At 40.9% G+C, this 1,153,433-nt stretch overlaps 4 protein-coding genes, 3 long non-coding RNA genes and 2 other non-coding genes across 14 annotated transcripts; 4 read left to right on the top strand and 5 right to left on the bottom strand.

Moving 5' to 3' along the window:
* The first annotated feature begins 2,938 nt into the window (after positions 1-2,938).
* On the top strand, positions 2,939-24,910 carry LOC102521706 (hepatitis A virus cellular receptor 1). Its single transcript, XM_014552111.2, has 9 exons — positions 2,939-3,862; positions 5,988-6,045; positions 7,959-8,291; positions 11,081-11,683; positions 11,937-12,029; positions 17,455-17,510; positions 20,343-20,457; positions 21,357-21,393; positions 23,964-24,910. Exons 2-9 carry the CDS (start codon positions 6,000-6,002, stop codon positions 24,064-24,066), a joined length of 1,386 nt encoding a protein of 461 aa, XP_014407597.2. The 5' UTR covers positions 2,939-3,862; positions 5,988-5,999; the 3' UTR covers positions 24,067-24,910.
* Positions 24,911-40,872: 15,962 nt separating this feature from the next.
* On the bottom strand, positions 40,873-41,181 carry LOC102508083 (enhancer of rudimentary homolog). Its single transcript, XM_032477189.1, has one exon. It carries the CDS (start codon positions 41,140-41,142, stop codon positions 40,873-40,875), a length of 270 nt encoding a protein of 89 aa, XP_032333080.1. The 5' UTR covers positions 41,143-41,181.
* Positions 41,182-53,505: 12,324 nt separating this feature from the next.
* Positions 53,506-84,012, top strand: TIMD4 (T cell immunoglobulin and mucin domain containing 4). Its single transcript, XM_006176441.3, has 9 exons — positions 53,506-53,606; positions 57,761-58,102; positions 60,290-60,562; positions 61,897-61,980; positions 63,044-63,103; positions 79,813-79,859; positions 81,319-81,412; positions 82,736-82,775; positions 83,850-84,012. Exons 1-9 carry the CDS (start codon positions 53,549-53,551, stop codon positions 83,920-83,922), a joined length of 1,071 nt encoding a protein of 356 aa, XP_006176503.2. The 5' UTR covers positions 53,506-53,548; the 3' UTR covers positions 83,923-84,012.
* Positions 84,013-200,395: 116,383 nt separating this feature from the next.
* On the bottom strand, positions 200,396-1,041,845 carry SGCD (sarcoglycan delta). Of its 6 annotated transcripts, none has more exons than XM_032477185.1 (9): positions 1,041,221-1,041,845; positions 715,287-715,450; positions 542,949-543,137; positions 391,971-392,072; positions 326,285-326,372; positions 319,496-319,615; positions 282,737-282,809; positions 204,916-205,039; positions 200,396-203,352 (listed from the first exon to the last, which is right to left on the bottom strand). In XM_032477185.1, the coding sequence occupies exons 3-9, from the start codon at positions 543,135-543,137 to the stop codon at positions 203,179-203,181; spliced, it is 870 nt and encodes a 289-aa protein (XP_032333076.1). In that variant the 5' UTR covers positions 715,287-715,450; positions 1,041,221-1,041,845; the 3' UTR covers positions 200,396-203,178. The 6 variants fall into 6 exon arrangements, with proteins under 6 accessions (XP_032333076.1, XP_014407602.1, XP_032333077.1 ...); XM_014552116.2 differs by lacking the exon at positions 1,041,221-1,041,845 and adding an exon at positions 746,049-746,437; XM_032477186.1 differs by lacking the exons at positions 715,287-715,450; positions 1,041,221-1,041,845 and adding exons at positions 544,866-545,145; positions 565,796-566,186.
* Positions 208,399-222,991, top strand: LOC116662793. The gene is made up of 3 exons (XR_004318843.1): positions 208,399-208,502; positions 220,634-220,699; positions 222,604-222,991. It is a non-coding gene; the product is annotated as an uncharacterized LOC116662793 (long non-coding RNA).
* On the bottom strand, positions 367,209-367,315 carry LOC116662904. The gene has a single exon (XR_004318987.1). It is a non-coding gene; the product is annotated as a U6 spliceosomal RNA (small nuclear RNA).
* On the bottom strand, positions 546,520-546,591 carry TRNAV-AAC. The gene has a single exon. It is a non-coding gene; the product is annotated as a tRNA-Val (tRNA).
* Positions 827,793-846,039, top strand: LOC116662792. The gene is made up of 3 exons (XR_004318842.1): positions 827,793-827,899; positions 828,210-828,214; positions 846,028-846,039. It is a non-coding gene; the product is annotated as an uncharacterized LOC116662792 (long non-coding RNA).
* Positions 1,041,846-1,076,603: 34,758 nt separating the features above from the next.
* LOC116659825 lies at positions 1,076,604-1,085,277 on the bottom strand. The gene is made up of 3 exons (XR_004315191.1): positions 1,085,265-1,085,277; positions 1,083,821-1,083,823; positions 1,076,604-1,076,686 (listed from the first exon to the last, which is right to left on the bottom strand). It is a non-coding gene; the product is annotated as an uncharacterized LOC116659825 (long non-coding RNA).
* Positions 1,085,278-1,153,433: the final 68,156 nt, after the last annotated feature.

Below are 1,153,433 nucleotides of genomic sequence, written 5' to 3'. Positions count from 1 at the left end.
GAAAGTTTGATGAATCCAAATTTCTTTCATTTTCCCATACTCAGAAAAGCACCAAAATCATTTACTGAGATACCTGTCCCTCATGACTAGCAGCATCCTTCTACCCAGATGTGTGCCTGAGGGTATATCTCCAAAATTACAAACATGCTGATGTCCCCCGTCCCTCACCTCACTGGAGCCATTCCTCAGAGCTGAGAGGCCGTCTCCTGGTCCTCAGTAAGTCCCCAGATAAAACTGAAACTCACAGCTCTCACACTGTGCATTTTTATTTCAGCTGACAGTTTTGGGGGCCACAAAGGGTAGCAGGGCAGACTTCTCTCCTTTGCCTGAACTCTGTGAGGGTCCAGAGCCCTTGGTAACAGCGGAACCCCTGTGTCTGTCTGCCTCCTCGTGAGTCCAGATGAATTTGGGTAGACCTCTCCTGGTTTTCAGGTCTCCTGACTATTGGTTGGTGATCCTGAGTTTTATTTGGAGGTGTATAATGCATACCTGCTCCCCTGCCTCTGCCCCCAGTTAAAAGGTACTGGTGCAGTCTGGACTAGGTGGTGAGGTGGGAGGCTGGCTTAATGTCTTTCCTAAATGAGGGGCTTCAGAACATCAGCCTCCATCTTTGAAGAGTTCTAACCCTAGGTGAACAAGTCCTTCTAGGAGAAGCTTGCATTTCTTTCCCTGTGGCTCAAGAGGTAAATATTCCACCAGGGCTCTCAGGAACTGTTATCTCATCTAGAGCATGTCCAAGTCCTGAGGCTGAAAAAAAAAAGTGGAGGTGGGGCATGGAGGGGAAAGAGGTCATTTAAAGCTCAAGCAAGTAAACAACTTTTTTCAACTGTTACTTATAAACTTTATATTTTATATAAAGGTTTATATTATAATACCTAATTCATGACTAAGTTTTAAAAATGAAGCTATAAGATCTCCAGTTGTATCTGTCTATATGTCTTTGTGTACCTTATAGATATGGTATGTCTCTACTTCTGGAGAGTATTACCAAAATTAATTTATAAATGGGCCCTATTTAATTGACTTAAAGGAAATTAAGTGCTTATATAAATTCTTAGAAATGTAAGAGACTAACCCAAAGGAATTTCAGGTTCACGTGAACTAGAAAATATTCAGTATTGAATTAATATTTGGTATTAAAGTTAGTTTGAGTTTGTTGCTTTAATTAATACAGACATGTCTTTAGAGCTATCAACATTAAGTATAATCCTTTTCTTGTAACTGAGTTTACTAGAAGTCAAATAAGATCTTATATCTCTTAGCAAAAAAAAAAATAACTTGGTATGATGAAATATTTATGTTAAATGTAAATGAAATAGCTTTTCGGGAAATTCTTTATAAATAACTGTATTTTAGGACTATCTATTTAAAAATAGTCTTTCTAGATATTTGGTAACTTGAAACTTGAGAATTTTTCTGAATTAAGTTAAATGATGGAAGTTTATTAAATATCTAGGTCTTTCCCAAATGAAATAAGATAACTGGAATATTAATTACTGAACATAGGCTTCCTCTACAGAGAAATTACAGATATTTAGGACTACTAATAAATACATTTGACGCCACACTGAGACTTTTTCTTTAAGAAAGCATGTGTTTTTTTTAGAAGTTATAAATAGTATTTAAAGTTTGCCAATCTACATAACACTAATGTAGAAGACAATTCGTAAGTGCTTACTTCTTAGTTTTGACTGCAAACTAAGGGTTTTTTTAACAGTTGAGAATTCTAATTAATACATGTAATTAAGACTACTATGTTAATATGCAAGAAAAAAGAAGGTTTAAGAATTACACGTGCATTTTGCTAAGGAAAAAGAAAAGAATTTTGTCCTAAAGCTAATTATTTCTAAATGGGAAAGAAAATAAGGGACAGATTAATATGGATATAGAAAGTTGTATAAGATTTGTGAGAAGAAAAAGAAACTTTAAAAAGGAATTTTATGTGTGGTCAGGACTGACTACTATTAGAATAAATTGAAGTTAAAAGGGCAAAATCTCCTTAGAATATTGATCTGTTTTTTAGAGCAGATTGTGCATTTTCTTTACATTCTAAGTAATCTGTGATAACTTTCTATACTTGCCTTTGAAATCTCTTACTGTCACTCGGTTAAGTAGTAAGTATTGCTTCACATTACCTATGATGCTATTTGATCAGGTGTTTTAAATCTTTTTGATGTTTTTGACAAACTTCCTGAAGCTCAAGTTCTAATTGAAGTTCATTTGACCTCCAGCTAACTTTGAGGTTTTCCAAAGGGCCCTAGAGCACCTCAAGAGAATTGTTTTCTCTCCTTATCAAAGAGAGAAATATTAAACTAATTAGGCTTATTTGGTATGTTAAATTACATGGGAAGCATTGCAAATGAGTGGTGATAAATATTCTTAGGTTATTTTGCAGGGAGAAATGTTATTAAGTATTCTAGGAACTATTGGAATTCCTAAAAACCTGCTCTGTCTTGGTAGAATGTTATCAGTTGTAGCTCTGATTATTATCTTAAAATGTTGTATGTCACAGCAGTAAACAAGTTTCTTTGTCAATTGCATTGTAAGCAGATCTTTAACCATGACTTTTTAAAGTCTTTGTTGTTCATAGAAAGTTATTGTTTGACTGTGATGCTTTTGCAAAAATGCTTTGTCTTCAAGAAGATTAACAGAAAGGACTTTGGACAAGCATAGGTTTCTGATAAAATTCAGGTCACACACTGAACTGGGTAAGAAATTTAAAAATTCCAGTGGAAATCCTGATGGCTTCATAAAACTGTCAACAAAAGATCAAGAATTAGTTACATAGGACTGAGTGAATTGATGAATATGGTTATAATTTTATAATTTTTTTGTCTGAAATATTACTGGCTTTTAATCTGTTTTCCAGATATAAGGAAACCTTTCCCCTTAAGCTAATTATGACTTACAGCCATTTGGTAAATTATACCTTTGTAAGTAGAATTGAAACATTTATCTTTTCTCTCTACCTGATCCCTCTGAAATTGTAAACCCTTAGGTTACTAGCAGCCTTATCAGGTGAATAATGGAGGCTACCTCCTGACAGATGCAGGAATCTCAAGATATTTTTCAGACCTTGAGAAGAGAGGAATTCACCCTCACCCAAATCTACAGATATTGCTGGTGGAATCTGAGGGCAAGCCCTTGGGCTGCCTTTCCTGGCCTTGAGAAATCTTAGAAATTCAATCTGAGATTCCTTATAAAAAGTTCTAGCAAAGCCAATTTTTTTAAGCCTATATGATTAATTAATTACACTTGTATAAATAATCAGGCCAAGTATTGAAGCCAGACTTATTTTTGCAAAGAAATTTGTCTTAATTTGATAGGAATCAGGGTAATTTCAGACAGAAAAATTATGTTTCAGTGGATATTAAATTCTAGTGTTGTTAATTGAGGTCTGTGTTTACTGCCTAAGACTCGCTTCCCAGATAGCCCCCTGTTTTTATGTTACATTATTGTAAAGTTTAATTGGATTATTAAAAGGACACTCGAAGGTTTGTTTCTGAAGCTTATCACAGTAATCTATCCTTGGGTGCAGGTCAGATGCCCCACGATCTACAACCAGGAGATTATACATATTGGAAAAGCCATCATTTAAAGGACTATCTCCAACCTAAATTGAAGTGTCCTTATCTGGTGCTCTTAACTAGCTCATGCACAAAAAAAACTGAAGGAAATTGACCTTTGGATTCATATTTTCTGCTTCAAAAGGGCCCCTGCACTGGACTAGTCTATATAGAAAACTGCTAACTTCAAACTCACCTTAAAACAGAGAAGCTACATTCACACCAGGACAAGAAGAAGATGACATCAGGAGTAGATGGCTATCTGAGGATGCTGGACCTGACCCATATGATTATTTGTAATGTTTTTAATATAATAATTATATTAGATAATAATGCATTCTACAATTATAATTATATAAATATTTATTTATACATAATACATTTAATATAAATATATATTTAATATATAAATAAATATATGTTATATATAATTGCATAATATGATTCTTTATAACATAATATAATTCTTTATAACAATTTCTTAGACTTTTGCATAAATTTTCTATCATGGGCATAAATCCTATGCAGAGTTTAAAAACTAATCCAGTTGTTGGGCTTATGACTAATTACCTACATTCAGTACTTCTGGTTACCCTGGTGGATTTATCCTCTGCAAGGCTCTAACTGGATGGGCCTTAGGAAGTTTATTCTAGAAGAGAGATGTTATCGTTCTGTTCAGGCCACTTGATATTACTACTCAACTTGGCCAATCAATGGTACTTCCTCTGACCATGGTTATAAATAAGAATTTTCTTTTAAAGTCACTCGAGCTCCATCAGAGCAACAAGCTAAATTTCAGTCAAATAATACAGATTCCTGATTACTAGGAGTAGGACCCTCCTTCAATTATGGGATGGAGTTATATGACTAACATCAGACTGCAGTTGTTTAAGTTTAAAATCCCCGCTTACATTGGGAACAATTAGGCTGGGTGCCTTATGAATAATACCAGTATATCATTACTTTTAAGATAGAGGTTGGTACAGAACAGACTGGGTCAGCTGAGCTGCGGATATACTGGGCTGCCCCCGATGGAGCTCTTGGCTTAAATATTTACTTATGACCCTATGAATAATGCTACTAGCTGTATTATTTGTATTCTGCCTATCTTTACAAGATTGTTGTTTCTTGCATTACCAGATGTGGGGCTGAGCCTCTGATAAAAATGATGGCTAGGCAACTTGAAATCATTGACCAAATATATAGTTCTTTATGACCTCAAGATTATAATAGTGTAACCCCAGATATGGGAAGAAGCAACAAGAAGCAACTCTCTATCTGGAACTTAACAGACTAGTAAGACAGGTGGTCCAGAGACGTTTGGCTACTGTTTGCAGGGCACAGTCCAGTAATAGCACACTGAGTGGCCTATTGACAAAATCCTGGCCTGACCTAGGAAAGAGCATTCTTAGCAACATGGGATAAAATAGTCAAGAACTCGTTGAATTTGTAACCATAAGGGGGCACTGCCAGATAAAGAGGGTCACTCGCCATCTGGTTCTACAGGGATTAAGTCACCAGCCACTGTAGTGGCTGATGTTCAACACACCCTGAAGGGAGTTCAGGACAGAGCTCAGTCATGAAGCAATCTGTGCTCTGGGAAAACTGGTAGAACAGGCCTTCAGACAGATGTTTTTAGGAGAAAATTTTATCCAAATTTCTTTCATCTTCCCGTACTCAGAAAAGCACTAAAGTCATTAACGGAGATATCTGTTCCTTGTGACTAGCTGCAACCTTCTACCCAGATGTGTGCTTGATTGCCCTTCTCCAAAATCACATATATGCTCACCTCCCATACCTGCCTCTTAGGAGCAGTTCCTCAGAGCTATCTGAGAGGCAGTCTCCTGGGCCATAGATAGTCCTCAGTAAGTCCTCAGATAAACTGAAACTCACAGCTCTCACGCTGTGCATTTTTTAATCTCAGGCAACACTTGCTAATGGAGGACTTGATGATAGTCAAGTTCTAAGGCTGGGGACCGGCCATCGTGTCCACAGAGCAGGAATTAGTACCCCGCCCTTACCTGAAGGCCAGCTGGCTCTCATCTTAGAGGCCAATGATAAGTGCATCTTGCCTTGGGGTGACTGGTCTTCGCTCTGGGGTCTCCTGCTGAGCATGCCTCTGGTCTCCTTCCTGTTTACTCCCTTATCTCCTCTGTCAGCACCGGGAGTCCTCTAGGAGCTGGGAAAGAAGGGACTGCTCCAGAGGACAGCTTTGCCTGTCCTTTGGAAGGTGCCGAGCCCCCAGTCACCTGGAGCTAACAGAGACCTGAAGCCTTTGCATGGTCTCCTTCTCAGTGGGTGGGGTTACGCGATCTGCTCTTTGGGGGTTGAAAGAAGTTGCAGTCTGAGGATTAAGACTCGTTTTGACTTATCAGGTTGGGCGGCACACCAACCACTCACTCTGCTTTCTCTTTCCTTCAGGCTGGTACCATCATGCATCCTTGGGTAGCCATTCCAGGCCTCATCCTACTTCTGACAAGTAAGTAAATAGGTGGGCTGTGGTTTGGAAGCCCTGGGGATGGGGGAGCATAGGGGTTGTGTGGGTGTGGTGGAGGAGACAGATGTTCTTGGGCCTTGTTGGAAGATAATGGGGTTAACTAGTGAGCAAAGAACCAGGCTGAAACCTTAAGCCAAAGAAATTGCTTACATGCTATGAGTTACAACATCTGTGGGTAGGTGAACAAGGCACCATGTACGACAGAGGCTGCCATTTGTGTTGAAATCAAAAGGGAATAGATAGATGTTTGTGCATGCATGAACTACTCAAGTGTATGTAGAAATCAGTCATGGTTGTTATCATGGCAGGGAGGGGACGGGGACAAGGAATGGGGATCTAGTGGGAAGCAGGTGAGCCCTGTATTGTACTATTGTGTGCCCTTTGAGTTTTTAAACCGTGTACAGCTATTTCTTTTAAAAACAAAATATTTTTGTTCAAAATATTCTGTGAGATAGGAATAATTAAGGAATGGACATATCCTAAATTTTAAAAGCGTTCTCGGGGAGGAGGGTGTAGTCCTGGGTTCAATTCCCAGTGCTTCCATTAAAAAATAAAGAAAGAAACTGAATTGCTCCCCCACCTCCTAAATCAATCAATCAATCAATCAATCAAAAGAAACTAGACTAGACTGTAAAGAAAAAAACACACCAATCTCTTGAGGTGGGACTATGAGGAAAAGTTTGGTTTTTATTATGCTCCTATACCTTAAGTTTTTATAATTAGCATGTATTATTTTTGTAATCCAAAAGTGATATTAAGCAAAATTAAATATCATAAGAATTCTAGTGAAAAAACTATTTTATGTAACAATGAATTACAAATAAGCTTGTAGCAATGAGTTGAAATATAACAATGAGTTCCAAATGACTCTTATTTTACATAACAGCGAGCATTTTATTCCCAGAGCATTTCCCAAACTCACAGCAGTCAGCTATGATTAGCTGTTGTACCTCAGATTTCTTTTAGGGACTACCTGGTCTGCATTTGGCAATACAAGTTTTTAAAGCCACAGCCACAGGCGAGAGTTTTCCTGCCTCTGCTTGTTTTTAAGTGACAAAATTTAGCATTTGACTGACTATTCTCCGGTTCTTTGGTTTCCTCTGGGTAAGTGGACCTCGCTCCATTGCAGGACTGTCATCAACTCACCAGAAGGGATCCCTGCTTAAAATTTTTGAATTGACCCTAAAACCCATGATAAGTCCCGGTTCCTGAAAGTATTGTTTACCTATTTTTCTAAAAACTGACTTCTAAAGCATTTACGAGGCCTTCTAGCCAGCGATGCTTTAAGCTAGACATTAGCTCTGCTTTTTTTAATGACAGAGGCATTGTGAGGTGACTTCCTTTGCAAGAGCCATTTTAAAAATTGCAATAAAAATTGAAAATTCAAACTTTAAAGGCAATAGAGTTTTTAAAACAGACTTCAACTGAGAGTGATTCAATCTAGGGAAGGGCAAAAGCCATGTGTGTGGATTACCTATTCAGTAAGCAAGTGCCTGTCAAACACAGGGTGGAATACACACTCATGCATTCGTGGAATGTCATTTGTTTCATTCGGAAAGAAATTTGGTCATATTCACCAAGAGACCGGAAATATTTCGGCCCTATATCCTGGTAATTTCTCTCTTAGAAATCTATCCTATTAGGAAACAATCCTGAATATAGAAAATCGTTTCTATTACATTTCATCTATGATATATCTAATAAATAGTAATGCTGCTAAAGAATATGTAACAGAGAAAAACGCTATTCCTAAATTTTTAAAACTCAAGATATTGTCAGATGATTACAAACAACAACAACAACGACAACAAAAACCTATATAAAGAAAAAAAAAGGAAAATAAAATTAAAATTGAAATATTGAGGCCTCATGCTCCGGTTTCTTTTTGTTTACAGATGGTGTCATGTCTTACGTAAAAGTGGTTGGGATGGTGGGTCAGCCTGTTGTACTGCCCTGCACCTATACTGGCAAAGCCGCAACCATGTGCTGGGGCCGTGGGCCATGTCCTTGGTCTCGCTGCACAGCTGAAATGATCTGGACTAATGGATACAGTGTCACCTATCAGCAGAGTCCGCGTTATTCACTAAAGGGAAATATTCGGAGCGGGAACGTGTCTCTGACCATAGACAATCCAACTGTGCAGGACAGTGGCCTGTATTGTTGCCGTATTGAAAGGAAGGGCTGGTTCAACGATAGAAAACTCACCATATCTTTGGAGATAAAGCCAGGTGAGCTTGTCTTCCTTCTCCCTTTGATCACTTCCTGTGGGTTCACAGAGATAAGAGTTTTCTGTTTGGTATTAACTTCTTCCTTTAATAAGGAAAGAGGAGGTTCCTACAATCCTGTTTTGCAGTAACTCTTGGGATAGGATAATTTATATTTCTCTAGAATGAAGTGTTAAGACCAACCTTGATTCAAGACCATAGGCTAGAGGATTTTCCCAGTCAGCCAAAGATCTCCTGAAGCAGTGCTTTGAAAACACTAGTTGGTTTATGAAAAAGCATTCACTGTCCCACAGTGAAATACAGTGATTTTTATCAAGCTGGGTTTCCTCCACTTGAAGAACTGCCCTTTACTTTGAGATGATGTCTTAGAAGAATTTTTTAAGGTCCTTTCTGAACACTTTAAGACTTACAGAGAATTCCATACATATAAAATAGGTAATATAAGGTACTGTCAAGTAGATGTGTCATTCAGCTTCGACAATTGTCAACTGAGTCTCATTGCAAACACACTGTATCAGCCTGTGTAGTTGTTTCTACCATCTCCCCCCACTGCCCCGCCCTGTCTTGAATTTTCTGAAGCATATTTCACATCCTATCACCAAGTTGCTTGCTTAAAAATGAAAATGACCTCATTGCAATATGAAAACATTTGCATCTCAATAATTGCTTTTAAGAATTTCACCAGTTGCTTTTAAGAATTTCACAAAACCCCCAAATCTGGGAAGTTTACATTTTTCCGTCTTGAGGTAGACATCCTAATTTTTCTTACCATTTAGTGAAAGGAGTAGGTTCTTCAGGATTTCCTGGTTTCTGGTGCTCTTTCCTAATGAATCTCCCCTCTCTAAGGTCTTACGTTGACAGTAGAACCCAATACCTATGGCCTTCATAAGCTCTGTCTTTTTTAATTAAAATGAACCTCATATTGCAACCTCCCAACTTTTGTAATTGGTTTGTGTCCTTTATGAAGACACAACCAATAAGGTGAATTCTGACAGAGAGAATGGCTAACTCTGGGGAAACTGTATCTAGGAGGCAATTTAAGGATGCCGAAAGAGGCTGGCGATATCGTGTGCTGTAGACAGGTGTGAGGAGGCAGTGTGGGCTGAAGAGATTACAATTACAACATTTTTGGAGTCGTGAAATTATATTATTGGTCTGACTGAATATTTTTTTTAAATGACATAGAAGGAAATTAGTTGGGGACTTTTATAGTGCTTAGAAATTCTTTAATTGGTGGCTATTTATAAAGCCACCGCTCCATCCAGTGGGAAATGGTCCCATAACCAAACCAAGGTGACTCTCGGCCTCCAAGCCAATTCTTTGCTTAAGTTTTCTTGCACTTTTCACAGAATGAGCTTACTTTTCAACCTCCTATTTTTCCTCATCAGCTCCTTCTACCCTTAGTTTCCTAGCTTCTTCCTCAGGATATATTTACCAGTAAGGAAGACATGTTAGTAAATCAAGCCAATTAAGTTTCCTTTTCTTTGTTTCCACTATCATCCTTTGATCAGATTTCTTGCTTGCTTACTTTTTACCTCTAGATTCAGATTTTTAAACTGAAGGAAGGAGATTGGATTACACTCTTCTTAAAAGCCTCTGATTACACTGGTCAGCAAACGGTAGCCCCAGGGCCAGATAAGATTCTAAAAGAGGCTCACCAAGAGTTCTGTAAATAAAGTTTTATTGGAACACAGCCACACCCATTCATTAATCTATTGTCCATGGCTGCTTCCTCTTCCTCCACAGTGACAGAGCTGAGCAATTACTACCAAGATCACAGGACCGTGAAGCCTAAAACTTTTACTAATGCCTCATACATAATTGGCACCCACAAATATTTGTTGAAAAAAACATTTCTTTTCTTTAAGGCAAAAATTAGCTGTTTCCCAAATTAACTTCACTTGAATCCCTCAGGAGAGTTTTCAAACCAGTTGTCCCCTATCCAAGAGACTTGAGTTTCTAGTTTCTAGTTAGTAGAGTTGAAATTTAAGGATACTTCTTGTGGGGATAAAAAGGTGCCTGGTGAGGGAAAAGTACACATTCTTAATTTGGTCCTTCAATGATCTGCTTTTGTGCCAGGCTTCATTCTCATTTCAGTTCTTTCTCTGGATGGCTCTGAGGATTTCAGTTAAGTGGTCTGGAACCCTCCACCACCTCTGACTCTGGAGAGTCAAAGTCATTGCCTGTTGTTATTGTCAGCCCTTAGTTTGGAGGGGAATTTAAAGGGTCTAGTCCACCTTCTAACTAAATGTGTAAATCATCTGTGTTATCTACCATATGCTCATGGTGTGAGTTAGCCCTCATCTACAGTGCAGGTCTGTTGGGAGGGTACTCTTCAGACTGACTGAACTGAATGCTGTTTATTTGGTAAACACTCTGGCTCTTGGGAACCACTACTTAGCTCTTAGTCATACACCACTGACAGGACAAGGACAGCTTCAGACTCTAGACATTTTCCTCTACCTCACGGATATGTATGAAGATATGTCAATCTGATAGGCATGCCTAGTCTTTTCAAAATACTTCATTACAAATCCCAGGTACAATTTTTTACCTGTAAACCTTCCCAAATATAATCCTTTCGATTCAGCTGTTTCTTTGTACTGAACACGTCTTCAAGCTCTCTTCAGTCACAGATTCTAGTTGACCAATGTCAAGAACTCAAGTTCATGGAAGACAAGTGCCCAGTTCTGCCTGGGGGCAGTCTCCTTGGTGGTGTGGCTGTACAAGCCCAGCTCAAGGCTCTTGTTTCCTGCTGCTTGATTAATCCTTGCTTTCATGTTGATTTCTAGCTCCTCTAAGGGCAACTATCAAAACTATGACAACTTGGCCAACTACCACCACCAAGACAACTAGGCCAACTATCACCACCAAGAGAACTTGGCCAACCACCACCACCAAGACAACTAGGCCAACTACCACAACTAAGAGAACCAGGCCAACTGTCACCACCAAGAGAACCAGGCCAACTGTCACCACCAAGAGAACCAGGCCAACTGTCACCACCAAGAGAACCAGGCCAACTGTCACCACCAAGAGAACCAGGCCAACTGTCACCACCAAGAGAACCTGGCCAACTGTCACCACCAAGAGAACTTGGCCAACTGTCACCACCAAGAGAACCTGGCCAACTGTCACCACCAAGAGAACCTGGCCAACTGTCACCACCAAGAGAACCTGGCCAACTGTCACCACCAAGAGAACCAGGCCAACTGTCACCACCAAGAGAACCTGGCCAACTGTCACCACCAAGAGAACCAGGCCAACTGTCACCACCAAGAGAACCAGGCCAACTGTCACCACCAAGAGAACCAGGCCAACTGTCACCACCAAGAGAACTAGGCCAACTACCACCGCTCATCCAAAGCCAGGACCCACAAAGAAACCCCAGCCAGGTAAACAGTTATGTTTCTGAGTCTAGAGAGCTTTTACTGAGAGGGTGTAGACCATCCAGGGCCTTGTGTTAAGGCAGAGATACAATCTAGGGGAAGGGTTGTTACCTGGGTTCCAAATGTGGCTTCATAGAATCTGTGAAGCCCTGTCCCCCATTGTATTCATCTTTTGTACACACAAGCATTTTGAGAGCGAAGCCCAGCACAAGCGCTTGTTTCTTGCTGCTTGACTCCTTGCTTTCCTGTTGATTTCTAGGTCCACCTACCAGGCCTCCAATGACAGCTACAACAACTTGGGCCAACACCACCGCCCGTCCAAAGCCAAGACCCACAAAGAAACCCCAGCCAGGTAAACAGACGTGCTTCTGAGCCCAGGGGGCTTTTACTGAGAGGGTGTAGACCATCCAGGGCCTTGTGTAAAGCAGAATTAGAATCAAGGGGAAGGGTTATTACCTGGGTTCCAATCTCTGTGAAGCCCTGTCCCATATTATATTCATCTTTTGTACATGTAAGCATTTTAAGAGTGAGGGGGTAACAATAGCTTTTTGTCAGATTCTCAAAGGAATTCAATAGTAGCAAAAAAAAAAAAAAAAAAAAAAAAAGTCCAGCTCATTGGTCTCAGCCATCTAAGGAGAATGGTGTGGATTTGGCCCACAGCGTTATGAAGAAAAAATAGGGAATGCCAGAATACAGGGACAGATGAATGAGATTCTGTCCACACAAGGAGCTCTGAGTAGCAGTCATTTAATCCCTTCTCAAGTCTAACCCAACACTTGAGGATGAGATTTCAGTAAGGTTAGTGTTTACTCTGTTTTCTGTGTCAGGAACCAAGTTAAGTGCTTTACAAGTATTATGTCACTTAATTCTTAGGACACCCATATGCACTGGGGTGTGATTCATTGCTACTTTATACCTATGGTGATCGAGGCACAGAGTCTAAGCTCAATGTTGACAGTCATACAAATAGAAAGTGGTTGAGTCTGGATTGTCTCCATTAATTTGAATTTTGGACCTGTGCTATCTTCTATACTGAACACAGAGTTTATGTTTGGATGAATTTGTCCTATTCTGACATCCTCGCTGGAAAGGCCACTGTACAATTACCCTGACTTTTCAGGGTGTCAGTGACTTACACAGTTTTGCTTCTAGCATCCTTTAATTTAGTAACATAGCACAGAAACGTTATTTATACCAATGAAAAAGTAAATATCGAATTTAAGGACTTATGGGACTTCAAATACACACGTTTGTTTTTTTCAGTTCAGGCTATTCAGTTCATACTTCAAATTTCCGATAGATGAAAGTTTAGGTTTAACGCAAATGGAGAATAATTGGACTTACAGATAGGAAAATAACTTTCCATTCTGAGAACAAGTTTGGGTTCAAATTTTCTATTTTTAAGATTGAAAATAAAACTTTTTAGTGAAGATTCTCAAAGACTCCAATGCCTTTGGAACTTTGAGGTAGCTCTGGATTCTGAGGAGTAACAGAGATGTCACAACCTCTTAGCTAAAAAATATCTGATGGAACATACTGATTTCCCTTGACTCCCACTGCACCATGTGTATATTTAACTAGGAGGGATCTGAAGGACTGGGCTATGAACCGAGTTTGGAAGAGACGGCTTTAAGGTTAAAAGTGGAATTTTGGAGCCATAAAAGTTTGTTAGGGAAATAGCTTTGTTCTAGAGAATCTGTTAACTTTCTTCTTACTGATTTAGCTTCTTCATATTTAGTCTGTGCCCGCAAAGGTGGATTAGAGCATGTGGTTTGGTGACCAAGTCTAAGTTACTGACTTTGTTTAAAGCAGAGGTTCAGAAGGAAAGTGCTGGTCTCTGTGTCTGTGTGGCCTCCTTGGGGATAGTATTCATTGACTCTGGTACTTACCCTGATAGTTTCCGAAAGAGTTTGTGTTTAGAGTTGAACTTTACAGTATAAGAAGGAAGTGAACACTGGAGCAGATCCAGGGCAGGGACATTTACCTTTACCTCCACTCCCTCTCTGTGCTCTGTGCACCTTGTACACACTAGTTGCCTAAAATATTCATGGACGGATTGGATATAAAGTTGTGGGAGCACTGAACTCATGCCCAACAGGTAACTTTAGTTTCTCTCCTGAACACCTAGGATCATCAGGGGAGGGGATAGCTTAGTGGTAGAGTGCCATGCTTAGCATGCACGAGGTCCTGGGTTCAATCCCCAGTACCTCCATTAAAATATATATAAAGCTAATTACCTCAACAAAACAAAAACAAACAAAAACTCTCATCATCATTGGCACCCTGTTAAGAGCATGCATTCTGGAATAAGATAGATCTGACTTAAGTGCTGACCCTGACTACTCCGACCAGCTATGTGACTTGAACAAATGTCTTATCCTCTCTGAATCTCTTTTTATCATTTGTAAAATGGATGGAATGTTGCTGATCTTGTAGGATTCTTGCCAGGATTAAATGAGATAAAGAGCTTGGGACACAGGTAAAAGGGGGTAAGTGATAGATATAGTGGCAAATAGGACTATTACTTAGAATGTCCAGAGATACATACCCCTGGCTGGTGCGGGTAGCTTGTACGATTTGGGGATGTCCATGTGCACATCCACATTTTTCTCAATTAAATGAACTAGACTTGACTTTAAACTTATTACTGGGCTTGCTCCCTTGGGCCAGCACCTTATAACAATTAAATCCAAATTAAGTTGGTCTGGACCAAACTGATCACCTGTATTTATGCTTCCTCTAAGCCCCAGACCCTAAATACACCCAGGAGGCGCCCCCTTGCTGTCGTATTGAGCTTTCATTTCACACGGACACTTTGAGCTGGGTTGAGGATGCCCACCCAGGCTCCGAAGAGGCATGTCCCTCTGAGATTCTGCTTTTCCTCTCCAAAAAGTCTTCCCCGCTCTCCTCAGTCTGGGCAGGTCCCATATTCCTTTGAAATACAAGATTGGCCTGTCTTTCCTGTGGTGGAGACAGGTGATGCTGAATCCTGTCATCTCTCCCAGATAACTCCATTACCCGTGGCGGTAAACTGGGGGAGCGCCACACACGAAACCCCTTTTTAGTGCTGAGCTGGCTTCTGCGTCCTTGTGCCTGTGCTGCATCCAGACAAAGTCACGTTTTGCAAGACTCCTCGTGGGTATGACTCACTGTACTCAGGAGGTGCCACTCGGTAGGGGACCCCCAGTAGGGCGGACCTTCTGCCAGTCATTCCTGGAAGCTGGCTGATGTAAAATGGACCTGCATTGAGACTCAGAGAGGGGCCAATTCGATTGGGATTAGTTAATGGGGACATTTGGTTTTGAAAGTGGAATCCTTAGTGGGAACTGTTTCCGGGCACAAAAGCAAAGTGAAAGTGGATAAAAATACAAGGTAACAGCAGGAGGAGCAGCTGCACCCCACCCTCTGAGGCTGTGAGGAGGAAGACAGGAGGAGTGGGCAATCGTTCTCTAAAATATGTCCCTAAAACCTAGTCAAGGTAGAGCTTCCCAGAGTGGAACAGACGTTGGAGCAGCTGCGTCCCCACGACTTAAGGGACTTCTGCCATCTTGGCAGGGTCTCTGAGGCTCTCCGGCCAAATGCTTACTGTGCCCGAGCCAGACTTCAGTGAGCTAAAGCCTCCCAGAAGCAAAGAACATTACTCTGGAAGGAATTTTGGTCGTCATCTTGCCTGCCACCCACCTTTTGACGGATAGATGTGCAGCAAACTCATACATTATCTCATTTAATTCTTTTGGGGCAGGCCTTGTTTATTGCCATTGCCAGACTGTGGCGGGGGGTACCCTATAGTTCAGCTTTGGAGACAGACAGCTTCCAGTTCAACTGCCAGTTACTAGCTGCGTGCCTGTGGGCAAGTCGTGGTGTGTTCCTTACAGGATGTTTGTGAGGGATGAGGGCCATGATGTTTGCAAAGTGCATTGCACGGCGTCCCTCCCCCACTGCTCTCTCAAAGATTAGTAATAGCTCTGATATTTGTCTAATATGGTGCTAAGTGCTTTACCTGCACCATCTAATGTGACAACTTGACGAGACGGGTGCTATCAACATCTTATAGTTCAAGGTTGCCCCAGCTATAAGTATAAATATATATATATTTTTATAAATATATACACACACACACACACATAAATGTGTATGCGAAGGACCTTGATCAAGGTCATATTGCCAAGGGACAAGATCAGCACTGAACTCAAATTTTATGTGATTCAAGTCCATGCTGGTTTTACGTCACCCATTCAATACCCGAAGGACTTACTTAAGGTTATAACACAAATCATAAACAGAGCCTAGACTGTAGATATTGTCTTTTTTTTTTTAATTGACAGTTACAATGTGTCAATTTCTGGTGTACAGCACAATGTCCCAGTCATGCATATACATACATATATTCATTTTCATATTTTTTCATTAAAGGTTATTACAAGATATTGAATATAGTTCCCTGCACTTTGCAGAATAAATTTGTTTTTTAAATCTATATTTATATATAAAGGGTAACATTTGCAAATCTCAAACTCCCAAATTTATCCCTTCCCACCCCCTTTCCCTGGTAACCATACGATTGTTTACTATGTCTGTGAATCTGTTTCTGTTTTGTAGTTGAGTTCATAGTGTCCTTTTTTCATTTTTTTTTTTTTTTTAGATTCCACATATGAGTGCTATCATATGGTATTTTTCTTTCTCTTTCTGGCTTACTTCACTTAGAATGACGATCTACTGTAGGTATTGTCCATGGCTCTCTAAGGAGTAGTGTCAGAATGAATAAAATGCAGGTGCAGTAATGTAAAGGTTGGGGGGGTATGGTTAGTGCACTTTCATTGCCCCTGAGGTTCTACAGTCAGTAGTCAGGGAGTTTCCCAGACCCGTAGTATCTTCCCCTGATGGGAGTGGAATGCGTGTGGGGCCCTGAGCTGAGGTTCTTGTCCTTTACTGGGGCTGGAAACTCGTTTAACCACTTCAGGTCTGTTTCCTCATCTATAAAATAGATTCAAAAAATTGTAAGGATGTAGAGTGCTTAGTGTGTGCTAGATACTCAGCAAAAAGAGAATCCCGTGTTTGACCTATGGTTGCTTAGGTGGGCCAACAGTCTATGTTCTGTGTGACAAAAGAGATATTTAAAAGCCCTATTAAAATTTGGACATTCAAAACTTTCAGGCGTGATATCCACTTATAGATGGGTTTTAGGTAGTGTAAGATATATTGGTCTTGGGGCTGATTAACAGCTGTTTTACAAAGTACTTCTGGATCAATGTCTAGGCAGCTGGCGTATAATGTCGGGGTTGTAGGCCACATTTTTAGATACCTTAGTACATTTTACTCACATTTGGAATGCAAAACCAACGTAATGTCCATTTCAAATAGGATGGTTCCGATCTTTGGATGTGCATTTGGCATCTGAGCACTCATTGGCAGTTTTTTAACTGTCGTGAAAATGTTGATTACCTAACTTTAGATGGGAATTTTTACACTGGTCCTGAGAATGGGCCACTGTCACTCCTAAAATTGTAGGTAAACCTTTGTGTGTACATGTATTTTTCAATAAAGAAGAAAAAAGGGGTCTTGTTGTCAAAAGGTCTTTGACAAAATGGTTAAGAAACACAGCCTTACTGGTTAAGTTAATAAATGTTCATAATTTGGTGTAACTCTTGCAATGCCTCCAGCATTTGGCTGTAGTATTATTCAACTTTTCATTCATTACCAGAAAGCAATGTGAATCTATATAGTGTTTTCAGTGAAAAGTCAATATTTTTTGCTTAATTGTCCCTCTTGTTTTACAGATGGGAATGACACTGTGACCAAGTCTTCAGGTGCCCTTCAGCCTAACAACCAAAGTGTAAGCATATTCCTTGCATGTCTCCCTGGAAGCATGTTACATTTAGAGATTATTACTGTTAAAACTAATCTACAGACAGATTCTTTCTAATTAAAAAAAAAAGGGGGGGGAGAAAAGAATTTGACTCTTAAATAAGGATGCTTTAGTTAATTTAAAAAATCTGTATAGATGCACCAGTTTATTAAAAATACCTAATAAGTGGTACTTTACACTCACGCACGCACACATGTGCATGCACACACACTTCAGGCTTTCTCCTGGCCAAAAATTAGGAAAAAAAAGAATGCATTAATTCAAAGAGCACGAGTTTACATACCAACGGTGACTTCAGTCATCATTAGGGAAATAACATGCTGCAAATTGATGGAGTGGAGTGGAGGCCCCCCCCCCAGATAAAAATATTACATAAATGAAAGTGTGTTTGCTTAGACATAGGCCCCCTCACATCTTTTTTCTACATAAAAATTTTTAGGCCACCACTATCTTTATATGCATAAACCTCCCTCTCTGAAGACTTACTAAGATCCTGATGTCTTGAACAACTTCGTGATTCTGTAAGACGTTCTCATGCTTTTCCTATGGTTTGCTTGAGGAAAATCTAAGGGGCCCCAGTCTCATGATGTTCATCCAAGTCTCATCTTTGGAAATAAGCTAGAAAAATTCATCAGTGGAACCTTTTCTCTTGATTCCCTTTGGGAGGAAGAACTTTCCTTTTACTATGTGCAACTCGCTCTTTGAAGCCACAAACAAAAAGAATTTTAAGTATGAGCGTAATCCTGATTGCAAGCGGTGAGAAATTACAGCATGGTCACTGTAAGAGAAATTCAAGCTCAGGCAAAGCAGGGTTATCTAGAGTAAGGCCAAATGGCCTTAGGCCACATACCTTAGTGACAGCAACACCACAACATGGGAATGATGTTAAAGATTTTAGCAACTCTCCTGGTACGGGCACTGGTTGAGCTGATGGACACGGGCTGAGTTTGTATATGCCTGTTAAATCGCAGAGCTGCCACCATGATTATTCTATTATTCCAAATGATTATTCTATTACTGTGCAGTCAGATTTATGCTAGATTGAAAAAAAAACATTCTGAATGGTAAGATTGTTCTTGACCTCAGTTACCTGTAGGACAACTATGTTTAGCAACAAGTAGAAGCAATTTAGAAGCAAGTTCACCACAGTCGGTAGCAAAATTGTGGGCTTTCTGTGTCTTGACTCCGAAGATGCCAAGATGTCTCCCAGGTGTCTTGAAACCAAGCAGCATATATTCTGACCCAGTAGGTCAACTTCCTGAACTCCGTTTTAAGGAGAGAATTGAACAAATACGTGAAGAAGTATGAGAAAAAAAAATGTTCATCGCTGCTGTTTATAATAATGAAGATGTTGTGAACAACCTAAATGTTCAATAATAAGGGATTAATTACTTAGCAAGGCATGCCCACTTACTACCATGAAGAATGCCATCACTGCCGCGCATTTAGTGTTAAGTCAGCATTGATCATCAACTGATAAACTAACTTGTCAAACGGTGTATATACTGTAGTCTATATATTGAATATAGTCATTGTTTCTGTTAAGAAAAACACTAGAAGGATAAAATTCTAGAAGAGTATGTAATGAAAAATGGTAATAGTGGCTGTTTCTGGATGTTAGGATTATGGTGGATTTTTGTTTTCCTTTCTTTATGCTTAGCTGCACATTCTAAAATGAACATGCAGTTTTTATGTAACATAATATTTTAAAAAAGGAAGCAAAGCCTGCTTCCCTTTTTAACCCGATGTTCCATCTACTTTACTCCCCACAAGTAAGATAGTAAACAGCTTTTCCCCTCCTAAGACACTGGTTGTTCCCCCTTTACTGAAGGACACCTCAGATGCTAAAATGCCTCTGTATCCTTGTAGTGTTTATCAGGAAGTGCCTAAAAGCACCTTTCCCAAGAATTGTATTTAATCTGCATTTGATAGCCAGAAACAGAGAGGCTAAATAACTTGTCTAGGGTCACACAGCAACTAAGTAAAAGAGCTAGGATTCTGACTCCAGAGATTAAACTCTTATTCAGGAAGAGACTTGGGACTCGATCCTTTTCTCTGATCTTCTGCTTTCTTTCTGTTAAAATATCTGCCCTGTGGGACCTCTTAAGGATTAGAGGTAAACTATGTAGAGGGGTCGAGCGTATTTCAGGCTTATTCCAGGAGGGGGTGATCCCTTTTGAACTGCACTAGGAGATTTAAACAAAATTCTGTACTTCTATCCAATTGCACAGCATTTTAATTGTTAATCAGAGCCATGTCTATGAGCAGCTACTTTCCAGTCCATTTATAAAGACATAAACTCTCGAATTCTAGCTAAAAAAAAAAAAAAGTTTTGTAATCAAGGGCTAAATTCCATAATTGAGCACATTCAAGTAACATCAGATAACGCCACCACATCAACTTATATGTGAATAAAGATTGTTGTTTTCTTTTTTAATATCATAAGAAGATTACTTATGGAAATAGCTTATTAATTTTAAAAACATATGTGTAACTTACATATAATAAAGCACACTCGTTTGAATCGCAGAGTTTGCATTTTGACAAAGGTATATACTTAGATAAATACCACCCCAAGCTATAATACATTTCCACCAACCCCAAAAACATTTTGAATTTTTAATTGTCTTAGAATTTCACCACATGGTTATAACCTCAGGTCACTGGGTCTTGTCCCTCATAATCTAGATGTAGCCAAGGGCCAATAAAGGTAAATGTGTCTGGGTACATTATTTTAGGAAATGTTTTCTGCCCATAATTCTAACAAGCTGTTTGTTTGATCTGCCGATGTTTCCTTAGCCTGCAGTGACGGTACAAAGTCCATGGAGGACCAACAATAAGGGAATCTACATTGGACTCTGTATTGCCGCCATAGTGTTATTGGTCACGATTTTGATTGTCTTGCTTGTCAGAAGTAAGTCACTTAAGAATTGTGCCTCTGGGAGTATTCTTGAGCCAAACTGCCTGGAGCCCCCCCATGTGCCACGTGATTTTAATTTCACCTAATTTCCTTGGTTCTTAACTTTGCTCTTCTTTATTTGTCTTAAAATTGTTGTCCCGTGGAGAGAAATAGAATATTTAAATTCTCCATAGGAGAAATTAAATACTGAGAAATAAGAGTTGGTTAGGTAGAGCTGGGATTTGGAAGGCAGCAGACCATTGTGACATGCAAGCTTTGTTCACTCTTCCTCTCCCCCTCCCTCAAGAACCAATGTTTGTCCGTCTATGGGGCAAAGTTGTTGAGGGTGTTACAACACCCATTTAACAGAAGAAGCAAATGAGGCACTGGGAGGGATAACTGACTTCAGAGCTAGGGCTAGAGCAAAGTTTCACCAGGGAGCCATGCGGAGCGTCCTGGTCTCCTTTCCACCAGTTGTGTGTGTGTGTGTGTGTGTGGTCTTTTGCCTACGAAAGAAACACAATCACCCACTTTTACAATGAAATATAGTAATTATGTTAAAATAAGCCAGGACATGTGGGTTATTATTATTATTATTATTAATATTATTATTAATATTATTATTATACTAAACCATTAATAAACATGAGATACTTTACACTCAGGGGCTTGTTTGGATCCTGCAGATTCAAAAAAAGTTACCTGAAGTTATCAAGGAGGAGACTAGATTGGGCTTCTTTACCCCTTTTTTTTTTTTAATCTTTCTTCTAAATTAATTTTTTCAGGCTCTGAGTTCTGTACAGATTTTGTTCATATTAAAGTCATAACAGAAATAATACACTTGTTTGAAAAGAAACCTCATGAACTCTTTGGCTGACATGTTTAATTTTCTCTTCGGTTCTTCCCCAATTCAGAATATTTGTGCCTGGGAGGCAAGGTGGAGCTTCTACGGTAAGTTTAAGATGGTTTGTGTCGATGATCTTTGATGTTCTTATTCTAGTAAAACTACGGAAGAATTTCTTTCTGTCCCTCTCCTCTTTTCCTTCTGAACCTTCCATTTTATAGTCCGGATCCTGAAAAATCTAGTATCAGAAGCACCTCCATTGCTGTCCAGTCTTCCAGTGGTATTTTCAGTGTCCCTGCATTTCCCTGGAATTGTGCCAGGACTGCTACAGAAAGGGCGCCTCAACCCTAACCTCCTAGAGCAAGAGAACTAAACTGCAGATTCTGCTTTGTGGGACATTTGAATGGGCTGTGTGGTGTGTTATTTGACTTCATTCAGTGCTTCATTTATTGAATGTTGGTCACATGCCTACTATATTCCAAAGAGATGATCAAACCAGAGAGAAAACATACACACAAATAACCAGCGTACTTTTAGTACATCCAGAGAAACACCATGGGGAGCATAGAGCAGGGCAAAAGGCCATCTGAGTGAGCCCCAGAGGAGTAGAGGGCAGCTCTGTGAAGGCCTGGAGGAAGACAACTCCAGGCTGAAGAAGCCCAAAGGCCCCGGGGTGAGGCAGGTACCTCGACGTCTCCACAGTTCCCATCGTCCCCTCGTGTTCCACACCCAGCCTGCTCTGGTCATTTGCATTAGTTATCTGGCCCTTTTTTTTCCTTTTTAAAAAATTTTACTTTTTTACTGACGTGTGGTTGATTTACAGTATTAGTTTCAGGTGTACAGCAAAGCAATTCAATTATATACATACATATGTATATATATATATTATATATATAATATTATATATATATATATACACACTTTCAGATTCTTTTCCATTGTATCATAGGTACTTGAATTTACAATTTTTGAAAATTGTCCCCACTGCCCAATTAAAAGGTAAATTCTCTGTATATGTCTCCCTGGAGTCATTTGCCCAAACACCTGCAATGGTTAGGAAACCACTACTTCCAAATCAGAATAGCCTGCTTTATGGGGTCCAGCTTGGGCTTTAAGCAAGGTCTTTCTTTGATTCAAAATCCATTCTTCTTAAGCTGCCATCCATTATTCCTAGTTCTCTTGCGTTGGATGTTTGCACAGCATCTTTCCTATGTCTGAGTTAATCATGTGAGCCAGCCCACAGAACGGGCCTTGAACGACGCCCGACATGTTGCAAGTGTTCCGTGAATGCTGGCTTTTATTACTGCAGCCATGCCCTTCTCAGCAGCAAACCTGTGAGGTAGGCACTATTATTGTTCTCAGTTCACAGATTGGAAAACAGGTTTAGAGATGTTAAGCCACATCCAAGGTCAGCAGACTCAATCTTAGGTCTTTTAAAGTCCAAAACCCATACTTATAGAAGTTTTTGACTATCTGCTTCCAAGAATAGAAGAAAAAAACAAACTCTCTCCAGGCAGAAAATTGTGAAAGATAGCATCTTTTTAGTCGATTTCTGTCCTTTCACTGTTAACTTTTTTTCAAAGTCCACTTTTAGGGGGGAGGTTATAGCTCAAGCAGTAGAGTGCATGCTTAGCATGCATGAGGTCCTGGGTTCAATCCACAGTACGTCCTCTAAAAATAAATAAACAAATAAACCTAATTACCTCCATCCCCCCAGGAAATGGGGGAAAAATCCCACTTTTAATCACTTAATTATAAAAGAAAATATGCATTGTAGCAAATGTTGCGTAAAATAGAAATGCAAAACAAAACAAAACAAAACAAAAACGAGCATTTCCTCATGACGTTATTTTTTTGGGCAGCTCTACCACACTGACTCATTTTGAACTATTGACACCTGAACTGTTTCCATACACGGATGACTAATCCATTTAAAGATCAGAGCTGAATGAAGATCCAGTACATTTCCTATCATTTCTGGGCAGGCTTAGGTAATAGTCACTGTAGTCATTAAATGCAAATTATAAATATAGCAGCTGTCTCAAAACTGCACAAATGACCTTTTCCTACACTTGATGTGCGAGTGCGTGTGTTATAAAACTCATCTAACCCCTGGCTTTCTAATGTGGACCATTCAGACATGGTAAGATTTTTGACTCCATGATCCGGTACACATTTAGGTGAAACGATGCTATTTTACTCCATCCATTATGCTCTGATATTTTGTATACTTATGTCTGTTTATCATAAACACAGGACATAGACCACTAAATAGATTGAATAACCCTCTCTAAAGTGTTACAGCCTACAGCTGGGAAAACACCAGCCAAACCACTTCTTAGCTGTCTTTGACAACATGCATCGTGATTTAGCACTTCAATCTGATGTCTGCCTTCCTGGATTTTCAATTTTTGTATTCTAGTACATGAGGCCCTTGAAGGAGACCAGTCGGAGTTTTGTGAAACTATTGCTTAAGTTTTCTACCTGCTTATTAAACAGAATTTCCTGCAACTTCATATTCACAAGCCTGGATGCTTCTGTTCATTCCCCAGGCTGTGTGAACGGGGTTCTGGGAATTGCAACGACGCAGACTTGCCTGACCTGAACGTAAACATATGTGCTGCTTGTACTTTCGAAGTGGTCTGCTTTTCTCTTACTCATGTTATTCTTTCTGCAGCATGATATCATTTAAGGACGGTCACTTTGGAGCTTTGAAAAATGCAGCTGTAAAGCATGTCCGAGCAGAAGACAATGTCTACATTATTGAGGACAGTCAGTAAGTCGTGGATTAAGATCCAGTGGCCTTCTAAGGCGTTATGACCTTGACTGCAGAATATAGTAACCAGACATCCCCATTGATATCTGGTGCAGGACAATTTTTCGGTCAGTTTCACCTGGCATTCCAACAAGTCAGTAACATTACATAGTGTGTCTCTAGCTCAATCTTTGTAGTCCTAATGTTTTGTTAACTAGCTCAGTCTTTCTAGTCTTTGCAGAGCCCTTGCCAAAACATGGAATGTACCCCTTAGAATTGTGTATCCTTTTTAGACCTATAAATCCTGTATCCATCAAGAATTCTTATTGGGGAGACAGAAAAAGCATTGCTACCTTGGTCACCCAAGCTGTCAAGAAGAGTTGGATGTGACTTGAAATCAGTAAATATGATTTGGGACTTAAAGAGCTTCACTTGAAAGCATTTTATGGTTCTCTTTTATTTTTTATCTAGTGACTCCAAATGTTCTATTCCTTAAGGCCCCCAATGGTTTCAAATCATGGGTTGCATAGGTTTTTATTTACCCAATGGGGAAATAGAAACGAGTGTGATTTTACCGTTAGAGGCAGATCTGGTTTCTCATGGCTCTGGAAATATAAGGCATTAAGTGCTTTCCCTGGGACCAGGATGGGTATTTTAGCAGTTCGGAGAAGCTAGGGTAGTGAGTGGACCATGTAGACACCAGGGGAAGAAAATCAATGGCCGTGTGACTTGTGCTGTGTCTGTTACATTGTTCCATCTGTGCTGAAGTTCTAGGCACTTCCATAGACAACTAGCAGGCTCTCTGGAGTAATTTTTAGAATGAAGCAGGGCAGAAATAAATAAATGGAAAAAAAGAGAGGGACAGAGCAGGGAACAAAGATTTCTGCCTTAGGAAAGTTGGTTTGCAAATACAATCCTGTTGTTTGAGAGTGTTCCTAGTTTCAACTGAAATTCTAAATTGTCTTCAAACCACTTTGATTATTAAAATTGTTTTGGGAGGATGAAGGATCTTTTTCATATTGAATTAATTTTTTTTTGTTACTGCTTTTTAACGATTCAATTAAAGTTTTGGTTTTGCCAGCAGAGTTTGACAAAGGCTAATGGTAAGGATCTTTTTCATCACCAGAAGCATTTCTACATGAATAGTTAACAAGCCTGGATTTTAATTTCAGTTTGAGTAAACCCTGAAACAACTCATGCTTGGTGTTCAGAGCTACTCACACCAAAGTGGTCTAAGTGGGCTGGATGCTTGGTTTTGAGCAACATGTTTGACACTTCTGCATAGTTCTAGGAAACTTACAGGACTTCTGAAAAAAGGTTATATGGGCAAAGGAGATTGCTGAATATTGAACACTGATTTTCACAGGTGGTACCAAACTGACCTGGGTTAAAAAATTATGCTCCAACTACAGTGATTTTCTTTTAAATTCAAGACAAGGTGCATAAACATGGAGGTTGCAAATTGAAGCCCAGAATTGTAGCTTCTCTGGAAAGACCAAGCAACACTGGACTGCATCCCTGTGCAGCCAGGGCCCCGTTAGATGGCATCGCAGCCCTCCTCCCCCAGCCCTCCCCTTGCCTGCATGTTCATGCTTGTTGCCTGCTTTGTGACTTGTGGGGTTTGAAATGCATGGTGCACGTTCTATTCTCCAGACCCTTCCTGGAATTTGATGAGGGCATATTAAAGGTTCTGGGAACTTGGTTAACTTTGTTTAATCCAGCATTTCCAAAATTTGCTTGAAACCCACGAGTGCAATGACTACTGATATACCCAGTAGCATTCTGTGCAACCATACATGGAGCTTGCGGGGTGGCGGGTGGAACACAGAACTAGAAATAGGACCTGAGTTCTAATCCTAACTCTTACCAGTAACATTGGGTGACATTAGGGCAAATCATTATGCCTAATTTTGTTTTACATCTATTAGAATTATTTCCGTACATACCTCGGTGTATAGTGGTAATTCCAATGACATGTTACTTGTGAGAAGTCTTTGAAAAGTGAAAAACACTACACAAATGAAAAGTCTGTGTGTGTGTTTGTGAGGAGTTTGTAGGAATAAGAGATCCAGCTTCAGTGCTCAGTAAATTTCAGTGGTGTCGCATTCATCAGTCTCTTGCCATATGTGCCCCATTAGTTTTTTGAATAATGTTTCTATTCTGGAAAAGTTGATATTGGGTAATTTGGCTATCATTTTATATTGTAGAAAAATTCATCAATAACTGAAAGGGAGGATGGATTAGAGGGAGGGAAGGGGAGGTATTTAGTTAATATCAAAGTCTTTTCTGTAGATGTATCAATCTTATAGAATGGATCGCCTTTTGTTTTTGATCTTTTGAGACAACTGAGATTCCATTTTCTATAATCTGTCTTGGGACATTAGGACACTGATGTAATTAAAACCATACATTTAAATTTAGGACATTTTGCACATCGTTAAGAAGTAGAGGAACCAATCTGTCACTGATGGCTAGGAAGATAATCTTGGGAGTACATGAAAGTGTAAGGGACTCTTCATCATAAGTTCTGTTTGTCTGTCCACTCATTAATAAAAACGCATTTTTGTTTTCATTGTAGAAACTGACTTGTTTCCTTATTCTCATCGTTTAGTTGAGGCCAGGCATCTTTATCTTGCTGTGGACTCTCAGGACAGGGGCAAACAGGGCAAGATTTGAGAACCAAGCATGTCTGTCACTCCTCCAGGTGCTGGGGGTAGAGCAGAGAACAACCCTGAACTCCAGGTCCTGAAGAACGCCAAATCAGTAGGAGAGATCTCCCCACACCGTCAATTCTGGTTGAAAATGCTGTTGATAGAGGATGCCTGGAAGGTGAGGGGAGGTGGGGAGTGGCAGAGTTTTAGCTACGTTGGTCAGGAACTGCCTCTAGGAAAGAGGTGACATTTGAGTTGAAACTAAAGGAAAGAAATCCAGCACATGCAAAGGCCCTGAGGTAGGAAGAAGCTTGAAGGAGAAAGGCAGGCATGTTCCAAGGACTGAAAATATCAGTGTGGCTGAGGCAGAGTGAGTGATGAAGAATGAAAAGAAATGCAGCTGGAGAAACGGGCGTTATATCTCACAAAGTGCTGATGCAAAGAGCTGTGAGAACATTCTTCAAAAACAAAGCACTTTTGCTATTAAGAGTTAAACCTGTTGTCCTGAATTGGATCCTGGAACAGAAAAGGGACATTAAGGGAAAAACTGGTGAAATCTGAAGAAAACCTGTAAGTTAGTTAATAGTCGTGTCCCAGTGTTAACCTCTTAGTTTTGACAAATATACCATCAATATGCAAGATGTTAACCTTAAGGGAAATTGGGTGAAGGGTTTACAGGAACTCTCTGTACTGTATTTGCAACTTTTCTGTAAATCAACAATTATTCCAAAATAAACAGTTTATTTTGAAAAGAAAAGAAAAGGAAAAAGAGAGTTAAACCTGTAGATTATATTTTACCATTTATTAAGATGCCTTAGTGACACTGCCCTAAGTTCAGATGTAAAAGGCCAGTTTGGTTGGGGTGACAGAAGAGGACACTTAGGGGAAGGTGTGTGAGGGCACCCAGGCCTAGGAAGGGGGTGTCCTGGAGAAAGTGGGTTAGGGTACCAAAGTTTGACCCCAAACTTTGAATCACAGGAGCCCAGAAGCAGCTGAACCCACTCTTTCCAAACCTGCAGTTCTGAACGAGTGCAGGGGGCCAGGGGCTGCCTTCAGTTAGGCCACAGTGGATTTTTTAAATAGTTACGTGTTTTAATGTGCATTTTTGGAATGCATCAAAACCATGATTTACTTTGCTACATTTCTTTACTCAGTGTGTTTTTTGAGACTTATTTATGTTGTTGCATCCAATTCTAGCTCATTCATCATAACAGCTAAAGATAACTCTCCCATTCATGGTCATTTAGTCCACTCTTTAACTTTCGCTGTAACAAGCAGTTTGGGATTAGCAGAAACAAACTACTATCTATAAAACAGATGAACAACACGGTCCTAGGATGTATAGCACAGGGAACTATACTCAATACCTGGTCATCGCCTACGATGAATAAGAATATGAAAAGGAACATACATATATATGCAGAACAATCACTGTGCTGCACACCAGGAACTAACACGACATTGTAGATCAACTATACTTCAATTAAAAAAACAAGTGCTTTTTGTGCTGTGCACCAGAAACTGACACATTGTAACTGACTATACTTCAATAAATAAATAAATAAGAGATAAATAAATGCTTTAATGGATGTTATTTAGGGTAACTACAATTTTAAAGTTAATCTACAACATTTTGAGTGAACCATAGTAGAAGGGCAGTGTGAGTATAATAAAGTTACGTAGATGCCTGAAGCTGGGGAGGCAATGAGTTAGATCAGCTTGGGGGGGAGCTCATTAGAATACAGATTCCTGGGCCGGGCTCCTAGAGGTTCTGATTCCATAAGAAAGGTGGGACCTAAGAAATTATTTTGTGTTTGTTTAAATTGCAGAAGATTAGCTGCTACAAGTTATTTTACACTTCAACAAAAACATTCAGACCTCATGAAAGAATATGTAGAAATAAGAGCATGCAGTAACCCTTCGTTTCTATTTACTTGAGAAGTAAATCTCGGGAAGTGAGCATGCAAACTCTATATTTAGACTTTGTAGGTATTGTGATTCTACTTTGGAAGGTGAAAGAAATTCCTCATTCTGAGCCCCTAAAATATAGGATTCCCCTCTGAAATGTAGGGAAAATTGATTTATACTCTGGTTTTCATAGCCTCCTTTGTGCAGACATGTTTCTTCTAGGTTCACAGTGTTCTCAGGAAGGCACAAAATAAAAATTCGTCATTTGTTCTCCTTCTGATCAAGGCCTTTTGTCAGTTGGTTATGGAAAGCTTTTGGTGGGGCACAGGCCTCAGGATACACATCCTTCCAAGACTTTGTTTCTTCTTTGACTCTTTTTTTTTTTTTAATTGAAGTATAGTCAGTTACAATGTGTCAATTTCTGGTGACAGCACGATGTCCCAGTCATACATAATATATACATATATTCATTTTCATATTCTTTTTGATTAAAGGTTATTACAAAATATTGAATATAGTTCCCTGTGCTACACAGAAGAAATTTATTTTTTATCTATTTTTATACATGGTAGTTATCATTCGCAAATCTCAAACTCCCAAATTTTTATTTGACTCTTGATCACAGCAGATTATGTAAAGAAGTCTAAACTAAGTCACTGCTTCACCCACTGCAAAAGTAATTATAGCCTACGAAAACCAAGATGGTGCCTTTCGTAGCCTTGATGTAGAATGTGAGGGTGTATGTGGGGCTGTGGGAGGAAGAGTCTAAAACTTAGAATTCCTGGGGAATCTACTGTCAAGTTCCCTTGGGAGTTCTTGAGGACCCTAAGGGCTTTCTAACTCTGAGCTGGAGTCTTTGGTGGCCACTAGTGCCTTTCCCCAGTGTCCCCTGAATCCTCTACACAGCCACGAGTGTAACCTAAGAAACCCAGATCTGTTTGTGCTACACATTAGCTGAAAATCCTCCCACTGCGCCCCAGTGGGTAAAAGTCCCTACTCTGTCGTAAGCGCTTCACAGTTTCTCCCTTGTCTGCTTCCTGCAGCCCCTGCCCGCTGTGCTCCAGCAGATATAAATGCCTCAGATACTCACTCTCCACTCCGTAGGTCAAGCCACCTTAGATGGATGCTCGTTTCCTGGCTCTCCACTGGGCATGTCAGTCCTCAAGGTTCTGCTTAAATGTCACCTCTTCACACCTGCTCCACCTAAACCCCCTAGACAGAATTAATCCCCTCTCACAAACACTTCTGTGCAGCTCGTTGTGGTCACTCGACAAACATCACAAAGTACCTCCAACGTGCCAGGCGTGGCGCTAGTGCCGAGCTCAGGTCGTTCTGATGAGGCCAGCACACCCCACCTTGGATGTGTGGCGCCTTTGAATGAATTACAAAGAGGCCCCCTCCTCCTTCTGGCTGACACAGCCCTGAGCCAATGCAGAGACTTGTCAGATATGGTCTGTACAACCTGCAACCATAAATAATGACCCTCTAACTTAGTCTTTGGTACTGGAGGTGTTTAGGTTGATCATGCTTTTTATACTGAGCCCTTTGAGGGAAGAGCATGTAGTTTCTCAGCACCTAGCTTACACATGGTAGATACACCCATGGCAACTAGTGAATTAACTGACTGCAAGACTGTTTCCTAGGGCCTTCCTGCATGTGCTGGGGATGGGGTGGGGTAGGGAGGAGTGTCTCTAAAACTAGAAATAGCCCTCTTCATATGTCTGGCTGGAGTGTAGGAGTCTGTGTGAACCCTGGGCTGCACATCAGAGTCACCTGGGCAGTGGGGAGGGTGTAGCTCAGTGGTAGATCACGTGCTTAGCATGCTCGAGGTCCTGGGTTCAATCCCCAGTACCTCCATTAAATAAATAGATAAATAAATAAATAAAACCTGATTACTACCCCTGCCCAAGAAAAACACCCCAAAACAAGAATCACCCAGGAAGTTTGGCCAACTACCCATACTCAGACCAATTGAATTAGGACCTCGGCAGGTGGGACCCAGGTATGGCTAGTTTTTTCAGTCTCCCCAGATGATTTCAATCTGCAGCTGAGGTTGAGAACCACTGACCCAGAGAGACTTGGAGAGGGAAGATGACAGCGTGTTTTCTTGTTTGGTGTGACAAGCGCTCTGGAGAAGCATAAAAGCTATAAACTAAAACAGGAAAATATCGAAATGGGGCCGGGCCAGGGCAGGTGAACCACCAAGGCAGGAGAGGGCCGGGCGCTGGGGGACAGCAGATCTGTCCTCTGTCTGGCTTCCCGGGCAACAGCATGATGTTGGTGGCAGCCCTGGGAGCAAGAAGTCTGGAGGCTGCCATGCTTTTTGAAAGCCTCTCAGGAAGCCAGCCCACAGCTGTCTAGTTTGACTGTCCCTGGGCCTCCTAAGAACTAAACGCTGTCTTCCACCAGTTGTAAAAACAAGCAAAGAAGAAAGTCCCTTGGGCGTCTGAGGAAATGCTCGAAAGTAACCTCTGTTCTGTGCTGTCGACTGCTGAGATGGAGTCTCAGCACTTCCTGCACCTGCTTGAGCCTAAAAAATACTTGGGTGATGAATGATTCACACATGTCTCAGTCGACTTGATTTTTTTAGGGCAGTTTTCGGATCACAGCAAAATTGAGTGGAAAGTACAGAGAGTTCCCATATGACAATCTTCCTCTCCTCAAGACACACAGCCTCCTCCACCATCCACGTCTCTCCCAAGTGTGGTACATTTGGCATAGCTGATGAACCAACACTGACAAGTGATCATCAACTGAAGTCCATCGGTTACGTGACGGTTCACACTTTGTGTGGTACATTCCACAAGTTTTGACAAATGTTTAATTACGTGTATCCACCATCACAGTATCATTCAGAATGGTTTTACTGCCCTAAAAATCCTCTACGCTCTACTTACTTACTCCTTCCTCCCTCCCCCAAATCTCTGACAACCACTAACCTTTCTAGTGTCTCCAAGTTTTACCTTTTCCAGGATTTCGTACAGTTGGAATTGTACAGTAGGTAGCCTTTTCAGATTGACTTCTTTCACTTGACAATATGCATTTAAAGTTACTGTTTCTTTTTGTGGCTTCATAGCTCATTTCTTTTTATTGTGGAATAATATTTTATAGTTTGAATGTAACACAGTTTATTTATTTGTTGACCTTTTGAAGGACTTCTTGGTTGCTTCCAAGTTTTGGCCATTATGAACAAAGCTGCTATAAACATTTATATGCAGGTTAAGGAGCATGACTGATGGATTATATAGTAAGAGTGTGTGTTTAGTTTTCGTAAGAAATTACTAACCTGTCTTCCAAAATGGCTATACCATCTTGTATTCCCACAGCAATGAATGACAGCTCCTATTGCTGCACATTCTTGCTGGCCTTTGGTTGGATTATAACCATTTCAATAGGTATGTAGTGTCATCTTGTTTAATTAGCATTTCCTAATAATATATGATGTTGAACATGTTTTCATGTGCTTATTTGCCATCTGCATATCTTCTTTGGTAAGGTGTCTACTTTGATCTTTTGACCATTTTTTAGCCAGGTTGTTCATTTTCTTATTGTTGAGTTTAAAGAGTTCTTTGTATATTTTACATAACAGTCCTTTATCAGATATGGTTTTTGCAAATATTTTCTCCCAAGCTGTCACTTGTCTTCTCATCCTCTTGACAGTATCTTTTGCAGAGCAGAAGATTTTAATTTTAATGAAGTCCAACTGTCACTTTTTTCTTTAATGGACCATGTCTTTGATGTTGTACCTAAAATGCCATTGCCATACCCAGGATCACCTAGACTTTCTATGTTATAATCTAGGAGTTTTATAACTTGGCGTTTTATATTTGGGAATATGATCCATTTTGAGTTAATTTTTGTGAAGTTTAAGGTCTACATCTAAAAAAAAATTTTTTTTTTTTTGATGTGGCTATCCAGTTATTTCAGGACCATTTGCTGAAAAAAAAAATCGTTTCTCCATTGAATTGCCTTTGCTCCTTTGTCAAAGATAATTTGACTATATTTGTTTGGTTCTCTTTCCTGGCACTCTGTTGTGTTCCACTGATTTATTTTTCTGTTCTCCGGTCAATACCATACTGTCTTGATTACTGTAGCTTTATAATAAATCTTGAAGTTGGGTAGCATCAATCTCCTGACTTTGTTCTTCAATACTGTGTTGACTATTCTGGGTCTTCAGCCTTTCCTCATACACTCTGGATCATTTTATCTACATCCACAAAGTAACTTGCTGGGACTTTTATTGGAATTGCACTAAGTACATAGCTCAAGTTGGGAGGAACTGACGTGTTAACAATACTGAGCTTCCTGATCGATGAACATGGAATATCTATTTAAATCTTTGATTTTTTTCATCAGAGTATTGCAGCTTTCCCAATATTGATCTTCTATATATTTTTAGTTTTATGCCTAAGTATTTTTGTGTGTGTGCTGATGTAAAAGGTATTATGTTTTTAATTTCAACTCCTAATTTTTCATTGGTATTATATAGGAAAACAAGAGACTTTGGACATTAAACTTATATCCTGCAATATTGCTTTAACAGCTTATTAGTTTCAGGATTTTTTTTTTTTTTGATCACTTCTTTGGAATTTTATACATAGGAAATCATGTCATATGTGAACAAAGAGATTTGTTTTTCTTCCTCATCTGTGTCATTTTATTGCGTTTTCTTGTCTTTTTGCATTAGCTAGAACGTCCAGTATGTTGAAAAGGGGAGGGGATATCCTTGCCTTGTTTTTGATCTTAGCGGAAAAGCACCTCGTTCAAGCTTTGAACAAAAGCCATGACCATGAGAACTTTATAAGATATGTTGACATACATGCACTCCATTCTCATCTCTATCCCCAGCCTTCTGCTTTCTCCTGGAACCGTCCCCTCTGTCTGTGAGCATGACAAACAAAAGCCCCTAACAACTTTCCCCTGACCCCTTAACAACGTCTGGCCACTCCCCTTCCCCTTTGCTTTATATCTGAGCCAAACTTTTCTGTTCCAAATATCCACTTCCCGGCCTCCCATTTACTCTTCAAACTAATGCAATTTGACTTCTGGCTCTATTCCTCCAATGAAGCCATCAGGCAAAAGTTCAGTGTAACTGCAAAGGCTGTTTCTCAATCCTTATCTTATCTGACCTCTTTGTAGTATTTGACCCCACTGACCAAATCATGCTCCTTCCAACTCTCTCTTCCATTTTGCTCTCAGCAAGTAGTGTCATTTATCCTGACTTTCTTCTATCCTTCTACGTTTGTTCTTGCTGTCTGTAGCTGGATCCTCTTTCCCTGTCTCCCTAAGTGTTAATGTCCCTCAGGACTCAACCCACTGCTTGCTTCTTTCTTGTCATCTCCCTGTTTACTGAAGACCACCAAATCTCTGTTAGAGTTATAGCTCTCTCCTGAGCTTCAGGTCCTGTCACGAACTGCCAACTGGGCTTCTCCACCAGGATATCTCACAGGCTGCTGGAGATTTCTGTGTCTGGATCTGAACTTAGCATCTTTTAGTGCCACTCTCCTGAACAGCTTCTAGTTCAACAACCAGATACATCCTGGATTCTTCCCTCTTGCTTCATTCCTGCCTAGAGCTCTTAATCCATCCCCTACAATTAGTCCAGCCTGTTGATTATATCCCCTCATTGTCGTTATCACCTCCCCTCCATCCCCATAGCTGTGTCCCCTGGATTAATGTTTGTATAAGCTGTGAGATTAGGGTAAAGTACATTTATTTGCCTATGGATGTCCAATTGCTCCAGCACCATTTGTTGAAAAGCCTATCTGTCCTCCATTGAATTGCACTCACACCTTTGTCAAAAACTCTGTTGGGCATATTTGTGTGGGTCTATTTCTGGCTCCTCTATTTTTTTTAATTGAGGTATAGTTGGCATATAACATTATATTAATTTCAGATATATAATATAATTCCTCAATATTTGTATATGTTGCAAAATGATCGCCACAATAAGTCTAGTTAACATCCGTCAGCATACATAGTTACGAAATAACTTTTCTTCTCACAACAAGAGCTTTTAAGATCTATGCTCTCAGCAGCTTTCACATATGCCATGCAGCACCATTAACTGTGGTCACCATGCTGCACATTACATCCCCATGACAATTATTTTATAACTGGAAGTTTGTACCTTTTGCTTCTTTGGGGTTTCTTTTCCTCATCTTTTTCTAAGTTCTTGAGATAAGAGCTTAGATTACCAGTTTGAGGGCTTTTCCTCTTTTCTAATGTCTGCAGAAAAGTGCTATAAATTTCCCTTTCCACATTGCTTTAGCTGGGTCCCACAAGTTCTGGCATAATTTTTATTCAGCACAATGTATTTTTTTTATATTTCTTTGAGACTTATTCTTTGATCTATGGGTTATTTAGAAGTGTGTTATTTAGTTTCTAAGTCTTTGAAGCTTTTCCTGTGACCTTTTTATTATTGATTGCTAGTTTGATTCCATTGTGGGAAGAGAACATACTCTATCTGATTTCATTTCTTTTAAATGTCTTGAAGTTTGCTTTGTGGCTTAGGGTATTGTCTATCTTGGTGTGTGTTTTGTGGTGACTTTATGAGAGTGTGTATTCTGCTACTGATGGGTTTTCTAAATGTTGATTAGATCTTGCTGGCTGAGCGTTGTTGAGTTCTTCTACATCCTTGCTGGTTTTATGTCTAGTTATTCTTGCAGTTAGTGAGAGGAGGTGTTGAAGTCTCCAGCTATAATTGTGAAAATTTCTACTTCTTTTTGTTCTGTCAGTTTTTGTTTCACGTATTTTGCAGCTCTGTAGTTTGATGCATATGCGTTTAGGATTGGTATGTCTTGCTGGACTGGCCCTTTTAGCATTCTGTTAATGTCCTTTTCTGTCTCTGGTAATATTCTTTGGTCTGAAGTCTACTTCTATGATGGTAATATAACCACTCATGCTTTCTTTGATTAATGTTTATATTACTGTTTACTTGGTATCTTTATTGGTTCGTAGGGCTGACATAACAAAATTGGTGGCTTAAACAAATAGACATTTATTTTTTCACAGTTCTGGAGACTAGAAGTCTGGGACCAGGTATCAGCAGGTTTGTTTTTTTCTAAGGCCTCTCTCTTTGGTTTATAGGTGGCTGCCAAGTCTCACTGTGTCTTCACTTGGTCATCCCTCTGAGCATTTTTGTGTCCTAACTCCCTTTTTTTAGGGATACCAGCCATATTGGATTAGGGCCAATCCTAATGACCCTATTAACTTAGTTATCTCTTTAAAAGCCCTGTCTCCAAACACTGTTACATTCTGAGATACCGGACATTACAACATCAACATTAACTTGGTGGAGGGGTGGGCAGCACAGTTCAGCCCACAACAGTATATTTTCCTACACTTTTATTTTCAACCTACTTATATTTGTATATCTGAAGCATAGACAGCATATAAATTGGTCATGCTTTTTAATCTACTCTTCCCATCTTTCTTTTAAAAATATGTATTTAGACCATTTCACTTAATTATTGATGCATTAATGTCTAAGTCTCCCATTTCATATTTGTTTTCAGTTTCTTATGTGTTCTTTCTATTTTCTCTTTCTTGTCTTCTTGTGGGTTACTTAACCACTTTTTACCACTCCGTTTTGATTTATCTATAGTGTTTTTGAGTGTGTCTCTTGGTATAGCCTTTTAGCGGTTTCTTTCTGGATTGCATGAGGCATGCATAACTTACCACAGTCTGCTGGGGTCATTATTTTACCAGTTTGTGTGAAGTGTAGAAAACCTTCCTCAACCTTCTACTATTTCTAATTGTCTGTAATACTTCCTCTGTATCAATTAAGAACCTCATTAGATAATGTTATAAATTTGGTTCAACCATTAAAAAATGATTTCTAAAGCTCAAGAGAAAGTTGATTACATTTACCAATATTTTTGCTTGCCATATCTTTCTTCCCTCTGATATTCTAAGATTTCTTCATTTTTATTTCCTTTTTGTTTAGACAACTTCCTAAGTCATCCTGTTAGGTTAGAGCTACTGGCAACAGATTCTTTTTCATCTGAGAATGTTTTTATTTCCCACTTTGTTCCTGAAAGATACAGAATTCATGTTTGACAGTTATTTTCTTTTATCACTTCCAAATGTTGCGCCGCTTTTTTTGGCCCCCATGGTGTCAGATGAGAAATCCACTGTCACTAAAATTGGTGTTTCCCCATCAATAAGTATCATACCTCTCTTGTTGCTGTCAAGATTTTTTCTTTGTCCATAGTTTCAGAACTTTGACTATGATTTTTCTTGATGTGGAACTATTTTTTTCATTTCCCTTGTCGGAGGTTTATCTCAGCCTCTTGAATTCATAAGTTTATGTTTTTGCTCAAATAGGAAGTTTCCAGCCATTATTTCTTCTCATTAATTCAGTTCCACTTCTTGTGTCCTCTCCTTCTGGGACTCCACTGATATGAATGTTATAATCAATCAGCTTACTGAGACTCTGTTCATTATTTTTCAGTCCGTTTTCTCTCTGTTACTGAGATTGGGTAAATTCTATAAATCTGTCCTGAAGTTCTCTGCTGCTTTCCCCTGTTATTTCCATTCCCATATTGAGCCCATCCACCCAGTTTTTATTTCAGTGATTTCATTTGTGATAGTTTTCAATGCCATGATTGTCATTTCATTTGCTTTTGTAATTCCCACTTCTTTGCTCATAGTTCTAGACATTTTTTAGGGGCAAGGATGCTTCTTAAAGTGATAGCCATTTATTGTTTAAGTATTTCAGTATACATCTCCAAAACATAAAATAAACTTCGTACGTAATTGCTATTATTGCAAATAAAATATTATCGATGACTCTTTAATACCAGTCCATACTTCTTTGTTTCTCCCAAGTGTCTGTTTGATTGTTCAAATTAGTATTCAGATAAGACCCCAGAGGATGCCTTTTGTTGTTACGTCTTTTAAGTTTCTTGTCATCTATAACAGTGACTTCTCCCTTTTTTAATGCCTCTGACTTGTTGAAAAACTAGATGAGTTGTTCTGTGAAGTGTCCCACATTGTGGACTTTTCGGATTGTTCCATTTCCTAGAAATTGAAATGAAAGTTAGAGGTAAATGCTTGATTAGATCTAATTTAATATTTTTGTAAAAAAAACTTCATAAGTGCTGTTATTAAAATTCTAATAGTAAAAAATTGGGGAGTACCTAATTATCTATTAAAGGAGACTTATTTAGATAAATTATGACATATCCTTACAGTGTGTAACCAATCCTTAAGACATTAAAATATGCAGTGAAAGAGGGTTTAAATTAAAATTTGAGGCCAGGAAACATGTTCATGGTGCAGTAAATGAAAAGAGCTGGTCACTAAAGCATAGACATGCCCTGTGTGATTATGACCAGCAGGATCTACAACACAACACTGTCAGTTAGTGGTGGGATCATAAGCTATTGGTCCTATTGTAGGAAATAAAGAAAAGAGAGAGACATAATGATCATGCATCACTTTGTAATAATCGTAATACTAAACCAATGCATATTATCTTTAAGAAGCATCGCCAGAAATAAAATGGTGTAATGAGGGTTTAAACCTCTGTGGCCTCCTACAGGTTCCTCAACAGCTCCAGGCCACCTTCTTTGAACAGGGAACACTTGGTGAGGCAAAGCCACCCATGGCTGGCTTCGATGGTTCTCTTACATTCGGAGCCTGGAAACCTGGGAATGGAGGCAAAAGGCAGCTTAGAACCAAAATGCAGACGTAGTTTAACAAGTAGGGTTGTTAGCTGCTCCTTTTTTTTTTTTTTTTTAATTTTTTTTAATTGAGGTGTAATCAGTTACAATGTCAATTTCTGGTGTCCAATCATGCATATACATAACATATATTCATTTTCATATTCTTTTTCATTAAAGGTTATTATAAGATATTGAACATAGTTCCCTGTGCTATACAGAAGAAGCTTTTTTAAAAATCTATTTATTTATATAGTAGCTAACATTTGTAAATCTCAAACTCCCAAATTTTTCCCTTCCCACCCTCTTTCCCCAGAAACTGTGTAGTTAGCTGCTCCTTTTCAACCCAGAGATTCAGGGAGCCCTCAGCATATGAACGCCCATCCCGTGACTGAGACACACTGGGCAGTCACTTTTGGCACGGTCCAGACTGTGTCATGTGGGCACCCTTTCCCTATGCCCTTGGTAAGGGGCACCAGAGGCCAAGCAGTCCACAGCTGTGAAGGGAGGACCTGGCTTCTGCACCTTGCCATTTCCCCTTTGAACTCCTTCTCCTTGGGTGGCCACCCCACCTTTTGCACTTCTTACTTCCAAAGGACTTCCTCCTCCCAGACCCCTTGCCATGTCCTCATTGGTTCTTACTGTGTATTTAGTCCACAGGGAGCTTCTGTCTGAGGTAGGGTCAGGTGGTGACCAGGTGCCCAGGCTCTAACCAGTCAGATGAGTCTGGCTCTATCCCTTGTTAGCTTGTGTCCTCAAGCAAGTAATTAACAGTCTCAGACTCAGTTTCCCCAAAGTGTCATTAGAAACACAAACCATGGACTTGAAGGTTTTTCAAATTTTTACTATGGCTGTTTTGCTAGGTTTCCAGTGGCAGGACTTGGGGCTCACGCTGGGGAAGATTTTTCTCCACTTTCTCCTCTCTGCTTTCCAACCAAGTACTGAGCAGAGAATAGGATTAAAATAATTTAGAGGAGATATATTTTCCCTTGAACTGTTATGTAAAGTTTAACACACCTAAAAGAAATCAAAGGAACAGAGAGCAATTCTTTTTTATCTTTGCTCACACCCACTCCCCCATTTTTCAAAGGGGCATTGTCACTAGCTGAATGCATTTCAAGGTTGCTTCTTTGTACTTTGTTTAGTTCTAAAAGAAATGTACTTAAAAATTCCTTACATTTCTTTAGAGCTTTACATTTTGTAATATATTTGCAACATACTTGGGTGAATGGTATTTTTTTTTTTTTAAGTTCTGCTGCGTGCTTTTAAAAACAGCTATATTGAGGTATAATTTACATACATTAAGATTTACTAAATCACTAAAAAATGTTAAAAAAAAAGATTTACTCATTTTATTTTATTTCTTTGGAGGAGGGGAGGTAATTCGACTTATGTATGTATGTATTTATTTATTTATTTTTAGAGGAGGTACTGGGGATTGAACCCAGCACCTTGTGCATGCTGAGCATGCACTCTACCACTGAGCCATATCCTTTCCCCAGTATTCACCCATAGTAAGCATATGAGCTACCTCATATTGGCAAATGTGTCCCATTATGTAACCACCATCACATTCAAGACAGATGTTTCCATCACTCCAGCATGTTCCAGTGGACCTCTTTGCAGGCAAAGCCCCTCTCCCTCCTCTCACTTCCAGCCTCAACTGATCAGCTACTGGTCTACTGATTTGCTTCTGTCACATGGTTTTGCCCCCCACCTTTCTTTCTAAAAGAATTTCATATAAATGGAACAGTACAATTTGCAGTCTCTTGTGTCTAGATTTTTCACCTGGCATAATGTTTTTGAGATTCATGTTGCATGTATCGGTAGTTTGTTCTTTATTAAACTTGAATAGCATTTTGTTGCAGGAACATTCCCGTTTTTGGCTGCTGAGAATAACCCTATGGCATTTATGTGTAAGTCTTTGTGTGGACATGTTTTCTCTTAAGTAAATACCTACCGATGGAATGGCTGGGCCTCACGGCAAGCGTATGTCTAACTTATTATCAATTCTTTGTGGGAGGATGTTTTGACTTATCACGAAAACTCAGTGCCAGAGGAAGGCAGCTATTCCTACTTGACAGGAAAGGAAACTGAGGCACGAAGAAAGTTTGGTGATTAAGTCAGACTTCTCTACTGTCAGACTTTTTTTTTTCTTAAACTAAAGAACATTTGTTTGTTTTCCACTAAGACTTTATCTTGAGGACATAACTCAACTGTGTCACCACCCCCACCCCATTTTGAAAAGGGTTAGTACAGTGAATGTTATAAAGCAGATATGAACAGCTTGAAGGATTGGAACCAACATTAACTGACAAAAACTAACTTCCATCTAAATCATCATAAAAATGTTTATGTGAAAAAAAAAAAAACAGGCTGGGAGGGCAATGGACGTTTCAGATGGAACAAGATCCTCACATTTCATCTAATACATTCAATCCCGGCCAGAATGTACCAAAATGGAAACAGGATTACTGTAATATGAAACTTTCACTACAGCACACTGTCCACACCTGTGTTCCAAGACCACTCCCACCGCCCTAACGCTTCCAGACTCAACTACTTCCCGGCCTGCCGGGCCTGCCGATGAAGGAGCACATAGATCTACTCTTTAATCCAGTCTTTGTTACAAGGCTGGTATGTCCGGGTATCAGCTCTGTAAACAAGGTAACTGGGGTCAGCCGGATCATTGATAAAATCAAAAAACTGACTGATGTCACATGTGATAGAGGGGCTGTTGGGATTCATTCTTCTCAGATGTTCTTCATACATTTCACAAACACCTTCCATGCATTCATTCGTAGATTCATAGTCAGCGTAAGTTCTGCCTTCTGGCCTCTTTGTAGGCTGTACCAGCAAGATGGTGTGATGCATCGCGCCAAACTCTTTTGCTGCAGTGGCTGCCGGCACCACCACCGCACTCTACTGTCAGACTTTTCACATGCTGAGACTAGTACGTATATCTCTAATGCTCACTCACCTTTGGTTTCTTTTCTGTTTTCTTTCTGTTCAAATCTTTTGCTTTAGTATAAGAATGTAAGCTAATTGTTACACAAAACTTAAAAATATAGATAGATGAAGGAGAAAGATACCAAACATCTCATTTCCCTCTGCTCAGAGACCACTGTTCATCTCTTTTGTATCATTTCAGGCTTGTGTCTGTGTATGTGTGTATTCTTACAAAATGGGTTAAGATTGTGCATAATCGTTTCTGTCTTGATTGTCACACTCTATCATGAAGATCCTTTCCCTCACTTCTATCCTGGAGATCTTTTTTAAACCTCAATAAATATACACCTACAACCTCCTCATTAATGGTCGCTGAATCTTTAAATGGATGACTCAGCATAATTCATCATACCGGTGGCCAGTGACACTCAGGTTATTTCCAATGTTGTGCTGTTATTAACAGTAGTCTTGTATTTGCTTTTATTAATTTATTTCTGTCTCCACCTATTTCTAAACCATATTTTTACGTTTTGAGATGGCCATTTGAGATAAGGTTTACTGTTCTTCAAAAGTGTAACTTTGGTTTCTTTCCAAGTTACCCTTGAGCTGTTGGGAAGGGGATTGGATCTGCTGCATAGATGGAGGAATAAAGAAATGGAGCTCATCTAAGTGAAAAAAGCCATCTGTTATTCAAGACACTTCAGGGATGAGTCTTGTACTTTGTCTCAAATATTTTTTATGTGAATATGGGGGGGGGGGTGAGTCTTACCTCACCAAAGAGGAACTTTGAGCAAAAATTTGGCAGCAAAAGCTCTGAAAGAAAAAGCTTTCTTTAGCACTGCAACTCCAGAAGTTTCACTTCCCCCTCTTCCTCTTCTCTTCCTAAACTAGAAAACTCTTAAAATACATGGACCTCACTGACAAGAGCTTCAGTATTAGATTGGGGGTAGAGCTGGTGACAGGGAAGGAGTTCAGTAACCAGCAAAAATGACAGTGACAAAAATAATCCAGTTCCTCTCCCAGAGTGTCCCTTCCCAAATTGTTTCTGTGCATTTATATGGGCTAAACTTACTCCTCTGGAGCTCCCGTGAAGAATAACTTTTCTGCCGGAGAAAACAATAGAACACGCAAGTCAATAGAGGAGATTAATTTATACTTAAAATTCTTTTTTTCACTCCCGCTTCTTCATCTTCTAAAAGGAATATTTTCAGAGACTTGAGGCAGAAGGAAATTTAGATATCATTTAGCACAACCTCATCTTATAGATGAGGAAGTAGATGGAGAATATATTGTTTGGATTTCACTCTGATTTTTGTTTCCTTTTTACTCTAAAGGTTTAGTTGTTCCATTCTTGTATTACATAACTCTTCTTAGAAAGGGCTGTTTTCCTTGTAACTCCTTAATTACAGTGATTGGCCTGGGTTTTGTTTTGTTTTGTTTTTAAACAGAACAGTATTTTCTTGCTTCAAGGTATGAGATTCAAAACCATCAAGACTACTTCAATTTGAAGAATAAACCATTTAACTTCCCTCACTTAATCCACTACATTTTTTTCTGCGACCTTGACCCTTCTTGTGTCACTCTTCCTGTTTAAGAGGAAGAAATATCCTTGTTCCTACAAAGGCAAACTTTTCATATGTGTTTTTTCCTCTTTTGTTTCATAACTTTTTTTTGAAAAGTAATCCTTAATAATTGAATACAAAATAGAAAGTAGCTAAGATGTCAACAACAATTACTATCTCAGCAATAATTATTTGAAAATGTAAAAATAAGGTACGACTCACATGATCTATAAAGAGCATAAAATATGTAGTAATTAACCTAATTAAGGATGCACAAAACCTTTATGAAGAAAAAAACTTTAAATCACTTAAATCACAACAACAAGAAGAAACCCCAGTGCATCTGAGTAAACAGCATAGAAAACAGACACTTTCACACATGGTTTCCTACCTGTTTGATATTCTACATAGCATATGAAAGAGATGGCATCACCAGTCATTAAAGAGAGAATGGACTTTTAGCAGAAAATAGTGAGAAAACTAACTTTTATAGAGAAAAAATAAAGTTGGATCCCTACCTCATACCATATGTATGGTGAACTCTGGAGAGATTGATGATCAATTTCAAAAGTAAAACTATAAAGTTAGTAGGAAAAAAATAGACAACTATTTTAGTAATCTTGGAATGGAAAAGGAACTCTCAGACAAAAGCTTCAAGGCAGAAACCATGAGGATAAAACTCGATGGATTTTAATATGTTATTGTTAAGGATTTTGGTTCAGCGAAGTATTCAGTGACCAAAGTTGGCAGAGGGATGGTGGAGCAGAAGAAACTACTTTTAATGTTCAGAGAACACACATACACACAGAGATTGAGAGAAAGGAAACGATCAGAAAAACGAGCAAAGATAAGTCAGTTCACTGAAGGGGAAACATAAACCGTTAACCAGTAAGTGACAAGATGATTAAACTCAGTAGTAATCAAAGAAATCCAAAGAGAATGAAGTAGCACATCACATCTATCAGCATGGCAAAAATTACAGATGGGTAATATTGCTAGCACGGATGTAGGGAAGTAGAATCGCATGCACAGAGTGTAACTAGTCAGTTGTACCGGAGAGAGATTTGTCAGTACTTGTTGATATTAAGTGTGTGACTAGCCTATAATTTATCTAGATCCTTGTCTGGAAACTTAACCCTAAGAAACTCTTTCTCAGGTCCATGTAGGGCCATGTATTAGGTTGTTCATTGAAATTTTTTTGTGTTAGTTGGAAGTCGGAGGTAAAGTAGGTGTCCATCAGTACGAGAACGGATGAGTATAACAGGGGCTTTGCCTATCATGGTATATTATGCAGCAATTAGAAAGTGTTAGATAAATGTCTGTATGGTAATACAGTTACATCTCCAGAACATAGTTTTGAGTAAACAAGGAAGCAGAATGAGATATATAGGAAAATATCTTGTAAGTTTAAAACATAATATACAAACAGTTCTATGCATTTTTAAAGGATACTTAACATACCCAATGACATTTACTTAATACATTGGATAAAAATTGAAGTAGATATGGAGATATCAGGGGAAAATATGAGAGCAGACCTGTGATGGTAATTGTTCCTTAACCTGCATTATAAACTCAACACTGCACTTGTGGGGAAAATGCACACATTCACTCATCTAAAGAAAATCTATCCATTCAACACAAACTTACTGAGACCTTGCTGGGAGAAAAAAAACTGCCACCCAGATCTCCCCAGATAAAAATAACCATGTCTGACATTTTGTATACCTGTGCTCTCTTCTCCACCTCCTTCTCCTATTTCTGAATCCTTGACTAACAAAAATTATACTTTTCTGCAGAAACATATTTTTCCTTTTGAATGGTATCTTTCCCAGGACTACAAAACTTGCTTTGTTCCATTATAAAAATGACCCGTTGTCTTGACCATCATGACCTGACTTTCTATTTCTCCTGTCAAGACAACGTCTTCAAATAATTAACTTAGTTTCACATTCACTTCTCAGTTTACAATGGTGTCATTTCTTTCATGCCTCTATTAAACCTGTTTCTCAAAGGCCGTTGACGGTTTCTTAATTTTAATCCAGTGGTCTTTTCTCTGTTTAGATATTGGGTATATACCTTGTTGTATGGCTTGATGCCAGGATCTCTGCCAGGTGCTGGGGCTGCAGGAAGATTTTAGTATGTATTCCAGGAGATGATACTCTGGTTAGAAAGTAGATGTGGACATGGATAATCTTCATATGTTCTGATTACAGAGGTCAATTGTGCCCACGTTGCCCCTGGAGCTCAAGTGGGGACTTTGGATTTGGGAAGACGTTTTGGAGAAGGTTCAGTCTGAGTGTTGGAAGGGTGAACCAGTTAAATAACATTAAGGGATTCTAGACAAGCAGCTCTGAAACTGAGCTGCACATTTGGCTTAAAGAAAAATTAATGCCTAGGTCCCACCCAAGACCAATGAAATCACAATGGCTGGGGCAGAACCTGGGCGTGTTTTTGAAGTTCCTCTTGTAATTTTAATGGGTAGCCGGATTCGAGAACCACAGGTCTAGGCTGACAGAGGAACAAGGGCAAGGCTAAAGGGGGCGTAGCATGGTTGGCCAGGTGGCCAGTAAGGGTCAGAGCCTCCAGTCCTGAGCTTTCTCACTTCAAAGAATGTTTGTAACCCTTTCTTGTTGCTGTTTCCATACAAGACTGCAGCAGTATGAGGATCCATGACATTACACTGGAGTTAGACAATTTAGTGGTTTAGAACAATACAATTTTGCTTTTGTTTTTGCTTCTGTCCCTGGAGGGGCATCAGGGGAGGGCTTCCTGCTTGATGTCACTCTCACTTAGGGACCCAGGCTTGTGGAGCTCTCATGGTTTGGAGCCAGTTGCTCTGTCGGGGGTGGGGGTGGGGGATAGTGAATTGCACACCAATTCTTATAGGCTTCTACCTACAAGTGACCCATGACACTTCTGCCACGGGCACTGGCCAAGTCAAATGGCCGTTACCAAACATCGTGGAGGTGGGGGTGGGGCATGCTGCTTCACCACAGACCTGAAGTTAACTGAAATATTTGTAAAAACAGCTATGCCTAAGCTCTCTGAAATCAAACTGAACTCAGTTGCCAAAGGCAGCCAGCTATAGTCGTCAGAGGTCCCACAATATAGTAATGTAACCTGGAAGTCGTGGTTTCATTTTGGTTGGGCCAGCTAGGATATCCCCAGGGGAGCTGAATGCTGTCCTTTTTCTTTCTTATATCTAAGTCTCCCACTTTCAGTTTCTTAACCCAAATTCTAGACTTGCCAGAAGAACGAGTTAGGTTTCCAAGATTTCAGCACTTCCCATCTTATTCAGATGGAAACTCTCTTCCATCTTCGGAGGGTAAAATCAACATAACAATGACTTCTTGTACCAGTGAGAACCTGTATCCTCCCAGGCTCCATTTCTCCTTTTCTATTTGCGGGAGCCCCCCTTGTAAGAATGATTTCTAAGGTCGATTGACTCATGCCAGTTTCCTCCTATCTTTGTTTCCATTGCTTATAAATTGAAACCGTTTTTCTGAATTCCTTATGACTTCAAAGAATTTACTCATAAATCATTTCATTTAACGCCCAAATCAACTTTATGGTGAAGGGATTTTTCAATCTTATTTTAGAGATGAGGAAATTGAGGTTCAGAAATGTGAGAAATCTCACAGATATTTCTCAAATCTTTGTATCTTCTGACAGCGACCCCAGTCTTCTTTCTATTTTGTATTCATTTTTCTCTTTAATGAGTCAAAATATCCATTCATTTGTTCATTCATTCATTTACTCAGAAAGAACTTCTTATCTATTGGAAGCATTGGGCCAGTTGCAAGGGGGTGCCTACGTGTGGTTCCTTGTCCTGGAGGAGTGCTCTGTTAAAGAAGACGCTGTTCATTGCTCAACCAACAGCCTATCCTTCTCCTAACAGAATTCTAATATTTTTTCAGGAACCAGTGTATTTCATCCCTTGATCTCAGAGAACCTGGGTCCCTACCCCAGGCTCAGGGGGTGGCCTTGATTGGTCTAAGCCAGTCATAGACATCGCATAGGTTGGATCTGAGAGTTGGCTGGTAGCTTTGTTCTGGATAATAAGTTATATGGTCTTTCCTTAGAAGGTCTTCCCTTCCTCAGTAAAAGTCAAGGAATAACGATGTGGAAGCCCTCTGACTCATTCTCCTTCCCAAAGATGAACTTGATGTCCAGGAGTTTATCAGCCCTTCTGTGATCATGTTGTGCCAAATCAACATGGGGGAACAGAAAGGAAAGAGCCTTAGTCCTTCATCATTTTGAATCCATAGGTCGCCTACATCCAGACCTTGTTATGAGTGGAAAAGCAAACCCTTTGTATGTTTAGGCTTCGGTGAATTGGATCTCTGTTACTCACAATTGAATGGATTTCTAAGTGATTCAACTGACAACTTTGGTAGCAAACATAAACAAATTCATATTGTACTGGAGTTCTTAGTCTTTGCCAGCTCACCCCAGCCACTTGTGAAGGAGCGTAACCCATCCACAGCCCTCACTGCTCAAACTGCAAATGGAAGGGTTGTATTCTGCACCGTGAGGTCTCTCTTTTCCTGGGCATGGCTGATCCTAGGGTAGCCAGCCTCAGGCCTGCCAGTGAACTACAATCTGAGGTCTCCCAAGGAACATGAGAATTGGAGGGACTGGAGCTCTCTTTCAGGAATCCAGGATTTATCATTGAGAGCATGAGTCAGTGAGCTCAGAGAACTGAGCTGAGGGTCACAGAGAGGACATGGGGCTGTGGTGTAGGTCGTGGACTGTGAGCAAGCTGAAATCATGAGGAAAGCTCGTCCAGGGAGCTGTTCAGAGGTAAACAGAAAGAGACACCTGAGAAAGGAGCAGAACAAGTGATGCTTTGGGAGGTTCTTGATGGGGTAAGGATTCCAGATCACGAGTGCCCTTGTCAGGAGTCACCTGTTCCCTGGGGCACTGTGAGTGACCCTCTCTCCTTGTCCTCAAATAAGCTGTAACTAATATACTAGACAAGAAAAGCTATATTGTGAGTTTTTTTTTTTAACATTTCTGCAATCCCTCTTTCTTTGTATATATGTGTAAAAGGTAATAATTCCTTTACAGGTTTATAGTTGAGATTATATGTGATCAACACAGCACTTGGCAGATAGCTGCAGCTTAGTGAATATTCATTTCCCTAATAACTAAGGCTGTGTGGAAGCAGAAAGGACTGCTTGGAAGAAAGCATGCAAGCAGAGGCTTGGCCACGTGTATCAGGCTTTGGATGGATGAGTAAATTAGGGATCCTTCACTTGCCCCTTTTCCCCCCCAAGATTCATGATTCTTTATGTTTCTGAACTAGCCTCTCCAAGTAAACCAGCCTATTTTCTTTGCCTTGTGCCAATCCTCACGAAGGGATTGAATGATTGGGTTATACCTATCTGCTCAGACGCTGGACTGGATCCACAAAGGAAGGGATGTTGAGGAGGCAATGACAAGATATCCACTACAACAGGTCATTCTTTCTTTTGTGCTCCTCTACCACCACCTAACTAGCAACTACTTGAATAATAACTAACATTTGTTGGGTGTTTACTATTTGCCTGGTACTCTGCTGATTTCTTTCCATGGACCATCTCATTTGTTACTCATAGCAATCCAAGATGTAGGAAGTCTTATCTCCATTTCACAGAGGGATAATTGAGCACAGGGAGATTAGGTAACTTGCTCAGAGCCACACAGATACTATGTGGTCAAGATGGAACCCATGCAGTCTGATTTCCCAGCCCACAGGAAATCACAGAAAATAAGGAAGCTGATGCAAGGGTCACAGACTGAGAGGAAGCCAGCTGAGTAGACCTCCCTGATTGACAATAAGAAGGTTGGCAATACTCTAAGAGAATCCATGAAATTGCTCCCTTCTCAGGTTAAAGTCATTTCCTGACCTCAAGAGAATACACAGTCAGCGACTGTACAAGCAGGAGAAGACTTAAGAGATCATACAACTAGTGAATTCTGAACACCATTTTAATGAAAAGACTCCCAATTGTGCAATTCCTTTTTTTTTTATAGGTTTCGCTCTCAAGTTCAATGATCATCTACCAAAGAAGGATTCCTCTTTGCCATCAGGACAGTGCCCATACTCCATCATGCGGCTTTTCAGGCCCTTCGTGATCTGACCTCATCTGTGGTCCAGTCTCCTCCCTTGGTACTTCCACTTCTTCCCTCCTCCTTGTGGTCCAGCCATAGTGAAATGGACACATACACATGCCAATCGTAGTCCTTGGGCCACTCTGTGGTCTCATTGTTGGTCTACACATAGCCCTATGTGATTTTATGCTAATTTTTTTCCCTTAATTTTTTGTTGTTGTTGAGAACATGTAAGTTCCACAGTTACTTCTAAATACTATAATACATACCTGAAGAGCTGAAATTCTTCAGTTAGTCACAAGTGCCTTGCAGTTATCACCAATGAACTTTTATATGCTCCTCACTCTGCCTGAAATTCTTTCTAACCCACCCCAGTCATCTCCAATGTGCTTTAGGTCTAGACTTTAAAGGTGTCCTTGACTCTCTCCTTCCATCTTTGAAACTGGGCTAGGAGTCTTTTCCCAACAATTCCATGGTGTTCTGTCCTTTCCTTGTCACATCTTATCACAATGTGCTTTATTGTCTGTTAACTTGCCACTTTGTAGAGGTCCTTCTAGGTTTAGACTTGGGGGTCTTCTGATCCCAAATGACAGGAAGCTCAACACAAATTGGCTTAAGCCCCCAATGGGATTTATTGGCACACTGATGTGCCTTATTTCAGAGGCTCAAACCTTGTCGAGGTCTAGGTTTTGTCTCTTTCTCCACTTGCCTTCTGCCTGCTGGGTTCTCTGACCAAGCAGACTGCCCCCATTGGTGGCACGATGACTAACAGTGGCTTCAAGCTCATGTCCTCACGGCCCAAAGAACAGTGGAAGACAGAAAGGGTCCCTGTTGCTCAAAAGTTCCAGTAAATGTGATAAGGCTGTGTATGCTTGGCTTTGTTTGGGTCACTTGTCCATCCTTGAGCCAATCACCCTGACCACAGATGAAATCAGTGCCGACTGAACTGTGTTGACTGAGAAAGAGGGAGCACCGGGTCTCCAGAGGCAAATTCCACACACAGAAAAAGAAGTTGGCAGAGACATGAAACACTTAGGACTCATATGGACCCTCTCTCAAAAATAATATGCTTTAATATAGTAATACAAATGAAGCATCCAATATTAGTATGTTTGTGAATTCTCCGAAGCCTGTCCACTTATCCTATCTTGGAAAGAGAAGAAAACAAAGCTTATTCTATTTTCCAGTGCACGACTCCTTCCAGATTCCAAATTACTATTAACATTTTCATTTCTAAGATAAAAATATATGCACTTCTTAAAAAACAAACTTTTAGAACAGCTTCGGATTGACAGAGAAAATTGTGAAGATAGTACAGAGAGCTCCCATATACCCCACGTCTTGTTTCCCCTACTGTTACCATCTTACGTTAGCCTGGTATATTTGTTACAATTCGTGGATGAACATTGACAACCATCACTGACCAATGTCCAGAGGTATTTTGTAGAATGCCCTTCAGCTAGGCTGTGTCTGATGTTTTTTTCATACCTTGACCTGGGTTGTGGGTTCTTGGGAGGAAAACCGCAGAGGTCAAGGGCCATTTACGTCACATCTTATCCAGGGCCGTACAGATAAGGCCATACTGTCAACATGCCTTATCTCTGATGTTGATGTTGATGTTGACCTCCTGCCAGCAGCAGGGTTTGCCAAGTTCCTCCGCTGCGAAGGTAGTCTTTTTTTCTCCCTCTCCACACTGTATTTTGTTGGGGGAAAGTTCCCTGTGTCCAGGTCACAATTAAGGAGTGGGAGTTACGCTTCACGTCCTTGAGGAGGGAGTATCTGCATGAGTTATTTGCAATTCTTCCAGGGAGATGTGTCCCTTCCCCCCACTTTATTGATTCAATCACTTATTTATATCCATCTGGGTTCATTGGTATTTATTATATACTTTGGGTTATAATCCAGTTCTATTTTTTAAATTTTGTTCCAGCTTTGGTCCTTGGGAGCTCTTTTAGTTTCTCCTTGTCCCTTTAACAATCCTACTGTTAAACTGTAGATTTTTATTTTAATTTGTTTAGCACTTCCATACTTTCCAGTGCTGTAAGATGCTAGACTCACCTTAAACATTTCCTGCCTCTGTCCTAGAATCGGCCACTTTTCCAAGGAGCTCTAGTTCCTTCTACTGGAGAGTGGTATCAGAAACAAAGATCTGGGTGCTAGGTGTGCTCAGTGTGTACATTTGACAAATTCATGTAGTCTAAATGACATGTAAATAAAACACTGTAAATTACTTAGAGTAATTTAGTTATTTTAAAAGGCTTATTACTAGACTATAGTAAATTCCTTTCCTCTTCCTTCTGATAAAATTTAAACTCTTCAAGTTTTTTTCTTCTGTTTCTTACCTCCATATTACTAATAATGTGCTTGGGCTGATAGTATTTGATCAATCTAGGCATTATCTGTTGACCTCCTGTAAGGGTAAATAACAGTTTGACATTCTTGCACCCACCCACCCCGACTTTCTCTCTGCCTATCTTTCCAATGTAGTCATATAACCATTTTATGTTAAACCAGTAGCCAGAGTTTTTATAATTCTGACCTTATAAGTATCTTTCACATTGAATAAATGTACTGTAATTACATATTCTTTCTTTTACAACATTTTATTGTTCCTGGTTGTCATAATTGCCTCGTTTTTGCCGTTTTCTTAATTTCCTAATTATCCATCCAAATTCATTTCAAATGTTCTATCTGTCAAAGATTTACAAAATCTATTTTCAAAATACCTAGCAGTCTGAAACACCTCTAGTCGTCTGATTTCGTAGATGGGTTCCATTTTCTAGAAAAACATCCTTAAATTTACTTTTCAAACCTTCCACAAAATTTTGGGTTAAGTATAATGTTTTTAATTTCTAAGAGCTCTTTTTCTCTGATTTTTCCTTTTTATAGCTTCTCTGTTCTTTCTGTTTTTTTCTTGAAAGATATTTGTGTGTGTGTTTCAGTTTTCTTCTGCTCTTTCTGTTGCTTTTATATTTTTTTTCAGACTGAAGACTTGCCTACAATGTCTGAAGGTTCTTGGTTGTCTGTTCATATTATACAGTGACACCCTAAAAACTAATTGATAGTGCAAGCACGTGTGACTGAGATTCGTGCACGGGTGCCTTTATTAAAGAGGGACTGGGTGATACTGTCAGAGGACACCCAAATATCAGTACCTTTGAGTGTTTTATTTGGGGCATTTACTGTATCCAGAGATTAAGTCCCCCAGTTTCCTGGGAATAGGGTGGGAAAAGGACAGTTCTGGGGTCATTCAGTGGAAAGACTGTCTCTGAGTCCCTCTCTTTTCATTCCTTCCTCCTTGTTTTCTGGCTTCTCTGAGTCCATAGCCTCACCCAGTATTTGTATTTTCACCAATACCTTCAGGGTGAGCAATTTGAAGTTTTAAGCCTTGTTTGGCTGGTTACAATCAAATAAGAATTTTTTTTAATATCTTGAATATTCATGCATTCTTAAATTCCTTCTCTGGGGCTAGATAGGAGCTGGCTGCTGGTATGCTTGGTCTCATGGTGCATTACCCTCTGGGTCACAGATCCAAGAAGGGTGCAGTGATTAAGAGCAGGGACTTTGGGATCAGAAAGTCCTGGGTTTGAGCTCTGTTTGTGCAACATTTTTGCTGTGAACATCATTGACTTAACTCCTTTAAGCCGCAGTTTCCTCATCTGTTAAATGGGGAAAATAATACTATCTTTTTCTTGGGGTTGTGACCGTTAAATCATACATCTAGATCATGTGGCAGAGTGCCTGGCATGTGAGTAAGCATTCAAGAACTAACGAGGATGAGATGAACCTGTTTTAGAAAATACACCTGGTTGGTGAGCATTGATTTGATTCCTCCTCTAACAGGTTCTGTGGTGCTGGATGTATGGCTGAGTCCAGAAGGGTCATAAATCTCATCTGGTTCAAGCCTGAAACCCAGTTCATGAATTGTCTTTTGTGCTTTTCCCCACCCAGTGGCTTCACTCCCAAGTGGCGGAATTGGGCCCAGACCTTGGGCTTGTTTGTTACCTCAGCCTGTCTTGTAACTATCACCATAGGCTGCCTCTGTTGACCTTCTCTTTCCCAACCCCATAAACTCCGTGGTTTTGGCTTATGTGATGGCCAATGGCAGTCCTGCTTTTCTGTCTCCATTATCAGGGCAAGGGGGCCAAGAGTCTGGGTGAGAGAGAGCCCAGAATGGGAGCAGAGCCAAATTCCTGTCTCACTCTCCTTTGGCTCTGACACGGAGTCCAGGTGTGAACCACTACCAGCGGGGAGAGTTAATTGCCTTTTATCATCAGCTGCACAGTAGGCAGGAGGCCCGTGGCTGACGCTTCTTTGACACACGCGTGCACACACATGCACACGCAGAGATGCGCACCGTGCCTGTAGGACCCCCCCCACACCCCCCTCACACACACCCCACACACACACCCGAGCCGACAAGGAGGACACGTACGCCCACGCCGCCGCTCCACACGTGTGCACACACATGCTCACGGCCAGGAGAGAGAGCACAGCACATTTTATCACACATCCCAGAATGAGCAAGGCCCTTCAGGAGGGGGAAAGGGAAGATTATGAGGCAAAAAGAGAAATGAAACCCCAAGGTCCCGCCCTGTCAGCATTAACTGGAGTATAAGACATGGAATTGGGACAGACCGACAGCTTTCTGGAGCCTGCCAACAGTCACAATGTCCCAAGGGCCTCTGATTCTCTGGCTGGTGATGGAGCTCGGGCGGCTTTATCTGAGTAAGTGTCCGCAGGCCGTCCACGCCGGCGTCGCTGGGATGGATTGACATGGCTGATCTGGGCCTCGGCGAGGCAGGAGCCCACTTCATGCCTGCCTCCACTCGGGTCTCTTCTTTGGAGAGTTTCTCCCTTCCTTTGTTATACAGGGTTTATTCTGAGACCGGTTTGGGGATTTTAGGGTGGGAGTATTTAAGTTCATACCAGAAATGGCAATTCAAATAGAGACACAGAAATAAAGGGTCAGATAAAATGGGGAAACTTCCTTTGCAGGTATCATTGGCACAGTCAGAGCCAGGGGAATTTGTTCTGGTAAAAGCCCTTATTATAATTCTTATTTTTCTCTTTGTCTTTAGGAGTTTTTGTTTGCTTCTTGCTTTGTTTTATTTTGCTGGGGGTCAGGCGTCAAGGTGAGGTTTACCTTTTCCACACGTTGTTCCCAGGTTTGGGATGATGCAAATGTCCACTTGGCATGGACCCTTGTAAACCTTCACATCCTGCTGCTGTAGGGCAGAAGGCTCTGGGCTGAGCGGGAGTCAGGTCTCGGTCACTAACCACTGACATTGGGGACAATGGCCCTTCCGTGCATGAAATGAGGGACCTGGTTAAGACCAGTTTAACTATCCATGATTTTAGGATTAGACAATGTCTAATGTCCCTTGTAGTTTTAAAAGTTCATCGTTACCTGCACATGAATCTTTCAAATGTGCTTCAGGTGTAAACACCTACATTCCACGAGAAACAAGCCTCTGTCATAGTGTTCTTTCGGCCTTTCTTTCCTCTGTAACTCCATGCATCCTCAGGTCTCCACCTAAGTCAGGCTTTTCCTGACCACCCGTAGCTTCCTAACTGGTTTAAGTGGTTCTGCTACGAGTTCCAGTCCTCCCTGGAGTCCCCCCGTTAGGGAACTTGTCACCCCGCAGTAATTGCTCACTTAGCTTCCTCTCTCCCCAGACCCTCTTTTGGAGTTAAGGGGATGAAAGTGTTTCCTGTCATTTTCTTTATCATTGTTTTTGATTGGTCTTTATCTTGTCCGGGGAGCTGTCGGCGTGGAGGGTTTGGTGATGCTGAAAGTTGCTATGTCCACATTTCCAGCTGCCAGCTGGACACTGACTGAGTGGGCTTCAACTGTACTTGAAGAAGGCAGCATCTGGTGAATGATCTCTGTTTGGTTTTTTTGTGTGTGTGCGCCTTTTTAAAAACAACCGTTTTAGAAGACACTGACTGCTCACACCTACCGAGGATCAGAGCAAGATGTGCTCTTAAAAGATGCCAAGTCAAACCCTTCATTCCGTAGATGGTGAAACCGAGAACTCAGACTGGGGAAGTGCCTTGCTTAAGGTCACCAGCTAGAGAAGGAACCAGGCTGGCACCGGAATCTGGGTTTTTGCTACTATCCTGGGTGATTCCTAAAAGAGGGAAATTGGTTTAATACCAATGATCCTTTGCTCCAAGGATACTTTTACAGCTGGAAGGAATAGTTTCTTATCCTAATTATAAATTCTGAAGTGCTTGGTTACTCGCACTAATCGTTTAGTAATTTCATGTGGCATCTAACACTTCATCTCGTCGGAACTTGAGAAGCATTTCTGAGGTGAGGATCATCTGGCCCCGCTGTTTTGTGGTGGTAATAAGGTTAGGATTGTTGTGGCTGTCTTCCAAAGAAAGCAAAACCAGTAACTGGCAGAGTGAGGTTTTCCTTGTAAGTCTAATGGGTGTTTTACTGCCACACCTGCTTCCCTTTTTTTAAAAACACTTATTTTTAATCTAATGAGTAATACAGAAACCCCCTTGGTGGAAAAATTAAAATGCTGTAAAGCTAAAATCCCTCTCACTGCGACCCCCAACCCCAGGCCCTCGCCTCTGATCACGGACGTACTGACAGAGTTGGCTGTGTAGTCCCACCAGAAACTTTTCTAGACATTTACCTGCACACATCTGTGCCCACAAAAATCTGCAAACGGGTTTATTTATTTTATAAAAGAGTTTGTTCTTTATGTGTCTGTTTGAAATTTCCCCTTTTCATGCATTCATAAGGCTTGGCATTTTCACGCCGACGGATACAACTCTGATTCTATTAATTTTCTAGATGTGGTTCCATGGAATGACTGTGCCGCAGGTTGGCCACGCCCCCACACACGTTGTTCATTTCATTGGCGTACCTATGACGCTACGGTCACGTTGGCAGATGGGTCTCCTCGTGCACGTGTGCTTTTCTAGAATAGAGAACAAAATAGGAAATCGCCCAGGCTCAGCTAGGTCACATGCATATTTAGTGTTGACAGAAACTGCCACGTTGCCCCGGAATATGGCTATTTGCATTCACACCCCACTTCACTCCAGGTAGGCTAAGCCATCTCCTAGGTCCCTGTCTGGCCAACACTTGATATTATCAGTGTTTTAAATTTTTACCAGTCTAATAGGTAAAATTTACTGGCCATTCATATTTCCTTACCTTTGAATTGCCTGTTTTATCCTTTGCCAGTTTTTCTATCGAGTCTTTCTTTATGAGTAAGTCTGATGCCCCCTTCTACATTGTGGTACTTGGGAAAATAAGACGTTGAATCTCCAGTAGAAATAATTCTGTCCCATATTTTTTATTAATTTACCAAATGTTCATAGGAACAAGCTCATATTTTAGAAGGTATTGGTTTCAAGTGCGCGGGTTCTGCACAGCTAACACAGCTGAGGGTGATGATAATTTTTTTCCTGGCTTCTTGCGGGGCTTCCACAGCGTTTGTAGTCTGTGAAACATCTCCACTGTGGCAAAGGAAGGAGATGATGAGTTCAGGGAAGGCTCCAGGCTGGTCTGAATTTGGACTGACCTTTGATCATGTGAGTCCACTCTGAAAAACCCAGCAAGTATCTCGTTTTGCTTCCTCCCTGGGCAACTCTTAAGGCTCTGCTCACCTTCTCCCAGAGAGGAATAGCTGGAAATTTGTGACACCTGGGTCAGGGAGAAACAGGGTGCCGCTGGCCATGTCTCATACAACGTAGCCAACGGGGTTCGCAGCGCTAGTGGGTGGAAAGCCTTACAGGAGGATACCTTGAAGATCACAGTGAGCAGAGATCTAGGTACCCAAGAAGGAGCAGGATGTCCTCCTTATGATCTGGAGCTACATTTGCCTGGCTCTCCCTTCAATAGCATGATTTGGTTTAGAACAATCACTGATGCTCAGTTAAACCAAGGGGCTTCACATTTGCTGCAGTGAAAATGTTTCACAGATCCTCAGAGATGGAGATAGTCTTAGAAGAGGCTGTCCGGTGGTCCTCAAACACTGAGTGGTCAGTGACATCAGAATGACCTGGAGAACTTGGTGATGTACACTTCCACGGATCTCAACCTCAGATTCTGACTCAAGGTTGGGCAATAAAATAGGTAATTTTAGCAAGCTCCCCCAGGTCATGCTGAGGAGCAGGTGAAGTTGGGAAACACAGATACTTCATTCTGGAGATGGTGATATGTTTTATTTCACAGAGCTAACATGGTTAAACCTAATCCTCCAGCATTTTAAAGTCACAGCTGCCATTCTAAATAACTCCTGTGATTCTCCTCCAGTTCTAACATTAAAAAAAAAAATCCACAAACTCTGCCTAAGTTCATATTCTCTAACAACAAATGATCCAGAGCAATTAATTTCTATATCCAGCAGTAAAAGGGGAGTTGGACAGCGGAATAGAGTTGAACAGGCTGTCTTCCTGCCATGGCCTGCATGTGGAAGATGGAAGGAGACCCATTTGAGGCATCCAAGTCCGTAGGACATGTCACTGCCTATTGAGATACACTGGGTAGAGTGCTGGTTTGGGGACCTTGTTATATGAGTTAGTGGAACTGGGTTAAAGAGTCAGGGTTTTTCACTGGAGAATTTACTGGTGTATTGAATGGTACTCAAGATCAGAGTTTTTAAATCGGCAAAAAGGTCCTGCTGTGGAGATGAGTTCAGAAACTCAGGTGGTCAACTCTTTCCACTTGAAGGATGGAAGGGTGTGGGGTTAGGAGCTTAGCAGCAGCGAAGGGCATGCCAGAACTTGGGCCAAAGAAACGTGCACACCACGACTCTTCATCTTCCCGGCAGTATCCATCTGCACAATCCCTGTGGAGCATATTTGAGAGGTCTGAGCACCTCACCACCTAGTTTTCTCATCTTTCCTCACAGCTCCGGCGGCATCAGAGATTGTCGTGACAGCGTTTTTGGGTCAGTCAGTGACTTTGCCCTGCATATACTCCTCCTGGTCTCATCACAGCAACAGCATGTGCTGGGGCAAAGGCCAGTGCCCCAAATCCAGATGCACCGAGGAGTTTCTCTACACCGACGGGTCGCGTGTGCTCTGGAAGAAGTCAGCAAAATATGCACTTCAAGGGAGTATCGGGAGAGGGGACATCTCCTTGACCATCTTCAACACCAACGAAGGCGACAGCGGTGTGTACTGCTGCCGCGTAGAGGTGCCTGGCTGGTTCAACGACGTAAAGAAGAACATTCGGCTGCAGCTGCGGAGAGGTGAGCACCAGGGGCGCGTGTCTGCGGAAGGAGAGGCTCCGTGGTGGATGGGTGACGGATGGAGTCAGTGGGTGGTGTTGGAGAGGCTGGAGCTGCTTCAGTAAAGAGCGGGCAGATTAAATCGGAGGCGTGTTTACCAGTAGAGGCGCCACAGTCTGGAGCAAGCTCCCCTGGGAGCCCAGGAGGCCGCAGAAGTGAGTGAGGAGAGGGTGAGCGGTGGGGGAAGGGAGCTAGTGAATTGCAGGTTCCATCTGAAGCAGCTGCTGCTTATCAAGGGGGCCGCAGAAATTTGGGCCCAGGGTTTGCTGGTCTCCCCATTTTGATGTGAACTATATTGATTTTGGCATCTTGGCAAAGATTTCAAAATTTTCAAACATACTGGGTGAACGAAATAAAATGTGTCCGTGGGCCAGCTTCAGCCCATTAAATGAACAGTTTGCAACTTCTGGCAGAGGGAACAGGTGAGGGGGATTTGGAGATGGTTACAGCAGGTTTGAAGTGTTCTCTCTGTGACTGTCGGTTGCTTTTGATGAAATTGGAAATATGGTGGTACTCCTACAGACTGGAGCTGCTTGGGCGCGGCCTGTGGTTGAGGTGCGCTAGCAACGATCGCGTTTCCTGCTTGTCTGGGATGAGGCGTCTCCACGTCGGCTCCGTGTTAATCTGCACCAGGGATGAGGGTTCCCGGGCTCTGTTCCTAACGGGACTGGCATCTTGGAAGGCAGGGTCTGGCTATCCAGACGCTTAACAAGCATCTTGGGTGGCTCTAATTCTCTAAAATTGGAGAACAACTGATGTGGATGCTTCCCATTAGAGAGTTTTCATAAGCATTGGTGTATGGGTCTCTCAGAGCCACTTTGTGAGACAGAAGGTGTTATTCGGATTTGTTGAAGTCAAATGATGCCAATCCAAGTCTTCACTTTTCAAGCCTGATATAACCAGCTATTTTATAAAATACTGGTTGACCTCAATACTCTATGAGGTCACATCTAAGTTCACTGGCAACTAATGGTGCCTTTCTGATCCATTAAAGTTAATGGAAAATTGGCAATTTAAGAGAGGGTTGTATCTGTAGAGTAACTATAGCGAATGAACCCAAATTCAAATGTTGACGGGGTGAGTGGTGGACATGAACCAATCTTTAATATCTGAAAGAGACTACATTTTCACCCTATGTTGCCTTCTTTGAGCTTGCTTTTTGTGTGTGTTTTTTTTAGATTTTAATTTAATTTTATTGTAGATATAATTTTATTTATTTTAACTAGCATGAGTTCTGCCTGAATCACAAATTTTCAAGTGTGCAATATACTGTTGTTAACTAGGGGTACAATGAGTGCAGCCAATTTCTAGCGCTCACTCACCTTGCGTGACTGGAATGTTACGTTTGGGGTCCCTTTTGATGCGATCGTCCATTTACTCACTCATGCAATGTTTCTGCACCTGCTACATGCGGACACTGTGGTAGGTATTAGATTTGTAGCTGAGAACAAAATGAGTAGCAACTTTCTCCTCATGGAGCTTACAGCATACTAGGAGAAGCAGACATTAAAGAATGATCAAGAAAGAGGTGTGTCGTTAGGAAATGCAACAAATACTGTGAAGGTGAAGTATGAGAAGGCAAAAAAAAAGTTGTTATTCTAGAACATGGATGACCTCCTTGCAGAAGTGTCCTTTCAGCTGAGACTTGAGGGTTAAGTGGAAGTTAGTCTAACGCAGAGAGAGATGTAGGGAACAGTAGGTACCGAGTTCCTCCAGCTGGAAGGTCACTAACTGGGTCAAGGAACAGAAGAAAGGCCAGTGGGCTGGGGGACAGTGAGAATAGTAGACTAAGACCTGAGATTGGAAGGAAAGATCTAGACCAGGTGGGGCCTTGTGGGTGAGGTCGGGGGCTGGGTCTTTATCTTAAGGGCAAGGAGGACCCAGTAAAATAAAGTTTTAAGCAGGGGACTGACGTAATTAGTTTTGTCATTAAAATAATTACTCTAGCCACAGTGTAAAGAACAGATCAAAAAGGCCAAGACTAGAGCTAGGAAACTCAGTTTTCATAGGCAAGACAGTGGAGCAGGCACGTGGACCAGGTGAAGGCAGCAGAAACGCAGAGACACGGGCGGATGCCAGCTGTATTTGTATTGTTTCCCTCTTCCTCTGTCTCCGCTTGGTACCAGATGTGTCTTCTGTTGGTTGCAGCTCCCCCCACCACGCGTGCAACAACCACCCGCCGCCCAACCACCACCACCACCGCCGCCACCACTCCTGTGATGACAACCCTAGCTGTGCTTCCAACAACGGTCATGACTACACCTGAGGTCACAGCCAGGGAACCACCTCAGACGGGAACCACCACTGCCCTCACAGCAGTGGCAACCACGTGCCCTCCAACAACACTGAGCTCCCTTCCTGAGGAAGACACGGTTCTTCTGACCCCTGAGCTTCCCACCGAAGGGCCCATCCTCACTGCAGGTACCTGGGTCACCTGGCCATTCTGTACCTTCTGCTGGTCACTTGTAGCTTAGATCCCTGGGAAGAGGGCTCTCCTACTGAATGGGGCAGCCCAGCAGTTTGCTCTGTGGTCGGTGTGTGTCTGTGTCTGCGTCTGTGTGTTAGTTTGCTAGGGCTGTCATAATAAATGCCACAGATGGGGTGGCTTTAAACAACAGAAGCTTACTCTCTCCCAAATCTGGAGGCTAGAAGTCTGAGATCAAGGTACCAACAGGGTTGGTTTCTTCTGAGGCCTTTGCCCTTGGCTTGTAGATGGCTGTCCTCTCCCTGTGTCTTCTCATGGTCTTCCCTCTGTGTGTGTCTGTGTCCTAGCTTTTTATAAGGACACTAGTCGGAGTGGATTAGGGCCCATCCATATAATGTCATTTTACTTTAATTACCTCTTTAAAGGCTCTACGCCAGATACAGTCACATTCGGAGCTACTGGGGGTTGAGGCTTCAAGATACAAGTCTGCAGGGGGACAAAATTCAGCCCATAACTGTGTGTGTGTGTGTGTGTGAGTGTGGTTTCACTAAATTGTTCCTTTTTGTTGTCTTACAGTTTCCTTTTGTGTTGCTGTTTTTTCCCTTTCTGCTTTTGAAGGGTCAGCATTTTGGGTTCACCAGTTGACTTCCCAGGAGTCTTGGAGACGCTTATTGAAGAACAAGGAAACGTCACCCTGGGTCAGACTCCAGTTCCATCCTACCAGGGCTTAAGTCTTGACTTGAGCATTAGAAATTGGTTGAGGAAAGTCCACCAGATGCCTTAAAACTCCCCTTGATGATGAATTAGGTCTCCGTTTCTTTCTTTCCTTCTTCCCCCTCCCTCCCTCCCTCCCTCCTGAATCCTTCCTGATCCTGCATCTTGGACTTCTCACTGAATTACTAGCTCCAGATAAGGGCTTATCAAAGCTCCCACCATGTGTCCACCTCTGATTTTGAGATAAGAATATTAGAAAACTGGTCATGAGATAGCTTGAAAGCTGAGGCATTTCAGCTGCCTTAATAAGGTCTGGACTAATTTAAACTTTACAGTATTGAGTTGGCTAATTCTCTTATACTCTGAGTAGTCACCTGAAGTCCGTGAACCCTAAGTCTATTTTTATACGTACCTTTTATTCCTTTGGCCTTTAAAATAATCATCTTAGAAAACATTTGTCTTTTTTTCCCTAGATTCTAAGAATGACTTGCAATCCTTGAAGAAAACCTGAAATAGTTATAGAAAAGCACAGACCACTATAAAAATAGCCCCGAATCCCACCACTTAGCACACTTATTTTTTTGCTGCTTTTTGTCAAACTTTTTTTCTCTTCCAGAGTCTGAAACTGTCATTCCCTCTAGCACCTCTCAGAGAAGCACTGAGGAGACTTCTGGAGACACTGCTTTATTCACAGCCAAAGGTATGTGGCCCCGGCTCTCTGTTTTTCTTTCCTCACCCCTTAGATTGAGGAGGAACACTGAATAGAGCGTCACTGAATCGGATGACTAGAGATGACTGTTGGATCCTGTGCACCACGATGCCCGCCTGGGACAAACTGGTGTCAAGAACTCACTGATGACTCATTTGTCCCTATAGATTTGAGACAGACAGACAGACAGACAGACAGAGAAGACCCACGACCTTGACGCATTCTCTAGAATATCTGCCTTCCCACCCTGTGCTTGGCGGTGCTCCACCATCTCACCCCAGTTCCAAGCGTACCAGTCTTCTTTGTTGAAAGCCCCGAGGGGAGTACTCACTTGACTTACTGGCTGTTTGTAGGGGAGGGAGAATTCTTTCATTCACTTGTGCTTTCATCCATCCAGCCAGACTTCTTAAGGTATTTTTACAAGGGCCCGGGGGCAGAGAATTCCCTGAAAATAAGATATGATTCACAGCCTCGGAGGAGCGATAGGGGACTGCCTGGGCTTGACTGCCCGTTGTGCTACTTCCCCCGGGGGTCTCTGGCCCCGGTTGTGTAACTTCATGCATATAAGGAACTTAGATTCATGCCTGGCACTTTACTAAGCAGGCAAATGGTAGCTGTTACCTTAATGGGGCTTATAATCAAGCAGAGGGAAAAAGACATCCATGGGGTAAAGAAATCAATGCTTGTGATAGTAAGATAAGGGGAGGCAGGGTAGGAGGGTGGTTCACACTGCCTGGGTACAAACCGTGCCTCTTACCTGCTGTGTGACTTTGGGAAAGTTACTTAATCTCTCTGTGCCTTCGCTGCCTCACTGGTCAAATGGGAATGATAAAACACCTATCCCGTGTCTCTTTCTCAGGATTAATGAGAGAATGCACATAGATCACTTAGAACAATGTCAGGAGTGTACTAAATGCTCAGTGAACATTAGCTCTCCTTTTTTTTTTTTATGTCAGAAGTCAGTTTAGGGGGACAATGGGGCCCACCAAATAGGAAGACAGGCACCTACTTATGTTTGTTTTTTCCTTTCCTTTGTTTTTTCCAACATCCAAAGGTTGGGTTGTCCAGTCAACTTTGTGGGACGTGAGTGAGTCAGTGACTTCTCAGCCAAGAGGTAAGGGGGCTGTGTGCCTGCGAGTGGTTTGTCTTTGGCAGTGGGACAGTCTGTCATCCGCCGCAGGCTTGTCTTGGGATGCTGCTATTTTGGTCCCACTGTGGTCACATCCTGCAGCCTCCCACAAGCTGAGATGAAAGTGAAACATGATCAAAGCATCAAAGCTGGCTCCCTCCCTCCTCTGCCGCGTTTCTGAAACCCCTCTGTTGGGACCCCTTCCCCCATCTTCTTCCTCAGCCACTTCCGTCCTGAAACTAGGAACCCTAGGAGGAAAGTCACCCATTCATTTTCCAAAATATTACTACTGTATTTTAAATCACGCCAATATGCCACTCGTGCATTTTTGTTAGAGATACGTTTTTTTTTTAAGTAGAAATAACATTCTCTCTGACTCCCTGTCTTTAATCCCAGTTCCTCCTCTGAATTAATCACCGATGTTAGTTGAAGATGATCATCCTTTAGAACTTTTCCTATTCCCTTATGTGTGGGTGTAGATACAGAAATATGCAATTTTGTTTTGTGTATGGATTTTTTTGAAATACTATCTTACTGTGTGTAGCCTTCTGCATTTTCACTTGCCTAACAGTATGCATTGGGCCACTTTGTTTTGTGGTCCATGTAGATCTGCATCACTATGTTAAAGTGCTGTTACATTGTTTTATACTCTGGGTACTTAGAGTGTCCACTGCCCACTGAGGGGCATTTAGGTTGTTCCAGTCTGCAGTGAACATCCTTGCAGGCAAGGGCCTCATTAAGTGTTGATGCAAGTGTTTCTCTAGCTAGGGTGCTGACCAAGAAGGAGAAATGCTAGGCTGAAAGAAATGTGGGCTTTTAAACTTAATAGCTATTACAAAATTGTCCTTCGGAAACCCCGTGCCAATTTACTCCCCACTCCCTGCCCCCCACCCCCCGAATATCTGTTTTCCGGTATCGTCCCTACACTCCATAGGACCATTTGTTTAATTTTTTTCAATCTCCTGAGAAGCGAACGTCATCTCGTTCTTTTGTTGGTCTGATTAGCAGAGAGTTAGAGTGTCTTTCTGTTTATTAGTCAGAAAACAACCATCCTTTACCTCTGAGGAGGAGGCAATGTAACATCACTGACGAAGGCTCAGAAGATGGAATTGGAGGGGACAGACAAGAGTGAGTGGAAGGGGGTAGGTTTTGAATGAAGACTGTAAATCAAGATGAAATGCAAGGGTGATCTGACTTTGAGAAGCTTTGGCATGCCCAAACTCCTACAGCGGGAAGACGGGAAATCTGGACTACAGGTTGATAACCAGGTGCCAAAGACCCAAACCTTCTTTGTCATGGGTTGGGGTGAGGGTAGGGGGCTGTCTTCTGACAGAAGAGAAGGTAGCAAGTAGAAAAGTGATGAAGGATAGTAGAATAGATAAACAAGATTATACTGTGAAGCACGGGGAAATGCATACAAGATCCTGTGGTGGCTCACAGAGAAAAATAATGTGACAATGAGTATACGTATGTTCAAGCAACCATAACAATAATAAAAATATAAAAATTCTCATAGATTCTGCCCTCAGCTAAAGGCAGTCTGTTCAGGAAATATGAACTCTTACCCCTGCAGGTAGCTAAGAACTCAAATCACTGCATCCAGCCTGAGATTAATTTCTTTTCTTGCTTGGCTGCAGGAATGTATGAAATGGCCCCAAATTTCTCCCCAAAGACACATTCTCTGTCCTGGGCAGGGACTCTGAAACCAGGGCGAAGAGAGCCCTGTCACTACGTCATTTCCTAAATAAAATCAGGTGGCCTGGGATTAAGTCCTCTGCCGATTATGCCTCAGCCTCAGTTTTACTGCCTTAGTAACATCCCAAATCCTTTATTTCCAGTCCTTTCTTCTCACAGTCTTCTGGGTGGCAGTGGATTAGAGAGTGAGAGATGCAGCCCCACCATTTTATGCTGGGTTTTTGTTTTTTGGTTTTTTGGTTTTGTTTTCTTTTGCTTTGGTTTTAGAATCTCAGGCTCTTGTTCTGTCCTTTTCTAAATCTCCGTTTCCTCCAAACGTACAGTGGCCATAATGGCTGTACATATCTCCTAGGGCTGCTGAGTGAGGAAATACATGATAAAAGGCCTGGTGCATGATTACTGGCTGGTAAATGACAGTCCTCATGATGGATTCCAGTTCCCTCTCATCTGCGTGCCTCTGCATGTCTCTCCCTTTCTACTCACTCTCACTCTCAGGCCAGGTCAGCAGGGGAGCAAGAGGCCACACCTGCCAGCTCCCAACTGACTTGCTGTTTGGTTTTATGGGGTTTTTTTGTTGTTGCTGTTAAGCAGTCAACATGTTGTACATTAGATTTCCCAGAACCTATTCTTACAACTGGAAGTTTGTACCCTCAGACCAACATCTCCCCATTTCTTCCACCCCTCCGTCCCTGGCAACCACCATTCTCCCGTTTCTATGAATTTGATGTCCACATATAAGTGAGACCATGCAGTATTTGTCTTTTCTCTATCTGACTTATTACATGTTGTTGCAAATGGCAGGATTTCTTTTTTATGATTGAATAATATTCCATTATATATATATATATATGCCACATTTTATCCATTCATCCATCAACGTATGTTTAGTTTGCTTCCATATCTTGGCTATTGTGAATAATACTGCAGTGAACATGCAGGTGTAGATATTTTTTTGAAATGATAATTTCATCTTCTTTGCATATATACCCAGAAGTGGAATTGCTGGATCCTATGGTAGTTCTATTTTTAAGTTTTTGAAGAACTTCCATCCTGTTTTCCATAGTGGCTGCACCAATTTACAGTCTCATCAACAGTGCCCAAGCTTCCCTTTTCTCCACGTCCTCACCAGCACTTGTCGTATCTTGTCTTTTTCATGGTAGCCATTCTAGCAGGTGCGAGGTGATATGTCATTGTGTTTCCCTGATGTTTAGTGATATTGACCACCTTTTCTTTTTTGTGTGTGATTTTTTTTGTGTGTGTGTTAGGTGAATGATTTTATTTATTTTTTTAACTTTTTTTTATTGATTTATAATCATTTTACAATGTTGTGTCAAATTCCAGTGTTCAGCACAATTTTTCAGTCATTCATGGACATATACACACTCATTTTCACATTTTTTTCTCTGTGTGTGTGATTTTTTTTAACTACTAGTAGTTTAAACTAATAGTTAAACTAGTAGTTTAAAAAAAATCCCACCCAGGAAACAGGCAATGAGTGACAAAATTACAAACTTGGGGAAGTTACGAAAGCTTTTTAAAATGTCTCCCCATAGTCATTCTCTATCCACTATTAGAGTAAATCCGACATTCTGAAAACTTTTCACTGACTCCTTTTTCCATGACTCTACAGAACTCTGGGTTATTGGTTTTATTCCTGTGAGTGGACATCTTTAATCTTCTGATGCCTCCAAGTTGTTCTGTCCTTCTCATTTCACTCAATCTCGGGAGGCTCCACACTATAATTTAGGCTTGGAAATCAAGTTATGCCTGCAAAAGAGCCATGGTTGAGTTTGCTATGCAAGAGCTTCCTGGTTTGTATTATTTATTTGATAAGACACCTCCAAGTGTATATTTCCTGCTTCAGTGCCCTCTTCCACTTTTAAAGTGTTTGGACATCATCTGAAGAAGCCCAAACTGGGGCAGCAAATCCTCACCTCCACTCTGAGGCTGCCTAGAAATGGAGCTCAGAGATGTGGAGTGACTTTCCTAAGATCACACAGCGAGGCAGAGGGAAAGCTGTGACTCACTCCGGGATTTCAGGGGTTTTAAACTTGGGCCCATGAACTCCTGGGGAGGAGTTCTCTGTGGAAAACTGGGAAACTGAAGACGTTGAGGAACTGAGGTCCAGAAAGGGCCAGCGAGTTGCAAGAGGCTTGTAGTGAGTTAGGAAGACTGCTGAGACCAGGCCAGTCAGTTCTGCTCCCAGGTAATCTTGACCTTCGCCCCAGGACTGCAGCCCCTGTCTCTCATCAGAACTGTCCTGAGGGCAGATTTTCATATTTCCTCAGGTTCACTTTTTCTCAGTCCTCCAGGTGGATCATTACAGTCATCAAAAAGCATGAGGTCCAAGCTGTAGAACGGTTTGAAATTTAATGCATCTAAACATGCATGAGGACGTGGCTGTCCACCCAGTAAAACTGGAAGAAAAAAAAAAAAAAGAACATTGCTCTGGTAATAGTAACATTTTCCTTTCCTTGAGATTCTTATAGTAGCTTTTCCTTGGTCCCAGGGTTAGGATGGTGGGGGGGGGGGGCAAGGGGGTGTGGGAACGGGGTACTTTTAGCAGCATTTGTTCTCTTACTGTCTCTTTCTGTTTTACGAAGCTTCAAGGTCCAGAGCAAGCTAGCCTTTCCATGGAATCCAAAGATTTTCAAGGAGAAAAGTGGTTGGAGATGGGGTTGTGTATTTTCATATTGGCATTTGGCTTGGATACATGGAAATAGGCAACATGGTATTTGGTAAAGGCCCTTCAAATCTATCATGCATTAAACGTGGCTTATCTCGTTGCTTCTCTGACCATGGCCCAGAACATATAAACATGAGTCAGTTGTGACCTCTGCTCTTAAAGGAGTCACACTTCAGTGGGATAGACAGGCTTGTGCACAGCAAACAATCATCCAGTGAGCTTTGTTTTGGGATAGAAGCAAAAGTTACCCTGGGGGGCCCAAAGAAGGGAGAGATGAACTCTAACTGGGAAAGAAGGGCCGGGATGATTTCACTCGGTGATCTTTGAATTGGTTCTTTAAGAATGAGAACATTTCATTGAGCAGAAGAGGGTGAACAGGTAGGGGGAACAGATGAGCAAAGCTAGGGGCTTTGCTCTTATAAGAGCTTGAAATCTTTGGAGATTGTTTAATAGTCTAGTTTAAAGGAGACAGGAAGCTAGGAATGGCCGAGGTTCTTAAAGGACTTGACTGATGGGCTGAAGAATTTAGATTTCATTCCAGGGTCACGAGGACCACTCATGCTTTTTGAGTAGGGGATGATATTTTCAATTCTGCTTTAGGAAAAATCATTCTGGCGAGAGTGTGGAAGATGTATTAGAGGAAAGTAAGCCTGGAGGCACAGAGGCTCCCCAGGAGTCTCCTGCAATAATTCAGGCTGGAGATGAGTGTCTAGACTAGAATGATGGCAGCAGTAACAACAGAGAGGGAGCAGACTCAAAACCATTTAGGAGTTCGAACTGAGAGGACTTGGTGACTGGAGTAAGAATGAAGGATGATTGATTCTCTGTACCTGGGAGACTAGATCCATGTGATGGGGCCACTGATGGTACAGGAACCCCAGGAGGAAGAGTGAAATTTATTTGGGAGATCTTGAGTTTGGAGTGCCCCTGGGAAACGTCTAAGCGGCAGTTGGAAATGTGGGGCTGGGGTGATTTATGAATACCTCAGTAGGGACTCAGTGTCTTTGATGGTGAGCACCTCCCTCTGATCAAACAATAATTACTATGACGATTCACATTGTAAGTGCTGGATGGGGACTTGCCACTATACCAACACTTTTATACATGTTATCTCATAAGGGAGAGTTCAGGGGTATCCATCTAATGTTGAGTCTCTGATAATAAATGAGTTATTGAGCGCTTTTCATAGGCCAATGCTGGGCCTTCACCTCACTGTTGGCCATCATCCCGATCTGTGAGGAAGATTCTATTACTACATTCATTACAATCGAGAAGAATCTGAGGTTTGGAGAGGTTAAGAAATTTGCCAGAGAACTCCAGTCTCTTGGTTTTTAAAACTGAGCTCTTAAACACTTTATTCTATTGTAGCAGAGGGAGTAATGGAAGCTCTGTGGCATTGCCTAAGATACTGTGTGAGATGACATGGGGATGAAGGCTTGCAAATGCAGACGCCCCCACCTCCATACAGGATCAGCTAAATGGGGAGAGGGTCTAGTGGAAGCAGAAAAGCTGGCTAAGGAGGCAGAGAGGGAGACAGCAAAAGTAGAAAGGGGTCCCGGAGCAAAGGTTATGGAGGGTGTCGTTAAATATTAGGAAATTCTAAAGGCCAGTCAAATAAGATGAGGCACTTAGAAAGGTGGTTGTGAACCATGGCTGGGGGGACCATTAAAGGAACAGTGTTAGTTCTGTGGTGGACACCTTGAAGTCCAAAGATGGGCAGCTATTAGAGAATAAATGTTAGGTATTCTTTCCAGGAGTTGGAGGGTGAATATTTAGAGAGGAGTCAAGGTAGAGAGAGAAGGTTTGTCCTGATATAGGCGAAGGGGAGGCAAACTCAGAAACGGAGCAATTTGGGTTTGGTCTAGAAATGGAGATAAGAGAAAAGGGTGAGGATAGAAATAAATGGAGGTAGAGAGCAGTCAGAGCTCATGCTGACCACCCAGGGATGTGGGGGAAGACTGGGGGACCAAGAACTCTGACATCAGCCAGTCTATCTGTGCCAGACCCGGCCGTGGGCTGGAACCACAGGGAGCTTAGTGAGAACACAGATTTCCTATCCCATTCAAGACTTGCAGAATGAGGACCTCTGGGGGTGGATCCAAGAAATGGTGTGTTTAACACTTTCGCAGGAGATTCTTCTGAAGCTAGTCCAGCCCAGTCCTGGCTCCAAGAGGGCACTTAGGAATTGCTGGTGTAGTACACTCGCCTGATTCTACATGGATGGAAGCTGAGGCACAGAGGCATGAAAAAAGTTCCAAGAGGAGAGGAAGTCGGTCCTAGGTAGGACTCTCCTCTGGCTCCCGGATCAGAGCTCTTTCCCCTACACCGCACTATTGAACTGAAGATGGAGTGAAGCCCCATCGGAACTCGATGCTCTCTGGTTCTCAAGTGCAAGGGCACAAAGAACTTGGAAGAGGAATTGCCTTTCTCAGTACAAGTTCAGCAGAAGGAACAGGACGAAGGCAGGGGAATGAAGTAAAGCTCATTTTCACTCTCAAATGCCATTGTTAGGAGGAAAGAAATTGGATGCAATTGATTTCAAAGTCAACATCTTTCGTGAGGCATTAGCCGATTTATTTTATCTCTCATGCCCAGTGCTGTTCACAGGCTGGAATCAGCTGGTAGCCCGGCAATCTAGGGATAAAGGAAAAGGACAAAAAGTGGATTCTCATGGTTTCTCTCACAATAGCATTATATTCTAACAACCATACCAAAAAAAATTTTTTTTATTAATAAAGTTGGAATTGAATCCATGTAATTCTAGCATCTAGCAAGCAGCTCACCTTCAGAAAGGTCAACCAAATAAGATGAGAGAAAGTCGCCAAGCTTTAAGAGAGGCATGGCCGTGGCAGGGTGAACAGAGAAAGCAAAGTCGGGTACCACTGAAGCTGAACACGGAGCTGGCCCTAAGACGGGTCCTCGTGAGTGTTCAACCAGGTAAGCTGGGTGACCACCACCCTGCAGACCCAAATGTCTCTCTGACACCAAGTCAGGTGGTGGAGAGAGACCCCTGGCTTCACAGGAGGCTCAGATCAGTGGATAAACCTCAGCGAGCTCTGTGATGAGGTGAAGTGTCTGTTCTCCCCGCTGGGAACGAATGAATAAAGGTACTGATGCCCTTTGGCAAGAACCTACCCGCACTTGTGGACCGCTGACCCCTGTGGTGCCCTGCAGTACCGCAGAAGGGAACACAAGTGGAATTTGCAATCAGATATCATTGTTCAGTCGTTTTACTAGCAACCATCACTAGCTGTGCAGCCTTGGGCAAGATATAGGACCTCTCTGAGCTTCAATTTACTCCCCTTCCAATAATTTGGCCCAAGTTTGCTTGCCCCATAGATTCATTTCAAAGTTCAAATGTGGTAATAGTGAGAAGGGTGTATCAGTGGGAGGGCGTGTGCCTAGCAAGCACAAGGTCCTCCTCCTGGGTTCAGTCCCCAGGACCTCCATATGCATGGCTGGGACATGCTGCTGCACCCCAGAAATTGACACATTGTAACTGACTATACTTCAATTTTCAAAATAAGGAAATAAATAAAAACCCCATTACCTCCCCCCAAAATAAAATAATTAATAAATTTTGAATGTGATAATAAATGTGGAAGGGCTTTGTGCATTTTCAGCTGCTTCCACTGCACTCATCATCATTAACAGAAATAACAAAGGTCAGGATCTCCTTCCGGAAACCGCTCCCGCCTAGGCAGCGGGTGGAGGGAGGCTAGCGCTGCAGTCTGACCGGACCGCTTCCCATTGTGCCGCGACATAGCGTGGTCGTTCCCCCTCCCGGCAGTGGTCTGTTCAGAGCAAATGTGTGTGAGCTCTTGCTACATTGACCAAAGGCCACAGAGCGCAGAGGATAAGAGCTTGGGCTCCGTGGGTGGATAATTCTGGCTCTGGGGTTTGCGCTCTCCCTTCCTCGCTCTGTCCCGTGAGCCAGTTTCCTGACATCCGCCACAGCAGCCCCCCTGTGAGGTGAGGACAGTAATGGTACCCACCGCAGAACAGTCTGCGATCAAACGTGCAAAGGAGCTTACTCTGTGCCTGACACATAGCAAGTGCTTGTTATACGGTATCCATTTATTACTACTGTTGTTAGAAATCCAGAGGGCTCTCAGTGGAATGTGCCCCCTCGCCACCTCCCTCAGTCGAGACTTACTGGTCGGCGGGTGTGGGCAGAGCAGTGCTAGGCACTGCCCTTCAGAGAGGAGTCCAGTGGGGAAGTCAGAGAGGGCTTGTCTGTGCTCCACCGAGACGGAGGTATGGGCACATGAGAGCAGTAGCCTGAGGGGTGAACTCCAAGCTCTCACGAAGATGAGGGGATTTTTGCTGCTGGCGCATCCTTGGAGGCAGTGGGAGGTTGAGGCCAAGTCTGGAACTGGGTGACTCTGAAATAATGGTGTTCTAGAATCTCTGATTCTCTTCTGTTACCTCGCCTGCGTGAAGTGTGAAGTCATCGCTGCGTTGCCTTCTCTTTATGCACCACTTTGGGTGCCTTCACAACTTGGTCTGTTTCCTTTCAAAATTAAAAAAAACGGACTCAATTTTGCCCTTGGAGCTAATTCACTCGACTCACGCATGTAACACTCTGTGGGTTGATTTATTCAGGTGCATAGTTCTCTTTTTGATCATTCCACATATTAAAAGACGTGCAGAGGTCTCCAAAATTTAAAGGAAGTATGTGCATTCAATAAATGCGTGTTTCTGTTTTCAAAAAGGGTTTTGAAATTCCAGATCTGCCTGAGTGCTGCCTGGTAAGGTCGGATAGTGTGTCTTCTAGGCACTTCCTTTTTTACTTATTACTGTGAAACCTTGTGTGAGTGAAGACATCTAGATTTTAGTTTTTCTCTTTATTAAAAAAAAAAAAGGGAGTCAGGATAATTTCGAATATCTCTCAAATCCAAAACACTCAGACTGATTGTTGGTGCCTTTCGTTGACTTTTGGATTTTTTTTAAGACCATACCACAAGTGATCCAGAAGGGGGCAGCATTAGCCAACTGCACCCAGTGAAAGAAACTTCTCTGAAGCCTTGAAGCTGTCACTTTTAAAATTGTAGGATTGTGTGAAGATTGTATCATTGAATTGACTTATTTCAGAACTTAATTTGTTTTAAAAGTAGATACAGATGAGTCTCTACTCATCTGAATGATGATTCAGAGATGAGTCAACATACGTAATATGAGTTTTAAAGTGTACCCACTGAGAAGATCGAGCTTTTATTTCCAGGTGGCATCTGGCGTGAAGCCCAATGGTTAGAGAGTTCATGTTTTCAGACAGGATTTGAATATGCTCTTTTTCTTTTCTCTCAGAGTGGTTACAATCAGGACTTTTGAGTCATTCAGAGTTGGGTTCAAATTTCCTTTTGCTGTCTGTGTTACCTTGGGTGAGCAATTGAAATTTTTTCCAGCCTCCGTTTTTACATCGGTAACATGGGGTTTCTAAGCCTTAAATGAAATAATTTACTTGAAGTGTTCATTATGCCAGAGCTGCAGTAGTGCGCGATAAACTGATTCCGAGAGGAAGTCCCTAGTAATTTTGAAGCACATTTCTGCTAATGGGATGGAAACAGGGGTGAGATTTGAAAGGGATTTGTAAAAGATTTTCTAACCCAAAATCCAGCGCCCTTCCAGAATTACACACAGCACATTTGGTTTTATCTGAATGAGAGAGTGGGGTCTAGTCGGCCACCTTAGGATGTCTCCCCACACCCCAGGGTCTGAAGGACGTTCTGAAGGTTTAAGGTTAAAATTGTACTCAGATATAACACATTTAAGTCCCTGACTCCATGGGCGGGCATTGTACCTGCGCCAGGAGACCGATTTACTGGTCGTCAGCAAACTTTCTGAGAAGGGCCGATAGTACATCTTCCAGGCCTCCCAAGGTGTGCTGTTCCTGTCACAGCGGCCCCACTGCCCCCACGGTACAAGAGCAGCTGGAGAGGACACAGGTACGAGGGGTACCTCGTGCTTCAGTGCAACTGTCCCAATGGACAGTGAAATAGGAATCGCCCGCAGTTTTCGTGTGTGATGAGTTGTTCTTCTTTTGATTTTTTTTTCCCCCAACCTTAAAAATATGAAAACCCTTCTGGGCTCTCAGGCTGTGCAAAAACAGGCCTCAGGCTGTATTTGGCCCTCAGGCTGTGATCTGTTAGCCCTTGATCTGCACCGTCCAGAAACAGGACACATTCCTTCAAAAGGGCAGATGGGAATATGTTTCGCTAGGTTTATTTTCCAGAGTGTGCACCGAACATCGGCCCTTACCTTACTCGACGAGAAGTCCTTAGAAGGTAAAGATGGTGTTTTTGTACCTTAGTGTTAACATTTACTTTTGTTAACTTGATTTTTCAGGTTCCAAAATAAGTCCATGCTCTTGTGACATAAAAAGTTAAGACACTATAAAGTCGAAGTTCTTTATATTCCAAACATTCCCCAGCCCTTGCCCCAAATGATCAAGGTGAAGAGATAATTACTGGGAACAGCTGGGGCTATATCCGCTCAGATCTGGTTTTTTTTCCCTTTAAAACAGAGTAACATCTCTTATTATTTTTTACAAAAATTTTCAAATTGTTTACAAAATCATTCTCTATTCCTTTTAAAACTGGCTTTAAAATTCATTCCACATTTCTGTTCAACAAGTCTTTGCTGCAAGGTTACTATCATGCATGGTTTAGATTGAACTGTATGAAACTGCTAATGTTGATGCCATTTTAAAAAAAAAAAACCTTTTTATTTTCAAATAATTTTAGTCTCACACAAACTTGCAAAAATAGTTGAGAGACATCTATACATTCCTCCAGCTTCCCTCAGTGGTAATATCTTACATTATTACAGTATATTATCAAAATCAAGATATTTGCATTGACACAATACAATTAAAGAGTCTACAAATTCTACTTGGACTTCACCAGTCCTCATTATTTTAAAAAATCAAATCATTTTTGACCTGTTAAGATAACTAATATTATATATCCTGTTACATCTTTAAATGTCAGTACTCCGATCTGAAGAGGTGACTTTTCTCATAGCACCACAAAAGCCCTTCTTTGGCTGTGGGTTAATGAGTTTTTGACAGCTATCTTCAAAGTTTCACTTAGAGCATCGCTGTGGCCTGGCTTCAGAGAAATGACACACACCCTAACAGCTGGCCCTTGACTGAGGCATCTTGCAGAGTTTCCAGTAATTAACACATGATACACAGAATATTTTACAGTTAAAATTGTCATATTTGAGAAAATTTAGAAATTATAGACAAGTACTAATAAGAATAAAATTTAATTGCCTACAGTATTTCCACTCAAAGTCAGATGTATTTAGCCTTTTAGTGTTTCTTCTTCGTTTTCTTTGGGGAACAAGAAATATGTGTGTGTGTGTGTGTGTATATATATATATATGTAAGTATTTACAGACTCTTTCCCTTTTTAAGGGGATAGCTTTATACCTTAAAAAATTACTATGGAATGATAATTTTCTCAGATGATTCAAATTCTTTCTAACAAGTTATCCAGCGATCGAAAGGTCAAAAAGGACATAGGAGCTCAGTTGGTGAAGTACTGGCATTTTCAGATGAATAAACTGTGGCTCAGAGAGAGGAAACATCTTGCGCAAGGTCACAGGAAGTCTGGGTGAGATACTTAGTGGTGGTAAAATGTGAGGGAGGCCGTGTGGCAGCCTGACAGTGCTCTGAGGTCAGGGGTTAAGTTTTATAGGAATTCCCTTTTGTCAGAGAACCCATGCATACCCAGAACTCAAGAGCCTAAAATTAAACCAGCAAGCCAATGTACTCCTTTGCAGTGAGAACTCTAGCTGCCAAGGGGTCCGCATTTTGGTATTTTTTTAATGTAAACAAAAATCTGGTATTCATCAGAAGCGTTGGTCAGTACATGGACCTGGGAAAAGCATGGTTAAGGTTAAGATTCTTTTATTGTTGTTGTTACACTTTAATTCATTTTAAGATAGATAATACACACACGTGGCAAAAGTGCAAAGCGTACAAAACATTTTTCACTAAAAAGTCAATCTTCCTTTCGTCCCTGGTGCCCGTCCCCAGAGCCGCCATTGTCTTGGAAGATCTTAGAGACCGGTGTCTCTGTGTTAGTTTTCTGTCGCTGCTGTGACAACTTAGCAGCATGGCAGTGGCTTGAAACAACACAGATTGATCTTATTCTGGAGGTCCGAAGTCCTAACGTCAAGGTGTTGGCAGGGCTGCGTGCCTTCTGAATTCTCTAGGGGAGAGTCTATTTCCTTGCCTTTTCCAGCTTCTACGGACCACTTGCTTTCCTTGGCCTTTGGCCCCTTCCTCCACCTTTCAGCCAGCAACGTAGCAGCCTCAGATCTCCGTTTTCCTCTGACCTCTTCTTCCACATCACATATCCTGACGTTGATCCCTTCTGGATAGCCCAGGATAATCCTCCCGATTTGAAATCCTCCCGATTTGAAATCACCATGTAAGGTAACGTATCACAAATTCCGAAGGTTGGGACATGGACACTTTTGGCTGTCATTATTCTGCCTCCCATGGTTTCCGCATGACTCATTCTTCCTCTCTTGACCAGATTAGTAATGTATTATTAGTAGTAAAACATTTCTTGATCATTTGTTCAAACACACCCCTGTATTAGTATGTCCATTATATTTCCCAAATAAATATTTCAAGGATGCAATTTAACTACATGTAAACGGAAGCTCTCATTTTCCCCATCCCTAATGGATTGACTTGCACAGTCAGCGTAAGCACTGAACCCTCTGCTCTGGACTATTTGTTTTCTAGATTCAGTGCAAATCGTTATAGTGAACATTCGTTCTTGCCTCAGTGGGACGTGCTATTTACCTGGTACAATTATGCTTGAACTTGAGTATAATAAGGTTGTTAAGAGCATAGGTGTTGACAGCAGTCAGACCGGTTCAAATCCCAGCTTCACCACCCATGACCTGTCTGCCCTAGGTCATTCCTCAGTTTTTTCACTGGCAGGATGGGGTAGCATCTGACCCATGGAGTTGTTCCTGAGGACTGAGTGTTCAATGGGATGTTAGTAATAAGATGATACTGGAGTGATGCTCTTTTGAGCTTAACGCCAGGCCTTTTAATTCCGTTTGTTCTTAGAGTAAACATAAGCTCAGAGCCCATTTCCTGACTCTTAGGCTGGTCACCCCCATTGAAGACCACTCACTTTCTTCGTATGTCGACTTCTTTTCATTCCTGTATCGGTTGCCCAGGGCCACGGTAACAAGTATCACAAACCAGGTGGCTTCAAAGGGCAGAAATTTAAAAAAGAAAAAAAGGGAGTGGGCGGAAATTTATTCTTTCACAGTTCTCAGGCTGGAAGTCTGAGATCCAGGTGTCGGCAGGGGCATGTTCTCTCTGAAGGCTCTAGAGGGAAACACTTCCTTGCCTTTTCCAGCTTCTGGTGCCGCAGGGATTCCTTAATTTATGGCAGCATCACTCCAGTCTCTGCCTCTGTCTTCTTGTAACCTTCTCTCTGTGTGTCTCTGTGACCTCTTCCCTTCCTGTGAAGTTACCAGCTATTGGATTTAGGGCCCCTCCAAAATCTTGTATGATTTAATCTCAAGATCCTTAACTAATTACATTGGCAGAGACCCTATTTCTAGATAAGGTCACAATCTGAGGTTCTGATTGAACATGATTTGGGGCTGGGGAGATCATTATTCAAATGCTCCGCCTCTCACAGAATTGCTTTTCGTGCAAGTTCTCAGCAGCCCTTGCCTTTGCCTGAACTTGCTCATGGCAGAGTTCGGGGCTTTGGAAATGTGAGGCCCAGGAGAACCCAGACGACATGACGACCAAGAGTCCTAACTTGTCTAACTCCCACCCTCTAGCCGTTAGCATCGCTGTTTTTCACCGGGAAGAAAAATCACCATCAGTGTGTGTTTCTTGTTGCTGTTTGGTGTACAACAGTGCAGCCTTGTGAGTACTTCCATTGGGCTTTTGGCATTTTGAGGAGGAGGAGAAAAAGTCCTGTTTGGTATCACTTAGCAGTGTTTGTGTTCACAAGATGTCTCTCCCCTTGGACGATTCTAATCTCCAATACAGATTAGCTACGACAAAACTGACCCAGGCTGGCTTTCCTCTTTGACGGTTTCCATTTCAGGCTTATCCATCACAAATGACTGTAATACAACAGGATTTTGACAGAACAGGGTTGGAACTGTGAATACTTGCCTGCAAATTTCCAGCTCCAGGAGATAATGGCAGGGAGGAAAACATCGGAAACTGTGTTGTAGGATATGAACACAAGCCGAGTCTCCCCCTTTGAGGTGTGTGCTCCCAGGCAGTCAGCAAATCCCTTCCCCTGTCGAACAAATAAGCTCTCTTGTACCAAATTATGAGCCTCCTGGAACCTATCACATTCCTCCTTTTGCCTTGAGTGCGAGGAAACATGGGGGCAAAAGTGACCCGTTTCAGTTATTTCTAGCCTGGATAGGTGTTACCTTTGGCTGGTCTATGTGTGGCTTTCTGTTCTGCTTCTATGGGACGTTTCACTGCACACATGACTTTGCATCCTTCCTGGACAGTCTCCGGGCCTGGCTCCGGGGTGCTGCACTTACCTTCTGCCCTCTGCCCATTTCTTCCTCCTTCTCCTCTGCCTGCCTGTTACGTGCTGGGGTTTCTCGGGGTTCCTGCTGCTCTCTCTCTCTCTGGACATGCAGCCCTTGGGTTTCTTACACATTTTGAGGATGCTGTTTGCTCCCTGGATACTGGGTCTCCTCAATCAGTACCTCCATCTCCAACCTTTTGGTGAGTTTGATTCTGTTTCAGATCCATCAGCCGCTTGTTATGCAAATACTGTTTGCCCATCTGACCCTCAGGTACCTTAAGCTCAGTGACTCTGAATTTGAGCTCATGTGCTTTCTCCCCCTGCCTCGCTGCTTCTGCTCTTCCCGGTCTTCAGGGACCATTGAGGCAATGGCGTGGTGTCTCAAGAAGGGAATTTTGAGTTATCTAAGCCTCCCATCTCTTTCTCGCCCCACATACCCTCTTGATCTCTCTCCTAGGCACTTCTGGAATCCGTCTCTTTCCCTTCATTCTTCTAGCTCTGAACTTCAGACCTGGAGTCAGATGCTAATCGCATCTTGGCTGTTCTCTTATCCTTCTAACTGGACCGTAGCCTGTTGAAAACGTCTCTGTGGTTACCCACTGCTTACGGAATTAAAGGGAGACTTACCAGCATGAAACAGAAGACCTTCCATGAGTCCGTCTCGGTCCCAACCCTGCCGCTCCCCACTTCTCATTTACACCCTCAGTGACCCTTGCCAGTTGGATGGGAACCATCCTCTTCCCTGTTTCCGTAGCTTTGTTGCTCTTCTACCTAAAATGCCTTCCCCATCTTGCTTTATTAACTCTTACACAATCTTAGCTCAGATGCGACTCGGTCAACAAACACTTACTGAGCACCAAGTATGTGCCAGGCAGTGTTGGAGTCCCATTGTTGAGCAGGCAGAGAGGACCGCTGTTCTCACGGAGCTTAATTTTGATAGCTGTCACTGGGCTAAGTGCCTCGCCCTCTGCCCAGCCACCCCAGCAGTCTGTCCATCCTTACCGTTGGCCTATTAGGCTGAAATAACTTTCCGGTCTCCCTTCTCTAATGTGCTGTAAATTTCATGAGGGTGGAGCCATGCTGTAATTCATTTCTGCATTCTTAGTGCCTAGACTGCACTGAGCACTCAGTGGAGTCTCAGGATGTTTCCTTCGTTGAACTCAACTATCAGTTATGAATAAAGATTTCGTGTCTCAGCTTAAATTTCCCGTCCTCCAGGATGCTTTCCTTGACACTCTGGAACATGTCAGCCACCCTTATGACATGCCCCTATGATATCATTTCTTCCCAGAATTTTTCACAGTTGTTTTCTTCAAGTATTCACATTATTTGTTTCAATTTGGTTTTCTGTACTAAGTTGTAAATTCCACTGACAGAGTCAGTGGTACAGCTAACGTATCGTATCCATGGCCTATAATAAATGCTTGATAAACATTTGTTACCTGGTAGACTGACAAGTTTTCTTGCTGGATAAACATCCTGAATGCATTGCTGGGGCTTACAGAAAATTTAGATCATTTGCCTGCTGCCTAATGCCTCACTCTACCCATCTATAAAATGGGGATGGTTCTATGGGATAGTATTAGATAGCAGATGAGCTTTAGATAAAACCATATCAAAACAAATGTGCATAATTAAATTATGTAAAGAAGGAAAGATGGGATTAAAAGATTAAATACATCCACTGAAATGTCAGTTTCAGGATGTGGCATTCTGTTCTCTCACAGGAAATATAAACACTTTATTCTCTTTCTCCTTCCTAGCATCTGAGACGATATATTTTGTGCAACATGGAGTTGAATCAGAACAGGTAAAATTTTCAGTGAAGTATGTTGAAGTACATGACTTAGATTTTTAAAACCCACAGTAGAGGTTTGCAGAAACGAACTAGGGAGAGCAGATAGATCTAAGGGCCAAACGCATTGCCACTGTTAGGAAAGAGTTAAGGCACTTATAGACTTGTACTCTTGGCAGAAATAATGCTGATATCCTTACTTCTACACATACAGATGCTTCAAAAAGAGAAAAATACGCAAAGACATTGAAATCATTATATGTCCCCTCTGTGTGGCCCAAGATTAGTGACATCCTGCAGAAGCAACACCTGTCACCAGGGTTCCTCTGTTTCCTGGGTGTCCCCGTCATTCATTTTTATTATTACAAAAGTGATTCAAACTGATTTATATAAAACCTTCAGGTGGTACAGACACCTAGAAAGGAAAAGTGAAGGTCCCATTCCTTTTTTCTTCTCCCCTCTTCTCTCTCCTCCACGAGAGGTTGTTCTCCTGCCCTTGCTGATGTGTGAGAAAGGACAGGGAGGGGATGGAGCCTGGCCAGCGGGAGCTGGTGTAGCCCCCAGGGAGCTAGATGCTGCCTGCAGAGCAGTGCTTCTCAAACTGTTTGTCGTCAGAGCCCCTTCACACTCATAAAAATTAAAAGCTGAGAAATTAAAAACAATATACATTCATTTAAAAACAAATATAAGGAACCCATGACACGTTACCATAAATAAAATTTTATGAAAAATAACTACATTTGCCTAAGTGAAAAAATATTACTGAGAAAAGTGGGATTCTTTTTACATTTTTTGCAAGTCTCCTTAATGCCTGGCTCAATAGGAGAGAGAGATTCTCGTATCGGCTTGCATATTACATCATCAGAACACTGACATCTTCACATCACCCGTCACGTAACTGTAACCTCTGGGAAACTCCACTGTACGTCTCATAAAAGAATGACAGTAAAAATGGCAAATTCTGTGTCAGGAAAATCATTTTGATCTCATGGGTCCCCTGGCTATACTTTGAGAACCACTGCTGCAGACGTTTTGAAATTGAGTTCCACTTCGTCTTTCATCTTATTGCCTCTAGAAGTCTGAGTCAGCCAGGAGAAGAGCTGCACAGGGCTAGGCAGAGCCGAGAGGATCTGGGAACTGGCCAGCAAGGAGATTCGACAGTGGAGAGCACAGCTCACAGCCCAGTGATTTTTTAAAATCTTCAGACCCCACAGCCCAGCTGCCTGATGTTTTAGACTTAGGAAAATTTGCGGGGGTCTGGATAAAATTGTTTCAGATTTTCCAAGATTTTTTTTTTTTTAACAAGGTCTAATTTGTAAGACTGGCTTTGTTTAGATCTTGAGATGTTTGGGGCAGAAGGTGGTGGGATGCAGTGAAGCTGCCAGCCCCTGGAAGGTGTGATAGTGACAGGAAATTCACATGAGGAGGCTGTTCAGAAATGAGTGGCCCACACGCTTTCCCTGTGTCTCATCAGATAAGTATGGCCAACAACTACGAGCTGCTCATGATCATCGCTCCCTCCCTGGGGCTGGTGTTCTTGCTACTGCTTCTGGCCTTTCGTCTCCGAGGTAAGGAGGGCAGGACCAGGTGGGATGAAACCTTCAGAGCTTTGGAAGCTCCAGTGGGATCTGGGAGTGGATTGATTTTGCTTCCTGCCCCTTTCTCCATTCCTTAGAGTCCCATTTCTGTCATCACTCCTGTCAAGGAGGTAACAGGTAAACTCATTCTGCCTAAGATGCTAAAGGCTTCGCGTTTCGTTCCCCTGATAGAGTTTAGATTTGGGGAAAGAAAATTTTAAAAAATAAGAACAACTTTATTTATTGGACACTTACTCTGTGCCGGTTCTCACCCTTGATTTGCCTCGCTCATTTCATCTTCCTAATGGCCTTAAGTCGAAAGCACTGTTTTTATCACTCTCCTGGGTGGCCCAGCCTCATCCTCTGGCTAGGATTGCCCCAGGAAGAGAGCCATGAATGATCCCAATCTTCTTACTTATTTCCTCAAAACAAGTTTTCTTAACCTAGGGTCCACAGACAGACCTCAGTGGACAACTGAATCACTTGAAATCATGTGCAAAAGTACATGGAATTTCAGGGAAAGGGTTTAGCTCAAGTGGTAGAGCGCATGCTTAGCATGCACAAGGTCCTGGGTTCAATCCCCAGTACCTCCTTGAAAAACAAATAAATAAGTAAACCTAACTACCCCCATCCCCCTCCAGAAAGTTACATGGAGGTTCATATCTGGTCCTTGAACTTGCATTCCGCCCTTCCCTCAAAAACAGTTTCATTCAAGAAGGAGTCATAAAGCAGTTTGTAGTTTTCATGCAACGTATAGGCACGTGGCACCTGCTCCTGTTGTAAAAAGGGGAAAAAAAATTGTTCTGTAGTCATTAGTGGAAACTGGGAGTCAGTGAGGAGCCATGACTAGTAGTAACCATCTCAGGCTGTTTGAGCACCAGCAGTGGAACCGGTGTGTCTCCACATCTGCCCCTAAGGAGCACTGCAGAAGGAAATTTAGAAGTTAGTGGAAGCCTGACCTTAGCCTTCATACACAAAGGCATGTTACAGTTTTGGAAATTCTGGGTAGTCTCCTAAGAAGGTGTTTTAAAGCCAAGTGAATGCCTTAATTCAAATGACATTCAAATGACTCCAGAATAAAGCAACTTAACACCATTGCCCACAATGTTGGCACAACCTTGTAAACAATGGGCACTAGCTGGAGCCTAAGAAGCAGTCTGATCTGGGGGAAGGAATGGCTTTCTCTGCCAAATCCAGGTCCTAAAAATTCCCACCTTTGGACCACCTGTGCACGTCGTAAGGTAGCCTTGGGCCTCCCCCAGCGTTTCACATAAGCACAGCCACTCTGCTTCTAACGTGGCCTTGTCTTTTCAGGGAAACTCATGGAAGCCAGTTGTTTCCAGAAACACACAAGGTAATTCATCTTGCATGACTGATTGTTGTAATGATTATACACGCTGTTACAAATGATTAGATACTAGTCAGTGGTTTAATGACTTTGCTTGTGTTCTGATTAAACACAGGGTTGGAGAGATGTGGCATCAGAGGTGAAAAAGATGTGAGGCTTCAGATCACATTAACCTCTGTCTTGGTCTAACCTTGTGTTATTTGTCCAAAATGCAAATACAGAGGCAGGGTGCATTAACAGAAGTATGGCATGCAAACGAAGGAAGGTGATATGTCACTCTGCGCATTATTTGTTCAACTCTGGGTGACTCATTTTAAAAGGACATTGTTAAATTGGAGTTCATTGAGAGGAGAGTTGGCAGTGTGGAAAATGAAAAAACACGTACAATGTCATTCCTGGGTTTAATCCCTCTGCCAAATTAGACCATGGGAGCAGTTCTTTGTTTGTTTTTAATAATATTGTCTTAGCTTTATTGAAAGAGAAATAAATTCTAATAAATTGTAGAAGCCATATCATTTTCATGTTTCCTGATTATATGTCTGGGTAATCTGTGACTGTAACATTTGGATATTTCTTTTTTGTTTTGTTTTTTGTTGTTGTTGTTGTGTTTAATAATTTGAAGAGTCTCTGGAAAGGGATTTCAGACACCTGTCCTGTTCTGTAGCTTTTTGCAAAAGAAATGAAAAGATTTGGTGTAACTGTGATGACTTTGCTTTCACTTAATAATTGCATCAGTACCACAATATCTATTAACAAATAAATATTCCCAAGAGGGTTAGCCAGGTAACTTTTCAAAGTCATCCTTGAAGATCCTCTTGGTAAATAAACCCGTTTAGATCATGGTTTTATGTTTTGCCAATACAGAAACTTTACATTCCCTTATTACAATAGATTGGCACATCTGTGGCCTCAGTTTTCCCATCTGTGAAATGAGAGGCTTGGACTGGATGAACTCTGAGCCCTTTTAACTCTAACAGCCTTTGGTCAGTTGGTTAGTTGCTTTGTAATTGAGCAGCACCCATTTATTTCTGGTTTTGGTGTTTCAGCCTCTCTTAATCAGCCTCTCTTCTCTCTTTACAGGCTAGAAAATGTTGGAGAAGGTAAAAATGTCCTCAATGGAAGAGAAGATGAAGATGGTCTTTTCACACTCTGATGTACCCACTTTTTCTTAGGATTGAGGATGGGGGTATATCATGTGATTTGTCAAAATAAGTCTTTGAAGGTTTCTTTTTTTAAAACCATCTATTGGTGTCATTGATCCTGTCTTGCTTCAGTTCGGCAGGTGAAAGGTTCTTTAGAGACCCCACATTCTCTGCCTCATCCTTTAATCTGCGCAACGTCACTGCTAAGTGATCTTCCACACTAGGCTTGAATGCCTTCCGTGATGGTGAACTCACTACCACACCCAAGGAAGTCCACTCAACCCCAGGGCACTTCTGAGACTTAGAAATGTTTAAAACACAGTCTGTCTTCAGATGGCATCTGCCTCCTGGTCCTAGTTGGACCCCTTGTGCTCACATAGAACACGTCTACACTCTCTTCTACCTGGCAGTGATGCTCCAGACACTGGAAGGGGAACCTCACATTTCTTCACATTGCCTTGCTTCTGGGACACGATTTCTGGTCCCTTCTCTCCTCTACTTGTCTTCGCCTTGTATGCATTTGTATCTCTCCTTTTATGGCCAGATGTAAGAATTCAGTGCCCCACTCCGGATGTGGTATCCATCCCTGGGTTATTGATTATCACCAGTGACATACTGATGATATATCATGTGTTACATATTGATTATCATCAGTAATGCAGGCAACAACATCGACTCACACTGTCATTTTGACTCACCTCCAAGTCACCTAGGTTATCTGTTTTCTGTTCACCTTGGAGTATCTTTAGAGGTCATATAGTCATGGCATTACCTTTTAATTCTTGCTTTGGGGAATTTAATTTTGGAAACAGCTAAGAGTTCATCACAGGAAAATGTGGTGAATGACATTCAAGCAGGGCCAGCACGTGGATGTGACAGTGAGGCAGTCACCCATCAGTTTCTCTAAATACAATTCATGCAATTGGCTCCTCAAAAAGAACAGGTTTATTTAAACACATTAAGAGCCAGTAGCATGTAAAACCATGGAAGAGAGGTTAAAGCCAGCAGTTGTCAGAATAGATGAGTGGAAAGAATTTGCATATGAGTGAGAGGCCTCTGGCTGGGCAGAAGGGTTGGCGTGTCAACCAGATCTGAAAGAAATTTGCCTGAAATACTTCTGGTACATTCAGGGCAATAGCAGCATTAAGGAAATCTGCCCACAGTCTTTCAAGGTGAGCATGTTTTTTATTTCTACTCTTTTGACATTACTTTTAGAAGAGGGAAAAAAACCAGATGAGTCTCATGACTTGACTGGATCCGCTATAGATTCCTTGAACTGTTAGTTCATACAGATCCAGCAGTTAATAATAATAATAATAATAATAATAATAATAATAATAATAATACCAAAAAATCCCCGTCACTTGAACACTTGGGAAACACCTGCCCAGGGCAGCATGCCTTCTGCCTCATGTCGACTGAAATAAATGCACAGCCTAAAAGTTGAGAGTTATGTTTTATTTGCGGGAGGACAACCCGCTGGGATGACAGCCTCTCAGATGGCTCTGAGGGACTGCTCTGAAGAGGTAGGGGAGGAGCCAGGATATATAGGAGTTTTACAACAAAGACCAGGTAGTTGGAACAATAAAAGATTACTTGTTATCTAAAGAAAACCAGGCATCTCAAGTTAAAGAATTTAGGGCTTTTCTATGTATGGGAGGAAGCAAACATTTGGGCTCATTGAATTCATTCCTTTGACAAGCACCTAGCTAGCTAGGGCCAGTGTCCTGCCCTTTCTTATTCTGAGTCCGCTCAGGGTGCACCACTGTGAGTGGCTGCAGAGGCCGGGCTGCAGGCTTGTCTTCACTGGGGGTGTGGTGGTAGCCACTGATGATTTGGTGGTTTAAGCATTCTATGTTTGCTGATATGGTTTGTAGTATTTTTCATTCACACTCACTCTTTCTGTGCTGAGTGGCGTGGCAGGTTTGGCCTAATGAAGGAAACAATTAGCAGCACTTTTTTTTATTTTTGGCTTGGCTTGGCTTTCTCCTCTATGTTAATTTAAATTCCAGAAATGGCTTGACCAGCATACAAAGTTGAAATTTAGAAACTGGGGGTAGGGGCTAGTGGTGGTGGATGGTTCTAGAGCCAGGTGCAGGGCCTCAGTGTCCCCATCTGGAAAATGGAGTGGGACGAGGTGCCCTTGTCTAGATAGTCAGATTCTACTCTTTGTGAGTGAGTGAGACACGCCGAAATTTGCTCATGCTCCCCGCCCGTCTTCCCAACCACCACCATCAATGTCCCCACGAACTTGAGTCTGACTAGAAAAAGAAGACAGCCAATACCTCGTGAACAGAGCATTTCTGCTCAGTGAGTATTCTTCTCTTTTGCAAACGGCCCATCTTCAATCTTTTCCCAAGTATAGTATTGCAACTCCTTGGTCAGATTAAGAAACATTTAAGTGAGTAGTTGCAGTATTTTAGAACCGGCAATGGCCTCTACAAACCTCTATAGTTCTCAACCTGAGCTGAACATTGCAATTAACTGGAGAGTGTTTTAAAATACCAATTTCTGAGTCCTATCCTTTTGTAATCCATCTGGGGTGTGGCCTAGACATCTGATTTACCTGATTTTTTTTTTTTTTAACGCTCCAAGTGGTTCTAACGTGCAACCAGGGCTGAGAACCACTGCTGTAGCTTTGGGGGTCTCAAACGATGCCCTTCAGACCGGCAGCAGCAGATTGGTCAACACCTGAAATTTGTCAGTCCTGTAAATTCTCGTCCCCGCCCCACACCTACTGGCTCTGAAACAGCCCAGCAATCTGTGTTTTAAGGAGCTTTCCAGGTGATTGTGCACGTTAGAGTTTGAGAACAATTGCAGCATAATAACGCCTCACAGGGGGATTGAGATTTTAAGAAAAGACTCTCCCTGAAGCGAGGCTCTGCGGTGGTGGGCGTGGCCACGTGGAGGGGCGGGTGTTTGCACCTGGTCCCAGTGGAAGTCTTTGTCAGACCTAGGTTAAGCTGGCATCCCTTTCTGCTTGCACTTCTACGATAGCTTCTCCACGCTGCAGCAGAGGGATCTTCTGAATGCAGGTGTGAGATTCCCCGCTCCCGATTTCCACCTGTGGGCTGGGGGGGGGTGGGGGAGGTGGGCTCTGCCTCAGGCTGGGGTGGCAAACTCAGAGGCCAGGCAGCTGATGCAGAGGAGCGAAGCAGTGGGGAGGGATGTGGTCCTTGGAATGTGTGTGTTTCCACTTACAGGCACGAACATTCACAGTAGTGAAATGGTATCCTAGGCAAGCAAACCATGGCCCCGGACCAGAACACAGCAGCCAGTTTGAGACTCAAAGATCTAGGCAGTGGGGGGTGGGATTCACAAAACGATGAGTTAATAAACACACAGCTCCTGTACTGAGGCTCCTTGATCACAGGAGGCTGTTGGGTAGTTGGTCCTTTTTCCCTCCTTGTGCAATCAGGATGAATTGGTAGCTGAGGACAGACTACTTCCAGTATCTGTGGGGCAGCAGGGGTGGGTGGCAGAAGAACCACTTCCCTTAAGGAGCTTAAAAACCTAAACGAGACAAAACACACGTGAGAAATGCAATAGCATGGAGTCCATGTTGTGTTGTTGTGTTTCCATTTCCACAAGGAAGGACTTGATGGAGACGTGGCTCTTACAGCTGATACTTACGTGGTGGAACCACAATCAGACCTGGAGGACTTAGAGCAACCTAATTCTGTCCCCTCGACCTTGGCCTTTCTAGGCCAAATGAAATAGATAACCATCCAATCTATAAGGAGCATTTGCTGCTTTCTGGGTGTTCTAAGTGTGTCCAAGGCAATTTCTCATTGAATCCTCCCATCAGCCCGGTGAATCAGGTCTATTATTCCCTAGAAAACAGAAATAGAGATAGTGGAAACAACCTGCTTACGGTCACGTAGTTCACCCCCTGGTGACAGAGCCCGGTCTGGAACCAGGCCTGAAGAACTCCATGCTCTTAACCACGACCGTGGACTTTACAGTGAGGACAGTCCTTGAAGTCTTCGTGTACGTGGAACTGAAACCCTGATCCGCGTGGATCTGCAATAGGTTTTAGTTTGCCCAGATCCACGGCATCCTGAGCGTTTTGATGGTTCTCCCACGCCAACCCCTTTATAGCTCAATCTTCCCTTGTCCCCAGCTTATTTACTCGGAATCTTATTTGCATTTGCCGAGGAAGCTGCTAGTGGAGAAGCTGGCAGGAATCTTAATGAAGCCAGGTGGGACCTATTGAAATGGGCCTGTGTTGAACTAACTCGTGAAGAGCTGGAGCCAGCTGTCAGCAGGCTTAATGAAAGGTTAACAGGAATCTGGCAGTGGGTGGCTGGGGAGGCTTTTTGTCTCTCCAAAGAAAGTTGAGACTTGCTTGGGTTCTCTGGGTGAAGGCAAGAGCCAAAGGAGGAAGCCACTTGTAACCACAAGGCTGGGTCTGAAATATAGAGTTTCATTTAGATTTGTAAACACATTACAGTCTTTAAAAAAAAAGAAAAGCACCATGAGTTCTCAACTCTCCAAGCATCAAAGAACAGCAAAGGGAAGTGTTTCCGAGTAAGATGAATGCTAATGCCGTCCTGAAGGAGCCTGGGGAGCCCTGGAGATGGCTGCTCGGAAAACAGAAGGTGGGTTCACTTTCTCATTGCACTGAAAGCTGCTCTTCTGTGGTTGTAGATTTACCCGTGCTGCATAAGGAGTACGGGGAAGGGGAGGGGGGCAGGAAAGACCCTACACATCCTTCAATTCAACTCCCGAATTTCTTAGCTGATGAAGCTGAGGCCCGGAGAGGGGGAATGAGAGCCCAGGCTGCAAATCCTTGCTCGCGCAGAGACCTAAACCGTGTACCTGGGACTCACCTCTATGGCCGTGTCATAACCTTGTCCTTGAAATTTTCTAACTCCACCTGGGTCCACCTGATTATTTGCTCTTTTGAAGTCACCTTCTTTAAGTTCTCTTTGGACATGCAACTCAACACTTCTTTTCCTTAAGTTATTTCTCCCAGCGCACACTTGACTCTATGGTGGGCTCCTGCTCCCAGAGAGAGGAACCAGAATGCGGGGGTGCACAACTTTCCCGTTGCTCTTCTAGGAACGCCACCCTAAACTAGGGTGACCAACTCGTCCCAGTTATAAAACTCAAAATCCTTGCACGTGGGAACCCCCTCAGTCCCTGACAAACTGGGATGGTTTGTTGACCCAAGGCCATAGCTAAATCAGAAATTGCAAACAACCCTTGAGTCCTTTCATTCCCAGCCCCTGCTCTTGAATTTTTTGCAGGGAATATATATTTTTTTTCTGTGACTTTGCAATTGGACCCAAGGGGAATTTAATTTCAGCTCCAGCATTAGAACAGACTTCTAAATCTGGATTCTACACCCTTGCTACGCAAAATGTGGGGCTCAGACCGGTATTGTCATCACCCGGGAGTTTGTTAGAAATGCACTCTTTGTCCCCAACCCCAGACCCTCAGAATCTGCATTTAAACACGGTCTCTGTGTGATTCCTATGCACATTAAAGATTGAAAAGTGCTGGTTTAAAGTGTTGATTTTTGTTTCTTAATTGAAGTATAGTTGATTTACAATGTTGTTAGTTTCTGGTGTACAACATAGTGATTCAGTTGTGCATATATATGTATATTCTTTTTCATTATAGTTTATTACAAGCTATTGAATATAGTTCCCTGTGCTTCACAGTAGGACTGTGTTGTTTATCTGTTTTATACGTAGTAGTTAGGATCTGCTCACCTCAAACTCCTAATTTATCCCTCCCCATCCCCCTTCCCCTTTGGCAACCATAAGTTTGTTTTCTATGTCTGTGAGTCTGTTTCTGTTTTTTAAATAAGTTCATTTGTGTCATTTTTTTTTTTTTTAGATTCCATATATAACTGATATCATATGATATTTGTCTTTCTCTGTCTGACTTCGCTTAGTATGATCATCCCTAGTTCCTAAAGCATTGATTTTTAAACTTGGCTGTACATGAGAATCACATGGGGAACCTAAAAAATCCTGACACTGCCCTCCCCTCTGAGCTCCTGCTTTAATTGGCAGGGGAAGACCTAGGCTTCACGAGTTTTTAAAGCACCTCACGTAATTCTAATATGCAGCCCTGTTTGCAAGCCCACGTTCTAAAGGGAGGGCAGCTTTGCACCAGAAAGTAACGTTGCTAATTAATCAGGATAACTCTTGGCCTAAGTTACAAGTTTATGTGGGTCTAATACCCCCACATGATTTTGCTCCGAGAAACGATCAATAAAATTGCTCAGGAAGATCTGAGGAGACAAGATAATGACCTAAATGTCCCAATTACGATGGACGAGGCCCATTAAAGTAATTAAAAACCAAGAGATAATATTTGGTCTGTGGCAAGCGATAATGAAAAAACAGAAAAGATAAACAGAGAAGGAACGACTGGGGGTGTCAAGGTGGTGCTATTAATCTGTTCAGAGATTTCAGAGGGATAATGAGGAGATGGCACTAAGATTCTAAGAGAAACATGAAGGATTGGTTAAATGGAAAGCTCTGCTGCAGAGCAAGGAACTTGGTAAAAAGGCAACTGTCTGGCCTCTGGTACCTACGTATAATGGGAGACCCAGTATTTATATGAATTTGGCACAGGGAGTACGTTCCACCATGCACACATCTCTGTAGAAGGTCACTGCTAGTCACGAGGAACAGGAGCCTTGGTTGATGGTTTCAGTGTTTTTCTAAGTATGCGAAGATGCAAGAATCCAGGTTCAGAAAAATGTTCTCCTGCTAACTATCTGAAGGCCTGATCTGCCAGTTTTCCCAGAGCACAGAGCGCCTCATTACTGATCTCCACCCTGAACGTCTTTCAGGGTGTGTTGAAGGTCAGCAGCTGTGGTGGCTGACAACTCAGTCCTTGTAGAGCCAGATGGGGAGTGATGTTCTTTAGTTGCCAGTGAGATACTAGCGATTCTGTGACTTTCTTACCTCTTCCCTCATGGTTGCAAGATGGCTGCCACAGCGCTGTGCCTCACACAAAAGCATCCCAAGCAGGATGGAAGAAGGTAGATGGCAAATGGGACTTACTCCCTAATAGGACTGCTCTCTTTTCTCTAGAAGGGAAATATTTCATAGTAGTTACCTGAGGACTTCCCCATGTATTTCATTGGCCATGTATTTCACTGGGTCACAGGCCCATCCTTTGGTAAGGGGGTAATGAGCTATCTGGGACTAAGTTACACCATTTGTTACTCAGTTCCTGCCTGGGCTGTGCACTTTGCCATTCAGCCAAAACTTAGGATCAATCAACACGGAAGAAACTGGGAATGGCTGTTGGGCGAACAATCTTAATTTCTACCATGTTCACTCGTGCAACCAAAGCTTATTGGGTGTCCCCTACATGCCAAAGGGCCCTGTTGGGTGCCGATGTAAAGCACCTAGACAGTCCTGGTCCCTGTTCCCAGACAGCTTACGGTCTACAAAGCCATTTTCATCTTCATGATGCTAAATGCATAATCCAGAAATTTGAATCATTTCTAATGTACCTGAGAGGCAAAAAGAATGGCTAAAAAAGAATGAAAGTTTGGAATTCTGCATGCACACCTCCTTGAAGCTGTGGAATGATGCCTTTGATACAAGGGTCTGGAGTCAACGGAGGAAGGAGGTGGAAATATTCAGCCCCAGGAAGCGAAGGTAAATTAGAGCAAAAATTATGGGCTGCAGTGGAATGTTATAAGCTCAGCAAGGGTCGTCAGCTTGGTAAAAGTGCAATGTTATGATGCAGGAAAAACGGATGTCGGGCGTGAGGAGGGCCAAGTCCCAGGTCTCGGTTGAGGCCCTGGGACGTGCCCTGCCGAGTGTGGGTCCTTGGCTTCATGCAGGAAAGAATTCAAGTGCGAGCCACTGTTGAGTTAAGGTAGATTTATTTAGAGAGATGCACACTGCATAGAGTGTAAGGCGAGAGAAAGGCAAGGAAAAGAGGTGTGGGAATTGGGTGCTCAATTAAAAAGTAGGTAAACACTCCAGAGACAGACTGCGGGCTGTCTCCAAAGGGGGAGAAAAAGCGCAGAGGGCCACTAGGCGTGGTGTTGTCACTTTTTATGGTCTCAGTAGCTTCACAGGCCTATGGGTGGGATCAATCCAACTGCCCTGGGGAAGGGGCGGGGATTCCCAGGGATTGGGCCACTGCCCATTCTTTGGCCTTTTGCTGTTAGCCTTGGGGCTGTTGTGGTGCCTGAGGGCATGTTATTTGATCACGCTGTTAAAATGAGCATATAATGAAGCTCAGGGTCTACTAGAAGTTAAACTTCTTAATCCTTAAGGCCCACTAGGAGGTGAACCTTCCACCATTTTGGTGTTAAACTGCTGTCATTCCTTGAGTGGCTGTGGCCTGCCCCCTTCCCTCCTGTCTCAGTTAGAGTAACGGAAATAATCACCTCTGTATTTCTGTGCTGCTTCAGAATTTTCTAAGCATTTAAGGGCATGTCTCCATTTTATAAAGGAAGAAAATGGAAGCACAGAGAGGTAAAGTGACAGTCTGGTTCTCCTCATCGTGTGCGAGACAGTTCTAGAATCAAACATCCTGATTCCTCAATCCAATGGAGTCAGTATCATCTTCATGCGGTGCCTACCATGGGCACCCAGCTTTGCACCTGGACCCAATAACAAGGCTAGCAGTCATCACTAACGTGATTGGAGCACTTCTGTGTGCCAGGCACTATCCTAAGCACTTGAAATGCATTATGTTATTTAATCGTAGCAATCTCTCTATGAGGAAGCTGCCAATTTTATCCATGAGGAAATGGAAGCTCAGACACAAAGGAGCTCATCTGCTGGAGAGCTGGGATTCAGACTCTGGAGTAGCTTCAAAGCCCGGGGACTTCACCTCTGTGCTCTGGCCCCGCCTGGCATATGAAGTACCTTCATGATCTTGCAATGATTATCCTAATTGAATGCTATCCTACTCAGCTGGGGGTTATTGGTCCCCCGTAATCACCATAGTAAAATCAGGTGTTCCCTCTGCCTGTGTCTGCTAACGACCAACCTGGAGATGGAGGAGGGGCATGTAAAGAACACGAGGCCAGGCGGGGCTTCGGGCCTGGGTCTCACATTCTTGAAGAGACTCAAATTTAGATTTACCACCAAATGAGGCTCTATATTCAGGCACAGAGATTGAAGGATCAGGATCAAATATTGAATATATATTATAAATATAGCCTCGCCCTCCCTTTTAAAATGGACCCTGAGAAACCTAAATAAAAGAGAAAGAGAAAGGAAGTGGCCTGGCCCCCTCTCCCGTGGAGAACCCCAGTCCTGCGTCCTCCTCCCTGGCCCGGCCCTTATCTCTGCTCTCCACCCGTTTATCTCTCTTCCCTCTGCTCTGCTCTTTCCCTCCCCCCCTCTTCCCTCTGAGATGCCTTCAGCATCTTATCTTCCTTCAGCAGCTCCATCAAAAAAGTCCTATCTTTTTTTTTTTTTTTTCCTCCTGATTCAGGATATCTCTGCCTCATTTTAATCTGTTCCTCTGAGCTTTGGTTTTCAATCTCTTCCCAAACTTAATCTCAGACCCTTCTTCACGGACATGGAATTAAAAAAAAAAAAAAAGGCCGGAATGAGATTACACTTCCTGACAATACCTCCCCGCTGGGGCATCAAGATGACGAGAAAAGACCACGGAGGCTGCCTTCCGCATAATGCCCTGAGCGTGCTGCGGTGAAAAGAGCTTTTAATTATCCAAAGACTCACCATCAACTTGTGGTACAATCTCCTCTTCCACCGCACCCCCCAACCACCTTTTTAAAACGATTGTTGGAAAACTTGGCAGGACGTTGGCAATATGGAAAGAGCACAAGTCTTGGAGTCAAACTGGTCCAGGACCTGAAGCTGCTGTTGCCCGGCCAGGTGGTCCAGGACAAGCCACTTGGCTTCTCTCAGTCTCAGCTCCATCATCTGTAAACTGGGACTAAAAATGGGGCCCTCCTCGCAAGTCAGCATTCAGTGTAGCAGTGCCTGGAACGCACCGGCACGGGGGAGGGGTTCCAGCCCCAGCCCCAGCCAGTTCAGAGTCTGTTTATTTTATTTATTTAGTTTTTTGGTTGGGGGAGAGAAGTAATTAGGTTGGTTTAATTAATTAATTAATTAATTTATTAATTTATTTATTTATTTTTAGTGGAGGTCCTGGGGATGGAACCCAGGCCCTTGTGCATGCATGCGCTCTACCCCTGAGCTACACCCTCCCCACTCAGAGCCTGTTTATTGAACCTTGCTGGCGGGACCTGCATGGTCCCCCGGTGAGGTCAGAGCCTGTGCGCTGGGAGAACTGGAAAGCCGAAACTGGGGCTGTCCTATATATCGCAGGATACACGTGAATATCCCTCGATCTGCAGTTCTCATACTCTAGAGGGTCTTAAGCGCCATCTGGGAACGTGGCAAAATGCACATCCCTGGGTCCAACCCTGAAAAGATGCTGCTTCATTGAGTCAGGAATAGGGTCCTACCACTTGGGTTCTCTATAGCCTCAGTGGGTGGAGATGTGAAGCAGGGGCAGCAGACCCTCTGAGGGTGGCTCAGAGGCTCACGTTCAAACAGCGCTCTTATTAGCCATCCCGATTCCTCACCCCTCTGTCTTACCACGCTCGTCTACACTCTGACCCTGATTTATCGTTGTCTTTGAGCCCTGTGCTCAGCTCTGATTTTGCTTGCTCTTGGTCCATCACGGTCAACCCCAGGGCACTGCCCACTCTGTCTGTGGTTCTTACTCTCGGCTGTTGGTCCCAGTTCACAGCTCTTTTTGTCCAGCACCCCTGAGGATTGGCTCCGGCTGAATTCTGTTTTCCATCCTAAATTCTTCCAAGGTGATGCTGGCTCACTGTTGTGGCTTCTGTACACCTGTTCAGGGTTGTCATTTGCTGTCCTCTCCTGCCTCTCATTTATGTCTTTGGTACCAGCCACCCCGTTGGATTTCCAGTATGATGGAGAATCTTGGAGCATGGCAAGGGCACCATTTTCAACTTGAATCCTGATTTAAAAATACCAGGAATGTGGAATGCAGACAATGCATTGAGTGTTTATTGCCCCTAGGATATATCCTGGGTTACTTTCTATTTGGGTTTTAAACCCATCTTATATATTTTGGCTCATTGTGGGGGTTTCCACCCCCACCAAATGATGAAGAAGATAAGAAAAATGCTCTGGTTTCTAGCTTTTTTTTTTTAATTGTGGTAATACACATGTAACAAAATTTGCCATTTTATCCATTTTATGTGTACAGTTCAGTGATATCCCTTACATTCACAATGTTGTACAACCATCACCATTATCTATTTCCAAAACCTTTTCATCATCCCAAACAGAAACTCTAATCATTAAGCAGTAACTCCCCATCCCGCCATCCCTCAGCCCTTGGCAATCACCATTCTACTTTCTGTCCATGAATTTGCCTATTCGAGATATTTCATGTAAGTGGAATCATATGGTATTTGTCCTTTTGTTCATGCATTCATCTGTTGATGGACAGTTGGGTTGTTTCTACATTTTTGGCTACTACGAACAATGCTGGAATGAACATTGGTGTATAAGTATCTGTTAAAGTCGTTGCTTAAGATTTTGGGGGGTTTATGCCTAAGATGACGTTGCTGGATCATATGGTAATTCTGTTCTGCTTTTTGAGGAGCTGCTAGGTGGTCTTCCACAGTGGCTACACCATTTTCTGTTCCCACCACCAATGTTCAAGAGTTCTAATTGTTGTGCAGCCTCCCGAACGCTTGTTATTTCCCTTTGTTAAAAAGACAACTTAGTCGTTCTGGTAGGTATGAAGTGGTATCTCTTGGGTTTGATTTGAATTTCATTAATGACTAATGCTGGTGAGCCTGTTTTTATATGCTTATTGGTCATTTGTCTATCTCCTTTGAAGAATTCTCTATTCAAGTCCTTTTCCCATTTTAAAATTGAGATTGTCTTTTTGTTGTGGAGTTGTAATTCTTTATATATATTCTTTATATATTCTGGATGTTAATTTCTTTTCAGATATATGATTGAAAAATACATCTCCTGTTCTGTAGGTTGTCTTTTCACTTTTTTTTTTAACATTTTTATTGATTTATAATCATTTTACAATGTTGTATCTTTTCACTTTTTTGATGTCATTTGCACAAGTTTTTTTTTTGTAGATATATATTTGCACAAAAGTTGTTCATTATAGTGGAGTTCATTTTGTCTGTTTTTTTGTGTCTACTTAGTTGTTTTTTTTAACATTTTTTTATTGTTATAGTCATTTTATAATGTTGTGTCAAATTCCAGTGTAGAGCACAATTTTTCAGTTATACATGAACACACATATATTCATTGTCATTTTTTTTTTTGCTGTGAGCTACCACAAGAGCTTGTGTATATTGCCCTGTGCTATACAGTATAATCTTGTTTATCTGCTCTACATTTTGAAATCCCAGTCTGTCCCTTCCTACCCACCACCCCCTTGGCAACCACAAGTTTGTATTCTATGTCTATGAGTCTGTTTCTGTTTTGTATTTTTTTTTTTTAAGATTCCACATATGAGTGATCTCATATGGTATTTTTCTTTCTCTCTCTGGCTTACTTCACTTAGAACGACATTCTCCAGGAACATCCATGTTGCTGCAAATGGCATTATGTTGTCGGTTTTTATGGCTGAGTAGTATTCCATGGTATAAATATACCACCTCTTCTTTATCCAGTCATCTGTTGATGGACATTTAGGCTGTTTCCAGGTCTTGGCTATTGTAAATAGTGCTGCTATGAACATTGGGGTGCAGGTGTCATCCTCAAGTAGGGTTCCTTCTGGATATATGCCCAGGAGCGGGATTCCTGGGTCCTATGGTAAGTCTGTTCCTAGTCTTTTGAGGACTCTCCATACTGTTTTCCACAGTGGCTGCACCAAACTGCATTCCCACCTGCAGTGTAGGAGGGCATTTTATCTTTTTTCCTTTTGTTGTTTGTTACCTTAGTGTCATATTTAAGAATCCATTTCCAAATCCAAGGTCATGAAAATGGACCCCTATGTTTTCTTCTGAGTGCTTTGGTTTAGTCTTATATTGTGGTCATTGATTCCTTTTGAGCTTGCTTTTCTCTCTTTTTAATTTTTTTTTAATTAAGGTATATTAAGTTTATTTTTTAATGTAGTATGAGGTAGGGGGTCCAATTTTAAGTGTTTCATATGGAAATCCAGTGGTCCCAGTGCTATCTGTTGAAGAAACTATCCTTTCCCCTATTAAATGGACTTGAAACTCAAGCTTAACTCTATTTCTTTGAAAATATTAAGCATGCTTGTCTGATAACTCCACTATTTGAGGTCTTTTCAGCTCTGTTTCTGTTGTCCTTTGTAGGTTCCTACTCATGGTGTCTTATTTCTTACATGTCTGGCTATCTTGATTATATGGAGGTTTTGCATTTGAACAGTATTGGTCTGAATAATTTGAGTTCCAGCATAATGCGATCTTCTCCAGAATGAAATTTTTGAATTGGCTTCTGCCAGGCACTTTTAGATGTCACCAGTCTAGGACTATCATAATTCAAGTTCAACGCTTCAAGTTTTGTGGATGACTTCATGACTTGGAGCCAGGTTGTAAGCCCATTTGATGACAGGGTTACTCCTGGTTCACCTTATCCTGAGGGTATAGCCCTTTTGGTCCTAACTTAAACTGGACAGTGGTCTATAAACGTCCCTGACTTTGGTGAGTTCTAGACCTTGACACTTTTCCTCTAACCTCATGAGGCAGCCAAAACCACAATCCAGCTTTGCAGGTATTCCTCCCCGATTGGAAAATGCTTCCGAAGCAAAAGCAACTTTGAGTTCTTGACGTAGCTCTTTGCTTTAGCATAGTTTTAGTTTTAGGCTTAGTGGGTTTTTTTCATTATTTTGTTAGCTCTTTGACATTTATGAGCTCTTTTATATTAAAAAGAATATTTTAAAATATTTTGTTCAGGTTTTTTTGTGTCTTTAGTTGGATGGTTGGTCTAAATTACCTAAATCCACATTACCAGAACTGATTATCCTTGAAAATGTTTATTTCCCCCAAAGCCTTGCCAATGCTAATCATTATCAAATTTATTAATACAACCATTTTCTTTGAAACAAAGATGAGCAGAACAAAAGGTTCTATTTAGTTCCACAATAAGAGTCTAGTGTCCACTCCTCAGCATGCACTGATTTGTTTTCATTCCAAAAAGTCTATACTTCCTGGTATGTTGATACATTTAACCTGGGGGAGAAATTGATGAGGGAGGATATGATGTCTGTCTATAAACAGTTAAAGGCCTTCCTTAAACTGTTTGTATGTGATTCTGGAAGGCAAAGTTAGGACTGGGAATGGAAATTCCAGAAATCAATTTTTGTCTAACCAAAGGGATGCTTTAGTATGGTAACTCAGAATAATCATCAGTGCTGAATATTATGAAGAGTCGGATTCTGGACACCAGGCATTCATCTGTTCTGCTTTTCCGTTTGGACTGATTCCTCTGACACCTCTCTTCTGTTCTCCCATCGCTGTCCTCTTGCAGCTGGCTCATCCCCCATGCAGCCTTGGCACGGAAACGGAGCCTGCGCAGTCAGAACACTGCATTCCCATACCCCGGCCCTCACAGTAACGGGTGGGTCCGGGACGGGCACAAGCCGACAGAGAAACAGTGCTAAGAGTTACCTGTGAGTCAGCCAGGATGCTGAGCTTTACCTGGCCCTGAAGGAGAGAGCACAAGGTAGCAGCGGCCATTCTGCCACCACAAGAGGAGTCTACCTGAGGGGAAGTGGAGCTCAGAATAAACAAGCCAGTAAGAAACAAACCCTGGTGACTTTGGTTGCGCCTTGATGGTATCAAGGCTTAAAGTATGAACTTGGGCTAATCACACTCCACGTTATGAAGAAATAAATTCCCATTTTTTTTGCTTGAGCTAGTTTGAGTTGGGTTTCCTGCCATTTGAAATGGGAAGAGCTTTAATTAAAATGGACGGTAAACTCCCCATTCACAGTAGTGTTCACAGGGAGGAGGGTGTGACCAGCCTTCAGAGGAGGTGCGGAGGGGATGCCCGATTACGTGAAAGGTCAGCGTGGAGGACTTCCAGCTTCTACATTCTTGGCTTCTCCGAAACTCTCCTTTACCTTGCTTTTGTTCTGCCCCGTGGACTGGTAGTTTCAAAGACTGGGTTGGCTATCCCTCAGGGCCAAGCAATATAGAAGTTAATACATGTCCTGGCCTCGGATGCATATTTAATGGAGAAATCCATAATGTTTAATCCTGAAATGAATGATATATAGAGAGTTGGATTATTCACTTTGCACTAAATTAAGCTGTCTTGTTTAGCCCAAACAAGGCTTCCTGACAGGATTGTCGTCATAGCCTTGGCTGAGTAATGCATTACTTAGCCAAGATGAATTACTGATTAGACCTTTGTATCATCTGCCTGGCAGATGAAGGAAAGCTGTTTAATTTTAGAGATGTTTGTATTCAGACATATGTGCACACAAGAAGTTTTGAGTACCGTACTTTAACGCTCCATCGTTTGACCATCCCATGAGTATTTACGGAAACTGGATCTGAGCTACAGCACGGTGTTGGGTCCTTTTTAGGCCCAAATGAGTAATAGTCCCCATCTGTGGATATAAATGTTCTCTCTCCTTTTGTTGTTATAATTATATACGTTTTAGGTCCAGATGTTTAATTTCTTTTTTTAAAAAAACGGGAAATTTTCTTTTCAAATCAACTGACATATGAATTACATAATAATGATGACTTAACACTTGTATGATGTGTTTAATTTTGTAAAATGTTTTCATGTCAATTTCCTCCACGTGGAATAGTTAATTAACACTTAGTGTGCACCGAACACTTTGCTAGGAACATTCCATGGGTCATATTTAATTCTCACAACCCCCAACAAACTAGCTACTATTATTATCTTCATTTTATAGTTGAAGAAAGCGAAGCGTTGGAAGGGTAACTAGCTTATCCAGAACCACACGCACAGACAGAGCCAGGCTGTAAACCCAGGTGTTCTGACCCTGGAACTCAAGCTTTTAACCCACATCCTAAGCAGACTCTGTATAACCCTGTGTTATTAAAAATGTAATATGGCCATCTGCACGGGAATCTCGAATTCTCCAGGGATCTTTTTGAAGTCATGGCATTATTATCCCCATTTATCGGAGGAAGAAAGTAAGACACAGATAAAGATGACATGAGAAGTAGTCACACTGCTTTATATTTGTTCTAATTCCTTTTATCAAGAGAAATCAAAGCATTATCTGTAGATTAGATAGCACTTTTGCTGAGGCAAGAAATTGTTCTTTTGAGTCTCTTTGCAATACTTGATACAGTTACAATTTTAAACAATGGAAATAAAATTTAAACAATATGCAAATTTAAAAAAAAATCAAAGTATTTCATTTTCTCTAAATCAGACTCTAAACCTTTAACCTGGGAGGCTGCAGGAAGAGTAGATTTCAGTCATTCGTGGAAGCGCCCCTCCCCTCCCTAGGGGTCACATCCAAGTTCTGGAGGCATGAGTGGTTGCCAGAGAGTGGGGGTAAGATTCCTTTATTTTCAGTCCATCACAGCCTCCACTGAAGTGTCCATTAGCAAGCCCGAGCTGGGGGAGTGGGGTCTCTTGAAGACAAACCAAACGTCTCAGTTGCTTTTGTGCAAAGCGTGTTCCCAGGAATATTTGTTTATACAGGTGAAATCTCCATGACTAGGGTCCAGCCCCACCCCAAGCACCCCCCAGGCAGCTGCCCCCTCTCTAAGAACAGGCCACGTCTCTTAAAGGTCTCCGCTACTCTGTGGATTACCTCCATCTCCTGCCCATCCTTAGGGCAGCTCCTCTGTTTTCCTCTTGCCTCCACCTTCCTGTTACATTGGCACTGCCCTCTCTCTGCTCTTCTTACCACCCTCCAAGTTTGCCAACAAGCACAGGATCCTGAAAGACAGACAGGAAGGATGGTCTGAGGACAACTTCTGCTCTTAACTTGGCAACGCAAACTTTCCCCAGAAGTCTGGGAGCCCAGAGATCCCACCATATGGGCTGGGTGTCCTGGTGAGACAAATAGGAATTAAAAAACACCAGCTACGTCCCAGTAAACATCCTGCCATGTGATGGTCTCCTTTCACCCCCTTCTCAAAGGAGAGAACCAGCCAAAGGGCCGTGATTGAGTCCTGTGCTTCTCTCCCGTGTCCAGAATACTGGTTTCAAGCCCAGATGCTGCTCTTTTAACAGGGCTGGGTACCTACTGCAGAGATTGCAAACACTGCCTTAGGAGGAACTGGAGATGCTTACTTAGTGAACAAAAGCCAGAAGGCTGCCCTGAAGAAGAGTGCTGAGGGGCTGGACGAGGAAGCACCTGTCCCAGTAGCTAGAAATGACCAGAAAGCAGGGCTGTGCCCTGTAACTTCAGTGAACATTTTAGACAGCAGGCGAACTGAGCTGACAGCCAGTGGTTTTCCTAATAGTGGTGATAGTCAGAGCCTGAAAGAGAATATGTCAGGGTATTATAAAAGGGATACGTTAAATATAATTGGGGGGTCCCTGAACTTTAAGGCAAATCGAAGGAGACATTTTACCCTGGGATTCTGTGTTAAGACTAATCAGCTGTGCTTAAGGTCACCGTGGCTTGTGGAAAACCAAGATGCTTATTACTACATGACATACCAGAAAAGCTAAATGTTCATCTTCGCAGACTCTTTGGGGGGGGGGTGCGTGTGTGTTCCTTCTTTCTGGGAGAGAGCTGCTATCTGCAGGAAAGTTTAGACTTCCAGACATCTGTGTCTTTAGACTTCCTATGTGGACTCCCTGAAGCAGCGTTCAGGGAACGCAGCCCAGCTGGCCCCCAGTAAATTCAGGGTCTTCTGGCAGAGTGATGGGCTGCTGAGCAAAAGCACAAAAGTCACAAAGACCAAAACAAGCTCTGGCAAGAGGGCCTTGTGGAATCCAGGGGTCCGTGAAGGGGAGAAGTGAGCGGGCATTCCTATCTGTGATCTGGGACCTTTTAGTGGATGTTCTCCGTCTCGCTGATGGAACTGTAGGCTGTCAGTGCCGAGGTGGGCACTTAGAGGACGGCCTATTTCTAAAGTCTTGATGTTACCCGTGGGGTGAGATCCGGAAAGGGCAGAGAATCTGCCTGATGAGACCTAAGAGCAAGCTAGTGACTGCACCTGGACCAGAGCCTTCCTCCCGGGGGTGCTGGGTGACCTGGGGGCGCTGCGCCTCTCTACGGGAATTTCTTCCCAAAGCATCAGTGTCAGGCCAAGATGTAAGAAAGTTAAGTTTCGAACATTTTGTAAGACTGGGCTGTCAAGGGAGGGACTCTCCTCCTCTGTATTCGCTGCAGCAAGCATTTCTCATTAGTGCTACTCAATCTTCGTGCTCCTTAAATTTGCATGTGCATATGAATTGCCTGAGGATCTTGTTAAAATGGAGATTCTGTGGGTTGGGGTGGGGCCGGGTGGTTCTGCATTTCTGACCGGCCCGCAGGGGCTACTACTGCTTCTGTGTGGCTTACTGGTGTGTGTGTGTGTGTGTGGGGTTGGGGGTGGGGGGGCTGCAACCAGAGCCCAGGCTCGGCCTTGAGTCGCGGCGAGGACCAGCTGCCCCACATCTGCCTCTTTATCACCTGTACCTGGCAGACTCACCTGTACCTGGCAGACCCACCTGGGTCAGGGCGGCGGGGATCCCGCGGGAACTCGTTATCGGGAGAACGAGGCGGGGCCTTCCTTTCAGTTGGCTTCCCTTCCTGCGGGGAGCTGCCATGTTGGTGCAAGTTCTGAAGCAGCTCCAGGTAAGGCACCGTTGCTTTTGGCTCCTCCTGCGGTTTAACTCTACAATCTCTCGGACGCTGTGGCTTAGCGATGTTGGTTGCGTGGAATCAGGGCAAAATCTCGGATAGAGGCTTTGGGGGCGTCCTCGCTGCTCTGTACAAGCCAGTTGAGTGTGTCGGACCGGCACACTATTAATACCCGCCCTTCCCCCTCTCTGCCCACCTTCCACCCTACCAAGAAAACCTAGTTGAAGCTTACAGACATTTGTTCTGAGAGTTTCATTATCATCCCGCCATTCATAATTCACCACTTAACCTCTGTGGATGGCAGGAAGTGCGATTTTGAACGGTCTCACTGGAATAAAATCACAGGGTTAATCATGTGCTCTTTGTGGGTAATTGGAAAAATGGGCTCCCGGTAACAAGCCATTAGCAGAAAACTATTTTTTTTTTTTTTTTTTTTACCAATTTCCATAGAAGAGAAGTCAAGTAGTGACTGGAATAATTTCGTTGCGAGTTTGGTTTCCCCTGATTGTGCACAACTGGGGCAAACCAGCGGGCACTGCTGAGACTGACCGCATAGGATGTAGAAACAGCGTTCAGCCAGAGCTATCTGATCTACACCCAAGCGTCCGGGGCCCCTCTCCTGGCTGAAAGAGTGGACTCTGTTGCGCGTTTTTCTTCTTTGCTGACCTGAGAGGATTGTGGTGCGTCCAATACCAGCGTGCACAGATCAGTGTTGAATGGTGCTCGGCTGAGAAGCCATCATTTTTATTGATTTATTTTGAGGAAAGGTGGGTTTATCTGGAGAGAGAGATACACTGCATGGAGTGTTGGCCGTTTCCGAAGGCGAGAGAAAGGCACGAGGTGTGGGGGATGGGCGCACAGGTGGAAGCAATAGTAGATACACACTCCGGAGGCTGAGCGCGGGCGTTACCCGAGAGGAGGGAGCGGGAAAGGCCGAGAAGCCCTAAGTTAATAACGCATCGCAAATTGGTAGGCTTTTAGGAAGTTTCCCAGTATCTTTAACGTGCAGTTTTAAGAAGCGGAGTGGGAGCTCATGGTTCCCCGAAGCTAGATGAAGAGTCTTGGGGGAAGCTGATCAGGCTCCAACTTTGGGGTCTCCTCGAGTCTTCTAGAACCTTCTACGGAGAGGAGATGTTTCTCCCAAACTGGGGGCTGTGAAGACAGAGGGGAACCAAGAAGGCTCTTGTGGAGGCAGAGGAATGAACCACCAGCTTTGAAGTTCTGGGGGATGGGCTGACGGGGCGCAGCTGAATAAGCGCTCTCGTGGGGTTGGGGGCCGCCGCCCTTGCTTCGCTGGCAGCATTCGTGAGCAGGCAGCGCCTTCTCCTCGGGAGAGGCCGGAGGGCATCGGATTCCCCTAGCAACTGGCTGGCACTGTAGCCAAGCAACCCAAGTACGAGGGGAGAGTTTGGCGAGGGAGGGAGGCTGGGAACACGTAAAGCCGTTTCCAGGATTGGACCACTGAGTAGGGCTGCTCCAAAGCGCCATGTGTGCTACGTGCTTTGTGTGGGGTTTTTTTTTTTTGGTTTGTTTGTTTGTTTTGTTTTTTTGCAGGAGGTTACATAATGTTTAGTTTTGCAGATGAATGTGCTCTGTTTCTATACCTCATATAGAGTTAAAGGGGTCTGGAGCCTAGTGGGAATTCAGTGACTTTTAGCTGATTCTCGGGTTCTGTGTTTCTGATACAAGTTCACCCTCGTGTCCTGCTGCTGCAAACAGCTCTGTTCCAAATGCCGTTCTTGGAAGCCAGCGTGTTCCAAACAGCATCTTCTCCTCTTGCTTCTGCTTCCAGGGCTTCCTGTATCCATCATCTCCCATCCCTACTGCCTGGGCCGCTTCAGGCCCTCCTTATCCTCTGTGTATCACCTGAGCCTCCTAACTGGTTTCTCTGCCTATGGTGTTCCCCGCCCCACCGCAACTGATTCATCAAAGGCCAGTGCTTCCAGGGAACTGTTTAAACCACAACTCCAGTGAAGGCCCTCACTTTCTTCAAAACCTTCGATGGCTCACGTTGCCCAGGGATACCATCGCCATGTCTTAGCTGGACATCTCATGGGTTCTGTGGGCTGTACGTCCACCCTCCCCCACCCTCCCCTTCCCGTGCGCCTTTTACCATTTCCCACCAGTGTCTGTTACTCTACCCACATGGTCAGGATAGAGGCCAGAATCCAGGTCCTCATCACTGCCTTTCTAGTTTCTCTCACTGCTCTTCATCCTACGAGATAGATAATTTCCAAAACAAGCCCCACATCTTTAATAAATCGGAATGCAGGAGGATGGGCATTTTCTCGGTTAATTGCATTTCCTGTATCATTAAAATTTTCTTCTTCCCCTTGACCCACCCTCAGATCACAAATCTGTCTTCTGGATTTTGTGGTTAACGATCTTTCCAAATGTTCATTTCTACTCTCGGAGCATTTGCTAAGATGACTAAGAGAAAATGTTATTACAACAACATTCTAAACCTCACTAATCACCGGAGAAGACTCTACGTGGAGAAAACTTTGAAGTGATTAGGGTAACAGTGGCCTGACCACCTTGAAAGTTCCTTTTTATATCAGTTATGTGGGATGGTCATATTTTCTTGCAGTGTACCTCCCTCTCTGAACCAAGAAGATCCACCTTTAAGGCATGGTCAACAGGGGCCTTGGAAATCCTGAATTCCTGTAGCCTTGTGTGGAAGAGAGAAAGGAGAGAGAGAATCGTCGAGCTAACACTTTAAAACAAAAAGACAGGCCTACATTCATGCCTCTTTCAGACTTTAAAGGTCAATTAATGCAAAAAAAAAAAAAAAAAAGCAAACCCACAAAAAACAAACAGGTGCTCATATACATGCCATCCATCCAAGAAACGCCCTTTCAGGGACACTTTTTCATATTTGTTGCATTTTTGCAGTTTTGTCAAAGCAAACCAGAGCTGGACAAGTTGGTATTTAGAGTCAAGGGGCCAGGTAGGGGCCAGTGGATGGGAAATTACTAATCGGAAACATCAGGGGTGAAGGGAGGTCTCTGGCTCAGCCAATTTCACAGGCTTCTTGCTGAAGGCAGGCCAGAGTGATCAGTTATCAGCTGGGGGCTGGAAGAGGATGAACAATTTGATCAGATCTGAGTTATCCTCAGAGGACAGAGGATTCCCAGTGAAATAGCTAGGCTCTTGCTCTTTAGAACAAGGTCCAAGGATGAGGCCTAGTTGACAGCGTCTTAGAGGACCTTGAGTAAATGTTGGTTAAGGAGAGAGTATTTGTCAGTTTCTCGCCTTTTTTGCCCACAATGTTTCTGATGACTGTTCTTCCAAAATGTCTTCTTCTCTGCCCTTGATTTTCCTTAAACAGTGAACCTACTTGCATATATTTATATTTTATGTATGTATATTTTATATTTACATATATGGAAAAGCTTGGTGTCCTAAGGCTTTGCCGGGGTCTTAAAGGGAATACAAAAAGGATTTTCTCTTGCTTGAGATTTTCATTATTTGGGGTCGGAGGACTTGAGATCTTTATTATTAGTCAAAGGATTTTGGAGCTGAACTGATTGAAGTTTATTCACTTAAGCTTTGAAAACACTTCTCTGCACACTCTGGCAAGCCTTTCAAAATACGGTCTTCCACTCCTTTACCATCCGCAGTTTGCAGCCAGACAACAGCCTTCTCCCCGGTCATTTTGCCTCTTGAGGATGGAGGCCGGGCCTTGGGAAGAGGAGAATGAAACAGTGGCGTGGACTGAGCGGTGACCCCGTGCTGAAGCAAACCAAAGAGATACCAGGAGCTTATTTCCAAATCCCTCGCCACGCGCGGCTCTCCATCCTCAGAGGGGAAGTAATTGAGCTGAAGATCTGTCGTATTGATTTTTGTCTGATGCAGTTATTTTGATTTGCTTTCCAAGTTGTTTTTTCCACAACCGGAAAGTTTTTACTTGGCCAGTGTGCTTCACGAGAAAGAACTGGAGGCGAGTTAGAGGGTGTGGGGAAAGGGAGTCACCTTTCCCCACAGTTTCTCTCCTGTGTAACGTTCCCAACTGTGACACCAGATTTATAACTCAGTCACTTCTAGGCACTTCTCTTGGGGTTTTACGTTTTCTCATGGGGATAACTGATATTTATATGCAAAGTAGTTTAAAATAGTTATGACTAGCTTTAAGGCATGCCAGATAATCACATTTTTTTTTTTTTTAGGGTTTCTCTTTTTTTCTCTCTTTCTCTGTCATGAACAGTGGTTTCTGTCCTTTCCTTGCTGACAGCAAATTTTTGTATGCCTCTTCCTTGTTTGCGACAGATATTTGTTGAAGAATGGATTTGGATAAACACTTTGAGTAGCTCTCAGCTTTACAAAAGGAGGGCACGTTGAGAGGACATCCTTGCGCTCAGTCGCCAGCATTTTTACAGGACGCGGGCTAGTTTCTCTGGTTCCCCAGGAAGATTATTGTCAAAAATAGAACAGGGACTTTTCATAGCTCAAAACTGACCCTCTTTTGGTGGGGGGGGATTTGAATTTAAGTGACCTATGTAATATGAAGGAACATTAAAAAAATTTATCCCTGGGCAGCAAAACCACAATGGGATATTTTAGAGAAATTAAATGATACTGACCCCCTAATGAGTTCTTAATAGCACTATAAAGTATGAAAAAGAAAATCCTGCCATTACATGTTTCTTTAGAGTGTGCATATATGTGTTTTTTTCATTTTGTCCTGATGGTTATTAACTATAAATTGGCACCCCCATGCAATTTTACATACTGCTCTAAGTGCTTTTGGCTAAAAAGTATTTGAACTTTGGGGCCTTAGCTTTGTTCTCTTGACATTTTGGTAAACTTTTGAATAAATCTGTTTTTTTGTCTTCAAAATTCTTGTACAAGAAAAAAAAAAAAAGACTCTGGATTAAGAGAGAGTATTGCTGTTAAAATGCACTGGAGACCTGTTGTTCCACCAAACCTCTGAGAAAGTGACTGGGCGACACTCCATCATTGATCATGTGTGCTTGTCTGAAGCACGGCTCAAAGAGAGCAGATGCACTAAAAGAGGCTCATGACTTGCTCCGAAAATACCAGAACACAGAGTCCTGAAGGCTCTGTCCTTTCTCACCTTCATGCAATATTGATGGATCAGGTATGCACGAGGGTAAGGAGGAGTCGGAGACACATGAGATGCAGGCAGAGTTTTCCATCCTGGTTGCCAGGGACCCTAGGCAGGACAGCGGAATGCAAATGCTACTAACTTTAATTAATGGAGTGCATTTCTTTCCCTTTCTGTTTATTTGCCCCTGTCAAGCCTAGTAACGGGATGTGACTGGGGAGCTGTAAGAGGCAAGGGAAGAGCAGATTGCAACGTAGTAAATTATTACTGCTGGGTATTTAGACCTGGCCCTGTCTGAGTAGTGTAGGTCACCTAATAGGAGCCACTCACGGGAAAACATGAACATTGACCGAATACTGCTCCCAATGTCAGAAATGCTAGGATTCCACGGACCCTAGCTTCCGGAGTTGCTGAACATCTTTGATCTCTGCCTTCTGGGTACACTCCCACCAGCTCATCCCTCTGCTCCCTTGAGAGCCAATGAGCAAGAATTAGAATGCTGCTTTTGGATTCTGATAGGCTATTCCTTGTCCACTAACCAATGCAAGTATGATGAGCTACTTATGGTAATGAAGACCTTCCTGAATACGAAAAACCTTGTTGAACTACATTGTAAGAAGTGCAATCAAAAGTATAATTGGGATGTAATGGTTGGTACTGGTTTTAATATTAATAACTTGGTTCTAAGTTGTATAGCTGCATCCACTGTAGAATTGAAACCCACAGCTATCAGAGATGGGTTAAGGTAGCATGAAGAAGGCTAGGGTTGGATGGTCAAAATATGTGGCTTCGGATCCATTTCTTAGCTCTGTCTTGCTTGTGTGATCTTGGGAAATCATGTCACATCCTGGGTCTCAATCTGTTTGTAAAATGAGAGTTTAAGAGAGGTAGTACTGGCCCCACTCTGGTTATTAGAAATGCACAGAATTTGTTTGTCTGTTTTGTTTTTTGACCATCAGTGATAATGGGGGACTGCACTGCTGGCATTTGGTTAGGATGGTAAGTGTCTTGCAATGCAGGGAATGTGGATGCACAAAGAAAAATCTCATTTAGAATGCTAATAGTGCCCCAGCTGGGAAACACAGTGATGATCCTGACCTGGATCGTAGCCGGAATAGTCCATGAATAACAGAGCTCGTGAGAAATCGGACTAAGGGTCGGAAACGAGAAACCATTGTCAGAGAACTTCTTGATCTGATCTGATTTTTTAAAAATAAGGTGATTATATAAGAAATAAGAAAACAACATTTTCCAGCCAGCTTTAAAATCCCTCATCAGTTATGCTGGCCTCTAAGACATTTGTAAATCTCCCTTTCATACTTTGTTGTTATGTTTTTCAAGAAGCATTTGAGCTATTTCATGAGACACACGTAGCCACGGTAAAAGCAAAGTACTCTCACTCCCCTCAGCCCGCCCCTGCCGGCTGCGTGGAGGCTGCCCACGTCGGGGCGAACGAGGAGTCCATTGTAAATAGCACACTCCTGCCTCTGCATGTGGCTCAGAGATTAAATTTTTCAGGACAAGATCAAATAATGCTCTGTGAAAACAGTCACCTTGGTCCCAAAGCAACGGGTTAAATAAAAATGCTCATTTTTTCCTGGAGGAATTGGACAGACCTAAGTTCAGGAATCAGAGAACAGGGAAGGTTGTTCAGAAAGGTCAGCGTCCTCATGTTAAGGTGGCGAATGTTAGGGTATGAAGGACTTGTCTGAAATCACACGACAAGTGAATGCGCCAAGGCGGCCCCACAGGTAGCGGAAGGAGAGTATCTAGGTGCTGACTAACCTTCCCTGGGTTCCTTCTTAGCAAGATCTGATTGCAGATGAAGCCCTAACAGCCAAGATTGGAGCGTCAAGGGCCTAGGTGCCCACCAACCCGCCCGCCCCTCGCGCATCAGCGAGCTGAATTTCCCTGGGACCAGGCTGAGGGTTGTGGAGACACCAAATGGCCCTGACTCGGTCCTCTTTTGGTGGAGATCATTGCTCAGTGGATGAAGCTTATTACTTTAGTCTGAATTCTTGTAAATGGCAGAAACTCAGTCAGCTTAAATAGCCAGGATTTATTGGCTGTGTGATTAGGATGGGAAGCCTTGTGAGATGCAGGGTTCAGGGGGCACCTTCAGGACTCCCAGTTCTCCACGTGCTGCTTTCTCCTGGGCCTCTCCCCTCACTGAAGGTGGGCTGTGTGTGTCTCCGTGAGCCACATTTGTCAGGAGGTTGGCTGTCCTAGACTTAGAGCCTTCTTAGTACCATTGCAGCCAAGTCTGGAGGCAATAATTCTTACTCATTTCAGCAGAAGCCCTTGAGGAAAAGGTTCTGTTAGTGCCACGTTCTATCCCTGAACCAACTGTGGTAGCCTTGGACCTAGGGCTCTCCCATTGGGTGAGAGGCTTGCTTGGTACCTCAGAGGGTAGGGGACAAGGTGGGGATATTTTGCGTTTTCATAACCATGGGGAAAAAATGTACTGGTCAGCCAAAACCATAGATATTCATAGGTAAGTCAAAGCCAAAGTATTGAACATAGGGGATACTCATGGCTGGAGTTTAAAAATGCAGCATACGGTGTGAGGAAATGAGGGGAAACAGTATGGCGGGGGTAAGGACTTGAACCAAGCTTGAATGTTGAAAAGGGAATGGTTGAGGCATTTCAAGAGCTTTTGTAAGGGTCAGTGAGGGGATGGATCTGATGCAACTGAGAGTTACCACTTGGCCTTATATGGCATTTATATCCTGGCTCCTGTCTTTCTTCTAAGCACACAGTAGATGTTCAGGAATTCTCGTTGGTTGAATGCTGATTAGCTACCGCCATTCAGTATTGTGGCTACTGCTGCAGGCTTCCAGTGCTGGGGCTGGTACGTTATTCCTGTAAAGGGCCAGATAGTGAATATTTTTTGGATTCGTGGGCCATCCAGTATTTGTTTGAACCACTGAACTCTGCTGTTACAGTGGGACAGCAGCCATAGATGACAGTAAACACAACGCTCATGCAGTGTTGCAATAAAACTTTATTTACCCAATCAGGTGGTGCAGTGGGTTTGGCTTGCCATTAGCTGATCCTGGTTCTTACTCATCTCTCTGCTTGCAGTATTAGCAACGTTGAAGCCAAGTCTTCACGCAGCAGCCAGAGCGCTCTTTTTCAACATTGAGAGCATGGTAGTCCCTTGCAACTAAGATGTGTAGTGGCTGCCACATTTGTTTTGGCTAAAAGGCCAACTCCTTCCCATGCGTCCAAAGCCATGCCTGGTCTGGACCCTGACTGTTTCTTGAACCTCATCTCAGGTCCTTTCCTTCCTTAGCGATGTGTACCAGCCAGTCTGGCCACGCTCTGCCCTCAGACTCACACAGCCCTGTCTGGCTTCAGGGCAAGTACGTATCCAGTGACCTCACCATTGATTATTCTTCCCTTCTTCCTTTGGCTTCAGTTCAGCTAAACAGAACCTCCTTTTAGAAGCCCTCTGTGATCACTCTGTCTAAACTGGGCAAGGGCCCCTGGTCTATCTCAGTGCTATTCCCTTTTATTTTTTTCAGAGCACTTATCACATGTGTAATTGTTCACTCCTCAGTTTATTTCTTGTCCATTGCTTCCATTGGATTGGAAGCTCAGGGAAGGTAGGGACCATATCTGTTCTGTTCACCGTTATGTCCTTAAGACCTGGAAAAGTACTAGGTATCCAGTGGAGTTCTATGAATGTCTCTGAATGATTGAATGATCAGAAGACTGGAGATTAAGAGTTTTGCTCCTTATCTTAATCTCACCCAACTTCAGATTCAAAATAAGAGCAGTTTTTATCACAAAAGTCAGGCTGTCCAGGGCTGCTAGTTCCCATGCCAGCTGGTCTCCTCTCTCAGCAATTTGGGTTTATTTTCGAAATTAGGATATGCACAGAAAAAGAGCTGTGTGCCTACCACCCAGATGCTAATACTTCCACGTTTGTTTCCTATTCTTTCTGTCTTATAAAAATATGAAGTTAATTTTTAAAACTTGGACATTTATAAATCGAATATAAAAATAAAAAAGCAATTTTTTTCTTGGACCTTGTGTCCCTGAGTGGAAATGATTTCTGAGCAAATCCTGGATAAGAAAGGACCATGTCTTTTATTAGCACGTGTTTCTTGGGCCAATGGGTCTTCTCTTCATTCTAAACATAATTTATTAAGTATCTTCTACCTGCTTTTCCATAAGAGTATGAAGTCTGATCATAACAAGGCCCAGTTACCTCATTTCAGATAGTTTTCAATTTTATTGTCATGGAGAAACTGGTTGCCAAAAACCTAAGGTGAGAAAATGGACTGAAATGGACCGTAAAATTTAACTGAGTCTTCTTGCTGGCAAGGTAGGAAAAACAGGACATTCATGGTCTCATAAAAACACAGCAATTCTTCAGAAGTCACACCGTTTCCCTCTTTAGCATGAAAAGCAACATTCATTGGTCTGACTCCCACGTTTATTCAGCATTTTCACCATCATCTCCACCAACAGCCCCATTTCTCCTTATTTCTCCCTTTTGCTTTTTTTTTGGCGCTGACCTGCGTGGTGGTGGCCTAGATAAAGCCCTCAGATTGGCCCCTGCTCCTTTATTAGCGACAGTGTGAGACAGAGAATAGGGTGATGTCTGCGGGAAGATTACTGTGAAGTTTCCCCTGTAACTGTAGGAGGTGATTTTCAGACGTTAAGTCCTCAAGACTCACGAATCCTGGCTGAGCCACGAGAGGTCAGTATTTAATATTCTCCTCATTTTAACAGGTGGCAGAGCAAACTGCAGAGCAGCCATGACTCTCACGACTCAGGAGCTGCCATCAGATTTTGATAAGTCTCAGCCTGTCGGTCTTAAGGTTCCTGCCTGTGAGGCACCTTAGATAAACTCTTTCCTGTGCGCAGGGAGAAAACAGGGAAGCTTACAGAGGATCCCAGCACAACTCAGTGGCAAAGACCTGGATTTAAATCTCACTACAGCCAACTACTTGCTGTGTGACCCTGGGCAAGTTACTTAACCTCTCTGTGCTTCAATTTCCTCATCTGTATAATAGGAATGTCAATAGCGTCACCTCATTTGGGTTGCCAGGAGAACTAAGGGAGAACACATGTGAAACGCCCAGCACAGCGCTTGGCATATTTTAAGATCTTGGTGAATGTTAGCTGTAAAGACACCCATGTAAAGACACTGTTCGAGGCCCTGCTTGCTATTTCTCCCCACTGCCCACCAGCAGTGTCCCTGAGACATTTTCGCAGAACGCCTAGGACTTTGTAGAGCACATTGTGTGAGCACAGCGACCTCACTGGTTTTCCCTGGAGTTTCCAGATTCCTAGATCTGCTGCGGATGAACAGGCTTGTCCCATGATCAGTTTTGAGCTGGAATGAATGAAGCAGCTGCCCTATGGTTCTCAGAAGTTATCAGTCATGACTCCAGAGCAGAGCCAAGCCCTCCTGACAGCCCAGAGTGCGTGCCTTCCTCCTAGGCTGGAATGGGGGTGGACTGGCTGACAGTTCCGGCTTGTCCACTGTTGCTGAGCACCTATAGAGAAAACTCCAGAAGCCTCCTGTTGTCCAGAGCACACCGCCTTTGGGTCTCCACAGGGGACTGGGTGGGGACCCTCAGCTGGCTGCCCTCGGCTGGCTTGCAGACCTGGCACCAGCAGAGAACACCACTTCCTGGAAGGTGATGACACATCATTGTTAGGACATCAGACGCCCCACATCTTCTCACAGGTGTCCTTGGAGGCTGTTTAAAAAGCTCATCCACCACCTCACGCTCTTTTTCCCCTCTTCACGCAAGTCCGATACTCTTCGCTGCATATCCCCTGGCAGGTTGACAGCCCCATCTAACTTCTTGCTTCTCTCTCCTGCTGTACTGTGTTTTTGACAGTCTGGCTTCAATCGCAGGTGGCCCTGGAGGGGTCCATCCATCACGCCCGCGCCACCGGCCCAGGATTCTCCCCAGCACTGGGCTGTTCAGATTCTGTCGCACCGGCCAGGTTCATCGTCTGTTTCTTCCTAAAGTTTTTCCCTGTCAGGCTGCTGCCCTTTCCTTAATCATCTGACCCTAAGTCACCTTGGGTTGTTGACATCCTTGATGTATCCACCATTTAGGGAAGCCAGGGTGTCCCAGTATATATGAAAGTTGATTTGCATAGTTGAGTACCATGGGGCTGTCAGACTGAAATACTAAGAAACATATACGTTGGTCTTGGACTTTGCGTTCCTGGGTGGGTTGGTGGGGCTTTTGTTTTAATGAGGTGACTCTCGGTGGGCTCCTGGATGGGGGATGGTCACTAGAAAGATCAAACCCATAATTAGAAGCTTGGACCTTTCAGCCCTGTCCCCCCGTTCTCCAGAGAGGGAATACGGGCTAGAAATCTAACTGATCACGCCTACATGAGGAAGCTTCCACAAAAACCCAGTGATATGTATCTGGGGCTGCTTCTGGGGTAGTGAACACATCTTCGTGCCTGGAGGGTGGCGGTGCACCCCGACTCCATGGGGACAGAAGCGCCTGTGCCTGGGACCCTTCTGGACCACACCCAATGCACCTCTTCTCCTGGCTCTTCATCTGTATCTGTTATCATATCCTTTATTAAAGTGGTAAAATTGTTTCCCCGAGTTCTATAGCTGTTCCAAAGAATGGAAAACAAGGCAGGGGGTGCTGGGAACCTCTGATTTGTAGCCAAGTTGGATAGAAGTTGTGGGTAGCCTAGGGATCTGGAAATTGATGTGGCCTGTGGGGCTGTGGTGACCGCCCTGCTCTGACACGTCCGATGACGGAGTCATCTTAGGACGGAGAGCAGATCCTAAGAAGCCTGAAATTTACCATCTCTTCTTCTTACATAGTTTATGGAGAAGAAAACATCTTATTCTAGGGAAATGTTTTCCAACTCTTCTTGGCATGTGAATCTGTATCTCAAATGATAACTCCTCCTCCCTTGAACAGTAAAGGGAGAGAACACAGGTCTGAGTTGAAGAGTCGGTTATTTGTTCCATGATCAGAGTATATGGTTCCAGTCTACCACTCACTCAACAGGTGACTGACTCTATACACACCGCTTGTCTCCTCTCGTTTAGTTTTTATCATTCATAGAATGAGAATTACTGAGACTTTAAGTGAGGACTCAACGTGACGATGTGCTTACCGCAATGTCCGGCATTTAGCAGGAACTCAGCAAATACTCAGTATGTCAGCCGGCCCGCATCTATTCAAAGAGAGGATTGAACATGATGAGTTTTAAGTAGGACATCTGAGTTTCGTTGGGTGAAGAGTTAATTTTTTAATTTTGAGAGAAAAAGGAAAAAATCTTTAAAGAATGACACTAAAGTTTTCTTCTCAGTAATCAAAATTAACATGGAATGTGTGTATTTGGTTTGGGAACTGAGTGATTGATGCAATATCGGTCATGAAGACATGAGGGAAAACTTGTCTGGAGACTTAGAAAGAGTTTATAACTTATGAGAAAGAAACATAAGATATTTGCCATTTCTGTCTCTGTCATTACTGTATCTTGATGTGATGCCTGGACTGCTGGCAGCCATGTTGTGGTTACGAAGACTGCCAGCCTGAGGGGAAAAGCCACCACACTGAGGACGGCAAAACAGAGGGATAGAACAAACCTGGTTTCTTGATCTCGAAGTCAAACCACAAAAATCAACCCCCGAAACAATCCTACTTTTGAACTACTATTACCTAAATTGCAGGCTTTATTCAGATTCACCAGTTTTGCAATCCAGGATACCACATTGCATTTAGGCTCTTCTCCATGCCCCACTCCACCCCTCTCTACACATTTTTACGAGAATGTCAGTTTGCATTTTCTGGATGATTTCCTGTGATTGCATTTGAATTACACACTGTTAGAACATTCCATGGGTGAGTGATGTATCCTTTTGAGGGTATCACATCTTGTGGCACCTTGATGTTCTTCTGTGCCTCCTTGGTGGTGTTAATTTTGATCACTCAGTTAAGGTGTTAATCTGATTTCTCTACTGTACTGGTAGTTTAGATATATTTCTGCCTCATAACTAATAATAAAGCCTATGCAAATATCCTGCTTGTCATAAAAATTTCCCTATGGGTTTAATTAACATTGATACTTCTTGCCTGATCCAATCTTTATTAGGATGGTTGCAAAATGCTAATTTTCTAACTGCTGCATACGCTCCATATTCACCAGTCCGACCTTACCGTTTTACTATAATGACTCTGCTCTATTTCCCTATCGGCTTTTTTTATAGGAATTAACTCATTCCTGTATTTTCTCTCAATGGTTTATAAATTCATTACTGTCCCTAATTATTTTGGTGCCCGAAGCTGGCTCCAGTGTCCTTGTGATGTGCTCTCATCACTTTTTGAATATCTCCTTACTTTCTGGCATATTCCAGAGTTTTACAGGCTCATCTTGTCCCAAACTGGCCCATATCTTGGAGCCATGGAATCAGCCCTGGTTTCCTTCAGTGCAGAATGCTATTAGGGACCAAAATGTAAATATTAGGTATGCCCATTGCTAGTGGGAAATCCCAGCCTCCTGATCCTTTCAGTGGGCAGAATGGGCTTGTCTTTTTACACTTGATCTTAGCCAAAAGGCCGAGAAGCGAAGGACTTGATTTTTTTTAATTGCAGTAGAGTTAGTTTGCAATGCTGTATCAATTTCTGGTGTGCAGCATAATAGTTTAGTGATACATATACATAGATTCATTTTCATAATCTTTTTAGGTTACTACCTGATACTGACTATAGATCCTTTCGCTATACAGAATAAACTTGTTTATTATTGTTTATATATAGTAGTTAGTATCTGCAAATCTCGAATTCCCAATTTATCCCTTCCCACCTCCTAACCCCCGTGGGAACCATAAGTTTGTTCTCTATGTCTGTGAGTCTGTTTCTGTTTTGTAAATAAGTTCGTCTTTTTTTTTTTTTTTTTAGATCCCACATTAAAGTGATATACCATATTTTTCTTCCGCTTTCTGCCTTATTTCACTTAGAATGATGATCTCCAGGTCCATCCATGTTGCTGCAAACGGCTGAGTAGTATTCCATTGTATAAATATACCACAACCTCTTTCTCTGTTATCTGTCAGTGGACATTTCTGTTGTTTCCATGTCTTGGCTATTGTAAATATTTCTGCTATGAACATAGGAGTGCATATATCTTTTTGAATTGAAGTTTCCTCTGGATATATTCCCAAGATTGGGATTGCTGGATCATATGGTAATAATATGGTACCATATCATACCGTGAATGGTAATGGTATGATATGGTAATTACCAAAGTGGTAAATACCAAATTGTTCTATTTTTAGTCTTTTGAGAACTCTCCATACTGTTTTCCATAATGGCTGCACCAAACTACATTCCAACCAGGATTGTAGGAGGGTTCCCTTTTCTCCACACCCTCTCTAGCATTTATTCTTTGTAGACTTTTTAATGATGGCCATTCTGACTAGTGTGAGGTGATACCTCATTGTAGTTTTGATTTGCATTTCCCTTTTAATTAGTGATATTGAGCAGTTTTTCATGAGCCTATTGGCCATTTGTATATCTTCATTGGAGAATTGCTTGTTTGGGGCTTCCGTCCATTTTTGGATTGGGTTGCTTATTTTTTTTTATTAAGTTGTATGAGCTGTTTATACATTCTGGAAATTAAACCTTTGTCTGTTGCATTATTTACAAATATTTTCTCTCATTCTGTAGGTTGTCATTTTGTTTTGCTTATGGTTTCCTTCTCTGCAAGTTTATAAGTTTAATTAGGTCCCACTTGTTAATTTTTGCTTTTATTTCTATTGCCTGGGTAGATTGCCCTAGGAGAACATTGCTGAGTTTTATGTCAGAATAATTTGCCTATGTTTTCTTCTGAGAGGTTTATAGTGTCTTGTCCTATGTTTAAGTCTTTAAGCTATTTTGAATTTATTTTTGTGTATGGTGTGAGGGAATATTCTACCTTCATTGATTTACAGTTATCTCAACACCATTTGCTGAAGAGATTCTCTTTACTCCATTGTATATTCTCACCTCTTTTGTCAAAGATTAATTGACCAGAAGTCTGTGGGTTTATTTCTGGGCTCTCTGTTCCATTTATCCATATGTCTGTTATTGTACCAAAACTAAGCTGTTTTGATTGTAGCTCTGTAATATTGTCTGAAGTCTGGGAGGGTTATTCCTCCAGCTTCATTCTTTTTCTTCAGTACTGCTTTGGCAATTCTGGGTCTTTTGTGATTCCATATAAATTTTAGGATTATTTGTTATAGTTCTGTGGAAAATGTCCTGGGTAATTTTATAGGGATTGTATGAAATCTGTAGTTTGCTTTGGAGAGTATGGCCATTTTAACAATAGTAATTTTTCCAGTCCAAGAACTTGGGAAATCTTTCCACGTCTGTAAGTCTTCCTTAATTTCCTTAGTCAGTGTTTCGTAGTTCGCGTTTAAGTCTTTCACTTCTCGGTCAGATTTATTCCTAAGTAATTAATTTTTTGGATGTGATTTTAAAAGGGATTGTTTCTTCACTTTCCTTTTCTGATATTTCATTGTTAATGTAAAGCAATACAACTGATTTCTGTATGTTAATCTTGTATCCTGCTACCTTGTCGAATTATTTTATCAGCTCTAGTAGTTTTTGTGTGGAGATTTTAGGGTTTTCTATATATAGTATTATGTGATCTGCATATAGTGACAGTTTTATCTCTTCTCTTCCAATTTGGATGTCTCTCTTTTTTTTTTTTTTATTGTGTAATTGCTGTGGCTAGGACTTCCAATATTATATTGAATAGAAGTGGTGAGAGTGGGCTTCTTTGTCTTGTCCTGGATTTTAGTGGGAAGGCTTTCAACTTTTCAGTATTTTGCTGGCTGTGGATTTGTCATAAATAGCTTTTATTATGTTGAGATATGTTCCTTCTATACCCGCTTTGTTTAGAGTTTTTATCATAAATGGATGTTGAATTTTATCAAATGCTTTTTCTTTCTCTATTGAGGTGATCATGTGGTTTTTGTCCTTTTGTGGATGTGGTGTATCACAGTGATTGATTTTCGTATGTTGAACCACCCTTATGTCCCTGGGATGAACCCAACTTGATCATGATGTATAATCTTTTTTTTAATGTATTGTTGGATTCTTTTGCTAATATTTTATTGAGGATTTTTGCATCTATATTCATCAGTGGTATTGGTGGACTTGTTTTTTGCCTTGCTTTTCTAACTAGAATTCCCTTTTAATATAAAATAGAAGCAGTGATGAACTTTACTCTGACTTTTAAAGCAAGTGTCTCTCTCCTTTCAGTACTGAGTTTAGTATCTGTCAGAAGGTTTTATTATATTTCTTTTATCAGATTAAGGAATTTCTATTCATATTTTGCTGATTGGTTTAATCATAATTGTTGATTTTTATTTGAATTTTTAATGTTATAATAAAATTATCTTTTTCCCCTCTATTTCTCTGTTAAACAGTTTTTGCTTTCACATAATCATGGTTAATTACCTGCTAAAATCACCTTGCTCATATTTTATTTTGGATTTTTGAATCTCTCTCTTCTCCCCCCCCCCCCCCCATTTTATCCTTAATCTCCATTTTGGGAATTTTTGTTCCTGCCTCTCTATGCTGCATTTTGAGTGGTTTCTCCAGATCTATCGTCCAACCCACAAATTTTCTCATTAGGGATATTTAGTCTCTATTTGTCCTACCCTGGGAAATAACGTATAGTAAATATGTACAATCATTTATATAATACATTTTGTGTGTAAGTAATAAAATACTTTTATTTCTAAGAGTTCATTTTTTTTTAAAACTACCAGTTTATTTTTGTTGGTCTTCTGATTCTCTCTTATTTTTAAAATCACTTCATAAACTAACATGATAAATTATAGATCTGATTCTAGTATATCTAGCCCTTGGGGAAAGAAGAGTTCAAATCTGTTACTGCTTTTTTCTGCTGACTCTCCCTCATGGTGGTTCCTTTCCTTGCACGTCTTATAATCTGTGGTTGTAGAATATATAAAGTTGATTTTTAAATTGAAGATGGTTTCTTCCAGAGAGAATGTGTAATAACAATTACTTAATATGTGAAACAAGGCGTGGTACCACTATTGGGGCCACTTCAGTTCATTGCAGAATCACTGGCTTATTTTGTGAAATTCTGATTTAGCCTCCACATCCAATTTGCTGTTGACTTAAGTCTGACAGTGGAAACACTGACTGTAAAACACTTCCTCCTCACTGTAGCCATAACCATCCCTATATGCTTACTGCTCATGGCTTTCATTCAAGTTCTGTTCGGTGGTGGGGGTAGATATGTGAGTTACTTCCTCTTGGTGAATGACTTTCATTTCCTATGGGTCCAGCAATGAAATTAAAAGTGTGCTATATGTGGGATCTAGTTGTTCTGAGGTGGTGGGCCTTCAAGAATCAATGTGTAATATTGCTGCAAACAGAAGTTTATAATTCTTGATTATGCTTTCAGGACTTTTTTTTTTTAAAAACAAAATTCTTTTTCACCTAAGTCTGCAATACACAGTGATGAAAGAGGCAGGGTCAGGATAATTTTAATGATCATTTCCATTTGGAATGGGGGAAGAATGGGAGATACACAGTCGTCACTGGTGTGGGGCAATTTTGAAAGCCCTCAGGCTCACATGTTTGGGGCTTTCTCGGTTGTGATTGGAGGACGTTCCTTCAAGAGGTTTCCATTCTGCTCCCTGGGACCATTTTCATTGTACAGTGTTCTTCCCAGACCCTGTCTCTGCCTTTTGGGATATTCTTCTGCTGGCAGTGTTCTCCTTGGTCCTACGTGTTGTGGGGGTAAGGATTACATACTTTACTTGGGAGCTGACTCAGCTCCTTTCTTGACAAGTGATGTTTGGAGGTCCACGTATGGTTTTAAGTCTTAAATAGTTGCTTTAAAATTTTTATTTATTGAAGTACGGTCAATTTACACTGTTGTGTCAATTTCTGGTGTGCAGCACAATGCTTCAGTCATACGTGAACATACATACATTTGTTTTCACATTCCTTTTCACCATAAGTTACTACAAGATACTGAATATAGTTCCCTGTATATATACAGTAATATAGTAAATAGTTACTTTTAATCCAGGCTCTTGACAATACAGCGCTCTTAAAAAACTCATAGTCATCTTAGCCATTGGGTTTGGGTTCCACCTTGTTCCATGTGCCAGTAGCCACCCTCATCTTGTAGTAACGTCCTTCATAAGGACTTTATCAAGCACTTGGATGAAGAGACTTAAGTGCTGGGCTCTGGAACCAGAATGATTCTTGCCAAGACCCTGTCTCTGCCATTTATTCTCTCTGTTGACCTGGAGAAATGATTTAACTTCTTGATGCTTCAATTTCTTTGTAAGATGGAGACAATAACATAATAATAGTACCTCTTTGTGGCTTGTAATAAGGATTTAGTGAGAAAATGCACGTAAAAGAGCTGTGCAGGGTAAGTACTCAGTAAATGACAGCTGTCATTGTTAGTGTTGAAGTGATCAGAGCAGGTAAGGAGCCCTTCACCTGCCATTCTCCAGCACAGCTGCAAACCCCTGTTCATGCTGTATCTCTAGCCTGTAGGCTCTTTGGCTATAAAAATTCTGTTTATTTTTCAAGGCTCAGATGAGATACAGATTCTGCTATTAAACTTTCCCCCATGGCCAGTCAGATTTCATTTTTCCCTCTGTTTCCACAGCAGTTGTTGGCTCTTCCATTCATCACTTATTTAACTCTGCTTTGTATTAGGGTGGGTTATGTATCTGCGTGTTTTACCCACAAGAGGGCGGACCTGTCCTTATGTCATTATTTCCTTCCCTGCGTCAGCTTGAACAAGCGGATTCTCTCCTAATACTTGCTTTGAAATTCACAAAAGAGACTTCACAAAAGGACAGGTGGTTGGCCCTTGGGATGGCGTTCAACTGTTTGTTTCAGAAACCTGTCCAAAGTGCTTAACCAAATGAGGGTTTATCTTTCCCACATAGAAAGTCATGAGGTGGGGCTGGTGCTGCTGTTCAAGGATGTCTTCAAGAACATAGGCTCCTTCTGTGATCCTGTTCTACCATCCTTAGTGTGTGGCTCTCAACCTCAGGGTTACAAAATGGCAGAGCCACCTCCGGTCGTCGTATCTGCATCCCAGCCAAGAGAGAGTGAGAGCAAAGGAAGAAAGGACCCAGCGTCCAGTCACTTTTAAGGAGGTCCTCAGGCAGCGCCACCAGTGACTTACGTTAGTCTCATTGGTGGGGACTGGGTCATGTGACTACCTTTAGCGGCAATGGAGGATGGGAGATTGAGTATTTAACTGGGTATTTCTTTGACGAAACAAAATCAGGGTTCTGTTAACAAGGGAAGAGGGAGATGAGTATTGGGTAGGCAACAAGCAGAGGCATATTGTTCATCCTGTTTTGTTGTTACTGAAAATAACAAACTGTGGACAGTCTGAGGAGAAACGACACAGAGAAGGCTCACAGGAGGGCTAGGCAGCTACCATGATTGGTTTGGCATAGAAAACCTTAGCCCAAGAGCTGGAAAGCAATTTTTGCCAGGACCTAGGGCTGCAAATTTCAGACCTCATCCAAGGGAATTTTCAGTCCTTCCCAACGAGCTGGCTGTGTGTTGGAAGGATGTTTATATATCTGGCGATAGATAAGTAGGTTTTTTTTGACACATAAAGCTGTCAAACAAGCTGGAGATTTATTTATATTTTAAACCAGGTAGAACTGAGTTGAAGCTAGCAAGGAAAACACCAGGTCTCTTGGATGGCCAGTAGGTGAGAATTCCAGCCTGATGGGCTTTGTACCTAAAACTCATGTTAGTGACAAAATACTCTTTTTTATGTTGACAAATCCTGGTTGTCTTTTCAGAGTATACCTGGGAGGTGGAGACAGGGCTAAACATTCTTCTACTGTATCAGCGTTTTCCCTTCAAGGACTTAAAGATGAAAATGCCTTCTGTTAAAAATTCTATTCGTTTCTTGATTAGCGCTCTGCTCATTTTTACACCTTGCTGTTTGGGAAGTAGATGGTAGGAAGAAACTTCTTGCCATTTTTTTTCTTGCTACTTGGGTCCTTTTAGCTTTTGTTAAATGGCATCTAGCGTCATGATGAGCAGCATGAGATTAGTAGGAGTCTGACAGATCTGGGTTTGAGGCCTCGCCTCCCTACTCACTGGCAATATGATCATGGGCTAATGAAGCCACTGACCTTTGGGCACATCGGGAGTGACAGATGTTTTGCGGGGTTATTCTTGCTGGTGTATTTCCTTGCGTGTGTTGGTATGTGCATATTGTATCTGTAATACCTTTGTCTTGCTTTTATTATTTACCATTATATCTTGGAAGTCTTACTGCCCATGTAAGTTGCCATAATCTTTTTCTTTCTCCCTTTTTTTTTGGAGGGGGACGTAATGAGGTTGGTATTTATTTTAATGGAAGTACTGGGGATTGAGCCCAGAACCTCGAGCATACCAAGCATGCGCACTCTACCCCTCGGCTATACCCTCCCCGTCCCAAGTTGGCTTAATCTTTTTAATGGCTGCACGATATTACAATACATGATTGTGCCGTCCTGGACATAACTCTTTCCTCATCAGTGAATGGTTAGGTTGTTTCCCATTTTTTGCTGTTAGAAATCATACTGTAGCCTTAGCTATTCATCTTTACACGTGTGAGGACATAGGTAGTGGGGTAAATTGCCTAAATTATATAATGGCTACATCAAAGGGCCTGGGAATGTTAGATTGTTAGGGATGTAGCCAAACTGTCCCCCCAAAAGACTGTCCCAGTTGACACTTGGACCAGCAATCACATAGGAAAGCCTGTTTCTTATACCCTTACCAACACTTTGTTTTCAGAACTTTTTGGTATCTGTTAATAGGACAAAATGATAGTTCACAGTTTTAAATGAAATTTATTTGGTTTTGACTGTGCATTTGTGCATTTGTTTAAAAGCCCATTTGCATTTTTTTTTTCCTGCCGAGTGTCTATCCATGCTACTTCCACTTTCGGAGGAGTGTCTCTTCTGACATTGGTTTTGCGGAACTTTGTGCGCACGGAGGAGTTTCTCTGTACTGTCATGTTGTGCTTCCTTACCAGCTTTGTCTTTTTATTGTGTATGGTTTTGGAATTTTTATGTACTTATAGCTGTTCATCTTTTCCTTTGAGGCTTTTGGGTTATATATTTTGCTTTAGCTTTGCCCACTCTGATGTTGTTATTTTTTTTTAATGCAATGTTTTCTTTGACTTTCACAATTTTATTTTCACCTTTTGATCCACTGGAATTTTTTTTTTTAATTTTTGTTTTTTTGTGGGTTTTTTAGAGCTGTTTAGGGGGAACAAATAGGTTTATTAATTTTTTTAAATTTACTTTTCACTTTTTTTTTTTAACACAAACCCTGGGGATTGAACCCAGGACCTCATGCATGCTAAGCACGTGCTCTACCACTGAGCTACACCGTCCCCTGGTAGAATCCATTTTGGTAAAAGAATGCATTTATATTTTTCCCCAGTGTCTTGCCAGTTGTCCCATCAACATTATTGAACAATTCATAATTTTCTTACTGCTTTTAAATGCGACTTTTTATCATGTAAGGAATTCTGTGTGTGTGTATGTGTATGTGTGTTGTGTGTAGGATGGTAGGGTACCTTGGACTTTAAGTTCTATTCCATTGTTACATCTGTTTTTTCCTGCAAAAGACAGCTTGAAAGTTACCTGTACTGGCTGGTCTTGATCCCAAGTTTACACTTTAAATTTTGTTGACACGCTGAGTTTAATAAAAGACATTAAGGCTGCTTTATTTGATTATTTTTTGTGAGTCTCTGGTCATTATGTATCAAATCCATAAGCAATGGGCTTGTTTGACAGATTGAGTGTTTGACCTGGCAGATGAAGTAAGTCAGGTAACACAGAGGGAAAAAGAACATTTTGCTTCCAAATAACTGCTCACTATTTTCTAATAATAAAATACCCTGGAGCTTTGAAAAATGACAGGCACATGGACAGGAAAGGGATTTACGACTATCGGTGAGTGTCATGGACTCAGGACAGTTGTCCGTCATTCACAATGTGCTTTGCTAATCCACATCAAGGCCCGTTTTTCACTCCGTGACATTAACTTCTTAGAAACTACCTTGCTGGCATTGTCATTCCTCAGGGCCTTTGCACGTGCTGTTGAGCCCTGTCTGTAATGTGCTTTTCCCAGACAGCTGTCCCTTCCTGTTCTTCAGGCTTCTGCCCAAATGTCATCATATCACAGAGGTCTTTCCCAACCAGACTACCTGAAATGTACTCTTAGCTTGTGTTCTTTTTGTTCAAAGAACACATTACTTCCTGACATACTTACTCTGGCCTCCCCGTGAGCGTGGCACATAGACAGCCTGACACAGGCGCACTGAGATACTTGGGGAATGAGCAAATACACGTTGTCGTCTTCTGATCTTGACTACTTACTGCTAGTGTGCAACTGAGAAGTTACTGGACTGGAAGGGGGATTGAAATTCCTTCATTTTAAACCAGAATACTGGATTACATCTTCCTGAGTCCCTCTGTCTCAGATAAGTGTGACCCAGGCGTTGAGTCCCGAGAAAGTTAACTCTGCTCTGCTGGGTGTTTGTATCTGTTAAAGAGAGGTTGTTATGTCCAGAGGAGGGAGAGCTGGACTAGGAAGCACAGAGAGCCATGACCACAACCACTTGGAAAGCCAGCACCTGACAGCCAGCTTTCAGCTTTCCTGCACACGTGTCCAAAGCCACGCACATGGAAACCGGCACATTTTTCATAGTACATGAGCGCCGCACATCAGCAAACCCCAGTCTCTACTTGTCCGAACCTACAGCAGTTTGTTATTTGTCCACTGGTACAACAGAGGAGGATGAGAAATACAGAGCTCATTTCATGAATCATACTTGGATATTACTTTTTAATCATTCAGAATCTCTGCTTTCCTGGAAACTTCTAAATAAGAAGGATTTGGAGGGAGGGAAGGTATAGCTCAGTGGTAAAGTGCGTGCGTAGCTTGCACGAAGTCCTGGGTTCAATCCCTAGTACCTCTGTTAAAAATAAATAAATAAAAACATAATTATTTTTTTAAAAAAGGATCTGGGGTGAAAATTTACTTGTAAGTAGTGGTTAGGGGCTTGTCTTAAGGCTGTGTTTGTGAAGCAAGATTGAAAGTTAATTTCGGAGTGATGATTGAGAAAGACTTCAGCATCTGCAGACCCCGTTGTCCCGCTGGACCCCTGGCTGGGAGAGATGGATGAGGGGAGTCACAGAACGGGAAGTCTCTTAGTTCAGAGCCTCCAAGCCCATGCATTGTGCTCCCAGGTGACTGCCTATGTAGTTTGATGTTTTCTGAATTCTCAGAGCCTCAGGTGGGGTCTCCTCTGGCCTCCGGAAGTGCACTTTGCACATTCTTCTGCAATAATTGCCTTAGTTACAGCGTTTCAAGGTGCAAGGGAAATTCTTCCTCTTGTTGCAAAGAAAGGAAGCTTTATGAACAGCTTCAAAGTCCTCATGGGACCTAGGGGCAGTGACCCACAAGTGTGCTTTACAAGGCACCTGGAATAGGAGTGCAGGGGCATGAATAGAAATCAGGTAGCCGTTCTTTGTAGGTCTCTGGGGGCTTTACCGACTCTCATCTTCCCTCTGCACAGCCCCCATGCACTCTCTCTTGGCCAGCCAGCTTTCTGTGCCTCTCAGTTGCACGTGGTGACATGGTGCAAAATGGCATCTCAGTTCCCGAGCTTATACGTCCAGCACCAGGAAAAATTAATGGGTAGATTGTAATTTAATTCTGAACTTATGAAAGAGACATCTGATTAGACCATCTTGGGTTCATCCTAGTTGGCCTTGCCTGGAGGCTTGAGGTCAAGTAGAAGAAGAACTTGCCTGGGTTTACACCCCTATGAGAAGCCTTCTCCAGGGAGGAAGCCATTGGCTGGGCAGACACCCCAAAGCTGGCATTACAACCAGCTATATGTTTGCTTGCTTGCTTGCTTTATTTATTTATTTATTTTATAGTAGAGGGGAGGCAATTAGGTTTTATTTATTTACTTTAATGGAGGTACTGGGGATTGAACCCAGGATCTCATGCGTTCTAGGCACTCAGTCTGTCACTGAGGTCTCCCCTCCTCCCCAACATATTTAGGTATGTGAATATTCACTCTTTCAGGAATATTTTGAGGAAAGGGACTCAGCTGTTTTCATCATTACCCCCCAGCAACTAGTAGAATATTGATTTTAACTGAAAAAATTAGGCAGATTCTTCTCAATATCATAAGAGCTGACAGCACCGAGCAACAGGCTCAAGGGAGGTGCTGAATGTCTCTGAGCGGTGAGGGCCAGAGCAGACGGACGCGCTTGTGTTGTGTTCCAACACACGTATCGTTACGTACCACACTGAGCTCACTTTTGGCTGCTTTGGGTCATTACTTCCCCTGCCTGTGTAATTTTATTTTTGACGGTATTGCATTTCTTAACTTTCATTTTCCTCCCTTTCAGAAAGTGAAAGTCTCCCCATTCCTCAGACTTAACAGCAAGTAAGTCTCCTGTCTGTCTGCCCAGAAATCTCACACACGCCCCTGTGGGTGTACCTGTATCTTATTTTTCTCCGCATGACTATATTGCCTGCTGATCTTTCCATGTCCACACGCATCCTTCTCACTTTTCCCAGCAGTTCAGTATGAAAAGAAATTAAACGTGCAGGAAGGTTAAAGAAATGTGACCCACTACGTAAGTTCCACCATTAACATTTTACTTCACTATCACACATCCATCCCTCTGTCTCACAATCCATTTTATTTTTTGATACATTTAAAGTGGCAGACAGTGATTCACTTACCCCTGAATACTCCCTGTGAGTATCATTAACTAGAGTTCAACATTGGCCTCCATTTTTCCTGTGGGGAGATAAGTTTTACATAAAAGGAAATTCACAAACCTTAAGTGTAACATGCGATGAGTTTTGATACATGCACCCGCCTTTGTGACTCAAATCCCTATCAAGAAATAGGAAGTTATGTAAGTCTTCTTTCAACTCAGTATGATGTGTTAGAGATTCATCCATGCTGTTGAGGGTAGCAGTAGTCTGCTTTTTGTTTTACTTATTTATTGTTTTTACAGTTGCTGAGTAGTATTACATTGTATGACTACACCACAGTTTGCTCACCCATTTTCCTATTTATAGGCTCTTGGACTTAACAATTTTTGGCAATTGTGAGTGAATCTGTTATAACCATACTTGCATAGGTTTTTTTGTTTTGTTTTGAGAGGGAGTGTTTTATTTCTCTTGGGAAAACACCTAGAGTTAGAATGGTTGGATCACAAGGTAGGCAGCTTTTAAAAAGTGACGTGCATTGCCTTATATGGATAAACCATAATTCAGTCATTCTCCTGTTGATGGACATTGAGTGTTTCTATTTTTTTTTCTTTTGCAATTATATGATTGTTATAGCAAACCCCTTTCTGTGTCTGTTTTTCCTTTCTTGACAAAGTGAATCCACAGGTAAATTACTAGCACTGGAATGACTGAGAGTTTAACTTCACTTTAAATGACAGTCCGCTGAGAAGCTGCACTGAGGCCCTGCAGCTTGGAACGTGGTCCTTGCTGCAGCGGTCGCAGCCTCACCTGGGAACTTACTAGAAATGTAGGCTTTTAAACCCCCCTCCAGACCTACTGAATCAGAATCTGCATTTGAACCAGATTCTCAGGGGAGTCCTAATGCACTCCCTAAATGAAAGAAAATTGGAGGTAGGAGAGCTTCATTTTTGCTCAAAATACTTAATTAGCTCTCTAGTAGCTTTTCCTAGAAGGTGTGGGATTTCAAGTGTTTGAGGGTGGTTTTTACATAAAGGCGAAGCCATCGAGTCGTGAACAAATTTTACAGTGGGTCAAGAAGCATAAGATCGTAGATGCTCAGAATGGAATAAGACCTTCAAGGTGATTTATTTTAGTGGCTTTCTGTGTTCTTCGTGAGGCTTTATTTCCACAGTGCCTTCCAGCTGCGCTGAGGGCTGAGGGCTGACTGGGGAGGGCTCTGGAGTCAGTCCCTCACCATGGAGTCATTTTCACAAATTCTGTTTTGATACTGGAAAATTCCAGCAATATTCATCCTAAATACGTAAACTTCTAGTTTGAAGAATTAAAAACCTATGGAAGAGTCTTAATTTAATTTAATTTAAAAGAGTTTAAATTTTAATTTATACAGTGTTATTTTGAAACTATATAATAATTTACCTAATATTGATGCACACAATGACCATCCATATGCCTTTTATGTACTTTTACAAATTATTAGCATTCTGCTCCCTCTCTTTCCATATACACACTCAGCCACACACTTATTTATGGGTGCATTTTGTTGCGCTTTTGTTGGTTGAACTACTTGAAAGCATTTACCCCTAAATATTTCAGCACACGTCGCCTAAGAATTTTTTTTCCTTACAGAGCCCCGACTGTATTACTACATCAAAGAAGTTGCACATCAATACCACATATGCAAAATCAAATGTCTCTAATTGTCCAAGCACTGCCTTTTGTATCTGTGGTTTGTTTCCTACAGGTCCAAAAAAGAATCACAGTTAACATGTTACCCTAAAACTTCGTGGCTTAGGCGAAATTTTGTCACCTCACAGTTTCTGTGGGTCAGGAAATCTGGGCAAGTCTTAACTGCATCCTCTGCTTCAGGGTCTGTTTCAGGCCACAATCTAGGTATCCAGGGAGGTTCTGGCCATCTCAAGGCTCGTGTCACTCAAGTGGTCGTTGGCAGGATTCAGCTGTGTGGTGAATTCAGCAGGCTACCTTTTCATTTTGTCGAGGTTTCCCTTGTTGTGCAGAAGCTTTTTAGTTCGATGTAGTCCCACTTGCTTATTTGTTGTTGCCTTTGTTTTTGGTGTCCGATCCCAAAAGTCTTCACCTGGACTTAACGGCAAAGAGCTTAACCTATGCTGTTATAGGAGTTTTATGGTTTCAGATTTTAAATTCAAGTCTTTAACCCATTTTGAGGTCATGTTTGTGTATCGGGTAAAGTCGTGGTCCAGTTTGATTCTTTTGCGTGTAGCTGTTCAGTTTTCCCATCATCGTTTTATTGAAGAGACTGTCCTTTTCTCATTGTAAAGTTGACCCTTGAAAAACAGGGGTTTTTGGACTGCATGGGTCCACTTACATGTGAATTTTTTTCAGTAAACACACAGTCAGCTCTCTGTGTCTGCAGGTTCTGCAGCCGTGAAATCAACCAACCTGCAAACTGATCACATGACCTGTGGTTGATTGGATCCGAGGTTGCAGACCCCGTGGATGTGGAGGGCTGGCTGTGGGACTTGAGCATCCACAGATTTTGATATCCGTGGTAGGTCCTGGAACCAACCCCCAACAGATACCTAGAGAGAGGTATCTGTTGTATATTCTTGGCTCCTTGTAGATTATTTGACCATATATGTGTGGGTTTATTTCCGGACTCTCTATTCTGATAAGTTTTTCCTTGTGAGTCAGTATGAAAATCTTTTTCTTCTAATAGGTAGATCATGTCTTTTTTATATTTACTGATATGACTTAAGTATGGCATCAAATATATTATTTTGATATATTTACTGTGTTTATTTTTCTATGTGATCTTTTCTCTCAAATTTCTTGTTTTTGTTTTGGAAGGTATATATTTTGTACTATTGGTTATCTTTATACTAATTCCTTTCATCACCCACCTGTCTCCTCTGAGGTAATGATTATTATACTTTTTCTTCTTCTATTCTTTTCTTTTTAAAAATTATAATATCTCTACCTTGACAGAACAGTTAACATTTATGTACTTTCCTTCTACACTTAGCCACTTTGTTTTAGTCTCAGATCTAAAATTAAGTATATTTTTCATCTGTAAATAAAAAGACCACTAGTTCTTTGCCAAAGTTTCCTCAATCATTTTTCCATTTGGATGGTGACAAGTTCTATTTCACATTTAAAATCCATAACTGTTAGTTTTTTTGTTTTGTTTTGTTTTGTTTTTACCTTCAAGGACTACAGTTATATTTTTGGGGTCTTTGCTTCTCTTCTGTGTCTGTCATTTTCTCTCTGATTCATTTTGTGCTAGTTCATTTTTCATTGTTTTGGTTTTTCCTTACCCACTGAGTACCTCCACCTCCCCTCTCTGTACATACGTGGAGACACACACACACACACACACACACACACACACACACACACACACACACACACACACACACACTGGCCTGAGCTATTTTAGACCCCTTCCCATCTATTTCCCAGTAGCCAGTGCTCTGATACACTGGTCTGTTATAAGAACGTTGCCAGTCAGGGTGGGATCATCTTTGTACAGAGGCACTTTTGTCTGTGTTCACCAGTGTTAGCATCCCATTGTGTACTCTTGTTTCCCACACACTCTGTGTGGGACTGTGCTCTGACATGGGCTCCAGCTTGGCTCTGCTGGTTTCAAAATGGTTATTTCTCTACCTACACATAACTTGAACTTTAAAGCATTGATCTGTTTCCTAGTTTTAACAAATGGATTTTTACTTGTGTTCTGTCTATTGGGATGGTTGTCAGAGGATTTTCAGACGATGGGTGGAAAGATTTTCATTTCTGTAGTTGACAGAATTGCTTTAGGAAATCCAGAAATCAAGACTTGTATTTTCAATAAAGACTTTTCCAACTAAAAATACAAAATAAGCTTGAAATTACTTACCTATTTTAATAGCTCATGTTTGAGGGGCCAATGAAGTATCAGTGTCTTATGACGAAATACCTTCAGTGAATATCAATTCAAAAATTGGTTATTTTTTTTTTTTTTTTGATAATAATGTTCTTACTTGTTTTTAGACAAATTATTTCTCTGTATAGCTTTTTTGGATAATACCTAAATTCAGACCTTTGGGGTTACATAGAGTAAGTGTAAACTTTTTTTCCAGCTAATGGATTTTACAATGTTTGATGGTTAAAAATCATGACCACAGTGTTCTCTTTTTCAGAATAAGTGATTTTAATTACTTCAACTTTCTTGTTTCTGTTAGTGTAGGAATGAAGTTTAATACTTGATCAGGTTATAGGAATGGACCTTTGTGTTCATTTCATTAGCTGTCTTTAGCCAGACTGCTTTCTCCTGAACGAGCCTTCTGTGTAAATTTTTTTTTCTTAGTTTCCAGTTGCCTATTTTCTTTATAGAACAAAATTTAAATACATGTTTTATGAAGCCAAAATCTGGCTTTTAGGACTCTCATTTTTCACGTGTATAATTTCAAGTGAGCCCTGGAAGACCCGCAACTTTATGAGTTTAGAAACTGAGTAGGTGGACCTGTTTATCTTCTAAAATGCCCATTTTGAGCGTTTTACTAGAAGGTCCCAACTAAGAAAGTACTAGTAGATGGGAAACCAGAGCAACAATAGTGACTCATAATCAAAGGAAAGCCAGGAAACGTGTTAGCTTTAATATTTACTGTGGAGATCAGCGGAGACCTAGAGATGAAATCTGTTTCAGCTTCATCCAGTTTTCTCACTTGAGCTTTTTATAGCTTTCTCAGTCATTGTGTTTGTCTGCTGTAGGAGGCTTTTGTTTGCCAAGAAAGGCTGTTACAACCAATTTCAAAGTTGGCGAAATAAAGTTAGCATTACACACGAGGCTGTGCGTTGCCATCCAGGGCGGCACTGATCCTGTCTCAGGGAAACCAGTGGAGGAGAGACAAAGGCAAGGCCTTCAAGGGAAGTGTCCCGCAGGGGGAGCACCCCAGCAGCTGTGCAGCCAGGGAGATGCTCTTGTACTGAATCGAAGACTCCGCTTCCTTGCATCATTTTCTCATTCCCAAGTAAAGGCTCTAAAACCCTAATGAAAAGATGATCTGTAAGAAACACAGACATTAAAACTTAGCCCAAGCTCGTCTGCTAACCTGCTGACCGTAGAGCTGCCGAAGAAGTTAAGAGCTCTTTTGAGGCACGATCCCCTGTTGCTTCACTGCTGGAAGTGACTTCCCCTTGAAGGCCCTCTGTCCTTCTCTGCACTTCCTCAGGGGCATAAGTCTTCAGTTCCTGCCATGCTGGCCTCCTTCCCCAATAGCCCTGCTGCTGGCTCTGCGGCAGGTAACCCTCAAGGCATCACGACTGCCCTGGGTCTACTTTCCTTTCCCGGTGACTCTTGGTCCCATCCCCGCGCAGGCTCAACAGAGGTGCTTAACTGTTGGCTTAGACCCTCCTAACTCCAACCCCCGCCGCTGCCCCGGCCCAGTACAACTGAGACAAGTCATGCCCAATGCTGAGCTGTAACTGAAGGGATTTGGAACATACTCAGGGAAGAACAGTCACATCTGCCTGGCATCAGCCAGCATGGCCTCTTGACCCCTTCCTGGCTCTAGTCCACGTGGCCTGAACCAGTTTGCTTCCCATGGTTAAAGACCACTGACACTTTGTGCTCCAGAGTCAAGGCCAAAAATCATACCCCGCTGTTCCATTCTTCTTTCTCCCCTTATCCCCCGAAGAGAAGAGAGGAAACATTTCCAACTCTTTGCCTTATAATTAGTATTTTACAGGAGAATTGCCAGAGTGAATAGCCATCCCCTCCGAGAGAGTCAGTACCCTTTCCCGCAGTCGGGTTACTTGGTCTTACAGAGCACCTGTGAGCCCAGAGGGGCAGTTCCAATTCAGTTCGGTTTATTTACAGCCTCGTCTCATCAAAGATGAAAACCTCACCTTTACTAACCTAATAGCATGACTAGTACATGAAGAAAGCGGTGACAGAGGAAGCTTCATGAGGTCAGAATGATAGGCTTTGTTGAAAGATAACCTCCTGTATAAATCACCTTCTAAACATGTTCCATTAATAATTTCTCAGTATTTCTTCACTTTTAATCCTTAGTTCCAATTTCTCTCTTTTATCCACTCACGCTGCCTACCCTTTTCTCTCTTTTTTTTTTTTAAGTATAACCCTTTCTCCTTTCATATCAAAGTACATTTTAGACATGAAGGCAATATAAGTGATCTATTTGTCTATTTCTCCCTTTGGGCAATAATATCTGTAATTTAAAGTAAAAAAATGTCTCTCTTCCCTTTAATTTTATTTTGCCATCACCTGAAACCAAGTTTCTCTCTTCCATTTATTGCTCCCTCAAGTCATGCTCTGGATATAATCATCTTCTGCCTTAAGTGTGTAAATGGGTAATGTATAAACTAAGATATATCTCAATGGATGTAATCTGGAGATACCATAGGAACAATTAATCATATTAAGGAGATGAACAAAGAAGTACTCATTAAGAAATGAAGAAACAAAGCAAAACCAAGGCATGACTTTTCTTTCTGTTTAAATATTTGTTGTCAAGACTTACTACAGTCCTGAGGAATTTACAATCTTGAAAACATTTGGAAACACAACCTCCATGAATGTTTAAAAAGTAACAACAGTAAATTTTATATATATGGTGCCAGGGAAATGCAGAAATATTTTAAGGCAGAAATTAATCTGCTTGGTAATGAAACCCTTTTTTTTTTAAAACCTCTGAAGGACATCTTAGTATTTTCATCATAATAATAAGGTGTTCTTTTCTACCATGTTTGACATTTGTACTAATGGTATAAAGGAATGGTATAAAATTGCTTGTACCTTAGAGCAAATCAAAGTAGTGGCACCAGATCTTACTGGTAATCACTGAATTCTTTACAGCCATACACGTACTATTTGTATATTTAACACATAAACACATTTCCGTATATACATGTGTATGGGGGATGCTCGTTACTCACCATGGTAAATCAGTACAGGCAGAGTCAGTGAACACTGACCCATTCCTGGTAGACGAAGTGTAGGAGTACGTCCCTCTGAGCCTCTGATCATGACATTTTCATCGACCAGTCAGCATATAACCTTATTATATGTGTGTTTCAGTTTAAAGACACCTTATTTAATATATATTGTTGATTCATTACCATTGAACTCTTGGATAACAGCATAATAATTGGTGCCTGAAGGAAGCCTGCCTGTCACATGTTTTCCTCCATGAGGCACGTCACATCCTTTTTGTGCTTAGGAAAGCTAGACAGCACTTCAGCACTGTGCTTGAGGGCCATTTTAAACAGCAGAATCTCCAAGAAAAAGCATAAAAATGCAAGAAAGCATCCATGAATAGACTGTGTAGAGGACATTTGTTTACATGACAACAGCTGAACCAGAAGGCAGAGTGTTGCCTTGTTCTGTCTCATCTGGGACTGTGTGCTTTGAGCAGCTCAAATTTTTCTCCACACTGCATGGGTCTATGAATGACCGTGAAGGGACCACAAGTAGTGATTTTGGAGTTAAAAATAAGATTTAATAGATAGGCAAAATCACAAATAAGAATCTGTGAATAGTGAGGATTGACTGTATATGTGTGTACTTAAATATATGCATTTATGTATGCCAGCCAGTTTCACCGAAGTACGTTCTTGCTGAATCACTAAAACATAGTAATTCAATTTTGATCCTTGAGAACATGTCTTTTTAATATTCTGGGTGACAAAATGGGAACTACACAGAAAGTGCTTCTACTGGTACCAGAGCACACGTGTGATTGGGTTGCAAGCTGAAGTGGCCACTGATTTCATGCAACACCACTGTTACTTGAAAGAGTACCTTGCATATATTGTTTTTCAGTCTTTATCCCTGGCAAACATTGTCTTGAAGATGAAAAAAGTGAGCTCGAGAAAAAAATTGATATTTGCTGCCAACAAGAAAATTCAAGTTCTGGCAAACACACATTTTTGCCACCAAGAGTCTGAGATCTTTTCAGTACTTAAACTTCTTGGATGAGATGGTGGTAATATTAACAAATGTGTTTTTTAACATATGGTGCAATGTTTCAACATTGGAAAGATCTGTTTATTTTGGTTAGCCAATATTTTCCAAATCACCAAGGTATAATGTTACCCATCATTCATGAGTAAAGTATCTTTTAAAGTGCAAGACAGACCACTAGATATAAATGTAAAAAAAAAAAATTTATTGATACAGTTTCAGATTTCACATTGCAACTAACCATTAAGAAACCCCTCCTCCTCTAGTTTAGCTGTAGTATCAAACAGGAAAATTCATAGTTATCTGAAAAGACTGTTAAGACACTTCCATTTTCACTTACATGTCTATGTGATGCTGGATTTTTTTTCATATACTTGAACAAAAACAGTATATGGCAACAGATTGAATGCAGAATCAGGTAACAGATCCCAGCTCTATTAAGCTAAACATTAAAGATATTCGCAAAAAATGTAAAATGATATAATTCTTCTACCAATTTTTTTTATGGGAAACAGGGTTTTTCATAAAAATATTTGTTAATCTATAATGGCTTTATTATTGGTACTTAACTGTTTTCATTATTCTAGACAGGAGAAAAAACCCAAAATTGTAGTTCAGTTGAGACCCCTGAAGGGGTGACTATACCCTAGGAATAAAGGTGAATCAGGAATATATCAGGTTTTCAAAGACTGAAATTCAGCCCTGAATTGCTTAGTCCTTGATTGTGGTAAGGTGAGCAGTTTCAGTTTTAATTGCCTGCCAGAAGCTAAAAGAAAATCTCCTCTGGAGAAGCAACACTGTCCAGAGCTTCAGGTGAAAATACTGTAGAAACAGACTCACTGGTGGCCCAGATATTGGCGTTAGCAAGTACAGATGTTAAAATAATGGAAAAGGTCACCAGAGACCTGGAACTCATTTTTATATTACATACGCATTCTAGAGCTGAAAGTTGCAGCAACGGAAATTAAGAATACAATTAATGGCTTTAACAACTGATTAAACATAGCTGATCTGGAAGGTAGGTCGGAAAAAAAAATTCAAATTTCAGATATAGCGAGAAGAAGGATAGAAAATAGAGAAAATGAAAGACATATAGAATAATGTGAAAAGGTGGACTGTGCATGTGATTGAAGTCCTGTAATAAGAGGAGAAGAAAGGGACAGAAGAAATATTGAAGAAATATTGGCTGAGAATTTCCCCAAACGGATTAAAAATATCAAGCCACAGATTAAAGAATAATAAGGATACACCAAAAAAAAAAAAAAAAAACAACCATACTTATACACACAGTAAAGTTGCTAAAAGCTAAAGACACAGAGAATATTATAAAAGCAGCCAGAGGCAATAAAACAAAATAAAAGTAAATGGAATGGAAGGCAAAAGGTAATTAAATGACATTTTTAAACTGCTAAAAATGAACTATAGTCATTGAAGATATTGTTCAAATATGAAGTCAAAACATGAAGCTGTCACAAATAAACAAAAAAGGACAGAATTCATTATTAGAAGAATCATACTGAAAGGGAAATTAAAACTTCTTCAGAAAGATGGAATGTAATCTCAGACAGAAACCTAGAAATACAAGAAATGATTGAGAGAGAAAAAAAAAGGTAAATCCATGGGTATATCTAAAGGGATAATGACTAGATATAAAACAACAATAACAGTATCTTGTGGTGGTTGAAATATAAGTGAAATAAAATAAATGTGGATATCAGTACAGAATGTGGGAGGTCCATGGAGATAGTGTTCACAGATTCTTCTATTATCTGGGAAGCAGTAAAATAGATTTATGTTGGGCTTACTACATGAATGATGCATGCTGTGATGTCAGGGGTAAATGCTGAAAGAACAGTGAAGGCTGACAGACAGATGAGAAAAAATGGAATAATGTATTTTATTCAAAATAAGTCATGGAAGATGAAAAATGAAAATCTCAAAAGATGAGATAAAAAAAAGGAAAAGTGTATATTTAAATCCAACTATTGGTAATTAAATCTTGATAGGTTAAATACTTCAATCAGAAGTCAAAGCTTCTCTGACTGGGTAAGAAACAAAACCTAACTATATGTTACTTAGAGAAGACATCTGTTAGATACCAGTGTAGTAAGACTGAACAAAAAGTTGCAGAAAGAAAATGTTTCATGTTTGCATGTTTGGGAATATAAACTTTGTATTCCATCTTTTGTGGCTATCAAGGGTCTGCTTTTAATTATTTTTAGGGCTCATATCTAACGAGTTTATCTTAGGTAGATGTGATTAAAATGCTTTCTCTGAAATTTCATTTGTCAGATTTTTTAGTTAAGCTTTTTTATATGGAGAATTTCAAACACATACAAAATAGAAATACTACCTTAATTTATAACTATTGATTCATGGCTAAATTTATTTTAAATATATCCCCATTCCTGGGTTATTTTGCACAATTCCCAGATACCATGTAATTTCATCTTTAACTATTTTACTATATATTACAAAATATAAAGACTCTAAGGTTTTTAAAACTTAAAAAATTTGTACACAAGTGATTATAGCAGCTTTATTTGTCACAGGCAAAAACTGTTTATAACACTAATGCCCATCAGCAGGTAAATGAAAAACAAATTGGAGTATATTCACACCAAGGAATGTTACTCAGCACTAAAAAATAATGAACCATCAATGCAAAAAGCAACATGTATAGATGAACTAATTATGCTAAGAGAAAGAAGACAGACAAAAACAGTACATACCGTATGATTTCAGTTATAGAAAATTCTACAAAATGTAAATTAATCTACATTGACAGAAAGAAGATTAGTGGTTGCCTGGGGAGGGGATTGGGGGGGAGTTAGAGCGGGTTGGATTGTAACTAGGGATGAGGAAACTTTTGGAGGGAATGGATATGTTTATTTTCTTGATTGTGATTATGGCTTCATGGCTTTACTCATGTATATTTATGCAATATACAAAACTCATCACAATGTATGCTTTAAATATGTACAGTTTAATCCTCATCAATTATGCCTCAGTAAACATGTTTTTTTAAATACACACACATTTATATCTGTGTTTAGTTTTTGGTTTTCTATCTATCCATACATTTTTTTGATAGATGTATACACCAATGAAGCCACTACCACAATCAAGATAGCTAACATTTCCATCACTCCCCAAGAGATGCAATTTTCAAATTCCCTATTTATCCCTTCCCATCCTCTTTAGCCCCTGGTAACCACAAGTTTGTTGTCTATGTGAGTCCGTTTCTGTTTTGTAGATATGTTCATTTGTGTCTTTTTGTTTTTTAGATTCCACATGTAAGCAATATCATATGACACTTTTCTTTCCCTTTCTGGCTTACTGCACTTAGAAGGATGATCTCCAGGTCCAACCATGATGCTGCAGGTGGCATTATTTCATCCTTTTTTTGTGACTGAGTAGTATTCCATTGTGTGTGTATACACCACATCTTATTTACCCAGTCATCTGTTGATGGACATTTGTGTTGTTTCCATGTCTTGGCTATTGTAAATAGTGCTGCTGTGAACACTGAGGTGCAGATGTCTTTTTGAATTATATTTTTCTCTGGGTGTATGCCCGGGAGTGGGATTGCTGGATCATATGGTAAATCAATTTTATTTTTCTAAGGAATCTCCACACTGTTTTCTATAGTGGCTGCACCAATTTACATTCCTACCAACAGTGTAACAGGGTTCCCTTTTCTCCGCACCCTCTCCAGAATTTATTGTTTGTGGACTTTTTAATGATGGCCCTTCTGACTGGTGTGAGGTGGTATCTCATCGTAGTTTTGATCTGCATTGCTCTGACCATCAGTAATGTTGAGCATCTTTTCATGTGTTTGTTGGCCATGTGTTTGTCTTCTTTGGAGAGATGTCTATTTAGGTCTTCTGCCCATTTTTTGATTGGGTTGTTTATTTCTTTGATATTAAGGTGTATGAGCTGTTTGTATATTTTGGAAATTAGTTCCTTGTTGGTCACATCATTTGTGAATACTTTCTCCCATTCTGTAGCTTGTCTTTTCAATTTGTTGATGATACTCTTAGCTGTGCAAAAGCTTTTAAGTTTAATTGGATCCCATTCATTTATTTTTGCTCTTAGTTCCATTACTCTAGGAGCTGGTTCAAAAAATATATTGCTGTGATTTATGTCCAAGAGTGTTCTGCCAATGTTTTCCTCTAGCAGTCTTATAGTATCTGGTCTTAAATTTAAGTCTTTAATCCATTTTGAGTTTTTGTATATGGTGTTAGAGAATGTTCTAGTTTCAGTCTTTTAGAGGTAGCTGTCCGGTTTTCCCAGCACCACTTATTGAAGAGACTGTCTTTTCTCCATTGTATATTCTTGCCTCCTTTGTTGTAAATTAATTAACCATACATGTGTGGGTTTATTTCTATCCTGTTCCATTGATCTCTGTGTCTGTTTTTGTACCAGTACACATTGTTTTGTTGACTGTAGCTTTGTAGTATAGTCTGAAGTCAGGGAGCATGATTCCCCCAGTTCTATTCTTCTCTTTCAAGATTGTTTTGGCTATTTGGGATCTTTTGTGTTTCCATACAAATTTTAACATTTTTTATTCCAGCTCTGTGAAAAATGTCATTGGTAATTTGATAGGGATTGCATTGAATCTGTTTAGAGCATTGGGTAGTATGGCCTTTTTAACAATACTGATTCTTCTAATCCAAGAACACAGTATACCTTTCCATTTGTTTATGTCATCTTCAATCTCTTTTCATCAGTGTCTCAGTTTTCAGAGCACAGATCTTTTGCCTCCTTGGGTGGGTTTATTCCTAGATATTTTATTCTTTTTGGTGTGATGGTGAATGGTATTTTTTCTTTAATATCTTTTTCTGCTGTTTTGTTAGTGTATAGAAATGCAACTGATTGCTGTATATTAATCTTGTATCCTGCAACTTTACCAAATTTACTGATGAATTCTAGTAGTTTTCTGGTTGCTTTGTTAGGGTTTTCTGTGTATGGTATCATGTCATCTGCAAACAGTGACAGTTTTACTTCTTCATTTCCAGTTTGGATTTCTGTTATTTCTTTTTCTACTCTGATTGCAACAGCTAGGACTTCCAAAACAATGTTGAATAAAAAGTGGCAAGAGTGGACATCCTTCTCTTGGTCCTGATTTTAGAGGAAATGCTTTCAGATTTTCCCCCTTACGTATGAGGTCAGCTGTAGGTTTGTCATATATGACCTTTATGATATTGAGGTATATTCCATCTGTGCCCACTTTCTGGAGAGTTTTCATCGTAAATAAATGGATGTTGATTTTATCAAAAGCATCTATTGAGACGATTATGTGGTTTTTATTCTTCAGTGTATTAACGTGATATGTCACATTCATTGATTAGCGGATATTGAAAAATCCTTGCATCCCTGGGATAAATCCCACTTGATCGTGGCGTATGATCCTCTTCCTGCAATGGTGGAGTCAAGTTGCTAGTATTTTGCTGAGGATTTTTGCATCTATATTCGTAAGTGATGTTGGCCTGTAATTTTCTTCTTTGTGATATCTGTCTGGTTTTGGTATCAGGGTGATGATGGCCTCAGAAAATGAGTTTGGAAATGTTCCTTCCTCTGCAACTTTTTGGAATAGTTTGGTAAGTGTAGGTGTTAACTCTTCTCTAAATGTTTGTTAAAATTCCCCTGTGAAGCCATCTGGCCCTGGACTTTTGTTTGTTGGGAGGTTTTAAATTACTGATTCAATTTCAGTGCTGGTAAGTGGTCTATTTGTATTGTCCATTTCTTCCTGGTCCAGTCTTGGCAAAATTGTAGCTTTCTAAGAAACTGTCCATTTCTTTTACATTGTCTTTTATTGGCATATAGTTGTTCATAGTAGCCTCTTAACGATCCTTTGTATTTCTGTGGTATCGGTTTTAACTTCTCCTTTTTCACTTCTGATTTTATTGATTTGAGCCCTCTCCGTTCTTTTTCTTGATGAGTCTGACTAAAAGTTTATCAATTTTTTCAAAATTTTTTCTCCAAAATTTTTTCAAAGAATCAGCTTTTAGTTTCATTGATCTTCTCTTTTTTTCTTTTTTTGTCTATTTCATTTATTTCTGCTCTAATCTATGATTTCTTCTTCTGACTTTGGATTTTGTTTGTTCTTCTTCAGCTGCTTTAGATGTAAGGTTGGGTTGTGTACTTGAGATTTTTCTTGTTTCCTGAGGTAGGCTTGTATCGCTATGAATTTCCTTTTAGAATTTCTTTTGCTGCGTCCCAGAGGTTTTGGATCATTGTGTTTTCATTTTCATTTGCCTCAAAGTATTTTTTGATTTCCTCTTTGATTTCTTCAGTGATCCATTGGTTGTTTAGTAGCACAAAATATAAGAAGTCTTAAAAAATAACCATACTATTACCATGCCTTTAAAAAAACCCCAAAACACCAGGGGCTAGGGGTGGGGTATGGGAAATGATTGCTAATGGGTATGAAGTTTCTTTAAAGAATGAGAAAAATGTTCTGGAATTACACAGTGCTTTCATGGTAGCACAACTCTGTGAATCTACTAAAAAACCCACTGAATTGTACACAAGAGAAAAGTAAATTTTATGATATGTGAACTGTATCTTAATGAAAACCCCTCAAATGATTTATTAATAATCAGATACAGTATTTTAAATTAGGTATTTCAGTTATTATGTTTTAAGTTACACTCCTAATATTTTATTCTATACGTAGTTTGCTTGGGAAATGTCTAGGGTCCATTGGCGGTTGTATCTAACACAGCCAGCTTCATAACTAAAAATTTTATGTAGTTTTTTGAGAAGGGTGGTATTTTTCTTTATAAGTAGGTAAAACTCGTATAAAATGAACTTGAACATAAAGACACCTAAACATGGATGTAAAATCTACATTTTAGGGAGGCCAAGTCCTATTAGATGTTACTTTTACATTTTCCGGTTTATCAAACAACACTATGAATTTTAGAATTCTCCACTGTAGTAGAAATGAAGTCATCCACAATTGCAAGCAGGTTTCCAAGGGTCCGTAATTCTGTATTTGCAGTTTGTATGATACAGTGGCAATCATGACTACTCCCTTTGACTAACGTCTGAGAACTTACTGTGTATCAGGCATTGTGCTAAGTGCTGTAAACACATCTTCTCATTGAGTCCACACAGCTACTCTATAGAGGAAGGCGAGATACTGAAACAATCTTGTGACCTTTCTAATCTAGCTGGTGGCCAGGTCCAGGAATCGAGCCTGAGCGATGCAGCTGAACCGAGCTGGGAGCTGCTCTAGTCCGTGTCTCCACAGTTGGCACAGCCTGCCAGTTGCCCGACTTCAGCCAGGTAGGAGCCCTTTGGGCCTTCTGTCTTGAGCTAATACACAGAATAAGGCAGTACATTTCATGAAGGTGCTAGTTTCTACCATATGTTACATCCAGTGCTGGGGCGGAAGCATTGAAGCATTTAGAGGAATATTATTAGAGTTTGAGATGTATAGAGAAATAGAGAGTGTTTAGCGTTTGAATGTGTGGTATACAAGCACATTTTTATGAAATGCTTTTATTTCTTTGTACAACTCAACTTGAGACAAACGGCTATTTCTATATATTTCATTCAATAAACAGAAAGTTGCCAGTGACTTTTAGACATGTTTAATCGGTTTCCTAATCCATGGCTCTTAGTTTTCTAAAGCCACTAAGGATGTATAAAAAAATAACTCTAGTTTTGAATGTTGTACTCTGAGGATTTCTTAGTTTCAGGCTTGTCCTCCCTGCCTGCTGTCAGAATCTTGGGTTTAGTTGGGCATCTTCTGTAGGTGAGAGCCTTGGAAGCTTGTTTTGTGCTTGGCATGACGTGTACTGGTCTTAGCATCAGCAGTGACTTCGGAATCCAAAGTCCGCTCAGCCCCATGCTTTGTATCAAAACCCTGCTCCTGCCCCCTTGGAAATCTGAGCTGCTGTGCAGGGCTGTCTATGTGCTATAAGATTTTTACTATTGGACTTCATAACTTCCACTTCTCATCATTTTTTTTAATTCTTATTTTTTATTGAAGTGTAGTCCATTTACAATGTTAGTTTCGTGTGTACAGCAAAGCGATTCACTTATATATATACGTACACGTGTATGTATTTTCAGATTCCTTTCCATTACAGCTCATTATAAGAAATTGAATATAGTTCCCTGTGCTATGCAGTAGGTCCTTGTTGTTTATCTATTTTATATACAGTAGTGTGTGTCTGTAAATCCCAAACTCCTTCTCTATCCCCCTTCCCCTCTTTTCCCTGCTGGTAACCATAGTTTGTTTCTATGTCTGTGAGTCTATTTTTGGTTTGTAAAAAATATATATTTAGATTCCTCATATAATGGACATCATATGACATTTGTCTCTCTGTCTGACTTGTTTAGTAGGATATTCTCTAGGGCCATCCGTGTTGCTGAAACGACTCACAATTTGTTGAACAAACTGAAGTGGGTTTTTACAAAGAAAAAAAATACGATCTCTTATTGAGAGCTTACACTGTACCAGACTGTTGTAAATGATCGCACGTGCCAGGGCTCTGCACATTTTTTTCCGTAAAGGGCCCGATAGCCAGTGTTTTAGAATTGATACTCCATGTTGTTCCGTTGCAACCGCTCAACCCTGTAATTGTAATGGAAAAGTAAGATTCAGTACTTAAACAAGTGGGTGTGACTGTGTTCCAATAAAACTTGATTTACAAAAGCAGGCAGTGGGGCCCTTTGGCCTGTGAGCTGTGACTTACCAACCCCTGGCATATACTTTCATTTAATTCTCAAAACAACTTAATGCAGCTAAACGTGGTAGGAATAAAACATAATAGGTCTGGATCTGGTCTCACTTTAAACCCATAACCATAAATCTCAAGGGGATTCTTGATGCCGTCAGGCAAGCATACTCTACCATCTGAGTCCATTCACTCTCTCATTTCTAGATAACCCTTTGGTATCTCATTTTCTTCTTTAAAAACTAATGCCTCCTCCTTTATCCTCATTCTCAGTGACGGTCTTGCTGCTATTCCACTGAGACACTGAAAAGATACGCCGCTCATTCCTCCATCTCAACTACCCGTTAGCCAGCACGGACATCCATATAGCCACACACTCTGCCTTCCCAGCTGTGGCCGAGGATGAACTGTGCTGGCACTGAATGTCAGTTCTTCCCCTGCTCCAGTGAGACCCAGTCACCGCTCGCCTGCCCAAGGGCATTGCTACAGTCATTCCCTCTCAACTCCATCACTGAGTTTTCTCTCTCTATTAGATCATTCCAGTTAGCAATGGGACAGGCTCCCATTTCTCACACCTTGAAGCTTTCTTGGTCCTCCTCCTCTCATTGCCTTGTCGGCTACACAACATTTTTGCCTCTCTTTACCGCAGAATTCCCTGGAAGGATCATCTATACTTACTGTCTCCGGTTCTTTCCTCCTTGAGCCTATTTCAATCAGCCTTTTGTTTTTAACGTTCTGCTCAGTCAGTAGTCAATGACCGATGCCTTCCCCGTGCTAAGTCTGATGCTCACTTCTGATTCCTTATTTTCTAGCTAATTAGCAGCATTTGACACCATTGATCATCACTGCTTTCTTCAAAACCTTCCTTTGCTGTCTGAAGTATCATCATTTCTCCCCACCTCCCTTAAGGGCTATTTCTCAGGCTTATTTACTGCTTTCTCCTTACCTCAACTTGAAAAGTTAATGTCCCCCAAGACACAGTTCTTTAACCTCTTTTTTCTCCGTCTACATCCATCTTCCTCAGGATCTCATCCAAAGCTGTAGGTACCACCCACATGTTGATTACCCAAAATTTATACTCACAGCCCAGTCTTTGCCCCTGCACTATGGACTGGTCTATAAAGTCGTCAACCTAACTGAACAAATGTTCAAGTTAAACACGTCCAACGTGGAATTGCTCCCTCGCACTCAAACTGCTTTTCTTACTTAGAATCCTTCCTTTCCCTGTTGGTTTCCTTCTCACAGTGAATGAGTGTTAACGCTGCTACTAACACAGATTTTGCATATAACAGGGCATCTGGTAGGGTGTGGAGATGCGTCCCCCTCGGTTTCTGCTCTCTGAGTTTACAAGTTAATAGAGAAGATGGGGCATAAACCAACAGCCATCTCCCAGGGCCCCTCCTGCCTTTCTTTGGGAATCCTGAGCTTCATCTGGGCTTGTAGGTGCTTGATGGCGGGTTGAGGATGTCAGGATAAGAAGACCAGAGGGACATTGGGCCCGGTGCCTTGGAAGCACCACGTAGCCCTGGACTGCTTACACTGCTCTGGGGGAGAGAAGGGAACTGTCTTGTCTAAGCTGCTGTTACATTTCAGAGCCACATGGGCATCCTGAGCATGGAAAGAAGAACTTAAGCCAGTGAACCACAGGGCTCCCCCCAAGCACGAGAGATGGCAGGGGCATGGGGGCACTTTGGGCCAAGCGGGTAACTTGATTGAGCAAAGTGGGCTGGTATAAGACGAAGGGAAGGCGTGGGGGCCGGGTGAACGGTACAGCTGTGACCTGCCTGAAGGTGTTAACGTTTAGACCTTATTCTGGTTCCAAAGAGCCTGCCATCATGATTCAGTCAACTCTAAAGAACCATGAGGCGCCTTAAATAAAATAGTTTGTGGTTGCTGTCAGCAGTATGAAACCTTCTTTTCTAATTCATGTTACCCAGCACTGAAATGCACAGTGCCTGCTAAGTGGATCTTCTCTGGGTCAATGCAGGCCGTGTTCTCTCTGTCTCCCCCTTGACCCTCGTGGTTGGGCTCCAGCAGTTTCAAAATGACTTACCTGGTCTAAGCCCCTTATTTAACAGATGGGGAAACTCAGGCTGAGGGAGATGTACTGTGAAACCAGAAGTATGTCATGTCACCTCTCTGGGCCTGGCTTTCCTCATACTTAAAATGAGCTTGTTGCACAAATGAATCTCTGGAGTCTCCTGCAGTGAGGAGTGCAAGCGGCATGGACCACAGGAAAGTAGTATCAGTGAATCCCCTGCTATGTGCTAGTGTGAAAGAAAAAAAAAAGACTTTTCATTGTGTTTGTGTCAGGTGGGCCGGACACATTTTATTTCGGACATTCCGGCAATTGCCAGGTAAGTTATTTCAGAACAACCCTGAGTTTGTAATGTCCTTGAATTCGCTTTTTCTGGCAGTAGAGATGGCAGATGATCTGACAGACCCTCGTTTCGTTTAATCAGCTCAGCTCTGCAGTGAAGCAGGCAGGGTATTCCTATTTACAGCTAAAGAAACCGATGGTCATGGGATAGCCCACAATTACGACTGCAAATGACAGAGCCAAGACTTAAATCCAGGTCCCGTGCACTTTGTGACGACACTTCTTAAATTAGCAGACCTGAAAATGTGTATGAATTCTCCTGAGGCCCTATAAATATTTATGGATCTGGCCAAAATGGTTGCAGAGTGTTTTGCTTTCATTATTAATAGCATATGCACGTAGTACCTGTCTGTACCCAAAGGCGAAGGATGCTAGAAGGTGATGTGGTAATTGTATGTGGGTGTGAGACATTTGGATTCTGAAAGCTGCTTCAAGAGGGCACTTGTTAGATGTTACTATGAGCAAACAATTAGTTAATTAGAGAAAACAATGTTTAGGGAGAGTGTGGTAAAAGGTAGTTAAATCTCATGTTTTATCCATTATTCAGACTTGTACTATCCACTCTCCTCTGTTGTCTTCATAACTCTGATATATGGGGAATGACCGGAAAAATTAATCTGTGGCCATTTCATGTGTCTCCTTTTAAAAAGAAAGGCCATTGAACCTTCAACTATATTAAGCATTGGATTTTTATGGTCAAATTGAGATTCCGCACAAATACAGTTAATTAAATTTGTGGATGATCTACTGTCTGGATTAATATGGGAGCCCTTGATTGAAAATGAGCTATAAAACACACGTTGAGCCAGCACCATCCACCCTCCACCTGCCAGGCGGCCGTTTCTGCAGCACACCGTCTTCGGGTCCCGTTGCACTGCATTGGGGCATGTTGGTGGCTGAATGCGTCAAGCCTGGGATTTGATGGCTCATTTTCCTCTGTCTGACTTCTGATTGTTGCCACCCTCCAACTCAGTTCCGTCCTCTCCTCTCCCTAAACCGCCCCCCTTCCTCATTGCCCATCTGATGTCTAACGGATAGTTGAATTACCATGTTGGAAACAGGACTTTTGGTTGTAAGCGATACATAGTTCTTCTATTCCAACCTTCTGCATCTCAGTAAGTACGACAACCCACCATGATGCTCCAGCCCAAAATTGGAGGGTCAGCCTTCATTTGTCCTTCACTCACATCTGGTCGAATCCACCTGCGAGTGGTACTCGGGTATTTTCTGCACTGAGGCTCTTCTCCCCATTACCCTGGTTCAAGGGGCTCCCCAGATGGAACAGGTCAACTTCATGCATGAAAAAGGTGTTCTCTTGGCATGAACACATGGCCAAAAGGCTCCCCTTCCCAGGTAGAATTGGCCCCTTGCCAAGCTGGGTCTCAGCTAGGTTAGGACCCCCAGTTGTCCCCTGGGTGGGCATATTTGTAGTCGAGTTTGGGCAGGAGACCACCACCACCACGCCCTCTCACCCAGTCTCCTCCCGTCCTCTCCCAGTGCATCTCCCCCTCCAGTCTTGTTCTTCCACCATCCTTTCCACACTGCATGGTGAAATCGATCTTTTAAAAAGAAGTAGCTTGTTACTTTGTGTTTCTGACTAAAATGCTTCCTTGCTGCTTTACTGTATGCAGCGTAAAACTCAGAACCCTCCACGACCTGGTCCCCACGCTGTCCCCCCTCACTCCTCTCTGGACACGCTGCATCCTTCGACACGTCTTTAGATGGTTGCCGCCTTCTCAGCATCCTATTCTCAGTTTACATCTCACCTCTTTCTGAAGGTCTTTCATGACCCAGTTATGTAAACTTGACACACAAGTGTCCCGCCACCCTCTCTCTCTCCTTGAGACACCATCATCCAGTTTATCTTTCCCCATAGCATTTAACACAATCTGAAATTAGCTTCTTTCCTGTCTGCTTCTCCCAGTGTATAAACTCCTTGGGAGCAAAGATGTTGTCTGAGTTCCTCATTGTTACACCCTCAGTCCCTGAATGGGTGCTTGGTACCCAGAAGGCACCCAATAAATACTGATGGAGCTAGAGAGGGTGGAGTCAGAATGCTCAGTTAAGGACCAGTAGAGAGGATATTGATACACAGCAAGCACATTTGGGAAGGCTGTTTTAAAATACATACTCATGAAACAGACTTGAGAATAATTGCACTCCCCTTTCCCCCTTCATCCTTTACCCATGGTTGAGAAAGTTGAGTGGGGCTGTGTGTGCGCTGAGTCATTCATTTCCAGGGGCCTCAGTGTTAATAGCACCCCTCCCAAGCAGACAGCAAGACCCTGCTGCTGGGAGAACTTTGTGCAGGAGGACTCGGCCTGGCACCACGGTTGGGCCCCTCGCTGTCATTTGCTTTCTGGGCACAGTCAAGCCCAGCCGCATTGTTTAACCTTTTGGAAGCTGTGTATGAAATTTACATTAGCGGGGTGTTGCTGTTCAGTTACAAACCGTTTATCCCATGAATATCAATGTGGCTGTTTGCTCTGAGAAATGATCTTCTATCTTTTGAGAGGAGCCGAGGAATCCATAAAAATGTACAGAAGGTAGGAGAGACACCCCTACTTCCTCTGGGATTGCCAGGGAGAAAGATTCGGAAGCAAGGTGACCTCTGCACCCAGGAAGAATGCCACAAAATATTTCTTTTCCCTCCCTCAGGGCGACTTTGAATAAATACTTTGATTTATTTATTTAGAAGCATATGAGTGTCTATCATAGACCCTTGTAAAGAATAGGCACTTAAAATATCTGCCCAAATCAGCTGCTTGATATTTAAGAACACTTATTAAACAGAAAACTCATTCAGTAATTGACAAGAAGTCTGAACACGCAATTAAGGTAATGTTAACCTAAATCTGTAATTTGTCACTAAGGACTTTTTAAAAATTTCTATTTGAGTAGACACCGATGACCAGAAAAGGAACTAATATTTAGTTTTCAGAGGAGGTTTAGGTTTACAGAAAACTGAGTGGAAAGTACAGAGTTCCCATATGTCCCCTTTCCCCACCTACCCTCAGTTTCCTCCGTTAGTAACATCTTGTGTTGGTGGGGAACTTTTTTTTTTTTTAACAATTGATGAACCAATTTTGATGCATTATTATTAGCTGAAGCCTATGGTTTGTATTAGAGTTCACTCCTTTTTTGTTATCTTTGTTTATTTAATTTTTTTGTACAATTTTTGTTCAGCTCACTCTGCCTGCTGGCTGGCTCTGCCGGCTGCACCCCTCCCCCTCAAGCTCCTCCTCCTATTTTTCATACAATTTTTAAAGGTTACACTCTATTTACTGTTGTTACAAAATATTGGCTACATCTCCCGTGTTAGACATCCTTGAGTCTATTACACCCAATAGCTATGACACCCAATAGCTTATACCTCTCACTCCCCAACTCCTAAATTGCCCTTCCTCTCTCTCCCCACTGGTAACCACTAGTCTGTTCTCTGTATCTGTTTGTTATATTCATTAGTTCATTGTATTTTTTAGATTCCTCATATAAGTGATATCATACAGCATTTTTCTTTCTCTCTTATTTTTAGCACAGTGCCCTCCAAGTCCGTCCATGTTGCTACACATGGCAAAATTTCATTCTTTTTTTATGGCCTGGTAGTATTCCATTGCATATAATATATACCACATCTTCTTTATCCAGTCTTCTATTGATGGACAGTTAGGTTGCTTCCACATCTTGGCAATGTAAATAATGCTGCTATGAACATTGGGAGGGTTCGTACCTGGTGGCGTGGGTTTTGACAAATAGATAATGACATGTGTCCATTATTGAAGCAAGATACAGAATAGTTTCACCGCCCTGAAAGTCTTCTGTGGTTCAGCTGGTCATCCTTCCCTGCTTCTCCTACTGAACCTCTGGTAATAACTCACTTTCTTTACCTTTATAAAAATTAAAGTAAAATATACATAACAAATTAGCATTTTATTCATTTTTTAGAAATCTATTTTTATATATAGTGGCTAACGTTTGCAAATCTCAAACTCCCAAATTTATCCCTTCCCACTCCCCTTCCCTGGTAATCATAATATTGTGTACTATGTCTGAGAGTCTGTTTCTGTTTTGTAGATGAGTTCACAGTGTCTTTTTTTTCTTTTTTAGATTCCATATATGAGTGATATTGTATGGTATTTTTCTTTCTCTTTCTGGCTGGCTTCACTTAGAATGACAATCTCTAGGTCCATCCATGTTGCTGCAAATGGCATTATTCTATTCTTTTTGATGGCCGAATAGTATTCCATTATTTAACTATACCACAACTTCTTTATCCAGTCATCTGTCAATGGATATTTAGATTGTTTCCATGTCTTGGATATAGTGTTGCTATGAACACTGCAGTGTATGTATCTTTTCACATTAGAGTTCCCTCTGGATATATGCTCAGAAGTGAGATTGCTGGATCATATGGTAAGTCTGTTTTTAGTTTTTTGAGGAATCTCCATACTGTTTTCCACAATGGCTGCACCAAACTGCATTCCCACCAGCAGTGTAGGAGGGTTCCCTTTTCTTCACACCGTCTCCAGCATTTATCATTCGTGGACCTTTTAGTGATGGCCATTCTGACTGGTGTGAGGTGATACCTCATTGTAGTTTTGATTTGCATTTCTATGGTAATTAGTGATACTGAGCATTTTTTCATGTGCCTGTTGGCCATCTTTATGTCTTCTTTAGAAAGATGTCTATTTATGTCTTCTGCCCACTTTTCGATTGGGTTGTTTTTTTCTTACTAAGTTGTATGAGCTGTTTATATATTCTGGAAGTTAAGCCTTTGTCAGTCGCATCTTTTGCAAATATTTTCTCCCATTCCGTAGGCTGTCGTTTTGTTTTGCTTATGGTTTCCTTTGCTGTGCAAAAGCATATAAGTTTAAATAGGTCCCATTTTTGCTGTTGTTTCCATTGCCTTGGTAGACTGCTCTAGGAGAACATAGTTAAGATTTATGTCAGAACGTTTTGCCTATATTTTCTTCTAGGAGATTTATTGTATCTTGTCTTATATTTAAGTCTATAAGCCATTTGAGTTTATTTTTGTGTGTGGAGTGAGGGAGTGTTCTAAGTTCATTAATTTATATGCTGCTATCCAGTTTTCCCAACACCAGTTGCTGAAGAGACTGTCTTTTCTCCATTGTATATTCCTGCCTCCTTTGTCAAAGATTAATTGACCATAGGCCTGTCGGTTTATTTCTGGGCTCTCTATTCTGTTCCATGGATCCATATGTCTGGTTTTATGCCAATACCATGCTGTTTTGATTACTGTAGCTCTGTAGTATTGTCTGAAGTCTGGGAGGGTTATTCCTTCAGCTTTGTTCTTTTTCTTCAATATTGTTTGGCAATCCTGGGTCTTCTGTGATTCCATATAAATTTTAGGATTGTTTGTTCTAGGTCTGTGAAAAATGTCCTGGGTAATTTGATTGCCTTGAGTAGTATGACCATTTTAACAATATTGATTCTTCCAGTCCAAGAGCATGGGATACCTTTCCATTTTTTTAAAGTCATCTTCAATGTCCTTAATCAATGTTTTGTAGTTCTCCATCTATAAGTCTTTCACTGCCTTGGTCAGATTTATTCCTAAGTATTTTATTTTGTTGGATGCAATTTTAAAAGGGATTGTTTCTTTACTTTCTTTTCCTGCTAATTCATTGTTAGTGTAAAGGAATGCAACTGATTTTTGTATGTTAATCTTGTATCCTGCTACCTTGTCAAATTCTTTTATCAGCTCTAGTAGTATTTGTGTGGCTCTTTAAGGGTTTTCTGTGTATAATATATTTAGTATCATGTCATCTGCATATAGTGACAGTTTTACCTCTTCTCTTCCAATTTGGATCCCTTTTATTTCTTGTCCCTTTTCTTGCCTGATTGCTGTGGTTAGAAATTCCAAGACTATGCTGAATAGAAGTGGTGAGGGTGGACATCCTTGTCTTGTTCTAGATTTTAGTGGGAAGATTTCAGTTTTTCACCATTGAATATTATGCTGGCTATGCGTTTGTCATAATTAGCTTTTATTGTGTTGAGATATGTTCCCTCTATAGCCACTTTGGTAATAAGAGTTTTTTAAATCATAAATGGATGTTGAATTTTATCAAATACTTTTCTGTATCAAGATAATCATGTGATTTTTGTCCTTTCTTTTCTTGATGTAGTGTATCACAGTGATTGATTTGTGTGTGAACCATCCTTGTTCTCCTGGGATGAATCCAACTTGATCATGGTGTATGATCTTATTTATGTGCTGTTGGATTCTGTTTGCTAATATTTTGTTAAGGAGTTTTGCATCTATGTTCATCAGTGATACTGGCCTATAATTGTCTTTTTTTGGTGGTGTCTTAGTCTGATTTTGGTATCAGGGTGATGGTGACTTCATAGAATGTGTTTGGGAGTACTCCCTCCTTTTCATTCTTTTGGAAGAGTTTGAGAAGGACCGGTATAAATTCTTTGTATGTTTGGTAGAATTCCCCAGTGAAGCCATCTGGTCCTGGACTTTTGTTGGTAGGGAGGTTTTTTGTTTGTTTGTTTGTTTGTTTTATTGCTAATTCTGTTTCATTTCTAGTGATCCATTGGTTCAAGTGGTCTAGTTCTTCTTGATTAAGTCTTGCAGGACTGTATGTTTCCAGAAACTTGTGTATTTCTTCTAGGTTGTCCAGTTTGTTTCCATATAGTTAGTCATAGTATTCTCTCTCTCTTTTTTTCTTTTTTCTTTTTTGTATTTCTATGGTATTGGTTGTAATTTCTCCATTTTCCTTTCTTATTTTGTCTATTTGTGTTCTCTCTCCTTTCTTCTTAGTGAGTCTGGACAGAGGTTTATCAATTTTGTTTACTCTTTCAAAAAACTAGTTCTTGGTTTTTGTGGACTCTGCCCTTGTCCCTGCTTTAGCCGCCGGAATGTCAGCGCTCTGCTCTGGTGGCCCCCAGGTTCTCTGCGCTCAGAGCTACCAGTGCAGTTCTGCCGACTTCTGGGTGACATACCAGGATAGTGGCGCACTATTGGGTCAGCGCCGTCCCCAGCACCAAATGCTGCTCCTGCACTTGCCCTGCTGTGCGAACGCCACTCGTTCATCTTAGAGGCCTTTGCAGTGGAGCCCACAGCCCTGCAGTGATTGTGCGGTTGCGCTGCCAGGGCAGCACCATCCTCAGTGCTGCATCCGTGTACGGTAGGCAGGCTAGCGGAAAATGGCTGCACCAGCCCTCGCCCTCGCTGTGTGCCAGAGCTCTGCTCCTGGCTCATCTGTCTTAGAGGCACACGTCCACAAAGGCACCTTCGCCTATGAGGTTGCAGAGCCCCTGGATACAGATTCAGGTTTCAACCCCACCTCCACCTGGGAACCTTATACCAGCAAATATGGTGGCTATGGCCGAGCCCCACCTCTCTTGTCTGGAGAATGCACCAGCAGTGGGTTCCGTGGGTCCAAGACACAAGACAAAGGCTACAGCCAGCCATGTTGCACCTTTCCTCCTCCTGTGCACCAGCAATGTGGCTTCCTTCCTTCCTTCTTCCCTCCTCTCCCCCCCTTCCCATGGGAGACCCAGGCTATTCTGTTCTGTATACACGCCCAGCCATAGGGAACAGCACACTCCAGTCCCCTGAGGCTGTCTCTGCGCAGTCGGCCCCAGCCTTCCTCCCAGCTCGGCAGCCAGTCTCAGCCCACCCCTGCTGGCTTGAGTCTAGGGCTGGGGATCACAGGGACCCTTTGTGCCGTCTCTCTTAGTTCTGTCAGCCAAGGGCTGCTGTCACTGCTTTGAGCCTTGGAGGTTCCCCCTTCATCCCCGCTGACCTCTCCATTGGAGAAGGGCATTCCCAGAGTAAGCGTGGTATTCCTCCTTTGCTGCGCCCTCCCTGCAGGACCGGTCCTGCACTCATTTCTTTTTTCTTTTTTTTTTTTTTTGTCTCCAACCAGATTTGTGAGGAATTTTGTATTTTGAAGACGGTGATGTTCTGTCAAAGTTCAGCAGGTGTTCTGAGTGGATGGTGGGTCGTGAATGTCTCTCGTGGTGTGTGCAGGGGGGAGAGGGTGAGCTAAGATCATCCTTCTACTCTGCCATCTTGGCCGCTCCTTTTTAATCATTTTTAAGTGTACTGTTAGTTGCATTAATTACATTCAACCAGTAATCTTTTTACTGTCTCTGTACTTTTGCATTTTATAGACTGTCTTGTAGTTGGACTCCTACAGTTCGTAGCCTTTTCAGGCTGCACCAATGTGCATTTAAGGGGTTATGGTTTTAATAACTTTATCTGGAGCAGTACTGCTGCTGAGAACTTTAATCATTGGAACGTCAATCATGGACATAGTTCCATGAGCTGTGAAGTCTGGAATGAGGTTGGCATTGGGAAGGCATTATCCAGAAACTTAGAAACAGATTTCAGTGGCAGTCATTGTGCTGAAAACTTTACAGCAGAAAGAAATAGAATAGGTAGCTATTATTTACATGCACAGCATCCTGGTAACTAGTGATTCTGTCCTTTTAAATAGCATACCAGTGTTTCTTTTCATTCAGATTTTAAACTTCATCTTTTGTATTTTCACATGTGTGGGATACCCCTTTGCAAGAAGGATTCAAGATGGCTTTGTTTCCTCTAAAGAATTGGGGAATAAAAACGGAAATGATTTAAGCATTAGCATCAAAATCATGTCACAGTAGTTAAATCTTTTTGGTGAGGCACAATTTTTGTTAGTTTCAGTAAGATTACAGCCTCCTGATAGACGCAGCATAAGACCGGAAACTGAAATGTTCCTTCATCCTACCTTTGTTTGGATGTTCTGAACTTGGGAACAGGTACAGGGAGTAGGATGGAAGGAGGAGGAGGCCGAGCTGGAGAAAACGCTGGGGTTTGCCGGTATCCACCTCTTGGTGACAGTGAAGCAGGCACCCAGGTTGGACACAGATGGGACAAGTTAAAGTAGATGGTGTGCCTACGAGTGTCCAGAGCTGTGATGGATGTTGGAGATAAAGGGATGAATAGAACACAGCCCCGACCCTAATAAGCTGATGTTCCAGTGGAGAGTTGTGTAGTAAACAGGAAAATGAAAATAAATGCAAACTTGGGGGAGGGGGCAGGGGAGAAATGTTATGCAGAGAAACCAAGTGAATGTTTGAGAGTAGTATTGTGGGTACCTCCGTTAGGTAAGGTGCTCAGGGCTGGTCTCTCTGGGTGATGATGACATTTGAGTAGAGAGTTCTTAGTAATTAGGGTACCAGCTCTATGGAGATTTGGCAAGAGACTATTCCAGGCAGAGGGGATGTCAGGTGCATATGTCTTAAGGATGGAATTACGCTGGCAGATTCAAGGAACAGAAAACCAGCATGGTTAGAATAAACATATGAAAAGGGATTAAAAATTGAGTTTGGAGGCGCAGATAGGGCCAGATCATGGAAAGGCTGGTAGGCCAAGCAGGGAAAGGAAGCTGGGTTTTATTCTAACGTGTCAGGAAGCCATCTGGAGAGTTGGAGCAGTATGATGATATGATCTGCCTTACATTTTTTAAAAGCCTATTCTGGCATCTGTACTAGAAATTGATAAGGGGAAGGAGGCAAGAATAGAGTAAAGAAGCCAGCTGGAGGCTGTTTTGATTGTCCAGATGAGCACTAATTGAAGCCTGCAGCCAGGGGTTGGGGACACCAGTGGTCATGGTTGGAAGTGGTTTTCTGGTGGATGTATATGAAAGTAGATCTGAAAAGTCTTGCCAGTGGACTGGACACTGGTGAGATGCTGCATACAAAGGGAGTGAGGGTTTCAGGAGAGTGTTCACTTCTTGCTGGAGAGCTGGGTTTGAAGGGGCGCTCAGAGGAGGTGGTAGGAGCTGGCAGTCTTTGTCGGGACCTGCCATGAGCAAAGCCACGGCAGCAGAGACATGAACGTGACATCAAGAGAAAGGCAAAGGTGGAGTCTGGGGTTCCCATGAGAAAAAAAGGGTGCGATAAGTCTGCAGAGGGAGCTCAGGGCTGGACCAGGAAGCACCTTCCATGCCGTGTTCAGGTATCTGATTTCCTAGAGTGGGCAGTGGGGAGCCGTATCTGTCAGGAGTGCATTTAGTGGCAAGTAACTGAAAACTTTCGAAGTACCTTAAAGAGGACTTGAATTTTCTTTCATCATAAAAAATCTGGAGGGAGTTAGTTTGGGACGGTGAGGCTGCTCATGCCAGCGGGGACCCTGATACTGTCTCTTTTTTCATCTTTAATATGTGGGCTTCCATCCGTGTGCCTGGTGCCTCATGGTGACTAGTTGGCTCTGGTACGAATGTGGGCATTATCTGTACCCTGGACAGAAAGAAAGGACCAAGAGGGCATGAAATAGCAAAGGCTGTGTCAATCTCCCCTTCTTTTCTTGTGGTAAAATATATATAACATAAAATCTGCCATTTCAGCCATTTTTAAGTGTACAGTTCAATTACACAGACATTAACAACACAAAGTTGTATACCGTCATCAGTAATGACTTCCAAAATGTTTTGATCACCCCAAATAGAAGTTTTTAAGCAGTAACTCTCATTCTTCCCCTTTTCCCAGTCCTGTGAAACCTTGACTTTTTTTGGTGGGGGAGGTAATTGGGTCTACTTAACTATTTACGTCTTAGAGGAGGCACTGGGGATTGAACCCAGGACCTTGTGCATGCTAAGCGTGTGCCCTACCACTTGAGCTATACCTTCCCCCTCCGTCAGCCCTGGGAAATCCTGAATCTAGTTTCCGTCTCTGTGAATTTTTCGTCAGTCCCTTTTGATCAGGAAAACAGATACTTCCAAGAATCTCCGCTCAGGAGCCTTGTAGCTAATATTTTGGGATTGCCTTCTGTGAAATTTCCTTTTCCTCCACACCTCCTGCTCCCTTCTGTCATGTCTCTTCGTTCCCTTCCTTGTTGGTCAGTAAGGGGATCACTGAAGACCAGGATGGTCTTTGGAGACAGATGATTCGGAAAGGAATGCGACCGACTTGCAGAGAATGAAAGAAAAAATAGTGGAAGCGTGTGTAACAGTAGAAGTGGAGGAAAGGAAGCGTGTAAGGATTCTGGCCACCAATTCTGATTCATGAAGTGGGGTGGGGCAATGCTCCAATATCAGCTGGGTGTCCTGTGGATTAACTCAATTCTGACACTGTCTCCCTGGAGATCCCTTCATATTCCCACAGGTTAAGGGCTCTGTCCCGTAAGAATGCCATTTGCAAGTCCACTTTGCCACCTGTGCTTCTGACTAACTGGCTATAGAACGGAGGTTCCCTCTCCTTAGGCTCCATTTATTTGCTAGAGTGGCTCACAAAACTCAAGAGAAACATTTTATCTACTAGATTACCTGTTCATTATAAAATGATACAACTCAGGAACAGCCAGATGGAAGAGATGCGTCAGGGCAAGGCATGGGGAAAGGACCCCAAGCTTCCACGCTTTCTGGGCACGCCACTCTTCCCAAACCTCCACATGGTCACTAACCTGGAAGCTTTTTAAACCTTGTCCTTTTTTTTTTTTAAATTTTCTATATGGAAGCTTCATTACATAGGCATGATTGATAAAAATATTGGTCACTCGTGATGATTCTGTTAGCATTACATCATGTAGCAAAGCCAATCTGCTAACACTGGGTTGTAGTGAAGGAGAAAGTAAAGCATTTATGGCAAGGTACTCAGCAAGGAATATGGATGGCGAATGTTCAAAAGACCTGAATTCCTTGATGGCTTGGGGGAAGGGATTGTAAAGGCAAAGTGAGGCACCAGGTCATGGGGAACATGATCAGCTTGTGCACATTCTTCTGTTTGATGGGCGGTGAGGTAACCCAGGTGAGGCCACAGGGGTGAACATTATCAGTCCTCAGACTCCAGCCAGCCTGAGGGCTACATGCTCAGGGTCACCCCTCTCCATCCAGTTGGGGTCAGGGCTTTTGCACAACAACTGAGGAATGTGTGTTAGAATTTATCTTTACCTTTGAGATAGAACTGGGAGCCCTTGCGGCTGATTTATTTAAGTTGTGTTTTTTTTCTCTGCCTGACTGTCCTACCTTTTTTTTTTTCTGCGTTCGTTGGCTTTTTGCATCAACTGCTGCGGCTTGCTTCTCTCTCTCTCTCCCCCCTCATGAAGGGTCTAGGTGGCCCTGGTATAGTTCCGCAGTTTTTTCTCATCACCAGTAAGCAGAGGACACACTAGGCAATCTTGTCACCGGGATGGCCTCTTTGTAGGTCTGCTTGGTTTCAATTCAACCTCTAGTTCCTCTTCCCTCCCTAGAGGGTGGGAGAGATGAGGGTGGAACTGGAAGTTCCTTCCTCTCATCCCTTGGTTGCGTCTCCTGGCAGCTACTCCTCATCCTTAGGTGCCATCCCTGAGTGTGGTCTAAAAGCCCCTCGTTAACGTAAGAAAACACTTTTATCTTCTCATCACTCTGGAAATTCCAAAGGTTCATTGCCAGAAATGGGGATGAAGACCAAATGTATATTTCTGACTATAAATCCCAGCATGAGTCAGGGAGATTTTGATGGGTAGTGTGGAGTTAGGTCTGAAGGGGGATGAAGGGTTTGGTTCTGGGCAACATCAGGTTGTGAGCTAGAGACCAGAGAGAAAGGGGCAGACAGGTGTAAGCAGTGTTGTTTGGCGCACTGTGCTGGTCTGCTTCTGTGTTCCCGTGGCGCTCTCCTTGTGTGTCCCCATGTCTCCACACGGCCTTCTCTTCCCGGTGTCCCTGTTTTCTCCCAAGGACAGGTCATGTTGGATTAGGTTCCACCTAGTGAGCATGACCTCCTTTTAGCTTGATTGCATCTGCAAGGCCCCTGTCTACAAATGAATTCACATTCCCAGGTACTAGGGGTTAGGACTTCAATAACTCTTTTTGGGGAACACAGTTCAACCCACAACACTACCTCAGGGATTTTCTCTTTAAAAAGCTGCTGCTTTGGTATCTGCTATCTGCTCTTTTGATTTCCCTCCTCCTTATCTACTATGATTATCTTAAGCCTTCTTTCTCTGTCCTGAATTTCATTTTCAATTGTTTCCGTTCTTCTTTTGCTGCTTCTAATTTATTCATTAGTTCTAAAATGGTGTGCTTCTAGTTTGACTCTTAATTGGTTTCCTTAGGTTTACCGTATCCCTTTATGTTTACTTCTGTAGCTTTATTGGCTAGACTGGGAGAGGTTTAATTTTTTTTGCTTTTCGCTTCCAAATAATCTTCCTCTCATTAATCTGTTCTCCTGGACAGAGCACTTGGGAGTGATCCTCGGGGTATGCTTTCGGTGAAACCGAGATATTAATCTTTTGAACGCCATCTTTTCTTGGGAATTTTCATTACAACCTTGCTTCTTTTTGCATTATTCTTGCTTAAGAGAGCTGCTCCGTAGACTCCCTCCCTCCTCGGGCAGCTTGAGAGAAATCTCCCCGCCTTCTTCCCACTATTACCTGAGACTTCACTTACCCTCCAGCTGCAGCTGGAAGATACAGGTTGTGCCCCGTCCCAACCCCTCGCTCTGTTCTGTGGGGATGGGGGGGGGGGAGGAGAGTTCAGCTGGGGTTGGCGTGCAGCCTTAGAGGAACTGGTTTCTGGGTTTTTTTCCTTAAGTTTCATTTTCTGTCCTGTGCCTGGGATTGCTGCACTTGATGAAAGGTAGGGTGATATGTTCTAGATGGTTCCTCCAGTGCAGCATGGGGGCCAGGAGCCTATGCTTCTACACAAGCAGGTCATGTGACTGTTCACTTCCCTTTTACTTCTCCTCACCCAGGCCATTTCTAAGCACTTCCTTGATGTCAAAAGAGACAAAAAGGATACCATTCTTGCATTTCTTGTCCAGTTTGGGAGTATCGAGGGACATTCTCGGGAGTTGTAGTAACCTCTGGGGATTGGATAGGAACTGATGTCCCTTCTACCTTGTGGAGATTTTGGCATTTGATTTCCTTGTTTGTTTCAGGCTGTTGTTTTTTTTTTTCCCCCGATACTGTTCTTTCTCTTGCTTTTATTGTTTAGGAGAGGAGGGAGACTCTCCGAATCAGTTCTCTCTCTCTCTACCTGAGTCTATGTCCTGAGCCTTTCAGTGATGCCAGGCTGCCAGCTGGTGATTTTTCCACTAATAAAAAGGCAAGCTCCTTAGATATTTTTGTAACTTACTTTAACTCTTTGCACATTTCTCCCCAACACTATTATTCTGCAGTCTGATTTAGAGAACTCCATTGAGATGTCAACTTGTGTTATGATTGAAAGGCCAGGTTGCTGGTCTTCGCCCACCGCCCCCAAAATCAAGGCTGTAGATGTGAAATAAGAAGCATTCAAATTCATTGTTCACTTATCTCCTTTCATTCAGCAGTCAGACTAAAGTCACCAAAGGTTATATTTTAGATCTTGCTGATTTTTAAAACTCTGGGAACTGTTAGCTCGTTGGAAACGAAAGAAGCTCAAAGTGTGTTTCTCGGGCCCGTTCTGCAGGAGAACCTGTAGTAACCTGGTCAGTATTCTGAAGTGAAGGGTTTGGGGCTGTGCTGGGAGGTTCAGAACTAGTCAGACAGAATCCTGTCCTTGTAACTGGAGGTGTTTATCATTTACTTTTCAGGGCTTAGGAGACTGATTAATAAATCAAAGAAATCGTGATAGATGAGTTCAGGGTGGTTGGGCTTTTACCTCCTGGGAAATAAGCCTTGCATCTTCAAAAGCATTTTTGTTTCCATTATGTAGGAGAAATACATTGTTGAATCCAAATGCTTTGGTATAATGGATACAGTTAAGTCAAACCAAGATTTAGCCAGATCCCCATCAGAAGCGTTTAGAAAACAAAACAGCACAGACTGGGGGTTTTGTTTGTTTCTTTGTTTTATTGCTTCTAGCTTTTGGTGGCCTCCTGTTTCTGGTGTCTTTAGGACATGAAGAAAGTTCATTCTGAGTCTGAGCACCCAGTCCTGCTCAGGAATTTCAGGGCATCAGATTCGAACTGGTTAATGGACCACTGGGTGTCAGTATTGTCTGTTAATACCTTTAGCTAGACCCAGATTGAGTTGTCCTTGTCAGAGGCTCTCTGGCTTTGTTGGAATCTAGAATCTTGGATTTTCTGTCCAAGCCAGGAAGGACCATCTAGTCCAACCAGCTTTCTTCACAGATGGAGACTGAGTCACGGAAAAGGGACAGCGGATCCACATTCAGGTTGGAATCCCCTACCCCGAGCTCCCCAGACTGTCTCAAACTCAAATGTCCATGGGACTGGGTAGATAAGAGTCACATGGGTTCACATCTGCCTAAGCAAGAAGCAATGCTCTCTTCTTCCCCATAGAAATCAACTGTTTTCCATTTTTCTTGATACACTTAGTATATTTCTGGTTTTACCAGTATTGATACAAATTTTCTTCTGTCTTTTGTTTTTAAAACCTTTTTTTTTAATTTATCACATTGGAGGAGGGGAGGTAATTAGGTTGGTTTGTTTGTTTGTTTGTTTGTTTGTTTGTTTATTTATTTATTTATTTATTTATTTATTTACTTTTTATTTATTTTTAAGGGAGGTACAGGGGATGGAACCCAGGACCTTGTGCGTGTTAAGCCTGCACTCTAACTGCTGTGCTATGCCCTCCCCACTTCCTTCAACAACAGCAACAAAAAGGCTGCAGAAGCATGATGAAGCATGCTTTCCCTTGGCAACATGTCGGGGAAACAATGGGGAAAGAGTAAAGGGCCAGGGTGTTACATGCCAGCAAGGTGATGGGGTCCTGGCACAGGTGGGTCTTCAGATTTTTCGAATGAAATAGTCAATCTGGAGTGTTGTGTGAATTTTTCTCATATAATTTGACTCAGACTTAAAGAAGAAAGCATTTGTGGGTTAGATATGGAACTTGTAGAATAACAGGCTACAGTCTCTGAAGTAAAACATGAAAGTGTTCTCTTCGGACATGGATTCTTTTGCCTACATTATCCAGTCTCAGTTAATTGATCAGCGCCAGCAGGATGAGGGAAGGTCTCTTGGGAGATGCACAGGGTTTACGTGTCTTTAGGTTTATGGTCCCGAAAGACACGTAAACCCTTTCTTCTTCGGAAAAAGAAATGTTCTGTATGGCTGTTGGAGGGGATGGTTTAGATCAGAAAGGTTAAACATCCAGACTTGACCTCACTTGATCCAGGAGAGGCTGGGGAAGTCCGTTGAGTACCACGTGCTCAGTGCTGCATAACTTTCTGTTGGGACTGTGCTCGGGCAGGAGCCATGGGAGGGACAGCATCTTCAGGGCTCTCCAACCCTGAGGATTTGCCCCTTTAAGGACGGGCATCCTAAAGGGATGAAGGAGCTGTTCTCGGGCTCACAGAGATGGTAACAGGCTTTAGAGAGAATGTACTCCAGACACCTTCATCAGACACAGACGGTAGGAAGCACGGATGGGGCAGTGCCTACTCAAAGCCACACAGCTGGTGGCCGAGGACTCCTGATCCCAGCTCTCCTGCGTCCTGGTCTGGCATTGCCACTGGGAGTTGGGGAGGACGAGCCTGCTCCCCAGCTGTTGGACAGCACTGTCAGCTGTGTGTGTGCAAACAGTCATGGTCAGGAGGCAAAAGAGACCAGTTACATAAAAGGAGAAGTAGGCTCTGGAAGAAAGAACCCATTTAGCTTTAGAAATAGTACTTTTATCTAGAAAAGAACAGCCCCTGGAACAAGTACCCAGGAAGCTGAATAGTTCATTGTTTTCGGAAACATTTGAGTTTGGAAATCAACGGACTCATCGTGTTCTCCGCCTGCATTTCTCTGGTGTATTGGTATTTACTTAGAGTCCTACTGGAGTCAGCAAAGGGGGAAAATTCTCTGCTATCATAATAATCTGCTGGGAAAATAACATTAAATTGTATAGGAGGGGCTACATGGACTTAATCTGCAGCAAGAAGGACTTAAGTTAGACACTTGGAAGAATGTCTTGGCAGGAAGGATTTAAGATTAGAATGTGTTCTTGGCAGAGATTATGGTTCTTTTAAAACCCTATTATTGTGGCTATCATAGTTCAAACAAACTGTCTCTATTGTCACAGTTAGCTTCCTAAAACGTCAGTATGACCATGCGGCTAGTCCTTTCATAAAAACTTGCATTATTTTTTAACTATCGCTTCCTGGGTTTGGCATACAAGTTCACTTCATAATGTGACCTGAGATCGTTTTTTCTTATCTGGAAGTAATTGAGTTTTTTTCGATTGAAAACATTGAAGAGAGCTATCTGTGATCAGATAAGATGAGGAAATGTTAAACAGGCCTTTCTGATGCAGAATCACAAAGCAGGGATGGAAGTCTTTGAAAAATCCTGAAGTGAGGAAAGCGGTGCCAGCCACTCGCCAAAACACGCTTAGAAACTGCCGCCTGCTTACCTCCCATCACGTCATCGGCTTGTGCTTGAGCCCCAGGACCTTTCTCTCAGATAAACACTAATCTTGTCCTTCGTTGCCCTGGCTGATAAACTTCTTCTCATTAAGTCCCATTCAAGTGCCGGGTGTGCTAGTTTGCCTCTTTGAAGCTTTTCCAAACTCCCACGAAAAGGGTTCGATGCTTCTTTCACTCGCTGTCTGAGCCTTTGTCCATAGTGTGCTTGTCACAGTATCACGCGCAATGAGAATGTCCGGGCTGCTTCCCTCTGTAGCCTCATCTCGGAATCCCCAACGCCCAGCAGCACGCCTGCCGATAGGTGGTACCGATGGTACCTCATGCACGTCTGTTAAATGGGTGACCACAGCCTAACTCCAGGAGCCAAAGCCAGCAAGTGGGTTAGTGATTATCCTAACCCTTTCTGCTTTGTGAATATGGACTAAATTGTTGGGGAAGGAGGTGGTACTGAGTGCACCATCTGTGCCCAGTGCTGTGCTGGGCATTTCCACTGAAGGACCAGACATTGCTGTAGCATTATAGAAAGTCTTTTTTTTTTTTTTTTTTTTTTTGGTTGGGGGAAGATTAATTTTTTTTATTTATTGGAGGTACTGGGGATTGAACCCAGGACTTTGTGCGTACCTAGCACTGAGCTATACCCTTTCCCTCTAGAATGTCCTGAAATTTAGTAGTTTAAGTTGTTGAAATTTATCTTTCCTCAAGATTTTCATAGCTAGGCTAGATCTTTTATATTTTAAGGAAATTTAGTACCCTCTTGTCAATTTCTGCACACGCGCGTGCGCGCGCACACACACACACACACACACAGAAACCTATAAGGATTCTGATAGTGATTGCATTGATTTTATACCTTATTTTGGGAGGGAGGGTAATTGATATCTTAAGAATAATGTCTTGTAATTTATGAATATGGAGTATATCTACTAAATGGATTTTTAAATATTAAATTAACCTTGCATTGCTGAGATAAAGCTTACTTGGTCATTATATATTATCCTTTTTCATACAGTGCTCTATTCTATTTGCTGATGTTGTTTTAGGGGTTTTATATCTCTATTTATTTCTTTTCCTATAAAAAATGTTGGATGTTGGTATCAGGATAATGCTGGCCTCACACCAGGAATGGGGGATTGTTTTCTCTCTGGTCTCTGGATGACTGTAAGATTGGTATTATTCCTCTACATGAGGGTTTGGTAGAGTTACCACTGAAGCTATCTTGTCAGGAATTTACTTTGTGGAATGGTTTTAACTTACAGATTCTAAATTTTCTGATACAGAAATATTCAGTTTTTCTTCTTGTTTCCATTCTGGTGAGATGTGTTTTCAAGCACTTCGTTCATTTCATCTAGCTGGTCAGATTCATTGGCATAACGTTGTTCATAATCTCTTGTTTATCTTTTGATGTCTGTAGTGATGTTCCTTTTCCCCCGATAGTCACATTTTTAATTTTATCTTTTTTCTTGGTGAGTCTTGCAAGGAAGTTCAGTTTTAATAATTTTTTCAAATAATTCATTTTTTACCTTATTGATTTTCTCTTTTCTATTTCATTGATTTCTGCTCTTCATTTCCACGTCCCCCCGCCCCCCGATTTTATTGTTAGATTGATAATTGATTTGATTTGAAGTGTTTTTAATATACGCAATGAAAGCTATAAGATTTCCTCTAAACTCTGCGTGTTGAATTTTCATTGTTTTTCCTTCGAAGTTTTACAGACTTTAAATATTATTTCTTCTTTAACTCACAGGTTATTTAGAAATATATTATTTAATTTTCAAGCATTTGGAGATTTTCTAGTTGCCTTTATATATTGATTCCTGGTTCAGTTCTATTATGGGCAGGCAACTTTTTTGTTTCTTTCATTGCTTTTAAACTTTTGAGACCTGCTCTACATAGCGACGTATAATCTACTTTGGAAAATACTACACGTGCCCCTGAAAAGACCGTGTATTCTGAAGTTGTTGTTTGTCATATTTAATACATACCTATTCGGTAAAATTGGTTAGTGGTTTTGGTCAAAATCTTCTTGGCCTGATAGTGAACATTACTGAATACTTCTGTTAAGCTGATTAACTGCTAGTTCACAGAGATATGTTAATACCTCCAGCTTTGTGAATGTATCTGTCTCTTCTTAGTTCCATCAAGTCTAGCTTTGATTTCTGCTCCGTGCATTTGGAAGTGATGCTGTTATTTGCATATGTACTTGGAATGATACCTTCTTGATTAACCCACTGTGGTGTTGTTATGAAATTCTCCTTTATCTCTAATAATACTCCATGTTTTGAAGTCTGCTTTGTCTGATATTTACGTAGTCACACCAGCTTTAACAATTAGAGTGCAATGCATATTTTTTTCATTCCTTTTGCTTTCAACCTATCTCTGCATTTATATTTAAAGTGTGTCTTGTAAACAAAATATAGTTGTTTTACTTTATTTTTTCCAGTCTGTCTGGAAAAACTGTCTGCCAGATTGTCTGACAGTCTGTCTTTTTTTTTTTTAAACATTTTTTATTGATTTATAATAATTTTACAATGTTGTGTCAGATTCCGGTGTAGAGCACAATTTTTCAGTTATACATGAACATACATATATTCATTGTCACATTTTTTTCTCTGTGAGCTACCATAGGATCTTGTACATATCTCCCTGTGCTATACAGTATAATCTTGTTTATCTATTCTACATTTTGAAACCCCAGTCTATCCCTTCCCACCCCCCCGCCCCCTTAGCAACCACAAGTTTGTATTCTATGTCTATGAGTCTGTTTCTGTTTTGTATTTATGGTTTGTTTGGTTGTTTGTTTTTTACTTTAGATTCCACATATGAGCGATCTCATATGGTATTTTTCTTTCTCTTTCTGGCTTACTTCACTTAGAATGACATTCTCCAGGAGCATCCATGTTGCTGCAAATGACGTTATGTTGTCGGTTTTTATGGCTGAGTAGTATTCCATTGTAGAAATAAACCACCTCTTCTTTATCCAGTCAGCTGTTGATGGACATTTAGGCTGTTTCCATGTCTTGGCTATTGTAAATAGTGCTGCTGTGAACACTGGGGTGCAGGTGTCATCCTGAAGTAGGGTTCCTTCCGGATATATGCCCAGGAGCGGGATTCCTGGGTCACATGGTAAGTCTATTCCTAGTCTTTTGAGGAATCTCCACACTGTTTTCCACAGTGGCTGCACCAAACTGCATTCCCACCAGCAGTGTAGGAGGGTTCCCTTTTCTCCACAGCCTCTTCAGCATTTGTCATTTGTGGATTTTTGAATGATGGCCATTCTGACTGGTGTGAGGTGGACAGCCTGTCTTATTATGAACCTCCTTATGCCAATAGACGGAGTATCTATCTATTAAAAGACTACATGTAATCTTTGATATAATTGCTGTTATGGCTGGTGGCTTGTTACTTTTTTTAATTTGTTCCATATTTCCTTTGTCTCTTCTCTTGACTTCTGGATTAATACTATGTTTTTTTAATCATCCCAGATTAAGCTACCCGTGCCCCCCCCCCTTAATGGTTACTTTAGTAACCAGTTTGAACTTTGGCTTCCTCGACCTTGGCCCTGTTGACATTTGGGGCCAGATCCTTGCTTGTTGTGAGAGCTGTCCTGGGCACTGTAGGATGTTAGCAGCCTCCCTGGCTTCCTCCTGCTAAATGACAGTAGAAATGCCCCTGCGTCCCTTAACCAAAAGTGGCTCATGTCCCTTTGGAGGAAAAATTAACACTGATAGAGAACCATTGCTCTAGGAATTCCTATACACATCTTCAGTTTATTACCCCACGTTACCAAGGTAATTGAGTATTTTGCCACTCCACGAGCAAAGCAAACACTTTGTAAGACTATCATCGCATTTATTTTCTCTCCCGTTAATGCTGTTGGTGTCATGTGTGTTATTTCTACATGTACTATGAACTTCTCAATGTATTGTTCTTACTGTGGGTTTTAATAGCCAGTAATTTTAACTGTTAAAAAAATACTTTTTCACTTACGGACATATATGACCTTTTCCGGGTTCTTCGTGCCTTCCTGCAGATCTGTGCTGACGCCAAGTGTCATTTCAGCCTGAGAAGCGGGGGACATACTGTTTCATTTGTCTAAAACTGTCATTACACAGGCTTTTTTGAATTTTAGATTTTTCTTTCCTTTGGGCACTTAAAGAAGTCAATTCTATTGTCTTTTATCTGCCATTGTTTTCTGATGAAAAGCTAGTTAGCACTTTTATTCTTGTTCTCCTGGATATAGTCTACCTATTTACTTCCTTCCTTCCTTCCTTCCTTCCTTCCTTCCTTCCTTCTTTTCTTTCTTTTCTTTCTTTTCTTTCTTTTCTTTTTCTTCCTTCCTTCCTTCCTTCCTTCCTTCCTTCCTTCCTTCCTTCCTTTTTCTTTCTTTCCTTATTTAAGAATTTACTTTATACCCGTGTTGCATTTTTTCCCTTTATTTTTGGTTTATACCAATTTGACTGTGATGACCTGGATGAAATAATTGGTATTTTTTTCTCTGCTATGTCCATTCTGCTTTTGGTCCAGTAAATAAATTCTTAATTTAATATATAGTTGTTTTTTTTTCCAGTTTTAGAATTTCCTCTTGCTTCTGTTGTAGAGATTTGATTTTTCTCTTAGAGTTCTCATTCTTTTTATCCATTTTGTCTACATTTTCTTCTGATCTCTTTAATATATTTAAGTAGTCATTTTAAGGTCTTTGCTAATTCCAGTATCTGAGCCATTTAGGAATCTGCTTCTATAGACAGTTTTTTTTTTCTCTCTTAATTAGGAGTCATATTGCTTCCCCACTTGTCTCATAACTTTTTATCACGTTCTAGAAATTGCATAATGAAAAAACTGGAGCCCTGGAGTAAGTATTATCTTCTACAAGGCAGGGCATGTCCTTATAATCCAGTCAGGATTAGCTCTAGTTATGTTCTTTTCACCTGTCACGTGTCTTTAGCGCTAACTCGTCTGTCCTGCATATGTAACTACAAGCCACTCCCTCCGGTAGGACTTTGTGATGTGAGCCCCTCAGACGCAGCGTGCTCTCTGTGCTTTCCAGTGTAACTTCGTGCCCCTGCCACACGCTCAGCAGAAGCTCCATGGGGGAAGTTGGCAGGCAAGAGCAAGCTCTCTGCATCGGGAGCTTCTAATGATTTCAGTCCATTCATGTCAGCCTTACAAGCTCTCCAGGCTTTTCTGTATCCCAGAAGACTTCCAGGTTCAGGTTTTCACTGGCCCCAGTGAAGAACCTGCAGAATAAAATTTGGCAACTGATAGCTGCTCACCTAGAAAGACCTTAGACTCCTCTGTAATTTAATTTTCTTAGATCACTTTGTGTCTGCAACTCTCCTGTGTCTTAAAAATGATGAGGATGGGGAAGATCCAGTTATCTTTCTAGTTTATATGATGGGAACAATGGACCATTCAGACCTTCTCCATCCTATCTGAAAGCTAAAGGTCATTATTGAAAAAATCTCTCTAAAATCTCTAATGATATCAATTTCTAAATCTTGAAATATTTTCTTTGTAATCAGTCTTGTTTATCAATTTTCTTAATCATCTTCAAAAAGCAGAATTTCCTTTTTTTCTATTTAATTGATTTTTTTTCTTATCCTTAATATTTCCTTCTTGCTTGCATTTAATTTGCTGTTCTTTTTCTGGCTTCTTAGATAATTAAGTATGTTTTTCAGTTTTTTTCCCCTAAAATGTGCATTTGACATTATAAATGTTTCTGTAAGCATTACTTCAGCTGCATTCTACAAATTCTCATATTTATCTTTTCAAAATCAGTTCAGAATATTTTCTACTTGCTTTGTTATCCTCTGACTTATGGTTTATTTGAACACTTGCTTCATTTATAAACATTTGAAGATTTTCTAGTTCTCTCTAGGTTACTGATTTCCAACTTAATTCCACTGTGTTCAGAAGGCACATTCTTGCTTCATTGCTCATTTTGGTAAAGATGCTACAGTTAAAAAGACTATATTCTGCAGTTGTTCAGCGTGTTCTACATATGTGTATTTATATATAAAAATTATATATATATATGAATTATATATATATGAATTAGGTCAAGGTAGTTTATTGGGTTGTTCAAAAAAGATATCTAATTCTTTTTCTGTTTGTTCTATCAGTGATGGAGAGATGTGAGTTCTAAAGCTGTATGAATGTGTACTTTTATTTCTCCTTTTAGTTTGGTTAGTTTGTGATTTCTATGTTTTGAGCCTATGTAATTAGATGTATACACATGTATATTCCAGTCAAAGTTATCTTTTATTATCACAAGTTGTGTCTCTTTATCATGAATAATTCTTCTTTTCTTGAAATCTTCTTAGTCTTACATTAATGTACCTCTACCAGCTTTATTTTGATTAGTATTTGCAGGATTCATCTCCTCGTACTTTCACTCATCTGGGTCTTATATTTTAGATGTCTCCTGGAAGCAACATATGGTAGAGTTTTGTTCTTTATTGCCCAGTTTGATCGTGATGTTTAGTTCATTTGTATTTAAATTAATTGCTGATATATTTGGGTTTAAGTCTGTTACCTTACTATGTCCCACTGTGTCCCATTTTTTTCCCCTCTTTTTTCCTGCTATCTTTACCTTCTTTTGAATTAATAAAAAAATATTTTTATAGAATTCTCTTTTCCCTCGATTATCTTAACTGTGCATTCCTTTATTTCATTTCAGATTTTACCCTAAATCACAAAATGAATCTTGGCCTTATTCTAATAAAATTTTACTGTCGTCACTTTTAGAGTAAACTAAAGCATAAAAACTTTAACTCCATTTACCATTCTCCCACTTTTTGTGTTATTGTCACGTATTAAAATTATATACAAAATGTATTCAGTCATCTATGTGGATGTGTTTATATGAAATTTAATCTCGCAAGATGCGTCTTGCTAAACAGTCAATATTCATCTTGATTTATCCAGCCATTTATCCTTTCTGGTGCTCTTCATCTGTTTCTGCATTAGTGTTCTACTAGAAATCATCTTCCTTCTGCCTAAAAAGGTCTTTTAGTATTTCTTCAATGTCACTGCATTAATGACAGGGCTAACTGACTGTGCTAAGTGACAGCTATCTGCCTTTGAGAGTTATTTTTCCCCCTTAAATCCTGGCTTTGTTGGTAGCCTTGAGTAATTTACTTTGGTCTTTCCAACCCAGTGAGAGTCACAGAACCTCTTGATTTGCCACTTTCTTGATTTGTTGGTATCCTTTTCTCTAAAGATGGGCAGGGATGCTGCAGAGGGAAAAAAAAATGACAGGTTTGATGGTGTAAAGGAGGGAGATTCTCAGTATGTTTTTTTCTCTTCAGGAACTTGATCTATTGAATCCTGGCTGCCTTATCTGTCTCTGATGAAGATCAAATGTTGGGGCTGTCCCCTTTTACTGTACCTAGCTTTTACGATTGTTCTTAATGGGAAGTTTAGTCTGACTCAGGTTTCTGATCACAGCTGGCAGGAGAACCCATATGTTCTTGTTAGTTTTTAATAAAACATGTCTAATACAGAAATGATCTCTCTTCACCCATGAGCTGACCTCTCAGATACTTTCCCACAGCCCCTTTAAGGCCCACCGAGCCACTTGTCTCCAGATTAAATGGCTACAGTTCTTCAGCTCATGTGACATAATCTCCTGACCCCTCACCGTTCTGGTTCACCAGTTATCTTTTCTTTTATTTTTTAAATGGAGAGCACAGAATATGACTCTTGAATTAAGAGTCAGAAAGGTTACTTTTAAATCCTGGATCTGTCTCATGTTAATTGCCTGACCATGAACAAGTTCATTGACTTAAGCCCTTGGTCTGTCATTTACAAGGGGGAGGCTATCGCCCAGCCTGTGAGTCCTTTCGCATTAGGCGTCTGGATTATAGGAGGCTCACAGGGAAAGGTAGCTGCTGCAGTTGCTTTTGTATTTGTATCCTTGCTGTCTCCTTGGGAGGGTATATATTTAGGATTAACTCTTTGTGTTGTTGTTGCAAGTTTGCGGAAAGCTTTTGTGCATCTGTTCTTTATGTGTACCTGGTTTAGTTGTCCAGTTCCGTAAAAAACTGTAGGATCCTCTTCAAATAAGGTATAAATCTGAAGATATGTTCCCTCCTCCTTAGCGCCTCCTTCATCTTGACGGAACCGACACAAATGGGAGTGAGGACGTTTCTGAAAGAATTTAATGTAACTGCGGGAATGCCGTTTAAACAGTCGTGTTCTTCCCCCTTTCCAGTCCAGAATGATTTCACTTCGCTTTCCTTTATTTTACGACAGAAAATTAATAAATGTCTTGGATGCAATCTTAAGCCAAGGTCAGCAGCAGCTGCTGTGTACTTGTTTGAAACGCCCATTTTCTTCCACTCATCTCTGACCCTTCTGCATCCTGTTATCAGTGCCTGCACATTTTTGGTAACTGATTGTCATTACATGGTAAGGATGCTGCCTGCATGATTGGTCCTCAACCAGAGATGTCAGCCAGCTGAAACATACCATTCCTGACTTGGGGTGGGGGTGGGGGAATGGAGCAGGGGAAATTTACATGTGTTTGACATTTATATTCTTTTGAGTGGCTTTTGTCTCTGAAAATTCCCTGAACTGACTACCTCGGGCAGAAGAACAGAATCTAAATGCAAGGGAGAGAAGAAAGTCTGCTTTGAAGATGGAGAGTAGGGTAAAGACTTAGATGTTCCCTCTCTTTCAAGGCCCTTGCTGGCTATTGGAAAAGGACAGAACTGTAAAATTAACAAGGTCACCATAACTTTAGTTCCTGATGTGCTGGGGAATAATTGTATAAAACCACAGCACATCTGTAGGCTTGGTGTACCAGTGCTCCCTCATAGCCTCTTGCTAGCTCTCCTTTGCGCCAGGGAGTGCCAGCACAGATGGGGTTTTGCATTATTGATCACATATAAAGGGAATGTCTTGGAGAAATGTCACTTGTGTATGGGGGTCTCCGTGCTGCAACAGTAGAGGATCCTTTGCATGCTGAGCGCATGGTCTCAAATGGTGGAATTTCACATGAAGCCTGTCTAAGTCCAGGTGATTAAACCCCTGTCATAACACTGGTGCCCTGACCTCAACCTTCTTTTCACTTTATAACAAGTACAGAGCCTGTCCACTGGTGCGTGCTCTGGGGAGTAAGACGAGCAGAAGCTTACTCTGTAATAAAGTGTTGGCAGAAGAGGGTGATGCTTTTACGTTACTACGTTGCACACAACTTTCAATACTAGAAGTAGTCTCTCTGGGCATGAAACCATTGATACGTTCTTCCATTATCTAAGACCCTCAGTACGTGAGACACCTAAGAAGGCAGTACCTGGATTGATGCTGTTTATATTGTTAGAGGAGTTTGGTTTTAATTTTTTTAAGCAGCCACAACCTTTTCCAAATACGTTTTCCTTGGGAGCCCAATATATAAAAGATATATATATATATATTTCAGAGATTCTGGTTGATGCAAGATGATAGTTCAAAATCCTGTCTTCTTACCTTCTCCTTCACTCTCATGAGGTCCCTGATGCATCTCACTGGTACCCTATGGGCTCTGGCTCCAGGAAACAGTTTCCAAAACAGTAGTCTAAGGAAGCCAATGACCCATTTGCACTATCAGGAGGATTTCACTGCCTAGACCTGACCTCTAGAGGCCAATGTAAGTACTGCCATCACTGGGGGAAGCAGGCTTTTCCTGTTGTCATTCTTTTCACAAAAAAAAAAAAAAATTTTTTTTTTCAGAAACATTTGACAGGTTTTGATTTTTACTATTTCTATTTAACATACAGCCCTGGAGCACTTTCAGAGTCTGAAGGAGGTCGCCAGGGGTCATTTGGATGTTTTTCTCCTTTCTCATCTCCCCAGGCGGCTTAGTGTGACTGCTCCCCCCTTCCGTCCCCCCACCTGTGCAGGCATCACTACAGGGCACACTTGGCCTCGTGGGAATTTCCACGAATTTTAATCTGGGTCTCATGTGGCACAGAAGAGAGAGCGGACTAGTATAAAGGATGTGTTTACAAAGGGAAGGGGGAATCTTTGTCTCCAGCTTATGGAGTCTATGACATATGAGTGGATGACTGTAAGACCGACGAGGACCCTCCCTGAAGGACCACAAAATTACGTATGTGCGTGGAGTTTCAGACTGATCCTCGGATGTGGGCCTGATGAAAACTACTCAGGATCTTTAAAGTATGAAATGACTGACTCAGACAGTGGCTTAAAGAAAGGAAATTTATTTATGTATATATTAATTTTTTAAGGTGGTCTGTGTTTTAATTCCAAGTAGAGTCAGTTACAGTGTATGAGTTTCTGGTGTACAGCATAATGTCCCAGTCATGCGTATATACACATATAATCATTTTCCTATCCTTTTTCATGAAAGGTTATTATAAGATATTGAATATAGTTCCCTGTGCTACACAGAAGAAATTTGTTTCTTATCTATGTGTAATGTATATAGTGAGTAACTTTTGCAAATCTCAAAATCCCAAATTTATCCCTTTCCACCCCCTTTCCCTCGTAACCATAAGATTGTTTACTATGTCTGGGAGTCTGTTTCTTTTGTAGATGAGTTCATTAGAGAGTTAGTGTCCTCTTTTTTCTTTTTCTTTCTTTCTCTCTCTCTTTTTTTTTAGATTCCACATATGAATATCATATGGTATTTTTCTTTCTGTTTCTGGCTTACTTCACTTAGAATGATGATCTCCAGGTCCATCCATGTTGCTGCAAATGGCATTGTTTTATTCTTTTGTATCGCTGAGTAGTATTCCATTGTATAAATATACCACAACTTTAAAGAAAAGAAATTTATTGGTTCACACAGCTGAAAAGACTGGGAGTAGGATCAACTTCAAGGTTCACCTAGAGCTGTCCAGTTTCTGTCATCTTGCTTTCTGGGTGATACTCCTCTGTCTGAGCTAGCCCCAGTTTCCCCTTCTGCAGGTTGGATTCATCCAGACAGCAGATGTAGGGCAAGGTATGGGGAAGCGACATTGCTGCGACAGTTTCAGGCTTAAACCAACCCGATTTTGTGCCCCTGAAGTAAGACAGTTTCTTTCCCCAGCATCAGATGACAAAATCCTGGGGAAGGGTTCTCTTGGCTAGTTTGGGTCACATGCCCACCTCTGGGCCAATCAGTGGCCAGGGAGCACGAAGATAGTATTTTTAGCCTTGTATCCCTATCAGAATATTCTGATTTACCTCATTTCCCTCAGTTTCCTCAGGATTTGAGTCAGATGAGTCTATTCTGGCTGTCATCTAAAAGTGACACTTGACTATGTCACTCCTTTGAAATAATACTCGTATTTTCATGCAGCCCTCCAGAGCCTTCCCTCAAAGATTTTGGCAGTTAAGACACAGTGGCCACTAGACATTGATGTGGCTTGATCAGGAAGAATGAGAAGCAGAAATCAAAGCAAAGCCAAAGAAGAAATCTGAGTGAGGTGAAACAGTAAGGCTAGTCTTTCCTGAGGAACCTAGAAATGGCAGATACTTAACATGCAGACCACCACTGCCCTTCCTGTGCGCTTGGCAGACATCAGTAATCAATCATTGTGCTATGTCTGCTAAGCCCAGACATGGCCTCAGAATCTCTTGAAAGGAGCCCTCTAGATGCAAAAAGTAAGCTCGTTTAGCATCCTTGGCATAACCAAAAATTCTCCAATCTTTATCACATTCTCTTGTTCTTCTCCAACATTCGGAGCCTTAGAGGTATCTTGAAAGTTCTAAAATTATGTGAATTGAAATTTCTTAGTAGGGTCTGAGTGTTGAAATCACACGATACTTACTGCTCATTTAAAAGAATGAGGTAACTGACTAATGGGAAAGACAGGATGACGAGGCAATAAAGAAGCTTAGGTATGTTTCACTTCCTTTGGTGTTCTTCTAAAATCCATCCTTCCAGTGCTGTTACTGGGCGCCTGGCAAATTCTAATTGAAGTTAAGAAAGAAGCCATCTGCCTCTCAACCAGCTTACTGTCCACAGTAACGTGACTCTACTAGTATACTGTCTACAGCAGTATAACTTTACTGTTTCAGAAAATGCATGCTTAAGAAAATAAATACTGCAAACAACTTCATCGTGCAATCTGAAGAGTCATCAAGTCTCCAATAGAAAAAAAAGAGAAAACAAGTTTTCATCCTAAGACTTTTTGAACACGTCCCTCAAAACTCTCACAGTAGTTCCCACGAATTCCAAACTACTATGTCAGGATTCTTACCCAATCCTAACCAAGTTCCCTGCATTTGAAGACATGTTTCTAAGTAGACTTTAAGTACCATAAACGCCCCCCCCCGTTTGCCCTTCCCCATTGGTGAGGGTAGGAAGACTCAAGGTCGTGGTCTCCCTTCCCACAATAACAAGAGATTAAGCTTTGTCCTAGGTTGTTTGGGTGTTCCTTTTGGTGAGCTAGTATGACAATGTCAACAGCTCCTCAGCTATAAATGTAAGTTCACGTGAATGCAGGTGACACTTACTGGGCAACTTCTATGTGTAGAGCACTTAGAATTTCAGGAGCTTAAAAGATAAGCAAGGCATATCTCCTATTTTCTAAATTCTCAAACTAATGGAGGCATACATGGCATATGAGCACCATAATAAAGTAGTGTTATCAGGTGGTTTTGAGAGAAAAAGTGAATTCCAACTGGCATATCTCAGGAGGCTTCTTGGAGATGGTCTGTTTGCATTTTCACCCTGAAATGAGGCTAATAGGTCAAAATGAGAAGGGAGGTGGGGAGCGAGCATTCTAGACTGAGGCGATAGGAGCCATGGACAAAGAAGTGGTAAAGGTGAGAGAGTGTCCCCAGAGCTCAAGGAGACACGAGGGAGATGAGGCTAGAAGGTTGGAAACAGATCAAAGCATCCTAGACTTGCCGTGCCAGACGGGAGTTCCAGATGTGATGCTGTGTGCAGGGAGCGCGCAGGAGGCGTTCGAGCTAACTCTGCTTTCTCTCTCTCCCACCTCTCCCTGCATCTCTGTCCCTCAGGTTCTCTATCCCTTGTTCTTGCCCCTTTCCTCCCCTTCTCCCGACTCCCTACAACCTCTCCTTTCCAGCCCCTTCCTTTCCCTCTGATGGAGTCTTCTCTTCTCTGCGGCTCACATCCTCGTGTTCCCTTTGTGCTCTCCAGCACACCTCTCTCTCTCCCTTATCTGCAGCTGCTCTTGTTCCTGCCTTTCCCCTTACTCTCTGGCCACCCCACTGCTACTGGATGTTTTACCTCCTGCTGACCCCGTGCCCTTGCTTTTTGCTTGAGACCCTCCATCCTGCCTCTCTTGCCCTCACTCGTGATTTCTCTCCATCTCTCCCCTTCTATGCATGTGTTACCATTATTACTATTACTATTATTACTGGCAGCAGCTAGTCTTTCTCTGCATGGCTAGGAAGGTGGCACCCCATTTCCAGACACATGACCCAAAGACAAGACCTCTTTTTTCCCGTTCAACTCCAACTTGAACGGTCCCACAGAAGGGCTCCGGCTGGCCAGCCTTGCGTTGCGTGGCTACCCCGGGGCAGATCGCAGCGGCCGGGGGAACGGGCACGGACAGCTGCAAGGCTTCCTTCCCGCGCAGCAGCGCGGAGGCTGGGGGAGGGGTCCCGCCGCGGGCGCCGGCGCTGGGCAGCGCAGAACCAGCGCATGTCCACTGTGTGTGATTATTTGTTCCATGTTCCGTGTGGGGAAACAGAGACCCAGGGTGTTAAATGAGTCTCCTGGTCACAGTCACCCCAATCTGAACTGACTTCAAACCCATTTCTAAATCTCTGTATGATGCCTTCATTCTCTTACTAATTTTAAATTAAGTGTTTGCTCCAGTCTCTGTTCCAAATAGAACCAGTCAGTTTGGAAAGCCTTTGAACTGTCGTAGCAGCTTTGGGCTGCAAACCACCACCACCACCCCTGCCACGCCCCTCTTCCCTCCGCTTCCTTCCGTCCTTCCTTTCTCTCTTCCTGTTATGTTCCTAAGAGAACAGCACAGAGGGACCCCAATGCTCGCCTAGTTAGATCCTGCAGTTTTCGTTTTCTTCTTCTAGAAAATAACGTGCTAACATTTCTAAGTGCTGAATTTTTTAATACCAAAATATCCACCTGTCAGGATGCCAAAGTCTAGCTGGGAAGCTCAGTGAGTGTTTATATGACGATCAGACAAGAGAAAGGTTCTCTTTACCAGAATAGAGAGGGATGCCCCAGGCTCTGCATCCTAATGCCTAGGTAAATACGCAACCTGTCCTATTTTTTTTTAATCAAGATTAAAACTTTAAGCAGACACAGCATGTGTCAAAACAGAAAAGAAAATACCAGTTAACATCCAAGACAGAGAGAAAAGTGCCTTTGGTAAAAATGTAATTTCTTTTTACTTTCGAGAAGAGGTATATTGCTTTTCTCCATTTTAATGGGTCTTTAATGGATTTATTTCTAAATGTAAAAAGAGTAACTGCACATTTGAAAAAGTCTGGGAAAGTATGTAACAGTGAATTAGAAGGAAAAAAACCCACTAAGAGCTTGAGGGATCTTTCTAGCCTTTTCTTCCTATTAATGTGTTTACTTGGTTCAGAATATCCTATGGCTTTAATTTCACATCGTATGTTTTTCAGTTAATTTTACGTCTAAAATTGTAAAATTTGCTACTGTTTCATGTCATTCACATTCTTAAGAAATCTGTTTTTTTTTTTTTTTAAATTATTATGTAGAATATTGTAGTGTGGTTGAACCATGATAATTTATTATTTCCCTGATGCTGGATCTTAATGTGGTTTCTGGCTTTCTCTCAGTGACGAGCTGCCATGAATACGTTTAGGACTAAATCTGGTGCCTCTTCTCTTTGAGTTACTGTTTATTTCCCATTTTTTTGATAGGCACAGAGTCCATGATACAATTCCATAAGGAATAGCTTAAAGATGTTCTTTACATCAATCCAGTTCCAACTCTGAGGCCATATTCCTCTGATGCTGACAAAATCAGGGAACTTGAAAATCAAGACATTGCTAACACAGAGGAACTTTGTTTAAAAAAAAGGAAAACTTCAATGAAAGATTTTAAACTTTTCTCTAAAGGTCAGAGGCGTGTGTAACAAATACCCAGCCAGATATACCAAACCTTAACTTTTTGTTCTATTTGCTTTAGCTCTTTGATTTATTCATTTATTTGTTTAAGAAACCAAACCATAGAAATACAGTTTGAGCTCATTTTTACCCACCCTCTGACAAGAAGTAAGCATGGTCCTAAAGGTCATGAGTGTCCTTTCTAGCCAACTATTCATATTTTTTATGCTTTTATTTTTCTATTAATTTAGTTATCATTTTAACACCTTTATTGGGATATGGTTCCTGTACAGTACAGTAAACTATACATATTTCAGATGTACAATCTGATGAATTTTCATAGATGTACACCCATGGAACCACCACCACCACAGTGAAGATAGCTAACATCTCCATAATTCCCCGAGAGGTGTTCGAATTCCCAATTTATCCCTTCCCATCCTTTTTAAACCCCTGGTGGTCGTAAGCTTGTTCTCTGTGTTTTATGCTTTTAAGAAACATATCCAGGAAGTAAAAATGATAAATAGTGCTCCTTTGTCTACTTAATTGTTTCATTTCCCTACTATCATCTTGTATACATCACCCATAATTTTTACTCAAGGTTAATTTTGAGATGTTTGTTTACCTGAGGGTCTGTCTTTTTAACTGCTGTGTAATACCCTCATTGTATACAAATACTGCCATTTATTTACCCGAAGTCTTGGTGATGGGTAGTTAGGGTTTCTCCTCTTTTGTTTTCCTGTAACTGAGCCGTGCTTAGGGACCACCTTCGTGTGTCTCATCTTGATGTGCGTGGCTGTCTCTTGGGTGCATACCTGGCCGTGGAGTGACTGCCCTTGCAGTCTCCTGCCAGCTTGCTTCTCAGTGTGATTGTATCACGTGATTTCCTACTGCCTTTGTAGACCTGCCTCTTTTCCTCACCCTTGTTCACCCTGGCTGTTGTCAGATTTCCTATTTCCAGCCAATCTGAGGAGTAGGCAATACGATTCATGCATAGGTTGAATTTGTACTTCCCATATTACTGGGGTTACTGGTGAGATGGAGTAGCTTGTCCTGTATTTTCTGGTCCTTCCAATTTCCTCCTGTTGCAATGGAGTTCCTTTGTTCGCCCCCAATTTTGTTTTCTTTGTCTTTTACCTTTTGAGTTGTTCACATTTTTTTTTTTTTGAGGTGGGGAGGTAATTAGATTTCTTTCTTTGTATTTAGAGGAGGTACTGGGGGCTGAACCCAGGACCTCATGCATGGTAAGCATGCACTCTACCACTTGAGCTATACCCTCCCCTCTGTTCGCACATTCTTGATACCAAAATTTTGATGAGTAAATGCTTTCCAATATCTTTTTTTTAGTCTGTGGCTTGTCTTTTTATTTTATGAAATTATTTGTTGTATAGAAGGTTTTATTTTTAAGCTAATGAAATCTGCATGTGTTTTCTGTTACTGTTAACATTTTCTAAGAAATCCCTTCGATCCTGTTGAAAGAAAATCATATTCCAATAGTTTTTGCTACATGTTTTAAGGTTTGATGCTCCCATTTAGACCTTCATCCATTTAAAGTGTATTTCTGGAAATGTTCTGCTGAGGTATAAATGTAATTTGATTCTATTTTTCCATACAGAAAACAATTTCCCCAGCATTATTTATTGAATATACCATCTTTTACTACTAGTTTTCTTTTTCTTTATTTTTTTGGTTTTTTGCAATTTTTATTGAAGTATAGTCAGTTTACAATGTTGTGTCAGTTTCTGGTGTGGAGCATAATGCTTCATTCATACATATACATACATATATTCATTTTCATATTCTTTTTCACCATTAGTTACTCTAAGACATTGAATGTAGTTTTCTGTGCTCTACAGTATAAACTTAAGCACATCTACTTTATATATAGTAGTTAGTATCTGCAAATCTCAAACTCCCAATTTATCTCTTCCCTCGACCCCCTACCCCACTGGTGACCATAAGTTTATTTTCTGTTTGTGAGTCTGTTTCTATTTTATAAATAAGTTCATTTTTGTCCTTTTTTTTTTTTTGAAGATTCCATATATAAGTTATATATGGTATTTTTCTTACTCTTTCTGGTTTACAATATCCAGTTACATCCATGTTGCTGCAAATGAGTAACATTTTTTTTGGCTGAGTAGTATTCCATTTTATAAATATACCACCTCTTCTTTATCCAGTCATCCGTTGATGGACATTTAGGCTGTTTCCATGTCTTGGCTATTGTAAATAGTGCTGCTATGAACACTAGGGTGCATGTGTCTTTTTGAATTAGAGTTCCCTCTGGATATAAGCCCAGGAGTGGGACTGCTGGATCATAGCATAAGTCTGTTTTTAGTTTTTAAGGAATCTCCATACTGTTTTCCATAACAGTTACAGCAAACTGCATTCCCACCAACAGTACCACTGGTTTTCAATGCCGCTTCTGTCATATATGTATTTTAATATACATTTGGATTTGCTTCTGGGCGTTCTATTCTGTTCCACTGATCTATTTGCCTATCTGTGGTTCAGTAGAGCAATATTTTAATCATTATAGCCTCATAGTAACTCTATGCTAGGTTGAAGTCTCCTGACTTAGTATTCTTTAAAATTGTTTAAGACATCCTTGGCCCGATACTCTTCTATAAATTGAAGTATCACCCTGTCATGTTCCGTGAGAGACTCTAGGATGTTTATCACAGCTGCACTGAGAATTCATTAGATGACTTTGGGAAAAATAGGCTTTTTAATGATATTGAATCCACCATGTACTAACAAGGAATATCTCTCCATTTATTGGAAATTCATATGTTCTCTAATAACATGTGGTCATTTTCTTCAGATAGGATTAATATATTTTTACATTAATTTTGGTGAGGCTTATATTTAGGTGCTCCACAGATCTTGTTACTAGGTTAAATGGGAGAATTCATCCTATACATATATTTTCTAATTGTCTTTTGCTAATGTATAGAACATTCTTCATTTTTATTTTGTCATCATGTATCCAGTTAACTTGACGAACTCTCTTCTTAACCTTATCACAAAGTTATTTTTAAATTACCTTTCTGGACCTATCAGACAGTCAGATGTTTTCCCTCTGTTTTTTTCCCCAGTTAGTATGGTGAGTTACACTGATTTCTTTTTGATGGTGAAAACATTTCTGCATCCTGGAATCACCAGCATCTGATCCTGTTTTTTGTCTTTTCATGTGTGAGAAGAAGCAGTTTGCATTTTTATATTGTGGTGCACTTAATATAAAGTAAAACTCACCATTTAATCCACTTTAAAATGTAAAATTTATTGGTGTTTAATATATTCACACTTCGTGCAAATATCATCGCTCTGTCTAGCTCTAGAACATTTTCATCACCCAAAACCAAACCCTGTGCCCATTAAACAGTCACATCCCATTTGCCCTTCTATGTAGCTCCTGGAAACAGTAGTCCCCTTTCTGGCTATATGGGTTTGTCTATTTGGACATTTCATGTGACTGGATTCATGTAATACATGGTTCTTTATGACTGGCTTCTGTCACTTAGCATACCATTTTCAAGGTTTATCATGTAGCATGTACCTATCCTTGTTATGGCTGTGTAATATTCCATTAAATGCATATACAACATTTTGTTCCTCATCAGTTGATGGAGTTCAGCCTGTTTACATCTTTTGGCTATGATGAATAACACTGTTATAATTTTTTTTGTATACAAGTTTTATTTGAACATCTGTCTTGAATTCTTTTCGGTACGTACCTAGGAGTGGAATTGCATAGTCACATTGTAAGTATATGTTTAAAGTATTGAGGAAAAACCAAACTGTCTATTCAAGTATTTACCCATTTTTAAATAAGGCTGGTGGTTGGTTGGTTCTGAGCTGTAGGTGTTCTTTACATACTCTGGATACTGGGTCCTTACCAGGTATATGAGTTATAAACATTTTTTCCTCTTCTTTGGATTGTCTCACCACTTTCTTGATAGTGTCCTTTGCATAAATGTTTTTAATTTTGATGAAATTTGATTTATCTATTTTTTCTTTTTTTGCTTATGCCTTTGGTGCCGTAGAATTAAACAGTTTGCTAAGACTTTTTGCATTCTACCTTCATGAGAGAGAGTGGTCTGTAATTCTTTTTCTTGTAAAGTCCATGTTATATTTTGGAAGTATGTTGTTCTGGCCTCAAAAAAAAAAGTGAAGACACGTCCTACCATTAATATTTTCTAGAAAGTTTTGCAAAATATTGGAGTTATTTCTTCTTAGATGTTTAGAAGAATTCACTGGTGAAAACTTCTGAGCCTTGAGAGTTCTCGGTAGGAAGTTTTCAAGTAATGGATTCAGTTTCTTTAGGAGATACTGAATTATTCAGAATTTCTATTTCTTTTTGTCAGCTTTGGTAAATTGCATTTTTGAGGATTTTCCCATTTCATCCAGATAATCAAATTTACTGGTGTAAAGTCATTCATAATTTCCTCTCATGAACTTTTTCATGTCTGAAGACTTGTAGTAATAATCTCCTTTTCTTTGAATGTTGTTAATTTGTGTTTCTTCTCTTTTTTCCTTAATTATTTGAGACTATCAATGTATTAATCTTTCCAGAGAAACAATTTTTCTTATTTGTCTGTATATGTTTGTAGCGTACTTTATTGATTTCTGTTTTTGTCTTTATCTTAAGTTTGATTTATTATTCTCACTGTAATTTCTTGAGGCAGATGCTTAGATATTCAGATTTGTCTTTTCTGTCATATGCTGTTAAGATGATACATTTCCACAGAAACACTTTTCCCTATAGCCAGCCACCCTCAAACATTTAAATAACAATTTTACTGAGAGATAAATGACAAAGCACACAAGTCAGACTTTTGAAGAGTACAGTTTAGTAGCTTTCAGTACATTCGGAGTTTTGCAACCATCATCACCATCTAATTCCAGAATATTTTGATGATCTCAAAAAGAAACTCCACATACATTACTAGTCACTCTCCTCTCTTCTCCAGACCCCTCTCAACCACTGACTAACTTCTGTGTCTACAGATTTGCCTGTTCTGGACATTTCATGTACATGGAATCACGTGCTGTGTGGCCTTCTGTGTCTTGCTTCCTCATTTGGCGTAACGTTATCAACACCCACCCATGTCGTAGCCTGCATCAGTAATTCGCTTCGTCCTACTGCCAAATAATATTCCATTGTATGAAGACATACCACATGTAGGTTTTCCACGGATCAACTGGCGGACATTTGAGTCGATCCTACCAATGGCTAGGTCATGCAGTGAACTCTATGTTGACTGTTTTAAGAAACTGCCAGAGTGCTTTCCAAAGCGCCACCCCAGCAGCAGTGCAGGAGAGTTCTCATTTCTCCACATTCCTGCCGACACGCGCTGCTGCCTGTCTGTGACAGCCCTTCTGTGAGGTGTGAAGCCTGTCTTGTGATTCTTAGTCTATGCCTCCCCAGTATCTGATGGCATCGAACGTCTTTTCAAGTGCTTCCTGTTCATTGTTACATCTTGTTTGGAGAAATGTTTATTTGAATGCTTTAGCCATTTTGTAACTGAATCATCTGTTCTTTGTTCCTTTTTTCAACTTTCTTGTCTTTTTGCTCCTGCAATGATAATTTTTCTTCTCTGAGTTCCTTGTTTGGTAGTTTTTCTGGAGAGGTCTTCTAGAGGGTTTTCCATTATCCTGGTTTTACGTACACACACACACACACACACACGCGCGCGCGCGTGTATACATACACATATACACACATACACATATATACAGTATGTGTACATTAATTTTCTCCTACTGTATGTCTAATGATAGTTAAACTATGTAAAACATTTTATTTTGATAATTGTCTTCCACCAGCACTTTAAATGCTACAAGCCGATGGTGTTTACTTCCTTGTACTTTTTTCTCTACTCAGACAGCTTTTAAGAGTTTCTCTTTATACATAATTTCCCCAGTTTTTCTCTTTATGTATAATTTCTGCAGTTTTGTTTACGCCTATTTCTAAATTTATTTTTGTTTATCTTGCTCTGTACTCTGAGTGCATCTTAAATTGATCATTCCTGTTTATCTCTTACTCTAGAAAATTCTTAGCGTACATCTTTTTGAATATCTTCTCCAACAAATCTTCTAGTCTTCTGACACTCCAGTTAGACCTTTTGATACCTCTGCACCTAATTTTCATCTTTCTGAAGGCTTGAAGAGTTATTACTCCTTTCTCCTGCTGCACTCTAGCTGAATTCTTCAACACTAATGTCCAATTTGCTGGTTCTCTTTTTGACTGTGGCCATTCCAGAGGTTTTTTTCCATTAACTATTTAGTTCAGTCATTGACTAATTTTTATTTCCAAAAGTTCTACCAGATACTTTTGCAGAAGTCTTACCCTTTTTTGCTTCATATGTTTTTCCATTTTAAGAATGTTTTAACTGAGACAATAACTACTTATATTGAAGTCTTTTCCAAACTGTCCTGCAACGTTAATCCATCTGGATTGAATTTTTAAAGTTGTCGACTTACTGCTTGCCTTTCTTAGCATTAGCTTCATTCATATGTTTTGGAGTTTCATCCTTCAGCTTCACATTTCTGTTTTGGTGGTTTTCTTTGACTGAAATGATTTTTTTTTTTTAATCTGAGTTTTCTAGGACCTCCAAAAGTTCTGAGTCTAGAACTGAGTTTTACATTACTTGCCAAGTTGTCACCCCCCAGAGTAACATCGGGGAAATTCTGGATTCTTCCAGGTGCTTGTAATGAGGCTGTGTCTAATTCTCTTCATCCTGCGAGAAGGAAGCTCCTCATTACCTATGCAGGCAGCAGGCAGCTTCCTCGTCTTCTTTCATCTTCCCTCTCCTTTGTTTTAAGCAGTAAGGGTATTGCCCTCAGGCAACCTCTGTCTGCTTCTGGTCCTGGGTATCAGCCACTCCAAAGCTTTAGTCTCAACATGCTTTGAATTTTCATCAGTTTCTGCTCTACACTATGTTTATCTGGTTTTAGAGACCATCTTATTACTTTTTATATGATTCCTTTCTGAATATTTAATTACGATGTGTGTTTAGATCAAAGCATTAAAATGTGTGGGCGTTAAAATGTCAGCTCTTTACGTCACCTTGACTAAACGTTGAAGTGTAGTGGTCTGCCGAGGTGGGAGATTCTGGTCACAGGGTGCAGCCTCCAGTGACACAATCTGGCCCCTCCCTGGCATGGTGTAGTGTGAAATGTCCACTACTAGTGACCTCTGATTTCTGTCCCCTTCTTATTAACCTCACAGGATCTCTGCACCCTCCCTTCTTGTTAGTTGCAAAGGCACTCCCTCTGCCCTTTGGCTTTTTTCATCGCAGTCCTTGATGGTCACTTAAAGAAGCCACCCTTCATACCTAAAAAAGAGTATTTTTTCCCTGGAGGGTAGGATAATATTCACATTCTTCCAGCAGGTAAAAGACAGTAATTACATTCCCTATGTCTAATTCACAGAGGAGAACGGAGTAGAGCAGAGCAGTTGAATATTCAGCCTTTCTAAGTAATGAAACTAACAACCTGCACCTTGCGTGCCCTTCTCCCAGTTCTTTGTCTGCCTGACTTCTCGTCAAATCTCATCTCAGACGACACCTTCCACAGGGAGAAGTTTAATTCCGTTGTTACTATTACTGTTACTATTTTCAGTGTCTGGAAATTTTCTTTGTTGGATATTTTTACATTGCCCCTTCCCACTAGATCATAAACTCCATGATGGTGGAGGCCATGCTTGCCTTGTTTATTACAATCCCCAAACGCCTTGAAGCACGGCCACTACTTAGCTCGTGTTCATTAAATACTCGGCCAGTGAATGGATGGGCTAGTCCTGTCCTGTTCAGAATTGGTCACTCTGGTGATAGAGTTTACAGGGCACTGTGTGAAAACGCCAGATGGGAGGGCTAGTGGAAAGCATTCAGTGGACACCTTCATTTTATAGAAGAAGGAGGTGAGGCTCAAGGCTTTTCACAGTCATATAACTAACTAATGGCCAGACAAGAAACAAGATTGACTTGACATCTTTTGGAGGTCTTTGGCACTTGGGCTTGGAGCCCCTTCCATGTGGTTGGTGCTCAGTAAATACAAGTGCACAGAAGAGAGTCTAGGTCTGCCTCTGCTGGGCATGCAAACCGGGATAGTCACTGACTCTTTCTGGGACTCAGTCTCCCCATTTGCAAGATGATGTAAGTGTCCTGCTTATTTTATTAAGTTACTGTGACAATTAAGGGGGGTAATTTAAAAGGATCATTTGGCAATTTATGTGAAGACTCTGGCAGCAGCAGAAAAAAAAAGAAGCATTAAAGAAAGGTTATTGCCTTTATGCCAACTGCACTTACTGTACAGACGAAAAAAGACTGATGTCCAAAGCTGGGGAAAAAGACCTAAGACCTAAAGAAGCAGTGAAAGGTGAGGAGAAAGTATGAGGAAAGGCTGGTGGTAAAGACTTACCACCGCTGTGGCAGGAGTTGGTCTGGGCCCCTTTCTCTTTCTCTGTGGAAATGGTTCTGTAACTTTCAGAATCTTGATAGAGCTGTCAGAGGAATGAAGTCAGTAATGCAGGTTTTGTAATAGACGTCAGAGATCTGTCTGGAATGTCATGAAATCACCAAACTCATCAAAATGGAAAACAAAAGCTAAGGAGGTCTGAGTGCTGTGGTTTAATTTATCCATTATTTATTGATGACAGTTCATGTTTCCTGGGGTCCTGTGGACGTCACGGCGGCAGTCTGGATGTCCATGGGGTTCTGGAAGGAGATAGGATGAGTATGTGGACGCTCTGTGGCCACCATCATGGTCTTAGGGTGTGGACTCGGGACCGGATGGGGTCAAAATGGAGAAGTGGCCACTGGAAAGCCTTCTGATTTGACCACTAGGAGGTCAGTGGTGACCTTCTCAGAGGTCAATATCATATTAGACGCAGGGACAAAAATTAGATTGGAGAATATAGGTGTGCAAATGGAAGAAGTGAGTATAGACTTTTCAAGAATTTGGGTGGTGAATTTTCTTGAGGTGGGCAGGGTCGAGTGAACACGTCTGGGTTTGTACGTGTCACAGGGGAGATCTGACTATGCTGATGGGCAAACTATAGCAAGATCCAGGAAAAAAAGGAAGAGGCTCAAGAGAAGGAATGTTTCTTTTTTCACGGAGAAGAGTAAACTGTACAAACAATGTTTAGGAAAAATAAAAGAACTGAGTAGAGGTGGATAAAGTGTTCACTAACTCAGATTATTGAGATCAGAATTACCTGGCATTCTTTATGAAGGAACCTGGTCTTAGATGCTGGTCTAGCTTAGACACAGGTCTTGTTGACAACAAAATCAGTGCCCTTCCTCAGTGTCTGTACCCATCACTCTATGTTAAGCTCCTTTCTTATTAAGAAACATAATTTTCTTGGAGAATACCCATTTGGCTTGAGGGGGAAAGATTAAGGAATGCAAACTAGTTGGGTCAGATTATAGTATATAACAGACAGTTAGCTTTTAAAGAGTAGAGAAGAACCCCTATGGTGACTGTCTGTTGTACTAGAGAAGGGAGTAACTCCTGGATTCTGAGGACCTTGGTGGGTTATCTATTATGGAGTCTTTCATAGAGAGGAGAAGTCAGATGTTGAAGGAGGAGTCATATGTGCAGTATCATGGGAGCTAAAGGAGGTGGGTTATAAAGGTTAGAAATCATGGGAGGGGTGGATTCAAGATGTATTAAGTCTCTATGAAACCACTTGAAATTAGAGACTATAAGGTCTAACTTGGCAAAACAAACCTAGAATGTTGAGGCAGGAGGAATTTGGGAGAGTTTGAGAGAAGAGAGTAAATGGAGATATTAATGATCAGAAAAAGTCTCCGAGATGGGACCGTATCAATTATTGGCGTCACCATGTAAGGCGACTATCCATTTCAAGTCATGGTAAAAGTTACTTTGGGTTCCCCCTTCAGGACCCTTCCTCACCCGGTTCTTGCTTGAAGTCCGGTAGGGGAGCCAAGTTCCTACAACCTTGGTGCCCAAATGGAGCTTAGATGTGTGGTCTGTTCTTTGATATCAAATATGTAGTAGAGCTTTGTAACCTTCACAGGGACCAGAAGAACATTTTCAAAGATCTTAATCTTCTGTGCGATGGAAGGAGAGCCCACCTTAAATCCCCAGGCGTTCTCTGTGTTCAGAGGTCTTTTCAAAATGGACCATTGGTGGACCTGGGCTGAAATGGGCTGAAAATGGAAAAGTAATAAATTTTTTCTTGGCTAAGCTTAAAAGTGGTTACTGATCATCCATTTGACAAAATTAGCAGTTCTAAAGTCACTATAGTTTAGGAAAACAGAAATAAGGCAATATGAGTGTGTATGCCGAACAACAAAAATTATCAGTGGTCCCTTTTCATCGTTAACAATACTTATATTTATAAAATATATTTTCATATAGCTGCAGTTAGCTTTCATGTAATTCTAGGTCTGTTTGACTTATTTTAAGCATGTGGTTTTGTCCTATGGTTTCCAAGATTATTTTAATGTTTACAATATTCCATTGATTGAAGGTGCCATGATTTATTTACCTATTATTGCCCCTATGGTTGGGAAAAGGCAAATTCCACACTGAAAAAAATGATACTTTACTAAACAGTTTATTATCCTTTTTGTAGATTATTTGTGTGGTCAAAATAGGTGTAGATAACTGTTTTACAGAAAAAGAGCAGATGCTAGTCTGTTTTGAAAAAGTTTATTAAGCAAATGTAAATACAAGGACGAGATGAAGAAAAATATACCTGCAGCATCACCAGGCAAATAAATCGGCTTGCTTCCTTTTCACTTTCCCTAGAAGTCTTGATTCGTGTGTATACATTATTTTATACACTCAACATTATATTTTGCCTCCGTTTAATAAAATTTTCACAACCCTTTTTAAAGCTAGCATGATATTCCATCAAGTTGAAATAACCACGATGTAATTAAGAAGCATTCCACTTCATCCGGTCAGGCAGTGCCGCTCATTTTCCCATCTTTAAGTTCTCCTGCAGTGTTTATCACTGTTGTCAACAAGTTTTCCCTACTTAAATATTGTTGCTTGATTAATTTTGATGCTAGGATTACTGGGCCAAAGGGTACGAACAGTTTTACGACTTTCTATAAACACCGACCTGTTACTTTCTGAAAGTGCACACCAGTGTCCGTCGCACCCGTGTGCAGGCGTGCATTTGTCTCATCGCTCCTTTTTGGTAGAAAAGGTAGGCAAATCCTTTGTTGATCTTGAAAAGTGGTTATTTATTCTGTTACATCTTCCAGTGTCTTAGAACTGGAAAAAATATTGTCTATTTTTGCTGGCGTAAATTATGTGTTTCTCTCCTTGGATCATTTGCTTGGTGATATCTTGATGGTGTTCTTTGTAATTCGTATGAGCTCCTAAAAGCACGTGATTTTTCACCATTTCTCCCATTTACTGCTATTATTTTATTCTTTAAAAGCTTTCTCTAAGGAAGCAAGAACCTAACCGAATGGCACATGCTCAAATGTGCCGGTCCTTCCTCTCGGCCCTTTCCTGTGTCCCATCTTGCTCCGATCACAGGTTGGTTGTTAGTCAATTTCCTATTTGGTGGTTTTTTTCCCCCCCTATTTCTTCCACAGTTCTTCCAAATTATGTCGTTAATTGGCCTTTTTGGATTTCTGTCCACCCAAGTAGATTCTTGAGATAGTCAAGGGCAAGGAGTGTGTGTTATTCATTTAGAAGAGAATAAACATTCAATAGATACTAGATGAACAAATCTATTTAATCTACTGGAGGTATTTTAAGGTGGGAATCTGAAGCTTCCCCTCTTTCCCTTCACCAAAGGGAAAAAAATTGTTGCTCAGTTTCCCCAGTAACGATCAAATAATCAAGCACCTTTCCTAGGGGCACATAAGGGCACTCCAGCCACCCGCGTCCCTGGCACCAGGTACACGCTGTCATTGTCTTATATCTGCAGCTGTTTGTTTCATTGTCAAGGACGCCCACCTGTGAGCTGAGTGGGCACAGAGATCACCTTCTTGCTCTGGCTCTCTGCTTTGGGGTGCTTAAAGTGAACGGTCCACTGAAGTGAGAGGACAAAGTCTTAGACTCACTGGAGTCCGTTTCTGGGTCTTCCGATCTGGTCAAGTATTTCTGTTTAGGTACCTGGCACTCTGCTGAGCTCAGGTGATGAAATAATGAGGAAGCTGTGCCTTTGTTCTTGAGCCCACGTTCTAGTGGTGTGAGCAGCAGAGTGAATAGGTTGCTTCAGTACAGTGTAAGCTGTGACAGGTGTGCCCAGGGTTCTCTGGGAGTGCAGACAAAGGGCGGCTCGGTCCATCGGGAAAAGCATGCCAGGGAAACCTGCCTTAAGGGATGATGTCTGAGCCAGATCGTAGGGTGAGCAGGGCTAAGCCAAAGAAAGGAGAGGGTGTTCTCTTGGTGGGGAAATAACCCCAAATGCAATAGATTTGTACTTTGTTTTGGAAACATTGCCATCTAATTACTGCTATTTTGTGCTTTTAAATAGTCTGTTTGGTTTGTGTCATTTCAGTGGCTTGTTGTATGAAATAGTCCTTGGATTTTTTTAAAAAATTATTTTGACTGATAAAATTGAGAATTATTCTGTTTACTTCCCAGAAAATTTCTGTTGGGATTTTGATTGGAATTTTGTTAAATGTGTAAACTAACCCGAAGGAAAACACTGTCTTTATCAGTTTTGGTCTGTTCATTAATCTCTCTCACAAATGTTTACATTTTTCCATGTGGATTGCAGCAGATCTCACGGTAGGTTTCCTTTGTGCGTAAATTTGTGAATGTCTGTGTTCATGTGCTGTACATATAAAAGATGAGTTAGTAATAGGAAAGGTGTATCTTGGATAGAAATCCTAAGTAAAACTATTTTACTTTTACTTAAGAAACAAGTACTAACTTTTACTTTCTTAATTTTGGCTAATTTTTAAAATGGCACATCATTGAGGCTTTCTGTTTTTCGTATAAGGAGATAACAAGTTGCTATAACATTTTATAAATTGTATATGTGTCTCAAATTTGTTTTTGTTTTTTAACACCTACCAGCAGTTTTATCATCTTTTTTTTTTTTTACCATTTTTTATTGATTTATAATCATTTTACAATGTTGTGTCAGATTCCAGTGCAGAGCACAATTTTTCACTTATACATGAACATATGTATATTCATTGTCACATTTTTTTTTTTTTGCTGTGAGCCCCCACAAGATGTTGTATATATTTCCCTGTGCTAAACAGTATAATCTTGTTTATCTATTCTACATTTTGAAATCCCAGTCTATCCCTTCCCGCCCCCCGCCCCCTTGGCAACCACAAGCTTGTATTCTATGTCTGTGAGTCTGTTTCTGTTTTGTATTTGTTTTGTTTGTTTTGTTAGATTCCACATATGAGTGAGCTCATATGGAGTTTTATCATCTTTTTGACTTCAACCTTTTAAGATGTAAAATCTAGAATTGTTTATGCCATCTTATATGTGTTGTTGGTTTTTCTTCTGCTGATTATTTTGGAGTCTTAAGTTGAACGCTTTGTTTATTCATTTCTCTAGGATAAGTTTAAATGCGTTTCTGATGACTGAAGGCTGCTTTGGCCAAGTTGCTTAACTGGTAGAGTTTTATTATTGCTCTTTAAATAGGCTGGGTTCCTTTCTCATATTACCAAGTAGGGAAGTGTTTCTCACTTCTGAAATTTCTGGGATTTTTGTATTAATATAAACATATCCTCCTTTTCTACTTTCAGAGAATATAGTCTGAAAACGTTTTTTGAACGTTCTCATTTTGAGATTATATGTATGTCTTTTATACGATCATGGGGCAATCTCTTTGATGCCATGTGTAGTTGTGTGTGTGTGCGCGCATTGTGTGTGATTTTTTTCGTTATTGCATTACCACTTTGTAAGTTTAGAAAGAGTGGTGGAAATCTCCCACTTTATTTGTCAAATTTTCTTCTTCTTCTTATATTTTGAAGTTTTGGATTTTTGGTTTTTGCTACTCACCTGTTCAGAAGAATAGTTTAAATCTAATCAACCAGAGAGGAACTTCATTACATACTGTTGATCTTAATCTCTCCTGATACTTTTTACCATGAAGTCTACTTTAAAATACTGATTTTCTTTTTATTCAAGTTTTATAGGTTAGTTTTTGCCCACCAAGGTTTTAAATGCAACTTTTGACTTAGTGTTTTAATAGATGACAACGGATGATTTAGTGTTAGTTTCTGTCTTGACTTAATACCTATTATCCTAAACTTCGTCATTCAGAATGCTTACTTCCTACATAATTTAGAAGATTCCATTTTCACATTTTGTATATCCACTTTAAATTGTTATAAGAGTTTCTATAAACTGTCTCACAAGGATTCTATCATTATGTTTAATTACTTGCACCCGGAAGTCTTAAAGTCTGATCTGCTGTCTCTCATTGATGGTCATGAGAGTCTTCACGGGGGGCTGGAAATTGATCCTCAACCATAAGTACTGGGTGTCATTGAGGATAATTAAAATTTGGCATTCACAGACTAAAATTAACCTGTCGTTGGACTTCATGGGAGTAGCTAATTCATACATGGTTGCACACAAGGTTTTTTCTGAAATGTGTTCATGTCTCTGCACTGTCATCCCCATCCCCCCGCCTCTGTACCCTGGGCTCTCTTCCTTGGATAAAGTAGGGCTTGGTTGCTAATTGAAGTACAGAATTTTTACATCTTTTTTCAAAGGTGTCAAGTAGGAGGAAATGTGAAAGTTACTGATGTAGACCTATGTGCCAGGTAAAAAAGGTTCCTTCAATGGAAGAACATGCACAGAGCTCTTTTTAGCTACCTGGTATTTGATCTGCTTTCTAATTTTATACCAACAATGATGTCAATCAGGGTGACTCACGTGTAACAGCCTTTCCTTCTCATTAATGTTTCTGTATCATTTCAGCTGTGCTTCATATGCTTTGCATGAATACATCAGGTCCCTTGAATGGTGTCTTCTCTGATTTCATTCTCTTTGATATGGATTTTTTGGGGGGTAAGTTTTCCCCAAAAAGGAAACCAATAAAATAAAAGTACTGCATCTTTGGAGATAAGCTGCACTCTGCCTGTGAATAAAAAAATTTTTATAGGCTTTTACCTTTTGAGGATTCTGTAATGTTGCTTCAGTGTCATTTGTGGTCAAGGAGCTAAACGTGATGGGATGTAGCCTACAGTGAAAAAGGAGTTGGGAACGCGCCCAGGGTCTGTCATGTACTGGATCGGTAAATTCAGTCTTTGATGTTCTCGATGAGGAAAGACCTTTCCACCTTACCGTGTAATTATGAGAGGCGATGTAGATATGTCATTACTACTTCACAAAAGGTAAAAATGAATACAAGCATCTTAGGGTCCCAGGCTGATAGGTAAATAGGTAAATCATAGTGCCATATAGAAATATAAAGAAATTAGAACAAAGTAATGGGAGATTCAAGAAAGAATGGTAAGGACTGCAGAGAAAAGATGAAATGAGCATGGGACCCTGAGGGATAACGTCCTGTGACAGGGTGATGCTACATGGAAGAGCATTCTAAGTGGGTGGAATAGTAGGTGCAAAAACTTGGTCAGCATCGTGGAAGGCCAGGAGAGGGGAGACACTCAAAGTGGAGGGCTGACTGTGGTGTGTTCTGCCATGATATCCTTTCTTACCATAAATTGTCCCCAACTGGAGGAGCAGGGTTTGGATATTCTTTGTAAGAGGATGAAAAGTGGACCAGGGATGGGCAGTTGGCTTAAAGTTGGCTCATCCAGATGCTGACCAGGAATGCTAAGGTAGCCTGATTAAAAATGTTGTACCTAATACGGAGCAAGCCAACTGGCTTCTTCACTGATGTAGAGGGGAGAGTGGGAAACTGTAGCAAAAGGAGGCTGGGCAGGTCTTTGGGAGAGCGGTCGAGGAGGGCTGTTCCCTCGATCTTCTCCAGTTCCTGGGGACTCCCTATTTCCAGGCTGTGTATTACCTTATATTAAGCTCTCATTGATAAAGCAGCCTGTGTGAATCTCTTCCTAAGAACGCAAATGGCTAAACAAAATTGTTAGGCCACTAATCAAAGAGATGGGAAAGAGAAGTTACTCTGAACATTGATTTCTGAGGTCGAGTCAGCAGGAGTCACTGATGTAGCCACTGTGACAGTGGCATTCCCTAAAGAAGTGGACAAGGGTGCTTTCCTTCTTACCAATCATTATTTTTATTAATATATTTTACAAGACTGCAGTTGAAATAATATTAAATACAAATTTCTTTATACAGAAAGTGTAATAAAGTTAAAATAGTTCCTTGTAATTCATAGCATTATTGCAATGCTTACAAAATTTTTGCATAGAGTGTGCAAGGATTGATGTTACTCAAAACCAAACTGAAAAGCTCTTCTTACATCACACCCAAACCGGGAGAAAAGCCAAACCAAACCAAACAAAAAATAACCCCAAGGCTGAACTCAACTGATGTATGGGAATGGGGTTCCTTTTTCAAAATTGCCAAGCAAATGGGACCTCTGTGACCTGATCTTTGCTGTGAAAAGCACCAGAATCTGGCTTCTTCAGGGGTACACTGAGCCAGCCCACTGATGGACAGTCCTCCATCTTTCCCTTCTAAAACACGACCTCCTTAACAAGTGTTTTTCTGCTTCCTTGTGGCCTTGAAAAGGGAGACACTTGACTGGAGAGGTAGTTAACAGATGGGAAACTCTGTTCCCCCCTCGCCAAACACTGGATCTAAATTAGGTTAGTTTTGTGTCCTCCCTGAATTCAGGTTCGCCAGCTCCTCCTCCTGCTTTGTGAGGACCTCCCCGTCTCTACCGGGGAACCTAATTTCTGGCTCTGGTGATGTTAGTTCCACGAGACCCATGAAAGGTACCAGCTCCTGCTTTGCCATTTGTACACAGACCCCAGTAAAAGGAAATCCCAGGATGAGTAACTGTAAAGCAGGATCTTTGACATTGCTTAGCCCGTCCCTTTACTGAGGTCTGGCGGCTGCGGGGGGAGGTGCTGGACCACAGGGCACCGCGGGACCCTGGGTGGCACTGGGCTGGCTGTGTTGGGAGCAGGAGAAGCTCTGTCCACAGCCCTCCAGCGGCTCGGACACGGGCTGTTGAGAAAGCACGGGAAAGCAGGACGGACCCTGCCCTCTGCTGCGGTGGTTGCTCGGCTCTGGGTGAGGGCAGGTTGGCAGCAGGGCCTCCTGTTCACATGGTCCCTGGCTGAGTTCATTCTTCACAATATTTCAGGTCTCTTAACTCTTAGAGCTCAAACCCTGATCCCTTGGCATCGAAGATGAAAGGCCCCAAAGCCACCAAGTTGGAAGGAACTCAAATATCCTCTCCCTTAGTAGTGGGAATGCCACCAGCTTTGTTGTGGAATCTAGGACGCCGGTGTCCAATGTACAGGACCGAGGTTAAAGGGGCCCCTGTTGAGACAAGAAATGACAAGTGGGTCCCCTTTCTAACTCAGACAAGGTATAGGGGTGCGGGACTCCAGCCATTATCCCAGCCAGCATGGCCCCCGTGGGTGCTGACTGCCAAGTGCCAGCTGAGTCCTTGCCAGTCACACTGTCTTGTAGGGGAACAGGGATTACGAGAGCAACTGAGTTCCCTTCCATATGAATCTTTCCTTGAATCTCGCCCCAAAAGGGAGGGAAGGTTGATAACCAGATGGTATCAAAGATGTCACCTAAAAGAAGACCTTTGTCTTTTGAAGTGAGGTACAGAGGCAGGAGCTGTATGTGAGCGGAAATGCGGATTTGTTTAGCCACACCTATGGATTATCGAGTAATACTTTTCTTTTAAATGGAAGCTGACAACCCAGGCATCTCTGAATTTGTGAGGACAAGGAGTCTGACTTAACAAGAATAATGGAGCAAACTAGTTTTTCCTGGCTCCAGATTCTATTATTCAGACATATTTTCTGTAATTTCACCACTGGTATCTCTATTTCAGTACCGGCTGCCGTCACAGATGAGAGGAGGGAGGGAGAGAAAAGTTTTATAGGCTCATCCACCCGAGAAGGACTAGTCTAAAAACTGGTAGGAGACCCTTCTTAACAGCTCGAAAAATAGTTGAACATGTTGGTGACTTCCAAGCATAGTGGTCTGGAGTTAGACCCACATTCCAGCTCTGCCCCTTTCTAGCGAGTGACTTTGAGCACCTTTCTTAACCTTTCCTTTCCAAGCCTCAGTTGCCACATCTGTAGATTGGGACTATAATGAAAGCCAACTCAAAGGATTGCTCCGAGGATGAAATAAGTGAATGCAGATAATACACTTAGCACAGAGCCTAGCACAGAGTAAGAGCTCAATGAATATTAGTTAATAAAAAATTATGATTATAATCGGAAAATAGAATCCAACTCCTGCTCTGTCTTAGAGTAGGCTTCGGGTCCAAGGAGACCTCTGTGATTTTATGCAAAATTCTGTGAGTAGGATTCTTTTTTTTTTCGAGAGGTTTCAGAACTTGGCTCAGATGTCTTAAAAGAGCCTCTGCACCGTCCCTCGCCAGTGTCAGGACCTCATGAATTTCACACATTTAGGGAGTAAAGGGGCACCAATGCCTTCTATGTCAACAAATATCATCTTCCTGCCCTCAGACAATTCTTCGCTTTACTGATCCTGTGTAACCGAATTGACCCACTTAGAATTTATGAAATCTGAGCTGCCTGTTGCAGTAAAATAACCCAGATGTGGAAGCAGGGAGCAGAGGCATGGGAAGAGGCGGGACTATGAGACAAGCCTAGGAGTGCAGGGTAGATCTTAGGTAAGACAGGTGTTTCCTTCCCTCTTCCCCCCAAGAGGGCAGCCTCCTGTCTGTTTTATTTATCTGACCTTAGCGATGAAGCAAAACCCCCTCATTGCCCCGTGAGGGTGTCCACACGCCTGAGGAGGCATTTTGGAATGCTTCTGTGGTTTCCCATCGCGACAGCTGGATTTGGACTCTAAAAATACTTCTTGCCTATAGCAGCGTTTCCTCTGTTGAATCGCAAACCTCATGCAAGTGGAACTGATAGTACCACTTGCTGGGCAGAAGGTGAAGAGTCGGCACTGGTACGTCTGAGACCTTTTACTGATGGAGTCGATCACGTCGCTAACACTGTTCGGGCATCACACTTCCCGTGGCCTCAAGGGCTCACGTGTCTTTGCTCTGCTTTCTTTTTTTCAAGGGAAGATGCTAACTTCCCACTCTGTCTGTGTGTGTAAAAGGAGGGGAGAAGACCAAGGAGCGTTGCTCACCCCAAACGGGATGTTTTCCTTTATACAATACTCAAAACAAGGACCTCCCACAAATAATTATTTTCCCCTTGCCATTCAGACCTGCCTTGAGAAATATCAAGGGCTCCATTATGAAGAACGCTTTAAAGCAGCATAGAAATCACATTGCTTTTGAAAGGGCTAATGCACGCGGTGGGCAGGGGCTGCGGGGCTGCAGCCCAGGCTTCAGAGTGCTTTATCTCTTATCAGTGGTTTAGCTTTGTGAATGAGAAACTCAGAGGCAACTGTATAATTTTAAATTCCGATTACCAGCAAGAAAGAGATGCATCTGACATCCCCATGCGGTAGCTTTGACTACTTTAAGGGAAATCTGTAGGCGCGGGGGGAGCCTGCCACCGAGGAGCAGGTGATGAAAGAGCGGAAGAGAGACATTTATCTTTGAGATAAAAGGCCCGTTTTTCTAAGGTTGTTCCTTTTATTACGACTTTTTTCCCCACCTGCTACTGGGCGCCATGCAAATGTATCATTCCGGGAAGGGCTCTCCTTATCTTTTTTGTGCTTAAGATTTCCTGGTGCAGGGGAGAGGAGAGGGGTCTTGTGTACTATTCACTGAGACGAGATTGTCACCTTTCGTAGCGCCTTAGAAAATGAGGATCAGGTGCTTAAAGGGGTCTGTTTACCTCCCTGGTCCAAACATCAGGCTGTCTTTTGCCTAAAATAAACAAAAGCAAGGTACTCTTGTGTAGCTGCTCCTGTGAAGGCTGATTTAATCCTCTTTTAGTTGAATCCAGGTAAAATGCTGAAGGACCCCTTTAAGTGACACTGATTAGGGTCTGGTCAATGGTGGGCATTTTTATTTTAAAAAAAAAAGGCAACTTTGCTCCCCAACATGAATACTCACACTTACAAAGAATCATTCATAACTGATGTCATTTTAGCAACATCGAATAGGAGTAGAAAGCCCTAGGTTAGCGATAGGGATGCAGGCTGAAGGGACCAGTCTCTGGAGGAACCTGCCTGGCTACACAGTGGCAGAGATGCTGGGATTCAAAATAGGTCTTTCTTTGTACTCCTATTACAGCAAAGAACCAATGACCCAGATCCTTGGAAACAATGTCAAACTGGCATTCATGTGGGTCTGCACCGCCACCCCAGCCACTGCAACCCCCAGCAATAGCTTCATGAAATAAGTCTTCTATATTTTTTCTTCCTACGTATTTTAAGATATTTCTTTGAATATTTTAATTATTTAGTGGTCCTATCAACCCTTCAGGCCTGATGTGGTCATAGGAAAGCAAGTCCATGGGACGTATGAATAACTGAGGTGATGGATGCCAAAGAGATGTGTCAGGTCAGAAATATTCTTTGGGAGACCATGGTATGGGCATCTTTCTGGAATAGGGGAAGATGAGCAGAGACTGCAGAAATATTTCATCAGGACAGAGACACTAAATTTAAATCAAAGGACCCCCTCCTTTACTTCTTGTCACACAGTGATGCTGACCAGAGAGACCACGTATATATTAGGGGTCCTAGGGAAAAGCTTTTGGAAGATCAAAGCTTTCCTTTTCCAGTAAACCTTTCCCTAATTGCATCCTCCCCATTCCCAAGAATCCTGGGAGCCTGTTTCCCAGACAAGTGGATCTCTTCTACACATGGTGTTAAGGTGGCCCATTTTTTCTCTGATCAAGTATTTATATCCCCAAGCACACGTGGAAATGTCGGCTCACTCATAATATCACTTGCTCTCTCTCCTGCTGTTTGCAACCCAAATGAGGCGATAAATGACCTCAGTGCAAGGGGTCAGCACACTTTATACATAAAGGACCAACTGGTAACTTTTATGGGACCCCGAGGTCTCTGGCAGAGATACACATCCGTCCTGGTCCAGTATGGATGAATAGCGTGGCTGTGTTACCATCAAGTTTTATTTACAAAGACGGATGATCAGTCCCAGTGGGTCTAGGGAACCAGAGTGTGCTGACTCATGTTCCAGGGTCAAGCCCCAAGCAGTCTTTGGTCTGTGATGCTGGATATACAATGAAAGTCATCCAAGGGAAAAACTGGCCTAAAGGAAGTTGAAAACCGAGTCAAGTTTACAAGCTTAAACCCATCCAGTTTCCACCTAGACAGATGCCAGCATGAGGGTTTTTGAAAACCTCCCTAAGAATGAACTCTTAAGTGAGCGGCTATCAGATAGAACTCAGTGGTAAGCATAACTGGAGATCAACCTAATTTATAAATCTTTTTTGAAGAAGGTTGACACACCAGAACGCCTAGAATATTGAAAATTCATTTGAACTCTCGGTTCAGCCACTCACTGCTGAATACACTGAAAGCTGTGATTGTCTAGAAAATATTGTTCAGAGAGATTAGAAAGAATCTCATTTTTTAAAATTAAAGGTTATAAGATTTTAATGTAAAAGAGATTTTTTTTATTATTATTCCCAGAATTCAGGTAAAGCTTTTTCTTATGACTGTAGACAAATATTCTAGTTGGTGGAAGTTGGGAGAAAAAAATACACATTGAAGGACTCAAGATGCATTTACCAAACTGTAAAGTCTGAACTGAAATACACACTTCAATGCATTCCAAGCTTCCTGCCTGTTACCTGGTGTATTGTGGACACTTAGCACAAATGCAAATCTGAGTGTGTTATCATGTCTGTCCTCATCGGCGCTAGATGTCTATTCTTGGTGGCTGTTACTCTTTTTATTCTATTTGAGATCTGATTACCTTTAGGATTAAATTTTGCAAGTGGGATCACATCTGTCTTTTCTATTGGCATAAAATGCCCCAGATGCTGATCTCAGACTTTTGTGTAATGATTAGAACAAAAGTAGACGGCAGAGGTTCAGGGAACCTTCCATTCCCTTGTCATCCATAGATTATGTACTTGAGATGACCGAATGCAAAGATGGTCTGTTTGCTTAAAAAACAAAACAAAACAAGAACAACCCTCTGTCTTCAGGTTTTTAGCCACAAGGGACCTCAGACCTGCGACTGCTGATCTGAATGGTACGCGGTTGGTGCCTCCAGTCGCCGTGGAGGGCGTTTCCTGGCTTGGAAAAGCCTCTGGGTGTGATACGTGTAGATTCTGGAAGCGTGATCCTACAGGATGTATATAATACTGACCCAGAGCAATTGGGTATCTTTTGGGGGTTTTCGTTTTCAGACCGCAGTGCGGTAAATGAAGCAGTCTTATCATCTCACTCTCGAACAACCCAATTCTCCTATACGGATATTGAGCAAGAGAGACGGGAGGGAGCCTGGGGTCTGGGCGCCAGCAGGGCCGCCGCGCAGGCTAGACCCATCCCTCCTGCCCCCACCTCTAAGTGAGTGAGCCACGCACAGCCTGCTTTTACGTCCCACGTGTGCAAACCTCAGCCTGAGGCTTGAGTGTCGTCTCAAATACAAGAAACCTTACTTGTTTCCTGTGGCGAATCTCCCCCTGCTTGTGAAGTAAGACAAAGTAGAACCTTGTTGAGGAAAAAAAAAATAAATGCCATTCAGGTCTACAAATACAACTAGACTTAGGACCGTGGGGCCACTGCTCGCCGCACGGCATCCAGGACTGTCGAAGCCCGTTGCGTCTCCATGCCGGGCTCCGTGGAGTCCACATCCGTCGGCCACTTGGTCTACCGGCTGTGAGATGCCCAGGCATTCTGAAACCCCTCCAATCACTCAAAGTAAACTACAGGTAACGACAGGATAAACAGGGTGTGCTTCTCCTTGCTGAGTGCATTGACTTAAGGCAAAGGCACAGTTTCCCCCTCTTTGAACAGAGACGGTGTAATCCCCTGTCCCAGCACAAGAGCTGGCCAGGGTGACCCTGGAGCGTGAGGATGAGCGCGGACGGATGAGAGGTAGCTGATGGCGGGAATTAGGGAGCTGCTTCCACATACAGGGAGCGGGTGCCGCTGGGCCCAGGGACACAGTGGTTCTCATGGAGACACTTGACTCAGTCTGTATGCACTTTCAGTGAGCATTTCTGGGGCCACGTGGTGCTTTCGATCTGTGACTGCTGGGTCACTAGTCTTACAGAAAATAGAATGGTAAATTTAGAACTATGACTCTCCGGACCCTGAAAAAATATATTTGAAGATGGAAGGCAGAGAGTTTGTGCATGCCTTTAAAAAGAAAAGGCATGTCTCTGAATGACCTACCGATCCAGAGGAACCTGTGCAAAGTAAGTAGGTTCCTGACGCTACTCTTGGAGTTCCACCTCCAAATAGCTTCTCTTGGGGCAGAGGTTCCACTCCGAAGGGTTTTGATTGACCAGATCATTTTGGGTAGGTGTCTGTCGGATCAAGTCAGAAGTGAGGATGTAACAGCCTTTTTTTTTTTTTTTTCTTCCTTTAAACAGAGACATATCGCCCATTTATTCTTTGTCAGGGCTTTGAGTAGCTTCCAGCCGGCTGAGGAGCAGCTGTAATTCTATTTTGCGCTGATTTACAGCTCCTATTTTGACTGTGGGATAATATGTGAGTTTGAAGGAAGTAAGCTAGCAGGAATTGGGTGAGCAGTTCAAACTTGGCTAAAATCCATCGTCCTCATCATCCAACTACAGAAGCCCCAATACATCTGGCTGCAAAAGCAGAACAGCCATTCCGACTTCCTCTGGTGGCCTTCGCTGGCACTGCCCCTATCCCATCTTGAAGAGAGAGCAGGTGGCCAGCTGTATCAAAGCTAAAAATGGAAACTCAATGTCTGCTTTTACTACAAGGGTCTCAGCCCTCGGGCGTGACCTGCAAATTCCCGCCATCACTGCCTTGTAATGACACTGAAGGCCAAGACAGGCTGTTACTCCAACACGTAGGTAAATACTCAGTAAGTGTCCACACACTGTGACATTCTGAAGGGTCTGGGGAGTAGGGCTCGAATTCGTGTCGGATTTATCATGTAGGGGGTGGGGCTGGGATGGAAATGATGGTGGATATCACAGGGTCACCCATGGTTCCTTTTGTACTGAAACCTTTTTTATACAGAGGATATATATATTTATTTATATATATATTTATATATATTTATATCTACGCACACACACACGCACACGCACGCACACACGCACAAGGTCTTTGATAGGCTTTCTGTGTTCTAGTAAAAAGAGCTGGCAGCCAGTGTGTAAAGCCAAAAAAAGGCCCTGATGCTGCCGACAGCATCCGCTCTGCACCGTCCCTCAAAGGCAGACGCTTGTGTTGATCTGACAGGTGGAGCCCGTTCCCGCCTGGGACAGGAACAGCCTGCCGTTGGCGCAGACACAGATCTCGAAGACCTTCTGCCTCGTTCCCGCAGGCGTGTAGGAGCCATGAGGCAGTCTAGGTAGTCTGATTTTCGCAGCATCCAACTTAATCTAAAAAGAGTCAACAGGAAGGGAGAGTTAGAGGCTGTCATGTATCCTCGAGACATTCAGAAACGGTGGATGGATGTTCAGTCGAAATCAACTGGGAGCACCTACTATGTGTTTAGCATTGCAGGCACTGGAGGTCCGGAGAGGAACGGGAGAGGTAACGTCTCTCTACCCTCCCGGAAGCTTACGTTGTAGCAAGATGACGTTGCCCTGGTAACGTCATATATAGATTAGCATTTTGCAAACATTTTGCAAATGTATATGATAATGTAGATTGTGAACGGATTCCTAGAGTGAAATAAATTTGGAAATGCTAGGTGAACCTTTTTTTTCCCCACATATGTATCTTTCTAGTCTCTTTCAATCTACAGGATTTCCTGTACTTTTTTTTTCTCCTTTGCAATTGATTGGTTGAAGACACCGGATTATTTTTCTATTATTTCCCTTACTCTGGATTTTCCTCTGTTCTCTATGTTTCCTGCAGGTTGGCAGTTGAATCTAGGCTTAATCAGATTCAGAACAATTTTCTTTATTGGGGGGCGTCTCAGACCCTAAGCACATCTGTGTGCATGGAGGGGCTTCAAGAATACGCAGCACTTTCCAGCCTTAAATGGCTGCTAAGGTTATAACCGGTTCCTTCAGAGTCCTGACTCGGATTATAAACTGCATCTGTGGTGTAGGCACTCCTTCTAAATGTGTCTGGTTTGGCGTTTGCAGCTGTGTGCAGAGACAGTTCTGATCACTGAAAGCTCTATCAAATGACTCGCTCTTTTGAAACAAACATAGCAAATGCCAAACCCATTGAAAGGCGGGCTTGGGGTACTGAAGCGGGTGGAGACGGACAGCCTCGAAGTAGATGTGAAAGGTGGAACTGGCTTTCAAAATGCTTTTGCCTCTTTTTAAAAAATTCTTCAATAGAAAAATTCACTTATGAACACAATGAAGGCATTTTTAAAAGTTTGCAGTTGAGGCCTATTTTCTTTTGGGGGTTTTACTTTGCTTGCAAAACACATTGATTCTTTTCACCAACGTGGGATCGTGTTGGGGTAAGAGACTGAATATTCACAGTCTTTCGTCCCTTAGCCTCTTGCTACCTGAACTTTAGCGAAGGGTTGGCTTGCTCTGATTTGGGATGGCTGTGAGATCTGACTTTCCCATGTTCCATTAAGGCAGAAGCATACAATGTGAACTTTAGGGAAGCGAGAGGTAAATTAAGATCCTCTTTTAAACAGATGTGTGAGGTATACCACGTAGTCCTACCAGCCACGTACAGCTGATTCTAAGGGGACGAGAGAGAGAGGAGTGGGAAAAAGCATCCACTTGCACAGCCGTCCTTGTAATTCTGTTCTTGCAATATATGCGATTATCTCTGTACTTTACAAATAATGAGTTGTAACTTTTATATGTTGTGGGTTTGGCCTGTAATCGTGCCGTTCAACGTGTCTGTCCCAGAAATAAAACCTTCGGATGGGCTCTTGTTGTTGTTCCAGTGGGAGTGACACATTTTAGGCAACCTGGGCTTGCTGGAGCGGCGTCTCTCTGGACGCGGGCTCCTCTCGCTCCTACCTCTCCATCTTTGGACTCCAGTCTCAGCTCTGTTCTGCAGGTGGCTTCCATGTTGCCGGCTTCTGCATTGATTTCTACTCCTTTCGGGGCCTCCATCACCAGAGACCGGGTGGGAGACTCCAACCTGGAATAGACACAAGACTAAGATGAAAGATCTGTCTCTCTCTCTCTGTCTCTTTTTTTTTTTAAAGAGGCAGTTGACGCGCTGAGCACTGAGCCAACATTTCAGTATTTGATCAGGAACTTTTTCTTGCTTTGCTTTACAAACCTGGCCAAGTGTGTGAGGGAGAAGACCACATACCTGGGCTTGATCTTCGGTGCTCATCACAACAGTGATAAAGACGGTGTTCTAGGGTCCTGGCTTCACTTTCTCTTACACCCCAGTCAAGTATTGCTTTATTGATACAAATAACTAAGTTCTTCCATAAGTTTTGTTTATTTTTAGGGAAAGGCAATCTCAGGGCTAAACTGAGCTTCCTGAAACTGGCAGGTACTCCTTCTACTTTGTCCTGTTTTCTCTCTTTCCTGGAAGCAGGACTGGATAGAAGTTAAGAAAACAGACGTAGGACTTAGACATGCCTGACTCAGCCAGGGGGTTGCCACTCAGTGACCTTGGGCAAGTCCTCCTTGCCTCCTCTCCTTCCCAAAATGTGTCAGAGCCTCAGTGTCCTCATCTCTGAAGAGCTTCATGTGGTGCCTGACACTTCAGAAACGTGTAATATGTGTTAACCATTATTATGCCTATTACTGCTGTTTTTATGGCAGCAAGTTGGAAAGAAACCTCAGGTCTTACTCAAATATGCAGTTGTCCAGAGAAGATTCAGAACAGGCAAGGCATTGCCAGGCGCTGGAGAGAAGTGACTTAGCTACAAAGGGCTGCGCGAGGAGCAGCTGACTTTTTGTGCTGAACTACTGTGTTTCTTGATTGTAACAGTGGTGACGTGCCTCCATGTCTCGATGAAAACTCACATAATTGTAACCACCCCCCCCAACAGAATGAAATTTATTGTCTGTACATTAAGTAAATTGAGAGAAAGCGAATCAGCCACACTGGATGCTAAGTATTACGGCAAAAGAGGATAATGCCTCATAGAAAGATTTTTGCCTCCCTCATGTAATGTGAAAGATAGGAACTGAAACTCAACCGTCCTCTAAATAGTCCAGATTTTAATACTATCACCAAATAGACCCAAATGAAGATTCTCTTCTCTGTTACACAGAGAGCACCCTGACTTAGGAAGCACGGACCTCAATGATGGCCATCAAATCGCTCTGAATCAGAGCAATTTTCTGCATTTTATTTCCACATTCGTAACTTTCCGACACTTGGAAGGCATTAGTTATAAAGGAACATCACCCTCTCTGCCAATGACTGACGCCCTGTTCTGCTGCCACCACTCGGGGGCATCAGTGAGTGGCAGGATGGGCATGGGGACCAGTGGGACGCCACCCTTGAGCGATCATCCCCAGCCACGTTCCACTGGTGCCAAGATGGGGGCTCTTGGATCTTCCCAGGGCTGGGTCCCTGAGCTTTGCCTCCCGGCAGCGCCTTCTCCACTGACTTTTGTGTTTCTCCCCCAGTGACTCATTCAGAGTCAGAAAGAGAAACAGCAGGTCCCGAGTGCTCAGGAAAGGACTGGCTGGGGCTCCTCCTTAGCTCATTCCTTCCAGGCCGAGCTCACGCCTTGGTGTGTGGCGAAACCCCCCGACCCCTGCCCTCTCCTCCTCGCGAGGCCTGAGCCAAGGGGGTGATGAGCCGGGTGTGGTTCCACCCCGAATTCCGGCTGACTTCCTTTGCCCGTGGTCCTTCTCACTGTGACAAGGGAGGGGGTCTTGGTGCTAGGGTAGCTGGGAACAGTGACGTTGCAGGACAGCTCTGTGGAGGACCGTAATCCAACCCAGCTGTGCACTTCTTTTGCACCTGACACCTGCCCCCCGCTAGGTTTGGAAACAGGAAAGTGGTTTTCTATCATTTTCTTTATTTCTCTCCTTCAAGGTCTGAATGACTCCCACACCTTATCCTACTGACATGTTAACATCCTCTGTCTTCACTAATATTGAGACCTTCCCCCTTAAGGCATAAGCTTCCCTTCTGATAGTCCTGGCAGCCCAGCTCCAAAGTGCTTCATCCTCTTCCCAGTGGCCCTGCGTCTCCCACCCTCCCCGGGGGCGGGGTCCTCATGCCCCCTTCCCTATTCCCCCCTTTCCCGTGTCCCTCCCTCCCTCGCTGCATCAGTTAAGTCAGCTTTTAAGGCACAGCTTCTCTCTACTCAGTATACTAGTTCATCCCTAACCTCGACTGCCGTAACCTCCCAAGTCTTGCCTCTAATTCATCCTTTCTTCCCCAGGGTACTTCACACACAAATGTATCTTCCCAAAGGCAGGTTTGAATATGTCCCTTCTGTGATCAAAACCTTCACAAGTTCCTCATGAAGGAGCTGAGCTCTGGAACGGGTTCACCCATCTAGAACCTGCTCTGACCTGTTCTGTTGGTCTTACTTTCCTTGCCACAAACACCAGCTGCTTTACTGAATCCTTACTAGGTGGTGGGCACAGCAGGAAGTGCTTTAGATGTGTTATCTCATTCAATCTCGACAGAAAAAAATCGATGCCTTTACTCAGGATTACCAGAGGGGAACGGGGTCGAGAGGGATTAACTGGGAGTTAGAGATGTGCAGATACAAACTACTACATATAAAATAGATAAACAGCAAGGTCCAACTGTATAGCACAGGGGATTATATTTAATAATCATAATAGCCTATAATGGAAAAGAATATATATATATTATACACACACACACACACACACACACACACAACTGAATCACTATGCTGAACACCAGAAAGTAACACAACGTTGTGAACTCAGGTACCTCAGTCAAAACGGAACAGAGCCAAACCCTGTGCCTTGGGTCCTCTTTTAGTCCCGATTACACAAGTGAGGAGACTTGGGTAAAGGACTTGCTCCGGGCGGTGTATCGTGTGCAAGGGCAGGGCCAAGCGTCAGACCCAAGCTCGCTGTCCAGTATTCCACGCCACTTCCCGGAAAACTGGACTTCTCTGTCCATCGTATCTTCACGCTGCTCTTTGTAATGAAATGCCACCTCTTTCTTCGTGGAATTGCAGTTGGATCTCCCAAACCTGCACCACACAGGGCTCAGGGAGACATAGCCCCTCCTCTGTAACAGCCCTCGTAACTTACTGCAACTGTCACCTTCAGAGACGTCGAATCCAGGAGACAGTGAATGTGCTCCTATGCCGTGGGTAGCATGCAAAGTGAATGACTGATACGAGAAGATAGTTGAGGGGGAAAAACTTGAAATCGAAAAAAACATACAGAGCTTGGAGAATGGTGTGAGATGGAGCGCGGGCAGGTCAGGCAGGCATGTGAATCCGTGCGACCACCGGGCTTTGAGGGCAGCAGGAGGGCGCCAGGGCCAGAGACGTGGACTCGGGAGTGACCGCTGCTTTTCCCTCCTCACAGCCTTGGATGTACCTTGGAAGGATGCCAAGAAAGGCGGCTGCTCTGAAACTGGCTCCTAATGGGGAAGGCTCTGACGGGTCCCTGGCCGCAGACACAGAACGGTAACTGGCTTTGTATTTTATACCCCATCCCAGCGGCCTCTGTTGTTCAGGCAAATTGAAGTTTGTTCACATGCTAATCTTTTCGCTGTGAGAACAGCTCCCACGAGAGCCCCGTGAAGCCTGCAGGGAGCAGACGAAGCAGTCTGGCAGTGACGTCAGTCAGTTTCTGACCTTAGATGCAGCACCACGACACCACTGCTTAGATGGTGTTGTGCAAGGAAGATGGAAGGAGGCTTCCTCCTGACTGGGGGAGAGGGGTGGCCATGGAGGGTCCCTTTGGCTTTTGAAATGAACATGGCTTCCGTTAGGACGAAGTGTAACCCCCATCTCGGAGGACGGAGGAGCCCGGGAGTGGAAGAATGTCTAGGACAGGAGGTCCCCACCTGGGTCATGCCCTCCAGAACCATGGTTCTCAAACGTGATCGTCAGAATCCCCTGGAGGGCTTGTTAAAACAGATTGCCTGGCTCCACCCCCAGAGTCTGATACAGCGGGTTTAGGGTGGTGCCTGAACTCCTGCACTTGTGACAAGTTACAAGTGATGCTGAAGCTGCTGGTTTGGGGACCACACCTTGAGAACCATTGTTCTAAACGCCCTCTTCTCAGGTGCCCACAAAAACTAGGTGATGTCAGTGAGTGACCATAAGACAACTATAAGGAAATTATGAGTCTCTGCACATTCATATACGGCAGGTGGTGGAGATGCTCTGGACAGGAGACAGCTGCTTTTCTCACCTGGCTGATAGTTTTGGAATTGAGGCAAAAGATTTCTCCAAGTATAAATATGGTAAAAAGAGCAGCCATGTAGCGGATCTTTGCATTGCATATACTCACTGTCCTTTTTAAGAGGAAAACAATTCTTAGCTTTGTAATTTCCTGAGCCCTGTTTCTTAATCCTACCCATTTCCTTCTCTGAAGAGTAATGACCTAATAGGGTTTTTGTTAACTGCTTTCTTGTGTTTCTTTACTATTATATTATTACATGTTTGCATCTTAAACCATACATTGTTTACTATCACGTGTTTTTGAAATTTATGCACAGAATAATTCTATGTATGTATTCTTTAGTGATTTATTCATTTTTTTGCCTCAAGATTTTGTTCCTGAGGTGTATCCATTGCTGTAGCATGGCTGTAATTTATTGTTTCCCTGGTGTGATGATACATGGTGAGTTATTTGGCCATCCTTTGGTGGGACATCTGGACTGGTTGCAAGTTTCTGTTTGTGCAGTCATCTCTGCACAGGCTTGCGTGCGGATCCGGTGTACTTGTGTAAATTTCCTTTAGGACAAATACGGGAAGAGGGAGTTGCTAGCTCCCAGGGTATGCATGGCTAGAGCTCTGACTTTCCCACCAGTTCTGTGTCTGCGACTGTCTTGCTAGCATTTGATAGTGTTTATTAGAAAGTGACTGTGAAATGGGATGCTGCTGTCTTCTAAATTTGCATTTCCCAGATTAGTAATGGAGTTAAGCTTATCTTTCCATTTGTTTCGAAGCCATTTGGATTCATCTTCAGTGAAATGTCTGTTGTCTCTTTTAATTGTTTCTGTGTTTGTGATGTCGTCTGACTGAGCTGCAGTGATGCTTTATATATTCTGAAGAAGAATCGCTTAGCAGGTCTGTGTATTGCAAATTTCTTTTTTGAGGCTGTAGTTTATCTTTTCCCTCTCTGATTAGCATCACTGGATGAACAAAGTTTTGCATATTAAAATCAACACATTTGTTATCTTTCCCTCTGGGGTCTGTGCATTCTGTGTCTTATTAGAGCAGTCCGTCCCTACACTGAGGTCCTAAATTTCTTCTGTAGTTTTTCCCAAACTTTTAGGTTTTGCCTTTTCATTGTCTCTTATTCATCAGGTATTCATTTTTGTGTATGATCTGAGGCTGGGGTCAAAACAGATGCAGACCAAGGATGTCAGCCTGGTACACTGAAAAGCCCCTACATAGCTCTGCTATAAATGCTGTTGCCTCACACATCTGGATCTCTGTCAGGGCCGCCCGTCTGTTCTGTTGCTCTACTCAATCTATCCCTTTGACAGTAATTAAGTAAATATTTAGCTTATTATGACTTTAAGATTCTCTACATTTCATAAGGCAAGTCCTCTTACCTTCTTATAAATGTCCCAGCCATTCCTGGTCTTCCAAATACATTTCAGCATCGACTGAAGTTTCAACTGAGGGAAGCCCTTTGGAATTTTGATTGGATTTATGTTAACACCATGATCACTGCATCTGTCTCTATGTGGGTTCAGCATAATGTCTTGTGGCTATGGAAAATGGTATTTCAGCAAAAAAAAGAAAAGCATTTCTCTTACACTTACTCCTTTTTCCTATTGCTGTCCAGGTGTTTTTTTGTTTTTTTTTTTTTCTTTCTTTTTGGTAAGTTGATCTTACAGTTAACATCTAGGTAGATTATCTTACTTTTCATACTTTGTACACTGGTTATTTTAGGGGTTTTTTTGTAGGCACTAATTAATTTATGATAGTTTTGTATCTTCTTATTTCTTATATCTGTTATTTCCTTTTCAATACTGTACTGTCTAGGACTGTCCAACACAGTAGGGAAATGGCAATCTTTCTCCCAACTCTAAAGGGAAAACTTTCAAAAATTTACCATTAAGTAAGATTTTTTTTGTGCTAGGTTTTTTTTTAATCCTAAAAATAGTTTTTTATCAAGATAAGAGTGTTTCCACCTATTTCTGTTTTGCTATGAGTTTCTATCAGTCAGTCATGGGAATTAATATTATTAAGTACTACTTAATTCTTCATATATTGAGGTAATACATTTCCCCCTAGTCTAGTAATGTGGTGAATTATATCAATTTTCTAATAATAATCCACTGCTAAGTTTTTGGTTGTTAATCTGATATTGTCATTACGTATCACCTTTTCTATCAGTTTTTGAAAGTAGGTCTTAATTTTGTTTAGGATTTTGCACGTGTGTTCATAAGTGAGTTTATCTTGTAATTTTTCTTTCTTATAATATCTTTGAGAGGTTCTACCACTTTTATATTGACATTTTCTAAGATTAGAGTTATTTACCCCTCGCATATTTAACTTACTAATAAACCTCCTGGGCACGGAAAACATCTTATTTCCACTTTAAAAAGTGATTGTAGGGATTATACAGGTTTTACGTTTCTTCTCGGGTCGATTTCAGAAAGTTGTCTGATTTCTTGGTGTTTTTTCCATTTCATACAAAGGTTTAAATTTCTTGGCAAAGTTAAAAAATGCCCCCAACACTTGTCATTATGTCTGTTTTGTTGCTGTTTTAAATATTTTTTATTCTTGTCTTATTTTCCTTTTGAGCAGTACTGTCAATTATTGGTCTTTTCAAAGAGCTGACTTCTCATTTTGTCAATTCAATTTTATGTTTCTTGTTCTTGAATCTTCCTTGTTTTTTTGTTCTAGATGGATTAGGGTAATTCTGTAGTTCTGCAGTTCTAAAATGTGTTGCCATCTTAGTTAATCAAAATATTCTGCCTTCTTGTTGCCTTTTCTAATTTTTCATGTATTTATTTAAGGATGTGCATGTTTCTCTGGCAGGATCCCAAAGGAGTATTCGTAATATAGGTGTAAATATTTTATCATTTTAGTATAATTTCTCCTGTGGTGAGTGAGGCTTGAAGGATTGTCCTAAATTTCTAAATAGGTGAGAGTTGCTATGTTATATTTCTAGTGTGTATTTTCTGTACTGGTTCTGAACTGATAATCTTATAGTCAGAAAATACTTACTTAAAAATTGACACTAAGTTTTTGGCCCAATAGGTGTCAATTTTTATAAATCTTCATGCCTGTCTAAGAAGAATGTGTGTGCTGCAGTTGTTGGTGCTATGTTCTGTATTATGTCTATTAAGTCAAGATATTTTTCCTTAAACACCTGTCATCCATTCTGTATGGTTATGTTTCAGATGCATCTCTCATGTAACTGGATCATTTTTGATTTCAGGTGACCTTTTATTGGGGAAAAATTTACATACAGTGAAACATACAGGTCTTTTAATTTCATGGACAAAACCCATCATACGTATGTAAGGTGAACAACACGATGTTGCGATCTATGTCTACATCGAGAAATGGGTCCCCCAGTTGAGGTGATTAACCTCTCCATCACCTCAGATGATTGACCTCTTTCTCCCATGTGGTAAGAACATTTAAGGTCTACTCTTTCAGCAAATTTTAAGTATATAATACATGATCATTAACTGCAGTCACCACGCTGTATATTTGATCGCTAGAACTCATTCATCTTATAACTGAAAGTCTATACCCTTTATCCAGTCTCCTGTTAGTAGCTATTGGGTTGTTGCAAGATGGGGGCTTATTTTTCACAAGTCTTTTTGGAGGATACAGTGTTCATCTCTCTAAAAATAAGTAGGTAGAGTAGGATTACTATGTTGTAGTATAAGTGTGTCTTTACTGAGTGTAGTAAGGCAGCATGTAAAATAGTCCCCAGGGATCCTTGTCTCTTGGCTATTCATGCCCTTGGTTGATTCCCTGTCCTCGATGTGGGCTGGACAGAGCGACTTCTTTCTACACAAGTTCAAGAGTAACAGTGTCACTTAGGAGATGAGGTTCTAAAAAGACCATGGTTTTCATCTTGGGTTCCTTCTCTCATTCCCTCCCTCAAAGGGGTGCCAGCTGCCACGCTGAGAGCTGCCCTGTGAAGATACCTGAGAAACTGAGGGAGCCCATTAGCCCCTGAGGAACTAAGCCTCTAGATCCAGTAAATCCAGTAGTCTCCAGGAACCGAGTCCTGCCAGTAAGCACGGGAGTACATGTAGAGATGGGTCTTCCCCAGTGTAGGCATTCGAAGAGATCATAGCCCTGGATAACGTCCTCACTGAGTGATCTTAAGTCAGAGGCATCATTAATTCACAAGCCGATTTCTGACCCTCAGAAACTGTGAGATAGTAAATGTCAGTGGTTTTAAGCAGCTAAGTTTATAGGGCAATATGTTACACAGCAGAGTAATACAGTAAAAAAAAAAAAAAAAAAAAAAGCCAAACTGTTTTCGAAGTTGGTTGTGCAATCTTACATTCCTATCACCAATACTGAAGTAATTAAAGCAATTTCAATGGCTATAAAATGCATCTTCATTATGAATTTTATTTCCCTGATGACTAATGATGTTGAGCAGTTTTTTACATGCTTACTGGCTATTCAAAGATGTTCTTTTGGGAAGGACCAGTGTAAATCTTTAGCTCAACTTTTTGTTCTTTTCACAATTCGGTTATTTGCATTTTTGTTACTGATTTGCTATATATTCTGGATAAAAGTTATTTTTTGCAGTTATATATCTGAATATTCAGAATTTTCAGAAAATTGAGATGATATATAGATAGAGCTGTGCATCTATATGTACAGTATTTTCTCCCAATCTATGGCTTTATCATTTTTAAACAATGTCTACTGGTCAGTATCAGTTTATCATATATTTACTGTTCATTACTTTTTGTATCTTCTCTAATAAACCGTCACCCACCCCAAGATCACAAAGGTAGTCGCCCATGTAATTTTCTAGCTTTTTTTTAAAACCAGTTGTCGCCTTCCATCTATATACATATTTTATAGTTTTAGCTTTATGTAATAAATATGTATATATTTCTTATTTAGTTTATATATATTTATATAGCTTTTAAAAGTTGTTTTAGCTTTATATTTAGATTTATGAGCCATCTTGAATTAGTTGTTAAGAGTAGAATTGAGGTTCACTTTTTTCTCAGTAGGGGTATCTAGTTGTTCCAGCAGCGTTTATTTAAAAAAAAAAAAAAATCCTTTCCCTGTTGAATAGCACTGGTGTTTCTGTTGAAGATCAATTAACCATATACAGGTAGATCTATTTCTAAAGTCTCTGCTTTGCTGTAATCATTTACCCGCCTAGCCTTTTGCAAAAGGAAAATAGACTGGTTTTGCTGTTGTAGGTCCTTTCCTTTTCCATATATGTCCTAAAAGCCTGTAGAGAATTTGATTGGGACTGTGTTGAATCCATAGTTCAGTTTTGGGGAGAGTTAATCTCCTAACAATCTTGTATCTTTAATAGACTGTCTTTTTAAATGCAGCAGTCTATGTGTACTATTCTTGATTTATGAGTACTGTTAGGTATTTTGGTCCTGTGATGCGTAATCCAGCAGGAGTACTGTTTATTGTTTATTTACACAGATCTATGTAGTTTCCACTTGCCTCACTTATTCCTTCTCTAACTTTCAATCTTCCTATTTTCCGAAAATCTTTGGTTGATAGGTTCTTTTAGTGAGGGTTTGCTGGGGCTGAATCCTCAGTTTAGTGTTTCTGGAATAAATTGTTAATTTACTCTTTTTTTCTTTCTTTCTTTTTTTTTGTAAAAGGGGTTTTCTCTGGCTACACAGCACACGCTGACAGTTGTTTTCTCTCAGGGGTGGAAGGTATTACTCCTTTGTATTTTGCTTCTCACTAATGTTAAGAAGTAAGTCAGCCATCCACCTAACTTCACTTCTAGACCTTCTGTTGGGTTCTCGTCTCGCCTGCTGCTGCTCAGCCTTGATGTTCTGCAGGGTCATTCTGACACGCCTAGGTGTGGATTTCATGTTACTGACTCTGCCTGAATTTTTGACTCTCTACATGTGTAGTTTTGTGTCTTTCATCACTTCTGGACAACACTCAGCTGACAGGACTTTGAAAATAGTTTTTTCTCTCTGTCACCCTAGACTTCCTGTTACTCTGCCTCCCTCCCTCCTGGATGATCCTTTAGATGCGATCTCATGTTCCTGTAATTTCCTTTTTACTTATTTCTCATCACACCTGTTGGAGGTTTGCTTACTGAGATTATATTTTCATTGCTAGAAATTCCTTTTTGTGTATTTTCTAATTTGTGAGCCGCTTTTACATTCTTTTGCTTTGTACTCTTAATTCCCTTTTGTTTCATGACATTCCTTCTCTGCTGATGCCCGTATTTGTGCCTGTAAACTGGCCGCCTTGTTTGAGTATGTTTCATACTTGAATGTGTGGGTTCATATTTCTTGGGTCTTTATTTGCTGAAGTGGAGACTTACTTTTGTCTCTTGAGAGGATGTGCATCTGTTTCCATCAGTCACTGGTGCCACCGTCAGTTGGGACCCACTGTGAACTCCTTTGCCTGAGGTTGCAGGACAGGCTATTTCCCTTGCAAGCCTCTGGGTGGAAAGGTCAGAGGTGGGGAAGACCAGGTAGGCTCAATTCTATCTCATCCTTACACTGGGGTTCCACTTACACCTGGGGATCTCTCAAGAGACTACCTGCTTTGAGTGGGCCCTGTGATTTGCTTTCTTCCCATACCCAGTAGTCCATAAAACTGAAACCAGATTTCCTCTAGTTTAGCACATTTGTAAAGTTACAGCTGGCTTCAGTGCTCAGATCCTGTCTCTGGGTTCTTACGCTGTTTTTGTTTTTAGACTCTGGCCAATCATAACTAATTTTCAATTCATCAATGCATTTAAAATATTTAAAAAATATTCTTTACCAGCAGAGTTTGCAACAACTTATACTTGGTTGGTATAAGACTGTTGGACATTGTGATAGATTTGGAAATTAAATAGTGAAATCATCTCATCTTTAAAGGCGGCAAGATTTATTGGCAGTTTATTATTCTTTATGTATTATTATTTTAAACTCCAGGTAGGCCAACTTTCTGATTTCCAGATCTGGGCTAAGGGTTTTCAATCAGAGTTCAGTCAGAGAAAGCTTCTATCAGTAAGATACAGACAGGTTCATTACAGCAAGTGAAACTCATGCAGTTGCAGAAACTGGGCATATGGTCTGTGTAAGGCTGCTGCCTTTGTGTTGGATGCTGGAGTCTGAAGTCAGCAGAACAGGCTGAAGGGAAGATGGATGTGAGTGGAGGAGAGGGAGGATGAGCCACAGCCTACCAGGATGAACTGATACCCCTGACCATCTCTCACCACCTCTAAGTCCCAAGGACTGGCCCAAGTGAACACGGGGAGCCACCGGGTGACCTTCAGCAGCCTGGGCTCTGCACTGACCTCCCGGTGCAAATGGAGTATCACTCCTGGTGTTGCCGTAACTCGGAGTGGGGGCACTTCCGGGAAACACATTTCTTTCTAAGCTTAGCTAAGTCAATACCTAACACATCCACTGCATAGCGTCCTATTTTAAATGGCTGCTGTGGCATGAATACACTGTATTTGATGGAACCAACTTTACCTTCCAATACAGGCTGGTTGAAATCAACCAAGCACCTGCAAAAAGTGAGGGGAGGAGCAATGTGGGCTTTTCTAAACAATTTTTTATTGAGTTATAGTTATTTTACAATGTTATGTCAAATTCCAGTGTAGAGCACAATTTTTCAGTTATACATGAACATACATATATTCATTGTCATTCTTTTTCTCTGTGAGCTACAAGAGCTTGTATATATTTCCCTGTGCTGTACAGTATAATCTTGTTTATCTATTCTGCATATGCCTGTCAGTATCGACAAATTTCGAACTCCCAGCCTATCCCTTCCCACCCCTCCCCCTTGGCAACCACAAGTTTGTATTCTATGTCTATGAGTCTGTTTCCGTTTTGTATTTATGTTTTGTTTGTTTGTTTCTTTTAGATTCCACATATGAGTGATCTCATATGGTATTTTTCTTTCTCTCTCTGGCTTACTTCACTTAGAATGACATTCTCCAAGAGCATCCATGTTGCTGCAAATGGCATTATGTTGTTGGTTTTTATGGCTGAGTAGCATTCCATGGTATAAATATACCACCTCTTCTTTATCATGTCTTGGCTATTGTAAATAGTGCTGCTATGAACATTGGGGTGCAGGTGTCATTTTGAAGTAGGGTTCCTTCTGGATATATGCCCAGTAGCAGGATTCCTGGGTCCTATGGTAAGTCTATTCCTAGTCTTTTGAGGAATCTCCATCCTGTTTTCCACAGTGGCTGCACCAAACTGCATTCCCACCAGCAGTGTAGGAGGGTTCCCTTTTCTCCACAGCCTCTCCAGCATTTGTCATTTGTGGACTTTTGAATCATGGCCATTCTGACTGGTGTGAGGTGATACCTCATTGTAGTTTTGATTTGCATTTCTCTGATAGTGATATTGAGCATTTTTGCATGTGCTATAGGATCTACGTTTAAGTCAGGCTAGGGTTACTTTGAAATTCAAGACCCTCATGTCTGCATGAGGTCTTTAAATTGTGTGAATGAACCTGCTGGTTCTGAGAGCTCTATCTTCACATGCAAGCTGCGTTGACCCCCCCCCCCCCCCAACGCCAAGCAGAATATTCTAGGGTTCTGCTGTAAAGATTTAAGAAGTGGATTGTATATTTTTATTTAAAGGCCATTTCTCTGTGAAAAGCAGTGATAATCTGTTGTCTCGAGCAAAACCAGTTTGCTTTTATGCAAGGCAGACCATCACAAAGCATTCTTTTAATCAACCTTTCTTTCCTACTGTAGGTATTGTTTACTCGTGTAATAGTTATTTATTGCTAAGGGAACACAGGTGGTGTATATTCCAGTACAGTCAAGGTGGCTTATGTGTGAGGCAGAGCCTGGTGTCATGAAACATCTGCTACCAGGAAATTATTTAGCACCTCAGGAAAATTTGTTTCTTGTTTGCATGACGACTGACTTCTCTCCCATTTCTGTATTTTTCATGGAAACAGCGGTTAGTTACCCACGTTTCTCATTTTCATTTCCTTCATCATAAGAGTCTATACTAATCACTTCCAAACCCAGACAAGGTTTTAGGTTATATTTTGCTCCCACCCTCTGAGAGTGCAGACGATGGCTTTTGTTACTTTGGGGAGTGACATTCAAAACAATCTAGGATCTAAATTCTAAACGGTGGGAAGGCTTGTGAAGTTCGTGGTGCTTTGGTCAATTAAAGCAGCTGCTTTTAGGCAGCTCCTGGATTGGCTGGGGTCAGGGGCTAGGAAATTTCACCTTGGTCAGAAGCACATGGGAAGCTTTCAAAGCTTCACTCACTTTCCAACCAAACTAAATCGGAATGCTGAGGCGTATTTGTGGCAGTGGTGGAAAACCAGTGACTTACGCAGACGGACCACCTTTAATATGGAAACCTACCATCCCACTGAGGGGGACAGAATAGTTATGATGCTGCTTCTGAGGGAAAAGTAACTGTAACTGTGACCAGAACAACTAGGCTGATAATTCAGGGGTCCACTGTACTCCCTGGGCCATGTGCATTTTTATGTTCTTGATATTATATATATATATAAAACTTGGCCAAATCAGTGGGATTCTTTACTCAAAGAGCATGTATATGTATCAAACTATTTCTTCATTGATCTCACTGAATCTTCAAGGGTTCAAAGTTGAATTCTTATTTTGAGAAAAGCACTTTAATAACTGTTCCCATACTTCAGCTGGGCTGTTTGATAAACTAATGAACCAACAGCCATTGAGACAAGCCCAATTGGTATCAGTGTAATGGAGACAGTGTGGAGAAAAGGGAACCCTCCTACACTACTGGTGGGACTGCAGTTTGGTGCAGCCACTGTGGAGGACAGTATGGAGAGTCCTCAAAAAAAATAAATAAAAATAGACTTACCATATGATCCAACAATCCCACTCCTGAGCAATATATCCAGAGGGAACTCTTAATTCAAAAACATACATGCACCCCAATGTTCACAGCAGCACTGTGTACACTAGCCAAGGCAGAAGCAACGTAAGTGTCTATCTATTAACACATGACTGGATAAAGACACTGTGGTATATTTATACAATGGAATACTACTTAGCCATAAAAACAATAAAACAGTGCCATTTGCAGCAACATCGATGGACCTGGAGATTCTTAGTGAAGGAAGCTAGAAAGAGAAGTGATACAATATGGTCTTTTTCTATGTGGAATCTTTAAAAAAGGCAAATGAACTTACTTACAAAGCTGACTTGCAGACATAGGAAACAAACTTATGGTTACCGGCAGGGTAAGGGATAAATTGAGAGTTCGAAATTTGCAGATACTAACTACTATATGTAAAACAGATAAACAATAAGCTTATACTGTAGAGCACAGGGAATTACTCATTAAATATCTTGTAGTAACCTATACCGGAAAAGAATATGAAAACGGATATACATGTTTGTTCATGTGTGTCTACACTATGATGCTGTACGCCAGAAATTGACACAACATTGAAAACTGACTACAATAAAAAAACTTATGGAATACCTTATTTCTGTTAAAAGACATTTTGGATAATGTAAATGTATCCACTCAAAATGAAAGTAAATGCTTTTCTCTACTTGGTAATACCTGAAAATTTCTGTTTTTGGTCCAACCATACTATAAATAATTTAGTTGATACCATTCCTATATACTTGACAATTTTTCACAACCCGCTTTAAGATCCTCTTAGTTAAAATGATACCATAGAAAGCTGGAAATATTTTTTTCTTAGCTTTGTTTTCTACTGCAGTGTAGTTGATTTACAATGTTAGTTTCACGGGTACAGCAAAGTGATTCAGTTATACATATACATTTTTGTTAGATTACTCCCCCTTTCGTTATTACAAGAGACTGAACATAGTTCCCTGTGCTGTATACAGTAGGTCCTTGCTGTTTATTGGAAATAGGTTTGAAAGCAATATAGAGAGAAAGGCTGATGGTTCTGTCTGAGGCTCAGTACTGTTAGCTGGAGGATTACTTGTAAGCCAGTGGCTGAACAAACCAGAAAGCATGTTTAGACAGTGATTTGTAGATGTTTAATAAGAACGATCACTACATATTGATGTTTTTGGATTTTCATGTGATCCAGGGAATCCTCAAGACTCCCTATACAGTATGTGGTCAAATTCTTATTAAACAGATGAGGGTTCAGTAAGACTGAGTGATTTGCCCAAGGCTACCCAGGCACTGACTCGTGGAGGTGGGACTTAGGCCACCAGGACCATCTGGCTTCAAAGTAGCTATCTGAAAACCTTCCAATGAATTATCAATTATCATAGAGGATTAATGCATCCCCTGTGGGGCACAGAACCAACTAAAAGGCTGACGTTTCTTCGAAGTCTACTGTATTTATCTTTAAAAGTAATATGATTTAGTGTGCTTTGCAGCATAAACTAGCCCTATTTAATGGAAAGCCAGTGGTCTACTTTATAATTAGTTACATTCCTTGATTTCTACTTTAAAATCCCTTAGGTAAAACATGCTCCAGGAAGCTTTCTGTATCCTCATTCCTGAAGCTTGGCATTGGAAGAAAGCGGAGTAAGTAAACACAGAACCCGGGGCCTGCCATCCCACTTGGTAGCTGTGTGCTTTGGGAATAGAGCTTACCTTCTCCTGAGCTCAGCTTACTCTTCTGTAAAATAAAGGTAATGACGATTCTATAGTCACTTCCTAGAGCTATGTTTAAAATAGTGCTTACCCCAGGCGTGCACTACCTTTTCACTGTGCAGTGGTGACCCAGGAGGCAGAGAGAGCTCTCACACAGGGAAAGAAGACTGTGCCATTCACTTTTCTTCTACCATTCTTTTCCTCTTTCACTTGGTTCCCTGTTAAAAGTATGATTTCATCTCAATCTGCAGATGGCTTTGGGGGATTTTTTTTTTGCTCTTCCACCAACTGGGGTGGAATGGTTTCACTCTGCATAGACAGAGATGGCCATCGTCATAATGATGGTACTAATTATTCATTATTCCTTGAGTGCTTCTTGTAGTCCGAGATTCTGTTTTAAGCCTTAATGTGTATTACACCATTTAACGCTGCTACAATCCTAAGACATGTCTATTATCTTGTCCGTTTAGCCAGTGTGACAGACCTCACAGCCCAGTCTTGCTGCCTCTTAGTGCTCTGCTCCAACCCACTATTAGAAACATGTCTGGTCAGACATGTTGGGGACTGTCATTTGAGGGATGTAGAGTGACCCAGGGTCTTCCCTGTTGTAAGGCAAATCGTGAGAACAGGAAAGACATGTGGCCATACAGAGAAACTCTCGTTTTCACAGGAAAGGCGACAGTATGCTAACGAGCATCTCCGAAAAAATCCAAGATTGATTTACAGTGTATACCATATTTTGATGTAAAGGAAATTCTTTCCATGGTGCCCACAGCTCTGCTAACAATCGTGTTTATCACGATTATTTATTATGAGGCATTAAAATAAATCTCTCAATTACTTTCTAATGAAATGTACCAATTACCTTTTGAATGGTGACATATGGCTGCAGTCTATGCCACTGGGGATGAATCTTCCTTATACGAGGTTTCAAGGGCTCCCTACTGAACCACATTAATTACTGATGTAAACAAATACAGAGGATTATCCCACAGTTATCGATAAATCCTGAACTTCATTGCAAGAGAGTTCCCTGGGTTAGACAACGTTAATCATCAGGTAATTTCCAACAGTTATGGTGCAAACCTGTTATACAAGAGATGTTTCTGCCACCCAGCTGCTTTTAGAGCACGTCTATTACTGTGGTTGGATCCGGGGTAATCGGGGAAGAGGGCGCATAGCCGTTGTGCACAGTGAAGCTGACGAAATAATGCTCTTAAGCAACGGGTGGGCTATCTATTGGCTAAGAAGTGAGTAACAATCACTATTTAAAAGTACCTTGTCTAGGGGCTGTTGAAGATGAATGAAGCCATGGCAGCGGCCAAGCCTTTGAGAGGTGGCTCCACCCCTTACAATAACCTTGTCCTTCGGAGCTGTTATTGTTGTAAGCACTTGGGAGGGGAGACAGGAGGAAAGTACCATTACTAGGAGAAGCTCCGTTTCTGAGCAAAGGAAGATATGTCGACCTCGGCTGGCCGCTCCCTTCCCGTTCTAAGATGCCAGGTCACCGTGTGTTTCAGAGAAGACTTCGAAATTTACCACGAGGTCATTTTTCCTTCTGACTGATTACCTTTGCGTCTTTAAACACTCCTCCGAGCTTCGGTTTACCCGCTGCTATCGGATGACAATATTAGTACAGACCTTGCAGGATTCGGGGGACAGTTATGTGAGACACTGAATGTGTTTTAGAACAAACAGTGCCCGGAGCGTTTTGAGTTCAAAGATGTTAGCTGTTTAATTGTTGGAGTCAAGTCATTCCCTGTTCCTGAGTCACAAAGAAAACTTTTACCTGTTCCCCCTCCTCAAACTATTTTCTTTGTATGTTTACTTTGAAGGAAACTTCTATGAAACACATCGAGTGCCTGCTCTGTTTGCCGCTGTGGTAGGTAATTTAATCTTATTTAGCCTATTAGTATTGTCATTCCCATCTCATATCCGAACAAACTGAGACACAGAGAAGAAAGGGATCTACCTTTTGGAACGTACGGGTTCCAAAGAGAGAGGATCCAAAGTCAAATCTAACATCAACGTTTGTATTCTTTCCAATAAATGCCTGGAAACAACAATATTCTGACATCATTTTGCCAATTTTTTAACCACCATTTTGAATTACTGTAAGAACGTGAATGTTCTTGAGGTCCGGATGTCTTAAAGAATTGACCAGGGGGCTAGTACTGGTCTACCTACATTCGGTCACATCTGCCGTTACTTGTTATTAATCAAATACTGAACACTGACTGTCTCTTATATAGACACTTACTGAGGCCTGGCTAAGTGCTGAGAATAAAAGAGTATTGCTGAAGAGGTTCTGCCACTCACCCTGTTTCGCATATGAGAAAACTAAGGCACAGAACATTTAGAACATTTAAGTCACTTGCCCACGTTCACACAGCTAGTAGGAACAAAACTTGATTTGGAACCCAAGCATCTGATCCCAACATTGCGGTCATTATACCACCTCTCCCGGACAAGAGTGTAAACTGAGCACCGAGCTACGGCAGGAAAGCACTGCTGCTCAGAGTGGTGGTACAAGGTAGAGGCCTTGCGCCTGGGGGAGAGGGGTTAGCTCACTGACGGGGTGGGGGGGGGGGGGCTTAAGAAAGTCTCCCAGGGAGAAAGGAACCGGGGATGGGGAAGGCGGCTTCTCCAGGCACAGCAAGCAGCAGGAGTCTAGTATGTGGGGGGAAGAAGGGAGGGTAAAAGAGGAGATAGGAAAAGGCCCTGAGGACGTTGTAGGACCCAGGAAAGGAAAGTGGAATCTGTCCTCTGAAGGGCATTTATCAGGACAAGACCTGGTGGGACCGTCTGGCTTAAAATAATGCAGGTTAGGTGGGACCACACAGGTGGAAGGGGTGGCACTCAGGAGAGACGAAGGCTGTAGCAGGCAGGTGTGCTAGGGTCAGAGGCTCACCACCCTCATTGGTCTTGGGAAAAGAAAGAAGGGTGCAAATATATGAAATGTTTTAGGGATTTTTCAGAATTTTTAAACATAACCACCTTCAAGTTGGGTTACATAAAAATAATACTTAGACACGAAACAAGATCCAACGGTGACACAAGTACAATTGACAGGTGTACAATTCTTGGGCAATGCCTCGAATCTGAAAAGGAAATCCAGTACTAAGGGAAAGTGACAGTTAGAAAATAGTGTAAGATTAATAATTAACCAAGGAGAAATATGGATGTACAAATTAATAGCCATCAAGATAATTAAGAGTTGACTGTGAAGCAGAGAGCCTTTTCTTTTTCTTACAAGATTGGAAGAGCATTAATTTTCCTGTTGCAGACATTTTAGTCAATTGGTCGGGACTGCCTCATCCTTACACAGAAATTCTGCCCCCACCACCTCTGCACTGGGCTGGGTGAAGATGCCCTGTGCTGACATGTCAGGGCCAGGGGTGGCACACGTTGCCAGGATGTGGCACTAGGGCTTTTTCCTGGAGCTCTGGAGTGGACTGTGGGACTAGCCAGCCTCTGACTAAGACTGGGGTGGGCAGTTTGTTTCCCCAGTTGCAGAAGCAGGGACCACTCGTGTACAGAGAACGAGCTAACCGCCTGACTTCCAGAGGGAGCCCCAATCCCTACTGAAGGAACCCACCAGGATCACCTGCCTTTGGATTCTGATACTCCTGTTTCTTTATAACCAATGGATTCTGTGCTAACACAGCTTTTGTCAGAAGCCCAGATAGTTCCAAGACCATCCAGTAATGAGTCACAGACACTCAGAACAGGAAACCTCTAGCCCAGCCTTCCCTGGGTAAATTACACAATGATTGACACTTTCATGACGCTTTCACCTCAAATGCAACATGTCCCCAAGGTCTGGTTCTCTTACAGGGCTCCCCCTCCCAGGGAGTGGCACTGCCACTCTTAGTCACCACCTAGGTCATTCCTGACACTGCAGAAGTCCCGCAGAGCACCACGTGAAAGGCTGATAAAAATGTGAGTGCAGTTTCATTTTTCTGTGATAGGCACAAGACACATTCTCAGCAAAGCTCACCAGGAGATCTTAAACTGGATGGTATTGAAGGAGAGAAATTACTCATCTCTCTGGATCCTTCCTGGAGATGGCCTTGGGTTGATGACCATGCAGTTCGGCCTGTTCAGGGTGAGGTCCTACAAGCTTTCAGAAAGCCCCGGATAAGGGCTTAACAAATATTTATACCTTCTAAAAATATCACTCTGAAATGGCAGCACAATTAACTTACATATTTCAAAACAACATGTTTTCTCTCTCCCTTGCCTCCCAAATTCAAATCACCATGACACACCCATTGGCTTCCTCTCCTGGATCTCTTAAATCTGGTCTCTTGTTTCTACGCCCATTGCTATGATGCTGGTCCAAGTCAATGACACTGTTCCTGCGAACCACTGTAATAGTTTTCTGTCTTCACTATGGCTCCCTCCAATCCGTTCTCTACATTGAATCCATTCTCTTCCAAATATAAACTAGATCACACTCTACACACACACACACACACACACACACACACACACCCTGACGTCAAACACTCGAGTGGATCCTCACTGCTTGTAGGTGAAGGATGGAAACACTACACGGCTCACAAATCCCTGCACTATCTGGACTCTCCCTACCCTTCATCTCTCATCTCCGACCTCAACCCTCCGTGCTACCTTTCTGTCTAATGGAATTATTTTCCCCCTCCCTAGAACGTTAGGTGCAATAAGGGATTTTTTCCCCCATTGTTCTGTCCACTGCTCCATCCCATTGGTAGGATGGTGCCAGCAGCTTGCAGGTCCACAAGAAGTATTTGTGGGATGAACGAGTGAATGAATGTTTACCGTTGAAACCCGATCCCCTAGCTCAGGGACTGGAATGAGCAGATGCAGAGTAAAAACGCAGAGAAGCAGGACTGAGATGCCAGCTCAAAGGGATGAACGTGAGTGACTCCCTCCCTCCTCCTGTCTCTCCACTTCAGATAATCACGGGGCCCCTTCCCTTTCCCTCCTTGCAGTAGTCGTGCAAGATACAGATCATTTAAACACAGGTTTTCATCCAGCTCTAACCTTTCCATTAGACTGGAGAGTGCTGGCATTAAAGGGGCTTTTAATCCTCCCTAAGCAAAAGGCTATTTAGAACTCCGCTCCAAGTAGGTACACTTTCTTTAATGTTTAATTTACTAGCAGGTCAAGACACTCACTGCAGAAAGCTTTCATTCTGAAGGTGGATGTGTTTGTGACTCAGAGGCTGACTGAACATTCAGCAGGCACGATGGAGGGAAGGAGGTGGCTGGTTCCCTGCACAAAGTGGACCAGATGTGTTGGCCCCATATTGCCCTAGAGCTTGGTCAGGGAGTCAAGGGTTAGGAGAAGAGATTTAGTTGGTTGTAGGGCAAAACATTCCATTAGTGGAACGGGCTACCTTAGGATGTAGTGAGGCCAAATGGCTATTTATCAGGGAGGCTGGAAGAATAATTTCAGAACGGAATGCAATGTTGGGCAAGATGACCTCCAAGCTTCCTTCTCTGAGGTTCTATAAGTGGGGTAAAGCCCATTGCCTTTGGAGCTAGGGACCAGGTAGGGAAATACAGGATCCCTGAGCTGAGCAGCAACAGAATAATTTATCGTGATGAATTCTCAGCCTGCAGCCCAGGAAACTGACAACACTTGAAACCCAGAGTAGGGGGCTGTATAGATTTTATGACAATGCTGTCCTCAGGGCTTTGCTGATAGCTGTGACAAGACAGAAACTGCTGGGCGTGAGTGCTCACAGCTTTCCCTCCTTTCCAGGGCAGCCTCCAGATACACTGGCCTTGCCTGCCCTGTTCTCTTCCCAGGGACTTGGTTGTCGCTATGTTTGTTTGTTTGTTTGTTTTTCCTCCTAGAATTTTCAGAACGGGGAGACACAAGTTGAGAGGAATTTGGGCTCCCTAATAAAATCCAGTCAAAGAGCGGGTGAGGAAGGAGAACTGACCACCCTGTGGCCGCAGTGCTGGCAGAGGGGGTTAGAAACACAGGCAGGTAGAAACCCGTTCAACAGCCGCGAGCAGGTCTGGCGCTACCGCCTTGGGCCAGGCCAACATCTTATCTTCCCTGGCTTTTGCAAGAACCTCTTTCACTGGTCTCCCTGCTTTTCTCCTCCCAGAAGACAAAATTATTCAACGGTGGCACATGTGAGCCAAAGTTCTTGGCACGCGGGCCTTAGGAACAAAGGACCCATTTGAGTAGATGAGAAAAGAAGTCCCTAGAAGAATGTACTTTGGGATCAGGGTGCTGCAGGGCGCCCTCTGCTGGATCCCTCTTGACTCTGAGAAGCCCTGACTGCACTGCTGGGCCCCAAACCCGTAAGTGGTAGCCAGCGAGCCGGGACAGGAACTCCAGCCCTCACCGTCAGACACGATGCCTCACAGCGCCTGCGGCTTCTGCACACGCCTTGCTGAATGCCCATCCCTTTGCTCGCTCTGAGCTGCCTCAGTGGGCTTGCTCCGTGCTGAACACGCAGAGCTTGCCCCACTTCAGGGCCTTCGCATGCACAGCTGCCCCTGCTCGGACCACACTCCCCCCAAAGCTACACACAGCTCGTTCCCTTGCTTCCTTGAGACACCTGCTCCAAACAGCGGTTGGGAGAGAGAGAGGGTCTCTGACCACCAGTCACACCTTAGGGTCCTCCCCAGGGGCTCACTTTCCCACTTACCCTACTTTTCCCCTCCCTGGCATTTGCCTGACACTAGTTCATTAGTTCTAAGGTCTGTAGCTTCTACTTGCCAATACACGGTCGTTGAATTAGTGCTCGGGGACTGATTATTGAAAGGCTCCCAGAAAAAAGCAATGGATACAGATGTGGCCTCTGTTGGCTCCCCAAGGGCTCTCAAAGTTCGGCCTCTCCCATCGCCTTCATGCAGACAGAGGAAGCGGTGGAGCTTCTGGGATTACTAGGAACCTAAAGCATTTGGAATCAGTGTGGCTGGAGCAGTAACACATCTGGAGGGGCCCCCTTCCTGGGAAGTGTTTGTGGTAAGATCCTAGAAAAAAGGGGGCCAAGGGGAGCCTTTCAGTACAGAGGTGCCTAAGGAACACTTCAAACAGACAGTGTCCCTTCGACTACCCTTGTCCTTTGTGCCTAGGTCCTATGCCCTTCCTTCCACCTGTTGTCTCCTCTGCCTGCCACCCTCCGCATCAGAGACCTTACAAGGACAGCCATGATGACTGCGTGTTCTGAGAACCCTGCTTTCCTCCACGGGAGCCAGTTAAGGTCCTAGTCCTGGCTCTTGCCTCTCTGTATCTTGACACTACTAAAGGTGCAATTATGTCCCACTCCTGGGCATATGTCTGGAGAAAACACTAGTCCCAAAAGACACACGCACCCCAATGTTCACTGCAGCACTATCTACAACAGCCAAGACATGGAAACACGCTAAATGTCCATCAACAGGTGCCTGGCTAAAGCAGCTGTGGTGTGTGTATATGTATATATGTGTACACACACACACACACACACACACACACACACACACACACACACACACACACACACACACACACACACACAATGCAATACTACTCAGCCATAAAAAAGAAAATGCCTTTTGCAGCAACATAGATGGAACTAGAGATTATCATACTAAGTGAAGTAAGTCAAATAGAAAATGACAAATATCGTATGACATCACTTATATGTGAAATCTAAAAAAAAAAATGACACAAATAAACTTATTTACAGAACAGAAACAGACTCACAGATATAGAAAACAAACTGACACTTACCAAAGGGGAAAGGATATGGGGAGGGATAAATTAGGAGTTTGGAATTAGCAGATACTAACTACTATATACAGAATAGATTAAAAAACAAGGCCTACTGTAGAGCACAGGGAACTATATTCAATAGCTTGTAATAACTTATAATGAAATAGTATGAAAAAGAATACTTCAATTAAAAAGAAAGCTTGGATTGTGAAGAATAACACCCTGGACCACTACTTGGGCATTTCGGGACCGCACCCTGCCGTGCTCTGTGGTCACTCATGATTTGCTCAGGGCACATGACGTGCCAGGTTTAACAGGTAGCCGCGTTAGACTGAATCCTGCCTTCCTGCAGGTTAGTCTATGATCGTTAATTTCTTTTTATCAACTTGATTAGGCCAAGGCACTTAGGGCCTTGGTTGGACATTTTTCTCGATGTTGTCAAGATGGTATTTTTTCGATCACATTAACCTATCCGTGGACTGTGAGCAAAGCAAGTGACTCGCCATAATGTGGGTGAGCCTCACCCAATCAGTCACAGACCTTAATACAAGACAAAGGCAGAGCTCCCTGGAAGAAGAGAACGTCCTGCCAGCAGACTGCCTTAGGACTCAGACTGCATCTCTCCCCTGGGTCTCCAGCCTGCCGGCCAACCCTGCAAATTTTGAATACGCCGAACTTCCAGTACTGTGTGAACTGATTGCTAAAAATAATCCTCTCTCCATACTGTGCACACATCCTCTTGGTTATGCTGCTCTGGAGAAACATGACTCATACACGGTCTGATGGGAAAGACACCATATTCACAAGCCATGACGGTTGGAGAAAAATTGTAACAGCAAATATTACTAAGGAGAAGGGTGGAGGGTTAAAGACTTCTGCATGAGGGAGATGTGCCCTAATTAAAGGCAGGCAGAGAAGGTTTCTCTCAAGGAGTGGCCTTTGTATGATGTCAGGGGTAAGGAGGCGTCGGGAGGTAAAGGAAGGGCAGGAGATAGCAGTCGAGGAAAGAGTTTGTGAAAAGAATTGTGGCCTTTTCTAATCTACCACTTGGGGATAGAGACGCCTAGCATGTCTATTTTATAGATGAAAAAAGCAAAGCCCACCGAGGTGAAATACTCGGACCAAGGCCATGGGGGGAGGACGTGGCAGAGCTGGGACTGGGCGCTGACGCTGGACCCCAAGCTGTGCTCTGAACCACCAAGCTACACTGCCCCACGTGGGTTCAGGAGAGTTAGGGAAATACCCACACTGCACTGTTCAATGCTTCTTCTACTAATGGATCCAGCCTGGCAGGCTGTGTTGGTTTCAGTTCATCCACTGATTCCTCGTGTCTGCTCCGTACACAAACACGCCAGGCCTTGCGCTAAATGCTGGGCGTTCAGAGATGAACATGACACGGAATCTGGGAATGCTCAGCCTGATGAGGAGGGAGACACGTGTGTCTGTATTACCACCTTTGCAAGAGGAATGGGGAAGGCGTACCTATTTGAGTGCCTCTGAGCTGCCCTTTTAGAAAGATGCTTTTTTAATTGTCCCTGAGATTTGTTTTAACCAGGAACGCTGAGACTCACAGACACTGAAATGGCTATCATGAAGGAAAATGCTTATTATAGTCACAGGTCCCTAGACACACGAGGCATGCCATGCCCCGCTGCGGGGGCCGCTCGGGGGAGTGTCAGGGTGAGTCAGGAAGCAGAGGGGTGAGGGAAGACAAGGGCAAGAGCGTTTTCTGGGGCTTCCGTGGGCAGCAGGAATGGGCAAGACAGGGGAAAGGTAGCTAGTCTGAATTTTCTCAGCAGGTCCTGGGGAATAGGGGCTGTCTTGAGTTGTCCTGGGGTGATGTGAGCAGAGAGAGAGTGGTCCAGAATATAAGATAAAGGGGGAGGAGGAGGCGTGGGGATGGTATAGACTCCAGATTGGTCGGTTTGCACAGGAAAGATGTGCTTGCGGGCTGGTGAGCTGCCTGCTATCTCTAGGAATCAGTTCACCCTTGCCGGGGGAGGGGGCAGTAGTCCCTCCCAGCAAGATTCAGTGATGTCAAGACATCGGAATACAGAAAATAAAGACAGGGTTAATACAGAGATGCAGAGGACCAGGCACTGCAGGGAGGGCTGTGTCATGTACAAAGCCACTGAAGCATAAAGGAGTCTGGTGGTTCCGGGGAGGGACAGAGCAGGATGTCGCTGGAGAACAGCGTGTACGAGCTTGGGGGGGGAGTTGGAACTGGAGTAAAGTACTCTGATGAGAAGCTACATTTGTTTCTCCTTGTAACGAGGCACCATTAAAGGCTGCATGATTAGACGTACTGGTTAAGAGGCCGTTATCTCTGACGTACCCTGTATAAAATGACCACTGAAAACCTGCCCGGCTTTTCCGAGCATTCCTTTAAGTGGAACTCCTTCCAGCTGTATACTGGCTGTCAGCCGGATGCCCAGGTCAGTGCTTTAGAGGTTTTCCTTCTTTAAATATTCGGTGGATTAATTTCACACACGAGGAGAAATCATATGACATCTCACCACGTAATTAAGCCAAACCACAAACAGGTTTTCAGAAGTAAAGATGACTCGGGTCGTTTCCTAATTAAACCCTGAAAGGTTTAATTAAAAAGCATGATTGGGTGAGAACTAGTTTAGGAGGAGTTGGGGCCCAGCTCCCCCATCCACCTCCACCCAGGGTGGCGGTTAGCAGCCACGGAACGACACAGCTCTTTGCGGAGGGATGGGCTATGTTTTCTGCATGCAAGACACTGTCTTGGAAACAACGAGGCAGCTGCTTAATGGAAAGGAGCTGCCTTTTCAGGAAACAAATGAAAACATGCCACAACCTCAGTGCACTAGACGCCAAGAGCACACCAGCAGACGGGCAACAGAGCGGACGAAAGAGAACCGTGGAGCACGGATGGAACCATTCCTAGGTGTCCAGCCCCGTGTGGACCACTCTGCATCCATACATCACTGATGGCTCACCAGTGGAAATCGGTGGTGTTAGGCCCCACTTTTCTGATAGGGACACTGAGGCACAGAGGTACGAGCTACGGCACTGCCTGACTTCAGGGCTGTCACTGCATCGCATTCAGGCTCCCTGTGGAAACGGGGAGAGGCCACGGCACCCTCCAGCAGACAACCCGCATTTGAATCCCACCTGTGAGACTTCCAGCCTCAGTCTCTCCTCCATAAAAGGGGGATAATAAAATTTTAGAAGGCGGTTCCAAGGTGACCTTTGAATAGAACACTGTGAGCCCCATGCAGGCGAGCGCACCCTAGGTGTCAGTTACGGTACATACTTCCTCTCCCAGCACCTGTCATCAGCAGGGGGCCAGCTTGGCGGTCCCTCTCACGTAGGACTATGGAGGGACACTGCACGGTGGCTCAGAGGCCGGTCAGAAGTGAAGGGAATGAAAGGGGTCAGGCTAGGTTACACTGTTTCTAGTTACAAGTGCCTTGCAAAAATGATATTAGAACTAACACTGTTTTCTTCTAAACGTGTTGTCAGTGCCCTTCTTAAAACCACGCAGAGGCTTCCTAAATGCACTTAAGAATTAGTTGTAAAATCCTTACTTTGGCCACCTCTGAGCCCTGCAGGATTTGGCCCGCCCACCTCCTCGTCTACCACTCTTTCCTTGCTAAGGACATATTGGCACGGCCGCCCCGCTTCTGTTTCTCCGACGAGGACTCCCTCTCTGCCAGGCACTGCGCAAAGCACCGATAGGAAGATTATCGCCTTCAGCCCTCACGGCAGCCCGACGAGGTGGGCGCTGGTGCCATCTGTGCTTTACGCCTGACAGGTGGCCTGACGGGGCGAAGGCCGCACGGGCAGTAGGCGGCAGGACTGTAAGTCGAACCTGGGCATTCTTATACCCGAGTCCAGAGACCTGGCCTTCACCCTCTGCAGCGTCCCCAGACCTGGACCTCGGCTGCTCCCACAGCCACTCCAAGCAGACGTTTGCCGAGTGAGGCCAGATTGATGAGGGAGTGGGGACATGAATTAGTCACTCAGGACGGGGAGAAGCCAGCGTGAGGACCAAGCCAAGCCTGGCCCCCGAAGGAGGCAATTTGTACATCCTACACACGCAAGCGTGACGCGTCTACCTCTCTTTCCAGTTGTCCCTGCATAATCCTCACGGAGTCTGAAATTTGGCTTCACCGACCAAATCGCCCTTTGCCAATGAGCTTCTTCCCGCCTTAAAGGCTACCATCTCCTGTCCTTTCCATTTCTTCCAGACTCAGTGTAAGAAGATTCCACTGAATTTAATGTTCGCTATTCATCTGATCTACCCCCGATCTTGCCCTTCCCACAATTACCTCCTAATTATTTTTTGGTCCAAGACAAGCGACAGGCAATATGCTGAATGACCAGACACATTATAAAGAACGTACACGTTTCATGGACCTTCACTGCCATGTGGATTGAGTGGCTGTGTACCTAATGTCAACTTTCACAGCTCAGTGAGCCCCTTCCCGGGCCTGTCAACAGTGAACTGTGAAAAATACAATCTCTTTTTCTCTAGTCGGCAATAGAAAAGCAGAGTATTATTAGCCCCAAGTATTCATGGACGTAGATACAGTTCTCACGAGCTTGACGCCAGTGACCGGCGATGAACTCAGGCAAGTGGCAAAAGAAAACAAATGATTCATCGAACGGGTGCACACTCTTCATCAAAGATGTGTGTTCTGAATGGCTTGTTTTGAAAACAACAAAGATATGTTTCAAGCAAACATTGGGAAGGCCTGCTTGATATAATCAATAAAATGGGTACGAAAAGTCCTTGAAGTCAGTCTCACTAGATTAAGACATACAGTTGATTCTCATTACTCATGATAGTTGATAGTTATGTTCTATAAAGTCACTGCGAACAATGAAATTACACATACTGAACCATTGCTCCTAGGAGGAAATACAGGTTCTATCCTGTGAGCCTCAGGTCATACCATTTTTGTCACCTGATCAATACCTTGCCTTGTGTTCTGTTTAAAGACACTGTATTTAATATATACTGTTGATTCATTAACTTTGAACTCATGGACAGCGCTACAGCTCACACCTGATGAAGCTTGGTTAACACCCGGATTTACTCCATAAGGCACATATCACAACCTTCTGTGCTTAAGAACACTAGGCAGCGCTTCGGCACTCTGCCTGGGGGCCATGTGGACAGCAAAGTCACGAACAGTCACTGAAGTCACTAAAGGGGGGCAGCAAATAGACCCCCAAAAGAACACATGTTTATAGCACAAGAGCTAAAACAGTAAGGCAGAAAATCACCTAGTTCAGCCTCAGCTGGAAACACACGCATTGAGTGACTAACGTTTTTCACTGCTCTGCACTTGCCCACAAAGTCCACTGGAAGTGTTGATTTTTGAATTACAAGTAAAAAGTTTCAGAAAGTAGAGGAATTCACAAATAAGGCATCCAAGAATAATGGGGATTGACTGCAAATATTGAGCCCAAGCTTGGTGATTCCTCTCATGTGTGTTGGGGTGAAGAGATACCTGGAGCACGGATTTGCCCTGATTCAGGACCCGTGCCCTGGTCTTCTGTGAATAGCACAGTGACTCGGCTCCGTGAGTTGGCATTGGACTGGTAAAGGGCTTAGGGCTGAGCAGCACGAAGGCAGGGCCTGCGTGTGATGGGCATCCTCTTGCTTACTTGAGAAAGTACTGGAGGTCGGTTAAGGTAGCCAGGTGGTTCTGGACGTTCTGGGGAGTCTCTGCTAGCTCACAGAGCTCTTTCCTTTTCAACTGCCTGATGACCCATAACGGTAGCAGCCAAGCCTGTATTTCTATATTCATTCAGCCAACATTTACTGAGTACCTACTGTGTGCAGGCAGTGTCTAGATGATGTGACTACAGAGGTGAGCAAGCTCCTCATGAAACTTTTATTCAAGTTTAGGGTAATAAACAAGATAGTTTCCAAAGGAGTAGCGAGGGGACAGAGAGCAACTGGCTGGAGAACCAGGCTATTCTGGGAAAGGGGATGGGGACGCCAACCTGAAGGAGCATGAAGGGCCTTGCCAGCCTAAGGGACGGGCACGTGCCAAAGCAAGGACGTGGTGTGGACCATGGCAACACTGGCTCATCCTGCCCTGTAGCTTGATGAGCTGTGAGAGCAGACTGAGCAGAGCCCTGATCCTGGTACCAATTTCTTGAGAAATTGAACGCTGGTCTTAGATTCTGGGAGAAACCCAGTAACTTTACAAATACTCTTAATTTTTTCTTAACCTGAGTCTGCCTAGTTTCTTCTATTTGCATTCAACATTTTTCCACTTAATAGGAAAGTTGAGTGGAATTGGTAAGTGGGAAGATAATGTTGCCTGATAAAATAAACTTTAATTTATCTAATATAAGCTGATTAATAATGACTGTCTTATCTGACTCCTGTAACACTCTTGAGTACGAACAGGTCATCTGAACTGTTCCTTCAAGATCTGCTGAGTCTGCAGTGTTATCCCTTCCTGCAACACCTGGCCAGACTAGGAGGCTCCAAGCACCTCTGAAGAGATACTTATTTATGATGCATTTCCCTTTGGGGAGTTTCAGGAAGTCATTAAAACAAACAGCCTGATTTTTAAAACATGCATGTATTGGATTACAGCTGAAATAGTAGCTTCCAGGGGCTCTCTCACCAAGCCAAGAAAGGCCAGGGCGGGGGACATCTCCCGGAAGTCTCGGCAAGAGGTAAAGTGGAGCGATTACACCGCTGCTGACGCAGAGGGTCATCCGCCAGCAAAAGACGAGGGATTAAAAGTACGTACTTCTGTTGACGCCGACGGCTGCCAGGGACACATGCTTCAGCTGCTTTTTTTTTTCCCCCCTCTCTACTTCATTATGTCTCTTATCTCTGCCCACTCTGTGAGGGAGATAGTTATTGAAAGATACATTTGGAGGAACTTAATGCTAGTTGGCTGGAAGCCGTGCATACTGCCCTAGCAGAGTTGACTACAGCAGGGCAGAACCTCACCTCTACAGGGCCAACAACACTGTAGAACATCCTAGGATATTGCTCTGGATTTGGAAAGTGTAGGTGTTTTGGAAGGGTGTGACCTGGTGTGACCAAGTGATAACTGACCCCGGGCCAAAAAATACTTGTTTTCTCCAAGAGGCATATTTAACTTGCTCTCCTAAGGGTGTCAGGCCTGGCAAGGGCATACAATTGTTCATTGAGTATTTAACTGAGCATAAGTTCCTGTCAAGCCTTGGTCTATACAGAAATGTGTGCATATTTTGAAAAACACTTAAAAAAAAAAAAATCTCCTGACTTCATCTACTGTTGAAACCAGTAAGAAAGGGATGGAGAGGGGAGGGTATAGCTCAGTGGTGGAGCACATGCTTGGCATGCATGAGGTCCTGGGTTCAATCCCCAGTACCTCCTCTAAAAATTTTTTTTTTAAATAATTAAGTAAACTTAATTACCTCCCCTCCAAAAACAAACAAACTTTAGAAAGGCATGGAGAAAAGAATCCAGATTCTAGGCATTTCCTACCATCAGGCTAGAATCACCTCCTGGAATCCTCCGTGGACAAAGCTGATAAGGAGGGGAGAGTTTAAGAAATAAGAACTCATTCCCCAAGGCCCACAGCGGCAATATTACATGAGGGCTTGAACACTACAAAGCCTGGATTTTTTTCTCCGTACTTCTCAAGTGCTTCTCTCAAAAGTCCCTGATGGCTGGGGGGTGTGAAGTTGGATTTGAGAGACGTAGTCTGCTCTCCGTGTTCTCTTCCCAACTCCCCAGAATAAAGGGGAAATCAGATAAGCAGCAGGGAAGTCCCCCTTGTTGCACCCCAAGCGCACAGCACAGATAACCAAGAGAATGAAGTTCTGCTCTTTCCACACCCAAATTTCTTGCCTGGCAGTGTTGCTGATGGGTGAAAAAAGGAAGGAACGATAGATGTGAAAGAACACAATTCATTGTTTATAGCAGTTGTGATTCAGAGGAAGAAAAAAACCAGTTCCCCAGAAGCTCTCAAGTGTACACGATCATTTACATCCTTTCCATGTTGCTCTGAATTCTTCCCCCAAGACCTCAGTCTTCTCAATCTTTGTCTTCCCCACGGGCCCCTTTCCCCTGGTCCTTGCCGGGTTTTCTCCCAAAGTGGAGCTGATGATGCTTTCAGTTATTCTGACTCTAACTGCTGTGTACTTTATATTCACGTAGGTTCTTTCACTACAATGTTGTTTGCACAGAGAGGATGTTCACTGCCAGGTGAATGAGGGAAGGGGAAGGTAGGGCCGTCTCGTCCTCACTGAAACCCTCTGCTCCTTTCAATAAAACTCCAAAGTGTGTTTGTGGCTGGCTCACTGCTGTGCTCACGGTGGAACAACGCTGCGGATTCAGGCTCTTACTTACTGTTTTGGTCACCACGTGGTCTTTGTGACCTCCGCACATTGTCCTGAATTTAGGGATATCCCAGGGTCTATACCTAGTCTGGCAACTTTCCCATCTGCTCACTTCTGCCCATTCAAAAACAAGCCAAAAAAACAAAACAAAACAAAACAAAAAAAAAACACCTTTAAAGACCAATGCTGCATCCTGCAAATTCATGCAAATCTGGCATCTACTCCTGAAGACATCCATTTATATGTTTGCTGTGTGTGTGCATCCAGCTGCTGAAACCTTGAAGTAATGCTGTCATTCAAAAGATGTGCCCTGTTTATAGTCTGAAGCGTGTTTCGCCATTCTGCACTCTGCTTCCTGCCTGGAAGGGGAGGTGGGGAGCCCAGCTTGCACCGTGCTGCCTTTCACCTTGGCCAAAGCCAGGACGAAACAAAACACAGAGCTGGACTCTCAGAAAAGTCCTTCTGGAGCACCTATCTAATGGTGTTAAAAATACAGCCATGCACATTCTGTCCACCCTATTTCCTCATTGTCTTTTTATACGAACACCTTTCTTAAAAAGGCAACTCTGTTCTACCACCATAAATGGGAAATCAACATTCCTTGTCCCGAAGAAGACAGGCAAGGAGTTAATACGATAAAAACACAACAATGTTTTACCTAAAAACTGTTACATACCAAAATGCTCTGAGTTCAAGTTCTCTTGGTTTAAAAGGTAGAAGTAACACTGAGGTAACACCAGTAACTCCCACAGGCACCAACAAGACTTTAGCCTTGCCCTGATCAGGATGGCAGAGTTGAGACGGAATGGCTTTGTTACTCTGTGATTTAATATATCACCTAAAATTCCGTCCAGTCACCCCGCAGGGGTATGCGTGCCACACTTTGGGAAACACTGACATAGTCCAAACTTCTACTGTTGACAAAAATACAGCTCAGAGAAATAAAATGCGTTGTTTATTCATGATACAGCCAAACTTCAACCCCCTTTTTATAACCTTAATTGTTTTTTCAAGTATACAATTCTCATTTGAAAAAAAAATGACATTTAAAGGTTATTTTTTAGTTTCCCTGTCATGACCATTTACCATGACTGACTCAATCTCCATCATTAATGGCTTGTCCAATAATCTAGCTCAGATTTCTTCTCCTGTGAAGATCACCTCTAAAAGGAAAGGAGTAATTATTTATCATAAAATATAAATGTAAGGTAATTTTCATAAGCAAGGAACAAATGCTTCACATTCATTTCGTTTTGTTCTTTTTGATTCTTCATTTGACTGTGTTCGTTTTGGCTGTATTCTTTTAAGTTACCCAGGATAACTGTAACACCCATTACTGAGAATAACCATGAAACTTAGCTTGTTGAAAGACTAAAGATCGGTCCTGACTGTAAGATCTGGTAATGTACTAAAACATGTACAATTTGAGTACATTCAAGGGCTCTTTACTGGGACTAATAATTAACATAAAAGAAGAGGATGTGACTCTAGAGAAATACTTTCATGGAACAGAGTAGGCATGAAACCAGATAACGTGTTTCAATGCATTTTGGTTGCCAGAGATTTGTAATACTCTTTTAAACACCTTCTAGTCTGCAGACAGGAATAGATGGAAAGAACAATGAAAACAAGTATTAATTTCCATGCAGAAGTGTCTGGCCTTTGATGAAAAGATGCTATAGACCAAAAGCCCCAAATTGTGTTTTGTGTAATCTATGACTACAAATATATTGACATCTACATTTCTGTGTTAGAACAGTATCTTGATATAATAATAATGACTGTGCTTTTTTGGAGCACATGCTACTTCCTCTTATCCCAGAACCCTTTTTCCTCCTTAGGTAACAGGGACAGTATTCTATACAAACTACTTCAAAGCAAGGAATGACACAGCAGTATGCAGGCAGGAAGACAGTCACGTTCTTGGCTTTCAGATCTCAAGAGGACTAGTCAGAGCATAAACAGCAGGTCTCAAAGACCAGCTGAAGGGTCAAAGCAATTTATCACCAGACTGAATCGACAACTTCCTGGATAAAGGAAGAAAGGGGTACAGCACAGGAGAAGATGGTTAGACAACGAAGAATTCCTGAGCATGGGTCCTCGCCCCTATTTCATGCCCCAGGCAAGTCCAAGTGCGGGGACGGGCAGACCACTGAAAGCTCCAGGTAAGTCTGGGGAATTTGAGGGCAGAAGGAACATGTACTCCCACCCCCCTCCCCAGGAAAGGCTAGCAAATTGTCAAGCGCCCAGGAAGAAGTGGTTGCCAGGCGGGTCCCACAGACAGACCAAGGGCACTTCAGTGTGCCTCTGAGCATGGCACCAGAGGGAGCAAAAGGTTCCACCACCTAAGGGCAGCAGGCCCGGGTCACAGAGAGTGGACAAAGTGGAGGTCGTACTGTCAGGATCAGGGGACGCAGTACTACACTGCCTGCAGCGATGACCTGGGATCTGGACTAATGAAGGCATCTTGGCAGATGTCAGTGTAGGTGGAGAACGACAAGGACTCAGCTGCCACTACCTTGAAGCCTCGTCGTGCAGTTAGCACTCCTCCCATAACTGAGACATCAGCAGAAGGAGAAGGGTGGAGGATAGTGATACTTCACATTAAGTGGCAGATCTATGCTCTCCATATGAATAAATGTTCTAAATAAATGAACAAGTCCATTTGCTTTTTATTCCAGGTTGGAAACCGTACTGGCTATACATAACATAGAATTTGAGATTTTTAAACCCAGAAGATAGATAATACACTATACCACTGTATCCTTCACAGAAATAGGGGAAAGTAAGGGTTTAAATATACCCTTCAAGTGACTTTTGCTTTAGACTACCGGCTAAAATTGAACATGACTGCATCAGGTTGATTGGAGTATTTTAGTAAACATATTTGAACTCACTGTGAATAAAAACAAGGTACTGCAAAATCATGATGAAGGGCAAGATCTAAGTCACATCACTATTAAAGGACTGGCCAAGATACAAAATCAAATCGTAGAAGTGAAGTGATAAGGGACTATTCAATACCTGTGATCACGAAGTCATGACAAAGAAACTCATCTTCTTTGAGACGTATGTGACGTCTAGGCAGAATCGATGCCAGCTAGTCAGACACAGCTCGGTGCCCGCACTCAGAATATTGAGTTTTTCCTAATTGGTACAGGCTACATGTCTCTGACCTTCAGTTGGGAGGGGCTCACAAGGCTATTTCTAGACTGAGAGCATAATCACATTTCTTGATGCAATATCTTCTGAAATCTTCAGCTTTGCATCAGTGGGTTTAGGCCAAGTTACGCTGCAGTAACAACCACCCAGCATTTCAATGGCTAACAAAACCAATTTTCTGATATGACGGCAGAAGAGAGAAAATGACAGAACCAAGCAAAAGCCCCTAAAGATTCTGCTGAGAGCAGCATCTGTCACTTTTACTCACACTTCATTGGTCAGCATAAATCATGTGATTCCTGACATGGGCATAAAAATCTTCCTCAGAAAAGGGTAGCAGGTTTCTTTAAAACAATACAATTTTTCATACCTATTCTTTTTTCTATTATCACAAGTAGGTTTCTTTAGCAACCTACCTATAAAATTATTGTGAGAAGAAGATGGCTCGATTTAGAAATTGCAACTTTATGAGAATAAAAAGTACCTACTTTGATTAACTATCATATTAAGGATGCCTATGATGGCATTTGATATGCAGAAGTTTTTAATAACAGTTTTCTGAATTATTACAATGGATGGGTTATTGTAAATTCAAGACCTCCAAGGAAGAGCAAAAATGTCATTTCTCTTCCAGTCTATCTCAGACTTTCACATCCGATTTGTTTCCTTGGGTTGATGTTAACAGGGAGGAAATAGCAGGTTATGTTTTTGAGGCTAGTACTTAAGAATTTTTTTTTTTTAACTTATGAAAGGTACCTCCAGGGGAACAGTGCTACCTCGAGGTGATGACTCAGGCTTCCTACCGGAACTCTTCGCTGCATTAAAAAAAAAAAGTGGGAAAATGTGCAGCTAAGCTGTCACTAGATTTTAATGGAGTTATGCAATTTAGACCAATATTTAAAGCAATATAAACATGAAGATATTGTTTTATATCTTGGCAATCATTGTTTAAGTGAGGCCTGCTTTACTAACAGATTTGAGTAACCTACTTTCCCACTGTGCTATATGCATTCGATAATTTCAAGAAATGTTTGGACAGTTTCTCTATTGGAGCATTAAAAAAAAAGACCTTTAGGTCAACAACAGACATTTTTTTTTCCCCCTCTCTGTATGCCCTCCATTCGTCTAGTTACAGTAACCAGAAATTTCTTTGGGGATCCACTCCTTCCATATATACAAGCAATATAGTTTAAGTAGATTTATATTTACTTCCAGCTCTGGGAAGAGTCACATGCCCCAGCCCTGGCCAGTGTGAGCATTGCATTCCCCTTGGCGTTGCCGCTTCAGGAATAAGCATGTGATCTAAGTCAGGCTGCTGCGGTTTCATTCCAGGATTTTTAATGGAACTTTTGAGAAAAGATTCTTTTTTTTTTTTTTTTTCCTTCAGTGAGTTAAAGGATGGTATGAAAGTTTGGGAGGCATCCTGACAGAACTGTAGGAGAGCCTTTGGGGAAATGGAACCCATACAAGGGAAATCAGAGCTTAGAAATGGAAAGAGTCAAGTGGAGACTGGGTTCTATCATTCGAGTGTCTGCATCTGGAAGTGTCTGAGCACGCCGCCCCCTGGACTTCTCAGTTATGTGTGCCAGCCATTACCACCCCCACATCCTCTGAAGTCTGCTTGAGTTAGGCATTCTTTCATTTACAACCAAAGTTCGTACGGATACACTTGTCCCTGTGGTAGACACAGTTCATTTCTCCCCCTGTGGCAAGGAGGAATGGTGGGTCAGAGGCACAGGGTATCATACAATTCTAAATAAATTGCAAATGGTTTGTGGCAACCTTGTTCTCCGTGAAGTGTTAATGGTGGGAGAAAATTATAAAATCCATGCTGGCATGGATTTTTGTCTCATCTTTATCTCATTATTTTATGTTCCTTTACTCATTATACTGAGAATTCCCTATTCTTGTATCTTCAAGACCCAACACTATACCTGGCACCAACTAGGTACATAATAAACAGTGGAACAAAAGTATTCCTTATTAAAGTGGTTGCCGAGCATAGTGCAAAATACGATTCAAGTCACATCCTTTTATTTTAATCAGGTTTTGCAACATGAGCTATTGACTTCTTACATATGTATTAAAAAGTGATACCATTCAGAAAATTTTCCAAATGATAGCTCTTCAGTGACTTAGGTAAATACGTGAAGGATAGGAAATTCCAAGCAGATGGAATACTTTGAGCAAAGTTTAAAAAAAAAGGAAGAGAGAGAAAAGTATGGACAAACACAGAGGCATATGTTTCATGTTCCAGAATCACCCAGTACAGACTTTAAAGCAGTATTTTTCACGTTTAAAATATTATTTGCAAGTGTCTTTTTCACAGATGTCAGCAGCTGCAGAGTCTTGGCATTTCACCTTATTCGCAAGTCACCAAGGTAGCGCGAGTTTCATGGATGCCAGCAGAACACATGACACTCCTAGGTCACAGACAAGGGACTTTTCTCACGGCGCAGCAAGCAGCATACACATCACCATACCACAGTCAATTTCCCTTGCCCCAAATCCCACGGGTGGGGGCAACACAGGTGGGTCTAAATGAATGCCTGCAGATGCAGAGAGGACCCCTGACCTTAGGGAACCCAAATCTTCTTTAATGGGCAGCAACTTGCTTGCCCTTTGCTTTGGAGGGAGACAGTTATTATACTGGACAGTAAGCATGGCTGCTCTATGTTCTGGAGGAGACCCTGTATTTCCTCAAGCTGTGCCCCCTATAAACATCCTTAAGAAGAGAGACTGGGACAAAAGGCAGCTAGTGCCTCACTCACAAGACATGCAGAAACACAAGAGATCCAAGAGGACTGTCTCCCACCAATGGTAACAGAAAGCCTACATTAACATAGTAAACTTTGGATATTTAATTTCCTCTCCAGTAGAACTCCTACCATATCAGAAAGAAGCTGTAGAAAGTCAATGCAACTCTGGAGTTTCCTGAAGAATAAAATGCAAAAAAACAAACAAACAAACAAACAAAAACCCACTTTTTTTTTTTTTTTAATTTGAGAGTTATTTTCCAAAGAATGTTATATTCTTTTCACTTTGGTTTCACTAGGTTGAGTTCCAATACATCTCTCCGTGAGTTTGTTTGGGGACGACCCAGGGAGAAGGGAACATAACCACACTTTTGCTGGATCATTGACTTGATGCCCAGGTAGAATTAATGATAAAAGAGTTCATGGAGAGAAGGATGTTGAGCTGAGAAATGAGTTGTTAAGAGGATGGGAAATGTAGGTCTGTACTTTTAGGAGAAGAAAGTTAACCCCAAGCAGAGGGGCCACTGGGATGAGTCAAGCAAGTTTCAGCCACTTGGCCTTTAAACACCGTTTTAAACAGCAGTTGAAGTGCTAAGTCAAAGTTTTATTACCAACAACATCCTGAAATACCCAACGCAAACAGATCTAGACTCAGAAAAGGATCAGGCAATTTCCACTGACTGATGAGAACTTTATCTGCATTGGCCTCATTCACAAGTGGGGCAAACAGAGGAGCAAGATGATGGAAGCCCATGAGCATCAAATCACAGAAGCAACCCTAATATTATACCCACCCGCTCCCCCCCAAATTTTTTTTTGGCTTGAATTGTTTCTATAGATTTTCTATCTACCTACCTGAATTTTTTTGCTTTTTAGGATTTTACCTGTTTGTAGAAGTATAAAGAATTGGGAGTGGATTTGTTTAATTCCTTACTTAACAACAAACAAGCACAGGCAACGCGTGGAGATGCTGTCCTATTCTAGAGGCACTAGAAGTCCTGTTGCTCTGTTCTTCCCGGGCTGCACGTATTATCAAAGCATCACTTCAGAATGAAAATCTGGGCGCGTCCCCTTTTAAATCTCTGCAGAGGCTGTCCGTGTCACGGACGATGATGGTCTAACTCCTGAAAAGCACACATGATCCCTTTCACCATCTGGTCTTCCCTGGGTGTCCCTGGCTCACCTCCTGTCGCTCTGTTTAGCCCTTGCCCCCAATTAGATGATTTTGAGAAAAGAAGTGGTATGATCTGACTTTGACTAAAATACAGAAAACATAAACACTCAATTGTGGAGGCAGGAAGATGAGCTTGCAGGTGACTGACATAATCCAGTCACTGTGGGTAAGAGAGCAGTGTCTGACATTGACGCAGGGTGGTCAGATGCTGGGTACTGTTTTTAAAGATGGAGGCAACAGGATTTTCTGACCAACTGGAAGTCACACACGAAAGAAAGAGGGTTTTTTGTTTGTTTGTTTTTTGTTTTTCCTGAGCACATGGAAGAATGGAATTATCACTCACTGACAAGAAAAGACAAGAAAGACTATGGGAGGTCAGGCTTGGTGGGGAAAAAATCAGGAATTCTAAGTAAGTACCTGAGACACCTATTAGACTTCCAACAGGGAAAGTGAGTAACTGTGTAGGCATACAAATCTGGAGGTCAGGATAGAAGTCCTGGGCTAAACGTGCATAGTTAAGAGTCATCAGCATACAGGTGGTATTTAAAACCAAGAAACTGGATGAGATTTTCTAGGGAATGACTGCAGATAAGGTCCCAGGGGTGAGTCCTGGGGCATCACAATGATTAGAGGGGCAGGGAGATAAGGAGAAATCGCCAAAGACACAGAGAAGGAAAGGCAGCCAGACCGGGGTGGGGCTGAGGGTAGAATCTAGAGAAAGGGCATCTGAAGCAAAGAACTTAGTAAGAAAAGATTTCCCAAGAAAAAGACCAGAAACACTGACCATTGGATAGGTCAATGTGGAAGTGAGGGGTAGGTCCAGGTTTTGTGGGGTCCAAGGCTGATGTAATCTGGGGACTCTCTGAGAGAGAGAGAGAACACAGGTGAGGTCTAGGGTCTTGAAAGGGCCTGTGACAGTGAGGGCCTCTGAAGCATCAGCTTTGTTAGTTTCCAGGAAAACCCACCTCCGGTGCTGGTCCCTGCTGACTGCGGAAGGTGTTCTCGGCAGTGATGGAGAAAGCCTCCCCAGGGTGGGTCAAGGCAAAATGGGAAGGAAGGAAATGGAGACAGAGTCGAGACAACTTTTCCAAGGAGATGACAGTATATTTGACCACTGACAGGAATGAAGGTGAAGATATGGGCGAGGGGATGGTGGTCAGTTGTCAAGCTAATATCCCTGAGTAAGGGCAGGGGGCTGCGATGCACTGCAGGAGCGGAGGGGGTGCGTCAGTGAGAAGTGTGGACAGCTGATCCCCGTAACTGGAAGAAGGCAGATGGGAAACACACGGGTAGATGTCCAGATTGACATGTGTGGACATTCCCTTTTGAATGCATTTATTTATTTATTTCATGAAAAAGCAAACAGAGCCATCAGAAGAGAGGGAGGCACGGTGACTGGGTTATTGATGCTTTCAAGAGAGAGGAGGGGTATGAAGAAACTCTAGGACTCGGGCGGGGAATGGACTAGAGACATGCTGGAGAGTTTCTGCACTGTCTTTACAGCCCAGCTGAGGTTAGGGCTTTTTAAACCTTAGAGAGAGGCTGGTTAATATGAGTGTATATTCTTCTCCGTCCACTGTTGGCTGCCTCGGAGAAGACAGAGGGTAGGCAGATTAACCAAGGATGGCACACACATGGGGTGGAGGAGGCAATGGTTAAGCCCACCGTCCACATTCCAACCAGACTGGACTTCTTTCTTTAGGCTCTCTTACCTCTGGATCATCCTCTGTTCCCCTATTACACACTGTCCCCTACTGTTCCTTTAGCTAATTACTACTTATCTTAAAAACCAGTTCCTTGGAGAAGTCTTCACTGACCCTCAGACTAGACTGTAATATGCTTCTTGGCTACTTTGCCTTCATTCTTTCATAAAAGACACCCCTTGGAAATTATCTGTTCAATCTATGTTTTTCATACTGGACCCGGGAGTCCCCAAGGCCAGGGACATGTTTGCCTGTCTTGCTTGGCAGCTGGCAGGGCATGGCCACACATGGTGCAGTCACGTGGTTCACACATCCAATGCAAACACTGTCATTGAAACCAAAGTCTCTGCCTCTCGGGCTCCAGGATGACCCAGGCCTCAAGAGGCAGCCAGTCCACGAAGCCAGAGTAAGAACAGCCAAAAAACAGGTGCTTAACTTCTCTATAATTTTCAAAAACAAACGTGTACATGGCTCTAATCAAGTAAAACGTACATTTCAACTGAGCAAATCTTTAGGGAGCATTTGCAAGGTGTCAGGACCCATTCTATGCGGCTTTATCATTATTATCTCATTTTGTTCTTAAAACAAGTATCTGTATATGTGTTCAGACTATAGGGACTTAGCATCAGAAGAAATCCTCAGCTGGAAAGGAACACGACACGCACTCTGATTCACGGTTAGGAATTTCAGATACTTAAATGCAGACTGATTTGGCTGCCCAGATATATGCATTTAGGCAGCCGTTTGCTCTGTCTTTTAACTCAGTGGCTACCATACCTTAGAGTGCATTAGAATTATTATACAGGGTTGAACATATAAAACCATGTACTCTAGGCACAATTTAAGACATTTCCAAGGGGTAATTTTTTAACCTATAATTTGTTTCCTCTGCTGACTTTAGAACCTCATTCCCTTACAATTTGCTATTCCTTGGGTATAATAACTCAATAAATATATCCTGAATGAGAAAAATAAACAATTAGAGTAGTTTGCTGTCTGTCAGAACTACTGAACAAACCATTATTGGAAAGTTATTCGGTACCATGAGGGTACAAAGCTGGAGTGCACAGTCTCCTGGGAGCAGGGGGGCAAGCAGCTAAATGACAAGACAGCAGTGCAGGCTGCATGCGAAGATACAGAAGCTGAGATGCTGGGGGAGGTCCAGGAGTGAGTGACACTTCAAGAGAAGCAGGAGTTAACCCAATCAAGAGAATCTGGGGGTGAGCCTATTGGGTCTGCCAGGTGAAGGAATAACAGGTTCAAAAGCACAGGGTTTAGGAAAAAATAAAATCAGTCATTTCGATTGCTCTAAGAATCGGTCATGACTAAATTCATTGAAGGGGAAAAAAAAGAAAAACCCCGATTTCCCTAAAGTCCTTTCATTCAGAAAATAGCCTTTATATTTTTCCTGAGCGTCAAGATGTCTGCATCCAGAAGAATCAGACCCAAATGCTTTTCTGCAGTTGGAGGCAGGGGTGCTACAAGGTAAAAGCTGGCGACCAAAAAGCCGTGACTTACGGTCCTAAAAGAAAGTCTGAGGTCCTCATTCTTGGTTGTTGGGAAGCCCGTTTCATACCAACCTTACGTTCAGCCCACATGCACATGATGTGCTATGAATCAGGTCGGTGACTCTCACTGAGATCTAGATTGTGGGGAATGCTGACATGCCCTTGGCCGTCTGGGAAGTACTCCTGAACACTCCTCAGGAGCTCTGACCCCTGTATCTCTTGGACAGTCTGAAGAAACAAGTTCTAATACTGACTCATCTTTTAAGAAGTAAAAGTAGGTGACAATAGATCTTGAAGAGTCATTACAAATTTTATTCCTTTCTTGGTTTGCTAAAATCATGACCTCACTCATGACTCTCTTACTTGTAAGGGTATCTCTTGATGACAATGCAAGGTAATTCAGAAAAATCAGGAACAACACTCTTTTGTTTGAGATGAAGCAGCCAGTTGCTTTTAGAGATCAGGCAGAGATTCCGATTACCAACTCGATGAGCTAGGTAATTTCAAGCTTTAGAAATAGAAAAAAATGAACTCAAATCACAACTGGAATCATGGAGCTTTGCAAGTGGGTACTGATAGTGAAGACATGCCCTTTCCTTCCAAACTGATTGATCTGTGTCATTTGGTGCTCAGTGGCAGTCTATAAACTAGGCACTGCGGTAGAAACAGAGGGCTTGGCAAAGCAAGATGACCCAAGGGTGTCAATGGGACTCCTGAGGAATTTTTGCCTTCTTTTTACTATCTCACTGTTCTTTCTTAAGAAAATGGAGTGGCCCAGTCTATGTCATGATTCCCACAAAACCCCCATTCTCTATAGCTAGACAACTATCAAACCATCCAAGCATCATTGTCTCTGCTTAGCAATACCTCACTCCCAAGTCTCTTTAACTGGGAATGAGTTCAAAGTCCTTCATTTCAAATCCAGAGTAGAGTCACAGGATGCTGTAGCTGTGAGAGTAAGAGATTGGCAAGACTGACAATCATGGTAGCTGTACCTCATTCTGTTGTTCTTGACCTTTATATGCAAACATTAGTCTTAGGACCTTTAAAAAACCTATTTTGGTTTGATTTGTAAACTACTACTCATTAGATTGTCCCTGTGTACTAGGAGATACGTGAAATGCTTTGCACACATTTTCTCATTTAACCCTAATAATACAATAAATCAGATAATATTGACCTCCCTTTTGTATAGATACAGAAATGAGGTTTAGAGAGGTTAAGTAACCTGCACAAGGACACCCAGCTGGGTCAGGAGCAGCGAGATGAATCCAAGGCTGGTGTGCCTTCAGAACTGTGTGCTTTAAGGCTCTGCTCCTCTGAAATAAACTTCCTACGCCAACATTGGTTTTCTCTCGCGGTAATGAGTAATTGTCATTAGGGATGCACAAAGAACAAGCTGAACTCCATCTGTTCAGAACACAGTGCAGGAATCCCTTCCACAAAGTAGCAGGTTGGACCAGGTGGCCTCTCACGTACCTTCCAACTGATTGCTACATTTTGGTGAAAGGTTGATATATTTTGAAAGCTGGGCTTGGGACACTGAGTTGGTGGCCATGTTAGACCACTGTGGGTACCATTACGGAGGAAACAGATGGAAAGGAAAGAATGGTCACCCAGAGAATTCTTCATTTTTGCAACACATAATCCTTGTTCCTAGCCTGCTTAAAAACTATTGGTCCTTGTGACTCGTTATATTAAAAACCTGTAACTCATATAGTATTTCACAGCAACTATACTTCAATAAAAATTTTGTTGGTCTGGCAAATAAGCTCTAATTCCATCTGATCTTGTCCTGGTGAGTGATTTCACGCCCTGAAAGAAAGTATGAGGCATCCCATTTGAGCTGCAGTGATGTCTCTAAATTTTCTTACACATACTGCCATCTAACTGTTCCTGTGTTAGAACACAGCACCCCCACCAAGTTGAAAGATGTTCTCCAATTTATAAACAAGCAGGGAGAACAGCAGGATAGCAGAGCTAGGTCAATTATAATAGCAAATGTGGATGAGCCACTATCCCCAGAGGAATACTCAGAAAAATTAAGACTCTGAGAAGATGAAATGACCAATCTGAATGGTAACATCCCCACCTCTCTTATTACCCCTCACCTAAGAGTTGAAAAACACCTTCTTTGTACCTCCCATCAGTTTTTATCCTAGGAAAGAAAAATCCTAAACTGGGCTATATGTTGGGCACCCATCCATGCATCCATCCATCCATGCATCCACCCATCCACCCATGCATGCATCCATCCACGCATGCATCCATCCATCCATCCATCCATCCATGCATGCATCCATCTATCCATGCATCCACCCATCCATCCATCCACTCTGCACTATTTTCCAGGCACCGTTCTGAGCACTGGGCATATCATCAAGAACATGATGAAAGTGATTCCTGATTTCACAAAATTCACAGTTTGGTGAGGACGCAACTGGGACAGAGTATGAAATAGGCTGTGATAAGGAAATTTCATGATGTAATACAAGCATATGGCTGGTTATGGAAACAGTAATGTCTGAACTGTTTCCCAAAGGATGAGCTGGAACTCTCTAGGTCAAGTAGGTACCTATGATATTTGGGGGAAAGGAACAAAGAGTGACATAGAGTTTCATAGTATAGGACACATGAGGAAGACAACAAAGTACAGTGTTCGGGGAATGGAACACCTTCTAGCAGTTTCCATCTACCTCCTCAGTCACACAGTCATGGACAGCTGTGCCATTTCTTCTTGCATTTTTTTAATCTAAAAAATTTTAGACAGCTTTATGAGACATAATTCACATACTGCAGAATTCACTGATTTAAAGTGTACAATTCAATGGCTTTTATTGTATTTATGGAGTTGTATAACCATCACCATAATTACTTTTAGAATATTTTTGTCACCCCAGGAAGAAGCGCCATGCTCCTTAGCCATCACCCCATAAGGCAATTGGTTTTTAAACACACAAGTAACCTTCAGATGTAAAAAAATAATAACTGGCAACTGCAATCTAATAGGTCCAGAGAGCAAAGAGCCAGAGACCTCAACTTACGGGATCAAAGATGGCTTCCCACGTCTGCCGCAAATGTGTGTGTTGGGGGGTAGGGGGGTGGAGAGAGAAGAGGGTTCTAAGAGACCCTAGAATAATGAGTCAGAAACTTCACTTTTAGCTCAAAAATAGACTCTTGAAACCAGAGGTATTTAATTACAAGAGCTCATCTTTTGAGGAGAGGATTTCATTTTCTGCGTGTTAGTTTATTTGTTAAGCCAACAACATAGGAGAGTAAGAGGACTGGAATTTGGAAACTCCAGGCATGCTTCAGAACAGTTTTCCTCCCCCAAGTATTTCAACAAATGGCCGTCAAACAAGAACTGGAGGGGCAACATATTCAAAACTGAGATTGTGCCTGTGGGCCCAGGACACTGTACCGAGGAGTATAGGGTCAGCCAGCTAGAAATCCAAATAAGCTCTCCAGAGGATTCCCAGAACAAAACGGACCATTGCTTATCTTCTCAGACATCATGAGAGGAAATGCAAGGTCTCAATGAGAAATTCCACGTCTTTCTTGGTATCTGAGTGGTACAACTACAGACTTATTTCTTCCTCTCCTGGCCCGACCTGTGCAGTTCCATAGAGTCTCAAGATGAGGAGCAGCTTAAAATCTCCCAAGTGCTCCAAGGAGAGGATAAACATTGGCATAACTTGAGAGCCCTCATGCTTGGGGTGAAGAAAATATAGGTGTTTCATGTCACTGGGAATACGTACTGATGCCTAAAGCTAGTGACTTCTCTCAAGTGACTGGACATATACTCATGACCATGGACCAGGCATCTTCCTCCAAGACAGGAAGATACAGAATTCCTCCCCATAACTTACATGTCCCCATCAACTGAATCTTAGTCCTCGAATACGAAACTCAATTACTGCCTATTCATGAAAGTCTTACTCTAACCCATAATAATCTCTGCTTTCTCTAGACATGCAGTCCTCACCTACGTCCCTTATTTTACACCAAGACACTGCTTTGCATTGCTCATTTTCCTTTGATCTTGACTCAAAAATTAACGCCAGACTCCACAGACTGCAGTCTACTCCAACAGCAGAGCATCCAGTGTAAATACCAGGCTAATACAACCCACTGGGTGTTCAAAATTCTGGCTTTGGAGTCAAAATGATCTTCATTTGCTTCTTGAGTCTGCTATGTGGACAAATGGTTCACTTTCTCTAAACTCTACTTTCTAGTTCTATTAGGCAGGTAGAGGGGTTCACTGTGCTTTGGGTATTGTGAGGATTGAATGTGACATGCTAGTTTTATCAAATATTTACCAGTGTTTTATCTTGGCATTTTCTCTCTCACTTTGGCCCTTTCTCCCATCCAAGAGCCAGGAACATTTTGCTCACTGGCTCAGAGACGAGATACCATGAAAGAAAGGTGCCTTTTGGATGTGAAAAGCTTGGAAGATGAGGGGATTGGAAATAACTCAAGACATGATGAGTAAGAGAGTGAGGTTTCCTCACTCCTGGACCAGAGACAAGTTGACTGTGCTCAGGGAGGAATGAAAGATAGAGGTAGCTGGTGACAATTTGGGCACTGGCCACTGGAACATAGTCTGAGCCTGGAGAAGAAAAGGGTCAGGGGAAGAAGAGAAAGAGAAGCTTATGATACCTAGTTCATCCCAATGTTGGAAAGAGCCCATGAGGGGCAAGACCCTGGGAAAGGTTGGATAACCAGTGTTTTCAGGCAGTAAGGCCACAAACTGTCTTAAGAAATTTTCTCTGCCCCTGTGTGATCCAAGAACAGAAAAAATGAACAAGAGTGGCATGCAGACAGCACAAAGACTCTTTGGACATAAAGGAGCCTTGCAGACAAGAAGGAGAGGTATCTCAGTGGTGACCTGTGATGACCAGGGACCAGATGAGGCAATGGACACCTCACTGGGTGTCAGCAGGGAGAGAAGATAGCAAGTGTTAACACGGGCATGCGTCCTTTGCACAAAATAAGCCCGGGGAAAAGACTGTGAACACCCCAAATAGTAGTTTAAGCTTTGTTACTCTGGTGGGATGAGAGCTGAACTAGATACTAAGTTGCTACAGAAAAATAAGGATTTTGTATCTTGTACACTTGAGTTGTAGTTGAAATGGGTAGACATTACATGCCATAAAATGCTTCAATATGTGGTAAATGCTCAGTATTTTATCTATCCACCAGTAACTGTTGCAATGACAGTATTAGACGACACCTTTGGAGAGCACAGCAGACATCTACAGACTATGTAGTCCATGGGCCAAAGGTGACTTATCACCTGTTTTCGTAAATAAAGCTTTATTGGAACATAGTCATGCCCAGTTCTTTGACACTGTCTATGGCTGCTTTTGAGCTGTAATAGCAAAGCTGAGTAGTTGCCACAAAGATCATATGTCCATCAAAACCTAAAATATTTGCCAACATTTTCAAACTCCTGGTTTAGAGTCTTAATTCTTTTAGGCTATTACACACATACAATCTCACACACACAACCTCTCTTTCTAATGTGTGTACGCGTGCACACACACATTGCATTAGTTAGGTTTTTCCAAAGAAACAGAACCAAAAGGACGTGTGTATATGTATATAAAGATAGAAAGATACACACACACACACACACACAGAGAGAGAGAGAGAGAGAGAGAGAGAGAGAGAGAGAGAGAGAGAGAGAGAGTGTTAGTTAGGTTTTTCCAAAGAAACAGAACCAAAAGGACGTGTGTATATGTATATAAAGATAGAAAGATACACAGAGAGAGAGAGAGAGAGAGAGAGAGAGAGAGAGAGAGAGAGAGAGAGAGAGAGAGAGAGAGAGAGAGAGATTTATTTTAAGGGGTTGGCTTATGAGATGATGGACAATGATGTCGCACCTCTGTAGGGTAGACCAGAAGGCTGGATAAGGTTTGCCATACAAGTCCAAAAATAGCCTGCTGACAGAATTTTCTCTTCTTCTGGGGAAGTTAGTCTTTTTCTATTAAAGCCTTCAACTGATTGGATGAGGTCTACTCGATTTATGGAGGGTAATCTGTTTTACTCAATTCAAATGAACTGAATGTCGATCCTAACTGAAAAACACAACTTCACGGAAACATCTAGAATCATATTTAACCAAAAATCTGGATACCATGGCACAGTCCAGTTGACACATAAAATTAACCCACACAAGCGCACACACATACATACACACCCAGCAGTGTCCTCTGAAACCAAGGAGAGGACACACTACTCTTTGTATTTTTTCTAAAGATTTCACTCAACTCATCTGGATTACTTTGCAGTTAAGTCAGTCAATCAGGATACACAAATCCTGCATACTACTCAGTGCTCTGAGAAGGAATATATTTTGCTATGACAATTCATATTTTGTCCCTGAGAAAGTTAAAGGGAAATACTTCACATTTCACAACCTGGTCATTTTGGTATAGCACCAGCATGAAGAGGCTAAATCCAAGTGGATTTTTATTTAAATCAGCTGGTGTAAAAGATGACCCATTCCTTTTTTCTCTGTGGGAAAACCAGACGGGTCTAATTAATAAACTGCATCATATCAATCTTCAATTATGTCTCAGTGGGGAGGGAGAATAATGTGATCTGTATGTCTTTAGACCTTGGAGAATGATGTTTTAATTAAATAAACACATTTTACTTTCTATATTTAGGAAATAGCTTTAAAAACAAAGTCTTGAGGTCTGATTTTAAAGGAAAAGGATGCAACATAGAAACCTCTGTTAATAGAATCCTATTTTGTCCTCACTTTCACAGAACAGGTATAGTAATACATGCTCTGTCTCTCACAGGATTACTGTGAAAAGCAAATGGTTTTCAGGAGAGAATTTTAAAAATTGTAAAAGACTAGGCAAATAGAAGATGATAAAGCAAGTGTCCAGAACACTCTAGTTGGGTGTAGCTCAGCTTTGAATATCAATATCCAAGAAGTTAAAAAAAAAAAAATTCTCAGTGAATGCTGAAAACCAAGGCAAAGTAAAGGCAGGCAGACGTAATTAAACAGAATACAGGACGCCAAAGCCCTCATCTTACCTCCCAGATCCCAGAGTCAGCATTTCCTCTGAAAGTTACAGTCACCTGGGTGAAAAGGTGAGTCCTACAGCTTGGACTCCAAAGCTCCGCCGCTGGAAAACTTTAATTAGACAACATATTGCAACCTTAGCCATCTGGGATGTTGGATTTTGCCAGACAACCATGGAACCTGTAAGACCCGAGAGTTCATAAAGTCCAGGTTATAAGTGCAAAAGTCTCCAGGGATCAGAAAGGGAATGGAAGAGTAAAAATATGTCAGACGTCAACCCCAAGCACAGTGAGAAATGGGAACTGGCCCTCAGCCTCACCATCAGGGAGACAATAAGGAGTGGTGGGGACTGGGGAGAATGAGAGACCATCTATCCTTCCGAAGGCAGCAGCTCTTTTGGAGACCCCCAGTTCCTGACATGTGAGACTAGGGATCCAGAAAAGATGGGATATCTCGCAATTTGTAAATATTGGCAGCTGATTCAAATGTAAACAACACCAACACAAAATCCATACGCTGAATGACACACCTACATGCAGTCAACGGAAATTTCTGGTAGTCTGCCCTTCTGATTTTACTAACAAGGAAACAAAGAGAAAAAACTGACTAGGGGGCAGGGGTGAGCAACCAGCCAGTTAGAGGTCAAGCCTTCCTGCCTCTTAACCATTAAATTATTATACTATGCTGGCAGGTGTACTGGTGTGCCCAGTGTGCTGATTTTGCAATAAATGTCTAACTGCCTCCTAACATTCGTGAAATTAAAAATGTTTTCATATTCTCATTTCCATCTTCCCACCCATTTCTCAAGGCAGAAGTTAAACTATTGCAAAAAATTCTAATGATGGTTTTGAGGTCAGATCACACACTTCTTCTCTAAAGCCTGGGGATGTAGGATGCACTGGTCTCTTTTTCTCCAGGCAGTCAGAGCATGTAATAAGATTTCTTGCCTTCCTTATTTCCGTGGTCATAAATCTTAGCTCTAAACTCACTCGTTCCCCTCCAGGTCTCTCTTCGTGGTTTCTGTCAGGCTATCCAAACTTCATGCAGCTACTGAACTTGGGTTTCACTGACAACTTGAGTAGAAAAAGTGAAATCTACCAAAGAGAATGTGAGCATTATGTTGCATAAGGCAGAGGAAGCTTAGGTGGTATTGAAAGCCATGTTTCATTAAAACAGCAAAGTATTTCCTCAGTTGCCCCTACTCCTGTCTGACTGGCCTCAGATCCATCACTCAGCACACTTGTGCCTCAGCTTGCCTGGTGCTAATGTCCTACAGGGCTCTGGACAAAGGGAGGTGACTGTGCTGAGTAGATTGTTGGACACATGGTTGGCACATGGCAATTGTTGGCTGAGCCTGGGGACACTGCATACTTAGAAGTGCATTCATCATAAATCACGTCTCCAAACTCATGCATAACAATGCCCGAGGCTTATTAGGTTACAGTGCAGTTAAGTGAAGGTTTTGTTTTACTCAAACATTTGTAGACCCTTTTTCAAAAATAGCTCAATCTGTGCCTTTATATTGCACACCAAAAAAAACTGAACAATTTAAAAGTATTTATTATATAAAAACAGAGGCATCCTAGACAAGGTCATAAACTGGTCAAAAAATGGCTTGTGAATGCTGTGATGTCTGGGATTTCCTTCTTAATAACGCGAGGAAGAGAAAGAGATGTAAAGGCTGTTTATGAGTTGATAATTGTTGAAGACAGGTGACAGGTACATAGGGGCTCATTACTGGAAAATGGTCCTTCACCAAAATGGAGCTACTGAGGATTGAACCCAGGACCTCGTGCATGCTAAACCCACACCCCTATCACTGAGCTGTACCCTCCTTGCACCATCCCTCACCCCTGGAATATGACTCTTAAGCAGAAGGACAAAGAGATGGAAACCAGGTGGGGTTTGTGCATCCAAGCTTCCTGATCCTACTCTTCCGGTTCCAAGATTTCTGCTTTCCTACTTCCCGGCCTTCTAAAGCCACCACAGTTACTTCTTGCTTCTGGGCTTCATTTTCTAGTCTCCTGTTGATTTTGGAGGCTTCTTGAAATCCTTTCCAAAAGGTCCTCTTTTAGGTAATCAGGCCAGAATGTGCTTCTCTTGTTTACTCCTGAAGAACACTAAGAGGACAGGTCCACGAGCTGCTGCTTTGGTTGTAAAGATCAAACAAGCCAACATCTATGAAAATCCATTAGACGCAGGGACTACTCTGAATATGTTAGTTAATAAATCCAGGTAGATGAAATCCAGTAGGTCACCTTTTCATTCAATGAAGATTTAAATACCAAGTCTTTACCTGTCCCAGCTATTAAGCTAAAAATGGCAAGTATCTAAACGTAATTATCAAGGCGATTCAATGCGGAAGTGTTCTGCAATTCTTCCTGTTCTGCAGGGAGGTGGTGCTTGTGCTTGTGCTGGGGGTTCGTGTGTGTGTGTGTGTGTGTGTGTGTGTGTGTGTGTGTGTGTGTGTGTGTGTCTGTGTGTGTGTGTCTGTGTGTCTGTGTGTGTCTGTGCCTGGGCTAAGCAATGGGACAGACACTGGCCCTACATGAATGGCATGCCTCCCCTGTGCTGGAACCAGGCTTGACTTCGTATCAGTGCAACTTGTCAGTGAATAGCGATTTGTGACACGAGTTGACGCAGAGGGACAGGAGGGCCAGGGAAGGGAAGTGGCATGTATTTTCCCGGCTGAGGCCACCTGCTTTGCCAGCACATTATCCGCTGTCTTCTTCAATGTGCAGCTCTGATAACAGTGACATCTTGGGTCCATTCAAAGTTGAGGAAAAAGAGTCCCCGACGGCACTTCAGTTCAGGGACAAAATACCAGCATAAGTTGAATTTTCTCCCTCCAATCAACCGCTCCCTGTCCTCTTTCTCTGAGTTGTTTCATGACCCTTGCAACATGGGTTTTAAAGAGGAAAAGAAAGGAACAGGGAATGAAGAGATGTGAAGTGAGGAAAATCTGTTTCACCTCAATGTGTGTGTTTTTAATTCTGATTTCCAGATCTCCTCGACCCGGGTCTGAGACCATTTCTCAGTCCTGGAGGCGCCTCCATTGGCTCAAATGCCAACTCCCTTGGCTGAGAGGGAGGGATGAGTTGAGGTGCTCCAGGCACAGAAAGTGCTCCCACCGTGTGGCTTAGTCTCTTGGAATTTTGTCTCCATGTTCCTCAGCCTCTGGCCTGCCTGGCCTCTTCTATTAATTTATCTTCTCCCTTTGTCACAGGAGTGTATTTCTCTAAATCCATTACTCATCTGTGCGCCAGGTCCCAGGAGATGGCTGCACTGTCTGGTGAGGGATGAGCCTATCCAGAGCTCCCGATTGCTGGAGCCGGTGCGCCTGATGGAAGGCCACTGCGCAGAGAGCTGCTTGGAGCCTGGAAGAGCTTTGAAAAATGGGACTGCCCCCGGAGGGAATCAGACAGGTTCATAAATCATTGCCACGGTTGTTAAATCCTGACAGAGGCTCACAGCGAGGAGGAGAAACCGTCAGTTTTAAGGACTGGCCCTGGGAAGTCCTCAAGATCACATTCCCCACTGCTTGGGCTTTGCCTGTAGAATTCTCTATAGCACAGCTGATCAGAGAGTCGAGCGGCGCCGTCCCCAGTTACTCAAAGGAGTGACTCCCACGGCGACCTTGAAGCCCTGAGTGCAAACCATTCGATGAGTCTAAAGCAGATTTCATAAGTAGTCACAACCGTGTCCCCTAGACACTCACAAACTTGTTAGCAGCTGGGTAACCTTTGTACCAAGGACTGTGGCTGTTCTGTGTTCAGCGAGGATCATGGTCAAGGATGAAGCAGGCTGGAACCCCCCACCGTGTATCAGACGCCAGCCTGCCTAGAGGGACCTTCCGCCAAGGTTCTACTGCCAAATGAGGTAGCGCCTGTGCTCTTTATGCCAGCAACGCTGTTTCTATCAGGACTGGAGGGCAAATGAGGAAAAAGGTGAGAAAGCAGTGTCTTGCAGGTGATTATGGTCCTCATGTTCTCCAGTGACATGCCTCATGGAGATGATGAGAGAAAAATGGACCATGTGAGGAACAGTGGTCTTCAGCCTAATGGTCATTGGATTTATCCAAACCTAAGTTCAAATGGCAGCTGAGCCAAGTACTTGCAGCAAGATCTTGGATTAATAAATTCCTTAATCTCTTCAGACCTCAGTTTTCTTAGCAATGAAATGGGGAGAGAAGCAGTACCTACCGCATAGCATGATTCTGAACATAAAACACATGTAGTTTTTTGCCCAGCGTCCAACATATGGTCGTCACTATTCTTAGTAATTCATGGAAGAGTAATATTCTTTCTGAAGTGGTTCTAAAGAAAGAGCATGAAAGTCAAGCCTCATGGCATAAGTGAACATCAGCCCAGCTCGATCTCACTGCAGTAAACATCTGTTAAGTAGCTGCTGTGGGTACTGGTTTCTGCCGAGACGCTAAAGGAAATGGCAGCATCCCTGTCGTCTTCCCAACCGCACTATTAACTTCTCGACGAAGCGGGCACACATGAAGGCAGCTTAGGAAGGGATCCAAGGCAGCACAGAGATAAGCTGAAGGTGCTCTAGAGATTGAGATACCAAAATTCCTAGCAGCTACGAAGCCAAGCAACAGTATCGGTGGCCCTTCTCACTCCTCTGCAACCTCTCCGCGGCATGATGCTTCACCAAATGTTTGGGAAGCCGCTGAAGCATTCTACACCGCCTGATGCTCCAGCCTATTTCCCTGGACCAGAGGAGCGTAAGGAAGAAAGAAGGTTCAGAGACAGAAGAAAAGGCGGCCCATGACTTTACAGCTCGGACCCACTTCCCTTAGTTTTTCCTCTGCTATGTCTCTATTTTCATTGCCTTTCACAGGCACAGGTCAACTTGTGCTGAGAGCTGCCCTTGGCCAAGTAGCCCAGGTGAGTTCTTACCTGGCCACCCTCCTCTCCGCTGGAATGCCTGCACAGGGGACCCCACCTGTTTCCTTTCAGCATCTGCCCTCTGCTTTGATGGCTTTTCAAAATTCCACCTGCAGGTTTTGATCACATCTCCTCCTCTGAGAGACATGTTTTTCCCTTCTTGGCTTCTGCAACGTAACTCCTTTGTCAGCTCCTTTTCTTCCTTCTCGTCCCTGAACGTGTCTGTCTTTTCACTCTTTGTTCTCTCCAGATGCCATCCATGCAGCCCTGCTCCCTCTCTTCTGCACCCTGTTCTATTACTTACTAGATATTTTTATTCATTGGGCTCACAGATACTTTAAAGAAAACAAAAACCCCTCATTATTCAGCCTCAAACCCCTACCATCCCCTACAATGTTCCTATTTCTCCAGCAATATTCCTATGATTCTTCTAGGCGTTACATCTCAGAATCATGTTATTCATTCAGCAAATACTAATACGTGCCAGGGGCTGGCTAGTGTGAATATCCCTGCCTTTCCGCAGCCTCCTGGGGAGAAAGGAACGTCTCAGCATGGAAACACAATACAGAGGAATAATTACTATGATTGCATTAAAGACAGAAACTAGTTGGAGGGTTCAGAGAAGTCTTACAGGAGGAGAGGATGTCTAAACGCAGACCCGAAGAGTAAGGAGCAGTTAGGCAAAACGAGGATACGGAAGTGTTCCAGGCAGAGGACTATTCAAAGATCAAGTGGGAAGAGAAAGAATTTGAGAATCTGGAAATAATTCACCTTAGCTGGAGTCCATAGCCCAGGGAAGTGAAACAGAGGTCGGGGCATGAAAGACTATTTGGTCCCCATCAAAATTCTCTATGACTGCTTGGAAGCTCACAGGGTTAGGCTTTCTTTCTTGCCGCAGTGTTCTTACTTCATCACCTCACCCCACCCTTTTTACCTAGAATGCCATCACCCTTCCTTATGCTAACCCTTGATAGTTTGAACTCTAGGGTAAGCTGTGAAGTGCTCTAATTAGTATTTTAACTCGTATTCTAGTATAGACCATAAAGTTCTCTGACTAGTACATCGTTTGGCAGTTCCTATCTGGGAATTTATTCAACCGTCCATCCATCCATCCATCCATCTAATGTTTATTAATGACCTACTGTGTGCCAAGCCCTGTGCACGTGCAAACAAACAAAACAAACCTTGTCCCTGGGTAATGAATCCTACAAGTTTGTGCAGGAGACAATCAACTACTAAAAACATGAGTTACAGTTCATTGCACTGTCATTTTTACAGTTTGGTCTCCTCTCTGGGTGGACTCAATCTTAAGCTCTCCAACGTTTGCCTTGACTCGGAATAATTAAGTGCCTCTCTGTGCCGGCACTTAGGTTTGCTTACCAAACCTCAGAGAGGCCTTATGAGATGAATCTGTTAATGGTTTTTCTTTTACAGATAAGGCAAATGAGGTCAGGCGATTTGCTGAAGGTCACATGACGAGTAAGGGCAGAGCCAGAGTCTCAACTCAGGTCTGCGTGAGTCCAAAGCTCACGGTACTGTGTAGGTGCTTGGGTGCTTAGCAAGGGCTGACTTTGTGGTTCCTGTTAGTTATGTTCCCAGGGAGTAGGGTCTGTGGGTTGAGTAGAGACATCTAGACCCATGTCAGTGGTCCTGTAATACAGCAAATATAATTACGTCTGTAGGACAGCCCATCTCTCAGAGTTAACAGGACTAGCTGGCTCTGATTTAATCTCATTTGTTTGTCTCCAATTCAACAAGTATTTATTGAATAACTACTGTGTGTCAGGCACCGTATTAAACACTGGGGATAAAAAGGAAAGAAAACTGTTCTGCCTTTACTGTGCTTTTGGCCTATCAGGAATACAGACATGAATGAAACACGCCTAAAAATGACTGTGCAACAGGAAATGATGTAAATGTTAGGGAGGAGAATGGTGGGGGCTGTAACAGATTAGGATGTGGGGTGGAGCCTGAGGAAGTGATGCTTAAGCTCCATCTAGAAATGAGTTAGGCAAAAAGGAGGGAACCCATGAAGTCTTGGATGGGAAGCTCTGTGTCTGTTTCACGAGTTCAAAGACCTTTTCAACCCATTACAATCTCACAGAACGAACATCCCTCACCTTCAGGTATTTCCCGTAGTCCAGCGTGGTTCCCTTGGAAGAACCAAACATCTTGATATATTGGGCACTGTTTCCTTTAAGACGTGTGCTTGGCTGTCGTGCACTCAGATACCCACCCCGCTGTCGAGAAACATGACTTTCCCGTGCGTATGTTAATCCCAGTCTTTGGCACTTACCCTCCTGCACTGACGTGCATCACTTGGTTTACTATTGCTTCTAGAGGGTTCTAAGTTATGCACACGGAAAAGGGAAGCACACCCGTCAACCCACCACGAGCGTGGAGACATCCTGTGGCGATGCTTTGGAGACCCTCGGTGCTGAGACCGCACCCAGTCCTTACGAAGTGCTCTCAAGGGTAAAACGAAGCTCCCCCCAGGCCCTGACCCCTAAAAAAGCCGCAGAGGACCTCGCCCCTGCTGACCAAATTACGTCCTCTGTCTCTCCTCACAGCTGGACATGCTGGTTGCGCCCCACATTTCCAGTTAGTTCCCCTCCCAGTCCTTTGACGTTCCTGGCCCACACTGCACTCTTTCCCTTGCACTTGGTCGCTGTGTTAAACTCGAATTCAGCTACGGCATAGCCTGAAGATCCTGCCTTTTTGGCAGGAGCTGAAAAGATTTTTGCGTTTACATGGTTTGATTGGGGGAGAACAGGGGTAAAGCAAAAGTCAACACTTTTTTGTTCGTTTTTTACCGTTCCAGCGTGAATGTTCCCTAAAGAATCCCTCTTTTTGCTACTTGCCCACAGCAGAAGCTATTCAGTATGTATGTTTCTATGGATGCCTTCTAAAATTTTATTTGAGAAATCTTCAGGTGCTTATCACGTGCTACGAGAAAACAGAGCAGATCTATGAACTTGCTACTTACGTTTTTATGTCATTATAGTCTTGGTACCACTTTTTAAAAAAAAAAAATTAAACTGACATTTTACATGATCTTTTCCCTTTTTTAAATTAGATGTCCTTGAGTAAGTCAGCACCATGTGTCATAACTGACTCTCAGCAACTACTGTCCCAGCACATGTGCCAGACAGAAAATGCACCGTGCCCTTCGCGCTTCTTAGATGCACTTTAAGCTGGTTTTCATTAAATCCGGTGGCAGGGAACATGTTAGTTTAGCTACCATCAACTCCTTCATTATGTAAGCCCTCAATTAAATCAAAGCCTGCTGGGATTATATTTTCACCTTCATGACAGCGTTCGGTTTGGCTACTTCATTGGAGGCAATTCATTTGCAGGTGGACAGCTCAGAGCCAGAATATTCCTCATCAGGAATCCCAAACTGAGAATTAATCAAGAACAGGGTAACAGTGAGACACTGGTAAAAGCACTGTAATAATTAATGTGATAGTACTTCCTCTTTTGCGATTGTTTGCTTTCCCCATCAGTTGTAGGTCAAAATCCAAAATCGAAATATTTTAGCATGACATTGAAGACTTCATCCCGTTCCCATCGTGCTCCTCCAGCATCATCTGCTATCACCCTCTGTCCCAAATACTCTGCTGACGTTTCATTACACTTCCAACATTTCATGCAGGTGCTTTCACGTCTCTATGTTGTACCAAGTGCCACCACCTCTCCCTATAGGATTGCTTCTACCTTCTCCTCTTTCCAGTGAATTCCTACTCACCTCTGAGACCTAGTATGCATGTCTTTTCACCTGTGCTATCTTAGTATATAGGCATTTGATAAAACTCATACCTAGGCTTATTATAAAACTGATGTTTATGTTTACTATTCATGGCGGTGGGGACCATGATTTAACCATCTTTGCATTCTGAATATCCAGGCATTCCTAAGGTAGGCTTGCTAGTTGAGTGGATCAAGTAAAGGGTTCTAAAACACTAAAAGCCTTTTGAAAGCCAAGGAGTGCATTTCAACCTGGATTTTCTTTCTTTTGGTACTAGCATCCCCATTTTGCAATTTAGAGAACAGAAACTCAGAGGGGTTAAGTCCTTACTTCTGAGCGGCAGAGCTAGGACTGTCTGACTCTAATGTCAAGATTCTGATAGTCATGATGGCAGGCTGGCGGATGAGCAGAACAGCAAGTACAGATGACATGGTGAAAAAGGCAGTGTCGCACTAAAACGTACCCAGGCCTGGGAACTGGGAGACTTTGTTTCCAGGGCTAACCACCCCACTGAGCTGTGTGACTCTCTTTCTGGGCTTAGATTTCCCCATTCATAGCATGAAAGGATTAGAGCAGGCCATATGCATCTTCAACTCTTAAGAGTTGTCCTCCTGTCATGGTTCCTTCCTACTTGCAGCCTACAGAATGCTAGATAGAAACCAGCTGCTCTACTGAACAACTCCCAGTTCCAGTGTAAATATTTGGAGCAAGATTTAAAGACAAATTCTTAATGCTTGCCCCAGAATATAGCTTAGGAAAACGATTCTCTATGTTTAGGAAAATACTTTGCTATGCAGCTTGAGGGAAAGATAAGACCCTAAGGGCATGGGTCTGTAGGAACATGAGTTGCTGAAAAGATAACTAAACTGGTATGCATCAGAAAGAATTCAGATATCTGAGGGGCAAGGGAGGGAGGGAAGTGGGGAGGGAAGTGGGAGGGAGGAAGGAAGGAAGACTGCTCTGGAAAAGATAGAGGACCAGGCCTAGGGGCTTTCTGAAGCAAGAATATTTACTATTGATTTTTGGCTTGTTCTGCTTTCCCAAAACTTTAATAAAATCTTCTGTATACCAGAGCCTTTTGTGAGTCGTCTTTTTGGTAGAGATTAAATGGAAAATGCTGAGATCCAAAGTCCAAGTTATGTGTTTTTACTTAGACAACTTGAGCAGGATGGGGAGACGCTCTTTCGGGACTCCACACGCAGTCATGCAGGTCACGCACGTGCGTATGTGTGTGTGGCGGGGCCAGTCAACTCCTAGACATCATAGATTTGTGCACTTCTAATTTTCCAGTGCACCATGGCAGTAAGTATCTTGTTCTTAAAAAAAAAAAATCACTATATTATGACAGTTTTCTGACAGATGGAAGTGATCCAAGAAAGGGGTATCTCTTTCTAATTTGCACAAAGGGATATATGGTCTAGTGGTGGTTCTCAGTCTTAAGCTGAATACATTCACAGAATAAAAGTCCGAAGTCAGAGGGGATTGTGAAACTACAAGGAGGTCCTCAGGAAGCACATTACATTTTGCTTAATCTGGCAAAAAGAGTTCGGCATCGATCACTCTTAGGTAGATATCAGGGACAGGATAACCTCAGCTGCCATCTAGGCAACATGTGGACAAAGCTGTACTAGGTGCACGGACAGAAATCTCTACAAATGCTACTTTCTCTATGGTTCCCTAGCATGTACACAGACTCACTGGTACTTTTTACGTGAGTTAAGAGCTAGAATAAAATCAGTGTGTACAACGTTGCACTGGCATCCCCAGAATCATCCAGGGATGTAATCAACGCTGTAACAAGGAAACTGTGGGCTGCCCAGGGGTGGAAGATACTTGAGCGTCTTTCTCCCACCCCCAATTAAAATGTGAACAGGGCATAAAAACTGCTCACTCCGCGCATCTTCTGCATTCGGAGGACTGAGACGGAATTCTCAATTGCTTGCCTACACTCCTCTTTTATTGTTCGGTTTACAAGCAATCATATCACTCCACACAAACTATAATTTCCTCTTTGTTATCTTTGCTTCCTTCAGACAAATATGATTCACTGAACAAGCAGTAATGAACCACTGGCTGCCTGCTCAGTAGAAATGGGAGTGTGCCAAGACTGTCGATTAATGCGGGATTATAATAGGAAGGCAGAGTAAATTTCACTTCCAGATGATGAGGGCGCCCAGCAGTCTGCTGTTTACTTTTTCACATACTTATCTCAAACCTCTAATGATCGTTTTTTTGGCACAGTGTTACGCAGAATCTGAACTATTACAAGGTCAACTGTACACAATCATCTAATAACAGTTATCCTACGAACGTAACTCCAGTAACTCAGAATCACTGGGTTTTTTTTCACTCATTCACTCACTCAACCCACCCATCCTTCCATCTCTCCAGCCAATCACTTATTCAACATGTACTAAGTATCCACTGATGCGCAAGGCGCTGTTTCAGAGTTTACAATACGCAGCGTGTGTCTGGTCATTAGGGCATGTGACCCTGTACCCATTCTCTTGGAACTCAGTTTTCAACCTTGGCGACACCCTGGGATCACCAGGCATGCTCTAAACGATACCACCATCGGGGCTGCACCTTCAGAGATTCTAATTTAATTGTTCTGGAATGGGGACTAGGAATCAGAATTATTTTTAAACTCAGCTGATTCTTGCACAAAGCAAAGGTTGAGAAATCACCGGCTTAGCATTTACAACCCAGTAAGGGAGATAAACAGTACACAAGTGAACGAGTAATAATTACACAGTGTGAAAGGCCATGAAGACCAGTGTTTCATGCTCTCTGGTTGGCTCCTACAAATCTCCATTCAGAGATAAGACCCAAAGGTTAGTAGGCTGTGACTGAAAAGTAAATTTTGCTGATCTGTTTTCGTGCATTTTCACATGATATGATTGTGTTTGTAATAACAGCCATTTCCCTTGTGGCAAGATCTCAGCAAGGCAACGGCTAGAACGTTCAATTTCGGGCTTTTCTTGCTATTAAAGGGGGACAGAATATACCACCCCAAAATATGCCTCTCTGGCATAAGGATTATTTTCAGCTGGTTATTTTTAAGAAACAGCAGACATCGGAAAAGCTTTGAAAGCTGAGTAGAGGTTATCCTTTTGTAAGAGCCATTTACATTTATAAGGGAAATCTCCATTTGTAAGGGGTCTCCCTCTCTGTACCAGGAAGAGGAGAAGGACCAAATCTCTAGGAACTTGTCAGTGGGGAAAGCAGTGACTTAAGTCTGTCTAACAATCATACCATCATTTACTGGGCTTTGCCTGACAACTGCCCATAACTGGCTCCCTGCTGACACTCCCCTGCCCATCCCAACCCCACCCCCACAACATCTCTTGTCTTTAGCTGGAGATGGTACCCAAGGTGGTGGCCGGGGCCATTCTGGGAAGTTACTGTTCTGCTCCCATGCACACAGGAGGCACACATGGTATTGAATTTCTACTTGTTTTTCCTTTGCTTATCTTTTATTAATGGGGGACTCAGTTAAGAACCTAGAAGGAAAGAGGGAAAATGATTTTTCCTTCCCTATACTATGTTCTCAACTTCCTTTCCCAGATCAAAAAGTCTAAAAGCCTTTATAAATAAATGCAATAGAAGGCATAGAAAATGTAATAAAGACAATGAAATTCCTTTTGTCCTCCAGCTGAAAGCAGACCCCTTTAGCATGGCGGTATGGTTTAGCAGGGAAAAAAAAGAGGCTGAAGTCAGGCAACGTGAAATTTTTTTCCCCTGCCTCCTCTAACATCTTTGCACAAGACCGTGAACCTCTGTGCCTCTGGTTCTGAAACCAGGTTACCCTAAAACTGAGTTCCCCTGCCAATTATGACTAACCCCTCTGCCCAAAACTGCTCCCTTTCTTTTCCTGAACCTGTTCCCTCAAGATGGATAAGTATCAAAGAAAAGGGGAGATTGAAACGGTATACAAGCCCCTTGTGTCCCTGTCCTTTGAAGTTAAAGGCTTTTGCTTTAGTCTCCCAGGCCTCCCTTGAGTCTCAACAGGCTGGCTCAAGAGTTAACAATTAGGAAAATGTGAAGATGTAGAAACAAAGAAAAGCTGTTGGGTTGGGAAACTGGTAACAATTTTAGACTATAAACCAGCTACCCAGGAGAATCAGCGAACTCCCATTTCCCTGAAAGATACAGATGGAGGCCTGACACACATTCCTAAGTTGTTTTGACAGGAAGCAGACCCCCAGCAGAGAACTGCTGACTGCAAGCACGTAGACATGAGAGGGGCTGAAACCAGAAAGTTGATGATGCTTGAAACTTCGCCTTGATGCCAACCAATGTGAGAACTGTGCAGGAGCTGATCAGGCACCCTGCAACCCCTCCCTCACACTGCCTTTAACACCCCCTTCCCTGAAAGCCATCGGCGAGTTTGGGTCTTTTGATCATGAGCTGCCCATTCTCCTTGCTTGGTGCCCTGCAATAAATGCTGTATTTTCCTTCACCACAACCTGGGGTCAGTAGATTGGCTGTACTGTACACAGGGTGGGAGGACCCAAGTTTGGTTAGGTAACAGTTCCTCATCTGCAAAGGGATGATGTTTACAAGGCTTTCCCCCTGAGGAGCCTCTTCTGATGTGAGGACTACGAGATAAGACGCATAGAGGTGGGTGCTAGGCCTAGGGATGTGCTCCGTCAATGCTGATGACTTTGCTTGGGTAATCAAGGTCCCCCCTGCTAGAAGATAAACTCCGAGAGGGCAAGAAGCACAACCGTCTTGGTCATCACAGTATCCCTAGTGGACATGTCAGGTGTTTAGCAGGCACTCAAATCTTTGTGGAAGGAATGGGTTTATTTGGGTTCTAGCTATGTGCCCAGACTGGCAGATCCAGCTAGAACCCTGGTCAGCTGAAGTGTTCAAATTCTCATGGCAAATTTCATCTCAAAGACTTTTGGATGGCTTCCACTTGTGGGTGGCCCTCCAAGGCTGCTTCCCATTGTCCTACCTCATGGACTGTGTCTCTGGATCTTAAAAGTTTTCCAGTTAGATCACACGAGTATTGGTGAACCAAGGGGCCAGCACTGCTGACCTCATCTTGAGGTCTCAGGCTGAAACTCCTCAACTCTGTTTTAAGGGCTGCCCCAGAAGACCCGGGGAAACAGCATTCTGACCTGTGTGTTATTCATCCACTAGATTCATTAGTAGACTCTGCTCAAGTGACACCTGGGGTTTGCTTTTCATGGCCATGGGGGTGTCTACCTAACTGGTATTACCAAAGAGAATTAATTCTACTAGAAAATCACTGTAGCCACTATATCCTACAGACTAATCTTGCCCAGCAACAGGCTGCATGGAGGAAGCAAACACTCAATGACAGCAACCCATGGTTATGAGATAAAAATCCATCCAACGCACATGAAAAATACGCACTCATCATGGCCTTCGGGGGAAGAAAACAACATAACTCAGAACAGTGTACTTTACTGGAGGGTCTAAAACTTTATGGACAGATGTCAAAAGAAGTGGGCAAGCTCTAGAATGATACAAAAGAGTCAGTGTGAAAAATTTTCAAAAACGAAAACCTCATTAGGTTTATGATCTCACTTTCTTGCTAGAATTATGAGAGAGCCATTGATTCCTGGTAGCGGCTGGCAAAGGGGTTAAAAGGTACCCAAACCAGGCTTCTGGTATCTGGGATTTTCTGCTCAGTCAGGTCCTTGAGGGAAGCTAGTCTAAGCCTGTGTCGCTCCCGTAAATGGCTGAAGGAGCCAAGAGGGAGGGAGTATTTGGTCACTATGGTGTTGGAGTTAATTGATGTTAAACTGTTTAGGTACTTAAATGGTATTCTTTCCCCCTTTTTAAACAGCATTTCTTATCACTGTCACTCGCTGAATTAAAGTCAGAAAAAGATCCAAAGCTCTTTGTGTGAGTTCTCAATACACTAATCTCTTCATCCACAGCCACAATGCTGACCACTTCCGTCATCTTGTCTGTGTAACTCTTCCTTAGGACAAGGGTTGCCTCTCTCACGGCTTAATAGAAACTGCACAAGCCTTTGCTATGAGACAATTTCAAAAACAGGGTTAAAGTTCACTTTTAATTTGGGGCAAATTCATCGGTTCATGTTTGTTTTATTGTTGTCCTGACTGCACTGATTTGTAAATGAAAGACCTGCTGACCACACTCTCTGAGGCACAGGTTGTAGCAAAACTGCCCCATCACTGGGACATTCCTGGACCATAACCAAGGAGGAGTAATAATCTGTCGCTCCAACAGCAAAGGCCCCAGGACTAACATTTAAGTCCTAGGTTGTAGGCGATGCGCGAAGTAATTCACATACGTCGTGCCATCGAGCGTTCACAAGTCCCTCTGAGTTGCTGCTGTTCTCATCTCCTGAAGAAACTGCGACAGAAAGACGGTTTAAAACCTTGCCCAAAGGCACCCCCGGTGGGTGGTGAAACCAGGCTCCAGAGTCTGGCGGTCTGACTTGAGAGCTCTGTCCCTAACTTTTACTCCACGCTGCCGCCAGTGTCAGAGATTCCGCGAGACCTCAAAATCTGACTGAGCCCTGAGAAAGGACAGGATCTTCTCGTTATGCCAAACAGACAGCTGTCACGTATTAAGCCCCCAGTCTCCCCATTTGTACAATGGGGATGAAGTCCACCCCCTTCATCCCACTTCAAGGAGCTTTTAAGAGGGGGTTTGTGAAAATGCTTTGGAATTTACAGAGCACTTGAAAAATGTGAATTGTTCTTCCAACACCCATAGTACAAGGACAAGGGATTAATCGATGCCAGTCATAGATTCTGTCCTGCAACTCCCCAATGAATACAAGGACTTTTCAAGGAATTTAAACTTAATGAGAGGTTTCTGGTAAAAACCTATCTGTGAGCAGCACTTTGAAGCCCGAATCTTAGAATCTTCCTATTAGAGCAGATCTGAAAGGTCATTTAGTGAAAATCTCCCCTCCTTCTGCTGCCTGACACATCTCTGCAACAGTCCTGACGTGACATCTCCCTTATCTTCAGTCTCTCAGTCGTGGGAAGCTCATGACTATCAAAGGAGGTAACTGACCACTTCACAGACAATTCAAAACCATTTTCTCATACTGCTCTATCTTATTTTTGGTTCCATCGCCCTCACTCCTTAGCCATTTGGGGTCATCAGAATAAAGAACAAAATTCTCTTTTTGAAAGAATATCATACCTCACACAAAGAAGGGGAAGTGTGCCTTTGCCAGTTCACTTAGTCACTGCCTGGCTCAAGCTATGAGACTGTTATGTGACAGAAGGCAAAAAACTTCCGTACATCTTTCGCTAAGAACTGACTTCTAGCTTTAGAACGAGCCCCTGAAATCCTCAGTGTATTGTAATAGCTCCTCAAGCGCCAAGAGGAGGATGTGTTCGGTCCATCGTGGTTGCGTCTCACAAATGGTGCTCACGGAGCAGCCCAGGCATGAGCAGGGCTGGGTAATCAGAAGCCCAGTGCCTCCTGCTCTCCATGTTGATCCTGCTCATCCTGCACACTTTACAGACATCTGCATTCAAATGCTGAAGGGCATTTTCTTCATCTCGCAAAGAGCCTTCCATGAGGACCGGAGGGAGAACCACAAATGGATAGACAGATGCATAATGTTAAGAAGGGTGTCAACACTTCCCCTGAATCAGTACACAGTCAATATTCTCCACCATGAATAACTAATGAGCTCCTCAACGTCTCCCCTCAGATGTCATTGCAAAAATCTATCTGAGCAATGTCATCTGCACTTAATGAAGGGACAAGCATCGTAATGAAGTTTTAAGCTATTTCTTCAGCATGAAGCTGCCACGGAGTGCGAAATGACTGTAATTCACACTTTTAAGACCCTGCATTTATTAGCATCTATTTCCCATTCAAGGTTAGGGGTATGGTGCTTGGCTTATCAAAGGATTCAAATTCCTCTGTGCTTTGTTATCCAGAGTGAGAGTGCCTAAGCTCAGATACCAGGCAAGGAAAATTATCTTGAATGAGTCAGGTTGTATTTTTGAAAAAAATCCAAAGACCTGGAAACTCATCTTCCTTTGGGAATAGGAGGCGATGATGAAATGCAGAACTGGGTGAAAGGGGACTTGATCCTTCTATGAATTAGGATAACTGGGGTTGGGAAAATAAATAGGGACTAGAGGCTTCTCATTAAGCAAAGTTCTACTGGAGTGTGTCTACTGCAGAAGCTATGGGCAAAAAAGATATCTAAAGTTTTAAAGTAGCTTGTAAAAGAAAGAATAGATTATTCTCTTTGGAAATGACTTAGTATGGCTGGAAGACAGACTGGCGTGGGCTAAATAAGCAAGTGGCCAATATGAGAGACTCCAGGAGACTGTGATGGCTCTCCTTTACAAACAAATGTAAAAGAGGCAGTTACTTCGTGGGCAATGACAAACGTGGAAGGCACCTGGGCCAGTGCATCCAAAAATGAAGACGTGTAGTGGGCATGCGTGTTTGTGACAGGCAGACCAGTATGAGCCTGGGGTGTGCCAAAAAGGATTTCCTTAGGAAGTGAAGTTTAAAGTGAGAGTTAACACATTGATCGCTCGCTGTGAATCGGGTGCCCCTGAGGAAACACAACTGTCACTCAGATTTGGGTGACGTGGCGGAACAACGTGTTAAAGGATGAACAGGGTGATTCAGAAAGAAGAGAGAAGACTGTTTCAAGAAAAGAGAACAGCAAGGCTCTAAGTGATGCCTCTAAGGCACTGTAGAGGGAGCAAAGAAGGGGGAGAATGGTTGTAGCCTGCAAATTGAGGAGGCTTCTGGTTAAACAGTGAACTCAACCCAAGTCTACCTCTGCTTCTTCCCGAAATGCTAATGCAATGACAATAAATGGGCCCCAAAAAGGCACAAATCCACAAGGATAAAGAAAAAGAGAAGCAGGGCATAGGAGTGGAAGAAATCACCCCAAAATATACCTCTTTGGCATAAGGATTATTTTAGGCTGATTATTTTTAAGAAAGAGCAGACAAGGGAGAAGCTCTGAAACCAAGCAGATGTTACTCTTTCGTAAGAGATATTTACATTTTTAATGGAAATCTCCATTTGCAAGGGGTCTCCCTCTCTGCATCAGGAAGAAAAAGACAACTGAACTTCTAGAAACTCTTATCAATGTAGGAGGCAATGATTTAAATCTGCCTAATAACTTTACCCTACTTTCCTGTGCTTTTCTTGGTAACCTCCCCAAACTGGCCTCCTCCCCTGAACCCTCTCTCCCAAATCTTTTGTTTTTAGCGAGAGATAATATTTATGGTGTTGGCTTGGGCTATTTTGGGGGAGTTACTCAGTTTTCCTCGGTATCTCCCAAGTATACAGGACATATACATGTCATTAAACTTTTTCTCCACTATTAATCCATCTTTTATTAGAAAGGTGTCTCAGCCAAGAACCTAGAAAGGGAGGGGGAAAGTTACTTTTGCTCCCAGACGGTTTTGGCGACCTAGATCTGAGATACCGTACTTGCTCTGGAGCTGGTGGATGAGATCCCGGGAAACTGGGATAAATGGGAGAAGCCTAAGGATTTTTACCAAGATCAGCTCTCCCGGGTTTTTCTCTGTAATACTCTGAGGTCCAGAGAGGAAGGTAAACATTTTTTGTCCCCTCCTTTTCACGTTTAGATCAGCAGGAGAAAATATTCGCGTGAGTAAGTTCCTCAGGTCTAGCAACTTTGGTCAAGATTTGTTAGGAGAACTTTTATTTTCTAACGGTCCTCTTCCTCCCAGCGGCAGTCATTTTTTTTCTCTTTTCCCTGTCTTTTGTGTCATTCATCACAAGGAGGAGAACCACAGGTATGCGTCTTGTTCACTGTCTAAGAGCCTGGCTTTGTCACCAGTGAGAATATTCTCTCTGGTCTCCGCCAGCCAGAGGATGCACGTTCTGGGAAGCAGGTCTGTGGCTCCAAGAAGCGGCAGCCTCTTGGTCCGACTGTGCCAGCTCTCAGGAGGTTTGTCATAAGGGGTCTCAGTCCGTAACGAAAGCAGCTCTTTGGCTCCTTTCATGTCCGCCCACTTCTGCCCCCCTGTAACCCGAATGTACCTAAGCATAGGAATGTGATCACTAACCAATTGAAACTAACTCCTGACTTATGCTCTCCTGAATGTATATCATGCCTTGTCTAACCCATTGATTCTTTTCCTAGATAAAAAGAAGGATGGAGAATTAAATCGTTAAAGAATGATTAGCTCTCACCCCTCAACAGCACCCTTAGCAATCCTGCAGGCAGATCATGGGGCAAGACAACATCTGAAGAGAGAGTCAGCCAGCCTAACGCAATGGAGAAGGATGCAGAACCCAACCTCCAGCCTCAGTGATTCACTCACATTCTTGCCCACATTTTTACCCTCTGAAATCTGTCATAGCTGAGCAGAATCTTTGGAGGTAGTCTCTAGACATGAGTCCACCATTTCCCCAGATTGCTGGTTTTTCTGATTAAAGCACTTTCCTTTCTACTGACACGTGCCCCTCAAATTATTGGCTTTTGTGTGGTAAGAATCTGAAGCCAAGTTCAGTAACAATAAAGGGCCTTTACTGTCTTAACTTTTGTTGCCTTGTTGGTACAGACAAGTCCCATCCCAGTGGCGTCTGCCTGGTGTCTAAGATTAGTGGCTCTGTGGTTGGAGGCTTTTCATGTCCTCATGGGAAGCCAGACACACTGTTTTTCACTACCCTGTTCTTATTGCCTGTGGCAATGAAGTCTTTGCAGAGGGAGAAACAAAACTAAGAAAAGGCTGGAAGGAGGCAGAAGGGTAATGGGAGACGAGAGGTCCAGGGCATCACACAGGGCCAGATCAGCCCCTTTAAGGTTGTGTGTAAATGTTTTTGTTCATCTTCAAATCAGTGGGAGCCACTGAAGGACAGAAAACAAAGGCGTGCTGGTTAGCACAACATGGCATATAATCCATGGCCAGGAAGTAAGGCAAATTTATCTAGTTCTTTCTAAGCCCCAATGGTCTTACTTCCACTTATATTACAGTCGGTCCTTGAACAATATGAGTTTTATGTGTACGAGTCCACTTCCAAATGGATATTTTTCAGTAGTAAACACTACAGTACTACCTACTCTGTGGTTAGTTGAACCCACAGTTCTGGAGGACCGACTATAAATTATACAGATTAATCCCCACGTTCTGGATTAAGAAAACACATGACATCCACTGGCTGTTCCTTTTTTAAAAAAATTACCTCTAGTTCTCAACTTCAGGTAAAAATTGTTGTCAGCTTGTTTCTCTAAACTCCCATTACTCTTTGTTTTGAAAAGGTTATAATTGGAATAAAACAAGGCTGGCTTCAAGCCAGGATCATGAAGGGTGTAATTAAACAAGATTTTCTGTCTATCCAAGCAGCAGGGCAATCCTACTGGGGGGAAAAAGGAGAGATCAAAAGCAATTGTGTGTTTTTCAAGAATAATGGAACAATCTACGCCACACACTTTCCATAATAAGTGGCAGCTGCTGACATTTTAATCAAAATAAAAACTGTAATAAAGTCACGAAGCTCTATTTTGAGGCAGAAGGTAGCCCCACGCAGGAATCTGGACAGATACATACACATGCCCACTCCGCTCAAAGGCTGAGAGGTTAGCATATGACGTCATGACTGCCCTGACAACATGGATAAAAGCGAAATTTTATATATCCTTCCCAGTTATGGTTTTATTTTTTGAATTTTTTTTTCACATTTTAAACTGCAACGTTTAAAAATTAAAGGATGCGATTTTCATTTTAAAATAAAAGCCACTGTCTTAGACAATAATAACAGTATGTCATGCTGCCTCTGTCAAATACAGACAAAAACGGGCTGGCCCTTAAGGGACATACATCCGGTCACTGCACATGGCTGATGGTTCTAGCTTTAGTAGATAGTTGAGAAATGATTTTGAGAGTGAAACGTTCTGGTTATTAAGGCATTTCCCCCAGTATCTTATTGGTTTAAAAAAGTAAAACTCCGAGACTGCTCTGGGGGAGTAGGTTGAGAACATCCGATCTGGACCACAATTCCAGTCGGTGCTCGCTCAAGACTTGCAGAGGAATCAGCGTCACTAATCACAGGTACCTGATGATGGATCCTGAAAGCGTTCTGTCCTTTTGCTCACATCACACCCAGCAGTCACTACAAGACAGCAGGGAAGACTCACGGCCTTTGAAGCTTGGCAAAGTCATGGAAGATACTTTGTGACTAGCATGATACCCAGTATTGCAGGCTGGCCAGTGTACAAACCACATTCATCCAGGAAAGCAAATGGTATTTCTTCATTGCTCTTACCTGACTTAATTTTTTGCTCAAACTTATCCTTATGGATTATTGGGGAAGGAGGACATTAATCTATTCTGGCATCCTCTCTGTAATTGAAAAGTTTCAGCTTTCTCATGAGGATAAATAACTAGTCTCACTTTTCCTCTCTGTCTTCAGGATGTCATTATGGCTGTGAGGGAAGAGGACTTTTGTGACCTTGTGGTGACAGGAACAGACGAAGTTCTGATTCCCAGAGATGTCGTTCTGATCTGCATCAGGCTAGCAGCCCACGCCCAAGTTCTCAAGGGTGAATGCTCTCTGTGCTTCCCCGGTACCCACTGAGTCAGGCCTGAATGGTGTTGGCAGATCCTGAGGTCTGGGCATGTCTCCCACTGCACCCCCAAACTGGAATGCCTCCTTGGTAGCCCTCAGCCCTACTGCAGAGAAGCTCCCCAGGACTGGCCAGCCTTCGCCATAAGTTATCCGTCTGCACTCCTTAACACAACAGCACACGGACACTTTCACCAACCTGCCCTTCCCCCACCATCCTCCTCCCAGGAATTGAAGGACATTCAAGAGTACTGAATCAGGTCCTCTTTTCCCCTCTATCCAGGGGGTTGTGAGACCGCCCTTAAAGCTGGCTTCCTCCTAGAATCCCAAATGAAAACGCACAATGGCCTTTTTGCTTTAGACTTTCCTATGTACAACCTATGTAATGGTTTTCTTCTCCCCATGAGTCAAAGATGAAAGGTCATCAGGACACATATTTCACCAGCGGCTCGCCCTACATCCTGTCCTCGTCTTCCCACAACTCACCAGAGACCGGAAGAGACAAGCCTTCCACTTTCTCTTCCCGTCTGAATGGGACTTCCCCTGTGTGCCAGCCTCAGCTTCCCCTCTGATGTTCTCTGCCCTCTAAGCTTCCCTGGCCTCTAATGTCAGAATCAGAATAAGGGGTCAGTTGGGAGTTCGAGATTTGCAGACACTAACTAATACATAAAAAACAGATAAACAACAAGTTTGTACTGTATAGCACAGGGAACTATATTCAATATCTTGTAGTAACTTATGGTGAAAGAGAATATGAAAATGAACACATGTATGGTCCTATATGACTGAAGTGTCATGCTGTACACCAGATACTGTCACAACATTGTAAACTGACTATATTTCAATTAAAAAATATATACATATATATAAAAGAATATACAGAGGAAAGGAATGCAGACACACAGATTTAATACCTTTAAGATACAACCTCTGTCACACGTGTAATGTAAGAGCTTTTGATAAACAGGCAAAGGGAAAGATGGAAATGCCTCAAATATGAAGTGTCACTCTTCCTTTACCCCTTTTGGTTCTCCTTTTATACAGTAAGAAAACCATGGTGACAAGGACACTTGGAGAAAGGCTGGGGGTAAGGGAGAAAAAGGAAATATGCAGATTAATTCAAACTATTGTACTGATATTAATAGAGAAAAAGGAAGAATGACAGCACGTTGGAATATAGAAGGGAGAGAGAGAAGAGGGGCATACACAGTACTGAGTGGGCTTGGGAGATGAGCAGTGTGTATTTGTTTTGGGATTTCAAAGAGGACAATCTTAAAGTCAAGTGGACCTTATGAAGCCCTAGCCTGTGGCTTTCAGATCTTCATTTTTTTCTCGGCAGGCACTGTGGGATGCGGGAAGACAAGAGTTGTGATGTGTCCACTAGCATTTTTGGCAAATTAGAAAATGGAAGCAAAACAATGACAAGTTATGTAGTTACACGAGGCTGCCTTCTACTCTGTGACTACGTGTCCTTACATCCTTTCTTCTACAGAAATGCAGTTAATAGTAGATGGAGTTACCCATTTGTCTTTTGTTTTTGTCCTTAAATGAGAAACAACTGCTGGTCACCATGATTTGGCGGAAACTTTTTCGGGGTTGAAGAAATACAAAACCCTGGGAACTCCTGTCTGAGTTCTTGAGCCCCAGGAAAGAGAGCTGCGTGCCCCTCCTCCCAAGAACGAACATGTGCTGAATTCACCTTCACTGAGCTGCTCCTCTGTTCCAGTCCCTGGGCTGGGAGAGCTTAAGAGACTTGCCCAAGGTCACAGAGCAGACAGGTGCCGAGTCCAAGGTCAAATCCAACACAGGACACCTTCAGAGCCCCTTGTGACCAGCATGGACACTGCTTCCCCACTATGCTACTGTATAAGGCCCTTGAGTGAGTAACTGCGCTATTATTTGGCCCACTCTTATTTTTTTTTCAGTTCTTCTTTGAACCACATCACTATTCATGCTATATCATCCAATCATCCTATATCTCATACATGCAAAACAAAACTGAAAAAAAAAAAAGTGAGTCTAAGTATATGGAGTTGGGGGGTGGAAGGGAGGGAAAAGGAAATCAAGAAAATTACAGAACATGTCTGCAAAATGTTCAAAAGGGAGAGGATTTACACATTTCTCCCACAATGCAATGGCCACACCTACCAGGTACCCACAGCTGCAGAGCTCAACATACAGCTTCTCTTGGCTCCCTCCCTCTCCCACTCCCACCTGCTCTTCCTCTGGGTCTCTCTGTCTACCTTTCTCTCTCGTTACATCTGTGTGTGTGTAAATTTTTTTTTTTTAAATCGGACTGTCGATTCACTGCTTTCGGTATTGTGAAGTTTGAAGAGGTCAAAAGGGAGGAAGATTACCAAGCCTCTAATTAACTGAACCCTGAAACTCTGACAGACTGTTCTGATCCCATGAATTTATAAACCGCTGAGAATCAATAAATATTGAGTTGGCTCTAGACACTAAAATAAACTTAAAGAAAAATTTGTTTTTGGCAACTTGTAGGAGCCTTGTGTAATCCTTGCTTCCCTATGATAAACACGAACTTTGAATTCACACATTTCCTAAGGAGTCAGATCTAGTAACCACCCACCTCTTAAAAAAAAAAATCTTCCAAGTGTCCGGGTGCATTATTAAGAGTAATAGATCCATCTTAGAATGTTTCAGCTATCATTAAAACTCTGGTAGTGTTATGGGGAAAAATAAACAGTAACAAAGAAATGCCTTATTTATTTGTGGCTACAGAATGGTTTTGGTATCAGTGAATCTTTCAGTTCTGAATTATGTTATGTATCACTTTTTGAAACTCGTAACCATCTTTAATCTTTTGGGACCATATTTGAAACTGCCTTCAACGCAATTTATTAAAGAACCCAGTTGTCATAAGGAAATCACAAACTCTCATATTAATAAATAACATGGTAACATTCTTGGGAGCTACAGAAATATGGTGGGCTATTTGCCTCTGCATTAAAAGGCCATAGTGAACATGCATTTTTAAATTTCAAGGCCTACTTTGAATTTTATCTTTTTCCTTCTTGCCACTAAAATGCCACTTCCTTTGGGCAGCCTTCTTTAACTCTCTTAGGTAGATTCTGTCATCCTCTGTTTCCTCAGACTTGGTTCATACGTCTATTCTATCTCATGACCTTCTATTTTGGGGTTCCTTTCTGTCTCATGCTCCTTAACTATAAATCAGTTGAGCACTCATGTATCTCCACATTGCAAGTATTTAGCACATGCCTGGACTCTTCACAAGTGTCAGACAATACTTGGCAAACAGTTCCTGATATGTAATGAAATGGAAAATCAGGTCACCATTCTTGTTAACATTGTACGTATGGAAGAAGCACACGCGTGCATCAACTGATGAAGAGTTCTTTCATGTAGACCTTTTGCGTCCTTGCTCTTCCGTGGCTCCTTCCAAGCTTTTGGTGATATTTAGGGGAACAGAGTTGGCTCTCTGTGGACATTGGTCTATAAAACATTCTCCCCTTCCTTTTTATTTTTTTTTTCCACATTTGTCATGGCTTATGTCTGGGAAATAAGATTTAATAGTTTAACATTTCCTATTCTGGTAAGATCAGAATCCTACAAGGAGACTCCACAGTTGAAAAGAATCCTTAGAGCAAGGTAGACATTCAAAGGTAGCCTCTGTTCTTATAGAAAATACATATGTAATACTGAATGACCTATTTCCAGTCTCAGATAATGCACAGCCTGAGATCAGGGATTTTTCCATTTGTCTATATATAGACTCCAGGAAAAAAACAAATCAAAACAAAAAACTAGTGAACAAGTGAACATTTAAAATATTCACATCTTAAGGTCATGAATTTATTCAAACCCAGTTTCCATTCAAAGTTAGCTTTTCTTATTTCAAGGGATAGCTGTAATATCCAGTATGTTTTCAAGTACAGTCTTGAGTCTAGAGTCACATCATTATTTCAGAACTGCCCTGCAGGGGCAGAGTCTACAAACATGCCTGAGTTGAGAGTGTTGCGCGCAGACCTTGCTAACACTCCGTATTTGTCTGGAGAGAAACAACCCTCTTTTGTGATTTTCAGCTCAACTCTGGATTATTTACAAGCCTCTTAAGCAAACACTGCAAATAAAGTAACTATAGTAACTCTGAAAAGAAAATCAGTGAGCCAAAACTCGAGCAGAGGGGAAGCTACCGTTCCTTAGCTGAGAGTTGAGGTCTTCCAGGAAGAAATGTCAGAGGCCTAAAATCGGCTTGACCTTAACAAACAAGGAAATAAAAAACAAGAAGAGAACAAACAAAACCTCCAGCAGCCAAGCCAAGACAGGGGTTTAAGGAAACCAAAGATCCCAACAGAGCAGGTCTCTAAAATACGTGCTGTTTTTCTCAAGTTTGCTTACCTGGGTCAGTGCAGGACAGGGATGGATATTTAAGTTTTGCCTGTTTATTTTAGAAGTCAGTCTAAATATAAATAAGCTGTGGTCTTTAACTCCATTTGTTTCCCGTTAACAAGTAAGACCAAGAAAGTCTGGGTACACAATGTTATTTAAAAAAACCAAAAAACTCTCGTCAAAAACATTCCAGCTGAATTGCAGTGGGAGTTTTAAAGATCCATGAATTCATCTCTCAACAAATACCTTTTCTGTTAAACTCCATTTTATATACTTTTTAACCTAGAAGACATTCAGGTGGCGGCACCCTTTTAAACAAATCTTGCGTAAAATAAGAAATTATAGGACTATGATGCTAATTTCGCAGTTGTGATAAATTTGTCACAGTTATGTAAGATGTTAACACTAGAGGACACCAGGTGAAGGGTCCGTGGGAATACTTCGCATGAATTTTGCAACTCTTCCTTTAAAATTATTTAAAAATTAAAAAAAATAAAAATAATATACAGGGATTCACAGCTCAGAACCTGAAGTGACCTGACTTCTTACAGACAGCAGAGTGCAAGGATGAGCTCAAGGCCACACAGCAGGTGCCTGAGTCCCCGCTCAGTGCCCTTTCCCGCGATGGCACTGCCACCAAAGGATGCCCTGTTTGTGCTTCACCTGAACAGTTCACTCAGCCCTCGGTACAAGTCCATGGAGCTCCCTCAGATTTCTCTACTTTCCTAAGCTCGGAAGACACACCAGCATGAACGTGCTCGATCCGTAAAACGGATCCAACCATAAAGCCAGAGGCCACAAGACTTAGTCACCAAGTTCATTACCTATTTACTCAACACCAAGCAACAGCCCAGGGTAAAACGCGGCACCCACTAAATGACAAATGTGAAACATCCACAGACACGCTGGTCTGGGCTAACCTATCAACCAAATTTGATGATCCTTTTGATTGGTCAGAAATTCTGCCACAAAGTGTAATTTTAAGAAAAAAAAAATTGCAGAAGGGTGAAGGGATTAAACGATTACCTTCTAAAAGGCTCCTGACTCAATTCAGGCTATGAAGCATCAACACAACTTGAACCGGAGCAAACAAAAGACCAGTTTTAGAATGACACACTAAAAATCTTCATACGCTTCCTCTAAGAACATTTTATTTCTAGCCTCCTTGGAATATGCCTGTCATTTTAGGATAAGTGATGGAAATGGGACAACTTCCTCAAGTCTTTATTTCACGGCACTAGACTTAGAAGACTTACTTGTAAATTCCGGAGGTTTAATTTCCTGGAGAAAGTTTCCCTGTTTCCATAGGCTGCGTACAGAGGACAGTTTAAGTGCATCTAGATCATTCTATGAGCAAGGACTCTGTCCTATGTTCTTCAGGACACGGGTCCCTACAGTGGGCTGATGCTTGGAGAGTCAGTTACGAGCTGTGTTTGTTTTTTACCTACAGAAGGTTTATTTTTCTGCTTAAAGCAGATTTAGCCTAAATCCTTTACTCTTCTATTTCCCAAGTCCTCCAGGTAACAGAGAACTTGTTTCATAGAAAAAAATTCTGGACTATATTTAGAGTTCAGCTTCTTTTAGACAGCACTTATCTTTGAGCTGATCACCACAAATTTTTGACTAGTTCTGTTAAAAAACAAAAAACAAAAAACAATCTGCTCCTAAGAAGGACTGACAAAAGAAAGGGAACTAGAGGGCCCGTTATCTTGGTGGGAGAGCTCTGACACCCCAGGCACGAGGATTCAGCGTCTTCTCAGGGAATCAGCCCCCTCAGCTTTTCCTGGGAGGATGCACTTAAAAGATTTCAGCTTTGACACGTAATATGAAACAGAGGATCTAGGTTTCTGAGAGCGAGGTAACTTCTGGCATCTGGAAGCCGTGGTGAAAACCGTTATTCTAGTAAAATGTAAAATGTAGCAGTGTGGTGTGTCATCTTAAAAACACAGCCCACTGTATATGGGATTTTGCTAAGAGAAGGTTCTCACTCCCTGCCAATTACCCTCTGCTTTTGGCCCGATCTATTTCCCTACATTCATAAAGGCTTAGAGGCTTTGCAAGAATGCTATGACTTTGTAATGAGGTGAGAGATTCTCCACTTACTGAGGGCGTGTTTCTGCTTAGGGAAAACACAAGCTCCAACATGTAGGCTGCTGTTTTAGTAAAACAGAGTTCTTGGGACTGCGCTGTGAAAGAGAATAGATGACGAGTGGAATACAGATGCATTTGCTTACAGTTGGTGTCTTAATGAAAGAGTTATTTGGGACTATTTATGATGGTTTATGATTGGTTTGAATTAAAAGAACTGCGAGAAATAAAGAAAGCCAATATTCACTGAATTCTTCCCAGCTATACGTACACAGTAAATGAAGCTATTAAAAAAATGAAATTATATTTGTATCATACCATTCTAGGGGGCCACAGGTGGTTCTTTGGTGACAGGAATGCTTTTTAGGCTATGTCTGTCTGCACGCCTACTGTTCCTTTTTGTTTTCCGCATTTGCTGGTGGTAAGTACACAGCATCGCAGAGTCCTTTTCCGCTAAAAGCAGCACACTTATGGGTAACTGACTAACACCAGCACGTGGAATAATCACAGAAGGTTGTTTTAGTACCATATCATTCCAGACAACGGAGAGCTTTTCACAGAAGTTCGACTTCTTTTAAACACCACTTTTCTTTGGGCTCATCAGCACCAATCACTGACTAGTTCTCTCAACTGGACAGGTTCTTGGGCGCCACAAAATACAACGGGAAGTAAACACTGCAAATGAATGAATCCTAAATCTCACAATTACAAGGCTGGCGACCTCCTCCTTCAAACTCCATTTTAAGACCTTAAAGTCCTTAAGAAAGTTTTCTCTTGGTTGCAAGTTATCTTCACACCCTTCTAACCTCTCTCAATTTACATATTCATGATGCTGTTACATTATAGATATTCAAAACAGATCATCAACCAGCAGCACAGAGAAAGGAAACAGCCACTTCAACAATGCAAACCATAGTCAGAAATTTACCTTAGTTCCTTGAAGGGGTCTGCCCTGACATTAGGTGTCTCTATGGATTTAGGGAACACTGTGCCCTCTGCTCCTGTAAACAAAAGAAAAAGCAAACACAGGTTGGAGAGTTGGCCGTGTCACCTCGGGGCACAGTCAGCACATTGAATAGCACTAAATGCAGTGAATCCTGCACACAACCCAAACCACACACATTCTGCCACTGGCTCGAGGGCAGGGCTCTGTGAAAGGGGAGCACTCAATCAACCCATGCAAACAGCCTTCAAAAGAACAAGGAACTTCTTTTGAAAGCGTTCTTGCTGAGATCAGAGTGAGGTCATGAGGCAAGCTGCGTGTTGGCTTCAAAAAACAAACAAAAAAATGCCTAGAAATGGCCTGGTCTGACTCTTGTCTCTCATACACTGTTAATCGTCATCCAACCGGAAATATTTTCAAAACCAGCAGCTGATGCTCCATTATTACAATGCAGGGCACAAATCATGCCACACACACAACATCTAAGCGGCGTGCTAGATGGTGGAGACTACTGTGAGAATGCCAGGTATTTGCTTAATGACAATTAAGCAAAGGTTTTCCAGTCAATCACGTGCCACACTATTATCCTGAAAAGTTAGACAAAACAGAACGCTCCGAGAGATCATCTGAAGCCCAGCGATTTTACCATTTGAGTATTAACATTGATCCCCAATCCAATCTTGACATTTAGCTCCTGACCGGGCTATAAGCATTTATCTCTACAACTTATCAGTACCAGCTTAACCTTTCCAGCCATAAAGGCTGATTATCTGATTTGTCTGCTCCCCAAATGTCTTCAAATCATTTAAGCCTCAGTTTATCACAGACAATTGCACTGGATTTGTTTTTCAATTAAACTTAGCTAGGCAGCATCCTATACTTTGAAGTAAAGGTTTTATTTATTAATTTTTCTTTAATATGTGTGGTTCCTTGATGCTCTAAGGGTGGAATAACATCTTGCATTCATGTATGAATTTCTAGAATCCTCTTGCATTGTTATAAAGTCTAGAAATCCTCCATTAAGCACTGTTATTCCAAGTCCAGATTTATCCTGGTTTACTGAGGAGTCTGGGAAAATTAACTGGTTTCTTAGCTTTTGTAGCAACTATAGAAATACTTAATCCTTTTGATATGAATGAGAGACTATTGCAAGTAAAATCAGAAAATGCTGCTTTGGTTGAACATTATATATGGTCATTAAAAAAATACCCTGGTGGTTAATATATTATTTTTTATTCTCAGCTAACATTTTTGGGCGACTACCACATTGCTAGATACCATCATATATATTTATTTCATTTATTCCCTGCAACAGCCCCATAAAATTGACAGTTGCAGTTGTCATAGAGACATTTCGTGCGGGGACATTTAAGATCTTTCTCTGACCATAGACACTTTTACTTTCCAAGACCCTAAAGCACATCATTTCAAATATCAAAATGTACTCATGGCCCCATTAAATACAAAGTTTTGCTGTAAATTTCACAAGAAAATTCACTGTTTCATTATGTATATATTATTTGTTTTGCTCTTGTGATTGTCACCTGATTCTTTCTAACTGTGATGGTTAATTTTAGGGGTCAGCTTGACTAGATCAAAGGATGCCCAGGTATTTGGCTAAACATGATTTCTGGGTGTGTCTGTGAGCGTGTTTCCAGATGAGCGAACTGGTTTGCCTTCCCCAATGTAGGTGGCCATCATCCTATCCCTTAAGGGCCTGAATAGGTCAGCAAAGTGGAGGACGGAGGACCTACGTATCCAGCCCTTCCTGCCTGACCCTATGTGCTGGGACAGTGATCTTCTGCTGTCAGCGGTCCTGGTTCTTAGGCCTTCAGACCTGGCCTGCAATCGACACCATTGACTCCCCTGATTTGCAGGCATGTGGACTCAGACTGAATTACTCCATTGTCCTTCCTAGGTCTCCATTTTACTGATAGCAGATTGTGGGACTTCTCAGCTACAGTTAATAAAGTCATACCACTAGTACTAACATGTTCATGAACCCTCTTCTTTCCTCCTTTTATCAGGGTCCTCTGCGACTCTTAAAAAAAAAAATAACAATTTTAAAACACTTGCTATGAAGTAGGAACTATTGAAAACTGTCTTCATTTGATCATCAGAAAAACCCTGCCAGGCAGGGACTATTAATATATGTTATTATGGATGTGGAATGTAAGATTCAGAGAAGTCAAGAAATTTACCTATGGACACAAGTGAAGAGAGGGCGCCAGGATTTGAACCCCAGCATTTCAGCTCTGGAGGAGATGCCCTCGGCCCCACTCTAGACTCTTAATTTGGCAGATTAAGTCACTCTCTACTTACTCATCTTTTTATGAGATAACAAATACCCAGGTTTACACCCTAAAGAAATACCAGCTAAATCCCGATCACTCCTCTTCTAAAAACAAAAACTTCCCATGTACAATGAAATGGGACCTTAACACATTTCAAAATGACCATATCTTTCCAAGTCCTATCAGAGCACTGATTTTCACTCCATTTTTCACTTTTCTAAAAAGCTGCAGAGTGGACCCTCGTCCATCGGGATGAACTCCCCCAACCCCTCCTCTATCCTCTTAGAGAATAAATTATTCTCAATTTTATTATTTCTAAAAGGTTTCTATTAAAGTCATACCTACTGATTCCTTCTTTTGCACACAATATAATTTAGTGGCAATAAATGTTCACAAACAGTTTGAGTGAAAAATCCATAAAGCCATTTCAGCTTTATTTTAAGTTCCATTTAATGTCCCTCAAAAATGGTTTCATCAATGTGTTTCCATTAGCTGGTTCTCTGCCCAATAACTTAATTCCAAACAATCAATCAGGAACTTATAAAGCATGTGACAGGATCTTTCTAAAGTGTTTTGAATCATCACAAAAATCAGCTCCCTGGCTCTATTTTCCCCACTTGTTCAGATAGGGGGTAAATTCCTCCAAAAACAAAACAAAACCAAAAACTGCAAATGCAGTTTGTTGCCATAGTATCAAAAAAGCTAGCTTCTCCTCTCTGGAAACTACACTCAAGTTCAAAACTCATTTTATCCAAGCTTTTCCCATAGAATCTCCTGGATGTCAAGAGACCTGAAATCCATCTCTGTGATGTTGGCCAAGTCAGATAACCCTCTCCTTCACTGTAAAATGAGGGATGGGATGAGCGATATCAAAGCTAAACTGTTTTCTCCCCAAATTTAAAATTTCAAAAGGCAAAAATCTAAACAGAAGACTGTCTATAGCCCCCTCTGTTCCCTACCAGGAAAATGTAGCAAGCCTGGAATATCAAAGGAAAATGCTAAAGATATTCTTAGTGTTTAAGGAAGAAGCAAATTTAAGCAAACAGGCATTTGTCCAATTCAAACTGCAATTAATTGGTGGAAATAATCTTCAGAAAATAAACCTCATAAGAGAGAAAGTGGTAGGGAGTAAAATTTATTGTAGACGAGGCTAATTAAGAAAACCCAAAAACCTTGATTTGGGGAAATTCAATTTTTTTTTAATTGAAGTACAGTCAATGGGAAATTAAATTTTAAACAAAAATAAACATTAAAGGGTCTAAAAACCTGTTAAAAACAGCCATGAACTAAATACTGGAAGAAAAATTTAGATCTGCAAATTCTGATACAGGAAAATTGGACTAGAGAGAAATATTAGCCACAAAAGAAAAAAACTACTATGATAGAAGTTATAATCAGTAAAATTGGAGATCAAAAAATTTATGATGAATGAAATCTTTATTGCACATGGAAAAGAACTGATCTTACAGAAAATTTCAAGAAAAGCTTCTTAAAAAGACAGAAATGGTTTCAGTGTACTGTTTAGAAAACTGATGAAGGAATTAACCTAACATAATGGAGTTTGCCTGGTAAAGTCTCTCTTGATATATAATTATGCCAAAATCAGGACCCACCTGATAAACCCACCGTGAGCCAGGAAAAAAAAAATACTGATATTGGCATAATTGTGATGAATGCTTTTGTAGGAACGAACACAGACTAAAAATCATCTTTGGGTTTAAACCGCGGAACTAAAACGTTCAACCAGCTTCCACGTGCAGAGTTAAAATACGTGATGACCACTGTTTGAAGTCAAAGCCTTCGAAGTTTTCCAGTTCCTGTGGCTTGGGTAGACCTATCCTGAATGACAGTCCTTAACAACAGCCATATTTTACTTGATAAGATAAGGATATATTTTCACTCCAATATTAGATTATAAAATAGAGAAATGATGTCAATCTCATTTTAAAATGGTGATAAGAAAATGAGAGAAGGAATGATTTGATTTCCTGAAATACCAGAGAACTGGGAAACCAAAGACCTGATTTTTCAGTGCTGATTTTGTATTAGCTCATAGGTGACCTTCGGCACTTTGCCTGTGGGTCTTATTTCCCCATTTGTTATACAAAGTAGGGGTAGGGATTCCAATAAAATCTAGCTTATTTGGTATTTGATATTTTAATTGCAATTGAAATTGCCTTTGCTTAATAAAAGAAGCGGCTCTGAGTCCAACTATGTTTCCTAGGACGGTACAGACAACATAACAAAGAAAATTTAAGTCTCTCGTACTGCTTACCAGCATTAAAAAACAAAAAAACTATGCATAATGTCATAATTCCTTGAATAATGAACACTGTCTTCTGTGAAAGATAATTTTCTGGTTACTCCAAAGTTTTAGCTAAATACTCGCTCATATGTCTCCTATTGTTTAAAATCTTCTAAAATACATGAGATAATGGTTTTTGCCTCTGTAAGTCCAGGCTAGTGAACACGGTTACACTTTAATATTTAAACATTCTTTCATGTCTGAGACCCATTTTCTTGAAAACCTATCTCCTCTACAGCACATTATCCATGGTAGGAATAAGAGACTGATTTATGGGAGAACTGATCACAGGAAATTCCTCAGAACTTTCCACAGAAACAGTGCTTTTGTGTTTTGTTCCAAACATGAACTTCTGGCTTTCTCTTCACAGCATTATGCAGGAAGGAATTCTTTTCAAGGAATGGGTTGGATTATGTTTAATCCACCATTTAAAAGGAACTGAGTCATCAGTGAGCTTGCAGAGTTTGAAAAATTTCAGGATGAAGCACTTTGAAGGGGGCTGTTAATTTCTGAAAGCCATCCCAGACATGAGCAACAAACAGATGTGAGAGAATCTTTGGGTGGGAAATGTCACTTGAAGTAACTTAATCCCACTGTGTCTCCCTGATTGCTGGTGACATTTAATAAACTTTTAACACAAAATATATGCAGTCATTACAAGTCCTTTCTAGGATTTGTGCGAAATATATATATTTAGGAATTAGGACAGATTCTCCTAACCTAAAATTGCAGACAACTAGTTCATTCAACAAATATTTATGGAGGGCCTACTCCATAAACGAGTGGTGGGGAAAACAGATTCAGACTTCCTCTTTATGGGATCAAAATATGTAAAATCTATAGCATTCCAGTGCTGTAGTATTTGTTGTCAATAAACATTTAACAATTACCTACTAGGTGCATGGCATAGTGCTCAGGCAGTATTTAGGGTAAAGCTCTGCTCTCTGCCCTTGTGGAGTTTTATTATAGCCAGACAGAAAGATCTTAGGGAACAAATTTAAACTGATTTTTTAAATAAATATTATTATAAAGCATGCGTTCTCAATGAGGGTAATGTACCCCCCAAAGGTACAAAAACTGGTCTCGGAGGACAAAATGAATCCTAATCCACTCATGTATAAAGCACAGAAATGCATACAGAACATAAATAGATGTACAGTATCTGTGATATTACAATTTCATTGGAGGGGAGTAATCAGGAAAAAAAAAAAAAAAGACTGAAATGATTCCTGAGAAGGGTGATGCTGGAAAAAAGACGGAGGAACATTGTTATAAATGCTATGAGGCAGGACAGGGAGCTGATGGAGCACCGAGTAGGGGGCCTGCCATGTCATGGGAGGATCTTCAAAGGCTTCCTGGGTAAATGAAGAAGGGAGAGGAATTAGGCAAAGAGACATTCTAGATGGAGGGGTGTGGACAGAGCACATCAGGAAGGAGGACATGTGTGAAGGCCCCGAGACAACAGGTGGCATGCTGCTTTTAAGGAATAGTAAGGAGATCCGTGGAGCTGGAGCAGGAAGAGCAAGGCCGTTGTAAGATGAGACTGGTGAGGTCGTGAGTGACAAGTTCATGCTGGAATAGGGGGGCCATGTTAAAATTTAAGAGAACTTTTTTTTTTTTTTAATTGAAGTACAGTCAGTTACAACGTGTCAATTTCCGGTGTACAGCACAATGTCCCAGTCATTCATATACATACATATATTCATTTCCGTATTCTTTCTCATTAAAGGTTATTAAAGATATTGAATATAGTTCCCTGTGCTATACACAAAAAGAACTTTTTTAAGTTTGGTATTTGCTATTCTATCTAAGATACTGTGAGATGGAAGGAATCTGGACCCTTTGTAATACTGTTGATCTGTCGGCTCTGGATGACCTACATCCAGAATTATTTATTATTACATAATAAAAATAACTCCCTGATTTGTTTGAGCCCATGTTTGTTGGGTGTCTGTTATTTCCAACCAAATATAATTCTAGTAGTTACAGGACCTGACTCCAGGCAAACCTCGTTTTACTGGGTTTTGTTTTATTGAGCTTCATAGATACTATATATATTTTTTATAAATTGAAGGTTTGGTGCAACCCTGTGTCAAGCAAGTCTACGGATGCCATCTGTCCAACAGCATATGCTCACTTTGTGTCTCTGTGTCACACTTTGGTCTTTCTCACAATATTTCAAACTTTTTCATTATTATTATATCTGTTATGGTGATCTGTGTTCAGCAATCTTTGATATCACTATTATAATTGTTTAGGGGCTCCATGAACCATGCAGATATAAAATGGCAGACGTAATCAATACATGTTGTGTGAGTTCTGACTGCTCCACCAACCGGCCGTTCCCCTGTCTTTCTCTCTCTCCTTGGACATCCCTATTTCCTGAGACACAGCAATACTGAAATTAGGTCAGTTAATAACCCTACGACAATCTCGAAGTCTTCAAGGGAAAGGGAGAGCAGCACACCTCTCATTTTAAATCAAAAGCTAGAAAGGATTAAGTTTAGTAAGGAAGGCACATCAAAAGCCAAGACAGGCTGAAAGCTGGGCCTCTTGTGCTGAATAGGCAGGTTGTGCAAGCAGAGGAAGACTTCCTGAAGGAAATTAAAACTGTTCCTCTAGCGCACACACGAATGATAAGGAAGCTAAACAGCCTTACTGAAAAAGTTGTAGTGGTCCAGAGGGAAGATCAAACCAGCCACCATGTTCCCTTAAACCAAAGCCTCATTCAGAGCACGGCCCTAATGCCCTTCATGTCTATGAAGACTGAAAGAGGTGAGGAAGCTGCAGAAGAAAAGTTTGAAGCTAGCAGACTGGTTCATGAGGTTTAAGAAAAGAAGCTGTCTCTGTAACAAAAGAGTATGAGGTGAGGCAGCAGGTGATGATGTCAGAGCTGTGGCAAGTTACCCAGAAGATCTAGCTGAGATCATTAATGAAGGTGGCTACAGCACACAACAGATTTTCAGTGCAGATGAAACAGCCTTATATTGGAAGATGCCATCTAGGACTTTCACAGCTAGAGAGGAGAAGTCAGTGCCTGACTTCAAAGCTTAAAGGACAGGCTGACTCTCTTAGGGGCTAATGCAGCTGGTGACCTGGAGTTGAGGCCAGTGATCATTTCTCAGTCTGAAAACTTCAGAGTCCTTAAGAATTATGCTCAATCTTTTCTCCCTATGCTCTATAAATGGAACAACAAAGCCGGATGACAGTGTATCTGTCTACAACATGGTTTACTGATTATTTTAAGTCCCCTGTTAAGACCTACTGCTCAGAGAAAAAGATTCCTTTCAAAGTATTCCTGCTCATTGACAATGCACCTGGTCACCCAAGAGCTCAGACAGAGATGTACAGTGAGATTTATGTTGTTTTCATATCCGCTCATACAAAGTCCATTCTTTGCCCCGATGGAACAGGGAGGAATTTCAACTTTCAAGTCTTATCACTTAAGAAATACATCTCACAAGGCAATAGCTGCCACAGATAGTGATTACCCTGATGGATCTGGGCAAAGTAAACCGAAAACCTCTGGAAAAAGTTCACTATTCTAGACTTCATTGAGAACATTCATGATTCATGGGAAGAGATCAAATTATCTGTATTAACAGGAATTTGGTGGAGGTTGATTCTAACTCTCATGGATGATTGTCGGGGGTCCAAGACTTCAGTGGAGGAAGTCGCTGCAGATGTGGTGGAAACAGCAAGAGAACTAGAATGAGAAGTGGAGCTGGAAGACGTGACTGAATGGCTCCCATCTCATGACGCAATGTTAATGGACGAGGAGTTGCTTCCTATGGATGAGCCAAGAAAGGGGTTTCTTGAGATGGGAACTTCTCCTGGTGAAGAGGCTGTTAAGATCGTTGAAATGACATCATAGGATTTAGTCTACTACACCAACTTAGTTGACAAAGCAGCAGGAGGGTATGAGAGGACAGACTCCATTTCTGAAAAAGGTCTGCTGTGGGTAAGGAACTATCAAACAGCACTGCATGCTACAGAGAAACCGTTCATGAAAGGAAAAGCCCATCCATGTGGCAAACTTCATTGTTGTCTTATTTTAAGAAATTGCCATAGCCACCCCAACCTTCAGCAGTCACCACTGACATCGAGGCAAGACTCTTAACCAGCAAAAAGATTACAACTCACTGAAGGCTCAGATAACGGCTAGCTTTTTTTAGCAACTGAGTATTTTTTAATTAAGGTATGTACATTGTTTTTAAAACATAATGCTCTTGCCTATTTAATAGACTTTAGTACAGTGTAAACATAATTTTTATATGCAATGGGAAACAAAAAAATTCATGTGACTTGCTTCATTGGGAGATTCACTTTATTGTGATGGTCTGGAACTGAACCCATAATATCTCCAAGGTATGACTGTATACTGTAGAGAATGCATTATAGGCGGTCAAGAGCAAATGCATGGAAATCAGATGACTATTTTCATAGGCCAGGTGAGAAATGATGATGGCCTAAAGACCTTAGAGAAAAAAAAAAAAAAAAAAAAAAAGGGTCGGGGAGGGTGAATGTGAGAGCTATTGATGAGGCAGAATTGAAAGAATTTAGTGATAGGAGGGGTGAGGGAGTAAGACATGTCCAGGTATTGGTAGGGGACCACAAGTTCAATTTCAGCTCTGTTGAATTTCAGGTACCTGTGGAGTTTCCAGATTAAGATGTATTATGTAGGGGACTGGATATACAGGTATACAGCTCAGGGTAGAGTTCTTAACCACTGGTATATAAACTTAGACCCACTGGATGCAAATGATCACGGAAACCAAGAGAATAGGTGAAATTATCCAATAAATGGCCACAGTGATGTAAAAAAGACAACCAAGGTCAGACTTTTAAGGGATTCTGACCCTGAAAGTTTGGGTATGGGACAATAAGCCATCAAAAGGAAGCTGAAATGAAATGCCTAGAGAGGCAGAAAGAGACCAGGAATGGGGTAACATAGTCAAGAATAAAAAGCATTTCAAGAAAGTGGGAAGAGTTACCTATGTGCTTAATTGGTACTCAGAGGTAAGAAGAGGAATTAAAATGTCCATGGAACTTAGCAACATGGAGGTCATTTACATCATAGGAGCCATTCTATGAAGAGCTGGAGGTGGACTCCTGCGGGCAGAGGAGAAAGTGGGAAGTGAAGACATGGTGATACCAAGAGCTACCACCTTTTGACAAGAGAAGTATAGCGAGACAGCTGAGTACTGGATGGTGAATATTAGACTAGACTGAAGACCCAGTAATGGTTAGTAACCAAACTTTCACAGGGGCAGCAGACTGCTCTGTGACCCAGGCTGGGTCGAGAAGCACGTGCTCCGCTGCCTCGATGCCGGCACGCAGCAGGGGGGTATGCGGGTTCATCTAGGTTGGGGATTTTAACCGACACACACGGTGAAAGTAGACTGTAACAAGTTCAGGGTTGCACAGGAAGACTATGAAGAGGAATACGCCACTGGGCAAGTTATTTAGCTTCTTCTAGACTCAGTTTCCAGCTTTGTGGAACAAGGATAATAATAGTGCTTCTCTCATCAAGCTGTTGTGAGGATTAGAGAATTTATACACACACACACACACACACACACACACACACACACACACACACACATTATATACATGTAGTGCTATGTGTGCCTCGTTCATCAAAGTGCTCAATAAATGACATTATCATTTACTAATGATGTTGATGACAACAACAGAAGGCTGGAATAACCAAAAATACCATTAAATAATGTGAATGTTAACGACAGAGAAAAATAAGATGCATTTCCTTTTAAATGTTCTAACAATTTAACTGAACCAGCCATACCACCAAGGTGCACATTTTAAATAACTGTGTGGAATGTGCAACCACAGAGTAATTTCAGATTCATGTATAAAAATATTCTGGCAAGATATGAAGAGACAAGCAGTTTAATTAAACAAACTCTACTCTAGAAACCAACAGACCAGAACTCATGCTTGGTGTATCATTAAGCCAAAATTGGAAAAAATAAAAGGAACCATCCAAGCAGCAAGCAACCTCATTTCAGTTTCTTATGACTACATTATTTTTGACAGTAAATAAAACCACACACTAAAACAAATAATTCCAACTCACCGGTGCTGGATAACAATGGTGGAACATCAGAATACGGCAATCTCTTAAATTAGGACAGTTTATGAACAAGAGAGCACCTGCAGCAGCAAGCTGAGAAGCCTTCCTGACATGAAAAGCAGAGCTGGGCATTAGAGAGACTCCTTGGCTCTCAAAAAATGATGCACTGTGTGTCCCATGAATGGGATGACTGTGGCACTGCACTCTTAGTCCTGGGACCGGTGGCCAGAATCAGACCAAGAGTGCGGGGAGAAAGGGAGGGCATGCTTATGCAACTGTGCGACCAGGTCAGGGAAAGCCTGCTCTTCTACGTGAGAGGAAGGGTAAGGTGGGGGCCCCGAATACACAGCCTCCTCCTCCGTCCAGATCTCAGCTCTCAAGTGCCTCTCACAGCGTGAGAGCAATCAAGACTCAGAGTGTCACCAGATGCAGGTGAGACCTAAGAAAACAACACGAATAGGATTTTAAGGGTTTCCCGGTCATTGAAAAAGAAGGAGAACATTTTGTTCCTGTGGTCAGGTGGGTTGAGGGTGATGCTGTCCTATGGAGAAGGAAATTGAAACACTAATTGAGGACCGTGAAGAAACACTGCCTAAAAAAATAATTGGAGAAACTTATAAAGTCATGTTCGGAAGATGAGGAGGATGAAGACTTGAAAAGCAAAACCAGCAAGCTGAAATCGTAATTAAAGCGCTGACCGTCTCAAAGCATTAACACACCTGAATGATTAAATTTCAGAATTATCATGAAAGCAAGCCTCTGTATGGACACACTTCACAGGTGACTTAAACAGTACTTCGGATGAAGTGACTTTTACCTTATCCGCTGACTTTATCCCTAGTATGGCCAGCATGTTATTTTATCAGCTCGCATTTCTCCCCTGCCAACAAAATAACCAGTATTCTTCTTGGAAGCCAAATGCCCAGCTAAATCATCAGTTTCCCAGACTCCCTTGAAGCTAGTGGTGACCATATGACATGATTCCGTCTAATGAAATATAGGTCGAAATCTAAATGGGGTGGCATTAGGGAAGCTTCTACCCTCCTAATAGGAAGGTACAGATGTGGAAGGTTCCCTTCTTTCTACCTGAATATCAACATAGTATCTGGAGCTGTAAGAGCCAGCTTCCCAGCATGAGATGAAGACCAAGAGGATTTCAGGTACGTTGCCCCAGGGCGCTAAGCCACCAGCAGCTGTTCACTGGACTCCTTCTTACGGGACAAGTCCCTTCCTGTTATGTGTCTGAACCACCTTATGAGAATTCTGTTACTCCTCCCTGCCCTGGGAAGAGGTATGACTCCCTGCCTAAGGTGCAATACCGTTCCACCCAAGACGAAGGAGAGAAAAGCAAACTGACCCTTTAAGGGGCTCAGATTCTTCACCTAGAACGTTTTTGCTCTCAACCAAAGGACCAAAAGTTGAAAACCACACTTACTGTGCCTTCTTACTAGACTGAAGTAGCTTTTCATTGAATGGGGAGCGGGGTTGTGTTTCCCTACTCCCGGGCCTTTTATCATGAGGTTCTCAGCCAGAAAGTACCTTTCTTTCCTTTTCAGTGCATCTAATCCTTGAAGGCCCAGCTCCAACACCATCTCCATAATGAAGCCTTCCCGGGTCTGCTCTCAGTTGTCACTAACTGCTCCTTCTTTTGTGTGTGTGTAACACACAACTGGTAACGGGGATGAGCGCTCATCTCAGTCTATCTTGTGAGATGGTTCACTGAGTGTGTTTTGCCTTCATTATCACATAAGCTACTGCAAGTCAAGAACCATGCCATGGGAGTGTTTGAGCTTTCCTACACAAGTAGCTACAAACAAACCTACATGTTCTGAATTTAGTTTCACTTAAGCAGGAAAAGTTGCAGAATAAGAAAGAAGCTTCTGGAGGGAAGAGGTATGACTGGCCAGCATCAGCTACGCCTTACTTACTTTTGTCCAGGAGAGGAAATGGTTACGTGGTCTCAGCGGGACAGCCTCCGATCAGCTTTTCTTTCTAACAGCTCTCTCATAACCTCTCTAATTGACTGCATTCAGTGCACCTTCCAAGAGCCCTGCTGTGGCAGGTTTCTTGTCTGGTTTACGACCTTTACTGAGCTCCCTACAACAGGAAGCCCAACTTTTTAACACAGTGTAATGAGGAGGAGCCCACCTCTTTGGCTCTGTCTGTGGCTTGGCCATTGTTTTAAATATTGATCTATGTTTGCTACCCCTATACTTCTGTTTCCCTTCCATTTCAAGCAGATAGCCAGGGCCTCTGCATTGTTTGATGTTTGTCTGTTTCCACAAAGTAAAATGTACTCCTTGTGGTATACAGTTGTATGAGTTTTGACAAAGAGTCCTGTATCGACCACTTTAAGCAAACACAGCACAATCTCCTCACTCTGAAAATCCCCTGGGGCTCCCCTTGGGCAGTCAGTCTCTCTGTCTCAAGCCCTAACTCCTGGCTCCCACTGTTCTTGGGTCCTACAGTGTTACCTTTTCTAGACAGTCTTCTAAGTGGAATCATTCAGTAGAGAGTTTTGGGATTGGCTTTAACTTAGCGAAACACATTTGAGTTTCACGATGGAAGGTGTCCAGTGGATCAGAAGCAGAGCTCCCTTAAACCAGCAGCTATTCCTGAGCTTTGTAAAGACCTAAACTTAGTGAAGAGTGGCTGTCCTCCAGGTGACAGGGAAAGAGAGGAGTGCCTTGGAAGGAAGCCAAGTGGGGAGGCAGATTTTGCCCCTGACTTAGAAGAATTGAGAGATCTAAGGTCCTTTGAAGACCACCCTACAGAGGTGACAAACTCTCAGAAGGGGCAGCTGTGTCATGCCCCTGGAAGGCAGGACCCCTGGCACAGGGGCCCAGAGCTTTAGCAAAGATTCCTGGACTTTCTCTATGGCATGAAATTTGAGTCGATGCTGTTTCAAAGACCACGCAGGCCAAGAAAATGAAAATATGAGAGGTGATCTTAAACGATCAAGGATTAGTAGGCTTGCCTATGTTTTCTTGACACCATATATGCTTCCTCAATTTCCGAGCAACCCAGTAATGATGGAGATGGAATTTCCTATCAGATTACAGTGGGAGTTCAGAGTCCTATTTAGAGAATAAAAGTCATATCAAGATCTGACAGCTTTTAAGTGCTTACTATTTGACAGGCATCTTCCCAAGCACTTCCCTTTAACACATTTAATTCTCACTGCACTCCTATGAGGTACATGCTGTTATCTCCCTATTTTTAGATGAGAAAACAGGAACTCGGAAGGGTTTGTAATGGGGAAGAACAAATCTGACTCCATACTAGATCTATTTCTTTAGCTCTAACCCTGCGCTCTGTCTCCTGTGCTTAGTCATGCTGGTTCTGCAACTTTTGTAAAAGAATGTTGCCTAGAGCCTGAAATAGACAGGAGAGCCCATTCTCAAGGCTCTCATCTTTGAGAATATACCACTTTTCCATTCATATAGAGATCAAATGTTGCAGGACAAAGAATAAGGAGGAGGTTTACAGGACCATCATGACCTGACCTAACTAAACTTATCAAAACCAAGAAGTTTGTAACAACCAGCACCCCCCCCCCTTTTTTTTTTTTTTTAGCATAAAAGGAGCCTGAATTCTGACTTGGGGAAGATGGTTCTCCAGGATGTTAGTCGCCCATCTTTTTGGTCTGTTGGCTTTCCGAATAAAGTCGTTATTCCTTGTCCGAACACCTCATCTGCAGATTTACTGGCCTGCTGTGCAGTGAGCAGAATGAGTCTGAACTCGGTAACAAGTTCACTGAGGTGCGTGTGGGAACCAGAAAATGAACTCAGACAAATCTAGCTGCAAAGCCCATGTTCTAAACTCAGGGCTGGACCTGTTATTCCTTCCATCATGAGTTTGGGAATTAAGAGTCAGACTCCAAAAATCTCCTCCTCCAGGAACAGAGCACAGAGTAGTCATGTTTGGTTGGGCACGTCCTACTCACAGCCACTTCTCTGCTGAAGGGTCATCTAGATGGTCCTGTTGGAAATGCTACCTGTCCACACCTGGCCAGTCAGACTCTAGCTTGAAAACTGAAACTAAGCAACACAGAGGACAGCGTCAGTAAATGACAGATACAAGACCAGGACAACTAACACTGAGAACCAAGAATCATGCTAAGTGCCTTTACAGCTGTATTTCCTTTCATCTTCATGGCAACCTTATGAATTGAGAAATACAGACTTAGATTGGTTAAGTAATAACTCACCCACTATTATAAAGCTTGTTAGTAGTCGAGCTGGGATAAGAACTCAGATAAACTAGTTCCCCAGCTCACAAACCCTGACTTGGTACTGAATTACCTTGGAACTTGAATTAGAGGATATAGCTATGGGAAAAAAAGGCAGTAAAAAAAAAATTAAAGTTTAATTTTCAGCTGTGTCCATCATTGCAAATCTTTGAGATTTTTGCAAGAAACAAAGTCTGAAGAAAGAACTTCAAAAGAAGATGTCACATCTGCCTATAAGGCAAGGGACCAGTGGAAGAGTGACCATGTCTCTGTTGAACATTCCTTCACTCTACTTTTGATATTAGAACAATCATTTGCTTTGAGGAAACTAACTAGGGCTGAAAAATCACATGTCCCTGCCCACCACCCACAAATACACAGAAGGGAACATGATCCAGGCTGGCCAATCAGGTTATCTGATTCCCCAAAAAGAGTGCTCCATCCAAGAGCATGTGACCCAAGCAGGGCCAATCAGCTCTTTGCAAGGGTTGCTATGGCTGCCTGGACAACAGAGTTCCTCCTTTTTTCTGAGATGATGTCGGCTAAGAAGCTACCTAAAGGAAACCAATGTGGAGGGGTGGGGGGAACATATTAAAAACACCGAAATATGTCTTACCTGAAAATGTCAAGTATTTACTGAGTGAGCACATTCCCGTTTTTCTTTTCTTTTCTTTTCTTTTTTAATGTTTATTTTAAGCCTGATTGATTTTGTCTTCTGTCACTTACCCTAAATAATGCATTATTTTCCTCGTGGGGCAGAGGAGTCTATGTCATGACTATCTGTCCCTCACACACCACATCACTAAAGAAGCGAGACTGTTCTCTGGAGCCCACAAACAAGGCTGTCTTTGGAGAGAGACGGTTATTCCTCTACCACTCCACCCCCAATGCCTGCTCAATATGACACGGAAATCCACAGGGCAACAAAGCCAGCCAATTCTCACTACCAGACGAGAGCTGTGAAAGTGAGCAGGCTGGGAAGTGTCCTTTTGGTGTGACTTGGTGTAAGCCAGCTTTGAGGCCACTGAGCATCTCTGTCTGTTTGACAAGCCAGGGGCAAACACTTTTTGGTTTTTTTTTTTGCTTTTTCCTCTACTCCTATAAACAGTGCCAACGTAACATAATAAGAAAAAAACCCTGTCTGTGAGGTCTGAGTTAGTCAGCACCAAAGAGTATGTTCTTGGATGTTGAATTGCTTTTCTTTTCAAGAAGGAAGGGGAAAAAAGCACGTGTCCATGCCCACGTCTGCAGAGCTGTATAGCTCGATTAGGGTATTTGCTAAGAGTACTGTGGGCTGCTCTGTCAATCCAAGTGACAGGTAATCAATACTAATCTGATGCCAGTTGATTCTTCCTTTTCCTTAAACAGGATTAAGGTATACTATCTATGAACATATTTTATCCCAGGCTGTAAATCCACATGCTTTAACATAAGTACATTAGTATCTCTCTTTCAACGGAATGCATGGTGTAAACAAGGAAATAGAGATGAATTACCAAGTTGTCCTGAAAAATGCCTTTCTGATGCACTATGAAAATGTTTTTGCTTTCGAAGCAATAATAAACAGATCAGGCATTTCCCATCTTTTTATATTGTGATCTATATCTCAGTCTCTGGGAGAACCTATTAACACCCAGAGTGTCTTTTTTTTTTTTTTTAAGTGAAGTATAGTCAGTTTACACTGTTGTGTCAGTTTCTGGTGTACAGCACAATAGTTCAGTCATACATATATTTGTTTTCATATTCTTTTCCATTATAGGTTACTACAAGATATTGAATATAGTTCCCTGGGCTATACAGTATGAACTTGTTGTTTATCTATTTAGTAGTTGGTATCTATAAATCTCAGTCTCCCATTTTATCCCTTCCCACCCACTTCCCCACCTGGTAACCGTAAGTCTGTATTCCATGTCTGTGAGTCTGTTTCCATTTTGTAAACAAGTTCATTTGTCCTTTTCTTTTAGATTCCACATAATTGATATAATATGGCATTTTTCTTTCTCCTTTTGGCTTACTTCATTTACTATGATAATCTCCAGTTCCATCCATGTTGCTGCAAATGGCACTGTTTTATTCTTTTTTATGGCTGAGTAGTATTCCATTGTATGAATGTACCACAACTTCTTTATCCAGTCATCTTTTGGTGGACATTTAGGTTGTTTCCATGTCTTGGCTTAGAGTGCTTATGGACAAAGTGCTCTTTCTGGGCTGGTGCAGGTGGATTTTTCTTTTCTTTTTCCCTGTTTGCTTGTTTATACCTTCATTTCTTCCTTTAGCCAGTATTTACTTAGTGCCTCCGATGGGTTAGGCAATGTCACAGGTCCCAGAGATTGGAATGAGGAGCCGTAGCAATGTCTACCGGTCCCACAATGTGCCCTGGTATTTTCCAATATGCCCACAGCCAGTTGGGCTAGTTCACACCAAACATCAAGCTTTCTTATCCTGCACCATCTCAGCCTGTTCACATGCACAAGAGCTGGTCTGAAACAACAATGACTTAATCCCTGGATATCATTTCATGGGGATTTTCACATACTTGTAAATTCTTATAAACACCCATATGAAAGGATCAGGGGAGATGAACTTAAGTGGCTCCTTTAAGGTCAAGCATCTAATATATGACAAATACCTGATGAGCTATGATAAAATCTACCTCCCAGGTTGTTGTAAATCTTCAGCGAGTTAACGCAGGTTAACTCAGAACAGTGCCTGCAATGCAGTAAAAGTACAATAAATGTTAACTGTGATGCTGATGTTCCTGTTTAGAAACAAGACATAAGCCACGGCCACTGTCAATCTGCCTGTCCATCTCTGGGTTGGTCCATCCACCGGTCCATCCATCCATCATTTACTGTGTATCAGGCACGATGAAAATGCTGAGATTCAGTGCTGAACAAGTCGATCCTTTCATACCTCTAATGGTCTACAGACCGATTTTTCAGTCTTTGGAATCAGATTTCACCCATGACAATGGCAGAGTTGAGTAGTTGTGACAAAGACCCAGTGGTCAACAAATGAAAAGTATTTACTGTCAGGCTCTTCACAGATTAAAAAAAAAAAAAAAAAAAAAAAAAGGGTCCTGCCTGGATTATTCTATCTTTTCATCCTCTTAGCTGTTCTACTTGATCATCCCTTGGAATCTAAGAAACTAAAGGTGATGATTTGTTTATACGGGCCAATCAGCTTGTCTATATTTGAAACTTTGCCCTAAATGCAGAAATGTACTTCAAGGTTCTGGTCTTAATGATTTTCCCAGGGGAATTCTGTGACTTGCCCTCTGTGGGTGGCTGGATAACCTTGTGAATATATTCTTTCGAACCACGAACTCACTCTTCTGTGGTCCTACTGCTTTCTTCCAAAATACTGTCTCTTTATTATGCCTAAAATATTTTCAGCAATCCTTGGACCCCTTATGATCTCATGCTTGGCCCAATTTTCCCCATTATGTGACTCACTGGGAAAAGAATACCATTCTTGGGCTTCTTTGCTAGAATTCTTTTTTATCAGCTTTACTTTGGCTTTTATTGCTGAAGTCTGTGCTGGTTATGTTGTGGGGCAGTCAGAGTTTTTCTTTCGAAAATATTATTTTGCATGAGTGTTTTAAATATTCATGTTAACTGTTGAAAGTCAGAGTTTTTCTTTCGAAAATATTATTTTGCATGAGTGTTTTAAATATTCATGTTAACTGTTGAATTATAGGAAGTATTCACGGTTCTCACAAGAACAGTAATTGACTCTAACCTGAATCCGGCACTTTATCTGTATTAAGTTATTCAATTATCTTAACATCTAACAAGTCAGGGACTGTTATCGTCTCCATTTGCAGATGAGGAAACAGGTTTTGAGAGAAGAGATTAATTTGTGAATGATAAAAAAATAACTTGCTGAGAGCTCAGTGTGCCTGAGGACCTGCGTTAAGTGCGGCACGGCTGTCTCACCTAGTTGCCAGCATGACTCGGAGAGCAGGACTGACCACTCCACTGGGCACGGAAGGCCCGGTGAGGTTGCTGACTTGCTTGCGATCCCACTGCAATAAGTGGGGCACCAGGACCTGATGCTGAAATATGACTGGGGTCAGAAGGTGTGTTCTGGGGACTCCTACTTAAAACCTACCCTATGGTTGACTCACAAGGACATCCACCTCCTTCCTCTACGTCCCCAGTGGAGCAAATGTGGTGGCTGTGTGCAGCTCCCTCACTGAGAAATGACTTTAGAATATTCTGGGTACTTCCTTTCTGTGGTTTGGTGATCAGGATGTTGGAAGGATAAGACAAAAGCTGTTACGGTGACGTCTTCCACTAAATGTGAATCAGCTTTCACCTCTCAAGGATGCCCGTTCCGTTTATTTATTTGCTACCTCTTATTTTTAAAATGAACCCTAATCCAAGTTCCGATCAGTAATGGAAGGTAAATATTGGAAGTCCTGTATATTAAGAAATACATACTGTAAATGAGAAGTTACCAGTGAGCTACGGAAGTTGACTAAAGACACTCTCAAGAGCTACACTTTTATATCCTGAACTTCTAAGCAATCTCATAGCTACATTTTGATAACTGAACTGAGCCACTCTTGGCCCTTGCCACTTCATCTCTGTAGGTGATGGGGTACAGTCTTTCCCAACAAACTGCAGATATTGCTTCTATACTTTACTAAGGCAGAGATACAGCTTTAATTTATGGTGATGCGGGTACTAAAACCTGGGTCTTTTAATTCATTGTTTAGGTGTTTTTTCCTATTTCATGTTACAGCATGATTCTGGTTGATACGTTTGAATATTGGGTCTCTCACCTTGAATTTCCCACCAAACTTGCTGTGTGAGTCTAAGCCTTTCAACTGTTCTGGGCTTCGTTTCTACATCTACAAAGTGAACATAATCCACTGCCCAGTCTATGGCTGACGTTATCACAGAGACCAAATGAGAAGTGAATGAGCTTTTCAACCTGCACAGCAAAATACAAATGCAAGTAACAAACAGTGCTGCTTGGGGAATCTACCTGGATCAAATAAAGACTCCCTCTCAGTGTTTAAAAACGACCCCTTGCATAAGTAGGCTCTATTAGAGTCAGATTAGCAAGCTAAGTATTTAAAACTAAAGGCAAGAAAGACTTCCATCTGTATCTGCTAAACTCTCTGTCTGTAACACTCTCAAAAAGTCCCACCCCAAGGTCCAATGTTAGGGACACCGGACATTGTCCAATCAATACGCCCAGTCTCATTTTTCTGAATCTTCTTACTCAGGCAACGCAAAACTCCTTCCAGATGCTCGTGACAAATGCAAGCAGCTCAAGGAAAAGGCCTGCTGAATGGACGATACTGACATCCCCACCCCAGTCCACCGGCGCAAAGGATACTCAGAGACCCAGGGACCCCTCAGACATCATCCTCCTAACAGGCGAGTGATTCTAACTTGAGGAATTATTTCAAGATTGGGCCAAATCAGCCTTAAAGGAAGAAAAGGAAATACTACCAATTTCAGCACATCTCAGAATTTTACACTGTTGACCCAACGATGAGCTCTGTGATGAGCGTCGCTGTAACGGTCTACACGCCACGCAGCTAAGACTTAGCACACGACTTGGCATTTGCCATTTTAAATGCCTGGGATGACAGGTGCAGGCTCTCCTCGGCCCCTATAAGAGCTGGTTTTTGTACTGAGGAAACAACATCTGTTCTCAATGGGCAGGGATGCGGGAGAAGCATCAAAAACAAGGGATGTCATAATGGTTTCACACAGAGCTAAATGCATGTGGGGCATTTGACCAATGTCAGTGAAGTCATAACGCCTTTTTGGGGCGATTATGCCTGCAAGATTATAGAAGTGAGGGAAAGGATATTCATCTACACGAAAGGCTTAATATACGCGGCATGAGGAAGTAATGGAACTTCCTGTTAGGAATGTCTTGTCCAGGCTGCTACAATCCTTACTTGACGGATGAAAGGAGGCCATCACACTCCTCCGGATGGGAGGCAGAGACTCCAACCTCGACCCTGTCACTTCTGTTCCCTCCACTCCAAAGAGCCGTCTCCTGCACAGCTCCATCTTGAGCTCCTTGCTTCTGCCAAGGAAGAAGGCAAAAACAAGGGCCGCGGCCCGGGCGCGCACGAGAGAGAAAGGTCACCCTCCCCAGTGACTGAGACTCACTGCGTACCTGCTGTGTGTGTATGTCCTGACATCAGGCACCATGGAGGGGGAAAGAATGTAATCCACAATCTTGAGAAATCACTAAGCACACATGACCTGTCAAGGGGACGAAGGACACGGAGCCAGCAGCACTCAGGTTTATTTACAGTAGGTGTTCACTCAGTGTTCTATACACCTTCCCTCCGGTCCGTGGCTTCTCACACTTGGTATTACTACTATTTGGGGCTGTCCTGTGAATTGTAGAATGTTAAGCAGCATCCTCGTCCTCTACCCATTATATACTGGTAGCAACGCACCCTTCCTTCCCGCTTTATTGCAAGTTGTGATAACCAAAGATACCTGTAGACATTTGTACACATTTCCCTGGGAGGCAAACCTGTCCCTGTGAGAATCATTGTTTAGGACTAGTGTGTTGAAACTCCCCCCCAACAGCTCCGAGCTAACCCCATCTTCAGAATCTAACGACAGAGCTAGCTCCATGCGGAACAGTAAGCGCCTTCATCTGCTCTGTGATATTAAACATGAGATGATACAGACGTACCTCTGAGTGTGGCATTCTGTCTTCTTCTTGCTATATTGCAGCTGAATCCCCAGCTTAACACAGAGATTGCACATAGTAAGTGCTCACTAAGCACTTACATTCAAACAGGGGACCTCGCCTGGGGACAGACACCAGGGATTCATGGATAGAGTTCACTAGGCATGTGAACTTTGAAGGGGCAGGATTTTACATCATTATTTTCCCTCATCTTTAACTGAAATCTAGGACGTCCTTTGATTACAATGTAGAAAATGAACTTCAATAATTATCACTCTGTGACTCTGTCACCCGGAGAAATTACAGATGGTTTCTTATCAGAGTAAAAGTGTAGTGCACATCTCAACATATCGTTTATGCTTATCACTACTTTGAAATGATGGCAATTATTAGGGATATAACTACATCTTTTAAGATGTTTTTAACAAAGACAGACATATATTATTACATCACAAAATTTTTTTTATGTTTATGACTTTATCATGATTTTGTTTGGTAAACTGAGGCTTTTTGTATAATGGGTTAAAAATATAATTCTGAGAAGAGATGTTCAGCAGCTTGACAAAAGGGTCCATGGCAGAAAAAGGGAGAAGAACACTTGCTTTTGGGTGACCAGCTAACATAAATATCAGGCAGGTGTTCAGAGGTCATAGTCAAATCTCTCCGAACTTCCTGCATCATCCGCAGTGGTACTCAGAGCAGGGTCTAACCGCTGTTACTGTGGGTATGGGTGACTTGTCTCGTCTGAGTCACGGAGTGACGTCAGGGCAGAAACACACACTAGCTGAATGGCCTCAGGGAAGTGGTTTTACTCCACAGGCTTCATCTCTTAATCTCTAAGATGGAGATTTGGGGATTTCTTTTCTCTCTCTCTCTCTCTTTTCTTTTTCTTTTTTTTTGTATCTCCCCATCCTGAGTACCTTTAAGGATGGTTCTGAGACCCAAATAAGGTGACAGCCAAAAACGTGCAAGTATTCCAATCTCACTCCATGCTACTACACAGAGGGTGATGATGCATTCAGTTCTCTAGGATCTCCTGAGCCCGTTTGCATTAGCCCACCCATGTCCCGGGGCAGCACAGACATTCCCCCAAACTGGCTTCTCACACTTGTTTAATTGCTCCATCTGAGCATCATGGAAGGAAAGTAGGAAATGAGGACAGGACAAAGACGGAGAGAGAAAAGGAGAAAAAGATTCATCTTCAACATCAGGCAGCTTAATTGCTATCCCATAGTTCATTGTTTTCAATTGAAGTATATTTGATTTACAATGTTGTGTTAGTTTCTGGTGCACAGCATAGTGATTCGGTTACACACATACACACACATATATATTCTTCATATTCTTTTTCATTATTGGTTATTATAAGATACTGAATATAGTTCCCTATGCTCTACAGCGTTGTTATCCACAGTTCATCCTTATTGTTTATCCATAGTTCATTTTTTTACTCCCTCAGTTGTCCAGGTGACTGGACTGAGGTTTTGAACTCAAGATCAGTTACCAGGCTGGACCACCAGAGTCAGAGTCATCTTCTCTTTATCTCCCTCCAACAGCTTCTCCTGCTTTTCTTAACTTCATCCAATGACATCCTTCAAGGGCTAACTCAAATCTCCACTTCTCAACAAAGTCCTCTCCATGGAATTCCTGGGGCCCCGGTGCCCTGGGCACTTTGAAGGTGCCCAGCCCTGCACTTGAGTTTCTCTGGCACATTTCTCACATCTTAAGCTCCCAAAGAAAGGCAGACTGTGCTTATAAATGCAAGGCCCTGGCACCTTCCCTTGCTCCACTAGAAATCTTTGATTAGGATTTGCTACGGAGAGACAAATTTTCAGAGTCCTGGGAGGAAGAATTAGGCCTGGGGAATTTGTCCATGCAAGGATGCCCTCATTAAACATACACTGAAGCACTCAAGTCTGAACGCTCCCCAATAACCAGGCAGCTAGACAGATAGGAAGTCAAGAGGGAAAGTCATTTTCCTTGGCAGCTGCGATCCATTTAGCAGCCAGAGGAGAAAAGCACATTGCCTTCCTCCAGAGCTCCTAAGCACCCTGCATATTGATTTCGTATCAGTTCTCTCCTTTGTTTGGTTAAATGCAAGCACTTCCACAAGCCTGTGATACAAGGCAAGTACTTGAAATGTGCTTTGACCTCTGATCAGCTCCCATCAAGCAACTCAGTGGGAAGAACTGCACTGTGTTCAGAGCTCCTCGCCCATGCACTGCAAGTCTTGTTCAGCAGGCTGCAGGACTTTCTTTTCGGACTGTCTTCTTGAATTAAACCACCAAGCACAGACCCCATGGATGCATTTGGTCCCATGATTAGCTGATTTGTCCAGCTTATCCCCCGCCCCCAGCCCCGCAGGCTGATCTTCCTCAACGCACCCTGTAAATCACAAATCAGGTCTTGTAACTTCCCAGTCTGAAGCCCTTCAGCGTCTCCTCACTACTCTGAAGTCTATCCCTTAATATGATACACAGTGCTCACTAGAATAGCATGGTTTTATAATAGACGCAGACACATGCACATCTCCATAATGATCTGGGTATTTGTAGTATTTATAATTTGTATAACATTTAATGTGTATACCCATAACATATACATACATATATATGACAGACATACCAAATACACATACCATATAAACATATGAAACATGATAATTAGGAAGGTACACATGTTATCTGTAGCCACGTGTATGTGATATACACTAAAAGCATAGGCTATTTATACTAAAATACTGCATTGCACAATTAAATGGGTGAACTGTATGGTAATGTGAATTACATCTCAACAAAGGTGTTAGAAAAAATAAACAGAATACATGCTCTCGAGTCTGATTATCTGGATTTGCAGCTTCCTCCTGCCATTTAACTTGCTACACAGCCTCGGGGAACTCACCTCTCTATTTGTCAGTTTGCTCATATGTAAGATGAGAATAATATAACCTATCGCAGGTGGCTGTTGTGAGAATCGAGTAAACAGACTGAGATTTGAACAGTACTTGGCACAGAGTAAGCAGTCACTCTAATACACGTTAGCCATTACAGTTTTAGTCTGTTTTCTTTTTACATCTGGGCACTCTGCTCCTTGACCTTGACCTCTGCCCTCCGGCTGTGATGGACTTTACAGCTTTTCCCGAAAGGTCATGCTTCCCCAAGATATCACAGCTGCCGCTCCAACCCTCGGCCCCTCTGACTCCCTCTTCCTTGACTAATCCTTATTTACCCTTCTGGTCTCAGCTTAATCACCACTTCCTCCAGGAAGACTTCCCTTACTTGCAGAATTAGGTTAAAATCTTCTAGAGTTAGGTTTCTATAATCTGGTACTTCTCCCGTGATAAGACACATCCTTCTACTGTAAACATCTAACACATCTTTCTTTCTTGCTTGGCTCTGGATTCCAGAAAGGCAACAGCCCTGGTTGTCCCTCTGGTCACTGCAGCACTTGGCCAGAGTAAGCACTTAATTAATACTTGCTGAACGTGAGTGAATTTCTTTCTGTACTTCTGTAATTTCTGCAGTGAGAACTGCCTGCCCTCTGGCTCAGCTCCTGCCAAGAACCTTCCCATTGATGTCACCTCCTTTCTTTTTTGACCTAGGAAAGCTCCCGCATCATAAATCACTTCTCGGTGTCCAACTCCACTTGACTTTCCTCTTTGGCTTACAGAATGAAAATCAGATTGAGCATTTCCATTAATATCTCACCCACGTCCTGCACGGTACACTGCCAGAAGGAGAACAGCCCTGGAAGGCTCTCTAGCAGAACACTGAGACGCTGTCTTAACTCAGGCTTTTGGAGAAGTAAGCAATTCCTGTTTACTCTAATGACCATCTCTTCCCAAAAGATAAATCCAAATGTGCTTATGTGCTGGGGAAAAAACCAACAGCAGCAGCTCACTGCACTTCCTTTGTCACTCAGGGCCGCGCACGTGCTTCTGCAGCTCCCGCTGTCTGGGAGGCTGTGGCTCACTCCCCCTGCATCTGCTAGGTCTGCCTCTGCCCCCATCCATCACACTTCCCCCCTCCATTTCTCCTCTCGAAGATTCTCTGGGCCACCTCTAATGTCCAGGTCTTCTACCCTGCTGTCTCCAGCACTCACCAGCTAGTCTTCTCAGCGCAAACTGCAGCCAAATGCTATCTTACACACTTTTGCTTAACTCTCTAAAAAAACGCTTTGCAGCTACTTAATATTTTCACTGGGCATGTGCTTCAACCTCCCTCCTAGACTACAACCTACTTGCGATCAAGGAACTTTTATGCTGCGTCCTCACATCCCTGCCCTGAACTTCGACTGGGGATGGCTGCACAAATGCTGCTCAACAGGCATTTGTAGGAGTAACAGGCATCAGTAGACTGGGTACTTATTCCGTGCTTAGCACCGTGCCAAAGACTTTACCTATATTACGTGGGGTCCTCTTGTCACCTTCATCATATAGATGAGTAGCTTGAGGTTTTCAGAGATTTAGGATCTTGCCCAAGGTTGTCCTATGAGAGCTGGGAGTGGAAGCCAGGTGGTCTGTCTGCAGACCCCATACCCATTTAACCACCCTGCTGCCCAACACTCCTGTCCTTGAAAGAAGATACTCAGGCATTTGCTTCTCTCCTGTGTCCTGAAGGGGTCTGGATTTTCTCTCCTCTCTCTCCCCTTGTTTCTTTTGTGTGGATTCACCCTCACCACCTTACCCACTATTCCTCGGCAAGACAGGGTGCAGAAGGAGTTAACAACGGTACAAGACAAAAACCTACAGAAACAGGGGACAGGGAGCCTACGGAGCCAAAGGAAGTATTTTTAGCCCTCTTTTCTCCCACTTAAGTAAGCAGAATTAAACTCAAGTCCCTCCAATAAAGGAGAATCGAGTTAGTTTCCTTCCCTATTCTGCACACCGAGAGTTTCTTATTCACGCTGTCATCTCATTAAATTCCTAGTGTCACCATGGAATACCCACATTCCCCTTGGCCTCTGCTGGGAAGAAAGGAGGAAAAAATCCAACTCAAGTGACTGTGGGTTACGTAAGAATGTCCCAACAATGACTATAATTAATGGGAAAGGAGACAGTACCGCGGGACTCTATGGAAAGCCAGTGAAGATGGCTCGGGAGAAGTTTATCTCCTCGTTCGAAAATGCTCTGTTTCTGGCATTAACTGGCAAGAAAAAGAAACTTTGAGGGTAAAACTAGCCAACAGATGCCTGAAAGCACATTAGCTGTCGCTTGATAGAGAAATTAAAGTTGCGTCGGTTCCACAAACAAAGACAACAAACACAGCCCTCCCTCAGCCAGTGCTGGAATTGGTTCTCTTGAAAGCAGCCAAATAGTGAAGCTCATCAACTCTTTAATCAAACGAGAAAGCTGACAAATGTCCCCAACTGCCTTTTCTCCTCCTCCCCCCAGCCCTGCCCAGGAGGGAGACAATGGCTCAGCAACTGGGGAGGGCTGCTAAGGCAGCGCTGCTGGGACAGCTGGGGACGTCTGCACAGAACGATTAATCCATCAGGCTGACACTAAATCACAGCTCCCTCCTGCCCAAGGGGAAGGTATGTGGGGCCCGGCAAATGCGTGTTCCTCTTGCATCAGGAACCAACCCTATGCTTGGGGGAAAAGCTGAGCCACAGCAGCTCACGATGCCCGTGCACAGGCGTGGACGCGTGTGAAGCGAGGCGCTGGAATCACCAAGGCTTTGGGACTGGCTCTTTTTTCTGTTTTGGAGAACGATGAGAGTTAGGCTCCCAGGAGCATGTTGGATGAAACCCCATTATGATGCTTCTGCTGTTCAGATGTGCTTTTTTCTCATTAGGTAGCTCTGGTTTATGAAGGCTGGGGCTGTTCATCTGAGACTCTTTTGTATTTGGCTTTCTCGCTACATTATTTATGGGATATGGATCTTTGTGATCTAATACATTATTCCCATATCCCTGTAAATAATACACCGACTTTGGAATGAGGTACCAAAAGAACTCTATCACCGGTAGTTCTTTTTAAATAGTGGAGTCCCCAGCAGATCACTGCAAAGGATCATGCAGGGCAGGAGGGCCCTGGCAAGTTGCAGGTTCCTCCAATTTGTAACCCAAATGCTACCATTAGGTAGGTAGGCTCTCCTCTCCCAAGGATCAACATCTGAATTATTCCATTGTCACCACTGCATAAGAGGAGGTATATTCCACTTTTTACTAGAAACCTGTAGGCTCTCTCATGCTTCCTTCCACTCACTGGTGAGACACTTCAGAAAGGAAGAGAGAGAAGAGAAAAAGTTGGAGGCAAAGAAAAAGGAAAGGGGAGAGGTTGTTTATTACACACATGGCCTAAGTGATCCAAGCAACAAGGCCAACATCACGTGGCTGTTAAGTATGGCAGAACCCAGTCATGCCACATTCTAAAGCCTCTGAGTTCCTTCTCATGCAGAAAGGCAGAGTGGATTAGGAAAAGCATAACAACATGGGGTGGAGCCCTCAAAATCTGAGCACGTGTCCAGGAAGGCACTCAGGGCCTCAGTAAACCAGCCCCGAGCCTCCATCAGAGAAACAAACGACCCGGGGGCCTGGGGGCTTGTCAGCGATGCTCTATTTCATGAGCTTCTCTACGTCCTTGCTCCGGGTTGCCCTCTGAGGCCACCTCCTCTCTGGACTCCATCTATTCAGTCTGTTGACTGGTTCTCTGATCCTTCTGCTCAACAGGGCATCTACTGTGGGCTTTTCAGGCTGGCATTTCCCCTGCGGCCTCTCCCTTAGAGAAGGGGCCAAGCAGCAAGATCCAGTGCACCCAAAGCTCAACAATTCATCTCTGATCCTAAACCTGCTGTTGCTCCCATACATTTCTGTTCACGACACCACCGATGTCTGTCTGACAAGGCACACAGCACCAGAAACATCCCAACTTCCTTTCCTCTTGACCCTCCTCATCTGGTTTCATTAGCTCTCCTGCAGGATATCTTTCCCATTTGTTCTCTCTCTCTTTTTTTTCTTTGAAAGGCTTTCTTATTTCTATTTTGGGGGGAGGTAATTAAGTTTTATTTATTTGTTTATTTTAATGGAGGTACTGGGGATTGAAACCAGGACCTTGTGCATGCTAAGCATGCACTCTACTACTTGAGCTATATACCCTCCACACTGTTCTCTCTCTTTATCCTAGTTTAAGCCTTTATGAATCCTCAACAAAAGTATTACGATCATCTCAACTTAGGTGCCAATTCTCACTCTCCTCATTTCTCTGTACCATCCAGATCAGTTATTCAACATTCCAGTGTTCAAAAATTTCACTCCTTTCATGCAACAAATATTACTGAGCACCTACTATGTGCCAGGCACTATTCTAGACTCTGAAAAATTAAACTTCCCGTTGTCATAAAGTTTACATTCTAATGAAGAGGACAGGATGAAATGAAACACATATATACACACATACTATGTCATGTTATGATAATTGCTCTGCAGGAGAATAAAGCAGAGTGAAGGTACAGACTAGGAAGCAACAAACTTTCCCTGTAAAATGCCAAATAATGAGTATTTTAGGCTTCATGGGCCACACGATCTGTCTCAACTATGCAATTCAGCTTTTGTAGTGCGAAAGCAACCACAGACAAGACAAATGAACTTGCCTGTGTTCCAGTACAACAGTATTTACCAAACCAAGCAGTGGTTGTGGCCTGATTTGAGCCACAGGACACACTTCGCCAGCTGCTGGTATAGACACTGACAGCTGGAGCATGCTGTTCTTATAAGGTGGTCAAAGAAGACCTCTCTGATGAAGTTGACATTTAAGCCATAAAGGAAGAGATCTTTTATGCATAGACTAGAGAGGATTCCAGGCAGAGGGAAGAGTCAGTACACGCTGGGGGGTGAAAACATGCTTGGTGATGAAGCAAAGAAGCTGGGGTATCTGAGGCTGAGCAAGCAAGGGGGCGAAAACTCCTGGAGTATCTTCCACTAACATCCTCCAGAATATCCAGGTTCCTCTGTCGTGTGTACAGCACTCATGATGTTCCATGAGCAGACCTTTGATTACTGTAATAAAAATACACTGAATATTTGCTATTTTTTCTTTACCGAGAACCCAGTCCCTCTCCTGGTAACACCATCTCAATTTTCCTTCTGAGAAATGACCCCTCTCTATCTAACTCTCAGGATTTCCAACTACAGCTCCAGCAGTGGGGATATGAGCCACTATGAATCAGCATATTCCATCATTCTGGTACCACGGTCTTATTCAAGGATGGGCATATGGCCCAAGTCAGTCCAGTTAGAGTGAAAATAAGGACATTGTTGGATTTATATTAGCAAGGTAAGTACTCCTCCAGCTTACCAGCAGAGCTGAAGACAAAATACAAGATTGAAAAACAGAGCTAAGAGATGGTAAGAGCAAGAGAGAGACTGAAATTTGGTCACATTATTTGAGTCACTGAATCTAGCCTCAAGCCTGCTACCAATGAACTTTTCTTTCACAGAAGGGAATAAACTCTCCCCACCGCTGGCTCTGAGTTGGATTTAGGGCATTTACAACCAAATCAGTCCTGACTGATAAACACGGCTGATTCCATTTGCCAAGAAAGCCCGTTCCCTATGTGTTTTTTTCTTCCCCTTCAATCCATACTCAAGACCTAGTACGAATACTCTCTTCATTTAGGAAGTTTCCCAAATTCTCTCTGGAATAGCATCCCACCATGTATAGTTTCCACAGTCACTCTGTTTCTATCCTTCTAAGAAGCTTATCTTCCACGTTGGCTCTCAGATACTTATGTGTGCATTGCGGCTCCCTGAAAGAGAAGGCACGGTAACACTCTTCTCAGTGTCTCCGAGACTCCAGTTAACAGTGATTTGGAGACATCTTACATATAAAGGTCTATGTGTATGTATGTATATATATATAATACACACATGCCCTTAGTGAATAACACAACTAAGAACACCGTACTTTTTTCATTATAATTATCAATTGCCACGTTGCAGCCCAGAGTTTCATCAAAAACTAATTCCAGATGCTAAACGTATCATCTGATGTGGTCTTAAAAAAAAAAAGGCATCAGACCACATTCAAATTTCTATAAATCTTACACTAATTTAAATGACTTTAGATTTAATTAAAAATGTTTTTCAATTGATAATAATGTAACTCAGATAATTAGCATCAAGTGGCATCTAGAGGACGTATTTAAAAAACTAATCTAGAGTATAAACAGGCCTAATTAACAATTAGAATAACACTTTATAATTATGCTTCATTTATAAGTGCTATAATGTCCCATTGTTCAGTGAAACTGGTCATTAATGAAGATCAAAATCATGTTTTCCCTGGTGTCTCCACAAAGATGCCTCTTAGATGCGCTAGCTTTCACACGGCCTGTTTTTTTTGCTGCATTTTAAAGACCATTCCTGTCTGGTATTTCATACCTTTGTTCTGTAATTAAAGCTAAACTGTATCATGCCTCATCTTGCATGCTAATTTTATAACTTTTTGGTAATTGAATGAACAGGCCCGGCTATAAACTCAAATTCTCTTGTGTAAGACCTAAATAGGTACCTTTGTAATATGGAAAAGCCAAGGCTGACAAAGACATTGAGGCCCATATGAAGAAAGACAGGGTGTGGTACCTGAATGAAAGCAAGACCTGGAAGACTGGGGGATGGTGGCCCCATGTGGAGATTTAAGGAAGTGGGTGCTGGAGAGGCGGGGAGTTTGATAGGGAGATGTAAGTTCATCTGTAGGTGATGAAGTCAAAGTGATGGGGAACATCCATGCAGACAAGACCAGGCTCTTGGAAATTTGCAACTAGAAGTGAGAAGACAGTTTAAGGCAAATAGAGATGTGGGGGTCCCCTGAAAAGGGCAACTGCTGAAATTGGATGCAACTGCGGGATTTTCCATAGAAACAGGAAAAGAGAAAAATAAGGACTGAACTGCACAGAAGTCCACATGTGACGGCAAGTGTGAATTGGCATCATTTAGCAGGAGAAAGAAGAGGGAGTGAAGGAAGCGGAGGAACAGGCACACGTGTGGGGCAGTGGTGGGAAGGGCAGTGTCTCTAGAAGCCAGGAAGGGAAGGAGCAGCTGGAGAACGGTTGCCCAGTTCTCATTCCCTCTTGGCATGATGCAACCCAATGGGCTGTGGGGGTCGGGGAAGTTGAAAATTTCTGTGACAGAAGTCATCGTGCACCGTGGGTGACACTGCCTGCATTCAGATCCTGACGCTGCCAGTTCCTCTCTGTGGAACTTAGGGCAACTTCACATCACCCTGTTCCCCCGTCTGCCCTTCTGTAAGTCAAGGCAATGAGCCACTTCTCTCTTTGTGTGGTTGTTGTGTGGCTCAAATGCATTTACTCCTGGCAAGGGAAGAGTTTGGCGTCTTGCACAGAGTAAGCCCCACTCAATGTATGTTGGCTATATTTATGTTGTAGCTGTTCTGGAGCAAAGTGGTAAAAGCTGAGCCTGAACTCAACTGAGAGCTACCAGCAAAGTTGTGGCAAAATGATTTAGCTGTGATCGTCTTAGGTTGGTATCTCACCAATTTTAGCATGCGTCAGAATCACCTGGAGGACTTGTTTAACTGTAACTTGCTGGGCCCTGACCCTGAGTTTCTGATTCAGCAGGTCTGCGGTAGGGCGTGACAATGCACATGTCGAACAAGTAGACCTTAGCTGATGCTCCACATTGAAGTTACTTTGAGAAGCGCTGTCTTTGAGTAGAAGGAGATACCCTACTATTTTGGGAAATAAACTCAGGCTTTCAATCCCTTCCTCATCTAAAGGCACCTTGAGAACATACACGTTATTAAGACCAGCCCCTGACATGCGCCTGGGTGAAATGGGCTGTGTAGTGGTTCCCGTCTTGTAAAGGGGTTTCCTCTTCTGACCGTAGCTGTGTCCAGGAAACCCACCAGTCCAAACTTAAACGAGATTTGAACACTCCTACAAGTTCGAAGCCAATTTCTCTCTGGGTACCTTCTTCTGGGAACACACGAGGGCTGTGTAAAATGTTAGGACTTGATGGGTTCCCCAAAGCCTGAGTGGGCCAACAAAACCCACCGCCAGCACAACAATAGCACGTACTGAGTGCTGACCTGGTGCCACGCACCATGCTGCTGTCAGTCTGCACATAATTGTACCACCTAGTTCTCCCAGCATCGGGGGAGGGTCGGGCACTCTTAACACCATGTCACAGAGTAGAAGGAAGCCTAGACAGGTAAAGCGGCATATCCCAAGGCACTGGCTGACAAATGACAGGCATCAGGATTAAACCCGTTCTGCTGGCCACCCAACCACACAGCTCTTTCCTGTTCTCTTTACCCTAGGAAGGATGTGCTCTCTTTAACCCTCATGAAAGGGCAGCAACTATCATCTGCTGACATGATTACTCCATATCTCTTCCAGGATAAACGCTTCCAGATAGTTGGACCATTCTTTATGGTGCATGACTATGAGTCCTTTTGCCAGACTATTTAAGGTCCTTGGAGTGTATCCAAGGTAGTCACTGTCCTGAAAACTGAGCAGGGGGGTGTGGCCATCCAGAGAAGAATGTAAACAACTGTCCTGAGCCCATGGGCTGATCTACTATATCCAAGAGGCATTATGTTCTTAGGGTTATTTTTATCTCCTACTGCTTATTCTTACTCAATGATCAACTCAAATAACTGATTTATTTACATAAGTTCTTATTACATTCGTTCATTCTTACTCCCCTCCTTTATTCTGTCCCCAGGCGGAAACTAAAGCTTAAAGAGAAAAACAGACATGGATAGGGTCACTCAGGTCCTAAATGTCTGAGCAAAGATTCAAACCCAGGTACGTTAGATTCCACCACACAACACACATCCACATTCACTCCTCCCAACAACTTGCACAGTCTGACAATTCAAAAAGACAAACTTCTCATTAGGCTGAAAATGAAATTGCCTGAACTTCTCGCTCCACACCATCTGGCTGGATCCCAGATGACAGGAAGCTCATTTCTACAGCACACGAGGCTCATTTCACTGAGTAGGTTGCTATGAGACATGCAGGGTGGTCATTTCCTAATCTTTTCAGCACTGGTCACAGCCGTGGTGCTTATTATGATGCCTCACTTCTACATTTTTACACACAAAAAGCAAATGCTTCTGATGATGGAGAGAGACAGATGTTACCCTAAATCATTCTGCAAGGGAAACAACACAAGCAAAAATAGCCACCTGCTTCCAAGTGACGAAACTACGATACTCTTCCAACCCTCAGTCCACATCACAGAGGGATGGAGGTGGGGAAAGTTCTTAAATGAGACCATCATAGGGTTTTGTCCATTGAGATTAAATCACAGCGTTTTGGACATCTCAAGTACTTGTATCTCTGCAAAGTCAGATGTTAAAGCAGTGAGGTGACTCATGAAAACACCAGAGTCTAATGGGAAATGCCAAACACCATTTGTACAAAATGATCTTGGCATGAGATACCGTCACCTTCTCCCCTGGGCAATTATTTTAGAGCTGGTGTAGCAAAATACTGTCGAACAAAGGGAAAACCTCAAGTTGCTGTGGCTTTTTTTCCCCAAAAAACTTTGAACTAACATGGAAAGGGCCAATTCTACAAATAACAGAGAAAAACATTCATTGTTAAGAGTTGGCAAGGGTCTGAGCACTACGTTCGCATGCAGCCAGGTGTGCTGACGGCGGAGTCCGGAGACGAGGATTTGGGTTTCAGTCCTCCCACGTACTGGTGCCTGGTCTTGGCAAGTTTCTCCACCTTTTCAAGCCTTAGTTTACTTGTCTAAAACGGGGACAATTTTGAGGAGGCAGCAACGTGCAACGCTTTAACGCAAAGCAGTCTGCATTCAGATACCTGGCTGGGAATCCTGGCTCTCACCACTTAGCGCGGCTCACCCCTCCCTATAGCTCAGTTCTGTTGTCTGCAAAATGGGGGTAAAAATGGTGCCTATGTCACAGGTGTTGGCGAGACATAGCTGTAATAATGCACATAGAGCACGGCACTGGAGCCATGGCAAGTGGTCACTGGAGTAACTTTTTAAAAGACTATTCACTGAAGAGCTTAAATTGGTGCAAGACTGTGAACTGACTATACTTCAATAAAAATATTTTAAAAATTAAAAATAAATTCTAATATGTATATATATGTATGACTGAAAACATTATGTTGTACACCAGAAATTGACACAACATTGTAAACTGACTAGACTTCAACTAAAAAAGCATAAATTCTAAGAAGCCTCCCAGTGACAGAGAGAGGGAAAGAAGGAATCTACTCAGCTGTTCAGCTAAGACTCCAGTCTCTGACCTCTGTGCCTCAAAAATCCCCATCCACAATCCAGAGCAGTCTCGGTCTTCTATATATTTTATTTATTGGGGGGGGTTTGGTATGAAATTTTAAAAGTTTCTATTGCTAATTTTTTTTTAAACTGTTTGAAAACTCTCATTTTACAGACAGGAAAAAACAAAGGCCTAAGAGACAAAGGGAATTGTTCCAGATCACACCCCAGTGAGCACCTGGCCAGCGACTGGCCTGCCCCTGGCTGGTGGCCTCGGCCCCCAGCACCCCTCCCACACCACTGAGCTCCCCGAGGATGGTCACTTCCGTTTCCTGACTCTGCTGAGCCTGATGCTGGTCAGGACGATGCTGAAGTTTATAGACCGATACAGGGGAGCCTAATGAGACGTGTTAGAGTGGGAGGGGTGTAGAGGGCAAACACAGGAGGGTGGGAGACTAGAGGGTGAGAGGGTGTGAGGGTGTGAGGGTGAGAGGGTGTGAGGGTGTGAGGGGGTGTGCGTGTGTGTGTGTATGTGTGTGTTCTATCATGTTAGCCACTCAAGATCCACAAAGTTTGAGAGGATGGTGGAACATCTAGATGAAGCGGGAGACCTAGAACTCAGGGAAGATGCCAGGCCTGGGGACAGAAACTGAGGAGTCATCCAGCGAGGAAGTTAGATATGCAAGCATGTTATAACAGTGATGGAGAGACAGACAGGCAGACCAGGAAAGCTGACTGACTGAGGCTAGAGGTGACGACCAGAAGAGGACAATCATAATGGAGAAGAAAGAAGATACAGAGTGCAACTAATAATGTGGACAAAAATAACAATTTCAAGTAAAAATAGCACAATAATTAAAGACAATAACAGTGAGCACTTAGTGAATACATCCTATCTTTTAGCCAACTTACTAACTACTTTACATAGATTATTTCACTCAGTCTTTCCAATAGTCTGAGAAGGTAGATACTTCTATTGCCCTCACTTTATAGATAAGTAAAACATAGGCACAGAGAGGTTAGATAACTTGCTTAAAGTCACACAGCTAGTAAAGGACAGAGATAGTGTTAATATTCCAGAGTCTGAGCTTTTAATTGCTACACTTCAGTAACTCTTAGGGAGCAAGAGGAAGGAAAGCAGGATTAATATTAACAGTAGCATGAGTATTCATAGCAGTACCAGCAGCTACCACTGGCCGAGGACTATCTTGTGCTCAGCAATGTGTTAGGTGCATGTAACACGATCGAAGATGATACGATTGAACCCTAGGGAGAACCTGAGAAGATAGATGTTCTTAGCCCGATTGGGCGGAAAAGGAAACTGACTCACTGATGTCAGTAACCTGTCTAAAGTCACACAGTTGATGACAGATCAGGGATTAAGAGCCAGGTTAGCTCTAAGACCAGTACTCTTAAACCACCATGCTAGACCGACTGTTCCAGTGCACAGTCAAATTCAATGATTCTAACAGTGGGACCACAGAAATTCCTGCAAATGTTTGCACAAATAAATTCTTGGGCCATTCCACCAGAACTTCTAATTCAGTAAGTCATGCTTGGATCTACGAACCTCAACTTTTCAGAAGTTCCCTAGGTGATTCTTAATTCACAACCAGGTTTAGTGATCACTGTAACAATGTATACAGGTCTCAACTGCTTCCCGCAAAACTGCCAATCTGTGAGGACTATTATAACTTCTTGGTACGAGCACACATCCCCACCCGAAGATTGGTGTGGCCAGTGTGCCACCAAGACCCATGATCTGAGACATTTTCAAGGTGGGGGCTGGGAGTGTCATCTGTCTTGCTTCAAGAGAATGGAGGTAATTGGCCTAAATCACTCTTCTGGACACCATGTCACTTTTTCTCTCAAACATACCCAGTAGCATCAAACCAGTTAAATAATTAAGTTTCCTTACCTAAAACTCTTAATCTCTCAGCTCCTACGACCACTTCATTGTTATCTGCAGAGAAGAGCAATTTTCCAGAAACCGTCTTTACCTCAAACTTTTTGCCATAAGCTTCTACGGCTTTTGGACCTAGAAGGGGGAGAAAGAGAACACATCAGTCCTGCTGCATTCAATTACAAAGAGCTATTTGCAGAACACATACATTTGACAAGATTGCACTGGACTTTAATGTAAGTGGATTGGTTCTCAGATGCCAACTGTGACAATTAGTCTCATGACTTTAGCCATGTCTCGTCAATTACTTTTCATCATATGCTCTCCGCCTATGATTTTAAAAATGATCATGTCCTTCTTCCAAACTAATGCTTGAATGAGATTTCCCTCAGCTAACCACCGAATTACGGTCAAATACTTGTAGATTCTGGTTTACATGTATCAAAGCACGGAAACCTCACCATCTCTTGAAGGACCAGCAGATCTCTGGCTAACCTCAACTACTGGAAAGGGCACCGTTAAATTCAGCTGAAATCAGTCTGGCTCCTTACCCTTGACCCACTGGCTGCATTTGACACCACTCAAGTCTATTTCCTTGGTATATAAGTCACTTCCTGGCAGAAAAGGCCACAGTATGTGGCAATCAGTTGCCTTGAAACTTGTTTAATCTTTCATGCTAGAATTTCATTCAATAAAAAAATTTTAGAAGGTTGATTATATGGCAAAAATAGCTCTTCTTTTTTTCAATTCAAGCACAGTTGATTCACAATGTTGTGTTACTTTCAGGTGTACTGCAAACTGATTCAGATAGATATATGTATATATATATATTTTTTCAGATTCTTTTCCATTATAGGTTATTACAGGATACTGAACATAGTTCTCTGTGCTATACAGTAGGTCCTTGTTTATCTATTTTATACACAGTACTGTGTATCTATTAATCCCAAACTCCTAGTTTATTGCTCCCCTCTTCCCCTTTGGTAACCAACAGTTTGTTTTCTGTGTCTGTGAATCTATTTCTGCTTTGTAAATAAGTTCATTAGTAGCATTCTTTTAGATTCCACAAATAAGTGATAACATATGATATTTGTCTTTGTCTGACTTACTTCACTTCGTATGATAACCTCTAGGTCCATCCATGTTGCTGCAAATGGCAATATTTCATTGTTTGTGGCTAAATAATATTCCATCATGTGTGCATGCATATATATCTGTATCTGTATCTATATATCTCACATTTTCTTGATCTGTTCATGTGTTGATAGACAGTTAGGATGCTTCCGTGTCTTAGCTATTATAAGCAGACCTGCTCTGAACGTTGGGGAGCATGTATCTTTTCAAATTAGAGTTTTCTCTGGATATATGCCCAGGAGTAGGATTACTGGATCATATGGTAACTCTTACGTTCAGTTTTTAAACGAATCTCCATACTATTCTCCACAGTGGCTGCACCAATTTACATTCCCACCAGCAGTGCAGGAGGCTTCCCTTTTCTCCACACCCTCTCCAGCATTTATCACCTGCGGACATTTTAATGATGGCCATTCTGACTGGTGTGAGGTGATACCTCATTGTAGTTTTGATTTCCATTTCTCTAGTAATTAGCAATGTTGAGCATGTTTTCATGCCTGTTGGACATCTGTATGTCTTCTTTGGAGAAATGTCTATTTAGGTCTTACACCCATTTTCTGACTGGGTCTTTTTTTTGTTTGTTTGTTTTGTTTTGTTTTTAAATTGAGCCGCATAAGTTGTTTGTACTATTTTTATATAGAAAAACTTGAGGGTAGAGTTCAGAAAGCCTGTATTTTTCCAAAACTGCCCAGGTGATTCTGATACAGTTGTCCCTCAGTATGTGTGGGGGATTAGGTCCAGGACACCCCTTAGATATCAAAATCCATGGATGCTCAAGTCCCTTATATAAAATGATGTAACATTTACATGTAACCTACACACATCCGCCCCTACACTTTATATCATCACTAAATTATTTAGGATACCTAATACAATGTAAGTGCTGTATAAATAGTCACAAATACAATGCAAATGCTATGTAAAACAGTTGTCAGCATGGAGCAAATTCAAGTTCTGCTTCTGGATCTTTCTGGATTTTCTCCCCTTAAATATTTCGATCAATACAGGGATGTAGAACTTGCGGCTATGGAGGGCTGGCCACACAGCATGTTTGTTTCCTTATGGTTATTCTTCAAGACGGTGTCACTCATTTGTAAAAAAGCAGTAGTGAACGGGCCCTCAATGCCATCCAGGCAAGGATCACTAGGAACGCACTTGTGGTTGAACAAGTTGGGGTACCATAAAAGAACACACAGCATGGGGAGCCATGGGGCTTCTCAGTAAGAAGAAAGAATTTATTATAGGATCTGGCATTATGATAGGTTATTTTTGGCAGGGCTTAAGGAAGCAAGGTTTTGTGGATTAGATGCTGTCAGAAACGGAGTAATTTTACAACTGGTTTCTTGGTAAATCTTATCTAGAGTGGAGACAACCAAAGCAATGCTAAAATTGTAATGGACAAAGAACAGACTCATACTAGCTAGGATAGAGGAAGGTTTGGTCACTCCTGTGGTTTGGGTACAGGTTTCTATTTTTAATCTACATTCAGACATGATCAGAGCTGCCTCTTTTTCTGTTTTGTCTTGATCCTTCATGGCCACCAGGTGGCCTCGTCCGGTGTTGATGTTCTGTGAAATTACCTGTGCTCACACAGAACACCGAGGCTTGGCTGACAGAGCCAGGCCAGCCCCTGGATGCCTGGGGCCGCTTTCCCCTTTGGCAAGACTATCAGCCTAAGAATCAGAAGGTAGACATTATGTCCCAACTCTCTCATTTTCTGCTAGTGTGACTTTGGGCAAATCATTTGATCTTTCTGGACCTCATTTCCTGCATCTGTAAAATTATACTACCACCATCGATTCCCTTTACCTCACAGAAAGGTTAATAAAAGGATTGAATTATACTGTGTTTTATGAAAAAGAGCTGTGTAGGCGGAAAAGGGCAGTGTAATATAAGGGACTGCTCTTGTGACAGTGACCATCACTATTTTTCTAACGCAGTGGTCACAACACAGTGGAAAAAATTAATGGGCACCATCTCCTAGTGCACTTGCCTGATCTGCATCATCGTGTTAATCAGCAGACCTGCTCTCTTGCCAGCACATCCACACTGGCCTTCCGGCCAAAAGGAGGACCCTGGAAAGGCTCCTGAATGAGCGGGCGATGGAAACAGCAGACATGGCAACACTTCCAAAGGGGACGGGACCTGCACCCTGTCTTCTGTGACTGCCTTCCCGCCGTAAGTCAGACCACCAAGGCGCACAGAGGCTCGGGGCTCTCCCGAGGTCACCGAGTGAGCTGAGGGCAGACCTGGGTGTGGAACTGCGCTCTTGGAACTGTTCCCCAGCAGAAAAGGGATGCTTATTTGCCTGTAAAGGAAAAGGAGGCCGGAGCTTTTGGAGGGCGATAGGGGTAGGAAGCTGGAGATGAGGACGAGAGAGATCCTGAGGGAACAGAGATGCAGTTTGGGCTTTGTTAGCAACCGTTAGCTTGTTCAGGGAGGGTTCAGATGTGATTCCCTTCTTGGTCAGGACAAAACCTTCAGTGAAATCTGTATTACTTGGTAATGCTTTGGAGTTGTTACCCTTTTTTTTTTTTTTAGAGGGAGACTGGAGATCAGGAGGTACAGCGCTCATAAATGAATGAATGAGTGACCTGAGCGTGGGCACAGGGTGAGCAGAGTTTGCCCACTCCAGATCCAGTCAGACAGCAAAGCAGCAGTGTGACTGGGGGACGCAGGTACTGGGACTTGGCTTCCAGGGACTTGGACAATAACAAGACACGGCCCCTGAGGAGTCAAGAGCGCAGGGCTGTGTGTAAACTGACTGACTCTGAACTGACGAACGAGGTGAGAGACACACCGGAGAATGTCTTAAAGGGACTGCAGCCATCAGAGAACACAAGACACAAGCGAGCTATCTTGCTTTTCAGGGCTTCTCAGAACACAGAATGGAATTTACCAGGGGCCAGAACCATTTGGGGATATGAAACCCAGTAATTGGTAGTTTTAGCTAAAACCCCAAACAGCGACCACTGGCTCCAGGGTGCAGATGGCTTATCCTTTTGTTGATTTTACCCCTGGGCTGCCAAACCTCCTAGGACAAGGTAAAATCTTGAAAAAAAAAAAAAAAAAAAAGATTCTAGAGAGAAAAGCAAATGGAGCTGGAGACTGCTCAAAGATCATTCTTCTCTGGCAAGGAAAAGATCATTATCTGTAGCCTGAAACTAACCTTCAGGCCAGCCCTTATCTGTGTGGCGGTCCACGTGTGAAGCGCCTCCTCAGTTACTCTCAGCAGTGAGAACTGGATTCCGTCAGGACGCACGAGCATCTCCCGGTCAACCTGCGAGCTGGACAGACCTGGGGCCACACAGCCTACTTGCCCCAGCTCCATTGATCCCTGGGCCTGTCCCTGCTCTGGCAAAATGTTGCGTAAGACTTTTTTACACCTTTCCTCCCTGCAGGTCAGAGGGTTCCCTGTTTGGACCCACGACAGAGATGACACTGTATCAGTGGCAGTAAGGGTCAGATACACGGTGGTGGTCTCGCCTGGGAACTGTCATTTAGAGCACTGTTTCATGAGAAAAGATGACTTGAACTGCTCACATTGGGATTCCTTCTGGGCTCTTGAGACATTCTTTAGGTAATAAGCAGGAGAATTCTTGAATCCTCAGGACTGCCTTAGTAAACCTGGCCGCGTGGACCGCAGGAGCCATTCGCTGTCGGGTAAGTACTCCACCAAGTGCAAGAGGCCCTGGGAGCTGTCTTCTCCTGGCACTTCTCTGTGCTTTCCACCATGCGCACAAACGGCAAAGGAGAATCCCGAAGGAAAACTTCAGTGTGGTTGTGCGTGGGTGTATATGCTGGGATTTCCATTTGAACACAGCTACTAACCTCTCTAGAAGTCACCTTGAAAGGATGTGCTGGCTGGGGCTGGGATGGGTTTTTTTCCCATCTCATTTAATATTAGCTACCTTGAGCCTTACCTTAAGAGGGAGAGATAGGGGTCTCAGCTCCAGGGGCCTGCTCTGGGCAGGGGAGACAGAAAGAAGACAGGGAGGAGCGAGGCAAGAGAGAGGAGAAAGCAACGGAAGAGGAAAAGGAGGGAGGGAGAAGGAGAGAGAGAGGGAGAGAGAAGGGAGGGGAGGGTGAGGAGGAGAAAGAAAGAGGGGGCATAGAAAAAGAGAGGGAAGAGGAGAGAGACAGCAAGGGAGTGGGGGAGGCAGAGGTGGACAAAGGGAGATGGCGAGAGGGATGAAGGGGAGAAAAGAAGGGAGTTGGAAGAGAGAGGCAAGAAGGAGGCAAGGATGGAGGGGAGAGGGGAGGAGGAGGAAGGAGGGGGAGAGAGAGACCGACTCTTGCTGAACAAGTCATTTGGGCAGTTCCAGCTTTATAAAAACAAAATCTCCTCTGTAAACGAAATCTCCCACTACACAAAAATGGCAAGTGATCAACGGGCTAAGTAAGTTCCTTTGGAACGCGGGGAGCTGGGAGCTGGAGGTCGGATTTACTTCCCTCCTGGAGGCAATATGCACACACGCCGCTTCCATCACTGCTTACTGAAGCTGTTTATTTAATTATTTAGCATTGTGACTGCTGGCCAGATGTTGCAGAAGCGAGGCAGTGGATCCAGCTGCGTGCATAGATTCTGGGCTCTGCCTGGCGGCGCGGCAGATCCTTCGGTGGTAGATGGTCCGCGTCACCCACTGGCCGTGACTCTGCAGACTGCCCCGCGTGCACTGGCAGAGCGAGGCTCTTTCCCCAGCAAGACTCTGGCCACAAAGGCACCTGCTTCGCTGTGGCAGGTTTATTAGCAGGGCTCCAGATGTTTTTGGCACATTAATGTTTCAGGACATTTGGGCCCCTGGCTTCTCAAAACGTCCATCTGTACACTTCTCTCTCAGCCCTGAAGCCAAACAAATGGCATCTTCTGTCTGGAAGTAGAACCATGCCATTCAGACATCACCTCCCTTATTCCTTCCAGTGTTGGGGTGCATAATGGCTCTGGTTTACTGCTGCTCATAACCTACAGAGGCAGAGGGGGCACTGGTCACACTGCCCAACACGTGACCACGACCATGAGGTCCGTGTTCATCTTTATAATCATGATTGTGAATAACCCATCCTTGTTTAAACTTCAGGACTCTGCAGCTTAAAGCCCAGTGGGTGCTTTCTGCAGCTGTTCAGAGCAGATCTGCTCTGTTAAAAGGAACCACACGGCCCTGTTTGGTGGGGGTACATCTGCATCTTGCAATTAAACTAGGTTCAAAGTCAGCATGCACCGCAAATATGGCCTGGATTCAAGCTCCCATTAAAAATCCCTTTTACAACCCATGAAGTATGATGTGCATGGTTTTTGAATACTGTGCTCTCTTCCAATTAATCCAACACTGCCAGCTTCTCCAGCTCTGGAGCAGAGAGCTTTTCCGTGGTTGAGCACCAGCTGAAGCAGCTGGCTTGTGTTTAGGGGCCATGCTGCATGAAAAATAGTTTATTTCTCCTCTCCACCCCGCAAACAATCATCATCAGATTTGCATAAGTTCAATGTGTATATGTGATGAGACACTATCCTTGAGTAGAATCATGGGACACACACACCATTCTGCTTTCCCACACTCTGAAATGTGTTAGCAGACACTCCTTTCTTTAGATCCCACGGTGTTTCGTTCAACCTTCCCTTCTGTTTCCTGAGCGCTAGGCGTGGACCAGGCACTAAGTTCTCTCTGTTCTCACCTGTTATCAGCTGAGTTAGCACTTTAGTCTGGTCGTTGAGAACGTTCACCGTAACATTTCTGGCAGATTTGAAGTACAGAGCATTACCCTATAATAAGAAAATAGGAGAAACACATGAAACTGGCAGATTTCTAAACAAAAAAAACTGTACTCCCAGCTTTCCAAGGGGCTGAACTGATCTCAGCCAAGTTCTAAACGATGTGTATTTACTTGAAAATTCTCAATGTTTAATAATCCCCATATACACGATCATTACTTGGCACTTAGCCAAAATGGATGTTCTCCAAAGAGACGCACAGATGGACAAACATGCCCAAAATAGATTTCATGCACACACACGCGCGTGCACACACACACACACACACACACACACACACACACACATTTGTTGAATCAAGAGACAACAGGGACACAGAGCCCTTTCCATCTTACTGCAGATGTAGTTAGCTTTGGTCCACGGAAGGACTGGGTGTCACTGACACTCTCCTAATCTCATCCTTTCTGGTTCACAGTTTCTCCAAAGGAACCAAGGAGAGCCCTTAGTGGAGAGCAAGATGCTGTGTGGCACAGCCCAGGTCTACCCCTCTGGCACATCCATGGGCTTTGAGCACCCTGCTGCTCCTTAGGAAGATGGAGACATTTTCGTGGAGATGTTTGTCACATGTGGATACAAAGCCCAGGAGATGTGGCATCTCAGAGGACGCCTCTGCCTCCCCTTTCTTCCTTTTCTTTCTTTTTTCTTTTTTGTTTTTATTGAAGTATAGTCAGTTACAATGTGCCAGTTTCTGGTGTACAGCACAATGTCCCAGTCACGCATATACATACATATATTCTATTCATTTTCATATTTTTCATTAAAGGTTATATTATAAGATATTGAATATAGTTTCCTGCCCAATACAGAAAAAAGCTTATCTATTTTTAAATTTTTTTTAATATAATGGTTATCATTTACAAATTCTTTCTTTTCTTTCTCCAGATTTCTTGTCCTCCATGCACCCTGTGCCTCCAACCAATCTGTCTTTTGTCACAAAGGGCACCTGATTCCTCTTTCACACTGTGCCACGCATTTGAGAATGACTCAGAACAGAGGCTGGCATGGTGTTCCATCAAGGGCCTGATAATAAATACTTTAGGTTTCATGGGACACGTTGTCTCTGTGTTAACTCTTCAAATCCACCGTTTTCGCGCAAACCAGCCATTGACACTAGTCGACAAACGGGTATGCCTGAATTCCAATATAAATTTCTTCACTGACAATGACATTCGGATTCCAAATAATATAATTTTAAATTTAATATAATCTTACTTTGTCATAAAATATTCTTCTTCCTTTTTCCCCCACCCCCACAATAATTTAAAAATCCAACAATTATTCTTAGTTCACTGGCTATAAGGAAACAGGCAGAGGGCTGGATGTAACCCTTGGGCCACAGGTTGCCAGTCCCTGGCTCAGACATTCCTCCTTTCTAGGAGTAAACTAAAGCCAGAAACTAAAGGATGGAACTCAGAAAGAACGTGTCAGTAACCAGACAGTTGTTTCTAGAACAAAGAACGTGGGTGACCATCCTCGTCTTTCTAAACCCTTCTTACCACATGGCATAAATCTGCCTGAAAATTCAGTAAAACCACTATGGACTGAATCTCAAATACAGAAAAACTACCATCCCATGATTTGTGAGGGAAAGGAGGATACATAAGGCTCCCTCTTCACCTTCAAAGTCTTATATTCCAATGGGGACAATGACATGGGTGCCAACACCTCCCATACCCAGCCGAGGACAGCAAGGGTGATCAGGGAGCTGCCGACAGCGTGTATGGAAACTTTCCGTAAGGGTGAGACTGCTCGAGGCTTAAGGCTGTGGACTGAGAAGCAAAGGAGGTGGCTTTCTTGCTTGAGCTAAGCCTGAAAAGAAGGTGGAAATGATTTTCCCAAGTTGGAATGGAAAGATGGAGCCTTGGAGGTAGGAAGGCCGTGGAATGATGGGCTAATGTTTTCTTCCTTCTAAAGCTGGCGACTGGGGGCCCCAGCCGAGCCTGCAGGTGGCAGAGTGGCAGGGGCTGTGCTGATGGGCAGCCCCCACCATGGCCTGAGGTGACTTCACAAGTTGGGGGGGGGCGGTGTCCCAAGGCATTTTCCACGGACTAATGGTCCAGAGCCGGGGTCTCCCTCACCCAGGGTTCACTGCTGAAACAGACAGCCAGTACCCAGGACCCACTCAAGCCATGAGAACCAGTCAACCGTGGGGAAGAACTCTTGTCCCAGTGCTGAGGAGGGAGGACTTCTGCCACACCAGGGCCACCGCTGCTTCACGGTGATCTCCCTACAATAGCTTGAGATTAAAACTGTGCCTGATGAAAGCAGGTTTCTGAAGTGTTTGTTTGTTTTCCAATTGGTTCAGGGAGGAAGAAATACGTTGAATCTAATCTTGACATAAGGTTGTTTTTTGTTTTTTTCCCTGTCCATCAGGAAACAAATATTAGCCTAAAATACTTTCTTTAGCATTACCTCTGGCAGGGCTTGCCGGACCTATACAAGTAATAGGAGAAATCAGAACCTGGAACCTGCACGGGAGGCCCTGTGTTTCCAGGAGTTAACGTGCTAACTCTCCCCACGCTCAGCAACCTGGCACTGCAGAGCGGAGAGAGGAGCAACCCGGAACGGGAGAACTGGATCAAGTCCACTGCCGCTGACCCGTGTGTCACCTGGAGCACATCACTCAACTCTTCCACTGTTGGTTCTCTGCAACGTCCGTATCGCCAGCAGCTCAGGGCTAATAGCATCACTGAGTCCTGTCTCCAGGCCACACGCGCAGTAGAAGCCCTGAAGTAAACTCGCCAGTTTCCACTCCTTCCTCTCCCCCCTTCTAGCTGGGTGACTTTGGGCAAGTTACTTAAAGGGTTCGAAGCCTCACTTTCTTGATAGGTGCGATGGTGCACATATTGTTATTAAATTATTAAAATACGCATCTTATTAAAATTTTTAAATTTTAAATTCTCTATGTAATGAACTCATTGGTCCAGCGCCAGGCACACAGCAGGTCCTCTGTAGTTGGGAGGATGAGGGTGAGGGGAGGGTGAGGACAGGGCAGGTTAGTGATGGAGGCAGGAGGCAGAGGGGGAAGGAGAGGTGGAGAAGGGGTGGGGGGGGAAGCAGGGAGGAGGAAGGGAAGAAGGCGGAAAAAGATAAAGACCTCTCTGCATTGCCTAATCCTCACAACCCATCTGCGGACTAAGTCAGGCGTATCTTCTATCTCCAATATTCTGTTTCCTGATTTCAAAGGATCTCCCTCCATGTGGCCAGTTCACCATTACCGTTCAAATCCCCATACCTTTAAATACTATCTGTCTGCCCTGAATACTATTCAAATAATTCTATTGAGAAAAAAAAAACTCCCAACAGCTTTGATCAAGGTTTATAGCAAGAGATAAAATAAAACCAGTCACTCCATTTTATTGCCACATCGAAATATTACAATTTAGCATCAATTGATCTATTATGTTAACACGCTGGGAAACAGAGTCTTTGCTACATCAGGGTTCAAACAAAGAGCCTCATTCTATCCTGGGACACCTGGCTGTAATCCTCTCATATACCTGGTAAAAAAATGCTTTATTTTCTAGTTTGGGGTTATTTCCCCCTCCTAATGTTGAGTCCTTTTTCTCTAGGTTCCATTTTCTGGGAAACAGCCTCAGCGTTAAGTTCCAATCTTCCTGTTGATTTTTTTTTATTCTACTATCACACTTTTAATTTTCATGAGCTTTTTCTTATTCTTTGAACTTTCATTTTAATATCATCCCTTCCTTGTTTGATTGGCACACTATCCTCTCTTAGATGGGAATAAAAATACTGCCTGGAAGGTCTGTGTTTCTGGAAGCATAAACCTTGCCATAGGGTACAGTAGTGGGGATTTGGCTAATGCAATGGAGAAGCTCCAATGTCATTGTCTGTGGGCAGTCAGTACCTGTGGGCTGGTTTCATCGAAGATGAATTCTCTAAACTCCTGCCAGGAGGGTGGTGGGCTGCCAGGTATATAGAAATCAGTCCTGCATGTTGGAGGAGGAGAGGACTGGGCATTTTGCTGTTCAGTCGACAGACTTTCAATTAAACCTGTTCTCAGTGCCTCACTCCAGACTTCCTCGGTGTCTAACATCCAGAGCCGAGTTGTTCTAATTAAACTCTCCAGAAAACCAGCCTCCTATGTTCTGCTAGGATGAAAAGAGGTACTTCCCTAGTTGTGGGTCAACTGGGGATGCCATCTCGGGATAGATGCTGAGTTTAACTGGTTTTTATGCAGATTTTCCAACCAGTTCTTTCTGTCAGCCCCACTCCAGGGTGCACTATGACTCCTGTGGGCCCTGGGCACTGAGCCCAACATGCCTCGTGGGTAAGTGACCCTGCTCCACTATGCCACACAATGGCTCTCAGTCCTACAGGGGCTCCTAGTTCCCGAGCCTTTCCAGGGCTCTGTCCCATGGATCCTCCCACTTTCTTTCCTTATTTTGCTTCCTCCACTGCAGGTTTGCAGATCCAGCTCTGCTGGGCCTGCCCCCTCTCATTGACCCACTTTTCATCAGTTATTTCCATGAGTTTTTCTTCCTTTCTCTGTGACCCTGTAAGTTTACCCCTCCTTCAGTTTTGTCCTCCACGTGCTGTCTTGGGGTCTCATCTCTCACTGCTGTCAGTCTGTCCAGCTCTAGAGCCATGTCATGCCTCTGCCTTCTTAAGAGGAAAGCAGGTTAAACATATAAATCAAGAGCAGGTAGTGTATGTCCAGGACCCAAGAGCTTCTCTTCAGCATTGTATATATACCGACTGTCTAGAACACGCTATATATTGCCCTCGGCCCTGGAGAGCGGGAAACATATGACCTTGGATCTTGGAGAAGCTCCCTGCCCAGCGGGAGACTAAGCCAATGGGAAATAACCATGGTCATAATGTGATATCACTTCCAGTGGGATCTATGCTCTCCTGGTAGGAAAGGCACAGATTTTAATACTTGCTTTTCATGGCGGCCAGATCAACACAGTGTGTTCTCAAGTTACTTCGCTTGATAATCCTGCTCGGTTGTATACTTTCCTTGCCCACGGAGGAGCTAGCGATCTGATCTGGGAGTGCAGATAAGCAGAGAAAACCTGAAGACAGCACATCTACAACTTCCAAGTTCAGGGAAGGCTTTCCACTCTCAGCGGGAACGAAGTTCAGAGAAGGAAGGGATGACCCCGGCTGGAAGCCTGAGGCGTCTCCCCAGAGGAGCAGGCGGCTGGCTTCTCTTATCCTCCCAACAAAAAGGCAGGGCAGTTCACAATAGCATGGTTTCCACCTAATGCTGACGGAGAAAACAGGGGAGGCTGGCCTGAGACGTAATGGTGCAGAGTGGGAGCTCCGGAGTCAGATTTAGGTTTGAATCACAACTCTACTTCTGATTAACTGTGTGGCATTGGGTAAACCATTTCTATTCTTTAAGCCTTAGTTTCTATATTTATGAGAGGAAGTCAAAGGCTACCTAATGGTGAAGATACGATGATTAACAAAGACAGTATATGTCAAGGGCCCAGCACAGTAGCTACCAAAATACTTCCATCAACTGTAGTAACAAAGAAACAGACAAAACCTACAGTAGGAAGGTTCCTTGGGAAATTGTCGATTCAAGGACAGGGGGCAAGAAATATAAGAGATGAGCCTGGAACATTCTGCAGTGCCAGAACGGAAGGAAATGCTCAAAAGCAAAACAAACAAACAAAGAGAAAAGCATTGCAGGAGCATGTCAAAGGGACACAGGGACAAGTAAAAGAGCTCTGGATGGCCAAAACTGGTACAATATGAACAACAAAACAAGTATGATAGCATTGAATTACAACCCAAGGCATAAAATAAATACCCACGAGTTCATTCCGATATAAATCAATGATTCACTAGATCAATGTGAGGGAATAAACAAATCTCCCATGCAGAACTCCAAACAATTTTCAGAGTTGACGCCCTACTCCTTAAAGATGTACCTACAACTCCTTAAGGACCTGTACATAGTGACTTCCTTTTGAGGCATACAGCATGGAAAGGCAGATACGGACTTCACAGTGGAGAGATGTGACAAACACCACCTCAGCCAGGCGATCGAGCTCAATGTCCTCCGTGGGAGGTCATGTTGCTGGTATGCATCCTTGTTACAGGTGAAGAGAGTGACCCTTTACTTTTGGGGTCTTCGTCTTCAAAACCCATAACCCCCATCTCGTCATGGGAAAAATGTCAGACAAATCTCAGGGGAGGGTCATTTTGCAAAACATACTCCTCAAAATTGGTAAGGGCATCAAACCCAAGGAAAGTATGACAAAGTGTCACAGCCAAGTAGCACCTAAAGGAACATGACCAATAAAGGTCCTGGACGAGATCCTTGGATATTAAAAGACAATTAGGTCAAAACTGAGAAAATCTGGATAAAGGGGGACTTCAGTTAGTAATAATGTATCAATATCGGTTCATTAACTGAGACAAAGGTACCATACTCATGCCATGTGCCAGTCATAGGGGAGATGGGCTGCCAGGTATATAAGAACGCTCTGTGCTATCTCTACAAATTTTCTGTATACATAAAACTACTCAAAAATTTTTTTAAGTGGTTTTTTTTTTTTTGAAAGCTATATTACACTGCCAAATTCCAAGATCTACAACTTCAGAAGGGATCTCAGAATGGCACTCATCTCTGAGAAGGCAGGAAGCTTAACATGTCACAGACAGGTGATTTCACTCTGGAGTGGATCACATTACTAGCAAATTCTCCTTTAAACAAATCTATTTCCATGGGACTTTGACTTTAGGAATATCAAATTAGACAATGGTGGGTGGGCCTCTCAAGGCCAGTTCTCTACCCAGCGCTCTCACTCATTCTCCCCTGGGCAGCTCCCAGAAAACACAGTAATCAGAAGTCATCAGCTTCCTTGTGGTAGGAACCATAACACTGTTTACAGTGATCAGTGTTCACTAAATAATACTAACTCTTGATATGACTAGAAAAAGGAAACTGACCCAAATTTAGATGTCATTAACATCATCCCCAAAAGTAGTTTGTGAATTTATCCCCAGCAACCATTGCATATCTCATTAGCATCATTATTATTTTGAATAGGATGCTTTAGTTGTTTCTGAACTGATTCTTGTAAAAGCATGACAAGTATTTTACAACAATACCTTCGGCACAGGGAACGATACTCAGTATCTTGTAATAACCTTGAATGAAAAAGAATACGAAAAGGAATCTATGTGTGTATATGCATGACTGGAACGTTAAGCTGTGCACCAGAAACTGACACACTGTAACCAACTATACTTCAATTAAAAAAAAAAAACACCAAAAAGCAAAAAATAGTTCTTTCGGATGGTTATTTCCGCTTTACTTGGTAATATCTTTTTATAAGGGGGCATGGGTGGATTTCTACTGTTTTGAAAACGTTTTCTTGTCATGAATAAGGAAGCTACACTGCGAAACACTGACTCAGACTAAGCTGGGAACTGGTTCAGTTTTTCCATCACAGCATCCCTGTACAGATACTCTCTATGCTGTGCCTGGATTTGGGTGCATTCAGGTCCCTCTCGATATTTAACGAAGGTGAGCTGTTCTGTTCAGTGATTCTTTTGTGGGGTTATGTTGGCATGTCAACACTGGAAGGGGACTGCCAACTTCTCTAATGCCTGGCAAATTCCTGGCACCCACTAAGCTTTCAATAAACAGCTGCTGAACGCTCAGATCAAATAAAGAGTCAAGAGAGTGAGAGTTGTCAACAAAAAAAGTAATTAAATGAAGGTTGACAAATGAAGAGAGTTTTCAAAAGGCAAACTATGAAGCATGGCTGTTGTGTTGGTCTAAGCACAAGAAACTGAGAGCGGTGGGAGGAGGCAGGACAGAGCTGTAATCAACAAAGACTTGTTCACCACCCACTGGAGTCCAAGGAACTGTAGGCGATAACACATGAGAGTTGAGACACTGAGACTCGAGATGACAGGGAGAAGCAGGGGCACAAATCGTTTCCCCCAATTGTTGCTGACATAAAGGCTGAAAGATGCCTGGCATCTTCTCTGGGTTTGGAGGACCCATCTGGCACATGATATGGAATATGCTCTCTTTCAACTGGCATTGATTCATTCCATTAACATTTTAAAGGCATCTTCTAGGCAGAAAGCACTGTTCCAAGTACTGAGCAGGTGGCCTCTGCTCTTCTGGAGCTGACAAGCCCTGGTGGGGAGGACCGGCACGAAATTAAGAGTTCCTTAGACGATTACATAATTGCAATTGCAATGAGTACAACGAACAGGAAGTGCAAGCTGAAATGAGCACACATGCCGGGGAAACCTACCCGAAGCTGGGAAGTCAGCGAAGGTCTTCTTAAGAGAGAGGCGTTTTGGCTGAGATCATAGAGGTCAATGGGAATGAGTTAGCTGAACTGAAGGAGAAAGAACTTTTCAGACAGTGATAAACATGTGTACCGGCTCGGGGTGGGCAGGGGCTGGTATATTTAAGGGACGGAGAGAAAGGACAATGTGGTTGTGGTTTACAGATCAAAGGAGGGAGGGGAACAGATTCCCCAAGTCTGCCATCAGCTTGGCTAACTCTGCCCACACTGTCCTCTGATGAAAGGAAATTTGTGATCTTGATGTAAGAAAATGCATTTATTTCTCCTTAAAGATGGTTCCTTGGGGTTTCACAAAGAAATCCTTTCCTGGCTGAGTTCATTTGTTACGTTCTCTTCTATCACATTTGAGTTTCACTTCTCATACAAAGTCTTTATTGCCCGTATAATTCACTTTTGTATATAGCTTAGGTGGGAATTCCGACAAGCCACTGTCCTCGACACTACCTACCAAGAGACTATTCCTTTCCCTGCCAGTAGGTGGTGCTCCCTTTACCATATATTCATTCCCAAATAAACATGAGTCTGTCTCAGAGCCTGTTCCATCGTCTGTTTCTGCATCAATGCTGTACTTTGCTATTTCTATGGTTTGTGGTACGTCTAAGTAGCTGATAGATCCATCTGCCCACTTTGCTCTTATAAGCCAGTTAAATGATATTAAGCTTTCTTCAGAAGTGGGAAGTCACTGAAGGGTTTTAAGCAGCAGAGGGATCTGAGCTGATTTTCATCTAAACATGGTCACTCTGGCTAAGTTGTGAGGACTGACAAGAAAGAGGCAACACTTGATGTGGGAAACTAGGTAGGAGATTACTGCACTCATCCGGGTGAGAAATGATGACAGCCAGAACTGGAGTGGGGGAAGGGAAGACAAGGAGAGAAGTTAAATATATATATTTTAAAACTGGTAAGTGACTAGGTTTGGGAATGAGGAAGGGGTAGAGTCAAGAATGGCTCTTCCATTTCCTGGCAACTGGAGAAGCAGTAGGCTCCTTACTCAGACAAAGAACAGTGGGAGAAAGAGTATTTGAGGGGAGTGTTCGTTATGTGGGAGGTTGGGGACTTAAGAATTCAACCTGGGACACATTAAGTAGGAATTGCTTTTGAGTCTGATAAATTGAGGCGTGGAATTGGCATTTCTTTTCACTCTACATCACAGCTTTTAAGTTCCACTGTACATCCACAGTGAACACTAAAAGCTCCTTTAGCAAAATGTTCACAATTAAACTATCTCAGCTGACAAAACTCACAGAAGAATCTGTGCATTTTCATGTTGATTTTTTTTCTGGCAGCTTAAAATTCACTTTCTACTTTCTCTAGAAAGCATTACTGGGGCTCCTGTAAGAGGGCAGACATACACTCATGCAATCGTTAACTTAAAGGTAACATCTCCAGTTAAATTTCTCATAGTTTGAAGGTTACAAAGAATTGAACAAAATTTCTCAGGGAGAGAAAAGTCAGTGATTCTTCTGGCATGCGTGTGTGGGTATGTGTGTGGGTGGGTGCTGAGGTGAGGGGAAGGGAGGGGTTCTCATTACATATACAGTAAACAAGTCAGTGGGAGACAACATTCTCAGTTAATTTACATTTGCTAGTCAAGGTTCCTGAAATGTAGTGAACCCCAAAGGAGAAGAGAAAATGCGATATTCTCCTCTTTGGGGGTAAGGTCAGATCTGTGGGTTACATGGGACACCTCGGCTAAGAATGACTTCTTCCACAGTCCAACCCAAGAGCCCATGGGCCAGGCTGCAGCCTGGACTGAGCTCTGAGGGAGGGCAGCTGGTGCAGAGGTGGCTTTGAAGATGTGTAAAGAGGCAGATGTTTTATCCTTGCTTGGCTGGGGAAGTCAAAGTCAGAGCTCAACTGGTTCCGTTTTTATGCGCCCAACACGGTGCTAGGAATTGTAACAGCGGTGTAAAAAGTCACCTTGAGCCTTTGCTGTCTTTGGAAAGATAGCATTAAGATTCAAATAACAATCCAAAACCAACGTGGCATCAGAGACAGACTGTGAAGGGGCGCCCATCAACGTCCAACGCACTTTCCTATACTTTATCTCAGGTGGCAATTTCACCCTCCCAGCATGTAACATGATGCCAGCTTCAGCGACTGCTTGAACCTTCTTTCTGGTATTTCCTAGTGTTCTGCAGAAAGCTTTTTCTTAATATGTGAGTAGCCATTCTTTTTTTAAATTGAAGTAAAGTTGATTTGCAACATTGTGTTAGTTCAGCAAAGTGGTTCAGTTTTATATTTTTTTCAGATTATATTCCATTGTAGGCTATTACAAGATGTTGAATATAGTTCCCTGTGCTGTACAGTAAATCCTTGTTGCTTACCTATTTTATATACAGTACTTTGTATCTGTTAAGCCCATAGTCCCAATTTGTCCCTCCCTCCCTCTTCTCTTTGCTAATCATAAGTTTGTTTTCTATGTCTGTAGGTTTCTTTATTTTGTATATAGTTTCATTTGTATTATTTTTTGGATTCCACAAATAAATGGCATCATATGATATTTGTCTTTCTCTGTCTGACTTATTTCACTTCATGTTGCTGCAAATGACAGTCTTCCATTCTTTTTTATGGCCGAGTAATATTCCTCTCTGTGTGTGTGTGTGTGTGTGTGTGTGTGTGTGTGTGTGTGTGTGTGTGTGTGTGTGTGTGTGTGATCTTACGCCAAACGTCTATTGGGAACTTGGGTTGTTTCCATGTCTTGGCTATTATAAATACTGCTGCTATAAACACTGGGGTGCATGTATCTTTTCAAATTAGTTTTCATTTTTTCCAGATATATGCCCAGGAGCGGGACTGCCGGATCATATGGTAAGTCTGTTTTTAATTTCATAAGGCACTTCCATACTGTTCTCCATAGTGGCTGCACCAATTTACATTCCCACCAACAGTGTAGGAGGGCTCCCTTTTCTCCATACCCCCTCCAGCACTCATTATTTGTAGACTTTTTGGTGATGACCATTCTGATTGGTGTGAGGTGATACCTCACTGTAGTTTTGATGTGCATTTCTCTATTAATTAGAGACATGGAACATCTTTTCATGCGCTTGTTGGCCATCTGTATGTCTTCTTTGGAGAAATGTTTATTTAGGTTTTCTACTCATTTTTTGATTGGGTTGTTTGTTTGTTTGATATTGAGTTGTAGGAACAGTTTGTAGCCATTCTTAAAAATAAAATAAAAATCTGACAAAAAAGGTTTTGTTGTGGCCAGGGGTGGGGACAGGGAGTTTAGGAAATTCAACATATTTTTTTCTACCTTTTAGCTCCACCATGCTTGTTAGGAGATTATTAGCTCCTGAATTCCCACATCAACATATTTTGTTTAGCTTTGTGTACCCACGAGTTTGAAAATCTACTTAATTATAGAATTTTATTTTTCTTAAACTACATATTAGTAGAAAACATGGCAGGACACATTTGGAGAAGTGTTACTTCACAAGTCACTTTGAATACATCTGTTAATACATCTGTTAAACATCTCTGGATTTATCTCTTTAAAAGCCATGAGCAGGCTTAGTGGAGAACCTGATGCACGACAGGCTCTCAATAACACCTGTTGGATGGGTTAATGTCAATCCTAGTGAGTAATGTCACTGCCATTTTATAGATGAGAAGACTGAGGGTAGGTGTGGGGCATGACGTGTCCAGGCTTGCTTGCTGGTGAACTGCAGAGAGCTCAGGCCTCTGGACTCGAGCACTTCCTCTCTGTTCTAATGCCATGGAATGTGAAGTCTACACTGGAGGTGTAAGAGCTGTGATGGAGGGGAGACTTTGGTAGGGGCTGGCATGGTTAGTGAAGCCTTCACAGAGTGGGAGGGAGACATGACCAGGATTTCTGAGAAAGTCAATCAACAGGGAGCCTGCAGTGCACGGATGCAGCTTGGTCTTTGCCCCAGGAGGTCAAGCTGAGTCCAATCTTACAGCATTAAAACTCAATAGACTCCAAGATTAAGATATCCTTTTTTCATGGAAGTTTGTTTTTCCTAACCTGGAAAGCGACACGTGAAAACTGTTCTACTCCTGTTCTTTGCTGCAGAAATTCTGGAGGCCACACTTGCCTGACTTTTGGCCGTATTTGTGAGCAGGGCTCTTCCACGCGTGGTGCCCTCGCAGTGGCCTGAGCACCCCAGACCTGGGAGCACAAGCGCAGGCTTTGGGGCCGGCCCCCACACATTCCTCAGCTGTGTCTGCACGTCCTCCTCCCTCAAGCAGTGGGCCTTTTGCTTTGGATTTGACCTTTCACAGAATGGTGCGTGGCCCGCTGGGGAGGCAAAAGCATCTCTGAGCAGCAGTCTGGGTAAAGAGGATGTGAGCCTTTCAGAAACAAATACAAGCGGGGGTAGGCGCTGCTAACACAGAGAGAAAGACAATTGCCGCTCACATCAGTCTTTCGTCTGGGAGAGTTGCAGTGTAATTTGTTATGGAAGACACACGCCCAGCCCGACGCTGACAGACTCAACGGAGGCTGTGTCTCTTAACCTATCAATCCCAGTGACACAGAAACCAACCAAACAACCAGCCAGCCCACCTGGACTCCTAACCCTGGGTCACTTAAGCCTTTCCTTTGGCTGTGCTATTGTGGTTGTGCTGGGCTTTGGAACCGCACATGTAACAGAAAAGAACAAATCTGACTCCACATTAGATCTGCTCCTTTGGCTTTAACCCTGTGCCCCGTTTCCTAGGCTTAGTCTGGCTGGCTCTGCACCTTTTGTGAAAGAGCGTGGCCTGTAGCCTGAAATACACAGGAGGCCTATTCCCAAGGCTCTGACCGTTAAGGATATTAACACTTTTGCACTATATAAAGATACCAAGTTGCAGAATAGAAAATACCGTTTGTTTTGTGGCAGGTTTACAGGGACACCATGACCTGACCCACTTGGACAGCTGCAAGAACAAAGAATTCCTACACCAAGAAGTTTGCAACAAACAACCACACCCCCTCCCCTTTTTAGTATAAAATGAGCCTGAATTCTGACTTGAGTAGCATGGTGCTCCAAGACATTAACCTGCTGTCCTCTCGGTCTGCCTGCTTTCCGAATAAAGTCGCTATTCCTTGCCCCATCACCTCGTCTCCCAATTTATCGGCCTGTCGTGCAACGAGCAGAATGAGTTTGGACTCAGTAACACAGAGACCTCAGCTGAGACCCAGCTTTGATGTTTCTGAGTTCAGAGCCCTAGGCCACACAGCCTGGAGTTTCCTCAACTGGAAAATGGGGACAATCATGTGGAAAACGGGGCAGTAAGAGTAGCTCCCCTACAGAGCTGGAAGGATTAACTGAGACAGCACAGGTAAGAAACGTAGCATCACGCTTGTACCTTTAACCACATACATGTATATACGTAAAAGCGCATCCGCCCCTGATGCTGATGGCTGCTAATTTCTGCCCACCCCAACACACCGGAAGAGCTATGAGGACATGAAACATTTCTGCTTGTCCCTGGTGGTTAAGAACCCAATGTTAGGCAGACGAGCGGGTACAGAACGTGGCTCCTCTATGGGCTAGTGGTGTGAACCAACAGAGGTGACTTAGCCTCTCCGTGTCTGAGTCGCCTCACCTATCAAGTGGAGGGAGGGTAGTACCCACCTCACAGGTTGCCATGACCAGTAAGATAATACACACACAAGGCATACAGCACAGTGCCTAAGGCAAGGGTCCTGCACAGCATCTACGTCCAGGCAGGGTAGCTGACTCTCTGGAGTGATTAAGGAGGCATGGGTGGCACCTTGACCACAAAAGTGCTCCTTACAGGTAAGCCTTTCTCTCCAGCTGCCCTGGAGAACCAGGCTTGTGGAGGATGGAGACAGGGGAGGTAAGTGTTGACTCAAAGTGAGGACATGAACACTAATTCCATATGGGGTCCTACACCAGGTCCACCTGGATGAGGAATTCACGAAGGGTAAGCAGACAAGGAAAGGGGGTATTCAAACAAAGTATTTCATACTTGAGGCACTGTCTACACTTTGTATCCATGTAATTATCCGATGTACAGAAAGATTAAGCATTAATAATCCCCAGGTCATACAGAACCTGACTGAGAACCCAGGCTTATAGACTTAATACAGCACCGAGACCTTCATGTCATGCCTCCTGAGTCTTTACAGCTCTTAAGAAGTGGTGGATAATATGTGATTTTAATTTTCTTGCTCAAAAAAAAAAAAAAAGGAAATGAGCATGCATTATTTTCACAACCATAAAAAAATCATGAATATACAATATGTTCATAATCAGGAATATCATAAATATAAAATACAAAAATATATTCATAAAAGAACATGACATATCATGAAATAAAAAAGTATGGAAAAATACAGGCAATGTGTAAGTTTCTTAATTATTTTTGTGTGCTCTTAATTTCCTTCTTGGCAGGTCAAAAATGTCTAACTTCTTGGGCAGGTCAAATGGCAGAGAAGAGGAGCGATTTTGTAGTTGTCATTAATCCTTTGAAAACAAAGCTCAGTTCTTGGCGGAAAAGCACATGTGTTCTCAGCTCTCCTTACTTAACTAAGTATTGCTACATTGTATTAGCGTGATTGAAAAGGGGAGAGGTCTAATGAGGAAATCAGTTAAACTTTGGTTAAGTTGGCGGCAGTCTATAATAGCCCACAAAGATATCTCCTCCCTCATTCTACAGAAAAGTATCATGTGGCCAAGCACTTTGGCTTATGAGTGCTTAACTCAGTTGTTGAAAAACACGGCCAGAACTGATAAGAGGTTCCAATCGAAATGGAGAGATCAGTTCAGGCTTTGATGTGTCCCTGGGCTCCAAGCCTACAGCAGTGCTATGGTAACATCGACACCAAGAGCAACAACACATGGAAACCAGTAAGTCGTAGCTGGACTCAAAAATCAGACAACTCTTCACATCCACTGAGATGGCAACTGTCATCACCACCACCATTATCAGAAAATAATGAATGTTGGCAAGGACGTGGAGAGCTGGAACCCTCAACCACTGCTGGTGGGAAAGAAAACTGGGGCGGCCACTATGGAAAACAGTTGGGCAGTTCCTCGGTAAGTTAAACATAGAATTACCACATCGCTCAGCAGTTCTGCTCTTTGGTGTAAACCCCGAAGAACTGAAAACAGGTGTTTAAAAAAGCCTTCACACAAATGTTCACAGCAGCGCTACTGACAATATCCAAAGGGTGGAAACAACCCAAATGCCCAGCAGCAGTAGAATGGGTAAAGCAAATGTGGTATACTCACATAAGGAAGTATTTTTCAGCCAGGAAGAGCAATGGAGTGCTCATATAGCCCACAACATGAATGAACCTTGAAAACACTGTGCTAGGTAAAAGAAGTAAGATGTAAAGGGCCACATACTGTATGATTCCATTTATATGAAATATCCAGAATAGGCACATCACAGCATAGGGACAGAGAGCAGATGAGTGCTTGCCAGGAGCTGGGGGGAGAGGCTACTCTGGAGTGGCTACTGAATAGATCCAAGTTTTTTTTGTTTGGGGTGATAAAATGTAGTGAACTAAACGGTGCTGGTGGTTGCACAACACTGTGAAGGTACTTAATGCCACCGAATTGTACACTTGAAATTGATGCCAAAAGTACATTTTATTTTATGTTATCTGTATTTTCCCACAATTAAAAAAGAAATTGGGCAACTCTCATGTTATGTGTATTTTCCCACAATTAAAAAAGAAACTGGGCAACCCTCTGCATGTGCCAGAAACAGAACTGCTAACTGGACGGTGGACTACAGATATAGGCCTGCTGACAGGAAGGTCAACGAGCAGGCTATGGTGATTTTGTACTAGGCTCAGGCAAAGTAGAGGGAGCGTCAAGAGTCCTCTGTAAGAAAGAGCATCTCTTATTGGGAGGTTTTGAAACAGAGCAGGACCCTGTCGGGCCCTCCCAGGTACAAATCCTTTCTGTGTCCCTGTTTCTTGTTTGTAGTAAATAAGCTTATTGCTGCCTCCTTGACTGTCCCTGAGTTCCAAGGGGCAAACCAAACAGTTGCTCATCAGGGAAGGGAGGGAGTACAGAGACTTGGGAAGAACAGTCAAGAAACATAGTGCAGCCTTGGGGCAGGGTCCTGGTTCCTCCTCAAGGAATACATGTAAAAATACCTTTGAGTTCTTCCGTAAGAACTAAGGCCCTCCCAGACAGAGGATGGTAACTTCAGGCTGAGCACAAGATTCCTGGAGCAGTGCCCTGTTACCTCACCACCAACCAATCAGAAGAAAGTCTACACACAATGGAAGATAATGAAGACTCTGACCCCTCCCCAAATGATTCTCCCTTAACAAATTTTCATGATTGAGCAGAATCTTCAGAGTTGGCTTTTGGACATGAGTCTGCCATCTCCTCAGGTGCCAACTTCCTGAATAAAGTGAGCTTTCCTTTCCTACCAGCACTTATCTCTTGAGTATTGGCTTTTGAGTGGCAAGCAGCCAAACCTGAGTTTGGTAACAGTTTGTGTGTTGGGCTTGGGGAAGAAGAGGAGTACGTGCCAGGGAGGTTATTGGACAGTTAAAGGGGACCACTGTCTATATCATATGTAAGAGGGAAGATATGATTACTTACTAAGTATGCACGTTATGAATTAAAGTGGTCATTAAACAAATGAAATACAATCTATGGTCCTGAAATCAGTGGAGGAGAAAGAGAAGGAATAGAAAAAAATTCATCCACCAGAAGGAGAGACAAAGTTTTTAAAAAATAAATTTAAAAGAAGCAAAGAAAAACAATACTAGAGAATAAACACAAACCAAGATGGTGGCAGTAAAAAATATATATATTACCACCATCAATATATATATTAAAAAAATCAAAGTCAAGGCTATGCTATTTATAAAAGAAACATGTAAGGCAAAACCACACATAAAGGTTGAAAATAAAGATTATGGCAAAAAGATGTTCCAAATACTTACTAAGGGAAGGCTGGTGTTAGCAATGTTAATATAAGACAAATACTAGTATTTAAGGCAAAAGGTATTAATGCATAAGTAGAAACTACATATAAAACAAAACCTCTAACAAGAAGTTATACAAATCATGACTAGACACAACTATCAACGCAGCTTAAAAACTGTCATTAAAAGTTGTCAGCAGCAGGAGGCGAATTTGGCAAACCCTAGTGTGAGATTTTAACAAAAGTCTATTAGAAAATGATAGAATCTGCCAACCAAGTAACATCAAGGATGTGAATGGTCTGAATAATAATACTGAACTAGCTTGAAGGGCCCACATGATTACCAGATACACTAAAGTGTTCACAAAAATTGACACTGTGCTAGTTCACAGAGGAATTGCAAACAAGCGGTGCTCATACAGAACACATTTTCTGACTGCAGTGCAATTAAATTATAAATCAAATAAGACAGATAATTAAAAACCAGCCTATCCCGGACATATAAAAATAGCTGTTGTAGTTTGTATTGATTCCCCTGCTTCTGCTGCTGCCCTCCTGAAGTCTATTATCCCCAAAGCAGTCAGAGTAATTCTTTTCAAATTCAACACAGATTATGTCACTTGCCACGGAGGAGGAGAAAAAAAAAATCCCCCAGTAGCTCTCTATCACAACTAGGCTTAAATTCAAACCCCAGACTGTGAGATTCCATGCGATGCGGTCTCTTCCCATCTCTCCAATCTTTATTCCCTACCAGGCCCCTCACTCCACTGTTATTGCTACTCCAGGGAGGCTGGCCTTCTTTTCTTCAAACAACCCGCCTCCTGGGGTATTTGCATTTCCTATTCCTTGTGCTTGGAATGACTTTCCCCAGATGTCCACCTGGCTAATGCAGTAACCTCTTCATTTTTTTTTTTTTTTTAATAGCTTTTGGAGAAAGAGCAGGGAAGCTTTCTTTTTCTCCATTTACCTCGTTACAACATAACATGTCTTATGTATCTATTTGCTTGTGTTTTAAAAATCTGTCTCTCCTGTAGAGCAACAAAAGATCACTGAGGGCAGGGGCTTTGTTTTATTCCTCACTGTGTCTCCAGTGTCTAAAACAGCGTCGCGTACAAGGTAGATATGAAAAATGCTTGTCAGATGAATGAATACCAACGTCAACATGAGTTTGTTGACTTAACTGATTGCCAGAGGAGTCCATACGCTTTCAGACTCTAGAACCTAAACCAGTGAAGAACAGGGAGATGGCGCTGCTTTACCAGGTATGGTCAGGGCACATCGGGAATACTGTGTGCAGATCTGGACCCTACACATCACGGGAGGCAGAAAAAGGGGAGCAACCAAGACAGTAAATACAGGATGGCCATAAAGTCTGTCGCCACTGGTGTATATACATAAAAAATGACTTTATGGTACTATGTCACAATGTATGCTGTGTTATATGTATGGTCACTGTGCTGTTTTTCAGTATCAATGCATAGCTCAATGAACTTAGAAATTGCAATAAATGTGGTGTGTTAACAAACTTCCCTTAACCCTGCACGAACATCTGTGATGCATTGTCTCGGACGATTCATGTCTCTTTATTACAGAATAAGCCTGCTCATTTAGCAAGTCAGAAGGGTTTAAATGTGGCACACAGGGAACCCACGACCCACGTTCATACAGCCAATCCAGGTTCCGAGATGAGCAGCCAAGCAGACTCTCACCACTCTGGTGTGGAATGATGGAACCACTCTGAGTCAAGGCAGTCAAGTATGGGTACTAACTTGTCACATACGTGTTCAAGTGTGTGTGTTAGTCACTTATGTTTCCAGACTTTATGGTCACCCTGTATATCCTACAATGCTTGTCGGTGGTTCAGTGGGGGAAGAACGGAGACTGGGGCCACTTAAGGGCAATGATAAGGACTCTGGAATTAGACTACCTGAGCCTGAGTTCTGTCCCTACCTTGTGGAAGCTCCATGTAAACCATTACTCAGTTCCTTTGTGGCTCAGGTTCTGTATCCATATAATAGAAATAAAAGTGATACTACTCTGTAGGTTCTTATGAGGATGAGATAATGTCAGAAAAGCAATGGGAACTGTGCCTAGCAGATAGCACACTGCAAATCCACCTTAGCCACTGGTGGCGACGGGACTGATCATCATAATCACATTATCATCACGTATCACCTATCACTTACTGACCCCAATCTCTGGGCTGCTTAGCTCAAGGTTTCAGGAAAAAGTTGAATCTATCATGTGCAAGGGTTTACACATTCCAGTTAGCTTTATATCATACTTTGGACAAATTACCAATACTGAGTTAATTTTGTTAATAGTTTTGTGTCACCCTGGAGAGTGTTTTTGGATGAGATGTATATTTAAATCAGTGAACTTTGAGTAAAGCATACTGCCATGTATAACGTGGGTGGGCCACACCCAATTAATTGAAGTCCTGAATAGAACAAAAGGCTGACCTCCCTCAGCAAGAGGGAATTCTATAGCAGATGACCTTTGGACTTCAGCTGCACATTGGCTTCCAGCTGGCCAGCCCACTTTGCAGATCTTGGACTTGCCAGCCTCCATAATCTCCTGAGCCAATTCCTTAAAAGTATCTATCTATCTATCTATCTATCTATCTATCTATCTACCTACCTACCTACCTACCTACCTACCTACCTACCGACCCACCCATATCCATTCAACCATCCATCCGTCCACACACACACACACATACCCGGTTCTGCTTCTCTGGAGAATCTTGATACACACAGTAGAGATAGTGAAAGAACACAAGTGGGCAAACACTGCCACAGACTCATTTCACATGAGAAAAGATGGGAAGAAATGGGAGCATCCAGCCGAGGGAAGCCTAGCGAAGATGTAAGAACTATTTACAAGTAATCAAAGGGCTGTCATGGGAAGAGAAACAGAACTTATTCTGGATGTCTCTGAGGAGTGTGTTAATTTCTGGGTGAACCGTGGATACAGACAGATGTCAACCTGATGAGAGGAGAAACTTCTAATAGCCAAGTGGTTCCCAAGGTTGGAACAAGAGGAAGAGGCCTGGTTCCCAAGCTCTGCGACTCAGTAGTGTTTTAGACGATTTTAGGTGTCCCAGAGCAGGGCATTAATACGTGTAACAGAGTTAACTAACTATACTTCAATTTAAAAAATGTAAAAACAAAAGATTTATGGCCTTTCATCTCACTTCTACCCTTCATAATGTTAAAGATAGTATTTCATTTGAGGCCTACAATGATACCAATGTCTCCACAACACTTCCACATTTTCATTTTTACCAAAGATAGAGTTGGCCTCAAACTTCCTATCTGGCTATTTAGTTATTTTTAGTTATTTTTCACATCTGCCTTCTGATCCAGGGGAAATCATGCTGGTTTTTCACTTAGAGTAGTATTATATTTCTCTTTTAAAGTATCAAAGGAACACAGGAGTCCTGTAAAAAGAAAATATTAAATAAAGCTAATAAGGAGGACACATTGTTAGGCCTCAAATCATGCCGGGGTACCCAGATGACTCAAGTGTGGGTAACACATGATGGGGGCGTTCAAGCAAAGGCTAGGGGACCGCAGACCACGGAGTGGATTCAGCCCAGGGTGAGTGTGAGGACTGGGTTAGTTTTAGGCTGTTTCTTCAATCCTCAGATTTGATGATTCTACAACATGCTGGGCCCTTTAAAGCTGGTGTGCTCTGACCCCAATAATAAAATAATATGCCATCTAAGACAGCTAAAATAAACCATGTAAGCAACTTTCAGAAGCCAACGCCAGAAATAATCTTCATTTTGGTAGGTAACTATTACTTTTTTTAAAGCTATGTTTATGCATATTTTATTTAAGAATAAAGTCTGAATAAAATACCAAAAAATTAGGTTTTCACCTCTTTGATTCATGTAATTTGGTCAACAAGCACGTATAGGACTGTAATGATGGACGGATCTATGACACGAGTTGAAAGAGAATAATCCAGTGCTGGCAGGTTTTTTTCTTTAATTACTGAAATTGAAATGACTTTCCCTTATGATTAGTTTTATAGGTTCTCTGAAGAACTGTCAAACCGCATTTCCTCAAGGTTAATATTTGAACAAATCTATTACTTACTGTGGAAAGTAAAATGTTCACAAAACCTAAATACAACCCAAAAAGCAAACTGTTGGGCAAACAAAATGATTAGCTTAATTTAGGACAAATGAAACAGAATGAGATGAAAATGTACAGCAGAAAACACTCCACCTTTATGATTCTAGGGGAGAAAAGTCAACAGCAATTTCTGTTCTGTGAGCTCTGAGGCTGTCCTGTTAATTTAGGCAAATCCAGTCCCGAGACTCTGAACCTTCAGATCTCTCTTCTGTACAGTCTAGGAGCACAGAAGAGACTTTCTACCCTTGAGTCTCTCCTTGATTATAAAACAAGGAGATTTCTAAATTCAAGCAGTCAATGTGCTGTAAGATTCTTAAAATGTGTTTTGATTCAATCACCATATGGATGGGTTAAAAAAAAAGTGATATATGCACACAATGGAGTATTACTCAGCCATAAAAAGGGAGTAAATTCTGACACATGTTACAATGTGGATAAACCTTCAGGACATCATAAATGAAATAAGGCAGTCACAAAAGGGCACATGCTGTATGACTCCACTTACATAAGGTACCCAGAGAAGTCAAATTCATAGAGACAGAAAAGAGAATGGTGGGTTTCAGGGCCTAGCGGGAGAGGGGAGTGGGGATTTAGTGTTTAGTGGGGACAGAGTTTCAGTTTTGCAAGATGAAGAGAGTTCTGGAGATGGATGGTAGAAACGGTTGCACAAAAATGTGAGTGCACTTAATTTGATCTGTACATATAAAAACGGTTTAAGTGTGTTTTACCACAATTAACATTTTTTTCAAAAATGCACTGTGACCTTGGGAGAGTTTAAAAAAAAGTATTTGGATATAACTGATTCTTCTCTATTTTTTTTCTTATTTTCCAATAAATCAATTCACCAACCAACCAACAAACCAGCATCTCAAAGGACAACGTTCATCTCCCGCTAAGCATCCTATTTCTCTTCCTCATTCTTTGATGAAGATTCCAGACAGGACAGACAGAGAGTGTGGCAAAGCTCTTTTTCACTTAGCCTGAAAAATGTGCGGGAGTGAGGAGAGAACAGGCTTAAGGAAGCTTTCCTCACTGCACAGACCACATCCTCACAGCACAGCTCAGAGTCAGACCGAGGGGGTTTGACTCCCGGATTAACACTGAGGGAATATGCAAGCTCGGGAGCATCACTTGGTTTCTCCATGCCTCAGATTCTCTGTCAAGCAGAGTTAAGAATTACACCTCTCTCGGAGTTGTGATGGGTACTTTTCACAGTGCCTGTTTCAGAGTAAGTGTTAATAATTGTCTGTCATCACCATCTTCCTCCTGTTAATAGCTCTTTGAATTAATTAGGTAAATATTGTTATTATCATCCAAGAAATTAAAGGTAGGTGAAAGAAGGCTCTTTGCACTATCTTCAGAATCTGACCCCTTCTTACCACCCACAGTTCAGGCCCCCATCACCTGCTCCCCAGAATTCTGAACAGCCTCCCACTGGTCTCCCTGCTTTTATCCATGCCTCCCTCTCCACACTCTCTGCACTACTGTTGTCCTAAAACAGCAACCTAGGTAGTCCTTCGGAAAATCTAAATCAGATACTGTGGGTTTTTTCTGCAAAATATTTCAATGTCTCCTCCCTGCCCTCAGAGTAAAAGCTAAAGCCTTCACAACGGCCTGCAAGGTCCTGCGTGAGTCTTGTCCCCGTGACATGTCCGACCTCATCTCCTTGTGCTGTCCCCTTCGTCACTGCCTTAGTCACACTGGCTTCCTCCGTGTTCCTCAACGAGAAAGGCTGATCCTGCCTCAGGGCTTTTGTGCCTCAGCCTGGTACTTCTGTACTTCCCCCAACAAACATCCTCGTAGCTAATTCCCTCACCAACTCCGTGCCTTTGCTCAAACGGCAACTTCCCAGGAGGCAACCCTGATCCCCCCAACTTATTCCTACAACCTCTCTCACTCCCTCTGGCCTTTCATATCCTGTACACCAGGCTGCATTTTTCTCTTTTCCCCACAATATTGTTGCCTTCTCATATACATAATTGACTTACTTTATTATGTTCACTATTTTAAACGTTTTTTTCTTTTTTAAATCGATGTGTATTTGACTTACAATATTATAGATGTAAGTTTCAGATTACAGCAGTGACTCATCATTGTTAAAAGCTAAACTCCATTTATAGTTACTATGAAATACTGGTTATATTTCCTGTGTTGTACAGGATCTTTTGCATATTGGTCACTGTTTGTTTCTCCCAACAAGAAATTAAGCTCCCAAAGTACAGGATCTTGGTCTGTTTTGGTCTCTAATGCATCTCAAGAAGCTCCAACAGTGCTTGGCACATAGAAAGTGCTCAGTAGATACTCCTTCAATAAGAGAATAAAATTCATTTATTTATTTATCAAGTGCCAGGCATGTATACCCTATGTGCTCAGGGCTCAGCATGGGTTGTCTTATTTAATCTTCATGATGATCCTTTAATATGATGGATACTACCCCTGTTTTTAAAGAGAAGGTAGCTGAAATTCAAAGAAAAAAGTCAAGTAACATATCCAAGATCACGGACATGAGGGCTGGGATTGAGACCCAAGTCTTAGACTCTAAATTTAGTCTTCTTTCTGTAGGACTGCATTTTAGAATGTCAATGAAAAAAAAAAAAAAAAAAGAATGTGATGTGTAACAAAAACTGGTCCATTTGCAGATTGCACCCCTACTGGAAGGGCTGACCTGGGGAACCTGCTTAGACACTGGAAAACCACGTAAGTCTACTCAATACCATTAAGTTGATTGTTTCTGCCTTCAGAAGCAGATGACACTGATCCCTACCCTAAAAGGAGCAGTTCTGATCTGTGTTCCAACACATCAAAACTAAGTTACCCAAGCTTGAGTAGTCAGCAAAACCTTCCCAAGAGTTTCTCTGCTTTTCCTGTTTGGACTAACGTAAGGATGGATACATTTCAGCCAGTCTCTCGCTACTGCCCTGCTTGTTAATTCCCTTCAGATAAAGAACCATTTTTTATTTCTCCATAGTCAGGCAAGGATGAATATTTCTATCAATAGCTCAAACATGGCTTGAACCAACCCTGGGAGAATCTCCACAAAGCCAGACCCAGAAGGGTCCTCAAAGATCACCTACTCTGACTTCTTCATTTGCAGAGGGGGAAACAGGGCCAGGGTTGAGAAATGACCTCTGAAAAGGCCCACTGTGTAGAAGAACCAACTCCTGCCAACAGAAGAACATGGTGTTCTGTACACAGGGGAGGAGTTACAACAGGAACATCTGTCCACGTGTTCTTTAATTCAGTTTTATCCCAAACTAGGACTGATTTTTACCTCCACGTTTCTCTCCTCCACGTGGAGTGGATACCATGTATGTGACTGTTACTGAAACTTCGTGGCTAATAAATCATTACACCAGCACCATTACTACTGAGTATATACTTTGTGCTAGAGTTAGAGCTTTCCACGCACTGGACCATTTCAATCCAATAACAATCTCGTTAATTATAAACACGATCAACCTTTATCTGTCTTTCAGAGAAGAAAACTAAAGATTAAGGGTGTAAACTGACTCACCTAAGTTCATGTAGAGAACCACAGGCAGTAGACAAATTTAAACTGGTTAGAAACTTGTCTACTCTGAAGCTGATGTCCATAATGACTTTACTACACTATGTTGTTTCTTATTAAAATCCAGTTCAACTTTGTTTTCCCGTATAAAGCCTTTCAGTTGTATGGATTCCATGAGCCTCCTTCATCACAGCATAAACACAGCCCACAGTTGCCTTAATGCCACCACCATATGGAAACTTGTGTCAACACGTAGCAGGATTTCTGGGTGCAGCCAAAAACTAACTTTGAGAAATGGGAGGATTTCTTTCCAGATTCCCCTCTGCAACTGGCTGATGCAACATTATTTAAATTTAATTACATTCCATGGAGAGCGAGGGCTTTTCCACTTCCAAGGGGTTTGGTTACTGCTCCGCAACGAGAATTTGGGGGAGGGCGCAGTTCTCGCGGAGAAGAGAAAAATGGCATTACAGCATGTTTGCTTCTATTAAGGGATGCAAGAGGAAACTGTTACATCTGGCTCCGTTTCCTTGCCAAATTCTTTAATTGTTTTGTAATTCGAAGGGAAAAAAAAAGGTGATGAAAGAAAACTGAGAGAAATAACTAAGTGTAAATGAAACAAGATCATAACAGAGTCCTAACTCCATCACCATGGTGATGCATATTTATATTTCTAAACTCTGACCTCTATTATCACTGGAGGCTTTTTATGAAAATTTCTGATATTGACCTTTCTGCTCTCCGTTGGAGGGAACAATATGAAAATACCCATAATTTTTCACCTCTTAGGACTGATAAATATCATTAGACAGAAAATGACACTGTTTTATAATAATGCAGTGTTCTCAGTACCTTTAGAATCTAGAGTTAAAAGTCCTCCTGAAACACATTTGGGAAGGTAAACTCCTAGGTCTCTAATAGACTCAGGATTAGAGCGGACACATGTTTCCTATGAAGACGCAGGAACTGGACACCCTGCCTAACCAGCACCATTCCTGAGGTCTCCGCACAACCTTTCAGTTCTCCCAGGACCCCAGAGAGGTAGGCATCACTATTTCCACTTCACAGATGGGGAAACTGAGGAGAGCCAGGTAACTCACTCCAGGTCTCATAGCTAGAAAGCAGCAAATCTGAAACTTTTTATTTCTGAGTCTGTCTTTTTGATTATTCTTCTATTCTGTTTCTTGTGGAAATGTGCCACCACTGATTTTTTTTTTTTTTAATGCAGAAGTAGCTTCAATCTTTATCTAGATAGCACTTTTTTTTCTTTCTATTTTTAATGCTCCAGTCTGTGCTAAACCAAGCCCCTCTTTGCAAGCTTACTAGCACCAATGAGACGCCGCCACCTGGCCCGCCGATACCCTTCTCACAGTGCACAGCCTGAAGAAGCCACGGAGCAGAGACGGAGCCCAGGGGAGGCGAGGGTGGCAGATGGAGGAATCCCAGCTTGCTGGCTTCATGGTGGGAAAACCTCCTGGTCTGAGAGATTCAGGGGGTGATTCTGAAAATGGACCAGGGTTTCTGAGACTGGAGGCTAAAACTCTCATCTTTCTTCCATTAGAAATAGGACCACCTTCACACACTCCCCCTCTGGATAACTAATACACTCTAGAAGGCCTGGCTTTCCTGCATATGTAACTTCTACTGTCATTTAAATGCTAATATTTATTGGGTTCCTGCTATACACCACGCGCTATTAAACGCTATGTTATCTCACTGCATCCCACAGCCATCTGATGAATACCATGACCGTTCACATTTTACCAAAACTAAAACAGACAGGGGAAGGGGCCTGCCCAAGATCACCTAACTAGTAAATAGCAGAGCTGGGATTCAACTCACGTCTGCAGGCCCGTTCTCCGCATGGCAAATGGTCCTGCCACTCCGTCCACCAAATGCTCTCTTTTGCCTTCCAGGTACTATCAGTCATATCACCCAAATGAAGTGGAGTGAGTACAGAAGTTTTTCTGAAAAATCTGAATTTTTGTTTGCTTGTTTGTTTTTAAACTAAAGCCATCTGCAAGTGCAGACAGAAATAGTGTCTGGAGGTACACTGAGGATCGGGAAGTTTCTCCACCCACAAAACTGGACTTCTGGGCTGGTATCTGACCTTCCTTAGATACAACATCATTTCTTTCATTTAAGGTTTTGTTCTCTCATCATAAACATGTACCAGGAAGGGTGATGATCCTCAGTGATTATCGATGTCTGATCCCCTCTGTGACTGAGCAAGACACGTCCTATCCCAAGGGGCAGATTTAGGCTCAGTGCACTAGATTAGGAAGCACTTAAAGACCATGAAGACATTCGATCCATTTTCTATCCCCAGTGCTTAATTAGTGCAGTCAGTCTGACACAGAGTAAGGGACTCTCTTGGTTATCTGTCTGAAGGCTATCTGCATGTGTACTCACAAGTAATAACTCAGAAGTGTGACAGAATTAATGGTGACATGACAGGGAGTTGACTTCTGATTAAAGTAAATAATGAGTCACCAGTAATGCCATCTTTTATTGAATATTTAGTATGTGTCAGGTGCTCTGCGGCAACTTTACATGAATTAATATAATTTCGTCCTCCACAACAATTTAAGAGGGAGGGTATATTACTATTTCCATCTTACAGGTGAGGAAACTGAAACAGGAGAGAGTAAATAACTTGACCAAAGACATGGAAGTCGTAAGTGGTGGACATGGAGTTTTACATCAAGAAACTAGAGCCTAAAACTACAATGAGGTATCACCTCACACAGCTCAGAATGGCCATCATTAAAAAGTCCACCAAACGATAAATGCTGGAGAGGGTGTGGAGAAAAGGGAATCCCCTGTACACTGTTGGTGGGAATGGAATTTGGTGCAGCCACTATGGAAAACAGTAGGAAGGCTCCTTAAAAAACTAAAAATTGACTTACGATATGATCCAGCAATCCTGCTCCTGGGCATATATCTGGAGGGAACTCTAATTTGAAAAGATACATGCACCCCAATGTTCACAGCAGCACTATTTACAATAGCCAAGACATGGAAGCAACCTATATGTCCATCTACAGATGATTGGGGAAAGAAGATGTAGTATATATATGTAATGGAACACTACCCAGTCATAAAAAAGAATGAATACTATTTACAGAAACATGGATGGACCCAGAGATAATCATACTAAGTGAAGTAAGTCCCAATGAGAAAGACAAATATCATATGATCTTGCTTATAGGTGGAATATTTAAAAAATGACACAAATGAACTTATAAAACAGAAAGAGACTCACAAATATAGAAAACAAACTTATGGTTACTAGAGGGGGAAGAAGGTGGGCATAAACTGAAAGTTTGAGATTAGCAGATACAAACTAATATGTACAGAATAGATGAACTATATTCATTAACTTGTGATAACATATAATGAAAAAATATATACACACATATGTATAACTGAATCACTTTGCTGTACACCAGAAACTAACACAACATGGTAAATCAACTGTACTTCAACTAAAAAAAAAAAAAAAAAAGAAAGAAAGAAAAGAAATTGAGTCTAGAGACCACACACGTAACCACTATGCCAAACTGCCTTTAAAAGAAAGTTAAATCATATCTCCTTCTAAATTAAGAACTCATTTAATCCATTCATTCTCTTTATTCAGTTTCCCAAGTGCATTCTTTGCCCTAGCTACTGATACTAGGCACTAGGTATACAAATAAGGCATACGCCTTCCCCAAGAATGATTGTATTTCCTTTATTCGATGAACATCTATCTAAATCAGGATATAATGTGAGAATTTTCACAAGTTTACAGGGAACAGACACAAAAATTATTTAGTTTTAGATATTAAGTTATTAAAAACAGTAACATATATGCAGCAATTGAGACTTGCCCATAGTATTAGAGGAGGCCAGGAAAAGACCATTATGCCCAGCTTGATAGAGAATGCTGGGGAAGCATCACGGAAGGCTTCCTGGAGGTGGTGATACTCTGTTATAAGTTAACATTTTCAAATCTAAAATGGTCATGTGCTTGAGACAAAGTCATACAAATCTAGTAATAACAAAAAATCTTCTTTTTAAAATTGAAGTACTGTCAATTACAATGTGTCAATCTCTGGTGTTCTAATAATATTCTAGTACAAGGGTAAGAAAACTGTCTCTAAAGGGTCAGATGGTAAATATTTTAGGCTCTGCAGGCCATATAATCTCTGTCGAAACTATTCAACTCTGCTATGTCATGAAAGCAGTCACAGTCAATACATAAATGAATGGGAGTGGCTGTGTTTCAATAAAACTTTATTTATAAAAACAGACCACCAGCTGGATTTGGCCTGTGGTCTTTACTTTGCTTACTCCTGTTATAATATGCAAAATTATCGCTGGCAATAGCAGTGTTAATTCTAACTTCCCCTGAATTTATGAATACCCAGAGGGCCAGAAGTACTTATTGGTGCAGAAATCCTGGTAAATCTAATCAGCATCTGATCCCAGCATGCAACTTGCCTAATTATGACTAACACCTCCCATCTTTATCTGAGAGAAAACATTCTGTGAACAGCAGATGGTGTTGCTATGGAGTCTCCAACATCCTCCTCAGCTGCAGATGTAACTGTGGTTGCAGGCTGAGAATGATCAGCCAACTGATGGCTTCCTGGGAAAATATTTAGAAGACAGAAATACTCTGCAGATGGGAATTTTAGAGCCACGGTTGATTTTCTCAAATAAAGAGTACCCACTAGGAAAAAAAAAAAAAAAAAGAAAAATCAAAGGCACTTAGCCTCCACAGCTAGAAAAATCACTAAAAGTGGGGAAGGCACAAGCAATTAAGAGTAGACACACCAAGACATTACCACTCACAATGTCCACTTAATTCCAGATCCTCTGACATTATGTATCTAGACAACAAAAATTATTATGCAGTAAATCATAGATTGACTCTCTAGTGTATACCCTGTAACACCTATTACAGAAAAGTGGCTATTTCTCTTAAGTCTTCAAACATTTTCACATTAGGTCCTCATTTACATAGTTGTCTATAAAAAAGAAAATGTTTAAGAAAGGTCTAATATATTTCTCAACCAAGCCAAGAGTAGAATGTATATAATTTGATTCCACCTTGGTTCTGACCCTACTTGAAACAAGTTTGGGTCTAAAGATCCTTTTCCTGTTCCTTTCACAGACATTTATCTAGCACATACTCCAGCAAGACAGAGGAGCTAATGGTGTGTAAAAATCCATTAAATAAAGTTCCAACCCACAAGGATCTCAGTATTTGTTGGAAGCCGTTTTAAGCCATTGCTAAACACGATGCTTTCCCTGGTTTGTAGACACCTACTGTACACAGAGGGATATGGTGAAGGAAGAAAAACTCTGGAACATGGCAGTAGGAAAGTAACAAGGATGTGCAGATCTGAGTCGGACACTGGGATAGTGGGAGTCTAGAAAATCATGGGAAAGGATAAGTTCTAGAAAAAAAAAAAAGAAAGAAAGAACCTTCAAGGGAGAGACTATGACAAAAAATGATATGGAAGCTTTTAGATAACAAATAACCATGAGTAATAAAGTTAATCTTGTTAAAGTGTTCTCTGCCCTACTAGAGAACACAGAAAGACTGACTGGGCTTAGCTTATTTGGAGGAAGGTAAATGACTTTATGGAACCTCATTCTGGGCCCATCTCTGGTATCCGTTCCCTCCCCATCATTCATATTAGGGGGTGTTTTAGGTGTCAGGCATTCAAATCACTGTTCGGGCAATTAAACAGATGTATGAGATATGATGACTGACTTAAGAAATGGGAATTAACAAGCCAAAAAGGTTAGTCTTCAAAAGGAGAAATACCTAAACTTTAAGAAATATTGGAAAACAACTCCACTGATAATAGAATTAAAACCGTCAGGAATAAATTTAACTGAAGAAGTGTAAGACATGTACACTGAAAATTACCAAACATTGTTGAAAGAAATTAAAGATCTAAATAAATGGAAAAGCATCTTGTGTTCGTGGGTTGGAAGGCTTGATACTGATAACAAGTCAACATTCACCGAATTGATCTAGAGATTCAGTGCAATCCCTCCTGAAATTTCAACTGCCTTTTTAAAAATAAGATATAGACACACTGATCTTAAAATTCATGTGGAGAGGTGATGGATTCTAAATAGCCAAAACAAACTTGAAAAAGAACAACAAAATTTGAAGGCCTCCTATCCGCCCATTTGAAAACGTAACACGAAACTACAGTAATCAAGTGTGGTGTTGGTTTAAGAATATACATACAGACCAATGGAAAGAATCAAGAGTCCAGAAATAAACCCACAGATTTATAGCTGATTTTCAACAAAGATGCCCAAATCATTCAGTGGGGGGAAACTACCATTTTGAACAAATGGTGCCAGGACAATTGGATGTCCATATGCAACAGAATGAATCTGTCCCCCTGCCTCATGCCGTATTAAAAAATTAACTAAAACTGGATTGAAGATCACAATGTAAGATCTAAGTCCATAAACTACGACAAGAATACCTGGATACAAATATGAATGACATGGGATTAAGCTTCTTAGGTATGATACCCAAAACACAAGCAATCAAAGAAAAAATAGATACACTGAACTTTATCAAAATACGAAGACTTTTTTTTGTGTGCCAAAGGACACTATCAAGAAAGTGAAGACAATTCATAGAATGAGGGTAAATATTTGCAAGTCACATATCTTAAAAGGGTCTAGTATCAAGACTATACACAGCACTTTTATAACTAAAGAATACAATGACAAACCATCCAATTAAAAAGTGGACAACAGGTTTGAATGCACATTTCTCCAAAGAAGATACGCAAGTGGCTAATAAGTACATGAAAAGATGCTAAACATCATTAGTCACCAGGGAAATGCACACACAAATGGCAGTGAGATAGCACTTCATACCCATTAGAATGGCTATAATGAAAACGAAACCCAGAAAACATTAAGTCATGGTGAGCACATGAAGTGCTGGAAACCCAGTGATGGCTGGTAGGAATGTAAAAAGATACAGCCACTGCTGAAAACAGTTCGGCAGATGATTCTTCAGTAAGTGAACCATCAAATTACCACAGGACCCAGCAATTCCACTCCTAGCTACCCACCCAAGGAAACTGAAAACATATGTTCACGCAAAAACTTGGACATGAATATTCATAGCAATACTATTCAGAATAACCAAGAAGTGGAGACAACTCAAATGTCTACGGACTGATGAATGGATAAACAAAACGTGGTGCATCCAAACAGCGGAATATTTAAATCAGTCAAAAAAAGGAATAAAACGCTGGTACACACTGCAACACGGATGAACCTTGGAAACACGATGCTAAGTGAAAGAAGCCAGACACAAAAAGCTGCATATTGTATGATTTCATCTAAGTAAGATGCAAATAGGCACATCTATAGATGGAGAAAGCAGATCAGGGGTTGTCACGGGATGAGTAGGGGGGAGGAGAGAATGGGGAGTAACTAGATGGGTAAGGGGTTTCTTTTGGGGGAGAAGGAAATGTTCTGAAATAGACAGCAGAGCTGGTCACAAAATATAGGGAATATATTTAAAAACCTTGGAAGCGCATGCTTTAAAAAGGAACATTTTATGTTATGGGAATTACATCTCCATAGAAAGGATTATGGAGGCATGAATGGGATGATCATGGGCTGGTCCTCAAATGAATAAGATCGTGACCTTTTCCAAAATGTGCTAACAAGTGATTTTAGGGCACGAGAAAGAAGATACTGATTTGTATAGCTTGGTATCTTTTAAGGCAGAATGAAAATAATAAATTAGTTTGGTAAGGGTTTAGATGAATTAGTGGCTGAAAGGGGATTCTGAAAAAAAATCTTAAAGTATTTTGGGTTGGTGACAAACACAGAGGACAGCTGTGCTCTACTGTAAAGTGACCCGTATTATTATTAGTGTTATTATTATAATTAATTATATTATTGCTAGCTCAGAGAGAGTAACAGATGGACATACTCTGTGTTGACTCCAGGAAGAAATTCTTGTTTTCTAAGAAGCTGATCCTTATTTTGAGTAGGTCAGCTGTTTTCCCCAGTCATAGGACCTCCAAGTCCATTTGTAATTGGACCAAATATATGGCAGGTAAAGAAAAGTAGAAAAGCCTTCTTTTTGGACTTGGTTCTAATTAAAGATGAATGAGTAATAGAACTATGCTTGTTTTGAGTCAGTTCACCAGAAGCAAAAATACAGAATGTTAGCTCCTACTAGGGTAGGGATGGCAAATAGGAAACTGTGGTACCACCATGTCTCCACTCCTGTGCCCAAGGCAGGCATTGCTAATCGATAACCATCCATTTTGTCTACTAGGCTCAGATTCAGTTTCCCAGTTTCTCTTAACTCAATACTCCAGGCAGACAGGACCAAGCCTTCTGAATTGGAAACTAAGAGCAAATTTATTTACACATTTGTCCCACAGGCTTTCACCCAGTTGTCATCAGGGGAAATGAAGAGGAAAGTGGAGGGTTGGAGAGAAGCATGTGCTTATCCATCTGTGGCATGAGTTCTAGGTGACTCTCAATATGTGAATGGCAAATCCATAGAGGGGAAGGTCTGCTTATAGATGTCCGTGCTATGGACAAAGGCTTGGGCAGCGCATCAGAGATGCCACTCCCTCAGAGTGAGACAGGCCAAATCAAACGCCCCAGTGTACCAGGTCAGGTCAAGTGAAGAGGGAAACAAAGAACTCCATTCATTCCTGTTAGTCAGGAAAGGCTTCAGGGCAAGACGATACTTGCATCAGGCTTCAGAAGAAGGGGAAAAAATTGATTGATAGTAGTTATGGAGCAGAGCAAAATGTGACAAAGCACGGAATGCCAAGTGAGGAAAGGGTGGTTTCCGTATGGAGGGTGGTGCGTGGAGTGTAACGGTAAGTACTGATGGAGAGGGTGCTGGACCAGGACAGGTACCTCTTAGAACTGGATGTCACTGCGACTCGGTCAACCTTCTAACAAACAGAAAAAAAGCAGAACTGTGAATGGTTTCTTTCTTTCTCTTCCTTCCTCTTTCTTTCCTCCTCCTCTTCCTTTTTTTCCTTCGGTTCTTTTTGTTTCACACTTCCACTCATTCAACAACCGTCAAGTTTTCACCGGGGGTCAGATATTAAAGATAAAGAATGCAAAGCAGAATAGCCCCTGCCCCCCGCCCATGGACAGACACGTTCATTCACGAGCAGGAGCCAGAAATGACGGACTTAACAGTGACATGGTGAGAGCGGTAGTCTGGAAGGTCAGAGTGTAAGTGTGTATTTACGGGAAATGAGTGCAGTGAGACAGAAGGAAAGCAAATCAGTTAATATGTCCAGCAGTGCTCAGGGCTAAGAAGAAAAATACAAGGTTTAAGTGTTGGGAATGGCGAATTTTTTACTGGAAGGACACTGACACTGAGAATTTGGGCAGAGATCTGGATGAAGGGAGGAAATGAGACAGACAGATATCTCACCTAAAAACTTCCCAGGTGGCAAGAAAAGTAAGTGCAAAGGCCCTGAGGCAGGGGATGCCTGTGTTACTGGAGGGGCAAGGGTCTAGGTGACTATGGGGACAAGGTTAGAAAAGGTCTGGGGGCACGATCATGTCTAGGTATGAGGAACAAGGATAAGAGCTAAAGACAGAAGAAACACAGGAAGGGGAGGAGAGTCATGTCACGAAGGAACATGTATACTAAGTGAGATGCCTCTCTTCATCTCAGAACTATTTACTTAGCAAAGGAGATGACCTACAAAGGCAAAAAAACAAATGAAAAGTTAAGTGCCATCTTCATGCAGCACGAAAATTCCTAAATCCTTTGATGCTATGTTTAAAAAAAAAAGCATCATGCCGGTTCTTAAATTTCTATTTGCTAATAAAGGACCGTCTTTAGTCCACAGAGGAAAAGGTCTCCAGTGAGTCCTGGTGTGAACCTTAACTCAGAGGAAACCACGAGCCAAGAGAAGAGGCTCAGGGAGAGGGAATCTAATAATGATGTTTTATTTCAAATGACTCCTCCGCATCTGAAGCCACTTGTCTGCACAAGCGAGCCAATAAAATTGAGTCATAAACCTCCCTTCACTGACTCTGGGAGCAGCAGTGCTGGGTGATGTATCTGTGGACAGAGGGATCTGAGGATAAATCAATGGACATAAAGTCATCTCTCCCGGGGCTGCCAGTGTGTCCCAGGTTTGCACTGCTCAGGCGTCAATGTTTGTGGTGAGGCTGGGGATGGAAGGGGAGCAAGGCCATCCTATAGCTTATCAGCGAGCCAACTAGAGCGTGAAACGGTGACCTCCTGTAGGCACCGGCATCTCTTCCCATTTTGCTCAAAGCTAGAAAGCCCTTATCCTGCAACACCCATTTCCCAGCTCTACACAACCAAATCCTCCTGTTCTTTAAAGACAGGACCAAATCCCACCCCTCCTGCCCCTTACATCTTTCCCATTTACACAGGTAAAAACTACAATGTATTTGGGCTTCTCTTAGGACTCGCGCACCTGCAACCTTGAGGTATGGCTATGAAGGGTAGCAGGTGGTTATGAGCTTTGAGAGAAATGTGCTAGTTTTAAACCCTGGATTCCCCTCTTTCTAACTCTGCGCATCAGCCTTTACTTACTTTTTTCTGTACCTCAATTTCCCCCATCCACGGAATGGGTCTAATAATGATGGAAATCTCACTGGGCTTTCTGTGAAGACGGAATGAGTTAACGTACTTAAAATATTTGGACTGGTTCCTGGCTTTAAGTAAGAACTCAATACTCTTAGTTACTATTTTGATGATGATGATGGTTATCTGTGTTCCGTTTTCACTTGCCTGTGAGACGGTACATCTCCTGGTGGCAGTGATTTACTTCTTGTCCACCCTGAAGTAGAGTTATTTCGCAGAAAGGGTGTGGGCACCATCGTCAGATTAGACGTAAGAATTTCAGTCCAGCCGTCTATGAGCTCTGAGTTTAGACAATGGCATAGAAAGCCAAGAGCTTGAGAGGTTATTAATGAACACCTAACATTTGAACAACGCACCTAAAGATCACGTAACCAAAGAAAAGTTGATGCCCGCGTTAACAGTAGACACAGTGCACGTGGTGTAACGCAACCAAGTGGCTAAGCGGATTGGACAAAATAACGCACATATCTCCATCTAGCATTTCCTGCCTCTAGCTCATTTACAGGAGTAGGACACATGCCTTGTGAATGCTAGGTCCTTCTAGGTCCCATCCGCTACCTCACCTAGGAATCTCTGTACAAGCCACGGCCCACACATAGTAGGTGCTTGAGAAAAGTGTGTTTAATGGGTTGGATGAACATTTGTAGGCAAGTATGTTAAACAGTATAATCATATGTTTAATAGGTGTATAAAATCCAGGGCTGTAAAATAACCACCACCGTTGCATCTAGGCGGACAATCTGAGCTTATCCTGCTTTGATGATGGACATACTCTACACTGTTTTCACTGGGGGGGGGGGGGGGACAAACAAAAAACAAAAACATAGAACAGATGTTTTCCTTAAGTATCAATCTGTGGTCAAAGATGATCTTGTACCTTGGGCAGGGTAACACCATATTTAAATTCTCATGAAATATTAATATTCCTAAAAACACTGAACATATTTCCCAGATTTTAGTTGATACTTAAAACATGTTTGGACTTTGTCTTTTGGCAAAGGGAAGGGAATGAGGTAGTGGGAAGTAAAGGATGATCAAAATAACTTCCCGTCTGAGTTGGCAACTTCTGTAAATTGGCCTGACCGTCAATAGTTCAGGGATGAACTAATGTTTAAAGTTCTGTAATGCCACCTGTATATATGGTATTTTAGAGAGTTATTTTTTAAGTTCTTCCAGGATGCTTTGAGCAGTCATCTCCTCCTGTAGGATCTCAGGCACGTGCTGTCCTCTCCCAGCGGCCTCTCTTCACTTCCCTTCTCCCCCTTTTCTTCCTCCCAGCTCAGTAACAGTCACCTCACACAACATCACCAGTGAGGGTTCATTAATGCTCCCTGACACCATCACTTGACTCAGTGCTCTGCACTCACTGCCTCGTTTAATCCTCTCACCAGCATAAGAAGGGTTCATTCTCCCCATCTTACAAACAAGGAAAACAAAACAGAGAGGAAAAGTGACTTTGGCCCAGATCCCATGCCGAGTGGGTGGCTGAACCAGCCCTGTTCACAAGCAAATCCAATCAATCACCCACAACTTTGACTTAATTATTAATATCCAAGTTCCCCCGAGAGTATGGTCTTTGGCCCTCTGTGTCCCTTTCCCCTCTTCACACATACTTGGTAAATTCTTCCTTTGGGTGTTCTCATAATCCAACTTATGTTCCATTTGGTATTCTTCAATCACCCAAACCCTAAATCAATGATTTAAATGGTCATTGGCTCAAAATGCACAAGATATTACCCTGAACTCATCATATTCCATACTTGTCTGATAATCTTTTTTTTTATTTCAAAAATTGTATGGGGGATATTGTGGCTAAGAACCCAACAGCCCCCCTACCAAACAGACCTTATCTACATTGTCAGTGAGGGGTTCAGGGAATGGAGTGTAGGGCAGGGTGCTAAGTCAGTCTGGGCCAGTAATACATGAAGAGAGGATTTCTGGCAGTTCCTAGGAAAGAAACACTGTTCACCTTTAGCGCATGTGGCTGTGTCTACCACTGGACACAAATAAGGAAGAGGTTAGACACAGCCTCTGTTGACAGCCATCTTATAACCTGCTGGGGAACCAGTCTAACGCCGTGGGTGACACGTCCAAAGCCCAGAAGGAACTGAGTCCATGATGACACTGGAAGTTACCGAATCAACCAAACCTAGTCTGACTTGTCTCAAGGCCACCTGTCATGTGAGCTAACAGGTTTCCTTTGCGCTCAAGCCAGCTGAAGTGGGCATATTTGATACTTGCAGCCCAAAGCATCATAACTAACAAAGATTTAAGTCTTCTTCCATTTACATAGACCTGAGTCCTTGAAGACAATTTTTAATCTTCCCAGGCTTCTATTGATGTAAAGAATCATACCAACATTGCCTGCACCTTTTAGTTCAGCGATTCTTCTTTATTAAACACCCCTGGAACTGTGGTTCTCAGCCAGCGTGATTTTGCCCACCCCCCCCAGCAAGGGGGCATCTGGCCTTGTTGAGAGTTGTTCTGCTTATCACAGCTGAGGAGGAGGGGCTGTTAGCTTCCAGAGGGGAGAGGTGAAGGATGCCTGCTAAACAGCCTACAGTACACTGGACAGCCCCGCAACAATGGCTTATCCATCCCCGAACATCAGCAGTGCCCAGGGTCAGAAACTTTCTCTGGAAGGATATGCAACACATGGGTAGTTATAGCTGCCTCAGCGGAGGGGGAATGGGTAGTGGAAACAGAAGGGTATCAGATGTAAAACATTTACTTTAAAATAAATCGTTAAATTAATTAGAAAGTATTTATAAAGGTGGGGACTTTTTAGATAAAAAAATTGGGACACATGTGCCACTTTTCTTATTTGAAATCCTATGTATTTTTTTTTCCTGCATGACAATACCTTCCTATATCCAGACACCTGTCCTAGGATTACACCAAATGCCCTACTAATCTCGCTTCTCAGATGTCTCCCCCTTAAACTCATTTCCCCCATGCTAGTTCTTTGCTCAAAAACTTCATGGCTGTGGGGGTCCACCATAATAAATCCAGATACTTTTCCCGCCCTTCAAATTCTAGCTCCATTCCTGACTGTCCCACAGTATTCCTACCTGACAACGTCGTATGTCATTTAATTTCAAACTTTAGACAAAATCTCATTTATTTCATCACCTTTCTCTAATTACCTCAGCTCATGAGCTCTATTTTTTTCCTTTTATCAAATTTAGCACCAGAGGATTCAATGAAATAAAATAATCTGAAAATCACTCAGCATCAAGACCTCCTTCATAGATAGTAAAGTCCACAATGGATGTTAAAGGACTCTATTTTATTCTGTTTTTCCACTGTCCACAGAATCTACCACAGTAGTAGGCACAATGGTGTTCAAAATACTTGCTAAGGGACAGAGACAGACACACACACACACACACACACAGAGGCCTGTTGGCTCTCCAACTAAGAAGGCAAAGTTAATTTTAGACGAGAGATAGATGTGAAAAAGAGAAGGAAAAAAAAATGATCCCTAACACTTGTAACACAGATATAACAGATAAATCATAATCTCTCTCTGTAATTCTCAGAGAACCACGCCACTTGATCTTGAATTTCCAATTACGTTTCATGGGGAGGTTAACAAGCATTCCAGAGAAAAGAGTTCCACAGTCAACTTAATTCAGAAAATGAGTTAAACAAAATGAAATGTACCTCTTTACTGCAGAGCATCTCAGAACATGCCAGTGCTAACATCTAAGCAGGGGGAGAAAGCATGCTTTGCTTTCCAAACGTGTATCTCTCAGACAGTTTTGAAGGATATTCCTCCTTGATAGATAGATTTAGAAATGCTGAGCTAGACGAATGCTTCCATTTTCCAAATGAAGAAACTGACACCCACAGGCCACCTTCACCAATGAATTAGAGAACCAGGAGCCGAAGCTAGTTCTCCTGCCATGAACTCCGTTCTTATTTCATTTGTGACCTCAACTCTCTTTCAGCACCTCCCAGTGTTGGACTCTGCCACCCACACAGGCACGCTTCCACCTTCAAATCCTGTGTGACCAGCTGAGCATGTTGACTCCCATTTGCTAGGTGGTAAAACTGAGGCCTCAGAGAGGCTTAGGGACTTGGTCAGAGCCATGGCTGCAGTGGCAAACCTGGGTCTGGAAACCGGAGGTTCCTCATGAACCCACATTAACTCTATTCTAATCTACCGCTCTCAGCACGTTGCGCTTTCTTCTCACTGTAGAAAGGACTTGTTGATAAAGGTTGGGTGTGGGAAGATATCATCTACTGCCTTGCCATCAGGTTAAAACTGGGAGCCTGAGATTTGCAGATACACACTAGTAAATATAAAAGAGATAAACAAGTTCATACTGTACAGCACAGGGAACTATATATTCAATATCTTGTAGTAACCTAGAATGAAAAAGAATATGAAAAGGAATATATGTATGTTCCCGTATGACTGAAGCATTGTGCTGTACACCAGAAACTGACACAACATTGTAAACTGACTATACTTCAATTAAAAAAAAAAAAACCCACAGAAGTCTCAGGATACTATTAAATATTTCACTTCTTGGGATACACATTTAAACAAAAATTTATTACCTAGACTAAAGGGGGTATTAAAGCAAGGAGACTTCTGAAGAACTCACTGGTCCAAATTCTTCATTTCAGTAAAAGAAACCGACATGCAAAAAGGAGACAAAACTTACAGAGAAAGTGGCAGAGGCAGCTTTTGAACAGGGCACCCAGGCAGAAGACTGCTTAGCTTTCTCCCCGTACCAGCTGTGTGACCTCAGGCAAGTCGCCTCACCTTGCTGACACGTTTCCTTTCCTAAAAAGTCAGGCTGGTCCTATCTAGCGCTGAGTGTGAAGATAAAGGGAAACAAAGTAAAAGGCCAGTTAACATGCTCAATAATAGTAGTTATTAAAGTCACTGCTACTGTTATTACCTTTGCTTTTCCCCAAGTCTTTTTAAAATTGAAGTATAGTCAATTTACAACGTGTTTCTGGTGCACAGTACAGTGATTCTGTTATACAGATACATATATATGTCTTTTCATATTCTTTTTCATTATAGCCCATTATAAGCCATAGCACATAGTTGCCTGTGCTATGCAGTAGAACTTTTCTCTTTATCTGTTTTATAAATAGTGGTGTGTATCTGCAAATCTTCAACTCCCAATTTATCTCTTCCCACCCCTTATTCCCCCTGGTAGCCATAAGTTTGTTTTCTATGTTAGTAGATCTATTCCTATTTTGTAAATAAGTTCATTTGTGTCATTTTTTTTAAGATTCCATATTTAAGTGATATTATACAGTATTTTTTCTTTCTCTTTCTGGTTTATTTCACTTAGTATGACAATCTCCAAAAATATGAAACACTTTGTGAATTTGCGTGCCATCCTTGCACAGGGGCCACGCGAACCTTCTCTGTATCCTTCCAACTTTAGTACCTGTGCTGCCGAAGCGAGCCCTATTATTACCTCGATGTGTATACATGCTGGAACTCCTAACTCAGAATAATACTGAAAATTATCATCATCATCATGACCTCCTGATAAAACATCCCAGGGTCTGTACTCATGGAGAAACTGTTGTCCTTGTCTAGTGGAGTTACTTTTTCTTTGGCCTTTGAAAAAGCTTCCTTTTACGTTTTCTGGCCAAGAGTAAAACCACTGTGACCTTTATTTTTCTTTTGCTAGTTCATCTGCTGCTGCCAACAGGCCAGCACTGAGTTTATTTCAAACTTGCTGGATACAAAACTCCAATGTCTTGATGGGCCAAACAACAGTGAGCGGTGACGCCTAGGACTGATGGGACTATACCCAGTTACCTGAAAACCTTCAAATTCAACACAATGAAGACAAAAGGATGGCAAACACTGCCTGTGATGTCCTCGTGCGGAGGCTGAGCCGGAGATGCCCAGTAAGGCAGAACGAGCTATTTTTACTTTCCACCCTAGAGAAACGGCCTTTTCTTTTTTCCCCAAACCCCTGAGAGATCCTTCTTCCAGTCCCAAGACAACTGTCACTACAAGATCATCCTGTTCCCAATCTGTACTGGGTGGTGACAATTTAGAAGCTTCTACTTTCAGCGAATGAACAAAGCACTTCCTCAGGGTGTCCCTCAGACTAAGTAACCAGCTCCTTGTTAACTTGACATCGAGGGCCGCTTCCTTACTTCATGTTTACACACACATCTTGCTCCTCAAAGAAGAGATTTAATTCAGAAAAATCCCTCTTCCCTGGGGTACACCCAGCTGAGCTTTCCAAGCTGCTTCCTGAAGAGATGCTGTTATAATCTCTTAAATCCTTTAACAACGAAATTGCAGTGGAAATGAAGCCAGTCCGCCCGTCAGACTGACTCCACAGGGTCTACCAGAGTTTGTGGAAGTTTTCCTACTATCACAGAACAACCATTTCAGTGGCCATTTTTTGGCCACTTGTCCTCAAAGCAAAGCCATAGAAGTAGGTTCAGCAACTGGTGCTTCAGAGCACCAAAGAACATCTCTGTGTCTCGCTGGATATGACAGACATCACCTACAATAGGAGCACTTGAGTACTTAACTACGTGTCTGGGCCTTGGTCCAGCCTCTTACTTTTATTATCCCGTTTAATTCTCACAACAAACCCATATGTTAGGTATTATTATTACTATCTCTAGTTTGCAGAGAGGGACACTGGTTCAAAGACAGTTAGCAAACTGCCTGAGGTAAAGATGTCCAAACTTTAAATGGATTAGACCCAGAGCACATGCATTCCACAACGGTGCCATGTTGTCTGAAGTCTCCAGATTAACACTCTAAGTCTGGAGTCTTTTCTCACTGAACTTTTTTTTACAAAAAAGACCTGAAGTCACATGATACTTCAAACTGCGTAGCGCTTAGCAAGGGTTTGGTGAGTGAATGCATGGATTCTCTTGCATTTTTCCTTCGTCTAGATCAGTGGTTGTTAAAGGGGGCACTTGGCCGACATTCTCCGAGTGTTATGACCAGTGTATGGGGGTTTGTTATTCACATCTACTGGGTAAAGGCCAGTGATCCTACAGTGCACAGAAGAGCCTCTGACAATAAGAATTTTCCAGCCCCAAATGCCAATTAGTGCTGAGGCTGAGAAAGCTGGTTGATGAAGTTAGCTAGGGTTCCGGCTGGTATCATAAAAGCAGTTTCTGCCTGGAGAAGTTTCTTACAATCAGATTCTTCTCTGGTTTCTAGATCCATGACCTGGTCTTGCCTTCATCCGGACTTTAGTCTTTTGTCTCCACCTTGGATACTTGCCTCTATCTTCCTGAGTTCACATACCAAGGTGATATGGTCTGCAAGTTCTAATCTTAAGAGATGGGGGACGGGGGACTCTGACTCAGCTCTCCTGTTCTGGAATCCTCGCTCTGCAGTTGCCCCTGATTTGCTGTGATAATCCGGACAAATCTTTACTTTGAGTCAGTGTGCTGCAAGGCTGCCAAGCAGAAGTCACGATGTGGGTTATTATTACAAAGAGACGGCATAGACAAGAGGCTCAGGCTTGCTCTAAATTCAGAGCAGGCGTGCTGGTTGGGTACCTTATTAGCTTTAAGACAAGTTACTCCGTATCTGAGGCTCACTTTTCTTTTTCTTATTGGAATATAGGAGTAGTACCCACTTCACTGGGTTGCTGGGAGCATTATGTGAATTAATATGTGTAATGCATATTACCTGACAGTATATGAAAAAGTACTTAATTTTTTTTCCGAAAAGCTGACTGCACTCCTATAAGCTGGTTCCAGAAAGTCAAGTTACACTCATATAATGCAGATTAATCATTCTGATAAACTCTTGCATTTAGATGGAGTTTAATATATCCAGTGCAAATGAAACCACCTTGAAAGGCAAGCCAGCTATTATATATAGGTGAAACCGTTGTATTAAGGCAAAAAGGAGTGGCAGGGGGTGTGTCAATCTGGGGAATGGTATACTTTGCCGAAAACATTAAAAAAAAACTCTGAAATCCTTTGCTCCATCCCCAAACACACACACATACACACATGCACCCTCCAAACTGGACCTGCTGCCTTACAATTTGTGAACTGCTTCCCAAAGTTTCAATAACTTAGTTATAAAAGTGTCCTCTTTGTCATATATAAGCTACATACAGTCATTTGCCTAAGGAAAAGATGTTCAAAATTTAAATGGATTTGACCCGGAGAAATCTGCAAAGCTAAATACAACAGAAGTCACCTTTCCAGACACATGACGTGATCCTGTGACCAGTTTCCCATACAGCAAATTCTCTCCCTTCCTCTCAATCCTTCTGACACCAACGATTTGGCAATGCATTTTGGAACTTCTGTGAGCACTTTTTAGTGTGGCTTGTATTTAAAGTTTAAAGTATTTGGGGGGATGGGGAGAATGCATGCTTTATACCACCAAGTTTACTGGGGAGGGGAGGAAATAATTTTTTTTTCTAACTTTGCCATTAATATTCTGTCTACTGCTTTGATCAACCCATCTTGAAATACACATTTTTAAAGATTCACTAGCCTTTGAAACCTTTGGCATTTCATTAAAGGCAAATGTTTGCCCTGATGATTAAAACCTATTCCTTAACCAGTATATCATGAAAATTCAGCAGAAGCCTAGCATAATGCTAGTCACTTCAAGGAATACAGTATCAAGCTGTATGACATTATCTTAGCCCTCGGATAATAGCACGCTGTTGGGGAAAGAGATGAGACTTTAGAAAGATACAGATCTGGTTTAATTTCTGGTTCCCTCATTAGCCAACTCTATGACCTTTGGTGGGTTATGTAAGTTCCCTAAGGCTACATTTCCTTCTATGTAAAATGTGCATGTCGTGATTTGTACTTTATAGGATTGCTATAAAGTAGATTAAATGGCATATGCAAGGGGAGTGGAGTCCCTGCCATACTTCAGGGGCTCCATAAATGTTACATCTCGTTTTTCTTTCCTTGCAATGCCTTCCTCCACTGCCCTCCATCCAGGCTAGGGACTTCATTTACGATCTCGGCAAGACTAACACATCTTTGAAAAAACTCCTTCCAACAGAAATCCAAGAATCATCATCACTTCCTCTCTTTCTCTCCCTCTTCTACTCCCAGGGGCTGTCTCAGCAGCACCAGCCAAGCTCCTCCAAAATATGTTTCAAATCTCTCACCTCTCCATCTTCTCTGCCAGCATCCCATTCAGAGGAGCCATCATCTCTTACCCAAACCACTAAGCTAGTCCCTCTGTGATCTCCCTGTTCCCACTGGTGTTCCCTCCTATGGTCCATTTGTTTACACACCCATCATGAACACAATAAATATCCTTTCTCAGCTTAAAAATTTTTCCTGACTCCCAAGCGTCTTCAGGATAAACGCCCAACATCACCTACACAGACGTGCTTGTGGTTGCTGCACTCAGCTTGTCTCTCTCCTTTCCTTACTCCTCTCGCTGTGTTAGCCTTCTTTCTGCCCCTTGCTCACATCAAGCTTTCTGCCCTAGAATCTCTGCATTCACATTCCTTTGGTTTGAAACCTCCTGCTCCCTGCTCTTGCCATGGCTAGCTTCCTTGGGTCTCAGAGATGGCTTCTGTAACACCAATATCGAAGTTAGACTCTCCTCTGTGATCGGTCACCATCTCAGCACGCTTTGCTTTCCCCATAGCCCTTAAAACAATCGCTACTTACTTGTTTTTGTGTTGTTTAGCCTCATCACCACCCCTGCCCCCAACTAGATTATTAATTCTGTGGGAACAAGAAAATATTTATCCTTCGAAAAACTATCCCTAACTCATAGTATCTTGCCTATCACCCAGGGGATGCTCAATACATCTCTGTGGGGAAAGTAAATAGCTGACTGCCATCAAAATGATGCATGACCACCATGCTGAGAGCAAGGCAACTGGGTAAATACTACACTTCTGCATTTCTGGTTCCACCTGGAGAATGTGGCTGTTGGGATTTGATCTGCACTTTGGAATGTGGTGAGAAAAAGCAGCAAAGTGTGGTGCAGTGTGAGGATCAATGAATACTTGTTAAATGAATCGTGAGTTTAAGGTCCACCCAGGCACAGAAGAATTTACGCCTCAGGATTCTCATATAAGTATTCAGGGAGGAACAGAAGTCAAACTTCTATTTAAATGATATGGCTTACACACAAAAAGGGAAGACATCCTTTGGAAGACAGCCAAGCTCTGCCACAGGTCTAAAGATGGACAAAGAGAAACGAAACAAAAAACATCTGGTGTACCGATTACCTCCCCTAGAGAGAAAGTTGTAATTCTTACTCTCCCTTCAAAAAACAGAGAGAACTCATAAGTTAAAAAAAATAATGAATAATAATAGCTTCTACCATTTGGGGATGCCGCATGACCCAGGGACTGAGCTAAGGGCTTTCCATACACTGTTTCTGCTTTATCTTTAGCTGTACCAAGTTTGGGATAATTTGACAATGTGATCTCACAGTTAAGCATATGCACTTTGGAGTCAGGGAGTCTGAAGTTAAAGTCCTGACTGCCTGAACAGTTTTGGACAAATTCGAGACCTCTCAGAACCTTCCCTAAAGACAGAACTGGCAATCATTCGTATTTTGAAGGCATGCTGCATATGCAAAATAGAGAATGAATTATTCATTTAACGTTCTGCATGGTGCTTGTAAGGTTCCTGACTCCGTGAGCTCACATCTACATTTTACAATTGAGGAAAACCTCGCTTTGACAGGTTCAGCAATTTGTCTGAGACTCATGTGGTCCCCAAGACTCTGGTTTTCCCAATACACCTGTTGCCCTTCAGGTGAAATCCATCTTTGGAAATGTATCAGGGCTGAAACTCACAGAAAGAGGGAGAAGCAAGAGTGCCAAGTCCACCAGCCATGTTCCCCCTTTCCCTCCAGCTCTCAGAAGCACCACTCCACACACCAAGGCTGGACACAGATATGTGCAGAGTAAGTGATGGATTCTCTGCCATGAGTTTAGGACCTCAGGACACCCTCTTAGAAGATCTTCCCAAAGGCTCTGACAAAGGGCCAAAAAGTACTGTTTTGAATTCGGAGTCCTCTGGGGTCCTTTGCCATAATGCACACATCCATTGGATTTAATATATGCAACTGTTAGCGCTTATCTACAGCTTGATTGGAATTAAGTTTCAATTAGGAATTACTTAGAGAAAATTTAAGAATGGAACAGAGGAATCTGAAAAGATGAAGGGATAGTGCAAACCTTGCAAAACTGGGCTAAGACAAGACATGACAGGCGATGGCAGGCCTCTCTCCCCAAACGCCTTCCTCCCTCCCCCTCCCCCTTGACCTCTTTCCATCAATTCAATAATGATTGATTGAGCACCTGTTCTGTGCCATAAATTGTGTCCAAATGTTTAATACAAGGCTAAGCAAACAGAAGTAGCTCAGAGATTTTTTTTTCAAGTGTTACATGACAGGCAGCACAGGGCAAGGAGAAAGGGAGGTGGCTGAATTCACATTAAGGCTACACTCACTTACCCAGCGCCTGTCCTGTGTAAGAAATTGGGAGCAGAGCAACCACAGAGCTGTGGGAGCAGAGGTGAGTGAGTGAAATCGCAGCAAACTCACAGGCAGTACCTCCACTCAACCACGAAAGGGGCGTTTTCAAGCACAGGAAGCCCGAGTCATCCTGGCCCCTCATCCTCAAATACGCCAAGATAATGGAGCCAGCAAGGGAAGGTATCCAAAGAAAGCAACCAACACAAACGCAGAACATATTAAATTCCAATTTCTGCTCCGTGCCACTGGAAACAGTGTCTTTTCACTGCACTTTTTCTTCATCTGCTTTTCAAATTCTTCCTTAAAAACAAAAATAAAGTGCATTCTTCCAAATGACATTACCAGAGCATCCAGTGGAATCACCTCCCACCAACCACTTAGCTGATCTTACTCAGTGTCTGTTTTTGCCAGTGTAGTATCCTCAAGACCCTGGAGCTATGAGGAAGCCGAGAAAGATTTATTAACCAAGACGCCTTCTGAAAGCACACCAGAACCGGCCTGGAGAAGCTCATCAGCAAGGGGAAATGTATCACCTCTCCTGTAGTTAACTCTTACAGGGAGGGAAATCAGGGTACATCTTCAGGTCTAGACTGGTGAGATGCAAGGCAGTCTGCAAAAGCAGAATCTCTCTTCCAGCAGAGCGGTGCCCTTGTTTCTCTTTCTGCTCACTTGGGAATCCCGAGTAGGTAGAAACATTTTCTTGTTTCCGTCATGGTGCCAAGAACTTTATATACAGGACTGGGGCAGGACTAGTTAAGGCAGCGCTCCTAAATATTTCACTCTGAACGTCAGCCAATCATAGGAAGTCTTTAGAAGACAGCAAAAATAAGGTTTCCACTGGGCACAAAGATGCCATTGATGTAAAATTCCAGAGTAAGGTATCACATCAAAATATGCAGAACTGACATGGGAAACATCCAAGAACATCCTTACTAGTTTCAAGAAGATGGGAAGGTGAAGGGATTTGTGAATACATATTTTTGGAGGTGCGGGGGCTGCTCCTTTCTAACTTTAAGCCCAATGAGAAGAGGCTCCAACGAATCCACCCTGAGATCTTGACCTGTGTTCCTATCACTGACATCACAGACTTCCCAGCAGGGAACCCCGTGGGAATGGCAAGTATTGCAAGCAGGAGAGGGCTGCTAACTCAGAAAGAGCGTGTGTGCTCTCAGAGTTTGCCAGGGAGGGGATGTACGACTGTTTTTCACAAAACAGAGGTGGACCAAGTGGTAAAGGGAGCTGTGCAGGAGACATCAGAGGTTTTGCGAAGGGGACTTCCTAGAAGGCGAGAAGATTCTGTGTGGACAGGAAGACGGGGATGAGGCACCTTGTCCAGGAATGGAATGCTTTGTCCACTTTCCCCAGGGGAGGAGTAGGAGATGTGTCACACCTCCGGGGCTGGGAATCTCCACGGATTCCAGGAAATGCTTCATGAGGGAAGAAGTCAGCTTAACCGTCTACCAGTCTCAGAGGGCACAAAGTCACCCAGCTGCGTAACAAACGTCCCACCCTCTACCACCACCACTATCCTGGAAGGGTCTTAAACTGGAGTCAACAAATAGCAAATCCAGAGAAAATGAGAGCCAGAGACAGCTGAAACCGTCCTTATCTTTACTCTCAAAAGGTAGGGAAACACCAACTAAAGACTGTATCTAGGGAAAAGAAACAAATACTTAACTTTGAATGAGGTTTGAAGTTGATAAATATCTCAGATGAAACACCTAAAATTTCTGAACTGAGCCTGTATTTTGTCCCTTAAAGTAGCACCACACTGTTAACTTTTCAGGGGGCCAAAATCCACTAGGAATTGCCCAAGTTTTTATGAAGGAGGTAGAGGGGAAGACCACTCCAACTCAAATTTCAAAGAAATAGTGAAGACAAAAATAAAGTTGCATTTTAATTACGATTTGTGCTTATTTAACATACCAATTACGTATTTCTTCAATAAGTATTTGTTGAGTGTCCATCACTCTGACAGACAAATGAATACAATGCTGAACAAGTCCTACAGCAGGATCCTGCCTGCACGGAGTTCACAGAACGGTGGGATAGAATGGGGGCTTCCTGGACATCCTCTCTTCTCAAAGCAGACTGAGACAGAGATAGAAAACACGTGCTTTCGGCTGGTTCTTAACTGGATTTGAATTCCCACTGCTCCAAGATCAGCTGGAGAAAATTACCTAGCAGTTTCACACTTTAGTTCTCCTCGCCTACAAAATGAAGAAAATGTAATCTACCTTTGAAGATTGCCAAGAGGATTTCAGGGAAATGTACAGAAAAGCACACAGTATACTTCTTGACCAAAAAGATCTCAAAAAATAGTAGCGGGCATCACCAACAAGATAGTGATATGAGGAGCAATCCCTGTAGAATCAAAAAGACTAAATGATTATTGCCCTTAAACTTCCCCATCATAAAAGTTAAAATGAAAGATTCAACAGTAAGTATTAATTCTTTCTAAATAACTTAAGTCTCACTACTCATCTTTCTTATACTCTCTAAAAATTCCCACTCAATCCACTGTACTATTTTTATTTCATGAGCTTTTATTGTATAAATAATCAGTACCACATAATCTAGGATTCAATCATCTCATTTCCTATGCTTTAATTGTCTTCTTGCACAAAGTCTTATCTCCCAAATTACACTGTTAAGAGCTCACTGAAGACAGGGCAGAAAATTATACTCTGGAATATTTGCTAGAATGTTTTAGACCTTCAACAAATACAGACAGAACTAAATAGACAGGGCTAAAGTTTTAAGATGCGTCAAGGTGTAAAAATGTAGGCTATTCTGAGTTCCCACTGTAAGCACAATCACAAACATGGCAGTCTCTTTGGAAACTGGAAAGCACTGTCAGGGTCAAAGCAGAAATCCTTCTTGATCTCTGCAAATCACCTCTAACTGATGGAAGATTTCTTTTGGCCTGGACATGGGTTCCACACACTACGACAAAGACAGGCAGGTATAGAACAAACTTTCTCAAACAATTCAAGTTGAATTTCAACATGGAATCTCATCGAGTCTGCCGATGGCATTTTGAAAAGAATTTCATTAAATGTTGCTAACATGTCATAAGCTCCCTTAAATGGAAGGGTAATGGCTCATAACATTTGTAAGCTTTTTAATTTCATGGAATATGAGCAGCATAATCAGGACCTATTAAAGTCAATCAACCATGCCAAGTGGGGCTACCTGCGTCTGCTTTTGTTTCTGTTTTCCTTGTGGGTACACCCTGTGAACCAAGAGGCAACAGCCCCAGTATCATTCTTTAAGGCTAACGCTGGTGTGTGATGTTCTGAACAACATCTGATGAAACCATCAGGCAGCATTTGCATGCATCGGTTGAACAGACACCTCTTGGGAAATGTTTTTTTGGCTCCTGAGAAAGAGAGATTTCCCTTTCCATTTGCTTCAGCTCAGAAAGTACAATTTTGGTAGGATTCAGAATCAGCCATCTGACCAATGTAACTGGAATTAATAAATGGAGAGGAATATAAGAAATCTTATTTATATTTTCAAAGACACAGCAATGCCCAAACTACCAACCCTTTAAGACAGGTCTCCAGGTTTTCTTCTACCACAAAGCATTTAATTACAACAGTGGCCATTTATAGGGGCTAAATACCAGGCACTGTTTTAGGCACCTATGTATGTTTTCTCATTTAATTTTCAAAACAACTCTATGATGCTATCAGTTACCCCATACTGTGGACAGCAAAACTAAAGCTTGAGACATCAAGTAATATGGCTCAAATCACAAAGCTAGTGAGTAGCAGAGCCAAGCTTCAAACCCAGCTTTAGTCTGACTCTAAACTGTGTAATTTTTTCTTACTATGCTGTGCTTCCTTCACACTCACCCTGATGCAAGTCTTCCTGTGATAATGCAGATATCTAGAGAGAGCATTTCCATTTGGGGACAAGAGGGCGCCAGGTAAGGGGATGATCCAGGAAAGTTCAAGGCTATCGAGTCAAACAGGGAGAACTCACTGTACAGTCGTGGGAGAAAGTACACATCAAAACTGGAGAAGCGGAACTGAGTGTAACAAACCAGCTCAGGACGAGGCCACAAGCAGAAGGCTGACTTAGAAGGAAGGCAGGCTGAGAACAGGCGAGGGAACAGAGCAGGGGATGGGTGAGGGCAAGCAGTGTTAAAGTAAGACTGAGAACATATGGAAAAGTTAGGGTTCTACTTGTGTGCACTGGCTGTGCAGGTGGGGGCACACTTGATGGCTCAATGGGGACGGGTAAGTTCATTACATAAATCTTTACTGCAAAAAATTCCCCAGAATGATGGGCATATAGATGATGTTCAAATATGTGTCTGCATTTAATTACAAATTATACAAATAGGAAAACATTGAGCTATTCCCTAAGCTGCCATTAATGACTACTGGACCAAGAAACTACACAATTAAACAGTGTTACACTGAATGACATGCACAGCCACCATTAAACCTGAAGGAGGTGAAAGAAAAGTATTCAACTTACAAGAGGAAGAGAATTTTATCCAAGAACACGTCCTGCATTGTGGGCGTCACTGTATTTTTAACTCTACTGCAAATATGTCAGTTTGGGTTGTTAAGAAATGAAAAAAGCAGCTCAAGGATTAAGAATGTAGTGAGACCTTGTACATAAAATATTTAAAGAACTTGTAAAAGAAGCTGAATTTAGAATGAAGAAGACAGACTCTTTTCTTCAGAGTAGTTCCCAGAGGTAATTAAGCCCTAGTGCCCTAAGACATATTTACACATAATGAGTTAACTTCTCTTTTATAAAGCTAGGATGGTACTGGGCATTTGGAGAACTGGAAGAACTGAGAAAATCATCACTCACATTTTCTGCGGTTTGTAGTTTCAGACAAGGAACCAGAGTTAACAAAGGCCAAGACTTTGGGAATTTGGAAATTTGTACAGGTTTTTAACCTTTCAGGATGATTTAAGACAACGTATCTTTTAAGATGATTTTAATTATTTCATATTAGCTCTACTTTGGTGGGCTTAGAATGAAAATCTAGTAACTTGTAGTCTGAGGTTCTAAACAAAATCATATCTATAAAATCTATGGTTTCTAGAATATAATGACTTTTTTTGGAGTCAGACTTAATTAGCACCTGGATCCCTGATTATTTCCAAATAGGTATTATAATATAAATCTAACAGAAGGTATGACCAGAGAAAAGTAATGACGTAGTAGGAGATGGCACAATTTAGGGGGTCTGTAGTTGGACTGGAGAAAAAAGGGCCTTCATAGGAAGTTGTGCCTGTAAGAGCCCTACAGAACTATAGCACAGAGGCTGTCTGTAGGGGTGTGGGGAATGGCCGGAGAAGCAGGAATTGGCTAAAGAAGGAAGTAAGATGCTTTCTTCTTCATGAAACTAGCAAGGGTCCTTTGTGCTTCTCTGGGTTGCAGGGAAAACAAGCCAGGTAAACAGCACAGGCCAGTAGGTAAGTACTGTCTACTATCCCAAGGTAAGACAGCATTCCAGTTAAGAATGTGGGTGTTCCCTCACACCATACACACAAATGAACTCAAAATGACTTAAAGACTTAAACATATGACAAAACAGTGTAAACATCCTAGGAGAAAACAGGCAAAACATTCTGTGACATAAATCTTAGCAATGTTTTCCTAGGGTGGACTACTCAAGCAATAGAAATAAAAGCAAAAATTAACAAATGGGACCTAATTAAACTTATAAACTTTTGTACACCACAGGAAACCATAAGCAAAACAAAATGACAACCTATGGAATGGGAGAAAATATTTGCAAATGATGCAACTGACAAAGGATTAATTTCCAAAATACATAAACAGCTCAGACAACTTAATAACAAAAAAAATAAACAATCCAATCCAAAAATGGGCATAAGACCTAAATAAGCAATTCTCCAATTGAGACATATAAATGGTCAACAGGCACATGAAAAAGTGCTCAGTATCCTTAATTCTTAGAGAAATGAAAATCAAAACTATAATGAGGTATCACCTCACACCAGTCAGAATGGCCATCATTCAAAAGTCCACAAACAATAAATGCTGGAGAGGGTGTGGAGAAAAGGAAACCCTCCTACACTGTTGATGAGAATGTAGTATGGTACATCCATTATGGAAAACAGTATGGAGATTCCTCAAAAAACTAAAAATAGATTTACCATATGATCCAGCAATCCCACTCCTGGGCATATATCTAGAGGGAACTCTTAACTCAAAAAGATACATGCACCCCAATGTTCACAGCAGCACTGTTTACAGTAGCTAAGATATGGAAGCAACCTCAATGTCCATCAACAGATGACTGGATAAAGAAGCTGTGGTATATTTATACAATGGAATACTACTTAGTGATAAAAAAGAAGAAAATAATGCCATTTGCAGCAACATGGATGGCCCTGGAGAAAGTCATTCTAAGTGAAGTAAGCCAGAAAAAGAAAGAAAAATATCCTATGATGTTGCTCACATTTGGAATCTAAAAAAAGGAAAAAAAGAGGACACTAATGAATTCATCTAAACAGAAACAGACTTGCAGACATAGTAAACAATCTTATGGTTACTGGGGGAAGGGGGTGAGAAGGATAAATTTGGGAGTTGGAGATTTGCAAATGTTAGCCACTAAATATAAAAATAGATTAAAAAACAAAATTTCTTCTGTATAGCACAGGGAACTATATTCAATGTCTTGTCATAACCTTTAAGGAAAAAGAATATGAAAACAAATCTATGTGTGTATATGCATGACTGGGACACTGTGCTGTATGCCAGAAATGGACATATTGTAACTGAGTATACTTCAATTAAAAAAATAAAATAATTTAAAAAAAGAATGTGGGTGTTAAGAGTCAACGTGGGTTGGAGTATTAGGTTCACGTTCTTCCTTAACCCTTTATTTGACTGCTCATCTCTAAACAGAAGATCAAAATGATAAGTCCTTTCTAGGCTTACCCTAAGGAATGAATGAGCTAATTTTACATTAAAACTGTGGCCCTGAGCTATTACAACACAAGGGCCTAATCACACATTATTTAGGTTCAAAATCAGCAAATACTTATGAGTAATTATTATGGGCGGGGCTTTCTGTTAGGTAATTTCAAACCTATTAGTTCACTTAATCTCCACAACAACGTATCTTTTAAGATGATTTAAAGTTATAGACATACAACATTAAAACTACAGGTACTAAGCAACACTTTAACATTTTCTCACCATTCCCCATTTCCTGGTTGCAATTTGTTAGTTATGGCAAGAACAGAATGGTCCAGGCATCTGCAGAGAGTCTTTTATTCCTCTCCTCAGCCTAGCCTCCATGGTTCTCCTGACCACTACATTTACTGCACAAGGGTGTGCACATACAGCCACAGATACTAAACTTTGTGGGCATGTAAGGGCTTTTCAAGGGTAATTTTAAAAATAGTTGCATTTTTGTCCATAAGAGCCAAATTAAAAAATCAAAACCATGTAACTTAACCATAAGTTAACCCTGCTGGATTCCACAATGTCATGAGCCCTGTGATCAGCCCGGGAGGCTGGAGCCCTACTGGAAACAGTCCCCACCTTCCTCCACCCACTGGGAGCAGACAGCTGTCTCGTATAATCCAAGACTGTATTGGCGTCAGCCATCTTCTTGTACTAACTCTGTTGCAATGTTGTCAAACTCTGTTTCCTTTTCATTAAACTTCTTTCTGTGGCTCCCTAAGCAGAGTGCTCCTAAGACAGGGTGAAAGAAACACTTCATGATTTAGCCAATGCTTTGTGGCAGTGACGGAAGGCAAGGGGCTGGGGGGAGGGGGGTAAATTCCACATCTCAGAAAACTCACATAAGACCAGCCAAAAAATAACCGACAATGCTATGAAAGAAATGAAAAACCTTAGTTTGTTAACTACTAAAGTCAGAAGCAAACATGGGAACTCTATATTCATCCAAGGATCTGACTACGCATGCACAAACAATTTAAAAATAAAGCCAGCTCCATTTCTCCTCTATCAGTGAGCTGTTACCTAAGGATAATTCATCTCTCCATAATACTGCTCTCATTTTTTTTTAACATAACTGCCTGAGCCTTAACCAATCTACACAGCTTGATAGTAGAAAACTGTAATTATCATACCATCTGCACTTGTCTATTACTGTAGAGAGCTAACACTTTATTTCCATGACTCTGATGTTACAAAATGGAAGCTGCAGCTTACTAGGTAGAGAAAGCCACCGTACTGCATCAAGCAAGGGAAGAAACATGGTAGTCTGCGTATCTTATTCCTTCAGCATGGCGACTTTCATCACCATCTATCTCTCCTTCATCTCCCTCCAAAAGGCAACAAGCACATCTGCAAAATATTCATCAGTCTTAAAAGCCTCATTTACTTTGTGGACCAGTTGGTATTTGCCTCGAGGCATAATCTTTGCTGATAAAAACAGAATCATTCATGGAAGTGGAAAGTCCCACACATAATTTAGGCGACTGCCATTTACAACATCACTGGTAATCATTTCAGAGTGATGCATCAAAGGCTACGCTCAGCAGCGGATGGAGATCGCAAAATCAAAGAGTAAGTATTTGGTTATAATTTCACATGGCAAGGAAGTGTTTTTTCAGCCTCTGAAATTACATCTCCTGAAAAAAATCATCAGTGGGTTGTTTTTTTTTTTTTTTGAGAATGAACACTTTCTCTTAAAATGTAGACTAACAGTGCAATGCGCTCACAACAATTATACAGTGCTGGGTCGAACCAGTTGCCAGGAGATGAGTATAATTCGATGGAAGCATTAAGAACATAATTTAAGTGACATATTTTGCCCAATCTTTCCAGAGTGAAGAACAACAAAATGCTCACGAATGTGTTAAAATGCCCCTCTTCCTTAAAGCTGGCTTCTCTCCCCATTATTCTCCCCCAATACTCAAAAGGTATTATCGGCTGCGAGATGCCACCTAACCAAAGTAGGGCTTTTCCTACCATTAAAGAAACATAAACTAAACCACAGCAGACTCTGGTGTGTGCTTTTCCACCTTCAGTTTTATCTATGAAATAAGCAAGAAGTCTCACATCAAGTAGTCATTACACGTGGCTGGGATGTTCCTGAAACCAAAAGAGTAAGACGGTGCTGACACGCCACAGTGATGATGAAGGGAAGCCCAAAGACGTGAAGGGCTGGAAAGTGTCAATTTTGTTAACTTCAGCTTTCCTGTCTGGAAATCTTATTAGAGCCATTTGGGAGAGACTAAAATTCTTTTAAACTACTGAAGACAGGACAAGTATCCACAGGTAGGGGTCCCATGGAAGTGAATTTCAGCTTTGTGTAAGGCGGAGCACCCCAACAGCTAAGAGTTGCTCAGTTAGAAAAGTCAGTGAGTTCCCAGTAGCAGAAGCATTTCAGAAGGAGCTGGAGAACCAGCTCTCAGAGTAGCTGTAGGAGACATTTCTGCAGGGTCTAGGATGCTAGCCCAAAAGATGTATACATGTCCTCCCAGTCCTGAGTCCCGAAGTCCCACCATACACAGTAACATTTATGATGGTTCATTCATTTGTCCAACAGATATTTAGTGACTGGTCCTGACTTTGGGGACAGCCATGGCTGGGTTTAACTCTCAACTCTTTCTAGCTGTGAGCCTGTGGGCAAGTTAGCTTTGCTGTGTCTCAGTTTCCTCGTCTGTAAGATGGGAATAATACCAGTTCCTGCTCATAGAGTTGCTGTGAAGATGAAAGGACATGCTTTGCGTAATGCACTTCTGAACAGTGTCTGACACACAATATTCAGTCAATTAAGATCAGACATTGGTAGCAGTAGTAATACACACAGCTCCATACTTGGGAGCTTCCATCAGCCTATGGGTGGCATGGATGAAGGCTCACAGCTGGGCAAAAGAGCACAGTGGGGAAAGATGGGCTTTTAGTACCACCTTTATCTCTTCCACCTTGTCTGTCCTGCTCACACCATCTTCTCCATAATAAGATACTTTGTATGTGGCTGACAGACAATTAATCAATCTAAAGCTCCTATAAAAGACAAATTTGTCTTTACCTCCCTACCTGAGAGGCTCTTCTAGAATCTTTCAGTTAAAAGGATCCTAAGAGTTATTTATTTTAAAAAACCAAACAAACAATGACAACAATTTGCTTTCCTTCCATGTGATAGGTAAGAGTTAGAAACCAGGGACACAGTGGTAACCAAAGCAAACAATGTTAAATGTTAATAACAATAAATCATATTGCAATTTTATACAGTACTTTATACTCAAGGTTATGTTCCAGAAACAGTAAAATTTACACAATAGATTTTACATAATTACATAAAATAAATGAACTCTTATAATCCCGTGAAAAGCTTACAAGGTAGGGCTATTATGCCCGTTTAACAGATAAGGAAAGTGAAGCACAGAAAAGGTCAAATACTTTGCTCAGGGTAACATAGTTAGTAAATGGTGGCACCAAGATTTAAATCCAGGAAGTTGGTGTTCCAGACCCTGCTCTTAAACATCACTTCATAACTGCATTTCTTGGTCCCTGACATCAAAGAGATTCTATATTAATATATAAGAGGAAGCAAACAGGTAAGTACATAAATATTTAGTTGTGTAATAGACACATATAATATATAACTAGAAAGTAATATACCTAAGCAATATGACATGATATACTATAATGACAGAAAATAAAGCCAAGGGATAAGGGGAAGTTGTCCATCAGGAGGTGCCATTTGAGCAGAAGCCTGGATAGAGTGAGGCTAGGTTTGCATCCAGTCTGGTGTTCTCAGACTGTGGTGCGTGGACCCCCCCCCCCCCCAGGGCCCTGGCAACCTGTGGCCGATGACAGGGAGCCTGGGTGGGCAGGGGAACAGGCTGTAGCTCCCCAGCCCTTGCCCAACCACAGCAGCTCAGCTTCCATGTGGTCTGGATTTGGGTTTCCAAGGAACATCTGACTTCAAAAAGATTCTATGGCTTTAAGAACAATGTTCGAGAAAACCCCTGATCACGTCCAACCTCTTTAAGATCCTGGACACAGAAACTGAGAGGGACGAGGAATGACATGCTCCAGAGCATGGAGGGAATCCCAGCAAGACAAGCAGCGCACCCAGAGTCCCCAACTTCGAATCCAGTGTGCTTTCTAGAACATAGAACTTCTAGCCTTAACCTTCCTCCCATCCAGGACACTGTAGTCATCTCTAGAGGGTACAGACAAAAGAATTTATCCAAGTGACTGTGTCTCCCTGTTTGGACACTTCCTAACCAAACTCCAGGCTTAGCAAGAGGAACTGCACACGTGCTCTTGCCTGTCTCCTGTATTTATGAAAATGTCCCCCCCTGCCTCCTATTCTAATTTATATTTTTCTTGATCTTAACCCATTATATCTTTTCTTACTCTGTCACTGTCCATATTTCTCCTAACCTACTTCAAATCCTTTGTGGAAATGTGTAAGTGCATGGGGGGAAGGAGTGATTACAGTAGGGGTCTGGCATGACTACACACTTCTGAGTCTTCCAGTAAATGAGATTCCAGTGGTGGACCTCTGGGCACCACAGCAGACAACAAGAAAGGGTGTGGGGCAGCCTACTTGCTCAATGGCCCTCAAATCATATAATTAGACGTTCCCAGCCTTACGTGAAGTTTGGACCGACCTCTTCTATGAAAAACTCCAGCTGATACAGTTACAACTGAGATTTGATCAAAGCCCCCGTAACTCTTGTATGTCCAGTAGGAACTTCATTTCAGAAAAGCATGCACAGTCAATGCCTCCCCAGTTAAAGGAAGGGCAAAAACCTCGTCAGCCCATTTTAATTCTAAGACCTCCGAATAACTCTGCTTCTCAGCATAAACAAACAAACCGACCAAAGGATTAAGTGCTGATCTGTTCAGTTTGTGTGTCTGTTTTAAAAAAAAAAAAAAGCAAGCAGCTGGTTCACCCTTTTGTCCACAATAAATTACGACACGTAAAAAGACAGATACAGTTGGGGAATGGCAGTCGGCTTCACAGTACAGATGGGCTTATAGATGACCCTTCCAACTTTTAATGATCTCCGTAATTTATGTGTGAGCTAAGAAATGCAAAGATGCCTAATGTGCTCCTCTGACTGAGTACAAATCACTTTTATTTACTTGGGCAATACTTCATGGTCCAGTTAACTTCTTAATTAAAAACAGCAAGATGCTCGTGTTCCATGCAAGTGGCATGGAAAAGACTGTTTTGTGTGCAATATGTTCAGCTGGGAGTTGAAGCTGTTTCGCGTACTGACGAGAAGACATCACGGCTTTCATTCGGAGTGTGAACTAAGCAGAGACACAGCTCTTCCCATTCTAACGATATTGTCAATGGAGCCTCTTCAGACAAAGCTTGTACTTGTCTGCCATCCACGTTACTTTATTTAGCCTTGTGCAGAGCATGCTGAATCCAAATCAGCTTTCCTCTCCGTTTGCCTCTTCCCAGGCATTCTCTGGCACGGTTAACGAAATAAAGACAAAAAGGAGGCGTGTTCTAGGAGGTTCCGGGAGGGAATGGCTGTGGCGGCCCAGAACCTCAGCCTCTGGAAGCTCTGAGACTGCTATCCCTTGCTGCTGAACTTGGACAGTTTTTCAAAACCCACAGAAGCCAGATGACTAGGAGAAAACTGGGGCAAAAGAGCAACAAGAAATGAGGAGCAGTGAGTCTTAAGTGACTACAAATCCTAAGAAGTCAACCCAGTTTCTGGACTCCTGCATGATGAGACAGACACAGCCTCACGCCCATACACCAGGGGCTGCACCCTGGAGGGGCTTCAAGGGCCATAACAGAAACGACGTAGGCAGGCGGGGTGTAAGCCAGGAGTGACTGACGGCGGCTCTGGCACAACAGAGAGCACACCCCGACCTGAGAAGAGGCACCTTCTACTGAACTCCAGTCCTCAGGAGCATCAGACCACTCTGCCAGACTTTGCTTTTGTTTTGTTTGTTTGTTTGTTTTCCCAACAGGAATAAAAAAAAAGTAGATTATTTAAAAAGTTTAATCTTTAGACATTTAAATACTCTATCTATGGGCTGAATTCAGTTTGTGACCTCTGTCATAAGCCTTCATATCAATAGTTCACTTCGAGGGAGGGTGTAGCTCAGTGGTAGAGCACATGCTTAGCATGTATGAGGCCCTGGGTTCAATCCCCAGTACCTCCACTAAAAAACAAGTATTAAATAATAATGATGATAAAGTTAAATTAAAAAAAAAATTTACTTAGTAGTTTATAAAGTGGGTCACTTAAATCACTTCATCGAACGCTCACAATCAATTGATAGAGAATATTCAGTTAGGGTTAGATCAGCCCTATTTAAGCTTGGTCCTGTTGCATTATCCTCTGCTGTTTCCAATTTCATTTTCTTAATACTTTTGAATTAAGTCAGGGACTTAATGTCTTTGGCAGTAAGTTATTGCTTGTGAGAGGGAAATGGCTCAAAGATGACTCCTTGGTCAAAGAGTAGCATTGGTTGCCACCCAAGTTCAATGATACAGCACATGAGCTTGACCACGGTGTTATACTGTCTCTTGGTATAGGCAGCTTTTAAGAACCCCACCCATGTATGATTTCATAATTCTATTAATAGGTTTTGGTAGGTAGAACATGTGAGTTTTTAAATAGTAGAACGTTTGAAAGACATAAATCCCATTAAACTTTATATAATAATTTTCCACTTTAGTCTGCTAAAGTAAATTAATTTTTGTACCCCTCCTCCAACTTCTCTTTCTCCTCTCTCCTCTCCTAAACTTCTAAATGCAATATTGAAATGGGCTAGGACCCTTATATCCACTCCAAATATAGTTTGAGAGGAGTATGGAGATAAAACTCATTGCACAACTTTCCCACTGCTGTAGGCCTGGCATACAGTATGATCAATAAATGCTGGTTTTCCTTCCACGTTAAGTTATGTCACTACACATTAAGTTACGCTAAAACTCCATCTAGTTCCAGTATCATGGGATGATAGGTGCGATGTCTCTCTGAAGAAGCATGGATCTGCCACTTTTGTCCCAAATGACACTGTGATGAAAGGTCTCCTTAGCACTCAGGCATTCAATCTATCTACTAGTGGCTCCTGCCAAAAATCTGTAGCTATAGTTTGCAATTATAAAGATGCCTACCACAATGAAATGGGATTTAAATAGTTTTACGGCATTAAATCCCTTACCATCACAAGTTCCCGTGCTAATGCATTCAAGTATTCCTAGGGACAAGTGGTCTCTGGATGTGTTGGTGGAGTAATTCGTGTGTCCTTTCCCGTCTGTTTCCTGAGTGGCATGACACGTGACCACTTAGAAGCTATGTGTCCGCACAGCTAAAGCTAGAGAATCCCAGGGCTTTCATTCAATTCCCTGATGGAAGTTTTCATACAGATGAACATGTGCTCTTTTAATTTATCTTCCCAAGTGACTGCTATCACACTAATCAGTTTTTAGTGACTTCACCAGGGTTGCCACCTTCAGTAATGAAATTGGATCGAGTATCGAGCATGGCGTAGATTGCCTCACCAATCTCAGCTCGTCTCGGATCAATGAAACACAAAACCAAAATGAAGTCAAGTGCTGCTTCATTAGTTATCCTCACGCAGAAGAGCTGACTAATCCTGTTCAACTGGACACAGGTCTCTTTTCTTTGGGAAAAGCAGAAGGAGACACCCCATGAAAGCGAAGCAGCTCTGATCTATGGAGGAAGGAGAGTGTAGATCAGCCTACAGAGAAGAGGCTTGCAGGGAGTCTGGAAGCAGTGGTCAGGTGACGCAGGAAAAAGACCAGCAAGCTGAAGGTGACAGAGTGGGGAATGGAAGCTACTCCATGTGAGGCTCTTGTGAATATCACGTGGGGCTCGGATTCAGGAAGTCTGGCAGATTCTACTGCGTGCCTGCTTACCAGGCACCCCCCTACCTTCTTTCCTCCTGGAACCTCAATTTTGTTCAGCCGGCAGTTATCCCTGTGTCTGATGGACAGAGAGCCCTAGAGATGAAATCTCTAGGTTCTCATTTTGTTCTTTTGCCTTCCTGATCCAACCTGTTTTCACTTTTTGAGACAATTCAAAAAGAGACGAATCTCTCTTTGCTGCTGTGCCTCGTATGCCTTCTTGGTGCTCTGACGTCATCCCAAAGGGAAGCAGTAGAGGCCGACGCCCTGAGCCACTTCTCCTGTCTCTCCTCAGCCGAACTTAGACACATTCAATCGCAGGCAAAAAAAGAAAAAAAAATCCTCTTTAAGTTGGATACAGTTAGGCAGTAAATAGCTGGCTACAAAAAAGATGGATCTTGATAAAATGACAATTTAGTCTGAACATTTTTAAGATATGCAAATTGTCTTAAGTACATTCATGTAAAGTTCTAAGAAATGCAAAGTAACTTGTAGGGAAGAAAGCAGATCAGTGGATGCTTAGGGGTGGGCTGCGGGAAGGAGGGTGGGTGTAAGATGACAGAGGAATTAGCAAGAAGCATGGAGAGGCTCTTGGTGATGGATATATTCACTGTCTTGGTTGTGGTGATGGTTTCACACATACACACAGATGTGAAAATCTATCAACTTGCACACATTTAATATGTGTACCTTATTCTGTATCAATTATACCTCAAAACAGCTCTTAAAGTTTTGAATATTACTTACATATAACAATTTACTATTATTATTTGGAGGAAGAAAAGTACAGAACAGTATGCGAAGTATAGGTGCTGATAAAAAATATATACGCAGGGAAAATGTCTGAAAAAATATACTAAATTGTTAACAGTGCTTGCCCCTGTGAGACAGATTTAAGGGACACTTTCATTTTTAATGATTCATCATTCAATTGCGCAGATATCTACTGAGCACATACCACGTGCCAGACATTTAGCAACAGGGCTGGGGATCATGGGAGGGAAAATCCAGACAACGGCCTGCTCTTCTGAATGTATGTTCTTAAGCAAATGTGAATGTCAAATGATGGCAGTTACAAGACAGAAGAAAAACAGGGTGATGTTTTATATATGACTGTTGTGCTAAAGGGATTGATTGGTCGAGGAAGGTCTTTTTTTAAACAGTGACATGTGAACTGAGACCAGGATGACAAGAAGGAACCTTCCACGGAAAACATCTGCCAGAAAATTTTCTAGGCCTTAATGACAAGTTCCGATTTTATTCCAGGTGCTATGGGAAGTCCACAGAGAACCCTTTGCAAAGAGGTGGAGAGACTTGATCTATGAAATGACTACTTCAGCTACGATTTGGATTATGAAGCTAAGAGCGAAAGGCAGCAGAGAGAGAGGAGGTTATAGCAACGGTGCAGATGAGAGAGGTCGGTGGCTTTAACGGGGGGAGGGGGGTGTGACATGTGATGGAGAAGGGTGGATGGATCTGGACACACGCTTCAAGTAGAGCCCACGTGACTTAATGATGCGTTTTATTACACATGCATATCTGTATGTCTTCTTGTCTTCACTGAGAAGACAATGACTTTGTTATCAGAAACATAAGGCTAAAAGCTGTACTTACTTACTATTTATTTTTTGGAAGGAAAAATACTTTCTTAATAACAATGGAAAAATAGTGAATTCTAGTCCTTTAATTTTCTTTAAACATGAATTTGAAAGCACTGGATTCAAGTCACTGCTTTTTCAAAATTAGAGCAAGTTTTTCACGATTATCATTACTTTTTAAGGTTCCAATCAAGTGTATCTTTGACTTGGGATCGATGACTGTTGATTTTCAGATACCCTGGCTGATGTGTTGGCCAAGAGTCTAGTTCCTGGCTATGGACCTGAGAGATATACTAGGTAACCTTTTCAAGTCTTGTAATACAAGTGTCTGAATTCCTTTATGTGCTTCTAATTCTCCACCAAGGAAATTTTTGTCAGGATATTTTACTTAACACATATGAGCTCTTCTACCCATGTTCTGAAAATCTGCTCTCCGGCACCACAAGCAGTCCAGCCAGACCACTGACGCATTTATGGAAATACCCCTAATACAGGCTAGAGGGGTTGGCAAACTATAGCCTACAGCCTATTTTTTGATGACTCTCGAGATAAGAATGGTTTTTATATTTGAAAGCATTGCAAAAAAGAAGACAAATAAAAGGCTAAAATATTTACTATCTGGCACTTTACAGAAGGAGGGAAATGACCAGTCCAAATTAGTGAGATAAACTAGTTTAATCTAGGTGAGGTTATTGACCTACAGCACACCCAGTAACTCAGACGATGATTTCACTAATCTGCCTGCTAAGTTGGGAGAAGCAAATACACATCAAGAATAATGCAATAACAGCTACTTCTTAAATGCGTGAAATCGACTGCCCGTTCAGTCCAACGCAGAATCACCACCCAGTCCCCCTTGTTAGAGTTTCATCCCACTATTCCTTCTAGGGTAGAGCTTCCTCAAAAACCACGGGTATGTTTACAACATTCTTGGTACTTTAAGTGCTTAAGCCGTGTGTGGTGGGGTCCCCATTACATTTCATATTCACTGACTGGGTGGCTGAATTAATTTCTCTTTTTGCTGATATTAAGATCATGGTTCCCTCCCTTTTACCAGGCACACACAGAGGTAAAACTTACTGGCAATTCAGTAGTTGCACTCCAGTTTAATACAATCAACAGCTTAGATAGCACTCAGATAAAATTACCCACTGCATCAAGCTGCTGAATTTCATTAATTACGCTAATTGATGCCCACAATGTAAACGACGCTTTGGGGAACTTCCATGTTATTTTCTACTCGCAGGTAGACACAAACCAATCCCAGGCAGAGCAAACGAACGCATGAATGATCCTTTTCAACCAGCACACTTCACTACCTCACCAAAAAGTAAACATGAAAGCCAAAGAACAACCAACCCCCAAAATACTCAAGAATGAAAATTAACTTTCATAATATTGGTTAATAAAATCAAGGTGTCCGGGAATCACTTTCATCAGGAAAAGAAAGAAGAAAGCAAGACAGAAAGAAAGAAAGGAAGAGTGAGATTTGGTAGGAGGCTCTGGTTAACAGAGAAGTTTTACAACCAGATTTCCTGAGTTGAAATCCCTGCTCTACTGCTTTGTAAGTAGGTGGCTTTGGACAAACTCCTTCTCCAAGCCTCAGTTCTTTGATCTGCAAGATGGAGGCAGCACTAATTGCGACCCCAATGGGCCAATCTGTGAATTACACTAGATAAAGATGAAGCCTGGAAGAGGCAAAGTGCATGGGCACACACTCGAGACTGATTGTTTAAATATCATTTCAGAGCATAGTTTTAAAAATATTAAACCAGTTCTAATCAACCTTGGCTATACTGTCCAAATTTCTCATAAAAAATAAAATTCTAGGTCTATTGTAGGTCAGTTTCGAAAGATGGCTTTGTAGCACCTGACCAATAAAAGCAACGGCAAGACTTCCTTGGATTTGTGTAGTGCTTAAGGCATTTCCACATCGATTTTCTTGCTGTCTTTGCAGCATGATCTGTAAGTTTCATTGATAAAGGTTATTACCCTCAGAGAGGCACAGAGAGGACGTCTCATTTGCTTACAGTACGAGAGCAGTGATTACACTCAAGACGTCAGAACTGAACGCATCTCACTACCTGCATCGCTGCCCTCTGCCCCAACCCTCTATACTCAGCTGATGGCAAGATAAATTTCCCCAGATTTAGAGCCCCGGGAAAGAACAATTCCTTCTCTCTGCAGAAACTTACTGGTCGGGACTGGATTTCTTTGGCGTAGAGAGGTTGCAAGAATTCTGAGTCTCCTTCTAGCTTTAGACCTTTCTCCGTAATTCTCAAGTTTCCCATTCCATCCTGAAAAAGAGGTAACATGGGAAATTGGATTAGCCAAAATTTCAAAATACTTCAGTCTTTTAAAAATTGAAACAAAATTATTGCCTTTTTTTTTTTTTTTGAGAGGTGGGATAAGAAGGGGTCCAAATGAAGACATAAAATACTAGGCAACATTGTTCAGTATGATCATGCACATTACCCTCTCTGCTCACTTATTCTGAGAAAATCTACTCCAAGCAATCCTGGAAAATTGAGCAAATTTTCCAAACAAGCAAAATGCAAGAAATGCCCTCAAGAGATCAACTAGTTCAGATGGAGACCCTTTTTACTAGGCAGCACTGAGAGAATGGAGGCAGGAGGGGAGTGGGAAAAAGAGAAAAGGATGATTTCCCTCGTTAAAGTGAGAAATCCGGTTTTACCGTCTATGCAGAAATGACAGACTGTCAGTCTGTGGAATCCAGCCTTTGGACCTCGTGTCTTTGGCTCACAAAACACTTAAGGAGTTGAATTATTTACTAACATTTTTACTAATATTTTATTATGGAAATATTAAAATATATACAAAAGTAGAAAGGATAAACAGCAAATACCTAAGTGACTGTCATTTACCTTCCACAGTGATCAGTTTATGGCTACTGGTCTGTACATTAGCTACTATGCCCACCTCCTTGGTTTAAAGAGAACGTGATACCATCACCACACCAGAGAAATAAATCACCCCTAAATATCATCAGAAACCCAGTGGCAATGTTCGAATCTCATTAATATTTTCTCTCTTTATATTTGCTTATTTGAATCAAGCTCCCTACTGCAACTGATTGACACAGAAAACACCAGGTCATCTCCCAAATCTCCTGTCAGTCAATTTCTCTTTCTTCCATTCGCACACATTAAAGATACTCTATTTGATAAACAAAATGTAATTTGTCAAAAGCATTTCCCAGAGTTTAGGTTTCTGCTGAACATTCCCATAATTGCCTGTCATGTGTTCCTATGTCCCCTGTATCTCCTATAAAGTGATGGTTAGATCAAGACACATCATCAGTTCAGGCTCAATTTTCTAGTAAGACTAAATAATATCCTAGGAAATGGAATATATTGGCTTTCTATTGCTACCGTCACAAACAACCACAAACTCAATGGCTTAAGACAGCATTAGCTGTGTGCTGGAATTCAGACCCAGGGCTCAAAGCGGGCAAGTCAAGGGGCCAGCAAGGCGGCTGCACTGCTTTTTGGAGGCTCTAAGGGAGGACTCATTGCTTGATTTTTTTCTAGCTTCTCAAGGCTGCCCACATTCCTGGGCTTGTGGCCCCTTCCATCTTCAAGTCAGCAACGGTCAGTTGACTCTCTCTCACATCCAGTCACTCTGACAATGAATCTTCTGCCTCTCTCTTTCACTTTTAAGGACCCTTAAATTTCACTGGGCAGACCAGAATAATCTATTTTAAGATCATCTGATTAGCAACCATAATTCTATCATAACCTTAATTCCCTTCTGTCATCTAATGTAACATACTCATCAGTTCTAAGATTAGGACACTGACGTTTTTGGAGGTGAGAGCATTTTTCTGCCTCTCACATGCTCTCTATCAGGAGGTATGTAACATCTTTTGCTGTGATGTCATCAGCCACTGGTGATCTTTGTCTAGAGGATCCATCATTTCACTAGAGATTTCAAATTGGTGATAAAATAATTATTTCTTCTTAATTTATTAGTTGGGCTATTCTATCAAGAGAAATGACATGCCATCACCTATATGTTTTACCTTAAGTTATAGCTCATATAGGAACTTGATAGATGCTTGATTTTTCTTCCTTTATTTATTGATCTTCAAAATACTGAATTGGTGATTCAGTATCCTCCTGAGATGACCAATGACATTATTACCTTTCTCCCATACCAAAAATCTGTGTTCTCAGTAACACCAGCAATGGTTACTCATTTGATTTAACCCACAACACACAAAGAGCAATTTCAGAAAACCAGTGCAACATCATAAGGGAAATGCAAATTAAAACCACAATGAGGTATCACCTCACACCTGTCAGAATGGCTGTCATCAAAAAGAACACAAGTAACAAGTGTTGGCGAGGATGTGGAGGAAAAAAAACTCTTGTGTACTGTTGGTGGGAATGTAAATTGGTGCAGCCACTATGGAAAACAGGAGGGAGGTTTCTCAAAAAAACAAAAATAAAACTAGTTATATGACCCAGCAATTTCACTCCTCATTATATACCTGTGAAAAAAATAAAGACACTAATTTGAAAAGATACATGCACCCTAATGTTCATAGCAGCATTATTTTCAATTGCCAAGATATGGAAGCAACCTAAGTGACCATCAATAGGTGAATGGATAAAGAAGGTGTGGTGTATATATACAATGGGATATTACTCAGCCATAAAAGAATGAAATTTTGCCATTTGTAGCAACATGGATGGACTTGTAGGGTGTTATGCTTGATCAAATAAGTCAGACAGAGAAAGGTAAATACCACATGATATCATTTATATGTGGAATCTAAAAAAATATAACAAACTAGTGAATATAACATAAAAGCAGCAGACTCACAGCTACAGAGAACTAGTGGTTACCAGTTTGGCGGGGTGGTGCAATGTAGGAGTGGGGGACTGGGAGGTAGAAAATACTGGGTGTCAGACAGACTACAAGGATATATTGTACAACACGGGGAATATAGCCAGTATTGTGTAAAAACCGTAAATAGAATATAACTTATAAAAACTGTATAGAAAGTAAAACTAAAAAAAAAAAAAAGAAAGAAAAGCAAAAAGAACTTACGGAGGCTGACAAATCCCAAGACCTGCAGTCAGCAAGCTGAGGACTCGGTTTAATAAAATGAATCATCTTTCATAAAGCAAATCATACACAAACATGTAGATGCTTATAAAAAATTATGCCTACATTTTTCTAATAACACTTGAAAACTGGAAGATTTGAATGAAAAATCCAGGCTTTCAGCATCTCTTGAAAACTGGGAGCCCTAGCGAGTCTGAGCCTGCCTTCTCACACGGCTGCCACTGGCTGGAGGTAAATGTCCGCCTGAACCACACGCTCCCCTGTTCACTACGCAGCCTGTTTCACTAAGCTGGGTGTTCTCAGACTCCTGGAGTTTCTCACTTGAGGGTACCACGTCTGCTCTCCAGCACTGCCAGGTACTCTGCACCTCCAGACATTCAGTACAGACACCATATGGAGGGTGGAGGGCACTGAATGACCAAGTAGGAAATGGGCATTTTCCCCCCATGCCTCCTTTATAACAGCACTAGTCTGTGGATGAGAACAGATCTTTCAGGTCACTATTGTTTTTTCAGGGATAGCAGGCCATCTGTGTATTTCTATTTTTGGTAATTGTGGGGACAGCTCTGCCAGAGGGGCCCCAGACTGTGCATTTAAACTCAGTGTGAGAGGCAGGAGGCTGGAGGGCGTGTTCACATCACACTAGCAACAAGCAGAACTCACAACAAAGGAAAAAAAGAAAAAGGAAATATCTACACAAACCCCGCTCCCACAAAAGGATATGTTTTCCTGTTTTGGGTTACTCTTGATGATTTCCGTTAGTTGGAGAAGCAGACCTTTTCACAGAAATGTAACAGAGAACAAACCTGACTCCATATTTGATCTATTCCTTTAGCTCTAAAGTTCGTGCTCTGCTGTCTGTGCTTAGTCGTGCTGGCTTTGCACCTTTGTAAGAACAGTTGCTTATAGCCTGAAATATATAAGAGGGCCCATTCTCAAGGCTCTGACCTTAAAAGATATAACACTTTTCCATTCATATATAGATAAAAAGTTGCAGAACAGAAAATAACAATTGTCTTGTTGAAAGTTTATAGGAACATTGTGACTAGACCTACATGGACAGCTGCAAGAACAAAGGATTCCTGCACCAAGAAGTCTGTAATGACCAGATACATCCCCTCCCCTTTTAGTGTAAAAGAAACATGAAATCTATCCTTGGGTAAGATGATTCTTTGGGACACTAGTCTACCATCTTTCTTAGTCTGCTGTCTTTCCAAATAAAGTCACTATTCCTTGCCCCAACACCTCCTCTCTCAGTTTACTGGCCTGTGGTGAGCAGCACAAGCTTGGACTCCGTAACATGAACATATACTAAACCTGATATCTGTAAATAGACTAAACTGGCTTATTTATTTATTCTTATGTGATTTGTGTTTATTAAACAAACAAGAACTCCCAAGTATTCTCAAATAAAAGATTATATTTGCGGTAATTAGCAAGCTCATTTCAAATAAATCTCCCTCCACTCTTACAGTACATACATAAATCACATACTCTTAACACTTATCGATGACTTACTGGGTGCTGATTACTATACTCTGCACTCTGCAGGCTTTAACCTCGACTTCTTTATTGTTACCGAAACTACCATGTGACTTCTTGAATTTGATCATTAGGAAATAATCATGTAAATGTGCAAGTATTTGGCTATACAGCTGTTCATCACTATGTCATTTTATAAAAGAAAAAAATGAAAACTTAGAAACTAAAAGTTTCATGTTAAAAGGGTAAATACACTGGAATAGAATACGACATTGCTCCTATAGAGGAATATTTAAGAATATAGATAAACATTCATAATCCATTATTAAGTGAAACCATCAATTAACAAAGAAACACATACATGCATTTTGTTTAAGTATCCATATATACATATTCATACACATACATACATGTAATCATATGTGCACATAACAGGAAAAACTCTAGAGAAAACTTCCCAAGGGAAAAATTCTAGAAAGACATATACTTAAATGTTAAGGTTAACTGTTTTTGCCTAAAATGAGGGATTCTTTTGTTTTCTTCTTTTTGCTTACCTGCACTTTGTAATTTTCTACATATACCTCAACTGTAATAAAAACACAAATTATAAAAAATATGTTCTCATGGATTTATTTTTAAAGTCATCATTTATCAAAAGTCGATACTGTGTCATATACTAAATGCTACGGTTATATCAGCTCATGTCATCTGCTCAATGAGCCTATGAGAGTCATTGTTTTCCTTATTTTACACATGAAAAAACTATGGGTAAGGATCTTGCTCCCAATCACACAGCTAGTCAATAGCAGAACCAGGAATCTGAACCCCAGCCTTTCTAATTCAGACAATATACTGGTACTCACTATTGTCCCCTGATCTAACACACACAAAAGTAATACATTGACGGTATCTGCGGGATTTCTTCATGTCACTTTGATTTTCGCTTATTTGGTCAGTGCGCTCAGCAGCTGCACAGAGGGGCATCTCCAACCCCAAGACTAACACCATCCATTCTTACGGTAAATCACCTTTACTCCATGTTCCTGGGGTCAAAGGCTCTTCATTGCAACCCACTGTCTCCCAGGGCCAGGGCCACAAGCAGAATGAATCATCAGCTATTTGTAGAAAGCAAACTGTGTGCACAGCTGTGTGCCGGGAGCCATGGGGAGTCAGAACAAAAGGAGTCCCCTCTCAACTCTGTCCTTGGAGAGATTTACAAATACAGGGGGGCACACAGCCAAAGAACAGCCAAGGGGATCCCAGAAGGATGAACGCTCGAGACATGCTCACTTAACCTAACAGTTAATTAACTCCTCTGTGACTGGAATTTAACCTTTGCTTCAATACCTGTTTTTGGTAAGAAACTACAACCAACTTGCCTAATGTCTACGTTTCTTCCCATTTCTGGGTATCATCACTTCATTTTTTCCAGTTTCTTTCCCAGTTCCCAGGTCTGCCCAAGGTATTTGGTGGGAGAGGTCTTTCAAATAGTGTGAATCTTTGTTACCAGCCTCTATTTCCAAAATAATATACAAAGCGGATTAGAGGAGCCAACTAAATGTGTTATCACATTAAAATCTCCTTTATAGCTCTCGAACAATCAGACTGGATTGAATTCACATCAAAACCGCTTGAGAACAGCCTTATTTAAAACCATTCCACCTTCAACTGCGTTAAGACACTATGGATATTATTAAGATAGGAGTTTTTAGGTCAGTTTCGAAGCAAAACTTTCTTCCCAGGAAGATGCAGAAGAGGCATTTAGAAGAGTCACAGCCATTCCTGAAGTAATTAGAAAGAATTAGATCATTTGCTTTTTCCTCTTCAAATGGTAAAACTTTATTCCTAAAGGTAAGCACGAAAATTCTAGCAGCTGGCTAGCTGGGCATGACTGGGCCAGCAGTGGCCCTGAAGTCTATCCAGTGCACTTGAGACAGAACGGGGAAGCCAGGAGCCCGCCGTCAGCCCAGCGAAATCTGCTGCCCTGCGGGGTGCTGCATCCCCAGTGCCTGCCCCCATGCTCAGCACACAGACATTTCCATAGACGCAAGAGCAGATCCCCTCATTTCGCCAGGCCAGTTGGAGTGGCCTCCTGGAAGGTCTTCCGGGGGAGACGCGGCCTGAGCAGGGGCAGAGGTGGGTGGAATGTACAAAGCCTCTCCCTCTGGGCTAGTCCAAGGATGTTGGCATCTGCTCTTTATTCTTTATCTGGTTCAGACTGTCTGCTTGGTTGTTTCAAGTGGAAAGCTTTCTACAAAATGAGTCTAGAATAATTAAAGAGATTTCAGAGTGGCAGGACAATAGACTGAAATATCCATTTGTTTCCTTTTTTTATATCTCTCATGCCGGCCCCTGGCCCCTTTCATCACCATTTCAAATAGCTTCTCGGGCTTTGTAATTATGTGGCTTAGAGATTTTGAGAGCAAAGAAGCAGAGGCAGCCTGCAAGCAGTGGGGTTTCTTATCTCTTGTAAAAGGTAACTCTCATTAAATGGACTGTGCCAGGCGTGTTGGGCACAGGGGGCAAGACGGAGAAGAGGAGATAGATTTCAGCTGGGACTGGACAAGATCTCATAATTCCCATGAGTTCCAGAGGCAACTGTCCTGCCAGTGTCCCCAGGACAGGTTAGGACCTCAGAAGGAAATGGCTGCAGGGCTCCAGCCTCTCCAAAGTTTCCCTTTCCCAGGAAGGGCAGAGAGATTCCTTTTCCAGACCTAAAGGGACCACAGCTCTCAGCCACTGCTGATGAAAGACAGTGACTAGTGCTCGCAAGGGCCTCCCCACTAGCGCTGGGCAAAAACACTGAGATGTCCAAAAAACCCTCGGTGCTGTGGGATGCCCTGCTGACCCTTGTGGGATGAGGGCTGAGAATTAGTATTATGTCCATTTAAAGACAGTGTTATTTCTTCCTCCTCTCATTTTCCTGCTGCATCAGCATCAAACAGGTCTTTAATTCCATCAGCACATTCTCAAGCTTGAAGGAATGCCAAGTCCTATTTTAGTAAGCAGGTGTCAGGGCTGTCTGGCTGGAGCAGTTTTAATGGTAGGCATTACTTGGTGTTTTTTGTTTTTTGAGTTTTTTTTTTTTTTTTAAGTATAGTCAGTTTACAGTGTTGTGTCAATTTCTGGTGTACAGTAGAGTATTTCAGTCATACATACACATAAATATATTCCTTTTCATATTTTTTCATTATAGGTTACTACAAAGTATTGAATACAGCTCTCTGTGCCATACAGAATAAACTTGTTGTTTATCTATTTTATATATAGTAATTAGCATTTGCAAATCTTTAACTCCCAATTTATCCTTTCTCATCCCCTTCCCCCTCTGGTAACCGTAAGTCTGTTTTTTTTTTTGTCTGTGAGCCTGTTTCTGTTTTGTAAATAAGTTCATTTGTCTTTTTTTAGATTCCACATATAAGTGATATCATATGGTATTTCTCTTTCTCTTTCTGGCTCACTTAGGCATTACTTGGTTTTGACTGAAGAGTGAAACAGTTGTATCCATATACAGATTGCTTTGGAATGCAAGCTTCCCAAGGGGGGGGGGATTTTAGTCGGCTGTAGTCTCAACTCCTAAAACATTGCTAGGCTCATAGCATGTGCTCAGCAAATGCCTGTGACGTGATAGGGCATCTTCAGTCCAAATAAAGCTGCGTTTTGAAAGGTACTGTGGGAATTACAAAAATGTGAAAACCTAAGCCTATCCCTCGAGCAGATGCCAAAATATTAGAGCAAGCATTCTCAACCAGGGTGACACAGTGCCCAGTGGGTGAAAACTGGGGACTGGGGGAAGGTGAAAAAAAGTGTTCTCTTTTTAATGCATAAAGAACACATATGCTTATACATAGAGTACAGGCACAGTGTATTTGCAGAATTAAAATTTCATGGTGGAGGGGTGCATTTTGGGGGAAAACTGTCTAAAATATTCTCGGGGGAGGGACAGGCAATGATGAAAAAAAGCTGAGAAATATTGCATCCGAGTGTTATAGATTTTGAGACTGCTCCAACTTTCCTCCTTTTAACCTAGAAATGGTCATTCACATGTGAACCATCTTCTTCGGAGCCTGTCAGCCTATAAAAAGTAAGCCAGCACAGGTGAAGGGCAGACTCCTTAACGTGACAGGTAGCCCCTTCTTCACCTGGCACCGGCCACTTCCCCGGCCTCATCTCATGTCAGGTTCCCTTCACTCCGTCACAAAGCATGGTAGCCATTTCCCCCAATTCTCTCCCTTTTTGAGCCTTTGCAAATGTCCTTCCCTTGGCCAGCAAGGCTCTTCTTCCCACCCCTAATGCTGCTCTCATCAGTCCTTTGGTTCTGGTCAGATGTCTTTTCTGGGGCTGGGGTCCTTCCTGGAGGTGCCCTCATATTCCTGGCACACCTCTATCATAGCATTTATCACACGGCAGTGCAATGATCCATGGACACCTATGTCCTTCCTCACCAGACTTCAAATTCCTTGAGATGATGGACAGTGTGTCACTCATTATTCAATCTTTCAGGCCCAGTACACTGTCTATAGCTAAGGACGTGACTGCAGGAGCAACAAAGAAAGAACCTCAACTAGGGATACTTCAGAAAGTGCACATCCAAGCAAATTAAAAACAATGAAAGCTGCCATTTCCATAAGCATTAGACAAAGCCTTGATTGACATTATCGTTGTTAATCCTCATTATAACTCTAGGGGGTAGGCACAGTTAACCCCAACCCACAATTGAGAAAATGAATGTTCAGACACACTGACAGTCTCTTTGCAAAACTAAAGTCCTTCACTACCACACTCCATGCTGCACAGTTAAACTCCAGCTGTGTGCCCAGCCCTGTGTTAAATGCTAAGTGAGAAGGAATGAAGGTAGAGACCCTCTCTTCCAGGAGCTTCTAGTCTAAGGATGAAACATGGGTAACACGCATAATGGCAGGGATGTGGAGATGCAGGGACTCTCATATACCACTAGTGGGAACACAGCATGGTGCAGGGCACTTCGAAAATGGGTTTCACTGTTAAAAAGTCAGAGTTACTATGTGACCCGGCCATTCCACTCACAGCTACCTGCCCAAAATAAATGAAAATCTATGTTCTTACAAATACCTGAACAGAAATGTCCATTACAGTAAAATTCTTAATCACCAAAAAGTGGAAATAACCCAGATGCCCATCAACTGATGAATAAATATGCAAAATATTCTATATCTGTGCAATGGAATACTACGTATCAATAAAAAGGAACAATATGCTGAGCCATGCTACAACACAGACAAACTCCAAAAACATTATGCTAGGTGAACAAAGACAGATACAAAGGACCATGTATTGTATGATTCTGTTTATACAGAATGTCCAGAGAGGCACATTCATAGAGATAGAAAGGAGATTAGTGGTAGTCTTGGATTATGAGTGAGGAGTGACTGTAAACAGGTTCAAAGATTTTTATAGAGGTGACAGAACTTCTCTACAACTGGATTGTGGTGATACTGGCATAACTCAATTTACCAAAAAATCATCAAAATGTATAATTAAAAGGGTGAATATTATGGTATGTATATTTAACCTTAATAAGTTTTATTTTAAAGAGGAATAGACATGCAGTTCTGTTCCCAGAAAAGAGGAATGTAGTTCAGGAGATGGAATTATGTGCTTTGAAATTCCCCAAATGAATAAGAGATGTGTTCATGGTGGGGAGGAGGGATACATTAGGAGTTTGGGGTTATCAGATACAAACTACTGTACATAAAGTAGATAAACAACAAAGTCCTACTGTATAGCACAGGGAACTATATTCAGTATTTCATAATAACCTAAAGATGAAAAAGTATATATATGTTTGTAGAGATATAAATGTACAACTGAATCACTGTGCTGTACACTGGAAACTAACACAACATTGTAAATCAACTATGTTTCAAGAAAAAAAATAATTAAAAAATAAAAAGATGTGTTCAGATATGTGTGCTGGGGGAAGAAGCAGTAGGTTTGAGAGGGAACTGGTAAGAAACAACTCTATTATTTGTCCATACCTGGTGCGGAGATAAAAGGAAGATGCTGGCAAGTGTTCTATCCTCATCAAGGACCGAGCCTGGGGAGGGAGGAGTGGTGTGAAGGAAGACAGGGCTGCATTAGACCCAGGAAGTGTTGCGTGATCAAGACAATTCAACTGTGGGACAGGTGACCACGGGAGCTACTGATCTTCTTTTCTAGGGAGGATTAAAAACGGGGTCATCAGCAGTGCTGGATGATAACACAACAGCAGGGACGAGATGACCCCTCGGTGTCTGGGTCACAGCTTCTGATCACTTGCTAAGTCATTTCAACTTGATTCACCTGTTCATTCTTTTACCACTGATGTCAAATGACATTGTTTTTCTTTCTTCTCCTTGTTATTTCCCAGCTACCACAAAGCTAAAGCTCACAGATTGGTTAGGACAGAGTGTGTGTGTGTGTGTGTGTGTGTGTGTGTGTGAGTGTGTGAGTGTGTGAGTGAAGGGGAGGGATGTAAGACACAGATCTGTCAAACTGCTTTGCTGCCTCAGTGGGTCAGAACTGTGATTTCTCACGTATGTTTTATAACATCTCATAAAGTAGTTTTTAGTGATTTATAGATCCGTGGCCATGGTATTTGAAGCATTCTGTATTTCCCGGTTGCCAGTAGTAATATATGGATGGGCATTCCTTGCCCTATACGTCTTCTGGGGATGAGTCAGTCACCCAAAGAGGGGGGATTCCTACACACACACACACACACACACACACACACACACACACACACAGGGAATACACCTAATTTTCTTTATTTCTAAATGGCTTCATTCCCACTTGTCCTTTAGGGCATACTTGTCACTTTCTGAGAAGTCTTCCCTGATATTCCTTCATACTTTAGAAACCACCTTTCCTCAGGAACACACACATACATACACACACATACACATGCCCACACACACAGCATTATGGTATATTGGCTCAGAATATGAATTCAAAAATCAGATTGCAAGGATAGAATGTTTTTCTCGACCACTTGTTGGTATCCTTTCTAAGTCTCACTCTCCCGATACGAACACTAAGGGAATCAAGATAATTTTATCTTTCAAATTGAACATTAACTCACACAATCCATGTCTCTCGGTCGAAAGAGGCTAGGCTATACCTTGGTAACAACAAAATCCTCAGTGGCTTCAAATGATCCAGATTTGTTTCTTACCCAAGCTACATGTCCATGACAGCTGAACAGGGACGTCAGCCAGAGATACAGGAAGACAGAGCAGCCACCGCTGGGAACACTTCGCTGCTCCCTGTGTCTTGGGGCACATGGACGATCATACTTCCTTACCCACTAGTGATGGGTTTGGCCACAAGATGTGCTGTAGCCTATGAAATGCGAGCTTAAGTCAGACTGGAGCAGATGCTGCAACAGCCAGGGCGCGCTCGACCACGCTCTCCTGTTACTTTCTCTCTAGGTCGCAAGCTTCCAGCAGCAGGGACAGCACCTTCGCTGCCTTTTTATCCCACCCACCTCTCATGCTTCCTGACGCAGGGTAGGGAGACAGGGCCTGGGTGACCGGTCTTGTCAGCTGCAGAGAACCACAAGTGCGCATCCCAGAGGAAGACTGGCTGAAAAGTCATCAAGCCCTAAGTACCACTCACCCAGACCAGGACTGTGTTTGCTGGCCACCCAGGGACACAGAGAGACCAACCTGGGGATTGCTGCATGCCTGGAGGCACAGGTTAAAGATTTTCCTTAAAGAATGTTTGTAAGGAGACTTAAGCACGTCCCACGGAATCACTTAGGCTGAGCCTCAACCCTTCTCCCAGTGGAAACGTGGACGAGCCTCACCGTTCTGCCTCTGTTCCCTCCCACATTGGGAAAGGGAGCTGGACAGTAGAACCTTTAAGGTCTTTTCCACTTTGAAGTCTTTTTCGATGATGCACGGGAATGGGATGCTCTTCGGACAACAACAAATCAGAGCCCTCACTGAGAACCGGTGCCCACAACCCAGGGACGCTGCTGTGAGAGCATCTTGTGTGACTTGCAGTTTTGCCAAAGACATTCTTGCAAAAACTCTTTACAAATCACTCCAAAATGTACACCCAGGTTTGGGGAGGATTTAGGCATGAAAACCAACACCAACACATTGTTCTGAAACAGAAACTTTTAAGCAACCTTTAAAAAGAGACATCGGTGGAGAATTTATCGATCGTTTGACGGGAAGAAAATGAGAGATGGATAATAAAGTGTTAAGTCGCTACATCCCCTGTCCCAGGTGAAAAATGTGAGCTCATGGATCCTGAGCTGCTGTTGAGAAAGGAGGCGGCTCATTTATCTTAAGCAGACACATAAAAGAAAATAAGTGAAGTATGATTAGACAGACGCCAAGTGTTCAGATTAAAATCCCGCCGTGGCAATCCCTGCTGCTTGGTGAGCGCTCCCCACCAGTAAAGCCCAATTAAGACATGGGCTTGAGTGGTATTTAAAAGGCACGCTGTGCAAATCCCTTCCAAAATAGATCTTTTCACCGGGGCACACACCCCGAGGGAGCTACAGGAAAGCTGTCCTGCCTTCCCTCTGTTCATTAGGAAAAGTTGTCAGGTGTACACGACAGTGTCTTTTATGAGACTTCAAGTTACAGCTTCAAAGGGCCCAGTGCCTTTGTGATACTTGTGAGAAAGGTTTCAAGAGGTAAGTTCAGAAACAGGAATGCTGGTATGTGTACTCCCGGCACGGGAGCTGCCCTATTAACTTGGCCCTTCTGTTCAAGTTTTGATGCCCAAATCGGCCTTCCAAAGGGAGGTGTCACACATGCTCCAGTCTTTCAGATGGGTCGCCAATGTCCACAATCACCCTTTGCCTTAAAAAATGAGAAGCAGCAGTCGCCCCGAGGAGATGTCTATGGCTGCTTCCCTTGAGCGCACCCCTAATGACTCATATTCTCCCCACACTTCACGCACACGTTCCCGAAATATTGGAACGACTGAACATAGTCCAGGGAATCACTGAAGCCTTGAAGAATCCTGTGTGCTCAGTGAACAAAGGCATGCACTTGTCCTCCTATATTCAGAGCACTGCACAAGCCAGAGCTACGAAGGGCTGTGAGGTAAGAATGAGGCAGCACAAGACGGGAGAGGCTGAGGAGGGAGGGAAATGTCAGTTTTCCACGGGAAGTCCGGGATGTTGTCTCTGAGAAGAAACGAGAAACCCAAATGAAGGGAGGAAGCCAGCCATGGGAAGACTCCAGGGACAGAGGGGATGAGTCTGGCACATTTGAGGAACACCAAGAAGGCCACTGTGACTACAGGGGCACCGTATTTACTTCTACATGAGATAGAGAGTAGCAGACTGATCTGGACAGGTTGGAAGGGACCAGATCAACAGAGCATCTTAGAGAAGATGCTACTAAGGAGTCTGGGGTTTTATTCTTTATCTGATCTGTGCCAATGGAATGTATTAAGGAAGGAAACGTTGGGAACCAATTTGTATTTTAATTCAGAAAAATTCCAACAAGACTTTCATGAAAGGATTAGACAAAACTTCGATGAATTCACTACCTCAAATTGATTTCAGAAATAATGTTCTAGAAAAAGAACTGCTGATAATAGAGTCTGTAATTGTGGTCAACTTAAATCACTTTTTTTTTTTCTTAGAATGCACTCCCCACTCCTTTTGCATAACCAAATTCAGAGATCACAATGATCAAGACTATGAGTTTTAGAATCAGAAAGACCCATTTTTGAGTTCAGGTCCCATCGCTTACTAGTCATTGGACCTTTCCTGAACCTTTTATATCTGTATTAATAAGGATCAGGTTATCCCTCTTTGAGCACTCTTTGTGTGTATGTGTGTGTGTGCGCGTGTGCTCATGTGCACTAATCTGCTTAGCACAGTGCCTGGGACATTATAAATATTCAACAACACCCTACACTACACCATCCATTGCCCCATTCCCTGGCTCGCATGAATCTCCTCCTTCCTTCCTTTTCTGACTACATTCTCTGATCTCCTATGGCAGCCACACTCTGCCACACATAATTTCACACTTACTTGAATTGATGTGCTCGGAGAGGCTTGTGCAAGAGAAGGAGAAAGACGGTCCATAATGTAGCTCCCAGTGTCCAGAGGATGGAGAATGAAGGAGATAAAGGGAGAGTTATGAAGAAGCGAAAGGAGTTTGCTGCTAAATTTGTCTCAGTGCCTAAGGGAAACTGACGCGATTAGAGCTCACCCAGTATCTGAAAGCTAGTAATCCAGGAGGAAAGGAAAGGAGAGAGGATGTTTCAGGGTTTGCTGAAATAGAGGCTGCCTTCCTGTCTGGTCAAAAGAGTACTTTAATCATTTCAATAGCAAAGAATTAAATCATCAAATATTAAAGAGCCTGAAGCAGGTTGAAAGGATTCCATTTACTTTTTATTCCCTTTTAATTACCATGTCAGGTATCACTCATATGCCCTATGCATCTCTTAAGAAGGGCATCTCTAATAGTATGAACAGGTTCAGAGACCCAGAATCAGGGTAGTCCTCTGGGCAGGAAGAGCAGATAGCATAGCAGACTTAATACCCATTGTGAACCCAATCATAACCATTTTTTAAACCTTATTTGGGATGGTAGTTGTGATGGTTAATTTTATGTGTCACCTCAACTGGGTCATAAGGTGACTGGATATTTGGTCAAACATCACTCTGGGTGTGTCTGTGAGAGTGTTTCTGGATGAGATTAACATTTGAAGGGGTAGACCTAGGAAAGCAGACTGGCCTCCATAACACAGGTGGGCCTCATCCAATCAGTTGAAGGCATGAATAGAACAAAAGGGCTAATCATTTCTCTAGTAAGTGGGAATTTTTCCAGGCTCTTCTTGGGCCAGAAGCTGGCTGGCACTGGTTCAGCCCCCAACACCATGTGAGCCAATTCCTTATAATAAATCTCTTGATTGACACATACACACATCATATTGTTTCTGTTTCTTTGGAGAATTCTCAGTAATACAGTAAAAGAGGAAGTTATCCTCCTCAAGTTCATAGGAGGAGAAGTGTATCAAACAAACACGTGAGCATGACTTTGAATTAAAAGGAATTTTCAGAAAGGATTCACCCTTATTACATAATCTCCACCCCCATCACACACCCCTTACTCTCAGAAAGATGTTAAGACTTTCTGAGTCCTTGCATGGGAACAGCAGTCACCACTGTCATAGCCTGTTGGTCACTTCTGCTTCTAAGGAGAGGGAAGTTTCACTACATGACAGTATTAGGAGCTATCAAGCACCCGGTAAGAACTTCTTTTTGGATCTCTCCCAGATTAGGATGCCAGGCTTAAGATTACAAGGTGGTCATGTCTGAATGAGCTATGTCACAATGACAGAAAGCTTAAGGTAACCTTGACCTTGATGGGAATGGGGGCTCTCCCAGGTACTGGGAAATCAACCCCTTAATACAATGTAAACTCGTCGGGCACGGTTCAGTAAGAGTTTACAGTTACTGCAGTGAACTAGAAGCTGGAGGTCGGATGCTTCTTCGTGTTATGTTTATATTCTACAAGCTTACAGAAGGATCTTGAGAGATTTGCTTTTATCTTGTTCATGGCTCTTTCTATGCCCTGTCAGTTTAAGAAAGACATAGTGAGAAAGACTCACTTTTTCCTACGTGCTCTACAGCACAAGTATGCCAGAGAAGTTAACAAGCAAGAGAGCGCCCAACCTTATACTCAAAACACGGCAGAAAGAAAGATTCATAAAACACGAGTACAAAGAATACAGTATCCCTCAGGTCATGCTGAAAAGGTACAGTGGAGAAGACTTCACGTTAACTAGAGAAAGTTCATCTGGGGAGGGCCTGTTCTTCAGGAACGACAGATACATGCATTATGGGAACAAATTCTTGTACTTGTAAAACTCTTTGTACTAAGGGAAAAAAAAACGTGACGTGGTAGATATGCCTTATCTGCTTTCCCAGCACTTTCAATTTTGGCTTAAATCCTATTATTCGCGAGACATGACTTGGCCACTGGGAACATTTCCAGCAACAGTATTTCAGAATTAAAATCTAATTTAACCAAGATGACCCCTGGAAATTACCAAGCTTGGGTAAAAAGAACCCCTTCAACATAAATTGCCATGTGTTATTCATTCCATCCAGAGCGTGCTCAGAAAAGTCTCCAATCATTTTTGACCATCTAAGCCACCTTTCTTATCATACAATGCCTCATAATGGGCAAGCCTTAAAAAAAAAAAGTGCACTCCGCCGCCATCACTGATACACGTGTGGGAATGAGACCCGTCTGGGAAACACAAAAAAGCCATTTCTCAGTGGCTGAATAAGAGGGGAGTATGAATAGCTTGACAAAAATGTACAGTTTAACAAGCCATTATACAATGAAGATGTTAGCTTAGGGGATAACTCAGTATTTTCTTAACTTCAGATTTTAAAATGTCTGTTTTTACAGAGCAGTGCGGTAGCAACTTTAGTTTCAAAAAGACTCATTCTCATATGCTGATTCTACTCCTGATCACCTATGCGACCCGGGGCAAGTCACTTAGTATTTTGCACCTCGGTTTGTTCTTCTACAAGAAATCAACAAGCAATCACGGTGGTTGAGTCTGACTGTTTTAACAAACCTGCAGAGAAAACAGCACAGTTGGGCTGCTTTCTAAATGTTACTTCCCCTCTTTCAGTTAAAAGTAGAAAGAGATTTGGCCTTAATATACTGTCTTTTTAGGAATAAAAATCCTTCTTTATGGGTTGAGATTCTTGAGGCTAGGATTATTTCAGATTTTCCCCTTCTTTCATAATCACATCATGTGCTAGAGAATCAGTTCTTGAGTGGATCCAGACTAAAGTTCGTGGAGTTCTTTCCCTTAGGTCTGGGCCAGAAATGTGGGACTCATCCGAGTCAGTTTCCGTATATTGGAAAAACCTGGCTTCTGGAATGTCCATTTCAGACTAGTGGAAGTATTCACCAAGTTTCCGTTAGTGTAGACATGAGCTTCAAATCCTGCAACACGTAACATCCAGGCGGAGACAGCCACTCTAGCTGGCATCAGGCTACTTCTCTCTCACCTGGATTTAGCTCCAAATTCTGGGTTTCCATGTGATGAGACTTGCTCTAAGCTCCATCTCCAAGTGGATAAAAATGTTAGTGGAGATGCCCATAAGCTGATTCTCATCTCCTGGGATGATGTCAACTTTGCAAACTTGATACAGAGAAACACTATAATGAGTAGCAGGGTTTTACAGAAATTCAATACCTAGAAATGTGCTTGCTGTACCAGTTATTTATCTTTTTTTTTTTTTAAAGAAACATCAAAACCAGACATTTAAAACAAACCGGCTGGGCTGGCAGGTAGAGAAGAGTGCATCTCAGTTGAAATGGATGAAGCAGCGTTTGAATCTTATTTTGAGGGTCAGGACAACATACTTTACTCAGCAGACAGCATGTACAAGGTACCAGGTGAGTTACAGAGGCTACTGCTCTCAGGAGAGAGGGTAAGAAATACAGAAGACAGGGAGGAGCCTGAATTCCACCCCCCCACCCCCACCCCCCCGCTGGGGTTGATTCTACATACAAATGAAGCTGCAGGATTCCTAGGCTTCTCACTCCATTCACGCTGTCAGTGCACAGAAAAAAAGACTGGTAACATAAACCACCCTTTTGAGTACCAAGAGTCAGTGAGCATTTAAGATGGGCATACTGTGTCACCTGTAATTTGTATCAATTCTCTCTCTTCAACCTTAGGGTGACCCCTTTTCAATCACAGCCAGACATCTAAGCTTTGCTGTCTTCTAAAAATGTCACGGGGTGGATTCCTGTTCAACATCAAGCATGAATATAAGAAAAGGAAGAATTCTGTCTCAGGCAAGTCCATGATCTTGGGGGCTTGGAGGCAAAGTCAGAAGGACACAACTGCACTCCAGCCACACTGGCCTTCTGGCTTATCCTTTGAACACATTAAATAGGACCAACCCCAGGGCCTTTGTACTTGCTGTGCCCTCTACCTGGAATGCTTGCCCCCAAGCTCTGGACACTTCTGGTTTCTTCACTTAATTGATGTCTTTCTCCAATGTGATCTCCTTCTTGAGGCCTTCCCTGACCACTTTTATTTACTTGTCTGTGATTAGTACCCCGACTAGATCGTAGCTCCCCGGAGAGAGGGACATTGCTCTGTTTATTGTTGGAACAATGCCTGACATATGGAAGGAGGTCAATCAATGTTTGAAATAAATGTGTTATCTTTCACAAATCAATAAAGCCAAGTCATTCTCTCTCATCTATAAACTCAAAGAGTGATATCTAACATCATAAAGCTTTGCACTGGAATTAACATACTTGGAAAAAACAACTTACTAAACCATAAAATGCACTGAAATATTAGTCATTGCTCTCATCTTCTTTATAGCTAACTAGCTCTTCTATCGGATTGCCTGGTAGTGATGGATTTTGATTCATAAACTTGTCCCAAGAGTGGGTGACCTCCTTGAAAGAGCAATCTTATTTCATTGCTTTTCTTTAGGCCTGGCTTAGACAATAAATTCTTGTTGGTTGGGAGATGGATAAATGGATAAATGGCATGAAGCAGATGCCTTAGTACAAATGTAAAAGGGAAAGAGACGGGACCAAGTGCACAGTTCTGACTCACGACACTGGGAATCAAGGCAAAACACCGACAGGTAACAGACCAGCACTCAAAACACCCCCCACCCCCAGCCATGCACCCTGAAGAGTGCCTGGACTGAATCCCAATCCACAAGTCCAAGCTGAATCACAGTCAAAAATCAATACATCCGTCATGATTAATCAAATGCTCATAAATAGGAGGTCAGACCTGAGCCATGACTCCACTCTGTTAAGTGGAAACAGACACAAGGCCCCAGGGAGAGACAGAAATCAGGATGCGGCCAGCCCAAGGCCTAAAGGCATGGGTGGGGGCATTTTGTTAGAACGGAAAGAAACAAGCTGATGTAACTGGGCTTACCACTGTGTGGTCAGAAATGACAGTGGATTTGGTCCTGAGTGGATCTCATTCAGTGAAATGCATGTCTCTGTGATAACACTGACTTCTCGCATTTCATGAAATCATAAATACCGGCGATCCACTGAGGCAAACTGTGTACTGTCTGTGGTTCCACTTCATGAAGATGGATTAGATCAGAAATGAACTGAATATGTATTTATAAAAATGAAGAATTTTAAAGCAAAAAGAAGCCCTGGATATCTTGTAACCTAACTTTGCCATTTTTAATGGAAAAGAACTCAGGGCTAAGGCTCTGGGGTGACTTGCCCAGTCACACAAGTAGTGAGTGGCAGGACCAGGGCCACGATTTCGTCTCCTGACCCCTGACCTGGTGCTCTTTCTACGTTACCTTTCTGTCAGTAGTGAACAATGCCCCAATCAGTCAGGCCTTTTGAAAGTCAGCACGCAACAGAACAATACACAATGTCAAGCAACGAATTAAAACAGGGACCTTACCTCACTCCAGAGGTGTGTTCGCAGAATCCTAAAAACTTAGGTCACCAGGAAGAATGCCTCAGATATATAAAAATTTCAACATTCCTGCAGTTATTTAGAATCTATTTTAGAGCCAGAAGGCCTGGGCAGTCATTAAGTACAATTTCCTAATTTTGCCGATGATGAAATGGATTTCAGAGAGGCTACTTTCCCAGTATCATACAGCTGGTCAAAATAAAGACACAGTGATTTAATAAAATGATTTTTACACTATTCTGTACAGGTGGTCCCAATTGTCTGAGAACATGTGTCCCGGGAATGCCTTGAAGAAACACCTCTTCATTCTAATCAAACTGAACGGAACTGCTGCAAAAAAATGGTGCAGAAGCAGCCAAGGGCACCCAGCATCCAGGAAAAACACTCTAGAGGTGATGTCATTGACTCTATGACAACCGAAAAACAATTCTATTTTTCATCTGACAAATGAAATACACCTAGGTCAAATGCAATTGCCCACACCAGTGTTCAATGCGGGGCTCAAGGCACTGGGGGGACTTGCCCATGGACTGACCTACAGTAGACAACTTAATAAATTCTTGTTGGGTGGATAGATGGATAAGTGAATGAACAGAGTGAATAAAAGGCTTATGGTAAAAATGTAAAAAGAAAAGAGATGGGGTCAAGCATACAGCTTGGACTCATGAAGCTGAGAATTAAAATAAGACAATGGATATGACGACAGACCGACACCCGAAGATCCCAAACCAGAAACCTCCGAGAGTTCCTCCAAACCAGGGACTCAAGTCGAACTGTAACCAAGCAGGACCCTAGAGGGCCTTCTTGAGACAGAATCCTCCCCCATTTCCTCCTCTCTGAAATACCGAGACAACTGTCTCTGATGTACATTTCCCAAGCTATTTTATAGACTCTAAAACCACCACCACAAAGAAGACATTAAGTACCTGGTGACCATGAGCACGCAGCCTCCAGACCTCCTGGTGCCTAAGGACTGATGATGTTAACCCCTGTCACACCGCCCTGTCCCCTTCACCATCAACCGACCAGGGAACTGTGCACAAGCTGATCACATACCCTGGGACTCCCCCTCCCTCACCTGGCCTTTAAAAATGCTTTCCTGAAACTCATCAGGGAGTTCAGACGTTCTCAGCACCAGCTGCCCCGGACTCCTTGCGTGGTGCCCTGCAATAAACGCTGCACTCTCCCTCACCACCACCCAGAGTCAGCTGGCTGGCTTTACTGCCTGCAGGTGAGGGGACCCAAGTTTGCTTTGGTAACAGAACCATTGGTTCAGATAAAGAACTAAGTTTTCTAATTTAATAAAAATTGATACAGTGGGTGTGAAGGGATGGGGGAAGAGGGAACAAAGAAGCCAGAAGCTTGCTGGGGTAAGTCCAACCCTCACACTTCGTATGTGAATAGACTGCAAAAGTCACACTTCGGACCAGATTTTCTGAAGTCACCTTAACTGCTCTCTGGCTATAGTGTCTTGGACAAGAAAGCAGTCCTGTCCCAAACACTGTGATATGTGAATATACAAACTGTTCCTGGTAATCATCAAACTAAGATTGGAACAAAAAAGCATTCAGTGGGGTAAGCTACTGTGGATAGGCCAGAAGGTCAGATGACAAGAGCGGATACTTGTACCGAGACCATCCTACAGGAGTGGGTTCCCGTCAGACTGTGGAGGCCACCCACACCAAATGTGGGTGCAAACGTTACTAAGACTCCAGGCCAAGACTCCTGCCTCTTACACGCATCTAGCTGCCAATGACGGTCTGTAAAACATTACCCAAGATACCAACACCTCCAGCCCACGATGTGAACAGAAAAGCCTTTATCCTTCTGCTCAGTGGCATCTGCACGAGGTCAGCTCTTCCCCACCTGTCTTCTTTTCCTGGGAACTTCTCCTCCTGTTCATCTGCACATCCCTTCTGCCGGCTCGCCAGGCCCCAGTGCCAGCACTCTGTCTGCCTCCTTGTTCCCACGCCCTGACATTCCTCTCAGTGCTCGAGGGACAAAGGCAGGCGTTCTCCCTCTCACTGCTGCATGGCCCTCGACCAGTGGTTCTCAACCAGGGGTGACTTGGCTCCTGGGTGAACATCTGGCCATGTCTGGAGACATTTCTGACTGTCACATGTGGGGAACTAACAAGATCTAGTGGGTAGAGGCCAGATTTGCTGCTAAACATACCATGATGCACAGAACAGCCTCCCACAATAAAGAATTATTTGGCCCAAAGTGCGGAGGTTGAGAAGCTCTGTCCTAGACAATTCAAACGCTGTAGACCTCAGTGTTGCAACTGAATGAAGGGATAATAACTGCCTTTCTCTGCCTAACTCACTATCCTGCTGGGAAGGCAGGTTGGTAATATGCACGTAAGTGCTTTGAAAAGCATTTTACAAACGCTACCCTTCTTTTTAGTGCTTGATACTTCTGCAGATTATACAAAGAGGATTAAAAGGTGCTTGTAATCTTTCTCATTTACAATATAATCTTCATACTTTGACTGTAGAGAGGATATTTATTGTCGAGAGAACAGAGTTTCTTCTTTACCAAAGCCCAGTAAGCGATCATCACTGTCTGTTTTTACAGTAAACAATTTTATGGTTACCGGGGGAAAAGGAGGTGGGAAGGGATAAATTTGGGAGTTTGAGATTTGCAAAGGTTAATCACTATATATATAAAAATAGATAAAAAGCAAATTTCTTCCATATAGCACAGGGAACTATATTCAATATCTTGTAATAACCTTTAATGAAAAAGAATATAAAAATTAATAAATGTATGTATATGCATGACTGGGACACTTGCTGTACACCAGAAACTGACACATGGCTGACACTAACATTGACTGTACTTCAATTAAAAAAAAAAAAAGTAACTGGCAGAAGGAACATCTGACACTTTCCTCAAGGGAAAAAAAAATGAACATTATAGTTACTTTGTCCACAGATCCTGTAATCATTATTTGATGTCAGTATGTGTAAAACAGTCAGAGTAACACAATGAAAAATATCACCTACCCCTTACAATACTCCAGGCAATATGCTAAGCATTCAATATACACTGACTGCTTGTAACAACCCCTGAGGTAGTTCCATTATTAACCACATATGTAGAAGATATACTTAAGCCTACAAAGCAAATTATTTGCCCAAGGACAAATAACTAGAAAGCACTGAGGCTGGGACTTGAAATCAAGCCTAAGTCTAATGGTTAGATTCTTAAACACTGTGCTGTATCATGCCTGGTGTGGACAGTATGTTCCAGGGGGTGGGGGCAGAAGAACAAAAAGGCAAGTCAGACATGTCGCTGCCCTCATTAGTTATCAGTCTCCTAGAGGGGATGAGATCCAAGCACCACAGGAGAACGGCCAATGACATTCCAGAATGGGATTCTAAAACTTAGAGCATACGGCATGTGCATTCAAAGTACTGGGATCAGAATTAGGGAGAAAATAAAGCAATGGAAAGGAGGTGCCCAGGCAAAGTGGGATCCTCAAGTGGAGAACAGCGCTTCATTCCTTTCAGTACTTAGAGAACAGCTCTCAACTCTGACAGGTCAGCCTATACTGATCACAGTGCTGTTGTAAGACCAGAGTCTCAGGGTCACCTCATCTGTGGGTAAGTTTCTTTTGCCACAGTCCACAGCTGTAGATTCGACCAAGGATGGCAAGTGTGGTTATATGTGATGCCACCCCCGCTCTGAAATGCAGAGCAGATGGGATAGACAGGCCATAGCACCCAACCCATGTTGTTAGGGAAAGCCTCAGTGTCCTTCTCGGCCCTCTGCTCCAGGCATTAATGGAGCTGATGGCATACGGAGTGAAAATTATCTCACTTTTCTAGTTTTCTTCTATCTGTAGGTTACACCTCACCTGCAAAAAAACATTTGTCTAAGTGCGGTATCAACAGCATTAGGCAAAACAGGGAGTTTGAGCATCACAGAGGCCCTGAGAATGACAGTTAAAATCAAGGTCAAAAGAAAGATCCAAGTCCTTTTGGCAGAGAGTGATTTTCTGTTAAATTTAACAAGAGAGTTTACTGTAACTGATGACTGGATTTACCTCCAAGTTTCCTGGCAGCCACAGCAAAAAGGGAAATACTGTTAGGGACTATCATTGCCATTTTCTGAGAAAGGGGAAGGCTAGAATTAGTTGTGAGGTATCTTTTGTTTCATTTTGCGGGGCACTGAATTGCACAAGAATGTTGCTGCATGGTTCTTCATGTAAGGATAATCAAATAACATGTAATACAGGTCATGTGCTTTAGAAAAAATGATCTGTGTTGATGATGACTAACAGCAATGAAGTCAGGGTGGCTGCATGGTGACCTGTGCTTTTGGCCATAAGGCCATCTGTGAGAGTGTGCATATTGCTCACTTCAATCTCTAATACTGGATACAACACCTCAAGAGCGTGCTTTTGGAACCAAGGTCAGGCTGAAGGGTCAGGAAGCAGTCTTTGAAACAAGTATTTAGAGACTTTCTAGCAGACTCTCGATACCTAGCACAGCGCTCCTTCGAATGGACAATAGAGAAGTGAAGTTCTAAAGCCAATGCATGAAGTGGAATTAAGTTCAAAAAGTAAAAATTACCCTTGAAAAGTCTCTTACGTTTTCCATAAAATATGGAATACACAGCATCTATCTAGGACCCTGTAAATATCTGCTTATTACTTTATGATGCTTACAGCAATGTATAGCATGAAATAAAGATTATATAACGAAAACATTGAGTACATGATATTTTAGAACCTTCTTTTTATCTACTTATTTAGGTATCATTGAACCCATTATTCTTCATTACAAGAGAGTCTGCAGAGTGGAAGCAGGGTGAGAAAAAGCACCGCTCTGCATAGACAGGTCTATGCCAATGATGTCCCATAAAAATAGGAATACAAGCCACAAAGGCAATTTCTGAATAGCCACATTAAAAAATGTTTTAAAAGGTGGTATTAAATTTAATAATATTTTATTTAATCCAATATATCTGAAATACTGTCACTTCATCATGTAACCAACTTTTTTTTTTCTTTTTTAGTGCCCAGACTTCAAAATCTGGTGTATATTTTACATTTATAGGACATCTTGATGTAGATAAGCTACATTTCAAACCCTCCATAGCTTTATGTGTGGCCCATGGTTAATATATTTACCATATCAGGCAGTGCAGATTTAAGGCTTTCCTACTCTTTGACATTTTTTTTTCAGGACTTTAATTTCTGAAAAATTCCAGCAAGAACCCATATTGCTGTGACCATTCAGGCTGCAGTGCCCTGAGTGATCTCTTCCACTCCACAGCCCTGGACTCTGATACTTGATCCCCTGATTTCCCCAATTCAGCATCTCAGGATTTGCCGATACTAACTACTATACATAAAATAGATGAACAACAAGGCCTTACTATACAGCACAGGGAACTGTATTCAATACCTTGCAAATAGCCTGTAATAAAAAGGAATATGAAAAGGAAAAAAAATGTATATATATGTATAACTGAATCATGCTGTAACCAGAAACTTACACAACATTGTAAATCAACTATACTTCAATAAAAAAAAAAAATACGGTACTGAAAAGTTCTATCCAGTGAAGTTAAGCATAAATAAATAGCATTCATATTGGAAAGGAAGAACTAAAACTGTCCTTATTCACAAATATTAAAAAAAAAACTATCAGAACTATTAGTAACAAGTTTAGCAAGGTCACAGGATACAAGATCTATATGCAAAAATCTATTGTATTTCTATATATTAGCAATGAAAAATCCAAAAATAAAATAATTCTCTCCACCATAGCATCAAAAAGAATAAAAACCTTAAGAGAAATGTCTAGTTCAAGATGGAGAGCCAAGACACCACACAGAACTCTCCTTCATCCTTACCTCCGAAGTTCTCATGGAAATAATCCTGGGTGTACATAAAAAGAGAGACTATGTATGTCCATGTGGGAAAGGAGGAAAAAGAGACAGACACTGACATGCCACAAACACTAAGGAATTTCTGCAAGATAAAGTGCTGGTGAGACCTGACTAAGAAAAAGGCTCACTAGACAGGATGTTGACCGAGAAATAACAGCTTAGTGTGTGTTCTCAAAAAGTAACTAACCACTAGTGGAATAAAAATCATAAAAAAAAAAAAAGAAAGAGAACTCAATAGTCAGATGGCCAGACACAACAGTGGGGAAGGAGGAAGTTACTCCTTCCAGGGGCTCTGTGGGTTATGCTGATTCCTGAGTCACTAGCGGTCGTGATCCCAACAGCGGACCCGATCCCAACAGCGGACCCAAACAGGTGATATGTGTGATGAGTCAGGATCAAGAGGCAAAAGGAAGCATAGGGCCTCTTCACAGGCTTGCTGGTGGAAGCCAAGGGGAAGAGAGTAAGCCGATTTTGAATCCCCACCCTGGGTTCCGCGCCCAGGTGCGCCTCTTCCCTCAGGTGCTCCTGTGAAAGACACCTCTTTAGCAAGTCTTTTTTTTACATAACTTGCCTTTGGAAGGGATCTGAAATTCACTGTAGGAGTATTTACATTCTCCCTGTTTGCTAACTTCCCGGGAGGGTAAGTATTAAGATCATCTCCCTCTTCTGACAGATGTAGATAAGAAAACCTCAGGCTCACACAGATCAAGACACATAATAACAACAGAAGTTTCCAGCTAGGCACCTGTGGGCTATTTTGGGCCAGCAGACGCAGTTTTTTGGATCTGGCCAGTGTTTTAAATAGACCATGAAACAACACAAAAACTAAGCCATTTAGAGTGTGGGTTTCTCTTGAGAAAATCACAGGATTTAGCAACAAGGCTCAAATTCCTAAGTGATTACAATTGGCTGAGACTTTTCACTTGGTCAGCAGCTCCAGGTCCAGAACCCTCCCCGTCCCCCGACCCCTAACAGCCTTTCCCTGTCCTTCTTTATCCATTTATCACTGGCCAGTCCTTATACATTTCTGAGATGAAGGCCTTAGCTTAATGCATCCGAATTTAAAGTGTGTACATTTTTTTTAACAGTGGAAACTTTAAATTATAGGAATAAAGGCCTCACAGTGGAATTCCAAACACCAATATTCTAGGTGAGAGAAAAACTTGTTTTTGTTATGAATCTTCTCTTGGCTTTGAGACTACATCCTTTATCCTAATCTTCTCCCCAACATTACAGAACCCATTCTATTATGATGTCCTCGATTTGTTAGGTGACAAAACCAATGCCGAGAGAGATTCAGAGACGTGTTCAAAACCATCTCATGCAGCACTGTTAGTGAATAGGTTAGAATCAGCTCCCCAAGCCATCTATCTATTACTTGATAGTGTTGCTGTCACCCAATTCTCAGGGAATATTGTGACCTTTTACATACATAGTGTTCTGTAGGTATGACCTTTCAAGGCAATAAAATCTGCGTGTTAATACCTAATGGGTCTCTTAAAACCTTGAGCAAGTTTCTTAACCTTCTGAGATTTAGCTTTCAAAGTTTTCTAAAAAGCACAACAAATTTTCAGTAGTGCAAACTGCTAGGAGAGTAAAGTGCCCAGCAGTATTCCTGGGAGAGAGTCCAGCTTCAGAAAATGTTGACTTTATCACCACCCCGCCTCCAGTCTACTTAACTCAATAAGCTAGTAGAGCAGTTACTATAATCATCCACCTACCATATGTGGTCAAAGCCATGCAGTTGGCATAGATGTGCCTCCTCTCTCAGTTCCAAGGGAAGACTGTGACTGACTCAAACCTATCATGGTCATCTGATTCCCTTTGCACAGTGATGGGCTCCAACTGGGCATGCGAACTAAATTGGTCCAATCAGAGTGAATCCCAGGTATTTTAATGCAAAGTAGTGGGGAGGGGAGAAGCTCTTTTATGCTTTAAACGTGTGGGATGCAAATGTGATGCCTGGAGCAGCTGCTGCCATTTTGCTACCAAGAGTGAAACCATCTGTGGAGAAGCCAACTAAAGAGAACCACAAAACTGAGGGAATCCCAGAAAAATGGAACTGAAATTCTAATCAGAGCCTTACTTTCTCTGGGTTTTTCTGTTTAGATTTCTCTGGATTTTTCTGTTTAGATCTACCAGTCAGGTACACTCTTTTTAATCTAGGCAAAGTGTTGTGTACAGTTGAAAGCACTCTTATGGTGCTTCCCTGCTGACTGCCAAGAGTATTTGTGTCAGCAAATTGCCTTGCTGCTGCTTCAACCATCCTAGTGGGGTGTGGAGAAAAAGTGTGAGGCAAGATTGCTGGAGAGCTGGCCCTTCCACCCATATGGCTCCTGCTAGGCCACCACACTCATCGAGACAGCAGCTGGTGGTGTCTGCTTTGGTTTAAAGTTACGGCAACTTCATATATTTGGGTCAAGGTAGGTTACTACTTCATGGAAAGCACTGGGAAAACCAGGAAACCAGATTCTGGCACTTACTATAATATCACTCAGCGACCTGTGAGTGGGTAGTTAGTGTCAACTGTGCCTTCCAGCTTCTCTAGAGGAACCAAATTATACAAAGGAAGGGGAAGAGTCAAGTCATGCCAAGACTTTCTGAAAAGCCAGGGTTGATTGTTTCCTGACTGCCTTTTCTGTCTTCTCTATACGTAAGTCATTGTATTGGAGTGAAAAGGGAGCTGTAGGGGTTCTCGGAGTTGTGAGCTCAAGTAAGACGCTATGATGGACAGTAGCCAAAGAAGTGACTCCTCCTCAGGTCTTAGTGCTTTAAAGTCGAAGGCAGGGCTCCCCAAATCCAGTGCCCAAAGGGGCTGGGCAGGTGCCTTGAATGAATGAAATGGATGCCCAGGTGGAGGCCTGGAGAGAGTGTGGACCCTCAAAGGGACATAAAATCTATTAAAATCTATTTTTTAAAGTAAAATCTATTTTTAATGTAAAATCTTAAAATCTATTTTTAATGTAAAATTTTATTAATTAAAAATTTTTTTCTTCTTTTCTCTCTCCACACTGAGAAGATCAAATAAAACACTTGAGTGGGTAGATCTGGCTCTCAGGCTAAAGACAACTGAAGGAAGTGGCTGGATTACCAGAAAGGAGTAATAGGTGGCAGCCTTTTACTTCTAAGGATTTCCAGGGGACAGCAACTGAGCGAGATGGGGAAGGTGGAGGGAGGACTGTGGCTCCCATGAATGGCCTGAACACAGATATCCTAGGGGACAGGCTCCCACTGGGGTGGCTACCTGGACTCCTGTCGGGACAGAAGCTCACTGCAGTAGTCTCGGGAGCTTCCACGAGATGTCTGTGGGTGAGGGTCACAGTGAGAGCAGAGCTGCCCGCACAGCCACCTGCTCTTGTAATGACCTCGCTGGAAGGGGACTGACCTCATGAGTGACTGCCATCAGGGTCTGTGGCCGAGGCCATCTCCTGGCTTGAGGAAGGGACCCACTCAAATTCCCGATACACGCTTCTCATCCATCTCCGTGAAATAACAAAAATAAAGAAATCTGACAGGCCATGGAGTAGTCACAGCTGATCCTATAGAAAGAGTTATTTCTGAGGACTAGAACTGCTGTTCAACACTCCAGGTTCACAGAGCTGGTAAAGGACAACATTCACACTCAAAGTCTAGACCCCAGTCTCCATGCCCACTGATGCTGCTGCCTCCCCCGTGCTCTCCCTGCGGGTCCCCCTGCATGTCTATCCCTCATTATTCTGAACCCTCCCTAGACGGCAGTGGCAGTGTGGTCCAGAGATTCCAAGAGTATCTGATGAAGACACTATTTTTTTCTCTACTGTCTATTAACTGTCTATGGAATGAATACTCTAGAGAATACCCTTTGAGAAATACTGTGTCATGCAGCTAATGACAGAGAAAATAAGTGACTTAAAGGTATATTTTACCTCCATTACTGTTAGTTCAGTTCATTACAACAAAATTTAGATGCAGTGTCTATGGCCCCATCGCCACATTGTGGGGTTGCTCTTGATTATTTTTAAACTGTACAAGGTGGGATTCGAAGTCCAGTTGCTAGGTCATCAGGACCACTTTCCAACAAAACCTTTTGCAAATTGTTCAATACCAAGTGCTCCATGACGTGTGCCCAGATTGCTGCCACGGTGCTCCATTTCTGGAGGTGACTGACTGATGACACCAGGAGGCCAGTGCCACTGGAACAAGCAATTACTCCTTTCCCTTCCTGAGAGAATGGGGCCGGCCACACCACCCAGGGCCACAGGGAGAAGCATCAGGCTTGGTCAGGCAGGAGCAGGAATGCTGGGGGAGCCCAGGCCAGAGGCTTTACTGGGTTTTCCCCAGGAAAGGCCAGGCAAGGCAGAGTAAAGCTTTGGATTGGCTACGTTGAATAATCCCAGTGGGCTCTGGCTATCGAGGTGGTCTCTGTTTGTCTGCTACCTGACCCTGGGATGATTGCAGGCAGGGGAAATATTGAACTCGTGTGTGGGGGTTAGATAAGGAGGTGGCTGGGACTATAGACTTGGGATTGCACGTGAAAGGTGTGCCCTCAGGCACGTGATTATCTTCGTGAATTACAGTCGACCCTTGAACAACACGGGCTGAACTGCATGGGTCCACTTAAACACATGGGTTTACTTTCAGTGAACATACTACAGTCCGACATGATTCACCACTGTTAAATCTGCAGATGGATGACTGCCGGCAGGGTAGCCGTCTAAAATCATATACAGGTTTTCAACTGTGCAGGGGTTGGTGCTCTTAATCTCTGTGTTGTTCAAGGGTCCACCAATAGCCCTGGCAGGGATGGTCTCTTTCTGGGTCTGTAAGGCCCCCAAATGACAGAGCATCCAAAACAGAGAAAATAAGAAAACACAGTTAATAGAACCGCTTCTGTGATAAATGGACACGAAACAAATACAAAAAAAATCTAAAAACACACAGTGAGAAAATCATGGCAATCAGCCAGGAAGATGCAGTTGTTGGTATCAAGGCAACAGGCAGGGAGAGGTCCCTTCAAAGTCCTTCTGAGATACAGTCCCCGTAGCAGAGGCCAAGCGAGGAGAATACTGGCACCAACTACAACAGAACCAGTCAGGGACGACTTTTCTGCCCTCTTCCCTCCTCTCCTGGAATGACTGAAATGAGGTTGTTTTTGTCACTTGAACTGTCCAGATGACTGGTTATCTGAGAGTGACTGGAGAAGCCACGGGGGGTGTCCTTCATTCACCCAAGGTCAGGGGAAGCGCTGGGTGTACTGAGTGGGTTCTGATGGGTTACACTGCATTTGGGAGAATAACCTGGCTGTTTGATAGCATCTTATGAGTCTCGCTTGATTTGCTCAATGTACTGGTCCCACCATAGTCTAATATAAAAACATACACGTGTCTAAACAAATACCATATTTTGCTGGTTCCATTCCACTCAGTGGGGCTCAACAATACTGATTCCTTACAAGTAAAAACAGAATACAGAAAGAATTGAGTCTGATATACTCTTTCAAACTACTTCTCAGCTCATTTAGCACTGACAATTGTATGGGTTTCCTTTTTTTTTCCCCCTCCTTAAGTTCACTGAATTAACACTCAATGTCTAAAATCGCTATTGCCTGCAGTTCAAGGATATTGGATGATCCCACAAATCTTCTCGTAGGCCCATAAAACACCTTTCTCCAAAAAAAGAAATCCCTGCTGAGATCACAGTGCTAAGATCTATTTTGGGACAAACCTGTTACTCAGATCAGCATACCAGCTGGACTGGATGCGTACTTTTAAAACAAAAGGATTCAGTTTACCTATCAGCCCGTACTTGACTAGGATTCCCAGAGTCATTGTTACAGGAAGCTGCCAGGATGGCTTCCTCCCTCGGGTGACAATTTTCCTCTGCAACAATCCTGCTGAAGAAGTTGGGGATTTACTATTCACTGCCTTTCAATTCCCCCGTGTGCAACATTTAGCCAAAGAAGCATTGCACGAGGCCCTGTTTTCTTGAAGGCATTTTTCTTTTCTCCAACTTCAGATACAGTTCTTTTATGCCCCGATCCCCAAATTAACTCCAACGGCCTCTCTTTCAAAGTTTGGAACTTAAAGTCTCCTTACGGCCATGTTTGAGTATAATGGTTATACCAGAATTCAGTTTTTCTGGATGTAAGTGGTGAGCAATGATGATTACTGAATTTTTTTTCTCTCTTCTAATCCCCTCCCTTTCTCAGCTTCTCTCTCACCGGCGTTCTGCTTCCACCCTGGTGTCTCCCACCTGTGCACACCCAATTCGTATCTGGAATGCATTATTTTTCACTACTATATGAATTTTTCAAAGATTAACTCAAAATGATTTTCCCTGGGTCCAAATGCAAACCCCAGAAGTGTAACTGGCAGGTGCCAACAGACAGACAAGACAGACCTGCAGGTCTCTGCACATCCTACGCTGTCCTCCTAGACCCCAAGTTCAAGAACCAACCACGCAGAGGGCTACTTGGAAGTGATCCAGTTCTTGGCTTGATTTGCTGATAAATCACCTGGAGACCTGGGCTCGCCAAGCCCGCTCTGGCATCAGTGGTGAGGAAGAGCTGACTGCTGCCTGCAGGCTGGGCAAACCACCACAAAGCAGCTAGATGGCCTTTCTCGGATTTCTCACCCTACAGCCTGAGGGATCTTCACCTGCAAGCCCCAGGGCATCCTATTCCAAGAAACGTGCTGCCCCTTCTGCACATCTTTCTTTTCTCCCTCTTTCTGCCTTTCTCACGTCTGGCCACTGCCTCTACCAAGTGCTTCACTGCTCCTCATTCTGTGTCCCCACCCCAAACCTCTAGGATTCTAACAGGTCTCCTCAAAACTGTAACATCCTGAGTTGGGTGCGTGAAGCTGCCAAAGAAACAGACACGTCTGCAGAGCCCTCCAGGAGGCATCGCAGCTCAGGTATCTGGGGGAGTGTTTGCTTGCTACCGCGGGACTTGTGGGACTTGCTGAACGTGCTGGCTTGAGGCAGGGGCTGGAAGTAAACGGAGAATTGGAGAATCGTAGAGAATCTTGTCTCCTCCTACCTTTTGGATGGAATGACGTCTTTTGGAGACACAGGCTAGAGGAATAAGCTGCTAGAACTAGTCTGCACAGATTTCCAAATAAGACATAGGCTGCTTTGTGGCCAATGGGGGGGGGGGGGGGTAAAAAAAAAAAAAAAGGCATGGGGTGGCAAAGAGATTTTTCTTCCTCTTCTGCTTGGATCCCAGATATGGTCTGACCTCTTCCAAAACCACCAGTCTTGGGAGAACCCATGTCCTCAACCACCATCAGGAGCTTTGGCATCCTGAAGACATGTCCTGACACAGAAGGGATGCCTCCAGAGGAAGCTGTGGGCAGGGAAGTCAGCTCAGGCAAGAAGAGCAGAGTTGGGGGAATGGTGGCTGCAGCTGAAAGACTGATTTGTGGGGAAAAGGCAGGGGTGTCAAGGTCGGTTGACAACCTTTGAGGACAGTTAAAATAACAGATGGGGATACTTGGAAGACAGGCTAACTTGTAGTACTTAAGGCAGGGAAAACCTGTGCCAACATATCCTTGGGTGTAAAAAGGAAAAGGGGGGCTTCCTGTATCATCGGAGGTGGGTGGAGCCAGGCATATTTTGCCAGTTAATAGTGTGAGAAAATATTAGCAAATAGCTGTCATTTATTTAGCACTTACTGCATATCAGTCACTACACCACACTCTTTCTCTCCATGCATTAGCTCCTTTAGTCTTTATAACAACTTGGTAGTATTGGCACTATTATGATCATCATTTTGTAGTCAGGGAAACTAAGGCTTGGAGCAGTTTAGGAAATTCCCAAGGTCAAATGGCTGAACCCCTGAGACCCAGGGCGTGTCTACCAAGTTACTACTACCCCAAAAGCACAGCCGAACTAGGTCAAATAGACCCTGGGCGCACACTGAGCATCCCTCCTTCCTCACAGCCTGAGCTCTGAGGTTCCCCGTCTACCTGCTCCCCCAATTAGCCTTTTAAAAATCCCAAATTAGAGAGGGCACATCTCTAAACTGGTTTCCTGCTTCAATCAGGACCCAAATTAAATCTGTTTCCTTTCCAACCCAGCTGGCTGCTCTTTCTGTGACCAGCTGGAGCGGCTCCCACCTCACCAGAGCGCTGTCGGCAGGGCTGCGGTGGCCCCGGTTCCCTGGCAGCTGCTGCATCAAAGAACTGACCCGGGCCGCCACGGCAGCGCTAAGGAGTCCGTCCAAGCTGCCTACAGGCGAGGAGTGGCTGCAGCCAGGATTTGCTCGGGTTTAGAGCCAGGATGAGCACAAAAGCACACGGTGCGGCTTCTGGCGTGTTTGACAGAGATCTTGATGCACCGTGCTTACATGAGGCGGAATCATTTCGAAGCAGCATTATTTGGGACCACTGAATTCCACAGTGGCCATCCCACAGTGTCTCCACTTGGCACGACGGACATTTTGGGGTGACAGTTCTTTGTGGCAGGGACCATGCTGGGTCCTGTGCGCTGGAAGGCATCCAGCATCCCTGGCCTCGATCCAGTAAACAGCAGGCACACCCCACTCCCCCATCCTCCTCCTACTTGTGATGATCAAAAATAATCTTCCGACACTGCCATATGTCCTTTGGGGGACAAAATCACCCCCCGTTTGAGAACCACTGCATTTTCCGACCTTGACAAAGCTGTGGTGTAACAGGGATAACTGAGTGAGTCGGGTCAGGAGTCAGGGCATGTGAGTTTCCGACTCCATGCAGATCTCGCTCACTTTGGGAACGTCCCTGTTGCTCTCTGGGCCTGTTTCCATATCTAGAAAAAATGAAGGAGTTGGGAAATATAATCTTGCAATTCAAAGTCCAGTCCTAGACTGTGTCTGAAGTTTCAGGGGAAAAAAAAATCTATACACAGTTGAAAACTGGTGTCAGAGGGATTCAAACTCATCTAGTTTATTAATTAAGCAGCTTATTTCTTGGCACATTGCACTCAAAGCCTTGTGATATGACAAAATGAGTCAAATATGATATAGACCACTATTTCTTAAAAGGTAGTCCAGTGGACAATCATCTGGGTAAATTTTTTTTGTTGTTGTTAACATTTACATAAAAAAAATTTCCACTTAATTTTTTAAGCTTTTTATTTTGTGTGTGGGGGGGCCATTAAGTTTTTTATTTAATTTTTTTTAACCAGAGGTACTGGGTATTGAACCCAGGACCGCGTGCATACTATGCATGTGCTCTACCACTGAGCTATACCCTCCCCCAGGACAATCATCTGGAATGCTACTTAAAAACAGATTCCTTGGCTCAAAGCCAAATCTAATGAATCATTATATCTGCAAGATGAGGCCTGAGAATCAGTATTTTAATAAATTCCCTGAGTAATTCTCGTACATACTGCAGTTTGAGAACCACCAATACAGATGATACTCTGAAGGGATTTATCATCTGTTTGGAAAGAAAATAATTTGAAAAAAAACTAAAAAAAATACATCTTTAAGTAAAAGTGCTAAGTGCTGGAAAGTTGCTAAAAGGGAGGAAAAGGCTGAAACAGTCACTCAAATCTTCAATGAGATCTTGGCTGGGATTTACTAGGTGGAATTATCCAGTTTAGGCACTAGGTAAATGGAGTACATGATAGTAGATGGCTTTATTGGAATCCTATCAACCATTTTATTCTTCCTTTTTAATCACAAGAACATTTATGTACAGTGACATGCACAGATTTTAAGTTTGTCTCTTAATACATTTCGACAAACGTACGCACTCATGAAGCCACCATCTCCACGAATACTCTCACTCCCAAACTCCGCTAGTTTTCCTTTCAGTCAATTCTTACATCCTACAGACAAACACTGTTCCAATTTCCATCACAGAGATTACTTTTACTTGTTTTTGAAATTCATATAAATGGAATCATACAGTATGTACTGTCTTGTGTCTGGTTTCATTCACTAAACGTGTATTTTTAAATTCATCTGGAATGCTGTATCAGTAGTTCTGAATTTTTTTTATTTCTGAGTACAGATATACCACAATTTATCTATTCTCATTGATGAATATTTGATTATTTCCACTTTTCCACAATTATGAAAAAGCTACTCTAAATATTGTTTTAAAAGCCCCCGTGGATATACATTTTCATTTCTCTTAGCTACTCAGAAGCAGAACTGCTGGGTTATAGAGTAAGTGTATGTTTAACTTTGTAAGAAAGTACAAAACAATTCTGCTATGTGTTTGTAATGTTTACACTCTCAGCACCATATGAGAGTTCCAGTTACTCCATATCCTTAACATATGGTGTAGTCAGTCTTTTAATTTTAACCATCTAGCATGTGTGGAATACTATTTCATTGTTCTTTTAACTTGGATATCCCTAGTGATTAATGATGGTGAGGACCTTTCCAGGTGTCTATTCGCCATTCATAAACTTTCTTTTGTCCAGTGTTTATTTAGGTCTGTTGCCCATTTTTCTTGAGTTGTCTTTTATTGTTGATTGTAGCAATTATTTATATATTATTGATATAGGCCCTTTATCAAATATAGGTATTGCAATTTTTAAAATCTAAGCCTCATGCTTGCTTTTTCATTTCCTTAATGGTGTCTTTTGATAAGCAGAAGGTTTTATTTTGATGAAGTCCAATTAATCATTTATTCTTTTACATTTAGTGCTTTTTATGTCCTAAGAGATCTTTACCTATCCCGAACTCATGGAGATAATCATGTATGTTTTCTTCTAGAATTTTAACCATTTTAGCATTTAAGTTTTGGTCTATAGCCCACTTCAGATTTATTTTGTGTGTATTGCAAGATAGGGGCTGAAGTTCCCCCTTTTAAAAAAATACTTTTTTTTTCCAATACCATTTGCAAAAAACATGTTTTTTCCCCCCCAATTAAATTACCTTGATACCCTTGTCAAAAATCAAGTGACTATATATATGCTATTTATGTATGAGTCAATTTCTCAATTTTCCATTCTGTGCTATCTTTCAATTGGCCAGTTCTTTTGCTAATATCACGCTGTCTTGATTCTGTAGCTTTATACCAAATTTGGCACTGTGAGCTTTTCAACTTTTTTCTTTTTCAAGATAATTTTGCCTATTTCTACTCCTTTGCGTTTCCATATATATTTCAGAAATGTGTCAGTCTACAAACACATACACAAAAATAGCTTCTGTTATTTTGGTTGTGATTGTGTTAAAACCATAGATCAACCGAAGGAGAAATGGAGAAATGGCACTGTAATAATATTGAGTTTTACAGTCCATGAATATGATATATCTCTGCATTTAATTATGTCTTTTAAAATTTCTCTTCTGAAGATTAGTCTCTCTCCCATCCCATGAAGGTCTCACTGTTTATCTACCATATTGACACTCATACCTCAGCAATGGGCAAGAAGCCATACAGCTACTATGGCCCAATTAAATTCCTCTTCTAGGAATTTAAATTTGAAGACCTGAATTCTCCAGGTTCAGTATCCAAAATATATGATTTAGAGTTTTTGACTGAGCTCCCCAAAGATAATCTAGCTTCTACATTTCTGTAAACTTAAGTTGTTAAGCTTTTCCTTTATTTTATCAAGTCACCCAATATCCTTCCAAACATTTCCTCAAGTAAGGTAAACTACTGCTTCTTACATTAGAGTAAGAAATGCAACATTTAACATTATTACAGACGAACACAATTTGAATCAAATTAATCCTTATTTTGATTTCTTTGAGGTATTACATGTTGGTTTATGTTCAAATATTTTGATACGACACAAATTTGTAACTTGGCAAAAACGTCTTTTTGAGAAAATTCAGAGCAAGATAAATGATATAAAAAAATCTCAAAACATCAGCTACTTTATGAATTGTACAGTAAGCATTTATTTATAATTAATTAGAAGCATAGCCTATGAAAAAAATTCTTCTATTTTAATACTCTTCTCAAATAATATCCCAGAAGGGAGCTGAGAAGTTAACAGTGAACATATAGAAGTACTTTCATATTTTCTCTTTCTTCCAGGGTGCTCAAGAAATAAATGAATTTTAAATTGGAGAGAGCATGTTCATACTCAGAAAGAGGCTATTTCTCCATATAAGCCAATTTCTTTTTCCTAGGCCCTCAGCTCCCTAGCCTGGCTTGGAAGTTTTGTATGTAATTTATAGGTTACTCCCTGGTAGAAGCGGATTACCTGAGAAAATGTGCCTCTGTTTATGACCAGCATACTTTCTGAATTTATTAAACCATTATGAGCTTGGGAGACTCCAGAACTAGCAGCATTAGAGACCTCCACTTGATCTGCCACGTCTGTACTTCCCTGAATGTGTTTTTCTACAGCACTGGCCCTCACAGCGTCTCTCCTTACAGCAAGTGAGTCAAGCAATTATTATTAGCAATAGCTAATGGAATCACTTCTGTTTTTGCAGCTGCTTTCAGTCTCCATCAAATGGATGTTTAGGAGTCACTTGATACCAACCCATGAAAGGACTGATCTCAATTTAAAAAACCAGGCATAATTGTGAATCCTAGGGTTGTGGAGAGAACTAGATGGCATAATGCATTTAAGTGACTCTTAAGAAAATTAGCTGCAAAGTAGTAAATACATATTAGCTATTGCACTTTATTTTTTGCCATGGTGATCAGTACCCAGAATTATTAAGGAATAAGTTATTTCACATATATTGATTTTCCAAAGTACTGAAACTCACATCTTTAGATTAATTTCATCCTTTCACATGAAAATCAATAACTTAGTGTCTGGAAATCTCACTGAAATATATTACTATACATTTCTGGGTAACTCCTTAAATATGGTATGCTAATTTAAGGAGGCAAGTTCTTGATAAGTTTGATTATCACCATAAGCAATTATAATACAGGCAACATAAGATGTCCTCAAACCCTGTGGGGTATCTGTCTAACAACATGGCTTGTGAAGCAGTCATGATGATGAGGAGGAAGGGGATAAACCTTTATAATATGCCAGCATTTTGCCCTATGCCAGGCCTTATATGCATTTTCATATTTAATATTCCCAACAGCTTCATGAGGTATATTCTACTTACACCCATTTTTCAGATAAGGAAACTCAAAATCAGAAAAATGTGCAATATAACACAGCTACCAACAGAACAGAGAGAAGTTTCAAATTCTGGAGCCCAAAGTTTTAGCACCTATACTTTCTAGACCCTCCCTTCTCTGCTGTCATTTTTCCCTGGAGCGATTATTCTAATAGAAATTAAAATGTAGCCATTCATTGAGCACCTATTTCATGTCAATCACTGGCACAGGGTCCTTACATGTAAAAATCTCAGGTAATCCTCTCAGTTACCATGCATGGTGGATAAATAAATATTTTTCACTCCACTTTGATCATCACAAAAACTGAGATTTCAATTAAAACAACCTTCCAAACACCACAAAGTAAGCAGCAGGCTGTGGATCTGAGTCCAAATTTACCCCTACAGGCTATGGTCTTTCCCTTTCCTCCTACTTCTAGTCGCCACCACCACTGCACATACACAGCCAAGAAACTTAGCCATGTGCTTCCTAGGCCAAAGTCAATGAGAACTAAAGTCCTGACTTCAGGAGACTGCGAATAACAAGGCTCCCTCTTCTCCACACCCTCTCCAGCACTGTTGGTGGGAATGTAGTTTGGTGCAGCCATTATGGAAGACAGTACAGAGACACCTTAAAAAACTAAAAACAGAGCTACTGTATGATCCAGCAATCCCACTCCTGGGAATATATCTAGAGAAACCTCTAATTCGAAAAGATACCTGCACCCCAGTGTTCATAGCAGCACTATTTACAATAGCCAAGACATGGAAGCAACCTAAATGTCCATCAACAGATGACTGGGTAAATAAGTTGTGGTATTTGTATAATATTTATACAATGGACTACTACTCAGCCATAAAAAGAATAAAATAATGTCATAAAAGCAACATGGATGGACTTGGAGATTGTCATAATAAGTCAAGTAAGCCAGAAAGAGAAAAATACCATATGATGTCACTCACATGTGTAATCTAAAAAAGGGACACAAACGAACTCATTTATAAAACAAGAACAGACTCACAGACATAGAAGATAAACTTATAGTTACCTGGGGGGGTATGGGGGGCAAGGAGGGATAAACTGGGAGTTCAGGATTTGCAGATATTAACTACTATATATAAAACAGATAAAAAACAAGGTCCTACTGTATAGCATAGGGAGCTATATGTAGTATCTTGTAATAGCCTATAATGAAAAAGAACATGAAAAGGAATATATATATATATATATATATATATATATATATATATATATATATATATATATAAAACTGAATCACTATGCTGTGTACCAGAAATCAACACAACATTTTAAATCACTATACTTCAAGAAAAAAAAAAAGAGAAGGGAGAGAAAAAAGAAAAGAAAATGGAAAGAAAATGATATGAATTAATAATCTCTTAAATACTTAAAAAAAGAGACTGTGAGTTAGGGCTCTCCTCTCCAGTCCTGTACAGACCTTTAATGCATGGGGTCATGCCCACCTCTTCAGGGGCTCATAGTTCTTTGCACTGAGCTGAGGCTCAGTCTTTGGGAAGATCTTTTTGCTCCTCCTACATAATTATTAACTAGCCTCTGTCTTCACAATTGCCTGATGAGTCCCAGGAATCACAAGGAGAGAGCTTCTTCGGCTTCAAATTACAGCGGAGTGTTGCAGGGCATTACTAGGCACGTTGCTGTGTACAATTCCTGTTTATGGATTTGTAGAAATACACGTTTGTCCTCAGGAGAGACTGCTTTAGGAGTGTTTATTTTTCCATACAAGGTGGTCTATGGGAACACTGAGGTGTGATCACAGCATTTTGTTATCTTATGCTTGACTTCTTTCCTTAGGACAGCGCAGAAAGCTGTGATGGCTTCTTCCAGTTAGATGAATCCTGAATAACTGAGGTTTGAAGGGGTGCTTCTTTGTGGCTATCTGGAATGCCCCCCGATGTACCTAGCACTTATCTTCTCCTGCTTTTGCTCTCATTCTCTAGGGGATGGTTCACAGAAAACTGAATGGATACAATTAAAATCCACTTCTATAATATCAATAATTATTAGTTTAAGTCAGGAATTAGCAAAGTGAGGTGCTGGAACCAAATCCAGCCTGCTGCCTGTTATTAATAAATAAAGCCATGGAATACAGCCACGCCCATTGGTTTATAAGATACCTATGGGTGCCTCTGTGACACAACAGCAGAGTTAAGTAGTTACAACACAACAGAGACCACCTTGGTTTGCAAAGCTTAAAATGTTTACTATCTGGCCTTACGCGGAGAACGTCTGCCAACCCCAGTGTGCTTCCCAGCACCAGTCACTGTGCTAAGTGATTTACATACAGTAAGGCCCATTGTGACTCTGTGGGGTCCTAGGCACTTTTGCCTTTAGGGCCTCTTTTTTCATAAAAAGTATTCAAAATTATATTCGATGACTGCATTGTTATGAACATTAAGCAGATTACTTATGCTTTTCATTACATAAGCATTTCACTCATAAAGTCAGACATTGACTTTTGAGTGCATTTCTTTTCGATTTTAAAAGAAATTAAAATATTCTTGTGGTACTCAAGAAGTGTCATGGGCACTTCACCCACTGTGCCTAAGGAAGACAGCACAGCCTGCATCAAAAGATTTATACTTCTCAGCAGCCCCCCTACAGAGATGAGGGAACCAAAGCTTAGGGCATCTGAAGTCCTCTCACATACCTGGTGAGAATCAGACCCAGGTCCTGCCTGGCCCTGGAAGGTGAACTCTTAATCACTTTGCTGTACATTTTCTCTGCCTTGCCTTGCCTTAAAGTGTCAGTGGGAAGAGTTAGGTAAATGACTTAAGAACCACCAGAAACAAGAAAAGCTTTTCCATTAAAGCCCAAAGGGCAATTGAATGCCTTTTTGGTCCTCATTATTCTTAAAGCTAGTAGGCACTTTAATTAGTGTTTGTAAAGTGTTTTGAAAATAAATAGTTGTGGACAAGGGTATAAAATACATTTATTTCTCGGAATGTTTTCTCTCTGGAGAGTCTTTACCAATAGGAGAGATGAAATGACTTCCCTTGTCAATAGTCCTCCCCTACAGCTACCCAGTTAAGAAAACACTGAACTTTTTTGGTTGCATCACTTCACCAAAATATATGACTTGGCGTTTTCACTCTCAGAAAATACTGAAAAATAATTTAAGCTGCCTTCTGGTGTTATCTACAATGTGTATAGGACATTGTTGGCTGCAAAGAAAACTCGGGAGGCTGCAAAGAAATGAGAGACTGGAAAGATATTGTCCCAAAGGAGAAGGAATAAGTGTATTACTTTCTTTTTCTTTACAAACACAGAACAACCAAGAACTTCTGAAACAAAAAGAAAATGTCAGTATGGAAGCCAGAGAGTCTAGAGGAGTCAGTACAAGGGACTGTCTGCTGAGTAGAAAGAGCAGGTGCTCGGCGAGTCTCATCACTGCAGGTAGTAACCAGCGTTGCCTGCCATCATCTCAAGGGCAGCATGGAATTTCCTCTGCTTCACCATCTCCCTCCATCCGACTTCTCTCAACTATTCATTTTGGATCAAGGCTTTGAATTGATTTTATTGGTACCAGCTTGATGGTAAGGTTGTAAGAGTATGGGGCAGGTCACAGTTAATTTTTGATGTGGGTTAGAGAGAGAGATAAGAGGGAGAAGGCCTAGACATCTGGGCCACATGGGAAAGGCAAAGAGATGCTCGTGGAGGCCTCTGGGGAAGAAGAGCTTGAACACTTAATGACTCAAGGAATAAGAGTGAACAAAAGGAAAGATGGCAACACGATGTAGCATATGTTCATATTTAAGGAGATGTCTAAACACAAATTTTGCTAATTTTCCAATGTTCCTACAAAACTTACAACAACTAATTGTAGCAAGTCCCCCTCCCCCACCGCAGTTTTCTCCTAAGTTGACATTAATTCCTTCCACTAGGATATAGAAGTATCCTTTACTATCTTGAGTCTCAAAAAACAGTGGGTAGACCAGCCGTACCAGCATCCCCTGGCTCCACTCCAGACCTACTGAATTAGAATCTGCATTTTCACTGGCTCTCCAGTGACTGATATGCACATTACAGTTTGGAAAGCCCTAAGGACACTTGAAGCACCAACCTACTAAAAGGTAAGTGGGTGATCTCCTGGCGAGAGTAACCCTGACCCCCTCTAGTAAACATGTGGTTCTGTGGTCTTAGCACTTTGGGTGAGCACCCAGTAACAGCCAACTTGTTCTCAAGCTGAAGCTAAGACACTGGGTTCTCTGCTTCAGACAGAGCTCAACAAATCTAAAATGTGCAGGATGACCTTACCCCATGTAGCATTTCAGCTCAGCTGAAGAAAAATGCTGTAATTCATGTTAGACCCAGGGAATTGCTGGAGTTTTGACTTAAAAAAAACTCAATAGCAATACAAAAGCTTTTCAATTATTTGGGGGCCTAAACACCTCCATTACACTCTGCCTACTCCTAAATGTCATTACATTATTTGACAAACATAACATGGAACATTCATGAACTGTGATGTGTTGTACAAGCCATATTTGCTCAGGGGAAGGATAGCTGGAGGAGGAAAGTAAAGCATTAGTCCAAGTTTACTTCTGAAAAAGGGATATGGTAAATTAAATACTCTTTCTGGACACTGCTTTGATATCTACGAGAGTATTCAAGAGAGCAACAAAGAAAAAATTCCCTGTATTTCTGTATACACCTATTCTCAAAGTACTTTCATTTGTAAAATGGTGGTGGGCAGCATAGATTCAAATCTGGTTCTTTCACTTACAAATAGGAGTAATTTAGAGGCAAAGTATACAATTTTTCTTAGTCTCTGGTTCCTCATCTGTAAAATGAAAACCACAGTAGTAGCTATCTTGCAGATCTGTTTTGAGTTTTAAGTAAGATCGTGCATATGAAGTCTTTAGCACAGTACCTGGCACATAGCAAGTGTAGCTAAAATCATCATGAGTTAAGCAGGTTTTATTACCCTCATTTTGGGTGGAGGAAATCAAACAGAAGTTCAGTGACTCATGTAAGATCATGTGCTTTGGGGATGAGGAGGACAAAGATCTTCTCATTCCTTCTGTGTTGTTCCCTCCAATAAACACTGCACTGACCTCAACACAAACCACACCATCTCCATGTAGAGGCATCCCAAGAACTATACAGTTCAGGTGAAAAATGGTGCCTCAAAGCCTAACGGTTATAGACCCTGATTACAAATTTGTCATTTGCTCGAGAATCAAGAATTGTATAGCTGCTCCCTCAACAGGACTTCTTTGGGAAAAGTTAACACTTTTTCTTTGCTGCTGTCAATACATGCTTTACGCTGATGTTTCCCAGGGCTGGTCACTCTCTTCCAAAGTGCCATTATAACCTTTCCAAGTCCAAGTATACAGAGGCATTTGAAAGAAGAGAGAATGAGCCTACTCCAGGGCTAAATTTCCTCAAAAGTAACAAACTCTTGATGAATCAGAATATAATTAGAATTCATATTAATCATAATTGTCTATTATTCACAATTCTGCATGAGCTCATAGCCCAAAAATTACATTATAGCCTTCTTTCCTTTGGGGATATCACTATGAAAATATAGACAAAGTCTATATTCTGAACAATTGTGTTTTATTCATAAGATTAAACATTCCTCAGTACTGTCTCTGCTGCCACCTCTCCTCCCAGCCACTCAAAGTCCACTTAGCCTCCTTCCATGCAAAATTCTAACGAGCACAGTTATCTGATTTCTAAACATAGTGGAAAAGATACTACATTAGAATTAAAGAGACGAAAATTTTATCTACCCTCCTCAAATTAATTCAGTAAACTTAATTTATTTCCTCTCTTTGGTTCTTGGTTTTCCTAACAGTAAATACAGATGGTTAAGCTTAATCATCTCTTTGGTTTCTTTCAGGTCTAAAGCTATGTAATTCTGTGTATTTCAGTAGAGCAGCATCTCAAGTAGGGGTCAGTAGGGAAGTGAGCAGATAAGGTGAAAATAAAACACACATACACGGTCTAAGTTAATGCTGAAATACTTTTGTTTTAATCACCCCTTAAAGTTAGGGGTGGGACTCTCAGAAACATTAAAGTTCATAATTGGCTTCTTTTGCTTCTCTTTGCATTCTGGCTGTGCCCACGGGACTAAACACGCCAAGGTCTCATTTGAACAGGGGGAAGAATCTGTTTGCCATTTCTCAACCCCTGCCCCCACCCTATCTCTCTCCTTCTGTGTCATATAGTTGAAAATGGCTATAATAAATTCACATATGTTATTCTATTATATACCGCTCTTCACCCATAGTCTGCCCATGGCCTGTACCTGTAAGAACTATATAGGTGGGAAGCTCAAGGTCTCAGGGTACAATTAGGGTCTTAACTTTCTTGATTTAATACAGATCTCTAAGGACAATGCAAAATTGATTCATCCCAGGAATGAAGAAGATAAAAAGTGCACTTGGTCAATCACAAAGGATCTTTTCAGGAGAAAAAAGTCAAAGGAGCAAGTGTACATTTCCCGCTCCAAGACTCCCTCCCAAAGGTATACTGTCCCTTGAGTATATTACCATAAATGTCCTGAGATTTAATTATTTGAAATGAGACTGTGAAAATCAGCTTCCGAGTCGAGTCCCATGGCAAAAGTGAATTTCCTAACGTCATATTATATATGAAAAGTAATTTGTAGGATGGAGGCTTTCCTGAGAAAATTGGATTTCATAATGGCTGGCTTTAGTCAAAAGTGAAAACTTCTGTTTTAGCCAGTTGTTTGTCATATTAAAGTTTACTCTCATTTAACAGTAATAGAAAGCTCTTTTTATTTTCGTTCTTCCAGAACTTCTGGTAATGCTATTCCTTACACAGACTCCTATGAGGACACGATGTTCATTTTGGCATTTGTTGCGTTTAGTAGGACAGAAAGACAGATCCATCAAATTGTCAAACTATATGTAACTTTTACTATTAAAAATACAGTACGTTTTTGAGAACACAATGCACATCTTATGCCACGTATGACATTTTCATAGGCTTCTTAGAACTGACATTATGAAAGGGAAGAGTTGTCATAAGGAATGTACAATCTGGACACTGGCAAAACTTCACATTGAAAGGTATTTGGAGATTTAGTAACAATCTAGCAAGAAAAGCCCCTGTTTTGGTGAGTCCTTCCCAAAGTATGCTTTGGAAACACCTTCTCTATGAGATAGATGCCCTGGAAAAATAAAATCCGTATCTCTACCTACCTACCAACCTACCATTTACTCTCCTACCTATCTCTCTGTGTATGCGTGTAGATATCCAAGCACATTTAATTAATTTTTTTTCTATCTGTGGCCAAATCTTGGGAAATGCCATATAGTCTATTAAACTCCTAGAGAATAACAAGGCTATAGTTCAAGGTTCTGAGAAGGCTGTAGTCAAAATGTAATCTGTTTAATTTTATTTATCCCAGCGTCTTGGAAAACGTTTCTATTTGGCAAGGGAACTCCTTTTCATGAGACATCTTTTAACATCCTATGGAACACACTGCAGGAAATGCTATCGTGACCTATCTCTTACTTTGGAAATCTGGGGTTGTGGTGTCCTCAACTGGGCAATCCCTTAGCTCAATCATTTCAAGCTATGGAATGAACAGGCTCATATATAATAAGCCCCAGAATAGCCATTCATTCATTCATTTATTCACTCATTCACTCCTTCAACAACATCGTCACCACACACCCTGATGAGACCATCTGCACCATTTCTTTCTGATCTGTCTGTGAAATGTGTAATTGAGACTGTACCCCTTAAATTTCCCCACTCTTCAGGGTCCTGGTCAAATCCCATTTCTTCTGTGAATTCTATTGCAATGCCCATGATCAAGTGGATCTCTCCCTTCTTTGAACTCCCAAAGCAGTTCGCACATCCACAGTTATGATAATTATGTCAGAATCTTTTAATATGTCTAGGTCTTGATTTGATGCCTAAATTTTTTAAGCTCTTAAAAGGCAGGAACTATATCTCATATATTTCAGACTCATTTCCCATAATGTGGTCTTCGTCCAATAAATCACTGTTCACTTGACATATGCAGCAACGCTGTAGTCTCTGGCCTTATAAATTACATCACCCTGGACTGCCTGCCTTTGAGAGCAGTTGTCCCCTCCTTGAAATGCAACAATCGATACCGCATTTCCCAGTCTATATTTATAAACAGGGAATTAACTGCCTTCGATCATTGTTCCAATTGACCTTCAGCTTAGGTTTGAAAGGAAAGACCCCAATCAAACAAGAGGCTTTATTGATGGTATCAATCCGTTAGTGGTGCCTTTGGTTTCATTATAGTGGTGACATATGCAATAAAGAGAGACAGTTCAGTCGTCTGCATTGGCGGGGGAAGGTTCAGCGTCTCTGAAAAAGCTTTCCCTGTAAATGAGCAGGGCAACTTTGAGGCCAATATGTATTTCTTGCTTGAGTTCAAATCTCCAGGAAACACAGAAAGGAAATCCTAGGTAACTTGCAGAGGGAAACAGAAATAGCTAAACGTCTTTTGTCCAATTGGATCTAGGCCTTTCCAGATCAGTTGAGTTAATCCTTGAAAATGGCCTTGCTTAAAAAAATTGCCAAGATATTTACCAGCCTTTTCTAATTCTCAATGCAGCGAGAGAATATTAAATGCATTATATCTGCTTCTTTAAATCATCAAATACTTATCGCCTTGCTAATTCATATTAACCTGTGGTTCTTTACAATAGACACTGCTGCGAGGAGACATGGAAAACAGGAAATCTTATAGAAACTCACAGGGCTCTTAGTTTCTTTATGTGCAAAATGTGCCCACTGAGCTAGAGGGTTTCTGAGCCCCAGGGAAATGAAACCATTCTTCCAAGGACAGATGGGCAAAATGGGAAAAAGCTGCCACATCTCGACTCTCACCTAGTTCAGTGTCACTGAAATTAGGAGGCTCTCTCTTTCAACAAGTCCTATAAGTGATTATCATACATACACAAAGTCTGAGAAACACGATTCTAAGGAATTAGAATGACTGGAATAGTAAAACATACTATGAACTCTCCACTTAGGTGGTAAGCTTTCTTCTAGAAAACAGAACACTTGAGTGAAGGAAAATTTTCTCATGTATACATATTCAAGCATTCAGAACAGTGTGAGCCATATAATGTGTACGCAATTATATACACATAAAATGGCACATGGAAGAAAGGGAGATCAGGAAGACGGGGGAGATAGAAGAGGCAAAAATGAGTATTCCATCAGGTGCCTGGACCTGCAGATTTTTTTTTTTCTTAAGTTTGGCATTTGATCAAGGGTTCCCTCCACTCTTATCTATCTTTTGAATGAAAATAAGATAATATCAATTATCTTTTTTTCCAAAGAGTTTTATGTTATTCTTCGTTATTCAGGTTGAATGCCTTAAAAGAAAAAAAAAAAGGCCACTGTCTTCAGCCTCTAATAATCTTCTGCTAAAATGGGTATCTTCCTAAGTGGTTTCAAGTTTTGAGGGAAAGGATGAAACTAAAATTTATTGAAAACCTACTATGCGCCCATCAGAGGGTTAAACGCCTGACAAAGGCTCTCCCATGTTATACTCAAAATACCCTTGAGCAGAAACCACCATTGTCTCTATTTTACAAGTGACGGTAATGATGATCATGATGGTGATAACTGAGCTCTTGAAACGTAACGGGGTTTATCCTTTATATAAGTCACTCTTTTAATTCATAAAACATCTACATGAAGATAATGTTTACTTATACTTTATAAATAAAAATCTGACGATTAGAGATGTTAATCAAAGTGCCAAAGATCACCCAGCTAGGGTGAAGGGCCTGGAAAGAAATCCGTCACTTGTCCACATGTACTCCAAATGAGAAAATAAGGTAAGAGGGCTTCAGTGGCCTCCCATCTCCCAAGCTTCCCATGGGGAAGGCAAGTCTCCCAACCAACCATGACTGGGGCATGGGTGACATTTACCTTTTCCTACCTTGCCTAAGACATTAATGGGGGAAAGATTCTGCTTTCCAATCTCGAGGTTACTATGTGCCCCAGGCTCAGATACCACCTTCAGGGGGCTTTAAGGCAAAGGCAGACATGACAGTGGGGTCAAAATAGAATTTTATTCTGCTTCTGTACTTTCCGTATTGTGAGCCAAAACACTGGTATAAATTTGGTGCCCTTAGTGAATATCTCAACAGACCCAAAGTCCCCATTCAGAGATGTGAATATATGATACAAAACCAGGCAAAGACACTACCAAAAAAGAGAACTACGACCAATATCACTGATGAACACAGATGCAAAAATCCTTACCAAAATACTAACAAATATAATCCAACAGCACATAAGAAAGATGATACACCACAATCAAGTGTGGTTCATCCCAGGGACACAAGGGTGGTTCAACATACGCAAATCAATCAATGTAATACATCACATCAACAAGAGAAAGGACAAAAACCACATGATCATCTCAATACATGCAGAAAAAGCATTTGATAAAATTCAACACCCATTAATGATAAAAACTCTCACCAAAGTGGGTATGGAGGGAACACATCTCAACATAATAAAAGCTATATATGACAAACCTACAGCCAGCATAGTACTCAACGGTGAAAAGCTCAAAAGCTTCCCACTAATATCTGGGACAAGACAAGTCTGCCCACTATCACCACTCCTATTCAACAGTCTTGGAAATCCTAGCCACAGCAATCAGGCAAGAGAGTGAAATAAAAGGGATCCAAATTGGAAAATAAGAGGTAAAATTGTCACTATATGCAGATGACATGCTACTATACAAAGAAACCCCTAAAAGGTCCACACAGAAACTGCTAGAACTAATCAAAGAATTCAGCAAGGCAGCAAGTTACAAGATTAATGTTCAAAAATCAGTTGCATTTCTTTACACTAATGATGAATCAACAGGAAAAGAGAGTAAAGAAACAATCCCCTTTAAAACAGCACCCAAAGTAATAAACACCTAGGAATAAATCTAACCAAGGAGGTGAAAGACTTATACATGGAACTATAAAACATTGATTAAGGAAATTAAAGAAGACTTTAAAAAATGGAAAGATATCCCGTGCTCCTGGATTGGAAGGATCAATATTGTTAAAATGGTCACACTGCCCAAGGCAATCTACAGATTTAATGCAATCCCTATCAAATTACCCAGGACATATTTCACAGAACTAGAATAAATCATCGTAAAATTTACATGGAATCTCAAAAGACCTAGCATTGCCAAAGCATTACTGAAGAAAAAGAAAGAGGCTGGAGAAATAACTCTCCCAGACTTCAGTCAATACTAGAGAGCTACAGTCATCAAAACAGCATGTTATTGGTACAAAAACAGACATATGGACCGATGGAACAGAATAGAGAGCCCAGAAATGAACCCACAAACTTTTGGTCAACTAATCTTTGACAAAGGAGGCAAGAATATACAATGGAATAAAGACAGTCTCTTCAGCAAATGGTGTTGGGAAAACTGGACAGCTACATGTAAATCAGTGAAGTTAGAACACTCCCTTACACTATACACAAAAATAAAGTCAAAATGGATCAAAGACTTAAACATAAGACAAGATACAATAAACCTCCTAGAAGAAAACATAAGCAAAACATTATCTGACAGACATCTCAAAAATGTTCTCCTAGGGCAGTCTACCCAAGCAATAGAAATAAAAGCAAGAATAAACAAATGGGACCTAATTAAACTTACAAGCTTCTGCACAGCAAAGGAAACCACAAGCAAAACAAAACGACAACCTACGGAATGGGAGAAAATTTTTGCCAAAGATGAAACTGACAAAGGCTTGATCTCCAGAATATATAAGCAGCTCATATGACTTAGTAAGAAAAAAAAAAAAACAAACAACTCAATCCAAAAATGGGCAGAAGACCTAAACAAGCAATTCTCTAAGGAAGACATACAAATGATCAAAAGGCACATGAAAAAATGCTCAATATCGCTATCAGAGAAATGCAAATCAAAACTACAATGAAGTATCACCTCACACCAGTCAGAATGGCCATCATTCAAAAATCCACAAATGACAAATGCTGGAGAGGCTGTGGAGAAAGGGGAACCCTCCTACACTGCTAGTGGGAATGCAGTTTGGTGCAGCCACTGTGGAAAACGGTATGGAGATTCCTCAAAAGACTAGGAATAGACTTACCATATGACCCATTTTTAAATAAATGTGTCAAATATTTACTGTTTTGTTCTTTTCATTGAAATGGTTTCTTATTTAGCTTTTTAAAGTTGTAAAAGGTGGGGAGGGTATAGCTCAAATGGTAGAGCGCTTGCTTAGCCTGCATGAAGTCCTGGGTTCAATCCGCAGTACCTCCTCTAAAAATAAATAAATAAGTAAATCTAATTACCCCCCCCCCAAATGAAATAAAATAAAATAGTAAAAGAAATTAAAATTCCTGTGAAATAACTGCTACATGTTTAATCATTAAATGTCAAGTCATCCTTTCATACATGCCAGAAATGATTTTAGGGACCAACAGTACAGCAATAGTGACTGACTTGAAGAAACAAAGCAGGTCAAAAAAGGTGGCTATTTTCAGAACTACTTGTACAAATAAAGGAAAATAAGGTGTGCACACTGATATCTTGACTATTTAGAATAAATACTGCTTCTGAAGAGAATAAAATAGTTAAACACAGACTTGTCACATGTGGGAAAGCAAACAAGAAAGTTAGCAGAACAAATGTGCTCTCGGTCTGTGTTCCAGTAAAAATGCAGACCACTGAGCAACGCCAAAACCCAGAAACTGAAAATGTTTCCTCCGGCAGGGGCTTCAATCAAGACACGTTCACTGAGACCAAATTTCTTTTGGATTAATGTAGTTTTTTATTATAATATATAAAATACAATTTTGTCTATATTCTAACCAACAAAGCAAACATAATTACTAAATGTGTTCTAAATCAAAATTTGAATGAATGAATGAAACTAGCCACATGTATTCATTTCTCAGGGCTGTCTTAACAAAGGAAGGTAAACTGGGCGCCTAAAAACAGCAGAAATGTATCATCTCCGCATCGTGAGGGGTCTAGAAGTCCAAGGTCAAGGGGTCAGCAGGACCATGCTCCCTGTGAAACCTCCGTGAGGGGGTGGGGGCTTTTCCTTGACTCTGAGCTTCCTGGGTCCCCCGGAGTTCTCTTCTGCTTAACAGTTCATTCCTCAGTTTATTCCCTTTTGCATTTCACTATGTGCAGCAAAGTGGGACCATGCTGCGCCTTCCAACTTTGCATGGAAATCTCATCACCTAAGTATCCAAGTTCATCGCCTGTACGTTCTACTCCCAGAAGTTTTCTGCTACTTTATAATAAGGATCGTCTTTCCTCCAGGGCTCAATAACTGGTGTCTCACTTCTGAGACCTCACCGGAAGCACCTTCGATGTTCACATTCCCAGCGATGCTCTGCTATTGACTATCGCTGTCTTGGGCATCCCCTAGAGAAGAGGGGCTTTCTCTGCAGCCCTCCCTCTCCTTTCTGAGCCCTCACCAGTATCGCCTTTAACATCTATATTTCTATGAATAAATTCTTCAAGTCAGTCTAGGCTTCTTCCAAGTGTCTCAAAGCTCTTCCAGCCTCCGCTTGTGACCTAATTTCAAAGCCACTTTTGCAGTTTTAGGTATCTGTTTCTCCACTTCCTGGGACCAAAGCTGCATGAGTTTCAAAGGCCTGCCATAGCAAAGTCATAAGAAGTGGGTGGCTAAAATGACAGAGATTTATTTGCATGGGTTGGGAGTCTAGAAGTCCAAAATCAAAGTGTCATCTGAACCGTGCTCCCTTTGAAATTCTCAGCAGATGTCTTCCACATTTCTGGTAACGGGCCTCCATCCTGCATGCTCCTGGGCCTGAAGATGCAATAATGATCTCTACTCCAGCAGTCACATGGCGTTCTCCTCTGTCTTCACTCAGAGATTTTCTCTTCTCATAAGGACACCGGTCATATTGGATCAGGGCCTGCCCTGATGACATCATCTGAACTCTATTACATTTGCAAAGACCCTATTTCATATCAGGTCACATTCACAGGCACCAGGGGTTAGGACTTCAGCATATCCCTTTGGGGGGCACAATTCAACTCATAACTGTAAGTGTGCCAAGTATCAATTAGCTGTCTCTCAACTCCAAATTCACCCTTTAATATGTGCTTTTTAATATTGGCCAGGCTTTCTGTAAGCAGGCCTCCTTTACAGAAAAGGTAATGTTGAGTCTCCCTTGCAGGAACACTGCAGGAGGAAGGCCATTTGTTCTTTTTGCCAGCTGCTTGGTGGATTGGCACTGTGGGTGTGCGGATTTCCCGTGAAGCTCTGAGCCAGCCACATGCCCAGAGTACCTTGTCTCCTGGCCACAGGGCAGCCTCCACCTGGCTTGACAACAATAACCTATTCGCAGCTTTCTTGACAAGGATGCCATATGTTCCAGGACCCTGCCCTCCCAGAGCCCTGATTATCGCTACAGGCCCCCACTCAGCTTTCCTGGAGTCAGGAGGGTCGCCACTGGTACCACTGGGCCATCACTCCCTCTGCAGGTCCACGCATGGCTTACCTGGACCCTAGGACCTCCTCCACCTGCACGCTCACACCACCAGCTGTTGATCAGCTGTACTCTCCTCTGCACTTCAGAAGGCTCTGTGCCACCTGACCAGTGACTGCAGACCAGCTCTGATTCAAATCAACAAGCAAACCTCGATACTATCCAGTGGGCTGAACTATATCTTCTCCAATAAAGTCTGAACCCGAACCCTGGGGAGAGGGTCCCTTTCTAATAGGGAAGAACAAATCCAACTCCATATTAGAGCTCTTTCTTTAGCTCTAACTTTGTGCTTTGTTTTCTGTGCTTGGTCATGCTGGTTCTGCACCTTTTGTAAAAGAATGTTGTCTAGAGCCCGAAATATACAGGGTAGCCCATTCCCAAGGCTCTGATTTTGAGGGTATAACACTTTCTCATATTCATATAGAGAGAAAATGCTGCAGAACAGAGAATAACATTTGTCCTGTTGGAGGTTTACAGGAACATCATGACCTGACCTACAGGGACAGCTGCAGGAACAAAGGATTCCGACACCAAGAAGTTTGCAACAACCAACCACACCCCTTCCCTTTCTCAGTATAAAAGAAGCTTGATTTTGACTTGGGGAAGATGGTTCTCCAGGACATTAGTCTGGCATCTTCTCAGTTGGCTGGCTTTCCGAATAAGTCACTATTTGATGCCCCAACACCTCATCTCTCAATTAATTGGCCTGCCATGCGGCGAGCAGAAAGAGTTTGGACTTGGTAACACCTTCCAAGTTTGGCCTTCTTTGGGTGAACTCCCTCAGCCCAAGAGCAGCATACAGAATTTCCCTATGTCTTACAGTTATTCTTTCATCAGATTTTAATAACTCTTCACATTAAACTTCCCCTCTTTAACTTCCTGTGTGGCCTCTGTCTCACTACTGGATATACACTGATGCAAAAAGCATTTACACAAACTTTTTCTATGTCTACTAGACTGGCAACACAATGGGCCTAAAGGATAGAATAGCAGTGTCTTAGAGTTGGGAAGCAAAGTAGAAGATCCTGAGTGCAGTCCATCTCAATGTAACACATCCTTTTTCTTTTTTCACCATGCTATTGAGGTATGATTCATATACCGTCAACTGCATCTTTTTAAAAGCATGCAATGCAATGAGCTCTGACAGCTATCTACACCAGTGAAAAATATCACCACAAATTACAGAACATTTCCATCCCTAACAGCCTCTTCATAACCCTTTACAATCCATCCCCTGCCACCACCCTCAGCCCCAGGCAGCCACTGACCAGCTTTCTGTAACTGTAAATTAGTTTTTATTTTCTGGAATTTTGTGCAAATGAAATCTTGCATCATGTATCCTCTCGTGTCTGGCTTCTTTCACACAAGTATAACAAATGAGACATTCATCTATGTTGCTGGATGTGTATCAGCAGTGCATTCCTTTTTATTGCTCAGCAGTGCCATTGTATGGACGTACCACAGTTTGTTTATCCCTGGGTTTCTCACCCTTGGCACTACAGCCATTTGGGACAGATAATTATTGTTATACTTTGTATCATAGGGAGTTTAGCAGTAGCCTCAGCCTCAAACCAATGGATGCCAACAGCAATCCCTTTTCCCATTATGACAAAAAAAGTGTCTCCAGACATTGCTGAATATTCCCCTTGAGAGCAAAACCACCCTCAGCTGAGAACCACTGTTTTATCCACCAACCTACTGAGAGACATTTAGGTTCTTTCCAGTTTTCACTGACAGTGAAGAAAGCCACTGTGAACGTTCATGGACAAGTTTAACACTTCCTTTTATAGCATCCGTGATATACAACTTTCCATTCTCTAATGGAACACTGATGGTAGAGTGCTCGCTTCTATATAAATTAACTGGTTCCATAACTAGATGCTATAACTTGTTCCCATCATGTTCTCCACATAAAGGGGGAATCCATCTATCCCATTCTGTACTAGAGGAATCCATGGATGATCTTGTGCCCTTTCCTTTGTGAAGGTCCTTCAAATGTTACACTATCTTACTTCTCCTCTGGTTTTTGTTACTGTTGTTTTTTATTTTTACATCCGGGTAAAAAGATTCAGTTTCTTCAGCTTTCCTTCGTATACCACAGTTTCTAAAAGGATGTTATTCTGTTTGCCTTCTCCAGGACACACATCAATTTGGCAATGATAGTTTTAGAATGCAATATTTAAAAATATTCAAAAGCTCCCTGAACTATTACGCTGCACACCAGAAACTGACACCGTGTAAATTGACTATACTTCAATAAAAAAGTTCAAAAGCTCCAAATGCTATCTGATAGTATAAATAAAACTTGAGCATTCGTAGTCATTAAGTAAAACTATAACACACAATGTAGCTTAGGATTTAGTGGGCACATAGTGACTTGTGGTTGTCATTCTGTCTCCAAACTCATTCACGTACATTACTACTAATTCATCTCTTTTATACCTTTCTTGTCCAGCTTTTCAGAGATGGCACAGATAAAATATCTAATATTGCTGTGTTGTCTTTTACCTTGTTGATGTGAACCATCATTTCAATGTCATTTCATGAAACCACTGTAGAGTTCATTTGAATCTTGTGTCATTCAGTGCAGTATCTTAGCTTTGTGGCATCTAGAAATCTATTTAGAAGAACTTCTAACTCTTCTTCTAAACTTTATAACAAATGTGGAAGATGAAGAGCCAAGGGTCCTATTGGCTTTCATTGATTTGGCCCACATTCATTAAATGTCTTCTAAAACCCCTGGGCCATAGAAAGGAGAAGCTGTTAACAGGATCATCTAGGAAGTATCATAAAATATTTGGCTTCTGAAGAATTAGGGAGATTTCTTTCCATGTATAACCCAAGAGGGAACTTTGTTTTTTCTTGCCAAAAAGCTAGTGACCTAAAAAGCCTGTTCACTGTGGTAGCGCAATCTGATTGGTAGAAGGCAGGCAGAGAATGTGGGCAGAGGGAGAAATTCCTTAACAAGGCACATTCCCAGGTAGCATCTGAACACAGTATCCGCTAAACATACTTGTACAAACACTACCGGGACCTCCCTTTTGGTTGATATCCATATATTAGTCAAGGCCCTTCAGGTGCAACTACTCAGTCAGTGGTGAACTCCACTAATTGTCCTGCCATCCACATCATATTTCTCCATCTTGTCCACAAGTATGTAACAATGTAATAGAAAAAAGACAAATCTGACTCCACATTAGATCTGCTCCTTTGGCTTTAACCCTGTGCCCCGTTTCCTAGGCTTAGTCTGGCTGGCTCTGCACCTTTTGTGAAAGAGCTGGCCTGTAGCCTGAAATACACAGGAGGCCTATTCCCAAGGCTCTGACCATTAAGGATATTAACACTTTTGCACTATATAAAGATACCAAGTTGCAGAATAGAAAGTAACATTTGTTTTGTTGGAGGTTTTACAGGGGCACCATGACCTGACCCACCTGGACAGCTGCAAGAACAAAGGATTCAGAATTCCTACACCAAGAAGTTTGCAACAACCAAGCATACCCCTTCCCCCTTTTTAATATAAAAAGAGCCTGAATTCTGACTTGGTGAAGATGGTTCTCTGGGACATTAGTCTGCCATCTTCTCAATCTGCTGGCTTTCCAAATAAAGTGGCTATTCCTTGCCCCAACACCTGGTCTCCTGATTTACTGGCCTGTTGTGCAGCAAGCAGAACGAGTTTGGACTTGGTAACTATAAGAGGTTTCGTCACATGCCTCACTGAGCCTAGACCCAAAACATCAATGGCGTTAAACTGATCAACTCATCAAACCTATCAATTTTTAGCTGAAAAAGGTAATTGGAAAACAGTATGGTCACATACATAGGTATGTACACACATAAAAAGAAGGGGAGGAAAGGAAGGGATGGAGGGAAGGAAGGGAGGCAAAAAGGAAAGGAGAAAGATTACACCAGTCTGTCTGCCTATCTCTAGAAAGATAGAAAATAAAGTGCTAATTTCAAGAATGATGGGATTCTGCGTAAATTTTTATTCAAATCATATATATATATATATCACATTAATTTGTTTCTACCATTGACTTAAGTTCCAGTTACACTCTTCTTAATTAGTTTTCATTTTAAAAGTAATTGAAATTCTACACGATATTTAAATTATGTGATTTGAAAACGAATGCTAATGCTTTGTGAGCAATGAGATTCCCACTATCCCCTCAAGTAAGAATAGAAAACACTCAGAATCCTGTTTGTTCCTAATCTCTTAATCTGGAACACAAAAATTCCTTCCAAAGAGGATTCACAGTTAATCCAGGCGATCTTCCCATGACTGTCTCAGCGTGCTGTGTGCTCCCTTTGTATAAGACTTATTTACATGTGCAGGAGCATGAGGAGTGAGTTGTGGCTGACTTTCTAATACAAGTTTAAGAATTCTCTCTCTGAATCAGATGCCCTGCCTTCTGCTGCCTTATTTCCATCAAGCCTCTCCCATCCAGTGCGCAAAGCTCTACTTACGTGAGAGCCCAGGCGGGGTTTGAACACCTGTCCACATTTCCTTGTGCTGCCACCTGGGTTCCCATTGACGGTGTGGACATGAAAAATGGACTGCTCTGGACAACTGCAGCAGCCAAGCTGCCAGCAAAGGTGGCAAATCTAATCCTCAGGAAAAAATGGGCAACCAAATCGCAGCCCGTGGAAGTTTTCCGAGAGGCGTAAGACAGAACAATATTGAAATAGAGTAGCAACTGTTTCCCGGGCTCCTCTGACCAGCTGCCAAGGTGTGAGGGGGAGTGTGAAGAGGGTGCTCACAGTAAGGTTACTCCCAGATGCTCTCACGCTCCTTCCCATCTGGAGAACAAACAGTTTCAGGCTTGAGAGCTAAAATAGCTAAAAATAAATATAACCATCCATTTTAAGGAATCGCAGCAATCCCAGAGTTTACAGCAAGCTCAGCTTTGGAGAAATTCTCAAGTTAGTAAAGTTTCTTTTTTCTCCTCTTGGTCTTCCTATTTGCCTTCCTCTGGAGATCTCCCAGGTCTCTTCCTTAACGTTATTTGTCAAACTCCCTTCATTGCATTCCTTTACTCACACACTTCACGCATTCATTCATTCATTCATTCAGTTTATCAACATATGTTGAAGATGCCTGGTGTTACTGGAGAGTGAGTCGTGAGGAAACACAGAACAAATTTTCCCCTTACAAAGCTTAAGGTCTAATGTGAAACAAACATGTTTCTAATGACTTGATCAATGAAGAGAAATTAAACATTGAGAAGAAGTAACAAAATCTGCGGCAATGTGTTTAAGAAACTTAACCTGATCCCAGAACTCTTTCACGAGTAAAATTTGTTCAATCCTACTGAACTGATCTTTTGAAGGACACACTCCTAGGAAGTGTGGACTCCATCAGAAAAAAGGGACAGAAGTTTTGAGTGCTGTGATGAGGTCCTTACAGAAAAACATAGCAAGGGCTGGGCATCTTCTTGCCGACTTTAAGCATTCCTGAGAATAAGGTGGTTCTGGCCCACGTACATACCCATGGGTGGTTGCCTGTCTAGAATAGGCGACAACTGCCGAGACTGTAAGCTTGTGTATATGCAGAAATGTCCTGAATACTAATCTCCAGGCAATGTGAGATATTTTAAGCATGTCTTTCCAGCTCACCCTGCCATACTGCGTGCCACGACAGAATTGCCAAAGGTGTCCCATGGTGAGCTTGTGCTGTTCGGTGCCATACCGTAGAGCATACTCGTAAAGAAATTAAATAGCTGCTTTCCACCATCATTCTCTGACTAAGAAATTGATATAATTCATCCCCAATAGAGTATTCCAATTAACGCCATCTCGTTTTACTTTGTGGAAACTCAGGCAGGTGGTCAAACTGAAACTGATGTCTTACGCAGTAAGGACAGCGTGGGGCTTAGCCACTGCCTCGGGCGGGACAGTGAATGGGAGGCATCTGGGGGTGTGACAAATTAGAAGAAACGTTTGAACAGTTACAACCTTTCAAAGGTATCTGAAGTTCTGAATTCCAGTCACTGGGGGGCTTCACACAGAGAAAGGATGACTAATCTTGATGAGGCTGTAGGATGGAATTTTACAAAAGTAAAACAGAGCAGGCATCAAGGTACAGACTTCGATTCAGACAGACCTGGGTTTGAATTCTGAGTCTGGAAACTGGTTTGACCTTGAGAGAAACTGCTTCATATCACTGACCCTCATATTCTTCTCCTATAAAACACATATTAAAAATAATGTTTAAGAAAACAAACAATCTGATTAAAAAGTGAGCCAAAGACCTTAACAGACACCTCACCAAAGAAGACAGACAGACAGATAGATAGATAGATAGATATAGATACAGATATGGTAAAAACAAGCACATGAAAAGATGGTCCACATCATATGTCATCAGGAAAATGCCACTTAAAACAACACAGATACCACTACACACCAAAGTCTGGAACACTGACAGCTCCAGATGCTGGTAAGGATGTGGAGCAACAGGAATTCTCATTCACTACTGGTGGGAATGCAAAATGGTACAGCCACTTAGTAAGATAGTGTGTGGTACTTTCTTACAAAAATAAACAATCTATTACCACAGGATCCAGCAAGGTTGCTTCATGGTGTTTACCCAAAGGAATTGCAACGTTATGTCCATACACACAAAAACACCTTCACATGAATTTTTATAGAAGCTTTGTCCATATCTGCCTAAACTTGGACGCAGTCATGATGCCCTTCAGGAGATGAATGGATAAATAAACTATGGTACAGACAATGGAATATTATTCAGTGCTAAAAAGAAATGAGCCATCAAACCATGAAAGGCTGTGGAGAAACCTGATATACTTATTACTAAGTGAAAGAAGCCAGTCTGAAAAGGCTACATACTGTATGATTCCAACTATACGACACTTTGGAAAGGGCAAACTAAGGAGACAGTAAAAAGATCAGTGGTTGCCAGGGTTTGGGGTTGGGGAAAGGGGAGGGATGAATATGAGGAGAACAGGGGACTTTTTTAGGGCAGTGAAAATACTTTGTATGATACCATAAATGATGGATACATGTTATCTGAACCCAGATACCATAAATGATGGATACATGTTATCTGAACCCAGAGAAGGTACAACAGCAGGAATGAATCGTAATGCTAACTATGGACCTCAGGTGATCAGATGATTATAATGTCTCAGTATAGATTCATCCAATGTAACAAATGTACCACTCTGGTGGGGGGATGCTGATGATGGGTGAGGCTATGCATGAGTGGGGCAGGGAACAGAAGGGAAATCTCTGCACCAGCCCCTCAAATTTGCTGTGAACTTGAAACAGCTTTAAAAAATAAAATATTTAAAAAAGCAATAGCTACACCTCATAGGGCAATAATACAAATTAAATACAATAATGTAGATAAAGCATTTAGCATGGTGCCTGACATATGGTGAGTACTCAGTAACAAGTAGTGATTAATACTACTTAAATTTCTTTTAATATTATTACCTTTTTTTTTTATAACATCCAGATTGCTCATTAAGGTATTTATATTGTATGAGGCATGCCGAGAGTCCAATAGAAAAGTGAATTTCGATTAAGGCAACATGACCATAGCAAGACTAGAAAATTTGGCTAGGGGATTCAGGAAGTATAAATTATTTCTGGTCACACTGCTGTGTTCTTAGAATATCAAATAAGCACTTATTCGTGTGTTACAGCACATTAGAGTGAGTATTACAGACATTTCCATTTCAGTGTGTTCAAAATGGTCAGGTACCGGCAATTTTATATGATTCAATTTATATGGGGACAATATGACCCAAATCATAGCTCCCCATCTATATTTTAGGGAAAGATTTGATGGTGGGTAGGAGTGGTGTAAATTAACATCACTAAAATATTTATCTCTGTAATTCTACAGAACTCCCAATAAAACACTATTCAATTCTCTGTGGACTTCTGAAAAGTTACTTTATTCCACCGCTACAGTTCTGTCTCTGTTTGTTCAGTACCCTCCTGTGTTCTGAGCACCCTGGGCACAGTAACTATGGTCTCTACCATCTCTTGTGGGGGTCAGGGTTAAAGTTCTAGATCTCCCACTATTTGATGCGTGACCTTAAGATATTTGCTTAATGTGCTCAGGTCTCAGTTTCCCCATCCATAACCTTAAGATATTTGCTTAATGTGCTCAGGTCTCAGTTTCCCCATCCATAAAATACAGGTGTTGGAGTCAAGGGCTTTGAAACCTCTTCCAACTTTAAAATTCTATGATTCTGTAGTTGGGCTCCAGTGGGAGGGGCCTGGGAGTCACAGTCTTTCCTACATTACCTCATCCTCAGAAAGTCATTCCACTCCAGGAATTTTACCAAGGGCCAATGTGCACAACAGTTATTCCTAGCCAGCCAGCCTTTTCCTGAACCCAGCTCTTTTCGGCCAGTGAAGGGAGGCAGAACTCCAGCCATCTGTCCCCTTCCACTACATACTGTGTTTCTGAATCGTTGCCTGGGATAAATTTAATTACGACAGTAAACCTACTGGGGGAAGTGACGAAATACACCACAAAACCAGAAAGTGAAAGCGACTCCTGAAGGCGATTTGTTCTCCTCCACAGTCCTGAAGCCGGCCAGCGTCTGGGCTTGTCCTTCTTTTTCGCCTTGTAGTAACAGTGCTGTCCCAGCTGTCTTCAGCCATCAGGTCCCTCCCCCACTCCTTAAGGTCCATTAGAATTCTCACTCCTACTGTGATTTTTCTCTAACCCTCCTACCCTACGACAGCTGCCTTTGTGACGTATTCTTAAAGCAGCTCTTCCCAAACATCCCTCATGTTTCCTGGGTCTGCAGAGGACACTCATTTTCGCTGCCCAGCACCTCTCTGGCCTTCTTTGGACAAAAGTAAGACCATTTTACTTTGGGGGCAACATCTTCTGTGCCTGTGTTTCCTGAGATCTCTGGGGGTGGGGCTCAGGACCTTGGCTGACCCAGTCTGTCCATTCGGCAAGTCTCCTTTTCAGTCTCAGCAGCGTGCCAGGCACCAAGCATGTTGGACTAGAATGACAAGGCTCCTGCTTTTTTTGGAACTTATTTGCTTTCGAACTCCTAGAATTGGGGCCGGCCCCCCTCTCTCCCTCTTCGGAGACGGTCCACATTCTGTCTATGGAGTGTGTACCTACTTTTAATCTGAGCACCCAACCCCCACACCTCATGGCCTTTCTCTTGCCTTTCAGTGTATCTCTCTGAATAAATCTACCTTCACTCAACGAAACAAAACAAAGCTCCTAGAATTGGAAATGGCATTTTTATATTTTTCTATCCCTAACAACTAGCATACCACATAGTACACAGTACATGCTCCCCTAATTTGGTTAAGGAATTAATAAATAAAAGGATCTCAAGAGCATGTGATGGTAAAAACGTGTGTGTGCACATGTGGCATTTTCGAATTATCACTGTGTTAGGACTGCTGCCATGGTTTTGCACGAATAAGTCCATTTAATCCTTACAGCGATCCCATGTGATTGATCCCATGATGCTGCCAGTCTGCAGAGAAGGAAAGCAAAGCACAAAGAGATGAAAGGCCTGGTGCAAGGTCACAGAGGCAGCAGACAGCAAAGGGAGGAGGTAAACCCTGCAGTCGAGCCCCTGAGACTACTCTTACGGTCATGCCACTGTGCTGTCCCAGTCTCAGTGATGGACGCCAGGCCAAGCAAAGTGACAATACAGTAAAGGTGGCAAATTACATGTTTACTTCTCCCTTCCCATCTGAAAGGTGAGATTGTTTTAAATTTTACATTCTCACCCCCAAATCAAATGAATCCACTTCAAAATAAATTCAATTTTGTAACTGTTTTGACTTTATGGTTCTCATTTCACCAGAAGGATGGGAGGCTAAGATCTAGAGATCTTGGGGCCAAATATAGTCACTGTGATTAAGATATGAAAGGAAAAAAAAAACCCAACAACACTGGAGATCGAAACACATTGGTGCACTGTACAAACACACCCATACACACAACACAGTGAAAACTGAGATGTCTCACACCTCCTATGGAGCCCCACAAGATCTTTCTAAAATCCCCTGGATCAGAGAACTCAAAGTTAAGCAGACTTTCCAGGGTAACCTTTTAAGTTAGGGCCTCTGGGTGGCAAAGGGAATTCATCAGTTAGCAATCCATGGAGTCCTGTTTACAGTCTGCAGGAGCATTCATGGGGCTATTATGAAGAACGCTAATGCTCGCAATTATACCTAAATTAAGATAAAGCAGTAACCTAGTTACTGTAAAAGCGGTTTTATTTATAGACAGCAATTTAATCTTTAATATGCAACCACCATCTGTAAAACTACTTAGCCCCATCTATCCCATTTATGTCTTTATTATCCTCTTGTAAAAAACACATGGAGCATTCTTGGTTATAGATGCGAAATGAGTTCTTTCTGTAACACTTTTTTATGCTTAAAAATGTTGATGTAATTACAGTGGATAGATACATTTTCGTGCAGAATGTTCTTCATCCATTATAGACTGTAATGAAATTAACCACAATCTCTCCAGAAAGGAAATATGGTTCATGATGGCTGAAGAGGAGGACATTGCTCTGCTACTAGAAGCATGTGTCTGGGTGGCAGGGACGTCTGGAGGAGGGGATGGAGGTGGGGGAGGCACAGAAGGATCCCCATGACATCTCAGGACAGTCAGCCTTTCCAACTACATCACCTCTCAGAGGGAAGTAAGCCTCCGAGTGCAGGGAGCCAGCTGTGCTCCTTCCACGAGCATTGCTGGAGGCCCCATTCCGAAAGAGCAGATGGTCTCCTGTGTCAGAACCCATCTGGAAGCTTAGCCAGCTTCTAAGCTAAGCATTTCAGCAGAGGCAGCCCGTCTGTCCCAAAAGATAGAGATGTTATTTTCCAAGCAGGGCTCCCGGGCTCTTGAGGGGATACGCAAAGCCTGACGGCTACCGTCATTGCTTCAATGATGATTAGTTGACAGCTGGGAGGAAAAGCAAACACACACACACGCACACACACAAAGAAAAAGTTTTGAAAATCTGGGGAGTGTCACAAGTCAGCAGGAGGTAACTGGATTTGTTTATTTATTTTTAGAGGAGGCACTGGGGACTGAACTCTACCACTTGAGCTATACCTGCACCCCCACCCCACCCCAAGAATCTGTTTTTTTTTTTTTTTTTTAAAGCTAAGCTTCAGAAGGCAGAAATTCTCAACTGACTGAGATTCTTATTGATGAAGGTAGAAGATTTCTGCAGCTGGATGAGGAACTGGATGAGGAACCCATTTCTGGGTTGGCAAATGCAAGTCCAGGGAACATGACTTCCCCTCTCCCTTGCCCATGGCAGACATAATCAGAGGTGGCTCCCTCATGGGGCCCTGACTCAGTGTTCCATACTGCACATGGTACATGGGTTGAAGTCTTGATGCCCCGACATGCCAAGTCACCCTCTCATTTTTACATCTTGAGGAATGGAATCCCCGAAGAGTTTTGTGACTCTCTCAATGACATACAGCAAGTTAGCACCAGAGATGGGAATGGATCCCTGTGTACCCCCTTCCTGGTCCTGGGGTCTTTACATGTTACACAGTGTTATTTAAACCCGATCAGCTGTGACCTTGAGTGTAGGAAAACACAGACCTGCAAATAAAACTGCAAGAGACGACCAAAAGTTCAGCCTTGAATCAGCCCAACCCAGCCTCTAACACTCACACTTCCAGACAGTGGCAACAGAGACTCAATCTAGTAACTCCTGGGGTGGGACCACTGCAGGGCTGCGCGTGGCTGTGGCTGACTCACTCACGCTGGCAGAACTGTTTCCCACAAGAATTCAGCCATGCATTCTACCAAGGGTCTGTGAAACTGTTGTTACTCTTTACAGTATTGGTCTCAAATATGAACATATATTAAAAGCAAACAGTGCACAAGAAGAGGGAAAGAAGGCTACCCACATGAAAATATATGCCCCCTTTAAAGTAGGTTCACTCCCTCCTTTTTATTAATTTTTTTATTGACGTACAGTTGATTTACAAAGTTGTCTTATTTCTGGTGTACAGCATGGTGAGTCAGCTATACATAAATAAATTCTTTTTCATTTTCCTTTTCATTATAGGCTACTACAAGGTACTGAATATAGTTCCCTGTGCTGTACAGTAGGACCTGGCTGTTCACCCATTCTGTATACAGTAGCCTGTATTTGCTAATCCAGACTCCCAGTTTATCCCTCCCCTTGCCCTTTCCCCTCTGGTAACTTCCTCTTTTGCTCCAACACAAACTATTTCTTTAAAAAAAAAACAAAACAAAACTACCTGATGAAATTGCTTTTTTTTTTTTCTTGGTTATTGTTGTTTATTACCTGTCTCCTCCACTAGGAATATAAACTCCAAAAGGGCATGAGCATTTTCTGTCTTATTCTCTATCATATCTCAAACACCTGGCACGGCACTAGATTTAAGGTAAGTACTTGAACTCTGTTTATTAACTTAAATAATGAATGAAATTCAGAGCATTTATAATAGCAGGCAAAGGGCTTTTGCCCAGATGAATAACTAGTGAATAAGGGCTTATTAGGCACGATTATAAATGACAGTTTCAAAGATGCCTTGAACACTTAGGGAATTTCTCATAATATATCCTGGAAAGAGAGAGGAGAAAGCTGCAAAACTGCATGGGTACTGTGGGCTGAAATATATTCTCGAACTGTATCTTTGAATTTTACCCTGTGGTACATATGCACTAATGTTGAAAAATGAAATAATTTAACAACCACTAAAAGAATTTTTTTTTTAACGCCAGTCTTCCCATTGCACAGTTAAGAAAACAGACTTCCAGAGATGTGCAGATATCTGAAAGGTCTGGAGGTGGGGAACAGTAGAGCTGAGGTGTAAAACAAGGTTATCTCAGTTCCAATTCAGTTCGTTACAGGGCTAGGAGTATCTGCAGAATCCTTACTTTTTAAGGCGGTCACACCTGCAGAACATACTTAACTGATCTGAATAAATTTTATTAGCTCCGAGAATAAAGAAAAACATTACACAATTTCTTAGAAGAATTTCACTCAATCACCCCTAGAAACCATCCTGCTGCCACATTTTGAGCTAAATCCGGCGTTCTGTCCTCTTGAACCCTGTTTAATTGCTCCTGCCACCCAAGAAAGCGCACCATTATTTGAGGCCAAGTGGACTGCCAGATTTAGAAGCTTCCAGCTCTCATACACAGCCCTGCAAGCTCCCTTCTTGGATAAGGAGTTAATTTCACAGTTAGGAAGGGCTCTGATGCCAGTGCAGAGTCACAAAAGTCACTCCTTCCATCCAAATCAGCCATTTCTAACTTGAGTGGCTGTGGGCAATTTACCCGTTTGCAGCACTCAAGGGGCGCATGAAATTAACCCCAAGACCTGATGACATCCTACTAATCAACTTCAGGGAGCTGAGGCAGGGGAACCGCCTTGGCTGGATTCCACACATGTTTCTAGGAGAACCTGCACTGCACTCATACAGGTGAACAATAGGTCTGTCATTATATAACCCAGTGGGGAGATGGAGCTACATGGCCATGGCCAAGTTTGCTTGCAAAAGGAGGTTTATCTGTGCAATCATCTTTCAATTATTCACATTAAAAGAAGAACCACTGCACAGATAATGCAGAACCACAGAACGTGGGAATGATCATTCATTTCGGTTTTGTATCTATGTATTGATTCATGAAGACAAAATAAGAAGTATTAATAATATACCTAGCAATAACATTTATCAAAAATGCACTAGGTACTCCACATTGTATTGAGCTAGTTACAAAATGTCCTTGTGAAGAAGAGTATTACCATCTTCCCTTTACAGAAGAAGAAGACGAAGAGAGGTCCATGAACTTGCTCAAGGACACACAGCTGGCAAGTCAGTGATGGATTCAAATCCAAATCTGTTTGCCTCCAAAGCTGTACCTATGACCAGAACACTACACTTGTTAGAGGTTCATCTCCTATGCACTTAGTGTGGCTTTCCTAGGTTCAGAGTAGGTGGCTGATGATGTGTTGGCTTGAGAAGCTTTGCAAGGCCACTCCCACCAAAACTAGTCTTGACACCTCCTACTAGAAGGCCTGAAATCCTAGGATTAAAGTTTCAGTCCTTTTGGTGAAGGGTTTAATAGCTGCAAGAAGACATTAGGATGCCAGTGTACCTTAAACATATCAAAAGCATGAGCAAGAAAAGGAAAACGTCAACAAATTGTACTTTGCCAAAATTAAAAGTTACTGTGCTTCAAAAGACATCATCAAGAAAGCAAAAAGACATTTCATAAAATGGGAGGAAATATTTGCAAATTATGTATCTGATTAAAGTCTAAGGTCTAGAATACATAAAGACTTCTTACAACAATAAAAAGATGACCTGGTTTTATTTATTTATTTATTTTTGAAGTAAAGTTGATTTACAATATTGTGTGAGTTTCTGGTACAGAACATAGTGATTCAGTTCTCTTTCTCTCTCTCTAAATATATATATGTATTTGAAAAAACAGTTCTTCAACGTATATTCGTATTCATTTTCATTATAGGTTATTACAAATTATTGAATATAGTTCCCTGTGCTACACAGAACTTTGCTGTTTACCTATTTTATATACAGTAGTTAGTATTTGCAAATCTAAAACTCCCAATTTATCCCTCTACCCTCCTTCCCCACCTCGTAACCCTACATTTGTTTTCTATGTCTTTGAGTCTGTTTCTGTTCTGTAAGTTCGTTCATTTGTGTCATTTTTTTGATTCCACATATAAGTGATACCATATTGAATTTTTCTTTCTCTTTCTGGCTTACATCACTTAGTATGATCATCTCCAGGTCAGGTCCATCCATGTTGCTGCAAATGCCATTATTTTATTCTTTTTAATGGCTGAGTAGTATTCCATTGTATAAATATACCACAACTTCTTTATCCAATCATCTATTGACGGATATTTAGGTTGCTTCCACGTCTTGGGTGCTGTATATAGTGCTGCTATGAACACTGATGTGTATGTGTCTTGTCAACTTAAGAGTTTCCTCCAGATTTATGCCCAGGAGTGGGATTGCTGGATGATACAGTAAGTCTATTTTAGTTTTTTAAGGGATCTCCATACTGTCTTCCATAATGGCTGCACCAAACTACATTCCCACCAACAGTGTAGGAGGGTTCCCTTTCTCCACACCCTCTCCAGCATTTATCATTTACAGTTTTCAGTGATGGCCATTCTAACTGGTGTGTGATGCAACCTGGTTTTTAAACTGAGTAGATGGTGGGGGAAGGATTTGAAAAGACGTTTCTTCAAAGAAAATGTATCAAATGGCCAATAAACACGTGAACTCCTGTTCAACATCATTAGATGCTAGGGAAATGTAGACGAAAATTACAATGAGATATCACTTCACACCCAGTGAGACGGTAGTATTAAAAAAAAGATGAACTATTAATGTTGGTAAGGATGTGGGAAAACTGAGAATCCTTTTATGTTGCTCATGGGAATGAAAACCAGAGTTTGGCAGTTTCTCAAAATGTCAGTTACCATATGATCCATCCATTACACTCAATATACAAGAAAATTGAAAACATATGCCTACACAAAAATTCGCAAAGAAATTATTCATAGCAGAATTATGCCTAATAGCCATAAGATAGAAACAGCCTATATATCCATCAACTGATAAATAGATTTAAAAAATGTGGCATTAGCCATAAGAAGGAATATTATCCAGCCATAAAAAGGAATGAAGGACTGATCTGGCTGTAACATGAATGCAACATTATGCTAGGTTAAGGTAATGAGAGATATATTATATGATTACATTTCTATTAAGTGTTTCAAAGGGGTAAATGAATAGAGACAGATACAAACTGGTGGTTGCCAGGGACCGAGGGAACGGAGAGTGACTGCTTAATGGGTACAGGGTCTCCTTTTGGAATGATGATAATATTTTAGAACCAGATTGGGGTGGGGGGTGGGGTGGCATTTGGACAAAGTTTTGAATATACTAAATACCACAGAATTGCTTACTTTAAAATGGTTAATTTTAGGTTATGTGAACTTGATGTCAATTGAAAAAAAAAAAAAAAGCAACTGACATTCTATAAGATGAGTCTCCTTGAGTCCTGGGCTTCAAATGATCGAGCTGGAGACAGAAGGCAAATCCTGTTCATTTCTATCTTTCTCCGAGCAACCTGATACAATCAGGCATGACAGTCAACAAGGGTACAAACACAGAGGATTCCTGGTCAACTAAGTGTAGCACCCTGCACACTGAGCTCTCAGTTTAATCAAAGTTTTCCTGTGCGTTGCTGTCCAAAAGCTCATGCCAACCAGCTTCATATGGGGCTAGAAAGACTCACACATGGGTGATCACTGGGGCTACACGTGTATCATCCCCAGGAGGATGCCAATAAGCTCTTGGTAGCTAAAATGTCTTCTCTGCAAGCAGAAGGCAAAGATATACATAAAATATGTAAACAGGCAGGCAGCATATCTGCAGTGTTAACCCTTCCTTGGTTGGAGTACGGAGGCATGTTATGAAAAAAGACACAAGTATGATCTGCTTATGAGGGGACCGTAATGAAAAAAAGGATTGAGAAGCACTACCCTAGATCAAGAAAGAAAACCAGGAAGAATCCATTTTTCTTGCGAGATGGGTAAGCCTCCCCAAGGGGGAGCCTTCAAGTAAATAATATGTTTCCTGCCCTGGTGCATATCAAAGTATGTCCTGAAGACAGTGCCTTGACAGAACAGGTTCCCCAGCTGTTCCACGTACCAGCTGCGTGACAATGAGTAACTAACAACCCCCCTGAGCCCATACAGGTTCCCTAAGATGGAGAAGGGGATGGGGACGGGCGCCTGCCTCACCGGGTGACTGTGTCAAGGGGGATTCTACCTCGAGGGCACTGGGAACAGTGCCTGGAGTGGTCTAGCATCTCTAGAAAACTAAGTTCGCTGCTGCTCCTCATTTTCCAGGACCCGAGGAAAGGGGGCAGTGGGAGCTGTGGAGACAGACTGCCTGGGCTTGAGGACTCGCTCTGACTTTGGGTAACTCAACACTCCATGACTTCAGTGAAGAAAATAAAACTAACCCCCTTAGGGTTGTTGAAAGATTAATTAAATCAGGAGCCAATTCCTGGAAAGCTCAAACAGAGTCTGCCACCTAAAAGGTATTCAGCGAATGTCTGCTGTAATGACTGTTGTTATTACCATAATTACCACAGCACCTCTTATTATTCATAGCCTATCCAGCTGTCATAATTAAACGAGGGCTGTAAAAGGTACAAAAGACTTTTAAAAACAGAGAAAACAGGACACCCTTGGATGCGGGCTCCCTGTGAGGGGTGGAGAGGACAGATGAGACGGCAGAAAAGGGCTCACTGCTAAATCTCACGGTGGAGGTTGCAGGGACTCTGATATTATATAGAGAAGAGAGCACAAAACAGGCTGGAGGAGCTAAAGCAAGCTTCCTGGGAGAGGCAGGCATCGAGGTGAAATTTCCTTTCCATCACTGAGAAATACCAACACCTCTCTAGCTACGTTCTCCTCGCTGCTACACAGGAAAACAATCTTTTGAAAGGGATCTTTCCATCTTTACTTAACTTCCCACAGGCTTCCCTCCCTCGCTGCACACTGCCCACCTGAAAGCACATCGAAATGGAGCCAAAGTCCACCTTGCAGAATACGAGGTCCTAAAGCTACACGGACGGCCAGAAAATGCCAGTTCTTGGAGCAGGACCATATGGTGGAAACCGCCGGAGAGGCAGTGGTAATTTTTACGGCAGGTTGTTACTACAAACCTCCTTTGAGAGGCCAATTCACAGCTTGTCCTGAACACTACATTAACTCATTTATGGTTTTCCAAAAATGCTCGATTTCCTACTGTCCCTAAATCTGACAAATATGCTCTCCTAATTCAAAACCCTCACGGAGATCCCTCAGCTCCCAGCCGAGTGTACTGTCATTTCCAGGTTGCAAAGCCAGCCTTCCCGGTGCGATGCCTCCTCTAGGTCGCACACTGAGGCATAAGGCTTCCCTCCCTCTAAACATAATTCTCTATAGGCTGCCAGGATTCTCATAGCTTCTCTGCTTCAAACCTAGCAAATGTGCAGCTAGAAACAATTTGGAGTGCTTATTCAAACATCTTCTTGTAACGGGTCCAAAGAGATGATTTCAAAACTTTAATTTATCAGTCCCAAAAGTTTAAAAAAATAACGTTGTGCACATACACACATATATAAATATATGCTTACTTATACTCATGTATCTATAGGAAGAGAGGATAACCAATGTCACTTTCTTGGAAGGGAAATATACATGCCTCCTTCATTTCCCCTGAATTACAACCTCCCTCTCTAGTCCATATTTAAACATCTAGCAGTAAAACTGGGACTTCCCTTTGTTGCTAGATAAATATCAATCATTTCCATCTGTTACTAAGACTCTATGTTCCTGAAAATGATGTCAAATTTAGATGCTAATGCAACACTGTTTGCATTGTTTAATCACAGCAACGAAACAGCCCTTATATGCTATAAAATTTGCCAGACATAAACAGAAACTTTCATTTCTACCTTAGCAACCTTCGTGCCATCTGTCATTTCTTAAAAATAACCAAATAGCTCTGGGCATGATGTTAACATCGAAAACTGTCAAATGTGTTTTGCCAGACACAATATTGCAAAGGAGTTAAGATGACTCTTTCATTTCTTTTCATTTAAATTTGACCATAAAATCTTTCTTCCAAAAATTTAAGAATACTCCCCTTTAGGGTATAATGGGAAGATCACAGAACACAACTAAAATAATGAGGATGCTGAATCCCAAAGTGTGATGCATGTGTGACTGACGGTATATAAGATGACATACAAGGATGGCATTTAAAATACTATTTTAACATAAATATAAGGAAAAAAAAAAACTAGGACAACTAGGACATCAAACTTGAGGTTCCAGGAATATTACTATTCGGGATGAATCCAAAGTTTTTTTAAGTTCACTCAAAGGAAAATATTTGGTATCTGAATGCAGCAAAAATTGTGGCAACTGAATGGGGATGAATAAAGCGGACTAAACGATAGTGATGATTGTTCCAACCACAATGTGCTCTGATTCCATGAGACTGGAGTTCCTAATTGTTTGTCACAGCTTGAAAGCATCAGTAGCCTGACATTTTGGTAAGAACCTGCCCATGAAGTTGACTTGGATGACTTGCTTAGCTATAAATGGGGAGCCTCTAGGAGGGGTGGATGTTAGGTGTCTGGGAACTATCAAAAATTACATGTGCTTCTATTTCTTTACAAAGTGAGAGACAGTTTGGATCTCTCTTTGACAGGTATGGCAGCAAGAATGTCTCTGCCCCTTCACTGGGTAAACCACGGCAGAGGGAGCATGTGGGATAGGAAAGGTGAAGGACTTGAATGAGAGCATGGATTCCGAGGGAGTCTCTGCCAGACTACTGTGCTCTGCGACCTTAGGCGAGTCTCTTTCTGTGTGGTCATCTGAGCCACAGTGGTGGACTGGAGGATTTCTGAAGAACCTTTCAAGTTCCGAAATGCTATTGCTTCCATCTAAGCTTCTGCAGCCTCAGGAGACAAGACATGGGATCCTACACTAGCAAAGCTCAAAGTCAAAGTCTGTAGGAATGTTCTTGCTACTTAATCTCACTACTTATTTCTTATGATGAAAATTCATGTATTCATTCATTCATTCCACAAATGCACAGTGAGTACTTCATGTGCCTGTCCATTCTTAAAGGAGCTAGGAGAGGCTAAGACGTGTTTCTATAACTGAGCAGGACCCCGTGTGGCCTTCCCGGGACAGACCCCTTCCCCCATATCCTCTGCTGCAGCAACTCTCTGAAGCACCCAGATAACAGTATCTCATGTATGTTTCCTGAGTTTTTCAGATGCTTAAAACCACCACCAGAGGGAAGAAATGAATTCCTTGATGATCAAGAACATGTAGCCCCCAGACCTTCTGGTGCATAGGGGTTGGCAGTGTTGACCACCCTGTTCCCTCAGCATCAACCAATCAGAGAGTTGTGCACAAGCTGATCAGGTACCCTGCGGCCCGCCTCCCTTACCTGGACTTTGAATGCGCTTTGCTGAAACTTTTCGGGGAGTTCGAGATTCCCTTGGGCATGAACCACCCCAACCTTGCTTGGCCTTACAATGAACCTTTCTCTGCCCTAAACCCCAATGTTTTGGTTCGTTCGACCTCATGGTGTGTTGGGCCAATGAACTTTTGTTTGGTAACATTTTGAGACCGTAGAGTGTATAGGAATCACCTAAGAAACTTACTAAAACCCGCTTAACACCTATTCCCCTCTGATTAAGTCTGGGAAACAGCCAACAAATTTGAATTTTTAACAAACAGCCCCAGTGATTTTGGTATGAGTGGTGCTGGGACCACATTTTCAGCAACTGTGTTCTAATGAGAGAGGCAGGAAACTGAGCAGACTGCTTTAAATCTGAGTGACAGCTGCCACAGCAAATACAGGCTGACAGTGCTGGGCAGGCACATGGATGGGGTACTTGGGGTGGGAGCCAGGGATGGCACCTTAGAGGAAAGAATATTCAAACAAGCACTGAACGATGGATAGAAAGAATTTCACCTCCAGATGAGGACCAAAGACTTTTGGACAGAAAACACCTTAGATAACTACTAGGAGCCAAGAGTCTCTCTCTCAACCCACAGAGAATTCTCCGAAGGCTGAAACTGAATACCGTTTCCCACCTTAAACATCTACAGAAGTATCTGGAGAATAAATGGGTGGAGGAATGGATAAATTAACTTATCAAGTGGCTACTAATCCAGGGATGTGAGCATACTGGACTCTGGTTACATGTGCTGGTAACAGGACATAGAACTTGCAAAGGAATGTCTATGTCACCACATCACCAGCCAAAGACATATCAAGATTGTACACAGAAAATAATTCTACCACTTGATGCGGCAAGAGCTGATATCTAAGTAGCACTCATCACTTCTAGCACATTCACGTGTATCATCCTATGCCAAGAAATAATGTCAAATGACATCTGCCCATCATACAGTTTTTTTCATTTTCCTCACAATTACAAGTACAGCTGGATCACAACCTTGTGAGATAAATGTCTCTCTGTAAAAAAAAAAAAGCCTGGGGATGTCCTTAGACTAGTGAGGAAAAGGGGAAATACCTTTGGCAATACTTAATTCACAAGTTCCACTCCGTCGACTACACAAGGAGCAGTGTGTCCAAGGCACAAGTTTAAAGATGCTGTGTGGCTCTCAGCAAGTGACAGAGTCTCTCTGAGGCTCATTTTTCTTCTTTGAAAGAGAATGGTGTGAATTAGACAATCCCCAAGAACTGTTTCTGGTCTGACAGTTCATGAATCAAAGGAAAAGAACATTTCTAGAGGAATTAATTAATCCTCGGGGGCTAAAACGAGATCTGCATTTGGTTTAATTCTACATGGCTCTGCAGAGGCTCTCTCCTTCACAATAATCGGATCTGAAGGAAAAAAGACCACGTGACAGGCTTCAGCGTAACTAGGCTATTTTCTAAAGAGATACAGTAAATTGGGGAATGCTTTTTCGAAGCTGAGATGACTTCCTTGGCAGCTATAATTTTACCTCCTCAATGACTGAGCCAATTTTCCCCTCCAGCTCTCTTACACACCTTTAATGAATACATGTTTCTTTGATTAAATTAACATTTTCTAGCTAATTAGCCTGAAAAACCTGTGCTGAACTGATCTGGTAGCAACTTCATTACTGCTCATCGGTGCATGTTTGTGACTGATCACTGTCAGCCCCATCGCCTAATGATTAGAGGGACATTAAGTTTGGCTAATTTGGCTTTCTGTGGCCATCATCATGTTCCCGACGTGGAGCCAATCCCCATCCTGAATCGACCCTGCTTGACAGTGACAGATGTTTTAATCACAGGGTTTCATTCATTACTGTCCATCAGCACTGCTGGCCGGGTCTGCAGCAAACACCTTGATTTGAAACCAAAACTAATTAAAGACTATCTTCATAATTACCTTATATAGTTACCTTTCCCTAAGTGGGCCAATATGACAAGAGCTGAAAAATAAAGCCTTAAATGAGGTTGCAGAGGGAGGGAGTCCCTGCATTGTTAAATTGCATTTCCATCTGCATGTTTTAGAAATGGTGAGTCTGTGCAGAGCCATCCCTCCGCCCTAAATGCCATGTTCAGAAGTAAGCATCTCAGTTTTGCCCAGTTACACACCAGCCAGGTTGTGGGACCCCTTGCTTTCTTAGATCTACAGTGTTTTAATAAGATTAGGTACGTATAGTATTTCAAGGATGCCACTGAATCTCTATCACCAATGTAAGCACCACTTGGAGACCCACACCTTCTATACTGCCTTTCCAAGCGCTTCTGATGGTGTTGGTTCCCTCCTCAGTTTCAAGGGTGGAACTGTGGCCCCAGAGTAGCCAATGAGCATCGGGCATCTCCTGGTGACAGGGATGGCTTATGGCCCAGTGTGTTACCCAACTGAGGCCAATCACCAGCAATAAGACTCAAATCTGGAATCCCAGTTTGAGTGATGTCGGAAGCTGCCCTTGTCTTTCCTGAGGCATTTGACACTCAAGGACAGCCAGGTCAGTGACTGTTCCACCCACTTTGTAACCATAAGGGGAGACGCTTTGAGAAAGGGGTTTCCATGAAGGAAAACGGAGCCTGAAAGCTGGCCAGGGGGGAGGCTAACTCGTGTCAGCATCCTTTCAGCCCTTTCATCCAGCTGCCCACCTGGGAAACCTACTCCTGGAATTTTCAGTTTCATGCCCTGATAAAAGACCTGTGTGACAAAAGACACATGTGACTCAAGGAGTCGTATCTGATATAAGCCCCTTTTAAATATTCAGATCACTTAGACTGTCCTATGTGAACTCTACAATAATACTGTACAGTTGGTAGGGCAGAGATGGTTCGCCTCATTTCAGAGATAACAGGACTGATGCATAAAAATATGCTTGCCAAGCCCATGCCAAGCTGGGGTTTCAAGACGGGTCAGTCGCCAAGCCAACTCGGTCCTCTATTCTCCTGCTTAGTTCAGGGTCACTTGTTCCCCATCGTCATATGCCCAGATCACCATTAGAATAGTTTGGGGATGGCGGGAGAGCATGTGGACAAGCCATGGCTTTGGTATCTGCTTGGTTCAAATCCCTGCTCATTTACCCATCAGGTGGCATCTGGGGAGTCTAACGTCTACAAGCGTTGGCATCCGCACCTACAAGGGGAATGATGCATGTAGCGTGCTTAGCTCACTGCCAGGAGCTCTTTCCCAACCAGAAAACCTTCAGAAAAGAGACCCCACTGATTTCCTCAATGGATTGCAACACAGAAATTAAACTACCTTTATATCTGTTGTCATCAACATTTTAGCTTTTGCTCTCTGTGGTTCGAAATACCCATCATCTACATCATCTCAGAATCATGTCCCTTGCTCAGGACGGTGGCAATGCCTATCCACTGTATTTATGTCAATTTAATTAACGTTTTTCTCAGAAACTGCTTCTAAAGTAAAAAAATAACAAGTCAAGCTATTCTCAGCAAAGAAAGAGATTGTCAAATCTCGTGTCTAATTACCAGGGACAAGCTTATATTAATGGCAGAGACATGGTCAATTTTTGTGAGCAGTTGAAAAAAGAGACAGATTTCTAGGAAGACTGCGGTACATCTTGGCTCTTTTTCTTCTGTGACCTGGAGCAGGTTACTTCACTTCTTTTAGCCTCAGTTTCTGCGTTTTAAAAAGAGAGTACTGTCCTCTGCTCCCCTGCCATTGTGTGCACTGAGGGATACTGAAAACCAGCGTGCAGAGAAGAGTTAAGATAGCAGGGCCTGACTGCTTTCCTCAAAAAGGCCTGCTGCTAAGACTGGCCCTCGGCTGGCGTCTGGGAACGTGGATCTGAGGGGCTTCCCACCGTTCCCGGACTGATAAGAATGGCTCGCTGTTCCTAAACTGTTTGTACAAACGGCAGAGTTTACGCGGTACATCTGCTTTCCTTCTGGAATCCTGGTGCATCCCAGGCTCAGGCTGCCCACGTGACCAGCCCGAGTCAAAGCCCTGGACACTGAGTCTCTCATGAGCTTCCTCGTCTGGCAACATGTCACCAGTGTGGTCACAGCTCATTGCTGGGAGAATGAAGTGCGTTTGGTGTGACTCCGCTGGGAGAGGGCACCGGATGTCTGCAGCCGCTTTCCCCTGGACTCGGCCCTCTGCACACTCCTTCTCTGTCAATCACGCCTCGTAGCATTTTCTGAAATAACACACAGCCATCAGTGTGACTGTGCGATGAGTCCTGGGAGTTCTCCTAGAGATTACCGAACCTAAGGGTGGTTTGGGGGACCCCCGACACATAAAATATCCATCACATAAAAACATGCAATAAAGAGATGAATTTATCACTGTCATCTTCTTGACATATTGATGTGATGGCTCTGAATGAAACTGAAGGCAAGGGCGAGGGCGAAAACAGTGCGGCAAGACTGAAAAGGCAGATACTTTCCTATTTCAGCTCCTGCTGGACAGGAATGGGTGGACACTACATATTCCAAATAGAGCCTCTTGCAGGTCTTAAGGGTTTCTGTACGAGGATATTCATCATTGTGTTACTCGTGGAGAGTCAGAGGTCATCTGTGTCCTTATCTTTGGGAGGACATGGGAGCAAAACGCACTGGTGTGCCTCATCGGCCGCCATGTAACTAACCGGCTGAGTGAGGAGAGAATGAACAAATCAGATCTAGCACAATACTGCTTCTGTAAATGAAAGGTCAGTGTGTACAAAATGATAAGCATTTTGTAAGAACACGTGCAAAAAAAAAAGAGACTCAGTAACTACCTGAGAATGCTTTTGTATGACGGTGGGGAAGGGCGGTGGAAGTAGGGCATGAGGGTGAAGGGGGTAAACACCTACACACAGAAGACTAGCAGCTTGTGCAAATCCGTAATCAAAACGGGCCACTGACCAGACCAGTGCGACAAACTCAGCTTTCTGCATGTGGGCTCCAAAAGAAGCTGATTTCACACTCTCACTATGATGACAAAGATGATGATGACAACAACAACAATCGTACGAGCTGAAGTTCACTGAGCATCATGTACCCGGTACACACTTTTCGTATGTTACTGGATTTAATCCTCAGCATGATTCTATGATGCATGTTCTGTTGATATCCCCACTTTACAGACGAGGAAGCCAAGGCACAGAACAGCAAAGCCACCTGCCAAGGTCACACAGCTAGCAGGCTTTTAGAGTCAAGATGTGCACCCAGCTTGAAGCAGAACTGAAGAGTGAATACAAGGACGGTGAGGTTCAGCCCGTGCCTATGTGACCACCAGGGCTTGAGGCTACTCTTGAGAGGACATCCCCCTTCTCTTTTCCCCGGCCCTTACCATTATTTTTCAGCGTACATAAGCTAAAAGCCAGGCACTACTCCAGAGAGAGAGAGACAAAATCCTCACAATCCAAATTGTGACTTTCGTAAAAGAAGTGATGTAAGGTGCCAGGCACACCCACACCCGTAAGGTGCCTGGGACAGCAGGAGACCTGCACTCTGGGCCTGTGTGACAGCTGCAGGCTGTAACTGTCTCCAAGCACCCTTGTGAAATGGACTTAAGTACCCTCACTAAGACGAATCCCGCATTAGGAGTTTGGTGTTCATCAATCAGTTTGTGGGTAAATACTGCTAGCCTCCCAGTTTTATACAACTTGCAGATTTCTTGGTCTCAGCTGACATACGATTTCCTTTAATCCTCCTAGAAATCTACAGAAAGACGTGTTAGCCTCCCTTCACAGCAATGGTTCTCAATCAGAACAAGGGAGGAATTTGCCTGACAGGCGACAGGTGGCAATGTCTGAAGATAGTTTTGGTTATCACATTTGTGTGTGTGTGTGGGGGGTGTGTGCTACAGGATCTAGCGGGCAGGGGTTGGATATGCTGTCTGATGCCCTATGATGCACAGGACAACCCTTGTAATAATGATTAACGTGGCCCCAAATATCAGTAATACCATTGTTGAGATACTCTGCTTTAAACATAAGGAAATCAAAGAAATTACACAGCATGGCATTCGTGAATGTGGAGATTTGAGGAGGTACAGGCTGAGGTTGTTTACGGCTATCAAGGATCCATGTGCATCCTCATTTTCAGTGAACCCTTTTCTATTTCACGTGTGGATTCCTTTCAATGGCCGCTGTGATACTGCTGCCATCAGTCACATTTGAATGGAAGGTGGGAAAGCAGAAGTAGGTCCCTTTGACAGACGCTTATTTGAAAGCAGACTTTATGTGGATGACTGAGAAAGAGGAACCAGAGACAGAAGAAGAAACAATGACAGTGTTACTGGGTCACCTCATTCTGAAAGGAACGGATGGGTTAGATTCCACACTCGGGGAGCAAAGCACGATACTGTGTTTCAGACGTGGCAGTTCTGCCTCACACAGCTTGATTTTTATTTTCACTTGGGCTCCTGCTCCCTGCAAACAGTTCCCCCGACCCCCGTGAGCAGTGCTAAGTCCTCAAAAAGCAACTGGACTGGAATAAAGAGGCCCGGAGGTAAGACCGAGACATGAACCATCAGGCCCGGCAGCTGGGCGATACAGTTAACTTTCTGACCTTCATGGGAAACCGGGTGAGCAAAGTGCTGATAAAACACTTTGAGCGGGTGGGGGGAAGGTGTCAGTTTCCAAAAGCGCTTCATGGATTCACTGGCCTAGCATAATATGAGGCTGTCCTTATCTCTGTAATTCCGGAGGGCACTCACTGTCGTCTCACATTTATCCCCAGGGCTGGACCTGGTAAAAGCTTGCTCACTGGGTATTAGGATTTAGCCTTAAACCACAGCCTAAATCAGAAAACTCTCCTAAGGCAAGACGTACCAAGTGAAGGAATTCCCCAGGTTTTTTAAGTAGCACCTGTCATTTCATAACGAGTCTTTTCTGGCCCCAACTGAGAACCTCAAGTGCATATTATTGCAGGCTCTCGTTGGCTAAAGGACCATTTAAGCAATTCAGACTCCGGCTATTGAGATGTGACCCGTCTGCTCACGTGGTCACCCACCCTCTCCTCTCGAGTTCTGCCCTTCATACTGCATCTCTGCTTGGGAGGCTGTTGTCTAAGCATGAAGATGACGCCAAGGGACCATAAAGTCACACACGTGGCTGAGCTTCTTTCATCACAGAAAAAGTCCTGATGACCTGTGTCTGTGAAATTCATTGACTGTTGTGAAGAAAGCTGTCAACGGTTGTGAAATAAAACCAAGACAAATCCATCACTTGGCCTGGCAAGCACCAAGGGCCACATAATGGGGAAGGGAAAATATACCTTTAACAAGTGCCAGAATCCCTCCAAACAAGCTGGATACCTGTATGTGATACCAGGCTCTGGACACCGCCGTGGGTCACCAGGCAAGATCTCAGGCACTTGAACTCAAGGAGAGAAGGGCTTAGCAACTGGGGGAGATCAGACCTTCAGAGAAACGGAGCCAGTCAGAACTTTCTGGGGGATGAGGGCACAGCCAAAGGCCTTATCACAAGAAGAGTATCTAAATTTTTATACAAAGATTTTTTCCAGGGGAAGTGGTGGGGAGGCAATTAGATTTATATATTTATTATTTTATTTTTTTAATGGAGGTACTGGGGATTGAACCCAGGACCTTGTACATGTGAAGCATGTGCTCTACCACTGAGCTACACCCTCCCCCCTAAATTTTAAGGAATTTGTGATAGAAACTACTTCTGTAATCCCAAATCATACATAACAGTTTGCTGGACCCATCCCTTGTCTTGGTAAAACTCTCAGAATAGACGGTTTGGAAAGTGACCAGTCTACGGACAGGGACGGTTTATCAGCGGGGAAACCCAAAAACTGCACTAATACAGCAAAGGCAAGAATTCAGAACCAGAAATAGAATGAATAAAGGTATATATCTTTCTTCCATGAATTCCTGAAGATACCAAGAGGGCTGCTGACATACTCAGTGGGCACATAAAAGGTGGTTGCTCTTTCTTTTAAATCACAAAAGGCAGTTTGCCTCAGCAGACATCTGGAATGAAATAATATTAACTGCAATTAAGCCTTGTTAGAATATAAGCTTTATCAAGGCCAGGGTATGGTCTGATTTTTGTTTTGTTTTTTCACCTGAAACCCCAAAGATTTATGCAGTAGTAGGCACACAGCAGAGGCTCAATAAATATTTGTGTATTGATTAAAAAAAATTCCCAATTTACGGATGTAGAAATCAATGCTACTCTGAGACGGGCAACTTTTCCAAGGTCACAGAGTTTGTAGATGCAGAGACAGGAAGCAAATCCATGCTATCAAAGTGCTAGTCTTTCTACTCTCCCAGCAACACTTCTGCAACTTGGTTATTACTATGCTTTATCTGAGCTGACTCTTGGAGAACCCCTGAATACACTGTGTAATCCAGGCTGCACGATTACCCTCTTTATTAATAACAGCTTAGAGGGGTTGAGAGAAATTAGGCTATTTCAATTCAAAATCCTCCTGTGCACGTTCTTTGTGCCTTTTTATAACAGTTTTCTGTGAAGTGTCCCATTGGGACCATTTGAAGTTCTGTGGTTTTTTTTTTAATTTTCAGGCTCTGCTGAACTAAGCGTTTGATTTAGGGGAAATAACAGGTTTGAAAGAAAGATATCCAGAAGCTTAAACATAACAGGTGCACGTGTGCAGACATCTGATTGAGCTGAATCGAAAGCCCCAGCCTAGATCCTAAAAGCCATAAATGTCAGTTGACTAGAACTGAATCATAACCACTTTGAAGCACGGATCACCAAGAGATAGCCCTTGCAGACTCATAACATCCAACATGATTCTTCGCCTTGTCAACACCACCAAAGAGTAGCATCCTTCTTACAGTGTGAAGCAGCTTTCATTTCTAAGAGATACTACCTGGGGCTTGTGGCTAATTGTCTTGGGAATTACTCAGCAAAGGATCTCTTTACAAAGGCACCAGGGAAATACCACGCTGATCTCCTATCTGGGCAAAAACCTGAACATGGTTGCCCTGGCATGTTGAGAAGAGGCAGAGTAAGTTTCTTCGTAAAGGAGAAGCTGAAATTAGAAACTGGCTTCAGTTGAGATGGACTTTTATGGCAAGTGTATAGAAATATCAGGCAAAGAAATTCACAGCCCTGTGAAATTCACACAAAATTAGTACCTTGAGTCCTTTGGGACATTATGAAGCACTTCCAATCATCTCTGAGCTTCTAGTGGTCCAGTTTAGTGAAAATGCCCCAAGAACAAATTTCATTTGGTACTTCCCTTGTGGTTCACATATGTATTATCTGCTTCACATTCAAAATAGCTTCCTCCACATTTATGATATACTACACATTTTCCTATGTAAACTGACATGGTAGGAATTAGACAGTTTTAATCTGACTCCATTCAAACCCTAACAGTGGGTCCATCATTGCTCTGCACTCAAAATGAAGTAGGATGTAAGTAATATCTAGAGAAAAAAGACTTGGGTGTCAAGAAGAAAAAAAGATGGTAAAGTTGTAGGCAAGTTCAAAGAAAATATTTTTGCAATGTTACCATAGGAACAGGTTGAGACAGCTAAAGTCAGATATACCAGGGCCAATGGACTGGATTCAGGTGTTTGGGGTGGAGGGAGATGGAGGTGGAGGATGGGGGTAGAGCCAGGTCACAAGAGAGCTACTATCTAACAGAACTAAGACTGCTGCTGTCTCCTGGTATGACTTTTCCTTGGGCGAGGATAACTGTATCAGTACACAAATGTGTTCTCAATGCTCAGGGCACAGTCACATAACATACACCTACCTAGGCACAGATCACTTACGGAAATGGAAAAGCCATTCTGCTCTGTAACTATGGAAAGGGGCCAGGTCTTAGTCCAGAAAGTTGTTTCAGGAAAACACAAGAATACGGATCAAGACAGTGCTCTGTTTCCTCTTGTCCAATTGGGAAATGGTGGGGTTCAAGAACAAGTAAGAGACCCCACAGAGAGCCAAAGGGGGCTTCAGTCATAGGATGTCTGCCTGCGCCCTAATCAACGTCATGAAGACACAAACCAGAAAACACAAAGAACACTCCTCTCCCAACATGTAGAGTAAAAGCTTGGGCCCTAGCTTCTGTGGGGTCCAAGGACATCTGGCAGATTCCTGCCCCAAGGCCCCTCAGGCTGCTGCCCTTTAAAGATAACAAAGCCTTAGCTGAGATAATGATCACCTATACAATGACCTGAAGTCTAGCCACCAGGACAGTCACAATCCTCTAGCAAAATCCCTAGCCCTACCTTTTCATGACTCCCCTCTTCCCTGTTACCTCAACATCAACCAATCAGAGAATTGTGCACACTGACCACACACCCTGTGATCCCCTTGGTGCCTGATGTCACATAAGCACAAAGAATTAAAGGTTACCTTCCCTTATAAAAGACCTCAGCAACCAACCCTCGGGGCACACAGACACCTCTCGTCTGTCTGCCTGCCGTTGCCTCAGCGTATCTAATAAACTTTTCTTTCACTTTCCTTTGCTTCTGGAAACTTCTTTAACCATCCGCAGTACCAGCTTGCCTAGTCCCACAACACAAACCAATAAATGTTGCAAATGACACCCACTCATCCCTACACTTCCTTGCTTCTCAAGGACCAGCCAGTTGCTGACCCAACGCCACCTCACCCTTAGCACTTGCCAGCAATGAGAAGGACAATTTTATCACATTCTTCTAATGGTCCATGAGTCACATCCAGATGCCATGCTGAGTGGCAGTGTTCTTTTTTCACAGAAACTACGATTCTGATTCCAAAAAAGAAAGTGATGGAGGTGCTGGTGTCAGGGACTAAAGAAAGATCCAGATGTTTTCTCACCAACAGAATCTCAGTTCCCGGATTTCTCTTCGTGGCTGTGCCCCAGGGAACAGAAGGTAGGACACTGAAAATTCTCTGTGGATATGTAATCTGGGACCATAAAACTGCTGGTAGCAAACTCTCATTCTTTTAGTTCAGATACATACAGCTCCTGCTGTTTAAAGGGAAAGTAACTGAGATGGTTACTTCTAATTTAGTCGAATCCACAAGTCAAAGAGTGAACCCTCGTGATCAAATACTCAGATGCATATATAATTTCTCAGTTCCCAGCTCGTGAATGACACGTATGTCTAAATTCCGTAGGTGGTTGGAAAGTACCCCCAAGTGTGCACAGAGATGTGCCTCTTCACTGTAGCAAGCTAACAGAGTGGCTCAATAAAGTTTACTTCCATTCTGAAGCACCCAAGTGGCAATGCAGCTCTAGAACCACGATGGAAAGAGAATGCTGAAATCAACATATATAGAAGGAGAGTTCACACTCGCTTTCATTCTGAATGGGAACAGAATGGGAAGATAAATGACAATGCCAAATGTACATGAGTCTAACAGTAGACAACAGGACTCAAGGGAAAACTGAAATGTGAAACTTTCACTTGAAATGAACCTATACTGGCACAAATCATTTTCAACAGTTGAAGCTCTTTGGATGGAGATGGTACCAGGTATTACTTTTTGCTTTCATTTTTTTAATATTCTGTGCCTAACCACTTTCTATTTTGGAGTATCCCTCATTTACAGGTAGAGACAAGGCCTATGTTCCTTTATGGAAGTTGGGGGGGTAATAACGTCCTTTATCACCCCCAGGTAGGAAAGGCACACATGCATGAACTAGAAAACGGTGATTGAAAACCTCCTTCCCGCACTCTTCCCTCCTCGAAGGTCCCTCAAAGACAAGGGACTGGTTTGAATTCACTCTAGGTGATGGTGAGAGGGCCAGTCCGCCAGCAGCAGGGATGCCATCCTGTAACTGAGACTGGGGTTCCCACCCTATCGACGGTGGAGTTGCCAACAGGACTCCGTCCAGTGGCCAAACCAAGCCCTGCCCCTCGATTCTGTGAGCTAGAATAGTCTTTTGATTATGATCAAAGTCGATTTCTGGTTTTTGTGGCCACAATATCCTAACTGATGTTGACTTATCCCATGAAGTGGGAACTCATTTACACAGGACCTTTCATTTGAGAGCACAACCACATCCATCACCTCGCTGAGCACTGGGACAGGTGTCAGAAGACCTCCAGGGTCATATCTATAACTAATTATCACAATGCAATGCAAGCCTTTTCATCTTTTTGAACGTTAGTTTCTCCATCTGAAAACCTGGATGTAAGGTTGAGCATGCATGATTTTTGAGATCCCTGAGTCTCTGCCTTTTATGTTGACAAGTCAACAGGCAGAAGTCACCCAACCTCTGTCTTGAATCTTTCCATCCATTCCACACTTCTCAGAGGGAAGAAGATTAGAAGCACTTCTGATTATCCTGGACCAACTGAGACAAAAGGTGAGGGGAAGAAGGCATAGTGTGAAATTGATAACTGAGCTCTGGAGCAACAGCAGTTCAATTTCTTAGTATATGTTGCTAGGACTGAGTGGTGCCCCTCCCAAATTCATATGCTGAAGCCCCAACACCACCCCGTACCCCTTCTGATTGTGTTGGAGACAGGGTACTTAAGGAGATGACTAAGGTTAAATGAGGTCAAGCGTGGAGCCCTCACCACATAGAACCAGTGCCCCTATTTAAAAAAAGAAACAGAAAAAAAGACAAAGAAGAAATATCAGATCTCTCTACCCTTACCCCATCACATAGGGACACAGAGAGAAGACTGCCATTTCCATCCGGAGAGTCTTCACGAGAAACTGAACAATGCAAAACCTTGATCTTGGACTTCCAGACTCCAGAACCATGAGCAAATAAATTTCTGATGTTTAACTCACCCAGTCAGTGGTATTTTGTTATGGCAGCCTGAACAGACTAAGACAACACCCAAGACATTCTGTGAAAATTGCTTTCAGATCCTAAACACACTTCTAATAATTCATTTGCTTTCCCCGTTTCCCTGGGAGGTACTCCTGTCGTCATTATCTCCAAGTGTTTATATAGTGTTTTGCATTCTGAAGTGGCCACAATCATTTATTAATGACTCGAGAGGTATGTTACTGCCTTGCTGCTTGGGATATTATCTCCAAAAGTGAAATGGGGATGGAAATAAACTTGTGGCATTTGGACCAAGGGTAAAAACAGAAATTGAGGATCTTCCTTGGGAAATAAGATGAAGGAATTCAACAAGAACATTTGCAGCAGCGCTGCGTTATCCATGTGCCGTGTGTTGTGGAAACAGTTTCCTCAAATGGTTTTCTTCCCTAAAATGAGTTTTAAAAAAAAAAAAAAAGATTGTTCCCTCCTGCCCTTTTCTTTTACTTTCTGACACTACAAAATAATTTCCTGAGCAAACAACATCAAAGACCATGATGTGAAATTGAAACTACCTTTGGCTTACAGCCAAAATTGTGCATTCTTCAAATTGGCTAATAATAGAAGAAGAAAACCCCCAGGTGCCATTTTTCACTCACTTAAATGACTAAGTATTTAAAAGGACACAGAGCCCTTGCTGGAAGGTTGCGGGGTCATGAGTGGGCTCTAAGACTGAAGACAGCACTAAAAATTTGCCAAACATTTTGGATCCGTCTAAGGCTGAGAAGTTCATGTAAATGACTGTCTTATGAGTCACAGGACAAAGGAGGACAGAGACATGAAAAGTTTGCCCCAAATCACACAGCAAGTTAAACGACTCCTATATTCCCAGCACACAGCACAGGACCTATCATACTGGGGCACCCTTATTAGATATTTGTTAATGAACAAACAAACAGGCTTAGGTGTTAAAGCACTTTATCCCCCTCCTAGACATTTCTCCAGGGTAGTTAAAGGGAGGAAAAGCTTACATGCCCAGTGGTATTTATTGGAAAGTTCACTATAGCTGTGGAGAGACAATGGAATAATTATACTTTCTCTAAAATAGGAAAATCGTTTGATTAATTTTTTCTACCAACTTGATGAACCACCAGACATACATTCACTAAATACGTATTTGCCAATCTGTGATTCTGTATTTGAAAACAGAAAGCCTATTTTAGTTGAAAGTTTTCAGGAGACTTCTCTAATTAGGAGTAAATTAAAACCGTAGCTTTGCTTCACTGAATTGCTTTTGGAAATCCACAGATTTCACTGCTACAGGAACGTTACAAGACAGGGGAAATGTTTGGCTGGGTATTCTGGAGTCAAGCACCGGGCAGGCCATTCAATACCTAAGAGCTGAGTTTCTGCTTCCATTTTAATTAAAATAAGATCTAACCTGGGCTACATGTTACTTTTCTTCTTCCATGACTGGACCTGGACAATGCATCTCAAATGCAAATCATGTCCATTCATTTCATCTCAAGACCAATCAAGGATTCTTTTTTTTTTTCACTGAAGTAGAGTTGATTTACAACATTGTGTTAGTTTCCAGTGTACAGCGCAGTGATTTGGCTATACATACATATTCTCTTTCATTATAGGTTATTACAAGTTACTGAAGATAGTTCCCTGTGCTGTACAGTTAAGACCTTGTTGTTTATCTCTTCAGTATATAGTGGTGTGTATCTGCTAATCTCAGACTTCCAATTTACCCCTCCACCCCTTTCCCCTCTGGTAACAGTAAGTTTGTTTTCTATGTCTGTGAGTCTCTAACTTTACAAAGCACTCAGTCTAATCAACAGCTGAGAACCTCAGGATCACATGAGATCTACCGAGTTAGTCACTTTCAGCCACTGATCCAGGGCTCCAATCTCATTGCACCGCTTGTCATCAGGCAAAAGAAATAACCACACAGAACTAACTTCTAGATAATCTGCTTTCTCCTTCCAGTTGTGTTTATTTACAGGTTAGGAGAAAAGCAAGGGCACCTTCTAATCTAGCACAGTATCATGCAAAAGAAGGCCAATACCCTGATAAAGCAAAATTTGAGTGGCAGAGAAATACCAGACCAGTTATAGCCCTGAGGTTTTATTTTACTTGAAAATTTGCATTCCCTAAGGGTTTGCATCAAGGCTTATCTTCTAGAATATGAGACCAGAGTATAACGAAGGTTAGACCTTCACTTTATACCTAGATACCTTCAGTACTGAAAATGTGCTCATGATGGAGGGTAATTACACTCTGCTCTTGTATACATTTAATTAGTTTAATTCTATGCTTCTCAGTGCCGCCTTCAAAGAATAAAATTAAGTACCAGGAAATGCTCTAAAGGCATAGTAAAATCACATTAAACATGACTTATTTGGAATGAACCACCGAGAATTAGTGCAAAGCTTGGTATTTTTTTCTCCTAAAATATGGAAGTATCTTCATTGTTTTCCTGATTATAAAGCAATTTTTGCTTATTTGCAAGTGCTGGGAAAACCACTCCATTATTCCACTCCTAAAATATAATCAACGTTAAACAATCTGGTATTCATGCATCCAAATATTTAATTGTTGTTTAGTAACAAATTATTTATTTCACACGCTACATAGCTTACAACAAGGGTCTACAAACCACAGCTTGCAGGCCCACTGCCTGACTTTGTAAACAAGAGTTGTGTTGTTGGAACATCGCCATGCTCATTTGTTGGCGTACCGTCTATGGCTGCTTCCATACAAACACAGCAGAGACCTGGAGCTGTGACAGAAACCATATGGTTTGCAAAGCCTAAAATATTTCCTATCTGCTTTTTTTTTTTTTTTTTAAAGAAAAAGTATGCCAGCCCCTCCCGTATAACCTTTACTTCCTGCCAATGCTCTATGAAGAATACCCTGTTTTGATAATTTTGTCTTATTAACCTCATTCTTTTTAAATGATACACATTATTGAACTGTATAGAGTTTTTATAATTTAACTGATACCCTATTGATGGACATTATTTTTCTAGGTTGGGTTCATAAATTTCAAGAAACAGGGAATCAATGAAACATCTCACTGTGGTGCGTAGTAGAAATCTGCAAGAAACTTGCCTTAATAAAAAAAAAGACTGTAATAAAATGTTTGTGGAACCATTTGATAACGGGTTTTCCCTTGAGTGCTCGGGGTAGTTTAATACAGAGTATCACTTTAAGTATGTGAAATATTCTCTGGGCAATCCTAGCAATAGGGAAGGGATTGGCAGGGCGCCACACCACACTATACTCTTACAGAGGAAATGGGTTGCGATGCAAAGTTTGAAATTCAGCTTTTTGAAAGCCCAGAAATTGTGCATTAGCTAAATTCAGAGGAATTGGTTCTCTCTCTCCTGCAGCACCATTTTAAGGAAAGCAGCCCACGTGACCCTCATCTCTGTTTCTAAGTCCCAAGTTTTTTGCTAAGGTACTGGCTTCTATTCCAAAGACTTCCTTTCCCCCATTTCCTAGGCTAACCTGTAAGAAATCCATTTTGAATGTCCTGGCCAGCAAAGACAACGTCTGCTTTACATCCTGAGAAGGCTTAGAAGCAGGTAAATGCTAGTTATGTAACTGAGCAGCTGCTCTAAGAAAGTCAAGGTTTCAACTGTGGAAAAGGACCCTTCAAGTGCTGTGAGATGCTACATCCACCTCCCTGGGTTTAAAGGCTGAAATGTCCTCTTAGTCTAAAACATGTTATATTAGGTCTTCTTTGTGCTGTGTTTATCTATTTAACAGCTAAGTCAAGGTGTCCCAGATGTGTCAGCCTACCTCCTTCTCATCTCTTAAGTCTTAGCTTAAATATCACCCCTTCCAAGAAGCCTTCCTTGATTGTCCAATTCAGACGCCTCCCCTGACCCTTTATTCCCTACCTCAGCACCTGCTGATTTTAGCATTTATCACAATGTGCAATTATTTATTTCCTCATTCACTATTTTTTTTTTTTTAATCTAGGCCATTAGGCTAGGAACTCCATGAAGGCAAGAACCAGGCCTGTCTGGTTCGTTCTAGCATCCTCCATGATTTGCACCACCTGACACACAACAGGTGATTACTAAACATGCTACAGTAAGAAATACTAGAATGTGGAATTTCTCTGCATGGCCACTAAGCTTATCAGCCCCGGAGACCCTCTGCCCACGTGTGAATACTCGCACCCCTGTTTATCACACGAGACTTTGGTCAAAGTAACTTGCTATCCCTGTGCCTCCTTTTCCTCATTAGTAAAAGGGAAATAATAACGGAACTTAATCCATGGGATTCTTTGAGGTTTGAATTAGTTAAGTCATGAGGCACAAAGAATAGCCTCAAAAATATCTATCTTGGTTGCTGTTTCTATTACCATGTTATTTCCTAATTTATAAACATGGGTAGAAAAAAACTATTATATTATTCATATTCATGTAGAACTACAGTTTTTAGAAGTTCTTTTATATATGAAGACTAATTTTATCCTTAAGAAATTCTTGTAAATGCGGTCAACAGAGGAACCCCTAATCATTTCCAGAGAAAATAATGAGGAAGCTGAAGACCTCCACGCTGTGTCTCACCCAGGTGGGATGTGGCCAGATTGGGTGCTACCTTGACCTCCATCCAGTCCAACATGTCAACGTGCCACTGCCCTAAGTCACTTTAAAAGGGTGAACCTAAAACACAAAACATTCTCTCAAGATCCACCCTTGAATGCACGACTAAACAAAATATGAGCCCAATTCCAGACTGCCTGATTGAATTCTCTTCTTTAAGGAAACGTAAAAATTGATCAGTTCTTGAAAATTCAAAATAAAGGGAAACAAGGTATTCTTTCTGGCTCTCAGGGTGCAAATGACAAAACCAGCCCTAACTCACAGGTGTATTTTATCAAGTTTTCCTCCAGTTAAGTAAGAAGAGCAAAAGAATAAACTTAAAAAAAAAAAAAAAAGACTTTACAGCAGGTCTGAGTGTGGATAAGAAGTTGTTTGCAAAGTTTCTGGCACATGCATCAATAATTTCTTCAGTGTTCTCTTTGGGAGGCATCCAAACTGCTCTGAGACTGAAGAAAAATAGTGCTACACGCCTGCTCTGTACCAGGAACCCTGCTAGGGATTTCTGGGCAATCTCTCTCATCTTGCCAGAGTCCTGGTGGCACATACTGTTACCCCTGCTTTATGGATTGAGAAACAAAGATTCAGAGAGGTTGACTGACTCACCACAGGTCTCCATGCACACAACAGGTTGCACTGGGATCTGAGCCCGGTCATGTCTGGCTCCCAAGCACCTTGGTCCTTCCAACGAACACAACTGCCCCTGCTCAGTCTTTCTGCACACTCTGGGGACAGTAACTTGAACCAGGATTTGACAAACTTCTGCCTGGTGCTCCATTCCAACCCCGACTTCCCCTCATCCTAGAGAGGCTGCCCGCCTGCTTTCGCAGATTACAAGGCGGCGGAGGAAGGATGTGACTCATGAGCTAATTTCTGCAGAGCAGATGGGACCTCTTGGATAAAAAGGTTCTGTGCAAGGGCCAAGAAATAAATGGTGTGACCTAAGGATCAGATGGTGCATAAGCAGCAAATTCCATGGAAAATAATCCATCTAGAAGATGACCGACAGGAGTTTATTGAGCCTTTAGTGTATAGCTGCTTGACATCCCTCTCGGTGTTATAAAAGAAACACAGGCAAGCAAGAAAAAGCCATTAGGAAAATAAATACATAAATAAATAAACAAATATAAAATACCATTTTAAAATAATTCAAAAACTATAAAATCATTTTTACAGTTTTTATACATTGATACGATGTATTTAAACTCTAATTGTGACAGAGGTCCAATAGTAAACTGGCAGAGCAAAGTCCAGATTATTAATGATCTTAAAATCCCTCGCAGGTTTTCATTTCAGGACGTTACACTGGATCTTGCCCTGGGAGAACAGGAGGTTTGGGTAAAGAGAGAGGAAGAGGGTACTGGGATTCCAGAAAGGAGGAGGTGGAAAAACAGGAGGACAGAGACTGGGAAAGGGGTCAGCAGTTCACAGAAGGAGACACTAAGAAGCAAGATGGCAGGGGCAGACAGAGGGACAGGTGAGGCTGACCCATGCGTGAGCTTGCCTGTTCGTCAGTACATTCAGGATTTCTCTCTTTGTGCTCAAGAGCCAGGGTAAGGGATGATATAAGACCAACTGTCATCGCTTACTGAGCACAAAGTCTGCGCTGGGTACCATGCTGCGGGCTTGATGGTTTTACTCCCTGCACCAGCCCTGCATGGTACCCCCGACTCTTGTGATCTTTAAGTGCAAGCGACTGAAACTCAGAGAGGTTTGGAAGCCAGACCAAAGGTATCCCACTAATAAGAAGCAGAGTAAGGATTCAAGCTAAGGTCCGCCAAGGCCAAAGCCTGTATTCTTCCTAAACCTTCACAACTGCACAGTATTGAAACTGATCCGCTATTTGTGTGTGGAGTCTAGTACGGATGAAAGGAAGCTGGAGGAAGGGATAATAACAGAATTTAAAATGGGATGACTGCCTCTTGTTCCAGTTAAGGGGAAAAAAACAGTCAAACAAAAACAAAAGAAGCTACTTGGGGTCTGGACTGGCCTGGAGCAGATAATAGGTAACACGTATTGACTACTTAGTACGTGAATAAATAGAACTATTGTTTTGTTTAATCTTCACAAGAACTCCTGGAGGTAGAAACTGTAATAATAATATTATTATTCTATTACAGATGAGGAAACTAAAGCTTAGACAAGTTAAGTAGTTTGTCAAAGGCCACAAAACTATTAAGAGGCTGGACATAAAGTCAACACAACTCATCTGTCTCCAGAATCGGGGGGTGGGGGGTAAGGCAAGGAGAACACTGCATACGAGGACTCGGCAGGGCGTGGTGATCGTTGGGAGTGAACAAATAAAAGCAATGGGTGACTCACACTTTATGTTATGGTCCGAAGCCTGGGAGACCAGAAGAAGTGCATCATCTTTAATAAACATGAGGAGGACGCACTCAATTGGACAAAACAGACAAATACTCAGAGTGGCTTCAAAAGAGAAGAATTTGACCGCCGGAGGGTGTAACACGACAGCAACATCAAGGAGAAGGAAAAATGAACAGGAGTCACTGGATTTGGGTGTCAGGTCACTGGTTATTCTCTAGAGGCTAATTTCCAAAGACAGAGGAGGGAAGAATGGGGCTTGTAAAGGGTTAGGGAGTGGATGACTAGGGGACGACAAAGTGGAGACAGGAAGTGGGTTTTCTCTTTGCAATATCGCCAGAGTAAAGGGAGAAAGTAAGCATGACTTTTTAGGACTCAGAGTCAGAGTCAAAGAAAGTTCATTTATTTTCAAAGGACAAAGGAATATTAAGTATATTTTTAGGTATTTTTATTATGGCACTGTTGAAAGTTTGTCTTCCTACAGCCAAGAGAACACAAACTCTTCATGGGGGAGAAACCACGTGACGGCAGAGACTAGAGATGTGAGCAACAGAGAGGCCGTTGTCTGTGGGTGTGGACACTGAGACAGAGGAGCACAGAAACTCGCTAAAGCCACCTTCCACGAGTGGTGGACCTGACCCTTGCTCTCAGGGTTCACCGTGCTTCTCTAGACTGAGGGGTCTTAGCCTTGGAAACGAAGGATGCTGCATCCTTGGCAATGGAAGAGAAGAGGATGACTAATGAGAGAGAGATTCTTTGAGGATGCAAGGGGAAGGTGGTGACAGGAGGAAGGGGGACAAGAGGAAGCTGGCACAGGACTAGGGGTGCCGGGCAAATGAAAATCAGCGTGGATTCCTGTTCAGAAAACTGACGAAGTAAAACCAAGCTTCCAGGGCTGCTGTGATTGTAAGCCCTGTCCGTACAGGTCCAGAGAGCACAGGGGTGGCGGCACCACTGTGTTTTTACTGGCTGCCTCCAACCCTTTGTACAACGCTTAAATCACCGAGAAACCTTCATCCTTAAAGATGAAAGGATAAAACGGTTAAGGGGACAGTGATGAACTTTTTATTAGGCCGTGGTGTGATTTTATTATCTCAAATTACATATCCCGTGGTGATATAAAGCACGTATCACCTCACATGGCTCCTCTTTCCCTACGTCACCATCCCCGAGGTGGACACTTAACACCCCCCAGACCAAGTATTAAACACCATCGCCCTCTGCTTCAGGGGAAAGATCTTTCTTCTCCATGTGTATCATATATGATGCCATAAGGCGGTAAGTTTGTGAAAATGAGCTTTGGGAGGAACATGTCTTAAAACCATCCCCCTAAACTCTCCACAAGGGCATACAACGAACTTCATCCAGTATTGATTAAATAAGCGGAATGAAACATCAGTGACACAACAAAACCCTTATGACTTAGAAAGAAACGGGCTTCCCCTCCCCCCCTTCATCCCCCACCCTGTGGGAACGCTGTTGGGGTTTCCCTGGAAAGTCTCCTTTTCCCTTCAATGAAACAAGCTGCATTCAAGGCTCCCGGAATGAGGCCATCACTGGCCTTAACAGAGAAAATTCAATTCAGAGGAGATTAGAGTTCCTCTTAGGTACTTCCTTCCTTTTGCTATTATATTGATTCCTCATTTGTTAAGCTCAGGGGTGTCCAACATTTGATGAGGTGCTGAGGATATGCATCAAGCTGAAGAGAACACCATCCTGACCTCAGTGAGGTTCACAGACCAACAACAGAGACGGCTTTGAACCAACAGTGACAGGAAGGAGAGCTTTCCTGGAGCCAGCGGATACGGAGCTATGGGCGCCCAGGCAGCAGCCTAGCACGGGGGTCAGGAGAAGGACCTTGAATCAAAACAGTCCCAGGCTTAAGCCCTGGCTTAGGAGCTTTAAAAACCCGGGCAGGTAACTTAACTTCCTAAAGCCCTGCCTTCATCCTTTGTTAAAAAAGGGATAACGTCCACCCCATTGAGTTGCTGACAGCATCAAGCGACATAGCTGATATGAAGTGCCCAGCACAGGGAAAGCATTCCATCAACGTTTGTGAAAAAGGTCCCTGCCTGGGGAGGTCAGGGGAATCTGTGTGAAGGTGACACTGGACTGGAGTCTTGAAGGATAAACGCAGAAATCACTTGATGAACGGGACTGGGGAAGAGGCAGCAGGCAAGTTCACTCCAGAACAGGCAACCGTGGGGCACAGAGGACCTGCCAGGAGGTGAGCCAAAGTGGGTCGGAAGGAGCACAGGGATGAGGCTGGGAGGGGCGGAGAGCCGCGTGCCCCCGATGCTGGATGTTTCCCTGCGGTTAATGAGAAGCCATTGAGGGTGTCCATGCTCACGGCCCAGGAATTGTAACAGGACGCCTCAAGGAAGGACGTCGCCACCGACAGCCCTCTTCCCTGCTGTCTCCAAGGTCCCTGGCTCTCAGGTTATTTCTCGCCTTACACAGAATTCCTAACAAGCCGACCATGGACTGAACACATTACAGTCATTCAATCTTTAATGCCACGGACCAGCTGCTGTTCAAATTATTTCTCTCTCTCAAAGAGGGATTTATGCCCAGAGGTGGTTCTTCTTCTTCTTTTTTTTTCTTTAGGAAAAATGGGGCTGAATACAGCAGGTGATATCTAAACACAGGAGTGGATAAAGAATCAAACGGGAGTTGACAGACTTTATTTAGTAATAAGTTTTGGTCCTTGGTTTGTAAAATTAATCAATCCAAATGTATATGGGATCACCCACTGGGCATCAGACACATGGCAAGACTCAATGGGGGACAAAGGAGCCAGAAATCATGGTCTGGGGTATCCAGGCTTCTAGATGGGGAAGCAACACAAAAAGGGGGGAACATTAAATACACAGGATTCTAAACTAGCTGGACGAGAAAATGGAAATTGTTACTCAGGCACAGATTTGAAGAACTCACTGTTAAGAGGAAGGAGATTTCCCAGGGGAAGGAAATACCTAGAAACCCTTGAGAAGAAGTTGATTTTAAGTGAGCTTTGGAGAAGGGAAAAATTAAATGACAAAGGGAGGAAGGACATTTTCAGTCTGTCATTTCTAGACCTGGCTATTTCACTGTTTACTAAAGTTGCCAAAGAAATGATATCAGGCAGGTGAGAGCTGACACAGATCTGTAAACTTTGTATTTCCCCAAAGTAAGACTATTTCATTAAATATAGAAAAACCTGTTCCTTACCAGCACTTCTGTTTCAAAAACCCAAGAACATTCTGATATACACAATGAGAGGAAAATGAGGCCAGAATAAAGGTCACGTAGTAATTTTCTACGCTGTGTAATGGATTATTACCTAGAGTTTGTGGCTTAAATCGACACTCATTTATTAACTCATGGTTTCTGGAGATGAGACGTCCAGGCACAGAATTGGATCTGCTTTGCAGGATCTGACAGGGCTTATGTCCAAGTTTTAACTGGGCTGTGTCCCCTTCTGGAACTTGGATCACTTTCAAGCTCAGGGAGTTGTGGGGAGAATTCAGCATTTTGCAGCTGCAGGACTGAGGCTCCTCTTCTCTTGCTGGCTGACTGCGAGGGGGCCACTCTCAGGTCCCAGAGGTTATTCAGTTCTTTGCTATGTGGTCCCCTCTACAGCCCCTTCTGCACTTCCAACCTCTGAGCTCCCTAGTCTTTGACCTCTATACTTGAATGTCAAGGGCTCATGTGATGAGGTCAGGCCCATCCAGACAGTCTCCCTTTTGATTAACTCAGAGTCAACTGATTGGCAACCTCAATTACATCTGCCAAGTCCCCGAGGTCGTGTCCTGTAACACACTCACAGGGGTGATCTCTCATTATATTTACAGGTTCCTCCCTCACTGAAATGGAGGAAATTATATAAGACATGTGTATCAGAGGGTGAAGATCTTGGGGGAAATCTTAGATTTCTGTCTACCTCTGTGTCTTTCCTCCCAAGAAAGGAAGTGACAATTTTCCAAGATATTCTAAAGGATAGCTTTTAAAATTCCTCAACAGAGAAAGGTTTTATATTGTTGTACAAACCTATTTTTGCATAAGTAAAAGAAAAAAAGTACAATCTACCATTGCCTAAGCGGGGTGCAGATGGAAAATGGAAAAGCCCTTTGAGATGAACGCTGGGATGATCATGCTCTTCTGTATGATTTGGGGAGAGGGAAGGAGGAGGATCTGAGACGAAAGAGGTGAAATGCAGGAGGGAGAAAATGAGAAGAGATCCTGGATGCACCAGAGGAGAAAGGCGGCGGCGGGGTGGGGAGGGGAGCAGTCCCCAGTGTGATGTGACTTAGGAAGGAAGGAAGACACAGCTAAGGAAAATGTCAAGGTCTTTGCCACAGGAGACCCTTCTCGCTCTGGCTCCCCTATGAAACCTTTTGTACAATCGATACTCCTCTCTAAGGCTCTCTGTGTGGCTGGAATTTCCCTGACAAATGCAAAGAAGTGCTAAATTCCCCATCGAGGACAGTGTGGGTCAAACACAGCGAGATGTGTGTGAAGACAGCAGCACTACACACACTGACACACGGGGAAGGCTGAAGGGAATGGAAACAACATTCTTCATACTGTTTTTGCTCAATTTTGAATATTCAGGCAAAGTGAGAGATGGCAGGAAATCTTAAGCCCTTCTCCAAGTGCTCTTCCATCTTCGCCCCCAAGGAGCTGGAAGAACAAACCCTCCGCCAAGCAGAAGATTAAGTGCAAGGACTAGAGACAAACATGAAACACTAGCTGAACTCCTATGGAGCAGCAAGGTTTTCATCCGACAGCAACACACTTGGGGACCACAGTTCTAGATGCAGGCACAAAGGCAGGGGAGCAAGAAAGTCCAAGTCTTTTGCAACTGACAAAAGGCTTTGCAAACATCCTTTAGTCCATCATTATGTATTCCTTACCACTAGATCCCAAGGGAGGTCATTACAACCACCCCAGTGAGTCAGAAAACACGGGGAATTGTGGAGGTTAAATGACCTGCCTGGGGCTGCCGTACAATACGGAGTCAAGCTGAGATTAGAACTCCCCAGTGCCTCTGCCCCAGGCCTTTGCAGAACATTAAGAGTTCAAGTTCTTAAAAACCAGCAGTTCTTTCCCTGGGGCATGGCAACAGGATTATGGAAAATTGTACCAGGGATGGAGGAACTGTGATTCAGAGGGATGCATGAGTGGCTACCTGACCCTGGGCTTGAAATCTCTTGTCTTAGTTTCTTAATCTGATAGCTGAAATGCAGTGCACTGGCTTCACTTCCCTGGGGACAATGGAGGGAAGGATGAATGGGGAAAGTGCAGAGTGAGGGCATATTTCTTCCAACAATTAAATACAGAAGTAACATATGATCCAGCAATTCCACAACTAGGATGGAAAGCAGAAACTCAAACAGATATCTGTACACAAATATTCAGAGCAAATTATGTGCAAGAGTCAAAAGGTGGAGATGACTCAAGTGTCCACTGATGGATGAATGGATAAACCAATGTGGTCTTTGCACGTGATGGGACCTTATTCAGCCTTAAAAAGTAATGACATTCTGACAGATGCTCCAACATCGATGAACCTTGAAGACATTACGTTAAGTAAAATAAGCCAGGCACAAAAGGGCAAATACTGTATTATCACACCTCGAGCAGTCAAATTTATAGCAACAGAAAGTAGAATGGTCGTTGCCAGGAACTGAGGGGAGAGGGAGACAGGGAGTTACTGTTTAATGGGCACAGAATTTCAGCTTGAGATGATGAAAAAGGTCTGGAGATAGATGGTGGTGACGGTCGCACGGCAGCGTGAATCTACTTAATGCCACTAAATTGTACACTGAGAAATGGTTAAAAAGGTAAATTTTGTGTTATATGTAGTGTATCACAATGTTTTAAAAGGGGGAAAAGAAAACCATGAGCACTTAATTTCTTTGTACATCTCCACTAGACTGCAGGGCCCCAGGGAGGCAGAGACCGCATGTTTCGCTTGCGATCATATTGCCAGGGCCCTGAACAGCGTCACACCTAGTAGGTTCTAGATAAATAAACAGAGCTACCAACCCTGACCCACTCCTGTGGGGTGATCCCACCCGTGGCTGCTTCTGTCACACAGCTGTGCTGTCAGACAACTGACTCCTTGTCTCTCAGCTTTCTTTAGAGATGCCCTCTCTGCAGCTCTGCTAAGAAGAGCCCTGCCCAGCTTCCCCACCTTTCAGTCCTATCATCCAGTAAAAGAATGAGATGGGATATGCAGACTCTACCTTATTGAATGGATACAGAACAGGTCATCCGTACTGAGAACCACTTATCACCCTAGTAGATAATAAAGCATCTTTAGTTATTCAGCACTTTTCAAGATAGCCAGTGGACTCCAGTCCTGCCTGGTCAGGACCATCACCTAGAGGGCTTGTAAAAAGTGCACACTCTCTGGTATCATCCTCTTGATACCTGATTTCGTAGGTCTAGGATGGGCGCTGGGAATCTGGATCTTGGTTTACTGGCTTGCTTAGCTGATATGCAAGTAAGTTGAAAAACCTCTGCTTTAATGACTCGATGAATATGTCTTGCTTCCCAGATGATAAGTTCTATGAGGGCAAGAAATGTGCTTGATATATTTTCTATGTCACCTGTAGCATCTCAGAGATTAGGAAGCACTGAGTTGAGTGATTAATATCGCCGTGAGTGTACAACAGCCCACGGCGCTGGGTCGTCCGCCAGCTGCTCCAGCCATCCCACCGTCGCAAACCTAAAGACCCCAATGCAGCTCTTCATTCTAATGCAGCAAGATATATAAATAAAAGTATATATACGTATGTATATATATATATATATATACACACACGCATTGCCTTTCAGAGCAACATTAGCAAGAGCTGATTTTTCCTTTAGGCCCACATCTGTTCTTTCCAGTACTTGGAACTCAGCAGACTTATGAAGAACACATTTCAAATCACAGAAGAGAGTCCAAGAGGCAAAAAGCTGCATGCTGTCAGGGCCAAGCCATGTGTGTTTGAACTAGAACATCTGCAGAGCCCAAGTGTCCGAGCGGCTTTACACAATAATAATGTCAATGATTTGAGTTCTAAACCAGAACTTTTCCAGGCAACGCAGGTTGTGCTCAAGCCCATTTTATAACCAGGAGACCACTGTGCTATTTTGTAATAGTCTACCTCCAAATTTTGATTTACTCCATCCTTATTATTTTGGAATGAGGCCTGTATCTTACTACTAGCAACACATTTTTTGTGCTTCGAGTAATTCTTTGCCCAGATATCCCTTCCATAATGTGGGGGCATTAACTTATAATCCACGGACAGTTGAGTCTGAACTTGGTCAGCATAATCCAAAGTCAGACAGAACTCTAGGTTTAAGATGACCTTTAGTTAAACATTTTCAGGAAATGGTGAAAACAGCTATCTTTTCTCTGAGGGTCAAAAACACTGCCCCCTCCCACCCCGCCACAGTGGTTCTCAAAGTACAGTCACTGGATGGTCACATTGGCATCACTTGGGAACTTGCTAAAAATGCGAAAGCTCAGGCCCACCCCAAGCCCACTAACCAGGAGCTCAGGGCGTGGCGTCCAGTGACCTGTGTTCTAACAGTCCTCCAGGTAGATGGATGCACGCCCGACTCTGAGAACCACTGTACTACCAAACTAATGGTGTGAGAAGCCCTGCAGAAATGAGAGCTGCTTACTGAAAGCAGTATTAGCCAAACACACTGGCCCCCATGCCCCCTTTTCACGTAACATCTATCAACCTCCACGAAGCCTACAGTGGATAAGATACACGTTAGAAATTGCTATACCAGATTGTGAAAAATCAAAAAATATATGACACGATCCCTTCCTCCTCAGGAGGTACTGTCTAGTGTGGAAGACAGGTAAACAATGAACGTGTGGAGAAAGTTAGGTATGAAGTCCACACACTGTGTCAGAACTTTGCCCCACACTGTGAGCGCAAAGGAAGAGGGCCAACGGGCGATTCAACACGACTGGGGTCATCAACTTGCTTTTTGCAAGCTCCTCTCCTCCCTGTCCTGCCTTCACTGCCTTGGCCAAGGGGGCCAAAGCGCCTGCCTCTAGCAGATACAATCAGACTGCTTTACTCAGACCTGCTTTTAGGGAGTCCCCAGACACGAGGGCTTCAGAAAGGCCATGGTCATCATTGAGGATGGCGCTCCAGTCAATGTTTGTGTCCCCCAAATTCGTATGTTGAAAGCCCTACCCCCAAAGATGATATCAGTAGCTGGGGCCTTTGAGAGGTGCTTGAATGGGACTAGGCTCTTTTAAAAGAGACTCCACAGAGAGCTCTTGCCCCTTCCACCACGAGAGGACGCAGTGGGAAGCCGGCCGGATGTGTCCTGGGAGAGCGCTGTCACCAGATACTGAATCTGCCGGCACCAGGACCCTGGACTTCCAAGCCTCCAGACCTGGGAGGAATAAATCCCTGCTGTTTCTAAGCCGCCCACGCTGTGACACTGTTACAGCGGCCAGAGAGCCGCCGCGCACACGCTCACAGAGCCTTGTTCCCTCTTAGGTCCTTGCCACTCACTGGGGCTTCCAAGCCTCCAAAGCCAGGCCTCGGGTGCCGTGAGCCTGCTCCATGTAATGCAGACGAGGTTTGGGGAACTGACAAAAGAGAAAGACAAACTGCTGCTACAAAGACAACAGCCCTGACCTGCACCTTAAGAAATCTACAGCCAAGTCATATGACCAAGTTCAGTGAGCTTCACAGCAGGGCACTTCGTCGGCTGTGTTCAGTGACTTAGTCCCAGACTACAGATCAGTGCCTGACGCATGGTAGGTGCCAACCAAGTATCTGTCTTTTGGGGCTCAGCAAACCCTCTGTGTCATTCTTATTCTGACCGATGTGTTAATCAGAGGAGGCTAATGTTTAAAACAGTGTTAAAATATGGAAAAGCTCAAATACACAGAGGAGAGCTATCCCATAGAACTCTCTGCAGTACTGGAAATGTTCTTTATGTGTGTGGTCCGGTATGACAGCCACTAACTAGCCACCCACAGCTACCAAATACTTGAAATGTGACTATTGTGACTGGCGAACTGGAGTTTTCATTTTAATTAATTAAAATAGCCATCTGTGTCTACCATATCAGATAGTTCACCAAGAGACCCAGACTCACGGGTGCTTGACCACCCTCAATAGATGGCGTTCAAGGTCACCCTGGACATCCTCTATCCAGCCAGCTGGAAGAGAAAAAGAACTTGGAAAAGTGTGGGTAGGGCCAGATATGTACGTGGTAGACAGTACTGGTATTTATAACCCGTGAGTAAGAACTGGTCACGTGGTCACAGCCAGATGCAAGAGCGTCTGGGGAGTTTAGTCCTGGGTGTGCAGCCACCCACCGTCAACAGCTCCACGTCACGGAAGGGGAGGTTCGGAGTGTTCTAGTCAACAGCCAGAAATCTCTTTCGCACAGAGCTACGAAGAAAGATGATTTTCTAGGATCCTCTATTACCTCCTCCTCTCCCATCAACCCTAGCCATTGAGCATCAGAGTTAGATACAAACTGATAGATCATTTCAGTCCGCTGTCAATCATCAGACGTTCAGGCTGTTCATGCTACAAGACCCCTTGTGACAGGCCCTGCTATTCCAAACAGGCTCCCCAAGAAACCTCCGGGGAGGCCTGCTCTGTCTCACCTCACCCTTCACTGTGGTTTTTCTGTTTCCTTTTCCCTTCAAATCAAACTGAACTGCATTCTCTCTGAGAGCCTGGCTGGATGATGGTATTAATCTGATTAATACTTGCATGTGAGTAAGAACACCCCCAGTCCTCTCACTTGACACTGTCATGTCTCCCCGATGACACGGCTGCATGCTAAACTAAGGACACGCATGACAGAGCAAAAGGAACGGCTGATAAGGAAAGCTCACGCAGGGCCCTGGGGGAGATATTAATCTATCCAGGAGAGCCAGCTCTCAGAAGTCCTGGAACACTCGTAAAAAGGGGTTAAAAAGGTTTGGTTGTTGGCTGAAAAGCGTAAGGGCACTGTGTTAATAATCCTTCCTCTGCAGGCCTCAGGGCAGATTCCAAACCAGTTCTCCACAGGCAGGAGAGGACAGTTGCCCAGAAACTCAGGGAGGGGCTCCTGCCCTGGGTTAGGAGTTGTCAGAAATCACTTGGCCCTGCTTCATGGGAACTCTGCATGTGAAACGTCAGTCACTTTCCTGGCAATGGCTTGCATACTATTTTGGGGAGGGTTCCATTTTGCTGGTTAACTTATCTTGTGTTTGAGTCTTGCCTCTCCATAGACTCTCAACCGTCAGGAGAGGCAGGGACCCCATTCAAGTATGTCAGTTCAAACTCTGAAGCACTAAGCACTGTGTCTGGGGGGCTACGACACACAGTGGAGATATACCTGCCCAGTTTGGCCAGCAGGGACCACACAGCTACTCTGGACAATCTGAGCTCCTGGCTGCATGGCCTCTCTTCTGCAAATCTCTTTTGCTCTCTGAACTTAGGATTTAACTTCTAAAATAGAGGTTAGCCAACTACAGCCTGTGGGTCAGTTCAGGGTTGTGGCCTGTTTTTGTACAACTTGTGGGCTAACAACTGTTTTCCCCATTTTTAAGGGTTTACAAAAAACAAAACAAAGAAGAATATGCACCTGAAACCATATACGGGCCTCGTAAGCTTAAAATTTTTACTATCTGGCCCTTTACAGAAAATGTTTGCCAGTCCCCTGCTCTCAAAAGAAGACAATAAATAGAACACATGTTTTTGTTCTTTTAAACAGTGTTCACTCCTCTTCCTCTAAAGGAACCATCTCTCTAAAGAATTTACAGGAAGTCCAGATAGTGAACATATAACCCAGGTGCCAAGCCACTCGGGCTGATACAGGGGTGGGAACTTGGTCAACAGCCTTCCCTCTGGCCTCCTTGGCAAACCCCTCAGGCTCCTGTAGGACAGTTTGAAAGCCTCAGATAAAAGTGATCAGTAAATCCTTTTTTTTTCTGGCCCAGAAATTCTTTGTTCTGGAGACTCAGTAGAGCTTGGTGGTTAGTTGTTAAGCTTAAGAGTCAGAGTATTTCTCTTTTAACCTACAGACAATGGTAAGTTACTTAACCTCTCTATACCTCAGTTACCTCAAAAGAGGAATCATAAGCATGACCTATGTCTAGGGTTGCAGTGAACGTCAAAGGGAATATAACGTATGGACAGCATTTAGCAGGTCTGGCAACACTAAGACATCAGTCAATGGAAGTTACCATTGCTGCTGGGAGAACACACTCTTCCTTTTTCTGTCTCTCACATATGCCTGCCTCTGGAACAGCTTCAGCCATACTGCCCAGAGATCAACAAGTCCCATACCGTAAAGCACCCTACTGTGCTCCACACTGGGAACACTCAATACATATTAACCAATCAGTACTCTTGGCAAAGGCCTCAGCATCCCACAGTTGAGAAGCCCAACAAGGGCATGAAATATTTCCCCTGAATCTCCCTCCATCGCCCTGCTTACCTAAGCCCCAAACCCTCCTGGTACCCTCCTCTGCACTGCAGTAATAAAAACATACACAAAACCATGTATCTAAATAAAATATTTTGCTGCTAATGAGAGGCAACCCAGTAGTTTTCTCATCACTCCAGTGACAAGTGTATGCGCTCTACAATTGCAGTCGAAATATTTTTGCTATTTTCCTGATTTCCTTGGCTTCCGTCCTGAGGAATTAATCATTTTTACAGCACTGGGAAGAAGCTGAGAAATCGCAGGCAAGACTGAATGACACGATAGTGTGCGTTCTCTTCGCCCATGCCAAAGCACTCTCTGTGCATGAAATTAAATCATTCTGGGGAAAATGTCTTGCTGTGGTTGGGAAAGTAGGCAAGCGTAACTCCTCCAAGGCTCTCGCTTCCTGGGAAGTGTTCAGTTGGCTAGGTAGGATGACTTCAGTTCTTTTGAGTTTCACAAATCCTAGGTGAAGAAATAGGAGCATCCTCTAGGTCCTGAGGATATGTCCAAGTTAAAGTCACGGCATCATTGGGTTGGCAGGAAGGAGTTGCTCTGGCAGACCAACTAAGGTTATAACTGAGAAGACCCCGTTTGGAGTCAGCCAATTTGATAATTTGATGGAGAAGAGGCTCTAGAGATCACCCAGTCTATCTCCTCCCTTTGCAAGTGCAGAAGCTGTAATCCCACCGGCTTTGGAGACGGACACACATGGACTTAAGACTCTGCCTCTTGCTCCCAAATCACCTAACCTTAGTTCATTTCTGCAAATGTTAGCGTGCCTTCTTCACAGGGATATTAAGAGAATTAGAGGTACAATTTAGCCCAGGGCTTAGTACGTGATGAAAGACCGAATATACAAATGGCCAGATCATATACACCAAGAGAACTCTGACCTGCCATCACAGTGACCTGCCCAAGGCTTCACAATCAACCACCCAGGAAGTCAGCCGTGCTTAAAGTCAGATTTCTAGGAAGTCAGATTGCTATGTCTAGTGATAATGCGAGAGGCTGAACAATAGTTTCCTTAACAACCAGCTCTAAATGGCCAGGACTTTATAGTTGACAGCTTCCCTCATTTTGTCCCCATTTCCAGCTTAGAACAAATCAAAGAAAGCCAAATAAGCTTCCCTAACCAACTGCACAGATGCCCCACTTCTAGTTAGTCTGCCTGCAACTTCCCCCAGGCCAACAGCCTCCAAAGCAGGGGTGCCTGATGCCTTTCTACTCCTCTACCTGCCTTTGAGTCCCTGCCTAAGCACGGGTGATGAGGGCCAACCCCCTTGCCGCAGCACGCCCTGAATAACTATCCTTCGCAAGCACTCATTTGGTAGATCTTCCTTTACGTTCGCAATGCACACGCACCTACCCCGTGCAATCACACGCATGCTGTTTTACAGTGAAAAAAGAGAAGACAATCCTCTGGAAAGACAGTGCTGTGATTTTCAATCCACGGATAAAGCCAGTTAATAAAGAAGTAATTACCATGGTGTGATCACTCAAGCTTGTCCTATCCAACAGGAATTCTAAAAAGGACTACCTTTGTAGAGCATTGAACTTCCAAGAGCTTGCCCAGCTGTTCCCTCATTTGCTCGCCAACTTTGTTTTTTGGTTTTTTTGTTTTGTTTTGTTTTGTTTTGCTTTTTATCGGTTTTTGTCTGTTTGGGGGGGAGGTAATTAGGTTTATTACTTATTCTTATTACTTTTTAATGGAGGTACTGGGGACTGAACCCAGGACCTTGGGCATGCTAAGCAGGCACTCTACCACTGAGCTATATCCTTTCCCCTGCTCACCAACTTTATGTATGGAGCAGAAGCCCGGATGACTGCGCCATTAAGTACGGCAGGCACAAAGCCAAGGGCCCACAGTACTTGTAAAGGTCTGCAAAAATGGTTTCCTTTCTTTTAAAATCAGAAGGAAAAAGATGAGCTTTTAGGTGGAAGAAAATAATTTATATATATTATTAGCATATTGGTTTATATACCAACACTGTTGCCAAATGTAATTTTAATGCATTTTTGTGGATGAAGGAACCCACAAAAGCACTAGTGACTGGAGTCCTCAAAAGTCATGGCATGGCCCTGGTCAGAGGCAATATGTGTCCTTTTTGTGGATGAGTAAAGCAAGGGTCACTCTCACTTATCAATTTCAGGCCCTCTGCCCACTCATAATCTCTCTTCTATGCTCTGGTGATTTGCACATTGGTCTTGCAGCTATTGTCTGATGCTCTGACCCTTTGAATTCATTCTTTCTGTAGCTATCAAAGCTAATATACTCAACGTACAGAAGAGATCATTACCCAACTTGTAAAATTGTTTAAAAAGTTTGTTGGCCTAATACTACTATTAGGATCACAGTCTGGTCTGAATTTATAATTTGGTTTCACCCACTACTGCCACGCCTAGAAGTTCCCCATCCTTGATTCCAGCCTGACTACAGCTATCAACTATCAACCTGACTTCACTGAACTCAGAGCTGGGAAGACATGCATGGGGTATGCCGTTATGCTATGTAGTATTTCCACTCTACAGATGCCATAGTCTAAATATCCTCAAGAACATAAATAGCCACACAATGTAGTGAACATGATTAAGAAGTGATGATTTTTAAGTACTTATTACCTTTATTTTAATAAATTTGTTTAACTGCACATTTATAAATAATTTCATTTTAATAATGCATTTAGTAACTGATTCAATTGGAAAAATTCCTGAAAATTTAAAGATAGGCTCTCATGAACCAGTACAAGCTGTCTCTGGTTCCCCCACAGAGAGCATGTAGCCTAGGGATTTTGTGAAAACATGCACCCCTGACACTTGAGAGTTTAGATCAACAACAGAGTAAAGGCACTGCTCAGATGATATTTCATGATTCAGGCAGGTCTTCCCTGTCCCTGTCCTGTGCTTCTTTGTGACATGTCCCTTCTGCCATACGTGTCCAGGGCATCCCTGTCCCACCAGACTGTAGGCTCTACGAGGTAGAAGACCTTGTTTATTCCTCACTGCTGTATTTCTGGTGTCAGGGACTCAATAAATGTTTGCTGAACGTGTGGATGGAGTAAATCTGTGAATATCGTGTTGACATGAATCACTTTCATGTGGAAATGATGGTGGTAATGTTGCAAGACAGGTGTCAAGTGAAACAGGAACCATAAAAGGGTACATCTTCACTCAGGGTGACCTAATGTTGCTTGCATTTGAGAAATCCTTGAGAGTCCACACAGTATTTGTGCTCTCAAAGGACCAAGGTTGCAAGTAGGGACCCATTACCGTGCTTTTTTGAACAGTTTATATAAAGCCCTAGATGTTAACTATGAACTAAAAAGAAGTACAGCAAATAATCACTTAATAAGTAAACTACAGCGGTACTGCACAAAACATTATTCTCATCTACAGTTTAAGAAAAAAGGCTCCTCAAAGAACATATTAAACTTGAATTTCTTTTTTTTTCCCCTTGTGTAATTTCCAAAATAAGTAACAGTCACAGGCATAGATAGAACACTACATGCCAGGCACTATTAACTCATTCAGTCACACGACAACCCTCTGACGTATGGGTTGTTGTTATCAGAAGGAAACTGAGGCACAAGGAATTTAAATAACTTGCCCAAGTTCACATAGTTCGAACGTAATGGCAGTCTGGCTCCAGAGGATCTGCTCTTAATCATCACGCTGTAGTACAACTGACAAAACAAACAATGTCCAGAACGTCGAGAAATGTCCTTGGAGCTTTATCCTTCTGGAATTGGTCCCAGTTGCCATAAGCAAGAGTTTTAATCTTTTTAGATGATGTCTGGGGTAGGCATTCGGGCTCTGGATGAGATGAGGGACAATCCTAGTTTGGGGACATAAGGAATGTCTCCTCTCATCAGTGGAAGTTCAGGAATTCCTGCCAGCTGCCTACCTTCAGGCAGACCCTTTGGGACATCATTTCAAATGGAGATATGTTTCGCAGGAGAAAGAGTTTGTTGAACCTCCCAGATTAGGTAGCCAACAGAGGACCATGGGAATAAGACAAAAGGGAAGGTTATCTTTGGAGGGGCTTCGGAAGAGAAAGTTTCAGAAATTTGTGCCTCTTCAAATATTTATTTGAGTGTTCGTGTGCATGCATTTGGGGCCGAGGGTGGTGGGAACGTATAAGCATTGTGACAGGCTCACTCTGGACAGTCATCTTAACTTCCTTCCTCCCTCTCCTGTGCCCACAACAAAATCAAGTCAACATTTCAGGTATGTACATGTGATGCAATTTTAGTAAATGCACAGATAACATGGATTTTTACAAAGCTAGCACTGGGATTTCTGGTTTCAATAAAATAATATCTATACTAGGTTTTCATTTTCAGAAATACTTGGGGAGATACTTAAAACACAAAGAGAGCTCCATCATTCCTTTACAGTTGCTAAAAGTTAAAGCAACTGAAGAAACTGGAGGAACTGGCCTAATTAACTGATCTCAACTCCTAGCTATATTTTAATGTAGCCCATGCATAGATTCTGGCACCATAAGGTCTTCAAGTTGCCAAATTTAAGATCAATTTGTAGGAGAAACAGCAATCAGTCATTAATTGATTTCTGATTCTTTTCAGCTTTAAATTAAAGGACACCTCCAGGCCCCAGCAAATAAAATAATGATCAGTGATTGGGTGTATCTGATAGCGATTTGATTGTGGTCCATATCAGTCTACTAGGTTTGCCAGAGACTGCCATTTGCTTGGCACCTAGTCATGGAATCAGTCTGCCTTCCGTATTTAATCCATTGATTGTCTTTCTGTTAATGAACCAGTGTCCGTGGCACAAACAGAGATGTTCAAGGATACTATCACCAGGAGGCTTTTTAAAAGAGCAAACAGCTCTTGTGCTTACAGTATCTCAACAGCCACCTCGCCTTTCTGTCACACAATTGCTTCTGATGGTAATTCAGCATCGCAGGTGGGTGGTGCTGTCAACAAAAAGTGCATTCACTCCAAAATTTAAATATGACTTCTTTGTAGACTCAGAATGTGAAATCCAACTTACATAGCTCTTACCTAGCTAGATAATCCATCGATTTCCACTGACTGTGAAAAGATGACTTGGCACAACTTGGTACCTTTGAGTCTTACTTAGAATTTCTCTCCCTTTTCTCCTTCTTTTGTAAGAAGAAGAGTTAGAATGAAAAGGGCAGAGCACAAGAGCTGGAGTTAAAGGAATCTTTGCTCTCAGAGACATCAAAATTGATGAGGTCCATTTTAGACTTAATATGAAGACCGGCAACGGGAAACTAGCGTCCTGCGCCATTATATTTGCTTCGTGCCAAAGTCAGTGCTTATATCTCCCTCATCATGTGCATTCTCCCAAGTAAGGATATTTTTCTTGGGATTGTTCTGGGCCCCCTTTTTTGGTTATGGAACATGTATTTGCTTTCCAACATCTCGGAAAATTATTTAGCGACGGTACTCTATGCCAAACAATAATTCTGCTTTTATAAAGCAATGTCATGCTTCAACATCTATTCTTCATCTGCTAAGACAGAGGTAGCAAAGAACATTTCATCTTCAGCTGGGCCCTGTTAGTCCTTCAACTCATTTTATAGGTGCAATACATCATGCCTGGAGGCCTTCTGGTATTGTATAATCTCCTGTGCATAACCTGAATTTGCAAGGAAATGACATATTTATATAGCAATTAAAAATATGTTTAGCATTCCCTGAGGTGCCACCCCTCCCAATTATTTAAGCTAAAAGCACATTCATCATCGGCAGGGTGCAGTGCAACAGACACAGCGGTTGTTTCTGAGTCCAATGCTTAACACCGCACAGGGGAATGGAATCTGAGTTTCCACGACCTTGACCTGTCTCCACACACTGATTACACTTACACTTAAACAAAGAACACTCTTTTTTTAAACGACATCATTTGGAGCTGTCACGCATCCAAATGCATGCAGCTCATGGGCTTTCGTGTTCCCTACTTCACAATAAGATCATTTATTATGGAGCAGGAACAAGAAGGAAAGGGAAGGCAAGCTTGTTCCCAAAGGTCTTTTTTTTTTCCCTGTGTAAAAATGTTTATTTGCTCACAGACACAGAAAACAAACTTACGGTTGCCGGGGGGGAAGGGGGTGGGAAGAGATAAACTGAGAGTTTGAGATTTGCAGATACCAACTAATATACATAAAATAGATAAACAAGTTTATACTGTATAGCACAGAGAACTATATTCAGTATCTTGTAGTAACTTATGGTGAAAAAGAATATGAAATGAATATATGTATGTTCCTATATGACTGAAGAATTGTGCTGTACACCAGAAATGGACACATTGTAAACTGACTGTACTTCATTAAAAATATTTTTAAAAATTAATAAAATAAAAATTTAAAAAACATTTATTTGTACTAATGCTTAGAAGAGAACCAAAGGTCTTCTTGATTTGAAAGTCTACACTAGATGCATCTCCAATGCTGCAAGATCCCAGAATCCGTTAGATATTCTGGAATGTTCATTCTGACAGCTCATAAGTGGCATTATTTTAAAAATATCCTTTTAACTGCTGTTTACTTCCCCAAACATAACCAAAAAACCAAGAAACAGGAATGGATAAACATACCTTAACTGGGTTCTGAAATACTTTGTTGGGAGCGCTAATGATTTCTGAAACACAAGGATGAGACTACGATGTGTCTTGGCTGATCCCAAGGCAAAGACACTCAAACTTGGGACAATCGATGCTCCATGACGGGAGCACCCCATACCTCCGTATCTAGAGCTCTCTCAAGTCAGAGATGGCAAAGGAGTCCTGGGCAGCTGAGCAGCAGAAAAAATACCCCCACGTGTGCATGGGGCTTTGTGTTACAGAAAACATTTCCACATCCTTCACTTCCTTTACGCATGTAACATTATCAGGGGCAATCATGACCCCCCTCTTTATAGATGAGACACTTAATTCCCTGAATTTTACCTGACTTTAAAAATCATGCACATTTTAAAAGTTGCAGTCAAACTTACACGCAAGTCTATCAAATGTGACAACACGGATGATGATTCTAAGGGTTGGCTGTGTGCGTTGTGTTTTCACCGTGTGCCATGTAACATCTGTACGAGCCTTTTAAATTAACTTATCCATCCTCACCACTCTGTTGTATGGATGGAAAAGTCTAGACTCAAGAGGCCAGGGGGCTTGCCCTGAGTCACACAGTCAGAAGCCAGCGGGTAACCCCCACCAGTCTGGCCGCAGAGCCCACGGTGCTGAGCACGGCCACCACATGGTCCCCTAGGTCAGACTGCTGCCCTGACCATCAGGTGGCGGCTGGGGCCTTCAATGCTTCAAGAACACTCATGAATGTATCAACTAAAGAAAGCCAAATAACTATGTATCATTAATACAGGTTGGAAGAATTTGTGACCAATTTTATACCTAACAGAATAAGAAACATTTCAGGCATCACTATCTGCTAAAAAGCTTTAAGGATTTGGAGTTCACACTTTGACTCCAACTAGCTGTGTGCTTGTGATGGGCGTATCTCTTGTCTCCTTAAATCTCTCCATTTCCTCCTTCATACAATGGAGGTACTAATGGAAAAGACCTGTAGGGTCATTTGGGCAGGAGAAGGAGATGATACACGTGTGCCTGGCAACGGTCAAGTGCTCAACAAATGGGAATGTCTATAATTTTTAAAAGTGTAACAGTGCATCTAAATCTATCACTCTGAGAATATGGAGCTCTGGTTCTTTGCTCAAGGTATTTGCTCCCTCAACCTGGAAGACTCAGTCCACCTCTATCACCACCTTGTAAGCATTGGTCAAAGTCCTTTGCTGTCTGCAGACCCTGATGTGGTCTTGCCCCCTCCAGAAACAGTTTCCCGATGGCCCAAGTCGAACCCCTTTTCTGATATCCTCACACATTTCTTTCAACCACTGTTCCAAACCTGGGTCCAAATACATCGTGAAAAGGAAATGTCAGTAATAATTGTTCAATTTAAAGTGACTTTCCTCCTGTTGGTTTTAATTTTGACTTCAAACACAGCATCCTTGTGAGGAACTGCTACCTTATAGTCTCCCTACCCCTAGCCCTCTTCATCCTTCTATTTACTTCCCCTGGCTCCCAGGCTCTAGGCCACTCCCTCTTGAGAATGACTTGGGTCGTAAGCAGAAAAGGGATGCTTCACAGCCTTCCATGGACCAGCAAGTTACCACCGAGTCCCACTGCCTGCTGTCTTCAGAGAAGTCAAGACTTTTAGGGGGTGGCCCCAAATTCCCTCATTTTATAGGTAGAAAGAGCAGAGCTAGAAAGGAGAGGGGACTTGCCAAGAACTGGTAGCTAGCCAAGATGGAGTCAGAAGTCAGGTCCTCAAATTCCTGGGTCTTTTGTCCTTTCCATGGCAGGTCACTATCTGAGTGCAGATCTCTGATCACCCAGACTTCTGAGTGAGCTTCTGGTACTTTTAAAAGCCTGCATTTCTGGCTGGATTCCTGAGCCCTCTCACCATGCACCAGAAGGCATTCTGCCCACCCAGACGTACGATGTGCCTTCTCTCCCCGTCCTGTGAACTTGCCTTACCTGCCATGTCCCCGGCCTGGATCCATACCCTGACTCCTCTTCCCACCCCACCTGACAACTCCAGCTTCGCCTTGGGGTCCCTGGTTTTCAATACCTACGGTGCCTACTCCAGCCTGACTCACTGTCCAGGCCAGGTCCCTTCTCTAATCACCCAAGGCCTGGAATCACAAAGTCTGTACATAAACGTGGCTCAGGTTGTCATTATAGTCTTATATTAGATACATTACCCTAGAATCCGGCATTCTCCTCAGACTCTCTTAGAATCTACCTTAAAGCACATCTGATGACACCTGACTATAATAGTGGAAGAAAGAAACGGGGACATTTTGTTAGGATGTGACTTTTGAAAAACACTATTTATTAAGGGATACTTTTTACTGTTGTTCTGTATAGATAAGACCTTAAAGGTTTTATTGTCTCTGGGAACTTAAGTTTTAAAAACCTATTTGTACATTTATCCAATTACTAAACACATGTTTACTGTTCTATCTCCACTACTCTGAATAGTGTCCAGAAAACAATAGAACCCCAAAAACAAGATAGATAAAAAGATCCTTCTCATGGGATTTCTATCCCAGTAGCAAGGGGAAAAGTCACCAAGTAACCCCACTCAGTGTGAGAAAGGCTTTGATAGTAAACATCTATGATGACATAGAAGCATCGGGGGGCAGGCATCCAATTTGGATTCAAGGGGTCAAGGAAGGCTTCCTGGAAGAAGGGACTCCTATGCTAAGAGCTAGTGGAAGGATAGGAGCTAGGAAGTAAAGAAAAATGTCAAGCGGACCAGTGTTCCCAGAAGAGAGACCATATACTCAAAGGCTTGGAGTTAAGGAAGAGTATGGTCCACTTGGGTACCAGAAGTATCCACTCCCTCTGGTCCTCTTCCTTGTTCTGAGTTTTACTGTGGGTGCACATATAGATTCAACAGCATTTACCTGACCCAAACAACCCAACTTCAGCCACTAAATACATACATATCGACAGGCATATGAATGTACACACACAGACACACACACACCAGCACACACTCTACAGAGAGCACAAGAGAGAGATTTGATACTCAAGCGATCTCATTCCTACAGCTTTCTCACATACCGAGTGTGTCTGCCAGATTTACACTATTCTGGCATTACATTTTATATATATAAATATATATATATATTTTTTTTCCACGTAATTATCCCCAAACATAAGGCAATTGCTATACCTGGCATGTGGTGCTTAATCTAGGGAACCATGGTCTGTTCTAATACTGGAGGAACACTGGCTGTGTCAGACTCCTGAAGTGACAAGTACGTTTCTAACATGAAGGAATTTTCAAAGAGCCATTTTGGGCACATTTGTGTTTTGCATTATGGGCTCTGGATCAATTTCACTTTAGACTCCAAGGAAAGATGCCCCTTTAAAGACAAGAGAATCAAGATTGCTAAGAGGAACAGTGACTTGTCCAAGCCCCACATAAGACCAGAGGCAGAATAGCACCAGGAATCCTGTTTTTCCAGTAAACATTCCTCTCTCTAAGAGTCTTACTTTTCTTTATGATGATTTCCAGTGCCAAACACAGAATTTCTTGGCTCTAAGTTGCATGATGGAATCGTAGTTAACCTTTCAGATTCCAAGTCATTTTTTTTTTTTACCATAGTATCAGTCTTTTGAACTATGCAGCATTCATGAATGTTTATCAACTCTATAGTAATTTGTTATAAAAATGGCTGCTGGGCTTGCTAAGAATGCAGTCAATTACATTAAATGTAGCTAGTTACCATGACCACAGAGTATTCTACTTTTAGTTACTGAACGGCCCTTATTAACGAAATAAAAATCTAATAGTTGGTTTTCCTCCTAAAATTGTACTATAACCTTTGAAAGTCTATAAAACATCTTATGTAAATCATCAGTTCTAGCAACCTTAAATTAGACGCGAGAAATCTGCTTTTGTTTACATGTTTTAGTGAGCAGAATTTGGAAAGGTGACCGACTAAACACGAGTGTCAATGTATCCTCAACTGGCTTTAGGAAATGTTTTGCTCCAATTATTACAAGTCAAATTGAGTGTTCCTAATGTTTATTACCTTTTGTTGTAAACATCCCATCAAAGCTCTTGAAAACTACCATTTTTTGGTCTAGGTTTTGAGGAACAACCTACTAGTAAGTGAATGAGAATGAGATAGAAACATTTAGTAACATTTAGCCCTGCCTGATTTATAAATGAATCTCAAGGCACAAAAGTTACCTTCCCATCAATCTATTAAAGCTGGTCTTCAGCTTTGTCTTGCTTCTTATGTCTGTATATAACTTGATAAGACTTTTAATTTTGTTTCTGACAAAAAAAGAACACAAAGGAGCTCATTCAAGTCTTTGAAGCCTACAAAGTAATTCTGCCATCTTTTTGTCAGCTTCTTTTGGCAGAGGAAAGTTGAGGCCAGAGAATGGCATGGAAATGTGGGAGACGAACACCTCAGAAACATTGCATAAACACCTGGAGAGTGACCAAATGCCAGCACAATGTTGCCTGGTCGCAAGGGGTTTGTAATGGGACATACCAGGGTTCGACTCCTGTCTCACTATGATTACTTATGTAACATAACATTCCCGACCCTTTGGTTTAATAGCTGAAAAATAAGAATAAAAACCATGCATACTTTATCAAGCTATGAAAGCTGAAAGAGATAATATAAACATAATGTTTATGATCATAAAAAAACGTACACTGAGCACTTACTATGTGCTAACACAGATTAGGTCGTTCAGTCTGTAACAAAGAAGAACAAACCTGACTCCACATTGGATCTATTCCTTTAGTTCTAACCTTTATGCTGTTGCCCGGGCTTAGTCATGCTGGCTCTGCACTTTTGGAAAAGAATGTTGCCTGTAGCCTGAAATATACAGGACGGTCCATTCTCAAGGCTCTGCCTCCCAAGCTTGACCTTTAAAGGTATACACTTTTCCATTCGTGTAGGGATAGGAAGTGGCAAAACAGGAAACAGTTGGCTTGTTGGTTTACAGGAACATCATGACCTAACCAACATGGACAGCTGCAAGAACAAAGGATTTCAGCACCAAAACATTTGCAACAACCAGACATAACCCCTTCCCTTTTAGTATAAAAGAGGCCTGAATTCTAACTTGGATAAGATGGTTATCTGGAACACCGATCCATCATCTTCTTGGTCTGCTGGCTTTCCAAATGAAGTCACTTCTCCTTGTCCCAACAACTGGCCTCTCAATTTACTGGCCTGTCATGTAGTGAGCAGTACGAGTTTGGACTGGTTTGGACTAACAAGTTCTTCTAACGACTCTAGGAGGATTACACTACTATTATTCTACTTTATGGATGAGAAAACTGAGTCTCAGAAGGTTTAAGTAACTTAGCCAAAGTCAAAGAGGCTTATGTGCTGCAGATGGGATCCACGCCCGGGCAGACTGCCTCCAGAACCACAATCATAACCAAAAACAGCACTTCCTTAACTGTTAAGTACCAAACTCCTCACCAATCCCTCTCAGCTCCGAGATGCTCTGATTCCACAACTTTTCTAACAAAGTGTGCTTTTTAACAAAGACACTGACAACCTAACTAGCTGCGGCACATATAGGGGTACAAAGTGTTAAAGTACTTCGTGATGACGACTAGATAAATGCATGCTTACACGAGAGCATTTATCTGAGCGAAGCACTGCTCTCACACTGGAACCTAATGCTTAGGGGTGAATTGTAATGAAACTTTGCTGCCACGCCCTGTGCTCAGCCCTCCAAAACTACCACCCCAGGGTAAAAACACATATTTGCATTCTGTGTGAAAGGTGCAGACTCATTTGATTTTCTTTGCCCAAAGGGTGAAAAATGATACTCCAAGCTGATTAGGATTCTCAGAGAACACCTATTCTCTGCACTAGGAAGATTAAGTTTCCTTTTATCTGTGGTGTGTGCGTGTGTGGCGTGTGTGTGTGTGTGTGTGTGGCGTGTGTGTGTGTGTGTGTGTGTGTGTGTGTGTGTGTGTGTGTGTGTGTGTGTGTGTGTGTTTCCCAGAGCCACCTACATGATGATGGGAGGAGTGTCTAAACTCACTTGGTTTTGCAGCCACACCATTTTCTCACTTCACAGCCTCATTATTTTTATTTAGAGACCCTCAGAACCACTTCCAAGTTGCAGGCAATTCACAAGCCTGATTACCTTGGTCTCCGCTCGGTTTCTGTGGATGTTTCCAGCTCAATTCTTCCTGAGATTTTTATGTCTGTGATTTCTCAATTACCATTATTTTCAGCTGATGTCATGGGAGAGAAAGGCAAGAGGCTATTTGGAGAATTATATTATTTACTCTCAATTTATTCTGTTACCTACGTTACTGAAACAGTATCACAAACTCCAGTCACACAGCTCAGGCAAGGCTGGAAAAGCATTCTGCTTCTACTTACGGGCGGCAAAAGACACTCCCGCACAGCCCTTGTCTTTGCTTTGCCCTCGTGTACTTCCTCAGAATTTCAGATTGGGACAAAACCCGCAATCTGTCTATAGCCAATTCCAGGCTCTGTACTGCAGACAGGCTTTACACTCACTCCTTTGCTTTCACACACGTCTTGTGAGCTTAGTACTACCACTGCTATTTTACAGACGAGGAAACTGAAGTTGAAATGTTTAGAGATATATTTCACACCACATGGCTAGGACGTCACTGCAATGGTATTTAACTCACATCAATGCTAACTTCTACGCCACACAGTCTTAAGTATCTGCTCCTCAGGTGTTAGTGCTACTAAAAACACACAAACAAACAAAAGCTTCTCACCTCACAATGCTTCCTAGACGTTATTTGGTAAGATTTTCTTTGAACGAATGAGTGAGTGTGTAAAGAGTGTACTCCTCCAGCTTGTGTACACTCAGCCTGCTCGACCCCTTCTGTTTTAAGCTGAAAAAAGAAGGCTGTGCCTACATTTTTTTTAATATGAAAAATGAATACAAAATATAAACTGTGTTCTGATCAAGTTACCAGTCTCTAAAACTTGGTAAACTTGGTTAAGCAGAACAGCACTTTTTGTCTGGATTTAACTCACGTAAACTCAATGCTCTGCAGTAACACTATTATTGCAGGAATTCTTTTGAGACCCAGAGGGAACCCAGATGAGCCCACAGGATCCTGGAAAGAGTCCAAAGCAGATACGTGCCATCATGATTTCCACAGAGAACATAAAATTGAAGGGCTGGGTTCAAGCTCCCACCACCAATAGCTGCAGGAGACACAAAAGCCCACAAATGTGGTGCCTGGCATGGGCCCTAGATCTGGCTGAGCCCAAACTTTGGAACTCTTTGCTTTTGTTCAGACACAGGAAGATAATGTCAAGCAATAGATGCAGTAAGCCTAAAATAAGCTCTTACCATGGACCGTTTGTTATTTGCAATCCACGTTTTGTTTTTTCTTTGTATCGAAAATCATGGTCTCAATGATTCTGAAAGAACCTTCCAAGTACAGAGACTTGTGTCATCTTGGATTGCTCTTTTTTGTTTCTTCCCCCTCAAAACCAGCATCTGTCCAGCAGCAAATCCTGCCAACTCTACAAAATAATTCCTCACTACTTTGCCATCGCTCTGGTCCACACCATTATCATCTCACACCTGGATTATTGTAATAGCCTCCTACCTCATCCCTGTTTCTCCCCTGTCGTTCTGCAGTGCCTTCTCATCTCAGCAGCCACAGACATGCTGATAAACAAAAAACCCGGTCGTTCCTCTTCTTCTGAAGAGTGGCTTCTTTGTCACTCAGGATGAAAAGCTCAGACTTTGTTCTGATTTACAGACACTCCATGATGTGGCCCCTGCTAACTCTCTGATCTTGTCCCTAATATTTTTATCTGTCATCACACTGCCTTAGCCAAACAGGACACTCCTTTATTTCTTCAACATGCTATTCATTCCACCTCAGGGCCTTTGCACATGCCAGTCCCACTGATGCAATGATCTTTGCCCAGACATGTGCTTACACAGCTACCCATCTTCTTGCAGGTCTTTACTCAAAGTCACCTAAATGAGGCTTCTCCTGGACTATCTAAACTTCTAACTCTATTACTCCAGTGACATTTTCTAATCTCCATCTATTTTTCCTCTTTAGAAATTATCAATATCTAAAATACTATGCATTTCTTTTTATCTTGCTTAATGTCAGATACCACGTTAGAATGCAAGCTTTACTTAGGGCAGATTTTTGTTTTTTGTCTTTTGTTTCTTTTCCATCATCAGAACCCACAATAGTGCCTGGCAAATGATAGTTACTCTTAATAATTAAATGTTAAAAGAATAACTGAATAAAATAATCAATGTATAGACTTATGGGAAGATAAGTAAGTAGATAGAATGGAAGTAGATGCAAATATCTGGGACATAGTAGACACTCAGTGACTTCATGGATGAAAAATGGATGAATGATAAAATGGTAGTGTGTGGGAGGGTGGTATTGCGGGTGATTTTATTTTATTCTTTAGGGTTATCTATATTTTATCCTATTTATATATGATAAAGTACACATTATTTTTCACTTGTATAGAACTTCAGTTTATGAAATTTTTCCATATATCAAATCTTGTTCTACTCACTGGGTAATACACTAAATAGATTATATTCCCTTTTTACATGTGAAGAACTGAGTCCAAGAGGAAATAAACTGATTATCAAAGAGCTCACAGCTAGCAAGTGACAAAGACTGAAAAGTAAGAAGGGACTGATTCTTCTGTTTATGTAAAGTGATGGGAAAATGACAGGCTGTCTTTTTCTAGAAAAAAAGTAGGCTTATATCAGAATTTCTACACACTAGGCGCTTGCTGATGGCAATGAGGTTAGGGAGGTCTTGACTTGAGGCTGGCTCTATATAATGCTGGGCATAAATTTAAAAAATACATATTTACTATTTTAGATTGCAGCAAAATACATATAACATAAAATTTCCCATCTTAATCTTTGTAAGTGTATAGTTCAGCAGTATTAAGTACATTCACACTGTTGTGCAACCATCACCACCATCCACACCTCCAGAGATCTTTTCATCTTGTAAAACTTAAACTCTGTACCCATTAAACAGTAACTGTATTTTTCTCTTCCCCCTAACTGCTAGCAACCACTATTCTACTTTCCTTCGGTTATGAATCTGACTGTGCTAGCTGCCTCATATCAGGGCAAACAGATAGACGTGCCCTTTTGTGACTGGCTTATTTCATATAGCATAATACTGTCAAGGTTCACCTCTGTTGCAGTGTGTCAGAATGCCCCTCTTTCTAAAGGCTGAATAATGTTCTACTGTATGAATATAGAACATTCTGTTTATCCATTTATTTGTCAGTGGGCACTTGGGTTGATACTACCTCGTGGCTTTTGTAAATAGTGCTACTATGAACACTGGTGTACAATTATCTGTCTGTATCCCTGCTTCACTCTTTTGGGGTCTATGCCTAGAAGTGAAAATGCAGGCTTATATAGTAATTAAAAATTTTTATAACAGAGCATGAGAGTACCTAGTAAGATATTATTGCTAGAGAGCAGGTGCCTAAACCTACACTTCATTGGGCTTGAAGACAAGAACACACTAGGACACACCATTTCCATCCCAAAGTGCGTTGCTGGCTTTATTTTCAGGGAGAACAGACATTCATGTTTTCCATCATCTCCTGAATGTCTGCCATGCACTAGGCTATGGGCATTCAGTAGTGATCAAGACAGAAATAGTCCTTGATTTCATGGAGCTTACAACCATTTAAAGAGAGGCAGATATTATTAAATAAATCACAGCAAATCACTACGTTATGACTGGGATATGTGCTCTAATGAGAAAACACCGTGTGTCATGAGAATACTGAACAGGCTAGCCTCTGGTGTGTGTGGTGAGGGGGGTGGTGTGTGCAGAAGAGCCTTCTGCAAGAATCAGGGTAAGTTTTACAATGTGAATGGGAGTTCGGCACCCAATAAATATCAAATTTATTTGCAGTGTCAACAAGCAATGTTGAGCATCATTAGATTACTCCCTTCAAATTTTAAAACCATACTCCAAAGATTCACAATAATGTTGACAATATTCATATGCTCATCAGATGAATTAATTAAACTAATTAGCTTAAAGTTTAATTAAACAGTAGCTATTAACTTCATTATAGCTGTAACACTGACTTACTTTTTAAGGTGGTGGTTTGGGATTTTACATATAATTATTCTCCTCCATAATGTTTTATCTTTTATTTCAGTGGTTTAAAGATGTGTGTACCTTAGGGGAAACTGTTAGGAAAGTAAGCTTTATCTTTTTCCTTTTGGTCATTATTTTTCAATGATGATCAGTTGTGGTTCTCATCTATCACCTGGCCAATTATGTGACCAAAGTAAAACCTGGAGATTCAAAGGCCACACAGTTCCTGTAACAGAGAACAACAAACCTGACTCCATATTGGATCTATTCCTTTAGTGCTAACCTTTATGCTCTGTTGTCTGTGCTTACCTGTGCTGACTCTGCACCTTTTGTAAAAGAATGTTGCCCATAGCCTGAAATAGACAGACAACTCATTCTTAAGGCTCTGACCTTTAAAGGTATAACAGTTTTCCATTCACATAAAGATAAAAAGTTGTAGAACAGAGAATAACATTTGTCTCATTGCAAGTTTATAGGAACATTAGGACCAGACCTAAGTGGACAGCTGCAAGAACAAAGGGCAAAGAATTCCAGCACCAAGAAGTCTGCAAAAACCAGCCACACTTCCTCCGCTTTTATTATAAAAGTAGCCTGAATTCTAACTTGGGTAAGATGATTCTTTGGGACAAGAGTCCACCATCTTCTCAGTCTGCTGGGTTTCTAAATAAAGTTGTTATTCTTCACCCCAACAACTCATTCCTCAATTTATTTGCTTGTCCATGAGGTGAGCAGTAGGAGCTTGAACTCTTGTTACATTTATGTTGTACTCTGTAAACCTCCAAGGAACAGAAGGAATGAGGGCAGGGTGAGTATTGTATAAGCTCTTCCCCAACTCTGAATTCAAAATCCTTATTTTCCATAGCATTTTCTGGAACACTTTATGAAGCACACTTGGGAGAATGCCAACACAGCATGCCTTTAGTCTCGGATATTTACAGGGGAGTGACCATCTTGCTCTCAAAGTTTCTGAATGACTGTAAGGGGGGACTAGGGGGCCACTGATAACATTATTAATACTTTTAAAACTGCATAAAATACGGAAAGGGTATTATCAGGACAACGGATAAAGTTTTAATATGGACTGTGGATTAGATAATAGAATTGTAGCAATTTAAAGTGGCCTGAAGTTTGGTTGTTTTGCTCTGCTTATGTAAGAGAGTATCTTTTGTCTTAAGAAATACACACAGAAATATTTAAAAGCAAAGGGACATGATTCTCAATTTCTTTTTTTTAAAGCAGGTATGTGAGTAGAGAGAAACAGAGGGAGAGGGAAAGGAAGAGAGAGAGAGGGAAAAAAGGGAGGGAAGGGACGGGAGAGTGAGAAGAAACTTTACCTGCAATTTAGCTATAAATTTGGTATTTTACACACACACACACACACACACACACACACAGGTCTCCCCAAAAGAGTGTGAAGTGTGAAAAGTGCTGTCTCATAGTAAGTGGGTTCAATATTCACTTTGGCTGTGTTTCATTTCCAACATGACACACGTATTTATTTAAAATTGCCCTTCTCAGACCTGAATGACACCAGCAAGAGAATCTGCAAGTTTTGACTTAAAAAGTCTCTTACACTGGCTGTAGCAGTGCTATGCTGTCACTGGTGGGTGTTATTTATTCATACAGGGGGCTCCTGCTTTAAGAAACAACTGAGACTTTTTAAAAAATATTATTTACTTTGTTTTTAGCAAAAATCAGAAACAGTTTTTTTTTTTTTCTATCCATGAATGAATGGGCCAAGCACTGAAAAATAAAGGTCGCCAACAATCTGATAGGTTTCTGATGCTCTAGGAGTGAAATCTCAAAAACTGCTGATCAGGAAAAACATTCATATTTTGCCGCCAAGTCAAGGTGACAGATGACTTCTGCTTTGTGCTGCAGTTGGTCTTTGTCACTTTCTCCACAGCTCTGAAGATCCCCAAATGCCAGTTATTGTTACCAAGCCAGGCATGGGTGGGCTTGTTCCACAGGTATCTTCTGTGATGCAGTTTCTGGGTAAGACAGCACCCCAAAGGCAAAAACAGATTGTGGGCCAGGGGGTGAAATGAATAATCTCAGCGCTGAGGTCCCTGATGCGCACTTTTGCCTTCTGAACACTTTGTTCCCTCGTCAGATCTTTGTTCCCTCTTCCTCCCGCATCATTACTCTCCATAGGGTACGATGTGCATCACAGTTATGGCCAGTCTCAAATAAAAATAAAGTGTCTGTTGGTACCACACCTCCCCCTCTAGCTTCGCTTCAATTTCTCTAGTCCCCTTCTCAGCAAAGTATCTTCAATGATGTATCTAGGGTCTTGGTTTCTACTTTCTCACCAGTACAACACCGTCTGGTCTTTCCATGCTCACCTCTCCATGTTGACCACTGCAGAGCGTGCTCTTCCCGACAGCCATGAACATAACCCGAACCCAAACAAAAATATTCATGAAAGGAGGGCACCCCTGCTTAACAATAGCACTCCCTTTCTGCGCCTCATTTTACTGTTTAAAATGGCTAAGATATCTGAAGCAAAGATTTAGTCTGTTAATTACAACTGCTGTCCATTCATTTTCTTTCAGTGCTGAAATTTTGTGAATCTTAAACATTATTATTATAGTTATAGTCATGGCGATTTCTGGAAATTTAAAGGAGTTTTGCTCAATGTGGCATTCTCTAAAATTAGGCCTAATTTCTTCTGGATAATAAATGCTTTCACAGAGATGGAAAAAAATTCCTGGTGAATTTCCAGAGTAAAAAGTGTAACAGGCTCTTGTTAAATTAATTCTTAAATGGAGTGATTTTTCTAAATATAGGCTAGCCTTGGGCAGTCTTAATGCATTACTTACTTTTAAGTGATTAAATGTAACTCCTACCAAATCAATACAAGAAGAGATACTAAAGGGGAAACATTAAAACTTAAATTAGCATTGCTAAGGATACATATAAAAATAATAGGAGATCATGTTTTTTTTCCTATAGAAGTCCAGCAGAATTATTGGAGGTTAAAGAAGAAGAAATGGGAAATTGGAAATGTAATTGGATTGGCAAGTACAGATATCTTTGAGAGGAAATTATACTCTTCCACAAATTATCTAAAAGACATGAATGCTAACACCAACATAAATGAAACCTGCTCTAATGTCTGGACAACTAAATTATGATCGACTGTTAACTGTGCATTTAAACAGCAGATATCACTAATGATTAAGAATCGCCATTCCATCCCTCCGGGATGGCACAAAAGATGCAAATCACTACATTTCTCTACATTTTATGAAATGTCATCTTCATTAGAGTGTCTCAGGATGAAAACATGGGCAAAGTAGTATACATGATTGAAATCTAGAAAGACCTGAAGGGAATAGAAGAGGAACATGCAACCCCGCCATTCAGAGCTCTTTAAGCTTGAAAGAGATGCGTCAAGAGTGAACAAGATAAACTCTAATACCCAACGAGTAGTAAACTGAAGGCATTCACTACCCTGACAAAATGCTGAATGCTGTTTCAAAAGCTTCAACATATTTAATTCACAGGAGACAAAGTTAAGCCCCACAGTTCTGAAGGAACTAGCTAAAACAGCCCTATGTTCCCCCAAAGCATGTATGTTTCCTGTTAAATTGTGATTCCCATGTTCAAGGGTTTAAATTATTGGTTGATGTATATACATCATTGGCAAGAAATATATAAAAAATAGCCTACATGGAAACATTACCTGTGGTGATCTAGACTACTCTCATTTCTGAGCAGACTGAATTGGGGAGGTGGCAAAACCTAAAAGCAGGTGAAGACAACTTCCTGGAGAAAGTCAATCAGTTGAGCCCTGACCAATAGCTTCCTGATGGACTGAGGTGGTGAGATGACAGCTAAGAACGATAGAAAAAGCTACCCATGCTGGGTGACTGTAGACCATCTCTCCTCACTGCATCATTTATCTGTTAAAATTGTGTCAAAGTTAAGTTAGGCAATTCAAATAATGGGTAACCCCCCCCCCATAAAAGTACTACAAAACAAAAACACTACTATGTTGATCTTGTGGACAGTCTTTGGCAATACATTTCTTAGATTTCACCATGTTCTGTAACTTTGCTATGTACCATTATAATGTCACACAATCAGCTAGCTGAAGTTCAAAGAGGGCCCGGTTGAGAATACAAGTTCACTGTCAACACACCTACACATGCCCAACTCTGCCTCAGTGGTCTTGAGACCTTGGCAATTAGTCATTAACACTGTTTCATTTTCTAATTATTATTTTTTTAATTTTATTTATTTTTTTTGTTTATTTGGGGGAAGTAGTTAGGTTTACTTATTTATCTACTTATTTTTTTGGAGGAGGTACTGGGGATTGAACCCAGGACCTCATGCATGCTAAGCATGTGCTCTACCACGTGAGCTATACCCTGCCCCCATATTTTCTAATTATTAAGATAATTAAGGAAGAGAGTGTATTCTTGCAACAATGGCACAAAACTGATGGGGACATGAAGTCAAAAGTCAACATAGGAAAAAAAGATTAGTGTAGTCAACATGTCCTCCATCTTTTGTTCTGTAAAATTCAAAGATAATACTGTCAGCATCAGACCTAAAGGCATGGAGATGGGAGGAGCATGATACATCACCCTAAGGGGATGGGGGAACATTCCTCCGAGAATGTGAAAAGTGCAGTGGACAATGGGAGGGGCAGCTTGCTTAGGGAGCCTTCCAAGTTGCACAGGGTAATTTCTTCTTCACAGAGTTGAATCAAGAACCTATTATCTTGCAGTAACCTATGGTGAAAAAGGATATGAAAGCAAATATATGTATGTTTCTATATGATGGAAGTAATGTGCTGTACACCAGAAAATGACACAGCGTTGTAAACTGCTATACTTCAAAAAATATATGAAAAACCTATACGTGGGAAGGGATAAATTGGGGTTTGCAAAGGTTAACCACTGTACATAAAAATAGATTTTAAAAAATCTATTCTGTATAGCACAAGGAACTATATTCAATATCTTACAATAACCTTTAATGAAAAAGAATATGAAAACAAATATATGTATGTATATGCATGACCAGGACATTGTGCTGTACACCAGAAACTGACACAATGTAACTGACTATACTTCAATTAAAAAAAGAAAGGGCCAGACAGACCTAACCAGAAATCAGCTTTAAAAAATTAAAATTAAAAAAAAAAAAAAGACCATTTTGAGGAGGGGAGTGACACATTAAAGTAGCATTTAAGAAGGATTAGGTGGGCAAGGCCAAGCCTGCAGAGGCCAATGGGAATTAGAGGAGATTAAAGACGGCCTGAATGACAGGGGTTGAAGTAAAGAGGAAGGCAAGAGTGGCAGGAGAAACATTTAAAAGGAGATACATTTCCCCAATGCAGTGAGAGACAAAACGCTGACTCAGAGTTAACACTGCAAACCCTGGGTTCCCAGAGGCACTCTGTTAGAGACCAAGGAGGAGGCTTGCTTTCTGAATCCAGATTCACCACCCCCTGCTTCCCCAAAGGAACAATTTCAACAGCAGGGACATCACACACCTGCCGCTTACATCTCTCTCTTCTCTCCTGCCTGTGGCTCTCATCCTGGATGTACACTGCTTCCAAGAGGAAACCATCACTCATGTGAAACATGTCCTAGACTTACAGCCCTCCTTCCTTGTTTTTCACTCCTTACTAAGCAACATGAAAGGAATTCAGTGCTTCCCTACATCAATCCTAAAACGATTTGCCTTAGTATACTATAAACAACTTACATTGTAATAAACAATTCCCAAAATAAATATCTCCCAGAATGAATTTTTAAAAATCTGGTTGTACATGTTGGCAACACCAAAGCACCGTCTGCTTGAATTGTTCTCAATCCTGCTTAAAATAATCTCGAGGCGTGGCAATATAGGCATGTTCTCCATATTTAGTAGAAATGTAAGAAAACGAATTGAACATACTTGTAGTTGTAAGTTTCCTAAACAAGGGAAAAGCATGCCCAGGGACTAGGGTTGTGTAAAAATAGAAACTTAAGCTGGTAACTGCATGTCATTAAAAAAAAAAAATCATTGTTTTTTTTTCCCCCAGTACATGAATCATCCACTTGCTGCTTGCAAGTAGGAAAAAAAAAATAGAATAAATCCTCTATTGGCCTCCCACTGAATCTTAGGAAATATAGAGTCCAATTATTTTTAAATGCACACTGGTTTGCTGACTCCATTAATATTCTACTTTCTCATCGCTTGTTAGGATGGTTCACAAAAACCCCATCCCCGCTCTTGGTTCCTATTGATGTCATAAAATGATCTCTCCTTAAAAAGTCCAAGAGAAAAAAAAAAAAAACACCTTGCATCCACTTGCTCTCCCTCTTGGAGTATGTTCCAGCCTTGTATGTTTCATACTGACAATCCCATGCAGGTGACAAAAGGGTTCTCATGTCAGCATTTACTGGAAACTTATTTGCAGACACCAGATCATAATAAATGAACAAAAAGCATAAATCATGCATCAGGCACTGGCGTGCAGAGAATAGTTATATGCTCTTCATGAAATATTATGCAAACTCCGAAAGCACTCTTACACAGGCAGGTTACCTCACCTCTCCAAGCCTCAGTTTCCTCATCTGTTACCTTGGGATAACAGGTTTACTTCTTAGGCTTCCAGCGAGGTTGAAAGGAGGTAAGGGACGTGAAACTCTTAACTCTGTCTGGCACACAAGGAATGTTCCACCTTCTTCGTCAGCAACTCGCATCCCTCTGTTAGAGAGCTGTTCTCAATCCCATAGTCCCTACCCTTCCCAGCAATCCTGTTTTGCACCAGCCTTTCTGCTTTTCTTCCTGGCGTTGCCAACCAGGAGTGCCCTGCCATAGAGCAGTGCCTCGTGAGTCCTGTGTCTAATACATAATTATTCTCCCAAGGTCACTGAGCAGAATCTGCAATCCTAATCTTGGACGCAGGTTTCTGGAGAGTGACTGACCTTTAAGGAAGGTGCCCTCGGAGAGCACCTGATTCAAACCGTGAAATGCCGAATCATTAACAATTTAAAGCAGAAAAGAATTTAACCAAGTTAGACAACCTGTAATAGCTCTTGTGACTGGGGCCATTAGGACCATTTTGGTGTAGTTCAGGCCAAACTAATGACTGTAAAGAGAAGGCACCTGAAAACAAGGAGCCTGATTCAGCTTTTCTATTTCCATTTTAAAACCCATTTGGAATTTCTCTGGTGTGTCTTCCTAGATTGACATTTTTTTCCACATCAATCCATTCTAATTAGTCAAATAGTTTTTAACCCCCAAAGTCTATTAAAAATACCTTTGCACACTGACTGTCCAGAGTTCGCAGAGCAGAAAAGCTAATGATAGAAACATAAAATTTTTTTTTTGACATCACTATCAAATATCTATAAAGGCTAACATGGCAAACATAAATGAGTGGCATGGATGGGGGTCATGCGACAGGGAGTGGTGAGGACTGCGGGGAAACACAGGGCACAGGCACTTCCTCTAAAGGCTTTCCGTATTAACGACGACAAAAAAATCTCAATGCCCTGAAAGCCCAGTAACACAATCCGATAGCCAGTTTGGTCAATTAACAGTCCGTGATTCCTAATCTAACCCAAAGCTTTCATTTCACAAATGGAAATTTAACGCAGAGAAATCTAAGTGAACTGCCTTAGGCCACATGAGATACAGATCTGCCACTAGGACCTCCTGACTCCTAATCCAAAGCCCGCAATTTCCTCTTCAGTTTCCTCCTGTAACCTTAGGAGACATGAGAAAGCACAATGTCATAAACCCAAGTCTCTGTGGTATAATATCAACTATGTTCTCAACTCAGTTCTAAGGCCTGGGGTAGGCAAAGAAATCATCAGTTTATACCCCTTGTTACGAAGTGGGTAATAATCTGTTATCTCTTTTGTTAAACCAAGCCCTCTCTCATACACATAGCTACCCACAAACACCCATACAGCTGAAAGCTAGACGGGGTCCCAGGGGATCATCTGGTCTACCCCACCGCTGGAGGGAGATGAAGTGTTACTGCTATTTAAGAAACGATGCTCCAGAGGCCCCCAAAGAATGAGAAAATTACTTTGAGTAACAAAGAAGCCTTTCCTCCTGCTTTTTAGGACAGGGTTTTCTCTGGAAGAGACACTGCATACTGGAAGATAAAAAATAATAAATATAGTTACGTACTATTGCATACAAGACAGACTATTCCTGAGGAAGACACTGAAGAGAAATCCCAGTTTTTTGTCAGTAAAAGCTAGAGCGAGTCTTAGTGCTTCCCAAGAAGTTTCTCATCTAAAGGGAAAAAAAAAAAGTATTTAAAGTGCCAGAGAACTAAGAACAATGGTTTCCACATAAGATTCCATAGCATTTCTGAAGGTCAAACATAGATAAGGCACGCTGTTTATCCCTGGCACAATGCTTACGCTGCATTAACAAACCTGAAAGGCACCACCAGGAACTATCTGGTTTACAATAGCAAGCACAGCAGGGTGGAACACACCGGACACCATTTGGCGGGGGGTGGGGGGTGGGGGCACGCGCTCTACCGTGGCCAAGCCTGCCCCTGACTTCCTGCCTGGCTGTGGTTAGGACCAGTCACTATGGCCTATGGCTGCTGTGGAGCAGATCCAGGGGGGACCGTCCACACTGTATGAGGCAGCGGGAGAGAGTGTCTAAATGAACCTCCCTCATCCAAGATCCATGACTGAATGATGTTCTGCAGAGTCAGATATGCCATGAAACTACATGACTGTTTCTGTGTTAGAATTAGCAATTTAATTGGACTGAGTCTTTTGAATTAATCTGATACCCTTCATGCTCGTTTGTCTGTTGAGTGCTATCTGTCTTGGCTTCTGCATCAAAATTTCTTCCTCCTCTGGCCCCAGGTTTAGAAGAAATATACTCTTAAGCTTTTTGTTTTATTTGCTTATTTTAAAAATATTCTTAATGTCACACTTCACTTACTGTGAAAGTGAAGAGAGAAATGGTATTTTTTTCACTGTGCTTATGTAATACACAGAACTTTGTCCACATTTACATCTCCCCTTTCTGCATCCCCTGTCTACCCTTTTGGGGCCTTTGTGATGCAGTCCGGCATTCTGGATATCATTTTAACATACTACACACATTTTTTACCTGTTTACAATTCTATTTTATAATTTTCAGGAATCTTTCAGAAATATTTCCCCTGTAAATGGTTTTAAAGCTTACCTATCAGTCATTTTATATCACATCCCTCTCATCTGAGGGTTCTTTATTTGTCCTTAGTTTTCAGGTGTCTGGATCAAACAGGGAAGGCAGAAGAGATATTTTGTGAGGCTTAGAATAGTAATAAAGCATATTAGTTTTTCTCTTATAAGGTAAACAATTTCACTGACTATAACATTCTTGGGGTTCACTGTTCCCTTCAGAAGTGTCTAGCTAGTCCACTGTTTTCTGCTTTACTCTAAAGAAGAATCCTTTGAGCAGCATGACTTTTGTTCTTTTGTAAGATTTTTGTGTTTCCACACTGCAAACATGTATTTTGCCTGGGATGTATCTGCGTGTGGTTGTCTTTTCATTTATTTTATCCGGCTCTCAGTGAAACCTTTAAATACGTCTAACTCCGAAAAATCTTCCTCGATTATGTCTTTGATGTGTTAGTCTTGGCTTTAGTCTGTTCCTCAGGAATTTCTACAGTTCTTGGAAACAAGTTCTATAACCCATTCTCTATCCTCTGTGTAATTATCTTTATTTTCTTCTGCTTTGTCACTTTTTCTTTCTTATTCATCCTGGGAAAGCATTTCGTTTTTACTCTTCACTTCAGCTGATTTACTGTTTCTCGATATGAATCTTTGCTGATTCCCTAGCGGGTTTTACTTCCATCATTGCCCTTTTAGTTCCCTTACAATGGTTCCTATGTCATTTCCCTTGGTTCTAAGACCTTTTTTCTCACCTGACCTGTCCTTGTGCACTTCCATGCTTCTGTCACACAGAAATCACAGTAACCTTTCCCCATTTCACCGCCACCTACCCCTCAGTCTTCTAAATCTTTCTTCTGATTTGTAAAGTACATCACTTCCTGTAGTGCTTTTTCTCACGTCTTCACGGTGATGGGTGATATTTCTGTTCCTTATCTTGTAGGGTTGTTTTTTCTTTCCCCCCGCCTTTCTATAGGCTCTGTATTGCCTCTGTTCACACAAAAAGAAAAGACCTACCTAGATGTGATGCTGCCCTCAGGTGCGTCCTCTGCCCCCCACGGACACTGACTGACTGCCTTGCTCACAACTGCAGCTTAAAGTTTCCTGCAGATGTTGGGAAGACGCTCATGTTTCACACTGTGAACATGTGAAATTCATGAAGGACAACTTTTTTGCAGTTTGCTTGACTATACATGAATCCTTGTGCCTTTTCTTGCTTAAAGAGCTTTATATATGGGAACTGCATCTCCCAAAACACAGCATGCCTTGGCTCTTTCCCTATTTCTGGCAGGTGTTTTTCTTTTTTTTTTTGAGATTATAGCCTCTTACTAGTTTATATGTGTGTCTATGTATATATATACACACGTGTGTGTATATATTTGTATGCATATATGTGTGTGTGTGTACAGGTGTATGTGTATGGCCATGTATAAATATGTGTATATGTATATCTATGTGTATGTGTGCATATATGTCTCGTGTACATATGCATGTGTGTGTTCCCTGCAGGGGAAGAGAATTGAAGAGCAGACTGACTCAAAAACAGCACCCATGCAGAAGAGGAAATGTTCATCTTCCCAGATGCTACTGATACTGGATTTTATATCCAGGGCACAAATATGGGTCCAAAGTTAAAGCATCACCTAAGGAACTTCCAAAGGAGAGGGAGGGGTTCTCTATTCCCTATGGCTTAACATACAGTATCTTTAACTGGGTCCTTTAACACGGTTTCATAAACTTTAAAGGTTCGTGAAAATTCCTCCAGGAGTCTGGTGAGAGACTGATTGCCATTCCTAGTTCGATGATGGGATAATTCCTCATCCTCGGCCATATCTTAGACATTTTAGGAGAGAGTTAAGAAAGGCTAAGTAAGATGCCATTTTTAAACCACAAGCCTGTGTTTTTACATTTCCTTCTTCCAGATGTTTACAACTCTAAAGATTAAAGCTATCTGAGATATAACCTGGTTCTGGGTGCCTTTGAAACTGTCCATTTTATCAGCAGGTACCAGGATGCCCACAGGGTACAAGTAGTGTACTCGAGGCCCCAGAGCTTGTAACAAAGCCCAGACCATAACTCAAGTGTCCTGACTTTAATAAGGATGAGACTCCACATGGTTGTGGAAAGAAAACGGTAATGATAGCTATTTAGGAAAAGCTACCAAGTATGTGTGTACCTTTGCCTTACCAATCCTCATGGAAAAGGAATTGTGGTTCTCATTATTCCTGAAGCGCTCTCCTGTTACTAACAATGGCCAGTTCCCATTTCTTATCCTCTGAAATGAGAGGAAACCCCACAAAGGTAGGAAGGCTGTCCTCATACACAGAGGGGAAGACGACCTTCCTAGCGTTCTGCATACAAGACTAAAAAGATATAGTGAACCTCTACAGAGCCTTTGAAAGTCACACACACACTGGATTTCTCTCTTTTTTCCCCCAAATGCTCATGGCTAACAGCAGCCTAGAGATGGAACAAAGGTTTTTCAATTCATGCAACCGCCAGACACTTTTCCATCCAACTATAACCCAGGCACGGCCCCAAAGCCAATTTTGCGAAGTGCCACGTTCTTTCTAAATATTCCGTGGATTGCATCAAAAAAAATGTAGCCCTGAAGCTAATAATAAGATAGTCACTGAAAACATGTTCCTTTTGAATTGCTTCTGGTTGTTAATGAGCCTTGGAGAAATGTAGCAAGAAAGAGCACTTTTCAGATTCCAAATTTTCATACACTGACCATCCTGAAGCAAAAGTCACTCTAAAGTCAAGAGGTTCCCCAGACTTCTGCTGTTATAATCCCAGGAAAATGCAGTAAATTCAGCTCCGTGAGATGCACCTGTGATTGCTTTCCCAGCATCTCCATCAATTCCCTTGGGATGAACCTCATTTTCATTTTGCTCTCATACCTCCCTGCCCAGGCCTTGGGTACCAGGCATGGGACTCCAGACTCATGCCCAAACCAATGACTGCAATCACGCTCCCTTCGCCAGTTACTGGTCCAGAGATGGGCGTGTGATGGCATTCAGGCCAGCGAGACAGATGGTGACTTTGGCTGGGTGCTCCTGAGAAAAGCTCCCAGGTCTTCTGAAAGATCACCACAAGCAACAACCACTTCCTTACAGAAGATGAACAAGGAAGAGAGAAGGGAGAGTTGCACCATCCTCAGTGCATATGCAAGACTTGTCAGGGAAATGATGAGGGACTCCCAAGAAAGTTTAGTTGCCAATCAAGTGAGAAGGCATGTTTTTAGAGAATAATTCCTTAGGATTAAATATGACTTTCTCCAGACATCTGCAAAGGGAATAGCGTCCACAGCAAGAGACTCATCCTCAGTGTTCGGTAAAGTTATCATTCTTCTCAGGAAGAGAGGTCCTGGAAATATTGGGAGATTTGAAAATAACAGCTATTCTTTTTGACATTTAGCTGATCAATGTAATTTGAACTGTCATTCAAATAGACTAAAAAAGCCTAGGTAACTTTATGAGAAGTAGTGGGCTTAGGAGAACAGATCGAAATTATTTTTCTGATTTTTTCTTTTGGGCTTCCATCGACACAAAGGCAATGCTCTTCCAGGACACTTTTTTTCATTGCATTTTCAAAATGTGAAACAAAGGTTGCCGAGGTAATCACTGACTTCCATGATAAAAGTCATAAATCAAAGCAAAGAGTAATACTTTTAGAATTATGCAAGTTGATTTAGCATTACCAGGGAAGGCTAGAAACAGAGATAACCTGAAATCTGATGTTTAGAGGTCAGTAGAGAAAAGATTACTGTTTGCATGGGAAAGCTATTTATGCAATTAACTGAAATTAATTATGCTTGTATACACTTTACAGATCTGGATTTTGGCTAATTAAGCTTTAATTTAGTCGAGAAAACTACACCGTGTAAGCTTTTATGAGAAACCCCTGGCTATCCATTGAAAGGAAAGAGGTAAAAATCATAGTTTTTAGGAACCATCTGGAGAAATAAACAGTTTTGGAGAGCAGCAAAGACAGAAATTATAGTCAATTATCCAAGATGTAAAGCGATAGTTTGAGGTTATGCTGTCCTTCGTTTTCTCAAGAGTACCCCTTAATTAAATGCAAATAATCAGAAATGGCAATTAATAGATTGCTTGAATTCCCTGATTAGGTAATGGAGCCCATTTATGATACTTTAAGATTGCTATGGACTCTGCAAAAAACCCAAATGGAATGTATATTCATACATTGCTCTCCAATGCATCCTTTACTGAAAAATTTTCTACAATGTTGCCATCTCAGGGGCCAGCCAATAAGGTTAACAGCCATCACACCATCTCCAATATTTCCAGGGCATTTGGACAATCAGTCTGCCTGACAGATAGGGATACTGGCTTTGAATGAACCAGCTATAGGCATGGGGCTTCCAAAAGGGCAAGGCTTTTGAACTAACTTACGTGAGCATCAAATCACACACATCAAGAACAAACCATTAAAGGTCAAATGGCTTCTCGTAAATGACAGAGGACAGAGCTGGGTGCCAAGTGCAAGTGTGTTGTTCCCTCACTGCCTCTTAGGAGCGTTTCTTCCTCCTATGAGTACCAAAGAGCAACTCCCTCTTCTCACCACCACAGGAGACTACCTACACCCTGCCTTCTCCCCACTGGGGCCTTTGAACTTGCTCTTCTCTAAGTCTGCAATCTTTGGCTGCCTCAATCCATTCTTCAGGCTCCTGCTAAACTTCACCTCTCCAGAGACATGTATGCTGATCTGGGTCTGAAGCGAGCCATGCCCTGTTATACGCTGTCACATCTCTCTCTTTACTTCCATCGGAGGACATACCACAATACACAATTATTTCGTTTATTTAGTATTGGCTTCTTTATAGGCTTTATTGTTTCCTGTGTTTCACACAGTTCTGTTTCAAGTTGAATCAGCAATAATGTGTTGGAAAAAAATAATGGAGTGATACAGTTCTTGTAGCTGGGGTGATTTTTCAGCCACACCCAAATGAAATATGCTTTCAAGATTGCATTAGTCATTCATTTAAAAGTGAGCTTGTGACCCTGTGCTGAATTTTAGCAATTGAATCCTTTTCTCTTCTTTGAAGGGCAACTCTCCAAGCATTCAAGTTGACAACAATAATAGTAATAAGCATTCACTGGGTGTCCACCACGCTCTACTTTCTGGTTGGCTCCAATCTTGAACACAACTCTGCACAGCACATATTATGAATCCCATTACTAGAAATGAGTAAACCAAAGCTCAAAGAAGTTAAGCTACTTTTCCAATAACACCTGGCTCAACAGTAGCAGAGTTGAGGTTGGAACCCAGGTCTGTCTTCTCTAAAGCCTGTTAATCATACCTCCTCCTTCTCTGACATCACATTTTTTCATACATCAGGATCCTTCCAAAGCATCAGTTGGCACCACGGCTTCAGAACTCTGGACAATGAGAGCATGGCAGAAAATGAGCCAAGAAGCTGGGCAGTCTAGACTGAGAGGATGTGCTCCGGCGTAATTAAGTCTGCCGGCAGTGAGGTCTCCGAACCTCTTTAAATTCAGTAAGTGATTTGTCCAACATGAGAGAAGAGAATCAATAAGTCCCATTAGAAAACACAAAGAGAAAACAATTTCTCGGTATATTCTGTAGGAGGTACACTACCAGCTGGGAGTAAGAAGTATTCATCCTAATGTGCGTGCACTTAGAAGGTCTAGAAATCATCACAGGGAGACTGCAGACTATCAGTGTTCTCCACGTGCCCTGCTGCTGACTCTTTGAACCATCCCAGTAATGCCCCAGCATGGGGACTGAGGCTCTGAGGAATGAAGACCTTGACCTCTCAGCCTGCAGAGTATTGTGAGAGGGTGTATGGCAGAGCTGTTAGAAGCTCAGGGTTCAGTTTCCCTCCATATCCCAGCTCTGCCATTTACTGCAACTATGGGAGGAGGGACTGGATCGTTCTTCTAAGCCTCAGTTTACTCATCTGGGAAAGGGGGATAATTATAGGATCCGTCTTTTAGGTTTGTTATAGTGATTAAATAATAAACTCCATGTTAGGGGCTCAGTACCATGTCTGGCATAGAATAAGCTCTCAGTACAAGTCATTCTACCAACGACAATAATACATGCAAATGCTGCCTTTAGGGGACCTGTGAGTAGCCAAATTCAGTAGGTGCCAATGGAAAAAGCAAAAGACTTACTGTAAACAACCTCCCTTTTCTAATGCAGGAAGTATTTGTATTACACGTGGGAATTACAGTCCGTATTCATCCTTACAGATGAGGTCCCTAATTCAACCATGATGTAGCCAAATGGTCCTCAAAGAAAGCAGCTGTCCTGAGACATCCTTATTTCTTTTCTATTTATGATTTTTCTTCTTTTTTTCTCCTTTTAGCTCATTATTACTTTTCTGAATCTCACAAGTATTACATAAGTACATTCTTCAAGCGAAAAGGCAATAGAAGATGGTCAAACAAGGAAAAGTTGACTTCCACTGGCTCCCGCCTGCCTTACCATCCCACCTCCCACCACTGCCCAACTCCCTTCACAGAGGAAACTACTGTTATCAGATTTTCTAAAGATCCACATACATTACTAGATTGCCGTCATCTCTTTTTCCTTTGTTCCATTTCACTTTTAGTATTTGTACCATCACCATGTCTTGGAAGCCCCCCCTTTGTACCAAATCACCCTTCACAAGTTCTTGCAGCATCGCCTTATCATGGCAGCGTTTTCCCATGTACTTGTTTGATCACATGACTACGTCCCCTCACTAGACAGTAAGCTCTCAGAGGAGGGGCTGCGGTTACTTCTGTTCCCTGTTGTACCTCCAGCACCTCGTCCAGTGCTTGGCCCACAGGAAGAACTCAGCAAATACCTGTTGAGTGAATGCCCGTTACTCATTCATTAGCTGTCCTGGATACTAACCAGAGTAGCACGGGACTTGAAGAGTTGAAGGTTTCAAATAGAAACCATTCATTCACTTAATTGGTGCCAGGAAATTATTTTTCTAAGAAAACCACAAAAATCAGAAGGCCAAGGCTCTCCACCAGTAAATGAACAAGACAAATTATCCCTGCTCTCAGGAAACCCTCCAAGCCAAGAACTGCAACACAGGTTTCAGTTGTGAATGTCTGAAATTGCTTATGCGAATTTCCAAAACAGCAAACAACTATGTGTCGCACAAAGTGGGTTTAACCCAGTGAGTGAACAAGTGAACGGCCCAAATGATTATTCCCCTCTCTCTGTGGATCTTAGGAAGAGTGCTTCCTTTTTTTAATCTTGGAGTTAAGAGATCTGTCAGAGAGAGAAAACATGCTACCTATAGTGGCCAATTAAGTGGGTGTACTAAAGGTCAAAACCCTCTTCGACTGGCCAACCAGAATATGATGGCCAGCTAAGGGACAAGAATGTGCCCAGTCTTTTACCACATATCCCACAGACGTTGGCTCAGTGATTGGCTTGAATCTGCAAAAGGCATTTGCTGCGGAGCTCAATTGCTCATTGTTCTTTCTTACTTATTCTAAAATTGGGAGGTTGACTGCTCTACTTATTAGGCATGAGACCTTAAGCAGATCACTCATCCACTGCTGCCCCTTCAATCAAAAGGGTAAAATCAAATTATCCCTGCCATGTCTCACCATGGGTGTGTTTGTAGAGAATCACATAATGCAACAGACATGAACCAACTTTCGAAGGTGCCAAGAACTTTTACAAACCTGAAGGCTGGTATGAGGATGGAGTGGAATTCTGTGCTCTTTAATTGTGTCTCTTGGTATGTCGGAGCACCTAAAAATGCTCGTTGAAATAAGGTGATGACTTTGCTGACATGGTGATGATAATGATATTGGTTTTTTTTTTTTTTGAACTGTTAGTTTTTTGTGGAGGGAACCACACATCAGGGCTCTTATCACGCTGTCTGTTCACACTGGATACTTAGTAAATGGCTATTAAATGACTCAGTGCTCTACTGTACTGCTTTCCCCTGGAAAAGGCTTAAACTGACCCCAAGTTCCACTTACCATTCACCCTATAACAGTAAACACAGAGCACCCACCATCAGCGAATCAAATGTTAAAAGACACTAAGAAGTTTTCCACTAATAAAGCTGGCTAAAGCACATAATTTTATCTGTACAAGCATTCTGGTTAGGTTTCCCCCATTAAAAAGAAAAGCTATGTTCCTAGTGAGAACTTTTTTTTTTCCTATTATTTCACTTTTTATGTATCAAAAAAATTTGTTTTTTAGCTAGATTATTCACATGTGGCTTAGTGAAGGCAGAAAAATAATTCAAAAGGCAACCAAACTATGATTCTTATAACACAGGCGCCAATTCTGTAGTTAGTGTAACTCCTTAAAATATTCATGCAGCTAAAACTGCTTAAGTCGTCAAGGACTGAACCAGCACTCAAGTAGTTTTAAAATGCCCAGTCCTCGTTACTCCTGGCTACACAATGACCCTCAGAGCCACTGGAAATTCTGCAAGTAAATACATTACTGGTTACGACACATTTATTTTTTGGGCAGTCACCGTATCTGAAGAAAGTCAACAGCATAAATGTTCAAGTTAGACATACTTGTGTACCTGCACATATACGTGTACAGACATCCACGATATAGACTGACGCCATCACTTACTAGCTGAAGAAGCTGGGCAGCTTGAGCAAGCTCTCTGTGGTTCAGCCTCCTTGCAGATAAAGGGGAGGTAACAGGACCCCCTCGCAGGGTCGCCGCACGCAGTATGCGAGAACACAGGTGGGCACTCGGCACCGGGCTCGGTACAACGTGCGGTACCTGTACGGCCAGCGGCAGTGGGTGGTGCTGTTGCTGCGCAGACTGTATAGATCTTTCTCGACTCACAATGGGGTTATAATCTGAAAACCCACCATCTCTTGAAAATACCTTAAACTGAAAATGCATTTAACTTATCTAAGCTGCTGAACATCACGACTTAGCCCAGCCAATCTTAAACGTGCTCAAGACACTTACACTAGCCTACAGTTGGGCAGAATCATCTAACACAAAACCTATTTTATAATAAAGTATGGAATTATCTCATGTAATGCATTGGATACTGTACTGAAAGTGAAAACCAGAACGGCTGTATAGGTACAGGATGGTTGTAAGTGAACTGGATGTTCACCCTGGTGGTTACCCACACCAGCTGGGAGCTACAGCCCAGCACCATGAGACAGGATCAGACCCAGTATCTCTAGCCTGTGGAAAAGAGCTGAATTTGAAATTCGAGCTACTGAACGCATGTCACTCTTGCAACATTGGCTTTATTCCTTTGATAACTATGTAAGTTTAAAAAGCTAAAGCTCTAAACGTTCTTAGAAACAATGAATAGCACATATATGTAAATTAAAAAATATATGTGCAGTAAAAAAAAAAAACAAACTATCAAGCCATGAAAGACATGGAAGAAATTTAAAAGACATATTACTAGATGAAAAGAAGCCAGTCTGAAAAGGCTACAAACTATACGATTCCAACCAAATCACGTTCAGGAAAAGGCACAGATACAGAAACAATAGAAAGATTGTGGTTTCCAAAGGTCTGGGGAGAGAGAGGGAGGGAGGGATGAATAGATGGAGCACAAGGGATTTTTAGAGCAATGAAATTATTCTGTATGCTACTATAGTGGTGGCTACATGTCATTATGCATTTATCAAAACCCATAGAATGTACAACATCAAGAGTGAACCCTAATGTAAACTATGGGCTTTGGATGATAATAATATATCCATGTTGGTTCACTGACTGTACCAAATGTGCCACACTGATGAGGGATGCTGAGGGTAGGGGAGTATATCTATGTGGGTGGGGACGGCTATGTGCCAACTCTGTATTTTCTGCTCAATCCTGCTATGAACCTGAAACTGCTCTGAAAGAATAAAGTTTACTAAAAAAAAAAAAAAAAAGAAAAGAGGATACATTTTAAGACTAAAAGATATTTAAGAGATATGTCAGCCAATTACACTGCGTGGGTCTTATTTCAATCTTGATTCAAACAAATAAACCTCCAGAAAAAACCCCAAAATTTGAACCATCCTAAACGGGGATGAATCCGTCCTTTCCAAAGATGACCAGAACCCTATCTGTGTATTAGTTCCTGTAGCGGCCATACAAATGACCACAGAATGATGGCTTAAAACAACAGAAATTCATCCTCTCCCATTTCTGGAAGCCTGAAGTCTGAAATCAAGGAGGCTGCAGGGCTCCACTCCCCCAGGGGGGCCTGGGGGGGCATCCCTTCTTTGCCTTTTCCATCTTCCAGAGGCTGTGGGCATTCTTTGTGTCCAAGTCACTTCAGCCTCCGCCTCTATGGCCATACCGCCTGCTCCTCCTCTTTATCAAATCTGTCTCTACCTGATGCTTATAGAGACAACTGTCTTTGCATTTAGGGCCCAACTAGATAATCCAAGATGATATCCTCACCTCAAGATCCTTAACCTACATAAGGCCAAATAACGTACCATTTACAGGTTCCAGGGATTAAGCCAAGGATGTATCTTTTGGGGGCTGCCATTCAACCCACAAAAACCTCCCGTCCTACAAGCTCCTCCAGAACTGTGTAACTCCCCCAGGTAGAGGGGGTCTGTGTGCCTTTCCCCTGAATCTAGACAGATTTTGTGTCTGTCTTCATCAACTGAGCGCAGGAGTAATGCAACCTGCCTTCTGAGTCTAGGTCATGACGGCATTAGGCACCTCTACCTCATTTAAGTGGAACACGCATTCTGAAATTCAGACACTACGCGGACAGGTTGCCCAAATTAGCCTGCATGGAAGGGCCATGTGGAGGCTGCAGAGATCCCAGCATCAACTGCTCACACATGTAAGTAAGCGTGCCTCTAAATGATTGTAGCCCCAAGTGTTGAGCCAACCCCAGCCTTGGAGTCTCTCCAGCTCAGGTGATGACATCAGGGGGCAGAGGGAAGCTATTCCCACTGAGCTCCACTCTAAATGGAGACTCCTGTTATATTAAGCCACTAAGTTCTGGGGGGGGGGGGTTGTACAGCAATGGATAGGAAGGCTCATTACTCATTAAATAACTGAATGGGTTAAGATCAAACATAAAAAAATACAGCAAATGAGCTCTATTTCCTAGCTTTTAGCATCCTGGATTTTTGACTAAATAAAGAGTGTAAGCAAACACATGTACACACACATACACTGTTAGAGGGGAAAAAAAAAAGATTCAGTCTCTCTCATTCTGAGTCAAAGAGTATGGGAGGATCCTTCAATTAGACACAGAAACTAGATGAGCTGTCAAGGACCTTACAGATCATTTGGTCAAACTGCATCTTTTACAGGTTCAGAGACTGAGGCTCAGAAGTGGTCCCTGACCTGCCCCGCTCAATACAGCTCTTCACCAATCAAAGGTCCACCTTGTCCCTCACGGGCAAGAAGAAAGATGTATCACAGTCTGACTACCTACCCGAGTGGGAATACTGAGAGGAGAGGAGACGGAGGAGGGCGTGAGGAAAAGGAACAAAGCTGCTATAAATGTAGTTCTGCTGGGCCATCTGTTCATCGGATTATAAGAACCTTTCTTCTCTATCATCCGTTACACTGAGTTGTTTTGTTTGCTTTCCTACCTTAATCCATTGGTTCCAGGTCTTAAAAACTGCCCAGGGCACAGAAAGGAAAGGCAAAAATTGTTCTGTGGAGGGAAATGAAAAACTGCCTCGCCCATGTTCACTCCGCATGCTCTCCAAGACCAAGCTAAGAGGTCAGCTAGCAGATTACAGACCTGCTTTCTGCTATGACGGCAGTGTTTTCTGTCTGCTCTGTTCATGAAGGCAGCTAGTAACCCCACATAGCTATTGACTGTGATATGGCTAGTGTGACCGAGGAACTGAATTGTTAATGTTACTTAATTTTAATACCATATTGGACAATGCCATTCTAGACCAAATACTTACAAAGCCTCTCTGAACTTAGAACTCCTACCTGGTGACCCAGGCAATCCAAGTGACCTGCAAAAGCTCATATTTACTACTGCATCTCTTTTACAGTCTGAATAAACCCCTGTCTGCCCTGGAAGGACTGCTCCTCCAGCTTCTGGTGGTAATACGCCCCTTGGGATGTGGAACTTCACTCTTACGATTGCATAATGCCTCAGTAAGAGTGGGGAGATGGCCAAGCTGTGAAGACAACTTCCGATTTCTCAGAGTCCTTCAGAGTTCACAGCTGCGTGACCGAAAAAACCTAAAAATCCTATGAGTGAGTGGCTATGTGTGATTTAAGAAGACAGAAATACTTCCAGGGAGATTTTCTGGCATTCTTTATTTTTCTCAACTCTAGAATCATAAAAAAGTGAATTTTGAGTATATGAAAATGATAGTAAGTGGGAAAGGTCATGATTAATAATAGTCTAATGTTGCCCAGTCATGTTTATAACTGGAACTCAAGTTTCTCACTTCGACCTCTCAAGAGCATCTAAAATTTGCATTCTGTTGAATTTTACTAGCATCAGCTCCAACTTTTCTCTTTCTCCTCCCCACCCTTTGTCTCCAGAGGCCTGGGTTCTCAACACTGGAACCAGAGTGTCTGGGATGTCCCAACCGAGTTTAAAACCTCAGGCTTTACCATCAGGCTAATTTCTCAGCTTTAAACACCATTCAAAGGCCATATCCATCCTCTGAGACTCAACTCAAGAAGTCTTCCAGTGCCTTCCAGCTCTAGCTAATTTCTTCTTTTGGGGGGCGGGGTGGGAGCAAGAGGTAATTATGTTTATGTATTTATTTATTTTTAATGGAGGTGCTGGGGATGGAACCCAGGACCTCATGCATGCTAAGCACGCGCTTTACCACTGAGCTATACCCTCACCACCAACTAATTTCTTCTTTTATACTCTCTTAAAAGATTTGTCATTTGCAGAACATATTAAAATGACTCATGTTTCCTTCTGCCTAGTAAATTATGATCTATTAAAGTACAGGACTTCCTTGACTATAATCTTAAATGACCAGACAAACCGCAATGTACTGCACAAACAGTGTGCTTAAGAAATACGAACTGAATTGAAGCAAATGTGCCCAATAAATTGTACAAATTTGTACCAGGCATGGTTTATTCTGCAACGATTACAGTGACCAAGATCATCCTTGATGATTTGCATTTTTGGAGAGGTATAAAATGCAGTGAGCTTCAGACCGAAGAGGACATTACAGACACATATCCCAGGACTGTTTTTGTCCTTTGTTTTTCTGCATTACAATTTTCATGCCGCCTTAAAAGTAGCACGTTGGCAATTTTTCAGCTTGATGAATTTGCGCTAATGGATGAAAAAGGGACCACAAGAGACAGAGCACTGAGAGCTGGAGGCACAGTGTTCTCAACAGAAAAAGGCTTTCCAAGTTCCCAAGTGAAGCTGGCCTCCAAGCTGAATCACATGCTACAAACACACACACACACACACCATATTCATTAACAGTGTTAAATGAAAAGTGTAACTAAAGCCAATAATATCATTTTCTCTCATTTGCTGAGCAAATCTGTGTATTAATGAGGATGACGTCGCCTGCTTCTACTCTATTTCACACTTCCTTCTCATGTAATTAAAATGTAGCCGGTAGTCGATACACAGGAGGGAGTGTCTCTATTAAAAATACCTGTTCATAATCAAATTCAAGCACTCATCTCATTTATGACCTGTCTACCTTAATAAATCAACTAATACTTCAATTTAAAAGCCATATAAAGCCCTATTAACCCATCTTTACACATTTTAATTTAAAGTGACGGGCTATTCATAATTTTTCCCAGTCATTTATTCAATAAACATTTTAAGTACCTACTATATGCTAAGCGAGCTATTTAAAGCTGTGCATATGAAGATGGACAGTTGAGGGTTACTGTCTCCATAGGGGAACCAGGAAAGTATTTTAAAAAACCCAGTACTACCTGTCCCCTCACTGCATGACACCAGGTACAGCAAACACAAAAGGGAGTTATGAGCTTAATCTGGGTGGACTTCCATGAAAAAAAGAGAGAGAGAGAAATTAGAGAAAAGCTTCAGAAGGGTAATGTTTATGGCAGATCAAATGTAGAGACGAGTTGCAAGTGAATTTCTGACCTCATGGGAAGGAAGTCCCGGCCTGGATGCTCAGGGGCCAGGACTCTGACTACATGACCTCCCCCTCTCTGGCCACTACTGATCAGGCATCACACATGGTTGACGGGCACCCAAGCAAGTACGACATGATGTGTAAACTCTGCTGAGCCAGTGCAGTTCCCTCTCTGGGATTTCCCCTGGGTATCAACAAGAGACTCCAGCTGGGAGAGGTGGGAAAGGGAAAGGTCATTACTGAGAAAAGGTCAACGGCACGTGCATACTGAGCAGTTTTCCACTGCATAAATACACAACTTCTTTATCCAGTCATCTGTTGAAGGACATTTGGATTGCTTCCATGTTTTGGCTATTGTAAACAGTGACGCTATGAACACTGGGGTGCATGTGTCTTTTTGAACTAAAGTTCCCTCTGGATATATGCCCGGGTGTGCGACTGCTGTAATGCCATTTGCAGCAACATGGATGGACCTGGAGACTGTCGTTCCAGGTGAAGTAAGCCAGAAAGAGAAAGAAAAATACCTATGATATCACTTATATGTGGAATTTAAATAGAAAAAAAAAAAGACAAATGAATTTATTTACAAAACAAAGACAGACTCCCAGATATAGAAAACAAATTTATGGTTACCAGAGGGGAAAGGAGGTGGGAAGGGATAAATTGAGAGCTTGAGGTTTGCAGATACTAACTAGTACATACAAAATAGATAAACAACAAGTTTATACTGTACAGCACAGGGAACTACATGCAATTTCTCGTAGTAACCTATAATGAAAAAGAGTATGAAAATAAACCTTTATATGTATATGTATGAATGAACTATTATGCTGTACACCAGAAATTGATACACCAATGTAAACTGACTATACTTCAGTTAAGAAAAAAAGAATAATGCAGTTCATAGCTGCAAAGAAAAAAAAAGAAAGAAAGAAAAAGAAAAAGGCACACACATGTTGAAGTTCCCAGGATGCAGGAGACCTGGATCAAGGCGGGGAGATACCTGGTAGCACAACACAGGGAGGGGGACCTTGGAAGGCAAACAGAAGCCGAGGCTCCAGGGCGAGACCAGGGCCAAGGGGTCCAGGAAAGCCAGAGGGTGAGGCTCCCCAGAGTGGCCCAGGGTCCTGACAGTGCTCTGGGTCCCATGACTCTGAGGCCCATCCGTGCACCCAGGAGACCCCCCTCCCAACCCTCGGCACATGTCTCCTCACTCCCCTCCACTTGAGCGAGTTTGACCGGGTCACAATCCTTGAGCCTTCTCCGAACGGATGATGTGTCAGTGCTCTGAGTTATGGAACACGCCAGCCGTTCTCTCTGGCTTTTACTGTTTTACAAGGTGTCCAATTTACAAGTATTAGAATGCCTTCCTCTGACCCTCTGTGGATCTTTATCTTACTTTGGGGTAAATAAATCATGTTTTAGACATTGCACTGAACAAATGCAATTTGTCTTCATGAAAAATAGCCCTTGGAAAATGGGCAGGATAGTGTACTGATTAAGAGCATGGGCTCTGGTGCCAGGCTCCCTGCGACCCAATCCCGGCTCCATCGCTCACTGACGGCACCGCCTTGGGCAAGTTACTGCACTTCTTGGAGCCTCCTCGTCCTCATTTGTAAAATAAGGGTAATAGTGGTGCCTACCTCATAGGGTCTTTATGAGGGTTATATAGGAAAACTATCCAGTCAGTTCTGTCTAGGTTTTTATTAAACAATTGGACATTCATTTATTAGATCATCATAAGAAACAGTGGTTTGGATTTTGTCATTTTAATGAATGGAAAGAGAAATAGAAGTTAGGGGATCTATTAAACACAGGTAGAGAGAGCTGTACTTTATCAAGGACCTATCATGGGCCCAGTACTGATCAGGTACTTGATATCCATTGTCTCATGTACGTGGTCTGCACAAAACTGTCAAAAGCATTTGACAATTACCAAATACATATTGAAAGCTGGCTGCACACCAGACAATGGGCCATGGCTACAAAGATGAATAGAAAGTCATCCCTGCTCCAGAGAGGTTCCCAGCATGCTGGGATGCTGAAGCTGGGTCAGGCAACCTCGCCGTCTACTTTGGTTCAGGCATCTGCAAAATGAGGATCTCTGCACAGGGGACTCCTAAGATTCCTCTCGTCTAGCAGCGAGGGATTTCACACTCACTGGACTAAGTAAGATCATGCCACCTATTGATAACTTCCAATCCTTTTAAGTTTTGCCACTTAATAACCACTTGTCAATGACAGTGTAGATGATCAATACTGCAGTACTGTGGGAGGTCTTTGAGGCCAAGTTACTTGGACTGGGCTGCTGGAATGCACTGGCAGGAGTGGCAGCCCTCTACAGAGTGAGATCTCACATGGTCAAGGCAAGGCTCGAAAGACAAAATGGTAGAGTTCAAACAGGAAGATGCCTTTCAGTCCTAAAGAATACCTGCTTCGGTGCATTAATTTCTACACTGAGCCCCAGAAGGAAAAGGTGATGGAGTTCATGGAGTTCATGAGTTCCCCGACACTCACGCTAGGGCTTTCCGCACTGCCCCACCATGTGTCACACTGGTTAATACACGAAGCGCCTGAGTCAGCCTGCTTGGATTTTAATCTCTGCTCATGCCACTTTTTAGCTGTTTGATCCCAAATCAAGTTATTGAGTTTCCTTCCTCCCCTGTGAAACTCGTATCATAATAATACCCATCTGCATAAGGATTAAGTCAGATAGTACTTATAAATTGCAAGGGTACAAGATGAGATTTCAATAAATGACGATGATGACAATGATGTGATGACGGCAAACATTAACGTAAAGCAACTACAACGTGCTAGGCTCTGTTGTAAGCACTTTCCATGCATCAAATCACTTCATTCACTCTGCACAACAGTCCTATGAATAGGTAGCTACTATTACTCCAGGATATTGCAGTGCAAAAAGGTTGAGGAATTTGCCAAGTAAGTAGCAGAACTCAGATGAGTATCTGTGTCCAGACTCTGGGCCTTCAACCACTGCACTGTGGTGCGGAGCCCCCCATGGCTTTCTGTTGCCGACATGCATTAGCTCACTGAGTCTTCACACCAGCGTCTGACAGAGAGAGCATCATTAAGTTTAAATGAAATGTTGACATAAACATAACAAGGGGCTAGAACAAAAGGTGGAGGCAGTAAAGGGAGAGGTTCACCAGCTGTAGTGCAGAGACCCCTGGGTTAAAGAATGAACATTGAGAACTATAAGGAACTACCCTAGGCAGAAAAGGTCAGTAGGTATCTTGGATGGGAGGGAAATTTGTGATTGGATGACAGAGTGGGTAACAAAGATGATCAACCATTTTGGCAGCTTCAGAGTTTTGTTGAAAAGCCAGATCATCATAGCTGTTAGTGGGAAGAAGTATGGTGTGGTGGAAATGGGTGGACTTTGAAGTCAAGCATCTGACCCTTTATTTACTAGCTGTGTGTCTTTTAACAAGTCACTCAACTTCTCTGGGCCTTGGGTTTTATTTTACCAAAGTGGAAAAAAAATAATACTTAATTTGTAGGGTTGTTTGGCAAATTAAATGGGAGTTTGTTTTTCTTTTTTTAAACTGCCAAGCTCAGTGACTAGTGCAGAACAGACAATACTAGTTCCCTGGCCCTGCACAGTATGTGATAAACTAAGACGGCTTAACCTACAGCTTTTGACAGCATAGGTAAACACTCCTCCATGTAGGGGAAAATAATGGAGAGAAGTGTAAGCTTGCTGTCCTGCCTAATAATGAGTGCCAGAATATTCTGCTAAAAGCAGAGAAGAGAAAAATAATTTTTCTTCTGATTTATAGCCGGGACAAAGACAACTTGGTTGGATGTTTGTCCAGACTGTTATAATGGAAGGGCTCTTTCAGCATACACCCTTGGGGACGGCACTGAATACAAATCTGACAACAAAGCAAAATTCTGGATATCCCATCTTGGATAAATTGCCAAGTCCTCAGGAATGCCTTCAGATGACATCATTCTCCTGGTTTGTTATGACTCAGAGGGCTTGATTATAGTGTGAGCTTTTCCAGGTCCCAAATTATTCAACATTCCAGGTTTGCAAAAATAATCACTCTTTCCTATTGACAACAGTTTTAAATCTTCGCATAAAGGGCTTCACTGTCATCTCACTGATTTCTTGCTCTCTTTCCTCTTTGACTCCACACTCTCCAATGTAACATTGGTTCATACCTCACTCTTTTCCAAAATCTCCAATGTTGGTAAATTATTATTTGTGGAATAGAATTATAATTCTAAAAGGATATGTATTGTACTATGATTGATGGAGAATATGCTTTTAACACCCAGGGAAAGACCAATTTTCTGGCACTTCAGCTCTATTTGCTCAAATGCGTTACTATTATAAAGCACCAATTACGGCTAATAATGGTATTCTTCTTACCTCAGTAAGTACTTGGTTTGGTAAAGCTTTAAGAACTCTCAACTTTGGCAATCAATTTAGTTAACTACAGGAAATGGCCTATTTTGTATAGATTATTACCTTAATGTCATATTGCTCCCCAAGCTCGTGTACACTCAGAGTCAATTGCCACTCAGCAGACATTTGTGCAGCAGACCTCTCTTTATTAAGCCTGCCAGATAAAGCACACACTGGAAGCCATATGTGAGTAATATCAGACTTATCAAGGTTTGAGGTCATATTCTGCTCCACACTCACCCTCAAATCTTTCAGGTTCTAGAAATTAATTTCATGCCCAACTAGGTAAAAAAAAAAAAAAAAAATTAACCCCATACAGGGTATTAGGGGGGATACATGAGTCCCAGCTAAGTCCCAGTAGGAAGGTAACAAATTCTATCTTGTTTTTTTTTTTTTCCCTTTGGCCCCACCATTGAACCATCTCAGCAGCCAGAAACTGGGAGTGTTCCAGACTGTCTTTCAATCCCTCAGCTCTGCTATCCATGCGGTACTTGAGCTGTGTCAATTCCATCTTTCAAATGTCTTTTGAATCTTTAGTCTCCATTCTACTGCCCTAGCTTTGGTCTTCTCCTGTTTTACATCACAATACAGGAGTTTTTCTACTTTAAAGTTTTTGAAATACAAAAAAAAAAACACAACAGAACATGTATATCAACCCATGACAACGATGGTCCCTTGGACTTAAGATCAAAATTCAGGACACCTTTTTGAGCCTTCGGCTCTGAGAAACTCTCCATCTTAGTGCATCCTCGCCTGATCGGGTATCTAGACTCCAAATCTGATCACATCATTCTCTCTCCTGCTTAGCTCTCCCCTGAATTTTGCTTGTCTATAAAGAAAGGAGGTCCAAGTTCAAAAAGTGTTTACTGATTCGGATTCAGAGGTAGAAGCTAATGTGCTCCAACATTCGAGAACATATTATCTGGGACCCCTACAATCTCATGGAAATGGACCTGTATCATCTTTTAGGCTTATCACCACAAACAGAAGCTCAGTTTCCTAGTGTTAGCTGCAAATGTTAAAAAGTGAGCCATTCTGATGCACTGTTTCTCACCTTGGTTTACAGAGTCCTCCCAAGTCAAGGACCAATAGCTCCTCCCATGAGTGATGGATGAAGGCCCACAGAGAAGAGATGCCCTTGCTATTCTCAAAGTTCCCTCTGCCTGGGAAGCACACGTAGAAACTGTCTGGCATGACAAGTACAATAATAAATACAGAAATGGAGTTCCAGGAGCATAGAGGAGGGGTTTTACTGGGCAGGGAAGATGGAGCCAAGCAGCCCAAGCAGAAGAAGCGGCCTGAGAAAAGGCAAGAGGATACGTCTACACACAGGGTGTCAGAAGCAGCAAATTCCCACTATCTTATTTTGGATTTTCACATCTGACTGCTAATGGTATTATGGTCAAATTTCCTTATAAATGACAGTTGTTTTTGTTACCAGTCTAGTTACTTACCTCTGACGTCACAAGAAGAAAGTATTTTCAGGGCAGCAGATCACTGCCCGCTATGCCTTCACTAATAAGTGCCATTATTTACATGGCTATGATCTCTTGAAAAGCTCTAGGGAAAAACCTCAGAATAACTCCAGAAATCACTTTGCCAGGATGCTCTTTTCATATGAACTTCAACAAGCAAATGTTCAATCTGTGTAGTGGCCCAAGATACCAACAGCGAGACCTTCCTCAAAGAAGCATCAACCCAAATCCCGAAACAATGATACACGGCGACGCTCCTCTCATTTCCATCCTACACAGGCAGTGGCACAGAGAAATACCCTCCTGAAAGTCAAGGAGACTCTCAACTAACCATGCAAAGTCTTAGATAAGCTCCAAGGATGAATTTTGCTCCAATGGTATCAACCCTCTTCCTCACAAACCTTTCTTCATCACAACTAAAATTTGGGAAAAATGTACTGCTTTGAATTTATCCCACGTCTCTCTCTGCATTTATTTACTCAAAGTGCTTAAACTGCAGGATACAGAAACACGGTTATCAAAATGGAGGGAAACCATATGCGACGGGTCGTACAGGAGGTAAATGTCTCAGAGTCGGATTAGCAGCCTCAGAAGAACTGAGATCTGAAAGAAGTCAATTCCCTCAAGTGACCTGAACAGCAATGTTTTTTTCAACAAAACACCAAATTGCAGGTTATTTGGGCTCTTGCTACCCTCATTTTCCACACTCCCTCTTCTTGCCCCCTGCTTTCCCTTCCCCCAAGGAGAGTGAAAGCAAGCCGTGTGGTTTGACTTACAATTGTGAAGTTCATGACTTTGAGAATCCAGATGGTCATGGCCAGGTTCACCAGGATTAAAATCATCAGGAGAAGGACAAAGAAGTAGAGGCATCTTTTCCGCCAGCCGTAAATCCCCACTTTGTAAACCTGTGGCCCCTCAGAGCTGGGCATGGCGCTGCGGTGGTGTGTGTACTGTTCCTGAGGCATCTGAAATAGATGGGGCGAGAGAGGAGCACGTTAAACTGCTGAGAGAGAGAGAGAGAGAGAGAGAGAGAGAAAGGAAGAATGGGGGGAAAAATCAACTGATGAAGAGATACAGCCGACTGCTGTCAGTATGTTTCCATCCTCCTGACAATTCTGAAAATCTATTTCCTCTGGACAAAAGTGGCCCCTTGGATGCTTGATTTGCTCTCTCGTTCTATGCAGACATCCCTCATGACGCACTGAGACAGCAACATACATCCCATGGGAGGAGAGGGGCCCTTAGGGGATCATTGCCCAAGTGATTCTTAGAATTCCAACATTTCTCTGAGGAAGGCACTCAAAGTCCTGAGGGTCACATTTAGAATTCACCTGAGAAAATAAATTAACCTCAGCAGTTCATCATGGTATTGTACTAACACTATTTAGGCAACTGAGGTAGGGGGTAAAATGATCTCAAATACAATCATTCTGTGAGCAAAAATCAGGGCAATTTTTGCTCTTCCATCCATTCCAGAGTTCAAAGTGGTACTGATGGTCACAAAGACTAAGCCTCACTGGATGCAGGGATCTTCATAAAGTGACAGCCTGTGCTTAAATGCCTCCCTTGACAGAGATCTCACTATCCTTTCAAGTAGCCCTTGTAAGTTCGACAATTCTAATTGTTACCAACTCTACTCGTTTAATAAACATAAAAGAGCCTCAAAGGGAAGTAAGGTGTGAACATGCCTGCCAAGAGCTTGCAGGCTAATGGGAGGGATGAACTAGTTTAACAGCGATTACAGCAGAGTAAGATAAATTAGAAAAAAATATTTGCCAATATTAAGTGATATGCCAGTCCCCTTTAAAGTAAGGAAGCTTTCCCCAACCCCTGCTGTTGACAGGAATTATCTTTATACTAGCACTGCTAATGAGGTGCCGACACAGATCTAAATAAATGTGTCACTTCCATGAAATTCTCCAACCAAAACAAATTTTGCAATTAAATACAAACAAAGCCACCAATGCATATCAATCAAAATGGGAAACAAATGACTACTGGAAAGAATGATGCTTTGCAAAACTTAACAGGATACAGTGGTACCGAGGGCTTTTGCACAGCATCCCTAACTCTGCTGTGAACCATGTGACAACATGGCCCCGACTGCTTTTCTCCACTCGAGTTACTGCCCAGCCTTTATTTTGGGACTTTTACTTCAGTTGGCCCTCATGTAGGCGTACTGCATTCTTTAGGAATAAGGCCTGTCTCTGTTTATTTTCATCTTTCAGTCAACAGCAATTACATCAGTGATAATGCTGCGCCAAAGGGACCACAGTGACAGACAAAAATGTAGGTCCTAAAATCATACCCGTGGTTATTAGGTCATCTTCCAGATGGTTCAGAATATAATTATCTCATGGTTTTTATATAATCATTAAAATATACACGTAAGATCTAAGCATTCTCCAGAGAATTCATGGCCTTTAGGCATCAGTGGAATTCCTTTTGAAAAACCATGTGAGTTCTTACTTAAGGCCAACTGAAATGCTCAGTTAAAACCTATCTAAAAGCTACCTTATTCTCAACACTATCTTAGCGCCAAAATCAGGCCTTACGACGAGTATGGGTTTAAATATGTGTGTGTGGAATGACTAAGCGAAAAAGTGACTGCGTGAATGATGAGCAAATGAATGATTTCCCATCTACGATGAAATGTACTGCCATCTGGGGGTTTAGAAAAATCCAAGACAAACCCCAGGGGGAAGTTCTTGTTTGTATCCTTGCAAATTTCCACTGCAGGCTCAGAGCACCAGGTTCCCAACCAAGCAGTGCACTCCACACGATGAAAGGGTCTCAGTCGTCTGACGCAGCTCCTTCCAACTCCGTGGATCAGGGCTGTGTTGTTACAACACGGGAACACAACAATGTCATCTCTCGCTGGCTTCTCACACAGCAAGATCAATGACAAGAGGGCAAAAAAAGGTCTTACAAGTCTGAAGGAGAGTAGGCCTTTATTTTCCGTGAAATCATATTCTGTAAATCAAAGAAACCATTACAAAATCTTAGAATCCTATTTGCATGGTCCTTTGATTCTAATCAACTAACTTTATGAGTCTGCTGATTTAACATAATCTGAGTCCATACTGGATCTTGTTCCTTTGTCTCTAAGCCTGTGCTCTGTTTCCTGGGCTTAGTCGTGCTAGTTCTGCACCTTTTGTAAAAGAATGTTGCTTATAATCTGAACTATACAGGACAGCCCGTTCTCAAGGCTCTGACCTTTAAGAGTATATAACACTTGCCTGTTGATATAAAGATAAAAAAAAGTTGCAGAAGAGAAAATAACATTTGTCTTGTTGGAGGTTTGCAGGGACACCATGACCTGACCCACGTGGACAGCTGCAAGACAAAGGCTTCTGACACCAAGAAGTTTGCAACAAGCAACCACACCCCATCCCCTTATTAGTACAAAAGGAGCCTGAATTCTGACTTGGGGGAGATGGTTCTCCAGGACGTTAGTCGGCCACCTTCTTGGTCTGCCGGTTTTCTGAATAAAGTCATTATTCTTTGCCCCAACACCTCATCTCCTGATTTACTGGCCTGTTGTGTGGTGAGCAGGAGTTTGGACTCAGTAACATTAAGACCAGAGAAGGTGACCTACTTGGGGATGACAGCGGGGCTTGTGGCAGAGCAAGGGCAAGACTAGTGGTCTCTGACCCCTGTGGTGTGAGGAACAGCGAGAAATTCTTGACACACAAGTGTTCAGAAGCTAGAGTTGCTGCCACCACCCCAGGTGCCTTTTCTCTGACATCTGCCCCAACCAAGGGGGGGGGGGGGGGAGCCTGACATAACTCAGCTATAAAACGGAAATGACATGTTCAATAAATATTTATGAAGCTGTGGATATGAATATCACACATGATTTTTTTTCCCCACAGATTGTTAGAACTTGACCAAACACAGTGATTATCTCCACAAGGGGTTCGCCATTCTGATGCACAACAGAGCTACCTGGAGAGCTTTTAAAAGCATCTACACTCAGGGCAACTAAATAATCATCTCAAGGTAGGACCCAGGCATCAGAATTTTTAAAAGCTCCCCCAGGTAATCCTAAAGCATAGATCTAAATCCTAAGCTGTTGCAAACCACTGATCTAGAACAATGTCTCTCAACAATGACTATGCAGCAGAATCCAAAAGAAAAATTCTTTGGGGCAGCATGTAGCTCAGTGATAGAGTGCGTGCTTAGCATGCACAGCATGCAGGAGGTCCTGGGTTCAATCCCCAGTACCTCCTCTAAAAATAAATAAGCCTAATTACCACCCTCCCCCCCAAAAAAAAACACAAAAGAAAAATTATTTTCCTTACATTTTTTGGGGGGTGGGTAATTAGGTTTGTTTGTTTATTTTAATGGAGGTACTGGGGATTGAACCCAGGATCTCACACATGTTAGGCATGCACTCTACCACTGAGCTATACCCTCTCCCCACCCAAAAAGAACTCTTAACATATATAAAATAAAATTCTGAGCTCTCCAATGGAACTGGAATCATCACAAAGCTCCCCAGTCATTCCAAGCATTTGGGACAACTTACCAAAAAAGAATGGCCTTCATGTTTCTCCCCCATAATACAATCGTTTCGAGATAAAAATCTTGAAATGAATTCTAGCACATATAAAACAGCAAAACAGCAGAGCTCCTCTGCTTAAAGAGGGTTTGGCCACCCTTGAGGCACCTCTGCAGAACCTCTGGACTCCTGGAAACCACTGACTTTGCCTCCCCCAGCCCACGTTTACTGATCAGCCAAGGAGCCGAAAGCCAGGAAGGGGAAGTAGGGACCTTCCAAGTCACATAGGGAATCGGAACCTGAGCAGGGATCAGAATGCGGGTCCTCTGATATACGGTGTCGTGGCCTATTCTGTACGTCGTGAAGGCTCTTGTATCCCCCTGTGCCCCCTGCCTACTTTAGAAGTCACATAAAACAAAACATTCCAGTCTGCAATTCAAGGAAGGAGGGAAGGAAGGGGGAAAGGAGTGAGCTATTTTATAGAAATGATTATACTAGAAAGTGTTGCCAGATCAACAATAACGCAATGGGGACATCTGTTATCAATAATTCTGCTTGGAAAAAGAAAATGTAGATATGCTAGATACATGCATTATTCTAACCAAAAACTGAAACATGCTGAAATAATAACAACAATAAGAGGAAAGACAATCTGCAACCTGTGTTTCTTTTTGGCCCTTCCCAGGTGAAGTTTGCTGTGCAGGGTGAAACTGAACTTTCCTGGTCCTGGACGTGGCCCTGGTAGTATGTTAACAGCGTCATACATTTTTGTAAAATCAACTCAGGTAAGATGTTTTAATTGCAATTAGCTAAGACCCTGTGTTTTTCAACCTCCCTTTAGGCTGGGTAGCTCTGGAGGATTTACAAACATTTTGGAGGTCCAACCAAGAGGAAGCTGAATTGGGGTTCACATAGTTTGGGTACAACGATACATATTTATACGGTTTGCAGACACTTCCCTGTAGAGTTACATTATCACCAGCTCTCCTGGTGCAGGGCTGTCTTCCAGGAAATCTTTCACCCTTGGCACCAACTCACCAAGCATGATGTCATGAACGTACAGGACCCAAGGACACAACACAGTGTTTACATGTCCTATGATGGCCAGCACCAGAAATACGTGATTACTGGGGCTGTTTGAAATTTTTTTAAGTTACCAGTTACATAAGATTCCAAGTGTAGAATTCAATTCTCACTGATACTGAGTCAAAACAGAGATTCTCTCCAGTCAAGAATACACTCAATGCAGCATATAAAATAAATGTTCCACAGTTTTTCTTTTACTGGGGGAATCATGGAAAATAGGATTAATCAGAATTCTTGTGTTCTCAGGTCATGTGCACCGTGTGTCTGCAATCTGCACGTAAAGTTGCATGCTTTTTTTTGCTTCACGACCATCAGTAATTTTTAAAAAACTAAGTATTATTGAAATTGTCATAGGACACAATTATCCTTCTATTGTCTATACAGAAAATGACAGTGTCAAGTAGCTGTCATATGAAGAGGCCATCAAAGGATATGCAAACAAAACTGTATGAAAAATATGTCAGTTAATGAAATGATTAACATTATATTTCTGGATTTTATGGTATGTCAGCTTTTAAAACTTTCTCATTCTTAATACATAGTTGTGTCTTTAATTTGAGTATATGTTTCTTATTTTTTAGTTTTTTTTCCCCTTAAAACAGCCCCACAAATTATTTAAGCTTTAGACCTCACAAAACCTAGATATTCCTCTGGTCCCTCCCCTAAAGGCACCACGTGTACACCCAAACCTCAGCGGAACATCACCCCAAGACATCACTGCTTAGCTGAGCTCAATGCAAGGTCCAATCAGTTACGCTGCACTGGGAGTGACTTTCAGACTTTTGAAGGTACAAGAACCATCCTGGGAAATAACAGATACACATTCAGAGTCTTCACACCAAGGAATAATTCTGTAAGTCTGTGGGTACATCCCAGAAATCTGCATTTTTGACAAGCCCCCAAATTGATTCTGAACATAAGAGGGCTTCAGACCATGTTTCAGGAACACGAATTTACGTCCAACACAGAAAAGCATCCTCGGCCCACCATGTGCCTCCACGTCTGTTACTTCTCCCCAGATTACTCATTTCCCCCATATCCTAAATATAAACATGATCATCTCTCACAGTTCACTGCATCCCTACCCTGGACCTTTTGTTTCCATCATCCTCTTCCAGCAATATCCTGACTACTATGCTCTTTGCAGCCTTTGGTGTCTTGGTTTTTAAATGTGCTCAAATCTTTTCGGCATTAAACAAAATCTTCGCTTAACATTTATAATCCCCTCTACATGTTGCCTTATTTTACTCTCATTGATGATCAACGTTCCCGGTCGTCAATGTCCAAGGTCCTTGGCAAATGTTAGCAATCGCATATTCTCATCTGCCTGCTGAAATGGCCCATTCAAAAATCACTAGCGATGTCCCTGATCAAACTTCAATGCACTTCTCTGAAGGCCCATTTTCCTTGGATCTTCTGAAGCTTTGGGTGTTGCCAACTTCTCCCCATCCCCTGGACAGTTTGTCCCCCTTTGGCCTTCGTGCCACGGCAGGCTCAGGGCTTCTTTCCTATGCGTTTGATCACTGTCTTGTCTTTCCAAACTCTCCTCTCGGTGTCTTCCAAGTTCACGTTATGAGTTAGTGTTCCCTCTCTTCCATCACAGAGACAATATCTAGTGTCACACTTTCATTTTGTACTTTGACGAGAATTAAACTCAACTTACCACTTTCACTCCAGTTTCCATCTCAAAAGGGATCTATCTAAATGTCTTTCACGCACCTACTCCCTGATCAAATAATCACTGATCTTCAGTCAAATTCCATACATGGCGTGAAGGGTCTCAAGATACCACAAGCAAGGAGAATTACCCCTTGCCTTTATGAAGCTCACAGCCTGGGTGGTGGGGGACGATGGAGAGTAAACGTGGAACGTGACAAAATGGACTATGTGAGATCCCCACACTGAAACAGACATGGTGATGTTAAAGGAAGTATCGCCAGGCGGAACAGATTTTATGTGGACTCCTCAAGAGACAAGTCTCTGACAACGCAACATTTACACTGAGACTTGAAGGACAAGAAAAAGACAGCGAAGTTGAGGGCTGGGGCAAACCTGTGTCTCAGGCAGAGGAAGGACAGCAAAGGGAAGGTCCTCAACACAGATAAGGTCTGTGTGACTGGTTGAGATGAGGGAAGCAGAGATGGGCATGAGGTGGGGCTGAGAAGTTGCCTGGAGTCGGATGGTGCTGGGCCTTGGAGATCATAAAAAGAAGTTCATGGTACTTAAAAGTCAGTGAAAACCCATGGCAGAATTTGAAACAAGGGAGTCATAATGTGATTTATAATACTATAGCAGTGCCTTGACCACAATAGGTGCAGAATAAATATTTGGTGTTGGATGTGATTAACAATCTTATTTTCCCTTCCCTCTACCAATTATGCATAAAAATACTCCCCAAAATGGAATAATTTAGCAAAAATGAACCTCAACCAGCATACTATATCCCTAAAAGGCAGCCTTGTGTCTGTAAGGGTGTACCAGGCAGCCGAATTTGAAAAAAATATCTTTCTATCCAAATACACCTTTTCCTTGAGAATCACAAGACAGTAGTATCTTCCATCAGTCTTTGGGGACTTCTTTACATTGTCATACAACATATTTTAGTGATATATGTCATCTCTCTGAACAGATGCCAAAGTCTTCTAAGTATTTGAAACGTCTTTGAATTCTAGTATCACCTAAACAATGAGGGCATGTGCATGCATCTATGTAATTACATGTAATTATACATCTGTATGTATAATTATATATATACGATAGGATACATCATTGGTTCAATAAATGAATAAAAATCAAACCAATGCTAAATAACAAAGCATATCCTCCGGTAATAAGTAAAGAGCTGTAAACTCAGAAGCAAAGGCGTGGAAGCGTACAGAAGCTGCCTCCCTGTCCAAAGGCACACACAACTATACTGATGTTAAGTAGGCTTGACTCCAAAGCATTTCTCTGCTCCTTTCTGAAGCAATTTTCAGTGTTCACCTAGTTACAGACAAACCCAAGTGACTTAAAGATGATCTGTTTTTTCACACAAAACACAATAGGATTATATTTCCCAGGGAACAAATGTAGTGAAACTTTCTGCTGCTTTGTCATTAGATAGGGAGGAACAACCGATGGTCAAGGCAATGCCATAATGTAAAAATCACCCATAATCATGGCTAATTCAGTAGTTGCCAAATATAATAGATCTGGAGTTTACAAAGAAGGACATTCTGGATAGGCCTTTTGGAAGCATGGTTTTGGCTGTAACCTCATGGTCTCACTCATTCAGATGTTCACACCTGAGATCACGTAGTGAAGAGCCAAACCCACAAAGGGACCAGAAAGACCTCCCAGGCAGGGCCACTGCCTTCCCGCTTTTGCACTTCTGTAAAACAGCTTGCTTCTAAGAAAATGAAACTTACCATTGGTTCCCAAAAGCTCACTCATGATTGGTCAATTTCTAACACCTCATTTGCATATGGCACGAAATTAATCGAAAACTAAAACCCTATAAAAGCCTGTGTAAACCTACAGACGGAGTCCAGAGCTTGGAGTGTTAACTCCTCTGGGCCTGCTGGCGTGATAAACCTGAGTTCTCCAACCCTCCGAGTGTCTCTTGGTCTCTCAATGGGATTCAGGTTGCTGTAACAGTAGCATTACAGAATCAAGGCCTTGACACTAGTTTAATGTGGCAATCTCGAGGACAAGGTCCATCTTTATGACTTGCACTTGTCAAGAACTTCCTCTTAGGCTGTGTGGCCCTGAGTCACTTTCTCCAGTGCACACACCACCAAGACCTCAGAGTCCACTCCCCATGAAAGTTTTACCAATGGCCTCACAAGTGCCCAACATCAGTCATGGGAGCTGTCAGATTTGCACAAATCCTATGCCCGCTGTAAAGTCTTCACAAAGATCCTTGAGCCAAGCCCAGCAAAAAGTGGTACCTGGGCCCTGTAGCTGTGGCTCCTCTAATTAGGGAAGTCACAGTATACGTCCAGCCTAAGGCTCAACTACACTGAGCTTCAAAGTGTTGAATCTCATTACTTGACAAGCCTTGGACATTTTTCCACAGAAACTGGCCATCATACTCAAGGGGTCACACTCACGTTCATTCCCTTTCCTCAATCTGTTAGGTACCAAAGAGTTACTAGAAAATCTTGTGTTTCCCTCCTTCCTACATTTTACCAGTTGACACAGGATGATGGAAGGTCTTGGGGCAGAAACACACACAGCTGGCCTGCATCCCAAGGCTGAACACATATTCTAGAACAGCACTGTCCAAAGCCATCACTTTCTGTCTGCAGTCACTGTTTTTGTTTCGGCTGGGTTCTCCTCCAGGAGAAGAACACATGTTTCATTTCTACTCCCAAAATAAAAGAGTTATTGAGACAACAGTTATACTATTTTCATTATCAGTCTGCGGCGCAAGAATGCATAATGTTTTGAGGGATGATTAAAACACAAATCAGTCAACTTTCTCAAGACACATCGATGCTATCTAGTCTCCTGATGATTTTTCTTTGGGGCCTATAAAATTTTATGAGCTGTGATCCACTTTACTAGGAGGGTAGAGCTGAGGACAAGGAGGCACTGGCAGGCATTCTGTCAGTGTTTGCTAGACTCTTTCCAACCATCAGGCATCACATGTTCCATGGGGGGATTTATGGGAGTGCTAATGCGTGCAATCATCTACAGAGTTAAATACCGTTGGGGAAAGAAACATGGACAAGTACAGACCTGGCGAAGAAGAAAATCTCCATCCCAAACTATTTTTTCAACAGAAAAAAAGCAAAAACAAAAAAACAACTTTTGACCATCTACTATGTGCCAGGTACCACAGCAGGTCCTAGAGATACACAGGTCTTTAAAAGCACGAGTAGGGGATTTCATCAAGCTGATATTTTAATGGAAGAGATGGACAATAAACAAGTAAATGGACGAAATCACGAGAACTAAATTTAGGTGGGAGGAAGAAAACAACGAGGGTTCCACAATAGACAGCAGAGGGTGACGCACACAGGTCATGGAAGACCATTCTGAACAAGTGACAACTAAGGTGAGACCTTGAGGTGGAACAAATTTCCCATCGGAGACATAGTAAGCATGTGGGCCTTAAGAGCATGCTCCAGTTAAGCAGGATGGGCCAGCAGAGTGAGCACTGAAGGAGCTCAGAGGAAAGGGGGAAGTGAAGGGTCTGGAGAGAGAGGCTGTGGACTAACTATACTCCGCCTTACAAGTGACAGCAAGAGTAAAGGATCAATATGGCTAGATTAATAATGAAATTAACTTATTCAGAGATAAGACAAGTGATACACATCAAATGAGCTGGTGTTTGTTGACGATGCCACAGCTGCATGTGACAATTTCCAGAACATTTAAAAGTCAACATGAACTACATCACTGTTTACAACTGTGACCAGTTTATATAAATAACAGGGAAAACGTTCTTACACAGGTTCATTACAGTTTCTAGAGTTTGTTGTGAATCGGAGTCATTTTGGACTCTCTTGGCATGTAAATGGTTTTCCATTAGCCATGTTAATTGTGAGGTCTCAGATTTAAAACCATCTGCTTTCCAGAATTGTTTTCATTCAGCCACCCGTACAAGGCATTAGTCTTGGACCGCTAATGTTTGGCACAATTTTGACAATCATAACAGACTCCTCACTTTTAGCTTTGACATCATGATCAACAGTTATTTTCCCTTGTAAAATTCATCCGGGGAAGTAAATGCTGATGTATGTGAAATGGGCCAGGAATGCCATGTTCTACTTAAACAAATATTTGGATAAATTTAAAATTAGGTATTACATCTTTTAGTCTTCTAAGAATTGGAATACATAAGTTCTGAACAATCCTTACTGAAAAAATTAGACAACTGCGTGTTTTTAAAAGAGCCATAGAACATACAGTTAAGGAAGTCTCTTTTTCATTCACAAGCCCACCCTTTCCATAGAGGCAATTATTCCAGCTTTTTTCTTATCCTTATAGAAATAGTCAATATATTTACAGGCTTAACTGGATACATACATTCAAGTCATACATACACGCGTATTTAAGTTTTTCTTTCTTACACAAAGAAGGGCCTATTTTCCACTCTTAACTATTCCCAATCTAAGTTGGTCGACTTAGTATAGCTTAGTGACAGTCCCAGGAAAACATATAGAATTCTGTCTTTCTAAGCTAGTCTTAAATTATATGCATACATGACATTTAACTTAACCAACTCCTTCATAGTGAACATTGAGGCTGTTTCTGGTAATCTTCTGATACCAATGCTTATTTAAACAATAAACATTTATTGGGTATTACAGTGTGCTGGCACTAGACATTCAGCCATACGAGACAAGAGTTCCCACCTCTTGGACCTTCCATTTCAGTGGAGGAAATGATAAAGCAGATAAACAAACATCTAACTTGTCATACATATTATTGGGAGAAGTCTTATGATGATAAAAGAAAAGTGGCAGAAGGGGACAGGCAGTGACTGGGGAGGCTCCTGTCTGTAAGACAGTCAAGGGAAGTAAAGCAAGAGGACATCTCAGGGAGCATTCCAGTGAGAGGAACCAGTACCCGCAGATGCAAAGGCCCTGAGGTGGGGCTCCCCTCGCATGTTTGAGGGACAGTGGAGTAGATCAGAGCAAACAAGGGGGAGAGTGTTTGGAAATAAGCCCTGAAGTGCAGGCAGAAGGGGTGCACATGGGGTCTGACAAGCCACAGTGAAACCATAGGTATGACACTGATTGTGGCAGTAACTCTCAGAATCTCAGAGAACTGAGGCACAGGAGTGATCAGATTTCCACTGTGGAATCACTCTCACTGTTCTCAGGGATCGAACAGCTGCAGGGGCTGAGAATGCCAGTAGATACAGTGAGGTGTCACCTCACACCAGTCAGAATGTTCGTCATTCAAAAGTCCTCAAACAGTAAATGCTGGAGAGGCTGTGGAGAAAAGGGAACCCTCCTACACTGCTGGTGGGAATGCAGTTTGGTGCAGCCACTGTGGAAAACAGGATGGAGATTCCTCAAAAGACTAGGAACAGACTTACCATATGACCCAGGAATCCTGCTCCTGGGCATATATCCAGAGGGAACTCTAATTCAAAAAGATACATGCACCCCAATGTTCACAGCAGCACTATATACAATAGCCAAGACATGGAAACAACCCAAATGTCCATCAACAAAAGACTGGATAAAGAAGATGTGGTACATTTATACAATGGAATACCACTCAGCCATAAAAAATGATAAAATAATGCTATTTGCAGCAACATGGATGGACCTGGAGATTGTCATTCTAAGTGAAGTAAGCCAGAAAGAGAAAGAAAAATACAGTATGGTATTACCTATATGTGGCATGTAAAAAAAAGGACACAAATTAACTTATTTACAAAACATAAACAGACTCACAGATGTAGAGAACAAACTTATATTTGCCACAGGTGGAAAAGTGGGTATGGTGGAGGGATAAATTAGGAGTGCAGGATTTTCAGACACTAACTACTGTATATAAAATAGATAAATAGCAAGATCCTTCTGTGTAGCACAGAAAACTATTTTCAGTATCTTGTAATAGCCTATAATGGAAAAGAATAAGAAAAGGATTATATGTGTGTTTGTGTGTGTATGTAACTGAATCACTATGCTGTACACCAACTTAAATTTTAAATTCAATTTAAAAAAAGAGAATGCTAGTAGAGAAACCAGGGGTCTGTGACTCCTGCAGTCGCCCAGAGAGAGGTGACGGTAGCCCAGATTAGGGTAGAGGCTGAGTGAGAAGGTGGCCAGTTGCTGTACTTGGAATCTATCTGGAAAGGAGAGCTAAAAGGATCGGATGCTTCCCGAGACACAGGGTGTGTGCGAGTCAAGGGCAGGACTCAAGGAGAATGCCAAGGTTCTGGCAGGAGCAGCTGGGTGAACGGTGGGACCACTTATCAGGATGGGGAGTGTGGGGAGAACAGTAGGCGCGCGGGGCAGGGGGCAAATGGATCCACGTGCAGAGGGGTGAGAGAGGGCTCTGTTCAGCCACGCTGACGTTGAAATGCAGAGAAGAATCCACGGGGGTGGTGTCACAAAGGCACTTAGAAATGAATCTGTAATTCAGGGGGAAGACTGGGCTTAGAAATGAAATGTTTAAGTCTTCTGCATCTGAGTGTTATTTAAAGCCCCAGGAATGAAGCACATCCAAATATTCCTGTTAGAGAAGCCCTGAGAAACTGGATTCCTTGGTCAAGGGTGTGTGTGTGTGTGATTATAGATACTGTTAACTAACGTTCTCCTCCAAAGTGCAATGTGCCTTATCTTTAAATTCAAAATACTTATCTCTGATGAATTAGAAGATATTTCATTATAATTATGAACATTCATTCCCACTGTGCTAGAGATTTAGATGTGTGAGGTGTCAGCTGAGGTCGTTTCAGACAAACATATTTGTGAGACACACAGACATGCTGCTACGAGGCATCATCAGCTACATTAGCTCATATGTTCCTGACAACACTCTGGGAGATCAATATTATTAAACCTGTTTCATAGATTAAGATACTGAGGTCCTAAGGAATGAAGGGATCCTAACTAGTAAGTTGTTTAGGGTCTGGGCTCAGACTCAGGCCCAATTTTCTTTCCATTACACACAGAAAGGGGCAAAGAGTTAGCTTTCCCCGAATAAGACGCAAGGTATCCCAAATGACCATTTAGGTGAAACCACAGATCCCTGATTCCATGGCAGTGGCGGGAGGCACTGATGGGAGAGACAGACAACACACATGAAAACTATCTTTGAAACTTACATTACAAGAGAATGGGTGCTATTGGTAAAAAACAAACAAACAAAGACAGGAAAAGGGGCAGCAGCAGTGCTAAGGGGTGGAGAGCACAGCGGGTTCACATTTTAAAAGCATGAGAAAGGCTGACTTCATGGAGAAAGTAACATCTGAGCAGACTTGAAGGAACCTTGAGAGTCACAGAAGACTTGGATCTCAGAAAACTCAGACATCATTCTAAATGTGGTCTTGATGTCGCAAGTTGGGAACCAGGAAAGAATATAAACTGAACATCCTGAACGGGAAAAATAATTTCAAACACGGACAGCAAATTTAATAGTGTCACTTTCACATGCAAAGGACACCATGTGTAGCCATCGTGGCCTCGTCTGTGACCAGCTTGCTAAATAGAAACGACAGATCCTTTTCAGCAAACCAGCTACCCTGTGTTGTAGAAATCCAGTGCTTCTTAAATCTCCACAAATAATTCTGACCAGAATCAGATGGTGACAATTGTAGTCGAGCCACCACAGCTCTTCTGTGACTTGGGGACCAAGCTGTGCAGTAACATAATAATGAACATGACTCAAACACTTAAGATCAGAGAATGTGACCCAAAGCTTGAAGGGAACGTGGACAATACACAACTCAAGTCATTATTTAACAGATGTGAAAACCAGGTTCATGGAGGTGAAGTGACTTCATTAAGGTCAGAGAGTGACTTAGTCTTAAGACCAAAGTCCGCTAACCTGGAAACCAGTATGTTTCCCACAAATTCCAGACTCTGGTCTTCTCAACTTAAACTCCTGTTTGACATACTTTCATCAACCACCATACATACGCCTTTTGAACAATACCCAAAGGCAAATCACAACAAAGCCACGTTTCCTAACACAAAGAATGTAAAACTCATGAGAAATATTTGCATAAGGGTTACCATGTGCCAGACACTGTTCTAAATGCTATACTGAACTTACTGAATCCTCACAGACATATAATTATGAAGCAGTGCTGTAACTATCCCAATTTTACAGTTGAGGCAATTGAGAAACAGAGAGGTTAAGTAACCTAGCCAAGGTCACTCAGCTTGTTAAAGACACAGCAAGAATTTGAACCGAGAGTGCCTGGCTGAAAAATATATTCTAATTCTTGTGTTAAATGCTTCCAGATGTGTGTGCATACTTACTCAGAACAGTGTGATGACTAATTAAAAACGTTTTGGTAGCTGTTTTAGCTCGAATTTCTCAACATGGATATTACTTTAAGGAAATTCTTCATATAATTTTGAGCAACTACTGTATTTCAGCCATGGTGGTGCATGTTACTCTAAGTGCAGGCATTTTTTCCCCCAGGCAATAAGCCATCCTGGACATGTCTCTGAAGCCCATAAATTTTTATAGCATCATGAAAAACAGCTACAACAAATTAGGCACATCTTTCTGTAGTGATTCAATAGTTCCATAAAATTAGCATTGATCCAGTAGATTCTCCCTTGACAACTGGCTTTGGCAAAGAGCTTTAGCTATTACCTGTGTTCTCAAATGCCTGCCGTGAAATCTGTGGTCTGAAAGGACAAACTCTTCATCTCATTTTTAGTCATGTCATTTCTTTTTTTTTTTTTAAATCAAAGTGTCCAGAAACAAGCAGGATAAAAATAGCTACAAGTTATCATGCACTCTGCTAAGCACCTGGCACACCTTCACATATGTCTGTATGTGCACATGCACCCATGTATATATGCGTTCTGAGGTGTAACTTACTCCCAGTGAAATACGCTGATATTAACTGTGTAGCTCAAGTTACACAAAGCTGTACATCTGTATAAAGCATATTCAATCAAGATAGGGAACACGGTACACCAGAAATTAACACAACAGTGTAAATCCATGACACTAAAATAAAAAAAATATGAAAAAAAAAAAAAGGGAATGTTTCCATCACCCTAGAAAGTTTCCTCATGCCCCTTCCTACTCAATTCCCAGCCCCAGGGCAGTGACTGTTCTGATTTCTATCACATTTAAAACTTTTAATCCCATGTTCAATTCTATGAGGTGGTGATTCCAAGGAACGTGTAACTCTGAGACCTGTGCTCTTGGTCACCACACTGCTGCACTGCATTTCTTCATAGAAGATACTTACTTCGCCTGTCGCAACAGTGCCCTGCGAGGGAACTAAGTTACAATGTCCTAACGTCTCTCTTAATGGTATATATGGACCACACTGGAAAGAATTGAAAACACAGTCACTTAAGTCAGTCACTTTCTATAGTCTGCGGTTCAGATGAGAAACCCTACTGAGAACTTACTGATGTCAGATCAGGTAGGTGAGGTCAGTAAATGAAGTGGACACGTGCCCTTTCTGAGGACCAGGCACTGGCCAGAACCCCCACCTTGACCATGGCGAACAGCTACATGGTGAGAAAACAGGCCAGGGATGCCCTTCTTCAGCTTTTCTAGATAACCTAGATAATCCGAATTTGTACCTATCATCTCACTATACGTAAGTGCTTTGTAAGTAACTCAATTTTTTAAAAAACACTTCACAAGTCAAAATGTGTCCACAGGTCAGCCCTCGGGGTTGCCAGTTTGTGACCTGCTGTTTGCTTCCTTGGCCTGGGAAACACCTCTGTCAGCAACAGAAGGGAGGCCGAGAAGCTCTGAAGGTCACAGCCAGCCTAGGAGGTGATGTTTGTCATTACACAGTAACAGTTCTGCTGTCAAGACTCTGGTCTGTCTCTGACACTCCTGCCCACTGAGGGAAGCAGATGACTTTGGTAAACATCCCGATCAAACAGGAGAGAAGAGAGAAACTGGCAACAGAGTAAAAACCTAGAGGGAAAGAGCCAGGAAGAGGACAGAGCATGAGAGAGGAGAGAGGACGATGACAGGTGAGAGCAGGAAGGAAAGGGCAGTGCGGCCCTGCTCCTCACCACTTCTCGACTTTAAGCATCTTCTTTTGCTGACGATGCTGGCGCAGGACCACACACTGTTCAGAGTTGGGACAACAGTGAATGATTGGCCTGGAGAAAGGAGCTCCCCGGATGTTTACATACCTTTGAATTCCATGAACAGTTTCAGTGCTTAAATATTTTGATTCTGGGAAATAGCTGCAGGGTTTCCGGGAATTCCGAAATGTATTATCTGGAAGTCAGGGAGCTCACAAGGGAGTCCGGTCCCAGCACCCCGGCGAGGAAACGTGGTCCCAACACGGAGGGAGTTTCCAATCCCCGGCAACAGAGGTTCTATCAGAAAACTGTGCTCCTTTACTAGGGACCACGGCGTTATCGATTAAAAAGAAGAATAAAGCCACAGCTTCCATGTCCACCTACACATCTGGGGCTCCATTAGGACAACCATCAGCAAAGATTTTGAGCAAACTCACCTTATGGGATGCACACACTCAGTGAACTGCGGTGACACGGTCCTCCCCCGCTGTAGACCTATCTAGCATGCACATCAGGCCACAGTTTCCTTTAGATAAATAAAGGTGACTCCCATTTGGCAAAAGGAATTTGAAACAATAAGAAAGACAACTGCCTTTCTGTGTGGCAGCAAAGATGAAAGAAAAAGGATCATGGAATCTGCAGAGAAATTAAGGCAACATAGAAAAAGGAACCTGGATCACTCAGCGTGAAACATTCTCTCCTCCACTCCTGTCTCGATGCTTCATTTTTTTCCTTTTGATCCGCCTAGTTCATTCTTTGTCAGTTTGCCTCACGCTGTCTGAGTTCATATTAAGTATATACAGCAAGATACTTCAGTCCTTACAGTATGCAAGGCTCCACGCTGAGTGTCTCCTAGCATAGTCTCACAGCACACTACGAGGCAGATGCCCTCACATCCAATTCAAAGATGATAAAACTGTGGCTGATGCAGAGGATGTAACTTGTCCAAGGTCACACAGCCAGGGTCATGGTCCAGGTCTGTGTGCCTCGGAGCCTGGGCTCACTTCACTATATAATCATTTTCCTTCTGCTCCAAGTCTCTTCCACCTTCCACTCTGGTTTCTTCTTGTGCTGCTCCGCCCTGACAACACCCTCCTCCCCTTCAGGTAACAGACACATGGTGTCCTGTGCATGGAACATCCACTTGTCAGATGACAGAACTGAGTTCAGGGACCAATATTTTCGTCAGGAGGAGGTGACCTGGGATGTTTTCAGAGCAGGGTAAAGAAAAGAGTGTAGGAAAAGATGAGGGATAGATGAAATAATTCAAGACATTCATAAAGAAATGGGAGAGCTTTAGAATGACAAAAACCATAGAAAGGGAGAAAGAGGCAACAGCTTATAGCCATCTGATCCCATTTCACAGATGGGAAGACTGGCATTCAGCTCTTAGTGGACTCAGGTCCTATCCCATGATTTCTGACCACCTCTACCTTTACCCCTTCTCTTCACCTCACTTCTGCACCAAGTACCCCTACCACTTTCATATGTGACTAAAGAGAGTGTGACAATGGCCAAGGGTTACAGAGATGCAAATCTGGCCCAGGCTAAGGAGGCTTGAGATAAAAACAACACCCCAAGCTGCCTCACATTGCAGTGAGGTTCTCCACTGCCGTCACATCTGCTGACATCTGTCAGCGATGCTATAAATGGCATTCTTATGGTGGATGCTAATTTAGCCACAAGTGTTAAACTCAGTTCTCTGGATCAGCATCTAGCTGGCTTCCAGAGAAGCACTTGGGGAGCTTTTAAAAGGAGAGGGATTCCCCAACTCTAATCTCAGAAATTCTGATTCAGAATGTTTTGAGAAACCATGGAACCAGGTGATTTCTGAGGGCCCTTCTAACTATAAGACTCTATTTTGTCCCTTTCTCTAGCATGGCTTCTGAAGTATCACTCAGCGGTCATTACTAAGCCAACACAGGTCACACGTAGTCCACACCAGACTCAGAGTCAAGGAGTAAGAAACACTGCCATTGTCTCCAAATGCCTGCATTCTTCAGGTGGGTAATGTGTCTTTTCTGGTCTCAGTGTTCACTCCTTAAAAACAGAAGAAATGGACTGTTAGAACTTATTCCACACACAGAGGGTGACATGTGACTGGTCTCCACCCATTGTGGTAAAGTAATTGCACGGGGCCAGTAGGCATACGACCCAGTGCTGGGTGTGTAAACATGAGGGGAAGTCTGTGTGGGAGGGGATCCCTTCCTGATAAAAGGGGCAAAGGCTCATGAGGAGGAGTATTCTCCTCCTTCATATCCACCCAACTCTGTCCTCGCTTGAACACGATACATGGAGATAAGCGTGTAAAGTTGAGCTCAAGAGCTAAGGACGGTGGAGCAGAAAGGGATCTTTGGTGTCTGAGGACATTGCTCAGCTGCTACATCAGTCCTGGACTGTCCAGGTGTGGTCCACATGTGTGTGCACAAAAGTAAGGCCTTACACAGTCAGAATTTTATGAGCAGAGTTTCTGTTACTTGCAGCCAAATGCAATCTTCACTGATGCAGCATTGGAACTCTCTTTTCAAATGAAATATCCTGAAAAAATCCCAATATATGAAACAGATAAAAGTGGCTGGCGATTTAGAAAAGTGTACAAAGTGTTTCCAGGGCCATTCCTCCCTAGATCCCTGCAGGGGTTCTTCCATGGAACCAGAACTGGCCAAAATCAGTATGTCTTAAGGGAGAGTCTCCAAGACACCAGGGACCCTCAGATCTTCTCAGGGCCTCTCAGCGTTTTCTGCCAAGTTTTTTCTTATATTTCTCCTTTTTTCCCTTCTGAAGTCCTTATTTTATTTACACAAATTTTGTCCTAGGATTCATATATCCAACTCATAACCAATGGCTACCACTACACAGTGCTGGGGTCTGCATTTGTCTTCAGCGTCCAATCACATTGGCAACAATTGATTTGATTCAAATCGTTAAGAACAGAGGAAGGAGCAGAGTGTGATATAACATAAAATGGCACCTTCCTTCAAGGAGCAGATCAAAAGACATCATGGCATGCAAATTAAGGGAGATTAGGAGAGAAAAAAAGTCACGGAATAATCAGTGTGTGTTCAGGATATCAGAGTATGAGTGTCTAAGATCAAAATAATCTCCAGATAACTGTAGCCCCACGTTCATGGTGTAAGCCGTATTAAATTCCAGGAAAGCATCCTCTACATAAGAAACCAGTGTTGAAAATCTAAATATTATTAGTGCCATTCGCAGCAACATGAATGGACTTGGAGAATGTCATTCTAAGTGAAGTAAGCCAGAAAGAGAAAGAAAAATACCATATTGTATCACTCATGTGTGGAATAAAAAAAAAAAAAAAAGGTCAAACGAACTTATTTACAAAACAGAAACAGACTCACAGACAGAAAACAAACTTACAGTTACGGAGGTGGGGGGAAGAGTGTGGGAAGGGATAAACTGGGAGTTTGAGATTTGCATATAGTAACTAATATATATGAAATAGATAAACAACAAGTTTATACTGTATAGCACAGGGAACTATATTCAATACCTTGTAGTAACTTACAGTGAAAAAGAATATGAAATGAATATATGTATGTTTCTATATGACTGAAGCACTGTGCTGTACACCAGAAACTGACACATTGTAAACTGACTATACGTCAATAAAAATATATCAAAAATTAAATACTTTTCTCTGTATTTAATTCATAAATTTGCTTTAGTGTGACAGCTGTTTAAGAATGATTAAAATTGAGAGGTAATAGCTAGGTGGGTGTTTTTGGTTTGTACATATGTGAATGGCAGTATAATAAAAATTGTTAAATCAACAACATGGAGATGGATCTCTTCCCCCAACCTTGTTAAAAGGGGTCTAAGGGGTCTTTATGTTACTCAAACTCAAGAAATTCTGTATTACTGGATGGCCCTAATCCCTTCCAGATGGTCAAATGCAGGATTCCATGAACCTCCTTACCTTATGAAACTAATACTAAACACTTTCACCAACAATGTGGTACATGCCCTTGGAGATGTTTTTAAAATTAAAAAAAAATAATAATAAAGTAAATAAATTCATTCATTAAAATAAAGCATATGTATCATTTCATATCCTTCTCAAAAGTGTCTTAATAATGAGGTGTCCACGGGCAGGGCCCAGACAAACTGTGCGGACTTCTAGCCCTCACCCATCTCCACCTGGTCCCTTCACTCAACACTCCCAGCAGGAATATCTCTGGACGGAACAACTATGGGTTAAAAATAAGGCCTTAAGAGCCTGCTCCCTCCTGGCTTAGGAAATCTGAACCCGTGGGCAATGCCCTTCTTACAAAATGTGTTTTCTGATTACTTCCAGAAGGCACAGCAGGGCAGTCTGACCATGGGCTCTTCTATTAGGAAGAGAGTAAAACAGTTCTCTCCACTGAGGCCTTGGTTTCGCCTCCAACTGGAACAAATCAGTGCCTGAGGGCTTCGCTGTTCTAGTATGTGTGTTTCACTCCTGTGCACAGGTCCCGTCCCCCCCCCCCCCCCCGCTGCCTCGTGTGTGGTGTGGCCATCCCTCCCTCCTTGTAGCCTGTACCTCCGCCCTGGATTTCTTCTCCTCCACCTTCCCACCTCCTTTTTTTTTTTTTTTTTCTTTCTTTGCAAATGTCAAGGGAGCTTGATTTTCTCCTCTTACGCGTCTAAAAGAGGCAAGCTGTAGAGCTCCTTCCAAGTTCAGGCAATGCTGTTCGTACCCCTGCCACCTGAAGCTGCTGTTTCACGGCTGCTCTGCTCAAAGCCTGGCGAGCGCTAAATTTAGAGGAGTGTGACATTAGCGCTCACAGAGTCTCCTTTTTCACTGTTGGTGCGCTGGGCTGCGGTTCACGTTGGCTCCTAATCTGTCTTGGCATCTTGCTCACTCAGTAGGCAATACGAGTGCTGTCAAAGTGCCTCCTTTCTTGTCCCACGTCCAGCAGTTCCCAAACTCTCCCCATTCCAAACCAACCCAAAGAGGAGGTTCATGACGAGGATATGTGTGTGGATGTCTTAGGAGACGAATCCCAGCCGCCAGTCATTCCCCAACTCCTTCCTTTAAGTGCAAAACTATGGAGAAAGTGAAATTGCTGGCCGAGAGGGCTGACCTCCTACCAACAAAACACAATGCCTGCCCAGTTATCCTGGGTCTTACACCAACAAAATAAGACAAAGTCCAGCCCCTTGACCCTTTATTCACCCATTAATCAGCTACTTGTTGAGAGATCTTAAAACTGAAGTAAACACACACCTGTTTTTACAGAGGTCCACCCTATAGATGGACCACTCTTTTGCTCTTCAAGAAGTAGCCAAGAGTCCATTCATCCATCTGTTTCCCCAGCCAGACTCTTGGCCAAGCCCCCTCTGGAAAACACCACTGCTGTCACTGATTGCTCCTCCAGCAGTCACAAAGCTGTCGTGAGATTTAGCCCAGCTGTTTCTGAGCTGAACCAGTTTCTTAAACGCAATTATATTACATTGTGCATTTTCCAAATGCTAAGCTTTGAATAAGGGGAAGCTTTCATGGCGGGGGTGGGTAAAAACCTACACTGCATTATAGCTGATAGATATGAAAATATGATTATAGCTGATAGATATTGTTTAAAATTTTATTTTTTTACAAAAGCACTCTTTTCAGGAAGGGGTAAAATGCAATAAATCAATGAAATAAAATTCCCACTATTAGGTCTCTATCTTTTAACAGTGATTTTAAGTAAATTACTGTTTTGTGTTACTCCTAAGTTGTCTATATTTCATACAATATAAGAGTATTTTTTGACAGATGGACTGCCGGTTACTTGTTCAACTCAGAAAAGTTGAAAATGATGATAGAAACAGAATTACAAATGTAGATCCAGCATATTTCTAGGCAAATATATCACTGGGCTCCTTAATGACAGTCAAAATCCCACATAATAATAAAAGGTGCCAGGAACTTGTACGCATTTATCTGTTTCGACATTCTGAAAGTGTAATCCAAAATAGAAACTTCAAACTCCGATTCCCTCCTAAAACAAGAGCCAACTTCAGCTAAAAATGCCCGTCTCCAAACTCTCAGGAAGCAAAGAACACAGTTTCATCTAAAATGATCTTCCCTGCCCACGGACTGTCCTTTCATGTAGAAAAGTCACAGAAAGTTGGAGCAGGGTCAGAGCACAAGAGTTCACGTACTTTTCTCTTTCACAAGCATATTGCCAGCCAAATCCTAACTTTCCAAAGTGACTCTGCCCAGCTGAAAATCAGATCTGGGAGGGGGCTGGGGACAGAAAGCTCACAAGCCCACACCAAATGTTTAAGTGATGGAGTTCTAACTTGTTCGCACACCCCCCCCAACCGTACCCCCGAAATGCAGAGTACTTACCAACAAACAGCAGGCTTAGAAAGTGAAGGGAAAGCGTGGACATGCAAGAATGAGCAGTCCCCTACCTCTCTGGTCTGCTGCACAAAGCGGCTGGCTGGTGAAAATCACCCACGGTCCGGGCGAGCGCGGAGAGGCTGGAAGGGGGCGGCCCTCGGCCGGCCGGGGGGTGAGCAGGCCCAGCCCGTGCTCAGAAGCTGCCCCAGTCAGATTTTCCAGCTGGAGACTTGCAGCCAAGTCCCTGCCCATGCCTGAAGAATTTCCTGAACAGCATTCCCGTTCTTTTTCTGACTGCTTTGAAACCGTACTCTGTGCTTCAATACGGCTTTGTCAGGCCAACTCTCAGCTACTGGGCTGCCTCCAGCTCTCAATGGGAAACACATGTGTCAAGCACAGACTCACTACCCTGCATCCATGCCCGTGGCGTCTACTGGGCTCACGCTCACGACCACAAAGCGAACAGCTTCTAGAACCAGTTCTGCTTTCTCGGCCCTTCTCCACCCAGCTTGCCCCTGCTCTGTGGTGCTAGATCCTGGAGCTCAGTCTTCTCTTCCTTAAGCTCATCCCTGCCCCCATTTAACTGGCTCCGTCTGCTCACAGTCCCCAGCTGACCCCTGTAACTCCCCTGGAGCTCTCACCCTGATAAGGAGCCTATTACAGCTGAGAGATGGGCATTCTAATTGGATCTCCCCTACCTGCCTGATACCTCTGTCTTTGCTCAAAATTTCAATTGCTGGAGGGGAAACCATATTTTTAGCATTTCCAGACTGGTTCAGGACTTCAGAGTTGTCCCCCCATCCTGATGTGTGCATCTCTTGCTGCTGCACCTAAAAATAATGCAGTTATTTCACAGGCACTTTTGTGGCTCTTTGCTTTATAACTGTGCTAGTGCAAAAAAAAAAAGTAATGTTTTGCAGGCTGTTGCAATGTGTGGTTACAGGAAGCAGCGAGAAAAGACTGCACCTTTAATCAAAATGGGTCCTAATTGTATGTACCTGTGATTTTCTTCTGGCTGCCGCTTCACCAAGATATCCCATGTACATTCTGCTGGATTTTGTGGTCTACTATGGGGATTTCTTCTTTCCATATAACACAGAAGACATTTCTAAAGATACGAAGAAGATGCCCCTCTTCTCCCACACTGAAAATCCCATATCTGAAGAGTTAAAGATAAATTGTCATGGTAACAGGATAGAAAAAAAAAAAAAAGATGATTTTGAGAGAGCCTCATTTGTTTCCAGTGTTTTCTTGTCTTTTTTTTTTTTTTTGATATTCCAAAACTCCTATCCCACTAGCAACTTATTTTAAAGAACTGGCTTGCCCTATTTTAAAAGTGCTGTGTATTCCTGAGGGGCTGCTGTAAATAATAGATTTGGTGGGATCTGGAGTTTTGCATCAAACTGCAGTGGGTACTTTCAGAAAGATTCAATTTTGCCTTGGGAAGCAGTGTGTGTATCTGTGTGGGGGGAAGGGGGCATGTGTGCCTCTAAGGTCAGGATGTAATTACAGAAACAAAGAACTCCACAGTAGGAGGGAACCCCAGAGACCATCCAATCCAAATGGTTTCAATCCTTCGTTTTACACAGGGAAATGGAGGTCCACATAGATAAGATGACTTGTCCAGAGTGCAAAGACTCATAATGTTAGAGCTGATGCTAGAAAGTAGGATTTGGGCTAATTTTCAGTGTGCTTTCTCTAGCCCAGCATCAACTGGGAAAGGCAGTATCATCTGTCACACGAGTAGGCTTGCTATCAGAGGGCCTGGGTCTAATTCTAGCTGTTTCTTCTTGGCTCTGGATCCTGGTTAGTTTGCTTAACGTCTCTGGACCTCAGTTTCCTCATCTGTAAAATGGGGATAATAACAGACTGTAACTCACAGAATTGTTAGGATTTGGTGAGATAATCCATACAAAATGTTTGTTACACTGTCTGTAAATAAATTTCACTTTTTTTAATCAAGCAAAAATCAGACCCTTTCTCTTACCAAAAAGCAAAATTGTACTTTCACATCTAGTCTGAGAGTTCCTGAACTATCTGATTAGCTAGTGAAGTTTTCTGCCAACTAACTTTTACATAACAGGGACCTACCACCTTAAACATAGGAAAGTGTCTAATGCCTTATTGGAACACTGAACCAATCACATAGCTACTTTTCACTTATTCTCTACACATAGCACTGAAGTCTTTCTTCAAGATTAAATTAAAGGTAAACACTGAGACCAAATCTGCAGTCAGTTTCATGAGGCTGAACAAAGTGCCATTTGCAGAGAACTGGACCTTCTCTCCAAACCTTAAGAGCTCAAGACTACCATTCTAAAAATAGAAGACCATTAACAATTGCCATTCCACGTTTGGCAACTGCAGTGTCCCAAATTAACGACAAAGACGACAAAATAAAATCCTGTAAATTGAGGAAGAAACTTTACCGAGGAAACAGCTGCTACAAATTCTCAAGAATCCGATTTCTAGCTGAGGTCCCAGAGTCTTTGTTTCAGAAGCAATCAAAGCAAGTGGTTAATGCACCACTCACTACTTACTAACCATGTCGGGATGGCAGACTTCTTTTAGAAAAACAAAAAAGGAGGGGAAGTTCTTAATTTCAAGTAACTTATAAATGTTCTGGTAATCAATGAAAATAACAGTGAAAATAAAAAAGCTACATAAAACAACTGGAAAAACCAAGGTCTGATTTTATACAAAGGCAGAACAACGGTGATGTGATCCAGAGGACACTGCTCTGACGTTTCTCTAAAGACTTGCTGCATGGCTCATCTCAGCGTGGCTATTTGGGGTGGGATACCTTAGTTTGAGACTCAGCTTCATTACCACCAGCTGGAAAATCCTGAAAAGTTACTTACTCTTAATGTTAAGAAAAATAACCAAAAACTTGAAAATAAGGCCAAAAGGTAGTCACTTTCTTTCAAAGTCAAACAAAGGGCTAATTGTTTAATATGCCCTCTCAAGAATTATTTAAGGGGGAATGTGCTTTGTTTTGTTCACTGTTTACTACTGAATAAAGATCCCAAATTTACTAAAGTTGCATGTTAACTTGGGAGACTTTTGTCTGTTAACGATACAAGTTGTTTCTCTTCCATAGAAAATATAACCACAGATGTGATGGTTTATCGCCCTGTAGGATGTTAACCGGTTTTGTATCTAGTAGAGCTAACATTCCTTTATGAATGCACCTGCAAAGAAAGAGGTCTTCAAGCGGTCTTGGAATCAGTCTTACCATCATACTGATTCCTTCATTATTAACGAGTCAAATAAAATCTTTGACATATTTTCATTTTATATTTGTAAGAGTCGTGCATTTAAAGATGATAACTTGACACTTCCGTTTTCTTCATCTGCATGAGTGTTGTAAGTTTCCGTGAGATAACACATAATAAAGCACTTAGCAAAGTGTTCGGCACACAGTAAGTGCTCAAGCTATGGAAGGACTGCTATTATTTAATGCTATACTATTTGGTTTTCAGTTTTGTAAAGGACCCTAGAGATCGCTAGACTAGATCACTGGACTAGCCTCCTCCCTCCTACACCTTTCAGTACTTGCCACTAGATTCTAAATCCCCTCTAGGATGGCCACTCTGGCTGGAGTTCTTTTACACATCAATCTCTTCACTTTTCAGAAAGGTCTACTTTTAAAGTTCTAAAACTAACAACTAAAATATATGTCCCTATCGCACATTCAGATTCTACAGCTGCTCATCATGAAGGTCAGTCCGAAATTCTGATCACAAGGATCCCATGAATGAGAAAACCCCATTCTAAGCTAGAACATAAGGTCCATGAGGACATGGGTTTTTGTCTGCTTCGTCTCCTGCCATTTCCCCAAAGTCTCAGATGGGTAAGTACCTGGTTCTCATATTTAACCTTTGAACAAATAACAACTTTTGACTTACTTGAAAGCAGGGACCCTAAATCATCCTTATTTAGGAGGTATTTTGACTACAGTTTAAACTCATCTGGTACCACTGGATCATCATTTCTCCTCATTATGGTTTGGATTCCTTTTAACTCTGGTTTGCTTTCTTCCAGGAATGGTTCAGTTTGGCTACTTTCTTCTTAAAATTTGGTGCTGAGAGGTGAGCATGCTTTGTAGATGTGCGGTCTAATGAGGGGCAGAGGAACAACTCCCTGTCTCATTTAGGATGAACACTTCCATGAATGCAGTTCCTGATAATACTAGGTTTGGGGGCAGTAATCTTCAGGCACCAGAGAAGCCAGCTCCTAATGCCTCTCTATCATAGATGCGTTTATTAAACTACATCTCCTACGTAGTTTATTTACATCTGTGATTCTCAAGCCTAGCTCTATGTGAGAGTCATCTGAAGGGGGCTTTCAAAATAACCAGAGATAGAGGCCTGTCCCAGAGACTTTGATTCTATTGAAATGGGACAGGAACCAGGTGACAGTATTTTGTGTTGAGCCCTCCCCCACCAAAATGAAAATGACTCTAAGCCAGACTCAAGAATCACTGTTATAGTGATAGCTTCACTTTAAGTATAAACATAATTGTGTCATTCTGTGCACTAAAATCCTTATCATTGTTTGAAAGGGGAAGACAGCCACCATCACTATGATTAAAAGGCCTGGCTTGATCAGGTCCCTGGTCTCCCTCTTCAGTCTTACCTGCTGCCAATCCCTCTTCTTCCAGTGCTTCAAAGACATCATGTATCTTTACACTTGAGATTCAAAACAGCTGTTCTCTTTCTTTCTGGAAAGTATTTCTTTTTCCTGAATGTTACCTTCACTCCCCTGTTTTCTTCTATTTAACTCCTATTCAATCTTCAAATTTATACTTTTATCACTGTCTCTAGGATTTGGTTACCTGAACCCCAGAACCAACTCTCTCCTATTATATATACCTCCAAACTAGCACTTACCAGACATATGATTATATATTTACCTGTGTCCTTACTTGACTCATGTCAGTCTTTCCTGATAGACAATATTCTCCATAAGGATCAAAACTAGGCTTCCTTGCTCACTACTGTTTCCTAGTTCTACCATGCCTAGCGCACAGAACGTGCACAACAGATATTGTTAAGTGAAGGCAGTTGTTTTTTTTTTTTAATCCAAGCAAAAGAGCATGTATACAACTCCATTTTTTTAAATCTTGGGTTTTCAGACTTCATTTAATCTGCAACTTTTTATCTCTATGTTAATAGAAAAATGTTAGACCCTTAAAGGTCAGAGCCTTGGAAACAGGCTATCTTGTATATTTCAGGCTACAGGCAACATTCTTTTTACAAAAGTGCAGAATCAGCATGACTCAGCACAGGTGACACAGCACAGGGGTTAGTGCTAGAGTAACAGATCCAGTGTAGAGTCAGGGGTGTTCTTCTCTTGTACAGTAGGGTGTTTATGATTACTGGGCAGAGGATTTGCTGGGCCAGTCACTTGAGAGGGCAGGCTAAGCTGAGATGGAGTCATACAGAGGTACAAAGCTGTCATGGCACAAGCCTGCAAAGAGGCACTCGTCAGGACCCTTTTGGTTATGGCAGCCAGAACCTACTGAAATTAACCTAATGAAAAAAAGAAATGGGAGTTCCTAAATATTACTTTAACCCCAAGTGGATCTTAAGGTGGGATGGAGTGTAGCAGGTAAAAAATAATCAAAGCTCTCTCCTTCTCTAGGCTTCATTCTCTTTTGCTCTCTCCATTGAGTAGTAAGATGTCCACAGGTGGTCCCAAGCTCACTTTAATAGGGAAAATAAAAGATCTTTTCCAGAAAGGATGCTACGTAGCCCTGGACAAATCTCTACAACCAGGGGTATGAAGCTCTAGTGGGGGCCATATTTGGCTCATACGACAACCCTAGCAACTAAAGGGAAGGAATCAGCTCCATCTCCATCACAGGAACAGAGTAGGTTAATTAAGGAATTGAGAAAAAGCAGTAGGTGAAGTCCCACGTAAACTATGGATGACAGGGCACTCAAGACATATTCATCATCTTGCCAAGGGAAGGTTCTTTAAGAAATATTGAAAGGCAATATTTAATCAAAGGATAGAAAAAATACTTGCTATATACAAGCCAAAACCAGATGAATTAGAGTTAAACTGATGGCAGATAATTAGAACAGTAACTTTATGCCAGCCTTTCATTTAAGGGTTCATTTCCCAAATAATACTTGATGGGAAATGAAACTTACTGTGCTTTGGCTTTTTGAAACAGACAGAGCAAGTCCAATCCTACTTTTCAATGGCCAAAGGAAAAATTATCTAGTGGACTTTAAAGACACTTTGTGTGTGTGTGTGTAGGCAATCTGGACCAGGAAGTTTGGCTCACTGACAAATCAATGACCCACAGTTTTCAGAATATCTCCATTGGCCAGACACAACGTCTAAGGTGAAGTCATTTTCTGTTTTGGAAATTCAAATATATGCATAGTGCACAATGAGGGATTCTCAAGCTAAATCATTACTTTGAAGAGGAATTGACATATTTGATAATTTAATGTGACTAGTAATGAAACACACTGCAAATATATCATTTTTAAAATAAATTAAACAGTGTAAAGCAAATACTGGCATAGTTGTATAGATGGTTCCATGCATTCTTTCCTATTCAACACAAAACAATGATCCATTCCTCTAAAATTTCATTCTGGTCCATAATTTCTCATTGTCTTATAGCTTGCTGGAAGTAAAACTCTTGAAATACACATTTTTATTTGGAAATAAAATTTACTGATCAATAAAAATGGGCCAGATTTCATGATAGGCACTCCATGCTAGGCAGAAATAAATCCTGTACTTTGAAAAAAATGATACCATCACTCATCTTTATTTTTATAATAATATCAGTGCTCAGTGACACCAAATATTACAGCTGGATTCAGGAATTCCTAGCTAAATGTAAGCCCTCTGAATGAGGAGTGCTGCCCCAAACAAAAGGCCAAGCCTCAAAATTCAACATCACAACCCAGCAAATATATATGAAAGAAATCAAAAGCTGCCAAGGAGAGGAAAATACATATTATACATTTCAAATCATTTACTCCTTAGGAGTTTATTTGTATATGTGATGGAGAAGACATCATTGGGCAAATCCACAACTACCATGATGTTTGGCATATAATATGTGCTTAATGAATGTTTAGAAGTTTACTAATAATGAACATTACTAGTAATAAGTAGTATTAACTACTATATATAAAATAAACAACAAGTTTCTATTGTGTAGTGCTATCAATATCTTGTAGTAACCTATAATGAAAAATAATATGGAAAAGCATATATAGATGACTGAAACATTATGCTTCAGAAATTATACTTCATTATGCAAACCAGAAATTGATGCAACATTGAAAACTGACTATAAAAAACATTGTAAACTGACTATAAAAAACATTTTAAACTGACTTCAATTAAAAAAATGTTTTTAAATACACCCATTACTATATATAAAATAAGTAAACAAAAGGATCTACTGTATAGCATAGGGAACTATATTCAATATCCTGTAATAACCTATAATGGAAAGAATATATATATGTATATGTATAACTGAATCACTTTGCTGTACACCTGAAACTAATACCACAATGTAAATCAACTATGCTTTAATAAAAAACCAATATACTCTTTAAAATTTTTTTAAAAATATTCCATTATTGTCAGACAAAGAGAAGCTGAGGAAGTTTATCTCCACTAGACCTGCCTTATAAGAAATAATAAATGGAATTCTTCAAGTTGAAATGAAAGAATGCTAAGAAACAACATGTGAAATAAAAGTATAAAAATCACTGGTAAAAATAAATGTATATATATCCTAATACTGTAATGATGGTACATAAATCCCTTTTAACTCTAGTTTCAAAGTTAAAAGACAAAAGTTTTAAAAATAACTGTAACTACAATAATTAGTTAATGGATAAACAATGTTTTAAAATGTTAAGTGTGATAGCGAAAACATAAAATGCAGAAGGGAAAAGTAAAAGTGTAGAGTGATTCTGTATGCAAGTATAAAGTTAAGTAGTTACTAGTTTAAAATAGACTGTTATAACTCTAAGATGTTTTAGATAAACTTCATGGTAACCATAAGATGAAGAACCTTAAGGACACAAATAGCTGAAAGTGAAGGGATGGTAAAAGATATTCCATGCAAATGGTAAACAAAGACAGCTGAAACAGCTTTAGTCGTAGCAGACAAATAGACTTTCACTCAAAATCTATCACAGGAGAAAATAAAAGGTCACTGTATAATGATAAAAGGGTCTATTCGTCAACAGGATATAACAATTGCAAATATATATGCATTCAACATTGGAGTATCTAAATACATAAAGCTAGTATTAACAGAATGGAAGGGAGAAATATACAGCAATACAACAGTAGTAGGGGACTTCAATACCCCACTTTCAACAATGGATAAATCATCCAGACCAAAAAAAAAAAAAAAAAAAAATCAGTAAGGGAATGGCAGTTTGAAATAACAGTACAGACCAAATGGCCCTAACAGACATATACAGAACATTCCATATAACAGCAGCAGGATACACATTCTTTTCATACGTACACAAAACAATCCCCAGGATAGGTCATATGCTAGGCCACAAAATAAGTCTCAACAAATTTAAGACTGAAATAATATCAAGTATTTCTTCCTGACCACAATGGTATGAAACTAAAAATCAGTAATAGGAGAAAACCTGAAAGATCCACAAATATGTGGAAATTAAGCAACACACTCTTGAACAACCAACAGGTCAAAGAAGAAAACAAAAGGCGAGCCAAAAAGCATCTTGAGACAAACAACGATGAAACACAACACACTAAAACTCATGGAATGCAGCAAAGCAGTTCTAAGAGGGCAGTTTATAGTGATGAATGTCAACATTAGGGAAAAAAACCAAGTAAACAACCGAATTTTATACTTAAGTTACTAGAAAAAGGACAAAGTTAGCAGAAGAAAGGAAATAATAAAGATTAGAAGAGAAATAAAAAGAGACAGAAAATCAATCGAAAAGAACAAAAAAAAACCTAAGGGTTGTTTTTCTGAAAAGATAAACAAAACTGGCAAACCTTTAGCTAGACTAACAAAGAAAAAAAGCAAGGAGGACGCAAATAAATAAAATCATAAAGCTAAGAGGAGACATTACAATTGATGCCACAGAAATAAAAAGGATCAGAAAAGACTACTATGAACAATTATGCACCAACAAATTGGACAACCTGGAAGAGATAAATAATTCCTAGAAACATACAATCTACCAAGACTGAATTATGAAGACAGAGAAAATCTGAACAAAGTAATTACTAGTAAGGACATTGAAGCAGTAATCAAAAACTTCCGAAAAAGAAAAGCCCAGGACCAGATGGTCCTTCACGAGTGAATTCTACCAAACAATCAGAGAAGAATTGATTGATGCCAGTCCTTCCAAACTCTTCCAAACAATTGAAGAGGAGGAAACAATTCCAAACTCATTTTACAAGGCTAGCACTACCCTCATAGCAAAGGCAAGTAAGGACACTAAAAGAAAAGAACATTACAGGCCCACTATCCTTGGTAAACACAGATGCAAAAATCCTCAACAAAATACCAGCAAACTGAACTTAAGAGCACCTTAATATACACACCTATAGAGCATAATGCTTCAGTCATATGTATGTATATGAAACATTGTGCTGTACACCAGAAATTGATACAACATTGTAAATGGGCTATATTTCAATTAAAAAAAGAAAAGAAAGAAATTAAAGCTTAAAAAAATTAGAATTCGAAAAAAAAAAAAGAGCACATTAAAAGGATGATACAAAAAGATCAAGTAGGATTCATCCCTGGGATGCAAGAATGGTTTGACATATACAAATCAATGAAAGTTATGCATCACATTAACAGAAAGAAGGGTAAAAATCATACAATCATCTCAATAGATACAGGAAAAGCATTTGATGAAAATTCAACACGCATTCATGATCAAAACTCTCCAGGAATGTAAGGACTGTACCTCCATATAATAAATACCATACATGACAAGTCCACAGCTAACATCACACTCAATAGTGAAAAGCTGAACGATCAGGAACAAGCCAAGGATGCCCACTTCAATTCAATGTATCACTGAAAGTCCTAGCCAGACCAGTCAGGCAAGAAAAATAAGTAAAAGGCATCCAAATTGGAAAGGAAGAAGTTAAAAACAGTCTCTGTATGCAGACAATTTGATTTTATATAGAGAAAACCCTAAAGATTTCATCAAAAAAATATTAGGACTAATAAATTCTGTTAAGTTACAGTATACAAAATCAATACACAAACATCAATTGCATTTATATACACTAACAAACTATCAGAAAAGGATTTTTTAAAATACTTCAAAATAAATTTAACTAAGGTGTAAAAGATCTGTACTCTGAAAACTATAAAACAGTGATAAAAGAAACTGAAGACACAAATAAATGGAAAAATCCCATGTTCATGGATATGAAGAATATTGTTAAAATGTCCATTCTAACCAAAGCAATCAACAGATTCAATGCAGTCCCTATCAGAATTCCAAAGCCATTTTCACAGAAATTGAAAAAAAATAATCCTAAAATTCATGGAGAACCACAAAAGGCCCCAAATAACCAGAGGGATCTTGAGCAAGAAGAGAAAAGCTGGAGGCACTACACATCCAGATTTCAGTTATATTGCAGAGCTATAGTAATCAAAACAGTGTGGTGCTGGGATTAAAAACAGATGCACAGACCAAAAGAACAGAATAGAAAGTCCAGAAATAAGCCCACACAGATGCAGTCAATTAATCTTTGACAAAGGTGCCAAGAATATACGATGAGCAAAGGACAGTCTCTTAATAAATGGTGCTGGGAAAATTGGATATCCACATGCACAAAAGTAACGCTAGAGCCTTCTAATTAACTATACACAAAAAAATTAATTCAGAATGGATTAAAAGACTTAAATTTAAGACCTGAAACTATAAAACTTCCAGAAGAAAATACAGGAAAAACTCCTCCTTGACATTAGTCTTTGATTTCACAGATCTGACATCAAAAGCACAGGTAACAAAAGCAAAAACAAACAAGTGGGACTACATCAAACTAAAAAGCTTCTGCACAAGAAAAGAAACCATCGACAAAATGAAGAGCAAAGCTAAGGAATGGGGGGAAATGTCTGCAAGCCATACATCTAATACAAAGTTACTACCAGAAAACATAAGGAACTCTTATGACTTAGCAAAAAACAACCAACAAACCAAAACCAAAACAACCCAAGTTACACTATAAAAATGGGTATAGAACCTGAACAGATATTTTTCTAAAGAATAGAAGAATATATACAAATGGTCAACAGGTACTTGAAAAGATGTTCAACATCACTAACCACCAAGGAAATGAAAATCAAAACCACAATGAGTTATCACTTCACACCCATCAGGATGGCAAAAAAAAGGTATGGAGAAAAGGGTGCCCTTTTACACTGTTAGTGGGAACATAAAATGGTACAGCTATCTAGGAAATCAGTATGGAGATTCTTTAAAAGTTTAGAAATAGAATTAGCACACGATCCAGCTCTCCCATTTCTGGGTATATATAGCAAAAGGAAATCAAATCAGGATCTCAAAGAGATATCTGCACTCCCACGTTCACCGCAGCATTATTCACAATAGCCCAGATATGGAAATTACCTAAGTGTCCGCAGACAGGTAAGTGGATAAAGGAAATGTGATATGTGTGTAAGTATATACATACACATGAAATATTATTCAGCCATACAAAGAAGAACATTCTGCCATTTGTGACAATATGGATGAACCTGGAGTATGCTAAGAGAAATAAGCCAGACACAGAAAGACAAATACTCTATTATCTCTCTTATATGTGGAATCTACCAAAGTCAAACCCTCAGAAACACAGAGCAGAAGGTGGCTACCGTGACTTGTGGACTGGGAAAAATGGGGAGATATTGGCCAGAGAGTACAAACTTTCAGTTATAAGATGAGTAAGTTCTCAGGATCTAACAGACAGCACAGTGTCTATAGTTAATATTGTACTGTACACTTGAAATTTGCTAAGAAAAGAGATCTTAAGTGTTCTCACTACACATACACACAAAAGGGAACTATGTGAGGTGACGGATGTGTTAATTAGCCTGATTATAGTAATCATCTCACTATATATATAAACAAAATCATGTTGCATACCTTAAATATATATCATTTTTAATTGTCTACTGTACTTCAATAAATCTGGAAAAAATAAAGCACAATCCACATCAAAAGGATAAAAAAAATTCTAGTATCGTTTTCATAGATTGCAGACAAGAGAATTTCACATAATTCTTAAAGCACACACATGGTGAGCTACAGCATATTCTGATCTAGAATGAAACAGTAGTCCATCAAGGTAAACTTTTCATGACTTACATGAAAAGTGAGACCTGCAGTGACATGGCCAGAGCGCCACAGAGACGTAGTGTAGGAGTTGGGCAAAAGGTTCTCATTTTCTGGTATCTTGTTGCCTCCTGGGGCCAGTGACTGTGATTGCACTCTTGTCACCTCTTCAATCACTTGGGTGCTTTCTGCTGGGAATCACTTCCCGAAATACAATTATTGTTCCAAGATGCACTGTCTAGTTATCTACTACTCTCCTTACCTCCTCTTAAGCAGTCAGGAAGTCCTTTTGTTTTTTAAGTATTTCTATAAATTATGTTAATAAAAGCTAAATAGAAATAGATATGGCTATTTAAAAAATTAAAGCATAGGTCCGAAGATAAAATGTGACCATTCTAAGTTAAATGCAGGCAAAAATTGTCTTATAAACCCTTTACCCTGCCCTTAACAGAGCAAGTACTCATTCAAGAGCTGCTGGAATGGGTGGAAGTAAAACACTTCTCTAATTTCAGAGGATCGCAGGGTTCAACAGCAAGGCGATTTTCCCTCATGCTTCCATCTTGATCAACTTCAACATTCTTGTCATATCCTGAGCCCATCTCTTGTAATTAGCAGAAACTGTTAGAAGTAACAGGCTGAGCCCAATCCGGCTGGACTGCATTATTATCCTATCTTAGGGCACAGCACAGAGTGCTGATGTACTAGATGTATAGAAATAGACTTTATGTACAATGTACCTAGTGGCTGCAGTGACATGCTTTGCTGCTCACTCCCAAAATCAAGAAGCAGGAAGAAGCATAAACACTAAATGGATGAGAACAGAAATGCAAAAAAGCATAAAAGGAAAGACTGGTTACCTGACCAGAATATTCAACACAAACTATGCTATGTTGGCACATCTAACGGAAAGAGTGAAGCATCCACAGGGTCATCTACGGATGCAAAGAAGGGGAGCCACGAAAGGGAAAAAGCAGGCAGAGTTCACTCAAGCACGGAAAGGAGTCTCAGCCTTGGACTCCCCGCTTGTTTAATGAGTGGCCGTTCTATGCCAGGCATTAGAGATACAGCAGATATAACAGACGAGGTTCTCTACTCTCCAGGCACTTACGGTCTTTGTTGGGAAGACTTTGAGTATCTTGGTACCACTGACAAGACTGTCTCTGCTGGGCTGACTTTGCTTGATGCCACCGAGAAATTTGTTTCATCAAACTCTTCGTTTTGATTTCGAGTACGTTAATTATCTTTCTCATTAAGTTCCCTCTTACCTCCCTAGAGGGAAGAGTAGATGTTCCCTCCATCCATGCAACACTTATCTGACACTGTAAATTTAAAAACTGCTATTTCTACCTTAGACATCAATCTCATGAGGTTAGTTAGTGTGTTGGCCCCTGAGAGAGAAAAAAAAACACTCTCTTGCTTAGCCAGTAGGATCACTTTCTTGGACGGACGTCATGAATGGCATTCTGCGAGGACTCTACGGGAAAGAGACCTGCCCATGAATGAATAAACACTACAACTTCTATACATTTCCAGTCCCAGGGTGTAGAATAATAAATCGGCATGGGTTTATAGCTAAAGGAATGGGTCAATCCTTTAACCACTCCATTTAACACATTTATAAGAGATCATGTGAGCTAAGCCACTTCATCTAATCCTCTCTCACTAAGATATTATCACACATCAATATTTTATTTTAAAGAAACTCTTAAAGATTCTATTATTAGATGAGCTGCAGCAGCACTGAAGCTCAGCGTAAAAGGTGAAAGTCAAACTGGAGTTTCTAGTAACATGATTAGCATCGATGAAATATTCTCCACTTTGGGGGGAACCTAAGTCAAAATATAAAACATTTCCACATTGAATAAATGTATTGGGGGTTCTGGAGACGTTTTGGGAAATCACTGCATTTCAAGACTTTGTGTGAATAATTTACTTGATTTTGAAACTGTAGCCTTTTAGTTTTAATGCACAAACTTGAAAGTGTTCTTTATATCCAAATATGGAAAATTGAATGAGGGGAAAATTTTGTACTTGCCACCTTGTTTGAGATTCACAGGGGTTCAAATTTCTTTGCTCTGAGATGGAACTTGACAGACCTGGATTATTATCCTGGTGCTGTCACCTCTTAGCCAGGAAAATAGTAAAATATTTAAACCCTCTTATCCTGAATTCCTCTATGTAAAGTGGGAATTACAGAAGCCACATCACGAGACTATAGAAGGGTTTAACAAAATAATCTCAATAAAAGTAGTTTTAACATACATAGCGATAGCTAACATTCCTTGAGTGCTTACTGAGCTCTCATATAATACGTGCTCAACTATTAGGAGATACTGCTAAATTCTGCACTAGGATTATTATTTTTTTGAGTTGCCCCATTAGTTTGTATTTAAATACATTCAGAACAGAGGTATGCTGTGGTAGCAAGAGTCGACTTTCAAAGTGAACCAGTCTATTGTTATTTTTGCTAATTTCCCAGTGACTTAATTACTACAACTTCATTTCATCATGATTTAGTGGATACATTTATAGGCCTCAGCTCATTTTTATAGCTCTCTATAGCAAACTATGCTATTCCAGTTTACATTACATAAGAAGTTAATATTTAATACTAGTTCTTCAATCTATCCTCCCTTAATACCAGTTGGATGCAGGACTCCCATATCACTCATCCCTCTCTGTCTCTCTGCCTCCACTTAGCCCTCCAACAATGCATTCTTTAATTCTTGAACAGTATCGGCCCTCAGTGTTCAGATAAACCATTTAAAGCTTCCGTTTCTCTTAGGATGCCGTGTGAACTTCCTAACGTGGGTCACAAGGCACTGGATGACCTCAACCTTGTACGTTCTGCATGACATCCAGGAAACAGTCTGCAGGTGCCTCCTTGCAGGAAGCCTTCTCTTTCTTCTCCTCCCTCTGTACCTAGCTCTATCTTAAGTCCTCTGTTGTGTGCTCCACAAAGTTCTTTGAATTGCTCCTGTCCCATTGCTCTTCTCTACCGTGACTGTTTAGTCATCATGTCAGCCCTTGAGGACATGGGTCTGTCCATTCGTCAGTTATTAGGAGAGCCACACACCACCTGGGGCAGAGCAGACACTACAGTAATCGCTGGATGACGGGAGGTAAGAAAGGCAGTGCCGAAAACCGTGCCCAGAAAGGCAGCAGTGGTAGAGACAGTGCTGGTGAATTGGAGAGCTTAGTACAAAGCAATATTTATAAGGCAGTCAACAAGTTTGATTCATAAAGTTTAATCTTCAAATGTTACTCTGTGCTCATAAATATCTCAAGTGCTTACTGACCAATGAAAAGTCCACCCAAACTTTATTCTCTGGCTGAATCTTTATAGACTATTTCAGAAGACAGAAGCAAGCTGCTACAATAATTAGTACGCTGAATTCTACATCCTCCAAATTCAAGCAAAATAAACTCCTCACCAATAAGCAAGCTTCCTCTAGATTTAGCGTTGTGTTTGCATTTAATTTATATTTTTGACTAAACTGGCTCTTCCCCCAAAAACTCTTTGTTGTACCTAATTATGGGAAACTTAAGACATCTCATCACTAATTCAATGATTATAAAGCTGCACTTTCTGGAGAGTTTCACAAAATGTTAACCAAGATTTCCAGGATGTACAAAAAGACAACGTTAAAAGAGATGTGCAAATATTTAAAAGAAAGAAATCAGGATGCCATGGCCTGTGTTGGATTTCTTACACACATTTGCACAGAAGCCAAACTGAACAGCACTTACAGATTCAAGAATGAGTTGCACCAGCAGAGAAAGGATACATTTGAAGTTGGAGTCGACATTTAGGAATGGAAAACCTGTTTTCAGGATTTATTAAATGGAGATAGTGACTACTTTAACAGCCTATGTTCCCAGAACCCCAAAATGTTATTAACCAACTCTACAAGCCACTTAAATAACAACATTGCTCAGCCCGTAAGATTCAGGTAGTTTCGCTACTTCCAATCTGATTGCTCACAGCCTTTCTGAGGGACTCTGATTTACTTTGGGAAACTTGACCTTATAGGTTATTATGTTTTGTAACTGGAACTGGAGGAGATGCAGAGGCTCTTTTTATTAAAATAATATTTACATATAAGCCTAGCAGCCAACATTTATTGAGTCCACTGTGTGCCCAGTGCTTTCATTACAGTATCTTTCTTCATCTCATAAAAACTCTGTGTGGTTAGTGTAATCTCAGGGATTGGAACACTTTTTTCCCCCCTGTAAAGGGCCAGATAGTGAAGATGTTAGGCTTTGTATGCTGCAGTCTGTTGCAATTTCTCAGCTCTGCAGTGATGGCATGAGAGCAGTTGTAGACAATGGATAAACGAATGGGCGTGCCTCCTTCCAACAAAACTTTTCATGAACACTGAGATTTGAATTTTATATTTTTTGTATGTCAAAAAATACTATTTTTCCTTTTTGTTGGTTTGTTTGCTTTCAATTATTTAAAAACATTAAAAAATTCTTAGCTCATAAAACTTATAAAAATAGATGGCAGACCAGATTTGGCCCAGGGGCCATACTTTGCCAATCTCTGCAATAACTATTTCCAGGCAGGGAACTGAAGCTCAGAGAGACATAGTGCCTAGTAAGTACAAATCCAATTCTGAATCTAAAGCACTTTCTCTTTTGGTTTCCTGTGTTTCTGTGTCATGGTTTATATTCAACACAAAGGCTAAAATCTTCCTGTAGCCAAGATCTTAAAATGACTGACAAATAAGTGGATTATGCCTGAGCTGATAGGTTTCTTCTTCAAGTAATACTAAATTCAGCCACACACTATCACCTTCTGTGGAGTTTTTTAAATCTCATTCGGAAGGGACGTGGTTCTGGCAAATCAAAACTAATACATTATGCTTATAATTACTCACTGGTCCTTATTTTATTTATATTACATATTTTATTTATATATTCTAGAATTGGTAAACACTTTTTTTTCATGGTTAAAAACTCTGAAGACTGTTGCAACCAACTTCTGAAGAAAAGGTGAAAAATAAACTCAGCAAGAAAAGTGTGGGAAATCAAGTATAAATTAAGTTTCATGTTAACATTCTCTTTTAGAAATGAGTGTTTTAAAACTGAAAAGTCTTTGTCGCTTCCCAGATAAAAGCTCTGGCTTTTTACAATCAGAAACTTCAAGCACCATGAATCAAAAACTAACCATTATGTGTAAAATTGGTGTGAGATCAGTCAACACATTTTCAAGGAGGAGAAGTGGAGGGAAGACGGAGGAGGGAAAGGAGGGGAGGGAAAGGCTGCCTCAGCCACGAGGGGCAACCGTAGATCCACGTGGATATGGGACACACTGCTTAGAAAAGACAAGAGGGGAGAGAATGTCAGAAAATGAAAACAAATCTGCTAGGCACAGAGGAGACATCAAGAGCTTTGTAAATAAAAGCAGCTTGAAACAAGTGAAACAATAAAAGAAGAGTCCCCCAGCCAGTGTCTATGGGGAAAAGAAGCTTACAAAACCCTCTTATGGGGCTACTTAGGTCAATATAGAGAAATAAGGAAATGGTAATAATTCCAATTAATTTTTTAAGAGCTAACTCTTCACCAGTTAGAAAACACTGTATTAAGTGTTTTCCAAATATAATTTAATCCTTAGGACACCCCTATAATTTAGGAGCTGGAATTGTCCATTTTATAAAGGAGAAAACTGAGCTTCAGAGAAGGTAAGTGACTGCTCCAAATCACATTGTGGATAAGCAATTAAGGATGAGATGAACTCAGGCCTGCCGGATGATGAGGTCTGTGTCCTTAATTGCTATGCTAAACCACTTCTCATTCCTATTAATGAATATGAAATTGAAGTAGAGTGGTGCCATGGTTTAATATTTTATACGAGTAGCGGACTAATATAATTTTCATAGCACTTTGTAATTTATAAAATGCATTCGCGCATACAACATTTCACTCCACTTTCACAATATCCCGATGTGGTAGCTTAGGATTATCTTCCTCAAAGTACGTATCACGGAGGAAATTTATGTTCAAAGAAGTGACCTGTTCAAGGTCACAGGGCTGGAAATGTCAGCGTGGCGGGAGGGACACAGCTGCCTCTAGCTCTTTCTCTGGGAACTCTGGCCCCACCGCTTACTCAAGGAATGTTTTTGGACAAACAAACCCTCTTCAACTCCAGTATCCACAAGTGAAAAATGGGGATAGGATTTTTAGCTTTTCAGAGTCTTTCTCAGCATGCAACTGAGATAAACCTCCAAGAGGGGTCTAACACATACAGCATTTCCTAAGCCTATATGACCACCGAGTCTTTGTTTTTTAATTGAAGTGTAGTCGATTTATAATGTTAGTTTCAGATGTACAGCAAAGCGATTCAGTTATACATATATATACATACATATATATATTTTTCGGTTTCTTTCCCCTTAAGGCTCATTACAAGAAATTGAATATAGTTCCCTGTGCTATACAATAGGCTCCTGTTGTTTGTCTGTTTTATATATAGTAGTGTGTACCTGTTAATCTCAAACTCCTAATCTGTCCCTCCCCTCACTTTCCCCTCGGGTAACCAGTTTATTTTCTATGTCTGTGAGTCTATTTCTGGTTTGCAAACAAAATTTGTATTTTTTTTTTAGATTCCACATTCAAGCGGTATCATATATTTGTCTGTCTCTATCTGACTTACTTCTCTTAATATGATAATCTCTAGGTCCATCCATGTTGCTGCAAATGGTATTATTTCATTCTTTTTATGGCTGAGTAGTATTCCATTGTATATACATACATATATATATACACACACATACCCCCCACATCTTTACCCAGTTATCTGTTGATGGACATTTGGGTTGTTTCCATGTCTTGGCTATTGTAAATAGTGCTGCTGTGAACATTGGGGTGCATGTGTCTTTTCAAATTACAGTTTTCTCTGGAGAAATGCTCAGGAGACCACTGATTCTTTTTTAATGGAGCATTTTATAGGACTAATGTTCTACAGGTCACATTTTGGAAAATTTCACGGCAGAAGAAATGCAGAGTGCTAACAAGAACTCTAACTCCTTGTTTTAATCAGTGTAATCTAATCAAGCCATTTCCTAACACCAATAATGTGCCCAATCCTGTACTAGAAATCCGTGGAGACAGAAAAAAAAAAAAAAGAATTGTCTGCAGGGCTTTTTCTACAGGACAGAAAAATAGACACATATAAAGGAACAATCATGTAACATCCAAGGGGCCAGTTTCCAGATCCAACCAAGTTAATTAAGGAGTGACAAAATCAGAAGTGAAGCATGAAACACATTTCCTGGAACAAAAATGCTGGAAATCTGAAAAATGTTGGGGGAAAAAAGTGGGCTAAAGACATGTTTATTTCAGGACCCAGATGTATCTTTCACTCATCTGTGGGAAAGAACTACGGGCGCCTCTTTTGATCTTCAGCGCCATGAAATCACAAAGACTGAGATGGCCAGTCCAGGTTTTCTACCATTTTGGAGATACAGAGAGTCTCAGGACTAAAAAGCCTCCCTTGCTCTCCTTGGACAAACACTGAACGTAACACTCCTCTTCGGGGTGTATCACATAATGCACAGTGTAAAAAATAAACACTCAGAACAGGCAACAAAAACCAGAGAGTTTGCCAAATAAAGTACATTTCAGGCAGGCAAAAAACTGTTTCTTTCATTCCAGGATCCAGGAGGGAGGAGAAAGCATCCCTAACAGTACAAATGGAATCATGTAAAAACTCTTAGTTCCACTATGTTAGATGCTTTATGTGCTAAGCGATGGCCTTGGGACTCTTGGTTGCCTTAGGTCTTTGACAACTACTCACAAAACACAAAGGGAAAGAGAATTCAGTGGCAGAAAAGCTCCCAGGAGTTTTTCTACCCAAGTAACTGCTTCCAAACTGTTTTCTGTCCCAATAACTTTCCTTGGCATATGTCTGTATTTAAAAGATGTTCTGAGGCACACGACTGAGTGTCAAGATCTACCTTGTATAACTTTTACACTTTCAGTGTCTCTTAGTCTTCATGTAATGTTTCAATAATTTATTCTAACTCAACCTCATATGCTGCAAATTGCCATCACCACCGCCATCATAGATGATGCAAACGCAGTTCGGAGTTAGGCATGTATCATCTCTAACCCTGAGAACAATACCAACAGAGAGGATGTGTGTGCCTGCACACAGGTGCACACAGATGCACACACACATCTCCTTTGTTGGGATATGTGTGCATGTTTGTGTATAAAACTAAGGTTTCAGAAAGGTAAGTAACATGTCCAAGACCACCTGGCTGGTAAGAAAGAGCCAGAATCCCAAATCACACCTGGGTCCCTGAGACCCCACCACCTACAACGCTTCTGTTTTTCACTACCTCTCTCCCATATAGATTTTTATTTTATTTTAATTTTTTTTACTGAGGTACAGTTGGTTTACAATGCTATACAGTAAGACTTTGTTGTTTATTTTATCTACAGTAATTAGTATCTGCAAACCCCGAACTCCTAATTTATCCTTCTACTCTCCTCTGTTCCCCACTGGTAACCATAAATTTATTCTATCTGTGAGTCTCTTTTTGTGCTGTAAGTAAGTTCATTTGTGTCATTTTTTTCGATTCCACATACAAGTGATGTAGCATAGTATTTTTCCGTTTGGATTTTAGTCCTCACTTTTTTTCCCTTTATTTCTAACCTTTCAAACCTTTTCCCCACTCCTTTCTAACTCTCTCTAGCTACATTTCTAAACCTTCCTATCACTCTCTAGTTCACAGGGTCTTAGTGAGATTCTAACTTAAAACATTAAATATATGTTCAAGGAAAAGAAACAAACAAAAAAAAACCTGCAGAAAAATATCTCAAATCATTAAACACGATCATCTCTGAGAAACAGTAGTATGAAGGACTTCCACTTTCTAGGTTACTGATTAAATAAGTTAACACTGTAAATTCTTTGAACAGATTAAACATTTTTTAAAAGTCTCTTTGCATTAGAACCACCTTTTGGTCAAATTCCCAGGCTCTAGCCCAGGCCTGCTGAATAGAATTATCTGAGGTGGAGAAAAGGAACTTAAATTTTGATCAGGCTCCCAAAGAGATGATTTTGCACAGCAAAGACCGAAAACCTCTATTATATTTAATATAAAAGTCTAAGTACTCTGTGTAAATTAAAACTGCTTCTCTTCATACACCCATGGCCAACCCCCTCCACTTTATGTTTCTTTATTTCCCTTTTTACCTCAGAATGTGCTGTGTGTTTACCTTGTTTTATTTTCCTTCTAGAATGCAAACTCCATGAAGCATAGCTTCCCTCTGCTTTTCTTCATTGTGCACTCTCTCTCTCTCCTAGTAACTAAAATGATCAATCAATGTCTGTTGAATAAATAAATGAAGGAAAGGGACCATTTTATGTCCAACCTTTCCCCTCAACAGATACCCACTGACAGGTCCTGTGAGCTCTCCAAATACTCCATGTTCATCATCCTTCTATACAACGTATCATCAGCACAAAAGCATTTCATATCCTCTCTTGACTTTCATCCCTACGAAGTCACACGCATACCTACGAGTTAACAATTTAGGAAATCAAAGCTGTTAGTAGCTAAATTAGCATTCTATTCCCTAAATGAAAGAACTGGGGTGGAGCTCAACACTTTTCATTCCACACGTAACTCTTCCCTCACGATACCAGACATATTTTCATCATAACCAACTACTTCTTTGAGGTGGAGCTGTGGTTCTTCAGGGGAGTCCCTCGCCATCAGCATCACTTCAGAATCTTAGAAAGTCAAAAACTTAGACAGGACCCGAGTCCTAGTGGGTCAGAAACTCTGGGGAGGAATCCAACAATTTGTTTTAACATGCCCCCAGGTGATTCTGGTGCAGGCTCCAGTTTGAGAAACACTGAGTTGGGACAATTAACTGCTGTTAAAATGGAAAAGTTATTTCCAAGGAAAGTGCACTGTCCAACTGTCACCAATAATCAACAGAGGGAAAGAACTTCATGAGATCAGCAGGTGTCATATCGGTTGGAGACAATGGAGCAACATGCTCAGCACAATCTCTATCCCATTGTGAATACTAGGGGAAAAAAAATGCTAGCAAGAGTGGATGCCTGAACAAGTAAGTGTCATAAATACTAAAGGAGGAGGCAGGAGACTGATCTGTTCATTAATGTGGAATCAGAGTAGAACTCAACTGGGGGCCAAGAAATGCAACTTAGTTTTTCAGTTTTCATATACCATTTATAAATAAAATGCTTATCTGGTTTTTTCACCAGGACCAATACTGATCATCTTCCCTTTAATGGACTGCAAAGTCATGGAGAAACACTAACCATCCTCCCCTATGACCACCTTGTGAGGATTTGCTTCTAGTTAGTTACATGTCCGTGTCATATACAAAGTTTTCTGGGGAGTAATTTAAGGAATATAGGTCTGCAGAGTTTGTTATTGGGCATAACAGAAAGTGTTCCATTTCATCTTTCCAGCAATCGTAATTTAATCACCCAGAGTAGTTTTTGAAGTACAGCAAATGGGCTAAGAATTTCAGATGATCCCATGTACAGTCATCTTCAAAAAGAATATGTTTTCTTTACTTTAGAGATTTACCAGTTGGATAATCTATTTTAATTAAAATTAAATAAGTGTTTTTAAATTTTAAGTATCCAATGGAATGTCTCAGTGTGGATACATACAAAGCATACCAATTTCCCTCTTCAAAAGAAGGAAATTTCCTTTTCCTTTCTAAAGAAAGTAATTTTAGGAATATAAACCAGACTTAGAGAATCAGAGTAAAGGATAAAAACACCTCTTGGCCCAAACCAGTAATTATTCACTTAAGTATCTAATAGTCCCCGACCATATTAAAGCTAACTGAGTCCCTTCTCTTTGTTCATTCTATGAGGCAGTTAAATACACACAGCTGCTTTGCAGTTTTCCCTGCTACCAATGGTAGCAAATAATATTTAACGGAGGCAGCCACGATCATGTGTCTAAGCCATTCATTTATTCATTTGCTCATTTAGTACAAGTATGAGTGTCTACCACAGCCCAGGGAACATGCCCACTATGGGAACTACGCTGTCCCATAAAATAAAAAACTCTTCTCCCTACACAGATACTACCAACACTGTAGCTCTATTTTGTGTTGCTTCGGAAAGGATGATGTGTTGCTTTAGGATGAGCAAGTCAAAGCTATCAGATTTTGCCTTTCAGATGCTCATTCTGCCTTCCTTTTACAAGAGAATCATCCTTACTTTGCCTAGAAAGCCACCTCATCCCTGTTTCCAGTTTACTTGCTTTGGCTGGGCCTGACTGCACCCCTGGGTGCCAGAAATGGTCACAAGACTCAGGTCTAGTCTAGCAGCATATTATTCTCACTAATGACTGGTTCATATCTGGGATAGGACCTGAACCATGCAAATGACACTCACCTGTGGGATTTATGTTAGCAGTACTGGGAAACAGAAACTTTACCTGCTAAAATTGCTAGACTTTGGATGATATAAGGCTGGAACTCACAGAGATACTGTAGTAATAGAGCCGTTGGTAGAATAAGGAAATCAAGCATGAGAAAAATAAAAGTGTGGATGACATCATTTGATCCATTTCCTGGATCTAGCCATGCCTGAAGCCGGCCCTAATCTCTAGATTTAAATCAGAAGGCACACATACACAACTCCGTATCATTCCTCCTGACTTATTATTTTGTTAATCTGACATTCTATATATTGCACATGTTTATTTCCTGCTTGGATTCTTCCCCTTCTCTCCCCCCCACTATAGAATATAAGGTTCACAAAGATCTTTTTTTCCCTAGGGGGAGGTCTATTTTGTTCACTACTGCATCTCTGCATCTAGAACAGGACCTAACACATGGCAGTCACTCAATAATTTTTTTTCCAAAATAAACAGGAACCATTTCCTTCCCAAATCTTCCTTCCTACTATTACCATTACCTTCGTCCCCCCCACCCCCGCCCAACACGTACACTGGGTATCCACTCACTGACCATGCTACTCAATGACCCCAAATCCTCTTAGGATTATCATTCCTTGCATTCAATTTATACATTTTTCACACTTTTTTCTTGATCTTAATTATCACAAAGAGATGTTAGAAATAAGTAGCAAGATATTTATGGTGCATAAATCCTGAAACCAGCCTTGCCATAGTTCAATTAATAACCCACTCCCTACATGAATTAGAGGTCACCATTTATATTTCTAAATATAACACTTTCCAAAATACCAACATGCAAAATGCCTCTCTCTCTCTCCCCCACATCTATTTTTCTATCAACATCACTTAGTAGTCTCTAGAGTTCTGTACGTACTCAGGAAATGTCTGCTGAATGCTGAATGTTGAGTAGATGGAAGTTAACTGGTGAAAATTCCACTTTGTAACACTATATTGAGTTTTCACTAACGCCTATGTCTGTAATTCTGGGAACTGCCTCCTAATTAAACCGCTTCGGTCTATGGGTTTGCCCTAATAATGACTTTTGATTCCAATTAATACAATGCAGTGTGGAACTAATTACTAATTCACTGTAAAAAAAAAAAATTCCTCTGTATTAAAGGAGAAAAGGGTGGAGCAGATTGGGTCCAAAATGCTACTGGCAGGAAAGGTATTCTTAATTCTTTTTTCTCTAGCACTGAAATGCGCCCCCTCTGTGGACTGCCTGTGCTTGTACTAACTATGTAAATGTATCTATGATTGATTTTTAAAACAGCACACCAGGGTATGTTCAGCCCCCGAACAAGAAAAATATCATCCCACTGTAAATATCCAGTGGAACAGTAAAACTGTTTCTTCTCTGCCCTGCATAACTGCAGAACCCAGAGAGAGAAGGGATGTTTCCCAAATCTGGCTTCCCATTAGACTGAATAAATGTCAACTTGAAAACCAGGAAACAAAAATGCCATTATGAGGTCTTCTGAAATATAAAATATTCAAAAGGCTTTGTGACTCACAAAGAAATCCTGAAACTGCTGGCACCTTCCAGCTTCAACCTGCAGGTGAATGTTTTTAAAAGTTTCCATTCTAATTGCACACTGTTCTGTGCATGCGCTTATTCCCAAACCACACGCTCTATGGGTTTCCCATGATAATGGCATTGGATGCCTATTACTACAGTGCTGTGGAGAAACCAATCTGTTGGATGAGCAGTTCTCAGCATCACAAGAGGCAAACTTGGGGCACAACGTTGTTGCCAGTTGTTGGCCGATGTGTTTTATTTTTCTTCATTCTCATTAAAACATGAACAAAAATGCACCCTGCTGAAGTTGGTACATACTGGTCAATGTGGTATCTCATCTTATCCGGGAGGAAGGAAAGACTAGACAATGCATTAGAGAATATTCCAGCAATAAAATATATATTTTTTAAAACAAGGAAGAAAAATCCTTATTAAGTATATATTCAGGAGTACTCATTAGTATATAACTTAGGCTCCAAAAATTTCACACAGTAGTAGATTCCTGTGTGGATTATTTTGGGGCTGGCCATCATGACATGGTGCTACCTGGAGCCATCAATTTTTGCCTGACTAGGTAGCTATAGTTTTTGTAGCTTTTTGGAGATTCCCATCCAGGAGAAGTAACATAGGAGATGCACTTGGTACTCTCATCACTTTCCGTCTCCATATTCCCCAATAAGATGACTTGGTCGAGAGCATCAAATAGTCCTTCCTCCTGAGAAATACTTGAGGATGCTTGTACTTTCCCAACACTTCTCATGGACACTTTCCCAAAACAAAGAGGAATGAATTCTGGTAGACAGAAGACGCAAACACCAACCTCAGCATCCTTTCTTACTTCCTAGATTTTTTTTTTTTTTTAGAAAAAGCACAGATGAATTTGATACACCTGACTGTTCGATTTTGCATCTCTTTCATGATTGAAGCTCTTGAAGCTCTGTTCTTATTTGTTGGTTTCCTACATCTCTTCATTTGTGAGCTGTTCATTCATATGCCTTGCCCATTTCATCATCGGATTATTTGGGGGAAGTATTTCTTATGTCAAGTTAACAAGCAGGGAAAAGAGTACAGATCTAATTTGGGAGAAATCTGAAGAAGGATCTACTGGGTATACGCTCTCAGTGTTAGATTTGCTAATAGGACAATCTAAATGTGAACTGAAGCTATTAGCTGAACATTTCAATTTTTATTAACAGGGTCTACAGCTCTACATCTGATTTCCCACATGGAATTTTTATTTATACAATAAAAGCTATAGAACTGAACAACCTGGACAATGTTGCAGGCTTCTGGATATTTAAAAGAACTTAGGATCCTTTGTGTTTCCTGCCCTGCCCATAATGGACTGTGATCACCCATGAGGGCTAAGCCCCCTCTGGTTACACCCGGACCCCAAGCCAGTAAACATCCTTCTGGTCCAGGTTTTCTCAGCCTTGGCATTATGGACATTTTGGGCTGGATAATTCTTTGCTGTGAGGGGCATCCTGTGTGTTGAAGGATGTTAAGCAGCACCCCTGGCCTCTTCCCACTAAATGCCTTAGCACCTCCCTCAACATGTTCCCCCCAAGGACAAAACTGCCTCCATCAGAAAGCCACTAGCCCAACTTATGCAGAGAACTCTTTAATTGTCTCCAAACAAAAATGCCTCCAGTTGAAAATGACTAATCTAGTTTATACACAGAAATTTTTGATAGTCTTCAAGATGGAAACTCAGTCTCAACTATGGCAAGCCATTTTCCTAAATGCAACAAAACCAACAATAAAAACAAAAAAACCCCAAAGCAAGCAACTTGACCATGGAAAGAAACACTGGAGGAGAATGTTGAGTTTATATGGCTGATAACTTTGGGAAAGTTAACTATATTACACAGTGTGTCCTGTGGTTATACTTCCAAGAAAAAAGGAAGTAAATAAAGCAACCTACAATTTCCAAGAAGATCGATTTGAAAGGTACTTGTGAAATCGCCACAAAATGACTGCACCAATAACAGTGATTTGAGTTCCCTGTCCCACAAGGCCTCTCTCTTACTCACTCCTGACTTGTAATCCGTCACCCTGTCATCTTGGTTTTTGCCTGAAAAAAATACTTTGAGTTGATCCTCTTTGTTTCCATGTCCTTCACCATCCTACCAGATGGAGTCCCCACCATCTCTTATGTGGTCAGAACTTCCTAAGTAGTCCTTAGTGTCCAGGCATGTTCTCCTCCAGTCTATACAAGCAAGGACAGGCGGAGGAACCTTAAAAAACATGCCACGCCACTTCCACCAGCCTTGTGTCTTAAACTCTTCAATGGTTTCCCATTGCTTTAGAATAAGCCCAATGTTCATACCAGAGTTCAGAGACCCTCTAGAACAAGGGATCAGCCTACACCCAACCATGCAGTTTTTTGGCCATTTTTCTTTCACTTACTACGCATCAGTCACACTGATGTGTGATGAACACTGATGAGTTCCTCCACGTCCTGTCCCACCTTAGTCTCTTTATACATGCCTTCCCTCTGCCAGAATGTTCTAACTTCTATTCTCATGACCGGCTCCTTCTCATCTTTAAGTTCTAGCTCCAGCATCACCTTCCTTGATATTCTAATCTGATCTTTTCCCCTCTTTTCCCCTTTCTTTTATACCCATGATTTTTGCCTTCACAACACGCATCCCAGTTCAATGCTTCATTTACTATGTATACAACTGTATGCTTAACATCCATCTGACAGATCAGACTAAAACTCTATGAACTCAGGGATCACATGTGTCTTGTTTGTGCCTGGTGACAACACAGCACCTCACCCACAGCACAAGTGAGATACAGATCATTGAAGACGCGAATGATCAACTGCCCCTCAATTACCCTCACATCTCATAAGCACAGCAGAAAAAGCCAGCTCCCTATAAAGCTAAACATCCTTCACTGAGGATGCAAAGCACCTAATTATCCCAGAGGAAAGAAAAGATCCAGCCTGCTATTTCTTAAGGTAGGCACAGAGTGGGTAAATGAGAGCTCGATTGTAAAACCACTCAGGGTCTTCCCCACCTCTTCAAAGGGCAAAGCTGATCCGTCATCTGTCACCCAAGTGCTCTCTCCCGTCCTTCCTTTACTCCCCGAAGTTTTGTTATGCTGTGGTCAATACTCGCCAGCCAGTGCTGCAGAGGGTAACAGGCCAGCGCAGGGAGCCTACAGCCCTCTCTGCATTTTTATGCCCTTCATTACAACAAGTGGGCTATTTTTATACCCGTTAGCTGCTAACAACTGGCAAAACCTCAGGCTCGGAATAAAATATGACAAGGGCCAAGAGAGGTAACAATAACATTGCTTGCGCTGCCGCCAGCCTGCCATTAATAATAAGAGGGAGAGGGGGTGAGGAAGAGGCAGGGAGGGGGATGAAGAAGGAAAGGAGGCTCTTGGGAACCCAGCAAAGACACTGTGCCGGGGTAGACGGGCAGGTAGCTTACCTGGCCTGCCCATCCCCCTGCGACCCACCTCACTCTCCATCCGCTAACCCCCTGGCCTGAAATCCCTCAAGATACCAAATCTTGGAAAAGCCTCACAGCCTGGCAGGGCCTCCCACTTCTTAAGGCCAAACAGCCGTAAGGTGTTTATTTCTCACAAACAATACAACCTACCAAAAACAAACAAACAAACAAACAAACAAACCCACAGAGCTCTTTCGCTACAATGTATTTGCACAGGAGGGAAGAGAAGCAGCCGCAAGGATGTTTGTGGCTTTGTGGATTAATAACAGAAATATGAAAACAATCTAAATGCTTATCATAGAGGAATGGCATGTAAAGTTTGGCACATTCATGCCTTGGAATGTGACTGCACGACTGTCATTAATTCTGCACATCATCTGGCGGAAGCAGCACGGGGAGCTGTCAGGAGTGTGAATCTGAACCCTGAGACCAGGTCAATGTATCCAGGTTCTCTGAACACATTTTCACCATCTTATCACCTATTCAAGTTGCTTGATATCACTGTATCAGAGTGGGATACGCAGGATGAGTACCTGTGACCCAAACGATGTACGTTTCCTGAAATGCTAAGCAGCGCAGCAGTACAAATGCATGCTGATCATCTAAAGTGAAAAAAACCCGCACACGTCACTGCTAGCTGACATGACATATATTTTACTACTGACACGTATCCATTATATATTCTAAGTGGATTTACTGTCCACTTTCATTAACAAAATGCAAGCCTATGCCCCACACAGTTCAGGGCACATACCACACACACAATGAGTGTTTTTTAAATGCATGAAGGGTAAGTCAACGCTATGTCACCATGGAAAGAGTGCAGTGAATCCACACAGACTGACACAGGATTTTACAACTGCTCTTTTTTGTTTAAAAAAACTACAAAGGTATGAGGTACACACCATCTCTGCGGCACGGAAGGACACACCAGAAAGGGGGGGAGGTGACAGTGAGTGCCCAGTGACCACATCCTCTGCAAGGACCGACTGACTTTCCCTGAAAAAAGTTCTAAGCCGTGGCTAAGGTTTTGAAATTCAAAGCCTTGTATACAATGAAATAAATACCGTCACAGTCCTCTTTCACCATTTGGAGGTGCCTTTGAAGGAGCTGTTTGCTACGTCATGACATGCCAAGGTGTCTCTTTAGAAGAAAACGGACTAACCCAGAAGATGTGGAGCTGCCGTATAAACAGAGAGTCTCTGTAGTAACACACACACACACACACACACACACACACACACACACACACACAGACATAGAGAGAGAGAGAAGGGGAGAGAGAGAGAGGGAGAGAAAAGGAGTGAGAGAGGAAGAGAGAGGGAGAGAGAAGGAGGTGGGGGGGAGAGAGGGAGGGAGAGAGATGGAGTGCATGTACCAGCAAGCCTGGCACTCACTCTGAGCTGGTTGGGACATAGAAGACTACAGAGTAAAATGGTTTTGAGAACAAGGTCACACTGGACTGAAACCACCTGATATAGTTACAGGACTTTGGGCAAGTCATTTATTCCCTCTGAGGTCAGCATCACCCTCTTAAGGAATGGGCGTAATAACTCAAACCAACACAGTGCCATTTTAAGAACCGACTGTGTACGTAAGGAACTGAGGACAGCACCTGGCACAGGGCAAGTGTTGAAAAAATGAGTTACATGGTTTTATGTGAGGTTCTGACAAAGAGTTTCATGTTCTGAGGGCACATTTAGCATTGCTCCATTTTCAAGTCATCCACTAAACCAATATGGCACCTCAATGATGACACCTATTTCACAAAGAAGGGGCCGACATGGGAGGGGTGTGGGAACGGCTCCTTTCAAACCTATTTTCATGTGTGAAAAATAATTAAAAGCATGCCAGCTAGAATAGAATGTCTTGTCCCTCCCAATCGTCATGTCCTTTCCATCCTGGAACCTGGCACGTACCGAAGCTAGAACCGCAAATGGAGCCTTTGGTAACGCTACCCAATGAAGAAAAGGAGACATTCACTATTGCAAGCATCACACTGTGCAGGAATCATGGAGCAGGAGCCGACCTAGGCACTGTGAAGGTCTGGCTCCCTTGACTTTAGCACTCTCTGCCCTTGTTTTATGTGCACCACACTAATAAAAACGTTTTCACCACGCATCTCTATGAACATTTATCAATTATACGCACGCACTTGTACTAACATAGAATATACACTCCAAACTTTTAAAAGAGACATTTTAAAGGGATGAGAAAAAGAATCCAAAAGAAATCCTGGCACTTTGTTCTGTGCTGATGCGTGGCCTGTGAAAATCCTGGAACAGGAGGGTCCCCCAGTGACGAACACTGTTTTAGAAAATCCTCTCTCTGAAGACCTCTGCACCCTCAGGATGTGAAGCTCCCCCGCCCCCGTCCTTGCCGAAGCAGGGGAGGCTGAGATGGGGGAGCAAAAGGCCAAGCCATGATGTCAAATCTGCCCTCAGACCTGTTCTATTTGGCTCAAGTTATTTCTGGTTTTAGTTGTCCACATTTTACAATCAGAACTTTTTTTTTTTTTTTGACCTAAAAAAATGAGCAAGTCCAAAACCCTGGGTCTCCGTGTCTGCTGGTATTTGGCTGGACCTGAGCCACAGTCACACACTGCCCTTTACTGCAGTCTTTACCAAATCTGTTTCCCTCAATTGCTAAACCTGCTCTAACTCTAAAGGCATTTGAGTCTGTAACACCGTACAGATTCTGGGAGCTCCGAGCCACAAGGAAAGAGGAGGAAGATGTCTAAAAAGAGGTAAATTTCTTCACTCCACGTCTCTTGGAGAAGCAACAATATGGGAGAGAAAGCCATCCTGGGTTTTCAGCCACGGGGACCTCCGTTCACTGTACTCTGCCCCTGGGATCAGATTAAAGGGCTCGGTGAACATTCCTCTTGATCTAGTGTCTGTGCCTGTTCAGCTGAGAGCAGGGCCAGTGTGTCACAACAGCCTCGCACAGTGCACTGGAGTCACACTAGGATCTGAGACTAAGGAAAACCATGCACTCCTGGAAGCACGAGTCATAACTTTTCATATTCTGAATCAAGTACAAAAACGTAATAAAAGCTCTACACTCACACACACGAAATGACTGTATGTTAAGTCCCACGTGGCCTAATGTGTTCATAAGTATTGGGGGGGGGCTGAGGAGGGAGGAGGACAGCCACTCTGGCTGAGGACCACTGATAAACTGTTCCCACTGCACTGTAACACAGGGTCACACGGCAAACAACTTGTTATTTAATACTTTTAATCTTTTGTTAATCGTGGATTTTTACATCAATTTTGATCTTTTCCAAAAAATCTGGCACTAAAACAGGATTTATCTGAATTGCATCCCCTGAAGGTTGTTGGCGCCCCCTCAAGGTTTGTGCCTGAAGGGGGTGCCTCCTCCCGTCCCTGTGGCTCTAGCCTCACCCAGGTACCAGGCCTCCCTCTTAAGCTCTGGGGCCCAGTGCTGAGGTTGGGTTTTACATCTTATTCACGGGAGGGCCCTGGCATCGCCCCCACACTGAGGCCACAGCAGGCCCCAGGGATGCCGAGGGCGCTCCCACATGACAAGCTTGGCCCACGTGGTCCGTGGCCTGGGAATTATGTTCAGACTCCAGGGAGGACAGAATTGGGAGTTCTCATTCACCTATGCACCAAACAAGACATCCGACAACCTTACATAGGTAGCAGCAGTTCTCACGCTGCTAATTTTAGCTCTAGGGACTTATTTTAGGTTTTTTATCAATTTTTCTCACTCTCTTGGAATCCCATGATAACCCGCAAGTGCCTCATCTCCATTTGCCAGCAGTGAATTCTTTCCCACTTTTAAAAATCCCAAAGCCAAGTTGTCAAAGTGTCCTGCATGGCAAATGTCCCAGCCTCCGCTTCTCCCATGGCAGAAGTGGGGCTAAACACTCTGTTCTTCTAGATGATTAGACCCTTTGAAAGGTGCGGAGGAGAAACCAATTTAGCGCAGGCAGTAAAACGGAAAGAGCCCATCACTGAATTACACCGGAGCCCGATTAAAAAGTTATGCTGGTGCTAAGACCCCTCTATTGACCCAAAGTGAGTGCAGTCACAGTCGGCAGAGAGCTGACAGGCTGCCGGGAGCCACATTCCCCTGTTGTGACGTCTGATACCCCCCTCGCTGATCTTGGCATTGCTTCTTATTGCTGTGCGAGAAAAACGAGTTCAAGTCAGCCTGCTGGTGGTTTTGTTCTCTGTCCTGTAAATGAGGAGAGAGACACTATAAACAAACACAACAAGCCTAGAAATTACTCTGCATTTGCGCTTTCAAGTTAAGGGAAGGCTGAGGAAAGAAGGGGTTAGGGGACGTGTCACCCTGGGTGATGGCCTGTGGGCAAAAAGAAGGAAGTTATCCCCCGTGTGTTCCCCAGCCTCCCCGACTTCCCCCTCACTGACCCCACTTCTACTGTTCTCTTCACTACAGAGAAACTCATCCTTGAGAACGCAGAAGGGAAGAAAAAGTCCAATCTCTCTAGAGCAACTTTTCACCCTCTAAAGCAAAGGGCCACAAACTTCTTTCCATAAATATTAAATATTTTGGGCTTTGCAGGTCATATCATCTCTTTGCAACTACTACAGTTTGCCACTTTCGCCCTCAAAATGCACAGCTAGAGATAATATACATGAACAAGTAAGCGTGTCTGTGTTCATAACACAAATAAGACTTCATTTATAAAAATAGGCTAATGGGCCGCAGTTTGCCTGCCCCCGCTCTAAAAGGCAACTGGTATTAAATCCCCCTTGACTCTTGAATGTTAAAAACAAACAAGCAAGCCAGCAAGCAAGAACTCTACTGCCAAGAAACAGAAACAGTCTTGAGCAGAAAGTAAGACTGAGTCTCTGTAAGAACAAAAGGCATTCCTCAGCTTTGGAACTGCCTGCCTGCGCTTTTCTCATGGATGTTGTTATAATGGGGGCCTTATCTATGGATTTCCACAGGCCTGTCAGCATATATCTGGAGAAAACTATAATTTGAAAAGACACATGTACCCCAGTGTTCACGGAAGCACTATTTACGATAGCCAAGACATGGAAGCAATCTAAAGTGTCCATCGACAGATGACTGGATAAAGAAGATGTGGAATACTTCTTTATGGAATACTACTCAGCCATAAAAAAGAAGAATGCCATTTACAGCAACATGTATGGACCTGGAGATTGTCATTCTAAATGAAGTGAGCCAGAAAGAGAAAGAAAAATATCATATGATATCACTTATATGTAGAATCTTAAAAAAACAAAAGACACAAATGAACTTATTTACCAAAACAGGGACAGACTCGCAGACATAGAAAACAAACTTATCGTTACCAGTGGGGAAGGTGGGGGGCAGGGATAAACTGGGAGTTTGGGATTCGTGGATATCAACTATTACATATAAAATAGATAAGCAACAAGGTCGTACTGTATAGCACAGGGAACTATATTCAACACTTTGAAAAAAGAATATGAAAAGATATATATATGTATATCTATACAAATGAATCACTATGCTGCACACCAGAAATTAACACAACATTGTAAATTGACTATACTTCAATAAAAAAAAAAAAGAAAATTCCAAGACAAGTGAAATTTTGCTTCTGCTAAGAAAGGAAAGCAAAAGTTTCATGCTGGATTTCATCCTTTCTCTCTTAGACATAAGCTTCAAGTTAAAAGTTCCCAGAAGTCATGTTCAGTTACCAGAGTGATGGTCTGCTGCCTGGTCGTGAGCTCTCGGGAAGACATGGCAACTCAAGGGCTAACCCACTGCACCTGTTGCAAAATCTGCCTGAGCCGCTGCTGCATTTAGCAAGCTAACTTTAGACTGTGAGCAAGGGGACAGCAGGAATCCATCATGTTCTCTGGGACATGCCCTTGGATCATGGTCTCTTAACAGAAATAGCTCCCAAGGACTGCTCTCCTTGGCGAGTGAAAAGTCACACACATATACATCTCTCTTATTGTTAAGCTCAAAGATACTCCGAAGTAGTCGTTTTTAATATTTTCAAATCAGGGGTGACTTCAAGTACTTAATAAAAGCTATATACATGCCAGGGAAAAACAAATACACACGTTTACATATAATTTTCAAAGGGTTCAAACAACTGTCTTCCAAGGCCTGTCCGAAGATCCCAGCATTAGAAACTCCTGTCTCTGAGAGACTATGCTATTTCTTTGCATCAAGTCAGACCAGAGCAAAGGTCTAGGCCAATCTACTTTCCCCCACAAGCTCCAAGATCCCCCACCAGACAGGACGGCAGCAAGACAACCCTTTCCCATCTGGAAAGGCCATGGAAGTTCAGCCCCAAGCGCTAGAGCTTTCTTGGGCAGGTCATAGTCTGATTTAAACTCCCTGCTCGTGATGTTCTCCAGTAACACCCTGAAACCAGAAATATCTTTCCCCAAAGCAATGATCCATTGCCTCTTCCCGGGGATGACAAGGGTAGTTGTTGATTTTTTGTGGAGTAACTTGAGGCGAGTTCAGATGGTCCTCCTTCTTTCTAAAAAGCTACCTCCATTAGAAACTCCTTATTTTAGCTTAACCTATTTTATCAATGCCAGTGGCACAGGCAACATGTGTAGCCTTATTACTTGAATGTTGATTGACTTTGGTTGATGCTAAGGAGAGAGAGATTGGTGTTTACGTTTTAGATAAAGGACTTATAGAAAGGGTAGGGTCTCTCCCACCAGCTATGCAACCATGGGCCAACGCTAACAATATCTAACATTTCTTGAGTGTCAGGCACTTTATAAAGTGTTCTTACTGCCTGAAGTGACTCAGTCCTTCTCAGAGTCCTATCCAGTAGGTGCTTCAGCGTCCTTACTGCAGACAAAGAGACTGGGACTTAGGGACAGGAAGGGACTTCCTTTGTATAACTAGGAAGAAGACCACTGGACGTTCAAGCCCAGGTCCTCAGACATCAGGATCTGAAGTCTTATCTATACCAAGCGCGCTGCGTGCTGCACAAGCCTTAACCCTGCCTCCGCAAACAACTGGGGGACCATGGAGAGGTGACTCAATTTGGGGGCCTCAGCTCTAAAGTTTAAAGTTGAAACTAGACACAACCTCCAAGATCCCTATCAGCTAACTTATTTTATAAAGTATGATCTTTCAAATTACCTTTAGTAGTACTATGGCCTTGGCTTACTTCATATATTGTTGTGAATTTCCATAATTTATAAGTAAAAACAAAAAAGGAAAGACAGCTTCAAAGATCAAACTCTAACTTGAACTTTTAAATTTGGCTTGGTCAAATTTTGCAGATCTAAATTTTATCGTACGTCATTAGGTTCTGCCAATTTACTTGACCGGGACTGTATGTTATCAGTAGACGTAGACCATTATCAACAGCAGTTATATCCTTGCCGAGGTTTCTATCAGGTACTGTCTCTGGAACTGACTTCACTGGGGTGAGAGAGGGTGGATTGAAAGAGGCACCTGAGTACACAGCATCACTGTATAGGATGCCCCTCCTGGTTCCCAGGGAGGGGAACCAGAACTTTGTCTCAGACTGGCCTCTGACCACCTGCTATAAAACATGGGGAAAAAAAGGGTGGGGTCCAGAAGTACTGGGGACAGAGACCAATCCACTTGCCGGTGAATTTTGTTTCGGTTTTCATTTAACTGGCACGAACTTTATGCTTTTCTTCAAACAGTTAGAATAGGGATGAAGGCTTCAGAGCAGAGTATCCATTTTAAAACATGACATGTCCAGGAAGAAGATTAAGAGATGGTGGAATTTTAAGCGAAGCCTTAGAATTTGGGAAGAACAGTGAGAATTCTACTACTAATATGGAGACTTATGATGGAATGGGAGTTACCTTTACTAAGGAAGCTATCATTTATTAGGTGATTAGTCAAGTGCCAAATTACCCATTACTAGATTAGCTCTATGCAATGAACCAGGAAAATGTGATCTTCCCTCCCTATTTATAGGAAATTGAGCTCGAGAGAGTTCATGACTGGTTGAAGCTTGCACAGAGAGTAACAGAGCTGGGCATAGAACAGGATTAATATTTGCAATAAAATAGCAAAGAGACACGGTGTGTAGTATTTTGTAACTTATGTTTCCTATTTGAATGTCCTGCACCATCGGGACACTTCTGACCCTACTCTGGACTCTGCCATTTCATCCTGAGGATGTTTTGACTCCATGTTTGGGACCAGACTATTAGCGTGATATCAACATAGATGAATTTTTTAATTGAGAAAAAACTTGTGGAGTGAACTACATCAAGCTGATTTAATTTGTTGACCAATACATCTATATCTCTAATGTTATAAAGTATTTTTTCCTGATTCTCTTTTTGTTTTGTTAAAATTATTTCACCAGGACCAAGCCTTTTCTAAGTAAACTTCTTGGAAGGTTTTATCAAATATTTTGACCAGAGCAAGCATTAACTTTGAGTTTTCCTTTGACTCAGGTATTTCTATCAAGTGTACTTGATAGAAATAATGATAAAAGGTCAATTAACCAAGGAAATATAATAAATATGTATGTATCTAAAAACAGAGGCCCCAAACTCATAAAGAAAAACATTGTCAGAATTTTTTAGAAAGTCAAATCCATAACCCTAATACTATAGAACCTCAGAAAATGAGATAAATTCCTATTCATTTTATGAGGCCAATATAACCTTGTTAATAAAACAAAGAACTAAAAATATAAGAAAACGTCCCTTTTGAACAGGCACAATTCCTTCTCAAAATATTTGCACATATAATCTAGCAACATGTAAATTAGGTAATATATCACGACCAAATTGCAAGGTGGATATGACATTAGAAACTCAACAAAATACATCACAATATACTTCAGTAGAGAAAGAACATAACCACTCCAAGAGATGCAGAAAAAAGCATTTGATAACATTTAACACCCTTTATGATTAAAAACTCAGCAAAGTAAAAGTAGAGATTTCCTCTTTATAAAAAATATTTATGATAAATACATAGTTAAAATCATATTTAATGATGAAAGACTTAACTAACTTCCTAAGATCAGGGGGAAAAAGCAAGGATGCTTATTCTCAATATTCCTACTCAAAAATTTACTGGAATTCCTAGATAATGCAATAAAGCAAGAAAAAGAAATAAGATAAAATTTAGAAAAATAGTAAAAATTTTGGTTATTTATCAACAGCATGATTATCCAAAAGTATCTACAATTGACTTGAATTAATAAGCCAATTTAGCAATGCCACAGGTTACAAGATCAATATTTACTAACTACAGGCATCTAGAAAATCAAGTTAAAATATTTATAATAGCATCAACATAACCAATTATCTTGGAATAAATATGTACAAAAAGTATATTCTGAAAATTATAAAATAATGCTGACTGAATTTAAAGAAGACCTAAAAATGAATATTGGATATCTAAGTCGTGTTCATAGTTTGAAAGACTCAGTAGTTTTAGGATGTCATTCTCTTTAAATTGACATAGCGATTCAGCGCAATTCTTATCAAAATCCTGTTAGCTACCTGATGAACTAAACAAGACTATTTGAAAAGTAATTTTGAAATGCAAAGAATATTGAATAACCAGTCGTTTAAAAAAGGAACACATTTAGAGGACTTAAGCTATCTGATTTCAAGACTTGCTACAATAATCAAGACCCTGTGTCATTGATATAAAATAGATACATACAAAAGTAAAGGAGTAATCAACAGAAATTGCCCTCAATTCAGCAAGAAAGGGTTTTTATGAATTAAATCTATTGTTAGAACAATTGGATAGCTATAAGAAAAACAAAAAACCTTGATCCATTTACTCTATACACCAAAATTAATTTTATATGGATCACAAATCTAAAGATAAAATCCAGAACAATAAAGCTTTTAGAAAAAAAAAAGAATACATTTGTAATGTCTAGGTAGGCAGACAAAAACTATAAAGAAAAAATGATAAATTAGACTTAATCAAATTTAAAATTTTTGCTCATCAAAAGATACCATTAAGAAAATGAGTAAACAAGTTATAGAGTAGGAAAAAGGCATTTGTAGGATATACCTAATGGAAAATTTATATCCAAAACAGACAAAGAACTCTCCAAAACAATAAAATGATGAATAATCCAACAAAATAATAGGCCAAAATGCAAACACACAAATCACAAGATACAGGAATGGCCATTAGGCATGAAAAGAGGCCCTACATCACTAGCTATCAGAGAAAAGCAAACAAACTACAATGAGGTATAACTTCATACCAATAGAACGGTTATTTTTAAATTAAAAGTAGCAAATATTGGAGAAGACGTAGAGAAACTGAAATGATTACACAATGCCGGTAAGAATGTAAAATGATGTAATCGCAATCACTCACTTGCTAGTTTCTTATAAAACAGTTGTTCCCAAACTTTTAAGTCAGGATTCTACTACTGTCTTAGTTATATAAGAAGACCAAGGAGATTTTGTTTACATGGTAATTATCTATCAGTATTTACCATATTAGAAATTAAAACTGAGAAAATTTTAAAATATTTCCTTATTAATTCACTTAACAATATAATATTTTAATGAGAAATAATATTTGTCAAAACAAAAATGTTAGTAAGAGTGGCATTGTTTTACATTATTGTAAATCTCTTCAAAATCTGGCTTAATAGAAGTTTTGTCGGATTTGTATATCCTTCTCTGCATTGACTCTCTTGATACTGTTTAAGTTGAAGTATATGAAGAAAATCTTGGCTTTCGGAGAAAGGCATTGGAAAAGAAAGTACTATTTTCAGATAATTATGGATATGTTTGTTGATGCTAAACACTTAGTGGTAGATTCGTGAAAGTCAGTTGCACTATGGAATCAAACCATATCAATAAAATACTTTATACTCAACTACATTAAAATCTATTAGTCTATCTTGTCCTATCAATTAAGCTTTATCCCATGCATGATTTTTAACACCAAGTACACTGACCATTTGGAAGACATTGGTTCTCTGAGTTATGTGGATCTTCCCAATGTTGACTCATTTCATTATATAATCTTTTCATAACATATTTGGTAACAGCACCACCAAACTCATAGGAAAAGAACAATACTTAAAAAGCTCATGGTAGCTAATACATGTTTTCTGAAATTCTAATTTTTACTTCAAAAAGTTCAAATTTCATCATTGATCACAAACACGGTCAGTTATTGTCCTTGAGGTGACACGTTTACTTTGTTCATTTACAAGACAGTATCTGCCAAATATACAAGTCTGCATAATCAGTTTGTCAATTAAAAAAATAGCACTCCATGAAAAAAGGCAGCTAGTTCAGCCTGCAACTCAAAACACCTGCACAAATGCTTGTCCTTGAGGTAACTATCATGCTTCTGTACACAGCAGACGTGCTTTTTGTGTACTGCTCATTTCTTCTTGCAGGCTATTGAGAAGATGAACGCTCAAGAGTCAGTTGTAATAAAATTAGTACTTTTTACTGATTCATCAAGGACATTCTTAACTGAAACCGGGGCTCTAAAGGTGTGTGGTGGAGAATAACACAGCCATACCACTACTACTTGCAAGGCTTCATTCGTTTATATCCAACATTGCTTTTGCACCATTACTGTAAATGTCAACTCAGTGAAAAAGGCAAATTCCTTGTAAGTATCATCACAAAAATGGTTCTGACCTTTCGAATCCCTTGCAATGGTCTTAAGGTTCCCAGGGGTCCGTGGACCATATTCTGAGAACTGTGGTTTAAAATGTAAGCATGTATCTACCCTATGACCCAGCAATTAGATTCCTGGGTATTTATACAATAGAAATGAAAATGTGTGTTGACCAAAAAACTGTAAAGGGAGTTTAGAGCAACCTCATTCAAAACCGCTTGTAACTGGGGGCGGGGGAAACAAATACCCATCAGCAGAAGAGAAGATAAACAAACCATCATCTATCTACAGAATGAAATGATACTAGAAGATTTAAAAAAAAAACCAAGACAGATCCAACAGCTGGATATTTCTGTCCAAAACATGATGTTAAGTGAGAGAAGCAGTACATACAGTGTACACTGAGTGTATACTGTGTGGTCCAAATATATAAAGTTCAAATACAGGCAAAATTGATCTATGATGATAGAAACCATAGTTCTCAGGGAGGTGGGACTGGAAGGGGGCTGAAGGGAAATTTGGGGGTTGGGGGAAAGGAACGTTCTGCATGTTGTTTGGAGTATGCACAATTTTAAAACTTAATGAATTAAACACTTAATATTTGCACACTTTAGTGGGTGATGGTTATATCTCAATGAAACAAAAATAAAGTAACAGTTTTTATCATTAAATGAAAAAGGCTTTAAGTTCTTGAGTTTTTTAGGTTATGCCTTCTTCACCTGCAAAACACAGAACGGGAGAAAGCATGGGCACTCAATAAATGCTTCATGAATGAATATATGCATACAAAAACTAAAAGCATATTTAGATATCATGCAGATGATAAAAATCAGCATTTCCTTTATATTGGAGGTGTTTTCATTACCTCATAAATTTATGCTTCTGCAAAACAAAAATACCTATTAGAAAATAAATCTCAATTACTGAACTAACTGTTCAACTTACACTTTTTCAGAAAATAACAGTATAAAACAAGGAAAGGAGAAAGAGGCAGTCAGCACTAGATGTTAATAAAACAGAATACAGTATAGATCAATAAAGCCAAAAGGTGACCCTGAAAAAATGAACAAATCTCTGGTGACGTTCATCAAGGAGAGAAAGAAAATATAAATAAAAAATATTATGAATGAAAACAGGACAAGGGACAGAAAAAGCAGAACTGTGAAAGCAGCAACAAGGAAACTACCAATAAGTTTATGCTGACAGTTTTGAAGACCTAAATGAAATACCTAGAAAAATAACTTAAGAAATTTGACTCAAGAATCCACCCCTCCAGTGGAAACCAGATAGTGATGTCACAGATGAGTGCTAAGAAAGTTTTAAGACACAGATCTAGGTGGGTAGGTGTAGCTAACTGGTAGAGAGAGCAAGCTTAGCATGCACAAGGTCCTGAGTTCAATCCCCAGCAAACCCATTACATTAAAAAAAAAAAAAAAAAAAAAAAAGAAAGAAAGAAAGAAAAGAAACAGATCCAAAGTTCACATACTTTTTTCCACTTAACAGAAAAGGATACACAGGTCAGCTTTAGCCCGAAGCCAAATCCAGAAAAACATCATGTGAAAGAAAAATTAGGGGTCTGTAAACACTAATTAACGTAAATTTTTAAAATGCTTTAATAAACTTACCAAAGTGAAGCCAACAGTGTAATATATTATAATAACCATGATAAAACTGGGTTAAACTCAGTTATGTGAGAATGACTAATTAACAGAAAATTCGTAACAGCTTTTCAGAATACCAGATTTAAAGAGAAAAAAATATTAATACGATTATCTCAGATGATACCAAAAAATTATAGAACTTAGCATCTATTTAGGAAAAACCCACACAATTTCTTATTTCATTAGAGACAAGAAGTTGCTTACCCTGATAAAGTGCACCTAATAAAAACAATAACCAGAGCAAACAGTTGTAAATGGTTCCATCTCTGACGCATTCTCTTTAAAATCAGGAATGAGACACACAGGCCACCTACCACTGTCACTTCTAGCCATTACAGTGGAACTAGAGATGAAAGGCATGAAAAGAAGGAAATAAAACTGACATTATTTGCAGATGATGTGATAGTTTACCTAGACCTCTTTTCCTCAAATACATAAGACAATTGATTAAAAATGAAAGAAGAGTCTAATAAGGAGACTTTATTTTACTCAATGACGGTGACTTCACTGATTTTGCTATATTTGCTATATAACCATTTAAAGAAAGTTTAGAATCTTTTGGAATTGGGGAAAACACTGTTTTGTTTGTTTTTTATTCTCTTGAATAAGCTGTCTAAATCTAAGTGATAATTATTTGCAGGATCATCTTCAGAACACCATACTGAACCTGACTTTCAACAGGAGGGCAGTTGAACTCTGTCATTTGCTCTTGTTTAACTGAGGTTAACAGAGGACTCTAACTTTAGTTTCTGTTACCTGAGGGACCCGAACACAGGCCCAGTATGTTTTTTGATGAATTAATTTTCTAGCTGTTATATATTACAGGTGCTCAAGATAAAAAATTTGGATGATGAAAAATTATACAGCAATGGGAATGGACAACTACAAGGCAGTGGGGCCAATTTTAAGAGAGTGGAAATTTATTCATGATACATCTCTCATCTTTGAGTTTTTTTCTTAGTCTTGAATTCCCATCCCAAATTAAGGATACCTGTGTTAGGGGCTGATTTTGGCACACATGCTCTTTCTTGAGAATATAAAATTAGAACTCAGAAATACTAGTTCAGTTCCCCTGTCATTTGAATAGACAACCCATTCCTGCAGGAGCGGTGGGAAGGCCCCACATACTGGGCCTGGGTCTACAAAGAGACTGGATCTTACACTCAGAGAAAAGTGGAGAGAAGACAGGAGTCGGCCCAGAGAGCCAGAGAACACGAGTCACCCGCAGAACTCTGTCCCCTTTCCTGGCCCCAGCTCCAGCCCAACTCTGCTTTCAGCTCTGGGAGATACCCTGGTCTCCGTTTCATCCACACTCCTACTCCGGCACATGCATCATTAAACAGCTGATGTTGGTCCTGTGGGTTTCTGCTACCTTTAAGCACAGAGCCTTGACAAAGATATCTGTGGAAAAATAAGTTCTTAGTGCATTACAAGGATATTCTCTTTTAAAAGAGTAGATGTGAGTAATTTTGCCAGATATTTCTAGATAGTAGCATCTTATAAAACAGCATTTTGTGTCTGTTTCTAACCAGGGCTCGTGGACTCCAAGGGCATCCATCAGTAGACTAGCCAGCATTCAAAGCCACAGGATAAACACGCTGCATCTTCCTGCAGTGTCAAATTTACTAGATAATAAGTAATTTAAAATATCTTTTTCTTTTATGACACTAAGACTTTGCTATGAATACATAAGATAAAATGCCAGACTTCAAAGACATTTTCTACTTGTCAGCAAACTGCTGGAGGCAAAGTTTGAGCCTCATGGGGTTCCCACTGCTTTCTGCTGCCATTAGGGGTTCTTCAGAAGAAAAGTTTGAAGACTCATGCATCATAATACCAATAAGCAGAACAGTCCAAAAAGTAATTCCGTTTGCCAGCATCACAATTTAGTCTCAGATCCTTTTCACAATTAACCATCTCCTTGTCACAATTAACCATCTCATTTTATGATTATTGTTGTTTGAAAAGGACAAATAATCTGGAGGTCCACAACAGCTTCTGCAATGTTCTGCAGTATTTAGTCACTCTTATTCCACATATTCACATTACTGGATCCAAAATACTAATATAAAAATGAATTAACATTAGTGGATGTAAACATATTCAAACTACAGTTATGAAGTAAAGCAAGGTCATTAACTTTACATCTAAACTTAAGGGCATTTTCAAGTGAATATTTTACTTAGAGAAGTTAGATACACTATGGTTTATGGGTATTTGGGAGTAACTACAGACTAAATAGAATAAAGTGAATATTAATGGTGTATGTCCAATATATAGTATTGAGTTTAAAAAATGAAAAAAAAGTTACAGTATAAGTCATGTAAAATCAATTTCAAACAAAAATGTAAAACACTATATGATTCTATGTATTTTTCATGAGTATTCATTTGTGAATGCAAAATCTATAGCAAAAGGCCTGGAAAGATCCACTCCAAATTGCTAACTGTAGTTATCTTTGAGACACTAGGTCTAGGGGAAAGATCAGAGTGTCCAATAACATCTCCCTCATATTCCTCTGCATGCAAACATGGTCTTCCCTTCTAAAAGCAATTACTGTGCAACCAGAATGTTTCCAGATCTGCTTTGGGCACAAAGAGATACAGAAAAAAAAATCTGTGACATCACTGCCTATAATGCACCAGTGAGAACTATACACACACAAAAGAAATGTGATATTTGGTTGCTTTTTTAAAACATGAAAAGATCCTTTCATGATTTGCTTTTCTAATTTCTGCTAAAAGATTTCCACATTTCTACATTTATTAATGTAAAATGTGTTATTTTAAAAAATAATGTCTTAACCTAAGTTTCCTAAGACAAGCGTAATTTGGTAAACCATAAAATTGAGCTAAATTCAATAAACTAAAGCAAAAGAAATCATTAAACTCTCTCCAGAGCAATGCCTGTTTTCAAACTCTTAGTTAAGTGTCTATAAAAACAGCAACAAGATACTTAGTCGTCTCTTTATTACCATTACTTCCCCCATTGACTTACTTAGTAATTTCAGATATGCTTTATTTTCTGTCTGGAGTCATTTTCTATTGGCACTGACTCCAAACAAAAGAGTTTTAATTTTCCCTGATCGCTAACTCCCAGCTTCCACTTCTATGTCAAACAGTTAATACTGTGTAAACAAACATGAAAACACAGTGAGTCTTTTTTAAAGGGATTTCTGGGTTTTGTCACAGAATCCTAGAGTTGGTCTGTCTTATAGACAAAGTGAATACTGGTTCATCCTCTTGTCTTTTCCTTTTTTATTTATCTTATTATTCCCAGAGCAAACAGACCTGGAGCAGGGAAAGGCTTGGTGAGGGACTCACAGCTCATTAGAGGTAGGGCAGGATCTGGACACTAATTCCCAATCCAGAATATTCTTTCTATGCTCCCCTGCCTCTGGATAAAGCAAATTATTTGGAGTTTTATACGTTGGATTTCGACATCTTTCAACTGAAGCCTCATTAACTTTCTCAGTGGTCCTTGTGGGTTTCACACCTTTTCCATATAGACCATAGGAAGAGTAGCTATCAATTTCTCCATTGTGTAAACATCAGATTCCAATTTATAAAGGTGCCTCACTATCTTTGGGAAATATCAGTAGTGACAAAGGTAGTCTTCAGTGTTTCTTTATAAATTATATCTGACTTCATAGTAAATGCCAAAAAAGAGGAAATCAAAATTGACAATGCCGGGTTTCATGGGCATAGAAGTATATCCAAGCAGGAGAATGAATCAAAGTCTCAACATTCATCATAGTTAAAAAAAATTCTGTGCGAGCCCAGAGACAGTCACGTCACACACAAAAATTCTTTATCTTATCATTTTTTAACGTGTAAAATCTACAGGCACATAACTTAAAACCTATACAAGTACTTGGCCAGGGAATTTTTCTCACCAGTTAGACAGCCAGAATTTTTCAAAGATGTATTTAATGATACATTTCCTTCGTAAAAATAAAGTTGATGATTCTGGCTTTCTCTGATTAAAAGAGTAATAATATGCATTATTGAGAGTTTGGAAAAATGGAGAAAATATACATGTATTTTCATTTGACTGTGTTCCCTGTGTACCAGTCACCAGTGAGACAATGCATATATATTGTATCTATTTTGTTCTTTACAGTAAACTTATTAAGTAATTTCTATTTCAACAATTCATACAGAATTACATAAGTGAGCTGGAGAGAGTGAGAGAGAATCTGAGAGAGTCTGCTTGCATAAGTTCACACAACTGATAAGCAGAGACACCAAAACTTGAATTAAAGTCTTCTAAAATCAGGTCCTAAGCTTTTCACCTTAGACCATCTGCTTGTCTTGGAACTTGTCTCAGAACATAGAAACAACAACAACAACAACAACAACAACAACAACGGTTCTAGACATTTGCTCAATACCAACTACAGAAACAGGATTATTACTACACTCCAGTCTGGCATCCATTCTCATCAAAACTGTGACTTACTTGTTGCTAACCTAATCTATTTTTCAGTCATCATCTTACGTGACCTCCACTCAGTTGCATCGGATGCTGGTACCCTTGTCTCCTAATTGAAACATTCTCATCTGCCTGCTTCCATGACGTCTCACTCTGCTGTTTGCTTCCTACTCCGCTGCCCATCCTTTTGTCTTGCTGTTATAAGTCTCCTTTCCTCCATCTGGCCACCAACGGAAAAGCTCCTCGGGACCGAGCCCCAGCACCTCTCTCCTGTCACCCCACACATTGCCATCCACACCCAAAGCTTCAATTGCTACGTGTCCACAGAGGCGCCCCCAGGAGCTCCTGTAACTGAGCAGGACCCTACTGTCATCACCAGTGCCCGTCTGGTATCTGTAATGGTGTTTGTACCTGCCTAAATGTGGCCAGAGTTGTGCTTTTATACTTCAGTGGCTTTATTTTAGGGTAAAGTCCTAAATCCTGATTATCATCCTACAAAGCCCAGCACGAGCTAGCAGCTACTTGCATTTCAAGCTTCCTCTTCCACTTCTCTCCTCTTGCTCTCAGGACTTCATTGAACTTCCTTTTAACTTCTAGAAGCCAGACAGTCTTCCCTTTTGGCCTTGGGAGATTCTGTTTCCTCTACCTGGGGAATCCCATTCCTCCCCACCACACACACATTCTCTCTTTCCTGTGCATCTGACACACAGGCACACTTTTTATTCTATTTATCTCTTACCCTCTAGAAGTGAGCTTAAGACATCTTTTTCAGGAAAGCCTTTCCCAATGTCCCCACCCTGTTCCTGCCTCTCTAAAGATCAAGGGGTGTATTTGCGTGTGTGTGAGTGTGTGTAGTCCCAGAGAACCATGTTCTATTCCTTTGGACATTTATTTCAGTTTATAAATTACAGTTTCATCAGTATTGCTATTTGTTTAACATCGGTTTCCTCCGTGAAGCAGGGACTGGATCCCCAGGGCCTACTGGAGCACAAGGCATTGTAGGTTCTCAATAAATATGAATGGAATGAATCAATTTCTGCTTTAAAGAAGGATCCAATGTGAGAACCAGGGATAATATACAAGACTAAAAATGTAATGGTTGATTGTTTCCAAAACTATTCTTTGAAATGACTAACCTCCCTTTGGGAATTTTGATTGCACTAATTTTACCATAATCTATCAACGTGCCTGTGTTAGAAGGCTAAATGTCATATTGATTCCTTCCTTTCTTTGTATCAGCTGATTCTGCTGCATTTATCTCCAACATGCATCCAGGACTCCTTCAGTACTCTACTCTCCATCATCATGAAATCCCCTGGTCTGAGGCACTACATCTCTTGGTGGAATGGCTGTAATAACCTCTTAACTAGTCTCCCTACTTTCCTCCCTTGTTCTCCTAAAATTATTTCTTTACTCAAGAGCTAAAATGATTTTTGAAAGTAAGTAAATGAGATCACTTCAATCCCATGTTTAAAAATCTTTAATGTTAAAAAAAAAATCTCTTCCAACACCATTATTCTCTGTCATGTCACCATTTTCTTCCTCTGATCATCACATTAAATTGTTTGCTTATTTTCTGTCCAGGTGTGATGAGAATGTAAACTCCATGAGGGAAGCAACTGCTGTCTGTACCTCTGATGCTAAACACAGAGCAGGTGCCAAAAACTGTAATTCAATTACTGAACACATGGTGACTGTAATCTATTTTGCCAAAATTCTTTTTCAGGAAATTTCTGAAAAGATTGCTTACTGGATCAAGTCAGAGGCTCCTTTAACACTGAATCTCACCATGAGCTTGAAAAACCAGAGGAAACTCAAGAAGGGGCCAAGAAATGACTTCTAATGACTAGGTCCTCACAGAATGCTTATTATATTTTGAAAAGAAAAAAGTGCTTAACAATTCATGACTTTCAGAATTCATATGAAAGAGGGTTAACATGGTCCTCTAATTTCTTATTCTTTCCAGTCCTAATGCTAAGCGTGGCTAGCAGGGCAATAGGGTAATAATCTTCATTATCTCTTCCTCTTTTCAGAATTGCTCACAAAGTGCTTTGAATGAAAAGGGGCCCACTGGTGCCCCAGGATGGGCAGTCTGCGGTGCTTTTTTTTTGTTTGTTTATGCTAATTAAGTAGTCGGCAGATTGGTTACTTAGCGATATCCTTCACTGCGATGCTCAGTGCTGAGAGCCTAATTATATGTTTCAGGCCTCAAGTGGTCATTATTAAGATGTGAGCCGGCACTACCCATGGACTGGATGACTGGATGCTATTCTTGTTGTTTCCGGGGTCTGGCATGATAAAAACTCATGGAATGTGCAAAGCCATTTACGGAAAGATGTGCTGAATTACGTTGTTGGTATTTCACTTCTGAGTGGGGTCATATTGCGCCCAAAAGAAACAGACATTTAAAAAAAACTATTTAAATATACTTGCATATACTCAAATGGTTTAGAATACAGTGGTACTATGTCCTTTGTTAGCGGGTTTGAAAAACTTCTCTTAGTTTTCACATATCCCTTGTTCATGTGAAGCAGTTTCTACACTTGCCTTCAACTGGTGTGAACAACAACTTCCTAAATCAATCTGCTCAGCATATGTGAAAGAACAACTCCACTGAAAATCAAATTTCTCATGGGCTTTAATGGAACCCATCAATATTGTGTGTTGGGGGGAAAATCTATAACTCTATTTTTTCCAAACAGAAAACAAACTATTGATTCTTTTTCAACAGAATTTTACTCTTTCAAGGGTTCCTTTCCCTCTCAAACATCAGTCTCCTGCCACTATCTGTGCAGCAGAGATGAAAATGTGCTGATTTTATGCAAGTACAGCTGACTAGAGACCACTCCGTGGAAGCGGCGCAAACAAAGGTAAACAACATAAAATATTTAGATCACAGAAACATTACGAGTGAGTTTGGTGATGGGCATGAATTATGTTTAGTGGACAGATCATCTGTGTAACAGCAAGGAGCTGATAATCCTCCAATGTTATTATAGACAATAAAGATGAACTACAGTTAAGAATAAAAAGCTAGAAATCTGGCATGTTGCAAAGGCAGCCACCATTTGAATGTATCAGATGCAAACATACTATAATCTGCATCCTGTCACTGTGGTTACAAATGTGGTTTGCACTTATCCCCCAAGCTGAATCAATATCCATTTTGTCTCACATTAACAAAGCCTCTAAATATTTAACTTAGTGAACATGTGTAGCAATTATTTTCTTGAAAGCCGGAGGAAGACACATATTTGGTTCATCAGTGTATCCCCTGATGAAGGTGACAGCCAGTCGCTAACATTGTGGGTGGAAGGGGTGAGGGGTATGACCACCCTGGGAGGCGAGCTAGGGAGATGTTAAATACATAACGGGGAGGGTGTAGCTCAGTGGTAGAGCACATTCTTAGCATGTGCAAAGTCCTGGGTTCAATCCCCAGTACCTCCACTAAAAAAAAAAAATAGTAATAATAACAATTTTAAAAAGGAAGGTACTCAGTTAAGTACATTAAAAAACAAAGACATGAAGCCTCCTTTCACAGTCTTCTCTCTTGTATTTACTTCCCATTGCTTCCTTGGGTATATTTTCATCAGTTTAAACAATTTTCCTGTCATCACATCATCTTTAAAATGTTTGAGATGATAGATAAAGGAGAAGTCAAACACTTACTTCTCCTTGTTTGAATGGCACCACAGGGTAATCAAGTAATTAGTTGTTCAGGGAAGTTATTCTTTACAGAGAAATCCCAACTAATAAATGTGTGAGAAATGATATAGCATCACTTTGCATTGCTTATTGAAATAATGGAGCCAGGGAATTGACTCAAGGGCTTATAAACCCAAAAGATGAAAACCTCAGGGTCAGTTTTGTAACAGATGGACCAAACCGGTAACATAAAAACATGGTGATTAATCATAAGAAAAAGACAGGCAATGTGATGTTATGTACCCTCTAAAATAGAGCAGTAAGAAATACATGAACCACCTTCAAAATAACTCCAAATTTGAACCTGAATCTGATAAAGGCTCTAACCTAAAGGGTACTTGACCGGAAAGTACTGGGGGAAAGATGTACACATTAAATAACTCCATGGGGATGTAACCCACAAAAATCCAGAAGGTGAGAAATTTAAGAACACAACAAATAATTAAAAAAAAAAATAAAGAGGAAACTATTACAGATTAAATGAGATCTAAGTAATATGTGAATCGAATGCAACATGTGGACCTTGTTTATTTTGAACAAGGCAACTGCAAAAATCATTTGAGATAAATGAAGAAATTTTGACACTGTTTATTTGAAGAGGCTGAGAAATCTCCCTTGCATTTAAGGTGAAACAGAGGTACTGTGGTTATATATGAAAAATACATGAGATATTATCATATAGAGGCATGCAGCAGGGTATTTATTAATGTTATGATGCCTGAATTTGTTTTTAAGTAATACTTTTAGGGGAAGAGAAGAGGTTTAGATGAAATGAGATCAGCTGTATGTTAGAACTGTTGAAGCTGAATGATGGGTGCAGGGAGGTTCATTCTACTGCTTCCCTGTACTTACCATTTAAATTCTCCATAATGGTTTAAAGTGAGAAATGACGCCTCAGGTTCACAATTACAAAGCACAAATAATTTGTTTCATGCTAAAATTTGCAATTGAGCTGTTAAAATCTTCCTAAGTGATTCTGGTAATTTTTTTTGAATTTTGGTTTATTTTTATTTATTATTATTTAAAATTGGAACAACCCCAAACGTACACAAATACTGCCAATGCAGAAGAAATAACTTAAAGAAAACACACTAAACCATTTGAAAGTAAAGTTGCCAACCTAATCTTGTATTACGATGGAGTATGTTGGTGTGTATTACCCAAGGATAGTCTCTAACATAGCACAGATCCATCAAAGGCAGGAAGTGAACACTGTTCCATTACTACCATTTAACCCTCAGACTCCATTCTAGTTTCTCCAACTGTTTCAAAATGTTTTTTTTAATAGCAGAAAGAACCCTGTTATCATGTGTCTTTAGTATCTATCCTTCAATCTGAAATAGTTCCTCAATTTTTTTCCTTGAATTTCAGGATTGTCTGAAGACTATATTCCTCAATTTGAGTTTGTGTGATGTTTTCTCTTGATTAGATTTAGGTCTGCATCTCTAGCAATAATATCACAGAAGTGATGCTCTGTTCTTATTACTGCATCCCACCAGGGGACCCACAATCCTCATCTGTCCCATTACTAATGTTTGGTCACTTGGCTGACTTAATTACGGTGATTTCTGCCAGGCTTCCCCACTGTAAAGTAACTCTTTAAAAATCAATAAGTAGTTTAGAGGGAGATACTGTGAATAATGTAAATATTCTATTCCTCATTAATCTTCAAATCTGGTAACTTACTCATCTGTATTAGTATGGGCTCGTGTGTGAGTTTTTAATTCAATGAGCTATAACCCACTTATTGTCCTTTATTTTGTTGTTATTATTGTCTCAGTTTTAGTCAATGCAAGCTCCTCTGAGTTGGCCTCTGTGTCTTTCTGACATTTTTTTAAATCATTATTTGAGAATTTGCTTGCTTTATTGCAAAGTAAGATGCTTTAGGCTTATCTTATACTTTCTGTGGTATAACCTTAGAATCAGCCATTTCTTCACAGTCTTAGTTCTTTTAGCAAAGAATGGTATGCAGAAGTCAAGAACTGGGTGATACGTGTGTCTAGTGCCATTGGGATGTCACTGCTTCCGGGTCATCTCAGTAGAAAGACATTAGAAATTTATAAGTATTTATGTGTTTATATATATATATATATATATATATATATATATATATATATATACATACACACACACACACACACGAACATAGCATAATTATAACATTACTTCTAATTCTAACTGCACAACAATGCATTCATTTTATTTTATGCTTGACTCATATCTTTAACAGTAAAAAATCTAGCTTTTATTATTCTTAACGTATACTCATTTCTTCGACAATTTCCCTGAATGTAACCAGGCTCCCATCACCTCCACGTGCTTTCCCTCACGTGGATTACCTCTTCACACGAGACCTGGCTACTGCTTTCCTGGTAGCCTGCCTCACCACACATGTGCCACTGTAAATGGAGGCCCTGCTTCCCTCACATGAGCCCTGACGCCCTGTGCATGAAAACCCTTCTCTGCCTTCTTAAGCCCTGACTCCCCACTCCAAGCCACCTTCCCACACACACTCCTCATCTTGCTTGGGCTCCTACCCCCATGCCAGGCTGCCCTTTCATGTGCACTCAGTCCTCACACCCTGCTTATGTTCTGACATCTCATGATCGATCACGCACTGAGCAGCCTTCCCTCATTAATGCCTTCTTGCTTGGCTTATCTTTTAATTAAATGTTTTATTTTATGGCTCTTATCAAGAAGACAAGAGACAACAAATGTTGGCAAGAATGTAGAGAAAAGGGTATCTTGGTGCACCATTAGTGGGAGTGTAGAAGGGTGTAGTCACTATGGAAAACAGTACGGAGATTCCTCAAAAAATTAAAAATAGAACTATCATATGACCCAGCAATTCTTATTATGAGCATATATCCAAAGAAAATGAAATAACTATCTCAAAGAGATATCTGCACCCCACGGTCAATGCAGCATTATTCACAATAGCTAAGACACAGAAACAACCTAAGTGCCCATTAACAGACACATGGATAAGGAAAATGCGGTAGATACACAGATAAAATGGAATATGATTCAGCCACATGAAAAGAAGGAAATCCTGCCATTTGCAACAACGTGGATGGACCTCAAGGACATTATGCCAAGTGAAGTAAGTCAGACAGAGAAAGACACATACTGTTCATTCTCACTTAAATATGGCATCTAAAAAAAGCTGAACTCACAGAAATAGAGAGTACAATGGTGATTTCCCAGGGCTGGGAAACAGAGGAAAACACAGAGATGTGGGTCCAAAGATACACACGTCCACCTGTAAGATGAGTAAGTTCTGGAGATCTAATGTACAACACGGAACCTCTAATTAACAACACTGTATGATACACTTGCAAGTTGTCAAGAGAGTAAGACCTAAAATAATACACACACAGAAACCCATTTCATCACACACAAAAATGATAACTACATGAGTGGACAGAGGTGCCAACTAGTCTTACTGTGGTAATCTTTTCACTCTGTACATGTATCAAATAATTACACTGTACACCTTAAAATTACATATGTTCCATGTCAGTAACATCTCAATAATGCTGGGAACATATTTTAAGATAGTTGCAGATTCACACACGCAGGTTGAAGAAGTCATACAGAGATGCCATTTACCCTTTTTGCCCTCAAAGTAATATCTCATGGAACTATAATATCACAAAACAGGAGATTGATGTTAATATAACCACCAGCGTTATTCAGATTTCCCAGATTTTACATGCATATGTTACGTGTATGTATTTAGCTACATGCAACTTGATCACGTGGAGAGATTTAGGTCAGCACAGCCAGTCAATACAAAGAACAGTTGTCGCACTGGAAGAAATCTCTCGTGTTGTCCTTTTATAACCACCTGCACCCCCTCTACCAGGCACCATCACCCCTAATCCTCGGCAACCACCAATCAGACCTCCACTTCTGTTATTTTGTTATGTGAAGTACGTGATATAAAAAGTTTCAAACAGTGTGTGGCCATGTGGGATTGCCTTTTTTTACTCAGCCTAGTTTCTGAGAGATGCATCCAAGTTGGCGCATTTATCAGCAGCTCCCCCATTTACTTCTCAGTGGTACTCCCACGTACAGATGCCGCGCGGTTTCTTTAACCATATTCACGGGCTGTAGAATGTCTGGGTCTGTTTTAGTTTAGGGCTATGATGAATAAAGTGTCTATGAACGTGTGCAAATAGGCTTGTTGTGTGAACACTCCACATGGCTTCTAACACCCTGCAGTGGACTGCACCCCTACACAGAACCCCACAGAGTGGGTTTTAGTGCCACTAAAGAGAGCCACCATGCTCTCCATAACCTATTTCTTCCAACCTGTACCCTGCTTACTAGATTTTAGGATGAAATGGTATGAAAGGGGACTATGAAGTGGTGTAACTGACAATAAACATTGTGCAAAGACTAGTTCAGAGAACACATTTTCAGCACACAGTACTGTAGTGACTGTACCGGGTAGGCATTCAATGAATGTCTGTGAACGGGGGAAGACCCATTTGAGAATTTGTGTCTCCAACAGACAAAGCAAACTCAGTTTCTTAATTTAGTAAATGGTGAATCTTCTTAAGTCCTTAGATCAGGAGTAAGAACAAATGATGTCATAAAAGAGAGAGGAATGGAAGAAAGTATTAAGAAAGTTCCTAAAGAAGAAGGAGTTGAAATGGGCACTAACCAATGGTTCCATCCTGGCTAAATCCCCCCACTGTCTGCATCTCACACTCCACGCATGGACTTTCCCTGTCAACCCACAACGAGCTACTCTCCCTCCATGTCAACATGGTAAGGAGATAAACTTGTGATCTACCTTACCTTCTCAACAATACTTTCTCTAATTCTGGATTTAAGTGGAATCGCTGAAAATCGACTTGCTGAATGATTAATTTTTCCAATGTATCCTATTACCTAAATTATTAAGGACCCCCTCCTCCACCCCAATAGTTTTGATTTTATTATGAATTCCCAACGGCCAGTTAGCTGTGGACTTACAGGGTCACTGGGCCAAAATCCATTTCTCATGTTTCAAATTTCTGAGTTTCCGCTGATCTCAATTTCTCAATGGTTTACAAGCAATTGCTTAAGTTTTCCTTTAAGGGCAGTGAACTGTCTTCCCTATTTGCCAGCTTACGCCCTGTCTCTCCCAGTGAAACAGCTCTGGTGAACTGTCATAAACCCATTTTAAGGTGATTTTCCTGACAGCCTTTTAGGAATCATTTAATAAACTGATCTAGAGCCAACAACTGTCATCTAATAGCAAATTATTTGTTCTCCGACTTTCTCAAGCTGCTATGTCCCAGTGCTTCTCAGCATACTGGTGTGAAGAATCAGCAACTTGTTGTCATTGTTTGCTCTTTGTTTTTTTCAGTCAACCTGCCGCTGATAAATGCTGCTGTGATACACAATACATATGAATTATGAGGAAATGAGAATGTAAAATTAAAACACAAGACAAAAACCCACAAAATATAAGCTTTAATTTAAAAAAAAATGAAATTAAACAAACAAAAAGCACTCTGTGAAACTGGTCTGGCAGTTTCTAAGCACTTACTCTCAATTCCAGTCCTCCCGTAACAGACGAACGCCAGTGCAACGCGGCACCGGCCTGCAGCCCCCACTTTGAGTGGCGCTGGCTGTACCGACCCTTCTCACACCTAATTGTATCTTGGCTTCTTCTTATTCTCGAAGACTTCCCTCATTTGCATCTCTCTCCAGGCGCCTTACATGCTCTTTGAGGTCAAAGACAATGTTTTCTATTTTGTTAGCATCCCCCAAAGCATTCAGCCTAAGAGAGCTTAAGAAATTCTTATTGATCAAAAGAAGACAGCTTATCTATTCTTTTGCTTCCCTCTTCTGTTTTTTTTCTTCCCCTGTTGCATTCTATGTTTGAATATAACACATTTTAAATCCTTTTTGGAATGGGGGCACAAGTTGCAAGTTGGTGGCCTACAGGCTAGATATGGACAATAAATAAGCTTTGTCCAACAGAATTTATTAAAAGTTAGCCTTCAAGTTATTTTAAAAACATTGGCAACCCGAGGCCCACATTCACGTTTGGCAAAAGCCTGGCCCTGGGTAGGGCTGCCCCTTCTGGATGTGGAAGACCCTCTCCATTCTCCACAGTCCTTATTTAAGCTGCCTGCTTGGAAACTTTAGCCTTTTGAAATTGCAACCACTAATCATGGGGAATAAAATCAAAGTCAATGGACCCCACAAACAAAAATAAAGCACAGAAAGAGCCCCAACAAACCATTACAGGAGCTTATGCTTCCATTCCGCTTATAGGTCTAAAGCATTTAATTACCCCCACCAAAATCTCACAAAACCACATGTGAAGGGCTGGATAGAATGGTTCTCATTTACAAGCAGGAAGACTGAAGTTCACAGGGTAAGTGACTTATCCAGACTCCAGAGTGAGTAGATGAAAATACCTGGACCCAGAGCTAGTTTCCCCGCGAAGCAGGATAGGGTATGTGCCACACAGCCATGTACCACTCACGCACAAACTAGACTCCGTGGTTTCATTTCCTAAGCGTTTTTTATACATACTACGATGAAAAACAAGCTTTCTCCCCTCTCTAATGTACAAAATCTATTTTCACATTCATCAGCTCAAATTTCATAGTGGATCTGTGATAGGAGCAATATTTTTTTAGCTTCTAACTAACAGATTCTTTTTTTTAAAGTTTTTCTTATCTCTTATTTTGAACTGTACTCTTCCTCATCGGACCAACCAAACCTGATCCTTTATTTTCAAGTCAAAGATGTGCTACCGGGCCCCAGACCAAATTGGAATGATTCCAGGAATGGAGCAAGTCATCAAAGGAGTCCTCACATTTTCTTTCTTTGTTGGAAAGTGTTCAGGCCACCACTGGGAATGCCTTTGGTCTGATGACAAAAATGGTAGCTTCCTTACAGGCCAAACCCCAGGATCTCACTGAGAAGTTCCTGGAGAACACTGATCAGGAATTCTTCCAGAAGTCTCATGTCAGGGCAGAAGCAGTGCCACACGCTTATTAATAACCCTCTGTAATAGACTGTAGGGCACGAATGTTTGGGGTCAAAGCAATCAGCCCACACTTGGGTACCAGCTTAAATAAGGGCTCTTGGCTTTCTGTGGTCCTGGGGGCTGTTTTAGCCAGTAGTGAAGCCAGGCTTGACACATTTTAACATCAAAGTGAGCTGTTCAGTAGAGCCACATATGACTCACTACATTTAAAGTGATTAAAGTTTGATAAATTAAAAATTCAGCTCCTAGATACATGGCAAGCACTCAATAGCCATAAGGGCCAAGAGAATATAAAATCTAACCTGTGCCTGACCCACAGGGAGAGGGCTGGAGCCACAGTGACTGGGCTGGAGCCACAGGAACCAGCTTTCTGCAGCCCTAGAGGTGGAGAGGGCCAATTCCAAGAGACTAAGGCAGGTGTCCAGAGACTGGGGCCACTCTGAGCCATGAGCTAGTGACACGGCTGGAAGATGCATGGCCACCCAGTGATGAGGACCTGGGCTCGAATGCCATCTACTGCAGGAGACAGCGGGCTGTCTTACTTCACTGAATAAAGCCCAACAAAAAAGTAAAATCACAAATACAAAGTTGAATGGGTAAAACCTTTTATTCGACTCTTTGTTAGCCTTTCCTTCTCCCCTTTGGAGTTTTATTGGTTCTTAACTTCCCCACCTGACTATAATCTCCTTGGGGACAGGATCTATGACTCTTTTTCTACATTGTATCTCTACTATCTGGCACATATTAGGTGTGTGTATTTATTGAATAATTATTGACTTCAACAATTGTCTTTAAAAGCATTGTAATTATGGTGAACACAGATCCTGTTTTGCCACGTGTATTCCAGTCGATGCCAGTTGCTCCAATGTATGTATTTATTAATAGAATCCTCCTTTCTCTCAAAAGTGCCCCAATCTGTTTGATAAATTATATGGTCAGTCTAGCTTAAAGGACACAGAGTCAAGGTACCAGGAGAACCATGAGAACAGGAGTGACTTCAGCAGCTACTTCAGTTACTTCTTCCAGGGCAACTGTATGCTGGTATTTGATCTAACAGTACAGGTGATCCCTCTAGAGACAAAACATTCAAATTTAATTAAAAATTATTATTTTTTTTTGGCTCAGAATTCTGACTCAGATGTGCATTACCCTACTGGTTATAACCTGGTTTTTCAGGAGGGGAGGGGGCATTAAAAATAAATGCATATAAAATTAGCAACATGTGCTGGTAACTAAGTTGTATGTGTAAAATGATCAGCTGATATTCTTAACTACAGATGGTAGCAAAGTTAACTCTTGCAGACTGAGAACTCACTAGAGCTGTAATTAATGTCCTTTTGCTAAACCCAAAGGGATAATAGGACAAAGTAAATGAGGTTCATCTTGAGTGTGTAATAAGGCACACGCTGTGATCTTGTCTCATTCCCAAGTACAGAGCATTTTAAGGGAAAAAAAAATCTATCTTTTGACCAATTCATGATCTGCTAATCTTTGTGTGAGGGGAAGGATTTATTTATAAATAAAAAAATTCTATCACTCAGACTTTTCTCCTTCAACCATTTTTCTAAAATAATTTTTCTAAAAAGGTAGTTGGGTATATTACATTACCAACAAGTATGTAAGTTTTTTTTTTCATAAGAAGAAACAGCTCACAATATATCCCATTCATATGCACTAAACTATGTTTGTTTAGTTCAAGAACAGTTGATGAGAAGGTGAGGGAGAATGCACTGATTTCATGGAAACCTCACTCCTCTCTAGATTTCCCAATTCCCATAATAAGAGAGTATAGGCCTCTGAATTCTCGGATTTATAAAGAATTTCAGAGAATAAAATACTTGAAACAAAAGAAAACGATACCCAATTATAACCTTGTTATTTGAAGTACATCCAGCTTTCTAATGAACTTTTATGTAATGGATTCATGTTCATCAAAATCCTTAAGGTTCTGAATAATTCAATTACAATGATTTCACTTGGAGGACACACCATGTTGTATTTTACCCAAAATTATCCTTAATGGGGAGAAGAAGAAAAGAGCTGCCTCTTTCATTAAGAAATGAAGTTAATTCCTAATCAATTGAAGAACAACTCTATTTATCTCTGACAAAGCTCTGAGCGACACTGTGCTCAGCAAACACATGTTTACCATTGGCTGTCGGAAACCTACCCAGTTCTGCCTATTTCTCTAGTCCCATTTCCTTCCTGCCCTATAGGCAGGTAGCTTGTAGAGGTGAAAAGTCAAACCAAAGGGATGAGATATATTTTTAAGATATGACTATGTTCCCTTGCTTACTCATTTCCTCTTTTTTTTTTTTAAACACTGATAGAGATTATCCAAGAGTCACATGCTGCAATGTTATTGATCTTCTGCCTCAGAACAAAGTTGTGCACCAAATGGAATTATAAAGCCCAGGTCAACCATGCCACACGCACAATTATTCAAATTTCGTTTGCAAAAATGGGCTTCCGTTACTTATCCAAACTGCGAGCCTCAGTCACTGCTGTTGAGAGTTCCTCCTCTTTGAAATAGTTTTCTCTTCTTTATGTAAATCCTACCAGAGAGACTCAGGAAGGGCAAAGACCATACATTATCAGGTTACAGACTTTGATTTACAATCAAGTCTCACTGATATTACAGGAAATACTCTTCAGCTCTGTAAAAATCCTCCATGTGAGATGAATTATACCCTAGTAGAATATGCGCATTTACTCTTCCATCAGGACTATTCTGGTTGCAAGCGACATAAACCTCAGGTACAGGTGTTGACCCAAGGGATCATATGATGATAACCCTATGTGGTTCCTCCATCTCTTGGATGTGTTCCTCTCCAAGTGTCATTATGCTCAGTTTCTATGTGAGAGCATTTGGCTTCCAGAAGCACCATAATAACATTTGCCCAGGTCTAAATCCAATAAATATCTATCAGTTCTTACAAGTTGTCTAGACTTTTACTACTGATTCTAGATCTGTGAGCCAATCACTGAAGCAAATGGAACTAAATCCTGTGATTGTGACTGACAGACATGAGCGCCAAGCTCAGGGACCAAGAGCAGAGACAGGAGGTTCTTGCCTAGCAAAATCAGGCATTGGTGCAAAGACTGAGAATGACCACTCTTCAAATCTGAGAACGGTTTTCTCGTCTCTAAATCACCACACCTACTGCAGACTCACCTTCCTTGATAATGCCAAGTATCAGGAATTATTCCTTGAAAAAGCCCCTGTTAATTGAGACACTGCTATCTTCTAGATTAAATGAAGGTGTTTATTAAGTAGGGACATGTTAACTATTACTGTTTTCTTAAATCCATTTATTAGGTCACAGAGACCCTTCAAGAGAGGTTGAGGATGTGAGAAAAGAGCTAGAACAGTCTTAGCTTTCTCTACACCACAAAGTCTTGCCTTCTCATTCACATAGCAACCCAGAATTACAGAATCTCTCATTTGGAAGACACTTGAAAGCACTCTTTTTACCTTGGAACTCCTCAGCAAGATTTCTACCAAATGGACACCCAACTTTGGACACTCCTAGGACAAAGAATTGTCTAGTACTATGACTGCCAGACAAAACAGGCTGACTAGTTAAACTAGAATTTAAAATGATTAAAAATGTTTTCATGTACGTATATTCCAAATATGGCATGGGACATACTTATCCAAATATTATTTGTTGTGTATTTGAAATTCCAATGTATGGTGGCCTGTTAAATTTTATCTGTTAAATACAGCAACCCTATCTACTACGCATGAGCACCATTCTCTCTTCAAACTATTCTGACAACTGAAAATTTCTTCTGTACCCAAGCCTTACACTTCCAGTGGGCACATATGGCTACCAAACTGAGTCCCTTTCAAATATCACCTGATCAAGTGCTTACAGCAGGATTGGTTTTGTTTTTTTTTTTTCAAATGGTGTCGTGCTGTCCAGTGTCCTAATGACCTCCCTATGGAGAAGTCAGGGAGGGGCACTAATGGGTTGGGCTCCTGCCTCCCATCCCTGTTTCTGCTCTGCTCTGGGATATTAATCTAAGCTTCAGAGTTAGAATCTACATTTTCAAATAATTACAAAAATACTGGGTTAAGAGAATGAAAAGACAAGCCACAGTCTAGGAGAAATTATTTGCAAAACCCCTGTATTAAAAAAGACTGGAATCCAACATAAACAAAGAACTCTTAAAACTCAACAATGGGAAAATAGACAAACCAATTATTATTATAATACTGTATGGCATATTCGAAAGCGGCTAAGAAAGTACGTCTTTAGAGACCTCATCACAAGAAAAAAATTGTAACTATATATGATGTCAGATGTTAACTAGATTTACTGTGGTGATCATTTTGCAATATATACAAATATCAAATCATTGCATTGTAGACCTGAAACTAATACAGTAGTATAGGTCAACTGTGAAAGAAAAGAAAACAGACAAGCCAATTAAAAACTGAGCAAAGGATGTGAATAGACATCTCAACAAAGACATGCAGATAGCAAATAATCATATGAAAAGATGCGCAACATCATACGTCATTAAGGAACAGCAGACTGAAACAGCAATGAGACATCACTGCACATCTATCAGAAAGGCGAAAATCCAAAATACTGACACCACCACATGCCAGCAAGGATGTGGAACAACAGGAACTCTCATTCATTGCTGAGGCGGGGTACAAAATGTCAGTCACTTTGGAAGACAGTCTCACAATTTCTTACATTTTTGGAGGGAACAAAAAGAACTTGTCTTTTGAAAACTTGAGAATTTACTTCTCAACTCCTTTGAAACAGGGCAACTGTGTTCTCATTGGACTGGATCAAATCATAACCACGTGCCTCCTTTTATCTGCATATATAAATGTTGACATTCTAAGATTCTGACACCTATGCCCCTCAATTTCTTGCCTCTGTTAATGCACTAACTAGCTTTAAGTTAAATGAATGCCCAAAGGTACCCTTAAACACCCTCTCAGCCTTTTATTTCCCTTCACCAGTACTAAAAGGATCCCCAGCTTTTCAGTGCTTGCCTCTTAAACACAATCTTGTTCACAGCAGATTCAGCCGAAGTAAGCGGAAATCCATATGCCAAATAACTGACAGGCAAGCTGCGGTTAAAACATTCCTATTATGATGTTTAATTACTTGAAGTTATAGGAGCTTTCAGACGTAACATTTATTACCCCTTTTTATTATACTTTATTGCAAACACAAAGTACAAATAATTGTCTTTCTCTGGGTAAAATCTGAAGCAAACCTGGGCATTTTACATAGGCAATGGATATAGCCTGTATCCATTTTTCTCATGTAGTCTTTTCCTATTTGGATACACGTTTTATCATGGTTCTATTAAGATAGGCAAAATAAAATGTAACGTAGCAAGCTTTCTCTGGTCTCCTGTTGTCAAGAAAATATACACATTATCCTCCAATGAGGGAAAACTATGCATCAAAAAAATCCTTTCAGCCAATGCCACACCAGCTCTCGGTTTCCAGCCACTATACATCAGAGATGAGTTAAAAGGCATTTGTTTTGTGTATATAAAATGAGAATCCTCTATCTTTGTCTCCATGCTTTTCTGATGGGATAAATGGTCCTTTTAATGGAAGGGAAAACACAGGGGAGCTAGGGGAAAACACAGGAAGAACTCCAGACAATACTAGTCAATAAATACACATGGAGTGAATTGTGAATGAGGGCAATGCAAAGTCCCAGAGCTGCCTAAAGTAAAATGTGATCTGTTCATTACAGGAGATACTAATAGGCATGCTAATATGATCAGAAGGGGCTGCAACTCCACTAAGATTTCACAGTCTGCCAAATCATTCCAAGTTTGGAATAAACGGAGTGCTAATGATATCGTTATGTCAGTCATAACACAGTTTATGTAAGTTAAACACTGTTGCCATTAGTTTCTCAGGAAGGCAGAATTAATAACATAAAATCATCAGATGGAAAATGAAAGGATTACCAACGTAAGATGGGTCATTAGACTGTGACCCCAAGAGAGACGGAACAGGAATCCACGGATAAGGACATAAAGAGATGGAGTTTTGCCTCAGTATTAGGCAGCTAGCTGCCCAATAGTTGGAGCTAAGGGTTAAACAGTTCTTAGAAGCACATACTGGAAATGTCCAGGCAGAAATATTTAAGAAGGGATGCTAAAGGGTTTTATTCACTGGATAGAAAGTTTCATGTAAGAGTTCTAACCCATTCATTATTAATTTAAAAAAAAAAAAAACAGCATGAATGCTTAACCTAATTGTAGCAAAGCAGGAGGGTGTTAAACAGAGGCTTATGAAAGTTTTAAAGGAAATTTCTGGGTACATTCAACTATTTTAGATGTAGACAGTGTTGAGTCTACTTTCGATTTTCATTTTCCTTGACAGAATCTCTTGCTTTTTCTCAGCCTGCTCTTATTAGCCAAGATTAGGGAACTTATATTTTCTGTCACCCAATCGGATGCTCTAATGCCTACTGACAGTGCCTCTGAGGATTATTACCAAACCTATACCTCAAGCTGTCTTACTTAATCAATCTACACCAAGGAAAGATAGGGATACCTCAGAGACTTGTGGGCAGGAAGTCCCAGGCATGTGAGATCTGTGAGAACTGGGAAGAGGAAAAGCACCAAGATCGAAAACAATCTTCCCATCCTCCTGAGTGGCAGGTCTATACAGAACACGAGTCCTGCTCCCACCAAACAGAATTAATCCTATAGTTTAGGTTACTGTGGTGCCTACCTTCTACCCAACTCCATATAAGTCGACAGCCCTAGTACCCTGTACGATGGCTCCAGTTTCCATTTCTTAGTCCACATTATCAAGACAATGTGAGAAGTTTATCTTGAGTCAGTAAATCCTCTGGCTTAGTAAACTCTTCCAGGATTACCTTATGTTCAACTTTATTAACAAGTTCCCTGGACCCACCTTTCAAAAAGGTATGTAAGGGCATTTCCATTAAAGGACCCAAGCTCCATCAATTACTGCTAATTCTAACCATTGCCGATCACCTACTAAATTTTCTCCTTGTGTATCATGGGAACACCTTACACTCATCACGCCCCACTCCAAAGCTCATCATCCTTCCTCTCCTTAATTTTCCCTATGCTTTCCCTTTTAAAACAACCCTTCTTCTAATCTGTTTCCTTGTCTAGCCTCAATCATTTACACTCAATAGCTCAAATTCAGCTCTCTTGGCTTTTTTCAACCCGTTTCAGTGGGCAAAATGGGACAGAGCTGACTATTTTTATGTGATGGATGCTGAGGAGCAGATACTTACTCTTCAGGGAATGTTTGCATATCCAAATATCCTGTAGGATCATTAGGGATCCTGATGATACAGGTGATGGTAAGGAACTGTGTTGGGCTTACCGAACTCATTTATTTAATCACTAAACATTGACTCGGTGCATACTACATGCTCAACACTGGGCAAGGCACTGGAGATACAACAAGGGATGGTTGCTCCCTATATCCTGATTCAACACTTGCATACAAAATGGTTTCAGACAAATGCCCGATATGTCTGACATCTTTTCATTTCTTTCACTTATAAAAGTAGAAATCATGCCTCTGTGCAAGTCATCATGTGCTATAAATATTGCTGTTCTTTTGCAAAACTGATGTAAACTCTTGAGTCGAAAGATAAGGGAGTCTCTCCCTGATTTCCAGTTTTCATTTATCACCTGTGCTTTTCTCCCTATTTTTGAATCTTAATCTCTTCTGTCAGTTCCAATAGCTATCTCAGTAAATACTGATTCTCAATCCCTTTATTTAACAGAGATTTTAAAGATACTGTTGAGAGAGTAAACAATCAAACTGGGGGTTCGCAACTACAGGCAAACCTAGCATTCATTCTCTTAACCAATTGTTTACTTCTGAGCTCGCAACAGCAGCAAGCACTTAGGACGCTGAGTAACTGGTCCTGAAGACAAAACTGAGTTTGGCAGAAAATGGCATGACTTCTGGTAATGTATATTCTTCCACTTCAGTTTCTCAAATGGCAGTATGCATTTGTTAATATTTTATTGGGGTAAGTGATTGTAATTCTAGTAATAATAAAAATAATGATCAGTCTTTTAAACAGATGGGGCTGATAGAGATTTTTCTGTAAATCTTCATGTGCTTGGCAAACACCCTATTCATCACAGTGTGCCAATTATTTTCATGTGTATTAAGAAATTAATATTTCAAGGTAGCCTTAGAGCTTCATTTCTTATCACGAAAGGAAATTTTGAGTCAAGCAGCAGGTCTTGTATTGGATACTAAGGTTTAACTAACACTGAACTTTGAAACACCAAGGGAAAAAGGGAAAACTTCAAACTGAAGACCCCTTTGACACCTGGAGTGTGCTGTGTTGGTTTCCAGTGGCTTTCAGAGACTTGCATCAGCGGTTCACAACAAGGCAGGCTGTCAGGGACGTTATTTTCCTTCCTATTTCAGAGATGATACATGGGTACAAAGAAGTTAAAGGACATGCCCACAGTAAAATTAACATAAAACATGCCTTTATCCTTATTATCTGGTTTGAATTATAACTCAGTAAGAGATATCAAAGCCACACTTAATTTCTACAAAGAGCTGAAGTCAGGGAGGGAGGGTGGGGCTTGTTTTGTTTTATCTTATAACAGACTTTCTACAATAGCTCTTTCCTTTAGTTCATTTGAGATGGACTACTTACTAGTTCTTATAAAATGGTCAGTTTACAAGATGAAAATGTGGCCATTTGGGGCTAAAACACAATCTGGAAATCAGTCTCACTGCAGTGTGGTTGTTAATGATAATGATCAATAATCTGTTGGATCACTAAAAACGTATCTGTGTTTTTGCTTGTTTGTATGCTTCTTTTTTGGCTCAAATATCTTCCCCTTTTGTCTTGACCACACCCCTTGATGCCCTGTCCACTGTAAAGGCTAACTGAGGAATGATGGTTTTGCCCCCAGGGTAGGGCATGATCTGAAAGTTAATTCTGAGGTAGGCTGCCAAATTCTTAAGAGGTCTGGGTCTGAGAGATGAAGACTGAATCTTGGCTCTACCATTTACTGGCTATATAACCATGGGCAAACATCTCTACCTTCCTAAACCTCAATGCTGCCATCTGTAAACCTGGGGGGGAAATTGTACATACATGGACTAAATAAAATGATGCATATAAAACACTTAGCACAATGCATGTTACACAGTAAGAGGGCAGTGGATAAATGAGAACTGTTAACATAAATCCATAACTTCTCTGTGGTGTCATTTGTTATAAAAAGCTAAGCAGAAGTTGAAGAAGATATAGATCATAATTGGATTCATTAACTTATGGGTCATTTTAAATTTTACCTTCACTGGATGCATACCTTGTCCCATATGTTGATTTATTTGGAAAGACATACCATGTTGTGATTACTGTTCCATTTGTGGTTGTCCTTGGACAAAAAGCAAGTGTCACACAATCTAGATCTTGCTATTTTGTTTACATTAGCCACAAGCCAGTGATGTCATTTAGGTCCCCCCTCTGCATTCAATCTGTCACCATATCCTGCTGTTCACTCTTCCATGGCATCATTAATGCCAGCCCTATGCTCTCCATTCTTGTAAACACAGCATTCCAGCCCCTGTTGTCACAAATTCAAGCTAAGCCCAACCTATTTCCCATGAAATTTGTACCATTTCCTCAAGAAATCAACATGACAAAAATCTTGCCCAATTTTTGAAATCCTGCCCTAAGAACTTCCAGCCTAAACCACGAGCGATAGAAAACATGTGCTCACTTCCCCTGACAGTCTCATTTTGGGACTGTGTGTCCCTCTCCCTTGTTAGACCATGCCAATGTAACTCAGTTTGCTTTCATCACAGCAGGCTTCTTTATTTGAAGAGGGGACTTTCCACACTATATGACCAATTTCTCGTAGCATCTAATTTCTAGACATTTCTCTCATGCTGACCACCCATCCAGCTGTTTCCACTAACCACATAATCAATCAATCAATCAATCTATCTATCTATCTATCTATCATCAATCTATCCAACAGGCCCTGAGTTTTCATAATCCTGTATCATGAATGCTATTACTTTCAATTCATTCAAAGAGTCAAAATTCCTTAATTCTCATTAACTTTATCAACTCTTTCTTCCTTATCTGATGAACTAATACACTCAAGCTAGGAAGATACCGCCCATTGCCAACCAATTACTTACATTAGTCTAAGTATGAAGCCTACTTTCATATTTATCATAATTATTGTGTTATTTATATCAAAAGCAGTGGATCTCAAAAGTAGTAGATGGGGGTGGTGGGGAAATGCAGGAGGTGACCAGGGAGGTTTACTAGAATTGTCCAGGTGGAGGAAATCCATTTAAAAATAAATAAATAAAACACGATCAACAAGAAAGGTAACCTGCATGGTGCTTTATCTTTCACATTATGTAGGAAAAAATATTTCCAGCAAGCAGATGGGCCCAACAATTTCCAACGAAATAAAATTATTTTAAATTATGCATCTTTAAATGTCAAAGAACTATATCTCTATCCTGCTTTCAATACGTATTTTTTATGTGTATACACTACTGTTTTTTTTTTTAATTGAAACATAGTCAATTACAATTTCTGGCGCTAGTATGTATTTTAAAATGTATTATTTACTCTGAAATTCCAAGTAACATTAAAGGAGACTATTCCATTTTATGCCCCACCCCGGGAAGACATGGAATTTGTGAAAATTTCAGAAACACAAGTCCAGAGTGAATCTCATCTCAAAAGCTAACCACTTGACTCCACTCATGGCTCTTTAAAGCACCAATTCTACCTGAAAATTTTTTGCCAAAAATGGCAAATTTACCTCCCTAGCCACATTATCTCCAATAAGAACTAATGGAGACTGTTGAGTGTAAGAATTTGTCCAAACTTGCCCCTTTCTCTGCCTCCAAAAGAAAATATTAACAAATTCAATAGAATAACGAGCATAAAGTGAAATCTCTCTATATAGGAATCCTGGAAGGTAGGAATTCTTGACATTTTCTGCTTTGCCTCCACCAATAACACTTGCCAACAGTTAAAGCCTAAAGTGTGAAATCTTAGTAGACAGAATGTTAAAATCATCATTCTGTCCCCCATGAGAATCTCTGCTGCTTGACTACTGCCTGAAGTCTGAGATCAATCATTTCCAGTGATAGGGAGCTCATTTCTTCCAGAAGACTCTTTAAAAAAAATAAATAAAAAGAGCAGATTTGACATTTCCGTGCTTGCAACATCTACTCATTGGTCCCAGTTACAGAGCCATACAAAATAACCTTAACCATTGCAGCAAGATGGATCCTCACACTCCCATTTCACACAAAATTCAAAATCTCCCATTCTCTAGACCACCAGTTGCTCCAACCACTCTTTTTAGACAATGGAGAGGAGTTCAGACCATGAGCTTGAGAGACAGACTGATCTAGCCCTCAGCATTAGTTTTGTCCTGCATTAATTGCAAGTCCTTGGGCAAGTGATTTCCCCTCTATGAGACTTAGCTTTTCATTTGTGAATAATACCATTTAAGTCACCATTTTGTTATCATAATCGGTAGATATGTACTTAAGTTCCTCAAAATACACATACGAACTTCCAAAAAAGCTTAGCTATTATCATCATATGGTTTTGTCTTACCTTTATCTTTAGGGATGCCATTCCCAACAGTCTGCCAGATCTCCAAAAATAAGAGTGAGGATAATAAACATAAGGAAATGACTATTATTAATGTGATGATTACAGTTACTATGTCAATACATGTATATAACTGGCATATCCAGTCCACCATCACATCATTGCTTACTAATGCTTTCTTGTAAGACACAATTTTGTTTTATTATTTGCAATGGATACTTCATGCTTGTATATGAAGTTTTTGATTGACAGTGATAAAGTCAGAAAAAGCTAGCCTACCTAATAGACCATTGGATATCTGAGTGAATTCTTCATAGCATCAGGACATGTTAAGATTTAAGTGGGTGCACACACATACAATATCAAAATGTAACAAACTCCAGTATCTTGCTAGCACTCTGAAGTGCGAATCAAAAACCCTAGGAGCAGCAGTTCCACAGAGATAAAGCTCCAGACATATGTATTCATAAAAGCTGAACTTTGCAAAGCAAATAACAAATAAAACTGGAAACATTCCTTCTCTAAACCTTGAAATCACTATGACAGCTCCAGTATGTGTGAATTCACAAATAGTTACAAAAATGATAACCAGGTTTTTAACTGAAAGCAGCAATGTGTGGATATTTATTTTGTCCTATATTCTGCCTACAGCATTCATCAAAATCTATAGAGGGATTGAACCTAAGACCTCAGCCATGGTAACCCTATTCCTGGGAAATTTCAATGCAAAGATTGCATGCTAAATTGGCACTGTTTCTACCATTGCAAAGTGCTCCTTAGTTGCCTTGGTATTTTTGGGAATTGCACCTCTGTATGAATTGATCTGAAATAATTCCCTTATACAGGGCTAAAACCTTTGAAAGCTACAGAAACAGACAAAGATTACCAACTGTTTCCACCATTACTGAATCTTACACAGATGGCCTCAACTGTCACTGAATCAACTAAGGTCTAGATGGCAGAAAAGGTATGTGGAGCTATATCACCTAAGAGAGAGCAATATACATAAGGTTTCGACTTCTATTTTTAGTCTGATCTCAATAAAGTATTACAGAATTGCGGCCACTTCTGAATGAAGCTTGAGCTATTCAAATCACAAGGTCTCATTTCAGCAGACTTGGTGATCCTGAAGCATGTGAAAATATTCTTTATCAATGCAGGAACTGTATTTAAAAAAATCAGATTCAGAATGCTTTCATGACACAGTAAGTCAGTATAACTTATGGTCTGACTACCAGAATGGGAAATCTGTCTCAATTAAAGAAGCACTGCATATATGCATACACACACATACACACATGCACATGTATGAGTATATATATGTGTTTTTTGTGTATATAAGTATACTATCAATATGTTTATTTTTCTAATTTTACCTAATTAAACAAACATTTCTAAAAAAATCTATTTTCCCACAGTATTTTCACAACTCATTTCTAACTTTATCCTCACACTTTTCTTCTTATAGGGAAAGTTGAACAGATGTGTTCTTTAAAGATGAAGAAACTGAAGTAGATAAGGATCTAGTGAATTTTACAAGGTCACAAAGGGAGAATCGAGGTCTCTTGACCTATAGCTTTGGAAATCTCAACTAAATAATGTTACGAAAATAGAGTAAGAAACTCCGTAGAAACGCTGATGCATAAAGCATAGTCATTCCTTATGAATATTTCATCTCTTTTGACAAAGCACCTATTTTTAGGCTAGTTATAGGACAGGACAGTGAGTAAATTAATGAGTGAGTGGATGGGTGAGTTTGCTACATGGAAACACTATGCCAGGTCCTGTAGAATGGGGATGGAAGTGAGAGACAGCTGACTATAAGGAGAGCATAGCCTTTGTAACACCATGGATGGACCTTGAGAGCACTATACTAAGTGAAATAAGTCAGAGAAAAATAAATACTATATCATAACACCTACACTATAGAATCTAAAAAGGATGAACTCATAGAAGCAGAGAACAGAATGGTGGTTGCCAGGGGCCAGGGACAGGGGAGATGGGGAGAGGTTGGTCAAAGAATACAAACTTCTAGTTATAAGATGAATAAAATCTGGAGATCTAATATACAGTGTGGTGATTACAGTTAACCATACAGCATTATATATGTAAAAGTTGCTAAGAGAACAGATCTTAAATTTTCTTACCATAAATAAGAAATAGTAAATAGGTGATGGGACTGATGGGTTAGCTAATGCTATGGCGGTAATAATCTTTTCACAATGTATGTGCACAAAATCAACATGTTGTATGTCCTCCTTCATCTTCCATAAAGTTATGTGTCAATCACATGTTAATAATATTAGCTGGAAAATAATAGGACATTTTTTTCCAGGAAATTTACTAACAGGGACAAGTATGCAAACTCTAAAATACGCTAGTATACTTACTCTTTATATTGGCAGGAAGAATGCACACACAATTTACACACAGAGATTAGGGACTAAGCATTCTTTCACCTACTGGTAGATAGAGTTTTGAAGACAGCAAAGAAATAGTTGTGGGGAGTTGTAAACTAAGTGACCAAGAAACAGGGTAAGAATTGAATCCAACTCATGAGTCTGGTCTTTCTCACCCAAGACTCAGGTCAGCCTCACCAAGACCTCAGACAGGGTTTAGGATACAATTGTCACCTCAGCAAAATCCCACTTTAGGAAACTGAAGTTGGCCAAATTAAGTTTAGCCAAATATAAACTGTTGGCTCTAACACTGTTCTATCTCAGACTCAAAATCTAATGAGGTTAAGTTCTATTAAACTGTCGCCGTCCTATAGAACAGATGCTAGCAAATCTATAGCATTTTTTTCTTCTGGCCAGCGTTAAAGTAAATGTGAATCATTCTGTCTCTTTTTTATTTACATGGAGTGATTGATGTAATGTCTTTCATACTGTTTAAATGACAGTATCAAAACATCGTTTTAATAACTATAACACTGTTACTAATGTTAAAATTCTAAAAACAGGTAATTTTCTTTATTAGGCTAATCATGACAAGATGTTAGCCATTAGTTTATGATGAAAAGACAAAATAAATTTTAAAAGATAAAGAAATTTTAAAAATCTCTCACACATATACATACCCAGATTCACTTATTCCTACATTCTCAGGGTAGCTATTACTCTGTTCTTCTTTCTGTAGTTCAGTATGAATGGGTCAAAAGACTAACATCTTTTACATTTGTCTATAATTTTAAATTTGTCTATAATTTTGCCTCATTAAAAAGAATTAGGGCAGTTAAAAGTTCGGCAGAGTTCAAAGGGTCAAGAAGCTCTAGGTTAGCTCTTACCTAAGAAAAAGAAATGAAGAACTACTGATTTTTGTGTAAAAATAATGCAAATTATATTAAAAATTAAAAGGATTTAAAATCTGTTGTGAGGTTACCCACATCAATTCCTTGTACCAGAAATTCAATAGAAGAGAAGCCAAAAGAAAAAAAATTAAATAATTTTTATGGTTAGCGTAGAAAACCAATGGCTAATATTGCTCTTTGCTGATCTGTGAAGGTATGATTATACTTTTCAGAACAATTAGGATGTTATTTTTAGGTAATCCTTAAAACTATACTATGTTTCACTACAGTATTAAACAGTGAATTTATCTTTTCAGTGATTGAATAAATAATGCCTAATACCAAGACACTTAAAAAAATATTTATAATAGCATGCCACTTTCAGAGATGCCATTTTTAAAGCGCCATGCATTCTGTTTTCAATCATGCTTACCTATTTTTTTGCCTTAAATTCCTTAATATTAACATATTACATTCATTTACTTAATTTTTTCAGAACACATATCATTAAGGTATTATTTTCCTGAATTCCTCAAAATACTTTCATCTCATTCCCACAATAATATGCTCTTAAAGGCCTGAAGATTAGTATTACGGAATACAAATACCAAAACTGTATCAAATGCATGTGTCCACTCTCTTTTGAAAAAGTTCATATTTCATTTTGGAAGTGCTAGGTATGATGCAGGAGACTCATAGGTGGTGGCCTAAGAGAGAGCTCAGACTATAATAAGGATTGCCCTGCATTATAAAGATGCTTAAAAATAAACAAACCAATCTAGCATCTCAAGTTTAGGAATTCATCTTTACAGAAGTTGAAAGTTCCAGTATAGAAGGATATATGTACAAAGAGGACTCGCATAGAAGTCACTGTAAGAGCAGCAACAAGCAATATGCTATGTATCAATAGAGAAATTGCTACATATTTTAAGGCACATCTATGGTTGTTGGATGTAGAAAATCAGAAGAGATTATCCTTCAGGCAGTACAGTAAACATTTTCAATGGAACCAGGGAACCCCAAATCCTTTCAGTGACCCTTAGGTAAATCTACATAACCCGTAGCCAATGGTAGCTCTCCAAGGTCCTGAAATATAAGCGTCTCTAATTCCTAGAAACCAGTCAGAAAAACGGCTATGTCAGCGGACTCCAAAAGGCTGAAAACAGAGGAACGCAAAGAAGCTTCAGAGTCATCTAGCACAAATAATCTAATTTTTGAGTATTTTATCAACCTATAATAACTAGAATCTAGAACACGGTTGAAGTTTATTGCATTTGCTTTCTACTGGGTCCCTTTACAGCCAAGCTCTTGAGGAAAGAAAAATGGATCTTCAGTTTGTAGTGAGAAGCAAAATGATTCACTTCAAATCTTGCATTGAAGTTGTTCTCATGGAAGAAGTCTTCTTGCATTAATTCCACCTATTCTCAATTTTCCCTTATACAGTAAGCATAATTTGTATTTTTAGGGTTTATGCTTGCCATTCTCCTCACGTATTTATCTTTTATCTCTCTCAAGTTAAATTGCATGTTTATCGATAATGCTGAATTCTATGTCTAATGTTTTAATATCTAAAAACACGGTTTTATATAGAGGATTCTCAAAAATTACTCTTTAATGAATACAAGAATGTAAGTATACATACAGACCAATTCTGCCTCTCACCTCACTTTCTGATTTTTCTGAACAAAAAAGAAGCCTATCAAGGTGACCAGTTGCTACTGTGGTAAGCACAACAACAAATACAGATCTTCTATTGATCCTTTTATCATTACATAGTGTCCTTCTTTGTCTTTATGGTCTTTATTTTAAAGTCTATTTTGTCTGATATGAACATTGCTATCCACACTTTCTTGACATTTCCATTTGCATGAAATATCTTTTCCCATTCTTTCACTTTCAATCTGTTTGTCCTTCATGCTAACATGGGTGTCTTGCAGGCAGCATATTGCAGGCTCTTATAAAATTATCCAATTCACCACTCTATGTCTTTTGATTGGAGCCTTTAGTCCATTGACATTTATGGTAATTATTGATAGATGTGTGTTCATTGCCATTTTAAATTTTGTTTTCCAGGTGATTTTGTATTTGTTCCTTTCTTTTTCCTTTTGTGGTTTGATAATTTTTTTTTGTATCAGCTTGGTTTCTTTATGTTTTTGTGACTTTATTGTATGCTTTGACTTGTGGTTACCCACTAATTTGTTGCTTTTTAAAAAATTTTAGGTCTTATCTTCAATAATACTGATAATGGAGCCTGTAACCGTGTGGCTGACTGAGTAGGAAAAACTATGAATCTTTTCATGATCCTAGGGAGTCACCTTTGAATAATATGATGCAGTTTCATGTTTAAAAAATAGACTCGATCCTTTTGGACATATAGCTATTCACTATATGCTACACAAATAATCTAAGAACAACAACAAATCTTTTTTCAAATGAACAAAATTATCCATTTTTAAAGCTTTCATACACAATATCTAACTCTTACACTCTTCTGGCTAAGTGTAAAAGTATCCTCTACTTGATTTAGCAAAAATTTAAATTCTAAAGTGCTGCTTAACACCATTTAACCATGCTCATCATATACTAACTAAAAATGTATTTTATTTTATTTTTACCTATCATATTAGACACATTTAAGATCCTAACCAATAATTATGTTGCTGAGGCTATAGCAAAACCAATAATTTAATATATTTTTAGGTGGAGTTGCATAACTATTCAACTCCTAAAGAGAAGAATTTTGCAATTACCGACAAAACTCTATATGCATTCACTTTCTACCCAAGAAAACTAGGAGTTTACCCAAAAATGTATTTCTATAAGAATTAAACAACATATGCATAAAATCTTGTGGCATATTCATGGTGGCATTAGAGAGCAAAGCATTAAGAAAAACTGAAATGCCTAGAAATGAAAATGAAAGACTGAATATACTATAATACCACACTGTAGAGTATTATAGAACCATACAAATTAAAAAAGACAATCTTTATGAACAAATATAAAACTTCACTTAATATATGTCATTAACAACAAGATCATAATCCCCATCTTAAAATTACATGAAAAACCATATATACAAAATAAGGGAAACTGGATGTGGAGTATATGGTAATCCTCCATACTACCTTCACAATTTTTCTATAAATCTAAAATTATTCTAAATTAGTAAGTTTATTTAGGGAAAGAAGTGCATGAACAACACTTAAGCATAATGCCTGACATAGAAGACAAAATTGATTTAAAAAAAAATTGACAAATACCTCAAAGACAGTGATTACTCACTGATGATGGCATTTTTATGGTCTTGTTTTTCTCTTCTGGTAGAAATTTTTATGGAAACTAAAATTTGAGTAACACAGCCCATTCAGCAGTTTCTGAGCCACAAGATCAGGCATCCTAAGGTAACTCAACCATACTGAGAAATCAAAATGACCTTAAAATTATACTTTCTATATGGTATTTTATTTATAAACATGCATACACACATCTATATAGAGAAAAGTAGCTCTTTATGGCCTATATGGGATTTTCAAACGTTATCTTACATAAGCCTCACAATGACTAGCAAAATAGGGCAGGACAAACAAGAGAGAGGCCCAGAGATGTTTAAACACTTGTCCTTGTTCACACAGCTCATCTGTAATGTTGCTAGGTCTAGAATCCCATTGATTCCTAGTCCATTGTTTCCCCTCACACATGACACATCCTCATCACACATATGGGTATTAGGATCTATTGAAGTTAACAAGGCATTGGTATTACAAAAATGCTAAGAATTTGTTGTATTGCATATAGGGTAGAGGTGATTATCCTGTCCTTTTATAGAAAAGTATATTCAAGTTAGAGTCTCAGAAGATATAATTCATTCTACGGAATCTAGGACAACCCGCTCATTGGTTAGGGAACTCATAAACACTAGGGGAAAAAAAGTAAAATTTATAGACATTTACTCTCTCAATAGATTTCTGACATTATAGTACAGTCTTGTTTTATACAGTGGAGCATGTATGGTTATCTTCTAACAACCTAAGCAATCTAGCTCCATCCAACCTTTTAAACATTGTCTTCTACTGTTCTTCAGCATAAACTCCGTCCTTTTATCAGCCTTATCTACTCATGGTAACTTTTCATTTATTTGCCTTTCGACTATTCCCTCTTTACTTCAAATGTAGCCTCTATTAGTTAGTTTCTGTTGCTTCCAACCAAAGAACCTTAACTCTCACTAGCCTATTGACAAAAGGAATATAATAAAAAGTCATGGAGTAGCCCTCAGAATCCAGAGCTTTCACAAGAAAGTAACCAGGTTGTTTGGGGAAGTCTGTGTGTCCGGAAGTTCTGAACAGTCTATTCTGGGTATGCACTATTAGCTTTTGCTTTACCTCCTCCTGCTATGATGTGGAAAGGGCAGTGGACCAATTACTGGAAGAGAAGAAATAGATATTACTTAGGTGAAAATAACATGTGTGTAGCCAACATCCTAAGATACAGCGTTCCCATGCATTCTGTAAATTAGGATCAGAACTAAAAGATGCAATAGGATGACAGCTTCTGGGACTTTTTCTCTGGTCTTTTGAAAACATAGTGCTAGAAATACTTATTTCTATTTCTACATCATTTATTGCCAGACAACATATCTGACACAAGTTTGCAATCTAGCTACAAATCTCCTCCACTGATTTTTAAGTGGTTACTTAAACCGTATCTTGCAACCTCATTGAGATCTTGGCTCTCTAAGTTCCTTTGGAGTTAAAGGAAAAGACAAACTAAAGTTTAACACCAATCACCTAACTTGTCATGTATGAGCATCCACATAACTGCATTTACTACTCACAGCAATTCCATGAGAGCAGTTACTGTTATCATTCCCCTTTCTCAGATGGAGAAATTGAGGCTTAAGGAAGTGATATAACTTGCTAAGATCACATATGCTGACAGACATGTAGGAGGTTTAATAATACAAGAAACTAAATTCAATTCACTGTCTACACCATCCATTTGGCAAATAATCATGGTTTATCAATCCAGGAAATAGTCTAGTTCATGTGGTACTGTGAGTGTGTGTTACCTCCTTGGTTAAATTGCAACTTTATATTAAATACATAATACCTTATATTACATACATACTTACATCACCCGCCATGATAAGCACATTGTTATACATACCACAAGCCCTTAAGAAGTGACTCTAACTACAGTACATGAGTGACATGAGCTGTCAAGTCATTATCATAATCCTGTTTTGGGGATGGTATTTTTACTGTGACTACACAACAGAAAGTTCTCTACTGGTCATCCCCGGTTAGCGACAGGTTAAACCCCTCACACTTTGGTGGGTTTATCTCTTGCAGATATAGGTCCAAACATAGTTGTTTGGGAGTGGTAATCCACCTCATTGCCCATGACCTAGTAAATGAGGATCAGAACCAAAAGTCACAATGGGGTGACAACTTCCACAAACCACACTTTTTGCTTTTACAGGCATCTCCAATTAGCCATCAATGTAGTCACGAGAGTAAGTTTATAGTTTTAAGCAATATGGAAGCCTCTAGAATGTAAGTTCAATGGGTCTTAATCTTCAAAATGCCAACCAGTATTTACCACATGATAGGCATGCGGTAAATTTAATCATCAATTTAAAAAAAAATTCCCTCATGTTTGTATTATAATATTAGAACACTAGATGGAGCGTTGAGCTCCATCCAAATATTTGTGTCCTATTTTCTATACTGCTACCAGTTAACTGTGATATCAAAGGCAAGTTATTTCATTACTTGGCCTTTTGTTATTCTAGTGGAATAAAACAGACATTTGCACACACAAAAAAACTGGAAAGTTCACTTCCAGCTGGAAATCTTTCTGAACTCTCTACGTATTATTTTTAGAAGAGGTCAAGAATCAGATGGGATCAGAGATTATGTTTTATTCATCTTCGTTTCCCTAGTATAAAGCATAATGTCTGGGACATAGAATATGTTCAAGAAATGTAGGATGACCAAACAGGTGAAGAATGGTTGGGATATAAAACCATAAATACCTTTCCAATTTCAAGAATTTATAGCTGTACTGTCTCACAATCAAGTAAATGTCTCAAGAAGTTGCCCTTCTGATGCCACCCTTTTTCAATGTTAAATATCCAACTACACATGAACTACTCATTTGTACTTCTTTATTTGTATGGTCCATAGAAGAAGATGGTTATTTTGAGGTTCTAATTATCTTAGGGATGAAGAAACTTTAAATTCTAAATATTGACAATCTAGGCTTGGTCTCCAAACAGAAATTTTTAAAAAAAAGAGGAGATGGACATAATGTAATTGAACAAAATGCTACAGAGAATGACACAGAAAATATAGTAACTAATAAAAAGTACATGTGAATTTACATTCAGAATTAGAGTATGGTTTACCCCAGTGACTTCTATAAAACACTAATCCTGGAAAACTCTTACAAAAAAAAAGGGTTTTATGGTCAAATTCTTTGTGATTTGATGTATTCATTGATAACCTCCTAGAGGTTCCAAAGCAGGTAAGTATCAAAGCTTTGAGAAATCTTCATTTGTTAAATCTATCATTTCTCCAACTTGCTTGACGATAGAATCTACTTTTCATAGAAGACATCAATTAAGACACTTATCACTGGTGTTTAATAAAACATACTGTGGAAACACTGTTACTGAGCATGGGGCGTAGAAAAAGCTAGCAGAGTAGATCCTTGTCCATACCCAGCTGCAATAAAGTCAATCACTTTCAAACGACAGTCTTTTTACTTTATAAACAAAGTAACAAAAAGGACCTCTGCTAGTCCACTGTACTGTCCGTGAACACGTTTAGTACTCCCCATTGTATCCTGATCCTTGTACTCCTGGGAGACCCTACATAAAGCGGAGGGTTGAGCTGAGTCTTCAAAACCTGGGAGCTATAACCTTATTATGTGGAACCACAAGCAAGCGTCTTCTCTCAGTGGAATACTTTAGGAGAGGCTTTAAAGGGCTCTTCCAGTATGAATGTTCCCCTATGGCCTTAGCTTGATCAGTGATGGTCAAGGAATTTCAGTGCTAAAAACAAACTACAACTACAACAGTTCATCATTAGCCTTCTACCTCTTTCAGTTCACTCAAAGGCCATAATATATCTCAGACTCATTTAAAAATCAAAGACCATATAAAGCAGCAACGGAGTCACACTGTAAACTCACAACTGTAAGCCAGTTTGGTTTCCATTCACTCACTGAGCAAGTATTTATTTTAAGCCTACTATGTGCTAGGAATTATACTGAGATGAGTACTAAGTTCTGGAGAGTCAAGGAACATTAAGCCAGTATAAGGAAACTCATCCAAGAGGAATTCAACTTTGAGTGGGGTCACACCCAATCCAGAGATCATTTTGACAGTAAGGGTCCAGAAAGAAACCCCTCTGTGATGTCTTCCCTTAAACAAGAAGGCAGCCAGAGTAGAAGCAGTGTTAAGTTTTAAGGTTGCAAATGAATAGTGCTTAGAATGGGCTAATTTAAACCTGGATCCTTGTTTGCAGTCATCATCATCACCATCGACAACAATAACAACAATAACAAGGTGAACTTCTCTCACTGAGTAGCCCCAGAGAGCTGTTTTCCAAACCAGGGCCACTCCAGGAGCCGCTCCAATGGCTGCTCTCCTGTGGCCTCATTAGCTGACTCTCACAAGGTACACACTACAAGTGTCCTAGATCCCCACACACCAACTCTGACATTTATAAAGCACTTTCAGTCCTGACAAGATCAAAAACTCAGCATTCTTTCAAATCTCTTAATAACTCCCAAACATCCCTGGCTCAGTCTGAGAAAACTGAAAGTGATAAAGCACTTATTGGATTAAAAACAAAAAAAAACAAAACTTGGGAACTATGGGCTCATCCTCTTCCCTCCTGCAGCACGAAAGCACTTATTTGATTTTAATAACACATTTTCCCCTTAGAAAACACTCACTCACATTAGCTCCCAAACTGGACTCATTTGCAATTGCCATGATTCTAGGACGCTGGCAAATTTACCAACAGACTGTGGTTTCCCTGTTAAAACTGTGGGCTTCCAACCGAAACCTCCTATGGTGATACTTCAAAATCATACTGAGACATCTTGGCGCTAAGCACTGATTCCAGCCTTGCTCGTTGCTACAGTGCGCTTGAAAAGGCATGTCAACATGTTTACTGAATCTATGTCCTGGGCTATTGCTTGCACAAAGATGGTACTCTGGTATTCCTCAGTTTTTCAAAATATAAAACATGCCATTTAAAAAATAACCGTGGTATTTGCAATTTATAGCATACTTATATGTCATGCTCTGTCATATCTTTTTTCATTGTAGTAAAAAACACAACTTTATATTTACCATTCTAAGAATTTTTAAGTACATATTTCACTTAAAAATACAGTTGTCATATATTCACATTGTTGAGCATGAGATCTCCAGAACTTTCCCATCTTGCAAAACTCTAACTCTGTATCTATTAATCACTAATTCCCTCCTCTGCCTTCCCCAAGTTCTTGGCAACCTTTCTACCTTTTTTTTAATGATTTTTCACAATTTTAGATATGTCATATGAATGAATAATACAGTATTTGGCCTTCTATGACTACCTCATTTCACTGAGCATACTGTCCTTAAGGTTCATCTATGTTGTAACATGGGACAAGATATTCTTCTATTTAAAGATGGCATAATATTCCTTTCTATGTACATATCATGTTGTCTTTATCCATTCTTCTACCAGTGGACATCTGGGTAACTTCCACCTTTAGGCTATTGTGAACAACACATCAATGAACACATGTGTGCAGATATCTCTTCGAGATTCTGCTTTGAATTCTTATGGCTCTATACTCAGAAGTTGAGGCTGCTAGATCAAATGGTAAGTCTATATTCATATTGTTTTCCATAATGGCTGCACCATTTACAGTCCCACCAATAGTGCAAAATATTACTAGTATCCATTTGTCTTCACCAACACTTGCGATCTTCTATTCTTTGGATAGTGGCCATCCTAATGGGTGTGAGATCGTATCTCATTGTGGTGTTGATTTTCATTTTTCTTATGATTAGTCATGTTGAGCAATTTTTTCACATGCTTTTGAGCCATTTATACATCGTATTTGGAAAAATGTCCATTCAAGTCCTTTGCCCATTTTTTTAATTAGGACTTTTGCTGTTGTTGAGTTATAGAAGCTCCTTATATACATTCTCTGTATTAACGTCTATGATATATATGATTGCAAATATTTTTCCCACTCAACAGGTTGCCTTTTCACTCTTTTGATATTGCCTTTGATGCACAGAAATGTTAAGTTTTGTGCAGCCCCATTTGTCTATTTTCACTTTTGTTCCCTGTGCTTTTGGCACTATATCCAAGAAATCATTGCCTAATCTAACAAGTGGAAAATTTCCCCTACGTTTTCTTCTAGGATTTTTATAGTTGTAGGTCTTATGTTTAGGTTTTTATACATTTTGAGATAATATTTGTATATGGTATAAGGTAAGGATCTAATTTCATTTTTCTGCATACAGATAGCCAACTTTCCCAACACCATTTGTTGAAGAGATTATCCTTCCCCACTGTGTACTCTTGGTATCTTTGTTAAAAATCATTTGGTCACATATGTGAAGGTTTATTCCTGGGCTCTATTCTTTTCTACTGGACTATATATCTGTCTTTATGCCAGTATCACACAATCTTGATTATTGTTGTCATATGCTTTGAAACCAGGAAGCCTTCAACTTCATTCTTATCTTTCAAGACTTTTGAATATTTGATGTCTCTTGAGAGCACATATGAAAGTTAGGATTTTTTTCTATTTCTGCGAAGATCATTATTGAGATTTTTCATAGATATTTTATTAATCTGTAGATCACTTTGGATAGTATAAATATTTTAATAATGTTATGTCTTCCAATCCATGAGCACAGGTTGCCTCTCCATTTATCTGTATTTTCTTTGATTTCTTTTATATCATGTCATTCTAATAGGGTCTTTATTAGATTCTTAGAACATTAAATGAAAACTTGTAAACAATATGTTTTTTAACCCAAGACCCAATTACCTAAAGTCCATGAAGCTTTGAATATGGACAGAACTTTTTGAGTTTATGACTTCTGTGGAGTGCGATGGATAGATAAAATGACAGTCATTAATTGATGAATCCTTTATCCACTCAGCACTAAAGTGCCTACTATGTATGACTACTACTACTGGGAATATTGTAGCTAAATTGAGAGACAGCCCTGTGTTCATCAAGTTTATAGACTTCTGGTGGGTGAAGGATCTACAAAAACTCAAAATTACTGCTAATCCAATGTCATTATTTTGAAAAGGAAGGAATCAAGGCATGGAGAGGTAAAGGAATTTGCCAAAGATGGCTGTCAGACTTGAGACAGCAGACTTCCCAGGGTCCTAGGTCAGCGTTTGTTCTTTCTTCTACTGCACCTCTACTAACATCAGGACTGAAGACAGCATGGAGGTGGTGAGGCCACAACCTGACTTATAGTTGCCATTTCCTAAAAGCCAAGTAAATGCAGGGTACTAAGCAAAGGACTTGGCTTAGCGCATTTAATTTATTCCTTCTAAAATCTGTGAGGCAAACACTGTTTCTGTCATTGACTCAAAAATCGACAGAAGGCTGGTTGTGAGATGATAGCCAAAGTAACCAAGTCAAAAATCTCAGTGAGCCTCAACTTGCTCTTCTTCTATGGAAGGGATGAGACTAGATAAGGGAAAGCAAGTCAGCATTATCTCAAGCTCGTGATCCATTCAAATAGCTAGGGATTCTAAAGCTACATACTGAAGAGCCTTCAGATGTCATGTCTAGTCTCACAAGCAGAAGGTTCAGGGTTTTTTCACTAAGGCCAGAAGGTATATGAGTGTGTGTGATATATATGCCTGTGCTGAGGTAGTGAGGTTAACACATAAGTGCCAGCTTTTTTTTAAGCCAAGTAGATAAACATTACAACTCCTATTCACTAAAAAGTCCTGATTCTAAATGCACTTGCCATTTTCAATGTATGTCAGGTCCATAACCTTATAAAAGTTGAAGCACAAAAGACAACTTTGTCATACTGCAAATAAAAAAAGGATATTGAGAGAGATTTCCTACTGATGCCCATTAAAATCCCAGTAAGAATTTTTTGTACCATTTGAGTCCTCAATAAACCACCAAGGGGAAATCATTAGTTCTGTCACATTGGGAGGCCCACGGTCCATGGACACCCCTTTCTGAAAGGCAATAAAGGGCAAGGGTAGGGATACTAGACCCAGAATCCCAGCCCAACAGTCCACTCACTAAATTACTGACCCAAGCCTCAGATTCCTTATCAACACAGTAGTAACAGTACCTACTCCATAAGACTGTTGGGGAAAATAAATAAGTTAATAAATGCAAAGTGCCTAATGTAGTGTCTCACAATCCAAGGACTTCATAAATTATTTCTACTGAATAAAGAAGAAGATACAAAATTTACTTCTAATGGAAATACAAAAAATAATCATCTATACACAATTATTACAAGGCCAAATTTCTGCTTGGACCTGCTCCAAGAACTCCTCAACTACTTATCCACCGTCTGTACCTGTCCTTATCAGTCAAGATCATCTTTCAAAATGCCTTTGTTTCTTTCATGCAAACACGGTGTCTTAAAAATGAACAAAAGGATAAACACAGTTCTGAAGCAGAAAAGAACAGATGTTGGTGTTTTCAACATAGGAAATAACTACCTGAATTTTAATATGTCTGTATATTTACAAAGAGGATGTACGAGGGAGTGGAGCTGGGGGCTGGATAAAGAGATGAGGCGGAAAGAAGTGAGAGCCAACATGTTTGAAGCCAAAAAAGAGGGTAGGCTTTTCCTTTCTTCCTTCCCTTCCTGCCTTCCTTTCTTGCTCCGATCTCTCCCTCCCTCCCTGCTATGGTCTGACTCCTCAAAATTCAGATGTTGAAATCCTAACCCCCAAGGATGATGGTATTAGGAGGTAGAGCTTTTCAGAGATGCTTAATTCATGAGGGTGGAGTCCTAATGAATGGGATTAATGCTCCTATAAAAGATACTCCACAGAGCTCCCTAGCCTCATCCACCATCGAAGAACACAGCAAGGAGAACTATGAACCTGGAAGAGCTGTAAATCTGTGCTCTCGCCAGAGAACACAATCATGCTGGTGCCTCCAGAACTGGACAACTTAAAAATTGATATTGCCTATAAGCTACCCAGTCTATGATATTTTGCTAGTGCAGCCTACCCAAAAGGACTATGACCCTCCCTCTCCTTCCTCCCTTTTTGGCTGTGGCTAATTATTTAAAAATAAACCAAAGAGAAAGAGAACCTGGGAGAGGTAAGAACTAACATGCCCAAATAAATAGGCAAAAAATCATACATAATTAAGATTTGTAAGCAAGAGAAGAACATAAACCATAATTTCTCACAGGCTTTGGCTTAAAATTCATTGTACAATATGGTGCTTCTTCCTTTTACTTGGCCTTTATTTTATACCGTCTCTTTCTTATTAATCACTTTCACTCCTTTGGCTCTCTTTTAACACTAGTACAGCTATAAAAGCCAAGCAACGCACAAAAAGAAAGAAAAGAAGGAGGGAGGGAAAGAAGGAAGGGAGGAAGGAAGAAGTTGATTCAATTCTAAAATATTAAAGAAGATTTTAGTAAGTACAAACAAATAGTAACTCAACAGATGATTTTTAAAAATATCAACCAAGAGAGTGCTCTACATTAGATGAGAAAAAATATTTTAAAACTCTTTGTGCTTGTTGTTTCAAATTAATTAGTGAGGGTTGGGAAATGCACATCCTCATTCATTGTTGGTAGAAATGTCATGGAGACACCATTTCTGGAGGGCAACTTGGCAGTGTACATCAAAAAACTACTAAAAGGCCTATAAATGTTAACTTCTCAGTTGCAGTTTCAGGATAAATTTTCTAAGGATATCATTAAGAATTTATGCATATATTTATCTACAGGAAAGTTTAATGGCTTTATATTTATATTGGAAAATCAGAAACAACAAATATCTGACAATGAAGGATTATTTAAATAAATGGTTATTAAGAATCATTTACTGGGAAAGTGATTAATGACATGTGAAGATGTTCATAACAGATTAAGTGAAAAGGCAGATTATAAAGCATTGCCTAGTCCATATGTCAGTTTAACAGAAATATATTAGTGGAAAATTCCATCTTTGATAAATGCAAAATGCATGTGAGACTTAAATATGTGAAATTCTTCAGCCATTTCGGTATTCTATGGTCAGGTTTAGTCCCACAGAAATAAGATATGTATTGGATTCCTAATTATATCTAGTGTTGCAGACATAATCTTTATATTTCTAGCATTTGAGATAATTACTAACTTTTGTTCCTTTCCCACATAATATAACATGAGTATTGACTGGCTTAAGGCCAAGTATCCACTAGAGGTGAACAATACATCTCCTTCCATTTTTATGAGCTCCAAGTTTTCCACAAATTATATTAAATTCATGAGAAATGAGTTTTATCTTCAGTATCAACTCTTACTTTTCTTTTCCTTCATTTTTATAAAATGAAGACTAAATGCCTGTAATATTAAAACAGCTGTACAAATCATGATGAGCAAAGACTGTGGTACTGAAAAGACTGACCAGTTAGCTAGTAGGCAGCATCATGAACTATAGTCTGAAATGTCTGTACCTGCAGATGCATAGGGTCTACATTTGGTTTGTGAAAGGTAGATTGGAGTCTTCTATGTAATCTTCAAGCAGAGGATGAAAACTGGATGAAAAAGCTGAGAATTAACTTTACACTGAGCAAACCCGTCAGGGTCTGTCAGTTCTTTTTAACGAACAGAATTTATTCCATGGAAATGGTTCACGAGATGCAGAAGCACTGGAAAGGCAAAGGGAAACGTCTCACAATGGCAGTAACTGTACTAATCAACTACCGCCCCAGGTCTGGGGTAACAAAGGAATGAAAGCGCAATGATCAGAATTGAGACGCTTCAAGGAAACTCAGGATCTAGGACCTAGAATTCTGAGGGAGGGCCCTCCTGATTTGGTGCTGGCGCCTTCAGAGGTCAGAGGGGGGCTCCAGAAAGCTGAAACCCACAGCCTTCAGGAAAGAGTGCATAAGTGTCATTCTGAGAGCGTGGGAATAATATGGAATCTAATACCAACCAACAGAGAAATCAACTGCTGCCCTATTAGTAGAGCCCTTGGTAAAATGCAGTTGATGGAATAACGAGGAAAGAGAAAACAATTCCCTTTATCAGTTCATCATGTTCCAATTTTCCTCTTATTCTAGTTGGCAGGACCTACCAGGTAACCAATAGCAAGGGAGGATTATGGTTTGCCCAGTTCCAGCCACAGCACCACAAAGCAAGGTACAGAAGAGTAGGTTTGGAGGTGAGTGACAAGACCTGAATACAAAGCATATGTATATATATTCACAGGGGAAAAAACAGCATACACATCAACACATTAACAGTGGTTACTACTGGATGGTGAGGGAAGATTATGAATGATTTAATTCTCTTGGCACTTTCCTTCACTTTCCAATTCTATAAAAAGAATGTCATAAAAGTTTTCTAACAATATACAAAAAAGCCACTTCTGATTAAAAGAATGTTGAACGATATCATATAACATTTGGATGTAAAAGGCTCTGGTATATTTCAGGGATTTTTTTAGAATAAAATTTCTCATTTGCACTAATTTCCCTAATGACATCAAGAATAAAATGCAAACCTCTATTTACCCAGCTAAACAATGATTAATGCTCAGCATATGGAAGCATGCGGCAAGACTAATGAATAGTTTTCTCTGTTTGAACGTGGTAATGGCTTTGTGAAATTGCTAGCACAGGGTTTAAATGAAGTTACTAGATCAAAACCAGATATTAATCATCTGGTTAATAATTTTGGAAACATCATTTACAATGAGAATAGGGTAAATAGTTATTAGAGAAATAAACATTCCCTAAAGAACATTAAAATTTAGCAGTAATGGACAGTGTCTTAATCTGTTTCTGCAGCTTGGTTCAGTTTTCTCTATAACTTGATGACAGCAATCATCACCATTACCAATACCACTTCCACCACCAGCACAGTTATTATTCATTGAGCACATGCTATGTAATCAATATGTGTTATACAATTATCTGATTTTACTCCTCACAACAAGCCTATGGGATTTGTGCTGTCATTTCCACTTTTAGGTTTAGGAAATTGAGCCACAAATGATTTAACTACCTGGCCCAAGTGTACACAAACAGGAAAGGCAGGACCAGGACTTCAAAGGGGCTTAATTTCTTCAGGGTATTATATTAATATAATATTATAATATTATCAATCAATTTAAGTATTATATTCCTAATAAATTTAAATCATATTATAATATGCATCACATTAAGGCATTGTATTAATCAATTCAAATTCTAATTATTTATTTTGCCATTATGTTACTTCACTGGTAGTTTATATATGTAAAATAGTTTAAATTCCTAAAATAGAATGTATTATCTTTCACTGTTCCCAACCTCCATGTATTTTATTTAAATTACAGTATGGTTAGTAATTTCCCAACAATAATAAAAATAGGGGAGTTTCATGTATTAAATCTATCCTTCTACAGAGAGTATTAAATGCCCAAATAATTTACTTCAAATGACTGTGTACTTAAAATTTTAAATCTTCGCATGTTCAGGGAAATTTCTGTCCTTATAAGCAAACTGACTTCAACAAAACATTAAAAAAATCTTACAGCGTGATCAAGTGGGATTTATTCTGGGGATGCAAGGATGTTTCAACATTTGCAAATAAATCAATATAATGCAACACATTAACAAAATGAAGGGTAAAACCATATGATCATCTCAATAGATGCAGAAAAAACATTTGACAAAATTCAACATGCATTTATGATAAAAACACACAACAAAGTGGGTATAAAGGAAATGTACTTCAACATAATAAAGACCATGTATGACCAGCCCACAGTAAATATCACACTTAATAGTGAAAAGCTAACTGCTTTACCTCTACCATCAGGAACAGTATAAGGATGTCTACTCTTGTCACTTTTATTCAATAGTGTACTGTAAGTCCCAACCAGAGAAATTAGCCAAAAAAAAGAAATAAAAGGCATTCAGATTAGAATGGAAGAAGTAAAACTATCACTATTTGCAGATGACACGATATGACACATAGAAAACCCTAACAACTCCACCAAAACACTTTAAGAACCAATAAATGATTTCAGTAAAGTTGCAGGATACAAAAATCAATATACAAAAGCCAACTGCATTTTTATACTTTAATAATGATCAGAAAGAGAAATCAAGAAAACGATCCCATTTATAATTGCATAAAAATAATAAAATATCTAGATGTAAATTTAAAATTAAGGAGGTGAACAACTTACACATTAAAAACTGTAAGGGATTAATTTTTTAAAAATCAAGGAAGATACATATAAATGGGAAGATACTTTGTTCTCATGGATCGAAAGAACTAATATTGTCAAAATGTACATACTACCAACAACCACAGATTCAATGCAATCCCTAATGCAAATCCAATGACATTTATCACAGAAAAAGAACAATCTTAAAATTCCTATGGAAACACAAAAGACCCCAGATAGCCAAAGTAATATTGGCAAAGAACAACAAAGCTAGAGGCATCATACTTCCTGGTTTCAAACTATGTTACGAAGCTCTAGTAATCAAAACACTGTTATATTGGCATAAAAACAGACACATACATCAATGGAACAAAATAGAGAACCCCCAAATAAACCAATGCATACGTGGTCAATGATTTAATATAAAGAAGCCAAGTATATGCAATAGGTAAGGATAGTCTCCTCAATAAATGGTGCTGAGAAAACTGGGCAGCCACCAGCGAAAGAATGAAACTTGACCACTATCATACACCATCTACAGAAATCAACTCAACGTGCAGTAGAGATTTGAATCTAAGACATGAAACCATAAAACTCTGAGTGAAAACACAGCAGGTCAGTTACTTGACATTAGTCTTGGCGGTGATTTTTTGATCTGATACCAAAAGCAAAAATAAGCAAGTGGGACTGTATCAAGCAAAGAAGCACCTCCACAGTAAAGGAAACCACCAACAGAATAAAAGGCCAGCTTATGGAATGGGAGAAAATATTTGCAAACCACGTATTTCATAAGGGGTTAACATCCAAAATATACAAGGAACCCATACAACTCAACATCACAAAACCAAATAACCCAGTTGAAAAACAGGCAAAAGACCCGAATAGACATTTTTGAAAAGATGATATAGAAATGACCAACATGAAAAATTGTTCAACATCACTAATCATGAAGAAAATGTAAATCAAAACCAAACTGAGTTATGACATTTGTTCAGATATCTTGTAACAAAAAGACAAGAGATTAAAAATGCTTGTTAGGATGTGGAAAAAAGTGAGCACTTGTACACTCTGGTGGGAATGTAAATTGGTGCAGCACTGGAGGTTCCTCAATAAATTAAAACCAGAACGACCATATTATCCAGCAGTCCCACTTCTGGATATATATTCCAAGGGAACAAAATCACTATCTCAAAGGGCTATCTGCTCTCCCACATGCATTTCAGTATTATTCACAATAGTTCAATTATGGAAATAAACTTAGTGTCTGTTAACAGATGAATGGAAAGAAAACTGACAAATATACACACATATAATATATGTGTGTATCATATGTATCCCACCCAATGGAGTATTATTTAATCTTTAAAAAGAAGAAAACTTTGCCATTTGATATTTACAACAACATGGATGAAACTGGTAGGCATTATGTGAAGTGAAATAAGCCAGAGAAGGATAAACATAGCATGGTATCACTGATATGTGGAATCTAAAGAAATTTAAAATAAAAATCGAACCATAGAAACAGAGTAGAATGATGGTTGCCCAGGGTAGGGGGGTGAAGGAAATAGGGAGAGGCTAGTATGGGGTACAAGCTTTCTATAAGTAAGTAAGTTCTGAGCATCTAATGTAAAATATGTAATTAAAGTTGATAACACTATAATATATAAGTGAAATTTTCTAAAAGTGTAGAACTTAAATGTTCTCACCAAAAAAGGGAAAGATTTGTGTACATGTATATACATGTTTATTTATATATACATATATGTAAGTGTATATATATAAGTATAGAGAGAGAGAGACAGACGTTAATTATTTCAATGTTGGGAATCCTTTCACCATGTATACATGTATCACATCATCCCATGTACTCTAAATATATTACAGTTTCATTTGTCAATTATAACTCAATAAAGCTGAAAAGAAAGAAAATCAATGTGCAAAACACACTGCTCCAGAAAAGCACTCTGGATTAATCTGAGTAAGTATAAAAGATGAAGCTTCTTAGTTGTTCAGACCGAAGAATGAGGTCCCTTCTTTGTGGGCAAAGGATTGGGTCTCCTCAAAAGGGAGTGAACATTTTGGTATGTCTTTGGTAAACAGGGTATCCTGTGCTGAGGCTTGGAAATCCAGCCTTATACTAGTGGTCAAGGGGAGCCATCATTGTCTCTCTCTCTGAGCTGTCCTCTATTATGTCTGGCCTGTAAGGGGGACAGACATACTGGGTGGGCAGCAAGAGTGTGTTTTTTTGGCCGCAAAGAAGCAAGAAGGGAGCTATGCATCCCACGGAGGTCACTAGACTGAAGACACATATACTAGCTTGTGAGCCAGAGGATCCATTTTTACAAAATACCACAGAAAACTGGAGAAGAGAGTAACATCTAGCTTAATTGATCAACTGTGCACTGAGCTGTGCCACAGGGAAAGCATGGAGAAGTGACATGTTCCTGAATGGCTAGAGTAATGAGACGGTGATGACAATGGTGACTTGGAAAGGTCCTTAGAAAAAGATTCTTTAAGCACTTGCCCTTCTCCATGAACCTGCTTAAAGAATCAGGCTTTGACTATATTTAGAAAACAAGTTCATTCTGTTGATTAAATTGTGTGAGACAGGGATCAACAAAGTACTGCCCAAGAGCTAAGAGCAGCTCTTACATTTCTAACTGGTTAAAACATTCAAGTGATGAAGAGTATTTTGTGACATGGAAAATACATGAAAAATAAAGTTTCAGTGTCCATAAATCACATTTACTGGAATACATCTATTGTCATTAGTTTACGTGTATTGCACAGTCATTTCTATAATGACAGTGCAGCAGTGATGGAGCCGACATGGCCACAAAGTCTAAAACATGTACTACTGGACCCATTACAGAAGAAGTTTGTCAACCACTGTCAGCACAGATGACCAATAGAGCTCCTTAAAGGTATGTGCCCATTATTAGGATTTTCTGATTGACTGTGCTAAAATTTCACAAATAAATAAATAAAATTTCACAAATCGTCTCTAGGGTATCTGTTAAGTATTCAAGTGCATGACCGTCAGATTATAACATCATTCCTTTTTGAAGAAACTGCCCCAGAGTGATTAAATAAGGACCCTCACTATCTCTCTTAAGTTCCCCTTTTCTTGCAGAATAGGAACCCACTGAAAAAAGGAGGAAAAGTGGAGCTGGTTATTGTTTTTTCTTCCTTGGATCATTAAGTCACTTTCTACAATTTATATACTCTGACAACTTCCTCAGTCATTATAATTCACCTCTGAATTATATTAAAGCACATAATTTTATTTTTACAGTTTCCTGAAGGAGAGACAGATGCAACTTAACCAGGGAACACCAAACCCCTCTGTTGGGGGCTGATTGCCAGTCAGGCTCTCCTGCAGCTAAGCTGTGAAAGTGACTGGCTGGTTCCCAGTGAGCCCCAAGGCCCACTGGTTGCTTCCCACTGAGCTGTGATCCTGATTGACAGCTTCACTGTCTCTCTCCTTGAGCTCCGCCTGTGGTTTCTGGCCTTTAGCAGTGTACCAGTAGAGTCACTAAGAGTGGAAATGAAAGAGCCATGAGCCGTAACTCAGTTTTGTTTCCTTTGGGTTCTCTCAACAAAATAAGTGGAAGGGAGGGAATCCTAGCAATAAGGAAAGGAGAGAACCAGACATGTAAAACAAATGATTGGGCACGTAAAATTAACGTCCTATAAACTGTAGGTTTTACACCCAACCCAATAACATACCTAACATATTTTAAACCATAACTTAGAGCCTCAGGAAGAGGATGTCCTAGACTCTAGATACAAACATGTATTTATATGATGAACATAAATGTCACTACTATTCATTCACCTTCTGTGACTTTGATACAGATAAATCCATGTATCAGTGCTCAGTTAATCATTAGTACATTGAGTCATAAAAATCTAGAAACTGTTCTCAGGAAACTGGTATTATACCTGGCTGTCTTCAAGAGCCCAGCTTTGGGATCTTCATTTCAGTACCCTGATTATCTTCCCTTCTGTCATCTCTATTAAGGTGTAATTTGAGTTACTGCCCTACGAATCAGTTGGTGCTAAGTTACTGTCCTGAACATCATCAACTCTACAAAACTAAGATCCTATCACTTAGCTCCCAACTATTAAATAAAATTAATTCACCTTCGTTAACCAAAGAGATAAAAGACTTGAATGAAGAAAACTACAAAACATTGTTGAAATAAATTAAAGAAACTTAAATAAATGGAAACAAACTCATGTTCATGGATTTGATGACTTAATAATACAAAGATACCAATACTACCTAAGGCAATCTACAGATCTAATGTAATTCACATCAAAATCTCATTGACCAGTTTTGCAAAAATAGAAAAACCCATCACAAAATTCATATGTAATCTCAAAGGACCCCAAATAGCCAAAACAACATTGAATAAGAAGATCAAAGCAGAAAACTCATGCTTCGTGATTTCAAAACTTACTATAAAGCTACAGTAATTAAAATAAAGTGGTACTAGCATTCAGACCAATGGAATGTAATAGAGAGTCCAGAAATAAACTCTCACATATAGTCAAATGATTTTTAACAAGGGTGCCATGATCATTCCCTGGAGAAATGATAGTCCTTTTAACACATGGTGCTGGAAATACCAGATATTCACACACAAAAGAACAAACTTGGATCCTTAATTGACACTATGTGCAATAATTAACTCAAAATGGATCAAAGACCTAAATGTAAGACCAAAGATTGTAAAACTCTTAGGAAAAAACATACGGCAAAAGGATTCATAACATTAGATTCAGCAACGATTTCTTAAATATAGTATCAAGGGCATATGCAAGAAAAGAAAAAATAGAGAAATTACATTGCAGTCTAGGTGAGCTTGAGGACATTATGAAATAAGCCAGTAACGACAGACCGAATATTGCACGATTCCACTTATCTGAGGTAGTTAGAACAGTCCAAAGGAGGGAGCTAGAAAGCAGCTTGGTGGTTACCAGGGACTGGGGAGAGGGGAGAATGGGGAGTTATTATTTCAGGAGTATAGAGTTTCAGTTTTACAAGGTTAAAACAGTTCTGCTGATGGATTACGCTGATGGATACACACCACTGTGGATGCATTTAATACCACTGAACCGCACACTTAGAAATAATTAAGATGGCACATTTATGTTATGTATATTTTACCATGATTAAAAAAAGTCAGAAAAAAATGCATTCACCTTTTGACATGCCCATGTAATTCACAAGAATATTGCAAAAATCAGTGATCCTTTATTCTTTGTATATGAAAAGTATAAAAATCATATATATTCAAAGTGGTATCCTGTATTTAAAGAAACATTTTTCAGAAGCTAACTCTATCAAGTTTTAAATTATAAAGACAGTGATAGCAGGTAACCACTCCTGATGGATTTGAGCTGGTACAACTGACAAATTGTTAAGAGCTGGTCTGAGTCCTCTTTTAAAACAGAGCAGCTTAAAGTGGGAACTATGACCTTTATCCCACTTTCCCTTTTTTTTTCCATAGGACGTATCACCTTCTAACATAACATAACATACGATTTTCTTAGTAACTATGTTTATTTTTTGTCTCTTCTGTGAAGCACCACAAGAGTAATTATCTTTGTCTATTGTGTTCACATATACTTGCCAAGCACCTGGAATAACGTAGGCATATTGTAAGTTTAACCGAAGATATTATTGCCTTGGAAGGTTCTTACCTACCCTAAGTAGACAGCAATAAATACAGATGGTAAAACATACACGTTTCCCTTCACTCAAGCCCCCATAATCCTATTTCCTTCCAAAGTGCTATTTCCAGGCAGATGCTTTTTGGGGGAGATCTGCCTGAAACACATGGTGGATGGCTCACCAGTTCTTGATTATTTAATGAATATTTATTGAGCACCTACTGTGTGCTAAACTTTCTCTCAATGATTTCCTTGACAGCATTTTCTCTGGCTAGCCTGAGTATGCACCCCTAGCTCACTATAACCAATGGGGCAGATTTCTATCTCCAGGACCCTGTGACCATTTGGATAAGACAACTGAATTAGTCAGACCTCGCGGCACTGCCCAAGCCCAACTCCACACCAGGTAACAGACCACATCAGCAAGTCCGAATGCAGGTCTCTGATAAACACCAGAGAGGGAAACACGTAGGCGTACTCAGTGTCAGTATCTTTCAAAAGAAACCTGGTTGCTGCTTAATGCATAACCGCTGCATGAGAAAAGTCCATCCTCTAACGCTTGTCCCCAGTGCTCCCGGCCAACAGACTCCGTGGCCTTTCACTGTGGCTCGTTTACTTAATGTAGTATTCAAAGAAATTGCTTTCATAAGAAGCCTTAAGATACCCTGCAGAAAATAACACGCTCTCCTGTTTGTACATCAGCAATGGCACAGCACAGAATCTAACCAACTTCAAAACTCCAGTGCATGTTGTCTCCTTTTTATTTATTTTTGGCCTCATTCATTTTCCTGATTTATTCTTGTCCTTTCCTGCCCTTAGTCTCCTCCACTTTTCTATCTTCAAACTTCTAATTGCCACGTGTTCTGATGGATAAGCCCTCGGCACTGCTTCCCTGTTTTTAGTAATGGAGGCTCTCTCCCTTTATCACTCCTTTTACAAAGGGGATTTTCTTAATTAAATGATCTTTGCACTCCTCATTTCTAACTCTCATTTCAAATCCGCTTTGCTAGATGATCAGCAAGGTCCCCTTCCGGTTCGAAAATTCTATGACATCTGTGAGTGACAAATACTAAGGAGATGATAGAATTTATCACCCTTCCTTAAATTTTTTAGCATTACAGCCTGCCTTTTCATGTTGGTGATATTTTACAGTCAATTTCCCTTTAGATTTTCCTCACAGAATCATTTCCAGTGACTGGGTGGTTTTTAGTTCCAAAAAAAAAAAAAAAACCCAGAACTTCTGTGTCACTGGCAAATACACTCCACAACAATTCCTTAACAGGAGTTGTTGAAAGAACTAAAAACTTTCGGTGCATCGCATGTTACTGGAGGCAAGTGGATGGAAATTAGCCCCTTTCTTCCTGGGTGAACCCACCACAGACAGTGCCAGGGGCTCCTAGAACACACTCTTGCTGAGGGAGAAAGTAGTTTCAGAATACGGTTACAATCCAGGAGGCTACAGAAAACCACTCCTGATGGATCTGAGTAGGTTCCTGGAACTGAAGCTCAGAACTAGCCCGAGTCTTCCTTTACAACACAGCATCTCCAGGTATGAGTATGAGTTACCAAGTTTATCCTGCTCTACTTTAATTTTTTTTCTGCAGAACAAATCCTATTCTAACATAATATACAATTTACTTATTCACTGTGTTTGTTATTTTTTTTGTCTCTCCTGCTAAAATGTAAGCTTCACAAGAGCAGGGATGTCTGCTGTGTTCACTCATGTTAGTCAAGCATTTGGAATAATGCGAAGTACACGGCAGATACTGGGGAAATACATCTAATGAAGGAATGAATGATTTTTCCCTCCACCAGCATCAGAATCTGAGAGCCCCTGGGCAAAGTGAACTCAATGAGGCCACCAAGGGTAACATTTAAGGAGGCACTCACTCTGAGGGTCACACTGCACCAGCTCACCCATAAGGAGGCAAGAGGACCCCTTAACTATGGCACCCGAGGTATCTTACCTGTGTCCCCTCAAACCCAGCTCTGAGAATTCTCATTGCTCAAAACAGATTTCTCCCTGCACCCTGTCCCTACCAAATCACAATCACTGGAGGGAGATGGTGGCCTGGGAATTTCTTTTCTAATAAGCTACTTAATCAGTCTTACAAGCAATTTTACTTGAGAATCATCACTTTCAATTAAGCAGCGTTGCCATGACAGTTCTTTCAGTAAACCATCTCTGGCCAGTTCCTTCTTCATCTCATCCAAGGCCCTTCACGATCTTCCTACAGCTTAGCTTTCCCCTCTTTTCCCTGACAAAATTCTCATAGTAGCTAATACACAGTGTTTTCCTAACCCCAAGCACAGTTCTAAGAACTTTACTCTTTTATGATGCACCTAATCGTCATACAACGTCACATGATAGGCATTAGCATTATTTTCATTTACATATGAGGCATCTCTGGCACAGAAAAGCTAATTCACCTGAGGTCACACAGCTATAAGGGCAGATTCAAGATTCAAACCCACACACCTTGCTTCAGAGACTACGTTCTAGACGGAATGCTTTCAACCTTCTACCTCGAAGGAAACTGCTGTCATGCAGGTCCTAGATCCTCTCAGGTTTCTTCTCTTTATTTGGCCATTCTCTTTACTACAAAAGCCTTTCCAGTCACTCTTCTACCAAAATCCTTCCTACTGAAATCACACCTGTTCTCCATTATCCAAGTAAAATTCCATTTCCTCCATGAAGCCATCTTCAAACACCCATGTGTGAGGCATCCTCTGTCCACTGTGGTCATTTATCTTGGGTTCTCTACTCTTCTGTCTACATCAGGTTTTGGTGCAAAACTAACCAGGTATGAGGAGCTAAGCCATACCTCCTTCTACCCACTGTCCCTTTCCCTCATGAAAGCACAGGCCATGCCATTCTCTTCTCACGGCTTCTGCAGATGAAAAATACTATCATGAAGACAAAACAGAAGTAAATTCCTGCCTTTTGAGTTTCAACAGACTAGGACATTCTCTGAGGAGAGAAGAGAAACTACTCAGGCACAAAGGCCATCAGTGTGGGAAAACTTCTGACAGGGGAAGGCCAGACTTACCTGCTTGACTCTCCATTCCACACCACACCAATTCAGATGAACATTCCCAACGGGGGTGTGGAGGAGATGGGAGGCAAGGTGTGAACACAGATTTTAGGTTCATGAAAAAGGGGAGCTCTACCAGTGCACATGTGACAAATTTCTATCAGTTTAAGGAGACAAGAGAGCAGAGAGCATCCGTGAATGAACTGCAGGCTGGAGCCCAAGGAAGCAGCAGAACTCTCGAGAAAAACTGGTTGCTGTGTACGTAGGCAGGGAGGGCAGGATGCCGCCGGTCAGAGCACGCCTCAGGAAAACAGAAGGATGGATTTGCCTCAAGAGGCATAAAACCTTCCAGAGTCCTAGCACCACAGATGTTTTCTTAGCCTCAGGTGGCATTTGAGCAGCAGGGTGCTCTCACATGCCCCAAAGCAGCTTGGCAAGATCTGAGAGGAAGCTGTATTTGAATTGTGGGGGGAAGGGTGATTCAACAAGGTCCTGAATGGACAACAGACCACATGGCGCCAAGAGTACCACACATACACTGTCACATACAGGTAGCATTCAGTCTGCTTTCTCCACCCACCCTCCATCAATCATGATCCAAACACCGCAGCATTCTGACTGTAACTCCGTATTTCTATCTTACCTTCACTTTGCACAGAATGTTTCTCTTCATTATGATCGGCTCCTTAGTCCATGCCCTGCCATGGGAGGTGCTAAATTCATATTTATAAGTGAACGAATGAGTCGACTAAATCTCACAAATTCAGAAACGGGTATTTCTGCCAGGGAAACCCTCCAGTGGCACTAGGAGTCATCAGAGTGGCCAATTAGAAGAATTTAGAAGTGAATACCTCTGTCATAGGCTCGTTTTTCCCTGTCTAATCACGGATGTTTACCACAGGTCAAAAACACCCTCAAGTCCTGAGCGAGTTCTGAACACAGAAGGCACGAACACAGGAAAGAAAGCACTTGGGAGATATGGCTATTTTATTTTGATTTGTAAAAATCACAGTCCACTGAATTCTTAAAAGACTCACAAAAGCGGTGACATTTGTTGAGGACCGGCTAGAGAGGGCCTTTGTGACATTTGTTAAAAATGAATCATGCTGTTTCCAGCAAGTTTTCCTTGGGGGGAAGTTAGATGCTGGATTATCCTTAACTTCAAGTTAATTCGTACATATCAGACAACTACAGGCCTTCATTTCAATCAAGGGCAAAAAAAGGATAGCGATGCATACATTTTTTAAAATAAGAATTAATGAGTGAGGATAGAAGAAAAAAAGAAAAAAGGAAATAGATACAGTATAATAAAGCAAGTCATTTTACTGTCTGACCACCACCACTATGGGAGCATTTGGAAACAAAAAATTTAGGTTTCAATTATTTTACAGATAAGAAAATTCAGAGAGACTGATTTAAAAGGAAAGATATGCAAAAAGTAAGTGTCCCTGAGGAATAATCATTCTTTGAATGGGTGTTTGAAGGCTTATTAAAAAAAAAAAAAAACAGAAGGATACTGACTATTAGAGTATTCATCTCAATTCCAGTCAACTTTGTGAATAAGATGCAGGACCCACTCTCAGCCCTGGGGAAACAGCGGGCAGCGCTGGGTCACTTAGGTGCTTCTGAGATAAGGCTTCACCATGGGCTGGCGGTCCTCACGTTGTCACCCGTGTCCTTATCCTGGTGGTTTTGTCTTCTGCTTACAGACACAGTACATGAATTCTTGGCTGCAGCCAACTAGCAGGGGCAGAGGAACTCAAGGGGTGGGGACACTGTGGTCTTCAGAACCAGCTGTATGTTTTTTACTTGCACTGAATTAAATAAAAGCTCAATAGGAAGACTTTCCACATTCTAGACATTTTAGGGAAAATCATGAATTTTAGACAGGGGGCGAAAAGGGAAATCAATAAAAACATGATGGCACATCGCAACAATAGGGACTAAAAGGAGGGAAGACTGGGATAGCCTCTGTTTCAAACTATTTTTTAAAATACTTTAAAATATCTAATTAAAGTACTATTAGTACATAATTTAAAAATCAACTAATAAAATGAAAAATATCTGTCCGGTCAGCTTCCTTTCCCAGCCTCCCACATTCCAGAAACATTTTCAACCCTTGTCGCTATTCCTTCTGGTATTTGCTTTCATGTTTCCAGTTAATGTAATCACACTGCAGCTATTGATCGTCCATATTTAGCTATTACCACTGATCAGCTACTGTGAAAGATGAAGATTTAACTTCTATAAGCAACAGTCACCCTGTACCCCACTTCTCCTATTTCTTCACTTGATATTAGATTCATTACCATTTTAATTAAATCTATATGGGGTTTTAAAAATCATTATTGTGACTATACAAACATTGCTCATTACACTAAGCTAAGTCAAGTACTATTTCAATTTCATTCCGTTTCAACTTTTCATTTTTCCTGGACTTAATTGCCTCTTTTATTCTCTAAATAGCCGTCCTTCTTTGAAATCTGCCCCTTCCTGGACACTCCAGTGTTCCACCTCGAGGATGATGGCCTTAGCTTGGACCACAGTAGGAACACAGCTCTGCTGCACACAGCTCCTGCCAGGCCAGCCTGGCTGAGTCCTCATCAGGATGGCCAAGAGGAAAAGAACAGAAGCAGAATGTGCAAGCTTTTTTTTTTTTCTTCTACCTTCTTTGTATGTTACATTTGGTAACATCTCACTGGCCAAGAAAAAGTCAAGCGGCCAAACTCAAAATCAAGAGGCAAGAAAACACTCTGATTTTTTAGTGGAAGAAACTGCAAAGTCACATCTCAATTAAGCACAGATACAGGGCGGGATGAAGAATTGGGACCAGTCATTTAATCCGTCTATCCCACTCATTAATCAAGTGACCATATAGGAGTGGTTCTGTTTCTAGACTCTCTAGCTGTTGTCTTTATCTATTTGTTCTACTCTTGTGCCAACAGACTACTGTCTTAATTACTCTGGCTTTATAATAGGCCTTATTATCTTATAATGTTAAGTCTTCCAGATTTGTTGTTGCTCATGACTGCCTTGTCTATTTTTGGTTCTTTGCATTTTCATGTAAATTTTAGAATCAGTTTGTCAGTTTCTACAAAAAAAAAAAAAAACTGCTGAGATTTTGATTGGGATTGCACTGAACTGACAGAATTGAACTTTACCTGAGTTCTGGACTGCTGGAAAATAGTAAAGGTCAAGAACTCTCCCCAATACTTTTGCGTTCCAGGAAAGAGCTTTCTGCAAAGAACTACCATCCCTTACATGACTTAGAGAAGATTCACAGGTGCCCACCTTGTTTATCTATAATAAACCCAGACACAGATCCTCCAAATTCTCATTCTTTGCCTCAGATGTGATCAGCTGATCTCTTTGTGCACACTGACTGATCTAGGCAAAATGCCTGTCTGCTAACTTGACTGAACTAAGCTTTAGTCAGGCTTCTCTCCTCCTCCCAGACCCCTGAACTCTGACTTGCCTCTAGGTTAAGCAAGCATTTCAAAGCATAACAAAGGGCCCCTCCCCCAAGAATCAACTGATTACAAAGAAGAACATTCCCTGAACAATTGTGAGACCAGGTTACTTCGCTCACTTTACCTGCCTGTCCCACTCCTCCACACCTGGTTCTTTCTAGTCATGTTTACTCCTAACTACACAAGAAAAGCTTTTTTTTTTTTCTGCCTGACCTTTGAGATGCATGCAGATATTATGGTCAAGGTAATGCCTGCCTCTATTGCAACAGTACCCCTTTCCCTACTGCAATCACTTTCTTCTCCTTATTTTAATACTCCCTTTGAATAAAGTCTCTCCTTACCCAAACTGGGATCTGTTTTTATTTGACAAAACTAAGGGTCAAATCAATGAGAATTAATATCTTTACAACATCAAGTTTTCCAGTCCGCGAACATGGTATAGACTTCAAATTATTTAGATCTTCCTTAATATTTCCGAATGATATTTTGTACTTTTTAGCAGTAAGATTATGTATCTCTTTCCTGAGTTTTATTCCTAACTAATAGATTTTTTCTGATACTATCATAAGTGGTACTTTTAAATTAATTTTTTAAATGTTTGTTGCTGAACTATATATTAATTATGCATTTAGTAAACTTATTAAATCACATTAATTATAAGAGTTTGCCTATGGATTCCTTTTTGATTTTTCATATCCACAATCTTTAGTAAACTTATTAAAATCACATTAATTATAAGAGTTTGCCTATGGATTCCTTTTTGATTTTTCATATCCACAATCATGCTGTAAATAGTGATGTTCATTTTTTTCTTTCTTTCTAGTCCGTACATTTTCTACTCTATACTATTGTTTTATTGCTCTGTCTAAGAGCAACAGTACAATATTTAAATGCAACAGTGATAGCCAGCATGCTTATCTCATTCCCTATCTTAGGATGAAAGCTTTCAATAGTTCAACATTAAATATTATATTTACTGTAGTTTGTTTGTAGCTTCTGTATATATTTTTAATACGATTAAGACGATTATCTTTATAGTTTAAGAGTTTTTATTCATCATCATCAAATGCTTTTTGGGGAAAGAGCTAGAATACATTCAGAGAGATGAAAACTGAGGAACATCACATTTAATTGACTCTTTAAAGATCAAGTGGCAAGGAAGCTGCTGCACTTCAACCCAAATATTCTGGATATCTCCCCTTTACTACCTCTCTCAAAAAGAATATACTCTCTTGTTTTTTAAATGTTTGCATATGGCAACTATAACATCATATGAAAAAAGCTGGAAAATCAGTAACTCACTAATACACATCCACTGCGGTGGAGGGGAGAGAATAAACTGCCCAATCTTATGCACAGCAGTTCATGAATATTCATTAAAAGATTTATCATATGCACATCATTTGACACTAAAATACTTTCTTAGAAGTGATACTTTTAGAAGCACTATGTACCCTAAGATTTATTGAACCATTGTTTTTTTCACCTTGAAATTCACTGTTTAATTTTTCTTTGCTTATAGAGATTTGCTATTAAAAAATGAACAAATTCATACATAAAACTAATAAAAAATGAACTTATCATCAAGAAGTTCTGAAGCATTGTGAAGCATTATTTTTAACAGCAGAAAACAAACAAAAAAGGAAGTAACCCAAATACCTAGCAATAGAGGAATGAGTAAATACAAATACTTTAATTGCCAAATATGTATCAGTACACTAGGCTAAAAAAAAAACAAAGACTGCACAAATGGTGTAAGGTCCTTTTTGTTAATAATCTACATGTACATACGTGCATATCTAAAGTGTAAAAGCGCATCTAAAAACGTTAGTAGTTACCATTTAATAAACCATACAGAATGTCTATCACACATATGCTTATTTTTGTGTTAAAAATAGCACCAAAGGAAGTGATGATGACAGCAGGAAACAGTACTGTCATTCACACGTCCACAGACATTTTTTCTATTTTGATTCCAAAGTATTTCTTATTTATTAGCCTAAGACCGAGCTTTGGCTTTGATTAAAGTACTCATTTCTGAAAACAGTGACTGAGCATTGGACTCTTTGGGAAAGTATTAGTAGTGTGAAATTTTAGACACTGCCAGAAACTCAAACAGCATATGTGTATTGACAATCACTAGTAAGTTCAATTCAGTGTGTGCTGTGATCTCTGCTAATACCACCAAATTGGCATAATAATGATTACTATTTGTTAAACACTTGTTAGCTTCCCATTTGCTAAGTATTCTGCACATATTAGCTGTCCCTATATTCTGTAGAAGAGGAAAACTAAGGCTCTGATGGGTAACATTTATCCTTTACCTACATAAATAAAATTGCATTAAGAAATCCACTTACAGCATTTGTAGTGTGTACATAGCAAGTCAAAGAAAATTAACCTGAGATGTATGTACAGAGATGCAACTAATTTATAAAGGGGGTGAGCTGTGACCACTTTCATATGCACCTATTCCTATTTTGAAAGTGCACTCAAAGAACTCAGCTCTGGACATGCCAGTGATTAACCGGCATTATACTAGAACAGGTTAAGCTATCTCCTTATCAGTCTTCTCTATCTGATCTGATGCCCTTGAAGCATTATCAAAACAGCATTCTGTATAGTCAGTATTTAGACAACGGGAATATAATTCACACTAAGCCCTCCCCACTGCTTTTCTGTCTTGTCAAATCAGTCAAATCCTGCATTGAACTAATATGGCATACTTAAAAGACTACCCCGCCAAACTTATCTACAAGGGCCAAAAACAGATCACTGGCTGCCTGCGACTGGGAGAGAGTTAAGGAGGGGAGTGGACTGCAAAAGGGCTTGAGGATTCTTGGGCAGGGTGACGGAAATGCTCTCTATCTTGATGGTGGCAGTGGTAATTTCATACACGTATACACCTGTCAAAACTGAACTGTACACTTGAAACAGAAGCAGTGCATTGTACATCAGCTTAATAAAGTGGATTCCACAAACTCCCTAGATGACTGGTGTACAAACACCTGCAGGAGAACCTAATGATCAGCTGGCAACTCTTGTGTTTTCTGAAGCTTATTAAGCTAGAGAAATTGCAAATATAAGAGAGATCCAAAAGCCATTTTCCAGACAATCAAGATATATTTCATTAAAAATATTTTCACAATTTAAAAAAGAATTTCTAAAATTCACTCATTTTTGTTTGTTTTAGAGCTGGCATTCAAACAGCTGTTTGTAGTATACACTGTCGTTTAGAGGGGAAAAAAAGCAAAAGCTTCATCCTTGACAATGTGTCACCTTATAATTATCCCAAGCTGAAGGCAAATAGAGAAAAAAGGGAATTGAAGGAGAAATAATATTTTTTGAAGACAGACACATTTAGCCTGAAAAAAACCCCACAATCAACATTTTTCCGCATATAATTACAAAACATGTTGCTAGAATATTTTGCAGCCTACACTACAGGATAAAGAAAGCCCTCAGATTTCTACAGATTTATAAATTCAGTCATAATAATCATTACTTTTATTGCAGGTAAGATATTTCTGAGTCTTGAAGGATAAATGCATGGAGATATCCAACCCCTCCCACTTCCCCTGGCCAAAGTAAGCAAAATACTAAATGTTATTTCTTTTTTAAAAAATCACAAATAAATACTAGAACTAGACTGAAAATAGGATTTCAAAAATGGAAGACAGCTTGCTATGGGATAGAATCTTTGGGGGGAAAAAAAGCAATTTCTCTCTCTTGGCATATAAAAAAAATGGCCTAAGATTTGTCTTGGAGATGCTCCTAAACTATTTCTCTTCCCATTCTTCATACCTGTAAGTATATTGCTATTTGAACAAAGCCTCTAAGTAAATAACTCTACGTACTTTGTCCTGAGAATAGACTCCAGCACATTAAAATATAAAAACAAGACAATTTTGGCTGGTGGGAGTTAATAAAATAGGAGAATTTCTGCACAATGACATTCAAGTCTCTGAATTCAGGAGATTCAGCCATGCCACCACCAAGCGCCGAGCTCACCGTCACCACCAAATGAAAGGTTATTAACTGAACTCGATACTCCACCACGCTAAGTTAAAACAAGAGAAATCAAGAAGACTGCGACCAGCTTTCTGAAAGTGGTTCACTTGGCACACGACAGTAATTCTACTTGTACTATGCCCGTGAGTAATGTCTTTTCCTTATTAAAAAAAAAATATATATATATATATATGTATAAAACAAATGATCCACTGAACAACAGCCACATGCGTGCTGGTTTAGATAAGGATGTGCCCATCAGAAACGAGCACAAATCTTGACTCTTCGTGAGAGCACAGTCATTGTGCACCCTTAACATACAATCTAATTTCCTTCCCTCATTATTGGTCAGTAGCATCAAAGTTATATTAATTGACTCTCAAAGGAAGTCTAAGTAACAGGGTATCTTTCTGAGCCCATGATTTCCAACTGAATTTATTTGGAGTATATTTCCATTTTTCTTTCCTGCACAAGTGGTTACTGATTCCCTACTTATTTGTTCAAAAGATGAATTAAAACCAGAAACTCTCTGTTGCATTTTATTTTCCACTAAGTCACAGTCTCTGAGAATAATACATTTTTCTTGGTTAATTATTGTATCTTTGGATAATATTCTTTGCAAGAGGATAAGGACATGAGTGATGGAAACTGGCTTTGTGTGAAGAACAGAAATGAGACTATATTGGTGGTAAAAAAAAAAAAACTAGTGTGGTTGGTGACATTAAGACACACAAAATACTTTTTATGAATAGAATGCCCTCAAAAAGAGCCAGATACATTTGTAAAAATTCTATTTATTCCATTGATGTTTTACTACTTACTTTACTACTGTTTTTCTGTACATTCAGAACTGACGTGCATAGTCAATTCTTTAAAAAAGTGCTACATGTATTCGGAAAATTCAGGATTACACGCTTGATAAATAGTTAGTAGTTAAATCTAAATAAAATTCACCTTAAATATTCCTGGTTCCTTTATAGTGTCTTTCCCCTACTCACCCATCAAGTCTACTTTAAACCACCAATTAGGCTGGTGTCATTGAAATGTATTAGTCTCTCTTCAATTGCTTTTATAATGTTGCTTCATTTCATACATCTCCTTATTAAAACTCACTCTATCCCTGGACTCACTTCTCTCTCCCAGTACATTTACTGTTCTTGCTCACCAAATCACTTTTGATCTTTTCCACCCTTACTCTCAACCCTCTGACAATAGGCATTTCCTAAAAGTCAATTATCAGCCGTAATTCATTCTCTGTCTCCATTTCTTCTCCAAGAAAGCCATTCTGTTCTTACAACCTCAACCATTATCAATGTCCTTCTGGAATTTCAGAGAAGAAGCCATGACGTTTGTGACATCTTTTTTCTACCACTGGCATATGCTTTTATTAAGTTCCCTTGGTGAGTCATTTAAAACACTGTTGGGATTTGCTTTTCCCATTCCCCCCACCTTACATCCCCAAATCCTGTACTGTGCTGCCCTCTAAGACTAAAACTAGTCTACACATTCCAAAATTTCAGAGTCACAATTACATCTCTCAATTTGTCTCATGCCTGAACTATACGAAGCTTCTGGTCTGACAAAACCAATAGTGAAAAATACGGGTGTCAAAAAGGCATGTCCCATCACAGGAGCAAAGCCTATAAATTTGATGAGGTTGGTAACAGAAAGCCATTGTAGCAGTATTTTCTTGGTAAGACATTAGTATTTTGAGAATAGTATCATTGGAAGGTCCATTTCTCCAGGATTACAGAAGGGACTGAATACTTAGTGACAAATGTAGAAGCCACACTACTAGAGGAATCTAGGCAGAATCTGATGACGGCCTGAGTGATAATGTTTGATCATCCTGTGTTCATTACTGCTTCATATTATTTCTTTGCTCTGCTCAGACTGATCTGTAATGCTGCCACCCCAGAATCATTCTAATTCCTCTGCTACACCCACCCCAGTCGCCTAGCTTTATCCATCCCTCCATTCACATGGAATGCCTTTCCTGGCCACCCATTTGTTTTTAATTACAAGCTCAACCCCTGTATCGTCCCACGGCCTGGGTCAAATCTTAACCTCATCCAGGATGCTTCTACAGAAGCAACGCAACAAAAAGGCTACATGCTGGAGTTCTGTAGCCAGAATACCTGCATTTGGAGGTTGGCTTCCCTCATGCCCTGTTGGTGTGGTGTTGGGCAAACTACTGGACTTCTGAGCTTTGAGCCTTCATCTGTGATAGAGAGATACGCGAAGTACCCAACCCAAGGGGTTTCTCCAAGTATTCAATGAGATTAACACATGTGAAAAGCTGAGCCCTAAGGCTGGCCCAGAATATGAGCTCAATACCTGTCACACAGTCTCATCAGCATTGATGCTTTCCTCCATGTCCCTGAGTGTTTTGTTTTCCCCTTATATGGAATGTTGTAATATACCCCAAATTAAACATATTCTAGTACTTGTTAATCCAAAATCAGGCAGGCTGCCAGTTAACTTTTATACACAGATCCTGCTTTACTAGCGACTCAAAGTCTGAAGGGCAGAAACCATGTCCTCAATTCTTTGTTCCACTTTCTAATAATTGTATCAGTATTCTTAGTAACAAGTCACCCCCCCCATTTATTTAGTGACTAGTTTATTTACATCAGGAATTGTGTTTATCATTTTTAATGCATTTCATGCAGGCAATCATTGTACCACCACTCGGGGGGCATCATCATCTCCCTTTGAGAGGTTAGGAGACAGAAGCAGAGTGGGTTAGAAAACAGAGAGCAAGGCACAGAAAAGGGGCTTACATGCTTTGAAAATTGAGTTCTGTAACCTTGGCAGAGCCAAATAGCATGGTCTAAAATGCATCCCATCAGCAAGCATTTATTAATAGCCTGTTCTGTGATAGCATTTTGCCAGGTACGATAGCTATCAAGTAAGTAGAACATGGTCCCTGACCTTGAGAGGCTTATGGCAAAATATAAAGTCAACCAAGTAACAAGAATATTTTGATTGTTATCACACTGGATCCTGGATGCTAAAGTTAAAAAAAAAAAAAACAGAGAAAGAGTTTTGAGAGGTGAATGGACATTCTAGGTAAAAGAAAGAACATATGCAGAAGTGTGGGAGAGGGTGGGAAGGGCAGAGTATGCAACTTTGGGAAGTGCATGAAGGTCCCACATGACGCGTGTAGGGATCTGTGGCCGTGAGTCTGAAGGTGAAAGAAGGAAAGACAAATCCCCCTGAGTACCATGCAAAGACTTTTGGACTTTCATAAGGAATGGGAAAACATGGAAGAGTTTTAAGCAGCTGGGGATGGGGTGGGCATGGGAAAAAGGAGAAGGCAATGGCATGATAAAATCTGACTCTAGAACCAAGCACTTTGGAAGCCATTTGGAAGACAGATGGCAAGGGGACAACTCTGGAATTTGTTTCATTAGTCCAGGAGAGGAACGACGATGGTTTGCATCAAAACACTGGCAATGGGAAGAAAGACGATGGGATAGAGAGAAGAGGTACTTGTGAGGTAGAAATAACAACTGAGATTTCCAATTAGCAATGAGTTGAGGGAAGACTCGAGGAAGAGGCCAAATGTTGGTCTTTGAATACTCTGCTTTCATCTACAGATTCTACCTGTGACTAACTTCGTGGCTACCTGAAAGAAAGTGCGAACACAAAATTATTTTTCAACAAACCGAGAGAGCCAGTTGCTTTATATGAGTATCTGTACTTTGCTCTTAGGAACTTTCATGAAGTAACTTCAAATCTTAAAACGATCATGAATCTTATCCAAAACTACAGAACAGTATGGTGTAGGTGGCCCTGTATGATCTGGCCCTTGCTCTCTTGCCCCATCTTCTGTCACTCTTCCCCGAAGTTCACCAAGCTCCAACTGCATGACCTACCAGTTGCTCCTTAAATTGAGCTTGCTCCTCCCCTGGGTGTCCTTTCCTTCGATTCCTTCACTGCTGGCTCTTCACTCAAAGGTCACCTTCTCAAAGAATCTTTCTGCAACCATTTTCTTTTTTTCATTCAAGTATAGCTAATTTACAATGCTGTGTTAGTTTCAGGTGTATAGAATAGTCATTCAGTTTACTTTTCAGATTCTTTTCCATTATAGGTTATTACAAGATATTGAATATAGTTCCCTATGCTGTATAGTAGGTCCTTGTTGTTTACCTACTTTATATACAGTACTGTGTATCTGCAACCATTTATCTAAAGTACACGTCTCCCTTCTGCCAACCCACAATCCTCTTCAATTGATTTCTTAGTTCCTATCTCTACCTGAAAGTATCTTACTTGATTTCTTATTAGTTGTCTTTTCTAATTAAAATTTCAACCCCTTGAATACAGATTCTTTTTTTCACTTTGCTCACTGAGGCGCCATGAATTCAGTGACCAGCACACAGTAAGGACCCAATACTGAATGACGCAGTGAACTATTTTAACTGCCCAGAATATAGGTCTGTATACTTGACAAAAGGCTTTCAAATGCCTTAAGCCCTTGATGTAAATCCAGCAAGAAAAATTAGGCTCCTTGTATCACAAAAAAACTGGGACTCATTAAGGATTCTTGACTTTGTAAAGTCACAAAATTAATAATTGCAGGTGCAATACAAAGAAACTTAATTTTCCATATGATTGATCATCATTAAAAAAGTATATACACAGTGTGTTCATAAAATTTACTATCCAAGGGATAACGATTAAAGGTCAAGTTAACAAAAAAAGAAGTTATTACTTCATTATTCTCAAGTAAAGGAAATAAATTTAGATATTTAACATAGTCTGGGGAATTTTAGGATGTCACTAAGATTTTTCTACCTCAGTATTAGTTAAAGGGTCATGGGAATGAAGGGATCAAAATGATTCTATGTATGAAAGCAGTAATGTATAAAGATAGCAGTTTAATCTTGTGTGTTGAAACAAATGCAAATGCTTATGTACTTACTGAGTTTTTCCATCCTCTTTTTTCCTGGATATAACAGCATTTAGCAAAATGACAATTATTTTCTCTTTCAATTTCATTCCTTTCCATTGAATAACTGCTTATTTGCTTCTTTCATTTATTTCTGTCAAGAACAGACATGACATTAATTTGGGCATTTGTGTATTTGTGCATGCACCAGTGCAATGAAGCACTCTAGCTATCATCAAGATCTTGCAAAGAACGTTAGTTTAAAAACCATTTAAAAATGCTTTCACACTGCATACCAGGACATGATCTTTTAGTGAGTGCTCATGACTCTTTTTTGGTCCTTTTATTTTTTTTACATAATAACGTGGGTTATAATCAAGCAGTACTGAAATTTTAAAAATCTATTCACCTGGGCTAAATTTCTTCCAAGATTCAGAAATTCCAATTTTTCATTACCAGTTTATTCCATTTTGCTTAATATTGATTTGCCTAAGTCAGAGATTTAATAAACAGCTTGTTGGTTACTAACGTGATATTTGAAATACAATAAACAGTATCAAATTCATATTAATCTATGAAATTCATATTAATCCAGAAAGTCTTTTCTGAGTAATTCATATAAAATTTGGTAATAGTGATTTTACTCTGACAAACAAACCTATGATATGAAACAACTTTCCGAACAGCTTATCACTGTCAATCTCTCCTCATTCCTGTACCGATAATATTATGTATTAGGATAAAACTATATATAAATCTACGCCAAAAAACACTAGTGAAAATTTTATAAGCAATTTATGATATCATAAATTTATGAGAGCAATGCACAGAAAAGGTGCTTACATGCTTTTAAAATTGAGTTCTATAACCTTGATAAAATTTCTCTTACCAGGGTTCACACTTTCTGGGATTAGAAAATGTTTAGCCAGAAATCAGGAGATGGCAGGATTATTCCGAGAAAATAATGAATGTGGATGAAAACTCAAATGTCACATAAGCCCCCTTCAGATCAAAATATTATTTTCTACAGGTCTGAAAGGATTCCACCGGATAGAAGAGCTGAAAAGGAACATTTCAATTAAAATGTACTTTACAGGTAAGTCACCAAGTCAGAGGATCTTGGGGTTGAAGGAAGCCTTACAGGTCATCAAACCCAATCCCCTTGTTTTATAAATGAGGAAGCAGAGAGCCAGAGGATGCTAGCGATTTGCCAGGATCACAATTAATAAAAGCTAAGACCATAACTGAAAGCAATGCATTCCACTCCTTGTTGAGAGCAGGTGTGTATGTATAAAGGAGCAGGGCTACCATTCTGAGTCCACTATCAACAACTGCTGATTCTGGAGGACTTATTTTCCCATTTTAAGCCTTAATTTCTTCACCCATACAGTGCTGACCAAACTGTACCCACCACTTAGCACTACTGACTGCTTATAGCCTGCGTTTAATAACTTGATCCTCATCACTACTCTCCCACAGTTGCTTCTCAAGGAATCGTACGTACACAGGGCACACTGACTCTAGGACAGGATTTGAAAGGCACAAGATCCCCAAACCATCTCCCACTATATCATATTCATTATCTATTTAATTTTAATTTTAAAATAATTTAGATTTACAATAGAGTGCCAGAGATAATACAGTGTGCTACTGTGTATCTGTTACCCAGTCTGTCCTCAAGTTCTCATATAACCACGTTATGCTCAGCAAAACTAAGAAATTAACACTGGTGCAATACTTGAGAATTGAAATGTTATCATTAACCACAGAATTTATTTGGATTTCCCCAATTTGCCTATTACTGTCCTCCTTCTGTTCCAGGATTCATTCCAGGATACCATACTGCATTTAGCAACCTAGGTCTTAAATTAGACTTTATCTTTTAATTTCACTAGGAAAGTAGCTGTTTAGATCCATTGATCAAAATCAAGGGACTTACAGGTAAGTGGGGAACACTGCGGGTGGATTCACTTCATCCATTACAGTAAGTGCCACACACTTGCATTAACCAACCCACCAATGACTGAAACTGAAATGCATTAGATCTCTGAAGACCCACTCGGCACACTGCCCTGTGAGATGCTCTGTCTTTTGTTTGTAAGTTCTTGAAATACCAAGTGAAAAGCAGCAGACATGAGCATCTTTGATTAACAACCTTTGGTATCCTATTTTCCTCCTTGAGGAATTACACACTTCTGTTCCTCAAGTCCAAGCTATGAGACATAACCTTTAAATTCTGGGGAAAAAAAAATCTTGCCCACAGAAACCAGACAGCCCCTAAGACAGGCCACTCATTCACCAAGGAAGCAGAAGGTTATTCCCCAGCTTGGAAATGAACTAAGAGGGTACCTAATGGAAGGCGTCTGGCAGCATTTTATAAATGCCCAGATTCTTCCAAGTACGAATTCCAAGCACTGCAAAGAGAAAGCACTCATGGAGAACGAGGGAAAAGCAGCGATTTCTTTCCCTGCAAAAGCCACGTGGGGAATTTACGGGTAGATCGAACATGATTACAGCCTGGAGCGGAGCCAGGGCGGGAGGACAACAGGGTGACGGTCTCTGCCCATGTTAACAAATGACTTTCCTGATGTGACCGACACTCTTCTGCTCCTCCTCCTGATTTGTCTTACCTGGCACTGCATGGTCGCTCCAGAGAAGCACGAAGGACTATAAATAGGCTTTCTGGTACTGCTTGATTGGCACAAAGCAAAGGGAGAAGACACTGGGAAGACCTAATTCACACTGGCGCCCTCAGAAGTTCTCCCTGCCATTCCGTTCTCTCACACCTGCTGCAGGAACCAAAGTAAGAACACTGATGGAGACCTTCTCATGCCCAGACACTCTGCCAAAGGCTCTGGATACGTATCAGGGTCAAAATTTTCCCCTGAACACTCAAGTGGGTAAAATAAACTCCAACTCTGCATTTTCCACACCTGATCGCATCATGTTTCCAGTCTCCCTCCCTGAGGACGGTACACAACCGTGTTGTTGTTGACAGAAACGCATCTTTCTTTTGACTTGAAACTTTTGCTGAGATTTCTGTATTGTGCCCCATGAAAGTGCATGTTTTTGAAACAGTGCTTTGAGTCACTGTCCTGTCTGCATCCTTCATGCAGTTTTCTTAAAGAAGATGAGTAGAAAAGATTGCATTTTAATTCTGAGTTGGTACAGGACGGTGACATATGTTTCTGTTCTGATCACGTGCCACGAGGTAGCCAACTGGTGGCTGTGTAAGAGTTGCATGTTTTCTGAACAGTTTCCACAAATACTGACCAGCTTTTAAAACAAGATTAGGTTTCTAAAACAAGTAGAGTTAACTATATTTACTACATGCCTAAAATAATTGCCATTAGACATTTATCTAGCAGTACTATCATCAACGTTTTCACATGAATTTATAAACTGCTGTGAAAATCTAAAAGGTAGACTGAAGGTTTGATATCCACACTCAGAACAGCAATTTTAATGATTTTAGCTTTGCTTTCAGTGCAGGCTGCATATTTTTACACATCAGGGTCATCAGGCTTTTTGTGTACTGATGTTGTCTCATCTTCTAAACGCCCGCATTTTTAACTGTATGTATCACTGGACAGCCTTTTTGTACCTAGCCAGGTTATAAATTCGTAACGTTTTATGAACAGGAAAAAAAAAACTCCACCATACTTGTGGATTGGCTCCAAAAGAAGCCCTTGTTTGACATCATGGCAGAGACGGTGTTGCCTCTCAGGGTCTTGCAGGACCCTCAGTGTCTGCAATGATGTCATGTATGGAACTTTTCGCTAACAGGCACAAGGAGTGCAACACGGCTAATGGCTCCTCCGTGACTCCATCTCCCTTCAGACCTTGCTTGTGCTGATTCTCGAGGGCCTGCCTGCAAAGCCCCTGGTCATCCACCTGTGTGGAGCTTACCAGCTAATACTTGTATCCATCTTCAGCTGACACCCTTGGAAACTACATTCCCATCAGACGACAGTTTCCTATCTCAGAAACAGCAAAGCCATCACACACACGTTAAACTGTCTTCCCAGATTCCATTTGGCCCCCTCACAGTCCACTCCCCATACAGCAGGTAGAGCAAATTTTTTCAAGTGTCAATCAGACCTTGTCATACCACTTCCCCAAGCCCTTCCTGGCTCTCCACTGAACTTAGAATAAAACCCACAGTTCTTGCCAAGGTCTGTAAGGGTCTGTGTGGTCTGAAACACCCTTCCATCACCTCCCTTGATGACTAACCTACCAACTCCCCTTTGCTCACTCAGCTCCAGCCACACTGGCTTCCTTCTTATTCTTCCAACAAACCAAACACATTCCCACCTCAGGGCCTTTGCACATGCTCTTAGCAATTCAGTCCACTTGGAACATTACCCTCCAGAACTCACATGCTAATACCCTGATGTCTCAGGGTGAGTCTCTGTTCACCCTATCTGAAATAGCACCTCACTCCTATTCTTTCCAGCCCCTGCTTCTTATTTTTCCCCCCCGAAGTATAGTTGATTTATAATGTTGTGTTAGTTTCTGGTGTAGAGCATAGTGATTCAGTTTTTTATATATACACACACACACATATGTATGTATATATATATTCCTTTTCATATTCTTTTCCATTATAGGCCATTATAAGCTACTGAATCCAGTTCCCTGTGCTGTACAGTAGGATTTTGTTGTTCATCTATTTTATACACAGTAGCAAGTGTCTGCAAATTCCTGCTTCGTTTTTCTTCACAGCACTTCTCACCCCCTGACATCTGCAGTAATTTGCTTGTTTATAGTTTGTCCCCCTCCAATCAGAATATAAATCAAAAGGAAAACAAAGCACATACCCTATTCTGGACTAATTCTCCAAAGCCCTTTGAGGGAGGTTTTCAGATGGCTATTATTTCCATTGTACAGATGAGGAAATGAAGTTCAGTAGGTTTAAGTGATTTGCAGAAGCAAATAATGCAAATGAACCATTTCCACTCCAAGGAAGAACAAAAGTACACAAAATGTGCAGTTATGTAGAGGAGCAAATGGGAAGAGAAGACTGCTAGCAATTTACCAAGGACCCCACAGCACCAGGCGTCCAAGAAGAGGCCTGACCGGGTGTTGTTAAGTAGGCCAGTGACCACTCAGCTATAATTCCACCGTTTTCCATAAACAAACCTCCTTCAGGAGGCCTGTTCATTTTTCAAGTGGTCAAGGGAGCAGCTGGGTTGCAGATAATCAAGGAGCCTGGGGGCAATTAGTTTTACGGTGTTGACACTGAGAAAGCAGGAAAGCCTCAGCATTGTACGAACTGTTGTGATGCTCGGGAAGTTCTTCATTAGGCCTTGAGATCAGATGTTTCTCAAGTTAGCTGTTTTGATTCCTACTTACAAGGGTTGATGCCCTCAGTGTCACCGCTCCCCCCCCCTCCCCCGTAAACACACTCAGCCTCCAGGACAGGCAGAGGGTGCGCAGGAAGGGCTCCTGGTCCGCAGCCCAGTGACTGCTGATTACACGTGTCTGTTTCGTCTGTTTCTTTCTGCTGAACCTCTGCCCCCTGAGAGCCCCAGGCTGACTCCTCTGTCTCCCAGAGTACCTGGCAGAGAACAGGTGTCTAATAAATCTCTCTTCTATTGAACTGGCAGTTCCCTTAATCAGGGCAGTCCTGGTTTTCTAATCTGTCAAATGGGGACAGTGAATCTCTCCATAAGGATTATTAGAATCCACAAATGAAATCTGGTGAATTTTTCTTTATTAAGCACACACAAGATGTGCTGGCTTTCTTTAGCTTCAAAAGGTAAAACAAATGTGTTGCAAGCCTTTTGGGGGCATGGCCTGACTCCACTTGCCATGGAACACAATTTTAGAGAGGGAAAAGTTGAGGTTTTTTTCTGGGGCTACTTACTCATTCAGAGAGATGACACTCAACAGAGGAAGAAAATTAAATTCTACATCCACCCAAGGAGTTAATAAGTATTCTAATATTCTCCATCTGATCACAAAAAAGCCATATTGCAAATTGAATTAATAATATTGCCCTACATGAGTCTAATACTTAAGAGTATTTACTTATTCTAACCAGACAGTCCTGAAAAAATGGTTTCATTTTATCCTTGTTATCATTAGATAACTGTGTGCGTGCTAGGCACTTTGTTAAATGCTTTCTACGCATGATCTCGTTTGTTCCTCAAAAATCATTCTATTATGTATTTTCCCCCCATTTCCTACGACACAGAGAGCTTAACTGACTTGCCCAAGAACATGCAGCTAAGAGATGAAGCGGCTAATCGAGTCCATGCACTTGAGACCTACACGTGATTGTGTGCTTCCCCCCTGAAATCAACCAACATGAGCCATCCATGTGTGCAAACATCCGGCAAAAATCAACCAGCACCAACCACGCGTTAAGTCCTGTAGTAGCTGATGGGGAAAGTAACAAGGAGAAAACAGACAGGGTTCTGCCCTCCCAGAGCTTTAAATCTAGCACAGGATCATAACATGAAACAAGTCATCAAATACATAGACACATAATGACCAATTCCAATCAGTGTCAGGAAAGAAAATTAAAGAACACCATGGGAGAGGGTAACTGGGGAACAAAAGTGGACGGTCAGCTGCAGACGAGCAGCCAGGGGAGGATCCTGGGAAGTGAATCTGGCAGCACAGCTGAGAGGAAACAAGGCAGCAAGGGCCCTGGGAGGGCTGAGGTGAGGAGCGCGTGTTCCGTTGGGGCCATATGACTATGGAGACATTGAGCTGGGGAAAAAGCAGGGCCAGAGAATAAGGGAAGCAAAAATCAGACATCAGAGGAGAATGGGGAAGAGTTGGGGGGGGGGGGTAGTCAGAAGGGAGGATCGCAGAGAAAGGGAGAAGCTACTAGAGGAAAACTTTAAAATCGCTACATCACTGTGGGGTACAAATGTCTCCACCAGGCAGGCTTGAGAGTGGTGGGCAAGTTTGGGAGGTGGGTGCAATGGTTATGAAGAACACGACTTTGTGGGTGTGACTCAGTTCATTTTTCAGTGTGAAGGATTTCAGTGATGTAGGGAAAGCATTCAGTGCAGAGAAAGCCCACAGTTGTCTAAAAATTCTCCCCCAAAACTTCACATTAAATTAGTTGAATTTTGGGCATAAGTCTTTGTTCATTCTGAAAGACAGGAGGACAGAGCGTGGCTCCACAACGGCTGTGGATAAACTTGGCTTCATCAACACACCCAGCAAGCTGCAGGCACTGTAGTCTCTCCTAAGTGGGTTATGTCCCTATGAAGCAACAAGTACTATTATATTTAAAAAGAGACATGTAAGTGATGTACTTTGCTGACACAGTAATGGAAATGAAGTGCATATAATAAGAAAACACCCATTAAATCCCAGAGCGCTCTGAGAACCCCAAAAAGGCAAAACAAATAATAGACCCAGGAAGACAAAGAGAGACTAGGATCTCAGAAATTAAGAAAACAGCCAAGGGCAGATTATGAGAGGAATATTTTTGCACCAAGCTCCATCAAGGAGGAACAAAAATATTGCCTTGTCATACTTTCAGCATCTCTCTCAAAAATGTTTTCATTATTTCCTTAAGTCTCCATGACAATCTTCGCAAGATGCACTGGTCTAAACTTCTTCAGACAACTAAGATGTTTCTCCTTTTGAAAAATATATATTACTAAATTTTCACAATCAGGGGATACTCGAGACAAAAAATAGTAAGCAGACCAGAAAAGATAATGGCATTTCATCCTAAAATAGCCTATCGACAACTTTCAAAGAGGTTGATGCATGTATCCTTAGAGACCAATACTTGAAAAATATCTAAATCCTGTATACAGAAACAGAAGGCCACTGTCAATACCTGCCAAGTCCAGGGCACTCTCACAAGCTCATCCACCTGTAGGCTTGGCTATTCAACCAGGAAAAATTAACAGATTTCCAGCCAGTGTGTTGTATAGATTGGAGCATCTGGGCTCCATCACCCTGCGTTTTTGGCAACACAAAAATAACATCCTAAAGTCATGTAAAAAAGGGTTACGCTGGGTTACGCTACCTTTCTTAGAGGACAGAGGCTGAACAATTTCTTTGCTAAGCTGGGTATCTCTGAAAGAGATTGATCTTTCTCTCTTTTTTTTTTTTTTTTAAGAGTTTATTTCACACAATGTTGAGTACCAAGATTAAAGAGCAGATGGAACATAAAGGGATGGTGTTGGCACTTAGGATGGCTGTTGGCAAGTCTTTTCCCTCCTTATTGGAAACCATCTTTAATGGCCCAAATAAATTCCTATTACCTCCATGAAACACGCAAAACTGTAGCTTCAAAGACTCCTTCCCTCCGAAGTCCTGGCTACCATTACAATTTGACTCTTAAGTATATACAGTCTGGTGAGATTTCTTGAATTAAAAATACACGTGTATAAAACATAGAAAACAAATTTACTGTTACTAAAGGGCCAAGGCATGGTGGTGAGGGATAAATTAGGAGTTTGGGATTAACATATACAAAGTACTACATATAAAATAAGCAACAAGGTCCTACTGTATAGCATAGGGAACTATATTCAGTATCTTGTAGTACACTACAAAGGAAAAGAATCTAAAAAAGTATACACACACACACACACACACACACACACACGTACGTATAACTGAATCACTTTGCTGTACACCAGAGACTAACAACATTGTAAACCAACTATATTTCAATAAAAAATTTCCTAAAAATATGTGTGTAGACATACAATTATACAATTATAAAAATTACACTTCATAACTTTGCAAATACATTATATTCATACACATGTGTATATATGTACACACATGCATGCACGCACATACATACACAAATAGAAAATGTATTGAGCAATTATTTTATTTTCGGCTCTGATCAAATAGTTTATTTCATTTCATTGGCACAGTAACTCTGAAAAATAGAAAACATCATTATCATGTTAGTTTTCCAGGCGAGGAGACCGAGGAAAGTAATTTCTTCTTCAGTTACTGTAATCTTTGAGTTATCCATGAGTTTATAAAGACAGTTGTCTTGCCTCTTCAAATAAGCTTATGAGATCTTGGAGACAGTGCTGTCTATTCCACGTCCCTTGGAAAGCCCAGCACACTGTTTTGTGCACATGTACGTGCACATGCCAAGGAGTTTTGATTTGATATTGAAAAGACCAGAAAGGTAATGCTTAAGGAAAATGTATCCTCTAAAATGACTGACGTTTGAGTTCAGTATTGACTTGGAAATACAACTCAAGACCCATCCCCATTCAGTACTAGAACCAAATACCAAATTAATATAAATGGGAGGCATTTCCATGTCTGCCCCTCTTTTGGTATTTCTAGCATGGGCAGGAGCAGGATAGAAATAGTCAGCAATGGGGTCTCCCTCGTTGTAAAACAATGATGCTGACACCGGGTTCAGAGCCATTTCATGAAGGGAGCTGCAGAGACAGGATGGGGAACAACGTTGAAAAGGCTGAGAGAAAAGAAAGAGGAGAAAAAAAAAAAAAAACCAAAACCCGGACATTCACATCCTGTGGATTAAAAATCCAGTGAAAGGAGAATAAGAAGCCAGTTCAACAATTGATAGAATTTTCAATGCAGTCAACCTAAGCTTCAATATTTATTCCAACAGGAAAATTGAACCTCAAGTCCAAAAATGACTCTCAGCTCCCATTCTCTGTCCAAATACACATACATTTACATTTATGGGTGACTCGGTGGCTCTATTTAAATTCTCAGCTCTAAAAGCTGCAAGAGACTGTAAATAGACTCAATTTAGCCATTTTTATCAAATTGTATTAGCTTTCCTTCCCTGCCATTCTCCAAGGCAGGCAAAGTTCAGAAGTGCAGAAAATGTAAATGATTTTTTTTTTTTTTTTTTTTGATAACAGCACTGGTAGGTTCCAAACCCAGAAATCAGCTCATGCTTATTTCTGACAGCTTGTTGAGTGATGCCTGGTCATGGCTTTGTGCTAAGGGAATAAATTTCAGCATAAGGAGCCCAAGGAGTGTAGTACCTCAAGTCAGAAATGAAAAAAAAAAGTCATGACACTAGTACCACAGAGTGCCTGAGACCCAGCAGGCCTTCCATGCTGGATGGAAAAGACATTCTAGGCAAGGATCAGGACTGAACACATCTCCCTACAGAGCAAACTGTGTGCAGTTAATGACAGCGTCTGTTACGGACTCTGAGACAGAGGAAACCAAGGTCACTGCCAAGCTGGTAGATTCCTCCAGGAAGCCTGATGTGTTCTTATAAAGGCACCAGCCCTGGTCTGGTTCCTCAAGACTTAAAAGAGAAGCAGACTTCACTCCCTGGTGTCTCACTCCTCAATTTGCATTCACAAGTGGTGAGATGACATTCGTGTCTTAACTATTTATTACCTCCCTAAACTTCCATTTCCTTAGTGTTTTCTCATGATCCCTCATTCAGGAAAGTGGAATCCAGCATTCTCCAAGTGGGATAAAGAGTATCATGATCATTAACAGGAAAAAAAAAAATAAGGCACATAAAACTATTTGGCTATTAAGCAATCCACCTCTGATAGGAAAAATTCAGACAGAAATATGACAACATTCCCACCAGACAGACCTAGTAAAGTGGATCTCTTAGCTGAGAAGAAGGGAAGTATGATAAACAAAACAAAACAAAACTAAGATAATCAGATGTTGATATGATAAACTCCTACCTCGCCTCCTCCCCCAGGTCCCTAGTGTGTGGAGATTATAGAATCCAACTCAGTTTTAAGGATTTTAGAGGACAGCTGTGCTCCATTTCCTCTCAGAATTAGGGAGGCTGAGGGTGTTAGGTCTGCCCTAAGTCAGTGTCTCGATGTACATATGAATCACCTCGCAGAGACCCAGAGCAATGTGGGGGAAACAATCAAGCCTTTCTATCCTCTGAGCAGGTAGGAGGCATCAGCTGAGACAGTAAGCTGGAGGGCCGAATAGTCCTCAAGGTCAAAGTGAAGAGGGAGTGGCCATGGGTCACGTGCACCATTTCTTCAGAGACCATGGTAGGACCTGAGAAGATGACTGTACTCTTAGGAGAATAAACCAGAACAACAAGAAGTCAAGTCTAAAAAGGAGCTTGGCCACTTCCCTGCAAATGCAAAGGTCTATGGAAAACCCTGCTTTTTGGATTTGGTTTATGCTCGTCATGAAATTTACTCAGCCCGACCTGCCTCCCTGGCCTTTGGCTGTCTGGTCAGTGGAGAGCTGTGTGCACCACCCTTGTGGCCTTGTTTGTTAACACCTGCCCTCACGTCACCCCACAGGAGGGCGGGGCTGCAGCAAAGCCTCCATCCACATCGAAGGGGGCTCCAGCATCTCTGCCTCCACATGGGATGTAGCCCAGAGATGCTCTTTGATAAAACCCAGGAGGGCAGACAGAGCTCTGACCCATGGGAACGAGCCATCCGTGTCTGTCAAACTGCAGCCAGTTCTGTAATCTGCCAACTTTATTTGCTTATTTCCTTGCACGTCTCACTTTTTTCTCCTTCATTCACACCACCCTGGGACTGCACACTACACTAATCATGAACCTGTGTGTTCTGTCACACACTCCGTTTCCTAGAGAATCTGGGCTAAGGCACCCTGACACTTAAAATTAACTCCAGGACAGAACAGAAGAGGGCAGGGGGGACCTTAATTTGATCTGAACTTAACAAATGGCTAATTTTGACTGAATTCAGCAGATCGGACTGGGATGGGAGGCTGATACAGGTACATCTTTATACATCTGACACTATAGCTTATAAATTAAATATTTGCTCTGTTTAGAAACATGAAAAAAAATTCAAACTTTATGAAAATCATTTGCCTAAAGGCTTGAAACACAGTTGTGATCTGAAATTAAGGGCCATCCAGGAAAGAGAAAAGGGAAAGAGGGAAATGTTCATGTCTATACCACAAACATATAGTACATCCCCCCTTTTCTGTATCACTCACTCTTGGTTTTACAGTAAAAAGGGTAAGTACAAGCAGAGTGGCTAAAAACTTAATATAGAAAGGGCTGTGTTCTGGTGTTGAAGAGAGCCAGGCTGAGTGTTACTCCTGCAGTTCCCCAGCTTTGGGTAACTGACTGAAGCTCTCAGTCTCCCCATCCATAAAACAGACTCAAGAGCACATACCTCTGGGATCTGCTGTGAGACAAACATAAAGTTCCTAGTAAGTTGCCTAGAAAAGAGAAAGCTCTTAATAAATGTGCGCTATGATTATTATTATGTTGTTCGAGTGCAAATGGAAAAATTCTTCAACTAGCAAAGAGAATGTGCCTCAGTGATACAAAGGTGGATATTCACAGAAATAAAGTATTTCCTGTTCTCTGTCATTCTTAAGAGCTTTTTCTCTCTTCCCTGTGGCATAATAGACAACTGAGTATCTTCACGATGAAACAGAAGCTCCAATATTTGATATGTTTGGGCACTGATTCCCTCAAAAATTTTTTTTAAATTTTCAATTTAAAAAAAAATTCATAGTACACATCTATAAAGAAAGATACAAATATTTGTAAATAAAAATACACAAAGTAACGTTTGATGCCAACATCTAAGGCCCAAAAGTAAATCCAGCATGCTGTCTTTGCAAATAAAGTTTTACTGGAACGCAGCCATGTGCATTCATTCACATAGCATCTATAGCTGTCCTCTGACAAGAAGAGAAGCCTTCTGGTCCACAAAGACTAACTTATTTCCTATCTGGCTCTTCAGAGAAAAAGGTTTGCTGACTTCTGACCTCAGAGAAGAAACTGAGGGAAGAGGCAAGAACAGGAGACATGCTCTGGAAGGTAAGATTTAGAAAATATTAAATGAGGTGACTTGAAATGATAAGAAAATATTTACTAGGTGAGGATGGGTACAACTGGAGAAGAGGCACAGAAATAATAAACCAATCAAGTTCAATGTTAGCAAAAGTCTAAGAGCATTAATGGCACTTAAGGCTGAAAATTAAAACCAAGAATGTTTCTGTATTTCTCCCCTAAGGTCTTAAGGTGCTTCTTCTTAGAAAATATAGTTAAAGAAAAGCACATAGAGTTACGAAACAGCCCCTTGTATGAAGCGAATGAAACAATAATTGCATTTAATGTTATGGTTGTTGATTTATATGATTAATACTGAAACATCTTTGAGACTATAAAGAATATTTTCAAATAAATGTAATTATGTGACATTTTTACTTTATTACTTCAATAAATGAATTGAAGGAATAAAATATAGGAAGTGGAGCTTTTTTTTTTTTTAACAGAAAAACTAGAGAAATCAATTATTTAAGAATCTGAAATTAGTATATGTAAGATGGATGCTGGGCTAGATCTTCACCTGTACAATGATACATTCCTGTTTAGAAAACAGATTGCCTTTTAGTTTCATTTAATCTTTAAAAAATTTAGCTTATTTAAGATGATGATATATTTCCCTTTCTGAGATAGTTTTATTCATTATGTAATTATTGTATCATGGTGAATCTCTTGTGAAAAATTTGACTTAAAGATGTAAAAATATCTCAGCTGATATAATACAGTGAATCATACTGATTCAAATATTTACTGAAAAATAATTTGCTGAAGAACTCATTTCCTTGGTAAAAAAAACCCAAAAAACAAAAAACTACAATTTCCTAATGTCTAACTTCAGTCTTCCATAAGTACTTAATGAAAAATGTCACCTTTTCTGTATAAACAAAAACACTTTCTAGACTCTACATATTTAGCAATCTAAGATTGGTTAAAGAAGTTAAGGGAAGGGATAAATTGGGAGTTCGAGACTTGCAGATACTTACTGGTATATATAAAATAGATAAACAAGTTTATATTGTATAGCACAGGGAACTATATTCAATATCTTGTAGTAGCTTATGGTGAAAAAGTATGTGAAAACGAATATATGTATATTCATGTACAACTGAAGCATTGTGCTGTACACCAGAAATTGACACAATGCTGTAAACTGACTATACTTCAATTAAAAAAAAGAAATTAAGGTATTCTTATGGAGCCATTAAAATCATCATAAAATACTGAATGACACTGAACATATGTTAACAATATATTAAATGAAAATGTTACAACGGTGGATTCCCATTTCGAAGAAAAACATCTGTGTGTATTTAAAAACACACAGTGCTGCTTTCTACAGTTGGGAGATTCTTAGTGACTTTTACTTTCCCTTAGATACTTCTCTGCATTAATTTATGAATTTTATTTATTCAATATTTATTACATCTATGGGTAACAGAAGTAATAAATTCAACTAAATATTTCATAAACACTGTTAATATCCCAGAAAAAAGTGGTTATCACAACTTGAAAAAATGTAATCCTTCTTGAAGCAAAAGGTATGATATGTTGTATTTTTAATGGGTTGTTCAGAGAGAAGGCATATGATATATATAGTGGTTGGGATTCTGTCTTTTTTAAATTGAAGTGTCAATTTCTGGTGTACAGCATAATGTTTCAGTCATACATATATTTGTTTTCATTTTTTTTTACTTTAGGTTAATAAAGATATCGAATATAGTTCCCTGTGTTATACAGAAGAAACTTCTTGTTTATCTATTCTATATATAGTAGTTAGTACATGCCAATCTCCAAGTCCCAATTTATCCCTTCCCATCCACTTTCCCCACTGGGACCATAATTTTGTTTTCTATGTCTATAAGTCTGTTTCTGTTTTATAAATAAGTTCATTTGTCTTTTTTTTCTTTTTTAGATTCCACATACGAGTGATATCATATGGTATTTTTCTTTCTGTTTCTAGTTTGCTTCACTTAGAAAGATAATGTCCAGGTCCCATGTTGATGCAACTGGTTTTATTTTATTCTTTTTTTTATGACAGAGTAGTATTCCATTGTATATATACCACAACTTCTTTATCCAGTCATCTGTCCATGGACATTCAGGTTGTTTCCATGTCTTGGCCTTGTAAATAGTGCTGCTATGAACACTGAGGTGCGTGTATCTTTTCAAATTAAGAGTTCCCTCTATTTATACGCCCAGGAGTGAGATTGCTGGATCATATAGTAAGTCTATTTTTAAGTTTTTAAGGACTCTCCATACTGTTTTCCATAACAGCTTCACCAAACTACATTCCCACCAGCAGTGTAGGAGGGTTCCCTTCTCTCTACACCCTCTCCAGCATTTGTTCTTTGTGGACCTTTGAATGATGGCCATTCTGACTGAGGTAAGGTGATACCTCATTGTAGTTTTGATTTGTATTTCACTGATAATTAGTGATACTGAGCATTTTTTCATGTGCCATTTGTATCTCTTCATTGGAGAATTGTTTGTTTAGGTCTTCTGCCCATTTTTGGATTGGGTTGTTTGTTTTTTTCTTATTAAGCTGTATGAGCTGTTTATGTATTCTGGAATTAAGCCACATGTAAGCCAATGAGGTTAGAACATTCCAAACACAAAAATAAACTCAAAATGGCTTAAAGACTTAAACATAAGGCAAGACATTATAAATACAGAAAAACACAGGCAAAACATTTTCTAACATCTCAGCAATGTTCTTCTAGGGCAGTCTACCCAGCCAATAGAAATAGAAGAAAAAATAGACAAATGGAACCTAATGAAACTTATAAGCTTTTGCTCAGCAAAGGAAACCATAAGCAAAATAAAAGAATGACCTATAGAAAAGGAGAAAATATTTGCAAATGATGCAAGTGACATTTTTTGTGGCTAGAAGTTTTTCGTTTGCCTGAAACCTAATCTCAAAGAGCTGATAATTAGAAATTGATCATCTTTTTAAAACTTAAAGTTTAAATTAATTAACTATTCAACAGATATTCCAAGCATCAAAAAATAAGTAAAATTCACATTTTTATTCTTTAACAAGGATTCACAGCTTTTATTTATGAATGTACTCTTATAATTAACAACCACAGATTTTTGTATAGATAGCACATGCCATTTTACAGAGCTGATTACTTTCTTTGATGTTTCAAATAATCTTGTGAAATAGGCAGGACAGATATTACCATTCCTGTAATAACAGAAACGAGGCTGGTCACATAAGCGAATAAAAGTTGTTGAACTGGGATAGAAACCCCAAATTCCATTCTTTTTCAAAGATAGCATGCTGCTTCTTGAAACCATGATAGGAAAGTGTACCACCTTGAAGAATGGCTAAAGGAAAAATCACATTGTTCACATCCATGTATTTAATAAAGATGATGTGAAGTTCAATGACAGCTGTAGTGGCAGAGATTAAGACTTGTAGTCAGAATTAGGAGATCTCAAATCTAGTTCTTTCCATCACTCTAATATGCTTTGTGATTTGTAGAAAGTCTCAAATCTAAGTTTGTGAAATCCCTTCCATATTCTTGATTCTGTCTGCTAAGTAGGTTAATAAGAGCAAATAGGGTGATGAATTTCTTCCATTTGCCATTGAAGAATGACTCTTGCCTTCTCTATTATACCCAGTGCCCTGAGAGCTGATCTGAATGGCCTTCATCAGTGGACTCCTTGGTCTTCAATACTTCTGGCTGGGTTTGGTCAATAAGGGCCATTAGCAGGGGATCATGGAGCAGAAGGAGAGTAGGGTTAGGTTACCTATACCTCTGACTCCAGCCACTCCCAACTGTCTCTTTAGCAAGTCGATTATTTCAAGCTGAACACAATCAAGAACAAAAAGACAAGGAAGAAACTTTAACTTTCCCCCTAACTGCCTAAAAGAATTTAGACAGAGGGTCTCTTCCCAGAATAGAGCTATCTGCAAAGAATATGGGCTAGCTGTGTGTGCTGGGAGAAACTCTACAGGACCTAGAGATCAGAGTACACTCTGTGTCCTGTTGCCTCTGCATGGCCCAGCAAACATCTGCTTTCCATCTCCATGTGAAATGCCTTCCTCCCTCTTTGAAACCCCAAACCACTGCCCCCGAACATCCTCTTTCATCTTTACCCTAAGATGGTATTTAAGGTGAGGGCTTTGGCCATGTTGGCGAGTTACTCAGTTTTTCTGGGTCTCTATCATGTACACATGTTATGAAAATTTGTTTGATTTTATTGTGTTAATATGTCTCATGTCAATTTAATTCTTAGAAGAGCCAGAAGAACCTAGAAGGAAAGAGGAAAATTTCTTCCTTCCTGACACTCCCTCCCCTTCCTCCTTCAAGACTGGAAGTGGCTGTAGCTCCCCCAGAGACCAGCACTATTCAGGGCTACTCTAAACTCTCCTACATTCTCAGTTTAAGTATGCCATCTGCGTCCCAATTCAGAATATGGAAGAATAAGGGAAACTCCTTTCTTTGGCCAATTTAACTCCACAGAAAAAAGTCACTTTCCCAAATGGTAGATGCCAAACACTGCCTAAGAGTGGTGGGGACACATAGGTTAGAGAAGGGAAGCGTCTCAGAGAAAATCCGATGAAATTCAACACCCTTGTTCTACTGAGGAAAAATGGTGGACCAGAGTGTGACTCAGTAAAGAACACACTAGCTTCAGTATCTGAACCACTAGCGCCCAACACACAGTCCTTTCCATCAACAGGAACCTCAGGTTAAATCTAGAGGAACCTCAAAAGTTCTAGAAACAATGAAGAGCCCAAAGAGAAATATCTACCTGCAGCATTTATGAAATTCAAGTTCAACTTCTGAACATTCACCTTCACAATAATGGCAAGACTTGGGGGGGGGGCAGGGCTGTGGCTACTGGTTAAACTGGTATCCTGATGCAGAAATAACAAACATACAGGTTCCTGTTCCTCTGGATCACCAATTTTGATATTATGCACTTCTTGATGACTATTTTGGGTAATTCACATTATTTCAAAATTTGAATAGAAAGCCAGATGTTAATATGTTAGTAACACATTATTTCAAAATTCCCAAATTCAAATGCTCAAAAAACTGTTTGCACCATATTTCCTATCAAACAGGAAGTTATATAAGCAAAGGACCCAGTCAAAACACTGAACTATTATACTAATTATAGTTACTTTTAACTTATCATTAAGAAAAAGTTCCACTTTCAAAATCCATTGTGTTGCAGCACAAATTATCAAAGTTATGAATCTGTTGGTGAAACAAAGCTAGAACAATGCTTTGCTCACACAATGAAGGGAAATCACCCAGAATGAAGAAAGTCTCTTGTTTTTTGTGATGCAGAGTACATTTGGTGTTCCTGATTGGCGGAACAATGTCTCTCCCTCTTACTAAACACTACCTTTCAGTTTTTGTAAAGTCCCTGGCCAAGTGGAGGTGGGGGAATACTGATGGATGGAGGTTCTGAACAGGTGAGACTGAAAGTCTTCTTAAAGGATGTTAAGTGGACAGTCACCCATTAGACCGATGTCAGAAGCAGAGGGGGCCAGATTTGGAGTTCAGTGCCTGGCTTTGCTTATTCTTAACTGCCTTTCTCAGGGCAAATTTTATAATCTGAGTCTTTGTTTTCTCCTTAGTAAAATGCTGAAAAGTACACTCATACCTCATAGCACGTATGAGCACTAAGTGAGATAATCTGTGTAAGAGCATTTAGCACGGTTCTAGCAACACAGCTGGGATGCAATCATATTTACTGTTTACGTACTATTGCTACACTGATGACTATTCATTCATGGCCAGAAAAGACACTAAAGACCTCAAGGGCTCAACTCAAACATCTTATCAAAAACCTGCTTTTCAGTAAGTTTGGTCCATTTCATGATTCTTGCCTTAGAGAGAGATCTTAGGAACGTTGCTTACAAGATGGTTGAGCATCTCAAGCACAATAAATCTTGGAGCACACTGTAACTAAAACTTGGCAAGTATCAGGGCTCCAAGACAATAAACCAATTTCTATAGAATGTATAACAATTTCTACTTTCTTGAATTTGTCTTCGAAGGCCAAAGGAAACCACTCTGCCTTACAATCACATATTACTGAGAACCGTGAATAGCAAGAATTCCACTAAGAACGTCTACACTAAAACTCAGTGGGGGCCCACCTGGGTTTCAAGTCACAGGTAGAAGTTAGTGATTCCCAACTACCTGTCCATGGAAGACCTGCCTTAGTGGAATCCAGGGCCCTGAAAAAATAAAAAAGCACATTCCTGGTCCTCACCCCTGGAATTCTAATTCAGCAGGCCTGGGGCTGAGCTGCACCGCTGGGTTTTAATGCTCTCAGTGGTATTCTCCCACACAACCAGATTTGGGAACCCCTGCAAAAAAAACTGTCAGTCAGGAAGATTTAGCACTACTCTGGATAACTTGACAGAGTGCTCTTTGCAACTTCTCTCTCCTCTCCCAGCCCCAGTTCACATATTTTCAGCACAAAGGGGTTGCATTTCAAGTATCTTTAAGATCTCTTCTGGATTCTGCCAGTTTGCTGGGGATGGTAAAAGTAGGTGGAAAGAGCAATCAAGAGGGAATACCCCGGTGAATATGGAAAAGGTCAACGCCCGTTTGGTAGAATTTTGGCAGGTCAATTGATTTTTTGATAGCTCCTCGGAAGGCTTTCCCGCCACATGAAGCAGAAAAACATTATCTTCTACCTTCTGTTTCCTCTTACCTCAGAGGCCTGCTACCTCTGCAGCAAAGCTGCCAGCTTCCTGCATACTGACGTGTTCATCAAGCTAAAGTTAATGAGAAACTGAGCCTTGGCAGGAAGCCCAGTGCCATCTCAACTCTCCTGGTCACTGCCAAGAGGGCTCAAGTCAGTCTGCACAGCACGAGAGGAGCCTCTGAGCAGCCAGGAAGCTGATGAACCAGAAGTCGCAGAAATTCTGCAGGAGTTGGGCACCTGTGCTTTGGGCTCTAGGCCTGGCTCACAACATGACCAGGTTTGGGCTGCTTTCCCCTATTTGCTTTTTTGTTTGTTTCTTCCCCATTAAAAATAAAAGTTGTGACCTGGAGGCCCAAAGCCAGAACTAGATTAAAAACATCATTTGTTTGGCCTCTGCGGTTTTTGTATCATGCAAGTCAACATTAGAAAATTGATTATTTGACATCAAAATCCAATTTTCCAGATTTTCCGGAAAAATACTGAAGGCCTAGCAACATGGGACAGCTCACGCTCTCTTAAGAGCTGAATTATCAGCTGCCCCGTTTAGAGGGAGCATGCATACTCCAGGCTACTGCAGACTCCCTCCCTCCCTAAGTGGACCCTAAAGTTTAACGCCAATAGTCATTCACCACTTTGCTCCTGATAGATTTTTGTGTTCTCAAATAGTAAAGAAACACTTTGGTAGTTACATTTCTAGCAAAAGCAGTGGGGTGGAGTTAGGAGAGGCTGGCCTCAGAGAGCAGCATGTTTCAGAAAACTAGGATGATGATACAGGCTTTCCCACCTACTTAAATTGCAAACCTGACCTGGTTCACTTAATCACATTCCCTCCACTGACCCTTCTTTCCTAAGAGGGTTGAGCTACGTCCAGAGCTCACTGAGAGAAACCAGGAACAGTGTGAGGAACAGCATGTTGCAGTGGAGTGATGTTCAGCCCTCTTGAAATGAAGATCCCTTTAAAAAGAAAAAGTGACTGTTGAAAAAAATTAATTCTATTATTAATTATCTACTGAGATGCAGCCCTGCTGAGTGGTTAAGGGCAAAGTTTTTGAGTCAGATGGTGTTAGTTATAGAAAAATGATATGGTCACTTGACCTCTTTGCCTGTTTCCTTTTTTTTTTTTTTTAATTTTTCTTTAAAGTCTTTCTCTATTTAAAAAATTTTAAATTGAAGTATAGTCAGTTTACAATGTGTTAATTTCTGGTACATAGCATAATGCTTCAGTTATATATATATGTACGTATGTATGTGTGTGTGTGTGTATATATATATATATATATATATATATATCTTCCTTTTCATATTCTTTTTCATTATACGCTATTACAAGATACTGAATACAGTTCCCTGTGCTATACAGTAGGCCCTTGTTGTTTATCTATTTTATGTATGGTAGTTACTACCTATAAATCCCGAACTCCCAATTTATCCCTCTCTGATTCTTAATGGAGATAATTAATAATCCTTACCTCTCAGGGTCCTTATGGTACTTGAATAAAGTAAGAACTCAGATAAAGCACTAAGTGCTACATCTGGCACACAGTAAATGCTCAGTAAGGGTTATTAATATTGCCATTATTGATTGATAAAATGTGTGATGACAAAAAGCTGGTATGCAAATATCATTTTGAAATGAATTTATTTTCCATTAATCACAGTGGCATCCGCATGCATATGAAAAATGGCCACATATATATTTGTCAGACATTATTTATTTAGTCCACCAACAATACCCGGTGCTTAGGGAGTTCTCAGCTGTCTTCCTCACTGCCTCCAAGAGCTTGGAGGGCTAAGGTGAACAGGGTGGGATGTGAGAGGCAAGGTCACTGTAATCCAAGACAGCCTTGAATTTTGATTCACATCCCAGAAGCTGTAGTCCTCCCTGGGAGGAAAGAAAGTCGGGGTGGAGGCGAGAAAGCGACGGTGAAGGAAGAAGAAAACAGAAGTGTTCTTGGGCAAGTCATGGGACTGTGGTTTGAGTGTCAAGTGAGGATCTCAGATAAGATCAGTGGTTTCCAGTCAGCTATTCAAGGAGCCCTGTGGTTTCAGAGAAGCCCTGCAGGGACTACTCAAGTACAGACCAAGGGGCAGACCAAGTAGGTGGGCTTCAGAGCCAGCCTTGTTGTAGAGAACAGCACAGCTTTTATGGAATTTTCTCATAGTATTTCATGTATAAAAAGAGGTGAGGTGCAGATACTAACTACTATATATAAAACAGATGAACAACAAGGTCTTACTGTATAGCACAGAGAACTATATTCAATATCTTGTAATGGCTTATAATAAAAAAGAATATGAAGTGGTATACACACACACACACAGACACATGAATTATGATGCTATACCCCAGAAATTAACACAACATTGTAAATTGACTGTACTTCAATTAAAAATAAATAAATAAATAAAATTTTAAAAAAAGTGTTTTGCTGCTTTCCAAGTGCTTTCCAAGAAACATATGGGCTAGATAATCTTTGAAGCAGTGGTTCTCAAACTTGGCTACACTGGAAGCACCCCAAGGAGCTATGAAAATACTAATGCATGATGGGATTTAGTCCAGATTTAAATGGTCTTGGGTGTGGCCTAGACATCCCCTGGATATACACATACCTCTCCTTTCATTTGGCCTTGAATATATCCAAGACAAGGCCAAGGTCACCTACCAGTCTGCCGCCAGGCTACTCAACACAAAGATCCCATGAAGCATAAGGGAATAAAAAATTTCAATCCCATAAGGAGCAGAACTGCAGGAGAGTTTAGATTGTTAAAGAATGCCAGTGATATTTGCCTATTTTCTTGAAGACTTGATTTCTAATTACTTTCCTTCATGAAGATAGTAAAAGAAAATGTAAATGCAGTTTTATAAGAGTTATATAAAACCAAGGTCCATATAATAAAAACGCCGTAAGGTCCTGGATTCCCAAATACTGTCAGTAAGGAAACTAAAGTCCTGCTTTTGGCAGAAAGAAAAAAAATTTTTTTTGATTCACTTCACTATGACAGTTTCTTTCCAAGGTCATTGATATAAGACTTTCTGGCAAGTGTGAAACATTTCAGTTCACAGAGCAGAGAGAAAGTTGTACACCAGCAGGGCTTCCAGAACAAGGTTTGAAACATTTGAACAGGACAATCTTGCAACTTAAGCATGATCGCCTAGAAAAAGCAAGTGCCATGAAAACACGCTGATTTGTGTTTATACCCAGAGAGGTTTAACATGTTTGGAAAATGGAGATTATACCATTTTCCTTCTCATACTTTTGTTAGTAAACACCCACCAGGATCATTTTCTAACTATCTCAGAGAGAAAGAGAGCTCCTAACGTATTTTTGGTCAATAGAAGACGCATTGCATTTGGAGGGTATTAGGCTAAGTGAAAGACGTCAGACAGAGGAAGATAGATACTACATGTTACCACTTGTCTGCCAGAATCTAAAAAAGACAACATGTGAATATAACAAAAAAGAAACAGACTCACAGATACAGAGAACCAACTAGTGGTTACCAGAGAGGCAAGGGAAGGGGGAGGGGATTAAGAGGTACAAACTATGTACACAATAGATAGGCAACACATATATACTGCACAACACAGTGAATATAGCCAATATTTTATAATAACTTGAAATGGAATATGACCTTTAAAATTGTGAACAGCTGAAACTTATATAATATTGCACATCAGCTATACCTCGATAAAAATATTTTCAAAAATAAAAGGATATGTATTAACTGGGCAAAAGGTATTTTGGTTGCATTTTCTTCAACAAGCTATGATCTCAGTCAGTGCCATGCAACAGAACTAGAATGTAAGACATTTTATTTTTAATTTTCAAGCAGTCACATTAAAATGTAAAGAAAATGTGAAACTACTTTTAATAATATCTTTTAACCTGATATATCCAAAATATTACCATTTTTCAACAGGTGATCAATATTTAATATATGAAAAATAGGTGTAGTGCACAGGTATGTGAATTTATATCTCAATAAAGTTGTTAAAATTGTTAGAGATATTTCACATTTCTTTTTTTTTTTTTTTTCAACTAAGTCTTGAAAATCTAATGTGTATTTCATACTCCCAGCACATCTCAGTTTGGACTTGTGTGCGTTTCAAGTGATGGATAATCATCCCTGGCCAGCGGCTCCCGATACTTGATTTAAATGATCCACATGTACAATGGCTTCCTCGGAGGAACTATCATGCACACTGAGGCTACTACCCCCGCCTTAGCTCACGTGTCTATCCCAAATTCTCAGTAAACAACACCTGAAACTGTGGCTTACTTAGACCTTCATCCTTGTGTCAATCCAGGGAGGGAGGAGAAAAGGGGAAGTAGCAGGAATTGCTTGTGTTCCTCTCTCAGCCTCTCTCTCTCTGGCTCCTTCTGGCTTCTGTCCCCATTGGCTGCCCTTGATGGACTGAGATTTATATTATTGCATTCCTTAACGGTTTATGTCCCCTGTTCTCAGCTTAAATGCAGAGTAATAAAATGTTTTATATTTTTCTTTCCCCAAAATGTTTACCTTCTGAAGGCACTGTATTTTTCTATTCCAGTTAACATTAAGAGCCTTTGAGGTGCTAAAGTTTGCAACCATGAGGCTACATGAAATTAGCCTATACCTTAGAGTTTCTGAGAGTCCTTCCAGTTCATCACATCACAGAGGAAGTTAAAGATCAGTGAGAGCCTTTCGGGAAAACCAGAACAATTACAGACCTATCTTTCAGAAAGTAAAACAAGATTGTTATTAGAGAAAGCAAGATTGCTGCCTGGCACTGCCTCCTCTCTCAAAATCAACGGGTTTTTAACAGATTCATAATAAAGAGAATCCACCAGTCCAGAGATCAGTGTGGTGAAGCCACAGTTTCTCCCCTAATGAAATCCAACATCCTCATATTATTCCCCACTTGCTATAGGCATTGTTAATCCGATGCCAAATTAATGCCTTTTTATAAAGGCCTGTACTACGTATGTGACATTGTACCAGTTGCTGAAGATAAACCGTCAAACAAGACAAACATCATCCTGTCCACTAAGGAAAACAACAGTCCGGTCGGCAATTATGACCATCATTTAGGGTTTCATGTACCTGATGACATCAGAGGATCAGGACACGTTGCCTGCATATAAAGGGCATGGAAGAGCCCGGTAGAGGGGCTTAATGAAGGCCTCTTACAGAATAAGCTGAGCATTGAGAGGTGTACAAAAGTTCCCTAAATGAAGGGCAGGCATATGGCTGGCAGGGTGGAGAAGCAGCCCAAGTGCTAGGCGAGCACAGGTGAAAGGCTGGAGCTGCCAGTGTGCTAGTTTACAGAAACCAAGAGGAGTCACAGAAAGAGGGGAGAGAAAGAATGAAATTAAGGATGGTGACGGGGTGGAACCCTGAAGACAAGGAAGAGCCTCGTAAACTGTGATAAAGCCTTTGCCCTTTACCCTAACTCTAACAGGAAGCCACTGAAGGGTTTCAAACAAAGAAAAGATGTGACTGGGCCTGCATTTTAAAAAGATCAGTCCAGCTGCAGTGTGGTAGACGAATGAGAGAACAGGATGATTGCAGGGAGATCACCTAGGAAGCTAAAAAGGTCTTTGTTTTCAAGACTTAGGCCTGGGTAGTAAACTGGCTCCCCAGAGAATGGAGTCTGTCAGTACAACTCATTTAGTCCACAGACCAGGCTGAGAATGAGGCAAGTGCATATACAAATCTGCATTTCCGGCATCTGATGAAAGAGGGCCCCGGACACCGCAGGCTCAGTGACGTACCCAAAAGCCACTGGCTGAAGCAGAGCAGTGCTGGCCTCTTGCAGGCAGAGCCCAGCCCTCCAGCACCTCATGGGCCCTACCTTGCCATGTCACCTTATTTCTGGCCCCTTCTCCAGCCTCTTTACAAACTAGAACTTGACCTTCACTGGACAGCCATCTAGTCATCAAACTCAAGATGGAGAGCTTTAAGGACTAAACTGGTGCACAGCCCATCACCAGGGCTGTCCGAGACTGGCAAAGGGGTGCCAAGGGGGGAGCACAGCCTCTGGCACCCTGAGATAAGCTGTCAGTCTTGATGCTAGAATGATGCACAAAAGCATCTGGACAGTAGCATCCAAGACAGAATTCAGTGTGTTTATCACAGTATACAGTAAGTTTAACTTGAAAGACCACGGTTCAGTTACGTCAACAGGAGTCCATCTAAGCTGCTTCAAATAAGACCTTTAATTGGGGGCTGGCAGGGGAAGACATATACAACAGAAAATAGTGTAGATGTCAAACAGCTGCTAGGACTTTTCAACATCTTCTCCTGATTAGACATAACTTTTTAGACTCTTGAAGCTGACCAGAAATTCTATGTATTCAGTAAAACAGGACAAGCCAAAAGGCATTCCAGTTTCCAGGTGCTATGTCTGCATTTGGTACATGTGGGAGAGGGGCCGTTCTACCAGCAGGGAAAAAAAAGTTATGACTATGGGTTTTAAGAAAGTACAAGTGATCCCATTTTCTAGCCCCAAGTGTGAAATAAACAGGAAGACAGTTCCTCCCTGAAACCTTCCCGTTTGTCTCATTCAAGAGTATGTTTGGCATTAAGATGAAAGGTTTACAAAAGATCTAAGAAAGAGATGGGGCTTCAGCAAGTCATTTAACCTGGCAGTCCTCCTGTGTGAATTTTATTTCCTTTAACGTCTGAATGCAACTGCATTCAAAGGCAGCAGAATTCCCCCCAGCTATTTACGGGACAACTTGCAAACTGCCCTGTCAACAGACTGTGTAGGCGAGTTCAGCTTTCTCCTTCTAGCTGCTCATTTGCTGATCTTTCCTCTCCTGTGTTCTCATCTCTAATTCCCTGTCTTTGCATTATAAAGACAGCCAATAACTTTTTAAAGTTAAATCACTATTTCAACAAATATCTTGAGAATTTACCATGTAGAAGGCCTGTGCCCAGCAAGCTTGCTTTTCAGTAGGGAGGAAGCAAGCAAGGAAAAATGAACCACTGTCATAATGTTGTTGCCGGAACAGAGGTTGGCTTTGCAGACGCACACAGAGGGCGAAGGAAAAATCAGATGGTGAGAGGATCAGGAGAACTTTCTTGGGATACTACTTGAGATTTTTTTTTTAGAAAGAAACGTTACCTAAAACTGGGCAATCGAGAGTAAAATGTGCCCTTTCAAAGTTAGACTTGGACATGGGTTAACAAACTCACCTAAGGATTAGTAACACGCTAAAAGAATTTATCAGTGTTCAACTTTGCAATTTCAACTAGTTCAGGAGAGCTCAGACTCTGAGAAGCTACTTGTTAACATGCAGAGTTATGACCTGTGGAAAAGACCCTCTAAAGGTGACAGCTTGATTTCTCTATAGGATGAATCCGTTTTGCCTCTCATTCAAGTTCATTTCCAAACACGTTTTGCGATGGACTACACAGATACTCTGTTCCTTTAAAATGCTCTTTGATCTGGGTTTTCTCTTTTCCTATTATTCTCATTCATTAGTGAGTTGAATAAAACCTCTGACATAGACTCATTACATGTTTGGATGAGTCATGGTCATCATTTTTGAATCGTATACTCTGACAAAATGAGTATTTGAGGGTCAGGAGGCATCTCCCTGGAAGCCAGAGTAGATTCCTTCTTTTAAATATTTTCCCCAAAAAGAACATACGTACTGGGCAAAAAAAGAAAATATGCTGAAATATAAGAGTTCACTTCCTCACTCTCCCCATCTGGGCTTCCAGAAACCATGAGCCATCTTTAACAGCCCTTGTGCTTAATTCTCTGGTGGTGGTCTCACTAACTCTACTTCTGAAGACTTGTAATACTTTCTCATAATCTACCTTTTTAGTATATTGTCTGTTAACTCTATGAAATATAAGGATTTCACTTACTCCTCTATTTTATTCTTCTGTAGCTGTATTTGTTCCTTTAAGTAACATATCTAAAACTCTGTCTTGTTTCACTAACCCCAGGGGGAAAAATATCTCATCTTCCCATTTCATTAAAGATATTCGTGCAAGTACCTTTCCTTCAGCTCGTGACCTTTAAGTATCTGTCAGTCTTGCCCTTACTTTCATCGTCAAGGTTTTATAACATTTGGTTAACTTGCTTGTGTGTTTGCTTTATGAGCTGATTCTAAAACTGGAAAAGAGAGTTTATGATGACTTATGTAAATTGTTGACTGGATAGGCAGATCGTACACCAAGATGCAATTTATTTATCTTTGGATTTGATGTCATAACCCCTAGACCACAAAGCTTAAATGCTATTATTGTTATGCTTCTGATTTGGACCATGGTTTCCTTGTACAATTTTTGTTATTGTTCTTGAGTTGGTATTTGTTATTGAGTCTGTGGTTTGAAATTGTTAGTCTTTTCTCTTCTTTAAAGACAACACACAAGCTTTCTTCACATCCCAACAATTTGACTCGCTGGCTAAACTCTCTCTCGGTAGGAATCTGCTTCAGTTTTCTGCTTGAAGGCCTCTTAAGAGTTCTGGGACTTCTTCAGTTTTGACCAAAAACTTTTTAGACTCGCACAACCATCATGTTTGACTTTCTGGAGAGGCTCTTCATTAGCGTCACCATTTCTTGATACCTTTAAGAATTCTTTCCCAAATTTCATTCTTAATTGCCAGGAATCTAGCCAGAAAGGGTGCATGAAGACGACCAGAGTTCTTGATGCTTTAAAAATGCCTTTATCTTGTTCTCATTTACAGTTTGGCTTAGAGCTGAATTCTAGGCTCAATATAGTTTTTTCCTGAGAAAATACAAGAAACTGCTCCATGTTTTTCTTCTTGTCTCTAGTGTTGCTCATGAAAAGTTTGATACTAGTTTACAAATAATTTCTTTTTCTAGGAGGTTTTTTTTTTCTCCCTCTTCCAGAAGCTTTTAAGATCCTTTTATTCTTAGAATTTTGAAAACTGAAGTTGATACACCAGGAACATTTGTTTACTTTCCATTTATGTCACTTGGCTTGTGATGTGTAAATTTAACCCACTGTCTCCCTAGAACAATGTGTAAATTTAACTCACTGTCTCCCTAGAACAATGTTTTAAAATTTGATAGTCAAATATCCCCAACTCCCCAAATTTATCTGTCTTCTCTGGAGGTCCTTTTAATGGGATCTCTGCATTGATCTACTATAGTTGACTCTTTATTTCTACCAAATTTTGTCTTTTCTATGTCCTAAGAGATTTATACTTTATTTTTCAACCCTTTCATTGATTAAAAATTACCTAATTTACAAGAGATACTTCTTACTAATTTTTCCTTTTTTATACTGTTCTGTGCTTATCTTACAGATGCATTATCTTTCTTACTATTATCAAGGATACTGATAAGTCCATTTTAAATATAGTCTTCTGCCCTCATATTAGTTTTTTTGTGATGATCGCACATCATTTATTAGTAATATTTGTCCTTTTATCATGATTATGTTTTTCTCTCCTCTGCAACTGATTTTCTGAAAGTCAGATGGTCATTTTTTATTTAAGAATGGGGAGTAAAAGTTTCACTTATGGTTAGGATGTGAAGTACACGAACAAATGTCACTCTTGCTACAACTATAACAACTAGTCAGTTAAAACTAGCATACACCTTTCTTTGAAGACATTGACTCTAAGTGTAGTAAGCCAGAAAGACAAAGAGAAATACCATATGCTATCACTTATATGTGGAATCTTAAAAAAAAAAAAAAGGTCACTAATGAACTCATCTACAGAACAGAAACAGACTCACAGACAGGGGGAAGGGAGTGGGAAGGGATAAATTTAGGAGTCTGAGATTTGCAAATGTTAACCACTGTATCTGAAAATAGATTTTAAAAATTTCTTCTGTATAGCACAAGGAACTATATTCAATAATTCAATATCCTATAATAACTTTTAATGAAAAAGAATATGAAAAAAACGAGTATGTGTATATATGTATATTTATATATATGCATGACTGGGACATTGTGCTGTACACTAGAAATTGACACATTGAAACTGACTATACTTCAATTCAAAAAAAAAAAGACATTGAAGAGCCACAGACTCAAAGGAATCCAAAAGAATCACACTCCACAGGATGATTTCATACTTGAGAGCAACTGCTGAGGCTAGTAGGGTGGGCAGAGCAAGGAGGGCCTTTGGTTTGAGTCGGGGAAACTAGTCAAACTTCTGATGAACCTATAAGCCACTGTGTTCAACTTGACACTAAAACAGCCCAAAATGAAAAATTAATTCCACAGTCCTAAGTGAAAAACCAAGAGCCATAAAGCTTCTAGAAGAAAACCTAGGAGACTATCCTTGTGATTTTGAGTCAGTCAGTCCAAGCTTTTTTGGTAAATACAAAAACCACAGATCATAAACTGAAAATATGAATACACTGGACTTCACCAAAATTAAAAACTCTTGCCATTAAGAAGACACCATTAAGACAATGAAAAATCAAGTAACAGACTGGAAGAACCTATCTGCAATATGAAAAAGACACAGAACTTATATCCAGAATATTTAAAGAGCTCCTACAACTCAAAACACAAGAAGTATTAGGTCAAAAACTTGAACAGATTCTCGACAAAAGATACATGAATGACCAACAAGCACAAGTTAAAAGGTTTAACATTAGCCAAGAGGGAAATGCAAATTAAAACAAGAGATACAATTTCACATAACTAGAATGGGTAAAATCAACAAGGCTAACAGTATGGTTGATAGCAGGCAGACAGAACAGCTGGATCTCTCACACATTTCTTGGGAGGATACAGGGTGGGAGTGAACTACATTGAAGAACCATTTGGCTTATGTTTAAGTCTTTAAGCCATTTTGAGTTTATTTTTGTGTACAGTGTGAGGGAGTGTTCTAACTTCATTTACATGTGGCTGTCCAGTTTTCCCAGTATCATCTGCTGAAGAGACTGTCTTTACTCCACTGTATGTTCTTGCCTCCTTTGTCAAAGGTTAACTGACCAAATTTGTGGGTTTATTTCTGGGCTCTCTGTTATAGCTATAACTTACATGTGGAATCTAAAAAATAAAAGACAAATGAACTTACTTATAAAACAGAAACAGACTCACTGACATAGAAAACAAACTTATGGTTATGGGGGCGGGAGGAGAGATAAATTGGGAGTTTGAGATTTTCAGATACTACCTACTACATATAAAACAGATAAACAACAAGTTCATACTGTATAGCACAGGGAACTATATTCAATATCGTGTAGTAACTTAGGGTGATAAAGAATAATATGAAAACAAATATATGTATGTTCATGTATGACTGAAGCATTACGCTGTACACCAGAAATTGACACAACATTGTAAGCTGATTATATTTCAGTAAATATATATATAATTACTAATAAAGATACTGAATTGCAAAAAAGGAACAATATGGTGGTTCCTTATGAAAGTAAATAAATACCTACCCCATGACTCAACAATTCTACTCTTTGATATTGACCTCAAAGAAATTAAAATTAATGTCTGCACAATGATTTATTCACAGATGTTTACATTAGCATGATTTTTTATTATTTTCCAACTGGAAACAGCCCAGATATCCACCAAAAGGAGAATGAAGAAAAATTATGACATATTCACACAATGACACTTGTCAGAAATAATAATGAACATACTAATACAAGAGCAAGAATATATCTCAAAACCATCATGCTGCATGAAGTCAGAGACAGAAGAATATATCCTGTAAGACCATTTATAAGTCATTAAAAGAGGCTGATCACTACTTAAAATTAGGGTCACAATGCCTTCTACATCACTTCTGGAAGGGTTCTAAACTTTTAATCCATGGACGAAGTTAAGTGGATCTAAACACAACCTGAAATTGTATACAGACCATGTATATGTACATGTGGTCATCCCTTTCTGGGAAGAAATTCTGCAGTTACATTATAGAAACTGGTACAATGTAATATAATTTAAAAAAGATGTTAGAAAATTAGTGACCACAACATATGGATTATATTTGTTTCTGGGCAAGGGAGCTTTTACCAGCTCTATTATGGTTATAAATCAATTTTCCATCAGACTTTTATACGTTGTTTGTTAGACCAACAATAATGACGTCAAAATGTTGTCTGTAGGAAGACACCACCTGTCAGAGATACAATTAAGAGGTCTTTGCCACTAAACCTAGCCTTTAGGAGTCTAAAATGGTACAAAAGTGGTCTGTTACAAAAATGTTTTAAAACCTAAAAATTTCAAGGGATATTAACATTGATTTATACAAAATTCAAACTATAGAAATGGCTTTCCAAACATTCCATATGTGGTAAAATGTTGCAGAAGTGCTTCTTGACTTCTGAAGTCTTAATGGATCAAGACTGGTAGCTTGTTAAACTTTCCCAGAATTCTAATAAAAGATCCATAATCTCTCAAATAAGTTATACTTCAGAAATAAGGAAGGTAGAGAGTCCTTAAATGTATTTTCTCTGAAAGCAATCAGGTCGTGACCTTGAAAAGAGTAACTGGAAGCTCTGGAAAAAAAAATCTTCCAGTCCAGAAATGGCAAATGGGTTTTAGCTTCCATGCTAATATAAATTAATATCAATATTCAATTACTTTCAAATAACACAGTAAAGTCTGATGGAAAATTGATATATAATAATAATACAGGTAAAAGCTCCCTTCCCCAGAAACAGAAATATAACCATTCATTGTGGTCACTAATTTTATGACATTCTTCTTCAATCACATTACATTTCTGGAGTGACATGCAGGGAGTATTCTAGGACTCCTGAGCTGGGATTGACTAGTGATGTCTGTCAAGAGTGCAGGAAAGGTGGGAGGTAGTACATGTGCTAGGTGTGTGTGAGCCCTGGCCCAGTCAGAATGATGAAGACTTAATAAAGGCTGCAAAGCACAGTCCTGCATAAGAAAGAAAGATAATAAGAATAGCTATGTTTGCCAGGAAGAAATTAAGGATAGAAGATCCCTAAGATATACTATGTACATGGAAATATCAGGTCAAGCAAGTGGAAATCACAACTACAATTAAAAACCACCACAAATAAAAGAACTTAAAAATCCTAAAAGAACCAGGAGAAAATTACCTATTTCTAAATTAAATCCATTTTGCAATATATTGACACACACTTTCCCCATTCCAATGCCTGTTGAGGACCTACTATGTTCCAGGCAGAGCTGAGAAATAGAAGATACATTCATTAAAAAAGGTCTGTCTTGAAGATCTTGCTTTCCATTGAGGAAGAGTGACTTATACACACAATTATAATAACTTCTCTTCATAGTAAGGTATAGGGCAGATTTGAAGAAAGTGCAATAAAATGAAAAGTGAAGAAGTGACATATGGCTCAAGGAAGTCCCAGAAGACTTGCAGTCAACTGGATCTTGGGGGGGTGGGGTGGGTAGGGATGACAAAAGGACCAGCAGCTGCAAAGTAGTGGTGATATAAAAGAACATGGCATGTTTTTAGAAAAATGGAGAGGGTCACTGAAGCTCATAGAAAGCCTGGGGTTGGGGAGAGGTAGGGAAACAGCAGAAAGAGATGATGCAAAAGGGCAGAATGAAATGGGAAGATTGTGTGTTGTACTCAAAGGTCTGGATAGCTCTTTAGGCAATGGGGTGGTAGAGTTTTCCAGATGTTTTCGAAAACACTTTATTTCTATTTGAACTTCACAACAGATCTATGGGATGGGCATAGATCAACTCTGCAATCCAGGCTAAAGCTGAGGAAAATGCTGCGGTGAACACCCAAAAAGGTGTCATGAATAAGTAATGCCAACATGGGGGTGGGTTTAGCAGCAAAGCAAAGGGGAAGCGATATGCAAGCTAAAAAGAAAGTCTTTCTGAGGGGATCACTTGGAGACATGAAGCTGCAGGGTATAGACTTTTAGCTTACATTAGATTTGCCTAGTTATGAGAACAACCCATGAGAAATTGCAGGGAAAATTCAAACCCCCATATTTGCCATCATTGGTGGTGGTGGTAATGGTGGAGGGAGGGTGTTTTAACCTGGCAAATAAGACCTAAATCTGGACAGGTTTGGAACACAGCAACCAATCCAATTTTGTTAGTTTCAAAGGCCTTGGGTAAAATTCTGCTGAAGTAAACAAAGAGACTGCAAAACAAAATACTCCAGGGGAGAAACACATATCTCTTCTTTAGTAACTGTCAAAAGGAGACCATTCCTAAAATGGTAGCTGTTTGAATTAGAAAAAGAAGGGCAAAAACGGTGCTGCCACGTTCAGATGTATTAAAAGCATCAAAGAACATTAAAGCAGGTTTCTTTTAGTAGGTTTGCTTTAGGGCAGGGTAAAAAGTTCTGTGAGTACAGCCAGGCTTATTCATAGGCATTTTTAAGGGCTCAACCCAAAGAGATTTTCTTACTCTACCAGGGTGATTTTAAGAAACTTAGTTAACCTTTCTGTTCCTCAGTTTCCCCATCTGTAAAATGAAATAATCTCTTAAGAGCTTTATTGGAGGCAGAAAGGAAAAAATAAAGCCCTCTAGAAACTACAGACGGAACAACTAGATAACACCACAGAAAGGTGTTCTAAATGGGACTCTGAAATCTCATGGCATAGAGTAAGTGCTAAAAACAAGTCTTGTATAGAATTTTTATAATCTCTTCAGCTCAAATCTGTTTGGACTTCAGTAGTCCATGTTTGAATCATCTTCGCAGGCAACTGTCAGACATGTCCAGACAATGTTGCTGCGCCAGATTATATGAAATTAAATGCAACATGATTTGCTGAAATCTAGGATATCCTCACGCGTAGTTGACCCAAACTCCCATTTTTCATATGAGGAAACTGAAAACCAGGAGTGGACAGGTGTTATGTAAATCATAAGTAGCAAACTTGGCACCATCTCTGGCTCATGATAGGTGCTCACCATATATTGGGTGAATAAAAGAAACAAATAATGCCAGCTGTAGGAAGTTACACCCTGGATCCCCCAGCAAGAGTCTTCTCTTTTCAGAAAGCTGTTCTGCTGATGCTTTTGTGTTTGACACTAAGATATTCATTATCTGAGATGAAATTTCAAAGCATGATGAATTTCAGGGTAAATTCAGTGAGGGCCGAGGAAAACCATAAGGGAAGAGCCGTCAGGGGATGTGATACGTCAGGCACTATTCTGCTGATATGCAGGGAGGCACAGAGAAAGTACAAAAAACCATTTCCACATCCAAGGAAACAGGCCAGGGTAAAAATGATCCACAAAAATACCAACACTTGCATAAAACCAGCATAAGAAAGAATTTACTGATAAGAATGGTTCCAAAGGAAGAAACACACCTCACACTCACACAGCCCCCTGACAGTATCAGCAGGGTTCTTTCTTACCCTTATCCCTCACCTCACCATGCTTAGGGGTAACGATCCAAACAGTGACAAAAAATATTCTTAAAAGCAGCTTTTAATTTCCCTTTGATAACATTTTTGGAGGTGTCTGGAGATTTTTCTACCTTATAGAGCAAGTTGGTAACAGACTAATTTGTAATTTATAAGGAAAGCACTGCTAGCGTGCATGTATTTGTAACACCTCTGATTATAACATTTTTACCCTGGAAATTGAGACTCTAAAAAGCACAGCTAAAATAAAGACTTATGTCCAAGTCTCATGAAAACGATTATGACAGTATCACAAATTGGGGAGGCACGTAAAGGAATTCACCTCCTAACCATTCCCCAGACAATTAACCTTGCTGATATCCATTAAACATGCTAAATAGTTTCAAATCCTATTCAGTCCCTCTGGACAGGTAAAATGTAACATCTACATTGAATGACAGTTTTTTCCACAATACAATTTCCTGTATATTAATTAAATGATTTTTTTTTTTTTTGGCAACAAGGTCAAGTTCTTTCTGAGTGTCCAAATTCTTATAGTGAAACTGATACGGTTTTTAGAAAATCAAAGCATGTTGCTTTCAGCTAAAATTAAATGAATGCAGAGATATACACAGTGACTCAGAGGCCATGTAAAAGGAATAAAATGTTTTTCTCTTGCTTAGGAATGTCATATGATGTCTCAGAACCAAACCAGCAGCTTAACATTTACACAGGGATTGTAAGGAACCTGCATACGCCAACACTTTGCAAACATAATTTCACTTAAGTGTCACTTTGACTCTATCACGTAGGCAGGCATGAGAATCACCCTCAGCCCACCAATGAAGAAACTGAGGCTGGGAGCAGTTCAGCGACTTGCCACGGGTTACCCATCCAGAAAGCGGACGAGCCTGCACTTAAACCCAGGCAGCCTCACTCTAGTGCTTTTTATAAAATGATTCTGCCTCTGGCAGTCATCAGATAGTCATACCATGTTCTCGTAACTGCGTGTTTTAAGGTTTCTGATACTACTATTTATATTATATTCTGTAATCTAGAAGGATCACCCTGAGAACACAGACCTGTGTGAGTGCCTTAAAGCAACGATCCCTGAAGGCAGTAGTAACATTTGCTGCTCGCTTTTTATCGCCAACCCCTACAACCCCAGTTACCCAGAAAATACCTAACCTGTCTATTTAATAACCTCTGTCCCTCACTGGCCATCCTGGTAGCATCTTGCAGGGGACTTCTGCCTCACAGTTGATCAAGAATTAAAATAGAGCCAGGGAATTTATGACAAAAGTGTAACTTGGGGGTTAAGGTATGTTTTGGAGGTATGCATGTCTGGGGCTCTTGAATTCAGTTTCTGTGACCAAGCAGTATGATTTGAAGCCCATTACCTTACTTTCCTCACTCTCAGTTTCCACATCGGTCAAGTGGTATTATAATACCAACCCCAGAGTCGTTCCTATGATTAAATGAGTATTTACATATTAAGAACAGTCCTTTCGACAAAGTACTCAAAAAAGTGGAAGTTCAAAAAATTGTTTTACACATTTTAACATATGTAATTCACACAGTGAAGGGTTTAGTGAATTTGCCATCTAAGCAGTTTTTAAAAATGACTATCAAGACACACAACGTTTTCATGACCCCAGAAATCTCCCTCGGTGCCTTTCCCAGGTCATCCCCCACCAGAGCCAGGCACTGATCTGATTCCTGTCATCATACAGTTCTGACTATTCCATAATTTCACAATTATAAATCATGAAGTAAGTATTTCTGGGTATTTAGCTTCTTTCACTCATACTGACTTTGAGATTCATCCGTGTTGGAACGTCTATCGACAGAACTTTGCTGATGGGCATTCTATTTTAGGAATTTATCAGAGCTCACTGCTTGTGTTTACTGGCCATTCTTCATGGTGCTTTATGAAGCGTTCTTCATGTATATATTAGATGTATATGTTGTAAATACTGTCTGTGGGTCATGGGGTTTATTTTCTTAGTGATGCTTTCTATCGAGTAGATGTTTTTAATGTGTTCTTCTTCTTACAGTTGGTGCTTCTGGTGTCCTTTATGAGAAATCTCTGCCGCCCGAAGCTGCAAAGATATTCTAACTTTTCTACTGTGTTGTTGGACCTTCTGTGTTTCAGCCTGTGATCTGACCCAAACTGATTTCTGGTATGGAGTGAGGTAGGGGTTTAGATTCTTTACTTTTCATACAAACATCCAGTTGTTCCAGCACTATTTGTTGAAGAAGTTTTCCTATCCCAAGGAATTGTTTTGGTGCCCTTGCCAAAATCTAGTTGACTATACAAATGTGTATCTATTTCAGAACCCCATTTTGTCCCATTGACCCATTTATGTGTAACAACAGTTATACTAGCATTAAGTTTTATTATTTTTATATCTGTTTTTCCACTTTCTAAATTTCAAATGCAGTAATTAAAACCTAAGTAACTTTGCTTTAGGTATTTGAAAAAGTTTTTTCCCCCTTAAATACCATATATATTCATAAATACAGGTGTATGTATTTATAGACACACACACACTTAGGTATATTAATCATTAATACTCTTAGAGCATCCTAGTTTTTAGACATGAGATGTTTTTAAAAATGCCCTTTTTCAGAGACCAGGGAACAGATTTAGCTGTGCTTTTCAAATTTTAGCAAAATATCTGAATTACATGAAGAGCATGTTAAAAACAGATTCTTGGACCTCACACTCCAAGAGCCTCTGTTTAATGAGCAGGGTAAAGAGCCCGAGAGTCTGCATACCTGACAAGTGTAGGTGATGCTGAGGCTGCTGGCTGATGGACCACACTTTGAACAGTAATGGCTTAGAAAAACTCAACGGCTTTTCTAATACTCAGGCAGGAGTGCGATTTGTCTTTTCTAAAGTCTGAGCCCATCGTCTCTATACCGTCTTCACTTGAAAAAACATCTGAGAAATCCGCTCCATGCGCTGGAGCATGAGAGCCAGGAAACATTATGGTAGATTGATGGACCAACATTGCCTCTCTTCCTTCCTTCCTGGAAACTGAGTGTTGGTCTGTGAGCAGGGGCAGGAATATCCCTGTACACCTGACAGCCAAATCTAGCCCTGTGATGAACATGTCCTGCAAAGTAGCATTTCTTTCCCCTGCATCCTTCGTCAACAATCAGAGCTTTATTTTCTCCTGAAGGGTTGACTGGTCTCTAAACCAGGAACATTTTTATGACCAAGTCCTTCAAATCCTTCAAAAGTTTCTCTGCTGAATTTATGTTTTAAACAGTTGGCATCTCAGCGAATATTCCTGACAGTACACAGGCATTCTGAATTAAAGATCAACACTCTCAAAGCCAAAAACTCAGTCATCAAAGTCCCAACGCAAACCCCTAAGCTTCTGTAGGTTTTTAGGACAGCAGAGAAGAGCTTTTGTAGCTTTCCTTTCCAACAGATCAAGGACGTGTGGGCAGAGAAAGGCACCACAACTGTACATCTATTATGTAGAATGTTTACATGGTGCAAGGGCTCAAAAATATGCACTGTAGGTTTTTCCTTTCTGATTGTCAAATTACCTTTTTGGCCTTTGAAACCATGTTAATGGAAAAAGAATTCACAAATAGTATTTACATTCAAACTGCTTTAAAGATACTCCTTGATTCAAAAAGGGAAAAATAATTTATCTCCTTTGCAAAAATCCTTTTTAAAAAACTATGAATAAAGGGGAAGAGGAGAGTTTGAAATACCACCCTCACATTTTTAACAGTTGCTTAGCACTCTTTCAGAGAAACCATGAGCGAAGTTAAAATCAGACCTCAGTATACGGGCATTAGAGGATTTTACAAAAACCAGAAAGTATATATGCCTCATCCTCAAAGGAAGGTCTATTCATGATCGGCTGAAAGTATGCACCGCACCTACTCCAGCAGTGAGCAATTCAGAGATACAATGAGAGCAAATCAAAGCAGGTCTGTGGCTGTAACTAATGTGACTTTCATCAGCTCTGGACCTCCACATTGCACAAACGATGACAAGCTAGGAGGTCTATGAAGCCCTGAAAAGGGAGCCAACTCAACATCTTAGTTTTCTTTGGGTGAATGAGAGCTTTATTTTTTTTCTTTGAAGGAAATGAAAGTGACAGTCAAGAGAATGTCAGAGACATTCTCCAATTTCTCCTGGATATGCCATGTGGTCCTAGGCTGTTAAACCCTGTTTCCCCAGTGCTTTTGACCAGCACCATACACAGTCTCACTATTCCACATGACAGGTGAGCACACACTTAAATTCGAATACGTCTGTTAAAGAGTCTGGCCCCTGACCCTTCCTTGCTACATCATCATTAGAAAACCTTTTTACCTGTCTCTCCTCTGGTTTCCCACAACACAAATCCCCATTCTGGATGGTTGTTACCAGTTGTGCTTGTGACTTTGTTTCCCCCAAACCCTACAGCACAATGCCTGACTGACAATAAGCACACGATTAGCAGTAGTTTCTGTAGGATTCGCTCCCTCCTCCCTCCATCTGTCCTGTCCCTCTTTCCCCACCACCCTTCATATATAAAGATTTTATACACACACATGTATATATAGAGAACAATCAGGTGCCACTCAACAAATTGTATGCCTGTATTACACGTGTGTATACATACACACACATGCACACACACAATGATTATCCTTGTAACCAGAAAAAAAAAAGGAAGCTCTTTATCCAACTTAGAATCTGCCCCAGCATAGGTACGTATCCAAAAGAAATAAAAAGACAACTCCCTCCAAAACCATAAGATACAATACGTTTTGCTGAAAGCTCCCCGTGGACACACAGAGTGGGAATCAACAGTGTATTACATGCACCACTTCTTTATTTACCTGTAGACCTGAAATTTTATCACATAGGCACTAACCCGATTTCTTTTTTCTTTCTCTCAGAGACACCTGCATAAATTTCTCCTCATGCTTTGACTTACTGCCCTCTGATCAGCTCTATTATTGAGACAGTGCAGCCCTCAGCTTCCCCTGTTGTGTTTTTACCCATCCCACCACATCCCACAAGCTGGTAACAGAAGATCAGATCATTGCTTAAAAGGAGGAAGGGAGGAAGGAAAGAGAAAAAGAAAAGGGGGGATGAAGACCAGAAAAGGCTGTGAAAATGACTACATAACGTTACATTTATTTGTCTTAAAAGAGATATCAAAGCCACAAGTCCGTACCTTAGCAGTCCAACTCTTCTTGAATCTTGAACACAAATTTCAGGGCAACATTGGGGTTGAGATAATCCACTCAGGCCACCACCAAAGGGATGGTTTTCTTAACCTCCACACAGGTTCCTGTACAGCCTTCTTCAAGCCCCGGAGGATGGAGGTTTCTTCCAGGTCTACAAAAAAATCACATGTAAAAGAAGATATTCAAAACAACAACAACAACAGAACAGTGATATTAATTTCAAGATAATTTGATTTGAAGAAATTAGACAAAAGATACATTATATTCTGACTGGCATAAAAAGGCATAGTACCGGAATAGATTCAGTCTTGATCCTACAAAATCACACAGAATCAGAAAAGGTCATAGTATATCAAGGCTGGATGTTTTATTAAGCCATGACTAGCCAAATATGCCCATTTAACATATAAGGAAGGTAAAGGTCAGAGGGTGATTCATTACCTGTGCCATATGTCAACCAGTGAAGCAAGAAAATCTTAGTAAACACAAGTAAGGTCTTAACCCTGTGGCTGATGCTAAGATGAGATAAGGGGCCAGTACATCACTTCTTCATCTTGAAATAGTTGGCTTCTAAGATGCCAAACTTGCCTGCTGTCCCTCGTGGCTAGATCTGCTAGATCCACTCAAGCTCCCAACTTCCAACACGAGAGCATCCTGGGACTCAGCCCTGAGCCTCCTTTCTATGTACACTTGTTCACCAGCTCCGTGGCTTAAGACCTATTATATCACTGACAACTCTGAGGATGTGTCTTCAGGCCCAGATACTGCTCTGAGCTCCAGACTCCCCTACCAACTGACTATTCAGAAACTCTACTTGGAATTCTAACAGATATACCAGACATCATCTGCGCAAACTGAAGTCACAATTCTATCACCACCAACACGCTTCTGAAGACAAGGAAGACCCGCACCCCTCCTGGTTTATGAGTTCTCAGTCAATGGCAACATCACTCACCCTGCTGATCAGCCCCAAACTCTCCCAGTCAACCTTGACCCCTTTCTCTCATACACACCCCAGGTCTTCCAGAACATAGGCCAATTTCAGCGGCTCTATCTTCAGAATAAATGCAGCAGCTAACTGCTCTTGCCACCTGCTTTGTATGGCCACCCTGGTCCAGGGCATCATTATGGGTCGACACGGCTGCACAGTAGGTGTGCTCAAGCCATGGCTGTCACTCTCAAATGGACCGTTGAGAAACACAGTGACAGTCCCCTGCTCAAAACCTTCCACCCCACTCAGAGCCAAAGTCACCACGAAGTCGTCACTGTTACCGCTCCTCTTGTGTCACTTACTCCTCTCCAGCCAGGCTGGCCTCAGGGCTGTTCCTCTGACACGCCTCCAACCTGACTTGGTCCTCACCATTCCCTTTCCCCAGAATGCTCTTCTTTCCTCTATTTCCTACCTTTGTTTCAATGTTACCTTTTCAGTGAGGCCCTTTGCAATCACCCTATTTAAAAGTATAAACACTAACCACATCTCCTCATTCCCCCTTCACTGTTTAAAATTCACTGAAGACTTTTGATATCCTACACGCTCTACTGTTACCCACCTTCTCCCATAAGACGTAAGTTCCCTACAGGCAAGGAATGCCATCTCTAGAATCCTACCCCATGCCCAGCACTCCTCCCCGCACAGCCCAGCACAAAGATGCGGCTCAGTATCCAATTTTGAGCAAACGAATGAAGGAGGAAGGTCAAGTAAACCTTCTCAAGGCCACTTAGATGGCAAGTGGCTGAACCAGATGTGAACCAAAAGCATTCTGTCCCCAGTGATCCTGACATCCTATAACTACGTGAGTGCCTTCCAGGGCTCGTGTTAGACATGGTTTTGGGATAGGCTGGCATGTGACACAAAACATGCATATTATGGATATTTGTGGATTAAACAAGTGAAATATCCAAAATGATTTCCAAAATGAAACACCTGAAGAGAGGATGCTGCGTAGACTGGGACGGTGCTGCTCACCTCCTCATCCAGCAGCTCCACTGCCCCTTTCTCTGTGTCCTTCTCAGCCTTCCTTGCCTATTCCTCCCTGCCTTTATTTCTTGTCCTTCCCTCAAATCTAAGTCTCTGCCTTACTTGAGGGAACATGAGAACCAGGGACCCAAGATTAGACAAAGAAAAGGGAAGACATGTGTTCAGGGAAAAGGCATGGGGCAGGAATCAAAGGATTTTGGGTCTAATTTCTCATCACCTCATGCCTTTAAGGTGATCCCGCCACCTCCCTGGGAATCTGTTGCTCCCTGGGCAAAACTACATGCCCTCCAAAGATTTTCCAGCTCTAAAAAATGCTCACTTTCCTTTTTAATTAATAAAAAGGCTCCCCTATTCTGAGAAGTTTAAAATTGGTTAAGAAACAGGGTGCAATGTTTAAGAAGAAGGCTTTGGGGTTCTCAGAGAACTCACATCCTGGTTCCATCAGAATGAAATCCTGGCTCAGAAACTTAGCCTCTTGAAGGATCAAATTTTTACATACAAGTGAGACGACAGGAATTCCTTATTCCTTTAGAATGTTATGAAAATGAAAGGAGGTAACAGAGATAAATCATTCATTATGTCATGACATAAGTACTCAGTAAAGGTCTGCTACTCTTAGTATTTTATCTATATGGTTGCAGACTTACATTGTGTACAACATTTCATGATTTTATCTACTTGCATCTCACATCCACCAGAATCTGAGTCTTTCCCATCTTTCATCACATGAAATTACTTTTGTGGCCCTTGATGTGACTTTGGGCAACTTTCTCTGGACCATCTCCAGGCTCAGATGAATAGCATTACCCCAACTGCCCCCACACCCCAGGGCAGACGGCAGAACTTCGTAATATGAGAAACCCAAGTTTTCTGGTTCACTTCTTGTCCTCTTGCTGATGCCTGGCAATTTGAAGATGATTGTGGCCCTAGTATTATAGCAAGCTGATAATCGTCAAGCCACAGTCTACAATTATTCCTGCATTCCAAAGCCAAGAAACCCAACTTTGAAAGCAAACAATGCTATAATTCAGCACAATGATATATGGCGTTATTAAAGAAATTGTGCTGACTGCTTTGAGAATTCAAGTCTCCAGTCTATTCAAATGCATCTTTCTTTCTTCCTGATATTAAACTATGCTCAGGTAGTAACAACATAAAAATATGTCATCTACCTTTCAGGTTTCATTATACCACAACCTCATAAAAAGTTATGGTGCTTCAGGGAAAAGTTACTTACACTCCATTCTAAGTCACTGAAGGACTTGCCTGGAAGCGCATTACTAACAAACGTTTATTGAGGACGTAACATGTACCATTGTTTTTGTCAAAGACTAGACATAAGATAGGGGATATAAGACTTTATTCCTACCCTCATGGAGTTTTCATTCCAGCACTTTCGTCTTTTGCAATTGCCTAACATCTGTCCAGATACTGGGATACACAGAAAACACCTACAAAGTTGTTGATTCTCCCATATGCTGATATAGGTGTGCTGATAGAAGGAGCCTAATTTCTGCTTCATAGAGCGAATCCGATAATTCTTGGTTTTCTTGGGAGAGAAGCTCCCTTCTTCAGCTTGTTCCCCACAGCTCACCCAATACACACCTCCTCTGAGTTGATCCTGGTAAAATTACCTCCTTCAGCAAAGAAACAGGAAGTATTCACCAAATACACAAATCCACAATTCGTTAACAAGATGCTACGTGGATGGTACTGTACAGAGAGCACTGCACTCAGGCAACACAGCTTCAGAAATTTGCTTTTTTGTTTTTGAAATCTTTGGAAACTGTGATGGAATGAATGCTGCTATATGGCAAACTAAACAGAAAGCATATATATCAGGCATATTGTCAAAGGGAATAATGTCAAAATAGAACAACATGCATCTTAAATCACCAGTGTCTGCATGGTTAGGGCGCTAATCACAGAGGCGGGCAGCATTTCTGCCCATCGGGCAGCCTTGAACGCTTCAGGGAACATGTCATTTTTCAAAAGGTATCAATTAGTGGCTGTACCAGTGGCAGAGTGTGAAACACGCCTAATGGTTTGGCTTGTGTTAAAAATGATTCCTGTAAGCATAGAGCACATGTAGGCATCGATCCACACATGTACCCAGATGTGGTCCCGAGAAAGGCAGGTGACCAGAGAGGGCAGGGACAGGGACAGTAGGAGGGCGACAGGAGACTTAAATCTTTAAAGTGAATCTCGATTAAAATTCCAGAGCAGAAGGGTACCAGGGGAAGGGATGAACTATCTATCTCACTGCACCAGCAGGGTTCAGTCTAGGAAAGCCAACGCTGTAAGGACTTAAATCTTTCAAAGAGAACTGTGATAATACAAACACCACGAAGGTACCCAAGCCTGCACCTCACACACCTACACACGGCATTCGTGCTGCCAGCCGTGCGCCGCCAAACGTCTGTGACTTCCATTGCTGTGTGAGGAAGTTGAGGTGTGGAGATATCAAGTGATTTGCCTGAAATCACGCAACTTGAAGTTGATAGGATTCAAACCTGGCACTTGGGGGTGTTCCCCCAGCAGGCAGACAATCACCACCGATTCTTTCCTAGATTCTGTGTCTGGTGAAACCTAGTTCAGACACTTGGAAATGCCACATTTTGAACCCCAAAGGAAGAGTCCAGTCTCCTAAAGAATGTAACTGCCCAGCCCCGTCTCTACTGAGGACAGTGCAAGCCCACAGATGGGAGAGGGCACGCTTCTTCCAAAGTCATACCAGAGGTCACACCACACGTTGGGACACTTGCTCCCTCAACAGCAGGGATAGGGGACCAAATCGATTTGTGAAATATGAACTACGTTTTCTACGAGTTGGCATTTGCTGCAGCAATGCCATGCATACACAGTGTAATATACCTAGGAGGTCTAGGTGCTTCCCTGTAACTCCCGTCACCCTGCCTCTGTCTACGTATTAAAGACCTTGCCTGCTATCCACCCGTAGTCTGGATACCCAACAATAAAGCTGCTGGGGTGTGGCGAAAGAAAATCCATGCCACTGGATTTTTAAGGCGTATATAAGGTGACTTTTATTTACCTCATCTCCTGCCAGTACATTAGCATCTTATTTCCTTACCTGGTCAGCCTTTTAATTTGAACAATGAAATCAAAAGGCACCTAGAAGAAAAGTCACTAAACATTATAGTGGAATTTTAGGGAATTTCTTAGCACCAGGAGTAACCGCTGATCTGTATTCTTCTTTGCTGGTTAATGAAATATTTATCTCAAACTTTGTAAAGTGGGTTAGACACCGACAATTTGTAGGTAATAAAAGCAGTGGCTCACAAGATGTGCTTTTAATAGTTAAGTGTTCAAGAACAAATGATGCCCGCCCTCGCCCCTCTCCAGAGGCACATGCCCGCTAGCCCTCCAAGTCTGATGTCTGCTACTTCAGGTATCTAGAAATACAGGTCCACCCTTTGCTTCAGGAAATTGGCCTTCGTTGCCAAAGAAGCTGTCTTTGTTCCCAGCCTAAAAGCAAGCATACATAGAAGTTTTCTAAATACATCTGCTCTTTGCATGACTCATGTGTTGATTCACAGCTACCCACTAGCTTCCACAAATGCCTGTGGACCAACATCCTACATAAATACTAACAAAATTCCCAGCAGCAGCCGGCTACCCAGCCTGGCCTCAAATCCAGACAGTGGGTGTTCTGTGCTGCCTTCATCCCAGACAATCGCTGAGTTCACCACACGCTCCTTATCTGTTAGCCTGGAGATACAACTGGACCACAGGCCTAGATGGACGAGAGATTAAATGACCAGAGGCTATTTTAAGTGGCAACTTTCCGTATTTCTCTAGATACTAACCCAGTAAAGAAATCATTAGAAAGCATCACCTCAACCCCAGAACACCAGCCTCTGACTCTTGGTCACACACATGAGTTAGATTTACTGTATTAATCCACTGTGAACACAAAGGATGGATGTTCAGTAACCCTGTAATAGGAAGCCAGAAACAAGGACATAGTTTTGCCTTGATACCATCAAGTTAAAAGGCAATACACTGGTTAGAAGCTTGCTTCTTGGCTCAGCCACCCACTATCTGTATCTTTGGACATGTTATTCAACCTCTCAGTGCTTCATCTGCAAGACAGAAATCATAATACCCGCCTCAAAGGGTTCTTTGTGAGGAGCAATTTTAACACAATAATGCTATGTCTGAATTAACACAAAGTATGTAATTAATTCACGGGATTATGGATTTTCTTACCTATTAAGCTGGCAGACTAACACCTTGACTATGATCTCTTACAAGAACTCTAGGAGAGTAAAAACTAGTAATATGTGTGACAGTACATTTATGTCTTGCCCACCAGATCAAGTCGTTCAGAGCGTGAACTCCGTGTGTGTGTTGTTGATTTCTCTGAGGTACAGAGTAAGAAGGCAACACAGAGCCAGCATAGATGCATCTGTACCTGGACATAAATTAATCATTTATGACACGACACTCTTTGCTGATGGATTTCCAAACAAAGCTACACCATTTCCTTGCTACCTCTGTGATGGCCAAAAGCAAAGGTTATGGTCTAAAGAATGACTGAGTCTCCCACTATGCTGATGTGTTGAGTAAACCCAAATAATCTGAGGGTAAGAGGGGTGGAATTATGGCCCAACATGCAAGCTATTAATTAAAGTTCAGTTGATTTCCATCATTACTGGTGACCAACAGAAGCATCTCAGAGCTACCATTTATAAGCTTCTATGCACCAGCACTGTGCTAAGCTTGTATTTGCTCATGAAATGCTCCCAGCAAACTAATGAGGTGATGTTATCAGGAATCCCGTATTAGATACGGAAAAGGTAATGGCTCAGAGTATTAAAATAACTTACACAACATCACAGAGTGTTGACCGGAACCTATGAGAGTCTGAGTCTGGGGTCTCAGCCCTCAACTACTGTTCTGCTCTCCCCTGCTGAGCTGTGAGCTCATCTTTGTGATAAAAACTGTAAATCTGGTTCCCTAGTTTGTTATTCATATTCTTGCACTGCTTACATAATTTCACAGGGGTAATCTTTTCATTTTGTAAGAGCAAAGAGTTCATATTCCTAATATATAAAGATCATCTAAAGATAGGAAGGGAAAACATCAATAATTGTCTAGAAAAATAGGCAGGGGGCAGCAATACGAAATTTATAAAAAATGCAAATAGCCTATGAATTCATCAACACTCATAAAAATGCAAATTATGGATGGGAAAACCAGAACATCAATGAGGGCAATGGCTACAAAGAATAAAACACCGCAGATACAGTTAAGTCTATGCATTTACAGTGATACTACAGAAGAAGAAAAAGAACCCTACTGGCCACCTTTGGAAGATAACAGAGAACCAAATCAGTATTTTTAAAATGGTCAGGAGAGAAAATCGAGCTTTTGTCCTGCTTTCCTTGTGACCTACTGACCTATAACCAAATACTGATGAGAAAAGTTTCCATTTGTAGAAATTTTTCACCAAAAATAAGAACAAAAAAATAAAATTTGAATACGGACATTTTGTAATCCCCAATGAAAAATGAGCTATCAGTAATAATCATCAATGGCTGCTGCTATCACCAAGGAACGGGGTTTCACAGACCTCCTGATGGAAGCACACAGCCTCACTCAGGAAGTCATCTAGCCAAAGCCACACAGCCTGAATTCAATCTGCTAGCTTAGAGGAAATGTGAGAGACGGAGAAATCTGCTACATACATCACACGGATGCAATCAATAACACCCCGACTGTGGGACTGTCTGCAGCACAAACAACCCTACTGTATTCAACAAGGTGAGTGCAAGGGAGGAAAAAAAGGAGGGGGGGACTGATGGGGAAACTATGGATTAAGAGAGATTTATGAGACATAAAAGCCAATCTAAAGGATGGAACTTATTTGCATCCTGATTCACAAACAAGATGAAAGAAAAATGGAATCAGCAATTTAAAGTGACTAGATATTTGACAGAGTTCTTGTAAGAGATCATAGTCAAGGTGTTAGTCTGCCCGCTTAATAGGTAAGAAAATAATTATTAGTATTTTTAGGGTAATAATGGCACTGTTATATTTATAAAAAAGATGTCACCTTCTAGAAGTGAACACTGAAATATATACAGATGAACACAAAGGAAAGAACTGGACGGGGCCATAGGGATCGGCTAATTAAACTGCATTATTTTGCAGATGAGAGGAGAGAGGCTTGTGGCACAGAAGCGGTCAGGGCCAGGTGGATGTCAAGAACCCAGGTCTCTGACGCCCAGTTTCTATCTTTCGTGACCAAGCCACACCATGTGGCATCTTAACAATGACTTTCATGATCCTGGTAAAACTACCAACTTGCATTATAACTATTATCACAAAACTGGTAAGAATACGTGGGACACAGGAGTTGTCGCTTGACAGAAGCTCAGGTGGGAAGGAGTTTATTTTTATATAGACTTTATTGCAGCAGTTTTACACTGACAGCAAAATGAGCAAAAGGCACAGGCCGTTCCCATGTATGTCCTGCCCCTACACAGGGACAGCCACCGCCCGCCATCACCATCCTGCACCAGAGTGGTCCACTTGTCACAAGTGATGGCTCTATCCTGACACATCAGAATCACCCCAAGTCCACAGTTTCCCCAAGGGCTCCCTCTTGCTGTTGTACATTTTACGGGTTTTGACAAATGTACCCACTATAATAGTATCATACAGAATGGCTTCTTGCCCTAAAACTCTTCTGTGCTCCATCTAGTCATCCTTCCCTCCCCACAACCCCTGGCAGCCACTCATCTTTTTACTTTTTCCATAACTTTTTTCCCAGAATGTCAGTCATATGGTTGGAATCCTACAGTATGTAGCCTTTTACAATTGGCTTCTTTCACTTAGTAATATGCATTTAAGTTTCTTTCATGTCTTCTTATGGCTTGATAGCATGTTTCTTTTCAGTGCTAAGACTACATTGTCTAGATGTACCTTATTTTATTCATCCAGTCATCTACTGAAGGGTATATCTTGGCTGCTTCCAAGTTATGGCAGTTATGAATAAATCTGCTCTAAACACCCATGTGCAAGTGTTTGTGCCAACTTCAGTATTCAGCTCCTTTGAGTAGATACCACTGAGGAGCATGACTGTGGAAACGTGAGGTAAAAAGTGTGTGTTTACTGAGAAACTGCCAAGCTGTCTTCAAGTGGGTTTAATTTAAAACGTCAGCACCTAGAGTGAAAATCATACAGAACCAATGTTATCCTAAAAATCTCTTAGGCAGCACCTTGAGGTTGACATTAGAGATTTTCAAAAACCACTAAGCTCTCAGTTCTGTGAGGGCAGGAGTATTTTAGTAGGTTTACTCTCTTCCCAGTAGTGTTCCCAGTACCTACAACGGTGATGGTACACAGTAGGTTTTCATTACTTGTTTGTTAAACGAAGAGATAAATCCAAAGAAAAAACTCTTTCTGTAACAGAGCAGGACCCTGTGGGGCCTTCCAGGGTCAGACTCCTCCCTCATATCCTCTGAGTAGCTCCTCCCTGAAGCACCCAGATAATAGTATCTCATGCATATTTCCTGAGTTTTTCAGATGCTAAAAACCACCACCAGAGGGAAGAAATTAACTACTTGATGATCGTGAGCACATGGCCTCAGACCATATGGTGCCTGGGGGTTCAAAGCACTGACCACCCTGTTCCCTCAACATCAACCCATCAGAGAATTGTGCACGAGCTGTGCCCCCCACCCCTCACCTAGTCATTAAATATGCTTTGCTGAAGCCCCTCAGGGAGTTCAGGGTTTTCTTGGGCATGAGCCACCCCATCTCCTCACTCCGCCCTGCAGTAAACCTTTCTCTGCTCCAAACTCTGATATTTCAGTTTGTTTGGCCTCATGGTGCAGCAGGAACAAGAGTTTGCCTTTGGTTACATTTCCTTCAGTTTTGTAACAGACAGTTTGTTTGGTTGAACAAGTAAAGATTCATGTTAATGGCCTTGTAGTGTGAAAAATAAGTAATTTTAAACAGCAGATTATCACACAGTTAGACCCAAGCCTTCACCCTATAAGAGGTGTGAAAAGCTGGGACAGACAGAGAAAGAAGAAGCCTCCAGCCTTTCCTCATACTGTGGGGCATGCGCTCATTGCATGGAACGGGGGACAGAATCCTCCACGCTATTTAACTAGTCCTCCCTTCATCTGCCATGTATGTGCAGTTGAATTCACGTAAATTAAGTGCACATAAGCTGAGGTTCCAATATAATTGCAAAACCACTGCACTGGAAATAAACTGTCATTGAAATCACGTTAGAAACCAGAATGATTAAATTAGATTTAGAAACATATTTAGCCCATCAGGAGACAGATTACAGAAAGTTTATAAAACAACACCGACACACATCACAGGCCCGCAAAGTACCTGGCTAGGAAAAGCAACAGCCTCCTAACTAGACAGGAGAGGAAAGCTGTCCTCTAACTTCAAAAAAGTGACTATGGAGTCCTTTACAACAAATTCCTGCTCTTCAAATTAAGCAAGTCACATACTCATTTGGCCTCAGCTTCCCACGCTATACTACCCAGCCATAAAAAAAGAAAAAAATAATGCCATTTGCAGCACCATGGATGGACCTGGAGATCCTCATTCTAAGTGAAGTAAGTCAGACAGAGAAAAAAAAATACCATATGGTATCACTCATACGGGGAATGTAAAAAAAAAAAAAAAAAAAAATTTAAAAAAAGGACACAAATGAACTTATCTACAAAACAGACAGTGACTCACAGCCATAGTAAACAAACTTATTGTTACCAGGGGGAGAGTGGGGAGGGATAAACTGGGAGTTTGGGATTTGGAGATACTGAATAAAATATAAAATAAACAAGTTTCTTCTGTAGAGCACAGGGAACTATATTCAATATCGTGTAGTAACCTGTAATGAAAAATATGAAAACAAATATACATATGTATGACTAAAACATTATGCTGTACGCCAGAAACTGACACACTGTAAACTGACTGTACTTCAATTAAAATAAAATAAAGTAAGTAAAATAGTACTTATGGCTGTTGAGAGGAGGAAGGCTATGACAGGTCTACCACCTTGGTATTCAATTTTCTAAACAAACACGCAGAAAAGCCCGTAATAAGAATTCCTGAAGTCTAAGAGTGAAGCTCAGGGAAAGACAGATGTGCAGACTCTAATTCCAAAACCACATCCTTCCCACCATAGCACGAGCTAAGCTACTATTTAATATTTATTAAGATTCCACAGAGCCCTATGAATTACATAAATGTGCCTTACATGGCTGGCTTTTATTTGTCCCTCCCCCTTCCTCCCAAGCAAATGTGAACCTAAATTAGCCACTTCTCATAAAGCTCTCTGAAAACACTGAAGTCTAAAGAAATGCCCGATGATTTTTCTCAGCCATCTGGCGCCAAGTGATGCTCACAAACCGACACAAACTCTTTGGTAAAAATCCAAAAATGTCTGTTTTCATTTTACCTCTCACAGGCTGGAAGTTCTAAGCTGAGAAATTTCTAAGGGAAGAAAATGTTTTATTAAAAAGGAAAACAAATGAGTCCACCCTTGAACTTGTTCATAGTCCCGCAGGAAGGCATAAAGGAATTCCCACCTCTAACATCTAGTTCAAATCAATCAACTGAAGGTAAAATTACATACACCTGTCCATGCACGCGCGCGCGCGCACACACACACACTGTAAAGGATAAACTGCTTCTTTTCTAAGTCCTTTCACATGAATAGCAACACACCATCTTGCTAAGAAACTAGCAAAATTGCCACCAGAAGGCGTACCGACAATGCCTCTCACATGAAGGAGAGCTCACCATCTACTACCAGCCACTGACCCCTCCCAGGCCAGACCATTAAAACCAGTTCTCCACTTGCCTGATTGTAACAGACTTCCAACTAGTCTTCAAACGATTCATCTCTGGCTGACCCCAATCGGTTCCCTACCTTACAGCATGCATGAGCTTCTAAATATAAACCATGGCCACTCCTCGGCCTAAACTCCGCTAAGACTCCCCACAGCTCTTGGGAGAAAGTCCCAAATCCTTACCATGGTTTAGACAATCTGAGATCTGACACCAGTTTCACCAGTCTCACCTTGCATCATCCACTGGCCACCCTTCTATTATTGTGAAGTGCCACGTTCCTTCAGGCCTCAGGGTCTTAGGCATATTGGAAACACAAAGTACAGCCTTTACCTCACAAGCCCTCAAAAAGACGTATGAAAATGGATCTGGCAATGATTTGTGGATGACTTAGAGTCTTCTGTCTTTTCTCGTTCATGAGGAGGTTGGGTCCATTGATCCAGGAATGTTCCAGGGGTAATAATTTCTTTCCTTCCTTTAATAGTGGAAATCTATTCTCTTTGCTGGAATTGTATTTTTGAGTTAAGGTTTTCTTATTTAAACGTTCTCTCTCTCACTGCCCTGCCCCCATCCACCCCAAATCTCAGCCTCTTCACAACATATTTACCCTCACCATGGAGACAAGCTGGCAACCTGGATGCTAAACTCACTTCCCAAGCAGAGTTGGAACCAACTGAGCCCCTCTCCTCAAGTGGTTCAGAAGCACACTAATCTTTCAGTGATTTTATGACAAGCTCCAGCTTCTGAAAATGACTGGATATTACTCTAAAAATAAAACATTACAGATAATTACTCCTCAGAATGGAACAGATCATGGTATTAATTTGAAAAGTTATCTTGGCTATGAAGGAAAGTACTTCTTCGAAAAAAAAAAAAATTGCCAAAGTACATGAAAAAGCTCATTTCTGAGAGGAAACCGGAGAACAGGAAACTGCTTCATGCCTTCTGAAATTCATTATGCTGATGCCAATAACCAACTCCAGGGTTTACGGTCTCCCAGAGCCTGGGAAGAGTTACCCAAAGAGTGATGTAAGCAGAGGAAGGAAAGAACATTATAGGTGAGTGAAAAGTATTTATTTAAATTTTTGTTGGAAATGATAGTTGGGATTTTTTTGGATAGGAACTCAGTACAAGTAAGTGAAGTAGAAATGCGGCCATTATAATTGCAAGGGAAGAAATAAAATAAAGCCTTATAGAAGTCAGTGAAGAGAAAAAAAATGTTCAGGAACAGTAATAATAAAATTGAAGTCCCATTCATACGTATTGACTCACTTTTTTGTTCTTAACTAGCGTATCAGGAAGGTTCTATTGTAATCTCCACTTTGCAGGTCGGGAAAGCAAGCAGCGTGCCCCAAAGCAGCAACTCTGGGATTTGAATCACAGTGGTTTGGCTTCAGAGTCCAAACTCATAATCATGTCAAGGAACTGCTTCTCACATTTTAAAGTCAGACACACAGGAATATGTTAAATATTACACTTTGCCCCTGATTCCCCAAAGCACAGGTGAGTTAGCAGCACCAGGTAGTGCAGGAACCGACACCCACAATGCTGCACGAACGAGGAAAACTCAGTCTTAGAGAACTTCTGAACTGCATCAGATGACGCAGGATCTGTGTTTCTAATCCACAGGTGTCCTCACAAGCCCTGGCTCCTCATTTGGAGGGCTTTTGAAACACATGTCACCATGTTGACTGTGAGTCAGACAGAGGGTGATAAATGATTTAGCAGAGTAACTATGGGCCCTTTGGGATCAGAGAGGGATAACCTCCCCCTTTGTTATCAGAGAGGGAAGGGCTTCCAAGAGATCTGAGGCTGAAGAATATACAGCTAAATGAAAGCACAAGAGAGGAAGAGATTCAACATCTTTCTAGGCAGAAAGAAAAAAAAAACTGCACGTAGGAGAGCCTACAAGAGAGACTGCTATGTTTTCAAGAAACTTACAATGGAATACTACTCAGCCAAAATAATGCCATTTGCAACAACATGGATGGACATGGAGATTGTCATATGAAGTGAAGTAAGTTAGACAAAAAAACACCATACAATATCACTTATATGTAGATGACACAAATAAACTTATTTGCAAAACACTCTCACAGACACAGAAAACAATCTACAGGTTAGCAGGGGGAAGAGAAGATGGAGGGATAAATTGGGAGCTCGGGATTTGCAGATACTAACTACTGTATATAAAATAGATAAACAAGGTTCTACAGCATAGTATAGGGAACTATATAATCAATGGATTGTAATATCCTATAATAAAAAATATGAAAAGGAATATATATATATATGTATAACTGAAACACTATGCTGTGCACCAGAAATTAAAACAGCACTGTAAACCCACTATACTTCAATAAAAAATAAAATTAAAACGAAGTCCCTTATGGATAGATGAGTTATACATTTTTAGGATGGAACGTTATAATTTATTTTGCACAATGAAAAAAATTAATTGGGGATGAGACCACACAGAGCTGTGTAAGCTACATGAAAGAGTTAAACAGATAAACCTATTTTTAGAATTAAGAGGAGAGCGAGACCTCTGGCCGGCTTGGCTCCCCCCGCCTCCCGTCTGCCACTCCACTTCCTTGCTGTCCCAACCCTCCCACAGAGAAACCAGAGAAGAACCTAACAAAACTGAATGACTGACGTCTGCACTGGGGCTGAAAGAAAGAAGATGAAACCAACAAGATAAGATGTGAAGGGAGAAGAGGGAAGCACGTGTCCAAAAGAAAGAGTTTCACTTCGTAACAGGCAAGCAGCTAAAGGGTGACTCTGGGCGATGAGACCACGCAGTGGCATGCTGAAGCCAGCTAGCAAGAGCCACGTGTTAAATTCTCAGGAGCTTTGGGAGCTGCTTGTTACATCACTAGGACTGTGAAATCAGACATGTTGGGAATACTTGCTCTCTGAACATCAGTAAATGCCATGGAACAAGGCTCTTCTTTTTGGAGAGCTGGTTGACCAGAACACTGCTGCTTACACTCACCGAGGATCTGGTGGTGCTACTGCTGCTGTTGGAGGGAAACTAGTAGAATAATACAGAGGAGCCGTTTTTGAAACTTTCCATTTCTCTATGTCCTCTTTAAGCATTGGGAAGGGTAACACAAAACCTACATAATAAGTTGTGGTGCCTTTTAATGGCTCTGTGTTGGTTTGTCTCACTCACAGTGTGGCTAAATACTGAGCATGCTTAACCTCTCACATCCATGAGTTCCTATTCCTGTTTGCAGATACAAAGCTCTACTGAATAAAAGCAATACATTTGCTTAGAAAAGGCAATAATACTTAGTAGAAACTTCATCTATAGATCTTAAAACTGCCAAAGATCATAGCCAGGACCTCAATATTCTTAAAGTAAAGAAAATTAGGAGTCTTATAAGGATCCTCCAAATAAATAAGAGAATGTATTATAAAGGTAATTCCATACAGAATATGAAAAACAAACACCCAGTAATTTTCACTATTAATGCTTGCTACATGTATAAGACATCCAATCTCATAAAAAAAACTCAACCTGGTGGCAATATTATCTCCATGTTACAGTTGAGAAAATTGTATAATTATTAAGAGACAAGAGTCCCCAGCCACTGGCTCCATAGCAAAAGCTGTTAAAACCTATTTATAAGTGCCTGACAGACATTTTAATGTCATTACATAACGCTGTGGAATGCAAAGAGCCAAAAGGAGTTATGGCACACTTTTGAAAATTCACTTTATTAAAATCAAACATCAGTACTGCTTCTAGAAGGCATGCATCTTGGTATATTACTTGTCAATAACAAGCAGTGCCCAGGATCAGAATGGATTAGTTTTCTTATTGCAACAGAAACTCTCTTAAGTGGCCTACAATACACCAACTTACCAATTAGACAACGCTCTTCATACTTTGTGTAAGATACATGACTTGTTCCCACGTCCCATGAAGCTACTGGCCTGCTTTCTGACATCTCACTCATTTCTAGCCCACTCAGTTCACTAGTACACATACCAAGAGGCAATTAGGTTTGTTCCCAAACCTATTTGTCTCAGTTACTCTTGCTTCCAAAATATTATAAACACTATGTCAATCAATAAAATGTGTATGGGAAAAAACCTTGAATTGCTGTTTCCATAGAGAGTCAGCTGAAAAACAATGGTGCAAATTCAACAATAAAATGGCAGAAAATATTAACTTGCACAAAAGACACATCCATTAAGTGAGACAGGGGTTGAGAACGGGGATGACAGAGACAAAGGTTAACTACCTGTGGTTGACTTGAGGGTACGTGGAAGACAGAGAGCTTCATGGAAAAGGAGGTAATTGGCTTGCTTTGAAGAATGACTAGCATTTTACAAAGTGGAAATTACACAAATTTAAGTTAATATGAACAAATAGGGACCAATGGCAGAGTCTCATTTAGAAGTATTTTTTACAGAGAACTGTTGAATTGGAACAGAATAATAAAGGGAGAACTGACAGTCTTGGCTGCTAATTATACAGAAGTTTCAACCTGAAACCTGAATGGGCTGCTTGAGGTTCCATGAGCCCATTTCAATTTATGAAAAAACGTGTTGTGATTTGCATTTTTCCCTTAAGGAGAAGGGCCTACAGCTTCTGATCCGAAATGAGATTTAGAAGCAGAGGCCATAAGTCTAATTCCAAGGTAAACTGATGGGCTAATGAGGTAGCTACTGCCTGTTTCCTAGAATGATACGTATTATGTTAGTTGCAAATGCCAATTTTATTTGCTTTTAAGTATTCATAACAGACATCAGAAGTAATGAGCGGTGACTTGGGAAAGAAGAAAAACAATTCTGGGCAGAAAAATGAAGTAGAGTCAAGATATATCTCTTTTTGAAAATCTTTTAATTGTACATAGGCCAACAAGAACCAAGATCTCTTTATACGAAGATTTAACATCAAGGGAAAGAAATACATTCTGTAAGCAAAAAGAAAAAAGAAAAAAGCATAAGCAAGAGGATATGTATTTTCCAAAAATTACTACTAATTTAAATCTTTCACCTTTAATATGTTGGATACACTAAAATACACATCACCAAAGAGTGACCATTTAAAGAAAAATGTCAAAATATTGTGTTTTCATACACTGAGCATCACTAAAGGGAGGATTAACTTTACAGACACATCAGGGGGTAAGAAAGAGCAGCAGTTGTATCTGTCTCTGAGAAGAGATCTATGTGATACATGTGCCCCTTCTAATACGCTCCAGAATTGTTCTTCTAGTAGTCGGCTTCGGTGCGGTGGACAGTTAAATACAGATCATTAGGCAGCGCATGTTTAATTACATGCCAGTATTTCTCAAAGATTAAAAATGTCTGCAGTTCAATTATCTCCACAAAGCAGGTTCCATTTTCTACTCTTTCAGTTGGGAACAAGAGTCACAAAATATACCGTTTTAGATTAAAATCTGTTTGATAGTACTGCAGGGAGCTAAATTCAAAGAGGGGAAAAATCCACCTGTCTCCCACCTCAGGGAAGATACAGGCTACAGCTTTTTACCCTTCTACATTCATGCGGATTCTATACAGCATGACCCGGTCAGCCTTTCTCTCCATCACTACTTTTATACAATCTCAACTTCACACAGCTAGCCTTCCGAATCCAAGCCACGAAAAAATGGCTAACCTTTCATTTAAATGATCTCAACTCCGCTTTTGAGGTCCCATCCCTACACATAAGCAGAACATCTTCAGATATTTGGGTCAATGTAGGTAATTACCAGCACAACAACATTCTGACGAAATCCTGTATCATCTTTTGCAAGGAGAGATCATTCCTCAAGAAGAGAAGGAAACGTGACAGTGTTTAAGTTCTGATTTTAAGGTAGAAGACCCAGAAAAACAATTTAAAATATATACGTGGAGCTCGGAATAATTTAGTTGATTACACATACTGCAAGTATTTTCCTTCATGTTTTTGCAATGAACCTGACCATGAAAAACAAATTTACGTCTGTCGTCTGTATCATTATGAGCTGAGCTCATCTGGTGCAGAAAACCTACAGTTTAACTGCTTGATTTAAATTTGGCTAGTAGAATACATACTGAAACATTACTCTTTTAATTACGTTAATTTATAACTGCAAAGCTAAATTTACAAAGGCAATAACATTAATTATTTACTTGCCCATTAAAGTTGAATATATATTACAAAGCTAATTGGTTTCATAAGTCTGCCAAAAAAATTAAAAACAAGTTTGTTCACTGATTTATATGAGAAAGGTACATATATTCTCAACAGGATCCTTGCTTTTTATTGGATTACATGAAAATATGTGTAAAACTTTCTTCTTCTATGCAATACTCCACATAGCTTCTTTCTTCTGGGTTAAAAAGCATTTGAAAGGAGGAAGGAAAAAACAGTCAGCTAACATTTACTCAATGCTTATTCTGTATAATACTGTACACACATTATCTTATTTAATCTTAGAACTGAATAAAACACGAACCAGCATTATCTCCTTTTTAAAAATCAGGAAACCAGTGTTTAGAAAGATTTAAAAACTGCCAAGGCATGGAGCTAAACAATCAAATTCAGGACTTGCTCTGGAAAGATCCAAGAACTTACCATTTAGGCCAACAGGCACTTAAAAAAAATGTTCACTGTCACTAATTGTCAGAGAAACGCAAATCAAAACTACAATGAGGTGTCACCTCACATCAGTCAGAATGGCCATCATTCTAAAGTCCACAAATGATACCGCTGGAGAGGGTGTGGAGAAAAGGAAACCCTCCTACACTGCTGGTGGGAATGTAGTTTGGTGCAGTCATTGTGGAAAACAGAATGGAGATTCCTCAAAAACTAAAAATAGACTTACAATATGATCCAGCAATCCCACTCCTGGGCATATATCCAGAGGGAACTCGAAAAGATACATGCACCCCAATGTTCACAGCAGCACTACTTACAATAGTCAAGACACAGAAACAACCTAAATGTCCATAGATGACTGGATAAAGAAGATGAGGTATATTTATACAATGGAATACTACCAGCCACAAAAAAGAATGAAATAATGCCATTTACATCATCATGGATGGACCTGGAGATCGTCATTCTAAGTGAAGTAAGCCAGAGAGAGAAAGAAAAATACCACATATCCCTCATACTTTCAATCTTAAAAAAAAAAAAAAAAAAAAAAGACACAATTGAGAATATTTATAAAACAGGAACAGACTCACAGACATAGAAAATAAACTTTTGGTTACCAAAGGGTAAAAGGGGTGGGAAGGGATAAATCGGGAGTTTGAGATTTGCACATACTAACTACTGTATATAAAAGAGATAAAACAACAAGTTCATACGGTGTAGCACAGGGAAATATATTCAGTATCTTGTAGTAACCTATAATCAAAAAGACTATGAAAACAAATACATGTGTAACTGAAACATTATGCCATACACCAGAAATTGACACACTGTAACTGACTATATTTCAATACAAATTTTTTAAAAAGATCTTACCATTTATGTCTTACTAAATACCTGTTGTTCACAGCAGACTGGACACTTGATGACTCAATGTGATTCCCTAAGGAGAATACTTGCGTCAGTATTAAAATCAAATTATTGAATGAAAAATTTACTCGTAACTCCATTTGGATATTCACATAAAAAAATAACCACAGAACACAATCAAAGGCACAGAAGTCACAGATGAGTGTGTAGCCCAGTGACCTAGAATCAGAATAAGGAGAAAGTCTAGAAAATACACTTGAGCCTTATCTCTGAAGTGGGATTCAATATTAGGCAGGTTCCTCTTAGACTGAACAAAGGGGCTTACAAATTAAAGCTTACAATATCCCTATTACTACCCTATTGGGCATTATTGCGAAGATCAGATGGAAATTGGGATAAAAAAAGCTATGGAAATTATCAAGCCTTATGCAAATCCAAGCTAGTACAATTAATCTAAGACTGTTTTGCACCTAAAAATTCCCATGGAATTTACTCTGAGTTTATGTAGACTACAATTGAGCTGTATTCTCATGTAACATAAAGGCTTATAAACTTACTCTGTATTTGAGAAATTTTAACTAGTATCTTGTCCAGAGAAAAACTCCATTGATATGTGACCTAACGAGGGACAATTAGCAAACAGTTTTTAATTAATACTCCATAAAATATTATGAAAGAAAAATGCCTTCAGAAGGGCTTAGGTCACTGTATTCATTTAATATTTTAAGCAAGCTTTTTATACACACACAAAAAATCAAAATATTAAGCATGTATTTATGCATGCACATTTTAAATAATACAACTAAATCGCTGATGGTTATAGAGCAATTAGAGCCATATTAATATGTAATGAAAGGCAAATCTGTGCATTTCCTAAGAGAGATTTCAATTATACTTTGAATTTCTCTGAGCCTACTGGGAGGTAAAACAATATTCCACCTAGCTGACTCCCTGAAACATCTCCAGATGTGGCCTGATGATTCTCAAGATTTTCTATAGTAGTTTCAAACCTAATATTTCATCATAAATTACCTTCTAAGATTGCTGTGGAATACTTCATGTATCATTCATTACGATGTAGTTTTGCTGAGGGCTGGGGTCGAAACACATTACACTAGGTTTAAATTACACTTTGGTTCTTTTTTATTCAACACTTAAGCAAATCACGTTATTTGTGAAAAGATAGAGGCTAATTCTAAATAGAGGGAAGAGACCATGTGTATTTTTATACCTCTTCCATCATTAAAAGGGAAACATTTAATTTTTTTTTTTTTACTGTGTTAAAACTAAGACATAAAGGCACGAATCAATGCATGCAGTATTTACTTAGGGCCTGCTAAGTATTAAAAAGATAGTCAAGATACTGAATGTAGTTCCCTGCACTATACTGTATTCAGTATCTTGTAGAAACATACAAAGAAAAAGAATACAAAATGAATATATGTATATATATGATGGAAACATTATGCTATACACCAGAAACTGACACAACATTGTAAACTGACTATACTACAATAAAAAAAATTTAGAGTATATTCAAATTATGAGACTGGAGGAAACAGTTCTTTGTAATGTCAAAGTAACTTACCACCACCGACAGCAGAATAATACTATTTCAGCATCAGAACTGGTCATGACCTCCTATAGGCCAATCTTTCATTTTCATTTATGAAGTCTGGGGTGGAAGGAGAGGCTTACACACCACTTTTTAGCCAACTCTGCTAATTATTCTGACATCTTGGGGAACTGGGTTTGCAACAGCACTAAGACCTTGAGATAGATGGAGAAGTAGCTAAAATTTACCAAATCTAGAAAATCCAAGCCAATGAATTAATCTTTTCTCCTGATTACTGTTAGGAATTGCACACAAACCTTAAAGCAAATTAAAGCAATAGGTTGGGGCTTTGGGTGAACTAATAAAGCACACTTTGCTTGTTAAAACAGGTTGAACATTGCTGGAAAAATACCATTTAATCCAACATGGTTTTGCCTTTTTTGAACTATAAATGTTGGTGAGAGAAGGCTGTGATAGATGGGGAAAAAAGATTAAACATCTACAACAGTGAGCCGTCACTGAGTTCCTGATGGAAATGTTGTTTAAAACCTTATGTATTACTCTGTATAAACTATAACTGCTTTATGAAAAAGAAATAAAACAAATGGTGTTTTACTACACAAAGCACCAGCACTGCAGAGGATCAGGAACTGAGGGTAACACTGCTGAGCAAACAAGCATCCATAGTATTTCACACGTGTGACTTCTGAAAATCTTCCCAGCAACTGCTAGAATCTAGATGGATACAAAAGCTAGCTAAACATCTCACAGTATATGGAACCAGTTCCCTGAAGACAGACATTTGGACCATAGCTTCCTGAAATAAAGAAAAATCAAAATCCATGAGTGAATTCTTCTCAAATACTGACAAATTCCAGGCAATCAACTCAACCATGTCCTTTCCAGCATATTACACATTTTCTCATATGAAAGAGCAACAAGACATCTTTCTTTGCAGCTGGAGAACAAATGCATCACTGGACGGAGTTATCAGAGTCTGGTCAATGGAAGCTGGGGTGAAATGGAAGGTGGGGTAAACATTTTGATATAGTAACGATGTTCTAATTCTCTTCTACCTTTGGCTACCGAGGAAAGACACTCAACTTTTAAAAAAAAATTCTGGCCACAGACATTCACAAAAAGAAACTTAATTATTTCTGTAACAATTATTCCACAAATATTTATTGAACATGGGCTAGACTATCCAAAACCCTAATAATAATAGATCTATGAATATAATAAAGAGAAATAAAAATGCTGTGAGGTTGTAAGCCCTCATTATTTATACTACAGGTAATGCAAACTCATACACACAGTTTCTTATAGAGAGATAAAGAGAGGCAGAGAGAGAGGAAAAGAGACAAAAAGTTGGAGACATCTACATCTGATAGATCATCCTACACATTTATATAAATTATAGTTTAATCAATGTGTGGCTCTACTATATTATCTTTGGATCTTTTATATCTATTATATTTTGTATCTGATTTTCAAAACGTCTCTAAAATAGGAGACTTTACAATTTGAATTTCAGCTAGAAGCTACAATCTCTTTTGCTAAATGTGCCAAAGAAGACGACACAGAAATTGGTGAAAAATACTACTGTGTAATTTAAGTATTTAAAGTAGATTTACTGAAATGGCCCAACGGTAGACTTACTTTCATTTTCCAATATAAAAGATACAGACATTAGAAGTAACTCAAAGGAGAAATAAGGAATCATCAGAGGAGAACTTCTCCAGTGCAGGCAAAGGTACATTCCTATACTGTGAGCATCACTTCTGGGTTAAAACGAGATTCTCTCCATCAGCCCTGCAGCTTCCCCTGGCTTCTCACGTCTTCCTTTATTCCACTCCTGGCACGCCCGTGAGGAAAGTGCCCACACGAAATTGGAGGTTTCACTGCATGGACATGCATAGATTCATCCTGTGTGCCCCATATTGATCAGCAGGAAATGACACCTGCTGCATCACAGCCAAGTGTCCTGTTGAAGCCACAACAGGCCGATCTATCATCTGAACATCATTTTTCTTGAATGCAATTAGATTTTCAGTGCTTTGCCTCTAAAATCAAGGTAGACTGTGGCAGTCTTTGCACTATTAGTGCACACGCCACTTAAAAAATAAAACCCCGAAGTATTTAAAGAATTTCTTAAAAAATATCTTAATCCCCAGCAGAGTCCATCTTATATCACCCTCTCCCTTGTAGGTTGCTCAATTAATATTTGTTGAATTATTTCTTACAGTAATTTACCAATCCCTAGTTCTAAGCTGGGATTTTGATCTAATTGGCACAGCTAAAGAAAAGCACTATTGCAACAGGGGAAAATGAAGACCTCAGATAATTAGGTACCAGAATGATCATCATTCTTGGATTTCAAATGTCAGAAGGAAGAGCTTCTATAAGAAATAAAGATGCCGAATGCTACCCATTTTACAGTAAAGAAATGAATTTTAAAAAGACATATACTCACATACACAGGTATTAGAGACATCTGCTGATAAGCTGGACATGTTTCTCATCTCCTTGGTAACGATTAATGTTTTGACACTCCCATTACAGTACAGATAGATCTACTTTATTCTTTTAAGTAGTCACATAGTGTTTACATTTCATATTTTATTAGTTTTCTATGCTATCTTTGCAAAAGTCGTCATTTTACCTTGGCTTTTCATCTCTAGCCCTAGAGACTGGAGACGGTCTAACATCTAAGGCCAAACCCTAGAATTCTTAGGAATCATGTCAGAATGCAAAGCATCCCCCTTTCTGCCCACACCCACAGCCAGTGCTCTGACCGGGAGCAGAAAGTGACCTGGCTGGGAATGACTGCACACACACAGGGGTGCCAGGACACAAAAGGGGAGGGGACCGCCAGGGAGGCCACTTCCTACACAGCAGAAGTGGCAGGAGGGTGGGGACGAGGAGTCAGGAAAGCAAATGCAGATTTAAAGAATGGATTCCCGGAGGTCAAGAGAAGGACTCTTTGCCAACCTAGTACAGCGTGTGTGTAAGGGCAGCAAGTCCTAGAGGATCAACCCCAAGAGTGGAAGACAAGGCTCCCCAACAGTGAAAGGAACTTGAGGACAAGCTGACTAGACCCGCGAAGTCACTCCCATATTCCTACTGCTCTGGACTCTGAGGTTTTAATAGAAATGCTGGCCCCAGATCCCACTCGAGTGATACCATATGGTGTTTTTCTTTCTCTTTCTGGATTACTTCACTTACATGTGGAATCTTAAAAAAAAAAAAGAAAAAAGAAAAAGACACGAATGAACTTATCTACAAAACAGAAACAGACTCACAGACATAGCAAACAATCTTATGGTTACAGGGGGAAGGGGGTGGGAAGGGATAAACTGGCAGTTCAAGATTCACAAATATTAACTACTATATATATAATAGATTAGAAAGACAAGTTTCTTCTGTATAGCACAGGGAACTATATTCAATACCTTCTAATAACCTGTAATGAAAAAGAATATGAAAAAGAATATATATGTATATGATTGAAACATTATGCTGAATACCAGAAATTGACACATTGTCACTGACTATATTTCAATTAAAAAAATTAAAATAACATTTTAAAATTAAAAAAAAAAATAAACAGAAATGTTGATCCTGAAGAATAAATTGAACATGACCGAGGGTTGATCTGGGCCTTACTGCTAACTGCAGGAACATTTTGCTGCTCAACTGTCCTCTTTCATCTCCATAAAAACACAAGAGGGCTGGGGTTAGAAAGGGAAGTTACTGAAAAAAGGAAGAGGTGGGCAACTGATCGTGCTCCGAGGTGTCCATCGGGGGCTGTGGTGGGGTGGGGCTTCACAGAGCCCTGACATCTGACACAGGTCTTACAGAACAGAAAGGAGTTTGCCAAGTGGTGACTTATTCTTACCACATCTTTTCAGTTCAGCAAGTTGAAGCCAAAGATTGTCAGAGAAAGCTCATACTGAGCCACAAGTCTTACCTAAAATCTGTTTAAGGGCATCAGTCCCCAGAGTATCCAGAACAGGACGAAAGGATTGAGGGAGGGGAGGAGTGAGGGAGGGGATAAGAAAAGGCAGTTAGCCATGTCTTTTCAGAGACATTTCCCCCCCTTCATCCTTACTTCTTTTATATATAATCATGTCATGTAGGAAGTCTACCTCCCCTTTGGCAAATAACAAACTCAGTCCCAGAGGAGGGAAAATGACTTGGTCGAGGCCCCATTCTCCGAGGTAGAAGAATATTTAAAATGCGGGTTGGACTCCAAACTCCAGGCTTTTTCCATTACCATCATACTATGACTGCAACAGGGATGTTCTTACAGGAAGGGACAGGTCACAAGCGTGATGCATGTTACACAACAAGAGTGGGCCACGTGGGGACTGGAATGGCAGTGCATGACCAGGGCCCCAAGAGCAGCAAGAAAGGAAAAGGAGGCAAAGACGCTGAGAAGTGCTGGAGACCACCTGCACCTACATTCCATCCCAGTCAAGGCATTCTTTTCCGTCAAGAAAGACGATCATATGCTTAAAACAGATCCCAGAAGAACAAATCTAAAGAGTCCAATATTGCTCTTGAAGATTGCAACATATGGGGGTGAAGTGAACAGGTTTTGGAATCAGACTGGCTCATGTTTAAAACTTGGTTCCTTTGGGAACCAGCTACACCTGGTTCCTCCCATGAACCACAGTTCAACCCACCCCTTATTCCAGCCACTGCTGGAACAATCAGTTTCAAGCAGGCTTTATCCAGCTTCATAGCCATGCAAACTTGTAACATCTCACCTTGGGCCCTTGATATGTACCTGTTGCAAGGACTTCTCTGACACCATGGTGGGAAACCCTACTGGGAACCTGCGTGGCACCCAGAAATGTACAATCCAGAACTCAGGGAAGGACACCAGCCAATGAATAAATGTTTCCCTTTCATCCCGGAAGTGGATGGTTTCAAGATGCATTTCCTAAAGTTCCCCAGACTATGCTTTCAGCGGTTCTAACTAAAGACTTCCTCATGGTGGCCAGCCCAGTAACAGCCACATGTTGGTTTTCTCCTTCACTCCTTGTAATTCCACTCACACTCTAGGAGTAATTTCCCAGAAAACTACCTTTGTCTCAGTGCTGCTTTCAGGAGAACCCAGTCCAAGAAATCATTTCTGTGACTTGAGCAGCTTACTTGACCTATCTGAAATATATTTTCCCCAAACATATAATGGGATTGATAATTATATTTTCCTGACGGTTTTAGCAGTATTAAAAGAGGTATTACATGTAAAGCACTTGGCCCAGTGTTGAGCCCATGGTAAATGCTGAAAAAAACTGCAGTTATTTTATTCCCCTGTAAAGTCACTGCAAGCCCAGACATAATCAGAGTGTCTCCAGCAAATGCCCACAGGGGAGCTATGACATACCTCATTTTTCTAACTCTTTTTGCAAGTTATTACCTGGATACATACTGCCCAAGTTTAGAGCAATCCATTATTGTAAAACCTACAAAAGTTTGAATAAAAATTAAAATGCTTAAAAGGTGGGAAGGAATTGGGGAAGAGTACGATTATCTACTGCTGATGTAATGCCTACATCAAGAGATGCCAAATAAACCAAAATTTATCACATTATAGCTAGCAACTTTAAGCAAACCTGGGGACTAATTTCGGTCTTTGATACTGCTTCAGTAGAATTCTATTTTTCTCACTTCCATCCTCCCCAGACTTCTTAGAAATTCTTCTAAATACTTCTTTTGTATTGAGAGGTTTATTCTGAACTGAGAAAGGTAGTGAAATTTTATACTATAGACCACATAAAACTATGGTAAATGAAACACCCATTTGAAAGAGCATAAGTTAAGATTATTCCCAGAAAACAAAAAACAAGAACAAAAATAGCAGTGAAAGGGGAGGAAAAAAAACTTCCTGCTGTATCAAAGCAAAGACACATGGAGGAAGAGAGCATACAAGAAGAAACCTGTTAGTTTTGAAGCAACCATATCAGAAATGGCAGAGAACCACCTCAACAATTTTCCAAGGGATTGAAATCTCTGCCTGTTTCAGCGTACCAACCACAAAAAAAGAGTTATGACCATTCTTGGAGTTTCTAAACAAGCTTGTTTCATTTTAAAACAAGCACCCAAAGCCAAAATAAGTTCTACTGATCTGTGATATTTTCACATCAAAAGGACAAATCTGGAAAAGATTTCAGATTTGAAATAGTCAAACAGACCAGTATGGGATTCTGTCTGTGTAGAAGCCGCAAAGCCGACAACAGCTTTTGAACTGCTATTCAGATTATCATCATGGTCAACAGTTTAAATCTGGAGATAAACTGCATGCGGAAAATGACAAAAATGAGTATCATGCAATGGACTCTTCACATTTTTCTGGCCAACCACAAGATCTCATCAACTCTGCCTCTGTGAGATTTTCTGTAACAAATATTCTGTACTGTCCCTACCACTATTACTCTAATATCCATCTTACCTCATATTTGGAATGTTACAGACGGCTCTTAATACGGCTTCCTTGCCTACCATTTTGCTTTCTACTCACCAAAATCCATCAGAAATTCCACCGTCATATTATCATTGTAGATTTCAGTAGAACAGAAAGTTTGAGGGACAGTGTGATGTAATAGAGGTGAGATTAGACAAGATACAGGAGACAGAACATCTCATCCTAACTTTGCCATCTATAGCCTCCTGAAATTTTCCATAAGCTAGGCTCTTGAATTTCACTTATAAAATTAGAAAAAAAAGGGAAGGTGGGGGCATTATGGCCATATCCTATGGAATTTTACAGTTCACAAAGGCATTTCAGACCATTGCAGGTGGAGAAGGTTGAGAAAGGAAGGCTGTGGGTTAGACAATGGTTTCAGTGAGATTTATTTTAATTGAGGTGTAATTGACATGTAATGTTTCAAGTGTATAATAAAATGATTTGAATGAATCTATCATGAATACATCTATGAATGAAATTTCTAAGGAAAGAATTCTACCAGTTAAAAAAGTTGAAAACCCCTGGAATAGATCATTACCAAGTATCTTTCAGCTGCAATTTTCTAGGACGGCATTATTCTATAACACAATGCAATGTCGCCTGTAAGAGCACCCCCGACACACGTCCCCAAATCGGTCAGATCACCTACGGAAAGATCCAGATAACCCATCAGATGTTTCTTGCCTTTGCTTCTTACTTTCCCTTTACATTAAATTTCTCCTGCTCCTAGTTTCCTATTTCTTCCCAATTATTTAACAGCAATTATGCATTGTTCCTTACTACCTACCACCTGGCATAGCACGAATTCATGCTCCGATTCCTACATTTTAACACTTCCCTCTGAAAATAGCTTTATTTCTACTCAGGGGTCCAATTCATTAACATTCATGCAATGGGTTTATTTTTAGATCTTTTCCTTCAGTCCTTTAAGGCAGACACTGAAGCTATTTGGATCCTTATTCCTGAATAGAACTCGGGATAAGAACTCTGTTCTATGAATTTCAATGCAGCCTTTAGCCAGCAATATTGGGTTTCTCCGATCCAGAAGAGCGGTCAGGCTGCACAGGGGTAGAATAAGATACAGCTGTAAAACACCTACTAATCTACTAAATGTAACATACCTGGTAGGGCTTCCTCCAGCCTCAGTTAATAGGTAAGAGAACTTTCCTGGCAAATAAAGCCCTTTTCTCTTTTACTTTGTTCACTTGTATATACTGAAAATAACAAGCTCACACACTAGCAGTTGAGTTCAGATGTGAGAAAATCATCTCTGCAGCTTTGCTATTCTGAGGGAAGACTGAGTTTTACCTTCTAGGGTCAGGCCTGAGAACAAGTAAATCCTAAAAGAAATTAGCAAGCCAGCCCACAGGAAACAGGCACAGGACCTAACAGATTTCATGAACTCCCGTTTCTGTCTCTTTTTTCCAATTATGTTTTGTTTGTTTGTTTGATTTTGGATTTTAAGGTTTTTGTTTGTTTCTACTCCAGGGTCATCAGCTAAAAGGCAAGGCATATGGTCTCCTAGCCTTGAAGAATCATAGAGATTGGGCACAGCCTGGAGAGCCTGTAATCATATTGGATGAACTCCTAGAAAATTTTAGCGAGAAAAGGTGCTTTTTGGGCAGAAGTTATATTTCTTACAGACACACTTTTATAGGATATTTTATTTTCTACTGACAATAACCATCCCAATTAAAAACGTGTTTTTAAGACTAGTGCTTTGGTTTAGATGAGGATGAAGTCTTGAAATGAAAATATTTTAAATCAGTTTTCCTGGGAGTCCAGGCATGGAGCAAAGACAAAGAGAACCTGCTAGTCCAGTAGTAGGAACTGGTCGTGTCAGACCGAGGTTGCCTATAGAGGAAACACACATCTTGGTGACCCTTTCTTACGGCTTTGTTTTGCTTCCAGAAGAACTGTGACATCAATTTTCTGCTACCTCAGTTAAATGCATTTAATCATCAAAATTCTTAAGTCATATTTTAATTTTTTTAGTAAAAAAAATCTTTTATTCCCCCGTCTTTATATTTATAACATATAGAATAAAACAGTAGTATTCAGACCACACTGGATCCATCCTGAATTCATCATCACCAAATTTTTTGATCTTATTCCCTTTTTCCATTATTAAACCAATAGATTCCAGCATTAATGAAGTTACGCAATTTTCCTTGCGAGCACCCATTTTCTATACATCTAGTCTCATTAATTCAGCTTCCAAGAAGTCTCAGATAAAACTTCATCAAAAACAAACAAACAATATGTGAAGAGCCTTAGACACCAACCAAATAATCCTCTCTTCTACCATCTTACTTTTAGTCTACAGTCCTCTGGCTTCGACGACAGCAACAGCCTCTGAGCTGTTCCAAACTTTTTCTATCTTTTCCTTCCCAGTCTCTACACTTACAACATACAGATTATACAGATTAGAAAACAATTCCAAAGAAATCTGACTGGATTTCAATCTTTATCAATTACACTCCTACTCAAAAATTTTCAGCAGGTGCCTCAATGCATATCGATTTGAAGTTACACAACTCAGGATGGCATTCAAGGCTCTCTGGGATCCAACTCTAGATTTCCCATTTATCCTCACTTTCTACTGCTTCTACTCCTGCCCCCCAGGAGTTACTTATTCCAGGAAGTTACTTAAGTAAGCAGTTGGACTGCTTGGTGCTCTGGCAATCTAACTTTTAAAAATCATTTAAACAAAAAGCCCAGGTTAATATCTAAGGACAATTATTCTGAAACAAGAGTTCTTTTTTTTTCTTTATTTCTATTTTATATAGGATTTTATCAGGAGCCTCTTGGGAAAATACATGACCTTAACAGTTCTGTGACAACCATATGCATAAAGATAACTTATGATTTGAGAACATTTCAGCACTCTTTTGGTGAAAAGAGTCAAATCTGAGGTCCATTAACAGCTAAAAAAGAGAAAGGAAGAGAAAAGATAAAGTCCGCAAAGTGGGAAATGATTCAAGATTGGTTTAGATGTCAGGTGTAGATATTTTATACTAACAATAACCATAAGAACAATCTCTGTTTATCGCATAGGTACCATTTCTAGGCACTGTATTTCTTAGCCTGTACAAAAGCACTGCTATTTCTGTTTTACCAACAGACAAATTCAAACTTAATAAGACAAATCCCCTTTTCATTACTGCTTAGCACCTCAGTGGCAGAGCCGGGATTTGAACCCAAATCCTGTTGCCTCTAAAGCCGGGGGGGGGGGGGGGGGGGGGGCTGGGTTGGGGGACAGAGTACAACTTAAGGTGTAGCGCGCATGCCCAAGTAGCACGCATGCGGCCTGGGTTCAATCCCCAGCAAGTCCTCTAAGAATAAATAAATAAACCTAATTACCTCCCTCAAACAAACAAACAAAAAGCCTGTGGGGCTTAAAGTCACTGCATTCTCTTACCTTACACATGTCACAGAGCCACGGGTAACAAACACGTGTGAAGACAGCGCAGTTCAGGTGGCACTCCCGGCTAGCAGAGTCTGATGTCTGCTGCGCGCTTGGATTTCTAAGGCAGCTTTTCTGGCAAAGGTTTAAAATAACTTGGCTCAAGAGTTCTCAAACTTTTCTCCCTCAGCTCTCAAGTCCTTAGTTCTGAGGCTACATCCTTGCCGTAAACCAAGCCTCTTCTCACAGTGTAAGTTTCCTTAGCAGAGGAAGCAGCTAAATAAATTTGCCTTCCTTTTCCTGGTTTCTCTCCCTCTCGGCCTCTCTTTTTCTCTCCCTCTCTCCCCTGCTAGCTTTCTCTCTCGCCCTCTCTCCAGCTCTCTCACCCTCCTGCTCGCTTCCTCTCTCTCTCCCGCGCGCGCTCTCTCTGCTCTCTCCCGCTCTCTCCCGACGCGGTGCACGCTGGGAGACTACCTTAATTAAATTAACCTGTGTTCCTCTAGCCAGGGCTGGGTTTTGCTTGATTAAAACTAGCCAGTTTCAGCTGAGCCAATTACCAGTGGCCTCTCCCTCTAAACAACAGCAACTTTATTGATTTTAAAAGTAAGACACTTGTAGAAATTTGGACACTACGGAGCAGCACAAAGAAAATATAAATCACCTACATCCACTATTATATTTTGAAGAGTATATTTCTAATCTTTTTTTTCCCTCTGCACAGGCAATAGATATTTATAAAATAACCTGTCATGGAAATTTTCAAAAATATACAAAAGCAGGCAGACTTGTGTAAAAAAAAAAAATCCAATGCACCCATCACTCCACATAATTAATAATTCTTGGCTAAACTTATTTCTTCTGTACTCCTATCCAGTTTCCCTCTTCTCCAGGTTATTTTGAAGCCATCCTAGACATCATATCATTTCAACCGGAAACATTCCATCATGTATTTTTATAAAATAAATGTGCTTTTCATTAATCACAATCTAATACCATTATTTCACTTACACATTTAACAATAGTTTGTTCATATCATTAAACATCCATAATTAAAATTCATCTTTCCACTGTCTCATGAATTTTCTAGGTGAACTGTTTAACTCAGGATAAAACTGAGATGTACACACGGCTATGGGTTGGTGGGTCTCTTAAATCTTACCTCCTCAAAGTGTGCAGCAACAGGCATCACCTGGGACCTTGTTAGAAATGCAGACCCTCTGCCTCCCTGAGACCAACTGAGGCAGAATTTGCATTTTAACAAGAACCCAGGTGATGCACATAAACACTAATTAAAGTCTGAGGTTCACTGGGTTTCAAACTCTTTAAACGAGTTTCCCTCTCTCTCTTGCTTCAGCTTTCTTCTTCCAAACCTTTTTAGAAGAAACTAGGAGAAACTTGCTTGTCTCCTCAAGTTTTGCCCAGGGGAGCTAATACTCTACCCTCATGGTAAAGTTTAACATGCCCCAACGTATCCTGTATTTAATATAAGTGGGGAATTATATCTAAAGGCTTGATCAGAATCAGGTTCATTTTGGGGGCAGGGATGACATCATAGGTAGAGGAGTCTTCTATTAAGAGGCACATAGAATCTGGTTGCCCCTTTGTGTGATGTTATCAGCTTCTGTAGATCTGTTATTGCATTAAGCATTACAGAATGGTGACAGTCTAATTCTATCTCCTTCCTTATATACAGACTTAGCAGTTTTAAAAAAGAGCATCTCTTCCTTATCAATTATTTGATTCCTCCGACATATCATCTGTTTAAGAAAGACAGGATAACTGCTTAATTTTTCCCTTTATTAGTTTTCAGAATAATGTGTTGGTTCCCAATCATAATCCAAAGGTGACCAATAGTTTGTTTTGTTTTGTTTTGTTTTTGTTGTTTTTTTTAAGCACTGTTATGGAGGCAGGGATTTAAATATATTTGCCATTTTCCAATCATTCCAGCTATTACCCTTATTGAAGCTTAAACCCTCCCATCTTTGGCTGCAGGAACGTACTGAAGCTGCCTCCCTGGCCCTTTCTAACATATCCTCAATAGCCTTTGCTGGTCAGCCTGCTTCCCTGTATGACAAGATGGTACATATTCCGTTCATACATTTTCTAACTCAGACCTGAATCAGTCATATCTCCAAAAAGCCCAGCTTACTTACTGGTGCTCGTTTTCCTCTAACCCCTCTCAGAGGACAGGCCCACTAAATTTGTTTTGTTTCCAGAGAAAGTCACCATAAGTTCAAACTGATATTTACAAATCAAATTCAGAACGATAGTGATTTTATTTAAACCCATCTGTCTCACAATCATTTTGCATTTCTCATATACAAAATACCCTGGATCTCAATGACACCAACGTAATTCCCCATGTGTTCCTAATGATGGACTTGGAGGTTGTTTCCAGTCTTTTGCTATTATAAACACTGTTGCAAAAAACTGTCTTTTGTTTGCATCTTTTCATTGTTTTGCAAATTCATCTTTAGAACAGGTTTGAAGAAGTGGTTGTTGCATCAAATGACAGGCAATACATATACTAATGGGATGTTATTATAATGCAGTGTATATTTTTACATAATACTACATCGTGAATTTAAAAAAAATTTTATTAAAGTGCATCGTGAATGTTTTTTCTATACTATTAACTATTTTACTACATTTTCATTTTGATGGTTATGAGATAATCCATTTAATCATTCCCTTATTACTGAGTGTCCAAACTGTTTTCTGTGGATAACAGTTTCCATCACTCTAATGACAATCCATGTAGACTGTTTCAAATCTACTCAGTTATAGGCTAATTTCCTCCCTCCCTTGATAAAACTCCTTTGACCACCCTTACACTAAGTAGGTATCAAGTCATCACACTCCATGGATACTGCAACAAGGAGATTTTCAAAGCCACTTGCAAAGAAAGCCCAAGTGATACAGTTAAAATGAATACCAAGAACAGCATCTGACCCCAGCTTTGCCACACATTCTGAGTCTCGTCTATATTTGCATTTATAGAAGTAACGTATTAGATGAAGTGATTTACAAATTCTCTTCCAGCCTTAAAAAAGAATATAACTCAAATGGATTTTTATATACTTCAGTGTTCTCTAGGTTCTTAGAAGTCAGAGCAGTTATTCTAACTATTTATTCTTTTTTTATTCCACTAAGCATCTAATATCATGCTTTACTTATAGTGAGGTTTATTACCTGCATGCTGAATTAACTTTTCAGGCTCCCTCCTGACTGCTGAACTGGCGTGTAAGGCTCAGACTCTAGAGAAGAATCATACCCAACTGAAGTCCTGCAAACATTTACTGATTGCTGCTTATTTACAAAGCAATCGTGCCTGTTCAAATCTAATTTTTAGAGAAATTCGGTTTGTTAGAGTAAGTTCCCTATAAAATATATAATCTGAACATTGTCCCCTGAAACCTCCTTTCTTCACTGTCTAACAATAGTAAAGGTACAAGAGAGATGCATTCCTTTAAAATTGGGCCACTGTGACTGGTTGAACACAGATAATCTTCAGATCCATATTCACTTACAAGAAGAGACTTTTTTCTTTACTTTAAATTCTAATTCATCCCTGTTCGCAATGGGCTGCTTTTGGCATTAACTGGAAGGGGAGACAGAACAGAAGCCAGAGTCTTGGATGAACACTTTTCCAGTTTTCTCCAGTGTCATTTGGAAGAGACCCAATTTAGCAGTGTCCTGAGTAGATGTCAAAGATACAAGTCACACCTTAAGGAAGAGCCATTGTTATAAGGCATCTCATTTCTGCATGGTCTATCAGACACTCCCTTACTTTGTCCTTTAAAAGAAAGGAAAGAAACAGCCTAGGGGCTGAATCCATCTGCGGGGGACTCAGAACAACAGAGGCCAGCACTGCTAGAGGCAAAGCACTGGAGAAAGGTTTTACTCCCAAATCACCAGAAGGCAAACATCTTGTAACTCCTTTGAGCCTAGAAATTCTTGTTTTAAGTTAGTCTTGACTCCTTCTTACAGACAACAGGGCAAAGGGGAGAGGGGTCAAAAGAGCTTCATTTTGAACCATAATTATGAACTGAGTGTGTGAAAAAAAGAAAACAAAAAAAAAACCCAGAAAACAAAAATAAACAAACAAAAAAAACCCAACCATGCTGCCCAGAATTTTCCAGTTTAAACTATATTTGAGGCAGAGGGTCTGGCCCGGCTGCATATTTTGATTCTATTTTAAGAAAAAGAACAACCCACTACTATCCCTCTTTGTGTATGTCTAACATAATATAGAATTACATAAATCAAAATAATTCAAGAGTTAATTTTTGCTTAAGAAACAAAAACACTGCTTGGAGGTCAGGAAAGTGAGAAGAAATAGAATCATGAATATAGGCAAGTATATGAAGAAGAAAGGCCTTTGGAAATGCCTGAATGTTGTGGTCAAATAAATACAAAGGTTTCCCGAAAGATGTGTGAGATACTCAACTACAGAAAATCCTTGTTTATCTAGCATTCAAACATCCAGACGACAGCAGCCCACTGATAGCTGATTTTACAACTTCTGCCCTCCAGAACTGTAGGATAGTGAGTATGTATTGTTTTAAGCCACCAAATTTGTGGCACTTTGTTGCAGCAGACATAGGAATCTAATGTGGCTTATAATTAAGGAGAGTTACATAGTTTATACTTTTATAGACAGTGTCCAGCAGAAGCATAGGTGAAAAAAAGCATCAAATATGATCTACCCTGTTACTTTCTAAACTTGCCTAGGGATCAGAGTCTTATGGGGAATTTGTTGTAAACACGATATCCCATACTTCTTCCTTGTAAATTCTGATTTTAAGAATTCTGGTCCAATTCAGTAAGGGAAGCCCAAGAAAGTAAGATGATGTTCCTAAGACCCCAAATAGCAGTTGGCCAAGAAAAACACTCTGACCCTCAACCCACACAGTTCCACACTAAGCCTTTGTACTGATCATGAAAGGGCCGCCTTTTAAACAATTTATAGGGATAAGAGCATAATTTTGTGTTTTTGAAAGATTAACATATTTCAACAAATCAAGTCATAAATAAAATTGGGAGAGGAACTATGCTGGATTAAAGAGTCATAAGGACATAGCAGCACTATTTACAATAGCCAAGACATGGGAGCAACCTAAGTGTCCACTGACAGATGACTGGATAAAGAAGCTGTGGTATATTTACACAATGGAATACTACTCAGCCATAAAAAGAATAAAATAATGTCATTTGCAGCAACATGGATAGACCTGGAGATCATCATACTAAGTGAAGTAAGTCAGAAAGAAAAAGAAAAATACCATGTGGTATCAATTACATGAAGACTCTGAAAAAAAAAAAAAAAAGGACCAAATCAACTTATTTAAAAATGAACTTATTTACTAAACAGAGACAGACTCACAGACATAGAAAACAAACTTATGGTTACCAGAGGGGAAAGGAGGCAGGGAGGGGTAAATTGAAGTTTGGGATTTGTAGATACTAACTACAATACCACTATATATAAAATAGACAAACAACTAGGTTCTACTTATAGCACAGGGAACTGTATTCAATACTTTGTCATGGCCTATAATGAAAAAGAATATGAAAAGGAATATATATGTGTGTGTGTGTGTGTGTGTATAAATGAATCATGACGCTGTACACCAGAAATTAACATATTGTAAATTAAGGACCTATTATGGACTCAGTGTTTGTGCCCCTCCAAAATTCGTATATTGAAGCCCTAACCCCTGTGTTTGGAGATGGGACCTCTCAGGAAGTAAACGAGTTTAAATGGTGTCATAAGGGTGGGGTTAGCGTCAGCTTGTGCCTGGGCTCGCTCTCTGCACATGTGCACATGGAGGGGCCATGTGAGCACCCACTGAGAAAGTGGCCATCTATAAGGCAGGAAGACAACTCTCACCAGAAACAGAGCCTCCCAAACCCTGATCTGCAGCTTCCAGCTTCCAGGACTGCGAGAAAATTAATTCTTATTGTTTAAGCCACCCAGTTTCTGGCATTTTGTTATGCCAGCCCCAGCTGAATAAAACAGGACTGCAACAGTCAGATGCACGTGTGGTCCTGGATTAAATACTGATTTAGGCAAACCAGCCTTGAAGGATGTATTTGACTCAGTTGGGGAAATCTGAATGAGGTCTGGGTATCAGATCAGATGAAAACTGAAATGGAAAAGTGAAGTTCATGAACTGAATATACACAGATCACAAAATAATATGTATAATATTATTTCAGGTTGTGAAAAATGCCAAAATGTGTGTGTATGTATAATATATATCTGGAAAGATACGCATTAAAGTTTTATTTAGAGCTCTCAGTGGTAGGAATGTGATTAATTCTTAATTTTGCTTGTCTGTATTCACAAATTTTCTACAATATACATGTACTACTTCCATAAAAACGAAGTATTATTTTAAAAAATTGATGCCAAATCCTTCTTTGGGAAAAGAAATCCTGTAAATCTATGGAACGCTTCTGATCTTCTTCATACTTTACACTGAACCATTTCCACTGTCCCATCTTTCTCCCAGGGAATCAGCCACAATTATGATCAAACAGCTGTCAGTAAGGAGACTTACTAATAGATACCCTGCTTCATAAAAAAGGAAAAGCAAGAAGCATCATCTGTCTCCTGGGTCCGAGCTTCCATTCATTTCGAGTTGAGGCAACTCATGATTCAATCTGATTTAAACAAGACTTGCTGGGTGAATGAATCCATCCTCCCTAAGAGAGTACCCCTCTAAACATTAAAAAGGCATGTGATACTGAGGCGGGAAGCCCCATAAAAAGACCGGCAGGACCCTCAAGCAGGGCCATTACTCTCATGCGGGCACCATCCAGTTGCCTGGCCCAGAGGCTCTATCACAGTTTTTGCTTCTGAAATGGCTTACTTACCCCTAAAATTCTATTGGTTCCCTGAGCTCACTTCTGATTGGTTATTTCCTTCACTCCTGATTGGTTATTACTCTCACTTCTGATTGGTCCACTTCCCTGACTTCTGATTGGTCCATTTGTAGTACTTCATTTGCAGGGAGCTCACTCCTGATTGGTCCATTCCCCTCACTTCTGATTGGTCTATTTCTACAAAGCTTGTTCCTGGTTGGTCAACTTCTGTTATACTTTATTTGCATATGATGTTGCAAAGTGTAAAACTGGCAGCCTATAAAGGCCTGTGTAAACCTCCAGACAGGGTCCAAAGCTTGGGGTGTTAACTCCTCTGGGCCAGCTGGCGTCATAAACCTGAGTTCTTCAACTCTCCGAGTGCTGCTTGGTCTCTCGCCTGGATCCAGGTTGCTGTCACAACTGAGGTGTAACACCGAGCTGTAACACATTTTTCCGCAGAAGTACCATCTATTCTGACATGGAAGTATTTAGGAAAGCATCAGACATGGCAGTAGAGGGACATGACTGAAATATGAAGTTTTAATTTTATTTTATTAACAGCCTTTATTGAGTATCTAATGTGCTCAAAGCTCTAGGCTGAAACATTCCACTCCCTCTTACCTGAACTGTTTTATTCTTTCTTCCTCACCAATTATCTGAATGTTACCTCTTCTGAAAGACCTAATTCCGATTTCTCCAAGAAGTCTTAATCTGATTTCTCCAAGCCACAGCAAATATCCTCCTTCACTGAAAAGACAGGGTGTTTAATGTCTCTTTGAGCATATAGAAAACTTCAGTCCTCGGCTACTTAAATGTATTTTTAACTTCTCTCCCTAGATAGATTGTAGGGCCCTGTAGGGAAGAGTCCGTTTTAAAACCCGTCAATATTTTCCACAGTGTTTCTACTTGGTAGACACTGAATAAATGTTTGTTGATTAACTGACAAATCTGGGATTTGCCTTTCTCTCGGCCCAAAACTATGGTACAAAACTGCTAAAGTACAGTTAATATTTACTGAAATGGAGGCCAATATTGGTCCCTAAACATGGTAATGATCCCTTTCTAAAGAGTCTTGGATTTGACCCTGTTTTCTAACTGGCTCTAAAAAGGGTAGGCTGGTGTGTTGATTTACAATCCAAAGAAGAAATTTCCCTTCCTTCCAGTTGGTGCCAGATGGGTTGAGATACTGAACGAGAAATAGAGGTCTCCACGGTCATGCACCAGGTGACAAGAAAGCAGCTTTTTCAAAGTGGTGAAAGTGCTCTTTCTCTGCTAAGAGAGCATCTTAAGAAGCAAGAACCAGCCTGGCTGAAAGTTGTGCCTTTGCCCCCATGTTTCCAGTGCTGAGCTAGGAAAATGGGATACAGAAGAGGTGAAGTTTTGCCAAACCGCTGAGAAATGAGGCATCTGCCGCTGGGGAGGCAAGAGAGTTGGTGACAATTAAATGAGGAATTGCCGGATTTTCCATCCGGTTGAGGGAAAAAAAAAAATCAAGGTGAAACAGTTGGGCCCTGACTTGTGTGACTGAGCTAGAAGCAGGTGCCATCCAATTTCATTTTCTGAGAGCAACGGATCTTAGCAACGAGATGTCTGTTCCACGGTCTGAGAACGCAATTTGTAACACCGGAAGCTGTGTCTTGACTCTAGTTCTTCCAGAAAGACACTTAGAGTATGTTGACTTTTGACCCACTCTACTAGGCAGCAAAAACTGGTCACAGTTAAGACATGGTCTGTGGAGTCACACCGATTTGTGTTAAATTCCCCGTTCTGCCACTTACTAGCTGCATGGCCTTGGACAAGTACTTCTGTTTCTTAATTGTGTCATCTGTGAAATAGACACTACCCCAGGGGCTACCCTAATACCTACACATACACACACCCCCCCCACAATGATTGGCAAAAGCAAGTAATGTTAGGGCATCTGACACCTACTTCTTTAAAAAAATTAAATTTCTATTGTGATTCTCTACCATCACCAAGGAAACTCTTTCAATTCCTTCTAAATTCAAAATTCTGAGTCTACCAAACTTTCAGCATTGGAGGAGGAAATGGTCTACTTGGGGCAACTACAGAAAGACCAGGGCACGTTAGAACCACTGCAATGATTACATCCGAGGCTCTCAGTGCTACCTCACTTCAACTTTCCACGTTTCTAGACTGGTCACTATGCTATTCCTCATTTTGATCAAGTGCTTTATACCTTTCCCTTGCCACCTATTTATTCATTCCCTGTTCCTAGCATGTCCTTGGCTGCCATTCTCAATATAGTCAAGTTCCATCACTCTTCAAGGCTGAGTCCAAGTCCCTGCCTGTGTGAAACTGTAATCCACAGTCAGAAGATACCATTTTTTCCTGGAACCTCCCCACACAGTGCTCAGATATTACGTCATTTTCATGTTTATTTCATTCTATTTTGTATCTGATTATCTATTTCACAGGCAAACTTTTTGCACCCCCAGCAGCAAATGCCTCATATCTCAAGGATAGATCTTTTTACAGAGAGAATGCCCTCTGCCAGCATGTATCTTTCATACCTAGAAAGTGTGAAAAGATATTTGGGTCTAGAACTTTTTACATAATAAGTGCCCAATAAATGGTTGATGGATAAATAAATGGATGAATGGCTTCAAGCCTATTCTTAAATTAATTAAAGAGATGGATCTATACCGTAGGAGGAGCATGCCCCCCCTACTGCTAATTCCTACCATCCCTCTTCTGGTATTTCTCCCCTTCCCCGTGAAACAGCAATACCTGCTCTTTTGGAAGCGCTGGCAAGCACACTCTGCCTGTCTTCCCACCTCGACTCACTCATTCATGCCAAAATGAGGATGACAGAAAAAAATCTCACCAATAAGTTAAGAAAGGGACCCAAGTATCAGGCAGTCAACCCCTTGCAGAGGCTCAGTGTGTCACCACGTGGGTAAGTCAGCTGGAATCAGAGGCACTGTTGGTCAAGGCCATCACTGCTAGGCTAGCTTGCCCATGAGTCCTGTGTGGATTTTTCACCAGGTTCGTAACTTACAGAGGGATAATGGGTGTGACCTGCCCCTACATACACATCTGATAATACTTTATACATCCTAACATTGAGCAGATGCTGGGAAGTATACTGGAAGAAACAATATTTCAAAACATGGTATTTCTAAAGGAAAAACAACATTCTGTAGTGTATACATCAGAGGGATGACAGAATTCCCAAGAAGCTGTAATGCTTCTCTGAACTGAGATTCTAAATATGATGATGTTTTATTAATAGGCTACTATAAAATCAAAATGGGCCTGCAGCCAGTGCATTCCTAAATTAGAGGCTCACACATCAGTGGAACGAGCTCCATCAGGATGGCACAAGATTCAGCAGATGTTAAAAGCCCTGAAATAATTTGATGTAAGATTTAATAGTAGATGCCCCACCGTAAAAGATTAAAAAAATGTCATCTAAATGGAAATAAAGGCATGCCTCCGCCCGCACGCATGGGAAGTCCACAAACAGCTGGATGAGAGATCCTGACCTCAACACCACGTGGTTTAGGTCTTTGAATTCATTTCCTGCAACAGCAAACACAGCAGAGTGTAAAGCGGTGGCTTTTCACAGTCACCAATTTTAATTCAACGAGTATCTAATGTTTCCACTTGGTATGCAGTCAGCTAGTTTAGAGCAGGATCCCCCGCGGCATAAAAACACACATCTAGGCTGTCGTGTACTCAGCACTGGTATTTCTGCTGGAATTCCTCTTCCTGGATAATTATCAACAGGGGCAGATCCAGATTTTATGGGGCCTGAAGCTTATACAATTTGAGAGTATGCTCTTGAAGAAAGGGAATACAAAATTACACACACAAAGTCAAGTGGACATTCTTGGAAGGGGTTCTTCCAAGCCAGAGGCACGGAGGCTTAAGAGGCGTTAGCTTTTCAGTAAATCCTCCTCTGGTTACAGCAGAAGTCTTTGTCCCAGTAAAATTTTCTAGCTAATGGTCTGGTCAGTATTTGCCAAGAAGACTCTGCAAGTGATGAAACACAAATGAGGATGAAGATGAGGAAGACGACGATAATTATGATGATGAAGATGAAGATGATTAAGAAGAAGGAAGAGAAGATTTATAGGGAGCCTACGTCTATATCACTTCACGCTCTTGCCACTGGCCAGCAGAAACCCATTTCAAAAGCCTGGATGACTCCCCTCTCCTAATTTGATTGCCTTGCAGCTCCATTCTCTCCCACATATAACCCCTTCTCTGGAGCCTGCTGCTCCCACAAATGACCTGACATTCACTGTAACTTATCTTCACAACGTGCCATTCAGAAGACTCTGAAGGGACTGACATCAAACTCTCTCATTCCTAGAGTACTTTAGAGATTTCTTTCTTCTTTTGCACAGGAGTCATGACAAGAGCCAACGGAAGCATTTCTGCAAACGTATCTCCTGCGATATGTTACTTTTCTTTCTCTTTCATGATTGTGAAGCAGAAAAGGAAAACAACTTTCTCTGTAGTAAAACAAGTTTCCGTGGGTACCCTACAAGGCGTAAAGGTTGAAAGGAGAAAACACACGATTATTTCAATCTAGTTACGTTAGATTTCCAAATGTTGCTTTCCCTTAATTGCTCAGTTGGTTTTCAAAGGAATGTTTCCACTGCCTAGTTCTCAACACAGGATTTATTAATTCAGTTGGTAGCCGAAATGTCTACCATGTGCCTGTACTCTGCTAGACCCTGGGAATCTAGCAGTGAATTTGAAAGAAACATGCCTCAGGACCGTCATGCAAAAAGAAAACCTCCCCCAAGATACATACCACTCATTGTATCTATGTGGGAATCCTGCATCTATTTTTGGCACTAGGATGCTGAGGAGTAGGAATTGCGGCATACAAAGATTAAAAATAACAAACAGTGTTTGAGTTGCTCTTTTAAAATGGGGGATACAGACAGTCAGTTACAAATGTATATATTCATAGTGTGTTGTAGAGGGGAAAGAAAATGAACATGCAGGGCTAAATGTGCTGGCTGTTTCACTAGAGAGGAACAGGCTACTACAAGTACAAAAAAAAAAATTAAGTGGACTAATTGGTTCTTAGGGGTAGGTGGTGGGATAAACCATTATGGAAGGCTTCCTGGAGGAATGTATATGCTAAAGATGAAATCTCTGTACTGCGTGTGTACGGGGACAGATTTGCCACTCTCTAGGCAGATAAAATGTTCCTGTGGCAGGAAAGTGTATGATGCATTTGGGGGAAGGAGAGAATGGCTGAATTGTAGAGAGGATGACGCTGGGGAGGTGGTCAGATGCCAACTCTTGCAGAATTGTATAGATTTAGATCTTTAAGATTTATAGATTTAGCCTTTGACCGAATATATGCCATTTTGCACATGTGAGAAAATAGAAAAGAAACTAAATCAGCTTAGATATATAACATGGTGGAAAGATCTCTTCTTAAGATCTTCCAAGCCTTTTGACAAAACCCAGAGAAAAGATCCCCCAGGGTGGGAAATATTTCTTACCTCCATATTCTCCAATCTTAGCAAAGTCAGTAATGAAGTAAGAGTCTAAGTGGGCATGTTGTCTTTGTAAATTTCAGTTTCCTCATCTGTAAAGTGAAAGCTTCGGCCATGCGGTTCTTGTGTTGGGGGAGCACATTTTTAAAACTTTTTCACTTCGAAATAATTTTAGATTTGCAGAAAAGTTGCAAATACAGCACATAATTCTTGTATATATCTCACTCTGCTTCCCCTAATATCAACATCTTAAAGAATGATGGTGTATTTATACAAACTGAGAAACCAACATGGGTATGCAACCCTTCACGACACTGCAGACTTCAGATGTCACTGTTTTTTCCACTAACACCTCTTTTCTGTATCAGGACTCCATTCAGGACACCTCACTGCTTTTAGTTGTCCTATCTCCTCGGTCTTCCCTAATCTAGGACAGTTTCTTCATCTTCCCTTGTCTTTCATGACCTTGACACTTTTGAAAAGCAGTGGTCGGGTATTTTGCAGAGTTGTCTCTCCCCTGGGGATTATCTAATGTTCTCTCACGATTAAACTGAGGATATGGACTTGGGGGCGGAAGACTCCTCTCATTGGCTGTTGGACTTTGATCTCTGTACTAGCTTTATAAGAAAGTCATTTTCCCTAGTTTCTACCCAATTCTTCATTCTACCAGGTCCAGTATAATCTGCACATCAGACCTGAAAGAAGCTTAAGATAGAATAGTAACAAGAAGTCCTGTGTCCTATTTAGTTTTCTTTTTAGGAGTCTCATTAATCTTTAACCCTCCTTAAACATTATTTATTCTATTCATGTCTTGATTTTTCCCCCTTCTCTCTGTACCATGAAGCCACTACAGATGCAATATGTCTACAATGACAAGATAAGTATTATGTTCGCTAGAAGAGTTTTCTTTTTAACATGATTACTTTGGGTCTCTACTACCCCCAGGAAATCCCTTTCTAGGTAGCCTCGTCTAGCTACATTGTCAAGGAATTAGTATGTGCGAGACCTATGTCTGCAAATTTTCTCCACCTCACTGTTTGCTCTCTAAAAAGACAACTGACAATGACTCATTCCCAATTATCTTTTCTTTTAAATACAGAACTGTCTCCCTGGATTTAAATTGCACCCATCAACATACTACCTAATCTTCAGATAAAGATGGAACACAATAGAAGCAAGATTTCTCTGTGCCCTAAGATAAGTCTCTAAGTCAGTATGTATAGGTAAGTTTCATTTTAGATAAATTTGATGGGCAGAATTGCCTGTTTACAGAGTTAGGAAATTAGAATCCAAGAACTGTGAAGATACCATCAAGTGAACTCAAAGACTTGGAGAAATGCCAGGTTTCAGGAGGGAAACATTGCAGAGAAAATGACTGCAGTCACACTGCTTGACAATCTCCATCACACTTGCTTTCACTTTCCTGAACACATGGTGCTCTCTCCTGCCTCAGGGCCTTTGCACATGCTGCTTCTTCTGCCTAGCTAACTCTCCTCCCTATATTCTTTTTTGCCTTCCTCAGGAAAGACTTCATCCACCTTCTAGACTAGATCAGGTCTTCTTTTGTATACTTCTGCAATTCCATGTGGTCTTCCTTCAGAGCACTTGAACACAATTTATAATCACACATCTGTGTTGTAATTTAATAAACACCATGTCAGCTAACAAATATTGGGCACTCTCTCCACATGCCAAGCACTGCACCTCTCACTCAGTCTCCAAAATAAAACTCTGAGGAGCCTGAGCTACAACTAGATCAATGTCTGGAACTCCAGTAAGCTGGAAGGGTCAGGAGGGCAGGTGCAGTGTTTGCTTTGCTCTACCCTGAATCACTGGTGCCTGGCAAAGAGCCTAGCAGGAGAGAGACGCTTGGTACATATTTACTCAACAAACAGCAGCAGCATGATATAGCAGGAAAAACAACGTGCTTCAGAGTCAAACACATCTGGATTCAAATCCGAATCCCGTGATTGGCCAGCTCTGTCAGCATGGGCCGCGTACTTAGCAGTACTTAGCTCCTCTAAGTCTTGGCGCCCTCGTCCATCCGAGGTGATGCAGCCTCACTGAGAAAGGCTTTCAGGGAACTGAATGAGATAACATAGTTAAAAACACATATCCAGGCTCTCCTTGAATAATATGCTGCATAAACAGTAGCATCCTTATTCTTTTAAAAAAAAGTCTTAGCATTCTAACAGTTCTTCAGACAATTTCCTACGCCGTCTTGTCAGTATCTTAGACACCATTTGGACACTTCACTGTCCAAATTCTATTTCAAGATAATCACTTTAGGTTCCTTCTATGATGTTATCTCAAGAATGAGGATAGGTTTATGAACGTTCAGGGGAAACACATGTCCATCAGAAATCGACAGCAAATAATCACTTTACAATCCATTTTATTGGATTCCAGAGAGGCAAACTGCATTACTGTTCCTCTCTTGCAGAACCACCCGAATAGTCATGCCGTTCTACCCTTCTGGTTTATAAACTTCCTTGCTTTAACCACTTTATAAAGTTTTGGCAGGAGTTTGAAGTTGTACTGATAGATGGCAGAAATGAATTCCAAATTAAAAGATGCACAAGAGAAAAGAGACTCGTAATATTAGCATTTCAAAGTAGGGAAGCAAAGAACGACTCACAAAGAAAAAAAGTGTAAGAAACACCTTAGATGACATTCCTTTGAAGGACTTCAATTCCCAAAATAACAGAATGGGTACTAATGGTATCCGTTATGTTCTACTAATTACTTTATGCAATTTACTCTGGAAACATGTAGAAAACAGTCATGAAAAGTAGAAACTGCCAGTAAGATACGTGAGACGAAAGAGTGATCACAACAAGAAAATAACAAAACTTAAGTATGTTTGTTACGCGTTGATGATTCGCTGTGGGCTAAACCAGACATTTTAACTAATCTAATTTTCATTGCACCCTGTGACACATTTATTCAACAAATATTTACCAAGTGCTTACAATGTATCAGCCACTATGCTTAGAGCAAGACAGACATGATCCCTGCCTGCAGGAGGCCCACAGTCTGGTAGGGGAGATATATATTAAGCAGTTTCTTAAATGTTTACTGCATAACTTCGGGTGACCAACTCATCCCTGTTTGCCTGGGACTTCCCTGGTTTCAGGACTGATAGATTTGCATCCCCGAAACACCCTTTCAGTTCTGGGCATAAGGGGACAGTTGGTCACCTAAGAAAATGATAAAAGACATTACTAAATATAGTAAGCACTATGACAGAGAAGTACAGGGCCCTATGAACTACGTAAGGTTAGCCCTCTTTGACAGATGAAGCAACTGAGTTTTACAAAGCTTAATATGCCCATGTTCGTATGTAGTCAAAGTAGGATCTGAAGCCCAGCTGTTCTGACTCCCAGTTACATGGCCTGATCCCATGTCTGAGTCAATATGACATCTTCTGATATTTTATACTTAAGAGGGCAAATCTAGACATGCACTGCTTGAGGGAATGCTTTCAAAAGATGTGGGGGAGGAATACCCATCAGAACAAGGAAAGAAAGATTTCAGAGCAAATCTCTTGGGTCTGGATTCTGAATGCAATGCCATCCCTACTGGAAATGCATGAAAAAGAAACAGCTGCACACCCTCTACCACCCTCATCCTTCAGCGGAGGGTGGCTCCCAGACAAACAAAGGGAAGCATTTTTCAGCTCAACTGCAGTCTTTTGTGGGAAACAAACTGTGTTTCTTCAAGTGTGAGGAGTCCGGCAGGAGACGGGAGCTGCTCAAAACTGGCAGGGCATACCTAAATACCTCCGAGCGGTGGAGGAGGAACACGCCCCTGCAGGGGGTTTCAGCAGACTCCACCAGCTCCTTTTGATTAGAAAGATGCAGTTTTCCCTGGGTAGACACGCGGTGAGGGAAGGATCCTGTCTTGCACTGAGCAGTTCTATCTGGCTGGCATCCCTGATCGGAGACACCAAACCAAGCGGTCTAGAAGATTGGCCATGTGGGGCTATAAAAAGAGACTGTGTTGACTCACAGACACAGAAAACCAACTATGGTTACCAAACGGGAAAGGGCAGGGGAGGGATAAATCAGGAGTTCGGGATTAGCAGATATGCTAATATGCATAAAATAGATAACAACAAGGACCTGTTGTAGAGCACAGGGAAATCTTGGAATAACAGTAACGGAAAAGAATGCAAAAAGAATGCAAAAAAAATGCAAAAAAATACATATGCGTGTGTTTGTATACCTGAACTGCTGTGCTGTACACCTGAAACTAACATTTGTAAATCAACTGCACTTCATTTAAAAAAAGGAGAGTCTGTGCTTTGAACTCCTCATCTTAATGTTAGTTCCAAAGATGCCAGGGTCTTCGGTCTGTTTTTGTTCACTGCTGTACTCTCTGTACACAGAATAGTGTCTTGCACGTAGTAGGTGCTCACTACTATTGGATGGATGGATGGGTGGATGAGTCCTAGTTTCTAATCTGTGAATGTAGGACGGCTACTTTGCCTCGCTGGGCCTTGGCTTTCTCATCTATTAAATGGGAGCATTTAGCTACATGACTTTTATCCGTTCCAACAAATTTCGGAATTGTATGCTCCAAGGTGTATACTTCAGGTTAAGGATCCATCCATAGGTCTGAGTATCAAGGCGTATTTCTGTGTGCCCAACTAGAGCATAACGGTTCACTTACGGCATAGTCAAGAAACATAAAAATAAATTGCCATTGACATTGATGTTATAGGAGTTTATTTACCGACAAGGAAATTGATCATGGTACTGCTAATTTTTTAAAGAATTATAAAACAGCATAAACAGTATAGTATAATCCAGGTATGTATAAATGTGCAGGCTTAGAGAGAAATCTGAAAAGATATAGACTAACATGTTAGCAGTGCCTATCACTGGTTAGTGGACTTATGGGTGAGTTTATTTTTTTTATAATTATTTGTATCACCTAATTTTCCCCCTTGACTCTGTGTTTTCATATAGTATAAATAGGTATAATGACATAGCATCTATTAAGCCCCTAAACATTCGCTAGTGAGGCGCTATAATGTAGGAGTTAGGGGATGGGCTCTGGAATCAGAAAACCTGGTTCAAATCCTGGTTAAGCCCCTGAGTTACTGTGTGACCTCAAGTAAGTTACTCAACCTCTCTCAGCTTCAGTTTCCTCTTCTATAAAACAAACAGTAATACCCAAGTCATAAAGTGGCACTGTGTGTAAAACAGGTCATCTTTGCAAAGTGCCTGGCACACATTATACTTTCGATAAATGTTAGTTACCATTCTACCAAAGACAAAGAGAGTCTTTTTTATAAACCTGCCAAATGGCACAGTCATTGTCCTCAAGGGAGTTTTCAGTTTGATGAGAATAACAAGACTAACACACAAGAAACAAAAAGAAAGCATTACAATAACTTCCTAGAGCCAAGGATTTGGAATAACTATTGCCTTCTCTCTCCCCAAACCTTTACACTTATGAGATGCCAAGACCAACCTGGTGGAAACCTCTTGCCCCGACTTCATGCCCACTCCCACTCCTCCAGCTGTTGTTTACCTTTTGTCTGTTCATGCATTAACCTCCAAAGGGTTTCTTGGCTTCACGTCTCTTCAAGTCCCCATCTCTCAATACCAGGGGTCTACAAAGGGGGTTCCTAGATTAGCTGCATCAGTATCGCCTGAGAACTTGTTAGAAATGCAAATTCTTGGGCTTCACCAAAGAGCTACTGAATCAGAAACTGTAAGGATGGAGCCCAGTAATCTGTGTCCTAACAAGTTTCCCACGAGATGCTGGTGCACACTCCAGCTGGAGCACCTTGCTGGATATGGCAGTGTCAGATCAGTCTTCCCAAGCACACAGACTTCTGTCACTCTACTTGCCAATTCTCTCTGACTATCGAGTAAATGGTGATAGAGCTTCGTATCCTGCTACTGAAGGTTTTCCCTCTACAGTCTCATCCTAGTCTATTCTTCTAGGTGCATCTTCAACTACGTTTTGCATTCACAAAATGCTCCAGAAAATTAAAGTACTTAATTCTCCCCAGACACAATCCATGTTATGATTCTATTCATATGTGTCTCTGCCATCACTCATACTAATTCCTAAAAGTGCAACATAATTTTCTCTTCCTTCCCATCTTCCATGGTCAAACCCTGCTGAACCTCCAGACCCACTGCCCATCTATGAAATTTCCCTTAGTAGACAACCAACTCCCTCTAAAGAGGACTGCTTTCTCCTCAGAACATCCAAAGCATTGAACTGGCCCAGTCTCGCCTCATTTCCTGCCTGGGAACCATCAAGAGGAATTAGTTTCCATTACAAACTGCCACGAACTGGGTGACTGAAAACAACAGAACTGTATTCTCTCGCAGTTCTGGAGACTTGAAGTCTGAGATTAAGGTGTTGTCAGGGCCATGCCTGTCTTCTCGGTGTCTGGTGTAGCCAAGGGTCAGAGGTCCTTGTCTCCCAGACGCACCACTCCCATCTCTGCCTCGACAGTCACAGGGCATTTCCCCCGGGCATCTTCATCCATTCTCCTCTTCCTATGAGGACACCAGTCATGGTGCATTAGGACTGACCTCATCTAAACCTCATTATATCTGCAGAGACCCTATTTCTAAATAAGGTCACACTCCTTGATACTGAGAGATGGAACTTCAACAGATCTTGTCAGGGAACACCACTCAACCCACCGTCACCTGCACATACAACAGAGCATCCTTCATCCACAGAAGGCTCCTGGAAGGCAGGCACTCTAGTCATTCCTATTTTCCTTTCCCTGTGCAAATCCCACTCACCCTTTCTACCCAATCTTCCCACAGGACCTAGTTCTGAAAAAGAACTCCTTTCACATATTCTAGTTAAGTGAATGGAAAACTAAAGGCAGAAGGTACCAAGCGCCAGTTACATTAACTAGTAACAAAACACTACATGGTGTGAGGTGCTCTACTGAGTTGCCAGGTATTGGGAAGTCAGGGACGTGGGTCTATGAAGGATGAGGAGCTTAAGAAAGGCTTCACCAAGGTAGACGGGCTTCTTAACGAATGGACAGGATTTGAGACAGAGAGAAAAGACAGTATAACTTTCCAAGTAGGGAAATGGTAGGATCAAAAGATTGTAGAAAATTAAATTAAAAAAAAAAAATCTGTGTCAGGAGAACCAGAGCGCTAGCCAGCAGATTTGGAATGAAAGGTGGACAACCGAACAGAAACGGGAAACAATCCATTGCTTGTTCTTCTTGTTAGTTCAGTGATCATTGTTTGATTTCTCCTCTGTTCCTCCTGCTTGTTTATGATTCCCTAGCTGGCTTCTAAATTCCATTTCTGAGAGAAGATAATTGAGTTGGCAGCCATACATGCCCGTGGAACCCTGGACTTCTTTCTCCTGACACTAATCATCTTCCTTTGCCGGAGGGCAAGCTAGAGTGTGAGGATAAGGACCAAGTCTGGTTCCGCTACTGTAGTATCTCTAATGCTGGCCATATAAATAGGCTCAATAAATTGACCTGGAATGAATGACAAGATAACTATAAGAACGTTTGCATGTGTGTACATATGCATGTGTGTGTGTGTGTGTATCTGTATTTATCAGTGGTTACTCTGTTCTATTAACTGTTGCTTCTGGATCACTGGAAAATAATCATTTAATTGTGCCTTGGGTTCCTAAGCAGTGTTAATTGCTTATCTGACTCTGTTTTGTGTCGCTTAGTCTCCAAACTTGCTTATATTATTAGTCCATTAGACAGGACCCATATTTACTCCTGTTTTATATTCAGCTGAACACAGAATTTGTTTGATCAACATTAAATATACCAGATAATACAAATGCAGAGTCTGCTTGTATTCAAATTCAAAGCAGACGAGGAGGTTGAAAATGGTCACCTTAATAAATTAATTCTTAAATTGCAGTATAAAAAGATCAGAGAAGCCCAAAAGCTAAATGAAAATTGTATGATTTTTTTTCATATCCTCCCACCCCCGCAAAACCTCCTCCAGCATACACATTTAAAGTGTATTAAACAAGCAGCACATTCAGTTTGTGACTTTGTGCTGAGTCCTATGTCCTCCTAATGGTGAGTATTAACACTGACAATCCTTCTCTGACAAGCAGCAGTAGGTTTGGGACTGCATCATGCTTTATTCTCTTCCTCGTGAAGGAGGATTATTAAATTTTTCACCTTATGATTCAGGTGAAATATTAAATCTCTTTCAAGAAAAAAAATTCTCCCCAACTTTCTTAGATCTCATAATATGGGATATGTACATTTCTATGACTCAATTGGATCACTGCCTTCATTATACATAGAAGCTTAAGAAAATCAAAAATAATATTCTGACTGATAGAATCCACCACTATTATCATCACAGCAAGCATTTGTTGAATGATTCCTACACACACTAGGCAGTTTTCAGCACTAATTAAGGCAGAGTGTTAAGTTCTTTAATTTAATCACTGTAATAATGCTATGAGCTGAAAATTACAATCACTATCATTTTGCATGGGGAGAAACTGAGATATGAAACGATAAATAACTCGCCCAAGGTCACATAGCTACTAATTCAAGAAGTCAGATTTTAATTCAGTTCTGGCTGACTCAAGAACGTATGCGCTATTTGCTAAATCATTTTGTACTTTTTTTTTTAACAGAAAAAGGTAAAACCATAAGAAAATTGTCTGACTTTAGAAAAAAATAATCATAAACCAATGTTCAAGGGCTATTTCTGGGCTGAGTGCACATTCTACCTCATCTTCAATACTCCCATTATGGCCATCAACGCTGACATAAAAATACTTGTCTTTGTGGCTAAACAAGTTTACTTAAACATTTAAATATATATGTACATATTTATATTAATATTAGTCAGCAGTACAACTATTTCTTTTTACCTAAATCTTGAATCTTGACTGATACATTATACAAAAAATAGTAGCACGGTCTTAGCCCTTATTTGTTCATTCATTCATTTATTCATTAAAAAAATATGTATTCAGCATATTAAGTACCTACCAGGTATGAGGTTTGATGGAGAGCACGTTGCATATTAAAATGTGATCGCTTTCATCTAAGGGACGGACTGATATCATCATGATATTTGCTATTCAACTGCCATCATATCCTAGTAAAATGAGAATCAGTTTTGGACCCATTAAAGTTGTGGGGCAGGAGCCATACTCCTACTGGCACCATTCTATGTCACTCACCCCCCGCCAAGTGGACAGGTCCTCAAAGAACCTTTCTATTCATTCAAAATTCATTCTTAAGGATTGCTTTTGAAGGAAGGGGCCAGAACGCTTTTCTATTTCTAAAACTGCATCGCATTTGCTGACCCTGTTTGAAATACCAAAGAGATGTCACCAAAATGCCTTTCTTCATTTGAGAAAAAAATCTGGCTGGTTGGTAGCAGATAAAATCAGGTACACAGGAATTGTGGATTAAGCTTAGGGTCTGCAAATTATGACCTGTGGGCTGAACCCAGCCTGCCACTTGCTTTTATAAATAAAGTTTTGTTGGAACACAGGCACAATCATTCATTTACATATTGTCTATGTTCAAGGGCTATTTCTGGGCTGAGTGCAGATTTAATCCCAACTTTTTTTTTTTTTTTTAGTGGGGGAGGTAATTAGGTTTGTTTGTTTGTTTATTAATGGAGGTGCTGGGGATTGAACCCAGGACCTCGTGCATGCTAGGCACACACTCCACCACTGACCTATACCCTCCCCTCTAACCCCAATTTTAATACTCCGATTGTGGCCATCAACAGTCATGTAACCCAGAAATTATATAAGATTCGGGGGAAAAAATGAAGTGAAAATACTTGTCTTTCTGGCCAGCCACAAATAAATAAATAATTTTAAGAGTTTATCTACTATCAAATAAATATTTACTTATATGTATTTTAATGTTAGTCAGCAGTACAACAATGTTTGCATGACAATGGCAGAGCTGAGTCATGGCAGACACCATATGGCAGGCAAAGTCTAAAATGTTTACTATCTGGTCCTTAAAACTACAGTTTGCCAAGTCTTTCCCTAAACCATCAGTCAAATTCTTCCTGAAGAGCCATACTGCACTATGCCTGGACTCTTTTGCAGCTGCCTATTCAGAAGAGGTTACCTTGGGAACTCTATCTAATAGAACCCAGGTACTAAGGAATACAAGGTAACATTATCCTTGGAATCAGTTGTGATTTGGGCTTGATACCACCAGGGGGCTGATGACTGAACTCAACTAATTTCTTTTTTGTTGTTGTTTTTGTTTGGGGAGGAGGTAATTAGTTTTGTTTATTTTTTTAAATAGAGGTAGTAGGGATTGAACCAAGGACTTGAACTAAGCATGTACTCTACCACTATGCTATACAACCCTCTGCCCCAAATAATCTCATTTAGGTCTTTTTAAGGACTAAGTCCTTGAAAAGCTTAGGTTCAAAGAATTCATTCATATACAAAAGATAGTCTGTATAACTGAAAGTGTACAGATTCACACGGTGATATGTTTACACTCTGGATCTGACCCCTGGCTGCATCTCAGTTTGCTAACTCCTCCTTATCCTGGGAGCTCAGACTAAATATTGCCCCCCTTGACTCTAACACGCTCCTTGTTCTAGGATTTCATACATCCCTTTCACCCAGAACATGTATCTCAAGTTGTTTTCATACACTTGTAACTGATTATTTGACTAATATTTGTTCCGAATAAACTGTTGCCTTTATGAGAATGATCACCATGTCAATTTCTTGTTCCTTAACATATTCCTAGAGCTTACTACAGTGTGGGACACAGAGTATGCCCTCAACAAACAGCTTTTGACTGATATTTACTGTCTATCTAGCAATGAGCACTTACTGCTGCTTCCCACGCACAGTACTAGGTTGTGTATCTCTTTTCACCTGCCTCAGAGCCCGGCAATGGGGCTTGCATTTATCAGAAATTCAGTGACTGCTCTTTGATAAATTGAAAACCCAACCCAGTTTGATCTAACAACAGCCGACTAGAGCCACCATCTCTGCTCCTCATTTTACAGACAATGATGTCACCCAGTAGCTAAAAAAAACTTGGTGACAGCTGTTACTTCACATGAGTGATAATATTTTCATCCCCTAGCCTTCTAAAATCAAGGGCCAATAGACTGTTAAAACAGCATGAACCAAACTACCACCAGACGGCAATTCTCTCCTTGTCACCCAGCAATCACTTCTGCTATATTCCAACAGCCTGCCTTTCTGAATGTGCTCTTTGCAGACACTGAAATTAGGCAAGGCAGGGAGGGTAGTGGCAAGCAGCACACTTTTCAGCAATTTCTATGATAATAAAGGTTTACCCATAAGACCACCACAAGGGAGATGAGAAAAAAAATGATGCTAATCCTAGCGGTGAGAAAGGAAATGTAGAAATTATCTCAGTGTTGATCAAAATACGTTCCGTGAAACAGGAGTACTGAAAGTTGCTTCATGAAGGGAGAGTTCTATGAGCAAATGAATTTGGGAAAAACTCCAAAGAATGGGCCCACTGTGAAGATGGGCAAAGTATGCTGCCACATTCAAAGCACCAAAAAATTTCCTCCAGTTTGAAAAATGTGATACAGTTGGACTTGAGTAGTAGAGATTGCTGGTGCTCATTCACATCTGGTTTTTCCACCTCTTCTATGCAGAGGAAGATTCTCCACCCTTAGGCGGTACCTATGACTGGTTCCAGCCAATGAAACATGTGTGTCTGATGAGTGTCACTTTCAGGTTGCAGCAAAGAAAGGCTTCTGTGTGAACTCCCAGCTCTCTTATTTCCTGCAGGGACATCACGAACACTATGGTATTAGAGTGACAGAGCCATGTGATGGAAGTCCCATCACTAAGTCACCATATGGAATCCTGCTGCGCTGGAAAATCCTCCAGGTGCCCTAGGACTAGGACTTCGCAGAAGCAAGGATTAAAAAAAAAAAAACCCTTTTCTGAATTGTGCCGCTGATATTTGGGAGTTAATTCACTACCACAGCATAGCCTATCCTAACTCACCATGTGTTTCTTCAATTGATTTAACCCCAGAATTCTTTATTCCCATAAAAGGAAATCGTATCAAAGGGAAAAATCATTACAGGGAAATACTTTGGAAATCTCTCTGATATTTAAAATAGAGTTTTTTCAGGAGCCATGGCTATAGCGTTTTGAACAAACATAGTCCCACCTGCAAGAGAGCTGGAGAATCCAGTCAGGCAACTCAAAATTGGAAGAGAGGGACTAGAGACCAGACAAGTGGGCTGGAAATCCCAAAACAGAGTTCTCTCTGCTTCTATCTCCCCTACAAACTTTCTCAGTGTTGTAGACCCGCTGTTTCTTCCTTCAATGATCCATTTAGCAAGCATTGTACACACCCTGAGGGCACCACATGGTATGACACACAACTTGTGATTGACATTTTACCTCTGTCTTCCTCAATCATGCACTCCGGTGGGCTATCTTCTCCACCAAAGATGCACTGCCTGTCTGTCTCTTGGCTTTTACCTCAAACTGCCCCGTCTTGATAGCCATCCATTCACTTCTACAGAGGAGAAGCTGGAAGTGTCACAGCTTCCTGCACCTCCTGATACTGAGATCAGCACGTCTGAAACCCCAGAAAGCCTGGCCAGTGGCCATGGCTGATGTAATCACCATCACTGTGGGAGGCAATGGGAGCAGGAGCCAACCACAGGGCAACGAGAACCATGGGATGACCTGTCCTAAGAGCCTTTGCTATGGGGATGTTCAACCCTGTACTGCAACCAGAGACCCAGCCAGACCTTTCTTCTTGTGAAGCTTGAACGCCAGAAAGCGAGCCAGGTGAGTAGTAGCATCAGAAGAAGCAACTGCAATCTGAGCGAAGCTGAGATAGACACAGGAGACGTGCATGTGACAAAGCCTCTTGAAAAGTCAAGCCTGCTAGATACCTGAAGATGTACTGAGTCAATAACACGACTGGCCATCCTGAATGATGGTCCAGGTCTCCACGGCTTCCTACTGTGGCATTCCTAAGACAGCTGCCTGAATGTTCTCACACTTCCTCTAGGTAACCTGAGCCCGTCTCAATCCATTGGCAACTAAAGAAGCCACCAGTACTTATTGAACTCATATTCCAAGTTGCTTGAGAAGGTGACCAGATGCTGGCCATTTTACTATGTCCTCCATAGTGCTAACCACATAGTAGATGCATGACTCATTAATTTTAGAAATACTTATTGAGATACCTACTCAATGTCAGCTGCAGACAGCTTTTAATGAGCTAGAGATATCCCTGTCTTTGAGAGCTCCTATTCTGATTTTAATTTTAACTCTAATATTTGATTGGTTGGGTGACAGGAATATTGTGCACAGTCCTTGGCAACATGGAGACACTGTTTTAATGTGCAAAGCGGGCATAAAACAACTAAAGAACCACGTGTGGCACGTGGAGTCAAACCCTTCTTTAATAACTACCATTTAGTGGGCTCCTACTGTACGCCAGGCACACACATTTGTGGATGCTTACATATGCTTTCTAATTCAATCCTTCCAAGAATCCCAAGTCAGACATGCCATCATTCCTAATTCACAGGTGAGGAAATGGAGGCTCAGGGAGTTTAGATAATCTGCCCAAAATATGTGAGTCACAGAGTCATAATTCAAGTTGTTTTTGTGTAGCTGTTTCTCATTCTAATTTTGTGCTCTTTCCACTGTGCTACACTTAGGGAAAAAAGATGAGCTTTTAGCCAGGAAACAAAGAAGTGACAGCTGGGGTGGAAAAGCCCACAGTTGTACCATATTTTCACTATGCAATTCATAGTAATCTGACAGCAGATTACTTTCCAGAGTGAGTTTCTCACAGAGTAGGGAAAAAGTAATTACTATCTGATTCTGCCTCTATCTTTTTATTTTGGTATGACAAAAAATGAAGAAGAAGAAGAAAATTAAAGGCAAGATCACACTGAGTATTATGTTTTGAAACAATTTAGAAACATTCACTGGAAGGTAACTTTGTTCCACTTATTTCTTCCAAAAGAAATAGGTCGAACTGTCTGCCAAAAAAATCCTTACCTACTGCCCTGAAAGTAAATTTCTATCCATTACTAGGAAATCATAACAAATCTATGTTAACCCACTTTTTTTCTATAATTGAGGTTAGACGGCATGTTTACATACTCTGATAATATTCTAAAAAATTAAACATTGAGAAATGCTGAAGTTATTATTCCTTCAGAGGAGAAACTATTTATGATCTCATTTTAGAGGTCACAGTTGGCCCTTTACAATAATTCTGTTACATGATACTTAAATGTCTGAAGAATAGCAATTAATAAACAGGATATAATTTCACATTTCTCTTGTCCTAAAGGTAAGCTTATTTTAGGACTTAAGTCTCTAAGGTATCTTTAGAAGCTGCTGAAATCACTACACAGCAATAAAGGTAAAACATCATCATCATTTATGCGGCAATAAAATTCAGCAATTATTTGGCAATAAAAAAGGAAAGTACCGATACGTTACAACATGGATGGACCCTGAAAACCTTACGTTCACGAAGGAACTCAGACACAATAATCATATATTGTATGATTCCGCTTATATAAAATGTCCAAAAGAGGCAAAGCCCTAGAGGTAGGAAGTATATTGGTGGCTTTGAGGGGATGGGCAGTGAGCAGGTGGAAGTGGGGGATGACAGCTCATGGGTACTCGATTTCCTTCTGGGGCGATGTAAATGTTCTGCAATTGACTGAGATGACAGTTTCACAACTAAATATACTAAAGAATCACAGAATTGTACACTTAAATGAGGGAACTGTATGGTCCGTGAACTACGCGTCAGTAAAGCTATTGTATTAAACATCATTACCAACAGCGCCCAGTGGCAACCTCTCCGTGAACTACTCTTCTCATCTCTGGTGCTGAGACCACACAACTTTCTGAGGCCCGTGAGTGTCTCACCCACACCCGGCCACTCCTGCTCTTCCCGCCGCTCAGCCTCCTGCCTTCTGTCTCCACTGCTCCCTCTCACTCACCACCCCGGGCTCACGCCGGGGTTAACTCTCATCCTGAACAGCAGAGTGCCGCTCTCACGTGACCACAGGAAGCCATCCCTGACTCAGAATTATCCCCGCAGAGCACTCATGACCGCCTTGTGCTCCCACACGTGTATTCAGGCTTTTATTATTGTTCAAGGTGTCTCCACTCTTGCTTGTTCCTCCAGACGGTAGCACGACACCTGGCAGACAGTACATGCTCAGTAAACATTTCAGAAACGAGTGACATTTTTAGTCAAACTCTTTTTTTCATCATAAAAGGCTTTTCTCTCCCTCTTTGTTTTTCTATCAAAGAAAGGTACTTAGAATTTCTGTTAAAAACTTGCAAGTAAACTGTTATTCAGGGACGTGCTAATGGATCTTTGGTTATTAGCACAACATCAAACAGATCTTTTTTTTTCCCCCCTGGTGATTTCTTCCAGAAGACAGATATCCTCCAGGAAAATAACTGACAGAATTGCTAAGATAAGTTGTGGCTGAAGGAAGAAACAACTTTTCTTTACATGACCAACGCCTGTTTGATTTCCTGGGAAACTCTGGCCCGTGCTTTGTTCTGGGCATAATCGCACAGCACGTATCTCCAGAGGGCCAGCTGTGTTTAGAAGCAGAACACAGCAGTTAGGGGTAAGTTCAGACTCAGCCTCAGAAACAGAGTTCAAATACAGCCTCCTTCTTTTGCAAGTTACTTGACCTCTTTAAGCTTCAGTTTCCTAGAGTATAAGATGAAAATAAGAGTACCCAACCCCACGAGGTTGTTCTGAGGACTAAATGAGATACATCTACAAAGCAATTAATCTAGAATTGATAAGGACAGTGACTCATTCTCCCATCACGAAGCCTGCAGGCCTTTGAGGGAAGGGGTGGTGATGAACAGACACCAATAAACATAATTATAATTTAAGACAGAAAACAATCTCATTGCTAGGGATTGGTTCTACTAGTATCTTTGCAAAAGTTCTCCAAAGTTCTCCATTATAATCATTTAAGAGTGTTTTCTATAATAAGCAGCATTGATTGTAACAGGTTTTTTTTTTTTTTACAGCAACAGAAAACAACTAAAATATCCATTAAGACAGGATCTGTTAGTTAAATTATGGTGTGCCCATATGATCTGAGAGGGTGTGGTTAAAAACATGAAACAAGCTGTATAAAAACGTAGGAACAGTGAAGTTCTTAGCTCCCTCGGTCTTTTCCTAAGGTTTGCAGTTTCATCTTTAATTAAGAACAAAGAAGCAATGGCATTTCTCGTGTATTCTTCAAAATTGTTCAACAAAGATATTTACATTAAAAAATGAAGAGGAGGTATATATGTTCAGTTAGCATTTAAAGATATTTCAGATGCATCACTGAGTGAAATGAGTAAAGAATAAAATAATATGTACAATATAAACCCTCTTGTGTATATAAGAATACATTAAAAAAATGGCACAGATAGGTCATATCTAGTTGGAAGAATCAGAGACTGTTTCACAGTCGATCTGAGCAACAGGAGACGCAAAACCTGAGAAGGGAATTGCAAGCCGAGGGCAGAGCGGGCCCACAGGCTTGGAGGTAGACATGCACAGGGAGACAGGTGAGAGTCTGTCACTTCCAGAGGCAGAGGGTCAAGGAAGTACACAGGGAGCAGGAGCTGAGAGTCGAGACAGGAGTCGGGCTGATCATGCTGGACTTTCAATGGCAGGTCTAGGCACCTGGACTTGGCCTAGCAGGCAATGGGGAGGTACGGAAGATTTGTAAAGAAGGGCTAAAACAGTCCAAGCTGCACATCAGCGATGGCCGTGTGGAGGGATACGCAGGGAGGAGTGGAGGGAGAAAGGAATGAAGAGGGGCAGGTAGGCTGCTACTACAAGTTGCCCAGATTCTCCCTCTGCATTTTACATCTGCCATGTCAATAAAGCTTCAGTTTTACTTCCTAATATAGTGTGTTTGCTGCTTTCATACGAAATAAGCCACATGAATGGAGTCAGTGATTCCTTTCCAAAATTCCTCATAGACACTCCACACATCCTGAAATTACCTATCTCCATTCAATAATCAAATTCTCGGCAGATATCATTTTTCAAAGAAATGTGATTTTGCCTGTTAAATGAAAGGAAGTGAGATCATTAAAACAGTTCCCTAAGTAATACATTTTAAATGAAAGACTCTTTTGAGTCTTTGAGGGAAGAAAAATCAAAAGTTAAACTGAAACATCCAGGGAAAACTCAAATTAACATGTTAATTTTGTCAACATTCAAGGTTCTGAGTCCAAACCTAGAAGTAACAGAGCGTATGGTGATTTAGAGCTCCTTAGCCGTAGTTTTAACTATATTTGTTGAAATCACAAAAGAAGCATCGCCAGTGAAGTTTCCATTACTCTTTCAATGTGAAATATGCAAGTGTTCGAATTTCTCTGTTTTGTTTTGGAGGTGGGCTTATCACACCAGGAGCCATCAGTGATTTTCATTAAATGTGTCAAACGAGGCTGAGCTGGGAAATAGGTGATGGATTAATATGTAGCAGTTTTGTCCTTACGGTGACAAATGTAATGTCTTTCTGTGGACATTATGTATCTCCCTGTCTGACAGATTTTTCTCCATGAAAAAGATAATGAACCTTTCGAATTATAGATAAATGAAATTACATGGTTAAAACTCGATGAAACTCTTAGAAAAATTATACAGCACCAACCGCTGAGATTTCAGTTTCCTATTTCTCTGTTCCCACTTGAGAAATTGCCATCAGTGGTTTGGTGAGAAAAAAAGTAAATGTTTGTGTGTGATGCTGAACTAGGTTTAGAAGAAGGGAACTGGCTATGAGAGTCAAAATGGCCTGTACTCCACTCTTGTGGGGGTTAAAGAGTTTTAAAATCTGTTTCCAAGATCTCAGCTTTGTGCTCAACACTCTCTAGGTGAATGGGAGATATTTATTGGATGGATGGACAGATGGATGATGTAGAGATGGCTAACGGATTGAGGAATGAATACCCTTCCTCTCTATGGCCTTCATCCCATTAAAAATAATTCACCAATATGTGTGTAATCATACCATACAGAAATATGATATGTTTAGAAAAATTAACAGTATCTGTGAAACCCATGTGTTTGTATCTAATATCTGTCTATCCATCTGTCTTTAAACATACATACTAACATATCTCATATATAGTTATTTCTACATTTGTTTTTAAAGTATCGAGTTACAGATCATCTTTTAACAATATATGAATGCTAATTATGAGGTATAATGTAGGTAGTACAGGTATAAATTTATTTTTCATTTTAAGGATGGAATAATATAGGCATTCCCATTAAAGTCTGGAGTAGGATGACAATTCCCACTGTCACAATGATGATCTTACTGTGAATTTAAAATTCAACAGAAATCTTAAGACAGGTAATTACGATTCTTTTTTGTTCTGTTTTCTTCAATACAATCTGTTATATAATTACATTATGGCTAATGCAATAAATCAAGAAAAGATATAGAAGAGAGAGAAATAAGAGAAATCAATATGAATGCATTCCTGGAGGGCATTAGGCTGAGTGAAGTTAAGTCAGACAGAGGAAGATACACACTTCACTTATATGTGAAATATAAAGAATAAAACAAACTAGTGAGTGTTGCTCTGCTATCTGTAAGCTTTGTGACCGAAACACAAGTCATAAACTCTCTAAGTCACAGTTTCCTGAACTATGGTGTACGGATAATACAATCCGTAATCCACAATTCTGAAATCAAAAGACCTGAAAAATAAGAGGTCTTCAGAACTTGTTTGGTCGCAAACCTGACCTGGCATGAACCCATCTGGTAGTATAAGGTGACCTGAACCAACATGGGACCAGGGATGATCTTTATTTATTCCATTTAGGAAGATTATGTATTTATTCCACGTTGGATGATGTGTATATGTTCCACATGTTGTTTTGATATTAAAAAATCAACATATTTTGATGACAGAGCGCTGCCCAAGATCCCAGCAGGAGAAGCACACTGTACTGCTTTTCTAAAATTAAAAATAAAAATTCTGAATTCTGAAACACATCTGGCTTGTAGGGTTTGGATAAAGGACAGAAGACTGCAAACCATTATAAGGCTTACTACATGGAGTGTCCAGTTCAATGTCTAGAATAGAGTGGATGCCTAGATTAATTCCTCCTCTCCCTTTCTTCATCCCTAAATCTCTCTTAACAAGAAAGGCACAATGGCAAAGATGCATAAAAAATGCATATTTTTAATCATTAAACTTTTAATAGCATTCTCTAAGATATGCAGGCTAATCATGATTCTGTTTGGTAAAGAAATGAAACAGAGCATAATGAAACTATGTGAGTGAGCTATAGACATAAAACAAGCCATAATAATATACATCACTAAAAGCATTTTCTGGAAAAGGCAGTCATGAGTGGTATGTAGTTAAGAACATGAGGTTTGGAATCTGGCAGCTGTGGGTTCAAGTCCAGGCTTTGTTTCTGACCATCTGCCCGACAGCTAGTAAATTACTTAGATAAAAGCAAGTTAATTTCACTGAGCCTCAGTTTTCTAAACTATAAAATAGGTGTTAAAAGTGTCCCTCCATCCAAATGTGTGCCAAAGATTAAATGAGATGACATATGTAGAGCACTTAGCACAATGCTTGTCAAATTACTATGTGATAACAGTTAACAATTTAATAATTGAAGTTGTTGTTCTTACAGATTAAAGTTACAGCTGAGTAGATACTATAATCACCTAAATTCATTAGACATCAACTGTCTGAAAAATTATTTCAGTTCCACATTTGATTGTGCTTTTGGTAAAAATATATTTATAAATTTAATTTATACATTAATTGGGTTTTAACATTAACAAACAGGTTGTAGAGCTGCCTAGCATGTTTTGACATCCTAACAGCCATCAGGCATATTCTCACACTAAATTATAATATTGTAAATATTTTGTCTGCCAAAAGCCACAAGATAATTACTGTATTAGACTTCCAACTGTTAAATCTTAACCGAAGATAAAGATATTGTGTAATAAACAGAGAATCTAATTGCTACTTTGTGTAGATTTTCCACAACAAACCCAAAGTTATGGTAAGTACCATTTACTCCCTCTATGGGTAAAATTAAGAAACCAATGATGCACATTTGATTTTACACATTAGCACATTTTAATTAAATCTCTCAGAGTCTATAATAATATATGTGGCTCTAATTAACCAACTCATCAAGCTTCTAAGTGGACCAAAGAGTAAAATATCTAAACTTAAGCAAAGCAAGATCACTGAAGAAGAAAATTTTGCCAAAACTTGTTTGAGTCTCTAAGGAAAACTGGTCTTCTTGGCCATGCTGGTTCTTGGCCTTCTGAAAATACACATTCCCACTGAGAGAAGCCAAAGGATGTTCATTTCACAGGTAGGAGATTAACAGTATAGACAGTTGTTAGCCTATGAATAGAGTGAGATTCAAAGGTTCAAAAAGGTGTCAGAGCCATAACTCAGAGGACAGAAACAGACAATGCAAGAGGGCCATAAAAGCCTGCCAAGGAGAAGGTGGCAATTCTTAAAGATCTATGACAAAGACAAGAGTCTGAAGAAGCAAGTAGATTTGTTGGCAGCGTTTGGGCCAGCCATGACCTACTTGTTTGCTTATCTGTTTAATCAAAGTTATTGTATACCTAATATGGGCTGAACACTTTCCTAGCAATGAATATCCAGGAGGTCTGGGGGCAGGGAATATGGGTACCAAGCACAGAAGCCAAAGGCACAAGGACTAACATCCCCAAGACCTGAGCTAGGAAGCCAAGGATGAAACTCACAGCCATGAGAAGGGCGATCCAGGAGCAGGGAGATAATCTAAGCCACAGGGCAGAGGTCCTGCACAGGTGTAGGAGTGGATAATGGCAGGGATCCCGTGAAATTAGCAACTGCAGTGGTGGGGATGGGAAAGCTGAAAGGCAGGGCAGCTGTGCGAGGCATTACAATCGGTGAACTTGGTTGCTTGGAACCTACAGGGTCATTTTCCCCCTGAAAGAGTCCACCAACACATATTCCAGGATGAGTCTCATCTAATAATCTAGTGAGGGCGTTAGAGAACCTTCCCTGCCTTCACAAGTGTTTCATAGGAGGAAGGTGTATGTGCTATCAGGGGACACATCCTCCACCCGCTGCTGACCTCGTGGCAGAATTAGAGACACGTCTTCCTTCTTTCCAGTCAGTGTCCATGAAAAGTTTCAGGCTGATCTCATATCTGCCCTGCATTCCAACTTTCTTAGTACCCTCAGATACCTCCAAAGATGGTCAAGGTATAATTTCCAAAGTGTTAAACACAGGATTCTCATATAAATATCCAGGGAACATATATTGGAGTTTTGATTTAGCTCATTCATGAGAGAACAAGCAAGATGGCTGTTATGGGTTGAATTGTGCCCCCAACCCCCAAATGAAATGTTGAAATCCAAGCTCCAACCCCCACACCTCCAATGTAATGTTACTTGGAAATAGGGTCTTCGCATTTATAATTAGTTAAAGTGAGGTCATACTGGAGCAAGATGGGCTCGAAACCCACTATGACTGGTATTCTTGTAAGAAAACAATCTGATGGCCCAGAGAGAATGCTGGGTGACAACAGAAGCAAAGATGGGAGGGATGTAGCTGAAAGCCAAAAAACACCAAAGGTTGCCAGGCAACCACCAGAAGCTAGCAAGAGGTGAAGCAGGATTCTCCTACAGGTTTCAAAGGGAGCATGGCCTTCCTACACCTTTATTTTGGACTGAGAGCATGTCAGTTTGGACTCCAAAACCATAAGACAATAAGGTTCTGCTGCGTGAAGGTCCTCAGACTGTGGCAATTGGCTAGGGCAGCTCTTGGAAACTGATATCCTGGGTAAAGCTGGCTTAAAGGGCATTTGAGAAACTGGGCATTTATCACCATTTTGGGGGGGATAAAAAAGAATCCTGTAATAACATTACTAGAGAAACAAAACTGGTTTATGTCCTAGAGGACAGTGAAGTCACTACCTTGCTGGAGAGAAACTTTCTCTCCTGGACAAACATCTCCAGGTTAACATGTAACATCACCAAGTCTAAGCCTTTAATCAATGCTGTGTGGTGAGTCAAACTCACATGGATGTGTGTCATAGTCACACTCCTGCAGACAATTCAAAAACTCACAAGTGGGCCCATTCAGAAATGCTCCAATAAGACATCCAAGGGACTTACTTCCCCTCCCAGCCTTTTCACCTCATTCCCAAGATTGGTACCACTTTTCTTGACCAGTCCCTTATTCACATGCTGCCTTCCCTGAATATGGGGTTTTACTAGCATGCTACCCTGGCTGCTTCTCACCTGCGTGCTGACTGTTTGCAGATGAAATCTGTCACCTTGCCCACCATTCCCAAACTCTATTCTTGTCCCAGTCTGAAAACCATCAAGCTCCTCCCCTTTGAGGAGAATTAGCTCTTGAGTGGACAATTCTAGTGATCTTCTCAGGGGAACAGGTGGCTGAGTGAGATGCGGATTATTTCAGTAGAAAACAAACAAGACCCTGTGACAAAATCTGGAAGGAAGTTCGGCCCATTCTGATGGGGAAACGTAACTGCTTTCTTTTCCTTAAATGCACCAGGGAGAGGGCCATGAAATATTCTCCCTCCAAAATCAGGAGGGCTTGAAGATTAAGGCCACCCTCCCTTCCAAGAAAGGAGACAGAGGTCCTACCTTGCTAAGGATTTGGGTTCAAGGTTTAAAGGGCCAGCAAGGTCTGTTGTGTAAGAGAAAGGAGCCTGTGTGCGGGAATCTCTTCAACATATTTACCACCCAGTGTGGCAAGAGAACTTACCAAGCAGGACGGGAGCTGGTGCTGCAGAACAGAAGTGGCCGTCCGGGGGCCTCCCGTCCTGCCAGGGGCCAACACTTTAGTTAAAGGACTGCAGCTAAGGGTGGTACTGAGGGATTCTGGGAAACAAATCAGGGCAGACAGGAGAAGGAGCATTCGGAAGAGGGATTCTTAGAACAGAGGCCACTGGTTAACCACTACGAGCTATTTCAGTAGACTCTAAAAATGTACAGTCGTCTCAGCACACACCTGCTAAGTATCAGCCCCGAAAAATCATAAAGGCTGAGCAGAAACAGAATAGGAAATCACTTGGCAAAGTTACTGATACCGAAGGCAAGTCTGTGTGCCTGACACACCATGAGGCCAAACTGAAGTTTGGAGCAGAGGAAGGTTTATTGCAGGGCCGAGCAAGGAGGACAGGGTGGCTCATGCCCAAGAAAACCCCGAACTCCCCTGAGGGTTTCAGCAAAGCATATTTAAAGGTCAGGCAAAGGAGCGGGGTCACAGGGTACATCAGCAGCTTGTGCACAATTCTCTGATTGGTTGACGTTGAGGGAACAGGGCGGTCAACACTATCAACCCCTAGGCGCCAGAATGTCTTGGGGCCACGTGCTCACGATCATCAAGTAGTTAATTTCTTCCCTTTGGTGGTGGTTTTTAGCCTCTGAAAAACTCAGGAAATATGGATGAGATACTATTATCTGGGTATTTCAGAGAGGAGCTACCCAGAGGATATGGGGGAGGGGTCTGTCCCAGGAAGGCCCCACGGGGTCCTGCTTGGTCACACTATGAAAGGAAAAGGATAGACTTCCCAGGTGCCCCAAGACAACCAAGAATCCAACAGGAGGGTACTGGTGCCCTTGGCTTTGGTGGGGTGGGTGTTAGAACTTTCCCCCACTAGCAGGTATTTCTGGTGGTTGGACAGCATGGGTTTGAGAACCCCTCAGCTGGCAGAATGTCCAATGCCACCCTAGAACAGCAGAATTCCATTTTAAAGCTTAAAACAAAGTAGAATCCATTCATTTATCTTTGATATTCATCTTTGATTTTTCCCCACCAGGCAAGGCAGCCCGAATTGAAGGATGAAAATCTAGGAATGCATTTTTATATTTTATCTTGGAGTGGTGGACGTTAGGAAAAATGATTCCTCCTTTCTAGTGTCAAGTGAACAGAACCAACTTTCTCTGGCTCCCCGCTATGGTAAATGATTAGATATATCGCCAGGCTCAGTAAAGTGGTGCAGTTTCATTTCCTGGGAGGAAGAGAGGTTTAAATCCACCAGACAATTCATTTGTAACAAGCTTACAAGTGCTTGCAAGCATGCAATAACTATCTACCCAGCTTGAACGAGTCAGTGAATGAAAGAAAGACTTTTGACCTCAAATAAAAAAAATTAAAGGGATTTGTCATTTTGACTTTGGTTCTGAATTCAAAATCAATGCCAAGACAGAAAATGCCATAATGCATATAAATGCTGTCAGTGACCTCCTTTAGAAAATAGGGTGAAATATCAGTAGTCACTGGAGGAATTCGGGTCCTACACATGATCAATAGAGACTCCAACAACATTCCAACAACAACATAATGATAATAATAATAGCAGCTCACACTGACTGACTGTTAACTCTGCTAGAGATGGTGCAAAGGGCTAAATGTTCATTCTCTCAACTGGGCTTCACAACAGCCCCTCTGAAGGACTTATTCTTACCCCGGCTTCACAGATGAGGAAAGTGCAGATACAAGAGGTTATGCAACTTGCTGTCAGTAAATGGAGAAGCTGGAGTCCAAACTCAGGCTCACCTGATACTAGAGCCCAGGATCTGAAACACTGATTGTACCATCATATCACGGAACAGCTCAGAAAAAATCTGGCGGCGGGGGGGGGGGGGGGGGGGGCACCTAATCATGGATCCTGGAATGTGAGTCCAAGAGACGGAGGGAGCCCGAGAAGCGGCTCCTGGCATTAAAAAAACAAAACAAATAAAACAAACAAAAATGAAGATGACTCTTGAAAGCTACCTAATTCTCATCTTAGTGTGATTTGATTTCCTTCCTTGAGATCTTTTTTAATTCTGTTAGAATACCCTCGGTGAACTGCAGGCTTGGCCCAAAGTATCCTAATGCAAGCTGGAGAGCAAGATCAATCAGAAGTCCATTAGGAGAGGCATGAAGGGGAAGTGGCTGAATGCAGCCAACACCAAGAGAGGATCGGGACCCTCTCAAATGTTTCCGCTGTCTTTGGTGTCAGGTGCTTCCTGAAATGCTGGAACTCTAGAGTCAGTTTCCCATTATCCACCTGTGACTTCCCCACTCTGCAGACTGATCTTGAAGCCTTTGAAGCTTTATGCTCAAAGGGGCTGCAGCCCTCATGGAGCTTACTCCAGGCCCCACTCCCTCCTGCTCGCTAGAACTGACCGTGCAATGGAAGACCAGCTGACCGGGCTGTGGTTCCCCGAACTCCCCAGTCACTCCCCTATTGAGAAGCCATGACTTTTCTTCTGTCTACATTTAGGTCTGTGTCATGACTGCACTCCCCACCCTGTGTGTTCACAGAACCCGAGGCAGGGATGGACAATGATCTGGGAAAACGGGGATTAATTCAATCTGACTGGAGCCAAGAATTCTGTATGTATTTCTTTTAAGAGGTGGGCTCCGAAAAGGATTTACTGTACAGCATAGGGAATTAATGCCCAGTATCTTGTAATAATCTATCATGGAATATAATCTGCAAAAAACCTGAATCACTCTGTTCTATACCTGAAACTAACACACTAGTATACAACAACTATCCTGCAATTTAAGAAAATAAATAAGTAAATGAATAAATAATAAAGGAGGTGGGCTCACCCACGTAGCTTACAGAGCATTTGTACTCCATTGAAATTCTTTGACAAGGTCACATGACAGAAACGTATGAAAGAAGGCCAAGCAGCAAGCTTTCCTTTTTTCTTTCCTAATCAAGACAGAACTTGGAAGGGTTGAAAGGGCTCAAGCTTTCTCGGGAAGCTGATCTGGGTTTGAGTTCGGGCTCCACCACTGACTGGCTGGGTGACCTTGCGCAAATCCCTGCTGCTTTCTGCCACTCTTCTGGTCTGTGACGGGGACAAAACTAGCACTTATATCTTCCCGGTGGTTGTGATTATACAGTGAGATAATAGGTGAAAAGCCCCTCATTTAATACGGGGAACACTGTGATTGTTCAGTAAATCGGAGGGATCACCAATTTTCACGATCGCTGTCATTAACAGTAGGAGTAGCAGCAGTGTCCTGCTACTGGAAAGAGCAACGTCCAAGTGCTGGATATATTATGAATAATCGCTACCCTCAAAACACAAATATTATATTTAAGAACTATACATATTTGTAGATTTTTAAATATGCTTTGCCTCTAGCTATGAATATCAAACAGCATCCTACCCTGAAATAAGGACTAGCATAACTAATTAAGACACTTTCCATTTATGTACTCTTTGAAGATACTAATTCAAGAGAATTGCTTAATCTTCTTCTTTCTTAGTCTATTTAGCATGCAAAATATAAATGGACTTCCCTGAGACCCTAATAATATGAAATACAAGATAAGGCCACTTGCTTTCAAATTAAAACAAAACCTATGTTTCTATCTTTGTCCTGAATATAGTGACTAATGGAGCCCTAACGCTTTGATCTTCCGCTTGAAAAATATCAAAACATCTTTAATATGCAAATAAAGGCAAGGGCTTGTGGGGTCATCTGCAGCAGGTTTTCCCCCCTTATAACAGTAATTGGAAAATCTATGGGGGCCCTGAGGATCATTACTTTAAAAATAATTCTACCGCCAACAAAAATCCAGTAGCTTATCCTTAGTCACATTTGGAAATGAAATTTAGATATTAAACAGTATTGATTTCCATTCAAAAGCTGCTTTGACCACCTCTATATCAATCCTCCTGACTTGGAAGGAGGATGGGTGGAAACCAGTAGGTCATTTATCTTGTCAGAAATCTCGGCAATGTGCCCAGATGCATCAAACACTGGGTGAGGCTACTTTAAGTTCCCATTTCCACTGGGTAACTGACTTTCCATCAACCCTGCAGTCAGCCTCAGCCCACGTCAGACAGCTCTGAGGAGGAGGGAAAGGACTTTGAAAACACACATCATTAGAACTGATGAGAAGGACCTTTCAAGATAAGGGTAGGAGTAAGGGAGTGTGAATTAAATTTCCTTCCAAGTGATGTAATGACCTCTAAAACCCCTGTTCACACTCCCAGGGTTTATCAACACAACCCTCTTCCTTTCTTTATTCAACAAATACTTATCTAACTTTTATCTTGTGCCAGCAAGCTGTTAGGTGCTGGGATTAAAGTGACAAACCAATACAAAAGAAAGCCCTTACAGAGCTTAGAGGCTATTGGGAAAGGCAGAAAGCAAGCAACTGACTATACAGATAAATACGTCACTTCAAGTTATGACACCTACTTGGAGGAAAGTACTAATGGCATGTTATGAGGACTAATGGGGAAACTGATTAGACAGGGTGGGACTACAGAGGACATGACATTTAGGCTCGGTTATGGGGTAAGTGGGATTTAGCCAGAAAGAAAAAGCATTCAAGGCACAAGGAGCTGAACAGTAAGAAACTGGAAGTCAGGAGCGGGTAGCATGAGGGATTTCTGAGATGGGATGACACTACCCCATGATAAGGGCGTTTTGGTACAGACTCTTCCGCGGGTCTTCCTTGATCATAGCAAGGATTGTGGAGTTGGTTCTAAGTAAAATGGAAATGATTTTAAGCAGGGAGGTGACATGAATAAAATAAACAGGCAATAAAAATCTACTAGAGTTTTCTAGACTACTAGATATACTAGAATGTTCTATTTGATTCCCCCCGACCCCCATGGAAAATTTCTATAATGTTGGATGGGTTTAAGACAGTTTTTAATCAACAGTGTTTCCTTCCTTTAGATCTCCTGCAGCAGAATCAGCCAAGGTAGTTGTTAAAAAAGCTGAAGTCCTCAGCAGACCTACTGAATCAGAATCGTTTAGGTGTGGAGTCTAAAAATCTGCTTTCTGAAGGGCCCCTCTGAGTAATTTCAGCATGCTCAAAATTGGCCTGGGCCCGGCAGTTACTCTAGGAGTCGAACAGAAGAGTCTCTGTGGAGCAGAGTGTATTCAGGGCAGGCTGGCGTCCCAAGGGTGAAGTAATAGGGGCCAGGGGGGCACAAGCAGACAGAGGCTCGCAGCGGGGCCTGAGTGACAGTGCGTCTCTCCTTGGGGAGCATGCAAGCAGCCCGCCCACAGGGCACGCCATCCTCATAGCGCAGCACCTGGGAGACCCACCCACATCGGTTTGCCAGGGCTGCCCTAGCAGAGGACCACCAGACTGGGTGGCTAAAACAGTAGAAATTTATCTTCCTACAGTTCTGCAGGCTAGAAGTCCAAGATCAAGGTGTCAGCAGAGTTGGTTTCTTCTGCGGCCTCTTTCCTTGGTTGATAGATGACCGTCTCCTCCCTTTATCTTCCTGTCATCTCTCCTCCGTGTGTCTGTGTCCCGATGTCTTATCAGAGCACCACTCATATTGGATCAGGAGTCACCCTAATCACCTCATTTTAACTAAATTACTTCTTTTAAGACTGTTTCCAAAGGCAGCCATGTACTGAGTTAGGACAGCAACATACGTGTTAGGGAGGCCACGAAACGGCCCATTAACACCATCTGACTCCCCTTTCGCTTCGTTTCAAGTTGAGACTCCACACATCAGGAGACTCTTTCCCTCCTCTTTTTGATTCTGGGTCTCACTGTCAGTTAAACCGATCGTATCTTCTGACCGAACTTAAGCTTCTCAGAGGTTACCTATTTTTGTACTACCAGGGGTACTTTTTTTTTTCCCCAAAATGGAGCAGATTTAATAACTCAAATATTTGATTATGCCAACCATTGCTTGTAATAAGAACACACATAATAACAATACTAGAGTTCAGAGAAGAACAACCAAAAAAATAGTATTTTGCCATGATAATAAGGAATACGATAACCAGTGACATCCTTTCAGAACAATAAAGTTTAAAACTTTCTAAGCACCAAACAAAACTCCTGATCCTTGCTTTTCATACTTAACAATATATGTTAGAACTCTAGGGGTGTTTTTTTGATACTGCCTTCATCCTCACTGGTCCTTCTGGGTCAGTCATTGAAGTTGGGGCTCTGCCTGAGTCTTGGCATGCTGTATTTATTTTTAAGTTTTAATTCAAATAAATCAGTCACTCCTATGATTATTTTTTTAACTCATAATCATCTAGTCCTCAATATATTTCACTTAAAAGTGTAATTGCTGGCCAAGATAATACACGTATCTAATGGAAAAAATAATACTCAGCTCAAGCAAATTAGATGTTCAGTAATACCTCATACAGAACATAAGTATTTGGAAACGGAATTATTAATTAACAAGAATATTGTTTCAATGGAAAAGATGAACAGTTCGAAATTGAGAACATCAGGTAGAAAGAAACTATTCAGACTCAAAATTATTCTCAATACGAGAGTACAACAGCAATCTATCATTTTTCAATGAATCAATGGAATATAAAACAGTTTTTTTGTAACACACACACAAGAAAAACAAAATTTAATGAATCACTGACAAGATTCTGAAGTTTAGCCAGTTACAGATAAAACAAATCAGTCTCTGTTTTTTGACTCAAAAAGCAGTGACAAAAACCTCTCCACCCATTTCAAGTGCATATGGTTTTGAAGACTTTTTTCTAATCTGAAGATAGTTTGTTTAAACAGCTGCTTCGGTTCTAAATGGAGAATGTGGGATAATGCACCTTCCCTAACTGCCGCAGGTGACCGTTTAATCATCACCTCCCAGAGCACACACGTCACTGGTGTCCAAAATCGAGCAGATGAGAAGGAAGTTATGTCAAACACCAAGCAAGTGAGAGACCCTGCAGTTTTCTCAATAAAGCCCTATCTTATTTTCTTATTTCTCCATGGAATCTAAATGCTAGGCATCCCCTGGATGGTTCCAGTGAAAGACAGAAGCTCCAAAATCTTGCAGGGGAATTAGCACTGGTTGGAGGCGGAGGCATCATCCTCTGATCCAGTGTCCGCCGCATGCGGTCTCTGGACCAGCATCACTTACTGGGAACTTACTAGAAACACAATTCTCAGGCTCCATCCCAGACCTTCTGAAATGGATACCCTAGTGGGGTGGGGAGGGCAGCCACCTGTGTTTTAATAAGCCCTCCAGTGGATTTTGATCCCCACTCCCATTTCAGAGCCACTGGTCAAGTCCGAAGTCAGAGCCCTAAGCTCCCTCTCGATGCATCACCGAGTTCGGGGATGGGGTGGAGACGAGAAGAGCGGGAGACCATGAAGACAGGGAAGAGGGAAGGCGGAATGTAGACCCAGGGAGCAAAACCAATCTGGGCACATTTTAGTCTCTGCCACTGACATCAATATGAATACCTTTCTTTTATTTGTTTCATAAATTAGGGCTTCATAGAAAAAATTATTTTTCTGCTTTTTAAAACAATTTTAAAAACCACATCTACAGGCAGTATTTCCCTTAGAATAGGGAAAGAGGTGCTTCATGCTTAAAAAACCTCTGTTGAGCTCTCCTCTGGCCACACCCCTCCCCACAGACACAAGGCACACAAGGGTCCAGGAACTTCAGGACTCTGTTCCGCATCTGGGGTCCCAGATCTGCCAGCCCACACATGCCCAAGTCTGCCTCCCGGGCCTGTGCTGCTGGCCTCTTGCCCAGGGCCATCTCGAATGTAAACCCAAGAGGTCATGCAATAAATAGTATGCACGTTAGTTCAATTTCCCGAGGAGCCTGCACACTGTTATCCATAGTGGCTGCACCCATTTACATTCCCACCAACAGTGCACAGGGTTCCCCTCTTCTCTATGTCCTCAGCAACACTTGTTAAATCATTTTATTTTTTAATAACAGTTACCCTAACAAGCGTGAAGTGATAGCTTATTGTGGTTTTGATTTGCATTTCCCTGATGATTAGTGAGGTTCTTGATAAATATTTGCTAAATAAATGAAAGAAAAACAAATCACTGAAGAAGCCAGTTTAAAAGGATCAAATTTCCCAAATAACATTAAGTCCACACATGAAGCCCACATCATTAAGTGAGTTGGGCAGGGCATCCTAGGATGGAGGGAACACCAAATCTATTCCTGAGGCATTTACTGGTTAGCAGAGGAGACAAACACAAGAACCAATGATTTCCACAGGAGCTGCTGAAGGCGCAGCTGTTAATCCTACTTGTCCAACGGTTTATCAGTCTTTGTCTTCAAAATTTACCGAAAACCCTGGAATAACACTCCCAAGGGGATTAAATGGGTAGGGTCCTAAATGTGGGCAAACTAGTCATAGACACTAAGGTTTCTCATTATCCAGCAGATGTCTGGGCTCAGTGCTCATTCTGAGTATGCGAGCTGGAGGAGGGTGTTAGTTGCAGGTGAAGGTACTGTAAACTCAGAGACACCATCTTTCTACAAACACAAGTTCTTTGGTTCTTTAAGTAATTTCTTTGGTTCTTTAAGTACTTTCTTTGGTTCTTTAAGAACATTTGAGAGCTGCAAGTAAGACAGAGCTGCTCGAACACTCACTTCTAATGAGATCATCAAAGAAAACAAAGAATGTCTGCACTTGGCTCATTTTACAGCCACCTTCCACTGTGCACCTTGTCATTAGGGGATCCCAGCAGGTAAGTCGTAAACAGTGTAAGTTAGTGCTGTTACTAAGCTTCCTGCAAAATCCCGGGACTTAACAAGCTTTTTAGGGTAGAAAGACATTTTATGTATGCTGCTTTGTACATTACCGGTATTTTCCTGCACAGCACCCTGTAATGCACATGGCCAGACCTACCATTTAAGGCTGACAAGACAGATCTACACCACAGAGGAAAACGTGCCCCCAATGGATGATGAAATACGTGGAGCATGTTTTGTGGTGATGCCATCAAATGAAAACTATTCATTTTTCTAATTACAATATAAGCCAAAAGAAGAACCCAGGGAGCAGAGAAATGGCACTAGTCAGCATTTTTTTCAGAAAACACCCACGTGGAATTTTAAATAAGCTTTGAATTGAACTAAAAAGCACCTTTTCCTAAGTTATGTTCTTGCCTGACAATAAAAAAAAATATTTAACAGATTATTTTAAAAGTCAAACTATGTGTAACATGCCCAGATTTATCACTGCAGTTCATTTAGCTAATTAACTGACTAGAATTCTACATTTGGCTTCCTGTTATTTTTTTTTTAAGATAGCAGGAATTATTTTCATGAAGTTTGATTATTACATTAAACTGCAATAACTCCATCACTCTGTAAAATTATTATGCTACAGAGATCTTCATATTTATGAAAAGCATCAGCATCTCCAATGCCCGAGGCAACCAACGCTTGTCATCCTAACACACAAGACAATCAAGTCCTACCCAGAGGCAGCCTCTGACACGTGCACACGCAATGCTTAGAAGTTTCCTTCCCAACCTCATAAGCTAAGGCTTATGCATTTTAAAATAATCTATACCGTGCATGGACGACGGGAAATTTCAGATTGAACATAGGACTGCTGTGCAACTTAAAGGGGCAGACTATTTTCCAAAGAAGATCACTATAGTATCTATCATTCTGCATGCTTCTTTTTTGAGTGTAAGGTTGGTAAAGGATGTGGGTGGGGTATATACTGTGGAGGGGTCAGCTTGCATCGGAAGAGTTGCTCTTGAGCAGAGCAAGTGTCTAGTATCTCTAAGAATTAGCTGACCCTTGGAGGGCAGTCACTCCAGCATCAGGAAGGCCCCAGATGTCAAATCATCAGAAATTCAGAAAAGAAAAAGGCATGCTTCCAAAGACGATTCCAGCCCCAGTCATCATGCAATCCCACATCTAAGGGCTTTGAGGATCTGGGCATTTTACAGCTGAGAAAATCTATCCTTGCTGTGCCCTGATTACCTGACCAAGAGAGCCACAGGCATAGTGAGCCGGCTGTTTGATGCCACCTCACTGGAGGGCAGTTTGTTACACAGCAGTAGATAACCAACACAAAGCCCTGGCTGGAGCGATGGTGATTTTGATCAGCTCTAGTTCATTTTGCCTTGTGGAAGGGGGAGTTCCTGAGTAGGCTGTTTCTCTCAGCATTATATTTTCACCAATTAGTGTTCATGAATGATATGAAAATATGTTTAGCTTATTTTTCCCCTGCCTGTGGGAAGAGTTCTCCTGGATTAGTGGTGTTAATTTTTCAACATTCTCATGAAATTTCCCTTATTAAAAAGAGAAGAGACAAGCTGCAGTTTCTAAATCTGTACCACCTGAGGCAGCCCTGGTGAAAAATATGTAACCTGACCTTCCTCAGCAAAAAGAACAGCGGCAGGCTTTTGCGTAATCTGTACCAAACCAGAAGGATAAGTTCTCCCGAGTGGGCACAGAAAGGGGAAGAAAGGAGTAAGCCGGGTTTCTAGGGGTCTACTTCTATCTGATTCAGTTCGCTTTTCATGGTGAAAGAACTCTGGTCTTAAACTGAAAGTAGCATCTAACCCAGAAGAGGGAAAAAAAAATTATGTGTTTTGTGAGAAGATGAAGAAAATTAAAATTCAGAGACATACTACCAATTTGAAAAAAAAAGAATCTGAGAGCTTTGAAGATTCAACCACAAGAGAGGTGGAAAAGCAACATGACAATCTCCGTGCGGTTAGAGAGAGAGGAATGAAGAAAGAAAAGTAAGTTAGGGAGAAAGTTTAACTCTTAACTTCCAATCTTATCAAAAAGCATGCCTCTGGAGAGTTCAGAATACAATCCCCTTTTGAGAGGGTAATTTTACATGATAGGAAAAAGAAAAAAACCTCCTTAAAGACTTTAAAAATAGTCACAGGTTCTAAAGGCTCCCATGAGAGTAATGACGAGTGTATGATAATGTGCAATTTCTATTTTATCCCAATATGTTAGTTGATCCTTAATAACATTATTGGTCATAAAGTCTAGGATCTGTTTTGGGCTCAGAACAAAAAAGGATAAGACAAAGATGACTGCAAAGTGTTTGTGATTCTATTCATACTTACAATAGTCAGTCAACAAACTTTAACTGAGCATCTACTATGCACACAGCCCTGTGGTCTGATGTTCATTTCAGTCAACACAGGCACACTTCCCAGAGTATATGCTAGTCCCTTGAACCAAGGTGGTAACTGATCCATCCAAAAATTGTCTATCGATTTGTTTCGTCACAAACTTGAATGAAGACTCTCCTGTGTGACCAAACTACCTAGGTCCAGATCTTCTCAAAATTTGGTCGATTATGTGGATCCATCAGATCTTACTGAAATCTAAGCAAAGATGCTCGTTCCCCTCAGTACACAGGAGACAATCTATAATTTTCAAAAAATACTTTCCTCAAGACCAAGAGGAAACCAAAATAATAATAATAATAAATAATAAAAATAATTAATAATAGCAGCAATAGTGAAAACAGTAGCCTTCAAAAGCCTAGATTAAAAAACAGAAATTTCTAGTATGATGATTGCAGCTAATACTACTGTAATATACATCCGGATATTGCTAAAACAGTAGATTTTTTTTTAATCAATGAACATTGTTGCAATTTGTTGCCAAAATCTGCTTGTGCAAGTGCTTTGCATTACTGATGTGCCTTTCCTCCAGATTTCAAGCCACTCCAGCTACTAAATGCCACCATCTTGACTGAAGACATTTTGAGTGTATAGTTTGCTGTTTGCCACATACTCTCCATGAGCCACACACTGAAAGGCAAAAGTTCTTTGGAAAATTAAGCCTGTTTTCATAGGGTGACTGGTAGAGAAGCTGTTCACACAACTGGATAGGATGGGGTCAGGTCACTGTGCTTCTGTTTGGGCTCTCAAACCAGCTTGGTATGCTCTCCGTGAGCCTCTGTGCACATGTGGATACTTCACACATCACTTCTAGGGCCTTTTGACCTAGATTTGTTGGTTTCTGCTGCTGACAGGAAATGAACAGCCATATGGGCTATGTGGCCTTTTAAAACCTAGGTGTTTTGGACTATGCCGCTAACCAGGAGGTGAGACTCTGTAGTCCATTACCTCATGAATTAATCAGATTTTTAAGAAGATATGTATTTAAAACTTGCTGTGTTGAGTAGAACTGTTCAGTGTTTTGGGGACACAGAGTGGAATGTGAAGGAGAAATGCGAACGCCCATCATGAAAACACTGCCCTCTTTAAGGTGAAGACTACTTCCCGCAGGGAGGTATCACTCAATGCATTTTTTAAAACTGAGATTTAATCCACATGTAGTATTGTATTTGTTTCAGGTGTACAATATAATGATTTGATATATGTACACACTGTGAAATGATTACCACAGTAAGTTTAGTTATGCATCACCACACACAGTTACAATTTTTTTCCCTTGTGTTAAGAACTTTTAAGATGGACTCTCTTAGCAACTTTCAAATATACAACTCATTATTGTTAACTGTAGTCACCATGCTGTACATTACATCCCCCGAAATTATTTATCTTATAATTGGAAGTTTGTACCTTTTGACCAACTTCACCCATTTCGTCCAGCCCTCCCCTCCATCATCTGCCACTGGGAACCACCCATCTGTTTTGTGTATGTATGAGGTAGGGGTGTATGTGTGTGTATGTATGTGTGTGTGTGTGTGTGTGTGTGTGTGTGTGTGTGTGTGTGTGTGTGTTTTAAGGTTCCTCATGTGAGATCATACACTATTTATACTTTCTGTGTCTGGTCTGACTTATTTCACTTAACATAATAGCCTCAAGGTCCAGCCAAGTTGTCTCCAAGAAATGGCAGGATTTCTTTCTTTTTTATGGCTGAATTATATTCCATTGCATGTAAGCATACGTGTACATATATACATAGAGAGAGAGAGAGAGCACATGCACATGCAAGCGACAGCACTATTGTATATAATACTGCAATGAACGTGGGGCTGCAGATATCTTTTCAAGATAATGATTTCATTTCCTTCAAATTAATATCCAGAAGGAGACGCTGGATCAGATGGTAGTTCTATTTTTAATTTTTTGAGGAAACTGCGTACTGTTTTCCATAATGGCTGCACCAGTCGATATTCTCACCAACAGTGTACAAGGGCTCCTTTTTCTCCATATCCTTGCTAACACTTGTCATTTTTTGTCTTTTTGATAATAGCTATTGTAATAAGTGTGACGTGATACCTCACTGTCAGCACATCTTTAAATCACAAGGCACTGCACCTGTGGTGGAGTTCACGGCTGAGGGGCAAAGGTGTCTGGGTCGCACTCTCACAGTAAGAAGAGTCATTCTTTAAGAGGCACTTTTAGGAATCAAGGACTACATTTGATCATTTATAAAAGACTTAAGTTCTTAAAAATCTTCAAGTTTAGTTTTAAAGGCACAGACATGAATTTCAACACCTCTGATACCTATTTTATTGTTAAAGCTTCATACTGATCCTTCAGAAGACAGAATGCCTGTGGTCAGTTATCAGTTTCAACTACAAGATTTTTATTCCCAACAATAATCTTAGTCCTATAAAAGCAAAGAAGGATTACTTCATTAAAGCTTTAGGAAGGAAAAAGAGTGATGGTGATTGTAGCTAATGATCCTGTATTATACACTTCAATGTTGCTAAGAGAATAGATCCTACATGTTCTCATCGCAAGAAAAGAAAAAGGTAATTATGTGGCAGGATGGAGGTGTGAGCTAATGCCATAGTGGTGACCATTTTGCAATAGAGAAATGTACCAAATCAACAGGCTGTACACCTTAAACTTACATAACGTTATATGTCAATTACATCTCAATAAAGCTGGAAAAATCAAGATTAAACCATAAAGACAGAACTTTCAGATTATCACAGACCTAAAAGGTCCTTGAGGATGGCAGACCCACGTTTATCCTTCATCCTCCCTACCATCCTGATCTGGCTTTATTTGGCCCCATGCCCAGTTTGTCCCTGCTTGCCTTCCAGCCTCATCCCACTCCTCCTCTCCCAGGATGGGTGGACTTTGACTTCCTCTGAAGCACTAAGCTCTTCCAAGTCTTTTTTTTTTCAATTGAATTATAGTTGATTTACAATGTTGTGTGAGTTTCTGGTGTACAGTGTAGTGATTCAGTTATACATACATTTTTTTTTTCACTGTAGGTTATTATGTGACATTGAATATAGTTCCCTGCACTAGACAGGAGCTCCTTGTTGTTTATCTCTCTTATATATAGTAGTTTGTATCCGCTAATTGCAAACTCCTCTTTTCTCCCTCCCCCCTTCCCCCTTTGGTAACCAGAAGTTTGTTTTCGATATCTCTGAGTCTGTTTCTGTTTTGTCTTGAGGCTCTGCTCATTCTGGAACCTCCTCCCTCACCCAGGATTCAGTCAACTGACTCCTTTTCCTGTAGGCTCAGCTTGAGCCAGAGCCTCTCTGACCCCAAAGATTAGGTCCTTCTCTCACTATGCTCTGTTCTCACAGGACCCTGTTATTTCCTTTTCATCCACCTCCTATTATGATGAGATTAGAACAGAGGATCATTCATGGGGTTCTTTGTTTGATGTGTGTCTCCTCCAACAAAACCTGAACTCCAAACCGGCAGACACCACAGCTTACAACCTACGTATCCCAGAACCTTAAACAGCACCTAGCCACCTAGTGAATGCTCAAAGAATATGCTGAACGGATGGATAACAAACACCCAAAATCTTTCCTCTGGTGCCAGATCAACTTTCACTTATTTCCCAGACTCATTTCAAATTCTGTCTTCTTGAGAAAGCTTTTCTTAACAATCCTCTCTGTGAGAACAAATCCTCTGGGTTGAGACCTTTGAGTGCAGGGAAAGACTCTAACAGAGACAGATCTCAGAGACATTGTGGGTTCAGTTCTAGACCACCACAGTAAAGAGAGTTACATGAATTTTCTGGTTTCCCAGTGCAAATAAAAGTGGTATTTACACTGGACTTTAGTAAGCATGCAATAGTATTATGTATAAAAAGTACACATACTTTCATGAAAAAATATCTATGGTTAAAAAATGTTAAAAAAGCTAACCTGAGCCTTCAGCGAATTGTAATCTTGAGGCAATGGTAATATCAAAGATCGCTGATCACAAGTCACTCTTTTGACTTTTTGATACTTTATGTATTTATGTTAAAACACAAAATAAGGTTCCTCATGTTTTAAAATTTTCTGTAGACAAACTACTGAGTTTGGTGTATGAAACATTTATCAAAGAGCTCTTACCAAAGTGTTCGGAATCATGGCAGGCACCAACCACCCTTAGATAGACAGGTCTACCTGGTTATATCTTGCCTTGCTTTACTGCATTTTGCAGAATTGTGGGGGGGAGGGGGTTGGGTTTTTTGTTTTGTTTTTTTTAATTGAAGGTTTGTGGCAACTCTCGAACAAGCAAGTCTATCACAGGCACAAAAAGAAAAGGTTTGAAACATTGTGAGAATTAAAAAGTATGACTGAGAGAGAGAAACTGAACAAATGCTGCTGGGGAAATTGTGCCTGTGATAGACTTGCTTGTTCGAGAGTTGCCACAAACCTTCAATTAAAAAAAACAAAACAAAAAACCCAACCCCCTCCCCCCCACAATTCTGCAAAATGCAGTAAAGCAAGGCAAGATATAACCAGGTAGACCTGTCTATCTAAGGGTGGTTGGTGCCTGCCATGATTCCGAACACTTTGGTAAGAGCTCTTTGATAAATGTTTCATACACCAAACTCAGTAGTTTGTCTACAGAAAATTTTAAAACATGAGGAACCTTATTTTGTGTTTTAACATAAATACATAAAGTATCAAAAAGTCAAAAGAGTTGTCTTGGCTGACACAACAGTTTTAACGTATGCAGCAAGAACAAAGACAAGGAATAGCAATGAAGCATATTATCTTGTTTTTTTTTTTTTTAAACCATCTCAAAGGTATCACCAACATTCTATAACCGGATATAAAAAAGAAAGTTTCTGAAGGAAGGGAGATGATAGTTATAAATGAACAGAGAGTTCAAAAGAATGCTTGTCATCACACACTGAGTGTCACCTGTGAAAAATAATCCTTATTCAAAAGAATCTTTTCCTAGGCATTGCTTCCTTTCCCTTTTAGCATATCACGGAATCTTTGTAAAATCTCTTGATCACACCACCGGCTCCCTCCTGAGCTCGGGGTTACACCTGTAAAACAGCCATCTCCCTGGGCAGCTCCCTGCTGTTGGCTAGGAACTTCATTCAGTGTGAATCTCCTGGAGTCTGAATTCACATTCAGTGTCATGTACCTTGCTATGCTGTTTAAGGAGAACAGCTTAGTCCTTAAAAGAGATTAACCTGCCTATCACAGGAAGATGCCTCATACCGCTTGGGCACAGGCAAGCTATACAAAGCAGTGAAAGCTTTAAATGAAACTCTGAAGTATCAAACCATTTATTCATGTGTGTGTGTTATAATTGTGTACCTGTTCTGTTCACTCATGAAATGAAACTTGTTTGGCTCAGATCATGCTCTAAAACATAGTGCTTTGCATTCAGGTAGCATTTTACACCTTCGAAGCCTTTGCACAAATAGTAAACAACTAGACAAAGAGGATAATACCCCTGACTTGGGAGGTGACTGCCCCTGAGGTTCTCAAAGTGCTTCCAGGTCTGGAAGCAGAAGCATCAGCGTCACCTGGGAACTTGTCAGAAAGGCAGATTCCTGGGCCCGACTCCAGAACTCCAGAATCCAAGTGATTCTGAGACACGATCGAGTTTGAGAACTGCCGGCTTCAAGAAAGACACACAGCAGATTTAGTATGGGGTTGGCGAAGGGCATGAAGAAGACTCACCAAGTGTTAGGGTTGAAACCTGGCTCCTCCATGTATGGCAGCAAATTGTTCACGGACATGGTCTCATTTCCCCCATCTCAAAAATGGGAGTAGTAACAATACTTATCACAAGGAGTTGCTACAAAAATTAAACGGTGAGATGCATGGAGTGCTTGGCATAGCATCAAATAAATGTTAGTAATTATCAAATGGGTCAGGTCTCTGAAATACAGAGGCTGGAAGTTGGGAAAGGCCTAAAGGCAGGAGAATAGGAAAATTTTTAAATTATATATGACTGAAAAAGAGTAGAAGCCACCAAAGAAATAAAATGACAATGCACCTCAATGTTCATAGCGACATTATTTACAATTGCCAAGATATGGAAGCAACCTAAGTGTCCATCAACAGATGAAAGGATAAAGAAGACACACATGATGGAATACTACTCAGCCATAAAAAGAATGAGATTTTGCCATTTGCAGCAACATGGATGGACTTGAAGAGTATTAGGCTAAGTGAAATAAATCAGACAGAGAAAGATAAATATTGTATGATAGCACTTATATGGGGGATCTAAAAAAATCCAACAAAACTAGTGGATATAACAAAAAAGAAGCAGATTCACAAACATAGAGAACAAGCTAGTGGTTACCAGTGGGGAAAGGAAGAGGGGGAAACACAGGGGTAGGGGATTAAGAAGTACAAACTATTATGTATAAAACAAGCTACAAGGATATATTGTACAAGGGGTTTTATAACTATAGTATATAACCTTTAAAAATTCACTCACTAGAAACTGAAACATTGTAAACTGACTATACTTCAAAAAAATGCAAAAAAATTGTGACTCACTATACTGTACACCTGTAATTTATATATTATACATCAACTATACTTCAATAAAAAATAAAATGAAATACATAAGTAAAATGACAAGGCATGCATTTATTGCAAGGTTAAGTCTTATTTTCATACTTGAGTTGTGTGGAAACCCCGCTTACCCCACAAGCGTCACAACCATCTGTAATAACATCACACGCAATCCCCCGTGTGCTTTCCTTACCTAACACAGATGGAGGAAGACTAAGCAAGGAGCGGTATTTCTTTACATCTTTATAAAAGCACTGCCTTTTTTCAAGCCTTTATATGTTATACCCAGAAATTCTACGGCTGCCTTGCTTCTGTACCATTATTGATATTAAAAATGCTGCTGGGGCTGCAGGAAAAATAAAACAGGAATTTTTTTTTGTGCAAAACAGCTTAGGGGGAATGCAATGCTAACTCAGAACTGCTCAGAACGGTGAGTTTAAGCAATGGTGAATCCTCCCAACTGTACAATTTGCAAGCGTGCTTTTTTCACTACATGGAAACAAGTCAAAGGCATGAAATGCTGGCTCTGACAGCTGTTGTCTCTCATTTTCAACCTGACATAATGAGTTTCAAGACTTCAAGGCTGCTGCCCAGAAGTGGTGGTGAGGCTTGAGGAATTGGTTTGGAAGAGTGAAGAAACTGAACAAAAGGAACAAATCATGATCTCAAATTTTTTTTCTCTTGAGCTATCAGTCTAGCATTTGTTTATTCCTGGTGGAATCCTACAACTCAAATTATGATTCTTCCTGGTGCAAAATATGCAAGGGTATTTCAGTCTCACATTTTAAAGGCCCAGCCTAGTGACACAAAGAGATGGGGGTGGACACACAAGGGTGACTGATCAGAAGAATCTTGCTTACCACCTGCTGAGGGTGTGATATTATTTCCTGCTTCCTCATAAACTAAGAATATTCTAATTATATTGAATTATATTAATTTATACATTATCTTCTTACAGAATGCAAAATGAACTTCATTGCTTTTGAATTTTGTGCTGTCATTCCCACAAAAGGAATCAGTAATTTGCACATTAAAATTCCTCCTGCCAATACTAAAATTCACCATATTCAATTAGGAAGTAGATGCCAGGGGTGAGGGAGTGAATGACACTTTAACCTAGTATGACAGAAAAGATCACAAGGGCATGCAGTGGAACCAGGGCAGGCAAACAAGGACCCAGAGGCCGGATCAAGTTAGCCACACTTTTAGATGGTTGAAAAACACTCAAGAATAACATTTCGTGACTCATGAAAATTACGTGAAATTCAAATTTCAGTGTCCCTATGTAAAGTTTTATTGCAACATATGCATATTGTCTATGGCTATTTTGGTGTGACATTGACAGAGACAGTAGAGCCTACGAAGATTAAAGTGCTTACCATCTGGCTCTTTATAGAAAAAAAATTGCCCACCCTTGAGTTAAACGAAGAATAACTGACTTGATTGGGCTTTTCCCACACTGCAAGTCCCCAGGTGGATTTTTCACTTAGGATTAGTGAAACAACAACATTGAAAAGTTCAAGATTCCACTGGAGAAAGGAAAGGAGCACCTTGGCACACAGTCAGTAGGTCAACACTCCACATTCTTGTATCTTTAATAATGGGAGGGAGGAGATGGGTCTACTGGTTCCATCTTTCACTGTTAGACCTTTCTGCCAACTGAAAAGGAACATGTGTGCTTCAAAAACTGGAATAATTACAATAACAATAACAGCAACATGGACTGAATGCTTTTAGTATTCTAGGGGGGAAAAGTGTTACTTGATTGAATCCTCATGGTAACCTTGTGATGTCATTTTTATCATTCCCATTTTACAGAGGAGGAAAATGGAGCTTAAAAAGCTTAACCTTGCCTGGTCAGTGATTAAGGCATGCTGTTAACCCCTGCAAACATCATTTAAACTTTAAAATATCACTTACTCCATTTCTTATAATTTGAATTATCTACCTTTCTTGTTGGGCAGTAAAAACTGGGAAGTACAACATGATGGTGACTGAAACATAAAGTCAGTTGGAATGATTAAGAAGAATAGCATACATGCTTTGGTTGGACTACTAGTTGTCTAGCTATTATCTAGCTCTCCTCTTTCTTTGTTAAAAGACCCTGACCTCATTCAAGGTTGACCTGTACCTATTCCTAAGTGAGATATACTTTCCAAATCTCCCTGACAGCCGGAGTGACTCTAGAACATGATTTGGGTCAAGGAGATGCAGGGAAAGACCTGTTGGGGGCTCTTGGAAAATATTTTTTTCTAATTAAAAAAATGTATGATTGGAATCACTCCTGTTTTCTCCTTCTCTATGTTTGAAAAGTAGATGTGATGTCCGGAGTTACAGCAGTCATCTTGTGATCATGAGGCAACTTGCACAGAGATAAAACAAAGAATTGCAGAGATGCTGCTCCTGAACCAAGGACAGCAATTGCTATCTCCAGTTTTCTTAATTAGGTCATTACCTGTTGTCATTCTTAACTGATAGAGCTACACAAGAAAGCAGTAAAAATCTAACTCATCTCCTCTTTGGGTCCTTCCTGTTTTCTGGATGAACTGTACCTAAGAAAATATTTCAAGCTCTTATGACATTTCTAGACAAATAAACACTCTAAACTTACACTAAGCCTTTACTAAAATCTAACAGTTATTCATTTGTTCTTTCATTCTCTCACTCAAAGAAAAGATACCCTCTAAGAATCTATTGCTACAGATCAGGCATGGTTACAGATACTTGAAAAGAAGGCCTCAGAACTCATAGAAAAGGAGAGAGGCATTTGCATCAGAAAGTCTAATTGCCAGGGATCATTTCTGTGACCATACTCTGGATGGCCATGGGATGCAACTGTTAACAATCCAGTCTTTTGAGTCAAAAAGACCCGGGTCTGAACTCATATTCTGCCACTTAACAGCTGAGGAACTTAGGAGAGTCACTTAACTTCCTCCTGAGCCTGTCTCTTCATCTATAATGGGTGAATAACAATATCTACTCATAAGGTTGCTGGGTGATTAAGTGAGAATACACTTGTGGTGCCCAGAACAGCCAGGCACACACAGTAAATTAATGGAAGCTGCCATCATTACTGTTGTTATCAGCATACCAGGATATGAACAACATACATGTAAGTGCTGATGAGGAAAGGTGGGTGGGGTGGAAGAAAGTAGATGCGAACCACAGGAGGCTGTCTGGAGAGAGGGACATGTCAGCTACAAATGGAAAGATGAATAGGAATTTGCTGGAGAGAAGTAAGAGGGAGAGCAAGATATTCTGAGCATGGATAACCGCCTTGTGGGGGAAGTATTTGGCAGAACTGGCAGATGGAGCCAAGACTAGCGTGAGCCCTGAGACAGGCAAGGAATGAAACTGAAAGGCCAGGCAGCAGCCAGATTGTGAAGGGTCTGATAAACACCAGGCTGAGTCTGGAGCTTTATACCGTAAGCAGAGAGAAACCTCTGAAGGATTATAATCAGGGAAGCGACATAATCAGGACTCTGTTCTGGATGGATAACTGGCAGCAGAATTGGAGATGGGCTGGAGTTGAGCAACAGGAACCATTAGGAGGTTATTTCCATAAACGAGCCAAAGGATAACAGGGAACCAAACCAGAACACCGACATTGGAGCACAAGGAGGGCGGTAGGTTTTAGAGTTACTCTGAAGGTAGAAAGATAAAATTTAGAGACTAGTGAGTTTTGGGAAATTAAGAAAGTTGAAGACTCACAATTGACTTGGCGTTGTCTTGATTGCAGAGTTGAGGGGCTATTAAGTGCTATTACCTGAGACAGGAACACTCAGGAAGTATATTAATAAATGAAGGTTCAAATTCTAAGAACATGGTCTTTTTTGGAAGTTAGCTATTTCTGTCAAGTCCTTACCCAAGAGTCACCTAACTCTCCGTGAATGCCACTCAAGCCTCCTTTCTCTTGTAGAATCAGTGCCCTTAGATTGGCCACACTCTGTTCTTAACAGGCCCTTATGAGCACTTGTGAAGGCACCTTAATGAGAAAGCTGATTTCCAGTCCCTCTATTGACAATTCTGTAAGGGTTTTGCATTCGGGACACACGGTTCATACATCCTAAGATCTACCCCACCGCTGCTGTCCTGGCTAGTGTAGGGCCTTGCAAGTGGTAAGTGCTCAAAAAAGGGGTTGTTACTTTGATTTGACGTCAAATCACACTCCTTAAGGGTCAACTTCAATGTCTTCAATGATCGCTGTGCAAATCGTTGCACAATAATCATTGTGTGTCTCTTCAGACATTGAAGCATCTGATGAGACAACTATCGAAGGAAGTCTCAGCAGGAAAGAGCATGAAGCTATTTGCATGAATCTAGGCTCTCCGGGATAGGTCTGCTTCTTCAGAGAGAAACAATCAGGGCCTTGAGCCCCAGACTCTTCTTTGCGCTTCTACCTATGATCAGTTTTCAACCTTTGACCCAGCTTTGCATGCTCTTCTCAGTTTGCATCCCTCCCGCTCCTCAGAATGGTGCACTGGTGTCACAAGTTGTGCCAGGGCACGTGCTCCATGCATCAATCCTGGCAAGCTTGATGCTGTGTGCATCACAGGCCACCAGGAATCCTCTTGTACTTTAGAGCTCTTGTTTGTTCTCACTCACCATTTTCCATGTGCTCCCGAGACCCCTGGTTCCATGCATGTTAATTACATAGGCTGGGGGAGTGTGGGCATAGTGAAACAAGTTTGGTAAATAATAAATCCATTCAAGATGCTAACATCCACTGAAAATGTTCAGGAACAGAAGACCTTTCATAATATTTCCAACACTGACCTGATAATGGGTGTTTTAAGTGAGTGTACCATCTCCAGGATGGATAAATGAAAAGGTAAATGAGTTCAAATCTTTGGTCATAAAACATAGGGAATGAATGAAAGGATGGATGGATGGATGGATGGATGAAAAAGAGAGAAGGAAAGAAAGGCTAGATGGGTGGAAGGAAGGAAGGAAGGAAAGTTAAGGAAGGTAGATCAATGGAATGATTGGAAAAAATTACCTATACTTTTTTCTCTGAAATAATTATCTTCCCTGAGGTGCGATCTCACTCTACTCTTGACTGCATCAAGAGGAAAAGAAGAGCATCAGAAGTTTGAAAACACAAGGAAAAAATTGTGAAGCATCCAAATTTAGGAAACTCCCTTTTAGAGAAAGACCATTACCTTGGGCAAACACCCAGGAGAAGGCATTCCTGTGAAAAAGGGAAAGCATTCACAAGTAAGTGAGGGGTAACTCCAAAGGGACAGCCATCTATAGAAGCCGGCAGCTGTCGGCCACGAAACACATTTCTGTTCTCTGTCCATTTTGTGAACCTGATTCAATCAGCACTCCTGCTCGGCAAGGAACCAGCATGTTAATGTGAACTGCTACCATTCAAAAGTAATGGAGTGAGAATGCCATTATTTTCAATTGTTTGAGGCCGTGAAGTCCCCAACTTCATTAGCTCCATTTCTAGGAAAGCTATCCACCAAATCCAATGGCATCTGCAGATGTGGAAGAACCCCTCCACAAATGTCATTCTATCACAAATGCCATTGTCCTCATTAAGACACGTCAGATACAAATTTACAGGCACTCGGCTGATGGTAGGCAGGGAAATGGTTCTCCAAATGTGCCCTGTCCTGATCCCTAGCATATGTCAATAGGATGAGATTATCCTCGTAAGCTACTGAAGATTCTGAAAAGCAGAAGAATGGGAAGAATAGGAAGTCAGAGAGATGAGGCAGAAGGAGAAGGCAAAAGATTACCAGCACAAAGGGAATCTGTGACCAAGAGTGAGGAATGCCAACAGCCAGGAACCAGGCAGAAGTCTACCAATAACCTGAGTAAGCCTCAAAGCAGACTGTCCCCCAGATGACAGCCCAAGCCTAGCGGTGCCTTCACTTTGACCTTGTGAGACCCTAAGCAGAGGATCTCACTGAGTCACTCCGAGCCTAGACTTCTGACCCATGGAAATGGCAAGATAATAAGTAGATGCTATTTTAAATCATCACATTGTTGGTAATTCGTTACTGCAGCAATAGGAAACTAACACAGGAGTTATCTGAGTAACCCAGGAGCACTGAAGCTCCAACACTAGTTTAAGTTTTACTTTGATTCATTCATCCAAACATCTGTTTTTGGAGCACCTCACCTACTGCGGGTCAGGCACATGGTGGTAACCTTTACATGAAAGCAGCTCACAGGGATGAACAATAACAGGCATCTCCTCCACTGCTTTCAGTCCAGGTGGGGACAGAAATATTAAACAAATGACATTTCCATAAATACATATGCAACAGTAGACTGGGACCGGTTACACGGAGGGGAGGTGCTTGGTGCTAAGATTCCACGTCCGAGGATGGTGAAGACGTCCCTGTTGATAATTAAGCTGAGATCAGAAGCGTTTGTAGGAAGGATATGAAGGTGCGGAGGTTTGGGGGGGTAAATGAAGACTCTGAAGCAAGAGGGAACAGAAGGAGTGTGAGGAAGAGAAAATGCTGGGATAGCAAGCAGGGTTATGCAACGGCGAGATCAGGGAGGTGTGGTGAGCCATTCCAAGGATTTCCCATAAAGAAAATACAAACATGCACCATGCTTCCAAAGGAAAAGGATTGTTTACGGATTAATGCAAAGGGATTCTTTGTTGAATAATGATTATAGAAACTATTACATACATGAAATGATACTCAGGCTGTCCCTGTGAGCTGTAGCCCTTTAAAATTTAATCCATGGCTTAGGAAATGAAGTACAGAGCCTGCTCTTCAAACATCAGATCACCCACAGGTTTAGAGAAAGCCCTAAATGGGGCATTGTAAGACTGAGCGATGCATGGAAAGTGATTAGTTCTCTCTGAGACTCAGTTTACTTGTCTGCAAAATGGACATGATGTTTTCACGGAAATTGGAGACACAGCAAAACCTACTGAGTAAAGAAGTGAAAGGATTCCTGCCCTGCTTGACACAGGATCAAATGAAAACCAAGTGAATGTGCATGAAGAGAACCAAGAATGTGCTTTGGAAAGGGGAATATATTTTACAAATACAGTAATAATTATTATGAAGCAACAATGCCTTCATACAAGAAAGAGATGGCTTAATGTTTGTAAAGACAGAAGTAAGAGTCACACTAATGATACTGACAGACTGGAATGGGTCAGTGAAGAAGGTCAGGGAATTTTCACCCACTTATGCCTGGAACAGCAATCACTTGCCATGGACAGACTTGGGGGTACCAGGGGAGGGACAAGAAGTCATTCTAGATTCTAGATAAAGCCTCTTAAGCCCTAGGTTTCTATGTAAACTTGTTCTAAGTAGAACAACAGAAGAGCCCCATGAACCCTGGGGGTTATTAATGCAACACATGGTTATCACTAGAGTTGAAATTTGCCAAAAAATGCAAAGAGCACAAATTTGACATCCTTTTAAAAATACTCTTTGTGTGTTTGCCCGAACCTGTCCTTGGAAACCCAAGAAAATTTCTATGGGGCTCTCTCTCTCTTTGAGACCTTCATCCTGGCCAAGAATTTCAGCCTAGATAGTTTCTCATCACAGAATATAGTAGTGTTAAACGCACAAGCTGTGGAGTCCAAGAGAGCCTTGTTGGAGTCACAGCTCTGCCAGCTCGTAGGAAAGTTACCCAACTGCCAAGACTCAGTTTTCTCATCAGTAAAACGGGAGCAGTAAGAGGACCTAATGTGCATGGCGGTGCTGTGCAGCGGCTAGCACAGAAAAATACTTGCCAAATACGGTTACCATCATTGCTATTAATGAACTTGAAAGTGTGAATGCTGGAAAAACACAAGCTGAATCTCACTAACTGTTGAGCAGCCTGTTTCTTTTCTCCCCTCTACTAAAAAAGAAAAAACAAACAAACAAACAAACGGAAACCTGACTACAAAAGATTTCCTGGCTGAGCTATTTTTCTTCACTGTTGGCTGTCTGTCTGAGGCAGAAATGCAAACCGCAAAAATTCAGAGTCATGTCAAGTCGAAAACCAGCACATCCTTATTTCAGAGCCCAATTTCAACTGCTGGCATTTGCAATACTTTGGAGATAGGAGTCATCATAATTTCAAAAAAGCCTTACCCCCAGAAAGCAGCCGGGCCAAGTCATTCATCTGCAGTATCATAGCTGAGGGCTCAAAGCAAGCCCAGAGTTCAGGCATGTGGTAATTAGGTCTCTAAATTTACTCTGCTGGCTGGGGAACCTGTCAAAGAAATTCTTATCACGGGCAGAGTTAATTACACGTAAAATGACAGAGCAGACACGCTGAGAGACAAACGGTAACCTGGAGAGAGAGATGGTCAGAGGAAGGGCAGTGAGAGACCGTGTTCAGATCTGGTCCCTGTGAATACTAAACCCTACTCGCCCCACAAGTTCAAATGAGTCTACTGGGATTGGAAAAGAGTGTTTTTGGTGTCCAAATAGATTTATGTCAGTTTCATTCACAGAAAGCTGAAATATACTACAAAACCGGTCACTGAGAACTTTCTAGGGTTTGATTTACTTCCTCACCAATGCAAGAAGTTCTCTGTATCCTTCTTTCATTTCATTCATTTGTTCACACAATACGTCCTGAGAATGGGCACGCAACAGACACAAAGCTTGACGTGGAAGGACAGATTCCCCCCACCCCAAGCAATTGAATGTCAGAAGGGAAACAAATCAAACAGCAAAACACACAAAACAAGTGGATGTTTATACACTGTGACGGGTGCCTCAGAGGAAAAGGACAGGGTGCTGTGAGTGGTTAGGGGCGAGTACAGAATTTGAAGTGGGAAAGAAAGTGGAAGCGGGTGAAATGCACATTTCAGACTAACAGCAAAATAAACATTCAGTGGATTAAGGAGTGGAGAAGCATTCCAGGAGAGCTGAAGATTTCAGGGTCCTCTGTTTCCTCTAGGTCTCTCCTTTCTGTCCTTCCTTCCCTTCCATCCATCTAGCTGGACCCCAAAGTGTGGGTTTAGAATAGCCCATGTACTGTTTTAAACACAGGGAGGTTGTAAAAGCAGTGAAACCTTTTCCTTGCCTTTGAAATTTTTTTTAATCTGTTTTAGGGCATCAAAGTGTATGTGTATGTGGAACAAATGGTAAACACTGCCGAAGAGTGCATGAGAGAGAGCCAAACCAAGCAGCCAGTCTGTCTCAGGCCATGCGGCCCCTCCCTGGCTCTTGCCAACCGTCTAACTCACACTCAGCCCTCTCCCCACTGGGCTCGGGCTTCTCCCGGCTGGATTCCCCTCCTCCATCCTCTGGACCATGGAGAACACCTGCGCCTGCTGTCACACCTCTCCTATGAGCCAGACGGGACTCCTCCAGAGGTAGACGAGGATCCAGGCTGAGCCTGAATTTGCTGTGTCCCTTTGGGTTTTGTGAGCTGGATTCCCATATGGTGCCATCCTTAACCACTGGGTCCCTGCCACTGACTATTCTTCCTCAACTGAGAAGCCATCTGTATCCCAGGATGCCCAGCACGTGCTCCTGATACCTTCTGAGGCAATGATTTTGTTTGTGTGTTTGGGGGCAAATTATTTTTGTATCCTCTCACCAAATACAGAGACTTTCATTTCAAATGTAAGTTCGGTATTTTTTAATATAAAAAAAGGAATTACGAAAAGAGTAATCATATTTGCAGTCCATGCACTAAGTGGTCTTCCAGAAATGTCTCTGCAGCTGATATGAGATCTTCAGTAGTTCGTATCAGCCAGAATCACCAGAAGTCCACATCATGGTCAGGTAACTCTCATCTGAGCCAGCCCCACGAGGTGCCCCAAACACAAGCTCAGAGCATATCAGGATGGGCACTCCCCAGAGCCCCATACAGCCCTCGGCTGTAAACCCTCTCTGAGAACTGCCCTTGTGAGCTTGGCTACATCCAATGACTGGTCCAGGGAGGGGCATCAGAGCCCAGCTTCCTCACCTCAGGTACAGGCAACTGCAGAGAAACATCCCAGCTTCAGAACTCCCCAGGAGGCTGGCAGAGGCTTCTCTAAAACTGCATCGTAGCCTGACTTCTCCATCCGCTCAATCTTTCTCTCCTTCCCCTTTCACAAGTATTGATCCCCTCCTTAATAAAAGTAATATATTTTAATCTCTGTCCAGGGTCCACTTCCTGGGGACCTAATCTACCCTAACCAGAGACGGGAGGAACAGTCATGCCAGTTCCCCCCAGTCAATTCATTCTTATATGTGAGGCATTGACGGAGCACTGCTGTGTGCCAGGTACTGTGTTCCCTTAAGGAGCTTACAGCTCTGTTACAGAACGCAGAGCCTTTCTGCACAGGTGTATGCCCGTTAGCCACTTGTCTACAAAGCCTAATGCATTAGTTGTTATTCCAAAGAGTTTGATCCTTAATATCCAAGGTAGCTGCAATGATCCAATGTGGACCATCTGTTATTGTGTCAATCTGTTCAGCCAAGAGAGTTGAAAAATCCTAGGAGAGTCTGGAATCACAAGTTCCTTGCATTCAAAAATAATGTGGCAGTATTTTCAGCCCAGCTGTGAAGCGCTGCATGACTAAGGAAATACAAGTCCCCTCAGAAACACGCTGTGCTGCGTGATAATGAAATCAGGACGAGGCCAGCCTTATGATCTAATTGGTCACCTGAGAGGCCAGTTTTTTAACTGGGTCTTTAAATAGAGATTTCCCTGCAGTAAACATTCTTTTAAGGGCAGCTTTGTAGCTCCATCGCTTCCCACCTTAACTCTTTTTTATGTTAACTCCAACCTTCCCCCTGCCCCACATTCTCTCCAAAGAAATAGGTCTGCTCCTGAAGATTAATTTTGTAAAAATAACATAAAATGCTGAGACAGGAGGAAAGGGGGCAGGGCACAACCATTCAAAGAATGACACAGCCATTGAGGACAGGACGTAAACTGGTTAGAACCAAGATGGTGGAAGATTCGGCTCCCAGTAGACTTTGAGCCTCATGTACCACCTTAGCGTGCTAAATGACACAGCCACGGGCACCATGACAGTTCCCAGGCTGACCACGGAAAGCCAAAAATGGGCGGTGGCCCAATTCCCAGAAATCCCTGCCCGTTCTCCGAAGTGGCTGGAATAACCTTCCTACTTGTCAGCACATGAAACTACCCGGCCATAAAAACTAACCACCCCCACACGTCACTTTCCTAGATGACCCTGTGCTCTGCGGCTGCCTCTCGCCCTTTGAGGTGGCCCGCACTCTGTCTGCGGGGTGTGTATCTCCCTGAATAAATCTACTTTCGCTTTACTATGGCTCGCTCTTGAATTCTTTCCTGCATGAGATAAGAACCTCTTCTTGGGTAACAACACTTATATTTTTAGGGTTGAAGACTAACAGTGCATATTGTTTTGGAGCTTCCTCAGGAAGGCAACAGCATAAACAGTCTGGGTTGATATTTATTCCTGGTGAGGGCTGAGTCTACACAAGGGAAGCAAAATCAGCATGAATTTTTGTCATATATGGATTAAAAACAGGAGCCACTGTGGACTTCAGATTATTTAGCACATTTCATTGATATACTAACTCAGCATCATCCTTCTTGCTTAAAGGGAATCCAGTGGTTCAGCTGAGAAGAGGACCAGATTTGGAAGGCCATGCCAAAGGCAGACAAAGCCCCTTGAGAGACCTCCCATCCCTTGTGCGGCATCAGGGACCCCTGTCCATCTTCCACACCCCTGGGAACCAGGCAAGTTCCGACATCCCATCTACTCCATCTACATGAACAGGGCATCATCCCGCTGAGGCTTCCAGTAGCTGACCTTGCAGGCTGTGTCCAGCAGGGCACTGCAAACCTACTTTTAGCACACTGTGCACTCACTGATGCCAGCTGCCCAGGGGGAGCAGCACCTGTCTGTGCCCTGGACATTGTTGGACACCCCACGAATTATAATCTGTGGGAACACCCTTCCTGGACATCCAGGCAGCCCCTGACACTGTGGAGGAAGAGGATGTGTGGATGAGAAAGTCACCTTGTATTCATCCCTCATCCTTACATGGGATACAGGATACAACAAAACCAGCCCCAGACCTCCGAGCTGCATTACAATTCTGTCGTGGTTGCTTTTTACCCTGATGACTAATATTTGATGCTGGGCCAGTACCCATAACTTGCCTGAGTCTCAATTTCCTTTACTATATGTGAGCCCCAAATCACTCAGCCCTAAAATGTTATGATTTCTCTCTCTCTCTCGACTTTTCCGTAGATTAACTGTTCTTCATAAATATGTAGTAACTGCTTGAGAAATATTCGGATGTCATCAGTTTTAAGTCACGAAAGATTGAGATGTAAGAAATAAAATAAAAATGAAAAGTTGGGCTACTTTAACAGACAGCATGAATTGACTGCCAGAGAGAACTTGCTTATAAAATGCCAAATTAATGGCAGTTTTACTCCGTTTTTATTCACCTCCCTCACTTTCATCTGCGATGATTTTTAAATAGTGCCGGCCCCCGGAGCTAGAGTGGACTGACATTAAAACAGATCACCCAGACTTTTGGAAACAACAGAGAAACGGACATTAGAAATGATAAAAAGTAAGTGACCTTTAGGTAATGGCAGTTTCAGGCATTATCCCTATTTTACAGATAAGGGAACCAAGGCTTTGACAAGTTCAACAATTTGTCTCACGTAACTAGTAAGTGGAGAAGCCAGAATTCTAGGCCAGATCTGCAAGATTTCAAACTCCACGCTTATAATCAGAGAATACCCAGGTACAGATGCTACATATTTTATTCCAAGTGTCATTTACACTCATATTTCCTCAGTAACTTGCAGATTTAGCTGAATGGCCAAATACCACAGTGTTTCTTTTCTCTCTTACCAGATCATTTTTATTCAGGTCCCCTTCCTTTGGAAAACCCATCGCCATTGACAAGTTTGGGTTCAGTCTACAATTCCATTCATTAGGGAGGACATTCGGGCAGAACAAAAGCATGAAACTTTGTGAGAACTGAAGTTATTCCTGTGCTTCTGTAACTGAGCCACTGACTCACCCTTAAAAAACCTTCTCAGAGTCAAGCTAAATTCAAAGGGGACTATATTAAAAAATCAGTCATTCATCTTTCAGGACTGATTTTAAAATGGTTAGAAAATCAGAAAATCGGTACAAACATACTATGGGTTATTAAATTCTGGTTTGGACTACACTGCACATGGGCATGGGTAAGAACCAACTACAGAATGATAACTACGCAAGTCTGACAAAGGCCCATATACTCAAAGCTCCACGCCAAGTGGGTTTCCAACTCACACTACTGTATCAACAGACTGCTTCTGACTTTTCTTTTCATTGCCATAAGGCCAGAGACAAAGAAAGAAAAAGATCAACACATTAAAATATATTAAAAAGTTTACACTGGTATGGCAAAAAATACCATAAACACAGAAGACAAAGTGAGGGAAAAAAGATTGACCATGCAGATGATAAACCTAGGGTTTATGTTTATAATATCTAAAGAATTTCATCAAAAAACCCAAACACTCTAATCAAAAAATGGGTAAATGGCATACAAAGATATTGACAAAAAAAAATGGTCACCAGCAATCACATGAAAAGGTAACGGAAATGGATGTTGATCTAAGAAATGCAAATTAAAATGGGCATGTAATTGTTCTGTCTTTCAGATTAACAATGACTGAAAATGCATTTCACCTAGTGCTGGTAAGAATGCAAAGTAACAGGCACTTTCATGCTACCGACAGAGGGTCATTCTATGATAACTGTAAAATCTTAAACACACCTACCTTCTAACAAAGCAACACTTCTTCTGGGTAGTTTTCTTGTGGAAATATTAACATCTGCTTAAAGGCACATATATATGTTTAATAATGCTTAATCTAATATTAAACAGTTGGGGGAAAAATTAATGGCCATTACTAGGGGATTGGCTGCAAGAACTGTAATTCATCCTTAAATAATCTACTGTGTAGCCATTACAAATAATGCGGTAGATGTAGGTACACTGCTATGGAAAGATCGTGATACATTGTTCATAACACAGTCTTAGGTAACAAAAGTCATGAATCATTGCCATGTTCCATTAGTAATGATATCAGTAATAATTCTTATTACAAAACAATAACTACTATAAATGGTTATCAAAAAATGTCTGAAAGGATCTACTAATAGTGTTTATCTTCCCTTGCTAGTAAGCATTTCACTGTGTAGGGTAAACGTTTTGAATTGTTTCTCCCTTTGACAATGAGCACATATGATTCTTGCCTTCAATTAGAAAATGGACAGAAAATATTTGCAAAGGCTTGGTGATTTGACCATTTCACTTGGAAAGGCTTTTAGAATATATTATAGCAAGCGGAGAAAAGGGAACCCTCCTACACTGCTGGTGGGAATGCAGTTTGGTGCAGCCACTGTGGAAAACAGTATGGAGATTCCTCAAAAGACTAGGAATAGACTTACCATAGGACCCAGGAATCCTGCTCCTGGGCATATATCCAGAAGGAACCCTACTTCAGGATGACACCTGCACCCCAATGTTCATAGCAGCGCTATTTACAATAGCCAAGACATGGAAATAGCCTAAATGTCCATCGACAGATGACTGGATAAAGAAGATGTGGTCTATTTATACAATGGAATACTATTCAGCCATAAAAATGACAACATAACACCATTTGCAGCAACATGGATGTCCCTGGAGAATGTCATCCTAAGTGAAGTAAGCCAGAAAGAGAAAGAAAAACACTATGTGAGATCGCTCATATAGCAGAATCAAAAAAAAAAAACAAAAAAAAAAACAAAAAAAAAGAAAAAGAAAAAGACAAATGAACATAAATACAAAACAGAAACAGACTCATAGACATAGAATACAAACTTGTGGTTGCCAGGGGAGAGGGGAGTGGGAAGGGAAAGACTAGGAGTTCAAAACTTGTAGATACTGACAGGCATATGCAGAATAGATAGACAAGATTATACTGCGTAGCACAGGGAAATCTGTACAAGATCTTGTGTTAGCTCACAGCGAAAAAGAATGTGACAATGAATATATGTATGTTCATGTATAACTGAAAAGTTGTGTTCTACACTGTAAATTGATGCAACATTGTTAACCGACTATAACTCAATAAAATAAAAATTTAAAGAAGAATATATTAGAGCAAGTGAATAGATGTAGAGTCTAGGAATGATTATTCTGTGTCTCACCAACGACAGCTGAGAATTTCTAGATAGGAGAGGATTCAGGGTAGTCTTCTCTTTGAAGGGGAGTAAGTGAATCTGCTTTAACAGAGCAGTTGTGTGTGTGTGTGTGTGTGTGTGTGTGTGTGTGTGTGTGTAAATACATGAGGAAATATTGTTTATTTTAGTGTTTTAAGTGATGTCGTTTCTTCTACGTATCAGTTTAGCCATGTAAAATGGCAATAAGGATTTCTGCATCACTTCCCAGGCTAGCTGAGCAAAGCCAATGAGTCGATACAGGTAAAAATAATTATAAACCAAAGGACACTCCATATGTATGAAGAATTCTGTAACTTTGGACATCTCCTAGGCAATACTCTATCAGTACTTCTTCAAAAGACACATTAGTCACTCCAGTATTTTCCCTGTCACCAGTATCTAAATTGCATCTGCAAGGATGTTTGTGATTTCTGGATTTGCACCCTCATGCATCAGTCGTAGGCAAACACTTATGAAAGAACAGGTTGATCAGAGGAGATGAAGGGCGAGAAAAATTCCCACGACTGGGAATTACACTTAGAAGAGAGTGATATTATCAATAATAGTCATACAGAAATCAAATCTTTGTTGTAACCTCCTGTAAAAGCAGGCGGTGCTGCTTTTATTTTAGTAGGAGCTGCCCCTGACATGAGTCACCTTCTTCAGATCCTGTAAGAGAGTTTGGCTATCCCAAATGAACCCAATAATGACAAATTAGAAGAAAGGAACTTTGCTTCCAGATGGACCCGGCTTACCACATGTGCTGTTGGGCAGGTAACTCATGGCAAAGCAAACAGCAACCCAACACTCACGTCCCTTTTCTTCCTGACTTTCTTCCTGTACAGAAAAGACAAATCTAAAATAACCATTTCCTCAGTCTTCCTTGCAGAAAGGGATAGCCAGGAGACAGGATCTTCCCAACAAGACTACAGAGGCCATCTGGCGAGTTTACTTTCTTTACTGATAAAAGAGAGAGATGGGAGGGAACATGTGCCTCTCCTCCTTCCTTGCTCCTGCCTGAAATGCAGACACGTCGCCTGTGGAAGCCATGCTAAGTCTAAGAGGAGGAGGTTGAGAGTATCACAGAGATGAGAACCTCACTGTCACAGAGCTGCTTAATCAAAGTCAAGAGCTGCCTCCTTCCCCAGAGTTCCTTTCATTTAGAAAAATAAATTTCTGTTGGCTTAGGTCATTGTTTGATGGGTGTTCTGTTACATGCTACTGAAAAACAGATCTAATGCATACTTAACCTCTCTAAGTCAGTTTACTAATCTGTAAACTGGGGAGGGTAATGATTGCCTTGCAGTGATATACACACACATACATAACATCTGTGCATACATATATGGCAAAATCTGTGCTATAATCACATCATTCAAATCATGGCTTGAGTGGACCTCAGAAAGGGCACCTGACAACTCTATGTAATTAGCCTCTCTCATCATTATCTGCTTTATTTTTCTTCATACTGATTTGTAGTTAGAAGAAATGATATCAGTTGTTTGTTTATCTATTTGTTGTCTATCCGGAACTCTATAAATAAATTCTCCATGAAGGCAGAAAGTTTATTGAGTTTCCTGCTGTACCTCCAGCACTTAGATTAATGTTTAGCACATAAACCACATTCAATAAATATTTATCAGCTAATGAATGAACAAATTAGTGTATGTAAAATGTTTAGCATATAAATGCCCTAATAAATGATAGTGGATTAGCTGTTGTTATAACAGTTAAATAGAGTGTAATGGTTATCGCACAAGTACCCACTGGGAGAGAGAGACAGAGCCTGAGGGCAAGTGGTCATCACGTTTACCCTAGGGGTCTAGCACACACGTGCATATAAAGACATGCACACAGATGTTCACAGCAACACAGTTTTTGTAAAAGCAAAATAATTCAATTTGAATGTCCATCAATATGTTAAATAAGTTGTGTTACATCCATGTCATGGAATAGTGTGGTCGTCCTGATGGAGGATGAGTGAGTGGATGGATGGGAGGGGTTGAGGGCTAGGAGAGTGAACGGGAAGGCTCTTTTCTTAGATCAACTATTGTCTTAGGTAAAGGGGATCGCTCACACCTGGATTGCTCCAGATTGGGACGGACTCCTTGACTGTTTTGAGGCTCTCCCTTGGAAGGGTCTGAATCCTATGGTGTTGTCAACCAAATCTATATTGTGTGTGTGTGTGTCCTGTTAACTAAAAGGCTTACAAAGACAATGGACAAAGCTTTCATTGTTCAAAAGGAAGAACCACTTGTCAAAATGAAAAAACTGCAAAGGATCTTTAAGATTATCCAATCTGGCTGTCTCTTTTATGGAGCAAATAGCAGACAGCGAGATTATAAGTAAACTTGGCCAATATATAAGGATATTGACTGACTGTTTAGCATAACAATACTTTCTAAATGATATACTGTAGATGACCCACTGGGTGGCAGGTACTGTGCTAGACATTTTACACATACTAGCTCCTTCCTTTCCTCCTCATGACTACCTCCAAGAGGCAGGTTATGGCCAACCCTGTTGTAAGGAAGCTTAGAAACAGTGAGCTACCAGGGATCCCCAAGCCTCCTGTGTTAGAGGCTCAGCATTCAAACCCAGGCTGATCCAGCTTCAAATATCATCCCAGACATCATTCATACTGTCCTCATACCACATGTCTTCTGCCTAGTATGGTACAACCATCCTGACTCAATGTCCCTCAGCCATCCCTGCACACATTCATTTTCAACTTTATGGGAAATGATCCAAAAGTTGATTACCATGAATTCTTCTATTTACTTTAAAAAAAAATTTCCCAGTTCTCTCCATCATGAAGTACGCATGTTCAGACTGACAGAGTTTCTTACAGGCAAATAAACACAAATCACCATTATATTTTAATTTAACTTAATACCTTTGCCCAGTGTAACTCTATGGGCCAAAATTCACATGCTCTTGCAAATTGGTATCAGTTAGCACTGTCTCCATAAACCATCTTTAATCCAGGTTCCAATAATGTACTGTTGCAATAAAAACTAGATGTCTATCCTAGGGGTCTAGCACGCACATGCATAAAAAGACATACACACAGATGTTCGCAGCTACACCATTTTCATAAAAGTAAAATAATGCAGTTGAACTGTCCATCAATATGTTAAATAGGTACATCCATATCATGGAATAATAATCACTTAAAAAGAAGAGATAAAGAAAAATGCCATATGATACTGCTTATATGTGGAATCTGAAAAAAAGGACACAAATGAACTTATCAACAAAACAGGAACAGACTCACAGACATAGAGAACAAACTTACGGTTACCAGAGGGTAAAGGAGGTGGGAAGGGATAAATTGGGAATTCGAAAATTGCAACTCTTGGTGACTGATGGAAATGTTAGCTATCTTGATTGTGGCCGTGGTTTTATGGGTGTATACATCTGTCAAAGTTCATCAAATTGCACATCTGAAATGTGTGTAGTTTGCTATACAGGAATCATACCACAATAAAGGTGTTTAAAAAAAAAGTCCTAGATCTATATGCACTGATGTGGACAATCTACAAAATATAGTGTTAAGAGAAAAAACACAGAAATAATAATAAAATATGATCCCATTGAGTTAAAACCATCACAAAGAAATATATATTTATATGTGTGAGTATATATGTGTGTATATATATACACATACATACACACACACACACACACACATATATATATGGCTTTCTGCAGCAATAAATGTGCATCATGTCAAAGTATCTGGAAGATACACATACTCAACAAGTACTAATGGGCCAAGGAATAGGCCAGAGGGTGGGGATGCAAGTGTAAAATTCCTCTCTTCTTCATTACAGGAATTTTACAAAAAGAATGTTGTAATATCTATTTATATAGTAAAAAAAAAATGACTAAGACCATCAGTGTCTTAGGAACGGAGTCTGAAACCACTGATGTGCTACACGTAACAAATAAGCAAATCCTCCACCTAGTTCCAAGTTTCCGTTCATGAGCAATCTCTCAAACACTAGGCAGTTACCCTTTTAGGAAACTCAGCCATTTATTTTTAACTTTAGAACATCCACCAAAAATACACATTTTTATCCCATTCTGCCTTTGCTGGGCTCTGAGAAAGTGATGACCACTTTAGTGCCTGTTTTAAATAAAAATGATCACCACCACCAGCACATCCCAACCACCCTACAATCTTGAAGCAGTTTGTCTGTGAACAGTCCTGGAGAAAGGGGGAAAAAAACTTTACAATGGTTCACATTTCTTCTTGAAAAGAAAACAAGAATGCTCCTTGGAAAGCTAAAACACATTGAAAGAAGAAGGTGAGGATAGAGATCACTTCCAACAATGTTCAGTTATAAGGAAGAAGAAAGGTGTCTTGCAGATCTCCTCCGTAAGTGTCTCTGGGACTCCTGTTTCCAGAAGCTCCACACCATCGCCACCAAATTAAGAGGAAATGGGTTGAGGAGATCAAAGCAGCGAAAGCAAATTGTCCATTCCCTCCTGGCTGCCTCAGAAGTCATTACTGAGCATATTCCAGAGGATAATAAATAAAACTGATTGGGTGTGTGGCTAAGAGCAGTGAAGGAACCTGGAGTGCCTTTAAAGAGCATTGTGCTGAGAGAACAGTATTAAAAAGTGAGGGATTTCCTCTCTTCACATTTAAATGCGGTGGCTTGGGAGAGAAACCACACTTGAAATGGATAGGAGTAATTTTCCATCATTATGGAAACCTTAAACGACCTCTGACTGCTTAGACCGTCATCTCCTGGCATCCTAGTAAATTGCAGTTATTTGTTCCAAACAAACAGAAAAGGGCCATGGTAAAATGGAGCAATTTGATGCTGGAAGAATACAACACCTGTAATTCAATTTCATGGCAGCTGGTTTCACAACATGCTCCTCTACGTCTGCTTATGACACAGGAAACTTCCCTCCAAGTGTAACAAGTCTTCTCTCACTAAGCCCAGGGCTCAAGATGATAAGTGGACCTTAAATGGACAGAGACACTCATCACAGGGGAGGCGTAACTCAGCTTCGGTTCCCCAGGCAGCTTGACAGCCACTAGGCGTTGAGGCTACCAGCAAATTATTAAACTCTCTCAACTTGGAGCGTGAAACGAGGGAAGATGCTAGAGGAAAGAAGTGATCCGGAGAAAAACTACCCACCAATGATCACAGCAAATCTCCAATGTGTGAGACAATAAAGAAGGAGCTACACAAAATATGTGTGGGTTTCTACAGATGTATTTATTTAGAAAACCTGAACTGTCCTTTGTAAGAGAACTGAAAATAAAACGCAAGACTGGTAATAGCAACAGCTGGTGAAATCTTGATTGGTGGAATGGAACCTCAAGAAGTCAGTCGACATTAGGTGACTGTCTGCTGTCTGATGCAAACCAGTATTACTATTGATATTAATATCAAAATTAGTAGTAATACAAACAAAACAAAACAAATTAGTAGTAATACTGGGCAACTCTGAGCAAGCACTTACCCTTAGGACTGCTACTGTCACTCTCGTTTTAAAAATGAGAGAAGTGAGGCTCACAGAGGTTTCATATTCACTCAAAGGCACACAGCAGGTGATTCAAACCCTGGCAGAGTGATACACGCCATGTCGCATCCCACAGTCTCCCGAATCCCAATATGGCTCAAGGGAATGTCTTCAAAATGCTGTCATGAAAACAGAATTCTGACTTCTGGCTAGCGTTTATAAGTGCCATCCCTCACATTGCCTTATCAATTTCCTGTATCCCCTCTAGTAGTAAGAAAGGGTATTATTACCCTCATTTTAGATGAGGACTCATCTAGTCTCAGTGGAGACTCAGATAAGCCAGAGAACTTGCCCCGGTTTTCACGTCTGGCAGGGGAAGATACAGAACTTGATCCCAGAGTGTGAAACCAAACTTTGCTTTCTCTGTGGCTCTGAGACTGGAATACATGTCAACATTTAGGATGTTGAAGTCAAGTCAGTGTGGACTCACACTGGCTAGGTGGGCATTTATTTAAAAGGGTGGTGGTTCAATTGGGATTTGACAAGAATACATATAACATAAGACTCCAAGATACTTCTCCTGACATCAAGAAATTTCTCCAGGTTTGTGTTTTAAGTGAATGGATGCTGTTTTAAGACATTTAACAGATTTGCAAACATTTACCGACAATTAAAAAAAATAGCTTTAACTCAAAGAAGCAAAACTATCACTTTAGGAAGAGAATACAGGCAAGGAAAGTCTCTTTCCTTTGAGGCCTCCTACACATATTTATTAACATTAGCTAAGCAATACGGCAATAGAGAGAAGTGTAGTGGGAAACAAGGAAGAATGTCCCAATTGCAATGGCTAGAGATTTATCCACTGTGCATCATTAGCTGCAGGCAGGATCTGAACTACGATAGACATAGAGGCGAAAACAGTCCCTACCAGGGAAGATCCTTCATCTGCTGGGAGGGGACCAGGGTCACGAAGCAAGTGCCTCTGATAGTGAGAAGTAGGCTAAAGGCTAGGATGCATCGGGGAGAGAGATGTTGGTACAGGACCATATACCATGGAAATCTACTTAAGACAAAGGGAGGGATTGCAAAGCAAGATCTAGGCCCAGCGTTGCAGAAATTAGAGAGAATGTTTAGGGTCAACACATGCATCTTCTGTTGTACAGGACAAGAACTGCAGAGTCTGTCTGAGCATTCTGAGAGTAGGCAATGGGCACTCTGGCCCCATTCTCTGAAAGTTGCTTCAACAGTCCTCACCCCCTTGCAATCAGTCAGTCATGAACAATTCCAGAACCTCCCTGTTTCGCCAGACAGGGTTGCTACTATGCTCCAGGGTTGGATGTCCCAAGACCCAGAAGGAATGTGAAATCTACCCTGACATGCACCTGCATGAGTCGTGGGGGGAAGTTACACATACAGACGGGAGCTTAACGGCCTTTCCTTAGTAGAGCTGGGCAGCTATCCCAGGTGCTGACCCATCAGCAGGGATGCAGGAGTTCTGGCCACGCGATGCAATGAAATTGCATGGCCTTCCCAGTCACAATTTTCCATCCAATCCTAGCTCTGTCACAGACTGTGCATTCTTAGTCCATTCTTAGAGGCCCAGCACCCTTATCTTTGTACCGAGAAACCTTAATAAGTGTTTTTAGATTAAATTAGCAAATGGATATTTATTGCAGAACACAAAGCCAGCACGTCAGATAAACCCATAAAAAGTGCCTCCTTCCCTTCCCACCTTCATGGCAGAAAGGAAGACAATGAAGTATGTCTTGGCCAAAAGGAAATATCCAACTATCTTAAGGAAAAACACCACTCTGGTCATAAAATCATAGAAAAGCAAAACAGATCTCAAATACATACAGATGGTTCTCCTCTGCCTAGAGCATTAAGTGACTGTAAAAGAAACTAGCCAAGCATGTTTGCAGGCATCTTCACCAAAATCTTCCAAAGAAATCAAGTCAGGCACAATGAGGGCTGTAGGGCTATGGAATATGAACAAAATCTGGATATTTGCAATGACACGCACCAAAGCATCAACTTTTTGGTGATGCAATTTCAGGGGCTTTTTATTTTTCTGACTATTTGGGCTCATTTTTATTTAATGTGAAAAAAGATGAAAGAGTTGTGAAAAATACAATGAAACAGTCAACTTTGATTTTTTAACAGAGCACCTTCTGAGTACATCAGCACAAGAGCAGAAAAGAGAATGAAGAAGGCTGGGTTTCGTCCTCAGTAACAGATCACCTTTATTAGATACGGAATTTTGTACAAACCACTCCTTGAGTCAGTTTTCTTATCTGCAGAATGGGAAGCTTAAGAATAGTCATCTTTTCCTATGGAGGTCGTGAGGATTAAATGAGACAATACAAGAAATATTACTAGAACAACACCTAAAATGAAGTTAGGGCTCAAGAAATGTCATCATCATCACCACTGTTATTGTCCTAAATCATTCTGGGAGCCAGTGAGGGCAACTCTCAAGCAAAACAGGGAGGCTCAGATACACTGATCCATGGATGGGGGATTTAACGACTTTTTGACTCATTTTAATCAGACACAGTTATAACCAGACAAATGCTTCAGGGAGAAACCAAGTAATTGATTCAATAAAATTATGAATATAAATCCCGAAGCTTGCTGATGAAAAGTGTTTGTCTTAAGATGCTACATTATTCCAGAAATACTGCCAGCGTTTGGAACTTTTGTTTGTTTTCCTTTTCAATTAAAGTCAATACACTTCTGTTGAACGTGTGTGATGTGTTGGCTGATAAACTGGTCGCTACGGAGGATCCAAAGACAAGCTTAGGAATTGCCTTAATGGTGTATAAGGTACTTTCATCAACACATCGACAGAAAACCTCTGTCCTTGAATGTTCGCACTGATTATTGGAAACAGTTCAAATTAGCGCAGGGCCAGGAGCAGGCAGGTGACTAAACTGGGTAGAACTGAGGCCTGCTCTTGAGTCAGATTTTCCTGTGTGCCTCAAAATAATTCTGAAAGTAATTTTTCAAAGGGCTTTTGCAAATGAGCATTGGCAGCACCGCTGAAGTGAGTGCATGGATCACTAAGGTGAAAACTTTAAAAAGATAGCGTTAAGATTTCGATATTTAAGAGCTGGTGGTTTCATCAGGAACCAGTCTCTTAAAAACACCCTCCTGCATCAGAGCCCAGATTTTCTGCTTCCTTTAGGTCTTCCCATGCCACTTAGCCCTGTCTTGCATGCACAGTGCAGGCCCAATCAAGCACCTACTCTACCACCCCACCCACGGTGAAGGATGCCCACACGGGGTGACCTATGCCTTGGCCCCGCTCATCTCCCTGAATGGCTCAGGGGCACTTTTTTATTTCAGTCTTGCCACACTCGGGTGAAGCGTGCATAGCCTGCTGCTTTCTACTGCTGCTGTATTTCCTGTTGCTCCTGCTACTGCCCTTCCAGCACACAGGCTTGCGGGGCTCATCAGGGGCACAGTAGCTGCAGAGAAACCACTGGAACAGTGTCTAGCGGAGGGTACCAGGAGTCCTTACCACGATTCAGTTGAGCAGAAGGACAGGAAGAGTCTTGTCAGTGCCCTTTGCAGGCCAAAGCCCAAATATACACTAGACTGGTAATTAAGGTGTGGGCTCTGCAGGGAATGACATACACACCATAGACACGTTAAAGAACGGTGTTCTTAAGTTCAGTAAGGCATCATGGGGTTTACAGTCAGTAAAATAGAGCGATCAAGAAAATTAGCTCTTAGACAGACTTGAGTTTAAATTCTGACTCTACCCTGGATTGCTCGGTGACCAGGCACACGTCTTATCACCTATCAAAGCTTCATTTTTCTCATCTGTAACATAGGCATTCTAATGATCCCTGACTCACGTGGTGGTGCCGTGATTAAATGCAATAAAGCATCTGACGCACAGTAAGTGCTGAACAATTATTTGTACTTATGATTATTATTAGAAAGCCTTCAGACCACAACCACTTGCTTAACTCCTTCTAGAAACCTGTTAAGTAACTTGCATGAGTTTTTTTCCATGTTCTCCACTTACTGAGCAGATAACTGAGCAGTCTCTATCATATCAAATACCATTCTGTTTTCACGTGTTTAAATTTTTTTTAAATAGCTCTTTTCATTGAGAACCTGTATCTTTTGTAAAAGCTTGTATTAAGTGCAGATTTTTTTTAAAAATGGTTCTACAACAGACCAAAACCAAAACCAAAAAAAAAAATCCTACCTTGGGTTTAATAAATGCCTGACTTTTCTACTTTCTGAAGTAACTGATAACTCTTGTTCTTTATTTCTGTCCAGTAAAGATTAAACCTTGCCAGGTGATAGGAGGTGAGCAACATATAGCATGGCTAATTGGATTTTTAATCTCCACTAGTCCTCAGCAAAAAGTACCCACAGGGTTTGTTAGCTGCAATGTTCAATAGCCGGCCAGTTAAACGCCAAAGGAGTAACTGGTTACCTGGATAGCTACAGCGATTCATACTTTGTTTTCAGGGAAACATTTTTAATCATTTCCCATCTAAAGTATATAGATTAAAGCTGCAGCTGAATTAAAATGAAAAATGTAAATACTCATCAGGCAAGGAAAATTATTTTTAAAGACTCAATTGAGATCTAATTGCTCAAAAATAAAAACAAAATATACAGAATAATGCCTAAAGCAAAGATAAATTTTAAAGTGAATTAAGTGGAGCATATTTGTCTGTCTTTAAGCAAGGCATACCTCTCCAAATATTAGCTACTGAATTACAGAAGCAGCTAGGCAGGAATCTGAGGCAAGTGAAAGGTAAGCTGCGTTACTCCTGATACGTTGCCAGAACCTCAAAAACTTCCGTTAGTGAAACTGACAGGAAAAAGGTTATAACTAACCATTGTGTCCCTGAAAGTTCTAATTACTGGATTCACAGCTTTCCTCCCAAATCATTCTTAGCCCCATCATCATATCATCAGAATGCCTGAGTGAGACGTGGAATTTCCAGTTACAGTCATGGAATCACAGGGACGCAGGACACAGAGCTGAAGCTGGAAACCTCTGGTTGTTGTGTATGTGTCTGTTTCAGCATTCTGGGACAGAAGCTGGAGCCCTGGGGAGGGTATAACCTGGTCCTGGAGAGAGCCTCTTGCATGAGGACCCTGTAGATACGCAGACGGAAAACCAGGGCCTAGTGATTATCTTTGTGGAAGTCTTAAATCTGCGCAACACCCCAAATGCCGGTGCTTCTAGAGACGTTAGGCTTTAGGCTTGGTGAGGCAAAACAGGTTCACCGCTCCCCTTTCAGGTGCATTTAATTTTTTTCTGAATATGAATTTTAACTAAACCATCTTAAAAATGACTGTCTAGGGTGAGCTGGGGGGATGATAGGTTTTTACTGTTTCTGTCAAAGGATCTGCTCAGAGACCGTGGAGTTGGAGCCTGATCAAAGGGAGAGAGATGCTGGCCTGAACTCTGCACCTCATGCTGGGTAAAAGCCATCCAGCCCACCTGGCCTGGGGCCAGAACACTGGTGCCCCACCCCCGATGTGAGCCAGCCCCTCAGAGGTCAGGAAAGGCTCTGTCAGCCCCTCTGAGGGCCACCCCTGGGCCCTGGCAGGGCCGGGCTTCTAGAAAAGGAGATGGATGTTATCTTGAGCATCAAAGGAGAGGTGGAGAGAAAACATGAGAGAGGGAGGCGGAGACAAAGGAGGGAGAGCAGGAGGAGGAGGGAAGAAGAAGAGGAGGAGGAGAGAGCAGGGAAAGAAGGGAAGGGAAGGGAAGGAAAGCACCGAGGAGGGGAGGAGAGGGGCGGGGACCACGGGAGAGGAAGACCAAGTCAAGTCTTTGGGATTAGGCCCCGGGAAACTCTACAGAACCACAAAATCTCTGGTTTTGATCCATAATCAGTGATTTTTGTTTGTTTTTGACTAAAATATTTTTTTTTCCTCTCTAGCCCTAGGACAAGGGCTTTGGAGTCAAACGTCACAGTTTGAAAGCTCAACCATATAGCACAGGGAGCTGTATTCAGGATCTTGTAATAACTACAACGAAAAAGGATGTAAAAACTAATCTATGTTTGTGTACGTATGACTGAAACATCATGCTGTACACCAGAAATTCACGCATCGTAACTGACTGTACTTCAATTAAAAAAAAAAGCCTAAACAAGAACCTTCTGCAATCCAGTAGTCTGTGACCTTGCGAAGATCAGTTAATCCCTCAGTGTCTCAGTTTCTGCAAATGGAAACCAAATGGCAGAATACATCCCCCTTTCTTGGAGCTGCTATGAGAGCTGACTAAGTAAATATGTAGGTTGCTTAGTGTACTGCCTGCTACGTAGTGTGAAACAGAAAATCTCTCTATTACAACGGCACTACTAACACTTTCAAGTCATATTTAAAAAAAAAAAACCTCCTAAAACATTGATTGTAGGTATAAAATGTTATTCAGCACTTACTTAAATCTGAGCCACCCAAAGTTACTCTAAAAGCAGCTCCACAAAGGAGGCTCACATATCAAAGACAAGAAAACAAAATAGAAAGATTTCAAACCTGTGAAGTTGGAGGGTCTTAGGACAATAAGACACTATTCAAAGAGAAAGATTCCATCAAGAGAACTAAGTGCCCAGACCCCCTCTGTTGTAAGCTGTATGAAATGGGGGGACATATTAAGCAATGTCTCCAGCCCAGACTCAGGATTAAGACCTGGAGAAACCATAGGGAAAGGAACCGAAGAGAGGATGAAAGAGACGGTTCAGCGCTGGCCCCGGGCACCTGGCAAAGGGCCTGGCTCATAACTATGAGTGAAATAAACGCATGGATGAAGAAACAGGGAGAAAAGCACAGATGACTGTGAAAGGCTGCTTAACATATTCAGCTTTGTCAATTAAACTGAGAAATCAGGCCAGGGACCCATAAATGACCTCACTGTAGCCAAGTGGTACAGTAAGGTTTCTCCACAGTTGGTGGTAAACTTGCATTTGGGCAGACCTTGAATTGTACACACTGAAGTTCTGTTATGGAAAAGGAGGCAGAGACAGAAGAAAAGAGTGAGGGATGTGGTCTTTGGAGAAGAGACTCCCAAATTTGGGGGGTCTTGGGGACGGCATGGTCCTGGAGTGGAATATGTGAAGAGTTTCGCTTGGGGTTAAGAGGAGAAATTCCTCCTCCTTCTCAACACAGCGTCTATCAGAATAGCCACCCAGGCCCACTATGGGTATTCTTGTGACAGGCACAGGGACTCCTGCCTACAGGACTTCAGCTCCTCACAGCAAAACTTGCAGGCACGCATTATTATTTCATCTCACAAGTGAAGAAGCCAAGGCTTGGACTTGCTGACCGCACAATATTTCTAGTAAATGATTAAACCAGGATTCAAATGGTGCTCTGAGTCAAGATTTATGCTTTTGACTTTTTCTTTATTGTCACCATGCTTATATTCATTCAGGGATATTCACTGTCTGCCTCTATTAGATGCAGTAAGTAACATTACCTCCTGATAAGGAGAAGGCACTGGTCTTGCTCCTCAAGGAACACAAATTCTGGATGGGAATTTGATGCATGAGGTCGAAGGCAGAAGAGAGGAGCGGTGAAGGGTGGACTCTGAGCATCTGTCTGGTTTCTTCCCCATCTCTGCCTTTCTCCAGCCGTGGGGCCTTGGATATTTCACCCCTTTAAAGCCTCACTTCCTTCATCCATAACATGGAAGTGACAGTAATGTTAATACCTGTCTATCTCCTTGTCGTGTTGCAAGGAATCATTTAGTCCATGCATGTCAAATACACAGAACAGGAACCAGCGCAGGACAGGCAACCGATAGAAGTTAACTTTCATTAATATAGTGCTTCAGAGTTTAAAAAATGCTTTTATATATATTATTCATTGCAACCCACACAATTCTCGGAGGCAGGTAGGAGAGATCAGAGCCTTCAGCATCTGCCTAATAATACTATTCCATTATCCCAGTAAACTCATCCCCCATTGTCCTAGAGGACTTCCAAAGCTTTTTCTCTCTTCTTAAGCTGTTGACCTCCCTCCTGACTTTATTGAGAAAAATGAAATAATGAGAAAATAAAAAAAAAAAACTTCCATGAGTTCCCAGCATCACATGTCCCTACCCCTCTGAACCTGTGCCAGCTCTTGCTTTCTGTGCTGTGATGGATGCTGTGTTCATGCTCCCACCTGTGGCTGGCAGAATATTGGCCAACTAAAGACATCCACATCCTGACCCTCAGAACCTATGAATATGTTATATTATACAATGAAGGGAAACAAAGGTAGCAGATGGAGTTAAGGCTGTTATTCAGCTGAATAGGGAGATGATTCTGGAGTATTTGGGTGGATCCAATGTAATCACATGGAACCTAAAAGTGGGAAAGAGAGTCGGAGAAGAGCCAGGTCAGAGTGATTCGATGGGAGGAGGACCTGACCCACTGTGGCTGCCTGTGAAGATGAAAGAAGATAGCCATAAGCGAAGGAATGAGGGTAGCCATTACAGCTGGAAAAGGCAAGGACATGGATTCTCCCTTAGAGCCTCCAGAAAGGAACGCAGCCCTGCTGACACCTTGATTTTGGCCCAGTGAATCACATTTCAGACATCTGACCTCCGGAACTGTAATCTTGCCTTCAGGCAGGGAGCCAGGCTCCACTGATAACAGTTCCATGCAGGCTGCTCTGGGAGAGAGTGTGACCTTGGAGGAGGCAGTTACCAAAGAGGGAATCAGCTGAGTTCCCAGTAGGGAACGAATGCATCAGGACCGGTGCGGGAATCTGAGCAGCACACCACAGCATCCACTACAGGGACTTTTATTTTCTCCTTCCTCCACCTGAAATGCTTTCCCGCCAGATACATGCAAGCCTCTCTTTTTCAACTCCTTCAGACCTTTACCAAATGTCACTTCTCAGTGACACCTTCCTTGACCAAACTAGTCAAAACTGCATGAGTTTTCTGCCCCCGGCATTCTCTGTCCCTTTCCTGATTTACTTTCCCCCATGGCACTTACCCAATACACTTTACTATTTCATTATTTTGTATTATAATCTGTCTCCCTACACTAGGTTGAAATCCCTGAGGGTGAGGACGCTGGTCTTTACTGTTCACTGCTTTACATCCAACACTCAGAACAGCACCAGATCTCTAAAGAGAGTCAATAAATATTTGCTGAATGACTGAACAGATGAGAAAGCAGAGGATTAGAGAAGCTGCACATGTACCCAAGGTCATACAATAAGTGTGAAAAACTAGCGAGATTCTGGATATAAATCCAAGTTTTTGGATTCAAAGCCTAGTGCTCCAAAATTTCCTTGAACAATCAAGGTATCCTCCCTGACCTGTCTTCATATGTTGTAACTAAGCATGAAGAAATGATCAAAATGGCACTGTTGATCCCCAGTTGAAGAATAAATTAGGTAGGAAGGGAGAGACAATATTAGAATATAGTCAGTAATGAGTGGGTCATATTTTGACTCAAAATACATCACTTAATCCATTTGAAAATATTGTCATAGAACATTTTTCATTCAACAAGAGCATGTGGCACCTATTACATGACAAGCACTGTACTGGGCTCTGGGGATAAAGCTGTTGAAACAACAGGTTCTTGTCTGTTACTTTCTGGGCTTCTGCTGGCTTTATTCTGTAACATAGACTTAGGCAATAAGATATATGTGTATCAAAATGGAAAAATGCTACTCATCTGAAATCAAACTTCCCCCTAAGACTGATATCTAATTTAAAAAGCACAGATTTCCTAACTCATGTTCTGGACTGTATCTGAAGTAATGAAGAGAGCTAGTATTTGAACAAAATATTAGTTAAAAGGAAGAAAAAAGTCACTGAATATCCTGAGAAAAGGTTAATTGAACAGAAGTGATTTGAATTATAAAGACTGGAAAGTGCTTTTGCTACTCAAGTTTAGTGTTATTCATGCATGGAGGCTTCCCCAGTAATAGAGAAGCAACTAACATACACATTTTCAAACACACTTTGAAAATTACCCTGTCAAGTCACTCACATTTTATCCCAAAATGTCCTTTAACCTTTGGCTCTTAGCAATGCCATGTTATTAACACTGTAGCTCCTCTCTACATCCAAATGGCCCAAGAAGCAGGGAAGGTAAGTCAACTGCGTTGAACTGCAGCCCCTTCCCCAAGAGATATATCTAAGTTCTATCCTGTGAATATAAACTTATTTGGGAAAAGGGTCTTTGCAAGATATAATAAAGAATCTTGAGATGAGTTCATCGGAGATTAAAAAGTTGGACCCTAAATTCAATGACAAAGGTCCTTATAACAAGAAGAGAAGACAGAGAAGGAGAAACAGTGACACAAAGAGACGGCCATGTGAAGACAGAGACAGAGACTGCAGTTACGCTATCACAAGCCAAGGAACACCTGGGGCTACCGGAAGCTGAAAGAGACGAGGAATGATTCTCCTCTAGAGCCTTTGGAGGGAGCATGGCCTTGCGAACACCTTGATTTTGGACTTCTGGCCTCCAGAACCATGGAAGAATACATTTCTTGGTGGTTTGAAACCAGCAAGTTTGAAGTAATTTGTTATGGCAGCCCTGGGGAACTCATACAGTCAGTATTCCCAAAATGATGAAAGTAAACCCCAGTGCCTTCATTATCTTCCACACAAGCTCAAAGTCTGAGCACTCGTCATCTGTCAGAGAAGAATCTCTATGCATCTGCAGTTTTGATTCCTTCTCCTCAGAGCTGATTATATCTAGCCTGATTTTTTTTTTAAGTCAGCGTTCCATTGGTCATAGATGTTCCTAACTTCAAAAATAATCTTGTTTCAAACAAGCCGGCTGCCAAGTCAATAAAATCGCCTCCTGCAAGCAAGTAATATCTGTGATAGAGTCGCAAGAAACAGCAAGAGGGAACTAAATCATGACACGAATACTTCAGCCCATGGCACACCCCCTCCCCCCCAGATGAACCAGAGGGAACGGAGCACTGAAGCTGTGGGAGGAGAGCCAACCCAAGCAGAGCAAGGATGCAATTTCAACAGGATACTGAAAAGAGCATTCTAAATTTTAAAAGTGGAAATGCAATTTTTTTCCATGTCTGCCTCCTCCAACTATTACCAGTAATACTTATTCCTTTTCCTTTGAATTACAAAGGTGCTCACCGCCAATACTCTGTATAGTACACTTGATTCCCTATAGATCTGCATTGCCAGTTAATTGTTACACAACTGTCTTTATAGCTAATCCAGTAAGCTGTTTGAGGATAGAGATGATCCTATATTTACTTCTATCTCCAGTTTCCTTTCAGAGCCAATAAAGAGGAGATCATTAAGAGATAACTACTAATAGATTTATATATATATATATATATATATATATATATATATATATATATATATATATATTCCTGTTCATAAGCTTCTGCTCTAATACTGTACCTATTTTGACTAGTAAACATCAAAGCAATGGTATGTCGGTGTATGAACACATCTACAAATAGGCAGCACACTCCTATAATGTGTCTACACAACTCCTCTCCTCCACCACATGCACGCGCGCGCACACACACACACGCTAACACACAGCAGAAATATTTGACCTTAGATCAATTCTGGAAAGAACTATCATCACATATAAGTGTGCTAACAATAAGTTACGTAACTATTTCTCACAAAGGAGAACCAGAAATATGACAGTGTGTCCAATACAGCCTACAATGGAGTGTTTGCACAAATAATATTAGAACTGAAAGTCAAATGTCCAAATGTGAAATATTGCATGTTGTGTTGTATATAATGTGCTGTAAGTCCACCCTGGTTCAAGAATACTTCAAATACTTTGGGGAAAATTCATAATAACAATATTAATTTGGCATTTATTCTGGTCCAGCCTCTATTCTAAAAACTTTGCATTCACTGAATTTGTGTATTTATTAAATCATCATATACTTATGAAGTGCATCATTTTGTGTCAACTTGAGTGGGCCCAGGAGTGTCTAGACATTTGGTCAAACTTTACTCTGGGTGTTGTGTGAGAGGGCTTCTGGGTGAGAGTAACATTTAAATCAGTGGCCTGAGTAAAGCAGACTGCCCTCCCTAATGTGGGTGGGTCATCCTATCACGTGAAGACGTGAACAGAAAAAGGCAGAGTGAACGGAAACTCCTCCTGCCTGCCTGATGGAGCTGGGACATTGGTCTTTTCCAATCTCTGGACTCAGATTAAAACATCGCTCTTCTTCGGTCTTAAGCCTGTTAGCTCTTGGACTACAAAATACACCATTGCCTTTCCTGGTTCTCAGGACTTCAGACTCAGAATGAACTCCCCACAGACTCTTCCACGTCTCCAGCTAGTCAGCTACAGATCGTGGTACCTCTCAGCTTTGATAATCATGAAGCCAATTCCTTATAATAAATCTCTTTCTGTACATTTCTATAGGGATTATCACATAGGGGTTACATGTACATGTATATATGTGTGTATGTGTATACACACACCCCTCCCATTGTTCTCTTTCTCTGGAGGGCCCTAACTAATACACCATGCACCCTGGGACTACCACTGTCAACAGAATAGACCGAGAATCCATGTTTTGGAAGTTTTACATTCAGTCATTTAATTTGAAGAGAAAACCATAAGGTACCTCTACCAGTAGCTTTGTCTCCCTATTTTACTAACAGGTCTTTAAGAATTGCTTTAATTCTAGACTTGGGTCACCAAGTGGACCCCAGGCGCTGCTCCACAGATCTAGCACATCTTAGCAGGGTTAATTTTATCTTTGTTTTGTATGGTTCATGTCTCATCAGCTTAGCTCCTGCATGCTCCTTGCCTGTGGATATGTGTGTGGGTGTTGTTCTACGTTGTGTTGTGTGAGGTGCGTGCACTTCTGCAATTAGTTCAGCTGAAAGCTGATTTATGAGGTGGGAAGCAAAAGTGCGCTTTGCCTTCAGGAGTCGAAGTTTAAGAAATAGTAAACTTCTGCAAAAACCTGTCTATAATTGCTGAGGAGACATACTTTAAAAAAAAAACTCTCTGAAATAACTCCCTGTTTTCTTTCACAAGTAGAAAAATGGTACGGGAGATCTTTTATCCGTATGGTGGAGAAGTATCAAAATTTAGGAGTCAGCTAACATAGTTTTAGGTCTTCCATTGACCAGATTTTTTAGCCTGTTAGCTTAACCTCACCTGCATGTCTGACCTATAAAATAAGGATGGTAAGAATGTCCACCTCCAAAGGGCAGCTCTCGCTACTGGATGAGGCAATGGACAAGAAGTTTGGAGCACAGTTCCTCGAATAGATTAAATGCTCACTAGGTATTAGGTAAAAAATAATTAACAGAGATATTTAGGTTAAACTTCAGCATCAATTTAGTATTTTAATGCATATGTGCAAAGTTCACATTAAGTCTGGCAAGAAAAACCTGAATGTGTTTGGGAAAATACAAGATGACCTGGCGGCCAGGTGTAAGACGAGGACCACAGGAGTCCAGGAAATTAGCATTTATTTACTAAGTGCCTCGTTCATACCAGGCACCTAACAGACAACACAGCTCCATCAGCTCACTGAACTCTCACAGCTACGACATGCAGCTGACATTTTTCTGAGTGGTTTCTGTGTGTCGGATCTGCGGTGGGTGCTGGGGAGACTGGTGGGCAAGATTAGGAGCTGCTGGTCTCACTGAGTTTGTAGTCACTAACCAGCTGGTGATGAGCCACTGTCTGTGATGCAGTATGAAGTCCCAGTCTACGGGCATGAATGAGGGCTTCGATAAAGGGAGGGGGTGCTAAGTGAGCTGTGCTTTGAGGAAACACTAGTTTCCCTAGAAAAGCAAGAAATGTAAAGGGAACTCCAAGCAGCAGGAACAGACTATGCGAAGTCACGGGAGCATTCAAGGACACAGCTTGTTCAGGAAAAATGAGAAACCTTGAGAACTGGGAGACTGGGGTCAGAGAAAAAGGAACAGAGAATTAGAAAACGCCTTTTTGCACACAGCTCTATGGGGGCTGGAAGCAAAGTTCATATTATCTTTCAGTGTTTTGAAAGGTCGAGCTGCGTTCTCCCCTCCCAAAGCCAAATGATAACATGATGCAGTTCAAAAGCTGGTCATATCAAATTGCCATCTAATCATTTAATTAAAGCCCCATGCTGGCACCAGCCATCCTCAGGGCCCATTTTTCATTTGGGCACATTTCATTACACTTTTCAAAGCAAATTTGCCTTTTCAAAGGCAAAAAATGCAAATGACTAGGTTTGAAAGGAAATGCATAACACTCTGCATAATGACAGAGATTTTCTTGGAAAGCAGTAATGCACAGACAGAGCTATCTTTAGGGGCAGAGGATGGCTTATCAGCCCTATAGGAACTCCACATGATATTTCATTACAGCACCAGGATGCAAACGGAAGTGGAACACCAAATACCAACAGAGCAAACAGCCACCCCCGTCTCCTTTTTCAGCATCACTGAAACCACATTTTGAAACAGGATGCATCCTTTGGACCGGCAAGACCAAGGCAGGCATTGATAAATGGAGGACATTTACTGTGTGGCCAAGAAAATGATGAAAAGCTAGGAGGAACTGACCTGTTCAAAGACAGAAATAGGAACACCTGAAGGCCAATTAACATAAAGCATTAATGGGCAAATTCAAGTACATTCAAAAAAATTCCCAGGAGTAAGAAAATATCCACTTTGAGGTGGTATAAGGCATGTTGGTGGTATTCACAGTAAGGGAATGAAAGTGACCTTAACAATACAAATCTGCACCTTCCTCCTCAGTTCATGGAAACTCTCAGGGGCACTGCTCCCAGATTACTGTTTTTTACCTGGAAAGATGTAGCTGCAGCACAAATTGTATGAGTCCGCAGACTGCAAAGTGAGAAGCGATTAGTCCAAAGGAGAGAGAGAGAGAGAGAGAAAAAATAAACACCTGTTAATTCATTCTTTCCCTTCAGGGAGAGAAGGAAAGTTTAACTGCAGGCTGCCAGATAAACCCTTTCATCCCATGAAAGAGCCACCAGCAGCTGGAGCGGCAGCATCCACTGTGAAGTTCAGAGTCTGGACAAAGTTCAAGGTCACAGACTCTTCTGCTTCACGACAGTAGGACATGTGGGTATTTTAAACAAGAGCTTCGGACCAGGGAAGTTCACTAGTACTTGAACCCTGGCTAGTTAGCTCAGCCAAGGCCTGGGTCTACAGTAACCTAAAGACCTCCTTTTATTCCTTGAACAGGAAGGATGCCCATCACTGCCCGGGCCACCTGGAGATACAGGGATGCAGTTCAAAGCACTGCCCCACCTTAGAGACATGGGGAAACACCAAAGTATAGTAGGACTTAAATAGCCTGCCTGGCATTTTTTTTTTTTTCATTTTAATTTCAATTACATTGAAACAAAAAATTTACGGAAAAGTATACACATCATAAATGTGTACCTTGATGAAACATCACATGAACACATCTGTGTAGCCAATAATGAGGCAAAAAACATAACATTACCAGCACCCAGAAATTACCCTCCTACCTTCTTTTAGGATAATTACCATCCCAACTTGTAACAACAGAAGGTAGTTTTGCAATGTTTGTGTTTTGTATAAATGGAATCACATAGTAGATTCTATGGGGTCTGGATTATTTGGGCCCATATTAAATAGGTGACATTCATTCATATCATTAGGTCTGGTTGTAGACTGTAGACCTAAACATCTGTCTCATTGCTGGAGAGATTTCCATCACATGCATACACCACGTTTTATTTATCTATTCCACTATCGATGGTTGCTTGCATTATTTCCTGCTTTGGGTTATCAAGAATAGTTCCTCTGTAAAGATCCTGTACATTTGTCTTGGCAAGTATGGGCGATTTTGATCTCACCACTTTGATGTGGGGAAAAAAAAATGGTGGTGTGGCCTTTTGATATGGCCAAATGACATGGGTCACATTTGTCAGGCTAAAATGTGAAATCCGTATCTTTGGAGAGATGGATGAAGGAGACATTCCTGATTCACATTCTGTCTTTGACCCTCCCAGCATCTTCAGCTCTGCCCCTGGGTCTTCGCCATCCCATGGAACTCCAGAGGCTGAGATTGTGGGGATAGGAACAGAAATGAACATTCTAAGAGCCTGGCGAGTTCATATGCAGTATTCATCACTCTCCTAACAGGGACAACAAAATATGCTTTTAAAACCAAATAAGGATTCCTCAAAGGAAAAAATGTTTAGGTGAGAAGGTTTCCTATTTCCAGCATAGGAATCAATAATTATAACAGACTCTATTTGAAGAATATCAAATAGCAACAGTTACTGAGAGAGAGAGGATATATACAACTCACTATCATTCAAGCTTCAGGTGGGAAAGGCTATGAGAGTAAAAAGGAAAGAAAAATTCCTCCTGCCAGGAGCAGGTGCAGGTAGATGGAAGTCTTCGAGGCTTTGGGACATGGAGATGGAGAAAATTTGGGAGAGCCTTCCTAGCAATGATTTTTCCATTGCTTCTTCTTAATCAGTTACACCCCAAATTTCTCATCTATGTCATTGCAGTGGTGCTGACCTAACACCTTGCTTTAGAGATAAGCACAAATTGACTTAATCCAACCAGGGCATTCCATCTTTTCAGCCATCAGTGATCAGTTCAGGAATGTGTTTAATCCGCTTCTGAACCAATCAGTATAATTCCTTCTTTTGGCCTCAGACCTTAGGTTGAGGACAGTAGGACACATGACCTAAGACAGTTAAATCATTGTGAGAATCAGTTTTTTTTTTGAGAAGGCTGGAACACAGACTCTGTTTACTTGTCCATTCTGGACTAGGTGATGGGAAACAAGAGGTCTGGAGAAAAAAGCTGGATATGGCAGGAGGGGCATGAATTACGTAGACCTCAAGAACTGGGTTAATTTATAGGCACAGAGTAGAGAGAGAGGTTCAGATAATATCATTTTTGTCCCAGATGAAACTGTAACTTCAATGAGACACATTTCTGGATGTTTCTTACAAGAGCTAATGGATTCTCTTTTTAAAATATCCAATTTGAATAGGGTTTCCTGTTTTTGCAACCAAAACTTTTTTTTTTTTTAATTTTATAGAAGTAGTCAGTTACAATGTGCCAACTTCTGGTGTACAGCATAATGTCTCAGTCATGCATATACACACACACACACACACACATATATACATACATACATACACATATACATATATTTGTTTTCACAACCAAAACTTTCCAAAATGAAGTAAGTGATGTCTGATCTGGACTTGAAAATACATGAGGCACTCAGAGGGTAGAGCTGACATTAAATTCTGCTCCTGGAGCAGGCATGGTGAGAATGAAAGATGTCAAGGAGCATCTGCACACAAGCACCTAGACTAGAAAGGGCCTCGCAGCACAGTGGGAGGCAGTATTACGCACAGCTTAAGACAGACCAGGGATCAGCATTTACACAGATCAGGGATCAGCAAACTTCTTCTGTAAAGAACCAGATAATAAATATTTTCAAGCCAGATGATTTCTGTCACACAGCTACTCAGCTCTGCTGTTGTAACATGAAATCAGCCACAGACAACACAGAGACAAATGAGCATGGCTGTGTTCCAACAAAGCTTCATTTATGGACACAGATATCTGAGTTTCATATAACTGCCACGTACCACAAAATACTGCTCTTGTTTTGATTTCTTCAATAATTTAAAAGTGGAAAAAGCATTCTTAGCTCACAGGCCATAACTGGTGAACCCCTGGGGCAGAGCCAACACAGACATTCACACCTATGTTCCTCCACCAGGTGCTAGCTACGTGACATTGGACAAATTACTACTTACTCTCTTAAAACCTCAGTTACTCCTTTGATAGAATAGGGATCATTATAATGCTCAACTCACAACTGTGTTCCAAGGATTAAATAATTTAATTCACACAGAAATGTTTAGCAAAGTGTCTGATACACAGCAGCCAATAAAGACTAGTCATCTTTCTTATGATTGATTAGAAAGGTCCTTGGATCCTAGGCTACATATCTTAATAATAGAAAGCCATCAATGTTTCCTGAGCAGAAAATTTATAGAGCTGTGCCTTTGGGACTTTACAAAGGCATCCGTCTCAAGGATAGATTAGACAAAGGAGTACCTTTTTTAAATTGACCTAATGTGTGTCATCAATCTGGCTTAAGAAACTCAGATGTTTATTAGCATCTTGCTTTTCATTTCAGTGCAGCATTCAGTGGTTTAAAAGACAAAGAAGAGTAATCAGGATTTTTGTTGTTGGTTTTGGGAAATCATGCTCCCGGTCCCATGTAACGCATTTCTTTAGAAACAAACTCTTTCAGAGACTCAGCTGAGCTAATAAAAATTTTAAAACCCATGGTCACTTCTGGTTTGAACTGCAATTGTCAGTTTTGATAATTTATTCATTGACTAATTAGTTCAGCCAAATCATATAGCTTAACGTCTCTTTCTACCAGCCCAGATGGTACCCCATCACACAGATGATGGGGAATAAGACCTCATACTGTATTTGTCAGACACCCCACTGGGTAACTGATAACCAAAAAATGGTTCAGTAAAGATTTGCATTTAAAGTCTCTCAAGGTCCTCTGATCTCTCCGCCACTCCCCTCTCCAACACCCACTAAAGAGTCTAACCCCATTTAAAATCATTAGCAAATCCCAGGTTTCATAAATATCACAGGGGAGCTAATGAGATGTCTTACAGAAGGTTTGCAGCTGATTGTATAAGAGGGCACCAAGCCAGTTTGATTTCTCTGGTCCATGCCACAGGGAAACCAATTAAGAGTTTGCTCTTGCTTGAATGATGCAAACAAAAAACATTATAATTTGGCTGAAAATAAATCTGTTAAGGCAAGAGACTGGGGTCCATATTAATAGCAATAAACATGAGCAATAGGAAGTGTGTATTTTTCTTGCCTCCTGCCTCTGACTTAGGCTGTCACTTAATTAGAAACGTGTATTTGTTGAGTATTTATTGTATGTTAGGCACTGCATTCAGAACTTTGCATGTATTATCTTATGAAATCATAACAATTATCCATTTTTGCAGTTTTACAGATGAGAAAAGTGAGGCTTAGAGAAGTCACGCTCTCACCCGAGTTCACCGGAGCTTGAAAGCCTGTGCTCTCAGCCCTCTCTAGTCCCTCCTCTTCGCCCCTCACTGAGTCACAGTAAACAAAGGACCGCCCTTTGCTCAGCACCAACATGCATGCACCTGCAGCAGGCAGTGCGCGAAGATCTGAATAGGGTCCTTCCTGCCTTTTCCCATCTCCATCTCTACTGTGCTGGTTCTTGAACTTAACTGTTATTGCATTAATTTTCCAAACTACATCTTTAGGATATTCCTCTCCCTCTGGAAGATTAATAACTTTACATCCAATTCACAGGTGAAGAAACTGAGCCTTGAAGAAGTAAAGTAACTTGTTCGAGGCCCAAAACTAGTAGATAAATGAGTCCTATCCAGATCTGGGTCCAAAGATCACAGTGTTTCTAAGACTCTAAGAATTTGAGGAAAGTCATTAAGTTTCCCCCTGTAGCCTGATTCTTATATAGAAAGCTCCATCTTCTCTTGAGACAACTCTATAAAAATAGACACAAATTATCAGGAATTTCCAAGATCCTTAAAAAACGTACACATATATCATTGAGATATATAACTTAGGCATTGATGCTAATATTTAGCTAATAATTTCAGCCTCAGTTTCTTCATCTGCTAAATGGGGCTAAGAATACCAATATCACTAGGTTGTTACAAGAATTAAACTTAAAAGACGACAAGTAAAGCATCAGCATTCTAGTAGCTATTAAAGGGAAGACATTTACCCACCTGCCTTTCTTTCCATATCTGTCCATCTGTCCTTCTACATGTCTACCTGCCCATCTCTCTGTCCATCATGTATGTTTGCTGATGGAATAAGAGTGATGGGCTGGAAAGCTGGGCTCCTGGCTCAAATCTATTACCAGCTCTGCTGCTCTAGCTATTTTCTCTGCCAGGTCTTGTGACCCCATCCCCCATGTGTAAAATGAGGGGCTTTATAGGCTCACCCGCAAAAGGCCCAATATTCTCATAATCCATACACGAGCATCACCACTAGCGTGCGCCACTACCCCATGTGGCAACTGCGCTCAGTTTCCCGCAGCAAGAGGCCAGAGGATGAATTTATATGTAGTTCTGTCTTAATGATCCAGCTGGTTTGGCTGGCCACACATTCTGGAGAAAGCTCTAACTAGTCTGGGGAGTGGCTGATGAATGTCACAAGATAACTTTATTGTGGTTATTTAAATAGTAACTCTCAAACTACTAGGACTCTATGTCTTTCTGGCATAAAGACCTGCTTTGATTAAGCTAGGAGTATCAATCTCTGAGTATTTAAACCTCTAGAAAGACTGAGAAATAAGAAATCAGGGAGGGCATATCTAGATGTGCATTAAAATATTTTTTAAGGTTTCAAGATACCATTAAAAAGAGCCTTCATATTTACCAACAACATAACCATTTGGCAAATATTTGATTAAACTCTCAGCTAGAAAAATAGAGTAGAAATAGCAGAGACTTGGAAGTTGTCTAGATCTGGTTTCAAATCCTAATGAGCCACATGACTTCAGGCCATTAATCTCACTGTACTGCCTTTAACTCCTCAAATAGAACATGAGTAAAAATAATATCTACCTTGCCAGATGATTAAGAGAATTAATGAAATAAAATATGTAAATCATCTAGCAATGCCTTATGACTCAAAAGCACCTGAAAATGAACACACCTCAAAGAGGAATTGGGATTTTTCTTCTAAAAACCTGCTGCTTACAATCCAGTGTTTCCTGCCTCAGTGGACACCATCAGTCACCCACCTGCACTTGCCAGAAATCTAAGCGTTGTCCCTGTCACCCTCCTACTGTTCGTAACCTCCCCTTCTCATCACTTTGTCTTGATGCCCTGCCCTTTGTATCTCTTAAATCTCTCATTACTCCCACAAATATTCATTTTTAGACAGTTCTGATTTCATTTTCAAAACAAGAACTTTATGAAACTTCTCTCTCTGTAACTTCTATCCATTAGTATATGTGACATTTATTTTGCTCTCAAAATCATAGAGAATAAAGCCAACGATACTCACAAAAACTCCTGATAGGTCTTTGTTAACTCAACTACCATCTATATGGTGAGATCTGTACTCAGCTTGCATGTTCCTACATCTTCAATAGCATGTTTAAGAGCAGGTAAAATGAAATCTACCCCAAAATCTGTCTGACTTCAAAAATATATGTTATACATCAGTTTACAAAGACAGAAGAAAAGGAGAGGCAAACATAACTGAAATTTAGGGACAAATTTAGTGCAATCACAGATTCGCCACACTCCCTTGTAATTTTTTGTCAGATTATCTGTATTTGCCATTAGATCACAAGTTTCTTGAGGGTAAGTTCACTTCTTCCTAGAGCAGTCTTTATCCCAGAACTTAGCACAGCAGACCTTCAATACACATTGGTTGAACAAATAAAACAATGATGACCACCACAATAGTCCTGACTCTAAGTTAAATAATAAAGACTTCACGTTCTGTTCTGGACTCTAACTTTTGATGCCATGTGGTAGGATGAGATAACTTGAGATAGAACAATGTCTCTAACAGATTAAGTTTTTTATGGTTGTAAGACAGTACACATAGTGTGATTCTATCTGAGTAAGAAAAAAACCACGTATGTGTATACAGATAAACACAATGCATATGCCTAGATACATTTGAAGGCATCCACAAACTCTTAACAGTTGTTTGTAGGAATGTAATTTGCCTAAGTGGGGCACATAGACACATTTACTTTTTATTTCACACAGAATTGTATAGTTTTTGGTTTCTCTAACTTTTGACTTGGTTTTACCTTAATTTACAGTAAGTATATGTTACTTTTGTGATTAAAGGATACAACTGACAGAGCCATTACACAGTTAGGGGAAAGGAACAGGCTGATCAAGGGTCTGGATTCCATGAGAAAAGAATAACCACCAAAAGAAATGGAGACATTCAGCTGACAGAATGCCAAGGCAGAACACAATAACCATCTTCAAGTACAGGGCGGTTGTCACACGGAAGGGAGCAGGTTGCCCCCTGCAGTGCAGAATGAGGACCAGTGCTTGGGTGGAAATCTCAAGGATGTAAATTTCAGCGTGAAGGGAGGAAAAGTTCTTTCCCTCTGACCTATTCAACAGGAAAACGCACTGCTTTGAAGTAGCTAGTGTTACACCCCTAGAGGAAGCGATTTCTGCCAACAAAGAGTCTGTGAGTAGATCTCAGAGGTCGGCAGCTCCCTAAGATTAGGGTCAAAATTATGCTTTGAACATTTCTCAGAGAAGTGGTTGGTAAACTTGCTTCAACTTCCTGTAGGATTCAGTGACCCCCAAATAAGGGAGGACCCGTAGGGGCTGAATAACTACTTTTCATTACTGACTTCAAGGGGATTCATACACTCTTGAAATTTTAATAATCTCATTTATACCAAAAATTAGGAAAAAAAATGCAGTCCTGGAGGTTTCAGTTTTCCCTCTATGCAAATTACTTACTTTTTAAAAGTAGGTATTACAGTTTATAGAGGGCAAAGACTATGTCTTACACAGCTATGTTTCTTCTCTATCAAGCACAGCTTCTCATACAAAGTAGGTGCTTAAAAAATGTTCACTACGTATATGGAGCAAAATATGAGCACTCTCCTATGGTAGATTTTTTCCCCTTTTTACCACTTGATACAGTAATCACATCAGTTAAGCTGAGTTCTGTGTAGGAACTGGTGGTGGCACAATAATAATGATGATGATGATAATTAAAATGTTATTAAGCACTTACTGAGTGTCAAGCACTTTGTTAAGCATTTTACTTGTAATAGCATGAGTCAGTATTACAGCAACTATTTAAAGAAAATGAGGCTTACATGAATTAAATAACTTAGCTAATAAGTGATTCAAATCAAGGTAGGTCAACCACAGCATGGGAGCTCTTAACTTCTATAGAAAATTCTACTGAGTGATCTTAACTCTGTCACAGCTGTGTGAAGAATTTAGGCAAGGTGCTTCTCTGTCCTTTATTTTTCAAATCTGTTATTTGGGAAACAGTATACTAAGAAAAATCTGGAAGGTACCAAACAAAGCATGATGATAAAGAGCATGATAATATAAGCATAATGAATTTGCTTATGCATTGTGAGCAAATTTTACTCTACACTCTTGAACATAATCATAATACTTGGTTTAAAATCCTTGTCTGTAAACAAGAAGTTTCTACTGTATGGCACAGGGAACTAAATTCAATATCTCATAGTACCTCTAATGAAAAAGAATATGAAAAGGGATATATGTATGTATGTATGTATATATATATATATATACGAACCATTATGCTGTACCCCAGAAATTGACACAACATTGTAAACTGACTAGACTTCAATTTAAAAAAAATGAAAAAAATAAATTAAAAAAATTAAAAAATAAAATCCCTGTCTGCTAATTCTAACATCTGAGTCATCTTGGGGTTCTCTCCATTTATTGCATTGAGTATGCTCACATTTTCTTATTTATTTATATGTCTATACCTAATAGTAATTTTGGATAGTATCCTGGATATTTTATATGATTGATTGCATCTGGGTTCTGTAATGTTCCTCTGAATAGGTGTGTTTACTGTTGTTGTCATTTGCTTATTTTAGCAGACGTTTAATCTGACTTAACTCAAAGTCCAAATTCTGCCTCCACTGCAGTGGGCATCAGCTGAAATCTCAGTTAATTCTTTGAGCTTTCACACGTGTAGAGCTTCAGAGGTCATTTAGAGATTCACGCAGAGTTTATATGAAAAATTAGGGGCTCCGCTTTTTGCTGCTCTCCTTTCTAAAATGTTCTCCTTCACTTTTCGGCTTCTCGAGTAGCCCCAAATTCTTTCTTTCAATTCTACATGCCAGCTTGATGGCAGGTTTTAGCTCATGCAGAAGTGAAAAAGCCGTAAATAAACAGAAAACTCACCCAGTGCCATTCTCCTTTCAGGTATCAATTTCCCTCCAATTTCTGTCTGCTTTAGGTCAGCCTCCATTATTTTCACTATATATCTCTATCTATACCTATATAGATATACACACACAAATCCATAATTTATAAGGATCTGTGGGAGAATGGTCCAATGGGAGCTATTCCACCAACAGCATGAACTTTGAATTCAGGCAGACTTGAATCCCTGCCCCAACTCTCCCTTAGACCACACCATTCTAGCCATTGTGCTAATAATGGGTTACAAGTGAGGTCTCAGCCCTTAGGTCTTTTACCTCCACCACAGTTTACTCCAGTGTACAATATTTTTATTTTCTAAGTGTGCTGGAACACAAAAAAGATTGATAAGCACTGTCTTAAACAAAGCTACTTCACCTCTTAGAGTCTGACTTTTTCCACCTTTTTCAAAAGGGCTAATGATGATGTCTGTCTCAGAGTTACGGCAAGGATTAATAAGGTAATATAGCTAACGGTAAGTAATATGTGAGACACTGAACATACAAGCGTTCAGGAAAACCTTAATATTATACCAATACTGTTGACCTAAAAATTATTAACAATGATTAAGGCCAATAGAACCATAATTTTTACTGACTTAAATAATATCAATGATTATTAATGGTAATATAACTGTGAGACATATCCCCCCAACAAACGAAATGGGCATATTCATAGTTTTCCCTCCCTCTACCTTGTAAGGAAAATGTGCTTGCATGCTGGGTTCCTGTACTTGGCTCCTCATGAACATATCAAGACAGCAGCAATAAGAATTCAAGTAATACTAGTTAATTTTTTAGTGCTTGCTGTATCAGGTGCTGTTCTAAGCAGTTTGTGCATATAAATTTATTTAATCTTCACATCAATCCAAGAATGCAGATATTAGTATCTTTATCAGAAAGCAACTGAGACTCAGCTTGGGAAAATCACCTACCCAAGATGAGACACCTAAGAAGGGCTGGAGCCAAGGTCTGAGTCCAGGTAATCTGTTACCAAGGCCTGATTTCTCAATGACTATAATTCGTAAGGTCAAGAAACAGAACTAGGTAGGGGAAGTATTGTGCTGTACACCAGAAATTGACACAACGTTGTAAATGGACTATACTTCAATAAAAATATATTTTAAAAAAAAGAATTGGAACTGGGGAAGTAAAAAGGTTAAATGGATTTACAGCAAAAAAAGGCAGGGGCTACTTGGACAGAAAAACGGATCTGTGAAAGAAGAGGAGAGAGAATGTAAAGTCTGGTCCAGAAAGGGATGAATTTTGGAGAAAGACCTTGGGGGACTATGGAGCACTTCAGATGAAACATTTGGGGATGAGTAAACTTGGGGAAGATGGACAGAAACACGTATCTCTTTATAGAGAAATTGTTACTCAGCATGCTTCATATTTGGGACTCAAAAAAGGGAAAATAAATAAATTACAGGTGAGCAAACAAACATGTGTCTGTTAAGGAGGCATCAGGCAACTTTCAAGACCTGAGATCAAGATGTAAATTGCATTTAAACTCTTTGTGGTTTGGGGACACGAATTATTTTTGTCTTGGCTAAGTGTGACACCATACTGACATTATTTTGTTCTCAAACAGTGCAGCTTCAGCTGAGTGATAACGGTGATGCTGGCTGTAAGACGGATGACGGGGGTCATGAAGTCTAGTGATGAAGAGGAGAAAACAATCGGATTTGATGTTTAAATCCCAACTTTGACTCTTACTAGCTGGGTCCTTAGAAAAACTATTTAAACGCTCAGTGTGACAACTGCTTCATCTGTGAAATGGGAATAATAATGTTTGCTTCGTATGTATACACATATCAGTAACACTAAATGAAATCGTACATGAACGTGTAAAGTGATGGGCATAGTGCCTGGCGCTGTGGGGCAGCAGGGTGGGGGGTGTCAAAAACTGTTAGTTCAGTTTCTTTTCCCATTCCCTTCTTTCTCAAACGCTCCAGTCAAAACATTTCCCTGCGGGGAACAGCTACTGGCTTATGAGAAAAACTGCCACAGTCTCAGCACATTGGTTAGTGGCCCAATTAAGTAGATGCCTATTCAGTTCATGTATATTTCAACCGACCATACATGATACCCAGGGCCAAGAGGAGAAGAAAAAGGCAAAATGATTAATGAAACTGCAGGAACAGCCAGCCTGACGCCTTCTTAACAGACACACATTTGTTTACTCATCTGTAATTTGTTTATTTTCCCTTTTTTGAGTCCCAAACTCAGAAGGGGCTGTCAGATGAGAAATTCCATCTGACGCAACTCCCTAAACACACTTATCCTGGGGCAGATCCCAGTTTATTTCAGGCTGACAGCTGGCACCTGTGGCCCACAGTGAACTCCTCTGTGACACTGATAGAAAGAGACAGGTGGTGGCGACTGCCACCAACTGCCACATTTGATTGATAAAGTGATCTAAGTATCGCAGGCACCCAGAATGTCATTAGCAATCACCACTTCCCCTGCAGAAAGCATCGTACAGGCCAAGAAGGCAACCGAGAACGTAGCCCTTGAGTGTCTGTAGATGGAGATGTGTGCATCTGTGCATGAGAGAAGCCAGTTCCTATCACTGTGGTCCAAAGAAAGAGCACACGACCTGAGTACAGGAAAGCTGGGTTCAAATCCTGACTTGGCTACTAATATGGTACTGGACCAAGGATGAGTTATAAACTTATGAATCTCAGCTAGCATCCTTCTCATCTCCTCACTATATCCCCAGCAATTAAAAGCCACTTCCTCAGGGAATCCTTCCTGGATCATCCCCACTCCCAGAAAAATTTCACTCCCCTTATAATCAAGTCAAACACCACCTTGCACAGTGTTCCTATCACATTTGTAATTAGATACGTGTTGATTGCTTATCGACTTAATGTCCATCATCAACGCTAAACTGTAAGCTCCATGAAGGGAGAGACTGCATCTCTGTCATCAAAGCTGATCCCTAGTGCCCTGCACATCCATCTTCCCCAGGTCTGCTCACGCCAGCACAGCAGCCACAACAGTTACCTCATTCCGAGCACTCCAGACTCCCCAGAGTCCTTCCTCTCAAACTCATCCCTTTCTGGTCTTTTCCTTTTTTTCTCCTCTTCTTTTAGAGATCCAAGCTTCTCTCCTTCAAGTATCCATCTGCCTCTTTTAGTGTAAATCAGTTTAACTTTTTGGCTTCCCTGGTTCTGCTTCTTTGTTTTCCAAATTACAGCCATACCCCAGAGATATTGTGGGTTCAGTTAGAGACCACTGCAATAAAGAAAGTCACACAATATTTTTGGTTTCCTGGTGCAAATAAAAATTATGTTTATACTATACAGTAGTCTATTAAGGGTGCAATTATGTCTAAAAGAAGCAATGTACTTGCCATAATTAAAAAAATACTTTATTGCTGAAAAATTCTAACCATCACCTGAGCCTTAAGCAAGGCACAGTAGTGACATCAAAGATCCCTAATCACAGATCACCGTAACAAACGTAATAATAATAATGAAAAAGCTTGAAATATTGTGATAATTGCCAAAATGTAATGACACAGAGACACTAAGTGAGAAAATGCTGTTGGAAAAATGGTGTTGACAGACTTGCTAGGCGCAGTGTTGCCACAAACTTTCCATTTGTAAAAAATGTAGTGCCTGCAAAGTGCAAAAAGCACAGCACACTAAAACAAGATATGCCTGAGAGCTCTTGAGAAAACAGACTTGGTAAGACATTATCTGGATGCAAACCTTGGCTCCAGCACTTGCGAGAGCTATGCACTTGCTGGCTTCGGGCAAGGTGTTGGACCTACTGATCCTCTCTCCATCCTTGTACAAAGCTAGTGTGTACTTGTAGTTCCCTGGCTGGGACGGTCTTCACCTGCTCCTTTTCTGGCTGCCTTCTTTTGAGGGCTCAAATCAAACACAACTTCTCAAGACAGCTTTCCCTGAGCCCACACCCATCACTCTCTAACTCATCATTTTCTGAAGTTTCTTCCACAGCACTCATCCCTAGCGGGTGTCAACTAGTTTGTGTACTTGTTTATCATCAGTCTTCTACAACAGTGAGGTCCCCCGCGGACAGTAACCTCGCCCATCTGGTTAAACACAGTAGCCCAGTCCTGAGGACTATGCCTGGCAACAAATATATTTTGAACACATACATTAAATAATCAACTGATTCATGAGTAAATGGATGAATAAACAAAAGTCACTAGAGTATGGAAAAGACAAAGTATCAAAGGACATGTACAAAATGCCTTGTGTCAGCCAAAAAGCTTAGTTGCAAGCAACAGAAACCAATTCTGGCTGACTTGAGCGCAAAAAGAATTTGACCAAAGGGTTTTAGTTAACTCAAAGAATTACTGGAAAAATTCAAAACCTACGAGGGGCCTTAGGACCAAGTATATTACCCAAATCAAGTCACAGAATGATGTGAGGGCACCATTGCTACTACTGCTCCCGAGCATTAGACATGGCACCTGGGGATGTTTCTAATGCTTAGGGACAGCAGAAACAGTGAACACTGGGTGCTGACAATGCTGCCCCAGGAACTCCCCTATCAATACAACAGAAACCCTGTCAGTCCAACATCTCTCTGGGCACCCAGCTTCACTGAGTAATTAGTCCAAGTCCAAGTCTAGGGTAGACACAAGCAACTATCAACTGGCAGACTGTAAGCCAGACGCCCACCTTATTGTAAGAGTGTGGGGAAAGCAAGAAGCCAACATTTCCAGCTTGTATAAATGGGAGAAAGGATATGACACCTGCCTTGAATCACACAGTAAGGAATTTTCCAAACATGGGAATAAGGTTCAGATGCTAAACAGTTAAAAAAAATGAGAAATTTCCACTGCAGTGCTCAATAAATATTAACCACAAAACAATCCAATTACCAAGAGCTTCTTTTTTACAAAACAACTGACAGTCAATTTTTTGAAAAGGGAAGACACATACAAAAATAACTACTTATTTCTTTAAAGCTGTACCACATTTTACAACTCTTTCATGAGTTATTCAGTTTGTCAACTTGCTGGATACTAAATGTGCTGGAGTGCTGACTTGAGGGAACTCTTGTCCTGCATTGTTCAGTGTTATGAAAAAAAAAAAAAAAAAAAGACAGGAAAGGAAAGGATTATTAAAGAGGTTTCTCACCAATACAGCTCTGGGGATGTGGGTTTGCTGCCAAATAATCCAGGCCATTTTCATGGCTTGCTGCTCACCAAGGAAAAGAAACCCTCAACTGCCTTCCAAAATTGCAACTGTCAGATACTTTCTACCAAGGCAGCTGCTGACTTAATGTGTCCCTGCACTCTGCAACACTGTCTGACACGAGCTGGTGATTTGGTTTGGACCCACCCAAGGAAGGAAGACGGGGTAGGACTTAAGAATCAAGATGGCCATCCACTCCTACCAAAAGTTGACTGATCAGAGACACATGCAGTGAAATTTGAATCCTGACAGGTATCAGAGAGGACAGAAAAAAAAGAGAGAGAAAGAAAGATGATATCCTAAGGAGAGTATCCTAAAGTTCCTGGTGCCTCGATCATGGTTTCATTTAAATTCTGAGCCTTTTTGAGCTTTGTTCTTAGCATCTCCTTAATTTTGTGAGCTTTTTCAAATAGAAAATAAATAAAGAAATAATAAATAGATAGTACCACATTATTTTACTTTCAAACAATGAGTTTATCTTTTGTGTGTGTGTGTGTCTGTGTGTATTCAGTGAGCACATTTAAGATCTACTCTCTCAGCAACTTTCAAGTATACAGTACAGCATACTTCATGACAGTCACCACACTGAACATTGGACCCCAATACCTCTTGTAAGTGGAACTTTGTACTCGTTGGGCAACATCTCCCCATCTCTCCCACCCATCCCCAAGTCCCAGGCAACCACCAATCTGTTCTCTGCATCTATGAATTCGGCTTTCTTACATTCCACATGTAAGTGAGATCATACAGTATTTGTTTCTCTGTCTGACTTATTTCACTTAGCATAATGCCCTCAAGCTTCATCCATGCAACACTATTTTTATGGATAAATATTTCGTTACATACGTATGCTATATTTTTATCCTTGCATCTCTGATGGACACAAGGTTATTGCCATGTCTTGACTATTGTGAATAATGCTAAAATGAACATGGGGGTGCAGATATCTCTTTGATAGAGTGATTTCACTTATTTTGCAATGTATACCCCAAAGTGGGACTGGTGAACCATCTGGTGTTATCTATTTTTAATTTTTTGAGGATCCTCCATACTGTTTCCCACGTTGGCTGTACCAATTCACATCCCCGCTAACAGTGCACCAGGGTTCATTTTTCTCTACATCCTCACCAGTGCTTTTTATCTCCTGTCTTCTTGAAGATACCCATTCTGATGGATGTAATGTAGGATCTCATTTTGGTTTTTTTCCCTCATATTGAATTGATATTTATTTCAGGACATGCCATGTCAAAACAGAACAGAAGAGTCAACCCTTGCCTTAAACAACATTGTATTATAAAAGCACTTTACACTCCATTCCATCTTTTGAGTATGTTGCTGGGGTATGTGGGCTAATGATTATCTGAAAGCATTTCCCTACTCAGACCCATACTCCAAATGCTCTCTGAATAATACAAGGCGACAATAAGTGGGAAGTGGAGGAGGAAGAGGAAAGAGAGGGGAATAAGATTCTCCCAGTTAAGGGTTTTGTTGCAATGAGGGGATGAGGAAGTATGAAGATATTTCTGTTGTCTTTTCATCTTTATACTGTGAAAAGTAATGCTTACAACATAAATTCAGCAGGCTTTTCTGAGTTGTAACTCAGAAACTTTCTCCCTGCAAACAAAATATTTACAAATGTGCTGATTAACTTACACAGCAATCTCACAATAACTAGTAAAGATTAAAATGGTGCACTCGTAGTATTTTGCTTGCAGTGTTTTAAGGGATCATTTTGGTTTTGATGTACATTTCCCTGATGATTAGTGATGTTGAGTACCATATCATGTACCTGTTGACCATTTCTATGTCTTTGGAAAAAAGTCTATCCAGGTCCTTTGCTCATTTTTAAATCAGATTATTTGCATTTTTGCTATTGAGTTATATACTTCCTTTATATATTTTGGATATTAGCCCCTTATCAGTTTTGTGATTTGCAAATATTTTCTCCTGTTCTGTAGGCTGTCTTTTCATTTTGTTAATCTTTTTTTTTCCTGCTGTGCAAAAGCGTTCTAGTTTGATGTAGTCCGATTTGTTTATTTTTGCATTTTGTGCTTGTACTTTTGCTATCATGTCTAAGATATCATTTATCATTGTCAATACCAATGTCGAGGACCTTTTTCCTTCTGTTTCTTCTAAGAATTTTATGGTTCCAAGTCTTATCTTCAAGTTTTAAATACATTTCTAGTTAACTTTTGTGAGTGGTATAAGAGAGGGGTCCAATTTTGTTCTTCTGCATGAGACTATCCATTATTCCCAACACCATTTATTAAAGAAAATGCCTTTTCTCTATTCGAGTATCCTTGGCTCCCTTGTCAAAATTAGTTGATCATATAAGCATGAGTGTATTTCTGATTCTCAATTCTGTTCCACTCGTCTATATGTTTTTATACCAGTACCATACTGTTTTGATTATTACAGCCTTGTAATATAGGTTGAAATTGGAAAGGAGATACCTCCAGCTCTATTATTCTGTCTCAGGGTTGCTTTAGCTAATGGGGCAATTTTGCAATTTCATATAAATTTTAGGACTATTCTTTTTCTGTGAAAAAATGCCACTGGAATTTTGATAGGGATTGCACTGAATCTAGAGATGGCTTTGGGAAGTTTTAACAATATTAATTCTCCCAATACCTGACAGAGGATATCTTTCCATTTATTTCTGTCTTCTTCAATTTCTTTCATAATGTCTTATAGTTTTCAGTGTATAAATCATGCACTTCTTTGGCTAAATATATCCCTAAGTATTTTATTGTTTTAATGCTTTTGTAAACAAAATTGTTTTATTTCTTCTTCAAATAATTCACTATTACTGTATAGAATCAGCTGATTTTTCTATGTTGTTCTTGTATCCTGCACCTTCACTGAATCCTTTATTTGTTACAACAGTTTTTTTGGTAGAGTCTTTAGGGTTTTCTATATATAAGATCATGTCATCCACAAACAGAAAATTTTTCTTCTTCCCCACTGATTTGGGTGGCTTTTATTTCTTTTCCTTTCCTACTTGCTCTGGCTAGGATTTGCAGTATGTCTAATAAGGATGGGCATCTCATTACCGATTTCAGAGGAAAACCTTTCAGCCTTTCACATTTGAGTATGATATTAGCTCTGGGCTTGTCATATATGACCTTTATTATACGGAAGTATGCTCCTTCTATATTCAATCTGTGAGCCACTATGGAAAACAGTATGGCGATTCCTCAAAAAACCAAAAATAGACTTACCATATGATCCAGCAATCCCACTCCTGGGCATATATCCAGAGGGAACCTTAATTCAAAAAGATACATGCACCCCAATGTTCATAGAAGCACTATCTACAATAGCCAAGACATGGAAACAACCTAAATTTCCACTGACAAATGGCTGGAATAAGTAGTTGTGATGTATTTATACAACGGGATACTACTCAGCCATAAAAAAGAATAAAATAATTGCAGCAACATGGATGGACCTGGAGAATGTCATTCTAAGTGAAGTAAGCCAGAAAGAGAAAGAAAAATACCATATGAGATCGCTCATATGTGGAATCTAAAAAACAAACAAACAAAAACAAAACAAACAAAACAGAAATACAAAACAGAAACAGACTCATAGACATAGAATACAAACTTGTGGTTGCCAAGGGGGTGGGGGGTGGGAAGAGGTAGACTGGGATTTCAAAATTGTAGAATAGATAAACAAGATTATACTGTATAGCACAGGGAAATATATACAAATATATACAAGATCTTATGGTAGCTCACAGAGAAAAAAATGTGACAATGAATATATATATGTTCATGTATAACTGAAAAATTGTGCTCTACACTGGAATTTGACACAACATTGTAAAATGATTATAAACCAATAAAAAATTTAAAAAACCACAAATATATGTATGTTCTTATATGACTGATGTATTGTGTTGTACACCAGAAATTGACACAATACTGTAAACTGACTATACTTCAATAAAAATATTTTTTAAAAATCTGTTGTATTTTTATCATGAAGGAATGTAGATTTTGTAAAAATACTTACTCTGTGATGACATGATATTTCTTTTATTCTATTAATGTCGTAGGTCACATTTACTGAGTTGTGTATGGTGGACTATCCTTACCATCCTTGGTGATAAATTTCATTTGATCATGGTGTATGATCCTTTTAATGTGCTGTTGAATTCAGTTTGCTAGTATTTTGTTGGGAATTGTTTTATCTATATTCATCAGGGATATTAGCCTGCATTTTTTTTTTTCTTGTGTCCTTATCTGGTATTAAGGTAATGCTAGCCTCATAAAATGAATGTGAGGGAGTGTTGCCTCTACTTCAATTTTTGGAAGAGTTTGACACGGAGTGTCATTAATTCTTTAAATACTCCCCATTTAAATTTAAAAAGTGAAATTTACATCTGGTCCTGGGCTTTTGAGGGGGAGGTTTTTTATTACTGATTCAATCTCCTTATACATTATTGGTTTGTTCATATTTTCTATTCCTTCACGATTCAGTCTTCGTAGATTATATGAATCTAGAAATTTACCCATTCCATTAGCCGACTTGTTGGCACGTAATTGTTCACAGTGGTCTCCTATGATCCTCTGTATATCTGTAGTGTCAGTAATAATGTCTACTCTTTCATTTACAATTTTATTTGAGTCCTCGCTCTTCCCCTCCTGGTAAGACTAGCTAAAGGCTTGTCAATTTTGTTTATCTTTTCAAAGAACCAATTCTCAGTTTCACTGAGCTTTTCTATCGTTTTCCTATTCTCTATTTCATTTATTTCTGCTTTGATCATTGTTATCTCCTTCCTTCTGCTAACTTTGGGCCAAGTTTGTTCTTTTTCTAGTTCCTTTAGATATAAAATTAAGTTTATTTGAGAGCTTTCTTCTCATAATGCAGGCTTCAGTATAGAGATATCTCTGTCAGCCCTGCGAGGGATTCTGAAGATTTCTCAGACCTCTTCTATGGATACACTTATTCCATAGTTCCTGTTCCCTAAGAGGGCTTAGGTGGGAATTCTTTTTTTTTTTTTTAACTGAAGTATAGTCAGTTATAATGTGTCAATTTCTGGCATACAGCATGATGTCCCAGTCATGCATACAAACATACATACATTCGTTTGGGAGTTTGAGATTTGCAACTGATAACCACCATATACAAAAATAGATTTAAAAATTACTTCTATATAGCACAGGGAACTAAATTCAAAATTGTGTGATAACCTTTAATGAAATACAATAGGTGGGAATTCTTAAAATCAGTTGCCTTCTCTCTACCCTACGAAGCCAGGCTGGGTGCTGACAATCTCCCTCCTGTTTGCTTTCCCCAGGATGGTGCTGAATGTTCAGGCTGGTATGCTTTCTCCTCGTCCCACAGAGTCTGGTCAGCTTTCTGCCAGTGCTGGCTAGCTGTGTGCAAAAGTGTGCATTTGCCCGCCTCTGAGGCACACACAGGAAGCTGGCCACAGGGTTGGGTGTTGTGTGGGGGAGGCATGTGGAGCATAGTGGGTGATCATGTGCCAGGTGGGAGAATCCACAGGCCAGGTGTCCCCAGCAGCTCCTGGGTGGGCATCCTGATGGAATGTGTGAAATGCTTGGTAGGATCCCCGCCCCTCTGATGCCCTCTGAGAGCCCCTCACCGCCCCAGCCATGCGGCGCATCCCAGCATCCTGAATGGGGCAAGAACAAAGTGCGCAGCGCGGACAGCAGCTCCCACAGCTAGGAAGCCAGGAGCTCATTCACAAGCTCTCAGTTTAACCCACGAAAGTAATCACTGGCCAAGAAGGTCTCTCTTGGAACTCAGCTCTGCCTCCTTGACAGGGGGGTGACACCCGTAAAGTAAAACTGTTCTTCTGACTTCTTCAATATGTTCAATCTTGAATTTTTTTTTTTTAAGCTCCAGTACTGTGCTCGAACTTCTCCACTGGACTCCCAGACTTCCTCAAAGTCATTCTCACCCATGAGTGACTGTCAAAATTGGTGGGGTTTTTTTTGGGGGGGGGATAGAGAATGGTAGAAAACTCCACCATTTTGCCAATGTGTCTCCCCAAATGACCTGGTACAGTCTACCCTGGAACTAATCTGGGGACGACTGACAGAATAATATGAATGACTGAAGTTTTAATTAAACATACAAAACACAGGCTTTGGGGCAAATCCTTTATAGGCCTCATATCATTTTAACCTTCCCCAAACCTTCAAGATATGTATTCATTTTTAATATATTTTTTAATTGAAGTACATAGTCAGTTTACAATGTTGTGTCAGTTTCTGGTGTACAGCACAATGCTTGTCATATAGGAACATACATATATTCATTTTCATGTTCTTTTTCACCATAAGTTACTACAAGATACTGAATACAGTTCTCTGTCATTTTTAATCCACTCTGCAGCTGAGAAAGTTGCAGCTTAGAACAGTAAACTGCCTACCCGAGGGTGTACTCACAGAAGTGGCAAAGCTGTCAGTCCCACCTAAAGCCAAAGCCCATACGCCTGACCACTGAGCAGCACCAGACTGTCAGAATGGGAGTCATTCATTAACTTACTCGTTCAGTTAGTAATTACTTACTGGACATTTCCATTTGACTAGGTTCTGTTCTGGAAATGATGGTGAAAGATAAGATGCTCTGGGCTTGTGAAGTTGTATTCCAAGGGCAGAGATAAACAGCAATAAGTAGACAACAAATAAAGGAGCGTTACACTTTCTGATAGTAAGTACAAAGCAGCAAACTGAAAAAGGCTGAGGAAGTAAGAGAGGGAGAGGGGGGACCCTAACGTTTGGTAAAACAGTCAGAAGCCATGTAAGCATGTGGGACAGAGACTTTGAGACAGACACAAATGTCAAATGTCATCATCCCTGGGGCTGGGGTGAGCCTGATGATTTGGGGCCACACCAAGACCTGTGTGGCCGGAAGAAAGTGAGAGAGGATACAAGGAGGAGAAAGGGAAGTCGGGCTGATGGGCAGAGGCCAGATGATACAGGAATTCTGGAGTCTGGCTTCCTGGTGGATCCCTGTCTCTGTCAGTGGTCTCTCCTTAGGAAGCTCACTAACCCTCTCCGGGCTGTTTCCTTATTGGTAAAATGAGAATGCAGGAGAGGTAGATGCAGGGGACCTGAAAGGTCCCTTCTTATCCTTGACATTCAGTGGTGAGACAGAGAATATGATGGATGACAGGGAAAAGGTAGAAACTGAATAATGAATCCATTCTCTCAGGGTGGTCACCTTGAACGCCTCCATCTTTCTGCCTATGAGTCAATGCGAAGGTTTATAAATAAAACTACTCTTTCCAAATATTGGAGGTTCATCTGATAACCATGTTTGTTTCATGATTCATTAAATACAAGGAGATAAGCCAAATGCCCCTGACATTTAAATGAAGGAAATTAAAAACAGTTTGAAAATCAGTGAAATGCCTCGCCACTCGGGTGAAATAGTTTGATCTCAGGATGGTCCAAGGTATGATAGTTATTGGAGACCTCTATTTAACTGAATTTCCCCAGAAACATGGCTCCTAGGATTGGCTATTTTGGGGGTAAGTCAAATCATCTTTGAACTAAAATGAGTCAAAATAATACATGTAATGTTGTCCCTTGCAGCATATAAAGCTAACCTAAATATACTGCTTCTGGTTATGCCTAGTGGTATAAAATTTGCCTAGGGAAATACTTCAGATGATGCCTACCTGACAGTAGAGGCAGATAATGCCCAGAGTCAGGCTCATGACATAAGGTGTCCGAGTTGGTGAAAATCTGTTCATTCTCTCAAGACACTTACATTCTAGAGAAAACCTACAGTCAGGAAATAATTAAGTATATGAATCAAAAGTGTGAAAAGTGCTAAAATAAAATAGTCCAGTGTCATGGAACCATAGGCTGAGAAAACCTGCCCTGCTGTCAAGCTGGAGAGGAAGTGAATGGCAGAAAGACAGACAGTAAGTGGTGGAAAGCAAACCTGAACCCCGGTTTCCTGATTTTGAAGCTAGACATCACCTTGCCAAATGAAATGCTAAGAATAGTGAACCTATTTCCAGACTTAATATGAACCTGGAATTTATTCAGTGCCGAAAAGCTAGCAATACTTCCTGATGTTTAATTAAGAGAATGTACTATTTAGCAGGATACCAGAAACACCTATCCAACAAGACTGGCTCATCTTGCTTCAATTCTTCAAGAGCTCCTAAGCAGTTAAAAAACAAAAACCCTACAATGTTTACATCTCACATAGAAACATGTATAAATGACACGAAGTGAAGATAATGACAAAGGATATGGAATATTTCTGGTGCATGTGTAACTGAGTCTGTTTAGATTGAAATATATTCGTAGACAAATGTTTATGATGTTTCAATAAAAGTAGAAAAAAAATCCATTAAGGAGTTGAAGCAATTTTGAACAAAATAGTTATTTGAATGTTTTCTACTTCTTTCTATTTTCTTATAGCTTCCCAAGGAACTCAAGACTATGGAGACACAGAATAAATTTTAACCACTGCAAATAACCAAAAAAAAAAAAAAAAAAAAAAAGCCTTTGGTTTTCAAAAAGCTTTAAGAAAGCTAAAAAGAATCAGAAGAGCTTTTCTTTGGTGGCTAGTAATTTCACCTTTCATGTGACTTGTTTCAAATACCGTATGATTATTCAGTTTAGAAACATACTCCATCAATGTACAAAGAAACCCCACGTGCAGCCATTTGCAAATGTTAAGCTATTCTAACCATCATGGAAAATGAGAATACCTTGGCAACAATAAATGAGAAGAAAGGAGAAAAGTAAAAACGAGTAACTTTAGACTCACAGCTGCAAAACAAGATTATATAAGGCTTACCAAGAAATCTGATACAGACGTCAGGGGTCATGATCACTGTAATGGTTCTCATTTAAATGTGAACTTTTACCTCAAAATCATTCCAAGGAATGAGGGCAAGAGTATCTTAACCCTAAAGTTCTCAATAATTTTCAGTAGTTGTATGTGTGAATGGTCTCAAATTGCAAAATGTGTGAATTGGAAGGGACTTTTCAGATGCTCTGTTTCAGCTTCTTAGATAATGATATTGAGGAGGAATGTTAGTGTCAGGCCATCATAATAAGTGTACAACAGAACTTTTTCATTATAAAGAATCTGTGAGGTAAAGTGAGACCACACTAGCCTGGCCGCCACAGATGCCTCAACATCTGGTCGACCCCACTCTTCAAGGATGACACTCACCGGCCTATTGAAGGGAGTATTCAAAAGACCGTTCACACTGACCAAAACACCCCAGCGTTATCGCAGGAGCTATCGTGTGCTTTGCTACCTAATGTGTTTTCTTCTCTCTCTGTCCTCCAGCCACAGAAAATCAACTTTGCTCAACAGCATTCTTAAGAGTCCAGGCAGACTGCTTTCACCTCCGTTGTTGACGTTGTTCAAGTCGTTCATCACAGACCTTCCTGGTCTCCTGCACATTCTCTAAGTACACCCCACTGACTAAGAGCCACTCATCATCAACGTCTTGTGCCCAAGACGCCTCGAGTCGTCCAGAGGGCTTTCCGGGTAGCAGGCACTTGCTCCATGGCATGAGGAAAACAAAGGAAAATGGAGGAATGAAAGAATCTCCAACATTTGAGTTTCCTTTAGTAAGAGAGGGTGGCTGATGAAAAGGGCAGAGGGAAGACACATGTCATCAAAAAAAGGGAGCCTGCATGCTGTGGGGTGCGAGCAAAACACTATCAACACACACAGAAGGGAGCAAGGAGGTCAATCTGGAGGACCCTGGAAGTTCTGCATAGCGGGGACCTTGGGTATTAAAGGACACAATTCTTCCTGATGGAAAACGAAGAGAAGGATATTCTGAAGAGGGAATAAAATAAGTGAATAAAAGCACACAGTGAAAGTGGGCAATGGAGGAGAAGTGGTACATCACCAGGCTGCATAGCAGGCACACAGAAACGACTGGATGAATGAATGATGCTTAGGGGAAAGGTTGTGGAGCAGTGAGTGAGGGTAACTAAAATCTGAAAAGAGGCTGAGAACATGGAGAAAAGCTTGAAGTCTATGCTACAAAGTGACAACTACATCTTGGAAGCAGTAAGAGTCATCAGAAGTTTTGCAGAGGGAAAGGATCCAGGACTATATTTTAGAAAGATACCTTAGGGGGAGGAAATGTGGAAATGGATGGGGGAGAAAAGATTAATAAGGGAGATGATTTCAAGAACTCAGCTACCTTAAGAGTTAAGACTAAATGGGATAAATAAATGAAATAGAGTCAAGGCAGTAGCAAAAATGAGGACGGGGGAATTTGGCAGGGAATGATGAGTTTAAATTGCAAAGACTCTGTGAAAGGCTATGAGAGATGTAGAAAGGGAAAATAACAAAATTTCTCTCTTCTGAGTCATGGGGCCTTCTACAAAAGTGTTCACCGAGATAAGGGATTTCTGCAGCTCTGTGGGAGGTGTCCTCCCATTCAGACCACTGAAGCAAGTGCACACAGCACTGGGCACCGGAGAAGATGCAGCGGGGAGAAAAGCCAGGCGTGGTCCCAGCCTCACGGCACACACTGTCTTATCACGCCAAGCAGAGCATCAGTACTTCAAGATTGAAAGTAAATGGATTCATACCGATTAAAAAAGGTGGGGGGGCGGGACAGTAAAATCTGTAACAAATGTGGAATTAAATTAGAATTGGAAGGCTCTTAGAAAAATAGAATCAGAAAAGAAAAAAAGATTTTATGGTTCATTCTATACCCTTTTGTATTGTTTGAAAATATAATGAAGGGATATTTTTAACACTTAAAAATTGAATAAAGATTAAAAAACAACTAAAAATCTGTTCACAGTTCAATAGATCCCCCCAAATTCAATCTCCAAAGGATTCAGAATATAAAGAGAACTCATGTATATTTTCAAGATGCCCTTGAAGATTCTTGCTTTCAGTTGTTGCATAAGATACATTTATTTGTCCTGAACATTAGTAGATTTAAAAGAGAAAAATTCCAAGTTTTTTGTTTTCTTTTTTGCTTGTTATTGAACATGAGACCCTGAAGACATTCACATTTTCTTTCACATGTGCTGTTATGTTGTTTTTCTTTCCTTTAAAAGAATACAGACAAACTACATTCTGTTTTCTATAAATCAAGATCCAGTTGATTGATACATAATGCCGTCTAAACTTCATATCCTCCTTTGAAGAAGCAACTCAATTTCTGTATGTGTAATTCACTTAAAAAGCCATTACCACAAAGGACCTTTCCCTACAACTGCTATATTAAAGAGAGCCACTGGGGAGTTGGGGCATCAAAAAATGGCTACATTCCTCCTTTTTTTCCCTCAAACTCCTCGAAAGGAAGGGTCATGAAATATTATTGGGGAGAGTGCAAATTATTCACAATTATCTCCTTATGCCTATTTTATAGACATGAGTTTTATTCTAGAATATTGCAGGTCTGACTCCTTTTTTCCATGAGCATGCTTTTTATTATTTTTAATTAACATATATTTGTTCTAATTACAAAAGCAATGCAAGTTCAAAGCAGAAAAGTTAGAAAATATTTTTAAAGTGGGGAAGGGAGGGGGAGCGAGAGAGAGAAAAAAAGGAAGGAAGGAAGGAAAGGAAGGAAAGGAAGGAAAAGAAGGAAGGAAGGAAGGGCAGCCCCTCTGACACTTGGAGGCTGACCTGCCACTCACAGCTGGCTGTGTTACTCTCCTGTTGGATGTCAACCATCTTACAAAACACCAGCCTCAGACAAGATCACTCTGAGACCACGATGACATGAGACAAAGCAAGGCCACTCCACAGTTCTGTCTCAGCCTAGATGATGACGACAAGGTAACAGTGCCTCCTATAAAATACCAAACCCTCCCTCTCTCAGCCAATATGTATGCCTGATACTCCTTTACCAACGACATCTCTATCCTCACTCTCATCTGCCCTCCCTACAGATAAGATTTACTAAGATGCCCAGTTACAGAGCTGCCCCCACTTTCTGGCAGCACCCAATTTAGAGTGGTGCTTCCTTAGAATCTCCCACAAGTCACCCAACCACAGTCCAAACCTTAGAATAGTCCTTTCTAACACTCTCTTGCTAAGACACCCCATGATGCTCCATGGTGTCTGCCGCTACCACCCCCAGCTGTGACTTCTTCAACTACAGACATGTTCCCAATGGCCTTTGATGGACAGTTCCTATCATGTTATCACCGTAATATTCTGGTGTATTTCCTCTCCTTCTTTGCACTGTGGCGGATTATAGCTAACAATAACTAATCCTGAATGATGAACCATGCTCCACTCACTGTCCCAAGTGCTTCACTTACCTAACCTACCTCTCATCATAACCTTATGAAGTAGATATTGTTATTTCTGTTTTACAGATAAGAGACAAAAATGCAAAGACAAAGCAATGTGTTTTAAGTTGAGGATTTTTCAATCACGGCAATACTGACATTTGGGGCTGGATAATTTCTGGTTGTAGGGAGTGGTCGTGTGCACCACGGAGTATTAAGCAGCATCCCTGACCTCTGTCCACTAAGATGCCAGAAGCAGGTCCTCCTCTCCCTCAGCTGTTATAACCAATAGTGTCTTCGGAAATCACAGGTGTGCCCTGGAGACAAATATCACACCTGGTTGAAAACCCTTGTTTTAAATGATTAGGATCATACCGTATATAATTTCATTTCCAGGGTTTTTTGTTTGAAATTTTATAGTAAGCATTTCCCACAGTTAACTTATTTTTTAAAAACAAAATATTGAAAGCATAAATTTTAATGGGAACAGAAATGTATACATTCCCATCTATTTAAACATTCCCTTCCATGGACTATTTCCTTTGTTTTCAATTTTTTGTTATTGAAAATTATTCCCTACAGAACAACTCTGCACACAAATGATTTTCTATTTCTCTGACTCTTCTCCTTAGACTCATTTATTAGGAAAAGGAATTATTGGACCTCAGGGTATCTTTATTTTCTTTTTTTTTTTTTTCAGGAAAAATAGGTATATCCTTTACTTTCATTTTATTCACTGATTTAGTGTTCACTTCAGCATATACTAAATATACTAAAATATTCACAAATTTGTTCTTCTAAAATAATTAAACAAGATATATGTCTCCCTTCCAACTCCCTGAACAACCTGTTTCATTACTGTTCTTTTGCTGAAATATATGTGTTAGCTATATTCAGAGGGCAAATTATTTGCAACCAGAAATCCAGCATCCATATTTAAGCAACCACGTAGGGTGGCCAAATGCAGGGTGAACAGGATGAAGTGGCTGGAAGATGAGGTCTAAGAGAGTGAGAACACACTTGTGAAAAACCTTTCATGGCAGATGCACTGGGTTGAACAGAGTCCCTCAAAATTCGTATCTACCCAGGACTTCAGAATGTGAAGACATTATTTGGAAATAGGATCTCTGCAGATGTCATTAGTTCAGATAAGGTCATACTGGATGGGTCGGGGGTATACTCCAATGATGGGTGTTCTTTTCAGAAGAGGGAAATGTGGACACAAAGAGAAAATGCTCTAGAAGACACTGACACACACAGGGAGGGCCATGGGAAGACGGAGGCAGAGAGCGGAGTGATGCTTCCACAAGCCAAAGCATACCAGGGATTGTCAGCATCCATCCAAGGGTAGGAAGACGGAAGGAAGGAGCCTCCCCGGGAGCCTTTGGAGAAAGCCTGGCCCTGCTGACACCTTGAATTCCAGAAGGGGGAGGTAATGCATTTCTGTTACTTTACCACTTTACTTGGTGGTACTTGGTTACAGCAGCCTGAGGAGGCTAATACACAGGATGAGGGTTTGGCCTTTCCTCTGTCAATTAAAATCCACTGAAGCTAGTTCAGTAGGGAGTTGTCAATGGCCTGAACAAAGGGAGCTCAATGACCTGAAAGGTGGGGGAGGGGGGGAGATGTTTCTTTTGTATTTTCTTGGAAAGAATAATAATACATGTGTATGTGTTTATTATTGTCACCATTGTTTTATAAAGGAAAGAACATTCTAGCTCTAGTGTAGGTTGGAAATAAACTTAGACTATGATCAAAATTATAGTATAACTTTTATCATTTCTTCATTTTGCTAAGAACTGGCAAAACTTTAGTCAGGGATCAGCACAATTCCACTCCTGGTTCATTAAGTCCTTGCTCCTTCTGGCCTATTCACAAGTTTAATCCTCTTCAAAGCCTTCCTTACAGAGAGTCATTGCCAGGTACGTAGGAAGGGACCCAGGAAACACACCAGCATTTTACAAGCCTTCTAGAAGTCAATTGCATTTTCTCAGTATCTTTTGCATGTATAATTGATTTCGGGTTAAAGAATAAATCATGAAAATTTGGAACTAAAACAGATTCTAGAGACCCCAATTCAACTCGCTCCTTTAACCTAAAGAGATACTCAGATACGCAGAAGGACTTAACGCCCAGCCGCTCAACTAGGGTACAGCATAGCTAGTATGGCTGGAAACCATGTATTTTAACTCCATACTTGCTCTTCTTTCCCCTGCTACTCTGCTCTGCATTTGCTGGTTTTCTGCCTGCTTCCCGTTTTCAGGTTCAATCTCCCCAGATCAAGGCTAAGCTCTCAAACACGCAAGACCGCTTCCTGGGTATCCTTCCACGGACTTCCTTCTGGCTGAGCACTCCGTATCTGTTTAAAAGACGTAGAAGAGGAGAAACAGGCATGACGAGGCTGCTTAACAGCTGTGATCAAAGTCCTCCTGCCACAAGCAGTAAGTCCTATTCTTCATCTTCCCAAAACTCTTGGGCTACATCCCACCCCAGGCTCCTCTCCTCTGTCAGTAGCCTCCTTCTTTTTTTTTTTTTTTTTTTTTTAAAATCTTCCTTTGTGCATTAGTGATTCGTATTTCCTCCCGGGTTTGCTGTGGCTCGGCTCGATCTGTTTGGGTTGGATAAAACCTGTAAAGTGGTTCTGGGTCTCTTTAAACTATGTGTTCTTTCTATACGCAAAGGAAGACAATATAGAAGAAGAGCAGGGGAGAGAGATGGGATGGACTATGGGATTAAAGTTGAGGGACTGTTTTGTTGTCTCACCAGAGAACACTTTCTTAATTATCTAACCTGGACTGCTCTTTCCCCATAGGGTGATAGGTTGGAAAACACCCCAGTTGAGGGCTCTAAGGACTTAAGCTCAAATTGAAATGAGACCCTCAATTTCTCTAAGACCCACTTTCTACGCCCACAGTGTGCAGATTCTAAATTGATTCTATTTACTTAAAAGGGTGATTGCAAGTATCAAACATCATAAAAGTGTTCTATAAGCTATAAGGTGTTATATAAAGAAAATAATGATCCGGTTACTAGTTAAAACAGGTAAATGACTCCTGACTGGGGGTGGAGGGAAGCACACTGCTAAAATAAAAGGCACTAAACAAATACTAAGTGCTCCCAGTAAAGAAATACTGCTCGTATTAGCCAAATCCGCTTGTCCAATTTCCTTGATTCCTTATCTTTGCTTCTCTGGAACTCTAATTAAAAAAAGCAATGACATTCCTCCGTTTGCAAGGCCTGTCACATTAATATATCGATCGGGTGATGGTTTTTCCAAGGGCCTTGTGTGGAAGTGTCCATTCACAAGGAGCCTATTATGTAAAGCACGTGTAATAAATAATTACGAATGTCCATCTTTGCCATTTTTCAGCTCTCTTAGCTGAAGCAAGAAATCAGCTTTTGTGGTTCAAAGACAAACAACTTTCAATCTTAACAATAAGTGATGGACCAAAGATTGAACACCACTGATTTACTGTCAAAGCACAGAAAATTATTCCAGAGATCTGTCTCTAAACCTTTCAGATAATGCACCCCATTAATAAAACTGAGTATATACCCCTAAAATATGTACTTTGTGATAAATTACACATGTACAATTACATTTGTATATTATGTGCTTTAGAAAACATACACGAAGTTGAAAGGATTAAATAAAAATATATAAATACAAAGATCTTGATTGTTTTCCTCCAGGACCTGAATTCTCCAGTGTGAGAATTCCACATTATAGACCATCTTCTAACATATTGAGGAGATACACTGTTAATAGCGGTGAGAATCACCTGCTTGTGCCCTGTCCTGACCCAAACAATAACTATGCTTCATGCTGTATGATTATGCTAATAGGACCCATCAAGAAATCGATCTCTTCACCACTATACGCATTTGTTCATTACCCACTGAACACCGGGGTGTTGTTTGATGTCCAAATTTCTCAGTGGGCATTGACTGGGCTGGATCCTCCGGTGAAGTATCAGTCTTTCCAGATGACACAGTCAACCTCACATGCCCTCTTTCTCTACAACTTACTTTTCTTTGGGGGCTGAAAATGCTGCAGTTTGGTTGAAAGGGTTTGCAAGCTTTTGCAGCAAAATATTTTCACTAGCCAGGGAGAGGAAATAAGAACCCCCAGAGTCTGGGATCATAACCTGAGAGGCAGGGCTGAAAAATACCCACATGCATGTAAACATCAGAAAATACTTGCCAAACATAATTTTGCAAACTGCACAACTCCTTTGAAATTTCATTTTCACTTGAATTTTATATTCTGTTCTTTATTAAGCCATGTTAAATATTAACACAAAAATAATGTTTTAAAATCACAAACACCACATAAATGAATGCCTTTCAGGAGAGAGTCCACGTTGCCCTGTTGCTGCCGGTATCCTCATTACACCCAGGATTTTGCTCACCCAGGTATAGAGACTTGAGAAGTAAGGGATGAAGACTCAAATGGGAGATGGGGATTCAGCCAAGCTCCCACCACGTTGCTCAAGGTCCACTGGTGGACTTTGGCAGGTCACTTGACCTCACCTAATAGCATCAACTTGTGTAATGAGAATTGGAGACAATACATGGCTACAAGCAATCAAGTCAACAAAACATCCAATGAAAACTCATCATGCTCACCTATAAACTTATAAAAACTACTTTTTTTCTTATTTAAAACTTTACTCTTTAATTAGGAACCATATAAGTAATAGTCATATCAGGAATCAGAGGCAAAGGCAGAGACCCCAAAATAGCTGTTTTTCCCTTAACTTGTCAAACTTGAGCAGACTTGAAAGCAGGCCAGACCCATCCCAGCTCTGGCTACAGCCTCCCATTCTGCATTCTGGTCCCAGTCATGTTGGTTGGAAACTGGCTGCACTTCATCCAAGAGCCTAATTCAAGGGTATTTATGGCTTCCTCCTCCTCCTTTTCCACTCCTGAATTTGCACCATCTCAGTATAAGGGCACCATCGTACAACCAGCTGGCCAGGTCAGATACTCAGGACTCATCCCTGACTTCTTCCCCGAGTCATGCCAGTTCTACTTCCCAAATGTCTTTCAGGTTAATCTTCTCTCCTCCATTTTTGCTATACCTTCCTCAGTTCAGGAAAACACCTCCTGTCCCCAGATGACTGCAGTGCATCCGAACCAGCATGTCAGAGCCTGGAAGCTGATCATCTCATCCCCAGGCTGGCTGCATGGGCCTGAGGTACCCAGGACGTAACAGTCATTTGCATCGCTCCAAGCATAACCTCCTCCAGGCTTCCACATTACCACCAGGGTCCTGCCCTTTGCCTTTGCCATTATAATATCATTTTCTGTCTATGTCATGCCATGAGAAAGCCAGGAAACTGCTATTGCCACGACTGGCACTCTGCCTACCAGGGGTCTCCCCTCCCCTATGCTAGATGGTAAGCCCCTTAAAGACAGGGAGTCAGTATTTCCTCTTTATGTTTCCCAGAGTTCAGCCTAATACTGGCATATAGTCATCATTCACCAAATATTTGTGGAAGAAATCAATAAACGACTCAGCCCAGCCTTCAAAAGAAGTAATAAAGCAAAGGAGGCAATAATGCAAAAAAGAAAGAAAAAGGAAAAGACACCAGTTTCTCATCCTTCCAAGGGCCTTGTGCCTGGTGTTGAACTGATTGTCACAATTAACGATCTAGTTTAGAAGAGGACTGTTGGTAAAGTTCTGGAGAACCAGGTTTTAAATTACAGCCACATTTTGTCATTTCAGAGCTTTTAGTGTATAATCTCCAAGAGGGCTTATAATACTGTCTTGTTTAGTGAAGTAGTGACCCAACAGAGAGCAATCCATAAATACAAATTAATGATAATAATTAAGAAGGAATAAGTAAGTGGAGGACGGAACCAGAATGGCTAAGTAAACTTCATCTGAGGTAAATCCCTCTCTAGAAGTTTTATACCACTGGTCCTGCTTGTTGTATTAGAATTCTTTTCGATGGTGGAAAAACACTGGTCAGCAAGAGGAAAACTAGGTGTTCACGTCCCAGCTCAACCACGTACTAGTGGTGTGACCTTAGGGGGGGCACTTAACTTCTCTGAACTTGCATGTCTTTGCCTGTAGTAAGAAAGGATGGAGTTAAATGATGTTCATGTCTACTTCTAGCTCCAAAATTCTATTCTGATCTCTCCTATGTTATTTTCAGCTCTCTCAGTGTCTGTCACTCCAGTGTTTTTTATGAACTGGAACATGAATTCAAACTGGTGAGGGTTTTATTAGTGTTATCTAAAAATAAACTTCTAAACAGGGACCAGGAAACTGTGAAAACAATGCATGTCAGCAAGTTTTTTACAGGAACCGATTTCAGCCTTATTCTCCTTCGTCTCCTAAAGCATGTGCTTCAAACAGGATAAGGAGAGAACGTACAGACTTATTTACCAAGCTGATCTATGGAAGAGGAGGGACAAAACAAAGCATGGACATTCAGACCACTGTTGACTGCTAGGGATGGCACAGAAGGGAAGCCTGAGAGAGAAACTGGGCCAGAAATAGGAATCTAATAGCCCTTGGCTGGCACCAACTGGATCTATCTGAGGATTCATTAGTCTCTGTCTTCTACCACCTTGCTCCAATCAGGTAGGGATGAGGTAGAAAAGGAAACTTTGGTTTTCAAGAAGTATGTGGACCCATGATTTCCAAGGTAAGTTATATCATATAACTTTATCCACGTCAATTCTTACTTTAAGGGAATTCTCCTCTGTAACCAGATACACTGAAAGAAGCCCAACAGCTCTTTGACAAAGTCTTACCACTGGTCATGTTAGAACAGCTCTGACCCTCTACAAAAAGATAAAGCCTCCTCTGGGAATAGACAGATGCATCTCACAGCCGACCTTCGTAGAGGTGCACATTCTTGGCCATCTTTCCACAAGTAGGCTCTCTGCTGTGAGAGAAGGCTGAGTCCTCTGCTAGTGAGCTGTCTCTGGCCTGGTATCTCAGTATTTCTACGAGCAAAGTTCTCAGGGACATTTTGTTTGCTATCTAGAAAAGTTTACTTTCCAGTTGGCTAGGCTTCAGGTGATGTTTCCACTGAAAATGTATTCTGGGATTCTCAATTCTGAATTCTCAACTTTGCTCAATAACATTATTCTAAGTACTAATCATAACAATGAGACTATCTAGTATTCAGTTGTTACTTACGGTGGGCAAGACCCCATGTTAGATGTCTCACATGCAACCAACTTTCATTCACTCCACACAATGGTCCTGCGAGGTAGGTCTGTACCACATTAACCCCATTTAACACCAGGGAGCAACCGAGGTAGCCTTTCATATACGTTACACTATTCACCCAGAGGGAGTCAAGCTAATCCCTCTCAAGCAGTAGTGGGTAACAAGCTCTCCATTGGGCCATGATCAAATGGAGTTAGAGGTGAGATGTGCAATCAAAGATCACTGCAGACAAGAGTGGTGCATGTCTAGGGGGTAGACAAGAAAGTTACTGACAAAATGTCACATTCAAATGCCAGCAGCCTTTTATGTACAATGACTGATTTTACTTTCATTATATCAGACTTGGAACTGCTCAATACGTGTGTAATTTTTAGCAGGACAAGGAGAAATTATAGAAGAGCAAGAAGGTCGCAGGTTAAGCAAAAGCAAACAGAAGGAAGGCAGTCAAGAGAAAGGCCAGCCATGTAATGTTGGGCAAGTCATTTCACTTCGTGCTTGCCTTTCTCTGGGTCTAGAATGCACATGTGACTCCTGACCCTTCCCACTCTGTGTGCATTTGTAAGACTATATAAGGTGACAACTCTGAAATTTAAAACAGTCTAATGTCCCATAACTGCAAGCTGTTATGGTTACCAACATCCTAATTCAGTTCAATTTCATTTCCCTGAAATTCTGTGAATGTAAACTTGAAAGTAACCACAGCAAACTTTACAGACCTTCCTCAAAAACAATGCATCCTTTGTCCCTTAGCCCTAATATTACAGACTTCCCAGAAGCATGTTGAAAGAAACAAGAAATGAGATTGGGAAAGTGAAGATCAATACAGTTCTTTGAGTTTGAAGATCAAAATAAAATCAAGTTCAGTTTGGGTTACCTCCCATCCCTCTGTCTGTGAAAAAGATTATCACTTGCCATGATGACCAGGGAACTGGGGCAACCTATTGTGAAAACTCAAGATCAGAGATATCATGTCAAACTGTACTAAAAATCGTAACTTGAGATTGTTAGGAACTTTAAAACAAACACTAAACTGATCTACTAAAATAAAAGCAGAATAAATCCAAGACTTATTTCTGGAAGCAATTATATTACATCCAACTTCTGCTGCATCTTTTGTTGTAGCTCATAAGGTTTTTCACTTCTCCCCAAAACACCCCTAACTAAAAACATCCTTAAACAGAGCTCATGGGAAGTTAACAGGATTCTGTTGGGAAACAGCAAAAGATGGTACTTATTTTCTTTGCTTCCAGGGTGGGTCTGTGTGTGCATCTTTGTATGTTTCACATTTGCTAAGAACTCAGTTTGTACAACAAACATATGGCTTTTGGGGGGCTTGTAAAAAGGGCTGCTTAACTCAAGATAATTAATTCTGTCAAGTGTTTTTCTTTGACATTTGTATAAAGATACCAACCACTTAAGCCCAAAGGGGAGCTGCCTCCTTTCTGCTTTTTCTCCTGCCTTTCTCTCTCTTCCATGTATCAGTTCTGGCATGTGGTACCCACAGCATCGTCAAGATGTGACTCAGCTTTCACTCCCATCAGGAAGCCTTCCCAAGCCTATTTTTGGAAGTGCCACCTGACATTACGTCACACGTATTAGATGTACCCATGCCCCACTTTAAATACATGTATTTTTGCTATAAAGTTTTTGAAATGCCTTAAATTATTCAGCTTTTGAACTTCCTTGGTTAGGAGTAACTCATTTGCTATACGATTGACTACGATTGCTTAAGAATCTGATTCAGGCTCTGGGATTATTAAGAGGTGAGTGAGAAAATCTTACTTACAAATGGTTTTCAAATGTAATCCAATTTTTAAGAGCTGAACATGGAACAGCACCTGGAATTTGTACAATAATATATTTTATAGACATTTAATTAAATACAGATTAATTGTGGTTTTGCTGATTTGATCTTACATTCTGTAGCCACTGATTTATGTATTTTCTTCCAGGCCCCATGTACTACTCTGATCTTTCAGGGTCTTAAATGTAGTTAATCTGCGTTTTATTTTATTATCATATATTTAGGCATGTATTATATTAAATCATACATTCTTAATGGGGGAAATCATGCCCCTAAGGGGATGAAAACTGGTTCTTGAGGAATGAAAAATCTTACTGTAGTTGTGCGTGAAGCACAGACACATACAGAGTACATAAACAGACCTACAGCAGATCTGTGGTATAAAATGTCTCTGGAGTGGGGTGGGGGGTTAATTAGCAAAAAAATGTCTGACAAGGTTCTTTGGGGAAGTGATAATGGCAAAAAGGATGAGAAACACTGCTTTGGACTGTATTCATATGTTTTATATGCACCTGTTTCATTTTCCTAATAGAATTGAAGCCATTTAAGAACAAGGATTAAATCTTCCACTTTTCCTGCATATTTATACCACCTGCTCAAAGGTGCCAACTTTTTTTTTTAATTTCCCACCCTCCTGAGAAAACACTGTAGTCTAATTTTATGCAACTTTGAATTATGCAAACTTGAAAGAATGTCATAATAAATACCCTGGGTTCAAAATGTGAAATAATGCAGATTCCTTCAAACTAAAACCTTGCCAAGACTTGCCTGGTTTCAAAGCTGGTAAGCCAAGTGAATTGTTAATCAAGTTTACTGCCAGGTGGTAGCATTGTAGGCATTGAAATTCCTTCCATCTCTTGTAGGGATCAAATTACCTGAAGGAGAGGAATGCTTCTCTCCTAAAAAGTGAATTGTCATATCAGAGTCTGGTGAAGAATATTTGCAGGAACTTAATATATAGTGATTGTAATTATATATGTATATATAATGAAATATAATATATAAGTATAAAGTTATACATATAATCTCTAAAAACTAAGTTTGGAGATGTTTGAGAAAAAATCTGCTTAACTATTATATATAAAGTTATAGAGCAGAGAATGTTTGGTCATTAAAATATCATTCATTTTTCTTTACTGCCTGTGATCAAGGATCCAGCACTCACTGGGGCAGGGCTCTCATGTGGAATACCAATCTGACTAGACTTTATGATACATCTAGCACTGGGAACAGGAGGCAGAAGAGCCAAGAAGAACAGCTTAATGTCATCTGCAACACTGGGCTCTCAGCATCTGGCCTAGGAGAAAATGGATTACTTGTTACACGGATGTAAGATCTTGGTCAGACCAGTACCGTTATCCTGGATGCTGAAAGGCAACTGAATACCCATTGTAGTGACAGTAATATATCCCCATTTATTACAGACATAGATTTAAAACACGATGGCAAACCTGTGAAAGGGTTCCCAGCACACCGTGAGAACCACAAGGGTAACACAGGTAATACAAGGCACAACACTGGGAAAGGAATGAGAAGACCCAAGTTCAGGGTTTCTGGCCAGTCTATCACTGAGATTTGGGGCAAGTTGTTTATGTCTCTGGACTTTGATTTCCTCACTAATAACATGATGACATTGGATAAGTGATCCCAAAGGACCAATGTTTTAATGGTGAGATTTTATGAGTTTTATGGTCCATAAAAGCTCAGTAGTGATTTCTCACGGTCTGTCCTGGGGTTTGCATTTCCAGCCTATATTCCTGAGCCCAGTAATGACCTGCAGCACCAAGAAAGCAGTTTTAATGGTCTTTGTATCTCTGCTCATGAATATTGCATGGTGAGCACAGACTATGCAGGAATCGTCCACTCATGGCATGTCTGCTAATTCAACCACATTTCTACAATACTATGGCCTCAGATATTAAAAAAAAAAAAAAAAAAAAAAGAATCCTACTTCAAAGGTAATTCAGTGTAACAAGTACAAGTCCTGTCTAAAAAAAATGATTGACAATTTCCTGACTTTCAAGGTGCTTATAATTGTTGAAGGAAAAAAAAAAAAAACAGGCATGTAAAACAATTAAATAACAAGAAGGTATAATACGTATTAAAATTTTGAATTGAATGTGCTCAGTGACAAGAGGTAGAAGACACAGATGATAAGTTCTAAGAATAGTCAGGCTGGGAAGAGGTCAATGTTAACAGAATACCTGAGAGATTCACTGAAGGAAGTTTGGGATGACAGCATCCTGGAGTAGAGGGGGCCTTGGAGGTAACTTCAACCATTCTCCCTAGAGTAAGTCATCTCCCTTCACCATCCAGCTGCTAGACAGATGCTCCAACTGACAGAGCAGCCAACCCTTCATTAAACAGTCCGTTTATTTTTCAATCAACAATTAATATACAAAGTTTCCCTTATGTTGACCTCAAGTTGACTTTTCCACATTTTATTCTGATCTCCTGTGCCACATTCTGCTCTCTGGAGTCCCACAGATCACGTGGAATCCCTCTTCCAAGTGAAATCCCTCCGGCTATTTACCAGACTCACGTCCAACTTGTCCCTTCACCTAGGTGACCATTCCCAGTTCCTCCTACCATTCTCTTTCACGAATTGGTCTGGTTTGCACCCATCCCGTCTCTCCTCACCACCTGTGTTCCTGTTCCAAGCAGGCCAGTCAAGACTCAGATGAACTGGCTATCATGCTCCCTTCCAAAGGAAATTCGCATGAACAAATGACCATGTAATGAGGGGGAAATATATTCAACACAACAATCTGGCCTCCAAGTTGTGCTTAAAATACAGCCACAAACACCATGTGAGTTGGAACAAAATGACTTACTGTGTGGTTACTGTGCACAGAGCAGGCTGTACCGCTTCATCCTGGCACCGTTGGAAGAAACTTGTCCTGAACACCATTTGGACAGAACCCAAGGTGTTCATGCCCCAATGAGAAGCACAAACCGTTAAAAGAAAAATGTGGAAAACAGTTTCCACATTGGGGTGTAATTTCTCAATGTTATTGCCAGCATGGAGAAATGCTTTGAAGGTGAACAAAAGCTAACAGAAGCACTGCAATAAACACTAGTGGTACTCATAACTGCATCCACCCTTCCTTAAGTTTCCCAAGTCTCTACTAATTCCTCTACAACTCCCTCTGTAGAGATGACATGCTTGAACACACCTGGGAGGTTTCATGCAGATCTGGTGTCTTTTCATCTCTCTAACGTGGTGAGCTCAAAAATATCTCAAATCACAAAATGTTATGATAACTCACAGAGAAAAAAATGTGACAATGAGTGTGTATATGTCCATGAATGACTGAAAAATTGTGCTGAACACTGGAATTTGACACAACATTGTAAAATGATTATAAATCAATAAAAAATGTTCAAAAAAAGAGATAATAAACTACACATAATTAGTATTATATTTAAAACATCAGGTATCATATTACCAGTCTGATTTAAGCATGATCTTCCTTCAAACAATGGAATATGAATTATCAAAGTTTATTTTCATCTTGATATTCTTTCATTCATGGCACAGCACATTGTGAGATTTAAGAAAAAATACATGTTTATCATATAGAAAATGTTCTTGGCTGTCTTTATTATGTGACTAAAATAGGTGTGATTATTTTGTAATTATTCTTACCTGAATTTATGTTTCTTTTCTATCTTGTGAACTTTTTCCTGTGAAACTGCAGAGATCCAAATTCTTTTTATTTCAGTCTAAGTAAAAAGATGTATTGAAGAATAAAAATTATCAATGACAATATCAAAAAAAAAATCTCAAATCACATATGAACTGTGAAATTCTGGAAACAAGGGAGCTTTCAGCTCCATCAAAGATGAGAATGAGTGAAGTCACTGACCATGATTAGTCTAATTATGAAGAGGATAGGCAATTGGAAAGAGAAAAGTTTATGCACAAAATCCTTGGGCCAGAGATCGAGTGTGCAGTGTGCTGAAGACTATCCAGCTCCCCAGACCGAGGCCACTGCTTTCGAGAGAAGGCTACAGGCAGTAGCAGAAGAGGGTGCTCTCATGTGAGACCCTATGAGATGCAGAGCCTAACAGAGCAGGTGTAGCCCAGGTGACAAAAGTGACACCGACTGGAGGACAGGGCTACCCTTTCTATTTTTACATGCCACACAGCTCTGGTCTAATCCCTGGACAAGAAAACTTTCAGAGTTTCGGGACACACTGCTTTTGAACATTTAGTGTTCTCATGGTGGTGCTGGCATGGTGGAGGACGGAGGCACTAACAAATGAATTCATAAGCAGAGGACGTCAACCCTGGAGCAGGAGCAAGAGAAGAAAGACATGCTGGTTACTACATCATGAATGTGGCTGACAGATAAACCACTTAAATGCTTTCTGTCTTCTCCGGAAGACTTTCCAGTGGGTGGGATGCTGGACACTAGCAGGTATGAGCAAGAATCAGAGCATATGAAACAGAAATAGCACAGTGACCTTATTCGTACCTAGAGGTTACTGTCGTCAAGAGAATGTTTAGATTTCATTCCATTTATCTTTGTTTACGATTTGGTAATCTTAGGCAGGCCCTGGTAAAGGATTCTTCTGGAGGTATATATTTGGTTTCCTCCTGAAAGATTACCTTCTATAAATTTAAAAAAGAAAATACAGAAATAAAGTTGGTGGAAAGATTTTTAAATTTAAAACGCAATAAGAAATATTTGAAAACAGTGGTCAAAATTCAAGAATCTGGACATTCAGAGACCCTAGGAATCCCAGATTTTATAGACTGATGTGGACCATGGCCCTTCTAAACACCACAACATCACGTTTGTGATCATACAGGTAATTACATATAATTCATCACTATTCAGCTGACCTTCATCCTGCTCATCTTTGAAATGAGAGCCACTGAAGTCAGCTCAGTGATGGAACAAACAGCTAAACACTGAAATCATCCTCTCACAATTTTCATGCAAAAGATGTACAGCGCCCCTTTCCAAGTAACAAAGACCAAATATTTATACAGCAGGTTATAAAGCAATTGAAGAAACAGAATGGAAATGAATCACTGGATTGAGGGGTTATCTTCCATTCTGAGAGCACACTCCCCTAAAATTGGGGATTTTTTTGTGCACATGGCTCATTTTCTCTTTTCCTACAAAGTGATGAATTAGTTACCATTTATTCCTTTCTTCCTCTAGGAGGAAAAATTATTTTATCAGTAGGCAAAAGTATAGTCCATCTTTTAGTCAGCTCTTTTGCACTGACTCATTCAAATTTGTCATCTGGTGTTGGGCTTCTTCATGGCCCTTTGTGGACATTTTTTACTATCAGACTTGACATGATATGCAACCACAAAGCTACTGTCTTGGCTAAAAGTCCCTGAGCTGGGGGGTCTAATGACCATCTTGGGACCACAGCCCAAGGCTGGCTTTCTTCTCTAATTCCACTTATCTGTCATCTAACTTGTCTCTGCTGGATTTCTAACACTGCCTCTTTTACTACCATCTGTCACCAGAACTCGGCAATCCTATTATTTAAAAGAGAAAAAAGAAAGAAGACTTAAGGTTTTTGCATTTTTCTCTCAATCACTGATTCTTAAAGTTTCTTATTGAGGAGAGGAGCCTTTTTAGAAAATGACACATTAGGCAGAACCGCAACCTATAAAATACTAAAAAGGGACATTATGTTAGCTGAGGATACTGGAGGGCAGGGCTGGGCAGGTAAAGACGATGAATCTAGACCACCATCCACAGGTATTCCCTCTGCATTTTCTAGAGAACAAAATTTGGAAACCACTAATTAATAATGTTATGCAACATTTTGTTTTAAAGAGTGGTTAAATAATTTCCATCTGAAAACAAAAATGAGCATACATGACACCATCAACCTACTCCAAAAATGGCCATCACTTGCCACTGGCCCCCAGACTATTAACACATTATACTGTGATTTAACCCCAACACATTCATCCTCTAGTAATAATTTGTAAATTGTAAGACTTCATCTTGATTTCCCTGAAAAAGAATCCAAAACATTGGGAAAAAATTTTTGCCTTCATTTATTAAGCTGTTTAGGGATTTTTTTGTGCCTAATACTGGTAAGAATGTTAATATTTTCCCCTAATGTCTACCAGGAAAGATTCAAGGCAAAGTTCAAGTGCCACTCACTTTGTTGAGGACCTGAAGAAACCTGGAAGAACTGCGCAGCGATTCTCAGAAGCTGAAGCATAGGTGATCTCTCTAAAAAGAGACACTCTTTTTGTGCCCTTGGAAGCAACTGCTATTATTTTTTCATCCCAGCCTAGAAGACTCTCTAGTCTCCACTTTGGCTCTTATAATCTTATTTTTCAAATGTATGCCATCCTCAAAGTGGCATTCTGGTGATATGCAGACAGATTTTTAACCACCAGATAAAGCTCTCCCCCACAACTGCATGAGAATGCTCTCACTGCGGAAGAGAGGGTGAATAAAGGAGAAAATGATGGTTATTTATAGAGATATTTACAGCACTGTTCCATCAGGACCCCACTTACCACCAAGTATTAAAGAAGATCCCTTTGGAAAATGCATACTTTCTATCTTCTGAATGTTTGCCTAGCAAACCAACTATTTTTTAAGGTTTAATGGAATAAAGTAGCTATGGGTATTAAAGGCACTTGATTCACAGGTTGAAACGAGACTACCTTCTACAAAGAAGAGTGGAAAATACACTTTTTTCCTTTACAGAGTTCAGCAGAGGACCTGTCTGAAGCATCTGGAGGAGAATTGCAGACAATTGCAGACAGATTATCTTCCACCTTCTCAGAACCTAACAGTCACCAGATGATTAGCCTAAAGCTAATCAATGATTTAAAAATGAAATCATGCTTCCTGTGTGTGTCCTTCATGAATGAAGAAGCTACTAATGATTTATTACCAGTATGGCATGTGTTCTAATACATGTGGAAAGTCAGTTAACTAGCCTTTCCTTCCTTCATTTCACAAGTATTTACTGAGCACTTACTAGAGTGTAAGACAGATTGCATCTTCTGAAGTTTGTAGACAGAGAGCTGAAATCCGACAGTGTAGGTGGACACCCACAAGATGATCAATTTGGTGAATTTGTCATCGTATAGGATTTGTGGCTCTCAAAGCCCAAAGGAGTTCAGAAATGTTGTTGCCTAATTCCTAGGCTTATCTGCACTTGTCCAAGTTGAGTCACAAAAACAAAGCTCACAAGAGACTGATGTATAAGCCAGGGAGAAGAAAAGAGCTGCAGTGCGGACCAGGGATCTGCAAAGTGTATCCCAACCAATGCATTCTTTAGAATTATGGAGAAACAGGTTCAAAATCTGTTACTTGCTCTCTGACTTTGTGCAAGTCTAGCAAACTCTTTAGACCCTCAATATCCCCATCTATGAACTAGCAATCAAACCATACTCCACAAAATTCTTGCTACTAAGTGAATAACCTTTATATAGTACTTATCACACCTGAATTCAAAAAAATATTTTCTGAGCACCCACTCTGTACCAGACATCATAGTGAACACTGGGGACATAGCACTGAATGAATCAAACAATGGCTCCATGGGCTTTATGGAGGCAAAAGGAATGAAACAAAGAGAGGGTTGAAGCCCACTGGTACAGGGAGAGTTAGCCACATGCTTTACTACCAGTCAGAGCGGGCATTACCTGTCAGGTGAGCAGGCTGGGTCCTGCCAAGGTTCCCTCTATGATTCTTCTCCTAGGCTTCCTTAGTTGTCCAAAGTCCCTTATGATTGACAGCTGCACTCAACATACATCTCCGGAAAGCTAATAGTAACTAATAATAACTGAGCATTAACCATGTGCTTGAAAAATAAATGTTTGCTCCAGCTAGAATCTGGTCCTCTCCCTAAAATGATTTTATTTTATCTGCTTTGTTTTAATCCAGTTAGTATTTGTATATATTTGTCAATGGGCCAAGTTAGCTAAACGGGAGCTCTGCTTCCCAGAATTCCCATCCCTGCAGCACTGGCTACAGGAGACACCTAGTCTGAGAGCTGGAAGCCTAAAGTGAAACAGTTGCCACCTTTTTAAGCATGGAAGGTAGGTGCAGGACACAAGGCAGAGTTGCAGCTCTTGTGTGTTTAGCTGCCGGATGAAGGTCACCAGCTTCTCCTGCAGGTTACCGCTAACACTGACGTTGGAAGTGTGAAAGCAGTGAGAGACCTGTCCTCTTGCAGTTCCAGTTTGTCCTTGCTTCCTCTACCTCACATACATTTTTCTTCCCCTACTGCCTGCTTGGTTGACTCCAGACTCCAGCACAAGGCACCAGAGCAACAGGCTTCCATCTATGTAACCAGCCCTGGCAACTGTGAAAGTTGAATCTTTGTGTAAATCCTACACATGTCATCTAGGGCTTCTGCTTCTCTGATTGATACAGTGTTCATTTCAAGCCTTATTTGTCTAAGGGCAGCTGCCCTCCTTTCAATGTTCCTGGAGAGATGGCGGAAGGATAGAGCCACTGTGGTGCATGGCTAGCCTTTAATTTTTTGAAAAAATATTTTATTGAGATATAAATCACACACCTTACAATTTCCTTTAAAGGATACAACTAACTTGGTGGTATTTAGCATATTCACAAAGTTATACAATGATCACTACTACCTAACTCTGGAATATTTTCATCACCCTCGAGAAGCCCCATACGCATTAGCAGCACCACCATTTCTCACTCCCCTCAGCCTATGGCTACCACCAATCTGCTTTCTGGCTCTATACATTTGCCTATTCTGGGTATTTTATGTGCATGAAATAATATAGTATACGGTTTTTTTGTGTGTGTCTGGCTTCTTTCATTCAGCAAAATGTTTTCGAAGTTCTCCCATGTTGTAGCATACATCAGTACATACATCCCATTGTATAGATAGACTACATTTTATTTAACCATTCAGCAACAGACAGGACATCTGGACCATTTCTAATTTGTGGCTATTATGAATAATGCTGCTGTGAACATTCATATACAAGTTTTTGTGTGAACGTATGTTTTCAGTTCTCTCGAGTACAGCTACTCAGGGGTGGAACTGCTGGGTTTTATGGTAATGCTCAACACGTTGAGGAGTTACCAAAATGTTTTACAAAGTGGCTGTGCCATTTTACATTCTCACCAGCAGTGCCTCTGAGTTCCAGTGTCCCCACACCTTCGTCAACACTTGCAATTATCTGTCTTTTTTGATTATAGTCACCCAACTGGGTGTGACAGTCATGTGATTATGTCTAGCCTCTCTTTAAAGATGATTCTAGGTGGCCAGAATAAAGAGTGCCATCCCTATTGTCTTAGGGCAAAGTTTGTTGTTTTTTGTTTGTTTGTTTGACCTTGAAACTTACTTACAACGTAACAATGATGATCTGTATACTTTGTTCTGGCATGATGCTATATTATGAAGAAATTCTTTCATGATAATACACAATTCTCTCCACGATCCTTCAAGAAAGACAGCAAAGATGCTGTTATTTTTCACAGTGTCTCCAGTATCTGACAACGCCAGGCACATAAACACAGTAGGATTCCTGTTGACCAGCTAAATCCCACTCACATTATAGATGAGGAAACTGAGGCTCAGACAAGGAAATTGTTATGTTCAAGACGGGCCAACTAGTAAGTGACAGTCTCCTAACTTGTGAGTCTGTGATCTTTGCACAAGATTAAACATAACAACTAATTAGAATGAAGAATGATGTTCAACACATAAGTGGTGCACATTAGATTGAAAGATAACATGCTAATTTACACTATTTCTTTGAGCGTATAGCTTTATTTAAAAACTATACAAAATAATCACAAATCAAAAAGTGACGCTGTAATCAATAGCTTTCTCTCTCTCCCCTCTATGCTCTCTTGGCTTAGATGACCATAGTACAACCTTTTACATTAAAACACTGTCTAGAAAATTCCTTCATCTGTATTCTAGATAAGCATTTAAGAGGTAATACTCTATTTTCAAAAATTCTATTAAACATATAAGACAACATATGAATAAACAAATAAAATATGATAGGATAATAAAGTATGGTTACTTTAACCACTGATGGTTGCACAACATCATGGATGTACTCCATGTTACCAAACTGTCCACTTTTAAATGTTTAAAATGGCTATTTTTATGTTATATGAATCTTACCACAGTAAAAGGAGGTTGAAATTCTACAAAGAAGCCGATTACACATCTTAGTGGTGAGTTCTATTGTATCAAGAGTGGACAAGGCCGTGAGGAAGTGACTTACAGCATGGCTGCCAGAGAGACAGACTCCTACTTGAAGAAGGCACCCAACAGCCATAGAAATACTCCATGCATGTTTCCCCCAAATCCTTTCTTCTTCTGATTTAAGCCAAGTCATGGGAGATGAAGAAAGACATTCTTTCCAAAGGCACACACATAAACACATCTTCACACTTCCTCACCCATGTGCACCGTTCACGCACTTAGCCCGCCCACGCAGCAGAGCGAGAAGTCCCTGAGAAAACTCAATGCATCTCCTATCTGACAGCTCATGAGTCAAGGCTGGCATGAAGTCAACTGAAAAAGACCTGTGGACACAAAGCTGTAGCTCCAAAGCTCTGCTGAGGTCTTTGTGCTCCCAAACACCCTTGATTCTAAGAGAACATCCACAGTGAGTTGAAAGTTGTTTTCTATTCAAGCCAGGGAGAAACGCGTATTTAACCAAAACTGAATGAAGTGACAAAGACAAACACATTGTTCCCAGAAATCATATTTCTCTGCAACTTCTCTGTAGCCCTGAATCTCATACCTAGTAGATGTTTTACAAACTACTCATTACATTTAATTTTATTCTACTGTTATCAATCATTAGAAGCGAGTTTGTAATCCACTGGCTAGTCCAAAAGAGTTTTGTTTTTAACTTGTGAGTATGTAATCCATGCCCACCAGAGGCCCTTCATCACTCACCATCCCTGGGGTGGGATGCTGCCAGAGGCTCCTGCCTAAATAATGAAGCGCTCAAGTGTCTTCTTGAACAATGGGTGGACTGTGGTCGAACCAGTGCAGTTTAACTCACCCACACAAGGTCAATCAGCAAATAGGTAGTTTAGAAACCTATGAGGAAAACTTGTTGAAAACAAAATAAAACAAAACAGGCAACAACAAAAATTCCATCCCATGAAAACAGTGGTAATTGGCTAGTCCAAAAAGATTTTCTCCTTTGGAGTTTACATAAAAAATATATGGAAGGAACTAGCCAGTGGTCAATAAAAGAAGAAAGGAGAAACTGAAGAAATTAAAGGAGAAAGAGAGACAGAGGTAGGCTGAGAACCCAGCAATGTTTAGGAAAAGCCTGCAGCTTGCTTTGGAAGAGTAAGCATGACATCCTCTTAGAAACCTTTTTTTCTGTTTCTTGCAACACAGAACACATGAAATCACACAATAAACAAAATCAGATACAAAAAAAAAAAATTTCCAATCCTCATTTCTCAGGTTCCAGTAATGCTTAGCTAGTTCTACTGCAAACATAATCATAGTCCAAAGACTTGGTTGAAAATATCTGAAGTGCAGACACAGGGCTGGGGTGAAATTGTGAAATCTCACAGGGCTGGTGAGATTACTTGTACGTAACACCTTTCTACAAAATGCTACCAAACAGCCCAACATTTAAGCGGAGCTTTCTTCTGTATTAGCTGTAGAGGACAAAACAACCCTGGGCACCTACCTGGAAAGTGCTACTGCTGCGACTGCTTATGATGAACAACTGTAATATGCTTAATTCTGAGAAAACAAGGTATAGCAGAATAACTGTTAATGCTTACTGAGCACTTACTATATACCAAGAACTATGCTAAATTACCAAATTTAACCTTGAAAATAATCCCGCTGGGTACCATTATCATCGCTAAATTGCAGATGAGGGTACTGAGGGTCAAAACGTGAAGTCAGCAGCCCAGATCACAGAAAAACTAAGGAGCCAAGGTGGGGCTCTTGACTTGGCTTATATGTCTGTAAGAACTGTACTTTAATGGTTACATTCATCTGCCAATAATTTATGCATGACCCTGAGAAACCAATTAACTACCCTGTGCTTCCCCAACTGTAAAATAAGAATACTGGCATAGATAATGATCATAATTACTTTTGGCTTGAAAATAATGCTGTTCAAAGTATGGATAAATAACTTTTGATTTTAAAGAGGAAACATTATTACCAACACCAACTAACATTTATATGAGGCCTCAATATGAGTGAAGTCTGTCACACAGTAGGTGCCTAAATAAAGATTAGTTGAAGGGATAAAAAAATGTACTAGCCTTATTAAACACGTTAGTTAATCCTCACATCTCTAAGGCTGAGTTATCACTACTAATCCCTTTTTACAAAAGCAGGAATTGAGCCTTAGAGAGGAAAAAGTGCCATAGAAGGCACACAGTCAGTGATGGAAATACTTCAACACTAGAAATCTCAAATCAAAACGCTGGAACTTGACTAAGAGAGATAAAAAATTGCAGAAGTCTATAGTTTCAAGTTGGTCAAATCTTTAGCATAGGACTGTTTAATTTTTTTTTTTTAATAGCAACCCATGAACAAACAGAGAGGCAGCATAAATTTTGGGAAATCTACAAACAGCTATGAATAAGAAATCTGTTATTCCAGGTAAAATTCCATTAAGTCTTTACTGTCTCGTTTCTGATCCCATAAAGTGGGGGCAGATTCTCAGTGTGCAGGGAGGTAAAAACGTTCCTAAGGAGGAAGGTTAAATGTTAAAGCAGAGATGGAAGCTCTCCGAGAGCCACAGTGCAATGCAGATGCAAAGGTTTCCTTTTGAAGAGCTTAAGAGGTTCCTCTTCCTGGACAGATGCCAAACAAGAGACTCCTGAAGCTTCCAGACTTGTGAGGTCAGGTGTGTTTCAAAAGAAAATGGGAATGTATTTCCTTACCAAGTGGTTTCATAAAATGAGCAGAGGACTTAGTTAACGTTCTCAAGAAGTTCAGATGCGCCTGGTCCTTGATCCAGGGCAGCAGTGACTATTCGAGGAACTCCGGCAAATCACTGAGCCTCTCCAGGCACCACTTTCCCAGGTCGGAGCTGAGCTCTCCCAGGTCATGCGGTTTCTGATTCAACTTCTCAATCTCAATTTCAGGGACCACAGAAAGCCCAGTGTTTTAATTCACATTGCCACGTTCTGACAGGCACGTCCAGCCAGCCATATAAAACTAACTCAATATGTGTGTTTCCTTCATTTTTTATACCAACTTTTGGGACAAGGGCTATATCCCCAAACTCCAGCATTTGGTGATAAAGTACAGTTTTAAATACTTTCTTAGCTGCTTTATTGAAGAGTGAAAACATAGTTTACTTACTATTCGTATTTTCAAAGGGTTTCACATACTCTTGGTAAAATATTCTATCAGAAATCTTATTTCTACATTTTGAACTGATATTCTTACTAGGATAGGTTCTAACACTTATTAAAAGACAACTTGCAAAAAGATAACAACTGCATTATACGGTTGGGAAGAAATGGTTATTTCCTTGCTGCTGTTGTTTTTAATCAGTATTCTCTGTGCTCTATTATATGATGCTTTCATAAATTGATATGAAAAGAGGACCCAACTGCAAGAATCTTGTAGAAAAATTTAATTACTAGCTTTCAAAAACTGGGGAAGTTAGATTATTTTGGAATATGAATATCAAATGAAAATCTCTAATATCATGGAAGACCCAAATGAACAATGCAAATTCAATTTTAGTAGATTATGTGTGAGTAACCAAAGAAATATAGTTTCTGATGAGTTAGGGTAAACCAATCTAAATTAGTAAAAGCTAAATCATCAAGTTTATAAAGAGGCATAATTTCATCAATTCAAGTATGAGTAGCAGTTTTACCATGCTATGTTTTCTCTTGTTGGGTATTTTTTTTGGGCGGGGGGGATAATCCTGATTTAATGAATAGTTAAGAATTCTTTCTAAGTTCCACGTAAACTGCCTGCAAAAGGGAATTTCCAAAGTGTTTAAACATTATTGTCCTTAGTATTTATCATAGTTCTCCCACAATCTTCATGTGCCATTTAACTGGTCATCAAATTATTTTTCAAAGACCCTGCAAAGGTAAGTTTCAACCTCATCGCCCTTCATCAAGCATATCATAAATTCTAGCTAATTGTGTTCTGAAGAAGAAAATCTAAACAGGAAATTACATGCAGCAAAGAGGAGTTTTAAATCTCCCCTATTTATTTTTCTCAAGGAGTCTAATCTAAAGCATGCTTCTAAAATATCATTCCCAGGGCATGGGAAGAAACACATTCTTTTCGGGTGGAAGTGTTAATTAATGTGCATGACAGAGAGAGAGAACAAGAAAAAGGTTAGAACTGATGCTTCCGCTAATAGCGTTTCTAAAAATAGAGGATTTTGAAACAATGCTCTTTCATGTTAGTTAACTTTCTTAAAGCCATAGGATTAGTGCCAAGACACATCGATTGGTTAAAACAAAATCACCTGTTACACAGATATTACTTACATGTATTTTCGTAACAACAAGTTCAATCATTTATTTTACATCAAAATTGACTGCTTAGTAAGCAAGCTGTGACAGGTTTTCTCCTTTGCATAATTTCCCCCAATGTTTTTCTAGGGTTATCAACAGGAACAGATTTCACTCTGAAGTTATAATCAAAATGGCCTATAGAATCATTAGCATAGCATGCAAATCTACCTATGTCATTTTTTCCAGTGTTGTTTAATGCCATGTTCCCATGACAACGTGTCTCACAAGCACACTAAGCTTTCTTCTGGTCCTCCAACACATGGAGCTTTTCCATAACCCCATGCCCTTGCATGTCTATCCGTGTTTCTCTACCTAGAATATCCCCCTATTCTCCTCCAGGCGAGCTCCAGCAACTCCTTCAAAACATAGATGCAATATCACCTTTTCTGGTAATATCTTTCCTGACTCTCCTAATTTGTTGGATCCTAGCAGTTGTCTCCTCAATAGCCATTTCCAATCTCTCTCTTCCCTGCCAGCCTCCCATTTAAGAAGCTAAAAATTAGATGCTGATTTTCCCAGTTCCCTCTGCAGCTCTGAGGTAGTCATGTGACCCAGTTCTAGCCAATGAGACATGAGCGGTATCTGCTTAGAGGCATCTAGGAGTGATTTTCCATCCTAAGAAGTGTGTTAAGAGAACTTTCTTCTCTCACCACCCTGGCGGCTTGTCTCCTTTGAAAGCAGCCTTATGAGCTTGTGATTCCTGAGCCCCAGGAGAGACTCTGCAACTCTGAGAAGGGAGTGCTGAAATGGTAAGGGTGGCAGAAAGGACAACGCACTGAATGCAGTACCAACCCTGGGAGCATCTACCAAAAAGCTCTGAATTGTTTAAGTGTTATTGGTTAATAGCTCTGGAGAGACTCTAATGGATATTCCTAGCTGGGGGAAATACTCACTGATGTAGCTCACAAAGCACTGTTATGATCTCTTGCTCATGGCATCTATTCATATTGTGTTGTAATAATATCTTTTCAAACGTGTGCCTCGTCTAAAAGACCATGAAGAGATGGTAAGCACTTGGTGAGGATGTGGAGATAAGGGAAACTGTGCACTGTTTTTGGGAATGTAAGTTGGCTCATTCACTCTGGAAAGCAGTATGAAGAGTGCTCAAAAAGTTAAAAATAGGACTACCATATGATTCAGCAATTTCCCTGTTGGATATATATGCAAAGAAAATGGAAACAGAATATTGACGAGATATCTGCACTCCTGTGTTCACTGTAACATTATTCACAATAGCCAACGAATGGAAACGACCTAGTGTCCATCAATGGATAAATGGACAAAGACACTGTAGTGTGTGTGTGTGTGCGTATATATATATGTGCACAATGGCATATTATTCAGCCACAAGAAGGAAGGAAATCCTGCCATTTGTGACAACATGAATGGACTCTGAGGGCATTATGCTAAGCAAACTAAGTCAGAGAGAGAAAGACAAATATTGTACAATATCACTTACACATGGAATCTTAAAAAGCTGAGCTCATAAAAACAGAGGCTAGAATGATGTTTGCCAGAGACTAGGGGCATGGGGATGGTGTTAGGGGAACTGGGGAGTCAGGTTCAAGGGTACAAACTTGCAACTAATAGATAAATAAGTTCTGGAAATATAACGTACAGCACAGTGATTACAGACAATACTGTATTATATTTGTATTATAAATTTCAAAGTTGCTAGGAGACTAGATCTTAATTGTTCACACCACGAACAAGAAATGACAATTATGTGATGTGATAGAGGTGTTAGCTACACTACAGGGATAATCATATTGCAATATATGGATCGAATCAACACGCTCTACACCTTAAACTTAAACAATGTTATATGCCAATTACATCTCAGTAAAAATAAATTAAAAAATAAAGACTGTAAACTCCCCATCCCCTAACGTGGGATTAAGCACAGAGTAAAAAATAAAAGTCTGCTGAATCAATAAACAAATAGATGAATCAATAAGCAAATACAGATGTGTAAGAAAAGTACCGGGTGTTGTTCATATCACTTTTACTACTCCATTCATTTTTTTCACATTTGCTATTAAAGAAAAATGTTCTCCAAGTTATATCCTACAGTGTCTTCTAATATTCACCCGGGGCATCAGGGACAATTCACCCACAAAGTAATTGCTCAAAAGTAACCCTGGCACAAATTGCTTAGAAGTTACCAACTAAGAGGAGAACAGAAGGAAAAGGGGCTGATATAAAGGGTCAATGGAAGAGGCTTTGGAGTTGAATTTAAGTGAAGTAAGCCAGACAGAGAGAGAAAAATACCATATCATTTACATGTGGAATCTAAAAAAAAAAAAAAAGTCACAAATGAACATATTTACAAAACAGAAACTGACTCACAAACATAGAAAACAAACATGGTTATCAGCAGGGGAAGGGGGTGGGATGGGATAAATTGGAAGTTCAAGATTTGCAGATACTAACTACTATATATAAAATAGATAAACAACAAGTTTATACTGTACAGCACAGGGAACTTATAGTAACCTATAATGAAAAAGAATATGAAAACAAATATAAGTATGTACATGTATGACTGAACTATTATGCTGTACACCAGAAATTGACACAACATTGTTAAGTAACTACACTTCACTTAAAAAAAAAAAAAAAGAATCCAAACCAAAAGTATCGGGATGAGATTTGTGTTCTTGTATCTGCCTACCCAATCGTCCATCCAGATTTAATGAGCATCTGCTATGTATTATATTACAGACTGGATGCTAGTGACTCAGCATTATTCAGACAGACATGATCCTTGCCCTCACACAATCAGGAAATGCACATACATCATTATCAGCATTTTGCTCAAATACATACTTGAATAACAGTGTGTGGTTTTGCTGAAAACTGCTTCTAAGAAGAAACAAAGAGTCACACATATAATTTGATATGGAACCCAGAAGAAATCCTAGATTATCAAAGATACCGATTTTCAAACCTCAGGCTTGGGGGTTATTCTTTTCTCAAACACAAATTTACATGATGGGTGAGGGGAAAGACCCCACCTTCTTGGTTGGCAAACCCCACAGTGACCCTTGAGACATCTCTGAAAAATCCTGGGACTCAAGGAAACATAGGCTGAAAATGACAAATTTATACCAGTTCCTTCATTTTAAAAGGGAGGACAGTAGAGTCCCAAAACCTAGGGTGTTCAGCTTAACACCCACAACTGGCGACAGAGCCGGAACAGAACCCAGATGCCTCTCCACTCCAGCACGTTCTCTTCTAATCCAGGATCACGTGACCCACCCCAAATGAAAGCCTAGAGAGATCTGGTAAAGGACTGAGGATCTGGTATAGGTAACAGAACGTCAGAATTTCTGGAACATATTAATACATCACGGGGGAAAATGGAGTGGGAAAGAGGAAAACCAACCAGCTTGGGAAAATCGAGGATTTCTGATCGTCTTACCAGACAAGTCAAAGCGTAAGAGGCAGAATGGTTTTAGGTCAAAGGTCAGACAGATGTGGTCAGTTCTCTCCTGGAAATGGAGAAGGTTAAAACAATGCCCATGTTTTTTCCCTTTCTGGGCTCTGTGAGGCTTCACTCTGCCTATTATTTCCGGAGACACCACTTTACACTTGCTTCCTTGCAATGTGCTCCTGCTTTGCTGTATAAAAGCCAAAAGGGAAAGTACTCTCTAATGGGTCTGCATCCCACAGAGCATTCACTTAGATGACATTCAAATCTGTTTTTCAGGGTTTTTTGGTGCCATTACAAGAAATCATACAGTCATTACACTTCAAATTTGACAGTTCTTTCACAGCATGAAAGGCAGAAATTAGGTCCAAATGTATTTATTTAAATGCAAGGTTTCACTTACCACCAGGACATTTGTGAAGACTGAAAGATGACAGCAGACTGTGATGTCTGCACTACTGTTATTTCATGAACCCCCAACTGGGGATTGCCAAGCTCAAATATTTTAAATTCAAACAATAAGCCCCGTTAAAGAGAACTTTCAACTACTATCTCTCCCTCCAGTTATTCAAAGAACTCCATTTAATTCACTTAGCAATCACATTTCAGAATGAAAGAGAAACTTTTGCTAAGAATGGGTTTTGAAATGTATTTGAAGACAAAAGACCCAACCAGGAAGCGCTTAATTAATCAGATCTGAAAACTTCCCTCAGAGCATTGCTACCTGAGAACTGAACACAAAGTGTCAATCCCAGATGTGAAGAGTGGCCACTCATGTGGACATCGCTCTTGCACCTTATTTTGTAGGGGTTCTAGGAAGACTAATTTTCTGTAAAGCATTAAATACCTGCAATGGGCAGGAGGGAATCCATCAGCTTGGATAAAGCTCAACTTTCTCTGACTCTTGTCTCCACCTGGTGACCTCAGCCCCTGAGACCTTACCTCACCAGTTCCATGACACCAACCCCTTATTCTCAAAGGGCCCTGCCCCAAGCTTCCATGCCTCCATCTTTAGGGCTCGAAAGGGAAACCTGATCCTCGAATTCCTACTACCCAGTTTCACCTATCTCCATCTGACCCAAGTCCAGCAGCAGGAATATCATGATGTCTTACCCCTGTTTACACCTGTCATCAAAAGTAGCCCCATATTCTCAGGTCCTTCATCACCCCCTGCATTGTAATCCTCAAAGGTAGGTGGCCAATGTCCCAGGTTGTCATGGGTGGAAAAAAGCACACAACCGTGGTCTCACTAAGTTCTTGCATAGAAATCTCAACGGCCCTGAACCCAGCAGAGCAAACATTCTGTAATTCCCTACATGATCACCCTCTAATCCTCCTAGACAAGTATTTAATTATTTCCCCAAATTTCTCTCTCTTCAAACCTTCAGCAAGTCTTCCATTCTCACTCTTAGCTGATAGATTTTGCCTCCTATTTCTCTGAAAAGTAAAAAAAAAACACCAAAAAACCTGAAACAATTGGAAGAGAATTTCCCTTTCTTCCATGAGGGAAGGGCCACCTCACCTTCCCCTCACACCACAAGGACCTAATCATATCCTTTACCACCTCTCCTGCTGCAACAGAAAATTGCTTGTATTTCTAAGCTCATGCATCCCTCTTGTGTACTAGATCCAATCTCCTCCCACCTACTCAAGGATATAACTCCAGCAATTCTTCCTTTTCACTCCAGTTTCCTCCTCTCTACTGGATCAATTCCATTAGCATATAAATATGCTGTATATTAGTCATCATTTTTTCTTAATTGCCTGAGCCCACTTCCCTGTCCAGCTATTATTTCCCTTTACTACAAAACTTAAAAGTTACCTCTACTGTTGTCTCCAATTCTTCCCCTCCCATTTTCTCTTAAATCCCATCAAGCTTTCAATCTTTCTCTGTTGGTTACTGCCTCCCACATTAGTAAGTCCAAAAGTCAATTCTCAGTCATCATAAAACCTGACCTCTTAGCGACATCTGACACTAACTGACATCCTATCTTACTGGAAGGGTTTTGTGTGAAAGATCAGAAGTTTAGTTCAGTTTTGGACAGGTTAACATTTCAGATGTGTATTGTTAGATATCTAAGGGGAGGTGTTAGGTAAGCAGTCTGGAGTTCAGCAGATGGGTCAGGCCGGAGATCAAAACAAGGGTGTCATCAGCATGGAGACCTATGATAAAAGCCATGAAATTGATGAGCTCACCAAGGTAGTGAGCAAAAATCCAAGCATGGCTCAGGAAAAAAGGGACTAGTCAGACAGTCCCATAGTCGGCAGCTCAAAGACATGTGGAGATAACGGGGAAAGAGCCACGCAGAGCCTTGTATGAATAGTGAGAGTTTTGGGAAGACAATCAAGGGTCAGGTGGAGGAACATATTAATCACCAGAGACCCACAGGGGCTGGGTAAGGCAGACAAGCCAAGTGAGGCCCCACCTGTGAAAGAAACAGAAGGGAAGAGGGGATTATACTACCCAGGATCTGCCCACGGTGGTGTGAGTCAAGCGTCAGGAGAAAGGACTGAGGGAGGTGGATGAGATGGAGAGTAAGAGAGAGGCAGAGGAATAGGGAAATATTTGTGATCCCTGGGCTGGAACCCCTAGGAATCTGTATCAGGCTTACCAGTCCACAGAATGTTTCCATTACATAATGGAAAGTGTACAAGTATCAGAGTCTGTGTCTGTGCATAACGTAAGTCTAAGAGGGAGAGGGCCATGGGGACGCAGGTCAATTGGACTAAAAGAATCCTCGGTGGACTTGAGCGGACAGTAGGCTTTGAGCTGACCCAGTCTTTGGAAATGGAGTCAGGCTAAGGGCCAGGAGGCTCACGTGGTACACAAGTTCCACAGAGAGCATCTCATTTAATACTCACCTATGTCTATGATGTTTGTACTCCTGGCCCATTTTACAGACAAAGAAAAAAATGAACGAAGTCACATAAGTTACCCTGTTCATCAGGTGAATTTACGGTCGGCTAGGACTCAAATCCAGGCCTTCAGGACCATAAAGGCCAATTTATGTCTCTCTTTTACTGTTTCTCTCTCTCTGATAAATGATCTCAGTAATCAAATGCGAAAAAAATTTAGTCAACTATTCTTATAATTCAACCGCATCATGTTGAGTAGCCAGATAATCATAAAGAGTTCAGGTTTTAGCATCATGTATCTCAACACCTGAAAGACTAAATTCCTTTTCATTCTTTTATTCCATGGGTTAGGGATCTTTTAGAATAGAGTTTACAGTTGGTGACATCCAGACTAGAGATGTGTATTACTTGACTTAAATATTTTCCTTTTTTAAATAAACTAGCTGCTAAGAATTAAAAGAACTTACACAAAGATCCCAAATTCTAGGTCATCTTGAAAAATGAAAAGGTGGGACAGTACAAAAACCTGTATTTTCAAAGGGCAAACAATTGCCTTGGGATGATCTAGCCTTCACATGTGTGGGGCATGTGTTCTCCCTGTAACACCAACTACTTCACTCTTCCATGTCCTGCCTGGCCCCTCTAAGCATCCAAGTTTACAATTCCTGCCTAGATATGAGACAGATTCCATGTCTACCTCATTCTTCCAAAGAACTCAAAATACAATTCAAAATAAGCAATGACCCATGGCGAAACACATAAGTGAGCTGACTAATCTTAGAGTCCCTTAAGTAAATGTATCTTCTGCTGGGGAATTACACACGAGAGTATTATCTCTTTTTGTAGACTATTTCTGTAATTCCCAAGAGAAATGCAAGAAGACGACTTAGGTTCCAATTCTGTTTCCACATTTTCACAGTTACTAACAGCAGGGGAAAACATGCTGAAGGATTTCTCTCTTGTTAACTAGAAAAATACAGGGAGACCGTGCCTAAAGTGGATCGTGCCTTACCACCGCGGGTGAACTAACAGGGATTACAGGTCCCAGCATTTCTCCAATACTGGAATCCTGTGGGCATCTGCATCCAACCTGCATGCCATTTATCTGCCAGACATGAAGCATGGAGACTAAAGAACCCAAGGTTAGCTGGGAGCACTGTCATAATGTTTTCACTTCTATTTTGTAGGATGAATTGAGAGAGTCACCAGGTAATAGCTTTAGAAACACATATTGGAAAAAAATACTCTTAAAATTATTTTCCTCTGGAATTTGGCTACCTGTTTACTGCATTTATAGTCATCATCAATAGCAAGATAAAAAAAAGGGGGACATGAGTACCATTTTTGCAGAAATTGGAAATAGGGAGTTGAATAAGCCCACCTCCTCATTTTACAAACAAAAGGAACCAAGAAGACAGACACTTACTGCCCAAGATCACTCAGCTCCTAAGAGAGAGCTCAAAAGTTCTATTTCACTTTTAGCCGCAGGGAACAGAAAGGACAGATTTGGGCTGAGTGAGTGGTGACCTGAATGAGATGCACATACGAGAAATAAAGAAAAACTCAGCAACTAGGCTTCCAGATCCAAGGGCTCCAGGACCTGTTTCTATGTCTAAAGTCTATCTTGGGACATGAGCAGTAAGGGTTTAAAGAACTTTGCTTATTAACACTATTCTCCACGTACTGACATTTCTCTTTTCTCTTCCAACATGAGTCTTAATCCTCTGCAGGATATTTGCTGTATGAGGGGGATATCTAGCAACTTTTTTCCTCACACTTTTGGAACACCCCAATCTTCTTTCGGGAATTCCCCTCCTGCATGGTGCGCAGACATAGTGAGGCTGGCAAGCAGGTTGTTCAGCTAGTGGGATGGGTGTATGACCTAAGCTAGGCCAACTGGACTCTTTCTCTACTTCAGCACCACCCCTGTTGACAAGGCAACCGAGCTGAGTGATGCAAAGATGGGAAAGCACGGGTTGGGGCTCATCCCTATGAACACGGAGGACAGCCCTGGTAAGACCACTAGCTCCTCCCATCCCACAGCTACTCCACAGCTTCCCCGTGTCCCTTCCTCTTCTGAGCCTGGTTCTCCATCCTTCTATTTTGTGAACTTTCACATCCTTCCAATAAATCACTTGTCTCTTTAAGCTTGGACATGCCAGGTTTCCTGGATCCAAAGAACCTGCACCAGTAAATCACGTTGGCTATTTGTCTGTCTCCACAGAGCTTCTACTTCTAAACTGTGCTTGCTCGCCAGTAGCTTTAGCTTGCCCATGGCCCATCATGGTTTTCCTAGCCTGCCATATAACCACGATTAGGAAACTGTAATGCAAATAAGAGGGAGAGTTTCCTAAACATGCCTTTCCATCTGTGTCACCCTTGACTCTAAAATCAGGAGGTGTGGACTGAGAATCTGCATTGTAATAGAAATTCCAGTTGATCCTGCTACAGACTGTCCCTAAAATATGCTGCTCTGTATCAAGAACTCTCAACATTTGGTCCCACTTGGCTGATTACCTTCTTCTATCAATATTTCTTAGCTCATGTTTCTGAGAGAGAAAGTCTGTTTGGCCCCAGTCTGCTTCACAAGCCAGGTCCATCCAGTCTGTAGAATGGTTCAGGTGACGACTCTCTGTGCACCGGCCCTGAGATGTTTGGGCAAAGTGAGGAACAGAGTCTCTCAGTCCACACTGAGATGTCCCTGAAGTAGGGTCAGTGGTATGGTTTTACTCACAACAGGCTATGAGTGACAGGCAATGTATTTGATGCTGCAAGATCCCCGAGTAAGAAAGCAGGTTCCTGGCTACCCTTCCAGTATTCCTTCCTCTAACCACCCACCATTCAGAAGGTCTTTCTGACTTGATTCATCTTGTGAAAATAAGATCCAAGATTTAATGAATGTGTTTAAATTAACAGTTCTCCTATCTAGGAGATACAGACATCTAATGAGTAATTGGAAGGCTGATTACTTAAATACCCATATTCTCTTGTTAATCACTTCAATTACCACCTTCTGAATTTTCTATGCAGCAAAAACTCAAAGGATTCGACCTCTCCAGAGGATAGTAACAATTGTATGTGGGGCCCCAAACTTCTTTATAGAAACATTGAGTCTTAATGTACTAGAGTAGGTCTCATTTTTAGGGAAGAACCAAAAAAGCCCAAACTTCCAAAATTTACAAACGAGAAGGGAATCATTCTTACTTTTAAAAATTAAGACTCAAAAGATCTACCTTAAGAGTTTAATAGTCTCTCTGTAGGTGACTTCATTTACTAGTTTCTTTCTGCATTCAGTGTTTATGGTGGTCTAATATGGGCCAGGTACTCAGCTAGGAACACAAGATGCCTAAGAGAAGTTCTTTGCCTTCTAAGAACTCACAGCTTAGTGCTGGAGACAGATATGAAAAAAGGGTAAATATACACAATGGGAATTAATGTACAAATGCATGAATGCAGTGTTACAAGACTAAAGAAGCCAGTCATTCTGCGATTAGAGGAGTTGGGAAAGAGAAAAGATAGGAGTCTGAACGGGGTCTGAGAGGACCAGCAAGGTAACCAGATGAGGAGGGTGAAGGTCTATGAAGACAGACTCCACAGTCTGCGAAGGTGTAGAAATGAAGGGGAGAATCAATGGTAAGACTGGATAATAAGGGTGGAGTTGGGAAGATTGTTGTGAAGGACCCATCTGTTTCACAGATGGGGAACCATTCAAAGCTTGTGATCTTTGGAGCATTTTAGAACAACAACGTCAAGAGGAGGCTAGAGGATGCGTTGAGTAGGAGAAGCTGGGGACAGGGAGACCAGATAGGATGTGCCTTAGGATCACAAGAGAGATCTGCAGAAATTGAGACAGAGAGGCAGGAACTATTCCAGAGACAAAATGGACTGAATTTTCCTACTGAGTCTCATAGTTGTTAATAACATGAGCTTTGGGGTCAGATGCCCCTGAACATAAACTGCGGCCCTGCCACCAACTGTATGATGTTACACAAGTTATCTCATCACTCTGAGCTTCACTTTCATCTTTGAAATGAAAATCGTGTTATTGAAAGGATTAAATAAGCTAATGGAGGAAAGCACTTAGTATAAATTAATGCCTAACATACAATAAATGCTTAGCATTCAACAAATGCAGGCATTTTTACTATCATTATTATTACAAATATTATAATGAATAATGGATGGAGAGAGATGGCAGAGAAGGGCACCAGAAATAACTAGCTAACCTGGAAGTCTAATAAATCATAACACCATTAATGCAGATGGGCAGTAACGGTAACATCTAGCATTTACTCAGAGTTTAACACATGCCAGGCAGTCTTCTAAGAGTTTCACATATGCAGTCTCCTTTCATCCTTAGAAGAATTCCAGGTATTATTTTCCACCATTTACAGAGGCAAAAACTGAAGCACAGTGAAGGTGAATAGCTTGAATCACAAAGCTAGTAAGTAAAGGAACACAGACATTTTGATTCAAGAGCCTGCATCTGCACAGAGAAGGCAAGGGAAGTTCTGGGATGGGGTGAAGGGACCTTGGTGTGGGGAGACAGGCATCATTCGCCAGTCGGAGTTTAACATGCTCAGAGAACCTGAAATGGAGTAATGTGGTAGTAAAGTTGGAAATGCAGCTATGTTCATAAGTCATTTTTCTACTCAAAAGAAAGACCAAGGAACAGGGAACCTGGGACAGCAAAGCATGAAGAGCTATTGGTAGCAGAAGATTAATCAGAAAGGCAGAGTGTTTTGGAAATTACTTTGCAAGGCAGAGAGAAAATACGACTGGAATAATACAAGTTTTATTTCCCTGCAAACTTCTCAGGAAGCAGGAAGCGATCCACGTGTGAAGGAGAGAGGCACCTGTAACCTCCATTCTCCCAACACTCACATCCCCTGTGTCCCCATGAGATTCACAGTTGAAGCTGTAGTGTAGTTCCTTGAGCAGCACTGTCTCAATGAAACAAAAAGGAAATCAGGACATTTCCTGTTGGGACTTCCCATCAGGAGATTTCAGATGGCAGAGAAAGGAGGAATGTGGCTTCCTTGCCAAGGGCTTCACCAGGCCTTCTGGGAAACCTGCAGCCAGCATGCTCTGTCTAGTTCTAAATGACAGAGCTCACTTGGCAGCCACTTCTAAGGGGAACATCTCGAATCAATGAGCCCTCCTATTGAGTGCTCCCTGACAGCGCATTCACAGAAGCCGGCAGGGAAGGTGGAGTCTCAGCGGCTGGTCTAGAAAGCTTGTCTGATGAAGCCCTCCCCATATTCAACTTGTTACTATTCTTTAATGCCGAAGCATTTTCTACCCATCTTCAGCGTAAGAGCATCCTTTTGTAACTACCCTGGGTATCTGGGTACAGAGCAGAGAACATTGGGGTAACCTGTCTGACCCTTTCTAAGGCTGCACATATGCACACACAACACCCCCCACTGCCCACCAACACACACACACACACTCCTTCCTCTGTAGTCAAGTTTGTGCCAAATGAACCCAATTCTCATAATCATTGGACAAGGGCTAGACATGTGACCCAAATTCCACCAATCACATTCTCTCATCGGGGAATTTAGAATTTCTGGATGGTCTCAGCTGATATCATCTGGGAGCTAAAACACATTTTGGGGAATCTCTTTGCTGTAGAAAGAGTGATACAGAAAGCAGCCATAGGGAACTCCAGATCCTCCTTCTCGCCCCTTCTAAGACCTAGCTGGACTTCCAGCTTCAAAATTCTATGAACTAATTCTGTATTTTTTTCCAATAAATTACCTGTTTTTGGATTAAACTAGTCAGAATCAGTATCTGTTACGTGTAACCTAAACAGTCTCCACAAAAACATGCAATAAATGAATTTATATAAATGCAAATACTGCTGGAAATTTCACTCTCCAGAAGCCCAAGATAAGGCAGAAGTGAGCCCTTTCTCTCTGTAATAAATTTTCTGGCAAAAATAACAATGACGATGATAAACAGAGTTGCTTATACTTTTAACTTTTCCAAGTGTGCATACTAGTTTCTGTTTTTTAATCAGGAATATTGTTACAGCATTTCAGACCCTTCTCATAGATGGTAAAATTGAAGCACAGAAAAATACCCTCATTCATCCTATTTCTTCTGCTTTCCTGGATCTTCCACAGAGTCATGTTTCGGATAATTGGTGTGAAATTTTATAGTGTTATCTGAGATGGATGGATCATTGATTATGAAAGGCTAATCATCACTTGATTTTTTTTTTTAAGTCACACAGCTAAACTCCTCTGAACCTGCTTACAATGAAAATAACATATTCAACTCTTCCTTTTGGAGAGTGCTTGTTCATATTGTCAAACACCAGAGCTGGCATTTAATATGCAAGATTACTGGCTGTACAGAGTTCAAAGTATGGAAAATAAGCATTCTGTTCATAACATACCTGCAAGAGCACAGGAATGTATGCACCTACGATCCCTAGTACTTTTCACCTCTAGACACAGTGCCGTACCTCTGAACTCAGTAATTCGTTATGTTTTCAAGTAGGTTCTCTCCACTCACTCATTGCCCTTCTCCACTCCAGCCCACCCACTTCTCTGGGCTTTCGTGACACCTGATTTTTTTATGCTTCCTCATATCTCAACAAACATCATATTATCTTAACATCTAATTGGCTATACTAGGCTATAATAATACTTAGGTTGCTGAGGGCAGGAAATTTATCCTTTGTCTTTACATTCTCAGCACTGAGTACAATGTCTAGCACATAAGCAATTATTAACTATTTGCTGGATGGGGAAAAGTGAGCATGTATCTCAGGTATAAAGAGCATGTCACTTTAGACTTTGTGGGTGTTGATTTGTGTTTATTAACTAATTACTTGCCCTTCCACCCATGACATGCATTTATGCTCAAAGCTACGGGGAGGAGAAAGTTGGCAAAAAGCATAAGACATCATTATTACTCTGACGAAAGTTACACTGAAAGTCCTTATACAAAACACATCAGGACTACTTTTCCAGCTTTACTGAGCTATGCTTGACAAATAAAAATCGTACATATTTAAGGTGTACACCATGATGTTTTGATAAATACATATACTGAGCAATGATCACCACAATCAAGCTAATCAACGTGTGCATCACTTCACACAATACCCCTTTTGTGTGGGTGTATGGGATACAGTATCTCAGCAAATTTCAAACGACCATTATCATTCACAACAGTCACCAGGCTGCACATTACACCTTCAGAACTTACTCAGCTTATAACTGGAAGCCTGGACCCTTCGACACAGGTCATGACTACTGTCACCATCATCATCACTAACCTATTTACAGATCATTTATTATACATCTGGCCTTCTGTTATGTTCTTTATACACATTATTTCATTTAATAATCACAAGCCCTTTGGAGGGAAGGGCTATTCCTAGTCCCATTTTACAGATTAAGAAAGAGAGGCTCACTGGCTCAAGATCACAGCTAAGAAGTGGCAGAACAGAATTCTGAACTCAAGTCAGCCTATCTCTAGAGTTAATACCTAACTAGATGCCAGAAAGAACTCTACCAACTGTAAGGGTACAGACTACAGGGAAGGGAGACAGGGATGAGGCAGGATTAAAAAATAAATAAATAAAAATAAAAAACTTTTGATAAATCTCAGAATATTCCAACCTGAGCATCCTTACTTGCACACAGGCGTATGCTGTAAAACTGCAGAACTTCTAAGAAATCTTTCTTAAGAAAAGCCCTTAAGTAACAGTACAGAACAGTTTTTATAGAAGTTAAAACTTGACGGTGAGCCAAATTTACGGCCGAAGGTTAAATTGGAAGGCTCCCAGGCATCGTGGCAGAGAACGGAGCAGGCCTTGTGCGGGATTTATGGTTCCTGAGGACAGCAGCAGCCCCGGCACCACTAATCAGATCATACATCAGCAGAGTGATTACTGTTGACTCTTTTAGACACACAGAAAGACAAACAAGTGGCCTGAAAGTAAATGAAAGCAGTGTCTCTCAAGCTTCCTCATCTCACACGGGAGAGCTATGACTCACCTCAGGAGAGGATTCATCATCTTATTTGTCACCTGGGTCATAACAGAGGTGTTAAGTTGTGTGCAAGATACCTTATATCAGAGATACAAAAGGAAGAAGCCAAGAAGAATAGGGCAAGCACAACATCCAAACACGATTAGTGAGAGTGAATTCCCTTTACGGGCACATTTATGTACACGATGTAATTGAGGAGAGCACTGAACTGAGAGTCAAGAAATCCTAATTCCAGTCCCAGTTCTGCCATTAATTATCCTGTAGGAGTTTGCTGAATTTCCCCATTTATCAAATAAGTCTGTGTGTGTGTGGGGGGGGGGTGATGAATCCTTTAGTTCTCAATTTTTTTAATGGGTATTGATTACAGGTGGAAACATTTATGGAAATTCTTTAGATTGGAAGTCAAGACACTTGGATTTTAGTCTGACTGTCCAGTTGAGAAAGTCCCTTCCCCAATCTGAGCCTCAGTTTCCGCATCGCTAAAATAAAGACATTTGATTAAATGGTCTCCAAAACCTCCTTCAGGTTCAGAGGTCTTTGAATCCGTATTTTCTTAATCCCACATGACTAACTTAGGGCAGTAACAAAGGTGATCTTTGCCAGGAATCACGTCTGTTCACCCAGGAGTCAAATACAACGAAAATTCTGAAATAAGAACAGTAGAAGGATAGATCTGGTTCCGATAATACTAACAGATCATGTCCTTATCCGCAGGGGAAATGTATGGGCCAGATTCATACAGGCAGAAACAGAGAGAACATTTCCAAAACTTCCCTGGTGAGAATACAAATGCAAATGCAGATTTGCTGTCTGGAGTTCAGCTACATCGAGTCACAAGGTCAGAACTGCTGGTAAAACTGTGTAGGGGCAAACTCAGGCATAAGGACAATGTAAATCATAACACTTCTTTATCCCACCACCTCCTCTCCCATAACATGGTGCCTTGAAATTGTGTGTGTGTGATATCTCTGACTGACAGGTTTTGGCAGTGCTCTGTGACACACACCAAGGGAGATATGTGTTAAAGTATCAAAGCGAATTTTCAAACAGCCTATTAGGTAGCAAAATTCAAGACTTCTGCACATACCACCATCTCCATGCCTGTGGGAAACTCCAACCACCTGATAGTTAAGTCAGAGCAACAGCTACTAAGACAGTTTTAATTTCAAAAATAACCTTTCTAAGCATTTTTAAAGCATGGTATCACTGGAAATGAGAGAGGAGGAAGGGGGAAGGGCAGAACCACTGAAAGAATGATGCAGCAGTTGAGGACAGGACAAATTGGTTAGAACCAAGATGGCAGAAGATTCAACTTGCAGTAGACCTTGATCCTCATGGCACATCCACAGACGCCATGACAGTTCCTAGGCTGATCACAGAAGGTCAAAAGGGTGAGGGGCCCAATTCCTGGAAATGCCAGCCCCTTTCCCAAAATAGTTAGAGTAATCCTCCTACTCATCAGCATATACATTAACTAGCCCATAGAAATGAACAACCCCCACACCTCGTGGTCACTCTCTCTCCTGCCTTTCGAGATGGCCCACATTCTGCCCATGGAATGTGTGTCTCCTATGCTGCTCTGCCTTCTGAGTGAGATGGACCGCACTCTGTCCATGGAGTGTGTACCTCTCTAAATAAACTTGACTTCACTTTACTATACCTCACGCTTGAATTGTTCCTGCATGAGACAAGAACCTGTTCCCTAGGAACAGAAACTTTAGAGGCATAGCATTTATGGAGATTTCTCTGGGCCATGCAGGGCGCTAAGCACTTTCTAGACATGTTCACATTACATCCTCACAACCATCTACAGGGTAGATATGAACTTATTCCCATTCTAAAGGTAAGAAAATGGAAACCCAAAGGTTAAGTTCTTTGCCCCAGGTCACACATACATTCAGCAGCAGGGCTGGCACCTGAACTGAGGTGCGGTTAACTTCAGAGCTCTTAAACCCTGCATAGCTGCTGTTCTTCTGGAATGCCTATAGTTCTGCTGTTTACTTTCTAGACAAACATGGATGTCTTATGCAAAACTCCCCAATTCAGCTTTTCCAGCTAGAAAATGGCAACAAATACAACAATAAAACCTCTCTGTGTTTCCTACTATAACGGACAACATAAAATACAAAAATTTAAATGAAACCAAACAATGGAATGCCTATGAGAGTAGAGGGAAGCTAGTTTCCATGTTCATACCTGACTCTTCCAATCCATCAATTTGTTAAAACAACTGCCTTATTTTACAGAATTGTGGTGAGGATGACATTTTTTTTAATGCAAAAATTCTCTGGAAAATTTAAAAGCTATATGCAATTTGTTTTCACTATTTTCATCATCATTTGAACATAATAAGGTAAAATGTACTGGTTGGAAAAGAAAAATAAAACTTCCCTTATTCCCTGTATTTTATTTTATCAATATCTTCCTTTAAAACTGTAACTCATATGATAAGAGACGTTAGAAGCCTGAAAGATTATGTTGCAGGGATAAACATTTGTATCCAAAGGAAATTCTATGATTACTCAGTTGTTCCAATCACCCATCTTTGTGGGGTAAATCTGGAGAAGACAAGAACATCAGCAAAGGCTGTCACAAGAATGTTCTCAATCAGCATCGTTTTGACCCTGCCAGTGGTACAACCAGCAATGCCTAGTTCACAAAGCAGTAAGCATGAGCACCCATTAGCACCTGCCTCCCAGAAGGGAGGCATGAAGAATCACACAAAATGAGCAGCTGACAGTCTAGAAACACAGTTTGCTGTCTGATATCATTAATTAAAGACATGCCTTGGCCATGCTTTTAACTTTGAAGTTTATACATAATAAGACAGTTGGTCTTTAGAATGAAAAAAAAAAAAGTATAGATTTTTGTCTAAAAACCAGGTAATTTCTACAGCAGCGAGGGAAAAAATGAGACAGCAAGGAAGGGGGCAGGGCACAGCCATTAAAGGAATGACACAGCAGTTAGCACCAAGATAGCGAAAAGTCAACTGCCAACAGACGTGGAGGCCGAAGATGGCAGATTTGACTTACAATGGCCCTTGAGCTTCACTATATACGCTGTAATATATTAGCATGGCGAATGACACACCCACAGGCGCCATGACAGTTTCTAGGCTAACCATGAAAGGTCAAAGAGAGGACTGTGGCCCTATTACTAGGAATCCCCGCCCCTTCCCCAAAGCAGTTGGAATAACCCTCCCACCTGTTAACGTATAAAAACTAGCAACACTGCACCTCATGCCTTGAGGCCTCTCGCTGCCTCACCTTTGGAGATAGCCCACACTCTGTCTATGGAGTGTGTAACTAATTTCACTTTATACTAAGCACCCAACCCCGCATCTCTTGGCCTTTCTTTTGCCTTCTGAGACTACTCTAAATAAACCTACCTTTGCTTAACTATGGCTCACTCCTGAATTCTTTCCTGTGCGAAGCCAGGAACACTTACTTGGGGTGGGGGGTCCCCAGGGACTCAACCAAGACTTGGGACACGGCCATCCTCTCACAGCATGCCCCCTCCCCCATTTTTTTTCCTGTATCAGAAATACTGGTCAATTCAGTCTGTTTAGTCTCCAGTCCCAAATACTAAGTTTTGCATCTGTGGTACCTGAAAATAGCTATTTCCTTTTGAGTACTGACAGTATTTTCACTCTGCTGTGTGACATACAAAATTTATCAATCTTAAACTTGATTATAAAACTGCAACCTCATTTTATTTGTTAGTGGGCACAAATAAACCAAAACCAAGTCAAACTTGCTAGAAGAAACAAAAAGTAACATGTTCTTCAGCTTAAAACATAAAACAAGACTCAGTTTTGAACCTGCCTCTTGCGTCCTCAAAAGTAACAAGAGTCCAGTTTTATATACGTATTCATGTGACTATTTTAAATCTTTCTGACCTGAAAATAGCACCCACAATTTACATAGGTTAACAAGAATCTGAGCCCCATGTAACACTGACAGACACCACTGGCTGGCAAATTTCAGTCATTTCTCCCTTTCTTTCTTGCTAAGAGAATCCCAATTTGTTCACCCTCCTTTAGATGGAGACACCCTTCACGGATGCTGAATTAGTCCTCACTGCAGGGGGAAATCTTGATTATCCTAAGCCAGTCAGGGTGGTTTCCTTTTCCTTGCAGAGTAATTGCTTTAGGCATGGACTTGTGATCCAATTTTGACCAGTAAAATATAAAGCAACATCTATTTGGGGACTTCTAGAAATATCTTCCCATTCTGAATAAAGGAAAATGTTGGATGCTCCAATTTTCTAACTGGTCACTGTTTTCTGGTTGTGATGCTTTTAATTGCTTTGAACTTGGCAGCCCATACAAGACAAGCCAGCATGCTAAGGATGGTAGACAGGAAAACAGAAAGAAACCAGGTCCATGACAAGTCACTTAACTGTTGAAACAACCAACCGTGGAATCTATCTCTAGACTTCTTATAGGATGAAATAATAAATATTCTTGTAGTTGGACTTTTTTTGTTTTTTAGTTTTTTCTGTTACTTGCAACCCAAAGTACCATAACTACTACAAACTTCCAACCCCTACGCTAAAAATTTCAGTTCTGACATAAACTCACTGATGAACATATACTGTCTTAAAATAATGCAGTCACCCACATTAATGGCTTCCTCTATGTTACATGGTTGGAGAGGGTACTGTATCGTAAGAGATAACAGTGTTTTTGCAATTTTACCTTCTCTGCTAAACAGAAGGTGATGTTTACTTTGAGATACCAGGGAAGACAAATGGTATCAGAAGGAGTGCGATCTAACACATAAGTTCTACATAATAACCCTTTTGGACAGTCATAATGCATGTTATATTCAAGGCTCTGAGAAGGCTTGCAGCAATAAAACCTGATTAACTTTATTGTACTTAATCAGAGGTTTGTTTCCCAACCTTATTTAATCACAGAATCCTTTTCTCTTCACATTAAACATATTAATTGATGCAGCAGAATGAATGATCCACAGAACAACCTGAGACGCATTAATTTACACTAAGAATTTTTACTTAAATACAATGGAACAAAATATATTGAAAAACTTCACCATTTAAGCTTCTCTAGTTGTAGTAAACTGGTTTTAAATGAGAATAAGTAATAATTATTGAATGCTTATTCTGGACTGGGCACCGTCAGAGCCACTCTAACTCATGAATTGCAGATACTCATTTGCAGAATCTCATTAACCAATGAGGAAAAAGAGGCACAGAAAGACAACAGATCTTATTATGCTCTGATTTACATCACTCACACTCTTCACAGTTCCTGAAAAGGAAGAACTTTATCTTACACTGAAAACTAACAGCAAAATCCTACTGCTAGAAAGGTGTTCTTGCACTGACTGAAACTGGCTATGAGTAACTTGCCAAACCCTCTAGGACGCTATGTGGGAATTCAGTGTCACCTAGCATCTGAAAACCCGCGCTGATGGCTTCTGGATATGGCAGTGTTGATATGATCTGAAGACACTTCTAATTAAAGACACAGTTGGATTTAATTTAATCTTGACACAAACAGCTACAGCCTTCCTCTTAACAGCATTTGCATTTGTAGAAATCCTTTGAAATTGTTCAGGCTTTAATTTTTTTTTAAAGCCCATAAGACCTTGGCACATCTTTCATAAATAAAAAGAAAAGACAGTTGAGTTTAAAAGGTTTCCGAGCATCTCAGCACACTAAGTTCCTTGAAGATTGGGAAAGCAATCCACAGTGCTGAGTATACAGTGGGCATAAAAATACATCTGTCAGTTCATTCCAACTGCTCCATGTTTTTCATTAGCCTTTCTAACCGGTGTATTCTTTACCTAAGGAATTCATCTTAGTTAAGTACAGTGAAGATCATCAAATAAAGGTAGAATATCTATGTCCATGTAATGCCTGGAAATATTCTAACAGCTTCTTGTCATTTGGCTGCCAATCAAAGGATGAAATGTTTTTAATATCCTAAGTAAACCTACACCTCCAAGCACCATGATGAAGTGTGATGGAGGTAAAAGTACATTTGCCTGTGTACTTATATTAACACCAACAGAGGATGATAAGGAAGAAACACAGCTAAGTTTTAGATGAAGAAACTATCATTGCAACTCTTAAAAACAAATACATAAATTTGCTTCTAAGGTCAAAAGGTTTGACTTAAAAAGTGTATTACGTGTCAAATTAAATTCCAAGGTTCTCCTTCACACAAAGTATTGTATTAAGGTACTTTAGAAGGAAGGTAACTTGTGTGTAAATATAACAGAATTACCTTCATTTATGTCTTTTCCTTTTCACTGTGTTTTGCAACTTTTTTTTTAAAATGTGTGATGCTGTTCCTAAAATGGGACAATATACAGATGTTCTTGTACTGATGTCATTCTAAATATAGAGGGAGATGTTTGGAAAGCCTCAAAACATCTTTGAAAATTAAGCTGGAGGCTGGGGAAGGAGTAGAGATTACTAGACCCAATTTGCAGATAATGTTTGATATGTCTTCAATTTTTATTTGCTTGTCAGTCCTCCAAACATTAAAACGGTGTGCATTCCTGCACATAGAGATGCATAGCTGCATCTCTGCAATCCTAGCAGGTCCTGTGAAATATCATCGATTTGTTAACAGAAGTGTTGCCCACAGAAGCGGGTGTTAGGAGACCTTGCACACTCCTCAGAAGGCTATGATAGGACTGTCACAGGACCACCAGGCACCTATGATATCTCTGAAGGGCAAGTTAAAAATAAAAAAAGTTGAGCCATCTTGAAAATCTAATTTCTGGTTAAAAATAAAACATTGGTTTCTGAGAATATAGAAATACCTTTAAATGGCTGCAGCTTGGTGGAAGGCAGATGGAGACCTAGAGAAATGTAACAAGTTTTCCAAGACTCCTTAAGTGTAATTGTACCAGCTTAAGTCTGAGATAAGTTTCCCAAGTAGAATGCCCTGCAAAGTGCTCATTTCTATTATCTTTAGTTATATTACTTAGTTTTTTTAAAGATCTGTTGAGTTACCACTGACATATATTAAACTACATAGAGTTCAAGGGTATGGGGTCTGATAATTTCTGACATATGTTCACACCTATGGAACTATTTTCACAATGAGAATGAAAAACATCTCCCAGAGACCCAACAGTTTCCTTGTATCACTCTGTAATCTGTTTCTCCTATGCCTCTCCAATCACCATCTTCCAACCCATGCAACCACTGACATGAATTATATGCTGTTATAAGTTACCTTGTATTTTCTGGGATTTTATATAAATGAAATCATACTGCACCATACTCATTTTTCTGTCTGGCTTCCTCTGCGCAGTATGATCATTTTTAGGCTCATCCACAGCGTTGCATGCATCAACTATTTTATTATCAAGCAGTCTCCCATTGTATGGATACATCACAATTTGTTTATCCATTCATCTGTTACTAGACGTTTTTGTTGTTTCCAGTTTGGGGCTACTTACTACAAACAAAGCCCCAGTGAACACCCATTTGTGTTGATGTCTGCTTTCTTTATTCTTGAGTAAATACCTAGGAATACAATGGCTAGGTTGTAAGTTAAGAAATGTATATTTAAACTTCTTAGGAAACAAACTGTCCAAAGCAACAGTACCATTTTGCATTCCCACAATTATCCATGAGACTTTCAGTTGTCCCACAAACTCAAAAAAATTTGGTACTTTCAGGATTTTTCAGTTTAACTTAGATGTCCTAGCGGTGCACTGTGGTATCTCCTTGTGGTTTAACTGTGCATTTCCCCAATGACTAATGATGCTGAGCATTTTTTTCATGTGCTCACTTTCCATTTGTGTCTGTTCTTTGGCAGAACATCTGTTTAAATCTTTGCCCCATTTTCAATGGGTTGCTTTTCTTATTAATGAGTTACGTAAGTTCTTTATATAGTCTAGATACAAGTGCTTTGTTTGGTAACTGTTTTGCAAGTATTTTATCCTAGACTGCACTCTGCCTTTTCATCTTTTTTTTTTTAAACTGTGCTTGTAGGAGAGCAAAAACAATTTCTCTCTTTTATAGTTTTTTGCTTCTTGTGTCATGTGAAAAATCTTTTACAAATCTGAAGTCACTAAGCTTTTTCTCCTATTCTTCAAGACGTTTCTAGAAATCCAATAGCTTTTGTTGCTGCTGCTGTTATATTTAATATATATCTGTACTCACACTGCGGTAAATTGTAAAAAGTGCCCTTTCTGTTCTTCCATATCCTCATGAAAATTCTTTCCCTACAACAAGTAAGACCAGAAGGTGTTCATTTTTTATAAGATGAGGAGTGTGCTTATCTCCTTCTGAAAAACTAATTCAGAATAAGACAAAAAAAAAAAGTGCAACATTGTATAAAACATATATGGTCATAAAAATTGCTGCAGAATTCCAAGAAGCCTCCTGTTGATATGAGCAATGGTGTAAGCGTTCAAAGAAGTCTAGGGCATGGTGAACTGTTTCCCTGTAGAGTGTTGGGACTATATAAAACTTGATCTTGGCTGAAAAGAAGGAAGGTCCTAAAGATTAAAAATAGACACCATGTTAAATCTTCTGAGATGGTATTTAAAACTGAAGACTAAATAATTTAAAACTTTGGATAAGTTGCTTCTTGCCTTCCTTTTAGAAGTATTTTCCCCCGGTGAGTCATGAAATTATAACTGCAAAGTGATGTGCTTTTTAAACTTTTTAAGAGGTATAATCTTACTGAAATATAAATATTATGTGGTTATTCTTTTTGGTAATGACTTTTCAAAGTGAAATAGTGGCAGATGTTTTAAAAACAGGAAAGAATAGTATCTCAATGAAATTCAACATAAATGCTGTTGGTTTTCTACTATATGCATAACCAAATGAAGTGCAAGGCACCGACGCTGGCCATGAAGAGACACAAAGTGGAATGATAAATAAAATCTGCTATTTAAAATATTAACTCCTTAAAGGTGTCCTGTTAGTTGAAAAGCTGTGTAACCTCATGTAACCCACATCTGATGAAGAGGTCAGGAAACGGAGAGATGATGCACACAGAGGGAACAGAAAAAATCATTTACATCAAGAAGTGGTAGACAATAAGGATAAATAGAGGATGAGTAGTTTAGGGATTATCTCAAAAGAAACCAAGAAAAGCTTGAGCATGAAGCACTATAAGGAGACAAGGGGATAAAAGAAAGAGCTCTGTTATCAGATGCAAAATGTCAATGACAAATAAACATGGCAACTCCATGAGTCACTGTGTCACAGCCTGGATCAGCAAGGATGGAGGAATGCAATTAAAAATTGTCCTTAGAAGACTGGCATAACAGTAGTAGGAAGAACGGCTCAGAGAGAGGAAAGAATAAAGCAAAAATACAACTGCAGAGACTTGGGAAGAAAATGGAAGGTGACCAGGGAGGAAGGGCCAGTGGAAATTAAAAAGAAAATGAAAAGGTGAATCAGAGCTATTTTAAAAAATGATGCCCTCTCTGCTTCACTGTATGTTTCATGATTACAGGACCCATGTTTTCCTTATCATCTTTACATTCCCAGAAGTTAGCACTGTAAGTAATGAATAAATGAATATTATCTGTACCTTAAGATCACTACTGTTCTTGATCCACAATTATAGCCATAGAGGTCAACACTCCCCTCTTATTAATTGGTAGAACAGGCAGACAAAAGACTGGTAATGATACAGAAGACATGAATATCACTACCAACAAACCTGAGCCAACTGATAATTTATAGATGCTCCCCACAACATCATCAGAATAACAGTCTTCTCAACTGTATCCAAAATATGTACCAAGATAGACTATATATGGGCCATAAAAAGTTTGAATGGATTTAAAGGGATTCAAATCAAGGTATATTTTCTGACCAATATGGAATTTGATTATAAATCAATAACAGAAAGAAAACTGAAAATTCCCCCAAATATTTGGAAACTAAATAGTATATTTCCAAATAACTTTTGGTTTAAAAAAGCAATCTAAAAAGAAATTTAAAAAGTAGTTTTAACTAGTCAGAATTTGTGGACTGCATCTGAAGTAATACTGAGAGAAAAATCTGTAACACTAAACACCGATACTAAAAAACAAGAAAGGTCTTAAATCAATGACCTCAGATTCCATCATAATAAGCTGGAAAAAATAAAAGCAAATAATATCACAAGTAAGCAGAGGAAAGGAAACAGTAAGAGAATAAAATTTAAAAGAGCAGAAATTAATAAAGCAGAAAAAAGAAAACATAGAGAAAAAGAGTAAAACAAAACCTGGGTTGTTAAGAAGATGAGTAAAATTGAAAAATCCCTAGCTGGGTTGATCAAGACAAAGACTGCCAATACCACGAATAAGAAAAGTGACATCACAACAGATTCTACAAATGCTAAAATGACAGCAAGGTAAAATTATGAACAATTTTATGTCAACAAATTTGACAACACAGAAGAAATGGAAAAGTTCTGTAAAAGATGCAAATTGCTTAAGTTCATTAAAGAAAAAACAGATAACCTAAACGGCCAATTGAATATTAAATAAATTAAGTTTGTAGTTAAAAATCTTCCTACAAAGAAAACTCCAGGCCCAGATGTTTTCCCTGGTGAATTCTTAACCAAACATGTAAGGAACAAACAGTGCAATTCTAATAAATGCTTCCAGAAGATTGAAAGAGAGGAAATATTTTCCAAATCTGTATATGAAGCCAAAAGTATTCTATTATCAGAACCTGGTAAAGATACTACATGAAAATAAAACTACAGACCTTCCTAACTAACTAAAAAATCCTTTTTATATATAAAAACGATAATATATCAATGTCAAATGAGATTTATCCCGGAAACACAGGGTTGGTTTAACATTTAAGAATCAATCAACATAATTTACCATATAAAGAGATATGTTTCAAACAGTATGATTATGTTCACAGACGCAGAGAAAGCATTTGACATTTCCAGCACTCATTCCTAGAAGTATGCTCAACAAACTGTAAACAGAAGGGAACTTATACAACATGATAAAGGGCATCTATCAAAAAAAAAAAAAAAAAAAAAGCAGATAATATCGTACCTCTTGATGAAAAACATTCTCCAAGATCAAGAACAAAAGGCAAACATGTCCACTCTTATCACTTCTAATCAGCTTTGTGTTATAGAGATGCCAGCAAGTCCAATAATGCATGAGAAATAAATTAAAAGCATGTACATTAGAAAGAAATAAAAATAATGCCATTTTTATGTGCAGATGACATAATCACCTATACAGAAAATCGCATAGAATCTGCACCAAGAAATTGAATTGAAAAGTTTTTGTCTGGAGATCATGCAAGAAGAGTCAAAAAAGAATCACAGAGAGAGGAAATCTGGGGAGATGATATGTTTATTATCTTGATTGTGGTGGTTTCATGAGTGTGTCTAGATATATATATCAGAACTTATCAAGTTATGCACTTTAAATACGTGCATTTTGCTGTATCAAATATGCCTCAATAAAGTTTTAAAAATGAATGAAGTATTGTCCTACTAATGAATGAAGTATCTAGGGTTCCAGGAAAAGCATTTACCTTCCTAGATGAACTATATCCAAAAAGGACAGCCCTTCACTTACTTTGAAACTACACATGGTGTCTGGGCATGGAGCAGACACCTTGTGACTCTGACAAGCAGCTAAACCAACGCCAGCCACCACCTACCTTTCTACATGATGTCTCTAATATGAGAAAACTAAAGCTCATATGTTTATTTCACTGTGTGTCAGGTTTTATATGCAGTTAAGTACTTATAGGTACACTTCCCATATTCTCATAGAGAAGAAGATAGCTTTTTCCCATCCTTCTTGACTTATTAGTGCATTAATAACCCTCTTCTACATCTCTACCAGAAATTCACTCCCCTGATTCTCTTCCTGAATCTTTCTTGTCATTTTTTTTCCTGCAGGTCTTAACAAACTACTGAGGCATGCCCAAGAACCTCTGGTAGTCCCTCATCAAGCTCTGAAGGTTTACAATTGTCAATGGCCAATCCACTCAAGACAATACGCTGAACAACATTAGCCACAAGGCAAATGCAAACAAAACCAAGATGAGACACCATGTCACACCCACTCCTCAGCTAGAGTCAAAAAGACAGTCAAAAAGTGTTGGCAAGGATATGGAGAACAGGACCCTATACTGCAGGTGAGAATATAAAAGGTGCAGCCACTTTGGGGAAGTGTGGCAGTTCCTCTAAAAGCTGAACACAGGGTTATCATAGGACTCTGCAATTGATCTCCTAGGAAATGAGAACATATGTCCACAGAAAACCTTGTATACAAACGTTCATGACAGTATCATTCATTGTAGACAGAAAGAGAAACAGCTCAATGTCAATCAACTCATGAATAAATAAAAAGCAGTATATCCATATAATGGAATATTATTCAGCCATGAAAATGAATGAAGTACTGATATCTGTTAAAACATATATAAGCCTTGAAAAATCATGCTAAGTGGAGGAAGCTAGTTGCAAAAGACCTCATGTTGTATGATTCCATTTATACAAAATGTCTAGAACAGGCGAATCTACAGAGACATAAAGTAGATCAGTCATTGCCAGGGGCTGGGAGGAGGAGGGTAATGGGGAGTGACTACTAATGGATTTGGGGTTTCTTTTTTGGGATCATGAAAATGTTCTAAAACTGATTGTGGCAATGGTTGCACAACAGTGAATATACAAAAACCACTGAAGTGTATGCATTTTAAACAAGGGAACTGTATTAGATAAGTAAATTATATCTTAATCTGTTACACTTTAAAAAAAAAATTAAACATTCTTAACGGGAAATATTTGGTTTTCACTCCCCTCATAGGGAACTTGCATTATTAGCTAGGTTTGCCTGTTTTCAACCATCTCCCAGTGACAAGTTCTGCAAAAGTACCACTACCAGGAAATGCCCAAAGAACAGAGCTCAGAAGCAAGTGTAGATTTCTGCATGGCTCAGTGAGCCCTGGCTAAAAACCATGCACAACTCACTATTTTGATTTGCAGATATGTAATAATATGGCCATACGTAGTGACGAATTAGGAGTATCTCACATTCCTATCACACTTACAGGATAGAACCAAAAGGTCTCTTCCACCTCTAAAAATATTATGAGTTTATAATGCCATTTGATCTCACAACAACTCCAAGGAGAAATCAGGCTTATATTATTACACAATTGTTGTCATTTAACATGGTTGTTTGAACAAGGTTTTTCTGAAGCTCAAAAACTTGGATGTTATATTTAGTCAATAAACACAAGGAAAGCATGCTTTTATATGGCAAGCTGACTTCTGGACACTCCTATGGTTAAAAATATGTCATGTGGCAGCCAAAACAAAGGTCAAGATATATATTTTTCAAAGATATAGAGAAATAAATAGACATAAAGATTTACTTAGCTGACTATCTAGAATGTTTTCCAAAGAACTGATTTTAAAGTTGACAGTCATTCGTGTGCATATTATTTTTAACAAGCATTAGAAGTCAAAACATGAATCCACATTTTCCTTTAAGCATCTCTTCATTTATAAGCCTACACTTTACAATCAGAGAGTCCCGAAACCACAGCTCCATTGGCTCCCTACTCTTCCGTTTCTTCCTTGATAATTTCATCATGTCACAAAATAAAGCAGTCTTAACTCATCTTCTATTGTCTCAGTTTGCCTCTTACATTCTGTCCTTCCTTTGTTATTATAAATTTCTAACACCTTAGGTCTGACCTGCCTTTGTAAATTCTCAAATGCTTCTCTCCAAAAGCATATAAAGTCCATTGCAGAGAGTCTGACAAGAGGCAATGGTTTATTAAACTCCATTATCCTGTAGAAAAAATACATCCCTTTAAAGTTTAAAGATTTTTTTTCCCTCTTTACAAATGATACTCAGAGAAAAATAAAAGCTCCTTTTAAAGTGCAGAGCCCGGTCACATCATTAATATTTACAGTTTCTCTTCTACTGGTGGCTGCTTACTGGGTATCTAAGCATGTTTCTACTGTAAGGGGCAGTTTTTCCCTAGCTTTGTCATGGGCCTTTCAAATAGTGGATCAGTATTCACTTGGTGGATTTTTAGCCCTTGAAGACACCTCATTGCCTTTGATTCTTCTTTCCTAAATATTTTGTTTCGTTGTGACCTGCCTTTGAACGCCACTTGCTAAGGAATGGGTCTGGGTTTCCTCTCTAACATTCTTCCCTCCCACCTCTAGTGATTCCTTGTGCTGATGGAGTGTTGGCGGGCGTGGCTGCGCAATGAGGAAAGGCTGGGCTGCTGGCAGCCCATAAGGTGCCTTTGTGCAAATTAGAAACAGCACTTTCCGCGACAGCAGATGTGGCCCTGCAGGTGCTCAGCCTAGCAAGCAGGGTGAGAGCAGGACTCATGACCTCTCATCCCCTCCACCAGGTGCCCCTGGGCAGACTACAGGCACACCCTCCCTGGAGGTCTTGGGAGTGATAAGCACCCATTCAACCATCCATTCAGCCATCCTTCACAACCCCTTTATAAGCATCTGGCTCCACTCAGCTGCTACCCAGATCCAGCAGCATCTCCAGCCTAACAGGCTGACCTCCCATGCTGAGTACCCCTACCCTATGGATACCTCTCTCTACAGCTCTGGATACAAGGCCGAGGTTCAACAGGTAGAAAGGCATCAGACACGCTGATGTTCAAGTCTGACTCTTTGTTACCTGTATCACTTTGAGTAATTTACTCAGTCTCTCCAAGCCTCAGCTTCCTTATCTGCAAAGCTGGGAGAGGAAAAGCCATCTTACAGTGCTGCAGAGAGGACAAGGGACAAGTCATATGTAGAGAGTTTTGCATGGTGCCTGGAGCAGGAAAGGCTCTCAAAAATGGCAGTTGCTATAACTCTTGCGTGTGTCATTTTAGAGAACATCTGATGGATAAACTGCCAGAAATAAGCAAGATATTTCCACGAGTGAATCTGCTGCCATAATAAGGCATTTTGCCTCCCTAAGCCTGGCATTTTGCAAAACTAAACTTCCTGAGGCCCAAAGGATAACTGAATGAACACTGAGAGGTCTCCAATTCAAATGATCTGTTAACTCTAAATTCAGGCTTCTTTCCAAAGAAATCTGACATTCATAACATAGAAGACTCAGAAAGGATTTTCACCTTGATTCTCTAACATGTAAATCCTTTGAAAATAGTTTTTTTTTTTTTTAAAAAAAACTCTTTGTGGATCAACATTTGTTGACCAGCTACCTGTTTCAGGATTTGTCTCAGGAGATCCTATATACAGTCATCTCATTTAAATTTCCCAACAACCTTGAGCACGTAGCATCAGTAATCATATTGTAGAGGCAATAAAACTGAGACTCAAAGGGGTTTGCCTTGCCAAGGTCACACAGCTAAGAAGTCTCATTAAAATTCAGGTTTTATGACTCTTAAAGAATTTTTTACCATTATCCCATTCTAATTTTCATTTTGATGAAATCCTGAATACCCAGGCACTATGGGGTGCTGAGAGAGAAGTCCCAAGGGAAGAGGGGGTGGGTAGGCTGGCATTAACATTCCTGAGTGCAGAAGCAAGGTTGCTAATGGAAATTTTGGCTAACTGAGACATGCTGGGATGGTAGTAACTGACTTGGACATCTACCAAGTGAGGCTTAGAATTCTCCTAGAGAGGGAGAACTCAGCCTTGGATGGCTGAAACCAAAGATCTCAACATTTTCTTGGACTATATTATAAACCTAAACCTTACCCCTTCCAAGCCAGCCATGTTTTCAACATCGATGGCAGTCCACTAACACACCAGGGAAAGTATTTCACAGTTATGGCAGTTAATTCTCTCAGTATAGCATCTGGCATTACACGCTCCTCAGAGAAGTACTTAATAAAAAATTTAGGACAAACAGAAGGATGGCCAAACTACTCAGTAGCTGGCAAAAGATAAGTACATGATGCACATTATCATTTCCTTTCAAATGCATAACATCTTTTAACTTTCATCTACAATTCTGGGAAGAATTCTATTCAAAGTCATTTGTCTGTTGGCTGCCTCTCTATTTTAACAGCAGTATTATTGGACTTCTAAAATTATGTTCCTAGCATGAAAAATATGGTTAAATGTGGGGCAGGGTTTTAAAGATGTCAGCAGGGCTAGGGAGTTTTCTGTGGGGGGGTGTGTGTGTGTGTGTGTGTGTGTGTGTGTGTGTGTGTGTGTGTGTGATGTCCTGGGCGTCGTGCTAGAGATTTCATATAAATGATCTCATTTAATCCTCACAATCACCCTGACTGTGGATGTTCTCGTTTTTCTTAGACAGATGGAAACTAAGGCTGCAGGTACCTCCTCCCTCAGGAAATAGTAACTCATTAACTTCCCTCCTTCTTCCCCAGCCTCATCTTTCTTAAGTAGCTGCAGCATCAAATGCACAAAATTATAGGTACCAGAGAAGGCACGCTGCCCTCCTCCTTCCTCAGGGGCTGTCATTCCACTGCTTCCATCAAGTGTCCACTTATCTCCTCTCTCCTCTAACATAACTGCCCAGCTCTTACTATCACTTGCTTTGGCAACTATTGTTTTCTCCTAACCAGACTTTCTGACCCTCCTGCTTTCCCTCTCCAACTTCTCCTCGCTACCCTCAGAGTTTCAGTATGGCAAATCTAATAATATACCTCTTCTGTGGCTGAGACTTGGGTGGTTCCCACTTATGGACACCCCCATGACCGAACTCTTTTCAGCTTCCTTTCTAACCCTATGCTACCGTCCCTCCCTCGGCAATCCATGCCCTGATCAGCCATTCTTTAAACACGTTCACTTCCAGGTGTGATTATTTCCATCATAACCCATCATCTACCAGAGTCTCAACTCTCTCCTGTTTTCCTCTCAGTCCCTCACTCCACAGCACAGGGCCTGGCCCACAGTAGATACTCAAAAAAAATCACAATTCTTTTTACCTTCCTTGCTTGTGGTCCCACAGGATTTTCTTTATGGCACCTACATTCCTTTTAACCATGGTTGTTCACACTTATCCAGCTCTCCAGGCAGACAGGGATCCCCACCCAGGCATTTCTCATCATCTCAGTGCCTGGCATAAGGTCTAGCATATCACAGTCCCTAATAAAAGTTTTCTGAAGGACTGGCAGAAAGGCAGCACATCCCAAAGACACAGAAGCAGGCTCTAGATTTCTTGGACCACATTCTAGACGTACGTGCAGAACCCTGCAATTTCCACCATGGTCTTTAACAATGGACATCTCATCAATACAGAGCGGGACCATTACATTAAAAATTTTAAAATTTTGCTCCAAAATGTTATAATTCTGTAAACTAGGGCCTTTAAATATCAAGGGGGATGTCCTGATGTCAGCCTGATTAGCACGAACTGCCCCTCACATCACTGAGTGGGAGTTTACAGCAAACACCTCTGCTGAGTCCTCTCTCTGCCTCCAAACCATTTCCTTCCAAGTCTCTCCGCAGAAGTTACAGGGCTAAACCAACCATGCGACAGGCTCCATCCCCACCTTTATCCCTGCTGAGAATATTTATCTGTTTTCTGACCCGGCAAAGCTTTTCATCCCGAGTAATTTGCTTTGAAAGCAACAATTGTGAAAATGGACTCCACTCATTCTGCTGATAGTGATCAGCTGAAATAATCATCAAGGGCAGTGACCTTGGAGCCGAGCCAGCAGGTGTATAATAAGGGTCACCTGCAAAAAGACATCATCCTGAGAGCATTTCAAGAGGGCATTTTTCACACGTCTACTCTGAAACCACTTTTGTTTTTTGTTTTTGACGTGGGAGCACTATGCCTCTATAGTAGATTTCTTGGTGTTAAGAATTTGGAGCAGGTGCTGTTTAGGGGAAATCTTCATTTTAAGGTGTCCTTTACAAGGATGGGGAAGATGATACAATCCTCAGACTACTAACACCCTTGCTGCTTCTCCTTTTCTGCCCATCACTAGACACTGGGGCTTCTTCTGGAAACCAAAGAAAGAACAAGACATGGAAGTCACGTTTATTAACTGGACAGACCTCTTTAAAGTATCTGGTGAGAGATGAGGCAGAAGCTAATAATGTAAATAAGATTTGGAAGTTAACTGGTGATACATCAGTTGAAATCAGAGGACCATTCACTGATACTGTGACCATCATAACTGTAACAGATATCACGTTATTAACTAACACTTACAGCACTTACATATGCCAGGCACTGCTCTAAGTAACTTGCAGACATTAAGTCATTTAATCTTCGTAACAACCATGTGAGTTAGGTGGTGTTATCACTACCCACATTTTACAGATGAGGAAACGGAGGCACAGAAAGGTTAGGTAGTGGCCCACGGCCTCACAGCAGCACGCAGAAGGGCTGAGGTTCAAACCCAGGCTGTCTGGTTGCAGAGTATGTGCGCTAACATGTGCAAACGTCCTCCTGAAATGCTCTCTCCCCAAGTTCCTATGTTGTGCCGTTTTGTGTTAACACGGTTTATAGCCATTATGATATTTAATCCTTTCAATCACTGTGAAAGGTAGTTTTATGTCTCCTTGTTATGGATGAGAACATTAAGGCCAGCAGACATAAAGAAACTTGCCAAGGGGACAAAGTTTATAAACGGCAGAGCTACTGCTTAGATTGATTCTGACTCCAAAGCTCAGGCTCTAAGCAACTGCACTGCGCTAGAACCTTAGGTAAGAGACTCAGTGTCCACATCTAATAAATGGGTCTAATGACAGAGTTCCCAAATCACAGTATCATTATAATGGCTGAAAAAATTTTCAATTACTTTACAAATTGCAAAGCTTTACACAAATGTAGGGAGAGAGTGGAGTAACCAAGGGAAAGTCAGCATCCAAGGACTAAGATAGATGCTAATGACTAAATCCGTTCATTCAGGCAACAACTATTTTTGAGCCCTGGTTTTATACCAGACAACAGCCTACACACTGGGTACCCAATATTGCTCAGAAACAATTAGAAATGTCCCTGTCTTCAAGCAGGGCTCCTTCTGACAAAGAAGCAAAGAAAAGACAAGAAAGGGACATGAGGTCATGCTCATTAACTAGTAGATCATTTAAAAGTGTATGATGAAATAATTAATTACAATACAGTGGTATAATCTAAGTGCTTACATTCAAACTCCCCTTCAACCATGAGATCTGACAACATAGCTTTTAGCCTCATAACAAGAGGCAGCCTCTATTTTTCATTCATTCCCTGAGACCACCAGCCCAGGATTACCAGACACTTTTCCAAGCACTAGAGTAAATTCTAGTCTCTATAATAATTAGTCTTCACTTTCCTTGCTATTTCAGAAAGGCAACTCTTTTATGCCAAAGGTGCTTCTCCACCCAGACTCTGACTCCTATTTCCACTTAACCTCCTTCAACATATCCATCACCCATCACACCCACACGTAAACACTGTCCTTTCTGTCACCTGACACATAATTACTATCTATTTCCAACTAACTTGAGCCTATTCTCACCTAGACTTTAAACCACTTCAGTTAATAATCCATGTTAAAGCTATTTTAGATTTTTGCCTTTTTATTCACAAATCTCTCCCATAAGCAGTCCGTTTTGCTAAGTTCCTTTATTTCCCTAGACACAAGGCACCGCTTTTTGCGCTCCTGCCTCAACATTGTCTTGCTGCTGACACTTCACATGATGCCCTGTTAAGAGGGTCTTCCTCAGTTCTCACAGTCCTCAACTTCACTTAGGAATTTTACAAAGCCCGTTTTGAACACATTCCACTTTTTGATGTGTCATCATTAAGATGGAGGAGTGGGGTTGGAGTCACAGAGACTGGGGATGTAGGACTGGCTCAGCCAACCTGCTAGCTGTACGGCCCTGGATGAGTTAATGTGTGTTTCTAAACCATGTTTTCTTCATCTCAAAAAAATGGAACTAAAATCTGTTGTCATCCATCAAACTGAGAATTCCATGACCACTGCATGTCAAGCCTGGCACATAATAAGACCTCAGTAAATGTCAGCCATTATCACTGTTACTATTACTGCTGCTATCGTGATGACTACAGTTACAGCTACTGCTGCTGACTCTCTACCAACACGCACCGACCTCCTAAGTCACTCTCTTCCTCCAAAACTGGATCTCCTTCTTCATTCTGTCCTAGTAGTAAGCATCCTCCATGATAAGCCCTCAGCCACTCACTCCCAGGGAGTTGATCTTCACATCTGCTACAACCTTAACCCAATGCCACACGTGAACTGTTTCAGAACATTTCAGTGGGCTACAATGACATCACCACTGGTTCACCATAACCATCAGCATATTCTCCAGAATGTTATGTTCACGTGTTTTTGTAGCTTGTCTAGTGAGATTAAGATAATTTGTTCATGAGAAGATTTTCTAGCATCTTATCATTTCGCTGGGTATTTAATAAGTGCTTAATCAATGATTTATACAGTTAAATCTATATACAGATTCCATTTTCAAAAGCTCCAGTTGTCAAGATGCAACAGTTAATTTCAAATACAGAGATGTTTTCATTTAACCTTAAAGATAATACTTAAATCAATTAAAAAATATACATGCACCTCAATGTTCACAGCAGCACTATTTACAACAACCAAGACACAGAAACAATATAAATGTCCATCAACAGATGACTGGATAAAGAAGTTGTGGTATATTTATACAATGGAATACTACTCAGCCATAAAAAAGAATAAAATAATGCTATTTGCCACAACACGGATGGACCTAGAGATCATCATTTTAAGTGAAGTAAGCCAGGAAGAGAAAGAAAAATACCATATGATACCACTCGTATGTGGCATCTAAAAAAAGAAAAAAGAAGACATTAATGAACTTATCTACAAAATAGAAATAGACCTGCAATACATAGTAAATAATCTTATGGTTACAGGGGGCAAGGGGGTGGGAAGGGAAAATTTGGGAGTCTGAAATTTGCAAAGGTTAACTACTATATTTGAAAATAGATAAAAAACAAATTTCTTCTATATAGCACAGGGAATTATATTCAATATCTTATAATAACTTTAATGAAAAAGAATATGAAAACAAATATATGTATGTATATGTATGACTGGGACACTGTGCTGCACACCAGAGACTGACACATTGTAACTGACTATACTTCAATTAAAAAAAGATAATACTTAAATCACACCAACAATCCAGCTCAGGAAGCTACTTTTTCATTTTATTAACCCAAACCAACACCATCTTTTGCCTGGATTATTTCAACCATCTCCTAAACAAACCCCCTGACACCATTCTTGTCAGCCTTCAGCATTCTCAACACAGCAGCCAGAGCCACTGGGTTAAAACATAATGGCGATCATGTCTGTACCTGCTCAGAACTTTCCCATGGCTTTGTCCCTAGCTCCGAGCAGAGCCGGTGTCCATGCTGTGACCACCACATCCTGCTCCCATCACCCCCTGGACTCTGCTCCCACTGCTCTCCCTTCCAATCAGGCCACTCTGCTCCAGTCATCCTGGTCTCTGTGCTTTTCTCTGACACACTAGACTTTTTGCACTTATTATTTTCATCTCTGGAAAATGTTGCTCTGGATATTAAGAGGGCAACTTTCCCTGGTGACCAATTTAAAATTTCTAGTAGCCAGCCGTCCACACTTCCGCACACCCAGATGCCACCTGAGTACCCCCCACGCCCTATCCCCACTGGGCGTATTCTCTTTAGCAGTGACCACTGACAGACTTACTGTTTCATTGTTTGTTTGTTGTCTGTCTCCCCCACTGACATGCAATTTCAATGAGAACAGGATTTTTATCTATCTTTCCTATGTGCCTGACCTTTGTTGAATGGATAAATGAAGGAATAAACAAATAAACAGCTATTAAGACCTTACTGATTCTGATCCCTTCTCAAGAACTTCAGGGAAGAAGGTATTATTCTGAGCTGATCCCTGTGATACACTTACAGGAGAGCTTGACCCTCATCTCCAACTCTCCCATTGAGAGGGTATCTCAGTATCCATGGAAAACACAAATGATTCAATAAACTGGCAATTTTGTTGGAGGAGAGTACACATTTTTTTTTGTCCCGAGAATGAAGACTACCAATGCCTGAGCTAGAGGAGGGTAATCAACTTAAGCCATCCCAGTGGGAAAAGCAAAATCACTTGGGGAAATAAAGACCATGATCGGTCAAAGCGCAGCATCTTTGAGTTAAACTTGAAGGTAAGAAAATAATACATTGTTTTCTCATCAGGCTGGATCCCTCATTTTACCCTGAGAACCTCTGCATTGAGGCTGAAGAACTTGGAGAAAACCCACCAGGAAGTCATTTAAAAATCAACACACACCACAAAGGAAGCAAATTTAATTCAATTTCAAGAAGACGTTAAAAAAGAGAGAGAGACAGTAAAGCATAATGAGAACCCGCTGTCTCAAACTGCAGCCAGGTGGGAAGCCAGGCGGCACAGAGCGGCCATGTCAACAGCTCTGCATCCGGATGGAGCCTCCAGGTCCTGGGGGAATGACACTGGCTCACTATGGTTACATTTTACCTGGCTTCTGGCTTCAGCTGGCAAGGCCTGCCTTCAGTCAAGCCAGAGAATCCCAAGAGTCAGCTCCAAGATACATCCAGGTCTCTGCAAGGTTCTTTCAAAGCTTCTCTACAACAAAGATGGAGCTCACTGCTTCCCTGAGAACATTTCCTAAAATGGTACCAAAGGGCACATCCCCTCTGGACTCTGTTTCCACTAACTGAAAAGCAGTATTTGCTAGGGATCCAACCAAAAATCTGCAGGCTTCTTAACAAAGTGCTGACAGCAAGAAGGTAGTAACACGTGGAGCACACCCCGGGCATCAGTGGGGCATACAGCTTCTCTCTGCCACTTACTATACATGTGGACAGGTTCCTTGGCCTCTCTGCCATATTTCCAGTGCCCCTTAAAAGACAGATACATGTCTCCATCTTAGGGAAATTCTGAAAGGATTGTGATAAAAGAAATGTTCACATACTGAGATATAGGGAAGTCATTCTGGCTCATACATGAATTAACTGGAATTTAATGCTAACTAAAATAGCCTGTTTGTGGCCTATCAAACTTACATTGTAAATCTGCTTTAATTATTCAGGAAAATGGCATACTGACCAGAAGTAAAGAATGTGCATGTTAAAAACAAAGATTAAACGTCTCTCTTCCTGGGATGCCAATGCCAGTACTCCCTTGATGGTAAGACTCCCTTCCCAGATGTTGAGGCCACGTTGACTCTCTGTTTACGTGCTGGTCTGCTCTTTTACTTATTTATTTTTGAGACCTTGAAGCAATGTATCCCTGACTTGTTAATGTTTCTTTGTTCTGGCAAGTTATAAAACTGTGCTGGAAAAAGGACAAACTTATTTACAAAACAGAAACAGACTCACAGACACAGAAAACAAACTTACGGTTACCAGGGGGAGAAGGAGGTGAGAACGGATAAATTGGGAGTTCGAGATTTGCAGATACTAACTACTATATATGAAATTCATACTGTATGGCACAGGGAACTATATTCAGTATCTAGAAGTAACTTATGGTAAAAAAAGAATATGAAAATGAATATATGTATATTCATGTATGACTGAAGCATTGTGCTGTGCACCAGAAATTGACACATTGTAAACTGACTATATTTCAATTATATATGTATGTGTGTGTATATATATATATATATATAAATTAAGTAAATAAAATAAAACTGCTGGAAGCCATGCTTCTCTGGAGCAGGGCCTCAGAGTAATCTGGGAAGTGGGCTTCCAGACCAGTCCTCAGTTTGACTCAAATAAAATTCATTCTTATTCTTATTATTGATTGTTTATTGATTATTTGTATCAACAATTGACTGAAATAAGGCAAGTATGTGGGGTGTGAATATCCAAGGCTGCGTTCAAAAGTTAGCTAATAAAGTGGCAATTGCATAGGCTCAGAATACCATCTGCACCCTAGAAACCACACATGGTTCTTCTCAGCAAGATGCTCAAACTATCCAAGTGCCGTGGGAAATGTGTCAGGTCTCCTAAGACCTGTCTGAGGCTCCAGCTCTCTGAGCGGAATTACTAGCAGCATCACCCACGTGGCTCACATTTTTATTTCTGTCTCCTTACCTTGAGAGGGGGTGGCAGAGAGCAGCAAGTACATACAGTTAAACGGGAATAGTGTGGTGCTCTTCTGTAAAGCACACAGCATGGTGGCCAGTATGAAGCAGATGCTCCATATGTGAGCCATTGTTATTAATTATTGTTTCTGGTTACCTGACTATTTAACATAAAGCTGGGGTGGGGATGAGGGGGTGCCACAGAAGGACTCGTGGAATCTGTGGGAGCCTGGAAGTGACTCTCATGTTAGTGGAAAAACAATAAAGTGGAGACATTCAGGAGAGAAGAGGAAATGATGGATTCCATCAGGGAACTTAAGAGACCCCCCCCATCTGCAGGTAAAATCTTTTGGTTCTCAGATCTCTTTCCCATGGAATTTAAAGTAAGGCAGAAAGACCCTGACAAAGAGAGGGGGCTTGTGACTTCCACATGACCTGCAGACCCCATAGGAACAGGAAATGGTGCCCCGAACACCTTCTCTGTTGCCTCCCAAAAGGCTGGAAGTTAAATAAGATGAAGATATTATGCAGAAATAATATATTTAAACATCATTTATTTAGCAAGGCCTTCCCATAAACTAAACTATTTCCTCCTAATATATATTCCTGTACCTGCAGGCACCAACCCCATCATAAGACTTATCAAAGCTGTTTTAATTACTTGTTTATTTTAAGTCTTTCCTGCTACACTGTAAGTTGAATAAGGGCAAGGACCAGGCAATTGATAAATATTTGTTAGATAATGATGAACTGTCTGTCTGTCTGTCTTGTCTATCATCTATCTATTCGTATTTGCATGTGCATACTGAAAAATGTATACAACTGAAAAATGTATACATATATTAGTCATTGTCCACCTTCAGGTTCTCTGCTCTTTTCCTTAAGTTTTCGCATGAAACCACTTCTAGACTCAGGACTCATTTTTTTTTCTTTGCCAAAGAGTAAGCTCCAACTTGGAGTTCATAAAAACCTTGAATTATACTTCAGGGCTCTAGTTGCTTTGTCTGTGACAGTCATCAAGTTGTTTTTGTTTCAGACTTTCTACTTCAAAAAAGATATATTCCCTGGATTTGATTTTACTCTTTAGAAATACCTAATGCAGAAAACTTGAAAATCTTAAGTGAATCTCTTGAGAGCCTCTGCGTAAGTACACCCAAACACAGGGAGAAGAATGGTTCCCATAAAGCATGCATTTCATCAAGAATACTTTGCAAGGCATCCAGCGAAGTGAGATTTCAATGGCTTGCAAAAAGGGAATGAATTCTTTCAAAGACACACCTGAAATTCAGTATCTTAATTAATGTTTGCAAATCCTCCGATTACTTGCATCTTTCTCATTTTGGTCCTGAGCTCCTAGTTCTGATATGGTTGTCCAGGGGCCAATTATAATCACTACAAGAGAGGGTTTAGGGAATGTAACTATAATTAAGACTGTAGTTGAGCTTCAACTGAGGTATGACTCAGTGTCTCAACTAAAAATCTTGATGAAACCAAGATGTAACCTTTCTAAAAGGATGAAAGGTATTAGCAGGTTAAAAAAGTTTAAATGTCAGGATTGTCGGTTAAAAGCAGGAAATAACCATTTGGATTTTTCGGATAACCTTCCAAAATCAATCCTACTAGAAGCAAATTGGTCCAAAATTGACATTGTGTGACAGGGTCCCTTAGAAAATGTCACATCTTGGTTTTCCTACTGACTGGCGTGATCTTCCTCACATAGGATGCTGGGGAGAAGGAAAGCCGCTAGCCTTGCCCTACACAGTAATATGTAAAGACCTTTAAGTAAATATTCAGCATAACAGCTAAATTGCTCCGTTTGCCCAGCCTCAGTCCTCTCCAAAGGGCACTACAGGTATGGCGGGAGGGGCTGCACCCCTAGTGATCTCACAGTGGCCAGGGCCATGGGGATTGTGAAAGTTTCAGGGAACCTTCTGGATTCTTAGCCCTAGGATGAAAAGATGAGCTGGTCAGCTCCCTGCTGTAAGGTGTGACTAGCATCTGGATTTTGGGAGTGGGGGCTTATATGTATACCCACCAATAGAGTCCACGTTTCTAATTTTGAGCCCCATTTTTAAGGTCACAATCATGGCAGCCTCTTTAGCTACATGGTTATAGCAGGGTTCCCTGGACACTAGGCTCAGGCCTGCCTCCCACCACCAATTCTAAGGTGCATCCATTCAATGGAATACCACTCGACACTAAAAGGCACAAATTACTTATCCATGAATGAATCTCAAAAGCACATGCTAAGTGAAAAACTTTGAAACACTATATGAGGTAATTCCATTTATAGAAAATTCTAGAAAAAGCAAAATTGTAGTGGTAGGAAGCAGATCAAAGGCTAAAGAATACAGGGAAAGGACTGATTTCAAAGAGGCATGAGGGGACATTATGAGGTGATGGAAATATTCTATATCCTGATCTTGGAATGGCGTTACAGGACTATAGATGTATTTCAAAACTCATTAGCTTGTTCACATAAAATTGGTGACTATTAATCAATGTAAATTATACCTCAATAAAGCCTGATCTGAAAAAAATAAAAATTTTACCAGTAGAAAAATGAGTGACTCCCTTTCTGTTTAACTGATACTTAGAATTAAAGCTCTCCACTTCCATAAGAAAAAAAAAATGTATTGCCAGATGGACATAATACGTTGAATTCTCAAAGTTAATAGGTTACTCTCAAATGCAACACGTCCCAAACTTTCATGTGCATTGGAATCACCCAAGGAATCTGATTCAGTCTGGGGTGGGGCCTGAGATGCTGCACTTCTGAAAAGCTCCCAGGGATGCTAATGTTGCTGGTCCACAGACACTCTGAACATAGCTCTAACTGACCCATAGCTTCTTCTGCTATCAGAAAATTTGACTGCTTCCCAGACATGGATTGTGTTTGTTTCCAACACAAATTACACCAATTTTGCTAGCATATCAAATTTTGCTTTCTATCTTAATTAGATAATTTAATTAAACATGACATGAAACAATGTATTTTGAGCGTGAAAAGAGTTGATTTCCCCAAAACTGTGTTGAATATTTCATAAAGACTCAATCAAGGTGAGTTTATAAAACAGCACTCTTGAATTAGATGTAGACAAGACAACGATAAAAGATTGCATAAATTTAGAAGGCTTCTGCACACAGATTGCTTCAAAATTGTGCTTTTAAAAACAGGTTTACTGAGGTATAATTGACAGAAGACAAACTAGAGCTATGTAAACAGTGCAATTTGACACATTTGACACAGGCATACATGCATGACCGTCACCACAATGAACGTTATGAGCCTATCCATCACACTCCGTCATCCCACGTCCCTTTGTAAGCTTCTTCTCCTGCCTCCACCATCTCTTCTGTTTCCTAGCAATCAAATAGGTTGCCTTCATTCACTATAGATTGCATTTTCTGGATTTTTTTAAATAAATGGAATCATAAAATACACAATTTTTTGGTCTGGCTCTTTCACTCAGCAAAATTATCCTGAGATTCATCTATGTTTTTCCATGTAATAATTCATCCTCTTTATTGCTGATTAGTATTCCATTGCATGGATATACCACACTTTATCTATTCCCCTGCTGGTGGGCATCTAGGTTGTTTTCAATCTTCTGTCTATAACAAATAAAGATGCCATAAACCTTTGCATACAACTCTTTGTATTAACATGTATTTTGATTCCCTTTGAGTAAATACTTGAAACGTTGAATGACTGAGTCATATAATAGATATATGTTTAACTTCTTTCAAAACTGCCAAACTGTGTTCCAAGGTTTGTACCATTTTACATTTTCACAGACAATGTTTGAGAGTTCTGTTGTGAGTTCTGTTCCCATATGTCCTTGTCAATGACTGGTATGGTCATTCTTTTTTAAAAGTTTAATCACTCTGACAGGTGTGTAGTACTGTCTCTTCATTTGTGTTTCTCTAATGAATAAATTAAAATCTTGTTAAGTCCTTATTTGCCTTCTCTGTTTTTTGGTGAAATGTCTGTTCAAATCTCTTTGCCCATTTTTAAATGAGAATTTTGTTTTCATATTATTAAGATTTAAAAAAATTTTATGTATTCTGGATACAAGACCTTTATCAACACATCATCTACAAATATTTTCTCCCTCTCAGCTTATTTTTATACTCTCTTAACTGTGTCTTTCAAAGAGCAGAGTTCCTAACTCTGATAAAGTCTAATTTATCTTTTCCTTTCTTTTTTGGATTGTCCTTACGTGTCTTTATGTTTAAAGTGCTTTTCTTGGATTGTTTTAATCCAAACTAGTCTCTGTCTTTGAAGTTTTTAGACAACTTACATTTAATATGACTATCAGATTCGTGGTTCTCACCCATGGTTGCACATGAGCGTCTCCAGGAGAACTTAAAAAAAAGAAAACAAACATTTCAATGTATGAACCCTAACTCAAACCACATGAATCATAATCTCCAATGGCTGGGCCTGGTGTTTATATTTTTTTAAGGTCCTCAGGTGGTTTAGACACACCTTGAGAACTGAGATTCATAGACCTAGATCTACTAGGTGCTCAAGGAATGAGAGGTGTTCCTTTTGGATCATTTACACTTAAAAAGAGATTGTCATGTAGAGAAATTACTTATATAGGGAAAGAGTACTGGTGGGCTTTAATCTATTATTTGCTATCAAGAAATAGTGTGGCCTTGACTTTATTGGATCTGAATGTATAAGACAGCAAAACAACAATAATAATTTCTTCTGCTTATAGTTCAAGATGGATTAAGTAAAGTAAGAAAAAAATCTCAGAGCTATAGGACGTCTAATCATGCCTTGTCTTTTATAGATGAGGAAACTGAGGCCCAGAAAGGCTGATGCATCTGCCCAACATAATCTGTGCCCACTTAAAAACAGACAAAGAGCTACAACCTGGGTTGAATTGGGTCCCCCGCAAAAGAAGAGACAGGGGGTTGAAGTCCTCTACCCCAGTACTTCAACATGTGACCTTATTTGGGGAAAGTGCTGCCGATGTAGTCAAGATCATGTCTAAGGAGTAGGACGAGTCCCTAATCAACATGACTAGTACCCACATAAGCAGAGGCCCACAGCAAAAGCTGCAATAGGTGGAGAAAATGCATAAAACGCATAAAATGCAACACCTATTCATACAAATATCCTCCCAAAAAAGTGATACAGAGAGGAAACTTTCAAAATCTGAATAAAATTTATTTAGTAAATATCAGCGGGTATCAGTGTCCTTAATGGCCCAAATTGAGAAACACCTATATTAAAGATAAGTACAGTATGAATCCTTCCTATTATTTATCATTTTACTGGAGATCCTAGCCAGTGAAACCAAGAAAGAATAAGAGAAATAAAAGTTTAATGATTGGAAAGGAAAATGAAAAATTATTTTGGACAGATACTGCTACAAAGGGACTCCAAAAAAAAAAAATCAATGATAAATACAGAATCAGTATGAGCTCATCAAGATGGCTAGATATAAGCTCAACCTACAAAAGGAACAGCATTAAGAAAGCATAACAAAGGGAAGTGGTTTTAGTACTCTACTGGTTTGGGGGTACTAATGGGACCAGACCAAACAGTGCCAACATAGAACCTTCCTTGACTGTTTTTGTTGTTGTTGTTATGTGGGGGGATTTGGAAAAGGGTCAAAAGTTTACTCTTAGTGGACACAACTAAGAATTTAAATTAATTTATTTTTAAATAAAAAAAAAAAAAAGAGGGCCATGTGAAGACAGGGACACAAAGAGAATGCCACGTGAAGACAGAAGATTGGAGTGGTGCATTTACAAGCCAAGGAACACCAGAGATCAGTGGCAAACCACCAGTGGGAGAAAGAGCCAGGTAAGGCTCCTCCCCTAGAGCCTTCAGAGGGAACACAGCTCTGCCGACACCTTGATTTTGGACTTGTAGCCTCCAGAACTGTGAGACAATAAACTTCCATTGTCTTCAACCACCCAATTTGTGATATTTTGTGATGACAGCCTTCGGAAACCAACAGACCAGGCTTCCTGCCTAAGAATCTTTCCATTATAAAGCCAGCTTCTCTAATGCTCCACGTGAACGTGCTGTGTAATTTGTAAAATTTTGAAAAATTATGCTACTATTATTTATAGTGTTGTTCAGTTCGCTTAAAGAGTACAAATTTTGTTTCCTGTAATTGGTTTCAAGCTTCTTAAGAATAAGGAGCCCACAACATTCAACATAACCCTTTAATGAAGTAGAAAATACAGCATCCACCCAGGTTCTTTAGACTGAAATTGTATACAAATAAAGCTCCATTAAAAAATGTCAAAGTCACCAAAGACCTTCTGGAAATCGACAAGCTGACTGTTAACAGGACTGAGTTGCCGCATGGCACTTTATTTAGGTTAGTCCTGTGACTCTACACTTTGGTAGATTATATGTTAGTGTAATAGATAAATACACACGACATAAGAAACACATTGTGATACATTTGCTGAAAATATCTCAACTCGTGTTTACCACTCCATAGAAATGTAAAAGTTAAAATTTTTATTCCATTAATGTAGAACTCTCATAGGTTCAAAATCAACCATATGTCATCTTCTCCATCAAAGTAAATTTTGGGCAAGATAACCAGCAGAGTTGGATTCTCCCAGAAGGTGACCCTGTGATAAAGTTTCCAGTGCAAGTAGTTTACTTGGGAAGTGAAATGCTGGTGGGAGAAGGGCGGTGAAAGAGGAAAGGGAAGGCGCCTAATAAAGGACACTTTATTAAGCAAACACACTACCATCACGGGTTTAAGGATCCCGGGAAACTCTGGGATTCAGTGTAGCAGCCTCAGAGCTCTCTTGCCTTACAATTGAGGGACCGAGGGTATGCATACAACCACTCCCTTCAGTCATTAGTTTAGAGTTGCTGAAGGAGCAGTGGGTGTGAATTCTCTGAAACTTGCTTGCCTTGAACGTGCACAGTAGGGCTGTCTCAGAAGAGGTGGGGGAAACCCTGTGGCAGAGTTGTGCATGCTGTCAGTTAAAGGTGGTCTAGAATGTACAAGAATGAGGGGAAGAACAACAAGTGACAGGCGGAACAGAACAGAAATTGACAGCAGAATCTTTCAGAGTTAGAAGCCCTTGGTGCAACTCCTAGCATCTTCTGTGAACAACAGTCGACTCTGGGTAAGTGACTCAACTTTTCTGAAGCCTCTTTATTCTCTCTAAATAGAAGAGTGACAATGATAATACCTGCCTCAGGGTACTTACAAGTATTAAGTGACTGAAGACAAGTGAAGCTTTGCTGCATTGCCTGGCATGATCAGTGCGTGGTGAATATCAGCCATCATTATAATAATTAATCTTACTGCTATATTGAAAATCATGACATTTTGAGACACATGATATTCATATTAGGAAATAATTAGGGGATGTCAATATGGGAAGATCTTCACCAGAGCACCTTCATTCTGGGTCCCAGCTCAAATATTACTAAATGTGCTACAAAAACATTTTCAGCATTCATATAGAAAGAACTTATTGTTTCGTTCTTTCTTCCTTAGAGCAGAAGGAAGGATTTATTCTTACTTGCAGCAAATAAGGGGAACACCAGGAATCCTTCCCAAAACAATGCCTTGTTTCGCTCTTAATAGCTCATTCTGACCTAAAAGTTGAATCAGCATATTCAACTCGTCATCAAACCGGCTTAAATAAAGGCGGGAAGCTAAGCTATTAGGCAAACTATCAGTAGAGATGAAAACTTATTTTTACACCCAAGAGAAAGAAACTTCTTAGGGGAAAACTGTATGAAACATGACAATCTATGTCACAGCAACACACCAAAGGGTAACAAAAATGAAATGAAATAATAAAATAAAATCTAGATAAGATTATGAATTCGAGCTGTGGTTCTCAACCCAGGGTGATTCTCCCCTACCTCCCCAGGGCACATCTGGCAATATTCGGAGACATTTCGATTGTCATGACTGGGGTGGGGTAGGGAAAGCGCATGCTACTGGCATCTAGTAATTAAAGACCAGAGATGCTGCTAAAAACCCTGCAATGCACAGAACAGCCTCCCACAACTGAGGCTGTGCCTAAATTGAGGGACCCTGATTTAGTGAATACGTTATGATGCCTGAAACCACTGGAGCTTCCAAACAATAAAAACTCCTTCTCCTGGGCCAGTGTGTTATTTTGTTTTGTTTTGTTTCAATCGAAGTATAGTCAGATAGTCAGTTACAGTGTGTCTGATTCTGGTGTACAGCACAGTGTTTTTTTAATCATAAAATATAATGTATTTTTCTAAATGTTGAAAAAAATATCTTCCTATGACAAGGAACAGACATCAAGAAGTCTTTGAGTGCTACTATAAATTCGCTGTGTTTCAACCTGCCAGATGAAAGCAATTTCAGCAAGTCATCAACAAAGCCAGGTAATTAAAATGTTGACAGAGACATGGCCTTGGTTAATTCGCCCTGACATGTCACGGCTGAAATGATGACAGAGAGGAAACCCAGGGATTCTAAGGTCAGAGGCACATGGGGCTAAAATGTTCATTTTCAAATTATTTTAAGCGAAATGCATATTCATTACAACAACATATATTGCCTTTTTGTTTTTCATTAGTAAACCCTCTGGGAACTTTGACACAACAAGTACACGTTAAACCTGATTACTTGGTTTACAGAACACAGAGAACATTATCAAAGAGCTAACGACACTGTCTATTCACTGAGAACTCTGAGCAACCTGCCGACTTTTAATCAAGCTTTAAAGGCACAAGAACAAAACGAAAATCGAGAATGAACATTTTTACTCCTAACTACTGAAAAGTAAAGAGGCATGTCGACCATAGCTCAAATAACATCAGAACTGAGATGAGAACATGTAAGCAGAGAAGCAAAGATATTTCCAGCCAGGCAATTTTTTTTTTTCTCGAACAAATTCTACAATACTCAACAAGAAACTGTGCTCCAAATCCATTTTTGCTACTAAAATTGCTTTGTTCCAGCACAGCTGTAGCAAGACACAAGATGAAAGGGCTCAAAACACATTTTCTTCTCTAAACAAACTAAGATGAGACCCAAGCATCGAACCACTGAGTTGTCGATTTTTTAACTACTTATTAACGCATGCTGCTAATAAACTCTGAAATAACAGGACTAGTATTGTTTTCAACTGGAATCCTTCCAGTCTTAACACTTGGACATTTAGCAGAACCAGATCCAGGAAAAAAATTAACGGACTCAAGTCAGAGAAGAATTATTAGGAGCATCTGTCAATTCATGCAAAACGTAAGTAACAGTGAGAAGAAAACTGTCATCCTGAAATCAAGGTTCAGACCGTACGAGGTGGCACCTTCCCTCTGCTACCTGGACAACTCTGCACGCAAGCACTTAAAAACGCAGTGGTGTGATCTAATGTCTGTGATGTAAGACACCAGCAGACCAAGGCCAAAAAGAAGTGTGTGGCAAGTTTATGCACCCACCACAGTAAAGGGATGGACTGTAATTTTTCTAAATTCCTTTCACCTTCACTTTTCTTTTTCCCTAAAGTCAATCTTCATTCATTTGACCAGGAGAGCTTTCGATGAACTATATTTTAACTTTTCTGCTACTGGAAAAATTCATATACCAATTGTTCCATCCTCCTTCCTCTGTGACATTAGTACTTAATTGGGGAGGGAAAAATTCTTCTTTAAGATATTCTTACTTACAATAGAGAAGTCATGATACACGTTCCACTAATACCTTCAAGAAGCCCCCATCACAAATGTCTGTGCCAAAAACATGAAGAGTGTGAGTTCACGAGTTTTCAACTTGTCGAAAAGACCTTATCTATGCTGAACAAAAACATTAAATTACGACTAATAAGGTAATATCACCACAGCTTCAAATCTGTGAACAATTCCCAAAGGACTTAAACCTTCACCATTCATTCAATGATCTGAATGCCAAGTTACAGCACATCTGGGGGGAAAATTACAAGGAAAAAGCAGCTAGAGAAATGATAGGAATTTTTTTTTTTTTTAGGTGGAAGAAGACATAGTTCTCCAAACATCAAACTATCAAAATATTTTTTGATTCAAATTTGAAGAGTACAGATGGAGCATGACCAACACCTATTCTGCAGCAATCTGTGTGATGCTATGGGACAGGGAGCCTTTTGTTTCATCCTGCCAGCTTCCATCCTGTTCCAGGCTCCAGGCTCCAGGCTCTGGACTAGCAGCTGAGGTCACCCACATGAAAAATGGTAACTCATCTGGAGTTCCCAAGGGGCTCAGTAAATTGGAAGCAGACACTGGAAGATCAATGAGAACAAATGAGTGTGGTCACTACACATGATGGGCACATGTACAGGATGCTACGGGAGCAGAGCTGACAGAACTAGAATTCAAACCCTAGAAGTCTGCCTCTAGACATCATCCCAGCTCAACGCTATATGACACTGTTTCCCACTCCCAGATACACACAGAGGGAAAAGTGACTCTCCTAAGCAAAATGAAGATGGTACAGAAAGAATGGGGAATGGATTCCAGGCAGGCAAAATCAGCAGATGTCCGTGAGGCCAGAATGATTTATTCATGTGGAAAATGTTGGGAAGAGCTTTCCAAGCAAAGGGACAGGGCACTGGGGCCACTATTCATCAATGTGCAGGCAGGCTGCCAGCACCAGAACCCCAAAACTATCAGAAGTCAACATCAACATTAGCACTGGTCATTAACATTGTATTCCTCCACTGGGTGATGTGTCATGACACATGAAAGGCCAAGAGCACTGGCAGAACCCTCCAATGATACACTGCTCAAAGCAGTCAGGAGAGAAACCCACCAAGACGTCAGCTCACAATGGAGACTTCCTTTGCTTTCACCCCTCAACAAGCCCCTTCTCTTTCATCCAAGAACACAATGAACTCCCCAGGTACTCTTGTGTTCATCCAGAAAGCTGACGATACAGTCTTTTCACAAGCTCAGATCATTCAACTGATGCGCATCTTAAAAATATTACAGATCCATCCCAAAGAACAGACTGTGTGTGTTGCCATATTCATGTCAGATTTTTAAGTCAAAGCCTTAAGTTGATATGTGTGACTAAGACAGGTAAAAGACAGGGCGCAAAATGAATTTCTCAGAAAGGGAAAGATACCAGCCATTTGGAATTGTATTTCTAAAGCTCTGAATTAATTGGTACTCTAAAAATAGAAGAAATCAGATAGAACAGATATCTTTGGACAATAATAAAAGTCACAGCGCATTTATTAACATAATAACAAGGCCTCCCTTCCCCACCGATGTCCTGTGATTTTCTCAGAATCTGCTTCCAAGCACAATGAAAAATACAGAAGAACATTTCCAGTTTTACTTTTGTGTCTTCCATCAGGCTGAGACTCCCTTGAAGGCAGGAGTTGTGTCTCCTGCATCTTTGTATCCCCCAGAATGTGCTTGACATGGGTCCATCCATGAAAAAAGGAGGAGACCAATGTCAAGGGCAAAGTCAAGGAGAACAGCAAGGGCGAGATGCACCCAGCGAGTGCACGGCTGCATCGCCACGCCACCTACTACAGTTTACATAAAATCACTCCCCAAACATTAGTGGAGCCGCTCCCCAGTGGACAGTGAACTCTGTAACTGATCGGCCGTACAGTCTCCTGTAATATTTCTTAGTTGGCCCACAATGTCACTTTTGATGATTTTTTCAATTCACCATCCTTTCATCAGCCAAAGCAGAACCAGCCTACTCTCATCCTCTTATTTTGGCACAGACTTCTATATGAGTAAATTCTTCTTTTTTTTTTTTCCTTGAGGTCATTGCAAAAAAGTGTTCCCTTGTTTCTACTTCCCTGCAAGACTCTTATCCGTCCCTGAGCCTTTTTTTGAGTCTAGGCAGGTTTCAGCAATATCACCAGCCTGGTAAGGGCTCTTGGATAAAAGAGCTGTCTGCCTAAGCTCCTCCATTTATCAGAGCCTCAGACATGAAAGAGTAAACTAATTCCTAGTCAGCAAAGCTGCATTACAGAAAAAAGCAAATAAAACCATCAAATGGATTACATACAAGCCTTGAATCCAAAATTAAAGAATATGGGGAAACAAGGTATTTAATCAATTAGGATGAGCACAATGTTCTCTTTACAGCCAGAAAACCAAGCAAACAAACAGCAAACAACAAACAAGCATTCAGTTCCTGATATTTATATAACAAATGATATGGTCCTTCATTCTAATGTCCCAGCTTAAAGTCTAGGGCTTAATTCTTCAAATGTACTGAATCAGAATCATTCATTTTTTTTTAACTGTGTCAACTCATTCAAGGTCATTTTCTCCCCTTCAATCAGAAATTTGCTTTGTGCCTTTACTAACATTTGTACTTCTACCAATGATGATATTCAGAAGAGGAAGGTGACAGTTGGGGCATCTATTAATATATCTGCACTAGTCAGTGCTGTCTGACATAACAAAATGATATAAACGGAACCCAGTTCCATTGTAACACGAAGACAATATACCTGATGTCTTTTTGACATAACATACTCTACAACTCATACTATGTAATCTAAGTTGCTATTCAAGTATGAATTGCACAGTTAATGCCATTACATTCTCCTAATTAATTCTGGAAACTCATATGAGAAAGCAAAGTTTTAAGTAAGCTGTTAGCTGCAAAGAGACCACCGGTGTGTATCAAGAAAACATGTTTTTGCAATTCTCTATCTGGGCTGTACCTAAATAGGTTAAGTGACAGGCAGACAGAAAGACAGATGGACAGATAGACAGACAAATGACAGATAGATAGATGGAAAGACATGTCAGTAGACAGATATGAGAGAGACAGACACAGAGAGAGAATCTTACATTAAAGCATCTCACTGCATAAAATGTTTCCTAGATATAAATTGAGCACTTTCAGTGGTAAAAATTAGCATTTTCAGGTCAGTACTATCTTAGTCAATGGACTTAAATGGTTATAGGTTATGTCCTGATGGTGGATGTAGGGGAGGGGAGAGGAAGGGAGGAAGGGAGGACGGGAGGAAGGGAGGGAGGAAGGAAGGAAGGAAGGAAGGAAGGAAGGAAGGAAGGAAGGAAAAACATTAACTTCTAAAAATCCCTAAGTTACTCCCCAGGAGCAGCTATCACCGTGGGAGAATCTGGTTTCTATTAAAACATCAACTGAATTAAGTGCACAAAACTTGAGGACATGATCTGGTGACCATTTTTAAAACACTGGTAAATCAGGTCTTTTTCACACTTTATGAAAAATGTGATACTCAGATTTTTAATGGGGACTACTCACTACTTGCAGAAATACATTTGCCTTTAGGAATTTAACAGGGGAGATTTGATGACCTGAACTGAAAAATGAACTGGCTCATGATCAAAAATACTAAAAATGGTGCTATGTCAGCCATGCATTTATTAATTCATCCACACACTGATTCACCAATTGATCAGTTATTTATCGGATACGTTCTATGTGCCAGACCTACATAAATAAAGAGGTATGGCCTTCTTCCTTATTTCTTTCCTCTGCTTCTTGCTTTGAACAAGCCTACACTAAGCATATTCTACCACAAAACACTACAGTAAGTGTTCTATTGGATATGATGATAAGACATACATCCCTTACTTCCACTGATTTCTCAAATAGCTGGGGGACAGCCATATAAACAGCTTTCGTATTAGAGAAGATAAGCAAGCATTAGAGAGAGGTGCTGTTAAAGCAAAGATCGGTAACACAGTGGAGGAAGAGATTTACGCGTCGGGAAATGGAATATTTAACTTGACAAGAAAAAAGATGAGACAGCTTTCAGCAGCAAAGAACACTCCATGCAGGGGGGGACTCTTGTAAGCGCTGGGAAGTGCGAGGATGCCTGTGTCCAGCGAGTGATTTCTGAGTGGTGAGGACCGATGCCTTTTCCACCCAGACTTCCTTTTTTACTCTGGCACCATCCCTTTCCAAGCCTGGAGATGGGATACTGCCATCCAGGGGTGTATGGAAATAGAGAACAAAGATGCCAAATTCTTGGTTTTTAAAGCATCAACACCACAGTCCATGTGGCTTACAGGTACAGCACAACTTACTCAGTCACCGCCCAACTGTCCTCTTATCCTACCTTCTTTTCCTTCATTGCACTCACTACCACCTGAGAGTATTTCTTTGTTTAAAAACAGAAATCTGTCTCCCCCACTCCATCTAGAACAGAGCTCCATGAAACAAATGTACTTGCCTTCTCAAGGGCTTCCCTCCATTCATTCATTTATTCATCTGATCAACTAAAATTAATCAAGCTGCAACTTCATGAATGCTACTACCCTAGGAGCTAGAATATACAAAATAATGATACAGTATCACTATTTTTAAAGGGTGTATCATTCACAGAGGTGGATGTTTTGGTTATCTATTCCTCTGTAATAATCTACTCCCCAACTTAGCGGCTTGACACAAGTTATTATTAATATACCTTGCAATTTTACTGGTCAAGAATTAGGACAAACCACAGCAAAACAAGCTCATTTTTGCTCCATGAAGTCTGGGGTCCGAAACAACTGAGGACTAAATGGGCAGCTTTCTCCCTGTCCACATGGCCCTTCCATGAGGCTGGTTTAAATCTCCTCACAGCAAGGATGCCTCAGGGTACTTGGACCTCTACAAACCAGCTCTGAGCTCCTAGAGAGCAAAGTGGGAGCTGCCAATCCTTTTAAAGGTGAGGCTCAGAACTGCCCTAGCATCATTTCCATCACACTCTATTTGTCAGAGTCGTCACAGGCAAGTCCAGGTTGGAGGAAGGGGGAAACAGACCCCACCTCTCAACGGAAAGAGTGTCAAAGAATCTGCATCCCCAGGATGCTGGTTCACCATCAGGCATTGTCTTTCCTGAGTGGTTACAGAGCTAGTTACTTTACCAACCAAGAAAACTCCAAGTTCCATTCTTCTCAGGTTTATGTGTGGAAAAAAAAAAAAAGTGAATCTATTCAGACGAGAGCACATGGTCAACAGGCCAAGAAAAGTGAGCCCTCAGGACAGAAGAGCGTCAAAGAGAAGAGAGAAACTGCAATGACCTGAGGAGTCAGCATCACTCAGAGAGGAGTCTTTCCTGGTCCTCCGTGAACCCTTGGCTTGGTGTGAAAAATGGGTTTGCAGACAGTGAACTACCTTTGCTGAGGGACTCTTAGCCTCTTTCTCCCAGGAGGTTGTGTGAAATACAAAAAGCCATTTGGCATCTTCCTAGAAGTCTCCCATCGTATCACCATGATGGTTACAACTGTGAAATTTCTCTAAGCAACATTTTCTAGCTGAAGGTTAAGTGGGGTGAAAGGCTACATATTTATGGAGAAAAGGGGTGGTAATAAAATTGTTCATTGTTATAACTTCATCTGGGCAAAATGAAAGGGAAGGTAATTTGTAAAACCAGTCATGGGCCTTTTAACTTGACTCTTTAATTTTTCTTCAAAATCCACTGAGAAGAAGGCACATATCTCATACTTTTCCACTATAGAAATCAAATTACTAAGTCACAATGATGATATAAAAGGCAGCCGGTATGTGGAATTTGTGGATAAAAATTTGGTAATAGTTATTATAAGTAGAAAAATGACTTCGCCAAGTGTTTCCTATGTCATCATCTCACTGAAGTCAAGGCAAGTGAGCCCAAGTTTAAAGATAAGATAATGGACGTACCGAAAGGTGAAATAACTAATGCCGCCGAGCCATCCAGTGCCATGGATGGGATAACCCAGAATTAACCATTCCTATAATATATAGAAATGTTCCTTAGGATTCTCTTTAACTGAGTACGTGGACATAGGTTAGTCACTGCCCATCATCTCCTTACAGTCTGTTCTGTTGCCAGCACTTGCAATGGAAAGGATGGAGGCATCAAGGTTCCTCAATTAAGTTTTGGTAGAAAGCAATTAAGGAGTGACTGGATGACACTGCTCTGAGGTCATTTCCTTCTCCCTCATCCTTTTACTATGGAATTTGCTTTACTTCCATCATTGTGAAAAGGTTTTTATTAATGAATGACACCTCTTTCCAGTATCTCTGAGTCACAACTTTCTTCTGATATGTTATAAAAAGGCTTGTTTAAAACACACACACACACACACACACACACACACACACACACACACACACACACACACTAAGCCCTAGCAAGACCCTCTGGCAATTAACAAACTTGCTTAAGATTAGTTTTTAATCACTACGTGTAGAAAGAACTTAAATTAAGGAAAATGGAGAATTTACAATGAAGAGGGGAAATAAAGCACAACATAAGCTTAAAAAAAATACAAGATTATAGAAAGACAGAAGAGTGGGAAGCCAGTGGAAGGGGCAGGGCTACATGCAAAGAAGGAATGCAAAGTCCAAAAGAACAACACAAACTCAAAGAAAAGGCAAGGTCTTCATGAGCTGGGGGGGGGGCGGGGCGGGTATTTTTCCTTTTTTTCCTTGCAGCGTTGTCATTTACTCTAAATTGCAGAGGAGAGGAAATTAATTATTAAGTTTCAAAACTTCAGTTCTACTAGAAGATACTCATACCACTCAAAGAATAATTGGTTGTGTTTGTTCAAGGTATAGTAGTATGTTAATCAACATCTTTTGGGTGTAACAGAAACTCATTTCAAGTTAGCCTGAGCCAACCTATGTGTATGGGAGGGGGATAAGGGCACAACATTTAACAGAAGGCCATGGAGTGTCCGGTGGAACTAAGTCAAGGGAAGAAGTGTCTCGGGCGCTTTGTGAGATGCTGGGACCAAAAACGAGGAAGCCGCCCAGACTGAAGTGTGCAGGCCCAGACCTGGGGCTACATCAGGTCCTAGCTGCGGCACCTCAACTCAGTGTCCACCCTGTTAACTCCCGGGGCTGCATTTACAGAAAAGAAAACCAGGCTGTCTTGTTTTGAGTCAGAAGTCACCACTCCTATGCCATTTTGCTCTCACTGTTGACAGAAGGAGAGCATCCGATAGTAACTAACTCGTATAACTTCTCTTAGTCAGCCTGGGCTGCCAGAGCAGAATATGATAGCCCGGGTGGCTTAAAACCACAGACACTGATTTCTCTCAGTTCTGGAGACTGGAAGTCTGAGGCCAGGGTCAGCACGGTCCCGTTCTGGGGGGAACTTTCTCCCTGACTTGTGGGCCATCAGCCTCCCACTGTGTGCTCACAGGGCCTCTCCTCAGAGCAGCATGAGGGGAGACAGAGATCTCTCTTCCTCTTCTTAGAAAGCCACAAATCCCGTTGTGAGAGCCTCACTCTCATGATTCAATCTAACCCTAATTACCTCCAAAAGATCCATCTCCAAATACCACGACACTGGGGGTCAGGGCGTCAACATACAACTCGGGGGAGATGGGAACACCCAATTCGTAACACTGACACATGTACACACTGAGACTTCAACTATACACACTTAAGACAGAGAGAGAGAAAGAGAAATAATTTTTACAATGAGGGCAGTTCTCCCTGATGGATTCAGTGAACATATCCCCAGAGTCTACACCATTTGGAAGACATGAATCTGTTGTTACCTCAATATGAGCTTCTTGCTGTGTGAGCATTATTCTAGTATGCAACGATAGGAATTCTTCCTAAAGCACGCTGCTTAGAACAAAGCAAAGTATTTTATCTGATGCTCAATCAAAGAAATAGCCACCTGGTTCAAAACTGAAGGAAACGTTGGCTATATTCAACTCCTGGAGAGGCAATTCATTATTTTTCAAATGGAAATTTCCTGTGTGCTGTTCAAGGTTGGTTTTGAGTATATGCATTTTTACCTTATGCCTAGACTTCCTAACGTGATCCTCACGTAATATACCATTTCTTTGTACAAACTTCTCTCTTCAACCAGACCCATTTTTGAGGATGGAAACTGGTCATTTGAGAATTAGAACAAGGCTTGAGAGACACAGCTTTCAAGGTGACTACAAAGAATACATGAACCCAGGGAAATTGGAACCTCTTCAATGGAGTTTATAAACTTGGAGTCAGTTTAGGGGAAAGATACGTACAACAGCTGATCAGACATCATTACAATCATGTGTTAGTGGAGGAAGAGATAAATTATTCCCTGGTATTCATAATTAATTATTTTTACAGAAGTACAAGCAAATATTTTAGAGATTTCTGTTTTGTTTTGTTTCACTTTCATAGTTACCAAAAAACTGAACTAATGACAAATACAATTGGATACTTTTATCCATTAATTAATTGGAAGAGTCTTTGTGATGCTGCTCTAATTTTATTAACATTCGATGTGTCAGTTTTCATGATTATATAATTGCTCATCTGAATTGATACCACCCACCACCAGCAGACATAACGAGCATCCTTGAAAACAGGTAGCTTTGCTTTAGTCAGTTATCTTTTGGTTATCAAAAAAAATCTGAAATACTTTAAGCAAAATTAAGGAATTTTCTGGTCTGTCTGATAAAGTTGTCCAAATGGGAGATATCATTAGACCCAGAAGCTCAAATACTGTCTTCATGCATCTTTCTCTCTTTCTTCTCCTTTTTTTCCTTCTTTCCTATACTGTGACTTCATTTTCAAGCAGACTTTTTCAAAGGGACAATGACATTTCTCCCAGCAACTCAGTCTCATGGAGGCCTTCCTCTCGGCATCTGTTTCACTCACACCCAAGGGATTCCTGTTGGTGTCAGTGGCCCGTGCCCTACTCCCCTGCCAGGAGAATCACTGTGTCTAGAAGGACATGCTATCTGACTAGGCGGGCCTGGGTGAAGGAGGCACACAGGAATCATGAAAACCTCTGGGGTTTCTTTCTTCTCCTCACCCCTACCCTTTAGGGAAGAAAGGTTAGCCACATACCCCCAAAACCATATGGACTGAACATGATTATGCTAAAATGATAAAGGGATAGTTCTCCCACAGGACTTAGAAAATGAAAACAATTTGCATTTGCTATAAGCTTAAAACATAAACTTTCTGAAACGTCACAATAGGAAAAAATATTTGCAATTTACCTGACTGACAAGTTAACATCCCTAATATATATAAGGAGTTTATGAAAGAGAAATGAAAAAGGACATTAACATCAGAAACTGGGTACAGATATGAACAGAAAATTCACAAGAAATAAAATGCAAATGGCATTTAAACATTTGAAATTATGTTCAATGTTGCTCATGAAAGAGATGTGGGTTAACACTGCACTAAGATGCTCTTTCTCACCTATCAAATTGGAAAAAATCCAAAAGTTTCAAAAGGCTATTAGCAAAGTGTAGGGAAACAGCCACTGACATTTACACACACACACACACACACACACACACACACACACACACACACACACATACAAACACACACACATGTGTGTGCATATATTTATATTTATCTATTTAGGGCAGAAAGAAAAAAGATTGGAATGGACAAAATAGATGTTTTGTAGATTTGACTTTTGAATCATGTGAATGTTTCATAAATTTTTTTTTATTATAAAAGCATCATCTTGAAATAGCAAGTTATTTTGTGGATATCAACCAAATTGACTCTAAAGTTCACATGGAAACACAATAATAAGAAAAAAGTTGGAAGCCTGACACTATTCAACCTCAAGACTTACTATAAAGCTACAATATTCCAGACAGCAGGGTATTGGCCAAAGAAAAGACACACAGATCAATGGGACAGTAAAAAAGCCAAGGAATAGACACTCCAAATATAGTCAACTGATCTTTGACAAAGGAGCAAAGGCAACAGACTGGAGAAAGAATAATCTTTTCAACAAATGATGCTGGAACCACTGGATATGTATATTCCAAAATTAGAATCTACACTCAGAACTTAAACCTTTCACAAAGAGATAAAAAGATAACTTAACATGGATAATAGACTAAATGTAAAATAAAATAATATAAAACTTCAAGAAGAAAACATATGAGAAAGTCTAGATGATCTCAGGTTTGGCAATGAGTTTTAAGAAACAGCACAAACTATCATTTATGAAAGAATAAATTGATAACATAATTATAGCATAGGAGATTTTTAGAGTAGTGAAACTATTCTGTGAGATGCTGTGATGATGGACACATGCCATCCATTTATCAAAACACACAGCACAAAGAGTGAACCTTAATGTATATAAATTTTCAAAAGTCACCAAGGAAGTTGGGGGATTCCAGGAAACAATGCATTCTATGACAAAAAACTCTAACCATATTACAAATACATGAAACAATGTCACTGAAGGGAGCTGGAGGAAAGGGCGATGATTTAAATAACTGTGGAAACGAATGGAGTCTGTAAGACTAAGGCAAAAGGAACTGCATATAAAACACTGTACTCTAGTTGATAAAGTTGTTTCCCAAGAGGATATGAGCTAACAACTCTGATACTGTGACACATTTACTAGAATACAACAATTAACTAAACGGATGCTGGATGTTAGCAGCCATGTTTCTAACTGTTGGAGTAGAAACTGACAGATAAGCCAGGGGAAAAAGTTAGAATGATCCACGGGGAACCTGACTAGAGACGGAGATATCAGCATAAATTTGTGTTTAGCTTAATATAGATAAAGATGTTCACATGTACAAGTATTTATAGTTAAGTGTGTATACACAGGTTACTGTATGCACATGTATCTCTTTGCTCTGTTAGCTGAGAAGGCCTGAAAGAAACAACACCCACATGGCAATGAGCACACCTAGTGCCCAGATGTTGGTTTGTAAAACCAATCTCCAATCAAAGGAACTGGAACTCTTTAGAGAAATGGCTCATTCTAGAAATACAGGAAATACATGAGACTAAACAATCATGTAGTAACAATGAGCTTAAAAAATTAAAATGTGATGGGGATGTGCCAAGGGGACACAGGAGTCTTTGGGGAAACAAATCCCAAAAACCAAAGCTGGAAAAATTTGAACCAAAAAAAATATAAAATAGTATTGGATTATAATCCTAAGTATAAAATAAATATTCATGAGTCCATACTTATATAAGAAAGAACTGAATAAATTAATAAATAGCACTCAAAGTGACAAATGTTAAATATTTATTTAGTAATTAATTAAAAATAATGATGAATCCATTATGTGTTAACATAAATAGTATCTTTTTTTTATGAAAAATAGCATTTTTCCAAAATGGAAAAAAAAAATCAAAGAAAACACTGGATTGTTTTATACTTCTGTAAATCTTTTTAGTACCTGGCTCAATAGAGAACTTGATTCTCTTATATGCTTCTGCCTCCAACCTGTGGTGATAACCACATGTCGAACAGATTCTGGGAAACTCCACCATATACTTGTAAGAGAATGAGGATGAAAAAGGCAACTTACATCTTAGTATTATTATAAAAATAGTCTTGATCTCATGAATCCCTTGAAAGTTTCTCAGAGACCCCCTTCCATGCATCCCCAGACCACACTTTGAGAACTGCAACTCCAGAACTAAACACCAATTTACAAGATACACAGAGGAACGTATCAAATGACACCCCAAGGGGACTATCAGCCAAACACAGAATACGGGAAACTACAGGATAATGACCTAGTTTCTTCAACAAATAAATTATGAGAAAACAGAAGAGGGAGACCCTTAAGAGACTTATCAATCAAATGCAATGTGAAGATCTTATCTGAGTCCTGATTTGAACAATTATTTTAAAAGGATTCAGGAGACAATTGGTGAAACTTAAACACTGATTAGATATTTTCTAATATTTAAGAACTGTTAAAAACCTTTTAAAGTGGGATATCGACATTCTGTGTACATTTACCCAAAATGCTTTTATTTTAGAACATAAGCAGAGTTTGCTGAGACAGTTACAGATAAAATGATACAATATTTAAGTCGTGCTTCAAAATAATCCACTAGAAAGGAGAGAGAGAATGTGGATGGGAGATGAGGCTGGGTGATGAGTTCACATTCTTCACTGCACTATTTCCTGCAATTTTATATGTTTCATTTTTTTCATAACAAAAAAGGAAAAGAAAAAAAAGACGAAGCCTCCAGTTAAGCCCACTGGAACGCAGTGCTCCACAGGCCAAAGGCCTTCCTGAGCCTCCCACTTGCATTCTGCAGGAGAGCTGAGGCAGTCTCCACGCGCCACAGGACAGCCCTGACTCGGAATTGACTATGCAAGGAGACACAGAAGGGTTTCTGCTTTTTTCTGCACAAGGAAAGCAGGCTGAGTTATGTTAACTGGTCTTTTATTTGGATTGTTTTTACAACAGTAGGCCTTCTAAGTATTTCTGCTCTGTGCTGCAGTCCAGAAATTGGGACCTGAAAGGAGCTTTGGGTAAGAGAGATGCTTGGAAAGAAGCAGGGCCACTGGATGCCATGACTCCTATTCTGCTTTGGGTATATTTTGTGAGGCACTGGATTATAAACATATTTTAATGTGACCATGCCAAATGAGAAATTATCTATGCAAAATCTAATATGATGAAAAATATCAAATATTTTAAAATCAAGTAATAGATTGCAGGAAAGAATTTATAACATCTAGAATAAAGGATTGATATTCATAACATAAATAGCATTTATCATATTCCATATTACATACTGTGGGCTAAAATATGTCCCCCCTGAATTCATATGTTGAAAGCCAAACCCAGAAGATGACTGCATTTGGAGATAAGACCTATGGACTTAATTAAAGTTAAATGAGGTCATAAGGGGTAGGGTCCTCATCAGATAGGATTAGTGAACTTGTAAGAAAAGACACTGGAGAGAGCTCCCTCTCCATGTACACGCAGAGGAAAAGTCATGCCAGGGTATAGCTGGAAGGCAGGGGTCTGCAAGCCAGGAAGTGGACTCCCACCAGAAATCACCCTGCTAGACCTAGATCTCAGAATTCCAGCCTCAGGAATATGACAGAGAAACTTCCGTGGTTTAAACTACCTGATCTATCGTGTTTTGTTACGGCAGCCAAAGCAAACTAATACGCTAAGGAACACTACGTGGCAATTAAAATATGCTTGTCACATATTACTAAGGGAAAACTAGCATGTCACAAAGAATATGCTAAGTATGATCCCATTTATGCAAACAGCAAACAGAAAGAAAGCAATAAGAACAAGACAGATGTGTGCATTTGTGCACTACACAGTTCTGGATGATTCTGTGAGTAGTAAATGAGTATGCTTTCATCCAAACTCTTTTATACGCTGTAACCCCACCTCAGGTACACCATTCCCCTTAAGGTAAAGATGTCACAGCAGAACTGGGGATAGAAAAAGACATCCCATTCTGGACATTTTTGTTTTTAGAACCTGAGATCCACCTGTAAATTACTTGCAAACCACTTTTTGTTTGTTGTCTTCTGCCCTAGAAGAGGAGGTGGTGGAATACCACTCCCTGGGTAGGAGAACAGGAAAAAGAGGCTGACAGACTGTCGTAATCTCTGAGGGCCCTCTACTCTGCCCTCTCCCATGAGGCTCACTTTAAGGGGATGGGAGAACTAGAATCCTCCAACAGGCACAAGGTTTGAGAGCAGAGATGCGTGGTGCTCACTCTCCCTCTGAACATGGCAATGAGCATTTTCAAAGGAGGGTTTCACTCTTTCAAGAACAGAGATAGCTGGATGTCAGAGGAGGGTGCAGGTGAGAGGTACAGAAGTTCCAAGGTAGCTGCACACAATTTCCCAAGTTCTTGAAGAATTGTTCCTCATTAGCATAGAAGGAAGAAAGCCTACACACCTGGAGGGGTCCTGTATGGACCAGCAGATGGTGCCATGGACCCAATGGGAGTGCTAGTACCAGTACCTACCTGGATGCCCAGAGACGGGGGGCACACGTGAACCGGGCAGGATGATGCACACTCTAGAAAATTCTGGGGTGAACAGACCCCTGGGGTCCAGCTGTCTCCTCACTCCAGAAGCGATGACCCTCCTTAAAGTCCCAGCATTTAGATAAGCCACAGAGAAGCAGGACAGGTAAGGGGAACTTAACTGTCAGGATTTTAACTTAGAAGACTTTTGCTAGGATTGACTATAATTGTGTTTTCTGTCATTAGAGAAATGTGCGCTCAAAATGGTAATTGTAAAGAAAAATGATGTGTGTGTGTGCACGCACAGGGGTGTGTGTAAACACTGTTAAATGAATAGAAACAGTGGTTCTCTGAGGGGGTGGTGGTAGAGTAGGATTTGGAGAACGTGTGAAGGAAGACTTTTACTTGTCACACCATTTATACTTCTGTAAATTGTTTCCATTTTTCACATTGAGCACATATTATTTTAGTGATAAAGGTTTCCTGACTGTTTAAGAAACAATGATGACTATAGTTCCCTGTGCTATATTCAACACCCTGTAATAAACGATAATGGAAAAGAACATGAAAAAGAATGCATAGATACCTGTGTGTATATATGAATCACTTTCCTATACACCAGAAACTAACACATTGTAAACCAACTGTACTTCAACAAAAAATAAAAATAAAAAAATTAAATTGAAATTAAAAAAAATTTAAAGAAACATGATGAAAGTAGAAGTTTCTCAGCAATGTTTCCATGGACCACTGGTGGGGCATCTGTCCCAGGGTGTTTACCATGTGACACTACTTCTTCATCGTAAACATGGTGTCAAAGAGTAATAGGGGAGCCCTGGCGATGTTTCCTCACAGAAAGAAAAGACAGAACTGTGAAAAAACAGTACAGAATTGTCAGAGGTACCTGACATGAGCTACAGGGCATGATACATGTCACAGAACTGCCCCTTGTGCAATCATCTAAACACTAATTTTTCACAAAGACAGAAGAAACAACAACTAAAACCCTAGGACCACTGCATGGTGAGTCTACAAAGACGCCTAAACTGGAGCACCACCTCTATCCTCACCACACAATTACTCATGTTTCACCCATCATCCACGTTTTCAGTCTCTGTATTCTGATCAATACATACAGACAACTGCATTTCTAAAAAGCCCGTGGAGCTGTGACTGGTTCATTACCCTAAGTTCAATATTGACATGTAGTACGGCTCTAAGAAACACTCATTTCAAATCAATAAATGTTTACTGGGCACCTTTTATGTGCAGCCAATCAGCACCAGAGGAGCACAAAGATGGAAAGGACCCTGTCGTGGGGTATTTACTGCCTCCGAGGAGACAAATATATAAACAGTTAATAATTACACAAGACAAAATAAAGTAAGCGCTAGTAATAATTACAAAAAATGGAGCTGGTGGAGTAAAAGGAAAGGAGTCTTTAATTCTACGTGGGTGTTTGGGTTGGCTTTTGGAGAATGATGACGATTTATTCAGCAGAGAAGCCAAGGGCAGTCACTGCTAAGAGAACACCGAGAGCAAAATCAGAGAGGCGTGAAAAGAAGGCTGAGGTCCCTCCACACCTCAGCATCAAGTCTCTAAGAAAACGCGTTCTCCAGACCAGTCACTGGAACCATTAATCACCTCCCATTCCATATTCGCTTTCTCAAGTAGCCAGAGGCCAAGGAGGTAGACCTCGTCTACAATTACTAGAAAGAGAAAGTGAAACAGAAATGCACTCGGCAGAGGTAGGTTCCATGAAAGGCAAAGATACTCATAGATCATAAAGGGGCAACTTGGAAGCCTCTCTAAACATGTCTCTGTGCTACTGCGGTTTCCCTGCTTAACCTGGAAAGTGCTGAAATACAGTGTGTAACAAGACTGGGGCTTGCAAAATGAGCAGATAGACTTTTGCTCTCAGAGTCTTCAACTTGGGCTTCAAATTGGGCTCTAGGTTAACATAAATCATAATCTCAAGTACTGGGATGCACTTAGAACAATTCTTTTCATGTCTTCATCTGCTGCAGTCTATCATACCTTACGCAACAGAAGCATTTTCTATTGGAAAAGAGGTCTCTCGAATGCCTACTACTGCCAGAAAAACAAAACAAAACAAACAAAAAAAAACTTTACAATGTCTAAAAAAAAGGGTAAGGGCTCTATATGATTCAGCAAACTATTCACCAAACAGTGAAGAGACTTTTCAATACAATGTATTTGATATAACATAAACAAAATTTGTTTTCTCTACACTGCATTACTTTTTTATATTCACTATTAAACTTTAGTTCAATACCTTCTGACTTTCTTAAAAACGGATCCACATGTTCACTGACAATAGTCTATGAAAAGCATGCATGATTCCCAGAAAGAACATACCTGAGAAGGTACATAAAAGAGAAAATTAGATACTATAAGGCTTAAAAAATAGTATTATTGAAACCTTGAGTACTAATCAAAATAATATATTTAAAATTCAACAGTTTTATATGCAAAAAAATAATCAATTGCTATTTTCTTTTCACTGACCTATTTAACAGCATTTTTGTATGCCTATTATGTCCTCAACACATGATTTTAAAAATAAAGATGGCACTGTCATGGAGCTCACATAAGGGGTAAAGGACAAGGCAGCCAACAATTTTCATACCGAGCAATAGGGATTACAGTAGAGATAAGCACTGGGAGCAGAACAGTCTCTAATTCAATCCTCAATCTAGGGGTTGGTATAGAAAAGCAGTAACGCTTGCCTCGTATCCTGAAGCCTAGGTGGGAGTCAACAACACAGAAGACCACAGAAAACAGCTTCCTGGAAACAGCAAGGAGGAGGTACAAAGGCACACAGGCATAAAAGACACCATCAGGTTCGTTCGTATAGGTACGGGATGCTACCATGTGGGGACCACTGAGCGGTGAGGCTGGGAGTCAGGGTGGACCGTGCATCTCAGGATTCCAAAGGACGTCAGAGGTCTGGATTCCCAAACACTTTCAGTGACCTGACACCACCCATGCTGCTACACTGCCTTTCATGTTGCACCCTGGGGTCTCTAAATATGACATTAATCCCTCTTTCATTTGTGGAACTAAAATCAATTCAGCTTTTCTGAGATGAAACATGGGACTACCAAAGAACTAACTAGATCATAAGTTTTTCACTAATAAATGATAATCAGAACCGAGCTGGCATTGAGTTAGAAGATCCAGGGTTAATCTGGTTTTCCCTTTGTAGCATCTGTGAGCCATAACAAATAACCAGGTCTCTGAACTCATCTGGGCACTTCCAGCAGCAGGGCCCTTCATGGGTTTCTGTAAACACCATAAGACTTCTGAGTGCAAGTGAAGAGGGACAGCTCTCTAATCCCCAAGACTGTGGCCTAAAGCTCCCATGTACTTCCCTGGAGAACCTCCGTTCTCGTGCTCATCAGTCCGAGCACCACTCACATCCTCTCTCCCTGCAGACTCTGTGGAAGCAATTACTAAGTGTGATCCTGATCCCACTGATTAGGCCAGCTTGCAGTCCAAGGGAGCAAAATCAACCATGTTAATTTCAGCTGCACAAGGCGGAGGGGGCCAGGGGTACTTGCCAAATAGAGAAATTGTAGCTCCTCAGAGAAAGCAATTCAATTTGCAAGCTCTAATTGTTAAGCCGGAATTAAAAATAATGGAAGGCACAAAGCAACTGCATACGAAAGTCCAGGTAATGTCAGTGGAACAGGAAAGCATCCTTCAACAAGCAGGTGCACTTCGCAACCTGTTTTCTTCTGTAAGTCTCATGATGATTTCTACATTTGCCACCATGCAATCGGCAAGAGGCAAGAGGAGCCAGTGCAATTAAGCTTGAGAGTAAAACCACAGGCAGAGCCCCCTCTTGCATACTGTGTACATCATACAAGATGAAATGAGCTGGCACAGGAGAGGCCCAGACACCAAGGAGAGAAGTCAATGGGGGAAAAAAAATCAAAACCACAAGAGCAGATGAAGGCATAAGAGAGTCTTCGCAAGAGCACAAGGAACAGCTCATCTCAGGGACTTAAGAACTAAGCATCCCAGCTTGAAAATCAGCAGACTGGGAGTCAAATACCTACTCCATCCTTTCCAACTGAGGGACCTCAAGCAAACTGCTTATCCACAGAAAACTTCAGTTCCCCACTCTGCATAACCACCCAGGCTTATGGAAAGACAGAGTCAGTTACAGCGAATGAATGGATTTCAGGGAGCGTCTGACACATAACAAGCATTCGGTGAATTTGAACTTGAAAATAGAATGCCTGGCATATGTCAAATAAGCAATAACTGTTTGATGGGTGAAGTCCTAAAGGAGCAAGAAGAAAAACTGCATTCTTCTGTGTTTGAAAAAAAGAGGGGCGATAAAACCATGGGAAAATCATTACAGAGTGAAGTACCGACCAGGCCCCAGAGGAAGTCACTGTACTGTCCCCACTTTCCTGAAGGCAGTATTGGAATGACCCTGTTTCGATTTTATATCAATAATGACTGAATCTGTTGATGAACTATGCAGTTTTTATTTCATAATGATACTTATTTTTAGAGTGAGAACTCTTTAAAAACTAAATAACCATATCAATGAATGACTGAATAACAAAAATACATTAATAAAGCTATTCTAAAAATTTAAAAAATCAAAACTCTGTTTTAAATCCATAAGAGACTGAAGGACAGAGAAGTTATAATGATTTTGATCAAACTCCAGTTATCAGAGCAAGAGTTGAGTGCTTTGGTTAAGTTCACTGGCTCTAGGATGGACTGAAATGTGCCTTCCCCCCAAATTTGTGTGTTGAAGCTCTAACTCCCAGTGTGACTCTCATTTGGAGACCGGGCCTTTAAGGAGGTAATTAACATTATACACATCACAACAACAGGGCCATAATCTAACAGGACTGGTGTTCTTATAAGAAGAAGAATAAACATCATTCTCACGCCAGTAAAACTTGGACTGTAGTTGAGGGAGAGAGAGACAATAAACAAGAGAAAAAATGAACAACCCAACATCCCTTAGGGTCATGCAGATACAGCTCCTTACACTGCACCAAGGGTAAGAGCTACCTGAAGAGATGATGTGGACCAAGAGATGGACACTGAGAAGGCCTGAGTCACTTAAACAGCGAGAACGATGCATGCAAAGACACAAACCAGAACGAAGTCTGGCTGATTCTAGGAGGAGAGAGAAAAACTCAAGAAGCATGGATTGTATGGAGCCAGGGTGGGGATGTTACATAAGGGAGAGGTCAGAGAGACTGGAGAGTCAGAGTCTGTCAGGTCTTGCAGACCATGATGGTAAATCTAGATTTTATTTAAAAGTGCAGGAAGTGAAATGGGAAGCCATCAGAAGATCCTAAAGCAGAGAGGTAAGAAGATCTGATCTATGTCTTTTCTTTTTTTTTTTTAACCTGAATTTTTCCCTCTTTTTTTTTTTTTTTAACTGAAGCATGGTCAATTTACAGTGTTGTATTCATTTCTGGTGTATAGCATACTGATTTATTTTTACATATATATGTATATATATATTCCTTTCCATATTCTTTTCCATTATAGGCTATTACAAGGTATTGAATATGGTTGCAAATGATGCAACTGACAAGGGCTTAATTTCCAGAATATACAAACAGCTCATACAATTCAATAACAAAAAAACAAACACCACAATCCAAAAAGGGGCAAGAGAAAAGGAGGCAAGAATATACAATGGAAAAGACAGTCTCTTCAGCAAATGGTGTTGGGAAAACTGGACAGCAGCGTGTAAATCAGTGAAGTTAGAACGCCCCCTTACACCATACACAAAAATAAACTCAAAATGGATAAAAGACTTAAACATAAGACAAGATACAATAAACCTCCTAGAAGAAAATATAGGCAAAACATTCTCTGACATACATCTCAAAAATGTTCTCCTAGGGCAGTCTACCCAAGTAATAGAAATAAAAGCAAGAATAAACAAATGGGACCTAATTAAACTTACAAGCTTCTGCACAGCAAAGGAAACCATAAGCAAAACAAAACAACAACCTACGGAATGGGAGAAAATTTTTGCAAATGATGAAACCAACAAAGGCTTCATCTCCAGAATATATTAGCAGCTCATATGACATAATAAAAAGCAAACAAACAACCCAATCCAAAAATGGGCAGAAGACCTAAACAAGCAATTCTCCAAGGAAGAAATACAAATGATCAATAGGCACATGAAAAAATACTCAATATCACTAATTATCAGAGAAATGCAAATCAAAACTACAATGAGGTATCACCTCACACCAGTCAGAATGGCCATCATTCAAAAGCCCACAAATGACAAATGCTGGAGAGGGTGTGGAGAAAAGGGAACCCTCCTACACTGCTGGTGGGAATGCAATTTGGTGCAGCCACTGTGCAAAACACTATGGAGATTCCTCAAAAGACTAGGAATAGACTTACCAAATGACCCAGGAATCCCGCTCCTGGGCATATATCCAGAAGGAACCCTACTTCAAAAAGACACCTGCACCCCAATGTTCACAGCAGCACTATTTACAATAGCCAAGATATGGAAACAGCCTAAATGTCCATTGACAGATGACTGGATAAAGAAGATGTGGTATATTTATACAATGGAGTACTATTCAGCCATAAAAACTGACAACATAATGCCATTTGCGGCAACATGGATGTCCCTGGAGAATGTCATTCTAAGTGAAGAAAGCCAGAAAGAGAAAGAAAAATACCGTATGAGATCACCTGTATGTGGAAAGAAGAAGGAGGAGGAGAACATAAATACAAAACAGAAACAGATTCATAGACATAGAATACAAACTTGTAGTTGCCAAGGGGGAGAGGGGTGGGAAGCGACAGACTGGGATTTCAAAATTTGTAGATACTGACAGGCATATGCAGAATAGATACACAAGATTATACTGTATAGCATAGGGAAATATATACAAGGTCTTGTGGTAGCTCACAGTGAAAAAAAATGTGACAATGAATATACGTATGTTCATGTATAACTGAAAAATTGTGCTCTACGCTGGAATTTGACATAACATTGTAAAACGACTATAACTCAATAACATGTTTTTAAAAATATACCAAAAATGGCCAGGAGACCTAAACAAACATTTCTCCGGTGATCTGTGTCTTTAAAAAAAAAAATCCCTCTAATTTCTGTGTTGAAAAAAAAAAAAAGGATTACGAGGCTGAATAAATGGCTACAGAAGCCCAGGTGGGAGCCCAAAGCTGAAACCCAGATGAGAAACGAAGGTGGCTGGGTTGGCAGCACTGGGTGGAGAGCAATGGGCAGATTTGGGATCTATTTTACAGCTCAAGTCGCTTGAATGGCTAAGGGGTTTCATCTTATATCAGCAGTAGGATTTAGCTTTTTCAGCAGCACTTCCTTTAAAGCTCACCATGTAATTTAAAAAGTCAAGTGGCTGAGAAATACCCGACTTGTATTCCTTTATCCTGGACAGGCCAAACAAACAAACAAATAAACAAATAAATCAATGTACACAGTGATCCGCAATGGGTAAACAGGCAAATTCTTGCACCTCCCTGACATGTTTCTAGCAACTTTAACATTCTCCTGCCTTTTCTATCATTTCACCTTAAAATCCTAGCACCCTATGTTAACAAAGCACCAGGAGCTCACAGTCAAATCCAGAGACCCCCCTCTAGACCAAGCAGTTGTTTCACAATCAAAATGTTAATTCTGGATAAATTAGAGAACATCACCTGGATGGTACAACATGGGGCACCATTCACCTACCCACTGAGCTCATGTTCTTATCTAGAACACCTAGTTCACAGGAGCGAACAGATGAAGTCATTGTGCGGGAACTTTTCCCCTTGCTGCTTAGGTGCTAATGAATTCTACAAATTCTCTAAGACCAGAGGAGGCTGGCTTTTCTTTTCTACCCTTTATCAGTTCATTCCCCAATTTGTCTCTTCTCCTTTTTCACAGAAATGGAAGAATCATCACGAATGGCTGGGAATGGAATCGTATGGACTGCAAGAGGTCTTGGTGCAACAGGAATCAAATGCTGACACAGGTTTTCCTGGATGAAATACTTGTTAGGTTAAAAAAAATGAGTCTGGCACTGTGCCTGGCACATCATCAATGCTGAAGAAACGAAGACACTGTCATGGTCGTGGACTTGAAGCTGGGCTAGCGCCTATCCTAATATGAGCTGGTTGGTGTTTCATATGCACAGCAAGTCTAGACAAGGCACTGTCCTCTCACTTTTACACATAAGGAAGCTGAGGCTCCATGAATCCACGCAATTTGTTAACCATAGTATGGGTCAGCATTATGATTCAAACTGAAATTCAACCAACTCCAAAGCCTGGACACTTTTACTACATTGGCTCCCCTCCACACGGGATAACAATGAGAGTGATCAAAGTGGGGTTGAAGACATGGGTTCCAGTCTTTTTTTTTTTTTTTAATTGAAGCATAGCCAGATTACAATGTGTGAATTTCTGGTGTACAGCATAATATTTCAGTCATACATCCATCCATCCATATATTCCTTTTCATATTCTTCATTATAGGTTACTAGAAGATATTGAATATAGTTCCCTGTGTTATACAGAAGAAACGTTGTTTATCTATCTTATATATAGTAGTTAATATTTGCAAATCTCAAACTCCCAATTTATCTCTCTCCCCTCTTCCCACTGGTAACCATTGTTTGTTGTTTACTATGTCTGTGAGTCTACTTCTGTCCTGTAGATGAGTTCATAGTGTCCTTTTTTTCTTTTGTTAGATTCCACATATTAATGGTATATCATATGGTATTTTTATTTCTCTTTCTGGCTTACTTCACTTAGAATGATGATCTCCAGGTCCATCCATGTTGCTGCAAATGGCATTATTTTATTCTTTTTTATGGCTGAGTAACATTCCACTGTATACATATACCACAGCTTCTTTATCCAGTCATCTGTCAATGGACATTTAGGTTGCTTCCATGTCTTGGCTACTGTAAATAGTGCTGCTATGAACACTGGGGTGCAGGTATCTTTTCAAAATGTATCTCCAGGTGTCTGCCCAGGAATGGGATTTCTGGACATGGGTTCTAATCTTAACCACTCACTAGTTCAGAGATGCTGGCCTAATTGCTAATTTTCTAAGGCCTCATTTTCACCATCCTCACAGGGTTTGGAGAGGAAAATGCATGTGAAGGTTTCTATAAACTGCCAACTTAGGACAAATCATCGTAAGCTGTAGAAAATAGAATTGGAACAAGTCAATTATGGAGCATAAAAAAGAAACTGCGTTTATCCTTCCTATAAAAGCAACTTGCCTCCTAAGAGTAAGTATTTTCTCAAGTATTTAATAATATAAAGACTTTCATCATGGGAGATTTGATAATGATTACACCCACCAATACCTGCCAACTTGTGTCCATCCTCATAATAATGACAGTAATAAAAGTCTCTCTCCATTTATTGAGTGCTTAGCCTTTGCCAGATTTGCTTTCAAGTATTAACTCATTGTCAGAAAACCGCAAGGAGGTAGGTGTTACTATAGTCCCCATTTTACAGATGAGGAAACGGGCACAGAGAGGTGAAGTCACGTGTCAAGGGAAGTGTTAGGATGTGAGTCCAGACAGCCCTGCTCACCACTCCACATGTGTAAGGACGGCAGGACTACAATGCGTACTGAAAATCAGTTCTCAGATAATTCATTATGCTTTTTACAGAAAGGTATCATTTCTGGAAGAGGGGACGCCTACCTCTGGTGAATGTTAAAGTACTTCCAGGCGAGTTTAGCAGAGTGGAAATATTCAAGATTAACACTCCAGTGGCATATTACTGGCTTTCCATAGCAGCTTAAGCCCTTTCTAATCTGATTTTTCATCAGGTCCTGGTGACTCATGACAGGCTAATGATTTTCTTTCCCCTAAGAGTTTCTCTCTTTCAATCTGTTCCAGCTGTCCTGGTGTAGTAATCTGGGGTTAGAACAGGAACATCAAATACGAATTTGCAGCTGAAGAGTTCTGACTCCCAGGAGGGGAGGGTGAGATGCACACGAACTAGTAATAATGACACCACCGGGAACAAAGAGCCAGGCGACGCTTTTCCCCACATACTGAAGCCAGTGTTTACCACCATTGCTTACTTAGTTTGAATTTATAGCGAAAGACTGAACGTGAGCTAGTTACCAGAAATGATTCTGCCTCTCCTCTGGGCACCTCAGAGTTTTGTCCAGAACCCTGTGCTAACATGCATCGTATCCCAAAGGTGCTACATCACATACCATTTAGTTCATTGGCCGATTCCCTAACTTTGGAAAAAGAGATAAAGACGGTCAAGGGCTTGGGAGTGACAGCTACTCAGTTATTTAGCAGGACCACCACAAGGAAAGACAAAACACAGGAAGCAATCCCCTCTCTACACTAACTTTTCAAAGCAAAATACGTCTGTGGACATGATCAAGCAAGGTTGAGATTTAGATCAATTAACAGTAAACATCTACCATATATCAGTTCCTGGGCTACATGCCTTCCTACATGTTATCTTACATCATGCCCAAAAGAACAAGTAAAAATATCCATACGCACCCATGTTACAGAGACTTAATATTCAAGAAGAATGGAGAAAACCCTGCAGGTGAACTGAAACACTTTAGGAATTCTCCCTTTCTCTCTCACTCAGTGCCGGGGATTATCCAGACAACTGCCTATAGACTTTTTTCTTTTGTTCCATCACTGAATCTAGTTCACTATTTCTCAAACCTCAGTGCGCAAAATAATCACTGTCCAGGGTTACAGGCACCAAATTTTATTTGCTGTGCTTCATGGTCAATTTCAGGACATTTCAAGGGTATTTTCAGGGCTTCTGCATAAACTTGGTAAGTTGAACCCAGCATGGACATGCCTGGCTCAGAGGGCAACGGGGGCTGAAACCCAGCCTGTGCCCTACTGTTTAGCGGATTCACCTGGGAGGAACTTAAAATTCGTTTGTCCAGAGAGGGGCTCTTAGGAACTGACTTTAGAATTTAACTATTTAGATCTAAGTCAATTGTTCATGTTTATACCTCTCCTTCTTGGAATGTATGCTCAGGGGCCCTAGTTAATCATTTCTGTATTCTCAGCATCTTGTTCAGTGCCTGGAAGATAGCAGATTCTCACTAAGGGATGGTTAGTGTGCCATGGCACACTAACTTACTTCATGTAAGTTTTATAAAATCTTAGCCTACGTCCAAGTAACAGAGTTAATATGTGTGGTACTTCAGGCGTGTAGTAATCATCAAATAAACCTCACAAAATCTCTATGAATGGGCATTATTATTATTTTTTGCCCATTTTTATCTGGGGAAACATGTATTTATTTTACATATTTAATATTAATCTATTTAACAGTATTAAAATCATAGTATGATTTCACCTTTTCTCTGAAATATTAAGCAATATTGTTCCTTATCATTACATATTATTTTGAAGCATATTTTTATATTTTGCAAAATAAATATCCTATCATATTAAAGTTGTGTTCTAATTTATTAAAGCATTCTCCTATAGCTGGATATTTAGACTCTCTGTAATTGTCATGGTTAAAAATAACTTTCAATGACTAGTCTTACATACAAGCCTTTGCCTTAATTCCTAATCATTAAAAAAAAAGAAAAGATAGAAGAGAGTAAGCTTTTTAAAACTCAGGATATACATGTTTTCTTAAAATTGACCTTGAATTTTTTTTTCCTGCTTAAAAGTGGTAAGTTTAGGTTTCAAGTAGGTGTTGGATAATTTACTCAGAGCTGCTTTATCGCTTTGCATGGCTTTTGCTTTAGGATGACATTTCTATTACTGTCACTACCACTACCATTAAAAGCTAAGAGTTATCGAATGTTCCCTGTGGGGCCGGGCTCATCAGTGTGCACACACTATCCCATTTAAGCTCTATGACAAGCTCCGGGCCAGTGTGGAAGGTGATCCCATTTGGTCCACAACGTACAAACATGCTTTAAGAACAAAGCTACTTGGTGCAGCCACTGTGGAAAACAGTATGGAGATTCCTCAAAAGACTAGGAATAGACTTACCATAGGACCCAGGAATCCCACTCCTGGGCACATATCCAGAAGGAACCCTACTTCAGGATGACACCTGCACCCCAATGTTCACAGCAGCACTATTTACAATAGCCAAGACATGGAAACAGCCTAAATGTCCATCAACAGATGACTGGATAAATAAGTTGTGGTACATTTATACAATGGAATACTATTCAGCCATAAAAACCAACATTAATGCCATTTGCAGCAACATGGATGCTCCTGGAGAATGTCATTCTAAGTGAAGTAAGCCAGAAAGAGAAAGAAAAACACCATATGAGATCGCTTATATGTGGAATTTAAAAAAAAAAAAAAAAAAAAAAAAGAAGAACATAAATACAAAACAGAAACAGACTCACTGACAGAATACAAACTTGTGGTTGCCAAGGGGGAGGGGGAGGGACAGACTGGGATTTCAAAATTTGTAGATACTGACAGGCATATGTAGAACAGATGAACAAGATCATACTGTATAGCACAGGGAAATATATACAAGATCTTGTGGTGGCTCATGGTGAAAAAGAATGTGACAATGAATATATGTATGTTCATGTATAACTGAAAAATTGTACTGTACACTGGAATTTGACACAACATTGTACACTGACTGTAACTCAATAAAAAAAATGAATGTTAAAAAAAAAAAAAGAATAAAGCTGCTAATTGAAGCCCTGGCTGTCTGTTATCAAAAGATGTGATCTTGACCACTCAACCAGCCACCTTTTAGCAGAGGAAACTTTCAGGTAATAGTCACCTGAAGGAAAAAAATTACAAAACTTCTATAACTAAAACCATTTCCCTGGATGGCAGTTTCCAGGTCACACAACATATCCACATGCACTACTTTAATTGGTCACCAAATCACCTCTGTCCATCATCGGCTATATCCTTCCTTCCATCAATGCCTGTTTGCAATAAGTCAATGAGCTAAACTCAGAGAAAACAAAAACAAAGTAGTTTTCTAAGGGATTTATAGAAAAACTGTTACTCAGAGGCAACCGGCAAAAGATGAGGACTCTGATTACAGTTGGACCTTTCAAACAGCAGTGCTGGGAACTGTATGAAGGAGCGCTGGTCCCTGAGCATGTGACGCAGGGGCTGGAAAACCAGCGGATGGTGTTCACTCTCCCAGCTTCGGTGGCTGCACCTTCTGGTCTTAGTCAAAACAACCACCTAATCCACCACTCGCAAATCCCTTTCAGCGAGATCAATACAGGCTACTGTTGTATGCCTGCAATTCTACACTTTAAAATACAGTTCAGGTAAGGGAAAGGCTTACGTTGTCTTCATCAGTTCTAATTATAATCCCAACAGCGACATTCTGAGCAAGACATGAAGTCGTAAGAGTCCCACTGGCACATTGGTATCTTTCCTTTCACAGGTCTTCTGCCCGTACCCCATGGAGACTGAGATCATTGTGCTTTCCCCGGATGGAACCCAGTCCCACAGACGTTTGTGTGGTGGATAAAAGCATGGACTCTCAGTCAGGATTCCTGGGCTCGAATCCTGCCTCTGCCACTAATGAGCTATGCACCTTTAAGACAGTAATGAGGTCTCTCTGCCTCAGCATTCTCATCTGTGGAGTGGGCACAGGTTGTGTAGAGTTGTGGTGAGGAATAAGGGACTTCGTATATGGGAAAGCACACGGTAAGTGCTATTGTTATGTTGTTGTTGTTGGTATTATTATTATTATTATTATTATTATTATTATCATCATCATCATCATCATCATCATCATCCCCTCCTGTCAGTTGTCACTTATCACATGACACACTCCTACTCCTCCAGCTGCCAAGTGAGAGAATGGTTAATACACTTAAATCCTGCTGAATTTACAAGAGCTAATTGTTTTGGCATACTCCCCCGGGTCATTTCCATTGGGGCAGAGAACTACTGAATACTGAAAAGCTGGAAAACAAAGAAATTAAATTCTCAAGATAAAATTTCAGGAGATTAGATAGATAGGTAGATATGTAATTTATATATATATAAATATAAATAGATATATAGAGAGAAATATATATATACAGAGAGAGAGAGATCAGATAGAAAGATAAACAGGTCTCCAAGGTTTCTTGAAGCAGATTTCAGATTTGAAAAATATTCAAGTTAGAAGGAACTTTAAAAATATACAGTCTCTTCTCATTGTACACATGGAAAAGCTGAACCCCAGAGAGACAGAGTTACTTACTCCCAAATAACCACATGTGCTGTGACTATAATCCAGTTTCATGACGCCCAGTCTAGTTCTCTTTCCACTAGGTCATGTTGTTCTTTCTCCTGTCCACAGACAATCCATAGAATATTCTTGAAAAAAAATGTGTAGAGATGGAAGCTGCAAAATAAAAATGTACTACCTCTTTAAAAAACATGCTGGAAGAGGCAGAAAGATAGCTGAGATCCTGGCACTCCCTGCCTTGAATAGCTCCATTCCCAAAGCAAGGTGGATATACACAATTTCTAAGCCACAACTCTCGCTCTGCCCTCCTAGCATGGTCTCAGCCTTGTCCCTCTCACTTGAGGGGTGTCCAGCCTAATCCGAACTTGGTCCACATTCCATCGCCCCTCCTCACACCCGTTGCCATTACCTGCCTCTTCCTCCTCCTCTCTTCTTGAAATACCCACTCCTCCCAACTCTGAGTTCTGCCCATTGGAATCTTACTACTATTTTGAGATCATCTCTGCCTGCCATCCCAATAAAGTAATTCTCCTGCTCTCCTATCTGTAAGTAAAATGCGCTTGCTTTCCAGTGGAGAATTTTCTCATACTCCCACATCTTGACGCTATTTGTACACATCTCTTATCTCCCCTGCTATACTGAAAGCTTGTTCAGGGCTACATCATAACCTGATTCATTTCTGCTCCCCTTGTAGTAATCAATATGTCTTTATAAAGTGTTTACTGAACTGAATAAGGGAAAATACATTCTATGTACCTGGTTCTTTAGAAAATCTACAGTGAAAATGTCTTTCATTGTGTCTCTATTCTAAAACATCTTTGCTTTGCTCTAATTTATGATGTGAATTTTTGTCATAGGCTATTTTTTTCAAGTACATACATCTCCTACTGTAAAATAATGTCAGTGCCCGTTCTTCTGGGGTGCTTCAGCAGCCAGGAGAGTGAGAAGCCCGAAAAAGTGGACCCACTACCTCTGTTTCAACTGGACATGGCATTAGTGTATGTAGCTATTTTTTGTGTATTAAGATATGCTCAGACTTCATATGGGAAGAACAAAAGAGTTCTCCTGTTTTGCTCTTGAGCTAATAATTTCCCTTGGCCCTTCATAAAAAATCTCACGCTCTTTAAATAATTCTGATATTAGGGAAAGAAGAGTTCATTAGCCAAAAAGCCAAATGATTTGAATAGATAATTTACATGCATGAGAATAAAAATAATAAGCAAACAAATTAAGAAAATTATCATCTTCACAAGGAAGAAACTCTAATTAAATTAATATGAAAGTGTCATTTTAAGCTTATAAAATTAGCAAAAACATTTCTGATGATTAAATATATTGTTGGCACGGATAAAAGAAAAGCAGCTCCCATATACATTGCTAGAGGCAGAGCAAAACTGGTAGAATTCTAAAATTAAAACGACAAACTGCAAGAACTATAAAAATGTTTTAACCCTCCCAATAAATCTGTTTTTGGGAAAATGTACTCTTAAAATAATTGAATTGAAGGAAAAAAATAGTATATGTATAGCAGTATTTATCGCAGCATTAGTAGGAATAAAATAAAACCAGGAAGCAATCTAGAAATGTAACAATAAGGCAATGATTTAGTCAATTGCAACAGATCATCATGATGGAGTTTTATGCTGTTAAATTACTGTAACTATACAGAAATGGAGAAAATGTTTATGGTGTACAGTTAAATGAGAAATGCAAAATACAAAATGCTACACACTATGATTGCATCAGTGTAAAATCTACATACGTACTGAAGATTTGGAGAGCAATATATAAAAATAAAGACAGTTGTGCAGTAGCTGTGTTCCAGCAACGAGCTAACAAGGAACTTATTTTTTAAAGGTATAAATCCTCAAAACTTCTTAAAATTTTGTATTTTTTTTATTACCCAAGCTACTTTCACACCAGCCATATGCTCACAAGCCCACATGACTGCTCAGTGATTTTCCATCCTTAACCTTATTAGCTAAGCTAATATGCTTACTGAGACCTGCATATGGCTTATTCACTCTATTCAAAGTAAGTTTATGTAAATCACAGCCTTGCTTTGTCCCTACAAATTCCTAAGCTCTTGTATCTTCAACATTTTGCTCAAAACTCATCTCCTCTAAGAAGCTCTCCTTCAGTAATTCTCAGACTTTTTATTCACTATCATCTCAATAACTAATTATTTCTATTACTTAACGCGCCATGTTCTAAGTGCTCTTCAATTGTTAGATAATGTGTGTTTTTATCTTTCTAAACACATTTCAAATTTTCCAAAGAAAAGACCAGTCATCTTTTTTTTTCTTTCATCCTTTCTAATTAAGCCAAGTACAAAGATTTTCACATAGGGAATACTCAGGAAATTTGCTCAATGGACTGAACCCTAAATTTTCTAACTTCAAAATTTCTAGCCAGTTTGCCTGTAAATGCAAGCACCAATCAGTATTTTCCAACACGCTGAATCTGTCTACATTTGGCTTCTGTTTTTGCTTTTCAATTTTTATTTGCTGCCAATTTTTATTAATTACTGACATATTTCGGATAACCAGCAATAACGGTTCAAATGAACTTGTTTTTACTATGCATCATGTATATGGTTTCACACAGTGTCCAACTACTATTCTAGAAAGACCTTCTGGATTTTAACTTTATGTTAAGAATAGCAAGTGTGTCTCAACTTCACAAATGTGGATTCTAATTTTCTCTAAGAACTACCTTAAAGGATACATAACAAACAGGCAAAAATTGGTAAATAACAAAAATGACAAAGATCATCAGCAATTTAAAGAGCAAGAAAACATGGAAATCTAAGATATGTAGTCTGGTCTGAATATGATTTGAGCTGGTGGAAATAACACAGGTATGTCTGAAAAAAATTAAAATAAGTGAGGTAAGTAATTTACAGCATGTGTACTAATACAAAATTAACACTAACTGAAACAAATAATAACGCTAGAATCAAAGACATGTGTTAAAGTTCTTAAATCAAGTAGAAGGTTTAGTCAAAACCATAAAGGATTATATGGAAACTGATGAACCGTAAGAAATAATCATTGATTATTTTATCTGCTTTCTAGGAAAATGTCCCGTTGATTCAAAACCTTTTGGTTATTCTATTTTCTTACAATTAAGACTTATATACAAAACCATTTTGACTTTTGTTGAAACACTTTCTAAAATACTAGTAATGTTTACCACCTTAGTAAACACAGTCAATGAGGTTTAATTTGCGATTGACGATTTAAGATCTTGAAGATACACAGGACATTATTTTGTATAGTAAACAGATACTAGTTTTAAAGTATTGGTATCAAGGCCTTGACTGGTCCTTCCAAAATGAGTATGGTATCCCTTCTTATGTTTCCACATATACTTAATTATTATACTTACGACTTTACATTCATTCATTCAATTACTCAATCAATGCGCTGGGCAGCATGTGGAGGTTACCACAATGAATGACTCCGCCTCTATCCCTACGCCCATGAAGCTAAGAGTCTAGGACAGGAAGCAGAAATTAAGCAACAATTGAAAAATAACCAATTATACTGCTGATACAAGACAGGAAGGGAAAACACAGGGAGTGATGAGAATACACAGCAAGAGGCAGAAATCTTATCTCAGAGGACAAAGAAGGCATCGGAAAAGTGAGAATTTCAGGTAAATGGTTAACACTGAGTGAAGGGCTAGCCAGACAAACGGGAGATAGAAGGACATTCTTGGAAACAGAACGAGCAAACAGGAAAACTCTGAGATGGAGAGGATCTTGGCATATGTAAGGTGCTGTTAGACCCAAGAGCAACGTGGCTGACATGTCGCACATAAAGAGAAGGGAACAAGATGTGGCTGGAAACTACGGAGGGGAAGAAAGCACTGGGCCCAAGAGGCCAGATGAAGAATTTGTGCTTTTATCCAAGAACAATGGTGACCATTAATTAGCCATGTAGATGCTTGTCTCTAAATATTAGTGCATGTTCTTGTTTCGAAATCCCACAGTCCCAGCATCTGGGGGAGCACCTGGCACATAGTGGGTGCTCAGCCCTTGTTGGATGACTAACTGACAAAGAATGAATGAGTCACCCCTCATCTCTCCATGCAAAAAATAAATAGATGGTGAATGACCGAGGACTTTGATTTAGTGGGGAGAGGTGAGGGACGATTCCACGATGTCACTACTGTTTACCACGTGTTCTTTTATGGTGGCTTTTAAATGTATGTACATTGCCACTGGTGTCCAAAGGAGCACATCGAGAGGCTCCCAGGCAACTGAACTGCTCCATAATCAAAAGAAAAGTCTGGCCAGGACAGGATCCCAGTGAAATCTCCCTGGAAATCTACCAAATCACAAGCCAATGTTCTGACCTGACAGTGTCAACCAACAAGCCTTCAGAAGAATACCAAACAGGGTGCCAGCTTCACACCACCAAAAGTACCCAGAAGAAAAGTGCTGCCCCCCAGCAGTGCCCTGGGAGTATGGCTGAGATGTGATGAGACTCAGAGCTTTGATTAGGACCTGTTCACAGGGTGTTCTGATCAGGAGGTGTTGTGTTTTTAGTCTCTAGCTGGCCCTTTGCTCTCAGTTGAATTCAGGCGTGCACAGGCCTTTTCTTTTCAAGAGTGCAGACAGAAACCTCTTGCAGCTTCAAATGTAGTGCCCGCTCCTTTGCAGTCCACTTGATAGTCTGTCTTTCTTTCTGTACTGTTGAATATGAGCTTTGATCATCTCACTCCCCTGCCCCACCTTCAGTGGCTCACCGTTGCCAGAAAAATAAAATAAAACCTTCTAAGCTTATCACATAACATGCCGAACCTCCCACCTGCCCAACATGCCTGTCTAACCTCTTTTCTCACTTCCCCTCCACGTACTCACTGTCATCAAGGCACTGTTTTGCTTATTCGATGCAATGACCAACATAACCAGCTTCAGGTACTCCCTTCTTCCTTCCTTTCCTTTTCTTTTCAATCTTACCATCAATTACCTCCACAACTGAAATCAAAGTGCCTGAAGACAGAGGAGTCATCGGAGTCTAAAGCAAACCTTCCAAGTCTCTCATTGAAAGCATTCCTTTCTTGCACAAAGCACAACCATGATGATGCCTGACTTGTTCCCAGAATGGCTGCACCACTAAAACCGCAGTAACAGTACTCAAAAGAAGATAATGATTTAACTCCATGCGATTAAAGATACCCTGGAAAAACCAGTTAAAAACATAGATTTCTCAGCTTGCTTCCCAAAATTGTGATGAACCAGTCCAGCAAAGTCTGGGGAACTAGATGCATTATTAGCATCCTACCTGGTTCTGATTTAAATGGTCCAAAGATGATACTTTAAGAAACCCTGGTCTACAGTGTTGAGATGCACTTCTGATGCTTCAAATGGACTGCTCTTCTAACTAACTATATTTCTCTATGGACATGCTAAAGGCAGAATTCAGCTGCATACTGGTTTTTTTGGTGACCGGAAATTTTTGGAGGAAATTAAGCAGTGACAATAACTTTAGAGAATAGCTCTATGGTAGTTTATTTGGTTTTAGATGGTCTGAGGATGCTCATCCCCAGCCTTCAATAAGGAATTACCGTGGGAAGGTCACACTGACATTGGAGCAGCGTTCTGAACAATAGACCATAGATTAGTACTTCTTCCTTGGCCCAATTTATTCTCTAAGGAACATGTCTCTTCTTAAGGATCCAGGTTTATTCCACAAATATCTTTGACGTGTCTGCCAATACCCAGGCATGGAACTGGGTGCCAGTTTGAAAACCCCAACATTGGTTTGGTTCTGTGAAACAGACATTCTGTGCCACACTTCTGCATACAGTGATTACATCCAGCATCAGATAAATGACAAAGAGGAAAGGGCATTTTTGGAAAACCTGGTGATTTATTGGTAGTTCCCTGGCACCTGTAATCCAGAACTGAATGAAGTTTATTCCTCACAAAGCACACATTAAAGGAAAATTACTCAGAGAAAACCTCTCTGCCCCATAAAATCACATGATTGATATTTTTCAGCCAAATCTTTTTATCTACCCTTTACTGCCAACATTTTCAGGTAGCAATTTTTCATGGAGTTAATGTTTATCAACATTTTTGATGGATTTTGTCAATATTCAGTTCTTCGTCTTACCTTTATTTAACTTAGAAAGGTTAATTATAACTGTACTAACTAAAGGCAACTAACATCACTGATACAACAGTCAAAGAAAGATACCTATACTATTATGAAATAAATAAAACAAAATGGCATTTATAACTCTATAGGCTGTCCTAAAAAATAGACTTAACATTTGGAAGAAGGGGAAAAACAACACTGAAGTAACATACAACCATCGAACAGCAGAACATCTGGGAAAGCTTCTGCTTTAAAGAGCAAGACTAAACCCAAATTATTAAAAGCCGTGTATTGGCTTCTGCATAGAAATAAAGGAACATGAAGAAAGACTACTTGTTAAGAAGAAAAAATGAAAAAAAGAAAGAAATACATGGTTTACTTGGTTTAAGGCAGCAACAATCAGATTTATAATGGCTATTTCACTGGCGACTGTGCAATCTTAAATTAATATCCTCATTATCTTTAGTGAAAATGGAAACATCAAAGCATATACATTCTTTGTTAATTACATCCAGTGAAAATAATAACCGTGGATAAATAATTGTTACAGCAATAAACGACCAACATTTAAGCCAATTTGAAAGGAAAAGAGAAAAAGAGAATTTTAGCACTGTAAAAGCAGGTTCATTTCACTATGACCTTTCACTTTATACAAGAACCAACCAAGGCTCACAGAGCCCCACTGACTTGCTAAGATCACACATTCCAGAAAGTCTCACCTCAGATGACTATTACTCTGTGACATTTTCATGTATCAAGTCTTCAGGAATTAAAGATAAAGCTTTCATGAAGTAATCCTCAGTATCTGTTGCCATGTTTATGGATACCTGATGTTCACTCAGGACCTAAGATTTTCATTTATTTCCTTAACGTCTTGTTTACTCTCCACAAGATGCGTGTCCCTCCTAGAAATGTTGGGCCCTTTTCTCCTCCTTCCTCTCTTCTCCTCATTTTTTTTTCCCTCTTTGCCTCTCCTGCTCTGTTCCTTCTCACTTTTCATTCTTGCTTTCTAATCCTTATCTGGGAGTCTAGAGCTCATGGGTATGAATCCAGGCATTAGAAAGCTGAGAAAATCAGCAAGCTTGTTCCTTCACTTCAAGAATCAGTGACATTAAGACTTGCTGGAAAAGGCTGATGATCTAAACTCAACGTTCAGCCAGGGATGTCTCCAAACAGAATGGTTTCCTTACTGACCCATGATTATATTGACAATCTCTTGGTTCATCTTAATAATTTTAAGCACACAACCAAGGCAGGCTCTGTCCTTTCCCTGTTAGAGTTAACAATGTGCTGGAAACAAGATGATTACATTCCCCCGAAATCCACTGTGTTGAATTTAATTCTCATTGCAACGGTATTAGGAGGTGGGACCTTTTGGAGGAGATTAGGTAGGTGATGGGGGTGGAGCCCTCATGAACTGGATTAGTGCCCTTATAAAAGAGACCTCAGAGAGCTCCCTCGTCCCTTCTGCCACATGCAGCTCAGCGAGAAGACACCTATCTATGAACCAGGAGCAGGCCCTTACAGACACCAACTCTGCCAGTACCTTGATCTTTAAGTTCCCGGCCCTCAGGACAATAAGAAATTAACTTTTGTTATTTTAAGTCACTCACTCTATAGTACTTTGTTATAGTAACCTGAAGAGCCTAATATACAATGACATGTAAGGGGGAGGGAAATAGCTCAGTGGTTAGAGCACATACTTAGCATGCACAAGGCCCTGGGTTCAATCCCCACTGCCCCCATTAAAAACAAACACTACATGTAGAAAAGTGTTTCACCATGTTTTTTTCTCTCTGATTTCCTAGTGTAGCCATTCTAATCCCAAAATGTATCCCATCATTTCTGGCACCAGTCTATGCATTTATTGAGAATGACAGAGACCATACACCTTAGCTCCTAGGCTTGTGCCTGGCTGGCTCTCAGAAACAGTTCAGAGACTTAAAGGTAATTGGTCAATTATCAGCTATACCAAATAGCTGAGCTCTCTGACAATGTACTCAGAATGGTGTTCAGCTCGCATAAGACATTTGATAGTCAGTAGCTAATGTAATTTAAAAAACAAAAACAAAAACACATAATGACCTAGTACATAAAGACGTCGAGAAGCAGAAGGTTTCAGGATTGGTGAAGCTGGCTCTATGATGGTATCAAGGCCCCTGATCTGGTCACCTAATAACTGTGTGACTTTAGCAAACACATTACTTCTCCTACCCTCCAGTTTCTTTCATGAATAATAATAGCCTTGGAAAGCACTCAGTAAAATTTTCCATCATCATAATTACTGTTTTAAACATTACTATTTTATGAAAGATTTTACTGGCTCAAGAGTTCTAATAAAATCAAAATGATAACCCATTGGCTAGATAATCTCTAATGTTTCTTTTGTTTTTCAAGTAGATGACTGTTTTTTTTATCTGTTTCTCACAGATAGGACAGATTGCCTGGCATCATCCAATCTCCACTGGATTTTCTTAAACAGGAAGAAGAGTCAGGAGAGAGGACTTAGTTGGAAGCTCCCATATGAAGACTGCAGACTCTTCTCAACAGCAGAGAGGGTGCCTCTGTCTGCCTCTCCACATTAGTCTTCCTCTCCCCTTTACCAACAGGGGTGGGGTGCAAAGTTTTAATGAGAGCAAAATGCAACCAGATTGATTTACTGTCCAGCACCTGCTTGTGCTACACAAGCACCTTTTAAAATAGCATTCTGGTGGGTGTTGCTTTTCAATGGTCAGAAATAACAGGATTTGGAAATAAATGAAAATTTTTAAAATGACAAAAACAAGGCACACGAAAAAGGATAAATCAAAGAATCAAGACGCCAACTGTTAGTTCTTGCTCTGAGTAGGAAAGAAAAAAAAAGCAAAACGGAAGCCCACGGGGTATGTGGCCTGATTGTAAACAAGTCAGGGAGATGAAATTAAAAAGGCAGGACAGAGCCTTTAGAACTCCTAAAGAGGTCTCATGTGCCAAAGAGGGGTTCATTTCATCCAAAGCTGATTTGTTAGCTGGTTGCTGACCTAACAATTTCAATTAATAGACATCCGAAGAGACAACATATTGCCGCTATTATAAGGTGTTATTTTTGTCTCCAGTAATAAATGCAGCTTCCATTCCTAATTATGTCTTTGGCACAATACCCTCCCCACTCCACCCCCAAGATAAGCCCAACAGGAAAAAAAAGAAAACTATTCTTTTTCCACAAAAAGAGTCCTTTGGAGTGATATGTGGTATTCTATATGTTCAGAAATCCTCCATTACAAACAAAAACAAACAAATAAGTAGATAAGAACCTGTTCCCCCAAGAATAAAGCAAATGGTTTATATCATAAAACGATGGAAACTTTCTTTTCAACAATATTTGAAATGACCAGGACATATTTTATAGACTGCCCCAGGAGAAATAATCTAAGAAGGCTACAGAGAGTGTTTTATGAGATTTATGGACTTATCTCAAGCAGTGGATCACAGTTTTATCATAAGAAACACAATTCCCAGCCAGTTTGACATCTGGGATTTGTTTTAGTTTTCATACACATAACCTACTGGTTGGCCCAGCATCCAAGCATATTAACCACAAACTTGAGCATTCAAACACAAGTGACTCTCAATTATTTTTTCTAAAAGCTCACAGAATAACATACTGGAGATGACCCCTGACTTCAAGGAGCTTACCCTCCTGTTGTAGAAGTAAAAACCAACTAAAGGAAAGACTGATCCCAAACACAAGTTTTGGTGTGTTGATACATACAGTACATGTTCTACTTCTACAAGGACTGAAATGGACAAGCTAGAATAAAATTAAAAGAGCTAAACCACCAGGACCTGTGGGCTAGTGAGAGGAATTCAGTTGGGGAAGATTGCTCTTTATTCCAATAAACCTTTAAGTCTCAGAAAAAAAAAAGATACATCTCCAGGGACATTTCTTTCCCACACTTAAAATAACCTAAGAAAACCAACCAGACATTTTTGTTCGTATGTAGAATGTATCTGTATACGACACATGGGTTATTATTTATCCATCTACTCGTTTGGTCACGGCTGCAATGCCAGTGCTGACACAGTCTGTGCCCTAGAGCTCGGTCTAGCCCTGAATATTCAGAACCTCAACTTACAGACTCTTCTGTGCTAATTATCCCACGTCCTGAGTTACAGGAGCTTGTGTAAGTCACATGACTAATAAGTCATATAACAGTAAAATATTTTCTAAAAGAGATACTGACCTAAAAATCCCAGGGTTTCTATTCCTTCATTGCTGTCTTTTCTGCTTCGAGATGTTCATACCAAGCAATTATAATCATTACTCCCCAGTCCTCAAGTTGTTCATGAAAAGGGCTAACATTTTGCTTACTATACCCAGGTACCGTAACAGACAAATACATGTCTATCACCCCTACATATATTCAAATTGTGATAGAATAATTTCTATCACAAATTGACAGATCTATAATAAATGAAGATGAAAATCCTATTCTTAACCTTCTGTCTCAATATCACAATAGACGGAAAGTTTGGAAGACAATATTTTCCGTAACTTTCGATTCCACAAATCTATGTATGAAATCTAAACTCTAGAAAAGAGTTCCACTTCAAATGAAAACAGTAAAGTTTGTGTAGACTGTGAAGTTAAAAAAAAAAAAAACCACAGAAATGTCTTAAAAGCTTACAGTGAAAAAGAATATGTAAAGGAATATACATGTATAAATGAATCACTATGCAGGACACCAGAAATTAAAACATTGTAAACTGACTATACAAGAAAGGAAAGGAAAGAGAGACAGAGAGGGAAAGAGAGACAGAGAGAGAAAGAGAGAGAGAGGGGGGAAGGAAGGAAGGAAGGAAGGAGGGAAGGAGGAAAGGAAAGACAAGGAAGGAAGAAAGGAAGGAAAGAAAAGAAAAGAAAAGAAAAAAAGAAAAGGAAAGGAAAGACAGAGAGAGAAAGAAAGAGAGAGAAAGAGAAAGAGAGAGAGAGGAAGGAAGGAAGGAGGGAAGGAGGAAAAGAAAGGATGGAAGGAAGGAAGGAAGAAAGGAGAAAGAAAAAGAAAAAGGAAAGAAAAAAAGAAAAACAAAAAGAAAAAAAAAAGAAAAAGAAAAAGAAAAAAGAAAAAAGAAAGAAAAGAAAGAAAAATGCTGTTGGCAAAAAAAAAAAGCCTTTCATTCCAAAGATGTGCTTGTCAGTTCATACAGTCAAGACACCAGTGGGGAGACCTGATTCACGGAGGTGTTGCTGAATAGCTATGCTGATCCCCATCTGCGCTGTCACAGCCTCTGATCAAGCCTCACCATCCACCTGGTTTAGCCATGACACTGGCCCCCATACAGTCTGCTTCCAGTTGCTCTCCAACCTCCTTTATTTCCCACCTGGCACAAAGTGCTGGAGAACACTCAGGTTGAGGTTTGCCTTCCAAAATAATAAAATCAACCCTGCCACTCTCCAACATAAAAATCCCTCCCAGCTTTCTGCTGCTTACAGGGAGAGTCTGGACTCCACAGATGGTACCTGAAGACCTTTGATACCCGGCCGCACACTCACCTGTTCATGCTCGTGGGCACCAGCCTCCCTGCTCATGCTCCTGCCCCTAGTCCCTCACTCCCCTATGTATAACACCTGTGGCTTCCAGAGAATTCCCTCTACACCAGAGGTTCTCAACCAGAGGCTCTTTTGTTCTCCAGAGACTATTTCACAAGGACCGGAGACATTTTTGTTTGTTACAAATGAGGGCTGCGATGCTATGGCATGTAGTCAGCAGAGGGCAAGGATGCTGTTAAACATTCTATAATACATAGGACAGCCCCCCACAGCAAAGAATTACCCAGCCAAAATGTCTATCTATTATTAAAATATTATCTAAGCCCAAAATAGTGGCCAGCTTGAGAAACCTTGCTCTACTACGAATGCCACCTCTCCACCTAACTCACTCCCCTACCCTTCAAGGTCCAGCTCTGAAGTTTCCTCTTCCTTAAAACAGTCCCTGATTTTTCAGGCTGCCAGTCACTCCCTCACTTTTCCCCTTCCACATTCTCTTCAGACTGTATTTCAACCTACACAAACAACAAATATCTATCTTAGTGTCTGCATCCTCCCTAGACTGTGAACTCCAATATGCCAAGTCGTCTTCTTCTTTCTGTCCCTTGACGTGCCCCCTGCAAATACTCCATCAATGTTAAATGACTGTACGCCATTTCTTTATTTTATAGCTTTCTCTCTAGACCTGCACTGTTCAATACAGGTGATCATGGATGGTATTTAAATTAAAATTTGTAATTAACTACTATCACATAAAATTGAAAACTCATTTCTCTAGTTGCACTACCACATTGCAAGAGCGCAACAGACACGCGTGGCTAGAGGCTGCTCCACTGAACAGTGCAAAGTTCTCCTGGGCAGCACAGCATCTAGACTGTCAGCACCATGAGACTTAAGGGTCGTATCCGTGTTCAAACACATGCCTGCTACACAGTAGGTACTCTATAAACGTCTGTGTGAATGAAGGCACATGGATCCTGGTTGTGCTCATTTCCATTGAGTCGATCTGTACGAGAGAGAAAAGCTCAGCTAAGGCAGGGACTTTCAGAAAATTCCTGCTTTGCTACCGGTCCACACAGAGGGCTCTCAGTCATGACTGGCAAAGTATGTGCGAGTGAGTAATGAATAAACCCCAGGGTGTCAGGAGAAAGAGCAGGGTCACACGCCAGGAATTAACATCTTGGAGACCGAGTGAGAACTGCACAGCCTGAGTCCGTCCTGAATGGTTTGCTGGAACAGCTGAGCCCTGAGCACCCGCAACCATAGCAAGAAAAACACACAGATGATACAAAAATAATTCGTAACACAGATCCCAAGGGGAATGCTTAAAACCCAGAGAGACAAGGTGGACATAGGAAGTGTAACAGGGAGGCCTCAGTACGTACTGGCTAGGGACACAGATTTGAGAGTCAGACGGATTTGGGTTTCTGTTCCTCTGTCACTTTCTAATAGAGTAATTTGGGCAAGTCAGTTGACCCCTTTGAGCTTCACTCTCCTTAGCTACAAAATATAAATGATAGTATTATCTTGCTCACTATTTTATTGTGGGAAAATAAATGAGATACCGTGTGTACACATGCAACACATAGACTGATACATAATAAGCACTGAAAAAATATTGCTATTTACATAATTATCAAAAATATTATAAAAATCTTAGGGATGGAAGAGACCAAAAGGTTAAGTCTAGCTCCAATCCTATCTTCTGTTCTCACACCGAGTTCTTTATCCTCCCTACAACATCCCTGCCAAGGTTGTCCAGCTTCAACTTAGCATCCTTTACTGACCGCGAACTTACAGCTTCTTGTGGCAGCTCTCCCCAGTTCAGGTAACTCTGTAACGTAAAACCACCATGTTTCTCCAAGGGGCACTACTGGCATTTGGATGGGGCAGTTCTTTATTGCACTGGGTTACCCCAAGCACTATAGGGCATGGAGTATCTGTCTCCAGCCCCATAGATACCGGTAGCACATATAACCCTCAGTCACCATGCAAACAAACAAATGCCCTCAGGTATTTTCCGTGTTCCTTATAAGGGTAGGACTATCAACTTCTAAAAGCCATTGCCCAAACTAAAATCTTCCTCCTGGATTGGAGCTTGAGAAAAAGTAAATAGGGACATTCAGAGATGAGGGAGATTTCAAGAGTTCCAAGGGGCATACGGTAGATTTTGCCTGCTAGCTCTTATAACCATCTCCCACTCTTTCCCTGTTCTGCTCTGCATCTCATGGAATCACATCCCCCAGGCTCCTTCTCCAACTGTCTGCTAGGTGGATTCATCCAATGAGAGGCACAAGAATGTTGCAGAAGGGGAGAAGTCAGTATTCATTTCTCTCTTACTCTGCCTTGTGTAACGTCCCCTCTCGGGCAGAGGAACATGTCCCTCAGGGATCCAAGAGCCCACTTCTCCATAGTCCCAACTCCTGCCTGGGCCGCCCTGCCTCTGGTCTCACAGCTGTCTGATGATTCTGGCCTCTGGGCTTTGGTGATACCCCCTCCTCTCACTGCCTCTCCAAGCTTCCTATTAATCCCTGGGCTGTCCCATGCCCCTGATGGCTCTGTCAGCTTTCCCCTCATGTATATAATGAATATTCTCTATCATTATATCCCTTCTGTTGAAATACACTGAACAATCTGTTTTCCTGATTGGACACTGACGAACACAACCTGGGAGATGAAGTTCTTTCCTATCTCCATGTTGGATGAATGATTAAAAAGAATAGCTCGATACAGGGATTGTTTCTCTCTTTTTTCATTGCTGGGAGTGACAGATCACCTATTGTAGTGACTTTCTGAGGAAACATGCATTGTGTCATGTTTCCTTTCCTAGGGATATAAGTTGAGAAAAAACTACCAAAGCTGAAACTACATTTTTCCCCCCATGGACATGCTTTCCTTTATGGGAAAATACACCATTCCCCCAAAGAAGACTGATTCCCTAGACAGAAAATAAATATGAGAAACGGCAGATGGAGGCTGGACTTCAAAGGGCCAGCATGTTGGCTTCTTTTCCCCATCTTTGCTGTAAGTCTAGAAACACTAGGAAAGAAAAGGATATCGACTCCAAAATATGGCTGAAGTCCATCTCAACTAGTTGTTTAAAAAAAAGTACTCTAACTTCTGATTAGAATGACTTAGATACAGGACTAATAGCCTTGGATTAGAATTTAGAAGCTACTAAAATAGACACACAGACAGAAGAGAGGAAGAAAGAAACACACACAACAAACAATACACCTAGATTACAGATACATAAGCGTCTGTGGTGTGGCAGTACGAATCTTTATTTTTTTAAGACATTTTTACATTCTTATTTTCTCTGTATATACTCACTTGACCAGTTATAATGATAAGGTCTTAGGAATCCTCTGGGTGTTAACCATAGACACTCACTCAAACTAACTTAAGTACACAGGAAACAGGTGGAATTTGTTACTAATCTGGAAGCAAACTCATGAATCCCAAGGAGAGAAAATGCAGTCAAACCGATGGAGGCAGACAATCTAGGAACTAGAAAACCATCAGGAACCAAGGAAATTCTCTCCCGATGTCACTCTCTCTCTCTCTCTGGGATGTATGTGCTTTCACCTCTGTGCCAGTGGGTTCTCTGGCTTCTCTTCACATACGGCTGAGATGGCTGGCCACCCACAGTAGTACCTAGAATCTATGTTAGCTTGTCCTTGGTCCAGGAGGGCAGCTGGGACTCAAGAGTCTCTAAATCCCCAGCTCTGGGCAAAGCACAACTGCCTACTCCTAACCCCATCAGCTGCACCTGGGGAAACAAGAGGAGACAGTATAAGCAGGGCTGCCTGGACAGCCCTAATGGCAAAACAGTCCTAGGAAAATAGGTTAGGGAAAGAGAAGCAAGTAATGAGTTCGGCAGAAGCCCCTGAAGAGTAACAACTCCAAAGAGGCAGTATTACAATTATTCCAATCTTCCAGACGAGAAGTAGGCATAGAGGGTTAAAGAGCCTGTCCTATATCTCATAACTGATTAATGTCTGAGCCACTACTTGAATCCAAGTCCCCAGAATTACTTCTTCTCAATCCTAACTTAGCATCTATATAATGGAATCTGTGGCAGGTATAATATGGTAAATTATAGCCTATTAAATACAATTATTATTATTATTATAAAGGAACTGAGAAAGTGTTCTAAAAACACAACCTATATTATTTGTCCTCCCACATCTGCTCAGCCATCTGCCTTTCTTAAGCCAGAAGATGCCATCAGATGTCCCATAAGAAGCAGAATCTACTGAAATCCCCTTGGAGAGTATTTCAAATTCTGTGCAAAGGCCAGAGAGCTTCAGAACCCTACATAAAGTATGGTGATTCCAGATCTATAGAGCCCAGAAGAGTGGGGTAAGGGGAGTTCAACTTCATCCTTTTTGAGAATGCTGAGTCCCCCTGAGCTCTAAATGTCCAGGGTGGAGCTAAATGAAGGTGGTATGTCTTCTCTACTCCCATGACTTGGAGCATGGAAGGAGAGCAGACTGTAAAACGGCTCCCTATCATTGGATAAGAGAAACAGCCTGCCCCTAAGTCCTATATGCTCAAGGTGAGAGATCTCCTTCGATCACATACATGATTTCAACAACTAAGAACATTCCAACAAGGAAACTTGAGTCCCAGCGAGTCAAGAAAGAAAAGCACCTTTCCTCCTGGGAGGCCAAGTAGGCAGAGAAGTGAGCCCGGCAAACTTTCCCTCTTGGAAGAGAGACAAGTGTGCCTGGAAGGTAAAATTAAAAAGGCAGAAATACAAATGATCAATAGGCATAAGAAAAAATGCTCAATATCACTAATTATCAGAGAAATGCAAATCAAAACTACAATGAGGTGTCACCTCACACCAGTCAGAATGGCCGTCATTCAAAAGTCCACAAATGACACATGCTGGAGAGGCTGTGGAGAAAAGGGGACCCTCCTACACTGCTGGTGGGAATGCAGTTTGGTGCAGCCACTGTGGAAAACAGAATGGAGATTCTTCAAAAGACTAGGAATAGACTTACCATATGACCCAGTAATCCTGCTCCTGGGCATATATCCAGAAGGAACCCTACTTCAAAAAGACACCTGCACCCCAATGTTCACAGCAGCACTATTTACAATAGCCAAGATATGGAAACAGCCTAAATGTCCATCGACAGCTGACTGGATAAAGAAGATGTGGTATATTTATACAATGGAATACTACTCAGCCATAAAAACCAACAACATAACGCCATTTGCAGCAACATGGATGCTCCTGGAGAATGTCATTCTAAGTGATGTAAGCCAGAAAAAGAAAAATATCATATGAGATCACTCATACGTGGAATCTAAAAAAAAAAAAAAAAAAAAAAAGAAGAAGAACATAAATACAAAACAGAAACAGACTCATAGACAGAATACAAACTTGTGGTTGCTAAGGGGGCAGGGGGTGGGAAGGGACAGATCGGGATTTCAAAATGTAGAATAAACAAGATTATACTGTATAGCACATGGAAATATATACAAGATCTTATGGTAGCTCACAGTGAAAAAAAATGTGACAATGAATATGTGTATGTTCATGTATAACTGAAAAATTGTGCTCTACACTGGAATTTGACGCAACATTGTAAAATGACTGTAACTCAATAAAAAATGTTAAATAAAAGGCACTTGTAGTGATTTAAGTGCAATTCTCAAAAGGCTTCTTCAACTTAAACATGATTATTGATCTATAAAATTCAGTAAAAGAATTAAAAATGAGAATGAATTGATTACATAAATACAGTTAGTGGCCTGGCAGATCAAGCACAGGAAGTATTTCAAGTCACACACACACACACACACACACACACACACACACACACACACACACAAAAGGAAAAGGAAAACACTAAGAGGCTAAGATGATACACACAGCAAAATACAAAAAGAAAAAGGAGCAGATGAAGGCAATAACAGAAATTACGGCTTAGAAACCAATACTAGGGGAAAAAACAAACTTCCCTGAATTGAACAAAGATCTAAACCTGAAAACTGAAAGAGTTGTTGAATTCTTTTACCTACAAAGAAAACCAAAATCAGACAGGCATCAGACTTCTCATCTGCAGTACTGGAGCCAAAGCATCCACAGAGTACATTCTTGCAAAGTCTGCAACTCAAGAACCTTCTACCAGCCAAGGTAACCAATCAGGTTGAAAGAAAGAGAATCTAGGGCTTGTCCTAACTGAGAAAGTATATCATACACATGCGTCATCAAAAAATACTCCAAGCAAACAACAAATGAGCCCAAATTAAGTCTCTCTCTCTTTTTTTTTTAAATAAGAAAAGATGAACTAGAGAGGATACAGCATTGAATAACAAAACTTAACACAAACAGTCTAAGGGAACGTGTGATAAGAATGCTAATCAAGGACTTACAAAACACACAGTAACCTACAAAGCAGATCCATTTTCTTAAATGTGCTCACCTCCAACAACAACAACAACAGAAACAAAAAAGGAGAAGATTAAAGTATTTGGAAAGTGCTATGTTCTGGGTATGAAAGGCAGAGGGAGATGAGGAAATTAAGTAGCCTAAAGTTATGGTCCTTTCTGAGAAGTAAGAGGGAAGTAGAAATTCTATGATTGTGATGAAGAAAAAAATGCACTTTGGTCGGGATTATGCTTTGCTGCCATATAACAGCAGTCACCTATATTTGATTAAAATAGCAGAAAAGGGATTGGCAGTTATTACTGGGATAAAATAAATAAAGTAGAACCTCTGTATTAATAAGATCTCAATGTTAACCCTTTTAGTAGAAAGATGCTTATCAAATAGATATATGAATTATATGCTGCTTACTTGATGTACAAAAAAGGGTAAATAACAGATCCTTGGACAGAGAGAGAGAGGACATTTGTCTCTTGACAATGATGAGGCATAAACTGCAATGATGGCTTGTCCAGCAAAAGAAGGTAAGAATTTTAGCAGGTAAAGCAACAACATCTAAAATTCACATGGAAATTGCCTGGAAAACAAAGGAAAAGACAAACTAATGTTTTAATACTTGCATGATTGTCTTCCCTAGATTTTCTTTTAAAACCAACTCATTTGCATCTGGAATGAACATATTTATCACAGATAAGCCACAATGATGGTTTTATAAACCATGGTGAAACAGTCTGTTTTCCCCCAGAAATCTCAAAGCAAGGATCACAGAGCAAAGATACAGAACAGTCAAAATAATCTCACTCGCTTTACTTTAAAAGCTTTGCTATGAAAGTATCTGTTTCAAAAACACAGCTGTTTTTGGCATCCCCATGTCTGTCACTTCCCACAGACAGAGGCTAAGATCACTGATTTAAACAACACCAACAGGACATGTGTCATGAGAAAAGAAAATTTGTCTAAGGAGGGAAATTAAGTAATACGTATTCTGATTACGGATGAGGCCCTAGTGTAACCTGGTAAAAACAGTTACAATTCACACCATACAATTTCTACTGTTTAAAAGGATTAATATTAAAATTCATGCAAATTATTTCTCATAGATAGTACAATGAGTGATACTGATTAGAAGGTTAAGTCTATTGTACTGAACATGAAGAAAGCATTAGTGAAGCAGCCTATCAAATTTTTTGGTTAGAGATTTTATAAAGGAAAATATATAACCACATGGTTATGACACGTGTGGATATACGTTGTGTCATTTTGTTTGAAATAAGGTATCTTAAATCAGTAGAACTGGGTGAACATTAATCAGTTATAACAGGTGTCTATCAGTGAGTTACTCAGAGACACTTGCATAATAAAAATGAAAAGACTTAATAATGTTGACCTTCTTAGGAAAACAAGAGAAAAGGAAGAACTGAGTGGAGTTTCAGAGGTGTATGGGCAGAGAAAAATTACTTAGAACACATAGAGAAGGGTTTAAGTAAAAGAAGCTGCGTTGAGATTGTGACACACAAATGCGTTGCCTTGGGTGCCTGCCTATGTTCCCCCACAGGCTTAGGAACAACTCGGTAAATAAACAAGCTTGTGAACTCATCCCGTTTATCTAATCCTACCTGTCAGCATCACTGCATGAAGGAAATCAGTAAACTCACTTGCAGGGTAGCTTTTATGATTTCTCTTGGGTTGCTAATAATTGTGGCAATTCTATGCCTGAATAATCTCTCCACATCTTGCCATTTGCTTCTCTTAAAGGTGGAAGAGAAATACAACTCAAATTTCATCAAATTTATCAAAGGTCCTAAAGATTTTCGAGCCCATACCCCTCAATGGACAGATAGGGAAGCAAAGGCTCTGAGGTATTATATTATTTGCCTAAGGTCACGGGTAGTTTGCACCAAAATTAAAACCTTCTAAACCTTCTGGGGTCTTCTGAATCTCACATTAGCACAAATTTCCACTGTTACAAGTTTATCATCAAAGGATCTTTAAGCAGTAGAACTCAATTGAAGTACCACTCTCTGTACTTCTGTCCACTTACGTAAAAATTCACAGAAATTCAGTAACAACTCTATGAACCCTTTTGTTAAGATGATAGACAATTACAAATCAATTTTGAATAGTATAGTCAAGTGCTTAATATATATATATAATGAAATAGTTTTCATTATTCTGATCAAGATTGTTGTAAGGGTTAAACTCCTTTAGAATTACTTTATAACACAGCATAACGTCTAGGTCCCTCATGTTATTAAAGTTCTTATAATCCTTGTGTTAAGGAATCATCACATAAGGAGGAGAGTATTGTGACTTCTTCCCTTTCATCTAGAAAAGATTCTGAATATTCATTATTTTTATTTTAAACATTTAATAAAAATCATTAGTGAAGCCATATAAATCTGGCATTTTCTTTGTGGGAAGATTTTTAATAACAGATTCCAATTTTCTGTTTCATCTTCTATTATTTTTTTTAAGTTCTGTTTTTCAAAGAATTTCTATATTTCATTTTGAATTTCAATTGATTGATGTACTTTGCTTTTATTATCTTTTTTAATGTGTTTACGACGTAGTATTGTCTTTTTCATTCTTGATATTGGTAACTTTTTTCCTTGATCAGTCTTGCTATCACTTTTATTAATCTTTGTAAAGAGCCAACTTTTGGCTTTGTTAATTATTTTCAATCATGCATTTATTCTCTCTTTAAATAAGTCTAGATCTTACCTTCATTATTTCCTCCTGTCTACATTTTGGGGTTTACTTTATTATTCTTTTTCTAGTTTTTTGAGATGAAAGCTTGGATAACTTATTTTAGGCTGTGATTCCTTTCTTATAAATTAATCTAAGGCTATCAGTGACCTGGTACGTACTGCTTTAGCCATATCCCACAAGTTTTGATAACTCATACCTTCATTAAAATTCATATCAAAATATTTTTAATTACGAGTGAGATGTCTTCTTTGACACACAGGTCATTATTTAGAGTGTACTGTTTAATTTTCAAGTAATTCATGTTTTTCCAGTTATCTTTGGGGTTTTTATTTCTACCTTAGTTCTTCATAATCAGATACCATAATCTGAGTAATTTAAGTCCTCTGATATTTGATGAGACTTGCTCTATAAACCAGAATATGGTCTGTTTGGTAATGATTCTTATGCACTTGGAAAATTATGAGTTCAGCCACATTTGGATGCAGTACCCTGTATCTATTATTTTGGTGGTATTCGTTAAATACGTTGTTCGGATTTTCAATATCCTTATTGATTTAGGGATGTTCTATCAGCTATGAAGAAGGTATGTTGAAGTTGCTTGCTATGATTTTGGTTTTGACTTTATGTTTTTGGCTTTGTCGCTTATTCAAACTTAGGAGTGTAAAATCTTCTTCAATATTATTTATTCTTCCTTTTTATATGAGTATACTTCTTGCTTTAGAATCTACTTTCCTGGATATTAAAAAAAGAAACTAGAAGATTTCTTTTGCTTACTGTTTGTGTCTTGCTTTTTCATATTTTACTTTTAATATTTCTGTGTCCAAATATTAAAAGTGGGTCTCTCATACAGAACACACATGGGATTACTTTTAATATAGTCTGACAATTTTAGTTTTTAATATCTTTTAATTGGAAGAAATGATACAATTTATTTATGATTATTGATCTATTTATTTTTTTATCATTTTATCATTCATGTTCTATTGGACTCACCTATACCAGTTTTTCTTCTTTCTTTTAGATTAACAAAATATTTTATATTATTTTATTTTTCCTCCAGTAAGTTCTTAGGAACAAATTATTTACTAGTGATAATTACAAAATATGCATCCTTAACTAATGACAGTCAAAAACGTTACTTTTACCACTTTCTGATAATGCTAGAACATAGACTACTTTAATTTATAATCCACCAATAATGTGAACACATTATTGCAATATTGATTTCAAATCTACACACACTTTGTTTTTTGTAGGGGGTAATTAATTTTATTTATTTATTTAATGGAGGTACTGGGGATTGGACTCAGGACCTCATACATGCTAGGCATCCACTCTACCATGGAGCTATACCCTCCCTCTTCAAATCTATATACACTTTTAACTCAAGATGTTATTATCATTGTTTCATACTATCAATATTTATATTTAGCCATATATTTCTCACTCCATTTTCCTTCATATCTTCCTGCATGTCTGCTTCCTTCCTGAGGAACACCTTTTACTTTATATTTTAAGGCAAGTATGCCAGTGATACACTGTTCACTTTTTGTCTAAAATGTCTTTACTTTTACATAGGTCATTGCATCACTCGTAAATAAAGATAGGTTTACTTCCTCTTCGAATCAATCAATCAATCAATCAATCAATCTTTATTTTACTTTCTTTTTCATTTGGTAAAAAATTCCAGATGGGAAGTTATTTTCCTTCATCACTCTTAAGTGATAATTCTATTATCCTTTCGTTTCTATTGTCCTTCTTAGGAAGTCAGCTGTTAGTTATTATTGTTTCTACTTTGAAAATAATAAGTTGCATTTTTCTCTGTCTGGTTTTCACCCTGCTGCTGGTTCCTTTTAGGATTTTCTTGTTTTTGTTTCTCATCAGTTTTACTATGATATGTATGATATGCCTACATTTTACTTTCTTTCTAATTATTCTACTTGTGAGTCACAGAGCTTCGGGAATGGGTGGGCTGATATCCCTTTTCATTTGGAACAATCATAGCCAATATTTCTTTGAATATTGATTCTGCCACAAACTCTTCTTCTAATCCAATTACATGGATGTTCAGCATTTAAATTATATTTCATAACTCTATCCTTCCTTTATTTATTTTATCTTCTTTCATTTCCTATTTGTGCTTCAGCTGGACAGGTTCTATTGCGCTGTCTACCAGGTTACCTGTTCTTGTCCTCTGCTGTCAAACACATTTACTGACTAACTAACTTACGTATTGTCTTGTTTGATTCTACAATTCCTGTTTGATTCTTTTTTACAGATTTTACTTCTCTGGTGAGAAATATCCATGTTTTTATCCCTTGTCACTCAGTTCCTTTATTTTCTTAAACACATCAATAAAATCCATTTAAAAAATCTGTCTTTCCATGCCAATTTCCAGATCACCTGTGAATATAATCTATTGAGTTTTTTCTCTTGTTTATTAGTAATATTTAATTGAGTGTCAGTGTGTTAAAAACTCTAGAGGTTTCATATTATGTTATCTTCCTCCAGAAAATACTTACCTCTTTTCCTCCTATTTTGCTGTGCAGGAAGAGTCAGAGTTGATCACCTTTACCCAACCTAGGACTAACCTGCTTTGAGACTAAGCTGTAGTTTTGTAAGGCTCCATCAGCGTCTACACATCTACTCCCCCTGGGGTGTCGTCTTGTACAGCTTTCAGCTGGACTTCCAGTATGATCACCAGGTTCACTGTCTCAGCAGTTCTTCAACACGAATCTTTGTCTCTTCAATTCTACTTCCCAGAAGTTTTTAACTTCGCTTTATCTCTTTTTCTTTTTTTGGTCACCCTCTTCATTCCCTTTCAGAATTCAGCAAATATGGTGAGGGGAAAACAGGCTCTGTACTGAGATTCCTCGGGTGAAGTCACCATTTTCTTGCACTTCATTCCATGAGTTCACCAAAAGTTCTGTATGTTTCTCTTTCCCTTAATAGCAGCCCTCTGCCTGGGCAGGGCCCATATTGTCTGCTTCCTTCCGATGTCCAGAAGTAGCAAATTTCCCCAGAGGAAATGTAGAGATCAATCATGAGCTCAGGTTTCCATGGTTTTCCCATCTCTGAGGTTTTAGTCATTCTAGTTCTCATTACTTCAAAAACTCTCTGATGCATTCAAGCAGAACTATTTAAATGGTTATCCATATTTTCTAGTTGTTCTCAACAGGAACATTATTCTACCACAAGTCACTCCACCCTATTCAGAACTCCCATTATATTTTTGTTCACTGTAAAGTGTAATAAATCCCATCAGTTCCTTCAAAAGTTGTCATGGAAGACACACAGATGGGAAAGCCTTATATTAAGTAGCTGAAACAAGCTTTGTGCGGTGCAAAGAAATTTACAATGTTACTTCTAATACTGTAAGATTGTTAGACTGCAGCTGACGTATAATGCTGCACTGAGCAAGCTTGTCAACATGCTTTTATACAAAAGTGATAGAGGAACAAGAAACTAGACCTGTTATTTCCAGCAACAAATCTTAGTGCATGGACCTGAAGGAAGAGTTTTTTCCCACCAATTCTATAATATAATGAGGAAATGACACAGGGATGTTCCATATTGCTCATGTTTTTAGGGTATGGAGTTGCCTTTTTTCTTTCTTTTTTTTTTTCAGATACATACATTTAGAAGAAACAGCAACATTTTTAGTAAAACATATAAAATCACTGTGATATAGATGTGCAATTACATTAATAAAATTCTTCAAAAACATTTTGATTTTAAGTGCCTGCTCATACATCTTATTATTTAACCTTGCAATAATGGATTTGGTCATAGTCTCCCTGCTGTTACCTAAATGAAAAGCCAAAAATTACTGCAAACCTCTGAAAATTTAAATTTTACAGACTTACTCATTAAAGTAGCCAATAAAGGGAAACAATATAAAGTTATATATTTCTTTCTGGAGTATATTCTTGACAGATGACATTTTGGGTGACTTTCCAACTTTTCAAGAGCTATGGTCTTCTTTATGCAATTAAAGAATTCTCATCTTGCTAATAACTGAAAACCTGAAGTGATACCTTCTAAAACTGGAAAAATTTTACCTTAATCCTAAAACAGTAAGATTTAAGGTTTGTTTTCAGCATTTGTATTTTATGGGTGTGTTTCAATTTACTGAGTCAATCATATGGTAAGGTTGTATTATACATGTTGTTTTCAGAAATATAATAAGGGTACCTCGATCCTTAATGTCCCTAAATTTATGCAAAGTCCAAAACACATGGTCATCTACACCATAACTAGTAGGAAAGAGAAAATACCAAGAAAATCTGTAGTATAAACTGGAATATAAAACAAAGGACTAAGAAGCATGGTCCCTACATTCTATGCCTGCTTCTGCCAATTACTGATTTCGTGACCTACGGCAAATCATTTAACTTCTGAGGTTGTCGTAAGGACCAAATGAGAAGGTGTGTTTTAAAGCACTATACTTTGAAAAATGAGAAAGCTCTATGCAAATGCAAAAATCAGTATTTGTATAATTCTAAGAGGCATTTTTCCCATTTCAGAAAACAAACTATCTTCAGGCACTTGAAAAACTCGTCAGCTTTCATTTGCATAAAATTATTATTCTAATTACAAATTATTTTCATGTATTCATCAAAGCAGGTTCATCAGGGCATCTATTAGGCAATTCTTTATTAGTTTAATTCAAATTATGTATATGAAAGTAATAAAGCTGCATTTCTCTTTCAAGAATAATTTCAGAAAGTCTCCATTAATCCAACTAACTGAAGTATGAGTCTAAATTTTATGCTGTCTGAATGTGAGGGAGGAAAGCCTAAAACTGAGTTCAATGCAAACTCCAGCAAATAGTTACTTATACTCTCTTCAGTGACAATACTTAAATATTGCGGGTACAATTCATGTTTTATTCTGCTTATTTCCATTCTACCCTTGAGAAACAGAGCCCATATTCAAAAAACAAAGATCAAGAGACATTAGAACACTAAGTAACATGAAGAGATCACAACTTAAAACTCCCTCTCCAGCTCATTTTACCTCTTGATAATCCATAGTTGCCCACCTGAATTATCAACACCAGCAGAATTAGGTAAAAAAAAAAAAAAAAAAAAAAAAAGATGTTTATCTTCTTATATTTAAATACAGCAAATAAAAGCAGCACATCTTCCTTTACAGTCTGACACCTCTCGTTTATTTCTTTCCTTCTACGCCAACCACACTAGCACTCCTTGAGCACTCTGGGTATTTTTACTTTTCTGTGTCTTTGCTGTTCTCTTTGCCTGGACAGTCTTCTGTGCATTAAAATCCCCCTTCATCCTCAGGCTGTGAATCCATGCCTTCCCATTATTCCACAAGATGTCCTGCCTTGTAATGTGTGAAGTGTTCACCGACCTGCTGCTTCAACTAAAGTATAAACCCCATGAAGGCAAAGACAAGGCCATATTCATCTTTTTATTGCCTACAGCACCGTGGTGCTTGGCATATATATTTAGAAGGCAAGAAGGTGAATGAAAGAACAGATGAATAAATGAACGAATGGATGCTACAGGAAACCTAGTGACTGACATATGTATTTTAAAGTTATGCAGCCTAGTATCTATAAGCTAGCATGCACATGGCAGGAGAGCAAATTTAAATGATGAGAAATCTGCCTAATTTATAAATCTATACTGACCTAGAAATAATATTATCCAACCTTACCCAGTAGGAAAAACTTAGGTATTGTCATATAAAACTTGATTCAAGTGATCACATAAAACTACCCTGGATATGAAACATTAAAAAGATTTATGTTTCATCAATTTTCTGTCATTTTTCAAACCTCTCCAAGTTTCGTTTTTTGTTTTGTTTTGTTTTGTTTTTTTACTTTTTAAAGTTTTTAATAGTCAGAACCAGGGGAAAAAATGGAGCAGTTTAAAAAAAAAAAACAGTGGAATAAAATAAACCATTTAAGAGCCATATTATTTTGAAGTAACACAGAATTATTAAAAATTGTGCTTTTGAGAAAGCATTTCATCACATAAAAAAATCTTCCCAGTAAATGTTCTAAGCGAATAAAACAGCATACAGGTTTGCTTGCTCTGAAAGTAGACCTTTCCTATGAAACCTTTCATAAGCGGAAATGGCGTAAAGCGAATAAGAAATTGCCTTCGGACACATCGTGCTTACGGACGCACAGAAGAAATTAAGATAAATCACAGATGCTCACAGGCACCGTTCAAAGCTATGGTGGCTTGACGCTGAGATGCGGAGTGTGGTTTCTGGGGAAGGAGCTCACGAATCAAGGTGAGCACTGCGTTTCTAATGGCTCAAGAAAATAACCACTGAACGCTATTTCCGCCTTTCGCCTTTTTTATAAAAGCGAAAATCCTCTTGGTTTCAATGGAGAAAACAGGTACTAATGCAAGTCTTGCATAAACGTGAAGTGGGGTAAAGTGAACTTTCAAAAAGCAGGGGATACCTTTATTCTTTATTTTTCAGAGAAAATAGTTGTACCCATTTTTCTTTCTTCACATATGTAGATAAAAGGCTGGAATGATATACAATACAATGTTAAAAGTAGTTATCTTTGGTTGGTGGGAATATAGGTGAATTTTTTTAAACCTACTTCAAAATATTCTTTGAGTTCTCTAAGTGTTCTGAGAGAGAATATTTTGTTATTATAATCAGGTTATATATAATGTAACTTATACATTATTTCCATTTTAACAGGAAAGAAACGTTACAAGTTTTAGGCACAAGGACAAACTAGGGCCTGATTATCCCTGAAGGAGAATCCAGTGTGTCCCTAACGTACTATGTGAACCTAGGTAGGTCACTTAATGCTTACAACCTCAGCTTCTTTATTGTTAAAAGGAGGTGCTGGAGTAGATGAGTGTTAAAATGTCATGTAGCCATAAAACCCTGGAACTCTAAGCAAAAAGCAAATAGCTTTCAAGAGCCTTGGAAATCGGTTCCATTCTTTACAACAGACAGGACATAAACAGGAACCAAGTAAATAAGGAAACCAAGGTAGCAAGTCCAGGAACCAGAGAACTCCCCCAAAGACCAAATACTCCCATATTATCATACTGCAACCCAAATTCCTTACACTCACACAGTGGCCCTGGGTCTCCTGAGCCCATTCCTTTGAAGGCTAATTAATGGTATGCTACACGGGGGGTATTCTCAAGATGCTAAGGAGTCATTTGGGGAGGGAACATAAAAGTTCTACTAAACAATAATATGCGATTTATAGTCTGGATGTGGCCCATACTGTATTGGCTTACTTTTATTTCACAGTTAATCTCCCAGCTCACAAAAGTTTTATCGGATTGGAGGCATGTGCAGTATTCCCTTTATAAAATTTTATAGTCCCTTGCTATTTTCAGGGGTTTGTTTTATGGGCACAATTTGCTGCTTTAATCTCACCCAATTGTCACGTCCTAAATCACAGTGAATAAAAATGTCCTAAAAGGAGAGCTAGGTTGAGGGAAGTACTTAATTACACTTAGTGCCTGATTTAAATGTTATCTGGGCATCGCCAAGTGCTGGGCACAGAGTATCCCAGCAGTGCAAATCTGCATAAGCCGACACAAGTCATTACTGGCATTTGAAGAGCAAAGCCCCCCTGCACTCGGATGGCATTCTGGCGGCACTCTGATGAAGGTGGTCATCTGAGCTTCCATCAGTATCTGAGCAAATTAAGGTAGCTAATGAACTAGCTCCAGTGGCTGACGTTCCCAAAGTGGCAAAGCACAGGTCTCGTCTGTAAGCCCATCACTGAACAAGGCAATTTCTGATACATCTCTTAGAGAAGCTTCCCTGATTCTCATTCGGCCAAATGTTGCCAATGATGAGTACCAGTGAGGGGGGGAAAGGAGACTCTCAACCGGTAAGGCCATTCATTTCTGGGGGTCAACTGTGCTTCAGCAAAATTCAGGAATCCTTAAACCGTGCATAGTCTATTCATTACACTCTTTCCTTAGACGTATGAAGGAGAACGAAAAACAGAAGAGAAGTGATGGTGTTCTCTGATGATGCTTCAGATGATGAAGCTACAATTTCTGCCTGCCCCTTGACCTGGCCCCTGAAAAGAGGACCCCACTTTACTTTTCCTTTAAAGAAATATTCCTCCCTCATTGTTACCCTAACCTCCTTTGCCTGATCAAATACCCCAATTAACCTCTGAACCACGATGATTATTTCAGGAATGGGCTTTATGACCCAAGACAAACTAATCCAAAAACCTCTGCAATTTTCCTGCAGAAAGGATGGCTCCTGGCTGCTTGGGTGTCTAAGCTGGGAGCAAGGCAGGTCCAGGGCTGTTTCTGCCTGGGAGCGACGCCAAACAGGGAGACAGATCTTACCAAAAGTATAAGCATCTGGGTCTAGCCATGCCTACCTAATACAGCACCATCCATGTTACGTGAGCTGAGCTAATGTCTCCTCATTTTGTCTTTAGTGTGGACTTCAGTTTCTGTCATTTGCAACAGAATGAGTTCAGACTAAAAAGGGACATTATTGTAAATGGAACAATGCACTTTGTTCAGAAAAGGAACACTCTGCACTCCTTTTTCTTTACTGAACATTTCCTAAGTAGCATAGTTCTAGGAAAAAGAGAGAAAGTATGATCACACAATCCAGACAGACACTGTCATCAATGATACATATGGCTTTCACATACCCCAAAGTAATATTAGCTAGCTCCCTAAGGGCCAGTCCCAGCACATAAAATAGGGAAGAATATGGTAAGCACTAAATAAATGGAAACTAGTAGCAGTCACAGTAATACCTGGAACACACAGTTTATTTATACTGAAAAAGAACCTTCTTTTTCAGTATATCAGTTTCTCTATGATGTCCTGTTAGGTGACTCCAATTTGTCAATCATTCATTACCACACACAGTATTACTATGGATAAGCCAGTATTATACATATGTTTTCCATAAACTGTGTGAGAATTCCCGAGACATATAGCCAAAAGCAGGTATAGGGGGTCAAGGAATATTTACAACTTCAAGTTTACTATGTCAAAATAAATTGTTCTCCAAAGTGCGCTGACCCATGTATATTCCCATCTGCAATTTGCATATCTTGAACATTACTGAGAAAAATAGAATCCTACGTTAATAAACGAAAAATAAATCGATGTGAGAAATCTCACAATGGCAAAAGAACTAGGAAAGAACCTGACATTAAAAGTAATACATTTAATCTGACCCATTTCATCCTGCTCTCTTAATAGCTGATATATATATATTTTATAATTTTCAAAGCACTCAACTCTTTTGTATGTACTGAAGACAAGGGGTCAGGGAAAAGGATGAGAAACATGAATTCAAAAAAATATGTTCTTACATCTAATTGTATAGCCAGGACCAATACTGCCCCACAAAAGCATTTGCCCAGATTCTAACTGGTCTCTTCTAGCTGAAGCCCAAGTAGTCCTTCTAAAATCCAGTTGGATCATGACTCTCCCCTGCTTCAAACAATGCAGCAACTACCCACTCAAATCCAAAAGATTTCCACAGCATCACTTCAGCCATCCCACCGTGCTTACCTTTCCAGTGTCACCTCTCACCGCTGATCCTGAGACCCACTTATGCTCCATGTGGTTCAACAGCTTTTAGTTCTGCCTTCTCTTTTTCTGCCCAAGTCTTCAGGGATGCCCAGAAATCACCCCCATTCACTTCAAAGCCGCCACTCTCCCACTTTCTCTGGCCTAACTCCTATTCTTGTTTTTCACTGACGTACAGTTGATTGATATTATATTAGTTTCTATTATTATATTAGTTTCCAGTGTACAGCACAGTGATTCAGTATTATAATTACAATTTATACTCCATTAAAATGTATTGCAAGATAATGGCTAAAGTCCCCTGTGTTACACAATCCATGCTTGTTGCTTATCTGTTTTATACATAGCAGTTCATATTTCTTAACCCATATCCCTAACGCATCCCCCACCCCTTCCCTCTTCCCACCGGTAACCATCAGTATGTTTTCTATATCTGTGAGTCTGTTTCCGTTTTGCTATATGCGTTCATTTGTATTATTTTTTAGATTCCACGTATCAGTGATACCATGTGATATTGGTTTTTCTCTGTCTGACTTATTTCACTAAGCATAATATTCTCCAGATCCACCAACGTTGCTGCAAATGACAGAAACTCACTCTTTTTTATGGCCAAGTAATATTCCATTTCCACAGCAAGGACCATGGCTGGTTTACCTACTATAGTGGCTCATCCTTATGATCAGCAAATATCACAGTGATCTAAAGTGTGTAACAGCATAAGCCTGGAGCCACAAATAGGACTTCACGAGGAGGCAAGACCAAAATATAAGGCTAGATCAATTCTTCCTATTTTGTGTTCTACACAAACTTTTCTTGTTTCTTCTGTTTATCATATATATAATGGTAGATTACTTCTGCAGCTTTTTTACTACCACACATTATACTCAAAACAATTCATAGCCTTCATTTCCGCACAGAGGACAAAATGCTTTACCCTAGCTCTCCTGGAGTCTGAGGTCTGAGAGATGTTTGACATTGCTGCAATGTTATTTTCAACATGAATTAATTGTAGAATGAACCAGTGCTATTATTTGTTATTCTTATTAATCTGGGACAAAGAATCTGTCTTATTCTGGGTTGCTTAATTTCATCATCTTGTATTGATTTCCTCTGTAACATACAGAATACTTCGAGTGACTATGCTTTAAGAGTCTATGACAAAAAAAATTGTAGATTCTAAGTTTTAAGAATATAGAAATTCTGTACTAGGCCGTATCAGTCACCAAGAAGCTAGATTTTCTGTCCCAAAGGTCACCAGAATTAGGAGTATAACTCTAGTTCTGCTTAAGAGCTCAATATGAGAGTCATCTATGAATTCATGTAAACTCTCCTTCAACTTACTTATATTCTAAGTCTATATCACAAACTTTAAAAAATCCTTTAAATTCTGACAAAATTTCTTGCATTTATACTTCTTTGCCTCTTCAAGCATTAATAGGATGAGAAGTAGTACCTTAATTTCCCACCAAAGGCATTCACAATTATGGGGTTTCTTTCTACAGATACAGGCACTTCCATAAATGATTTACACATACTTCATCATTTAATCTTTAAAATATCTTAGACAAATAGATACACATATCCCAATTTTTCAGATGACAGAACTGAAGCTCAGAGAAAAAACGAGGTCCCTCTCCCTCTCCCTCTTTCCCTCTACTCATTCTATCTCTGGGATGAATCTTCTAATTTTAGACAATTCTTACCTTCATGGAGCTGGAATCTATTTTTATGTGCATCGTTTTTCTAAAAAGTGAGACTCACGGACTTATTCTATCCCTGAAAACATTTAGAGGCAAGATCCTCTTTGTCTCAGAGCTCTTGCCATGTAAGAGGCCCATATTCGGTACTCTGGGACAGCTGCTAAAATCACTACTGATAATGAAGTAGTCTCTGCTTGCTCAACTTACTTTCTCCCTAAATGAGCTTTACAAGTGTTTTTTCAAACTTTCTGTAGCAGCCAAACTTTGTAAAATAAAAGCTTTTATGAAATTCAAATACATATTAATTGAAATGAATGGAAGGAACCTGGAGTTATTCTCCTAGACCCCTACCTCTCCATCTGCTCAGCCCTTCCTCTCCATGGAGGCCATATTTCAACTGACCCATCTGACTTATCAGAATGTCTCACTGACCCATGGAGAATTTCAAATGATCCATGGAGAATTCCTGGGTTTCACGGTATGCAGGTACACACCACTAACTATATTCTCTTACTCATTCTTAACCTAGGATCATGTGCTGGACTGACCTTAATGATCAAGTAGTCTGAGGAATACAAAGATTTATGATAATTAATTGAAAATATCTGTTAGTTTATAATTTGGCTTATAAAAATATGGGCATAGACAGACTAAGAATCACACCAAAGAGCCACTTCCTTTCGTGTCCTTTCATCTGAGGGTTTGCTGGGCTGTGTGACAGATGGAAATTACCAAAGAACCCAAGGTGAGAACACTCATAGGATTCCATGGCCTATTTTTCAGGAAGGTCACCACAAAACTGGAGCAAAAAGATGTTTATCTTTTGAGTTTCCTAAAAATTATGATCAAAAAATGATTCTTCACTTTTAGGAAATCTGGTTTCTCTGAGTCTCAGTTTTCTCATTTCTATCAAAGTTAACCTAGATGGTGTCTGGGACCATTTCCAAGCCTAACAGTTCACCATTTAACTGAATTGAAAGTTTTACTTTACCTCTCAAGGAACTGAATATATAATAAAAGCTAAACTCATTCCATAATTTTATTCTGAATATACAGACAGAAGATAAGCCAGCATGGTGAATCTTAATACTCAAACTATTGCTCTGAGTTGAAGAATGACCAAGTCAGAAGTGTGATAACCACAGGTACTTTTCCAAAGTCTGTGAGACATTCTGATAAGTCAAAATGATTATAGCATATAGAGTTATTCTGTTCAAAGTCATTTCATGTCTTTTATTCTCTTCAAATTAGAGCTAAAAAATAACTCTCTATATTCCAAAGTGTCTAGCAAACACAAAAAGTTTGAAAGTCACTGCTATATATCATTGTTAACGAGTAAACCATTCATACTGAACTGTGCATTTCTAGAAATTGTGTTTTCACCTTTGCACCTAGTGAAACTACATTCCACATCCCATCATTATGGAATGCCACCTCATCTGAGGTGGTACTGCTCTCATCAATTCAAATGCCACTGCACCTCCTTTCCCAAAGAGCCGCAAGACAAGTAATTATCAACAGTTGTTGCAAAGGCACCAGATGGAATTTCAAAGGATAAATAAGTACATTTACTCTGCAGTGGGGGATTTCAAAATTTCCTTTCAAACAGAGCCAATTAAGATAGAGAGGAAGAAAAATAATGCACTATCCATGTCACTATTTTAATTGGCTCCACAAAGAGAGCATTTTCTAACCATATGAAATCAAATCTTGCCAGAATGCACAAAATTTACTCAGATATGTAGACAACAAAATATGACTCTGAATGCCACAGAGCTTCCTGAGCATCTTTTCAAACAGTGACAGTGTCACGTTGTTCAAGGGAAAGAACTGAGTGTCATGCAATGAGCTAATGTTCCATGCTGTAATCAGATGGAGAAAGAGGGAATCCAGAATTTGTCTACATCATTGCTGTACAGGTTAAAAAATGGGATGTAAGGACCCAAATCTACTAAGAGATTTTTTTATGTTTATTTTTGTGTCTTAATTTCCACAAGTCTGACACAAGAATTTTTTTCCAGTAAATTAACGTGTCCTTTAAGAATCCTTAAAAATTGTCCAAAAGTATATGAATAACCAAGTCACCAAAGGAAAAACATGAATGTCCACTAAATATGAGAAAGTACTTAGATAAATCCAAATGGAAATAAAAACATGATACCTCTTTTTATCTACCATAAAGGCAAGTATAAAAAAATCACATCATACCAAGCGTTGGCAAGGATGTGAGAGGACAAGCACTGATGAGGGGAATATAAAATGAAACAGCTATTCCAAAAAATCTGGTTGTTTTTGGATAAATTAGGTTATAAATATGCCTAGAAGTCTCATATTTGATATTCTGGTCCATAGAATCTCTCACATTGGTTCCTAATAGGTTTATAAGGGGATATGTACAGAGATATTCAACAAAGACAGCATTTTTGTGACAATGGTGATTTGGAGACAAGTTAGATGTCTATCAGTAAGAAATCGGATACTTTAAAATGTGGGATATGCAAATTTCCCATGACATTTTTCACAGAACTAGAATAATTCTAAAATTTATATGGAATCACACACACAAAAAAACCCCAGAATTGCCAAAGCATTACTTAAGAAAAAGAATGAAGCTGGAGGAATAAACTTCCAGACTTTAGACAATACTACAGAGCTACAGTCATCAGAACAGCATGGTATTGGCACCAAAACAGACATATAGATCAATGGAACAGAATAGAGAGCCCAGAAATAAGCCCATAGACTTACAGTCAATTAATCTTTGACAAAGGAGGCAAGAATATACAATGAAGAAAAGACAGTCTCTTCAGCAAGCAGTGTTGGGAAAACTGGACAGCTGCATGTAAATTAATGAAGTTAGAACACTCTCTACACCATATAAACACAAAATAAACTCAAAATGGCTTAAAGATTTAAATATAAGAGAAGACACTATACACCTCCCAGAAGAAAATATAAGCAAAACATTTTCTGATATAAATCTTAGCAATGTTCTCCTAGGGCAGTCTGTCCATGAAAGAGAAATAAAAACAACAATAAACAAATGGGACCTAATTAAACTTACAAGCTTTTGCACAGTAAAGGAAACCATAAGCAGAACAAAGCAACCTACAGAATGGGAGAAAATATTTGCAAATGATGCAACTGACAAGGGCATAATTTTCAGAATATATAAACAGATCATATGACTTAATAAGAAAAAATGGGCAAAAGACCTAAGCAAGAAATTCTCCAATGAAGACATACAAATGGCTAATAGGCACATGAAAAAAATGCTCAGTATCACTAATTATCAGTGAAATACAAATCAGAACTACAGTGAGGTATCACTTCACACCAGTCAGAATGACCATCATTCAAAAGTCCACAAACAATAATTGCTGGAGAGGGTGTGGAGAAAAGGGAACTCTCCTACACTTCTGATGGGAATGCAGTTTGCTTCAGCCATTATGGAAAACAGCATGGAGATTTCTTGAAAAAACAGAAACAGACTTACCACATGATCTAGCAATTCCACTCCTGGGCATATATCCAGAAGGAACTCTAATTCAAAAAGGTACATGCACCCCAATGTTCATAGCAGTACTATATACGATAGCCAAGACATGGAAACAACCTAAATGTCCATCGACAGATGACTGGATAAAGAAGCTGTGGTATATGTATACAATGGAATACTAGTCAGCCATAAAAAATAATAAAATAATGCCATTTGCAGTAACAAGGACATCCCTGGAGAATGTCATTCTAAATGAAGTAAGCCAGAAAGAGAAAGAAAAATACCATATGAGATCACTTATATGTGGAATCTAAAAAAAAAGAAAAGACACTAATGAACTTACCTACAAAACAGAAGCAGACTCACAGATATAATAAACAATCTTATGGTTACCGGGGGGATGTGGGGTGGAAAGGGATAAATTGTGAGTTTGAGATTTGCAAATATTAACTAGTATATATAAAATAAACAACAAGTTTCTTCTGTATAGCACATGGAACAATATTTAGTATCATGTAGTAACCTATAATGAAAAAGAATATAAAAATATATGTATTACTGAAACACTATGCTATACACCAGAAATAACTGATGCACTGTAAACTGACTATACTTCAGTAAAATAATAAAATAAAATAAGTAAAATGTGGAGTATGTATTACAGAGTACAATTCAGAAACAACACACTAGGTTTACAACAATAACGTGGACCAATTTCAAGAACAGTGTTGAACAAAAGAAAAAAATAAAACGTATGATAGCACATTGTTTTATGTAAATTAGAACCCCATACCCTGCAAGCTAGCAATTTATAGTTTATAAGGATACATATGGGGAGGAGGGCATAGCTCAAGTGGTAGACCACATGCTTAGCATTCATAAGGTCCAGGGTTGAATTCCCAGTACCTAATAGATAGATAGACAGACAGACAGACAGATCGATCAACCAACCGATTGATCTAATTACCTCTCCCCAAAAAACAAAACAAAACAAAATACATGTAGATGTAAGGACATTATAGCATGCATTTTAGAGAGAGTGTCTTCGGGAGAAGTAGAATGAACCTGGGGTTTGGAGGTAAAAAGGAAATGATGAACTAAAACAAGAGGCAGGAATTTCTGGAACAAATCATGGAAATCTGCAATGTGCTGAAGTGTGTGATAAGCTCACATTTCTACAACCAAGATTCAAAAAAAGGAAACAAAAAGCAAAATACAGAATTCATCTTATCCCACTAAGAACTGCTTCACTTAAAATATAACACTACTTACTTATAAAATAGCATATTCAACAATAAGAGTAAATATTAAGCAAAAGATCAAATCTGTATTCTGTAACTTCTAAGCATAAGACACCACTAGGATGGCACAAAAAACAAACAAACAAACAAACAACAAACAAAAAACAGACATCCAGCTAACTCTGTCAGGTACTCAATGTAAACCAAACCCCAGGCAGGACATTGCTAAATGTAAAAAAGATTAAAATATGGAACCACTATTCAAGTTTTGCTACTTTGATTTTTATCAGGCAGAATAAAGCCTTAGAAACTTACATACAGATTATAAAATGATAAGAGCATACACACACGTCTGTGGAGATCACAGAAACCTATTTCAGTAAAGCTTGCAACACAACTTTTCCCAACAAAGTTCAATTCATTTTACGAGCTCTTCTTTTGTAACTGCCTTCAAATTCTCTGGCACTTTAATTTTAAAATTCTCAATGGTAGTAAAACTTACATTTGAAAGATGTGGTTCATTTTTTGAATGATTATTGCTGAAGTCATAAATCAACTTCTATTAGTATAATTCCAAAGAATTACAGAGTTTAGAGTATGTTCACAAAGTCCAGCTCTTTTGGCAAAGTGTTTCAGAATCAAGTGAATAAAAATATTGATCAGGTAGAGACACCTATTAGAAACTTTGCTATAAAACAAAGAAAGAGATTTTATTAATATGCCATGAAATGGATCTATTGGCAAAACTAAAACTAGTCCAAATGCATTTTAAACAATGGTTGCAATAACCTAAAAATAAATATGTAGCCTTATAACCTTCTAAGGTGACAAGTTTAGACACTTAGGCTCTAGCATTTTTGTCTTAAAAATACATTTCATTATATTTTAAACACTATGAGTGTTCACACAACTACTAGCCCTAATAGCATCACTATGTAGAGCAAAAACAGAACATCAGAAGGCCTGGGTTTTATTCTCTTTTCTTCCAATTACAGTCATTTCTTCTATAATACTTGCTTTGAAAAGGCAGATGTGTTGCAATGCATGGATATATTAGGAAACAATTTGACCATAGCACAAATTTAGCATTTGCATGTGCACAATTTTATCCACCAAAAACACTACACTAGTTGAACAAAGAACCTACATCCAGAGCCTAGCCATGCAGACAGACAGGAAACAGACATACCTCAAACATCCACCAGCAACCAGTTCACTGTGTGCATTATCCTGCAATGTTGTGTCCTGCTATTCTTATACATATGAGCTTGGTTGTATGAAAGAACACTCTTGAAACATCCTACTTGTGTTGAACTATCCAAGAAGTGCTTGCAAAGGAAAACTTTAACTCTTGAGGAAAAACCTGAAATAAGCATTTTGAAAGAAACAAGAGAACCTGTTGTGAATAGGGATCCAAGATGGTGGCACAGGAAAACTCTGAACTCACGTCCTTCCATGGACACATCACATCCATACCTACACGTACAGCAATTCCTCCTGAAGACCTGATGCCTGACTGAACAAGTTCTGCACAGAGAAGGACCACATGGAAACAGATAGGAAAGACAAAAGGCACAGTGTCTACAGGAACCCCACCCACTATGAGGTGACCTGCAGCAGGGAGGGGTATCACTAATGGGATGGAATACAAACTCCTTGGCCTTGAGACAGTGAAAACATGGCAGTTAAAAGGACACACAGTCTGTATAGGAAGGAAACTATATACCAACCTTAAAGCATCTGTCAAACAGGCAAGAACTACTGTAAGTCTCTCTGGGGTCAGAGACACCAGCAAAAATGCAGTGCTTCAGAATGTGATTTCTATGAAATATTTAAAGAGTTAACACCTATGCTTCTCAGATTCCTCCAAAAAATTAAAGAGGAAGGAACACTTTCATTTTACTAGGCCAACATCAACCTGATACCAAAACCAGAGATATCACAACAAAGAAAATTTCAGGCCAATATCCCTGATGAACGTAAGATTCAAAATTTTTCAATAAAACTTTAGCAAATTGAGTTCAATAATACATTAAAAGGATCATACACCATAATCAAGTGGGATTCATTCCAGGAATGCATGGATGGTATAATATCCACAAATGAAACAGCATATTAACAATCTTCCACAGTAACAAAATGAAGGATACAAAATATATAATCATCTCAAAAGATGCAGAAAAAGCATCTGACAAAATTCAATATCCATTTATAAATTTAAAACTTTCAACAAGGCAGTTATAGAAGGAACATAACCCAACATAATAAAGGTCCTATATGACAAACCCACCGCTAACATCATACTTAACTTTCAGCTTTTTTCTAAGATTGGAAACAACACAAGGATGCCCACCCTTGCCTCTTTTATTCAACATAGGATTGGAAGTCCTAGCCACAGAAATCAGGACAGAAAAAGAAACAAAAGGTATCCCATCGGGATGAAAGAAGCAAAAGTGTTACTATTTGTAGATGACATCACACTGTATAGAGAAAACCCTAAAGACTCCACCAAAAAACCATTAGAACTAATACATGAATTCAGTGAAGTTGCAGGATACAAAATTAACATACAGAAATATGTTGTATTTCTAGACCCTGAGAACAAACTAACAGAAAAGGAAAGGAAGAAAAACACCAGTTAAACTGTATTATAAAGAATAAAATACCTAGGAACAAATTTAATCAGGGAAGTGAAAGATCTGAACTCTGAAAATTATAAGACACTGTGAAAATAAATTGAAGGTAACACAAATAAGTGGAAAGATACACCATGCTCATGGGCTGGAAAAATTACTATTGCTAAAATGTCCATACCCAAAGCAATCTACAGATTGAATGTAATTCTTACCAAAATACTAATGGCATTTTTCACAGACTAGAACAAATAATCCTAAAATTTCTATGAAACCACAAAAGACTCTGAAAGCCAAAACAATCTTGAGGAAGAAACACAAAGCTGGAGGTATCACGCTCCCAGACATGACACTATACTACAAAGCAATATTAATCAAAACAGTATGGTACTGGCACAAAACAGACACATAGATCAATGGATCAGAACAGAGAGCCCAGAAACAAACCCATGTTCATATGGTCAAATAATCTATTACAAAGGAAGCAAGAATGTGCAGTGAGGAAAAGACAGTCTCTTCAACAAATGGTGCTGGGAAAACTGGAGAGCTATGTGCAAAAGAATACAATTAGACCACTTTCTTACACTGTATACAAAAATAAACTCAAAATGAATTAAAAACTTAAATGTAAGACTAACAGCATAGAGCTGAAAGGCAGTAATCTCTGACAGTGGTCTTAGCTGTATTTTTTTTTTTTTTTTGGATTTGTCTTCTCAGGAAAGGGAAACAAAAGTAAAAATAAACAAATGGGGCTACATCAAGCTAAAAAGATTTGCACAGTGAAGGAAACCACTAACAAAACAAAAAGATAACCTACTGAATAGGAGAAGGTATCTGTAAATGTTATATCCACTAAGGAATTATTATCCAAAATGTGTCAAAAATTTCATACAACCCAATATCAGAAAAACAACCAACGCTGTTAAAAAAAAGGGCAGAGGATCTGAAAAGACTTTTCAAAGGAGACACACAGATGGCCAAGAGGCACATAAAAGATGTTCAGTATCACTAATGATTAGGGAAATTAAAAAATAAAATCACAATGAGGTATCACTGCACACCTGTAAGGATGGACATTATCAAAAAGACAATATACAGCAAGTGTTGGCAAGGATGTGGAGAAAAGGGAACACTTGTGCACTGCTGGTGAGAATGTAAATTAATGTAGCCACTATGGAAAACAGAATGGAGGTTCCTTGAAAAACTAAAACAAAAAATAGAACTACCATATGATCCAGCAGTTCCACTTATGGGTACTTATTAGAAGCAAATGAAAACAGTAAATTGAAAAGATATATGCACCCCTATGTTTGCAGCACTACTCACAATAGCCAAGGTATGGAAGCCAGTTAAATGTCCACTAATAGATGAATGGATAAAGAAGATGTTGGGTGTTCACATACAAGGGAATATGACTCTGTCATAGAAAAGAATGAAACCTTGTCATTTGTGATAACATGGATGGACCTGAAGTGTGTTATGCTAAGTGAAATAAGTCAGAGAAAACAAATACTGTATGATTTCACTTACATGTGGAATCTAAAACACAAAACAAATATAGCAAAATAAAACAGAAACAGACTCAGACACAAAGGACAAGCTGAGAGGGGAGGGGAGTAGGGAGACGGATGAAACAGGTGAAGGGGGTTAAGAGATACAAACTTAGAACTACAAAATAAGTAAGTCATGAGGGATATAAGGAAGGTAGTCAGTAATATTCTGACAACTTCTTATGCTGACAGATGGTAATTAGACTTACTGAGATGATCATTTCACAATGTATAATAATATCAAATCACTATGTTGTACACCTGAAACTAATGTAATACTATATGTTAATTATAACTCAGTAATTTTAAAATGATAGGACATGTTGTTCTCCTGAGCAACAGGCATAAAGAAGTCAATATTTCAGACCATCAGAGACAATATAAGAAAAATTTTAAATGTCTACCTCTGGAACAATTTCAAGTACTGTGAATTTAAAAAAAAAAAAAAGCCACAGTAAAGAAATAGAGGGGAAAAAAAGATTATTGTGCATATGGATTGAATACCAAACAGCAAAGAAAGAAAAATCAGAAATATTTCTCATGCTCAAAGAGAAGTCACCATCTACATACGAAGAGCTTAAGCAGAAATTGCCAAAACCCTCATGAGAGGCTCCAGTTCATCCTAGCTGTGGTAGGTTTGGTGGTTTCAAACTTTGCAATAAATTTCCAAAGCCTTCAACTATTGGGGAAGCCACCAATACAAACAAAAAAGCTATAAAAGAATTTCTAGCAGTGCTACCAAAAGTAACTGAAGAAGAAGGCAATGCATGGACCACATTTTCAACTTTGATGAAGTAAGTATCAACTATAAACGCAAGCTTCAAAGGATATATTTTCAAATGCAAAAACCAAAAAAACAAAAAAAAACCCGACAAAAACTCCAGAATTCAAGGTTGCAAAATATAGCAAATTTTATAAACTATCTTCTACAATTTCATAATAACTCACAGGTAGAAATCCTTCGCTTTCCCAGCTCCAAAAGCAAACTTAAGATTTTTTTTTTCAAGGTAATGTGCCACATGTATTGCAGTATTTATGGGCAAAGTCGTGTTACCATTTTTGTTAGATTCCTAGCGTCTGTTTTATGTGTCACTGACGAAGTTTGATTGTGATGCCCCTAACTCAATTTTTCCCATAAGCTGTGTGGTTTTTACTGTGTGAATTCAGAGTGATTTTTAGAAATACATGGGTCATCTTAAATCATAACTTACTGCACTAATTATGTGAGCCTGAAGAGAATACCTGTTAATTTGATCTACTCAGCAAATCTGCCTTGGAAAATTCTCTCCCACTCCACGTCAAACATAAAAGCCTGCTTCCGCCACAGAGTGGACAGGAGCCACGTGACCCCATGTAGCCCATCAGAGCACCCTGAACCCCTGGCCATGCTGATATTTGGACATGTGGTCCACATAGGGCCAAACTGAGTCCTCCTAAGAAACTGCTTCCTGTAGATGTCAGGAAAGAATTGTCCTCTTTTCTCCTGGGTCTCTAAGAAGTAGGAAAAACAAAAACATCTCGCTGCCTAGCAGTCGTCTTTATAACCAGGAAGGGCAGCCTACAATGAATAAATCCAACACAGAATTCTAACAACATCCTATAAACTTCCGAGTCTAGCCTAGAAGCTAGTTTACTTGTGCAGATTTTCCTCAGGAATGTGGGCCAAGACATATCCAAACATTTTAGCTATTTTGAATAGAGTTTCTATGACTAGAAACCAAAAGTCTATTGAGTAACATACCCTAGTCAGAGAAGTTTCTTATGATGTCCCAGGTTTCATGGCGCCCTGTTGTCTGTTCCTACAAAACACTCTACTTGTCCTTTGGAGAAGCCAGGACACAGGTAATGCTTTGTTCCCTGCAGTACCATCAGCTCCATGAGGGAAGAGATGCTTCTGTTTACCGCTTTTTCTCAAGGATTAGCCCAGGCTTGGCACCTCAAGGAGGTGCAGTGACTGAGGACAATGCGTGAACAGTGAATGAGGGAAGAGAGGCTCATGCTTGGCCACGCTGAGCCTGTTTGCTCCTCTCTCAAACAGAGATGCAGGTGATCGCTGCCTGCCTTTTTTATGGGGATCTAATGAGATAATGTTTGTGAAAGTGCTGTGCTAGCTATAAAGCAGTAATTATTATTCATTCAGCACATATTTTACTGCAGTAGTAAAGAGGAACATAATGGAGTTGGTAAAAGCATGGGTGCAGGACATCAGAGTGGGTTTGAAAATCAGCACTGTATCTTACTTACTAGCTGTCTGATTTGGGACACGTTACAGACCTTTCACACATCTTCTCTGAGCCTCTGTCTCAGGATATGTGAGGACTCAACAAGTTAATACAAATACCTAAATATGTCTTAGGTATGTTACGTACTCTATCTGACACACACTGATGTACAGAAAAGGGCTCCGTCCCCGAGAAGCTCACAGGCCAATAAGAAGGTAAAGCACACACACACATACACATAAGTGGCTTGAACACAGACAGACTTGGTACCCAAAAGGAGCTGTAAAGTGATACAAGACATCACAGGAGATCGCGAGAGATCCATCACATTAGCTCTTTCAAAATACATACTTTGTTCCCCTAAAGGTACTAAGGTATCTTCATGCTAAGTATTACTGTCATTGCCAAGCGAGGCTTAAGAAACGCTTACAAACAGTGATACTAAATTACGATCACTCAGTTTCTTGTTTGCATAGTTCTATACGGTAAATTCAAAACCATTTAGATTCAAATCAGGAAAAAAAAAAAAAGCGTACCAACCTTCAACCACAGAAATGCCCATGGCATCAATGTGGTCAGGAAGCTACCAGAAAAACTGCTACCATCAAAGGATGCCTAGCAGGCAGGGGACTGGGAGGCTACGGTGGCCTCCAAAAATGTCCTTGGTCTAATCTATGGAACTTGTAGATGTTATATACGACTTATATGGCTAAGGGATTTTGCAGATTCAATCAGGTTAAGGATCTTGAGATGGGGTGATTATCCTGGATTATCTGGGTGGGCCTGATATATAATCACAGGGACCGTCATAAAAAGCACACAGAAGGAGACAGAAGAGAAGGCCCTCGGGTAAATGGAAGCAGGGATTAGATTGATGGGTCTTAACGTGGAGGAAGGGGCCACAAGTGAAATACAGGTGGCCACTAGCAGCTGAAAAAGGCAAGTAAATAAATTCTCCCCTCTAAGTATCCAGAAGGATCCAGCCCTGCTGATACCCTGGCTTTAGGTATCTGAATCTGGATTTCTGACTTCCAGAACTGTAAGAGAGTAAATGTGTGTTGTTTAACCCACTAAGTTTGGAGTGATTTTTTAAAACAACCAAAAGAAACTAAAACAGAGACAGAAGAAAAATGGCCCCTGTTCTTCCATTTCTGCTCTGATTTTTTAATGGCAAAGAATGTTACAAAGCACCCCAGATATGACCCCCAATCGAGAGTTCACTGACTGATGGGTAGAAACTGCTTTAAAATTGTGAAAAAGCTTTCTACTACAACAATCCTGAAATCAAGCTAAAAGGCTAACCTTCCAAAAGCTCAAAAATATCTTGAAATGACTGAGGATTTCAAGCAAAGGTAAGACCCAACTCAAAGTTAAAATCTTGCAGTCTGGGGGGAAAAAGTTCCTTATTGTCACCATTCTTGCATGTTAATTTTATGAAAAAAAAAATTCATTCCAAATCTATATTGGGAACTTGAGAGGTGAGGCATAGTTACAAAGGAGTGAGTCCAATTTTTATCAAGCATTCTACAACTCAAAACATCCAAATGCATGCTGTAATTTTGAAAGACAACTCTGGGGCGAGGGAGCCAGTATATACTCATCCTAACAACGCTTCTGTACCACCATCACCTCCACACCCACACCCCGTGCTCTGGCCACATGACTGCCTTCCCTGCTGCCTGCCTTTGCACATGCTATTCCCTTGCTTGCAGCATCCTTCTCCCATCTACCAACCCAAGGACCTGGGAAAAGGTATTCAATCTTAAATATTCTTCAAGACAACCCAAAAATTGTATCTTTAGGTAAGTTTCCTTTGACTACCCCCCAGCAAGCTCCCTGTGTTTTGCAACCCATGCCATCTTAGAGCAGAGTTTCATTAGCAGTTACTCCACTGTTAAAATTATTTGTTTACACATCTGTCTCCCCAACCTCCTCAAGGTCTCTTTTGGACAGTGATAATGCCCTATTCATCTTTGAATCCTGAATGCTCAGCACCATGTCTGGAACATAAAAGACATTAAAAACGTTTGCTAAAGAAACCAATGCATTAATGGAGCCACTTCGGAAAACCAGTGTCAATAACTTGCCACCTATCTTGGAGATCTTGAAGGCTTAGCTCCACAAAAAAACTGTTTCTAAAAATCAAATATACACGTGAAAAGGAGAGTTGCTACAAACGAGGACCTAGAAAACAGTAAGTAAATAAAGCATGGATTCTGGACTTGGACAGACCTATCCTCCAATCCATCTGGGCTACCACCTACATAACCTGATTCTCCCTACCCCCTTTTGACTTTGTCTCCTACTAGTTTTTCCCTTATTCACGTGTCTCCAGCCAAATTACCGTCCCTCTCGTCTCTCCTGGAAAACCCAGTGGATTTTTGTGAAGAGAAAAAGAGCAAATATACATGAAAGCATTTTGAAAATATCAGTCTTACATAGATATTTGCTATTATCATTGCTAGTCTAAATAGCTAGTCTTGACAGTATGGAGTGGCGAAGACGTACTGTTCCACCTGGCAGGTTCCTTTTGTTCTCCCAGAAGCAACACTCTTCTCTCCCGTGAGGGGGGAACTGCTCCCCACCTCCTATCCATTGGTCCCAATGAACAGGACCTGAGACCAGGTCTATCTCCCATGGCTTACCTACGTACCCCAATACCGTCTCCATTTTGGATTTGGTTTGTTACTTGTAACAAAAAGATTCCAGATTAATGAATGTTGCTAACTAAAGAGTAAACAAGAGCAATATTCTCAATTATTTCTTCAAAAAAGTCAAATGAGTAACTTTTCTGAGTTTTTTCTTTTTGAGGAGCATAATGCGAATGTTTATTAGGCATTTTGCTCACCAACATTGCAGTGCATTAGAGGAGAATCCAGAGAAAGAGAAAAGCCTCCATGATGTAAGAGCAGCACACGTCAAAGTACGGCAGGGGGCCAGGAAGCGTGAGTGCTAACTGGTCGGATGCCTCTGCACAAGGGACTTTCCGTCTCTGCGCATCACTTTTCTCATCTACAAATTACCAGGGTTCATCTGCACTCAAAGCCACTAAAAACATCTATTTTGTGGTTCAGAATGCAGCAGCACTTCCATTGAGTTTTGATGCCAAAAATTCAAACTTCTGTGGGTAAAGAAAGAAATAAAGAACTCCTCACTGGGATTTAAATAAAAGTTCAAATATTCAGAATACTTAAGAGGTCATTTCTCGAGTTTTTTAAAGCAAAAGCAGAGCCATTATTCAGCATGTGATTAATGAACTGAAAACAGGAGATTCCCAGGAAAGTTACCTTTTTATGAACTGATATAGCTTGCTGGAAAAGAACCGGTAAAGAGGACTAAATTCATCCCCTACTAAAAAGTGGCTAATTCTATAATCAGTCACAGCCACAGCACTCAATGCTGCAACAAGTACTGAGTGAGCAACAATTATATGACCGGTGCTGAGCGGAATGCAGGAAGGGATAAACTGGATTTGTAATCTCACCTCCCTGCTTGCACGTCACTGCACTTGGACTAAAATCCAAATTCATTACCTGACTTTTAAGGCCTGATTTTGAAGACACTTACTTTCCCAGCATCATCTTCTGCCACTTTCTCCCTCAATCTCCTTCCTCCAGCCAAAGTTCTCTTTCAGAGCCTTCTACATCCATGCATTTTCTTGCTTCATTGTCCCTGAATATACTCCTACTGGATATTCCTTCTGCCTCTTATGTTATACCCCCATTCAGTCCATGGCTGGCTGGGTCCTTCCTGTCCCTCAGGCCAGTCTTAAAATATGTGCAACCTTCTCAGCCAGACTTTTCCTAATCTCACCCTCCTTCTCCCTTCCACCCCAATGTCGTCACCATTATTTTCTTTCTTAGTCCCACATTAGTTCTCTTCAAGTTGTGATTATTTATTTGCTTGCCTCCTTGGGCTTTGCCTGGGTCTGGGGAGAGGGTAGAGACATGGTGGACTGTTTTGTTTACTGCTGTGTCTTCAGTACGTCGCACAATACTGAGTACACGCTATGAAGATTCCCTGAATGAATGAATGGAAAGAGGAGATACATATAATAATAGCTGTAACATAAGGTAGTATACATGAATGTTTACATAGTAGAAAAAAAGAGAAACAAGTGTTACAAACAAAAACGTCAAAGAGAAAAAGTGCAAAGCATGGTCTGAGGAGTGAAAGAAATCTCCCGTCAGGTATCAAAGGACACAACTGGTGAGACCACAGCAATGAAAGTTCCTGATGGCTAAACGAGGGAGTCTGTATTTACCTCATGAGCCCTGGGGACTCATGTAAACTTTCTAATCAAGAGGGTTTTAGAAGGATTACTCTGCTGCCAGTACTGATGTGTAATGGATGCAGACCTGGAAGGGGCCATGCCAACAGGCCAGACTGACATATGACCAAAGAGTAAAAGAATCTACGGAAAGAATGAGAATAAATGCAAGACAGTTTGCCATTGGTTGGATGTGGAAGGTGAAAGAGTAAGGAAGATTCTTTCAGGCTTACACCAAGGTTGACAGCTGGAGAGCGTGGGAAGAGCGAAGGTGCTGCATTAGAGGAGGAGGAGGATGGGTTCCACTCTGGCAACCTTTACCCTTTAAGACAAAATAAAAGAACCACACTCCAAGAATTTGTTACCTGCAGCCATGTTCTCCTCCTGCTATGCAAGTCTCCCCTCCAAACTTTCCCTTTTTCTTTCTATAATTGAAAATGCCTGTCATTTTTTGGCTGTTTATAAGAATAATTAAAAATGCATGAAATACAGATTTGCTTAAAAGAGAAAGTGAAATCTCCTTCCAGGCACTTCACATACTCCCTCCTCCCACAAGAACCTCTGCTCAGTTTGGAACACATCCCAGCAGAATTTTTATGCATATATTAACTCACATTAAAAAAAATAAATAACATCATATTATATATGCAGTTCTATAAGCTTCCTTTTATTTATTACTTTATGTATCATTAACACTCTTCCTGACTAATACATATAAATCCTATTCATCTTTTTAAAGGACAGTTTGGTAAGACATTGTAACGTGTTCTATAATGAATTTAATCAACCCCATATTGATGGACATTTAGGATATTTTCAATTGCTGTCATTTTAAGCAACACCTCAGTGAATACCCTTGAATATGTCTCTGGGTGCAGCTATCTGGTTATTTCTGCAAGCACATGGCCGAAGTATTACATGGGTCAACCTCTCCAGAGGCACTACAGGACGATCAGCAGGGCTGAGAGGGGCACCAGGGTTGTACCCTCTGGCTCAGCGCCTCAAACCTCGCTTTGTAGAAGGACAACATGCAAATCAAGAGGGATATCTGGGGTGATTCGCTCCAAGGTCAAATAGGTCTTTCTGCACCAAAGACACAGTCCTTCAGGAGATAAACAATGTACTGTCAAACAAAGGCAAAACTCAGAAGAAGGGGTTCTCACCATTTTGGAGTTGTTTGTTTTTATTTTTGTGGTTTTTCTAATTTAGCCCCAATGCCATGCCTAACACAGTCTGACATTCCTGAACACTCTCAGCCCTCTATGCCAGGGAGCTCTCACAGCATTAGTTCACACCTTGATTTAGTACTTTTTCCACCGTGACAACTGATTTACTTACCCACTTCCTGGTCTAGATTCTGAGCTCCCCAGGGACAGGGAACTCCACTTATTCATTATTGTATTCCGGTATCTAATGCACAGTAGACGCTCAGGAAGCACTGGCTGTATGAATGAATGGATGCACAGACAAGTGAATAAATGAGTGCATGCTTGCAAGGCCATACGACACAACTATTTCCAGTATTACTAGAAAGTTTCTTGGGAAGGAGAGCTGCTGTTGTTTCTTTAATGTTCTGCCACTTCCAGCTCTCACTAAATCTCATAAAATTCAAGGAACTGGAGCTCTACATAAAGAAACAATTGACACACCTTCCATGGGCTCCCACAGGGAGGGTCCTCCTGAGCCAGGGGGGTGAAAATCACCGGGAGGTGAGATCCTGTGGGACGTACATCCAGGAGGCCCGCCCTCCTTCCACGGCACTGCTTACGGTGAGGGGCTGAAGAGTCTGCTAAGGCGCACACACACATGATCAAGCAAAACTCACAGGACTCATACCCACACGGGGGCCACACGTGACTAACGGCAACAAGGTCAGGAGAGTGACTAGGATGGAGAAAGACTGAAACCATGCCAGGCAAGAGGTGGCTAAAGGTGCTGGGCCTGCTTGTCCTGGAGGATGGAGAGGGAGCTGCGGAGGGGTGGTCACTCCCCACGCACACTGCAGGGGCTCCTCCAAGGGGAAGAACTCAGATCCACTAAGAGCACAGACTCTGGAGTCAGATGGACTGGATTAAACTCGAATCCCAGCTTTGACACTGATTCTTCTATGACCTTGGGCCATCACTGAACCTCCCCTGGCTTCAATGTGCTCAACTATAAAATGGGGATAATAGTAATTACCCTACAGAGTTCTTGGGAATGAGATAATGTCTATAAAACCCTTAACGCAATGTTTTGATTGCTATCTATTAATTCAATAAGTGTTAATGTAACTGGGCATCTGGACAAAATTCAAAGGGTATAATCATAAAAGCGAATCTATTTTTGATTTACCATGGCCCCTAAAATCTGCTCTGTGGGTTAGCTGCAGTGCTACCTGGATAAAAAGGTAAGCAGTCCAATGACATTTCTGATCACTCTTAGAGAGCTTCCTCATCTGACTCATTATCAGTCTTGACTGAGAATTAGAAAGCCCAGCCTGGCAGGCAAACAAACACTGCATTCTTTTCTCAAAGGGAGGGTCTCCTTACCTCCTGCCACCAGCCATAGACTTGCTGTCGGAGGGCCATCTGCTACGAAAAAGGAATGGCTTTTCCTCTCCTGCTTACCTCCTTCCCTTCCAGGAAGCAGCTGCATGTGATCTGGTTAAGTCCATGCAGGAGAGCATGGAGAGGTGACAGGGATGTGAACTCTCACATGGGCTGCACCACCCTGTGATCGCTTCCTGTTCCCGGCAACCGGCAGGTTCCTTAAGCAGACTCTACCCTTCACGGGCACAGTTATGGGTTCTCCCTGCTAGGCGCCTCCACTGTAACTTCCTCTGGCTAGTTGAGTATTCCTCTTCAGCTTCTGTCCCTAAGGGAACATCCCAGCCTCTTCAGGTTGGGGTCCCTTCTCCCCTGCATGCTGTCCTCTTGGGCAGGATTCTTCTCCAATGACCCCTGGCCAACAGGCATACCCCAAGTTCTGTATCTGGCCCCCAGACTTGCACAGGAGTGCCATCCTCAGGAGTGGCACTCTCCCCCCACAGCCCGCTTGAGTTCTCTCAGGTGTGAGTCTGGCTTCAGACAACCACCTCCCTCAGCTTCTCCCCCAGGTCGCCCTGCAGATGACCTTCCCACAAGACTTAAGGTGAGGAGGGCAGGTGTTCTTTATGGCCCCTACTTGGTAGTGGGGAGGAGCTGGGAATCTCAGCACCACATTTGCAAGGAAATTCTTACAAAACCATCTTTTCATTGTTTCTTGAGCTCAGTCTGCAACCTGTAAACCCACAGCATCCCAGCCAATCCCAACCTACATCAGCTGAGTCACAGGTGACTTGCAAAATTGAGCTTACTGTGAGGCACTGCATCTGGAAGTATTTTGTTTGTTTCATTTTGTTTGCTTTATGGAGCTTTTAAAGATCAAGAGCTGCTTATGTGGTGGTTAGTCTCTAACTAACAACCTTTTTATTATTCTTAGTTCTTCAAACTTTCTGGAATTATCTTTTCTATCTTTTCTTACTACTGTCTATTTCCTCACTAGACTTAGCTTAATGAAAGTTGGGATCTTGCCATTATTATTAAGAATCTTACACTCCCTGACACATAGTAGCCATTCAACAAGGATTTGTAAAATAAATGATTAGATGATGGGTTAGACGATTTTAAAAGAAAAAAAAAATTAAAAAGTGAAAATTTTAACTTTCCCTCCCTATAGTCTCTCTTCCAAAGGTAACACTTCTAGCATAATTCTTAAGTATCTTGAAAAGAAAGAAAAGAAGAAGGAAAAAGTATGTACATGTATCATACAGGGAAGAGAAAGAGAGTGAGACAGAGGTCTATAATTGAGAGAGAGATGTTTATAGCTTTTATAGGGTTTGGGGTTGCTTTTATACTAAAGGAATCATACTATTCCTTGAGCCCTCCCCCCCTTCCGCCCCGGCTGTTTTTGTTGCTTTAGCTTGGAATGTGTGTTGGAGAGCTTCCAGGATCAGCCACCAGTTCATCCACATCAAGGCTCAGTAATACCCCACTCTATGACATTACTTTATTCAGTCACTCTCCCTTCAATGGGTCTATATATTTTTTTCACAATTCTGTTCAGTTTTGCTTTTCCAAATGATGCTTTTGAGAACAACCTTGTAGATTACTTGAACATAGCCCATCACATTACAGACATTCTGAAACTCTGGCCTGAAGACAGGAATCCTCATCTTGTTGGGAGATCCTAAATTTTATGCCCCACCAGTCAAGGAGATTTTATAAAGCTTTATAGCTTGGTTAACAAAACAACATTGTTTTCATTGCTTTGTTATTTTAGAACACTGAAAATGCTTTTCATTAGCCGACAGCCCCTCTTCCCTCTCATGTTCTACCTCAAGATTCTGGTAACACACCGCCTGAGAAGTCAGCCTCCCTGGTTGAGCATCGCTGCCCTAACACACCAGGTTTCACTGTAACTCCTTCAGCCCTGAGATTAGAAAGGTCAGTACTAGCATGTCTTCAAAGAGCAAGATGATCAAAAATTGGGGCAAGGGACAATGATTTCAATCCCAGTAACAAGAGAGTTTAATTAAAGAATTAAATGACGACAAAACAAAAGAACAAGGACAGAAACCAAGTATACTGTTTTGAAACAAACATCAGGCATCACTCAGTTACAGGAGATACGTGCTCTCAGCACAGCACACTGTCCTTCAGCAGCAGTTGCCCAAGCCCAGGGAGCCAATTCGGCTCCTCCACCAACAGTGTCTGCAGGAGGTTGCGGAAAGGGTAAAGCACAATTCAACAGTGTCTTTTCACTTTTGTTGTGCTCCTGATGACAGGGATCTAATTCACCGACTCAGGGTACTCCTTACTCTTAAGCAAACACACATTGTCGCTGCAAAGTCATAAATACAAAAAATTTAAAAAAAACTAAGTACTGGGAGAAATGCTATAATACAAGGAATTGTATTATGATACACAGGTATGTTCTGGTAAGTGATACAGGTGAAGACAAACCTTTAGTGCTGCCGTAAAGATTACATGAGTGCCTGGCACAGGGAAAGGGCTAACTAGGTGACAGTTGCTGCTATTATTATTATTATCATTACATGCAAAGGTACACTGCAACTGCAAAGCACCACAGATCATATTGTTACTATTAGCAGAGAGCAATTTTATGAAAATCAAAGATGTTTTTGTTGTTTTCCACAGTGATCAATAGAGAAAGCAGAAGAATCACATAAATTTTGAATGGAAGGAACACCATGCAGCATTTCACTCAAAAATTTTTTTTTTTTTTTTCAGATGAGCAACCTAAAATCATCCATATGTGACTTGGCCAACATGACCAGCTGGTTAGTGCTTCAACTGGATAGCATTATTTCACAATTGTCAGGTCTTGTATTTGGTCTGTCCCCCTCAACGACCCTGGGTGAGCTGGGGTATGGGAGTCTAGAAGATTATAAACAGTAAAACTGTACAGCAATGCCTGGCATAGGCTTCAGAACCAAACACAAGAGGCATCTCATTCCAGCTCAGCCAGTTAGTGACTGTCTGCACTTGTTCAAATAATTTCACTTTCCTGAGACTCAAATGTGTCTCATTTTTGTAAAGCAATGATAATAACACTTGCCTGGCAGAATGACACAAATATTTAGGAAAGGTACTGAGCATCATGTGTGGCACATAGTGAAGGCTCAGTAACTGCTAGACATGATGATGGTGATAATGATGGTGATGCTGATAATGGTGAGGGTGATCATGATAATAATAATGATGATGGTGATGATGGTGATTGATGATGGTGATGATGGTGAAGATGATGATGATGATGGTGATAATGATAATAATGATGATGATGGTGATGATGATGGTGATAATGATAATAATTGATGATGATGGTGATAATAATGATGATGGTGAGGATGATGGTGATGATGATAATAATGATGGTGATGATAATAATGATGATGGTGATGATGATGATGATGATTATGTTGGTGAGGGTGATGGTGATGATGGTGAGGATGATGGTGATGATAATGATGATGATGATGTTGGTGAGGGTGATGGTGATGATGGTGATGATAATATTGATGATGGTGAGGATGATGATGGTGACGATAGTGAAGATGATGAGGAGGATGATGGAAACTGCATGTGGGTCAGTTCCCAGAAGGTGCCCAGAAGGTAGACTGATGAACTTTACGTCCACAGACATGAAAGGAGTTTCCTCATGGAAAAGTTTCCCTGGACCCTGGCAGCAAAGCCAATGGCTTAGAAGCCACAGGACCCAATGAATACGTTAAAAGCTGAGGAGTAATTGATGGTAACTAAGGTTTGGGGGTCAAATAGAGTGAGGAGATAAAACTGGATGGCCTCTCCATTGGGTTCATAAGAGGATAAGAAAGGAAAGGATGTGTTTTAAAATACAGCAATTCACTAATCAATAATATATTTGGTCGTTTACTTCCTGATGGTAAACGTCTCACCATAATTACCCTTGTCAGTGAAATATACACCCTGCTGACTTACGGATTCAAAGAAGATGGCAGCCTTGTCTACACGCCCTCTGTACACAAGTCCTAAACACTTACACTATGGATTTCCAGAAAGTCATAAATAATTAATAAATATAAATGGCTATTCTGCATCACTGTAACCTGTGTAGAGTGTGTTACAATCTGGAAGGAAGAAGATAAAATTAAGTGTCATAAATAAGCAGGAGAAAGCGAAGGGGCAGTAGACAGAAGAGAGAGACAGAGGTGATGTAATTCACTTGTCACACAGTAATGTTCTATATTACACATAACAAAAATATTCATTTCAGACCCTTGGCCACAGTACTGAAAACACTTGCTAAACAAAGGTTAATGTCTAAATAGTACAATGAAAATTTAGTACCAGAAAGTTTTATACAAATTGGAGGCTTCATCAGATCTCTTAAGTTTTTCAACCACAGGATAATACATCAGCCCTGTGGCCAAACACCACACCCAACTTACCCTCAACTTCCCTGAAGACAATGAAGGAATAAAATAGAAGGCGATTAGCCTTTCAGAATTGATCACATCCATAAAGAAAGGAAGGGGGCAGTCACAATCAGCCTAGGCCATGTGAAATGAGAAACTACACCTGCAAACTCTCTTTTTTTGCAGATTTCACTCAGGCAACATGATCAAATTATTGGTGACTTCAGTCGTCAACAACTCACACACAGAAACTGGGCCTTCTCCTCCCCATAGTTTGAGGAAAGAGTAAAAACAGGAAGGAGCACACATCTGTACAGGTGATTAATAACTAGGGAAGTCATCCTCTCATGGTTGTTATATCCTAGGTCTGCTTATAAAACTCGGAACAAAACTAAACATTACAGGGAACTTCAATTCAGGGTGTTCACTAAGGAGAGTGGACGGGCTGGATTAGGAGCAGACACGCATGGGGGCCAGTGCCAGATGGACTCTGGAGGCTGTGCAAGCCCACACAGTGAGTCTGAGGACATGAAGAAGACCCACCCAGCATCCCGGGGCACACTCCTTAGAGCTGCTAGTCTCAACCACACTCAGTGAGAGCTGAGTGAGGAGAGAACAGTAGTTGGGTGTTTGTATTTTGCTCTTAGAGACATTTGGATTCACCCTGAGGCTCTGCCACTTAGGAACGATTTGTGGCTGAACAAATCCCTTACGCTCTTTAAGGTTCAGCCTTATCATTTCCAAGTATAATATCACCAGTCTCAACTTAAAATTATAAAAATTAAATGAGGTGATATATGCAAAACCTTCAGCATGTATCTGGTGCATATGAAAATGGATAAAATATTGCTTAATTTGCAGGGCTACTACAAGAATTAAATAAGTTAAAATGTATGAAAATCACTTAGTACAGTGCCTGCCATATAGTACAAACTCAATAAATACTAGCTCATTGTTACTACAGACAGTCAGTCCTGAGGCCCCTTCCAGCTCTAAGCCTCACATGATTCTAAAACCTGTCTCCTGTAACTTAAACTTCAACCTAGGTTTCTTTTTTTTTTTTTTTTTAACATTTTTTATTGATTTATAATCATTTTACAATGTTGTGTCAATAATTCTTTTTCTTTATGTTTTCTAGATGACTTTATTTAGTTGTTTTCTTTTGGGGGGGGTGTTAATTAGAGGAAGTACTGGGGATTGAACCCAGGATGCTGTGCACGCTAAGCATGCACTCTACCACTTGAGCTGTACCCTCCCCCTTCAACCTAGGTTTCTTATCTCCCAGACCAGTGTCTGCCACCACCCTACTCAGAAACTGAGTCAGAACATACAACCCCAAGGCAGAAGCCTCAGCAACGAGCCCAACACGAGCTTCTTGCCCATCCCCGCAGACAGCCTTCCATCCCAGGCTGTGGTCCACAGCCAGCCCCGGTGCCAAGCACCACTTACTCTGGAGAATGACTGACAGTCACATATCCAACTTTGGCATTTAGCCCAAAACCATAATCGAGGTCTGAGATGCTCTGAGGATGCTTTGAGGAGGTCAGTTGGATGCCAACTGTGTCATCTCTATGGTTGACGTCGCCCCCACACCAGTGTAAACAACTCATGCCAATCTCAGTCCAAGCTTTCAAAGTTCCCATCTGAGGTGAAGGTGAAGGCCATTCCTTAGACAGCAGCTCAAGGTAGTGGTTAATATTAATGAGCCATTGCTTAAAAATGTTCTGCCTTTCTCATAAACTCCTAATGTGTTTATACCAATTTGAAGTCACACACAGTTACAACTGTGGCTGGGCAACAGTGATAAAAACAAGAGCTAATGCTTATCAATGGTTAACTATGTGCCAGGGACCATGCTAAGCACTTTGGGAACATAATCATCACACTCAATCCCTACAGCAACTCCAGGGGCACTGGGTGAAGGTAACCAGGTTGCGTGTGACAGTCAGAGCATCTCTCTTTTATTGGCCAACGAACAATTTTTGTTTGTGAGAGAAGAGTGAGGGACATGGGAAGAGAAAGAATCTTTCAAAACTGTCATCTAGCAACAAGACAGAGAGCTTTTTATAATGAAAATAAGTCTCATTACAAATAGAGCCTAAACTTTCTCCTCCCTTCTGGATCTGCAAGGAACTGTGTCATGTGTCTCAAACACCATCCTGGCGGTAAGCCCCTACATTTCTCAGGGAAGTCCTTTGATTTGCTCATACTTTTGCCTGCCGATCTAAGATTGACCAGGGTTGTTTTACATAAGTGAGATCTGCTTACTATATTTTTGCTTCCCCCATTTTACAGATGAGAAAACTGAGGCTGTTACATTTTGAAGGTCATACAGCTGGTAGATGCCACGGGGAGCATTTGAACCTGGGTGTGGTTGACTCTAGAGCCCAAGCTCTTAACCATTACATACACATTTTGTAATTTAACAAATGACAAGATACCAATACCAGCCAGGTAATGAAATTTATTATTAACTTTAAATCATCAAATTGTAGTTTTACTGTGTTTTTTTTCCCCCATGACTTTGAGGTGGGGAAAGATAAAAACCATTCACGTATTTAACCACCGTCAATGGCACACCCACCACACAGTCAGCACTCTGCTCACACTGGGACCATCAATGTGAATAAGTTGAGGGTCAGCTCCTGAGTAATTCACAGAGGAGGAGAAATCTCTGTAAAAGAGGAGTTTCATAAAATGGAACAAGTATGTTCTCAGAAATACGGCCAGGGTTCTAAGAACACAGAAGGACCCAGCTTCACCCCATGGGCACACCCAAGAACCCATGAGAATAAGAAAAGTATGGCCCAATTCTTACCATAAAATCCTAGAAACCACCCTTTTTAATTTACCCAACACCATGCATCAGATGGAAAATCCTCAGCTAAGACAACATGCTGGATGGTCTCCTGATTTGCAGTGAAGGGCCAAGCGTATGTCTTCCCCACAAAGTAAATGACTCCATGATGAACTGTTTTACAATGTTAGATTTGAGAGGTCTGATAGTGCCATTAGTCTCATAGCATCGGTCTCAGAACAGTACAAACAAACAGAAATGAAACAAAACGTTGCGTTCTAGGTTATGAGAATGTTATTTTCATGGTTTATGTGAATCAGCCCAGGTAGGGCACAGTAAGTTCCTAATCTTGTTGTTTTAATAAACATGTTTACCAGCTAGGAGAAAGCAGCTTGATTCAATGTCTCGTAGAGCACTCCATTTTGGTAAATGAAAGTTACTATTTCTCTGTGAGCTATGATAACATCTCGTGGTGAATCACAAAGAAAAGGCACCAAGGTGTGCGGACATGTAGCCGCCGGGGCCTCTTGCACCCTGGCATCCTCCCCACTTGTGGACACAAAGGTTCACGTGTGCTGTCAAGCACAGCTCAGAGCTAGGCAGCTGCACACGGCCAACTCCTCTGGCTTCTCTCCAGCTTTCACGGCTGTAATGCTGGGCAGACTTTAAGCCAGAAATTGCATCTAGAAAACCATGAAACACCGAAAGTTGAGGGAGAATTATACACAGAGGTTAGAAATAATTACAAATGCATAAATCGTCACCAGACAACTCTGCAACTACTACTGAGCATGAAATTAAGCCGTATGAAATGAAATGCATTATCAATAAACACGTAGTTATAAATTAAGGCTAGAGAAACTACATTTCCTCCCTCCTGCCTGTTGAAAAAATAGAGCTCACTACAGAACAAAGTCTTTTAACACTATGAAGTGGTTTAAAAATAGGCTGCTTAAGGTTCCACGTTAAAACTGATGCCATAATATACATCTGTAGACCAACGCCATATGCTGTAATGTAATTATCTGCATAATTCTTGCATAGTTCTCCAGGACTCCATTCAAGCTAATGTTCTCTTAATTATCTTACTCCCCTGTGCTGGTCATTGGAAGCAGGGAGCTTCTCCCCTTGTGCCTGTGTGTTGTGACTCTAACGCTCTTGCCCTTTTAATTAATCCTCTCCTTCTGCGGCGGGTGTCAGAAATTACAGGGCACGCTGCTCCTGACCAGTTTGCTCTGTCTGAAGCCACACTCGCTCTTAATTATAGTCTCTTATCCTTGAACAGCACCTCTCCATTTACTAACTATTCTCATGTGCAGTATCTCATTGGACTTTCACAACATCTCTGTGAGGAGACACAGCAGGGATTACTATCCTCAGTTAATAGATGAGGAAAGAGAGGACCAGAGAAGTACTCAAAATCACAGGTCAATAACAAACTCAGGTCAACAGCAGACTCAGGTCAACAGCAGACTCAGGACTCCAAAGACTAGTTCAGTTCTCCTTCCAGAATCATGCTGCTGGCTTCCCAATTCAAGAAGTATGTTTCTCTGGCCATCCATACATGGTCTGCAAATTCCAAAGGGGTCAAGTAAGTAAGATGAGTGAGTGAGTCAAGTCAGGGCAAGAAGTAACAGGGAGTGATGAAAACAATGGCAACACGGTGGTCACACTGGGGGACCTCTGCCCAAAAGCGCATCAATTCAAAACAATTTTCAATGAGACATGGGCAAAAAGTTCACACTTGGGGACGGGAAGGGAGGTAGTAAATCTGGATGTTGGACTAGTGATGGTGATTCCTGCATTATATGTATTTGTCAGTGTATAGCTAAGGAGTAAGAGAGCCCCTACACACAGATGCACACCTGGGAACCAGATTGCTCCATGACAGAGAAAGAGGTTTGCAAAAGGAAATGAGGTCCTTGGTCTTGAGGGCCTCATAGTCTACTGGAAAATGATCTCCTCAGCGAAGCGTCTCATCAGCTCCCACTCCCAATCAGAATATGGCAGGCCTTCTAGTAGGTTCCCATAGCTTTACATGCACTGCAATGAGAAAGAATTGTGTGTGAACTATAAGAGAAATTATTTCTTTGGGGAGCTCTTACACTCCTCAACTTTGACTTTCTTACAGCAGCATAATGCCTAATCCTTCTTAGCACCCAATACATCTTTGACCATGAGCTACAAAAAAAGGTCCCGATAAAACTTGTGAACTTTGACGGAAACAAACAAAAGGAATAGAGCTAGTTAAGATGAGCCAGTTTTCAACCGTAAGGAGAGCAACACACCTTGCATACTTACACTTGGTTCTTCAAGAGGCAGTAAGGGCTAGAGGTTAAGGGCACAGGGTTTAGATGTAAAGTAACCTGAGTGCAAATTACAGCACCACTACCCATGTTCTGCGTCATCTTAAGTAAAGACACATTAAAAACACTCTGAGCCTTGTCTTCCTCTTCTGTAAGAAATGGACAGTGATATCCATGTCACAGAGTCATTGTAAGGATTCAATGGAAAGAACAGAAGCACTTCTTGGTTCTCACAAATTAATCCACTCAACAGATATTGATGGCAGGTCTGGTGTCACAGGGCATCAGGTAGGTTCTGGGGATACAGACATCGTCCTTGACCCCTTGGAGGATTTACTCCAGCAGATAAGATAGATAATACTGGTTAAATAATCTCACAAATAAAATCGTAACTGCATTAAGTATTCTGAAGAAGACATGTATGGTACTACGGTACTATGAGACTGGGGGGTTTGGAAAATAAGAGCTAGCTGGGGAAGTGGTGCATAATGAAGAAGGGGAAATAGCTGTAGTGGAATATAAGTCTGAAACAGGAATAAGTATCAACCAGCTAGGAACAGGAGAAAAACCTCTGAGTAGAAACATGTGTTTGTGTAAGGGGTCCACAGGGAGGCAGACAGTGACGCAGAGCAGGGCACATGCAAGAAATGATAAGGCAGGTCAGGATGCCTTGACTGATAAGAGCTACGGGGAGCATGACTGCAATGAAGCCAAAGTGGCAGCAGGGGCCACACCATGAAGAAACCCGCAGACCATGTTCTAGGAGTAATAGAGAGCCTATGACGGGCTTCAGCATAGATTCATAAGATCCTGTTTGCTTTTCAAAGACATCACTCCAAAAAGGGAACCCTCCTATACTGTTGGTGAGAATGCAGTTTGGTGCAGTCATTATGGAAAACAGTATGGAGATTCCCCAAAAAACTAAAAATAGACTTACCTTCTGATCCAGCAATCCCATTCCTGGGCATGTATCTAGAGCGAACACTAATTCAAAAAGACATATGCACCCAAATGTTCATAGCTGCACTATTTACAACAGCCAAGACATAGGAACAATCTAAATGCCCATCATCAGATGACTGGATAAAGAAGTTGTGATATATTTATACAATAGAATACTACTCAGCCATAAAAAAAAATAAAATAATGCCATTTGTAGCAACATGGATGGATCTAGAGATCATCATTCTATGTGAAGTAAGCCAGAAAGAGAAAGAGAAATACTATATGATATCACTTATATGTGGAATCTAAAAGAAGAAAACAGACACAAAGGAACTGATTTACAAAACAGAAACAGACTCACAAACATAGAGAACAAACTTATGGTTACCAGTGGGGACAGCGGATGTGAAGAGGTAAATTGGGAGTTTGAAGTTTGCAGGTATTAACTATTATATGTAAAATAAACAAACTTATACTGTATAGCATAGTGAACTATATCCAATATCTTGTAGTAACCTATAATGAAAAAGAATATGAAAAGAAATAGTTGTATGTATATGTATGACTGAAATATTATGCTGTACACCAGAAATTCACACATTGTAAACTGACTATACTTCAATTTAAAAAAAGAATATATGAAATATTAAAAAAACAAAAAATACTACTACCTGTGCAAAGATTTTAACAGTCATTTCATCAAGAAGACCTACAGGTAGCAAATAAGCCCATGAAAAGATGCTCAACATCATGCATCTTTAGGGAAATGCAAGCCAAAACCAGAGTGAGATTCCACTGAACACCTGCTAGAATGAGTACAATTTAAAAGACACATTGAATGTTGCAAGGACACAGAGACATTAGAGCTCTCACCCACTGCTGGTGGGGACATAAACTGGAACTAGCACGTGGGAAAGCAGCTTGGCATTTTCTTAAACAGGTAAACCAGTATCTACTGTATGATCTAGCCATTCAAATTCTAGGCTTTTATCCCGGAAACATAAAAGCACATGTCCACACACAGACACACGCACACAGTAATAAATAAATAAATGCACAGGATAATAAAGATATCACTCCAGCTGCTGCATGCCATGTGAGAATACGTAATGCAGGGGGTTAGCGAAGAGGGGCAGAACAAATGGGTATTATCCTCCATGAAGTAAGACCCAAATGGTCATTTACACCACGGTTCTGGCAAAGAGATGGAGAAAAGTGGGAGAACAGTGCTTAGTAAATGCTATTTAAATAACCTTTTGTTATTAGTAGTAGTATTGCAGATATTACATGCATTATCTCATTTAATTCTCATAAAATCTCAGTGGAGAAGGCCACTAGTTTCATGAAGTAGTTAGAAAACAAAGTCTTAGAGACATCGTGATTTGCCCAGGGTCAAAGGGCTGGCCGTAGACCTGACTTCTGAGTTCTCTGCATCATCACACACAGTCTTGGGACAGTCGGGCTACAGAATAAAGAAATGAAGTTAGTCATGCCTTAAAAGGTGGCACCAACTGAGTTAAAAAGGTAACATGAAAAAGGGCGGAACTGTGGCTCTTGTTTAATCAAAAGAATGTTTTCCTTTTTAAAAAATTGTGGAGCTTTGATATAAAATCTGGACCACAAACAAATACGGAGATTTCAAAGTTCCATGGTAACTAGAGAGAGAGGCTGTCAGGGTGTTCAAGCATGTCCATCAAAGACTATAAATAACACATGCATTCACAGCCATTGATAATAAGTCAAGCTCAAAACTGTAGAACTCCTGTTGGCAAATATTTTTACTGTCTGCTCCCCTAAAACTATGCCCCCAGTCTCTTACCATATCATCATTACAAATAAGTAAGTGTATCTATTATTTACTTCTGTGTATATTTAATCAAAACACTTTCTATTTCCATTTACACAGGTGCTAAGCAAATCTAAAATAATCAGTCACGTTTGGTTAAAAAAGGAAGAAAAAGAGCAAATCCTAAATATAGAACCTAAAAGGTTTTGTAAGTATTTCGTGGAGGTGTAATCATCTCGCCCCAATTTTTTACACTGTTCACAAGAACACCCTTCCTCCTTTTACCCCAGGGGTTACAAATCCAAATGCCTGCAGAAGCCAATCAGGGACCACAAATACACACAGCAGCCTGGAGGAGTAAGGGCTGCTATGAATTCATGAGCACATACCCTACCTAAAGGGCAGTCAAGTCTTTTTTGTAACACAGACTCTCACACAGAAGCTCTGACTTACATGCAACTTTGGCCAAGGGCCAAAATTAACCCACCAACCACACCCCCACCCCAGTGCTCAGTATTACGTGGAGAAGGATCTCTAACTACTCAAAGACTACTGAGTGCAGTACCTTTTTTAAAATCTATTTTATAATGTAAAGCAGGAAGGGTTTTTAAAGTTCTTATTCTTCAAGAAAACTGCCATTTTAAGATGCTGTTCTATAAATTCAGACTAGAAAGAGAATCTTTAGAGAGAGATGGTTCTTCACACACCAATTAAAAGGGACTAACACCAGTCATTTTTTCCCTCCCAAATTAAATGCAGTCTTTCATGCATTTCTCCAGGGTGGTTTCCTTTTACCACCAAGCAGATACAGGAAAACTATGTGTGGAACATGCCAGATCTATCTCTCTTTAAATAAAGTTTCTGCCCTTTGGGAGGACAAGATGCAGAAGAATGAGTAATGTATTAACTTCCTGTACATTCTGCGAACAGGCCTCCCACACCAAAACTATTATTTATCCAAATCGGGTAAAAATCTTTTCCACTTGCAGTACCTCCGTACATCCATTTTGAACAGATTTGATTACACAAAATCGTTACTAGTGCCCAGATTCTAATTAAAACAATTATGATTTGCTTTATTACTTGCTTTTTTAGGTTCTAGGACTCCTCTCCTTCCCAAAGTTTGCTTAAAAGTCAAAATCATTCTAGAACCTTTAAGTAAAAATATATGTTATTTCTCTCAAACCAACAAGAATGAATCAGTCTCAGAAAGCAGTGATAATGAAAATCACGGTGGATTCAGCAAAAACAATTCATGCCAAATACTTTGAATTGAAATAAGCTTACTAACCTTGCAAAGTGACAGACTTTCTTAATTGTGGAATATATAGGTCTGGGTAAAGACTCTAAAGTATTTCCTGATAAACTTATGAACAAGATGGAAAAAATGTAGGCTAGATTACCAGAAGATTAGGGTAGTAAGTGCATACGAGGTCTACCCCCTGCATACAAAGAACTTCAGTTCATGATTGACATAAAACTGGGAAGGTTAAAGGATGGACGGCATCTCTCAGAGTGTGTCCAACGCTCTATTTTGTTGCCTCTCCTCTTTTGTGCCCACTTCCAATATCTTTTCGTCAAAAAGTAGGGGAAAAGTCCTAGAAGGCAGGTATGCTTCTCAAATACGTGAATGTCACATGTTTGATGCACTGAATGAAAATTCTGAGTTTCAAAGTGATCTAAACAGACTAGGGCCAATACCACAAATAAATGCTTGACAAGGATAAACAAGTATTTCTGCATCCGAGTTCATACTAAAATCCATCACCTCATCATAGGACAGAGAAAGAATGTGGCAATTCTTCAGAAGAAACAAAGAATTACAGCTTGATTCCAAGTTCATCTTAGACTGCACAGAGAGAAGGGGGAGCATGTGCTTCAGTGTGTGGCACGTCCCCAGGCTCTGATGCTTGCGAGCTGTGTGATCCTAGAACATAATCTAAGTCTTTCTCCTTTATCAAAGGAGAAGCTTCTCCTTTACCCTTTATCAAATGGCAATAATAATCACCTGTGAAGGAGTAACAAAGACTAAATGACAATTGAATGTATCATATTAGTATCAAAAACACCCATCACTTATTTGAATCACTACCTGCTAGACAGTGCGCTAAGTAATCTACACGCACGATCACATTCATCTGTGTCCTACCATATAGTGTTTGGCACACAGTCAGTTTCTAATAAACCAGAGCTCTCACTATGAACTAGCTGGCCTCCCACCATTAGCTAGGAGGACCAGTCACAAACACTGAATTAGAACATCCCCACCGTTCCTTACTCCAGACACTGGAATTGACAGCTGCCACATAGACTTCTGCGCTTGTGAGGCTGTGTTCCATCACAAGTCAGGTGTATAACTCACAAACTTTTTAAAGTAGAGCTGTTCTTCAGAACTGCTATTTATTTTCTTGGTTTGTGAGGTCTCAAGAAGCACTGCGAGTCCTTTCGACGGATGGTCGCTCGTGCCTTTGGACCTTCACCAGCTTGAGCCACTTTGAAGAATGAATTTAACATGTGTGACAGTGTGACACAGACGATATTGTGTCACAGTGTTCCAAACAGAGCCTCAAAAATGGGTTGAAATTTGAGTGATGTTGTAACAGCACATCAAAATTTAGCTTTATTTGTGGATGAGATGCTACCATGGAACACAATGGGCTACTCTAATTAGGAGAAATTAAACAGATTTACAGACATCTGGAAAAAGGTAACTAGGAATATAGAAGCTCTAAAACCATGACTTAGGATGAATAGCTGAAAGACTATGTTCAGCCTGCAAAGAAGATTAGGGTATGGGAGGCTTGAGAGAAAAAGGACCCTCTCTTCAAACAGGTGAAAGGATTCCCATGGAATCATGAACAGATATAGGATGAAGGTGCTCAGAAGCAGTGACCTAAGAGCAGAGAGAGACCAACAACAGAACCAACCACATTAAGTTACAGAAAGCTCTATATCACTGGAAATGCTCGAGTTTAGGACTGTTACAGAGGAAATGCCTCCCACCTGCAAATTATGTTAGATCACAGGTCTCAAACCAACAGCACACAGCCAAACCAGACGTGTTGAAGCTGGCCCTCCTTAGTATCTTCCTTCTAATATGAGTTATGTGTATTGTCAAACTTGAAAGATATCATTAAAACTCCGTATTTTTAGCTTTGCTAGAAAATCAGAAGACATGGGAATCCTAACACCCATACAATGACAATCGGCTGGAGTCTGACTGAGACAGTCTCCACAATACTCTATGGCTGATGCCACTTGTGTTCATAGCTCCTTGGCATTCCTGAATTAAACAATCTCTGGAGTTTCTGCAACCATCAGGGAGTCTAACGCAAACGGAAAGAACACTGGGTGCTGAGGCAGAAGGTCCAGGTATGAGTGCAACTTGACTGAATCTGTGTCCTTGGACAAGCTGCTTGAATTCTCTGATCCTTTTTCTAATCAGGGAATCATCTCATAGGATGGCAGTAAAGGATGATGTGAAATCATTTCCACAAGCAATGTGGAAAATATTATCACCAAACACACGGGATGGTTTGCATATTCATTTCAAGGAAAGAATGATATGGCTTCAAATCCTTTCTTAAAATAAAAACAGATTTGATGCATATTTGAAATACCTGTGTTTTGAAAGAACATAGATGAAATTATATAAGGTCTGATGAAAATAGTAAAAATCTTGCAGTGAACTGTGTGTGTGCTTAAAACCTTTACCCCTGAGATAAATCAAGTTTATCAATTTAATATATTTTATATGTACTTTATAACACTTCACCTACAAGAGTTAACAACTCCACTTCTCGTATATATGGGAAAAGGAAGGTAGGACCTTATGGCAATTTCCAGAAATTTCAAGTTTAAAGACACAGAGAAAATGACACCACCTCTGAGTGACTCATCCTAATTGCTGCATACATCCATGAATTGGATAATAACAAAATTCTCCATTATCTTATACCTGATTAGAGATTGGGGTTGTCAAAGTGTCGTCGGAGCGAGGGTACTAGAAGAAGTAAAGGGCTGGGCTAAAGAGTTAGAACATGGTAGTTACAGAGCGGGATGCTTGAAATTCAGATTAAGGATGTGATGCAGCTGCTGCAGAGGACAACATGTGGTTCTCAAAGTGTGGTCCTCAGATCAGCAGCATGAGCATCACTCCGAACTTGTTCGAAATGCAAATTCACCAGTCTCCACCCCAGATATCCTGAGTCACAACTCTGGGGGCACGTGGAAACCTAGGACTCCATATTTTACAAAGTCCTCGAGGTGATTCTGATGCATACCAAAATTTGAGAATTGGATTAAAACCCAAACAAAAAGATCGAAGGCAGGTTTTTTTTTCAAATATATGGCCTATTCACATTTTTTAATTTTTTTCTTTTTTTAGTAGGAGGAGGTAATTAAGTTTACTTATTTAACTTTTTAATGGAGATCCTGGGGATTAAACCCAGGATGTCATGCTTGCTAAGCATGCACTCTACCACTGAGCTATCCTCTTCCAAGCTTCTAACAGCCAGCTCATCAGTGAGAGTCCCTCTTTCTGAAAGTCAGCCAGTCAATTCCAGTAACCACACTTCCACAGGTAAAGGGCAGCTAAATCCCTAAACCCTCTGCTTCTGAAAGGCAGGCAGTCCCAGAACTCCACTTACCAGGCCCTTCCCTATCTCACCCTGCTGCCCCCCCACCAGGAAGAAACCACTACCATCACACCTTGCACATTGTTTACATTTCTTTCCTTTAAAAATATAAAAATAAGTTCAGTGTTGCTTGTTTTGAAGCAAAATGCAAAAATGTTGCTATAAATAATATGCCATAAATAATCTAACTTTATTCAATGTTTTGCTATTCACCTCTAGGTGCGTGTATGAAGTCATAACTCACTCATTTTCTTTGCCATAAAATTCAGTGCATAAATATTCTACAACTTAATTAATCACTCTCCTATTGACAGACATTTTCGTTATTTGCATTTTCATGCTATTATTAACAATGCTTTTATGAGCATTCTGGTATGTGTCAGCTGAGACACATGTGCAGAATTTCTGGAGGATAAATACACAGCAGTGCAACCGCTGGTTCATAAAGTAAGCCAATGCTTAGTGTCACAAGAAAATGCCCAAGTATATTCCTAAAGGATTGCAGTCCCCAAGCAATGTATTAGAGTTCTCTGCAACGATTCATGTTTTCAGACTTCTTCATCTATTCTAATCTGGCATATATGAGAGCTTGGTGATGTCTCACTTTGCATCTCCCCAATTACTAATGAGGAATGACTTCCCCAATTACAACTGAGTTCCTAATGCACCTTTTCATATGCGTACTGGTTATATGTTCTTTCTTTTCAGGGTAACTCCTGTTGAAGCCCTCTGCCCACTTTTCCATTAGGTTGTTTATCTTTTTCTTATTCTTTTGTAGTAGTTTTTTAATATGTTCTAGTCACAATTTCATCATTTACAAGTTTGCTTTTTTAAAAAATATTTTTGGTGTATGGCTGATCTCTTTCCTTTATATGTTTTTCCAAGAACAAAATATAAAGAAAGGATCTGTAAAGTTACTGATTTCCTTTGAAATGCCTAGTAAAATTGACAAACTTATGATGAGATTGACAAGAAAAAGAGAGAAACAGAGAAGGCAAGAGAGGAAGTTGGAAGACATGGTCCAAAGTAGGTGAGCAGTATAGGATTCAGTGACTGATGAGATACATGCTCTAATCATCTGGTATTTTGTTTCTTTTCTTAAAAAAAAATACACAAATTAGAACATGATCATTATGTCATATTATACAGACAACGTTCAAGATCTTTACTTTTTACCAGTTTATTTTACCCACCATCCCTTCCTCTATATCAGACCTCCCTTCCAGGATTACTTTTCTTTCAAAGTACATTCTTTAGCAGTTTCCTGGGTAAAGCTCTATTTATCTATAAACGTGTTCATTTCTCCTTATTATTAAAAGGGAGACAAGTCTAATTTGACAGCTACTTTCTCTGAGAACTATGAAGATACTCTTTCAGGTCTTCTGTCCTCTAATATTGTCACTGAACAGCCTCCTGTCAATATTAACCGCGGTTCCTTTGTAGGTGATATGACTCTAGTCCCTACGTGCTTCTAAGACCTCTTTTTTTTCTGTATTTGCAACTTCATTACAACATGTCTAGGTACACATTCACTTTTTATTTATCTTGTTTGTACTTTTTACGTCTGAAGATTTATACCATTAGTTTTATTTACTTTTTATTGAAGTACAGTCAGTTACAATGTGTCAATTTCTGGTGTACAGCACAATGTCCCAGTCATGCATCTACATACACATATTCATTTTCATATTCTTTTTCATTAAAGGTTATTATAAGATATTGATTATAATTCCCTGTGCTATACAGAAGAAATTCAGGGTTTATCTATTTTTATAAATAGTGGCTTACACTTGCAAATCTCAAACTCCCAAATTTCTCAGACACGATCTCTTCAAACGTGATGTCTCTTCCATTTTCTCCCTTTCTAAGACTCTGGTTAAACATAAAACAAACTTTTCAGCTTAGCCTTTCTCTCTCTTAACTTCTCTCTCAGATTTTCCATCTCCCTGTCTCTTCTGTGCTGAATTCTGGGGTAATATCTTCCAATCTGCCTTCCTCTAACTTCAGCTGGGACTGTTATGCTGTTTATCAACCCATTAGGTTTATTCTATTAACTCCTTTTTCCCTTTTGAAAAGTTCTTTGTAAAATCTTCCCAGTCACTTCTTACAGTCTTTTGTTGCATGCTCATATTTTAAATAATTTCCTTTTCTTCCTTTAAAGAGTCATATCAATGTACTTTATATTGTGATATGTAATATGTAATCATTCCAGTACTTGAAAAGCTCAGGGGTTTGAGTCTGTTTTCTGTTTTGTTTTCCTTCCTACATCTCTGACTGATGTTGGTTGGTTTCCTGGTATATTTTTTATCATCTTTGATTGTGGGACCACTGTTCGTATCTTCACTTGTGGGTTTCCTGTAGTTCCAAACAGGTGTGCTTTCCTCTAAAGAGGAATGGTGGTTGCTTTCGCTGGAAGCCAGGAGAGGCTCCCAACCTAAGATTACTTGGTCCCCCTTCCAGGTCCTGATACCATGCAGGAGTCGGGTCCAGCTTCCTCAGCTTCTGGTTGAGAGCTGGCTCACTCAAGGTTGATCCTCAGATACGCTCTATGGGTATTGCACTCAAAACAGTTCTGGTCTTTCTCACTTGCTCCTTGCTCAATACCTCTCATTTGGGTTTCGGTTCCAGGTTTGTGGTTTCCTTTGGGGGCAGTGGTTGAGCATATAGAGGGCTGGAGAGTTCCTTTACTTGCTCCAAGCCTAGCAATACACTGAAACCTAGGTTTATCCATGATCTAGGTGCTTTGCGCTCTTTGGGGTACTCTGGGCCAAGTGAAAGTGTAAAATAATAATTTTTAACTTACTGTTGTAAGAGTTCAGTGTATGTACTCGTGGTCATATAAAAACTGTCTACTTTCCTATCATATGGTGATTTTTTTGATGATGTGTTGGAAATGTCACCCAATTATGTTGCTCTTGGCTGACCACCTCCTTCTCCAAATCCTAGTGGATTCACTGTCTATAACATCCAGTTTAACTCTCAATTATGTGCAATAGTTCACCACTCAATCTGCTCTGGGTAAATACATGCCATCTGTAGGTTTTCCAAGGACAGAAAGCATTGTCCTTGTCTTTTATTCTCTCAAGACCCCAAGTACAAAAAAAAGTCCATGAGCGAAAAACAATGGCTGGTAATTTCATTACGTAAAAAAGTTCATACAGTGGAATAAAGAATAGAATTCTTGTTAAGCCCAAAAGATATACAATTAGAGATCTACTTATTTTGGAAATAATTCATCCCTTTATCACAAGTAAAATCAATGATGGGAAATATAAATACTCAATACCCTTCCTAAAACTACAATTTAAGCTACCTTTGTAAAACTTCCAGTAGGAAGTGGGAAGAGAAATGCTATCATCACTCTCTAAAAGGAAGATGAAATTCTTAATTTTGCATGGAAAAAATTGCATTTGTTCCTGTATGAATCTCTCTCTATTGCATTCTTCAACCAGAAGCATATTGCCTGCTCCAGGTTTCAAAACCAAAACAGACCTAATGATACAAGCACAATTCCTTAGTGAATAAAGTTACAAAGAGCCTAGCTACTCAGGACCAATTTGTAATCAGAGCATCAAGCCATTGGGTACGGAAATGTCAATTCTGGCGCAGCCTTGATGAGCTAAGATTGAACACCCGGGCCAGTTTATCATATTATCCTGACTGCCCTCTTTTGAAGCTGGCAGGCCCAATTTGAGTACAAAAAGGATTTCAGTTTGAATGATCTGCATCAGAAAAAGGACCACCCAGACTGATGTTTTTCATTGCTACTTTTTTTTTTTTAAAGAAATAAGTGCATAGAAAACATCCAATGTAAGTGTTTTCCCCAAACTAAGTGGTCCTGTATAATGTTCTCCACTATGATGTATAAAAATAGAAAGCTAGGAGTTAAGAGTTGCTTTTGTTGTTAAAAATATGTGTCACTCAAAACAATGTATTCACACATTTCAAGCATTTCTCCCTGTATTTTTGTCTTTGACCTCGTGGGGCTAACGCTGGGACAGTCACTCCAGAAGCTTCCTTAAGGTACACTGGGTAGGGCAGAATTGGCTCTTAGTAATTCTCCATGCTGTTTATTTCATTTTATTTCCATCCAAACAACTGATTTTCAAAATGAAAAACCTGTAACTTTGAGTGCAAAGTAAAACTCCCTCCCTACTTTGGCTGGTAAAGGAATTTCCCAGCTGATAACTTACAACTTGCTTGTTTCAGAAATTTCCCCTGACTTCCCTGCCTACAGATCCGGATGGAGCTGCCTCCGTCTCTTCCGCTGTTTTCAGGAGCCGAACCTGGTGCGTTCACTTTCTAATTAGTTCCCTTATTCAAGTGTCTGTTCCTTCATTGAACACTTATTTCCTGGGTACATTTCTCTGCTTCCTTCAAACTCACTAGGATGACAGGCAAGAGACTGAAAAATCCTGGGCTCTGTAAAGGAAAAAATCTATTTTCTTGTACTTTAGAAACAGTCATACACCCTTCTTTAAACCTTCTACAGAAACCTAGCTGAGGTGGCTTAAATAGAGTTTTTTTATTTTTATTACAGTCTATAGACTGGCCTTAAAACAGCTTTTTCCTAGGAGTCGACGTGCGCTACTGTACTCCTCTCCATCAAGGAGCGCTAGCTTCCTTGCTGGTCCTCAAGTGTGAAGCCCATTGTCCTATCTCAGGGCCTTTGCACTTGCTCTCCCTTCTGCATAGAATGATCTTGTAGCAGGTACCTCCTAGACAGCATCCAGCTTAGGTCTCAATAACACACAATTGCTTATCATTCTCAACCTGTTTGGGGTAAGTAAACGCTGTCTCCAGATTCTTCAAGAGCAAGAGGCAATGTCTTCACTTGCCCCATATCTTCTTTCCCCTTCCGTCTCCTCCCCCACCTCCCTGCCCACATCCACACACACACACACACACACACACACACACACACACACACACACGGCAGGTTAGCTCCAGGGTTTAGATTCTTAATCATTACATTTTAAATAAATCCCAGCACATCCATGTGATGAAATATTATGCAGCTCAGAAAAATAAAGAGGCAGCTCAAAATAAAGTTTTGATAACTAACCTTAAGATGCACCATTTAAATAAAAAAAATAAATAAAAAACAAGGTACAGCCCATCTGTCATCTGTGTGAAAGAGGGAAAAACAGGTGCTTTCTGTCCCATACCTGGCAGGGAAAAAGCAGAAGACTCACGCAACATAGTTGTACTGGAAAAGAGAGAAACGGTGACCTGGGATCAGGGATGGAAGAATACATATATATATTTTTTACCAATATTGTACTATTTCGATTTTTACTATTCCTATGCAGTGCAAAACAAATTGAAATTTACCATTAAAAATAAAAATTCCGCTCCCCCCAGTCGCAACAGTCTTCAGTTTCCAGCAAGTGTTCTCTGCACACCAGGAATGGCAAAACCAGGCTCTCATGTGGTGCTGTGTTCATGCCTTGAAACCTAAGAATAAAGCTCTCTGGGTTGTGAAAGGGTCCAGAGACAGAGAGAGGTACGGGAATAAAGGACAGCCAAACTGGCATCAATGCTTCTTCCATCCTCCAGGATTTCAACCCCAACCATTGGATCAAAAAGTCTGCAGAGGCCCACAGAGGAGTCACAGGGTCACCACCATTCCTGCCCCTCCACGGACCCTTCCAACCATGAGCACCTTCTGCCAAACCCATACACCTCCAATCAATTCTGTCACTCAAATCTCACCCCCACCAAAAAAAAAAAAAAAAAAAATTCTACACGAAGGGAGTGGAAGTCAAGTCCAGGTAAAAAGCAGAAGATATGAGCAATCGGTGACAACAACCTGCTGTCAGACTGAAGCTAAGTAATGGCCCAGAGTCCACAGTAAAAGATGCTTTTACTCCTGGGGAGGACGAACACCCGAAGCCAGGTCTAACGCCAGCTCTGCTACCTACTAGGCTGACATGGGATCTCAGACGAGGGAAAACGGCGTCATCTCCCCAAGCCTCACTTTCTGCATCTCTCAGAGTCTACAGGAACTGATTAGGTCAGCATTTTCCAGGTTGTGTGTTTCACCCCATTTGAGTCACAAAATAAATGTTGTGGGTCATAGCATAATCTTTTTAATGAACTAGGACAGAACAGAAAATATCAAGGGGTATCACCCAAAGTGAAAAAGGGTAAATATTATTTTTTGAAATGTTTGTTTCAGTTACATGCGTGACTATGCTGCGTCTGCATGTGGACGTGTATACAGTGGGTAACAATACAGTGGCATAGGAAATGTCAGTAAATATCCCACAGGAAGACTATGTAGTATTTTTTTTTAAACCTTTGTGTCAGTTGTGTGTGTGCCTATATATTAGGCAAGGATGTAAAATGTGTTTTGTAATGTACATTATAGTCATTTGAAAGTCACAGTACAAGATATTCCCTAAGCTTCTTTCAAGCTCAGAGTTTTCTAAGTCAACTGGAGACTGTATTAGTTAGTGAAGTTTAAAAGTAAGAAAATTCTGGATTTAAAGCCCTATTCTGGGATTTGATACAAGTTAACTTTCCAAGACGCCCTTTCCTTGCCTTTCTCCAAAGACCCTACTTGGAGACCTGGATGACTGGTACCGGGTGAAGGAAGGAGGTGTCCCCTTCCCTCCCGCCATTTTGCACTGCTTCTCAATATTGTCCTGTTCACAATATCACTTCTTTATTTATTTATACTTTTCAGCATTATTTGTCATCTCTATGATAATATCATCATTCCCCTAATCATAACTTCGATGTTGGGTTAGCAGGCATCAGAGGGAAGGAAAATTGTGTGAGAACTTAGAACCATGTGGGCACATAGTAGGTCCTCAGTAAATGCAAACATGAGCGTTAGCAGGAGAAATAGCAGTAGGTGGTGGGCTGGTGGCGGTAGTTCTGGCAGTGTTCACCCTTAATGCCTGTCAAAATGCCTCTTTAAAGAAGTATAGGGCCAGATGTTAGGTCCAGGCAGTTCCAGTAGCTCAATGAGATCGCACCCAGGAAGTCTGGCATTTTAAGAGGACCATAGAAAATCCCCAGTTATTTGAAGTCCAAAGGAATTGCCTTTTAATAGAGGGATTTATCTGGCACCCACACAAGCTCGAGAAGGGAGCAATTCGTTCTGGTGGGAGGGGTACAAAGACAGGTGCCTCCCCCTTGCACTCAATCTATGAACACCAAATCAAAAATAGCACCAATATCTCAGACTGATTATGGCTGAGAGGTAAAGAGAATTCTTAACTGTGCCACCTTCTTGAATGATCCCAGTCTTGTTACTTTGGGTTGATGTGGCAAATCTTTTGGGAGGCAGGGAAGGTGCTGTGTTGAAATATTTCTACTGCCTTGTCAGCACTGATTATAATGTTTCCAAAGGATCATCCACAATATTTCGCACCGACGATCTGTGTCTTAACTGCCTCCATAATACTGACACCATATGATAAAGATCTGTGTGTTAGCCACGTCAGAGACCACTGCACAGGTTTGTGTGTCTGAGAATGGATTTAGGCTGGTCTATTTTAGTCAGACTCCAAGGCACCCCAGAGGTAGAGAGAAGGGTCTCAAGGTAACTGCTTCTCATCTAGAAAAAGCACGAAGAAGAAAGGAGAGCGTGATCTGAACCACTGCGCTGCCAACATGCCAGGGGCTTGGCAAAGAACTTCTATACATCTCTACCTCTTGACATACCACACTCAAGAACATCAAAGGAGAAGCCCTGTCAAGTCACATTTCCTTGTTTGAAAAGCAGACCAGGAATCCCAGAAACCTACAAGACCTTGCCAACATAGGACCTACCAAGATGCTCTCCCACAAATGTCTCTTGACACTCTGCGTTTGCCTGGATCATTTTGGTCCTGCATCCCTCCTTCTCAGCATCAGCTTTATCTTGGAATTTTGCAGAGTCCAGGCTATAAGCATGGAGAAGGCTTGCAAGTATCCCTTCAAAGCAAATAAGCATCTCACCACTAATGTGTTCATCACTCTCGGCTGTGCATTAAGAGTCCTGGGCGAGCAGCCAAAAACCTCTGGCTCTCACACTGGCTATGGCACTAACTTGCTGGGTGATCTCAGGCAAGTCCCTTGCCTTCTCTGAGCCTGAGTTTTCTCACCTCCTGTACAAGCTGGTAGAATGAGATTATCTCTAACTTTGGTTCTAACTCCAGGAGCCTATTAATTTTTAAAATTTTGGGGCTGAGGAACAAAAGTGCCTTTCTGAGCAACTAATTAAATGTACAGATAAAATCATATTAACTTATAAATCAGAATGTCCCTTCTAATTACATCTGAAGCAACATCATGATGGAACTTGCCCAAAGCTACCAACACAGTTAATCGACAACCACTGATACCGTTACATTCCTCCTCCGTCTGATGAACTGATGCCTCTGGGGGCACATAATACAGAAGGTTTCCAGTTCCAATGCTTGCATGTTTCCCTTTCAGAGTTCAAAGACAATGACCAGTTTTTTCTCTGCTACCAAGAAATAGCTCAAAGTTTCAGTTGGTCATTCAAAAGTATTCCGTACGTTTTCCATATGCCACGCACTGTCCTGGGCACTGTGGGTACAACTTCAATTAAGACCAGGTCCGTAATCTCAAAAAGCTTACAAACAGACTGAGGAACACATATAAAAAGAAGTAAATGGACACACACTACAGTTGAAGTGAAGAAACACACTAGAAAGGCATCTAACTTAGCCCTTAAAGAGTCAAGGGTGATTTTCCTAAAGAAGCAGCATCTATGCCAAGACTTTAGAAACAGGGAGAATTTAACCAAGCAAAAGTAACTGGAGATGGATCTGTGAAAACTCTATCCCAACTGCCAGAAAAGGCAAAAACCAGTACTTAGAGGTGATGTAACCACTTAAAAATCATCCCCCCAAATTCAAAAGATTCCCACCCAGAAGTGTTCTACTTGACAATCTAGCAATGGGTTTAATTAAAATACAAACCAGAATACGTTTCATATGCAACACTCTGTCTTAATGTATAAAGAAGGAACAGTGAGTCACGTTAATGTAACGGTAAGAGTTGGGAGAATTGAAAAGGACAGATCTGGATCATAAGCCTGGGTCTGTTATTTAGGATCTGGGTGACCTGGGCAAGTTGCTTAACCCCTGCGATGTCAGTTTCATCCTCAGTTAAATGGAGCCTAGTACATGTCGTATGTTTAGCAAATACTAGGTAACGGGTGAGTCCTTACCACACGCCAGGCTCAGCACTCTGGTCCCTGACCGAGGTAAGTCCCAGCAGCAAACACAGAAGGGCCATCCAAAAACCTTGTCATTGGCTTCTATGTCCAGGTGAAGAAATGGAGGCTTGGGGACGTTCAATAACCAGGCCAAGGTTATAACAGCAAGCAAGGTGGAAGCAGGCCTTGACCTCAGAGCCCAAGCCCTAACCACTCAGTGTTTCCTCCCACAGTCTACTTCTCTATCGCCAGCCATGCCAGAAAAGTGGGTTTCCCCCACTGAAGTGGGAGAAAAATTCCCAGCATGTTAAAGATGTGGTCATTGTCAATGTAAGTTACTCTTTGGTTTACATTCTATTCACCAATGGCTGTGGTTATTTAAAGCACATGTAACACACAGTTGCCTATCAGCGCTACCTCAGCTCAATTAGCATCCTTGAATAAGAGGTCAGGGTTAAAAGCGACAGATTCAGAACATAAACTTGGACCTGAAAAGAGAAAGATGACAAAACAGTTTGCTGGACAAGATGTCTGGCACCTTTGGCCACTTTTCAATGAAATAGAAGGGGAAAGATGTCCAGGTCACCGAGAAAACAGTTTAAGTGGGCCAGAAGGAGCGTGGGCGTGATGGCAACTTGTTACCTGCAGGAGGAGGCACGGACATATTCTGAGGGAGTCAAAAGCATAATAATGAAGGGAGGAGAGGGGTCCTTCCTACCTGATGGCTAGAACCACTAAATTGGGAGCGTGACACTTTGTCACAGCAGTACGGTGGCCTGGCTCACGGTGTCGTTTTGTGTCAAGTATGAGTACAAACACCAACAGTGATGCATTAAAGGACCCTTTGATGCTTCCTTACAGGCCTTCCAACCTGGCACAGGAAAAAAAACGAGTGTAACAAACATCACTGTGACAGCTACGCCTCTCAAAGAGCTTTCAAAGTTGCGTCCAGGTTGATCAGCTTGTTTCCTTACCCGTGGTGCCTCAGCATGGGCTGCGGCAGACACAGAGTATACTACTTGTGTGTGTGTGTGTGTGTGTGTGTGTGTGTGTGTGTGTGTGTGTGTGTGTGTGTGTGTGTGTGTGTGTTTTGCTTGAAGCGGGAGGGGCATGGAGTTCTCCTCTTGAAGCCATTTGAAAGGGATCCACAGCGTCAGATGCCAAGAGCTAAAGAATAACTGGGGCAAATGGTAATATGCAGACACAGACTCAAGGCAGGAACTAAAAATACAGACTTCTGGGCTCTCTGCCCCAAGGTTTGGAATCAGGAAGCCTCTAGTAGGGTCCAGGAACTTGGATTTTGATTTAGATGCTCATGTGACCTTGAGGATGAGCCAAATGTGACAACCACTGATGTCGTGGGGGAGAAGGCTGGACTGAGACTCAAGATAGCAGGGCGCTGGTCCCAGTTCTGACACCTGCTGGTTGTAAGATCTCTGGTAAGTCACTTGTCAGTTTCTTTAGCGGCTTTGCATTTTCCTCAGTTGATAAAGTGGAGAGAGAGAGAGTGCTTGGGAGAGCTCTCCAAGCATCTTTAACTCCACTCATCTAGAATGCAGAGTTAGGATGAGCACGCCTGGGTTCAAATTTCAGCACTGCTGCTTTCCGGTTGCTGGACCGTAGACAACTAATATCATTTCCCTGGGACAAGTAATATAATTTCTCTAAGTCTCAGTTTCCTCAACTAGAAAATGCTGATGATAGTATCAACGCCTAAGGCATAGATTTTTTGAGTGTTAACTAGTCAGTGTATAAAGAATGACCAGGACTGTGCCCTGCCGAGCACCAAATACCTGTTGGTTATTTGGAACACCCCTGACAAGGTCAACCAGAAGAGCTGTCCACTGTCCCCTGAAGCTACTGTGATTAATGAGGTTTGGGGAAAGGTAACCCTGGCTGAGCAATCCTTGGACTTGTCCTTTTATCCAGAGAAATTCACAAGAAATGAGCTTTTCTGGGGAGGACAGAATACCAGGGGGAGGCATTTAACTATGTCTCTTAGGAGGAAATATGGGAACAAATTAGAGAAATGTGTTATACCATCTATACCATGTTTATCAAAGGGTGGCTCAGGGATGCCCTGCTTTAGAATTAACGGGCATTCATTCCAGTAGCACAATCCCATCCCTAATGAATCAAACTCCCAGGGGAGCGGGTCCAGTAATGTGCTTTGCTCAGAAGCTATCCAGGAGATTCTTCCACAAACAGGGGTTAGAGAATCACTGGCAAATACTGCTAATGGAACGACTCTTCCCTCTCATTCTCCAGCCCCTTTTACCCAGGGGAAAAAAAAAAAAAACAGCAAAGGCAAATGAACTTATGCATTTGTGCATTTACTAAGAATCTAAACTTCTTACATCCTTGTCATCTCCACTGCAGCTGGGCTCCAAGAGGGTGTCCAATTTCTGCATAATTCACAACTCCGCAGAGAAATGAACACAAACCAAGGGCTGGCTACTTAAGGATGTGGATTATGCCCACTTCCTTGGAATGCCAGTGTGGCTTATAAAAATTAAATACAAAAAGCGAGTACCTCTCACTTCATCTGCCTCCTCTGTTCTCCAGCCTTCCTCTCCTCCCCACCTGACTTCCCTGCCCTGCTCCCATTCCTTTCCCTTTCTTTGTTCACACTCATCTTTGGATTTCTTTCCCCTCCCTTCCCTTCCTTCCACTTCTCCCTCCCACCCCCCACTCCTCTTATGTTTTGCCCCATCTACCTTGCATCTTTCCTTCTCTCTTTCCCTCTTTCCTTTCACCTCTGTGTACATGTCTCTCTGATTCTTCCCTCCTTCTGCCTCTGTGTCTCTCTGTCAGCCAGCTCCCTCAAGTCAAGAGGCTCACTCTATTTACAAGTTCTTGGCCATCAGCTACCCGTGGGCCCAAGTAAGAAGGATAATTTTGGGAAGAAAGACTAAATGGGGGCTGGAAAGATGCAGCAGCAATTCATGGTGTAGAAACAGCAAGGCTAAACAGCTCTAGTACCCAGAGTCTCCCCTGAAGGAGAAGCTGCTGGTCCAAGCGCTAGCAGTGGAGGGTGCTTTTGCATTGTGAGTGTCCATCACTTCATTTCCACAGTACAAACAGCTCACCGGCATGCAGTGGAGTGGCAGCACCAAGGGCATATTGGGAAAGCTTTAGTATCTCAAAATATCCAATCTTCTCAAAGCCAATCAACCATCTCAAGATACAAAATCTGAGTGTTTACTCTGTGTGCTGCCTCCAGACACCTCCCCTCCCCACATACCTCCCTTCAGCTGCTCCACCATCTTCCAACCTGACATCCATCTTTAAGCATCTCCTTTACAGACAAGGTTTCTGCCATGGGGTGGGGGACTGTACCTAATCTAGAGATGGGCTAACTCTCTAGAGGGATGGAGAAGTTACTCGGCCGACTCTGGAAGATACTACTTTGGAGTGCCACCACTTTCAAGGACCAAAATCACCTCACCAAAGGATGGTGCATTCAAAGGAAACTTTTTCAAAGCACTGCCACGCCCTCTCCCAGCTCGCAATTCGAGTCTCTGTGGGTGGGTGGGGAACTTGGTCTCTCTCTAGTCGCTTTCCTCCAGCTCTCAAACTCGACCTGACCCCACACTCACCCCACCCACCCCTACCCCTACCTCTACTCTTCCATCTGAGTCTTAGGATAAAAGTGCAGGACAAAGGTAAAGAAGAATAAACTTGTGCATTGCACTCCCCAGATGCTCCTGCAACTCCCCCTCCGCTTGGGAGAGTACAGAGGAGCAAAATGCTGAGGTTTGGATAGCTGCCCATCCCAGGGAGCTGGAATAACCGCGGCCAGGGACCACGAAGAAGGCCGGGGACCAGCCAAGTCCGCGTCGCCCCAGCTGAATGGTCCCTCAGTTGCCTGCAAGTTGAAACCTCAGTCAGGCACACAATGAAGCCGCTGTTTTCCGACAGGAGGCATTTGGATGCCTCACACACTCACCCCGAATCGGGCCTGAAAGCAGAGAGCGCATTTCCTTACCCATGTTCAGAAGCGCCCCTAGAAGCAGCAGCCTGGGCCCGGGGGGGAGGGAGCGGCTCCCTTCCTCCGCGCCCGGCCACAGGAAGCCCGCGCAGGCCACCTGTTGGACTCTGTCCGGCTGCCCCAGATCTTGCTCCCCCAAACCTGCACCGCGGAGCGGGGCACCCCGGGTACCCTACGCGTCAGCGACAGAAAAATTTCACTCGCGCCTTCTCCTGTGGTTACCTTTCCTGTTCCCAATCACACACATACACACTTCCCTAATATTCGAGCAGCTGCCTCTCTTTAATGAAGCGCGCTTAGCCTCCCCTAGGGCCTGGGCTGCTCACGATCTCCCAGAGCGCCCAGGAGGCTGCGGATCTCCAAGCGCTTACTCCGGGTGCCCGCTTAATGTGCGGGCAACAGAAAAACCCCAAATGGCAGGCTGGTGGGGGAGCAGTCAGTGGTTTGCTCTAGGGAGCTCCCTTTCTCCTTGGTAAACGGAAGAGGTCCCTCTCCTTGGTTTAGAAATGAAGGCGTGTGGGGATGCCCCGAAGGCAATCGGATTGGGAGAACCAATGTTGCGTTTCGCTGCCAAATCCCAGTACAGGTGCAAGGAGTCTCAACTTTCTTTTCTCCCTGCCATCCCTACAAACAACTAACTGGGGGTAAAGGGCGCCACCACTACCGGGCTACTCACCTCTGGGTACGGACGCCGCCCCCTCAGGAGACCTCAGCAGACGGGCGCGCGTGGAATCCGCGAAACGCCGTGGAGTCTCGCTCCTCTCCCGGGCCACGCGACGAAGGCTACGCGCTCCAAGCGGGGCAGCCGAGGGCAGTGGATCCCATGGGTGGCGAGTTGGCAGAGGGCACGCCGCCCGGCTGGGGGCGCATCGCTCCCAGGGCTGGCGCAGGCTGCGGCGGGGAGAGGGGCTCCCGGGGAAGTTGGCGGCGCTGGGGGCTGACTTCGGACTTCGCGCTACCTTTGGCTGGAGTGGCCGGGCGCGTCCTCCGGGAGAGACCAGGGGCTCGCCAGCGAACGGGGTCCGGCTGCGGGTAGCCTCCGTTGGCCGCCACCTAGTAAGAGGGCAGCGGCATCGCGCTGCCTGGAACCCCCAGCAGCGGCTGGAGCAAAAAGCGAGCGAGAGCGGCGGGCTGCCTCTTCTCGGGTGCCGGCGCCCCTTGCTCAGAGCCCGGCTCGCCCCAGCCCGCCGCGCCTCTCCTCCTGTCCGTGTCTGTCTCCCCTCGGCTGCTTCACTGGCTCTCGGGGCTCCCGCGGCTGGGCTCGGGCCAGAGGCTGAGCAGAAGGCGGCTGCAGAGCCCGCAGCATGGAGGGCGATCTCGCCGGCTCGGGCTCGGGCTTGGGCTCCGGCAGCGGCAGCAGCGGCCGCCGCCTCCCGCGCGCCCACGTGCCGGAGCCCCGGTGTGCGCGCTCTGGCCACGGGGCTGGAGGGAGGGAGCAAGGGCGAGCCGTGGGTGGGGGTGGCGAGGAGAGCCTGCGCGCCCGCGCAGCCGAGGGGAAGCCGCCGACAGGCTCCCGAGGGCACGGGGCTCCTCTCCTGCAGCTCCGGGAAGACTGGTGTGCAAGGCTCCCCCAGCTCCCCCCTCCCTTTGCAGAGCGGAGGGAGTCTGAGCGAAACCCGGGGCTGGGTGGGGGGTGGCGGGGCGCTCCACTCCACAGAATCAGCCGGGAGCAGCGGCTGGAGGCGGCTACGTGTCTCAGCTGAAGGGACAGGTTCCAAGTATCCTTGAACCCCGTCACGTCTCCCCCGCGAAGAACGGGGTTCAGATACCCGGGGTGAGGGAGTATGCCTGTTTCGGCTTGCCCCGCCTTCTTCCCAGAGTAAGCACTTTTCCCGTTAACCGACAGCCTCCAAAGGGCTTCTCCTTACTGGGAGAAAGGAATTGTCTTGCAAGAGGGGCCTGACAACCTCCAAGCAACTGATACATAATTAGTGAGCACTCACTTTGTGCGATGCCTGGCAAGGTCCTGGTTCATAGCCCCGCCCCGGTTGGAAGTTGGGTTCGGTTCTCTGCTCTGCGTACCCTTAGGCAGGTCCTCCCTGGGCCCCATCGCTCCAACGATAAAATGAGGTTCCTTCCTGATAGGAGTAAGAAAGACAAAACAAACATAAGCGAGAATTTTAAAATTAGAAAAACTTCAAAACATGGGTAAGAGTTCAGTGCTGAGAAGCATGATTCAAGTAAGTAAAATTATCACAGGAAAATTGAAAATGAGATCTCTAAGGAAACTTAGAAACTAGCAGTATATGCACGTGACTGGGCACAGGTGCAGTCACTTAGAATTCTGAGTCTCCAATCTTCTCATTATCTTAATGGGGAAATAGAGGCTCAGAGAAGACAAATTGGCCTGTCCAAGGTCACACACATCTGATTTGGTTCGACACATCGGGTTTTGGTTAGTCTGGTCTCCTACTGCCAAACCTGTGCTTTTTCTGCCACACACCAGTCAGCACACAAATTATGCTCTCGGTGGTGGTGTGCTGAGACACAGCAAAAATGAAGAGTCATTCTTTCTGAGGTTCCCTCCTCCCCCCCAAAAAAAAGCTTCATGAAAGAAGAGGAATTTAAGCTAAATCCTACAGAGTAGGCAAGATTCAGGTATCTGGAAAAATGAGATCATTCAAGGGGAGGGAGGAGGTCAATAAAAGATGAAGAAGGACATGTTATAGCAGGAGCAAAGAGCTTGCCTAGGTGATGGGGAGCCACCGAAGGGTTTTAAACAGTGAAAGAAAATAATGAAAGCTTCATTTTAGGATGATCAATATGTCCCTGTACAGGATGGATTAGCAGGGGAAGAGATGAGGGAGGGGAAAGGAAGAAAGAAAAGCACTTGCAGGCAGAGAAAACCAGTAGGAGGGCAAGGCAGCTATCCAGGTGCAGGTGATGGAAGCCTGATGAAATGCGGTGGCAGGTAAAGGTGAAATAAAGGAAACTCTTCCTGACCTTGCTCTTAAAAGCCTGTTTTACAGGAAGTACTCTGCTGTAAATTGCAGGGGACACTATATGGAAAGGCACATGTGCTTGAGACATAATGGGAAACTGGGGGCTAACACTCAGACAACAGTGGAGCTTTTCACAATAACAAATCTGAAGCTTATTTGGCCCCTTGGTTTCAACACCCAACACCTGGGAGCTGGACAGCAACAGACTTTAGTGAAGAATGGGCTTAAGTTAGGATTTCTATCCATCTACCAAAGGCAAAAACCAGAAAAGGAAGGGAAAATCTTGTATTCTTCTATTCCTTGGAGGCTCTTGAAGTCACGAATGCTTCAGGGGCTTCCTCGGGTTCTTCCACTGGAAACAGTGTTTCTGTCTAACACACTATCTCCTTATTTGGACCAGCAGCAAGGGCATCACCAGGGAGCTTGCCAGAAAGACAGAGTCAAGTCCCATTGTACACCGATTGAATCAGAATCTTCATCTTAACAAGATTCATAGGTAATTCATCTGCAGCAGTAAATTTGAGAATTATTTCTCTATCTGGTCATGTTCTAAACTACTGTTCTTCAGTTTTGAGAGTAGCACATAGTTAAAACAAAACAAACCATAAAAACGACTTATACATTACACCATGGCTATACACACTCATTTATAATCTAAATAAAAATTTCATGAAACAACACATATCCTTAATGTGTGATTCACTTCAATATTCCCTATTCAATCTATTTTATTTTTTTTAAATGCTGATCATGACCTATTAATTATTTACTATGGAGTAGGTACTGTAGCAGGAGTTTTGCACACTTTAAATTTCATAAAATCCCCATTTAAAAAAAAAAGTAGGATTGGGTGGTTTTTGGTCTACAAATATTTTTATTGTAATACTGTAAACCTACAAGTTTAGAAATCATTAATAGCAATATGAATGGAGTAAGTTAGTCAGTGGTATATATTACCTTTTCCATTGTTAAGAAAACGAGAAATAAAAAAAATTTTTTAACTTGTATGTGTTTTTATTGCAACATAGTTGATTCACAATGTTGTGTTAGTTTCAAGGGTACAATAAAGTGACTGAATTATATATGCATTGCATATATGATATCTATTCTTATATATAATATATATTCTTTTTCAGATTCTTTTCAATTATAGGTTATTATAAGATACCGAATATAGTTCCCTGTACTATACAGTAGGGCCCTGTTTATCTATTCTTTATACAGTAGTTTGTATCTGCTAATCCCGGACTCCTAATTTATTCCTCCCCCCTTTTCCCTTTTGATAACCACAAGTTTGTTTTCTATGCCTGTGAGTCTGTTTCTGGTTTGTAAATAAGTTTATATGCATCATTTTTTAAGACTCTACATACACGTGGCATCATATGATACTTATCTTTTCTCTGTCTGACTGACTTCACTTAGTATGATCATCTCTAGGTCCATCCGTGTAGCTGAAGTAAGAGTTTTTAATCTAGGCATTGAGAATGAGGGAAGAAAATCTCAGAAGGGTAAATAATTTGCCCCAAATTTTCAGGCTAGAATGTTCCAGAGCAAGTTTGAACAAAGGCCTGTATTACACCTAAGTCCATACTCTCTCTTCTTATGCTTTGCTTCTAAGTCATGGAAAATTTCAAGCAGAAACTGGCTGGAAGATAGAAGGACAGAATTCTGATTGGGGCAGACGATTGAAATAGCTGACTTAATAAGTACACCCTTGTGCTGAGATCCTGGGATGCTATGAAGGGTTGTTCACATCAAGGTGAAAATACTATTAAGTACTTTGAGTACCCCCTCCTGTGCAGAATCTACAAACTGACTCAGTGGTGGCCCATTACACTTGAAAGTTAATGCTGCTGTTGAAAGCTACCTTGGCTGTTGCTCAAAAGGAAATTTTGCAGCAGGAGAATTTCACTCTCCCTGTAAGTTCTTTGTATGTCAGAGTTACAGACATCAATCTAAGCTAGTTTGAGGGCTGGGGCAGGAAACTGATTTTAAAAAATCAAGAGACTCAAGAAACACAGGTAATGAAGCAAGGTCTCTGGAAGGGACTGGAAGTTGGGGATGGAATCCTGCTAGATCTCATAATATTCTCTCTCTCTCCCTCTCTATATCTCTTTTTCATCTCATTGTTGCTATGCTGCTATTTCTTGCCTCTCTTGCTGCAAAAGACCTCTGTGCCTCTCTGCTCCTGTGACAGATAATACAGATTCCATGCATTTCACAATTCACTGTCTCTGGGCCTCCTGTCTTTTTATCAGGAGAGGGTATCTCATTAGTCAAATGTCCACTCTGGACCATCAGACAGAACCAGGAGTCTGCAGTCACAGTAGCAACAAACCTCCTAGGAGCTTAGCCCTGTGAATTAGATATAAAGTGGGCAAGGTGGGTTGGGGTAAGTTCCAGAGAAAGTACAGAAATGGGGCTACTACACTTCTTACAATGAACAATCTAATGTTTTGGAAGTGGTGTTGGGGATCTCAGTACACACACAATAGATGATACGTAGGCAAATGCCAGGGGGACACAAGGATTGGTGATGTGACAGCTGGTTTAAAGCCCTGAAGTGCAATGGAGCCCCTTTTGAAGACCCCCACCACCCATGAACCTGTGCAGATGGACCAGAACTAACTGGAACTAATGAATACCCCAGGCATATTTATCTGAAGATTCATTCTGTGCCCGGTTTCCTGGAAAGAACACTGAATCGGGATTCAGAAAACCTGGATTCAAAGCCTGGCTCCGCCTTTCCCTGTTATGCAATTTGGGGAAAGTTACCTCACCTCACCAAAATCAAGGTTAACATGCATGTCTTGCCTCCTCCAGAAAGCTCTTTCAAGGAGCAAATAAGACAACGTCAGTGCAGCTAGCACTCTGTAAAATCTAAAGCACTGAGCAAATGTAAGAGATTATTAGTAATACAAGAAATAACAGGAAGCCAATGAGTTGTAACACGTAGGTTACCTTTGCAAATATCTATTCCACCATGCTCTTTGGAGTAGGGGAAAAAAATCGTACTGCAAGAAATGTAATGAATGTGAAGTGTGTTTATTCTATTCTTTCTTCCGAGGCATGGTTGGGTGGAAAAGATCCGTGCAGCTCAAAAGGGAAGGGCTGAAAGGGTATTGTTTTCAAGAATTAACCAGAGCCTTTACCAGTAGTAGCAGTCATAGCAGTAGTAACTGTAATAGCAGCAGTACGGTAATAACAGTCATAACCATCTTGTTGCCGTGTTCCAGGCAAAGTGCTAAGTGCTTTCCATGAAGTTGCTCATTAAAGTCATATAACCTTCTCGGCTAGGATCTGTTATGTTCTCTGTTTTAAAGATGAGGAAACTGAAGCAGGGCAACTTAATAGTTTACCCACAGTCTCCAAGATGGTAAGTGGGAGAGTTCAGACGAAAACCCAGTTTACTTTTCAATCCAAAGTTAAAGTGAATAACCAAGATACTGTTCTGTATTTCATACCTTTAGAAGTAAATGTGATGAATGCCAAGTTTTGGTGGTGACGAAAGTATTATATAAAGGAGAGCATCTAACAAAGTCCACGTATGTTTGATGCATGATATTTTTCCATTGAATATGGATGATCACTAAACAAAACTTAGCTAATTTACTCAGTACACACCTACATAAAATTACTTTAAAAATGACAATACCAATTATTGGTGAAAATGCTGAGTAACAAGAAGTCTCAGTGCTAGTGGAAATGCAAAGTGGTGCAGCCACTTGGAAGATAGTTTGGTAGTTGTTTTTAAAGCGAAGCATAATCCTATTACACAGTTGAAAAATTGCACCCTTAGTATTTACCCAACTGACTTGAACACATCTCCACACAAAAACCTGCAGGCAAATGTTTGTCACAGATTAATTCATCACCAAAATCTAAAAGTAACCAAGGTGTCCTTCAATAGGCAAATGGATAAACAAACTGTAGTATATTCATATAATATTTACAGTACAATAATATAGTGCACCTAAAACTGTCAAAAAGCAAGGAAAACTTAAACTTTGAGAAGCTATCATAGCCAAGGCACATCTAAGGAGACGTGACTAGATGTAATGTGGTATCCTAATGGGATCTTGAAACAGAAGAAAGGACATCTGATTAAAAACTAAGATATCTGAATAAAATGGACTTTAGTTAACAACATGTTATTGAATCATTGATTCTGACAAACCTACCATACTAATTTAAGATGTTAATGATAGGAGAAAGTGGATATGAGGTATATGAGTATATGAAACTCTCTACACTAGCTTGCTAATTTTTCTGTAAATCTAGAGCCATTCAGAAGTTCAAAGTTTATTTTTAAAAATGTAAAAAAAAAATTAAAAACAATGAATTATAAAACCCCAAGAGATATGCTACAGGAAGTATTTCATATTCTTTCCTCAAATAATAACATACTTAAACCAAAATAGTCCAAAACAAAACCAAAAAGAAAACAAAACTTAACTAATTAAGATTCATCAATGAGCTCAGTGTTCCCATTTGAAATCATTAGAAGCCTCATGTTATGGTCAAAAACAATATTCTTCCTCATTTTTCTGCTTGCTGGACCTGTTCTGTTCATATTTAATGGCTATTTAGGCATCCCAAAGATAATATTGATCTGTGTCTTAAAGTGGAATTGATTATTCAGCATGCCACTATTAAAACGTCCCTTCATTGCACAGGTATTTGCCTCAGTGCACGTTAACGCTCTTTTGTCAACAGCATGTACTCCGTGGCTAATAGATTCAATCTCACCAAAGCAGATAAAGTCAAACTTCATGAACAGACTTTGATGTAGGTAAGGAAACCAATAACAAAATGTTAAGTGTGGATATAGAAGACCACGTGCCAATTTGTTTCAGGGAGGAAAAATAGAGGGAATCCTTTAAAAAGATGTTTTCTATCATCTGGAGGTTACTTAGTAGAGAAAAATGTGTGTATGCTAACTGCAGCCATTTGAACTGAGGAAAACAATTAGGAGGTGATTCAAATCCTAATTTCCATCTATTTTGCTCATCTATTCATCAGTTTGTTGGAAGAGAGAACAGCAAAATGAATATTGTCAAGCCAGTTCAGAATGACTAAAGGAAAGGCTTCTACATTCTCTTACTCACACATGCTACAGCAAACAAGGCAGAATTGAACTATTCTTTTAGTCTTCAAAAGCTGTATAATTTTTCCACCAAAGCTTCCTCAGAACAGTATTTTCTTTGGAAAGCATATTTTATGTGAGTTCTTTCTGTTGTGGTGGTAGCTCTGACTAACACAAATATTACTACTTCAATGCAAGATCTTCGTTCCCCCAGAAAATGTTTCCAGAATAAAAATTCGAAATACAGGACACCAACGGAACTGATATTTTTTAGCATTCTGGAAACTCATAAGCTTAAATTACATATGTAAGACTTAAATTCTGTGAATTTAGCAAAACTAATTTATCATTAGAAAATACTAACACAAGATACCAGGAAGGACCTTGCAATTCCATCCCTAGGTATATACCCCAAACTGGTGTTCAAACAAAAATCTGTACTCATGTGTTCGCAGCAACACCATTCACAATAGCCAAAAGGTGAAGACAACTGAAATGTTCATCAGCTGGCAAACAGATTAACAAAGTGCAGTCTATTTATACAATGGAATATTATCCAGCCATAAAAGGAATGGGTACCTGTCACAGCATGCATGAACCTTGAAAACATAATGCCAAGTGACAGAAGTCAGAAACAAGGTCACATACTGTATGAGCCCATATACAGGAAATATTCAGAACAGTTAAATTCATAGAGATGAAAAGCAGGTAAGTGGTTTTGAGGGAATGGAGAAGGTGAGGAAGGGGGAGTGGCTTCTGTGGAGTGATGAAAGTGTTATGAAACTAGATAGCGATGATGCTTGCACAACATGGTGAATGAACTAAAAGCTATCAAACTGTGTATTTTAAAATGGTTAAAATGGTGAGTCCTATATTATGTGAATGTCATATCAGTAAAGATTCACAGTGTGTGAATATCATGAGGATGTGTTGGGAAGCACCTGTACACAGAACCTCGAGCTGTGTAGGACTGTCACTACGTACTGTGTTCATGGCGGATACAGGGGAATTCGAAGACAGGAAGTGTAGACACTGCAGAGGCAAAAGCACATGGCAGAAAGGAGCTGCTTTTTTCGAGGAGAATCAGCTCCCTATTAACACTCTGCCACTCTGCTGTCCTTTACTACTTAAAACATCAAGAGGAGACATGAAAGAAACCACCTCCCATCAGGCAGTGGAGCAGATGGAATGGAGACGGCCTGTCAGGCTAGGAAGAGGCTGTCGTGGGGACGACACTAGCCATGAGCCAGCGTGGCATCTGAGAGGTACATGCAGAGTTTCCAGCGGGGTCCACCGAGCTGAAGCAGCTCTGGCCAGACTGTTGGCAGGGTTGCCTAGCTCACCCACAGATGTGAGACTGCGACGGGCAGGGCGGTGGGCAGGGAGCTGACCAGTGAAGAACCATACGTGGGAGAAAGGAGGCAGGGTACCAATGGGAAATCACGAGGGAAGTCAAGATAAAGCAGCACTTGTGAAACACGTTTGGTCTCAGTTTCCCTTTTTGGGGGGAGTGTGGTAGGACCCCTCTTATTACCTCTCAACTCATTGCCTGAGTCACAGCAACGTGCAGACGAGGTAGAGCCATGGATAGTTCAGGGCTGCAGCATCAACACTGATTACGCTGACTGTAAAAGCCGTCGTCGTTTGCTCAGTGCTGACGATGAGCCAGGCCTGAGCTAACAAGGAGATCACAAGGGTCCTCCTGTAACACTCACAACACCCTCGGGCAGGCATTATCCCGTTCAATGAGGACCTGAGGAAAGTGAGGCTTGGAGGGGAGAAAGAACTTTCTCGAGGTCTCCCATCTAGTGGCCAAACTGGTGTTTGAAAGTCAGGAGTCCGACAGCAGCGCCGGCTCTCATAATCACAGAGACACTGTCAGTAACAGCTATACTTGCAGAAGGTTTTCAGGGAAAATCTAGTGAGCCCTTGACCTACAGTAATCTGACTCTGAAGAAACATGCAAAGGGATTTCGAAAGGTCCAGCAGCAAACCCATGAAGACAGCGTGAAGACCAGGATGTTAGTAAGTATGAAGTAGGAAAGAAAGAGATACCAAAAAACAGACTTAACACGCTTTACTGTGCATCTATTTGCACAACTGTCACCCTCCACTACACTGAAAGCCTCTAGCAGGCAGGAATCCTGACTTTTTCACCCTGGTGCTTAGTACAGTGTCTGGCATCCAGTAAGCCTTTAATAAATATTCTTTGATAAAATAAAACTGTACTTTTGCTATCATGACTGATGAGCGTTATAATAGTTGCTACTGTTTATTGAGCATTTTACTTATGCTTAGACATGTGCACTTTATATAGCTTATATCTCATTTCCTCCTCCCAGCAAATGAAGTAAGGATAATTACCCCCTGTTACAGACAAAGAAACTGAAGCTCAAATAACTTTCCCAAATTCAAACATGTACTAAAATGTAAGCTAGGTTTCAAACCCTAATCATATGACTCCAAATCCCAGGTGCCTTTAACCTCTTCTATTTTCTATAATAAAGAATCCATCCTTTTTAGTGAGGAGGGATTAGTGATTATGCACATTTTGAAAAGGGAAAATGAAAATTATAATGTAATGTCAGCTTTAAAAAAAAACAGAATGCAAAATTATGCACGTGCTTTGATTACAACCATGCAAAAATTCACAGCATACAAAGGAAACAGCAGGAAGCCTAGAAGATAAAACAGTTGTATAAGGATGGTGAGACTATGGGTAATTTTTTAACATTTTGCTTAATTTTGCTATGTTGTTATTTTAAGAATAAATGAGATTTGAAGATAAATGCAAGTGTAATAAAACAAATTATTCTATGCACAGAAACTGATTTTAGGCAGAATCATTGCTTCTGAGCCGTGGGTTGAAGATTCAAGATAATTATATGACATCTTGGGTACCATATTTTCCTAAAGATATGGCAAAGCTCTGTGAAACAGGAATTTTGAGTCTTCCCGATTCTCTAGTTAAGATTAAAAATTTGAAAATATGATCCACTATTCTCCTCAGTGGAACATTCAAAAATATCACTTACTGTAAATGTAATTCAAATCAGTCTCTCCTTTCACATAATCTATGAGATATTCTCTGTCTCCATGTATATTAAGTTTTATTACTCCTGAAAACGTCAACTCCACCATCAGTCTTTCATCCCAGGACCACTTATCTTTTTAAAAGCCAGGTCAGTATATGACACTTCTCTCCTCAAAAACCCTCCAGCACTTCCTGTCGCATTCAGAGTCAGAACTCCAGGTCTTCGTCTCTATTCCCTCCTACGATCCTCCTTAGACCATATGCTCTACTCACAATTTGCCATCCACATTCATAACATTCATGATTTCATGCCTTGCTTGTAATAGAAGCTTGGTTTCCAATGCCTTGCCTCACTTACCAAATCCTGTCTCCCTCCTCAAGACTCAAGAGTACTGCTCCTGTTACATCTTTAATTATATTGCACATCCTGGTTTTAAATGACTCAAGATGCTGTGATCCTGACGCAAAATCTTTGTATGGCTATAGCTTACTGCATTCTGGTTTTTATAACATGATAATAGTAGATAACATTTATCAAAAATATTGGTTAGGCATGTTCCATGTATTAGCTCATTTAAAATAACAATGCTAGGAGCTGAGAACTATTACCACCATTTAAGAAAAAAGGAACCAGAAGCCCAGGAAGGTAAAATTCCTCAGCCAGGAGTAAAACGTTTGAGCATCAGAGATGAGCTTTGAATTCAGGTGTCCCTGTGCGCTTAACTGTTACATTTCAAAAATGCTCTCTAAATTTTCAGTTGCCTGCCTGGGAAATTGACTGGTGGCAAATGGTATGGATGGCAGAAACGTGTGCATTTTTTTTTTTTACTTTTATTTTATTGTTATAGTCAGTTTACAATGCTGTGTTAATTTCCAGCGTAGAGCACAATTTTTCAGTCATACATGGACATACGTATATTCATTGTTATATTCTTTTTCACCGTGAGCTACCATAGGATCTTGTATATATTTCCCTGTGCTGTACAGTATAAACTTGTTTATCTATTCTATATGTACTTGTCAGCCTCTACAAATTACATGTGTTTGATATATATGCCAAGTGCTTAGCTCCAGTGGCACTGGAGCTGCCACTGAGGCAAAAGAAAAAGCAGTAATATTGATCCTGTCTGTATTTAAAGTTTGGTATTTTTTCATCATGGATTTGCTTGCATTTATTGTGATGTTTAAAATATTACCTAAAATATTACTTATCTTGAATGCTGAGTTTCTTGGCATCATTTTACATTTTGCACCTAACATGCCTCACCCCAGTCCTGGCCCTGCTTAACCCAGTGCCTGATACGCAGGGGCCCTCAAAAAATATCAGCTGGTAACTTATGTTCAACTTACACATCAGTCTGTCCCGTAAGACTTCAAACTTCTTGAAGGCAGTGACTGTCAGTGATCCCTTTCTGTAATCTTACTAACCTCCACACTCTGTTTTCAGTTAGATCCTCAAAAAGTGTTCTGAATAAAAAAGTTCCCTATCTCATTTTCAACTGTGGTAGACTCGTATTTCACAATGCCCATTAGAAGGTACCCCTTCCTAATGAAAAGTGTGCAATCTGATTACAGTTTTAACTTTCCATCAGCTGCCAAACCAAATGGTATGCAACCAAAAAAACGAAAGTAAGAACTGAAGGTCAACTTTGTTTCCTCTAAATTCTGCCCCCAACTGCCTCTTCACTGAAAGTTTTGAGGAACTATTTTTAGGTTCTCCCCAAGATGTCTTGCATCACTATAACTAATCCTCCACACACAACAATTGAACTCCTGCTGTTAATGAGTCATGATACTTTGTGTGAAAATACAGGCCAAGGACTTGTTTCAAAGTTTTGGAAGGTAATTGTCTTTCTTCCTGCAGTCTTTGTGTTGGCCTTGCCGCTGGACTGACTGAAGACCCTCTGCAGCGTGAAGCAGTCGTTAATTCACAGGTTTATATTTTAGATCTATCACTTACTAGCTGTGTGGTGTTTGCAAGTAACAGAATCTCTCCAAACCACATCTGAAAAATGGAGATAATAATAATAATACCTCCATCGAGGAAAACTGCTGTGTCTAGCATATAGCAATTGCTCAATAAATATTAACCCTTTTTTTTTTGGTTTAATACATATACACTGAAAACTGCAATATGCGAGGTGCTAGGTTATGCATTACGAATAGAGGCTAGACCAGGCACACAATCAGTGATTGTTAAATGAAGCTATAATCACTGAGTATCCACTGTGTAAGGCACTCTGCCGGAAACTGTAGGAGAACAAAGAGGAATAAGACAAAAATTCCAGCCTTTTAAGACATTAGTCTAGAAATGTTATTCATTTAAAACCAAAAAGGAAAGGCTACTAATAATTAAAGAAAATTATAAATAAATGTAAGTGTGTTAAGGATGAATTAAACTAGATAATGTTTTTGCCAATTTAGTATAAGAAGACCTGGAGGGAAATTTTTGCATCTTTGCTCAATTATGTGAAACAAATAGTTCTTCCAGGAAAATTTTTTTAAAAATTACACTAGGCTGAGAGAAGATGTAGATTCTGGACATAATCTGTACTAGTAATGATAGCTTGGTGAAGTCATTCCACCTTCCACTTTTAAAATGGCGTTGTTCAGAGTACTCAGAGAAATAATCTTGGTCAGTTTGTGAATTTAGGTAATGTAGGAAGTACAAGAATGACAGAATGAGAAAAACTGAGATTTCACAGGGGAAATGCCTGTAAAGATGTTACAGGATGAGCTGTGTTCCCCTAAAATGCAAATGCTGTTGTCCTAAATTAGTATATCAGAATATAACGGCATTTGCAGACAGGGACTTTAAGGAGGTAATTAAATTAAAATAAGGAGACTGGGGTGGGCCCTAACCCAATATGACTGATGTCCTTACAAGAAGAGGAGATTAAGGACTGCAGGCGGCTTGGACACGATGGAGGAGTAGGCAGACCCTGATCTCACGTCCTCTCATGGGCACAATGAAGTTACAACTATTTACAGAGCAACTATTGATGAGAAAGACCAGAATCTACCATAAAAGATCTTCTACAACTAAAGATACAAAGAAGGAACTGCAGTGAGAAGGGTAAAAGGGGAGGAGACGCAGTATAGTCAAGACCTGTATACCTGGGGGCAAACCACAAACAAGAGAATAATTACAATCGCAGAGGACGCCTCCAAGAAGTGAGGGGTCTGAGGGTCACACTGGATTCCCTAGCCCAGAGGTCCTGCACTGGGAAGGTAAGTCCCTGGAACATTTGGCTCTGAAGGCGAGCAGGGCTTACTTTCAGGAGACCCAGAGGGCTGTGGGAAACAGAAACTCCACTCTAAGGGCACACACAAAATCTCACATGCTCTAGGACCCAGGGCGGAAGCAGCACTTTGAAAGGAGCCTGGGTCATATCCACCTGCTGAGCTTGAAGAAGTCTCCCAGGGAAGCAGGAGGTAACTGGAGCTCATCCTGGGGACAAGGACACCGGCAGCAGCCACTTGGAGGAGCTCATGCTACCACAGGGACACAGGTGCTGGCGAGCACCATTTTGGAATCCTCATTCCAGCTTATTAGCCTCTGGACCCAGCCACACCCCTACCCACCACCCTGCAGGCACCAGTACTGGCATGCCTCAGGCCAAACAACTAGCTGGCCAGGGACACAGGCCCACCCATCAGAAGGCAGGCTGCCTTACAACCCCCTGAGGGGAGGAGAGGGGAGGAGAGGAGATGGATATGATCCTCTTCACCAGAGGACCCAGGACACAGCCCCAAGCATCAGTGTGCAGGCACCAGACTCAGGACTCACAAAGCGCTGTATCCAGAGACCCCGGGACACAGCTCTACCCATCACTGGGCAGGCACCAGACCCAAGACACCCTAGGCTCTGAAGTCTGACAAGGCAAGACCCAGCTAACCCACCTGCAGGCCAGCACTAGTCCTGGGACCCACTGGGTCCTGGCCAGGACCATCAGAAGGCCAACAACAGCTCTGAGACACCTCAGGTCCCTCAGTCAGCGGCTCTGGGATCTATCCCCATGTACCAGGTGGCCAGAACTAGCTTTGGAACACCACAAACCTTATAGTCAGCTGAGTCAGGACTGGCCCAACCCACCAGTGATCTGACACCAGCTCTGGGACCCCCAGGACCTGCACAAGAGACCCCAGTATGCATCTCTGCATGCCAGTGGGCTGGCACTATCCTCAAGACATGGCGTCACCCATTGGTGGGTGGACACTAACCCTGGGCTCTCCTGGACCCTGACCCCACCAACCAGCAGGCAGACACCAGCCCCAGGACCACAGCAGTCCCACAGCCTGCCTTGTCAGGATTCAGCCAACATACCAACACGCTCCAGCCCTGCCCCACACCAGGCCAGCTCCAGCTCTGGGACATCTTGTGCCCCTCAACCAATGGCCTCAGGAACCAGCCTCACCTACTAGTTGGCTGACACCATCATCAGGACCCAGGGCCCTGTAGCCAGAGACCCAGGGACCCAGCTCCACCCTCCAGTGAGCCGGCACCAGCCCTGGGACTCCCTGGGCACTGTGTTTGAAATTAAGATGTCAGCAACTTAAAATGATCATATATATACCTCATGATAACCACAAGCCAAAAATCCATAGAAGACACACACAGACAAGAGACAAAGGAATCAAAACATAACATTAAAGATAATCATCACTAGGAAAAGAATAAAAGAAAAAGAAGAAAAAGAAGAAAAAATTAATACACATGGTTGAAATTGACAGTAACCAGTTACAGTAAGAGACTTTAACACTCCACTTACATCAATGGGCAGATCATCCAGACAGAAAATCACTGAAGAAACACTGGCCTGAACAACAACTTAGGCCAGGTGTACTTAGTAGATAGACGTAGACTATTTCATCTAAAAGCAGCATAACATTCATTTCAAGTGCACCTGGAATGTCCCCCAGGACAGATTACATGCCAATCTACATAACAAGTCTCAGGATATTTAAGAAAATTGAAATCATATCAAGCATCTTTTCTGATCACAACACTCTGACACTAGAAATCAATTATAAAAAAAAAAACTGCAAAAAAAAAACCTCACAAGCATGTGGAGGATAAACAACATGGCTTTAAATAACCAGTGGGTCACTGAAGATACCAAAGAAGAGGTCAAAAAATACCTGGAGACAAATGGAAACAAAATACAATTATCTACTATCTATGGGATGCAGCAAAATCAGTTCTAAGGAGAGAAGATCACAGTCATTAAAGTTGACCTCGGAAGAAGCCAGTCCCGCTGCCATCTTGATTTTAGACTTCTGGCCTCTAGAACTGTGAGAAAACAACTTTCTGTTGTTTAATCCGCTTAGTCTGTGGTACTTTGAGATGGCAGCCCTGCTATACACTACGTAACAGTAGCCGAGGAGAGACCACAATGCAGGTTTGACAGCTGTGAAAGGAGAAAGAGAAGACTGGAGACTCATCCTGCAGTGCAGCTCCAAGAAAGTCCCAAACAGACATGGGGATCCAGGGGTGCTGACAGCCTGTTAGAGAAGCACCCCACTGGGCAGGAATGCCCTGGGCCCTTCTGCTGTACACAGATCCAGAAGGGGTGACAGCTGGAAGCCACCAGCTCATCCCATTCCTTGCAAGTCTCTCTCCTGGAGGGAGACCTGAGTGGCACGCCTCCATGACAGCCCAGTGAACATATTTTGAAAATGCTAAAGAAAGTTGTTATTATTATGGTTGTTATTATGATTCCCCCATGATACTGCTGCTCCTACTGCTACCACTACTGAGCCCAAATCTGTTCATTCACTAAACAGAAGACAAGGAGGAGGAGGTCTCTGCTGGGTTAGACACCAGTGGACTCCAGAATTGCAGTCCCTACAAGGATGCTCCAGCATAGCCCTCTGCTATGCAAAGAGACAACGTGAAGGGTCTTCTCCCTACAAAATACCTACATAACTGACCCACCATGAGGCCCACTATGTTACCACTAGAAATTCATCCATGTGGTTTAAGATGTGTAGTAATCTCTAATGAACCCAGATGCACTAACATCAAACCTGTGCTCTTAACCACTACACTACACTTGGCTTTAGGGAAAACTACACAGTTCTCCATGAGAGAAAAAGGGAAAGGATGGATGAATGGGAACATAGGTACCTATTATTTTTGTAATATATTCAGTAAGGTTTGCAGCGAGTAAATGTCAACTAAGTCTTCCTGGCTGGTAATAATATACAGAAGATAAAATGAGGACAAATATTAGGGCCTCTGAGTTGTGATAGGCTAAGAAATATCAGTTATTGCAACCCAGGTCTGAATTTTTAATTCCTCCTACAAGCTGTGAAACTAGGCCCCTAGCTTAAGGTCCCTTCCTTTGAGGCCCTCCAGTTTCAGAGAATTTATTACTGGTTAAGCACTGTCATTTTCCTTAACTAGAAAGGGTAGTCTAACTAGTTAAATAATATTCTGATTAATAGTGCAGTTAAATATATATCCTGATTTGGGTGGACATATTTTAAATAAAACAAAATAAGATGCTCAAACAAGTTGTATAATATACAATTTTACTTTTGTCATATGATCCAGGAGGCCCTGGGGAAGCCTGTATTGCCCCCAAAGCCACTGCTGTGAAAAACTGAAGAGAAAGTGGGAAGGAATGAATAGTCATGAGGAGCCAACTTTGTGCAAGACACTGTACAAGGGCCTCCCTGCATATTGTCTCACTGATGTCCTAGAGAGACCTCAATTTTTTACACAATGAAACTGAATCTCAGAGATGTAAATGACAGACTTGAAACTTCACAGCTAGAGAGGGATAGAACCAAGAGGTTTGACCTAACTAAGTTTGATTTTTATTAGTTAGGAAATGTGTCTGGCTGATAGTCATACAGACAGTGACTGAAAAAAAAATTATAAGCGTATCATTTTACTCTCATGGAAAAAAGTCTAGAGGTAAGTTACACAATGCTGGTATAGCAGCTCCATGAAGTCACCACGGACCCACAATCCTTCTGTCTTTCTGTTCAGCTATCCGTAGCACTGGTTTCATCTTCAAGGATAGAGATGGATGCAAGAGTGCACATCCATATTCCAGGGAGGGGAAAATGAGAAGAACAAAGTACAAAAATGGGTAAACCTCTTTGGTGAGTCAGAACTTTTTAAGATATCCTCTTAGAAGCTCCTCTTAGGAACTTCCACTTGCTTTGTCTACCTCCAGTGACACAGGAGGCTGGACATTTTGCTATTAGAATCAAACTGGAGGAATACGGGAAAATGAATATTGTATAGTCTGCCCTAGATGTACTGCCCATGCCATATCCACTTTGTCATGCTGCTAAAGGATGAAGAATGTGGAAAGGATTTTCAACTGGTGGGGATGCCTGCTCCCCAGCTGAGAATTGTACTCTTAGTAAAGGTGTATTGCTTATAGGTGTAAATTCTAATCTCTAGTGTTTTGGTGGGGAGACAGATATTTTGAGCCGAAATTCTAGTGACCTTGATTTGTGAAAAGCTAACCTAAAACTTAAATTCCTTGAACAATCTCCAAACCCTTTAAATGCCTGGGTAGCCCAGGAGGTTTGGAGGATATATCTAGAAAAATAACTGAGACGAGAACTGTTTCACTTTATAAATTAAAATATTTAAATGATCTCATTTGTGGTAACCTAAGGTCTCTCAGTAGGAATAGGAAACTGGATATGTTCTTTAGCTTTAAAAATAGATAACCTAAGTTACTTACATAAACGTACGGTTTTACAAATATCTTAATTTTATATTATGTTTCTGTGTGCTTTTAAACGCAAAGAAATGTTCTCGTTAGGATCATAGAAGCAAAGAATGCTGGAGATGGAAGGGGCCTAGAGGTTACCTTGATGACTTACTCGATTTGAGTAGCAGGCATTCACTGTTAATAGCGTTCCTTCTCTGGTGTACTGCTGTCCCATGTGTGGCCAGGCAGCTTCATTTAAACAGCCTTCTTATGTTTGTGGCTTCCTTACACTGTGAATTTTGCTTTCCTAAGGTAGAAGCCAGAATTATTTTTTTCCAGACTTCCTGGCAACTAGGACATAGACATTTGATCCAGGCTTCCTCAACCAGCCATGCATCCTCAGGACTTCTATTTAGGAGGAGCAATGTGTGAGAATAGGGATAGTGTGGAATTCACTTTCTGGTAAGCATGAGGAAGAAACAGCCAAGTGCCAGAATCAGCAGAGACAGCAGTCCATGGGTAACATCACATACAAGATCTGTGATGCTAGACTGAACGTCCATGTCAGCAATTGTAGCAGCAGAAGGATCTCTACTGCAAGACAGAGTAATCTAGGCATATTTCTCAGGTGTGCAGCCTCCAAGCGTTTGCTGCCCACCACCCCATAAAAATTCTGTCTTTTAATAAATATCTTTTCTATCAAAAGTAGAGAAGATTCTGTTATCATGAATGAAATAATCTTATTTTATAGATGGGAAAGCTGAGACTTAGAGAAAGTAAAAGAAATATGGTTTGCAATATCTGATGATGTGACAGGCAACAGAGTAAAATAGGGAAGGATTAAGGGATCACAACCAGCCAGCTAGGCAACATGCACCAGGAGGAGTTGGGAGAATAGCGGTGTAGACAGACTCTGGGGCTGCTGACAAGGAAGGTGGAACACAGTTGAGTAAAGGGGAATTTATGGTTACAGAAGCCTTCTTCCACGATAGAGGACTGACTGTGCTAGCAAGGACCCACAGAGACGATGATAACACAGAGGTAGAATGGCCCTTATAAACCTGAAGAACACAATGGCTCAAACTAAGTAATAAGAAAGGTCAAAACTGTCATGGGCAGCTGAGCAAGAGAGAAATCAAAAGGCTCAAATGAGCAGACATGTTTATGATATATAAATTATATAAGCCTGAAATCCCAACAGCCAACTGTGTTCTGTGGGAGGACACACAGAACACGGAGAATATTGTTTTACAGTGCAGCGGGGATACACTGATGAGCAGGGCAACAGAACCACCGGGAAGCTCAGTTGGTGACTGTTCTGTTACAGACCAAGGCTAACAGGAAACACTGTTGCAAACTAGGCTCCCTAAGAGCAGTAGGGATGACAGAATATTGACAGTAATTTCAAGCAGTGCTTAACTATTAGAACCAAGGCACAATTATCTTACTACTACTATAGGCGAGCGGTAGCCAGGGAGACCTGACATGCAGAGAGCTTTAGACACAGTTAAAAGAACACAACATCATACAACTCAAGAGCAAAAAAACCCAAATGGCCCGATTAAAAAAATGGGTAGAGGAACCGAATAGATATTTTTTTCAAAGAAGACATACAAATGGCCAACAGGTACAGGAAAAGGTGTTCAACACTACTAATCATCAGGGAAACGCAAGTCAAAACCACAATGAAATACCACCTAACACCTGTTAGAATGGCTATGATCAAAAAAACAAGAAATAACAAGTGCTGGCAAGCATGTGGAGAAAAGAGAACCCTTGTGAACTATTACAAATTAGTTCAGCCAGAATAAAAAACAGTACATAGGCTATTTTAAAAATTAAAAATAAAAATACCATAGGACCCAGGGTATTTATTAAAAGAAAATGAAAACACTAACTCAAAAAAGTGTTAGCACTCCAATGTTCAAAGTAGCATTTTTTTTTACAATAGCCAAGATATGGAAACAACCTGTGTCCATCAACAGATGGATGATGAAAGAAAATGTGGTGTACATATACATCAGTGAGTAATTCCACCATAAAAAAGAAAGAAGTCTTACTATTTGATACAACACGGATGGACCTTAAGGGTATGTGGCAAGTGAAATAAGTCAGACAGAGAAAAATGAATAATGCATGATCTTAGTTATATGTGGAATCTAAAATATACATAAATAAATTTTAAAAACTTCATAGGTATAGAGAACAGATTGGTGGTTGCTGGGGAGGTGGAATGGAAAAGGGAGTTAAAAAGTACAAACTTCCAGTTATAAAAGAAATAAATAATGGGGATGTCACGGTGAGACTGGTGAATTCTATGGGCTTAAGCTCATTTATTCAGTCCCTTTGCTATAAAATGATCTCCTTAATCAGAAAAAAAAAATGCTGTGTGGCATGCCACAGTGGTGAACAAGGGGTGTCCATGGATGGTGGTTATGGTGGAAACGTTACAAGCAGGGAAGGCAAAACCTTACACAGAAGATGTGTCTATTCCACTGAAGACTTACCTTCACCGGTCCATGATGGGGGAGGCCCAGTAATCAACGTGCCACCTGGTGTCTGGCAGATCCCTCCAGAGAACAGTTCCATATGAGGGGCTCAAGGCTGATGTCTATTATTGTCAGGCCCTCAGCAGGAGTGTTATCCAGGACAGCCTCCTCTGTCCAGGCAAGAGGGAGGCCATGCATAGCTTCCATCCCTGCCACTTTGTTCATGGCCCAATAAGCAATCGCTTCGGTGGCTGGAGAAAGAGGCTGACATCCTCAGGGCATATCATTTTGTCCACCTGGCTAATAGGGGCATTCTCTGCAGTGGCTGTACTTTGAGGGGTGCTCACAGGAGACACAAATATCTGTAAAGTCTGTCTATTCCAGAAGGTTTACCCATGTGACTTCCTCCCCAGACTACCTTGTCACCGACCTTCTAATGCTGTTCTTTTCAAGACCTGATCATCCAGCCAAACTGTTCACATCTGCCTATAAATCAGTGCTGATTCATATCTCTTATCCACATCTCACTCCAAGGGGAAAAAACTCAATGTGCCACTTGAAGTGGATTTTCCACTGTCCTGCAGGGTCACCCTTTTGTGGGTCTAGTGCTACAACTGTCTACTTTGGGTGATAGCAGTATATCATGATATCCATCAGTAAGCCTAGCTTGTGTTTTTTTATTCCTCAGTCAACTCATAAAGAACTTCCAAAAAGTCCTTATGTGTGGGCTGTGGGAGAGGCAGCAATATAACAGGAGTCATTACTGCAGGAGCAAGAGCTGTCTGGTCATGACTTCCTTGTATCTTCTGCACTTGTCTGAGCTCAGTCCCTTGTACATCATTCCACCCGTGATAGATTAATGGTCCGTACACCCAACCTTGTGTATGGGTATTTCAAATATACCAAGTTCACGACAAGAAGCTCAGGCCACACGGTCATCTGACATAACATAATTAGGCATGTAGTCTCCAAGGTCCAGCAGTAAACCAGGAGCTGTTCCTCAAAATGATAACGGTTATCATCAAAAGAGGGTATAGATTTGCTCCAGCATCCTAGAGGTCTATGCTGTGATCTACTGGTGCTTGTCTAAGGCTCTGTTCAGCATTCCTAGTAGCCACAGAGACTTCAAATGTCATTGAATCTGCAGGATCATAAGACCCAAGTGATAGAGAAGCTTGTGATGCAGCCTGGAAATTGCTTCAGAGCACTTTCCCCCTCTATTTCCACCTGAAACTGGCAACCTTACACGGTGACTGTGTGGACAGGTCAAAGTAGCATACTCAAATGTGGTGCGCTATATTGACTCCCAAGTCCAGAAAGCTTTTACCAAACATTGTGCCTCTTTTTTTCACATCGTGTGGCAAAAGGTCTAGCAACTTGTAGTTCTCCTTGTGGGGGGATATCTAGATTTGCTCCCAATGAGTGAACCCCCCCAGAAACTGGCTAATCACTGAATTAGCCAGTCTCTGAAATTGTAGGTGCTTTATTTCCTGTTCTCTCATGTATACACGTTCTGCCAAGGCATCAAAGTACTCTGTACTCCCTGCCCATCGGATAAAAGCAGCATACCATCATGAACGCAGTAGACCAGTGTGCTCATTTGCAGGTCACGATGATCAAGATCATTGCAGGTTGTATTATGCAGACAGCAGAACTGATATAGCCCCAAGGCAAGATGTAAAGGTATATATACTGCTGGCAATGCCAGGTAGAGGCATACTGCTCCTGGTGGTCTTTGAAAATTGGTATAGAGAAGACATCGTTACCCAGGTCAGTAGCTGCATGCAAAGTGCCAAGGGTCATGTCAATTTGCTCTAGGAAAAACACTGTATCTAAGATAGCAATAGCAACTGCATTTAACATTTGATTAAATTTATGATAGTCTATATAGTCCTTCTCCAAGATCCATTCAACTGTTGCGTAGGTCAACCCGATGGGTGAAATGGAGATGTGATATGTATCACACCCCCCATACCTTTCAACTCCGCGATGGTGTCACCCATCTTTGTAATTCTCCCAGGAATACAGTATTGCATCCGGTCAACTATCTTGGTAGTGAAGAGAAGTTTCAGCGGCTTCCACATGACCCTTCGTACCATAATGGTTCTCACTCAATATGTCAAAGAGATATGAGGCTATTCTACCCATTGCTCAGTATATCTCTTCAAATTATATATTGAGTAACTGGAGCAAATAACCATGGAATCAGTCTCAGGGTGAAATGGACCTGCGATTAGGACTTTATTACTAAGACCCCATCTATTATTTGATTACCATAAGCCTCTTACTTTGACTGTGTCCACAGGAATTAGCACCAATTCAAAGCCACTGTCTAGTAATTTCTGAAAGATCCGTGATTTTCCTTTTCCTCCAAAGTTTAGTCAATCTATTACGGCCACAGATTCCTTGCAGAAGGCTTGGAGGAAAATTTATAGCATGTACTTGTGGCAGTGTTACAGGGCCCTTCTGCAAGGAGACCCAGATTTCCCTTCAGTCAAGGGACTTCGGGTCTGTGAATAGGCATAGGTCTAGAAATGAGGCTGTAACTCACCACTGTGGTGGTGCAAGTCAGATTTTCTGCTTCCAGAGTTAGAGGGTTTTGGGTTATATAGATCAAGCAGTGTCCTAGTAGGCTGTCCATAAATTTTGTGACTGGGGGGAGACAATCAGTTAACCACTGTCAAAGGTCTTTGTCGGCCAAAGCATTCTGACTCCTTCTGTGTCCCTGCTGCTCTTCATGGCAGCAAGGTGTGGCCGCTTTGTTTTATAAGTTAAGTGCTGCTTCTTGGTCTCTGCCACTCTGTAACACTGTCATCCCCGCTGAAATCAAGGAGTGCCTTGGCTGTCTTGCATGCCAGCTGAGACCCACAGGGGGAGGAAAGGACGAAAGCACGTTGGAACTAGGATGAAAAACCCCTTCTAGCACCCTCTACTGGCAAATCTTAACTACATGCAAGCTGACAAAAGAAAAACCATTAAGATACAGTCAGTGTCTCAAGCACAGTGATAAACAGTAAATTTGGAGCTGAAAGGCAGTAAAATGGTAACTGTCACACTTAAGAATGTTACTTTGGAGGGGAGGGTATAGCTTAAGTGGTAAAGTGTATGCTTAGCATGCACAAGGTCCTGGGTTCAATTTCCAGTACCTCCTCAATCAATCAATCAATCAATCAATCAATCAATCATCTCCCACCAAAAAAAAAAAAAAAAAAAAAAAAGAACGTTGCTTTAAACTATTTATCAAGTAACATGGAATCCTGCCTCCACTGAGTAGGGTCCAAAGCAGGAAAGGGCTCTATAACAGGTCTAGGATACGGTGCAAACATCCCTGACAGGTGGGCCACATGCCTAGTTTGGGTTTCAAAGATATTCAGGTGGGAAAAGATACTGTATCAAGTTATGTTATGATAAATCTCAGGGAAGAATCACATCATCAACCCTAGGGTCATAGAGGGAGGCCATATTATTTGCAGCAGAGAACTATACACCATTAGAAAAGCTTCTCCTGGCATGCACCTGAACTCTGGCAGAGACAGAGCATCTAATCATGGGATATCAAGTGACCATGGGGACAGAACTGCTCATCATGAGCTGGGTTCTTTCAGATCCAGCAAGTCATAAGCTCAGGAAGGTCCTGAAACAACCCTCCATAAGATGGAGGCAGTACCCATGGGATCAAGCATGGGCAGGGTCAGAGGGGATAAATAGGAAACCCAAGCTGGTAACCCAGATTTGCATGAAATCCACGTGTTGTGCTGGCGCTTCTCTCTCTGCTCACGTGTAAGGCCACACTGCAGGGAGGTCCCTTGTGACCAGCCAACAGAGGAGAAAGGGCCAAGCTGTGCTCATAGGCTGGATAGTTTGATATGGGGGTACAAACAGAAGATGGACTGCAGCTCCATGACCACCTCATTCGGGAATATCCCAGGGAAGCAGTGTGGTGAGAGGAAACCCCCTCAATGGGCAGAGTTTTAGGTGATGCACAGAGTCATCCGCTTTGTGTGAAAAGAAAGTAGCCTGGAAACAGAAGGACTGGGAGATCAGGAACCAGGAGATTTGAGGGAGAGGTGTCTGAATGAACTGTGGGAGGAAGAACCAACAGTAAAGATCTTTGAATCACACGCTAATAACCACCAGAGAACACCAATAAACCAAGAGGTACTATCAACTAAACAAACCTGACGACTTGTCAAGTTGACACCAGCCATCCTCAGTGACTGGCTACCGCAGGGCTGGCACAATGTGACCGCAAATAGAATAGCCATGGTGGCCGGGCACGAGCCCACGATTAAGGGCAGCCACTCAGGAAGGTAGATCTAGGTACTTCCAATGCCAAATGTACACCCCAAAGAAACCACACTGAGCCCCCAACCCAGCCACCATTCAAGGAGATCAGACAACTATTTGGTGGTAAGTTGACTATATTGGATTCCTTTCACCCTAAAAGGAGCAGCAACTCATTGTGATGCAAATTTAAAGATAATCCTGGTATGGATTTGCCTTCCCTTCCCACAGAGCCTCAACCAGCCCCACTACATGAGAACTCAGGGTGTTTGGTCCATCAGCAGGGGAATCCCATGTAACACTGCATTGGACCAAGGAAGAAAGGCAGTAGGCAAATGACCATGGTCCTTTCACAGACCTTACACTTAGAAGTTGATGGCCTGATAGAATGATGAAGTGGCCTTTGGAAAGCATGCCTGAGGGGCCAGCTTGGAGGTGATGCACTGTGAATATGGGAAGCACACCCTAAACCAGTGATCACTCTACGGCACTCTGTCCACAATAGATAGCATACATGGGTCCAGGAATGAAGAAATGGAATGAGAATGGCCCTGTTCACTGTCACTCCCAGAGACAAACTTGGGAAATCTGCCCTTACCATTTTCAAACCTCTACGCTCTGCAGATCTGGGAGTCCTAAGAGTGCAATGCTTCCACCAGAGTGCACAGCAAATGTCCTATTAGATTTTAAGTTATAACTGCTTCCCTGCCACTTCAGGATTCTTGTACCAACGAAACAACAGGCAAGAAAGTGTCACCTCTCTGGAAGTGATCGTCAGCATCTGACACCCCGGTGATATGCCTGAGCATATCTTGGTACTCCCTTGCAACTGGAGAAGTATGGCTGCCACAGCCTGAAAATGGTGAGCAGAGGCTCACATGAACCAAGGAGCACCTGAGTCATCTCACTGGGTAAACACCTGAGGACAAAAGGTACTACCTGTGAGTGAAGGGAGGGAGAGATAAAATAAGTCTCAGTTACAGCTTTGAGATAAGATACAGTACAAGAGTGTATAGTCCACTCTGCTCATCTTGTTCTTATAAATTACTCCAGGAAAATTAACAAAGAATTCTAGAAGAACTAGAGCTAGATGTGATACACTGACTTTCTGAAGCAAGCAAATCTGAATAGTGCATGCAATTAACTGTAGTGGATGCTTTGGTGTACCACCCAGATTCACTCTCTAATATCAAGTCACCCGTTCCATCAGCATCCAGGAATGTTGCCTGCAGATAGCTCAGAGCTGTGTCCATTTCTATGAACTGCTCTCAACTCAAGTGTATTTCCCTCTCCGTGGGGACAGCCTGATAGACGCAGGATCACAAGGTCAGATACCCTTACCCCAGTTTGGAACATCTCTGAAAGGTCATCCCAGCTGTATGATCTCTTTGCAACCACAGAGCAGATCTCTTTCTAATGTAAGTTATACTCAATCATACAAAAGAATTTTAATATAAAAAGTAAAAATATAAAGAATATATACATTAAGGAAATAATAAAAGAAACCTAGGATACTTATACTAATAATAGGCAAATTAGACTTTAGAAAAAAAGCATTAATAAAGATAAAGTAGGATCACCAAGAATAAACAGTTCAAATCACCAGAAAGACAAGCAATTTTAAATTGAAATGAACCTGATTAGTAATTTCAAAATGTATGAAGTAAAAATGATCAGAATTACAATAGATTTTATAAATCTACCATGATAGTGAGGGACATTCTCACCAATTGATAGATCAAGCATACCAAAAAAATTAAGAGTTAAACAACATAATTAACAAGCAATTCTTTATAAATTAAAAGGATTATTTTTCTATCAAAAAATTTCTCTGATCAAAATATAGTTAAGTCAGAATTTTAAATATTACAAAACACAGAAAAATATAAAATCCCCATACATTTAAAAATTCAAAAGGAATTAATGGCACATATGACATAACAGAAATTAGAAAACTTTAAAAAAGAATGTCAATTGAAATATTACCCATCAAAACTTAGGGAATACAGTGAGAGCAATATTTATCGGAAAATATACAACTATCCTTAAATACACATTATAGAAATAAAGGCTAGAAGTAAATGAACTAAGCAACTAGTTAATTAAGAAACCGTCACTAAGTTGAGATATCCCTAGGAATTCAAGGTTAACTTAACATTAGAACTTTGATTAATGTAGCTGATTACATTAAGTGATTAAAAGAGAAAAATCATGTGTCCCATCTTAATAGATACCAGAAAAAAGATTAGATCAAATTCAACATTCACTCATGTTAAACGCTCTTAGCATACAGAAATAGAGGGAACCTTCTTAACTTGATAACACATATCAAAAAACAAGCAAAAAATCTCACCACAAAGATTTAAGATAATGATAAAATCTTAAAGTCCATTTAAGATCAGATCTTGGCTCTCACTGTTTCCATTCGATACAGTTCTAGAAGTCTTACCCCAAATACTAAGTTAATTTTAAAAAATCCTGAAAGGTATACAAACGTATGAAAATAGAAAAGGAAAAAAACAAAACAATTGTTACCTGAAGGCAACATTACTGTTTACACTTAACCAAGCAGGACCCTGTAGGGCCTTCTTAGGTCAGACCTCTTTCCCATATCCTCTGGGTAGCTCCTCTCTGAAGCATCCAGATAATAATAGTATCTCATGCGTATTTCCTGAGTTTTTCAGAGGCTAAAAACCACCACCAGAGGGAAGAAATTAACTACTTGACCGAGAGCGAGCAGCCCCCAGGCCTCCTGGCGCCTAGGGGTTGATAGTATTGACCGCCCAGTTCCCTCAGCATCAACCAGAGAATTGTTCATGAGCTGCTCATGTACCCTGCGACCCCCACCCTTTACCCAGACTTTAAATATGCTTTGCTGAAGCCCTTCGGGGAGTTCAGGGTTTTCTGTGACATAAGCCACCCAATCCTCCTTGCTCGGCCCTGCAATAAACCTTTCTCTGCTCCAAACTTACATGTTTCAGTTTGTTTGGCCTCATGGTTGGGCAGGCACACGAATTTGCCTTTGGTAATATACAGAGACACCAGGAATTCCATTTTGATAATTCAACTAAAGATGTGGTCACATTGCTGTGTCGATGGTTAGTGAACGCCTCTATGCTCTTATCCACCCTGAAGGCAAGTCCTGCCAGGGTAGGAGCCCAAAATTAACTTTTATTACAATGAAATCTAATTCCATCTTGCATTGTCCATCTTCTCTGCATGGAGCTGTGAGTGGGGGCCAAGGTGGGGCCGAGAACACCCAGGCTTCTGTAGGTGGGATAGAACTTGGCATATTTGAGCTCGGGAATTTGTTTTTTCCCTCTTTGGTGCCTGCGGGGCTCTTTGCTTCTCAGTCTTTGCAGAGCAGAATGCAGGGGGAAGTGATTCCTTTGGAATAGCTATGATTTTAGGATTATATAGACACCACAGAGGTCATAGGAAAATAAAACTGTGCTAAAACGATGTCAAGGTTCTGATTTAACCCCACTAAACCCAGAGACTTCCTAGTGCTTAAACTGCTTTATGTGTAAATAACTAGCCATTTAACTTGGTGTAAATTCTCCTGCAGAGAAACACTGCCATTTTTGCAGGCATCTGTGATTTATCATGATTTTTCTCCCAGGAGTAAAAGCAGACGATAAGCAACATAAGAACACAAACTGAAAGAAGGAAAAATACATAATTTAGGGTTTTTTTTTTAATCCTTGTATCATTTAGTCAATTCTAAATCAGTCTTTTAGTTAGCACTGCTACAGAATTCCAGATCTTAAAAGATGAATGGATATGTAAGCAGTCCAACTTGCAACATTCAATCCATCCTCTCCTGTGTACAGATGAGGAAACTGATCACAACACAGATAACTTAAATGAGCAAAATGGACCAGTGAATTCTGCAGTAAACCGGAGAGCATCTGCCTCAGCCAAAGGAAGCAGTGGCTACCTGGCTACTGCTGTCCATTGCTATAAGGAATTGTGGACCCAGAGGTCCACAATTGACATTTCCATGAGAAGCCAGAAACCCAGATTTTTTGGTGAAATCCTATGGTTTTTAAAAATTGGCTCAAACTTTTTCCCCCACAAATAGTGCACAGGTTATAACAAAGACATCTGTCATCTATTTGTCAGACTTGGTGTGTAAACTGCTATTGTGGCTTTGGGACAAAATGATTAGCCCAGGACTAGGGATGGGACTAGATAAAGAGTGCTGTCTTGCCAACAAAGACATAAAATAGTCAACAGGTACATGAAAAGGTACTGAACATCAATGATCATCAGGGAAATGCAAATCAAAACCACAGTGACATGTCACCTTACACCTATGAGGATGGCTAGTATCAGAAAGACAAGAAATAACCAGTGCTGTCGAGAACAAGGAGCCCTCACACACTGGTGGTGGGAATGTAAATGGTACAGCTACTATGGCAAACAGTATTGGAGGTTACTAAAAAAAAAATTAAAAAGTAGAACTACTGTATAATCCAGTAATTCCACCCCTGGGTATTTATCCAAAGAAAACCAAATCACTATCTCAAAAAATATCTGCACCCCCATGTTCAGTGACATTATTTTCAACAGCCAAGACATGGAAACAACCTAAACCTGGGTGGATGAATAGATGAAGAAAATGTAATATATATATAATATATAATATTCCACACACCCCAGAATATTATTCAGCCACAAAAAAGAAGGTAATCCTGCCATTTACAACAATATGAATGAAACCTGAAGGCAGTATGCTAAGTGAAATAAATCAGACATAGAAAGACAAATACTGTATGATCTCACTTACATGTGGAATCTACAAAATAAACCAAACTCAGCTGATACAGAGAACAGACTGGAGCTGCCTGAGGCAGGGGGTAAGTGGGGTGGGCAAAATGGGTGAAGGTGGTCCAAGGTACAAACTTCCAGTTATAAGATAAATAAGTCCTAGGGATGGAACGTCCAGCACAGTGATTATGGTTAATAACACTGATATTATACGTTTGAAATTTGCTGAGAGAGTAGATCTGAAAAGTTTTCATCACAAGAAAAAAACATTTGTAATTCTGTGGTGATAAATGTTAACTAAATTAATGTCGTGATCATTTTACAATATATACATACATTGAATCATTATGTTGTACACCTAAAATTAATGCAATGTTAATATGTCAATTATGTCTCAATTTTTAAAATTTGTATTTCCCATATTCCAGGCTAGGGCTCTGTTCAACCCAGACTGCCTCTCTGGAACATACCAGATCTTAAACGCACCATTGTTTTCTTTATTATATTTCCTAAGTGAGATATGCCTTTCTTAACCATACATGTTAAAATGGAAAGGGAAAATAGTTGAGGAAAAGAAAGGGAGTAATACTGCAGTGAATTATAATTAGCAAAGAAGTGTCTGACATAATTTTCCGTGTATTTAGAAATATAGAGCATATATTTCCAGAGAATGTTTTGTATTTACAGCATGTCTGTCTTGTTACACGGCTGCAGTGTAATTGTTTTCCTGCTGAGAATTATGGCAGTGAAGTTACTCTGGGTCCTATTACAGCTAATTATAGTCTCGCTCTGGAATTTAAGAGCTCCCCTGCAAAGCTCCCTCCTCTCCAGTTATACTCAATGGACCTGAAAGCATTCTGATTCTACATGTGATTTTCATTCTCAGGCTCCTGCTAGAAATATGACACTTGGATGTTTCAAGGTATAAATTACCAGAAATGAGCCCAAGCTGACTGGAATAATTCTGGCTTTCAACTATATGAAAATGGAACACCACTGTGTAATATGAAAAATTCATATATATTTAGATTTTAAAAAAAAGCAAAACCCTAGATGCAGAGAACTTGTATAGATTCAGATTGGCCCTGGTGTAAGCTCTAGGAAGATTGGGGGGTGTGACCTGGGTACTCAGCTTCTTGGGACTCCTCAAGAGTTTAAACAGAAGTGTGTCAAGTCTGCCACAACAAAGGTTAATATCTCTCTCTGTAAGTGATAAACTTTCTTTGGGCTCAGAGTCAAAAGACTGGGGCTCATTCATTCCAGCAATATCACTTACTACCCCAGGTATGTCAACAAATCATTCAACTTATTTAAGCTTCCTTTTTCCTGTCTGTAAAATGGAAAAACTAATGCCTGCCCTGCATTCATTCCAAAGTTGCTATAAGGATCAAATTAGATAGGAGATCTAATTAGATTAAGGCAACATGCCTCTTTTGGCTCCTACTACCATGGGAACTGGCAGGCTACATAGCATTTTGAAGAGTAAGGGATGGGGAATAAACCACCGCCAGCCTTGCAAAGCCCTCAAAATGATGACAACAGTCCCTACCCCTGGAGTTGTCACGAGGCTTAAATGAGATGATGCACAGAAAGTGCTGGGCTCAGTGTCTGCTTCATATAAAGACTTTAATGACCTTTCTTGCCTGCTTTCATATTTCACTGAATTAGTGAATCATTTTTTATTGTATCACCAGAGGGTTGTTTGCATATACAGGACAGTGACTAAAATCAGCCCTTCTATTTTTATGCTTGTGAGCATTGATTTTTACCAAATACAGGAAGATTTTTGTTAAAAAAAAATTAAGCAAAAAAAAAAAAAGTTTCCTGGGTTGAGAAACAAAGCAATGAAATGAAACACAGAACTTTTGATCCTGAAAGCGTCTGTGTTAGTGTCTTCCCCAAAGCACATCAGAAGATGAACGCAGGGGATATAGAAGTTGGAAAAAATTTACCTCGAAAAATCCTTTGTGGCGGGGAGGGATATTTCTCTTCTCATTTTTCTAATCCATGACTTTTATAAAATGTATTTTTAAAATTTTTTATCGAAGTAGTATTCAATGTGGTTTAGAAAGTGAAGAATACTACAAGGCTTACATGTAAAAAGAGCTGTCACCTGCTCTCCCCTTTCTCTCCTCCAATTCCAGCTCCTTACAAGTAGGCACTTGCAAATCTCTTAGATGTTTCTTTCATTATTTACCTTCCATATTTCTAAAGAACAGCCTTATCCCAGAACTGTCAGAAATACCTTCTGCTGTTTATAAGCCACCGGTCTATGGTACTTTGTTATAGCAGCCAAACTGAGTAAGATGCAGAGCTTAGATTCATCCGTCACCTCTGAGAAATGTATTCTTCACTTTAACACATGAGATGAAATAGTTTTTAATTTTAGTTCCATGAGTAAAAAAATTCAAATAGTACAGATAAAGCAGAACCTTAATCTGTTACGTTCATCTTAACCCTCCAATCCTTCCCCCCACCACCTATGGGTAACATTTGTATGGAGTGTAATTTTCCAAACCATGTTAAGGTGTGTGTTTCTGACTCTCCATGTATTTATATGTATCTCTTGACTGACAGATAGATAAATATATAGCTAGGCATTATTGCTTCGCTGATTTTTAAAAACATCAATTATATCTACTGTAAGTATTTTTCTCTTTTCATAACACAATAAGCTTTGGAAATCTTGATATGACACTTCATGCAGATTTACCTCATTTTAAAATTCCTTGCATAGTATTCTTCCACTTATATTTATTATAACAGATTAGTTAAGCAGACTCCTATGGAACATTTGGGTTGCTTTGCTTTTGCTATAATAAATAATGTTGCAGTGTCTACACTTGTACATGTCTCTTTGTATTCACATGTGATTCTTTGTGTGTACATGGCAGTATTTTTCTATGACAGCAAGAAGTGAAATTTCTGGGCTTAAGAACTTGTGCATTCAGCATTCTAAGGTACTTTTAAATTGCCTTCCAAAAAAGTATGCACCAATTTACATTAGATAGTGCTACTTTACCTTCATTTTCAAAATGATCACAGCTTTATTGATTATCTTGATTATAATACAGTAACTGATGCTTAACAAGACATTTAGCACATGATAGATATTAAATACATATTGGTAGAATGTATGAACAAATGAATGAGTGAACAAATATCCAAGAGTGTTTAATACCATTCTGGAGAGATAAACTGTATTATTTCTGTTAGCTGAGCTGATATGAAGGCCACCAGCAATATCACTGGATTCACAGGCCAAGTCTTTTGTTTCTACTCCCTATCATGGAATAAGACCAAATAGTATTATGCAGAGAGAGCAAAATGTAATACATCAAACAAAAATTTTATAGTCAGAACCTGGACCTTCCAGGACCTAATGAGATGATCTCAGGCAGGTCACATGTCTATCCTGCTTGTCAATTTCACCATTTGTAACGGGGATAATAAACTCCAAGGTCAAGTGAAAGAAAGTATGCAAAAGCTTGTGAAAACTATAGCATGTTATACAATTGTTAGCTTTCAGTTCCTCCTAAGGTACCATATTTATGAGCAGAGAGCTGAGATCTGAAATGCTTCTTCAGCCTGGCTGGAACCGAATCAGTGCTTTCACCCTCCCTGCCCCTCACCCTCTTTGCCCACCACCTTCACCTGCTCTAGTCCCTAAATGGCTGCCCCGTAACACAGTGCGCCATGCACTTCCAACATGAAACATCAATGAGTTTTGCAGATTAAAACATTAAAAATGTATGAGGAACTACTGTCATCCAAAGAAGCTAATAATACTCATGGTTCTTTTTTAACAAGCGAGGCTGTTCATTTCAATGGCACCGTGTATTACTATAATCAGTAAAAATGATTCTAATGTCTCCTACTGGTACACACCACAGGACATGGGTGTTTTAACATCTATCTCAACTTCTACGTGCTCAAGTACAACTGTTTATTCTACCAACGTATTGCTCTGGTTTTTAAAAAGATATGGAACATGCAGCACCAGCTATAAGCCCGTTTTCTATATAGAAGTTGCATGGTAATATAATTTTCTTTAAATGCCAGCTAATGTTCGGTGGGAAAGGGAGACATTTGCTCTAGGAAATCTTCAGATGGTTTAACCTTCATTTTGGTTTTTTTTTTTTTTTTTTTTTTTTTCCTTCTGCCTAGTGTCTGCCCACCCAGCCAACCTGTCAGCCCCCTGCCAGGCTAAAGCACATCTGTTACCAGATGCTCACTGCAACCCAGAGCAGACCAAACACAGTGCTGCTCTGGCTATAGGTTTAGCCCCAAGAGGTAATCACCAATTCCACATTGTTAAGGACCTTCAACAATGATAATCACTGACATTTTTCATAGCATTTTACATGAGTTTTTTATCGTGGTTAAGAGCACAGATTTTGGAATCAGACTGTGTGGGTTCAAAGTATGATTTTTACAGGGACAAGATATCCAACTGCTCTGGGCCTCAGTGTCTTCAACTGTAAAATGGGGCTATCACTCTACTTACCCTATGGAGTTTTTTTTAATTCTTAATTTTTCAATTTACAATGTTAGTTTCAGGTGGACAGCAAAGCAATTCAGTTATATATATATTTTTTTTCAGATTATTTTTTCATTACAGATCATTATAAGAAATTGAATATAGCTTTTCTTTTAATGGAGGTACTGGGGATTGAACTCAGGACTTCATGCATACTAAGCATGTGCTCTACTGCTGAGCTAAACCCACCCCACCCCACTACAGAGTTTTAAGAAGCTCTAAATGAGACAATCTGGGTCATCGACTGAGCATGGCTGGGCACAGAGGTGGGATCGATTCACATTAGCTGTGGCTACTACTACAGCCCTGTGAAACCAGCTCTGTAAGGAAAAAGGGAATTTCCTCCAATTTTCAGGAAAGAAAACAGACTCTGAACAGCTACACAACCCATGCAGGGTCTCACTGCCAGCAGCTGGCGAAAACCAGACTCTAGCTAGATCTGCTCTGGCTAGCTGTGTGCTCTTCCTACTCAAAGGGGCCACTTCGTTAGGAAAGAACAAAAGTCAAAACTGGTAAAATAAGGAGGAGAGGGAAACAATGGAGAGATCAGGCTGGAGCTCGGCTACCATCCTGCTCAGTCACCTTTTCGCCACCCAGTTACTCAGCCGGGTCTCTAACCTAATCATTCACTCGACAAATGCACTAGAAATGTGATGACAGACAAAACAACTCAAACTCTTGCACTTACAGGGTGCACACCCTGAGGAGGGGCCCAGCAATGAAGAAATCAGCAAACGCGGCAAATTCAGTGATCTGTGGGGAATATCAAACAGTACCATGTGACCTTGAATTAGGCCTTAACGCCAGGAAAGAGAGACGGCATGGAATCAGGTGAGAGCATTGCCTCCGGAGCCAGTCTACGGCTTCAAAGCCTGGCTTTATCACTTGCCACCTGTGTGACATTGGGGACGTGATTAACCTCTCTGTGCCTCAGTTTCCTCAGATGATCATGGGGATTAAATGAGTTAACATATGTAAAGGGCTAAGGACAATGACAAGGCAAGTGCTGTGTAAGTGACTACGAAAGAAGAGGAGTCAAAAACGGGAAGATCCAGAGGAAGAGTCTTCCAGGGAGAAGGAACAGCAAGTGCAAAGGCTGGAAGGAAAGCTTAAGCTTGGGGTCTTGGAGAAAGAGAGGGAAGGACCAGCATTTTAAAGGCAATGAGCAGCAGGACGGTAGCCGTGGAAGTAGGAATCTGCTGAGGAGTGTGAAACAACTCACCCGCGGAATCAACTAGCCCTGAAAATGGGTGGTGCTGGAGTGTCGGGCCCATACCTGGCTATCGCCAACAGTTAGAGAAGCGCGCGAAAGCTGGTGTTTTGAAAGAGTAAATAAAATCGACAAACCTCTGGCCAAACTCACAAAGACGAAAAAAAGAGAGAGCACAAATAAGCAAAATAAGAAAGGAAAATGGAGAAATTACAACAAATAACATAGAAATACAGAATATCATACAAGAATATTATGAAAAACTATATGGAATCAAAATGGATAACCTAGAGGAGATGGACAAGCTTCTAGAAACATACAGTCCACCAAGACTGAGTCAAGAAGAAACTGACCACTTGAACAAACCGATCACTAGAAATGAAATTGAATTAGCAATAAAAAACCTCCCTACAAATAAAAGTCCAGGACTGGACGGCTTCACCAGGAAATTCTACTAAACATACAAAGAACTCATACCAGTCCTTCTCAAACTCTTCCAGACGACTGAAAAGGAGGGAATACTCCCAAACTCATTCTATGAAGCCACCATCACCCTGATACCAAAACCAGGCAAAGACACCACCAAAAAAGAGAATTAAAGAGCAATGAGCAAGAGAGAGGGTGGGGGTTGAGGAGGCCTAGAAAACGCCCGTAAGAGATTATGAATCAGAGTTGACTTACCTCAAATTAAGGGAGGGGCTGGACAAATCATGCCTTACTGTCCCTTTAGCTCTGAGACCCTTTGCAGGTAACACTGTTCACCTAACCAAGAGTAAGTGCGTGAGCTCAGATTCATTTGTGTCCAGCGAGCAAGGGTCGGCATGCGCCAGCCACCCTCTTTACATCAACTGTGACCTATCTGGGAATTGGCTAGAGGGGAGATGCTCTAGAGGGAATTGGTGCTCCACACCAGGAGCAGAGCCTCTGATTTGGAGCACCGTGCTTCTTAGGGTGTGGCCAACTTGGGCACAGGGGAAGCAAATGACTGATCTGGGTAGCATGAACAGTAACCTACCCAGGAACCACTAACGTCAGCACCTCCTCCTGAGCTGGCTTAGACCAATAGGGTCCACACACAGCTGGTTATGCAGGGAACTCATGGAAACACCTATCCTGAGACTCTGTCAGAACAGGATCCTTGTGCATCCAGTCTAGGCTCCGGATAAGCCAGGTAGGGAATCCTGGACCAAATCTGTGAAAGGAGGGGGGATAACAGTATCTCTCCCATAGGTTAAGATGAAGATTCTAAATGAGAAAGGAGGAGAGAGCAGAGAGTTGCTCAATAAATGTTGGTGGTTTTTATTAGAGATGATCACATCTTGCTCTTGCAAAGAGTAATCCGGAAGCAAAGATCAGAGAGTTTATTCATATTACTGAGTCCTGAATGATAACATGCCCTCCTGTGTTTGCATAAGAATGGAATTTGGGTGGGACTCAGCCCAAAGTAACAAAGTATTAAAGTTGATGCCTCGTGTACCGGGACCAGCCGTCAAGAAAGAGGTGCCAGTGGGGGTAGGTGCCATCCTGGAAAGACCAGGTGCTCTGGCCTCATACACACCTGGATGCAAATCCAAGAGCTTCCTCTGTTGTTGCTCCTTCTAGGAATTAATTCCCTCACCTGTAAAACTAGAGTAATTACACCTAAGTTTTGGAATTAAAATAAAAATTAAATGAGGCCTTGCAGTGGGTTCACAGCAGGCAGGCAATAAACGGTAACTCCTCCAGATCTCCACACCCATGTTACACACTGTCCTCACTATGGATCATGATTTTGTGGAACAGAACTCTGAGCAGGGCTCAGGTGGATGACTATCATGCTGTACGTGACATCACCTGGATTGCTCAGGGGCATTTAGTTGGCAGTTGGTCTGGTTAGAGGTCCAAGAAGACCCACAGAGGCCTCACTGTTTGTCACCTTGGTGACCACTCTCCACAGAATCACAGGATGCGCACAGCTGGACAACAGGGCAGCTGGAATGATTACATGGTGGTCCAGGGCCCCTGGAGATGAAGGGAAAGCCGGTCAGTCCTCTTAAAGACCAGCTTTGCCTTGTGTCACTTTCACCACATCCCAGTGGTGATGTGGTCACAGGCCAGCCCAGGTTCAGGAAAGTGGAAACAAATTTCTTTTCTCACCAGGAAGAGAATCAAAGAATTGGTGGTCATCTTTAATTGGCCACAGTAGCTAACACTCAGAATAAAAAGAAATTTGAAGCATGGTCAATTGGACCCAAAAAATCCATGGAATGGCCATTCTCCAGCCTCGTATTTCTTCCTTCCTCTCTCTACAGTGACTCCTCCATTAAGACAGACCCAATACACAATGACAGGTATCAGCCATCTTGCTAACTAACAAGCAAAATGATACTATTTTGGACAGCACCTTGACTGTGCCATTCATCTAAAGATATCCAAGTCTTCTTCTGCAAACAATAATTAAGCCTCTGGACCACCGTGATGCTCCATTATCTCCTCTTGAGAGACACAGAAGCACTGAGCCTAGAAGAGTAAATTCCCCAAGGTCACAGGGGTCGGTGACGGAGCTGAGACAGAATCCACAGCATCAGCAGCTCGGTCAGCATCTACTTTCCCCCTTTGCCAGTGATGCCAGCCCAAAAAATCTAAGGGAAGTTCTGCCTGCCCATTTTCTTAGTGGCTCATTGTCACCTTGCCCCTTAATACCATTCCTGTCCTTGCTTACGACCCTATCTCTGAATCCAAACTTCTCCAAAGCCAGATGGAGACCATCAGGAGGGCTAGACTCTGCCCGTCCCTCACCTCACACCTGGTGTCGTCTCCAATTACTCAGGAAGACATGCACGACTCAACAAAGGCAGCGAGCAGAGAAAGGCACAGGAGCAGTGCTTCCATTCTTCACGGCACAGAGCTCATTTGCTTTACTGTCAAAAAGCAAGAAATTCCAGAGAAAAGAAAGATTAAAAAAAAAAATACAAGTGTGGGAAGAAGGGGCGTGAGAGAGCGAGCGACTATAAATGATATGCTGCATTCAGCCTGCATCATTTAGCTTTTGGCAAACTATTGACAGCTGCCTGATCTTTGTCAAATCTTGTCAAGCAAGTGCTATGCCGGCTGCTAAAGCACGCTGGAGTCGTTCAACTTGTTGGGTAAGCTGGAACAAGAAAAGACATGTCACTGATGAGTGGACCTTCTTTCCCTGTCCCCTGGCCCTCATGTCCCCAGACCAAGATCATTATAATCATTTTTCTAAATTGAAGTATAGTTGATTTACAATGTTGTGTTACTTTCTGGTGTATAGCATCGTGATTCAGTTACACATATTATATACACACACACACATTCAAATGTAATTTGCAGCCACTATGGAAAACATTACAGAGATTCCTTAAAAAACTAAAAACTGACTTCCCTGTGATCCAGCAATCTCACTCCTGGGCATATATCCAGAGAAAACTCCAATTAGAAAAGATGTATGCACTCCAATATTCATAGCAGCACTATTTATGTCAGCGGATAGAAAACCCCCAAACTGGAAAGCCAAAAAATGTGTGGGCAAGCCCACCAAATCGGTGGACAAGCCCCTCACCTCAGATGAGTGGGTTCTTGCCTGCCAATTGAGAAGGAATTCTCGACAGATATAGAGGGACAAAGTGAAACAAAGAAAGCTGCTTTACTGCTCAGAGAGAGGAAAAAAAGGAAACACTCAACAGGGAGCTGTCAGCCAGGTGGCTGGTCAAGACAGCTCCAGCCCCTTGATCTGGACACCGGGTCTTTTATTAGAAGGCTCTGCCCTCGTCATCTTTATTCTAGTAGTGCCAATCATCTTCTGTTCCGGGCTCTTTCCTCCCATAAAGCTCAGCCCTAAAACAGAAACTTCGGCGGGAAAAAAAGAGAACAGAGAAAGAGATACTGGGGTGTGTCCTTGATCAAGGCAGCAGTTGTGGGACATAAATCGTCCTGTTGTATGACTATGTTCTTGGAATTAAGGAGACAGGTGCAGGATAAGAGAAACAACTTGTTTTTTCACAGCCTGGCACTGTCTTTCCCTTGTTGTTAATAAGCCAGGGTCAGTAAGTCTGCCTAATCACCTCTCTCATTTACAACAGCCAACAAACACATGGAAGCAACCTAAACATCCATCGACAGATGAATTGATAAAGAAGATGTGGTATATAAATACAATGGAATACCACTCAGCCGTACAGAAGAATGAAATAATGCCATTTGCAGCAACATGGATAGACCTAGAGATGATTATACTTAGTGAAATAAGTCAGACAAGGACAAATATCATATATCATTTTTAAACTAATCTTTCAATAGCCATCCCCACCTCCTAGTCACTCTACCTTACTAGTGCCAGTTTAATATTAGGATTTCGAGCTTACAAAAAGTAGGACTTAGGAAGGATCTCAGAAGTTACCTAGCATCGCACTTTCACATTATATGTAGGGAAATGGAAGGACCACTAGGGCATGGTGATTTGAACACTGCATAAACTCGGACCCAATATTTAACCTCTCTGAGTCTTAGTTTTCTAATCTACAAGATACGGACAGCAAACAGTACTCACCTCTTGTGTGGTTGTGAGGACTAAGTAGAATCGTGCACATAAAAGGTTTGGAGCTATGAACTATTTTTACAGAAGAAAACATTTGCTCAAGGTCACATAGCAGGTCAAGGACAGAGATGAGCTTAAATCCAGGACTTATAACTTCTACTTCATTGACCCATTCAATGAACATTCAGTGTGAGACTACCACATTCCAGGCACTGTTGTGAGCACAGAAAACTGACTGGCGAATAAGATAGTCTTGGGTCACGTCTCTGCTCAGAGTTTACAAGGTAGGGAGGATTTATACCTTTTACAACTGTGGTAAGTGTGAGGGAGGAGAAGGGAGGGGTGCTGTGGAACTGAATGAGAGGAAAACAGCTTGGGCAAGGGCAGTGAGGGAGGACTTCCCCGAGAAAGAGGTGCTCAAGCTGTGAATGAAGGGTGAGCAGGCTTTGGACAGAAGAAGCGAGTGGGCCGAGAAGCCAGTGGAAGATCCCAAAGTAAGAAGAGAAAGATGTTCTCAGAACTGGGGAAAAAAAAAAACAAAAAAAAAAAACGGCTGCAGTTGGAGCATCCATCCACCGACAGAGGACTTCCTCTGTCTCCAGCATCCCCTCTGGACCCTGTGCCTGCCTATAAGAAAAAAAAAAGTCCAGCCCTTCCTGATGCCTCTCAGAAGCCTGGTGTTAGGGTTAGGAAGGGGAGACTCTCAGATCTCTACTTCTGTCTGGAGCTCTGTAAGTCTCCCTCAGTTTAAGCGAGGTCCAGGGCTAAATATCTTGACTTACTTAAAACATAAATTAGGTGGCAGTGAAGTAACACGCATTTGCTTATACAAGTATCTTAGCCTCTGCTTGTCTTTTTTCACAGCTTTGATTTCTAGATTACAAGTTGGAAAATCAGCAAGTTACTCAGAAGGAGGGCTGGGAGGGAAAGAGACACATTCAACCAAGAGTTCACTGAAATCATACTAGCAGACTATTTTTTTTTAAAGGGCACATACAGGATTGCACCCTCTAAATGAACAGCCCTCCCTCAGTCCTAAGACCATTTATCACTTCTCTTCCCTGCTTCCTCTGTCAGTGCCCCCACACAATCCTCCTTCTTATCGGGTTGAGCCTGTGCTTAAATTCTTTTCTGACTATTTCTTTTTCTATCTTTCTTATCTTAACACAGAAAAGAGGAAAGCTATCCCCAGAAACTCAGGTGCAGCCCTAGTGATGGATTTGTCCTGGATCAAGCATCAGCATTCGGTGAGCTGGAAGAGTTTATTCACTGACCTAAGTGAGCAGTTTATTTTCTCAAAAGGTGATGCACTTAGCCTGTGCTCCCAGCTTTGGAGCCCATTGTTTGGGAATATACCCAACACTTACTCAAAGCTTACAATTACCAAGAAAAATTCGGTAAACAACTCTAACTCATCTGGACCTGGAGATACAAGAAAGCATAAGGGATCTAAGCACAACATCGAATTGCTGGTTCCAAGGGTCATGCAACCAGTTAAGGAAATTAAATAATGGTTATTATCATAATAACTAAGGTTTATTAGGCCCTGTATCAGGCACTGTGGTTAAGGGATTTACACACACTAACACATTTAATCCTCCCAACAACGCACTTGTCCTGTTTTACAGATAAGGAAAAGGTACGTTGGAAAAGTTAAATAATGTACCTAAGATCACAGAGATAGGATGAGAATGAAATCTGTGCTGTATAATTCCAAAACTTGTGCACGTAATCATGTCAGGATGGATATGATGATAAAAGGCAGTATATAAGGTCCACATAATTCAGAGAGAGAATCCTGTAGGGCTGGGGTAAGGGACTTCCAGAAGCTGCATAAAAGAGGCCCCATCTTTGAAGAATAAAGAGGCCTTAGAGCAGGGTCTCTCAAGTCTTGGTATTATTGACATGTTGGCCCAAATAATTCTTTGTTGCATGGGCTCTCTTGTGCATTATAGGGCATGTAGCATTATACCTGGCCTCTACCCACTAAATGACCAGTAGAACTCTCCAACTATGACAACTTCTAAAGTTTAAAGACATTGCCAGATTCACTTTGGGGGCAAAATTACCCACAGTTGAGAACCACTGCTTTAGAGGGAGTCAGGGAGCCCCAAGGGCAGGGGAGGCCCGAGGGAGGGAGGGCAAGCAAAGCCAGAGGAGGTCCGTTGGACCTGAATGTGCGTTAAAAAGAAAAATTGAAAAAAGATCGAAGATTAGAGCCAGACTGCAAAGGGCTCTGAATGCCAGGTTAAGAAATTGGGAGCTGGGAGCAGGTGCAGATTTTCGTTTTTAAGAGTTAGAACGGTGTGTACACATGACTTCCTGTGCATTAGGGCATGGCCTCAGTCCTGTTCTCTGAATATGCCAAGCACACTTGGGCCTCAGACTTTTGTACCTATTTCCCCTCGCTGAAATTAGCCTCAGTTACCTGGAGGGCCCCTCTCATTTCCTTCATGTTTCTATTCAAACATCACTTTATGAGGAAGGCTGGCCCCACCTGTAACACTCTATCCCCTTATCCTGCTGAATTTCCTTTCATGGATCTGTCTTTCCTGCACACCAGACCCACTGTGCCATGTATTAATGTACTTAACACTTTGCCATCCATCTTCCCCCAAGGGAATGTCAGCTCCACCAGGGCAAGCGTGTGCACTGCTGTACCCTCAGCATGAGGAACACGTCTTGGCTCATAGCACGTACTCAATAAATACTTGTTGAATTAACAAATTCCTTTGCAAGAAAGGGAATTCATTTTAGGAAGTGTTTCCTATAAGCCAGGCATCCCCATGTTCCATCTGTAAAGGGTGTGTCTTGAACAAGATGGAAGATTCACAACGTGCAGTCTGTTTTCCCTGAATCAGTATTAATTTAAGCATAGACTCCTATGAGCCAGCCTAGAGCCAACAAACCAGAGTATCTGGAGGGTAGGACCTGGAAACTACCTTTGAACACATTCCAAAGTTTATAAGTCACGTGGCAACTCTAATGTTTCGTGAGACAACTATGCCATTGCTCTTTCTGTTTAACTTCACTTCTTTGGAAGTCAAGATTCAGATGCTCAGAATTAATAAATACAGGGAATATCTTGAGACTCCATGGGAGTGTCCCTCTTGCCCATCACAACTTAAATGTTCACACTATATTGACAAAGATCTTAAATTCTCACAGCCCTTAATTCATACACAACATTTCACATCCCCAGCTTTTTTTTGATCCTTACAACAATCTTCAAGAAAGACAGGGTGGCCATAATTCCCTTCATCTGGTCGCCTGATGCAATGAAGACTCAGATTGCTGCAGTGACTTGCCCACGCTCCACGATTTATTAAATGTAGAGCAGAGAAGTATCCATCCCTGGGCTATTTCTCCTCCACCATTCAGTTGACCTATTATAATCACTGAATACATTTAATGACACATTCGAGTTTACTAAAAATTTCCACTAAACCTTATGAAATAAATTTAGTTCAGTAGCATTACCCACGTTTTCAGATCAGTAAATCAAGAGGTACAGTGGATACGATGGTTAAACTTTAAGGCTCGGGACCAAAAGTCCTATTTCTATCACTTGCTCCATGACTTTGAGTAAGCTACCTATGTGAGCCTCAGTTTTCTTATCTGAAAAATGGTGATAATAACTCTTTGGAGTATTGTGAGAATTTACTATCATAATTTATGTAAAATGCATATGGCCTGACACATATATCAAGTATTACTGGCAGTAATTGAGTTTCTGAAATTGATAAAAGCAAGAAGGATGTCTCATTGTCATCCTGATACTTAGCCCAGTGGACAGCATTGCAGGAATTCAATACATACTCACTCAACCAAATAATAAAGGAATGAATTACAGAGGTTAAAATTACTTCCTTTGGGTCATACAATTGGTAAATAACAAAGTCAAGACCCAACCTCCTGCCTTCCAACAAAAAACCTGGCATTCCTTATATTCTGCTGGTCCTCTAGCTGTCCCCACCGAGGAGTGTGGTGAAGGCAAGGATTTATCTCACTGTTGGGAAGAGTCTACATTCGTGAATGTGGAATTGTAAACCACTGGCTCTGGAAAAAATGCCCTGGACCTAGTCAGCTAGCACAGGCTTTGTCCTTATCATCCCAACTCCCTCCTGGAGGCCCTGGTACCGGGAGCGGTACATGTAGGTATTTGTATTCTCCTGAAACGACAGCAAGGCCATTTAGCCGCTCCTTTCTAATTTAAAGATGTTGTCTGTGTCTGCACATCCTTCTGGTTCAGGAGTGGATTTGGAAGGTGAATAGCTAACACGTTCCGGTGAAGCAAGACGGGGAAGGGGTTGTCTAATTGTGACTGTTCTGTCACATGAGGTTAGTAATCCCCTTCCTTCTCTCCTAACCCTTCAGTCATCATCACTACCTCCTCCCCCCAACCTCCCAGCACAGAATACATGCACTTGAACTAACCTAATGCCTCTTCAGTCACTCCTGATGTGAAAAATGTGGTTCTCCAAGCTCTTCCTTCACGCCTGTGTCAAATCTGAATTGAAGATAACCACGAACCCGTGTTAATTTATTGACAGCTCAAGAACTAATTTCTTTGTAGCCACACTGAATCACACAACAAAGATTATAGTATTCATAACTCAATTTAGATGTGATCATTATTTTGAAGAAGAAGAAAAAAATTAAGAATGTGGATCAATGTGTTTTAGATTTCAAGGAATTTTTTTTTAACCACAACACAACTTTGTTATTGAACTAGAATCCTGAAATGTTAAAAGTGATGGAGACATTAAAAAAAGTTAAAAAAAAAAAAGTGATGGAGACATTAGACACCATTGGATCCAGTCCTTTCCATTTACAGTTGTGAAAACTGAGGCCAGAGAGAAACAACAGACTTGTCCAGGGCTGTGCAACTTCCTTCTGTGTAGCTAGCACTGCATCTTCCCAGCCTGGCCATCACAGGATTCGTGTCTAAACAAATCCTAACATACACACCAGGAAGCTCTATTTAATACAATTCTCAAGTGGCAAGCATGCAGGGCTATTAGAGTTATTAGAAGACAACAAGATGGGCCAGGAGTTGACCCTCTGCTGTCTCCTGGAAAGATGCTCCAGCCTGGGAGACTGTAGGTGGAAGGGAGTTTGCCAGCTCAGGAGTCGGGGGAGAACAGGACTGCAAGTCAGATGCCAAAGATTACAGGCACATGATGAAGCTTCTCTATTAACTTAAGTGATTGGACATGCTCAGTCAGGCATCTGGGCTCTATCAGTTATAGATTATCAGTGACATCAGGCACTTACATATGAAACTGTCCTGGGCTCTCAATGCCAACTGCTGGAAGATAAGAAGTGGAATTCCAAATGCTTAAAATCCAGCCTTCTGTGGCTGTGAGATACTGGCAGAGGAGTTTGGAAGACTGCCATTTGTGTACACACACACACACACACACACACACACACACACACACACACACAAAGAGTAGCAATGGTAATTTATACTAGGTTTTGGAAACCATCTCAGAGTCAAGATGCATAGGACCTCTCAAAAGGCTTTCTCTTAATCTATTATGTTGAACTTTCTTCCAAGGTTAACCAACAAGGGAACAGTAGGCTCAGAGATTCTAGATGGAGCTAAATCAGTCACACTGGGGTAATGTAGAACAGTGGCCTCTGATTGTTGAGGGCACTGGGGAGCAAACTGAGCCTGTCTGACTCTGGGATGCAATTTCAGATAAAATATCACAGAGCTGCAAACCATGTTACTACTTCTCAAAATGTCCCGACATTAGTATTTTAGTGGTTAAAATATGACTAATTTTTATCATTGGCATTATTCTCTACAATAAGAAGTAGAAGGCATAGAAATAATAGCAAAAACACTAGCTGAACTTTACTGAGCTCTTACCACGCACCAAGCACTGTGCTAAGTGTCTTGCAAGTACTATCTCGCTTAACTTTCTCTATCAGGTGACAGGTAGTTAGTATCCCCACTTTACAGATGAGAATACTGAGGTTAAGCATTAACCCCAAATTCACCCAGGTTATGAGGAGCAGAGCTAGACTAAATGTCAGGTGAGTCTGTCTCCAGAGATCTTGAAGTTCAGGAAAGCTGCATTATTTTTCTATTTTTTAAAATAATTTACAGGAAAACTGACTTTTTCTGTGTAAAATTTTAGGAATTTTAACACATGTATAAATTCTTGTAACCACAACAATAAAAATACAGAACAGTTTAATCACCTTCAAAGCTCCTTTTGTAGTCAAGCTATCTGTTTTTCATCACACCTTGTCCCTAATCCTAAGCCCTGGCAATGGTCATTCTCTTCTTCTTCCCTGTAGATTTGTCTCTTTAAGACTGTCATGTAAATGGAATCATGCAGTATGTGACCTTGGGAGCCTGGCTTCTTTCAGTTAGCACAGTGCCTTTGAGAATCATCCAAACTGCTGCATTTATCAATAGTTTGTTTCTTTTATTGCTGCATTGTATTCCACTGTGTGAATGTGGGACAGTCTGTTTAACCTTTCAGTCACTGAAGGGCTTGACACTATTTACAATTTGGAGCAATTATGAATAAAGTTGCCATAAACATTCATGGATGGGTCTTTGCATAAGTTTCACTTCTCCAGAGTAAATACTCAGGGGAGGCACTGATGGGGTCATATGATTTGAAGAAACTGCCAAACTGTCTCCCAAAGTGGCCGAACATTTTTCATTCCTACAGGCCATGGAGGAGTATTCTGGTCGCTCTGCACTCTTGTCATCATTTGATAGTTCCAGTATTTTAATTTTAATTATTCTAACAGGTGTGTCATTCTTTATCACACTGGAGTACTAATTTCTATTTCCTCAATGAATAATATTGAACATCTTTTCATATATTTATTTACCACCTATAATCTCTTTGGTAAGGTTTAAGTCTTCTGTCCATTGCAAAATGTTATTTTTTTCAATTGTTTGTTTGGTTTTATTTATTGCTGAGTTATGAGAGTTTTTAAAGTCTGGATACAAGGCTTTGGTCAGATATGTGTTTTGCAAATGCTTTCTCCCAATCTTCTTAACGGTGTCTTTAACAGAGTAAAAAGTTTTGAATTTTGATAAAGTACAACTTACTCATTTTTTTTCTCTTATGGATTGTACTTTTGGTGTGAGAGCTAAAGACTCTTTGATTAACTCCAGGTCCTGAAGATTTTTTTTGTGTGTTTTTATGTAAATGTTTTTTGGGGGAGAGTATAGCTCAGTGGTAGCACGTGCTTAGCATGCATGAGGTCCTGGGTTCAATCTCCAGTACCTCCATTAAAAATAAATAAACCTGATTAACTCTCCCAAAATAAAAAAAATTATGTAAATGTTTTTGTTTACATTTTATGTTTAGATTGATGATGGGTTTTGATTTAATTATTGTATAAGGTTCATTTTCATTACATATTGTTCCAATACCATTTGTTGAAAGGACGGCCATTCCTGCATTGAATTGCTTTTGCAGCTTTGTAAAAAATTAATTGCCCTGGTAATCTGGGGAATGGGTAATACTGCTAATGGGTGCGAGGTTTCTTTTTGAGTGATGAAAGTTTTCAAAAATAATATTAGAATTATGGTCGCACTACTCTGTCAACACTCCAGAAACCACTGAATTACATACTTTAAAGGAATGGGTTTTATAATATGTAAACTATATCACAAGAAACCTGATACTAAACCAACCCAGTCATCCATAGGAGTGTGGGTCGGTCTCCTTCAGAGCTCTAGTCTCTCCCATCAATCTCCACACATGTCTTCTCCAGCACGACACTGTCCTGATTACTGACCCTTTATAGGGGGGAGGTCTTAAAGTCTGGTGGTATAATCTCAACTTTGTCTTTTTCAAAACTGTTTTCAGCCTTTCTAGTTCTTGGCCTTTCCATATAAATTTTAGAATCAGCTTGTCTATATCTGTTAAACCCCAGTGGGGTTTTCATTAGAGTTGCATTAAATCTATAGGTGAACTTGTAAAAAACTGACATCTTTATGATGTTGAGTCCTCCAAAACAGGAACATGGTCTGCCTATGTTTATTAAGATCTTTCATCTACATTTTTGGATCCTATACGTGGTTTTTTATATTCATACATATGTATTCCATTTTAAAGTACTTGTAAATGGCATTACTTAAATTTCTTGATTTCAAGTTGTACATGGCGAGTGTATAGAATCCAATTGATTTTCATGGATTCACCTCATATTCCATAATCTCATTAAATTCACTTATTCTGAGTGTTGTTTTTACAAATTCTTTGGGATTTTCTACCTAGACAAGTATGTTGTCTGCAAACAAGGAAAGTTTTATTTCTTTGACTTCCTTCTACTCCGACCGCTAAAACTTTCTTTTTGTGTATTATTTTCTCCTTTGGGTAAACTCTCTGCAATCAATTCTAGATAAAGATGAGGATGAGAGAAAATGAGAGTGCTGCATACATTTTTAATTGCTCTCAGTTTTATACCTTCTAGAGACATCTGAGACATCTTTAATGCCATCAACTGCTGACCCAGATCAATTCACTGCACATTTATTCAGTTCCTAGTGTATACAGACATTTGATGTACAGAGAACTAAAACAAGATAAGAATGAAGTTCTTCATTGGAAGTTTACATGTAGTAGGGGAGACAGACAGCTATATAGATCATTTCATTGCAATGTGAGAAGTTTTAATGACAGAGATAGACAAACAAGAATAAACAAGAAGAATATTTACTTTGGCCTGACCTGACATTAATAGATGGGGTGACCAGATTACCCTTGTTCAAGCCACTGCCACCTCCCACTTGAACAACAGCAGCAGCCTCCTAATTTATTTACTTATCTCTAATCTTGCCTTCCTATCTATGATTTTAAAAAATCAGTTTCATTGACATATTTCATATACCAGACAATTCGTCCATTTAAAGTGTACAATTAAATGGTTTGATTATACTCACAGAGCGCTCCTCCATCACCTCCATCAATTTTAGAACATTTTCATTATGCAGAAAAGAAAACGCTCTCGTCATAAACGTAATCCCCAAAACTCCTAACCCTTCAGCCCTAGGCAACCATTAATCTACCTTCTGTCTCTATACGTTTGCCTATTTTGAACATGTCATATACATATAATCAAACAATAGGCAGTCTTTGTGATTGGTTTCTTTCACTGAATGTTTTCAATGTTCATACATGTTTTAGTATGTGTCAGCATTACATTTATCTTTATTATCAAATAATAAATCATTGTATACATGTATCTCATTTTATATATCCATTCATCAGATGATGGGCATTTGGGTTGTTTCTACTTTTAGACTATTAAGAAAAATACTGTATAACATTTGTGTGGACATATGTTTTCATTTCTCATGGGCACATATCTAGAAGTGGGATTGCTGAAATACAGGGTAAGTCTGCCTTTAACATTTGAGGAACTTCCAGACTCTCTTCCAAAGTGACTGCACCAATGTACATGCTCAGCAGCAGTATACAAGGGCTCCAATTGCCCCACAACCTAGCCAACACTTGTTATTACCTAACTTCTTTTTATTATAACTATTCTAGTGTTCTAGTGGGTGTCACATAGTATCTCACCGTGGTTTGTGGTTGCCTTTCCTAGATGGCTAATGATGATGAGCGTCTTTTCAAGTACTTACTGGCCATTCTTGCATCTTCTTTGGAGAAATGTCTGTTCAAGTCAATTGCCCATTTTTAAATTGGGTTATTTCTCTTTATATTATAGAGTTGTAAGACCTCTTTATATACTCTGGATACAAGTCCCTTATTAGATACATGATGTGCAAATATTTTCTCCCATTCTGCGGTGTATCCATTCATTTCCTTGATTATGTCCTTCAATGAACAAAAGTTTTTAATTTTGATGAAGCTAAATTGATCCAATTTGTCTTTTATTATACATGTTTTAGGTGTCATAATAAGAAAATCCAAGATCAGAATTTACCCATCTGTTTTCTTCTAAGTGTTTTATACTTTCAGCTCTAATATTTAGGCTTTGAGCCATTTTGAGTTTATTTTTGTTTATGATATAGACAGGGATCTAATTTCATTTTTTTATATGGCTAGTCAGTTGTCCCAGTACCATTTGTTGAAAAGACTCTTCATTCCCTGATTTGAGTGTCCTGGCATCCTTGCTAAAGATTGACTACAAATATAAGGATTATTTCTGGACCTTCAATTCCATTCCATTGATCACTATGGCTACAACAATCTATTATTCACTCTACAGAGTACTTTTAAGAATATTAAAAAAATATATCACTCCATCCCCATGCTTAATGTCCTAAGGACTTACCACTGCATCTAGAAGGAAATCCAAGTCCCACAAGTTCCAAGATGATTTGGGCCCTGTCAAACTCTATCCTGATTTCTGCCCCTCCTTCCCAACTTTGTGAGATATAGGCACAAAGATCTCCTTTCTCTTCTTTAGGACCCTTAAACTAGCCTTTCCCTTGGCCCACAATGTTTCTTTCCTCAGTTCTGTTCATGACCATCCCTTCCCAGCATTCAGGCTTCAGCTCAAATGCCACTTCAGAGAAGCATATGACATATCCTATCCTTCACAGATATGATCACAGTCAGGAACTATTTTAATTACTCACTTGTTGGTTTGCTATTTATTGTCTGTCTCCCCTACAGAATGCAAATCCCATAGGAGCAAGGGCTTTGTCAAGCTCTCTACCAGAGTCTTTTATATAGTACTACTCAGTAAATATCTATTAAGTTGTATAAATACCTGAATGAATGAACAAACGAATGAATAAGTCAAAGAAGTTGTCCTGGAAGAGGTGGCACTGGAGATGAGTCTAAAGAAAACCTGAACAAGACTCACTGTTACTTCTGTATTAATTATACCTTGAATGGAACCATTTTACAAGTCCTGCAAGGACAAGGTCTCCAGCTGATCAAAAGCAACATCAGTAGATCAGTGAATGTACACCTCATCTAATAATGTGTTTGGAAACACATATTACTAAATTGGAGATCTGTAGCCAAGTGCAGCCTCTTTAATTATTGAAATAGAATAATAAAGAGTCATTTCTCCTTTGCCTGCTTGTCAGACTCGGTTCTGAGTTCTCCATCTCTCTGGTTGTAGGTTTTCAGCTGCATACTTGTGATCAAGTCAAACAGTTTCTGGGCTAAATTGTGCTGCCAACTTCGAGGCATTCCTTGCTACCAAGACCAGCTGTCACATGAAGAAAATGCAGCCCACTTCCAACTGGCACACAACAGCACTTAACAGCTAGACTGGGTAATACTCCCACATTGGCAGCTGGACTCTGATAGAGTTTTATAATACTGTTTTGTTTTGTTTTTTAACCTCACTTGCCCCATTCTTACTGGGAAACAGCTCGGCATTTACCCTCTTGCCTGAGTTGCTCTCAGGAATGCCATCCTATGTGTTTATGTTCCTTGTTGGCATTCACCATTAACAGGAACACAGCAGCAATAGTGTGGAAGGGAATGGAATTTGGAGTCATATGGACTTGGATACCAATCACAATGCTGCTTCTTACCAGAAGAGTGACCTTCGGCAAAGAACTTAACCCCTCTCAAGGTCAGATTCCTTATTTATGAAAGAAAGAATATACCTCCTATCTAACTGAGTGGAGGGAAAAATTACTCATCCATTCGTTCAACGAATTCTTATAGAATGACTGTTATAAAAATAATGGTAGCCATGTTCTGAGAACACACCATGGGCCAGGCAGTGCTCTGTTATCTTCCAGACACTCTAAGACCCAGATCCTACTAGGATCATGTCCATTTTACAGGTGAGAAAACAGAGTCCCAGAGATAGGAAAGAACTGCCAAAGTCACATGGCCAGTAAGTGGCAGAAACAGAATTTAAACCTGAATCCAGTCTTTCTTCTTAAAGACTACTTTCCATGAGGACCAGGATTTCTGTGTGTTTTATACACTGCTTAATGCCTCGTACTCAGCATTAGCATCCAGTGCCTGTTTGACAGGTTGCTCTAGCACAAAGACGTTGCTCCTTAAATAAATCTATGTCGAAGTAATTCACAGACATTATCCACTGCCACATGCCAGCCACTCTGCTAGACACCAATACCACAACATGCAGCGAAGGCTTTGGCTCTGCCCTCATGAGCTTATAGTCTAATGGGGATTAAATGAGATCGTGTTTGTAAAGCACCTAGCACAGTGCCTAATGCATAATAAATACGAAAAATATATATACTGATGTAATTTTATAGGACATTATTCTTTTTTTTAACCCAACTCATACTCGAAATACCTGTATTATCAATCTACAATGAGAGAATAACTCTTAGATAATTCAAAATATTAGCACATTCATCTTTAGGAGTTGGTATTGTTTCATTCCATTCAAAGGTGTTCACTCAGCACACACTCTGGGTTAAAAAATACCAGGTCTATAAAATCCACAGAAATCTGCCAGAGAACCCGGTCTCATTCAGCTGGCCACATGCTTCCATGATTCCTTCAGCTCCAGTTGAAGGAAAGGTTCAACCCAGCATCCAGTAACCTGGCCCTCCTCACATGTAGCACTTTTTGGGAAACCTGAAAGCAGATGTGACCTGCTTGCAGTCATTTTCTTCTCACACAGGGAGGTGAGATAGCAGCCAGGGAGGTGGGCAGAGATGAAGTGTGGGGTTGGGTGGCAGGGAGTAGAAACAGCCCAGAATGCAAAGAGGGTGGGCTGGGCTCAAAAGTAGCATGGTTTGTTTTTGGCATTTCTCCATCCCCTTTTCCACGCTGTCGAGCACCCAAAGGCTGACCTGGAGAAGCAGGCTTGAACTTGCCATGTGGGACTGCCAAGAAGAGAAGCAGGAGTTTCCACAGACAAACAAAACTCTCCAATGACCAGAAATAAATCCAAGCGAGGCAGTGAGCAACGTTTTGCAGGGACTGTAGTACCCTGTGGCTACCGGGACTCAGGGTCTTTCTAGAAGAGAGATTCTATTATTCTTTCTATCTCTCAGATTTTTTTTTCTCAAGAAACTAATGTTTTCATGACTTTCGCCATCTTCTTATCTCTAGAAGGGGTGGTAGTTCACCAGGGTATCACCTCTTTCTTTTGGGCTCCCATTACAGAATTTTCAAAATAACACAAGCCATGCTAAACTACCGTATGTGGCCTCTCTTTTTAAGATAACGTTTGCGTTTTAACAAGGTTTCCCAGCTATGGAGAAGCACAAAACGCTTTTCTTTACTGGAGAGGGAAGCAGAACATCAAGAAAAGGGTTTGGAGAGCCAGAGGGGTGCTCAGTTACTTCACTTTGCTGCAGACCAGTACTGCACAGAGGTAGGGAATAAACAGGCTCCTAGCTGTTGACTTAAAATAGAGAATGATAAAGAGAAAAATCTGAAGTTCTTTCTTACGGTTGGTCAGACTGTCTTCTGCCTAACTAGTTTTTGTGGGCTTCTTAATTTTGCTTTTGTATTTTCTGATCCTGAGCCTGAAAACCAGACTTCATGCCAAATTAAGTAATAAAATATTAGTACATTTAAATATGTGACAAATTTTACAATTATTCTTTGAGATAATTACTATTATGATTACTATTATTCTCCCACCTTAAAGATCACTGAAGCTCAGAGAGGTTAAGTAACTTGCCCCAAGTCTGTTGATCAGTCAGAGGAAGAATTAAAATCCAAGCAGTCTGGTGTTTTCCCCCAAAGCTTCACCTGCTAACACGTGCTGTGGTAAGCAGAATTCTAAGCTGGCCCCCAGGATTCCAAACCCCTGGTGTTCATGTATATTCTCCCGGTATTGACCCAAATGCTAACCTAGGTACCGCTATAAAAGGATTTGGAAGGGGTAATTAAGTTCCCAAAGTAGTGGACATTTCCCGAGGGGATTATCCAGGTGGGCCAGACCTAATCAGTGAGCCCTTTAAAAGCAGAGTTTTCTGCAGCTGGTCACAGAAGAGGAGACTCACACCCTCAGGCTCATCTGGAAGAAAGCGAACATCCACGTTGTGACCTGCCTATGGGGTCACATGGGAAAGAACCGCGGGCAGCCTCGAGCTAAGAGTGGTCCCTGGTTGACAACCAGCAAGAAAGCAGGGACCTCAGCCCTAGAATCACAGCAACGGAATTGTGCCAACAACCTAAGTGAGCTTGAACGAAAACCCTATACTCCAGATGAGAATTCACCTCAGCTCACCTCCCACCCTCTTTCAGCCTTGTGTCCCTGAGCAGGTAATCCAAATAAACCAACCTCAGGCTTCCGACCTGCAGAAACCGGGAGGTAACACGTGATCTTGTTTTAAGATCTTAAATATGTGGTACCTTGTGCAGCAACAGAAACAAACTCAATGTTCATTGTAGAGACGTAGGACATCCCAAAGAGTTCAACGGAAGAAAGTAAATATCACCCAATGTCTCACCGCTCAGCAGTGGCAGACATTTTCACATTTTTGGCATATTTGCTTTGTAGTGTTTACAAATACATGTTCAAAATTGGTAACAAACTGTTAATATTTTGTTTTTCTCTGTTTTGCTCATCAGCATTCTGACAAAGAGTTTTTCCATGTCATCAAATATCCTTTATAAATTTAACTTTTACCAATTGCTACATGCTACGCATGTATACAAATGTATTCAGCCACACCCTTTGGGAGGCATTTAGATTGTTTTTATATTACTTTTATAATCAACCTCATTTTGAGAATTATTCTTTTCATAAACCTTTGAGTTCATCGCTTTTGTCTTTAGAACAGCTCCGTAGAAGTGCTACTGATGAACCAAAAAGCTTCTGAGTTCTTTTAGTGTCTTGACACAGACTGTCAATTTGCTTTCAGAAGTGGTGCAGAAATACTGTTCCTACTGGCAGTGCGCCTCACCACGCTTTCACCCCAATGCATATTATTGCTTCCAAGGAATCTCAGTAAATCTGATAGGTAAAATGGGGCATCTCTTTAACTCTTTTCATTTATTCATACTTCTATTAGTCATTTGTACTTTTGGTGAATTATTGGTTCATATTCTCTACCCATTAGTATTTTTTTTAGCTGATTGGTAAGACTTCTCCTCATGATTAGGATGTTAACCAAATTATTTCTCACAAATATTGTCCTCAAACTGTCATTTCTATTTTGCTTCAGATTATTTATGACCTAAAGCAGCTTTTGTTCATCTGTATACAAACTATCACCTCTTCCCTCTGTGAATTTTTCCATTGCTTTTAAAATCAGCTTGCTCACCACAGTATTTAATAGTGACATCACTTTCTTCTGTACTGAAACTGTTTTCCTTTTTTATTTTTCATGGAACTGTAGTCCATCCAGGTTGGGGAAGGCCTCTCACCTGGTGATGAGGCAGCTGTCCAATGACAGGAGGGAGAATGACCATCCTGAAGGCAAGAACTACACTTTACTCAGGTTTCCTCCAAGGCCCCAGTACAGACACACACACACCTAACGCCCGGTAGCCATGTAAATGTCTCTTGAATTGAAGTCAACTGAACAGATTCAAACTGAATCTCAGAAACACCAATGAGTCATAGACAGATGATCCCAGGATCCTAATATTGATAAACATACTTGGATCTAATCTTGTGTCCACAGTAAGCTCACTGGGTGGCAATGGAAGGAAAAGGCTTTCATAAAAGCATTTATTTCAGCTCTCCCAACTCAGTGGCAGATGCTTCTGGTTCCAGACCTCTTCCCTCCTGCCAAATTTGTCAAATGAAACTACAGACGTGAGGGTCTGTTGCCATTTCAGGATCAAAAAGCACACTTCCACCTGCTGTCATATGTCTAATCCTAAACAGGCACCAGGTGATTGGATACGACAGACATCACATCCAACACAGAAATCATTTCCAATCACCTGAGAACCCTCCCCTCCCCTTCACCTCATGTTCAAACTAGATAGAACCTAGGGCTTCACTCAGGCAGAATCTCTGCTGTAATGCCTTTTTTCAGGTCCCATGTACTTTTTTCTCTTTTTTTAATTGAAGTACAGTCAGTTACAATGTGTCAATTCCTGGTGTACAGCACAATGTCCCAATCACGCATATACACAAATATATTCATTTTCATATTCTTTTTCATTAAAGGTTAGTAAAAGATATTGAATATAGCTCTTTGTGCTATATAGAAGAAATTTCTAACCAAATGTATGTAGATCACTAATGATAAAGCACAAGAAAATACCTTTAAATTGGGAAAGCTATTGAAAACCTATTAGCCAGTGGCCCCTTGGTAGTTCTTTTGTAATTTATTGGTCTAATTCAGACCATGTAACTTCCTGAAAGCCACTGTTTCCAGATAATATCAATTGAGACGGGTCCTATGATGGGAGACAGGCTGTATACAGAATATACACATTTTTAGGTAAAAGACATCACCTCTGCATGGGAGAAAATAATTGAGCTGCACTCTTTCCCTTGATGGAGTAATTCATACTCCTATTTCCAAGCATCTCATAGATGTTCGTGATGCTTCCTTCATGAAAGTACTATCTTAAGTCAATAGCCGTGTTATGACCCCCAAACCCAGTGGTGTTAAACAACCATTTTATTATGTTCATGAATGCTGTGGGCTGGGAATTCAGGCAGGGCACAGAGAAGCTGGTCTCTGCCTGGAAATCCAGCTAAGAAGACTTGGAACGGCTAAGGGTGACTCAAATCCTGGGGCCTGAAGTCCCCAGGAGGCTTCCTCACTCATAAGCCTTGCGCCTGGGCTAGAATGACATCAAGGGCTCAGGCTCGCTTGGCATCTCACTGTAAGTAAACAGAGTCTCAGGACGCGTTGTGTGGCCTCTCACTGTGCCCTCTCCAGCACTCCTCACACAGTAGCTCAGAACTCCGGCAGCAAATGTCAGTGGACAAGAGAAAAGGTAAGTGGCCATTTCTGACCCAGGCTCAAAAGTCACACAGCATTACTTCTAGAACATTCTACAGGTCAAAACTTTACCAGATTCAATGGGTGGGGACCTAGATCCCATCTGTGGATGGGAGGCATGTCAAAGAGCTTGTGGATGTGTTTAAAAGCTATTGCAGAAGCAGCCTTTGAGCCAAGGATTCACGTGCATGTATGTAGTTCCCTTGAGCAGAGGTTTCCAGAAGCATCAGTGGAAGAGCAAAGGGAGACACAAAGCAAACAAAGTCCATTTAGAGGGACTTAACCAGCAAGTTAATGCAGTGGACAACTAAGGGCTCAATCTCAATGGTAAACATGTGATGCAGAGCAGAGTACACCTCATCGTTACCCCAACTGAGAGGCAAGGTTGCTATTATCTCCCAACTCTTCACAGTCATGGGTTGAGTGTTACCTGTTGGGGAGGTGGTGGTAACTCCCTGACACTTTCAGAGGGTTCCCCCTGCCAGAGAAAGTTCTCAGGAAGAGGCAGGTGCTGGAAGTTGGAAGTGGTGGGGTTGGCATGCCCAGGAATGTCAAGAGCTGAGCAGGCAAGGCGGGGCATGAGCAGGGTCTGCCATGGGACTCTCATCATACTTTAATGATAGTACTTTAATCACACCCATCTAGACATGGGATTTGGATGAGTTCATGGAGCTCCTCCCCTAAACTGTGACTTCTCTGAGGGTAGGAACTGTATCTTTTTCATCTGTGTATCCTTAGCACCAAGAATGAAACCTTGCACAGAGGAGACCCCCCCCAACCCCCCCCCCCAAATTTTGAATGACAAAATAAAATAAAGAACGTGTCCATGTCTTTAGTTCAAATCCCTGTCCCAAGAAATTCCCCAGAACTTCTTATTATCTAATTCTTTTCCATGTAGGGCACCTGTAAGTTTGTGTACATATAGTATACCTCTGTCTTTTTCATCCCATGCTGTAAGATCTTAAGTCTGCTTCTCTTCCTGTGTTTACTCTCTCAATAAATGACTTCATCATCTCTTCAGTCCCCAAGGTGGAAACTCTTGATTCACCTTTTACCTCTTTTTCCCCCAAAACCACCTACATGGCATGTTTTTGGAAGGTCACTTTATTCCCCCTTTTCCCACTTCTCTCTGTTCCAGTTTCTAGATCAAATGCTCATCATCTCTTGCTAGGCCACTGCCGGAACTACCCTACTGATCTTATCACTTATTACTTACTGCTGAAAATTCAATGTAGTAAGACTTAAACTCTTCTGTGAAACCCTTCAGTTATTCCAGTATCCGATGAAAATAAATGCTCTTAGCTTTCAATTCTCAGCCAATACAAAATAAGACAACTAGGGTTTCAAATTTATCACCCATCCCATCTATAAAACCCATCTTCATGATCTAAAACATTTCACAAGGCCTCAAAAGCCCCAGACTTGCCCTCTTTGTTGGGGTCTTCTTATGCTGTTCTCTCTTCCCAGAATACCCTTCTACGTCGGCCACCATCTGACAAAGGAACAACCACCCTTCGGGGTCCAGTAGATGCCATTTCCTCTGTTAGAACCACCACCACCATGGACCCTAGTTAACTAACCACCCCAGCCCTAATTAAAACCACCATAGCTCCTCAATTCTAAGACATCATGAATTACATGATGCCTCATTGACTTACTACCATATTTTGACAGAAATTAAAGAAACGAAATGGCCTGTGTCTGTGAATTGTGAACAAAATGCACCTTCAAACGTTGGAAATTGCAGAGCTTCAGAGCATGTCATCCTAAAATCTGCCACCTTGGCACATGGATCATTTTGAGTTAAAGGCACTTGAGAAATAGCAGACACAAGACAGGCATTCTGACCATCTTTCTTCTCCCTAAAAGCAGGAGATAAAACTCCCAGGTGAAAGGTGCCCTCCTTGTACCAGAGTAAGGAAGGTATTCAAGTCACTGGAGACCAGAAGTGGAAGCCAGGAGAGATCTGTACAAACACACTGTTAAACAAACCATTTCTCTCCAGGTATTTTTCTATAATTAACTGCTCTAGCCCAAACCCCTTTGTTTTGTCACGTTTCCAAAATTTATTACTCTTTGTCCAATCTAGTATGTAAGCTTTGGATCCTACCTGCTTCTCTGAATTTTCATTTTTCTTCTGAAAACCCCCGTGTATATGGAAAATTTATTAAATAAAATATGTATGCTTTTCTCTTGTTTATCTCTTACGTCAGTCCCAGCTGGAGGCCCTAAGAGAGTAGAGGAGAAATCTTACCTCCCAGAATATTTTTATGGCCAGGCATACATCTCACTGGAGGTCCTCTGTATGCTCTGAGAAGGCCAGACATCATGAAATTTCTTGAAATGTCTCTCTAGATTTTCACCATCACAGAATGTTCTGGGTTAACTGTAAACATTTATACCCAATCACATCCCTCAACTTACCAAGGACAAAGAAGGATGGTGGGTTAGGACATGAAACTAGACTACAGCTGGGATTCAGGTCAGCCTGATGAATAGGGATTTTCTGGAAGAGGCCAGCCTGAGAGAAGGGACAATGAAGGCCTGGATGGAAAAGAATCCTGCGGAAGCATCAGGAAGAGTGATTGTTTTATATTCTTTGATGACATGGTCAGTCAGATGCTGCTACAAGTGGAAGAGAAGCTCAAGTGAAAAACTAAGGTTTATTAAACTCACAAGTCCTAAATATACGAATAATGGCACACTACCCGGGGCCACATGGGAGAGACACCAGAGTGGTCAGGAGGCAGAAGATGGGAGCAAGGAGAACACTCAGGCTGCAGCCCTTCTTGGGGTTTCCTTGGGAAAGGCAAGGCAGGGCAGAATTAGGATTGGCTACGTTGAATAATTCCAGCTGGCTTTAGGCTATAGGATTGATCCTTAGTTGCCTATTACCTGGTCCCAGGATGATTAAGGCAGAGGACTATTACTCCAGGGGTATAAGGGCCAGATAGGGGAGGGATGGCTCTGGATTGGTTAGTTTGTATGTCAAAGGCATAATCTTGACTGGGCCCTTTGCTGTCTCTAAGAATTGGCTACCTCAGGGAGGGACAGTTTCTCCCTGACTAGAAAGGTATTTTAAGATGTCAGAACATCATGATATACAGAAAATCAAAATATATGTACAATACAGTGATCCAGCCTCAACAGGTCCTCCATTTGAGAGTCTGGCTCTCACCAAACCTCAACTCACTCTTTGCTCCACTACTCACCTGTGACTTCTTAAAGGGCAAGAGCTATAGTACAAAGGAAAAAACTAGATCACTAGCAATTCAACAACTATGCTGTTGGAACTCCCTCTGAAGGCATGGTCATAAGAAAGGGTAATGACTTTCCTATTAGCTGAAAAAGGACAAAAGCAGATGCAGTCACCCAGACATAGAAAACAAACTTATGGTTACCAAAGGGAAAGGGGGGAGGGAGGGATAAATTAGGAGTTTGGGATTAGCAGATACACACTACTATATACAAAACAGGTAAACAACAAAGTCCTACTGTGTAGCACAGGGAACTATGTTGAGTACCTTGTGATAACCTATAATGAGAAAGAATATAAATATATATGTCTCTGTGTGTGTGTGTGTGTGTGTATCTGAATCACTATGCTGTGCACCAGATACTAACACAGTAGTGTAAATCAACTATAGTTCAATAAAGTAAATAAATAAAGAAATAATTTTAAAAGTGGATGCAGTCAGTGGCCTGGGAAAACTAGATGATTCCAAAGCAGTGGTGGCCTTGGAGGTCAGTGAGTCAGTAGAAGTTGACAGTAGTGTAGGCAGTGGAAAGACATAAAACTTGGCAGCTAAATAAATAATAATGATCAATGGAAAAGAAGGGTGTCGAAAGCAGAGCACACTAAAGAACAGGGTGCACCAATAAATGTGACACGTATTCAGATATACAAGCCCATGGATATACCGGCAGAGGTTTAGGAACAAATAATACATCCATGAGTAGTCACTGTATGTCTCACCTCATCTCTACTCCTTGCTTTTCAAAGGAAAAACAGTGTTACCTACTGGGGCAAAATTTGAGTCCCCATTCCTGTGGAGCTCCTGGACAATGAGAAATAACAGAATCCAGAAAAGTTCAGAGGGAGAAGGAAAAGGGAAGAGAAAGGAGAAAAGAAAAGAGAAGAATCAAGAAAAGCTTTTCAGGTAGGATGTTGGTAGAAAATTGGGGGAGACTGGAAGTGGTAAAATATGGTAGTAAAAAGAACACTTCATTGGGCAGCACTTGCCAATCACATGGAGAACTGAGAGAGGCATCAAGGAAAAGACTGTAAAAATGTTTTCTGTGACTTGAGAATACACATACCCTTTAGTACCTTTTACCTGGAAGGTAAAAGATTTATATTAAAGATTCAGATTAATTTTATTTGTTTATTTTCAGATATTGTATCATTTGTTTTAGGTTTTCCATTTGTCTCTTTATTATATTATCTGTTTATCTGCTAAGATCATCTATTTTCTTATTCATGATCATATTTTCCTGTACCTCATTAATAATACTTATAATAGCTACTTTAAAATTCTGTCTGCTAATTTTGATGTCTGACATATCTTGGGGTTAGCTTCTGTTGACTGTTACTTCTCTTGAAAATGGGTCACATGTTTATATTCTTTGTATGTCAAGTAATTTTGGATTGTATTCTGGGCATTGCAATGTTATGTCATAGAGACTGAATTCTGTTACATTGCTCCCAAAATTGTTAACATTTTTGGTTTGTTTAAGGAGACGATGACTTGGTTGGAATCCTACTTCAAACTGTGCCTGATGGGCAGCAGCTCAAATTTATTTAGTTCTTTTATTGCTTAGCTGAGTAATTTGTACTCCAAGTGTAGTCTGCAGACCTGTAGTTTCTGTCAAAGGTTTAGATGCCACATGGAACCTACTTTGCATGCCCTCAGACTAGAATTCATTTTAATAGGAAATTTATCCTATGCTAGTCTTTTTTTCTAAGATTCTATCACTCTCTGGAATATGTCTGCTTTTGCTCATTCTCAGATGCTTCAAGTGGTTGTTTTTTCATATTTTGTCCAGAATTTATAGTGACTATCTACAGCAGAAGAGATCTCTTAGGAGCATACTTCATCATAATTATTTTTGATTATTGGATTTTGTTTCTCTGCATCTGAAACCACACCTGGATTAGTCCTTGTGGGCTGGGATTTTTTTTTTCCTAGTAAGTACCCAGACACAGCCTTCAATTTACAGTAGGTGAAAATTTAAACCCATATTTATGATTGAGGCTCACAAATGTTTCTTAAAATAAATGAGATATTCTAATTATAATGGAAATAGAAACATAATCCTAATTGATGAATTTACTGATGGAATTTTTTTTTTAAAGTAAGAGTTAAAATATTGTTTGGGCACCAACCAAGTCTCAGACTCTGTACTAGACGCCTAGCGAGGCACTTTATTATGTCATTATGCTGTGAACAATAAACTGTGTCATTATGGTCATATCTGACAGCCTCTACAGTTAATGTTTCCTAATAGAATGACTCTTTTTAAAAAAAAATACTACACAAATTCATAGCACTTACATATTTTTCAATACAATGGTTTTTCACTTCCCTTTATATATTTAAAAAAATTATATGTAAGTCTTAAACACTCAGTACAACATTCTAAACAAAACAACGTGTGGTGACAACTGTCAAGTTACATTCCAAATACAAAAAGTGGAATATCAGAATCACATTTTTTTAAGAGTATGCTGATTATTATCAAAGGGAATGTTGCCAGTGCAAAGAGACTTAGAGTATCATGCTCTGTACCCAAACCAACTGTTTGCTAACAATCATATTGATAATTTGGTTATCAGGAAGCAATGTTTGAAGCATTTTACATCTTAAATGATAATTTGTTATGTGTGTGTGCATTTAAATTGTGTTTTAGGAAATTAGTTGGGGATTTGGGGTTGATGAATAATGCATTATAACTTTTCCCATTTAAAATAACAGGAAATATGCATCTTGGGTGAGTGTTTTTGTATAGATATCTGATTTTTCAAGAATAGATTACTGATGTTAAGCAGGAGATGCCTGTAATTATATCTTATATGGCTGTGCAGGCATAATAAATACTACAGGAAAACATTTTCCATTTCCCAAATGTATTCCATAAAACATGTGCAGGATGTTAATAGGTATCCCTAAACACCACCCCATCACCCTGTTGTTGAAGAAGCCCTAAACTGAGGTATGAATACAAATGCAAACATTCTGACAAAAAGGCTAAGCGTTCTGTTTAGTACCACAAACTACTTTCGTGAACAAGGCGACGTCAAGGTTGTAAACTTGAGGGGCCGTATACAGATACACACACACATCAGACTGAGTCACATGTGACCTGCGCATACAGAGCTAGACTGACATGCATCTAAGTCACATGTGGGCTGCATTTAGCTTGTAGACATGTTCTCTAAGGCCTGCACAGTGTTCTTAAAATGTCCTTCCACAGATAAACAAGATTATACTGTATAGCACAGGGAAATACATACAAGATCTAGTGGTAGCTCACAGCGAAAAAAAAAAAGTGACAATGAATATAGGTATGTTCATGCAGAACTGAAAAATTGTGCTCTACACTGGAAATTGACACAATGTTGTAAACTGACTATAACTCAATAAAAAAAAAAGTTAAAAATTAATTAGTTAAAGCTCAAAAAAATTTTAAAAGATAACAGGAAAAATAAAATAAATAAATAAAATAAATAAATAAATAAATAAATAAATAATAAATAAAATAAAATAAAATAAAATAAAATAAAATAAAATAAAATAAAATAAATAAAATAAATAAAATAAAATATCCTTCCAGTCTCCTCTGTCCCAAACTGGCTGACTGAATTTATGCCATCTGTCTGGACCATGTAGGTGTCTGAGTCTGGAACCAAGATGTAGGACTTGGCAGTGGAAAGATGGGACTGAGAGTACCACCGCAAATTGCAGGGCGGCAAGGATGGTGGCTCCCCTTTTGGCCCTGAATAATCAGCTGTGTTCTCCTGCTGCTGTTTCACAGACTTCCCTTCCCCAAACACTTCCTACCTGTTAGAAGGGTGTTCTCGTTAATACATATGCATGCAATACAGGAGCACCTGAGTACATAAAACAACTACTAACAGAGATAAAGGGGGATACTGATGGAAATACAATCATTGTGGAGATTTTAACACCGCATTAACATCACAGGACAGATCTTCCAGACAGAAAATAAATAAGGCAATAGAGAAATTAAATGATACAATAGAAAAATTAGATTTGGTGGGTATTTTCAGAGCATGACACCCCCCCAAGAATAGGATATACATTCTTTTCAAGTGCACATGGAATATCTTCTAGGATAGATCATGTACTTGGGCACAAAAGAAGCCTCAACAGTTTTAAGAAGATAGAAATTATCTCAAGCATCCTTACTGACCACAATGCCATGAAACTAGAAATCAACTACAGAGACACAAAGGAGAAAAAAAGAAAAGCATGGAGATCAAACAACATGCTATTTAAAAAACCAATGGGTCAATGATGAAATCAAAGCTGAAATTAAAAAATACCTTGAGACAAATGAAAATGAAAACACAACCACACAGAATGTATGGGATGCAGAAAAGGCAGTGCTAAGAGGGAAGTTTATATTGATACAGGCCTTCCTCAAAAAAGAAGAACAATCTCAAATAAACAATCTAACCCACCAGCTAAAAGAATTAGAAAAAGAAGAGCAAAAAAACCCAAAAGTCAGCAGAAGGACGGAAATAATAAAGATCAGAGAGGAAATATATAAAATAGAGATTAAAAAAAAAATAGGGTGTTTTTCTCTTTTACTGTGTGATGAAGTATTTTCCAAAACAGAATGAATATAAAATAAAAAGATTAAGTTGTGTATTCAAATAGCAAGGGAATAGGATTAAAAAAAAAAAAGAAAAACAAGCGGCAACTAAAAAAGCAACTGGTTCTTTCTGGCCTTCCCATCTTTTCGTGACCCTGTCAAACATAAACAAACTCCCACGAAGCTCCTGTTAAAAATATAAAAAAGAGAAAGATTCAGGCTTCTCTTAAGGCAGCAACTGAAGTGTAAAATAATTTATTTTAATAACACCTTCCCCTGAGGCTGTTGAAGATGCACTTGGAAGTGTACTCCTGGGACGTCTGCCCCAAGATGGTATTGATGGCCACATAGCCTCTAACAGAAAGAAGGAACCACGCACATCCTCCTCAGAGGATTTGGACACAGTCTATAGCATGAACAATACTGGAATAGCCAACCTTGGACCAATAACATTTACAATCATAAATTGCAGGATTAAGGGACAGACTGGTTAGTAATACCATAAGGTAGTCAGTTTACTCCGAAAGTCAGTGCTGGAATGAGATGAATCTGAAGGTAGCATAATTTACATTCATTATGACAATGCACATAAAAGTACAGTTAAGTATTTTGATCCATTATCTCATTTAAATGACCTGTTCTGTCTCCTAATTGCCACAGTCTTTCCCATCTAAAAATGCCTATAAATATATACAAAGACATTCCTCCCAGTGCTCTTTATAACAGAAAATAACTGAAAATAACCTAATTATTCAACTTTAGGAAAATGAGTATGTTATGATATAGACATATAACGTGGTCAGGTGGTGACAATGATGTTTTCAAGTATTTTTTTGTTTTTGGAATAGAATGGTAAAGTTCTTATGAAATGATGCTCATAACAATATAAAGTGCATTAGAAATTTAATAAAACATACCAATGTGCAGAATCTTGTAAGCAAGAAGGAGTTTAGAATTTATTCTAGGTACGAGTAGAAACCACTGAAGTGTTTTAGGCAGCAGAGTGACATGACTAGACTTGCATTTTAAAACAATTTCTCTCTCTTCTCTATAGTCTTTGGTTCCTTCCAGATTTTCTATAATAAAATGTGATGCTTTTAATTTTTAACAGTTAAAAACAAAACAGGCTGAGAAATAAACTTCTATTCCTTGCTTTGCAATCTATTTGACGTATCCCTAAAAGAAGCCCAAAGCAGGGAACATATATTTAAGGTCCAACCTCAGGACCTCTAAAGGAAGACAAGGCAAGGAGGCTCAAACAACCCCTGGCTTGTGCCCTTTAACTCAAGAGTATAAGGTTATTTTTATGGTGCAGACAAATGGACCCACATGCTTGTAAGTTACAGCTTGCTTGTAAGTTGCAGCTCAGAAGAATGGTAAATACACTCCTCTCTGTGGAAATGCTGCTCTAATGAGAAGATGGGAAGAGATAGCTGACCTCCATCAACTCGATTTCCTTTTCTGGAGCAACTAGTGTCATGCAGTGACCCTTGTCCTTCTAGGAGACAAAATCCCAATGTCTGCCACATCCGTTCAAAGTTGAAAGCTCTGGGATATGGTACGTGGTGAGAAGCTGTTGGCAACTCCCCCAGGACCAGCCAGTTCTACACACGGAGTAGGTGAGGGCTGCCTGTGTGTGGCACTTGGGTGTGGGGAATGACACATACGCCAGAATCCCCTTGGCCCTCCTGCCACTGTTACACACTTTGTCCTTATGGAGTAGGTTGTGCTTCTCTGTATGACTGTTTCCAAAACGTGCGCATACTCAGATTAGAGCTAGCTGATACTGGGTCCTGAGATAATAGCTGTTGAGGGGGACAGTTTTTAGCATGAGGCATTACCAAAAGAGGGCAAACCTACATCAGAATCTTTCAGTGCACAGGGACCAGTGGGAAGTGAAAGCAAAGTTGCAAGAAATCACTGAAATTTGACAACATTGGGCCCAGTGGCAAGAACTACAGGGAAAAAGCTCAGAATTTGCTGCTGGCTTTCTTTCGTGCTCATTCTACGACCTTGGCCAAGGCATGCAGCCTCACTAGCCCTAGTTTCGACAGGTATAAAACAAGGATGGTAATAACCACCTCCTAGGATCGGTGCGATGATTCGAAACTACAATCTTTAAAACATCTCAGGCTGTGCATGATATATAGGGGGCTGGGGGCTTTACACAATGCAGTCCCCAAACCATAAATGCAGTGCCATTTTCTCTTTTCACAATAAGATCACTGAGAGCTGGGGTTCTTGTTCACTCAATGGGATTCCCACAGTTTCGCCACTGCTATTATAGCCCAAAAAAAGGAAAAATGCATTTTCCAAATGACCCCTACCTAAATCTTCAGATCCTGAATCAGGAGAAGAACACAATTATGTTCCCTAGCATTACAAAGACAGGGAAGTATATTCATACATTTTGGGGAGTTTTTTCAATAAAAGCTGAAGAGGAAGAGTCTATTTAAACCCTCAATCAAGAAGTAAAATAACTCGAACACCATTCTTAGAGTCCTTTAGTTAAGTGAGATTTTACTATACTTAGCAGTTAAATACACTGGGTTGTCAGTGCATAAGACTCCATAAACTTTCTATACTACATTGATCTTCTTTTTCCTTATGTGGGGAGAGGGAAGGAGGAAAGGGTTACCTTAGACGTAGAAGAGTGAGCCTACCAAATTCCTTAGCTTCTATCATATATAATCTATTTCCAAGTGATATATGACCCTTCCCTTGCTTTCTCCTTCTGGGCTTGCTAATTATGATTTTTCAAATCTTTTCAATAAAATGCAGTTTTTGATATTCCATCCCTATCCACCAACCCCACACACACGTATACACACATACGTTCATGCACTCTTCCCCGGAGCACAAGATTCTCAATCAATATTTTAGTTGTGCCTTTGAAGTCAGGATGGAGCGATTACCCTATAAGCTTAAATTTAAAGAAGCACAAAACTGCAATGGTAGTGGAATCTGGATGAAACGTGGTTAAGATCCTTATTTCAAGCAACACTTACTTCTCAGCTGGAGCCAACATTTCAGTGAAAGCTGTTTCAGGATTCTCCTTCTATGGCTGGATTCCTGTCACTCACATGGCCAGTGTTCCAGACACAGAGAAGGAAGGCTCCAAGGTCTGTGCAAATCCTTGCATCTGAAGCAGAAAACACAGAGTGGAGAGAACGCATGAGAGAGGACACCGATTTGGGAATCCCGTGTCGGCTGACTCGTCAGATGCCTGAGTTTCATGTTTGCTGACAACAAAAAGGAAGTTTAGCAAAAGAAGCCGGCTTGTGTGGACTATTTTCTCCATATTGTACCAACCATCTGCTACTATCAGAGAAGTTCTTATTAAGGAGAGAAAACTCCCCAGGTGTGACTCTGGAGAGTCTGCTGGCCAGCCGACCTTATGGCACTGCTGGCTTGTGTCCTCATGGCCCAGTAATCACTCCTGATTTGCATCAGCCCATTCCATTTAGTTGAGGTACATGCCAGAGGTATATGGATGATAGAAGGGACTCGTTTTCCTAGAGGATCAAGTTTACTTGGATTTGCGGGGAGGAGGATAAGAAAGGGGGTAGATGGAAAAAAATCTATTTTATACTACACAGAACAGTATGTGATTGAGCAAAATGCAAAAATCTCATGAGTTTTTACCATAAAAAAATAGATCACTACATTTTCACTCTTTTCTGCCATAGGGAAACTGAGTGAAGGCAGGAGTTCAGAAACAAATGGCAACATGAGGCAATGTAGGGAAGAGAACTGGGTTGGGAGTAGGTGTAAGCCAATGCTAGTCCTGGATTGGAAGCTCCCTTGCTGTGTGATCTGGGACAAGTGCCTTTCCATCACTGGGGGATCATTTCACCTTACCATAAAGCTATAATAATTAAAACAACATAGTATTTGGTATAAAGATAGACATATAGAAAAAAATATGAAAACCAATATATGTATGTACATGCATGACTTGGACATTGTGCTGTATACCAGAAATTGACACATTGTAATTGACTGTACTTCAATTTTTAAAAATGCCTTAGTCATAAAAAAAGACATATAGATTAATGGAAGAGAACAGATATTCCAGAAATAGGCCCATACTTAACATGATCAATCAATCTGCAACAAAATTACCAAAGAATTCAGTAGGGAAGGGATAATCTTTTTCAACAAATGGTGTTGGAACTATTGAACATGTAAAATAATGAACCTTAGCCCTCAGCTCATGCCACATGAAAGAAATTAACTTGAAGTGGATGATAGACTTACACGTAAAATTTAAAGCTCTAACATTACTAGAAGAAAACTTGGAAGAAAATATAAGCAGCCTTAGGGTAAATGAATATTTTTTAATAGGTAACAAAAAGCACAAAGAGATCAGACATGAACATACTGACAAATTGGACATCATCAAAAGTAAAAGTGTCCCTCTTTAAAAGACACTGTAAAGAAACTGAAAAATAATTTCAAAACAAACATCTGATAAAGGACCTATTTCCAGAATATATAAAAATACTTTTATAACTCAGTAAGAAACAAAACAGGACAGCTTTTTAAAAATAGCCAAAAAGATTTGAACACCTCACCAAAGGTACACAGATGGCACATAAGTTTATGAAATATGCTGAACACATCAGTTATCAGGGAAATGCAAATTAAAAGCACAGAATACTACTACACACCCTCTTAGAATAGCTACGGTTGAAAAGATTGATCATGCCAGTGTTGGTGAAGATGTAGGACAACTGGAAAACTCATATACTTCTAATGAGAATGCAGGCATGGTACAGCTGCTGGAATATGGTTTGGCCATTTTTAAATAGTTAAATAGATACTTATCATATAACTCAGCAATCCTACTCCAAATTTACCCAAGAGAAATGAAAAAGATATACCTGCACAAAAATTTGCATGTTTATACTTAGCAACTTTATGGCCCCAAACTGGAAACAATCTGGATGCCTCTCAGCTGGTGACGGGGTAACAAGTTGATGTATGTACACATACTACTACTCGGTGATAAAGAGGAATGATCCACACCACAACACAGGTGAACGTCAAACACGTTCTGCTATGGGAAAGAGACTGGACATAAAAGACAGAATACTGTATCATTCCACTTACATGGAATCCTAGAAAAGACAAAACCATAGGGATGGAAAACTAGAGTAACAGAAGTCTGTGGTTGCCAAGGGCAGGAGACTGGTAGAGGAAATGAACTGCACAAAGAACTTTCTTGAGAGTAAAGGAAATACTGTACATCATACCTTGATTGTGTTGGTGGTTGCAGTTCTACATAGATTTGTTGAAAGTCATCAAATTGCACATTTAAAGTTGGTTGATTTGACTGTATTTAAATTGCATCTCAATAAAGCTTTTTTTTTAAGGGGGTTGGATTGTAGAGCTTCTAATAACCCTTCAGTCCATAAAGTATGATTCTTAGGGAACACAAATCTTCAATAATGGGCCAGACCTTTTGCCCAAGAGGAGGATATCACCTCCACTGTAATGGACAGTAAACAAAAAAACCCGTCTTCTGCTCCTGAGGGGAAAACAGTCTCCACCTTTCAAGGCTCTTTGCTCTACAGACATCTTTGAAAAGATGGTCTGGAGCAAAGGCAGTCAGTTCTGTTCACAAGACACCAAGAAATCCGAGATGGGATGGAGAACTGTCTTTCACTCATGCTTCCACGGTTAGAGTGGAGTCAGAACATCTGAGTTCAAAACAGGCGAAGCTACCAACTAGCTGGACAAACTATTTTACGCCCTGCGGGCTTCAGCTTCCTTATCTGTTAGATTAGGATCATAATCACTGACTTAAAGTAACTGGTGAGTCAAGAAAGGTACTTTCTCTAAGTACTTTTCAAGCTCTAAGAACTGGATAACTACTCCACCATGTACTTTTAATGCCATTTCATTCTCGTCAGGTTGGTTGCCAGCTCCTCCCACCTCTTCATTTCCCTTTAATGCACTTAACACCAAACTGCACATATAATAGGTATTCAGTTAACCCTGGATAGCCGCCTAGTTTAAATATCTAGGAACAACTCAACCTTCTCTCCAATTTCCCCTTAAAAATTCCATAGCTCCTCTTTTGCTTTTTTCTCTTCTGGCCACCTCTTCCCAGTCATCCTTAAAATGAAACAAAGCAAAACAAAACCTAGTCTACTTTCCTAAAGAGGGCATTTTAAATGCTATTCCAGCACCTAATGGATGGATCCTTCTCTCTATGACAAGCCCTTAGCAAACAAAGAGCTAAGATGGTCGAATATCATATGATATTACTTACATGTAAAATCTAAAAAAAAGACACTAATGAACTTAACTTATAAAACAGAAAGAGACTCATAGAGGTAGAAAACCAACTTATGGCTACCAAAGGAGAAAAGCTGGGGGTGGACAAATTAGGAGTTTGGGATTAGCAGATACAAACTACTATATACAGAATAGATAAAGAAGGCCCTACTGTACAGCACAGGAACTATATCCAACATCTTGCAATGAAAAAGAATATCTACATATATATATATATATACACACACATATATATATATATGTGTATGTGTGTGTGTATTTATATATATATATATATATATCACTGAATCATTGTGGTGTACACCAGAAAGTAACACAACATTGTAAATCAACTATACTTCAATTAAAAAAAAGGGGGGGGGGGAGCTAAGATGTTATAATATCCTCCGCATGCTCACCAGGCCAGAAATGTGTTCCTTTAAATGGTCTGCACTTAGTGTAGTGTTCATGTTCAAAAGGGAACAAAAACGGAATATGGGAAATAGGAAAGAAAAAAAATCACCTTTCATATAATTATCTCTTTTTTTAATGCTTCAATGGATCAACCCATGAAAGCAGTTTCTTCAGTGACTTCTCCCACACGAGTGACAGCAGCGTGGAGTGTGGAAAGAGAGGTGCGGATTGGGGCCACCTACTGTGGGTGCAGTAACAGTGGAGGTCATGGTGAAGAGGGTGATGGGTGAGAGTGACTGAGTATACTGCAGATAACATCTCACTCAGACGGTAGCATGTCAAGTGAAAAATGTAGACGATCAAGTCTATCCTTGAAAAATATATCAGCAAAGGGCCACATTGGGTATCAAAGTATTATCTCTCAATAAGGCTTTTGTAATAAGCTTCTTAATAAGACTTACTACATTTATGTAGCTCAACTGAGCATCAAATGCTGTGCTTGGCTTGCTTATGGGTCATGTTTTAAAAATATGCAGTTTTAAACTCTGTACTCTCCATAAGATGCTCACATTGGGAGCACACGAGCATATAAACTAATTGAACAAAAGCAGACTCTGGTGTGTCTCCCATCACTCCTTCCTGACAGAGGTTAAAATGACAGGCAGAACTCTCTCATTCACTCCTGCTCTCTCTTTAGGCAAAGACAAAATCTAAGTTAAACAAGAATATGAAGACACGGCGCTCTCCTTAAAAGATTTTAATTTCCTCTTTCAACTTTCCATTTCCATTTCGTGTTTGATTTACCTAAATTCTCAGGGAAAATAGTGAACACACCTACAGACAGCTTTTTCACATAGAGGATAGATCTAAAATGGATACAAAAGAAGGTCATAATAAGTCTTTCCTTAGTTACATGATTAATGTACTCTGAGGCTTAGGAAAAAGCCAGTAATTGGGAAGGTTTAAGAGTACGTTGAGTGAATTCATTGCTGTCAGAGACAATTCACCATTTCACTGACGGAGCCAGCAGCAGCCCTTCCGAGAGCAAGAAATAGCCATAAATCTAAACAGGAAAATATCCGAGTTTTGCTACCGTGTCACATAAAATATCTCTTTTCAGAGCTAGAGGTATTTTTCAAAACTAAGTTAGAGCCATGGCTGTGAATAAAACCAGGCTTCTTCAAGAATGAGTAATAGAGACAACATTTTATAAGACGCCAAATTTGACCTTTCTTGGAAATTCTAATATCTAGCAAGAACTTGTCTTTGAGCTCATAAACATATAATTCGTTTGATTTTCTTCTAAATTTGCGCTAAGACTGCAGGCGGGGGGAGAGCAGTGGAACACTGTGCACTGGAGAGAAACAGAGAGGTTTCCTTGGACAGAGGCATGATCGGAGGCCAGTGGGCTGCAATGTCCCCAGAAGTGTGTTGGATTTAGGCAACGCACTAGTGTTAAACAGAGTTTATAAAATGTCTGAAGTAGTGGATAATTGGGAAAAAAAAAATAGAGGTTTCACATTGAAAAAAAAAAATCCAGAATTCCAGCTTCTCTGTAAAGAAAAGGGATGACTGGCAGTAATGGGTTGACACTTCTAGGCAACCATCGGCTAGGGCTGAATGGAGACCGCCTGCCCCTTTAGCAGAACAGGTAATCTCCAGATGCCACAGTCTCCACTCCTCCTTGCTGTCTCTCAGACACTGAGGCCAGGTGTCAGCCGTCATTTTATCTAATAGCATAGTTAGAAGGAAATCAAAGGTTCTACATGTATGTGTCTACTGAAGGTTTAGGAGAAAAAAGACAGTGAGCCCTGGTTCACACATGTGTGAACATCTGAGTTTGTAATTGCTACCTTAAAAGTTCACCACCATCAGGAAGCCTGTCTTATTTAACTAAGCTGGGTATATCATTTAAAATGCTCCTGACCTGAAGGTTCCCCTAGACCAATACAACTGAGGCTTTAGATGCAACATAAAATGATCTTTGCACAAATCATCCAATAATAAATAATTTTTAAAGAAAAAGAAGTCCACTGTCTTAGATTAGCACCTGGGATCTCTCACAAAGGCACCACCCCAAGAACTGACCACAAATGTTAACACTCTTCTTCTCAGAGCTCTGCTGGCTTCTCATTTAAGAACTTGAGAAAAGGAAACAGAGTTTCAACCTCTAATACGCAGCCCTCTGCATGAGGACAGGTTTGCCTGCAATAAAGTAATTACATAATTTTTACAATAAAATATCATTTACCTCACCACTCCATCAAAAAAAAGTAATTTTTTCCTTGTTGAAAGGATCTGACTTTTCAAAAGATTAAAGGTGGTGACTGCAATATTTCTGAGGCAAAAGACCAAAAAAAAAAGAACATTGCTGCTAGCATAGCCACGGAGTGAAAATGATCTGATTGTTGCAAGGACATTGTTCTGAATATGAGATGACTCTAAAGCAGCAACAGACTTTCCATATTTAATATGAGTCTTTGGACAAAATTAAATTTTAGAACAGTATAAGGTCACACAGTCAATATGCCAACGCTTTTTACATTTATTTTAATCTCATCTCCCAGCATTGTCACCAGATCCTTGCCTTCTCTCCATCTCCATAAATAAACTGTGTTGACTCTTGAACCTGCGCTCACTCGCTTGGCTTAATTACCTTCCACAGGAATGAATTCACTTCCTATTTCCATAAAGTAGCCTGTATGGTCACCTCACTGCTTTCCCTCCCTGCTTTGCTCATTTTGGTAATCCTCCCTAGGGAGAGCGGACAAACCCATCCCATCCCTTCCTCTTCAGTTTTTTCTTTCTTGACTGTTACTGCTATCGCTCTCGCTCTCTTGTTAGAGAGCACTGAACACTTCTCTGCCTTGCAGCTCCCTTACCATAACTAACTGTGTGCCTGCTTTCCTTTCCCCCTCTCACCCCTCATACCTTAGCCACAATGGCCTCTTTCTATTTCTGGAGCAAAGACCTTCCACTGACCCCGGGGCCTTTGCACTGCATATTTCCTCTACCTGAATGCCTGGCTGTCAAGTCCTGTCTTAGGCCCCACCCACTTCACATCCTCCTCTGAGAGGGTGTCCTGACTCTGACTGTGCTCCCCATCTCCTCGCTTAAACTCACTTATGATCACCTCTCTCTGTCTGCTTCCTTCAATGTGCTGTTGCACTGTAGCTGTCTTGATCTTTCTTTTCTTTTCTTTCCTTTTTTTTTTTAACTTATTTCTTGTCTGTGTCCCTCTAACTAGAATGCAAGCTCAGTGAGGCCGGGAATCATGCTGAATGAAGCCTCGTTCCCTGCTGAATGAAGCCCAGTTCCTAGCACCGCGTCTAGCTCTTCAGGTGCTTGGTAAATGTTCGCAGACCAGTGAGGGAAAAGAGGGAGGTCAAGTAACCTTATGAATAGGAGCCACTTGAGTAGAACTTTTAGTTACAGAGGAGAAAACCAAGTACTAACTGGACTCTCTTGGGGGAGAAGCACAGCTACTTATTATCATTACAATTTGGGGAGGCAGTAGGGGGTCTAAGGCCAGGTTTTCAAACATTTCATATGCATATTGAACACCTAATGCTTTAACTGCAAAACTCAGCGCCCTTCTCCAGGGATTCTGTTCTGGAGTAATGCTAAAGAATCTTAAACAAGAACCCAAGGATTCTGATACATGGTCCACGGAACACGTTCTGAAAAATACCATTCTAGAGCTGAGGTGGTGGTATAGAGTCAACTAGGTGGTGCCTTTCTCAGGGATTTATTGGCACATAACAATTTTACAAAAGAAACAAGCAGACTTTTCGGAGTAAGGGCAATAGGGTAACTTCCCTTTAAGGTTTAATGTTAATAGAAGGTATCTGATGGAGAATGGGTTGGTTATGACTGAGGCCAAGTGGATTACCAGAGGATTCCTTTGGGCCCAGAGAAGAACCCTTGTGGGAAGACAGGGTTGTAGGCTGGGGTACAGAGAGAACACTTTAGGTGATACCCTCCCTGACCCAGCCTCCCTGGCAGATCTCAACTGAAACGGCCTTCGTAAGAGGCCCATCTCAATGGCCTAGAGCGGGGTTTTTGTTTGTTGTTCATTTTAAGTGTGGGAAACAATTAATTGAATGCAAAGCAAAATCTTTCTTCAAAACGTCGGGAGGAATAGGGTGAAGGAGAGGGTGACCCCAGGGTTCTACATCCTCTTGTGAGATGCATCTTTCTCATCCAGGCAGGATGATTCTTAGAGTGATAATCTGAGGGAGACTGAGGGTAAGAAATCTCAGGACCAGACTCCTCATTCATCTGAGCATGAGTCAGAGTCAATTTGAGCATTAAGACAAATATGACCTTATTTTGTTCTTGTAGGTAGGTGAGGTCTGGAGACATTGGTAACCCTTAGCAAGACTGAAATGCATCTGAACAAACTTGCCCATTTGGGAGACAGGAAAACTGAGGATAAGAAAGAGGGCAAGAGCTGGTCAACACCATATGGCTGCAAATCCAAAATTCACTTATTCACTTAAACTTTTAAATATCTTTTGAGCATCTACCATAGAGCTTAGTTCTTGTAGATAAACACGAATTTCAATTCAATAAACATTTACAAATCCCCTACTATGAGCCTGGCACTGGGATGGACATGGGGGATGTGAAAATAAATCAGACACAGACTTTTTGTTGAGGTGCTCACTGTGTAGTGGAGAAGAGGCAGATTTACAAAGAAGAGATCATTGTACGATGTGATAAATGGCACTCTCGATGAATGTGTATCATGGGATCACACCTAAAATGTAAAAAGCCATCTTCTTATCTTATTCATGATAACAGACAAATCTAATAACATGTATCAGATTTAACCAAAGAGGTTTATTATTAAAACCGAATAGGATAAGTCCTGAAAACAAGCAGGAACACTTTAAAATCTACATCGTTAATCATTTGAGAAATGCAAAACAAAGTCACAATGAGACACCACTCTGTACCTACGAGAATGCCTAAAATTTAAAGCACTAACCATGTCAAGCACTGACAAATATGTAGAGCAACTGGAACTCTCACACCCCGCCAGGAGGATTGTAAAATAGCAAAGACACTTTGTAAAACAGTTTAGAAAACAGTACACTCCATCTGGCTTAAAAAGCTAAAATTTATCTACTATACAATCCAGCCACTCAACTCCAAGGTATTTATCCAAGAGAAAAGAAAGTCAAGGTTCAAAGACTTACACACAAATGTTCACAGTAGCTTCATTTGTCATAACCCCAAATGGGAAGCCACCCAAATGTTTTTCAACGGGTGATTGGACAGTCACTGGTTAGATATCCACACAACAGAATATTACTCAGCAATGAAAAGGAAGGAATTATCAGCACACACAACAACAAGGATGAAACTCACAACAATCATGCCGAGGGAAAGAAGCCAGAAAAACAGCACAAAGGATGTATGATTCCATTTTTATGCAATACTAGAAAGTGTAATTTCTAAGGATAAAATGCAGATCAGTGGTTGCCTGGTGAGGGGTTTGTGGTGCATGGAGGAGCAGAAAGAGGGGGCTCAAAGGGGCATAAGGAAACTTCTGAGAATGATGATTTCACAGGTCTATTTATATGCCAAAACTTATCAAAGTATGCACTTCATGTTCAGTTTACCAATAAGGCTGCTAAAAAAATAAAGAAGCAAAACAATAAGAATGAATCCTAAGTGAAAAAAAAAAAAGGAAAAAAAAGAAAACAAATCAAGGAACTCAGAGTTACAAGACCTGACCTCCAAGTGGGAGCCCCGCTACCTACCATCTGCATGGGCACACATGGGTCTCTTAACTTGTCTCTTACTGTTTTCTTAGCTAGCAAATGGGGATAATAATTCTTCTCTAATTTATTTTATGAGGTTATAATGAGGAGCTAATAGAGGAACAAATGCAAAAGGGCTTCATTAAATTTTAAAACATCATGCACTGAGTGCTGCTTGTCCTGGTGACTCTACGGAGGCGGGAAATCTCCCCGAGGACTGGTTACAGGGAAGACGACTGGAGGGTGAGAGGATGGAACACATCTAGGAGGATCAGTGAAGCCAGGACAAAGAGAGGTGCCTCTAAAGGATGGAGGGGAAGGCACTGGGAGAGCTGACAGGGCAGCATGGAGAGTGGTAGGTGTGACTCTAGTGGGCTGGCGGGCAGGGGAACGAAGCCAACAGACAAGGAAGAGGAACGCAGAGGGTAGAGCCTGGACATCGGGCTGAGGACAAGGGAACTCTTGAGAACACAGTCTCGCCTTCCTTACTGCACTCAGACTGATTTTCGTGAAACTCAGCCTCCCCACTGCTCTCGGGATGCAGACGACAAAGCCTTAGCATGGCCACACCCCCAGCCTGGCCCCTGCCCTCCTGTCCAAGCTCAAGCCCTGCTATTGTCCCCAGCCCTCTGCATACCGCCCCCTTCTCCGCAGGCAGCACAGAGACTCAGTCATGCTATTTCCTTGGCTTACCCTGCTCCTGCCCATGTGCCAAACCTCTACTCGTCCAACAGATCTCAGACGGGCTGTTGCTTCAGAGGAGCCTGGCCTGGCCTCCCAAACTCAATCAGATGCCCCTGGGACACCTTCTGACAGCACCAAGAATAGTTCTTCCACAGCACGTGTGGCTGTTACACTTACACTGCTCAGTGTGGTGACTTGACCAGGCCTGTCTCGCTGCTCCCTCCACGGGGATGGGACAAGGTCTATCTCTGCTCTCCCCCGCCATCTGTGCACCTACCACGGGTGCAGAAAACATGGCGAACAAAGGAACGAATCAAAGTCTTGTGAGAAAAAGATTTTCTCTGAACCCTTGAGAATTAGAGAACCAGTGATAGGCGTGTCTTTGAGACTACGCCACACGCCATCATCTATAATGTGGGCCTTTTTTAAATTCCCATTTTACAGATGTGGACACCAAGGTTCAGGGAAGTCAAGTCACACTGCTCATGAGTGGCAGATCGAGGAGGTGACCTGACTCCAAGGCCTGACCGCTTAGCCAGCCTTATCCCTCGAATTTTAAAAGGCAAGTTGATCCCTAAGGCCCTGTCCAGCTCTAGCTTTCTCCAATCCTATAATTTCCAGGATATTAGCTGGTGGATTCCCCAACAAGGCAGCCCCCATCGGCTCCCTGCCTTAACCTTTCAGGCAGCTGGGGCACCTGCCAATGTGTTCCCCCAGCAACAAAACTCTCTTCCTCTTCTAGGCTAAGAAATGAGAAGAATTACAACCTAATTGACTCCATGTTTAGTTTACATCAGCAGTGCTGACTCTAAATTAATATTTTGACATCAGTCTTCATCTGCTGTGTGGCGACTTGGAGCCGTGTCCTCCCTGGGTGAGCCTGGGGCAGCAGCTCCCAGGAGCAGAAGGGTCAGAGGAGCCTCGACCTCCCCAAGACTAATGAATTGCTTTGCTGGATGGAAATTGTTGCTCAAAGAGAGCTTCTCCTTTCAAGTACACAAGCTGTCTCCATTTCTGATAACTGTGTCCCCTAGGTCAGAGTGGGTTATGGGATTTTCTCCATAATCAGAAGTGTCTGAGCACTGGTCAGTCATTAGAACACACGTTAACAATTTATGGGAGTCTACCAGCCCCCTAATGTGCACACCAGATGATCTTCTTGTTACGTCCACTTAGCATTAGTCTAATTGGTGTCTGTGGGGTGGGGTGGGGTGGTAGGGAAAAAAATCTAGTGAGTGCTTTCTGTCTCCCAGGCACCCCTGTCCCACTGAATTCTCACAACTATCCATCCAGGCAAATATTATTATTATCCCCATTTTATTGGTGATAAAACAGGCTCAGAGAAGTTGTTACTCAAAATCACACAGGGAGGACAGGCAGGATCAGATTCAAATCCAGATTTGCCTGGCTTTGGGCCTGCCTAATGTTTATGGGTTTAATAACCAACACTTGGAACAGAGAGTCTAACACACTTTACAAAGAAATAAAAATTCAGTTACATCTAGACATACAATGACAGTATTTCAAATAATGAAGCTGGATCAGTAGTGTTCCAAGAAGAGTCCACAGACTGGGGCCAGTCCGTGAGCTGTGGGTCACCAGTCCACTGGGATGAGTATGGAAATTAAGAGAAAGCATTTAGAGATGTTGATAACAAGGTGACTTGGGTATAGCATCCAGGCATGTGACCGTAGAAGTCAGAAATACTAATCCATAATAGGTAGGAAACAAAAATTGCAGATGGTTTATTTCCACAGATAGATTTTGAACAGCACTGAATTATATGAAATTGGGTCTGGGGGTGCAGTATCATTTGAGGGGTATCTAGTCAGTACTGCATCAAAGTCAAGGGTAAGGGTTGCTGAAGGCTCACTGCTGCCGACCAGTCTCCAGCTCCTCGGTGTATTAGCTTGGGCAAATGACTCCACCTCTAGTGACTTAAAAAAAAGAAGTATTCAGTAAAGGCTAGCTGCTGCATTTACGTGCTGCTTAGCTGACAGTATTATTATTATCCTTATTACTTGTCTTTTATTGATGCCTTCTATTAGAATATACTCCTTTGGGTTAAGCTAGTAGCCCTATTTTGTTTTTTGGTTTAGGGTTTTGTTTTGTTTTGTTTTGTTTTTGAGACTAGAATAGCACAAGCTTTATTCAATGGCCAAAGAATGGAGAAGCAGGAACCTAGTTCACAAATCAACTTTGCTAGTAGCCCTGTTTCGAAATGTGAATACCTCCCTAGAGAGTAAGTTATTTCATCATATCGGCTCAATCTATGATATATCGCTGAGCCAGTGATACCCAGGGAAAGGGAGCTGGGGGATGGGAAAGACCCCGAGAGGTCCTGGGGTGGGTGGAGGCACAGGAGGGAGTTCATGCGCAAGACTTGTGGAAGACAGACTTGGTAGGGCAGGACCTTGAGATGTAGGAATCTGGAGGCACGGAGTAGGGATAGGACCTGGTGGTTACCTGGGGAGTTATCTTGAAGAAGGCAGAGAAGATATATTCAAATCAGGAGCAGAGAGTATGGTTAAGAGCCAGAAATCTAAAGCCAGAAGTCTGGGCTTAAATCTTGTCTTTGTCATTTAATAACTATATGACCCTTGGATACGTTACAATACCTTTTAGTCTAAAATAAAATAAAATAATAATACTACAAACCTCATAGGGTGCTTATGAAGTCAGGGAGGGTGTATGTGTGTCTATGCATGTATATATATATAGACATAGATACGGAAAGCTATTTATCCATCTCAGTGCCCAGCACACAGTAAGAGTTATGTAGTATTGGCTATAATCATTAATACCATTACTAATGGCAGGAGTAACAGGGCATTCCAACTATGGGCAGATCTGTTAAAAGTCTTTGCTATTAATTTCAAGACATACCTCATGAGGCTATGAAGATGACTCAGCACAACCCAGTCTCACTGCTGGAAAATCAGCATGTGACAGGTCAGTAAACCTGGCTGGCTCTGCACACAAATGACAAGGGTCTTAAAAAATAAAAATCAGTCTTCCTGAAGCTGTCTCCTCCTAATTACTCCATAAGATCCCTTGGGGATTATGGCTTCAGACTTTGGCAGGCACAGAACCTCATTTGTCAAGTGCAGCATTGGGCACTGTCCATCCTGGGCCCGCCTGGATGCAACAGGCCCCTGCTTTGTCTCCCCACCCCAGGGCTGCTCTGTTGCCACGTACGGGAACCAGTATGACCCCAAGAGTATCACCCTAAAAAATCACATTGCAGGTCATGTTAAAACATTCAGGGCTTCCAGATGACCTGTAAGACAAAACCTAAACTCTGGAGGAATCCCTTAGGTCCAACTCTATCTGGCATATTGAAAGTTTGGTGAAAGAATAAATGAATCAGTCAGTCTGGTCCAATCTTTTCCTTTACAGATGACCAAATATGGGGGGCCAATGGAAGCAAGCGATTTACCTAAATTGTCAATGGGAATAAAAGGTAACTTTTAATGAAGCAGAGTATAATTTTATTTTAATTGGAAACTATTTTAAAAGACAGAAAGATTGGAACTCCAATGCAGAAATTTCAGGCATCTTGTGGATAAGAGAGATATTTTGGAGTGGGGTAGGAAAGAAAGGAGACTTAAGACTGCCTCTTAAACCATGCTACACAGACAATATTCTGCCTCCCTATAAACTGGGCTCCAACCAGGAGAATGGGAAGTTGTCTTTACTCCCAATTTGCCAATACCGTTACACCCCCAAGCCAGGCAGGGAGAAAAGAGTACCTCTACTGTGGAAAAACCTGGTAGGCACCACCTTAACCAAATGATCAAAGTTAACATTATTAGACAGAAGTTATGTTAATGTCATGTGACCCCAAAGTGATATGATGAAAAAGGCACTTTGTCTTATTCTCCCCCAAAAAGCCAAAACTCCAGTCTAGTTAGAAGGAAAACATCAAACACACATTGAGCGCCATTTTACAAAGTGTGAAACCAACCAGAAACCTCAAAACTGTCAAGGTCAAGTGAAATAAGAAGAGACCCAGAAGCTGTCAGAGACCAGAAGAGGCTGGGGAGACATGACAGCTAAACGCAACGTGGTGCCCTGGCTTCAATCCTGGAACGAAAAAAGAACATCAGCAGATAAATCTGGTAAAATCAGGACCAAGCTGGCCTCTTCATTTTGACAAATGCACCACGCTAATGTAAGATGCTATCTTTAGAGGAAAGATGAGAGGTGGACACCGGGACTCTCTGTACTATCTTGCAATTTTTCTGTAAATCTGAAATTATTCCAAAATTTAAAAATGTATTTTTAAAAAGTCTTTGGAGAGGCTCAGAACAAGAGAGTTGAGCCCCATAAGTTCAGACCAGCAGAGATTTCTGAGTGGACCACTGGGTAACTCGTCATGAGCTTATCTGTCTGTAGGTGAGGATCTGGAGAGTGGACCAGAAATGTTACAACAGGACAGCCGTAAATTCACTCCAATGAATGAGCCTTCCCCGTCCATAAGGCACAGGATGGGAACCAGGAATTTCCTCTACTTTTAGGTGGGCTCAACCCCCTGTCCTTCCACTAGAAAAATAAAAAGCTTATCAGTTTGCTTTTGTGATGAGAGACAATGACAGACAGAGATATACACACATAACTTCTGCTAGTCTTCCCTCAAGTTGTAGGTTCGCCAGATAAATTATAAGACACCCAGTGAAATCTGAGGTTTTAGATAAACAGTGACATGCAACATAACATACCTGGGACGTGTGATATCTAGGATATTTGATTTGGGGGCATACTTATGCTAAAAATTACTGGTTTATCTAAAATTTCAGTTTAACTGGAACTCTGGTATTTTCACTTGTTAAATCTGGCAACTCTCCTCAAATATCTTATCAATGAAGCCTACCTTGATCTTCCTCTTTAAAATTGTAACCCACCCTTCCCACACACCCCACTGCCATTTTTGCCTTGATATACAACCTAACACGTTATATAGTTTATCTGTTTATCATCTGTCTCTATATGCTGTAACATAAGCTTCCTGAAGGAAGAGTTCATTCAGTGACCCCAAATATACTGTCGGCATGTAGGAGATACTCAATAAAGATGTGCTGAATAAATGAGTATCTTAAGGGAGTAAGATTTACTGAGTTTCTACATCACATCAGGCGTTGTAGTAGCTGTTTGGGATACGCACAATAACCTTCTGCAGTAAATGTTCTCTTTTTCACAGTCAAGGCTCAGAGAGGTTTGGCAATGTGGTCAAGATCACACAGCTATTAAGCTGCAAGTCTAGGATATATACCCAGATCTGACAAAGTTAAAAGCCACTCGACTTTTGCTGTGCCAGGCATCAGACAGATCTTGTCAAGAACAACAATTTTTATTTATTTATCTTTGGTGAGAATTTATAGAAGAGCTCCATTTGGTGTGAGAAGTCCGTTACATTTGGGAAAATGATCTTCAGATGATTGGTCCTGGTTTGCACAAAATGGCGTTTTGCAGATGTATAGGACAGAATGCAAGTGATTGCTCTCCACAGCTCTGTGGACCCCTGTCCTGATATCAAAGCTGCCTCGATTCATTTGCCTCCTCTCATGTTCAAAGCACACATTTGTTAAATTGTTTCAAGATGTCTCCAAGGCGCAATTTTGTTTTATAGTCACTGTCAACCCAAACCATTTAATGTTAATTTCCTACAACCTACTCTGCTGTCAGCTTTCCTCATCCTTGATATTTATTTCCCAGCTAAATGTGCATTTATTTGTTGGTATTTTTATTAAATTAGGCCATAATAAATCTGACTGCACTTATATCTATTTCCCTTTGTGCTCAAGAAGTCTAAGTCAGTTGATGTGTTTATTCACTGCGTGACCAATTGCCCAGAGCAACTGATGAAGAGCAAGTGCTATGATGTTAGACTACAGGGAAGCAGAGCCCAGAAGCCCGTTTGTGGTGTGGTGGTACATCTTGAGGTCCAGGATGGGTTCTGACACCTGCATCATTTAGATAAGCACCTCCGATTGATAGACAAAAAGACATAGTGTTCTTTATCCCATTCATCACTGAGAACTTGGAGAGGCGGGTGGGATGCAAAGAGAAAACTTGATGAGTGAGTAGGGAGACTAGGAAATGATCTCAATCTCCTGCTGCCTCGTCAGCAAGTATAAGATTGATTAAGAGCACAGGTTTAGGAGTCAGATAGACAGAACTTGCCTCCCACCTTGCCAGCTTGCTATCTGTCTAATAACTCTGGGCAAGCTACTTAACCTCTCTAAGCCTGAAACATCTCATTTATAAAATGGGGGTAATTAGAATACCAACTGCATAGGACAATTATAAAGCCCTAATGAGATAATGTACATATATGCTTAATACTCTGCCTAACATATTGTAACTGCTTCCAAAATTATGAATGAGTGCCATTATTTCCTTTCTTGGCTCCAGACCCCAGATGCTTCTTGTATTTGGTTCTATCCGGTTTGGGCTGGCGTTCTGTATAACACTTGCCTGTCCTGAGTTATCTGCGTGGGAGCCATGATTCCGAACTGTGACTGAGCCAAGTCAAACTGGAGTACCTTCTTTCATATTCAGGCTAAGACGTTTCCAGTTTAACTAAGAGAACCCCGGGGCACTCCAGCTGCACAGTAGGAAAACAATCCCAAACTCCGAAGCCAAAGGACCTCTATCTGAGATCCCTGTGATCTTGCCAAAGTTGCAAGAGCTTGAGGAAGCTGCTTTGATTTCCCAGAGACTCAATGTGCTAGTCCATAAAACGGGGACAATATCTTACCAGCCTGCCATCTCCCATGTAACTGCTCAGTGAGCTGCAAAGTATCGCACAGATGTTCATGAATATCTTTTTTCAGCCATCTAGGCTCTCTGGCAAATGAGGGAAGAGAAACTTACAGGATCTAAATTTCTGGAAGAAGTGAGGATGGTGATTATGTTTTGTGCTTACTAGGATGATCTTGGCTGAGTAAGTATGGTTCTTGGGGATAGGAGGATGAACTGATAGTATCTCTGTTGGGGAACTTGTAGACTTGTATCACATTATTTGGGACATCCTCAGATCTGGCCTAGGATGAAAACACAGATTTTTTTCTGAGTACTTCCAGGAATATAGTTCTGCTATAATTTCCTACTAACTAAACAACATAATGCACAATCGAAAGTTTTACAGAATTAATGCAGCTAAAGAAGCATGTTATTGCCTCATCAAATGGGCCATATTAATCTACTGAGTTCCAACAATGAGGGTATGATTGATGTAATAAAACATTAGCTTCCTTAGATGTAACTAAAGTTTGAGTCATTGCCCAGCAAATTACCTGCTTAAAAACACATGTGCCAGCATTAAGTCCTGAAATCGAAATTATATGCAAGATTAAACAAGGATGAATGAAAAGGAAACAGTAGAAAAAAAAATGCTTGGAGAAACAGGGTAGCCCATCAGAAGAGACGCTAGACTGCCTCTCTGTTCCTGGAATAATAATAACCATGACTGCCATTTATTGAGCATCTACTATTTTCCCAGCTCTCTATATACAATGTGCCATTTACTTTATTTATTTGGTCCCTCGGATGCAGTGATTTCCAAAATTTCGGCTGCATCGGAATCACCTGGGGGCTTGTTAAAACCAGCATGCTGGACCCCACTCCACCAGAGTCTCTGATTCAGCCAGTTGAAGCCCGGCCAGAGAATTTGCATTTCTAAAGTCAGAGGTGATGCTGATGCTGCTAGTGCAGGCCCTGTGCTCTGAGGACCCTGCTGAGGGAAGACAGGCGTTGGTATCCCCGCTTTACAGACATCAATGGAGACGAGGAAGGTCTCAGGATGTGCCTGAGGTTTCACACCTTGAGAATCAGAGCGAACTCAGGTCTGTGTGTACTGGAGTCCAAGACCTATGTCCACAAAGACAGGGGAAAAGAGGAAGGGCAATGAAAGGGAAGAAACCTACTTTGAAAGGACGGTTTTCTCGTCCAGGAGAGGAAAAGAAAAGAGAAAAGGGAAGGAAAGAAAAGGGAAGGAGAGACACCATATTCAAAGTCAGAAGCCTTGCTCCCTGGGACCTCTTGCGAGTGCTGAGCCTTGGATTCCTCCTCTATAAAAGAGGCACGTGCCCTTCCAAGATTATTGTAATGATCAAATAAAAGTGAGATGGGAAAGCACTTTGGAAAATCCAGAGTATTATACACGTAAGGAATGGTTAGAAACAAGTGAAACAGATGAAAAAGTCAACATCTTGACTGAGAGCATTTCTAGCTCTCCACCCTTTTACAGAGGCAGCGCCAGCTGCATAGTGGACATGAGGCTAATGGATGTGGGACTTTGGAGCTATCCTTGTGGGCAGTTCCTCCTATGGAAAATACAGACAACCCTTGTGTACTTCACAAAATTCGGGAAACCTCCACTGAGACAAGATATGAAAACAATATTTTGTAAACTGCAAAGCACTCTACAGTATAAGAAAATACCTTCAGCAATATTATAAATATTACTGTTTAAAGAATTCAGTGGAAAACTTCTCGAACTTTTCTTTCCTTTTCCTTTCTTTTCGTTTGTTTCTTTTTCTTATTTCATCCACTCCCATGTTTCTTCAGTTTAACTCTGGTTGCAATCCATTAAAATGTGTGCATCAAAAGCAAACTATCCGGTGAACACATCAAATTAATGTGTCTTGCATTGACAATGGGGATCACTTTGAATGAGTTTATTGCTTGGAATAAAAGCCATACTCCTTACCATGACTTGCTAGACCTATTTCCTTCCTGGTCTCGTCTCCAACCTTCCTCTCCTAGATCTAGGCAATCTACTTATCTTAGTCTGGTCCAGCTGCTGTAAGAAAAATAATACAAACTATGTGGCTTATAAACAAACATCTACATCTCACAGCCTGGAAGCTGAGAAGTCCAAGATCATGGAGCTGAAAATTTTGGTGTCTGGTGAGGACTTGTTTCTTAATTAACAGCCATTTTTCCACCATGTCTTCACACAGCAAAAGGGGCAAAGGAGCTTTCTGAAGTCTCTTTTATAGGGGCACTAATCACTTCCCAAAGGCCCCATCCTCCAACCCCATCACTGTGGGAATTAAAATTCAACATATGAATTTGGGAGGGGACGTATACATTCAATCCATTGTATTGCCCTTCCTTATATTTCTTCTTCCAACACACAACACGTGTTCCTGCCTCAGGACCTTTACATATGATGGTATTCCCCTGAGTCTACAGCACCTTGTCACCAGCCTGCTTCCCTCCCACGGTGCAACCTTGGTTCAGGTCCCACCTCCTCGGAGGGGCCCTCCTGAGGATTCTCAGTCTATAATAAAGCAGAACCCTAGTCCCTCCATACCACGTCACTCCATTTCAAAATCTTCTTGCCACCTTGTGTGCTCCCAATCAGTGGTTCTCAGCCAGGGGCAATGCTGCCTCACGAGGAGGTATTTGGAAATGTGTGGGGATAGTTTTCATTGACATGATGATGAGAGGCCCTGCTGACAGTTAGCGGATGAGGCTAAAGGATGCTAAATGTCCTACAAAGCCTGAGCAAGTTAAACAATGAGAACCAGCCCCACCCCAAAGGCCAGTCATGCCCCTCTTGAGAAATACTGGTTTGTTTGTTAGCCATGGCTCCCATCTGAAATGTAAGCCCCTGTACTAGTCTCCTATTGCTGCTATAACAGATTACACTGACTGAGCAGCTTAAACAACACACATTTATTCTTTTACAGTTCTAGACGTCAGAAATCTAAAATCGAGGCTGCATTCCTTCTGGAAACTTCAAAGAAGCATCCCTTTCCTTGTCTTTTTCAGTTTCTAGAAGCCGCCTGCATTCCTTGAACTCTTGGCCCCTTCCTTGCATCATTTCACTCCTTTGCTTCCATTGTCATGTCTCCCACTGATTCTTACCTCTTCTTATAAAGGCCCTCGTGTGTTACATTAAGTCCACTAGATAATGTAGGAAAATCTGCTCTGCCCAAGATCCTTCACTTAATCACACCTGCAAAGTCCCTTCTGCTGTATAAGGTAACATTCACAGATTCTAGGGATGATGACACGTCTTTAGGGGCCCGTTACTCATCCTGCCACACTTCCAAATGAGCAAGGATCTTGTCTGCCTTGGTCAACGGTATAGACCCAGAACCTAACACAGACCCTGGCACAAGGCAGGTATGTCCTCTGAAAATACCTGTCCTGGGAGAAGGAGTATTAAGTGTGTTGCTTATTGCAGCCTGGGGAACATGTCTGCGGACAGGCTCTCACGCGAATACTGCCACATAAAGCTGCAGTTTAGAACAATGTCATCGCCCCTCATGGAATATGGATTTATTCATATCCAAAACTCCTTTACAAGCCAAGTTCTTATTCAGAATCAGTATTTTGACTTTGTCAGCATCTGCCCCAACCCTGAACTTTCAGAGTCAATCTTCCCACGAGATACCCTCAGCCATAAATCTTTCCGCTAGCTGTTTTCACAAGGAATTGGATTTAAATGAGGAAAGGGAGTTAATCCTAAGTGCTCACATTTATGGCTAAAGAACATCTCATCTCAAAATACGGTAAGTAATATCAGTTCTTGAGGCAGTTGATGTGATACCAGTTTCCCCTCGGAGATTGTGTCTGGAGGAATGTAACAATGTAATGCAGATTATTCAGAAAGGCTAGCGTGAAACCCAAACTGCAAATCAAAATATTTGCAAGTTTTGTCCTTTGGAAAATTTTTCTTGGCTCAAACCACGAACAGTATGACATGCCATAAACTTCCTAAGGCTGGGCTGACACACAAAACTTACAAACCCACCTTTTATATTTGCCGGGACTTGATGCCTGCCTTGATGTCCTTTGCGCTCAAGGGGGTTGAGGTCTCCGCTGTACGAAGACCACAGACTAAGAGAGGAAGAGTAAGGAGACCATGGAGGCAGTGCCAGGATTAGAAATCAGATCTCCTGGCTTTCCAGCCCAGGCCTCTTCTTTTTCAGTTCAACACAGACCATCTGCTCCTTCCAGAATAGGATTCTCTGAGCCTAAGGGAAAGTCAGAGAAAGACTCTTTGCTGGTAGGAAATTTGCAAAACTCAACTGGAGAACTCAATTAAAGGGGAAAATTTCTGTCTCAGGATTCCAAGACCCAACATAGACAGGGGTCCGAGAACCCGTCTGTATCATTTTAATCCAAATCAGCTGGGGTTGCCTTAGCAGCTAGTGAAATGAACACGGAGGCGGGAGGAGGAGCATGATGTGGGAAGAGAGATGGGGAGACTTGAAGTGAATCACTGCCTTCATCAACGACCACGTGCATCAAAGGGAAAGCCTCATGTACAGAACAGATTACATTTGCTGCTAACTTTAGGCAGGGCTTCTGACAAGCCGAGGAAGGGATTATTCTTTTTTATGGAAATTCAATCTAGTTTGATGCTGGGAAGCATGGATCTGTCTAAAACAGTAAGTGACAGGCGCGGCAATGCATCAGGCATCTGCTCAGGCAACCACAGTGGAGCCACGAGCCCACCATTTCCACGGCAGCCCCTGGTGCTCGGTGCTCTTGCTGTCACCACGGGAGCAGGGGGGAATCCTTAATACTTTTACAGATACTTCAGGGTAGGGGCTGGGAAACAGCCTCTTCAAATTGTGTATTGTAGATCCTTCACGGTGAATTCAGACCAGCATACTCAGCCAATGGACTGTGTGCTCTGTGCACAGAGCGTGGGGGAGGGGAGGATTCTCTCATACTTGTGGCCTAGGGGATGCAGTCCTTTACTCTTTTGCAGGTCCAGGGACCCAGAGGAGAAAGCATGTCTAAGAGTCAGAGTGTCTGGCTTTGTGTTTTCACCATAACATCCCTGTGGCTCTTAACCTTGGAAAAGACATGTCCTCTCTCCAGAATGCACGTCCTTGCCTGTCAAATGAGAGATGTGGTGGGCTGTGGGCACTACCACTGCTTTATCTTCCCAGAATGCCCTCTTGTCCCTTTAGTTTTGGTAACGCTCTCCCCTTTGGAGGAGGGCTGGGGCGGGGGTGGGCACTCCATCCCTGACCCATGAGACCTAATGGTCCTCTCTACACGTACAGTAAGGCCCTCTCTATCCATGGGTCTGGCATCTGGGGACCCAACCAACAACAGATAAAAAATATTTGGAAAAAAATTCCAGAGTTTCAAAAAGCAAAATTTGAATTTACACATAGGCAACTATTTACAGAGCATTTATATTGTATGTACAACTAATTACATAGCATTTACATTGAATGAAGTATTTACATTGAATGAAGAGGTGATTTAAAGTATATGGGAGGACATGCATAGGTTATATGCAGATACCATGTCATTTTACATAAGGAACTTGAGCATCCACGGATTTTGGTATCCTTGGGGGTCCTAGAACCAATCCCCCACAGATACAGAGGGACAACTATACACCCCTGGCCTGACATGCAAGTGAGGCAAAGACTGGGTCACTCATGGTGCCGCAGGCCCCGGCCAGTGAGGAACTCAAGAAACATGACACCTACTGAGACTGCCTGGTTTCTAAATCTAGCTCTGCTGCTTGCTAGCTGTGTGAATTCTGACAGCTTAAATAACTTCTCTAAGCCTCAGTTTCTAAGTAGAGGTAATAATAGTGGCTTCTTCATAGAACTGTGTAACTTCACACAAGAATGACTGCAAAGCTAGGAGCATAAAGCAAATAGCCAACAAATGCTAGCTGTGTTACTTTCTGTTATTATTTCCTGGTTTCTTACACAGATGTTGAAAAAGAATCCTTCTATCTCTGGAGTTACAGTATTGGTGATGGGAAGCATGTGGTACCAAGATATCTTGCCTGGCAGCATGGAAAAAGCTATCTGCAATAGGAGAGAACAAAAATAGACAAAAGCACAGCTGAATGACGATAACAGAAACAGAGTCCTAGTAACTCTGTTTTAACAGCTTGATCCATCCAGACCTGGATCTCAGCTTCTGGAAACACTAGTTACATTGACTGATGAATGTTCCTTTTGTTCTAAAGTCAGTTTGAATGGGGTTTCTTTCACTTTTAAACTAATACAAGAAGATTTGATTAAACAATTTCTAAAGATTCTCCCACTTCTGAAATTACTTGGCCTCATCATTTTATATAACTTACTCATCATACATTTAGAACTATCTAAAGTATAAAGGGGACTTCTCTTGGCAAAGAAGATAGTATTGAGATACCCGCACTGAAAAAAAAAATTGCCCATAGATGCCTAGAGTAGAGAAGGTTTAGAGGACTGATTTGAATTACGGAGTTGAAAAAAAAAAAAGCCAATATAAAGAAACACATTTAAGCTGAGACCTGATGTTTGAATAGGACTTAACATATTGAAGAATGGGAAGAATTTACCCTCATTCATACTCATGGATGATCAAGGAATAGAAATAAAGATCATAAGATGCAATTTGATACCACTGTAACAGCACGTAACAAAGACAGTATTGTTGAGCTTGCTGATTTATGCCACTGGAGAGGATAGGACTATGGGATGGATCTCTTAGCCACTGCTATGGAGTATAAATTAGTGGAGTCACTTGGGACAGCCATTATAGCATAAAAACAACATTCATGTACCTAAAACTCAGCACAATCCCTGTCCTAGGACATATACCACAGAAAGTCTTGTGGGTAGCCCTAAACACATAACAAAAACCTGGAAACAGCCCAAATGCCTATCAACCGAAGAATGGATAAATTCACTGAGGTATACTCATTCAGTGGAATATTATGTGCTAGTCAAAAAGAGTGTGGTATAGCTATTACAATCAGGTGGGTGAATGTGAACAATACTGAATTTTAAAAAGGTAAAAAGAAGAAAGAGTAAAAAAGTAAGAAAAAAATCACAAAAGATTATATACAGCATACCATTGTAATAAGTAAAAGAAACCGTAATTAAATAACATACATTTTAAGAATACATAGAGATGGAAGGAAGGAACCCGAGAGAGAAAGAGGAAAGATCAATTCAAGATTGTGATAGAGGTTCCTTTGGATGGAAAGAAGCAGGAGATCAGAAAAGTGGAGAATCTCATTGGTTTGTAACCGAGCAGGACCCTGTGGGGCCTTCCAGGCTCAGACCCCTCTCCTATAGCCTCTGCTTAGCTCCTCTCTGATGTACCCAGATAATAGTATCTCATGCATATTCCCTGAGTTTTTCGGAGGCTAAAAAGCATCACCGAAGTGAAGAAATTGACTACTTGATCAAAAGCGCATAGCCCCCAGACCTCCTGGCACCTATGGCTTGATAGTGTTGACCACCCTGATCCCTCGACATCAACCAATCAGAGAATTGTGCATGATCTGACCACGTACCCTGCAACACCCCCTTCCCTTGCCTGGCCTTTAAATACATTTTGCTAAAATGCTTCTAGGAGTTTGGGCTTTCCTTGGGCATGAGCCACCCCGTCCTCCTTGCTCGGCCCTGCAATAAACCTTTCTCTGCTCCAAACTCCAACGTTTCAGTTTGTTTAGCCACATGGTGCATCAAGCACACAAGCTTGCATTCAGCAATAAGTTAATGCAAGTTATTGTTGATATTCTAATTTCCAAACTACTACCAATGTAAAGAGTGTTTCATGAGTCCAAGATTATGATTAACTTAATTCTGTGCATCTAGGTTTAGGGGGAAAATGTGAGGAAGAACATTAGAGACAGAGTGAAGGGCATTTTTGAAAGCTCTTTGTCCCCTAGTCCCTTCCTTCTTCCCCCACTGCCCTTGGCTAGAAGCTGGAAGGGGTGTGTTTGTGTGTGTGTGTGTGTGTGTGTGTGTGTGTGTGTGTGTGTGTGTGTGTGTGTGTGTGCAAGCACATACACACATGCATTTTTTGGTAAGGTGTGGAGAGAAGTCAGAGGAGCAGTGGAAGATCAGAGAAGTCACAGGGACTGTATCATTTAGGGCATTTTAGAACATAAGGACTTACACTTTTATTCTACCTATTATAGGGAGCCACAGAAAGCATTTCAGCAGAAGAGAGATGGGGTCACATTTAGATTGTAAGAGGTCACCGTGGCTGCAGAATGAAGAATGCACTGGGGGCAGGGATGTAGTAGGAAATAGAAGCAGGGAAGGTGAGAATCTCCTGCCCTTTACCTGCCAAGGAAGATTTTAGGACCAGGAGGGGATGGAGAGGACTGGGCAAATCTAGGACAATGCCTGGAAACAGAAACTATATCTTTCTAAGTTTTCCATTTCCCTTTCCATAGAGACAAGACAAAAAGAGAAAAAAAGAAAAGAAAAACCAAGAGCATTCATCTATGATTCTCTATTCATTGTGTCAAATGATGAACTTACACATTTACCATTAGATCAGGAGCAAATGCATTTCCCCAGAACCCTTCACAAAAGAGGCGGTCTTTGAAAACGTGGGCCAGCAATTGTGTTACCCAACGTGCTCCACTGTAATTGGGAAATCACTGAAGCAACGTACTCATTAGAAAAACAAATGCGTGGCCTCCCCACAACTCCTCCCTCCGGTTTACGATGCGGAAAGCCAGACCATAGGAAATGCCAAAGAAAATTATCTAAAAATGACCAGAAACTTTGAAGGTCCTCTCCTGAGTAAGAAGGTAAGCCTCATCATCCCTGCTTTTAGCCAAAATGCCTGGAACGCCCATTTTAATTTGCTATTCAGGTTTTTGTGACAATTAAATCAGACCTTGATGAATTTGGAGGGAAAAATACCCAGCACAGTGATTATGAGTACTAATTAGGAAGCAAAATAGTGGCTTTGATGAATCTGTGCTTGGTTTGTCCCTTAATTAATTGACTGGCTGCTATTATACTTGGTGGTTGATTGGTTGAAATATTCCATTAAAATTGGATACAGTTGGGGTCCTTTATTCAGAAGAGCCTTCCGAGGATGAGGAGTGCGTGGGAAATGGGCGCATCAAAGGCATGCATGTATTTGTTTTGTTGTTGTTGCTGGATGCAGAGGGAATTCTTTGAGCAAGGTTCTGAGCATATGTCTTCATCCAACTACAAGATAACCTCTGTAACTTTGGGGACATTTGCTTTAGAGACAGCGAATAACTTCCTTGCTTTTGCAAATGAAAAGGGGGCAATGGTAGACCTTGTGGCCTGTTTTAAACACATACTGTGCTCACATGTCCATACGTGAGCGTGGCATTGTCGTGTGAACTGTCATGAGCTAGAATGGCATATCTCCCTGCCTCCTGTGTCCAGGGAAATGGCTCTGGTTGTCCATTTGAAACATTACCAGGAAAATGTCTCAGAAAAAAAAGAAAATATGGGGATGCATTTTTCCACTCAAATCCCTCTAAGTTTTTGGTAACTTGAACTCCTTTCCTCCTGCAAAAGCTAGTGACATTGATCAAGATAACAGATGGCAGCAGCCAAGCTCAGATTTTTTCCCCCTGTTGCTCAAGAACCACGCCATCCTTCCTCAGTACTGGAGAAGCAACTGTAAAACACATTTAGATGGATCAAAGTGTAATTTCCCAGGGACCACTCTGAACAAACTGTAAATCTGACTCAAACCAAGAGACTGCTAGAGTCACTCATGTCTGGGACCTTACATCAGTGTGTCAGCTCATCATCAGACCTAGCCTCTGAATTCTATTTTGACACCTGCATCCCATGCCCAAATGTGAGATCGACTCATGACTCCACAAAAAGTGGTAAGAAAAAAGGAGAGATGGATGGCCCCCAGCCAAGCTGTTGCCCCTTCCTGCTGATGCAGAGGAATTTCTGCTACAACAATCGCAATTGGACTTAAGAGCAATTAGGCGTGTTTGTGTTCAAGCGACGATGGATGATGCTTCTTACTTTTGTTCTTCAACAAACCCACACTGATGCAGGGCAGGGTGGGTGGTGTGGATAGAAACCTAGACAGTCACGGACCAAATCTTTGATTTCTTAGGTTCTATAAATGGAATATTATGCAAAGTCTCTAATTGCTTTGACTTTTCAAAATAGGAAAGAATTATAGTGGCTTATTCAAAGACAAACTGCAGGAACCTGCAGAGAAGCTGTCTGTCAAGCCCGGAAGTGTCCTACTCTCGCATCCGAGATCCCATAGCTTATTGACAGGGAACAGGCTTGTAAGAATGAAGGACACCCCTGTCTGCTAAAGGCCACAGCGGCTCCCTATGAGAATATCTGTCCTAAGGTGAATTTGTGGAGTCACACTTGGAAGTAAAGACAAAAAGAACAGTCTTTTGGAAGAGCCTGCTTATTGTCATCGCCCCGCCTTGTGGGGCCCTGAAGCATGACTTTCCTGCACCGTGTCCTGCCTGCTCTGCTCCTCCAGGCTCCTAGTTTGAATCAGCACAGTGGACAGTGTCACTATGACCCTGGCAAGTGAGGAGAAAGAGTAGTGAACATTCCTGATGCACCAATTTGCTCTAAAACCATAGACATCTGAGTTTTCGGGTGTTGTCAAGACCACATCTCTGTCTGAAGAACCAGCTCTATCATTTTAAACAGCTCAGATGTCATTTTCTCAGACAGGTACAATCTTCCTGCCCTTTGAAGATTCATACCTCATTCCTTTGTACAATCGTATGACAGTAAGTTTTACTCCCTGTTACAGCCCTTTCATTCTTGCCTTATTCTCCTCTACAAGAATATAATACACACTACTGTATATAAAACAGATAAATAACAAGGTCCTACTGTACAGCACAGAGAACTATACTCAGTACTTTGTAATAGCCCATAATGAAAAAGAATATATATATATAACTGAATCAGTATGCTGTACACCAGAAACTAACAGAACATTGTAAATCAACTGTACTTCAATTAAAAAAAAAAACAAACACCCAAAGGGCAGCAACCATCTATCAGTAATCTACAGGTCTGAATCAGATTTTACACATCTGATGGGAAATTAATAGAAGGACTAGAGACTTAGCTCCAGGCTCCCTGACGTACTGTGAGCTCTCTGGCCTGGGACAAGACACGTATCTTCCCAGGGCCTCGGTCTCCTTGGCTGTAGGATGGAAAGAACAGCCAGTATTATAGGGCTTGTGGCAGTAGTCAACAAAAGGATGCACAAATTATTTAGCAGAGTTCCTGGCATAAGATGAGGGCTCAAAAAGTGGGAGTTATTAAGATTCCTATTTAATTCAGCCCAAATCCTCCCTGCCTGTCTCCTTCTCTGGGAGCTCCTTGCAGTCAGAAGTAAGATTTATTCCCAACTGCACCCGCAGTATGGAGCACTGAGCCTGGTGCCTGGTAGGTGCTCAGTGTCTCCAGGAAAAGTGTCTAATTCACATGTATGGCTTGCAGCCTTACGGCCTTCCAAGGAGTGTATGGCTGGAGGGGCTTTTTGACTCCTTTGCTAACAGTAGAAAGAGAAAGCTAACTGGGTAGCATCTGCAGGCAGGCCTCCTTTGCCAGGACCAGAGAATACTTTCCCTTCCTTCAACAGCATGAGGTTACCATTTCAGTTTTCTCCTTCCTGCACCTCCCTTACCCCTTTTTGTTCTTAAGAAAACAGAGTAGAAGTGAAGTGGGAGAAGAAAAACAAGTATTATACTGAAATGCTCATCTCATTTCATTAAATGAATTGTGGAGACTGAAATACTGATCGGCCTCCTCAAAGAATAATTTCTTCACATACCTTGAGCTCAATACTCCCTTTTGGACAACTTTTCATCTTTCTTACAAAAAAAAAAAAAAAAGCAATACATTACGTGCAAGTGTCTCAGTTAAGCCTGGCTTTTAGAGCATCCAAGCTTAAGGGGATGTACTCAGCGGTGAGGGTGAAGCCCCGAAATCTCTTCTTAAAAACAGCTCTGACCTGCCTTCTCTGGCCAGCTCACATTGCCTGAAGCAGCTCCCCGAAGCTGAACAGTGCCTATTTCTGGAAACAGCAAATAAACACACTGTTTCAGGTCAAGTCCATTACAAAGTTGGTCAGGGTGCCTGTAAGCTTCTCTCAGAAGCTTTGGACCCAAAGCTTCCATAGTTATTGGGAGCAAACCTCTAACTAAAAGAGCATTCATTTAAATTCTCCAGGGAAGACAGGCACTGACCCAAGTCACATCCTTTATAATGAGCTTGGGGTTGAGTTCCTGAAGATGTTCAAGGCCAGGTCTGTTTTTGTTGTGCCTGTGGGTTTGTACTTGAACTTTGGTTAAGTCAGATTCAAAGTTATTTTTAATTACAAGTTTTAAAAGACCCTTTAACCTAGAATGAAAGGGTTGAAGAGCATACAAGAGACTAGTTACTCCCAGGAGAGAGGAAAGCTGGGGAGAGAATTTAACAAAGCAGGTGTTTCCACAAGAACTGGAAAAGACTAGGACAGATGGGAGGGAGGCTGCTGTATCTCTGAAGGCACAGAATTTTATCCCTGAATAGCAAGGTGTCTAGAATACGTTGGGAGAGAAGAGGAGAAGGGAGAGGTAGGAGGAACTACTAAGACAACATAAATAATTAACTGTATTCAGGAAGGCTCTAGACCTCTGACACCAGAGAAGATAATAAGAATGCAAGCCATTCTGGGTGTGTGTCAGACAGGGTTCTGAGTTGCCAGCAACAGAAACCAGCTCTGACAGATTTACAAAGAAAAATATTCATTAGAAGGATGTTTGGTAGTTCCTGAGTCACCAGCGGGGGCTGGACAAGAGACTCGGCAGCTGTTTGGTCAGAAACAGCACCCAGATTCACATAGCAGGTCTATTAATTCCCCACTTGCTGCTAAGCCAGGCAGGCCCTAGAAGCTCCAGCTTGCACCACCACATCCCCTGCACTGCAGAGTAAGTCCACTGCTAGCAACTGCTCTCCCTGAGAACAAAACCTTGCTGCAACCACCCCCACTGCTGGAGAGAAGTCTCGGGGCTCTCTTCCCGGGCCACTAGCTCCTACTGGAAGTCTGTGTGCGTGTGTTAGAGTTCGGCTCATGTGCCTATGCCTCTGCTGTGGGTGGCAAACTGACTTCCTGGCATCTTCACCTTCTTCAGTGAGAGATGAGGCCCCTGTTTGGCAAATTCATCAAACATTGGGAAAGATTTCAGACAGGAAACCAAAAAGCAAAATGAAACAAAACAAAACAAAAAAACCAAAATAACCAAAATCTACTACATAATAGAAACTTTCTGAGTTACTAAAAAAAAAATAAGAACTGCATAACACGGTTCTGAGAAATAAGCACGGGGTGCTGTATCAGCAGGGCATGGCAGTTATGAGCACAGGTTCTGGAGACAGACACCTAGGCTCAGTCCTGGCCTCATTACTTCTTACCTATGTGATCTTAGGCAAGACATTTTTACTTCTTCTTCAAGCCTTAGTTTCCCTATCTGCAAAATGGGGCTAACAACAATGTCACTATTGATGCCATAGCATCTGTCATTTTTGCCTGCCTAGAACCTCTTTCCCACCCTTTTGTGCTAATGGTGCCCCTCTTTCCCATGGAGAACTTTGTCAGCAGAAATCCAGTGGTCTAACTCCACTCACTGTCATTCACATAAGTATCTGCCCTGATCTGTTTCCACTCAAAACACTTACGACACCAAAAGTGTAGCTTTTCCACATCAAGCAGTTCTCTAGTTCTCTGCAGATAGCAACTGAGTGTCCTATAATTTAATTCAGTTCTGACACTAACTAGAAAGTGTTAGCACAGGCCCAAGTTAAGGGCTCAGTCTCATAAGAATGTCGCCCACTTGAGACACCAATGTCAAGAAGTGGGTTCCCAGGTTACTCACACTTCTGTCTGCCTTGGCTACAAACTGGGAGTTCTCATGACTCCCCCTCCTCCAGGTTGATAATTTGCTATAATTATGGCTCACAGAACTCAGGGAAATACTTTACATAACCTGTGTATTATAAAGAATAGTATAAAGGATACAAATGAACAGCCAGATGAAGAGGTACACAGAGTGAGGTTCAGAAGGCTCCTGAGGGCAGGCACTCTGTCCCCGTGGAGTTTGGGGTGTGGCACCCTCCTGGCACATGGATGCGTTCAACAACCTAGAAGCTCCCTGAACTCTTCTGTCTAGGGTTTTTATGAAGGTTCCATTATGCAGGCATGATTAATTAAATCACTGGTGATTGACCATTGGTGATTAGCTCAATCCCCAGCCTCTCTCTTGTCCCTGGACGTTGGAGATGGGTTGAAAGTTCCAACCTTCTAATTATCTGGGTGCCTCAGGCAACCACCCCTCATCCTGAAGCTATCTAGGGGCTTTCAGCCACTAGTCATCTCAATGACATAAGCTCAGGTTTGGTTGAAAGGGGCTCATTATAAAGAATGAAGGGCACTCCTCTCACACCTGTCACTCAGGAAATGCCAAGGGGTTTAGGTCTGTGCCAGGAACTGGGGGTGAATGCCAAATATACATTTCTTTTTTTTCCAATAATTTTCAGTCTGTTTCTTTCTTTTCTTTAAAATTCCAGAAAGAAATCTACTTCAGGATGACACCTGCACCCCAACGTTCATAGCAGCACTATTTACAATAGCCAAAACATGGAAACAGCCTAAATGTCCATCAACAGGTGACTGGATAAAGAAGAGGTGGTATATTTATACAATGGAATACTACTCAGCCATAAAAACCGACAACATAATGCCATTTGCAGCAACATGGATGCTCCTGGAGAATGTCATTCTAAGTGAAGTAAGCCAGAAAGAGAAAGAAAAATACCATATGAGATCGCTCATATGTGGAATCTAAAAAACAAAAACAAAAACAAACAAACAAACAAAAACAAAGCATAAATAAAGGACAGAAATAGACTCACAGACAGAGAATACAGACTTGTGGTTACCAGGGGGGTGGAGGGTGGGAAGGGATAGACTGGGATTTCAAAATTGTAGAATAGACTACACTGTATAGCACAGGGAAATACACAAAATGTTATGATAACTCACAGAGAAAAAAATGTGACAATGAGTGTGTATATGTCCATGAATAACTGAAAAATTGTGCTGAACACTGGAATTTGATACAACATTGTAAAATGATTATAAATCAATAAAAAATGTTAAAAAAATTGATGTTCAGTTGATTTACAATGTTGTGTTAGTTTCTGGTGTAGAGCATGCTGATTCAGTTATACACATATATTCCTTTTCATACTCTTTTTCATTATAGATTATTACAAACTATTGAATACAGTTCCCTATGCTATACAGTAGGGCCTGGTTGTTTACCATGTATTTCTTATTACATCATAATATCACAGTGACATGTGACTCGGGCCTAATCAATCATTGTACTGCATGTCCCTGGCCTCAGTGATTGGCTTAAGCATGGGCATGGGATTCAAGTTGGGCCAATCAGACTCCTTCTGGAACCTTCCTCCTGGAGATGCCACTTCCTTCCACCAAGGCTGCTCCACTGATGGGAGTTGAGTCTCAATCAGCAGGAGCCATCTTCCCTACCTCACAGAGAAAGTCTACCTGAGGGAGACAAAAAACAGAGTCGTAATGACATTGTCTACCCTCCTCCATCCAGCTGGACACAAAGCCAGCTGCCCCCTGGGTTTCTCAGTTATGACAGTCAATTCATTTCTTTTATGCTTAAGCTAGTTTGTATTGAGTATTTGTCCCTAACACCCTAAAATGTCCTGAAGACTCCAGTTGTTGAAAGGATAACATGAGATAATACTAGCAATACACTGAGTGGGGTGTCTAGTGGATACCTGGTTCCTGACCTTCCTTGTGCCACAGGTGCAGGCATTGAATTTAACACTAATAAAAATGTTACTTACTATTATTATTTGTATTGTGAAGATTTGGCCATTGTGTATTACCTGCCACTCTCTAGGCTAAATGCATTTCAAACTTTTGCTAACAACATCCCCTCTTTCCTGAAAGCATTTTAGTTTCTCCTGATTCTACACAAATCCTACACCCTTCAAGGCTTAAGTGTTGCTATCTACAGAAAGACCATCCTAGTTCAGCTGTCTTCATTGATCTCTCTCTGCCAAGCATATCATATAGTGTTATATCAGGTCATTTGCTCATCAAGTTAACTATTTCATGTGTGTTGGTCCCATGTTCCAAGCCACATTATACCTTTCTTGAGGATAAGGAGCAAACCTTAAGCTTTTTCTTAATACACCCCAGTGTAAAATGCAGGGCATAGCATTGCTCTTTTCTGCAAATAGTGGGCAGATGACTAGGAGAGCTTATAAAAAAGCTTGGTTTTGTGAGTATAGATGCTCAGGAAGTACTTGCTGGTACTAATTTCACAGACTGAATCAATGGATTTTGTGTTCAAATGCACAGAGGGCAAGAAACCTACCCAAGTAACAGGTGACCTGGCAGAATGAGGAACTGCACCTAGGTCTCCTAATCTTCATTTGAATATTCTTTCATTGATATGCTAGGTGAGTTGATTTACTTTGAGGGTGTACCAACTCCTGAGCTATTGATATTTAACATTAGCTAAACATTTCCTATGTGTGTGCTGGCAGGATCCTTTCCCTGCATCATTTCATTTAATCCCACGTGGTTAACACGATTGCTCTCCTCTTTTTGCAGCTGAGAAAACTGAGTCTTAGAGAGGTTGAGGGATCTACCAAGGTCACACAGCTATTAAGTGTGAGACTGGAATATTAGCCCAGGACTGTCAGCCTGAAAAGACTCTTCTCTAAACTACTGGATCATTATGGATCCTCAATAAACAAATGATTTGCATCCTTGTTACCTTTGCAAAATCAACTGAAGCCTCAGTAGCTTTGACATGTGCTTTGATGCTTGAAGGAAGCCAGAGCTTCGACACTGTGCTTCTGCCCCTTTCCACACTCCAGATGATGCAAACACCTCTTTAGAGCCATATCCCACATTGTGTTCATTTTTAAGGGAATACTAATTTTATATGCATTCTCCATACCCAGATTTAGATATATCCAGTTGAGCATACTTAAGTTTGTTTCTAAATGTACCACATCCCAGGAGAAAAATGTGCTGCCTGCAAGGTAATTATGCATTCAGAATAATGTGTATGTCTGCTGGGGGCTTGTAAATCAATAGTTTATCGTGCAATATATGGTCCAATTTTTTTTGCCATAGACACATTTGAGAAAACTATAACTTGTCAACTAGTTATATATGAATAATGCATTTGAGGTTTGGACAAGAAAGTGGTATAAATCTGAGTTGACATTCATTGACCAAGAAGACCCCCACAACTTTTTTCATCTGTCTGCTACACCCAAGATCTAATAAAGAAAGGCTTATTCTTTGGTTTTCCAGAATAGACATTCATTCTCCATTCGATAAACATTTACTGAATATCTGCACTAAACCCTAGGGATAGAGCGGTCAACAAGCCAAAACAAGTGCTTTTCTGTCTTGGAGATGACATGTGGGTGGAAAGTGACAAACAAGTATGCAGATGCACAGATTATTTCAAATAGTGGTAAACGTATGAAGAAAAGGCTCCTGGGAGAGACAGGGACAAAAGGTGATTAGGCAGGAGATGGTAAGAGATAGGTATTTGGGAAAGTTTGCCCTGAGGAGAAAATATATGAGCTGAGACCACAAGATGAGAAGGAGTCAGCTCTGTAAAGATTAGAGGGAGAGCATTCCAGAGATAGGGCACGCAAAAGAAATACAGTCGGTGCAACCGGAGACCAGAAAGCGGAGGGAGAGAATGACATAAATGGCCTCACACAGGTAAGCCAAGGTTTTAGCAGGTAGGACCTCGCAGGTCACTGCAAGACACTTGGATTTTACTTTAAGGGCAGAACAAAGCCATTGGAGAGGTTTAAGCCAGGGAGTGATGTGATCTGGTTTATAAGCTTTCTGCCACTCTAACTCAATTGCATGCACTTACTACAAATTTCAAGTTCTGGAAGAAAAATTAGCTCCAAGCAAGAGCTGCCTGGGTGCAAACTGTATTAAACTCTACAGATTTTTTTTTTCCCTGGAGAGAATGGGAAAATTCTTTCTCAATAACCACATCCTTACAAAGTGCTTTTGGGAAGACTTCGACAGTGTCTGAATTGCGAATGGACTCCCGGAAAATCTATCGTTGAAGTTATGGTTAAGCAGAGAGTTTTCTGAATGACTTACTAAGCTTCACTGAAAAGCAAAGGCCAGGAAAGGCAGCTGACCTGTCTTTGTAGATGGAGATCTTTATTTTGCCCTGAACTATCCTGGTAATGTGTCTGCTAAGGGCTATGAATTGTGCTTCCTAAAGCAGTTGATGGTCATAGTGGACCATCGGTCCACACTCTAGTACCTGAAGAATGACCAAGGGCTCTGGTCACCAGGAAACCAGCTCCTTATCTTCCTAACTGTATGATATTAGTCAAGTTATTTAATATCAACGAGTCAGTTTTCTAATATGAAAATGAGGATTAATAATGTATTTCCCTTCTTGAGTTATGATATGAATTAAAGAGGCAATCCAAGTAATGCATTAAGTCTAGGACAAAGTATAAACACTTGTCAATAGGGGGCTCGTATTTGAAAGGTGGGTACCTAGACTGAGATGTATAAACTGTGGCCCAAAGTACTGTGTAGAAGGGCAAACTGAACCCTATGGGCCATTGTGCCTTTTATGAGAACAATGCTCAATCCAAGGGTTGGTCATCTATGGCCCATGGACCAAATCTAGCCTGCCACCTGTGTTTGTACAACCTGTGAGCTAAGATGAGACTATACAATCTGCAAAGCTGAAACTATTTACCACCTGGCCCTTTTCAGGAAAAGTTAGGTGATCCCTGCTTTAACTAGCTGAACTGGTTGTATTGTAACTAACTAAATTACCCTTGTGTTCATACTTCTCCCAACTTACATTCAGGTTTCTTTTGATCAGACTTCAGATTCCTGGGTGGTGTTTTATATTCCCCCTGGATATCTGGCCTGTAGTTAGTGTGCATTTATACCGGGTGAACTGTAATAGGAGGGTTAGGACCTTGTGGCCATCCCACCTGCCACCCTCATGTAAACTGAACAAACAGAATGATGTGCATTTTTCTACTCAGTTTTTAGTGGGAAAATTCTTTATGAAAGTGCTAACCAGAATCATCAACTAATAGCACATTCCTATACTTAAATAATTAATATAAAGCATGAGTTAAAGAAACACACCAAAAAGTACTTGTAGACAACATCTCACTCGGCATCAGTTTTCCATCAGTAATTAGTATCATCTCATTTGTATCTTCACACTTGAGAAGACTTCCATCTTAGACACATGGAAACCTTGTATTTAAAGAAATATAAAAACCCTACAGGATTCTCTGGCCCATTCTCTATCAAAAGTCTTGGCAGGCATTTTCCTTTTAGCCTTTGATCTCCCTGTCAAAAGATGTCTGTCAGTGAGCAAATTATCAGGCAAATGCCCTTCCAAGTTCCTTGCTCTTGATCTGTCTTCCCTTCTCAGATAGCCAGGATAGATCTCTACTTTCAAGTGTTATAAAAATGCTGTGCTGCTGGTGTATTCGAAGTCTAATGAGTCCTTCCCTAATCAGAAAAAATTACTGTCTCTAATGACCTTCCATCTCCAACTTTTTCCTTGTTGATAAGCCCTTGTTTTTTCCTCACCCTTTGACATACAAAAAAGTACCTCTCCCACTACATGTCAAAAATTATACTGCAGGCTTCATAAATCTCATCTCTTTTAACTCTCATTCAACCCCCTGACAGTGTGTTTTGTCCCAATTTTACAAGTGTGTAAACTGACACTTGGAGAAATTAATTTGCCTTGGGTCACATAGCTTGTCAGTGACATACCTGGGATTTGAACCCAGAGCTTCTAAATCCCAAAACTGCTCTTAAGAACCACAATCCACTGCAGAGTCAGCTTGTTGCTAAAATTAACTTGTATATATTCAAGACTTCCTTCCCAGAATTAACCAAAGTTAAATAATTTAAATCACATACAGGAAAGAAACTCGGTGTGTATTACAAGAACAAAAAGGATTTACTGAAAAACAAAATGGTTTTCCCATGAGGCTTGCTTTGCATAGTGCATCACAAACTCTGTGAACCAACAACATGGGCTTTATCTAGGGTAAGACTGATAGATTTGGGACACTGCTAGGTTGTTTCTTACTCTTTAGCATTTGGCAGCTGGCCAAAACATCCCACATCAGTGCTACTGGAACACAGTGCAATGAGAAGACAGGGATCATCTTCCATCTTCATTCCTCAGAGTTTGTTCAGACTGATTACAGGAGTCTATGCTCCTTAGTCCCTCCCCTTTACCCAGCCTGCTTATAATTAGTAAGAAATAGACGATAAATAACACCAATATTATTCCAAAACTCATTCTATTGTGCTTATAATGTCTTTATGACATTTTTATTTTTACACTAATTTGATTGAGGTATAATTTGCATACAATGAAATGCAACCATTTTAAGCCTACATGTTGGTGCATTTTGACACATGTGTGTACCTTATCAAATACCACCTCAGTCAATATAAGGAACTTTTCTGTTATCCCACAGAGCTCCCTCACGGTCCTCTGTAGTCAATTCCCCAGTGAACCTCACCCCAGGTCACCACTAGTATTCGTTTTAACTGTTCTAGAATTTCAAATCAATGGACTCATACAGTATGAGCTCTCTGACTTTAGATTTCTTTCAGTTAGCACAGCACCTGTGAGATTCACTTGTGTTGTTATGTGCACTGGTAATTTTTTCCTTTTCTTACTAACTTGTGTTCTACTTTATGGATATGCCCCATTTGTTTATCCATTCATCTGCCATGTACTTTGGTTGTTTCCAATTCGGGGCTGTTATGAACAAAGCTGGAAATCAGTGTACAAGTCTTCAGGTGAACATATATTTTATTTCATTGTGTAAATACCTAGGAGTAGAAGGGCTGGGTTATATGCTATGTCAATTTTTTAAGAAACTGCCCAATGATTCTCTATCATTTTACACTCCCACCAGAAATGTGTTAAACTTCCAAAGTCTCAATCTTATGTATCAGGTATTTAGTTAGATTCTAACTTCATGTTACCTAGGTCTTTCTCAGTAGAAAAGTCACTCTTGAACCAGGAGAGAAACTGTCCCCAGTGGGCCAATTTCTGTGATGCTGTAAGGACAATATCATCTCAACTGTTAAAAACTTAAGTTTACTGGTTAATTTCCAAGAAAGAATGTTCATAGGTTTTCAAAGAATATGACTTAAAAATCCAGTCTGTGAAAACCAAATTGACTTAGGTTCTCTGTTGCTTAGAGACAGGACCTCAAGGAGTAACTACAGTTTGCAATGGCCATGGAACTATAGCAGCTCGGGATGACCAGTGACTTTACAATGCAATCCACCTCCAAGCACCACCCGATGCCTGCAGTCTGCCTTACTTGGGCACTTGGGGTGGGTTTATAGGGCATTGTTAGTAAGTGGGAATTTCTGCATGAGCAGAGGACCAGATTGCCAACATTAACCCTATACCTAACCCTAACCCTAGGCTGAGGCTCCAGAAACCCAATCCATGCCTGTAATAGCACTCCGTGTCCTGTTCTCACCAAGGAGTGAGGGAGAGGGAGTAGGGTACATCATGGGGTGAAATGAGATTCTATTGTCCCCATTCAACTCAAGGAGAGGAAGCCAGGAGCTGAACAGAGATCAGAATATCTCTCTAAATAGTGAGAAAGAGAAAAGGCTTTGATTTCATTGCTGAGTCATTAATTAACCAAATTGAACTAAACACTTTCAAATTCTGGCAGCTCAAGAATCACAAGGTTATCGCACAAGGGGGAGAACCCAAGTGGAACCCTCCTACACCGCTGGTGGGAATGTAGTTTGGTGCAGCCGTTATGGAAAGCAGTACAGAGATTCCTCAAAACACTGAAAATAGACTTACCCTATGATCCAGCAATCCCACTCTCAGGCATATATCCAGAGGGAACTCTAATTTGAAAAGATATATGCATCCCAATGTTCACAGCAGCACTATATACAGTAGCCAAGACATGGAGCAAATTAAATGTCCATCTACAGATGACTGGATAATAAAGCTGATATTTATACAATGGAATACTACCCAGCCATAAAAAATAAAAATAATGCCATTTGCAGCAACATGGATGGACCTAGAGATCATCACTCTAAGTGAAGTAAGCCAGAAAGAGAAAGAAACATACCACATGATATCATTTATATTAGAATCTAAAAAACAAAACAAAAAAAGACACAAATGAACTTATTTACATAACAGAACAGACACACAGGCATGGAAAACAAACTTATGGTTACCAGGGGTTGAGGGAAGAAGATGGCAAGAAGGGATAAATTGGAAGTTTTGAGATTTGCAGATACTAACTACTATATATATAACAGATAAACAAGTTTATACAACAAGTTAAGTTCATACTATATAGCACAGGGAACTATATTTAATATCCTGCAGTAACTGATAATGAAAAAGAATATGAAAACGAATATATGCATGTATATGTATGACTGAAACATTATGCTGTACACCAGAAATTGAGACAACATTTTAAATCAACTCTATGTCAAATTAAAAAAAAATACAGTGCCTATGTTTGGCCCTGGCTAGGAGCAGCCTGGCCTCACAGCACCTAATGGCCAATTCCTGAACCTGAGGGAAGAAATGCTGTTTATTATAGCTGAGCAGAAGCACCTGTGAGAAATGGCCCCCCGTTTCTCAGGCGGCATATTTTACACTTACCCAGAGCTTCCCAACACTTAAAGCATTTCTTATATATGACCTCTTTTATAATATAATATAATATAATATAATATAATATAATATAATATAATATAATATAATATAATATAATATAATATTTTTAATCCCCACAACATCTTGCAGGCCAGACTGGGGGCAAGTTAATCATTATTGCTATTTGACAGGTCACTCCTAAGAATAATAAGAGTACCAAACATTTTCCCAGAAACCCGAATGATGTGATGAGTCAATGACCCTTGACTAATTAAATAAATAGCAATGAACTCAATGCAATTCAACAAACATTTATTAATCTCCTAATATATGCAAGAACACAGCTAAGCACTGGAAGTACAAAAATCATAAGCTGTCAGAGCTAAAAGGAAACTTACAAGATGATCTCATTTAATGCCTCTCACTTTACACACGAGGAAACAAGTCACCCTGGGCAGTGTAAGTGATTTCCCCAGCATCATAAGGCAAAAGTCTTGGCAGAACCAGGACTGAACATCATTCTCCTGACTTTGAATCCAGAGTACCTTTGACTCATCTTCCCTGCCTGCTCGTGCAAAGGGAGAACCCTTGTCCTCTGCAGCACACACTCTGGTAGGGAAATAGCAACCCGAAGCAAACGCTGTTTTTCTTTTTTCTGCTGTGGATCCACTAGAGTAAACTGCACCTAATAATTTGATCCTCACAAAAATCCAAGAAACTAACAGAAAAAAAAAAAAAAGCAAGAATTGTTATCTTCATGATTCTTAGCAAAACTAGAAGTCAATTGGCTGACATAAGATTTTGGGTTAAGAGTCTGAAGGAGATGCCAGACCTCCTGGCTTCTTTCACCAGAGCTGGCTGCTCCCACCAGGAGAGGGAACTGAAACATACCGGGAAGCCAAGTGAGCCAGCAGGTGTTTCTTAATGAAGACATCTTGACACAAAATTGCATAGGAAATCGGAATGAGTCTGGGGGTCAGGCAAAGGAAAGTAACGCACAAGGTTAGCCACAAATCAGAAAAGCCCCTTCACAAAAGCCAAAGACCTGCCTGGCAGATGACCTGGAAGAAAACCCAGATGGAAACCCAAGACCAGGACAACAGGGTAACCAGAGTTTGCAGACTCATATATTTCAGAGATGTGGGGCAAGGATGTGTCTGAAGATACAGAGTGAATCAATGGTCCAACCAGACCTGAATCCAGGTCTTTTGAAATCCAGTTCACATTCCACAGAACCACATTGGCTCTTGTTCCTTCCTCGACAAAATGGGAGTCAGGTATTGAACCCACTGATCTCTGAGGTCCTTTCCAGTAGTAGCATCCTTATCATCCCTTCTTTTCTGTTCTGTTCCATCCTGGACTAGTCTCTTCCTATATCTCTTCTGATTAATTTATTTTGCATATTTGAAACTTGTATTTACCATTTTAACCATTTTTAAGTGTACAATTCAGTGGCATGGAGTATGTTCACAATGTTACAGAACTATCACCAATATCCACTTCCAGAACCTTTCCACTGTCCCAAGCAGAAATTCTATACCCAGTAAACAATAACATCCTATTCTCTCCTCACCCCAGCCCCAACCAACACTCTACTTTCTGATTCCGTGAATTTGCCTTTTCTAGGTACCTCATATATGTGGTATTATATGATATTTGTCTTTTTGTGTCTGGTTTATTTCACTTAACATAATGTTTCCAAGATTCTTCCATGTGGTAGCATGTGTCAAAATTTCATTCTTTTTAAAAAACTGAATAATGTTTCACTGCATGTGTATATCACGCTTTGTTCATTTATCCATTGATGGAACCAGGTTGCTTTCCACCTTTTGTCTCTTGTGAATAATGGTGGTAGGAACAGGGTGTGCAAATACCTTTTTGAGACCCTGCTTTCAATTCTTTGACATATATACCAAGAAGTGGAGTTGCTGGATCATATGGTAATTCTATATTTAACTTTAAACCTTCTGCATATGTTAAACCAGATTTCAGCAATGAGCTGGTACTTGTAGAAGCCCAAGAACCAGGCTTAATTATTCCTGGAATCGTAAAACAATTCTGGAGCACAGCTACATGCCAAGATTGCATCAGGTACTATGAATCCAGTATCCCATTTAGGTACACAAGGCTTGCCCGTAACTTCAGGATTGTTGCTGGGATGCTACTGCCATATGATAAACTTCTGTAGCCAATACAAATGGTAGGCCACAAGACCAGAGGAAAGAAATGGAACCACATTTTTCTTAAATTGAGCTTAATATCTATTCTAGTCTTTCCTTCTTTGTGGTAGAAGCTGAACTCGCTCAATTTAGGATGTCCCTAATCCTCCTTTACCCCAGGGCTACATGGGACCATGATATAAGTGGGGAGGAACTTGTAGGAGCCATTGTCGCCTATCCATGCTGGCATCCTCAGAGACACCTTCATTCCAATCCAGTAGCGCTGAGATCCCTGCCGTATCCTCCTTCCCACAATCTCAGGATCTCTGCAGAGCTGGCCCTGCTAACTGTGGCCTCACCTTGTTCTAAGCCACATCTGTGCCACTCTGAGGTCTGGGGAGTCTGGTGATTCAATCTGGAGACTCCATGCAGTCATTTCTGCTCCCTTGTTCCTGCACCACTTCAGGTGCAAAGGAATGCTAAGATCTTACTTTCTCCCTGGGGTTTTAGCCAGCAATGGGGGGAGGTATAAATCTGTTTTCAGATTCCTTAGATTCCTCTAGGGATATTCTCTCTACCCCCAGCCCAAAACTCAAAGGAGAGGAACACAGTCTGAGGCCACCCCAAATCAAGTCTTATTTCCCAGTCTCTTTCTTTCCGTCCCTCTCCTCAGGTGACCTTTTTAATCTAGTCTCAGATACGAGGAAACTGGACAGGAACGACTGCATTTTTCTAAGTCTTTTTATCTTATACCTGAACGTTGGCTTTGGGAACTCCAAAGCCAGAAATTGTATTTTTTATTTTCTGGTTCTGCTGTCCTACCCGCTTCTTTGAAGGCAGGAGTTGTAGAATATGCTGGTTGCTGTATAAATGGAAGAAGGGCTATAAGAGAAAATAGGGGAAAGCAGACTAATACATCCTAATAATATCCCACTGCTTTTCCCTTATGCCAACTGCCTAGGGGCGACCTCTGAATGCATCGTGTCCAAGTTCTCCTAGACTGGCGCAGTCCCCCACATTAACTGGCAGGCGCTCTTCCAGTACCCAGGTGACTAACTACATTCTTCAAAAACGGAATCCACTCTGCATGGCTTCTTCTGTCATTTATTGTGCATTCTTTCACTCTCCACTCCTCTGATGCATATACATTGAGCCTCAGTGGTAATCCCACTCACAAGGACGCTTTCACAAAGGAGCTCTCCGTTTAGGACGGGGCTACTTGGTCTCTGCGCTGTTGACTACTGGGGGCCAGACAACTGTGGTGGAGAGCTCTCCTGTGCATTGCAGGATATTTAGCTCCATCTCAGACTCTACTCACTACATGGCAGTAGCAACCCTCAGTGTGACAACCAAAAGCATCTGGAAACATTGTCAAATGGGAGCAAACTCGCCCTGAGTTAAGAATCACTGCTCTAGCAGGAGAAACAGGCATGTAAATAGATGATTATGATACAGTGAGGTCAGTGCGCGGGTAGAGACACACAAAGGCTATTATGGAATCCTAAAGAAGGCATCTGACCCACCCTGGGATGGGCTGGGGTGAGGCGGGATAATGATGCCTCAGCACATAATGCTCACATAACGTTCTGAACCAGAGCCCACATTGCTGTTCCAGCGTTTCTGTTCTGTCATTCACCACTTAATTATTCATTCAATAAACATATCTGAGAACTGACTCTAGGAGCAGGACACTAGACATACAAAAATTAATAAGATATAGCCCATGTTGCCACAGAGGGCTGGGTTATTACAGTTAAGGCTACGGGCTTTGGCATCAGACTGCTTTATTTCAAACTCTAATTCTACCACTTGCGAGCTCTGTGACGTTGGGCAAGTTACTTAACCTCTCTGATCTGTAGCTTCTAATTCTCTAAAATGAGGCTAATAATGGCAAGTACCTCTTAGAGTTAATGAGATTAAATGAGATAATTCTTGTAAATCTCTCAGCATCTGGCCTGGCAGATGGAAAGCATAGAAAGCATGGTAGTTATTTTTTAATCACCGATTGTCCAAGTTACATATTATTTTGTGGGAAGGTCTTGTTTCAAACCATAGCCTCTCATCAGCACCAGTGAAGTTAACTGGATTATGTTTGGTCGTGTCCTGAGATGTGACAAGCAGAGACATAGTTATCTTGTCCATCACTGGATTTCCATTAAAATATCATTAAGATTAAAAGTACTATAAAATCTTAATTAGGGCATTAATTTCCACAGTAATAAATTAAAATTTTCAGGTCAGCTGTAATAACTATAATAAACAAGGAAAAAGAAAAAAAGGAAAAACTCTGAAAACTAGACCTCTCCACTTCAGATTTTAGCCTTATTTCTCAGTCGATATTTTCAGTCAAAATTTGTTTTTCTTCAATTTTAATACACAAACATTCATTTGGAGACTCTATTTCTTCTCTCAGGCTTTGTACGATTCTGAGTGCATGTTTGAGCATAACAATTACCCTGACAAAGAGAAACTTGGGGATGGTTTAATAACAGTCTTCAAATATGTGAAAAGTTATTACATGGAACATGATGACCAGCTGTTCCCTACTTCCACAGAGGACCGAGAAAAATAAATAGGCTGAAAATTACAGGGGCTGACAATCTGAGGTAGATTCACTGAAGAACTTTGCAGAGTACAAAGTCACTGTAGAAAAACCCTAAGAAAAGAGTTTAGGAAATAGAAGCCTAGCAAAAAGTACTGGACAGAGATTCAGGAGATGTCGGTTCTTGGGCAAGCTTGAAACCCAAGACTCTCTGCAAGTCCCTCAGCCTCTGAGACTGTTTC

This window comes from Camelus ferus, chromosome 3 (genome assembly GCF_009834535.1).
Source record: "Camelus ferus isolate YT-003-E chromosome 3, BCGSAC_Cfer_1.0, whole genome shotgun sequence".
Lineage (NCBI taxonomy): Eukaryota > Metazoa > Chordata > Mammalia > Artiodactyla > Camelidae > Camelus > Camelus ferus.
The sequence above is the reverse complement of the archived record's forward strand: the minus strand, read 5'-3'. Positions and strand labels throughout refer to the sequence as shown.

Coding starts and splice junctions, on each gene's coding strand:
- LOC102521706 (XM_014552111.2), top strand. CDS start 6,000: ATGCATCCTTGGGTAGCCATTCCAGGCCTCATCCTACTTCTGACAA. Junction 17,511..20,342: donor TTCAGCCTAACAACCAAAGT/GTAAGCATATTC, acceptor ATGTTTCCTTAG/CCTGCAGTGACGGTACAAAG. Junction 21,394..23,963: donor GGCAAGGTGGAGCTTCTACG/GTAAGTTTAAGA, acceptor TTCTTTCTGCAG/CATGATATCATTTAAGGACG.
- LOC102508083 (XM_032477189.1), bottom strand. CDS start 41,142: ATGCATCACACCATCTTGCTGGTACAGCCTACAAAGAGGCCAGAAGGC.
- TIMD4 (XM_006176441.3), top strand. CDS start 53,549: ATGTCCCAAGGGCCTCTGATTCTCTGGCTGGTGATGGAGCTCGGGCGG. Junction 61,981..63,043: donor TGCTTTATTCACAGCCAAAG/GTATGTGGCCCC, acceptor CAACATCCAAAG/GTTGGGTTGTCCAGTCAACT. Junction 81,413..82,735: donor TCTGGCCTTTCGTCTCCGAG/GTAAGGAGGGCA, acceptor TTGTCTTTTCAG/GGAAACTCATGGAAGCCAGT.
- SGCD (XM_032477185.1), bottom strand. CDS start 543,137: ATGCCTCAGGAACAGTACACACACCACCGCAGCGCCATGCCCAGCTCT. Junction 319,616..326,284: donor GCTAACTCAGCTGATAACAG/GTGAGAACAGAG, acceptor TCCCCCTTCTAG/GTCCAAAAGCCGTAGAAGCT. Junction 203,353..204,915: donor TGGAGTCCAAAGATGGAGAG/GTAGGAGCGAGA, acceptor GACTCTTTTTAG/ATTAAGTTGGATGCTGCGAA.